The following is a 1153433-nucleotide window of genomic DNA, read 5'->3' as shown; positions in this document are numbered from 1 at the left end:
TGGTTCACCCTACATAGTTCGAGAAATGGAAACAAAGGACTTCATTGATTTTAAACATGTTTCCTTTCTGTTGGGAAACAATTATAAAATTGATCAAAATAAAGAAAATGTGAAGTGGACAGATATAAAAATTCTGCAATGTAGAAAATATAGTCCGCACATAATTTTCTTTAAGTACAACTATGATGACGAACTATGGAATTCTTTTAATCTAAAAAAATCATCGCGGACTACACATAATATACGAGAAGTGCTACTTAAACCTGCCTACAAAGAACAGCCAAAAATTCAAATGGCCAAAAAGAAAGATTTGGTATACTTATGTCATTCGAGTATGATACCAGAAGCTTACCATAGTTTTTATGAAAATATTTTGGCCCAAGATGATCAAGAAGAGGACAACAACTAAAAGAAAGTGTGTCTACACTTTTTACAATTTTTTCCGTGCAAAAGTGTTGTAACTTTAAAATTCCAATTAAATGTGTAGTGATTAACAATTTTCTCCGTGCAAAAGTGTTGTAACTTTGAAATTCCAAATTTTTTTAGCATTAATATTGTTTTATTTAAATTTTTATTTTTTGTTAATGTAATATAGGCTAAAAAGCATGCAAAATAATAATTAAATGTTAATTTTTCTTCAAACTTGTGTCTTATTTCACCGATATTAGCACGAAAATAAACAAAATCGTCTTTATCTCGAAACTTACTGATTCTGACTTACTGCAGTCTTGCACTGAGGGTGCGATATATATAAGAAATATAAAAAACGCAAAAAACATGAATATATTAAATAGAGCCATAATTAAAACAATAGAGGGCGCATATGAAAGAATCTTAAAAAAAATCAGTTCAGATATCAGAAAGAACAACATAAACGAATAGACTATAAGCCTATGGTATATTTTTAATGGGTCATTTGATCCAGCATGAATTTTTATCGGTACAGGTGGCTACACAGGTAAGGTAAACTTATCACTCAAGGGGGTATTTTGGTCGGTATTTATAACTTAGGTAGGTAATATATATAAAAAATAATGACCAAGGATGGTGCTGAGAGGGCTACCTCCCTCACAACATAACAGAGATGTTCGAGGCTATAAAAGACGAATACAACGTAGAAGTCGTGTCGATTAAGAACATGACTTCAAGAAAGAGTGACAGAAGACATCTGCCCATGTTCGTCATGACGAGGGAGGACACCGAAAAACTAAAGTGCATCACCAACCTAACTACAGACCAATCTCTTTAATTAACATGCTAGGAAAAATCCTCAAGTGTATCCACAAGCAGAGAATCATTGGTGTTCTCGAGGCTTAAAGCATATTCCTTATCAATATGGATTGTATATGTAAATCCACCATCAATCCATCATCAAAAAGTTACACAAGCCATAAATAACAACAATGTCGCTATAGGCGTTTTTCTCAATGCCCAGAAGACTTTCAATCAAATATGGCACGACGGACGAATCAGGAAGCTCAACAAAGTCAACACCATCGGAGCAAGTCATACATAGCGTAGAAAACCAATACTTCTGGAAATTAAAGGGATAAAGGCTTTCTATCAGCCCAACAGCAATTTATCTGAGTCCTCTTTACCAGTAATTCAAGATAGAATGCTGATCTAAAGTCAACTTTAGTTTGCTTGAGAAATAGAGTACGACTCCTGAATCCACTTTTAGAAAGGATTGACAAAAGTCATGTGAAAATATTCATCCACACTTAAGGTAAGCGTTCATTGAAACGGAGCTTACGCGATGGACGAATCGCATTTATTTTAAGACATGCGTGCATTTGGTCGGATTTGAGAGGCACAGGCCCGATGAACATTTTGCACTTTCATTATTGTACTGAAGTAAGTAGGTACATTTATTTAATACGTGTCTATTTACCTTAATAATAATATTAATAAGATATGAGTGAAAGTGAACGTGAAACTCTAGCTATTGCTTGCTTATTAATTGAAGAAGAACAGAGAATGAAAAGGAAGAGGAAGAGATTCTGGGTCCATGATATTTATAAAACGAGACTAACGTTTGGAGAATATCATTCATTATTTCCAGATCTGATAAGAGATGACATAAAAAATTTTCAATATTTTCACATGTCCCATGAAAAATTTTCGACTGTTTTAGAAATGCTGAAACCGATACTAGTTAGAGAAAATATCACATTCAGAAATGCCATTGGACCAGAAGAAAGACTAGCAATTTGCTTAAGGTATGTTTTCTTTTATTAAAAACTGTATTAAACACTATGTTTATAATCTAAAAATAAAAAATCAAATGCCACCTATCTCAAGGAGTAGACTGTGTATGCGAGTTAATGGGTCTGTTGAATAAAAATAAGTGTTACCTTAAAAGTAGTAACTTTTAAGCACAAGCTAATACTTATAAGGATAAGATATTACTTATTTTTATTTGAATAAAAGTAAGTGTTTTCTTATAAGGTAATACTGGAAAAATATTCTGAAATTTAAGTATATACTTGTAAGTATTAACTTATGCTTGTAAGTATTTACTTTTAAAATTGTCTTGTGATGTTTTTATAGCTACAAGACAAGTTTTAACAAGTTTGTAAACGTCGCGTGCATCGTTGAGATTTCTGTGTAGTAGGTACATCCACGTCAGTTAAATTTTAGCGCTATAAATAGTCATGTCGTCGTCAAGTGAGGAAGAATTACCTGTCGAGAGTGGCTGTCAAAGGCTTATATTTGTAAAAATATTGAAAAATCATACGGTTCTTCTGAACAAATCAATGGTTCCGGCAATTGTTAAAAGTAAAGAGAAGGCATGGAACGGGATAAGAGATCAATTTATTAAGGCTGCAAATACTTATTTTTATTCAATAGACCCAATATCCACTAGGTGGTGACTGTTCTTGAGGATAACCTTCAACAGAACTAGCACTTAGCTCAATGAAAGTACGTTCATTATTGGAATGTAATTGAGTATATATTAGCGCACAATCTCCTTCTTGGGGTCCGATACCATGACTTCTGGGTTTATCTTGAGTAAGCAATACCTGGCGCTGTGGGCGATACATCTGATAATTTGTAAATCGCATGCTGTTTCATTGTTCGTGACCATAGAAGAAGTATTCGGTAGGGCCTGTAATGTCGCAATTTTTGTCTCTACAGCATTCACCATTTGAAATAGATGGCCCTTAATTTCCACCTAGTCTTTCAAAGGAAAAGTTTTAACAATCTGCGCCATATTTATGAAGAAGCTTGTTAAAGTGTCTTCCTGTACCTGTTGACTACTATGAAAAGTTTCAGATTTATTTTGTAAGTAATCCTTTAAAACAGATGCCGCTGATACTTCGGGTGTAGTACTTTTTTGTTTTCTGCGGTTCACGGGCAGTAAACGCATTTACATATGATTTAATGAAACAGATCATTTTATCCGACTCGTCCGTCGCGTTCGTCGCGTCCGCTCCGTCTAAATGAACGCTTACCTTTACAAAGCTACATTCGACCCATCATAGACTAGAAAACTGTCCCTTAAAAACTTTCAGAAATGTAAATGTTTGAGTACCTACCGTCATATCCTTCGTAGAGTACACTATAAAACGTGGCGATTTCTCTGCCACGAAATCTAGATCATCGCCAATATCCACAATCATGGAGAGGATAAAGTAGATCTTAAACAAATTCGGGGACAGACAGCATCCTTGTTTGAGTCCTTTGTCTACAACAAAGGCTTTGGATATCTCGTTGAGTTCTTGCACTGCCTTGATTAAAGTTACATTAATGTTTTCTATTTAAATAAATATCCCTTCCTGAATCCCTTATAGAATAACGTAGCTATGCACTGGATTACAATCGTACAAGTAAGGAAAGTTGAGAACGTTTAGAAAAGGCTAACAAATGTCCGAAAGTGTACACAAATAGCTAAATGATGGTATGGAAACTTTCAACTTCGGGAGACTTTTTGTGCACCATTTGACTGAACTAAGTACACTTATTTATGTGACATACAAATCAACTTACATATAATAACATTAATAAACTTAAAGGTCGTCCTATGTACGGTAGTCTTAAACAAATATTTAACAGATAAAGTATTATCTTATTGAAATACATGATCTACTAAACTCTTCATAAAAGTTTAATCGGCAATTTTGAAAGATGTTTTAGCATTTTGTTGAATATGGACTATAATCAAAAAGTAAGAAGAAAGCAAAACCCCAGGGAAACGGCAAACATTTTTTCAAAGTTGTCGTTTGCGTAAGTTTTATCTTTATCAATATGATCTTTTCCATGTGCAGATATTCCAAAAAGTTACCCTTACCATTTTTGGTTCATATTTTGTAAACTTATTATTAGTAATAGTTTAGTATTAATTTATAAATTAATATCTTATCAAGGGTTGGATTTAATTAATATGTTTTATAAAAAAAATATTGTATAAAAAATAATAGGAATATTGTTTTTTATTTTTAAAAAATTTATTGTATTATCCCGACATTAATTATTGATTATTCAGTTCCTTTTATTGAAATATTTTATTGTAGGTACTCTAGATTTTATTGGAATTTGTGTTTTCACAAGATCTTTGGCTATTCTTTTTGTCTATTGTTCTTTTATTTCCATTTATCCTTCATCTACTCCTTTTTTTTTGTTTTTTCATTGATAGTCTGTAGCTCCCTTAGGAAGTATTTTTGGTCTAGGTCTTCTTCTTTTCTTCTTCCTCTTTATAAGCAATTCTGGTTGTTCATTGGCGGATTAATACCACTATGGAAGGTTGTCACTCCATCTTTTGCGGGGTCGTCCGATACTTCTGCCGATTTTTGACATATCTCTTACTATTTTGACTACATGAATCTCCCCCATGCTGCTTATGTGGTTATTACATTCTTTTTTTCTATTTTTTCCATTCATTTATACACTGTATGTTACATTTTCTTCTAATGTCTTCACTTCTCTTTCGATTTCTCGGCGTATTTTCTATATTTCTTCTCAGTACTCTCATCTCTGCCGTTTTCAGTAGCATTTGCGTTGTGGCTGTCTCGGGTCTTATTTCTGAGGCATATGTCATTATTGGTCTTACGACACTGGTTTTATAAATTCTTGACTTCACCTCAATGTTAATGTGTCTATTTCGCTATATAGTGTTATTAAGGCACCCTGCCAGTCTATTTGCTTTTTGTACTTGATCTCTCACTTCTTTGTAGGTCTCCATAGCTGGACAGTGTAATTCCCAGGTATTTTATTTCCATTACTTGTTCAATACTGATTCCATCAATTTCTATTTTACATCTGGTTGGTTCTTTGCTGACTACTATTGTTTTAGTTTTCTAACATAAGACTGTCATATTAAAGTCTTTTGCTCTTATGTTAAATCTGTGAACCAGTCTTTGCAGACTATCTTCATCGTGGGCTATCATATCAATATTGCGTCGCCTGCGTAACAGAGTATTTTTAATTCGTTGTTTTCCATTCTGTATCCTCTTCCTTTGTTAATGCTTTTGATGATTTAATTTATGATTTAAGGGCGTAGGCGCAAAATTTCGGGCCAATGCTTTTTAAATGCATTCATTTTTTTCGAATCCTAAAAAATCTAAGTATTTATATTTATTTATTTATATTTATTTAAAAATACTTAGGATAACTAAGTATTATCCTAAGTATTTTTAAAAAATTTAAACGCAGAATAAAAGAATACATTATTACTGAGGGCCGAAAAAAAGAGAAAATTTAGTGTGATTTTTAATTTCAAATATCTCATTCAAAAAAACTTTTTGTTTATTCTAATGGACTTTCGGCCCTCGGTAATAATGTAATCTTTTATTTTGCGTTTAAATTTTTCAAAAATATTTGTTATTTTTCTCAGGATTCGATAAAAATGATTGCATTTAAAAAGCATTGGCCCGAAATTTTGCACCTACGCTCTTAAGTGAAGAACATGGGACTCAATGAATCCCCTTGTCTTTCTTATTTCGCTGCCTATTTCTATAGGTTCTGTAAGTTGTTCTTCTATTTTGTTGTTTTGGTAGATGTTTTCGATAGTTTTTATAATGTTTAGGGGAACTTATCTATTATAGAGAAGATGGATTACATCTTTTAGTCTTACTCTGTCAAACGCTTTCTTTAGGTCAATCAGATACAGAAATACTGGTCTATTATACTCTAGTGATTTCTCAGTAATTTGCTGTATAACGAATATTGCATTTGTACACGATCTTTCACTACGAAATCGCTGTTGTTTATCTGCTAAACTTATCCTCTGATTTATTAACACTTGTAAAATTTTAGTTGTAAGTTTTAGGGTAGTATTTAACAAGTTTATACCTCTGTAGTTTTCTGGCTGTTTTTTATCCTCTTTTTTGAATAGTAGAATTAGTTCGTTCGTTCTTCATTCTTCCGGTATTTTATTGTGTTTTATAATTTTATTAATTAATGTTGTTAATTGTTCTGTCATTGCTGCTTAACAGTATTTCAATAATTCGTTTGGTATCCCGTCTTTACCTGCTGCTTTTCTGTTCTTTAGCTTTTTAAGTATTTTTTGAACTTCCTGTACATTTATATTAAGTTCTTCATTTGTGGTAAGTTTTGATGTTTTCGGTTCTAGCGTCGTTTGTTTTTCCTCTGTATAGAACTTTTTAGGTAGTCAATCCACGTATCCTTTTCTATGTGTTTTGGTTCCATTAGTTTCTCTACCTCCGTTCTTTGACTTCATATGAAGCGCCATATTTCCTTTTACAGATCGTAAAAATCATTTTCCATTTCTTTCAAAAAGCATTCCCAGTGATCATTTTTTATTTTTCTTACAAGTGCATGTGTTTCGTTTCTAATTGTCTTGTAATTATAGTATGTCTCTTGTATTTTGGGTGACATGTATTTCAGGTAAGCTTTTTTCTTTTTTTTACATTTTTCCTGTATTTCTGTACAAAACCATGGAGTGCTTTGCCTTGGAAACAATTTATTTTTATTCACATTTCTTTTACCAAGAACTTCCTTGGCCGAAGCTAAGATATTAGACTTATTTTTGTCCAGCTTTCTTCGACTCCATCACTGTCTGTGATATATGTGTTTCTGTTTTCTTCGGTTATTCTTTTTTGGAATAGGTATCTTGTGGAGTCATCCTATAAGCTTTCGTCCCTCTTTTATCTTTGTGGTGTATTCTGTAAGTCTACCAGTAGGGTGCTAACCTGGCTGTAGACATCCTCCTCCTTTATATGGGCTTAGGATCGGCAACAGTTCTGTCGAGCTACTCGATCCACCCACAAAACTACAGAAGGAGTTACTGGAGACTAGGTGAATTGGGTTAAATTGTCTTAAAAATTATCTCAGGAACCTCAGATCTTCGTTTGTCAGGAGAGTTTCTGGACACCCTGTATATATATATGTATATATACAGGGTGATTGATTAGTGTGAGGAAGCTCAGTAGATCTGTTATAGTAAAAATTACAAAAAAAAGTTATTGACAAAAATTGTAGGCAGCTTTAAACTCCACATTTTAGAATTAGTTACAATCTTACATGGTGTGTTAAAAATATCTAGAAAACTGATAACTTTAGGTATAGGGAGTACCTTATAAAATTTGAAGTACGATATTAGTACTTTTCGATAGTGATATCAAATACAGGGTGTTCTATTTAAAATTACCAATAATGCACATGCATTTTGACTTACCATGTATTAGATTTAACGAATATTATGAAAACGAATATGTTTTATAATTTTTAACAATTATTAAAAAACTATGGTTGCAATAGATCAATATTCGTATACTCCTTTTTAATTAAACAGGGAGTTAAACTTGATACGATTTTCAGGTAATATTGGTTATAACTTTTTAAATACTTAGTATAATATAATAAAGCTTTACATTGTTGTGATGTGGAAGTGAAGCACATTTCAAATTTAAAATAAAATACAGGGTGTTCCATTTAAAAAAACATAAGTTTGGTCTGCCACCATCTTATGGAATACCCTGTCAGATTGTAACTAATTTTAAAATGTGGAGTTTAAAGCTGCCTGCAATTTTTGTCAATAACTTTTTTTTGTAATTTTTACTATAACAGATCTACTGAGCTTCCTCTCACTAATCAATCACCCTGTATATATATCTTTATTTTTTAGCTATACCAAAGAATTATTCCACAAAGGGTTTAAAAATAATTTGGAGGAAACAGATTTGTATGAAATAATTAAAGAATGTAATTCAAAACAATGTGGTGACAAACTTGAAAAGCAGTGGGCTATAGACAATGAAATACAATCATCTAAATCAATTTATAAAGTACTATGGCACAGATTCGGATGGAGGTATCTCTTAATAGGTACCGTAGACTTATGTTATAAAATTTTTACTAGGTAAGTGACTTAAATATTTTTAAAATTTCATAAATAAATTATCATTGTTATACGATTTAAAATTTAAAAAAAATATATTGTTCTTTATCTTTGAATAAGACAATTTGTCTGTTTTTTCTTCATTTAATATGGCCGTTATAGATAGAATAGTACGTTTATTGACCACTTTTACGAAACTTTTATTTGTTTAAAGTGCGCATGAAAGGATTCATAAAAAGCGTAATAAAATAATATAAAATACCTTAACACTTTGACCGCCTTATTGCATCCAATAGTATCACCTGCATAGAAATATGCTTAACAGTAGGAAATGAAAATGTTTACGTTTTATCATCGAGTTAGAATCTATGGAGAGGGCATAACGTGACTAAAAACGACCTCACTTCGGCCATATTGTTTTGACACTTTTGACAGATCGTATATGTTTGTTTACGTTTGTTATTTTTCGAATATTTTTAGTTTTATAATACTTTTATAGAAACTGTAATAATATATTGTGATAGTGCATAATAATGGTTTCTTGTTCTCAACGTAGTTGCAGTGGCAGAAGCAATGTTAATAAAAAATCTTCAGGAACAACGTTCTACAGGTTAGTATACAAATATGTAAACAAAGTAATGGCCCGTACTTCAGAGAATAAATTAATAGTATTTGATTGTATTAATTTATCTTTATGTATAATATATCGTTTTTAGTGTTTACCGCGGGATAAATAAATCATAGTTTATTAAAAATGTATTGCACTTTGTAGATTATGATTAAATCTTCTGAATAACTAGTCATATTTTTATAGTAGTTTTAATATTATTGAGTCCGGCCATGATCCCACCGCCATATTGGTATCACCGTTAGCCACGCCTACCTAGGCCGTTTTTAATAAACACGTTAAATATGCTCATAGCTTCTCCATAGATTCTAACTCGATGCGTTTTATCGTTGATTGAATTCAATCAACGGTTTTATTTAATGTCGTTTTATATTAAATATCACAACTAACTTGTCGCTCACTTAAGCGCGGAGAAACAGAGAGAAGAGCGAAGAGCGTCGATGGCGCGACGAAGTTTAGAAATGAGCTCTAATATGTGCACGGTTTTTCGATTATACATATACGAGGGGGTACAGAACGTTGTTGTTCGGTTTGGAATCGAAGTGTTCATTGTACCATGGGAATCGAAGGCAGTTGTATTTTGGCATTGAACTAGGTGTGTAGACACGTGTTGTAAGATAGTTTTTGAAGTAATGACATCGACTAGCAGTTCAGATGAAGACTTTGTTATTACATGTGCAGTAGCTGAAGAAGAAAAATAGAATATGAATGGTAAAAGAAAACCCTAGATTCATAAGATCAATTTAAAAAGGGACATTTACGGAGAATTTCACCACCTTCATGGCGATTTGCTCAACTATGAAAACAAATTTTTTCACTATTATAGAATGAGCCCAGAAAAATGTACTGAACTCGTCGCTCTATTGCAACCAAATACACAGCGGCGGCATACAAAATTTCGTCGTGCAATCGGTGTTGATGAAAGGCTAAAAATTATTTTACATCTGACGCTGGTTCTGTATCGTGGCCAACTGAGATGGTTACAAGAGGCAAAAGAGATAACATTAATCATTAGGTACTTGGTGATACACTAGCATTTACATTTTATTGAAATATATGTATAACTGAAATATATGTAAAACTTTTTCACTAAAAATCTTAAAAAAAGATGTATTTAATGCGTCAACTAAAATTACCAATTTAAATTTTTATGTAATGTCATAAAAAAATTGTAATGATAAGGCATTAAAAAGTAAATATTTTTAAAACTTGTACCATTACAAACGAAACCATAGCAGCACTTTTCACTGCATAGTCTCTAAAAGACTTTTTACTGACGCTTGGGGAAAACTGTAATATTAAGTACTTTTAAGTTTATCTTAATTTGTAATGTTCGAAGAATAAAGAGTAAGTAGGTATGTTTTATTTGGAGCAATAGTGAATTTTTGTCGTTACTTTGCAAATGTACGCAATCTAACCACAAAAATTATCACTTTTACTCCACTCATAAAACATTGTACTATTTCCCTTTATAGACATAAACGTGGAACTAAACAGGTAAATTTTAAATTTAAAGACATTGTAAAACTATAATTTTCACCAGTCAGAACTATAAAACCACGAAACTCACGGCAACATCTATTGCGTTACAAGAACTTGTGGACTATAAAAAAAATAGATCACATGTGAAGGCGGATACCTCTTTATCTTCTGCACCTACATATCCTTAAATACGTACTAATCACACACCACTGTCATATAGTATATCTATTTCAATACAACCATCTGTTGTTGCGTCTTCCCCAACTGAAAGTTTAATTCAATAACACTCATATAAGGATCATATACAGCACCTCTGTCTCAAATCAGAATTCCAATAATTCCCTCAAATTCCAATTCCAGAATTCCAACAATTTGCCAGCATTGCAACAATATAATACTCAAAGTCGAGAACAGTATTCTTCCCCATTTTCTGAAGAATATTCACAGTATTCTTCTCCTGTGTCACATATTCAATGTTCTGAAGAAGAGCAAGATGAACATCAAGATAATTAAATAATTTATATCGCTATCGAAAATCGCAAATGTAATTAACAGAATGCTTGTCTTAAGAATAATTACCTAGTTTATCTTACTATTTTTTATGTTCCTTTTTTTGTAAAGAAAGTCATTGAACTATTCAGTTCAATAGTTGATTTATTGGGATAATTGAATTTTACTTATTTACATATTACCTATTTATTTACCTACCTTAAACAAACGAAGAGCCTTTCATGCGATAGAGCAACGAGTTCAGTAAGATTTTCTGGGCTCATTCTATAATACTGAAAAAATTTGTTTTCATCTTTGAGCAAATCGCCATGAAGGCGGTGAAATTCTCCGCAAAATTCCCTTTTTAAATTTATCTTATGAATACAAGGTTTTCTTTTACGGTTCATATTCTGTTCTTCTTCTTTAGCTACTGCACATGCAATAACAAAGTCTTCTTCTGAACTGCTACTCGATGTCATTACTTAAAAAACTATCGTACAACACGTGTCTACACACCTACTTCAACGCCAAAATACAACTGCGTTCGATTCCAAACCGAACAACAACGTACTGTACCTCCTCGTATATAAGCGAAAAACCATGCACATATTAGCGCTCATTTTTAAACTTTGTCGCGCCGTGCTTCGCTTCTCTCTGCTTCTCCGCGCTTAAGTGAGCGACAAGCTTAAGTGAGCGACAAGCTTACACGGCACTTTTGATTATTCACGTCGTAGAAAATAAGTAAAAATACAAACGTTTATTACAAAAGTTTTCCAAACACTTGATGGTACAAGTAAAAAAAGTAAACAGAAGATTCTACGTGGTCGAAAAAAGGAGGATATAAAGAAGACATTCCTTTCTATTATTAAAATTAAATATTTTGTATGGAAATTTACTTTTTTAAAAAGTTTATTTTTACAATTAATAGAACATCTATTACAATACGAATGAGAATTAAGACTAAACTTAAAATCTAATTTTTATTATCTGTATGCTTCTCTTCTGTGATGGGATCCAAAGTTTAGTTAGTGATAAAACTAATGGATTTCCAGGCTCGGATTCCTTAATTCTTTCACCCTTAAGATGGAAGCTATGAACTCTTTGAAAGAACGTGGCTTCAGGAACAAAACTTGGATTCTTTTTCGCTTATACATACACAGGCTAAAAATAGCTAAAATGATTAAACATACTAACAAAAATGAAGTCCAGGAGATATAGTGATGAATTAATATTTGATTTTCTTGTAATTCCTCCAGAGTGTGACCTTCAGGAATAGAAATGTTTCTTAATTTTAGATTGTATTTGGCTTCAATTGGTACTTCTTTTGACTCGGGAATTGTAAATTCTTGTATTTGCAAGCAATTGACTCGCACTGTTTTGAAGTAGGCCATCGTTGTGTTTGTGAATTTTTTGTACTTATTGAAGTTTGTTCCAAAGATATATAAGAATAGTCTTGGATTTCTGTTTTTGCAAATGTGCAAGTTTGTAAATGGGCTAAATTGCATCGGTCAGTTTTATGGTTTTGACATACATATTTTCTTTCTTCTAAATGCCAACATTGAGAGAACTATTTTTCATTTGAATAATATCCAGAGGGTGCTAGGAGCAGCGTCGCATTTTTATTCGGGATAGGAAATATCTGATATAATTTATACTCAAATCTACTTAGTATGGGTATTTTTAAAATAAGTTTTAATCCAGATTGTTGAACATAGGTAATTAGTTCCGAAAATTCCAAAAGTTTAAAGGGGTATTTATCAGAAAAAATTATTTCTTTCTTATCATATGTATTTAATAATGTTTATTGAAAAGAGTTTATCTGGTTAACGTCGAATAGCTCGATATTTGGTATATTGGCTTTAGATAAAGTAATTGTCATAAATATATATATATATATATATATATATATATATATATCAATATATATATATATATATATATAATATACATATATATATATATATATATATATATATATATATACCGGGTGGTCCAATAAGCCGATCTCTCGGCTATATATCAGAAACTATTCATGTTATAACTTTAGGAAAAAAAATTCCTTTGTAAAAGTGGCCAAGATAAATCGCTGGAAATAACTTTCAAGTTTCTGGGTTAACCGCTAGGGGGCGTAACCTGTGAAGAAAACTTTGAAAACCAATTTTTTGGGAAATACGCCCAATAATACAAGTGTTAAATAAGTAAACTAGAAAGAAGCCTAAATGCTGCACAAAGTTGTTTAAGTACTTTTTTTTTATTTTTTCAAATAAAGAGTGGGGGAGAATGGGAAAGTATTTATGGATAAATACCTATAACTTTGGTTTGGATCAACCGATTTTAACGAATTTAGTGTCATTAGAAAGAGTGTGAATTAATTAATTTACATCTACTATAAAATAGTTGCATTTAGTTTTAATTGTCATACGTAGAGGGTACTTTCGAATAGAAAAAATTAAAATTTGTTTTTCTTCAAAATGTTTCATGGAAACACCTATTTATTGTAAATTATTATGGAACTGGCTTAAATTTGTAACAAAATGGCGCAAACCGCATGTTAATAGCTTTTGTCGAACTCGAGATATCAATAAAAAGGCATAAACATAAGTAAGTATAGTACTGACTCACCCTGTCATAAATTAAATTAAAAAATAAGTCAGTAGGTACTTTCAATTTTTTTTATAGCAGAAGAATCTTAATGTTGATACCTATTTTGACCATTATTATTTCATATGATTAAAACTAGTTTTATATTATAATTCGAATTGAAGATTGCACTTTTCTCAATAGATATTAATATTGATAATATTAGTAATTAATTATCAGTAGTAATAATTCGTGATGAGAATATCAAATGCAGAATTGTATGATATGATTTGAGTTGATTTCGAATGTCACCAAAATGCCGCTATTGCCTCACGTATATATTCTGTAAGATATCCTGACAGGAGACATTATGGCAAAAAAGTATTTGAAAGAAAGGCAAGAAGATTAAGAGAAACTGGTAGTTTTCATCGTCCTTGTTTTAAACAACGTAGTAGACGTATGACCAAAGATAATTCAATCAAATAATAAATAAAAAAATATATAAGTTTCTTAAAAATACTTATGCACAATTTATCTTGTGAAACAATTGTGGATTTTTTTCTTTTTCACCAATATTTGTTGTTCTGTTTTTTAGACTGCATCCTTATCATGTAGTTCTCCACCAAGGTTTACATGATAAAGATTTTAATGCAATGCTGGATTACTGCAATTGGATGTTAGGTCTGCTAGAAGAACAACCGCATATCATGTCAAAGATTTTGTGGACAGACGAGGCTACGTTTAATAGTGCGGGTGGTGTTAATCTGCATAATATGCATTATTGGGCTGAAGAAAATCCGCACTGGATACATGAGGTGCAGGTTCAAGGTAGATGGAGTCTTAATGTTTGGTGTGGTATAGCTTATGGAAAGATCGTAGGTCCATATTTCTTTGATAGAACTTTAAATGGCGAAACATATTTGGATTTTCTGGGAAATCAGTTGCCTGTTTTATTGGAAGATATTTCCTTACAAACAAGAAGAGATATGATATTACAACATGACAAGTGTCCTGCGCACTTTTCCAGAGGAGTTCGAGATTATTTGTATGCAAGTTATCCAAATAAATGGATTGGAAGGACAAGTATATTTTCATGACCAGCTAGATCTCCAGACTTAACATGTCTCGACTTTTATCTGTGGGGAAGATTGAAGGACTTGTGTACCAAAATCGACCAACCACGCGAGATGACATGAAACAGCGCATTATAAACGCAATAAATAGTATATCAACAGCTGAGATTGAAGCAGCTGTTATGTCTACGCGGGAAAGATTACATCTTTGTGTGGACAACGATGGAAAATAATTTGAACATTTAATTGGGCATTAAGTTTTAATGATCGAGATATTTGTATGCTCTTTCACATATTTAATTTTAAGTTATAATAAAGGGTGAGTCAATACTATACTTACTTATGTTTATGCGTGTTTATTCATATCTCGAGTTCGACAAAAGCTATCAACATGCGGTTTACGCCATTTTGTTGCGAATTTAATCCAGTTTCATTATAATTTACAATAAATAGGTATTTCCATTAAACATTTTGAAGAAAGAAATTTTAATTTTTTCTATTCGAAAGTACCTTCAACCCATGACAATTAAAACTAAATGCAATTCTTTTATAGTAGATGTAAATTAAATTATCCACACTCTTTCTTATGACACTAATTTCGTTAAAATCGGTTAATCCAAACCAAAGCTATAGGTATTTATCCACAAATACTGTCCCACTCTCCCCCACCCTTCATTTGAAAAAATAAAAAAAAGTACTTGAACAACTTTGTGCTAAATTTAGGCCTATTTCTAGTTTACTTATTTAACACTTGTTATAATTGGGCATATTTCCCAAAAACTGGTTTTCAAATTTTTCTTCACGGGTTACGCCCCCTAGCGGTTAACCCAGAAACTTATTTCCGGCGATTTTTCTTGGCCATTTTTACTAAGGAATTTTTTCTCCTAAAGTTATAATATGAATAGTTTCTGATATATAGCCGAGAGATCGGCTTATTGGACCACCCGGTATATATATATATATATATATATATATATATATATATATATATATATATATATATATATATATATGTATATGTATATCTATGTATGTATGTATGTATGTATATTGATAATGAATGATAAAGGTTTCAATATTTATAATATTACAAAGTACATTCTTTATTTCGTTAATGTTTTAATTAAATATTAGAATAGTTTGATGTACAGTTTTTTTTTGTAATTTGAGTGATAGATATTGTTTGTTCATTAAATTTTTTGTTTTTGTTAAGACTGTCGGTAATCAATTTTAAGTCATCGCTGTCTGGATTTCCAGTTATAAATTTAGTAACAGTTCCAAGTCCGTTTATTAATCCGCGTTTATTTCGATTATGATTAAGGATGGCAAATTGATCCGGAATATCCTTTAAATAAATAGAATATTGGGTTTGTAATACGGGATGGTTAATTTTATTGTTTAATTTATTTATTATATTTTCTATACGCGTAAGGTTAATTAAAAGTAAAAACAGAATTATTTCTATTTGTATTCCTGCTTCTTCTTGGAAAAATCCGTTTGGATTGTTGAAACATTGAATTTGAGCTTGGGTAGTGCATAGTAGAGAAGTAAGAAGAAGTAGTCTGAAAAAAAGGAAAATTTACTATTTTCTGATTCTTTTTATGTTCTTAATATCAGTAGTTATTTTTCTATTAGCAGGGTTAGGCCAACAATTTGAGTTTAATTTTGCTGAATGACTTTAATATTTTCATAAGGGGTATTTTTATTTATTTGTTTCTTATTTCTATAAACTGCAGTTTCTGGATGAACTTCAGGAATTTGTTCCTGTCTCTTGATTTGCGTTGGCTAGGTTTTGGGTCACTTTTCTTTAGTATTTTTATATACGTGCTCTAAAAATGGCTGTAGCTCATTTTTTCTATTTTCATTGTAATTCTCGTATATTGTTAGGTCATTATCGAAAAGGACCTCATCTTCGTAAGGGCCGTACAAAAGGGTAAAGGGTGTAAATTTAAAACAAAAAGAGAAATCAAACGATTTCTACCTGGCGAAACCGAATTCAAATTTTTACCACTGTGCTTCCTAAAACTTGCGAAGCAAACAGCTTGATAAATTACTCGGCAAGGGAATCTAAAATTGCATTCCACATGCAGTTCATCATGGTCAAAATTCGTAGTGAATTCAGTTTCTGGTACCAAGTTGGTTGCCACGGTTAAATGACTTGAATGTCAAATAACCATTGTAAAGATGGCGGAAGTAATTATGGAAGGTCTTCTAGTGGTTGCTGATATGTTGAGACATGAGATGAAAATCCAGAAAAAAGGAATAAAAAAGAAAAAATACGGCACTTCTAACATCCTTATTTTTATATTCATTTATCCGTACATTCCATAATGCTTCCTCAGCTTCGTATAATTCCATGAATCTAACACTCTCCCTTTCAGACCATTTTCTTTTTGTGTTTACTTCTCGTTTTAGATTTTTCGACACCGACGCCATTTTAATTTTACAATACCGTGCTACTTATATCCAAGGAAGTTGGCCAGCATCCTACTTAATTTGGATAGACCCTGTTGATACAAGTGTACTTGGATGAACAGGTGACAAAATCAAAGTAGCTTCCAAGTGTTTGGACATTTCCAACGTTTAAGCTGACTTTGACCAAGTACACTTGGATAGTGTCCACCCTCCTTAAGCAAATATATCTCCACCTCTTATATCTTGTACTTCTCTGACCAAACCGATATCCTCAATAAAATCAAAATCTTTCGTATCTCCAACAAATATGCCTCAATCCGATACAATATTTGACGAACTATGATTCTGAAATATAAAAAAATTGGTTAAGAAAGTTTCTCGTTGTGTTATTAGTCGGAAAAGCAATTGCAGAAATATTGAATCGACTAGTTTATGAGGTGGCTGATTTTGAATTAGAGTATTACTCACATGATCAGAGTTCATGTCCCATGCTTTCTTAATATGTAAATAAATATTAACAAAAATATTTCTACCTATAAAGAAATCAATTAGGTTTGAAATTTTGTCGGGATCAGTAGGCTAATACATATGTCGGTTTATCTGTTGAAAGTGTTTCACATTTTAATTGCTTAACTTGCCTCTAGTTCCTTTCCCGTGGTTGTGATTAACTTACAATCCCAATAGGTGTGATTAACCTACAATTACAATAATCTCAAAAGATTTTGTTTTAATATTTACCGAAGTAGCTTGAAACATTTTTGTTTTGTAGCATTTGTTAGGATAGATTATTTTATTTTGATAGCCCTACCACCTCTGGTTGTATTATCAGGATGGAATGCATGGCATACTTTATATCCTTGTAGATTTCATTGGTAAAGTGTGTTTCAGAAATGAGACAAATGTCAATTGTTTTAATGTCTAGGACAGACTGTAATTCTTGTTGATGTTTCAGTAGTCCATTACGCATACACATTTAAAACAAAATATTTAAGAATTAATTATTCAAAATGGTTACTTGTAAATATGATACAGTATGTTTGATCTTGGGCTAGTTGAAATTGTTTTTATCATTTTGAATATTATATTTGACTTTAAGTCAATAAAATATGTGGAATTTAACCTCTATTTTTTAATCCGGTAAATTCCAAAATGTTATTAACTATTTGACAAGTACTAATTAGGTATTTTTACTTTTTAGTTTAGTGAATCCACTTGCTGTAAGTAAGCTGATCTCTTATTTTGACATAACAAGTAATCAAACTAAAGAAGACGCCTATTTTTGGGCGGCTTTATTGTTACTTAACAACCTACTTTATACAATATATTCCCATAATGCTCTATTATGGGCTGAGAAATTGGGAATTGAGATACGAACATCGTTCTCTGCCTTGTTATACAGAAAAGCTTTACGACTGACGCCTTCAGCGGTTGCAAGAATTAGTTTAGGAAACTTGGTGACGTTAATAACAAAAGATGTTTATACATTTCAACTCTCGATTTGGATGATAAACGATCTATGGAGTGGATCCGTACAGATCTGTGTACTCTGCTATGTTTTATATACTAAGATTGGAGTGTCTTCCTTTATTGGAATTGGAATGGTTCTACTTGCTCTACCCATACAAGGTAAATAAATTTATTATTTTATGCCTTTTCATCAAGTGGATCTTTTGTAACTTTCTTTGTATCTACATATATAATATTTTCATGACATAATATGTATAATTTAAAGTTCCGTTTGAAGATGTTTACTCTCAGGACGCTGGAACTCACTTAAGGCATGGGTGTATGTTACCTAAAGTAAAATTTAATTAAACATTAAACATCAAATATTAATAACAACATTATGTACAATCTTTGTTAACCTTATGTATTTTAAAGGGTTTTTACCCTAATATTTTGGTGGCTCAGGCATGTCAACCTACATTTTTAACCTGATGATGGAATTATTATTCCGAAAACGTTCGTGTTATTTGATGTAGCCCTTTTAAGGGTTTTTTAAATATACCCACTTACAAAGATTTAACCTCCTTTTCATTTTTTATTTATATTTCACCTTATAGGGACCCTTCCTCTTGACGCATGCTTGTACGGATAACCGATGTGGAATAGTTTTTATAATTATTACTCTTGTTATTGTTAGAATTATTGGTACTAAAGCCAAAGAATATAGACGCATATAGGACATTTCAAATGAGCGATTTGGTCACGGTTATTATACTTCAAAACACTCCTGAAGAGGGCGATTGCTTAAACTTAATCCCTGGTCGTCGGCTTAAAACCATCATGAAAGATATAGTTAGGGGGAAGTGGGAAAGGAGTACGAATGGAGCTATTTAACTTATGCATCCACGCTTACTGAAATTTCGTCGCCATTGATTTGCAAACTATCTTTTTTTTGTTTTTATCACAATAAAATCTTAATTTCTAATATATTAAATTAATAAATTTTTAATTTTAATACTTAAAAAGATATGAAATTTTCGTAACGTAACTTTTTATTATACTGTTTTTCTGTCCAAAAATTTACGAAACATTTTACTAAAATTTCAAAATATATTCAACCAAAAATTTCATTTTCTCAAGACTTTTCATTAAACTTTTTAGGCTATTTTCGAAATTATTTCATTGAACAATTATTGTCCTGTTCAAAAAAGTATTCAATCAAACTTTTTAATAAATTTTGAAATTTTCCATTTCGCCGAAATTTTCATCCATAATCTTTTAATAACAACTAAAAGCATTCCTGAACTATTTTTGAAATATTTAACAGTAACTTTTCATGAATAGTCTATATGAAAGCATTTACGCTGAATGGATACTATTTAGTCTTGTTTTAAAATAACAACTACTAGTAAAACATAATTTTCACAATGGATAAATATTGGTAAAATTATTACGATTTAATCTTTAATGGATCTATACTTAATTGAACATAAACTGATGACATTAATTAAAATTAAAATAAATTTTATGTATAAATTTAAGACATTTACTAAAATTTAAACTTCATAACTGATTTTTTTTATTCACATATGAATGACTAACTAAATTATTGGTTTCAAAAATGAAGCCAAATATTAACTTAGTGTTTAATTACTACATAGTATATTTAACTTAATAATATTCTTTTCATTGTATATTAAATCTGAAGCATGTTTAAAATTTCTTTAAATTATTCTCATTAGAAAATTAATTTCACGCCGCCTATTTGTAAATATTTTGTTAAAAGCCGTAAAAATAACCCAACAGCAACGAGCGATTCGCGACGCTTTTTTTAACAATGAAGTATTTCGCCAAATGTTCCCTGATCTTTTTATCTATCCTTTGCTTAATAGAAATCTTTCCTAGTAACAAAGGAGTCAGTGCCTATTGTAAAATCCCGGGTCTATCTTCTCAGAAAAACAGAAGAGTTGGTTTTCGGAGAACGTATAATTCTTGTTAGGAGATAAGGTTTAAGTTACAAAAATGACTCCACTAGCCTTGTCTTTTAAATATCAATTTTGCTTGGCACTCTTCAGCCAATACTCCCACTTCTTTTTTTATCTTTAGCTTGCCTAAGATCAAAATTCGAATTCATTTTCAAGTTGATTCCTGTGGCAAGCGGGTGGTTCTCTATCACACGGCGACGTATTCCAATTCGAAGGAACGAAGTCACCTCTGTTTGCCGTTCATGTCCACCATCGTTCATTTCATCTCTACCTTCATTCGTCTCTGTTGTTCGACGCCTTCATTCAACTTTACGTTCATTAGTATCTTAATTTATCTATACTACTGACTACTGCCTGTGCTGTTCCTGTCTGGTTGTTTCTCTTTTCGACTACCTCGAAGTCAATTCGAGGGATTACGGATCGAAGACCGTAATTCATTGCTGACCTGCCGTCCAATACCTGTTGCCAGGACCCAGTGACAAGTGCCTGTATTGAGGACGTAATGCAGTCACCTGTATGTCCACCTGTTGTCTACGGTATTGTGAGTAACCATAAATTTTATTGACTGAAGCTCAACTTCAATACCTAAATAGTAACAAATTGAGTTATAACATCCAGTTCAGTGACTTTGCTTTATGGTTAAGTATAACCGAATGAACTACGGGTATAAACTTACGATATCATACGTATAAATTACGAGCCATTTGTTTGATATTAAAGTAGGTTAGGTATATTTATGATAAATTTTAGGAATAGATTTGAGGTAATCACATTCAAAAAAATTTTTAGTAAATGTTTACGTATTCTCAAGGCATAATAATATTTTATTTTGACGAATATTGACAATCATAATATTCCTTGTTTTTTATTCTTGAGAATACTGCATTATTCAGTATTATTTTTCAAAAAGATATTTTGTTGTTGTATTTTTGATAATAGATCGTGTAATCACTTATCTCGTGACATTTAACTGTGCCGTAATTGTTATAGTGCATTTTTTTCTAATAACCTCAATATAACTTTGTTAACGATATATTTGCTTTTTATTTTTTGTTATAATATGAATTTATATTGTTGTGCAAGGTGTATCTCTTTCAGGCATTTTTATTGACTTATATTATTATTTGTTTTATCATATAACTAGTGTATATGTGTCGAAATATTAAGTGTGTACCGCATGATCAAAATACCTTTTCTCTCACTGTTTATTTTATTCTCGCGTATCTTAACTGTATCTTGCCTTTCTCGTTATCGTATTCTCTATGTCTTAAGGTTTCCCTGTTCCTCTAAAAATAGGGTGGTGCCCAAATAATTCCCTTCTCTTATCTTCCAACTTCTCTTCTCTTATCTTCTAACTTCTCGTCTTTGTATCTTCAGTACTTCTCTAACTGATTCTTTATATTTGAGCTGTAATAAGAGCCCCGACCAAGATACCTCTACCAGACTGAAGCCTGAGCCTAGTACCGTTCTTCGTGTAACCTCTAATCTATCATTAAAGAGGGTACAAACCTAGATACTACCGTCATTTCTTAAAATAAATGTTACAGAGATATTGAAAAACAAAAAAAGCAAAATAAAAATATATGAGAAATTATAAACGTTTTAAAGGTAATAATAGTAGATAATTTAGCCATACAACAGTAAATAATTTAAAACCTTTTATGTGTAAATATTGCTGCTCTTAGCTAATGTTAATTTGCTAATAACAATGTTAATAATGATAAATTAATTTGTATTAATAGATAAGTTAATAGTACTCAGTGGAAACTGAGCGATAAGGTGGCAGAATGGTAAGGAATGTACTCATTCAAAAATAGGCCTCCTTTGTATACAAAAGTACTAAGTCAAGTGGATTCAAAAAGTATAAGGCCATGGTTTAATACTTTTTCAATATGTTAAAGAGCCAGCAAAGATGGTTTTTAAAATAAATTTACGAAATGTATTAATTAAACAAATAATACTTTCTTGCGTAACGATGTGTACTTTTAAACTCTGAGTGTAAGGATAATAAAGGAGTGAAGGACTTTGTATTGCCATAAAAATAAATTCTTGGACTTTAAAATATATATATATATATATATATATATATATATATATATATATATATATATATATATATATATATATATATATAGATCTAGAGAGGCGTTATTTGAGACTTACCTATTTATTTTTTTAAGTTAAAATAATGTTTTATTTTCTTTATTTTTAAAAAATTTTATAAGGCGCAAAAATTTGATGCTATTCCACGACCACGCGGCATCTACATATGAAAATATCTAAGTTGCATTTGTTGCCCCACCCTTTCATATTTTAGAAGCAGGAATAACTCTAACATGACCGGTCCCTAGTGGTATAAATAAGGAACTAAAATCTTGATCAACTTCTGCTTCTTCTCTGTAACATTTGTTTAACCTTTGCCGAGACTAAAAAATGACAGTGAAAGATCCCTCTATATGCATCTTTGCTATCTACATATTCTTTGCTAAAACCTATATAAAAATAGAGTTAAATCTAAAATTAACGTAAGCATACAGTTCAAAATTTTAAAATTCAGCAAAAAATGGAAGCATGTCCCTGCTCTTTTTATTTCTTTCAAAAATACAAAGTCTAAAAATATTACACCTTTTTAAAACGAGAGGCTTTTCATCATTACACTTGTAATTTGTCGAAATATTAATTGCACAAGGAATAACTTTTACAATACTTATACAACTAATGTTATCCTTCTTCCCTATTATCTACGTCACTAATATCATTCAATTCAATAAAACATTATTTTCACTGTTAATGTCGAACTGCCCAATCTTCTGATAGTATTTTTTAACTTTAATCTCTTTGGCGATTCGTTTCTGCCAGTTCTCTTTGGTAATATAAGATACTTCTTTTTTAATTACCTCAATTACCTTGTAGTTATCAAATTTAGAAAATGTTTTCGCACGTTTTATATTTGGTTTTAATTGGCCCCAAATTAACTTAATTGAACACACAAAAACAGAGAGGAAGTCTCAATATAGTGTGTCCATGCTTTTCGCCAAAACTCTCTAGCGCGTATAATTTGTTCAATTGCTTCGTTCGTAAACTTCAATAAATTGGTTTGTTGTTTAAAAACCTTCGAAATACAAATCATTTTCCATTAAAAAGCTTTGAACTTCAGCTTTCTTTGAAGATGTATTTGGTATCTTAGTGAGCTGTCGGGAATGATAGGGAATGTCGGGAAGCATTATCAAGCACTATTAACTATTTATAAGTTTGAGATCAGTCACTTTTGAAACCCATCTTCAAAAATATCAGCTTCCATACAATGTTGTAGTCAATGTTACAATCCTCTATTTTTTTCCCACATATTTTTCGGAAGTATTCGGAACCAATCCCTTACTTTCTGCGCAATGTACAATAATTAGCTGAGATCCTTTATTTGCAACATGTTTGAACCATCTACCCATCCTTTCTTAACTGTATCATGGGTATCATAATAATATTGAGTTTCGTCTAAATAGTAAATTCGCCTATTTTCTTGCCTATATTTAGTAATTGACGTCTGTTGACTATTCTTTGGCTTTTCAGAACTGCTTGACGTTTATGTATTGTTTTAAATTTAAAGGCCGATTTCTTTGTGTTTTCTAACGAACTGCTTCACAACTAAAATGCTTCTAGTGTGCTTCGGCACAGACAACCCGTTGGTTGTAAAAAGGAATGGCTCAAACGTCGCAGCCTTTAAAGCATCTACCGCTCTTATACACAAAAAAAAAATCGAGAAAATATATTATTTTAAATATAGTGCCTTTTTTTAGCTTATATCGGTAAAGTAGTAGGGGACTATCGATATAATACAGGACATAGGACTGACGAACGATTACAACAAACTCAAGAAACATTATCTACAATAAGAATTATAAAGATGTACACATGGGAAAAGTTTTTCGAAAATAAAATTAATAAAGCAAGAAAGTAAGTTGTTTTTGTGGTTTAATTAAGTTCATTAATGTTTTTTTTTTTTGGGCGTATCGCCAATAATATATCTAGTGATATTAAACCAGAATGTGATAAAATACAATACCACTTTATTTTCCTTTTGTAATAAATATTTAGACTATCAAGACTAGATAGACTAGCGTTTTATTTTCGCAACGTTTGAAATTCACAATAAAATTACACAACTATATTATTTAGGTAGGCAACAAACAAGTAAACATTAATTTACCGTATCATCATTTTTATCATCATCATTTTCTTTGCCTTTACTCCAATGCGGAGTAGGCTGCAACGGTGTTACTTATTGTCTTTTGTTAACCAATTATTTATTTAAATATATAAATTAATTTTATTTCGCCTGTTGGGTAGGCAATCCAACACACGTCCATCTATATGCACGTTTCTCTATAAATCAGGATTTCCAATATTGTATCGGAAACCAACTTTGTCGGAAACCAACATTTGTTACTTTAATTTGCTTAAGTTGGTATTGTCTTCTTCAATATTCTACTGTCGTTTACAGGCATGCAATTTGTCCGATTCCATCCTTGAGTTTTCTAGTGGTCACTCTTATTCATGATACTATAACAAACATTTTATGATACTATAACAAACATGTTAGTTATAGTATCACGACTCTTATGCATCAAGCTTCTTTGTTTCCTTTAGCCGTGGTCTGTGCTCAATAAGAAAGAACTTCCCAGTGAATATCTGAAGATTTTGAAAGACATATATGAGGAAGTAGTAACTAGTGTTAGGACAGATTTGGGAGAGATTGATAAAGTTTACGTAAAAGTAAAATTGCACCAATGCTCGATGCTTAGTCTTTATTGATTATCATTTGTGTTGGATCAGATAACTACAAAATTACAGGATAATATTGCGTGGTGCTTAATGTATATAGATGATGTACCTAGTGTTATTAGAAAATACTGAAAATGATTTAGAACAAAAATTAGAATAACAAGAGAAATCATACGATTTCCTACCTGGCGAAACCGAATTCAAATTTTTACCACTGTGCTTTCTACAACTTGCAAAGCAAACAGCTTGATGAATTACTCGGCAAGGGAATCTAAAATATGCATTCCACCTGCCGTTCATCATGGTCAAAATTCGTAGTGAATTCAGTTTCCGGTACTCCAAAAAGAGTAAAGAAATAAAACATAATGACGGTATTAGATTTTCGTTTCGATACAGTTTAATTATGTTTTAAAAATTAGAATAGTTTAGACAGGCTTTGAGGAGACAGAAGACGAATAAGTATGGGAGTTTTCACTGATGATGGTGTGATGGGATCAAAAATGTTTTGAATTACAAATATACCAATTATATTAGAAGTTTTTACAAAGTCTTTTAACCATTATGGTATACAGCCAACCACTGGAAACTTTCCCACTTTAACAAAAAAAAATCAATAGTTTTTAATATTTGATTGTTAAATAGTACATTAATTTATTCTGTTAATTGAGATCATTACGAAGTCCTCTAAATAAATCTCCTAATTATAGCATAATATCTATTACATCTGCAGCTCAATAGTTTATAGCTGTTTAAACTTGCCATCTTCCGAAAGTTTAGTGTTTAGCAACAATTTGTTTAAAAATATAAATAGTAACAATGACGACCTATTTCAACGAACCTTGCTAAATCTCACAAAATGTACGTGTTTATATATCTTTATATCTTTTATCGATACAATAAACTTCGTTCTTAAATAGAATTGTCAATCACAGTCAAGGAGTTTCTGATGATTTTTTTAAACAAGAAATAGAAAATTTTAAACGTGAAAATATGTCAATTAAGTCATTTTTCTAAATAAACTAATATTGTGTTTTAGGCAGGAATCAAACAAAATATTAATCGTATATGAACTAAGAATGATCCAAATCGTTGTGGGCATCTTATTTTCCAAATTTGGATTCTACACTCTTGTTATGGCTTACATATGGTTTGGGTATGCAACCGATACCGAGCTCATCTTTTACTTAAGCACGATGTTTAAGGATATAGAGTACTACCTAGGTGGCCTTATTCCCTACGGTTTAGGTAGAGCAGCTGAGCTTTACTCAGCGCTGAGGAGAATTAACCAAGTAATAACCGCAGAAGAACTTCCACCAAAAGTAGGTGCTGACGAACCAACCAACGAACCGATTTTGGAACTCAGAGAAGCTGATGTTACGATAAATAACAACCTTATTTTAAATAATATTAACTTTAAACCCAAGCCTGGTTTGACTTTGGTGACCGGTAAAGTAGGATCAGGTAAAAGCTCTTTATTGAAAGCTTTGCTACAAGATTATCCTTTAGACAAAGGTTGCATATTGTCTAAAGGAAGAATTTCATATGCTTCGCAAGATCCTTGGTTGTTTCCATCCTCCATTAAGCAAAACATTATATTTGGCGAAAAATTTGATGAAAAAAGGTATTTATTTTTATTATATCTTCATATCATCATACATTTTTTTATGTAAAAGAAATAATAAGTTAGACTTACTCACAATCAATTTAATTTAACTAATCGGACGACCGGTTTCGCTTTCTATAATATGCAAAGCATCTTCAGGTCACGATACAAAGTTAAAATGCTGAAAATAATAATCTCATATTAGGGTATTGTCTAATAAAGATAAAACATAGGTAGGTGATATAAACTATATAAATTACAGTAATTATGCCAATATTACATGTCTGTGGTTTTATAAATGAATAAAATGTTTAAGCAGACAAGGTAAGACCCACAAATTGGTAACATAGTCTATTAAACTGTAATGAATTAATAAATAAACAAATAAATAAACATTACTTACATGCCGGTACTCTATTATTTGTTTATTTATTAATTCATTACAGTTTAATAGACTATGTTACCAATTTGTGGGTCTTACCTTGTCTGCTTAAACATTTTATTCATTTATAAAACCACAGACATGTAATATTGGCATAATTACTGTAATTTATATAGTTTATATCACCTACCTATGTTTTATCTTTATTAGACAACACCCTAATATGGGATTATTATTTTCAGCATTTTAACTTTGTATCGTGACCTGAAGATGCTTTGCATATTATAGAAAGCGAAACCGGTCGTCCGATTAGTTAAATTAAATTGATTGTGAGTAAGTCTAACTTATTATTTCTTTTACCTTTTGAAATGGACTCACACAAGCAACAAATTCATGATTTTTTTATGTATTTATTTCAATTAATTGTAATGCAAGCAAATATCTTATTTGGGTTTTATATTGTATATAAGTAAAATAATTCATTTCATTTCAATTGGAACTCCACCAATGCTCTACACGTGTTACACGTGTATGAAATTTCAATTAAAATGAAATGCAATCTTTTACATTCATTTAAACGTTTTTTCTCAACGTAAAGAGCAAAACTGATAGTATTTTTCAAGGGTGAATCGTAGATGCATGTCGAAGTAAAAGGATACTTCTAGCATCGTTCAAAAGCCTCTAATAACAGGCTTTGAATTTGCAGTTCACCTAATTTGCTATCAAAGAGAGGTCTCTCGACTTCTTGTTACTTCGTATATGTATATATATATATATATATATATATATATATATATATATATATATATATATATATGCAGAAATCAAGGCAGCATGCCTTAGGCGGCTTCGATTCTATTTCTCATTTTTTTTATTTATCTTATCACCGTATATTTTAATATTTATTTTAATTTATAGGTATTTGGAAGTTATAAGAGTTTGTGCACTAGAGTTCGATTTTAAAATGTTCGAGAAACGTGACGAGACCATAGTGTGCGACCGAGGAATGAATCTCAGCAAGGGTCAGCAAGCTCGCATTAACCTCGCCAGAGCAGTGTATAAAGAAAGTGAAATATATTTACTGGATGACTCTCTGACAGCTCTGGATAGTCAAGTACAAGACTATATATTTAACGAATGTATAAAAAAGTTTTTGAATGGAAAAATATGTATTCTCGTGACACAAACTTTAAATCAAATAAAAACTGCAGAAAACTTGATAATTATGGAAAATGGTCAAATAAAATTGGTTGATAAACCAGATGAAAAATATATAGAAGAACTGGAAATGATCATAACAGGCGATGAAGTTAGTGATGAAAATCAAGATTATGATAATAAAACCAACCACGTAAACAATGAGAAAGATTACCTAAATGATGAAGACGATGAATATCGTGATGATGAAAAACTTTTAGAAACAGAACAGACCAACAGGCCAAAAATATATGGAGAAATTATAAAAAAGGGCAAAGTATCTTTGTCGATTTACAATCAGTATCTGATATATGGAGGAGGAATACTCTTTCTCATTTTTAATATATTTTTCTTTGGTGTGACACAAGGCGTGGAAAGCTTATCAGACTACCTACTAACAAGGTGGTAAGTAAAATGTGCATTATAAGTATACTTAATTAAAATCATAAATAAAATGAAAAGAATAAATTAATGATATATGTCGTTGAGTATAGGAAAAAATAATGACACGTATATTCATTTTATTTGTTACGGAATCTTTGAGAGCTTCTCGACAGTATCGTTTTTTTTTAGGAATAAACTTGTGTAATAGGCTTGATAGAAAGAGATTTATCTATCGAACCTTCTTCCTTCTTCTTCTTCTTTTTATGTAGACATGACTCTGTCTGTTTTTTAATATGCCTCCAGTAAGTTGCCGTTCCATCGTTTTCGTGGTCGTCCTACTGATCGTCTTCCTATTGGGAAACCTTCTCCTGCCGTCTTTACTACACAATTTGTTGTCATTGGACGTATACGATCGTTCCATTCTACTCTTCCATTTCTTACCCATTTCTTGATGTTCCCCACCTTGCATATACGTCGTATATCTGTACTTCTAACTCTGTTTCATAGTGTCTTACCATCAATTTCTCTAGTGTTTTCATCTCTGCTGTTTCTAACATCTTCTCTGTGTCAGGTCGTGTTTCTGCTGCGTATGTTATTATTGGTTTGATGACCGTTTTGTACATTCTACCTTTCATTTCTTTCCCTATATTTTTGTTTCTCCATATTGTTTTATTCAGGCAACTTTCGGCTGTGTTTGCTCTATTCACTTGATTTTTCACTTCAGTTTCGAGCTTTCCGTAGCTAGATAAATGTTAAATTTTCTGGCGGTTATATTAAATTGGTGCCGCATACGTTGTAAATCAGCTTCACTTTGAGAGAGTAGTGTTGCGTCGTCTGTATAGCAAATTATTTTAAATTATTTTTCTTCCATTTGGTATCCTTTTTTAGTTCTTACTTTTTTTAACCTATCCAACCGTTAAATAAATTTAAATAATTAGGAATTTTTACAATTTCAAACACTTTAATTAATAAAATATATAGCATTGTTTATTAAATACAATCAAGGTCACAGCAAAATTTAAAATAATTAAGTTCTGAAAGTTACTCTTCTTCTTCAAGAACTGCCGTCTCCATCAGTTGAGATGGCACTAATTGGAGATGAGATTAATTTTCAGGCTGAGGTCCCTGGTTGGTTTGTTTAGTAGAAGTTGGAGATCTTCTGCGCTGACTGTGAACACCGTCGTGTTGTTAGCCTATCTTATATTGGATTGTCCGCTTCCGTTTATTTTTATATTTTCTTTTGCTTATTCAAGTGCCTTTCTTTTTAGTAAAACTTAGTCTGTATTTCTTTTTGTCTAGTTCTTTTGCATCTAGTTAATGAATGGATGGATGAAGTGAATTATCATCATCAGCATAAGTGTCTCGACAATCCGTTGTGGATCTTGGCCCGTCTACAAAGAAATCACCACTCCTGTCGATTCCTGGCAACTTCCCTCCATCTTCTGACCTTTAGAATCTATAGATCTTCTTCCACATTATCAATCCATCTCCTTTGTGATCGCCCACTACTTCTTGTGCCCTCTGGTTTTGAAAATGCAAATCTCTTCGTGTATTCGTGTACTGACATCCTAGCAATGTGTCCAGCCCATTTGTCTCTGCACTTTAACGAATTTCACAATATGTGGATCGGTGTATAACTAATATAGCTCAAAGTTGTATTTTCGACGCCATAGCCCATTTTCATTTATGGCCCCAAAAACCTTTCTAAGAATTTTTCTCTCAAAAATACCAAGAAGTATTTCATCATTTTGAGATAAGGTCCACGTTTCAGCCCATATATTAAAACCGGTCTTATTAAGGTCTTGTTTATACTGAGCTTTACTGCACGTTTTATATATTTACTTTTTATATGTTTCTGAAGACCGTCAACAGTTCTGTTTGCTATTGCTATGCGTATTTTTATTTCGTCGCTTGCCGTGTTTGTTGCGTTTACTAGCGATCCAAGATATGTGAATTATTTGACTTGCTCAAAGGTATGGTTGTTAATTTGAATTCTCTGTTGGATATTTCGGGGTTTTTTAGAAACCAACATAGATTTTATTTTTTTTCTCGTTTACCACAAGTTCTAATTCACTTTCCGCGTCCGCAAGCCTTGTAAAACACTGTACCATGTCTATCATACTTCTGCCCACTATAACTATATCGTCAGCGAATGCGAGAATTTGCGTCTATCTGTTAAAAATAGTTCCATGTATTCTAATATTTAATTGTCTGATTACCTTTTCCAAGGCAATATTAAAGAGGAGACACACCAGGGTGTCTCCCCTGTCTTTATTAATGTCAAAGACCATTATTAATGTCAAAGAACGTAGAGTTTTCTCCTTCAATTCCAACACTTGAGCTTACGTTTTGCATTGTTAGTTGGGTCAACTTAACTAACTTAGGTGGTATCCCAAAGTCTATTATTGCATTATATAATGCAGTTCCTTTCACACTGTCATAGGCTGCTTTGAACTCGACGAAGAGATGGTGTGTATCTATGTTATATTTTAGTGACTTTTCTAGAATCTGCCTATGTGCTTGAATTTTACGTGTAGTTGACTTTCCAGAAGTAAATGCCAGAGTAATGCCTCTATAGTTCTTACACTCCAGTTGATCACCCTTTTTATGCAACGGACATATTACCACTCTTCTGGTACCAATTCATTCTGGCATATAAGTAGTATTAGTTTATGTATTGCTGCAAAAAGTTGATCATCGCCTTTTTTTATACATTTAAGAACAGATTTCATCGATTCCTGGGGCTTTATTGTCTTTGAGTTTTAGGATGACATTTGACACTTCTTCTCTTGTTGGGTCTTTACTGTGTATTTGACGTTGTAGCTTTTGTTGATTGTCTATGTTGTAACTTCCTTCAATATCGTTTATATTTAGATGTTCGCTAAAATGTTGTGCCCATCTGTTAAGAACTGAGTTTTTATCATATATAATTTCACCGTTAGTGTCTTTATAAATATTTAGTCGTGGTTTGAATTCTCGACGGTTATTATTTAAGGATTTGTAGTATTTCCTGGTTTCATTTTTATAGAATGAACTTTCCTGTCTCGTTGATAGTGTTCTGTTCGTATTCCCTCTTCTTACGTCGATAGATACATTTTTTTTCTCTTCTAAGACGTCTATACTCTTCTTATTTTCTCCGTGTACAACCTGCGTCGATGGTTTTTTGATATGCTGCGTTCTTTCTATTTGTGTTGTGGCCATCTCGCACTCATGATCAAACCAATGACTCTTTTTTTCTGACTTGGTTTTGCTCAATATTTCAACCGATTTCTGTAACGCAATATCTCGAATATTTGCCCATAGTTGGTCAATGTATTCTTCTTCTTTTAAGTTTTCTGTCCTTATTTGATCTTCTATTTGCTGTCTGTATACATCTTGCAATGTCGGGATCTTTTAGTTTATTAATGTCGATTTTTCTCTCCTTTTCCCGATATCCTTTTTTAAATTGGATATTTTCTCCTTAAATCGTACTTTAACTAAATAGTGATCACTATCTATGTGTGCTCCTCTAAAAGCTCTAACATCTTATAAATTAGAGCAGTGTCTTGCATCGATGATTATATGATCTATTTGGTTAATCGTTTCATTATCAGGAGATTTTTAAGTTCCCTTATGTATATCTTTATGGGGAAAACGTGTCCCAGCTATTACCATGTTCTTAGATATCGCAAAGTTTATGATTCTGAGACTTTTTATCATTAGAGTCTACGTGTAGGCTCTCTTTTCCGATGGTGGGCGAAAATATATCCTCTCTTCCGACTTTCGCATTACAATCTCCTGCTATTATTTTGATGTCATTTTTTGAGCACTCATCGTACTCTCGGTTTAGTGCCTCATAGAATATGTCTTTTTCATCAACCCCTTTTTCTTCCGATGAAGCATGGATGCTAATAATGCTAACATTAGCGAACTTCTCTTTAAGTCATATCGACATATTATTCGACATATCCTACGATCAATAACTTTGAAATCAATTACACTACATTTGACCTTGCTGCTTACAATAAATACGGTACCAAATTCGTCGGGTAGGATATCCACTGTAGAACATATTGCAGTTATTTTTTTCCCGGATGCCTGAGCTAGTCCACCTTATTTCCTGTAAGCAATTATATCTGCTTTGGCTTTATTCATTTCTTGTATGAGCAGAACCGTGGCTCCAGGCTCATAAAGGCTTCTTACGTTTCATGTGCAAATTTTTAAATCGGTATCCTTATTTCGTTTGCAAGTTCGTGTAGGTTAGACAGTCCGGTTCCTTTCTTTGTAGATCTTATACCAAAAGGTTTCTTACAGGGTTGGGTAGTAAACCCAATGCCAAACCCCCTTTTCGGAGGGCCATTTTACCCACTCTCGTCAGTTCCTGACCCAACTTTCCACCCGGTTGTGGCAATATTAATGTTTTTTCTTTAAATACCGGTAATTATCTATAGAGAGGCAGAGTCTTCCGTCTTGGTTGTAACTAAATCCATATGGCAATGATTTAGGGTATTGACGACTATTCTTCCCTGCTTAATATTTTGTATTTATAATGAGGCATCAATTGCAATGAAATAGACTTTAGATAAACAATTATATTTTGTTTTAAAGCTTTATAGACTTGCTTATTACAATTTGCTATTGAGCGCAACGGAAAACCTTTTGAAGATTCTAAAATAAAATCTGGCTTGACTTTTTATTTTTGGTTTTGAAGGGATTATCAGCACTATGATATTAACAAATGAAAAGACTGACATGTTTTTGTACACACTTATGGACAAATCAAAAAATGGAAAACGGAAAATATTTGTGAAGTGTGTAAACAATTTTAATTCCTAGCTGAGCGCTTTCGACAAAGCCATCTTCAGAGCTATGATCAAGTATTTAAGTATCACTACTAGGAGAGATTATTTGGTAACAAAATTTTAGAAAAAGCTTGTTCTATTTATTTTTTTGTTTTTTATTGAAAACACACAAAAAGGACTGAACACTGGATGCTAATTCTATCTAAATAATTTGTTTTTGATTTGATTCATACCTACATACCAAATTTGTTTTACAGATAACTTGTCCATTGAACCTACAGTCTATTTTCAAGATTTTCATTATGATGTTGTGAAAAGCAATTGTTATAAAAAAACTAAATTTTGGAGAGTCTTTGATACATGTCTTCTTTCATTATGTTTTTTAATTCAACAATATTTCGATAATTTTTAAAAATCCTATTTTTCGAATGACATATGTCAATTGTCATCTTTGAAAAATCATAAAGGGTCTATTCGATTTTGCTTTGCTTACTTCATCTGCTGCTTCAACTCTAGTAAAAATGGTCGGGTTCTGACACCCGTACCACAGAATAGTAAACAATCAGAATGCCCATCTGCTTGAAAAAATAAGTACGCGCATCTCATTTGCGCAGCCATCGCGGAATCAGCCATGTTTTAAACGGAAGAATAGATTAAATTATTTCAAATGTACTAAATTATTCTTCTTCTACTTCTTCTTTTGGTGCCTATCCTCTGTGTTAGTAAGTGGGGAATTTTTAAAATGTCAACTATTTGTCAAACTATTATACCTATGTATAACATTATCTATACTTATTAGTAAATACACTTAGTTTTAAGACTACTGCAACATACTAAAATACATAAGAAAATTTTTCAATACAAAATTATATATTCTAAATTTTAAACTTACCTCTATTTAGAGAATTAATAGTAAAAACGTCCCGCCATTATTTCTTGTTCAAAATAATCTATCTTATATGAAAGCTTATCAGCTTTCTACAGACTATTTAGTTGTTTTGTCATAGCACAATCACAATACACAACAATAATTAGTTTTTTCAGCTATTATTCTAAATTTAATATGTATTTACAAATACAACTTATTAATATATATTATATTATGATCAAATTATGTAAGAAATCAAAACATAAACAAAATTTTTACTCTAAAAAAACGGCAACACTTTAAACAATTTTGCCACACGCTTAACTGTCAAAAAATTTGAAGTATTCCAGTATCAATTGCGTACAATTGTTTAATATATTTAATTAAAATTATTATTTTGTGGAATATTAGACTTAAAGAGTTATTTCATAAAATTTATATTATTAATAATAACAAATGTTTTTGGTTATTTAATCAATATAATTCTAAAATTCCCAATATATTGATGATTACATTTTTCTGATTATTATACCATGTTGACGCCTATGAAAGATCGAGCAGTTCCGTATGGGTTTCGTACTATTAGCTGTGTTAGGAAAATTTGAACTCTAAGGTTGACGTTCTGGAAATTTTGAATATAAGTGACGTCACTTTATATAAATTGTGACGTGCACGCATTTTTATATAAAAAATACAATAGCCCATATTTGTACGAGTCTATGTTTCCGTTTCAAATATGGCAATCGCGTGCTGACAAAAGTCCTTTGTGCGTTTCTTTCTTCATTATTTAAAAAATAAAAGAAAAATAGGTCCAGCACTTTTTTACTTACTACATGATCTCTCCCAGTAGGATACTTAATATTTGACGTAAGTAATTGATTGTTAAATTAAAATTAATTATTTACATCACTGCTCTCTTATGGCATATCTCCGAAAATATCTTTGTAAGCAGAAAGCGCTCAGTTAAGAATTAAAATGTTTTACACACTTCAAAAATACTTCTCTTTTCCAACTTTTTCTATGTTATTAACTTCATCTTAATTAATATACTTATATTCCCTTATGTCATTCTAGGGTAGATCAGCAACAGATAGTCCTAACTTTCAAAAATTTAACACACAACAATACTTATAACAAAGCTGTAGAGCATAGTGAACATATAATAAAAATATATTCGACAACTATATTCCTTCATGCCATTTTAACTACAGTCAGCACTTACACAATACTGGAACTCGGACGAAGAGCTTCTATCAATATACATAAAACACTTATTTCTAAACTAACCAGTTCCCTCATGTCATTTTTTGATACGCATTTTTTGGGAAATATTTTGAATAGATGTTCTCAAGATTTGAGTAATGTCGATGAACAGGTTGCTTTTGTTATAAGCGAATTTATGAGGGTAAGTTCGATAAGTGTTCCGCTTCTAATTGTGACCAAATCCACAATGTATTAAATTATTCTATTTTAGGTAGCCTTTGTGCTAGCTAGTATTGTAATAATGATTTCGTTAATAAAATTATCCTTTTTGGCCTGCGCTGCAGTAATATTTTCTTCCCTATATTTCATGAGGAAGGTCTACTTACCCACAGGGCGAACATTAAAACGTCTAGAAACTACAAGTAAGTACCTATTTCGTTTTGTACATTCAATTCTAAATGCATAGACAAAATGACATGAGATCATAGAACAAATAATACATAGACTATTTGGTGAATTTACACGGGTTTCGAAAGGCCACGTTCCTCTTAACAATTTTTAAAAAATCGAATTTTATTTTTAAATTGCTAGAAAATACTTAGAAATAGTATAGATTTAGTCCCAAAGATCTGCGCGATCTTAAAGTAGGTAGAGAAGAGAGCGGTGCGAGCGAAGCGGTTAATTTGCCGGGTGACGGCAACTGTTTAATTTTATTTGGATGTTCTCGAAACCACGTTTTTTTAACTATGTGCCACTCATTGCTAGAATATTACGAAACTATTGCATTTATCAACACGAACCAAACGGCATTTTACTCTTTAGATGTCTCTCTCTGGTCGGTACTACAACCCAAAATATTCATTGTTATTTAGAAAGGGTTTCGTTGTAGTACCGACCATAGTTAAAGTTTTGATGAACTTACTCCAGATCCTGACTTTCTTTACATATGATCTCTTCTTTGTGTTAGTTGTCATTGACATCAGGTATCTCAAGCATTGATATTAGGTATTCTAACCCACAAAAATCTGAAAGGACTAAAATTACGAGATTGTCTCGGAAATATCTCAAGTTTTCTTTATACCGTTAATCTAGCAAATAAGAGGTTTTCTCTCAATGTCTTCCGATTGATTATACTTTTGACATTCTTTCCATATATCTTGTATAGTCCAAATAAAGGAATTAAAAATATTTAATATTGCATTTAATTAGATCTCCCCTAAAAAGGTGAGCAATCATCATCGTAATTTACACTTTCGTTGGACTTTCATACCGCTGCTACCGTTTTACACCTACTGTATAAAAGAAACATACCAATCAATATTATACAAACCATCGAAAACATCTACATCCATAATCGAATACAGTTCCCACTTCTCTTTAATTTAATAATGGACGAAATAATACGGGGGGTATAGGGGGATAAAGGGGTAGGATGCGAATACATGGAGTTGATTCCAGTTTACTCCAACTAGCCTCTTCTACTCAAATCCGACTCTCACCTTCACGCTGGTGTCCCCTGTTAACCGAGCAACCCAGCTGGAGATCTGGTATCCAACCCGGGTGGAAAGTTGGGTCGGGAACTGACGAGAGTGGGTGAAATGGCCCTCCGAAAAGGGGGTTTGGCGTTGGGTTAACTACCCAACCCGGTAAAACCCTATAGTTACGAAATCGAAAGTCAAAAATGCCGGACGGAAATCTCGAGGACGACCTATGCAACGAAATAAGGACCTGAATAATGGAAATAATGATCTTAAAGTATTTACCTGGAACGTTCGCACACTTAACGAACCTGGAAACATCCGCAAACTGTATGACATGTTAGCACAATATAATGCTGATATTACTGCAATACAAGAAGTACGATGGACAGGTCATGGCATAATCCAAAAAGCAAACTACAATATATACTATAGTTGCCATAGAACCAGACATGAATTTGGGACAGCCTTTATAGTCAATAATAAAGTCAAGCACTTGGTTATAGATTTTAAGCCGATAAATCCGCGAATGAGCTGCTTAAGGATCAGGGGCAAGTTTTTTAATATTAGCCTTATTAATGTACATGCTCCAACAGAGGACAAGCAAGACGAAGAAAAAGACAATTTCTATGATGAATTAGAAAGAACATATGACAATTGTCCCAGAAATGACATTAAAATAATAATCGGTGATCTGAACGCAAAAATCGGAAGGGAAGAAATATATCTACCGCACATTGGTAAATATAGTCTCCATAATAATACTAATTCGAATGGACACCGAGCAGTCACCTTCGCAGCCTCAAAGAACATGATCGTAGGAAGCACATGTTTTCTACACAAAAAAATACACATGGGGACATGGACCTCGCCTGATGGATTAACGAACAACCAAATTGATCATGTGATCATAGATGCTAGACACTTCTCCAACCTTATGGATGGCCGCACCTATCGAGGCGCCAATATTGATTCAGATCATTTTCTAGTTGGCACAAGAATTCGGGCTAGAATCTCAAATGCGAAGAAGGAGAGAAGTACCAAAACAAGGCGCCTTAATATTGAACTCCTCAAAAACCCGCAAACGGTAGAAAGGTTTCAAAACTATATCGAAACTAAATACATAACTAAAGAGAATCTAACAATTAGTGAACAATGGGAAATGTGTAAAAATTACATTAAAGATGCAGCAAATAACATTCTAGGGCCGCAAAGACCACCACCACGCAATGAGTGGTTCGATGCTGAGTGCGAGGACATTACAAGAAGAAAGAACAATGCATATAAACTGATGCAGCAAAGAAGAACCCGAGAAAAAGAACAAAAATATAAAGATCTCAGAAGAGAAGAGAAGTACATCCATCGGAGAAAAAAGCGAACTTATGAAAATAGGATATTGGAAGAACTTGAGGCATTAAAAAAGGAAAATCAAACAAGAAAATTCTATAAAAATCTAAATAAAGCAAGAAATGAATTTAAACCAAGGATCGGACTATGTAAGGATAAGGAGGGGCATATACTCAATACAAAAGAAGAAGTATTGAAAAGGTGGGTGGAACACTATAAAGAACTGCTTACTATCGAAGTAGAAGATCCAAATCAACCACCCCCAGGAGAAAACAACAATACACCATTGGAGCCTCCATCAATTTAGGAAGTACGGGATGCAATAAAACACCTAAAAAATAATAAATCTCCAGGAAGTGATGGTATACCCGCGGAACTTATTAAATGTGGAGGTGCTACTCTGACTAATCATATATATAAAATCATACTGAGAGCCTGGAATGAGGAACAAATCCCAGAAGAGTGGTGTATTGGGATCGTTTGCCCGCTACACAAAAAGGGCGATGAATTAGAATGTAGAAACTGTAGGGGAATAACCCTAATACAGCATACAAAATATTTTCGAGTATTTTATATGGTCGCCTGAGTGAATATTCAGAGGAGCTTCTTGGCGAATATCAAAGTGGTTTTAGGCCTGGTCGATCAACAACAGACCAGATCTTTGTGCTAAGGTAAATACTGGAAAAAACCAATGAATTTAATATCGACACATACCATCTTTTCGTAGATTTTAAATCGGCCTATGATAGTGTCCTAAGAAATAAATTGTATGAAGTCATGGATGAATTCCACATCCCCGATAAACTGATAAGATTGGTTAAGGCTACAATGCGTAAAGTTGTTTGCAAAGTCCAAATACAGGGCGAACAATCACAGGCATTTGAAACGCATGTTGGGTTGCGACAGGGAGATGCGCTGGCGTGTCTCCTTTTCAACATAGCTTTGGAAAAGGCGGTCAGGGATCCCCAAATAGACAGCAGAGGAATCATTTTTAATAAATTATCCCAAATTTTGGCATATGCAGATGATGTTGATCTAGTTGCCCGCACAACACGCAAGCTAGAAGAAATGTATACCACCTTGTCACACGCCTCAAAAAATATGGGCCTGCAAGTAAATGAAAATAAAACTAAGATAATGGCATCAACACCCAATAATAGAGCCAGAAACATCGGCCACCAACTCACGGTTGATAATTCTACCTTTGAAGTGGTGGACAAATTCACATACTTCGGCTCCCTGATCACCAAGGAGAACGTCATGACGGAAGAAATCAAGCGAAGAATAATCCTAGCAAACAAATGCTATTTTGGACTGAGTAGACATATGAGAAGCAGAAACTTAAGCCAAAAAACAAAAATAACCATATACAAAACCCATATACAACCAGTGTTGACATATGGGTCTGAGGCATGGACCATTTCCAAGGCAGATGAAAATCTCCTGCTTATATTTGAACGAAGGATCCTGAGAAGAATATTTGGTGGCATCTGTGAAAATGGTGTTTGGAGAAGGAGGTACAACTACGAGATATATCACAGATACAAACATATATTTGGTGGTAAAGACGTAGTATCCTTTATAAAAATAGGAAGACTAAGATGGGCAGGACATCTGGCAAGATCACAGCAGAACAACCCTCCTAGAAGAATCCTTATGTCACAACCCGTGGGAAGTAGAAAAAGGGGTAGACCAAAACTCAGATGGAGGGATCGTGTAGATGAGGATGGTAGACAAATAGGCGCAGCAAACTGGCAACAGTTGGCAATGGATAGAACTGACTGGCGTAATAGACTTGGGAAGGTCGAGGCTCTTTTATAGGGCTGTAGCACCAATGATGATGATGATGACGAAATAATACGAGCAGTACGTAAAGGTCATGGTTACAGAATGGGGAACAAAGAAATCCAATTATTATGTTATGCATCAATCGCCGAGACAGAAGACGAGCTCCAAAGATTAACACACATCTTCAATACAACAGCCAAGAAATACAATATGATAATATCAGCAGAAAAAGACAAAATGTATAACAACATCTAAATACCCACTACGATGTAAAATCGAAATTGATGGGAAAATAATAAAGCAGAAAGCAAGGTTTAGATATCTACGAATAAATATAACTAGTTACGGAGATGTTGAAGAAGAAGTACGACAACAAAGCTTAAAAGTAAGTAAAGCGGTGGGATCTCTTAATGACACAATCTGGAAGAACAAAAACCTAAGACAAGATACAAAAACAAAGATCTATAAAGCAGCAATTAGATCTTTATTAACTTACACGGCGGAGACAAGACCTGACACATCTAATACGAGACGACTACTAGAAACAACAGAGATGAAAATACTCCGACGAATATCAGTCTGTTGGATAGGGAGGAAAGCGAAAACATAATAAGAGCGTGCAATATAGAAGACATAAATAGATGGGTGACAAAACGGAAACAGGAGTGGAATGAACACATTAGTAGAATTGCAGAGTATAGGAAACTACGAATAGCACTAGATAAGTCACCAAATGGACGAAGAAGTATTGGCAGATCAAGAAAAAGATGGTGCGATAATTTAAACAATTTAGGAGGCTAATACTGAAGAAGTAACAGGCTTTAAAGCCTACATATAAGAAGAAAGAAGAAGATGCCGCTGATCTATAAAAAACAACATAAATGCAGTTAAACCAAGCTCTCAAATTGTTTAATCAGGAGATGCGTCTTCTTCCACCACTCCTTCTATCCTATATTCTTCCTTGTACTATTAATTTCAGCACATTATAACGCTCGCCCCTCATGATATGTCCCAGATATTGTAATTATTGCAATATTCCTATCATTGAATATCTGTTAATATCGTCTTTAACCTATGTTCCCGTCTAAAATTTAGTATTATATTGTTAATATGTACTTATAGTACTGATACCTAGTATTAGGTTAGTTGTACTAACCTAGTACAACTAACTTATTTCAACTATTTAAATGATTGTGGACTAAACTAAGAACTTATTCTATATTTTAGCCAGAAGTCCCATGGTTGGTCACATAAACGCTTCGTTAGAAGGGCTCACTACAATAAGGGCATATAAGGTTGAAAAAACATTAATAGACGAGTATGACAGGTACCAAGATACGTTCACTTCTGCTCATTATGCATGGCAGTGCGCAACAGCAGCTTTTGGATTCTCGATGGATTTTGTATGCAGTATTTTTATATGTATTGTTGTACTTACTTTAGTTTTCATCGACGCAGGTAGGATTTTTATATAATAATAATTATACTTCGGAATATACGCACAAAAAAGGGTAAAATATGCATGCAATATACTCTTAATATTGTTCTGAGGTTATTTTCTTGTGTTGTCTTAATACAATTAATATTTTTATTGGGAATAAGCCACAATATAAGTTTAAAATATTTTTGACGTTTCGATTTCCACTTTGGAAATCGTTCTCAAAATACAAAACATTAATTATTACACATTACTCCCTAAAAAAGCCAAAATATGGAAAATTGCATGCATAATCAAATTAACTAATTGGAATTTTCATAGGGGACTCATCACTTATATATTGTTGGTTTCTAAATAAAATATAAATTGTGTATATTAAAAAGTCGAAAAACCGTGAAAATGAATTAACTTATTTTTAGTCTTTAAAGAGAAAAAAAAACAAATTAAAAAATAATTTTTTTAAGAAAAATTAGTTTAAAAGAGTAAGTTTAACATGATCACATAGGTATCTATAGGTGCATGTTGATAGGATTTTTATATTCTGCATTATAATTCTTATTGACTTGTAAAACCACGATTGTGCTTAGATTTTCAATTGTGAAGCGTTGCCTTCTATTTTCTAAAATATATTTGTAGGACGAGAAAAATCTTCCCACGTCAACAGATGTCATTGGACAAAACTTATACTAAGCTACTTTGTTTTGCATCTATATTTTCAGGAAAAGTAGCACCATCGACATTCATTGTATGCGTTGATTTCTTTTAGTGTAGTATCTACAGGGTTTTTCTCAATTACACGTTTACTGTAACCGACTTCTTCATATTTTTAAAACTTTCATAGATTCAGGTAATGGTAAACATTTTCTTTCCAATCGTTTCATGTACTCTAGGATTTTTGGGAACTAAGTTGTTGAAAAGCTATTTTACATTCACCATATTCGAAATATTGTTGTGAATTTATTAAAAGGTTCAATATTTATAACACTTACGGATTTAATTTATTTCTTTATTTATATTAACTTATCTGACAATAATTTATTATATCCGTACGTAACAAATTCGCGAGCGCGGGTCTTGAGAATTAACTGGCCCTCCATATAAAAATGTTGTATTTATATACGAAATCCTGATATACTAGAACAGCATCGAAAGATCGCATTGTCTTGCATCGAAAAATCGAGAAGCATCTAGTTGGATGATTCACCATAATTTGAATTTAGATCCTTCGCCAAAATTTCTACAATAGAACAGAATTATTAGTGAATAAAAACATGTTTTAAAGGTTAAAACTATGACTCATATTTTTACGTAACATTGCCCCCCTCTTAAAAGATGGTTCCTCCTGGAACCTTTTTGGGACTAGAACTGGAACGGTATGCTGGTATCGGCAACTGGACCCTCTTTTACAACTTCCAGTTGTATAAAAATGACAAGGGACGGTTTTCTCTCCGCACCAGTAACTATGCGGATTGCAACAGACTAACACCTGGACTTCGGTGTCTTTAAAGATCTCCTCCACCATATTTCGGATAACCCTCCAATCTAATTGGCGGCACTCCAACTTTGGCATGGCTAACTTTTGCACGTCGGACTCTAGTACGTGCCCTCTCAATTGAAGTAAGGCTTCCCATACATCTCGGTAGGTAGGTTGGTCACGGGCAGTGTCTTTTGTTACCAGGTAGAAAAGGTAACGTGATGCATCTTGGAGTTTCAAGGTTTTACCGGGAGCTGGCACTTGGCATTGAAGTTCTGCAACTCGACCAAACTTCCTTCGAAAGACGGATGCCAACCCTGGTGCGTCTTTGATACTAGCCGGGATGGTAAGGGCCAGCGAGTAGTCATCGGGGAGCGCGAGTAGATCTTGCTTTTCTTCAGTGGTAACACCATGTCTCGCTTTACCGGTACCTCCATAGGCACCCATGAATTCCTCAAACGTGAGGTCAGACACATCTTGGACTTGGTTTACTTCCACTTCTTCATCTACGTCGTGGTCACCTTCGAAAGATGCCAACCGGTTATGGTGTACTATCATCGGCTTTCCCTCGGAATCTTGCTTATTCGGTAGATGACATCGTTGATCTTCTCCATGATGAGGTATGGACCTTCCCAAAACTGCTGCAATTTGGGAGAACAACCTTTTCGCTTCTTGGGATTATACAGCCATACTTTGTCGTTCTTCTTAAAGCAACCCTTTTCGGCTTGTGTATCGTACCGTTTCTTCATTCGGTCGCTAGCGATCTGAAGGTGGGAACGGACCAACTCATGTACATCGTCCATTCTTCTTCGTAATTCGATCACATAATCTTCACCTGCTACATCTTCTCCAGGTCGACACCCAAATTCTAGATCACAAGGTAGTCGCATTTCGCGTCCGAATAGGACTCTGGCTGGTGTCTGGCCCGTTGATTCGTTAACAGCAGATCTGTAGGCCATTGTGAAGAACGGAAGGTATTGGTCCCAGTCTCGCTGATGATCGGACACCATCTTTGTCAAATACTTGCCAACTGTCCTATTCATTCGTTCTACCATACCATCCGATTGCGGATGATACGCGGTAGTTCTTGTTTTCTTCATGCCTAGTCTATCACATATTCCTTGGAATAGATCGCTTTCGAAGTTCCTGCCTTGGTCACTATGTATCTCCAAAGGCACTCCAAATCGGCTGATATATTCTTGGATCAACTTATCTGCAACGGTGGCGGCCTTCTGGTCGGGAAGTGCGTAAATCTCGACCCACTTAGTAAAGTAATCCATTACTACCAACATGTACTTGCCTCCATTTTCACTTTCTGGAAATGGCCCAGCGATGTCCAAAGCTATTCTTTCAAACGGGCTTCCAACATTATATTGTCTCATAGGAGCTCTCCTTTTTCGGTGAGGCCCGTTACTCGTAGCACAAATAGTACATTTCTTACACCAGTCTTTTACGTCGTCGGAACTGTTCATCCAATAAAACCGTTCCCGAATTCGCTGAAGGGTTTTCCTTACACCAAAATGCCCTCCCGATGGACTGTCGTGTAACTGACGAAGTACTTCGGCTATTCTGCTCTTTGGGATCACCAACTGTCTTCTCTTCTCTGAACCGTCATCATTTTCCAGGACTCGTTTAAGCAAGCCATCTTCGATGATAAATGAGTCCCACTGGGCCCAATACGTCTTAACTACTGAGCATAGGTTTGATATTTCCTGCCAAGGTGGTCGACGGCTTTCCTCTTTCCATTTTCGGATTTTCTGTATAACTGGATCTCTCTCTTGTTCTTCCCTTATCTTAGTAGGCGTCCAGTCGTCGTTGACAATCGTCGTTCTTAGCACTGCTGCTTCCTTGGATTCCGTTTTGTTGCAGTGGGAACACTCTGCTGGGCATGGCCTTCTGGAAAGAGAATCAGCGTTTCTGTGGCTAACTCCGGCCCGGTGCTCAATCTTAAAATCGTATTCTTGGAGTCGTTCGATCCACCTGGCTATCTGACCCTCTGGATTCTTAAACTGCATCAACCACTTAAGGGCGGCATGGTCGGTTCGGATTAGAAACTTTCTGCCATAGAGATATTGATAGAAGTGCTCTACTGATTTCACTACTGCCAGAAGTTCTCTTCTCGTGACGCAATAATTCCGTTCTGGTTTTGAAAGAACTTTACTAAAATATCCGAGGACTCGTTCCTCTCCTCCTTGAATCTGAGACAGCACTCCTCCAATTCCCACATTACTTGCATCCGTATCTAAGATGAACTCTCCTTCTGGCAGTGGATACCCCAAAATTGGTGCTGTTATTAAATGCTTTTTCAACGTTTCAAAGGCATTTTGGCAGTCTATATCCCAGCGGTATTCTCTTGATTCCTCTGTAAGTCGCGTTAATGGCTTAGCGATATCTGCAAACTTCTTAATAAACCTCCGGTAGTAAGTACATAGTCCAAGAAAACTTCTCACTTGATGTTTGTCAGTTGGTTTTGGCCATTCCTTAATGGAATCGATTTTTCCCTTATCCACGGCCACTCCTTCTTTACTGACTATATGACCCAGATAATTGACTTTACCTTGAAATAGCTGGCACTTCTTGGGGTTTAGCATCAATTGGGCAGCTTTAAGTCGATTAAAAACGTTTTCTAAATTCCTCAAATGATCTTCGAATGTCTCCCCCAAGACGATTATGTCATCTAAATAAACCAGGCATGTTTTCCAAGATAACCCTCTCAACACATTTTCCATAAGCCTCTCAAATGTCGCAGGAGCATTACAGAGTCCAAATGGCATAACGTTGAATTGCCACAATCCAGATCCTGTGGTGAAGGCTGTCTTTTCTTTATCTACTGGGTCCATTTCTACCTGCCAGTATCCAGACTTCAAATCCAAAGTAGAAAACAATTTACTTCCAGCCAATGTGTCCAATGTGTCATCGATCCGAGGCAGAGGATAACTATCTTTCTTGGTAACGTTGTTCAGCAAACGGTAATCCACACAGAACCTCGTCGTTCCGTCTTTCTTCTTAACCAGGACCACCGGAGAGACCCATGGGCTCGTAGAAGGTTCTATCACCCCGTCTTTATTCATTTCCTGAACAATCGTTTCAGCTTCCTCTCTTTTCGCCTGTGGTAATCGTCGAGCTGTTTGACGAATTGGCTTAGCATTACCAGTATCAATTTTATGCTTAACAACCGTAGTTCTTCCCGTCTTTCCTCCTTTCGGTACGAAAATATCACGATACTGCCGAAGAAATTCCCTTAATTTCCTTTTCTCCATCTGATTTAGAGACTGTCCTGCAACTGCAACCATTTGGTCGAATTTATCGTTGGAATTATCAGATGTTGTCGCCTGACGGATTATGGATGTCACAGGTACACACGTTCCTACTTTTGTCTCTTTCTTTATGGTCACTGGGTAGTCGTTGACATTGATAAGTCTCACAGGAATTTCCTTAGCCGAAGTCACCAATTCCTTTCCAATTATGATTCCACGGCCAACCTCATCGTCGTGGTTCCAAGGCTCCATCATAACAGGTCTCCCTTCGTCCACAAATCCCTGTAGCCGCGCTACTATGATCGTTTCGCTTCTCGCAGGCACGACTGTATCTTCTGTAATGGCTGCTTGCACAGTGTTGTCATTATGTGGATGGAGAAATACCTCCTCGTTGCCAACTTTGATTACCTTATTCTTAAAATCCAATTGGAATCCATGCATATTCATTACGTCCATTCCTAATATAACATCCTCTTCGATGTCAGCAACTATAACAGTATGGACGAACTTTTCTGCTCCAATTCCCAATTGTACCTGGATTTCTCCATGAATGTTGGCATTTTCACGTGTAGCGGTCCGAAGTCGCAACCTCGTTGGTAACAGTTTCTTTCGGCTGTTTATAACTGTCGGGCGTATAATGGTTCTGGTCGCTCCGGTATCCACCAACAACGTATGCTTTTTACCATTTATGTCTCCATCTACATATACACTATCTTCACGACATTTCAAAGAAGCTATTAGTATAAGAGGGTCTTTGGAAAAGTTCCGGGTCGAAGCTGCTCCCCTAAAGCCGACTCGTTCTGGTTTTCCTGATGGTGAGTTTCTTGATTTTATGGTCTTCGTTTTCTTGCATGTAATACTTTTCATCATATTAACGAGCTGGTCAAGTTTATCTTCATCTCCTTCCTCTTTTACAGTCCTAACTTTACTGTACCCGCCAGAGGCCTGCGTAGCTGACTCGTATTCGAGGGCGGCGGATAGGACATCAACCAGCGTCTTGTGACGAGCTAATCGCAGTGTTCTCTGCATTTCATGATCACGAAGACCATCAATAAACGTTTGAACGGCCAATTTTTCCATCATGTCTTCGGGAGCTGTTGGATAAGCATATCGTACTAATCTGGCAATATCTACCTCATATTCTTGAAGAGCCTCATCTTTCTTCTGTCTACGATTTTTAAGCTGCGACTGATATACATGCTCCAAATGTTCGTGGCCATATCGCATATTTAACCTCTTCTTCAGTTGTTCGAAATCATCGGTCTCCTCTACGGCTATGGTCTGAAGCACATCTAAGGCATCTCCTCGAAGAGCGATAGTCAGGTTTACCGCCTTTTCTTTTTCAGACCATCCATTTGCTCTTGCGGCTGATTCGAACTGTTTCATGTAGTTGTTCCATGACGATTTTCCATCGAAAGTTGGGACTTTAACATGAATAGAACCTCCACTTCCTTCAAATTTCGGCCGTGTCTCCAACTTACATTTCGTCTCGTCTTCTTTTATCTCCACTGTAATCGGATTGTTACCTCTCTCTGCTGTCCCTGTTTCCTCCATCTTCCTTTCCATCTCTTTCCATATCTTTTCTTCGAAGGCCAACATATCGGCAGCAACTTGGTTTTTTAACGAAGACACTCTATCGTCAAGAGCAGATATCTCTGAAGTGACTTTGGAGATGTTAGCAGAAACTTTGCTTTCCAGAGAAGAAATCTCGTTAGAAACTTTGCTTTCTAAAGAAGCGATGTCGCCGGATACTTTGTTCTCCAATGATGCGATGTCGCCGGAAACTTTGGCTACATCACCAGAAACTTTCGAAATCGACGAGAGGACAGCAACATGCTTGTCTTCAAATATATAAGTTTCTGGATCTAGTCCTTCTTCTAGCAAAGCGTTCTTTAGTCGTTGGACTAACTCAGCCTTTTTTCCGGTAGAAGCTAATTCTCTGTCTTCGAGATGTCTTCTTAAAATAGTCACTGTCAGCTCATAAATCGTAGCCATTTTCACAATTTATTTTATATTCACTTGTATTATTATTATAAGTCTAATTTATGTTCGATCTCACTTCTGACACCATTTGTTGTGAATTTATTAAAAGGTTCAATATTTATAACACTTACGGATTTAATTTATTTCTTTATTTATATTAACTTATCTGACAATAATTTATTATATCCGTACGTAACAAATTCGCGAGCGCGGGTCTTGAGAATTAACTGGCCCTCCATATAAAAATGTTGTATTTATATACGAAATCCTGATATACTAGAACAGCATCGAAAGATCGCATTGTCTTGCATCGAAAAATCGAGAAGCATCTAGTTGGATGATTCACCATAATTTGAATTTAGATCCTTCGCCAAAATTTCTACAATAGAACAGAATTATTAGTGAATAAAAACATGTTTTAAAGGTTAAAACTATGACTCATATTTTTACGTAACAATATTTAAATTTCTCAACGACCTATTATAACGAAAGCAAAAAACAGCTAAATAAGCGAAAAAAAAGTAAGAATCGATTTTATGTAATTGCATCGTACCCAAATATAACGCTGGTTACTCCAAATCTCCATAAAAAGAGCTTTAACTGTAACCATACGTTAAGCACTAAGTAAAATGGATCTAGTTAGAATTGGTTGATTACATATTGGCGAACAAGAGATTCCGTAATGAATGCCTATCAGTTAAAAATTACCCCGGTGCTGACATATCGTCAGATCATGTTCCTGTTGTTGGTAAATTTAGGTTTAGATTTAAAAATGTTACAAAAAAGAAATCGGTTGCCTGTAAAGTCGGTTTTACGGGCGAAGATTTTATGTGACAACGTCTTTTTCTCGGTAGAATATTGATTGATATGAATATTATTAAATTGCACAATAGGAACAAGGAATTGAATGAAAATAAGAATTGCATTACCGATTTATTAGGTATTTTATATATTATTTATATTTTATATATTATATTTTTATATATTATTTTATATATTATTTATTTTATATTATATTATTGATCTTATTATTTTCTACAAAATTTATTTGAAAATTTTTTCGATATATCTATTAGTTGCGGAGATATCGATCATTGAAGTTATTGTTTGCTACCAGTTTTTATATATTTATTTTTTTCAGTTATAAAAAATTACTATTTCCAATTGTGTCTACCAAGTATGGTCACATGTATTTGCCTACATATTAAATAATAATAAGTACAGATAATGTTATGTGACGTTCACTTCTGATTATATATATTTTAATATTTTTAATTTTAAAGAATCAATTTGAAAATCAAAACACTTATTCAGATCGAAGGTTCAAATTTTTGCTAAATAAATTTGAAATTAATTAAAATTTGTAAATGTAAATGGTAAAGTTGAAAATTAAAACATTTACTAAAATTGGAATTTGAAATTCTTGCTAAACACAGTTAAATTCTAACTCCGCGCGTGGTGATTGGTCGGTTTAGTTCGTTTGTTTGGTCGCCCTGTTTTGACAGGTTAGAAGTTATAATTTGTTATTTTAAATGTTTGACTAGCAATACGCGCTGTTTCTTCTCAATCGACTGAATTACGATTGATTGCAGAGTGATTTAAACTAATAATTTACTTAACACTATCAACATTTGTCAATAGTATGACATAACCTATAAACTCAGTTTCTCAACTTTTGTGTCAATCTAACAATTAATCAATCAATCATAGTTTACGATAATGAAATATTAGTGTACAATTATTTACCTTTATTGTTGTAGTTGTTGTAAATGACGAATCTAAGCACTCCACATTTTCACTACAGACACAGCTGACGATACTTTTAACGATTTTCAACTTTAGCGATTCAACGCGCCTAATTCTCTAGTGCCGCGCGCAGCGGACCGATCATGTTTGAGTGGGAGAGAGACGCAAGGCATTCGCCGGTCCGGCGGGCCTCTCTCTCGTTCGGCGACTCACTGTAACAGACGTGAGCGGGCGTTACACTTTTTCTTAAATGACTCCGAGCCACAACCTAATTTAAGACGTTGTCACGTCAAAATAAGAATCCCTTCAGAATCTATGTGAAATATTTAACAAAGTCAGAGAACATCTAATCTCTAATTTCTAAGAACAACTATCTTCTTATTCATTGTTAGCTTTAGTTTTAGATAAAATAGATCTCGATATGATTGTTGTTTTGAATGTTGTTGAAATGTTAAATTTATTTTCTATCGTTTTAAGTTTTTTTGATAATCCTTTTATATATGGTATTGTTATTTTCCTCGTATTATTCCATATGGATGCTCTAGGATCCCGTTCTAAGGTTTTCTGTTCCATTCGGTCGATTGTTTAAAATTCCTTATTTATAAACGATAAAGAATAATCATTTTTTAATAAAACAGGTGTTAACAAATGTTTCTCCTTTAAGAACAAATTTTCGTCAGAATTAGTAAATTTGGCTCTATCGTATAAGTATTGATTGATTCTCTTTTTAATATTGATGTTGTGATATTATTTGTAATTTAGATATCTGTTGGTGTGTGTTGGTTTTCTAAACACCTGAGTCTCATATCCACTATCGTTTTTTGAGATTAAATCATCCAGGAAAGATAGTGTATTATTATATTCCTTCTCCATGGTAATGATTATTATCTCTTCTTTATCGTTTATAATATTCAGGAATGTGCCCAACAACTCTGATCCATGAGGTCATATTGAGAATACATCATCTACATATTTCCACCACACTGTGGGTTTTAAATTTTGTTTAAAAATAATATTTTGTTTCAAAATCTTCCATAAATATATTAGCTAATAATGGAGATAAACTAGAACCCATTGCTAGACCAAATTTTTTTATAGAATTAATTAATTAGTTGAAAATAGGTATTATCAGTACATAATGTCAATAACTCCATTATAGCTGATATCATCATCATCATCCAACCTTTATTTATCACGTCCACTGTTGGACATAGGCCTCCCTTAAACTCGTCCATTCTTTGCGATTTTGTGCTCTTTGTTGCCAATTTTTCGTGATACGCCTGATGTCTTCAGCCCAACGTGTAGGTGGTCTTCCTCTACTACGTTGGTCTGCTCTTGGCCTCCAATGTGTAATTTTACTCGTCCATCGTGAGTCATGCATTCTCGCTACATGGTCTGCCCAATTCCATTTAAGTTCCGCTATGCGTTCCACAACATCAGCAATACTCGTCCTTCTCCTATAGCTGATATATTTAGTCTTATTCTAGTTGTCAATGTGTCATCATTCTCTAATTTTGTTTTGATTATACAGTAGTCTCTCTCTATAACAATTCTCTATATAACGATAATTCCTCTATAGTGATGAAAATAGTAAACGTTCGTCATAAAAACAATGTATTAATTCTTTCTCTATACCGATATCGTTCTCTCTTTATGGCGATAACTTTTTAGTGTTCAATAGTTGATGACAAATGTGTTAATGTGTTTAAAGTTCAGATTACCTGAGTCACGAGTGGCAAGGTCATTGTCCAGGGGTTGTTTTGTTTTGCGCTTAAGGAAGGCGGCCACCCATTCTACTCTTTCTTATCAGATAATTAAGTGACTCACGTTTATTGTTCGGGCGGCGTATCTAACTGTTATCACACAGATGTTGTCATCTATTGACGACTTTTCATTTTCAGTTTGAGTTGTGTCTTAGTGTGTCAACAGTCAACATGTTTTCGAAAAAGCGTAAAGTGCTCTCAGTGGAGAAAAAGTTATCGATAACTCGAGCAATAGAGAAAGGTGAAAAGCAATCGGATGTCGTTCGCTAGATGGGGCTGTCTCAGTCACGATATGGCACGACAGAAAAAAGTGGCTTAAAGCGAAGATGGAGGGCGGTAGCAGGAAGAAGTTGCGGAAACCTCAGCACGAAGATTTAGATCGCGCTATGCTTCAGTGGTTCCAGCAGCAGCGTATGAACCATATTCCACTTTCTGCGCCAGGACAAAAGCTGAGTTTTTCACAACTGAACTTGGAATTGAGAATTTCAAGGCATCTGAGGGTTTACTGAGCTGGAAGTTACGGCACAAGATCAACTACGGGCAAATCAGCGATGTTAACAAAAACTTAACGGATGATTGGCTAGAAAACGTGTCTGGACTGAAGGCACGATATGCGTCAAACGACGTTTTCAATGCGGATGAGACTGAATTGTTTTTTAAAATGACACCAAACAGAACTTTAAAATTTAAATTGGAAAAGTGCGTTGTTGGAAAGCTCTCTAAGGAACGCAGAGTTTACGTGGCCGCTAACATGACAGGTTCGGTGAAGCGAAAATTGTTAGTGGTAGGGAAGTCGAAAAACCCGCGTTGCTTTAAAAACATAAAAAATCTACCGGTGACCAATAAAGTAAACAAGAGTGCGTGGATGACCTCGGAAATTTTTGAAGAAGCAATAAGAAAGTGGGATATCGAGCTTAAAGGAAAAAAATTCTTTTGCTTGTAGACAATTGTCCTGCTCATCCTGTATTGCACGACCTTCAAAACATCGAACTCTTTTCTGCCAGCAAACACAACGAGTGTCCTTCAGCCCATGGACCAAAGTGCCATCAAGAGTTAGAAAAGCCATTATAGTATAAAGACTTTTGATGGAATTGGTTGAGAATAATGGCGATCTTAAACTAAACATTCTTGATGCCATCCTAATGATTAGTAAATCCTGGGACGAGGTGACAAGCAATACAATAAAACATTCCTCCAAACACTCAGGATGGCTGGAAGATCAAGGATTGACTGATGATAAAGATGACCTGCCATTAGATGTTTCGGCCAGAAAGTTTGACCATCACCTACGGACCGGAAGAGCTAACAGATTTTGAAGAAGTTGATGAAAATGTAGCTACAACATCTGGACTTTCTGACGAGGACATCCTGCAAGCAGTTCTTATAGAAGAAGAAGAAAACAGTGAATGGAAGTGAAAGCAGAGCCCGAACCAGCTCCGATCCCTCGGAGTTAGATAAAATTAAACTATTAGAATAATTTTTCACCAAGTAACAAAAAAACAAAATTTATTTAATTTAATAATGTTTGTATTTTGAGAAAGATTTCCGAAGCGGAAATCGAAACGTAAAACTAAACTTATTTTAACCTTAAATTGTGGCTTATTACCAGTAAAAATAGTAAATCTATAAATATCTCCAGGGTGAATTTCCAATGCAATTTTTTAATTAGATTTGACAAAAAAGTATAAACCATCTGCAGTTTATTAAAATTTTAAAATAAAACTAATCTCTACCAATTAAAAATATTTTAATACCTTTATATATTTTTAGACAATACTGCTGGCGATGTTGGATTGGCGATAACACAGGTCATAGCGTTATCCGGAGAAGTTGAATGGGGTGTACGACAATGGGCTGATCTTGAAAGTTACATGACCTCAGTGGAACGACTTCTGGAATATACTCATATTAAATCGGAACCAACGGACGGCAGAATAATTCAAAATTGGCCGTCAGAAGGAACCATCGTATACGAAAGAGTGTCTCTTACATACAACGATAATGAAAAAGTATTAAAGGATTTGAACTTCAAAATAAAGCCAAGGGAGAAAATAGGAATAGTTGGAAGAACAGGAGCTGGAAAATCTTCAATCATCGCTTCCATTTTTAGGTATAATGTTAATATTATATTGTTACACTTGTTTAAATTATTTTATTCAAACACCAACAATATTACAATATTTGTTTACAACTTTTACACAATAACAACTACTATTCAAAATACAACTCTTATTTAAACTGTCAACTTCGTGTGTTTATATACATTTTCTGATGTTCCAGACATCACTAGACATTTCGGAATTTTTCGATGAACTTGAAGATTCTAGATATTTTTAATATTTGCTCTTTTTCGACAAGGGACGTTATCTATATAAAATAAATCTCGCGGAACTTTCGTAATAATGTTTATAATTAATAATATAGCTATTAATTATTGTTTTATTTTAGACTTTACGAAGCAGAAGGTAATATCTTTATAGATGGCGTGGAAATCAAGACGTTATCTTTGAACTTTCTTAGAAAAAAGATTGCAATTATTCCTCAGGATCCAATTCTGTTTTCCGGGACAATTCGTACAAATTTAGATCCATTTAATGAATACAACGACCAGGAACTATGGAGTGCATTGGAAAAAGTAGGCATTAGAGATATTATTCCTGATTTAGATCACAACGTAAAAGGTTATGTCTCAAGCTTCAGTTCGGGGCAAAGACAATTAATTTCAGTAGCCAGAGCGATATTGAGAAAGAATAAAATTGTTATTTTAGACGAAGCAACTGCAAACATGGATCATGAAACAGATGCAATGCTGTACAAAATTATAGAAGAAAATTTTAAGGATTGTACCGTTTTGACTATAGCTCACAGACTGGATACCATTATAAAGTCTGACAGGGTTATGGTTTTAGATAGAGGAGAGATAAAGGAGTTCGATGCCCCTTCAACGTTACTTACAAATACAAATGGAATATTCTACAGCTTAGTGCAACAGTCTGAAGGATCTAAATAAGTATTTTTTGTGTGCTTATTTTTTATTAAATTACATAAATATAGCTTTAATATATTTGTTATACTTTATTTTATACAATCACACAAAGTCAACATTTCCTTATTCTTCTCTATTATTGTTTTCTGTATCGTAAAATGTGTTTTGAATAGCACAATATTCAGCTCTGGTTAAATTTTTCATAGTGGCTGCCATATGTTTTTGTTGCTTCAGACATTTGCGTCTTTTTGCTAAAAATTAACAAATAAATGAAAAAGCGATACATTATCCATCAGTGAAGCGAGTATTAAAGAAGTATTAAGTAGAACCATTGTTTAATTTTGAAAACTACCAACTAAACTTAAAATACAGATTATAAGCAACCATAAAGGAGTCCAAAGAAACATTAATAATGTACCGTTTTTAAATAAAACAAGCAGTTCTAATTTATATAAATATATTTATTTATAAGTTTACAGTACGGTAGTATCTTAACAACTAAACTAGCTAATATCATCGTTACTTATATATATACAAGTTAATATGTACTAGAATATTCTGGAGTAGTCCACCTCTATCCTTCACGTCGAAAGCGCATCGAGAATGCCAACGATCGAATATTCTAGATCCATACTTCTAAGAACTGTGACTCGTATCACGCGTCGGAGATGGGCTATTATGTTACACTGCTCCCCTCTTAGATCTGAACGTCCCGATCAGCAACTTTACATGAAGGCCCAGTATGGCGGAATCCACAGGACTCTCCAGCTCTGCATGAACCCCTCAGAAAGAAATAACAGTCTACTGTCTTTGAAGGACACGATCTCTTCGGATTAATGCAATACACAGTAATTCGTATGCCTGTTTCTCGGAAGACCACTTCAAGCATGCTTCTGACAATCTTCCAATCTAGATTTTCTAGTGCATGGCCTATCTTGGGCAAGGCCAAATTCTTGATGTCATAATTGCACACGATTTTCTTTAAATCAGTTAGAGCACGCCATATATCCTCGTAGCTTGCCCTGTCTGTATACGACTTCCTGGTCACCATGTACAGCAAAGATCGAGGACCATCTTCTAATCTCAGTACTCTTCCAACTTTAGGCTGCTGATTTTTTAACTCGTCCAAACGACCGAACTTCTTATAAAATACGGATGAGATTCCTTTAGTCATCTCAAGATCTTGTGATACAGTGGGCTAGAGAGACATGCGAAACACTAAAAAGATCTTGCTGAACTTCTGTAGTCACGCCGAATCTAGCACTCTTTCTCCCTGCGTAATTTGACATAAATTCATTAAAGCTTGGTCACCGGTCATCTTTGATCTCATGTTGAAAGCTTCGTGCTTCTTCTGTTTCATTTGAGCCAGCATAAAGTGCAAGACGATTTATGTGAACTAGTTTTGGTTTACCTTTCGGCAACTTCTTAATTCGGTATATTACGTCATTTATTCTCTGTTTAATTTCATACGGACCTTCCCATTGTCTTTGCAGTTTAGGAGACAAGCCTCGACGACATTGTGGATTACAAAGCCAAACAAGATCACCTACTTTATAGCTTTCATTCTTGCATCGAAAATCATATTGATCTTTCATTCTGTCACTGGCTAACTGGATGTGTTGTCGGGCAAGTTTATGAATGTTGTTCGTTCTTAACTTCGGGCGGTCGACATAATCTTCGCTTGCAACATGTTCTTCAGAAGGTCTGCGCCAAATTGTAGGTCGTAGGGCAAACGAACTTCACGACCTAACATCAGGCAGGTTGGAGTCTGGCCTGTAGTTTCATTCGCGGCCGAGCGGTAGGCCGTTAAGAATAGATGAATGTGCTGGTCCTAATCTCTTTGATGTTCTGATGACTTTGCGGATGACTTTGTTGGTGTAATTGAACTTTCACTAAAAGCCTTGTTTTTTAGTTTACTATGTAGGGTAGCTTTAGGAATACTGTATTTCTTGGCTGCTCCATTTTGGCTAAGACTACCACTTCGAACTTCTTTAATAGCGGAGGTTAACTGGTCCTCAGAATATTTTCTTATATTTGAAATTATACTTAATTTGAAAATTTCACCTTGTATTATTAATAATAGACCCTACATGATATAGTTCGTTGAGATCAGGTTGTTAAGGAACTTTCAAAAACATAAAAATATACAGGGTGTTTCTTTTAAAATACAGATTATGGACTATGCCAGACTTGCGTGGATCACCCTGTACATTCAAATTTATGTTAAAAAGCGCACATTTAAATTTAAAAGTTAAGGTATCTCAACGTTTGAGGTGCGTGTCTATTTACTGGTACCTTTACCCTATAGTAAAACTCGAACATAAAAAGTTAAATAGCTTGTCGGATAGGAACTGCAAGTTTCGTTTCTAAATGAAGAAAAAGCAAATAACTAACATCTTTATAGTCATACCAATATATGCCTGTATTATGTGGAGACATAAAAATAAGACCTGTAAGGAAAATAGATAAAATAAATAAAATAAGTGTAAAAGAAACGCCGCAAATTGTCCCAACGTTATAGACAGATTTGTATACAGAAACACAAAAGTTATTTGACTAATGAATCAAAAAACGTACAATTTTTTTAAATAATTAATCATTTTAATCATGTCCTGATAACATTAGTAGAGTACCTACGTATCACGTAAATGGTAAAATAATTTTACAAACAACATTGTCGTATGTGTATACTAACCTTTTTGAGTTATTTTATTACAAATATCTAGATCTTTTTGCTGTCGTTTTTCGGGAAGAAACTCACATACTACTGCAAATTTTCTTCTACAATCCACAACTCTCCAAAATTTATTATCATCTAATACAACACAATCGTGATTAACTGTATCAAAAATCGGATGCCCAGGAGCCCAAGCTCTTTAAAAGAAAATAGGAATCATTGCAAAATATAAAAAGACATTAATTTACCACCAATTACGTGAACAGTCAAAGAATTTTAATAGCATTATATTGTTAGTGTTATTTTATAGATATAATAATATACTTAATAAGTTATCTTATAATAATTAATGGAAAAAATCGAGAGCGTATAGTGTAACAAAAATTATATTTCTCCACTTTGGGCGCTACTGTAACAAATATAGTAGGCAGATCCCTTGGGACTATGTCCCTGATGTTATAAGATCTGTAGAGTAGTGTGAAGATAAGTTTGAAACTAAATTAAAATAAGAGTTGAAACTGAATGCAGTTAGGCTAGCTGGGTATGCTTGAGACTGGCCAGTTGATACTCAAGGTAGGGTTAGGCCTATTTGCATGCCCTGAGAAAACAGTAAAGAATAGAAAAGATGTATATTAACTAAGGAAATATAAGAATAACCAAAACGAACTAAGGGTAAGTACTGACAACAGGAATATATGAGAGAAGAATGATTTGGGCGCCAGGGAAGATGTTTACTGGACTCTTAGTCTAACAAACACTTCACCTAGTGACTTTATTGCTGCTGCTAACTATGTTTTCTGTAACTAGATATAACTTTATTAAAAAAAAAGGTTGTTTAATAAAACAGATTATTACTTATAACCCAATTTAATAAAAAACATAAATAAAAAACATAAATAACAAAAAACCTATTGATCCCTATTTACAATATATTTACACACTCTAATATGCTAGAAAAGTAGGAACTTTTATTATGAAGTTTTATTCATGAATTAAAACAAAATTTACTACAACCAACCTATTTATATATATTAAAACAATTATTACCCTTCCTATATTTAACACAATGTATCAGTTCAACAATTTCTAAGTTGATTCCAATCAGATAACCTGTAAATATATTTCAATTGGTCTGTTCAGAAAGGAACAGATCCAAGATGAATCAGTGACGTTACCAGTAGGGCTGTAAAAATACAAAATGGACCTTTGTGCACAAATGACCTTACAAAGTGTATTAAAATCCACCCCTACCCTGTTATTACTAATACATATATATATTTAAAATATTTAATGACACAAAAAAAATAAGCAAATGATGTTAAGAAAAAAATTGAATGTAAGATATATAATGATACGCAAATATGATTTATGAAAATTGACTAGGATTATTTTTAAGTTTTGGTTCGTTCACTCACTAAAGTTTAAACAATATTTAAGTAACTTATTTTTACGATATTACCAAACAGTATAAAAAAAACCTGTCTACTCTCAAGCCGAGAAGGTTCTTCTTCCGGACGCCTTACGCCGCCGGGACTCGTTCGGGTGAAAGCTGTAAGCCCACTGTTCTAGCACCAAACTGAACCGCTATTCCAATATTCGGGAAAAACCAAAAAAACTCCAAACTAAACTCAACTAAAAGCTATTACCCCAAATCCAAAATAATGTTTATTGTATTGACTTTATATTCTTTCTTCCTCCAACGACTAAAATAAAATCAAAGAAGCTCTCATTAGCTTTATTCAGAGTTGATAAACAACAAGGCGGTTAGGACAAGAAAAACTAGTCAGAAGATGATAATTAGTGAAGGTTTCGTACACTTTTTGTGACCTTGGAAAATTAATCGAAAACTATGTATTTAAAAAAATGTTGGGAATTTACTATGAATATTTCACTGAAGAACTAAAATTTAACTTATCACGAATATATTATAGGCAAATAGTAATGAAGGATCTCCTTACATTACCGAATTGCTTGGATATTGATGAGAACGTGTACTTAGGAGAATTTCTAACAGAAAGAATTCTGAACGTGATTTGACTAATATAATTAAGGTAAAATTATTGAATAAATGATTTTAATATGAAACTAATAATGGTTAAAAAAATGATGTACTTTAATTAAAATGAAACTCACCCAACGCAACAATATTTCAACAATTGAACCAAAATCTTCTTTTTCCAAAACTTCTAATATAAAAAAAACGCCTTCTTTAACTTAATATCACCTCTGAATAACTTAAAATTTCTTTTCTGATAACTTGAGCCACGTGCGTTGGTCGCTGGAGTATCAACCAATCGTTCTCTGCCTCGGTCAATGGTTCGATATCAAGTGAGTCTTACACTTTTAAAATCGTCGGCTTCCGTCAGTTCCAAGTTAAGCGGAAGCGGCGGTAAGCAGTTTGACCAATTGATAAACAATTGATAATACGATTACATGTATATTTGGTTGCATACTTTACAGGCAGAATTAAGTTATTTTAAATTTCTCAGTAACGATAACGTAATCTTATCGTTACATTCCCCCTTTACTTGGAGAAAAAAAAATTGACCTAAGAACAATTTTTTTTTCTCTGTGTAACTATAGATATTCAAGACCAATCATATACTGTGGGATCCATCACAGACGTGAACAAAATAGCCAATAATATAGCGTGTCCAGGACACCACACTAGCACATATTAAATGCACAGAATCTTCCATCCGTGACTGACATTCTAAAACCCAAAATTGTTCAAGTTGATTAAGTAGATTTAAATAAACCCCAAATTATTGTCAACAAGAACACTAAACCAATCATATACATGAATACAAAACTTGCTAATATATAACCGAATATACCAAATAACTTCCACACATTTGCATTTAACTCGACCGATTATACTTAACCACAGATTATGAGTCATGCAAGAGGGGTAGTTCTAATATACAATATACTAAATATGACACAAGCACTCATGCCCACAAGTTATAGTATGTTTATTAAAACCTTATACTAAATAACTAATAAAAATACAAATCTTCAAAATAATTGACGAATGGGATGAACGATACAAAATTGATCCATCCATGGACATCAGATTTATTTTAGAGCATATCCAAGGTGAAGCAATCAGTAGATTTCGTAACCAATTCGCAATAAACCAAAATATGGACCGTAATATAAAACCACACTAGATATAAGAGTTACTGAGGAAAAATGATCGTAGCATGCATTTTATCCTAAATTGATCCGACAATGGACAACAGATTTATATTGGCATATCCAATGTGAAACAATCAGGCAAATTCATGGGTCATCACCACAACCTAATAATCATTATACTCTATAGATGCTAAATATTTGGTACCATGAAACTGAACCATTGGAACGAAATAACAGACTAAGTGTCTGCAGCATATGTGAATTGATCTGATTCCAGTCATGAGTAGATAGGTATAATAAGGGATACTTAGTCAGTATACAACATAATCAAGAATCTACTAACGACTCAACCTGACTAGGCCGAACATCCGGAAGAATCCCAAATCATCTTCCTAGGACTCCCTTTCGTGTCATTGAAGGTTACCAAATTCCAGACCACATTGTATCCCTATCAAGTTCCACAACCTACGATGGATTACACCCCAAATTAAGCTCATCATCTGTTATGCATCAGATTCAAGATAAGATCTACACAAGAATGACAAACTTATTTTAGTAAGGTATTCCAACACAAATATTAGTAATATATGAACTAATAGATGAACAGTTGAGTTTCACATATAAGAGTAATACAACAGGAAGAAAGTGTACCAAATTAAAGAACTGACATAACGAAATGGAGTTAACTAATTCTGGAATTCTCTAACTATAGCTGTAGCTACAACAGATTTATAAGAATAGCCAGAAAAAGCCAACCAAATATCACTAAATCATCGCTAATACAATACCTTAAGACATCATAAATGGATAACTCTTATAAACATTCAATCAAAGAAGTACTAGAGAACAAGAAAGTCAATTTCTTAAGAAACTGCAGATTAGGGTATGTTCACTAGTTACTTGTATCTATATAACAGAACATTGATCCTGACTCCTAATTACATATAAAAACAAAATGAGTTCCCAGGAAAGCTGATGCTACACACAATATTCAATTGTTGAATACAAAAGATATATTCTAATAAGGCTGAGATCTAAGAGGTTACCATTTGTATCAGCACAACTAGATAATAAAGCTAAAAAGGGTAGACAATATATGTATAATAGAAGTGAGATTCAAATTAAGACTATGTTTCAACAGAATAATATTTCTGAATACTAGAATGTTTAGTACATCCTTCAATAATGATGACGATGATTAAACATTCTATCATAGAGATTCAGCATTTAAATTGATTAAGGTCTGATAGATATAACCAGGCAATTGTGAGCCCTGAAATCTGCTTCCTATCGGGTGCGCACTATTGATAGTAACACAAGTTTCGAACCCACGTATTTGCATAGCCATGCGAGGCAAACCAATTTCATAAGAAATGTTAGATACAAAAAAAAATAACAAAAGGTTACATAATAATTCGGCGTAACTTTTATCTCAACTAACTTCATTGAATTTTTAACGAATGAAGTCTAACTTAGGAATCACACTGTATACTAAAATTGTATTATCTAAAACAAATGACGCGATAACTTCTTTAGACCAAATGGTAACTAATGTATCAAAGAATATTACTAAGTATTTTAATAATTTTCCTGTAGGAACTACCAAAAACAACCTCAGGATCAAATAAACAAAATCTAAACATATACATGTATTTATGTATACCAATATATAGCAATGACACATATAAACATAATAAGGTACGAAGAGTTGACAGTTCTACACCAGTTTGATTTACCAAAAAAAATTTGCTGTACCTACTTCAATATTATAACTAATAACAACAAAGCTAAATTTAGTATGGGAAGCTAAAACTATTATATAATAGATAAACCATATTGTTTATCTGGTGACTAAAATCAAAATCCAATCATTTACCTATTCATTAAAAAATCAAGTATTACCAAAATTTAGAAAGAGGAATTAACCTAATCAATCCTGTCAGGTTAATCTTCTTCTGACGATGAAGAGTCTACGTCATTGACAGTGTTATCTGGTAATAAGTCCTTTATATGAAATCGACCAAGACGTTTGTTGGACAAACTATCTTTCAATTCATATATTAAAGGAGATATTACTTTACTGACAATACATGGGACGTATTTTTGACAAAATTTGGCAGAAACAGCATCACCTTTACTAGACTTAACAAAATTACGTTTTAATACCCGATCACCAACAAAGAATCGCAAATCTCTTTTCCTCAAGTTATACTGACCCTGTGACTTAAGGTAAGAAGTTTTTAATTTCTTCCTGATGTCTGCAAATATTGGAGGTAGAGTCTGTATATCATCTAAACGATGAAGTTTATCTGATATTTGAGGTAGATTTGTGGAATTTCCTGAAACTAAACCAAAATAATCACCAGATAAGGCAACATTTCGACCAAAATTTAAATAAGCTGGGGAACACTGCGTAACTTCATGGACAGAAGTTCTTATGGCTTGAGCTATGGAGTGAATATATTGATCCCAAGCTCTGTGGTCTTGGTATGTATATGATCTTAGGGCTGTAACAATACTGCGGTTTACACGCTCACTATGATTAGCTTGCGGATGGTACGCAGCGTTATAAAAGATCTTCTGAACTTTGTATTTAGTTAGAAGGTCTTTAAAAGCCTTAGCTACAAATTGAGGACCATTGTCACAAGAGACAATTTGGGGAACACCAAATAACAAAAAGACTTGCTCCTCCAAATATTTCACAATGGCAGGAACTGTGGCATTACGAAGAGGAAAAACTAATGGAAATTTAGTGAAGTAATCCACGACCACCAAACAATAGGTATTGCCCTTATAACTACGAGGGTATGGTCCAATTAAATCCATAGATACCATCTGCCATGGGAAGTCAATGTTCCTAAAAGAACCCATTAATCCAGCTTGTGGCTTATTACTTGGCTTGCATGTAGCGCAAACTTTGCATCTAGAAATATATTTCTTAATACAGTTGCGCATACCAGGCCAATAATATAGCTCCGCTATCCTACTAAATGTTTTAAAGGAACCAAAGTGACCAGATGTCACATTATCATGAAAAGTACGAAGAATTTCATCCCTATTTGCGGTTGGGACGACAATTTTCCAATCCGACATATTAGTCAAGGCTTCAATTGGACTAACAACATGTTTATAAAGGATATTATGTTCCACTTTAAAATCAGGGTACTGACCAGGATTCTGAGTAACATTCTCCAACATTTTATGGTACCACGCATCCGGAACTAAAGTGGATACGTCAAGAAGATTGACATCAAATGTTCGAGACAAAGCATCAGCTACTACAACACCATTTGCCTTACGGTGGACAATGTTATAGTCAAACGCTGATAACTTACAAATCCAGCGGGACAACCGTTGGGATGGGTTACGCATAGAATGCATCCACAACAACGAACTATGGTCAGTGATCAAAGTACACTTACGACCTTCTAAATAATACCTGAAGGCCTCCAAGCCATGAATTATAGCAAGGAGTTCCCGCTCAGTAGTGGAGTAATTTTTCTGGGCCTTATTGAGCTTCTTACTAGTGTACGCTATGGGGTGCTCAGAACCATCTTTCATCTGAAAGAGGACACCACCTGAAGCAGTATTAGAACAATCTGTCATGAGGTAAAAGTGTTCACTGAAATCAGGAGAAGTCATGACAGGAGCACTGGTAAGAGCTTCTTTAATACGATGAAAAGCATCATCAGCCTCAGGATTCCAGGTAATAGTCTGACCCTTTTTCCTATTCTTAAGGAGGTCAGTAAGAGGTGATAATAAAGTGGAATAAGAACGTACAAACCTTCGATAGTACCCACACATACCCAAGATCCTACGTAACTGAGTAGTTGTTTTAGGTATGGGGAAGTCCTTGATAGCGGTTACCTTGTCAGGATCTGTCCTCAAACCTTGACTATCAACAACATATCCCAGGAATTTGAGATTAGGACGACAAAAATTACATTTATCCAAGTTGACAGTGAGATTAGCCTCTTTAAGGCGTGAAAATAACTTCTCTAATATTTCAATATGCGAAGTAAAATCAGGAGTAACAACTAAAATATCATCTAAATAATAAAATACAAATGGTTCAAGTTGTGGACCAATAACTAAGTCCATTAAACGACACATCGTCTGAGGAGCTGAAACTAGACCAAAAGGCATCGTGACAAATTGAAATAATCCTTTACCACTAACAGCGAAAGCAGTATATTTCTTACTCTCTTCACTCAAAGGAATTTGTAAGAAGGCCTTGGATAAGTCAATGGAAGAGATGTATTTCGCATTCTGGAGTTTGCTTAATATAACATCTATTCGAGGGATAGGATAAGCGTCCCTATTCGATGTGATACTGTTTAATTTACGACCATCAAAACAAATTCTGAATGATCCATCCTTCTTCTTTGTAAGCCACAGAGGACTACAATATGAAGAGGTAGAAGGTTCGATAATGTTTAAGGAGAGCATTGAATCGATTTCTTTACCTAAATCTGCTTGCCATGCTTGAGGTATGGGATATTGATACTGTCTGAAAGGAGTTGAAGTTTTCACTTCAATAGTATGAGACATTAAATGTGTACGGCCTAATTTATCTTTAGACGAAATAGATGAAAATTTAGAGATAATATCCTCTAACTGTTTTTGTTCCATTCCAGACAAACTAGAAAATTCACGAATAACACTTACAGTTGATAAATTAAAGGAAGAAATAGAGAACGAAAAGTCCGAACAATTTAATGTGCTATTAAATGCATTTAAAAAAATCCATGCCAAGAATTATAGAATTTTGCACGGAAGGTATAATATAAAAGGTAATAGTTTTGCGAATATTTGCAACTAAAATTTCAGTTTCAAATTTACCCGTGATCGACTGAATGGTACCATCTGCAGTAGAGACTTGCAGGGAAGAAATAGGTATAATATTAATATTAGTGTTTTCTAATAATTGTAATGAATAGGAACCTATTAAAGAAATGTTAGAGCCACTATCTAATAGAGCCAAACAAGAATGTCCTAATATCTTAATTTCAAGATAAGGTCGGTTATCATTATGTTTTCTGACTAATAAAGAATTAATATCAAAATCTAAAATATTATATTGGCCATCCAAATTATAAAATGGTACTAACTTAGACTTATTATCATTGCCAACAAATTTACAAACTGGTGTAGAAAATGGAACTGTTTCCCTGTGCTGATTATGTTCATTACTAAAATTATGACTTACGACTGGTGAAGATAATCTAAGGTCAAGCAAACAGCTCGAGTTAACCGCAGAGTGGTTGACAGTTACTTTTTTGCTTGCTTTGGATTTTGTTTGTTGTGCTTTGGTTGGTGAGTGTTTTTCTTTTCTGGAGCGGGTGATTTCGAAGTGCTGGGGAGTATTGGGGAGTTGCTGGGGTTGTAGACTGAGGAACGCTCAGGGGACGAGCCTCTGTCCGCTCGTTTCCCGAACACTTAAAACAGTTACGTTTGAGTGTATTGTCTCTACCACAACCGTGACAGAAAACACGTGTACGAGGTGTCACGCACTCATAAAATGCATGGCCAGGCTCACGACAATTCCAACAAGTCAAAGACGAATTCACCACAGACACATTCTGTGTATGAGTTTTGGGTTGCCAAGAACGATTTCTAGAGAAACTTAAGTTAAATGAAGGACCAGAAGTAGGTCGAGACGTCCTTGCAGAAGAAGAAGACCAAGATAGAGTTTCCTCTAAACGTTTACACTTCTCCGTGATATCCTCGATACTCTGAATGTCCATTAAAGCTAATTGCTGATGGTAAAAAGGCAACAGACACTTAAGAATGATCTTTATTTTGGCAAAGTCGGATAGAGGAGTCTCAAGTCGACTACACATGCCCAAAATGGTGTTAATAAACATAGTGACAGGTTCGTTTGGCTTTTGTTTACGGTTTTTGATTTCATCTAGGAGATCATCTTGGAAAGAATAAGGCAGAAAATCAGATTTTAATTTCTGAGCCAACTCAGACCAAGTGGAAAAGCTATGACGGTTGTTCATAAACCAAGTAAACGCAGGACCTGTAAATAATTCAGCAGAAGCTGCAAAAAGATCATCCTCACTCACACCTCTTGAAATACGAAGACATTCCACTCTCTCCAAAAAGGTAATGACTTCATCATGATGACCTTGACCAGAAAACAAAATTCCCCACTTATGTACCTGAATTGGTTTAGGGGGTGAAAACGAATTAGCTGCATGAACAGAAGAGATAGGAGTGGAAGTGGCTGCCGGATTTACTCGAGAATCAAGTTCACCTTCTAAACTAAGAATTCTAATGGAAATAGAGCGCTTGAAAATTTGTTGCTCCTCATCTGAGCAAGATAGTAAATGTGCACGACCAGAGATATGAGTAAGACGAGAAATTAACCTGGAATACATGCTATCATGGACAGTCCCTCTAAAATCGGATATCCTCTGAGCCAGGTCCTCCAACGTCTGGTTTATCTCCTGTTGTTGTTCCAGAAAAGGAATATCTACAGAAGAAATTTGTCGAAAGCTCCTATTTCCTTGCTCTTGTTTCAAGGCACCGCGCAATAATTGGTGTTTTTTCTCAACCTTGGTAGACTCTTCAAAGGGAATTCCCCTTATCCTCAGCTCATAATCCACTTCCTTAACTAATAAATGCTCAGCCTTAAAGGTACACATGATGAAAGAGAGGAAGAAAAAAAAAATATCACCAACAAACCAAAATCAACAATGTGTTTAACCAAATGTAATTAATAAAGGTGTACCTATACCTTTAACTATAAATATATTTAAAATAATTTAAAGTTGGTTTGAGAGATCAAATGACAATAAGTAAATTGAACTTATTTTTATATATAGTATGCAATAATTGACCAAAAAAAAATTATATATTATATAGTGTGATCGCACCTAAACAAAACCACTATTGGCAAATAACAATGTAAATAGTAATACAATAAATTATTCAATATTTCTCAACAAATGTACAGGTATCACTAACCCGATCAAACCAGAAATGTCAAACCAATATAATTATGAAAAATATTATACTAAATGAAGGTTTACAATTAGTTATTAATTTAAAGTTAACAAAACCACCAACACAGCAATATAAGACACTATTCAATATTTCTGAGATACTGTAGCAAAGAACACTGGATCTAAATAACTATAAAATATGCAAAAATAGACAAACAAACTAGAAACAGTTTAAAAAAGAGACAAATGAATTAAGGAATACTATCTTACTGAAAATCTGGGCTCCACGTTGGACTACGCCACTGTAACAAAAATTATATTTCTCCACTTTGGGCGCTACTGTAACAAATATAGTAGGCAGATCCCTTGGGACTATGTCCCTGATGTTATAAGATCTGTAGAGTAGTGTGAAGATAAGTTTGAAACTAAATTAAAATAAGAGTTGAAACTGAATGCAGTTAGGCTAGCTGGGTATGCTTGAGACTGGCCAGTTGATACTCAAGGTAGGGTTAGGCCTATTTGCATGCCCTGAGAAAACAGTAAAGAATAGAAAAGATGTATATTAACTAAGGAAATATAAGAATAACCAAAACGAACTAAGGGTAAGTACTGACAACAGGAATATATGAGAGAAGAATGATTTGGGCGCCAGGGAAGATGTTTACTGGACTCTTAGTCTAACAAACACTTCACCTAGTGACTTTATTGCTGCTGCTAACTATGTTTTCTGTAACTAGATATAACTTTATTAAAAAAAAAGGTTGTTTAATAAAACAGATTATTACTTATAACCCAATTTAATAAAAAACATAAATAAAAAACATAAATAACAAAAAACCTATTGATCCCTATTTACAATATATTTACACACTCTAATATGCTAGAAAAGTAGGAACTTTTATTATGAAGTTTTATTCATGAATTAAAACAAAATTTACTACAACCAACCTATTTATATATATTAAAACAATTATTACCCTTCCTATATTTAACACAATGTATCAGTTCAACAATTTCTAAGTTGATTCCAATCAGATAACCTGTAAATATATTTCAATTGGTCTGTTCAGAAAGGAACAGATCCAAGATGAATCAGTGACGTTACCAGTAGGGCTGTAAAAATACAAAATGGACCTTTGTGCACAAATGACCTTACAAAGTGTATTAAAATCCACCCCTACCCTGTTATTACTAATACATATATATATTTAAAATATTTAATGACACAAAAAAAATAAGCAAATGATGTTAAGAAAAAAATTGAATGTAAGATATATAATGATACGCAAATATGATTTATGAAAATTGACTAGGATTATTTTTAAGTTTTGGTTCGTTCACTCACTAAAGTTTAAACAATATTTAAGTAACTTATTTTTACGATATTACCAAACAGTATAAAAAAAACCTGTCTACTCTCAAGCCGAGAAGGTTCTTCTTCCGGACGCCTTACGCCGCCGGGACTCGTTCGGGTGAAAGCTGTAAGCCCACTGTTCTAGCACCAAACTGAACCGCTATTCCAATATTCGGGAAAAACCAAAAAAACTCCAAACTAAACTCAACTAAAAGCTATTACCCCAAATCCAAAATAATGTTTATTGTATTGACTTTATATTCTTTCTTCCTCCAACGACTAAAATAAAATCAAAGAAGCTCTCATTAGCTTTATTCAGAGTTGATAAACAACAAGGCGGTTAGGACAAGAAAAACTAGTCAGAAGATGATAATTAGTGAAGGTTTCGTACACTTTTTGTGACCTTGGAAAATTAATCGAAAACTATGTATTTAAAAAAATGTTGGGAATTTACTATGAATATTTCACTGAAGAACTAAAATTTAACTTATCACGAATATATTATAGGCAAATAGTAATGAAGGATCTCCTTACATTACCGAATTGCTTGGATATTGATGAGAACGTGTACTTAGGAGAATTTCTAACAGAAAGAATTCTGAACGTGATTTGACTAATATAATTAAGGTAAAATTATTGAATAAATGATTTTAATATGAAACTAATAATGGTTAAAAAAATGATGTACTTTAATTAAAATGAAACTCACCCAACGCAACAATATTTCAACAATTGAACCAAAATCTTCTTTTTCCAAAACTTCTAATATAAAAAAAACGCCTTCTTTAACTTAATATCACCTCTGAATAACTTAAAATTTCTTTTCTGATAACTTGAGCCACGTGCGTTGGTCGCTGGAGTATCAACCAATCGTTCTCTGCCTCGGTCAATGGTTCGATATCAAGTGAGTCTTACACTTTTAAAATCGTCGGCTTCCGTCAGTTCCAAGTTAAGCGGAAGCGGCGGTAAGCAGTTTGACCAATTGATAAACAATTGATAATACGATTACATGTATATTTGGTTGCATACTTTACAGGCAGAATTAAGTTATTTTAAATTTCTCAGTAACGATAACGTAATCTTATCGTTACAATAGGTTGAATCAAAATGTTAGTGATTCACTTTTTTAATACAGGCCATCGTTTCTGAGTTTCTATACTCGAAATTTAGAATTTTATATTTATTTTTTTTTTACTTTTTAAGTTAAGTATTGATGAAAACATTTAAAAAAATTGATGGCAAGACACTATGGGACAGAGCTAGAAGTACAGATATACGACGTAGATGCAAGAACTGGGTAAGAAATAGAAGAGTAGAATGGAACGATCATATAAACCGAATCACAACAAATAGAGTAGTAAAGACAGCAAAAGACGGTTCCCCAATGGAAAGACGATCAGTAGGAAGACCACGAAAACGATGGAACGACAACTTACTGGAGGCACATTGAAAAACAGATAGAGTCATGTCTACATAAAAAAAGAAGAAAAAGTTTAGTACTGTTTATTTTTCATTTTATTTGTATAAAATATTTATTAGAGCCAAAACATATGTACATCTCCAAAACATAGCTAGAAAAATGGCCTCTCCATACTATCAAGCTGTCGGAAAGCATTTTTTGTGTAATCCGCCCAAAAAACTGTTTGGCTACAGGACAGGTTCATTTTGATAATCCTAATTATTATTGACTAACAAATAGGGCAAGAGGAGCTCAATTCTAAATTGTTAGAAAAATTTATTCTGTTTTAAGGAATTCGGATTTAATACACCATTTTTAGGTTAAATGGCTGGACTAAGAAGAAACCTTTTGTACTAAAATTAAAAATAAGAAAACAAATGTGAAATTCTAACTTTGGAGGCCTAGAACTCAGAAACGAGGATATGTATTAAAAAAGTTAAAGCTCAAACTATAAGCTTCCGACTTTCTTCCCAATAGTCCTGGGACATTCTGTATGAAGCAATGTTAGTTTCTCCTTCCAATAAATTTATATTACTATTAACGGTCTCAAACAACACAACCTCAGCTGCAAATTCCACACAATGCCGCCTTCGAGAAGATCGTTTATAATGTGCAAGCTTAAATTCCGAGTTTTTTATTTCAAATGTTCCTCACCAAATATTTGTTGCCAAAACTCAAAATCCAAATTCCAGTCGAGTTGATACAAGATTTATATAAAAAATTAATTTCTCGCGCTTAACTGACATTCAAAATCGCCGATCGTTTCAAGCGTTGTGTCTGAGAGAACAGTTAACTCTACACAAAAAGTGCCAATAATTATTTTTGTTCAAAATGATCTCAGCTACATTTCTTGTTTGAAAATTTTTTTTCTACGGCGTAAATATTCTTGGTAAATCAATTGTTTTCCATTTTTTTCCCCTACAAGGTGAGTTTTAGAGGAAAACCCAGGGTAGGAGTGGCAAACTTTTTTACATCTTATGTGGAGTCCCAAAATTGACATTTTCAGGAAAATACAACGTTTGTCTCGTTTTTAGAGATAAAATCTCTGAGGTTTGGACTAGTAATAGATTTGTAAAAAACGATAAATTCTTACCTGAATGTTGAGCAACTTAACATCATACCAAACGAAGTTACAAAATGGCCTTCTTGTTCAATATCGTCTAAGCCAACGTAGGCTGTTTTATACCAGCTATTAAGCGTATCATTAATTATACGAGAAAACTCCTTGGTTCTTATTTCTGATGTAACATCAGCAATTTCAGCACCTAACTTTTGACAGGAGTCGATTGATTTTGTGTAATTGTTGACGTTCGTTAAAAGAGTAAAGAGACCAATACTGTTAATGCAAGTTGCGTTTTCAGTAGCTTAAAAGTAATATTTGGTAAATAAAATAAAATTTGTCATAGATTCGTGAAATTTCGACAACTTTCGGAAAAAAAAAATTGAATTATAAATAAAACTTAAATACTACTCTTAAAAATAGGATACGTGAATGTGTCAACCTTTTTGGCAGTTAAATGGAAAGAAAAAGAAATGACTTCACTTTTAGATAATACTGCACTTTGGTTACGTTAATTGATTAAAAATATTTGAAAATATATTTAACGTTTCGATTTAACGTTAAATACAATAAAGAATTGTGTGCGCAGAAGTAGACAAAGAGGAAGTTATGAAAAACACGCTATAAAGAGGATGTAGGAAAAATTATCATCCCGATGAAGATCTTGACTTTACAGAAGAAGTGGAAAGAAGATACCGGGCAATAAAAAGAAGAAGGGGCACCATAGATATTACTCATACCTTCCCTGAAGAAGTCAGACAGTTGATCAAACGTACTAACGCCAAAAAAGCTCCAGGACCCCACCATATTACGAATAGAGCTCTGAAGAATCTGCCAGCAAAAGCAATAGTATAGATAAACAAATTTAATTAACCACATCCTAAGATTAAGATATTTTCCTGGCAGATGGAAGGAAGCTCACGTAATATTGCTCAAAAAAACAGGGGGAAATGTCACATTTTCACAGAATTATCGACCGATAAGCGTATTACCAGCACTAAACAAAATTGCAGAGCAGGTCATACTAGCTAGACTAAAACAAGAATCAGAAGAAATCTAAACAATGCCTGAAGCAGAGTTCAGATTCAGATCCGAACACTCATGTGAACTTCAGGTACTGCGTGTAGCAGAATACATCACAAAATGTAAGTAAGGTTCAATGTAAAGAAATATATAGCAGATTTTTCGATGTTCTAGCGAAAAATTCTAGATGTCAGTTTTTCTAGATGTCAGTAAATCATTCGACAGAGTCTGGCACGAAGGCCTGCTGTATAAAATGAACCAATATGGTTATAGTGAGGCGATGACATGTCTTCTCTCGTCATACCTAGCCGACAGAAGATTCAGAGTTCGGATGGGACCAACCCTGTCCGAAGATGGAGCTAAGGAGGCTGGTGTGACGACGATACAGCGATAGCTATTAGCAGTACCGACCCAGATCTAGCAACAAGACACCTACAAAGGGCACTTAACGAACTATAAGATTGGTGTATATAGTGGAAGATACCTGTCAATCCTGACAAAACACAGGCCGTCACGTACAAAAGAAGAGGCGTACCAAATGGGGTTCTATCCATATTTGATACGCTAATCGAATGGTCAAATCAAGCCAAATGTCTAGGCGTAAAGTTGGACAAAAAGCTGACCTTCACAGAACACGTGAAACAAACGGTCCAGAAAGCTAAAATAATTCGAAGTCAACTCTCATCATTAATAGGTCGGAAGAGTAGACTAAGATTTAAAACAAAGATTAGGATGGCAAACTGTATAATTTTACCAACACTAATATACGCCTCGGCCGCATGGGGACACACTTGCAAAAAGCAACAAAATACAAATAGTTCAATACCATATGATCAGAGAGGCTCTCAATATACCCATGTACGTTCCATCAAGGTACGTATTTAGAGACTCAGCACAAAAGAGAATCCTGAGAACAATGGACGAAAAAGCACAGGTGATTTTCAACGATCTCAGGAACCATCCTAGTAGTCTATTAAAAGAGTTGACAGACTATGACGAAATCTAAAGGACAGTACATAGGCGGCTCAGACAGCAGCTAGCTGGATATAGAGAAGACCCAGAAGAACAGTGAAGAAATAATACTCATGCAATAGTCGAATAAACGCAGTAACAGAAGGCCCAAAAAATACCCTATTCTTATATTTTATTTCTTTTATTTAGTTATTTTTATTTTTAATACTTATACCCTTCTGTTACAGCAGCCATGCAGCACCAACACAATACAAAAAAGTAGAGTGAATGCTGATCAGCAGCACAGGTAGAAAAACTGTTTAGCTAAAAGGAACTTCAAGTAGGTCAAAACGACCAATTTCGCGGAACTTGAGCATCTAGGTCACGTACCGACAAACGTGGACTTAATGGTCAGACCCTTCGGCTGCTCAGCCGATGAGGAGAACAAAAATTATTTTGCCAATTCGCCGGCTGAGTGACCGAGCACACCCAATCCGGGCGGGGAGTCACCAACTTAGGTTGGTGACTCGCTGTCTGGAACACACATTTTTTGATACAAGTCCAAAGTCATGTAAAAATTAACTTCAGTCATTCATAGGGAGAAAAGCTCTTCTAACTACCCCTAAAATCATGTGGCTTAACCACATAAAGTAAAACAGAGGATGCCCCATTACCCAGGGTATCCAAAGTAACTTTCAGTACAAAGCCTCCTCATTCGTTATGTCCTGCGATGGGGAGGGGTGGTTGGTTATAGCTTGGGGGTCAGATAGGTACCAGTCCATTACGGAGTGTGACCGGTTTGATCTTCAGACATGTGGGTTCCACTGTTACATTGAAACACACATGTCACTCGGAGCTGGGTGCTACAAAAATTGTTGTGTGTGTGTGTGTGTGTGTGTGTGTGTGTGTGTGTGTGTGTGTGTGTGTGTGTGTGTGTGTGTGTGTGTGTGTGTGTGTGTGTAAATACAGTAAATAGGCAAAATATAATGGCATAAAAATTTTGTCGTGAAGAGCTTTTTCCTCATATAGCTACCACCAAACTATTCGTATTGGTTGGTTAAAATTATTTGAGCCGATAAATATAAAAATCTTTATATATAAATCCTTTACAATATACCTGTTAGGTCTAGTGGAAAGCGCCCACTCATAGTAAACCGAACTTAACCTAACCTAAACCTTTCCAAATCATCTTAATTTGTTGTGTTTTCCCATTTCTCTCAAAACTACCAATAATTTCGATCTTTCAATGAATCGAATGCTTGTTGGAAGTCTATAAAATTAGTTCAATTTATATTTTATATCCATGACCATTCTCTATAATTTGCTTAACTGTATGTATGGCATCTGTTGTTGACTTGCCTTTAGTGAATCCGCATTGGTACTGTCCTAAGATATTCGTCGTCGCTTCGGCCAGCCTTTTCTAATTTACTCGTTTAATTAACTCTTGACAACGTACTCCGTTTCCTATGACAACCTGCGTCGACACGAGGTATGTTGTGACGCTTTATAAGTCCTCACAATTTTTTTGCAAAAGTTGTATTTCTTGTTTCAGCAACAACTCTTTTTATTATGACACAACATATTTATAGGTACCTATCATTACAAAAATAACCAGATCCAAAAACTAAAAATTGCCTCCTGGAAAAAATGTTTTGTATTATGTGTGATAATTAGCTCCGGTCACTTCTACCGACAAATTTTGAAAATTTTCTGGTCACGAAAAATAATATGAAAAATTTCTAAATATATTAAATCCAGAGAGATACAACTTGGGAGTCATTTGCTACAACACGAAAATTATCTCGTTCCGCCATCTAACCAATAAGGATTGAATAGAGTGAAAACGTGGTGTTAAAAGAAAAAAATTGTCCTGGTTAATGAAACAGGAACTGAATAGGATTAGGCTCTGAAGAATTTATAGGAACAGCAGAAAATAGAAAATTATTTGCCACAATAACCGCTAACCTTTAATGATTGAGACGGTACATAAATAAAAATAATTATATAATATACCTATTTATAAAGAATTTTTCAAATTACAGCAATAACAGGTAGTGATTCTTAAATTATATTTTGTCTAAAAAAAAGCACAAAAGGATATATTGGGAGATAAAGTGACAACACGTTTGACAGAGTTAAAACTAATGTAAGAAACAGAAAGAAGAAAACCAGAATAAAAACTTACTTGCCCAGTTTCCATAAGCGCTGTAATAATCAAAACCAACATCTTCAATCAAAGTGGAACTTTTAACAATTTCTGGACATCCTAATATCTGGCAAGTGAAAGTATATCCTGTATTCAAACTCCTAACTTCTGGAGGACTAAAATTAAAAGCTAATCCCATTTTTTGTCTGGCGTAGTTCTCGCAATCTTTAAGATCATTTGCGTTACTCCAGAAAATAACGGGTAGGGTGGATCTGTGACAACTGATTATTTTATTATAACTTAACCTTCTTGTTTCCTTGCGGCAGTTATTTCTAGTGTTTGTAAAGGTGAACACACACATTAACATTATAAACATAAAAATTGTCATTAGATATAAATGGGACACGTGCTAAAAATAATAAACAGTAATAAAGAATTGAAAAATGGTACAGAAACATTAAGAAGACTATAAATATTAAGAATATAAATCGAAAATCGAATTCAGGATTCGGCCTAAATCTGTGCTTGAGGTTACTCTGAAGAAGCTAAGAGGCTGAAATATGCATATCAGCGAATGGTAGTACGCTGTAACCAAATCAAACCTAAACCGTCTATTTTATTTTGACTATAATATTGTTCAGTCTTTAATAAATACCCTAATATTTAAAATAAAGAATAAAAAATGGGAGTTCGTAGAAATTAGGGATAAAGTATGCGAATTTTACATATTATTTAACTAAATTTTTTTGACAATCTCCCATATTATCCTGATATATGGCTTATTTTCTTTATTTTATTACATTTTTATAATACATAAGTATTTCACAATATATACTTTTTTTATTCTACTCAACTAGATCAGAGTTAATACAACTATTTGCTGACTCCTCTCTGTAGAAACATACAATGGGACGCTGAGACATGTGTCTGTATTCGAAAGAGCACAAAACCAGTAAAACAGAATTGTCAGGTGGTGCAAAAAATGGAAAGTCACACTCAATCCTTTCAAAATGCAAATAATGTTATTTAAACCCCTCGCTGCTGGGAGGTATTAGATAATCCTCCTAGGAGAAAATCTCGATTTCAGGACCACGGTTTCCTACTTGGGAGTTTATTTTAGCAGGACTATTAACTGGGACATTCACATTAAAAACACCCTAGACAGTAAAGGTAACACCCAATATAGCTTGGTTGGCTAGGCTAAATCCTCCCTCATTACGCTCCTTCTCTACACTACCACTATCAAAACTCCCGCTCTACAGCAGCATACCACCCAAAAACTACTCACTCGCAACTAACGTTGCTCATACCTCTCAGAAGCTCTCGAAAAAAATGGTAGCAACCCCTCCTTGAAGAAGTGTAAGCCTAGGCAAGGTAATAACGTTCATATCTATCTAAATTATTGTAAACAAGTTGGTGTTTGAATAAAGTTATTGTAAAATTGTTAAAAGTATAACATTGGTGACAGCGGTGGGATTGAAGAGATATCCAAACCAATGTTAATAGTTAATACAAGATCTGAATTTTAGAAAGAAATGGATACGTTCGGAAATCTCGAATGGTTTTTAAAAATGGAAGAGGAAAAGAGAAGCGTAGGTAGGTGAAGAAACAGTTTAAACTAGAAGAGGAAGAGCTAAAGGAGAAGCGTAGACAAGAAGAGGAAAAGGTGAAAGAAAATCATACACAAGAAAATGAAGAGGTGAAAGAAAATCGTAGACAAGAAGAGCAAGAGAAAAGGGAGGAGAGACATAGAAAAGTAGAAGTAGAAATCATAAATAGTTCCTCCCAAATTTATAAAAAGTGAGAGGTAAGTCAAATTACTAGTAGAATAAATAAAATGGAAGAACAACAGAAAGATATAAATACCGATTTAGAAAATAAATTAATAAAACGTCAAAATGGTTAAAAAAACAACAAAACGATTTAAAATTTAATTTAGAACGACAAATAGTTGAGTTAGAAAGAAAAATTAATACCCAAACTTTTTTATCTAATATTGTTTCATTAAAAATCCGAACAAACAGCTTCATCATCTTCCATAATTGATCAAGGTACAATATTAGAACTATCAAAATTTTAAAACCTCCCACATTCGATGGCCAAACAGCGGCCATACAACAATATTGTATGAAGTCATTGACGGGACGAGGATGGGTTGCAATCACGGGTATTCTCACTAGACATTGCTCACTCAGATATTATCTCTGTAAAATGGGCAAAGTGGATAGAGCAACATGTAGATTCTGCGAAAATTCAAAGGAAACGGCCTAACGTAATTGCCCAAAAAGATTCTAAATTAGACAAAAATGATTATAAAATTTTCTAAACGAGACAAAAATAATTATAAAAGAACTTAATAGACTCAAAAGATATGGATAGAACAAGGTTTTTCGCCAATCTTAAATTGCGTTTTTAATCAAATTGAAATAATTTCTGAGTACCTACTCTAAAAAGAGACAAAATAATAAATAATTATTCAATATTAGGTTACATTCATTTAATAGTATCGCCAAATTTGTGATAGATACTACTGTTGAGCCACGTTTCTATAGCTTTTTGTCACATGATATACTTTTAGTGAAGGCAACAGTTCCTCAGAATTAATCATTATTAATCCATATCGCTGTTTCCCGATTTTAAACAGTTTGCATTCAATTTGTTTATACGTTTTACATCGCCGACGTCTCTCGTTGGTGAAACTCCCCTGCTCTGAACAACTTATCTTGGCCACTACTGATAAGATACCCAGAGTATTTGTAAGTAAAAGGATAAGTTTTTTTTTAATTTTAAAATAATAAGATTGCGACCTACCAAAAAAGAATAATTTTCGTATTTTGTTTCATATTAATATTATAGTATTTACTACTTTTTTAATACAGTGGTTCTTTTTACACTGTATTACGTTTACCAAACTTGAGAAACTCATACAACATTTTTCAATTGTGCTCTAAGATTGCAAATCTTACCTTATAATCGATTAAAACCACATTTTCAACTATCAAATTATTGTTTTTCTTACCAAATTAAAGTCAATGTATGTTAAGATTATGTTGATAGTCTACAATCATTTTGAAATGTGTATTGTGTATTATATAACAACGAATCAATTAGGCATTCTCAAAAACCGGATGTACTACGTAAAAACTCAATCAGGATATATCAATCAAATGTCGGTTCCTGTTCAGTTAATTAGCACGTAATCGCTAACATTTATTTTCTTGGAGCAGATATTTATTATATATTTTATGAGATACATTACTAAAGTAAAACCAGACACTTGGATCATTTGTGATTAACTGCAATTGTTATAGATAACGGTTGAACTTTTGTTGAAAATACTCCAAAAAACAAAATGTTAATGTAGGTACACTACTGTACAGAAAACATTTTTAGATTTAGATTTTTATTCTAAAGCGTTTTTAAACAAACAAAAAGTAAATTTGTGCAGACCTTCACGGCTGGTATTTTGTAATCATACATTTTATTTGAATTTACTGGCCTTGGTACGGAATTGTTTCTACCTGACGTTTCACCTGCAACTGTGGCAGGCTGTTTCAGGTTTCATGCCAACAGCAGTTAGGTCTCTATAAAAAGCCTTATTATGTGCAGATATCCCTTCACGGTGCATGTCCAGTGAGAATAGAGTTGTTATAAGCCTAATAAACACCGCCTGGTCCTAAGCCCAGATAAAATGTGAAGGGTGATTGGCAAGGTTAGCAACCAGCCAAGCATAAAACGAATACTGCTCAAAGAAACAATGTGAAGCCTTGGAATCGGTGATATATAACGATATATCGACGAATGATAATATAACGACGACCACGGTAAGAAATAAGGACAAGAAAAAAATTATTGAAACCCAAATGAGAATTAATACATGGAGCATCATGGAACAAAAAAGAGACCAAGAAAGAACCTAAGTGCTGAAAGAGAAACAAATAGACATATGCGCTCTACGGAAAATAAGAAAGAAGGCATGGGACAATCAAAGTTAAATAAATACATACTAATCTACAGTGGAGTAGCAAAAGAAAACAGGGCCAAAGAGGGTATATTTCAAATACCGAAACATATTTGAAATATCAAAAAATCTCCGTCACAAAATGTCTGTTGATCATTTTGTTATAACAGTACACTAAACGCCGACGATACTGTGATTCTAGCTAAAAACATCGACGACCTACAGGGACTAATCAATAGAATAACGAAATTGGGGATTATAATAAACATACACAAAACTTAATATATATGGTGAATTTGGAACTTCGTGAAAAGTATGCAAGATGCGCTGCTATGTATGAGGTGTACTTTTGTATACATGTTCTTGGATTTTGACCGTAGACACCATGAATAAAATAGACATTTGGAATGTGATTGTATCCGAAAATACTCAAGATACCGTGGACTAGCAGAACCAGAAACCAAGAGACGTAAACTAGAATATCTTGGGACATATAATCAGAGATTATATGCGATGTCAGATGACTTGACGAAACACGCAGGCCCTAAGTGGATACAAACTGCCTACAATAGAGAGACGTGGAAGAAGGAAGAGGAGGCCTATGTCCAAAATTGGACAGCAAGGGCTGTATAGATAGATAGATAATCAGAGAACCAAGATATGAGTTTCTTCGGCTAGTTCTCAACGGTAAAATTGTAGGAAAAAAATGGATAGGGCGGAAGAAACTCTCCTTGTTGAGAAATTTGCGACAATGGACATGTTTAAAGTAGACCAATTGCATAATGAGCCCAATACCGATATCATAAGCATGATAATCGCCGAAGTTCACTAGAAACATGTCAGGCTAAGAAGAGACAAAGAGATGACCCAAAAGAGTACTCTGAATTGAGTGACTCATCAAGTCTACAAATAAAAATATAACGGGAACAAGCAGAGATCAAACTTTGGTCGTGGACTGTGTTCCAAATACGTCGGAATGACTCCAATCAGGGTTTTACAGGTGAACATTCAGCACACTAAAACAGCTTCCGCAGAATTTATTGTTACGATGACAAAATTCCTAAGGACTTCTAGAGTAGGTAATGGCAAAGGTACAATAAGCCGATTGGCTACTGTACGACCGTAGATCAGGGGCTTATAGAGAAGAAAAAAACTATCCCAATAGGCGTTTTTTTGTGTCTAAAAATGTTAGGAGTTGAATCAGTTTCTGTAGTTTTGTTACGAAAGGAACCTCAAGAAATTATAAGTATATATATTATCAATAAATTGTTATGAGAAGATGTACAGTACATGGTCAAATTATGAGGCCAAGCATTAAAAATTTGCATTTTTTTAAATTAATAATTTTTATTGACAGGAATGTTATTATTTTTTCGCATAGCAACATTTAATATAGTATGGTAAAATGATTGTACTATTTTAACGTTGGCAACACCGCCCTATCTGCCATTTCTAGACAGCATTGAGTCCTGTCAACTAGTATGCATTTTATAACCTCAAATACTGTCTGTGAACATTTGAATTCTAAACGGTTTTGACCTGAAATTTTATTGCAGAGGTGAGTGATTTATCCTTTACTTTCTAGATTATAAACATACGCAGTGAAGTTATTGGTATAAGGTATAATTAAGGGTATTATACATTTTTAGATGGGGAAAACGGTGATGTCACCAAAACGAGTAGGCCAGGTATTTGGACCCCTAAAAGCTGGAAAAATGTCTCAAAATGAAATAGCAGCAATGGTAGGACTATTAAAAAATTATTTAAGGAATATAAAACAGAAAATTGCGTCTGAAGTCAGTTTGGATCCAAAGCGTAAGAGATATTTGCCTAGTAAACAGAAAGAAACCACTGCGAATGCTTATCCAGAAGATAAAGGAATTTGTGTTTCAGTAAGAAAAGTTCGTCGGAGACTTATCGAAAACAAACTGTTAGCTAGGACACCAGCTCGAAAGCCAAGGCTTACTCCTGCTATGATAAAGAAACGTTTCGAAATGGCACAAAAATACAAAAACTGGACAGTGGAAGACTAGAAAAAGGTATATTTGTGTTTTGCTTGAATATCTATATTAAAAACTAAAAAAACATGAGCATAAGTTTGTTCGGAGTCGTCGCAACGAGAAATACAAGCCCGACTGCAAGTATCCGGTAAAGGTCAGGGCGTCTCAAGTGGTGGAAAACACGATAGGACAAGACCAGCACCGGAAAGTACTCGAGACGAGACTTGCCACGGCTGTAGGAATGGTTTCCTGGAGAAGAGGAACCCATATTTATGCATGATGGTGCTCCTTGCCACAAGGCTAAGAGAATTTCAACTTATTTAAAACAAAAAAAAATAAAGTTCTTGACTGGCCAGGCAACTTGCCTAACACGAACGCTATTGAGAATGGGTGGGAACTACTGAAAAGGGAGTTACTTAAAACGCTCATATATGAATGGAATCATAATCCTCACCTCCAGGAAACTATTTAAGATTGTATCGAGAGTATGCGTCGACGTGTTCAAGCTCTTTTAGCAGCCAAAGGTGGACATACAAAATATTAAATTTATCCCTACTTTGTAAAAATTATACTTTTTTAATAAATAAAAGTTTTTTGTAAACTTTTGTAGTAAATTTTAATTACCTATGTAATTAAAATTCACAAAAAAGAACAAAACAGTAATTTTTATATAGGAAATAACTTCATATAGGTAGTAAATTTTTCCTTGCTTGGCCCAATAATTTGGCCAGGTACTGTAATGCTGCACGATTACCTGACAGAAAGATTAAAATAGGTCCACCATCGCAACATTGACATCGAATTTCAAGATGACTTCATCTATTAGTATGCAATGACTTGGTATGGATTAAGGAGGAATTAAGAAAGGTATAATGTATTCAGGTAGGTCGCGTTTGGTCCCAATGGATCGTATATTTTAAAGACAAAACTACTTAGAAAATGAATATATTTTTTAAGCTTTAATAATATAAATATAAAGAGGCTATAAAAATTATAAATATATCCTATGTTATATAACATTTTTGCTTTGAGCAATGTTATGTATTTTTGGCAGTTATTTATATAGGTTAATCTTCAGAGTAGGTAGATAATTGCAATAGTAAGTACAACAGCTTCTATGTGAAATCCGAAGATATCTTTTTCGATATACATTCTAAAAGACAGTCGAAGAAATTTGGGAATCCCTCATATCCTAAAATAAAGTATATTCATGAACAAAAATACATAAACAATGTTACTAAAAATAAAGTATATTAGTTTTTTTATGTGCCTATATGTTTACAAAAAAAGGTTTCAATAAAAGTTTTTCGAATAAATCAACTTTTCCATATACTCCAATCAGAAAATAAAGTTGTAAGGGATTAGAAGTGTTATTATAAAAAGCTAGTACTTGGCTTTAACAAAGAGATCCCAACATAACACTTGACATGCTGAGGATGGTGGAAGAAGATTAAAATTTACCTCTCATAAGACGAAAAACCTTGTGGAAAATATTACAAAAACTAAATTTTACATGGGAGAAGCAAAATCGTAAGTCACTGCTAATCGACAACGAACAAATAATACGTTGGAGACGGCAGCATTTAAGGGATACTCGAAAATATAGAAGGAAGGAAGAAAAATCTATTATCTAGATGAAACGTGACTCAATGAAGCACACACAGTTTAAAAATTATGGCTGGACAAAAGTATTCAAATCAGTCGACAAGCTTTCATAGAAAATCTATGTACGTGACTAAAAATTTCTGTTAGCAAGGACTGCCGACACATATTGGATGCTGTGAAGGGTTCGTCGAAGGTGGTTTACTGGAGTTTCAGTCGACATCATCCAAAGACTACCATGAAGAGATGAATGCAGATGTATTTGAAGAATATTTCACACAAATGATCGACTTGATTCCAGAAAATGCTGTAATCGTAATGGATAATGCCACTTCGCGATTAACAGAAAAATTTCCATAAACATCTTGGACAAAAACTGAAATTAGAAACTGATTAGTCGATAAAAATATACCATTTGGAGGTGACATGTGGAAAATGGAACACTTAAAAGCAGTTTCAGATCGTAAGTTACATTTAAAAAAAAATTATGTACTTCGTTTACCACTGTGATTTAAATACTATCGAGTTGATGAGGACACAAATGAACGGTTGTGTGTCTAGACAAAATAAAACTTTTAAAATGAACGATGTTTGTGAACTTATTATTACGCCAAGCCCTTGATACGCTTCTGATCAAATATACTACGCGATTCAATCCACAGTTGTTCTAAGGCCGCCGAGAAAATTCTGGGAGCGTTCCAAACAGCAAAACAATTTGTACGGTCAAATAAATAAACATTATACATTAATCGTGTTTTAGTTTTAGTGTTAGAAGACTTTAAATGAATTAAAATAAACATAACATTGGTATCAGAGGTAGAACAATTAAATAAATTCTGTCGGGAAAATAGCTGAATTAGTAAAACGGCTCAAAACGCCATGGAAGAAAAGGGTCTCGATACAGAAACATATGTGTTTGAACACAAGAATGCTGCTGTGATTTAGTCGATTTCATCTTTGAAAAACAAAGTTTCTTCTAATATTTCTAAAGTTTCTACGGATATTATTTCTTTAGAAAATAATGTCACTTCTGAGATTGCTTCTAATGACGATAAAATATCTTCATTGGAAAACAAAGTTTCTGCCGATATTTCCTCTTTTGAAGAGAAACTCAAAGACATTGAAAAGAAAATGGAAGAAACAGGGACAGCAGACAGAGGAATTCGATCAATTACAGTAGAGACAAAAGATGACCAGACGAAATCCCAGATTGACATCAGCCGATTTGGAGTGCCTTTGGAGATCCATAGTGACCAAAGAAAGAACCTCGAGAGCGATATACTCCAGAAAATCTGTGATAGACTAAGCATGAAGAAAACAAGAACTACAGCCTATCAGCCGCAATCGGATGAAATGTCAGAGTGAATGAATAAGACAGTTTGCAAGTAACTGACAACAATGATGTCCAATCACCACCGAGACTGGGACTAGTACCTTCCGTTCTGCGGCACCACCAGCAAAAGTCCTATTTGGTCGCGAGATGCGACAACCTTGTGATCTAGAGTTAAGATGTCGACCTGGAGAATTTGTAGCTAGTGAAGATTATGTGAACGAATTGCGAAGAAGAATGGGTGATATACACGAGTTGGTCCGTTCCCATCTTCAGATCGCTAGCGGCCGAATAAAAAAACGGTAAGATATCCAAGCCAACAAGGGATGTTTTAAGAAGAATGACAAAGTCTGGCTCTATAATCCAAAGAAGCGAAAGGGTTGTTCTCAAAAATTGCAGCAGTTCTGGGAAGGTCCATACTTCATTAGGGAGAAGATTAACGATTTCATCGACCAAATAAGCAAGATTACTACTCACTGGCCCATACCATCCCTGATCAGTATTAAAGACACACAAGGACTGGCACCTATCTTTTGAAGGAAGTTTGGTTGAGTTGAAAAAAAAACTCCCGGAAAAACTTTGAAGATGCATCACGTTACCTTTTCCATTGTACTCACGTAATAAAAGACACTGCCCATGACCAACCTACCTACCAAGATGTGTAGGAAGCATTACTTCAAAGCACATGTTGGAGTCCAATGTGCAAAAGTTAGCTATGCCAAAGTTAGAGTGCTACCAATTGCATTGGAGGGTTGTCCGAAATATGGTGGAAGAAATCTTTAAAGACATCGAAGTTCAGGTACTAGTCTGCTGCAATCCGCATGGTTACTGGTGCGGAGCGAAAACCATCCCTTGCCACTTTTATACAAGTGGGAGTGGGTCCAGTTGCCTATACCAGCATCCATTTCCAGTCCCGACGTAAGGAGGGGGCAATGTTACACCGGCTCTGCATGGCGCCGCAGAGTCTAGGCTCGATAACCGTTCAAGATTGCTAATCAAGTCGCACATATGGAATAAGTCAAGAAGTTTTTACAGGGATCTAGGACCGGCTTCAATGAAAGTTTCAGAACGATTTTAGTCTCCAATATAACTTTATACAGTCAAGTAATAAATATATATATATATATATATATATATATATATATATATATATATAATTAATTATATTTTAGTGTTAGTGTAATTGAGTTAAATAGTGTTAAAAAATTGTAAAATAGACTAAATAAAATAAGTGTTTAAAGAAGATTAAACGCTGTAAATAAATTATTAAAGATAAAAATATACCAATATTCAGGATATTTCAAAAGTCCATATGTTCCATAAGATTGAATAAAGTGGAAGCTTAGACCTCAAAACGTTGAACCAGCGAGTTATGTTCTATAAGGAGACTCCAATGTTTTGTGAATACAAAAAACAGCAATATTTATTAGAGAAAAATATTAAAATGTCTAGTGTGGTGCAGATCACACAAAGATTTTCGAGCCATAAGCAAGACATTTAAAGAATGAATAGTTTTAATAAAAGGGAATCCATATGAAGAACTATGCTTTCTTGATTGTGTGTAAGTTGTACTGGTATATAGACTAATAGAATTATAGTGTTTTTATCATTGTCATTACCTACAAAAATTAAAAAAAAAATTAATATTTTACCTGGATAGGCATTCACATCTATAATTCCATATTTTCTAGTAGACTTTTCAATAACTACATCCGCTCCTAAAAGATCCATTCCAAAAGCTTTCGTTAGAGTAGCGGCTATTATGTCTATAATTTCTTCATCTGGTTTGGGTTTTTCCGTTAATATATCCTCAGGATCTAACACACAAAGCCTACTTTTCGAATCAGACTTAGAGACATCACTTGTATCGAAATATATGGTCTCCCTCTCTGAAGCTTTGAAATTTTTTAACGAAGGCCTCTCGACATAATAGTGCTTGTCACCTGCTATATATATTTTAAATAAAACTGCGTCGTGGTTTATAAAACTTTGTGCTACACAGGGTGTCTTAATTCCTGTTAAATATTTCTCGTTAAAGATTATCGACATTTCATGTGCCTTTTTTGATCCATGTCCTAACATAGGTTTACAAATGAAAGGATATGTTACTTTGGCCATTTTTAATTGTTGCTTTAGTGACTCTTTATCACCTAAAACAGTGTAATAAGAATAATTAGTTAAATTATGGTTTTGTTAGTACATCACTGATATCAAAGTAGTTTCCTAATAATAATTACATAACTTTGAATACTTTGTAATAATAACTAATGCAATAAATGCAACAAATACTTCTATATAAGGTATATGTCTATTCAGAGTCTTCTTTTACAATCCCTGATGTGTTTTGATTACTTTGATTTACCTTTGAATTTTATTCTCATTTTTCTTATCTGCATCTTCCTTATATCTTATTCCAACTGTTCTCATCTTATCTAAGGTCTCCCTATTGCTTGTTTACCTGGTAAAATAGTGTCCACAGTGACTCTTGAAAAGTCTATTGTCACCCTCCTCAATATATGCCCATAACTAATATATTAAATCAAAACACTCCTTTGAATATTCTTATTTTTTATATTTAGTTCATTCTTTTATTCCATGTTTATCCCTCTCGTGGACTCATCTTCATTTGGTATCTTAGGTCCTATTATTTTTCTTATAATTTTTCTTTATTCTTTCGAAGATTTTTAGTTTTGATATCCTATTTTCAAAGATATTTTTTAATTTGATTTATTACCTAGTATCTGCACACTTGATTATGTATGTCACTTGATCAAAAAGGATTTTAAAGCCTTACAAAATATGCTCCGTATTCTCAATTAAATTATATATTTCACTTACCTGTCCTTAATGTACAAAAATTTGGTGTAAAAACATTATAGGTAGATAAATTAGTGGAATGAATAATACTATAGCAGTTACATCTATCAATTAATTTTCTGACATTTGCTATTGGATCTATCACAACCAGAGATGGATTTTGAGAAATATAATTTTCAACTTCTTGAATAAGATTACCACACTAAAAAAGTATAAAATATAAAAATAGTAGTATTAATTATTTCAATAGATTTTTGTTTTTATTTTATTTTATGTAGGAATATTTTTACAACGCTTTTAAGGTAAAATTTTATACTAAAGTGTAGAAAAAGTGATAGACCAAGATGTGAAAAAATGTATTACCTAAATACGAGCACAATATGCTGCAAAATGTTGGTATATAGATACTTCTTTAAGATGGTTCTAGGATTACTTCACTGGTAAAATGCAATTCAAGCTTTCATGCTAATTCAATCAGCTTATTACATTGTAAGATCAATAATAAGTAACCAATGACACCTGACATACATTTTTTAATAACAGGAACCAAGCTCCATTGGTAATAGAAACTGGTCTTAATAAAATGATGGTATATCTAGATCACTACAAGCTAACATTAAATGTTAATAACTCCAAGTACACATACAAAAGTAAAGACTTTCAGAAAACCTTTCAATTATATAATACTAGATGATAAGGACCTTCAAAGAAATGATTGAATGAAATATTTATGTCTATATATAATTTTAATTCAAAATAGTCTGCTGGTACTTCTGATTCTAGAGAGTAAGAAGATCAAATTATTTTAAAGTCCCTGCTAACAATATTTTCATAGCACTTTTGCATCACCTTTATGGTAAAATTTTATACTAAATTGAAGAAAAAGTGATAGAACAAAATGTGAAAAAACATATTACCTAAGCAAGATCACAATTTAACTCCAAGTATAAATTCAAATCATTTTAAAGAATATATCTTAAATATTGATATAGAACTAATATTGACTCTGTGAAGGCAATGTATATGCCAACAATTATAATTCAGAATCGACAGAATTTTTTATTTTGGAAAGTAAAAACATCAAATTATTAAATTCCTTGGTATAAATACCTTCATTCAAGAAATAGTGGTGAAAGGATGTGGAAAATATGTTAACTACACAAGACCATACTGAGTGCAGGTGCAAATTCAAATCATTTAAAAGAAAGGATATTTAGAGAAGTCTGTATAATCACAGTTTTCAAGTCATCTGTAAGTATGTATTGCCATATATGATTTTCTTAATTGACTGAAGGGTAGGTGTATCCCCAATTGGATATTTATATTATATTATATTATATTGGTTTATTTTCTATGAATTTTTTAAATATAACAATTTGAGCCATGCTTAGCTTATCCACTCTGAAATATGTTTCTTCTATATATTCAACTTTCTTTTCTTTTCTACTTTCCAGTTTATCTCATATAAGTCTACTGTTGTAATATTTTCATTATTGATATAACACTTATCTTGGCAGTTATCCTTACAAGTGGTAATCATTCTGATTGTGTACTTGTTTTACTTGTTTACACAATAAACATTATAAAGATAGTAATAATTACTGAAAAAATTATGTTTAATCTAATTGATTTAAGTTTAAACCGATAACAACAAATATCCTAATGAGAAACTAAGTATGCTCTATTAATTGTTGTAAACATACCCTAATATCACCCATATTTGCAGATGCAATAATATCCGTCATTTTATGTACTAACACACAGAAGGGTCCTTGTGATTCCAAACTTTTTTTCAGACTCAACTGCAAAAGAATAATGTAAATATATGCAAATTACATAAAACTTACAGCGAAAATAAACACACAGTTTACGCACTTTGAACACCTCAAAACCAAATTTTTTACTTATTGTCTCTAGTTCCTGCCAATTTAGCTTCTGTAATTTCTTCTCGGATACCCAGAAGGCTATCCTTTTATTGGAAGGCATTTTATATTATTTATTATCAAATACTACCTACAAAACAAAGATTAATACCACGCTTTTTTATTATAATACCACCACCATGTCAACAATCGAAGGTCGTTGATTTTATGGTTTGGCTTTTATCACAACACAGGTGACACAAGACAATTGCCAAATTTATCAGTGTCTTGTGCTGTAATTGGTTATTTGATAAGTGACATTTCCACGTGACATTTGAAAATCTGATTTTTGTACTACACTGCCTAGTGCCTACATATAAATATACACTGTCCAAAATAATAATAAGAACAAAAGCTAAACGATATTGCATTTCCAAGGGAGTGCAGTTGATATATTAAACAAATATATCTTTTAAAAGATGAGGTCGTCATGGAACATCCGATAGATGTGAAACATCAAAATGTATGATTCTTATTAATATTATAAAGAAAATTACTCTGTATATAAGCAGCGAACGTGTTAAACATACTTTACCGTACTCGAATATAAAGGCATAATGGAGCAGCAACCTGAGAGGACAGATAACATTTATACTTAATTATCTAAATATTACTCTGTCCCTTATAAATATGAACTATTACTAACACAGCAGAAAACCAACATCATCCATAAATACAAAGTTATAATCATTAAAATGATAAAATTACTTAGCCACAGTATGAGAATATATATAGGAGAGAGTAATCGATCGACTGGTAAGTGAGCAAACAAGAGACGTAATTTTGGGAAGGTCGAGGCTCTACTATAGGGCTGTAGCACAAATGATGATTATGATGTTTCTATGTCTTTGCAATGTTCATTTTCCCATTTTTCTTTGACTTCGTTGATTAATATTTTGATGATTTTGTTGATTCTATTATATTCTTCTTTGTTTTTTTTTTCAGTTGTCTCTTCCATCGGCTGTAGGATTTCAGTGGTCACCCAATCTTTTCCTTTTTGTTTAGTAGGAAAACAACATATGTCGAATTAATCTGGAAAACTATTTATTACTACAAATAAGATTATATGGCCAAATTATTTTAATAAGTGTAAGCGTCAGATATCTAAGATTTGTTTGAAAATGCAATAAAGAACTAGATGGAGATAAAAATATACTAAAGTTACAGCAGAATGAACGTAATGGAAGGAGCCAAATCGTATGTTGCAGGCACAAAATCAAACTGAAATTATTCCAATGTAACTAAAATATAGATTCTATGAGACCGCCGTAAGCTCTGATGTTACGACGATGACTACTATTATGTATATAAAAAAATAATGAGAAAGAATTTATGTGGCAAAAAAGAGAAATCTTGCATGGTGAGTGAAATAATAAAATAGTTATATTTTTGTTTCATTCAATTTCATTGTGTGTATTTGGTTGCCTATACCCAAACATAAATAAATTTTTCTAACCTAACAAAAAAACTTCAAATCAATGATCAATGCAATATACAATAATACAATATACCCAATTACCGTGAACCAGAAATGATATTTTGTAATATATGATATACTCCAATAGTTTTAAATATTATTATTTGCTACAAGGAAAATGTCAGATTACGGAATTAATCGTAAAAAGTTAGACCCCAAGAAAAAAAATTTCGCTATAGTAAAAGTTAGTAATATACTTGAGGGATTAAGTATGGGTAATTTAATTCTATTTATTAAATTTATTTCAGGAAACAATGACTGGAACTGATGGAAGAAGTTTTTCGGGATCGAAGACTGAGGGTTCATTGAAATTAGGTTTAAGTAATGATACTCCAAAGAAACAACCCACCATTCTGTTGAAAGCAAGAGAACCAAATGCAGAAGATATCAGTGCTTCTCCAAAGCGCAATCAGAAAGATGATCATTTACATACTACTGTTGCTAGCTCAAAGGATGAAGGTAATCCATTTTAAATATAGTGTTTTGAACTTGTTGAAAAATACTTTACTGACAAATGAGGAAACACTTAATAAAGAAGTTGCAGAAATATGTTACTGCAATTAATATACTTAAAGGGAAAATGAACACGGAATATACAATAGGTCTTACTAAAAGATAAAAACTATAGAACTTAATTTTTGGATCATATAGATGGGAAGAAGAAGAAAATATCTCTTTTAATCTCTAGATAGCCTGACTAGATGAGATTTTTATCAATAATCATTCAAGATCTCATAATTATTCTGTCTTTACAACCCTGTGTGAATCCTAGCCTCATCAAGAATTTCTTTCCAGTTGTCCAATATTCCCATATTTCTTATATATTTGTCGATGTTATCAAGGAACCTTGTTCTGGGTCTTCCTCTTCTCCTCTGACCAATGGGTCTATCAAGGAGTGTTTTTCTAGTTGGGCCATTTTGTTCCTTCCACATTACATGCCCTATCCACCTCTTAATATGTTGTACAATATCTGGTTCCTAGTAGGTATATTCTATAAAATTCGAAGTTGTCTTCTCCACACTTTATTGTCATTCACCGCTCCATAGATACACCTTAGTAGTTTTCTTTCGTCATGCAAGATATGGATTCTTTAATTTTGTTGTGAACATACATGACCAGGTCATCCTCATAGCCCAAGACATAATGTCCATTATTGGTGAGTCTAACTATCAGCTCATCCTTGACCAAATTTCACAAGAGAAAAGAGAAGACTCCCCCCTGTAGACAGTCTCTGGCTACTTGTGATACTGTATCCCCCAGTAAATTTGCATATGTCACATGGCTGTCACATAGTTTTCCCTAGAAACATAAGTCATGGTATCCACTTCAATCTACTGCCCTATATATCTAGTGGTATCAGTTTTGTTTTAGACTCAGGAGAATGCATCCTGAATAGTTCTTTCAGGGTCTCTTCACCATTCTGAGTGTATTCACCTGACTCCTTTTAGAATGAGGGAATACTTATCTGACTGCCTTTTGAGAGAACTTTACAGAGCCTTGACATTTCTACAGTCTGTTCTATCTTCTCGCAATGGCTTCTTCATGATTTTCTTTTGGCCTTCTCAGTTCCTTACTTAGTCAGAGCTTTGCGATAATCTTCCCACTCAAGTGATCTTTTGGCAAAATTAAATTTTTTGTCAGACTTCTACCCTGTGATTTGCAGGGTTGTCATTCCACCTGGGGACTTTCCTGTCTTAGGTCCTCACTAGATCCAGACTATCTCCAAAGGTAAACATGAGAAAATGAATCTGTAACTAGACACAATTAATTGTTACAGCTTTGTATTTTATGTAATTCAAGCTATGGTTGTGACTGGGAACTGGAAAGGCTATTTAGGAAGTCATATTTAACTCTTAGAATATATTTGTGCCCATCAGAAACAGAGCTTTCATTCAAGCTTCGTTGTAGTTAGTATCCTGATATGGTAGCTTTTGCTATGACAATCATTAAGGCTCAGTGCCAGACATTGTATGTTATTTGTATGGCAGGAGTTTGCATAAAATTTATGGATGGAGACAGGGTATCTCATTTTCTTGTGAATTAGTCATAGAGCAGGTGTTCATCTAAAATTTATGGATGGAGACATGGTATGACCTTTTCTTGCGAATTAGTCATAGAGCAGGTGTTTGAATAAAATTGCGATCTTGTCAAGGAAAGTTGATTGAAAGAAGAACATAATTTTCTCTATCATTTTAGTTTTAAATATCAATACTGTAAGATGTAGTGTTAGTTAAAATATAATAAAGTGTTCATTGAAAGGGGCAATTTGCCGAATTGTTTGAACAACTACAAGGTGTTCTTAATATAATATTCTTTAATATTATAGGACTGCTCCCAATTACTTTTTTCACTGATTATTTTTTTTAGCAAATACAGCACCAACTTTAAAAATAATGTCCAAGGCAATGAAATTAATAGATGAAGGCGTGATTTGCACAGAGTCATTACAGGACTATTTTAATGAAAACAATGAATTTCTTATAGTTGGAGTTGTAGGTGCTCAAGGTGTAGGAAAATCAACTATCATGAATCTTCTCTCGTACAGTAAAATAACAGAAGACTTAAAGAAAGAAATATTTAAAACTGAAAATAATTCTATTTCTAAAGAATGTGATATTAAAATTTTAACTGAGCATTTTGAAAAAGTTGATTTAAAACAAGATGAAAAGTTAAGAAAGGAGGTATTTAAAATTGAAACTTCGGAAGATATAGAAAGAGGGTTTAATAGAACACAAGGAATTGATATATATGTGACACCAAATAGGGTATGTAATATTGTTCAATATTGTTATATTAATTTATCAATTTCTAGGTGTTTTTGAAATCTTAATTTTTGTTTGATAGTTGGTACTGTTAGATAGTTTTTGGTTATTTTACAGTAGAAAATTTTGGTGTAATCATATTGGCGTATAATATCAGGTAGGTTATCGGCCTATAAGCCTGTTAACTACCTCTACAAGTTATTCACAAGAATAATGGAATAATAACAAACAGACTGGAAACAAAATTACATTTTTACCAACCTATAGAACAGGCAACAGACTCCACCAACAATAGCCGAGATTAGAGCAGCAGTGGACAAATTAAAGAACAATAAAGCACCGGGATCGGATCAAATAGCATCGAAGTTACTGAAGGAAGGAGGAGACACACTACAAAAAACAATACATGAATTGATAACAAAGATATGGTCGAATAAACAGCTACCAGCGGAGTGGAATAGCGGTATTATTGTACCATTACATAAAAAAGGAAATTAGTTAGAATGTGGAAACTAACGTGAAATCACGTTGCTGAATGCAGCATACAAAATAATGTCCAACGTCATTTATGAAAGACTTAGACCACACGCTGAAAAAATAGTTGGCAAATACCAGAGTGGCTTCTGTAGACAGAAGTCAACAATAAACCAGATATTTGTTCTGTGACAGATCCTCGAAAAAACAAGTGAATATAACATCAACACACATCATCTCTTCATAGACTGAAAGCGCATATGACAATATAAACGGAGAATTCTTAATGAAAGCAATGAAAGAATTTAATATACCAACACAACTAATAGAACTGATAAAAGAATCTCTAAAAGTAGAAAGTAGAATCCGGATACAAAATGAATTAACGGAAACAATAGATGTGAAAAAGGGACTTCGTCAGGGAGACGCTCTATCATGCATCTTGTTCAACATCTTACTCGAGAAAATACTGAGGGACACAACAGTCAATACACGAGGAACAATCATTAATAAAAGCGTGCAAATACTAGCATTTGCAGATGATGTTGACATAATCCCAAGATCAAGAAGAGAAATAATAGAGGCATACAAGCAAATAGAACGAGCTGCACAAAATAGTGGTCTTAAAATCAATCAGACCAAAACAAAATATATGCAGGTAAGTAAAAACGCAGAAATAAGGCAGCCACAAAATATAACAATAGGAGAATACAACATTGGGGGGGTAAAAAACTTTATATACTTGGGATCCCTATTCACGTCTGATAATAACGTCGCGGGGGAAGTGAAGAGGCGAATATTTATTGCAAATAAATGTTACTATGGCTTAATTAGGCAACTAAGATCAGATAACGTCGCAAGAAAAACAAAATGCCAAATATATAAAACCCTAATAAGACCGGTACTCACATACGGCTCAGAAACCTGGACACTCACTAAAAGAGAGGAAACGTTGTTAGCCACCTTCGAAAGAAAAATCTTGCGACACATATATAAGGGCACAAAAGAAAACGGAATATGGTGAAGAAGATACAACTCTGAACTATACAAAATATACCAGGATCCGAATATTATAACATTCATTAAAATAGGACGGCTGCGTTGGATAGGACATGTAGAACGAATGGAAGAAGGCGAAATACCAAACAAAATATTCAAACAGATGCCAGTAGGAAAAACAACAAGAGGAAGACCGAAGCTGAGATACTTAGAACAAATAGAAAATGATATAACAACCTTAAAAATAAAAAAACTGGAGAAAGAAAGCACGAAATAGATCACAATGGAGAAGAATCCTGGAACAGGCCAAGACCCAAAAGGGGTTGTCGAGCCAGTGATGATGATGATAGAATAGGCAAGTTTTAGGGGAAAGTTCTTTGAATACAACTGACCATTGATCCTGGCTTTAATAGACTTTCGCAAAGCATTAAATATGATAGAAATTAGCAGCGTAATGATAGCGTTGAAGATACAAAATTAAGAAAAATCAAAAGGGGAATCATACACAGAGATACATTATCTCCCAGACTCTTTACATCAGTTCTGGAACATGCTTTTAAACATTGGAGTGGGGCGCCAAAGGAATCAATGTCGATAACAGACGGGTTAAAAGAAATTAGAACAATGCTTACTGAGGTAGATGCTGCCTGTAAGAAAGTTGGTTTTAACATCAAAAGTCACAATACATGATAAATCTGGTACCAAGCGAAAATCCAAAAGTCGGCTGTAATAAAGTTCTGCATTAGTTCATAAATATAAATACTTAGGTCGTGAAATCCAAATTTCCAGGGACAACTAAACTATTGAACTGCAAAGAAGAATCTCTTCAGTATGGCCGCATATGGAGCTCTATCAGACACCTTCAAGAGCAACATGCCAAATTATTTGAAAAAGAAGATGTTCAACACATCAACTACACTCAGAGTCGCCCAAAGGGTTAGAAACGATGAAATAAGGGCAGGCATCACAGATGTCATAGAATGCATAGCATACAGCATATCTGAAGTGGAACATGGCGGGCCATGTGTCCAGAATGATTAACGGGTGGTGGACAAAAAAAATTGCAGTGTGGAAACCACGACTAGACAGAAGAAGCAGAGGTAGAAAACCTATACAATAGACAGACGACATCAAAAGAATCGCTGGGACTTGGCTGTGGGATCGACTCAAGACCGACAGAACTGGAAGAAATTAGGTTAGGCCTATGTTCAACTTTATGTTGGGAATGTTGGGAGTACGAAACTAGAAAGCCGAGGCGAAGAATAGGAGAGAATGGAGACTTATCCTTGAGCAGGCCAAGATCCACCATGGGTTGTGGAGCCAAGGATGATGATAATGTTCAACTTTGGTCCATTGGATGATGCATACCATTATCATCTTCATCCGAAAGGTCTTTGTATTATAAACAGTAACAATTACAGGCAAAGAAGTACACTGTAAATGTATGAACAATTGTATAAAGTGTTTACATAAGACCAACCCATCATCATTTTTGATTTTATTTTTTTTTCAAGTCACAATTTTTCACTTCGTTTTAAAAGTCTGAGCTTTATTCTAAAATATCTTTAAATGAATGTTTAGTTTTTATTTTAATAGTCACAGTAATTGCTATAATACAAGTTTATTTTTACAGCTTATCCTTTTAGATTGCCAGCCCATTTCATCGGTATCTGTCTTAGAGGAATTGATAAAAAGCGAAACCAAGAGAACCAATTTAGTTAGTGAATTTATACCATTAGAAAACAGTGGAGAGATTCAGGGATTACAGCTAACTACATTTCTAATGTCTGTGTGTCATGTTTTAATATTAGTACAAGACTGGTTTTTAGATAGTAATGTGGTAAGGTATGTAATTTGCATATAATTATCAAAGATAGTTTATGTAATTAAATTGACTATATCTTTTTTTTTTCAGGTTTTTACATACCGCCGAAATGTTAAAACCAACAATACCAAATCCAGAAGACGAAATAACAGATCATTTTCCTCATTTAATGATTATGCATAATAGAGCACAGATGGAAGATTTTTCTCCTTCCAAGTTCAAAACAATGCAACAGGTACGTTGCTATACCTATAGGTTAAAGACTAATTGTACTACAGCTAGTAGTTAATACAATATCAATAACCGGTAACTATCAATATATTCAGTACTCAGACGTATAGGAATCAGCTTTGTATGGTGGCTAAAGTAGATACTCCCCCTACAAATAAAATAAAGTCAATACGAAACTGAGCCTCTCCTCCTCTTTCCATAATTATTAAAACAATGTGAGCATCTCACGTGTAGTAGATATTCCCAAAACCTGCTCTAGACTGATGGAATTCCAAATGATGAAGTGCCATCGGATACAGTTTTGGATCATTTTCATGTTTTCTAGATGATAAATGCACATTTCTTAATTGTTGTTCCACACAGTCTTAGGTGTTATGTGACGGTCGCACTAAAAGTTCATTTTCTCGTCCTTGTTTAGAACCTTGTCTTATAGTGCATGACACATTTTCCTTAAATCGTGTTACTACACCTTCTACTGCGTTTTTACTAACTTTAAGAAAGTATCTACTGTATTTAATGGAAATCAACCACAATTTTAAGTGAAAATACGTTTAATTTGACGTTTCGATTTCCACAGATTTTCTCTATTCGTAATATATGTTCTTTCTTTCCTCCCGTTTTTTTAGTGTGACCTGTCATTATGTACACCTTCCTAATCCGAAGCAGAGTATCGGTTCTCTGGGCATATTATGTTTTCGCCCATAAGTAGGTTACTGGTAAGTAGATTGTAGATTCAAAGGGGTCGATTGACCTCGAAGATTTTCCCATATTGCAACCTCTAAGATATTTTGTGACCTACATCCATATTCAGTCCAACAGATCTAGATTTCCAAACAAACCTATTATTCGTTTAGTAGAGGTATTTATTTCCTGTTTAGGCTCTAAAAAAACCTGTTCCAGATAGTTGACGTTGGCGAACAATCGCCAACAGTTGCAGACATGTTAGTCTATTTCTGTTGAGTTTTTGCAAAACCTACTGTTGCTCTGTCCACTTTGCTTATTTTACAGAGATGATATCTGAGTGAGCAATGTTCAGTGAGAACACCCTTGATTACTCCGTGAGTTCGGTCTCCTGAAGCTTCATCAGTATTTTTGCGTAGCGTAGAATTATGTGCTGTTATTAAACTGTTACCTACACCCTCGCGAGCCATACTTTATTCTCAACTCCATACCGAAAGAAAATATGTCCCATCCCTTTATCTTTCCAAAATCTACTTACCTTTTTCAATCAATGAAGAAATCAGAAGGAAACTTAGGGATGCGAAAGAAAAATAGTAGTCCAAGCGAAATAATCAAACTACTGGACGATAAAGACAAACATTCGTTTCTAAACCTGTTTAATAAATTATACCAAACAGGACATATACCAATAAACTGGCTACTATCAACATTTGTAAAGATACCGAAAAAAATAAACGCTAATCAATGTAGCGATCATTGCTCTATCAGTCGGATGAGCCGCATACTGATCATTTTCTTAAGAATACTGCACTCGAGAATTTACAACAAAATAGAAGTACAACTAAGCGAAATATAGTTTAGGTTCAGAAACAACCTTGGAACCATAGAAGCATTATTCAGTTTGCAAGATCGTGGTTCAACGATGTACAGACATAGAACAACTGTATATATGTGTTTTATCGACTTCGAAAAAACCTTTGTCCGGGTCATCCACAACTAACTGATAGGTGTCTTGAAACAGGTGGGAATTTATGGCCAGGGCCTCCGTATTATCAAAAACTTGTATTGGTATCAATGGGCAAACATACGAATTGATTAGAACACGACGGAAGCAGTGGAAATTCGACGTGGAGTGAAGCGAGGGTGTATTTTATCGCCTCTGCTTTTTAATATATACTCGGAATTTATTTTCACAGAAGCTTTAGATGAAGATGCAGGCATTTAAAATCAACGGAATTAATGTCAGCAATCTCAGATACACAGACGACACGGTACTTATTGCTTTCAATGAATAAGAGTTGCAGCGACTTATTAATAAGGTGACCGAAACATGTGTTGAATATGGGCTAAAACTCAGACAAACCTTATGGTTGTCAGCAAAACAAAGTTACAACCAATAAACATCAGAGTATATGGAAGAGTCTACAATAGCACCTATTTGGGCGCCAATGTTAACGATAACTGGAATATGAGCAAAGAAATTTTGGGCGACGGGTAAGAATATAACAATCTCCGAGAGTAAGTGAACCATAATAAGAGTTTAACAATGTCCAGAAAACGACATTCTCCTGCAAACCACCTACAATTTGATAATTATAATATTCATTATAAAACTTCAATAAAATTTCTAATTATAAACTGTTATTAAATAAAATTGTACAACTTACCACTACATATTTAACTCGTTCTTACTGGGAACAAATAAGCTAATTTTAGTTGTGGAGAGTTTTCTCAACATTTCTAATTACATTGAAGACATACATAAAATAGAACAAACCTTGTCTCGAAAATTAAATTATGAAGATTATTTATCTCCATTTAACTGCTATTTAAGTAATATTCTTACGACAGATTTACTTACTAAAATAGACCACCTAGAGTATGTACATCATTGGAAGAATTATCAGAAATTATATACAGATGGTTCAAAAATGGACGGAAAAGTTGGATATGCTATATTCTACACCCAAAAAAGTATAAAGATAAACAACAGATTACCAGGCAAAATGACAACTTTCACAGCTAAACTCATAGCAGTCAAAGAAGCCTACAAAATATGTATGAATCCAAAAGAACTAAACTATATTATATTTAGAGACTATTATTTTACTAAAGCATTTCCTGAAATTTTATTGCTATACATGATTTTTAATATGCATTTGTTAGTACACGCACAAGTATTTAAAAAAATCTTTTTTAGGTGTATAAAACCTTATTTGATAAATCGAAATTGAACATAAAATCGGAAATAGGATTGGGCTCTGGTCGATTAATTAGTTATTTAAATAGCGACAATTGTGGAAGACCTATTAATTTATTTTTAGTTCCTGAAATTAACCTAAATTCCAGTAAGTATTTTTTTTCAATATTGTAACAATATAATTACCAATGTATAAGAGTGAAGTTATTTTCTATATCATTGGTTGCTAATTGTTCAATAATAAAATGGCACCTCAGTCGTCTAACTATAAAACGATAGTTAAGATGACAATTTTATGGTTGATGCTTCGACTAGCTCTGTCTCAGGTGCGTCGCATCTTAAATGCACGTCTGACCAAAAAGAAATAACATAGGCAAATAAAAGATTATATTAACTAATCATATTTATTATAGATACATAAAGAAATGAATTTTTTACTAATAAAAAGCAAATCTTGCCTAAAGCTTTACAAATAAAGATGTAAAAATGGCAGTTTTTATTGTATTTTTGTCACTTCTGGATGTTAGCTTAAGTTGTAGTGTTCAGGTACTTGTTGGTTTTAGGTACTTCTTGATAGCAGCCATGATATTTGATTGTAGCTTGCTGCATGTGGTGCACTACGTGGTTTGGGTGTCACAACAAAATGGGGGACAATACCGTTGTAAAGAACAAAAGCTACAACAAGAGACCTTGTTTTAGCCACAGTATACATTTAAAATATTGCCTTGCCATGAGGTTTCACAACAATTAACAGATACAGGGTGGAACAGCCAAATGGAATAAATTAAATAATTAATAAATAGGAGCGTGTACAAAAAAACGCTCGGACACGTCGATTAGTATTTTTAGTTGCGTACACTTTGTAATAAAAACTTTTTATACTTTTGTTCAAAATGCTCGCCTCGAATATCTTAGCAACATCCTAATCTTAATTAGAAATTTCTTCTAACATTACTCAACATCTCAGGCGTGACCGAAATCGCAAGCGTTATTCGTCTGTTAAGTTAGCTAAGTCGAGGGGTTTAGTTTTGTATACAATATTTTCACATATCCCCATAAATATTCGTTTGAGGTACTGCCGAACATTGATTTGGTATGGGTTTAGTATACTTTTTTGTATACTAAACTTGTAAGTTTTTATATAACTTATGGGTTTACTGGATCAAGGTATAAGTTTGCCAAAGTTGGTATGCCATTATTTTTGAGAAGTGCTAAATAATAATCGCCATTCAAATTGCCATTAATGAAAAAGGATCTATGATATGATCTCCTACAATTCCTGCCCATACATTAGCCTTTTTAGGGTATTATGTATGTTCTTTTCTTATCCAATGAGGATTTTCCTTAGACCTTGAGCGGCAATTTTGACGATTAGCATACCCGTGAACTGTAAAAGTACACTCATCAGAAAATAAAACATGTTCTAGTAGTAACATTGTTATCTTACATTGCCATCATTTGTTCACAAAAATACATTCTCTTATCAAAGTCGTCTTCCATGAGTTCCTGAGTTGGTATCATTCTATAGGAACGCTTTTTATTTTGTTGGAATAATCGATGAATGGCTAACATCAAACATTGGGGCTGCTTTTCAACTATAAGTATGTGAGTTTTTCTCAAACTCAAACGCTATATCCAATTTGACATAATCTTCTATTTCATTTGCAGCTGCTTTTTTATCTGCCTTACATGTCCAAGCTCGCGAAACTGCTTTTCTATTTTACTAATTGTTCCGTGGGATACAGATGGTAAATTTGGAAATGTTTCATGAAATAGACGAGCAACGTTTCTGTTAAATCAACGATTGTTTTGATATTCAATTAACGAAATTCAAACGACTGTCATGTTCAAAGAGTGACAACTACTGCCATGTTGACAGAAAACAATTTGCTAAGGTCAAGCACTTTAGACTAAAATAAACAAAACTATTGTAAAAAATATTTTTATTTTATATCAGTAAAAAGGAACGCTGAAATAGTTTTAGCTTACTATGCCATTATCAAGACCTGCATGAAAAGCAAGCATTGAATGTGTTGTAGCAAATTTTGCAATAAATCGAAAAACACTTAAAATTTCCAAAATTGTTAAAGATAGGTATAGGACATTGTAGATGAAATATATCTAGACTATTCTTGAGGAAAAAATTTAATAATATACAGGGTGTTGTATTTAAAATAAGAAAGTTGGTACTGATCACTGTTATATGACACACAATGTATAAAAAAGTTTTTAATACAAAATATGCGCAACTAAAAATACCAATCGATGGTTCAAGAGTTTTTTTGAACACGCCCCCATGTATTAATAAGCGAATTTATTCCAGTTGGCTGTTCCACCCTATATATAAAAAAAGGTTAACATTGGTAAAGACAATCACATGAATATAATTATCATTAAAACAAATTACTTAAAATGACTTAAATAAAAGATTCTACTTATATACACCATTAATGAAGTTAAAAGAAACGTGGCTATAGAGGTTAGGTATAAAAACAATCTGAATATTGGTGAAATATTAAAATTAACTATCAACGTAATGTTTGTAATACTCATTCAAAAAAAATTAAAGAAGAAAAATAAGTTTATGAACTGAAACTTCGCTTTAAAATAGAAAAGTGCAGAAAACACCTTTCCATTTCTATTCCACTGACAGATTTACTTCAAAATAAAGTTCAGATTTGCCAACACACAATTTTATACGACCAGATGTAAGTAGCAGAAATTTAATATACGGGGTATAAATACGGGGCATATCTTTTTCTAAATGTGCCTATCTTCTAGAGATGTTGGCGACCACATTGACCCATCTTATTCTATTCACAACAGCTCGAAATAGATCAGTTGACGTTGACGGAAGTCCACTTCCTAAGATTAGCCAGCCAGGATATACACCTACGTCTAGGGCCTCTCTTACCCTCAATCTTGCCTTGTAGAATCAACTGTAAAAGTCGGTATTTATTATTACGCATGATGTGTTCAAATTTGTCTTTTCTTAGCGTCTGAAGAATAGTTATATTACTTGTGTGGTGTATATATGAGACCCTCAACATACGTTGGTAGCACCACATTTCAAATGCCTCTAATCGTTTTATGGCATCTTCTGTAAGTCTCCAGCTTTCTACACCATAGAGGAGGACACGCATAATTATTATGCGTATATTGATACTTAAAGATAGGTTGTAGAGAATCTTCCTTCTTCTTAGGGCGCCTGTCCGTTCCAAACGTTGGCGATCATTCTGGCGATGATGACTTTGTTGGTTGCTATACGGAATAGCTGTGTTGAGGTATTTCTTTACCGTGCTCTCAGGTTCGCAAGCCAGGATATTCTTCTTCGTCCTGGGGCCCTTTTCCCTTTAATTTTACCTTGCAAAATGCATTGGAGTAGCTCGTATCTGCCTTAATATCTCATTATATGTCCCAAGTACTGCAGCTTACGGCCCTTCACAATGTTGACCGAATCCGCGGTTATGTTCATCCTCCGCCGTACTTCTTCATTGGTGACTTTGTCTGTCCATCTTCCTAAGACTGTTAAAAGAGCTTCTGGCTTTTTCAATACGAGTTTTTATTTCTTAGCTGTGATCCCAAGTATCCTTAATATTGCAGCCCAAATAGCATATTTTTTCCACCCTTTCTAACGGTGTATCGCCTATTGTAATTTGGGCGTTTATGTTGGTTTTCTTACTAATGATCATTATTTTTGTCTTCGTGCAATTAAGTTTTAGGCCGTATTTGTTACATGTTTCTACAACGTTATCCATCATCCTTTGGACCCCCTGCACACTATCTGCCAGCAACACTGTATCGTCTGGGGCACACCCAAAGAGTAAATGGGAATAGGACTGAAATAAGTGGAAATTGAAATTGAAGAATAATGACTAAACAGAATATTTAGTTGATAGAAAAGTTGAGCGCCATCTTTTGGGGTAATTTGTCATGAGTATATATTTTTACCAATAAACATTTGTACCTAATGTTTACCACTAAGTTGAAACTTCTATTATTTTAATAAAATACTTCTTATTTTAGACGATATCTACACGGGCCATCCGCCTCTAGAAGAAATAATCGCCAAGATGAGAGCCAATATTTTGGGATGTACACGTAATTCACTGACTCATGTACAACTTACGGAAAGGACGTGGTTGCTATATTGTGCGAAAGTATGGGACACAGTCAAAAAGAGTTCATTCTTTGTGGAATATACGAAACTGATGCCGTAGAATAAGAATCTAAACTTACTTAGTGAAGCGAAATGAATGCCATTATTATGCACTAAATGATGTGAAGAATATTGGAATACATTTCTTTAAGCAGAATGTATGGATAATAATATGTTGTAATTTATTGTTTTTTATTAATTTTTCAATAATTATAGCATTTTGAATGTTAAATCTACTTACTTCTCTTAAACACCAGCCGGTTGGATTTCGCCCCTGGACACGTTGGGTAGCTTACAATTACCCGAAACCTACCCTACTCTCAAGGAAACTAAATACCACTTTAGCGAGAAACTTTGAGGGGAGCTTCATATACTCGTAGATTAACCACAAAAGGCACGCTTCAAACTCGGTAGACGATTAGTTTTTAATTCTGACTCTGGTCGTGAAAGGGTCACAATTAACCTCCTTTAAAGGCCAGTTACTAAGATCCAGTGCAGATCCCCATATTTATTCATACCGAATCTACCCGAGCGCCTTGTTTACATATTTATCAAATCTGTCAGTAGAACAGCGGTAACCGTTAGGTATTTAGTATCGTCACTTAGATTCGTATTGTTATTCGTATTTCTTATAACTTTTATTGAGTGCTTTAGACGTTTTAGAGTTATTTTGTGTATAAAAATTGAGAGAACAAAACGTGCTGGGATAACAAAAAAAAAATCGTGAAATAATTGTTAACTTTTACAATTATTTTAAGAATATAAATGGACTGGACACTTTATTAATAATGAGAAATACAACATCAGAAGCTACCAGTAAAATGTATATCACCGTTTATATTTTATTATGCTCTTTACAATACATTTATGTAGGTGTTTCTATTAGGACTGTAAAAAGAATCATTCGGCAAATTCAACAGTCTTTATATTCTCAGGGTGAACTAAGTTTTCTACAAGAAAAAAACGTACCAAACGCCTTTATCACAATATTTGATTATAGAAATTCTTTATCAAACAAGAGCAGTTATCCACAAATTAATAAATTAGTTTGCAATCTGTCACATAAGATTAATTGTTATTACTGGTTGTATCTTGCTTAAAAATGAGTTCTAATATTGATACTTAAATACTAAAGCAGAATCGCGGTTAATACCGCAAAAATCGGAAGACGCTTGTAAAAAAGAATACGACAAGTTCATTAAATGGATGGAAGAGCAAAAGGTAACAGATACATATGAACGAGTTGTGCTTGCTTAACTTCAGAAAATGTCGGAACAGTACAAGCTGTCGACTATGTGGACTATCCATTCGAAATTGCAAAGTATGTTGAGGATAAACAACGGAGTTGATTTAAAATCATTTGTGAAAGTGAGATGTTGAGGATAAACAAAGGGGTTGATTTAAAATCATTTGTGAAAGTGCATATATTCATGAAGGCAATTTTTACAGATGCTCCGGATATTACGTATTTATTTTTGAAGGTGGTAGCCATTTGCGGTATCTTTGGCTCTTGCAGAAGATGTGAATTGTGCGATTTATGCTTACATGATATCAAGGAAGAAGGAAGCGTATTGCTTATTATTATTCGACCATATAAGACTGTGATGGCCCGACGTTTTACAGTTGCTGTTGCTAGTTTATCTAAAATTAGACGATCGTGAGAAATACACAGGACATGCGTTTCAACGTATGTTCGCTAAAATTATGGCGAACAGTCGCATAACAATAGATCACATCCAACGACAAGTAGGATGTAAATCGGCAGCTGTGTCGACTGGTTACGTTGAAGAAAGTCATTACCAATAAGAAGAATGTTTCAAACATTATTGAAAGTGCCATTAATGGAAGTACAACCCCATTGGCTTCCGATAATGTCAATAGTATTAATTTGGAATAGAATTTCCTCTGATTTAAAAAACAAGTATAAAAAATATTTCAAACAATACTAACTCTACTTTTTACATTCATTTAAAAGATTAAGGTTTTCAAATATTTGAATAAAGCTTTTGAAACATTTGTTAGTAATATTTTACTCATATTTTATTTATTTGATGTTATAAGGAATGTACTCCTGTCAGGTCAGACCAATATTTAAGGCTGTTTTAGCAGTTCAAGCCAACTGCGATTTGAAATGGGCGTATCACTTACTTTTCTACACTGCTTACGCGAGACCATCTTTACTCAGTGCCGCCGGCCGACGGGTAGTTTAATGACAACAAATACATTATTCTCCATTCAAATTAGTTTTAACACGAACTAACTGACCGTACGTTCATGAGATTTGACGTCACGAAGGCGATAACGATGAAACTAAGCCCAATGATGAGTAACACGTTTCACTATTAGATTTCAGTATTTTTTAGCAATTTTCTTTAAAGTTGGAACACGCTTTTCTCGATTATTACTGGACACAGAAAGGTGAAACAAAAATCAACGATTACAGAAAAAAAAACTCTTTCGAGTGATGGGCGTAAAAAGTTTGGTTATAATAGAACGTTAAACAGTATATTCCAATTTTTCAACAGAAGTTTCAAAAAAATAAAAAAAGGAAAACCATCAGTTTAAAGGCAACATAATTTCGAATAACATGTCAAAATTTCGAGACATTTTGTCAGTAAATAACAGAGAAAATACTGTCCCTAGGTTTTGATGCACCGATAAAACAGCCTTAAAACTGTTGATGTTGCCATGGTAAAACACGCCCGTTTTTGAAAGTTGAATTTAAACACGCTGAGACGTACTTTAAATAAGCAAAATGGGGCACCAATAAAAAAAAGATTGTTTATTTGGTTAAGGTTTGTTAAGTTTTGAAGTGTATAAGGACAATATTAACTATAAATACTTATTTGGGTACTTACAAAGACAATAAAGCCTTCTGAAGCGTGTTTTCGTAGCCGTGATATAAAGGTTAGTCTAACAATAATAATGTGCAGTTTTGTATGTTATAATAATGAAATATTTTTTAGATGAGTATAGGTAGCATTTGTAGCAGAGCTACATGTAAAAGCAATTCCCAAAATTCTTGATCCAGAACAAAATAATGTTTTTTACGTTTTCCAAATACGCTAACATTATTAAATAATGGGTAAAAAATGTTGCCGTAGGGATAAATGAATAAGAAAATATGTAGCAAACACTTCCTCGTGTCCGATTATGAAGATGAAAACTCAAATTTTTAAAATGCATTGGTACTTGAAGGACAATTTATTTTTTTGTTTTTAATCTAATAATAATCGTATAATATACTTAATATTAGTTTATTGTTGTTGCATATCATTAGAAATAACAAAAATGCTGCACAATCCAGGAAAAACATAATAAGTAAGTACCTACATATTTGTATTTTGGCTTTTCACCTTTTCTACTATTTTTTTGGATTTTTGTGCGAACTGAAATGTTTCCTTCATTTAAAACACACAATAAGTATTAAATTTTCCTCAAAACAATTCTTTTTTACTATTTTTTTGATTTTTTTGTGCGAATTGAAATTTTTTCTCCATTTAAAACGCACAATAAGTGTTGATCTTCCTCAAATCAATTCTATTTTTTGTCAGCATACTATTGATTTTTGCCGGAAAAATTCATTATTAAAAATTACCAATATAAGAACCACTTAATATACATATACCCAAGAAAATCCCAAAATATACCACAAAACCTACGTTTTTAAACCTTAAACGACACGGTGATCCTTGATCCTTGCCAGTACCATAGACGAATTACAACAGGTAATGGAAAGAGTTTATTCAGTTAGTGAGGAATACGGCCTGAGCCTCAACTTCAAGAAGACAAAGTGGATGCTGATAAGCAAAATGCAACAACCTGCTCGATAATTACGGTTAAGTAACATACTAATCGACCATGTAGAATCTTATGTGTACATTGGCACCAACGTAAATGCAAAATGGGAACAGGCCACTGAAATTAAGGCGAGAATATAACGAGCTAGAGCAGCATTTAACAATATGAAAAAGCTCCTCATAAGCAAGGGTTTGTCTCTTCCAATAAAAATACGTCTAGTTAAATGCTACATTTTTCCGATCTTACTATGTGGTATGGAGGCCTGGACGCTGACAGAGACGCTCACGAGAAAACTAGAAGCATTCTTCGTATATCCTGGACCGAACATGTCACCAACATAGTGGTACTCCAAAGAATCGGAAAGGAGAAAGAAATCGTGAGCACAATCAAACAAAGAAAGCTTGAATATCTAGGCCACATATTGAGACACGATAAGTACCGTCTACTGCAATTGATTGTCCAGGGGAAAGTAGACAGTAAACGAGAGCCAGGCAGGAGAAGGGCTCCAAAATCTGCGGAAGTGGTTCGGGCTCACATCGGTCAAACTATTCAGAAGCGCCGCAAACAAGATCAGAATTGCCATGTTGATAGCCAACGTTCGCAACGGACAGGGCACTTGAAGAAGAAGAAGAAGTCTACTAGTGTTTAAAATTATTAACATAAAAAATATTTAATTTTTGTATACAGGGTTGGTCGAAACTTGGAATGAGTATTTTCTGAGTTATTTTAAAGGGAACAACCTGTATTTTAGTATTATAATAAAATGTCATTTTATGATACTTTATTATTTATTAAGCATTCCTTATACCTACCTAACTGCTTTAGTTGGTGAGTTATTCATGATTTTTGGAGCCAAACATTAATTGTAACGAAAATTAGGAGACATTTTATTAGGTTGGCTATGAAAAAATACATAATAATCTAGACTGATCCTTAATATGGTCGTCCAGTGGTCAGAGAGTTGAACCCTAAAAATCATACAAACAAGCTGAATTTTGCAGAGAAAATTAATTTTGTGGCCCCAAAAAAGTTGTAAAAAAGTTTACCACTTTTACCTCTGGGCTTCCCCCTAAAACCCTCCTCGTAGGGGGGTAAAAACACAAAAAATTGATTTACCAAGAATCTATGCACCCTAAAAAAATGTTTCAAATAAAAAATGTAGCTGAGATAATTTTAAACAAAAATGTTTATAAGCATTTTTTGTGTGGAATGAACCATTCTTCACGAAATCAATGTTCAATAAAATTTTTAACAGCTCAACGGTAAAAATTCGATATCTTCAAAATTCGACAAAAATCAAGATGCGTTTTAAAGGCAAAGAGTGCAGCTTTCGTATGCAGTTTTTGTGTTTTGCCGAGAATAAACTCAGTTTTTATAAAGGTGTTAAATAAATTAACGTAGCGCGATTTTTACCATTTTTTACGATTCTCGTGAGATCAATAAAATTGATCACTTTCTTTGACCAGTTGTAGTAAAATTTCCATTTTTATTGACCAGCCTTTAAAACCCATGATATGAAATTTCAATTTTGAGTTGGGGTAACAAATATGAGGCATTTGAAATATGAAAAAAAAAAGGCAGAATTTAATGTTTTACAATACAAACGACCACAGTCACGGGAAATCCATTTAAGAAGTGTAGCATGTATGCATTTGAGTATAGTTTATTGCAGAAGTTTTGTTCTTTTGAAAAATGTACTAGTGTAATTGAAAAAAAAAGTTTTAAATGTTTTAGATCGTTTGTTGTGTGAAAGTTTCAATCCAGCGCTTTTTAAGCATACTTCAAATTACTCATATATGTTACCACAACTCAAAATTGAAATTTCGTGTCATAGGTTTTAAAGATTGATCTATAAAAATGGAAATTTTACTAAAACTAGTCAAAGAAAGTGATCAATTTTATTGATCTCACGAGAATCGTAAAAAATCGCGCCACGTTAGTACAGTATACTCCTTCTATAACGAACACGGTTATTACGAGTTTTCGCTTATAACGAGGTACATTAGATGTAACGTGAAATTTCTATTGAACTATAACCCCCTACAGCGAGGTAAATTTGCTTATAACGAGAGAAAATAAGATTAAAAAACGTGTTTTTTTACGTTTTGGCCCGACCGTAGCTATAAATAAATACCCTTTTTAACTGCCGTCCGCAATAAACTTCTTACAATTTATAATTCTTAGTCGGAAATTTACAATTTATGATTCACAAATGTCATTGTAGGGGGTTGACCATTCACACCTAATAATATAGGTCCTAATAGACAAGATGTGGAAAGTGTTTTAAAGGTTGTCGGAAACTGTATCCAAAGAAAAAACGCAAATGAAGAAGCATAAAACTGTTTCACATCTTTAGAAAATATGATAGATAGAATACTGGACAATTTAAAGCAGTTAAAAATAACAGACTTCTTCCAATTGCAGACGCAGTAGTTTATGATATTCTTGAAAATACGCTTTATACAGATTTACAGAATACAGATTTTTTGTTTTAACGTATATCATTGACAATAAAAGTAAACAACTTTTTTTTCAAAAATGCCATTCAAACAATAGTTAGCATCTTATATTGCTCCGAATGGCTTCACTATAGAAAGTTAATGTTTTAGAAAACTACATATTCATATGTATGCACAGTATTATTGTTGTTGGATATAACGAGATCCGCTTATAACGAGGTAATTAGTCTGCCATTTCAGTTCTCGTTATAGAGGGAGTCTACTGTATATTTAACACTTTTATAAAATCTCTAAATGCAAAAAAAGGACTATTTATATAAACTAATACAGAGTTATATATTTTTTAGTTAAATAAACGACGATAGGATTAATTTCCGAATATAATTCAGTTTGTATTTCTCTTTCAAAATATTTATCTTCTATCTTTATAACATGATTGCACCATTTTCTCCATTCTTCAGTACCGATTTTATTAAATTTTTCTTCTGCTAATTTTCTTACGTCCTCAAGTTTAAACGTGACATTCCTTTGGCTGGAATTATTCTTAACCGTTGCACAAATTAATTCGATTGGGTTCAAGTCTGAGTGATATGGGGGTAATCGTAAAGCGGTGTTGGCCGAATTCTCGTATCTCTTATCCCAAATGGGTTATTGGACTTCCTCGCACTCATGCCGCACGCTATATGTAAATCGTCTTTGCTACAAGGAAGTAATATGGCTTTTAAGAGATAACGTCTTAAAGAGTTTTTCAATTAACAGCAGAATTTTTGATGTATTTGAAAGATGACACCTAAATATTCTGCATAGTGGCTTGCAAGGTCGTGATATTAATATAATTTCTGCCACGGATAAAGTTAACGGATTTATAAAAACAATTTGAATTATGGCAGATTTAGATTGGAAAAAAATTTTGTTTTTGAAAAAAAAAATATAATAATAGGATAGATTTTGAGAAAGTTTGTACAGATATGCAAACTACTTTGGACAATATAGGATACTAACCCTGTGGATATTTCCCAAAGAAATTCAAACCAACCATGGCTGGAACCGATTGGCACTGAATCATTTTTTGGACAAATATTTTCAACAAGCTGACATTCCAACAAGAATGAAAGAAAAACTTATTGAAATATTAAGTGATGGGATGTTAAAACTATACGTATTTTCCCAAAGCGCGGATTACTTTTGGATGAGAAGGACTCAAGAATACCCCGAATTGGCGAACGAAGCTCTCAAATGTTTGGTTTCGTTTGCAACATCTTATTTATGCGAGATGAGTTTATCCAGTGCCGCACCCAGGAGGGTGTTTTGGGGGTTAACCCCCCCCCCTCCACAGGTCATATAAAGTAAAAAATATATAAAGAATGGTAGGAAAATGTATACACACACTTTCTCTCACACACAATACAACACATCCAAAACACTAATTTAATAATTAAATTACTTGTAACGACCTGTACATGTGAAAGGTTATTTTCATCGCTGAAAGTACTAAAGACTTATTTAAGAAATTGTATTAGCGAAGAGAGACTAAATTGTTTAGCTTTGATGTTTATCCGTCACGACTTTCAAATAGATGAAGAAGAGGTAATAAACCACATGGCTCTAAAGCAACGCTGTTTAGACATTTTATTTTAAATTTAATTTGTTTACAAATTATTATTTAAAATACAGTTTAGGATTTAAATTAATATTTTTCAATATATTTAGATTTAGCTACCTAATATTAGGTTCATGATAAGACTAGACAGAATGAGTCTGTTGCGAGTAGCATGCTCCTACAGGACTGTATCTGCGGCGGTCTTGTGGACTATCACGGGTTGTGTTCCTTTGCAAGTGTTAGCGTGTTACCAGTAGAAAGAAGAGAAAAGAAGGGAGTATTTGACAACAGCCATAAAAAAGAAGAAAGGAAAAGATCAATGGAAAGATGGCAAGAAGAGTGGAACAACACGGAAGATGTTGCTCAGTTGACCAAGATACTGATCCTGAGTCTAAGGAACTGGTAGATTGTCCGTTTTAGGGCGTATCTTCATAGGTTCAGAAAGACAGATACAGATAAATGCCTATACTGCGAATATTACTGTTACTGTGACACTGTTACTCAAACAATGCTGGAGTGTAATAGATGTACAGTGGGGAGAATCAGAATGTAATGCTGGAGTGTAATAGATGTACAGTGGAGAGAAACAGAATGTATAGAGAAATTGGTATGAACCCTGTGATTGTGAGAGAGATGATCATGAAGATAGCGGGAAGTAAGGAGAGATGGAATAGTGTTCACAATTATACCCGAACAGTAATTAAAAAGAAAGAAGAAAAAAAAACACCAACCGGACCAACGACAGAGATAAGATCTAGATAAGAGAAGGGAATGTTCCAAAAATGTCGTTAGCCCTACAGCGGCCATCCCACTTTCGGTGAAGGTACGTGCGATAGTCAACTACACACAAGTAGGAGGGGGTGGTTTTAGTTGGTAGGCAGGATAACAGATACCTGAATCTTTGGCACTGCTATCTTCATTACTTTAAATTAAACTAAAACCCAAATTTTAAGGACTCAAAATGGAGGTAGTATAAAAAATATTTCGGTACCCAACCAACCCCACACTAGGAAAATTCTAGGTGCGCCACTGAGTTTTTCATCAACGACTGCTATTGAAACGAAATTAACAAATCTTTTAGAACTCGAAAATGACATCATTGTTTGCATTGTTATGGAATCTAGAGCCCAGGTTTGAAAAGCTAATTTCCAAAAAACAGGAACATACGTCGTATTAATATGTGTTTCCAGTGGCGGACTAAGACTAAAGCGGGCTCTAGGCAACATTGTAATTCCGGGCCTATTTTTCATTTATGACACATACTTGGCGTTTGGTAATTTAGTTTTAAAGCATGACAGAAGCAGGTAGTTCCATTTAATTATCGGATTCCAAGAAAATAATATATACATGTACGAAAATTAAATAAACATATTTTACTAAACAAAAAATAATACTTAAAACAAATTTACCCAGACTGGGTAGTTATATTACCATTTTTCTCACTTATAATTCTGCGACCCGTCAATTATATACAGCTCAACAGGCCCTAGAGGCCCATGGTCAATTAGTTTGTCATACTTAATAGAGTTACTATTTAATAACTCTTTCTATATCTTCTTCTTAAAGTGCCCTCTCCTCAATGGAGGTTGGCTACTACAATTTTAAACTCTTCTCTATCTTCAGCTGTTCTTATTAGCTGTTCAAAATTTAGCCCTGTCCATTGTCGGATGTTTCTGAGCCACGATAGTCTTTTCCTTCCTAGGCCTCTCTTTCCTTCGATTTTTCCTTTCACTATAAGTTGGGCATATTGGTACTTATTATTTCTCAGTATGTGGCCTAGGTATGATGTTTTTCTAACTTTTACTGTGTTAAGAAGTTCTCTTTCCTTGCCTATTCTATGCAGCACTTCTTCGTTTGAGGTATGCGATGTCCATGAAATTTTGAGTATTCTCCGGTAGATCCACATTTCAAAGACCTCCAATTTATTTACGGTTGATGTTTTAAGGGTCCACGTTTCAACTGCATATAGAAGAGTCGACCAGACGTAGCATTTTGATAAACGTAGTCGAATTTCGAGTTTTATTCGAGAATCACAAAGCAGTTTTTTTATTTTTTCGAAAGATTTTCTGGCCTGTTCTATTCTCGATCTTATTTCTAGATCAGGATTTAGGCTGCTATCGATCCAACATCCCAGGTACTTAAATCTATTGACCTGTTCTAAAATGTGCCCATTTATTGTGCAAAGTTGAGGTACGTTTTGGTTTTTTCGGATTGACATCACTTTGGTTTTTTTAATGTTTATTTTCATACCAAATTACTCACAGGTCGAGTTGGTCTTGTCGATGAGTCGTTGTAGACCTAAGTCGGAATCCGCAATTAACACTGTATCATCGGCGTATCTGATACTGTTGATATTTACGCCATTCACATTGACTCCATCCTTGGAATCCTCCAATGCTTCTTTAAATAGAAACTCGGAGTAAAGATTAAACAACAGAGGCGACAGAACACATCCCTGTCTAACTCCCCTCCTAATTTCTACTTCTGCGGATGTGGAACCTTCGATCCTAACTCTGGCGTTTTGGTTCCAGTACAAGTTTTTTAAGAATTTGATGTCTTTTCCATTTAAACCGACTTCTTGCAAACGTTCTAATAGTAGGTCGTGTCTTACTCTATCAAATGCTTTTTCGAAGTCTATAAAGCATATAAATATATCTTTCTGTTGGTCGTAGCATTTTTGGGCGAGAACTAGTAAACTGAACAGGGCTTCTCTCGTTCCCATGCCGGCTCTGAATCCGAACTGATCGTCTCCGATGATTGTTTCGCACTTTCTATAGATACGATTATGTACAATTTTTAGTAGGACTTTTACTGCATGACTCATAAGGCTTATCAGACGGAACTCATTGCAGTGTTGTGTGTTTGGTTTTTTTGGTAGTGGGATGAATATTGACTCCAGCCAATCTTGGGGTATTTTGCCTGTATCATAAATGCGATTGAATAAAAGGACAAATATTTCGATATTTTCTTCGCTGATTAATTTTAACGTTTCTGGGTATATTCCGTCTGGACCTGGGCTTTTATTTGTTTTAAGATGATTAATTGCATTTATGATTTCAGATTTCAGATTTCAGAATTGTTGGCCCTTCGTTGTTATTTTCCAATCTTGGTTCTTCTCGTATATATAAAGTAATATAATTTCTATATAAAGTAATGATAAAACTATTTAATTTGTGTTGGCCTAAAGCGATCTTAATTTTTTTTTATTCTGACTATTACTAAGACTGATCTTTCACTGCTTGCATTGTTTATTGGAAGGGTTAAATAAATGATCAGAATTGTGTTTAAAATTGAAAATGTTGCAATAATATTATTTTCCTAAAAAAATGACTACAAGGATACAGGCTAAATAATATTTTCATTATTTATAAAAATCTTAAATTGTAATACATAATTTTTCAGTTCTGTTAGGTTTAAATCTTGTTCATATAATTTTAATTCCTCTATTGAAGAGTCTTTAACATCACTATCGTGCAAAATTGTTTTGAATTTATTGTTAATAGTTTTATATCCCTCAGATACTTATGCGATCAATAAAGAATCGCACAAAATAAAATTATTAGTTTTGAAATGTTTGTCACTGAATCTTATTTCATGTTCTGGAATTTCATCATGAAACAGTTTTTGTATTTCGTATTTTCTGCCTTTTTTATCATTAGTATCATCAGTGTTTAACTTTTTCTGCTTCTTTTGAATACATCTTATTCAATGAGTATATTAATACTGCTGTATTTAGGTATTCGTATTTTTGTTGAAGTCTTGTTTAAAGTATTTATTTTCTCTAAAATCTGTTCCCATTTAGGGAATATATTTCCCATATAGTAATAATACATACTCAAATGTATCAAGTTTTTTTATGTGATTTGGCAGCTTGGGATATTTTTAATGGTTTTTCATCTTTGTTTGAGGAAAAAGTGACGTAAACAATGTTTAATTTCTTCATAATTTTTCTTTAAAGATTTCACAGCACCAGAACGAGCAGACCACTTGGTTTCACAAATAGCTTTAATACTTAGGTGTTTGCCATTACAAAATTTTTGTAATGATTTCCACCGATGTGTAGAACTGGAAAAAAATACGTGAAATTCTTGAACGATAGTAAAAAAAGTGCAAATTTTTATTTTCCACGAAAATTTCGATAGCAGCGTTTTCAATTAAATTTAAGAATAATTGGCCCATGGTATGAAATGGAAAGAAAAAATATAATGTTTTATTCTAGATAGGAGCCCCGACATATTTACCGCATTACCATGTGGTCACTGGGGTTTTCATTCTCTGAAAATTTTTTATGTATATTTTTCCATTCATGGTAAGCACAAGAACACTCGTCCTACCTTGTCAACTTTATAAATCAACGATTCGGTATAATTTAGACACGTTTCAGCAATAATTATGAATATTACGTTTTTCTGTTAAATAAAATCAAAAATTAATTATAAAAATTTAAAAATTAAAAACCTTATTTTCGGACTCCAAAAATTACGGGCCCTAGGCACGTGCCTAGGTTGCCTAGGCCTTAGTCCGCCCCTGTGTATTTCTTTACTTTGTAATGTATTTGTATGTAAAGTGTTCGACAAAAATATTGTCATAATTAGGGCGGTATATTTTTATTTGATGATATATGATTTTATTTAAATTATGAAATATGCATCCTTGTAAAAAGTTTCTTTTCTTTTTTTTTAATCATTTTGCGACCCCCTCAGCTCTTTACCCAGACTCCAGATGGTAGCGAACCACACTTTAAAAACCACTGGTTTAAGCTGAGGAATTCTAAAAAACATGGGTACTCTAGTTTAACTACGCTAATTATCATAGAATTTTAAAAGAATTTACTTATGACAAACGGTGATATCACCATAAATAAAACACAAGAAAGATCAAAGATATTACACAATCATCAAATTAAAATCGTAGTAAGACAAAATAACGCGACATAGATTATAATAAAAAATAACAAAAAGTGTTATATGAATTTGAGGTAGGTCAGAAAAAAGTTAATTTGATTGCAATCAGGTCATCGTTCTCAATTCGTCGAACTGAATTATATAATATTATATAATTAGTCAATACAAAATTTGGCAGTCGAATATATTTACCGCTTCTAGGAACAGATAATCCGAATGCATAACGAAAGTAACCTCAAAACGAGTATTAGGCTAAAATTCTATGTATCTGTAAAGAAGTAGGTAAATTAAGAAATTTTATACATCGCAATAACTTGAATAAACATATTTTTTTTTTATTTATAATGTAACTATTTCTTATGTAATAAATACCACTAAAAACATTTGAAGCAGAGTTTTCTAAAAATGAATAATATCCTTTAAAAAATATTTCTTTATGTATTGCCGATTGTTTATATCATAATGTCATAATTTTGTTCTTTCGTTCTCTCTCTCTCTCTTAGCCGTGGGGAATCAGGATTGGGCATAGGCCTCCTTTATGATTCTCCACTTGTTTCTACCTTGTACTTCTCGTATCTAATTAGTCATTTTTTGACTGATTTACTAATTTATTACGTGACTTAACGTTTTAGATTATTTCTTTCACATGTACAAAAATACTTTTGTAAATACTTCATCTCAGTATTTCCTTAAAAAAATTCGGATATATTGTATCTTCTTGTTAAATTCAACCATCCTTCGTTACTTCATATGAAGTAATTTCTGGTAAAATAGCCTAACTCGACTCATCGATTTGCCACAAAGACCTTAAAATATGTTGTTGTAATGCTGAATCCGAGGGAAGCAATTTATCTATAGACCTATTTTTTCAATAAATAAATTGTATTTAAATGAGCACCACTGTATCTATTTGTTTTTAATTTTTTCGAAGGGTCGTATGCTGAAGCCAGGAAAAGATTAACAGTTTCTATAGCTTCTTCTTCTTCTTAGCCTTCTCTCGTCCATGTTTGGACATAGGCCTCTCCCAACTCCTTCCATCGGTCTGTATCCTGAGCAACATATTTCCAATTTGTTCCGGCTATTCTTTTAATGCCATCAACCCATCTCATCTGTGGTCTTCCTCTTGGTCGCTTACTTTCGTAAGGTCTCCAATGTTGTATTGTAGTATTCCAATTTTGGTCTTTTTGTCTAGCAGTGTGGCCCACGAAGCTCCATTTAACTTTGGCAATTTTTGGTGCTATGCATCTATAGCTTATCCTATCGAAAAATTTTGTAAATCATCATCAATAATTTTTTTCAAAGTTAAATAAACTTTTCTCTTTCCAATTAAAAAAACTGGATGTAGTATCACATCCACTTATAGATCTTAAAGATAAAATTAAATCGATGATACTTAAATTAAGTTTTTTTAACAAGGAATGTATTGGTATATATATATATATATATATATATATATATATATATATATATATATATATATATATATATATATATATATATATTATATATATATATATACAGAGTGGCCCAAAAGTCTGAAAACGGCCAATTATCTCGTAAATTGCTAGTCATAATTGTACAAAATTTGAGGTACACCTATTTTGGAATACGGAGATTCTATATTTGATATGTGCAATGTTGCCAGATTTGCTGTTTCCCTTATTAATATCTTTGGTTTTTCAAATTCATCACCCTATATATTCAGTCATTCTTGGAATCTCCTATTCAATACGAGTTCAACCATATGTAACACTTATGATTTTATGTAGTCTGGAAGGTCTTAAATACTTAAAACAGAAGTCTGGCAACGCCTAATTGTCTCAATAAATTTTTTAATACTAACTATTTTCAACTACATTAAAATGTAACAATTGATAGATTACAACATTTTTTAACATAATGGTTACTTTATCAAGTGTTCAAAATGTGCTCCATTTGTGAGTTGACAATACTCTAATCGATGGTAGAATGCGTCAACCACATTTCTGCATGATCGTCTAGAAATTATTCGAGATTCATTGATAATTCGTTGCCTTAGATCTGCAAGACTTGCTGGTTTAGTTTTGTAAACTAAATTTTTCAAGTATCCTCAATAAAAATAGTCTTTAGGATTGAAATCAGGTGAACGTGGAGGCCATTCAATTCTACCTTGTCTACCAATCCATCGTCCGAGAAATATCTCATCTAAATAACGCCTTTTGCACCAAAATGAACTGGAGCTCCATCTTGCTGAAACCATATCTGATTAAAATTGACCCCAAACAAGTTTTTCAGTGTAGGTACAAGTAACATTTCGTAATTATCTGACGTTAAATTTCCTTCGATAAAAAATGGCCCAATTAACTGAGTACCTACTATACCTGACAATACATTTAATTTTTGTGGTCTTTGAGTATGGTTTTCACGCATCCAGTGTGGATTTACGTCACTACAGTACCTTAGATTGTATCGATTTACACTTCCACGTAGTGTAAAGGTTGCTTCATCGGAAAAACATATTCTGTTAACGAAATTTTCATCATTTTCAATTTTATCCATCATTACCTCAGTAAACTCTAATCTACGATCGAAGTCATCTTCACTTAATTCTTGCACTAAGTTAATTTTGTATGGTTTAAATTTATTCTTACGTAATACACGTAAGACTGAAGAACGACCTACATCATGTACTTGTGCAACCCTGCGTTAGGATGTATGTGGATCTTCAACAAAACTTTGCATTATATCTAAAATTTTGTTGTCATTCATAACTCTTTTCGGTCTACCTGATCGGTATCTATCTTTTACTTCTCCAGATTCCTCAAATCGCTTTACAGTTTTTTGTACCGTCGCCTTATAAATAGGAGAACTGTTTGAAAAAGTATCATTGAATAAGTTGGCTACTTCACAATAAGATCTTTTTCTGTCACCGTACCCTCTCATCATTAGAATAGGAATTCGGTCTTCTTCGTTAAGAGCCATTTGAGAGAAGCAATTTGTCTTGCAGAACTTTTCGAAACATAACTACTGTCAGTTTTAGTTAATAATATAAATGGTGAACAAATGTTAAAATCACAGAATTCTTCATTTAATTATTTAAATTTATTAAAATCTACATATTGTCCACTGTTTTGTGTATTTAAGTGTTATATATGGTTGAACCCGTATTGAATAGGAGATTCCAATAAAGACTGAATATACAGGGTGACGAATTTGAAAAACCAAAGTTACTAATAATATAAGAGAAACGGCAAATCTGGCAACATTGCAAATAGCAAATATGGAATCTCCATATCACAAAATAAGTGTACCTCAAATGTTGTACAAATATGACTAGCAATTTACGAGATAATTTGCCGTTTCCAAGCTTTTGGACCACTCTGTATATTCCTTGATCTAGCAATGGAGTAATTGTACCTGTATAATTAAAATTAAATTATACAAAACCATATTCTTCGACAAGTTTTGATGCTTTCTATGTGTGCCAACAATAGTAAAAATACGTATGTGTCGGGAGAATATATTACAAATGCTTCTTTTAACCTAGGTAACAAGCTGTTTTGATTAAAATATCAGCCAGGTATTTGCCTCTATATGATTACATAAATATATATTAGCGATTTTGCATCGGTCCAATAATAATTTAAATGTTTCTTCACGAGGAGGTAATCTTTTAGCAACAAATACTCTTCTATTTTGAAATTTTTTCTTGTAAGTAAATATTTTTCCATAAATTTTCTTATAAATATTCACAGAGAAATTAAGTTAAACGACATTTATTCTTATAATTCTATAATACCTTTTTTAAATCTTTGAATGATTGCCTCTAATATCAACATTATTTCCACCTGTGCCATATATTTGCCACCAGAAAATATATGAACTTTACTCGAAATTTTTAATTTGTTAACAATTACTTGAATCATTTTTGCTCCCAAATCATTGAAAGTTAAAAACGAAATTGGATTTAGATGCAATTGTGCCATTCCGTCTATAATTATTACAGGCATATATTCTGAAAATTCTGTCCGATAAATAGTCAGATTTTTTCGTAATTTATCTACATCCATCAGGTTAGGACAAAGCTGTAGGTATATCAGTTATTTACTTACTTACTTACTCCATGGCGTTACAACCCTTCGTGGGTTTTAGCCGACCCGACAACATGCCTCCACTGTTTTCTGTCTTGAGCAACCTCCATCCAATTCTCCACGCCCATAGTGCTTAGGTCTCCTGCTATATTATCTCGCCACCGGAGACGAGGGCGTCCGCGTGGTCTCCTTCCAGTTGGGACTTCCTCCCACACCAAGTCTTACTGTTCGTTCGTCAGAATGTCTTCTGAGGTGTCCTGCCCATTGGAGTCTTCTGGACTTTATTTCTTTTATGATGTTGGCGTCTGGGTAAAGTTCTTCGAGCTCTTTGTTAGTTTTTATCCTATATTGTCCTGATTCTTCATCCAGCACAGGCTCAAAGATCTTCCTTAGGATTTTTCTTTCCCAAACACATAGTCTCTTCGTTTGCCTTTGTTATCGTCCACGTTTCGCTTCCATACATCACAACGGGTCGTATGATTATTTTATAGACTTTCGTACGTCTTGTTAGTTGATTCGATTTTATAAGGTTTTGGAGGGCAAAAAGACATCTGTTGCCGGCCTGGATCCTGTTGTTTATTTCTTGTGATTCGTTATTGTCTGCAGTTATTGTTGTTCCAAGATACTTGAATTCTCTAACGCGCTCAAAGTTAAAGTCATCGATGGTGATGTTCTGACCGATTCTGTCTCTGCTTTGGATATTGCCGCTCATATACATATATTTCGTCTTGTTTTCGTTGATTTGGAGCCCCATCTTCTCTGCTTCCTTCTCGAACCTCACGAAAGTCTCCTTCATCCTTAATAGTGTGTTAGTCTCCTTCATCCTATTAGATCGATATCGTCTGCAAATGCCAGTAGTAAGTTTGGTACTTCTCGATGAAATACTGTATTCGGTTTTTCGATTCTTGCACTTCTGATTATGTGTTCCAGAGCTAAGTTGAAGAGTTGTGGTGAAAGTGCATCTCCCTATTTTGGTCCATTGTTTATTTCAAATGTCTCCTGGTATTGTTGTACAACTCTCACCTTACATCGTAACCGTTCCATACACATCCGTATCAACCTGACTAGTTTTTTTGGAAAGCCAAGTTCCTGCATCGCTGTCCATAGTCTGGCCCTGCATACTCTATCAAATGCTTGTTTAAAATCTATGAACATCTGATGAAGTTTACGATCAAACTCCCAGCATTTTTCCATTATATGTTTTATTGTGAATATCTGGTCAATGGTAGAGCGGCCCGGTCTAAATCCGCATTGATAATCTCCAACGATTCCTTCTGTGTATGTTTTGGTTCTTTCTAGCAGGATGTTTGCAAGGATTTTGTAGGTGGTGTTTAGGAGTGTTATTCCCCGGTAGTTAGTACATTGCTTTTTGTTTCCTTTTTTGTGTATTAATACAATAACCCCTTCTTTCCATTCATCTGGCATTGTTTCTTCTCGCCAAATGTCTTGAATTAGCTTGTATATAGAACTGTAAAACGCTTCTCCTCCATGTTTTAAGCACTCTGCGGGTATACCATCGCTACCTGGTGTCTTATTATTTTTAAGTTTTTTAATTGCCTGTATTACTTCTTCGTATGTCGGGTATTGATCTTATATTTCAGCTGTATGTACCTCTATGTTTGATGTATTTCTTCTAGATTGGTCGTTCAATAGTTGATAGAAGTATTCCTTCCATGTTTTTAGGATTTCCTTGTCATCAGTGATAAGCTGCCCGCTGTCGTTTTGAAGGAAGTTTCCTGTTCTTGCTTGGTACCCGGTCTTGATATCTGAAACTCCTTTGAAGAACTGTCTCGCTTGTTTGTTCTTTCTTTTTTCTTCTATATCTCTGATTCTTTGTTCCTCATACTCCCTCTTCTTCCTTTTCATTAGTTTTCTTGTCTCTGTTCTTCTTTGTCTATACATTTCATTGTTCTTGTGCGAGGGGTTTTGTAGCATGTTCTTTCTATCCATATTTCTTGCTGTTATGGAGTTCAGGCATTCATCATCGAACCATTTTTTTGTTGTTTTCTTTTTGTATCCTAGTATTTCATCTGATAGGCTTGTCAGAGCTAATTTGATATTTTTCCAAGCTAAGTCTATGTTGTTATAGTCTTCTGTCTGTGTTAGTGCGATTTTTATAGCCTTTTGAAATTTCTGTTCTCTCCTTATTACGTAAAACTTCGGTATTTCATAATTGTGTTGGTGTATTCTTGTGTGTTTTTTTGGATGCTATTCTTGTCCTTATCTTCGCTTTTACCAGAAAATGATCCATGTCTCCATCAGCTCCTCTTAGGTTTCTTACGCCTAGACAGTTACTACTCCTCCTGGCATCTACTAGAACATGATCGATCTGATCTCTTGTGACACCGACGTTGGAGACCCATGTTTGTTTGTGTATTTTCTTGTGTTCGAACATTGTCGATTATTAGTAGGCTGTGGGACGCTGCAAAGTCTATTATATCAGTTATTAGTAGACTTAAAATTATCTATGAATTGTATAACAATATGCATTCGTTGTTTCTCTTTATTTTTACCTAGTCCCATTCAGTTTCTTACATCCTAGCTGGTCTTATGGCACTATTATAGAATTTTCCCATCAGCTTCATTGGAATTTTTCTGTCACACAACTCATCAGTTGCTTCCTTCTACTTTATCGACCCAACCCTAATTCTACTACGTGCATCTCCATATAGGATATAGGATATATATATATATATATATATATATATATATATATATATATATATATGTAAATAAATTGATTTGATATCAATGGGTTACAAGTTTCTCATGGAGATGAAACCATTTTCAACGCGCACTTTACACGTATACGTTGAACAAATGAGGTTTCGCGTTACTCATGCGTGGATAAAAATTACTATAAATTTTTATCATTAAATTTGGAAATTTTTAAATAATATATTTTATCGTATAATTGTTTAAAAAGACAGACTCAAAAATTTGTAACACAAATTTTTAATTAGAAACAAATATTCGAGGAGTAGGTCATTTTGTTTATAATCAAAATTAAGAGTTTGGATACATCTCATTTTTGCGAATATGTCAATAGTATTTTATGTTAAAAATAGAAATCGAAATGTCTAAACCGAGCTGAGACATCGTAAGTTAATTATAAAATTTCGTTAAAATTATAAAATTAAAATTTTTTGCTTTTTTCTTGTTTGTCCACATGTTCTCCCACCCCAATCAAAAAATTGTAAAGAAAAGTTGTGCAGATTTTTATTACAAAGATGTTGGTACCATAGGTACCCGACTTATAGGTCGTTATGTGAACGAGAAGATCTAAACTCCAAAGGATGATATAGCAGGTGATGATTATTTCATGTAATTTAAAAGAACATTTAATTTCAGTCAGAAAAGACCACACAGTGGAAGTAGCAAGAATAAGAAATGTAGATTCATTTATTATCAGTGATTACTCTGCTAAAACAAGTCATAGAAAGTATTTTTCTATCAGCTATCTACAATATAGATCAAACTGGTTTTTGTTTAGATCCGAGCAGAATAAAAGTTGTTGGTCCAAAATCCGATGGTGCAATCGCGGCGGACGAAAAACTACCACCGCATATTGTATTTAGAGGAAAGAATGTATGAGATTCATAGCTCGAAAAAAAGAATGAGAAATTTGCTGGAATTATTTCAAAAACCATTTTTTAAGAAACATAATAAAGGACCGACTTGATATCCTTATCTACGATGGTCACAGCTCTCATGTTGGCATCTTACTTGTTCAAATGGCAATACAAGAAAACATACACACTTTTAAACTCCCCTCCACTCAACCAGTCACATCCTTCACCCAATGGACCTCAGTATGTTCCGGCCTTATGGGAGCTCATTAAGTGGCAATACAAGAATTATTGATATTAACTGTCCAAATCCGTATTTGATACTATAATGTCAAAAATTTGGGAAATATAGATCCAGTTAAACATGGATTTCAAAAGGCTAGAATTTTTACATTTTTCGACGTCGGAATACCAATTGAAAGTTATGAACACCAAGTACATAAACGTTGGTGCACTTTTCAAGAACGTCAGACAGATGTGTCATCATCATTCTAGCTTTACAACCCTGCGTGAATTCTAGCTTCCTCAAGAATTTCTCTCCAGTTGTCCCTATCCATCGCCTTCCTCCGCCAAGCACGTATTTCCATATTTCTCATGTCTTCATCGATGTTATCAAGGCACCTTGTTCTGGGTCTTCCTCTTCTTCTCTGACCAATGGGTCTATCAAGGAGCATTTTTGCTGGGTCATTTTGTTCCATCCGCATTACATGTCTTATTCACCTCAGACGTCCTATCTTAATATCTTTTACAATATCAGGTTCCTTGTATATTCTATAAAGTTCGAAGTTGTATCGTTTTCTCCACACTCCATTGTCATTCACTGCTCCATAGATTCGCCTTAGTACTTTTCTTTCGAAACATCTTAACATGTTCTCATTATTTTTTGTTAGAGTCCAGGTCTTTGAACCATATGTTAGGACTGGGTGTAGTATTATTTTGTAGATTTTTATTTTTGTATTCCTTCCTCGTATCTTAATAGTAAAGAGGAGATTGAGCCCAAAATAACATCTGTTGGTCGTGCAAATTCTGCGATAGTATTATTTTCAGTGTTAAGGAGCGTTCCCAGGTATACAAATTCGTTCATTGCTTCGATGACGTCGTTTTCTATAACATCAGGCAAATGTAGCTGCATCCATTTATAATGCAGCATGTCCACCATAAACAGTCGTAGTACCCACAACAACCACAATCGCAAACGAAGTCAGTGTGTCTGAAGGCGGAGCCTCAACATTTTCATGTTTGCCAAATTCATGTTTGCCAAATTCATGTTTGCCAAATTCATGTTTGCCAAATTCATGTTTGCCAAATTCATGTTTACCTTCAAATATCAAAACATTTGAACATTTGCTTCTGGAGCAAATAAAACAAACATCAAAAACTACCACCGGAACTGGTGAAGTGATCACTTCAGAAGACGCTGTTGCTAAACTGGAACGTATCCAAAACTAGCGGCTTGAAATACCCATCAAAATAAAAAAAGATTTAAAAAAATAGCTGAGGATAATAGTAGTGAATGGAATTCGAAGAAAAAGAGATCCTTATTTGAAGAAGACAGTACTGATGGCAACAGTAACAGATAAAAATAAACAAAGCATTTCAAGCAATTCTAGCATATACCTACGAAGTGGAAGAAATGAACGAATAAATTAAGTTTTGCAGTCAAATGCAGCTAGACTTGACATAAATAAAGGTGGGTGATTGGATTGTGGTTAAATTCAATCAGAAGAAACAGGTTAAAATGTATGTACCTAGGTCAGCTAACAGCTGACGCTGAAACAGCTAACATGTCTAGAGGCAAAATTGTACATCCACATTTCATTGACCTATTATAGATGATAAAAGCGTAATCAATAAAAATGATATTTTTACGCACTTACCCTTATCTACAATAAATATATAATAATATATATATATATATATATATATATATATATATATATATATATATATATATATATAAATAGATAAAAGCAGGAAATAGTATTTAACGTTACATTTAATAAATATAATGTGGCTTAAGTAATGTATATGCTATTGCAAATATTTTTTTTTGTAGCATATATCAAAGCTAAGTATTTACTCTTACCCTAGCAAATTTGCTTCCACTCTAATAGTAAAGATGTGGCTCAGGTTATTCTAGCCTACACCAGTGGGGTAAGTGTAACCTATGGACTGCAGAAATAAAAAATTAACAAAATAAAATTGGAAGGTCTGATTGGCTCATATGTAGGTTAGTTAATGTCTCCTCAGTAATCTTAACAAAAAAAGTCAGATTTAGAGACATATTATTTGGTCAATGCACTTCAAAGAGGCACTACTGAAATTCACGGTTCCGCTTACCCCGGTGACCTTAAATAAATTTAACTTCGCAGCACTAAATAAAGTGTACATAATTATATACAATATAAAACAAAATTCTGCAAAGTCTAAAATTCTTTAAAATAGAATTTATTCAGTTCTGAAAACACTCACTTCTAGGAAAATTGATTAATAAGGAAGCAATAAGTTTTAAGAATTTTATCGTTTTATAGATTTCGATAATTTGTTTATTCAATTCATAGACTTTTAGTACACTACCTACACTATGTAACCTGTTTTATTTGATTAACAAATAAAACATTAAAAAAACATAAACTTTTCCCAAGGAAACCGTAGATTACGTAAAACCTACACTGATGCATCAGTTCGGTGATGCCTTGGTGTAGTTTTTATATAATCAATTTACTGGTATGTCGATGTGGTTCACATATAAACTAATGGCAGTAATAGTCAGAATATTACTAATAATTTTCAGAGAAAAATTTGTAACACAAATATATTTTCAGAAATGAAATATTATACGATAATATTATAGTATGGGTATCCCGTCAATTGGGATCATTTAGAATTAATGAAAACTGGACAGAAAATAATGTTTTATTAAAGTGCAACATAGAAAGTGCAAAAGTAAAAAATAATATAAAACAAATATTTTAAATTATTCCCTTGTAATTGTTTTTTTTTTACAAAAAAAGTAAGAAAATATTTACAGCAAGCCGTCAGTTAATATTTTTTCGATATAATAACTTTCGGTATGATCTATTAAATCGAAAGTTCCCCTTTACACAAATAGTAATGAAAGCAAATGAAGGGTACAGGGAAAAAGGCAACTTAGTCAAAAAAATATATTTTTCAGGAGAAAGAAAACAAAATTTGAAACGATAAAAATCCTATGCTTTTTTACATTTTTAGCTAAATATTTTTATATATTTAGTTCGATATGTACTTTTTATAAATAGCTGGAATAATGTTATGATTGAATTTTTATTTCGTAGTTAGAAATTTTTTAATTAAACAAAATGTGGACTGAGTTGGTTCTTCCCCTGAACAGATAAAAAAAAATTAATTTTTATTATTTTTTTATTTTGTAAGGCATTTCTACATCACATTAAAAGAACAAACCAAGCTACAAACTATTGACTAAAGTTAATCTGATTTTTAAAAATCGCTTTGATCGTCGGGAACATTATCGGGCTCAGATGGTAACTCAGGCTGATTGGCAGAAAGAAGTTGGCTGTAGTACTCTTTAAATCCCTCTTCTTCACAGAATTTCATTAGAACTTTTAGATCAGCACACTTTTCTTTGGGCAAAGGTATAAGCGTTTGGTAGAGCTGATTGGGTTCTTGAAGATCAGATACCTTTGATTTCCCCTTCTGGTTCTTTCGTTGATATTTACTAAGGATGACGTAAAAGATCCGTTATATGTTTCCCTGTGATCCACGGTTTTGCATTTTGTTAAAAACAATAACTGTTTTAGTTGCCGAATAGGAAAAGAAAATTTCTTTTCGTAGAACTTGGAGGACAAAAATGTACCCCACTCTTTAAACATAATTTGTTCACATGATACAACAACAAACGGATGTGGCTTGATTCGCGCGGCTTCTATAACCTCTCTTCAGCCATCTGGGGTTTCAGCCTTTGCACTTTTGGGGATCAATCCTATGTTTTTGTCTGGTTCCACAGTGTCAAATCTTTTTAGTGTAGCAGTTACGTAGTGGAAGAACTGGATGATAGTGTGATTTTTGTTTTGTCCTCCGCAAGAGACGGCAAACACAACTTTTTTAAAACCAGGATCTAGGTATGTGTTAAAAAAATGATAGAGCATTGAGACAACATCATCTGACCCCTTTTTTGCGATGGCTTGGTCGTACGTGTACATGATTGAAACACTATTTGACAAAATATGAATATTAAAAATATAGAACGATAGAGTACACTTCAGCAGAAGTTATATTCGGAGTAGGGAGATTTTTTCCGAAGTCTATAGCGATAGCCTCTACAGTTGACGACTTTCTAGCTTCAGTTTTTGCACGCCTTTTTCATTCATAAAACCAATCAGGCTTCTTCAAATGGAGTCTCTTTTCAAATTCTAGCTTCCTCATATCGTTCTCTAACTTTACTTTTTCGTTATCACTTTTGAAATGGCAATTTTCCTATCAAGCTCAATCATTTTGGCTTTCTGCTGGTCACACCAACAGCACGTTTCAGTTCGTGGGTAACCGAAGGAGATGTTAAACTCTGACACAAATATTTTGCCTGAATGTTTCATAACACATCTCATAACACAACACATGTTTAGTGAAAAATAATTCAAGAAGTTTTTTAACATTCATATCTTCTGGGAGGTAAACTCTGTTAGAGTCCTTTTAGAACGAATTTGAATATTTTTATTATGGCAGCGGATGTCATATTAGGTTCAAATATATTTTCGATTTTCAGTTCAAAAAATGGAAATCAGTAGTGAAAAAGACGCCGAATTAATTCCACAAGAGATTAGTGAAGCTGCTAAAACGGCTACTTACATGATTATAAATTATTGTCGCTAAAGTCAAGAGAGAGGTATAAATTGATCTACAATTCATGGCATAATATAAATTGAAGAAATCATTCTTCAGAAATCAGTCTGGAGCAATAATTACTCAATGCTTAAGTCCAGAATTAATATTACAATTAGTTACATTAATATTAATAAAACAAGTTTCTGAAGAATTTTGAAAGAAAATGGATTTTTTACATTTATTTAAGATCTGTTCTATAAATTACAATAATTAAATGGTTCATTTATCTACAGTTACCTTGCAGGAAAGAATCATAGTTTTATTTAAAATTGCATGTCCATATATATATATATATATATATATATATATATATATACTACTACTAAGGATTTCCACAGTTTTCACTGTCTTCCTTCACTCAACCGTTTTCTGCAATTTTCCCTGTCATTCCAGTCTCCATCTCGCAGGGTTCTTTTCTCCATAGCCTCGTCGATTTCATCTCTGAATGACCTTCGGGGTCTTCCTCTCTTTCTTCTTCCAATCGGGCTCCATTCTGTGATTTTGTTTATCCAGCGTCCTCTGTCCGCTCTTCTGACGTGGCCGTACCAGGATATATATATATATATATATATATATATATATATATATATATATATATATATATATATATATATATATATATATATATAATTTTGAAATATGATCATTTAAAAATTAAATAAAATTCCAACTTTAATGAATTTCAATAGAATTAAAACAAACAACAAAATAAAAATATTGAATAATTAAGATAACTGGATAATTTTAATTGCTCACGCCAAATTACTAATAAAATTTTATTTTAATATATAATAGTATTAAAATAAGAAACTTAATGGCGACTTCCGGTACAACCGGAAGTGCTAGAAGAATGCAAATATTTAAAAAATGAAGAATGCTTTGCATAACCCATTATTCCAAGTATGCAGAAACCAGTGACGACCAGAACTTTGAAAACTTTTAACCAACATGTTGCGTGAATGACCCTGTATATTTCGTACTCAATGTTTATCAATTTCCATTATGATATTCAGTTATTATAAAACATAATACAAAGTTATTTTATTAAAAAAATCCCAAATGTCGTATTATCAAATTAAGAAACCCGTACATTTTACAAATTCCCAATCGTCAATAAGAAGCACGTGAAAGCCAAACAGAATCGTACTGATGTGTATAATGTGATTTTTATTGATTTTTAAAAATATTTACTTTAATAAATAAAATAACACGACCAGTAAATAACTTAACAATAACTATAACATAAATTTAACACAATATATTAACTTAAAAATCAACACGATACAATTTGAATTTAAACATGCTGGCAAGTGTGGATCTGTAACATGAGAATCTGTCTGGCTTAAGGCAATAAATTATATTTAATAGCCTCTTGACGAATGAGACGGCGAATATCAACACGTGCTTATGTTGACACAAGGGAATTTGCTAAACGAATCAACTTTAGATAAACTTTGATATTCAAGTGGGATTTAGTCGCGCAGCTTCGTCAAAAACAGCAGATTACTGAGAGGCGAGGCGAAAGTGACGAATGCCAGCGAAACGCGTAGCCGATGGCAGCCATTATCGTTTGTGGCTATTGTCTGCTCATGACGCTATTCCGAGTAGTACAAGATTGTGTTGTGCTTAAGTCCGTATTTTTCTGTTTACTTTTGCGTTCAGTGTTCGTAATTAAATAGTTCTACACGACAGTCATTGATACAGTGGATGTGCCAAGGAAAGTTGGTATAGGTACAATAACTAGAAAAGATTTTGAGTGCCCTATTTTTGGTCACCCACGAGACTTGTTACACAACAAGCTTCCTACTCATGAAGATGTCCTTCGCTGCTGCTTTCAAGAGAGATTCAACCTAGCTGTGACAATAAACAACAAGAGTGGATATTTTTCAAGAGTAACCTCTACAGTGGCAAAGAAAATTATCGGTTTATATAACAAAGCCTCGATCCCAACTGTTACGGAGTACAGAGTCATCCAGCTAATTAGTTCTTACTACGAATCATACAGTAAATTAAGAAAGTCATTTTATCGTGACAAAGATAAACCAGCATTCAAACTTAAACTCGAATATTTCAAGGAGAAAGGATGCTCTCTTTTTGATATCGCGGCGTGTAAATGTGTAATTGTTGCTAATGACTGTTCATGTAAGAAATCGTCAGATACATGTTGATGTCTGGTAAGTGTGAACTGCATTTGTGAAAAAGAAAAAAAAATTCCACCTTTGGAATTAAGGTTAATGTACTTGCAAAGAAAATACGGCATTGGAAAAATAGGGTCTTTGGATGTTAAGGAAACCAAACGAATAACTGATAGAATAATACGGAATAAGTATAAAAGGAAACGACCTATATGTTCCGAAACATGCAAAAATGTTGAAGTACAGATGAATAATTCAGATTCAGACGTTTCCAGAAGACTTTGTACCAGAGCCTTCAACTTCTTCAGCCAAGCCTCAGTGGCAGATGAGGATTTCATTGAACACTACTGCTGTAACCAGTGACCGATATGGTGTATTAGATCGCGCTGCGGCTGCTATTGCTTCAAGTGTGCTGCAAGATATTGGGTTGATTAATGGATCAGATACTTCTTGTGTTACAGACAAGAGTAAAGTCTGAAGAGAGAAACCTGTATGAGAGCTTGTTTGCAAAATGATATAAGTTTAGAATTTTATGGTCTTTATTTTGATGGTCGAAAAGACAATACCTACATTGTCAATTGAAAAAACTGGCAGAAAACATTTTCGCAGAACCTATAAGGAGGAGCATTACTCTTTAATTCAGGAGCCAGGCTCCACTTACATAGGACACACTTATCCTTCTTCAAGCTCAGCAACCGACATAGCCAAAAGCATCACGTCTTATTTATCAGAAAATGGCTTTTTACTTGACAAATTGGAAGTTATTGGATGTGACGGTACTGTTATTAATACGTGCTTAAGAAATGGTGTAATACGACAAATAGAGTCACATGTGGGAAGACCCCTACAATGGAGTATTTGTCTTCTCCATTACAACGAACTGCCATTCCGCCACCTTTTCCAACACTAACATGGAAATATAACCGGCCCAATAGGATATTCCGGACCGATTGGAAAGGCCCTACCTGATTGTGAAAGACTATCAGTTGTTGATTTTAATCCTACTGACTGTGAGATTCCAACAGTTGACAAGCGTATTTTTAGCAAGGACTAATTATACTTGCTTGAGATATCAGAAGTCATCAAGTCAGGACATTGTTCAGAAGACTTTGTAGTACGTGATCCTGGCCCAATGTCACATTCAAGATGGCTTACTACGGCAAACCGAGTTTTGCGTTTATACATCAGTGTGTCAAGCCCTTCTGAAAATCTGAGAGAGATTGTCACATTCATTCTCAAATGTTATATGCCTATGTGGTTTGTCATAAAAATAAACCACAAATTCACGGGCCTAGACATGTTTACAAAACCATTGAATCTACAAGGTACTTACCAGAAGAGCTTCTTCAAGTTGTTGATCCTGTTTTACAACGGAATGCTTACTTTGCCCATCCTGAAAATTTACTTTTGGCTATGGTAACTGATAAAAGAAACCATATCCGAGAGCTAGGCTTCAGGCGTATCATGAAGGCAAAGCAAGTAATGTAAAGTGACTCTATCAGAATCTTTAAACCACCAACCCTAAACTTTGAACCTAAAGAGTATTACGAAATTATCGATAGGAACACCAGTACACTAGCTCCTCCTCCACTGTTAAGAACATTGACTAATGAAGAGATAAAACAGTATGTGAGCATTGATTTTAAGCCTGTTATGAGTATAGATGCTTTCCCATGCCATACACAGGCAGTTGAAAGATGCGTTAAGCTAGTGACCGAAGCTTCAAGTAAAGTGTGTGGACACAGTTCCAGAGATGGCTATATTAGAACCACATTACTGTCACGCTCAGCGATGCCAACTTTTTCACACAAATCCGTATTTCAATGTCTATCGATAGATAAAGACAAGAAAGTAAACATAAAGAAAGATAGAGAAAGCGAAATAAATTTGAACATATTGTAAATAACACGCCCTACATTGGATGGTTGGTTGGGTAGGGTGTGGGTGGAACTCGAAGTGCAGTCACCTCTCCGTGGTGAGTTCTGGGTCGTTTTGTAAACAAAATGAGCGAAGAGCTGCACCAACAGTTGAATATTGAAACAAAAAAAATACCAAATATTATAAGATAATGGCTGCGATCGCTGACATTCGGCACTTCCGCCGCTCCTTTCGATAGCTTGCTGTTTTTGACGAATCTGCGCGACCGAATTCCACTTGAATTTCAAAGTTTATCTTATATGCTTGGATTTTAAATATATTATTACAATAGAATTAAACTATAGCATCTCTGAAATGAAATAGTTTTACATCGAGTGAAAAAGAGTACAGAAAGAACAAAAACGATAAAAATTTGAAAGTTACAATATTTCGGTCATGTAATGAGACATCCAGAGAGGTATAACCTTCTACACCTCATAATACAGGGTAAGATCGCTGGAAGGAGAGGCCCAGGCCGACGAAAAACATCCTGGCTCCGAAATCTCCGGGAATGGTATCAAGAGATCACCCCAAATTTATTTAGAGCCGCCGTAAACAAAGTTATTATTGCCAATATGATCGTCAATGTTCGATAATCGGACAGGGTACTGAAAGAAGAAGAAGATAGCATCTCTAAAAGTCGTATGATTAAAATGTACTAAACAGTCAAATTTTGAAATGTTGGAAAAACTACTAATTTTACTCATTTTTTATTATCTTGCACGACCGGAATATATGAAATAAATGTATTATAAATGCATACAGTCTGTCCCATACCCTTCTTTCAGTGCGTCACTAATTTTGACGTCATATAGGATTTTAAGAATGTCGAGAATTATTGCATGACATTTTAGTTAAATCTGACAGTTGCAGGATCGTAATCTCTCTTTTTCTAATTGAAAATAATTTAATAATTTTAATATTAGTCTTTGTTATTTCTCGATATATCTCGGCATATTTAAAATATTTTTATGACAATAAATACAAAATTAAATTTTCGATGTAAAATGTCTGATAATACTAACCTGGAATGACAACTATCATTTTATCAGTTGGCATTGTCAAAGTACTGTCACGATCGAGACAATCTGCGTCAAATTATATTTATGCGCATCATTGATTGGATATCTATTTAGCGTATTCTAAACCCCCACCAATTATACATCCAGAAGTAGAATTAGCTTTACGATAAATAATTTTCTAAGTTCTATGTATAATAATCACAGACTCACGTATTTTTCTGTCACTTCTAGCTTATGTGTTAGAGAGAATTTGATCAACTATGACGCACTGAAAGAAGGGTTTGGGACGAACTATATATATATATATATATATATATATATATATATATATATATATATATATATATATATATATATATATATATATATATATATATATATATATATATTAATTTTACATACTTTTAGTAGTTAATTTATGGTATAGGGACATAATTAAAACGTTCTGGCCTGCTTAAAAAAAAACATGAAAAATTAAGGTTTTTCACAATTTTTTGCTAACTTAGATGGCATTGCGCGATCGGAAGACAAATGAATAAAAAAAATAATGCTTTTTTAATGTCTATACCAATCGCAACTTTTGCGAACTATAGCGATATGATATAAAAAAAATATCCGAACGACCCTAGTGTGTATCACTCTTACATACTCCATAACGACATCGCTTCGTTGTTCCTTTTTGTTCAGGTATCATAATAATAATCAATTGATGTGCAAATTGAAGTACTTTTTTCTTTTCGTAATTCTTTTTTTTTTTAATAACTAGACTTCCTTTGGTATTTTTTATCTTAATTATGTGTTCACATGCATTTTATTGTTATTTATATTTCTTATCTAACTTTAAATGTTTGTTTACAAAAAACTGTACGAATAAAAATGGCTGACACTATTTTATGATGGAAAGACCTGTTGTCAGTACACGAGGGCCTAGACTTCAATCAGGTTGAGCGACGTTATCTATGCGATTCTCTTCTATGCGATCTGATCGGAGCGATCGGCACTCATCCTGTTAAAACGATATTTCATTTACCCTGAAAACAAAATACAATTACTTTTTTTAATATCGTACTTGTGTAAGTAAGACTAGTCATCAGTATTTTATGTAAGCATATTCTATAAAGCGTGTAATTTATAATAATACGTTAATATATTTTAATTTAATATCCAATTAGATCAGCCTTGCAATGACAATATAAATATGTGAAAAGAGGATTTATGTGTTATACTATTAGATAGGTATTATATAATAAGCTAAAGTAGGTCACTATAAACATTTTGATATTTGATATATATTTTTTGATATTATTTTTTAACCAATTTTCGGTTCTCGGTTTTCACATGAAGACGATAGGTGTAAATTTTGTTTTAATCTATAAAAAATAAATTCGAATGATTTGGATAAGATATGTAGCTTGAGATGAATGTACAAATGAAAGCATATTATATTAATATTGTTCTGAAACTATTTTCTTGTGGCGTTTTAAAGTAATTATTATTTAAACGGGAATAAGCCACAATTAAAGGTTGGAGTAAGTTTATTCACGTTTCAATTTCCACTTCGGAAATCGTTCTCAAAATACAAACCTATGTTTTCGAGCTCACTAAACAGATCACATGATTTTTACCTCATTCTAGCTAGGTGCAACTAAGTATAAGATATTTATTTCGACAATTGTATGAATAAAATTATTGATGTAGTAAACATTTCACGAGTGATTGCCGGTATTACCAATCACCCAGTTATTGACCAACGGCTTTGGGGCCTAGTATTCTGCGGTAGAGAAAAACTTAATTAAAGACATAATGATGAAGAAGGTAAGAGGAAACCGTAAAGGTCGCTGCATATTATCATGCACGTATAGTTTTCGGCACGTAGCGTTTCCAGTCCAGTAATCGGACTGCACGTTCACATTTTCATACATAAAACGTTTCAGTTTGGTTCTGTGAAGATATGATCTCGCTTTTCTCGACAAAAATTACGCTTGTGCAATTGCTCTTCTACTTAACGATGAAGAAAGAAACACTGTATAAAAAGAAGGTTTGAAGTACATCCAATGCCAAAAGAAAGGAAAAAGGAAGGTGAGTATTGGACTTTATACAAAGAATTAATTGATGACGATGAAAAATATTATGGATATTTTAGAATGAAAAGGATTCAGTTTGAATATATTATAAATTTAATTACACCTTTAGTTAAAAAACAAAATAGTACATTTAACGAAGCCATATATATCAAACCAAAGAGTATTTTTACAAAAGAAGAGTTATCACTTCCGTGCAAAGGTCCTAATTGTTTATCACTTCCGTGATTAATTGTCACAAAAGCAATAAAAACACATGCATAAATGACAAAATAACCTCGAAAATTATTTTTTTAAATATTTTGTATCAAAATCAAACAAATACCTAAATAAACAACGAGGAGAAAACGACGGAACCCTAATTTACATTATCCGTACCAACAGGTTTCGGCTCGTTCCGCAATATTGTTTTCGAATATACTGAACGGAAACGTTAGGATCATGGATTTGGTAGCAAGATCCAACAGGATAGAAAATTCGCAGCAAATCCACAGAGCGTACCAGGTCGTTAGCAAGTGAAATTTCCGTGATAAAAATAAAAATAAAAAACGGGATGTGACACTCCGGGAGTGACCGAGGAAAGAAAAAATAGCTTTCTTATCGTCTAAGCAAGACGTCTAAGCAGAACGTTTCGATCCTATAAGGTCATCCTCAGTGAAAAACGTCTATATAGTATTTGGAACTAGCCACATGATGAGGTCGGATGCCTTAAATTACATTATTTGAGTAACTAACATTTTAATTAATAAGACACTAGGTCGATGATAAAGAATTACATTTTTTAAGGGAATGTATAATTTCCCAGCTCGAAAAAAGGGAACCTTATACCCTGAGAGGTAACAACCAACTCTGGTGGTCATTTTTTTTTCATAAGTTTTTTAAGATTATGGTATACAGCCAACCACTGGGAATTTTCCCTTTAAAATTTAGGTTTCAATTTACTTTAATTTATTTTATTCTATTTTTTTTATTTCTATTTGATTCGATAATCGATTAGAGTCGATAATCGATTCGATTCGATAATCGATTCGATAATTGTGTAATATATTTGTAAAGTGAGAAGTAATAATATTCCCTTATCTGGACCGATAATAAAAGAAAGAGCTTTAGACGCGGCGAAAGAACTTAATTTGAATCTTAAAGCATCCAATGGTTGACTTGACAAGTTTTGCTTGAGGCATAACATTGAGAAGTTGCAAATGTTAACCTGAAGATATTTATAACGCTAACAAGACTGGTCTGTATTGTCGAGCCTTACTAAGTAAAACTTTTACATTTCGTAATTAAAAGTGCCCTGGAGGTAAATGGGATAAGAAAAGGCTGGCCGTATTATTGTGTGCAAATTTAAAAAACCTTTGGTGATTGGTAAAACTAAAAATCCTCGATGTTTAAATAATTTCATGTTGATAAACTCCAAGTCGACTGGTACTACAACAAGAAGACCTGGATTAACAGAGATATTCAGACAGATTGGCTGCACAAATTTACAGAAAAATGCAACGTCAAAAAAGAAAAATTCTCTTATTCCTAAATAACGCAACATCCCATCCGGATATTCAGTTATCTAACATATCGATAATATTTTTGCCACCAACTCTACAGCACATTGTCAATCGTTAGACCAAGGAATAATTAAAAACTTTAAATCCCTGTATAGGAGGTTCTTGATGAGAAGAATGTTATCATCTATAGAATGTTCTTTACCAACGGCTGAACTGAAGAAGTCTATAACGATTGCTAACACCTTAATTTGGATTGTGACAGCATGGGGAGACGTTTCAACCAAATTAATTGAAAAGTGTTTCATTAGGTGCGGTTTAAAAAAAAAGCTATAGCAATGGAGAACAAATTGTGGAAAATCTAAAGCTACAGGGCCTGAAAGATGATTTGCCATTGTCAACTTTTTGCGAAAGTCATATAGTTGAAAATTTTTTGAACTACCTAGAGATTTATGCAGCCCTATTGACGAAAAATCCTGAAGTAAACTTAGCTAGTTGTGTTAGTGATTCAAAAAAAAATGAACAGGTATTCAATGTTTCCGATAATGAGAGTGACGATGAACTAGAACTTACTACAACTGTAAGTAATTTAAATGATGCTTACCTAAAATTAAGAGACAGAATTATTTTTTATATATAAAAAAACAAAAAACAAAATAAAATTGATGATTTTACTCTATATTTTCTTTATACCCTATATATAAGCTAATTGAAATTCAACCTTGTAGATCACTTTCAGAGCGAACGAAATACTCACTTTGGTATTTATCATAATGGCAGTTACGTATACTATACACATCTCGTAATCAAAAGAAATTGTAAAATTAGGGGGTCCCTACGAACAACAATAATTAACCGACGATGTGCAAGCGTTGCTCTCAGTATTTAACCCCTCCTCTCTTTGTTTAAATTTAAGTTTTCGCGACCAAGATACCTCTGGTATCAGTATTTCGTTGTTGCACTCTCGGTTTCATTTGAAATAACAACGGCTGTATCTAGCGGAAAAAGTCAATATCTAGCCAATCGTTGGCTGCTTTAGAAATATCGATAATATACAAGTAATTAAAAATGTCGCGCACATATGCAATTTTCGTGTGCCTTTTCGCTGGTTTTCTTCTCGTAGATACACAATTTAATGTTGATATTCAAGAACCTAAATTAACTACATTTCTAAATAGGATAACCAATACAACTTTTGGTAAGTAAACAACCTTTATTTACTCGATAAAATTTACAAATTACTTAAGCATTTTAAATATGAATAATAGATAAAATGTAATATTATTATATATATATATATATATATATATATATATATATATATATATATATATATATATATATATATATATATATATATATAAATGTATAAATAAATTGATACTGTAAATATTCTTAAGAAGTGATTTCGTAGGTAACTATTTCCAATTATCCTAAATTCAGAAATTACGAGGATGTATTAAAAAATTCTTAGCCTCCCGTAGGATCAAACAAAATTTGAAAGTCACAGTAATTTATTATTCAAAGTATTCTATCGCCCCTTCGTTGGAAGAAAATTTACGACCTTTTAGAGTTTTACCTTTGGACAACTTTTAGCGACATGTTTGCATATTTTTGTTTCTTAGAGTGTTCAGTTACGTCGAATAGTAATTCTCAGTTGTTGTTCTATCTATTGTTCTGAAGCTATTTTCTTGTGGCATTTTAAACTAATTACTATTTTAATGGGAATAAACCACAATTGAAGGTTAAAGTAAGTTTTTAGACGTTTCAATTTCCACTTCGGAAATCGTTCTCATAACATTAATAAATACATTAATGTTCGTATTTTGAGAACGATTTCCGAAGTGGACATTGAAACGTCTACTTTAACCTTCAATTGTGGTTTATTCCCATTAAAATAGTAGTCGTTCTATCTTTATTCAAACATCAGTTATAATTTTATTACTCGTTGACTATCCCAAAAAAATTAAAGCAAGAACTTTAGCACCGAATTTTTGTATTCGAAATTTCTTAGGCCTTGAAGAGAAAAGAGTGTCTTCATTCCATCGACTGCAGCTTTGTTTCTGTGTCCATAATAACAACACGGCTTAAGATATTTGCATCTTTTTTTAAACTGAGCACAGATCGAATATGATGATCATATCTTTGCACTATGGTCAACATTTAGAGATTTGAGAATCTATTTTGCAGAAATTTTTCCCATCTCCAAATCGATGCCAACTATGTGATGGGCACTATTATATGAAATTTTCAGTGCCGCAAATATTTCTTTTAGCCCAATTCGACGATCTAATAAAATTTTGTCATAAATTGCATCGATATTACCGGGGTGGATAAAGAAATTGGCTTTTCCGATCAGTCTTCATTTCAATGAATAATTTACTTCTCTTGGAGCTTGCAATCCAATTTTTTTATGGCAGCATTAGAAGAATTTTGATGGCCAAAAGTATTAAGCATATGTTTGTAAATCTTCTTAACTTTTAATCACTTTAAATAAAGATACTTAATGTATTATCATTTTCTTTGCCTTTATCCCTATACAGGTTGGCTTCTCTAATTACATTTCTCCATAAATTTCTATTTTCCTGCCTAGCGCCTTCCCCCAGGTCTTCTTTGACCATCCTTTACTACTCGTCCCAGGAACCTGCAGACTCTTATTGTGTAATTAACGTCTCGACTTTAAACATGACCAAACCATCTTAACATATGCTCTTTCATTTGGCATCAATTGGTGCCTCCCCTAGACTTCCTTTAATATAATCATTCTTAATTTTATTCTTTTTTATTACTCCACTGCTCCTTCTAACCATTCTAATTTTCGCCACATGCATCTGTTGCACCTCTTTCTTTTTAATTGCCCAAAATTCAGTTACACCTGTCCTAACACTAGTTATTACTCGTTCACACATATTCCTCACAATCTTACAGACTCCTTTCTCATTGTCACAGAATCTCTCCAGGAAGTCTATTATATGCTTTCTCAAGATCAATAAATACCACTTGAGCGTTTGTTTCTTTATTCCTGTATTTTGATCTTACTTTTTAAAGCCAAACTGATAATTGGTTATTTTGGTTTTTTCACGTATCCGTCTGTCAATTACTCTCTTTCATATTTTTAGAGTGTAACTAACCTTTGTTGTATATCTCACTTGTTTTTGTAAACAGGTACTAATATATTGCTTTTTAGTTCGTCTGACATTTTTCCCACTTCCATAATGTTAGACAACTTGTTCCTGTCTCTCCTAATCCTGTCCACACTTCCCCAGGGATATTATCTGGTCCAATTAATTTACCTTTCTTTATTTTTTTTAAGTGCTTGAACCACTTCCTAGTTTATTATTTTGGTTACCAATGCTGTTACTGTCTCCGTTAACTCACCTCCGAAACTTCCTTTTATGTTCCAACACATTGTTTTACTATTTTTGCCCAAAATATTCCTTTTTTTCTTATCTTTTAACATTCACCACTTGATTTTTTGTGGCCCTCTTCGATATTTTGTTCAAGTTTCGCTTTTTACTTCGATGTTCAGCAAAAGCAACTTATGTTGTTGACTTACTGCCTCACTAACTATTACCTTGCAGTTCCTTCATTCATGTATATCTTCTTTTCTTGCTATGAAATGATCTGAAAGTATGTATTAACAATATCAAATATAATGCTGTTGCTTATTCAAGCATATCATATTCAGCTTTATTTCTAGTTCCAAAGCCTAGTCCTCCATGTATTACTTCATATTCTGTCTTGGATTGGCCCACATCTGCATTAAAATCACATTCTATTATGACTTTGCTCTCTAATGAAATATCACTTAAAATGTCTTATAATTGATCATAGAAAGCTTTTCTTTCATTCTCACCCAACCATGTTTAAGAAGCATACACTCAACATTGAATACTTCTTTACCAAGTACAATTTTTACTTATATTAGTTGTTCGTTACTTATATTATATCACTCGTTTTTACAACTTCTACTACGTTACCTTTCATTTCACTATCAGCAATTGTACCAACTCCATTCGTAGTGTTATTTTTTTCCACATACCCCAATTTGTATCATTCACCTAGTTTTTTGCCCTTTGTCCTTTCCACCTAGTCTCTTGAATTCAAGAAATTTGTATCCTCCTTCTTTTAAGCGCATCTAATTACTCCACATTCTTACCTGTAAGACTTCTAAGATTTCAATACTCTATCCTGATTTTTCTAACCTGTAAATGTGTTCTCAATTAAGTAGTCCTCACGCGGAAATCCGAAAGTAGGCTCAGTTTTCTTCCGGATTTACCTCAGAAGATGCCATCATTTCAGTATAATTTTTAATACATTGGAGAAAGTCTTTATTATTATGGCCTAAAAAGATTTTCGGACTTGATGCCTGAATGCCTTTTCTATCAGCATCATGTCCTGCACGATTTAGCCAACACACCACCAATGCAACCAAGGTGCAGTATTACCCCACATCTGGTTGCATTTTTCTATATAGGTCATCTCTACTGTAAGGACTACCCTATAAGCCAACATATTATTGTTTGTATCTAGCCACTAGAAGGCTGGTACTTTATTCGAGATACAAATAAAGGTACTAAATGATGGTTCAATATTCCAATTTTTCAAATTTCACAATTTTGGTCGACATCCTTTTTTTAATTCTATTATGCAAGTTTAGATTGACTTTTTGACATGAATGACAACATCTCCTGTATCCACGAAACTGGTCTAGGAGATATAAGTACAATTTACCAGTGGAGGATGAGTTTAGGTCAAAAAAGTAATCCTCAGAGCGCCGGCTGACTCTCTGCCGACTCAATTGTTACATTTCCTCCTTGAAATTGTCGTCCCATTTCAATGATGTAATAGATGTTGTTATTATCTTTCTGTTGTTATTATATCCTAGAGCTTTAATTAATTTCCAGCTTTTTATTCTCCTGCGTCAATTAAGTTATGCATTTACTTGGTCACAATTTTTTCTCCATGTTACAGTTTTTTCTAGCATATCTCTCTGTGCTCTGGCTTCTATTCTATCTGTATGTGATATTTCATCTTTGTGGTTGTGAGAGCTTAGAAATAATTGGTATTTTTTATCTTTCTTTCAATATCCATTTCTATTTCTTCTTCTCACTAGTACGAATTTGTTTATATTCGTCTTTTTTTATACTGTCTCAAAGTTTTGTTTGCTGATTCATGGATGCATTTATGAGTCCGCCAATATTGCCAAGAAGTAGCATTACCTAAATTCTAGAAATCCAGATATATAGATATACTCCAAGTATGTGAACAGATTATACACATGCCGTAACACCTTTTAGTGATTTCCTCTCCTCTAAAACATTTTAAATTGCCAGTACCCATTTTATTTAGTCAATGAGCAGATCTATTACTCGCTTTCAGAGTATTAATCTGTTTAGACTTATAAATTACTTTATTAGATTTTGAAATTCGCTCAATTTTTAGAAATGAAACTTATTTCTTGTTGCCTAAACCCATAATTTATTGAATTTAATTTTAATGTTATTGTTCATACCATTAGTAAATTTACACTGTTATCTTCTTTACCCTTAATACCTTTAATCTTGAAATTCACTCCATTTCAAAAATGAAATTCATTTCTTGTTACCTAAACCCATAATATTCTTCTTTATGTACCTTTTTAGGGATCTTAAGGGATATTCTTGTAATGTTGGCAACCACATTGGCTCATCTTATTCTATTCACAGAGGTTGAAATTAATTGACATTCGACTTCTCCATTTCCTAAGATTGGTCAGTCAGAATATAAGTCTGCGTCCAGGGCCTCTCTTTCTCCCAATCTTGTCTTGTCTAATCAACTGAAGAAGTCGGTATTTACTATTACCACAGAATACTATTAGTATTCTGTGCTATTACGCATAATGTGTCCAAAATAAGCCAATTTTCAGTTATTTACGGTGTTAATAATTTCTTCGTCTTTTCTTAGCCTCTGGAGAAATATGTTAGTTGTGTGGTGTATATATTCTATAAACCCCTTAACATACGTCGGCAGCACCACATTCCAAATGTCTCTAACCGTTTTATGGCATCTTCTGTAAGACTCCAGCTTTCTACTCCGTAGAGGAGGACACTAAAGACATAACATCTAAAAATTATTATGCGTATATTGATAAGTTGCAGAGAATCTTCCTAATACTGTTAAAAGAGGTTCTGGCTTTTTCAATACGAGCTATTATTTTGAGGTATCCTAAATATTGCAACCCAGGTAGCACATTCTCTCCACTCCATTTAAAGGTGTATAAATCTGTTTTAGTCTATACCTCTTTAATATTTTTGTGCATATAGCCCAGTGAAATATATAGCTTTATTTCATGACATTCGTCCGGCCAGGCAAACGACAGTTGTTATGAGTAGTATCTAACTCTTTAACAAGAACCTATATGTTTCCTGCAGTCGGTTTTTTGGACTTAATTAGATATTAACAAATTAAGGTAAAATAAAAACGGTAAATGTTCGCTTTTTTCGTCCATGGGCAAAAAGTGAAGCATTTGAAAAAAAATTTGAGAGTAAGAAACACATAACTCATATAAAAACCTTCAAAATGGCGTTTTTTTAATATTCCTATCCTTATTTGTTGTTTCGAAAGTTGCAAAATGAGTAAAAAATTTTGGTATTTTTTAACTATTTTAAAAATAACCTTATAGCCTTTATATTACATTTAAATGTTGAGACTTATAATGCTTAAAATATGATCGAAATTTCAAGCCAATTGTTCAAATAGTTTAGAAGTTATTTAATTTGTTTTTTCCAAGATAAATTTTTTTGCAATAATATAAGTCAAAAAAAATCGGTTGCCTGTAAAGTCGGTTTTACGGGCGAATATTTTACGTGACAACGTCTTTTTCTCGGTAGAATATTTATTGATATGAATATTACTAAATTGCACAATAGGAACAAGGAATTGAATGAAAATAAGAATTGCACAAATTTTAACTATAGAAATATATTTTGTTTACTAAAACATTGTACATGTAAACTTAAACTTAACTAATTTCTATTTGAGTGATTTTGTTGAGGATAGGACGATGATAGGAGAAATATGAAATGAAAGGAAGTGTTTCTGCCGTAATGTGTCTTGAACGCCAAGAACGCTCGAGAAGGACAGAGACACAAGCACGGAAGCACGCAACCGATTCAACGCGCCTAATTCTCTAGTGCTGCGCGCGCAGCGGACCGATCATGTTTGAGTGGGAGAGAGACGCAAGGCATTCGCCGGTCCGGCGGGCCTCTCTCTCGTTCGGTGACTCACTGTAACAGACGTGAGCGGGCGTTACACTTTTTCATGAATGACTCCGAGCCACAACCTAATTTAAGACGTTGTCACGTCAAAATTATGTAGTTATAGTAATTATACGGGTAGCTGCTAAAGAAGAAGATTTATTCTATTAATATATTTAAAAAAATGAGGAAAATCATTTTAAATATTGCAAAATAATTTTGCAAAAACATGTCGATTTTTTGCTTATAAACAATAATTAGAATAACTCTTTAACCATTACCTGCAAGAAAATTATATTTTCATATCTAGAAAGGTTGCATTTTTTTTTTCAAAAATAAAAAGGAAAAATATTGACCTAGGGCACTTTGGAACGAAGTTAATGCCTTTTTATTTTAATTTATAGATTTGTTTGTAACAATCAACAGATCTTGTTAGGGTCATCTGAAACAACATGCTTTAAAGTTTTAATGTGCAAAATTCGAAAAAGATTGCATTTTAATGGAATCGTTCACAAAGTTTCAAAATTGTTGCTCTCAAAATCGACCGGCTTTAAAAACAGGGAGAGCGGGTAGGTGGAAGGAGCTGTTAACTGTATCTCTGTTTTAATTTTTTTTATAATATTTGACGTAATTTTTATTGTAACACATTATTTATGACTAATATATTTACTTTTTTAATAAACTTCGTAAATAATTTATAACAGATTTGATGAAAAAATCCTATTCAATTATTTCTACGTATTGCTTTCTCACTTGCCACCTCCTTTGAAGAATCATTGTAAAGGCTGGCATTCTATCTGCTGCTTCAACTTCAAGAAATGATCGGGTTCTGACACCCGTACTATAACCAAATTTTTAATGTGTTTTTTGTGGAGTCCAGTGTACAGTCGTTTATGTGTTTTTTCCAAAGAAATATTTTAACAAAAAAGAAATAACTTTGAAAATTGAGGATTTTTCTATCAGAATGAAATATCTCCTAAGTGGTTTTTTTTAACTTGACGTATGTAAAATATTGTAAACTTTAAATTAGTTATTTATATTAGTGTTCTATTGCGGCATAGCTCTGAAGATGGCATTGTAAGACGAAGGCGCTCAGCTAGGCGCTAATCTTGAAAATTAAATTTATTCAACACCAACAATATTACAATACTTTTTAACTAACTGACAACTATATCATTATATATTTTCTGACGTTCCAGAACTTCACTAGACATTTTTCGAATTTTCAATATTACAATACTTTTTAACTAACTGACAACTATATCATTATATATTTTCTGACGTTCCAAACTTCACTAGATATTTTTCGAATTTTCGATGTCATCTTGAATGTTCTCGAACTACTTCTTCTTTTTCGTCAATGGACTTTTCCTATGTGGGATAAATCTTTCGTAACATTGCTTCCTCCTTTATAGTTATTCGCCTCGAATAACTGAACTATCGGGGATCTATTGAAGCCAACGGGGTGGATCAGTTCCATGGTATGCAGCTAGTCTCTCGATATGAACTACCTTGGGTTTACTTCTAGCTGAAAACTGGATGCGATAGATTAGATCATTTATTTCCTGCAGGACGGTATACGGGCCTTCCCAGTTTCGTTGAAGTTTCGGACAAAGTCCTTCCTTACGTGTGAGATTGTATAACCATACCGGGTCACCTCTTGCGAAATTTGTACCAGTAGCATGCATGTCGAGCCTGGCCTTGGCTTTATCACTTTGAAGCTTCAAAACTTTACGAGCAAATTCGTAGACTTTTTCTAATTTTTCTTTTAAATTTTCAATGTAGGTCGGGGATGAACGTTCTTCTTCGAAGGGAGGCAATGTTCCGAAAATAAGATCTTGAGGAAGCTTCATTTCTCTTCGGGTGATCATCATTGATGGAGACTAACCAGTTGCTTCATGTTCGGAACTTCTATAGGCTAACAGGAATAGAGGAATTAAACTATCCCAATCTTTTTGATTATCAGAGACAAACATTGAAAGGTATTGACAAACAGTTCTATTATGTCTTTCGATCATTCCGGCTGATTGAGGATGGAGAGGCGTAGTGCGAGTTTTCTTAATACCCAAGATTTTCATTAATTCTTGCCATAATTCTGATTCAAAATTTCGTCCTTGATCAGAATGTAACTCCATGTCTCGATACGACGTGTGTTATAAATGCTTCTGCTACTGTAGTCGCTTCTTGATTAGGAAGGGGTACAATTTCAGGCCATTTTGAAAAATAATCCATTGCTACCATTAAGTACTTGTTCCCTCTCTCTCTGTCATCGGAAGTGGACCAAGAATATCCACTGCAAGTCGTTCAAAAGGCTCTCCGGAAAGATATTGTGCCATTTTACCACGACTTCTTGTTCTAGGGCCTTTTTTACCATTACATAAATCGCATTTCCTACACCAATCTTCTACATCTCGACGACAATTGATCCAGTAAAATTTGTCTCGAATCTGGCCAGTGTTCTTTTGACTCCAAAATGTCCTCCAGAAATGCTATGAAGTTCTTGCAACACATTTTTAATGTGTGATTTCGGCAGTACCATTTGTTGAACTATACGTACTTTATGGGGACTTTTTCACTTTCGATATAATAGACCATTGGAAAGATACAGAGATTCCTATTGAGCCCAGTACGCTTTTATAGTTCCACTGTATTTGGTTATTTCCTGCCAAATACGTCTTACTCCATTTTTAAGCCATTTTCGTATGACTTTTAAGTCATTATCTTTCTTTTGACTCTTTTTAAGGTTTTCCAGGGAAGTCTGATCATTATCTTCTTCCTGTATAACTGTGGTTACCTGGAGACTTACTTCTTCGGTTATGTTCTCTTTATCTTCAAGTCTTTTACAGTACTGGCATTGTCGTTCCAAACAGGGTCGCCTAGAAAGAATATCGGCATTGTTATGGAGACGCCCTTTTCTATGTACTACGTTGAAGTTATACTGTTGGAGTCTCTCTATCCACCGAGCCACTTGTCCCTCTAGCTTCTTAAAATTCATTAGCCACTGTAAAGCGCTATGGTCAGTTCTAACTATAAAATTTCTATTATAGAAAAATATGAAAATGTTCTAGGGCTTTTATAATAGCTAGGAGCTCTGGTAACACAATAATTCTTTTCAGCCTTTCCCATTGTTTTACTAAAATAAGCAATAACTGTTTCTTCGCCCTCCTGTTCTTGTGATAATACTGCGCCAATACCATGCTGAGATGCGTCAAAATCCAAAAGAAATTTGCCATCTTCTCGTGGATATGCTAGAATTGGTGCTGTTGTAAGTCGTTTTTTTAAATCTATGAAAGCATTTTGACAATCCGGTGTCCAGTCAAATTCAGTGGTTCTTGTATTTACCATTAACAACTGCTAAATATTTCTTTATCCCACCGCTGTCACCAATGTTACACTTCTTGAAAATTAAGTTTATTCAACACTAACAATATTACAATACTTTTTAACTAACTGACAACTATATCATTATATATTTTCTGACGTTCCAAACTTCACTAGACATTTTTAGAATTTTCGATGTCATCTTGAATGTTCTCGAACTACTTCTTCTTTTTCGTCAATGGACTTTTCATATGTGGGATAAATCTTTCGTAACAATATATTTACATATATATATATATATATATATATATATATATATATATATATATATATATATATATATATATATATATATAAATAAAATAAATAAATTAGTGATAACTTAGCCTGATGCTAATATTGATTTTTACAATCCGATTCAATGTTTAATTTAACCAGCTGTTGTTTTTACTAAAAAAGAAAAAACGTTTATCAATATATTTCAATTCAATAATTGCTTATCTTAATTCTGTTTGAGTTATAGTGCAAGTTTTAAATTTTAGTTCCACGTTCATATTTTTTATTACTTGCGTATGGGTCTTTATTTTTATGCATAAGTCTTCATAATATTTTTATTAGTTTATTAATAGTTTTCTTAAGTTCAAATATTTTGTAAACTTCTTAGTATTAACGTTATTGTTTATATACACATTGTTAAATAGTGGGGAAACTTCTTGGACAGTTCAAATTGCATGTTATCGTATGAGTTTAATAGTGAAACGAAATGATAACATCCATTACCATATTTTCGTATGAAATCTTTAACCAAAAGAAAGAAAAGAAGCAAGAATGGATGACAAATAAAATATTGCAGATGATGGAAGAGCGAATATGAATAAGAATTACATAAGAATAAAAAGGACTACGGGATATAAAAAGAGCAAAAGAAGCATGAGTGACGGTGAAATGTACGGAAATTGAAACACTCCAGCGGAAATGACGATTTCTAGATTAGGCCAGGGAAATAAGCAAAAATAATACCCTGTTTGTGACACTGAACTGGCCAGGCAAATGACGGTTGTTTTAAGTAGTATAGACCTCTGTAACTGTAACTTTGTGAGACAGAGAGAGTAAGTAGTATTGCGTCGTCTGCATAGCAGATTATTTTAAGTTGTTTTTATTTCATTTGGTATCCTTTTTTAGTTCCTACTTTTTTATTACTGTTCTAAAGCTTATTTTCTTGTGGCATCTTAATGCAATTACTATTTTCGTTGGGAATAAGCCACAATATAAGTTTAAAATAAGTTTATTTTGATGTTTAGATTTCCACTTCGGAAATATAATAACTAATAATAAAATTACCAGTATTTTGAGAACGAGAAACGTAAAAATAACCTTATTTTAAACTTGTACTGTGGCTTATTTCCAACAAAAGTAGTAATTACTTTTTTATTATTTCATCCATAATCAGATTGAACAATAGATGACTCATGGAATCTCCCTGTCGTATCCCAGTGCTAACTTCAATAGGGTCAGTTAGTTCTTCTTCTACGTTTACTTTTATTGTGTTGTTTTGGTAGATATTTTCGATCGTTTTGATTATTACTAGAGGTATCCCTCTAGCGTACAATAAGTGGATAACATCCTTTAATTTGATCCGGTCAAATGCCTTCTTAAGGTCCACGAAACATAGATATGCCGGTTTGTTGTATTCTAATGGTTTCTGTTGTACTTGCCTTATTAAAAATATAGCGTCTATTAATCTAAGGGGAATATTTATATACTTATTGGATATACATGAATGTTTTTTATTACAATGAAACCAATAATTCCAAAATATCTTTTTATCTCATCGTTTTGGTCGCTTTCTGGATCTTTTATTTAGTATAGTTCCCAAATATTAATAGTTAGTTAAATGGTGTTAACGAACAGCTATCAGAAGAAATTGAAATTCGAGGTGGAGTAAGACAGGGACGCGTATTGTCGCCAATTCTTTTTAATGCCTACTCCGAAAAGATCCTGAAAAAAGCTCTTGAGCGTGAAACAGCTGGAATAAAGGTAAATGGAGTTCCCATTAACAACATTAGATATTCGGACGACACTGTGATCTAAGGCCGAAAATATTGAAGATCTTCAGAGATTGGTGACCAGAATAGCGGAGTATGGAAAAGAGTACGGTCTAACAATGAACGTCAAAAAGACGAAATTAATGAGTATATCGAAAACTCAAAGAAATAACGAGAATCTTCTAATAAACGGAACCAACGTCGAACGAGTGGACAAATATGCATATCTGGAAACAATGATTAACTCCATAAATGATTACATTTAGGAGATCAAAATCAGAATAGAAAAGGCTAGAGCAAATTTCAACAAAATGAGAAGAGTGCTATGTACAAGGGATTTAAAATTGGAACTAAGAGTTAGGTTGGCGAGGTGCTATGTTTTTTGGAATTTGTTTTATGCAATGAAATATTGGACCATGAATGCGACATCAATGAAAAAATTTGAATCATTCGAGCTGTGGGTGTATAGAAGAATTCTGAAAATATCGTGGACAGAACACGTCACAAACAAAGAGGTTCTGAGAACGATGAATAAAGAAATAGAAATTTTAAATACAATTAAAACAAGAATATTGGAATATCTCGGACATATTACACGTGGAGAGAAATACACCTTGCTCCAACTGATTATGTAGGGAAAGATCCAAGGAAAGAGAAGCATAGGGAGGCGTAGCCAAAATGTCATGGCTACGCAATCTAAGAGAGTGATACTGATGTACATCAAATAAACTTTTCAGAGCAGTCATCTCAAAAGTCCGTAGCATTTATATTCGCAAGCAATTGAGGTAAAATCTCTGTTGTGAAATAATCATATGTCATTTACGTATGCATTATAATCTTCCTGATGACTACTATTTGTTCATATGCTTGTAAGAGAACTTTCTTATATGTATTTACACTATAAATATTAAATAGCAACGTTAATAACAAAGGCTTTCACGGCCAGTTTGTGCAAAGGGATATCAGAGTTTATATGCCATATTCCGAAATTGTTTAATTTTGAAGTTTCGTATGTAACTGGGGCAAATATTATCACAGACATTACTTTAGAGCACGTAGATATCGCCTTGTATCTTTACCCTCAACTAGATATACATGGTGATGATCTTCCTCAAGTAAGTGCGCTTTATGTAACCGTCGTGTACGTCCCGGTGTCTGTGGGTTGGTCCGAATCGGTATTGAAATGTTCGGTGTGCCTGGGGAAAATTTTTGTTTTTCATAGTGTTGACTACTTCACGCTGTTTATATGCAGATCCTCTTCTTTATGATTAAAATTAATCGGGTGTTTTTGCATTTCGATAGCTTTTCTGAGCATCCGAGAAGTGTAGTGGTATACTATTCTACTAAGCATCTCCGTTTCTTGGAATACAATTCCGTAATTGTCTTGTTGGAAAAGCTAGAACCACATTCAACCGGATGGAGGCCTTCTTCAAGAGCCACAACTTCTGTCTTGGTATTCCAGTAAGAATGCTACGGTGTTACGTCTTCTCTGTCCTTTTTATGGTATAAAATGGTGGACTTTGAACGAAGATATGTGCAGAAGATTGGAAGCATTTAAAATGCGGCTATATTGAAAAGTACTTAGTTTGCGTGAACTGACCGAGTCACAAATAAGAAGGTCCTCAGAACAGTGAAGAAGAACCGAGCGGTATTTGACCACCATAAAATCTCGAAAATACAATACTTCGGACACATTATGCGAAATTAATCCAGATAAGTTCTCCTTAAAGGCATCCTTGAATACTTTGGCCACCTGATGAGAGGACAAAAGTACACATTCCTACAAAATATAATCCAAGGAAAAATCCAAGGACGCAGAAATCCAGGCCGTAGAAGAATGTCCTGGATGAGAAATTTAAGAGAGTGGTTTGGCTGTACCACTAACGAATTATTCAAAACAGCAGTAAATAAAATTAGAATCGCCCTAATGATATCCAATCTCCGATAGGAGAGGCACTCAAAGGAGAAGAAGAAAAGCATCCTGCAAGGAAAAATATTTGGAAAGCGAGGTCCAGAAAGAACATCCTGGTTAAAGAACTTCAGAACCTGGTTTAACACAATATCTGGGTAGCTTTTTCGCGCTGCTGGAGACAAGATAAAGATTCCTATGATGATAGCCAACATTCTTCGCGGATGCACATCAAGAAGAAGTTGTCTTGTGGGATATTGTGTTACCACGGCTAATTTTTTGCAGCGACCAATGTGTTCAGTCAAACGTGCATTTACACAGAGAATGCAGTAAATTCCTGACAATGGTGCTCTAGGATCTTTCATCTTTCACCAAAACTAACGAAGATGATAAAGAAAATCTTAAGGTCGTCCAAAGATCCAAGAAAACCGTTACCCTCGCAGTGTAGAACTTTCCAAAAAAGACCACAAAATGAAGTTCACATAATCGAAAAATGTGTGAGGTTATTTAAGATATAATTGGCAGTCAGATAATATTCTAAATAAAGGTAACAGAAAAAGTGCAGAAAACTTACAAATATGTTGGACTAATAATATAAAAGATATTAGTTGTATAGGATATGGTTTAGCACTATCGTTTTAATAATTATCAGGGTTTGAACTCTACATTGAATTGATTTATCTAGAAAAAAAAACAAAACACCTTCAAGGATTCTTACAGATTATAGTCGCAAATCCTCATCAATATATCATTATTCCATTTTTATTACATATATTTATTGTAAGCCCTGAAATTATGTTAAGTAATACTTTGCAAACCAAGTTAAGCTCGTCTAAAATTGTAGCAATTAATTATCAAAATTATTGAAAACCTAATTATATTATCAATTCATCTATGACCTCCGTACCCGTATAATAATAAAATTTTCCATGTTGCACTCAAGGTTTCAAATGTATTTTTACAATAATTGTAAAATGTTTTCAATATAAAGGACGTTAAAACATGGGTTTTTATTTTGTTTATTACTCAGCATGAGTCGTGAGTCACCGACAAATATCATCAAATATCGCTTAATTTGTGAGTGTTAATTTGTTTAGTTTCATAAATGGCATAATCTAAATGTTTTTGCAAAGTATGTGGATGTATCGACAGCTATACCTATTTTATGTTCATTTTTAGATAACTTGACACTTTGTTTTCCTTTACTGAATTAGGTTTTCATTTTTTATCCAATACTGAAGTTTTTCAGTAGTTTCTCCATTGTGTCAGTCAGTCTGGTTGGTCATTACCCTCTACGGGTTTTCACTGGATCCATTAGTTCCACCATACTGTCGGCGCGGATGGTATGATCATTCTTCTTCTTCTTCTTCTTCTTCAAGTGCCATCTCCGCGGCGGAGGTCGGCAATCATCATAGCTATTCGAACTTTTGAGACGGCTGCTGTGAAAAGTTCATTTGATGTACATCCGTATCACTCTCTCAGGTTGCGCAGCCATGACATTCTACGCCTCCCTATGCTTCTCTTCTATGATCATTCTAGATTTAGGTAAATATAGAGAGTACCGAGTTAATCTCCTCAAGAGCTGATATAGTTGGTTTTTAAGTCTGTTTAAGTTAGTTGAAGGACTTTCCTTTAACATACAAACACGCTCCCACATTTCGAATGGGTTAATTCTTTTCTTATATGCTGTTCTAATTGTCCAAGTTTTGAACGCATACTAATATTAAAAAAAAAACAAGTGTTCGTACGAAATATTTTCGTATTTTTCGTTTAGATTGTTATATTGTACCGGTATCTTTGGTTTTGTTTTCTGCCTAAGAGGTTTTTTAAAATTTCAAGTATTTCCAGTTTAGTGTGGAGAACTAAAATTTCCAGGTGGTAACTAAATTCGTATATCAGTGATATATTTGGGGGCATATTTGAAAGAGTAGAGCAAAGGTTAAGGAGATACATCGATAAGAAAAAAGGAGTTTGGGTTTATGCTAAGAAGGACAACGGATGCCTTGTTTGCTTTCAGACAATTGATAGAGAAATAGGGCGAGAAGAAAAGAGAGCTACATTTGGTATTTATAGATCTTGAGAAGCGTACAATACTTAGATGAGAGCTATGAAGATATATTAGAGAAAACTGGGTTCCTGAGAAGTACGTAAGACTAGTGAAGAATATAATTATATGAGGGAACTTACACCAAAGTAAAGACTTGTGCTGGATTGACCCAAAGTCAAAGTGTTTTAGTGGTGGTTTGTTTGCAGCATGGCTCTTCACTTAGTCTCTATCTGTTTAATCTAGTTACGGATCTACTGGCAGAGAAAGTAAGAGAGGGTCAATGCTCGTTGCGAACAATACCGTGTTAGTGGAAGAGAGCAAAAAAATGTTGGAGCAAAAGTTGGAGAGTTGGAGAAAGTCTATTGCAGAGGTGGAACTTATAGTTAATAGGTCAAAAACGAAGAGTGTAGTTAAGAGAAACAGAAATAATTGGGTACAATAAAATAATAAAATAAAAATAGGACACTAGATCGGTAAATTGCCCACAGGAGACAGTCTGATTGGTGTAACTGGAAGCTAGTGAGCGGGATACTCAGTGATCGAAAAATAGGGAAGGTCTGAAAGGAAATATATACAAGAGTGTGGTGATGCTAATGTTGGTGAAAGGCGGTGACGTTTAACCTGTAAAATATTAGAGTCAACGATGTGTGTGTTTGGGGATTATTGGCCTGAGTTAATGTCCATTAGCCTTATTACCTTCAAGGGTCTATTTTTGAATTTTTTATTACGGAAGCTCTAAAGGAGAGCACTTCGCTTACATTATCATTTGTTAGGTAGTTATACAATCATATTCCTGCTCTAATTTTACAAAGGTACATAATTAGCTGTCTTTTTTTATTTTTATTGTACATTTAACATATTTTGGACTGACGTGTTTTGTTGTGTTGTTTTTTATTTTTCTTTTTATTTATATTTGAATAGCAGACTGGAATGCAAGTTTGGCGCTCGGGAGTCGATCAGAATATGTAGACGAGGCAAGTTGGCCTCGGATAGATTTAAGTCTATAAACATAGTAGAAAAACAAAGGTTATAATCTTAAACTAACACTAAAATATGCATATACAACATTTGATATATATGTTATAATATTCCGATCTTAATACAATTATGGTTTGGTGATTTTGGGTATATTTAATTAATTTCTTTATTACATAATTTTACTACTATTTTAACTATTTTAAAACAGAGTAATACCATGTGTTCCATGGTATTTCTTCTCCGCATATGATATAGAGAATCACTTTTATTTATTTTTTTCATCTTAAATCACTTTTATTTTAAATTTTTACCGATGAGTTAAAACATGGTTAAACCTTAATCTGAGACACAATACAGAGAAAAACCGTTTACATCCCGATATTCTTGAGAACCAAACTTAACGAGGAAGTTCGTGAACTATGTTTTTATAAAATTGTCATTTTTATAATATTAAGTTGGTAACTCTGAATTTTTACAAGAACTTTAAGAAATAAAATTAGAATGAATTTTTACTGTTCATTATTTACTCTAAATCTGAATCAACAACAATCAACCACAATATGAATTGTCAATGTTTGTTTCATAGGCTCAAAGTTTATCTATTTACATAAATTATTATAATATACGTAAATTATAAGTAAATAAATTTCCCAGTATTTCGAACAGTCTAATCTATTATAAACATTTAACTAGATAAATAAAAAAAGCACTTATCTTTAATATTATACAATAATATTGGCATAAGAAATACATATTATAATTAAAGTCAATTGTATTGTGATATATAATTTTTTTTCAATAAATAAATTTAGGTGATTAATTACAATTGGATAAAAGTTTATGTTGTAATTCTTATTTTATTTTTTTTATCGCGGAGGAGCAAATTCTTTACTAAACACCATTTGATTTCTGCGATTTCTACCGATTAAAAACTTACAACTGTTAAGAAGGATCTCCACTGCATTTACTCTACTAAAACAACTTTACTACTCTGTCTACTGTCTGCATTGCATTGCTTTTATTCTACTACTCTTTCTCTTGTCTATTTTCCTCTTTTCTCTCACAATCGTAGTATTCACGTAGTTTTGGTTTTTCCCTTCGGAGTTTCAATTTAAGACCTCCTTTGTGATCCAATATTACCTTGTAAACAGGGTATGCTCCGCAGTATCCTGTTACTTTTCTTGACAGTGCACACATATATTGGTACAAAAATGTAACAAATATACAATTCATAGCAGTGGCCACCTACTGCAGTATATTAATTCTTATAGTCGACCATGTAGTTTAGGGAAGGTTCCTACTGAATAACGGGAACAAGAAAATATAATTTAGGCAAAAAAAAAACTAAAATAATAAACATTGTGTTAGCAACATCATATAATGTTTCCTTGCCATATTTTATCACGATTACAAGTAATTACAATTCTAAGAAAATAGTAAATATAACATAGCAAATGGCAAAGATTAAATAAATATAATAATTATTAACCAAATTAGTTATTTTACTTACTTTACTTTTAATTACATTAAAGATTCTAGCTGCATATAGGATTAATACATTGAAAAATAAAACGTAGTGTGTATGTAATGTATAAAAAAGAAATATATATACCGATATATAAAAAATTATCAAAAAAGACACTGCATATCGGTTAAATACAGGGTGGCGCACCGAAAACGAAACAGATGCATTTACTGGCAGATGATTCCTTTTTAAAAAAAACGCTTGGACCCGTCGATTTTTTTATCGAGGGGGAAACAAAATTGGCATAAAATCACATTAACATTTGCAGCCCCCTAAGCGGGGGTGGCACCATCCCTAAAATCTTAAATGAAAAGGGGGGTCGAAGGGAGTTGAAAGACCTTTTAAATGATGGATCATTTGACCCCCCTTTCCATTTAAGATTTTAGGGATGGTGCCACCCCCGCTTAGGGGGCTGCAAATGTTAATGTGATTTTATGCCAATTTTGTGTCCCCCTCGAAAACAAAATCGACGGGTCCGAGCGTTTTTTCAAAAAAGGAATCATCTGCCAGTAAATGCCTGTTTCGTTTTCGGTGCGCCACACTGTATAAAGAATTATCATTTTACCCAACGCAGATTTAACGATGTAAATAAATTTACTACCAGAAATTCGCTTTAAGTAGATGAAAAATATTAAAAAAAAGGATTTCCCTTCTATATTGAAGTAAAATTGAGATGACAAAAGTCAAGAGTAGCCAACTGACAAATAAAGTTTGTAACGACTTAAGATCATAGACCTTTTTTATAGGTCTATGGCATAGAATAGAAGAGAGTATAGAATAAAGTAAGTGGAATTACAATTGGAATTTAGGCAGAATATTTAGTAGACCAAAAGTTGAGCGTTAACTATTTTTAGAATAAAAATAGTTAAATAAACAGAAATTGGAATAAAATAAATGTTTAAAGAAAAATAAAAAACATGTGACGTTTATAACGTTACACCACTTTTCATGCTGTTCTAATTTTGTCAATTCTTTTTCGATTCATTAATGTATTTCCGCTGATTCTTCTTAGTACTGATATTCCTGTTGTCTTTAGCATCCTTTTTCTTTTGAGATGAATCAGATCTCCTTTTAGCCGTGTATATCATTATTGGTCTAATAGCCTCAGTATTCATCCTAATGTGTTTTTAACTCCATATTTTATTGTTTAGACATACTGCTGCTCCCTAGTTGATTTCCATAATCTGTTTAATGCTGGTTCCGTCAATTGCTATTTTACATCAGGTCGGTTCATTGATCTCCTTCTTCTTCTCGTGCCATATCAGAATTATCCGATATTGGCGATCACCATTGCGAAGGCTTCTCGATCTTCTGCAATATGCAGTAATTGTCCTGCATTTGATATCTGTGTCCATTCACGAATGTTTTTTAACCAAGAAACTTGTTTTCTTCCTACACCTATACGGCCCTCTATTTTGCCTTTAAGGATCAGTTGTAATATTTTATATCGACTTCCCCTTACTATATGTCCCAGATAAGACATTTTTCGATGTTTAACAGTCTTTAGCAGTTCTCTATCTTTGTTGACGATCCTTAGTACTTCTTCATTAGTTTTCCTTACTGTCCAAGGTATCTTTAGCATTCGTCTATGAACCCACATTTCCAATGCTCCAATTTTGTTCATGATCGATACTTTTAGCGTCCACACTTCTGCACTATACAAAAGTACGGACCAAACATAGCACTTAACCATTCTTTGTCTTAGTTCAAAACTGAGATAATTATTGCAAAGAAATGACTTCATTTTCATAAAAGTAGTTTTAGTCATTGCTATTCTTCGTTTTATTTCTATGTCTGGATCTAGTTGGTCCATTATCACAGTTCCCAAATATGTCATTTTGTGAACTTTCTCAACTTGAACTCCGTTTAATTGAAGCTTTGCATCGAGATGTGGGTCACGACTAAACACTAAAAATTTGGTTTTGTTTGAGTTTATTTTAATGCCCATTTCCTCTCCTATCTCGTGAATACGATCAAGCAGAATTTGGAAACCTTCAATATTATCTGACCGAATTACTGTATCGTCTGCATATCTAATCACATTAAGTAGTTCCCCGGTGATTTTTATTCTATATGGTTGTCTCTCAAGTGCCTTTTTCATTGCTGATCACCATTGGTTTTTAGACTAACGTGACCGTGTTTAGCTTCTTTCCTGTGTTGAACTTATGGATCGTTTCCTGCTGTTAGTATGCCATCGTCTGCATCGCAGAGAATCGTAATTTCTTTATTTCCTGTCTTAATAGAACACTTAAGGAGTTTCTGTGCCTGTGTCTATTTCCCCTGTCAGTTGTCCATCTATGCAGGCCTGCATTTTGTTGTCCTTGTATATATCTTCGATTGATATCTAATAGAATTTTTTTATTGTATAAAAGGGGAATAACGTCTTTCAGTCTTACTTTGAAAAATATTTTTTAAGTAAATCAATTTAGTGCCTTTTCCGTGATTTGTCTTATAACAAATATTGCGTCTATACATGATCTTCCTCTTTGGAAGCCTTGTTGTTCGGTTATAAATTTTTAGGTTAAATGTTTTATTGCTTTCGACGTCATATTTAATTAAGAAATCAAAACGAAACTCGAAAGTTCTACAGAAATGTAAACAAAATGATTAAAGAGTTTAAGGATGGAGAAGGAAATATCCTAAGTGATACGGCCTCAATCTTGAACCGATGGGTTGAATTTTTCGACACAAAATAATATCGAAGAAGCAGATAACACCGTAGCAGATCGAAATGATTGGAATCTATTCAACCCAAACGAAAGACCACCTACCACTGAAGAGGTTGCCCAAGGCATTTAATGCTTAAAAATAATAAAGCACCAGGAACTGATCAAATTTGTAGTGAACTCTACAAGAATGGTGGCGACACTCTGCTACAAGCAGTGCATAAACTTTTACTTCTTGTCTGGCAAAATTAGACCATGCCCTGTGAATGGTCTTAAGGCGTGATATGCCCATAACATAAAAAAGGCGATCAGCCCCAGTGTGACAACTACAGAGGTATAACCCTGTTAACAACTGCTTACAAAATACTAGCAAATATTCTCTACGAAAGGCTACAAGTTTACATAGTTGCCATTGTTGGAAAATACCAGGCCGGACTTACTCCAGAAAAATCAAAAATTGACCAGATTTATTCAATCAGACAGATCCTCAAGAAAACATTGGAATTTAACATTGAACCAAATCACCTATTCGTCAAGTGTCACAGTGTCAAGAGAACAGTACTATACCAATCAATGCTTGAGTTTAGTATACCAGAAAAACTTATCCGATTAACGAGAATGACAATGTCTAACTTAAAAGCCAGCGTTAGAATACAGGGAGAAAATTCTCGATCCTTTGAGATAAAGGATGAACTCAGACAAGGGGATGCCCTGGCTTGCCACCTATGTAACACTGCCTTGGAAAAGGCAGTCCGAGACACAAGAATTATAGACGGTGGTACTATTTACAATAGATCGATACATTGACATAATAGGGCGTAGCAAGCGAGATGTTGAGCAACATTTCTTAGAATGGGAAACGGTGGCAAAAAAAACTAAAATTATTATGTACAAAACACTGATGGGGCCGGTCCTCCCATACAGGGCGGAAACATGGACTCTTAACGCAGGATGAAAGACTTCTGGGAATATTCGAGCGTAAGATACTCCTCAAAATATTTGGAGCTATAAATGATCAAGGGCAGTGGCGAAAAGATTTAATTTCGAATTTTACTATCTCTTTAATGAACCAGATGTGGTAACGTTCATTAAAACACAGTGACTTAGATGGGCCGGACACATAATACGAATGCCTGAAAACATGATTGTTAAAAAGCTAACGACAGAAACACCTATAGGAAGAAGAAGCAGAGGCTGACAACGAACTAAGTGGTTAGGTGAAGGTGAGACCAACTTAGGGATACTAGAGATCAGAAGATGGCAACACGTTGCCAAAAACCGAACAGAATGGCTACTAATCTTAGAGCAGGACAAGATCCACAGAGGATTGTCGAGCCAAAGATGATGATGATAATGATTTAATTTAATTTTACACCTTTTTTAAACATCAGGATCAGCACCATTTTATTATTTTTATATGGATTATTTTCCATTCTTTGTGTACTTTATTGTATTGTAATATTTTGTTGATGAGCGATGGTAATTGATCTGTCATTATTGTTTCGCAATTTTTCAGTAGTTCATTTTATAAATTAACCTTCTTAAATAAACCACCCTTTTATAGATCTCCACATTTCCTTTTGTAATCGGTAGTCATGTTCCAGATCGTTTAAGAAGCGTCCCCAGTAATGGTTTCTGGTTATTCTAACAAGCATATGTGTCTCATTCATGGACGTGGTCTTATTGTAAATTTTCTTATGAAAGTGGTATCGTACGTTTTCCAGATATGTTGCATTCTTTACTTTTCATTTTTCTTTTACTTTCTTACATAACCATGATATTTTGATGTGGATTTTTTTATGCCTATTAACTGTCTTTTCGCCAATAGATTCCTTTACAGCGTTAAGAATATTGGTTTTTATTTTAACCAGCTCTCCTCTACTCTATTTACTGCTTCTGTTAGTCTCCTTTCGTATATGTACATATTTTGTTGAATCGTTTTGTAGGTTTTCAACAGGTATTTTTGTCATATATTCTGTTTGTCGGTTCTTCTTGAGTATAAACTTGACATATTTTTCCTACTACTAATTTGTGATCACTTACTGATTCCGCAAAGATTAATGCCCGCAATTCTAAGATTTTGGAGGTGTGTATTTCTCTATTAGTTAGTATATAGTCAATCATGAATCGATGTCCTCCTGTATTCTGAAAAGTGTACTTATACTGCTCCTTAACATGCCATAATGAAAGAATGCTTAAGTTGGATACTGTATCTAAAATATGTTTGCTGATACCCACAACAACGAATGAGAGTGGACAGGTCTCTTTTTCCTTGCTATAAGCAATTCTACTTGTTTATTAGTCAATTGATACCTTTACGGAAGGTTGTCATTTCATCTTTTGCGTAGTCGGCCGATACTTCTATCCTTTGGCAATTTATTTCTTACTATTTTGACCACTTTGGTCCCTGAGGACTATACCCCGTATATAACATTTTCTTCTGATGTCTTCACTCCACTTTCGGTCTCTCAGTGTATTTTGGTAATTCGTCTGAGTATTGTCATCTTCAGCGTAAGCAAGATCCTTTGTTCTGTGAGTGTGTCGTGTTTTGTTTATGACGTGTACATCATTATTGATATCATTCAGTCCACATCGCAAAAAAATATTCAAACATGAACAACTACGATCATGGCATAGACTGTTTCATTTTTTAAAATAAAGTCCTGGAGATAATTTCGAAAAAAATGACAATTACACATTACTGGATATATGAAACATTTTTCATTATACAAATGGTTGTAACTACTACTGTTGAGTAAAAGTGGCAACACCAACAATGTTGTCCTACTTAGAGTTTAACCTGGGCGAGTACTGAAACACACCGACCTGAATAAAACAATGAAACGAGTTGTACAATTGTGTTATATAATTTAGAAAGGAATTTTGCATTTCGGTTAAAGAACTCATCTTTTTACACCTCGTCATTGATTGAAATGAACATGCCTTGTGCAACCAAGTAATGATAATACTCTCCTGAAGTATATATAATATTACTGGTAAAAGGTATGAAGAAATAAACAAAATCTATTAGAACGGAAAGGCAATTTCTTGTTTCTAAATGTTAAAGAAGTTTGACTTGTTTCGTTATAGGTACTTACTTTTCACAAAATTACACAATATTTTTTAATAATTTATATTTTAACCACATTTACGTTAGATTATTCTTAAATGTGATACGAGAAATGTTAAACGTTAGAAAGTAGTGATGAATGCAAACCAAAAATACAGTCAAGTTTAGACTGCAAAATGCTGCGTCATATAATAGATAAGATCTGTGAAAAAACGATTAAATTTTGATGTGAGGATTTTTGCAGAAAAAGTTGTGTGATAACTTCTAACTAACTATTAATTTATTTATCCTCCCTCCCAAATAGGTCGATAATATTAATAAAAATATTAAAATATTTAAACAATACTAAAAACATCGATTTTTCTACTCTCCTTGGTTATAATTTTAAAACGATTCATTTTGGAGCAAAGTCGTAATGAAGTACAATAGTACATCTTAAAATTTTCACATAATCTGACCAATCACAAACCAAAGACAGCTTGTGTTATCGCGAAAACACCAACTGTCTTTCAATTCTGATTGGTCTATCAGCTTCGTGTTTTCAACGACGTAACCATGGATACCGATCGCAAAGCAAAGTTTGACGTTTGCCAAAAAAATTATTGTAGCTGTATACGTCAAAATGAGTCGTTTCGGTGGTACTTCAAACGAAGTTATAAACCAAAACATTGAAGAAAATATACCGAATAACACAAGAAAATCTAAATCTTATATATGGAGACAATTTATGATGTTCTGTGTGGATCGCAACTACAAATTATATGCAGAAAATAACAACGAAAGACTAGCAGTCATTATTTATTTAATAATTTAATTTATTTAACTCGTCCTACGGACTCGTGGTGTTTTCAAGCAACTCAGTTTCGTTTAGAAGTAAATCGACAGACTTATCGCGAAAATTGAATCACTAGTGGTATTACTATTGATAATTGAATTTTCTATAAAAAACGACAATTTAAAACTGTTTTAATTTATTACCCTAGCTTCCAAATTAACAATAAATATACAAAAGGGGGAAATAAGCCTTTTCTTATTTAATTTTTTTCAATCACATAAATTGTACTTGCGACCTTCATAATTCGTGTAGAAAAAGAAAAACAATAAAACAGCCCACCAAATTTCATTAAAATCGATTTTGCCAATCGAAGTTTGCCAATTTTTTTACTTGAAAAAAGCACTTTACCTATTTAACGTACTTTATGGAATTAAAATCGGATTATTTGGGAGGCCTCAACAATGTTTTAAAATTATAAATATTTTTTTAGCTTATAAACAAATAGAATATCTCGGTAACTATTAGCTTAATAGGTTAAGTGTCATGAGAGGCCAACACGGACTCGCACATAAAAGTTTTATACGGGCCGCGTGATGCCAACGTGGACTCACGTGCTAGGTCGTCAAGAAAATGCTGTGTAGCTCAACAGCGGCTACTCGAACTTATTTAAAATACACGGGAACATTTCGAGCCCGGCCAGATGGTCTACAAAGCATTCTTGGCCTGTGCTTCTGAGATATCAATGAGGACTCACATGGCCCATAATATGTATAAGCAACAATTGCGTAATTATATATTTTTTTGTTATATATTAATAGCAAGAACCTCCTCTTCCTCTTCTACCAGTTTGCGTAACACGTTGTACATCGTCTTCTGCCTGCACGACCAACATCGCTGAGTTTGTGACTATATTCCACAATGATTGATGTGACAATAAAATCTCCTAATAGGCCCTGAATTACGTCTTCCTTGAATTTGGTAATCGTCATGCTTTCATTGGCTTTTCTGTACCATTTTATTCCTCTAAAAATGGCGAATTATAGCTTTTCATTTGATCTGATATATCAATGAAGCTTTTATATTTATTATATTCTATGATATTCTTTGGTTTTGCAACATCACTGCGTGCCTGCTATCACCATTTCGTCAACGAATTTGTTTGAATGTTCACCTACTTTAAATTTTGTGGAAATGACGTTTTTGGGATTATATTTGCGGTTTGCACATAGCGTACCAATCATATAAGTTTTTCAGTGTAGGAGTTCATATGCAAGTGTGACAGAACTGTAGTAGTTATCAATTGCAAGTGTTCGTCCTTTGTCAAGCAATCCATCCATAATTTTCATCACTACATTTGTTGGTACGGTGCTACCTTCAGCATGTTCTTTTCCATCGTATGGTATAACTACCCTCCAGACAAAATTTGAATAATTTTTTCCCAAATTTTTGCCTCTTGTTGGCAATATACTGCTTGAATTTTAGTCGCCCTAAAAAAGGCACTAAAGTTTTGTCAATGTACTCGTTTTTCTTTGGAACGATGGCAGCCTTGAATTTATCCTTCAGTCTGCTAACCAAGGGAAAGATCTTCTACAAACGATCATCTGTTGTTACTGAATTATCATTAAAGTGCAGCGTTTTCCACTATAACTGAAAGGGATTCCTTGACATTACTTTTTTATTATTATTCACATAAAGATCATTCTTTGACTAGCACGAATGAAAAAAAGTAAAATGACATAATCTCATCCCTATAACTATCCACAGGAATCGTTTAATTTCGGTGACATCAGTGGTGTGCTACGCAGTAATACCTGGGCTTTTTTTCTGGTTTCTTTCCTGACACTGCAGGGCATAACAATTTGTTTCTTCGACCTAAAAATTAAAAAAAAAATCAAAATCAGTTGAACAAAATAAATTAGATATTTCCCATCATGGATAAATGAATGTTCGGTATTGGTCTTGAGGAAATCCTCGTCAGATTTATGTCGCTCGTACCCAGCGTCCTTCAAAAGTAAATGTTTGGGGAGGCATAATAGGGAATCATGTCATTGGACCATTTTTTATAGACGGTATGTTGAGTGGAACTTCTGCAAAATCAAATTGTCCCAGCCCTTCGTAATTTACTAATACCTTTCGATTCCATATGGTTTCAACACGATGGTTGTCCTGCACATAATTCTCGCATCGTCAGTGAATATCTCAGTGCGACTTTTCCTAATCGATTGATTAGTGGCCAGGGAGATATTTTTGGCCTGGAAGATCACCTGATCTTGCACCTTGTGATTTTTTTATGTGGGGTTATGTGTGTTTTTTAAGTCCAAACTATATGGAATTGAAGACGATAGGCCTAATTCACTTCAAGAATTAAGAGAAAAGATCTCTGATTCAATGAGAGGTATTAGTCCAGAAACATTAACTAATGTTAGACGAAACTTTTATAATAGATTGGGTTATTGTTCTGCTGCTAATTTAGGCTTATTCGAACATTTTTTGTAAACACATTTCATTAGAATAAAATACGCTTATTTAGAATAGTTTTATAGAATTTCTACCTATTTAAACATTTTTTGTAAGTACATTTATTTAGAACGTTCTTTTATATTTGAAGAATTTTTACTTTATTTTCGAAAGTACGACATTGTTTTTTCAATGAGATTTTCATGTTTTACTATAAACACTTCTAACAAAGACTGAAATAAATGTTTGGTGATTTAAAGCAAAACGAAATAATATCTGCATAATTTCAAATTTTAAGTTTTAAAAAAGTAAAACCTTCATGTGGGATTCGAATCCTGAGCGCCTGCATGAGAACATCGTGCCTTGAACTCTGATCCATCAGAGTTTTATAATTCTTTAGTAACAGTTTGGGTTATTGTTCTGCTGCTAATGAAGGCTTATTTGAACATACTGTAATGTAAATACGTTTATTTACAATATTTTTTTTTATTTTTGTAGAATTTTTACTTATTTAAATATTCTTTAAACGTTCTTTTAATTTTGAAGAATTTTTACTTTATTTTCGAAAGTACGACGATACTGTTTTTTCAATAATATATTTATGTTTAACTTTAAACACTTCTAATACTAGTAACGACTAACATAAATGTTTAGTGATTCAAAGCAAAACGATCTCTGCATAATTTCAAATTATTAAAAAAAAAAAGAAAACCACATGTGGGTTTTGAACTCTAATCGTCTGCGACGTCTGTGTCGCAGTGTCGAATTCTTACTACTAATCCACGAAGGATTAATAATTATTTCGTGACAAGAGTGTATGAAACTCCTCAAATCATAGTAGAAATTATTCTTGGTTAATAATTTAAAACTTTAGATTAAATAATCACTATTAATTAAATTATTTTATTCACATTTTTGCTTTATTGTGGTCAATCAGTTTTTACTTTATGCGAAATTAAAAAATGGAAATACGTCACACATACGACGTTACACATAATAATTATGACCAAGGTGATTTAGCTCGAAGCTAACGTCTAAAGGTGTGAGACTATCGATAGTGGTAATGTAATTTAATGTTAATTATAGGTTTCTATAGATTATTTCCCACCTCTACGAGTTTCATCTCTTTTTATTTCACAAGGTAACTGTGTTTTTTTCTATCTCTTACGTTAAAATGCCGGGTGGTAAGACACTCATCACTGTATATATATATATATATATATATATATATATATATATATATATATATATATATATATATATATATATATATATATATGAAGTAAATTGTAAATAAACAACGAATAGTTTAAACCAGGGTGGTTTTGGCGGAGGGGAGTTTGTTACTTTCTCAGTCACAAATCATAAAATGGGGCTATTTTAGTTATAACTTACCTTAATTTTCATGCAAATCACTTTTATCAGTAGTCATTTTAAAGATTTTTTTAAGTTCTTTAAAGAAAGTTTCTATAAGTTTTCAATGAAAAACTTCCAGCTTTCTGCTTATTCAACATCATATGTTTGGATTTTTGTATTCGATGAATAAAAGTCTACTTTCGAACAACCATAACTTTGTTAATATTAAGTTTACGGTAATAATAAAAAACAAATATCTTTGTTTTATAGCTTCATTTTATATCCGAACAGTTTTCACGATAATATCTAAATTTTTGGAGATATTAGTGATAAACAGTTTAAAACATGATTTTTTGTTGTGTAATTTGTGAACTTTCACTGAACTTTTCGAAAAATACTCTAAGTAACATTGTTGTCTTAAAATTTACTATTCTAGTGACTACCGTGGTTTTTTTATAAACTTTTTCCACTCCCGAGTTGGGGTGGTATACTCACATAACAATTTGGCTGGGCTATAATAAGAAAAATGTAATTTTGTTGGCTAGAATATACAGAAACAAATACTGTAATTGACATATTAATTAAACTACAGAATATAATCAATAAAATTTCTAATAATAATAGAATATCGTCAGAAAATTAATAAACTAAAACAAGTGTTTTGATCATTACTATTTGTTTAATAGTTTGGTCAAAGTTTGAAACTCAAAGTCACAAAATACTAGATAATTAAGTTATAGTGTTAACTTCGTATAATGACATTTTTAATTTATTATTAAAACAGTTTGACATATATGAATGATCACTATTTCATCATTTATTTGTAAGTTCATGTGTTCTAATAGATTGTGATCACTAATATATAGAAATACGATATATCAAATTCTTATAACCATATAATTATACATTATTTTGAGTTTATATTCCGTAGTTTGGAATTAAATATTTCTTCCTAAGGTGTGAAGGAGACCGGGGAAATTCTGCGCACCTAAGGGAAAATACTTACAAAAGTTTCCTACGTGCACACAAACTTTCACAATCTAACTACTGTAACTTGTGTGAAACTTGTTTAAACCTAAAAAAAGGTTTAAATTTTTAAACGAAGAAATAAAATTACTTAAAAAAACGATATAATCGTTTAATAACTCGTGAATAATCGTGAAATAATTAAAAATAAATCTGTATTCGAAAAAAATAACAAATTATTGCAATGAAGTAAATATTGTAAACAAAACAAACAAACTGAATGAGCCCAATTCGAACACATTACACAACAGTACTAAATTTCTTTGTCTCGTCCGAATTCACCGTACACCAAGCACGCCTCATTTTCTAATGTTAAATCTACATCATCTAGTTCATCATCATCACAAAGCTTACTATCAGCATAACTTTCACACTCAGAATAATAAAAATGTAAGCTTCCAGCTTACATCTTACTTCCTGTAAAATCCAGCTTTCTTGCTTATAGGTCGTTTCTCTGCTTTGGTAGCCAGTTTTCCTATGGTTTTTGTCGTTATTTTTCCAGTTTCAGTTTTTTGACCTCTCCAGATTTTTTCTTAAAATTTCTCTTTTCTTGTTTTATTTTTATTTGAATTTTTAGTGGTGTGGAAGTGATAGAAGTTAAAATTTCTGAGTGTTGTTTTGCACGTGGTTTGGAACTTTTTTTTACAATATTGGCAGGAAGAGGCGCTAGCTTTTCAATAGGTACATTAGACTAAGTTTTAACATTTCCTGACATTTCAGGCTGGGGTTGAGCTCGCTGATTTGATTTCAGTGAGTCTTGTGCATAGTTTCCTTATATTTCGATGATCCGGTTGGGGTTCGGTATTTCTAGGTAGAGTTCTTGGCATAGTTTCATCACATCTCGAAGGTCCCGGTTGGGGTTCGATATTTCTAGTTAGAGTTCTCTGCAATACTGTATTGTTTATGTTGCAGTTCTGTGCTTAACTTCAAAATTTACATTGGACTGCTCAATAGCACTGTCATTGTTGATATTGTCGGTTTCATTTAAGTTCATTACTTAGAACTTATTAGAGAATTTATTAGGATCTATGGGCCATATTCCAGCGGCACGGAACCCAAATATTCCTTTGTCTATCGTAGTAACTCTCAGATATTCTCTGTTCAAAATGTGTGATCTTTTCATAAGTATGAGTCCTCAGATATAAGTCGCACTTATATCTGATTTAAAGCACTCTTTATGGGTCCAAAAAAAGTTAAGTCAATAGTTGAAGCCTGTGTGAAGTATGAGGGGAAAGTGAAACCACAATAATTCCGTGTGATCTGCAGTAAGTATAATTTTCCAAAGAAAATGTGACTCCCATGGTTATCCAATATGAGAAGCATTGCATCTTCTTTTGAGACCTTTATATGGTGACAAAAATGTTCTCAAAAAACTCTTCATTTATCCAACCGTTTTTTGAACATCTTTATATTGCTCCAATTGGGCCTCCTCTCATTAATTGTGGATCCATACGTATTCGAGGAAATATGAACATAGGGGGGACAAACTATCCTGAAGCATTTCCAGCGCATACCATGGTAACATTTTCCCTTTTTTCCCAAGATAATATGGATCTTACTTGTTTTTGACATTTTGGTGTCAAAATATTCCTATGTTTCTTGATGACTGTATTTGAAAAATGTCTTATTTAGGATAAATTATTTTACACTTTCTTGAACTTTATCATGTTTTTTATTCATATCTCTATAAAAATTTGATTTTATATAATCATTTTATCTATATATTTTGTTTCAGATTTAATTAAAAGTGGCATAAGCGTTTTTGGACAAACAATAGAAAATATAATTAGCACATTCTCAAAAATAGAAGACCGATTAAATGCTCTAATAGAACTGATTAGAGATCAGCTAATAAAGGGTGTTCCTGAGCTCAGTATACCAGTCTTGGATCCGCTACATGTTAACAAAATTGAGTTTGACGTAAGGCATGAAGCAGCCATGTAAGTATATTATAATTTTATTTCTAAAATAACAGCATATGCAACCAATATCCCAAATATGTCAGAAATCTACTTTAATCCAATACTGTATACTCTATTAACACACACGAAAGTTCAAAAGTAAATATTAGTATCTGTTTTGTGTAAAACTAGAGGCCGCTGGTTAAATGAAATTAGAATAATAAGGAAGAAAAATGCAATATTTTGATTGTGAATAAATTAGCAATTTATTTAAATATTACAAAAATTAGCAGGCTTTACTCATTGCTGTTATCTGTAGAAAAAAAAAGAAATTACCTTTCAATTATTGGTGTATTACAATACAAACAATACAAAAAGTTATGGAATCCCCTGTAAATAATATCGTTGATTGAGGGTTATTCAATCAACGATAATATTAATAATTTTTTTGAAATCGATGCATCACATATTTTTTTAAGTAGTTCCAATTTTCAAAATTTCCAATTTTCCCATTTTTACCGATGATTACAAAATTTATATTCACTGTCTGTATAGGGAACCTTCCATTTCGTAAACGCAAATATTTAGACTACAGGATAAGTTTTCATTCATCCAATACATCCAATTAATAACAATATTGAATCATCTGTTTAAATTTTTATGACAGTTCTCGTTTTAAAATAATTTCATATAAATACAATTATTAATTTTAAACATTTTATTTAGTTTATATAATAATTAAATTTACTATCGAATGATATTTATTTATATTTTCTTATTAATTTAATATTTCGTCTGAATTTGACAAGTCTGTAAGAAGTAACAGTAAGTAAGGTCTAACAGTTTCTCACACCTCAGACTAGACCTCAGTCTGTGTGCTTGTTTTCCTAGTTTTTAAAGCAATTTTAGTAAGTTGGATTAGCGTTTTTTGCTTTTTGTATATTTACAAAACATTATTACATTTATTTTGATAAGCATGGGTCCGAAGATGATGTCTATTGAATTCAAACGTGAAATCATAGGAAAACATAAGCAATGTGCGCAAGTAATTGACTTGGCGAGGATGTAGGGGCGTACCACGTCAATGATATGTACTGTGCTTAAACAGAAGGAGTTGATAAAGGGTATAACGCCAGCCAACGGTGTTACAATAATTTCTAAGCTCCGCACCTCTCCCCATGAAACGATGGAAAAACTACTCATGGTGTGGGTGACCGAGAAGCAGAAGGAGGAACCTGAACACAAAGCATTATGTGAGAAGGCACAAGCGATTTGCGGTGATTTTCTGGAGCAGATCCCCTACACTTCCACAAACGAAGAATCAAAGAACTCGTCGGAGCCAGTTTGAGCTGGTTTGACAACTTTAAGAAAATGACTCGCATTGACTTCGTCGTGAGGCAGCAAGTTTGGATGTAAATGCAGCCAAGGTTTACATCAAAATGTTTTCCAAACAAATAGAAGCTAAATAATATATCCCCCAGCAAGTCTTAAACTGTGAGGAAGGGCTTTTCTGGACAAGGATGCCGAATAGGATTACCATTCGGAAAATCCCAAAGCCTTTAAGTCACATAGGATTTTAAAAGAAAAGCTGCAAGTTATTTTGAACTCCACAAGGAAACAAAGTTCCTGTATTTGGCTGTATACCATATATTAAAAAAAATTTTGAATAAAATCCTTTATAAAAAGGTATATAAAAAACCCAGTTGGGCTATGTTGAATTGACAAAACGTTTTCGGAATAAGTATTCCATCATCAGTGTCCTAAAATAGTATTTAACCACTTAATTAAAAAGAACATGAAATAATTTAAGTTTTGACTAAGGTTAATGTAAAATGTGGTTAATACTTACTAGTTAATACATGGATGTAGCCACTAAATATGTGGGTAAAAACCCTTTAAAAATTATTAAATGAAATTTAGTTTACATTATGTCTAATTTACAGTTAAGATGTTAAAGTTACCGTTGGATTGGTAACATGGCGACATATGACTCTACATTAAGTTGCAAGTCCTGAGACGGTATGTCTACGAGGACTTTATCAAAGCAACTGATTGAAATGAAAATCTTGGCAGGTTATGACGGAAGTTATGACAGAGCAGTCAGTGTAACTGTATATGTCTATTTAAGACAGACGCCAACGTTGTTTAAAATTGTGAAAGTTTAAATAAAATAAAATTAAGTATCAACCATCAATGTTATTGTTGTAAATTATGTATGTGAAATGAAATTGTGGTGAGGAAGTTATGTGATTATAGTTAGGCAACCAACTATACAGTGTCAAGTGGTGTGATGAAAAGATTCTAATATAAGGCCCTTTATGCTTTAATAACATTTGGTACCTGGAAAATGGAAACTAGACACAGGTGGAAAGTTGGGTTCTTGAAAAAGTATAGGAATTGATATATTTAATATGTGAGGATGTTATTCAATGAATGAAATAAAACTATTATGATATAAAGTTCATGTAAAAATTGACTTATAACTCAATTATATTAGGCCCTGTATGTCAAAAAACAACATTTGGTACCTGGAAAATTTTTTCCATTTTTTTGGAAAATTTTGGAAAATTGGAAAATCTATTTTTTCCATTTTTCATTTATTTCATGTTCTTTTTAATTAAGTGGTTAAATACTATTTTAGGACACTGATGATGGAATACTTATTCCGAAAACGTTTTGTCAATTCAACATAGCCCAACTGGGTTTTTTATATACCTTTTTATAAAGGATTTTATTCAAAAATTTTTTTATTTTGAACTCGTCGAGGAACTGTTTCAGGAGCTGACAACCGAGGAGTTACCCAATCTACATTCGCAACAGCATACGGTGGTTCAACAAAAATTGGTTTTGAAGAGGAGCCAGAGATGGAAGAGGTTATCTCTAAAATAGCTGTAAAGAAGATCTTGGGAATGTGGGAGAAAGTTGTAGAGTTTGTGAATAAAAATCACCCAGAAAAAATTGCAACTTGACGTGCATCGGAGTTGTTCAACGAATCTTAACTTATTTCTGCAATATCCTGGAAAGAAGAAATAAAGAAACCTCCTTGGACAGTTTTTTTTACCGATTTGCAGATAAAAGGAACAAAGCGTAACGAAAAAAGTAAAGACCAGTGATAAATATTAAGCGCTTCCGTAAGCACTTCACTTTTTCTTTTATTATGTTTATAGAATATGTTTTTATAGAAATGTTTCTTCTTGTAAATATATTTTTCTTATTCAAAAATACTTTGAATGCCGGAAATTTCGTGTCGTGTTATGTTGATGTATCAGTTAATGTTTATGACATTCACCATATATTGTTGGATAGCCTAATTTTGACGAAGTAACTCTAAAACGTTATATTACATAAAAAATTTTGTCAACCATCAACTTCGAGTTTTTTCGAAGTTAATTAATTTTTCTTCAGTTGAAAAAACATTTCTTGGCGTATTTCAGATGGCCCTGAAGATGCTCTAGGAGCGAAAGTACTTGGGCAAGATTTAAGAAAAACTGTGCTCGATATCTACGTTTTATTTGATTAAAATTCATTCATTCGAGCATTCAACCTTATATAACTAAATAAAATATAGACAAGGAAAAATCCAAGAAAAGTACCTATAGGAAGAAAAAGACTATCATAACTTCGTTAGTTAAAAGTGACATACTTACGAATTTACATCAAAGAAACTTGTCATAGCAGCTGTATCTAGGGTCTGATTAAATATGATAGTTACCAACTTCCACCTCGGAGATGGTAAACAAGAAAATTGTTTTCTGAACATAAAAACAAGAATACTCGGAAAGTTTAAGTCAAAATGATGATACAAATTTTAATAAAATCGAAAAACTATTTTGGGTAATAACAGATTTTTAATCTATACTTTTTAAAGAAATAATTTCAAATAAAATGTGTAAAATATCAGAATGACAATTATATGCAGAAGTTTGCGCTGTAAAGTAATTAACGTTAGACCAGATATTTGGTGAATTTTTTGGATTATTTTGCTACCATTTATTTATGACATGTGGCAAATATCGTGTAGAAATAACGGTTTTCCTATTATCTTTGCCAGCAAGAGTAAGTTATATAACCGATTGGCTCCAGCTCACTGCATCAAGAATCCGGTGAAGCTAAATCAAGTTTAAATTCCTTTCTAAATACCTGAGTTTATCCGTATTTTTATAGACTGCGATTAGAAGTTACTCATTATATAAATCGCTGTTTTCTATTTCACTAGTTCTACCGTAATCCTTTTATAAATGTAGTTCAAGGTCATCGTCTACAATTTTACTTAGCATTTATGTGGTGTAATGTTTACTTATTTACTATAAAAACGTAACGATTTCCTTGTTATATTACATATAGGCTAGCTATTACACGACACCATACACAGATTAATTACTTCAGTTTCGAAACTTTATGTGTAAGAATGTGTCACTCGTAAATAACACAACGGTAATGGTAGCTATTTCTAAATTGTCTTCTTCATAACCTCGAACTAGGTGATCTGGAGTTATGTTATCCCTGGCCTCTATATAATAAATTGTATTAAATTATGAACCAACCAAAGGTCAGTCTCTTCATTCCTTGAACTGTATTTCGGTTTACGTTTCAAATTTTTCTTAAGATCCGCTATGACATTAATTTAAGAGATATAACTCATCTTTCCAGATGTTTAATACCCAAATTCTATATTTCGCTGAGATTGTGTGAGATTTTAGGGATTATCTTCTTCCGGCCTTTTTTATTATTATGTTCATATCATCTTTGGGACTTCATAACATAATAACGTAAAGCGAGATTAGGTCAAAATTATACCTTTTGATAGAAGTTATTAAAACTAACCAATCTTTATCTATAATTTTCCAAGGTAAAGGCTTCATCTATAAATTGCTCCTCCAAATCGATCAACATAGATGCTGAATCCTAATCGATAGAAAACTAGAAATTAGTTATCAAATTTTTAATGTCATGTTTCTTACCGATTTAGGGCTAATAGATCAACAGTGAAAAAAACAAAAGGAGAATGATTCAATGAAGACTGTAACGAGGCCATACAGGAAAGTAATCAAGCGCAGAATAAGTATACGGAAAAGAGAACTAAATAAAGAAGAGCAATCTACGAAAATTCAAGACGAACGATGAATAAAACATGCCAAACAGAGAAAACAAAGACGAAAAACGGTAATATACAAAAAATTGAAAAGATTTTTTAAAACAACTATACAAGAGAAGCCTATAAATATCTACGCAATCTAAGAAATTGAGGAAGACAGTGAAAAGGTAGAACCGCCGATGATATAGGTAGTCAAAGAAGCAATACCAGTAGAAAGGAATCGCAGGTATTAACAACTTCCCCTCTGAATACATAAATTAGGTGGCGAACACCTGCAGGACAAATACATGTATTAACAAACAACTCCAAAGAATTAACTACAAATATTGTCGGGAAATATCAAACCGGTTTTTGACAAGGTAGATCTACATTTGCATAGCTCTTCACGGTGAAACGAATTCTAAACAAATCGTGCAAATCCGACATTGATGCAATGTGCTCACTGACAACTTTTCAATAATTAAAGAATTGAAGCAAAGGCTGACATCGACACTATTCAACCTGTCACTCAATTACGTGATATGAGAAGACCGTTGAATATAGGATGAGCTAATCGCCTGACAAACAAGACTGTATTGATACCAATTGTATAAAGAGACACCGATCTCATAATTCGTTAAACTTCACAGACTTTGATGGATTGGCCATGTTGTGAGAATTGAGGTCGACAGATTGTTGAAATGTCAGATTGACATTTTACTAAATAGTAAAATGCAGGGCGCAAGCTCACGAAAAAGGAGGAAGGATGAAGTTGGGCGGAGAATTTGCTAGAAGTAAGAACTTGGAGAAGAGCGATGCAGAACTGGTAATGTTTTAGTTATATAATAATTGGAGAGAGAGACCAACAGTGGACTCATTACTGATCGTGTACCAACTGATATAAAATATATAAGAGACCAATTAACCTCTGTTTACATATTTTCTTGACTTTACCAATGAACTTAAAAGAGTACGGATTAAGCTTCTTCAACAAGATAATATGGACTATAAATACCCAAGCATTATTAAAGAACTTAAGACCAAAAATAAAAGTGCAAATTAGTATGTGGAGTACAAGAAGATAGTCTTAGATGGATAACGCATAGAAATATGTGATACCAAGTGAGAAATTATTTTAATAATCACAGCTGCTGATTTGAACGGCACGCGGCGGCTGCTGAAGAATAGCTGCTGCCCTATAGTCAGCTTTCTCTAAATTTTGGGCGTCTCCTTTCTATGTTTCACTCAATATATCACCTATTATCTATTTTACTGTTTTTTTTATAATATTTACTCAGTGATGTAACCTGGTGGTCCGGACACCCCTCGAAATATTATCCAATATTGATGATTTTAAAATTAAATAAATACGTGAAAAATATTCAATTGGATCATTTTATTTTAAAATTATCAAGTATTTTGATTTTTTTGAAGATTATTGTGAAGATGCACATCGAACAATATTTGTTCTACTTACAAAACATTTTATGAGGAAGTAATTCCTCTTAAATTATTTTAAATAGTGTCCAGATACAGGTTTAAGACAGTATTTGAACTTGTCAGATTGTGTTTTATATGAGCATTGAGCACTTTTTTTAAGTCTTTTAAATATACATAGTAAAAATATGGTAATAATCTTTAAAAATGTACGAACCTAGCAGGAAATCGAATTTTTTAAATTAGGTTATTAAAATATTACCAATCAAGTAATTAATTTTGCAATTGAAGTTCACACTCCAGATTACGAAACGGCTCAGTAGCTTGTGCAAAACTAGGTTTATTGAACATCACAGGGGACAGCTAGTGCGTAATGTTCAGCAATAGAAAAGTCAGTTTCTTAATTTCCCTTTTGGTTTGTAAAAAGATCTGAAGAGTTACGCTTCCATTACTCATATTTCTTCAAATTGTTTCTTACGATTTCTATAGTGCTATTAAATGTATTAAAGATTTTACGAGTATGTATCTTGACTCTGATAGATTTAAGAAAAAATTCCGAAATTGAATTTGAAACACTCTTTATTTCTGCTTCTAAATTATCTAACGTCGATTTTTATTTGTCTCAGAGAAGATTGACTACAACGACCTCAGGATCATATCAAATTTATACTATAAACAGCGAGCAAAAGTACGTGTTAACGAACAGCTGTCAGAAGAAATTGAAATAAGATGTGGAGTGAGACAGGGATGCGTATTGTCGCCAATTCTTTTTAATGCCTACTCCGAAGAGATCCTGAAAAACGCTCTTGAGGGTGAAACAGCTGGAAATGGAGTTCCCATTAACAACATTAGATATGCGGACGACAGTGTGATCTTAGCCGAAAATATTGAAGATCTTCAGAAAATGGTGACCAGAATAGCGGAGTATGGAGAAGAGTATGGTCTAACAATGAATATCAAGAACACGAAGTTTATGAGAATATCGAAAACTCGAAAGAAATAACGAGAATCTAATAAACGGAACCAACGTCGAACAAGTGGAGAAATATGCATATCTTAGAACAATGATTAACTCCACAAATGATTACATTCAGGAGATCAAAATCAGAATAGAAAAGGCTAGAGCAAATTTCAACAAAATAAGAAGAGTGCTATGTACAAGGTAGTTAAAATTGGAACTAAGAGTTAGGTTGGCGAGGTGCTATGTTTTTTCGACTTTATTTTATGGAATGGAATCTTGGACCTTAAATGCGACATCAATGAAAAACTGGAATCATTCAAGCTGTGGGTATATAGAAGAATTCTGAAAATATCGTGGACAGAACGCGTCATAAACAAAGAGGTTCTGAGAAAGATGAATAAAGAAATAGAAATTTTAAATATAATTAAAACAAGAAAATTGGAATATCTCGGACATATTACACGTGGAGAGAAATACACCTTGCTCCAACTGATTATGCAGCGAAAGATCCAAGGAACGAGAAGCATAGGGAGGCGTAGAATGTCATGGCTGCGCAACCTGAGAGAGTGGTACGGATGTATATCAAATGAACTTTTTAGAGCAGCCGTCTCAAAAGTCCGAATAGCTATGATGATTGCTGACCTCCGCCGCGGAGATGGCACTTGAAGAAGAAGAAATTATTTAAAGGTATTTTTGGTACTGAGCTTTAAATTCCAAGAATTAATAAGAGACAATAACAGACTTGTAGAGATCATCCAACAATTTCAGTTGAAGAATATTTTAGAGTATCAACGTTCATTTCATATTTAGAGCATCTAATTTCTAGATTAAAAAAATATTTATCAACAATAAAGACATTTTGACTGTATTTCAAATACTCATTCCCGGTTTTGCATCTCCTGATAAAGCTAACCAGTTAACAAAGCTATCTCCATATTTTAAAGATAATGTGTAAACGAATAAGAACTTTGAAGACTGATACAAAAGTTCTGGAGTCTTGTGATAAAAGGTTTTTTCCAAACATCAATAGATTTCTTAGAATTTGAATTACTATTCCTGTCGCTACGACCAGTGTTGAGCGCTTATTTTTAACTATGGAACGAGTAAAAACCTATACGAGGAATGGAACCGGTAATTAAATGTTTACTGTACTTGCCTTACTGTCGTAGCATTGGAATATTGACGTCAATTAGACAATATTTTAGAAATAATCGCAAAAAAGTAGAAATATAAAATTATAACTATTTTCACTTTTACTATTATATATACTTTTTTGTTTTCTTTACTTAAACTTTGCATTTTAATAAATATGTTTGTAAGTTATAACATGCTATTATTTTTGGTACTCCAAGATTTCAAATAATTCAATTTAATAAAAATATATTAATGTCGTGAAATACATCATTTATAAATTCCTATTTATATATTTTTTTAAATTAAAAGTAAAGTTTTTCTTACAAATACTGTTTTTCAAATACTGTTTCTCATATACCTACATATTCATTAATAATACTTACAAAAAAATAATTTATCAGGACCATTGTATTGTCATCATTATGTGCCAAGTTTTTCGTTATTGACAAACCACTCCATACTCAAAAATTTTTATTAAAAACACTTTGTGTCATTGTGTTTGTTATCAATTTTTTTTATACGCGTTTAAATTTGTCCCCAATCAAGCTAAGACATCATGTAAGACCCAAGCTGCTCTGGCATAAGGGCTACCTTTTGGCATTTGAATTATTCAATATCCGAACTGCATTTTTTTATTTATTTTATACTTCATTCCGGTTTTTTAAGCTTACACGCTCGTCCGGTAGGGATCAAGCTCCATCTCTTGCTGTACTGTTCATTCATAGGTCAATCCGATAGCCAGCGTATTTTAGCCTAAGTATCAAAACCAATTAAATTGTAAACTGCTACGTTAGAAGTAGCACAATTGCAGTTTTTTGTTGATGTTTGTTTTCTGATGTTCTGTTTAAATTTCTCCATTGTCCATGCAAATCTTTATCTTTCCTTAATCTGTATGAATGTCATTGTTAATCCCAAATGTCTGTAGCATATTCATCTTTGGATTCATCATAATCTTCGGTAATAGTGTCCTAAGCTCAACCTTTTGAAATCTTCTTTTCCATTCAATCCTATTAATTTGCAACCGTTGCCAATTTATTCTATTAATTTTATACATCTACCACTCGGGCAGTGGCAAGGATCCTTTTGAAAGGGTTGTTCTTGATAGATATGGATTGCGAATAAGCAAAAAAAATCCTTTCTGGGGCACCAAAAATCTGTGTATCACCCATAAAGAGCCATTACACCCGCCTAAAGTTACTGCGTGGTGTGCTGTTTACGCTGGAAGAGTTATTGGGTCATTTTTTCTTACCGAATTTTTGCTTCCACAATTGGATGAATTGGGACTGGAAAAAAATATGGTTCCAACAGGACGGTGCAACAGCGCACTCTACTCGAGCCACAACCTATAATCTGAAGCAAACATTTCCGGGTCGCTCAATCTTTCGTTATGGTGATTTGCACTGGCCAGATAGATTACCCCATTTTACCAGGTTTACGTCAACAAGCCTTAGACTCTTAGATCACCTTGTATTTGGTAGCATTAATGAAAATCATATCTCAACGAGAAGATACAAATATGAAATATCTAAAAAATAACATCACAAAATCTCTTCTGAAATATTCCATTGTCCGTTAATGGCAGGCAGTAGTGTCTACTTTATATTCTATTAATATTTTACATATTGCACGTAAACCTCTCCAGGTGTATATTTTTGAATTATTGTCTTTATTTCGTTGCATAGGTCGTCATCGAGAGTTATGTCCAGTTTTTTTAACTTTTGCATTTTCTAACATTGGCTTTAACGGGGTAGATGTATTAGTCCTATTGTCAACCTTCAACCTGAAGTACCAGGGTAGCCATCCTTGCTCAAGGAAATCCAGATTTAAGTTATTGGAAACCTCATCGCATGTAGAATCTGTTAGTGTCAATAATGTATCTCAACGAATGTCACTATCACTAAATTGTCTGACATTTAGTGATACCCATTTGAACACCCGTTTCAGTTGATTTCTATCTCGGCTTGGGACGGCAATATCGAAGTTATTAATGTTTTATAGGTATATATTTATGTTATATCTTTCTTATACATACTAGATCACTTTTAATAGTAACATTTTGATAACACAGTTACATACCATTACTTAAATTTATCGTATAGTTAACACTGTATATTTATGACCTTGAAAATAAGTAAACTTACTGTTCTTCACCGTATCTACTACTCAGGACTATAAATGAACTTGATCTTATTTGTCGTTTGTCATAATACTAAGAAATATATACAAGTAAAAATTAGTAATGGTAAAATTAAAAAAATAATTGGCACAAACTTATAGCACGAAATTATAGCAAGAGATCTATTAAATTTAAATTATTTTTTTTTTCTTACTACTGAAGAATATCAATAAAAACAAAACATTATCATTCCTAAATCAGTAGCTATAACCCAGTTGTAGTAGTCTGACTATTTGGAAATTTCGGTCACTGTATCGATACTTAAATTATTGAATAAACCGGTCCGCAAAGTTTAAGATTAATAACACCTATTATTTAACAACAATTCTGAATTATATAATTCGGTTGCCTCAATAGTTCACATAACAGTGCATGACACACTGAAGAGCCGGTCAAGGACGGTGTTTCATAAGACGGTATACACGGATTTTCTGGTTCAATATAAAATACGGGTGTAAGTTAACAAATAAATGAATAGAATTTGGAAAATCATTGTTAATATAAACATTCAAGGTAGAATTATGGAGATAAACAAAGCTATAAAAAAATACGTGTTATCCATATCCACAAGGAATCTACGTTCCTGTATTTGGCTGTATACCATATATTAAAAAAATTTATTAAAAATCCTTTGTAAAAGGTATATATTTTTAAAAACCCAAACGGGCTGTTTTAGACAAAACGTTTTTGGAATCCATTATTCCATCATCAGTGTCCTATAAAATATATAACCACTTAATTAAAAAGAACGTGAAGTTAAAATTTTGACTAAGGTTAATGTAAAGTGTGGTTAATACTTACTAGGTGTACATGAATGTAGCCACTAAATACATGGGTAAAAACCCGTTAACAAAAATTTAGTTACATTTGTTTTACATTATATTATATAAATTGCTAGGATGCTAAAGTTACCGTTGGATTAGGTAACATGGTGACATATGACTCCACGTTGAAGTTGCAAGTCCTGAGACGGTGTGTCTACGAGGACTTAATGGAAGCAACTGATTGAAATGACAATGTTGACAAGTTAGGACGGAACAAGTAACAGAGTAGTCAATATAACTGTATGTGTCTACTTAAGACAAAAGCCAACGTTAATTAAATTTGTTAAAGTAATAGATTTTTTGATATTAAATAATATAACAGTATCAACCATCAATGTTGTTGTTTTTTAAAAATTGATTTTTATGTGTATGAGATGAAATGTGGAGAGAAGATAATGTGGTTATAGTTAGGCAACCAACTATGCATGTGTGTGGTAGTGTAATGAAAAAGAGATTTTTATATTTAGGCCCTTTATGTTTATTCAACATTTGGTACTTGGAAAATAGAAAATAGACACATGTAGAAGGTTGAGTTATAGAAATTTTGTTTGATATTGGTGGAAAATGAATGAATATATTTAAAATATGAAAGTGTTCTTACATGAATGAGATAAAACTTTTGTAGTATAATGGTCATGTGAAATTTAACTTATAACTCGATTATAGAAGGCCCTGTATGTCAAAAAACAACATTTGGTACCTGGTAAATGTAAAACTAATTAAGTTATAAGTACATGAAATTAAATATCTGATAGGGTGTTAACAGACTAAGTGGTATGGAAGTTTTATTTTCTTATCTATTATGTGAAATGAATAGAAATTGATGGTTGGGACATGGTTTTTTTTAATAAGTTAATAGAATAGTACTCAACTTATAACTTAAGAAAGGTCCTATCTGTCATAAGCAACACTAGGTACATGGGAACTATAAAAGGATAAGTTACAAGTTGTATGATTTGCAGGTGTATAATTGTCCAAAATGTGAAAATGGAATGGTTGTGGGTTGGCTCTGTTAGAATTAAGTAAAACAAAAATTATGGGGTCAGCTTTAATGGTAATTAAGTTGTGTGATTTGTTTTTAATTCTTAATGGATATGAAGGTCTTAAGGTGTTCATTAAACTATTATCTAAAATAAACAGAATTTGATGGCTGGAGCATGGTTTTGTAGTATGTTGTAAGTATACTACTCAACTTATAACTTGAGAAAGGCCCTATCTGTCATAAAGCAACACTAGGTACATGAGAAATATAGAGAGATAAGTTATAAGTTGGTGATTTTATAGGTGTATATTATGAAAATGAAATGGTTCTAGGGTGGCTCTGATGAAATTGAGTGAAAAATAAGAAATTTATAGTGTTTTTGAAAAAATGTAGGATACGGAAAGAATACAGAAGGCTGAGATCCCCAGAGAGCTGCAACCAAACCCTAGGAGGGTTGTGTGGAAGAGTGAAATGAGGACTGAGAGGTTTGTTTGAAAGAGATGAAGAATAGTCTAAGGTTTGGAGGTGCCGACAAGAAGTATGGACAACAAAGGTATAGTGGGTCGGACTAGAAGTTTGGATTTACTAGAGAGAGATAAGGACTGATTGGGAGTGTGATGTGTAAACAGAAAAGTTTTTTGGAGTGGATTAAAGAAGATGAGTATTTGGCGGACAAATAGTGATAAATGTAGATTTTTGTTGTAAAAGTGAGTAGGGGATGAAGATTATGAAAATAGTTGGCGATGGAGAGGGAGGAAGTCTCGATTGAAGGATACATGACGATTGACGCAATTTGGGCTTTTTTGTTTTTCTTTAAGAATTTCAAGGTCTTCGTATAAGTCTAATTTAAGGAAATTTTTTTGGGGGATGTTGTGAATAAGTGAAACGTCTTCTGGGATATTAAGGGTGTGTTTGTGTTCTTTAAGATGTTGAGAGAAAGTGGAAGTATTTTCTCTTTTAGTGTGTTCTAGAGAACGTGAAGATAGTGATCTGCATGTTCTACCTATGTAAGAGGCATTGCAATCTGAACATTTTAATCTATACACTCCACTCCGATCCATATAATTGATGGGATCTTTGGAATTAGATATGTGTTGACCCAAATTGTTGGGTACTTTAAATGACACATGGATGTTTTCAACCGACCGTTGGATGAGATTTCGAATATCTCCAGAAAGACTTTCATGATAGTATGGAAGTGAAACGTAATTGGGCTTGGTGGTGAGGTCTCTGGGAAACGCATTCTCCTGCAGGGTCTTAAGGCGTTTTTTACGGATGAGTTTGTTGATGATGTTGGGATCATATCCATTGTTGACTGCTATTTGTCTAAGTATGTTGAATTCTTTTTTGTAGTTTATGTCTGAAAGTGGAATGGTTTCTAAGCGGTGGATATAACTGTGAAAAGCTGCATGTTTATGTGACATGGGGTGGTTGGATGAAAATGGAATTGTGTGATCAGTCTGTGTGGGTTTCCTATAGATACTGAAATCGAAGTGGTCAGTTAATCTGGTAATGGTGAGATCTAGAAAATTGATTGACATGGATGATTCTAGTTCCATAGTGAACTTGATATTGGGGTGAATTTGGTTAATTTTGGAAAGTAAATGTTCAGCTGAATTGGAATTACCTGAAATGAAGACTAAACAGTCATCAACATAGCGGAACCAATGGAGTATTTCAGGGTTTTTCATGATCCGTGTGGATAAATCTACTTTGTAGATTATACTGTTTCAAAAACTGAATTCATAAATTCTAATTTATAAAAGTGGCAATATCTCCGATTCATCAATTATAAAAATTCAATTGGTTAATTTGAGAATTGTTTATTAATTTTTTATTTTAATTTGTGTAAACAATTTAAAATAAATATTTATTTATACTGTTCTGAAGCTATTTTTTTGGCATCTTAATGCAATTACTATTTTCGTTGGGTATAAGCCACAATATAAGTTTCAAATAAGTTTATTTTTGACGTCTCGAATTCCATTTCGGAAATTGTTTTCAAAATACAAACATTAATCAAATTAAACAAATTTTGTTAAAAAAAATCAAAATTCAAAATACATAGGTGTAGAATGTGAAGTAGCATAGTAGATGTGTGTAGTGAAACCAAAAATTCCTGTTACAAAGAGAATAAAACAGCAATTTCAATTAAAAATAAATCAATAGAAAACAACATAGTATTTACAAAAGCAGACAAAGGTAACACTACTATTGCTGTAGATAAAATAGAATATAATAACAAAACAATAGAATTTTTAAATAATTAAAATATTGAAACGGTACATAAAGATCCGACAGAAAAGTATCAAAAACAAATTAACCTAGCGTTAGAAAATTCAAAATCAATAGTACATCCAACAGAACAGAAATACCTCAATATCATGAACCCACAGCCTCCTAAATTATACTCTTTTATTAAACTACATAAACCGGATCACCCAATAAGACCTGTAGTTTCTTTTTATACAGCTCCGTCATATAAACTTTCAAAAAAACTGTTAGAGATTATTTTAGAACAGACTAAATTTTCACCTAAATTTACTACAAAAAATACAATAGAACTAGTTATTAAATTACAACATTTTCAATTACCTAACAACTCCAGATTAATTTGATTTGACGTAAAAAATCTTTTTTCTAGTATTCCTCCTACACAAACTTTTATTCTAGTAAAAACTTTTTAGACCAAAATATTACAAATCCAATCATTACATCTGAAATTTTACATCTTCTTGAAATTTGCATAAAGCAGGACTACTTTGAATTTAGTAATCAAATATATACAAATAACAGTGCAGGACTTATAATGGGCAATCCTCTAAGCCCATCGCTAACAGGTTTTATATTGGTGGAGACACCTTAGACGACGTACTGGTATGTTCCACAGGAACTAACAGGCAACTCGACCAATTTTTATCGTATATTAATTCACTTCATAGTCATATTGAATTTACAATAGAAACAGAACAAAACCAATCCATAAATTTTTTAGATTTAAAAATTATCAGACTTAAACTGGCAGCCTATCATAGTATGTTACATAGATTAACAGAAATTCCGATGTCAAAATACAACTTTGAGACAGAATTAAATATCATTAAGCAAATAGCAATAAACAATGCATACAACGAACAAACAATTAATAAAATTTTAAATAAAAAACTACACAAGAAAAACCACACAAAATATCAACAAAAATAACCAAACACATAAAAAAGAAAGGAATAACACCAGCTTTCAGAACAAACAACAACTTAGGCCAATATATTGAAAACAACAAGAGCCAAAATAAAAAGCACTTACACAGTGGTGTATACAAACTTAAATGTGGCGACTGCCCAAAAACTTACATCGGTCAAACTGGTAGAAATTTTAATAAACGAATAGCAGAATATAAAAGGGCTTTCAATAATAGAAAAACAGATTCAACAGAAACAAAATAAAGGCCTTAAGCTCTCTTTGTTAGAATCTATGGAAATTGACAGATTAAAAAACACTGATATAATTCTGAATGACCAACTTCAGACAAACAGTTCTCCCCTCCTCAACTTATTTCATTAAAGACTATAAAGTGTAAATGCATGCAAAAAATAAATCACTTGAGAAAGGTACTCTGCCGAAACAGCTGTAGTGATAAGATTTTATAATAAATTTTGTGGAAGTTTTGAAAACAAAGTTTTCAGTGTTTTATTTTTACATAAAATGAATTTCCATCAAGTAACGGCCGAATCCATCAATTGTTTATATAAAAGCTTTTTAATAATAGGATAAACAATAGGGTAAATAATTTCAATTTCGCAGAACTATTAAGTGAAGCGTCTTGAAATTTTTAAAGCTGAATATTTGTCATATTATTCTTATTCTCACGTGAAATCAAAGTTTTTTTGTCCAGTTTTAGAAAAGTTGTTAATAACTTGCAAAAATTCGACTTTTGAAGATATTTTTGCAATAATTAAACAACAAATTAACAAAAATATCTTGACAAAATAATTTACCTGTCTTCACAGTTAGCATTTAAAATCAAAAATAGAGATATTACATTGTTTATAAGTTAAAAAATACGTTTAATCATTTGTATATTTTGGTTTATTTTATTACATATTGTTATCACCAAATTATTTTAAATTCACCAATTTATTATAAATAATGGTACAGCTCTATTTTTAACACACAATTTTAATACAAATATTGATTTTTTTGTTTTTTTTTTAGATTAAAGGGAAAAGCTGAAGACATTACAATTAGACAAATATCCAAATTCATAGTCGACAAAGAAAAATTGTCTGATTTAGGAAAATTAAGATTTAGATTGGATTTGAATTTAACCTTCCCATCTATTAAAGTTAACGGAACTTACCAAGTGAACGGTCTTATAGGACAAACCTTTAGGATTTTCGGAAATGGACCTTTTAAGTAAGCTTTCTTTACATGTATTAAAAATATTAAAAGTAGGTATCTATATTAATTGGCATTAAAAAATATTTATTTATTTAAAACATTTCATTTTCTTAAAACGTTGAAAATTGGCGTTAACTATAAATCTGTTTAAAAATTGGGTAGAATAATTAAATGACTCATTCAGTAACATTCAAGCAAGAATGTTCAACTCTGCTTTATTTTTAATATTCCATGATTTAAATTACTTCTTCTTCCTCCTCAGCTTTTCCCGTTTCAAGGGTCACTGTTCCTTACTCTTGCTCGTCACTCATTTCTGTTTATCGGGTCTTCTTTACCTAAACCTTTCTCTCTCAAGTCCTCTGCCACACAGTCCTTTTATCTTCTTCTCAGTTTTTCTCTACCTCTTATAACATCAACTTCTAACAGCTCTATTTTTCAACACACATAGTTTTCATCTCTTTATTTGAAATGACTAAACCATTGCAGTCTTTGTTCTTGAATATTTTTTGAGACTGTAGTCACTCCGGCTTCTTTTCTAATCAAGTCGTTTCTGATCCTGTTCCTTCTAGTCTTATCCAAAATCCACCGTAAAATTTTCATTTTAGCTACCTCCATCTCCTTTTCCTGGATCTTTACAGGCCACACTTCACCGCTGTACACCAACGCAGGTCTCATCACACTCTTTTATATCTTTCCTTTCAGCCCTTCCCCGATTTGATTGTTCTTCCCCTTGTGATTTGTCGATCAAAAAGTAGCCCGCTTATTCACTTCCAGTTAAACCAACCAAACTGCATCCTGTGGGCAATTTCTCTATCAAGTATCCAATTTTCTGTTATGTAGGAGCCAAGGTATTTAAATTCTCCTACTCTTCCTAGCTTTTCTTCAGGCAATTCTACGTCACCAACCATTACTCTTCCTCCCAATCACATATACTCCATTTTCCTAAGGTTAGCTTTCCTGCTAACCTTAAGTCCTCCCTCTTCAATAGCCCTTCTCCAACATTACAACTTTTCCTCCAACATTTTTTGTTCTCCTCTACTAACACGATATCATCAGCAAAGAGCATTGACCAAGGAGCCCTCTCCCTTGCTTTCTCTGTCAGTATATCCATGACACGATTAAACAGATAAGGACTCAGTAAAGAGCCTTGATGCAAACCAACCGTCACTGGAAAACTTTCGGTCAATCCGACAGTAGTCACTACTTTGGTATACGTTCCCTCATACATATCCTTTAGGAGCCTTACGTACTTCTCAGGAACCCATTTCTCTCTCATACATCTTCATAGCTCTTGTCTAGCATCTGTGTCGTACGCCTTCTCAAGATATATAAATATCAAATGTTTTCTTCTTGCTGTATTTCTTTATCAATTGTATCAATGCAAACAAGGCTTCCGTTGTCCTCCATCTTGGCATAAACTCAAACTGTTCTCCTATCGATGTCTTTCTCCTTAAACTATGTTCTACAGTTCTCTCCCAAATTTTAATTGTGTGCTACATTAACTTTATCCCTCTAAAGTTGTAACAGTCCTGAATATCCCCTTTATCTTTATACAATGATACCATCACACTCTCTCTCCATGCATTGGGAACACTTTCTTCCTTATATATCCTTCTTATCATTTGCCACAAAATATCAACCCCTTCCTCTCCTAGACCCTTCCAAACCCCCGCGAGTATTCCATGAGGTAACTGCCTGACGGTTATTCGTCATATTTAACACCTCGACAACTTCATCTCTCGCCATTCCCGGTATTACATTCTCATTTGGGATCCCGCATCCTCTGTCTCTTGTCTGGTGTTCTTCATTTCGCAACTTACTAAAGTACTTATACCATATTTGCTTTACTTCAACATCGATTCTTAACACTCTTTCATCCACAGTCTTAATCTACCTTACGTGTGTCAAGTCCTTTGATGACTTGTCCCCTTGCTTTAGCAACGCTGTATAACCCTTTCATCCCCTCGGGTGTTTATAACTCTTTATACAGCTGTGCAGACGATATTTCCTTAGCAGTAGCTGTAGCGCACTTTGCTTCCCTCTTTGCCACCTTGTACATATCCTTATCTTCCTCTCTTTTAGACCTGTCATGGCTCTTTCTAGCCTCTTACTTCTCTCCAACCTTCTGTTGCACCTCATTGTTCCACCAGCAAGTTTCTTTGACTCTAGGTGGCCTTTTACCAGATGTTTTTCCTAGCACTTGAACATTTGTCTTGAATTAAAGACCGAATTGAAATATTTGATACCGAATGGTAAAATATGGCAAACATACTAAGTGACAGAAAAAAGAACACTCAGTAATACTGAATTCATTAAACAATTGTTTGTATACATGTCCCTGTCATCGTGTGCCTTAGTCTGTGGACTAGTGCCGTACTCCGATGCGGATCGCCCCACCTCGTAACCCTTGTCATTGGCCAATTGACCTGGAAATCCCTAAAATGTTACACACCCGTTTATAAAAATGGACGATTTTCAAGTCAGGGAGGTCAGTCCTTCACGGGCTCTCCTAGAGTCACTTACACTCTGGGAGCCCTCCTTCTAGGGCTCTGGTCCTTTCTTCAACCTCAAGACTCGTAGGCTTCTTCTACTTCAACAGCATATTGGTGTTTTATTATATGTAAGGAAATAGATTAAGAAATTATTCTTTATCAAGACTAACTACATCAATGTTCCATAGCTAAAATAGACTTAGCAGAGGATACTTTGCCAAAGCCATCTTTAGAGTGTACGAGGCAGTAAAGGCGGTTCGACATTTTTAAGATGAGTCGACATCCCTTAGGATTAGATAAGTAATTGAGCAAAATTTCAGAAAAATTGAATTGTAAAAAAAATGTAAAAAATTAATATGTTAGACCTTAAGATATCTACCGTACTCAGAAACACATCTGAGCGTAATTTTGATAAGACGTTTGATTTTCTATTGACGTTTCTCGTCCCAGGGTACTTGTACCGAAGTGTCGCTAAAGTCTGAGGAGGATGAGGTCCACGAAATAATCTCCTTTCCATAATATCCGAGACGTATTCAATGGGTGAAAGATCGAGAGATCTAGAGAGCCACGGTAACAAATTTACTTAATTATCGTCTTCAAAATGGGCCAACGTATTTCCGGCTTTTTCCTCCGTATCTCAACGTATTTCGTCATTTTTTCTATTCAGACTATTTCATGTATTTAAAAAATATAATTGACGCTTTAATGGATAAAAGTTCCCAATCTCTGCTAGATTCTAAACAAATTTTCAAAAACAACATTCTTCAACATCAACTTTCATTCATTATATCAAATTTTAGTTTACTTCAAAAAACTATTACTCAATTAGAATCATCAAAGTTGTCCTTGGTACAAAGCACGGCCTTAATGAAAGAAATTAGATCAGCTTGTCAAAATGTTAAATATGACACTGGAAAAGATATTTTTTCAAAAATTTGAAACAATAATTCAAAAAAACAATGGTTTTAGAAACTTACTGAGGTATCTGACGTTCTTGTTTATGATTTTTGCGAACAAATAGATTTGTAACCAAATATTCTTGTGAAGTTAAAATATGCTCTCATTACATCCGTTGATCTGGAAAGTAATTTCTCAATTTACAAATATTAGTACACATATAGCAACCATAAGTTTTTATTGGAAAATGTTTTTAAATTTATTTATATTGTTTTATTATTTTCTAATTATTAGAATACACATTAATTAATATACCTTTATTAAATATATGTTTTCATTGACAGTACGCATATTTTCTAAAAGAAATGCATATTTAATGCATATTTTTGTGTAATTTAGTGCATATTTATACGCATATTTTTCACTTTGTTTGCATATTGGTCTTATAAGTCTTTTCATTACTTAAAAAAATGGTATTCTATTCGAGGTATCAGTTCAATCGTTCTCTACACCAAGGCAGTCGATCACTTCGGTGCCTAATAGTGAGAGCTAGTAAGAACTGAGTACGGTATTAAGAAAGCCCTATGAAGATATATTACATTTAGCATTGTAATATGCCTTCCTTGCTCAACAAACCATTAGTCTGCAATTGGTTTTATAGACGTGAACTGGTCCCCCACGGACAAAAGGTTAAGGCGGCAATCTTGGTTTGGAGCCGTTCTTCTACACGTCCTGCACCTATACCTGTTTGTATACGACCTTTTCGATTCGATGCGCTACAATAAACCATCCTTGTATTGATACTTTTGCGTAAAAATGTAGCTATTTTTCTAAGGAAATAGACATAATGAAAAAATTAAAGTAGCTTTTTGGATGAGGATCAAATACTACTACTTTCTACTACTTACTTTCTTTGTAAGAACAGATGATAATATCACAAAAGTCCCTTTATCGATATGATTTGAAAATTAATTTTTTTTGTCCTAACTTAAACATATTCGTGGAAATTAGTTGTAATAAATTCAGTATTACTGGGTGATCTTTTTTCTATGCCACTGAGTATACAATACACTACTAAATAGGTGGAGGCCAAAACATTACAATTAAACACGTACATACCGGATGGGTTTTGAAATAAGAATCGTTTATTAACTTTCACTTTCATTGACTAGTAAAAATCACAAAGGAAAATTCGGAAAATTTAGAACGGAAAGACGTAAAAAATACAAAAGTGCATGCTTGGATTACAGGCTATATCTAAAATGATATAACTTCCACAGCGGATTCTAGAGAGTTTTACTATTATTTTGTAAGAAATATTTAAATTTTAATAATTAATGTATATATAAATATATATATTAATTATAAATTAATGCTCTAGATGTATTTGTTTAAATTAAAATATGAGACGACTTATTTTTTAAGAAGTTTTGCACTCTCTGAGGAAATGGTTTTAAAACACATTTTGAAACGAATTTTTTTGTACTTTACAAAAAGGATTAATAATTATTATTATATATTTATGTAAATAATATACATTAATAAATAAAATTTAAATATGTTTTACAAAATAATAGTAAAATTCAAATTTTTTATGGAAACATTTAACTAATTGATTTTTCCGGGATTTTTCAACTTTTCCGGCAGGTGAAAATAGCACAGTTCTTATTATTTTATCGAGCTACCGTAATTAAAAAAAAATAAGCTTCTGGATACCATAAAAACCAAAATATAGCAAATTTTTTCAGTGCTTTCCAATTTGAAGTTCTATTCTAAAAAAAAATACGGAACTCGAGCAGGCGGTATTTTACGAGTACCATCACTTTAACGGCTTATACCTTTTTACTCTTTCTTAGTATATGCGATCTATAAAACGGATCATAAAATTTAGATCTTCGTTTATAATACGATCAATATTTATTTCTTAATATTGCCATCTTGGTTCCAATTGGTCATAGAAAGTTATTTTTTTAAAGTTTGTATTGTTTTACTATCTTTTTATTGAGCCTAGCTATAAGCGCATGACATAAAAAATATCAAAGTTATTATAAACATTTAAAAACTAAAAAGTCAGCTCTTTTTCAAGCAGTTTTTTTAATAACAATTTTTAAAATGTTTTTAATATAAATTAAAATTTAAGTCTCAAAGAATCGATTGGGATCTGCAAGATACCTCTAGATTCACTTTTGAGCAAGTATATTTGTTTAAATAATCGCTCTCTAGGATAAACAAATTGAATAATTTACAAACTATTTTATCGATCTAGCAGAGATTTATCAAACTTTAATAACCCATTAATTTCCAGAGTATCAAGTAGTTATATTACAGGTCATTATACAAAAAACAAAGTTATTAACATTTGTAAATTACTGCAAAATAAAAGTTTTTTGTACCATTTATTTGAATCATTTTTTTCTAAAAGGTAAAAGAAACGTTTTATAGTCAAAAAAGTGCAATTTTTTTTCACTTTTTAGGAATGTTTAATACCTTAAGCCTCATGTGCACCACACTGGTGCACAGACACGTCACGTGGCGATGCTCTTAAGAGACTGAAGCTACGTGAGGGGCGCAGTTTTTGTGTTGTTATAAGATATCTCGTCCATAGAAAACAGAAATCTGTCTTGGTCTGGTAAAATCTGCCTCCAGTTTTTGTAGGTTAGGATTTTTGTTGACATTTGTATTCCACTGTAGTATCATGGTGTGCGACAATTTTATTCATTTCCTGCAAAGAAAAGTATTCATATCTTCGTGTAATGAACAAAAAAGCATTATCAGAAGATGAACTTCGTCGAATATTAAAAGAATCTGATTTCAGTGATTATAATATATCATATTATGACTTTGATGCTGATCTTGCTTATCGAGAGAATGACAGCGATCACCTTTATTCGAGTAGTGATGAAAAAACTGGATCCAGTTATTCTATTGATAAAGTGGTAATTGATTTCGCTCATTGTACAGATTGGTGTCTTGACTGTTTTCTTATTTTATAGAAAGGGTTAGTACACCAAGAAAGAAACAAAAGTTGTTTAACGAAGCAGGTCCTTCTAATTTAGTCCGTGATTTAGTATTGATATATTGTATTAATTTGTTGATTATTTGGAACCCAGAGAAACTGAAGAAACATAGACAATGTTAATTTAAGAGCAGATAAAATAATGTGTAAAGAAATAGATGACCCGGAAGACCTACATAAATTTGAATCTACTGATAGTCCAGGCTCAAAATTGACGAAGAGCAACTACGTGGTCATAAACCGATTGATTTTTACTGAGTATTTGTTGATAATGAAATTCAAGATTTGTTGTCAACAGAAACAAATAGATATGCTTAACACAAAGCAGTTGATTGGATTGTAAATAAAACCATCAAAAATTATTCGCTTTTGTGCAAATGGCAAGACACAGAGATATAGATGAATTACTTAGTTTTTTAACAGTTATAATGTGGATGGGATTAGACAAGAAACCAGAGTTGAGAGACTATTAGAGCAACAATCCACTTTATAAAAATGCGATTTCTCAAAGTTGCGGTTTTATCAGGAAACGATTTGAGGTCCTTTTACATTGTTTTCACATTTCCGATAATGAAAATATTCCACTAAATAACAGACTACACAACATCTCACCTCTTATAACAATCTTGAATAGTAAATTTTAGAAAATTTGTACTCCTAACAATTCTCTGTGTGTTAACGAGACAATGGGGTCTTTTCGGTGGAAGGTTAAGTTTTCTTCAATATCTACCTGGAAAAAGGCATAAATATGGGATCAAGCTATTTAAACTTTGTATATCTGAAGGTTATACATATGCGGTAAAATTTTAAGGGGAAAATGAAATGCCATCAGAGAAATCCTTAACTTTTAGGGTAGGTATGGAACTCATGGAACCTCTTTTAGGTATCGGAAGAACATTATTCACGGATAATTGCTATACAAGTGTTGAACTAGCACACGAGTTAAACAGACAAAACACACAACAAGATCTTGCTACAACTTAAAGATTATATTTTAAAATCACAATATAAAAATAATGATCAAAGCGAAACGACGATAATGATGATACAGTAACCAGTACTGATACAGAAATAATAAAGTCTATCACACCAAAAGACGTAACTAAAGTAATAAAAAAACAATATCTATCCCAATTAACTTAATTTGACTGAGATTATCTGGAATATGACTCTCATAAATGCTGCATTCAGGCTACAATACGTACTAATAACGTGTAAAACAACTAAACTAATTATGATCCCGGGACAAACCGAGAAAATCGATAACGTAGAATTATATAGACCAATATAATTGCTACCAATTATGTCCAAACTGCAAAGATATTACTAATAAAAATACTATCATACTCCCCCACCATTTTTTCACCCCACCAGTTTGAGCTCCGTAATAAACATAAAAATAGATCAAGTACACCGCAATTTCGTATACATACGAAAAGCATTTGATAAAAAGTGGAACGTAGAGCCATATGAAGCCACTCTGGTCTAACCATTTATTGCAAAAAAGTACTTATAAGGCCTATGGAACCTTTTTATTTGTGTGTATGATGGCACTCAACGTATTAAACATATTTAAATTATAGAACATTCCAGAGGCAACACAAATTGTGCCATGTCCGAGTACATAAATAAAAACATTCATGTTTCAATAATACTCATATACACACTTAATTTTTATAATGTGATGAGGTAATTTCTTTTATTTTAGGCTAAATATAATATATCTAAAAGTAGCAACTACAACAATCCTAAAGTTCACCTTGCCCGGTCAATTACAAGTAGAAAATATTAAAATTAATCCCAGAATAAGGAAACTTGAGGTAAGTAATTCAAATTTTGTGTTTTTTAATTGTCCGATAATTATTAAAATATGTTAAAACTCGTTGCTCTTTGTTTTTTTTTTCTGCTCGAGGACAGATGATATTTTTAAACTGGAAAACTATGTCTGAATTTTTTAGGGAATATGATAAAATATTTTAGCACTCGAAAAATTCAAAAAAATATCAGCGACAACAAGAAAAAGGGAAAACTCATCGAAAGTTCAAAATATTTGGTGAATTAAATGATTTCTAATACAGAAATAGCATCATTCTGACTTTACAACCTTGCGTGGGTCCTAGCCTACTCAAGAATTTCTCTCCGGTCGTCCTTATCCATCGCCTTTCTCCACCAAGCACGTATTCCCATATTTCTCATGTCTTCATCGATTTTATCAAGGAACCTTGTTCTGGATCTTCCTCTTCTCTGACCAATGGGTCTATCGAGGAGGGTTTTTCTAGCTGTGTCATTTTGTTCCATCTGTATTAAGTACATGCCCTATTAACCTCTTTTTGTTAGAGTCAAGGTGTCTGAACCATATGTTAGGACTGGGCGTATTATTGTTTTGTTTTTATTTTTGTATTTCTCGATATAATTGTGGATTTAAGGAGGAAATTGAACGCAAAATAGCATCTGTTAGCAGTGCAAATTCTGAGGTTTATCCTTGCGGTAGTATTATTTTCAGTGTTAAGGAGCGCTCCCAGGTATACAAATTGATTCACTGCTTCGATGACGTTGGTTTCTATAACAAATGGTCATAGGATTTGTTGTTGCGTGCTTATTGATAGTTTACGATTTATATACAGTTGCGAAACTGCTACATATGGCACAGTTAATATCTCTGCAGCGCTGTAACAGAACTTGCTTATCTTGTATCTACAGCATCTCTAAAACAAACTGTATATGTGTAAGTTGTTCTTTAGCATTTTCTATCGATTCTCTTGTGAATTATCTTTAGATAGATTTTGTGTAAATGACTAATTCAGCTAATGATTCTATACTCCTCACACTTTGTTGTATTAGGTTTCTTCGGCAGACAACGACCGCACTCCACTCTTGTGATATTTAACCTGTATTATAAATCTTATTGAATATCGATTTAATGCATAGTATCCTCTTGTTTTGTATATTCTTTTAGGAATTCCTAGTAAAACTCATCTGGCCCTACTGCTTTCCCGTCTTTAGTTATTTTATTGCTATTTCTACACTAGTTATAATAATTGGAGGTATTGCTACAGGTTATATTAAACAATAATACGTGTCATTTATCTTCAAATGTTTCTTCTATATAACTCTTCTAGATCTCAAAGCATTATTTTTTATTTTTCATTACGGATCTACCATCCCTATCTACTATACAAGTTGCTCTTTTAGGTTTATAGTTTCCTGTAACTTCTTATCTTCGCTAAAATATTTCAATTTCTTCATACTATTCACTCATCCATTTATTTTTCGCCTGCCTAATAACATTCATTATACCTTTGTTATTTTTTTTTTGTAATCAGTTATCAGAAACCAGGGAAATCCAAGATCGTCTTAACGATTGCTAATCAAAAAAGATGTATGTTTAAATTCTAAATTAGGTGCAAATTTCCATTTTCTTTGTCTATATAACAATTTTTTTATATTACTTGGATTAATAAATGAAAATAGTTCAATATTAAATACAACTTTTTCAGAACAACTTCGAGAACATGATGAATGATCCAGATACTGGAGCACTTATTAACAAAGCTATTTCAAGGCTAGCCCCAGAAGCATTAAAGATTTTGTGGCCTGAGTTGAAGAAGCCAATCGAATTACAACTTTTGAAGGTAAGTTTTATGACTCTCATGTACACGCATAATGGGTTTTATCGGAAATAGTAATAGGTCAATAAGGGTTGGACAGAAAATTATTTATTTCTTCTAAAACAGTTTTAAAAGAAGAGAACGCTAGAATAACATGTTCAAAATTATTTCATTAAAATTTTTTATTGCGTAAGATATATCGCTAATAAAAACTGTAAAGCGAGGACATCTTCATTGGCATATTTGAATGCCATTTATTCATTTACAACGCGTTAATATAAGTTAAGAAAAGAGCAACAAATGTACACTTGAAGAAATTAGAGGACCGCAAAAAAGGAACAAATTACAATAAATAAAATGTATTCGTATATTGTCCCCATGGAACACAAGACGCGTCTTTTTAAGTATTTGTTATGTTTTAAGAAAGTCATTCGTTCTTTTATTGCATAAAGTTGTGGAGTAAAATATAGTTTTATTGACAACTACTGAATAATTACACTATAGTTGCTGTTAAGGTAAAAATTTATAATAGACTGCGGCCCAAACTAGTCCCTAAGCTATATTTATAATCTCACTAAAATGCTACGATTCATCAAATAAGTGTATTGCCCTCTGCATAGAACAAAAACCTTTGACTTTTGAAAGCTTGCAAATATAATTTGAACCGAGGAAATAATTGCAGGTATTTCCTCAATACATATTAGGCAATCTATAGTTTGCGGAAAGTTGAACAAACTGCAATTAAGCTACTAATCGATATGTTTCACAATTATACACGGTGAAACTATACAAATTTAGGAAATTAATGTTAATGTGAGATTACAAATTAATGGACTAATTTGTAATTGAACAATACTATACCTAAATGATTCAAGTTATAATGGTTTATGTCGGTAGCGTTTAAGTTTCTAGAGCTCTAATTTTATTTGAAAATAAAAATATTTCCAACTAAGTTGTCAAAATATTTAAATTTTCCTGTTTTTCTTGCTGTTCTGTCAATATATTACCCTCCTTATCTCTTTACATCTTTTGTTTGAATTATTTTATGTTTTGTTGGTAAAATTTTCTTGTCTCTGTTGGCTTACATATTTCTTGTAGTTTTTGAAGTTCTTTGTTCATATTTTCTCTCTTCTTTCTGCGGTAGATTTTTTTCTTCTATACGTAGTTATTTATATTCTTCCTCAGCTTTTCAGGTGCTATGCCCCTGTTGCATCATTATTAATATGCTCTGTATTTCTTCCTTTGATGGGATTTTCAGTTTTTTATTGACACTTGTAAAATGAAAGTATTCACTTTGTTGCCTAGTTCCAGAAATTGTTCATTTAGCTGCTAATTCATCTGGAGTGCCTTCATTTTGCTGTGTAAACACATTTCTACATAATGTCAGGACATTGATTAATTCTGCTATTAAATAGACTAGCTTTGTTATTTTGACACCCAAGGGAATTAAATTTTTCTCAGAAATAAACTTCGAATCTTGATAAATGACTCGTTCTGTTTACTGCCGAATGCGTGGGATCAATCGCAGGGACAATTGTATTTGTAACAATATGCTTCATGAAAACTTATTTTATAAACTAGAACTAATGTGTTATTTTTATTATTATAAGCGGAAAGGTAATATTCAATGTAAAATGACCAGCAAGGAGACATATTTTCTTAAGCGCCGCCAATGATCGAATTCAAAATTTCCGAGAATTCATGATTGACACGTGATTTCGGGTATTTTCGACCAATTAAGACGCGTCATTTTAGATTACTAATTTCACTTTTTGTTTGCTAGATTATAGTAGAGCGTGCTGCTCAAGATGGGCCATGTGCCGCCAATAGCAGTTTTTGCTGTTGGCTTTCTAGACTTTAATCTTTGCAAATATATCGTATTTTTATGCCTAGGACAGACTGGATTATTGCTTATGTTGGGTTTTTGCCACAGTGTCATGGAAGCGAAATACTTTCTAAAACCTATAGTGCATTGCGAATTATCATAAGGCCAGACGTCAATCCTACGCGGATGACAGAGCTCGCCAGTGTTATTAATGCTTGTCCAGTTCTTTATATTCCGTAGCCATATTTGTTTGCTACCTACTCCTCTCTTGTCCTCAAGCTTTCTTACAATTCTTAATTCTCTTTAAACATTTGCTCTACTTAAGACTTCCTTACTCTACTTGCCTCCACCTTGTTACTGAAAGAAATTTTTAACGACCATGTCTCTATACCGTAAAACAATATGGACCACACATAACATTTAACCATCCTGTAACATATTCCTTATTAGAGTCAAACAGCTTAAAATAGCTTTGAATTAATAACAATACGTAATTACACTGTTCTTGACATAAAAAAGATTATTATCTATAAGCCGATACACAATTATCATTAATCACCAATATATCGAAATAGGACAAAGCTGATATACACAGCAATTGAAATAGCTTGAATAACGAATACAAAAGCAAAACGAGCATTTATTAATGTATCTGCTATCCTTTAACACTAGAACCACCGCACTAATGTAATTTAACAACTATTATAAATTGTTCGATTTACCATTTAATTGCAAGTACAATAGATGCATTTTTTTAATGAACTGCTTTCTTGACTCGTTTTATGTTTACACATAGTTTTTATTTCATCAACGAGTATAGGCTTTCGCAGCCGGTATTTTGTAAAGGCCCGTTATTATCTTGGTTGATATGCTGTGATCACTTTCCTGAACTTTCGTCTACAATTGCACGAGACATTACCAAAACCGATGCAGTAGCGCACGAAGCATAACCTCGTATCCTTCCTCTCAACCACTAAATCCAAGATAAGACGAAACCCAATATGAGAGCTGAATATCGATAGATCGCAATCGTGGAAATTGCTCTATTAAGTACAGTAATCTGCGAGGTACATAAGTTGTTTACAGAAACAGTTAATTCCGAATTCCAACATTGAAAAGATGACAATAACTCATGTTTTTCATAATATGAGACGGAGCTGAAATTGTGGGACAATTGTAGCCAACCACGATTGCCTAGTAAAGTCACATCGTTTTGAACCTTTTGACTCTCGGAACTCCAATATCACCGCCATCTTTGAATAGGAAAGATACAATCTTAGAGGCATTGAGGCCTAATTCTACAGATGGTAGCTTCACCCACTCGCCTTAGTAACTGTGTAAACTAAATCTTCGAACATGTGGTTTTCTTCGTCATGATGAAGATTATTATAGTAGGCCCAGTCATCAATAGGATAAAACTAACTGTCTGACAACTGAATCAGTAGTTGATGGTAAGGATACGAAGTCAGGTCTACTTTCGCTATCTCAGTGCCTTTGTTAACGTCTGCCGCAGACGCAAACGAAACCTTAGTTATAAACAATTCAGGAATATGGCCTATAAATTCCGATAATAAAGTTCCTTCACATAGTTGTCGTTTCGTTCATAATGACTTGCCGGGAGTGGCTGTTCTGTTTGAATAATTATAGAGGTGATTAAACACTTTAAATCCTAATAAAAGTCGTTTTCGACTTATTCTGATTTTGTTTACTTCTTGATATAAAATCCATGCATTGGTTGCAGTAAAGTATTTGACATGTGGATCTTCGGGAAGCAATCCTTAACGTATATTTTTGAGACATTTGATTGACATCATCAACGTCATACTTTGTAAAATTGAGATCATCAACGTACTTTTTAATTTCTGGTTAAGAACTGCAGTTGTGAAGATATTGCCCATGATATCAAATTTGTTGGCCATATACTGAGTAATTTTCACCGGGTGTTAGTGTAGTAAACAAATTTGCCGCATAGGAAACAGCTTTACCGTGCAGAAAACAGCTTTAACTTGTAGAAAACAGCTGCAGTTATGTTTAATATTTGTAGCACCACATGATATTATCTTTACAGCCATTCGAAATACAAGAGTTCAATGCCAGTTTATCGGTTTGAAAACTTTGTAATCTTTTAATTTTTTAAGTAAAGCAAAGATCACATAATTTCCTCCACATAAAGCAAAGATCGCCTTTTTGATAACCATACATTTATTAAGCAGAGTGCATGTTCACCATACGTTCCGCGAGCATATAGATCCAATGAAGCATTCTAATTCTTCCGTTCAGCTTCAGTACAACATTTTATAAAACGCAGAATTGTATTGTTAATAATTAGTCGTCAGCTACTTAAAATTATTCTGCTTTTCCATCAGGAGAAGTTGGATCTGATGGTTGCATTATCACTAATATCGTTGTCCTCTTCTGTGTTTTTAGTTCTATTTTTCCCTAAAAAGTTAAAAGGTAAAACTTTAGAATTTTTTGTTTTAGACATTTTTGAAAAAAGCTAGGATCTGTTGAGGATATCTCCTCAACAGATCTATTCTATCTATTCTACCTATCTGATATGTCGTCAGAAATATGTCTTAGTTTAACTCTCTCACGTATAATTTTAAAGAATTTTTTTTCTTAGAAAAATTATTTTATTGCGAAATATTAAAAATTAATATTAGAAAATAGTATAGTAAGTGTAAAAACATGAAATATTTTTCTTAAAACCTAAAAAATAGTCCATCCACTCTAGTGGTCATTATGCACTTGCGGAATCGCGGAAGCGTCAGTTACTGATATGAAAATGTTCAAAGCACGATGAACACTTGTCATTGCACCTTTTACAGATGTATTTTGTTTTTCTTTTGCAAGCTTTAGAGTAACATCTTCGAGCATTTGATATATCAGTTAGTTGTGGCCAGTGCCCCCAATTACTTTGTCTAATTTCAGGAGGTGCATGATGATACGGTTTCTTCTTCTTCAAAATGGGAGTTGGTGTATCAGACAAAGGTCTACTTCGTTTATTTTCTTTCTGCGTTACCAAATTTATTAATGCTCTGGCAATACTTGCTTTAAATTCAAGCAGATCTTTTTTTGGATTTTCATTTTTCTTGTACAAAATCCATGCATTCACAACAAGAATATCCACAAAATGCATAAAAATTCTTATGTACCAGCGTTTGTTTCTTCTCCTTAGAGGATACAGGGCCAACAACTGGACCATCAAGTCTACTCCTCCCAAGTTTTTCTTATAAAACTGAACAGAAAATTGTCTGTTCACTTCTATAGTAGTCTTAGTAGATTTACACCAGCGTTTTGTTTTATTCTGAGGTTCTACTCCAGCACAATTAGAAACAATGTAAATAGTCTTGTTGTCTAGCCATTAAAAAAAATTATATTGCCACCTTCAGTACTTGCAACGGATGAAGTTCCCCGACCCTCTTGTTTCATTTGTTTATCTGTTTTCATAACAGAATTACAATTTTGTAGTCTTTGTAGAACTTTTATGCGTTCTTCGATAAGGGGAAGTGCGCAAAATAAATTATCAAAAAATACTTTATGATTGATTCTTTTTAAGTCGTCAGTTAGGCACAAAACTACATCAACGCACGCCCCAAGTTTACTAATTTGACTTCTGTCTCCCGAAGCTCCTTGGTAAACCTCAAAACGATACATATATCTACTAATTCCAGCTCTTACCCAAACTTTCCCCACTTTTTAGATTTTTTTGGTAAGTATTGCTTTATACCTGATTTTCCTTTTAGTGGAATAATTTGCTCATCAACTAATTGGTATTCCTCTGGATCTGTGGTACCTAAGAAGTTTTTCTGAATTTTATTTAAAAATGGTCGGATTTTTCGCAATTTGTCCGTGGCATTTTGATTTACATTATCATTATTATTGTTCTGAAGTTATTTTCTTGTGGCTTATTCCCATTTAAATAGTAATTATTATCATTATTTACGAAATGTAAAAACCTCAAAATAGATTCAAATCTATTCACAGGCATAGCCTCTGCAATAAGGTCCATTCTCAGGCCATTATCACTTGACCAGTAAAGCCGTATTCTGGGATATCTGATGTACCCCATCACTAAATTTATGCCCAAGAAAACATATAACTCATATTTTGTAAAACCAAAATTTAATTTATTGTTTTGGCCAGCATATAAATTGGTCTGAAAGAAGATATCATCCATTATGTCTGCGGTGAACAGTGATAAAAAATATTCAATGGGATTTTTTCCTTGAACATGAATACTTTCTGTTCCTCTAAACTGTGGCAAAGTTGCTGGCCCATACATGCTGTCATTATTGCATCGTTTCCAATCTTTTTTCTCACCTTTTTTAGTTTTTTTTCTCTTGATTTTTATGTTTTGATGAAAATGCCAAAATACGCTGATCTAATGGAATGTCATCACTCATATCATCGTCACTGTTTTCTGACTGTATTTCTTCTAAGTCACTTTTAACAATTTGGTCTTCAGCCGTTACATGTTTGAGCGAATACGTCTCTTCATCATTGTAATCAAATTCCAAATCTGAACCTTCTGGTAAATCATAAATAATGTCAATTATCGATACCTATAAATTCTTCATTTTCTGGTAAACATAAAGGTGTTTCATCCCTATTGTCGTGTACATAATCAAAAAGTACTTTCTGAAATAGAATAAAATTTCCCATTGAAGAAGTAATATTATGTCAATAAATAAAATGTATTTATTTCCACTAAAATAATATAGATAAGTACATAAAAAAAATGCCCTCGAAAATTCATAAATAAATAATACAGCTTTGACAAGAAAATAACAAAAAATATGTGAACAAGAAACCTTCTACCTCTCTGAAAATTATACTCATGAAAAATACCACAAGAGTGGAATTCTTAGTTACATATTGCATGATGTCCACCCTAGTGGAAGAAGTGAGTTTTTCAATTATTTTGAAATTATAACAAAGGCTAATTGTGTAAAATACATAATTCTATAAGAGAAATATTTTCTTATTTTTTTTTTGCTTTTTCATAGAAACTACGGGCACTTATGTCAGGCAATTCACAGGTGGCCATCGCGGTCAGGTGATTTATAGATACTAAAATAAACAAACTTTGACTTTCAAAATCAATATTGTAGATGGCGGTAGTAGTTACTTGATTAGAGTCCATTGAACGGGATTTTATGCATTTTGCACAAGTTTCATAGACTTAAAATATATTATTTGGAGGTAAAAAAAACTGTCCGCTGGACACTGTACTCAATGCAAGTGAGGGTTAATATAAAGTCCCAAAAGCATACCTATTTTTGTAAATAAAAAAATGTAGAAACCAGTTTCTATTGTATTTAGACCTTTTTCAATGTGTGAAAGGCATATGTGGAAAGCAGGGGCCGAATTGGAATGTAATCGTTTATTGAAACTTATTAAAATATTTTGCCACCTCTGTAGCATGTTGCATACATAATTGGGGTTTATAACTCTTTCTAAGCACTGTGAAGTGTAAAGTTTATACGTCATAAAATAAGCCTTATTTGTTAATAAACTACAACGAAAATTTTACAAATATATGTTACAAATACATCTAAAACGATGTATAAAATCGTAAGAAATAATCAACGAATAAAACTACAGATTGGTAACGGTTTTGTGGTTAAATGACCACTTCCGGTCGTGCTAGTGTTAAAAGTGAAGATTCGCATTTTAGAAGACGTGATTCTGATTCGGGCGTGCATGATTTGGACGCTAAATTTAAAATTCGACACTGAAAAATAAAACTACCTGTTTCTGCATACATGATTTGGACGCTGGGTGTAATTGAAATGTAAATGGAAAGTCAGGTAATAAAATTCTAGAGATTAAGCTTGATAAGGTTTATTTGTCACTTTGAAATAAATACGACATACATTTTACGAAATGGAATCGATCGATACAGTTAGTTTGATACTTATGTATCCTATTTCTAACGAACATAATTTTTTTTCTACTCTTTGGATCTTTAAGTCTATTACTTTCACTATTACAGACACTATTAATTTTAATGTAAGTTTCAGTTTGAAAATTTTTTAAAACATCAATAAAATGGAAAATATTTGGATGAGCATGGTAAACATTATCATTAAAACGCGAGTGGAACGATTCACAAGCATTAGGTGTTAATTGTAAACTCTCACTCATCGCAGCCCACATCTCCGACGGAAATGTTGCATGGTCGCCAATGTAGTTGTCCAATAAGTAGTCGGAAAACTTTTCAATTTTTGAATCCTTTGGTTGAATAGCCATAAAATCATATATGAAAGATTCTTCGACTTCTGAGGGAGGTAAAAATGGCAGCCCAAAATATATTTCAGCCATTTAGATATTTCACTGTCTGCCAATTTATATTCCCGAATTAAGCCACAACCACCGATATTACGATACCAAGCTTGCATAAGATGAAAACGGCACCCTTTAATGTGCACATTTGGAAATTCAAAACGCGCAGCATTGTGGATAGCAATTTCAAAATAGGAGAAAATTATTTTTGGATTGAATTTTAGACCAATTACTTCACATTTGCGTTTCAAAACATTAAATAGTTTTATATAGGTTTGTTCCGATTTGTCAGGAAGTAAACAATAACACAATGGTATATAATGTCCATTGATAAATACATGTATGGTAAAAAATTGCTTGGAATATTGAGCACAGTAACTAAATGTACCGTCCATATAAATCGTTTCACTGCCGCACAGAAAACGCATGTTAGTGTTACACGAGAAGATGATAATGTTAGAACTTAGTTCAACCGCAAATATAAAATTCTCGTCTTTAAGTGTTTTGATATTCATAATATTTACCGCAGCAATAGTTTCTTCTTTACTTTTGGGCAGTTTCGGTTGAGCCATTCGCCGTTCACTGTATATTTGATTTCGTATTAAATTAACGTCTTTAACAGACATGTGGCTCAAGCAATCTACATTTTCTTTCAACGCAGCACTATGTATGATTTTGGACGGCCTTTCGGTCAAATTATCCTTAGCCTTCCTTTTGGCACTGCTACGCACAATCTGTCTATTAAGCGTCTTGATATCACACTCGTGATTATGTTCTAGATTACTTCGGATCACTAACTTTTCTGGCCCTTTCGTGAATATCTTCGCTTTACACGACCGTTTTACGCACCTCCAATACGTTTCTCCCGATTTTAGTACTTTATCTTGAGAAAAAGTAAAACTGTTCACTTTGAGCAAAATTTTACCACGATTACTTACTAACGTTGAAATTTCCATGTTCACTTTCCACTATTCTCTGACAAACTAATAACTAGTAACTAAGTAAATTTCAATGACCATCATTAAACCCTAATTATATCTAATATCTGGTACCTGCGATAATCCTTCCGGCAGCGTCCAAAACAAGGGTACTTTTAAGACCCTCAGGTACTTCAGCGTCGAAAACATGCCCGCCCTCTGATTCTACAGATCTTTCTTCAGAGTAGAGTGAGAAAAAGGAAAATAATAGTATCGTATCTCATATCATAAATACCGAATGGCAATTGCTCAATACAAAATAGAAAATGAAGAAAAAGTGTGTGACTAATGCTTCCCGTAATATACCTATTTATGTTTTATATTCTGCAATTATAATTTTATAGTCTAAAGCACTTAGTTCTACTATTAATTTTATATGGTGACATTAATATTTACTAAAGTGTTACACGAAATTAGCTGATTGAAGTAAGCAATTTTAAACAAAGCGCAATGATAATTGAATGTAACCTTGAAGCAACTGACAAACATGTATTCACAAAAGAAAATGGAAATTACAGCACCAACAAAAATTACTTATTGTTTATAGTGTAATTATTCGGCTATTTCCTAAAATAAATACACGGTAATTAAAAAATGTGTTTTGAAATACTAATGTTTGTTCCTACAGCCTGTCACGCTGATTATCAGGGCCGGCTACAGGCAGTAAGCAAATGAGGCATCCGGCTTATGGCGCAAAATTATCAATTAATATAATTTTTTGATTAACATATTATGTTGGTCAAAGTGATCAATATATTTTGGTTAAAACGTTTTGATAAGATGCGTACATATTTATGGCCGTTCGAAACTATTTTTCATTGAAATATCGCAGAGTAGCATCTTTCTTTACAATAAGAAGGTGGCCTAATACTTAAGATCAAAAAGACCTTTGAGAGCATTGGAATACTTTTTTAAGATAAAACGGCAGGCCTACATGTGCAGAGCAACAAAAAATCAGTGTCTTTTTTGTGCTTGAAAATCTTCCTTTCCTATTTCATTTAAGTAACCTCTATTGGAGGACAGTGTTCAGCAGAATGCTTAAGTTTAAATTTCCTTTTAAAAGTTTCATCTTTTCTTCGACTTCTTATCTTCATATCCAGGTTTAGTCGTGATAATAATTCGATAAAAAATTCTCAATTTTTAATATCAAAAACTCTTAAAAATAAAAAGAAAAAATTTAACTTCTAAACAATGAGACATGCAAGAAGAAATTCCAGCTCCTGTTTCAGAGAAAATACCAGATTATCACGTTAATTTAACTGATCCGTGTATCGTTCATACCGTCATCAATATATCATGTCGCCAATTAATATATTAGTAAGAAAATAACTTTGAATGTCTTACTTTTGCAAGTGCTCCTCAAATAATTTCAACTGAAGAAATTGTTTCCATTGTCAATCCACTCTCCCAATAATTCTCAAATTAGAGCAGATCGTATTCGCCTTTTCGTATCCTTTCTGAGATATTAATTGTTCCAACGGACAAAAGCACCGCTACTGTTATTCTTGAGGTCCCTTGCCGTATAAAAAAGCAACAACTTACTCAAAGATATATCCTGTTACAAAACAATTAATCATAACCCCACCTTTAAATTCTTACACGAAATTTCTTTCATCGTCAATTATCAGCAAAATATAAACGCCTTTTTTTTACTTGTGTTTCTTTTAGAAATAATTTTTGAACTATATTTTTGCAGCCCTAATGAGTTGTTATCTTTCCCTTGTTAGTATTGATATGCTTATGGAAGCCTTTGAGTCTTTAACTCTGTAATCGTTTTCTCTTGCTTTCTTCTCGTTCATTTGAATATACAGTAAAAAAATGGAAGAAAATAATTAGTCCTCAAAAGATCATTTTCTAAATCCGCCTACACATTCACTTTTATCTAATTCAGATCCTTCTTCTTCTACATTTGTCGCTTTCTTCACATATAATGGCTGCTAGATAATCTAGATGAATCGTAAAGAAAGTATCAAGACTACCTATTGCCTACTTTTTGTCTACTCTCAAAGATTCACCTCAGTCTTCCTCGCCCCTATTTCTATCTCTCTCTTGTAGTGTATGAGTATATTCTATCTCTTGTTCCTGTGACCATGTATATATCGGCAAAATTAATCGGTCCATCAAAATTTGAACTCAAGAAAATGAAAGATTTATCAGATATGGTCTTCTTACCACTGCCAAGAAATTGGACATTCTATTGACATTTTCCACATTCTTTCCAAAATCCCTACTTATATTCTAGAAAAGTTCGTGAAGACCCAGAAATCGGAGTACGTCCCGAGAATATAATCAGAGAGAAAGGCTATTTCTTATCCCTCATATAGAACCCAACTCTCCACTGTTTGCAAGATGTTGTGCGGGGGAACCCGCACTATTCAAAAGAACACAATGATCGACGACCCTAACAACCATCTACATCACGGTCTTTGAGAAGCGGTTTTAGCAAGTGTTCCAGCAATACGTTATGTCTTCTGTGCTCTTCCTACCCCCTCCGGACACACGATCCACCATCAGTGCTAGAAATCGAATGCACATAAGTGCCTACAAACTACTAAAAACATTCTCTGGTTTAGATATCTTCTACCTCAAGAGGCAGAAGATATCTAAACAGGGCACTAGCAAAGATGAAACGATCCATAATCAAAAAAATTCAGCAGAGAAAGAAGATTAGAATCAGCAGCGGGTTCACGTTTCAGCTCTGGAACGTTGAACATCTGTCACCGCACGTGAGTCGCTCACCCGTCTGTTTATTTTCGCCTCTGGGTACATTGAGTACTTAAGTTACCGTGACCAACAGCCTACCTGTCCGTAAATCTAGAAGAGAAGTGAAACCGTAATAGATAGTTTTAAGAAATTTATATTTCATGGTTTACCTGGACAATCATGTACTCAGAAAATATCCAAACTTTATCGGGCAGATAAATAGGGCAATGGTAAATATAGGAAAGGAAAATGTATGTAACACTGTACTTTGAGAATTTTATTCATAAAAAATGTTTTAAATTTTCACATAAATATGTTTAATTCACATTAAATGTCAAATTGAACATGTCAAATATATGCATTGTTCTTACCATTTATATATTTTATGCACTTCATTTCTGACGAATTTTTGCTCAGGTACTGAAATCAAGGTACCTAAGGGTCGTAAAACCACAAACGTTAATTTAAATTACGTTTGTACATAAAAATAATAATTATTACATATAATATAAATATAATAAGACTTGTACTAATATGTACCTACTTGACAGCATAGTTTTATCACTAAATAATAAAATAATTATTATTAACTCTCACAATCAGATCTATCTAATTTGGTGTTGTACTAATTAAGAATTAAAAATGGAGGTAGATTTTAATAGGGCTTTTCGCATCGACTTTTAATCAGTCGCCATGTTTTTCGTACAGTTTTGATCAGTGACATAACTATATTATACGTCATACGTCACTGGTTTATAAATTTATAAAAAAATATTTATTAAATATATTTTAATTTTTGAAGTTATACTTCTATACGCGCGCTCCACGTTGGAAATTTGTATGGGAGTGAATCTGTGAAATCATTACATATGTAAGATAATGAATAAGAGAGAGACAGAAGATATATTTTCTCTCTCTTCCCCTCTCGAATATAAAAATGTTCATTTTGTATATATATTTAATATTATATATATATATATATATATATATATATATATATATATATATATATATATATATATATATATATATATATGTATGTATATATATATATATATATATATATATATCTTTAAGGAATATGACCGTTTAATTTAATATAAAAAAAATGTGCACTCGTAAGTGAATGGGATATTTTCGGTCAATTTGGAGATAAAAAAGACAAGAGTTGTGCTACTTTATCTATTTATTGAAGACGTTTCGCCCAATGTTCATTGGGCATCATCAGTTCATCTAAAAGAGTATTATAAGCGATACATCTATATGAAAAAAAAATTAAGTAAATGATCTTGCCTTTAAAAGATCTGTAGCATTAAGATGTTATTATTGTGAAGAAACATCAAAAATTAATCTATTAAATAAATCAGCAAAAACACAGAAACACAGAACGCCGGAAGATTCCCAATTAAAGTAATTTTATATTAATTTTTTAATTTAACTTTTGAAAACATTGATTGATTCTAAAATCTATCAAAAAATGTAATTGTCAATTTTGAAATGTTATATTAACAAAGGCAAGGCTAGGGATCTAGACTGTTATGATCATATCATGCAAAATAAAGTATTTGAAAGCTTGAATGTCAGAACTGACAATCAGCTGGTGAGATTTAAGGAAAAGTTTTGTAGATGCCAACATAAATGTTATGATATAATAAAAGAAGTTGAAGAAGAAACCAATAATTTAAAAGTAGAATACGGAAGAATCAATTTTGTAGTATTAGTGCATGGTAAATTTGGCTTAAGTTGCTGATATCAGTTCTCTTATTTAATGCATTAGGTTGTTTCAAAATATGACACATCTCCATAAACTGTCTCTTATTAAGGTTACGTTCTCTACAGAGAATTCTAACATCATCAAAATTCACAGTAACATACTTGTGCCCTTGCAGAACATGCAATCAACACCAAACATACTAAATAGATAAAGTAGCACAACTCTTGTCTTTTTTATCTCCAAATTGACCGAAAATATCCCATTCACTTACGAGTGCACATTTTATATATATATATATATATATATATATATATATATATATATATATATATATATATATATATATATATATATATATATATATATATATATATTATTATATATATATATATATATATATATATTATATTATATATATTATATATATATTATATTATATATATATAAGTATATATAATATTATATATATAATAAATATTTATTAATATTATTATTGATGTGATATGTTTTGTATTATTTATTAAATGTTCATAATTATATTAGTCTTTTGTATTTCAAAATAATAATCTCAATAAATCACTGTATGACCCAGAACTGTCAATTTTAAAATACGTTTGTGTCATGTCCTCGGTAGTATAGTAGTCAGTATCCCTGCCTGTCACGCGGGAGACCGGGGTTCGATTCCCAGTCGGGGAGGACTTTTATACATTAGTATAAAATAGGAGATATTATTACATGATAAATTAAACATATGCCTAAGTAGAAAAGTTATGTATATTATTGTCATTTTTAAATACTTATGAATATTGCATTTTAATTTGTATTGTATTATTATATTGAATTATGTTGCAATGTATTGTATTGTATTTTTATATTAATAACAAAATAAACAATGAATTTTACTGCAGAGTATGTGTAAAAAAATTTTTGCATTCAACTCCTTTCATACATATATGAAAATAAAAATATACATTTTCATCAAAATATTGATTCAATCCTTCATTTACTATACTCCTATTACAGGTCAAATGTTGTTTATTAATTGTTAGTAAGTTGTTATTAATTCGGTTTCTCTTTCTGCTATGTCTTACCTATAGCATTACATATGTAATGATTGTGCAGATTGACTCCCAAATGAATTTGTAACGGCGAATGCGTGTATAGAAGTGTAAATTCTACCGGCAGTCCCACTGGACTGCCACACCCGTTTTTTATTAATGTTCCCGACCTATTTAAGAATGAGGATAAGTGAATTATTATTACTGATATTATCACCTAACTATTTCTGCAAAAATCCGAATGCCACCTCTCACATCCAAATTTAGTTGATTTTTTACAGATCTGCCCTGGTCTATAAACTTAGGATGATATTATTATGGTAATGGTGACATAATGTGATTTTATGTTAAAAAAAATATTCGTTTCATTACATAACCGAAATATTTGCACTAAAGCTTCATTTTACGAACGATATATAATTTGCATAAAATCCCAACTTTTATCATAACACCTATAAATAAGATACATTATAGTAAGATATTAAGTTCAGTTTTACGAAAAGAAATATTTCACTACAGAATTTTCTTCAGACAAGCTTTTAGTTCTTTTGTATTCTAATTATTCGGATAAAACCGAGACAAAATGCATTGTTTACACTAGTAATTATTTAGTTAATTTCAAAAATGCTACATTTACATTTGTTTAAAACCATTTTATTATGTTATTTTTTCACCTCAGTTCTTAGAATAATTTGTGTATTTATTTTTCAGTATATCAACAACATCCTGGATAACGCATCAGTCGTCAACATTGCTAAGAGGATATTTAACATTGTATAAAATTTAATTTAAAGAGAGTCATAGATACATTTTAGCACAAATTAGAAATAATGAAGTATTAGGATGACTTCCTAAAAACTAAAATCGGTTTAGGTAATCCTTTTCTGTTAGTGCAAATAATTATAGAGACACAACTTTTATTTTATGGTAAATAAGAGACATGTTAAAACCTCCTTATGAATTTTAAATCTGGTTGAAACAATTACTTTTTATGAGTCACTTCCATGTTATGGTCAGTTCAATTTATAGAATAACTTTTAAAAGCGATTCCTTTAATGTCCACTTTTGTATTGTTATTATGGTTCTGAAACTACCTGCCTGTGGCTATTTTATATTAAATACTATATTTAATAAAAATCAACCAAAATTTTAATTACAAATACATTATACCTCACGTTTCGATTTTTACATCGGAAATGTTCTCAAAATATAAATTAAATAAAATGCTTTTTTGTTACCTGGAAATAGAAAAAACTCTTCAATAGTTTAATAGCAACTGCCTGTTTCATAATAACAATTTACAACCTATATTATACATTTTACCGTAGAGAATTTTAAATTAATATTGTCAATTGTTTGAGGTGCGATCCTGGGACGACTTTATTGAAGGATAATTCATTTGAATAATGAAACCAACATTAACTTTCGGATACCTTCCAGAAAAAATAATGACAGCATATGATTGGTATTTAAAAACAATGTGATATTTACAGTAAAATTCTCTTGTCAATAATCCAATTTTAAATCATAAGGATAAACTAGGAAAAACTCATGATCATACTAGCCCGACATGGCAAGTATTCGGCCTTGCATTTAATTGAATCCCAATATTAACATCAAATCCTAATTTTATATGTATATTATTTTAATTCGTAATGTATGTACCAGTACCAATATTATAGATGTATATGTGATCACGGCGAGAAGTTTTTAGTGGAAAAAAGTTTATTAACATCTATTTTAGGTAAAAAAAAATATTATTCTTTGTCGCTCATAAATAAGGAACTTTGTAGAATAGACAAAATTGAACAAACAACATTGAGCAAGATCCTATATTATTTACAAGATACGATTACAGGAAAATATCAATACTATACGTAGAAGTATTTGCAGAAAAATTTAAAAGGATAGGAAATAAATTAAACACTTAAAACAACAAACGCAGTGAAATATATTTTATTTAAAATCAATCCTATTAACGAAAAGGAAAAAAAGGATTGTGTTTGAAAAAAACCTTGTGAAAACTATTATTAAATGTCACTTTAAGATAATTCATCAATATAATATACCCATTATCTAGTCATGAAGAAAAAACTGTAAAAAGAGAAAAGAAAATAAACCGTTCTGATTTTGCTACATTAAACTAACTACGCTGCAAAACCAATATTAAAAGAAGAAGTAGCTAAAAATAAAATAGGAGCATTTAAAATAATATACTGTTTAAAATATGAAATAATTTGATATTATTATTAAGATTACTAAATATAAGATTAGAAATAAGAGTTTTATGTTAAAAAAAAATTGTTGATAAGGTGAAAATCGAAATGTCAAATAGACTACATTGTTCCTCTGCCACTAACATTGGCGGCAAAATACATCCCTGACGAATTTCTCGTAGAGTATACTAAACTACTCCAAGTACTTGTTTTCCACTTTACCTGTTTGTTTATAAGTTGTCTATGGTTCTACGATCATACTTTTATATAACCGTTGTTTTTAAGAGATTTATGAGTTTTTTCATGGCTTTCTTTGTCAAATATATTTTCAAATTCCAAGAAGCAACCGAAAACATTACGGGTCATATCCCTAGCTCTTTAAATCAGCACCTATAGGCTATTTCTAAAATCAAACTGAAATTCGTCAAGATGCCGTTCTAAAATAGGGTAAATTATTTCGTGGATAATATACAGAAATATCTTATTTCTGTTATAAGTTATTTCATTATGGATACCGCATATATGTTATTTAACCAAATCTGTAATAGCACAAACAAGAACCAAGAGAAGGTTGTATCCAGTCTGTATATCGATGTATTCACTTGAATAGAGATTTTCTATACAGAGGTGGATTGTTATCGGAATTTATTGAAACAAACAACTCCAGAACATAGCAAACAAACTTGTATCAAGGCAATTTATGTCCAAACGCTTTTCATACGCGAAATATATAGAATGTCTGAATTCTCCTGAAAGATTTCAACAATTCTCTCGTTTTTATCCAAAAACGTTTCCGTATTTGTCTCTCTCTTTGTGGTGGTATTTAGATAATCGTTAGAGTTTGTATGCAAGAGTGGAAAATCTTTTAGTGCCAATACCACTGAAAAAACTTCATTCACAATAAGCCAAAGAAATAGATATTAGATAAGATTGGAACTGGATAGATGATTATATAGTACTAGGTACAGACCAATAGAAGAGACAAGGAGAGGTTTACGTCCAAAAATTGATAGTATAAGGCAGGATAAATAGAGAGTAACAATACTAGATATCATTAAATAAAGCTAATATCCGTAGCTTTAAGTAAAGAAAATACTCTTTGCTATATTAATAAGCAATAGTACAGTAGAATAGTAACTCATAAAAGAGTGGGCATATGTTATAATCATCAAGTCATCAATATATCATTCTTTATATTATCATGAACAGTAATATATCCCTGTAGTACATGTCTATAAGCAAATCAAGTATCTTCTTCTTCTTAAGAGGCCGTCTTCTTTAGATGGCTGGCTATCTTCATGATTATTTAAATTCTGTTCACTGCTGCTGTAAAAATCTCGTTAGACGAGCAATTAAACCGCTCTCTGAGATTGCGCAGCCATGACCAGTGTTAGCAACCATACTATAATTATAGTATATATACAATAATTACACCCTTTAGAATAATCCTTAAACTTAACTATAATTTTCAGAAAACATATTTTTAGACCGAAAAAACAAATCCGTTATTAATTTCAAAATGGGTTTCATTTGGCGTGGAAATACTGACTGTTGGTATAGTAGAGTACCAAGAGTACATTTCGATATTGCGCTCCTAGCGTACAACACACTAATTACTTTATTTGATGCATGTAAACATCTGCAAACTACTGAACATATATATATATATATATATATATATATATATATATATATATATATATATATATATATATATATATATATATATATATATATATATATATATGTATATATATATATATATTTATATATATATATATATATATATATATATATATATATATATATATATATTTTTCAAATTATTTTTTCGACCGTACTGTTTTAAATATTGATTTATAGTATCAGCAATCAGTCAGGAAATAAAACTCTATTTGTTCAGTCTCAATATTTCGTCACGATTTTGTGACTTCTTCAGGAGAAAACTGTAAATTTATTAGAATAATTAATGATTATATGTAAACAAAATGAATATTTTAATACTTACAACTATAAGAATGAAAATTTAAATTTTTTTGACATATCTAAATAAATGACATATTTGTTTGATTTTATTAAGGAGTTATGGTAACCGCAATATGTTATAGAGTGAATTCCCGTTGTACAATTTTCAGCGAGTAGGTTAAAATAAACAATTATTACTATGACAGTATTATTCATTTTATAAAGTGGAAAGATGGAATTAATAGAATTGAGAAAGAATCAGGAACACGATAAATTGATCTATAAAATGTAATTGATGGTATGTTAAATTAATTAAATACAATCCACTTCTAAATTCAAGGTTATTCTCAAAAATAAAAGTTAAAACTCCAAATTCATTAATGAGTAATATAATTTATAGAATAAATTGCAGTCAATGTCAAAGTTGTTATATTGGTCAAAGTCAACAGTGGCTTAAAAAACGTGTCACTCAACACAAAAGTGACTGTAACATACAAAAAAACTCTTGTGCCTTAGTGGACCACCACTTGAAGACAGGACATAACTTTGACTTTAATAATGTAAAAATCTTGGAACAAGTTGATAATTATAAAAATCGGCTTTTCCTTGAAATGGTACACATTAATAAAACTCCTGAATCTATCAATTATAAAACAGACACCAATCATTTAAGTAATATCTACTGCAACATACTAAACAATATATAATATGATAGATCTTAACCTTTAAACACAAATTTAGTAATTCTCTAGTAACTGTACCTATAATTTTATTACATTCCTAAATATCAGTATTGCAGTAACTGACTACATACCATCAATTACATTTTATAGATCAATTTATCGTGTTCCTGATTCTTTCTCAATTCTATTAATTCCATCTTTCCACTTTATAAAATGAATAATACTGTCATAGTAATAATTGTTTATTTTAACCTACTCGCTGAAAATTGTACAACGGGAATTCACTCTATAACATATTGCGGTTACCATAACTCCTTAATAAAATCAAACAAATATGTCATTTATTTAGATATGTCAAAAAAATTTAAATTTTCATTCTTATAGTTGTAAGTATTAAAATATTCATTTTGTTTACATATAATCATTAATTATTCTAATAAATTTACAGTTTTCTCCTGAAGAAGTCACAAAATCGTGACGAAATATTGAGACTGAACAAATAGAGTTTTATTTCCTGACTGATTGCTGATACTATAAATCAATATATATATATATATATATATATATATATATATATATATATATATATATATATATATATATATATATATATATATATAACCTCGATTGTGAACTATATACTTGATACTCTGTAATTATATTACTTGTGTACCAGTCAAATCTCAAATGTTTCTATTTTACGGCCCTGACATAATAATCCCACTTCCCATGGTTGCTAACATTCGCCATAACATTTGTCTCCTTCTAACGCTACGATTTCCTAAAACATTTTCCTGTATGAAAAGACGCTGTGGCTATACAATGCTGTGGTTGTTTGTACCAACTGAGGGGGTGTTTCAAATGTGTGCCCCAAACGACATCGACACAAGTAACCATGAATTTGCTACTCCTACAGTTGTAGGATGTAATCTAACTTGAGATTGTATGGATAAAAAGTATAAAAAGGTGTTCGGATGAAGTTTGGCGTAAAAAATATATTATGAATATACCAATTAGAAATACAAATACTTTTAATAAATACACATGAGCACGTGTCCCTGTTTCCCTTATTAATATCCGTAAGCTGGGTAAAATAAAGTTTCTGTAGATTCTTTAAAGCAATGTCAGTTTTCACTGATAATACCACTAAGAAATCCACTACGACATTTTGCATTTCACATTTTGATGTCATGATTGTTTTATTTAAGTATCTATTCACAGATGGCAAATTTGAATGAACAAATAGGTCAATTGATTTGCATCTTAAACCAATAATATTGCAGAAAACATAAAACGCATTCTGTTTTAAATGTCCACAGAATATAGTCAGCTTGTCATGTTTGGCTGAAACATCAGCTTCCCCAGAAGAATGATAATTTTTATGTTTTTACCTAAATCTTATTAGAGACAGGAATGTTGACCTATTAATACTATTTTTTTTTTTCGTTAAAATACAAAACATAATCTCAAAAAACCAACAGCAGTGTTGTGTTTTATGTTACCTAAATTATACATGAATAACATACATGGCAGGTTGAACATAAGTTAACAAAACAATACAAATTGTATTTTTAGTTAAATAAAATTTCCAGGAATATTAGTTTATTGTGTTTCTTCATAAAATATTGTTGTGTTTAATCAAACGAGCTTTAAAATAAATTTAAGAAAAAAGTTATTATTTAGATTTTGTATGTCTTGCCCAAAATAGGTAATGGAAAGTTTAAAATGTATATAATATAATAATCATTTGTATCATCCTTAAATAGATACCATTAACCCCTTCAAACAATTTGCACGTTAGTTTTTTTCACTGTGATACGAGTAGTTTTACTTTTAAGAAGGTATGTTTTAATGATAATTTTTATACAACTAATGTAAAACCTAAAACAATATATATTTTTAGAAAAGAATGTGTAGTTTTATTTTTAATATTTATTGCTCATGTCATAAGATTATAATAGAACGTAATAAACTAAATGCAGATAATGTAATATTATGTTAAATAGTCGTGGTAGCAAAGAATATAGACGCATATATGCGTCTATATTCTTTGGTGGTAGGTGGTAGGCCAAGACTGAAGACTGAGGTAAAAGGATGGTGTGAACGAGGAGACGAATACGCGTAGCAATATGACAAAGTTATTCGCGTTCTCAAACGACCGTGCTGCCAACTGCTGTCAAAATAGGTAACTCATAAAATAGGGATGAATGTAAAATCTTCAATAAAGAGTTTAAAACTGGTATAAATTTCATCAAATTTTAAAAAATAATGGGCGAGAAGAAAAGTAATAGATATTGTTCAGTGCCACAATGTTCTGCTCGATGTATGAAAGATATACATCTCCACTACTTTTCAAGGGACGAGAAATTACGAAAAAACTGGCAAGTAGCTCTTCGTATTGCGAAACCTGTGACAAAATTCATGAATGTATGTATACCTTTTTTCCAGGTAATTCATATTTGATAGGAAATTTATTTAGGTAATATTGTCTCAGCCTGGTTCTTTCTTAATCATTGAAATAATGTTTTACTTATGTTTTAGATGTGAGGACTGTCAAACAATTTTTAAAAAAGGTTCCATTCTATCTGAGAATCTACCTATTCTATCTTTGGACAAAGTGTTGTCCTCTTCACAAAGACCATGTCGAGAAAAAAGATCAAAACTAGCAAAACAAAGGCATCTCTCTAGTACAGTATCTATTTCAAAAAATGTACTGATTGACTCAGATCGAACAACGTCAACAATTACGGAAGATGAAATCGAAATTAACACAGGTACATCGATTAGTGCAGTTTTAGAAACCCATTTAGAGACCCCATCTTAGAGACCCATTTAGGGGATTAAGTGAAGGCAAAAAGTTACTTTGTATGATTTGATACAAACAAATCGCAATTTAAATGCATTCACTGAAATACCCACTCGAGAAGCTGTTAGTTTATTGGAAAACAAAAATTCGAAATCATTATTGCTTCAGCTAAAACAATATATTGTTCTAGTGTTTGCTAAGTAACTGACCTCACTTTTCTTTGCCTTTCTGTTATATTGGATGTCTCGGCAAACACATGTAGAAATTATTTTCAGATAACGGTGAAAGTTCTTTCTGAAGTATTAAAACCTGCAATCCCCTGACCAGGAAAAGAAGGGATTCAAAATAGGATACCTGTTAGTTTTAAGAAATTTCCTAAAGCAAGAATTATTTTGGGCTGCACAGAATCACTTTTACAAAGTGATAGTGAAAGTGAAGTCGTAAGTGCCGTGTAATGACTTATTCTCTCTACAAGGGGGACCACACATTAAAAGTTATGATTGGAATAGTACCATATGGTTTAATTACATTTGTAATTCCTGTTTGTGGTGGTCGTATCTCAGACAAAGAAATTTTTATTCAATCAAGACTATTGGACAAATTGACACCAAATGAGGATACAATAATGGTAGATACGGGCTTTTTAATAGCAAATGAATGCATTGAAAAGAAAATCGAATTAATAAGACCGCCATTTTTGGTAAAAAGAAAACAATTATCAATTCAAGATGCTCTTTGTACTGCTGAAATTGCTTCAGCAAGAGTAAACGTTGAAAGAACTATACAACGGCTAAAAATTTTTAAAATTCTTAAAGCAAGAGTTAATTTATTCCTAGTTCCTTATATGGACTCTGTTATAAATATTATTTCAGGTATTAATAACCTTTCTGCACTAATAATTAGTAATGATAAATATTAATTTATATTTGTATATAAATATTTTTTCCAAGTAAAAGTACCTATAAGAAATAAAACAATCTTTTAAAACAAGTTTTTTATTTATATAATTGGAATAAAACTTATAATACATTGTAAAAATCTACGCCTACGATAAAACACTACAAAATGACATTTTTTATTCCTGTAAGTAACATTTGCAGTTGTACTTGTGCATAATACATATGGTTTTTCTTTAAAGTAATATTATTTTCCTCAATTAGGCATAAATATTTAAGGTCGCGTAAAATTGATTGCACATATTTTGTTTTGCCCGCCAGAGGGCACTTTATTTCTACACAACATTTTCCCGAAATTTATTTTTACTATATATAAATAAATGGTAACAAGTGGTTCTAGTTACTCTCAGTCGCCTCAGGTTTTTCCACGCTTCTCCAGTTTGGTTTAGCGTAGCTAAATACATTTCAACAGAATTACTGTAGCTTACTTCAACATTATTTGTATAATATATAGCTAAATCATATTCTAGTACAATGTCAGTAACCCATGTATTAGCAAAGACTGGTAGAACTTTATTGATGCCAATAATACTATGACATAGAAATATCTGAAGCATTTCTTCCTCATAGAACTTTGTGTGCTGATGTATACGAATCACACTTTTTAAAGTCAGACTTAATTCTAAATATTCTGCTCCGAGGAGTAATATCTTCAATATCTCAGTATCTGCTGGTTTTGCTAGACGCGTATCTAATTATCTTCTGGCAGTGTTTTTTTTTTCATGTGGTAAAACTGGTTAATTGGTACCATACTTTTAGACACATTGTTTTTTTTTGAATTTTCCTCACCGTTGTTTGATGTCTGTGGTGCTTAATTTTTCCATCGTATGCCTGTAAGTAATAAAAAGAAATTATAAACATGGAGTTATAGCAAAATGGTTCTTTTACTTTTATCAAATCACTATGTAATCACTTATCGAAAAATATATAGTAATGTGCCAATTATATGTTTGTATTTGCTTGAATTTCCCACCTTACATGTACAATTACAAACAACATTTTTAATATTATCAACCACGTCAATTTTCACTTGTATTTGGTAGGATACTCCTCTCAAATTGCCCGTTTTAAGGCACAATGCTTGTATCACTGCGGTTTTCCCACTACATGATAACATTCCACAAGTAATAATATGGTTGAAATCTAAAATAGCTTGCCCTTCAAGTAGGGGCCTTTTAAAACCCCCTATCAAATTTACAATGTCAACAAACGATATCCCTATTTCATCCGCCATCTTTCCAACGCGCTGCCACCTATAGTCGATTGAGAATGCGAATAGCATATAGAGAGTTATATCCTGTGGACAAAGGTTGAGGAACACGGATACATATACAATACGACAAGATATAGAAAAAATAAAGCTTATGGCGTCATATTATGTTTTATTTATAAATAACTTGATGGTTGAACCTCTATCATTTTCGTGTTTTTTTGCGCTTCTTAAAGCAGTGGCGGTCTATAATTTGTCCCAGGGGGGATGAACTTGCAATGAAGCACCAACCTCTATTCAGTGAACCCCCAACATTGAATTTGTCTGTACAAAGTACAAATTCGTTAAAGGTTTTTTTTATTACTTAACAATTTTAATACTTTTCTCCGATCTCCTGTTTTCATGCTATGTGAAATGTTAATATTTTTCTTTTATTTTTCTAATTCTTAAATTGCTTAGATTTGGAGTAAATTCCGCTGAAAACCACGGTGTTCGTGTGATCTGGGAATTGATGTTCATTCTTCTTCTTCCTATGATTTCCTCAGCTGCTTCTCTTGCATGACTGGTAATTTGCTTTCACATTATGTTACCGTACAGCATTGTAAGTGAAGTTTCAATCTACCAACTTGTTCGGTAATCTGTGATTTCAAATTTGTACATTTCTAATCTACATTTGTAGATCGTCTTGCTGTTTAATCTTTACAGATTTTCTAGAACTATTTTTGCAAGGAAAAGATTAGGATGTGCACCAATTTTTTTTGTGGTACAGTGTTCTGGATATAAACAGATCCATCGTTCGGATTTCCTCTTTAAGAAGTAAAGAAGTATAATATAATTAGTCTTCAATGATCAGAGGGTTATGAGAAGTAGTCACTTATCGCTAGATATCTGTTTCTTTTCGATAGAGTTGGACTGCAATAACCAGAGGGTAGCTAAAGAAGTAGTGATCAATGACTAGAGGGTTGTAAGAACTGTCCGATTAATCTTTTCTTCTTTCCGTCGAATGATAAGAAGGTGCTGGCCCTCACCCTGTATATTGAGTACAGAACTTATCGCTTATTGATAGATCTCTTCTTCTTTTCGGGTAATTATATAGGGTGAATGTTTTTTAAATATGGGTTACCAAATTTTTTGGTTGGGGGAAAACTTTGTTTGCTCAAATTTTTTTCTCAAAAAAGTTTTGAGCTTTCATAAGTAAACTAAATTCCTGTAGTTGGCTGTATGCCATGTATCAAAAAAAATTATTTAAAAATTCCATTATAAAAGGTACAATAATAAAAACCCTATCGGGTTACATCACACGTTTTCGGAATAATCAACAAGTCCCTAAAGACATTTCGTCTAAGGACTAGCAACCCCAGTGGAGTCTTACGTTGCCATGTGATCAATTCCTTTTGTAACTTAAACATCATGGTTTTTAATTATCAAAGATGTAACTCAAAGTTAATCAAATTACATTTAAAGGTTCTTAACCCACATATTTAATTGCTTCAAACATGTACATCCAGATAGCACTGATGATGGCATAGTTATTCCGAAAACGTTCTGTGATGTAGCCCGATAGGATTTTTATTATACGTTTTATAAAGAAATTTTTAAATAATTTTTTTTGAGCTGTTTTATAAGATTTGACAACCCTGACCTAGCCTGACCAACTGTCCAAAAAGGAGAAGAGATTTAGCGATTAGCGATGAGTTCTACACTTAACATACAGGGTGGTCTCCTTTTACCACTCGAGGGAAAGAAGAGATTAAGCGATAAGCAGGCAGTTCTTACAATCCTGTGGTCATTCTTTAGCTACCTTCTGGTCATTGAAGTCTAATTTTTCATTTGGGTCATTTGTCATTTTTCCCGGGTCAAGGTCATCAAAGGACATCAAGGCCATTCACAACGCGGAGAGCTCGATGGCATGGTTACCAAAGTGGCCTAGTACCCGCCAGGTATACTACTTATACCGTAGCTTTGAGATTCTGTAATATAGTACATTGTACTGTGAAGTTTTATTTTAGGGATAATTAAAATTATTTTGAATAATTTACGCACTATACAACAGTAAAGTTTTATTTAGAAAATATATTAATTTGGTATAAAGCTTTAGATAAAATGTAAAAAATAAAGTATATAGAACACACAGTAAATCAATTTTTAAGTCTTACACTATAAATAGACCACGTAGATACTATTAAAACTAAAATTTAAAATCAGATCTAATGAGATTCTGCTAGGAAAGGGATAACTAAGTTAGTTATATTTATGAGTATTTTTACAAAATTAATCAAACAAAATTTTAAAACATAGCCAGTATTACATTGCCAATAGTCTAGATAGAGGTTACACAATATGTAATCACATTCAGTTTTCCAGACATGTAACTAAATTAATTAGATAACGTTCTATTTATTTTGTTGTTGCTTTAGTACTGTTACGACAATTCCATGAGATTTATTCCATATAGAAAAATCCCTTGACAAAAAAGAAAAATTAAAAATTTCTAAAATGTTTAAGATTTCATCGAAAATTCCTGAAATGTCTAGTCTTGCCTGGAATGTCAGAAAATGTATATAAAGACAGGAAGTTGCAGTTTAAATAACAATAGTATTTGAGTTTTTGAAGTTAATGGTTGTCTTTGTGTAAAATTTGTAAATATTGTTGGCATTTCAATAAAGCAATTCAAAGAAGTGTAACATTGGTGTCAGAAGTGGGATTGAAGAAAAGCGAAATGCAACAAGCTCTCCTCAACATCACAAAACGCTAAATGGAGCACTAATCTCGGCCCAGGAGTATGAAGCTGCGAAAAGCATTTCCAGATCTCTCCCAAAATTAAAAGAAACAGGATTTCGAGAAAATAAAGAAGTCACAACGGCAGATACCAATAACCTATTTTATCGCAAAATTTAAGAATACTGCAAAATCTTCAACAAAAATCTAAAAATGAAAACAGAAGATGTTTTAATTGCGGAAGAATAGGACATTTGCAAAATAATTGCAGAAGTCGATCCCAGGCAAGGAAAGAAGAACAAAAGAATGAGATCAGAACTTCGTCTAGATCGACATTCAGAAACCAGTCACATAGTCTTACCAGAAATAATTGTAGATATAGGTCCCTAAGAAATCAATTTCCCACAATTGACCACAGAAAGAAAAAAGATACTCTGGAGTCCTGAAGTTGCTCATTACTGACAATGAACAGACCTTTCTGGAAAACCTTAAAAAGATTCAAAAGAAAGATAATGGCTGAAAAGTTATACAAGAATGGCTTAAACATTGGCGTACTTAACTCAATGGGAATCTCCTCTCCAAAGTCTTAAAAATTGAGTAAGACCTATTTGACAGGAATAACCAAATACAGTGGAACTATACAGGCGTAATGGGAATCTCTGTATCTTTGCAATGGTCTATTACATCGCAAGTGAAAAAATTGCAATGGAGTACGTACAGTTGCCAAAACCACACATTAAAAGTATGTTGCAAGAACTTCTTTTGACATTTTGAAGTCAAAAAAACACTAGCCAGAGTTTGAGACAGATTTTACTGTATCAACTGACACCGAGATGTAGAAGATTGGTGTAAGAAACGCGATTTATGTAACGGTAGACAAGGCCTTAGAAAAAGAAGTGTCATGGTAAAATGGCACAATATCTTTCCGGAGAGCCGTTTGAACGATTTGCGGTGGATATTATCGGTCCACTTCCGATGACAGAGAGAGGAAACAAGAACTTAATGGATTATCTATCAAAATGGCCTGAAATTATCATCTGGCGAAACATTTACTTGAGAAAGTTCTGTCGACGTCAAAATAGTTGTGGACGATTAAAAAAATTTGGAAAATGTAAATACACAGTAAAAATTGAATTACGAATCCATGAATAATGATTACATATTGGACATAGATTAGATGTAATGATTATACATATATTAGAATTATAAGTCAAAAGTCACTAAAATAAACGCTCTTAGTTCATCCCTTCACAAATATTTTACCTTAATATTCGAATAAGCTTTAATTATACATATAAAAGTGTTTAGGAAAAATGTTATATTTTAGCATATTCACTCATTTTGGGAAACATTAATTAGTTACACAAAGTTATGTTAAAACAGCAATTAACTAAAAAATAAATTATTCCATCCAATGTAAGTTGAACAAGTAATACCTTATCTCCTCGATTTCGTTGAATGCTTAAATTTTGTTTACTTTCAATATAAATAGCAAGTATACACATTAAATATACAACTGGAAATATAGAAATATTTATCCGAACGCAAACAATTAAAGGTTACTGTTGAAATATCAACATACTTTGTTGCTAATTGAGTTTCCGATGGTAGTTAGTCAAATTAAGTTTACTTAAAAACCGTCTACTATCAAACAGTAGACTTATTTTTTTGAACAATGAACAATAGACAATAAATGTCGTTTCGCTGAACATGCATATAGACAATTATGATATCTAGACGTCGTGATATAATCAAAAGACAGACCCCCTTTGTAAAAAGTTACCTATTAGTTAGAAAGAATCATACATCGATTCATTAATTCACTCTCCAACCGCCGTTCAAACAACACACTTAAAATCACTTTTAAATACACTTTTGCATTTTAAACATAAAGACAATTTTTGTCTATTTTCCTGTGTTTTGACTAATATAAATTGTTGCTGTGTAAGTCATAGATCTAATTGTTGTTTTATCGATTCTTGCTTTTGTGTTTTGTTTTAGGAACTTGTTTTCCCAGACTGTGCCATTAAGAGATCTGTCGCTGTATTTGCTCTTAAGACTTGTCTACTTCTTCTTCAATATCTCCATAACTAATTATAATATATATTCCCACAGATTTCATACCTTTTAATTTTGCCGTCGATTTTGCTTTTACATCATAGAGGGTATTTCGATGTTGTGATACACTTGGTTTTTTCTGCCGAGATTATCATGTATTTGTGCTTGTTGTATTGAAAATGTGCGTTGGATCTTTGGAGATCATCTTCGGTCTCAGCGATTAGTGCAGAGTCGTCTTCATAGCATATTCGATACTATCTTATTGGGAATATTATATTTTCATAGAATATTAGAATTTCATAGCATATTATTTGGATCTGTCTGTTTCCCATTCTGTCACCATGACCTTGACGAACTGATTGTATTATTTCGTCAATTATTATATTAAATAGCAGTGGGCTTAACTAATCACCTTGCCTGGATCCGCTTTGTACTGGTGTAGATTAGTTTTTCATTTATCTTTGCCGCATTCGATTTTGGGAGTAGTTGTTTTTGATGATTTTATATATAATAGATGTAAGACATCTCCGAATTGGATGCTATTGAAAGTCTTTGTTAGGTCTACGAAGCATAAATATGCCGGTTTATAATATTTAACAGCATTTTCTGTGACTTGTCTTAGTGCAGCCACGGCGTTTATGCACGATCTTTCGGATCTGAATTTCCCTATATCTTCCATGTTATTTATTTGTTTAGTTGTATCTTCTGAGACAGCCTCAATTTGTAAATGTCTCTGATAGAGTCATTCCACAGTGAATCCACATTGAATTTTTTCTCGGTGATTTTCTTAAGATTATATTTTGGTACTATGTGCATTCGTATCTTTACGGGGAGTAGTTCGTGTTACAAAATTATCACGAAATCGGTATTAAACTGTCAGGCTAGCCCTCCACTTGCGATTTGTAGTCGCGCGATTGTTTAGTCGCAAAAATTGAACACATTGTTTCAAATACAAGTAAATCCTTTTGCAACTAAATAATCACAGCGATTAAGAAAACGCAACCTGTCTTATTTTTACTCCGACGTGATAGTCGCCTACCACAATGAATCATAAGGACAAGCATAGACACACATCCACTTACGATTGTTTAGTCGCGATTCTAAAGCCAGCTAAGCCTGGTGTGTCTTCAAGAACATTTAATTTTCAATTTTTTTAAAAACTCAGGCACGAGGAATATGCTGGAAATGTTTGTTGGGCATTTTGAGTACTATAGTTCAAATAACATGTAAAACTGTCCTTTAAAAACTCTTTGATTTGTTAACGGATGAATCCAATAATGATGCTTTCGTCGTTTAGTTCTCGCCCGATGCAAAAGAGCGATGACACAAGTAGTTTCGATGTCATCCATTGGAAGACTGATATAATTTAGCGATTTATAAATCGCAGTGGAGGCACCCTCTAGATTTTCTACGACAGCGATTTTTTTGTCGCCGCGACTAAAAATCTCAAGTGGAGAACTAGCCTAAGAGTCTAAGACTCTTGAATATACTAAACCGGTAATTCTTTTTTAATTTATTAACCAGCCTAGTTCAATCTCGCCAACATATGGAAAAACAAAAATATAACAAGATTAAGATCAACCTAGTACAAATGCTTGCTCCAAATATTCAGTTATGCATTTGATCCTTAGGAAGAGAATTGACACATTTGGGAAGTTGTGATGGAAGGACACATCCAACACTACAGCTTCAAATTACTTACACAACCGGGAGGACCAACAATTGTTGTAGCACGTACTCACTAGAATTCGCATTTTTGATGTTCATTTTATTTCAATAATAAAAGCAAGCGCAAACCCAATAATTTTTGCTGCCTTATCCAATTTACATCAGATGCTAATTATATCAATATATAAAAAATAAAAACCATCACAATAAATTCAATATATATATATATATATATATATATATATATATATATATACTAGATGCGGTGTTTAAGGAGGTTAATACTAAAATATGGCACTGGTAACGGAGCTGGAAGGAACATAACCGTTAATGCTATACTTGGTCAATGTTTACATTAAATGATAAACTTATCTTAACACTAAGAAAATGTACTAATGGATTTGCATTACCAGCCTTAACCAAATTTGTTACTTGAAAATTTGAAACCTCGTTTGTACACATCGATACTCAATTTTATAAAAGAAAATGTAATATCGTGTGACTATTCGATACGGTAAAGTGAATATATGATAATTCTCAGCATATCTAATTATCTGAAAAACCTCTTATCAAATCACATTTTTATCATAATGTATTGGGAAACATAATCGCAGCTTCACACGATTTTAATGTTTGTAAAATGAACTCGAAAAGTTAATAACAAAATACAAAAAAAAAAAAATGAAAAAAAAAAAACATTTTTTTACAGTGACAGCAAGAAATTTTGACAGACAAAACGAAAACTTGACTATAAAAGATGGATCAAGGTTTTAAATTTACAATGAAAAAACTCATACGTTGATATTAATTGAAACATGCATAGAGCGCATATGTACGAGGGAGCGTATTTCAAAATAAGGACTTGTTTTGGATTGACCGAAAGTTTTCCAGTGAAGGCTAGTTTGCATTAAGGCACTTCATTGAGTCCCTACCTATTTAATTTTGTTATGGATGTACTGATAGAGAAGGTAAGTGAAGGGACGACTCCCTGGTCAATGCTCTTTGCAGATGATATAATGTTAGTGGAGCAGAGCAAAAAAATGTTGAAAGAGAAGTTGAAGGGTTGGAAAAGGGCTATTGAAGAGGGAAGACTTAAGTTTAGCAGGTCGAAAACGGAGTATATGTAGTTGGGAGGAGCAGGAATGGTTGGGAACATTGAATTGCTTGGGGAAAAACTAGGAGTAGGAGAATTTAAATACCTTGGCTACTACGTAATGGAAAATGGGACACTAGAACGAGAAATTGTCCACAGGATATATGCTGGTTGGTGTAACTGAAAGCGAATGAGCGGGGTACTTTGTAAATGGAAAATCAGGAAAGAGCTGAGAGGAAAGATATACAAGAGTGTGGTGTGACCTGCGTTAGTAAGTAAGTGTAAAGGAGAGTCAGGAAAAGAAGATGGAGGCAGATGAAATGAAAATTTTACGGTGGATGTTGGGTAAGACTAGAAGGGCAAGATCCGGGATGACTACAGTCTCAAAAAAGTTAAATAACAAATACTGGAATGGTTTGGTCACGCCAAACGTAGAAATGAGAACTATTTAGGACGAAGGATTGATCTGTTAGAAACTGAGGGAAGAAGAAGTAGAGGAAAACCGAACACGGTGTACAGAAATGAGTGGCGAAGATGGGTAAGGAACAGCAATCCCTGAAATGAAAAAAGCTGAGGAAGAATAAGACTGTTATATACCGATAAATAGGGGAATTGTGGGAGGTAGTTTATCAACAAGAGCCATAGGCAGTATAATAACATCCTCGAGCAATCCCGGCTTCAATAAGGATATACATCAGCATGAAGATTCAGACATAGTAACAATCCTCTGAACTTTCCACCATATCTCGAATATATTATTTACCATGGAGGAATCTAAACAGGTATTGAGTAAAGAGAACTTAAATTTAACTCTCTTTAAGTTGCTGACTGTTATTAAGAACACAAATACACACACACACACATACAAATAGTAAACACGGCTTCAATAAGCATATACATCAGCATCAACATTCAAACAGACATAACATCTACATCGTTGAAGAGTCAATAAAAATAATTGCATTGCACCTTTTTACTTTCCAAATAACAAATTGGTTCATTTTAAAACATAAAATTATATAAAAATATCCAATTTTTTTAGAAAAGTTGTAATTTGTTTTTAAACGTTGCAGTCATAAGTTGAAAATATTTTTTTAAACCAAGAAGTTCATTGAACAAAAAATGTAAAAAATGTATAAGATATACCAAAGAACCTTTTATAGTTCGTCATGGTCGTGTTCGTGCGCTTTCTGTTTTTCTAAGATTTCCGTCACCTGTTTTAAAATATCGGAAACACCTAAACTTTCAATTGGATAGTATTTTGATGGCGATATATAGAGTCTTACTGTTGGATAGGCTGTAATTCCCAAGGTCTTTCCACAAAAAATGCGTTCTTTTTCACAATCTAGCTTTCCGGTCCTAACTATACCTTCCAATCGCTAAAAATAAGATTAAAATAAATAAATCGCTAAAAATAAAATAAATAAATTAAGTTTTACAAACAAACATCAAGTTTAGTTACCACATAGTAACTATGTGGTTTTTACATTAAATCAGTCGCATGATGAAGATCGCAATTTGTCATATTTGTGTAATAAGCATACGCCCAAGTCCATATTATTAATTTACAAATTGTGAAGGCAATAGAAAATAAAACGTTCATTTTAAAAAAATATAACAAAATCGATGAAAGACTGTTTTATTGTAAAACAAAACAACTAAATTGTTTACACAATAACTTTGGTGCAATTTAATTGCAGAAATTTGATAAAAAAAAATATAAATTTTATAGCGGCATTAAAAAATTTCCCAGATCCACTTAATTAGCTAATTTTAATTTTTCAAAGCGCGTTTGAAATCTTCTTTACTCTTTTGTATGTAAAAAATCAGTGATTTTTAACAGAATTTTCCAGATATAACAAAGTTTTTAAAATTTTCGAATCATTCGAAAAAATAGGGTCTGTAAAGTCGATTTTTTATTCTAAATCTTTCACAATTTTTTCAGCTGGAGCATATTGAAATTCTTTTTATGAATAACCTTCCGACGAATTTCTACAAAAATCTAAGATTTGAACTATCCAGGGAATGTAAAATATTATTCTAAGCATCACCATTCGAAATATTCTTCAAGTATTTGTTTTTGTAGATCTAATGTACATATTTATAAGGATTATCTTTTTAGTTTTGCATATAGCCATAAAGACAAAAAATATATAGACTTAAAGTACTTTATCGCTTTTCAAAATATGTCCCACCAACATCGATACATGTTTGAATACGTTCAAATCAATTGGTAAAACAGTTATTCCAGTCTTCAGTTGACACCTGCAAAATTGCTGTTTTAGAGGCATCGATGGCTTGTTCTGGCAACTAGAATCGCTGCCCATGCATTGAATTATTGATATTTGGGAATATGAAGAAATCGTTGGGACTTAGGTCGGGGCTATACGATGGATGGTTTAACAATTCGATGTTTTGAAGCTCCAAAAACTCTATTGTCTTTTGGGCAGTGTGAGCACTTGCATTGTCCTGATGTAGGATGATTCGCCGTTGTATATTGCTTTGTTGGAGTTTCGCGATAACTTCTGGTAAACAAACGGTTATATACCAATCAGAAGTAACCGTTCTTCTATCTTCTAAAGCAATTGTTACCACAGGACCAGATTTTGACAAAAAGTTGCGACCATTTTCTTTGAAAAACTTCGAGAACGGATCACTTTTGTTGGTTTTTCCTCATCGTGAAACACCCACAAAGTGGATTTGCGTTTCTTTTCCGGTTCATCGGAGTAAATCCAAGATTCATGTCACTAAAAATACCATAAACGTTTTTTGAGCTTCTTTTGTGGAACTGTTCCAATGTTTTTCGGGACCAATTGACGCGAACCACTTTTTGCTCTTCTGTGAGCAAATAAGGGATTCAACTTCGTAAAACCTAGTTCTTCATGTAGGATCTCTTGGATCGAGGCCTTTGAAATGTCTAAAAATGCCTCTATCTCCCAGTATGTTACACGGCGGTCATCCTAAATTAGGTGACGAATCGCATCAATGTTTTGCTGTGAGACTGCTGTTTCGGGTGGACCTGGCCTGGATTCGTCGCTGAGACTGAAGCGACCATTTTGAAATTCGCAATACCATCGGGAAAAAGTTGACTGGTGTGATGCTTCATTCCAGACACAGAAACCATTTCAGTGAGGCATTGCTGTTGGAATATTCTTCTCCGAAAATTGTAAAAAATTATTGCCAGAAAATGTTCTCGGCTAAGATCCGATAAGGTTTGTGTCGGAAGGTTTTATTGGTGGCGCCATCTAAGCGGCTATTAGCAAAACTAAAAAGGCAAACTTCGTAAAAACATATTTTTGAAATTCATTTGGCGATTGTGATATATGGACTTATTAAATCACGTTACAACACGCAAATGTTCTTGCATTAATAAAAAAGATCTAGTTCACAAAAAAAATGTAAACAACATTGCATATCAAAAAGACGATACGAAAAATCACTCCATAACTTGTCTTGGCAATTTTTTAATCGATTTTAAATTAGTTGTCAAACTTCCCTTGTTTACCCTCTTAAAACAAAACATCATCTTGAAATATTAAAGGAGGTCAAAAGCGTACTTTTAGACAGTAAAATCAAAAGTTATCAATAACTTTCTATATTTTTATAACACTTCTATATTGTCATCTGGTATACTATTTCTAATGTTTGCTGGCTCATAATAGGACAAACTTTAAGTGGTATCTATATCTTAAGTTGTATTAAAGTATTTTATCAGCCAGTTATCGATAAACTACTTTATATTCATGACTTAATATTTACTTACTTCTGCAACAGTTCGAAAATTCGGTTCAAATTCAACACAATGACCACACCAAGGTGCATAGAAATCTATAATCCAAGGTAATATATATTTCTTAGTTAATACTTGAGCTTCTAATGTTACAGCAGTAAATGATTCCACTGAAGAAGGCAATAGGCTAAAAGCCCATGATTTTAACGACAGCACATCCCTTCTTCCTCTGTAGTCCCTAAAATTAAAATTATATATATACAGTAGACTCCCTCTATAACGAGAACTGAAATGACAGACTAATTACCTCGTTATAAGCCGATCTCGTTATATCAGACAATAATAATACTGTGCATACATATAAATCTGTAGTTTTCTAAACCATTAACTTCCTATAGTGAAGCCATTCGGAGCAATATAAGATGCTAATAAATATTGTTTGAATGGCGTTTTTGAAAAAAAGTTATTTACTTTTATTGTCAATGAAATATATTAAAACATAAAAGAGTTGTTTACTTTTATTATCAATGATATACGTTAAAACAAAAAATCTGTACTTATATTTTTTTCCAACTACATAATGTATAAAGCGTATTTTCAAGGATAACATAAACTATTGATTCTGCAATTTTAAGAACTCTGTCATTTTTAACTGCTTTAAATGGTCCAGTATCATTCTATCATATTTTCTAAAGATGTGAAACAGTTGTATTTATTCATTGGTAAGAAGTTTATTGCGGGCTGCAGTTAAGTTTATTGAAGGCTGCAGTTAAGTTTATTGAGGGGCTGTTTGAAAAGGTATTTATTTATAGCCACGTTATAACCAAATTTGCCTCGCTATAGATGGTTATAGTTCAATAGAAATTTCACGGGACATCTAATGTATCTCGTTATAAGCGAAACCTCGTAATAACCGTGTTCGTTATAGACTGAGTATACTGTATATATATATATATATATATATATATATATATATATATATATATATATATATATATATATATATAGCAAAAAATACGACCATTGATTAAATTTAAAATATATTCAATGTTGAATACCAGAGGTTTTATCGGTCAATAATTGGCAAATGAAAGTCGTCAACTACTTTATTGATTTATTCGAATACGTTTCGCTTTTATTTTTAAAAGCATCATCAGTTCACTACAAATAAAAAAAGATTTTAGAATATAAGTAAACAACCAACAGGGTTCATACTAACAACTAAACGAGAGAAACGAAACAAAAAAATACAAGAAAAACTGTAAGAACACTAGTTCATTTAATTTTAACCGATGGCTTCATTTGAATGTTGGTTTAAGCTCTTTCGAGGGTCAAACCACACTAACCTTTTCGATTGTTTTCTATCAGCTCTAGGATGTCATAATTTTCACATGTGGCTTTTTGTCGTACATGTGTTTCTTTGGAATGCAGGAAAGAGGTACGATAAAAATGAAAAGAAGAATGGGAATAAAGTTACTGTCTTGTAAGGGGTTTTTTTTATTTTATTTGTTTTGTAAACAATCATCGTCGGAAAACCATCATCATTGTATATTTACGATCATCAAAAAAATAGCAAAAATATTGTTTACCAAAAAGCTTTAAATTAATTAAACTTTTTTTCGTAAAGTATGATTTTGAGTATTTTTTTTGGTTTTCTGTTAATTTTTAGTTATTATTAAACACTACTTAATTCTAATGCAGTACGAAGTTCGCCGGATCAGTTAGTATTTTTTATATTAGTGATGAGAAGGTCACGAACGATCCGTTCACAAAGATCTGATCTTTTCGAAGACCCGTGATTAATACAATCACATTCTGTGACCCTATGAATCATGCCTATGAATGACGCTGTCTAGTGTTTACGAAACGAACTGTGTGATCGCGACACGTTGCTCGGTCAAATTAATGCATGAACCGCGAACCACAAAGGATCGTTTAAACGCTGATTTCAGTTTCCCAGAACGGCGAAACCCTTACGCCGCAAAACAAACCTTACAAACTTTAATGTCAGCCTTAAACTATATTTCATTCTTAAATTTATAGTAACAATATCGAATTTTACACGTAAACAACAATATAATTAAAGTCGTTCTAATGAACGAATCTCTATGAACGGGTCCTGCATTATCATTAATTCATATATTCTCAGAAAGATTCGTAAACATATGAATATTAAACTCTACACACTTGACCTTTACGCAACAAATTTAATTAGTCGTTCATATGAACGGATCTTTATGAACGGATCATTTTAATGAATGACCTGGAAGACCCGGGTCGCCGAAACGAACCAGGTCTTCCCATCACTAATTTATATACATATAGGAATATAAACATATATAGAAAACTAGAGTAAAGAATAAAAAAAGAGACCTATATACTTACAAATAATTATCCAATCCTGAAGAATCCAATGGATAGGCTCTAATTGTGGGATATCCTCTAATATCCATTTGATTGCAAATATCATGATTAATCGAACAATCCAACTGGGCTATTTTTATTGCTGGTACAGTCATCTATAAATAAAATATTAGAAAATATAAGGTTGAATGCTCGAATAAATGAACTTTGATCAGATAAAAGGCATATATCGAGCACAGTTTAATTAAATCTTGCCCAAGTACTTTCGATCCCTAGATCATCTTCAGGGGCATCTGAAATAAGCCAAGAAACGTTTTTTAAAACCAAAGAAATTGATTAACTTCGATAAAAACTCGAAGTTTTATGGTTGAAAAAAGGTTTTTATATGATTAACGTTTATAGACTTACTTCGTCAATTGTGGCCTATCCGGCAAGAACAGGATGTCATAAACATATAAATGTACATTACACTACACTACAAATGGACAAACAAACACTTTAAAATAATTTAAGGAAGGCTACATTAATTGAAGAAGCCGGAGACAGAATGGCTCCTGATCTAACGGAAATGTTGGGGTGACATGTGACAAATGACAACTTGGATGAGCAGTCACAATCATAGATATGTGATCTGCACCTTTTACAATTCTATGAAACTAAGTATTGACCAAAAGTCCAACTGACACTACTATAGGAGGTCACTGATGAAATATAAAATTATATAGAATGTTTTTTAAGTAGATTGAATAATCCAGATCTCACACTCAAACATGTCTGTAATAATTAAGGTGTTAGTTTGAGAGCAACTGAAATAGACGAAAAGTAAGAATGCAAGAAGCGGACTAAACAACATGTTAAACAGTGGGTGGTTGACTACAATAAAATGGTCTACCATGCACTATCTGTAATGTAGAAAGGAAGAGATCTGACTATGTAATTAAAATACTAATAATTGAAAATCAAAATGGAAAGCAAAGTTTATAAATGGGGTGTAATCCAAGTAGTTCAGTTGAACCCACAGTCAATGGTATAACTATAAAATTACTATGGATGTGCTCTGATTTTCAATTATTAGTATTTTAATTACATAGTCAGATCCCTTCCTTTCTACATTACAGATAGTGCATGGTAGACCATTTTATTGTAGTCAACCACCCACTGTTTAACATATTGTTTAGTCCGCTTCTTGCATTCTTACTTTTCGTCTATTTCAGTTGCTCTCAAACTAACACCTTAATTATTACAGACATGTTTGAGTGTGAGATCTGGATTATTCAATCTACTTAAAAAACATTCTATATAATTTTATATTTCATCAGTGACCTCCTATAGTAGTGTCAGTTGGACTTTTGGTCAATACTTAGTTTCATAGAATTGTAAAAGGTGCAGATCACATATCTATGATTGTGACTGCTCATCCAAGTTGTCATTTGTCACATGTCACCCCAACATTTCCGTTAGATCAGGAGCCATTCTGTCTCCGGCTTCTTCAATTAATGTAGCCTTCCTTAAATTATTTTAAAGTGTTTGTTTGTCCATTTGTAGTGTAGTGTAATGTACATTTATATGTTTATGACATCCTGTTCTTGCCGGATAGGCCACAATTGACGAAGTAAGTCTATAAACGTTAATCATATAAAAACCTTTTTTCAACCATAAAACTTCGAGTTTTTATCGAAGTTAATCAATTTCTTTGGTTTTAAAAAACGTTTCTTGGCTTATTTCAGATGCCCCTGAAGATGATCTAGGGATCGAAAGTACTTGGGCAAGATTTAATTAAACTGTGCTCGATATATGCCTTTTATCTGATCAAAGTTAAAATATTAGAGGCATACAACACGTCCAATAACTATATCAGTGCATTAAAAGTAGGTTGGTACATAGTAAATAAATGCAAGTATGTACACATTATATATTTTTTAGATTATTAACCTAAATGTAGGTCATGTAAGTCAATAAAAAAAAACAAAACACCGCTTTCAAATCAAACGTAGAATAAGGCAGTTTTCAGAACTTATTTGTTAATATATACAGTCTATGATCTTATTTGTTAATATTTTAATATTTACCTGCTTAGCAAGCTGCCTCCAGGAAGATTCTAAACTCTGGCAAGCCCCACAGTTGGGATGTTGAAAATTCACAAGCCACAACTGTTTCTTCGGCTTTCGCATTAACAAACCAATGTTATCTTGGTCCAAAGTTACAACTGAAAATTAAGGATAAATTAAAATAAAATATTTAAGATGAATCTTCCACGTAGGCATTCTGGACCTCATTTCTGCCACTTGCTTCTTTTACTTCTCGTTTTACATATGTATGGAAGTAATATTTCATAATTTTTGTTTTTGGCTGTATTGGATATTGTTTTAATCTTAATTTTGTTACAAACATATTTGGAAAATATAAGTGTAAAAACAATATTTATTTTAAATAAATACTATTACTATTATCAATATATATGTTTCAGTTTTGACTCGTGGTCCACCATACATTTTTCTATAAGGCCACCTACTGAAAAACATTGCCTACCCTCATTCTGAGGTCGTGACAGTAAGCTATCCCAATCCTTTAACAGCAGAAGATAGTAACGTGGATATAACCGAGACTTTCTCTTTGTGAGTAATAATATAGCCCATCAAAGTAACAAATCAATATATGTACCCACCTCAAAAACACAACATCGACCTATAATATGACAAATACACCCAGCCGCCCGACCTCAGAAAATAAAATATCAAGATATAATTTTAAAAACAGCGGACTGACTTTCCAAAGCAGCTGGATCTGCAAGTCCACCATATTAGGCTTGTCCCAGACGAATAGAAATACTTTATGAAAGCTGTTAAACCGTAGCAGGGTTACCGCAATAAAATGCTGCTTAATTTGAGGAATATCACGGTCTTTTTGAAAACAATCTCTTCGGCCTTGAGACAATCGCCAAAGGACAACAAATAATCTCTCAGACCGAGGACACCAAAAGAGAGCAATAGAATATTAATGAACGACCTGGACATGGGGAGAAATAGTTGAAAGACCTGGTCACTATTGACGTGTTTGGTCTGTGATCCTATAAAATGGTCAGTAGATATGCCAACGTAAAGCTGACCAGATCAATAAAAGTGGGATAATCGTGAACTCAGCAAAGTTTTAGAAGGAAAAAATCCAACAACATCCAGAAAGATAGACTGAGGAGCTGTCAAGACCATTTACCTTGGTAGCGATCAACAAAGCTATCAACTTATGTATAAATGGCAAAGCATTGGTATTGATGATAAAGAAATTCGGCACAATAACAAGGAAATTGCTAGCAGAACTAATGAATAATTGCTCTAAATGTAATAAACTGTCAAAAATCTTAAGGAAGACCAAAGTGGGGCCTTTTTGAAATCTGGGAAAGGCAGAGATGATCTCAATATCTAACAGCCTGACAGCTGCTATTGGAGCTCTTGTCATCACACAACAAGCTAGACATGGTAAAAACAACACCCCGCAAATACTTAAAGTACCTTAAATACTGAATAGCAGATGGTTTCGAAAATCGCAAAAGGGCAGTTTTTGCAGATCTTACAGCTGCCTACCACACAGTTAACCATAATATGCTCCTTGGGAAACTTTATAATATGACCAAAGACTTTAATCACCCGTTTCATAAACTATTGACTCCAAAATCGTAGATTTTTAGTAGAATTCCAAAGAAAAATTCCATGCAGCAGACGTCGTTAGAGAACAAAAAAATGGGCTGTTATAAGAAATACTTTTGGTGCCAACTCTATTTAACATCTATAGGAACGATCAACCCTTAGGCACGCAGAGATTTATACAAGCGGATGATTGTGTCATTGCAGTCCAGGCCAACGACTTCCGAACTATTAAACAAAAATTATCTGAAGCTCAAATTCAATCAAAATACCAACCTGCGCCTTTCATCGAAAAAATAAGCAGGCAAGAAAACTCCAGATTATGTGGGAAGGCACACTCTTGGAACATTGCCCTACACCAAAATATTTGGGTTTAACCCTGGATCTTACATACAAGAAACACTACCATAACATAAAACAGAAAGTTGCTGCCAGAAACAACATAATACGGAAACTAACAGGTACTTCTTGGGAGGTACAACCACAGACACTGAAAACTAGTGCTATGACCCTACGTTACTCCGCTGCGGACTACGATTACCCGGTACGCCACAAATCATGCCATACCGGTCAGGTAGATACAACACTCAATAATAATAAACAATTCGGCGGTTGTGTCAACAGAAACACGCACAGTGTCTTACTCTAGGTAAGGTTGTCTTACTATAGGTACATCTATCTAATTCAACAAGCAGTAGGGTGTATATAATTAACCGCAGGGTGTAAGATGTAAGGTGTAATATGCAACTCACAATATGCAGGATAAAAGATACAAGATATGATATGCAAGATCCAAGGTATAATGGCAAACATAAGTGACATTCAAGTCTATAATTATATAGTCTATAATAGAGTTACAAGAAATGATCTGAACAAACGACTTACCATTAAGTTGATCTGTTTAATTCGAAGGCTGGTACACAAGTAAAGTAATACTTTGCGATATTCGTATGAGAGCTTAAATTTTCTCTAAAGAGGGTATTTTTTGGCTCATACGAGATTAGCCCTAATTATACTTTAGGAGTTAGGACCGATTCGGGTAAAAGGGACTTCCTCGTAGTTTTTTATTAAACTTGATTTTCGAAGGTTTTAGAAAGCGAGAAAATTATATCTGTTCTTAGAAGTGAAGGATTAGTGAATAAACAAAACACACAAGCTATTGACTTGTTTATGAGAAGGGAAAGGATAGTAGGAGAACCATGTCATTGTCTTTGACATGCAAATTAGAAAGCGTAGTATAACTCTTCTAAGGATTTGATAGCCATGGGCGTAGATAAAATAAATTTCTGCGAACAAAAATTGGACACAATTGCGAAATGATTGGACAGGCTTCAACATGCACACCCTCTCTATGATAACCAGCCCGCCCGCAAACGTCTTAAATCCAGGAAAAGTTTTCTGCATACCCCGAAGATCTGACAGCCATCCTTAGGTATTAGACTGAGCTTAAGAACAGCTCAAAATGACAACTCACGAATAAATAAAAAAAATAAATTCAGAGGTACAAAAAGCGTCCTCACTTAACACAAATTTACTAATTTCATATGGATAAAATTGCTAACATTACTTACTTGTCGGATTTAACATGTCGTCTAAATAGTCTATAATACTTCTTGCATCTGGCGAACCATGGAAATGATGAGTTTTGGAATTGTTATATAAGATTGATGTTGGATACGAATTGATCCCTTGACTTCTGCAAAGATTCATATGAGAAGTACAATCGATAGTTCCAAATTGTACTTTTTGGGAATCGAAATTTTGGCTCGCTTTTCTTAATACGGGAAGTAATCTTCTACAGGGTGGGCACCAGGGTGCATACCAGTCAATAAACCAAGGAGTGCCTATAAAGAATACAATAAAATAATAGAATTAAATTACATACGTAAGGTTGACGTTTTTGACATACAGAAAACTGAAGTTATGTAATAAAAGAAGATGAAAATATTATCTACTAAAATTGTGCATATAATTGTGCGGTAATTTAAAGTAATTACCTTTTTTTATTATATCGTAAAAGTCTTCTTCACATAAAGCATGAAAATTCTTTGATTTGGTACTTTCTTTGGCAAAATTAGCTACTTCATACAATACATCACGTCCATGATGTAACTCAAAAGCTCCACCAGCTTTTAAAACCCCCCACGATGGATATCTTACGATATGTACACTTGAACACAATGCAGAATTTCGTCCACAATGAATTAAACCTGAAAACACAAAACATAATCATTTATTGAAAGCTGTTATTGGGAATAATACATTTGTTGTTCGAAATATTCATTTTCACAAAGATGAAAGGCTAGCACCAAATTTCCCATTCGAAATGGACACGATAAGCAATACCATCTATCCTAGATAGACACTATAGGTCTCTAAACTGCCAAAGTACTTAAAATATCTGTATCTTCCATATACAAATATCTGCAATTCGCTAAGTAGAAGACAACCCTGTGTATCATCTGCCATCCAAGGCAGTTGGCGCTTACGTATTGTGTTCACCCTGTAGAGAAAATTTTGGTTAAAATCAAGGTCTTTCTCTCTCATGAGTTTGTTTTCGATCCTACACTGTCTGATGTCTCACGCCTGACGGGGACATGTCATCAAAACATGGTGAACACTGTGGACATATTATATTATGAGAAATAATGGTTCACTTAGTTATTGAAGGTAAAATGTTTGACAAAAGAGGTCTCGGAAGACGACGTATTTCCTGGTTTCATAATCTAAGAACTTGGTATGACATGACGACCACAGAAGACAGAAAATTGTTAGATTTGCAGATCTTTGTACAGTGTCGTTCTGACATCGTCGTTATGTTAATTAAAACATAACCTGATAGCAATTTGCGTCCGTACTTAGTTTACAATTTAGATGTAATAAGAACTGATTAATATATAAATATAGAAAGTTGAAATCAAAACAAAAAATATAAAACAAAGAAATAAGCAAAATTGACAGTATAGCCTCAATTGCAAATGATATATACGTTTTTATTATCCCAATTTAACTGCATTTCACTTGTTTCAAATCAATCACAACCAATCAGGCAACATAATTCCACTCTTGTTTTTTAACAATCCATAGTACGGTTGACAACAATAAATTTAAAATGTTTCTAGGCGATGTTTATTGGCGAATATACTATTGTAACAAAAATGCAAACACTTACCAACTTTTATGTTAGGTATTAGTTGAGGAAGCCGTTTGAGTTGTAAATTTAGTTGAGTGGCAGCTCCTAAATAGAAGCAAAACAACCACGGCGATTCAGATTCATTTTCCAGTCCAGTTTTTATTTTCTGTAAGAAAAAAAAATACAGAAATATGCATATCAGCGAATTGTGGTACGCTGTAATAAAATCAAACCTAAACCATCTATTTTATTTTTAAATATATTGAACTTAATTACCTTAAACTGATCTTCATCAACTGTTTCCGGATCGGGCAATTTTGATAAAATAGTCTCCAGTGTGTTTGATCCGTATTCTTCAATAACGTGCATTTTTAAAGGACTAGGACCATCGGAGTCTGATTTGGCTGGTTGTAATAGTACCATTGGATTATTTTTATAGTCGCTCGATAATTTTTCACATAATGATTCTTCTCGAATTACCCCAACAGATACCAGTCCTTCCTATAAATATAAATCAGATAAACAACTAAATAATTTAAAATAATTATGTAATGAATTCGACCGTTACTTGATGAAAGTTCATTTTATCTAACAATATAATACTGAAAACTTTTGTTTTCAATACTTCTACAAACTTACTTATAATTTATTATCACTAAGCTGCTTCGGCAGAGTAAAATCTCAAGTGATGAATTTCAAGCAAGCAAGCAAGCAATTTAATTAAACCCAGCCTGTGAGACATGTTCACCCCTTATAATTACGTTCGGGTGTAAATCATTCAGTTTAATTAATTGGCGCGAGGTGTATTAACTCGAGTAAAACAGGAGTCACTCTACCTTGCTCCAATGCTCCAGACCATCCCTTTCGGATAGCACTCTGATGCGTGATAGGGGCACAACTATAAGTTAAATGCTCTTTATGTGGGAGTCCAGGGTACTAGAACTCCAACATGGTTTCCTACAGCTATATTCCTGTGATCCTCATGTGACTTATCCTCGGAACTGAAATTGCTTGCTTGGACCTCAAGCCTCCGCTATGGGCTGACGCCTAGTTCGGATGGTGCTTAAGAATTTGGGCCCTACGTGCCCGGTTTTTTGGGTTTGATTAATTTTTTTGGGTGGCTTGCGCCGGTTTTTGTTAGTAATTTTTTGATTTTTTTTTTTTGTTGACCGAGGCTTTTTTTATATTTTTTATTGAATTTTTTAGTAAGATGTCGCGGTGGTAAGGCCTACACAGTGCTTTGTGTTAGTCTGAATTGGTAGAGCTACGAACTGTCCTCTTTCTTTCCTTTATTTTCTCTCTAGGGGTTGTTCTCTCTAGGTTTGTATTCTCTCCGGGTAATAGTGATGAATTTTTACTATGCATCTACACTTTATAATCTTTAGCTGAATACATTGAGGAGGGAAGAGATGTTTGTTTTGAGTTGGCCATTCAGAATTATATCTGTATTTTTTAATTCATTAATTTCTATCTAATAAAGATAGCTTAAAGCCTTTATTTTGGATATGCAGAATTTGAAATTGGCCATTAAAAGAATGATTATGATCTAGAAGGTGAAGTGCGTACGTATAATCTGTTTTTTTTTTTTTTCTATTAGTGATAGCCCTTTTGTGTTCTGCTATACGTTTGTTAAAGGTTCTACCAGCTTGATCGATGTAAGTTTTTGGGCAGTCACTACATGTGTATACAAACTTGGTACTAAATATTTTAGAATAATTATTGGACATATCCAAAAACCTGATATCCTGAATTTTCAGATATTAATTCTGTAAAGTTTCTCTAAAACGTTTAATTAAAACTCCCAAAGAATTACCCTGAATAAAATATACTGAAAAAAAAAATGTTAAAATAGAGATGCGGACGAATTATTTGAACAGTTCCAAAATCCCAACAACTGAAATAGCCACATCAACGTGAATAAAAATAGCAAGTAATAAAAAATGTAATCTGTAACTAGTAATTTATTCCAAAATCAATATATAATGTAGTTTTGCTTACCAAGGACGTTCCTAATTTTAGCATAGGTTTCTTCTCGGGACAGTCCGGGTTATCACCACACAAAAATAGCAGCCATGGAACATTTCCGGTGTCAAGTTCGGTCCAATTATCAGAACTTATATCTGGTAAGTTCACATCCAATTTCGACAGCACATGTTCCTCAAGAGCTTCCAATGTTCTATCTCCTCTATATTCTAATCCTTCGTAGAGGTGAAACTGAAACAAAAATGTTATAGAATATAATTAATATTGGTTAAGTGAATGAACATATAAGTACACAAATATATGTATATTTCGAATAACATATAAAATTTGATCTGAATCTTTGACAACTCATTAGATTTTAAGAAATCTTAAGAACCCTTTATCATGCGGGGCTCAGTCTAAATAGAGCATCAAATTCTTAGCTTCCCGTGGGATAAGATTGGATTAGGAACAAATAAACAAGGAAGGGGACAAAACAGCCTCAGTCATCCGAAAAGTATAGAACTGAATCCCACTATAGTTCATACTTCAGAATGCGAAGAGAAACTACTGAAAATCTAGAAAACTGTGATGAAGTTCAGCAAGGACCAGCCAGCGAGCGTGAGCGGTGCTGCGAGGAAAAGGTTTCTGTATTTCTTGAAGCAAAGTCTCGAAAAAAAAGAGCTAAGTCTTATCACCAAACAAAAAACATACATTGTCCTATAGAAGGTTATGTAAGATTTGTGTTTATAGTTGTTAGTTGGTTAAAATATAAACTGTCTACGACACCAACTTCTTTAGTTTCACGATTTGATTTTGATTAAAATTGTTGGATATTTTGATTGAATTGTATTAAAACAAAAATGCCGTCGTAATTGAATTGAATATTTTGAGGGTGAAAAGGAGAACGGCGGTCGATTATTACCACTAGAAGCCATTAGAGAGCCACGTAGGTCTATTATTATTTAAATATATTTATGAAGTATTTTAGAACAGATAATACAATTATGTATACTAAAAACACTGTTTTAGAGAGTTGCATTAGCTTTGAAGCTTAGTATTTCTACTGTCAGCAGAGTTTCTCAACTGACAAAAAAGAATGCACCTTTATGTTCTCCACCTAATAAAAGACCGTGGATCTGTAAAACCCATTACTAATTGCAATTGTGCACCACTAATTCATAATTGTACCACTGTAATATATATTTGTATTGTCTTCATATTGTTATTAATATTTTGCAAATATAACTTTGAGTTTCATTTTTAAGCATTGCTATAAAAAGTAAAACATATGTTTTACGGAATTTTATTCCAAAATAAGGTAAAGAGGTCATAATTCAATATTTCATTTTGCTCCCAGAATTTCAATATTATTGTTTTTATGTTCACACATTTGCATTGTCAGCCAAAGAACACAGACCACAAACTAGGAGAAAAACTGCTTAAGAAATAAATGTCTAAAATATATCTGTATTTCGTTTTTCCAGATTATAATTTTAAAATAATATTTTCACATTATATTTACTCTACATGATACAAAGATTAGATCCATAGAAATATCTTATTATATTAGAAATATCAGTGTATCATGTTTAACCTAGAGATTGATTCCAATAATATGACACGTTAGTTACAATTTCCAACCTCACCAAATCTAATTATGAATAATAATCTGAATATTTCCTATATATTTTTTAAAATTTAAATTAGGGCAACAAGGGTAAAATTGCGTACAACCTTTATTGTTTGACTTTTCCTATACTAGTATATCTAACCAAAACTGTTGAGGCCTTTGATGATCATGTCAGGTAGATGCTATTCGTTTGTAAAAATCGATTGACAGATTTGACAGCAGCCTATGATGCAGTAAGGCACAAAACATTGCTCCGCAAATTATACGACACTCTCAATGACCACCATCTGGTTAAGGTCGTATATTCCTTACTGCAAAACAGACGTTTTTTCGTTATGCTGGAGGGTAAAGTAAGTAGGTGGAGAGTCCAAAAAAACAGCCTCCCACAGGGAAGTGTTTTAGCACCAATGCTCTTCAATATATACACAAACGACCAACCTACGCCGACCAAAACCAAGCACTTCCTCTATGCTGACGATCTTGTAATATGTGCTCAAGGAAATAGTTTTGAAGAAGTGGAGGAGAAACTCGAAACTGCCTTAAAAACAATGACAGCGTACTACCTGCAGAATTCCCTGAGACCCAATCCCTCTAAAACTAAAGTCTCCGCTTTCTACCTTCGCTCAAAGGAAGCCAAGCGAAAACTCCAAATTGCGTGTAATGATAATACATTAGAACACACAAACCAACCTATATATCTTGGAGTAACTCTGGACCGGTCTCTCACCTACAGACAACATTGAATAACAACGAGAGGGAAAGTAACAACTAGGAACAGCATACTCAGAAAACTAACGGGAAGTAAATGGGGTGCACGTCCTGGCGTTTTAAGAACAACGGCACAGGCACTGTGTTTCTCAACTTCTGAATATGCATGCCCCATTTGGAGCAAATCTGCCAACACCAAACAAGTTGATACTGCGCTAAATGAGACATGCAGGATAGTAATGGGGTGCATGAAACCAACGTCACTCTCAAATCTATATAAAGAAGCCGGTTTTGCAGAACCCTCAACACGCAGAGGCGTTGCAGAGCACATAGAGAAAATTAAACAGATTGCGGACGAGCGGCATGTCCTATACAAAGCTCGAACACCACGAAAGCGACTAAAATCCAGGAAAAGCTTCCTTGGAACAGTGCAGGATGAACCGCCTGAGTATTTTCCCATTCCCCAGGTTCAATGACCAGCCAGTCCCTAGTCTTTAAAACATGGAAAACTATGAATATGATAAGAACGGGAGTCGCTCCGGTAAAATCAAACATGGCAAAATGGGGACAAATAGACCAAGATGATGTGAACTGTGACTGTGAAGAAACACAGAATATGGAACATCTTCTTACATGCAGAAACTGAGCTCATCGATGTACCTTCGAAGATTTGTGGCTCGCCAACAAAGATGGAACCGATGTAGCCCGATACTGGGCCGAAATTTTATGAATGACATGTCCGGACACGATAAAGTAAGTAAGTTTGTAAAAAGTAACTAGTGCTTACTTAAATATTTCATTTTTAATATTCTTCTGCCCTCTCAAGATGACCAGAATTCCAACAACTTTATAGTTTTTTATCCTTGATAGTCATATGGCTCATGGACTTTTTGAGCGGACGTATTCAAAAACTAAAAATTGGAAACTATTGCTCTGATGCTATTGAGGTTACTTCTGGTGTGCCACAGGGGGTGACTGTTCCCCTTGTTGTTTTGTTTGTTTATTAATGACTTAACAAATAAATTAAAATATACAGATACGTTAATGTTTGTAGATTATCTCAAACTCCTTGGAAAAGTTAATATAATATTCGATATTGATTTGATCCAGGATGATTTAAATGTTCTATGGTGGCTCTATGTGGTGTTCGGAAAATCATTAATAGCTAAATACTAAAGTGTCATCTCCGATTCATTGATCACATTAATACAATATCGGTGAAACCAGCTAAGATGTTGGAGTTTATCATTCGTAATTTAAAAGTGATCATGCCCAGCAGTTAAAGTGTTGTATTAGACATTAGTAAGATCTCCCTTAGAGTATTCTTCAGTTGCGTGGTCCCCCAATTATGAGGTACATAAAAATTTGATTGAAAACATTCAGCATAGATTTATTCGTTTCTGATCATATCGATTTAATATACCTAGACAGACACATGTATACCTTTACTTTAGAATCTCGAAGATCAATGTATTATACATGTTTTATATTCAAATTAATTTGAGGCCAAGTCAGCTGTCCTAATCTTTTACATGCCGTTAATCTGTGTGTACTTTCCAAGCAACTTAGAAATACAAATACATTTTACACTACCTATCACAATACAAATTATTATGGTAAAAATGTGCCAATGGACAGAGTATTACACTACCTTAATACAAATTCATGCATTGAGTCTTTAAAATATTATATAGGAAACGGAAACGGTATGTGATATTATAAAGTAAATTTATTATTTATTATTATCTTTTGTTTTGTTAATTATAATTGGGGTTTGCTTATTGAAAATTTTTTGTAACACCATCCGTTTTCAAGATAAAGGGCGTTCAAGAAAAAAAATATTTTTTTCATGATTTTGCTACTGGCAACATTGTAATTAAATTTTATACGAATATGTTTTGGAAGCTGATACATCCAATGAATTTGTTTTTATATCTGACTCTCATAGAGTACCAAGTCTTAATCAACATAACTTTTTTAAGGATAGAATTATTAATCAAAATTCCAAGTGAACTTAAACATAGTTTCGACAATATCGTAAAAACTGTGTAAATTTTGTTTTCTTCAACGCCCTTTATCTTGGAAACGGATGGCGTTACAAAATTTTTTTACTAAGCAAACCCCATTTTCCAGTTTTTTACCTATCCTTTTTTGAAACATCCTGTATACTGCAATGGGGTTTTCCCGTTAAATAAACAAATTTCAGGTCTGAACATTTCTTAGTCAATAATATGTTCAATTTTACATTATGTATTGTGTGGTGCTCAACAAATATAATCAGTTTTGATTTGTCATAAATTCGCAATTGCTTTTTTTTATCTACTAACACTAATTGCGAGTTTTACCTATAAGATGCACCTCATGCGAATGAGAATAGCGCACGTCGTACGTCTGAAGACTATTGGGAGGTATATTAGCAGCATATTGTCTGATATAATATTATATAATAGATATAAAAGTTAATTAAAAATACCAGAAATAATACAATTGATATTGTTTCAGTAAAATTTATCAGTTTTTCAAAGTAGGTATTAATATATCACCTCCCATAGTGAAGAGAAGCTGCCCTTAAGCCATAACAGCAAATTCTACTTAATTTGATAAGATCGCCAATAACATTTAATAATAACTTTTTAAAATACTAAAAATATTTATTAAAAAGAATAATGCATACCTCTTTCTCGTAGTACAACAAAGTAGGATATGCTCGTATATTAAGCTGATGGCAGAGTTTATAGTCATCCTCACAGTTCACGGCAGCAATTCGAATTACTCCTTCCAATTCCTGTGCAAGTTTTCGCCATGTTGGCGCCAAGTCGTGACAATGATGGCAGTTAGGAGAATAAAAGTTTACGAACCAGGCTTGGTTGGTGTCCAAAATATTTACCTCTAAAATACACAATTGTAATATGGAATTAAGTTGATCTGACGTAATTTACACATTTTAAAGTAAATAACTTAAAAATACATAAATATACATATTATACTACACATATATATTACGAAATAAATAAATTGATTGATGGTGGAGATGGATATATGCCATTCAGCTTCTATTTCAATTATTTTAAAAAATTAATATAAACGTACCATAATCGTATCTACTGAGAGTAACAATGATTGGATCGTCATCATAGATACCAAACTGATCATGATAGTAACTGTAACTATGATACTTTTTCTTAAATTGTGTTGAGGGTGTCTGTTCTCCATAAAGATCATAATGTTTCCTGGAATCAGGATCTTTCAATACTTCATAAGCTCTAGCTAACAGAATAAAGTTTTTATCTGCATTTTCATCATCCTAAAAGTATTAATTTTTTTAATGTAATCTAAAAGAATTATGCAAGGAGTGTTATGAGTGATATTTTTTAGTAATAGTCAACAGAATGTTTTAGTGTTAAGTGAACTATGAGTCATTATTATTGACCAGCACTAATGACAGTAAATAATAATAATATTGATTAGTTAATAATAATAAATACCACTTAGTACATAACTGTGATAATTCCTCACCATGCTACTATTCATTCAATGTGACATCTGCAAATAATTATTTTGCCATAGTTTGAGATTGTACATTCTCTAAGGAATTATAAAATAGAAAATTTACTTAGTTTTTCACAATAAGTTAACTCACAGCTTACTTGGAATTAAGAAAATAATAAAAAACCAAAAGCAAACTAGATCGTTTCAAAACAAGAAAACGAATTAAAAACGGGAACACTGAAGGAAAATAATACACGAAAAGATTGAAAAAATAATCTTATTATTCTACCAATTTATAAGAAGGGGGGCAGAACCAACTAGGAAAACCTCTCTTCTCTTCGTCAACCATTTTCCATTCACTGATGAATGTAGGTCTCTACCAATTGCTTCCCACCCTATCTTGCGCCAATTTAATCCACTGTTTGCCTACCACTGCTCTTATGTCATCTACCCGTCTCTTCTAAGTCTTCCTATGATTCGTTTCGCCCCCCTTGGTTTCCATTCTAGGATTCTCCATGTCCACCAGTTATCATCATATCCGGCTATGTTCCGGCCCAGCGTAATTTAATTTTTGTAATTTCTTCCATGATATCCTCGATCTTAATTCTACGCCTTATCTCAATATTTCTAATCTAATCTTAGTGATATTCCAAGTATGTTTCGTTTCATTGTTTTAGCAGATTTCCTGGTAAAGCCTACGGTGTCATCTTGATTTATGATTTCCCAAGTGCACATCATCATCATCATAAGAGGCTCGACAATCCGTTGTGGATCTTCTCCTGCTCAAAAAGAAGTCGCCACTCCTGTCGATTCCTGGCAACTTCCCTTTATCTTCTGGCCCTTAGAATCTGTCCCAGGTACACATAGTGTTGAAAAATTTCTATGGTATAGTTTAGTATTGTTATATTTGTTTGGCCCTGGTGGTATTATTTCTGTTTTACTGTAGTTCATTTTTAAACTTACCGGTCCAGAAACTCCATTTAATTGTTGTAACATTTCATTTAGTTCTTGGATATTATCTGCTATTAAAACTGTGTCATCTGCAAATATAAAATGGTTTAAGTATGGTCCGTTGATGTTTATACCCTTGTTCCATTCTAATTTTTTTAAAATGTCTACTAGAGCAGAGGTTCGAGATATGATGTAATGCTCTTTTGGCAATGCCGCGAAGTTTGCGTTTTTTCTGACTCAAAATATTCTCTACCCCCTCTTCTTTCCAATGATGTATCATAATCACGATCTGACGAACTATCCTATCCCCACCACAAAACACTCAAAAAATATTTGAATCATCAATTTGTAGAACGAATTAGCAACAAATCAACTGTATCCTTTCAATAACAAAATGGTGTCCCCTTTCGTCTAGCTTTATTTGCATAGTTGCATTTTCATATGTACTTGAAAACTATAAAGCCGATATGTCGAGCGCAAGTGGCATTCAGGTTCAGGTGGCATCATCGTTCAGGTTTGGGATTAAAATTTCTGGGAAGAGTGAAATGAAATGTTTTATTTCTCGATCATTCCATGAATGGTTAGATCGACCATATCACGAATAATTAGTTACAATTCGATTAGACGGCACGAAACTCTTCATTCTTTAACATACCATTTAAATCATCATAGCAAAGGTGATAACCGTCCAACATTTGGATTATTTGGTGAGCAAATCCAGCCTTCTTTAAACTCACATTTGAAAAATGTTAACATAAATTTATTTTAATGAACGCTATCTAATATACGACGGCGATCCGATAACTACTTAGCTCCACCGCCCGATGGCGCCACTATCTCAAGAGAAATTTACTATCTAGAAATTTTTCGTAGACAGCTATGTCAAAATTTCAGCCGAATCGGACTAAACCCTATTCATTCTACAAATTCCCAGTCGTCAACAGAACCACGTGTAAGCCAAACAGGGTCGTACTAATGTACGACCTATGTATCATATGATTTTTAAAAATATTTACTTTTGAAACTGTTAGTGTAAGAATTTCTTGAAATTTAATCATTATATCACAATTAAACTAAACTCTAAAAAGGTGAAAGAAATAATAAGTTAGACTTACTCACAATCAATTTAATTTAACTAATCGGACGACCGGTTTCGCTTTCTATAATATGCAAAGCATCATCAGGTCACGATACAAAGTTAAAATGCTGAAAACAATAATCCCATATTAGGGTGTTGTCTAATAAAGATAAAAAACATAGGTAGGTGATATAAATTATATAAATTACAGTAATTATATTACTGTATTACTTATATTCTATTCTACTGTATTCTATTATACTCTATTACTTATATTAATTACTGTAATTTATATAATTTATATCACCTACCTATGTTTTTTATCTTTATTAGACAACACCCTAATATGGGATTATTGTTTTCAGCATTTTAACTTTGTATCGTGACCTGATGATGCTTTGCATATTATAGAAAGCGAAACCGGTCGTCCGATTAGTTAAATTAAATTGATTGTGAGTAAGTCTAACTTATTATTTCTTTCACCTTTTGAAATGGACTCACACAAGCAACACATTCATGATTTAAACTCTAAAAAATAACACGACCAGTAAATAACTTAACAATAACTATAACATAAATATAACACAATATAATAACTTAAAAATCAACACGATACAATTAGAATTTAAAATAATCACAAGTTGGGATCTGTAACATGAGAATCTGTCTCGCTTACGGTAATAAATTATATTTTATTGGCTCTTGACGAATGAGACGGCGAATATCAAAAATAGGTTTAACAATAAGTTTCAACGAGGTCGCACGTCGGTTTTTGATGAGTCACACTCAGGTGCCAAGAAAACGGCTACCACGGAGGATAACGTGACAAAAATCCACGATCTCGTATTGGTGTATCGCCGATTGACGATGCCCGAGATAGTAGGCATCTCAAAAGAACGAGTATATCCCGCATGAAATTTTGGGCATGAGAAAGCTGTCGGTGCGATGGGTGGCGTGTTTGCTCCCTCTGGACAAGAGAACAAATAACAGTTGAAACAATGAACAACTACCTGGAGAAGAGTAAAACGGTTACAGTCTACTTTGCATACTTCGAGAAAACATTATTTCCATAATATGATAACTATTGCAAAATTATTTTTTTTCATCCATGCTACCTTTGCGACATATTTTAAACAAATTGATGATGAAAATGTATTGAATTTCTTGGTAAAATGTAGACAGTATCTGTAGCCCAAAAAAATCTATAGTATACCAATCTAGACTCAACATATAGCATGAAACACAAAATATTAGATTCTCTTACTTTATTTTTGTCAGGATGCAATTTCACAGCCAATGTCTTAAATGCCTTTCTAATTTCTTTAACAGTAGCATCTCTGTTAATTCCTAGCAATTTGTAATAATCATTTTCTTCAGCTGCTGCGATACTAATTAAAATAAATGTACAGGATAATAAAAACAACCTACAAATAAAAAAAAATTAAATCAATTAGGTATTTGTGATGTGATTTTTCGGTCCTTAAGTCAAAAGCATTTTTAAATTTTACCAATTGTAAAAACACACACATATATATATATATATATATATATATATATATATATATATATATATATATATATATATATATATATATATATATATATATATATCTGGAAAATGAAACGTAATATGTGGTTTATTCCGAAATTATTGTATAACACAAGGAAACTTTGTCACAACAATAAAATTAAAACTATACATCAAAATTAAGACAAATAAATCCCTACAAAATTTATATTGTCATGACAGCAGGTTTTATGTTAAAGCAGTACATTCTACAATACTTTCAATTATTACATTACAAACGAAAGGAAGTATTTTAAAGAAGTATGACTTTGTGGGTGACAGCACAAAAAAAGTATAAAAAAGAACATAGAGAGAAACAATGTAACAGTGGATATGAAATCATAATTCTGAACGATATTGTATTAGATCGCCACAAGAATTGTGGTGAATATTATAAAATTCTCTAAAATTGGAATCTAAATCTGTTAGTACCAAATTGATTATCATCCATGATGTTCCCCACACCTCATAAAAAGTAAAGAAGAATACTGTTTATAATATATAAATATACTGTTTATTATACTGTTTGTTTAAAAACCCACAACTAGAACTGAAGAAAGGCATAAAACAACACACAAACGTTTATAAAAACTTCACTGTACCAATCTATAATACAACTTTTTTTATTATAATTCTGTTTGAAACCCAGAATAATCCCTTAGTCCAAAGACTATAATTTGAATGCTGTGTTTACAGAAAGGAATATCCATTTTACTTGTGCACTAAAACTTCTGGATTTATAGTAGATTTTTTAGAAACAGAATAATTTTTTTCATTTAACTAATTTGTGATCAATTTTATGAAATCATGACTCAAATAAATCAGCTGTCATTCATTATTTTTTATTATTGCCTTGAATGATCAGTAAACTTTTTATACGACCACAACATCTTAGTTACCACATGTTTTCATATTTTGCTCCATGATTTGAAGGCAACCAAACGGTATTACATGTGAAAAGTATGGTATTACACGTCTTACAGTTGAAAGTAACGTTTTTTCATAGCAGGCATTTAAAATAAAATCCAATTTCATCTACATTGTACCAGTCTCTTAAACTTTACAGCACATTATATTTGTAGTTTTCACAATTTTTAGTTGAAAACTGATTAACTTTCATCTTTTTACAACATTATTATGATTTGATATTTATCAAGCCAGCCTATACTGCCCTTATAAGGCGATTGAGATTGTCTCCCAATTCTTTGCTTTCTAGGAAGTTCTGTCGATGCTAGTTAAACCACAGGAGTAAAAAATTAATGTACATTCCTTCCTATTTTGAGAAATGGTTATACAATATTCAATATTCTGACTGAAAGATTAATAAATGTATTAATGGTATGGTATTATACATACATATGTACATATGTCTCTGGAGAACAATCTATAAAGTTTAAAAAGATGTTAGTATAACACTGAAAACAAACTTATTTTGTAGGTATCTTTGTATCTGTGTATTCATTAGAAGAAAGTAGTTGTGTTAAAAGCAACCACTAATCCATATTTACTTAATCTGTATGTATAACTGATAAGAAATTATTTGAGTTATCAGTACAGAGTTTGAGAGGTATCAGTACAGAGAATGAAAATTGTTGGATGAAATGTAATTATGATGTAATTTCTAAATTTGCCAGTATTCTTATGGGCTATAATTGAAGTTTACACTATGAAATACATACACTATATAACAATACATACTGACACCATTAGAGTACAAATTATAGTTTATGAAATGAAATGTATAGGTATTATGGCAAACTGGCATCATAATGAAGAAATAGGCTTAATTTGAGGCTCAACTAGGCTTAACTTGTAGCACCAATGATGATGATGATTGTAGAAGTATGTTTGGGGAAAATAGGGATACTTGGATTTGTTGAAATAAAATGTTTTGCATTCTCAAAATATACTATATATACTTGACACCTTAAAAAAAAGCAAAGCAATGGCTGATATATGCTTTATTTTTTAGTTAATTAATGATATATATGTCCAGTGTCCAGATTCCTTAGAAAAAGTTAAATCAATAATTTCTTTTAACTAAAACAAATTATGGCCTACCAACAGAACATTGAAGTTCATTTAAGATTGTCAGTCATCAATAAAGACTTGCCTGACCCATTTGGATCTAATACAGTAGGTTCAAAGAGGTCTTTGTGTAAATATATTGTTTTTATATCATTAAGTAATAATTACAGTATCACTTATTTTTATTTTGTATGTTTTAAAACCTACTACATTTATATTTATTGAATTTAATATTGGATATTGAAATTGTAACATGCAATTTGCATGTAATATGATATTGCTGGTAAATATTGTAAAATAAGATTTCAGTTTAATTTGCATTTAACTATAGTTTTGTTTATTTTATCAAACTAGTTTTGTTACTAATTCATCCATTCAATTTTATTCCTATTTACTTAATTTAATAGAAATCAATCTACCACCATATATCAAAAACTATCCAGAACAAATCTATCTACCTAAATTATAAAAATCATAATATTTATTTTGTTTGGAAACTTTTATGCTAATAATTAAGAATAGGGAAGAGGTCAAATGAACTTTATATATTTCACCCAATGTCTTTTAATATATAAATAACATTGTCACATGCTTAAACTATGTATTTAAATTATTTAATGGCTTTTATAATGAGTTTTCATGGTGCCGAAATCATATTTGTAGACTATGTCTGTAATATAGCGGAGAACATTACTGGTACTGAGTATTGTAAAAGTTAAAATTTGCCTTGCCAAGTTTTACAAATAATAAAAATTATACTACTTTCTACCGCCTACACTCGTTTAAAACGATGTAATCACTAGATTGTTCGTAAGTTAAGCAATAGTAAAGATTAATATACATAAAATTGTTTATCCCCATCTTTATTTAAAAATATCAAAACCTGTAAATTGAAAAAATGTTATATAAAATAATGCAAATATATCTATAAAACCAATAACTTACCCTAAATATTTCTTCATTGTTTATATACCTGAAATTAATAACAAACAAATATTTAAATAACCGGTTTTGTCTTATCAATGTTTAGTAACCGTTATTATTTAAAAAAATTAAGATTTGATGTTACAATGTTCAAATCATAACATAAAACTTTTGTATTTCACGTGCAGGATTTACATTTACACCGGTACACGTATTGCAGGTTTTACATCAAAACCACGTCATTCTCAGCTGTTTTGTAGAAAATTGTAACTGTATAAAATAATGTCGAGGTCCATATAAATTACGAATCAAAAAACAGAATTATTTCATAACACTTAATATAATTATGATATAACACAACCTCCACAAAATCTAGAAAGAGTGTTTGAAATATTTTCCAATGTGGTGTTACTTTATCTAAGTAGTTAACGTTATTAAAAAAATTGTGTTTTGAAAAAAGAAAAAAGACCTGGAAATGAAGAAGTGTAATGACAATCTCAACAGTTTTGTCATTATTCATGTCATTATTTGACATTTGTTTGACATTGACGACATTTGTGACAATTTTAATTATAGATTCCATTTGAATCTTGAAACTTAAATTAATATAAAATGAAACGGTTTTTACAATATTATAGAATACAATAATACTTGCTGCAGTTAACGGTATAATTTGTTAATATGCTAAAATAGTTGTCACCAATTTCCACAACTGATAAGTGCTCTTTCTATTTTTAAGTTTTGCAAAAAATCATAAATTATGAGCTATCTAAAATTACTGGCTCGCTTTGGTTCTACTGGATATCGGTCGTATATGCAAACATATCGTAATGCTCCTAATACAATTGCCATTTTACATATACAAGATTTTAAGTATGACCAAAAACGATATTATAAAGATTTTGGCCATAAACGCGAAAAAGAACCTACAATAACCAAAATTTATTACACATTCTTATTTACAATGTTTCTACTTCCTATGATAGATTGGGTTTGGTAAGTACTTTACATATTTAAGTTTATTGGAAATAATTAATGACCTAGATATATTTTATACAAAATAGGTCAAATAATCATAATACCAAAAGGTATCAGATGAAATAATCATAATACCAAAAGGTACCTTGTAACATAATGTCAACCTAGTTACTAATAAGAAATAAGCCAAATATATCTTAGCCTAAGATCTCACTGCAGGATCGTTATGTTCATAATGTAAATCAAACTCACATTTGTACATACATTTAAAATTAGGAGGATAAATTGATAATAGGATGCCAATCAAAAAGTAGCAAAAATTGTATTTTGTTAATTATTTTTTTAATACAATACTCTGCTCATGACATATATGCATGTTTTTATATATCACATTAAAGCTTATTTTTTTCTTAACATGATCATATAAGTTTGCCTGAGAAAAAATGGTCGTACATTAGAGTTTCCAGCTGTTAAAAATGCGAGGTATTAAAGATATAATAAAAGACAGCTAGTGCTCAATGCTACTGGTTTGAAGTGTCAGTTGTGTAAATTTTTAAATCATGCGTCGGTAGATATATAATAATATATATATTATTATTTGTCAAACTAGTGTCAATGCGCCTAAACTCTATTTTAAATTATCTTTGATACCTTGCATTTTTAACAGCTGACAACCCTAATTTGCAACCCATTTTTTCTCAGGCAACCATATTTCATCATATTAAGAAAAAAATAGCTTTAATTTGATATAAAAAACATGCATATATGTTATGAGCAGCTTATTTTATTTAAAAAATAAATGAATGAAATAAAGTTTTTGTCAAAAATTAATTACTATTAATTTAATTAAAAATATTTGCAGCCACTTTTTAACTGGCAACCTATTATCAATTTATTCTTCTAATTTTAAATGTATGTATAAATGTGAGTTTGGTGAACTATGTTATGAACGTCTTGATCCTGTAGTGGGATCTTGTACTATCTGCAATGACTGCAATGTGACTGCGATATAACAAATGGCTTCTATAACAAAATAAAACAAATATATTACATATATCAACTTTTGTGATCAATTGCTCAGCTCCTAAGATGTCTGTATTCTTTATTTTGACCTATAACAGTGGTGACCAACTTAATCGGACTCGAGATCTACTTATCTGCCTTTCTAATTATTTGCGATCTATGGACTAGGAATTTTTTAGCGATACTGGAGTGCAATAAAACTTTTTAACAGGAAAAAACTGGAAAAAATTCAGAATTTTAACGTTAAAAGTGAGCTGAATATTTTAGAGTCACTCACTATATCTCATAAAATCAATCACTGATTCTCTTCTTCATCTTCTTCTTTTTATGTAGACATGACTTTGTCTGTTTTTCAATGTGCCTCCAGTAAGTTCATTCTACTCTACTATTTTTTACCCAGTTCCTGATGTTCTCCACCTTGCATCTACATCCTATATCTGTACTTTTAGCTCTGTTCCATAGTAACTTCCCAATTTTTTTTAAGTGTTTTCATCTAAGCTGTTTCTAACATTCTTTTTGTCCTGTGTGCTAGGTCGTGTTTCTGCCGCATATGTCATTATTGGTCGGATGACTGTTTTGTAAATTCTGCCTTTCGTTTCTTTTCTGATATTTTTATTTCTCGATATTGTTTCATTCAGGCAGCCTGCGGCTCTATTTGCTCTATTCACTTGATCTTTCACTTCAGTTTTGAGCTTTCCGTAGCTAGATAATGTGATGCCTAGATATTTAAACTCCATCACTTGTTCTATTATCTGACCTTCCGACACTAATTTACATCTTAGTAAATTTGCTGTTGTAACCATGCATTTTGTCTTTTTTGGGGAAATAAACATGTTAAATTTTCTGGCGGATATATTAAATTGGTGCAGCATACATTGTAAATCGTCTTCACTTTGAGAGAGTAGTATTGCGTCGTCTGCATAGCAGATTATTTTAAGTTATTTTCTCCCATTTGGTATCCTTTTTTAGTTCTTACTTTTATTATTAGTTTATCCATAATTAGGTTGAACAATAGAGGACTCTCCCCTGTATTATCCCATTGCCAGCTTCAATAGGGTCGGTTAGTTCTTCTTTCACTTTTACTTTTGTGTTGTTTTGGTAGATATTTTCGATCGTATTGATTATTCCTAGAAGTATCTCTCTTGTGTACAATAAGTGGATAACGTCGTTTAATTTGACCCCGTCAAATGCCTTCTTAAGGTCCACGAAACAGATATGCCGGTTTGTTGTATTCTATTGATTTCTCTTGCATGTGCCTCATTATAAATATGTATTGCGTCAGTGCATGATTTTCCTGCCATAAAACGTTGTTGTTCTTCTGCTAGTGTTATAATTTCATTCAGTTTATTTGTTATCACTTTGGTTGTTAATTTTAGTGTTGTGTTTATTAAATTATTTCCTCTGTAATTTTCCGGGTCCGATTTGTCTCCCTTTTTGAAGAGAGGTATTAGGATGCTTGATCTCCATTCTTGAGGAATTCTGTTTTGTTCTATTATTTTTTGGATTAGTTTTAATACTTGTTTGGTTAGATCTGGTCCTCTGTAGTTTAGGAGTTCGTTCGTTATTCCCAATTTCCTTAATGCTTCCTTTACATCTTCCTCCTCAATACTTATTTCTTCGTTTGTCGCCACCTCTGGTGTTGGTGGTTAATTATCGTTACCTTTAGCAAATAGGGATCGAAAGTAGGCTACCCATGTTTCCTTCAGAATGTGTTTCGTTTTAATTAGTTCATTCATCTCTTATATTTCTTTCATATTTCTTTTTGTGTTCCGTAGAAGTCATGTTCCATCTGTTTTGAGAAGCTCTGCCAGTGTTTCCTTTTTATTTGTCTAAGTATTCGTTTCATTTCAGATTCGTTTATAGTAGTTATATGCCTGTTGTGTTTGTTGTGTTCTGTGTCATAAAAAGGCTTTCTTCTTTTCTTCACATTTTGTCTTCACTTCCTCTCTAACCCATGGTGTTTTCTTTTTTAATATGTTATTGTTTGTTACTTTCCTATCTTTAAGTGATTCTGTTGCGACGTTAATTATGTTATTTTTGAGTTTTCCCCAGCTTTCCTCGATGTTATCGTTTGCTAATATGCTAATATTTGATTCGCAGCGATCTTCTCTGATATTCTTTTTCTGTATAAGTATTCCGTGGATTTCGTATTTAGTCCTTCGACTTTGATTTTTGTTTGTGTTGGCGCCGCTCTCTTGGGTGTAAAGTATTTCAGGATGATTCTTATTTTACATAATACTAGGCTATGGTCGCTACCTACATCTGCTGAGTTGAAGCATCTTACATTGATTATTTTTGATGGATGTATATCTCTGTTGGTTATAACATAATCTATCATAGATCCTTGTCCACGGGTGTTATTAAATGTATATTTGTGTTGGTCTGTGTGGTCAAAAAAGGTGTTGTTTATTCTATTCTATGTAATTTTGAAAGACTACTTTATTAGCTTTCGAGATCTGAAAGAATTTTTAATCTGAAACTGATTCGGCTCTGAGCGATACAATTCTGGATTAATTAGCTTTATTGCTCGCTACTGTATATTAGCAATACCTAAATAAAACAAAAGTATTAATTCTTATTTATTTATTTTTCCAACTATATTAGATTGGAAAAAAAATGAATGTGAGTTGCTCGCGATAGTGCCGCACCGAGGGGGGGTTTTGGGGGTTAAACCCTTTTCCCCAGGACCCTATTCCGACACTGTTACTTACACATTTTAAGGATTCAAAATGGAGGTAACATCATAAAAAAAATTTTGGTGACCAACCAAAACCCCCCCCCCAGAGGTAAATTCTAGGTGCGCTACTGGGCGATGATCGATGTGCAAGATTGCTAGCACTAAAATAATTTTCGTAATATTTAGGACGTGAATAGGTAGCTATATTATACTGATAATTTTTTCCTTGACCGCGATCGACTGACCTTGGGCCGCGATCGACTGGTCGATCGTGATTGACGAGTTGGCCTTCAATGACCTATAACATATTAAAATGCTACTGTCCAGCTCAGAAATGTGCTAAAGCTTGATAAAAGACTACCCCAAACCATATAAAATAAAAAACACATTTAAAGTATTATGTTTAGTTATTTAATAATCAATTGTTTTATACTTATTAAAGAAAATTAAGGCATTTTGTCTGTTTTAAGGTTGAAAAAGTTATTATCAGTTAAAGCAGAAAGTGAGAACATTAGAGAAGGAATTCAAATTCCAAGGGATGAACTGGAAGATTCTGCAGAGGATGATAGTAAGAGAAAAAAGCACAGAAGGGAAAAAATAGGATTTAGGGATAGAAAGGTAACAACTATGTATAGCTTACTAATAAATTTAGGTGCTGGTGGTTAGTTATATGACTATGGTTACTTTTTGGCAATTTTTGCAGGTACAAATGATATATCAGATGTTATATATTTCTTTTAAAATTTAAGACCATTAGATTCAGTAATCAAAGCAACAACAAAAATTACAAAAAAAATGAAAAATAATAATCAATGTTACTTCAATATAAACCATACATTTCAGCTAAATCTAGCTGAACAATTATAAGTCCCCAAATATGTTCTATGTGAAATTAATCTATTGCCAAAATGTTTAGAGTAATTCTATGAAATCATCCACACTATGGTTTATTATGTTCTGAAACTACTTTCTTGTGGCATGTTTAATTAACTAACTAGTATTTGACGTTTCAACTTCCACTCCGGAAATCCTTCTAAAAAAAAGATAACTAAAGTATATTCGTTTACCAAATTCCCATCAGTAAACATGAGCACGTGTTGATATTCGCCGTCTCATTCGTCAAGAGGCAATAAAATATAATTTATTACCGTAAGCGAGACAGATTCTCATGTTACAGATCCCAACTTGTGATTATTTTAAATTCTAATTGTATCGTGTTGATTTTTAAGTTATTATATTGTGTTATATTTATGTTATAGTTATTGTTAAGTTATTTACTGGTCGTGTTATTTTTTAGAGTTTAGTTTAATTGTGATATAATGATTAAATTTCAAGAAATTCTTACACTAACAGTTTCAAAAGTAAATATTTTAAAAAATCATGATACATAGGTCGTACATCAGTGCGACCCTATTTGGCTTACACGTGGTTCTATTGACGACTGGGAATTTGTAGAATGAATAGGGTTTATAATACATTTTTCCAAAAAATTTTATAATCTTTCTTCTTTTTTAATGATTTCGGGAGTGGAAGATGAAATGTCAAACACTAGTTAGTTAAAATGTGGTTTTCATTACAACACATAATTGTGGCTTAATCACATGTAAAAATAATATTTAAATGGCTCAATATGCTTTTATTCTTTGATGATCCAGAACATATAATGTTGATGTACCAGTGTCAGTGCCATGATGCAGCTTTTGTTCAGTAATCTTTCATTTAGATACTTCTGGTATTTTTGTGTAGCTGTTAAACTTATGATTATTTCAGCCAACTATGTATAACTGAAACAAAGAACTCAATGCTAAATTGGTAAAATAGATAAACATTGAAAATAAATTTAAAATATTAATTTAAATATTATTAATTGTAAGTAAAACCATTAAAACAGTTAATTAATACCAATACCTTGCATAACTTATATAGTAAAAAAAAATCAAAAACCAAACTCCAACCTTCTTAAAAAATACTCATTTTGTTAAAAGTTTTGTTTATTGGCTACAAAGATAGTAATCAATTAATTTTTTTAGGACTTGAAAATATATTTTTTACAATTTTTATTACGAATTTAATTATTGATCAAACATGTATTTATCTTAAATTGTCTTAAAAGGTAACCTAAGTTTTTGTAATGTTACTAACCTAGGAAGTATTTAATTTTATATCTTCTTTGATAAAAAAATGAAGCTACAAAATTTTGGAATTAGTCCTTTGTATTTTTTGCATAATATAAAAAACCAATGCTTGTATGTACTTAACTGAAAAAAAAAACTACATGGCTTTTGCACTATGTCATAGGTTAGGCTTTGATCCCGTAAGTTTTATTTTTTTAATAACTCATTAACTTGTTTTTTAACTATTTTATACTGTTTCTTTACTTTATATATAAATTTTGTAGCTTTTTAAAAAATATTCCTCGTTTTTAAGAAACTAGTTTATTAGCAAAATTTTGCCTTATATTTGAGAAAAGAACACAAAGTGTATATTGCAAGTTTTTCTCATTATTCAGATTATCATGATAAAATATAGAATTTAAAAATTTAATTTAATTTCAAGGAAAAACATTGTACTTAATTATATGTGTTAAAGAGCAGCCATAATGACGACAATGACATAAAACTTTGACCTTTTTGTGCCCAAAAGTTTTTTCTCTTGCCTATTTAAGGACTATTGTGTTACTTATGTTGTTATCCAATTTTGTATACATACGGGTATGTATAACTTTTACGAATAATTTTAATGTGTGACTGATTAAACTTATCGTCCTATGATCTTTACACTTTTTAGCATTTCCTCTCTTCAAAATTGGCATGAAAGTCGAAGTCATGCAGGATCTGGTATTTCTCTAGTTTCATAAACAGCATTATAGAGTTCAGCAGCCATATAAACATTATTTTCATTAAGCAACTTTAGTATGTGTATGCTATCGGTTTCCTTTGACTGTAGACTTATGATCACTTAAGAAAGGCACTCTGCTGTAACAGCTGTAGTGATCAGAATTTATAATAAATATTGTGGAAGTTTTGAAAACAAAAGTTTTCAGTGTTTTATTGTTATATATATTTATATGTTTCATAGACTTTGAAGAACCATTTCAAAAGTCATACACAACCTACTATTACAACGTTTTAGAGAAGTTGGTTTAGATTGGAAGGACATTAAGCCGCTGAAAAACTTGAAATGGAACCAAAATGCCAGAATTAAGATCGAAGGTTCTACATCCGCTTAGGTAAAAAAGAGAAGAGAAATTAGACGGGGACGTGTTTTATTGTCCCTGCTATTTAATCTATATTCCTAGTTCCTATTTAAAGAGGCACTGAAGCATTTCAAAAACGGAGTCAAGGTGAACCTCAACCTTGCACACTAGACAGCCATATTTTAGTGCAGGTCAACAATTTCAAGCACCTGGGATGTTGGATTGGTAGTAGTCTAAATTCTGATCCATAAATTAGATCAAGAATAGAACTAGCAGAAACTCTTTCGGAAAAATTAAAAGTTATTCTCAATGGTATATTCAAATAGAAATCAAAACTCGATTACATTTATCCAAATGTCTGGTCGACTCCCCTCAGTTTTTTGTAGTTGAAACATGGACCATTAAAACATCAACTGTAAATAAATGGGAGGCCTTTGAAGTATGGATCTACCGAAGGATAGGCGTTATTTCATGGATATCACATTCCTCAAACGAAGTGCTGCATAGAATAGGCAATTTACAAAAAAATTTTCAATGCAGTGAAAGTTAGGAAAACAATATCTAGGTCACATACTGAGAAGTACCAATATGCTCGACTTATAGTGAAGGGAAATATCGAGGGATAGGTAACTAGGAAGGAAATGACTATTGTGGCTAAGAAACATCTGAAAATGAACAGGACTAAATTTTGAATAGCTAATACTAACAACTGAAGATAGAGATTAGTTTGCAATTGAGTATCCAACTTCCATAGAGGAAAGGGCACTTTAAGAAGAGAGAGTATCTATATCTACTTGCTTGCTGTTGACAAATCTGTTACAAATGGGGCAGTAGAAAAACATGAGCCTTTGCCTTTGTTTTTATTTCATCAGGACATGCACCCCATGACAACCTTTTGTAAGCGGTTGTCATAATAGTTATGGAAACGAAGTTCCATTTAGAATTGTAGGTAATAATAGGAGGAGAGGAGGAGTTAAATTACATTTCCAGTCAAGTTTTGGGACATTGAATTTTTACCATTTACCAAGTGTTGTGAATTGTCTCTTCTACAACACAAGAAGCGGGCCAGACCTTGCAACTGGCAAAGTATGTAGACTAAACTGGTAATAATAATGCCTGATGTTTTTAGGGCACTTTATTTTACGTTCCATTTTAGTTACAAAAGATAGTTATTTACAAAAGTATTTAACTAAAACTAAACTATTTACTTTTCTGCTATGTGAACTAAGGTTTACGTAGAGCGCGTGTATTTTTACACAAATCTTGAGATGTATCTACTGTCAGGTACGAGAACGAAGTCTGGTGCGAGTGAGAACTATCCTACTTGAGGACCGAGGACAAAGTCTGGTACGAGTGAGAACTATCCTACTTGAGGATCGAGGACGAAGTCTCTGAATGAAGCCTGAATTCAATATTTTATAGGGAAAAAGAACCGCCAACTTTTACGGGTTTTAACGAACTTTACATGTCCCAAACGTGGGTTCTAAAACGCCACTTTTTATACATTTACGAAGAAAAATAAAACAATAAAACTAAAAGATTTATTGCCACTTTACGAGTTTCGAGAATAAGTAAACGTTATTGATCCAGTTGCAGATAGACAAAAAACTTGTTTTTTGTAACGAATTAGCGAAGCGTTGGTACGAGCAAAAAATATTCATGACCAGTTGTGGTCGTAAAAATGATAATTTTTTATATTAAGAAGAAGAGAATTGGCGGTAAAATAATATCGAAGTGTGTTTGTTTTAGCGGGAGTCTCAACGAAAAGCGGACAAGATTAAAAACTCTTTTTTATTTGAGTTGTAATTGTAACAAAATAATGAGGGATTATTGGTGGTGTGTTAAGACTTTAACACCAAGTAAATTTACCAAACATTATAGCGAAAGACAGCGCCGCTCTCTAATACACGTATTTCGATAAATTCGTCCAATATTTTAGACGGTAATTCTCTCCGTATGCATTTCTTTCAGTATCTCCTCGTTAATTATTTTTATGCAAAGTTGACTTAATGCTCTCATTCTGTATTTGTAAAAAAATTGGAATAATCATTAAATTGACGTTTTTTTTTGCTCTTTACTAATTTCTAAAATGTTAAGATGTATTGCAATATTATCTTTGTGTTTTACATGCAATCTTTTTATAATAATACCAAAAAATTTAGAAACTTTATGCAAATTATCATTATTTGAGAAAATTAATAATTAAATGCACAAACACAAATAATATGAAAAAAATATCATATGACTCGCAGATTTTTAAGTATTTTTGCCCAATAAACAGATATAATAAATTCAAACATTAGTTATAGTACTTGTAATATCCCCTTTTTTATTTACCTTATAGTCCAGTCGTCAGAGGTCAAATACCTCTAAAAATCATACGAACAATATGAATTTTGTTGGGAATGTCAATTTTGGGACTCCAAAAAATATGCAAAAAAGTTTGCCACTTCGGGCTTCCCCCGAAACCCCCTAAAATGGAAAATATCGATTTACCAAGAATCTGTACGCCTTAAAAAAAATATTTCAAACAAAATATGCAACAAACAATATAATTTTGAATAAAAAATTTTATTTAGCATTTTTTGTGTAGAATAAACAACGTTTGAAGCGACCAACGAGTTTAAAAGTCAGTTAAATGCGCGAAATCAATTTTTAAATTAAATTTGTTTCAACTAGACTCAGGGATCCTCACTAGGATTTCTTTGAGAGCCTAATAGTTTTAATGAAATTTTCCTCAGGGCCGCAAGTACATTTTGGTGGTATGAAATAACTTTAAAACTATATGACTATAACATAAGTTTATTACAAGTTACGTAAAAACAATATAATTATAAATTATATGGACTGTTTTTCTTGTAAAAAGTAGGAAAATGTCTTTTACTTGACTCCAGGAATGTCAAGTCCTGAATTTGTTAATTCTTTGAAGCCGACGGGCGAAATCTTTTACAGCTCTCTAGAATGGCATCTATGTTAGCAGGTTGGGAAGAAACTGAAATTCTCAAAATGTTTTCAACGTTCTCACTAGTTAACCTAGATCTGTACTTGTGTTTTATGAACTTCAGCTTATTGAATGTAGATTCACAGACATATGTAGATACAAAAATACACAAAATTTTCTGAGCACAGTCAATTAAGTTAGGAAATTTGTTATTTTCAACTGCTTCCCAAATCTTATAGTGAGCTTTTTCCTTCTTTTTTTCTTCAAAAATACTGTCGAGCTTTGTATCATTCTGAAGATCAATTAACTCATTTTTCAAATCCCTAGCTTCGTATCTAAAAATAGAAAGATGAGCTACATTTGCTGTTGTTATTGCCATGGATTTTCCAACAAGCGAAATGGTTCTTGGAACTTTCTGAAGTCACTAAACCTCACAGACATTTCATCCTTTAGGTCTGCTAACAGCTTCAGTAGGTCAGAAATCTCTGGACTTTCATCTGGATTTTCATCAAACAGTGCTTTAACTGAAGGAAAGCTGGAATAATCTTCATTGACAATTCTTCAATATACATATTCAGCTTCTGCTCCAGTGGAAACACAATACACATCATTTTCGTTACAATGTTATTGTAGTCTCCTTGCAATTTGGTCAATGTTTCATTCATAATGCTCATTGTATCAGTGAGAAACGCTACTTTAACTTTTATTTTTCTTCAAAATTATCTCAGCTACATTTTTTATTTGAAACAATTTTTCTACGACGCACAGATTCTTAACAAATCGATGTTTTCCGTTTCTCTTCATACGAGGAGGGTTTTAGGGCGACGCCTGGATATAGGAGTGGCAAATGCATATTTTTGGGGGTCCCCAAATTGACATTATCAGCAAAATTTCTGGAGTACTAATTTTCTATTCTTCTTCTTTCGTTTTGCTGTATCCCTTTTTCTTTTAGTGTTTCGTCCCTCGTTCTTTTCCATCCTACATAAATAATAATAGTTAAATTGAAATCATCAACGAGATTTAATTCTTTCGGTATTCGAGACTTTTTAGTTAGCTTTAAATTGAGGTGCATATATTTTTGTTTGTGCATCTGATTTTATTTAAAACTTCATAAAAAATTGTATAAGAATTCATGGTATTTAAAAACGACAGAAACTGTAGTGCAAATAATATAGATATGTTAGAAGATGTGTCATTGTGATATCGTTATTTGTCATCATTGAGGCAGTACCTCATGAATTCTTGTACAATTTTGGTACTGGTATAAAAACAACGCTTGAATACAATTTATAAGTTTACTCATATTTACACTAAGATTTTTTATAACATAGTTAAGTGAAAGTCAGTTTTCTGGGAGAGAAATATACCAATATCGTTTATAGTTAGGGATTTTATAAAATATTTGATACAGAGACTGTGCCAAATAATCTAATAATCCCTATTTTTTAATACATCACGTCTTTCCATGCACCTTCTAAAAAATATAATATACAGGATTAGCCACTCAAGAGTCCACCTGATATTTGGCAATATAATAAAGGGTTCATCTTTTAATGGCATGGATATCTGTCATCGGTCAACCCTCTTCTTTCGAGTACCACAAATCCTTAATTGTAAATGGGGAATAGACCATATGTGGCACACCATTAGACAGATATTTCGCTGGAGAATTCGGTTCTTGTGAAAAAATATCAATTTGTTAAAAGTGTTACACCTCTTAAAAATTAAACGTATTTATTTCACCCCCTGCTGTCCCTCATCAACCCCAGTTTTTTTTAAATAGCAAGTGTATTCAAGTGGCACATAATTTGAAAGGTAATTTTTTTCTCTACACGACACTATTTTTTTCATTTAATTTATGGAATAACTTTGAAGGTAATTTTGGATTTGACTAATTTATTGATTAAATATCAGTAATATCAAGAAAAACATAAAATTTTACAAAATTAACCAATTAAATGTTCTTAAAACCTCTACATACAATACTTATACAGTACTGAATACAGTAATTCAATCAACCTTTTTGTATTTTTCGTCTATTATGAGAGCGGGTGCTCAAAATGTACGAAACATACCTCGATCCTAGAAGGTGGGCAGAACCGCCTTCCAGCCTCGGTTATGCAGGATTCCTCCAGCGGGACCACGATGATATCCGAGACCGCGCGCAGGGTTGTTAGGACACCATCGCAGTCAATGCTAGAGACCTACCTACTAAAAAAACACCCTTCTCAGCGATGAATTACCGGCAGGATCTCCCTGATTTGGGATGCAACATCGGCACGGCATTCACCCTCTCATTTACGCACAATTCTCACGCATTCTAGTACTTTTACTACGACTGAATTCTTCTCTCCCTCTTTTCCTCCCTGTTCATGTTCAATCTCGACCCTTTTCATTATGCCTTATCTTCTTGCTTGCTCCTGGGCACCCTGCCTCCGTTTGGGTCGCCTTTCTTCTTGTTCCTTTCTCTCCAACATTCTCCTCACATATCTCTGAACTGCTCTCCACCGATCTGACGACCTAAGCATCTCCTCCACCAGTTCCGTGACTGATTGCACCCTACTTCCTAGCTCTCTCTCTCAAGCAGGCTCCACTCTTCTATCTATTTATCGCATACCAATAAAGTGTGTGAGACAGTGTCCGATATTTTACAGTACAGGCATTTGCCATTTTCTGCCTTTCCAAATCTGTAGAGGTATGCCCTGAAGCAACCTGTGAGCATCTGCGTCAGGAAATAATCCAAACGCCGGTGCCCGCACTCCATCCATCTTCTCAGATTAGGAATCATCCACTGCGCCACCTTTCTCGTCTCGTCCCATTCCTCTTGCCACACCATTATGGACCTCTCCCTTTCTTCTTTTTTTATACATTCTGTTGCTATGTCTTTATTTCTTCTCTCGTATATTCTTCCTATTTCCTTCATTAACACGTGCATCGGAATACACCCGGTGATAACTCCCAACGCCTCGGTAGAGACTCTTCTGTATGCACATGCCACCCTCAATAGACCCTTCCTATATGCTCGAGTAAGCTGCTTTCTGCACGCCTTAAGAACAACCTATTTAAATTTGGTAGAAGACGTTATTAATCTGCCGATCACTGACACACTGTAATCTGATAAGATTTGAGAGGATAAACTAATTTTCCAACAGGACAGGGCACCCCCACATTATGATAATCGCGTAAGACAATTTTTAAATCAACGTTTTCCAGGGCGTTGGATTGGCAGAAGGCTGAATGGCCGGTCAGATCACCGGATCTTTCACCTTTGGATTTTTTATAGGGATACCTAAAATCAAAAGTTGAGTTGCGACAAAGAATTGTGACAGAATGCCGATTATTGACACCAGAGGTATTTGCAAATGTACGAAGAGGCTTTGAAAATAGACTGTATGACGGCCCCAAGAGGTCATTTCGATCATTTAATTGGTTAATTTGATAAAATTTTATGTTTTTTGTTATTACTGATGTTCAACCAATAAATTAGTTAAATCCAAAATTATCTTCAGTTATTCCGTAAATTAAAAAAAATAGAGTGTGTAAAGAAAAAAAATAACTAAAATATGTGTCATTTAACCACACTTGCTACTTTAAAAAAACTGTGGGTTGATGCGGGGCAGTAGAGGGTTACATTTGAGGGCATGAATTTTGCATGAAAATTCGTCCCCCTCCAAATACAAATTTTGAAGAAACTCTTGGTTTCTGACTTTCTAGGGGGGTCAAATTTTCGTTAGAACACACTGTATATGTTTGTCCCGTTATTCTGGAATTCCATCGAAGTCTCTCAGCGGACCGTCGACTCGTTCGACAAGTTTCTAGGGCCTCTCGTAACGTCAGAGCGTCTCTACTTGGTAATCTCGAATACCTGCATAGTATGAATGGAACAATGTGGAATCGCTTAGACCGGACGGTAACTTCTTCGAACGTTCGGTGACATTACGGTATCAACACATCGTCATTAAAATGGGGATTAGTAGCGTAGCGAGCGGGCTGACGTTACAGTGTCATTTTCGAGAACTAATATTTTAATATTTTTGTTTATTTTATATATCGTCGGTTCTCACCTTGCTATTAAGTTAATATTACATATTTTTCTATGCTTCTGATTTAGCTTTTGCTACTGGTGTGTAAGCTTCCTTTTTAGCGACCTTGTCATTTTGAAGATCTGTGTTCGACCTATTTTCTTGTCAGTCCATATATTTTTCTCTTCTCCTTTATTTTCCTTGTACTTCGTTTGACCATCACTAGATGCCTTTACTCTCAAATTCTTTCCTGAGTTCTGAAACTCTTTCTTGTGGCACATTTGACTTAAATCTTATTATATATGGGATTATACTACAATTGATTGCAATGCCAATTATATTTTAGGTTTGCTTTGACGTTTAAATTTCCAATTCGGAAATGTTTTAAAAAATTCTGAAATAAAAATTATGAATGATCTTAACCTATAAATGTTTATAATTGGCCACTTGTCTCTTTGATAAATTGGACAGTCTCATTGACTTGCAGCCTAAAGCTCAAATATTGTAAAAAATAAATGTTTTAAAATAATACGATATTTTTCTTTCTTCCTGCTTTAAAATGTAGAGTGTAAGTGATTTCATATCTTTTTTGTATTTATATTTTTTAATAACTTTTTTTTTAATAACAGCTACAATTTTAATAGTGACAAGCAAACTTATACCTTATATTCAAGCGTTTAAATAATTACTTGAAATCGTTTCAACTGTTGAAGTGGCATATCAAACTTGTATTTTTTTAATTTGTAATGTGTAATTTAATTTAAAGAAAATGGCGTAACTAGAATTTTGACAAAATAATTTTTTGGATCAATTAATCCCAAAAAATGCCAGTTTTTCCCACCTTATCAGAAGGGTGAAATGCTAATATGTTAATTAATAATAAAGTTATAAGAAATTGTTATGTTTGTGTTTTTCACATCAAAATTTGAAACGATTTGGTTTGACTTAAGTATATACATTTTTTTTTTAATTTATCACACACCAGATTATCGAATACGAAAACAGAATGCGAGCTTATTCCACACCAGACAAGATTTTTAGATACTTCGCAACCGTTAAGCTCTTGTACAGCGATGTAACAGAAGTATACATGACACCCGACGATTTTCTGAGAGCTATAACTCCCGGAATGAAACAACCAGATGGTAAATGTCAAATGTCATGTAACTCACGATGACACTCTTGCTTGGTGTTGGATTGTACTAATTCGTGTCAGTTTAGGATGATGCTGATACAATGACAAACGGAATGTTTAAGATAATGTTTCCAAGGGTCACTATTTCAAAAACACTTTGAACTTTTTATGTTATCCAGTGTCCCGTATGTTTTCTTTTACACATTTTCATCATGTTCGTACTGGTTCGAACTGCTTCGGTTTGTCCTTGTGATTTTCATTTATCATCCCTTGAGCTTTATCTTCTGAAGCTATTTTATTTTGTCGAGTTTCATTTTAATTAATATATTTTTGTGACAGAAATGCCTCGAGAGACATATATACGATCTATATATACATTTCTTAGGTACTAAAATTAGCGATTTTGATGTCTAACAATTATTTTTCTGAGATTGATTGATATACTTATTGTCCGTCTGCTTTTTTAAAAACGAGCATTAATTTTTAGAGATTGATTTAATTCCAGAAATTAGGACAGTGTGTTTTTTCCTTCTGCATATTTATATTTCTGCAAAACTATGCCTACTGTCTTCTGTAGTGTTTAGTTTAGATTAGTTATACTAAAATCACAATCAAGATGCACTATAAATACAAGATGCACTCACTTATAGAAATAAACAAACCAAGACACGTTAAATGTTACAAGGAGCACTCTCAAATAATGATTTACAATGTATATCTCTATATATATATATATATATATATATATATATATATATATATATATATATATATATATATATATATATATAGCAAGCAACAAGAATTGGAGGAAGTTTGTATATGAAACCTAAAAAGAGACTTTACACCCAACACCTTAGGGTAGAAGGGTTATTGATTATATATATATATATATATATATATATATATATATATATATATATATATATATATATATATATATAATATATATATAATATATATACAGTCAAAATCGTTTATAACGAACTTCAGGGGACTGGTGGTTTTTGTACGTTGTAGCCAGTGTTCTCTATAAGCGGTTCTATCGGTTATAATGAACAGGTTGCTATAAACGATTACACTGGTAGGAACAGTTAGTTCGTTGTGCATTTAACATTTAGCACATTTAGTAGGAACATTTAACATATGTTTTTATTGTACTTACGTAAATCTAAATATTTACATACATATATGTATAATATGTATTGAAATAAGTATGTCAATAAAGTATACGCATAAAATACCGGTTTCTCAAAATCTTTGTATTATAAAAGTGTAGGCATACATATAATATTTATTTTTAAAAAGACAAAGAAAAATAGATACATTTATGTATTACAAAATATGTAAATACAACATTTTACCTGAATATTTAATGAAAAAAGTCGCCTTCCTTGAACTTCTGAAAAAAACATTTTTTCAATTGATGTGAATCAATCGATAATGATTCTTTCACACTCTGGGAAGTTTCAGCAGTCTGAATAAATGCTCTTAGCCCCCTTTCAGACGAGGATACTGTATCCGAGATACTGTATGCGAGATATAGAATTTTCGATGGCGGCTGTATCGGATTCACGGGCATGCTCGTCAGTATGAAAATAGTAGCAGTGCAGTGCGGTTATATTTTTGGATTATGGATGTAGAAGAGTGTGTTATGCTGTGGTACATATTAAATAAAAAGAAAAAGAAACTGAAAAGACGACGTAATTTGTGGGTTCATCCTATTGTAGAATTAAGAGAAACCAAGGGAACGTATAACTATATTCAGAAAACACCGTCTTTCTTTCGTTGCTCATTCACAATTATTCGACAGAAAATCGCGCGTCTATGGAATGTGGTGCAAAAGTATTCGTGTCTGAAAGCGTTCACTTAACGTAATGTTTCTTCTGTATCTGGGATACGCATTCAGTCGTCGGCGACAGGAGGGTCCGAGATACTGAATTCGGTATCTCGCATACTGTATCTCTCGCGCGTCTCGTGTGAAAAGCTCCATTTGAGTCTATGTAATATCTGCGTCTCGGATACGCGTATCTCGGATACAGTATCCTCGTCTGAAAGGGGGCTTATGGTGGAACAAGCAGCATACGCTTCAGCAACAGTAGGGATTTTGCCGAAATCTTTCAAAATTTGGAGACAGAAAAACGAGTTTAATTTGTTTTAACCTGTCAACTAGTGGGTGGGACGGACAGTTGTTGACAATTAAAATTATGCGTTTCTTTTGTTGTAAAAGTTCAATGTCCCATTTTATTAAAATCTTTTCAAAAATAGCCGACGTCATCCAGGCTTTTTTATTGAAATCGTAATCAATCGGGAGATCTTTCACGTTTTTAAAACAGCGCGGCATTTTACTTTTTCCTATCACCAAAAGCTTTCTTTTTATGGAACCGGACATGTTGGCTGCAACAAGAAATGTAACTCGCTCTTTTGAGAGTTTACCATCGGAACATTTCTCCCCTTTAAATTTTAACGTGTGATCAGGTGTCAGTCTAAAAAATAACCCCATATCGGCAGCATTAAAAATTTCATCATCGCTATAGCCGGACCTGAGTGTAGGCCACACATTTTCCACTCAGTCACTTGTAATTGATCTGTCAACAACTGCTGACTCACCTGAAATTTTTCCATTGACAATATTGTGGCGAGCTCGGAAAGGTTAACCTAGGAAGCATTACACTTAAAATCCTTCTTCAAAATCACAGCGAAAGCGTCAGCCTTTACCTGAAGCATCGGCCTACTCACGGGTACATTGTTTGCGCATTGTTGTTTGAACCAATCAAGCAAAGCACTTTCAATGTCACTGTGATTTGATGACCGAACGCGTTTTCCTTTTTCACACTTATTAAATTGCATAATAATTTTTCCTCGCCGTTTCATCATTCCAGCAATTGTTGAGCGTGACGTTTTAAATTCCCGGGCAATCGAACTCGCGGAATCACCGGAATCGACTCGGCAAATTATTCCAAACTGTTCCTCAATAGTAAATTGTTTCCGTGACATGTTTTCTATGAAGGCTAGACACAACTGAATTCAAATTCAGAAACTCTTGGCTTGGGCCAAATGGTGTAATATAAACAAAATTTTGTAATACAATGGACCCGTCTTGGGAGGTCTAAATGTCTAAAGGACAAGTAATCAAGTGTAGATGCCTGCCCGGATGTACTTTAACCATAAATTAATAAATTCTTACTTGTCATTTCGTGGTAATACTAAATATCGGTAATACCTGTGAGAAATACAACACTACAATGTTTATTTTCATAACTTTACAGGATAGCACTTTTAAACTTATTTATTAAGATGTGGAAACAATATTATATTGAACATTGTATCTACTGTAATTTACATCATGCGTTGGTTATAATTATTTATTATTTATTTATTATACAGTGTGTAAAAATGTCATAATTGAAAAAAATGGATGTTATATCATCTGAGGTACAGATATGTACTTGAAATTGTACGCTGTAACCAATATTTTAACTGCTAGTGTTCCAAGAAATACGTTTGCTCTAACCGATTTGTTCATTATAAGCAATATAAATGCGTTTTTTGTATGTCATTTTATGGGAACTACTATTTTGTTTGTTACATCCGATTGTACGTTATAGCCGGTGTCGTTGTAAACGATTTTGACTGTATATATATATATATATATATATATATATATATATATATAATCAATAACCCTTCTACCCTAAGGTGTTGGGTGTAAAGTCTCTTTTTAGGTTTCATATACAAACTTCCTCCAATTCTTGTTGCTTGCCAATTTCTTCGCTTGCTCCTTGGTGACTCCTCTCCTGTCTAGGATGGCGGCAATTTCATCGTCCCAGGTCTTCATGGGTCTGCCCCTCGGTCTTTTCAAGGTTCTTCTCGCTTCCCACACTTGTTTCACTTAGCTTTTTTTATCCATCCTTACCATGTGGCCGTACCATCTCAGTTGGGCTTCTTCGATTTTCTTCTCTATTGATTGGACTTTAAGGCGTTCTCTTATTTCATCGTTCCGTATCCTGTCCATTCTGGTCACACCTAGTACTCTTCTTAGATACTTCATTGAAATACTTTACAGTTTATTTTTTAGTCTGTTGGTGAGCGTCCAGCTTTCACATCCAAATGTTAAGATAGGTACAAAAACTGTGTTGTAGATAGCTATCTTTGCTTTTTGGGATAATTCTTTTTTCGATAGGAATGTGCTCTTAATTGCGTGGTATATCCGGGAAGCGTTTGCTATTCGATTGTTTATCTCTGCTTCTTGTGTACCCCTACTCTCTAGTTGCACTCCCAGGTATTTAAAGGTTTCGACTTGTTCTAAAGTATAGTTATTGATTTTAATGTTTGTATGTTGGTCTGTTTTCCCACATACCATGACCTCGGTTTTACTTTCATTAATTCTCAGGTTACGTTTTTCGAGTTTATCTCTCCATATCTGGATGTTTCTCTTGAGTGCGTCCTCGTTTCTTCCAAATACGACGAGGTCATCTGCAAATGCGCACTCCGCTATCTGTATCATTTCCAGGTTTCTATGTCCAACAAATATTCTCGATGTTTCTTCTCTAGTTTCCTTCATTACATCATCTAGTACAATATTGAACAGGATGGGGCCTAGTACACCTCCTTGTCGTAAACCATCATTGACTCTAAACTCTTCTGATTCCATATTATCTGTTCTTACTCTGTTTCTTGTGTTCTTGTATAGGCTCATAATAGCTTTTCTGAGTTTGCTGTCTACTTCTCTGTTTCTTAGGCTTTTGTCTATTTCGGTGCGCGAGGTTCTATCAAATGCTTTTTCGAGGTCTATGAAGGCTTGGTATAGTTCCGTGCTTGTATTTCGTGCATTTTGTATTAGAAGCTTGAGTGTAAAAACATGGTCATGGATGCTTCTTCCCTTCCTGAAACCGCTCTGTGACTGCTCCAGCTTATGGTCTACTTCTTGTAGTAGTCTTTTCTTCAGTACTCGTTCGTAAACTTTGGAAGGGATACTCAGGAGAGTTATACCTCTGTAGTTGCTGCATTCTCGTCTGTCACCTTTTTTGAAAATGGGTAGAATAACGCCCACTTCCCAGTCTTTTGGGATCTTGTTCTCATTCCATGCTTTATTGCAAACTTTTCTAAGCATTTCATTTCCATTTTCTCCCATATTTTTTAGCATTTCCGCAGTTATCTTATCATAGCCAGCTGCCTTTCCTCTTTTGGGCCTGAGTATTATTTCTCTTATTTCTTCTATTGTTATTTCGTTTTGGTTTGGGTTCTCATATGGGTTTTCTTCAGTGTTGTCTATTTCATTATTATTTTTTTTTTTAGTCAGAAGGTCTTCGAAATATTCTCTCTACCTGTTCATAATATTTTCGTTCTCGCAGAGGATGTGGCCATCTTTGTTTTTAATTTGTTTTGGTGTTTGTTGTCTGTTCTCTGTTCTTAGGCTTCTCAGAGTTTTGTAAAATAGTTTTTGGTTAGTGTGGTAGTCCTTCTCCAGCTTATTCCCAAAATCCTTGTTTTGTCCATTGTTCCCCAAATTCCCATGTCTTTTACTTTTGCCCTCTGTTGCTTATATTTTTGATAGATTTCTGTATTCTGGTTCCCTAGATATTTCTTCCACGCTAACTTCTTGGATTTGACCCCTTCTTTTATTTCATTACTCCACCAATTCGTACATTGTCTGTTTTTATTGATTTTAGCTATTCCGCAGATTTGCTTGCCCCCATCTAGGAGGGATTCTTGTAAGTTTTTGCCAAGTTTCTTCTAAGCCATAGTTCTGGTTTAAGTGCTTTTGTAGACTATTATTCACATAGCTTTTGTATTTCTGTGCTATTTTCTTATCTGCTAACTTGTATGACCTAATAACTGCGTTGGTGAGGTTTCTTGGGGTTCTGTCTCCTTTTTCTTGGTACCTTCTGCGTGCGTTTTTGTTCCACACCGATATTAGTTCGGGATACTACCAGATAATGGTCGCTATATATTTCTGCTCCCCTTCTGACTCTGACATCTTCTTAAAGGTCTGTTTACCAATACATAGTCAATAATGGACTTTTCTCTACTACTCTTGACTTCTCTGGTATATTTGTGCACATCTTTGTGTTGAAAAAACGAATTCATAATTATCAGGTCATTGGAGATCGCCAATTATTATTATGTTACTTTCTGCGCTATGTATATACATTGTATAAATCTCAAATCATGATTGTATAATCATGATAAGTTTATACATTGTAAATCATAACATTGTAATATTCAAGTGTCTTGGTTTGTTTATTTCGAATGCATCTTGATTGTGATTTTAGTATAGCTACTTTGACGATTTATTTATTTTTGTACATGTTTGTTGTTAGTCAATACACGAACTTTGGTAAAATTTTTGAAATATTGATCTTGGAAATATTAGCTGCAACATCTTGTATATGACATTTAATTTCGTACTAACATACTGCCTCTCTAAATCTCAGAATCACAATTCAAAAAACATATATTAGTAGAAAAAGATGCTTAGTAAATAATTCAAAATTATTATAGGTACTTCTATAATGCTTTAAATATTTTACCTAATCACTTATAGCATTTGCACCTAGTAACTGTATGTATTCAATTTAAAAAAATGCGATGAACTATTTTTCACACAAAACACTTCTGACCGAATACGATCATATTATTTTCAAGTAACTTTTACAAATATTTTCTCTTCACAAAAAGTATCGTGCAAACATTTTGAAAACAGGGGAAAGATTTATAAAAGACAAAATTTAAGAGCAATTTTTAAAATAATATTTTATGATGTATGTATGCGTATATTTAGTCTACCCATTGAACCTATTGTGAAAGCCTGTTATGGTTCAAAATTTGAATAAATTTGTTTTTGAAAATTAAATTGTACAAAAAAGAATAAGAGGTATATTTTATTATTATCATAATAGTTATGACTGTAAAAGTACATAGTGGACCAACAGTTTGAAAACGCTTAATTATATCTTAAACGGATAGCCCGAATTATACAAAAACAGGAAGACACCTATTATGCAATATGAAGATTTGGAATTTGATATTTGTAACGTTGCCAGATTGACCATTTGTCTGATAATGTTAGTCCGTTTGGTTTTTTAAATACAACACCCTATATATTGTACCTTTATTGAAATCTCCACTGCAATACCAGTTCAACCATATACACTACTCTCCATTTTATGTAGTCTGGAACATGCTAAAGTGATAAAAGCCTAGAAACGCCTAATCGTCTCAGTCAATTTTTTGATCCAAATTACGTACAACTAAATTTAAACATAATAATTGTGAAAAGTGTATTACATTGCTAAATTAATGCCTACCTAATCAAGGTTGTTAATTTGACAGTATCCTAGACGATCGTAGAATCGTGTCTATTACATTTTTTCATTGTTTCTCTATAATAAAGTCGTCAGAGAGTTGACCCCTAAAAATCATACGAACAAGCTGAATTTTGCTGAGAATATTAATTTTGTGACCCCAAAAAACCAAAAACTCCCCTCGTAGGGTGTTTTTTATAAAACTTAAGAGGTCGCTGGTTAAATGATATTAGATAAATAATTATAAAGTAAAAATGCGATATTTTGTTTGTGAATAAATTAGCGACAAAAAGGAAACACAACTGTCAGTAAATTAAGAAATTAACTGGTCTTACTCATTATTGATGTTTGTACAAAGATACAAAGAATATAGACTTACCCCTTGAAATATTGATGTGTTCTTAGCCAGGGAAATCTCGTTGATACCGCGTCGGGGCGTCCGCTGACGCTCGATGGCGAGAACCTATAACACACTAGGTCCGTTTGGTTCGCTGTCTGGGGATGAAGTGTCGTCTTGAAATCTTCAGAAACCACCCTCTGACCACGCTTCGAGATGGTCGGTAGCAAGAGGGCAAACCCATAAATCACTCTATTTTATTGCGATTTTGAGTGGCGATAATTTAAGTTAATTGTGACCGTACACTTGTGTGCATTGGCGACACAAGACAAAAATAACAAAGGATGTCAAATTCTCCGTACTTAAAACATAATAAATGAGACAACCAGTTTAGCAATTTTACAGGAAGCAATATATTTTAACAAAGTCGTTAGAATACAGGATTGAATTATATCACATTATAGTACACGTTAAAAGAAAAATATTAAATGTAAAAATATGAAAACAAATAGTATATACTTTCCCAAACATTCTCCCGCGTCAAAAACGAATGTTTTTAAGAACAGCTGAAAGGATAAGTATAAAGAATAGATATGAAAAGATCGATATACTAATAAAGAACTAAGTAAGAATAACATATGAATTGACAAATAAGCGGCGGTCATATTTTGACCACAGAACATTGTTGGATGTCATCTGACCCTGTGCTCAGATTAACAACGCGTACAATGTCATCAATTAGAAAGGAATAGCGTCGAATCAGTAGAATTTTTCGACCGACTAAACTAGAAAGACTGTGTCATACACAATACCGTTGGCCCCTTTTCCTATAAGAATTCCGTGGGGCGCGAAAAGACAAGAAGAAGAATAGCGTCGAAATCTCGGCGTGGTGTCCTATTTAAGTCTTCAATGACAGCCGGGAAGTAATGATATTTCGACGAGCTCCACGGTAGGAAAATGCCAGTTTGGTGAAAATTGTAATAATTGTGCCAGTGATAAAACACGACTAACACAATCAGAGAGGTGTTGATTAGAAGGCATTTGATGCCGAGTAGAGTGTGGTATCAGTTCTTGTATGTGTTTAATACGATTGCCAATTTGGGGTAGAAAAATTAGCTCAAGGGAGCGCAATCGTCGATATCGGAATCGAAATATCGAAAGATCGGACGAACAACCCTTTGACAAAAGTGACTAGATCAGCCAGCAATATGGCTGCCAGGAGTTCCATTCTTGTCGAGACAGAGCGAGCATGAAAATTGGACTAGACTCGTTGACAAAAGTGACTAGATCAGTCAGCAGTATAGCTGCCAAGAGCTCCGATCTTGCGATAGATGTTCTTGTGTAGAAATAACACCAGAAATGTAACACATACAAGTACAGAGGTCAGATGTATATGTTCAGATGTTTCATTATCCCAGGATATATTGAAGTACCACAACGGTTTTAAAAGACGTTTGACTAGCAAAAAGACATGGAAAATGAATAAAAACAAGAGGATAGCAACAAAAATACGACTGATTTACAAACGAATAGCCCGCTTTGTGAACGGTTTGTCAAAGGGACAAGAAGAATGAGAAAAGAAATCAGTCGTAGGATTCCATTTTAGGCCCAGTACCGTAAAAATGAAAGGTTCCTCTTTGTCAACGAACAACATGTCAAAATGCGTAAACCAAAGCCTGAAAATAATTAAAGATGGTTGCTGACGTTGTCGATTTGTCTAGCGAAAAACCATCGAGCTTTAAAAGCTATGCGAGTGCTCACTGCAGAAGGTGAGTAGTATTAAAGAGAATCACTTGTAGCGTGATTCTGACGTAAGTTCGTCGAGATGGTTGCTGGCCCACTGCCTAGCGGAAAACCATCGAGCATTAAAAACTAAGCGTTACTCTTGTAGAGTTTATAAGCGAAAGAAAACGAAGAAGTACCGTTAGTAACGATACGTAGTAAAAACTCTTGGAGAGGTTTAAAAAGTCCGACCTCCAGAGAACCCCTTTTATAGTTCCAAAATTCCTCATTTACTTTAATTTGCCGATACGTTTGCTTTATATCGCAAATAAAACAACAACGAAGATATCGAAAATTAAGTAAAGAACGAGATGCCCTTTTAGGACCGGTATGAGAGGCGTCGATTAGCGACACACCTCGAACGTCATATAGATTGGCGTCGAAGCTAGTATGAATTTTGGATAGAAGAAGCGAAATAAAAAATTGTTTTTTGAAAACTGTGTCAGAGTTATAAGAAATAATCGATTTAAAATCGGATTCAGAAACCGGCATCAAATGTTGAGAAGTAACAAAATCTTCCATGAATGCAACATATGTCTCTTTGAGAATCGGAAGTTTCCTGAAGCAATTCTCTAGCATACAAAATGAAGATATGCATAAGAATAAAGAATAAGTAGCGAATATAAACAAGAGAAAAAGATAAATAAAGAGGATTAGGTTGTAGAAACGGTGGAATAACAGAAAATCGGCTTGTTAATTTTCAAAAAATCAACAACTGAGAAATATCCTTCACGAGCTTCGTCGTGTTGGGACAAAACTAACAGGTGCCTACTCTTTTCGACTTCCCAAAACTTTTGTAGAAAATATCTATGTTTGTATACATAGAAGTAACGAAAGATGTGAAATAAAATATAGAATGAGTCGTAGAGACTGGCCCTTATAGAACATAATTGAAAATGATTTCTAAGGGCACAGGATGATTTGGTTCGCCAAGAATTTTCACCAGAATTTACGAAACGAAAAACCAATTCAACCCCTATGAGTATGTCTATAAGATCTGATTACTAAAATGCGTGATTTGGTTGATCACGGAAATAAAATTGGCTGTGGAGCCTGTATCTAGCAGGATACGAATTATAAGAAAGATGCGAAAACATATTTGATCTGTATCAACTATGTGAAAAGAAATAGACGAGGGCATTAAATGTGGTTGTGTAGCAAAATAGAAATGTTAGTATTTGAAGAAGTGGTTGTCTAAAGGAACAAGATGAATTTGAGCGTTGGTTAACAAACGAAGCAAAACGCGAGACCGTGATTCGCCAACCGTGCAATTCGTCGCTTCGAATGAGGTGGAATCAGGCCACGTACACAAGAATTATGTGGATTAACCAACGAAAAAAGTTCTTGAAGCCGTTTAGTCCCAAAAAATACAAACATTTATATGACTGATAAGAACCGGAACACAAGACACATTTAACACCTTGATTAGTTACCTTAGGGTGCTTTGTGGCACTAACGAAACCACAAGTAACGGAGATTTTATCAAACCACAAGTAACGGAGAGAGAAACAAGGTTGTGAGATTTATGAAAATCTACCCTGACTACGAATAATATTGAAGGCGTGTGGTTTTGATACTTGAATGCGTTTCATAGGCCTCCTTGAATCTAGAGAATGCCGAGTATGGCGCGAAAAGTTTCATTTGTTCATTTTGTTGAGCATTGTAAGATACAAGCACGAAAGAGGGGACAATGCAAGCATAAATTAACAAATCAACACGAAGAGAATATCTAGATTTAAAGAAGTGAACGGTTTTAAACAAAATCAATTGCAAACAAGTAAGAATATCGATAAAAAGGTAAGTAACAAAGAAGATCGAAAGAAATGTGTTTAAGTTGACAAACAAGACGTACAGAATGAGTTGGTAAGTATTGTACAAGTAGAACAAAAATAATTCACAAAAATCAACACAAAAACAATGTAAATATGTAAAACAATCAATCGTAAATATAATATATATGTATAATTAATGTATGATATTAATCAAAATATATATAAAACTATTTTATCTACTGAAATTATAAATTATAAAAATAAAAATAAATTTAAAAAATTGTTATATAAATATGATCCAATTTAATTATGTAAATTAAGTTTAAAAATAATGCCGAAGGACCGTATCAAGTATAAATTGAAAAGAAACAAAAAACAATTAATTAAAATGAATTAATTGAAACACAATGAAATTAATTGAATCAAAGTTATAATTATTTATCATCCGGTCGAAGTGGCCAAATGTTTTTTATAAAACTTAAGAGGTCGCTGGTTAAATGATATTAGATAAATAATTATAAAGTAAAAATGCGATATTTTGTTTGTGAATAAATTAGCGACAAAAAGCAAACACAACTGTCAGTAAATTAAGAAATTAACTGGTCTTACTCATTATTGATGTTTGTACAAAGAATATAGACTTACCCCTTGAAATATTGATGTGTTCTTAGCCAGGGAAATCTCGTTGATACCGCGTCGGGGCGCCCGCCGACGCTCGATGGCGAGAACCTATAACACACTAGGTCCGTTTGGTTCGCTGTCTGGGGATGAAGTGTCGTCTTGAAATCTTCAGAAACCACCCTCTAACCAAGCTTCGAGATGGTCGGTAGCAAGAGGGCAAACCCATAAATCACTCTATTGTATTGCGATTTTGAGTGGCGATAATTTAAGTTAATTGTGACCGTACACTTGTGTGCATTGGCGACACAAGACAAAAATAACAAATGAAGTCAAATTCTCCGTACTTAAAACATAATAAATGAGACAACCAGTTTAGCAATTTTACAGGAAGCAATATATTTTAACAAAGTCGTTAAAATACAGGATTGAATTATATCACATTATAGTACACGTTAAAAGAAAAATATTAAATGTAAAAATATGAAAACAAATAGTATATACTTTCCCAAACATAGGGGGAATAAAAACGCAAAAAATCGATTTAAAAAATGTTGTAAATAGAAAATGTAGCTGAGATAATTTTAAACAAAAATGTTGCCAGTGATACCAGGTACTTTTTATTAAAATTATTCAAAGTAAAAATAAACAATTTTTCATTAATTCAAAAAAAATTTGATTTCATGACAAACTAAAAAATTATAAATAAATAAAATTATAAGTTTTATGGATTAGATAATTGTCATATTAGTCTTCTTTTAAATAAAGTTAACTGTTATAATTAAAATTAATATTTCAAGAAGGTTTAATATTTCGAAAAGTTTTAATATTTCATTTCGACATTATGACAGTCAGTATTATCCTTTTCTGACATTTGTTATAATATAACCACCATAATTTTGAATTGTTTTGTTTAAAGGTTAACCTCAATGTAAGCTCTGTTGAAAAATTGAGATATTTTTCATTTTTAATAATAATTTAAATTCCTACAAGTATCGTCCAACGTCTGGAGCTTGTTGTAAATCGTTACAACTGTCGCCCAACCTGTAAGGTTTGCTGATAAATTTTGTTAATATTATTTGTAATAACTATTGATGTGAAGTAATAATAAATATGTAATGTTTCTCTCTAAACCAGGAGTTGTAGAATTATTTCCTTTAAAAAGATTTTCACCCTTTAATATTTTTTAGGAAAGAAAAGCCTTTCTTACCATCCAGCAAGAGGATGCTTTTAAACGGCGTCCATTTCAAATAGTTTAGGAATCTTGTTGTGTGTGTTGCCCAGGAAATCTATGTATTTTTTTTTATATTTCTCTCTTTGTAGTTACCCCTTCCAGTCCATCCTTAACTCATTTACGACCCAGCTCTCCAACCAAAACAAGAGTGGCCGTTCGCAAACGTTTCGGTTTGTTTGTGTACCCTATCTCCAGCCCAGTAATTGCACAGTCCCCACTTTCAACCCCCTATAAGTGGTACCCAATGTGGTAGGCAAATTATATCGTTACAATATACAGTGTGATATATAATATAATACAGAATTAATTAAAAATTCTTGTCGTTACGAAACAACAGTAATTATTTATTTTTCATTAAAAACCGTCTTTATTTTAGAGCTTTTAAAAACACATAAAACAACTGTCAACTTCAGTTATTAAACAACTTATTTTAACTTTTTAAACTTTTCAATTAACGTTAATGTCAAAATCACAGTATTCTATATTTACTGAATTACTTCAAAACTGTTTGGCACTGAGAGTTTTTATTTATTTAAGGCCTTCGTGACCAGATCAAGTACCAAGTGATATATATGGTTGAACTCATATTGAAGTGAGGATTCCAAAAATAATACAATATACAGTTTTGTATTTCAAAAATCAAGATGACCAATGACATCAGAAAAATGGTAAATCTGGCAACATTGCAGATTACATTAAATCAGATAAAAATATTTATCTGATTTAATTCAAAGATAAAAAGAGTAATATGTAAAAATAATAAAGTTGCAATTATTCTATAAAACTAAAAATAAAAAAGACAAGAAAACCGTGGATAATTTTAATAATTTAATAAGGAGTATTGCCATCTATGGTTTGGCTCTAATGATATATCTTATTCCCGTGAAGAGACTTATTATCATAGCATTTTTTTCTTCCTTATGTGCCCCAACAAATTATTAATAATGAGACTTATTACCTGAATTTCCAGAAAGTTTTAGGAGATAATAAAACTAATGGTTACAAGCAACTTGTGCGATACTTTTTTTGACGAGTGTATGCATTGGTGATAATATATAAAGGCAGTACAATAGTAAATTACCTTGACAGATTAGCGTATCAGTGAATGCTGATCGGGACTAACCAAGGTAACAGCATAAACGCTCAGTGAAACGTGCAATAACCAATTTTCCAAAATGTATGTGCTTTAAATCAACTTTTGGTGAATGTTTACTGTAAACATTTTTTAGTGTTTTGTCAGCTTTAGCGTAATGTTTACTATGTCATTTACTACAGTTAGTATTTTTATGGCTAGGTTTATGGTTAGGTGTTTTTTATGGAACTATTTATAAGGAATATTTATAATTAAAAACTATGAGGATAGAATAATAGATATTTATAGAAGTTGGTTATAGTATATTTGTACTACTATGTGTTATGCATGTAGCTTTAAACTTATAACGACACATTGACAACTTCCTGGTCTTTTGTGGTTTATACCATAAGGAATTTGCTATAATCCATCTATTGGCATATTTATAATGTTTTTATAACGTTAAATAAAAATTTTGTTGTTTAGCGTTCTAGTATGAACCTACTTTTTTCCATATTTTTGTATTCGCATCGCCCAGTACAATTTTTAGATCATAAAGATCATCATCATCATTTAGATGATATTTTAGAACGATAGCATCTATGGTGGATATCTAACATACTACAAAATTCATATTTTGTCGACATAAGCCTTCTTCTCAATAGTCTTCTTCTCTTATGGTATACACATTTGGAAAGTTTTTAACGGAACATAGGATTTTTAATACAATTACTGAGATTCCCTGATTTGCAATTACCCAGTGTAAATTTCAATACAACGTCGCGATGTTTTATAATTAATATGTTTGTTCCACTGGTTTGCTGCTCTTTCGCGATTTGTAGTAGCGTATTTGGCACGTTTACGCCGACAGTGTACCGTCTACCGATATTTTCCTGAAATTCCGTTTGGAATATTCGTAATTCTGCATTTTTGTGCAGATAATAATGTTTTAATAACAACAATTTTGTTTGTCTTTATTAGGTATTATTTGACATGGTTAATTTATACTTTAATACATTTATTATTCCAAATATTGTTTATAATTTAAAATTTAAAAGGGTGTATATTATGATATATCGAAATCTACCATTTTTGCCGAAGGTATCTACTGATTTAGCAACAATCTCAAGGAACATCGCTGGCCAAGCAAATCAAATACCTTTGCTTCTCATTATAACGTCATAAGCTGAAATTAAAGTAGTGTTTCTAACCATGTATACAAAAGAAGAAAAAGTACAAATTTTAAAATGGTATTTTGGGGGCATCTCGTATAAATTTATTTACTTGTGCCTATGAAGATAGGCCAATACCGACACAATCAACTATTAGTAGTATTATTAAAAATTTGAATCGTTTGGTTGTGTACAAAACTGTCGAAAATGTACGGATCTACCACGACAGAAAATAATTAACGAAGTTCGGCAAAATAGGGAAATTGATGTTTATAGTGTTGCTGAAACTAGTGATCCTTGTTCAACCAAAACTATTGCTGAAGAAGTTGACATGAATGATAGGACTGTCAGGAATATTTTGAAACGAAATGGTTACCGTTGTTTTAAAGTTTCAACCACTCAAGAGTTATTAGCCGAGGACAAATTCAAACGCATGAAATTTTGTGAACTCATGATGAATAAACAAAATAAAAATGAACATTTTTTAAAAAACATTTTGTTTACCGATGAATCGACATTTTCTTTACATCGGAAACAAAATCCTTCTATCGTACGATAATGGTCTTGGCATAATAAATACTTAAGTATTCCAGTACGAACACAATATCCCCAAAAACTTAATGTTTGGACAGGTATTTTGGGGGACTATATCGTCGGTCCATTTTTTATTGATGGAAATTTAAAGGGAAATAAATATTTAGAATTGTTGCAAAATCAAATTATTACAGCAGTTCAATTACTTCCTGTCGACTTTGACGATATTTGGTTTCAGCAAGACGGCTGTCCTGCTCACAATACACGAGCAGTTCAAAATTATTTAGAAACCATTTTTGGAAATAAATTAATTTCTAATCGTGGTACGATCAAATGGCCTCCCAAATCACCAGACTTGTCCCCAAATGATTTTTTTCTTTGGGGATATTTGAAAGCAAGTGTTTATCGACTTGATTTTAAAAGAGCCCGAAATATAGCGGAATTGAGGGTCAAAATAATTCATCTTTGTGGAAGCATTAGACTGGAACTGCTCAGGGATATGAGAGTATCTTTGTACAACAGATTTGGATTTTGCTCTGCAGAAAGAGGTGGAATATTTGAACCTCTATTACGTTGAATTTTTGTTTTTAATATTATTATGTTATTTTTGGCATTTGGCAATAAAATATAACAATTTTTTTAGTAAAATAATATTTTAATTCCATAAAAAGTACGCAAGACTGCATACCTTGGACACATACTAAGAAATGATAAATATAGTCTTCTGCAGGTCATCATACAGGGTAGAGTCGATGGCAAAAAGGGAATAGGTAGAAAGAGGAAGTCATGGCTGCGAAATATTCGAGACTGGACAAACATGACTGTAGACGAATTATTCCACGTTGCAAAAGACAGAGAAGCTTTTAAAAATGTGGTCGCCAACCTCCGTTAATGGGGACGGCATAGGAAGAAGAAGAAGATATCTACGTAAAATTGTACGTTTTTGGCGAATTGACATGCACGTTAGTTCCGTTTTTACACTGGCGGCTCGCTTGTAGATTTAATTATACGATGATCGTTTGCGTTTGGTAATGTGCGCACCAGTAGTAGAATATCGACTGGAGAGGGAGCCCAGTCGAACAAATGGATTAATTATAAAACTTCCCGACATTATATTGAAATTTACACTGGTTAATTGCAAATCAGCTAATCATTGTATTGTTATAAAAATCCTATGTTCCGTAAAATAAATTCCAAATCTGTATATGAATACAAATGAGATTGTTTTATATTTTCCTCTTATTCTTTTTCTTCAGGTCTGAAATAAGCTTTTTCTTCATAGACATATAATACTTAGACTGATCGCTGCAATATAGACCCGTTCCCCCAGTGCCACAGAGAAAAAAAAAGATACAAAGCAGTCCCTGCATCTCCTTCCAATGAGCGGGGTTTATTAACCACGTGACCTTCCCACTACACACATTTCCAGCCAGTAAGATACACAATCTGTCTGAAATAAGCTTTTTCTTCATAGACATATAATACTTAGACTGACCGCTGCAATATAGATCCGTTCCCCCAGTGCCACAGAGAAAAAAAAGATACAAAGCAGTCCCTGCAATGAGCGGGGTTTATTAACCACGTGACCTTCCCACTACACACAACACACACACTAAACACAAGTGGGGTAGCAACTTAAATGTAACTTACACGTTTGATGTAACAAGTCGAGTGGTAGCTACGCGGTATTGTTTCTGCTTTTGGACTTGGATAATCGGGGTTAGAATGTTGTATTGATTTTTCTTTTTTTATATAAATTTCATACTTATTAATATTACGTGTATTTAGATATTATTAAATCCGTAAGTGAATCTTACAAATAATAAATGTGTGTATATATCTTTAAAAATGGTTAATTGCAAGTACACATTAATAAATAAAAACTTTTTATGTGAAAACAAATATGTTTACATTAGAATTTTACTTTTATTTCTTTAAATATACACAATGAAAAAATTCGGCAAGTTACAAAATAGAAAAAAATTACAATAATCAAACAAAAAATATATCAATTATTGATTTTTAAATGCTTAATAGCTTATTATATTAACTTATTTTTCATTGTTATTCTTTCTTCATTTATTTTTAATTTACAGCTCTATATCGCTCAACTTGTTACATCAAACATGTAAGTTATACTTAGGTTACTACCTCCATTGTGTTTAGTAGTGGAAAGGTCACGTTGTCAGTAAACCGCGCCTATTAGAAAAAGATACAGGGACTACTTTGCATCTTTTTTCTCGGTCGCGCTGGGGAACGGGTCTATATTGCAGTGCTTAGTCTAGGACTTCTTCTTCTTTCTCTTTATAAGCATTTCTGCTTATTCATTGGCGGATTAATACCTACCTCTATGGAAGGTTGTCACTCCATCTTTTGCGTGGTAGTCCGATACTTTTTCTGCCGATTGGTGATTTATCTCTTGCTTTTTTGACGACACGGGTCTCCCCCATTTTGCTCCCATGTACTCTCATCTCTGCCATTTGCAGTAGCCTTTGTGTTGTGGCTGTGCCGGGTCTTGGCATCCTGGCATTCTATTTGCTTTTTGTACTTGATCTCTCACTTCTTTGAACAGGTCTCCATAGCTGGACAGTGTAATTCCAAGGTTTTTTATTTCCATTACTTGTTCGATACTGATTCCATCAATTTCTGTTTTACATCTGGTTGGTTCTTTGCTGACTACTATTGTTTTAGTTTTCTGACATAAGACTGTCATATTAAATTCTTTTGCTCTTATGTTAAATCTGTGGACCAGTCTTATGCTGCAGACATATGTTCCAACGACTATCCACTCGGATGAAGAAATTGAAGAATTTTCTGAGAACCTAGAAACAGCGTAACATGCCACATCAGCATATTACACAATAATTATGGGCGACTTTGATTCGAAAATGAGATTTAAACAAGATGATGCAGAAGTAGCAATGGGTAAGTATAGATATGGAGAAAGAAATAAACGAGGTCAAAGATTGCTGAACTTACACCAGGAAAATTTATCCATGACAAACTCTTTTTTCGATAAAAAAAAAAACCTCAGCGTAAATGGACATGGATCAACCTAGATGGCAGGGTCAAAAATGAAATAGATTGTATTAGAACAAACAGAAAAGAAATATTCAAAGACGTCGAAGTACTCAACAAATTTTCAAAAGGAAATGACTACAGATTAATCCGAGCTAAGATACTATTAAATGTCAAATTTGAAAGAACAAAGATGATCCTAAAAACACGAAAAAAGAAATGGATTCCCCCAGAAAACAACGACCTTTATGAAGATACACTAACCAGATATATGCAAGACGAAATAGAATATGCAGATCAAGCAAATGATGGCATAACGATGTCACTAAAAGAAACGGAAAGGGAGTGCTGCCTGAACGTTCTGACTCATAAAGAACAACTAAGCCAAAATACTAAAAAGCTAATAGGTAAAAGAAGACAGCTGACGGAAAAATACGTCTCCAACTACACAACAATGAAGAAATTAAATAAAGATATCCACCCGTCAATCCGAAAAGACATAAGAGAAAACAATACAAGAGAAATAACTAAAATAATTCAAGAAAACAAAAGTTTAAAAGTTTTGAGGCTAAATACGAAAATATGTACAAAATAAGAAACAAAGAGGGAAACATTACTACGGATAGAACCAAAATGCTTGAGATTTTCGAATCCTTTTATCGCGAAATATATGAGAACACCGACGAAAGACAAGATCATTGTCATCAGATGCCATTGAAAAGTCACGTTACTAAAATGGAATTGGGGAGGACACGACGCCCGATTATCAGACAACCGATGGATAAAACGAATTGACCTAAGTGGACATTGACCTAATTGAGAGGAGACCAAATTAAGAAGCACTACGGAGTAGAGGACGCCCACCAACCAGATGGACTGACGACCTGAAGCGTGTTAGCTGTAACTGGATGAAAGTCGCACAAGACAGAGACATATGGAAAGAGTTGAGGGAGACCTGACAGATACGCTGACGCAGCTTCTCGTCGTAGTCCGATATGTGTTTGAAATATTTATGAACATTCGCCCATTATTTGTACTTTACAAATAATTTTATGCCTTGTAGCCCTCACCAACCTTATTAGTTTTACCATCGTGTCAAATTCTTTATTGGTTCATACAGTTTACTTCTTAGTACGCCATCATAAACTGATTTAAAATCAATAAAATTAAATATCATATTCAGTATTATAATACATTATACTTTCCTTCTGGTATATATTGCAACTGACTGTACATCCAACTGACTTACAGGTATAGTGTACATAAGTCATCTCATGACCTGTAAAAATATTAACTTAGCATATTTTTAATACGCATGTGCGGCTCAGATAATCGAATACGAGAATCGAATAAGACACTACTCAACTCCAGATAAAGTTTTTCGCTACTTCGCGACCCTTCAAGTTCAAGGACCAACTGTAGATCAACACGAAATTTACATGACTCCTGATGACTTCCTGAGATCCATGACTCCAGGTTTAAAACAACCTGATGGTTAGTTTAATCTGCTCTCCTATCCGTTACGATAATTAAGTTGCAGTAAAAGCTTCTTTAAATTTAGAATTAGTTTTGCTTGCTTTTGTTATATACGGCATAGCTTATGTCCATATTCACCAACAATAAATAAATGGACTACATTTATTCATAGATTAAATTTCGTTTCACCAACGTCAAGTAATCATCCCGAACATTAACTAATAACTAGAATAATGTGGCCATTTAACTTATTATACTTATAACCGAAATTCTTATGTTAAAATGTGTTTGTTGTATAACCTTTATATTTTATTTAGGTGATAAGCAGTGGCGGCTGGTGATAATTTTGTTCAGGGGGCGCTGATTTCAGAATACAAAAAAAATAAATAGGTACTTACCAAAAGCCTACTTCGTAAAATGAAACTCAATACTTCTGTTTTTATCGAAAATGAACCTTTTCGATAAAGTCAGAAATTTCTTCTGACATTGTATTCCTTAGAAACGTCTTGATCAATTTCAAAGTAGAGAAATATCTTTCAGTTTCTGCAGTTGCGATTGGCATCGTTATTAAAATGGTCAAAACTTTACTTATTTTACAAAATGTTGAATCCAAACCTATGCCACTATTAAATTTAAAATACGTATGCAACCGATTACATTTTCGTTTTTTTTTGTGTTATTTCTGACAACCATTGAAAATTTATTGCAGAAGATAGCAATGTCTTCTAAAGGTAGTTTCCTTCTATAATGTTCATGGCTTTCTCTTTGAAACAACTTAGCAACAAGTAGATGATTTTTAAAAGCAAAAATTCAAATTCCCCTCGTTTTGTGCATATTTCTTTGGTCCCCGCGATTCTTCCATAATTTCCGTACAGAGCCTAGGCTGTTTCTGAAATGGACTGGTCTAACATCAACAGATCTATTTTGAGCTGCTGTGAATAATATAAGAGGGGTTAATATGGTCGCCAACATTACAAGAAGATAGTCACTTTTAAAAGAAGAACGATATATAAAGTGCATTTTTGTAAATTTCTCGTATTCTAATATTAACCCCCCACCTCGCAACTGTCCACGCATTACAGCAGCACCGTCGTAAATATGTGCAATTAATTTCTCGGGCGAGTCTTTTAAAATATGATTAAGTTGTTCTGAAATACAGGTCGATATCCCAACAGCATCTTGACTTTCCGGATTTGAAAAATCCCAAAATCGATCATGTATTTTCCCGCCAAAAAAACTCAAAGAACTAAAGTTTAGTTTCATTAATTCACACGCCCTCATTGATGTTTCTTAGCACTTAAACTTAACTTCATCAACACAAAACAATTATATATTTACCCGCAATACTTAACCAATTAAATGTTAAGTTATATCTCTGTTATGAAATCAATCCCAAATGTAGTGCAGACGTTTAAAAGTGTGAATATGAAATACAATTAATTGTTTGTACATCATTTTTCTAAGGCGGGCGGCGTCTCCCTCGCCAACCACCACTGGTAATAAGCAATTCATTAATCATTGTATGGTTCCAGCCGTATCTTTGTCTTTAAACTTATGGGTAAATTAATCAAAAACCTTTATTATATTTTCCCTCCCCATATCAATTCACAATGCGCGTCAATTGAAGTGGAACGCTATAAGTATTTATATGAAATTTGTTAATAATTTTGTCAAATTCATATTTTTAAAGTTTTATTAAAAGTTTTAAATGTCGTTAGGACGTGTGAGTTGAAATAAATTACGAATTTTATTAAGAATACATAAACAGAGATAGAGGGAGAAGGAGAGAGAAATAGATAGCAACTGAGATTCGGTGCCCAAAGAATAAGAAATAGTGTCAACCTTTTTTTTTACTTTTTATGATTAGGCTACGCCTCATCCATTTAATTTTAGAAGTGGAAAGCCGATCAGATATCCGAGAGTAATGGTGCAGCATAAAATGGAAAGATGAAACTGGGCAAGAGAACACTTATAATGGTTGCTAGAGAATTAGTGAAATTGTTTTTTACTGATGAGTCAAAATTTTGTCTCTTCCTGAATAATTTTGCTAAATCGATAATAAATATACGAAGATATAATGAACTGGTTGTTTCATTTCCTCAACAATAATAGCGGGCCTCGACGATTTTGGATAGTTTTATAAGAACACGATATTCAGAGAATTAATTGGCCTGCATGTTCTCTGGATATGATTTCTCAAGAGTATATTTGAGACTATTTTGGGAGCCGGATGAGACAACGTCAAGAAACAATATCGCAGAGCAATTAATAAATTCTTTAATGGAGGAGTAGGTTGCAATGTCATCAAGATTTTGTGTAAACTTGATAATGAGCATGTCTTGCTGAGATGAAGTGAGGTGAATATCAGACTAGAGTAAGCACTATCGATCAATAGGTGGTTAAATCTAGAAAATTAAAGATTATTACTAATATTATATAAAAAAAGAAGAAATTTCATCATTGTAGGTGTGTGGTGGTTGTGTACTTCGTGATGCATTTTCTGTGAGTACTCTGTTAGGTGTCTTTGTCATTTCTTCAGGACGTGGTATGTGTTTGTAGGTGGTAGCAACGGTTCTGTCGTTGATCACTGGTGGTATTCGGTGGTGGGTGTCGGAGTCCTTGCGGAGGAGGTCGTCTTCAAAGGGTTTTCGGATAGTTAGTCAAGTTTTATAAGAACGCTATATTCATAGAATGACTTGGCCTGCACGTTCTACGGATATGATACCTGTAGGGTATACTTAAGACTATCTAGGGGACCGGATTAAAAAACTTCAACAAACAATAGGCACATTAGAACAATCAATGAATGCTTTAGTGGAAGAGTAGGTTTCGATATCTCAAGATTTTGTGCAAAGTTGATAATGAGCATGTCTCTCTGGGATGAATATCAGACTAGAGTAGGCACCACCGATCAATAGGTGGTTAAATCTGGAAAATTATAGATTATTACTAACATTATATAAAAAAGAAGAAATTCCATCATTGTAGTTGTGGTTTGTGGTGGTTGTGTACTTCGTGATACATTTTCTGTGAGTCCTCTTTTAGGTGTCTATGTTATCTCTTCAGGGCGTGGTGGACGTAGACGTATATTTGTGGGTGGTGGCACAGATTCTGTCGTTGATCACTGGTGGTATTCGGTGGTGTGTGTATGAGTCCTGCGAAGGAGGTTACCTTCAAAGAATGTTCAGAGGAGAAAGAGCTTTAATGGTAAAACGGTTCTTTTCAGAATTATTTTTTTTTATTTAATTTTGAATGAATTGAATGTGAATTAGAAAAGAATAGATTGTTAGCAATTTTCTTTTTTTATAAATGTATTTGTACGTTTATTTTTTATTACAATAAATAATTTTATAAAGTATCATTTATGTTCATGTTCTTATAAAGAGCAATATCTTAATTCATATGTAATAAAATATAGATCTTGCTTGATTGATACAAACATTTTAATTTTAAAATGTTACAAAAAATATATAATGTTCCACTTCGGTTGACGCAGAGTGTAGTTTCATTGATTGTCTCTTATTTTATTTTACATTACTTGCTAAAATATTGATGAAACGTAAAAGTCTACGAATAAATTTTATTTGTCCAAGAACTACTTAGCAATTTGTTGGTTGTTAAAGAATATGGGCAATAAACAATGAATAATATTTACTATGTTTTGATGATCCAATTATCCGATGATAAAAATGTACAATAAACCAACTGCCTGAAATACGACCGGTGTAGAACAGACAGCTTCCAGAGAAAAAAAATTCGAACAATAATAATTTTTTTAAAATTAAGTATACAAATATCTACTTCATTTAAAAATAATTTTTATCGTTCGAATTTTTTTTCTTCTCTGGATGCTGTCTGTTCTACACCGGTCGTATTTTAGGCAGTTGGTTTATTGTAGGTCTTTCTTTGACTATACTAAAGCTATAATTCCCCAGAGTTACACTTCGAAATTGGAGATTGGAGTAGTAGCAGCATAATTCTCATCGTACGATAAGCCAGTTGTTATGCGGCTGACTGAAGATTGGCTGATTGAGCATGGTGTAGATTTGCATTCTGTGTTTGTGACTCCATGTATTTGTGAATGTGTGTAAGGTCTTAATAAAGTTGACATGCATGATCTTCATGGTCTGCAGTAAGGACTATGTAGTCTGCAAACCTCAAGTTGTTCAGAAACTTTCCATTTATGTTGACTCCAATATTTTTCCAATTATTGTTTGTTATGCAAAAAAGCGGTGAATAGTTTAGGAGAGATGGTGTCTCCTTGCCTAATAACCATCTCGAAGGGAAATGTATTTGTGTTGCCATAATATATTCTAACTGCAGCTGTTGCGCTATTAACGTATGGTCCTAAAGTTTGGGAAAATTTTCGAAATGCACTCGCCTTAACGCGCGGCAACATCTCGTAATCCTCTCTAATTGATCCTCTGTGTATTTTGGAGCTTTCCTTCTTTTCCGGTAGATAATATTGTTACTCGATAGGGTCCTGTATACTGTAGTCTTTCCAACACGAAATCTTCTGGCTAGTTTTCGCTGTGAGACCTCAATTTTGTTCTTAGCTGCTTCAATCAGTCTTGTCTCTCTTATATGGTTCAAAATCCGCGGTCGGCCACTTTTACTCAAGTTAACACATGGTATCCCTTCTTCACATTCTCTGATTGTGCGATAAATTGTCGATTTGCTTATGTTTTGATCTCGATAAATATTAACAATATCTCGTTTCGACAACTGATGACATTTCAATTCCATGGCCTTCTTTGTTAAATGCATTTTGATGACAGATTTTTACTATCTGTACTTAAATTTTAAAGAATTTTAAAATGTATTTTGTCCACTATTTTATATTTTATATGTGTGTTAATAATGTTGAGTGTCTATGCTTTTATAAATAATCTCAACGACTATGTCTTGAAAAAGGAATAAAACCATTCCGAAAGCTAGACAAAAAGTCATAAGAGTGTTTCATTATCATCCCGGCCAATTTTCTGACTGCAGCCCTAATAAACTGTGTTGTTTGTATATATATATATATATATATATATATATATATATATATATATATATATATATATATATATATATCTGTATATATATATATATATATTTATATATATATATATATATATATATATATATATATATATATATTTATATATATATATATATATATATATATATATATATATAGCATTTTTCATATAAAAATGCTTGCACGTCATTCAAGATTTACGACGTCAGAACCTCACAGCGTCGCCAAAACATCAGAATAGTTAGTAAGTGAGGAATTTTTAAAATGTCAACCATTTGTCAAACTATTATATTAACAGTAAATGCGCTTAGTTTTAAGACTACTGCAACACACCAAAATACATAAGAAAACATTTTAATACAAAATTATATATTCTAAATTTTAAACTTACCTCTAGTTTTAGGGCTTTAATTGTAAAAACGACCCGCCATATTTCTTGTTCAAAATAATATATCTTATATGAAACAGCTTTCTACAGACTATTTATTTGTTTTGGCATAGCACGATCACAATACACAACAATAATTAGTTTTTAAAGCTGTTAATCTAAATTTAATATGTATTTATAAATAAAATTTATTAATATATATTATATTATGATCAAATTGTGTAAGAAATCAAAACAAACAAAATTCTTATCTCTAAAAAAGCGGCAACACTTCAAACAATTTTCCCACACGCTGAAATGTCAATAAAATTTGAAGTATTCCCGTATCAGTTGCGTACAATTGTCTAATCTATTTAATTAAAATTATTATTTTGTGGAATATTAGACTTAAAGAGTTATTTCATAAAATTTATATTATTAATAATAACAAATGTTTTTGGTTATTTAATCAATATAATTCTAAAATTCCGAATATAATGATGATTACATTTTTCTGATTATTATACCATGCTGACGCCTATGAAAGATCGAGCAGTTCCGAATTATTAGCTGTTTTAGGAAAATTTGAACTCTGTTGACGTTCTGGAAATTTTCAATATAAGTGACGTCACTTTATATAAATTGTGACGTGCAAGCATTTTTCATATAAAAATGCTTTACTGATTTTTTATTTCCCGTTTGATTTAGCATTTATTAGAAAGTGAAACAAGGTAAGGTAAATCATAAAATAAATTGATTTCTATGGTGTTTTATTTAGTACAAAAGTACAGTACGTAATAAATTACAATTTTAAAATGATTTCAATGTCAATAATGTATCATTTGTAATAATTATGAATTTGCAATTGTAACAAAGTATTATTCATTGTTTAGCTTGTAGCCTTCGCGACGTAATTTATATTTATATTTAGAGAAGCTTCCTTATCATTTTTGATATGCACTGTATACTTTTATTTTCTTATTGTTTTTAGGAACCTATTTTTTAGATATATTTATACCTGTTTTATCAGTAGGTACTTATTAAATTTGTAGTTATATAACAGAAAACCCGAAGAAGTAATATTTTGTTTCTTTCAGAACGCATCGTGCTATTGTACAATGTAAACGTCTATAATGATAGAATGTTTTAAAAAAAAGTACCTTTATGTCTTTTGCTTTTGGTTGGAGACCGTAGATATATTTAGATATGCTTGCTTACTGATAAAATTAAAATATCTTAATCTCTCAAGGCCTATAAACCTTAATTTCAAGTTACTAGTGTCATTCAATCTAAAATAAAAAGTTCTAGAAGTACTATTGATCTAAATTGAGCCATAAAAGCGAGAATAGGGAAAGCAATATTATAATGAACTACATATGCCCATAAATCTTCTGAGATGGTGGGCCTTAAAAATCTCTTCAACTTAATTAATACATCTAAAAGTCCAGACCTTTAATAGTCAGTTATAATGAAAGAAGAAAATGCTATAAAGCAAGGAGAAAAGATGAAATGTAAACGATCATGTCATTTTTTATTGAAGAAGGTCCGCTGGCTTGTTCTTTTGACACAATTTATAACTATCAAGCGGTCAGAAAAATAAACATGGATCTCTGTACAGGGGTATGAAAATAACAACAGTACACTCGATTAAGCAACACTGGACAGAAATAAACAACGAGAATAAAAAGCGAATTTACAATACTATAGTAAAGAGCATAATTATTTATACAGTCCATTTAATTTACTTACCGTTGCACGTCATTATCATTGACAGAGATTGAAGTTGACATAGTTGCCAAAGTATAAAAAAATTCTGAATCCATTTTAAATCAAATAGGTCAAATAATTATTGCAAAAGTGGATTATACAACAAAACAAATTAATATTTAATGTAAATAAATAGAAACAAAACAAGAGTTAAAAAACAATCTTGTTAAAAACAATTTGAGCCGCTTGTTTGCGTCGTATAAAGATGTAAAATGGAATACATAGATATTTATTTTATTTTATGTAAAATGTAAAATAAAAAGTGTCAACACCGCAACTGTCAAATAAGTGTTACCAATTTATGCCAAAATATCACCTTCGTTCGATTACAGTTACAGTGTGTTCCGAACAAATGTTTTTCATAAAAACGCTTTATAATGTATTTATACAAATTAAATGAAACATATTATTGTGTATTTCTTTAAGTTATCATTAATAGAAATCTTTAAATATTATTTCTACGCGTATATAATAAAATATGTCTAGTGGGTGTAATGCCAGTGTACTCGGCAAAGTGATTCTAAAAAAGAACACACCTACCGCCTAAATATTTCGTGTTTGTATCATGTGACCTCACGGGCTATGACGCGAATGACGTGCAACGGTAAGTAAATTAAATGAAGTGTAGCTTAGTCACAGAGTCAAAAAGTTGTCACTTCCAACATACATAGAGTGTGGACTAAGAAAATTAAAGAAAATATTGATAAAAAATTCAAATCCAAATGGATTATTAAACAACCACATCCGCAACCGCAAGTCAAAATCAACAAATAGCACAAGCCATATTGACAAACCATTCACTAAACAATGCAACAACAAATAGTCCAACAAAATTAACTTCTTTTGGACGCTCCGTCACTACCGTACATTCCTGATTTAACATCAAAACTTAAAAAATTGTTCAGAGGCCAACACATAAAAAGGGAGATTGCACATTATTAAACAACTACACGCCATTTACATCCCAAATCTGTAAATTACTTACAAAAATTATCACAAACAGATTCAAAAATAAACTCGAATTCTACCAACTAGTAGAACAGCCGCATTCAGAAAGGGATACAACACCTGTGACCATCTTCTACCAGCCAAAATCCTTATCGAAAAATTGACAAAATAAATCTACCACTACATGTGGCTTTTGCCGACTACAAAAAAGCGTTCGACTTCGTCGACTGCAAATATGAAACTTGTCGTCAACATTACCTATGACAAACTTCACAAGTACACATTAACGAAAATACCAAACCATTCTCAATAAGAAGAGGTGGGTATTCGACAAAGAGACATTATTTCGACTAGTTGCTCGACTTAGCGATGGAAAAAAAATTTCAAATACCTGAACTAGGTCAGAACAGAAGGAATCACAAAATTACTACGCAGGACACATTGGAAGAATAAAAGACAAGACATGGAATTTGAAAAATCATAAAATGGAGATCTATTTCGACTAGTTGTTCGACTTAGCGATGGAAAAAAATTTCAAATACCTGAACAAGGTCAGAATAGAAGGAATCACAAAATTACTATGCAGGACACATTGGAAGAATAAAAGACAAGACATGGAATTTGAAAAATCATAAAATGGAGATCTATTTCGACTAGTTGTTCGACTTAGCGATGGAAAAAAATTTCAAATACCTGAACTAGGTCAGAACAGAAGGAATCACAAAATTACTACGCAGGACACATTGGAAGAATAAAAGACAAGACATGGAATTTGAAAAATCATAAAATGGAGATCTATTTCGACTAGTTGTTCGACTTAGCGATGGAAAAAAATTTCAAATACCTGAACAAGGTCAGAATAGAAGGAATCACAAAATTACTATGCAGGACACATTGGAAGAATAAAAGACAAGACATGGAATTTGAAAAATCATAAAATGGAGATCTAGGTGAAAAAAAGAGTGAGATCTATAACCAGATGGCACGATGACCTAAAAATAACAGCAGGTAAAACGTGGCTGAGAACAACAGAAATGGAAGACTTATGTTCAATGTTGGACTCAACAAGACTAAAGAAGAAGAAGAGTGTGACATTTATTAAAACAAGGTTGTTGAATCATACTTTGTTTTTGAGACTGTATGCCATATAGCAACAAGTAGTATTATATCTACAATTTTTAAATAATCACTTGACTGCTTTTATTTATGTCCTAATAATGTAAAGACAAAATATAATACCAACATCATAGAGTATCATGTCAAAGTCAAAGAAATGTTGAAGTATTTGTCCTACACGCTTTAAAGGCTTTTAGAAGATATAATCCTACAGAAATAACTGAATCCGCAATCTGTATGCTCCAACTTGAGGAATTACAAAGGGAGATCGATTACGGACGTTTGCCAAATCACTTAGCATTTTAATAATTTGACTTTCGTCAGCTAACAAATAAAGTTGATATACAATAATGTATTAGTTAAAACACAAAGCCGAAATACATTAGCATTTTATTCATATTAAAAACAATGTACGGTATTGCGATTAATCAGAAAAGAGGTACTAGCAGTGACAAGTCCCAAAAAAAAAAGATTTTAACGTTAGATAACAAATGAGAACACAAAAAAGGAGAAAGATACTCTAATACATCCTAATGAATATTTGTAAATGATTTAAGTCCCGAACAACTCTCTAATTATATTTGTATCGTTACATTTCCCTTTTATATATTTGAGCGTGTGTGTACTTTTAGAAAATAGTAACTTGAAATTAAGATTTAAGCAATTTTTTTTCGTTATGCATGGACTTATGCTGTTTTATAGTAGAAACTCAGGTTTATTGACTGGAATAGTTTGTGGTTAGTATTATAGTACCTAAGTTGTTTTTTGTCGTATTTCAACATTGCTGTCTTAAACACTCGAAGGACCAATTAATTGATCAAAGCATGCAATATAACGAAAAACGTCTTTTTATCTCCATAAGCAATATACGTTATCTTTCAAGGCTTTTCAATTTTGAATTTAACATGTTGTATTGTTATCTCTGATGAAGAAATTTCAAGATGTCTTGACTTATATTCTGAAGAAATTTTTAAAAATATGCTGAATAATATGAAAGCGAAAATTACCATTAACTAAATAATAATGCTGTGATGGGAGTAATTATTAACGCTAAAAAAACTATATATAGCTAATTACAAAAAAAAACAAAATATACACCAAATATTGACAATAAATGGTAACGTGATAGAACAAGTAGAAAAATATCAGTACTTGGGAACTTTGATCAATGAAACCAATGATCATACCGCAGAAATAAACAGGCGAATATAGATTGCCAGATCAGCATTTATACGAATGAAGCCACTCTTAACGTGCAGATATATTTTCAACATTATTATATGGAGCTGAGACTTGAACATTAAAAAAATTCAATTTAAAAATAATCGAGCCTTTCGAACTTCGAATTAAAAATATCATGGACTGAAATCATCATATCATAAATTATACAAATAAAGAAGTACTTGAGAGGGTTGGCAAAGAAACAGAACTAATCACCACTATACAAACAAGAAAACTGGAATACCTAAGCCACGTGATGAGAGCACCAAAATATGAAATTTTGAGACTCATAATTCAAGGAAGATTTGTTGTCCGAAGGCAGAATTCTTGGTTAAATAATCTACCTGATTGGTATTAATTCAGATCGATTGATTTGTTTAGAGCAGCAAGTTCAAAAATAAAAATAGCCATTATGATTGACAACCTCCGTAGGGAGACGGCCCTCTAAGAAGAAGAATTTTTATCTCTCTTCCAAAATGAACATCTTATCAGATGTGTAGTGATTATGAACGTTGAGGTTCTTCTTGGGCGTTTTCTTCTTTCTACCCGGTTTTTCCATCTGTTCCTACTTGTGCTGAACTCACTACATTGACGTTTAGTAATTTTCAACTTCATCATCATCGGCTTGGTGATCGCCCTCGACTTTACCTTCCGGTTTTCTTTAGTATTTCTCCGGTAGTAGTATCATAATATCTGTGAGCAAGTCATTTGATATTTTGATAATTTGAATCACTGAAAACTTCTGTTTTCAACACTTTCATAAAAATGTATTATAATTTATTATCACTACAGCTATTTCGGCAGAGTGCATTTCTCAAGTGATCTATTTTTGGTATGCGTTTAAACTTTATAGTCTTCAACTGAATAAGTTGAGGAGGGGAGAAATGTTTGTCTTAAGTTTGTCATTCAGAATTATATCTGTATTTTTTAATTTGTTAATTTCCATAGTTTCTAATAGATATAGGTTAATAATAATAATAGATATAGGTAAATAATAAATATAGGTTAAGTTCTTTATATTAAATGGGCAGAATTTGAAATTGATCATTAAAAGAATGGTCTAGAAGGTGAAGTGCCTACGTAAAATCTGTTTTTTCTATTATTGAAAGCCCTTTTGTGTTCTGCTATAAGTTTGTTAAAAGTTCTACCAGTTTGGCCGATGTCCGATGTATACCAAACGTATAGCAGAACACAAAAGGGTTTTCAATAAAGGAAAACAAATTCTACGCACGCACTTCACCTTCTAGACTATAATCATTCTTTTAATGACCAATTTCAAATTTTTCATATTCAAAATAATAAAGGCCTTAAGACATTTATTAGAATCTATGGAAATTAACAAATTAAAAAATACATATATAATTATGAATGACCAACTTGAGACAAATATCTTTCCAGCCTCATACCCTTCATCGACTTAAATAAGGCACAATTCCCAGTAAACAAGTATGGAAGATATTTGAATCCCATATGGTTTAATAGAAAGTGTAAAAAATCTCTACTCCAACAACATGGTAATTGTACAATTAAGGAATGCAACACTACAAAAGGCTGACTACAAGAATGTTCTTCGTCTCAGGTGCTATTAAAATTTTTTCTAAAACAATTTCTAAAACCATGGACAAGAAAATGTAAAGGTATGGGAATATCAATCAGAGATACCTTCTTATACACATTAAGTTTCGCAAATGACCAAGTTTTAACTGCTAAGGACGAAGAGGATCTAGCTTATATTATGATATTTCTGCAAATAATTAAATTAAAGGTGGGATTGAAACATTGATCGGTTTGAATGGATTTTTCCTTTATATGTGTACCTATATTGTTGCCCACCTATCTAACCCTGGTTTATGTCTGGTGTGTTATAATAAAGTCGCTCTGATGAATCCCTGGCGTGAAAAGTGTCCTCCATGTACAATCCTGTAGAAGTTACGTGGCTAAAGGTTCTAAACCAAAGCCACAAAACAAAAAAGAATCTAGGGTATATGTTCCGAAAACTGTAACAACAATACGCAAAAACTGACTAGAAATAAACCTATTCGGCAAGATCGAGTATCTTATAACAGAACAAGGATCAGCAAAATCCGAGAAGTGGAAGCAAATACGGGAAATTAAGAACATTGTAAAAAGTATCTAAGTATAATTCATACTTTTGAAAAAACCAAACCACTGAAGAGGAAATGAACGCCAGATTGACGGAAACAAGAATGTGTATCAAACAAATGGGCGAGGTACTCTGAAATTATAGACAGATTATCAAAAATGCAAAAAAATATTTATAACATTATGGTACACAGTATATGGAGCGGAGAAGTTGGTAATAAACAAGAGAAACAAGAAAAAATTGCAGCAACCCAAAAAGATTTCATGGGAAGCTATAGGGTAACAAAATTGGACGGTCATAAAAAGAAAGATGGACATTGGAATAAGGCGTACTAAGTATACATTGAAAAAAAAACGTTGAATTTACTATGGACACATAAGAAGAGCAGATCAAACGAGATGGATAGCAAACATTTCGAAATTGAGCCCAATGGCAAAAATAAAAGAGGCAGACCACGAATCATTGAGGGACGAAGTGAAAGAGGTCACAGAATCGAGGCCTTCAGAGAAGGAGAATAGTAGAAAAGAAATGAGTGGAGGCATTCATTGAAAGAAGGAAGGTAGCGGCAGTTATAAACAACTGGAAATACCGTATTAGAGAAATAACCAAAGTAGGAGACATTAAGTACACATCAAGTAGTAAAACGTAAATGGAAATGTATAGGTCATACCACTCGACAAAATAATGAGAGTTGGAATGGGCGGATAATGCATTAGCGACCGTGAAAAGAATACAAAAGAGAAGGAACAAAGCCTCAGATGAAATGAAGTGACGATCTTAAAAAACATGCTAAAACATGATGAATGACGAGAGCCTTTAAAAATAGCTATGTCAACAAATTTATTAAATAAGTCACGAGGTATAAATATATTGGAACTTGATTGGCATTTTAATATTATCTTGACCTCGTAACTTGTCAAATGTCGTCTATTCTTAATATTAATCATATCTTTCTTATTTGTCTCTTTCCAAGATATGTTAACAATATTAGTTTTCAATCGGCATCTGAAACATCACAAACGTATTCATCACGATCGAAGAAAAAGGAAGGCAAAATATCCAAGGTAAAACGGTCCCATTTTCTAGCGCCTTAAACAATATTAATGCTTTAAAAATTCTTATGAAAGGGAAGATCTTCTCGTGATACGATAAATAAGTATATCTTGATTGTACCGTTCATTTAAAAAATACTGTTGCTACGGGGTCGTATAAATGGTAAAGAAAAAGAGCTTCAGAATCTTTCAAGTTAAAATGTCATCATTGTCAAAGCCTAGTTCAGGAAAAAAGAAAGTAACAACGCCAAAAACAGCATCAAAACAGTTCAAAAGTACTTAGTACCTAATCATCTTCCATCGCAATTCCGACTTCAGTAGATACCAAGAAAATATCACCAGTTAAAGCGAAGTAATCAGATCAAAGCAGCCCTAGAAAAAACCAAAGCCATATATGGCAAAATTGCCAAAGCTAGCATATTTTTGTATATTCTTTATGTTTATTATCCAAAACCACATTCACATTAAGTAATCCAACCTAACATAATATGGTACTATCACGACAAGACTGTTGTTCATTTTATTCCTTAAATTATTCCAGTCAATAAACATGCTGAAGATAATTTCGATGGTATTTTAATATAATTTTTGTGTATTTTAGGACTGGGTCTAGATCAGTACCGAAGATACGATCCCAAGGTAAGTGATCTTAAAGTAGAAGTTATTTTAATTCTTTTTTCCAGCAATTTTAAGATAGAAATTTCTCTTTTTACAACTATTTTTTCTGTATTAAACTCTCTTTAACACTTGTGTAACTATCCAATGTGTAAATAAATTTTTGTTTTTATTCATTTCAGCACGGTGTACAGGTAATTATTATCTGTCGGATGTTTTGTGCATGTTTCCCTTTTTGACACTTTTTTTTTATTTTTCTATTTTTTTTATCTTATACCTGATTCTTGGCACCGACTTTTTTAAGCGTTTTTAAAAACCGGAGTAAATTACAATATAAATGATAATAAATAAGATATGTTACCATCGTAAAATCATAGCTACTGGTTAAAACTGTAGTTTTCTGAAATCAAACAATTAAATTAAATCCAATTGTAACTACAATTAAACCCAAAATATGAATTTTTTTCAGTGGTGTCACTTTTTTAGGGCATTTTTAAAATTTCTTGAAATAATTAAGGTAGTTTGCTGTCTATAGGAGATCATGTAATCAACACGAACCGTTGCTTGCCAACTTATATGCAAAGATCTAAAGATAACATTAGGTAGGCGCGTTTGAAGATTTAAGAAACACCGCTAGCTGGCAATAGGATTTGAAAATTATTATGAATCAATATGTACACAGTCTAAGAGTTTGGTGTACTTATTTTAAGATAATTGAATGTTCAGAAATCATTTGATCACAAGCAAGTTCAAAGAACTAATGAAATAAATAAGTTACAATTGACTGCGGCGCAGCCCTACTCCAACAGCTGAGTTAAGATAGATAGGAAAAGAGGATCGAAACACTGGGAAATGGACATGGCACATAGTAACAAAATAGCATGGAAAGAACTTAGCGGTGATCCTAAGCAACATAAAACCACCTTACAAGGATATATCAAACCACGTCTCTGCTCAACTCCTTGTAAATGGTTAACTTAGGACCGATATAAAGACCCAAAAAATAAAACGAGACTGAATTAGGATACAAATCATCTAGGAACTTCATTTATACAGGCCAAAAAAAGGAAAGCTGTAGGTGTGGATGATATATTGAGTGAACAAATCAAGCACCTAGGCCAAGGAACAATAAATGGACCTTGCAGCTTTATACCACGTGCTTTAAAGATTGAGAAATTCCAAAATCATGGATAAAATCTAAAATAATAGCCTTGTTAAAACCAGGGAAGGGCCAAGAAAATCCCAGTAACTACAGATCTATTTCTCTGTTTTATCACTTTTTCAAACAATATAAGAGACTTATCGTGGCCAGAATAGAAAAAAAATATTGACAAGCACCCCTTTCCACAACAAGGAGGATTCAGACCGGGCAAATCGTGTACCAGACCAGTCCTCACACAGAACAGAACAAATTGAAGAGGGATTCGAAGGAAAACTTATATATAACAGGGGCTGCTTACGTCAATCTGACAGCAGCTTATAACAGAGTAAAGCACAAGACATTCCTCCACAAATTGTACGATAACCTCAATGACCACCATCTAGTTAAGGTCGTGCATTCTTTGCTGCAAAACAGACGTTTTTTCGTCATGCTGGAGGGCAAAATAAGTAGGTGGAGAATTCAAAAGACCGGACTCTCACAGGGAAGTGTTTTGATGCAATGGTTTCAATATTTATATAGAAACGACCAACACACGCCGACTGAAACCAAGGACTTACTATATGCTGACGATCTTGCAATATGTGCTCAAGGGAAAAGTTTTGAAAAAATAGAAGAGAAACTCGAAACTGCCTTAAACACAATGACTGCGTACTACCTACAGGATTCCTTGAGACTCAATCCTTTTTAAACCCAAATCTGTGCCTATTTAATAATTTATATATAATAGAAATTTACGTAAAGGAAGTTAGCAAAAACTCCAAATACACAGAACAACCTAAATATCTTGGAGTGATTCTGAGCCGGTCCCTTACCTACCTAGTCCAATCGTTATAGATTTTACCTCTAAAAATCATACGAACAAGCTGAATTTTGCTTAGAATGTCAAATTTTGAGACCCCAAAAAATATGCAAAAAAGTTTACCAATTTTAAACTTTGAAATCTTTGAATAAAAAAGGCATTAGTGGCCGCAATTTAGTCATTTTGTCGTGGGTGTCCAGATTATCGTTCTCTACTAAGTGAATATACCTTTTGATTTCCTGGAATCGGTTCCTTGTAAAGCAGCACCTAAATGACGATACTTCCTTCCATAAAAACTTTTCGGAGATATTGGTGCTAAATGTTCTAGTTCCATAACAAACTGAAATAAAAATAGGTATTTCAAAAATATCCACTTGTATTTTATATAGACGGCTCTCGCCCAGTGTCCCCAGACGAGGACACCTAATTTACCTAACTTATGTAATCTACAATTTCAGCAAACTCGACAAAATTTGTCGAAAACCCAATAACTTACACTCACAACTACACGTTTGGGTATAATAAGCACTGCTAACAAATGAAATTTTAATTTACATGTCTTGTAGTAAAAGCACTTCCAGGCAAGGACGTGACCTTGCTTACAAAATAGTACCTGTTGTTTCATTGATCATTGGTCGAACTGATAAACATCAACGCCATTCGCGATAGCCAATTCCGACAGGGGGCGCTCAAGATTTCAATAATGGACGATCACTTCGGGAAAACAAATCATTTTGTCATTTGATCTCGAAGCTATAAAACGTTTAATGTAAATCGTTTACACGTGTGTTTTGCCAAAGTAAAAGTTGGAGTACGTTCTTCAAAGTTTATTTGTTTGTGATTCGAGTTTATACATACGGTAATTGACTTCCAAACCTGAATAAAAATAAAATTAAATGTTTGTTGTTTTACAGTATGTCTGAAACACGGAAAGTAAAATTTACAGTATCTCAATTATTTTTGTTTTTGCAAGGTCGGCAGAGATCTTTAGTTGAGGGTGAGGCAGTTTTTCGAACTGGCCTTGTTATATTTTGTAAATTACGCCTTACGTTTGCTACTAATAACTTCATGAGACCTTTGGGGCAATTTAGTTGATGGAACAGCATTTTTCTTCAGGCTTCTCAATGTAGTTTCAGGTGTTACTATAAAGTAAATTAAATATAAATATATTACAATATAAATAATATTTTAATCAACACTCGTTCTCAGAAAAATGTAAACTGCACAGTCATGTACTTGGTTATAGGTTTGCCAATTCGCAAAACGCATTACCAAACTTTTCTCATATTCTCGTCCAGCGGAAACTTATGTATGGATTTTTTTTTTGTGAATTGTAATAGGATGAACATTGAGGAATATTGCAATAGTTTTTTAAAGTCGAAGTCATTGTTAATTACAATATAAACCGGTCGCTATTATGTATACAAATTAATGACAATTTCAAGGTTTTCCCGAAGTGGATGCTTTTGAAATCTACCACCAGGTGTCGCCCACTTTGCGGTTCCTCGCGAATAAGTTAAGAAGAAAACAATGTAAACTAACACTCTGTCGTAGTGAACTCTTGATATTTCTCAGTATACGGCGCTATATGACGCTATAGACATTGTAAACGTAAGACGACATAAGAATAAGAGGGAAAATTATGAAACATTTACTTCTAGACAATGAAACCGCTATGCTAATATAAGTTTTTACTTACAGTTCCGAGAAAACTGGGAAAACTCATTTACTCGTCAACTATGATATAGTGTTGTATAAACCATCTAAAATTAAATGTTGTTAAAGCCGTAAAAAATAAACTGGACAGTTTTGATAACGCATTCATCATCATCCAGGTGAAAAGGAATGTGTAACTTTTTTTATCATCATCCAGATGAAAAGAAATGTGTAACTTTTAATTCAGTTCATACAAACTATTAAGAATCATTATTAATATGTATGTATCTCTAAGTTGAGCTAGCTACTTATTTAGATCAATAAACTTGTATTAACTCTTACTCAATAATCACGGTGAATTTTTAAGAATCAGGTATAAGAACAAAGGGAATTAATATTTTATAGCATGCATTTTTCTTCAATAATTGGCTTTAAGAATTGGCTGGCTACCTTTTGTCTGAAATTTAAAAAATTATAGAATTTTCACGCCATTAGCGTTTGCCGTTTTTTGGATTTTTGAAAACAAATAAGTAGATTTTTCACCTTGTGTTAAGAAACTTTCACCTACAGATGTAGTTAGAGAACACATAATACATATATTTTACATCGATTTATTAGATTATAAACATTTTACAAAAAATTGGTTATTCCACATAGATATTTCAAAATATTCAATGATTTGCTTGTTCCAGAAATATAGCGAAAGATTTTGCAGATTAATAATACTTAAAAAACTAGAATAGAAAAATTTAAACGTCAGTATAAACGGATAACTGAATCATGTACTTTACGCGGACGACATGGTATAAATAGAAGAAAGAATCAAAAACACAACTATTAATGTATACCGAAAAAGTTTTGAAACATTTGTGTTATTTCAGTTACTACTCCAGCAGTTTGTCTTATCTCCAGCATTTAAATATACAATTTAGCATTAGAATTCAAGTCATACAACCAAACAATGTAAGCTTTCGCAACAGTTGTTTTGTAAAGATACATTGTTATTGAGGTTTAAGGTCGTGTACCTAAATTGTTTGTTCCTGATGTTTCACCTAAAATTACGGGAGACATTATCAAAGGCGATGAGGTAGACATGGCCTCTTTCTCATAAATCGTTTAATATCGTTCCTCAGTGGTTGAATGGTATTTGACAATGTCTGAGATATTGATACTTCCTAGCTCCAATATTTTCACAACTGACCTCTACGTGCCCTAAAACATTTCTTTCTAACCTTAGTTCTCTTATCGCAATACAGCACTCGTATCCTAACGATTCAATCGAGCAGTTAATAAAATTTCAGCTACAGATCGACCAAAACAACAAGATCACTCGTAAATTTATTTGTATGGATCCCATCTCATTTCGGCATTCAAGGTAATTAAGAGGCAGACGATTTCCATATTGTGAAAATCTAGTGTTAGTACCTATTCCTTTTGCGCAAACAGTTTTAACCCGCATAAGCTTAGAACACGTTACGATTACACACTCGTATTTACACTCGAAAAGTGAACGTCTCTTGTACAACTTACGGAATGCACATCTTACTGTCAATCACATACTAATTGGCCGCCCAAAATACCAACGAGAGTGTCTATCGAACAATTTATCAAGTACTCCACCAACTCTACTAGAAGAAGATTGTCCAGTGAAAGACCTAATAAATTTTTTCACAATTTGTAATAGGCCTATCATTATATAATGTCACTAATAACCTATTAGTGAGAGATAAGACTTTCTTTCGTATTTGTCTTATTTTTGTTTTTTTTATGTTTTTCTTGTCTTTTCTTTTAGTTGCTTTTGCCTGAGTTCATTTCTTCCTGTTAGACTTAAATTATCTTGTGAAAAACGAATCCTTGCTAGATCTCTTTGTCTGTTAGGCACAGAAATTATATGAAATTGTGTAACGAGGTAGTGACTATTTATTTTAGAAGATTATTATTATTATCGGAGAAGATTGGCCACTGCGGGTGAGGCAGGCAACATTTAAGTAGTTTAAAACAGTATAATAAAATATTACATATATTGAATCAATATAGAGAATTTACACAAATAGTAAATGTTTATCATCTAATAGACTTAAATAATTTTGTAATTAAACATGATGTGTTAGAAAAATTTTACCTCTATATTAGAATTTTTAGTAGCTGTTTATTAGATGTTTTTGGTAGGTTTTTATTAGGTAAGATCATCTCATTTTAAACATTATTAACATCAAAAAATCAAAATTAAGGTAAGGGTTTCATAAAGCCAACTTGATCTCATTGAAAATTGTCACACGGTTGGTGTAAATCGCACCAACATACCAAAACTCTGATATATTCTTCTGTCTTATATAACAGACTACTCTAACTATCCTTCTTCGGATATGTTCTTTATTTCTGATATAAGCTTTTATATCATCTTTTTCTTAGTTGTCCTACACTGTCTCTTCCAACAAGAGATTTTTCTTGAATAATTCTATATTTTTTGTATTTTCGAGAGCTTCGTTAAACACTACATGAAAATATGTATTAAACACAAGGGGAGATAGTATTGGGACTTCTAGCATACCATTTTAACACGAACAAATCAAATAATTGTGAGTGTAGCTTATCTATTGTGAAATGACCGTTTTTTTTTTTCAATTGCTGTATTTTTTAATTGTTGATTCTATTGTAATCCTTTCCCTAATTTTTGTTTTTTTTTTTTCTTGTCTAGGGCCTCCTAATTGTTTCAGATATTAATATAAAGCATATTTTTAGTAAAAATCTCTTACACTTTCTTTTTATAGCCAATTCATTTTAAAACTTCTTATCTGAGTAATGTTATAGTGTAACTGCTAGAAAATGAAGTAATAAACCTTCGAAAATCGGCGCAATAAGACGGATTGAGATGCAGTTTGATGTATTCGATTCGTGAGCGCGTCAGGAAACATTTGTGGACTAATGCGATCATAAAGAAATAAAAAATTGCATTTGTGCATAAGAAAAATGTATTTAGAAAATTTTAAGCAAATTAAAAAAAATTTATCTCTGCAAATATTGAATAATATATCACTGAATACGAATATCATGTTAACGAAAGTGACTAGACCCTGGGTACCAAAGATCCAGGTTCAAAAAATTTTGTTTATTGGAATTTAAATTTTTTTAAATTGACCTCCCTTCTATAGTAAAGTTGGATGCTACCTTTAAGCTACTTCAGGTGTGGAGTTCTTTACCTACTATCTACTTTCAACGTATACAGTATACTATAGTATAAACGTTCACGTGCATATTTTGTCGCATTTGTTTTTATATTGTTAAAGATATTTATTAAATAAAAAAACTAGTATAAAATGTTGTATAAATTTAAGTAATCAATTGATTTAATTACATATATTTATTTATTGCATTCCTCACTTTCGCTTAGGATCGAATGATTTTACATGGAATCTGCATAAACCTCCCGGAGACGAGGGGTATACTATCCACCTTGGGCACCAGGTACATCTGAGATTTTCGCCGATATGATATTCGTGTTCAGCGACCCCCAAAATATTTGCCGAGTGAAATTTTTTTAAATTTGCAACTTTTTAAATTTAAACTCTGGAAAATGCATTTTCTAAATCCAATTTTTCATATCTTCATGATTGCATTAGTTAAAAAATTCCCTGAAGCTATCACGAATCGAATGCCCAAACTGCATTTTTGTGCTTCATTGCCTCGATTATTGACTTTTTATCTTCTTTCATCGATTCATTGGGTGACTTATACTTGGATGTGTAATTCTTCGTTTACTTTATGTAGTCTATTATCGGTCATCCGTCCTCAAAGACTCAATGTGTATTTATAAATATATTAATCGTAATACACTTTCGAAGGATTAAAATGACTCGAAAATTTCATAGCCGCTTGCTAACGAACATTTTATGTGTACTGTTCCAAGAGTGTGTAAAAATTTTAAAGATTTCTTGTGGCCGTACAAATAATAAAATGCTATAACTTTTATTAACTGTTATCAATCCTGAAAGAATTGGTATGTTGTACATATATTGATCATATCTATCAAATTATCTTTATCTATTACTAACAAATCGTTTGTATATTTCATTTGTCGATGCGCTCATTCCGAACTTTGGACCACTTATTACCAAATATACCAAACATACTACTGTTGTTCAACGAGAAGACCTTTACAAGTTTCAAGCTATTTTTAATTCGATAACGTCCGTTAACATTAAGGCGTAATTTCATCAGTAAAATCTAGCTCTATGTCCGAATTGAACCGACGACCCTTTAGTGACAGAAAGTCGGCTTTGTAAAATGTAGGTTGTAAGATCCTTAATACGCATCATAAGATCCTTCATGGTGTCGAAGATTGTCAGGCAAAAGAATAATATTACTTGTCATTCACTTAAGCATTTTAAGAGATCTGAGTATCGTTTAGTGTTATCTCGCAATAAAAAAATTTAAGCCATTACTTTTTCTGCCCCATGTTAAAATTTTTTTGGATTTCCGAATATGAATTATAGAAAATTTTCTTCTTATTGCTCCGTCTCCTTTCGAAGGTTGGCGATCCAAATGGCAATTGCAGCTTTCTAAACTGCTGCACGAAACATTTCTGTGGATGAGCGGTCAAACTATCTCCTCAGGTCTTTCAGCCACGAGTTCTGGCGTCTTCTAATTGATCTTTTGCCCTGCACTTAGCTTCCAATATGATTTGGAGTAATTCATATCTTTCAACTCTCAACACATGACCCAAGTATTGTATTTTTCTCTCTTTGATTATGCTGAGTAATTCTTTTTGATTACTTATGCGCCGAAGTACCTCATCATTAGTAACTTTTTGTATCCATGGAATTCTCAGCATCCGTCTGTATAATATATACATTTCAAAGGCATCTATTCTTTTTTCTGTTTCAGAGTCCATTGTCCAACTTTCACAGCCATACAGCAAAACAGAGAAAACGTTACATCTGATCATTCGAATTCTGAGCTCTAGACTAAGGTCTGATCTTGTAAAAAATGTTTTCATGTTCATGAGTGTTTTCCTCGCTTGTTCGATTCTTGATAGGTTTTTTTGGTTACACTAGCTATTGATATTTACTTCCAAATATTTTATGGAAGTTACCTGTTCTATTATTTGTCCCTTGGCATACAAATGTACGTTTGTTGGTATCTTCGAAAATACGAGAATTTTAGTTTTGGAAACATTTAAATGTAAACCGAACATTTCGCTATGACGAACTACCGGATTTATTCTATTTTGTAGTTCTTTTGCATTGCTTGCTATTAGGACGGTATCATCAGCGTACCTGATGTTGTCTATGCTGGTTTTCTGTATATAGATTCCGAATACAGATTAAATAATAGCGGTGATAAGACGCAACCTTGTCGCACCGAATTTCGGTCATCTTCTGATGGTTAACGCAGTGCAATGATTTTCGATAATCAATAAAACATGCATATACATCTACATTCATGTCTCTGTATCGTTGTGTTTACACATTTAAGGCAAAAAGAGCTTCTCGTGTTCCCAATCCATTTCGAAATCCGAATTGAGTGTCACTCATCTGAACCTCACACTTCTTGTAAATTCGTGTATAAATGATTCTGAGAAAAGTTTTAAGGATATGAGACATTATGCTTAATATTCGATAGTCATCGCAGTGTAAGGCATTGGATTTTTTTTTTTTTGGTAGAAAATACATTTCCCATATTTAAATTTAACATCTATGAAAATTATCAGACTTTCATATGCCTATTCGTGAGTTTATAACCAGCCTTGCTGGTCAAATCATTATTGGATATTCTTTATGGTTGACAACCTTCAGTACTAAAAACTGAATAACAACACGCCTATTTTTTGGCAGATTATTGTTGCTGGTGGTGTCATTTTCCAAAACAACGGCTTGATAAAAATCAAAGGCAAATTTTTTTACATAGGCGTCACTAGCACGTAAACAAACAAAAAACTCAATTGATGAAGTCACCAATATCCTGATCAAGCGTCTTGAACCCTGTACCCCTTGAGCAATCCTAGTAGTTTTATTTGTAGTACTTATATCTACCTTTATTTGTATATACATCATGTGTTCCCTTTTAACGTATTCGTATTTTCTGTATAAAGTTGTAAAACGTTCTCGTTTTAGTTCTGTTGTATCCTTTTAAAAATTAAATTTTATACCACATGAAACAAGAATAATATACACTCACACGAATAACACGTATACACATTATATTTTATATATTGTCTTTTTTAAATGTATGATCAGTTGTTTACTTTATTAGACGGTGCATCAAAAATTGGAACTAACGCTAGATGAAGATAGCATTTTCTACAAGCTTGGAAGTTCCGGATTAATAACGTTCTCGGATTACATTTTTCTTCTGACTGTGTTATCTAGTAAGTAAATATTGTATAGCTATCCAATGTTTTGATTTATATTAATAATCATAGGCACAAAAAGATTCCAACTTATAAACAAATGGCTAACATCATCAAAACAGTCAGTATCGAACGCAAAATTGATTGACCGTTTAAGATCTTTCAGATAACAGATCTTAAACGCTGATTTCCGTATAAAAAATGTATACAGTATAATCAGCTATATTTATTATGCACCAAACCTTTGTTTATAGCTAGGAATTTTTGTGTAGATGTGGAGCTAAATGTTTAAAAATATTTTTAGAAATTGACACAAAATTTATGTGAAATGCCACAAGAAAATGATTTCAGGGCAATACTTTTGATGATCTATTAGTTTGACGATACAGTATTCCTTAGGTTCGTCTGCTGTTTATTTATCTTTACATGGTTTTACCGGTTTTTTATTTGTTTTTTTCCGATTTCTTTTTACATAGATCATAGATTCTTTAAATTGTTCAAATCGCATTCTTGTTATTTTTCCTATCGTAAATCTTAAAACACAGTGATAAATTAGCTGAAAAGAAGAATAAACCTCGCTTGGGCTGCATTTGGAAAGATGAAGGATATTTTTAGGTCTAAGATTCCAATGTGTCTGAAAAGAAAAGTATTTAATCAGTGTATTTTGCCAGTGATGACCTACGGCGCAGAATCCCTAACACTCACAAGAACAACAGTGAGTAAACTACAAGTTGCGGAAAGGGCAATGGAGAGAATAATGTTAGGGATTTCTCTACGTGATAGAATACCCAATGCTACTATACGCAAAAGATCAGAAATAGCAGACGTTATTGAAAGGATAACAACACCAAAGTGGAACTGGGCAGGTCATGTAGCAAGATCAGTTGATGACCGGTGGACAAAAAGAATTTTAGAATGGATACCCCGAATACAAGCTAACAGAAATAGAGGTCGACCCCCAACGAAATGGACATATGACATAAAAGTGACTACAAATTGGATTCAGATGCAAGAGGCCTATGTTCAGCAGTGGACGTTAGAGGCTAGTTGATGATGATAATGATGAAATCTTAAAAAACTTATTATTCAATTGCTTACCGAGTGTGTTTATTTCGATTAAGGGTGTTTTAGAGGTATAGAAATATAACACTTTTTTAACTGTCGGCCATTTTGACAGCTGTCAAGTAATGGATGTTAAGTTTGGTTTGCCATTTCAGCATGAATATACTTGACACCTAAACAACGCTTCCAAATTGTGCAAATTTATTTTGAAAATTATGGTTCTTTTCTAAATACATATCGCGTACTACGTCTATTTTATGGTCAACATAATAGTCCATCAGAGCAATTAATTCGATTAACCATGGAAGGTTGTGGCACTACATTTACTCTAAATAATACGCATGCACAGACACGTCGTACAATGCGTACAGAACAAGTTGTTGCTGTTATCCACCATCGTGCAAAACAGTTGGATACGTGTCCATCCACTTGTGTCCATTGATTAGATTAGATTCGGTGAATGGGTCCAAAACGAGATTGCTGTTGATTCCGATTTTCATAACCGAATTTTGTTTAGCAATAAAACTCACTTTTGCTCGAATGGCTTCGTCAACAATCAAAACTGCCGTATTTGGAGTGAAGATAATCCTTAGGTGTATGTTGATAAACCATTAAATCCAGAAAAACTGACTGTTTGGTGCTTTATGTGCTAGTGTAATCATTGGACCGTACTTCTTCAAAAACGATGCTAGCCAGAGCGTTACAGTCAATGGTGACCGTTATAGAGCCATGATTTTTGTCAAGAGTATATTTTAAAAGAGATAGCTAAGTCGATCAGATAGCTAAGCGGGTCAGGCGGTCGACTATCATTCGCTTCACTGTCGAATGGTTAAGTGGATGTGCGTTCAAGCCCTGGCTCGGTGTACAGAAAAATAAAAAAGGCTAACGCAGCAGTTTAAAATTCTAAAACGAATCTGCGGCTTAGACTAGAATATGCTGGTGTCTGATCGGCCTATGGTGGAGCAGTACGTCAAAAGATAAGGGCTTGCGGCTCGGTGATACTCCTCCATAGATCCCTACCGGAAGGGCGTGGCTTCTAATATACCGGCGTATATATATTTCTACGTTTCTCAGCTACCAAATTATATATATGTTTTTATTTTTATCCAGATTTAAGCCACACTGCTCTCACTTCCTGCAAGGAAAAAAATCACCCATTCCAGATACCTACAGTATGAAAGGATTGACCTCTGCTCGAACATTGATATGCTGCAATAACTCAAAGTAAAATTTTCGTACACATCTGGACGTCGATAGTGCATGATCTTATTCGCTGTGTGCAAGTACTTGAAGGAGATACGAGAAACAATCGCGCGCATGAAGCGACGAAACCTTGCATGTTTATTAAGTACTATCATTGCAGAAAATGGGATTTCACAAATGTATTATAAATTGTGAAAATACAACACGATATAAATTCAAGTTCTATTTTTCTCCAAATTCTAAGCAAAAATTAATGCAGAGAAAAGTGGATTTCTAATATAAATTACAATAATTACTGTATTAAATAAACAAGTTTAAGTCATTTTATTTGCAGTTTACTAAAATTTTCGCTCGTCTACGATACTAGGTGTCGCTCTTCCGATATGTCGCTGAATATAATTTTTACAATTAAAAATTTATTAAAAATTTTATATATTGATATAAATTAAATAAAAATAAAATTTAAATATTGATATAAATATTACAATAATTATTGTATTAAATAAACAAGTTTAGGTCATTTTATTTAAAGTAAGTTAAAGTAAGTAAGTTTACATACGAGTAATATATGTATTAAAAGTGCTAATAATTTCGCTGATCTGTGACACCAGGTGTCGCTCTTCCTGAACTTGCACATAGCGAATCGAGATGTTCGTTTAAATCCAGCTTTGTTACGTTTTCGAGGTTGTTATATTGATAATAAGCTGATGTCTTCGTTGGTTATTCTGTCTCGCAGAGTTATTCCTAACATAGACCGCTCCATTCTTCTCTGCGTGACTCTCAGTTTGGTAGCTGCTGCTTTTGTTAAGGTAAGTGTTTCTGCTCCGTACGTCAAGACTGGGAGGACGCACTGATCAAATACCTTTCTCTTTAGGCATGTGGGCAGCTCACTTTTAAAAGTTTCTCTCAGTTTTCCAAATGCTGCCCACCCAAGGCCGATTCTTCTCTTCAGTTCATGAGTCTGGTTATCCCTGCCAATAATAATTTCATGTCCCAGGTATTTATATCTATCTACGAGTTCTATTTCTTTCCCACCAATATTGATGTTCTGGTTGGGTAATAAATTGGTGATAATATATTTCAAGTAATTTTTGGTTGGTATAACCTGATCCTGAATGACGAGTAGGGAACGTTCTGTCTCAGGAAACATCTTTCCTGATGTCAACCAATAGTTCGACGCTGACTAAAAGATTAAATAAGTTTTTGTCTTATTTTATCTCCATACCTTACACTTGTAGAAATTCAAAGGTTTATTTTTTTCCGAAGCCGTCTGTTGTTATAATTGGTCGTACTGCACACAACTGGCTTATTGTACATCTTCCATTCGTATAACCTTTCGCCTCAAAATTTTCTGTTAACTACTAATTACGTAGCCAGGACCGACGGCTTTACGCGCCCTCCGAAGTACGTTGGTGTCTGTACCGCAATCGAACCCAGGCTGTCTGGTATTCTTGATTTCAGAATTGTTTAAATGTCCCTATACTTCAACCTTCTTCGTTTATTCCATTTTTAATTTCTATACTTTATTGTTTATATTATTTAGATTTATTAGGTAAATAAAGTTTTGTATGACGTGGGAGTTATATATTTTCCCATCTATATAATTAATTACTGTTAAATCACTTGTTAAAAACTTCCTACTTACTTAATATAATTTATTAATATATAATAATGTCAACAGGATTAATGTTTTAAAATTTTCATATTTAAGCATCTCGCCGTCATTTCGAAATCGCCTTCCGCATGTTTGACCTCAACGGAGATGGTGATGTGGATTGTGAAGAGTTTGAAAAAGTTGCGACTCTCATCAGACAACAGACCAGCATTGGATCCAGACATCGCGACCACGCAAATACAGGCAATACTTTCAAGGTACAAGAAATGCTTCTAAATCTTAATATGCAAATAGTATTGTACAAGAGTCCTGGACTTATTGTCAGGTTCTCATTTACATGCGACACTTAATTTACACTATTTTTCTTATACCGGTGTCTCTACTAAGTCACTATATACACAAGAAAAGACGTGATGCTTCATTCATTTACATATAGTATGTGTTCTCGTTTCCCGTCTGGCAGTGCTACCACTGGCAGCATCTGCACCTTACTTTTCGACACTTAGAAACCGAGACCTTCGCGCCGGTAACAAGCAATGTTCGTTGACATCATATAAACATGGCGGCGCAGTGACCAATCATATTTAATTAATATGTAAGCTGAAAGAGATACTTTATGGAAATAATGTATTCGGGGTTAATTAACTATATTAAAAATATGAACAAGTTTTAGGATTTTTGCAATGGCGAATTTGTAATAAAATAGATATTAAAATCGAAGAATGATGACGTGGGACTCTGTGATTTGTGCATTCGAGCAAAAGATACAGTGTGTTAAAATAAAGATTTTTTTTGTTTTTTGATAATAATTTTACTGTTTATGCATAAATTGTTATCAAAATCGGTAAAGGACCATAACTTTGGACAATTTTATTTATTTACATTTTATTATGAGAGGCGCCACTGGTATAATTCCTGATGATAAAATTGAGTCTAAACTTTTTAGCCGTTTTAATTAGAGAATATGAGGTAAACATTATTTTTACGTAATTGAAAGAGAGATTGATGGAGTATCTTTCCTCTGAGTCATATAGTTCCTTATATTTAGTTGCAGCAAATGCGCGGCGGCCACCTGTAAGGTGTTGGAGGATTTTTTGAGCCTGATACCCATATGGATATAATATGTGTCGGTTTGTAGCTGAGAATCTTCAACGATCATCATCACGTAGCGCTACAACCCTGGGTGGATCTTGTCTGACTGTACAACTTTTTTCCAATTTGTTCGGAATTCCATCAACCTAGGGTCAAATGGAATGTTCATTTTCCGGAGATCTGCTTGGATGTTATCTCTCCATCGCATTCTGGGACGTCCGAGTGGTCTTTTGCCTGTGGGAATCTCCTCCCATACCAGTTTTACAAGTCTCTCGTTATGCAGTCTGTGCACGTGTCCTGCCCATCTTAGTCGCAGTGATTTAATTTCTTGGACGATTTAATCTTCAACGATGTTTCAGGAAATTTTTAGTTGAAATAACCCGATCCTGAATGGAAACTCTCTCTTTCGGGAAACATATTTGCTGATTAACTATTTCGGGAAACATATTTGCTGATCAACTATTTTCAGTGAACCAATAGTTCGACGGTATCTTGTCGACAAAGTCTTGGCTGACTTCATTTGGATGCGGTCCTTAATTTATTGTGGCCTCAGTTTAAGCGGTGTTATGTCATTAATTACCGTAATTACGTGGTATAAAATATCTCTCTCTCTCTCTCTCTCTCTCTCTCTCTCTCTCTCTCTCTCTCTCTCTCTCTCTCTCTCTCTCTCTCTCTCTCTCTCTCTCTCTCCGCTCCAGGTATTAACAACGTCCACTGAGCTATATAAATTAGGCGGCGAACACCTAGTAGGACAAATGCATGTGCTTATAAATAAGATTTGGAATGATGAAAATATGCCTAGCAACTGGAAAACTGAGATTATATGCCAAATTTATAAAAAAAAGGGGATAAACTGAAATGCAAAAACTATCGTGTCGCAACCCTCTTGTGCACACATATATAATACATCCGACTAGGTAAAAGGAACAATGGAATCATTATCAGCAACTTTCAGAATACAAAATGCGCTCACTTGGAACTTTTCAATAGTTAAAGGATTAAAGCAAGGAGACGATTAAAGCTGGCACCGACATTATTCAACCTGACTCTCGAATATATGATAAGACAGTTGAATATAGGAAGAGCTAACCTACTAACAAACAAATCAATACAGATTGCCGCCTATGTCGATGACATCAGCAGTATGTCTCGCAGAACAGAAGAGGGGCAAAAGAGACCAGACTAGAAATAAATATTCGAAACACAAAAAAGCTAACACAAGCAAGAGCTAGAGGAAACAGACTCTAGTTGAATTAGAGCACGATATTGAAACAGTATAAAGTTTCTGATATTTGGGAGTTGCATTAAGCACAGATGGAACAGAAGAACCAGAAATTCAAAGAAGAATAGTAAAGGGAAACAAAGCTTATTTCTCGCTCGCCCATGTGTGTTAATCCCTTAGACGGTCTGAATAAACGGAAGATTGTTGCGTTAACTTGTTCAGGCACTGTTGTTGTTATTAGAATCGCGTTGTGTGTGTGTGTGTGTGTGTGTGTGTGTGTGTGTATCGCGGTTCTGAGCTTTATTTATTTAGCTCGTTTGCTTACCTTTCTGATTTTAAATATCTTGTTCGACTTCGTCCTAATGGTGCTTTTTGTCTAGTCTCTGGGACAAGATTGTTATAATTATCCGAGTAATCTGCTCCACTCTGTTCAGATGTTTGAATATGATATATACTTCCTGCAAGATTCGACATGTAGATTTTGTCGATAGCCGATCGTCTCTTAACCGAGGTTTGTCACCTTATAATAGAAGCTCACAATATTTGCATTCATGGACACTGTCCATTTTATTTGTGCTGCCTTGGCCGTCCCGGCTGGGTAAGTTTCAGTTCCGCGGCATATAACACTGCTACCCTCTGAGCATCAGCGTTACGAATAGCCAGAGAGCATCAGCCATGCGCTGGTACCTCGCCTGATAGAAGAACTGACAAAACTTCCAAAGGGAGTTAGTTAATCTTATTATGATTATTTTATTGTAGGGTGTCAACTCGGCCTTAACGACATATTTCTTTGGACCAAATTTAAAACACAAATTAACCATCGAAAAATTTTTGGAATTTCAAGAAAAACTTCAGAAAGAAATTCTAAGCTTGGAGTTTCAAAGAAAGACACCAGACGAAAATGGGAATATATCTGAAGCCGAGTTTACAGAACTGCTTCTGGCCTATGCTGGTTATCCCCAAAAGAAGAAAGCTAGGATGCTAAAAAGGGTCAAAAAGACGTGAGTATACATTTTCTACATTTATATTTTTCTTATTCCTACCATCATAGCGACTTCTCAATATTATAAAATATCATGTCATATATTTGTAATATGTAATTATATTTTTAAATTCTATTCAGCAGTCTAGTTATAAGCATTTTAATGACACAAAAACCCTGATCCTGACAAAAAAAATCGTTATTAAAGGCGCGTACAGACTAACACACGCATGCGGTGAGAAGCCACGCATATGCGTGCGTACTCAAACCAGTGGCGCTCAGAGCATTCGTTGAAATAAGAAATCATCGCATGTTTGCGTGCTCAAGGCGCTCCATCCATTCGTGAAAAAATGTCTGAGGAGCTGCTTATGGTTAGTGCCGCGTTTGTGGTTGCATGCATCTTCTTTTTTTGTTTTTGAATAATAAAACTTATTTTTTGGATCCGATAATATATGGTTTTCTTCATACAAATCTATTAATTGCAAACATTGTTCATTTGACCACTCCATTTTACACATAAATCAATAAAATGAATAAAACGCAATAAATTCGAACTTGTCTTGCAAATGCAACAAATCCCCACGCTATCCATGTAAACTGAGCGCGATCGCACACGTATGTTTCTTTGATGTGTGCGAAAAAACCGACACCCCTCTGGCTCGTAGCATTGTGCTCAAGTCATTCGCGAGAAGCAACGCATGCGGCGAGAGGTTACGAAAGCGCCGTCCACATTTGCACACGTATGTGTATTCGTGGCTGCTCACCGCATGCGTTTGTATGTCTGTACGCGCCTTAAGATACAAATCTTGCAGTACTGCAGGAACAATCAATGTTGAGTCTAAGAGTTTATCTCTAAGAGGTCGGATTCCAAATTGTACGAAGAGCGCCACTTCGAGGTGCCTAATTATAACCATTACAACAGCTAGTTGTAACTAGGGAAATAATTATCAAACATAAAGAAACATATCTTTTTCAAACGGAAACTCAAAAAGGTGAGTTAAAAAAAGAAACAAATGTTAAGAAACAAAATTTAACATTTATTGTGTCTTACCACAAACAGTTATCAAAAATACAAATGGCACCAAAAATATACTATATAAATAGTTGCAAAATACAGAATAAAAAAAACTTACATGTGTCCGTTTACAAACTCCAGGGATTGGAGATACTACAAAAACTTACAAATGTTACCGCACAGAGATTAACCTTTTTTTTTTAAACATACAAAACAAATAAATATCGAAAAAAAATTACATTAAATTTAAAAAAAAAAAACTATTAAAATGACAGCTAAGTTAAACCATAAAATTTACAATTGATTAATTATTACAAATCCTTTTAAATTTTAATGAAAGCAATTATTACTTTTAGCAAAAAAATGTCTGTCTAATTTGGAAAAAATTAATATATTGAATGTTACCTTATTTTCACTTATTTCACTAAAAAAAGAAACTTGCTACATCTCTGGGATTGAAACTAACCGGACAAATTATCCACAGGAACAAAGGAAACCATTTCCATACTTCAGGAACGACGATCTAAGACGTAAATGGGGTTGGATCAAGGCAAACGACAACAAAGCTAGTGGGACATCCTATATACTCATTTTCCAAATTTCATCAGTTCCGGTGTACTGCACAAATCTTATGATGATTACTCTGTTCTAAACTGCCATTATGCAAAGAGTATTATCATCTTAACCGGTCTTAAGACATCCACACAAAGAAAATTGAATCAACTCCTGATTCAAAATCGCCCAAACATCTCTCTAGTCTGAAATCTCTTGCTTGACTCTCTATCTGCCTTACATTTTACAAATTCAACCTAAATAATTTCCCTTCACGTCTCCAGCCAGTTTGTGGTCCACGAACCTAAACAAACAATCTACCCTTCTTGACCTCGTTCTTAGCAACGAACCGACAAAAAAACGTTGAAATATTCCCAGCTTTATTACGTTTTAGAAAAATTGAATACCCGACTTGCTATATTTTTTCTAAGAACCTCTTCCTCAACCGGAATATTTGGGGGCTTGAATGTAAACAAAGCGTTGTTAAACGACAAAAAATCTTGAAATATTATAGTTAAAAATAACATGTACGAAATGGGGAATTTTGAATGTAAATAAAGACAAAAAACACTCCCAGCGCTAATACGTCTTTACTACGAGATAAACAACCGAATTTTATTGATTATTTTAACGTCCTCGATTCCTAGTTTTAACCGGAATAATTTTTTACCTGACAATGTAACAGAGACAAACACATCTATATTTTGAAACAACTGAATACAAAACTTAAAACAGAATTTATACTATTATATAGATATTAAATATAAAACGCTACAATCTTACATATTTTAATGGTGTGACTACGTAGTTTTATGGCCCCGTAGTTTGTGCATTGTTGAACATCTTTATTCTTGTATACAGATTCTAAGATACCGCTTCTTCATGCGTCTGATATTTGTCCCAATTACATAATTCTATTAAAAAAATTACTATCACAACTTTATAAAACATTCACAAAAATAATTACAAATAGATTGACAACAAAGTTCGATGTATATCAACCAGTAGAGCAAGCCGGATTTAGAAAAGGGTTCAGTACATGTGACCATCTTCACACACTAAAGGTCCTAATAGAAAAAGTTAACGAATACAATTTACCAATCTGTTTAGCATTTATAGACTACGAGAAAGCTTTTGACAGCATAGAATTATGGGCTATTGAGGAAGCACTGGTCAACAGCAGAATAGATTCTAGATATAGGATATTAATACATAATATATATCAACTTGCTGAAATGGTAGTCACGATGGATAACGGAATGAAAACGAGGCCAATAAAAATCAACCGAGGAGTAAGACAGGGAGACACCATATCTCCAAAACTATTTACTGCCGCACTTGAAGACATCTTTAAATCACTAAATTGGGAAACGAAGGGACTATCGATAAACGGAAAGTATTTAAACCATCTAAGATATGCAGATGACGTAGTACTAATAGCCGACAGCTGGAAAGAACTGAAGACGATGATCGATAAGCTTCATACGGAATCCATAAAAAAAGGACTGAAAATGAATCTGAGTAAAACTAAGCTAATGTCGAATAAAGATGATCAACCGACGATAACCATCCAAGGAACAAAAGTGGAACATGCAAAGAATATATATATATATATATATATATATATATATATATATATATATATATATATATCTGGGTCAGAATATCAAGGTAAACAAAGAAAACCAAACTACCGAAATAAGCAGACGAGTAAGAATGGGATGGGCCGCATTTGGAAAACTCTCATACATACTGAAAGACAAAAAGATACCCCAAAACCTTCGAACAAAAGTGTTCGATTCTTGTATCCTTCCCGTTCTCACTTACGGAGCTCAAACCTGGACATTCACAAAAAAGAACATGGACAAGATTCGAAAAACTCAACGAGCCATGGAACGACAGATGCTTGGTATCTCACTAATAGATCGGCAAACGAACGAAGCAATCCGGAACAGAACAAAAATAAAGGACGCCGCGAAACAAGCAGCTAAATTAAAATGGAAATGGGCTGGACACAACGAACGTCTCGAAGATGGTAGATGGAACAAAGAAGTCGGAAACTGGCGACCGTACGATGCGAAGAGACCAAGAGGAAGACCTCAAATGCGCTGGAGCGACGATATCAAAAGAGTCGCAGGACCAATGTGGAAACGCCTAGCACACAACAGGGATGAATGGCGAGAAATGGGAGAGGCCTTTATTCGACAATTCGGATAGAAAAAGGGCTATAAAAAAAAAAAAAAAAAAAAAAAAAAAAAAAAAAATCTGTTAGTCAACTTTGTGTATCTCCTAACACTGTCTCCACTTTAACAGGGATATTATCTGATCTAACTGATGTACCTTTCTTTATTTTTCGAAGGGTTGACCAATACCTCAAATCCAATATGAATTTAAATGAATTTAAATCTTCAGCTTTAGCTTTTACTGGGCAAATAAAATATGTTTGTATTAAAAATATATTTTTTAGTTTCAGGGACCATGGACAAGGAATATCTAGACAAGACTATTTAAATTTCTTCCACTTTTTAAATAATATAAACGACGTCGATACAGCTTTGACGTTCTACCATATAGCGGGTGCCTCTATTGATCAACAAACCTTAAAACATGTTGCCAAAACAGTTGCTCATGTTGATCTCAGTGATCATGTTATTCATGTTGTTTTTACCATTTTCGATGAAAACCGTAAGTATTATACTCGTAATAATAACCAGTATTATGGAATTTTTTGTGAGAGTAACATTATTAATTGGTGATTGATAAAAATCCCAAAAACAGTTGTTATCATCATTCTCTTTTATTCATCCCTCTGTGGAGTTGGTTTCCCAATTACATTTCTCCGTAAATTTATATCTAGGGTGGTACCAGGTTTTCTTTGGTCTTCTTGCAATGTGTTCGGTGATTATTATTTGACGTTGACGTGCCACTATCCATATTAAGCTGGAGTCTCTCATTTCGGCATTAATACTGTTTTCAATAAAGATGAAGCAAATCATACCAATATACTTCAATCCTTCCTCTTGATAATGTCACTACATTATAAAGATTATTACTTTTTATATCATGGCGCATCCAAAACCTCGGGCAGCTTAGGAGCTGCCGTTATAGATTCTGATCGACATTACAAATTCAAATTATCACCATTCAATACTAGTCACACGGCCAAGATGTATGCCATCCTACAAGCACTGATAATTATAAAGAAGAATAATTATAGTAAGGCAGTAGTTATCACTGACTCTTTAAGCTCCATTGTGACAATTCAGCAGCCGTATCCAAAACATCCAATTGGTTCCCTTTTGAAACCTGAATTAGATATTGTACACCAAGAAAAAGTTCAATTCATTGAACATATCTGTGGCTTCTCCTAAATTATCTGTGATAAGGACAATGTCATCTGTGAAACGGAGATGGTTAAGCTTTTCTTCGTCTATTGTTACTCCTCCGTGGACAAAATTGACCATCTTAAAGACATACTCTAATGCCGTTATGAATAATTTCGGTGACAATGTATATCTTTACCTTATATCCGTTTTATTTTTTTTTGTCGGGTTTTATCGTGTATCTTAACAGTCATAGTGGCATTTTTGTAAATAAATAAGTTCACTATACCTATGGTCAATTCTGCTGTCATTCATTGCTTCTATAAAGCTGTCTCTTTCGATCATGTCGAACGCTTTATGAAAATCTATGAAAGTGAGGGCAAGAGGTTGCCACACTTACCTCAATGTATATTACCTACGTCCAGCTGAAAGATTTACGTACTGTATGTTATTGATGAAATGGCAAAAGCTCAAAATAAAACCGTTTTGCATTTGGCACCCTGTGAGCTCAATCCTATTGAGTTGATTTGGGCTGATGCTAAAAATTTTGTTGCTGCCAACAAGACTTTCAAATTTGCATATGTCAAAATCCTTTTAAATGATGCCATTAACAACATTACCTCGGAGAAATGGAAAAACTGTGTGAAGCATGTGCAGGATACAGTAGAAAAAAAGTTCTGGGAACTTACATTATTGAACATGGTTCTTACATGGTTGAACCGTTGATTATAGAAATTCGTGGTAACAGTTTTAGTAACAGTTCCAGTTTTATTAATAGTTTTTAAATACACCAAATTAAAAGGAACAAAACTTGGTTACCTATAAAGCAAAAGTCGAACGATTTTTTTGGCATGTAAGTCTCGTTTGTTTGTATTTATTTTCATCATTATCCCACGAATGTCAATTATTATTTGTAAACCTTTTTGATAATAATAATGCGTAACATACATTGCAGAGTTCACTGCAGAGAGAGAACCAAACATTCTAAAGTCAGAGGTAGAAAAAACAATCAAAAAGTTAAAAAATAGAAAATCTCCTGGCGCAGACCAGATCACCGCAGAAGTTTTAAAAGAGACTGGAGATGTTGGAGTAAATGTTATGCATATGATCTGCAAAAAGATTTGGGAAACCGGAGAGTGGCCCAACGACTGGACAACATCCACTTTCATTCCTATGTTCAAAAAAGGAACTCCGCTAGATTGCAGCAACTACAGAACGGTAATCCTAATATCCCATGCAAGCAAGGTTCTACTTCATGTAATACATGAAAGACTAAAAGCTTTTCTATTGCCTCGGATATCAGCAGCAACAACAAGCAGGATTTGTCCCAGGAAAAGGCACAAGAGATGTCAGACAGCTAATCGAAAAAACTCGTGAATTCAATACTCCTATTCTTATGTGCTTTGTGGATTACACAGAGGCCTTCGATAAAGTCAAATGGCAGCAGCTATGGTCCATACTAGCGGAAATGGGAACACTCCACCACGTAATTCAACTAATTAAAAGTCTATATGAAAATAATAAGTGCACAGTAAAAATAAACAACGCCCATTCCGATCATTTCAGAACAGAGGGAGGTGTCAGGCAGTGATGCATAATCTAGCCAAATCTGTTTAATATGTACAGCGAACACATTATGCGAGGTACCAGACGGATGGAAGGGTGAAATATCAGTAGGAGGTCAAAAAATCAGTAACTTAAGATATGCTGATGATACTTTAATAATCGCGGCAAATCAAGAAGAAATGGAAGACATGAGATGTCTGGATGAGAAAAGCAAAACATATGGACTAAAGCTAAATAGGAGTAAGACAAAGATCATGATAGTAGACAGAGCTCGGAATAATCTTTAACACATTAAAGAAATTGGGGCTTTGAAGTAGTAAATAGTTTCATATTTATACCTGGGGTACCTAATAACAAATGATGGAGGGTGTGACAGAGAGATACGTAGAAGGTTGACTATTGCTAGAACAGCTATGATGAAACTGGTAACAATTTGGAAAAATTCTAGCATAACAATACATACAAAACTAAGGCAGGTAAGGCACTCATTTTTCCCATAGCCACATATGCATCCGAAACATGGACCTTAAAGAAAGCGGATAAAAATAAACTAGACGCTTTTGAAATGTGGGTATACCGCCGCATGTTAAGAATATCCTGGATTGATCATCGCACTAACGTATCGATAATAAAACAACTTAAAGTAAAGGATAGATTGCTTAAACAAATGCAACATAGATATTTGCAATATTTTTGACACATTGCTAGAAGAACAGGTACGATGGAAAAACTGATAGTCGTGGGTAGAGTTGAAGGAAAGAGACCTAGGGGAAGATCTCCAAGCAGTTGGGTAGATCAAACAAAAATATTGATTAACCAAGGGTTACATGAAGCCGAACAACTAGCCCAGGACAGGGAAGGATGGAGGGAAATCGTGAAAAAACTGTAAAGGCCTGATGGTCACCACATCATAAAAGGGATTAGGACTGAGGAGGAACATACATTGGCCTCAAGTTTGATTTGTATTTTAATCTAACTTCACTAGACTGATTAACATTAGAAATATTTTTTGCCAGAATCTCAAAACGGTTTTTTGGTAAATATCTCAAAATTTTGTTTCGCCGTTACTTGTACTATATACCTCTCTTCTGTGGGAAAAATAAAATTAACATTAATAAAAGTGTTATTGCCTCTATCGTGTATAGATAAATATTGTTTGTTTTTAGAAATGCGTTTTGAAGTATGTGCCTATTGTAAGTACATAGTTTTAGACTTTTATAAGTCTCTTTTTAAACTATTTTTAAGTTTTAATTTTGAGCCTTACAAAAAAATATGGTAGTTTTTACAGTTTTATTTTAGATTGGTTCTCTTAATAAATAAAGCTATAAGTCTGTCGCCAAATATAAAATTGTTTGAAAAAAAGGTGTTTTATTTCTCATTGCATCGGTATTGCAACATGTATGTGCACACAAGTGCACATTTTTCATGGTTTGTCAACACATTGATATAAAACCTATGTAACAGACATAAAATATAACAACTTGGCAACAGAGCAATAGAAGGGTTTGTCCGGGTAGCATATTCGCCGATCCCACTACGTACAGAATGGGCAAGTAAATACGGCCCTGGAATTGGTGATAAATGTAGCAAGGGGATATTATGATTTGGAGCCAAATACAATTTGTTACGTCACAGTAAGTCACGTTTCTAGATTTATAATGGGCATTTGCTTAAAATCTTCTTGTTATACAGTTTTTTACGTAAAATACCATGTTAATTGTAACAAACTGTCTATTACTACCTCGAGACTAATCATGTGTAATGTTTTTTTTTTTAGTTTAGTCATTCTGTTATACCGAAATATATCAAATTTGGAAAAATACAGCTATCTTAACCACTGGATTTTACTGGAAAACTATATAAACTTTTCAAGTGTTTTTTGAAAGTTATAAAATAAGTGAAACAATAAAAATCTAGGAAAAAATAGGCGTCTTTAGTTTATTAAAAAAATGAACATAGAATTGCGCAAATCCCAAGTATCTCATACCCACAGTACTAACAGTGCATCACTGCAAATAAAGGGAATATATTAAGCACCCCGTTTAAGATATATAAAGGATAAAGAATTTTTGTTGATACTAACTAGGGAAAAAAAATTAAATATTCTTTTTATTTAGGGTTAGTCAAAATTGATATTTGTGTTATATTTTTGCTTGTTTTATCACACCCAATCATTTATTGCCATATACACAACTTTCCAAATTATGAGGAGCCTTTCTTTACCTGGAAGATAAATGTCCGAAAGTGGTATAGTTGTGTGGCCGTAAAGCCTTTATGGTAAGTCGAGATCCTGCTGGACGACCAGCACTTACTTGTAAAGTTCACTTATTTTTTTGCTGTAGCTTCTAAAAGTGTAGACAGCGGAAAAAAAATCTGTCTCTCGGTGTTTTCAAAATTAGCCGCATTTTTTTTTTTTTTTTCAGTTAAAGAGAGTTTCCAATTGGGTTAATTCTTGGTCAGAAAGAGTGTGAGGTTCTTCAGAATCAGCATCGTTTCTATGGTCTTCCGCAAGTGATACATTTTATTTTTGTGTCCCAGTTATTTCTGGAAGTGTTTGCATATTGCTGTCTAAACTCTTTTCCAATGAGAAAAACCATTCTGGTGGTGGTAGAATACCATTAGCTATATATAGTGTATCGCTCTTGGTAATAATACACACCAAATTGTATGCAGTTTTTATATCATTGTCAAGTGAGAATATTGCGGCATATGAATGTTTACATATTTTTCTTGAAGTGTCTGGGCTACAGGTACATACTCCTCTAATGTCTACTGTTTGTGCTTCCAGTAAACTTTAAACAGTATATACAGTTGGTGTATCAAATCACTTATCTACAGAAAAGTCGTTCCTACTTTTAAATAGAAATATTTTGTTAAGGAGAGATCTAGAATATCTTCCATTGCTAAAATATGTTTCTATCTGTTTCAAGTACAATTCATAACGAGTTATGATAAAATCCACTAATTGTGTAAGATCAAAAGCCAATGTTCTATTTAGTACACAGTCTTTTAAAATTCTGAATACTATTTCAATATAAATAGAAAATAAACAAAACATAAAACGTAAAAATTTCAAGTTAGGGTGACTCGTAAATGACGTTTAAATTAGGACCAATCGGAGGTTTGTATTTATTTTCCTATGTCGTACGTTGTGGGATCGGCAGATATGCGACCAGGGATGCATCTTTATCGTTCGACATCTCTTCCAATACTAATTTCACCGAAGTTGAAACAGAACAGCTGTGTACAGTGTTATCAGTTGATTTAATAATAGCATTTGCTTCAAAAATACTAACAAAAGATTATATAATCCACGATTATGACATATATCGGATAAGAAAAACATTTACTGCCGACTTTGTAAGTGCATTGAATCAAAAAGACTTATTATTTAAAAATATATATTCAAAAATAAATCACTTGATGATCGTAATACAGATATGAAGAAGGCGAAGAAAGCATAAACGGCAGCCAATTAAAATATTTATAACTCTATATGCCTATAGTTAGTTGTTTACTGGCTCTATTATCGCTTCTCGTCGGATAGAGTATAGGTCACATTCTTCGAGATAACCAGTATCGTCTTTTACAACTAATAATAAAAGGCAAGGACGAAGAGGAGTTGATAGAAACAAGCATTATGATTGAAGAACATTTGGATAAATATTCGCATTCTCGACCAACCCTTTAAAATTGCGTAGGATCGAGAAAAAATAATTCGGGAACGGAAAAGGTACATACAGAAGAAGTTTCTTTTTATGTCTTGCTCCTTACTGTGACATTATCGTTATCATCTGAACTGGCGTTAATACTCTATTCGTATCATCATTGTCATATTTTACTGCAGTAATTTTAAAAATATTTTCGACACTTTTACCATTTAGGTTGGGTTAGGGTAGGTCATCGAACTTCTTCGGTTATTTTTCACTTGCTGTTTTTAATGTGTGGTCATACAATAGTACAAATTTTTAATATTTTTATTTTATTTTTAATATATTTAAATTTAAGGGAAAATTAAATTTTTTTCTTTGTTTATTTTCAGAGGACGGACAACTGAGTAACAAGGAATTTATAGCTGTTATGAAAAATAGATTATTAAGAGGACTAGAAAAACCCAAAGATACTGGATTTGTTAAATTTATGCAATCTATTTTAAAATGTGCTAAAGAAACTAAACCTGCTCTTTTAGATATTTAATTTAAATTTTTAAAATAATGTTGGCTTCTTAATATATTAATAAAATTTTAAAAATCAAATGTTTATTTAATTTTATTCGTATCATTTGATAAATCCCAAAAACTATAATATCACGATATTTTCACGTCTAGCAGAGTGATTACCATCTTGTTTTGAATTTTGATGGCTAAATACACAATATACAAAAAATAAATCTTTTACGTAATAAAAATGAAAAATTATTAAATCCTTATATAACAACAAAACACTGAAAAATTTGTTTTCAAAAATTTCCACAAAATTTATTATAAAAACTTATCACTACAGCTGTTTCGGCAGAGTGCCTTTCTTCATTTTTTCATACGTTCACACTGTATAGTCTTTAATGAAATAGGTTGAGGAGGGGAGAACTGTTTGTCTCAAGTTGGTCGTTCAGAATTATATGTGTTTTTTAATTTGTTAATTTTCATAGATTCTAACAAATATAGCTTAAGGTCTCTATTTTGAATGTGAAGAATTTGAAATTCATCATTAAAAGAATGATTATGATCTAGAAGGTGAAGTGTATATGTAGAATCTGTTTTTCTATCATTGAAAGCACTTTTATGTTCTGCTATTCGTTTATTAAAATTTCTACCAGTTTGACCGATGTAAGTCTTTGGGCAGTCGCCACATTTAAGTTTGTATACACCACTATGTAAGTGCTTTTTTTGGCTCTTGTTGTTTTTAATATATTTGTCCAAGTTGTTGTTTGTTCTGCAAGCTGGTGTTATTCCTTTCTTTTTTATGTGTTTGGCTATTTTTGTTGATATTTTGCCTGTGTATGTAATCGAGCAGAAGGTACTTTTCTGCTCGATTTGTCTCTCTGGTGGTGGAAATACTAATTTCAGGGCTTTCTTGTGTAGTTTTTGATTTAAAATTTTATTAATTGTTTGTTTGTTGTATCCATTGTTTACTGCTATTTGCTTAATGATATTTAATTCTGTCTCAAAGTTGTATTTTGTCATCGGAATTTCTGTTAATCTATGTAACATACTAGATAGGCTGCCAGTTTATGTTGTATGGGATGGGATGATGAATTGTGTATAGTCGTGTCAGTGTGGGTAGGTTTATGAAATATGGAGAAGTCATGTTTGTTTTTAAGTCTGATAATTTTTAAATCTAAAAAATGTATGGATTGATTTTGTTCTGTTTCTATTGTAAATTCAATATGACTATGAAGTGAATTAATATACGATAAAAATTGGTCGAGTTGCCTGTTAGTTCCTGTGAAACATACCATTACGTCGTCTCCGTATCTCCACCAATATAAAAACTGTTTGAATATGGGATGTTTTGAAATCTTTGTCTCTAGATGATCCATAAAAATATCTGATAGTAATGGGCTTAGACGATTGTCCATTATAAGTGCTGCACTGTTATTTGTATATATTTGATTATTAAATTCAAAGTAGTCCTGGTTTATGCAAATTTCAAGAAGATGTAAAATTTCAGATGTAATGATTGGATTTGTAATATTTTGGTCTAAAAGGTTTTTTACTAGAATAAAAGTTTCTGTAGGAGGAATACTAGGAAAAAGATTTTTTGCGTCAAATGAATTTAATCTGGAGTTGTTGTAATTGAAAATGTTGTAAAATTAAAGACAGTCGGAATTGTGTTTCGAAACTATTTTACGGATGAAAATGTTGTATTTAATTAACTAGTTCTATTGTATTTGTTATGATAAATTTAGGTGAAAATTTAGTGTTCTAAAATAATCTCTAACAGTTTTTTTTTTAAGTTTATATGACGGAGCTGTAGAAAAACAAAGTTTTCAGTGTTTTATTGTTACATAAAATGAATTTCCATCAAGTAACGGTCGAATCCATTAAATCCTTATATACTTCATCTAATTTACATACCGTTGCACGTCATCGGCGTCATAGCCCGTGACGTCACATGATGCTAACACGAAGTATTTAGACAGTAGGTGTGTTCTTTTTTAGAATCACTTTGCCGAGTACACTGGCATTACAGTCACTAGACATATTTTATTATATACGCGTAGAACTAATATTTAAAGATTTCTAATAATGTTAACTTAAAGAAATAGAAAACAATATGTTTCATTTAATTTGTATAAATGCATTATAAACCGTTTTTATGAAGAACATTTGTTCGGAACACACTGTAACTGTAATCGAACGAAGGTGAAATTTTGACATAAATTGGTAACACTTATTTGACAGTTGCGGTGTTGACACTTTTTGTACTTTATTATTTTAAATTTTAAAGTGAATACCTCTTGTTTTACATTTTTACTTATTTAATAAAATCTGTTCTATTTAGAACAAAATAAAACACACTTTATTTCAAAAATGTCACGTAAGAATTTAAATAGTCGTTGTAAAGAGTATAATAATAATTATGTGACCTATTTGATTTAAAATGGATTCAGGATTTTTTTATACTTTGGCAACTATGTCAACTTCGATCTCTGACGTAGACAATGACGTGCAACGGTTTGTAAATTAGATGGACTGTATGTATATCTTCTTATGTGGCTTATGCTTTAAAATAAATTGACATTTTGTGAATTAAAAGCAGATTTTACTGAGGCTAACTTAAATAGAAAACGTCCCATTCTCATGGCTTATATTGTCTACTATCTTATTATTATTATCTTACTGTTGTCATCTCGCACACCTACGATTTGCGGACGATATTGTTCTAATAACAGAGGACTTAAAAGATATTGGAACTATGCTTACTGAGTTATATGCCGCTTGTAACGAAGTTGGTTTGAACATAAATTTTGGAAAGACACAATACATCACAAATCTGGTACCAAGCGAAAAGCCAAAAGTTTACTTTAACGAAATGGGATTAGTTCATAAATATAAATACTAGGTCATGAAATCTAAATTGCCAGGGACAACCAAGCTGCTGAACTGCAATCTAAGAAACGTTTAGCATGGCCGCATATGCAGCTCTATCAGACATCTTCAAGAGCAACATGCCAAATTATTTGAAAAAGAAGACGTTCGGCCAATGTATGCTTCCAGTCATGACTTGCGGCGCCGAGACACTTTCTTTAACCCAGGCTACAGCAACCAAACTCAGAGTAGCCCAAAGACGAATGAAACGCTCGCTACTTGGACTGACTCTCAGAGACAGAGTTAGAAACGAAGAAATAAATAAGGACAGGCGTCACAGTTGTCATAGAGCATATAGCATGGCTGAAGTGGAACTGGGCTGGCCATTTGGCCAAAATTAATGACGGGCAGTGGACCCAAAAGTAAGCGTTCACGATGGCTGAACCTAACAAAATTTCCGTTGCAACTTTTTTACTACTTTGTACCCCTACGTTAACAATGAGAATAGGCTTTGATTTGGTGCGAAAGATCGATAAACGATTTTACTTCATTATAATCCACGATCCTGAAGATACCATGGACGGACAAAGTCACCAATGAAAAAGTACTGCGGAGGATGAACACAACCACGGATTTGGTCAACATCATGAAGGACCGGCTGCAGTACTTGGGACATATAATGAGAAATCAAGGTAGATACGAGCTACTCCAATGCATTTTGCAAGGTAAAATTGAAGGAAAAATGGCCCCAGGACGAAGAAGAATATCCTGGCGCTGAGAGCGTGGTATAGAAAGACCTCAACACAGCTATTCTGTATAGCAACCAACAAAGTCATCATAGCCAGAATGCCAACGTTCGGAACGGACAGGCACCCTAAGAAGATATAATCCACGACATCTTCTGATTTTTGAGTTTGGCCACCTCGATTCTGTATAGTTTTTAGCTTATCTGTGTGAACCGTATTTAGCATAAGAACATCTCTCTTGTCGTCACGCCATTTAAAAACAACAATTTTCTTATCACTTTTTTGTCCAATTGGGTCTTTGGTTTTTATTTTTTTTAGGATAGTATTTTTCATTACTTCGATTTGTTCCAAAAGGATGAGTTCTTTAGTCAACAATTCAGTAGCCAAAGAAACACTTGTGTAATAATTATCCGTGTTTAATCTGCGACCACAATTTAAGCGTTCTTCCATAAGATAAAGTACTACATTCGCGGACCCATTTTCACCGTGGGCATTATCGGTACCACAATAAATTTCAAAATTATATGTATAACCACCCTTACAGCATAACTTTTACACTTTTATACTGAGCTTATGTTTTTTGTTTTTGATATACTATTTGAACTGAAAGCGTCCACGAAAGGGAACCATGCTTTCATCTACGCACACTTTAAAATCAGAAATATATTATATTTGGAATCTTACTACAAGTTTACTAAGCAATGGAGTTAATTTTCGGAGTCTATCGTTATCAAGCGAAATATCTGTATTATTGCTAAAATGCCACATAGCCAAAACTAGTCCAAACTTATTACAGTTTAAAGACCACGAGCTGACATAAGCAGCATAGGTAGACCACCTACACGATGGACAGACGACATCAAAAGAATCGCCGGAAATTGGCTGCAAGATGCTCAAGATCGACAGAACTCGAATATATAGACGCGTGTATAGAGACGCGATATATAGTCCCGACTGTGTCTGGGGGCTCGGGAGACTGAGACCTCGGAAGCCCTGAAGAAGACATGAGAGAGGATGTCGAAAGCTCGGCCCAATGGATATCGACGCGGTTCAACCCGGAAGACTGGTGAGTTTAATATTAACGACACGATACGACTTATAACGAGTTTAATATTATTTCGGATACGGCAATCAAATATATTCGTACAAAAAACTTTCGTATTTCGTGTTATCGGATCTGTGAAAATCCAGCCATTGGGCAGTAAGGCCGTACGATGATTAGCATCAAGACCCGTGTCTAGCCATGGACGAAAACTCGTAGACCTATATAGAGGAGGAAATAATCGTAGACCTATGTATAGCACTGGAGGAAATAAATAGTGAATAGACCAGTCTTGAAGCTGTGGAATCAACCGCCTTTGCAAGACATCTTTGTACTGGTCTTGTAGCATCATTCCTTTTACCACGTACAGACGTCCAGTACCCTTGCCGCTAATGACTGACTGACATCATCACTTTTGTAGGGTGCTTCACACTCTGAACAACACAGTCAGGATGAAACTTTTCCACATGACGACGATGCACAAACTGAGCTTTGTTTTGCAAAATTTCAAATGTGCTTTCATCACTGAAGCAGACCTGTCAACAATAGAAAAAAAATTATGTGCTGGTCTTTATGTTGGTTAAATGGTTAAATGCATAATTTGTGAAAGAAATATGAAATATTATGCAAGAAATTATTAACTTACCGACCTCCAGAAGTCCACATCTTTATCAGGCAACTGTTTGGTCCAATTCAGATTGGAGTTGCGATTTTGTCAATTTTGTGGTAGCAAATCTGTTTTCCAGGCAAATTTTCTTTAAAGATCTTTCTGACCTTGGAGTGAAAATAGGCTTTCTGTCGCATTTTTTCTTTCGTTTTGGGCTCAATTATTCCCCTAATTCAATCTTCTTCTTTATGCGTCGTACACTAGCTTCAGAAACCTTTAACCTTCGTGATATTTCGTGGTTTGAAAATATTTGAGTATTCACTAGGGCCTTTATCTCAGCTTTTTTACGTGGTGAAAGATAGCGTTTTTTACCCATGATGAAAGCGTACAAACAGATTATTTAAACTCTGTACACGAAATAAACAAATAATTGCGTAATATAAAACTGTTTAATAAAAAAACACAGCACATAAAGCCACAGGTACACGTTCGCAACTGAAGCACATGCGAACGCGAAGGGAACAGGTTTAGTTTAGACTTGTTTACGTTCCGGCAAGAATTGATTAAGACAGTGTTGCCATTTATGACAAATACAAAATATATAATAAATTTCCTGAATAAAAATCTGTTTCAAGTATGTTTGTATGTTGTGTTTGTAAGAACTGCATATAAACTCGAATAAAACGAATAAAACATCAAATTATTAAAAAACAGGACTGCGTCTAATAATTTGGCCAGGGACTGTACTATGAAGGAGCAAAATGACGACACATTGTTTTTCGTTGTTCATTGTGTCTCTGTTTTCTATCTTACATCAAGTAAGTATTCTAGCCAGAGTCTCTTATTGGTGGGGAGAAACCACGGTTCGTAGACTTACTACGGTTGCCAGATTAAGTATAAAATTCAATGCGTAAGAGAGAGACAGATAAACAAAACGGCAAAAGTTATCACAGCTCTTTGCTTATATTCTCAGCACCGAACAACGTTGTTGGGTGTTCTCAGCTTCTATGACTTTTGCATGTCCTTTGGAAGCAACTAAATCACAGAATAAAAATACAGTCAGTACATTTTTTATTTTGTAACCAAACTGACAGCATTCCCCCACCATCGTTTGTATTTCGCGTTCTGTGGGGTAAAGTACTAAACTGTCGTGTGTCATCTATCTAATTATAACTTCATAAACCTCATAAACTTCAATAACGTTCACTGTTCACAACAACTGTTAAATTTATTGAAATAATTACTATCATTGTGCAACAATGGGAAAGAAAAAAGGTAAGATTTTTGATTTTTGTTGGAATTTGTTAGTTATCAGTTAAATATTTAAGTTTGTACAAATACACACATTTTACACTCCATTAGTCCACCTCAAAAAATCATGGATGTTCATTGTGGATCTAGGTTCCAATGGAGGGGAAATGGATGATTTTGGAAAATAATAGTGCATTTTTAATTAATAGATGCAATGAGATTACAGAAACTACTTTTTATGTTTTGATTGTGTTTTTTTATGGGAAGAATCTTTAATCTTTTAATGATGTTCTTATTTAATATGTAGTGTTAGGGGTTTCACAGGCATCCATTACAGATAAAGGTGTAATTCCCAACTGTACTTTATGACGTTATTATTCCAAATTCCAAAGGTTCCCAAGTGGTCACAGAAAAGATTGAGGAATAATTTTCATTCCCTTTTGAAAAGTATTTGAAAATTGTTCCCAAAAATTTTGAATATTGCATAAAATAGCACTCACTATCTGGCATATTGCACCTTTTTGTTCTTTGTTTGCTTTAAAAGATAAGCACACCTCATTAATATTCAATTTAATCTTATAAAGTTTATGACAAACATTTTCTCCTTTTTCTTCTTTTGGCTTGTTTTGCTAAATATGTTGCTTACTCACAATGGAGAGGAAATCTTTTTTGTTTTTATTCTGTGACACATGCTTGCAAAAAGTTCACTTTTGCCTGCTTCTTTAGAATCTAGGACTTAGTATATCTACAAGGTCATCCAAGCACAGGAGTATTTTAACATTGATATTAAATATAGTACTTGTGAAGTACATTTCACGTTAATACACAATAATTGGACGGCATTATGCATGCACTAGGCATGCACTCTAAATCAGTAGTTTCTCATTATCCACACAATGTTTTATTTCACTTTCTAAACGATCACACATGTTACAAGTGTCTTTCTTAAGTTTTCTCCTGTGAAGATTGAATTTTGACAATAAAATTTGTTTGTATAAAGAAAAACTCACTGGATTTCTTACTTCTTCCGAGTACAACTTATATACATTTTTGCAACAGTTGTTTCTCTGTAAGAAATTCTGCTTCTGTGATTGATTGTCTGTAATGCAACTTGTATTTCGGAAATTTGTGAATATGGTCAATAACTTCCTGAAGTCAAATGAGATCAGTCTTATTTTTACCACCACTTTTGCCCCGGCAGTCATGAACTCCTTCTGGTGGCTTCATGTTTTTCAAAGCTGAATCAACTTAACAACTTGATATTCTTAACGTTTGTAAAAAGAAACTTTTACAATCAGTTTTGCCACATAATTTATACACTCTACTAAATTTTCTAGTAGTTAATGCTTTTACTCATTTTCTTCTGATTTCGACTTCTTGGACATATGAACATAGTAATGGGCATCATGTGATTGGACACTATAAAATTTATTAAATTCATTTAGAGCATTTTCTTCTCTGATATTTTCCATACATTTGCAAGGACAGATATAATAACAAAATTCTTTACATTTTTTAAATTCATTCTTTTGTGTAAAATAATCTTTGTTTTATACACAAAGTTTTTTTTCTTTTCCTGCCCTTTTTTTTGTCTACTCTTGGGAAAGTGTTTTTCATTTAAACCAGAATTAATATTTTCAACAACATTGTTTGAACATGACAATGTTTCCCTATTTACATTTGCTGTCACACTGTCTATAGCCTGGTTAATTACAGCCTTGCTCTCATTGTCATCAGAAGCCATGTTCTTGAGGTTTTTAACAAAATTACTAACTTGATCAGCATCACTTAGCTTAAAAGTATGTTTCTTCATTTATATTTTCTGACATGGCGTCTAAAAACTGATGATTGGAACCCCTGCCCTCATCTGACATTTTTAAGAGTTTCATTATGCTGTTCATGTTCCGAGATATCATATGTATCACTGTACAGACACATTGATTTGTTCAGTATCAAAAGTCACTAAATTTTTATTTAGAAAATGTTCTTGAAGTTTATTTGGTAACAAAGTATCTGTGTTACAATAATTCGAGGTGGTAGAAATGTCCAATGTACTTTGAGATAGCGATTCAAAAACTTACAGGTTGCAATTCACATAAATCCTCACTATTCAAGACAGCGAATGCAGTCTTGAGAAATTGTGGTTAATTACTCATTATGTGTATCTTGTTCCGTTTCCTAAAAAAACAGCACATGTAGCTGACATAAAAAAAGAATATGGAATAGATCCATTATTGAATTTACACTTGCAAAATCTCTAACTCTAATTGGGTCTGTTATAATAGTCTAAAATGAATTTTGAGGTTAACCTAGAAACTGATCTATAATTTTTTATCTGTAAACAGAGTGCAACCATGTTTTCTGTTCTCAGTTGAAACCTGCTCATATTTGAAGATAATTCCTCAATTTAGAAGTTTAGTAACAGATAATACACAATAACAAATAGCAATACACATTAGACCAAGATAATTGTAGGCAACTAAATGTGGAATAAAGATAAACAAAATTATAATCCAGCAAAGAAATCATGAAATAAGTTATACATGCCATCTCTTAAGTTGTCTTATAATTTAGCTGCCCCTATGAGTTTTGCCAAGAAGCGTGTCAGTATGGGAGAATATATTTTTTTTAACATATGACCCATAATTAGAATTAATATTTTTTATACATTTTCCTTCACATTCAGGAATTCCATCTTCGTAGTTTTTTTTACTGTTTTGCCAATATATTACCCTCCCTTATCTCTTCACTTTTTTTGTTGAAATTCTTTTTTGCTTTTGTTCAGTTTCTAGTAAAACTTTCTCGTCTCTGTCAGCTTACTTAGATCTTTAGTTCGTGAAGTTCTTTATTAATATTTTCTCTCTTATTTTTGCAATGGATTTTCGTTTTCTTCCTTACATAGTTATTTATATTCCTCCTCTGCTTATTGGGTTCTGTGCCCCTGTTGCATCAGTAAATATGCTCTGTTTTTTCTTTCTGTTATAATCTGATATTCTTCGTCAAAACAGTCATTAGTTCTTGTTCTCCTTTGTTTACCTTTTATGCCTAGTAGTTCTTCAGCTGTTTCTTCATGAGATTTCTGCACCCTTCCCATTCTTTATTTATGTTTTAACATTTCAGTCTGTTTTCTAATTTGATGTATGTATTTTGTTTGAATTCCCTATTTTTGTTTGTATTTTTGGGTCCTACATTGTATCGTTCATATCTAGAACCTATTTTTTTTTTAAATGTTTAAAATTCTGGCATTTACCCTACTGTCAACGCAGTAGTGATCAGAATCTGCATTTGTTCCTCTTCTAGTGTGGATGTTTATTATGATTGGTATCTTGAGTCTACAATAGCATGATCTATTATATTTACTGTAAGTCTGTCTAGTGATTTCCAGGTGCCTTTGTGTATATCTTTCTGAGCAAAGTTGAAATTATAAAGTCGATTTAAAAAAAAATGAAAAAAGGAAGTCATTTTTGAAATCAGGGCATCAAAAATATTTAAAATTCTTAATTTCTCAAGCACCAAATTTTAAAATTTTTTTGGGCTGTGTTATCATTCCTATTCCATACCATGCAAGTTAAACATTTATTTTGTATTTCAGTTCTTCCTTTGATGGAATTTTTAGTTTTTTATTGACGCTTATAAAATGAAATTATTTGCTTTGTTGCCTGTTGATTCATTTGTTGGGTCTTTATTTTGCTGTGTAAACACATTTCGATATAATGTCAGGACATTGATTAATTTGGTTATTAAATAGACTTCTCCGTTATTTGACACTCAAGAGAATTAAATTTTTCTCAGAAATAAACTTCATATCTTGATAATTGTGTTTTTTTGTGTGTACTGCTGTAAACATAATATGTAGAATCAATTGCGGAGAGTACTGTATTTGTAACAATATGATTCATGTAATACATGACTCAGGGTCTCACTCACTGAAAAACAGGGTTTCTCAAAATTCATCATATCTTTTTAACCACAAACGGAAAAGAAAGGAAAAAATCTAGTACTGGCAAATCAAGTTTTTCACGTGAAAGAGCATATAATTAAAAACAGTAATAGTAAAAGTTATGATATAAAAACTATAGTCATCAGGCACTCTGCAGTTAGCTTGAAGCCTTATAAAATATCATTTAAGGTAAATTATTTAAATTTTTCCTATTTCAATTGCATAAAAATGAAGTTATGTGATATTAACTTTTTCATATTAATAGCACGGATCCATCTTTTTCTTTTCTCTAATTTATATGTAATCTTTGGGAACCTATAAAAACTACACTTACTATTTTTGCTATTATTAGCACAATTAAATATGCAATATGTATTTGCACACATTTTTGATAAAATTTATTCGTAAAAAGGTAGGTCCAATTGTGTCATATTTCGCCGCTACGCACGCTGGCATCGTTTCAAAGTACCCCTACCATGGTAACGCACGGAGCGAATACAAGAGGTTTTCTTTTATCCCACTTTAAAGTTTAAAGAGATCAGAAGGATTTGAAGTATACTTATAAAATATTCACTGCTACTGTTTATTGTCCTGAGTCACTGTATAATATTGACTCTACACATATACGGGATCATAATTTGTTTTACAAATTTTCTATGGACATCAAATTCAATAATATTGTTTCAAGATCAGTAAAACTGGTTAACAAACTATAACAAAAGTCTTGGTTTTACTATTAATGAGAGGATTCTATATTATTGTTCTTGTATATTGTATATGTCTTTTAATGGGTAATAGTCATGTAGTCAAAGATTTCTTGAAAATAATGTGTTTGTATAAATAAAGAACTGGAAGAAAGAATAGATGATAGTCAGTTTGGATTCAGAAACAAGACTAGGAACCAGAGAGATGTTATTTGCTGTTAAAGTGGTAGCTCAAAGATGCATAAAAATTAATGTGTATGTGCATGTTTGTTACTTTGATGTTGAAAATACATTTCACAAAGTAAGACATGAAAAATTAGTTCAAATTCTAATGACAAAAAACATGGACACAAGGGACTTAGAATAATAACAAACCTTTACTGGAATCAAAGAATACAAATTGTAATAGATAACAAACCCAGTTCATAAATTGAAAACAGGAGAGTAGAGTAGTCTAAATTTTTATTTGCATAAATTTTTTAACGTAATTGAACAAATAACGTCACATTATTAATCACAGATTAATATATATATTGGCACCACAGATTAAAATATATTGTTACAAATTAAATATGTTGATCAGGGAAAAGGATACGTAGGCCAGGCACTCCGTTACAGTATATGGCTCAATGTTAACTAGGTGTTGAAAAACTTTTCTTTTAAAAGCTCCATAGTGTGTTTTCTGTTGAATGCCATATGGTAGCCTATTGTAAAATTAACACACACATACAAAGGACTTCTCTCTGTTATAGACAATCTGTGAAGTGGCAAATTCAAATTAAGGCTTCTTGTATTATATTCATGATTGGGAAGCACGTGATAAAACAAAGGAAAATTTTTAAAAAGGAACATAATACATTCAAATATATAGATGGCTGAGAAAGTGAGTATATTGAGTGCTTTGAATCAGCCTCTACAGGATTCTCCTGCCCTTAGTCCTAAGATCACCCGGACTGCCTTTTTTTGACTATAACTACAGTTGAGCTATCTACTGCAGCACCCCAGAAGATTACTCCATATTGCATAACAGAATAAAAGTGTGCATAATATACTGATAGTAAAATCCACTGGTCTAGATAGCGCTTCAACACTCTTAATGAGTAGCAGGCTCTATTCAGTTTTCTTGTCGTATTTTGTATTTGTTTTCCCCAATTCAGGTTGTGTTTAATATGAAGACGAAGAAATTTAACTGATCTAGCAGGTTCCGTGTTTTGTGATAGAAAATTGATTGTATCTGGGAACTGTTCTCATGACTAGCTGGTTCTAAAGTAAACAAAAACTGTCTTATCAGTATTAAGCAACAACCTACCTTTGATCCATTACACCATTGTATGGAATACAGGGTTGTCCCTGTATGTCATACGATGTAATTTTTGTAATAAGAGAACATGATCTAGGCTATAGAAAGCACCTACTAGTGTTTTTATCTTTGGCTCAAGTTTTTCTAAAATTTTTGATATAAAATCTTAGATAGCTATCTCAACAGATCTCCCTATGAGAAAACCATGATGCGAATAAAAAAGTTAATTTCCATAATTTCTACTTTCCATGGTTTTAGCAAGGTTTTTACTACCGGATGCCTTTCCTGACGCAAACCCTCCTCCTTTATCCAGGCTTGGGATCGGCACTGATAGTTACAGAGCTACTCAATTCACCCAGCAACTACCAGAGGCGGAGTTGGCACAACTACCACAGCTGTATGAAGAGTTGAAAACACCCGAGAGGATAAAAATGTTATACAGCATTGCTAAAGCAAGGGACAAGTCATCAAAGGACTTGACCCACGTACAGCAGATTAAGAGTGCGCATGGAAGAGTGTTAAGAACCAATGTTGAAATAAAACAAAGATGGTATGAGTAGTTTAGTAAGTTACTAAATGAAGAACACCAGACGAGAGACAGAGGATGCGGGATCTCAAAGTAGAATGTAATACCGGGGATAGCGAGAGATAAAGTTTTCGAGGCGTTTAAATAGGGCAACGAACGGTAAGGCAGTAGGACCTGATGGAATACCTGTAGAGGTTTGGAAGGCTATAGGAAAGGAAGGGGTTGATATTTTGTGGCAAATGATGAGTAGACTATACGAGGAAGAAAGGATGCCCAATGCATGGAGAGAGAGAGAGTGTGATGGTATCATCATATAAAGATAGAGGGGATATTCACAACTGTAAGAACTATAAAGGGATAAAGTTAAATGTCGCATACAATGATAATTTGGGAGAAAACTGTAGAGCAAAGGTTACGGAAAGAGACATCGATAGAAGAACAGTTTGGGTTTATGCCAGGAAGGAGGACAATGGGTGCCTTGTTTGCGTTTAGACAGTTGATAGAGAAATACAGCGATAAGAAAAGAGAGCTTATAGATTTTATTTATAGATCTTGAGAAGGCATATTACACAGTTCCTAGACAAGAGCTATGGAGATGTATGAAAGAGAAATAGGTTCCTGAGAAGTACCTAACGCTCGTGAAGGATATGTATGGGTGAGCGTACACCAAAGTAAGGACTGCTGTCAGATTGTCAGCGGTCGTTACTGTTCTCCAATCCTTGGTCAATGCTCTTTAGCATGGAGGACTTAAGCTTAGCAGGTCGAAAACGGAGTATATGTGGTTGGGAGGAAGAGGAATGGTTGGGGACATAGAATTGTTTGGAGAAAAGCTAAGACGAGTAGGAGAATTTAAATACCTTGGCTCCTACATAACGGAAAATGAGACACTAGATCGAGAAATTGCCCACAGGATACAGGATGGTTGGTTTACCTGGATTCAGATTTCACTACGAAGTTACTTAATTCTCCTAAAATAATTCAGTCTTAACTTGGAATTATAAATCTCTTTGCTAAGAGTCCTGTGCTTCTCGCGCAACTAATTTCTTTGACAACTTTTCTATATAATCCTCCTAATCATGTAACATTTTCTCTTAAATATGAAAATTTATAATCCATTCATCCATTTTCAGTTTGAATATCATTTGCTTGACTGGGGAAAAACGGATAAAATTTGTTCATACTTTTGTTACCAATAATAGTTTTATGTAAGTTTTGTGTCAACCTATGGACTTTTGTTTATGAACCATTCCTTTATTCACCCAAAAATATAATATGGTTCTTACTTTTATAATAAAGCATTCATTGTATATATTGATAAATACACAATTTAAATACAAAAAAATGTTAATGATAGTAATATTTCATTATTTTTATACTTTTATGAAAACTGTAATTTTCAGGAAAAGGAAAGAAGCAAGAGGAAGGAGCGTCACAGCCTTCCAGTTCACAATTAGAGTCACAAGCTGGATCAAGTCAGCAGCCCAAACCATCTGAAGTTCAGCCTCAACCAACAAAACCAGATCCTCAATCCCAACAAGGAGGTAAAAAGAAGCAGCCAAAGCAGCCTCAAGTAAGTTTTCACTAAAAACATTAAAAACTGTGATACCTGAAATAAATAATTATAATATATTTTATTATGACTTCTTCGCACATCCCTATACACATTACAGGTGTTGGATTTCGCTACTTTAGCTCCTAATCTATTTTCGCTCAAAGTTTTATGATCCTTCACAAAACATTTCATTTCTTCTAAAATGTTATTCGTTTTGCTCCTAGTTCTTCTATTCTATGTTCCCTTTGTATTTCTATTTTTCCCTGACTTTCTTTAATTTATACTTTTATCTTCTACCGTTTTCTCCAATAGGAGAGGGTAGTACACAATAAGACAAAAAATACATATTTATTTCTGACATTAGCATTTGTCTACAAAATGAGTTAACCAGTGATCAATATGATTCTTTGCTCAATGTAATCTGAAATAAATATTGACTCATGAGTGAAGAAAAAAAATCTGTGATTATTTTTCCATCCTAAGTAACCATCTACATATCTGTGCCATTGAGTACCTTTCTTGGTGGCATACAATGAGTCAAGTAATATTATTTCAATATTTTGTTAATACATAGAGTGTAGTTTTTATTAATAAAAAAAAACTTATGATCTTAATAATGTCAAACTTTACATCAACTTTGAAATAAGATGCAAGCGCTTGTATTGCTGATCTACATTTTTGGTTTTGGTAAAATGATACGTCTGGCCTTGCTACTGCAGCAATGTCTTCAACTGAAGGAAAAATAAAGCAGCCTTGAAGCTTACCACTTTTTCTTAAAAATGACACTTGTAATTCATTATCGTCTAATGTCTTGAGAACTTTAGCAACATAAAATAAATTTTTTTCAAATTTCACTAATACAAAAACTATCAATGGAAATTTCTGTACTATAGAGCGTTTCACGTTAAGAAAATAACATTGCGGAGATAGGGCTATGTATTTCTTATGGACGATAGAAGCGCAGCGATGCCACAATGAACACAAGCACGATTCAGGGTTGTATATTTGTATTTTCGTTTTCACAGACATGAATTAAATTAATGTTTTTTAACGTAATTGACCAAAAGTGCCCATTCGAAACAAGAGATGAAAAGTAGGGAAAATGATTTTAATTAAATAAATAGTACCTATTTACAAAAGATAATTTTATCTTATCTTATTTTAATTATAGTAACGACAGTTTATTTGTTTTTCGGTAAGAATATCATATACCATGAATCATAGAAATCAGTAGAAAATATTGCTTAGTTAAATCATGCACTTTGCCGGCTATTAAAGATTTAAAAGAAAATAAACGTACCGCTTGGAATGCATATATCTAATTACTAATTGCAACTTAAAATAATACGGTGTGCGTATGTCAGCGATTTTATGTTGTTCTCTGAAATTACATAATGATAATAAGGCTTTGTGCTTTGTGGTTCTTCAGTTGTTATTCTGACTTTACAGTTAAATGTTAATTGAAAATGGAAATTCGAAAAATATATCGACAATCTAGTAAACCGCATGCTTGAGAGTTTTGGCAACACTGAACTCCATAAGCCTAATGTTATTTTCTTAACGTGGAACGCTGTATAGCATCAATGCCATAATCGTCTTCCAACTGTAAATTTTCACATTCATCCCCAGAAGAATCATCATAATTGATTAGTTCTTCACTCTCCTCATATGAAGTGCTATCACTTCATTTATTTTTTTTGCTGTTTTCGTGCCGAGCTGCTTACCTTATTTAAATTTACCTTAATTCTTTTATTATTATGAGGAGTTATTTTTTTGGTTGTTGCTTATAGTTTTAACTGATCCAAGTCAGGTGTGTAAGTTAAAATTGCACTCTTTTTAGTTTTCCTTGCCTTCACACCTTTTTTGTTTTTTTCTTTTGGAAGTCCTTTAAACTCATGAGGGGAGATGAACGAACTTGAATTCGCAAATGATACTATTGACTTAGAGTTTTGAGACATTATTGGTTTTTCAGGTGTAATTGGTGGGGATACTACTTGATTTTCAGGTGTCTTCGATGAGGATGATGTAACTTAGAATTGGATATAATTTAACCACAATGGATATTTCTGTCGACTCTGGTTGTGGATTTGACTTTCAGTTTCATTTGGTCTATCAATCACAGAACTTTCAATGAAGTCAGTTTCAGAAAAAATATCTCTATTGGGGGCAAAAATTCCGTTTTAATAAAACCTGACAGAATCTCAGTAGGTGTTAATGCTTTCATATTATGTGCCTCTCCTACACATTATGCTATCTGGTGTATTGAAATAGGTTTACCAGGATGGCCTAGAAACCATGAGTCATTTGTTACTACAAAGAGGAGGCAGAGTCGACATCATTTGCCGGTGACTGGCCCTCTCTCTGTGTACCCGCACTCTGCCTCTATATGCGCACTGGAGATGGAACACCGGTAAAACTATAAAACGCCGTGAACCACAACAGAGAACCGAGTTCGATCCGGAGTATTGATCTAGTACCTCCGGGCCTCTAAAAGTTTTTCATAATATCATCTGCAGTTTCTGCTATTGTAGCATGTTTTTATCCCCTATCTATATCATAAAAATTTGATAAGATTTTTATTAAACACTTTGGAATTGCGTTATAGATTTTTAACCACGTATAAACACTCCTGTTGGTATAAACATTAGCCATTTGCATCTAGCGAGATCAAATGCTCTCCTTTTTTTATCTCACGCTACTCTCTTCACCTTACTGCATTTTAAAAGAATTATCTTAATTTTCCGACCAGAAAAGATGAGAAAGGATCGAAGGTCGAATACTTTTACGCCTCAGATAAATAGAGGTGAGCTTCTCTGCTTAATATCGAAGGTAAAGGCAGCTCGCTTATCGTGGCAAGAGGACTTATAGATTCACTCTAGTTTTGGCAGCGAAGATGTCCACTTGGGGAATGAGTTACTAATAAATTCTATATCTATTCTACACTTATACTTTCTAATTGTTTGTTATGTTTGATTTTATTTATCAGCAACCACAAGCTGCACAACAGCAAGGAGGTCCTTCAACACAAACTCCTCAACAACCAGCTCCTTCGTCTCAACAACAACCTGCATGGGGTAGACAACAAAGTACACCACAACAACCTCAAGCTTGGGGTCAACCACAGGTTCCACAGCAACAACCGGCAACTAGGCCACAGCAACAACCTGTAGCGGGACAACAGCAACAACCGGCAACTAGGCCACAGCAACAACCTGGAGCGGGACAACAGCAACAACCGGCAACTAGGCCACAGCAACAACCTGGAGCGGGACAACAGCAACAACCGGCAACTAGGCCACAGCAACAACCTAGAGCGGGACAACAGCAACAACCGGGAACTAGGCCGCAGCAACAACCTGGAGCGGGACAACAGCAACAACCGGGAACTAGGCCGCAGCAACAACCTGGAGCGAGACAACAGCTGCCTTCTCCTCCACAACAACAACCTCAAGCTTGGGGCCAACCACAGGTTCCACAGCAACAACCCACAACTAGGCCACAGCAGCCCGTTCCATCACAGCAACAATCTGGAGCGAGACAACAACAGCCTTCTACACAACAACAACCAGCTTGGGGTAGACAAACAGGTCCACAACAAACTGGTCCTCCACAACAAACTGGTCCTCCACAACAAACTGGTCCTCCACAACAAACTGGTCCTCCACAACAAACTGGTCCTCCACAACAAACTGCTCCCCCACAGCAAACTGGTTTCGCACAACAAATGCCTCAGCAAGGGCAACAAAAAGGTGCCCAACAACAGCAAATGGGTCGAAAGGGACGTCAGCAGCAGGGTTCCCAACCCCAACAAATGGGTCAACAGGGACAACAACCAAGTTTGGCGCCACAACAAATGGCTGAACACGGACAACAACCAAGTTCCGCTCCTCAACAAATGGGTCGCCAAGGACATCAGCAACAAAGTTCTCCGCCAAAGCAAATGGGTCCACAGGGAGATCAACAGCCTAAATCAGGAAGCGGACAACAAAGAGGTGGACCACAACAGCGTAAGCCTCAGGATAAGCAGCCAACAACTTCTGTTAAAGGTATGACATTTCCAACATTATATTTCATAAACCTGTCTATTTTGTAACACTATCACAAGATATCTTCAGGTACAACTTATTCACCCTTTAAATTGTGGCAATTCTTTCCAGCGTGCAAAATAACTATTATTATATTATTTTGATTTTGAAAAAAAGTTTCTATGGGTAATATTCTGAGTACATATTTGGAGAGTTTTCCTTATTAAGCTTGTTATGAAGGGGTTTTCATTTGCACTGAGATATTTAGTAGCAAAACATATTGAAAACTATTGCCTTCTAAGAATTAATGGCGGTTTTCCTGATAGAACTTAAAGGATGTCAATTTTTGTGGTTCTGAAAGCTCCGAAAACTGTGCATAATGGTGTAGATTGGATGATGTCCAGTTTTGTTCAATTGACTTTTTTTTTTGACAAAAAGAATAGTTGTGTCTGCACCCCATTTTTGATTATAAAGTTTTTTAGAAAGGTTTATTCTGTGTTGGCATGATTTAATTAGTTCATTTATGTGCGATGTGGATTTGAGTTGAGACTCGCGTGTCATTCTCAAGAATTTGATTTCGTTAATTGTTGTAAGAGTGTGACCGTTTAGTTTTAAATTTAAGTGGTGTTGTGTTTTCCTTTTGTCAAATATTGTTACTTTAGTTTTTCGGTTGAAAATCCTAAGCCTATATCTAATGGCCACTTTCTAATTTATTTAATGTATTTTGTAATATTGATGTAGCTGATTTTAGGTTTTACTTCTCATATATATTACAAGATCATCCGCGTAAAGATTTGCTTTTACTGGAAGCAAAAAATGGTTAGAGATGTTGTTTATTGCTGTTAAAATCAACAGGGGACAAATCCTTGGGGCTTGGGGGATGCCATTTGCCATTGATTTCGTAGTTGGTTCTTCAGGAAGTTTTTGCTGAAGGCTAGGAATTTGCCATCTATTTTCCAGCTTTTTATTGTTTTTAAGATGTGATATATGTCCACGTGGTGCCAAATGCTTTTGTGGTATCAAATAAAATTGTTATTAATTTTTGTTTATGTATAAAGTCATCTTTCAGATTCTAATGCTATGATATTATCTACTGTAGACTAATAACTATTTAAATGGGAATAAGCCACAATTAAAGGTTAAAATACGTTTATTGACGTTTCAATTTCCACTTCGGAAATCGTTCTCAAAATACAAACATTGTATGTATTTTGAGAATTTTAATTGTGGCTTATTCCCATTTAAATAGTTATTAATTTAAAATGCCACAAGAAAATAGCTTCAGAACAATACTGTAGACTGTTCTGATCGTTATCCACTTCGGATGGCTGTAAAGAGATTTTTCTTTTCTAAGTATCATTTCAATCTTTTACTTAAATCTTTTCCATTATTTTACAGATGCTACAGGTAAGACTTATTGGTCCTTACGAGAAAGACAAGTTTTTTTTGGTTTATTGTCGAGGTCGTTTTTCGATAAAAATTTGTGGTATTTGATCTGGTCAAGGTGAGGTATTTTTGAGTTATTAAGACTCTCATTTAGTTAATCAAGTGTTATGGAATGTTTAGTGGGCAAGCAGTATCTTCTACATTAATTTTTTATGCTTCTGTTCTTTGTTTATGTTCTAAGAAAGTTGGGTGGATGGGTGGAAAATTATGGGCGTAAACGAGTTAATTGACGACACGTAATTGGTCTAGCTCTCTTTTTTTGCTTGCTTTATTAAAAATATAGATCTGGCCCTTAAAGATCTAAAATTGTTCAAGTTATTAGGAGTGTTGTACTTCTTGTATATATTGAAAGCATGTTTTGTTTGCTTTAAAGCAGATGTGATTTCAGTATTCCGCCAAAGAATATGAGCTTTTGTGATATTTTTCATTTTTTCTATAGAATCTCTCCATATTATCTGATATAACGAGATTTGGTATACGTAAGCTTACTAGGTTCGAGTATTTTTCTCAACCAGCTGACTTTAATTTCCACATTTCAAATGGTGTTGTACAGGTTTTTGCCTTTGTCATGAGTAATTATTCGAAAATGATTACTGTCGTATAGGTGGTTAAATTATTCCATTGTAGAAATGGAACTAAAGTTGAATCACTGATGGATAAGTCTATGCAGGAAAATATGTTATTATATGCGTTAAATCTAGTCCGTGTTCCTGTATTTAATAAAACTAGTTTTATTTTATTAATTGCTTCTAATATGATTCGTCGATTTTTGTCAGTTTTTGGGGACCCCACGCGATGTTGTGACAGTTTGTATCACCCAAAATTAATTTTGGGGATGGAATTTGTTTGATTACATTTTGAACTTGTAAAAGAGTAATCTCTTTGGTAATGTTTTCAATGTGGCTGTAAAAGCAATTCCAAGTTCCATTGAAGAATGAATCTAATTGTACTGTCGAGATAAATCGTAGTCCTTTCATATTTTCTTTATAATTCTTGTGATATTATTTTTCATGCGTCGATGATTTAATTTTGAGTGAACCATTTTTAATAAAGTGTATGAGCCGTCAAAATCTTCTGTATAATTTTTGGCTGTGACTTCAGGAAATTTTGATCCCATTTCGTTATTCATATCACACGTTGTTTTAGCGTGTGTTTTGGGATTGGTCATTTTTTGTTGGGTTATCTGCAGAAGTAGGATTGGAACAGTTGGTTGATATCATCTGAAATGCTTGTTGCTGAATTATTTTGATTTACTTCCATGGATTCGAGTCCTGAGATAAATGTTTGTATCACTTGTGGTGAATCTTTAATTGTTTTTGTACCAGTTGAAGTTGATGTGCAGTTTTTATCTTTGTGGCCAGTAGTATTACATCGGGAGCAATTTAAACCATCTGATGATAGGAAGATTGTGTACGGAGTGTTGTCATATTGTGCGGATCCTTGTTCTAATCTCACACACATAAGATGGTTTGAAATAGTTTTTCTTCGATTGAGAAAACTGCTGCCAAATTAATAAGCACCAGAAGTAAAATGCACAATAATAACCTTTTACAAAGAGTCTGTCTTTATTATCGCGAAGTTTAAATATGGCTACAGCTTACTATGCGCTTTTAGCACAACGGCGTTTATTGTTAATTGTTCACTGTTTCAAATAAGTCTATATCACACGATAGCGGCGCTATCGACGCTACGTCATCGAAATTTTGACTCATTACGAGCGGCAATTAAATTAGAAACAAAGTACAGTAAAACCTCCCGTAACCGAAACATCGTTTAACCGAAACGGCGGACATTTTCAATAATTTCGTCAACAAAAAGTGAATTTTTATCGCAAAACGTAAACAATTCCATTAATTTGTCAACATCGTAAAAATTGCTTTCACACAACTAAAGAATGCAATTAAATACTTAACACAATGTTTTTTATTACTGCAGTTATTTAATATGTATTCTAAAATAAAATAATAAAAACGCTTGATATAATAGCGCAAATCACCTCAGCCATGTTGTTTTTCTCGTTATCGATGACTCCTTGTTATGACACATTTCGTGCAGGTGATCTTACCTTAAGTCTGTTCTTTGGTGCCGTATTTGTTAGTGTGTGTTATTTTTTTTATATTTTAATTTCATTAAATCATCTGTTGTGTGAAAATGTCAAACAAATGGAAACGTGTTGTGATTGCGATTGAACAGAAACTAGACGCTATCCGAAGGATTCAAAATGGACAAAGTTTACGGACGGTTGCAGCAGATTTTGGCGTTGGCGTTTCTACAGTTCGTGGCTGTCTATTTGTGGTTCACACAACAAAGATCCAAAGGAATAGCATTATCTGAACCAATAATTCAAGAGAATGAAAAAATGTTATCCGAGATGATGGGCGATGAAGGTGAAGGATTTGAAGCAAGTTCAGGTTGGCTAGACAAATGGAAAAATAGGTACGCTATTCGTCAAGTTAATTTATGTGGAGAAAAGTCATCTGCTGACCACGGTACAGTAAACATTTATAAAATCGAAATGGATGAGTTATTGGCGAACTACACTAAAGATCAAATTTACAACGCAGATGAGACTGGATTAAATTTCAAAGTGCTGCCCAAAAAATCACTTGCATCAAAACATGAACATAGTGCACCGGGTCTAAAAGTAGCAATGCAGCAGGAACTCACCGATTGAGGCCTATGTGTGTTGGGGAATCAAAAAAACTAAGAACTCTAAAAGATATTTCCGAAAAAGCACTTCCAGTTTTTTATAGAAGCCAAAAAAGCTAATGGATGTCAGCCACTTTATTTTTAGAATGGTTCGAAAATGAATTCGTCCCAAGTATAAAATCCTTTTTAAAATCAAAAAATCTTCCCATCAAAATATTGTTGCGTGTTGACAATGCGTTAACTCGCCCTCAAAATCTACAAAATGGTGACATAATTCTCAGATTTTTGCCACCGAATGTCACGAGCTTAATTCAGCCGTTAGACCAGGGAGTAATAGAGACATTCGAGACATTATAGAGGAGCATTCTTAAGGCATCTGTTATTACAGGAGACGAATGACTCCAAAAATTCTCAAATCTTTAACAATGAAACATGTTGTTTATTGGTGTGCTGAGTCGTGGGCCAAGATCAAATCTTCAACTTTGGAAAAATGCTGGACCAAACTTTTTGATGGGATTTTGATTGACGATTCTGAAGAAAAAAAAATGTTGAAGAAACGACAGAAGAAATTGAACCTTTAATAAAAAATTTGCCAGGATGTGACGGGATTAACCAAGAAGAGTTACGCGAGTGGTTAGCAGCCGATGACTCAGAACGTGAATTCATCGACATCATTGATAAGGTTCTTCATCCAGACAACCTGAGCGTATCAGAGGACAAAGTTGACGACCCAACAGACAACAGGCACCACGAGCCTGCCGACGAGATTTTCAATGAAAATGAGGTAAGAATTTTATACAGTAGGCCTAATAATAAAAAAACGCAAAAGAAAATAGAAGATTTCTTAAAAAACATGTTAAACTTGTTCATTTTCCTTAATTGTATTACTTTATTCCGTATTTACTTATTAGAAAACATTACGAAATCACCTGATAGTATTTTTTAATACCAACTTTGACCGAGAATACTATGGAATTTGATACAAGAAGAATATAAAAAACAATGTTATTTTTAACCGAAATTCTTGTTATCCGCCCCCAATTATTTCGGTTAACGGAGGTTTTACTGTATCTTGATATTTCAACACATATGTTATTAAAATTGAGTTGGAATGGCTTTTATAATTATCGGAGAGACAAATATTTGCCGTCTAAAGCTAAGACATGGCATGCCAACCTTCAAAAACGGTAATTTGGATACTTCATTTAGTTCTAAATCGTGGCTTAAGAACTTGAGGGAATGGATTGAATGAAGTACTGCAGAACTATTTAGAGCGGCAGTCAACAGGGTCCGCGCATACCCATGATGATTTCCAACCTTCGATAGGAGATGAAACTTAAAGAAGAAGTTAGTTCTAGTTGTTTAAATTCATCTTTTATAATTCTCTTCGGAAAGCTGGGGCAGATGTTTGATATCACTAGTTTCCTTGCTGCAGTAATAAGTCTTCGAATTTGTATGTCGTTACCTTTGATGACTACGGTTTTATGGTTGTTTAGTAAGGTGTCTACTAAGATAACACTTTTTGGTGTGATTAGAGATCGTATGGCTACTATGTATTAATGCATTTTAATACCTTGGTTAACTGACAGGATAATGGCTTGTTCTTTTGAAGGAAAATTGAAGTTGCGTACTGTATTGGAATATTTCGATGTTGATGGTGTTAGTAGGTATTGTAATATTTTTGAAATCATCCATATTTAATTTTTGTTTTCTTTATTTGATAGAATTTTGTCGAGCCCTCCTGTATCTGCCAATTAGTATGACTTATCTATCTTGTCAAAAAACCAGAAACAGTATTAGTGAATGTGTTATATTGAAATATTATTGGTTATATTGTACTCACAGTTTATTTTTTGTGTGATGAAACTTTGTTGTTTAAATACACTATTGAGCTAAGAATATTTTGCGTTTCTTGATTACCTATAAACCGCTGAAAAGTTAGTTTTACTAAGAGCAGATTTTAATCGGCACTATATTAACTAAGTTTATTTTAACTTTGTTTTGGTTAAATATCTTTATTATCATCCCTATAACGAACGACACCAGTAATCACTTTTGAGGTTCTGAATTCGAGGTACAGAACAAGTGGAACCAACACCAGATATATTTCTGGATTATTTCAACATTGTGTAGCAGTTTACTTTAATAATATCTATATCTAACTATCTAACATATATCGCCCATTTACCAGAACAACGTGATATCACAAAAAGTACAATTTTACAGGAGAGAACTTTTTAAGTTTAAAAAAATTATAGCCTGGTAATGACTGAATTAATTTGCTTGAAATTTTAATTGGTGTGTAGTTTAACCAACTATTAACTTTGAATAAAATCAGTCATTTTACCTAGATTTTATCATGATCTTAGACTTATATTATTAAGACATGCAAAATATCACATTCTTTCTGAAAGAACTTTCTAAACCAAATTGTAACAGATAAATTTTAAAAGGTTTTTACCCTTATATTTAGTGGCTCAAAACATGTACACCTAGTAAGTATTAACCACATTTTGTATTAACCTTGGTTAAAATTTTAACTTCATGTTCTTTTTAATTAAAGTCGTTATATACTTTTTAGGACACTGATGATGGAACATGGTTTCCGAAAACGTTTTGTCTTCATGACATAGCCCGTTTGGGTTTTTAATTTATATACCTTTTATAATTTATATACCTTTTATAAAGGATTTTTACTTAAATTTTTTGTGATACATGGTATACAGCCAGCTACAGGAACTTAGTTTCCTTGTGAATTATCATAATCTTTTTCTTCTTAACGTTTATATTGAGTTGTTCATAAGAACTTGTAGGTCTTCTAAGTTGTCCGCAAATACTATGGTGTCATCTGCATAGCTGATGTTGTTTAGCCGGTAACCAAATAGAAGAATACCTATTCAATTTCGTGCAAAGCTTCGATAAATATTCTGTCAGAGTACAGATTGAAGATTAGAGGAGACAAAATACAGCCTTGCCTCACTCCACGCATGATTTTCACATATTCAGTGTGTTCACCTTCAACTCTGAGATTTCAGTAAAGATTTCTAGTTGCTAATTCCTGCTTCTTTCAGTATTTGCATCATCTTGTCGTGCTGTACTCGATCATCAGATTACTTCACATGTTACTTTATTTTTTCTGGATGCACTAGTCTTTTGTTACATTTTAGAAATAAAATTAAACATTTGATTGTAGTTTACCTTTGCACAGGGTGATATAGTTGTGATGTCACGTTGTTTGTGAAAACAGAGAGCACTTTACCCTACGCCAGACAGATCACAACTAATATGTCATGCTATTGAAAATAATAATGTGTCCAAAAGAGACAACGCTACAAGATGATTTGTTACATCATTTCTGTCTTTGCTCCAAAGCACACTTTACTTTTCTTCTTCTTCTTCTTCTTCAGCCTTAAGTAATCCAACTTTGGACATAGGCCTCCCACAAATCAATCCAGTGTCTTCTATTTTGCGCCACTTGCTTCCAGTTGTGTCCTCCGATCTTCTTAATGTCATCAACCCATCTCATTTGTGGTCTTCATCTGCTTCTCTTTCCTAACCATGGCCTCCACTGTTGTATTTCGTGGTTCCATCTCTTATCCTTCAGTCGGGCATTGTGTCCTGCGAAGCTCCATTTTAATTTGGCAGCATGTTCTCGTGCGTCTTTTACTTTGGTTTTGCTTCTAATCCATTTGTTTGTTTTTTTGTCTATAAGTATCACCCCGAGCATTGATCTTTCCATCGCTCTTTGTGCTTTTACTATTTTATCCATATTGGACTTAGCGAGTGTCCATGTCTGTGAACCATACGTGAGTATAGGGAGGATACACTGATCTTAAATTCTGGTTTTCAAATACTGTTCTATTTTAGTGCTTTTCAAGATCCAACTCAGTTTTCCAAATCCTGCCCACGCTAACCTTATTCTTCTGGTAATTTCGGCAGTTTGATTTTCTTCCTTAATTTTCATTATCTGTCCCAGGTATATGTATTCGCTTACTGTTTCTAAATTTATGTCGTTTAGAGTTATTTCTGGAATGTTCGGTGTATTTGTCATTATTTTTGTTTTTTCCAAGTTCATCTTAAGACCTATTTTTTCCGAAGCTTGAAATAGTTGCGTCAGACTTTTGTCCGTCGAACACTTTACTTTTATGTTTAATTAAAAGACCACGTTTTTGCAGTATATAGAATGAAATAGGACGGATTTATTTAATGGATAATTAAAAAAATCTTATTTGTTCGTAGCCAGATATCACGTTGTTCTGGTAAATGAGAGATATCTAGTAAATTTTAGTACATATCGCACCTTGAAAACCATATGGCAATATCTATAATTTTTTCGTAAAATGACCTTTTAATACAGTCTAATAGAAAAAAAATCTATTTTTTAATGCTATTTAGCAGCATCTGCAACGAATTTTAAATTCGGCACCAGAAAGATACGTCCTTATGGCTATTGTAAAAAATCTATTCTTCTTTTTATACCGTCAGGCATTATCTGCAGTTGTTGCTCTATGGTTCTAAAATAGGATTCAAAAACTCAGATCTATCTGGTAGCTCAGATCTATCTATCTATCAGCAGTTAATGCCAAATGGTTTTTCAAGCCTGGCAAAAATGTAACATTGCCTGTAACTAATTTTATCTGTTGTGTTGTGAGTTGATTTCCATTGATCTTCCTATAAAACTCCACAAAACAGTGGAAATTTATAGGAAGATCAATGGAAAAAACTAATGTGAAATATAGAAGAGTAAATCCAGACAGTAATCGTGGAGCAAACTATGTCTATTTCTTCGAAGTGGAAGGCAAGAAATATAGAGTGTGTAAGGACAATTTTATTGCAACACTGGGAATAAGCGACAAGACTATAACAAATATACAACGTCGTACTGTACATGGGTTCATCCCAAAAGACAAGCGAGGAACTCACAAGAATGGAAAAAGAATCGACGAAGTCGTGAAACAAAACATAATGAGTTACATCGAATCCATTCCTAGAGTGGAATCCCACTACTTAAGAAAACAAACTGCCAGAGAATTCGTCAGTGGTGACAAAACTCTGGTTTAGGAAATTACGCTACGTTTAGGACTATATTTAACACGGAATTTAATATAAGTTTCTTTAAGCCCAAAAAAGACCTCTGCTCGTTATGTGAAAGTTACAAAAATTCATTAGATAAATCTACATTAGAAGCAGCCTCACCGCCGGTGCGTCAATACTCACCGTCAAGAAGTGGAACTTAGTAGAAAACTTTGACTTACAAGCCGTATTACCGACACCTTCAGGCGATGTCTCCTTATTTTATTACAAAAGGAGATTATCAACATTTAATTTCACAATTTGAACAACAATTTGACCTGACCACAAATGCAGGACACTGCTACCTTTGCTTCGACGGAATTGCCAATCGTGGTCCAAACGAAATAGCCTCATGCCGGTTACAATTTCTGAGGAACCATGCCAGAGAACAGGAAATAATGTTATATTCAGATAACTGCAGTGGGCAAAATAAGAATAAGTATATTGTCTGTCTTTATCTCTATGCAGTACAGAAATTGAACATACCTAAAATTACCCACAAATTTTTGATAACAGGTCACTCCCAAAATGAGGGAGATAACATGCATTCTTTTATTGAGAAACAAAAAAAAGGGCATTAAAAGGAGAACCAATTTATGTGCCTGCGCAATGGGCCACAGTAGTTCAAACAGCGAAAAAAACAGGTCAACCTTACAAAATTAATGAAATGTCAACATCGGATATATTGGACTTTAAAAAATTATGTAAGGAAATGGGGAACAATTATAATATTAACGAAGAAGGAAATCGGGTCGTCTGGAATGAGATTAAGATGATCAAGGTGGAGAAGACACTTTAAAATAAGTTTCAGGTTAAGACAAGCTACAATGATACAGAGTTCAGAACCATGAATATAAGGCGAAGACAACGAGGGTTGGTGGCTAATATGGAACTAAGTAAAGCATATTCGCATCCACCAGGAATATCTAATCTAAAAAAACAAGATCTGCTCTCGCTATGTAAGGCTAATGTTATTCAAGAGCACTACCATAGGTTTTATGAAGATTTACATGTGAACAATGGAACAGTAGAAACCGAACAAACAGAATACAATATGCATGATTTTGATTAAGTGTTAAAACCAAAAAATTGTATTAAATAAGTACAATCTTAAATAAAAAAAACTTTTATTTGATATGAATTTTTACAGCATCATTTTCCAAAATTGATATATATTTTAAAACCATATGGCAGTATGTGCTAAAATACCTATTTCCTGAAATAAATTTCACATACTCCTTACTGCATATAAAAATATGCAAAATTAAAGACAATTATGCTAAATACCAGGTTTGTAGCTTAATTTTTGGAATAACAGTAAATATTAACTTAAAAAAAAAATTAAAACGCTCATAACAACATTATGATTTTTGCAGTTACTGCCCTATGGTTTTCAAGGTGCGATATAAAGTACAACATAGACCATGCTTTTTTTTTTTAGATGTAACATCTCGTATGAGTGAATTGCAGGCTGGTCCACTCGTACCTATGAGGCTTAGAAACGTTGAACCTGGAAAAGCTGGTCGCAAAATACCAATTGAAACTAATCATCTCAGCCTCGCGCTAGGTAATTTAAACACGGCTTATCACTACGATGTTGATTTGGTACCAGATACCCCGAAAAAGTTTTTAAGACACGTTATGGAACTCTTTAGGCAGCAACATTACCCAAAAAGATATCCAGCCTTTGATGGAAGAAAAAATTTATACAGCCCTAGTCAATTACCTTTTGGAGAACAAATAGAAGGCGAGGTTACTATACACGACGGTCAAAATCGAGAAAAAATATATAAAGTGAAAGTCAAATTTGCGAATACGGTAAGTTAATATTAATACAAATATTCTTCTGTCTCAGCTTTTCACTTTTCAGGGGTTGCTGTTCATTACTCTACTTCCCCACTCATTTCTGTCTATCGTTTCTTCTTCAACTAAACTTCTCAAGTCCTCACAGTCCATCCATCTTCTCGGTTTTCCTATTCCTCTCTTTTCATCAACTAACAACTCTATCCTTCGTCCCATATAGTTTTCTGACGTGCCCAAACCATTGCCAATCTTTGTACTTGAATCTATTTTGAGACTGTAGTCTTTCTCTAATCAAGTCATTCCTGATCCTGCTTAGATATTAATACCAATAAACCAATTAAAGAAGTGATTAAAGAAGATTTTGAAAACAATATGAATCAAATTCCAATATTTTAAAAAATATTTGTAAAGGTCGTAATCTGGAATTGGTTCTTCCTGAAGTTTCGTCTGCAACTGCGCCAGACATCAAAATCAATACGAGAATGAACGTAGAAGGTATGTCTTATTAAGAGTAGCCGTCGGGTGCCCTAAATTTTTTTATTCTGTATCCTTATAAACCGATCATAGTGCAGACAATTGGCTTGTTCATTTTGGACTCATTCATGATGCCCATTCCAGAGTTCCGACACCCTACACTAGGATTGTACAAATCTATAATCGAAAATCAAAATTGTAGGCAGTAAATTCTTGGAAGTAATAGTGATTGTTGTTATTGACATTTGGGTTAATTACAATAAATCATTTTAGGTTAGTAGGTAATAGTTAATTACTATCATTTCAGTTGTTTTCCTATCGAAGTAAACAGAACATGACTCACACAAACACATTGTAAATATTTTACATTTTTTACGCAGTAGTTTTTTTCGTCAACAAAGACAGGAAGTCGTAAAATTTTATTACATCTTTTGGTGTGAGATAAAATTCTGAAATCGGTCTAATCTAATTATTTCATTAGATTATCGAAGCAGTGGACACTTATTTTAGTGTTATGCGTAATATGAAGGCCGAGAGCAAAGTTAAGAATGCCCAAATTTTTCGATTTTAGAAAAAACGTATTATATACAACGTGTATTGGGGACTCCGTGAAAGGAATAAAAGTATGTTGGCCAACGATGTAGCTGCTCTGTGTAGTGATTTGACGAGAAGTGTCGACGAAAACTTTATACAGACTTCTAAAAAGTTTTAAACAAATTGTACTATTTAGCACAACAAATTACTATAAGTGTACTATTTAGATAAAACTTAGTTGAATCAAGGTCATACTATCTGAAAGGTATGGCAAGATTTTGAAATTAAAAGTCGTCGACAAGTCTTACACCAGTGGGTAAAGGACGGGGGCTCATAATAACACATATTCGGCTGTCTATAAAATGACTTGTTACTATTCGAATCCAAGAAAACCAACGATGACCAGGAGGAAATAAACGCTCAAAGGTTCGAAGGTTGCTTTTCAAAGATTCTACAAAGAAGCAAATTCTGTCGTTATGGACAATGCGTTACGGACAATCATTGTGAGCTGAACCCTATTGACTTTATATGGGCTCAAATAAAAAACAAATGGCAAGAGAAAACTTGAGTTTTAAAATGGAGGAGGTGAAAAGCTTGTAAGCTACTGCCATAAAAAATGTCACACCTAAGTCTTGGAAAAATTGTATAAAACATACTACTTTATATTTCGACGAGCTACCCCAGATTAAAAAAAGAGGCTTCTAGCCGCAATGGAAGCCGAGATAATGTAAATTTTTCCTACGTGTTTAAATTTGAAGTTCCGATCTCGAAAAAAAAAATTAACCTGAAACAGTTATCCCCTCCACTTTCCTATGTCGATCTTTCGAAAATACCTTCGTTTTGAAGGGCTGTAAGTTTCGAAAAATTTGATGAATTTTATGGCTATAAGTTTCAATATAAAGTTTAGATTTTCATTCAAAATTTGTGCAAAGTTTACTTCTTAATGTTTATAAACATTTTTTAAAACGCAATATGCATTTAACTTCTGAGATGTTTGCGTCTTAAAGAATCCTATGAAATTTGCTAAATGTGTCTAGCATCATTAATAGAACAAGTTCAATAGTTTAAATATTTAGCCTCAGGGATAAATAAATTAAATAACTTCTAAACTATTTGACCGATCGGGGGAAGTTTCGCACAAATTCAAAAGGCGGTAATTCCTCGATGTTCAAATGTATTAATAGCATTTTATTTTGTTAATAAAAAATTAATAAAATTTATAAATTATTGCAAAAAACTGTTTTTTTGCAAATATCTCCGTAAATTAGTTATCAATTTTAATTTAAAAAACGGGAAAATAAAGATATTCTTGATATAAAAAAATGATATAAATATTGTTTATGTAAAATATAAGGGAAAAAACTTATAGAGAAAAACTCAAATTGTGACCATAAATTATTCTTTAAAAAAAAACGCAAGGTAAAAATACGAGTTCTTTTTCATCTATTCGTCATCTAATAACTCCCACATATGTCTTAAAGGCTTCAGATATCTGCGAAAAATTTTGCCGTGAAATCGATGATTTTTGCATAACTAAACTGGGCTACGTGTGATTGCTGGGTAGGATGTGTTGATATCTCGATATAGATTTCTATATCGAGAAATACACCCAGAAGCATCTCTTGGTTTTCCACAACGTACTCCACCCTGTATGAGCTAGTACAGTGCCTTTTCCTTAGCGAATCCTTATCTATACGCATACTGTCAATGAGGTATCGGGTCTTTCAAACCAACGCACCATCCCTAGTGTGCCTATTGAGCAGTTGTTCTAGGGTCTTCAGTACAAATAACATCAGCCTTGTCGGCCTCAGAGCTTTTTTATCTGGTTTTGACATATACCCTAGTCCTAAGCTAGCGTGTAGTGTCATACATAACTTTTTGTACACAAGGTCATTCCCATTCTGTAGTAAGTATTGGATAAATACCGTCCGAACCCGGTGATTTATATATCTCTAATCAGTTTATTCTGATTCTAATCATTTGATTTTGTCCTGATCTTTTGCCACGCGCCAGTTTTTTCCTAGAACCATAAGTTATGGTCTCCAGTCAATTGTAAGGCCATAGTCTGCTATATTTCTGCTCTATATCCGCTCTATACCCGGGACAATTGTCTCCGAATGCCGACGTGACATCTTTTGAAATTGTGTCGATATTAAAATTCTTGACTAGCTGTACCATCTCCCTGTGGTTTTTTGAGGTCATCACATGTATGGTATGCTGATCCGAGAATTATCTCCTTCATACTCCTTTCCTCTGTGATCTTCATCTTTACCGCCATTAAATCCCTGGAACAGAAAATCATCAACGGTAGTATTCTAATGTGTCGTTTAACTATTATACATGTCATCAAGATTCGCTATTTATAAGCTCTTCTCCAATGTCCGATAGTCCTCTTATCTTGCCCCTGTAAACCCAGGGTTGCTATATCGCAGAGTTCTATAGATTTTGTTTCCGTATGCAGGTGCTGGTATTTTCTTCATCAGTTTCTTTTTTCTCGAGGACCCGAGTGAGGGTTATGATATTCTCTCGAGGTCCCTTTTTAAATTATCGTTTTATCCGTTCCGCCACTCCGGATTTGTTTGATTTTTCTTTAGGGTTAAAAATTTCTGAGCCACCTTTTATCTTTCTAATTATCTCGTTTTTCAGCTCTCTGGGGCGTCGCTTAAGGCAACAATTTTTCTCTTCGGCAATTTCTCGTATTTAAACCTTAAAAAATTGTCGCATTTTTCGAAGCAAGTTACAATATGCCACCGTCATTTGGTGACCTATTTATGTTGTCCTGTTTGTTGACCTGTTTATTGTCAACGTAGGTGTCTGAAATACATTGGTCGTCCAGAAAGTAAAGAACGTTCTGGCATAAGAAATTAAAAATAAAAGATATCAACACAAAATTTTATTTACAAAGTTACAATACCTTAGGCTATTTTTCAATGTTGCCAGTTGCCTTGGTTGTCAATTCATTCATTGTATCGTGGAATGTTTTTCGATGCCGGAAGATTTTCAATGGGCGCCGCTATTTCAAATGTTAAAGAACAAAGATTCCTGAGCACACTCAGTAATTTAAGTTGGCTCACGCTCACACTGATGTGACAGACAGGTAACTAGCGCCCACGAAATTGCGGCGGTGGAGGATCGGAGCCGCGCGTGGTGCGCAATCGTTCTTTACTTTCTGGTCGACCCTCGTTTATATACTTAAGATCCTTTGTTATTTATCTTAAAAGAGGATTTGATCACAAAATCGTTTTAGATATATTTCATTGAATTCTTTGTAATTCAGACACAACTGTGACAGTATATTTTTTTTGTATTATATTCTGCACAATACAATGCATTGTTCGGATCTAGTGTGTAAGGTACAAAAAGTGGAGTAATAAAATTGATTTGAATATTTCTAAATGTAAAAATCATTATTAATCATTATTTATTTGATAGAAAATGCTCATTTCCCAATCTTATTAACGAAATTGTTGCTTCATCTTTCAAAACCTTAGGATAATGAGAAATTTTCGAAGCACACAAGAATATGCCACCACAATTTGGTAATCTATTTATCAAAATGATATTGACGGCGTAAAATCAGTTAAACATAGATGTCTTATACTGAACGGCAAAAAAAGTGGCCACCCTATAAATTTCCGAAAATAAAAATTCATTGGAAATTTTATGCACTGTTTCATATTGCGTTTCATGTATATTTTTGACAGTTTTGACGTTTACGTTGTTGTTTTCTGTAGTCGCTGATTTCGACTAAGTGAATAATTAAGATATGGTGTTATCTACACTAGATGTTGCTTGAATTATTGCATTGCTACAAGACGGAAGAAGCCAAGTTTATGTATCCGAAACTTTAGGTATTCCGAGAACTACAGTACGGAGAGCTTTCCATTGCTTTATAGAGACTGGTACATACTAACTTCGACTTATTTCCGGTCGTAGAAGAGTTAACTCACAAAGAAATGATCGTTATATTGTGTTAAGAAATCGCCATTCCACTGCAATTGCTGCTAGAAACCGTCGCAAGAGGTTAGAAATGTAAATTTAAGTGAGAGAACTGTTAGAAGATGCCTCAATGAAAGAGGACTAATAGCACAAAGGCGAGCTATTGTTCCCGAATTACAACCCAGACAGTGTAGGAATCGATTAATTTTTGCTCGAAAACATCAACACTAGGATATACAGGATTGGAGCCGAATTCTCTTTACTGATGAATCGTGGTTCTGTTTGAAGTCTGACGATGACCGAGAGAGGGTTTGGATATGGAGAAATAATAGATATGTCCAAGCTTGTATGTTTCAGAGAAGAAACTTTGGCGGTGGTTGTGTCATGGTTTGGACTGGAATCTCATTTGAAGCTCGAACTGAACTTATTTTTATCAATGGCCCCCTGAATGCTCACCGGTACATAGAGGATGTTTTTGCAGAATCACTAGTTCCATTTGGTCCGTGTATTGGGGACAATTTCGTCTTTATGCATGATAATGCACAGCCGCATACTGCAAGAATCGTGACAAATTACTTGGGGGAAGTAGAATTTAGTACTCTAAAATGGCAGCCTGCAGTCCTGATCTGAATATCATCGAATATCTTTGGGATGAACTTCATCGTATGGTTATAAGTCAACCAGGCCAGCTAGAAAGTCTTACAGAACTTGAAAACATGCTTCGTGTCTTCGTGAAGAATATGAACGTATTCCTCAAATTTTTATTCAAAATTTGTTCCTTTCCCTTCCAAATCGTATGCAATGAGTTATAGGAGGGCATAATACCCGATATTAGACAATTTTGTTCAAGTTCGCTCGTAATTTTTATTGTTTGTAATTCGTTTCGATATTACACTATTTTCTTTTGTAGCCTTCTAATTAAATTATGCTAGGGAATCAAGCAGTAATGGCCATTTTTTGATTAAAAATGAAAGGTGTTGAATATACAATATGAAACAGTGCATAAAACTTCCAATGAATTTTTATTTTCGGAAATTTATGGGATGGCCACTTTTTTTGCCGGTCAGTGTATGTGTACTTCAAATTCTTCGGTGTTTATCCTAGAAGAGAACTTGATCACAAAACCCTACTAGATATATTTTCATTTGGTTCTTTAAAATTTTGACAATACTGCAATGGTATCTCTTTTTTTCTATAAGATTAATCATGCAAAAATTATTTTTTATACCTAGGTTTGAATCATAATATCCATCATTATTTGATACACCTATACCCAGAACTTTAACCCTTTCAGTACCTCTTTTTTTTTCAGCGAACGAAAAAATATTTTTTGGTTAAAATGTACTTAAAACAGTTCATATAACACTTTTTGGACATTAATAAAAATATAGCATGTATACATAAAAAAATTTATTATGGGTTCATTTGTACCCAATAGTACTTAACAAATCTAAAAAACTAGCGCATATGAAACATAAAAAAGCAATTTCTTTCCTTTTGAAGGCACAAATGGACATTGCACTTCTGACATTTCCATCTTGATTTTCCTATACAACCAGGGTTTTTACATCTTAAAGGTAAAGGTAGCTGAGGGTGCTCTGGAAAATGTCCAATGATATCTAATCGCACCTCAGTAAGAGGTCTAATTTCAATGTTTTGGCGTTTTTCAGCTACTACTGGACTAGATGTACCGCTTGAAGGTCTTCCCCGTTTTCGGTTATTGAAAGAGTTGACTTTTATGAGGGCTTCACCAACTTTCATCCTAAAGTGTAGAAGGTCCATGATATCTTTTTTTGGAATTCCTAAAGTATGCATATCTTTTTTATATTCTAACCATGAATTTGTTAGGGCCATGTCAACTGCATGGAAGATTAGTCGAACACTTTCTGCAACGGTTTTTTACTCTGTAAAACGCAATAAGAGCATCTGTTTTATCTATGCCACCCATGGACTTATTATACTTTTGTATAACTTCGGGTCGACTTACGTCAATGAAACATTTTGTTTCTTTATTCCAACGTTTTACAACATCTTCTGTACCAACCCCAACGAAGTTGGACACCATTATCACTGACTCGTTATCTAACCATCTGGTTACTACAATTCCATCAGAAGAGATAATTTGTTCCGTTGATCCTCTCTGGTTTTTTGAAAAATCTTTTACATCAGTTAAAGGTGGTTTAGAAAATCTTTTGATCCTCGCAGTACCAGCAACAAGTATTGATTTTTGGTTGAGAATTTGTAAAAGATTATAGCTCGTAAAATAATTGTCACAGTACAATGCATGCTTATTAGGTTCAAGTCCTTTTGTTAATTGCAATACGATAGCTGCACCTTGTTCATATTTCAAATTGGAAGGTTCTATTTCTGTGGTACTACCTTGATAGATTAGAAAATTGTAAATTAGTCCACTTTCACCACCTAATAAATACAGTTTCACTCCCCATGGATTAGGCTTATTTTTGATGTATTGTTTTATAGACAATCTTCCTTTGAAAGGCATGATTTGTTCGTCTATGCAAATATTTGTTTCTATATGCAGTTCTCTACATCTCTTTAGGACTGATTCAAAAACTGGTCGAACTTTCCACAGTTTCTCGTCGCTCTGTCTGGTTTCCAGATTGTCAACATAATGTATGTGCGTGCGAAGTTTGAAATAACGATTCAATGTCATTGTGTCCGAAAAAATATCAATTTTTAAAGATCGGTCCCAATACATTCGCAGTCTTGGAAATTTTAGACAGCCTGTTAGAATACTAAGGCCAAAAAATGATTTTATTTCTTGTAGATTACACGGTACAAATTTCTCATTTCCAGTTTGCAAAGCATACATATTCGTATATTGAACGAAATTTTCGAATATACTTTCGGGAAAATATCTCATAAAATATGTAACTGGATATTCCTCAGAACAGTTTTCATTAGAAATCTGTGTTATTTTATTAGGTAATTGTCGTGTTAGATATTGAACATTCTGTAACCATATTACATTTTTTTTTTCAGAGTAATGAAGTTATCATAGTTACCATCGTTTTCGCCCTGTTCATCATCATCCTCCTTTTCTACCTCATTATCCTCTTCCTTGTCCTCCAATTCGTTTTGATTTTCTGAGACATCATCTATCATATGTCCAACTCTCTGTCTTACTTGTATTTTTTCTTCGCAGTCACTTCGTCATCATTAACAAATCCTTCTATGTCGCACAGTTTTTCCAGCTCTTCCAGGAGTTCTTTCTCAGTTAAATACTTTTTTGGAGGCATTTTACTCTGAAACAAAAAATAACACTGAGTCATTTTGACTACAATTGTGCCCATCGAATTTGAAGCACACTTCTATATTTGAAAAAAATCTAATTTCAATAAAATATATTCACAATTAGTAAGAAGTAACACTACTTTCAACATTGCACTGAAATATAAACGGCGATTGACTTTATTCAAACTAATATTTGAAGAAACAAGTACACTTACCTCTTATGAACAATGCAATTGCCGACAAATTGCTTTTGACATTAATTTTCTTATAGCACAAAACCATCCATGCGCCATCTAGGTACAAAATGCAGAAGTATAGTACTTATAGAATATAGATTTCGATAAACTTGCCTAAGTTGCAGATTCCTGTAGAATTATATATGCATTCAAATTAATGATGCATGACTGAAAGGGTTAAATATCCTTGTTAATTTCATAACTATAAGGATGTATAACTTCCATGAATTTCCCTTAAATGAAATTCACATCATTATTTATAGATTTCCTGTGATTAAGTGTAAGCCTGTTGGAAATAAAGGCATTATTGTTTATTTATTTATATCTGTTCAGTATGTCACAATACACCTGCTGGCGCTATATAAACCGACGTTTGCCTATCAAAATATAAGGAAGAAAAATAAAATCCGCTAATTAAGCATTTTTTTGAATTGTAATTAACCATCTCTAATTTAATAATTTTTATCTATTATAACAAATACAGCAGTTTTGATCTAATAATCATTTATTTAATATATAATTTTTTTTTAGGTTGATTTATCTCCTCTGAAAAATTTCAATTTATCTAGAGCAACTCCGACAGAAGCTATACAAGTGGTCGATATTGTTCTACGTTGTGCTCCTTCTCAAAATCTACTTCAAGTGGGAAGAAGTTTCTTTCATAAACCAGTAGGAGAGATTATCGACTTGGGAGAAGGAATGGAGATGTATCATGGCTTTTATCAATCAGCTATTAGAGGCTGGAAACCACTTTTAAACGTTGATGTTGCGCATAAACCGTTTCCTAAAGGTAAGCCTTTTTTAATACATAATATGATAGATTAATTAATAAGAATATGATAAGTTAATTAATAATGGCATGGGATTTGGCTGTGATTAATACATTCTTTATGATGACTAAAGATCAGTATGTTACCTATAGTAGCGGAGGAAGGGAAAATCAGATAGATTTTGTGCTGTGTAGAAGAAGCCAGCAAAAGAGGTTACCAACTGTAAAGTGATAAATGGTGAGTGCGTAACTAATCAACACTGACCGTTGACAGTGAATACGGAGATTACGATGAGGCCGAAAGAAAAGTAAGCAGGACATCAGAAAGTTAAGTGATGGAAGTAAAAGGATAAGGATTTGGCCAAAGTAAGAAGTAGAGTAGAAAGATGGATGAGTTTGACGAACAAGACGCGGTAAATGATTGGTGGGAAGCTAACAGCAAAGATGTGGTATGAGTGACAGGGAAGTGCTAGGAAAAACATCTAGTAAGGGGCCTCTGAGAGATAAAAAAACCAGGTGGTGAAACGATGAAGTATAACAGAAGGTTAAGGAGAAGAAATAGGAATAAGAGATCTAAAAAAGAGAAAAATAAGGATATATGCAAGGTGGCAAAGAGGAAATCAAATCGCTCTGTAGCTACTGCTAAGTAAAGATCATCTGCAAAGCTGTAAGAGTTAGAAAGACCTGAGGGGATGAGAAGATTATACAGCATTCACCTGCTCACGTGCGGCAGATTAAGAGTGCGGATGGAAGAGTGTTAAGATCCGACGTAATATAAAGCAAAGGTGGTATGAGTATTTTAGAAAGTTGCTAAATGAAGAACGCCAGAGAAGAAACAGAGGATGGGCGACCCAAATGAGAATGTAATACCGGAGATAACGAGAGATAAGGTTGTCGAGATTTTAAATCATGGGAAGGCAGTGGAACCTGATGGAATACCTGTAAAGGTTTGGAAGGCTCTATAAGAGGAGGGGATTGGTGTGTTGTGGCAAATGATGTATAGGATATACGAGTAAGAAAGTATGCCCAATGCATGGGAGAGCGTGGTGGTCACTGTATATCATCTGATTTCACTTATTATCCATCCATGTTTATACCAAAAGAAAGTTTTCTCTCTTTTGAAAGTTATTTCGCGTGAGTGCACTAACGTCTAGCGTGAACTTCTTCTTCTTCTTCTAATGGCGCTACAACCCTTTGTGAGTCTTGGCCTGCTTAACAATGTTCTTCCATTCTGCCCTGTCGGATACTTTCCTTCGCCACTGCCTGATGTTCATGGTTTTAAGATCCCTCTCTACGTCGTCTATCCATCTTTTACGGGGCCTTCCTCTTGTTCTGTTTCCTTGGGGCTTCCATCTCTGGACTACTTTTACAGCTCGATTATCTGGCATTCTTTCTAGGTGACCAAGCCAGTTTAGTCTTTGTGACTTTACAAATCTGACAATATCTGCGCTCTGCATTAGTTCATCCAGCTCGTGATTCATTTTAATTCTCCACGAACCATCGCTGCATTGGGTTGGTCCAAATATCTTCCTTAGTATTTTGCGCTCAAATATTCTCAGTTGATTTTCATCAGTGGTTGAGAGGGTCCACGTTTCACATCCATATGTAACCACTGGTCTAATTACTGTTTTGTAGATTCTCAGCTTAGACTCACGATTCAGTAACTTACTTTTCATTAAGTCTTTGTATGCATAAAAGCACTTATTACCGCTAAGAATCCGCGCTTGTATTTCTTGACCGATGTTGTTGTTGTCATTTATTATTGAGCCTAGGTAGGGAAAAGTGGAGGCATATTTGTAGGTATGGTTGTCTACCTTCAGATTCTCATGTTCATTCGATTTTGTGCACTCCATATATTTTGTTTTGCTTTCATTTATATATAGACCAAACGTAGCAGCTTCTCGTTTCAGTTCTATAACTTTTTCGCTTAATAAACTTTTGTTGCGGCTTATTATGGCAACATCATCCGCATATGCGCATATTTGCATAGATCTTGTATTAATACAGCCGTTTATATCCAGTTTTCTAACAACAGCTTCTAAAGTTAGATTAAAGTGTTGTTGATAAGGCATCCCCTTGTCTAACTCCATTTTCAATATCAAAGGCCTGCGTCATATCTCCATCTATTTTCACCATAGCTTTGGAACCCTCCAGAGTCATTCGTATAAGTTTAACCAACTTATTGGGTATCCCTAACATAGATAGTTGCTTTCACATCTTTTGTCGATCTACTCCATCAAACGCCTGTTTGAAATTGATATACAAGTTGTAAATAGGTATGTTATATTCAACACATTTTTCATGTATACCTCTTAACATATGTATTTGATCAATAGTTGACCTCTTTGGTCTGAAGCCACATTGGTATTCACCAATAATCTCCTCCGAAAACGATTCCAGGCGGCTATATATAATTCCTGATAATATCTTGTAGATGACATTTAAAACTGTTATGCCCCTATAATTTTTGCAGAGTCGTTTGTCTCCCCCTTTGTACATAGGAAGTATGATTCCCACTTTCCAATCTTCTGGGATGACTTCTAGTGTCCATATGCGGTCGATTAGTTTATGGATACGCCTCCATAGCGCATGTCCACCATTCTTTATCAGTTCTGCAGTTATTCCATCTGTGCCAGGTGCTTTGTTATTTTTTAGATGTTTTATGACGTTTATCGTTTCTTCCAATGTTGGTTGCTCAACTAGTTGTTCTGCTGTGTGGTGAATTATCTCTTCATCTTCGTTTTGTTCTTTTTCTGGGTTTAACAGCTCTTGAAAATGCTCCTTCCACCTTTTCATTATTTCCTCTTTCTCGCTGATAATTTTTGTCCTTGCAAACTGTTGATCTTGTTATGTATCCTTGGGTGCATTGCTTGATTTCCTTGTAAAATTTTCTAGCGTCTCTTCTGTTATTATAATCTGTAATTTGTTGTATTTTTCTATTCAACATTTCTCTCTTTTTCCTTCTGCATATTTTCTTTGCATCTTTTCTGAGTTCTTCATATGCCTTTCTATTCGATCGGGAATCCCTTTGTAGACATTTCTGTCTAGCTATATTTTTGCTATTTATTACTTGTTGGCAATCTTGGTCAAACCATTCCTCGTTTCTTTGGCTTGAGGTTTCACCTAATGTTTCCTTTGCCATATTTGTAATTGTCGTTTTGATGATATTCCATTCTTCTTCAATGTTGTTTTGTTCTCCTCTTTCACTTAATATTACTTTTATTTTCTGCTGGTACTCATTCTTCTTTTTAGGATTTTTAAACATATATGTATTCCATTTTCTTTGTTTGGCGCCTTTCTCTTTTCTTACCATTGATATTCTTTGTTTTATCTTCGATATAACCAAGAAATGGTCCGAATCGCAATTTGCGCCTCTATATGTTCTAACATCTGTTACGGAGGTTGCCCACCGCTTAGATATTAATATGTGATCAATTTGATTAAATTTATTAGTACCAGGTATCATCCAGGTTCCTTTATGAATATTTTTATGAGGAAAACACGTACTAACAACTCTTAGTTTGTTTGCCATTGCCAACTGTGCCACTCTCATACCGTTGTTGCTGGTAATATCATGTAAACTATGCTTACCAAAGGATTCTGCATATATTTTCTCTTTTCCCAGCTTCGCGTTCATATCACCCAGAACTATAACTGCATCTCTCTTCGGTGCGTTTTCACATTCTACTTGTAGTTGGTCATAGAATTGGTCGGTTACTAGTTCATCTGCTGCTTCTGTTGGGGCATGGATATTAATAATTGTAACATTATGAAATTTTCCCCTTAGACGTATTTTGCATATTCTTTCATTAACTGGAGTAAAACCCAATACTGACCTGCGGCATTTATGGTTTACGATAAAACCCACTCCAAAGTCTCCTTGTCTTTCTGCTCCACAGTAGTACATACTGTATTCTTTTTTATTTATGCAACCATGCCCTTTAAATCTGATTTCTTGGAGAGCTGCTATGTCTACTTCGTACTTCAATAGTTCCTGTGCAATACTTTGCATTTTGCCTGCCTGCAGCATGGTTTGAACATTCCAGGTTCCCAGTCGCAAATCCATCATTAAGTCCTTATTCCGTAGTTTTGGTCGTTGTCCGTTGGTCCGTCCGGTTAGTTCATTGTTCGTAGCATTCGTGATAGCTGAGTTTAAGGTGAACAGGTTATCGGCCTATTGCACCCGAGTCCAGTGCCAGAGCTACTGGCTATAGCTTCTGAACAAGCTATGCTTTCTCCCTTCCTCGTCCGCCCTGACCCTACCTTCCATTGGGGTTGGTTACCCAATCTCCAATAGGGTTGCTCAGGTTTACCGGGGTTCACCCGTGTGATTAAGATCACACTTCTTGGAGGTGAGGATAGGAATTGAGTAGGAGAGGCTAGAGATGTTATCTGGAAGCAAGCGTCTGTCTAGCGTGAGCATTCTTTATAATTTCCCATTTTCGGTTTACGCCTTCAACGAGTGTTATGTCTATTTTATTGATCTCTTCTTTAATTTTTCGTGAAACTTTTTTCTTTATCTGTCTTTTTATTGAGATATCTGTATTGTATTGGACTCTTGTTTTCCCGCTGAGTTTCTTCAGTTTAATGCTAAATCTTCAGTGGGTTGTGGTCATATCTTATAAAAATTATTTTATTTAATCACCTTTGAATTTGGTTACAACTGATACAACATATATGTACGAGTGGTCCATGGACATTCACTTTCAGGCTGTGGTCCGCAGACATCTGTGGTTTGGGAACCACTGCTCTAAAGTGATCCTTAGATATCTTAGAATATTGTATCCTGATAAAATGATGAGTTCCGATAAAAGATTTATCTAGTATTTATTTCTCAAGTGTGGACAGTGTATAAAGGAAAATAAAAGAAAAGAAACAAGTTACATGTGTGAAAGCCATTCAGACGGTCTTTATTTCCTGCACCATGTTTTAAATTGTGGCTTAAAAATTTGTATTATTTGTGAAACAATAAAGTTCTTTAATTGTGTCACAAACTGTATAGAAAAATGTTTGTGATGTGCCACCGAGGTATCGTGTGTACATTAAAAAAAATTGTGTGCTGCATAACCTTCAATTTAAGAGCATCCATCAATGTGTTTAAACACTATATATGTATGGTTTTAACAATCAGTATTGACCTCCTAACAACATATACATATGTTACGAAAGGTACAAAGTGTTTACACGTGCATATTGTATGCAAGTGCATAATATATTTTTTGTTTTGACAAAATTTTACCAGTCTATCGCTCGATAGGTACCTACCGGCCTACCTGTTAAATATATATTACGGAGCACTGGAGATAGTTCCTATAATTTTTAGGTTATGGGTAGACTTTAATCCGTACGACTCTAATCCGTTCTTTTTTTCAGCTATACCAGTGATAGAAGCTTTGCTTGAAGTAATAAATGCAGAAAAATATCAGAAACTTACAAGAAATGACCTTAGCAGACCTCTCGATAGGCGAGATTTGGAAATATTTAGCAAATTCATGCGGCAGTTAAGAGTTGTTTATGAAATTCCAAATTTGCCCAGTTCTAGAAGAAGTTATAGGGTTAACGGTATAAATGATCCACCGGCCCATAAAACCTTTAAAGATGCTAATAGTAAGTAAAACGATTGAGCTTTTTATTGTTCTAATTTTTTTTGTGGTATATTGAGCTTTAATTATTATTCAATTTTCTTTCGGTTAACCGCAAATCTAATTAGAAATATCTATAAGAAAAATTAATTTCCTGTAGTCGCTCTATACCATAAATCACAAAAATTTTAATTAAAAATCTTTTCTCCAAACGTTAAATAAAGCCACTTTAATACTTACTGTAGTCGGACAATTTTCAATTAAAGGTGACTAATCTACAAATTGAACTAAATGGTAGCGGCAACCATGTAAAATTTCAACAGTAAATTCTTACCGGGGTCATTTTTATTGTGTATGCTTCGCCTATGTAAATAAGTGAAAAAGTAAGATAAGTCCCATAAAATTTGCTCCCGTAACAATAAATTGGTGCGATTCACTAGTGTATAGTGAGACAAGTTCATTGAATAGTTAGAAATATCGGTAAACTTATCAATATTTTGCTGGTCTATATATATTTACGTTAGAAAGAATGTTATGAGAGAAATATGATATTTAATTAGGCGTAGTGTGTTCTATTTCTTGGGAATATATTTATTAAATAGACTTATTTATTAACTTTAAAATAGTTTTGAGGTAAGTAAAGTACATTTGAGGCAAGTTTGTTCTTTATCTAGTGTATTAACCTATTAACGGCCGCTCAATATATATGTAATGAAATAATAATTTCATCATTCAAATATTGCCGCGCTCTATCGAGCACATTATCTGGAATATTAGACACAACCACTTCTGTCATCTTTATATTTAAAAACTTGTCACCTTGTCAGATTTTATTTTGTGGTTAAGAATGTTAAACATCCAGAGTTAGTGACATTAAATGTCGTTTCTTTAATTTCAGGTAAAATCTTGTGTAAATAATGTAAATAGAACATGTTTTAATAAATCTTTAATTTCAGAAACTCAGTTGTGTTACTAATTATCAAAAGGAACCCTATATATATATATATATATATATATATATATATATATATATTATATATGAGTCCGCTAGATGCAAAACTCTGTATTTGTAAAAATTGAGTTTTAGCTGACAGTTATTTGTCACATGTTATAGCTATCTGCTGATGTAGAAATTCAGCAGCACAGTAAGGTATTTACTAAGAAAAAGGCATTAGAAATCTTGAATCAGACGCAAAACTCTGTATTTGTTAGCCTATGCCAGTTGCATAACTGTGTAATTGCAATTCGCCAATCGCTTACATTGTTTGAGTCACATGACACGTCTCATGTGCACATGTCAATTATTCCATCATTCGCCATTACCGGTTTCACTGTTTGTTATTTGAGTACTAAAAACACCAAGTTTATTGCAAATAATTAACATTATGGATCTTCATGTGCATATTAGACCTTGTGAAAAAGGAAAAGAGAGAAAACGACTTGTACAAACAGAAAAATGGAAACGAAATGTAATGAAACTTAAGAGGTAAGAGGTGTCTACAATTAACTAGATAGGTTTGGGACTTATTGTCAATATTTTTAGGCATAAACCTAAGGATTTACCCGGTTTTCCCACCTGTAACCATACAAAGAAAGTGTATTGTTGTATAGATTTAAAGATGCGAGACATTCAGCGTTTCCATAATAATCTGTATTCAACAACTGACAAAATAAAACAAGATATTTTTTTGCTGAAATTTTGTGAAGGTCAAAAGCCCAAGAGATCAGGTACAAACCTACATGGAATTTCAATTAAATATTTTGTTCCTACAGTAGAGGGTGGACTTTTAAGAGTATGCAAGACAGCATTTCTTGGAATAACTCATTTAAGTTCTGAAAGAATAGAGCGTGTTGTAAGAACGTTTGTTATCCGGGGTGAAATACCAAGAGGGGGAGATACAACAAAAGGTAGATTTGATCCAATAAAATTATCTATCCAAACATTTATGGGGCGTTTGAACGATGCAGAGAGTCATTATAATAGAGGACGATCGGCTAGATTGTATTTACCATGTGATCTGAATTTTACAAAGCTTTACAGAATGTATTGTCCACGTCATCCACATCATTCCGTAAAGTTATCATATTTCCGAACACACGTTAATGAACACTACAACATATCATTCGGCACTCCCTTAGTAGATGCTTGTTCTGCGTGTCTCAGAGCGAAGGAAATTTTGAGAAAAGAAAATTCAGAAGAAGAAAAGTTAAAGGTTATAACAGAGCAGAGAGTTCATATTGTTAAGAGCTAAAGCCTTTTATTCTTTGTTAAAAAATGAATCAAATCATAACATACGAATATTTTCTTTTGATTGTCAAAAAAATCTTTCTTTGCCAAAGCTTCCCGACCAGGCGGCTTATTTCTCACAGCAAATAAATTTTTATAATTTCACCATCGTGGCTGGAAATTCGAAATCCCATCTTTCTTCTGCAAATGTGACGTCATATGTGTAGCTGGAGTTTGAACATCCAAAAGATTCAAATGCTGTTGCCTCTGCTGTACATGATACTCTCATAAAATTCAACAAAATCAAATCGAAAAAGTTCACCTATTTGCAGATGGATGTGGTGGACAGAACAAAAATAGCACGATGATGTCTATGATAATCTACTGGTTTGTTTATGAAGCACCTGGTCACATCAAGGAAGTGGAGTTTACGTTTCCTGTTGTTGGTCATTCCTTTTTGCCACCAGATAGGCTTTTCGGTATGATAGAAAGGGAGATAAAAAAGAAGAACGTTGTAATAAACAGAAAAGAATATGAAGACATAATTGGAAAACACTCAAAGGTGCTGAGACTTGGTAAAGACTGGCAGATATCAGACTGGAGAAAGACGAGTGACGTTGTTGTTAAAAAACCTTCCCAGTGGCATTTTAAATGTAATGCAACAAAACGATTTAAATTTTCTAAGGACAAAGATTATATGGCTACGGTAAGGGGGAAAAATTTTTTTCTTCTGACATAGGATTCAGCAAGTCTATAATACGAAAAGGGAAAAAGATTTCTTTATTGAAACCAAAGTTACAACAGATTGGAGGTTCATTGAAATGAGATAAATCGTCCATAGGCACTCTCCTTAGAAACCAGTTTGGTGAAAATTGGAGAGACCAGCCGGATCTCAAATTTTATAAAATTATAGATACTGGCGTACAAGCAAATAATAACGAGAGTGCTACAGAAAATGATCATATTGATGATGAGGACCCAGAGAAACTTAGAGTTTAGAAATTAATATAAATATATACATATTATAATTTGTAATACCTTTTGTACTTTGGATAAAAGTAAACTTCACTAAAAGTTTACTTCCACATGCTTTCTTCCTTATTCCTAACACACTAGGTTTAGAAAACAGACTAATATAACAACCACTAATATCGTTAATGGTTGACTATTATCATGTATTTGCAAATGTTAGTTGCATAAATCTGTATTTACATAGTTCACTTGCAAAACTCGGTATTTTCAAATTTTTCTTCCTTTTCTAGCAAACCCAATAACTTTTCTAAGAAAAAAATCATTATATTTTACCTAATAAAGCATTTATCTATCACAAAAAAGTGCCATTTATTATGTCTAAGGTTTTTTGCAAAATTTATCAGTTTGTTGCAAATAACTCAGTTTGACTTATACAGTAAATACAAAGTTTTGCATCTAGCGGACTCATATATATTATTATATATATTATTATATATATATATATATATATATATATATATATATATATATATATATATATTGAGCGGCTGTTAATAGGTTAATACACTAGATAAAGAACAAACTTGCAAACATATATATATATATATATATATATATATATATATATATATATATATATATATATATATGTATATATATATATATATATATATGTATATATATATATATATATATATATATATATATATATATATATATATGTGTCTTTAGTTAGTTGCATATACAATTTTTCTCCATTGCTTCTTATTCTTTGCTTGGTTTCTTGCTTGTTCTTTGCTGATTCCTCGTGTCTCTAAGATTGTGGTTACATTATCATCCCATGACTTCATTGGCCTGCCCCTTGGTCTCTTGGTTTGTCTTCTGGCTCCCCATACTTTTTTAACTGGTCTTTCTTGATTCATTCTAACCATGTGTCCATACCATCTCAGTTGGGCCTCTTCAATTTTCTTAATAATTGATTGGACCTTAAGATGTTCTCTGACTGCCTCATTTCTAATCCTGTCTAACCTGGTTATACCCATTATTCTTCTAAGAAACTTCATTTCTATGCTCTGTATTTTCGATTTTAATTTATCGGTAAGCGTCCAACTTTCACTACTTAAAGTTAAAATCGGCACAAACACCATCTTGTATATAGTCACTTTGGTTTTTTGGCATACTTCTTTTTTCGACAAAAACGTACTTTTAATTGCGTGGTACATCCGAGCAGCACTTTCTATTCTGGAACTTATTTCAGTTTCTTCAGTTCCTCTGTTCTCTATTTGTACTTCCAAGTATTTGTAAGTATCGACTTGTTCAAGTGTATTTCCGTTAAGTGTTATCTTCGTTTGTTTTCTATTTTTTCCACATACCATTACTTTCGTCTTCTCATTATTGATCCTTAAATTTTCTTTAATTAGTGCAGCGATCCATACTTGTAAATTTCGATGGAGTGCTTCTTCGTTTATCCCAAATATCACTAGATCGTCTGCGTATGCACACTCTGAGATCCACACTGCATCTAGATTTCTATGTCCGGCATATAATTTCAATGTTTCTACTCTAGTTTCTTTAATTATGTCATCCAAGACAATATTAAACAGTATGGGGCCTAGGACTCCTCCTTGACGTAAACCCTCATTTACTATGAACTCTTCGGATTCCACATTATCGGTTCTGATTCTGTTTCTTGTATGTCTATATACACTCATAATGGCTTGCCTGAGTTTGATTTTCACACCTTTCTTTTTTAAACATATGTCAATCACCTTCCTTGGATTACTATGAAATGCATTTTCTAAGTGTATAAAGGCTTGGTATAACTCAGTGCTTGAGTTGCGTGCGTTTTGTATTAGTTTCTTGATAGTAAAAATGTGATCTTGAATACTTCTGCCATTTCTAAATCCACTCTGTGATTGTTCCATTTTAGAATCAACTTGTAAAAGACGTTTTTCTAGTATTCTCTCATATAGTTTGGATGGGATGCTCAGTAGTGTTATTCCTCTGTAGTTACTACATTTGCGTCTGTCTCCCTTTTTGAAAATGGGTAGAATAACTCCCACTTCCCAATCTTTTGGTATTTGGCTCTCATCCCATGCCCTATTACATACTTTTGTTAGCAGTTCAATGCCCTTGTCGCCCATGTTTTTAAACATTTCCGCTGTGATTTTATTAAATTTAGCCGCCTTACCTTTCTTAAGCTTTTGTCTTACATCGTATTGGATATTCAGTAGATCCTCGACCGCTCAATATACAAAGAGAAATTTGACAATTAATTTATTAGATTGGATTAAAAAGACAAATTAAGACTAATTTACAACCAAAAAGATTTTTTTCTCATTTTCAAGGAAAACAACAGTACAATTTTTAATAAAGGAACATATTGTATCTTAAATTAAATTAAATTTTGGGGTGAAAATTTTCGAAACATTCGGGGTGTAGATGTATTCTACACCTTTTACATAAATAAATAGTATTACTTTTGCACATCCTACATTCTTGCACTATCGTTTCTTTTTGTAATGTGGGCAATATTGTCGAATCTGGTGTCATCTGGTAAAGCACATTTAGATTGACGTCCATGTACTAAGTTTTAAACTGATGTAGCGGTTTCTTCACTATTATAAATATAAATCTATGTCAGCTCGTGCTTTCTCTTATAATGTGCACTTCTTTATCCTCATCCTTTGACCAATACATATCAACTTGAAGTAGAGTGTGAACCAGATAATTACATATGCTAAAATTTTTTTTTAATCTATGTTATTCATTTCAAAATCGTGACGGTTATTCTGCGATGCATAAATATTTGTAAAATATAGAATGCTCTCAATTACTTTTTTATCAAAAAAAAAAATGAAAAAACTTCAATATATGACGTGCTTTCATGGTTGGCTTTTATATTGTCTAAATATCAATCAGGCTGACGTTGAATTATTACTGAGCACGAAGGAGTATCTTTTGTTACAACTTGAAACAAATTTTGATGTACTATTTTTGCCTGGTTTTTTCTTTGGACGCTTTATCTGTGGTTCAGAGGAATAGCATAATCAGAATCGTCAGAATTCCTTGTATTTCATATGTACCTGAAATATCCGATTTTATTGATTCTTCACAAATAATAATAAATCAATGTCTTCTACCTCAGAAGCTGAGTATGTTGATGAGACCGGAAGAAATCTTTCAAATCGCGTTATTTCTCACAAAAGTGATTGCAGAATTAAAAAACCATCTTTTGCTTTGGCAGAGCATCTAATCGATAAAGACCATATTATGGATTTTGATAACATTAAAATTTTGTGTAATGAAAGTAATAAATTCAAAAGGACTTTTTTGGAAATGGTTTGTATTAGCAAAAGTGATAATAATTTAAACAAAAAATCAGAAATTCAAAATCTAAGTAAAATTTATAATTATATTATTTCTTTGGAGTTTATATATGAAACCTGTAAAATATCACATTTTTATTTAATTTTCCATATATTTGTTACATTTTTTCAAACATCTATCAATGGTGAATAAATCTTCTTCTTTTTTGTTATTAAACAAAAAAGAATTTTTAAACAAAATTTTATTTTTGGCAATATAATTGTCAAAAATAAAAATTTTAAGTTGACATTTATGACATTGAGGCTTATTTTTAATTGGTCGCTATTCTAACTTATTTATAAATTTACTTGTTTTTGTGTTAAGAAACTTTTTCAAAATTATATTAAAATTTCAGAGAAACATTTATTAGATAAGAACATTTTTATATTAATTCTTTTTGAAATATGTTAGCAGCAATTTTATTAACCAAACTAATTTTATTTGGTTAGTTAACAAAAATTTTTTTTTCTTTCTAGTTCAACTTTGTAAGATATTTTGTATTTTTTAGCAGCTCTTGATAATAATTGTAAACACAATTGAAAGCTCGACATAAAAAATAGTTAACCAATAGCCCTTTTATTGACTCCAGCCCATCCAAAACATTATATATATATATATATATATATATATATATATATATATATATATATATATATATATATACATATAAGGCCGTATCCTTTCTAGTCAAAGGTGGCAACGATATCTCTTGGAGTTCCAAGAGTCGAAAGGCTCAAAACAATGTGACTTTACTAGGCAATCGTAGTTCGCTACGATTGTCGCACGAGCCCTTATTTCCGTTGAGATTATCGGTTTACGGTGGGATCGATCCTTGCCAGTAGACCAGATCTTTAGACGGACGAACATGGGTATTATAATCTTTTCGATGTTGGAACTCGGAATTGTCTGTTCACTATATATTACAATACATCATTGTTTCACTATATATATATATATATATATATATATATATATATATATATATATACGCACCAGTGGATAGCTCCTCCTTATATAGGAAATTTACATATAATAGGTCCTCCACTGTGGTAGGTCCTCCGTATACGGAGGACTTATCGCAATCATTATAAAAGAAGTCTAAATGTCATTCTAAACCATTGAGCAAAATTTCAGATGGATGAGTTATTGCATGTTTTTGTACGTTTGAATACTTTAGTTCAATATGATCGCCACATTACTTGTTGTGTCGCCAGCGTCGGCGTATATTTCGTTACGTATATTCAAATTATAGTTTACCGACCTTAGTTCTTCCTATTTTTATATTACGGTGGTTTAGTCCTCCTCTGGAATAATGATTCGAAAACTACTTAATAGTCTTCCAATCTTTCTTTAATATTTTAAGTAATATAATATATATATTTTAACAAAAAATCTGAATCAAAGTAGACAGGTTTTTGTTCACAATAAAAGTGATGGTGAAAACGAAAAATGAATTCAAATGTAATGTATTTGTTATATTGTAAACGAATCTGATTATTTAAGGGCTATATATATATTATTGATAATCATTTGTAAATTTTTAACAAGGGCTAACGAAAAAAAACATGTATATATGTTCGTTATAAATATTTAATTTTAATCATTATTTATATTTAAAAACAAATAATAAAAATATGAACAAAACTGAATATATAAACACAAATAAAAATACTTAACGAAAACTCAGAATATATTGCAAAAACTGAATTTCGAAAAAAACTTGGACATTTAACACTTTTTATATTCATTTTGAACGAAGACCTTTATTTTGAGCCAATTTTTATTTTTTAATATATCAGGATTTTTTAAAATCAGATCTTCACATTCCGATTTTTTGGGGGGCCTCTTTTGTTTAATGTGGGTTTTAAAATACATTTTGACTACTTTCTTCTGATTTTCTGTCCACGGAACTAAAACCTTTTTTTTATTTTTTGCCTTCATATCCAATATTCCCTTTTTTTTATTATTACAACTTTCTGAACCTTTTGATTCAATAACATCATTGGTTTCATTATTTTGTTCTCCAAATACCTCGTTATTATGTCCATCATCATCTTCCATAATGTCTTCTTCCAAATTTATCTCTATTTCTTCTAAACTTTTTCCCTTGAATTGACCTGCTTTACCTTTCTCCATTAACAGGAGCAACTTAGAGATCTTTACAGTTTGGTAAATGTCATCGGGGAGTCTATATGAAGATCGATGAATTCCTAATGTGTGCCCCATAAATGAAGCCAGTTGCTTCATGTCATTTTCCGACATGGTAAACAACTGGGTTAGCGTTGCTAGATGTTTTCTCAGCCTTGTACATGTAAGAGCACTAGGATTTTTAGCTCCGCATAATTTAGCATATTTTGACATTACTTCATACCCTCGAATTGGTTTATCAAATTTTGGATTAACAAAAAGGTAAATACTAGGTGTTTTTAAAAGTAAATCTCTACATTTTGTAATCATTTCTAAGTGTTCTTGTACATCCTAACTTACTAGGACGGGTACACCACGTCCCCTTTTACCTTTTATTACTATTCTTCTAAAACTTTTCATTAAAATTCTTTCGGTTTCTGAAATTGCTTCAGAAAATTCTTCATAACATTGATTATCTTTAGCGCTAATGTAACTCTGTATGGTCATTCTTTCTAATTCACCAGGGCGCCTTCTATTTAATAAGATAAGACGGCAATATATAGTTTCTAACAGAAACACGTAAGAATTAATATCATTATTATTTTTCTGTAATTTATCACAAGATTCATTTGCCCTTCGCACGAGATAGTTTTTCAATAGCTTAAGGTCACTTGCTAGTGGTATTAACGTCATTTTGTTCCATTTTATCATGTCTAAATCATTTGCAGCTTGACTGGAAATATCATATTTCCAATTTCCTTCTATTATTTGTATTAAAGATTTTAAGTCAGCTTTAGCGCTGGCACTTCTAACTGTAAACTCAGACTTTTTCGCATTAAGCATAAGTGCTATATCACAACACTGTTTTAATGTAGTGCCAATATTTTTAGCAAATGATGGAGCTTTAAAAGTTTTGCTCTCGTTATCATATTTTGAAACTATTTTAGTAGCAAAATCTAAAGAATCGTAATATTCTGGTTTCAACGAGTCAAAAAGCGTTTTGATTGAGGAACTATTTTTTCTTAGTTCGATAACAATTTTAGCTAATTCCCTCATTTTTCTTGACGCTACTGGTATAAAGTGTTGTTCTCTATGGATCTTCAAATATCTTGAGCCAAACGCACAAATGAGCGGATCTTTTTTAGCCACGAGTGATACATTGTCTGCTCGCATTCGAGGAAAAACAGTTTCTTTTAAATAAGTGTCCAATTTAAGGTGCCTTAATAAGAAATTTTGTGCTTGTGATTGGGAATTTCTGGTTATTGAATCAGGATTACATATTTTTCTGTGGCGCCATAAGTTTTTTGCCGAATACATGCCGAAGCAGTGGTCACACGGTAGGTAGTTTGTATCTGCAGATCCTTTCCTAACTGGTTTTAAATTTGCAGAACCTAACAAATAGTTTCCCTTTTTTCTCAAAGCAAATAACAATTGCTTTCTCGTTTTACTTCTTGGAGGGTAAACCAAAATTTTTTGAACTTCTAATTCGCTTTGATGATTTCGTAGTATATGTCTAGGAAAATTTAATACAACTGATTCACAAAAGTAACAAAAAACAGATTTTTTTAAAGACTTCGTATTTATATTGCAAGTTTCTTCCACATGTTGATGGATATTTAGGCTGACAGAAGACGAAGGTGAATTAGATTGTTCCTAAAAAGTATGTGCTTTGAATTATATTGCTAAAATATTTGAAATAAACTTACCTCAATATTTAACTCATCTTTGTTAACTTTTTTTGGACAAAAGTGGGAAGAAAAATTATTTATTTCTGGAGAACCTGAAGACTTTTCCTAAAAACCCAATTAAATAATTATTATATTTTTTCTGTTATCCATTTCAATATTACAGAGTACACAACACATTTTATTCTTTTAAAAGTTTTATTGCACTTACTGAAGAATCATCGAAGGGAACATAATTGGAATCTAACATTTCATCAGAAGCTGGTGATGGAGTTTCTAAGTCTGGAGAATCTGTGTTATCTTTATCACTTTCTTCAGGTGTGAAGATACTGTCAGGTGAACCATAAAATTGAGGGGAACTTAAGGATATTTCCTAAAATTATTTTTCATAGTAAAAAGTGACTGAAGTAGGGAAATACAGTAGGCGGTAAAATAAACAGTACTGAAATGAATATTGAAATGTATATGAATATCTATATATTTAGTATACATGATATAGCCTTACCAACATTATTCACGACGACGTTTCCGATAAAATAGATGTTAAAGATGCCCTCTGGCACTAAAAAAATCTAATTGGAGTTTGTTATTCCGGAATGTCAGACATTGTATCGGTCTGCCTCCTTCAGCATTCCCCATATGTACTATCATGTGGTGTTAGTTATGTTAGGCCTGATAATTGCGATGGGTATGGAAAATCACTGAACAGTATTCGAAGAGACTCACTGACCGTGTGACAGATTGCCCGTCCTGCTAAAACTATTGTCGATTTTAAGCTTTTTGGACCGATTTCGCGACCTTTTCCGTATGATCGAAAATAGTACTCCACGATAAAAAAATTTTCTGCAAAACTAAGAACCATCCTGAAGCACCTAAAATTATCATGACATTCACATAAGTTATAACGTCGTTCAGAAATCACTTAATACGTTTCGGCGCATGACACATACAAATCTGAGGCATACGCATTTTAGTACTGTTTATTTTGCCGCATACCGTTCATATTTGAGAATAAAATGCTCTTAAATGTTAAACTTACGGAAAAAATGTCAGATGCATTAGAATTTTCAATCGGTAATATTTCATTAGCGGTTTTTTTACCAACTTTATACTGATCTTCATCTTTGTTATGTTATTCTTGTAGTATAAAATTACAAGGGAGTATATTTTCTTTAGATCCACTATAAAATCGAGAGCTTTTGATCTACAAAATATTTTTTTTATTTAAGTATAAGCAATGTTTTTTTAAAAATCTAACTGGAACTTACCGAAAAAATTTCAGTTGAATCTACTTTCTCGCTTACTGATTGGTTAATTTTTACGGGACTTAACGCTCTGTTACAAAAACGAATTGGTTTCATCCTAAAAATATACTGGTGATAAAATATCTAAGTATTGTTTAACTGAGTGGGCAAAAATTTGAACCCTACTTTTTTTTATACTATTATACTTTTATACAAAATTTTTATGCTGGTATTGATGTTTTGGGGTCCCGGCCTGCTTGATCTGAAAATAATTTCAAGCACATGTTTACTTTTTAAAATTCAAGTTGTCCGTGACAGTTGAGAAAAAAAAATTTCATTTCGGTCAATAATACGGCAAAATTATATTAATAAAAGTTTTTCAAAATATGAAATTATTTCAAAATACAAAATTTCACAAAAATCGGATCAATTTCACTAAATCAGATACACTTGGTATTATAAAAAAACTATCCAACGGATTTTTTGCCGTAATCTATGCAACATTTAAATAAACAAAAAAATGATATCGTTGACAGAATAGAAGGCATAAAATTATCACCGATAAAATGAAACTTGCTAAGTAAATGAATCATTTTCTTGAATTTACGACTCTATTCTGACCTGAATCGAATTTTGTTATCTAAATTGGCATCTTAATATTATTTTTATCTTGAAAAAAAAAGTATATCTACTAAAATAAATAAATTATTTTCAAACTCTTTCAAACTAGTTAAACAAACAGTTTGAATTTTCAAAGCCTTAACCATTGACCAGTTTGACTTGACTTGAATTATTTGCCAAAGTTTGACAGAGTACGCCATGATAAGCTAAGCGATATTCTTGAAAGAGAGGACATAGATAATAAAGATCTGCGAATAATTCTCAATATAAATATATTGGAATCATGAAAATATCATAAAAATAGAAAATAAGACATCACAGGCAATAGAAATACGTAGAGTATGACAGGGAGGCATCTTGTCACCTCTGCTATGTAATGTTTATAGTGAAAGCATCTGCCAGAAACCCCTTTTGCAAGCAAACGAATGAATCGTAATCAGTGGAGAGGTTATAAATAATATTGAATACGCGTATGACACTGTATTAGTTGCAAGAACAGTAGAAGAATTACAACGATTACTTACAAACATAAATATTGCTTGCAACAATTATGGCATAAATATCAATATAAAAAAACAAGTATATGGTCTTCAGTGAAAACATGACACAACCAGCATATATTAGTATAAACAGCATTCAAATTGAAAAAGTATCAAGTTACAAATACTTGGGAACTTATTAAGAAGGAAAGGAAAAGACCCAGAAATTTTTACCAACGATAAAATGAAGAAAAGAATATTTGGGTCACCTAATGAAAGGACATAAATACGCATTACTTCAAAATATAATTCAAGGAAAAATAAAAGGAAAACGGAATCTGGACCGTAAAAGAATGGTTGCGGAATTTGAGAGAGTTTTTTGGCTGCACCACTAATGAACTCTTTAGGTCAGCTGTAAACAAGGTCAGGATAGCCTTGATGATTTCCAATCTCCGATAGGAATGACACAGGAAGAAGAATTATTTGTCAGAAGGATTGACTTGAGTTTGACTGGAAATTAAGTCAAACTCAAGTCAATTTCAAACATTCAAGTCAAACTTGTGCAACTCTAACCAGCCGAGACGCCAAAATATCAAAACGAGATTCAAAAATGTTTGATCCATTACATATATAGTTAAATCAATCCCTTGATACACTGTATAATATGTGTTTATAAATGTAGTTCAGATATATTTGTAAAGTGTACAAAAATATCTGATGTGTAATGTGGAGAAGACAGAAAATATATTATTTTGCATAATTATCTAGTAGTTTTGTTCAATCCAACTACCTATTAAATTGAAACAATATTAAATTGTATTTATTACCCGTTCTGTAACAAAATAAAAATTATATAAGTACATACCTAGAGTTTCCAGTGCACTACACGTGTAATATGAATAAAGAATATTTTATCACTGCAAAACAAAACGTTAGAAATCGTTAGGCTTACAGATTTTTTCGCGCCAAATATACTCTAATATATTATTTGGTTTACGTATCCACCGTCGTTTAGTCTCTGATTTATATTTGGAGGAGTAAACCACTGTAATGTAGTTTTGACGTATATTTTGAATAGCAGAAAGATTTATTTTGTTAATTTAATATACATTGGAGGAGGTATGTATAGTAATTTTAGATGGAAGACCAATTGATTTTAATTTGGTAATTGTATAAAAAATTATAATGTTTTTATTTTCGATACATTATAAGAATTGTAAAAAAATTAATATACACGAATAATATTTTAAAGATATTCACTCCTTCTAGAAGACGACTTATAACCGCATTTTGAAAAGAGGAGCTATAGTCGGGTCGTGTAAATATATATATATATATATATATATATATATGTATATATATATATATATATATATATATATATATATATATATATATATATATATATGTTAGTTTTGATATTTCCGCGGGAGCTGTATGTTATATCAATGGTATTCCGGGTTTGACTCCGCGTTAAATGTTGTTGGTTTTGATAAAAATATATATATATATTTTATATATATATATATATATATATATATATATATATATATATATATATATATATATAGTGAAATTACAAAATAATAACGTACGCGACAGAAACACGACCTGACTAGAAATAGCAGAGATGAAAACACTTAGAAAAATTGATGGTAAGACACTATGGGACAGAGATAGAAGTACAAATATACGACGTAGATGCAAGGTGGAGAACATTAAAAACTGGATAAGAAATCGAAGAGTAGATTGGGACGATCATATAAGTCGAATGACATCAAATAGAATAGTAAAGACGGCAAGAGACGGTTGAAAGAAGAAGAAGACATATACAAAATATGTTACATAATAATATCATATTATTATATACAAAATAACTTAAATTACTAATTGTTATAAAACGTTAAAGTAATGTTTCTCATCCCGAATACTTCCATTTACTTCTTTCCCTTTTTTCCACTTATACACGTTCCACAGTTTATCCCAATTGCCCTTTCCCTCTCTGAACACTATACAGTTTAACATTATTCTTATGGATGACTACATTTTTACCATTTTTGTCGATAATAATGTTAGATATTCTTCAATAAAGGTATATGGACCGAAAACATATTTATATGAAACAAAATATGAAGGTTTGAGTTTTGAATTTGCCTCTTTCTTAATTAGTAGAATAGTATTTCGACTGTATTAGTATTTATCTAGCTTCTTCTGTGCCTTTCTGTAATCTGTACCTCAGTTCCGTGAGATAGTCGTCGATGTTGTACAAGTGTTCTATCTCATTTTGTCTATTTGCTATCCCACAAACTGAGGTACCTACAGATTACAGGTAGCCACAAAAGAAAAAATTAGATTCCAAGAATTTTATAATTTTTTCTGTTTATCTCCTTATTTCTAGGTTAATTTGTAATAATGTATATAAAAATTTATTTTAGATAGAGAAATTACCATTCAATACTATTTTGAAACAGAAAAAAGGTGTAAATTAAGGTATCCTCAGATGCCGACACTATGGGTTGGATCTTCAGCTAGACAGGATAACCCGGTACTTGTACCTATTGAATTTTGTACGATAGAAGATAATCAGACAACCAATAGAAAAATGACTGAGGGACAAACTCGAAATATGATAAGGTATGTACTTACATATTTCAACATGGTTTTTACTTAGTTTTAAAATTGTTTGCGATATTATCAAAAATAAAACTAATTTTTGTCATCTCAATCGCTGCTTTAGATTTCTTTACATTACTGTTGTACGCAATATTTTTTCTTCTGGATTCATTGTTGTTGAACCCATTTTTTATGTTTTGTCCGAAAAAAATTTTGGCAAGAGGTACAGGCCGAAAAAAGATGTCACCTTAGTTGTCATTATTTGCCGACTGCGATTTTCGATCTTAAAATTATAATAACAAACATATAGCATGTACATATACATTATAACAAGTTACAATAGCAAACTTAGAAATGGAAACATTAGAGAAAACAGTCATCTCTAAATTGAATTACAACATACATTTCTACAAACGATATTTTTATGACTGCTTACTCAGCATTCCGGATTATGAAGTCGATTATACTCTTCAAATGTTTAATAAATTCAATAATTATATAATAGTGCAGACATCAAACACAGACTGCTATGGCGCGATCAGCGATGCGATGCTTTGCTATGCTATGATAACAAACACTTGTATCTTAAGTGCCTTGTTCAAATAGCGCGCGATTTAGTGCGATGCGATGCTAGTAGCGGCTAGTATGCGCTTCGTTTTGGTTTTTAAGAATGTTTGATTCCATCGCCAGTAGTCGTATGTCTAGCGAGCGATATGGATGTGGAAAAATTAATAAACAATGGGACATATTATGGACAAATAATCACAATAGGGACAAGGTGAGTACATTATGGGTTGATGTTGCAGATGAATTATAAGTGACAAGTAAATATTAACTACTGTTTATTAATAATTATGTTACTACATATGCTCTTGCTTATTTGTTGTTTGTAATTAGAAAACCATTCTGTAAGACTTCGCCAAAAAGATTTGTTTAGTTTGGGTTATCAAAACTGTATTTAAACAGAACTCTGAATAATATATGAAAATGTTAACGAATGTTGTTAATAAATAATAATTATTTTTCCAGTATCAAAATACCCAAATAATCAAAACAATAAAAGTTAAAATGCTTCTGAAGCTATTAATAAATAATTCCCCAGAAACATCTACGTATACAATATAATGTATACACACTTGGACATATTTTAAAAGTTTAATTTTCTTAAAAGATTTAATGGCATGTCGCAACATGACTGGCAATCTACCATCAACTGAAGAAAGTGAGATGTCTGAGAATATTCATAGCAAATTCACTTTATGATGAGCATGACCTGTTATCGCAAAATAATGGAATTCTAACTGAAGAATATACTGCAGATGATAATATATCATAGGCTGAAATTAATACCTAGTACGTAAGATCTAAGAATTGCAAGGCAAAACAGACGTCGATAAAGATGTTAATAGAGACATGGGGAATCTAAAAATTGCATTCCACGACATGTCTCCTCAACTAAGCAAAAATCCTTAGCCAATTTGGTTTCTAGTACTCGTACAGAGTATATCGAAATAAAAGGGAAAAGACAGTTAAGATTTGATTTCACGTACAGTGCGTCTGTGTATCCGCTTATACGTATTTCGGCCTAATATGCCTCTTCAGAACGGCTTTCAGAGTCTCTCTGAACGTGAAAATAAATCTATTCTATCTTGGGATTTTTGCTTAGTTGAGGAAACAATTCTTAGAAGGCACAGATTAAAGCAAAAATCTGAATTTGGTTTCGAAAATTAGTTTACGGATTTTAATATCAGATGTCGCTATTTGCGTCCATTCGAAGCCATTTAGAGTTGCTTCCTAAGACAGAATATATTTATTTTCACGTTCAGAGCGACTGTGAAGCCGTTCTGAAGAGGCCTATTAGGCCGAAATACGTATAAGCGGAGACACAGACGTACTGTACGTGAAATCAAATCTTAACTGTCTTTTCCTTTTATTCGTAATTAGCTTGTCGCTATAAGTTGTTTAACGTTTTACGAGGTTTATTTAGTAGTCGTATATATAAAGTATCAAAAAAAATTGGTTTACTGAGATTGGTATAGTAGATTTTGATAAAAACAGATCCCAGTTTTGAAAAATATGATGGTGCAGTCAAGTTAGAATAGGAGAATGTTAACTTGGAAAAGGATCACTACACGAGCAATGCGACCAATTTGTGGCAATATGTTAGAAGACTTAGGTTTCCAAAGCAACAACTAACATATTCACGGAGGAAGCTAAGCTATCTGAGTAAAGGAATGCCAAAGTTCCAAACAACAAGAAAAGTTTAATGCGAATTAATAGTAAACCTTCTACTTTTATTTTACTCTTAACTCACATTAACGTTTTCTTGATGTTTGAAACGTTCTAAACGTTTGGCATTCCTTTCCTTAGGTAGCTTAGTTCCTCCGTGGATGTGTAAGTTGTTGCTCAGGACACCTCAGAGTCCTTACATTACATATCCCACGACACTAAGAATACATATCATACGATATTCGAATTGTACGAGGTATAAATCAAATACGTCGTTTACTAACAAGAAAATCAAAATAATATCGGTTCACAACATTTTTATAGCTCTCCACTCCAAACATTTTAATGGGGGTAATATGCCGTCTTTTTCATTGAGCCAGCTGTAACAACAAACGAATTCACTATACGTTTTAGCAAATTCATATTTGGTCAGCACAATTTCTGCGAATTCGTAATTATTGGGCCAAGTAGCAGACCATTTAGTCTTAATACTGTTATACTCTTTTTGTTTTCTGGTCAGGATTTGAACAATCAATTCATTAGATCATTCACAGTAAAGTCTGGGCAGCTTAGGTATCGGACCTACGATTTTAGTCTAGTCGTAAATAATCCTATGTATTTTTAAAAGATTAATAAACAGTTGAATAGATAATCTTACAATAAAAATTAATTTATATTCTGTGATTTAAAATTATCGTTATCATACCTAGCATATTTAGCACAAATAAAGTAAATCCCCCCTTAATTAACCGTCTTGGATAAAAAATATATTACAACAATAAAAATATTTATATTAAACATTAAACTTTTTACTTACAGCTTGGTTTATAAATCATCAGAATCCTGAGACTTTATTGAGTCTTCTGACTCGTTGGCACCGATCCTTACTATTACAGGTTTAATAACATTTTCCATTATACCATCCAGCTTCCACATTTTCTCTTCTATTTTAATACATGGCCAATAGCATTCTTTCAATTTACAGGATGTATGCAATCTATACTGGTTTGTAATAGGCGCTGATAATCGCTAATTTTAAATGTTACGTTCTCGCGGGCAACATATACCTTCATTTGAGTCCAAATTAATTCAATTGGATTTGTAGTGGTAAGGTGGGAGTCTCAAAACAGTAATACCATGAAGTCTAGTCATTAAATCAACAGCATATTGACGATATCTACCACGATGCTCCTTGATTATTTTCATTAGTTCTGCTTTGACTATATCCTCTATAAATGAAATACATTTTTCTCGTAGCCAGCTCTGCATAATGGATTTTCTATCAGTCATCGTTGGAATTCATTTAACAAGGCGGCTGTGGTAAGACGCATTATTCAATACTATGACAGAGTTACTATCTGCACGCTGGAGAATGTTCTCGAATCATATGGAGTTCATGTCTTCATGATAGTCCCCAGTTTTCTTCGATATAAAAACAAGAACACCATTTTGCAGAAAACCAGTATCGCTGCCAATATGAGCGACAGTTAGACGCTGGCCCTTTCCTGACGGCGCTCGCAATTTTGTCAATAAACCTTCAACAAAGACTTGTTGAAGGCTTTGACGGCTATATGTCCGGCGTTAACTAAAGTCTCGTCGAGGTAATAAATTTTTCGTTTTGTCGCTCTATATTTATCATATATTTATCATATAATTTCCTCCTTATCTGTTAACATGGAATTTCGGCATCGCTTTGTATAATATACATCGATATTATCGAAAGTTTAAGATCTTGTTATCCTTTCCTTAATAATTCACGTAGATTTGAGAGTTGGAGCCCTATTTTCAAAGAAAAATGAATGTACAGTTCCGCAGAGGATAAACTTAACAGGTTTTCGTCAACGCTGATTTGCAGCTGGAGGTTTAAAACCATTTCTTAGTTTTTTTCCCACGCACAATACGTTCAACTGTTGCCACTGTTAATCCTGTTAAAAAAGAAAAGCGACTAACAGCTTTCATTGAAGATAGTGTATCTGTAGAGTAGGGAGGGCGAGTTAAGTTCTATTGTGCATCCTCCCAGGGAGCTGTCACCCTTAGCTGATTGTCCATCCTGTCATTTCTAGGAAGGTGGACAAGTCACCAGGAGACATCTCTCTTGTGTGGGCCAGGACGCGCCGAACGCGTCTTCTCGTTCACACGTCCTACATAGAGGTGTGTCTGCTAGCCCCAGTGTGTGTAGGTGTTTTGAAGGTAGTGTTTTTTAGTCGATCATATACCTTCCAGATAATTTGTTTTTGTCTTATGGGACGGTCTATGACTTGGATGTCGTGGACTTATACCACTGGTTATATCTATTTTTATTCTACAAAAAACTGCTTTAAACTAGTATTTTGTCTTGCTTCAAAATAAAAATGAAAATAAAAAATAAAATAAGTTCGAAAACTAATCGAGCACGAATTTAACAGCTGATAGTATAACAACAACGATAAACACTGATTGCAAAAACTGTTCGCATGTTTTAAAAAACATTTTCCCACTAAGATATCATCCAGGCTATTTAATTTTCAATAATCATAATCGGTCTCGCAGAGTCAGTAATCTAAAGCGCCAATCTTGACGCTCTGTGGTACGCCTCTGTTGACCAGTGGGTCTTCTTCGTGTTCCTCTACCTTCGTTTGTCCACACACGACAGACACGCATAACCGTCATTGCCGTACAATTAACGCGACGGCCTATTTCGCGATACGACAAACCCATATCTTTATACTCAATAATTCTACCCCTATCAAAATCGCTAACATGGTGGTAATTTTGGTGTCTTCTAACTCGAGGCATTTTCATGCACTGAATACAATTAGACTGAGGAATAATAACTAAAAATTTCTATACAAACAGGTTTTTACAAATCGGTATCTTTTACAAAAAAAAATTTAAAGATAAGACTTTATTTCTACAAAAAGTAAAAAAGATAAAAACATTGGTATTGTTACCAATGCATGTTTTAAATATAGTCATTCTGTTGCCAAAAAATTAAGTTCAAGAATTATTCCTTCTGGATGTAACACTTCTAATGTCACTGAGTATAATTATTGTTTAAACATTTTGGTCATCTTTGCCATTTGAATAAGCACATTAATTATATAAACATTCTTTAATATAATGTATATTTATATCTGCACTGTTTGCTAGTTTGCGATCGTCCACTATGTGATGGCTTACTATTTGCAACTGTGTTTTGAAACTTAGTCTTATACTTGAAAAACCGCAGTATTCAGTCAGTCATTAATTTCAATGGTTTTAGACATGCTGCAACCTCTACTACAGTACGCAAGAATAAGATTATGGAAGGAATAACACGGGCAAATTTTAACAGCCACCCTACGGTTCGAGAATTCGGTTTCTCAGTTTCTAGCGCATTTGAAAAATTAGATGCTAGAATCTTGCCCCCTCCCAGATTAGGCTATGCCGGAAGAGAAGTGGGTGTAGATAAAGGCGTATGGAGAGGTGATAGATTCTTCCAAGCGGTCACTATTAATAAATGGACAATAGTGTGCGCCGATAGGAGGCCACCAAGACCAGATGACTTAAGGAACTTATCTTCATCAGTAAGTATTTTAGTTTAAGAACTTATTTCGTTAAGGAATTTCGAGTCTTTAAGGTTTAAAAGATATTAGAGAGTTATTGAAGAGGTGTTTTATGTCGTCCTGTAATAAAAGCACCTTTATTTTGACATATACGCATGCGCAGTTTTGCGTCCTTTATTTTTGGCCTTTAATAAAATACAGGCCGCCTGTATTTAAATTAAATACCAAGACAGAGAACTTTGATTTAAGTTACCCTTATTTTGACGTAACCTGTCAAATTACGTGTAGAAAGACGTTTAGGTCTAACTTAACTTATATTTATAATTATTTTATATTTATATATACAATATATTTATAATAATATAATAGTCTCCCGTTTTATACCGCTGTCGCGGCTTTGGGAGTATAGCAGGGTAGTCTGCTATATCTAGGGCCTACGGTATACAAGGAAGGTAACATGGCCAGTGCTACGCTTCAACCGTCTATTATTACCCTTGGTTTTACCCAAGGTACTCATTTTTATTCAGGCTGAGTCGACCTGGGGCCTATAGACATTTTTAAAATGTCTAGATGTTCTTGCCGGCGGTGGGATTAGAACCCCGGACCACCAGCTTGCGAGGTAAGCATCCTACCGCTTGCGCCACGCAGGCCCTCAATATATTTATATATGTAATATATTTATATATATATATATATATATATATATATATATATATATATACATATATATATATATATATATACATATATATATATATATATATATATATATATATATATATATATATATTAATTTTTAACGAGCTTTATCGTAAATAATAATAACACAAATACAAACTAATGCATGTTTCTGAGAATTGTTGTCAGCTTAGCGGTTTCCTTTGTAACAAAGAATTCCAATAGTGCCGATTTCGCGGAAAACTGCACACTTCTTAAAATGAACGGTACCTGTAACTGCCGCTTGTTTTAAATGTCTCATTTGTACTTCGACTTTCTGGCCAAACGCAACAAACAAACGTTTATTATTGCCGCCATTAGTGTTTATTAGTGCCATTATTAGTGTTTATTATTGTTTATTTTTTGCCAAAAATGCCTTGACTGTTGTTGAAACGGCACGCATTGTTGCGCTTATGGAAGACGGTCACACTCAACGGCAAGTCGCAAGAACTGTTGGCGTAAGCCTTTCTACGGTTCAACGAGTGCTTCAACGCTTTCAGCAGACGAGTTTCCAACGTGGAGCGCGCGTATAGAAGTATAACTTCAAAAACTCATCACGATTTACTGCAGTAGCCGTTGATCACAAATAATATGCCTAACATTTCCGACATTAATATGTATTATTTTCATCTGTGGTGACTTTTAATTTGTGGTGACAATATAAATTTTGATCCAAAGGTGCACAATATAGATGCATTAAGATTAAAAAATGTTTTTACCTCTTATGGTTTAAATCAATGTATTTTTGAATATATTAGAATACATAATGACTCTAAAACTGTGATTGATAATATTTTCTGCAATGTAATTATTAAGTTTTTATCTTGTTCTGTTGTATATACCGATATGAGTAATCATTTTTTACAGAAAGTTGAATACAACTTGAATGCTTCTTTTTCGGGGGATAATATTGTTTATAAACGTGATTTTAATAGCACTCTTAATATTAATTATTTTAATCAATTGCTCTCTAGGGAATCTTGGTAGACTCACATCTATCGTCGGATAACAAGTTTTGCATATTTTATGAAAAAATGATGGAACTATTCGATAAAGCATTTCCTTTGCAATCGATGGATACTAGACGATTTTCTAAACAATCTAAAAATAAGGGCTGGTTGACTTCTAATTTAATAAATGAGGGAGATTTTATTAGAGACATTTTCAGATCTATAAAATATTCAGAAAGTCATGAGCTCAGAATACGGTTAAAAAAAATCAGGAATACAAAGTTAAGTTATCCAAGCAAACTTATTTTAATAATAAAATGATAAATGCGCAGAATAATACGGCTAAGGCTTGGCGCATCATAAATCGAAACACTGTCGGAGGTAAAAATCGAAACTCTTCTAAATACCCAAGTAAATTTAAAAATAATTTGGGAATTTCTGTGGATGACCCTCATGACATAGCAGAATCTTTAAGTCAACTCCGTAAAAAATTTAATTAGTCAAATTTAACCTGACTGTAATCCTAAGAATCTTTCTTCGCCTATACACTCCCTCTTTCTTTATCCTGTTAGTGATGAAGAAATAAAAAGTATAATGAAAGTTATCTCAAAAAAATCCTCGGCTGGACTGGATGAGATCCCGTATTCTATGTTAACACATGTATCTCATAACATACATAAACAATTAACATTTCTAGTAAACCTTTCATTTCAGGAAGGGATTTTTCCTCAAATTCTAAATACTGCTTTAGTTGTGCATATACATAAAAAAGGTGACGAATCAAAATTTGATAACTATCGAGGACTATCACTTTTATCTGTTTTCAAAAATATATGAGAAGGCATTTCATACACGTCTCCTCTCGTATATTAACAAGCACAACATTATAGAAAAGTCTCAATTTGGTTTCTGTGAAGGTATAAGTGTGCAAGATACACTACTAACGCTGTGCAATCATATTTTATCGAACTTTGATAAAAGTTAAATGTTTGTTTTTTGACTTAGCGCGAGCTTTTGAAACTGTAAATCATCCAATACTGCTGGAAAAACTTTATCATAGTGGTGTTAGAGGAACTGCGTTAAAGTGGATCCACACTTTTTTATCGAAAAGGTTTCAAAAAATAAAGGTCAATGTGAATGGGAATATATATTCTTCCAAAAGAAAGTGTCCTCTGTGGAGTTCCACAGGGAAGTATCATTGGCCCTCTTTTATTTTTGATTTTCGTCAATAATTTAAATCAACTGATAAACGATAGCTCAACATGTTTGGTTCGGAATCCATTAGATAATTTTTCTGATGCAATAAGTGTTCGAGTAGAAAACGTGGAACAGCAATCAGGCTGTCATGTCACTCAATTTGCTGACGATACCACAGTTGCACTAAATTTCAATAATTTTTGAAGTTATACTTCTATACGCACGGTCGGCGTTGGAAATTTGCATGAGAGTGAATCTGTGAAACCATTACATATGTAAGATAATGGGTAAGAGAGAGACAGAAGATATATTTTCTCTCTCTTCCTCTCTCGAGAATAAAAATGTTCCTTTTGACCTTTTGTATATATATTTAATATTATATATATTATATATATAATATTGTATATATATATATATATATATATATATATATATATATATATATATATATATATATAATATATATACATATATATACATATATATATATATATATATATATATATATATATATATATATATATATATATATAATATTATATATAATATAATATGTATTAATATTATAATTTATGTGATATGTTTTGTATTATTTAAAATTAAACGTTTATAATTATTTTAGGCTTTTGTATTTCAAAATAATCACTGTTTTACCGAGAACTGTCAATTTTGAAATCCGTTAGTGTCATGTCTAATTGGCAAATCCTTTACGTGTTTGGTTCATACGCTGGTGGTTGTGAGTTCGAATCCCAATTTTTAATTTTCTTTTTTATTTTTGAAATATTTAAAAACCTTACGTTAATCTTATTAAATATATGTAATATACGCAAAAAACATAAATTTTAAAATAAAATGAAAATTTACAACATAATCCGAGTTGTTGGTTTTTTATTTTTATCTTAATAACAAAATAAACAATGAATTTTACTGCAGAGTATGTGTAAAATTTTTTTTTGCATTCAACTCCTTTTATACATATATAAAAATAAAAATATATATTTTCATTAAAATATTGATACAATCCTTCATTTACTATACTCCTATTACAGGTCAAATGTTTATATACAGCAAACGATGCACCATATACCTATATAACTAATTCTTTTTCTCTTTCTGCTCTCTCTTACCTATAACATTACATATGTAATGATTGTGCAGATTGACTCCTATATAAATTTTTACCGGCGAACGCGTGTATAGAAGTATAACTCCTACCGGCAGTCCCACTGGACTGCCACACCCGTTTTTTTTTCGTGTAGTACAAAAAGCAAACTGTCTTGTAAAAAGTATGACTCATTACTGTTTAAATAATGCCCTAATCTTAAATGGATTAAAGACCAATATGGTAACCTTTTCACCTTCTACTATGCAGATGAGTCCATTAGTAAAACTTGACAATGGGTCAGTGGTAAATAGCCGCTCCACTGTTAAAGAGTCAAATATTTATGTATTTAAGAGAACAGTTAAAGACTGACTTCTGGTAAACACTTTCTATTCGTTAGAGGAATACTTGCAGGCATCTTTTTAACAATTTGTCTGTTTTTGTGTATAATTTATGTTTTTATGTTAACTGTTTATGTACAGTTTTTACGGGTCATAAATTGTATTTGACGCATTTCAATACTTGTAAAAGTCAGATGAAATAAAGAATATTGATTGATTGATTGACATTCGTCGAAACTATAACAAAATTTATAAATGTTCGGACTTTCACCAAAAAATTTGGTGTGTATCGAAATTCACCGGTGAATGTCGACACACCCCAATTTAGGACTGTCACAGTAATATGTATACAATATAGCTCTAATATATTATTATTTGCATTTTTAGTTACTTAGAGAAGCACGGGCAAGTGGTATGCAGATTAATGAAGCAGAACCACCATTCAAAACGATTGGTTCGACTTCCTTGGACATCAAGAAATACTTCACATCTGTTAAAGGAATATACGATGTAATATTTGTTGTCGTACCAAATAGCGGACCACAATATAGTTACGTTAAAACAGCAGCTGAGATTAATGTAGGCTGTTTGACACAATGTGTTAAATTAAAAACTGTCTTTAAAATGAATCCTCAAACGGCGTTAAACCTTTTACTTAAGGTTAATGCCAAGTTAAATGGTACGAATCATTTTCTATCTACCCGTCCGCCTATTTTGAATAAACCAACTATGATCATGGGAGCTGACGTGACTCATCCCAGCCCTGATTCGCAACATATACCCAGTGTGGCAGCAGTTACTGCATCGTATGATCCTAAAGCCTTCAAATACAATATATGCTGGAGATTGCAACCACCCAGACAGGAGATCATCGAAGATTTGGAAAACATTGTGGTAGACCAATTGAAATTCTTTTATGAGCGTAATAATGGTCAAAAACCCCAACGAATTATATTTTTTAGGTAAGTAATACTATTAAGTCGGACCGATTTGTTAAATCTAATAAACACAGATTATCGTAAGAGTAGAATAAAATAAAAACTTGAGCCTAGCTTTCGACATCCTCGTCGATGTCTTCTTCAGGGCTTCCGAGGTCTCAGTCTCCCGAGCCCCCAGATACTACTATACTGATCACTAACCAATGACTTACTGGTGCTGGGAATAGAGGACGGTTTGTTTATACCGTCGATGGTGACGTGGTTTTGGTGGAGGCTGGCGCGGGGGTTGGCGTGAACATTTCTGACAGTAGGATTCAGACGGACGGGAGGAGCGGACGATATTTTCTTAATGAGAGGTCTTCAAGTCTAAGGTAACAGTATGCCGTCATCTCTTTTATTGAGACAATTTGGCCTTTTTTTTCAATTTCTTGGCTTCTCGGATAATTCTTGGTTTATAGAAGCAGATGGGGCTATGGTTCTGGAGTTTTCAAAATCAATTGTGTGGCGTGTATGACGATGGTGGTGACCTAGAGCTGAAGTTGAGTCGGAATTGCGAACAGAAATGGAATGTTCATAAATCCTATTTTGGAATTTACCATTTGTTTGGCCTATCGGACGCAGTCTGTACAAGGAATTTCATAAACTCCATGTTGTTTATTTGGAATGTTGTCTTTGATTGATCGGACAAGAGATAAAAGTTTTTGTTGGGGGGTAAATACCATCTTTATTCCTCTTGATTTAAGAATTTTGTCGATTTTGTCAGTGACACCTTTGATGTAAGGAAGAAAAGCTTTCGTATGATGAGGGTCTGAGTCTTTGGGTTGACATTGAGCGGGAGATTGATGTCTGTGGATGTTCCTATTGATGTGATTTTTGCGGTAATCGTTTTGGATGAGGGCTTTGGATAACTAGAGAGCTCGGCAGCTCTATTTGCATCATCGCAAAGGCGTATTGATCTGGAGACAAGCGTGTTAACCTATTAGTTCCCAAGAGTAGAAGAAAAACAAATTTTGTTTTTTTATTGCATTTTATTGCTAAAATTATATCTACTCATTTATCAAGTTAAAAAAAAAATAAAAGTTCTTAGTTTTTTAATAACAAAATGTTGCGTATACCCGATTTTATTTGCCAGAACAAAATAATTTTTATTTACTGTGAAATGATTCAAAGCAATTTGGATGTAGATGTATTTTACACATCGCAGATATATATATATATATATATATATATATATATATATATATATATATATATATATATATATATATATATATATATATATATATATATATATCTAAATTCTTGAAATCTGTAAACTCAACATTATTGAAATCGATTAGGTATGCGAAAACCAAAAAAGATTTTTGAAATCTTTTCTACTGATAGATATATCAATATATATTGATAATTCCAGAAACATAATTTTATGTTTAGTACGGAAATTACATCGATTTTTTCAATATTCACTAAATTAAAAAATATATACCTTTTTAATTATTTCAAAATATTTTATTAGATTCGTATTTAATGTCCTGTTTTAAATAAAATGTAGCAATAAAAATTATATTTGACTAGTGATACATTTAACAAAAAAATACAATTAAAAATGTTTCCTAATTCCAAAAAAATTCACAATGTTGCGTTTACGCATCGTTGGGAACTAATGGGTTAATGACTGAATTAATTTGTAAAGGAAAGGATAAGAGTTGGCATGCAAGTGACGATTGGTATGAGTGGGTTTTCGATAAGCAGAGTGATGAAAACCTTTGGATTGGTTTTTCTTTATGCTAACGTCGAGAAACGGTAGGGATGAATCAGTGCCCACCTCCATCGTGAACTGGATACTAGGATGTGTACCGTCCAGATGGGTTTCGGATGGGATGGGTTGTAGATGGAATGTATCATCAACATTATGGGTTTGAGCATTGATGTGGATAGTGCTCAGGTCTCGAAATCTTCCATAACGATATTGGCCATTAATGGAGATAATGCGCCATAACGATAGCGATATCTGGCCAAGGCGCCCATTGGGGCATCATTTATTTGACTTTAGAATTGATTTTGGAAGATGAAATAAGTGTTGTTTACTTTCGACTTGGAGATCTCTCATTAAGAAAATATTGTCCGCTCCTCCCGTCAGTCAGAATCCTACTGATCGCGCCAATCTCCACGCCAACCTCCATCCAAACCACGTCACCATCGACGGTATAAATGAACCGTCCTCTATTCCCGGCACCAGTAAACCATTGATTAGTGATCCTTGTAGTAGTGTCTGGGAGCTCGGGAGACTGAGACCTCGGAAGCCCTGAAGAAGACATCGAAGACGATGTCGAATGCTCTGCGCAATTATAATCAACGAGGTTTAAACTGGAAGACTGTTGAGTTTACATCCCCATCACATTACATCATTACATGCATCTGTTTTTACATCCTCATATAGCCTCAAAAGGCGTCGCATTTCTTTCGAATACATCATCTAAAAAAACTTATTATTTTTTAGTGCATGTAAAATCACTTTAACTTGCTCCTCAGAAAAAATTCAAATTTCAAAATATAATATAAACAAGCGCATCTTTATTATTTACTTTATTTCACGGGAATAAAGTGCAATTTTAATTAAAAATAAGTTAACGCAATAAATCAGTTTCAGAACCTGTGCATCTTTTTCAGAGATGGAGTATCAGACGGTCAATTTGAACAAGTTACAAGTGCTGAAGTACGAGCTATTCGATCAGCATGCAAGAGAGTCCAAAGAGAAGGCTATGAACCAGCCATAACTTTTCTTGTCGTCCAGAAACGTCATCATACCAGGCTTTTCCCATTGAATTCAAGAGATTCTCATGACAGAAACTTAAACGTTCCAGCAGGTAAACATTAGAGTTAGTTAGAATATATAGAATATTTTGTCGAAAACGGTATTTTTGATTTGTATTTTGATTGGGACAAAAAAATTGTGACACTTTATACTTTTTGTAGGTACTTGCGTAGACACGCATATTACGCATCCATTTATGCAAGACTTCTACCTCGTTTCCCACGCCAGTATTCAGGGAGTAGCAAAACCAACAAAGTATTGTACCTTATGGGATGACAACGATATGTCAAACGACGACATTGAACAACTTACGTATTTTCTATGTCACATGTTCACCCGATGTAACAGATCTGTAAGCTATCCAGCTCCAACGTATTATGCCCATTTAGCAGCGGCCAGAGGCAAAGTCTACATAGAGCCCGAAAATGTGGATTTAAGAAATTTAAATAGGGAATATGAAAGATTTAAAATCCAGGAGAGTATCCAAAAAGGACTACCAATGTTTTTTGTCTAAATTTTTTTTTTACAAACGTTTATAATATACAATGGAATAACGGGCTTGATTTAAGGGTTTGAATTAATTATATATATATGTATATATATATATATATATATATATATATATATATATATATATATATATATATCGAGTAAAATTGTAATTAACGTAGGTTGTAGATGAGGGTAGTTGGCAAAAAAATGTTAACAAAATCTAGATTCTATTTGAAAAATGTTCTAGCTAAATATATATATATATATATATATATATATATATATATATATATATATATATATATATATATATATATATATATAAATTAAAACACTTGCAAGTATTGTTCTTGGTAAAATCTGTATTGGTAATGTTTCACAGTATTTATCCTTTATTTTAAAAGGAGAAGCTAGACAAGACTCTAGAATGCACTTGTTGTTTTTGGATTCGTTAAGAGAGCTAGTAGACGGTTTGCCAAAATTAGAAGATGGAATACCCCGCATTATACCATTGGCGACTCAAATTTTCCAATAGTTATGCCAACGCTGTTGTTGTGATGCGGAAGAAATGCGAAACTTCGTAGCAGATATTCTAGGAAAATTAATCTTATTGAATAGTAGAACTATATTGCCATTATGGGAATATTTACTAAAATCAGAATCTTCTTTAAATAGAGCTAGAGTCATGACGGCTTTTAAACTGATGATTACAGATAAACCTCACCCAATTGATTATAAGCATTAATTGAATGCATAGGAAAGTTTCTGCTTAGTTTGCAGGATCAAAACTTGTACGTAAGACGAATTGCTTTGGAAGCGTTCAGTAGAGTTGTCCAAAATAAACAATCACTAATTAAAGATCAGCTCGATATTTACTTAGGTATAATTTATCGACAGGCTGCCATAAATCAAAATGTGATATCAGAAGTAGAGGGATATTCTATCCCTAGAGAACACGTAGATTATGATTTAGAAACTTGAAAGGCAGCACATACGAATGCATGTTTAATGTGCTACATGCTTTTTATGACAAACTTGACAAATATATTTTCATTAAACATGTGGAAGCCACACTAAAAGATGATATGAAAGATTATGATCTACAGATCATAATATACAGTTTAGTAGCTAAATTAGCAGAAAAATGTCCAAAAAGAAGTTGTAGAGAGGTTGGAGAATTCCAACTGGTTGAGACTTATTACAGATACATTCCAAATATCAGCAGATGGCCTTTCGACTGAACAATTAAAAAAACATATTGCTGCAAAAAAAATCAGCTATGCGAGCCATAGTATCTTTTATCGGCCTACCAGACGCAACGAGAATTAGTTACCTCTATGATTTTATAAACCAAGTGATGAAAACACCTGACGATACATGATATATGAAGATATATGATATATAAGATATATGAAGAAATTATAAACGATCTTTCAACTTTACCCAGAATCCGCATTCAAATGGAGTTTTATGATGGTAATATAGCGCTTTATACTGACAAAATAGTTAATTAAATGTATGATACATTTTATATCGTTTTAGACTATTTTACCAAGTTATTTTTCGTACTGTAAAATCTACAACTTACGTTAATTACAATTTTTATATATTTATATATATATATATATATATATATATATATATATATATATATATATATATATATATATATATATATATATATATATATATATATATATATATATGTATATATATAATGTATGTATGTATATACTTATACCTTAACCTAATTATAATTTGAACAGTGCAATAAACATTGCAGTAAAACAGCTAGTATAGAGCGCTATAATCACCATCATAAAACTCCATTTGGATGCGGATTCTGGCTAAAGTTGAAAGATCGTTTATAATTTCTTCATATATAGGTATCACGTCAGGTGTTTTCATGACTTGGTTGACAAAATCATAGAGGTAACTAATTCTCGTTGCGTCTGGTAGGCCGATAAAAGATACTAAGGCTCCCATAGCTGATTTTTTTGCAGCAATATGTTTTTTTAATTGTTCAGTCGAAAGGCCATCTGCTGATATTTGGAATGTATCTGTAATAGGTCTCAATCAGTTGGAATTCTCCAACCTCTCTACAACTTCCTCTTAACATTTTTCTGCTAATTTAGCTACTAAACTGTATATTATGATCTGTAGATCATAATCTGTCATATCATCTTTTAGTGTGGTTTCCACATTTTTAATGAAAATATATTTTTCAAGTTTGTCATAAGAAGCATGTAGCACATTAAACATGCATTCGTAATGCTGCCTTTCTAGTTTCTAAATCATAATCTACGTGTTCTGTAGGGATAGAATAACCCTCTACTTCTGATATCCCATTTTGTGTAATGGCAGCCTGTCGATAAATTATACCTAAATAAGTATCGAGCTGATCTTTAATTAGTGATGGTTTATTTTGGACAACTCTACTGAACGCTTCCAAAGCAATTCGTCTTACGTACAAGTTTTGATCCTACAAAGTAAGCAGAAACTCTCCTATGCATTCAATTAATGCTTCATCAATTGGGTGAGGTTTATCTGTAACCATCAGTTTAAAAGCCGTCATGACTCTAGCTCTATTTAAAGAAGATTCTGATTTTAGTAAATATTTCCATAATGGCAATATAGTTCTACTATTCAATAAGATTAATTTTCCTACAATATCTGCTACGAAGTTTCGCATTTCTTCCGCATCGCAACAACAGCGTTGGCATAACTGTTGGAAAATTTGAGTTGCCAATGGTATAATGCGGGGTATTCCATCTTCTAATTTTGGCAAACCGTCTACTAGCTCTCTTAACGAACCCAAAAACAACAAGTGCGTTCTAGAGTCTTGTCTAGCTTCTCCTTTTAAAATAAGTACTGTGAAACATTACCAATACAGATTTTACCAAGAACAATACTTGCAAGTCTTTTAATATATATATATATATATATATATATATATATATATATATATATATATATATATATATATATATATATATATAGTCTTCTTCTTCTTCTAATCCCTGTCGCCCTGTCGTATACTTTTCTTCGCCACTGCCTGATGTTCATGGTTTTAAGATCCCTCTCTACGTCGTCTATCCATCTTTTACGGGGCCTTCCTCTTGGTCTGTTTCCTTGGGGCTTCCATCTCTGGACTACTTTTACAGCTCGATTATCTGGCATTCTTTCTAGGTGACCAAGCCAGTTAAGTCTTTGTGACTTTACAAATCTAACAATATCTGGGCTCTGTATCTATGCATATATATGCATTCTATGGTTTGACTCCGCGTGATAAAAACCATTATTTTGACGAAAAGTCGTTTCGGCAAAGTCGCACTTGCCATTGTCAAGTCAGGTAGTAGTGCTTCTTGCTGGTGCTTGAAGTTAACTGATTCTGCTGGTCGATGCGTTTACTTTTAATAGCCGCGAGGCTTCCGGTGATTGGTCCTGTCCGTGTGTATTGTACCATCTTGTGGTCTGATGTATTTTTGACTTTCTTTAATACCGTTTTCCATGTTAGCATCATCTCTGTGGTTTAGACTGTTGGGATTTTTTTTCTATTTCTATTGATTCTATGATTTTTAACTACGTTTTCTTTTAATTTCAATGTTAGATAGCATCGTAGTTTGGTTCAGGTTTATTGTATGTCCTGTATATATACATATATATATACATATATATATATATATATATATATATATATATATATATATATATATATATATATATATATATAGAATATTAGCTAGAACATTTTTTAAGTTTTTGTAATATATAAATTTAAAGAAATGTATTTTTATATCTAATGAAAAAAGGTAGTTGATATCTAACACTGTAAGTGTATCTTCTCACTCGAGTTTGTCCCGATTAAGCGAGTTTGGAGACTACTCTTTTGCTTATCGCATAGGTTCGTCAAACCATAGCCTGATTTATTATGTGATGTTTCTCATCTACGAACGTTTTTTTTTTAGCTTTTCTTTTCCAATGTCGTTCTTTATGTTTTATTATCATTTACGATTACGTCTTCTTTCTATTTAAACATTAACATTTAATTTAGATATACGTAAGTATATCTTTGATTTTGGTTTGGCTTAATTAGTATCTATAGTCATTTTCTCTCTTTGTATCCATTTTTTTTCTAAGCAATTTTTATTTGTAATTTTTTGTTATTCCGTTAAACTAATTCGTTGTCCAAATAAGTAGGCTAACGTAACTGATCATCATCATATCATCATACTCGTCAATGTCATACACACATCCCCCCCCCCTTTATTTAAAATATCGGGCCAGCAAAATGTGTGATGTAAAATTGCCTTTCCAACTGTATCTAATAAAGGATATGTATAGTCTTCATATCATTTAAAAAATTTAAAAGTGTCTCCAAATTTATAAATATTGAATTTTTTATGATTTATAGATAGGTACTAGGTTTATATGTACTGTAGATTGGACATCGATAAACAACTACTAAAAATGTTCTACCTAAGTACATTTTAGTTAGTATGCATCTTATTTAATATTATTAATCTACTCTTGGTGTGTGCTTTGTATTAGTAGTAAAAGTGCAAACTTTTTGTGAAATATAATTTAAAGTGGTATAAAAAGAATAATATTTTTTTATTAACGAATAAACTTTTGGAAAGCTCCATCTTAAGTTATTGAAAAAAGTTGCACGAGTCACCACAAAAACCAGAACATGATTATTTACATAAATGTTTAATCATTCCTTCAAACCACTGAAGAAAACTGAAACGTGCTCTTAAAATTAAAATATCTTTGATCGGGGAAACCATAACATGACCCCAATGTAAGAAATTTTTGACCATCTGTCAGTTGGTCCTTTTTTTTCAAGTATGTTTAAAACCATTAACTTTTTTAACAGTCTATATTTAAACCTTTTGCATTTTTTACTTACCTTTTAAGAACCGAAGGTAGAGTTATATACACTTTCGTTAATACATAAAAGTTTTCGCTTATTTTATTAGCCTTTAAATCATACCTTTTATTTAAACTGTACACGTTTATTGTAAATTGATGATACTAATTACGGCTGCCAATCATCTTTCTAGAGATTCTTTTAGTTTTACTTTTGTTTGTATTAATATATTATTCCTATAATTATAATCTGATTACATATTGCAGCTTTTATTATTTTAAACATTATCTTACCTATCCTAAACCAAAAAATCCTGGCTCCTAAACAAAAAAATTGTTACAACAAAATTACAAAACCCCCAATGGTTATTTTATACATATATGATCCATCAAGCTTCTTTTACAAAAATATGAACAATTATTCATATGCCTAGAAGGACCCTCATCAAGCACCAAAATGTGACATTAAAAAAAGTATGTTCCTTTTCTAAGAAATCGAGATGCTGATCACTCAAGCGGCGGTAAAACAATTTTCCTAAGGGATGTGGTAAGCTCCTAAATAATCTCACTGATAATTTAAACTTAGTTTTAATTAATACTGGCAAATCCATTAGGTTCAATGGATACTACGATACATTTTATGCTGTAGATCTCTATGCAGTCCTTCGCTATAGAGCGTTTCACGTGAAGAACGGGACATTGCGTAGATAGGGCTACGTATTTCTTACTAACGATAGAAGCGCGTCGACGCCACGACGAGCACAAACACGATTCAGTGTTGTATTTGTATTATCTTTTCCATGGAAAAGTATTAAAATGAATGTTTTCTAACGTAAACGTAACTGACCAGAAGTGCCCATCGGACACAGATGAAAAGTAGGGAAAATGATTTTAATTAAATAAATATTTACGAAAGATAATTTTATATTATTTTAATTATATTCACAGCAGATTAATTGTTTTTCGATGACAATACAACATGCCATTAGAATCATGGTTCTAATGACATGTTGAATGAACTAAATATCTTCGTACCTATAATGATAATAAAGCTTTGTGGTTGTTTAGTACTGACTTCACAATTTAATTTTAAGCCAAGGGAATATCTTTGACATCTGTGCAAAACAAATTATTTGAAATGTATTTAATTATCATATATTTTTAAAGTGGTGAAAGTGTTAGAAGCTTAATCGATAAAGTAAGTGCTATGACTGATGTAGGGTCTAGTACTATTTCTAAAATACACAAAGGAGCTGTTGAACGAGCACTAAGGCCGGTAAAAAAACAAGAAAGTGTACCAAAAGTAGAGTGAACAGCAGAATGTTAACTTACGACGCAGTAGTTCATGTGCAACTCCGCGCCCTCGTGTATAGTTTTTTCTTTTAAAATTTACCGCTGACATTGAACAAAATTTTTGCACTGGTTAAAAAAGACAAAGATTTAGCAAAAATGTCACGCACATTAAATTTTTTTTTTTTACAAACCAGGAGTAAAGTCAACCACAATGGAACGGCTCGATACTCTGAAATGGAGGCATCAGTATTTGCGTGAGATAAAAAATTTCCTTCTCAAGGATACACCGTCTTTTATTTAGATGAATGTCGGACATAGTGTTTCCAAGGAATGGAAAGACCTCTCAGTGACTTCAGCCAGGGATGCGTTTGTTAAGGGGTTGTCAACAGGCTTAAAACAGCCGCAACAACGAGGCCCCTATTTGTGCATGCTGGTAGTGAATTGGGCTTTAAAAAATGTGGTTTTTGGTTTTTAGCTAACTCTGAGGAAGACCATGATGAGATGGATGGTCCTATATTTGAACAATGGTTTAAGGAAAAGCTACTTCCTAATCTAGAAAAATCTGTTATGATGGACAACGCCTCGTACTATTCAAGGAGAGAAGTGATTCCGACATAAGCGTTTAATAAAGATCATATTAAGACATAGTTCCTGGACAAATATATCTTTTAAGAAGAAGAATATATAAAATCGACGAGATGTACAAAGAGAAAAATGTTGCTATTCTGAGATTATCTCCATACTATTGTGAGTTGAATCCAATTGAAATGGTATGGATTCAATTCAAAAGACATTTCCTCACGCAATACATAGTTTAAGACCGCCGCAATAAAACAATTAATAAAAAATGCATTTTGTATAGTAACAGTGGACAACTAGAAAAACTATTGTAAACATGGAGCCGCAATTTTGGGTTATTGATGGTTGATGATTGATGGGTCGGTGCGTTGACGACAACATCCCGATGCGAAATTTTCACGAGACGAATGGGCACGGCGATTAACGAGAACCAACACATTGGTGCGATGATAGATATTGCAGATCAATTTTGCACTTGCTGTATTACAGCACGCATTATTTTGGCAGTAGAGCATGCGCAAATGTGATATTTGGCTTACGTTGCGTTATTGAAAATACGGTCTGTCGTTATGAGGGGAGCCGTTACGCTGCGCGGAATTCGTTGCGCTATTTTTTTTTCTCAGGTTATGTATGTTGTTTGTCGTTCATTTAAACCAAGTTCATTTGTAATAATTTTCTAAAATGACTACATCAGACACTAGCCTAACGCAACAATATAATTAATAATTTGAGATAATAATTGAGGTGGCAAATTGTATAAAAGTTGAAGATCTATAAACCTGCTTTGATATGCGAGCCTTCTCATCACTCCTAAAAACAAAAATATAAGGGCCTAATTTCAAAAGTAATGTAGAATGCAAATGCATTTACCACTAACAGAGTTTCTAGTATTGGTATGAATAAAATCTGGTAGGCGTAAAGCTCTTGCGTAGGTGTAGGAATATCTTGTCTGCTAAACCTAAAATTTATTTCTACATCGACTTCCAACATGTTTTCTAAATCAAATTCTTGATTTTGTGGATGTAATACATGTTCACCCACAATGTTATTTAAAATGATGAACTCTAGCAAATGCTCATCATCAGCATGAGCATTTGCTAAAATAAGTACTTCTAAATCATGATCCATTTTCAGTAATTTGCGAACAAATGAAAAGAAAACATGAACAACGTAAATAACAATTGATGAAAGAATCCCGTAGGTATTTTAATTTAAGAGTTTTTATTCACTTTAATTATTTTATTAATTAATTATTTTTATTTATTTTCTTTAATTATTAATATTTAGAGTTTTTATTTACATATCAAGTATTAAAATAGTTAACAAACTTTTCTGTAGTTTAAAATGCTAAGTTAGCTGCACGCATTGGGTCTCTTTCTATATTATTAAAAGCTTTGTTTAAGTTTTCTTCAGTTTCTGAAAACTCTAGTCCTTGTTGGTTTATTTTAGTGCGTAAAAAATTATGCAAAAGCAACAAGTTTTAACAATTGAAATTGTAGTTTCAACTTTTGACTCAATTGGCCTAAAAAATACTCGTCATTTTTGAGTTAAAATGCCAAACACATTTTCGACCACACGTCTAGCTCGGCATAAACGAGGATTATAATTTTCTTTTCTTCTGTCGTTTCTAGATTGTTTGTAGGAAAAAGGTCTCATTAACAAGATTTCAAAGCTAAGGCCCAAAACGTGTGGACAAGGTTCTACTTACCCAGGAAGATTTTTGTATCTTCAGGAACATTCATTAAACCTCTTGCCCACGTTTGAATTTTCAAATATGCCTCCGTCGCTATTTTTCCCGTACCCTCCTACATCAATGCATATAAATTTGTAATTGGCATCAACAATAGCCATCAGTACTATTGAGAATTTTTTCAAATAACAAAAATGGTTTGACCCGGTTTTTCCAGGGCATTTTATAGTTACATGTTTTCTGTCCAAGCGACAGATGCAGTTTGGAAATTGCCACATGTTTAGAAAATCTTCAGCTGATTTTTGCCATATTTCTGTTTTTGGTTCAGGAAGATAAATAGGCTGTAATATTTTACGTGTAGCTTCACATACTTCATTTTTAATTGTAGCAATTGTTGAAAATCCAACACGATAACTGTGCCCTATTGTACTGCTGTCACCTGTTGCTAAAAACTTAAAATAGTACCTATATTTTTAGGTGAGGAACTGAAGAGAAGGTGGACAAGTTAACGTGATTCTTATGTGCGATACTTAAGAGTAATCAAAACAAGAACTGGGCAAGCTGCATAAAATACATGGCAATGGGCTGAAAGTATGAAAATGTTCTAAGCTTTCTTGCTTTTTGCTAAAACCTCTTCAAATGTGCCGGAAATTGCTACTCAAGTGGAGTCTGTAACTGAGAAAGATGATGGTGTATATGTTTCTGGTAACGAAGAGAGTGAACTTGGTGATCTATCTGGAGTACCGTTACCTACAAAAAATAAAGAGCCTGCTACTTGTGCTGATGTCACCACCTCGATTGTAGAACCAGCACCAAAAAAAAAACGAAAAGTGATAAATGTACAAAATATAAAACCTACAACTGCAGTTGACTTTATTATTACTTATTTTGAAAGCAGAAAAAAAACAGCAAAAGACTCAACAGATTTATTGTTTCTATCATATGCAGGCTTGATAAAATAATTTTCTAGAAAAAGTCAGGCTGAAACCAAACTACAAATTACCCAAATAATTGCACAGCAAGAGGTAATGCACTATGAAGAGCAGCAGCAGATAATTTAACTACACCAGAGTTCTCAACCATCAAATTCCAATAGTTGCATCTCTGATCCTAACTTCTATGAAAGTCCACTTATTTCGCCAGACGAAGGAACCATTCCACTTGAACATAATCCAAGTATCACTAGTGCAGATTGCGAACAATCATTTCCGGCTTCAAAAGCTACTTTTTACGAGTGTATACTCCTTTATAATGTTGATATATAAAAGAATATAAAAATAAAAATACAATGAGTGATGATTCATTTACCTCAAAGTAATGGCTAGTCTTTCTTCCGTTGTTTAAAATTTCATCAAAACAACCAATTTTCATTCTGAAGTATTTATAAAACCGATTTTCGTCAGATCGAAGTTGTGGCATTAACGTATGAAATTCTTTTTTGTTGTTCTTTCCAAATTTATCTTACGAGTCCCAATTTTTCTTTTTCTATAAACAATATTAATAGATATTAAATCTTGTCCATTATATCAAAACAGATATTTGGTATAATATTTCCAGATACCTAGACGCTAAATATGACTCATATTTAACATGTAAACATTTTATTATCCAAGTATGTTCTCGTAGGTTCTGCGAGCCGCTATAAAACCGGTCTTCTTTCCATGCCGTTCAAGAGAGTTCAGGGGTCAGCACAGGTCAACATCCGCCCGCTTCGAAGGGATTCCAGAAGAACGGATATTTAATATATATATATATATATATATATATATATATATATATATATATATTTGGTTTCATATTGTTCTTTTTAGATGAACTGATGATGCTTTCTGAGCAGAAAGCGAAACGTCTTCAATAAATAGATGAAGTAGCCACCTTCTTTGTCTTTTATTTCTCCACTTTATATAATATATATATATATATATATATATATATATATATATATATATAGAGAGAGAGAGAGAATTTTCATTGTAAACCGTTAGTCTGAATAATAATATCGAGTCGAGTTTTGAAATGTAACGCGCGTATTGTCAGGAGTATAAATTGTAATAAATGTAAATAAATTATATAATTATAGTGTGAAATAATTATGTTATCCTTGAAAATACGCTTTATACATTATGTAGTTGGAAAAAAATGTAAGTACATATTTTTTGTTTTAACGTATAACATTGACAATAAAAGTAAATAACTTTTTTTCATAAACAATATTTATTAGCATCTTATATTGCTCCGAATGGCTTCACTATAGGAAGTTAATGGTTTAGAAAACTACATATTCATATGTATGCACAGTATTATTGTCTGACATAACGAGATCGGCTTATAAAGAGGTAATTAGTCTACCATTTCAGTTCTCGTTATAGAGGGAGTCTACTGTATTTATATATTTTACCTTTGGTCCTCCTCCTCTGCTAGAGCAACCAGCAAGATCAAATCTGCCTCCGATTCTGAAGAATCCATTCCAGACTATGCTGTAGTCGTCGGTTCAATTCAAGCGTCTAATCGCAGCACTGTGTTCATGACATGAAAAAACGCTGTCGCTTATATTGCGAGATAAATCGTGTCGTCGACGCACCGATTAAATCGCAGCAATCTGTCCATTCCTTAAATACACTTTCTGAATATACAGTGTGTAAAAGCCAAATGGAATAAATTCATTATTTAGGTTACTGTACATATTTATAAAAAATCCCGAAACACGTCAAATTTAAATTATAACTTGACATTCTTTAACGTGAAAATGCAACCCCTACCTTCAACCCCCTTAGAATGACAGGTACAACCCCCAATTTTTAAAATAGGAAGTATAGGCTTGTGATATATCGTTTGAAAGGTCTTTTCATTCTCCATTCAAAAATGTCGCTTTCAAGTTTATTAAGATAAAATAAATTAAAATTATGTGGTTACCGAAATTCGCTAAAATATGCTCAAAACTTATTTCCCGTTTAGGTCTTGATAATGAGAAAGTGAACAAAAACCATAGCAATGTGGTTTTTAGATGGTAACCATTAAAAAACTTTAAAGAATTTTCGTGGCAACGTTATTTTAACACGCATTAGTAAATTGTTTTATTTAAGTTGTCAGTATTTTAATTTAAGTAAAAAGTTCGTTCAATTCAATTCTGAAAAATGGTAAGATTAACGGAAATGCATATAACAGTTTTACAAATGATTGGTTACGGAGATAACACCCGAACACAATAGGAAGTAACTCGCCTATTTCATGAGAAATTTCCTAATTTACCGCCTATATCCCAAGGAACAATAAGTAAAATAGAGAAGCAGTTTCGCGATTTTGGTCATGTAAGGCAGATAAAAAAAGCAGCTGTCAATGCACTGAGTGATGAACTCAAATTAGATGTGTTGCTTGAGTTTCAGGAAAATCCACATACATCGAGTAGACAGGCATCCACTACATTCAATGCTAGCCATACATCGATAGTAAACATATTAAAAGAAAATAAATTGCATCCCTATAAGATGATACCTACTCAGGAGCTCATGGAACATACCTCGATACAATATTTCCCAATCGGTGGATAGGGAGGCGAGGATCGATTGAATGGCCAGCGCGATCACCTGATCTTACATTATTAGATTTCTTTTTATGGGGATATGTGAAGAGCCATGTGTACAAAACTAAACCTTCTGATTTAAATGACTTAAAAGAACGAATAACGCTTGCGATTAGGTCGATCACGCCTGTTATGTTAAATAATGTTAGAAGACAGTTTTATTTGAGATTAGTGAACATTTTGAACATCTACTTCATTAACATTCATAGTTCTTTTTCGTGTTCTACATTTTATTACGTTTTGCATTACATTTTAGTTTTTGATTGTATTGTAGCGAATTTCGGTAACCACATGATTTTCATTTATTTTATCTTAATTAACCTTAATAAACTTGAAAGCGACAACATTTTTGAATGGAGAATGAAAAGACCTTTCAAACGATATATCACAAGCCTGTACTACCTATTTTAAAAATTGGGGGTTGTACCTGTCATTCTAAGGGGGTTGAAGGTAGGGGTTGCATTTTCACGTTAAAGAATGTCAAGTTATAATTTAAATTTGACGTGTTTCGGGATTTTTTATAAATATGTACAGTAACCTAAATAATGAATTTATTCCATTAGGCTTTTACACACTGTATGAATATATTTGAATGACACAATATGTTGGTTTTCCAGAAATAATCGGATAATTTTTATCGATTTCTACTACGTGTATGTAAAGGCTATGGGACGAATGATAAATAAAAATGATTTTGTGTTTAAAATATTTTATTAAATATGTACAAATCTATACACATATATACAAGAAATAAGTACGTATAAATATCAATCCACTAATTCAATTCACCACGGTATATAAGCTACAAATTTTACAATTTTATAAATTATTTTTTTACAACTAAGCTATAGATATATTAAAAATTACACGTGAACATATCCTGTTCCTCGTCCACAGAGGCAAAGTACATTTCACCTGCTACGAATTTACGATCCTTCGCGTGCATTTGCGAAGTCTTTAACTTCGTATGACTATTTAAAAATAAATTTAGAAATTTTTGTGATACGTTTTCTTGGAAATACGTCATTTTAGGTCAATTTCTTCTAAAGGTTTAATAAGGTAAAAGTAGAAATGTGTTTTGCATGCTTTTCCTGTACGTTTGATACTTGGGATAATCGAAAGCTGGTTGGTTTTGTGATATATGCAATGGGTAAAACGATTCTCTACAATCGATACGGAACCTTACGCAAACTACCTATTACCAAACAAAGCTATACACAAAAATAATAATCGTAAACATCCCTGAAAATAACAATTAATACGTTGGCGGGCACTTGGTCTATAGCCGTCAAAGCGAAGTACACCGGGTGATACTACGGCAATAGCCGTCCAAAACGAAACTTCGTTTTTAGACACTACGGTACAAGTAGAATCCTAGTGTCATATTTTGGAAACATTTTTTTAGGTTGAACTTCGTTTTCCACTTGTTACACGACTTGCAGGTTCAGTATGCAAGTGGTTGTGAAAGGAGTTGTGCGATCGTGTTTTCTCTTGAATTTATAGTTGGTATTGATACATTTATACGTTAGTGTATAGTGGTAACTCTGGTTAATATTTGTTTATTACTGTTCACTGATTTTGTTCACTTTAAATAGAAATAAAAAAAAATTTAGCATTTTTTGATAGATTAGCGATATTTATTGTTATACTGTTTACTTTTTGTTTTTTATGATTTTACATTTAATACATCTAATATAAATAAATAATAATTATGTAAATAGTAAATATATGTATATAATATACAATAAATAATAATATAATATAAAATGTTTTATTATTGACAGAAAATGGCCAGTTTTAAAAAAGATCAGGCTAGGCTGCTGAAGCTTTTTGAGGAAATAAGTAGTGGCTCAAGCAACAGTGAATCTGAATTCGATGCTGACAGTGCTAAAAATAATAGTTCCGCTAATGAAGATAATGAATTAACTACAGATGAAAAATATAAAGCACGAGAAAATGATGAGACATGGCACATCAATACAACACCTATAAGAAACTTCTTTTGGATATACACGAAAATGTTTCTCCAATTCAGGTTATTGAGAAGATATGGGATGACCAAGTAATGGAAATGATTATAAAATCTACGAATGATTACGGAATAAAACTTTGCAATTAAATACGGAGAAATACAAGGCATAGTGGTAAGGCAACGACTGAAATGAGAAAGTTTTTATGTTTGTCTTTGCTTCAGTCCCAGCTAAAATTCTCCAGCATTAGAAAACTCTTTTCCATTGATGCATTACATTACCGCCCAGCATTTCCTTCACAAATGTCTGGAAGGAAGTTTGAGAAAATATTGAGATGCTTTTCAAGAAGAAAATTTAAACGACCCTTTGAAAAAAATAAAAATATTTCTTGATTTGTTCATACAAAAGTTTGCTAATGCATATGCACCAAATGAAGCATTATCGTGGCTCAGAAACATCCGACAATGGACAGGGCTAAATTTTGAACAGCTAATAAGAACAGCTGAAGATAGGGTTTAAGAGAGAAGTTTAAAATTGTAGTAGCCAACCTCCATTGAGGAGAGGGCACTTTAAGAAGAAGAAGCATTATCATTAGTCAAATCTTTGTTATCATTTAGAGGAAAGCTTATTTTCGCACGTACGTAAAAGGGCAAAATACGAAATTAAATTCTAGGAACTAAGTTCAGCTCAAGCTTATGTTTTGAACATAGAAATATACAAAGACCATCGAGAAAAAGATGAAAACATGACAACTATTGAAAGTCTAGCAATGGGATTGATGCAGTCATATTTAAACAAAGGCCATCATTTGTTCTTGTATAACTATTACAAAAAGTCTATCATTATCTAACAAATTACTTGTGACAGGAACTCTTCGAGTAAATAGTGCCGCAAGAAATAACACTTCGCAAGCTTAGAAGAGGAAAAAATGTATGGCGATGCCAAAATCAGACATACGTGCCCAAATGGGAACATAAACGGGATATGCTATGTCTAACAATAGCTTACGACCCAAGTATAATAAACACAGCTAACCGACCACAAGAGGAAAAGATAAAACCAATTGAAATAATGCATTGTAATCAGAATATATCAGGTATTGACAGAGCAGATCAAATTATTATTCCTGTCCACGAAAAACAATGAGATGGTATAAAAAGATAATCTTTCATCTACTGGATGTAGTAGTGTAGAACTCTTGCTAGATCTTAAAAAAAAAAGACAGGTTCTCAAATAAAGTTTATAGAATACAGGGAAGCAATTATACTATCTCTAACTGGTATCGATTATAAACAGAATAGAAGGTCTTTAGTTCAATTTAAACGTGCACGAATCCAAACCAATGAAATCAACTACAATGGAACACAGCATTTTACTGAGAAAATTTCCTATGAAGATGTCCTTTAGCATTAAACCATGTTATAAGCAGGGAATATGAAAATAAACATCATATTGCTGCAAAAAATTGCATATCAAAACCTGCACCATGCTTTAAACATGGCATACTGAAAATAATGGGTAATAATTATAAAATTATAATAAATTTTTTATCATTTTATTTATTTTTATTTGATTATGAACTAAAATTTCGTGTAAAACTCCCAAAAATACTTTGTTGCACACAAAAAATTGCTCATTTGAGTCAATAAACCTGTCCTTTATGTTTTTAAATGATTGCTGATAATAGCCGCCATCGTCCTATTACTTAGTGTCTAGAGTCCGGAGGCGCCATGACGGTTATAGCCGCAACCTAATTAATGGTGCCGAATTAATCAAAAGTAAGTTTGTTTGAACAGAAAGAGTAAAACTATACTTCTAATATTCTAAAAATACAAAAGCATATAGTGTTAATTTTTGAACATCACTTGTTCTCAGGCTGGAAGTGAAAAGAGGAAACACTTTTAAATATAAAATAAAACGATAAGAATAATCAAAAAAGGAAAAGATCAATAAAATCAATAAATTTAAGATGTTCGTCATTATTATACACTATGCAACTACCATCATCATTACCCAATTTTAACTTAAATAATGTGTTTAATGCATAATTTATATGACCTATCCAGCTACTGAACTACCTCCTAGATGTCTATAACATAAGTCACGTCCCGGAAGAGTTGTCAGTTTGCATGGAGTACCTGCCCTGGTTGTCGCCGTGCAGTTAGCCCTCAAACTAGTATTAAACAATGGAGTTCGACTTCTACTTCTAGATGCCGATCGAGGCAAGTAGTCGCCATTTCTAGAAGCTGGAGGTGTCATATTATAATCTTGGAAAGTATCTGTGTTTTCATCTTCATAATCGTCATCATCATTCTTCGATATATTACGTCGATGCGTTTCTTTAAGAAGATCAGCATTATACGAAGTTTTTACTGGCGCTGGGGTTGGTGATCTACTTTTTTTGGAATCCTTTTTCCAAGCAATAGCTCCAACTATGGTTGGTTTCAGTGTACACGCCCATATTATTAAAATTTGAGCTGAAACAGAATATACTTTTAGATATATATATATATATATATATATATATATATATATATATATATATATATATATATATATATATAGATTGATGCGTTGTTTTAGCCATTGTGATGTTTGACCAATATAGCTATTTTGACATCCTAAACACGGTATTTCATAAACGACATTACTTTTATATAAGTCGTTTATGAAATACCGTGTTTACGATGTCAAAATAGCTATATTGGTCAAACATCACAATGGCTAAAACAACGCAGCACACAACATAAAAGTGATTGCCGCTTAAGAAAAAATACTTGCGCAGTGGTTGAACACTATGAAAACACTGGTCATATGCTAGACTATAACAAAGCTCACATTTTGGCACAGTCTGATAACTATAAAAGTAGATTATTTCTTGAAATGTATTACATTAATAAAAATAAAAACACTTTAAATTATAAAACGGACACTGGACAGTTAAGTAACATATATTGTAACATATTGAACAAAATTTATAAATATTAAAAATAGCCAACATTAATTTTAATAACAACTAACCTTAATAATTCATCAAATAAATATTATTTTTCTAACTTTTCTTTTATTGTTATTTTTATTTTTACATTTGAAATAATTTTAATTTTTTATCGTATAGCTGTAACGAACGTGCTTAAGATAATTTAATCTTGACATTCAATATTTCAAATACTTCAATGTCAGTTTTTATTTGCAAAATCTTTTAAATTCTGTAAGTGTTTTAAAATGTATTTGTACGCCATTTTTTGTAATGTTCAAATTGTTTTTAGTTTACTCCTGAGGAAGCTTTTAAATAAATAGCGAAATATTGAGTAATTTAGAAAAAAGAAAGATTTTTACTATAGACCACTATACCCGATAATTTTAACTTATTTATAAATTATTTTTTGGTCGAAATAATCACTTATAATATATATATATATATATATATATATATATATATATATATATATATATATATATATATTATATATATATTATATATATATATATATATATATATATATATATATATATATATATTATATATATATATATATATATATATATATATATATATATATATATATATATATATATATATATTGTTATGATTCATTTTATCAATCAAATATAGAATAAAAATTTGATTTTGTTATAGAACGCGGGCACATAAATTTCCAACGCCCTGTACATCGATTTGTAAATATTTGTTATAAGTAGTTTTAAGCAATGGGCTTAATACTAATATGGTACGGCCATGGGAAGATCCTGCGCAGAGGGAATATCAACGAATTTTGGAAACTGTCCAGAGGAGGCTGCAGTGCAGTAATGAGAAATATCTCCAAAGACAAAGTCACAATAGAAGACGAAGACCAGTGACTTTTCAGAAGGGAGAAAAGGTGCTTGTAAAGGCGTTACGAGTATCAAATCCCACTGGGGACGTTTACGCAAAACTAATGCCTGTTTTCGAGGGTCCATGTATCATCCACAATGAAAATGGAATAAACAGTTATGTTATGAGGCATGTGGAATCAGAAAAGATACGAGGAATTTACAATATCCACGATGTGTACAAATACCACGAATAAAGACAAATTTATAAAATTTTAAGGTAAGATAAAAGAATTAAGTTGGGATAAAATGATAACAAGAGAAATTTTTTTTGTTGTTTGAGAGAAAACATTTTTTTTATTGCACTTATAAAAAAAATTTTATCTAAAAACAAGGCGGGGATTTTGTTATGATTTATTTTATCAATCAAAGATAAAATAAAAATTTGATTTTGTTATAGAACGCGGGCACATAAATTTCCAACGCCCCGTACATCGATTTGTAAATATTTGTTAAAAGTAGTTTTAAGCAGTGGGTTTATCCATAATGAGTTTTACCCTGAAGGATTGAAAAACATTAGTAAATACTTTAAAGTGAATAGACAATAATTGTTTCCCGGTAATTGTAGATATAATATTTTAAAAGCCTTTGTTTTTGTTTCGCTGGAAAGGCCAGTTAAAAAGATCTCCTGCTTTGTGATGTGTATATTGGTATTTTTGAATTTTGTTCTTGTTATATTTTGTTTATTTTTTAGTATGTAAGATTTTTAGTTTGATTTTTTAAACTTTTTGATATTGATTTTATATTAGAAGTAATTTCAAGCTTTGAATCCTAACTGTGATACTGTATATTGTAATTTAAACTGTTAATGTGTATTAAATGAATAAAAAATAAATCGTTAGCAAATACTCAGCAGTGATAAATCTCTATCTGATTACTATGTTATGTAGAAAATGTTCAGTTCTTACCTACTACAAATGATCCAATCGCAACAACCAAACTTAAAACATCTAAATATTGGTACTGACCATGTAAAGCTACTGCAAGGTTTAATGGCGGTAGCAACGCTACTACAAACCTTGTGCTAGACCTAGCTGCCAAAAAGGCGCATGTTAACATGGCGATTAACATAAATGCACAGTGCCATATGATAATATATATTCTATCTATAGCTGTATCTGTTCCACCTAATGCCGCTACTATCCATGTAAGTCTTTCTTCTAAAGATAACCAAGTTCCTTTGACTAGTACAACCAAATCACTAACTGTTTTGTTCATTTCTTGAAGGCTTTTAAATGTTGATCTGTATTGCCGGTTGAAGTCTTCATTTTGTTTAATTAATAATGATGAAGATTTTTCTGAAAATAAAACCATTTCAATTAAAACTATTGAGAAAAATTAATTCATTATATTATAAACTTAATAATTACATTAATAGAATTAAACTGAATTATAAAAAAAACTGATAAATTGGATTTATACCATCATTTGAGAATGAAACCTACAAAAAACAACCATATGTATTATTGCATCAATAAATAAACTGATCATCAGGAACAGAGCTTTCATAAGAGCAAACAATAAGCTGTCCAACAAGATACCAGCCTTAACAGGAATTAGACAAGAAGATTACCTTAGCCTGATTCCATTTAATGTCCTTATGGATCATTATCATCAAAGAAGTAAAAACTGCAAGAAGTTAGTGAAATAGGCAATACCGAATTTAGAATATTTTGCTATACTGATGATGCAGTGATAATATCTAAAGATGCGGACAATCTACAGTGACTACTATATTTTATAGATTAGAAACAGTACCAAAAAAATTAAAAACAACAAATTAAAAGAACGACATAAATGAAGACCCTAAGATAAATTATTGGCAAAACACTTGAGATATAGTGAGGAGCAGCGATATCAGGACCCTTTATAACATCGACGATGTAAAATTGTCTAGGGCCACAAAAAGAGGATGGAGAGACCACATTTATAGAATGGGTGATAATAGACCCTCCAAGTGCTGGTATGAAAGATGAACATTAAAATCCCAACTTAGGCTACAAATTGGAAAAAAACAAGACATGTTCTTAAAATAAAAAGAAGAATCATCATCATCATCATTGGTGCTAAAGCCCTATAAAAGAGCCTCGATTTTCCCAAGTCTATTACACCAGTCTCTGCTATCCATTGCCAACTGTTGCCAGTTTGCTACGCCTATTGTTCTTATCTTCTTATTGTCTACCATCCTCATCTACACCATCCCTTCATCTGAGTTTTGGCCTACTCCTACTTCTACTTCCCACATGTTGTGACTTAAGGATTCTTCTAGGAGGGTTGTTCTGCTGTGATCTTGCCAGATGTCCTGCCCATCTTAGTCTTCCTATTTTTATAAAGGATACTACGTCTTTACCACCAAATATATGTTAATATCTGTAATATATCTCGTAGTTGTACCTCCTTCTCCAAACACCATTTTCACAGATGCCACCGAATATTCTTCTCAAGATTCTTTATTCAAATTCCTAAGTATGTGAATTTGTCCACCACTTCAAAGGTAGAGTTATCAACCATGAATTGGTGGAATTAGTTTTCTCCTCATTTACTTGCAGGCCCATATTTTTTGAGGCGTTTGACAAGGTGGTATACATTTCTTCTAGCTTGCGTGTTGTGCAGGCAACTAGGTAAGAATAGTGTCAATAAATAATTCATATATACAGTAGACTCCCTCTATAACGAGAACTGAAATGACAGACTAATTACCTCGTTATAAGCCGATCTCGTTATATCAGACAATAATAATACTGTGCATACATATGAATCTGTAGTTTTCTAAACCATTAACTTCCTATAGTGAAGCCATTCGGAGCAATATAAGATGCTAATAAATATTGTTTGAATGGCGTTTTTGAAAAAAAGTTATTTACTTTTATTGTCAATGAAATATATTAAAACATAAAAGAGTTGTTTACTTTTATTATCAATGATATACGTTAAAACAAAAAATCTGTACTTATATTTTTTTCCAACTACATAATGTATAAATAAAGCGTATTCTCAAGGATATCATAAACTATTGCTTCTGCAATTTTAAAAACTCTGTCATTTTTAACTGCTTTAAATGGTCCAGTATCATTCCATCATATTTTCTAAAGATGTGAAACAGTTGTATTTATTCATTGTAAAGAAGTTTATTGCGGGCTGCAGTTAAGTTTATTGAGGGGCTGTTTGAAAAGGTATTTATTTATAGCCACGACCCGACCAAAAACATAAAAAACACGTTTTTGGATCTTATTTTGGACATCTAATGTATCTCGTTATAAGCGAAACCTCGTAATAACCGTGTTCGTTATAGAGGGAGTATACTGTATATATATATATATATATATATACATATAAAAACAAAAACTGGAAAAAGGTGAAACCGCCAAGGTCATTTGTAACAAATCAATCTAGAATTGTTAATCTAATGAAATGTTTTAGTAATTTGTAATTGCACATCTAATATTAATTACCTCCTACGAATGACTTTATATGGCAGCCATTACATTTTCAATGGTATTTTTTCCATTCTTCAATACTACATTCATATTTTCCCACATTCTCTACATTCTTTAGTTAATACATCCGTCAGTGTAAAACAAAACAGACATATATCGACATATACTTAATATTTGGGAAAACAAGCATTTTAACAATCATAACTTTTCAATTATTACACATTCATAATATGAGAATCAAACCATCTATACTGGAATCCAAGGACATAACTTAAACATGATAGATTAATTTGATAAAACAAATTTATGAAAAATTAAAAAACTAGTAGTTTTCAGTGTTCAAAATAAGTAAAAAAAAATTTATGGACAATGTTGGTATTACAATATAAAACATTAAAATAAATTAAGACAATAAATACTAAATAAGAGAAAAAACTTGTAATTTGAAATGATGGACCTAGATCTGATATGTGTACATCATTCTTGTAAAAAAATTGGAATTATGCAGTGTTTTCCAGATTTTAGACCTTGGTCTGGAATTATTTTGATAACAACTTTATTAAAACCATTCATGGACTGGTTTGAAACTTATGTTGAGAATTCTACACAATTTGTTGAGAAAATAAAATATAATAACAATACCAAATGATATATCAGTGCGTGTTGACATAATTTCACTGTTTATCAGCATGCCATGCATTTTTCAGAAGAATCACATTTTTTTTTCATCCCGCATCACAAAATGTCAGTAATTGGAAACTGACGAAGCCAAATTCAACTTAAAAAATACCATAAATAAATCAGTTTTGAATAAAAATCAGCAATCAGCAAGTACTAACTTACCTATTTTTTCGAAGATATCTTTAGTTTTTTCTTGAATAATAAGCAAATCATTAAGTAACTCTCTATGATTAATTTTACTTTCATCAGTCTGATCCTGTAATTGGTTTAAAGAAGTTTCTAATTTCTCTTGTACTGCTCTTGTCATTATAACTAAGTTGTCGTGGGTCTCTCTGATCAGTCTTTTTTCATCAGATAATCTTTTAATATTATCCTCAATAGCCAGTTGTCCCACAAACTGTGCTTTTTTCAAATCATCCTGCTGTTCAAACAAGTTTCTGTGGCCTTCTTTAAGAGTATAGTAGGTTTTTTCTGTAATGTCTTTTAAACCTTGCTGTGTATTTGTAATCTCTCCTAGATTTTTTAATTGATTTTTAGCTGCCTCCATTAGTCGATTCACAGTATGTTCTGCCAAACCTCGGAACTGACTCTGTCTTATAGAATAACAAACTGCTCTTGCTCTATTGCTCATTAGGTGATAGCTTGTCCAAGTGTCAGAGTCCATAGATATTGTACAATCTTTGATAGACATTTCATCTGTACAAGCATATATAGGTCTTCCTTCAACCCAAGACTGACAATTTAATAGATGTACTGCCATTTTTGCTAACTGCTCATCATTTAGTTTATCGCAATCAGATTTTAATTTCAAAATTACCTAGAAAGAAAAAACAAGTTAATTGATAATATTGGTTACTAATATTGATTATTGTGCAAATTATATAAAAGACACACAGATCTTGCTTTATGTTAGAGTTATATGTTCGGTTGAGACTCTACTAGTAGAATACATGCCCCATGCCCTAATAAAATGTCCTGAAAATAACTATAACTGAATATTTTGTAATAAATTATTTAACACAAACAATGGAATTTCCCCGCTTGCTTTATCATAAACTAATATTTAAACCAGAATAGTTTTTACATTATATTATTATATTATACTCCTGCTAGATATTCATTTTCCAGGTGAAATCTCTTGGTAGGAACATAGTGAAGCATTCAATTCAAGCAAAACCAATAGGGAACCACAAATGGAAGAGCAGATAGTTGACATGACAAATTTTAACAAAAAATATGACCAAGGCAGTAATTGCAAATAACAAGAAGGCCATACTGGCACATCAGTCCATCAGTGTGTAAAAAACATTCAAAATGCAAAAAGTAAAGCACCAAATAACTTCTGAACTTAAAATTCACATTCTTGAAATATAAACATTGGCATAATAAGATACACATTCTCAAAATGCCATCCTGTAAGAAAGAAAAATATACAAAACAACAACCTAAGCTTCCCAAAAACAATATGAACTACAATTACTAATATCACTGATGAATGAAATAGGAAAGTATTCAGCAAATGAAACATAAAGTTACTGGAATTCTACATGTAGTAGTGTTATTTTACAAATATAAATAAAAATACATGCATGCACAATTTCAAGATTGTGTATAATTAAATATGGGTAAAGTATGTACAGGACATAACTGCAAGAATGTGAAAAATGAAAAGAAAACTGGTTTTGATTATAACTAGTTATAATATTGATAATAATACAATATTTACCCTATGTTGACAGGAGTCAAGCTCAGACAAAACAAGATCAGTTAGTTTTGCAGCTTCCTTCAAGAAGTTTTCGTCAGTCGATGATATTTCGTAAGGTATTTTCTGTTGATAAATTTCAAGATTTTCATTGTTTTCTGGGTGTTCCTGCTTAAAACTCAGAAATGTTCCAATGTCTTTAATCCAATTCCCAAAAATTACGTGTCCTTGTAAAAATAGAACTAGATATAAGCAGTAAACGTGATTAACGATCTTCATTCCTTAAAATAATAAATATTTTATTAAAATTCAGTAATTACAATATTTCTTATTCAAATTTCAACCGTTTTAACCGCTCTAACGGTTTAACGGAAATTACTTGCAACCTGCACTTCTTTTATTTTGGTTTACAGCTGTTTCGCTAACTTGAAGTTTGCTACATTTATAGAATTCTTCTTTTTTGTTTATAAGGTTATCCCCAAAAAGAGTGCAGTCCAATTCCATAATTTTAAAGTACTTACATATCTAAAGTATATATTATGAGGTATCTGCAACCATGGCCATCTTTAATTCACAATAAAGACGGCCATGTCATGTCCCATAGTACATAAATGTCCCAGGTCCCAACCCAATTGACGCTTATACAAAATCAAGACATTTTAGAGGAGCTTGTTTTATTTCTCACGACTTCTATAGCCGACCATCTTAACGTTAATTTTTAACCATAATAATTTCTTTAATGACCTCATGCCCGTGATTAAAATAAAACTGATCAGCTTCTCTTCATTATTAGCCACCATTTTTTAAATGTTTATTAAGGATTAAGTGGTAAGCCACAATATTGATTGTAATGAAAATTACATTTTATAATTATTGTTTATAACTTATCGATTTCTACTCTGAAAATTGTTTTCAAAAAGGGGAGCAAATGGGCCATACCCTCTTTTGTAATCCAACCACTATCACAGAACAGAAATCAATTGTTATTTGCTCTGTCACTATTTATTGTGACAGATTGATATCGATATTGTGATTGTTTGTGATTGTGACCTTAATTGTGACAGTATATGTTAATATAACCTAAACAAAGTTGTTACTGATATTTATTTAAATAATTTACCGATAAACGCTATCATATTTATTCAATAAAAATTTATTTATTGTAAATAATACATATTTGGTATCTTTGACATCAAATATTGGTTAAATATCATCTATCTATAAGTCAGATATTGTTGAAAAGTTCATAGTTCAAGGTGTTCAAATTATGTTCTAATATTCTGAAGATCTCACAAATGTTTCACACAGTTGGTCTAACCGTAAAAAACAGAATGAGCGAAGCCAAAAAGTTATATGAATCTTTAAGTTTGGTGGGTTCTGTCTCTCTAGCAGTATCATTGCCATGGATCATATTTAGAATATGCAGAGCTTTGTACTTACAGAAGGGGCTAAATGAGTTATTTGGAAAGGTAAGGTTACAAATAACTATGTTTTACTAACAAAAGTTTCCACGCATTTCCACTGTTTTAATTTGAATACAAAAAATTTACCCTTTAGAAAATAAAAAGTATTTTTAAGGTGGTGGTTATTACTGGCGCAAGTTCAGGATTAGGAGAAGCTCTAGCCCATGAATTTTACAAAAAAGGGTGCCAAGTAGTATTATGTGCAAGGAGAAGACAAGAATTAGAAAGGGTTAGAACAGATTTGTTACATTCACATAGTACTGTACAAACACATCCTCCTATTATCATCCCTCTTGACTTAGCAGATATTGATAACTTACTAGAACAAGTAAAGAAGATATTATCAATCACAGGAAAAATAGACATACTAATTAATAATGGTGGAGTATCTCATAGAGGTAATGTGCTCTCAACCAATGTTGAAGTTGATATGAAGATCATGATGGTTAATTATTTTGGCACTATTGCTTTAACAAAAGGTAATTTGAACTTTACTTATATACTATATCCTATCAAATATTTTTTAAGTATTCTACATGATACTCATTTTTTATTTATACTAATACATTATACTATAAAGAAAACATATCTTATTCTAGTGTCTTTTTTATTTGCCTAACAATCAACACTTTATATAGTGATTGGTTCCATTGCGGTTTTGATTTATTGGCACTTTTTGATAGGCATCTGCTTATAATTAATTTAATGGTGCTCTAAAGCTACTGCAATCCATCCCTTTATATGCCCCAGAATTGTGCAATTGTAATGAGTTGCACATAAAACAATTAGTTGCTATGTCTTCAAACCTAAAGGTTAGGTTTGAACTAAACATTTTTTTGCAGAAGCAAGAAGTTCAAAATTTACTTAATAGTTTTCATAAAGCCCTACAGGCCATATAACTCTGTGTCTTATTTCAACTGGTTAAGAATGTAACAAACAGCTTTGTGTGTAATTCCTTCAAAGATGGATGTAGAGGAAGAACCTTTGGTAATATTTACTCTTTAGAATCATTTTAATGATAATCTTTGAATTCATCTTCACACAATATGTTAAAGGTAAATAGGCTATCATCATGCCTTCAAATGTGTTCATGTGTTACCTTTCAGTATTTTTACTAGTGCTATATTATTCCTGCATATCTCATCTGATACAACGAGTGATGATAACAAATAAGTATAGTCACAGCTCTAACTTCTTAGGCAATCTCACTCTTACTAGTTCTAAGATTTCTTTCTTACTCCATGGTCTCGAATTCTTGTAGAATTTGTCCAATTAAGAAGCATTTCTTATGCAAAGTACTTTCCAGCTAATCTAGAAATACTCACATGATTTTTATGGTTTGCTCTTTGCACCTTACACTTAATTTTACATTAACACTTTTGTAAGTCATGGGTATTGCAAAAGAAATTAAATAATAAAGTTTTTTTAATTTTATTTAATTTCATTTTAAAACTTTTTATTAACATTTAAATAATTTTAATTAGAAATTAGGTAATAAAGTTTTTTTTTCTAAATTAATGGTTAATGTATGTTATAACTATATAATTTGCCTACCACATTGGGTATCACTTATAGGAGGTTGAGAGTGGGGAATGAGCAATTACTGGGCTGGATATAGGGTGCACAAACAAACCAAAACATTTGCCAACCACTCTTGTTTTGGTTGGAGAGCTGGGTCATAATAAGTAAGTAAATATAGAGGGACTGGATGGGATAACTACAAAGAAAGAAATCTAAAAAATACTTACAGAGATTTCATGGGCAACAAAACGCAAGAAGGTTCCTAACAGGTTAAGCGCCAAGGCAGACACAGGTGTCTGATTTGAAGTTTGTCGCCTAGGCCACGACAGACACCAGTGTCCTCGACTTTAAATTTTTCATCATCCTTACACGGCCGCGAGGACACGATTTTATGCGGTTTTAACATAGGAATGTGTCCGCTATGGCCCTGCAATATAGAATGTTGAACCAGGTTCTGTGTAGCAATTCCGATTAGAAAAATCTGGTTTAAAAACCAACTTGAGGTCTTTCACTAAGTATAGAAATAAGAATACCTACAATTGATAAAAAATGTATTAAATAAATAAGCTATAGAAATACATATCTATTATAGATTATAGATTATATTATACATTTATTTTAAAAAAATAAATGATTTTTGTGAAATTGAAACATTACAGACAAAACCTAGGACTATTTTTGCACTGGGCACAGAACATTATTACTTTCTTCACTTTATTTATATCTATCAGTCCATCCTGTTTTCTCTTGTAACATCTCTTGCAGTACCATCTATTTTCCCGTGCCTTGCAGTCTAATTTTGTAAATACGTGAGCATTGAGGTTTAATTTTGCATGACATGTACATTCATAAAACTGGCCGCCCTCAAATTTTAACAATTCTTCAATAACTGCGCATCGAAAATCATTTATGGATATGTTAGTCTGTTCAGCCTCCTTGCAGATGAAATGGGCATTAACAATTGAAGTACTAATAAAATTTCTATAGGTAGTTTTTTTTTGTACCAACGGACAGTTCTTCACAGTACTGTAACTCGACATCTGATAGGATAAATCAATGAAGTTTTTACCTGAATTGTAATCAATTACCGCTGTTGGTTTTTGAATATTATTTCCCTGACATTGAAGTTGGACCATTTCAGCGTTGTGGCAGGTGGATAAAACCAAAACATCTTTTTTGTCATGCCACTTGAGGACACATATTCCTCTTTCATTTTCTCTGGTAATTCCTTCATCTTTTTGAAGTTTTTTATTTATTACTTCGGCTGGATTACCCTTGCAATTATTTCTCAAAGTTCCGAGACAATGGGTGTTGTTATCCAAAAGTATGTGCCCTAATTGAAGGCTTGTATACCAGTTATCAGTTACACAAATTCTACCAGACCCTCCTGGTTGACAACAAACTGCAATCTTCAAAACCCGGCCACTCAATTCCTTCTTAAAACCATGTGGACCTCTCAAATGGTTAGAAACGCCGTCTTACAAGTCTCCCACATATGACACAGCACAACTAATCAGTGATTAACTCAACAAAAACAGCCAAATAGCATCTTGAGCCGAAATTCACCTCTCAACTTAAAAAAAACTGGCGGCTTTTGAAGACTACACGCAGAAAGCTCTCTTCCCAAATCTAAATCTCTCTCCTCACTAACTACTAACTGCTACTACCACTTTACATTTGAATTTCCGATAACAAAAAACAAATAACGAAAAACCATTACGAATTTAAAAAAGAAAAATCCCGACTAAACAATGAACTGACTCCTATCGTGGTCCATTGTAGAGTGACATCATTCAATTCATTCGCCCAACTATGTATAAACAAAGTCTAAACGGAAATATTCCTGTTTATTTGATGCGCTAATAGGCGGAATCAACATCAAAAGAAATACCCATCTGTGTTATATAAACAAACTAAAAATGTTTATATTATCAATCTCAGCAATGCAAAAAGATTGAGAATATTTTTTGGTGTTTTAACATATACGAGAGGAAATGGAAATGCTACAATGTTTAACATATTTATAGGTTTTTAATAACCTATGCTCATAGGAAATAAAGTATTGCATTTTTTAGATTATTTTAGTTAGAATTAGGTTTTTGTTACTTTTTAAATCTGGACATACCCATTGAAAAGGACTTATTCAATGATATTTCACCTATCATCAACTAGTCTTGAATAAAAAAAAAAGATGTTTTCCCCAATTGTTCTATGGCCTTTCTTCAATTTAAAAATTGATGATATTTCACCTCATTATATGATCATAGGATCATTTGCCAAGATAAGGCATTAAAACAATCATCAACTAGTCTTAAATAAAAAAAAAGATGTTTTCCCCAAGGGTGCCTTTGTCTAAATGTTCACATTATGAATCACAGTGTCTTCATGTTAACCTCACATATGATTCAAAGGCGTGTAACACATCACCTTGTATTTGCACTCTACAAATCACTTTACTAGGAATTGTTTTTACAGGTCTCTTATAATCTCTACTCTAATATAGACAGTCCCATAACGCTTGCATCTAAATTCTGACTTTAAGCAGCACATTTGCTGCCACTTTGCTCTTTTACCTGTCCTCCCTTTTGATGTTCTGACCTACATTTTACTGATGAGGGCTGTTCTCAACAATCTGCCATCATCCATTGTCAGTACATGGACCAGCCCATCGAAATCTCTTGAAGTGGAGTGAATTCTGAGATAGCTGTTTCCTTGAAAACAAATAATTATCCTGAATATACCATAAAGGGCTTAACACTTTAGTTTATCCCATTGACTTTAAATTATTTCTTTAAAAAACAGAAAATTGTAAGCAAGTTAGGTTATGTATATAATTTTTGTTTGTAGTATTTTGTGGAAGCATAGACATATAATACAAATAGACTGAGTGTTGCAATACATGCTTGTTCCCCAATGTGACAGAGAAAAATGACACAAGGCAGTCCCTGTATATCTTTCTAATTTGCTAGGTTTATCAACCATGTGACCTAAATGACCAATGAGAAGGTCTCGTAGTTGATAAACTCGGCTCATCAGAAAGAGATTCAGGGACTGCTTTGCATCAGTTTTCTCTGTGCACTAGGGGAACACGACTGTATTGCAGCAGTCAGTATGTTTGTATTATATGTCAATTTTTTTGAACTGACTAACATTCCAACTGTCAAAGCTTTTACTGCACAGCCTCCTCTAATTACATTTTTTAGTCTCAATATACACCATCATCATCAACAGTTATTTCATCCATCGTCAGATGTAAACCTCCATTAGGTGTTACCATTCATTTTTGTTTGTTGTTTTGTGCATCCATTGTGGCCAGTCATTCGTATGATGTCATCAGTCCATCTGGTTTAAGGTCTGTCTCTACTTCTCTTGTTTGCTCTTGGTCGTCATTCAATAATTTGCTTCGTCCAACAGTTGTCTTCCGTTCTTCCTATGTGCCCTGCCCAATTCCATTTTAACATGGTAATCTTTTGGATTACATCTGTAACTTTTGTTTGTCTTCTTAAGCTTCTGAGCTTAATGTTGAGCATTCTCTGTTCCATAGCTCTCTGCGTCACTTGGAGTTGGTGGACTATATTGTTGTTAAATGCCTGTTTCTGTGATTTGGTCTACTTTTAAATGTTTGTTTTAAAAGCTAATATAAGGAGATGTTATTATATTTTTCTGTTAAAAATTAGCATAAGCCTCGCTAATAGCAATTTTTCAATAAGTATTTTTCAATTATATTGGTTTATATGTATGTTGGATATACTTTGTGAAAAATTTTATAAATTATATGTTTTAAAATTTTCAGCGGTTCTCTTGGACATGGAGAAAAGAAAAGATGGACAAATTGTTTTCGTTAGTTCTGTGCAAGGTTTAATAGCTCTTCCTGAAAGATCTGCCTATAGTGCTTCAAAGCATGCATTACAAGCTTTCAGTGACAGTTTAAGAGCAGAAATGACAGCAAGTAATATTTCCGTAACCGTTGTTAGCCCTGGGTACATCAAAACTAACCTGTCATTAAATGCTTTAACAGGATCTGGGGCGAGTCACGGAGAAATGGACAGCAATACTGAGAACGGATATTCTCCTGAATATGTTGCAAAAACGATTTTAAAAGCAGTAGCTGAAAAGAAGAAGGAAATTGTAGTTTCATCAATGCTTCCCCGGGTAGCGATATTCCTGAGGAAATTTTTACCTTCAGTGTTTTTCTTAGTCATGGCCAAAAGGGCGAAAAAGTCTAGTTTAAAACAATAATTTGATATTTTAAGTAACATCTGTAAGCAGCATTTAAATTTTGAGTAGGTATTTATTAAATTTGAGTAGGTATTTTTAAGAGTAATACAAATTGATTTTCATTTATCATCACATTTGGATTATGTTATTGTTGTAAGTCAAGCTTCATGACAATATTTTTTATTTAAAAAAAATTGTATGATATTGGACAAGAAAATATTATATGTTCCTTAATATTGCAAATAATGTGAACTATTTTGTGATAAACTGTTAAAGACTATTTTAGGTACTTTGTGCCTATGGCATAATGCTGACAGTTTGTAACTATTTTGATAAGTATTTAGTGTGGTAGATGACTTTAATTATATTTTTGTTAAAAATATAATTAATAAATTTTGTTAATTATAATTTTGTTAAAATTTGTTACACACTGGATAAATAAATAATAGGAAAGGATAGATAAACACTCTCACAAACTAACTATTATAGTTAAAATTGATCCACTGAGTACTTTGTTTATTATATTTAAAAATGGTATACATGTATAAATACCTATTACCTTTTAGAAGTAGTAGATGTAAGAAATAGTTTCACAGATTTTATATTTTTCACTACTAGACCATATGTGACTTTTTGTAATTTTACATGTCTAATCTAGTCGTTTTGTCTATTAAAGGTTTGATACAAACTTGAATTGTAATTATTAAGCTAAATCTAAACATAGTCATGGGCGTCACCAGGAATATTTTCAGGAAAATGCATCTGCATCTACACATACTATTAATTAACCAATATAAAATATGGAACTATATATGTATACAGTAGTCGCCAAATATGAAGAACCAAAGGAGCGCATTTATGATACTTCGAGCACGCCCACTTCTTCTTCTTCAAGTGCCATCTCCGCGGCGCAGGTCGGCAAGTTCATTTGATGTACATCCGTACCACTCTCTCAGGTTTTGCAGCCATGACATTCTACGCCTCCCTATACTTCTCTTTCCTTGGATCTTTCCCTGCATACTCAGTTGGAGCAAGGTGTATTTCTCTCCACGTGTAATATGTCCGAGATATTCCAATTTTCTTGTTTTAATTGTATTTAAAATTTCTATTTCTTTATTCATCCTTCTCAGAACCTCTTTGTTTGTGACGTGTTCTGTCCAAGATATTTTCAGAATTCTTCTATACACCCACGGCTCGAATGATTCCAGTTTTTGATTGATGTCGCATTCAAGGTCCAAGATTCCATTCCATAAAATAAAGTCGAAAAAACATAGCACCTCGCCAACTCTTAGTTCCAATTTTAAATCCCTTGTACATAACACTCTTCTCGTTTTGTTGAAATTTGCTCTAGCCTTTTCTATTCTGATTTTGATCTGAATGTAATCATTTGTAGAGTTAATCATTGTTCCCAGATAGACATATTTGTCCACTTGTTCGACGTTGGTTTCGTTTATTAGAAGATTCTCGTTATTTCTTTGAGTTTTCGATATTCTCATAAATTTCATCTCCTTCACATTCATTGTTAGACCATACTCTTTTCCATACTCCGCTATTCTGGTCATCAGTCTTTGAAGATCTTCAATATTTTCGGCTAAGATCACAGTGTCGTCCGCGTATCTAATGTTGTTAATGGGAACTCAATTTACCTTTATTCCAGCTGTTTCACCCTCAAGAGCGTTTTTCAGGATCTGTTCTTTTCAGGAGCATGCCCACAGCTAGATACAATTGGTAAATAGGTTACTTAGAACATTGTGAAACAGCTGCGTGCATATTTTGAGACATGAAATAAATGGGTAATGCTATAGAATAAAATAAAAAATCATTATTTTCAGGTAATATATTTTCAACCAAAATTACTATAAAAATTTATTTTTTAGCTTAACTTAGTGAGTAAGTAAGTAACTCTGAGTGTTATCTCCGCTCTTGTTCAAAATATTTACAGCGTCCTGGCTCGAGTGTTCTGTACTTATAAGGAAATCTTCGCCTATTCGTATATATTGCAAATAGAATATTCGTAGTCCAAGTAAAACCTGTTTTATTGCTGAGTTTTTTATTAGGAGCTTCTTGTATAGAAAATAAAAGTGCGATAGATAAAGAAAAAAAGTATAAAAAAATTCAAGCACTATTTCGAAGAAAGGAAGAATTGCATGGAGCAGAGCAAGTATAGGAGATAGGAGAGGGGTGAATAATTAAAATAATAATAAGTAAATATTATATATTAAGTCCAAATAAAATGTTTTACAGCGTTAACGTCGTAAGGTAGCCATTGAATGCTAGTCAACAAAGTGCGAACATTTCGAAACCAACTCCTTAAACTTAAGAGTATGACCTTGGGGAGTTCCATTATTGCCTGTTTAATATTAAGAGATGTTAGGTTATACGGATGCGACCATTGAATAGTTTACACTCTCTTTATTTTTTTAATTTTTACCTCGTTTAAACACACATTTTACGTTAAAGTGACGTTAATTACCAGTGGCGGATCAAGAATAGGCGGTTAAATAAAATAAAAAAATCAAAATAAAATAAATCTATCTTACAAAATGTAACAAAATAGAAATTATAGAAACAAGTTTTTTTTTTAATAATATGGACTATGCTCTTAATAGCGGAAATAAGGAAATCTGGGATTAAAATATCCATTTTATTTTAAATCTATTTTATATTAAATAATGACAAACAGTAACACAATTAATATTTGGTGGAAGCCCCATTATTGTCGACACAACTTTGTAATGTTTATAGATAGCACTAATCTCCCCATGTTATATTTAACAAGCTGCTCACGTGCCGGCTCAATTGCATTCAATAGTTCAATTCTATTCCGTGGCCTAAGGTTTCTTTCATTTAATTTCTTTGTCAACTCCACACATTTTCGATGGGGTTCTGGTTTTGACTTCGGGAAGGCCACGAAAGAACAGTAACATGACTTTCTTCCAACCATTCTCGAACAATTCTACTTGTATGCACCGGGCAATGTCATGTTGAAGATAAAGATGTAATTGACGAATATCTGGATCACTTATGGTAACATTATGTTCTCAAGAATATGTTTGTAATATAATCCTGTTCATTTTTGTTCTATATGAGAGCAAACGACTTCAGCACTTATCCATACCCATACGTTGACCGAGAATCCTCCACTCTTAAATTATAACGTTCATCAAACCTATGATTGCTTGGCCTATAACGATAATGCAATGGTCGAACGATCGATCATTGCGATATGATTAAAATACTTTTTCATCGGAAAATGCCACGTTATACCAAAAGTTGTCTTCACGGTTTGTGAATTCATTACAAAATGCAACTCATCTTCTCTTGTGATCCTCGGTTAAAAAATGTTTCCTTGCAGCTGCACGATGTATTAATTCACTTGCTTTATTCATTCTAGGTGCAAGGCGAATGCTGTCTCTTCGCTAGCTTTTCGAGCCTGTGTCAAAAGGAGATTCTCTCAGATATTCTACTAACACCTAGAGAGAGATTTCTACCCGCTTGAACAACCCAACCGTGCTATAGAGTGAAAACGATCCTTTGTTTGATTTTCCATATGGCTCACGCAGCAACTTGCCTTAGTGACCAACCGTCTTCGAGTTAGGTAATTGCTCTTGCTTTTTGTGAGTCATTCAAATGCATTCGCATGCAGGCATTTTCGACGCGTTTAATTTTATTTTTCAATACGCGCGAAATTTTTGACCAGCTCTTTTGACATTTTGCAAATCCGTATGACACCGCGATTTTACAGTATTACAATGTTAAAATGAAGGTAAAAACTATTAAGTGACTACAGCTGAACATTTGAATATGTAAAATCAATGGTGGATATGAATTTTATATTGAATAGTCCACATCGGTTGTTCCATTACAAAGGAGAAACAAAGATTTTGCAATTCGAAGCAATGCGTATTTTTATGTATGTTTCCGACAATGATTCTGTCACCATTTCCCCAATCCCAATGAATCGACTATACCAATAATTATTAGGGGTAGTCAATACTTCTTTCCACTCTTTTCTTATAGTTCAGAAAATAGTTGGTGGTGGACTAGATAGTTGTGTGTTGATTTCAAAATGTGGTCCACAGTAACGTGTTATACATCCACTATTTTTTATTTACTAAGGAAACATTTTATTCACTGTGTAGTACTAATGAAACGCTCTGTATATCAAAAGTTATATTAAAAATATGTCTTTGTTATCTGTTTATTAAATTATTTTTAAAACTCAATTAAAAGTAATCAACAAAAAATTGTTTTCTTTTGATACATCAATAAATATCTTTTAAACGCCTCTACCAATAAGCACTGCCAGATCAATATATAATTAGATTTTAACACTATTCATTAATTCTCAATTTCTATAACGTACAGTATATATAACAAACAGTAATGTAACTCTGCATCTTTAACCATATCACTATTTTAACCCAGGGCAAACTATACTGCAGGAAGTAGCCTCAGATAAATGCTTCATAGCCCAGAAGATATCTAGTTAGGGTTGTTCGTTGTTCAGGAAGGTTGCTTATAACTAGAATTTAAATGTTTCAACTTCAGCTGAAAATTCAGGTAAAATATACAGACGTAGCGTCGATTAATTTATTTTTCACACTTTTAATCTGAATATCTCGAATAGTACAACAAAAATGGATCAAGGTAAAATTTTTCGCAGTTAAATGAATTTGGTATGTAAAATTTGAAATTATCTCCAACATAATAACGTAAAAAAAATGCGATACATTTCATTTTGCAATCCAACTTTTCGGAAAATGTCAAAGATTCTCAGAAGTTTGCTACGTGGGAACTCTTTGTTATATAGGTCGCTGATAGGGGTCATAAAGTCGTTTTTTTTTATTGGAATTTGTAAGATCCAAATATGGATCATTTAATAAAATTTTTCTGTACACACACCGATATAAATTTTGCAAATTGCTAAAACTTGTTAATAAAATTAAAAATTTTGTTTTTAAACACTTATATTACCAAGCTTAGATTGAAAGAAATAAAGTTAAATCATTTTGTTTTACTTTAAAACATTTCATATAAGGCCTGTGCTAGCATTATATAAAGATTCGGAAAAAATTAAAGTGGGTGTTAAAAAGTTATATCGAGATATCTAACAAAGATCCTACATTGTTTGCACCTTATAGACAACGATCACAATCGTATTTCCCTATAGTCCTTCACATTGTGCAAGAACGCCCATCACAGCGTTACACCGAAAAAACGAAACAAAAAAACCGATTGTTTTCGATACAATTACACGCTTTCAAGTAAAATCTCTCATTTATTTGAGAAGTAACTAGGAGTGACAATGAAAATTCAATATGCGGACTGTTTACACAACTTCAGAAAGAGTGCAAGTAATAAATGGTACTTTGGGCGCCATTTTGTACAAGAAACTATTAATTTATTTATTATAATATAATAATAATAACGGATTTATTACGGCTGTCGCCGCTTCTCCGCCCCCAATTTCCATCTTTTTCTGTCATATGCAGTTGCCTCTTCCAAGTCTCTTGCCGCCATTGCTTCATCAATATCGTTGCGCCAACTTCTCCGTATTCGTCCTCTCTTTCTTCTTTCAGGAGGGATCCATTCCAGTACTCTTCTAGGCCATCTGTACTCTGGCATTCTTTTAACATGTCCGAACCAGATTAATTGTTTTCTTTCTATGCCATCATTGATATTTCGCTCCATTTTCATTTCGTTTCTTATTTGTTCGTTTCTAAATCTCTCCAGCTTCGATCTACCGCAGCTTCGTCTCAGATAATCCATTTCTGTCATCATAAGTTTGTTTCTATTAGCTTTGGTGACGTCCCATACTTCCGAACCGTAAAGTGTAATACTTTGGACTATACTACCGTAAATGTTTTTTGGTTTCTCGTCGAATTGTTTTTTGCCAGAGAAGAGAGTTTAAGGCACGGGTCGCTGCTCTGCCCTTGTTTATTCTTTCCCTGATTTCATCTGCGCTATTTCCCTTCTTGTTGAAAATGACCCCCAAATATTTGCAGGATTGCACGCCTTTGATTTTGTCGTCTTCCAAGACTAGATCACATATTTCGTCTGTTCCCACTGAAAGATATTCACATTTTGTCATATTCATGTTTAGACCTGTCGCATCATATTCTTCTTGCAGTTTTCTTACCATATAGCTAAGATCGTAGCCGTCTTCGGTAATGACTACCTGGTGATCCGCAAAGAAAAGTGTATATAGCTTGTTTTCTTCCACCGTTATTCCCATGTTTCTACATTTTTTTACCCATTTCACTAAGGATCTGTCCAAATAGATTTTAAATAAGGTGGGTGACAGACAGCAGCCTTGTCTTAGTCCCTTTGTTGTTTGAAAAGGAGAGGTGATTTATTGTACCATTTTAATTCTTGCAAAGTTTTGTTCGTATAAAATTTATTTATTACAGCATTTAAACATAGGCCAATACCTGCCTAAAAAACTGTATTGGCCATTATTCATCAATTTGAAAAGTTTGGCTGTGTTAATGGCAGATGTTAAAACTGTTGCCCATCAGAATCAACCCCGGGAAAAGAGAATTAGTCTAGAACGGGAAATTAGAGAAACCCAGGTGTATGCATTGGCAGAAGTAACGCCGTGTTCAAATAAACAAATTGCCGATGAAGTTGAATAAATGAAAAAATTTTGAGGAATATTTTGAAAAGAAACAATTACCATTGTTACAAAATGCAGACCACTCAAGAAATATTTTTCTGATGATCATTTTAAATAGATAGAATTCTGTGAAATTATGATGGAGAAATGCAATGAAAATTTTTTGAAGAATATTTTGTTTACATATGAGTCCTCCTTCACAATTCACAAGAAACGTAATCCACCGTTTTACGTTATTGGTCTCAGGAAAATAAAAATTTTGGGAGATCATATTATTGGTTCTTTTTTTATCGAAGGAAATCTAACAGCAGTCAAATATATTTAATTACTGCGAAATAGAATTATTCCTGCAAAAAAAATCTTAAAATCAACCTAAACGAAATCTGATTTCAACAAGGCAGCTGTCCTTCCCATAATGCACAGCCCTTAGAGACTATTTCGCTTTATTTTTTTGTGAATGTGTAGTTAGTGCACAAGGTATAATAAAATGGCCTCTCGTTCACCTGACTTAGCTCCCCTATATTTTTATTTTTGGGGGATGCTAAAGAACAAGTTGTACAGGCATGAATTCGAGTCACCAACTTGGAGCAACTGAGATAAAAGATAATCGAACTCAGCCAAAACATATCGGCAAATAAATTAAACGCCATGAAAAAGACGTACATGCCCAATTCTGTTGCATAGAAGATAAAGTTTTAATTAAATAATAACGATAATAGTCTAAAATGTGACACAATTGTTAAAAAACTTCAATATAAATAAGCTTTCATGTGAGAGTTGGGACAAACAATAACATAACCCAACTAAATTTGATTTCTTAAACAAGGAAAGAAACTCCCTTGCTTAATGTGGCCTTTCAAAATGGCACTTCTAACAATATTTTTGTCCCCACTACCTTTACATTCCCTCTTCTGTCTTTTTGCTCGATGGTTACAGCCCTCTCAAATCTTGTATGTAAAAGCACTAACATCAGCAGAAATAGGAAGCGATCATAAATTGGGATTGTGTAAAATCCGAATGAAAACACATATATGTGATAACAAAACACCAGAATACACCACAAAGATAAAAGTCGAAAGCTTACAGGATGACTCCACAAGATACCTATTCCAAAAAAGAATAACCGAAAAAAGCAGAAATACATATATCACAGAAAGTGATGGAGTCAAAGAAACCTGGGCAAAAATTAAGTCTAATATTTTAACCTCGGCCAAGGAAGTTCTTGGTGAAAGAAATATAAATAAAAATAAGTCGTTCCCAAGGCGAAGAACTCCATGGTTCTGTACAGAAGTGAAGGAAAAATGTAAAGAAAAGAAAAAAGCTTACCTGAAATACATGTCAAACAAAACACAAGAGGCATACCATAATTACAAGACAATTTGAAACGAAACACACGCACTTACTACGCTAAAACTTACAACTAAAATTTTACTAACGCTATTAAATCAGAGGATAAGTTTAGCAGATGAACAACAGGGTTTTCGTAGTGGAAGATCGTGTACAGATGCAATATTCGTTATAAAACAAATTACTGAGAAATCACTAGAGTATAATAGACCAGCATTTCTGTGTCTGATTGACCTTAAGAAAGCGTTTAATTCAATAATGAAAGACTCAAAGTCATCTGTATAATAGAAAAGTTCCCCTAAATATTAAAAAAACTATCGATAACATCTACGATAACAACAAAATGGAAGTCAGAATAGACGGACAACTTACAGAACCTATAGAAATAGGCAGCGGAATAAGACAAGGTAATTCATTGAGCCCCATGTTCTTCAATTTGATCATGGATGAAATCATCAAAAACGTTAACAAAGGAAGAGGATACAAAATGGGAAACAAAGATATCAAAATACTCTGTTACGCAGACGACGCAATATTGATAGCCCAAGATGAAGATAGTTTGCAAAGAGTGGTCCACAGATTTAACATAAGAACAAAAGAATTTAATATGACAATATCATCTCAGTAAAATGAATTACACTGTCTAGTTATGGAGACCTGGACAAAAAAGTGAGAGATCAAGTCCAAAAAGCAAATAGACTGGCAGGATGCCTTAATAACACTATATGGCGAAACAGACACACAAGAATTTATAAAGCCAGTGTAAGACCAATAATGACATACGCCTTAGAAACAAGACCCAACACAGCCACAACGCAAAGGCTACTGGAAACGGCAAAGATGAGAGTACCGAGAAGAATTACAGGAAATACGCTGAGAGATCGAAAGAGAAGTGAAGACATTAGAAGAAAATGTAACGTACAGTGTACAAATGAATGGACACAAAATGGAAAAAAAATAGAATAAGCCGAATGGAGGAGACCCGTGTCGTCAAAATAGCAAGAGATAAGTCACCAATCGGCAGAAGAAGTATCGGACGACCGCGCAAAAGATGACGTGACAACCTTCCATAGAGGTATTAATCCGCCAATGAACAAACAGAATTGCTTATAAAGAGAAAGAAGAAGAAGAATTTTATTTGTTCAATTTTATAAAAAAATTTTATTAATGTTTTGTATTTTGAAAATGACTTCAGAAGGGGAAATCAGAACGTTAAAATAAACTTATTCTAAACTAAAATTGTGGTTTATTCTCGATAAAAATAGTAAGCTGCCATTTAAATCAATTCGCATAATTTGATTGTCTTAACACATTGTTCAAATGCTAAAAAAGACAACCATAAGTTTGGCAACAATGTTAACATCTCGCTTAAATTAGTTCCATTATTAAATTTTTGAAAAGGTATTTCGGAGATTTCTCACTTCCTACCGTTTAAACTGCATACCTATAGAATTTTTCATATAAAAATGAGTGCACGTCACAATTTATATAAAGTGACGTCACTTATATTTAAAATTTCCAGAACGTCAACCTTAGAGTTCAAATTTTCCTAAGACAGCTAATAATACGAAACCCATACGGAACTGCTCGATCTTTCATAGGCGTCAACATAGTATAATAATCAGAAAAATGTAATCATCATTATATTGGGAATTTTAGAATTATATTGATTAAATAACCAAAAATATTTGTTATTATTACTAATATAAATTTTATGAAATAACCCTTTAAGTCTAATATTCCACAAAATGATAATTTTAAATAAATATATTAGACAATTGTACGCAACTGATATGGGAATACTTCAAATTTTTTGACAGTTCAGCGTGTGGTAAAATTGTTTAAAGTGTTGCCGCTTTTTTAGAGTTAGAATTTTGTTTATATTTTGATTTCTTACAAAATTTGATCATAATATATTATATATTAATAAATTGTATTTATAAATACTTATTAAATTTAGATTAATAGCTTTCAAAACTAATTATTGTTGTGTATTGTGATTGTGCTATGCCAAAACAACTAAATAGTCTGTAGAAAGTTAATAAGCTTTCATATAACATAGATAATTTTGAACAAGAAATAATGGCGGGACGTTTTTATTTTTCATGCTCTAAAAGTGGTAAGTTTGAAATTTATAATATATAATTTTGTATTAAAATGTTTTCTTATGTATTTTAGTCTGTAGCTGTAATCTTAAAACTAAGTGTATTTACTACTTATATAATATTTTGACAAATAGTTGACATTTTAAAAATTTCTCACTTACTAACTATTCTGATGTTTTGGCAACGCTGTGGGGTTCTGACGTCGTAAATGTTGAATGAGGTGCACGCATTTTTATATGAAAAATACTATATGTTAAATTCTTCCCGAATCTGTATATAATATTGTCATTTATAGACTAAATTGTAAATTAAAGAAGACGAACTATTTTTTTTTGTTAATAAATCCAAAATAACTCTCAGAGAAGATTTGTTTTTAATAAATGAAAAAATATACTTAGATGATTTATATTTTTACAGATCTTTGATGTATATATCATGAGCCGAGGAAAGATTGCAAAACCAGAACAAAAAAGGCAATTTTCGAAACATTTTTAAAAGTTTGCTGAAAAAAAAAAACTTCTTTGGGTGTTAAGATCATAAACAGGTATGCAAATCACACATCATTTTTGCAACAAATCGATCTGATTTTTATTCGAACTTTAAAATCTTATAATCTCCACATCACATTTCGAAAAATAGTAAAATCCTTAGGCTCTACATCGATTCGCATCATCAAAAGGAATGATTTAGTCTTTTAAACCTAAAAAAAAAGCTACCAGAGAAACACTACTGCTTGTTGGCTATACTATGACAAATAGGTTTTCTATTTCATTGTACGATATAACCTATATATGCAAAGTGACGCAGATGCCAACGTAACTGCCCAATGTACAATAATTCGTTTAGTATTGTCTTTGCGCACTAAAACCACTGGAGATGCCGATGTTAATGCTCCCAAAATTGGCAATCTGGATAGTTTTCGCACGTCTCGTTCAACCTAAAACAAATAACAAATACGAAAATTACATTTATTCTAGAAGATATATGAAAAAAGAGTTTAATTAGGAATTCTACACGGTCAACAGCATCCTCACATAGTAGATTGATATTAAAAAATGAATCGTTCTAGAATAACTGTGTTTTTTGTTTGAATTCGTCTAAAATTGTAAGATTTTAAATATGAAAAAATATTTCATCTACGAGTAATAGTTTAAAAGTTATTCTAATTGTTTAGGCGTGGAATATATCGTTTTTAATTGAAATTGTGGAGTATAACCATTAAATAGAGTGGCCATTACGTAACGAAATTGTACTACCAATTGTGTAGCTGTAATAATCAACAGAAATAAAAGACAGATAACCTCCTTAACGTTCAAACTGAAAATCGAATTTATTCGAATATAATCAAATTCGATCGAATCGTTTGCCTTTAACAAGTTCTTAATGTACCATACGGAACACCCTTCGTGAATTAAATTTCCCGGCAAAAGCTTTTAGCTTCCGCGCTAAGAACAAAGCACGCTATTGGCAGAACACGCTTTGACTGGCAATATTTGTTAATTACCCATAGTTATAGCAATATGATTGGTAGAGCGCACCCTCAAATCCCCGAAAAACGAGTCATCAAACTTCCTAGCGGCAAATCACCACTCGTTTTATGGAGGTGAAAGTAGCCAGTCGGTTTGTCGTGCATTGTAAAAACACTATGTAAGTATCGCCATTTTGCATAAATCTTTCTCATTTTTATTTTAAATAATTTTATCATCTTTCTTTCTACCTTTTCTAGAGAAAATTTTGATCTTTCCAGTACTACTACGAGAGCACTGCGCGTGGTTTGAGTCTTCTTCTTCTTCTCGTGCCACTCCTAGCGGAGATTGGAAATCATCATGGCCACTGCGACTTTGTTAGCAGCGCGCCTAAAAAGTTCAATCCAACTACACCCGAACCATTCACGTAGATTACGAAGCCACGATATTTTTCTTCTTCCCACACTTCTTTTGCCCTTAATTTTGCCCTGCATGATATTTCTTAAAAGTTCGTACTTTTCACCTCTCACAATGTGCCCCAAGTATTCCATCTTTCTAGTTTTTATCTCATTTAGAATTTCGCATCTTTTGTCTAAAGTTTGGAGCACTTGCGTGTTAGTGACGCGGTCCATCCATGATATTCTGAGAATGCGCCTATAGCACCACATCTCGAAAGCTTCGATGTTTTTTGTGGTCAACTGTTTTAGTGTCCAAGCCTCTACTCCATACAACAGGGTAGAAAAGACATAACACCGCAGCATTCGTATTCGTAACTTTATATTGATATCACGATTGCAAAAGAGTTTGCGCATTCTATTAAAGACTGATCTAGCGATTTCTATTCTACATCTAATCTCTTCTGTTTGATCAGTATCGTCTGTGATCCAAGCACCTAGATATTTATAACAGGACACACGCTCAATCGTTGTATTGTCTATTACAAGATTAGCTCTGATGTTCTTTGATTTCGTGATTACCATAAATTTAGTTTTTTTCAAATTAATTTTCAAGCCGTAACTGTTACAGTATATATTGAGACTTTGAACGAGATGTTGTAGTTCTACTAGCGTTCCCGTTAGGAGAACCGTATCGTCAGCATACCTTATATTGTTGATCGTCTCACCATTTATTATCAGACCAAGATCTTCTTCCTCGAGTGCTTGTTCACAGATAGCTTCACTATACAGATTAAATAAAAGTGGCGACAAGATGCATCCCTGCCGGACTCCTCGACGGATTTGAATTTCTTCTGTTAGCCTACCCTCAACCTTCACATTTGCTGTTTGATTCCAATATAGGTTGCATATAATTCGAATATCTCGGCTGTCTATATTTTTCTTTATTAGAATTTGTCTTAGTGGTTCATGTTGTACTTTGTCAAAGGCCTTTTCGAAATCAATAAAGCAGGTGTAAATTTCTTGGTTCATGTCTAAGCATCTCTGTGAGAGAACGTTCATTGCAAACAGAGCCTCTCTTGTACCTAGCCCTTTTCTGAATCCCATCTGAGTGTTACTGATGTCTACGTCTAATTTCCTATAGATCCTATTATGGATTATTTTCAAGAACAGTTTTAGAGCATGACTCATCAAAGCTATCGTACGGTTTGAGTCTAGGGAGGACCTAATGGCTCATTTTGAGGTTCCACGTGGAATGTGAAGGAATGCTAGATGGTTCATACAATCAAAGAGCGCAAATTAGAATATTTAGGCCATATTATGAGAACTGAGCTGATATATGGCTTGTTCTTCAGGGCAAAGTGTCTAGAAAAGAAGGACCGGACAGAATTTCTTTGCTCCAAAACCTGAAAAAATGGTTTAGCACGTCTACAAGCGGACTATTCTGAATACCTGGCAGCGAAGTAAGGATAGCCATTTTAATCGCCAACATTCATAACGGATAAACACTGCAGGGAAAAAGGGTTTGTTTTATTCCAAGAGTATAAAGGTCCTCAGAGGAACCAAAGTCGTACAGACCTATTAACCTAACCTTCTTTCTTCTAAAATGTATGGAAAGAATACGAAACACGTACATAACAAGGGAATACTTGTGAAGGCTACTGTTTTACGAAGAACAATTTGCCTCAATTAAGAGGCCACCCCGTTAAAAGAACTGGCATTATGTGCATTCATAGACATAGAAGGGGCATTTTATAATACCTCAAGAAAATTTGCCGTGGGAGGAAAACGTATACCTCCTTCTGTTATTAAATGGATTGAACCCATGCTAACTACTAGGAATATATTTACCAACTTGGAGATCAGTTACTACAAAAGCAGTAAGAGCTTTATCATCTATATTGTAGTCAATAGTGATTGATGATCTGATAAAGCTCAGAAACAGGCGATTTCGTGCTCTAAACTATTCAGACGATCTATTTATAGTTCTTAGAGCTAAGCATGCCAATATTATTCGCATGCAAGGTGCCTTAAATTTACTCATCTATCTGGCGTTTAAAAGGACTTTCAGTAAATCAGAATAACCACTCGTGATTCAATCACTAATAGGAGAAAATTAACAATTTAACGTTCGACCATGACCGGAACAGCATTATCATTCTCGGAGTTACTTTTGATACAAAACTTACGTGAAATGCGCAGCTCACAAATATCACCACTTAAGCAACAAGGGCTCTATGGACATTCCATAGGCTTTGTAGTAAATGATGTGGTCTAAAACCTAAAATGATCTAATGGGATGGGCATAAGTCAGTTAACCAATTTGCATACCAAATAAAAAAAACTAAACAGAAAACTAATTTATTGATTTGATTAATTATTAAAGTAATTATGGTTTTAAAGTTACTGTTTGTGTTCAAACTGAAGACCACCACCACCAATGCACCTATGACACCGCTTATATACGCTGTTGCAGGTTTTATCAAAGATTTCTGGGTTGTTGCGGAGTGCATCGAATTCCTCTTGAATTCTTGTTTTCAAATGTTCAATATCACGTAATGGGGTGGCGAACACTTTGTTTTTGAGTACTCCCCACAGAGCAAAATCGCATGGCGTTATTTCGGGTGTCCATGTTGGCCACTCAATTCTTCCTCTTCTTCCTATCCACATGTCAAACTCGGCATTCAGGTAATCGCGAACTGCAAGTCCGAAGTGCGGAGGAGCGCCGTCTTGTTGAAAATAGCAAATATCTGCAAACTCTGGGTTATTTTCCAAAGTACCCTTTAAATCAATAAGCAGTTCAAGATAATTTTCTTCATTTACGCTGCCCTCAAAAAAATACGGACAAACTAGACCACCGGCATGAAGTCCAGCCCACACTGTTACTCCAGGAAGATTTAACTTATGAGCAATGGTTTCGTGAGGGTTTTCATCTGCCCAGTAAACACAATTGTGTCGGTTAATCCGTCCGTTTAGTTTGAACTGCGCCTCATCACTCCAAAGAATTTGCTTATAAAATTGTGCGTCGTCATCTGCGCAACTAGTACACCACTCGCAAAATTCCAATCTACGATCAGAGTCGTCTTCCGTTATCGCATGTATCAAACGTGGACGATAACAATGATAATTTAATTTCTTTAACATGCGATTTACACTTCGGCGAGATATACCTAATTGAAGCGATGCCCGAACTGTGGATTGCTTGGGCGTCTTAACAAATGTTTCCGCAACGAGTTCCATATTTTCATCTGTCACTACCACAGAAGGGCGACCACTACGCGGTGCGTCTAATACCGATCCACTTTGTTGGAACTTCTTATGCAACTTGTAAACCATCTGCCTTATAGGAACAGGCCTATTTGGATACTTAGTAGTGAATTCGTTTAATACCGTCTGATAATCTGCAAGATAACGTAGGTATGAAGTCAACAGACGGACTCGTTCTTCTGTAGTGTGCTTTACACGGGCTTGGGCTGCGATGGCGACGTGAACTCGGTGACCGACAATCTTGAACTAACGACAAGCGCCACACTCCTATCATCGCACCAATTCGGTACGGCAAGCACCATTGCCGCGTCCTCACTATTTTTGAACCGCGTCAGACAGCGTTAACTGACTTATGCCCACCCCGGTATAACGGTTGTCAGGTCATCATTACTTATGCTACATTAGGTGGAACAAAACGTAGCAAAAGGAAATAACGGAGTTGAAAAAAGTTCAAGCTTAGGAATGGAGTGTGCAATAAGATCTTACAACTATACATGTAAGAAAAATCGGTCTAGAAAGTGCCTTAAGACGTTTAGAACGGTCAATTTGCACACCCCCTACCACTCCCACTTTTGATCGACTCTCAGACGCCATCTCAGGCATCAGCCATTTTTTATTCCAGTGGATGGTACCCAGACTGTTTAATACTCTGTATAAATTTCAAATCTGCATAAATTCAAATTTCTCTATACCCATATAAATTTTAAATATAATAAGTAAATCATCATCATCAGTGGCTTGACAACCCTTTTTGGGTCTTGGCCTGTTCCAGGATTCTTCTCCATTCTGATCTGTTTCGTGTTTTTTTTCTCCAGTTTTTTATTTTTAATGTTGTTATATAATTTTCTACTTGTTCTAAGTATCTCAGTTGCGGTCTTCCTCTTGTTCTTTTTCCTACTGGCATCTGTTTGAATATTTTGTTTGGTATTTCGCCTACTTCCATTCTTTCTATATGTGCTATCCAACGCAGTCGTCCTATTTTAGTGAATGTTATAATATCCGGATCCTGGTATTTTGTATAGTTCAGAGTTGTATCTTCTTCGCCATATTCCGTTTTCTTTTGTGCTCTTATATATGTGTCGCAAGATTTTTCTTTCGAAGGTGGCTAACAACGTTTCCTCTCTTTTAGTGAGTGTCCAGGTTTCTGAGCCATATGTGAGTACCGGTCTTATTAGGGTTTTATATATTTGGCAATTTGTTTTTCTTGGTAACATTAATTTGCAATAAATATTCGCCTCTTCACTTCCTCCGTAATGTTATTATCAGACGTGACTAGGGATCCCAAGTATATAAAGTTTTTTACCCCCTCTATGTTGTATTCTCCTATTGTTATTTTTTGTGACTGCCTTATTTCTGCGTTTTTACTTACCTGCATATATTTTGTTTTGGTCTGATTGATTTTAAGATCACTATTTTGTGCAGCTCGTTCTATTTGGTTGTATGCCTCTATCATTTCTCTTCTTGATCTTGCGATTATGTCAACATCATCTGCAAATACTAGTATTTGCAAGCTTTTATTAATGATTGTTCCTCGTGTATTGACTGTTGTGTCCCTCAGTATTTTCTCGAGTACAATGTTGAACAAGATGCATGATAGAGCGTCTCCCTAGCGTAGTCCCTTTTTCATATCTATTGTTTCCGTTAATTCATTTTGTATCCGGATTCTACTTTCTACTTTTAGAGATTCTTTTATCAGTTCTATTAGTTGTGTTGGTATATTAAATTCTTTCATTGCTTTTATTAAGAATTCTCGGTTTATATTGTCATATGCGCTTTCAAAGTCTATGAAGAGATGATGTTTGTCGATGTTATATTCACTTGTTTTTTCGAGGATCTGTCGCAGAACAAATATCTGGTCTATTGTTGACTTCTGTCTACAGAAGCCACTTTGGTATTTGCCAACTATTTTTTCAGCGTGTGGTCTAAGTCTTTCATAATTGACGTTGGACATTATTTTGTATGCTGCATTCAGCAGCGTGATTCAACGGTAGTTTCCACATTTTAACTGATTTCCTTTTTTATGTAATGGTACAATAATATCGCTATTCCATTCCGTTGGTAGCTGTTTATTCGACCATATCTTTGTTATCAATTCATGTATTGTTTTTTGTAGTGCGTCTCCTCCTTCCTTCAGTAACTCCGATGCTATTTGATCCGATCCCGGTGCTTTATTGTTCTTTAATTTGTCTACTGCTGCTCTAATCTCGGCTATTGTTGGTGGAGTCTTTTCTCTGTTGTCTGCTTGGTCTAATGGTATGTCAGGGTTCTTCTCTCTCCGATCTCCTTCAAACTTTTCCGTAAAATGTTCTGTCCATCTACTTAGTATCTCTTGCTGTTCTGTCAATATATTACCTTCCTTATAATAAGTAAATAAAAATACAAAAACGACAATTATCTACATAAACTTTTGGTATCACAAATCAGAAAAATCAAAATTATTTAGTAACTTTTGAGTGAAGTTAGGATGTAGTAAAAACCGCGAAACGTCAAGGATTATTTTAATTTTTATTATAATAACGTGATAATGTCTGATATCAATGAATATTTGCAACAAAGTGAATACAATTATCATAAAACCACAAGTCTCGCACAATAAAAGATATTTATAAAAATTTGTAAAAAAAAGCACTTATCTAAATTATGTTAAATAAAAAGTATTCAAATATATTGATGAAATACCTGGCAAAAATATGGATATCGCTATGCCCTACTCTGACAAATTTGAAAAAAAAAAGAAACTGCGCAGTCCAAATCAAAACTTTTGTTTGGGATTCGTTCGCTAACCGCCTGCCTCCCACACCTAACTTAAATCTCTCGTACCGAAAGAAACTCCTTTACCCTCTGGATGCTCAGTTTTCCCAATGCAAGTGTGAGTTGGTTGTAATTACAGATGCTGTTGCTATCAAACCTGCTACCCTCCTCTTCGTCAGCGTATGCATGAAACTAAAACTGCTTCCAATTTTCTTTTAAATTAAACACTTTCGAAAAAAAAGAGTCTTTCTCATCACAAACTTAACACTTTTTTTTAAACAAAAATCCCGTAAAACCTTTGGATATATAAACACTCTCGACTTTGATCTTATTAGTTTTACGGCACAGGAACAAATGATCTTTTTTCTACTTTCAAATAAGCTTCTAACCCCAAATCCCCGTTCAGACTTTCTTTCTGAACCAACCATAGTCTAGCTTTTACAAAAAACCCAAAATTCCATTTATTTAATTTCTCTGAAACGTCTAAATTATACATTTTTGTTTTTTCCCATAAGCCTTCAACAAACAACTTTGAATATATTAAGTTTTTACCGGCTTTTGTTTTTAATTGCTTCTGGAGATATGAAGAACTGCCACCCGAATGGAAAGCAGTCTACCTACCAAACATTCATAAAAAAGGTGACGGAAGAAAGTACTTCAACTATAGATAATTCCTCCTTCTATGTACTATCTCTATTGAGGTTGGCAACCAGTATGGCAAAGTCTTGTCTACTGTGGGCTTGGTGTATATGAAAGCGCTTCCTTCAGTTCTGGTCCTGTCTCTTATATTCCTGAGACACGATTTCCTCTTTCTTCCTATACCAGGTTTTAATTTTTCAATTTTCACATTACATCTACATTTATGGTTATGTTAGGTTATGTTCAATATGAGTGGGTGCTTAACCACCCTTCCACTCGACCTAATAGGTCTATTGTGGCTCATCTATGGTCTAAACCAACACTTACTTTTCAGTTTTAAATTTGTTGCATCTTGTGTGGAAAAATGTATCGTTCTTAGTAAATAAAGTGATTTTTTTTCAAAAATGTAGTTTGAATTTACTTGTTTATATTTTACGTATTTTTTGTTTAGTTGGTAAATACGTAATTACAATCAAAAAGATACAAAAGGTAAGTGAATTGCTATTTTATTATTAATCAAACTTATGAGATTGTATTGATTTCACCATTACATTAATATTTATTTTAGTAATATTTGTGGCTATCTGTAAAATGGATTCCAAATAATCATAATCCAAGTGATTTTTATTTTACCACTGACTCAAAATTAACAAAATAACCCCTGAGATCGTACAAAATGTTGTGCGAGAATTCCAAAATCGCCTCGGCTATTGTCAAGAAGTGAATGGTGGTCATTTTGAACATTTAATTTAATTGAAAATTACATTGAAAAATACATTCTAAATATTATGTGACATTATTATCTTCATTCAACCTAAAGTTTTGTGATAGAGAGACATTATCAAAATTTTACATCTTAAAAATCAATTTTCTCAGTTATAATTGCACCAAACTTAAAAAACTTTATATTTCTGAACAGAGGGCTAAAATCCCTTTCTAACAAGGTGCCACACGACTCCCTTTGTTATTTAAAATTTTCGAAGGGGTGCTTATAATTCAAAGGGGGTGCTGGAAGGGGATAATATTTTCATACTGTAAATTGTCAATTCAAGAATAAAAATTGACCCATTTTAGGTTTTTTTCAGATAGTACACAATAACGCTAAAAATGAATTTATTCCATACATATGGACCGCATGGTATATATAAAAGCACTGTTAGAACTGAAGTTTGTTCTACTTCAGTGTTTGCTATTACTATAAATCGAGTTTGAAGATTTAGAGATCTTGTTGTTCTCGGAAAATTTCCAAAAGATCTGCGTGGTCTTAATCCAAGTGTCAATAAATTAATAGAAGATGTCCAATCGGCCGTTCGCCAGCATATCGAATCATTTCCGGTTAAAATCAGTCATTATTCCAATCAAGAAATACCTTGACAGTCAGTTAAATCTTAAAATAATGTTTGACTTATTTAAGAAGAAACATCCTGGGTTAAAAATAAGTTATCCTTATTACACATTTTTTAGAGAAAACTTTTCTCTTAGATTTGGTCGACCACAAATTGATGTCTGTTCAACTTGTAAGACATTGAATAATAAGATAAAGACCCCAATTTAAATAAAACCGCCAAATGAGCAGCAGTGGCGGAACTTATGGTCTATAAGCCTCGGAGTAAAAAAAATTGCATCTACAGTATCTCGGACATGTGATGCGGGGCGAGAAGTATGGCATCCTGCGACTCATAATGCAAGGAAAGATAGATGGCAGAAGAAGCATCGGAAGAAGATGAATTTCATGGCTTAAGAACCTGAAAGAATGGTTTGGATGCAGCTCAAAACAACTATTTAGAGCTACTGCCTCAAAAATTAAAATAGCTATGATGAATGCCAACCTCCGTAACTCGACTTTATGCAGATAATCAGTTGCCAAAAACGCCTGCAGGGGGATCTTTTATTATCAACAATTAACAGTATCTGTATTCTGTATATACAATATCAAAGACAATACTGCTAGAATGTTTATTTACCAAGGAGAAGGCAAAAAAACGGTCATGAAATTTGTTCGTTTTTTTGGATTACCTAAACGAAATTTTAGACAATATAAACGAACTTCATTTGTATAGTGACAACTGCTGGGAACAAAGTAAAAATCACACACTCATTCGCATGCTCCTTTCTCTAACAGAAAGTGTTAGATTTTCGAAATTTATACACTATTTTCCAGTTAGAGGACATTTCTTTCTCCCCTGTGATAGGAATTTTGCAACTCTAAAGAGAAACATGAGAAAATTCGATAGAATTTTTACAATCCATCAAAAAAACAAAATAATTATAACTAGCAGAAACATAAGAAAAATTTCTGCAAAGAAGTAAAAACAGAAGATCTGATTAATTTTAAAGATTGGTGGCCTACTTTATATAATAAAAGCTGCATATCAGAAGAAACTGCTTCCAGAAGCACAGCACCCAATTCAAAAGTACACTTCAATATCATCAAATTTTCACAGTTTATTTACGAGAGTGGAAAACGGGGGATTGTTACTGCTTTTGAGTTTATAGATGGCGCCTTCAAACATACAATTCAGCTACAATAGCCTGGAAAAATTGGTATCGTTTTACCGTCGAAACCTGCCTATCCATTAGGAAAAGTGCCCATCAAATGTTCCGCATTTGTTGAAGAACAATACAAAGAATTTTATAACTTAATACTTCTTTGACCTACTACTGCTAATAATTAACTGTTGAGAGTTTTTTTGTAAGGTTTATAAATAAAATTTAGCGTATAAGTTAAATTTATCTATTAATATTATCAATGCTATGCAGAAAGCTCATATGTCAACTTAAAAAATGTATCACAGAAACTACAACTTTTATTTGCAAACTAAAACCATTATTGTGCGGTGTTAAAAATACCTTTACTTACCATTTTTAACCATCAAATTTACCGAAAATCTATTTTCGTTTACAATATAATGTTTCTTACTGAAACTTACCTGAAAAATTTGTTTTTTGGACATGTATTGTTTCAATTATTGAAACGAAGCTTTTATACTGGCGTTATATTAATTTTTCTCTATAGTAAAATGCAGAGCAGATCGTCACGACACGAAATAGTTGGAAGAGTCAATTTTTTAGACAAGTGGAGTCCGTTATACAATATATAAACATTTCGTTTAATTATAAAACAAAACTATATATTTATACTAACCTTTTATTTATAATATATTAGTACAGAATATTTCGAAATTTTTATTCGAATGCTATATTCACCATAATAATCAATTTTGCTGTCTTTTTTATGACATTTTCATTGAATTATGACAGCATCTGTGCGAGGTTGCCAATTTTTGTCGTAAGTTTCAAACATTTTAAATGATGTAATGTACAACTTTTTCAAAATGTGAAACAAAAATTAAAACAAGTTTAGTCTATGTTTTGCTTTTATTCTGACAAAATGACAGAATTAATCTAATTTTTGCAAAATGTTGGATTAATTAAAGAACAATTTAAATGTAAAATTCGAAATTGTTGACGTTTATGTGCAGTCAGACCAAAAGATGGGTACAAATTAAACCATAGTTTTTGGTACAGTAAATGTAAGATGTAGTATCCCATGTGCACAATATAGTTTTTGAAGGACTGCGAGTACCCGTCAGAACTGTATTTTATATAATGTGGTTTTGCTCAGATCAAATGCCAGTTAAAAGTGCCGCAGAATTAATTAAAGAAAATAATAAAATTACTTGATGCAATTTTCAAAATATTGTACCACAATACTGTACCACTTTTTTATAAAAACTCGTTCAGAGATTTCTATTGACCAGAAGTATTTTTTGCGTTATAATATTGAGCAGACCTTCTCCAAGATAACAAAAATTATGGTATCTCCTGGAGGTAAAATGCTACGGAAGCACAGTCTCCGTTGGCAAACTTGGAAATTTAACTGGTAAGAGCATGGAGGTAGTAGATGTGCTTAAAAAATGAAAGTATACATTGCTTGCATTCAAGAAACGAAGTAGAAAGGTTAAAGGGCGAAAGAACTATGTAAAGGATACAAATTGTGGTATGTAGGAAAAAAACTAGAGTCCAAATTCAGTATCTGTTTCCAACTGATATAAATACCTGCTAACGAGATGGAAGACTGCTAAAGAAATCAAGTAAAGGTTGCATGTTGCCCGAGAGCTGTTGTCTGTACATATCTGCTTTAAATCAAATGTAATAAACAATTTTACATAAATTTAAAATTACTTTAGCTAGATACAATGATTCTTACCTGGTATTTGACACAATGATCAAACTGCCAAGAAACTGTATACAATCCAGTACATAATGAAGAAATAATACTTAACGGTGCTTGAGGAACAAAATTATCTGGCCAGGCAAATCCTAAAACAAATACGATTATACACGTTTAAAATTGTTTATACTGTTCTTGATGCACACAGACCACATTCGTGTGCGTGTTAGTGTGCGGAGAAAATATCTCAAGTGTGTTGGATTTGGACAAAGGTCCCTAAACAGGTCACCTTGTTGCTTGGAAACGAAGTTCGTCTAAGCACTCTCATACATCTGAGCATTCTAATTTCCCATGCGTTCCTCTTTTCGTTTTGAACTGCTCAACATTTACTTCCATACATCATAGCTGATCTTACGGCAGTATTATAGAATTTTCCTTGCAATTTCATTGGAATCTTTCTGTCACACAACACATCACTCGCATTCTCCCATTGCATCCATCCCACCCTAATTCATCACTCTGTAAAACCGATCCTAGGTATTTAAAACTAGTACATTTTATTTGAGATTGGCAGATGACATCGTCCTTATAGCCGATCGTATGGATGATGCAATAATGTTTGAAAAATTATATCACGCTTCCTTGGAGGTCGTACTAAAGATTAATATGAACAAGACATAAATATTGACTAATCTGGTGCTAAATCGAAATATTGCTGTTGATGGAAGGGATATTGGGCAGACTACATCGTATAAGTACTTAGGACATAAAATTCGGTTGGGCAGAGATAATCAACATGTGAGCTCTAACGTCGCTTAGGATTATCCACGCTCCCACTCCCTGGGCAGCGTTTGGTAAATTAAATAGGTATTTAAATCGGATTAACCTATATGCTACAAAAGGAAAATTTTTCACCAATGTGTGTTACCTTTACTCACTTATGGAGCGGAAACATTAACACTCACAAAAAAGGAAGTGAATAAGATTCGCGTGACTCAGAGGGCTATAGAGCGCCAAATGTTGGGTGTCTCTCTGAGAGACCGAATCCCAAACGAAGAAATACGTCGTAGAACAAAAACAACAGACCACATCGATAAAATCGCGTCGCTAAAATGGAATTGAACAAGACACGTCGCCAGATTAACAGACAACCGATGGACGAAATGTATTGTCGAGTGGAGACCAAGACAAGAAGCAATACGGAGCAGAGGACGACCACCAACTAGATGGACTGACGACCTGAAGCGTGTTAGCAATAACTGGATGCAAGCTGCACAAGACGGAGACAGATGGAAAGAGCTGAGGAAGACCTCAGACCCACAGGTTGATGATGATGACATTTCACAATCATTTGACCAGCCAAAGTTATCATCTTATTTGTAGTAGTAACTCAATCTCTAAATGAATTTCCAGATACTATATTTTTGTCCTACTAAGTTCCAAACTTTTTTCTTCAACAGCTTGTCTCTACTATTAATTCTAGTCTTTGCTCTAAATCCCTTTCAATCTTTTCTACTAAGATTAACACAGATCCTGTAATCAGCAGCAGCTGCCTTATACGAGTACGAGCCCAAACAACTATATATTGCGACAAACTAAAATACATCCATAATTTAGATAGTTGACAGTTTATTTTTTTCTAATAAAGTGTTTTTAATGTAATTAGTTACATTACTAATAATCAAAGTTTACTCGGCAACACAAAAACAAGATACATTTTAACAGAACTAATTAACAATAAACAATGTTTATTTTGTTGGCAACTAAATATTCGGATATAGAAAGAATATTTATTTTTAAAACGGGGTAATATCGCCTGGAGTTAATGAAAAAATATATTCAGATGCGTTTAAAACAAAGAAAGGAGTTAGACAGGACCGCATACTATCACCACTATTATACAACATATTCTGAATATATAATGAGAAAAGTATTAGACGCAACCACAAATCCTACGACCACTCGTTATAGAAAACGACGTCATCGAAGCAGTGAACGAATTTGTATACCTGGGAGCGCTCCTTAATACTGAAAATAATACTACTGCAGAATTTGCACGGCTAACAGATGCTGTTTTGGGCTCAATCTCTAACTAAAAATAATGAAAACATGTTAGGATGTTTCGAAAGAAAAGTACTAAGGCGAATCTATGGAATAGTGAATGACAAAGGAGTGTGGAGAAGACGATACAACTTTGAACTTTATAGAATATACCAGGAATCTGATATCGTAAAACATAAGATAGGACGTCTGAGGTGGATAGGACATGTAATGCGGATGGAACAAAATGACCCAGCTAGAAAAACGCTCCTTGATAGACCCGTTGGTCAGAGAAGAAGAGGAAGACCCAGAACAAGGTTCCTTGATAACAGCGATGAAGACGTGAAAAATATGGGAATAAGTACTTGGCGGAAAAAGGCGATGGATAGGGACGACTGGAGAAATTCTTGATACATATACATATACTATGACGACATACACCAAGTGGCGAATCACGATAACCGATAATGGAGATTGCCCCTCAGAAATAAAGCGTAGACTAGCAATGTCCCGATTTGCAACAGATAAATTAATTAAAATATGGAAAGATCGAACAACAACAAATAATACTAAGCTCAGGTTGGTCTATGCCCTTATTTTTCCCATTGCTACATATGCAGCTGAAACATGGACTCTCAAAAAAATCGATATGACTAAGATCATAGACTTCGAAATGTGTCTATAGAAGAATTCTACGCGTGTCCTGGACAGAACATAGAACCAACCTGTCAATTCTGGAAGAGCTTCATATAAAAGACAAGCTATTAAAAAAAGTAAACAAAGCATACCTAAATTACTTCGGCCACATAACTAGAAGAATAGAGTCCATGAAACTATTGGTAGTAGAAGCAAAGGTAGAAGGCCATAGACCAAAAGGAAGATCTGCAACGCGATAGGCAGACCAAATGAAGACTCTGGTGAGAAAATCCCTACATGAAGCCGTCCATATGGCACACGATCGCAGCCAATGGAGGCAGCAAGCCAATAATATTTAGAGTGTCACCACGCCCTGGCAGGGGCCCAAGGAATGAGGAGGACGAGTATCTCCCTTAGTCTTCATGACCGCTCGAATTCGGTTGGGTATTGACTCGACTAAGGATCTGCACTGTTCAGGGGTAAATTCATTCCAAATCTGCTCTATGTTGGCTTTAAGTTCGTGTAATTGGGAGAAGAAGAATATCATGGTTAAAAAACCTGAGGAAATGGTTCTCCACAACAACGACTAATCTATTTAAAGCATCAGTTAATAAAATAATTATAGCCAGAATGATCGCCAATATTCGAAACGAATAGGCACCAAAAGAAGAAGAATGTCCGTTGTGGGTTGTTCCTCGGTTTCTGTTTCATTTTATGCCATACTGTTTCAATGACATTTAGGTCAGGACTGTTAGAAGGTCATTAATGGACGTTTATTGTTGTGTTTTCCAAATCAGTGTTTTGTGGTTCTGACTACGACAAGCCGCTCCATCTTGCTGAAAAATATAACTCTCGTCAACATTTAATTAACCCTGAAACTGCCATACAACCGCAAATAGTCACTCCTTTAAGAAATGATACGGCCCGTTTACAACACCAACACGTACGTGGAATTTTGATTCGTCAATAAAAAAATACTCGGGATCAATATTCTGGCCAGGAAAGTTTCGATCTTGCCCACATGAGCTTGACTTGCTTTTGTTTTGCTGTTTACAGTGGAAGAATTTGAAATTGGTCGTAAAAAGACTGAAGGTGAAGTGCGTACGTAGAATATATTTTCCTATTATTGAAAGCCCTTTTGTGTTCTGGCATACGTTCGTTAAAGGTTCTACCAGTTTGACCGACGTAAGATTTTGGTGTGTGGACTGCCGTGTTGTGGTGGTTTTATATGTGGTGACTGCCCAAAAACTTATATCAGTGAAACTAGTAAAACCTTTAACAAACATATATCAGAACAAAAAAGGGGCTTTCAATAATAGAAAAACAGATTCTACGTACGAATTTCACCTTCTAGATCATAATCATTAGTTAACGACCAATTTCAAATTCTCCATATTCAAAACAAAGGCCTTAAGCATTATAATCTATGGAAATTAATAGATTTAAAAAATACAGATATAATTCTGAATGACCAACTTGAGATAAACAGATCTCTCGTCCTCAAACTTATTCAGTTAAAGACTATAAAGTGTAGACGTAATAAAACTACATCACTTCTAGATATCTAGAAAATCTCTGATCTCTAGTAGATAGAATTTTTTTGTTTTGTTCTGAATTAAAATTTGCGTCATTTATAAATTTTATATTTTTTATAGTTTGCTAGTATCGAGATGTTATACAAATAATTAATGTTTTGAACAGTAGAATTTGTAGATAAAATAAAATAAAAGTACCTGAAATAATGGAAGTCAACCCAGATAGAACTGCCGTTTTGTGCAGGTAATTTCCGAAACTAATCCACCTAGCAGTTTCATCCCCAAGTTGTGTGGGTTCTATAACAATAATGGAACAACGACTCTCTAAGGCCTTTTCTAATTCCATGGAAAAACAAGCTTGGGAAAATTCATTGTCATAAACTTCCCTAATAACTGCAACATTTGTGGAATGGAGAGATCTGTAAAAATGATGTTAATTTATGTTGGTAAAAAAAACAATAGAGCTAAAAAAAAAAGAATAAAGCTTTGTGGATCAAATGGTTGAATCCATAGTATTTCATTGTCAGAATGTTCAAAATAAACACCAAAAACATAAATAAATTTTAAGATCATATCTATGTCAGGTTAATATGATATATAAGAGAAATTGTTTGGCGATATTTACAATTTAAAATTTAGGAAGACATCAAAGGCGTAGGGTGCATACACGATAGTGATGCGTCGCATTAATTCACAATTAGGCAAATTTAATTTTTTTTACATTAAGTTACATTTTTGTTCAGATTATAAACAGTTATTTAATACACTGTCGAGATTATATATGATTCTTTTCGTACGACGATTAACTACCAAGATCTATCAAGATTTAGTTAATGTGTTGGTAATCATTACATCTAATTAACGCATTAGTTTGGTCGCATGGTACTTACACAGTTTATGTCACAATAATGACGATTGCAAAGCATCTCAAGAAACACGTATAAAAATAGGATAAGAAGGCACAGATAAAAAAGTGGGAAATAGACATGTCTCAGATTAAAGGTATGACATTTTTTTCAAGGTGGCTAAAATATTGACATAACCTAATAGACCAAAATAATATTAATACAATTATGTAAGTAACCGCTCTATATATCTCACCTTGATAACATATTACTTAGAATTTAAAGAGAAGACATATATTTACCTTAATAACTTTTTCAAATCACAGAAGGATGTACATGTGGCGATAACACAAAGTACGGGAATATCTCATGTTGAAACAAAAATAAACCTCATGGATGACCGACAGTATACTACAGATAATAGACAGAAGAAGAGAATCTAAGAGTAAAGACTAACCGCATATCAAAAAGACCCAAGGAGCAGCAGGCCTTTATAAATTAATCAAAAAGGCCAGAACACCTTGATATTGAAGAAATAAAAACAGCATGGATGAACTATATGACATTTGAATACAATAGGAGTGCCACTATCACACAGAATAAAAATGACTATATCGGGCCACATATTATCGAAGCCTTAGTAGAAGCTGCTATAAACAGCATTAAGATGGGAAAAGCCAGTCAGCTAGACGAATTCTTGAAAATTATGGACAAAGATGCAGTAAATAAATTTACTTCGATATTTAACAATATATACCAAAGTGGGAAAATACCCCAAAAGTGGCTTAGATAAACTTTCATAACAATTTCTAAAAAAAATGCCAAAAAATGTGAAGACTGTCAAATAGTAAGCCTTTCTGTATATCTTAATAATGAGCTATCTTCTGAAAACGTTTTTACAAATAATACATAAAAGAATATATAAAAGTGCAAAGAACATAATAACACACAATTCAAGTTCAGGGATGCATCTGTTACTTGAGAGACACTTTTTGAAATACAAGTTCTCCTTCAACTATGTAGATACAAGAATTGTGGTATATACAAGTAAAAAGTGTTCGATAGAATAAAATATGATGAAATATTAAATTAATAGAAATATTAAATTTACTTGGTATAGATAGCAGAGATCGCCCTATACTACACTATATCTATTATGAACAAACTACACCTGTTAAGAGTTGGGAATCAGATTTAAAAGAGGACATAATGATTAAAAGAGGACATAATGATAAAAAGGGGTGTGTGACATGGATGTATACTGCTCCCATTACTATTCAATATATATTCAGGGCACATTTTGAACCTAGTGCTAACTGATATAGAGAAGAGAATATGTACTTATAAAAGGAGAACATAAAGCGCTGTAACGCCACTGATGATGAAATGGAGAACAATTGAAGGAAAGAATATGTTAGATAAATGATTTTAGAGGATTTGTTTTTCACATTACTTTTATAAGTAAAAATTGGATTTGACACATTAAATAAATAGTTGCTTTATAACCTAATGGCATATGAACGCAATTAATTTCCTTTTCAATAGTAAAATTACTAGATTAGTAGTAGAAATAATATAATTTATTATCTTATGAAACATACCATATAATATTTTAAATAAATACTTTTAATATTTTTAAATAATCAATCAAATAAAACTATTGCTCTGGTTCCAATAATTGGCAATTAAGCTCATATCTTGTCCATCAAAGTAGAATAAAAAATAAGGCACTTATGAAAACATTTTTAATACATGACACAAGTCATCTTGCAATAGGAGAACTGAGGAGATAACTGAGGAACCAAAGTAAGAGTAAAAATATCATCTACCTTATCAACAAAGAAATATAATATTATGATACCAAATTAGTGACACCACAAAAAACTTATAATTACAACAGCAGAATTAATTAACATCCATTGCAATAAAATAAGCTATCTAGAAGAAGATATAGTATTAAATTTCATTATCAACTATACAAGATATTACTAAAAAAACCCAATAGGTATATATGCAGAATAGATTATGATGTTTAGCACTGCTTCAATGCAGTGAATGTGGACATTACTTATAATGGTGGCTAAACAGGAGAAACACATTTAAGTAGAGATTTGAAATACCCACCATAACATCACCATTATTTTTGTGAGGAAGACTGAACACTCAATGCTAGATTAAAAAGTATTTGGATTTGTTTAGTTACTGTAAAAATGCATACTTAGGAAGTACAATGGAATACTATCAGAACCATAACCACATTTAGTATTGTAATTATAGCTCAAAACTTCCTGTAATATAAAATTAATAAAAGGAATATCAGCAAAATTTGTTACATTACCTACAAAGCTCAACAGATCAAGTATTTTTTTAAATTATGAAGATAAGTGTTTAGCAAACAATCTGGAAATGTCATTGTTAGTAACCTTTCATTACTATTCAACATCATCATACTAGAAAACTCAGAATCTTTTCTCTATGATCTAAAATAGTCCGAAAATATTACACCAACAATCTCTATCATGACTAAACAAAACAAACACCTCTCTTAAAATTCTTTTGAAAATGAGGTTTATATATGCTCTTAAGTGCTCAAAATATTAAATATAATATATAGAAGTATACAGACGATAATATATTATATCTGTATATTTCTTTTATCACCTGTCAGGTTTTCACTGAGCTGACAATATTATTTAAGTTTAGAAAATTATTCTAATCACTGGCAGATAAAAAGTTATTCTGCAGTTTGAAAATCAAAATACCAAACTTTAGTTGCTTAACTGAGTCCTTCATCTTTTTAGAGCACTAGATCACATTTCAAAGAGTTTTATTGGCCTCATATATATTTCTGTACTGCCACCTGTAAGCTCTTTTGTGTGTGCTGCCTTATTCTGGATACTTGTCATCCAACTAACACTCAGTCTCCCACGCTTCCTATATTCAGGAGGTTTCTGTCCCAGATCAACTGTTTTCTTTCTATTTTTTTCATGATTGTTCCTGCTATTTCCATACAACTTTTAATATCTTCATTTTCTTATTCAATATATTCTGAATATCTGCAGAAATCTTCTAATTTCGTTCATCTCCACTACTTCGACCTTTTTATTTTCTCTCATTAGTCTATAAGTTTCTGAACTATATATTAGACTGCTCTTGATCATAACCTCATAGATGTTAAATTTTCTTTTTTATATTATATCTTTTATAGAGTAATTAGATTACTCTATCAAGTCTGTTCCAGTTTGATCAAATTTTACTCTCAGATACTTGTCATAGCTATCTTTCTTGGTTAGGTATTTTCAATGAAAAAATTTAGTTTCATTGGTTTAGAAGAAAACAACAAAGAAATTGCCTGTTTTCCTGAAGCAATATGCCCAATTATTGGAAAGCCTTTTAGTCCATAATTTATTCTGTAATTTTTAAATATAAATGTGTAGAATAGCCATGTTACCTATGTTTTTTTACACTAGCTTATCAAATGGCGATTTGAATGTTAATGCATGTAAATATTTAAAAAATAATATATAAATACCTATAATAAAGACATACTAGGGGCTGTGAAAGCATAACACATTAATTTACAAAAAATAGGATTTGTTCTCAGGAAAATAATTTTGTATTAGTGGGTGAAGAAAATAGTCGAAGATTTAGTCATTCTAAAAGCATGATAATTTGTAAATTTTAAACTAAATAAATGATAGCTTGTAAATTTACCTTGCAAGGTGGAAGGCAGACATTTTTACTGTACAGTATAGAAAAACAGTATGTGTTTACCAACACTATAATCACAGGTCAAAAATACAAACACAGATAAGAACTTATAATTAAAAGAAAATACAGTGGACTACATGGGCTAAAAAATGCAGCAATTCCTGTATAGAGCAAAATATAAAACTTTAGGTTCAAATCACAATTATAGTAATAAACCATTGAACCGTGTTTGTAGCATATTTAACACTATAAAATTAAAATTAAACTGAAAGTTCAAGGTTTATAATATATTAGCGACTAATGGGTAAAACATAAATTCTTTGTATGAAACAAAAATTCAAAAATACCATCCTGACAAAGAATTCAATTATATATATGCACTACAGCAACGTTCTTATTTACGTTTTCAATGTTAATTTTAGCTCATGTTAAAATCTTTTGTTCTATTCTTTATATAGTACCTCTCTCCTGTATCCATTCTCAAAGTCCAAAATATAGAGATTAACCAGAATTATCACATTAGAGATGTTATTTTGAATGAACAGAAATAACACAAATCACTTAAAATTCGTATAACACGAACTATGTAGTACGTAAATTCGTTTCTAACTAATTAATTAGTTATATAATACTTTTGAAAATACACATTTGAATTCAAGATATTATTTGCTTGTCTTGTGTCTTCAAACTTCAAAATGACACCAAAATGTGACATCAAAATGAAGTTCAAGGTCAAGAAATAGTTTTTTCTTTCATAGTTTTGGTAGTTGGTGGTTATATACCAGCTATGTTTTTATTTAATTTTGGCATTATATTTTATGTTGCATAAATTAAAATTGCATTATTAATAAGTAGGATATCAGAAATAATTGGAAAAATATATATTACGTTAGGTAAAAAGTAAAATGTTGTATGCAAGTAAGGCAGCCATAAACATATTTTAAATACTATTACCTTATAAGATAATTGGCTGTTATAATTATTTAGACATTTCCATTTAATAAATTAAACAATATTAGAAAATTTATACGTTAAGATACGCCGAAAATTATGTTTTCTGATTCCATGGTATAGTTAATCTTAAAAATCAACAAACAAATTTAATTAAATCTCAATTTTTTAAAATCTTTTTTAGCATTATTACTTATAATATAAAACCCTTATTCTAAGCATTTTTATATTCGAAAAAACAATAGCTCCATAAAAACCAGAAACCGTTTCAAATAATCGAAAATGCTTTAGTTGTTGACACTTAATGCTAAATTGTCAGCTGTCAGTTGTCAGCAAAGGAGAAAGGTTTGTGACGTTTTCTCACTACCTTATCATTTTTTTAATGTGTAAATTTCATTTTCAATTCGTCTGTCAGTTTAGAGTGAAGAGTAGAATGTGAACGTATACATAGTTCGTGTTTAAATAATTTTTGTTTAGTGCGTTATCAATTAAGGTTAAAAAATTAAACGGGATTAAAGTGGAGACAGTGGAAATGGCAAAAAAGGATCCAAATAATTTAGTTTATTTTTGTCTTGTGCTGTGCAGCAAATATTTTTGAGGAGTTATTAATAATAAACAAACCAAAATGTCACAGTGCAAGAAGTTCGCCCCTAATATATTCCATAAGACAAAGTGTTCTAATTGTTTTAAACAGAAAGAGGAACATTCCGCAGAGGCATTGGAATGCAACCGGGTGAGTTTATATTTTGATAATTATTATTGTATTTATCATGGAAACACTGATTGTTTTCGAGCCCCAGATAGTTGTCTTGTCAGTTAAAAAAATAGGTAACCTGAATTATGAAGTTTGTCTGTTTACATTGAATTCTAATTTTCTTTATTTTGTTTTTCAAATTTACTAAAGTTAGAAAACTAGAAAGTTAACCTTAATTTTAAGTATTAACAGTACATATGACTTTTACTTCCAAAGACATATTTTTCTTCTGAAGCTATTTTCTTGTGGCATCTTAAAGCAATTACTATTTTAATGAGAATAAGCCACAATTGAAGTTTAAAATATGTTTATTGACGTTTCAATTTCCACTTCAATAATTTATTCTCAATATAAAATAGTACATATTTTTATCTAAAATTTGCAGTTGTAGATTTAACAGTGTAAAAACTTTTGTCAAAATTTAATTGCTGACAAAAAAATAAAGTATCATAAACTTTGTAAACAGATAAGACAAGAAAAGTATTTTACTTATTTAAGAATAACATTACTTACTATTTGTAGAAGACAGAAGTTTTAAAATATTTTAAGAAATAAACCAAATAATTAAAAAAATAGCTTTAAAATGCAAATAACTATTCAATGAGTCTTACTAAACTGGAAATTTTAAACTGATCATGATAAATTATTTTTGGTGTCAGTAAGTGATATCTTAAAGACAGAAGACTTCTGTAGTATAACATAAATAGGAGATCATTTTGTATAAATATCTTTTAATTTGTTCATAACAAATTTCTCAATTTACTTACAGATGTAAATAATTGTATTTGATACAGAAATTCCTAGACACACCATTATTTTCTTTCCTTTTTGAGTAACAACATTATTTTACTCCTTACTATGCATCATGTGGCAATGTTATGTTTTTTGTGCTCTTTATTTATAGTTCTTATATAGAGTAATTATTATCTATATTTAAAATTGAGATGGACTGGCCAATTGCCATAAGAATCCTTTATAATCAATAAACATACATAAGCCCACTTTAAAAAGTTTTAAATATAACATTCAAATAGTTTGACTCATAAGTCAAAGATAATTACTGACAAGGAAAAGTGATATGCAAGAGACCAGTCAAATGGTGAATTTAAGGTCTTATTACCAAGGACTCCTAGGACTTTAATCTCATTACTAATTTTATATTGGATTATTGTCAATTTAGCCCAAGATTATAAACAATTCTTATCCTAAGATCAGCCTTTGATTTCATGTAATAATAAGTACTTAAATACAATAAATATTTAGTATTTTGTGTTAAGATATTTGTTCTTGTGCTAATTAGTAGCCATATGTCCTCTAATAATTACCACAACCATGGGAAAACTGTTCTGTAAGAAACAGTATAATTTTGCTAAAATATATTATGGTTCCAAATAGTTTTTATTTATTTAAATGTTAGTTAATAGTTTTCATTTAAATTATATTAAAATGTTACAAGAAAATAGCTTTTTTATTTCTATGGGGAACTTAACTCACCAAGTAATAATTTAATAATAATAGTTACTTAAATACATTAGTAAATAAAAATAAATCACTTAGTAGGAACTATAAATGGTTAATTCCAAGCTTTTATACTCCCATCATAATATAAAAATACAATGGTTTAGTTAGTGGTAATATACCTAAAGTAAAGACAAATATATATGGTACATTCAAATCAGTTATGAGTTTATGGATAAATATTACACATCATACTAGAATCTTTCCTATTATTAAACAAACACTAGAAGATAGCCACATTTTTATTTTTTTTGCATTCTTTATAAATGTACCACTCTTGTTTGTGTATCATGATATACAAATAAGCAAACTAATCATGTTCTGTAATGATATGAAAGAAGCAAAGCATTAGGATAAAATTTTAAATATATGACGAATTCCACAGAAAATATCCACTTTTTTGATGCCAAAAACATTTATTTTGAACTTTGAGAGCACACTCTTGGAACCAATTTTTTTTATTCTTTAGTAGTCAAAACTGAAGAAAAACATAGTGTCGACACCAGGAACGAGGGTAATCCTGTTTTTTGCGAGATTTCAAAAATTAAATGAGCGTAACACTTAAGAGCGTAGGCGCAAAATTTCGGGCCAATGCTTTTTAAATGCATTAATTTTTTTCGAATTCTGAGAAAACTAATAAATATTTTTGAAAAATTTAAACGCAAAAGGAAAGATTACATTATTATCGAGGGCCGAAAGTCCCTTAGAATAAACAAAAAGTTTCTTTTGAATGAGATATTTGAAATTAAAAATCACACATAATTTTCTCTTCTTTTTCACCCCTGTAAGTTACTAAAATAAACATTATAGAAGTTTTCAGGGGCTTTCGGCTCTCGGTAATAATGTAATCTTTCATTCTGCGTTTACTTAAATTTTTCAAAAATACTTATTAGTTTTCTCAGGATTAAAAAAATGAATGCATTTAAAAAGCATTGGCCCTAGTGATTTCGAAGAGTAAAAATGTTGCGACTTAAAATCACTATAGAATCTGTTCAAAAGTACCTATAAACCTTTTAAAATAATGCTTTTGTTTTTCTCTTCTTTTGCAATATACAGGGTAAGTTTTAAGTATGGAACGGATCAATTATCTCGGAAATGGCTTGCACAATTTTTACAGATTTTGGCGTGTAAGAAAGAGTTTTGTGATTAAAACTGAAGAAAAAAATAGTGCTATCACCTGAAACGAGAGTAATGTCTTTTTTGTGAAATTTCAAATATTGAATGAGCGAAATAATAGTGATTTTGGAGTGTAAAAATGTCGCGACTTAAAATCACTGTAGATTCTGTTCAAATGCACCTAGAAACCTTTTTAAAAAACAAAAATTAAGCCCATTTTATACTTTTAAAATAATGCTTTTGTTCTCTTTATATACAAGGTGAGTTTAAATTATAGAACTCCTTAATTATCTCGGAAACAGCTTGCACGATTTTTATAGATTTTGGTGCGTAATGGTCTTGTGATGCGGTCGATATTATGGCGGTATTTACATTGTTGTCAGATCTTCAGTTTTTCTCTGAAATGAAATAATGAAATTTCTTATTTAAAATGGACCATCCTGTATATTTTTTGTCTTTTAAAGTCCTTAAGAAATACCGATTATTTTTAATGTAATGTTTCCTATACCGAAATGTCATAATTTCGGAGTTATTTCTATATTTACATTCTATATTTACAATTTACATTCGCCGAAGTTAAATAATACATTTAGATGGCTATCTATTACAATAACAACTTTGACGTTTCAATAAATTGGTATTGTTAGTGTGTATTTAAAGTTACAATGGATTGTGTACCCGAAAAAGAATAATGATATTAGGATATGGTGATATGCGCAGAAGTCAACAAGAAACGTGTAAATATCTTTAACTGAGTTCCCATAACAAGATCTACTGTCAATAAATTAGTAAAAAAGTTTAACGAAACTGGTTCACTAAAATATTTATGAAAATCAGGGCACAGAAAAACTGCATCAATTGAAAACAAATCTTTAGATGTGTGTCTCCTGTTAGAAGGCGATTTTCACTTGAGTAATAGACAAATATCCAGAGACTTGAGATTTCGCAAACATCCGGAATGAAAATTTTACGTGAAAATAAATTCCATCTATAGAATATAGGATTAGTTCAGCAGTTGTCAGATGACGATTTCGATAGACGTGAAGGGTTTGTGGACATAATGATGGAAAAATGTTACAATCAAAACGATCCAGTTTTTTCAACTAATGTGCGATGAGGCCAATTTTTTAATTAACGGAAACGAAATCGGAATAATTGTAGATACTGGTCACGTAAAAATTTTCGTTGGATGAGTGAATACCACACACAGTATCAAGAACAACTTAATGTATGAGCTGGTATAATAAGTGACAAAATAATTGGTCCCTTTTTTACTGAGAAAAACTTAAATGGTCCGGCGTATTTAGATTTATTTGAAAATAGTATTATACCTGAGTTGGCTCGGTTATTTCCAAATCCAAGTAAATATTTTCACTCATATTTCACAGTAGGAATTTCATTATTCGAAACTTTTAGACAATAACAATATCCCAAACGACAATATTTGGCTGCAAGAAGATGGTGCTCCACTTTGCTGTGCTCGTATGAGGAGGCGGCAATACCTAAATAATGTGTTTCTCAGAAGATGGATAGGAAGGCGTGGTTTTATCGAATGGCCCTTGCGGTCACTTGAAATGAATCTTTAGACTATTCCCTGTGGGATCACTTAAAAACATCGTTTATAAAATAAAACTGCTGCTTAATATTCAGGAATCAAAAGATGAAATTACCACAAAGATAAGAAGAATTATTGAACAGTCAGGGATAATGTAAAATGTATTGCAAAGTGTTCTTCTTTTCATGGCGCCGTCTCCTTTCGAAGGTTGGCGATGCAAATGGCAATTGTAGTTTTAGAAACTGCTGCGCGAAAGATTTCTGCGGATGAGCGGTCGAAATCTCCTCAGGTCTTTCATCTATGAGTTCCGGCGTCTTTCTACTGATCTGTTGCCCTATACTTTTGCTTCCAGTATAACTTGAAGTAATTCGTATCTTTCGCCTCTCCAACACATGACCCAAGTATTGCATTTTGCTCTCTTTGATTATTCTTAGTAATTCTTTTTGTTTACACATGCGACGAAGTACCTCAACATTAGTAATTCTTTGCAAAGTTTTAAAAATGGCTTATTGTATTGAAGCAAACAGACAATATTTTGAGAATCTGCTGTAATCGCCTTTACTGGTTTTCTAAAATTCTTAATTTTTCTACTACTCAAATATTGACTTACTTCTATCATGAATTTGTTTTCAGCTGCTGTAGGTATACAAAATTATTATACAATATATTTACAACACAGGAGACAAGGAGACCCAATGTCACCTAAACTTTTTAATACTGTGCTAGAAATTGCTTTTAAGAATTTCGAATTGTAGATGACAAAGGGAATACATTTTATAGATGGAGAATATCTAAACAACTTACGTTTCGCCGATGATATAGTAATAGTAGCTGAGGATCTAGGAATGGAAAGAGAGATGGTACAGGAACTTGTTGTGGCTACAGAAAATGTAGGTCTTTCTTACAAACCAAAATCTTTAAAAATCGTGCAAGCCGTTTCCAAGATAATTGAGGCCTTCCATACTTAAAACTCATCCTGTATATTGCGAATGAAGAGAAAAACAAAATCATTATTTTAATTAAAAGTACAAAAAAGGCCTTCATTTTTGTTTTATAAAAAGATTTGTAGGTGCTTTTGAACAGCCTATACAGTGATTGTAAGTCATTACATTTTTACACTCCAAAACCACAATTATTTCGCTCATTCAATGTTTGAAATCTAGCAAAAAAGGCACGATTACCCTCGTTCCAGGTGGCGGCACTATTTTTGTCTTCAGTTTTGAGTACACAATAATAAAAAAAAATTGGTCTTAAGATATTATTTTCTGTGGAATTCGTCATATAATTTATCACCTGTAATAATTTTGAACATCATTTTGAAGATCATCTAATATTTTTACTCTTCAATTAACAAATATCTATCAACTCACAATATACATTGTTGTCTTGTATGTATAACCCACATAATTGTTATCTATGATATTGCTATCTGGATAAATCTATCAGCTTCTATGCTCTTTTATTTTATGTTTAAGTAGTTCTTTCAGTCATACAGTACCGTGCGAATTAAAGGAATCCTAGGCTGTTTTAATAAAAAAGCAGTTTATTTAGAAACAAATTGTATTTTGACAAAATTATAAAGGTAAACCTACATCATGTAGTAGGAAATATGTCCCCCTTTGGCTGCAATTACTGCTTTTACCCGTTTTGACATAAATTCTACGAGCTTCTGACAGTTCCCAGATACCCTTTCATCTGGAAACCAAACTTACCCGAATGACCGCTTTTATCATTTTTATTTTTGTAGTACAGTCGATTTTGCGTAGTGTAGTTTTGCAAACGACCCATAAATTTTCAATGGGATTAAGGGTAGGCGAATTATTAGGCCAATCTAAAACATCAATCTTCTTATTTTTGGAAAATTCCATCATTTGCTTTGAATTGTGACAGGAAGCAGAGTCCTGTTGAAGAATGCTGACATTTTTGGACTTCTATGTTCAAACGCTGTTCCAACATGGATTTGTATTTTTATCTGTTCATCATGCATTCAGTTGGTACCAAAGATCCAAACTCCATGTTTGAAAAACATCCCCAAAACATTTTTTTGACTGGATGTTTTAAGGGACTGGATGGTGTAAAGTTTTCATTGCCAAACTTCCTGACGAATTTCGAACGCTGTCCCTGAACTATAAAGTGAGTTTCATCTGTAAATAGGACTTTTCTCCAGTCGTCTACAGTCCAATTAGAGTATTTTTTGTCCCACAATAGCCTTTGTTTCTTCATTCATTCAGTTAGAAGCTGTTTTTTCTGTGGACGCATTGCCCTTCTACCATTCTCCAAAAGCCATTTCCAAACAGTTGAGTCATGCATCACTACACCTGATGTTGCTAGATCTTGTTGGAGCTCTTGGCTGGTTTTTCTTGGATACAATTTGCTCTTTCGAAGTAAAAGTCTTTCATCTGCTGGTGTTGTTTTTCTCTTTCGCATTTTATTAACCTTTTCACACCCATTGATCCCGTTTCTCGTTTACGCTATAAAATCTTGCTTACCACCCCCCTGACTCACTTCACACGTTCTTGCGATTTTTCCTTGTGACATAGAAGTGTGTTCACTTAACGTGATCATCTTTTCACCCTTTCTAGGTGTAATATCCATGATGGAATTAAACTAAACAAAAACTAAACTTAAACGCCCTCAAATAAAAGGCAGAGAAAAGTAAGGTTATGTTTTCAATGCTTGGTCAGTTGTAAATGTGTGGATAGTGTTGCCAACTATGAATATTGAAAAATGTCACAATGATTCCAATAATTTGCACAATACTGGTATCTCCTCATTGCCTTTTGTAATCCGTAGAATTCACGTTCCAGATCTTTTGAGAATCTGCTGCAGGTTTTCAAAAAATTCCTATCTGATACATTTCTCTCAATTATTTATCGGTACGCAATTCCTATGATTAATTTGTTTTCCTCCAAGTGCAGGACGGATCTACCGAAGACAACAATGTAAATAACCGGATAACGTATCAATAAAAGAAAGGAATATATTCAGTATAGCCACTTGGAACACCAAATCACTGAACACAAGAGAACAGGACTCACTGATGCACAATAGACATATGTGCTATCCAAGATATAAGAAAAAAAAGGGGAAATGTTAAACCATGTTAGACAACTACCTGATCCTGATGGTATACAGCGGCGTACCAAAAGAAACAAGAGCTAAGGAAGGAGGCGCTATATTAATCAATAAAAAAATATTAATCAGATAGAGGAGTGCAAATACATATCAAAAAGGATTACTGGGATCAAAATAAAACTTGGAATTAAACCTAGTAGGCATGCATAATAGTATTTATGCATGCTTCATTGATTACCATAAAGAGTTCGATACAGTAAAACACGACTAGCTGATGGATATATTAACAAATATTGGAATAAACACATGTGATCTAAGAATTATTAGCAATCTTTACTGGAATCAAACATCGTCTATCCGTATAGAGGCAGGAGAATCCGATGATATCAAAATCAAACGTGGTGTCCGACAAGGGATGTATACTATCACCAAGAAGCAGTAGAGGATGTTGAAGCCGGAATTCGAATTAACGAAGAATGTATTAATAACATCAGATACGCGGATGACAGGGTGTTATTCGCTGATAGTTACAAAGCCCTCCAGGAGTTATTGAATAGAATCACAGAAATGAGTCAGAGATATGGACTTTCACTGAACATTAAAAAAACTAAATGTATGATGATCTCTAAGAAGGAACAGCAAATTGAAAGAATCGGTGTAAAAATCAATAGAAAGAGTAAAAACATACACCTACCTTGGTACGAACGTCAATGAAAATTGGGACCATTCCCTAGAAATTAAATGCAGGATAGAGAAAGCAAGATCTGCATTTCAAAAAATGGCTAAGCTATTCAAATGCCATGATTTATCAGTACCCATAAAAATCAGCGTACTACGGTGTTATATCTTTCCTATACTGTTGTACGGAGTTGAGTCGTGGACTCTCACAGACGCTACCTGCAAGAAAATTGAGGTTTTCGAAATGTGGCTTTATCGTCAAATCCTGAAGCTATCCTATACCGACCACGTTAGTAACCAGGACATTTTATTAAGAATGCAAAAATAAAAAAATTTCATTGAACCCTATGTTCATTATCCCATGCGTGTTTACATATTTGAGATCTATCAAATTCTTTATTTTTAATATAAGATTGATGTTCACTTATTCTAACATTTAATGGCCTTGATGTTTCACCTAAATAAAACTGATCGCATTCACAAGGTATTTTATAAATGCAATTCTTTATCCTTTCTTGTTCATTGTTAGGTTTGGTTTTAGACAAAATAGATCTCAATGTGTTTGTTGTTTTGAATGTTGAATTTATTTTTAAGTTTTTCTGATAATCCTTTTATGTATGGTATTGTTGTTTTCCTCGTATTATTCCTTGTGTATGCTGTAGGATCTCGTTCTTAGTTGTTCTGTTCTATTCGGTCGATTGTTGAAAATTCCTTATTTATAAACGATAAAGGATAATCACTTTTTAATAAAACAGATGTTAACAAATGTTTTTCCTCCAAGAACGAATTTTCAAGTAACAAGTAACTTTGGCTCTATCATATAAGGATTTAATGATTCCCTTTTTAATCTTAATATTGTGATTTGATTTGAAATTTAAATATCTGTTGGCGTGTGTTGGTTTTCTATACACCTGAGACTCATATCCAGTATCATTCTTAGAGATTAAATCATCCAGGAAAGATAGTGTGTTATTATATTCCTTTTCCGTGGTAAATGTTATTGTCTCTTCTTTATCGTTTATATCATTCAGGAATGTGTCCAACAACTGTGATCCATGAGGCCATATTGAGAATACATTATGTACATATCTCCACCATACTGTGGGTTTTAAATTTTGTTTTGAAATAATATTTGTTTCAAAATCTTCCATAAATATATCGGCTAATAATGGAGATAAACTGAGCCCATTCCTAGACCAAAATTTTGTTTATAGAGTTCATTATTTAGTTGAAAATATGTATTATCAGTACATAATGTTAATAACTCCATTATAGCTGATATGTTTAGTCTTATTCTAGTTGCCAAAGTATCATCACTCTCAAATTTTGTCTTGACTATATTTAAAGTCTTATCTAATGGCGCATTCGTAAATAAACTATTTATGTCAAAACTTACCAAAATATTATTTGAATTAAATTCAATATTGGATAATTTATTTAAAAAATGTCGTGTATTTTTTATAAATGTATCATTTTTATTTGCAAATGGTTGTATAATATTTAATAAAAATTTTGATAGTTCACTACAAGGAGATTTCATGGTACTACAAATGGGTCTAAGTGGTATATTCGTTTTATGAACTTTCGGTACTCTATAAAAATGAGGGTGCAACGAGGTGTAATTAATCTTCTCTGATAACTTGTTAAACAATCTTTAAACTTGAATAAAGTTCTATATATTCTAGGCTTTGTTGGATCCTTTGTTAATTTTGTATAAGGTCCGTTTATTATTATATCTTCAATTTTGTTTTCATATTGAATTTTATCCATTATCACAGTTGCATTCCCCTTGTCTGCTGGTAGGATGATTATGGAGTTGTCATTTTTTAAAGTTCTTATAGCGTTTAGTTCCTCTTTGCTTATGTTTTGTTCAATTTTAATAGACTTTTGCAATTCAAGTTTACATAATACTCTGTATTCTTCCTTTTCGTGGGATGGTAAACATTGAGATATTTTCCCCACTGAGCTTATTACCTATGTCTAATTTTGACTGAATTTATTGATTTGATTCAAATATAGTCCTAAAAGAAACGGATGGTAAAAAGATAAAAATCAAAGAAGCGGCTCTAATTATGCTAAATGAGACCAATTGTGTCGCAAATTCCTCGGCAGAATGTAGTAGAATCTAGTTACCCATATTAAAAGAGGAAGTTATTAAAAGGAAAATACCAGTATTAGTAAGTCGGTAACATATAGAGGATACATCATTTAAGTATGTTTTTTAAATAACAAACATATAAAATCAGAATTTGGTGTTTTTTAAAAGTAAACTAAATGCACGACCAAATACTTACCATGTCGGGATAGTATTATTAGGTTTTTTGCCTGGTTTTTCCCTCATAATTTACTATGGAATCACTAACAGGAGATTTTTACTGTCATCATGGCATGTGTTTGTCTTTTTAAAGACGAATTACATGCTATGATTTTTTCTGACGGATATTCTCAAGTTAAAGTTGATTTCATGTAATCTTACAAGTAAAGTCGTCCCAGGAACGCAACTCAACAATATTGGCAATATCATTTTAAAGACGTCTACTTTAAAATGTATAATGTATGTCTGAATTGTCAATATAAATGAGTCAGATAGAATTAAATTATTAGAAGAATTTTTCACCAAGTAACAAAAAAACAAAATTTGTTTAATTTACTAAGTAATGTTTGTATTTTGAGAACGATTTCCGAAGTGGAAATTGAAACGTTAATAAACTTACTTTAACCTTTAATTGTGGCTTATTCCCATTTAAATAGTAATTACTTTAACATGCCACAAGAAAATAGCTTCAGAACAATACAAAGGAATATAATATTAATATCTATAGTTCTGAAAACAGTTGATCCTATACTTCCAACAACCGAAATAAGAAACAGAGAAAGCGATTTGTGATGGAAGGATAATATCCTAATTGATGATCTGATAAAAGAGAGATTAATTCTAATGCTTTTATGTTAAAACATTATTTTTATTGTCGGTGATTATCAGTAAATGATATTAGATACTTTGAATCATTTTTAATAAAATAAAAATATCCTTTTTTCAATTTTTTATTCCAAAATAGTCTCAAAAATCTTGTTTTAGGAATTTTTCCTTTTTATTAACGTCATCGTTTATTAATTATATTGTTCTTGATTTAATTTATGTGATATCTTAATTAATAACATCTTGCTGTCTTGTTTCAATAGTTGTTATATATTTAATTATTTTATCCAACGGTCCAAATAGGAGATATATTTAAACGACTGCGTCAATTAGAAATCTATAAATGTCTTTTAATCGATAATAAACTGTTGTTTTTTAGTAAGTCTTCGCGAAAAGCAATATTCAGCTTCCGTTGAAATAATTAAAATCAATATATAACTGTAACATCAATATTTTAATAAAAATATTTATATAGAGGGGTTTACAATCGGTTCTTAATAGAGATCTTACGATTCTAAACGGTTCATTAAATATGATTCGGTTTTAAAGATTTCTCTCAAAGGCTAGTACAATCATTATCAGTCCCATTATATGCTTTTATTACTTAGAGAATGGATGTCTTACGACATTTTATAAACGTTTTCTAGCTAGGAAACTAGGTTTTCTAACTAAGAAAAAATTGAATTAACACTTTTAATAAAAGTCAAAGTGTCCTAAATAATTTATACAGTGTCTCATTGAAAATGGGACTTAGTATAGTATGTAACTTCATATTAACACGTTTCGGTAAAAAATACTTAGGTTAAATGTTGCTTAGGTTAAATATAGTAAGAATTTTAAAACTAAATAAATACAAGCCATTTAGACCAAAAATCATTCACACATTGAAAGAAAGGGATTTTGATAGGGGTTTTCATTTTTGCTATCTCGTCCAACGGGAGTTAGAAGAGAACCCTTTTTTTACAAGGCATATTGTTTTTTCCGATGAAGCAACATTTTCATTAAATGGGACGGTCTCGTCCCACAATTGTCGCTGGTGGTTTGACGAAAATCCAAATTTTGGTATTAAATCTGGTGACCAACGTTTAGTTAAGACGAACGTGTGGTGTGGCATTTATTATAACAGGTTAATAGTAATTTTTCAGTTAGGCTATGAACGGCGAACGTTATTTGCAGTTTTTACTACCTCATGTGAATGATTTCAGGGACAAACTACTCTTACAAAGAACGTCAATGTATTTATTTCCAACAAGACGGTGCCACATGCCACAGTACGTTGAATGTTAGGAAATATCTTGAACATATGTTCCATGGAAAAGTTATTCACAGATATTCTGATCTTTTGGTGGCAACCACCCCCAGAGGAAAATCCCATATTGGCATAGGGTGGTGATCTTTGAGCTATTTTCTACCTACTGTCAAAATTTCAAGCAAATTCATGCATAAGTATAGAAAGTTAAAATGACTAACTTCACAAAAAGATTTGCATTAAAAAAATAATTCTTTTCACTTTGTTTCGTACCTATTACAACTCCTCTTTCATAAGTACCCGTAGAATTACCATTTTCTGACTAATTTCATTACAACAAAAGATCTCTCAGGGATAAACAATTGAATAACTTTTCAACTAATTGATGTATCGATGTGAAATGAGGGTTTGTTAAGCACAAGACTCAACTTTGAACACAATATCATATGGGTAAGTTGATGTTTACAAGTCGTATAAACAATTAAAGATTTTAACTCTGAAACCGGCTGATTCTTTATGTAATCATTTTATATAAATGATCTTCATATTATCCCATAAAACCTACAAAGAGTGCTATTAACGAATAGTCCCCTTGTAGTTTGTCTTTTTTATAAATTAGTGTTATCCAAATGGTTTTCCATTCTTGAGGTATTTTTAATTGGCTGATGGCCGAAATACTTTATTTTCTGAACATTTTCAAAATATATATGCCGCTCATTGCTGTTGATATATACAAAATATATATGCATTCTAAATTAGTTTTAATATTATATGAACTTTTGATATTTCTTAAAAATTGTCAGGCTTCGGTGGTTCTTCTTTCTACAATGTATCCATCTCGCTTTCTGCGTTTGTTTTTTCTCTGTTCATTTTTGTCGATGGAACACTCTGATCAAAAGATATCGAATAGTTACCGTCGAGTTATTACAATTTTTTTTTAAATTTATTCCACGCGTGTAACACATTCAAAATCGCCGGTCGCTATAAACGTTGTTTCTGGGAGAACGGTTCATTCCACACAAAAAGTGCTAATAGGCATTTTTGTTCAAAATTAACTCAGCTACATTTCTTGTTTGAAAACTTTTTGTCTACGGCATACAGATTCTTGGTTAATAGACGTTTTCCGTTTTAGGGGGAAGCCCAGGAAAAGGAATGGCAAACGTTTTTGCATCTTTTTTGGTGTCTCAAAATGGACAATATTAGCAAAATTCTGCTTGTTCGTATGACTTTTAGAGGTTCAGTGGCATTTTCGTCTCTGTCGACTGGAGTATATAGTAGACATCCTTGTATTTGTAGTCTCCATTCATAAGGAGAAGTTTATATTGTTGCCATAATGTCATAATAGGTCATAAAAGGGCATTTGTCATAATGTCATAATAGGGCATTTTCCTTTATCATTTATTGTGTCTTGTCTATGTATACCTAAGATATGGTGTTTAGGTTTTATGATGATTTATGGTTAATATAATAATTCTAATTATAATTTTAATTCAGTTGCTATAGAGAACCCATAGAGATACCTTCTCTTGGGTTGGCAACCACTGGTAGTTTTGCGTTGCCATTATGTAAATCTGTTTAAAACTACATTATTTACATTTAACAACAAATATGTATGAATTAACAAAGTTAACATCATTTAAAGGGTTTTTACTCACGTATTTAGTACCTTCCCTCATGCATACCTGGTAACTGTACTGATGATGGACTTATTAATTCGAAAACTTTCTGTGATGTAACCAGAAAGGGCAATTTTAGAATATATATACCTTTTATAGAGAATTTTTTAAATGATTCATGGTATACAACCAACTACAGGAATTTCATTTTCCTTGTGGATAATAGTTCTCTCGTTCACGACTTCCTAATCTTTATATTATTTTTAAACTTAACCGCATTTTAGGTATTTTTAAATAATTCTCAGAATTAATGACTTGTAAAAAGACTTGTCGTATGGCCTATTTAAAAATAAAAATACATAGTCTGCTAAATGGTAAGTACTCAGTCTCGGATTGCGTTAAATAGCTCGGAAACCGTCCAATTGAGGTTATCGTCTTATTGAATTCGCGTATAAATGAGCAAAATTGAAATTTTATTCAACAAGTTTGGCGCCATTTTGATCATAATTTAACGTCTATTAATTCCGGCAAGTAGATATCGACATACTTTGCGAAATTTGATCGATCGTCAATGGACTTTAGGTCAGAGAGTAAGATGGATGTTGATACTGATTGATACATTGTGAAGATTCATTAGCAGTGAGCCATATACGATCGAAATTTATGGCTATTTGCAAAATATAATACAGAGACTCGCAAAAGACATTTTAAAATTAAATATATTCGTACAATTATATGCAATTCCCAATATACATTCCAATGACTAACCAGAAAATGATTTGTAAATAAAAATTGTTTAATAACTATTTTAATGGGCATAAGCCACAATTAAAGTTTAAAATAAGTTTATTGACGTTTCAATTTCCACTTCGGAAATCGTTCTCAAAATACAAACATTAATAAATTAAACAAATTTTGTTTTTTGTTACTTGTGAAAAATTCTTCTAATAATTTAATTTATCTGACTCATTTATATGACAATTCAGACATATATTATATATTTTAAAGTAGACGACTTTAAAATGGTATTGCCGATGTTGCTGAGTTGCGTTCCTGGGACGACTCTATTGTAAGATAGTTCATTCGATTACATGAAATCAACTTTAACTTGAGAATATCCGTCAGAAAAAATCATAGCATGTGATTCGTCTTGAAAAAGACAACCACATACCATGATAACAGTAAAATTCTCCTGTTAGTGATTCCATTATTAGAACAATATTAAAAATTGTTTAAGTGGTAACTGTAAATAAAGTAAAGTTCGTGTAACCTTCTGGCTAAGGTCTAGTGCTAGGGTTTTCAGGTCGCGCAAGCGCCCCTAACATGACTTAACGACTACTTTCGTAGCCGGGACCGACGGCTTTACGTGCCCTCCGAAGCACGGTGACAGCTCATTTAAATTAGAAATTGAAAATTTTGTCGGTGCCGGGATCCGGGCCCCGGGTCCTCCAGCTTGTTAAGCCAGTAACATAGCCACTGAGCTACGGCTGCCACAACTTGCCAGTGGTAACTGTAACTACAACATCACAATTTCTCCGAAATAATAGATCTCTTCCCAGGAAAACTCATATGTAGAACAAGAAATATATTAAAGAAATTAAAATGTGAACCAATTGAAAATGTTTTGTTATGTCATGGTACTTTGTATTCAGGGTTTTTAGACAGTGGTCACAAATGTATACAAACGTACAAAAAGTCTGATTATATTATACAGCCAAAGATACACAGAGCTGTTACATAAGGGCATGGAACTTTTCCTTCCGCGTTTAGACTGTGACTGTACCGTATATGATCAAAGTCGATGCGGCAATCGACATTACAAAACAACGTCCATTGATGGGGCTTGATCTATTAAAGGTGCCTATCTTTTAGTGATTTTGGCGACCACATTGACCCACCTTATTCTATTCACAACAGCTCGAAATAGATCAGTTGACGTTAGATCACTCCATTTCTTAAGGTTGGCCAGCCACGATATAGGTCTGCGTCCAAGGTCTCAATCTTGCCTTGCAGAATCAACTGTAGAAGTAGGTTATAATCTTTTTCTTTTCGTTGACGTTTCTTTAGATATTTGTTGGTGTGTGTTGGTTTTCTCTATACCTGAGTCTCATATCCAGTATCGTTCTTAGAGATTAAACATCCAGGAAAGGTAGTGTGTTAATATATTCCTTTCCCATGGCAAATGTTGTTTATGCCTTATATTATTCAGGAATGTGTATAACAACTCTAATCCATGGGGCCATATTGAGAATACATCAGCTACATATCTCCACCAATACTGTGGGTTTTAAATTTTGTTTAGAAATAATATTTGTTTCAAAATCTTCTATAAATAATGGAGATAAACTAGATCCCATTGCTAGACCAAAATTTTGTTTATAGAGTTCATTATTTAGTTGAAATAGATATTATTAGTACATAATGTCAATAACTCCATTCTAGTTGCCAATGTACCAATATTCTCTAATTTTGTTTTGACTATATTTAAAGTTTTATCTAATACTTAGCATATTTGTAAATAAACTATTTATTTTAAAACTTGCTAAAATATTATTTGAATCAAATTTAATATTCGATAATTTCTTTAAAAAATGTGTCATTTTTATTTGCAAATGGTTGTATAATCGTTGTATTCGTTTTATGAATGTTCTCTGAATTCTTGTGCCAAGACCATATGGCGCCACAACATTCTCGAGTGTACTTTGTCCTATTTTGGTGTTAAAATCGCTCGTGATAATCTTCTTCTTCTTACGATGCCTATCCGTTCCGGATGTAGGCGATCAACATGGCTATCCTAACTTTGCTTGCTGCTATTCTGAATAGTCCGGTTGTCGATGTATTAAACCACTTTCTCAGGTTTTGAAGCCAAGATATTCTTCTTCTCCCTGGTCCTCTCTTTCCAAATACCTTGCCCTGAAGAATGAGTTGCAACAAGCCGTATCTCTGTTCATTCCTCATAACATGGCCAAGATATTCTAGTTTGCGCTCTTTGATGGTGTTAATAATCTCGCATTCCTTGCCTATTCTACGTAGGACCTAAACATTAGTCACACGATCCACCCATGAAATTCTTAAAATACGTCTGTAACACCACATCTCAAATGCCTCGAGTTTTCTTAAAGAAGCTTCGGAAAGTGTCCAGGCCTCTACTCCGTATAATAGCGTATAAAATACATAGCATCTAATGAGAGAGATTTTGGTAGCAAGTGGTAACTCGTGACTTCTAAAAAGAGACTTCATCATTATGAACGCCGATCTCGCTTTTCCTATGCGTTGTTTTATTTCACTGGAGTGATCCCATTGGCTGTTAATGTTGGTACCAAGGTATGTGTAGCTGTCCACTCTGTCAATTGGATGTTGGTTAACCAAAAGCTGTGTATTTAATATTTCGCGCTTACTGAATATATCGCTCATGATAATAGTTAGTTCATATTTTTTGTCAGTTTTAAAGTCTGGAGTCTCTTAGGAGCGTAGACTTGAATGATATTTATATTAGAGGGACTGGAGTTAATATTCAATAACGTGATTCTGTCTGGTTTGGGCGTAAATCCTATCACGGTTTGAAATATTTCTCTTTTTACTTCCTAGTTTCTTGTTGTGTCATCTACCGAATAATAGATATGGTGTTCATCAATAATTCTCCAGAATTTGGCCATCGAACTTCACTGCATACAAAAATATCTATGTTCAGGCGTGTTGTTACTTTGGTGTCTTGCTTACTTGGTACATGCTTCGAATGTTTCACGTACCCTAAACCTTGACAGAAATCTAAAATTAGATACACTGAGGATAAAAGTCGACAGCATTCCACAATTACGAACATTTAAATAAACGTCAGCTACTACAACTTAAATAATTGCGAAATAAAATACAAAGGTAGTGTACAAAAAAAACGATTTATTTAAGGCAGGAAGGAAATATGATGATAACATGCAATTATATCATGTATATATATATATATATATATATATATATATATATATATATATATATATATATATATATATATATATATATATATATATATATATATAACTAAGGTACACTCGAAGAGTGGTGGGTTTTTCGGTCAAAGTGGAGAAATAAAAGACACAGAAGGTGGCTACTTCATCTATTTATTGAAGACGTTTCGCTTTCTGCTCAGAAAGCATCATCAGTTCATCTAAAAAGAACAATATGAAACCAAACCTCCATAGAGAAGTTACAACAAAAGTGTGTTACCTTACAAAAACATGTAGCAGTCAATGATGTTAAAAATATGAAAAAGCTTACGAAACTGGACATTCAGAGTTAACGTTGTATAAAACAATTAATTGAAACTAGGTATAGTTTGCAATTTAACAAAATTAGCACAGCAAAAGAACATGTGATAAAAATACATGTATATAAAAAAGTTAGTATAAAAACTTAAGTAAAAAACATTAAGGTTTATTTTAAAGTGTAAAGAACTAGAAAGATCATAAGAATGCACTTCCAACAAATGTATTTAATAAATTAGATTTTAATTTTAACTTTAGGTAACATTATAAGTTATTTAAGATTAATACATTTGTTGGAAGTGCATTCTTATGATCTTTCTAGTTCTTTACACTTTAAAATAAACCTTAATGTTTTTTACTTAAGTTTTTATACTAACTTTTTTATATACATGTATTTTTATCACATGTTCTTTTGCTGTGCTAATTTTGTTAAATTGCAAACTATACCTAGTTTCAATTAATTGTTTTATACAACGTTAACTCTGAATGTCCAGTTTCGTAAGCTTTTTCATATTTTTAACATCATTGACTGCTACATGTCTTTGTAAGGTAACACACTTTTGTTGTAACTTCTCTATGGATGTTTGGTTTCATATTGTTCTTTTTAGATGAACTGATGATGCTTTCTGAGCAGAAAGCGAAACGTCTTCAATAAATAGATGAAGTAGCCACCTTCTTTGTCTTTTATTTCTCCACTTTGACCGAAAAACCCACCACTCTTCGAGTGTACCTTAGTTTATTTTGGATTGACGGTCGTACTCCTTTTCTCGATATATATATATATATATATATATATATATATATATATATATATATATCTGAAACACTAAGAGATAATGTACAATGGATTGTATTAGTTCAAATACGTTGAAAGTTAAATATTTGTGCGTTACCTTTGTTCATGAGTAACTGTAAATATTCAAAAAGAACTAAGTAATTTCCTGTTAAACATATTCCACGACGATATCTATGAAAATTATATTGTCTGTCATATATGCGTTTACGTATCAAATACTGACATACAAAGAGTGTTCAGAGTCGTATTCACAACCATCAAAGCATTCTTAACCATCAAATTCTTAGGTCGAGTGGAAATGCGATTAAGCGCCCACTCATTTTGAATCTAACCATCAAATTATTTGCAGGTAACAGACGGGAATCTCAATTCTAAGGCCAAAGCTAAGTATAAGAAGAATTTAGTTTTTACAGTTGTTTTTCTTTTTGAGCTGTAATGAAATATTGCGTAAAAACACAGCGGTTTGAAATTAATACAATTAAAAATTTTAGTTTCAAAATTGAATTTTCATAAAATATATAGGGCAAACTATTAATTCATTATCCTGGCTTGTTTATTTTTGCAAAAATGTCTTTATCAACTAACATATTGTCGTAACTGTGTACATACATAGGGAATTTTTGCAACATTAATATTCAGTAGTAAGATAGTAGCAACAGAGAGGGAATGCCTGCGAAGATGCTGCAGAGTAACAAGAATGGATAGGAGAAGTAATGACGAAATAAAGCAAAGAACATCAATAGAAACAGACATACTAACATATATAGAACAAAAAAGACTAAAGTGGTATGGACATGTAAGAAGAACTAGCGACAGCAGATGGATAAAGAAAATAACCGAATGGAGCCCCATAGGAAGGAGGAAAAGAGGACGACCCCGAAAATCCTGGAGGAACGAAGTAGACGACGCCATGAGTAAGAGAGGACTGAACGATGGAGAATGGAACAACAGAGAGAGATGGAAACGGTTGAGCGAGGGAAGGCAGTGAATACTGTAGAATCCCTAAATATATATATATAATATTCAGTGATGGCGCATCCCATGCCCCAAAATCGGAAGACCATAAGAAAGATGGTATGACGAATTAAAAAGAACAGCAGGACTAAATTAGTATCCTCTAGCTCAGAATAGAGAAAACTGGAGATAATTGCGAGGAGATAGGTCTATTGTAACGAAAAACAGCTTAAGGTGGTCAAAAAGAAGAAGATCAGGTGGTAAGAAACCGATCGTACATTACGAAGCACTCGTTGCTCATTCTCGGGAGCGTCATTGGGATGGGTAAGGATACGGATAAGAGATACCTGCAGAATATGGGCGCCAATAAATCTTAACCCGAGATCTATAAAGGAACTAAATTCATCATCAAATATACAAAATCATTACATAAACAAAAACTATTAAAATTGACATGCTTACCGTTATAATGCAAAAAAGTTACGTGCCAATAAAATAAATTATCAAAAAAATAAACTTAAAACTGTATTTATTCAGTACTCAAAAAAATTTAAAAATTATACATACGGACATCAATAATCTAATAGGTAAATATATTGAGGTCCTCGATCAAAATAAAATCAATTATTATTAAAAAGGTAAATTAATTACCGCTTAAAACTAAAAATTAAAAGCTAAGGACCACAATCTGTCAAACCGAAAAAACTTTTTAGTTCTATTATATTACTAAATTACACATAATATTCTTTTAATATTCTCTAACAAGAATCTAATAATCATCATTATGGCTTTACAACTCTGCGTGGGTCCTAGCCTCCCCAAGAATTTCTCTCCAGGTCGTCCCTATTCATCGCCCTCAAGCACGTATTCCCATATTTCTCATGCCTTCATCGATTTTATCAAGGAACTTTGTTCTGAGTAGTTCTTCCTCTTCTTCTCAAACCAATGTATCTATCAGGGAGCGTTTTTCTAGTTCCATCTAGTTCCATCCGCATGACATGCCCTACCCACCTCAGACGTCCTATCTTAATATGTTTTACGATATCTGGTTCCTGGTATATTCTATAAAATACGAAGTTGTATCCTCTTCTCCACACTCCATTGTCATTCACCGCTCCATAGATTCGCATTAGTACTTGTTATTCGAAACATCGTAACATATTTTCATTATTTTTTGTTAGAGTCCTGGTCTCTGAACCATATGTTAGGACGGGGCGTATTATTGTTTTGTAGAGTTTTACTTTTGTATTTCTCCATACAATTGAGGATTTAAGAAGGAGATTGAGCCCAAAATAGCATCTGTTGGCCGTGCAAATTCTGAGGCGTGCTTATTTCGGTATATCCGTGGTATATTTTGGTATATTTTGTGGTTTGGCAATCCTGTATTAGAAAAAGCGTCATCCTCTTCTTCAGAGTAAAAAGGGTTAAGGTTCTTAATGTGCCAATTTTGTGAACAGAGATCGAAATTCAATTTTCATAAGTTGGCACACCTGCAGTGCCTATTCTGTCAACTGTTTTGTCAAAAAAACAACATAACCTCAAAACCTTATTAGTATATTGTTCAAAATACGTGCTTTGTGTTTTATATCATTATTATATTTTGTTGTTACTCAGGTTATGTGCAAGTTGGTGTTATTTTCATTGATTTAACTGTGCAATCAGTTTTAACTTTTTAATATGTATATCACTCCTAGGAAAAGAGAAAGGATCAACACTTCGTGAGCATACACCAATGACTCAAAGGGACATTGCAAAGGAGTGTTGTATAAGTTTGGGTGAAGTAAACAAAATAATTAAACAAAAAAAAAGAAACAGGGTCAGTTGAAGTGCAGCGGAAAGGAAAATGTGGAAGAAAACGGAACACTACTCCTCGAGATGAAGCCTTTCTTTTGCGCAATAGCAAACTTCATCCCAGAAAAACAAGTTATGACCTCCAGCAAGATTTAGAAAAGGCTGGAATAAAAATTCTAGAAAGGCGCAGAAGAAACAACTTCTGACAGCGCCTATGAAGAAAAAAAGACTAAATCGGGCAAAAAAATACGCTCATTGGAGTGCAGAAGATTGGAGAAAAGTGTTATTTTCTCATGAGACTCACTTCCTAGTGCAGGGCCAGCGATCAAAATTGATCGGATGTTGAACCAAACAGTTCAACATCCCACCAAAAAATGTTCTGGGGCTGTTTTTCATACTCAGGAACTGGCACTCTTATTTCTATTGAAGGTATGATGAACAGTGAAAAGTACAGAGCCATGCTAGGGCAACGCTTAGCTATAGAGCTTGACAAAGTACAGGCCGAAGGGGCTGCAATTTTTCAACAAGATTCAGCTCCGTGCCATGTATCGAAGGTTATGATGAAAAACTTCAAGGATAATAATATTATCCTTCTTGATTAGCCTGGGAATTTACTTAACCTTAATCCTATTGAAAATTTGTGGGCAATATGTAAGGCTAAACTGCAAAAATTTGACTGTACGACAAAAGCAAAAATGGTGGAAGCAGTGATTAAGGTGTGGTTTAGAGATGAAGCAATCACAAACAATTGCAAAAAACTTGTGGATCCATGCCCAGAAGACTAAAGGAAGTCATAAAAGTAAAAGGGGGACATATTAAATACTAATTAATGAAAAAATCTCATATAAGTGTACCTAAATTTACCTTGGGCCTAAATAAATCATATTTACAAATTAATTCTGTTTGTTCACATTAATTCGCACAAAATGTCCAGAAACCTGCGGTTCGTGATATGAACGAAATAGAAACTTTAAAATGTTACTCTTATTGCAACATTTAATCCAAATCAAAGTCAGACAACTCTTGATCTGAATCATCTCACAAGTAAATAGTCATTACACAAAAGAGGATTTAAATCTTTGATGTGTCAATTAGCAGTACTAGAACAATTAAGTCGCTAAAAAGAAAGTAGTTTCAAAGGTTGTTTGGTCACAGGGTCTTTTACCTGTGACTAACATCGGATCTCAAAAAAGCTAACACAGAGAAATACCTCACAATAGACTGCACTCGGGTCTTTCACAGAAAGACGAAACATTACACTAAAATTACTTATTAATATTGTTCTGAAGCTATTTTCTTGTGGCATTTTAAAGTAATTACTATTTAAATGGGAATAAGCCACAATTAAAGGTTAAAGTACGTTTATTGACGTTTCAATTTACACTTTCAATTTTTTGTTTAAAAAAAAAACAAAAAATTGTTTAATTTACTAATGTTTGTATTTTGAGAACGATTTCCGAAGTGGAAATTGAAACGTCAATAAACGTACTTTAACCTTCAATTGTGGCTTATTCCCATTTAAATAGTAATTACTTATATATCGAAAAGATAGAGCACGACTGAAGAAGAAGACGATATAAAAAGCTCATTTTCCGGCTAAATTTGTAATAACAGATTTATTTATCAATCAATTTTATCTCACAAAATCTTGTTTTAAAAGTTATGGTGTCTAGATTATTTTATCTGTAGAACAATGACGCGCCCAATTTTTCATGACTTACAAGATGAGATGCCTCTTATATTAATTTCCCATTAGGCCTCTTATCTTAAGATGTTCCAATAAATATATCACGCTCAGTAATTCTTCAATATCCAAAATGATTTCTTGCTTAGAGTATCAGGACTAATAAGAGAATAAAATGTATAATACCTATTTATTTATTCTACTGCTCTCCCTTTGCTGGCGCGCCTATGATTATACATTGCACAAGACATCTCGATCGGCTTCCCTCACTCACGATTGTAATGAATACCTAATCAGCATTGAAATATTGAAATAAAAGAGAGATATCTACCTAAATAGTCCTCAATTCCGTAATTAGCATTTTAATAATGATAGTTACAATATAGGAACCGGGATAATTAATGGTTGTTCAACAACAAATTGCAAAATTCCTCTCTGACACACCTTTTTGATGCAACCTTCCATGAGAATTGTCATTATAATTGAAATTTATACTATGAATTGAACACCTGTGCGATCGAATCTATCTTTATCTATCATTTTGTCTCTGGTTTTTTTTCTCAATACAATTACCGGTTTATGTGCATCATAAAGGGGTAGGGCAGGATCAAATTAATATACAGGGCGGGGATTAATTTATATATTTGATAGTTTTTATTATTAATATCAATACAACCTATGGGATAGAAGTTTTGCGAAAAAAGTAATAAACTCGATTAACGAAACAAAGAAATTTTATTTAAAATTCACTTCCCACAGGCACTTCAGTATTATATCGTCGGTTTAAAAAAATCCTCAGTCTTTGTTAGCATTTTTGTTTGTAAAACTCGTTATTTATACACCGCCTTTCCACCTGAGTCTTGGTCTACCTCTACTTATATTGCCCACATGCTTTGACGGTAGGATTCGTCTGGTAAGGTAGGTTTCATTCGCTTATTAGATACTACATCTCTGCCATGTACTGTATGGATCTCAAAGTTATATCGTCTTCTCACAAGTTGCACCAATAGTAGAAATAATCCATGTTTCCGACCCATATGACAGTACTAGTAGGAGTACTTTCTTATATATTATTAGTTTGGTTTTTGGCTTAAAGTTTGGTTTAGTTTGCTAAACCAAATAGATCCAGAGCAACACCTGCTCGCTATTAGTATCCTTCTTTTTGATACCTCCGTTGTGGGGAAATTATTGGTCATTAAGAAGCTTAGGTAAACCTTTTTTCCCAAAACTTATATCTTTATCTCTGTTGTTGAATCGAACACTGATATCATGTAAACTATATTATAACAGCTGTTAAATTTAGTATCCATTATAACAAACAACAACAGGAGCAGACCAATACGTCTTCTATCTGTCTTGTCTTCTAGTTCTACCAGACAGAACAATAAAAGTCTGATTATTTTGTAATATCATGGATGTTTGTACAAATAACGGAGTCAACAAAGACTCAGACCACTTCTTTGTAGGTGCAAGAAGGTAAGGGCAAGAATTTCAAATGCGATAAAAGAAAAAAATACCAGAACTACTCGTTACTATATATAACTTTTAGAATGCATGCTATACATATGTCAAGGTTAATTCGAAAATGAAAACACAATAGATCAAAGCTTAATATCCAATCAACGATGGAATGTTTACAAAAGAACAAGTAAAGAAAAGAAGAAGAAGAAGGGATAAGAAGCACTATGTCATGATGGTCTTTTAATTTCTATCGAAGTAGTTGTGGCTTACTGTTTGGGCTATTTTGGTTCTACAGTTGGTTGTATGACTTGGGTTTCTTTATAATATATTTCCTTTTTCCCCTTTTCTGTCGATTTTCCTCTACAGCTTCTGATTCCAAGTTTCCAATATCGTCATTTCTCTTATGTTTATATCTTACTTTGGGTCTATCCCTTGATTTGCATATTACATTAACTGTTAATGTTACTAATTGGTTTCCATGTTACTGATTATTGGACGCAATTCAAAACTATCTTTGGATAACAAAATTTTACTCTACAAGTCCATCCTCAAGCCCATATGGACTTATGGGATTCAGCTATGGGGCACTGCTAGCGTCTACAATACAAACATCTTACAGAGATTCCACTTACAAGGTGCTGCGTGCCATATTCAATGCGCCATACTATGTATCCAACGAGGTGATTAATACGACATCCCCCTAGAATCCGTGAAAGAAGCTATACAACGTTTTAGTGCTAAATACTGTGAACGAGTGCTAGTGCATCCTAATGCATTTGCTTGACAACTAAATGTGCGGAACGTATTTGAAGTACGTAGACTAAAACGGCAATTGCCGTCCGACTTGTCCAACTGAACATAATAAGTGTATTTAAACTAATAAAATTGTAATTTTAGAATTGTAAAGAGCTTACTCACTGGAGTAACTCTCTACATGTCTGCATTTTTACCATACCAAATGCTTAATGCCCGATGGGCCCATTGTTGTACTCAATGGAGTTATATAAAAAAAATGTTACTGATTGGTTTCACTGGTTTTTTCTCTCCTTTTTGGATACCCCATTCATCTTAGTCATAAACAAAATCCTTATACTACCAGTGCTGACTTATAAATCGGAAACATGGACCATCTTTAAGACAGATGAAAAACTCTTGCTCATATTTGAAAGAAGAATTCTGAGAGGAATATTCGGTGGCGTCTATGAAGGCAGTATTTGGAAGAGGAGGTATGCCACAAATACAAACATATGTGGTAAAGACTAAGATGAGCAGGACATCTAGCAAGATCACAGCAGAATAACCCTCCTAGACGAATCCTTATGTCACAGCTGCTAGGAGATAGACCAAAGTTTAGATGCAATGGTGGTGTAGACGAAGATGGTAAAAAAATAGGTGCAGCAAACTGGTAACGGTTGGAAATGGGTAGCGCTGACTGGCAAAATAAGCTTGGGAAGGTCGACGTTTTATTATAGCGCTGTAGCAGCATTGCTACAGCGTAGCAATACTAATAATGTCCAATAACGTGTACGTTATTGGACATTATCTGTGTTTTTCTGGAGCAAAATAGGTATTTCGTTTTTTTTATTTATATGCTCCTTTTTTCTTTGCCGTTGTATATGTTTGTTAATTCTTCTTTCAGACTACTGCTACTATATCATTACCGTTTGGCTATATCGTTTCGGTAACTCAAATTGTACTTTCTATCGCGATCTTAAAATTGTACGTTTTGTTGGACTGGACAAATTCTATCCAATAAAATGTGACGTGTAAACTTCAAAACCTAGGTCTTGTCGAATTAAAGGTCAGATTGAAGAACTGATAAGAGAAGCATTATTTTGCGAGAACTGATACGACAAAACGAAACGTGCAGACTCATATTCAGACAAGACGTCCGATCTTAGCTCAGTTCACGACTAGGACCACTCCGGATCGCTTCCTTTTTCCCGAAAAAACTGAAGTCAAATTTGCGGCAATTCAATCACTATTTTCTCGGAGAGTTCATTGAAATGTGTAAAAAAGTCACATATGAAGAAATTTTTACTTTTAAAAACATACAAAGAAATAGATAGTTGCAAAAAAATAAACTCGTCGGGATCGGTTTATAAAAAAGAGTTGAAAAAAGTGAGTACATGAGTTATCTCTGGAACTGGAGAAGACATATACAAACCGTCTTTGTTGTACTTCGACCTATTAGAATTTTTATATGATGAAGAAGTAGCAAGGATGCTACGAGAAACTATAAACTATGACGAGGAGTCTCAGAAGATATCATAAAGTTGCTGTGAATATTTCATGGGATGTAATGGCTTTTCTCAAGCAGTTGTCTTGGTTCAGTATATATGGTGTTACCAACTCTAGCAATTGACAATAGGCTGAGGTGTCCACTCGCAAATAAAATAATGCCATCAGGTTCGCCTTAGTTTTTTCAGAAACGAGACGTGGGAATACTGGCTTGTTTTCAGAAGTTACTCCCTTTAACTATCTTGGTCTTTTCCCTCTTCATCCCTTTTCCCGTTAGTCGTTGTATCGTAATGTCTCTCAAAAAGATTCATTCAATTTCATCAAACTTTAATTCAAGACTCTGGATTTTAACTGAGGTAGAAAGCCGAAGAGACAACACGTAGTGTGTCTACAATTGGCAAAACGTATATTTTGTCCAACATTTTGTATGCCCGACAAAACGTTCAATAAAACGTAGAGGGAAAACTGGCGTTTAGATAGTGAGTTTGAGAAATAATCGCTTTTTATCACTCTTGGGTTATGGTGGACGCGTTTTATTCGTCCAGTATCACTATCTCCTATGAGTACTTCCTCTATTTCTTAAGAGATAACAATAGTTGTATTTACATATTAATGTTCGTTTGGTGCAAAAATAAGTAACTCCTCGAACTACCTTGTTTTTACCTGTACTGCTAGTGCCATTTGATTGGGTTTAAAAGCAGTGGGTTTACTAACTTTAAAAAACAAGAAAGTGTTTTGAGTACAAAACAAAAACTAGTCAATAGTAGTATTATTAATTGAGTGTTACTGCAAGATCTTCAATGATTCATTCTCGCAATACATGGCATGACACAAGCCATACAATTTTCTAGACTTATCCGACAGCATATTGTCACTAACATAAGTATAAAGATGTAATGGAATTGGTAAAACATGTAGGTAAGTGAATTTGTCATTCTACAGTAGTTAATAAGCGGTTTGGCCCCTTGAAGTGAAGAGTATAGTGAATAGTCATCATCATCAACCTGTACGCATCCACTACTGGACACAGGTCTCCCTTAGCTCTTTCCATTTGCCTCTGTCTTGTGCGGCTTGCATCCAGTTACTGCCGACACGATTCAGGTTGCCAGTCCATCTGGTTGCTGGGCGTCCTTTGCTCCGTACTTCTTGTCCAGGTCTCCACTCGACAATACGTTTTATCCATCGGTTGTCTGATAGTCTGATCACACGAGTGAGTAGTACAAGGTGACTAATTTAGTAGTACTCAAGGTTTTTATGTTTGCAACATCTTAGTACTTTTTCTAATTTTCAGGACAAAAAAGTCAATATGATTTTATATTAGCCTTAACTTATTAAAGCCAAGCGACATCTCATGTGTTAAAAAAAAATAGAGAAAATGTAGATTAAAAAATTTTTAGGATTAAAATTTGATATAATAAAAGCAGAAAATGCTTAAGTTTACCAAAGAAATCAGGAACTACGGCGAAAAGACAATTTAAAAAATGATAGTTTGACCAAACCAAGTGAAAGATTCCTTTAGTGTTACCAATCTAACGCACATCTAAAAGAATATTGACAACTGTCACTTCAAAAAAGCAAATTTTTCATAAGTTTAAATTTGGATATTAGTGAATATTCCATTTAAGTTTTCACTACTATTTTGCAAGTTTTATAGCCCAGTAAATGAACGTAAAATACTACCTTGTAATGTTCCGTGTCACCACCCAATGGTATAAAAATTTGGATTAAGGTTCTACTCACCCTCCACTTTACTTTTGGACTTGTGCCGTTGGTTGCTTTTTATTTTTTAGTGGTGAATACTATCCCTATTAGAAAAAAATTGAATAATAGTAAATTAAAGCGGGTAATTGATTCAAATCAGATTTTAATGAAGTAAATGAATGTGAGTTAACATTAAACAACATACATAATTTAAGATTTTATCACAGTTTAACCCCTAAATCTCACCCCCTATATTAGTTATAATAATTAAAATAATGTTATTGAATACCTTCTCTCTACTGATTTACGTTCCAGTTCAAAATTTTGGTTGGTTCTATTAAAAAAAATCATATAATTGTAAATTTAAGCAATTTGAAATTTTTTACTTATACAGTGACATTAAATTTAGATTTCTTTACTGTTTTAAGTATTTTTTTTTTCATTGAAATAATAAATATAATTTTTTAATAAAAATGTTATGCATTTATTTTATTTTAACTTAAAAACAATCCTTATTAGTTTGTAAAGATGAGTGAAAGTATGTCTGTGCACATTCTGTTTATCTTACAATACAGTATACGCGTATCTTGGTTCTTGGTTCGTATTGGTTTTTTACTCATAACATTCCATAGATTAACATAATCCAGGAGACGAGGTCCACCCTGTGCACCAGGATGCTCGAGAACCATCGTCGGTTTCATATTCGTGTTCAGCGACCTCGAAAATCCCCGACTAATAAAATTAAACTTATTCCTGTCGATAGTTTCTTAATTGCAATTTTTTCTTTTTCTATGCGCTTTGAAAATGCATTTTTCTTATGCACAAAATGTAATTTAATATTTTACCACCATTAATTTTGTTGACAAACTTTCCTGACACTTTCACGAATCGAATGCAAAATGTTTCATAGCGATTCATTTTGTTGCGGAAAATTGGTAAGGTTAGTGCTTAGTTTCCTCGCCTAATTTAAATTCTCGGTATATGTATTATATCTTATTATAATAATATCTACCTTTTTGCTCCTGAAGACTATTATATCATTATCTTTTTCTTAGCTAGATATATTGTTATTGATAAGGTGTATTCTCTGCCAGTTAAGAGACTGACACCATGCGAACTTAAAATAACTCATAACGAACTGAAAGGTATCTCCGTAGTCTACATACGCGTATACTTCTACTATACTTACTTACAGGTATGTGGTTCAATTAAACTCTCATTATTTGATTGTTACACAGATATAAACTTCCACACAACTGAATGATTAAGCAGATGCCTATCGCTAGGTGGGTTTGGTAAAATAAAAATATTCATTCGGATGCTTAGCTTTTGTGCATTTTTTAATTAATTATGATTATTGCCCGTGATTGTTTTAGTTCGTTTATGCTATGTAGTCCAGTTACTGAACCTAAAAATGGGATATCTTAGAGTTTTTTAAAACAGCATCGATTTACTTGAAATTTTGACAGGAGTTGTAAAATAACTTATATATCAAAAGTTATACAGTAAAGTTATACAGGGTCTTTCAAAAAAAAGGTAACACCGTCTCTAGGATAGGTAAAAAACTGAAAAATAATTAGGGTTTGCTGAGTAAAAATTTTTTGTAACGCCATCCGTTTTTAACATAAAGGACGTTGAAGGAAAGAGATTTACACATTTTCACGATTTTGCCGAAACTACTGGCAACATTATACTGAAATTTTATACGACTATGTTTTGGAAGCTGATACATCCCATGAATTTGTTTTTATATACTAAAGGGCGCACTTAGACTAACATAGAGGGCGCTGGTTACAAGGTTCTTACCAAGTATTATTCAAAACATTTTTTTAAGGGTAGAATTATTAATTAAAATTCCAAGTGAACTTAAGCATCATACAATTCATTTTACATCAGAAAGGTACTCTTGGTAAAACTCCATTCAATGTACCGTTTTTGGAAAATTTTGATTTGAAAATTATGAACTAATAACCAATGCTGGTATAAAGTAATGTTAAAGTTAATAATTAAAAAAAAATCACAAGAAAAAAAATTAAAATAAAGACTAAGAACATAAAATAAAATTCAATTAGAGTAAGTGTTCAAAATGTCTTCACGAATACACAAGTCTATCCTTTTTTCTAAAGAATCCATTAATCTTCTAAACGGTTGGGAATCAGCTATGATGTCATTAAAGTGACGTTGAATGCTGTGTTCCAATTCTTGACGCGGATTTACCTCTGTGGCATAGACTTTTTCCTTAACATACGACCAAACTGTGTAGTCCAAAGGATTAAAATCGCATGACTGAGGAGGCCAATGAATCGGAGCTTCTATATCTCTACCAATCCATCGATTCGGAAAATGATTTTTCAACCAATTACGACACCTTCTATCAAAGTGCGATGGAGTTCCATCGTGCATAAAAAATAAAGATCTTTGCTCGTTTAGCGTTAAATCTTCTAATATATCGAATGGGTGATTGTTTAACAGGTTGATGCCGACCATATTTTTGAGGTATTCTTGGATGCCGCTATGTTTTATTTGTTTTTTCGTTTTCATTTACGCCATAAATCATGTAATTAATAGTTTTATTAACTTAAATCATTTTTTTATCTAAAATTAGCGAATAAAAATATAGTCCTATCGGAGTGGTCGGTGTCAAGCATTAATGCACGTTTTCGTGCTTGGTGGACGATGTGGAGGAGGTTTAACGGCAGATCGTTACATCTGAGACATCTTGGAGGAACGTGTGGTTCCATACGCGGGATTTATTGGTAACGCCTTTATTTTAATGCACGATAATGCACGATGCCATACCGCACGAGTCACCACCACCTATCTGACCGAGATCGGTATACCTACAATAAATTGGTCTGCGTTGAGCCCGGACCTAAATCCAGTAGATGCATGTTTGGGATGAGCTTAAACAAAGGGTCCGGGACAGAAATCATGCACCAGAGAGCATAATGAAATCGAGAACTGCGCTTATGATGAATGAGAAGCAATGGCTCAAGAATTTATTAGAAAAGTCATCTGATTCATGCCAAATCGATTGGAAAGTGTAATTAGGAGTAGGGGTGAAAATAAATGAATTCCTTTTTGTAATTGAAGATTTTTCTGTTCAAACCGCCTTTTCTTGCGTTCGTTCCAATGATAAATATTTAGGAAACTCTGTTCGTATTGCATAATGTTTTTATAATGCTTCCTCCAAATAACGCAATGGCAGTTTTTCTAAGTTCAATAATAAAGTTATTGTTTGCACATTACATATTTTTATTTTCATACTTCTTACATTGAAACATGAGCTGTAATCTCAACTCTCGCTTTTGAGTCGATTGTTTTGCACTCAAGCCTATTTTCACGGGATGCCGAACACTCCGATCGGAGGTATTATACATTTTAGCAATAATACGAATAACATACACCATATTTATGTAAAAAACGTTTATTTTCATTTTAGAAATATAGGAGAACTAAACTGGTAATATCCTACAGGTATACAAAAAAATATAATTACACTTTATCAAGGGACAAATATGATATAAACAAATTTACTCAAGTCAAAAAAATATGAGAAACACCCACGATATTTTGAAGAACACCAGACTAACAAAAACTTATTTTTTTTTATGAAAGTCTTCGAAGCACTTTACTCAAAACCAGGACTTCCAGGACATTGTTTGCATTCAAACGTCGTCTGTTTTTTCACTTTGTTTTGTATGCAGGTTTTACATTCCTTCCTAGACACACGTTTGGTTTCAGCATGTCCTGTCTTGATTTCATTTATTGTTTTTTCAATTTTTTAAATGCAGTGCATAGCATACAATTTCTTTTTATGAGTAAAAGGAAGTAAAAACGAAGACGAAGGCCACCAGGGTACTTTTTATGTAGATAGTATGTATTTATCATACTCATTTGAAGGACATAAACAAACAGTTTTTTATACTACCTTATCGTTTTCCTATTGCACTTGATCCTGGCAGTCAATTCCTGACATAATTATTATAGTTTAGAATACCTTTAGGTTTTATAGTTTCTTTTCCTCTTTTATTTTTGAAAATGTCAGTTTCATTCCCAAATTCAGTACTTATATAACTGACATCCCGTTTATCCTTCCATTTTCCCGTATGCATTCCATTAGAGAATCTAAATTCATTTCTCCTCGTTTTAATTTCGCCTTCACGGCTTCCTGTGGGTTGCACTTATGGTCCTTTCTTAGGGTTCCAGTACAATAGGTGTTATTTTCCAGCAACCTTGTAGCTAATTCAACACTGTTGTAAAAGTTGTCGAGGTATACTGCATGTCCTTGACCTAGCTTTTCTTCAAGTAAGTGCAAAACTACTTTGATGGTATGTCTAGTCTGCCATATTCTCCTGATGAACACTCAATATGTCAATCTTCAGCACCAATCTGTCTGTTTCTGTGAGCATGTAAAGTTTGATTCCATACTTGTGGCGTTTATATTGTATATATTGTTTAAATTGTAAACATCCTACAGGAGATTTGTCTAATTACAATTCTTTTCCTGGATAATAGAAGCTGTTCATCTTCGCGTTGAAAATGTCGACCACATATCTTATTTTGCCTAAACGATCGTTATCTTTGTGTTGGCAAAAGTAAAGTGACGCCTTAACATGAGAATAAATCGATTTCTTGACATGTATTCTCCAAAAATGGGTATATTGAAGAGCGGGTCAGTTTTCTAGTAAATCAGTGATACGTGAAAGTTGAATGGTGTCGTTATGAAAAAGGAGACATATAAATTTTTTTTAATTCTGGAACAGTTAGGTTCTTCCAATTTGTGATACGTGACTTTGCAGATATTCCATCTTTCGGAAAAACTTGAATAGCAAAATCATTTGTCTGGTCTGCAATCTGGGATAAAAATGTGTCGTCAATTATAAAGTTGAAATAGTCTATAGATCTGCCCCTGTCCGGAACTGGTACTAACAGCTCATGTTTTTTTTTAATGTAAACTGTTTCAATATACCTGTTTTTGTTCGTTCAAATTTGACTTGCTGATTAGTCGAAATAGGATTGGAATTTACAAACGAACCCGGAAGATTCCCTAATGACTGGTCATCATCATGTGCATCTGAATCACTTTGTGTTTCTGAATCAGAAGGATATTCATCTTCGGACTCAGGTAAATCTGCTATCTTCTAAAAGCTGCAATACTTCTACTTCTACATCTGTTAATGCTTTTTTTTATACTCAGGTAAATCACTTGTTTTTTTCTGCAATTCAGAAGGTACATTTTAAGCGACACAAAAAATTAAAAACGCGAAACCAACTATAACACGTGCTCAACAAATCTTTCAAGAAGGACGCCAGAAAAGCTACAACTTTTTCTCGCTTACGCTGACAGAATACTGACTACTGACTCTGGTCTGGCTGCTGGCTCTTAAAAATAAAATATACACAATTCTTCGATCGAAGTCGGTGGCATAAGCCGAAGCCGATAATCTCCGATCCGAGTAGTTGGCAATCACCCTGTTAAAAAATCAAGGTACCATTCAATATCACCATTTAAATTTCAACGTAGAATATGACAAACTATTAATTTGTTACCTACAGTTGCTGCCCAAACATTGACTTTAATTGAGTGTTGGTAATATGATATAGTCTTTTGACTCGTGGATTCACATCACACAGTAGTGTGCATTATGGGAGTTGTAAGGGTGGCCTCGTTCGTAAAAATAATGCACAAAAATTTGGATTAAGGGCTGTCCTTTCTTGAAATGTATTACAAAAATACGCTCTAACCGGTAGATCGTCTGGCAAGAGATCTTGAACTAATCTGTAATGATAAGAATGTAGTTAATGCTCTTTAAGTATCCTCCAAGTACTTGAACAAGACATATTTGTTTTCTTCTTCAAGTACTTACGCCAACTGTTGGATCTTGGTCAATTGAATTTAAAATAATAGTTTCTTTATTAATTGTTCTTGTTGTTCTTGGTCTACCAGGATTTATTTTATTTGGTCTCCCATTCCTAGTTTCTTGGCAACGTCGTTCAACAGCCCTTAATTTGTTTTACTTGGTAAGTTTCTTCTAGGAAACTTTTCTGCATAACTCGTAAAAGCTGCACTAGAGTTTCCTAAACACTCGCATATGGTTAATAATATGTCGGTATATTCAACATTTGAGTACATTTTGATTAACAATATGTAATTTTCGTATTGAACACATTCGTATAAAATTGAATTACAATGTTGCCAGTAGTTTCGGCAAAATCGCAAAAAATGTGTAAATTTTTTTTCTTCAACTCCCTTTATCTTAAAAACGGATGAAGTTACAAAAAATGTTTACTAAGAGCAAACCTTAATTATTTTTCATACATATATATTCGTTCGTATACCTGACATAAATCAACAAATTAATCGATTGATAAGACATCAACTAATAATAATATTTAATTGAAGTGTTTGTATTTGTATCTTAACCTCCACTTCAACCTTGTAATCATTTTTTTAAGAAATATAACTACGTGAAATGCATTTATCCTTATATCAATTTTAGTAAAAATGTTTCGGCAATGGTTTTAACGTTACTAAAATAATTTTTTATATAAAATTGAATCAATGCCACAAAATTGAAAAGAAACTCATGTAGACCAATTTAAGGTGGCAACACTCATTAATACAGGAAGTAGAAATTATACTTACTGACATAGATAACAAAGCTTTTAATGAAAAAACCCCCAATCTGCTGTAGCTTGCTAAATCAAAACCTGTTATTGCAACTTTCGCTTTTAACAATCCAGTGCTATGTCTCTCCTCTCTCCTAAACCTAAACATTACGTAATGGTTGAAGAATGTACTGAAGCTTTTAAATCTGTCAGAAACAGTTGTTAATAAGAGTTACAGTATTAGATTTCTAATAATAGTAGTTTCATTCATACAATCTATGTAATTGTAAGGTGTTACAGTCTACTAAAATCTCTTTGTACCTCGACTCAACGAGATCTTTTATGCATGTACTTCTGCAGTACTTCTAACAAAGTTGATCAGTTTTCTAGAGAGCATGTTCATTATTTACGGGGGTACAAGGGTAAGCATTTCTACAATCATAAGGACCATTTGCGAAACGTATTATGGTGTTGCCTCATATATGATCTACCGAATTTTTTATTTATTTTTGCAGAAACGGCAGTTCTTAATGCCCATTTTGCTGAAGTTATATCCCAGAGGAGAGTTGTAAATTTAAAATATTTTGTTCGTATTTATAGCAATGACTGAGGTTTCAGACCATAATTTATTATCTAAATTTATTATGGTTTGATAATCCATTATCGCTTTTAGGTGTTTTGTCTTCAGTCATACACATATTTGATGTCTTTGATATTACCATTTTGCTTATTATACTTCTTTCGAATATTTTTCTTTTTGTCATCTGATGCTTTGAGATTGGAGGAATCCGTCGCATATATTACTATTGCTGTAATAAATATGCGTCGTGATGTTTTAGCTGTTTCCCTCTTAATATTCTTTTATTCCTTTAAAAAATTTCGTCTTTAAGTCTAGTCGGCAGAGATTTGATCTCTAAAAACGAGTCGAACAGGTTGAATTTTGCTGAGAAAGTCAATTTTTGGGACAATAAAATTTGTATCAATTAGACGGTCAAAATTTTATATCTGTTGATCAGACTGTCCTATCGACATAGATCAATACGCGTTTTAAACGAGAATACTGCACATCTTTCTCACTGCCATGGTCATGCTAGATTGTTTGTATTTGACTAACGCGTATACCCAATGATACACGATGTTCATGAGAGGTAATATGTCGATCTGCTTCTATCATGCCATGCACAGCATCAATGTTTTTCGGGATAACAGCTGTGACCTGACTGCCTTCCCGAAATTCGACACTGAAAATGGTGTGTTCACGCTTGAATTCTTCATACACACATACACGTTTACAACCCAAGTGCGAGATGCATGTGTATGTGTGTTCCAATGGAACAGTGGGATCTACATGTCCGAAGATCAAATCGGTCTCATTCCGTAATGGAGTATCTGACCTTCAAGCTCTGCCACCACCCCTCCCTATCGCAGGACATACCGAATGATCTTAAGTGTAGCTAGAACAGCTTTTCTCCCTATGAATCACTGAAGTTAATTGAATGCTGGACTTGATTTGGGTCCCCAAAAAGTGTGTATTCCGGACAGCGAGCCACCGATTTAAGTCGGTGTCTCTAATTGGCAAAATAAATGTTGTTTTCCTTGCCGGCCTAGCAACCGAAGAGTCTGGTCATCCACGCTTGTCGTACGGACCTCGATGCTTAAAGTTTGCGATTTGGTCTTTTGATCTACCTGAAGGGTTTTAAGCCTAAATGGCAATTTGCCTGAAGGGCATTTTGCGTGAAGGGCATTTTGTCTGAAGGCTCATTTCAGCTGAAGGGCAGCTGGTGTGAGACTGTGACCGAAGACCGGCATTTACTTGACATGTTCGTGTTTGTTGAATGGTTAGTAAGAGGTTGGTGGTAAGGTGGTTAGTAAGAGGTTAAGATGAAATCATAATAGAAAGAAGTTAGTAATGGCTTGAATTCTTCAAACCATCTGTGAACAGTTAATGGGTGTGGTGCTTTATCATGAAAATTGCAATTTTTACACGAAATTTTTTAAAATTTATTGTTGCTAACCCACGCTATGAAATTTCAAACTATCAATGTTGTTTACCATACAAATTTCAAAATTTATGTGAATCATATTTACGAATTCGAGTAACTTCCGCTAGATGGCTCTCTAAAAAACTTTTATGATTGCCTGTGCCTATGCGCAATTTTTGATAATTAGATCGGCAAATTAAAATAATCACGTTGATTTTGCAGTGAAATTAAGTGTTGTTAAAAGAAAGATGATTATTTCTATGGTACTCTATCAAAAATTGAAAGTGAATGTCTAGACACTATACATATTTTTATAATTATGTATCTCAATATTATTAAAATTACGTTGCCAGCACCCTGTTCTATTAAATCCGAGTAGTTTCAATAACAGTAGCTTCTACATAAAACAGGACCGCATCTTTATGGCCGATTAAACAACAACAAAATAACTATGAAAAATAGCTTCTACCTTCGTAAATCATCTGTTTGCAGGTAATAAAATTTTGTTTTTTATATTGCAGGCTAGTCGTTCCATAGCCCGAAGCGGTTACCTGTTTGTCGCACCAGATTGGGATTTCTCGGTACCACTCAACAGAACCAAGGTGAGATTTTTGAATTTTAATATAGGAATATACACTGGATCTTTCATTTTTATATAATACTGAGTGTATCAACAAAGTCTGTTAATTCACAAAAGTTTTAATAACTGTGATAAGTATTTTTTAGTTTTTTTTATTAAGTCCATAAAAATAACTTAAACAAAACCCCTAAAAAGTCCGCAAAAAGTGAGTATTTAAAGCAAAATGTGTTATTGTAAATATCATGACGAGAAGACACTTAACCCAAGAAGAAATGTTAAGAGCGGTTAGAGTGCTTGCAGAAAGTAATAATCGGTTAAGGGTCTCAGTTATAAGCATTACATATAACCAAGCTCAGTTATTTTTAATATCCTAAAGATAAAAACATATTTTAAGTTGGGAAATTGTGGTAAATATAAAGCGTTTGATGTTGCCATCTCTAAAGTCAGTAAGGAAACCATTCCTGGTCTTTTAACAGGTATTTTCTGCACTTGACGCCTAAATTCCTCGTCTTCATTTTCAGGGTCTGTAGATATTACCATATTGCAACGAGTGTTCCCGAACGAACCTAAACCGTGTTATTTCATGACTGTTGAATATTGAGTATGAATATCACTGTGACAGCGGTAACTGGAACGTTAAAACAAACAAGACCTAGGAATAGTTAGAAGCCTACTGAAGCTACAAGAATATTTCAGACCAAATGATTGCTATATAAAGAACCCGACATGGCAGTAAGGTTATTTCAAGGCGAGATGTCACGTTGACGTTTTTTTTTTTGTAAAAGTTAAGTTTTATTTGAGTTTTAGCGGAATAAACGTTTTCCCCACCCAACTTGTTTTCATGCGTTGAGAATGCTTTCCATATTGAATCCAGCTATTTACTGTAGCTAATCCATAAAATATCAACACTATTGTTGAATCCTTTATTGCGTTCTCTATTCATTCTCACACATAAATACAATTATTTGTTATTTCTTATTCATTATTGCGTTTGTTTTAAACCAAATAATTTCGTGCCAGGAAACAACTACATGGGGTTGGGGGGAGGGGGGGGGGAGTGTCGTGAACATAGATCAAAAACTTAACAAAAATGTTTGCACACTTTTTGTTTAGAATGTACCGTTCTCTCAGCAATAACGTTTGAAGTGACCAACCTGCGCGAAATAAATTTTTTAAATTGATCAATCGAACAATCAAAAATCAAAATGCGTTTTTTCAAAGGTGAAGTGTGCAGCTTTTTTTGTGCCATTTTTGAATTTTGCTGCAAATAAAGTCAGTTTCTACAAAGCTGTTAAATAAATAAAAGTTGCTCGATTTTGCCATTCTTTTTTTTACGATTCTCATAATATAAATAAAATTTATTACTTCCATTGTTAGAGCCCAATCTTCAAAACCTATAACATGAAATTTCGATATTGAGTTTTGGCAATAAATAAACATGAGTCATTTGAAACATTCCTAAAAAACGCTAAATTTAAACTTTCAAATTACAAACGATGTCAACGGGAAATGCTTCCACGAAGACGGCATTGGGTGGAATTTGTAGCTAAAATTGTTTAGTTTCGAAAAACGTACTTGTGCAATCAAAAAGAAGGAGCTTTAAACGTTTTAGATCGTTTATAGTATGAATGTTTAAATTCACCGTTTTTTAGGCATATTTGCCTATGTCGGTTTTAAAGACTAGGCTCGATCAATTGAAACTTTATAGGGAGCGGTCAATTAAAATGATAATTTTTCGACTGTTCTAACAACCATTCAAATTTCGTCATTTTGTGTCATGTGGAACAATTTCACCCAATCATGTCAACATTAGACTGATAATTGCATTCAGTGCAATTTTCAATCCCTATGAGAACACGATCGAGTTTGACAACTTCATCCAAATAAATTTCAAAATGTCACGTTTCAAAATCTAATGTTAACTTAAATTTTAATAATTGTACTTTCACTAACTGTACTTTTAATAAATAAATGTTTCGTTATGTTGAGTTATGATTTTTTTTTTTTCGAAAAATTATCCGCCGAATATCCCTCGGACATTGATGAATGCCTCATAATTTCATGACAAATTTCTCAAGCTCGTTGCTTGGTAACAGCACTCAGCATTCGGCTTCGTGCTGTTACCAAGGAACGAGCTTTCGATTGTCATGAAATTATCTCGTCTGTTATCAATGTCCTAGGGATATTACTACTGATAAATTTTATTGAATTCATGAGAATCGTAAAAAATGGCAAAAATCGCGCAACATTTATTTATTTGACAGCTTTATAGAAACTGATTTCACTTGCGGCAAAATGCAAAAATTGCATAGGAAGCTGCACTCACTTTACCTTTAAAATGCATTTTGATTTTTGTCGATAGGACTCTCTGATCAAAAGATATGGAATTTTTACCGTCAAGTTGATACAACTTTTTTTTAAAACTAATTTCGCTCGCGTAACTGATATTTTAAAATCGCCGGTCGCTTCAAGCGTTGTTTCTGGATAACGGTTCATTCCGCAGAAAAGTGTTAATAAACATGTTAAAAATTATCTTAGCTACGTTTCTTGTTTGAAACATTTTTGCCTACGATATGTACAGATTCTAAATTGAAGCTTTCCGTTTTTCCCCTCGTAGGGGGGGGGGGGGTTGTTTTAGGGGTAGAAATCCTAGGGTATGCGGAAATTCATCTCTGACGACTGGAGTATAATATGTGATACATCCTAATTTATGAAGCAATACAGGAAAGAGAATGCCGTGTCTTGCCTGCTCTCACTTATCTAATATTTAAACAATTTGTATCTTTCCTTCAGATTATTTCATGGCAATTAAATTTAATGTAGACCATTAGATATAATTTTGTCGAACTGTGTTATCAATGAACGTTGAATATATTGTGACATATAAGGTAAACGTACTCGAAACTAAATCGAATACCTTCTCGAACTCATATATTTTCAATAGAAAGCAAATAGTCTATGATTAGGTCATAAACCCCCCATTAAATCTTAATCAACGTCTTTCGTAATAGAAATTTCTTTCATTGCCTTATCGACGGGAAAGTGTAGCGTATTTGAAGAGAATATCAAGTAGTTAATGTTTTTTCAATGTAATCTATTTGTTTGAAGAATGATACTTTTACTATATACTTGTGTAGGTGACTGCACTTGGTTTTTATCAGTTTGCTTTCGATTTTGACACCTCTTGATTTATATAGATGGCTTTTTTAACATCTTATGAATTAATTCAAAATAAACTTTTCATCTTGGTATAATAATCACATATTTGATTTGTTGAGCTTCATAAGTCATGTTGATATTCCTTGCATGACATATTCTGTTGATATTCCTTGCATTAATTTTACGTTAGGGGAAGTTTTATTTTATTACTTTACTTTAATCATAAGTTTTGTCTAATAGGGCAATAACCTATTGATGTGTTAAAATAATAGTCAAGTATAGAGTGGATCCAATGAATCTAATGCAACCTAAGTTGGTAAGTCAAATAAACACTCTAATAATAATAAAACTAACAGTTAAATAGGTCCAACGGTATGCGTCTCTTGAGTATTCCTATTTTACCACTCCTAACAAACACTTGTTTAGCTAGCACATTTGGATGCGTTTTTACACTTTTCCGATATATCTACTAAAAACTTTCGAAATCACTTCCTTAATGAAGGCAATTGGAATATCATGCTGAATACCTTCCTCTATCTAATTCCATCCCTCCTTTTGGAGTATTGGGCGCTTATGCGTTTCTTGACCAAAACTGTAAGATTGTTGACTGGCCGGGCCAGCGCAGCTGGATAACTTTATTTGATACATAACTAGGGGCGTTGACTACGCTGCACATTAACTTATTCTGGTAACGTTGCAGAATCTCGATCTTGCTGTTTCTCTCAGTGCCCCAGAGTTGGATACCATTTCTCCATATTGGTCGCAAACAGCGTTTTAGAGTAGTAAATCAGAGAAATTAGTAAAGAAAAAGCCTTTTTCATGACACTCTTTGATACATGTATCTAAAAACTGCTTTTGATAAATTTGGTGATAACAATAACGTAATAAGCAAAATATGCAAAAGATTAAACGTCATTTTTACTTATAAACAATATATAGACAATGTAAGATAGCTATTTGAGTTTAAATATTAAAGGTGAAGACTGGTAAATTGTGTGAAAAGTGACACAATTTTACTGAGAAAGCATAGAAAATCCTTTAATGAGTGTTTGTAAAGTTATTTTTATTAAAACGGATAAAGGAAAAGACAGTTAAGATTTGATTTCACGTACAGGGCGCTTACGCATCCGCTTATACGTATTTCGGCCCAATAGGCCTCATCAGAACGGCTTCTGATAATAAAATCGTAGACTAATTTTCGAAAGCAAATTCAAGAATTCCGCTTTAATCTGTGCCTTCTAAGAATTGCAAGGCAAAACAGACGTTGATAAAGATGTTAAGAGAGACATGGGGAATCTAAAAATTGCATTCCACAACATATCTCCTCAAAAGTTTTCGAAAATTAGTCTACGATTTTATTTTTATTAATTTGCTGCTTAATTATTGCAAAATTAGCTTCAAAAGTCGATTTTTTGAAAATCAATAATAACTTTTCTAAAAATGCACAAAAAACTTTTAATTTCGCGGGATAATAGACAAAAGCACATGTACACAGCTATACAAATTTCAAGAAGTTTCACTTAACAGTTATTGCAAAATTGAAATTGTTTTAAATTGTTTAAACAAATAAACAATTCACAATTGCAAATTGTGAATAAATAAAAATAAATGCATTTTTATGATCTATGCCACGAGGTACACCAAATTAAAAAAAAATCAATTTTCATTGATTAGAACCGGAGATATTGCGACTTTAATAAATTTGAATTTTTGAATTCAGTTTTTGAAATAGTAAATTCGTTTCGCTTTTAAACCCTTTATCTTTGGCGCATCATGAACGGCTTATTTTTAAAGAAATCGTTTTTAATTTTTTTAGGCCATCGATCAATGTTTATATCCAGGTATTTGGCGTTATTCCCCCAAAGTAAATGTCACTTGTTTGGATTCAGTGTAATTTACCGTGATGCTCCATAGTTGAATTTTATCAAGTACCAATAATTTCTCCTACAAGTACCATACGCTTCCATCTCTCACCACCAACTCTTATATTTCGCAACCACGAATGTTGCTATCTCTTTGTAATATCTCCTCTACACAGACATTGAGTAATAAAAATATGGCACCTGCGTACACCTCTTATTATTTGCCCGGTAGTTTTGCTCATTGATTCCAATTCCAATCTAGATTTTGAATAATCTGGAGATCTTTTGTAGCGGCTCTAATTCTCTTATGTGTTCATCATTTTTTGATGTTTTATGATATCAAAAGACTTTTCATAGTCTATAAATGCTATAAAGATGTCTTTTCAGAGGTCATAACATGTTTAAGTGATCATTTGCTTATAGTATATGGCTTGCTCGTCGTACCCATTCCATTTTGAAACTAAATTGGGTTTAACTGCTTACTTCTTCACACTTTTTGTGTATTCTTGAATGCAGAATTTGTGGAAATCTTTTCAAGACATTACTCATTAGGATTATAAGTCTGTAGTTTCCACATTTATTTGCGCTGGCATTTTTTTGGTAAAAATATAAACGTAGATATAAACTATTCAGATGGTATTTCTCCTCTATTATATATTTTGTTAAATAGCCGATATAAATGTTCGGGTTTGATTAATGTCAACATGAAGATAATATGAACGTTATTTTGCACAGATGACTTTAAAATTTTTTTCCGTTTTTAAATTTTTTGATGGCATTCTCCACTTCCGATACTTCCATCTCTATAAATTTTCCTGAAGAGTTGCTAAAGTCAGTTGATGTAGTGGTCGGCCATCGAGATATATTGTTTTAATATATTTTCCCCAAGCCATGCCAAATTCATTATTTTTTTTTAATATTTTGTTGATCTTGTAATCGAATTCATGTTTTTATTCCTGAAACATCCTGTACGTATGTATAAAATTTCGTATGGAAATCAAAAAAGTTTATTGCTCATGTAACCTCTCTGTCTCTTGGCATTGCATTTAGACTTTTTAATCTACTTGCATTATTTTATTTTGTATATCCCTATTTGTGAACTGTGTTATTTTTTAATTTAGCTACATCCCGTTCTTGCATTTCATTAAAGATCTGTGTCATTCAAGATTTCATTACTTTTCGCTAATACATACTAACTTTTTCTGTCGCGCGTTCCTCGTCCATCTTTATATTTTCCCATTATTCTTCTACAGTTTGTTCCTCAGTTAGTTTATGTGTTTGGAAGTTTCTCTCTATTTTAGTTTTAAGTCCTTTCTTCCTGTTATTTTTTCATTGTTAAATATTTTTTGTAAAATGCAGTCTGTTTCTGTCTGTTCTTGGCTCATTGTTCCAACCAAAAAATTATTTGGTATTATGTGTCACATCTATTTTGCATAAACAAACTGCATTGAGAAAGTGTCAGTAATTTTTCTGATGTAGAAAGTACTCTCAAGCATCTACTGGAAGAAACTTATGACATCAAAGTACTTATTTCTCGCATATTTATGATAGTGAATCCATAAAGGTGAATAATTTGTGATAGTGAACTGGAGCACTAAGTAAAAAATAGCAAATAATGCTTCTTATGGCTTAATACGGTTTAAATATCATTTACGTTTTTTCAAATTTATTCAGTTTATATATACAAATAGAAAATGTATTTTGACAGTAACAACTACTTCTAGTCGATTACTTTCGTAGTTTCAATTTGTAGTGTCGTGTTCCTTCTTTGGGGAAGTGGAACAACAGTATTTTTTTGTGATTTCACGTACTCAATTTGAAAAAAATATAACAATACGAGCAACATTTTACAACGAGGCGGCCTTTCCATTTCCTGTCTCGTATGTTGTAGTTGTTAATCGTTTACCATAAAAAATATGGCCACAGTACGCGGTTGGAAGTAATGCCCTAGTAATACTGTACCAATATACAATATACAGGGTATTTTATTACTGATAAAAAGTCAACTCACTGGTACATAATTATGTAAAATTTTTTTATTGCTTCTTTTTTTTAATATTCCAATGGTATATACAATATTAGTGTACCAACAATTAATATTTAAATAAATGTATTCCTAAATTTACTTGAAGTATGTACCAAAATCCAAATGAGAAGTACATACAGTGCCCATATATCAAGTTTTTCCAACATATTGTCCATAACATTTGAATTAATAAATGTTTGGCTAACTAAAATAAAGTAAATTAGACCTACACGATAAAAAATGTTTACTACGTTGTTAGTTTTAATTGCAAACGACAAATTTTTAAATTGTTTAATTGATATGGTACCTACCTAAATAAAGTTCGATTACCCAAGAGCATCATTATTTTGTGATTTTTGCCCGAAACTTATAATTGTGTAGGTGTTATTGAAAGAAACTTATTGAAGACGGTTATTAAAGAAAGAAAGGGAGAGAGATATTACTTGCCATATAATCTTCATAAAATATGGTAAGATCTTGGTTCCTTTATCCCAAAATGTATTAATACAATTTAGTTATGGTTATTGGTAGTTATGGTACATTCCTTGACCCCTTATTAGGGCGTAGGGACATTCTAAATATTATTAGTTTGCTATCTCCTGTTGCAGTTTCGCAACGGTATATAAACATTTATTAAATATTAACTGACTTTGTGGTAGTTTTGATTCTCCCCGTATTTCAAGATTCCATGTACAGAAATACAGCTGTATTAAAAACTAATTTACAAGACGAGCCACCTGCGAAATAACACCAGACGTGTGTGTGAGATAAGGGACGAATTCCATCTACAAAATCATAGTCGAGTTTTATCTCTCAAACCACACAGATGTGTGTGTGTGTGTGTGTGTGTGTGGGTTAAGGTTACCTGAGACACTTCGCTTCGGTCTTGTGACCGACGAGGCATTTCGATGGAAGACTAAAAACTGACTAAAGAGAGTGGTGTTGTTCCCATGAGAAACTTATAATTCTGTAGCTGTTATTGAAAGAAACTTAGAGAGAGAGAGCGAGAGAAAGATACACACAGAGAGAGAGAGGGTGAGATATTACCCCTTTTTTGGATATGTGGCCAAAGTAATTTAGGTATGTCCGGTTCATTTTTTTAATAGCCTGCCTTCCAGAATCTGGAAAATTATTAAATTAATATCTTCCGATTAAGCTTTTCCAGATTTGACAGGTTGAGTCTGTATTCTCTCCAGAGCACACGTGAAATTCTTCTGCAGACATAGATGTCGAAAGCTTCTATCAATTTTTTTGAGAGTTTATGTTTCAGCCCCGTATGTAGCAATGGGAAAAATAAGAGAGTTAACCAACCTGAGCTTAGTCTACATTGTTATTGTTAGGTCCTTCCATATCCGAATGCAGATATATATGTATTAATAAAAATTAAAAAAACAATTTTTCCGCCATATTATACAAGGATTTTGTTTTTAGTTCATTTTCATTTATTTGGTGTATTAGCTGAAATTAAACATTATTGTCGTATTTTTCTTCAGCCTGATATTTTCAGCGTCACACAGTTTGACAATTTTGACATAAGTTATGTTGCATTTTTTCGTGGAAAACCGTGTTAGCAGTCGGACAACATTATATTTATTTTTCCCTTGTGACGCAACTGCATTGTCTGCGTAAATATCCTTTAATAATACATTTTTTTATCTCTGATATTATAAATAGTCTCTATTAAAATTATGTAAATACTTAATTTATTTTTTATAATTTATTTTTGTTTGTAATAATCTGTAAATACGCATAGGAAATAAAAGTATAATTTGGTTGTTGATGTATATTCTAAGTATCTAGAAAGAAGAGTACCTATTTAAAACGCTTAATTTCATATTGAAGTAAAAACCAAAACGGAACTGGTATTATTTCCAAAAAATACTGATCCTTATATAGCATTCTACATTCTCTTATTATTTCCCCTTGATTTCCAGTAAAAGTGTTTTGTGTCAGATAAAATGTGCATTGTTAATCTAAAACAGAGGTCGGCAATAAGCTCGCGCAAGTAAGAGCCGATCCACATGAAGCCGCACCGCATGTATCAACCAAAAACACTTACAGAAATAAGTTTTAATTTCATTGATTTTTCACTACCACCCCTGCGTTTTCTCCCTCCTGCTCGCTCACTTTGTTGTCAATAGACGTGCAAGTAACTCATACTTCAATTGGCAGCATTCCTTTTGACTCTTCCGAAGACGACGACGCGATGTGAGGTACGTTATAAAATTTAGGTGTACCCTGTGAATGTGTTGAATGTGTATCTATTACTATTTATTTATCGCTTTTATTTATCCTGCTCGGAATTAGGTTATAGGTAAATATTCGCTGAAATCAATTTGTTGCTCTACTCACCAAGGTCACTGTATTTATTATCATTTAAACATATCGGACATGATGGGTCGAAGACTTATTAGTTTGCAGCATTCTCCTCTACTTTAGAAGCCTTTCGAGGTGAATTGGATATCACATGACGACATCAGTCACATAATCACATACCTATAGGTATTTACAGACGCATCTTACTGTAGAATGTATAAACAAAATCTCATCTTTTGAAATAAAAGTCTTAAAAATAAATATTTGACTGCATGATCAGATCAGACGCCTACAAAATCAAATCTGAATAATGGATATTAATATTCCTCTAAGAAAATATGTTAATACTAAACCGATAGTATTGAAGGACCAGATAGTAACGTAACGACATCCTTTGCCGAAAGTCTAACGTCGTAACGATTTTGTTAGAAACGTCCACATTTATCCATAAATTATATTATAATAAAATAACCTATACAAATAGTAATAATTTCATTTATTAGTATCTACAATATACGGTCTTCATCCTAACATACTGTCAGTGTCGGCTAAAGTGACAGCATCTAATCTCATTTTTGACAAAACTGGCTCTAAAAACTCTATCTTTTGATTCCAAATTTGACACACTCTGTACTTAAATCCTAAAAGAACTTTATATCAAGTGTCAACACTTAAAAGTTATTTATTACTTTGATAATCTTTGACCTTGAACCAAATTGTTCCATGGACTAAGAGGGACCTATGTACCAAATTTTGAAACTGAATACTTTTTCTTTAAGACAGAACAGACGACACGATTTCAAGAACTTGTCGGATCCTTAATGAGTCGGTTAGCAACGAATAAATATTGAAATATTTTTTTCTAGAGAAACACCTGTATGTAGCGAATATATCTCGAAGTGAACGAACAAATTAACGTTATAAAACATATGAAAACCAATCCCAACCCTCTTTAAGAATGTCTCGAGTATTCAAATCACCCTGTACACATTACAATTAATGTCTGGCCAGTGGCCCCACGATCGACATTAAGGAGACGAGGAGGTTCGTTCATTCGTTCCACAAACCCCGCTCGTTCGTTTGGTTTTGGTCTAAACACCAAACCGAAACTGGAAAAGCCACATTAGGAACTCAACAAGTGGGTTATAAGGAAATATACCGTAACCGATGTACGATTTATTATAGTTACGGCGCTTATTTTCTAAACACTACAGAGTCGAAAGTACTATTTTATAAAATATAAAACTGTGTATCTACTTCGAGGATGTTTTGTTTAAAATTGAAAGCATTAGGAGAAAAGAGTAATTTATAGAGCTGTAGTTAATCTAGAACGCATATATCGTGTTTCTCAGCATATATAGTTCATGTCCTTATTATATTTAAAATGTTAAGAGAAGCAGTTGGCAATCTTAGTCGCAGGAAAGTATAACTAAACCAAGTGGATAGATTATTGGTACATATTTTAACAACAAAAGAACATATAAATAGCTATGTAAATGTTGAAAAAGAGGTGTAGCAGAAAATCTAGAGAGTAAACGTAGTAAGATCTCTCCTCGATGTAGTCGGAAAGATCAAACGCCTTTGATCAGACAAAAACTCTAGAACTTACAAATCAATAATTCCAAAGATCTTGACATATACAACTGTCTGATAAACATCCGCGCGATTACCGGATGTGCTATGAGAACCGCTGTACAAGGAAGAGGAAAAATATAAATTGCGTAATTTGGTATTAGGAATCAATATTATTCCACGTCTTATGAAGATCCGAAATAATTGATCTTACAAAAGGAAATAACTAACAAACTTTACTAAATTATAATAATTTGAAGAATTTTGAACATTAGGAACTTAAAAAATAAAAAAAAAACGAAATAGAGGAACTATGGTAGATTTATAGATAGATAAATAAATTTATAGATCTGACAAAAACATTAGACAATGTAACCGTTCCTATATAGTGCAAAAAACTAAAAGTATTAGAATTTGATAAATAAGCTTCTAAATAAAGCTACTCAAAAATTGTTACTGTTTGTTTTGTTTTTGTGTCTCCGGCACAAGCTTCTCCTGCCAGTAACGGGCGAGGTCAATTGTTGCTGGCATGCCACAATTCTTCGGGAGTGGATCCACCATAGTCTGCACTTCGATAAGTGTTCCGTGTTCTCAACTTCACTGCATTCGCATAGTGAGTCCTATGCGTCGGTACTACCCCAGCTGATTTTATTTGTCTTGACAGGGGCGTGTACTTATCTTGGCGTAGCCGCTAGTAGTCAGGTGGCTCTAGTCGGATTGTCTTTAGGAAGCCTTTCCTTGATCTTAGTCTAGCTAGACTGTTCGTGTAGTGGTGCTCCATATATTAGGTATCTATAGTCGAACTCGTATTTAAACAGGGATTCCGGAAGCTGGGGAACCACAGGGTGCAGTCTTATCACCCCTGCTGTATAGCATATACTAAGCAGACGTTCCAAGAACGCCCGGAACACCAATCAGCCTTTATCCAGACGACACTGCAATCGCGACAAAACATAGGAATCTGGATATGGCTGTAACAAACCTACAGACGGCACTGGATACGATAGAAGAATGGAGTATCCAATGGAACATAGCAATAAATCCAGAAAAGATCCAAGTGGTTATCTTTAAAAAGAGAAGCAGAAGAACAGCTAACAGTGCAAGACAGATCCATCGGGTGGCAAAACGAAGCTAAATACCTAGGAGTCACAATGAACCAAGGTCTAACAATCATACCACATGTTAACGCGACAGTCTAGAAAACAGCAACGACCAAAGCCGCAATAAGAGGACTCACAGGACAAAGAAGCAAATTAGCTATGAAAATAAAGTTAAGACTGATAAACTGCATCATACTACCAATAATTACATATGCATCTCTTACATGGCGACACACAAGTTACAGCAACAAAAGGAAGATTCAAACAACTCACAATAACTGCCTTAGAGGAGCTGCAAACGTGCTCAGATACTTCGCGGAACGGTTTCTATTCAGAGACCTAAAACAAATAAGGGTACTGGATATGATGGAGGAAAAAGCCAGAACAAAATTCACTGAGTTAGTAGACCACCCAAACCGGATCCTGTGAGAGATATTAAGGTATGATGTGTACCATAGATGGAAGCACAGAAGACCTAAACAGCAAACATACAATAAAGTCTAGATAATCATAGCTCTATTAAAAGAAGAAAACGCCCTCAACTTGGCATGGTAGTGTATTTAATAATGTTGATTTTATATATTTCAGACATCCCTCAAAAAAATCTGCAAAAACACAAAAAAAGCAAGTAATACAGATCGATGATGAGTCACTAAAGATAGCGGGAATATAGCGCCTTACGCCTGCAGGACTCCTACACGACAAGCACTTTGCTTATAAGAGAACCACTATAGCGCATTAGAGGGCGCGCGGAGAGGAAGTGGATGGTCTGGAGCTTTGGTGCGGGGTGAAGTGAATCCTATTTACACGAGTTAATCCTCCTCGCTCCAATGAATTGTATTACGCTAATGTCATACTTAAGGTGTGTGTAAGTCTCTCAGGCTGGGTAACTATTGCTTTCTTGCAACTCGTGTTTAAATCTTTCGATGTGATCTGCGGTCCTTCGTCGTAGACGATCTATAGATCTCTAAATAGGTACTGGTACTGGTAGCAAAACTGTATTAGTATCTGCTAGACTCTAAGTTATATGTATATAATTTGTGAACAATTAAAGTGCTCAATACATTAATCATATCGGGATATAATACTTATTTAGCTGCAATGTCCTCTTTCGGCCTAATGTCGTCATCGGGTAAATAGTCGACTTAAACTTAAAGTAGGTACATGAAATTGGTCCCATAAATTTAAGTTAACAGAAAAGTTTAAAAAAGCGAGACCAACACATGTCTTTTTATTTATGGTATGGTGGTGTAAAAGCTGTTCAGTTTATGACTGGCACTTAAATAGTATATTAAACAAAAATTTAAAAAACAAGTTTTTAGTATCATTCGTAATTATTGTTTAGATGTTTTTCGTTATATTTATGTTGTTTATTTTAATTACAACTAAATAACAAATGTGAGAACATTACAAAAAATTACCTGTATAGAATTTCCTGTACATAGTAACCTGAATCGACTTTGTTTATTTACATAACAAAAATTTGACAAGATTCATTTCTGTGGATTGAATTGAGATTGAGTTATTTATAAATTAATCATAAAAATCTGCCTTTCTATTGAAAATATCATATTTACAATTTTTTTTATGCCTTTCTAATTAAGTATATTAAATTACCTATTAACAATTTTTGTATACGTTGATCTAAAAAACAAAAATTTATGGAACTAGGTTTGATCCTTCCACAATTGCAAATTACTACGCACAACAAAAACGTAAATGTCTTAAACGTACTTGTTCACGGCTAATATGTTTTGAATAATCCAACTACAGTGCTAAAAACTGCGTCAGTAAAAAAAATAAAAAAGTAAGCAAAACTATTATTTCATCGTTCCTTTTTAGTGATACAAAATAAAAAAAAATGTTTTTTTATAATACATTGGTATACTTTAGTCTAAAACTCCCAACTTTACAGATTATTAGTTTGGCTGTTCCACTCTGTATGACATGGAATGCAAAAGTTACAACAAAAATTGGGCAGCTAATGGATAACATGCAAGGGATCTTGTAGGAAAAGATCAATAACAAAATAATATTTTTACGCGTTAAAATGTCTAAAATGATTTTGTATTTAGTAAAATATTGAAAAAGTCTGTAACTTATATTATATACTCATTAAAATAACATTTTTAAAATACACTGCTGATATGATAAAATATTAATTATCATTTTTAATTTTCTTTTCTATTATAAATTCTAATGGTTTTCGTGAAGCTTAGTAATAAGCGTAAGTTTCATATGATGTCACCGAACTTGAATATTTTTTGATTACAACGTTAGCAGTGGAATAATTTAGCTTAATAATTGGTATTAATGTGGTTTTACCGACTTGTTAATTTGAAATTTTCAATAATGGGTACTTTCCAATATATTTCTTAATCATCTGTATCATCCCACTATAAAATGATAGAAAGTGAAATCGAGTAATAAGATATTGTTTTATTATGATTTGGAATTGTTATGGCTATAATGAAAAACAATTTTCAGCTTTATTGTAGTTGTATGAGCTTTAATGGGAATATTAGAACATAATAAGTAATGGTTTTAATCGATATTTCATGGTTTTATGACACTGAAACACTCAAAACTAATTTTTGCTGTATTTATTGAAGTGCTTTTGGTTTAACAGTATAAACCTGCATTGTGGCAACCAATCTGTAAGTGGGAAGTGAAGTCTAAAGCCCAGCCTTACTCTCTTTGATATTGTGGTGCCACATATCTCAATCAGATGCGACCAAACTAACTGGCAATTATAATAAAATGCAGTATCTATCTATATAAAAGGCTAGGACGACAAGTCACACTGTTTGTCCGGTAGGGTAACTACGCCACCTAGGAAAGAAATCTGAACTACCAAAATCTGATATTTCTATCATATTTTGTTCTTGAAACGATACGGTTGAGTTATTGCTGATTCATTCTACAAATTGATGATTCTGGATCAAACATCCTTACTCGGAAGTTTTATTACTTCATCATATACATACATATACACTTATTATAAAAATAAAATTGATTACATATTAATATAATTTTATTAACAATATTGGTTTGGTTACTGTTTTTTTTAAGATAAGATTTAGTTACCAAAATAATTTAAATCTTTATGTTAGTTTAGATTTCAACTCCTAACACCACGTAGGAAAGAAAGTTGAACTACCAACTGACATTTTAACCTTTGAGTCAATCATATTTTGATCTTGAAACGATCCGTTTAATTTTATATTAATTGGATATATTAATACTAATTAATTACATATACACTCAGGTGCAAGAAAATCGATCCATGGGTATTATTTGCTAAAAAAAGAAAACGTTTGAAGATATTAGTTTTAAATCAGGTATATATGTGAAAGTATATGTTAGATTAAAATAATTTTTACAGATTATCCAAAACAATCATTTATTTATAGAGACATACGCCAAAACTCAAAAATACAAAAATATTCAAAACTTTCTGAAATTAAGAAAAACATTGATGATAAATGAATATCTAGTATTTCCCCCTCGGGCCCTTGTAACAGCCTGTACACGTCTAGGCATTGAGGTAATTAACCTCTGGATATCAAATTGATCCAATTGGTCTCATATTTCTTTAAGAGCCGCTTTAAGTTCAGCCAAGTTGTTTGGACGGGGTACTCGTGCTCGAAGACGTCTTCACATCATATCCCATAGATGTTCTATGGGATTGAGATCGGGACTGCAAGCTGGCCAGTTCATACGGACAATTCCCACCTCCTCTATATATTGGTTGACGATTCTAGCACGGTGAGGACGCACGTTGTCGTCCATAAAAATAAAATTAGGTCCAATGAAAGGAGCAAAAGGTACCACACGCTGTTCTACAATACTTGTTATGTATCTTGCAGCAGTCATAGAACCTCTATCTACAATAAATAAATCAGTATGGGCTTCTGGGAGCCATAACGGAGCCCCACGATAACTTATTATTTCCGCAATATTACATTGAAAATATCGCTTTCCGTGTCTTCTCCAAACCCTTTCTCGGCCGTCTGGGTGACCTTAGACAAAATCTGGACTCATCTGAGAACAATACATTGCTCCAATCTACATCACTCCAGTTTTCATGTTCTCTTGCAAAAGCAAGGCGAGCTCTGCGATGTTCTATGGATAGTATTGGAGATAGGGATGGCCTTCTGGATAATAAATTACCTTCTACAAGTCGTCGACGAACTGTCCATCTGCTTACATCCCCATTTTTCACTTCGCTCAGACGAATTGCCAGTTCAACTGAAGTTAGATGCCGATTTCTCAAACATGATGAGACCAGAAATCGATCATCTCTTTCGGATGTTACCCTTCTACGACCTGATCCTGGTCTTCTTGTGAAGTTACCGGTGTCGCTAAAACGCCGAACTGCTCTTTAAACCGAAGATCGACTAACACCCAACATTTCAGCTGCATAATATTGGCTACGACCATCTTGAACTAAAGTCACCGCCCTTGCAGCATCTGTCGGAGTTAGAGACATTTAGGAAGGATAATTAAATAAAAATATAACACGTTTTGAAAATAAAATCACTACACTTGTTGAATTAAAAACAACATTCAATAAATATCTACTTGCTTCAATCCCTTTTTGACAAAAACCTGAAATACCAATTTGTTTTAAGAAATATAAAAAGCAATATTAAAAATATTATTTTATTTCTCGTATACGAGGGTACACCTAAATTTACATACGTAATTTAATTTCGCTAAAATTATACAACTTCAAATAAAGAAGAAATAAGGAATGGAACGATTTTTTTACACCTGAGTGTATAATTAATAATACGATTATTTATTTTTTTTTTTTCGCAAAATTGCCAAAAATCTTGGTTGCCGTATTTTTAAGGTAAGATTTATTTCGTAAAATAGTTTAAACCTTGCTGGAGCAAACAACAGTGACTTACCATTCTTGTTGCTCATGATGATTTATTTTAACTTGCGCCCTTGTAGCGCTATTTTAATGTATACTGTAAAACTATCTAAATGTTAAGGTATTCTGCTATGTACATATGTAGTTAATTCGACTTTCATTCATAAATAAATAAACTGTCTTCATTACTTCTTACTTATGAACACAACGTAATGTCCAGAAAACAAATTACTCCTATTTATATAATATGCTATCAGACACTTACATCTTAATATGATACTGACCTGCAAGCTGCAGGACTATATAGTTTTGGCTTGTGCAGTGTATATACGTGTGTAATCACATACACACCAAGACCATCTATAAACATTATTCTGAAAGCCTTTAAGGCGTTTTCTTTCGCGGTTTCTGTGCAGATTGGTGCTGAGACGATGCCTCGCCTTGTTTTTTAAAGGATGTTCGAGGTTGATGCGTTACCTGAAGAGAAACTCAATTTTTAAGATGATGATGTTAATATGTTCAGGGACAAATCTTTTTCATGTTCGATATGTTAGTTAGTTTCCTTATTACTTTCCTGCTTTTGTTGCGCGGTAAATCAGAATTTCTTACCTGAATATAATAATCATATTAGAATTTTAATGTATATAATGAAGAGACAGGCGTATATAATATGTTGCTGGATAATTATGCCGGAAATATCCCGAATCTGAATTATTTATAAAAATCTTTTAATCTTATATCTTATTACATTAGAATATTTTCCAATAATATGTATTAATAGCTCTGACAGGATCTATTTAGGGTTTAGTGAATAGAATCTTAGATTTTTGTAGAAATGTCCCCGGTAGATTGTTTATAACTAAAATTTGAGGTCCAAGCTCCAGTTGAAAAATGAGGAAAATATTTTAGATCGAAAAAACGACGTTTCTGACTCTTTATTTTTAACCTTTCTATTTTGAAAAAGTTTACCAAATCAATCAATTTTTTATAGAATAATTTTTCAAGAGGAAATTTTTTGCAATTATTTTATTACGAAAAAATTATATTAAATCATGAATATTTTAGATCGTACAAATAAATTTGCGTAAAGGAAAAATATAACTTATTTATTGTTTTAAATTACGCAGTTTTATTTTGTTAATAAACTGCAGATGAATAAATGTTTGTTTACAATATTAGCTATGAGCACGTGTGTTTGGTTGTCTAGTAATTTCCACCCACTTCTAGTCTGCCAAAATGTAACTAACTCCGCAAAAACTAATATTACTAAATTTACTAGTCAGTTGAGACTGGGATTAGCGAGCCGACTTTACGTAATATCTTCAATTTATAATTTGAGGTAGCTCCTCAAAATGTAGCGTCTAGCTTATTACCACCCTTGTGCAACACCCGCCATATTTCACATACTTTTTTATGTAAAATTTGTTAAAATTAAGCAATGATATTCAATAAAAAATAATTATAACAGCCGGTAATTATTTTTACTTTCACCACATTATTTCCACCAACCCCAATCCTCACATTAATAGATTTTTTTTAATTTTCTTGTTTAAAAAATTACCTACGTAAATTACAAATTATTTTAAAGCCTAATTGAAGAACATAGACGTTATCGGGCCTCCAGAATAGCCTTTTGAAATTCCTTTTTTCTGTTAAATTCGCATAAATATTTGGAATATTACAAAAATTACTTGATCTACCCAATTTATCAGTCGCAAACCATTGAACGACATAAACACTTACAATTTCGAAAATTGTTTTTATTAATCATTAAAAAAGTTATTAAGGTACTAGTACAGATTAGGAGGCTAAACAATGCATATTTTCAAAAAAAAATTCCTAATCCTTTATTAGATAGGAATATGACTTTTTTTAAATATTATTTTATCTTTGAGTTAAACAAAATAATTTTTTTGTTTTTAGTTTGTATGAATAGCCCGATTTCTAGAGGGCGCCTCAGTTAACTGAAAATCTCAGAAAAGTGTGTCCGATGGGGACACTAATTCTCAGGATTGGTACATCTTAAAAAAATTCCAACGGGATTACTTAAAGAAAGTGGCCCTTGCAAGACAATCGTCCACTTTTAATCGAAAGTTAATATCAAAAAACAAAATCTCGGACATTTGAAGAAAAAGTTAAAAAAAGTGGTAGAGTAGACTAGCGCGAAGCTTTATACTATGTTTCTGTATTTTTAAAATTTTAAAAAATTATGAAACATTTCAAAAATCAAAATAACAAATTATTGTCAGTTTTAACATTTTGTATATCTAACGGCCACCCCCTCGTTAGGTACACAAATGAACTCTTCTGCTGTGACTCTATAAATATGAAAAATTTTAAAAAGAATTAGTAATTGAATTTATATGAAATTATTTTAAAACGAGAATTATTATAAAAATTTAAACAGACGATTCAATGTTCTTATTAATCGGATGACATCTATGACTTTTATTAAACTTTGACAATCGTTACGAATCGAATCTTTTAGTGACAGATGTTCTTTTAATTTTTTACTTCTCATTTAATGTCTATATTTTGATAGTTATTTATTATGCAGTTATTAATTTAAACCTGCTTAGAGTCAATATATGATGACTAAAATTGATCGAGAGTAGTGAATGGATGTCAAGAATCGCTATTCTATGACGCTACCCATGACGACGTGACGCTAGTTCCGTGACTCTTCCCTCAGCATTTTACTTCAGAGAAAAAAAGTGCTACAACGCCACTATAGAAGCTTCGCTTCAAAAAATCCACTTTTTACCAATTTTTGCATGTTAAAATTAGTTTTTCGACTTTTTTTTCTAAAAAGTAGTTAATTGTCTTGTAACGACCCTTTCTTTAAGTAATCCCGTTGGAATTTTTTGTTTCAGATTGTGCCAATTATGAGAATTAATGTGTGTCATCGGACACCTTTTTATGAGACTTTAACTGAAATGCCCTCTAGAAAACACTCTAAGGCCTACCTCTAAACCTACATTGGAACTAAAAAAAATTTTTTTGTTTAACTAGATATATATTACTCTTCTCTCCATGACCGTCTTGACCTCGTTTTCTTCTAGTGGGCGGAGTCCATTTTTCTATCTATTTTCAGGCATTCTCTGCAGGTGTCAATACCATGTAGCTTAGTCTTTTGACTTCGATAGTATCTATTATGTCTAGGTCAATTTGCATTTCTCTCCTAAGATCTACGTTCCTCACCCTATCAAGTCTAGTGTGCCGGCAACATCGTCTCCAATAGTCCATTTCCATTGTCTTAATTTTTAATTTGTTTTTTTGATAGATTTCCGAAAGTTCAGACCCATATAACCCAATACTTTCTATTAGTGTTTTATAAGTTCTTTTATTTTCTTTTGTTATTTTATTATTCCACAATAGTCCGTGTAGCTGTCTAATGGCTGATCTTGCTCAGCCAAGAATTCAAAGATTAAATAATATTTAAAAATCATGTTCGATTCTATTTCATATTTGTATCTAATAAAGGAGCTGCGAAATTGTTTTTGTAAATATGCATTTTTTTAGATTTCTAATCTGTATTAGTACCTTAAGAATTTTTACAATACATTTTTCGTTTATGGGGCCATTTTAACTAACAAAATCTCATTTTAAAAGTTATAAGGTATAGATTTTTTTATCTGTAGAACATTTTTCCATGCGATACATAGTTTTCAATTTTATGAGATATTGGCAGAGCACTGCCAATGTAAGGGTACTAACAATATATTTTTGAAATAGTAGGTTTTTGGAATAATTGTATTGTATAATAAAATTTTTAAAGATAAGCTAAGTATATGTAAATTTGTAATTTAAATTTAACTTATTCTTTAAAAAATAACTATACAAAATATTCAGATACTGAAAGCGATACCGAGAATCAATATTTCAGTGAACACTATTTTATATTTAATTTGAAATATACAGTTTTATAATTAGTCACAGGGTAGAACACCAGGATTGATAGAAATATTTCCCAAAAACCTCCAAACTACTTGGGCTAAACTAAATTCAGAATGTGATTAAAAATATTTAGAATCTACAGTTTTAACAATTTAAATTGTTGCTTGCTTTGCTATTATTTCTCCCATATTTTTATTTTTAATTGCTTTCGCTTTTTTTGCAAATAGTTGTGCCTGAATAGTTGTTGTTTTATCATTTTGCCCAGTATGTGAACTTGATTTTCATAAACTTAGCATTAGTATAGGATGTTTTTTTAGAGGTATAGAAATGTACGACCATCGTCTAACTTGCTAAACTGTTTGTTCGGGCTCTTAGGCCGTTGTCTTCTGAGATTAGTTCTCGACGTTTCGCCAACACTAGCCGTTGGCATCTTCTGGAGATATTACTGCTTCGCTTGTAAGCTGAAACTGACGCCGCATTGTACCATTGTTGTGATTGTCTTGTGTGCTTTTGGGTGTTTTCTTGGGATTGGTTGGCTGTGCTGTCCTGTTTTAGGCTTTTGCCTCTTCAGGACGTGTTTTTCTTTGTGTTGGGTGTGGCTGGCACTGGGTTTTGGTGTTGTGTCTACTGGTGTGCGGTGTGTTTGTTTGATGGAGGTTGCTGCTCTCATCTAGTACTGGACAATCGGGGGCGAAAGGTATGTAAGTGAACGGTTCTTTTCAGATTTTTTTTTTGATCTAAAACAGAGATTAGTAAATATATGAAATTGAATTATAATTTATTAATTTATTAAAATAGTGTATGTCTATCGCCACGCGTGAGGGCAGCTGTGGACTGGTACCTTAAAAAACGGACAGGTATCGTTGTGCAATGGGATCGGAAAACCACAGAAAACCGATCCCCCCTGTCGTTGTCAGTTCGAAGTGAACATTTAGTATTATAAGCGACGGTAAAAGAGGGGAGATGCCTCCTGTATGTCAATGTATTCATCCGGGAGCTCGTTGCTGGCGAGTTCCGGCAGAATGGCGGGTAGGAATGGGAGTTTGGGTTGAGGTTTTCGTCTGAATACATTGCCGATGGATGAGCAGGTAGTTTTGAGGATGCTTTGGGCTCTGAGGTTTTGGCCCCGGATGGTGCGAATTGTGTAACTCCTGCTCAGAGAGGAAAGCCTCTCATTTATGGGCTGGATACGCCGCGTTCTACTACGGAGGCCATATTTATATTTTCTACTCGCCTCCCTTCCACTGGTTTCGGCGTGGGGGGGGGCGTGTCATCGTTCGTAGCCTTTGTCATCGTTCGTAGCCTTTGTATTTTCGTGTTTTGCGGGAAGGGTGTTTGTGGATTTTAATATTGGTATCCATGTTTTGTTAATTTTTAGTCCTTCTATCCGATTAAAATTATTTTGATACTTATATAATTCCAGCGCTTCCCGATATAACTGTGGGTAGTATTGTGATGTTTTATCCAGCATCTGCGTTTCTTCAAAAAGTACAGTACAGGGTACAGAGCGGAGAACATCGGATACTCCGATATAAATATGGCCTAAGTAGTACAACGCAGCGTCAGGTTCAGCTTAAAAGCATAGCAGTGACATCTCCAGAAGATGTCAACCCCTAGTGTTGGCGAAACGTCGAGAACTAATCTCAGAAGACAACGGCCTAACAGCCCGAACAAACAGCTTTATAATGTACAAATTTATTTTGAAAATAATGGTTCTGATGACCAGGTTTCATGATCAGGAAGACCCGAATCAGCCTATCCGCCATCGTGCATAGCAGTTGGATATGTGTCCATCCACTTTATGGAAGATTTTGAAGAAAGATCTTGGTTTGCGTGCTTACAAAATCCAACTCATGCAAGAAGTAAAGCTACACTATCGCCTTGCAAGTCGTAGATTCTGTGAATGGGCCCAAAACGAGTTTGCCGTCGATCCTGATTTTCATAAGCGAATTTTGTTTAGCGCTGAAACTCACGTTTTTTTGAATGGCTATGTCAACAAACAAAACTGCCGTATTTGGAGTGAAGATAATCCTTATGTGTATGTTAAGACACTATAATATCTAGAAAAACTGACTGTTCTGTGATTTGTGGGCTGCTGGCCCACAAACCGTTTTGGACATGGACTTTTTCATTCTTCAATTAAAAAAACCATGATGTGCAGGAGCTGTGATTTCAACAAAACGGCGCAAGATGTCACATAGCTCCTGCTACAATTGATTTATCGAAAGCAACGTTTGGTAACTGCATAGTTTCACGTTTCAGACCAGTGAATTGGCCTCCAAGATCGTGGGATTTAACACCGCCAGACTATTTTCTGTAGGGATATCGCTAGTCTACACCGATAAGCCTGAAACGACTGACCACTTGGAAAACAACATTCGCTGCGTTATTGCCGATATACGGCCACAAATGTTGGTCAAAGTCATCGAAAATTGGACCTCTAGACTAGACTACGTCAGAGCCAGCCGTAGCGGTCATATGCCAGAAATCATATTTAAATTATAATGCCAAAAGATTAACTTTTAAATAACGTTAATTTCATGTCAATTTAAAAAAAATCAACTTTGTTGTATTCCATTTTAAAATTCTATACCTCTAAAAAAAACCCAATATTAAGATTAGATACCATCAATAGTTTTTTAATTAGGTATAAATGAAAAAGCCTGTGTGTAACTTCTGCATTAATTACTCTACGAACTTACTCATTTTACTTACTCCAATTATTCTTGTAAATGCTATTTTGCATAATCTCAATAACATCATTTATGAAGAAGTAACTAAGAATTTCTTTTATAATTTAATTCTCAAAGGTAATCACAATAAATTTCACGACACACTAATTTAGAATTTTCGAGTCTAAAAGATTCTAAAAGTTCTACACATGCTTCAAAAATTTTGAAATACTTAAAATTAACCAGACGAATCTAAGCGAGGTTTAATCTTGAATGCATTTTCTTCCTGAGTCGTATTACATTCTTGACAATAACTCTATTTTAGATTTTCTAGTTATAGCTTATGTTTGTATTTATGTAACGTTTCATGGAACCTACTAAAATCCCAGCCAAAAGCATATTTTCTTGAATAGCTTTATAAATAAATATATGTTTATATACAGGGTGTTTCAAAAATGTATGTCATAAATTAAATCACGCATTCTGGGGACAAAAATATATTGATTGAATCCAACGTACCTTAGTACAAAAGTGTACACAAAAAAAGTTACAGCCCTTTGAAGTTACAGAATAAAAATTGTTTTTTTGCAATATCTCCTAAACTACTTGACATTTTGTAATAAAAATAGACACGTTACTTTCTTATTCCGAAATCATTTTTCATAAAAAAGAAACAACAAAATCTAAGAGTACAGAAAACATTTAAGGGAGGTGTGCAGCTCTAAATCCCCCAAACTTTTGAGTATGTTCAAATCAAATGAATTTTGTGGCATCATTAGTTTAACACATTATTTTAAAAAAAAATTTGCCTATCACTTTTTTCAAAACAGTTTTTATTGAGTTACAGCCCTTTTCATTAACCTTTAAAAATTATATATAAGCAATATTAAAATAACGCGTTTCGGCAAAGTTTGGTTTGATTTATAATAGGTACCCAATAATAAAATTTATGTTCTGATTGGCAAATTTTAGTCTATTTTTAACACTAATTATTTTTATTCTTCAAATCTGGCTTATTTCTTTTCATTGTGACGAATAGTAACGTAGCATAGATAGTAACAGAATTAAACTATACATGTACTCTTGCGTGAAGCTACTTAGAACGTCACTGGTTTGTTGGGTCCTTTGCGAATAATAATCAGTTCCGTGTTGTTTTTCGCTCATTGTTTTTCACATTACAACTAATAATAATTATTGCTGTATGGAAAGCAGCTAAAAAGCAACTAAGTATTCTGCATTAGAAGATCCGGGACCTACTTTGTATATTCTTTAATCGGTCGCAATAAATCAGTACACTGTAAAATATTTAAGGTACTTGTTGTACAACGCTACAATGGTGTAATAGCAACAAAAAAAGGAAACTTCAAGGAAAAACATGAAAAAATTTCCGAAGTTACTGAGAAAATTTTTTGTTACCAAGTCATAGAGAAGCGACACTTCAAATATACGGGCAACACCTGCGTGTGAGAAAATTTGTTGAGACTCTTCATCATCTATATTGGAAGCTATTGCTGACATTATAGTTCGGTAGTCAGATATTTGACCTCTAAAAATCATACGAACAACCTGAATTTTGCTGAGAATGTCAATTTTGGGACACCAAAAAATATGCAAAAAAGTTTACTACTCCTACCCTCCGGCTTCATCCTAAACCTCCATCGAAGCAGGGAAGGAACGAAAAAAATCGATTTACCAGAAATCTGTACGCTATAGAAAAAAATGTTTACAAAAAGAAATGTAACTGAGAGAATTTTGAACAAAAATGTTTATTAGCACTTTTTGTGTAGAATGGACCGTTCTCTCAGAAACAACGTTTGAAGCGACCGGCGATTTTGTCAATTCAAATCAATTTTAAATAAAATCCACATCCAATCCAAATAGCGGGAAGCCGGGAGGTAAGAGTGGTGAACTTTTTTGCATATTTCAAAAAAATATTCATTGCATATAATTGACATTCTCTGTAAAATGAAGCAAAGCTTCTTCTTATGATTTTTAGAGGTTCATTGGCATTTTCGTAGTGAAGTATTAATCAAACTTATATTAAAATAAAAGTTGGATTACTACAGATTGGTAGAAGACCGAGCCAGTTGGCAATAAGTTGTGTAGTCAGCCAAGACCCACAAAAGGGTGTACACCCTGCGCTGATGATGATCCTATTAGTACCTTCTTACATGTCTGTCATGAAACCTTTTTGGCGAAAATCGACTCGAACCGATCAAGAGTATGACCATTGAGTTAGAATCTAAGGAGAAGCTAAGAGCATATTAACGTGTATATTAAAAACAGCGTCAGAAGGTGTGGTTAACGATCATACCAATATGGGGGTGGGATCAGGGCCGGCCTCAATAATATTAAAAGTACAGTTATGATTAGTTATTTAGAAGATTTAAACATAATCTAAATAAACGGGTGTGGTAGTTCAGTGGGACTGCCGGTGGAAGTTACACTTCTATACACGCATTCGCCGTTACAAATTTATTTGGGAGTCAATCTGCACAATCATTACATATGTAATTTTATAGGTAGGACATAGCAGAAAGAGAAACAGAATTAATAACAACTTACTAACAATGAAGGATTGAATCAATATTTTGATGAAAATGTATATTTTTATTTTCATATATGTATGAAAGGAGTTTAATGCAAAACTTTTTTACACATACTCTGCAGTAAAATTCATTGTTTATTTTGTTATTAATATAATAATACAATACAAATTAAACTGCAATATTCATAAGTATTTAAAAATGACAATAATATACATAAAAAAATACACTACAATACAGTGCAACATAATTCCATATATAATAATACAATACAAATTAAAATGCAATATCCATAAGTATTTAAAAATGACAATAATGTAATAACATTAATAAAAAAGTCCTCCCCGACTGGGAATCGAACCCCGATCTCCCGCGTGACGGGCGGGGATACTGACTACTACACTACCGAGGACATAACAAAAATATATTTCAAATATATTTGTGACACATACAGTGATTTATTGAGATTATTATTTTGAAATACAAAAGAATAATATAATTATGAACATTTAATAAATAATACAAAACATATCACATAAATAATAATATTAATAAATATTTTATTATATGTATAATATTATATGTATAATATTATATGTATATATATCTTTATATAATATGTATAATATTAAATTATATATACAAAAGGAACATAGAAAATATATCTTCTGTCTCTCTCTTACTCATTATCTTACATATGTAATGGTTTCACAGATTCACTCCCATACAAATTTCCAACGTGGAGCGCGCGTATAGAAGTATAACTTCAAAAAGTGCAATACATTTTTAATAAACTATGATTTATTCAATAAAAATTAAAAGGGTTGCCATTGTAAAAAATCATGTACAAATCATGATGTACACTAAATTCACTAACTGCGCGAGAATAAAAAATGTAGGAAACAAATTGATAAAAACTTAGGAATACAAGATGCACATTGAATAAAAGTGTAGCGTAATAAATGCCACTGTTAGGCTGTGCAGAAGTGTGCTTAATGGAAGATGGAAAATGCTCTGATCTCTGGCAACACGGTTATGTGTCTTGGTCGGGGTTCGACAGAGCTAGATAAGATAGATAAGATCGATAACGTAAAAGATATAAAGTGACGAGAACGGAAAGAAAATAAGACAAAAACAATACGTGAAAGATACAGATGGTTCCTAGACGGGATTAAAAAAAGTAGGGAAGAGTAATTATATCCCGCTGTGAACACTAAAAATACGACATATATACATAAAGAATAATTTATACAATCAAATAACAATTTGTACCTGAAAGAGATAATAATATAAATAATATTTTAAAGGGTAAACTAAATATACGATATGAATTAAAAGAAATACGTTTGTTTTACAACTTAAGTATTTAGAACTTATGTATAAAGTTAAGTACAAAGAAAAGTATTAAACAAACAACAATGAATATCTGCCGAATATCATAAACGAAATAAAACTGTGTAGAAATAAAAAAATTATGTTACCGTATTTAATATTGAAATTTTAAGATATTTAGATTTAAGATATTTGAATACTCTCAAGAATAGCACGCAAAAAATATCTATGAATTTGATTCTGTTAAGGTTTAATTGTATACAATTACTACTAAATAAGACAAAAATACATATATAGTATAGTAAATAATATTAACAACTATTCTTCGGCTTTTTATCACCGTACTTATATTATCAATTGTTCATCGTCAAGGAGAAAAATGTACTAATATAAGACGAAAAACCACTAAACTGGAGTCGGTAGTATCTATGATCATAAAACTTTCGGATTTTGGTTGATTTGAGATGAAACCTAAAAATAAAATTATATGCATCATTTATATTTTAAATAAAAAATATGAGTAATGAACTCAAAAATATTATAAAAAGCTTAGAAATTATTTATTAGTATCTTTATATTCTGTGTATTCATTATTTCTATATTTTTCGAAGTAGATATTTTAATTGCTATTTTGTAAACTTTTCAAAATATTCAATAATGACTGAAAAAATAATCGAGAAACTCGTCTACGTTACTTATAAGATTTTTTATGAATACTATTAATTTATTCTCTAATGTACGGGCCATTACTTTGTTTACATATTTGTATACTAACCTTAGAAACGTTATTCCTGAAAATTTTTTATCAACATTGCTACTGCTACTGCAGCTACGTTGAGAACAAAAAACTATTATTATACACATCACAATATAATATTACAGTTACTATAAAAGTATTAAAACTAAAAAATATTCTAAAACAGCAAACGTAAACAATCATACACGATCTGACACAACGATCATAACAATATGGCCGAAGTGAGGTTGTTTTTAGTCATGTGATGCCTTCTCCATAGATTTTAACTCGATGAGTATGACTTATTTTATTATTTGTTTGTTAGACACAAACTGTCAGTTTATACGAGCTATGCTTTGACATTTTTAGAGTTGGAAAATAGTCGTGACAACTTACATTTTATTATTTGTTAGATGTGGTAATCTAAGAAAACTGTTCTACCTGCCTCTCAATAAATTTGTGTTTGTTATGGGCATTTAATGAGGATGAGAAACCAAGTTTCGTGGCCAGTGACAATCAATGGAATGACTTGAAGGTTGTCCAGTTGTATTTTTGCAGTGTACTTTGAAGTATAACCGTTTTATGTATGCACACGCCGACAACGTTCAGATAAATTCTCATTAATTATCACCAAGATACGAATGGCTCGTTAAAATCCAATGTACTATCATGATCATAATTATATCGTGATTCATCACAAAATGTATGCACGTTTAGTCAATATATTGTTTTTCTACAACTTGCATTTAATGGAGTCTGATTCGCTAAAGAGGATGTATTATCTTTTGAGGTTACCTTGTATCATTTTCAAAGACACATTTTTATTAAATATTGTAAACTTATTGAAGATTATGCGATTATCGTATAATAACAAAAGTAGATGCAATCAGTTATACGATAGTTGTCAAACCAAAAGTTTCTCTTTGATTTAGTCTAGGGGTAAAGTAAACCAATAAACTAATAAAGATATTCACTGTGTGCAAGTAGTAGCAAGTAGTAAAGTCTTGTAACTTTGTTAGCATATTTCATAAGTAGTTATTGAAGAAAATGGGATTTCCGAAATGCTGTGTATATTTTTACAATAAATTGTAAAAATATAACAAAAAATAGTAAATTCAAGTTCTATTGGTTTCCAACTTCTAAGCACAAATTAATGTAACGAGAAAAGTGGATTTATATCATAATAAAGCAGAAGTAAGTAGCATAACCCAAATTTTGCATTCTTACGCCTGATTTCGCAATTAGTTTGACGTGAAGATTAAATTAAAGTTCACTTTAAGTAATAATATAAAGTTCACTTCAAAGTGTAAATTTCAATAATAATCATGTTGGTTCAAGTTTGTTCAATTTAGTCTAAAATGAACATTAGTTAAAGTGTATTTTAGGTTGTCATTATTAAATCGGGCTTTAATGTCGCTCCAAAATATTGATATGATATCCAATTATTAATTGTATTTTACACTGGATATGATAGTTGGTTGAAAAAATTATTTTATGATTTATTTTCTGGAATCCAGTTTTTATTATTGCATTCATATTAATAGTTATACTGCAATTTACTAATTGATTTTATTTACTACAAACAATGTTTACCCTTTAATAACCTCGTAACCTCAATCTTAAATGTCAAATAATGAAATCTAAACGTAAAAAATATACTAAAAGTTTTTAAAGTTAAAAATCAATTCAAAATTGTTCCAAAAGTTAATTATTGATATATATTACAATAATTATTGTTTTAAATAAATAAGTTTAAGTCACTTTATTTGCAGCTAATATAAGACTAAAATATTAATAGTGCTAACACCTTCGCTGATTTATGTCACCAGATGTCACTCTTCGAAACTTGCACATAGCGAATACAGGTATTCAAATCATGTTTTGTTTCTTTTAAAAAAACAAACCAAATAAACTTTGAAAAATTAAAATCGTCCATTAAAAGCCGTAGTAATATTGCATCATTTTAAAGCTATGATTATAAAGTTTAAAATGAATTCCGAAAAATTAAATTTTATAAAGTTTTGACGAAGTTATATAACTTAACGCTTAAGCCGCACGCGGCACGTTGCTCGAGCGCAACGGTACTTGCACTTTGTAATATTCATAATAATTTCTACAACAAAATAACTTCCGCATGTCTCGCAGATCTCAAATTGTTCATTATTTTTTTTAATTAGTATTTAATTTATTTTCACACATTTTAACACTTTTTTGGATACGAGCTGGTTAAGGTGCGAGTACAAGAGATATTTCCTAACAATTTAGTTTAGCTTTATATTGTACATGTTTTATATTTATATTGTACATACTCATACAAATTGCTTAGATAAACTGCTTAGTACTTAGAATCGCGAAGATTTTGGGTGGGCGTTGGACAAAGAAAATTTAATCCACAAGAAAGTTGAAATATTTTTACTGCCAGTTTATGAATTGGTACCAAATTGTACAGATATTGCATGTACAATAAAATGCTTGTGTATGCATTTCTTTAGGAGTTATAGTGCATGAGTTGCAAAAACATTTATAATACAAATGATGATGATCATTAAGAAAACCATGATGTTTTATTATAAAATGATAAATAAATGAAATAATGATTCTTAGACACGAAGAAATTTTTTTTTGTAGAGATAGTATTACAGTTGCGCTCGAGCGACCCGCCGGATTCAAGTCAAGTGCATCAGCTGGACCGATTTCAAATCACTGTATCTTAGCGAAAACTGCATCAAAATGAGTTTAGTAAAGATCAAAATGTTCGTTTTCCATTGTACTATAGTCCTCATTAACATGATACTAAATTTTTTGATCGTATACCACCGAAAGGATCTAACCTTGATTATGAGTGATTTAAATGCCAAGATTGTTAGGGTACAATCGGGAGAATTCATAGGACAGTTTGGGCTTGGAGACAGAAATGAGCGAGGAGATCAATTGGGTGAATTTATATCAGAAGAGTTTGTAATTATTAACACTTACTTCAAACTCCCATACAGAAGATTATACACATGGAAATCACCTCAGGATACTTCAGGTCACATAGTCAGAAATCAGATAGATTATGATTAATAACAGATTCCGTAACAGCATTACATCAGTCAAGACATACCCAGGAGCCGATATCAAGTCAGACCATAACCCACTGATTTGCAAAATGACAAAATACGACATCAGGCTACTCAAAGATCAACGCACAGAACAGAGTGTAAAACACTATATACATAGCAATTTGAATATCGTTATTCAAACGGATTTAATAGACCAGGAGCTTGAAAAATTGTCTAGAGTTTCACAAGACAAACAAGAAAAATTGTTCAAACCACCAAAAATTAGGAAAAAATCGTTAATGACAAATGAGATTCTAGATATGATAGAAATAAGGCGAAAGGTCAAAGATCAGGACAAGATATTATACAAAAGAATAGACAAAGAGATTAAAAAGCAATCAGAATGGCTAAGGACACACAGCTGAGAGAACAATGTGCGAAAATACAGCTGTTACAACAGAAACACGATTATTCAATATGCACAAAAAAGTTAAAGAATCTGCAGGCTTATACAAGCCTAACAGAATTGGATGTTTGGCAGACAACCAAGGTAATCCACTACTAAGTGTGGAAGAGATACTAGACACTTGGAAGAAATATGTGGAAGTAGCATTTGCAGATGAAAGGCAGATTGTCATTGAAGACATATAATGCCAAACAGGACCCCGATTACCATTGAAGAAGTCACGGCAGCTATTAGGCAAACTAAAGATTGGAAAGCTGTAGGGCCTGACAAATTTTATACAGAATTCCTGAAACTTATGGACGAACTAGGAATAAAATGGATAACGACTATATTTAACAAAATATTGGAAGTATTCCCCAAAGCTGGTTAAAGTCGACCTTCGTAACTATACCAAAAAGATTAAATTCGAAAACATGCAAAGACTACAGAATAATTAGCCTAATGAGCCACTTACTTAAAACGTTTTTAAAAGTGATACTTAACAGAATAATAAAAAAATGTGAAGAACAAGTGTCACGGACACAATTCTTGGATTCCGCGATACCTTGGGCACCCGAGAAGCTCTATTCGCTATACAAGTGCTTATGCAGAGGTGCAGGGAGGTCAACTGTGGTGTATTTTATCGACTACAAAAAGGCATTTGATAGAGTAAAACATGACAAGCTCGTATCCATATTGAAAGAAGCGGGCTTGGATGATAGAGACTTGCGAATTATATATAATTTATATTACAACCAAACTGCCAACATTAAAGTGGATGACCAGTTGACAGACAATCTCCATAGATAGAGTTAGACAAGGTTGCATTTTGTCTCCAGTGCTATTTAACATGTACTCGGGTCGTATATTCGAGCAAGCACTGGTTCAACTACAGGAAGGTATTTAGTTAATGGAGTGCGCAACAACATTAGATATGATGACGACGCAGTAGTTTTTGCAGATAGCCTAGATGGTTTATAAGCAATAATGTCGCGCATATCAGATATAAGTCGAGAATATCGGATGGATCTCAATACGAACAAAACAAAGTACATGGTAGTTAGTAAGCGCGAAATATTAAATACTCATCTTTTGGTAAACCAACAACCAATTGACAGGGTAAACAGCTACACATATCTTGGTACTAATGAACATAATGAGTCAACGGGACCACTCTACTGAAATAAACAACGCATAGGGAAAGCAAGATCAGCGTTTGTAAAGATGAAGTCTCTTTTCAGAAGTCACCTTAGTACCAAAATTTCTATCATCAGATGCTATGTATTTTCTACATTATTATACGGAGTAGACGCATGGACGCTCTCTGAAGCTTCTTTAGGAAAGCTCAAGGCCTTTGAGGTGTGGTGTTACAGGCGCATCGTACGAATTTCATGGGTGGATCGTGTGACTAATATTGAGGTCCTACGTAGAATGGACAAAGAATGCGAGATCACTAACACAATCAAAGAGAGCAAATTAGAATATCTTGGCCATGTTAAGAGAAATGAACACATAGTTATAGCTTATTGCAACTTATTCTTCAGGTCAGGGTATTTGAAAAAAGAGGACCAGGGAGAAGAAGAATATCTTGGCTTCAAAACCTAATAAAGTGGTTTAATATGTCTACAACCGGACTATTCCGAATAGCTGCAAGTAAAGTTAGGATAGCTATGCTGATTGCCAACATCCGGAACGGATAGTCACCGTAAGAAGAAGATACTGTTACGATAAATGTGGCTCATACTCACGGGTCCCTCTTATACCTGCGATTGGAACTTTCCAGATGAGCATCGAATAATATCGTTGGCGTCCCGACCGAAGGTTAAAGAAGCGGGCAGAAATTTCTAGATAAACAAATCAGGTACAAAACGGACGATTTGAGATTTAAAGGGACAGTCGAAAACGAGGGTCGATTAATAAATTGTTAGCGCGGCTAAATTGTAACCTATGTGAATGTTTTAAATAAATTATGTAAGTGTAAATAAATTGATATTTAAGTGTTTCTATGTTGATTAAATAAATAAATGTATGTAAATAAACTCATAAAATGTTGTAAAGTGTAGAACATTTTATAATAAATAAAATTAGTAAATTGAATTTATAAAAACAGTTCAATACCACCGAAAAATCGTTATAAACGAATTCGATTGTTTTTTTACACCTAAATTGTATATTTTAAACTTATATAGCTTCCTCAAAAATTGATAAAATTTAACTTTTCAAAAAAATTATAATCATAACTTTAAAATGGGGCACTTTAAATCTTTTTATGTTGAGCAAAAGCAAAGTTATAAGCAAAAATGTCTGATATAGTAGATAATTTGTTATTTTTTAATAATAAATTTGCAATATCTCATAATCTGAGAAAAGTTTATACCCTTATTAGTTATAAGAATTTAAACAAGTAATTTGTTAATAACAAATTCCTGCCCAAAATTCGGATTGTCATGTTGAAGATTCGTATTTAGCGGTTCAAAATATGTAAAAATTAGTTGTAAAATCTCATGGAGCTCAATCAGTCACGAAACCCCCCTTTGCCGCTAGACCATATCCTGCTAGGATTGAACCAATCTTATTATTTGTTGATTCAATCTAACCTATCTTTAAAATACTGAAAACTTTGATGTTTTTTGTCCCTTTTAAAATACACCATATTAAAAGAGTATCAACACTCACTTTACTGATGTGTGTTCGTGAGACCATAGCAAAATTCCCATACTTATAATAATTCCTTTGTAAATGATGACATTATCCTGCATTACATCAAATTGTGTTATATTTTTTATTACTTCTCTCTTATTATATAAATATTTTAGTGGCATCTTAATGGTGATTATACTCCTAAGTTGGTATTCTTTTTATTACGTAATTTCTTGTTGTATTATTTTCTAACTTACAAATACATTTACAGATGCATTTGTGTAATGTTTGATGGCAGATTTTTAATTTTTTTTTGAAAAAACTGGTTTTAAAGTAATAACTTGTAATAGGCCACATATTACACATATAGAAGCCATGAATTGGAAAAATATTTAGTGCTTACTTAAATATTTTAGTTGTATTATTCTTAATTTTTTTATACAGTGTGTCCGTAAAGTATGGAATAAATTCGATATTTCCTAAATGAAAAGCCTTTTTAAAAAAATCTAAAACACGTCGATTTTTAAATTTAATGTTCTACATTTTACAATAAAATTTCGTTATACAAGGTGTTGCACATTACAGTGATGACTCAGTCATCGGCTCTTTTTTTTAAATGTAACACCCTGTATTTTAGGACATTTTTAGATGGATAAAAATGACCATTTAAAAAAAGTATAATACTCGGGTCTAATGGATATAATCTGAAAGATATGCGCTTAGAAAATAAATTATTTATTATCAATTGCAAAAAAGTAGTCTACTTCTAGTTTTTGGTAAACTGTAATTATTTTTAGTAACGTTTAATAACAATTAAGTAGTACAATAATTGTACTAATTCGTGAATGTTCTGTATTATTGTTTAGAATTAATTTTAAGTAGAAATGAATTTGAGTGTAGCGCAAAGAGATGAAATACTCATGATGATTGGGTATGGAGACAAATCGCGAACTCAGATGGAAGTGTGTAATTTATTTAATGATAAATATCCAGAAATACCCATCACGCAGTCAACAGTAAGTAAGATTGAAAAGAAATTTCGAGAAACTGGTACGGTTGAAAATGCACGCAAATCAGGTCGTCCCTCTGTAAATTATATTACAACATTAGATGTTCTACTTGCTTTTGAAGAAGATGCGCACACTTCTGTTCGTAAGGTTAGTAAGGTTAGTAGTGATCTCGATGTTGGCAAAAAAACGGTACACAAAGCACGTAAAAGTAAGTAAAGTAAGTAAAATGCACAGTTGTACATGAATTAAAAGAGGGTGGTATAGATAAAAGAATACAATTTTGCCAAATAATGATGGATAACAGCCACCGAAAGCCTGTCTTGGTTTAAAATATTATTTTTTCTGATGAGGCTACATTCAAATTAAATGACGAGGTCAACCGTCAGAATTGTAGATACTGGGCAAAAGAAAACTTCAACTGAATGCGGTAACATCATACACAATACCCGCAAAAGCTAAACGTATGGGCTGGCATTGTAAGAAATAAAATCATTGGACCCTACTATTTCGAAGGTAATTTAAACAGGTAATTTAATCAGTTTTTAAGTGGGTATCTCGTAGCTACTTTAGTTAATTTATTCCCCAGTACAATTAATCTTGGAGGTTTTGATAAAAGTTTATGGTTTCAACAGGATGGTGTGCCTCCGCATTATGTTTTAGATGTTCGAAGGTACCTAAACGAAATTTTTCCGAACATGTGGATTGGAAGACGTGGACATATTGAATGGCCAGCGAGGTCGCCAGACCTCAATCCTTTGGATTATTTTATGTGGGTATTGTTCTGAAGCTATTTTCTTGTGGCATTTTAAATTAATTAATATTTAAATGGGAATAAGCCACAATTAAAGGTTAAAATACATTTATTGATGTTTCAATTTCCACTTCGGAAATCGTTCTCAAAATACAAACATTAGTAAATTGTTTACTAATTTATATTAAAATAAATTCAATTTACTACTGTTTGTATTTTGAGAACGATTTCCGAAGTGGAAATTGAAACGTCAATAAATGTATTTTAACCTTTAATTGTGGCTTATTCCCATTTAAATATTAATTAATTTTATGTGGGGTCATTTAAAGAACGTTGTGTGTGTGTGTGTGTGTGTGTGTGTGTGTGTGTGTGTGTGTGTGTTTGGTGAGTTGGCTTGGAAACTAGTCCTTTAGCCACAGAATTGTAATGTAAGATATTAGTTTTTAAATAATGTAACCAACTTTAAATAAAAAGTTACATATTAGTTCGTATACTTCTCTACTATCTAAGGAGAGTAAATGGGTGATGTTTATGGGAGTCTGAATTTTAAGTTCTGATAGTTTTGAATACAGCTGATCTGTTTCATAATCATTTTAAAGAACGTTGTTTATAAAACGAAACCTGCAAATATTGGAGACTTAAAAACAAGAGCTCGTAAAGAAATAAACAATATTTCTCAAGAAAGCATAAACAAGGTTCTACAAGAATTTGTACAACGTTTGGGTTAGTGCCAAATACAACAAGGGCTACAATTCGAACATTTAAGATTAAGTCATGTATTAATGACTGGATTACTTTCAAGTTATTTATTATAATTTATTAATATTATAAATCAATTAATTTTCTAAGCGCATATCTTTCAAATTATATCCGTTAGACCCCCAGTATTATACTTTTTTGGAATCAGCTCATTTTTATCGATCTAAAAATGTCCTAAAATACAGGGTGTTACATTAAAAAAAAGCCGATGACGTCATCACTGTAATGTGTATCACCTTGTATAATGAAATTTTATTGTAAAATGTAGAAAACTAAATTTAAAAATCGACGTGTTTTAGATTTTTTTAAAAAGGCTTTTCATTTAGGCAATATCGAATTTATTCCATACTTTACGGACACACTGTATACATAGCATATATATATTAGTTATTCAGTCAGTTGTAATAGATTCTCCAATCAGACAAATACATAATGCTATCCATAATACAAACTTAACAGATAATTAATAGAAAGAAATACGATAAGGAACAAACGGGATCACTTGCTTCTCGTCTAGAGGCACATGAAGATATTTTTAGTAGAAAAATAATAATAGATACAGTGTTATAAGATTTAGGATAAACGAAGGATGCAAATCTAATAATTGCAAATAATGCAATTATTCTCTTTAATCAAATTTATTTTAAATAAATGACTTGGGTAGCCCGCATGTCCATAGCTTAGTCGATTTATGGTAGATATATATTTACGTGGACCTTTAAAACTCTTAAACCAAGTAGTTTGTGCAGTAACTTCTGTATGTTATATGGTTTTTGAAGCAGTAAAGATTACATTGATCTTTCCTTGTCAATAGCTGTTTTTTTAAATCGTAATGGCATCTGATACACATACAAATATGACAATGAAGTGCCTGATGTCTTAGCTAAGTGACTACTTTGCTAAGACACTGGTCTTAGCTAAGTAAAGTCCAATATATGCCTTCACCCAAATAAATTTTATATTGAAAACAGGATCTGCTAAATGTTTTAACTGATCCTTTATTAAAAATATATTCTATTCCTATATGTTTTCGGAAAAAACAGTATTTTTATGTTCTATAGAACTGAAAGAATTAACGTTTTTTTTTTAATATTAAAGTTTTTAACAAATTTCAACGCTTCGAGTATAGCCAATGTTTCCGCCGAGAAAATTGAAGACTGATTGGAAAGTTTGTACTTAAATACGGAACCTCCTGAGGGTAAAAAAATAAACACAGCCAGTCCCTTCTATCGATTTAGTTGTATCTGTGTATATAACTGTATAGCACCACTGTAGCTGTTCAAAATAGATCTAAGAATATCGTTGCTAATTTTTTTGTTTTCATCATTACTTCAGTTTTATGGAAGAGAGTAAGTTTTTGTCTACTGTGGTCAATTCCTTTTTAAGGAAAAAGCCATCTCCAATACAGGCAGAAATGGCCTTTTAACCCAATATTTGCGAGTGAGATCTGATTCGTTAAGTAGAAGTATACTGGAAAATACTTTGGAATTTGTTGAGAGGACTTTGAGTATCCTTTTCGATTAATAAAATTATTCTAATCCCAAGAGGAGGCTCAGAAGTTTTAACAAGTAGTGGTTGTATAGGGTTGTATGAATTTAATTTTTTAGATTTGCCTTTCCAGAGATTAACTGTCCGCCATGAAGCAGTAATTTTTGCACGAAAAATGAGTTATTTTTTAGCATTCTAGACGGTAATAGTACCTTAAACCGGTCCTAACGATATTTACACATACGTTTCAGCCGTATACCTATATAGTTTTCTAAGCGAAATTTGAAGGCTGTACGTTATGTTTAAGGGCTATTTTTTAAACAATAAACAATACTTTTTCAATTTTCTAGCTAGTCTATTATGTAAAATTGAAAAACGAAACTTTTAGTTTCTATAATTTGTTTGTAGGAGTAATGTCTCTCGAGGTATAGGCGAAAATATGAACGCAAAAAGCAAAACTTTTCGATATTTTTCAGATTTTGTTAAATAAAAAATTAAGCACAGACACTGTGATGATTACAAGTACCTGGGTATGAAGATAACCCAAGATGAAACACTCGATGCTGCTATAAAAGACAGAAACATACAGGGTAGAAAAGCCATATCCATGATGAACGGCATTCTGTGGGACCTAACAATATCTAAAGCGAACAAACAACTCATATACAACACCATACTTAAATGTGTAATCACATATGGCAGTGAAGTTTGGCCAATGAAACAAAGAACAGAGAAACTGTTACTAGCAACAGAAATGGACTTCTGGAGAAGAGCAGCAGGCAAATCAAGAAGAGATCGGATACCAAATGAGAGAATACGAGAAATGATGGGAGTCAAGCATACAATAGTTGATGACATAAAAACAAAACAGTTAATATGGTACGGCCATGTACAGAGAATGCCAGATGACAGGATTCCGAAACAGATTTTGACGTGGACACCACAAGGGAGAAGGAAAAGAGGAAGGCCGAGAAGAAGCTGGAGAGAGGGAATTGAAAAAGAACTAGAGAAAAGAGAAATCCCTCCAGGCCTATGGTTAAATAGAGAAGAATGGCGGTTAGGAGTCGGAAGGCGTCGGAGAAGCCGCAGTAAATTGACTCCTATGGAAAATGTTTAATTCAAAACAGATCCCGCCTAAACTACACTATGATCGAGGTAAAATAAGTCGAACAAACAATTGATAGAAAAACGTAATATTTATAAGATATTGATATTTTTTATTTATACAAGTTTGAAGTTTTATTGAAGTCATTGAAACTGATTTAAGAACTGGAAGTGTGACTGATAGAAAATAGAAATATAAATTTTAATTACAAATTATTAAGTATATTTTTATCCCCACAAATTTTATTTTAGAGCTGTCACTGTAAATGCTATTAGCACATATATCTGTGTTATCTTTAAACTTGTATTTTTTATATTATTGTATATAATTGTGTTTACCTCATCTAAACGACGTAATATGTTATATATCTCATTAAAATCCACCCATATGTTCTTCTGAAAGTGTTATACATTCCTCAAAATAACTGTAACAACGCTATGAAGTAAAATATCCCGCCAATCTTGTTTAAATTTACAAATTACCACATTAAATGAAATTTCTCTTCAAAATAAGCATTTTACTATTAATAAAAACATAATATACTGCTTATCTTTTTGAGTTGACAAGTAGATCACTTTTCTAGGTCAACAATGTATTAAACTGCACTCGGCAATAAAAAACTCCTAAAACGTGGAATAGTTTATGTAAATCGAGATATTTTGACAAAGTTGTTCTCAAAACAAACTATAAAAAGTATAAATGATATTTGTCGACTGCTCCATGTGAGCACATCATGTAAGTAACGGTTAACACGGAACAAGTAAAAATTTTTCTGGGAATCAGGATAAAATTATTCTAGTTTTTCCAATATTTTATATCCTTCTTCATTAATTACAAGTGTTCTTTTGTAAAACGGAAATTTTTGTCATATAATTTGCTGTTTAATCTGGATTTGAGTCCGATTAATAATTTTTTGTTTAATCTTTCTTTCCATAAGATATCCCCATTGTTACTTTTGTTCGGTTTTATTTTTATCTTACTGACTTAACCACATGAATGACAATTTCTGAACGCCCGCCCTTAGCGTTTCAATATTATATTTTAATTTTATTGGTTGTTACATGGTGTTTCTTTCAGCTCAACTTGTATACATACAAGCTGTACGCTCCCGAAGAAGCTGAAGCTGTTTTCACTTGAAGATCCTTTTTGTGTGGGGGATCATCCCATTCTGGATTTTCTTTTACAGTTTCTGCTGTGACTTCGCTGTTTCCACTACTTTTCTCCATTCTTCGCTCTCTTTGATTGTCCTTGCTATATTTCTAATTTCCATACTCTTTAAGTCTTCTTCCACTTGTTTCCATTTCAGTTTAGGTATGCCTCTGGTTCTTTTACCTGGTGATATCCATTTCGTTATAACTCTTAACGGATTGCTCTACTCTCTTCTCAATATGTGTCCATACCATCTAAAACTTTTTGCTTTTATCGCTCTATGTTCTCTTGACCCATCTTCTTCTTCAGTGCCTTATCCGGTCCGGATGTTGGCGATCATCAAGGCTATCATGGTTTTGTTGACTGCTCTGCGAAACAGCTCCGCTGAGGTCATCCCAAACCATTGTCGGAGATTTTTCAACCACGAGATCTTGACCCATCCATTCTTGTATTTCCTGATTCATGCATTGTCTTGCATCCTCTTCGTTTTTCCTCTTTGGTCCCAGTATTTTTCTGATAATCTTCCTATTAAAAACTTTCAATTGCTCTTCTTCTCTTGCTGTTAATGTAAATGTTTCTGCAGCATATACTACTATTGGTCTTTGGTCTTATGGTCGTTTTGTAGTTTTTCATTTTTGTGTTTCGGGTTATCTTCTTATCTCTAAACATTTTTTTATTTCTATAAAACGCTGTATTTCCCGCTGGAATTCTTCTTTTCATATCTACACTTTCATTTCTTCTGTTGACTAGTACTCCCAAATATTTGAATGTTTCAACATCTTCGAAACGGTGTGCATCTATTGTCAACTCTGTCAGTTGTGTCTTCTATTTCTTGCTTGCGTTCATATATTTTGTTTTATTTTCACTTATTTCCAGTCCTCTCAGTTTGACTTCGTTTTCTATTTCTTGGAAGATTTTCTTTACTGCCCTTTTATCTGTTGCTACTATGATTATATCGTCCACATATTCTATTCTTTTTACTGCATTCTTGTTTATATCTCCTGCGTTTGACAGCTTTTTTATTATCTTGATAAGTCTAGTGACAGAATAAATAGTACTGTGGAGAGCGCATCTCCTTGTCTTAATCCATTTTTTATTATTTCTGTTCTTTCTCTTCCGGTGTCTAATGTTGCTTGGGTATCTCGCATTGCCATTTCTACCATTCTTATCATTTTATTTGGTGTATTACTCTCTTGTTAGTCTTAGATAGTTTTTCTTCTGTTTGGTTTGTCAAACGCCTGTTACAAGTCTAGGAAAAGTATATGTGTTTCTCCGTCATACTCGTATATTTTCTCTATCACTTGTTTTAGCGTATGTATAGCTTCTATCGTGGATCTTCCTTTTCTAAAACCGTACTTGTAATCTCCTATACTTTGTTCTGTATATATTGTTAGTCTGTCTCTAATTATACCAGTCATTACTTTATATGTTACATTCAGTAAATTAATTGCTAGGTAGTTTTTGCATATTCCATGTTTCGGGATAGTCACTATAATTCCCTTCTTCCATTCTTCGGGCAATATTTCTTTGCTCCTTGTATTCTCTATTAGTTCATAAATCTTTCTGTATAGTGTCTCCCCACCATATTTTATAAGTTCTGCACATATTCTGTCTTCTCCCGCTGTTTTCCCATTTTTAAGTTTGCATATTTTCTCTTTCACTTTTTTTTGGCATAGACTTTTAGTCATTCCGCCAGACTCAACATGGTAGAAATGGTTGTCTGAGTTTATTAAAATAAATATACAAAACAATAAACAGGTAAACAGGGTCCCTCTCTTCTCGCCTACGGGCCCATCAAGGCATTTTTTTAAGGACATACAACACTAGGCCACGGTAAGAAAGGAATTAACAATTGGGTTAAAAACAAAGCTTACGTTATCAACTAATGTATAATTATTTACATGGTTATTTTACTTTCTTTTAAAAACATAAGTAAGGAATCATACACTGCTCTCGAGTCTAGTGATAATAAGTACTGAAGGTTTCAAGGGTTTGATCTAGGTTTCCTTCTTCTGTACAATATTTACATTGGTCATTATCTAAAACCTTAAGTTTAAATAAATGTTTGGGGTAACAAGCATGTCCAAATCTCAGTCTAATGATCGTGGTAACATATTTTCTAGGTACTTTAAAAAACTTATAGCAATGAGTTTTAGGAATATCTTTTGAAGAGAAGTGTATCTATTTGGGCTAACAATGGAATATTCCTTCCATATATTATCCCATCTTTGGTTTAATCTTAATTTTAAGGAAGCCAGAAAGTCACAAGCTGTGATTTCATACGAAGTTTCTCTACCAGACAAAATACTTTCTCTTGCTAATTCTCATTATGTTCATTATTTTACAAACCTATATGTGCTTTACTCTCTTTCACTTCTGTATAGGTCAATTCTTCTTCTTCATCATCTTGTTCCGTGTTAGTCCAAGATATTCTCATTTTCAAGCTTCTGGAAGATGTAGGAAATGAAGACCAAAGAAGACCTGGAAAGAGACGTTTAGGAAAGACATGTCGGTAAAGGAGATTGATATTGAAAGCCGACCATCTATAGAAATAAAGGCAAAGATAATAATGATGATAATGTGAGAAAAGTTGTTGAATTTTTCAGCTGGTTGTTTGTTAGAATTAACACTGAACGACAGTAAAATGATAAGCATTTTATATTACGAATTTATTTTAAATATTATTCTTGGTATTTTGGTTTTCGTTTTGAAAAAGCATAAATCGTTTACATTTCCAAAAATTTTTCTAATTCATGGAGGATTAACGTAAATCAAGTATGAGAGCCAAAAATGAAAAGAGTATAAATTCAAAACGACACATTTCTCTCCCATTTATAAAGATTAATATTCATTTATATAAATGTAGACCCCGTACATTGCCTCACAGCGTCTGCGGTGATGGTTAAGAAAGATCTTGGTTAATCAGGAACACACGTGTTTTACGAGATAATTTTAGAATATATGTATGTATCTTGCATTTAGACTGAAAACGTTATTCTTGGTTTTATTTATTTCCGGTACGAATGACAAGTGCTCGGTACTTCAAAAATTTCGTTTCGTTTCCTCATAGACAAGCCCGAGTTTATTTAAAGTTGGTACAGTTTCTCTTGCGTGTCCAGTTGTTTACTTATTTTTAGAATATACATGGGTATGAATAGCACAAGGAGCTAAGTGATAAAACATAACTACTCGCGTTATTTGTCCGATTCTGTACATATTAGTATTACTATTGCAAACGATTTAGTTACATAAAAAAGTTCAATAAAGTGGCGTCATAGTAAAAATACGAAATTTATGAACAAGTTAGTCTCAAAAAAAAAAGAAAAAAACTAATAAACATACCCACACTAATTACCACTAATTAATACTACAGTCAACCGGGACAAATTAAAAAAAAACATAAAAGCTGCAAAACTATTAGTAGGGGGGCCAGTTAGGTCACCGTGGCCTTTTCAATTCTGCTAGGTTTTTCTTCATACCATTTTTTAAAGAAAATTACCATTTCAAACGGTATAACTTTAATAAAAATAAAGAAAAAGTAATTTAACAAATTTTGTTTATAACTTTATTAATTAAGCTTAAAAATGGCACTTTGTAAAGCTCATTTGCATGTGTAAAAGCCGAGTTACGATCGAAAAAGCTTCGAAAAATACTTAATTTTCAAAAATTGTTCACTAATTTTACAATATCTCAAGTTCTATTTGTTGTACGAACATATATATAGAAACCACAAATACGAACATATTTCTGATGGTATCTCCAATAAAAATAGGAAAGCCAAGATAAGCGGGATATCTATCAAGTTCGCAGTAAAAACCCTCCTTTCATAAGTGACAGCCGATGGAAAGTAGACGGAGATCTAGACCAAAACAGACGGAAGGATGGTATAGGTGTAGACAAAGGTACTGGAAAAATAGGTGCAGCAAACTGGCAACGGTTGGCAATGAATAGGGCTAACTGGCGAAATATATTTTGGAAGGTCAAGGCTCTACTATAGGGCTGTAGCACCTTTACATAAGCAAACTTTACACTGACAATGTCAAACTGTGATTGGCGTGTCAATCAGCATGATGACTAGGCTACTATCCACTAATAAATATTTGATTCCATGAACTATCTCACATATGATTTCTTTATGGGAAAATTTTGGTTCGGTAACATTTTGGAGAAATATTAAAAAATTGGCTTTATACGAGCCTATTCTCAGATCAGTTGGCGCATCGTTAGATTGGTAAGAAAATTAAATTTTACAGAACAAAAATAAAAGCGCAGCGTAAATTTTAGAAGTTTTAATGCATCGAATAACATTTTTGAATTTCCTTTTTTGAGGTATGACAACCTGCGCCGTCCTGTTGGAAGACAAAATCTTCCGCCCATGTTAAACGGTGTTCCATAATCGGTAAAAGAGATTCTTCTAAAATATTCAAATATGTGTCCGTGTTTACAATCCCATCGATAAAATATAACTTTTCCACACCTTTAGACGATATGCTGCCCCAGATCATGACATATGCAGGAAATTTGACTTTTCTCTTCAGACAGTCGGGATGGAAAGCTTCATTTTTCCTGCGAATAACGCGACTCCTACTGTCTCCAACACACACTTCAAACCTGCACTCATCACTCCATTGTATTGAATCTCATTGCGACTGAGTCCAATCTTTATGCTCTTTTGACAATCTTAGTGTATTTTTCTTTTATTGTAATGTTAAAAGTGGCTTTTCTTTAGTCTAAAATAAAATGAAATTTTTTTAAAACAATTCGTACTAATTTTTTCTACTATTAAACTTACTTTGTAAGTACCAAATTCTAATTTGTTTGCCTCTTGGTGACATGTTGACCTAGTAACATGTCTTCCAATAACGTCACTCCATAAAACGCTTAACTCCATATAATTTGCTCGTCGATTTTTCACTATAATGCATCTTAATGCCCTTCGATCTGCTTCGCTTATTTTACTTTTTCGTACATTTTTAGGTTTTGTGACGACCGAAGCTTTGTGTCTTCTGACATATTTCTTATACTATAGCGTGACAATTGCAACATATTCGCGATTTCCGACTTGAATTTTCCAGAATTAAAAAATCTAATAATGATTGAATAAATTTTCTCATCGATAACTTTACCTCAACTCATTGTACAATCCACAAACGGCAAAAAGCTGTACTTACTTACTTACTTAGTCCTAAGCCTTTCTACCGGTAGGTGTAAGGCTGAATACTACAAAATATATTTGACATTGACAAATATAACTGACAATATTATTGTTTCGATGTCATTTTCCATAGCTATCTCTGGGTTTCACGTAATTATGAAAATATTAACGTATGTTGACATATGTGAATGCCTAGCCAGGGTTTAGTGAATTTTTTTTATTGTTGAAAATAAATAAAACATCGTAAGGGTAATATTTTTAATAAATATTAATAAAAATGCCATATTAATTAATATGGGAACTTTTAAAAACATGCATAATATGGTATAATTTGTTTATGGTAATTGTCTTACTGCAAATTCCATAGGTGGGCTAACTGATATGCTCGTATATATATAGTAAAAGAAGAAGATTGATTTTGTCATTATCATCATCAGTTGGCACGACAGCCTTCATGAGCCCTGGCCTGTCTCAAAACATTATTCCATCCTTCTCTGTCGAGTGTCTGCTTCTCCTTCCCCTTACTCCACCGGATTTTATTCATTTTATACGGCTAATCAGATATATAAAAATATTAATTTTTGTAGTTTATGAAATAATTTTTTATTCCTTTCATTTTTCTTTTTCATGTGCATATTTCACTGTCATTTTTTAACTGAAATTAAACAAGATTTTAGTTCCTTACTGTACCACTAGGGGGCGGTATTACTGCTCATATCGGAGGTCATAATGAACTTCTACAGTTCCATAAAACATCGTTTAGCGAAGGACCCTGTGGGTGAACTGTGTTAACGAGTATACAAAAAAATGGAGTACTGAAATGATGAGGACTATGTGGGTGGGAGCAAACTTAATATAGTTGATCTCAATAATATGCCCAAGCGCCCCATGATCCTCACCCGCGTCCACGAGAAAGAGGCTGATAAAGAAATCGTCAGGTTCTGTCTCAAGAGGCAAAATCAAGACCTTAAGACAGCCCTTAAGACTTAGACCTTATTTCAAGGTATATTATAAACTTGGAAAAGTATCCTTTAAGACAATCAGAGGCCTCGATGGCTTCAATCAGAATCCTATAAGCGAATTTCCAGGATAGTAAGGCAGCTTCGGCAGAACTTATTTTGTCATAAGAAGGTTCAATGTAGTTGTGATACAAGAGCTCTGGGTTTACAAGGGCAAAATAATAGGTCTATCGTGGAGAGCTTATAAATAACCGATCTGCCGAAGCCCCAAGGACCTGCACAATAGTTAAACGATAAATTAAAATACCTCTATTGATGAATATCTATTTCAGAGATTTAACGACGCTAAAGATAAAGATAATAGAGGGAGAAAGTATGAAGGAGAAAATTCTCGGATCAGCATACTTCCCACATGATGACCCCGACCAACTACCATCAGTTTTTTTAGTTTGCTTTTTCATTAATACATACTTGTTTTTTTTGTATCGTAAAATTTAATTAGTTTGTTAATTTGTAGCAGAATTTTTTAAAGTTAAGTTTTAAGTTTTAAAAACTAATTTTGTAAAAGACAAAAAATATATAATATATCTGTTTTATTTCAAATTTCCCGCCTCTTCAACTACCATTCCCCATTAATTTATTTATTGGGTACAATCTAGTACATTTTATGAATAATTCTAGTACATTTCTAAATATTTTGACGGCAGCACTCCAATCTTCCTTAGTCGTCCTGCACATCGTCCAGATACCTGTGTTTAGGTCGCCTCCCCCTTCTTCTTCTTCCGACCATTGTATTTTTAGCATGATTATTTTAGAAGGATCATTTCATCCATCCGCATAACGTGGTCCACCTATCTTGTCGGTTTATTTTGATGGTTTTCACGATATGTGCATCACCCAAAAGTCTATAGAGTTCGAAAGATTGTTTTTGTAATTTATATATTCATATTCATATAGTCGAGCCATAAGAATAAAAGTAAATCATACAATGTTGTACTACAGCCGATAAATTTTGAAAACAAATTTGTACGTCTAAAATACCGTATTTTTGACGTCAATATATTCATTACAAATCAACAATTCCTTCTCTCTTTAAAATAGCTAACCTGGAACTATATGGATATTTTTATTATTTAAGAAATATTACCGTTGATCGGTCATTTCCATAATTTAGCATCCATAAAACAACCATTAATCATAAATATGTTTCAGTTTCTTAATTTGTATAAAATTTAAAAATTAAATACGTCGCGACCTACGCCAACCTGAAAACCCAATTAATATTGTTATTGTTCACCTATCACCACACCACCGTGAATCACCCAACCAAGATGAATATTTTATTGCAACCTCTGACCTTTCACCAAATTTTTATCTCGTAAAAGCTTAATTTGAATATATAGTCGTTTGTCGGTAAATAATCTTACATATAATAGTTTAACTTGATATCCTTAAGGGTGGTCAAGCCCACATTATATTTTTCATTTTTGATATTGTGCATATGTTTCTTTATGAACGTTAAGATAAAAACATGGGATTTTCGAAAAAGGATCGAAAATTATAAAAATATTACTAAAAAACAAACAAATTAAACAAGTTGAGAAGTTTAAATACACTAATAGCCAAAATTCTGGAAACTTTATGATTTATCTGAAACTAAGATTATCTATAATTTTGTTGGATCATTTTATGCTTCTACCTAATATTTAACGTTTAGTGCAGACTAACTTCTAGGATGCATGAAGTTCACGAGACGAGCTAAATCTTCTTGCTTATCACAAGTTTTGCATAATGGATTCTATCAGTTCTGTCTTTTTACTTGGGTTTCGGCCTGATACTTTCAGCTTTGACCATAGAATTATGATTTGAGAGTGCATGTCATCAATGGGTCTAGGAAGATATAAGGTGGTTTAAGACAAAATTAAGCAGGAACGTATCAGGAAATTTTGAAAAATAGTCTTGTACCAAATGCTCACATCTCTACCCGTACTTGAATTTTATATTTCAGTAGGACGGTAGTGCATGCCATACGTCTAAAACAACTAAAAAATGGTTTGGAAACAATAACATTAAATTCCTCTCATAGCGTTCGAACAGTCCAGACCTTAATGTTATTGAGACATTGTGGCATAAGATGAAACAGAAATTACGTAATGATCCCCAAAGAGCCACCGACGATGACGACGAAAAAATTAGGTGAATTATGATATATTTTCGACCGTGACTTGTGTCCATTCTTTATTGCCACGGTTGTAAAGGCACGTGGCGATGTAACTCCACATTAAAATAGTAATTTCTTGAATTTTCCGAACATTTAGTTGCCAAAATATTATAACAATATTTTCGTTTATTTTTTTAGTAATAGACTTTAACATATTATTGATCTCGTTCTTTAACTTAATAAGCAAGGTTGTGAAGATGAACATTTTCAATAAATTTTCGTTTGTCCGAACTTTTAGTTGTTAGGGCTCGTTCTCGTATATACAACATATGTTAATATTATATTATTAATTATGCTGTCTTTATCAAGAAACAAATATTTTTAGCTTTTTCTTACTGCTTTGTTTATACGATATGAAACGAACATTAATAAACGTGATTCATCACCGCAAACGACACGCAACATTCCAGATAGAATCACAGAAGATTTCCTGCTTATTCGTTGAAATTTAATTATTTGCGAAATTTAACCGTTCATCTTGAGATAAAGCAAGTACGTGCCAACTGCCGACATGACTTCTTGTTTCTATAGAGCTGCCATAAAGAAATCGATCTTGCAGTGAAGTGACCAAAAGACTATTATAATTAATTTATTCTGCAAGAAATCCTAAATTATTTTTAGAAAATTACTTTAATACCTGGTCGTTAACACATTAATATATTTGTCATTCAATTATATCACGTATCGTTTTTGGACGGTATCTATTTCACCAAAAAACTGTATTCCTTGTATATAGATTGTTTGTTATTGGGGAACATAAGAAAATTAGTGCACATTTCTTCACAAAATTCGATACTGTAGATGTAGTAAATAGTATTGACTATCGACTGTAACATAACCAAATTTATTTCGTATTCGCTCCGTGCAGATGAACAGGCGTCGCCCTCTATAGGTTATTATATCATCACCAAAAGATTTACACCATTGAAAACATTTATAAATTTACAGTAATAAAATAGAAAATTTATTAGTTTATCGTAATTATTGTCTGTGTGGAATGCAATTTTAGATTCTCTTGCCGAGTAATTTATCCAGCTGTTTGTTTCGCAAATTTTAGGAAACACAGTGGTTAAGATTTGAATTCGGTTTCGCTAGGCAGAAATCGTTTGATTTCTCTTTTTGTTTTTAGATGGCGTAGTTACGTCCGTATATAGTTATTTTAATAACTATTGTCTAGGACGGGAGAGATTTCTGTTTTGGTTCAGAGCAGTGACTATACCGTTCTGACGAGACCTAAGGAGGTCGAAATACGTATCAGCGGTTGTCGCTGCACTGTATCGAAACAAAAATCTAATACCGTCATTCTGTTTTATTATTTACTTCGTTTGAAGTACCAGAAACTGAATTCACTACGAATTTTGACCAGAATGAACGGCTTGTGGAATGCAATTTTAGATTCCCTTGCCGAGTAATTTATCCAGCTGTTTGTTTCGCAAGTTTTAGGAAACACAGAGGTTAAGATTTGAATTCGGTTTCGCTATGCAGAAATCGTTTGATTTCTGTTTTTATTGTCTGTGTGTTAATTATTTATATATAAATAACGTTATCGTAGTATTTATGTATTACAAATACATTTGTTAAAGTTCAAATTTTGATATTTTTAAAAACACAGTAAGTTAAATTTATAGATTTTAAACATTTTATTAGCTTAATTTATATATTTACAGAGTTTATCTGTGCTAAAAAAGAGTTTAAGTAATTATTTGAATCATGATTTTTTGAGATCTTAATCCTAACCTCACTGTTTATTCAATTGTAAATACAGATTTACTGTTTTAAATATATAAATTGAGTTAATTTATCTTTTTTTAATTCTACTTTAATGCCATCAAGCAATCATATTAATAATTGAATTTTTTTTTTAATATTAAGACTAAAATTATACTATTATTGATACAAAAATTTAAATATTTTTCAGCTTTTATGGTGCAATCCACAGTTACTTTTTATGATTTTCACGCGGAAATCGATAAAAAACGCAACCATTTACTGTAGCAGTTTGCGATGCAACAAATATTGCCTACCATCATTTAAATAGTTATGTGTTATGCTTATAAGTTATAAAAATCTTATCGTGATGACCAATTTAGCTGATATGAGTGCTTTAAACGTGACGCATATTCCCTCCTGTCAGCTGCACAGAACGAATATGTCCTTGATCGAAGCCACTTAATCATTTAATTATTTAGTGTATGTTAAAAACAATAATTTCCCTTACAAATTAAAAGATTCATGTTTCCACGAGTGCCTCATAATATCTTCTTCTGTTTTTTTTTCTTGTCGTTGTGACATCCACAATTCTTTGAGGCTTAGTTTTTACGAAGTTCTGACAAACTTCTAATGTAAATGAATCCCATATTCATCGCAATTTTTTCTTCAATTCGTTGACGGACCTGGCAGGACGTTTTCTCAAAGCTTTTTTCCTTTCGCGCCACAAAGTCTCTATCGGGACAAGTCGGGGCTGTGATAAACCCATTCCAGAAGTGGTATGCCATGGTCTTCAATCCATTTTAAACTCTTTTTTGAGGTATGACAACCTGCGCCGTCCTGTTGGAATGCTGATGTTATAAACGGATAAAATGTAACTTTCCCACACCTTTAGACGACATGCTGCCTCAGATCATGACGTATGCAGGAAATTTGACTTTTCTCTTCAGACAGTCGGGATGGAAAGCTTCATTTTTCCTGCCAATGACGCAAATCCTACTGTCTCCAACACACACTTCAAATCTGGACTCATCACTCCATTGTATTGAATACCATTGCGACTGAGTCCAATCTTTATAATCTTTTGACCATCTTAGTGTATTTTTCTTTTGTTGTAATGTTAAAAGTAGCTTTTCCTTAGCCTAAAATAAAATGAAATTTATTAAAAACAATTCGTACTAATTTTTTCTACTATGGTACTTACTTTGTAAGTACTAAATGCTAAAGTTACTGTGTTGGCCAGGCGCAACACAGTAACTTTGTTTTGGGTACAAGGGCATAAAGGAATTGTTGATAATGAGATTGCTGATAGTCTTTCTAAAGAATTAGCAAATACTTATTTTATCGGACCAGAGTCATTCTTCAGTATACTAAAAACCCGTATAGTGGATGATGTCCGAAAATGGGAAAAGGAACTTTTTATACTCTACTGTGAAAATATTTTAAGCTGAAGACAAGCCAAAAGGTTCTTACAATCTTCGGCTCGCTAGGCAAGAATACTCTTGGAGTTTTAGTATACCTAACTCAGTTATCACAGGTGTTGTCACTGAATAATTCTCACTCAGAGACATATCTCTCCTAAACGGATAATAGGCTTTCTTAGAGGACTAGATCTGTTGCACTGAATATAGAGGTATATATATTATTCATACTTTATTCTTCATTTTAAGACCTCATATTTCTCCGAACCACAACTCTGAAATTTCTTAAAAATTTCTTTAAAATATATCTCAAAGAGGAAACTTTAGTTGTCAGTTGTGGATCTGTTTTTCTTCACAAACAATTATATTCTGGATTGTTTTAATTGTAGAGAGATTTTACTACTACGAGTACATGTTGGATTTCAAATTTTCGCCAATGTACAGAGTGGAAGTCTAAATCCTATCGCTGAAGCTATCTTGGGTTATTTTTGGAGATTGCACACATAAATATTTACATTAAACACCGATGATCGAGTAGAAGCTATATTTTGAACTGTAAAGGGTATATCAATTTTAAAAGTTCACCAGACGGTTATATTCTTGGCAAGATAAACCAATGCGAACACTGTTCAATTTAATGACACTACCAAATTTGTTTAAGATTCATTAATTATTAAGAAAACCGTGAACTTGTTAACTTATCAACAGTGTAAAATTATACATTTTGTACTATAATTATTTTGCAAATAATCGACCCCTTTAGAGCCCATATGTCTTGCTAATCAATTAGCAGTAGACTATAGATCATTGAGCACCTGTTATAAAAATGATCAATATATTTTGGTTTTTCGGTCAAGAATGCAAATGATTCACCTAGCAAGCTTTACAGCTAATGTTGAGATACAATTTTGTCTCTCTAAATCTCTATAAATAGACAACTGAATAAATAGAATTGACAAAAAAATAACATAGTTGTTTAATGCTTAGTGCACTACTAAAATTAAAACTCTCATCAATAATGAACCAGTCTACATAATACTCGTAATAAAAAAGAAATCTAATCCTTTTTCTGTTTAACTAGTACATGAAACAAAGTACAATTATAGAAAATATAGAAATGAGATCATTTTGTGGTTACGGAAGAAGTGATGTTCGTAAGCTAATTTTTTCTTGCCATCAACTGACCCGCAGTTGATACTTAATTTCTGTTTCTGAACACAGACACTTTCGCCAAACGAGGCGAGGTTTTTTCGTGAGAGTGGTTAATGGTACTCGTATGAGAACCCAGTCTTCGATTTTTGTTGATGATTATGCGTCAGGTACCCTTTAATTAAACCACGAACCATCCCATAAAAGTATTCATGCTGTCTAGAACGAAAAAGAAGAGACAGAGAGAGATTTGTTTTCACGTCTGACCGTTGAGATGTTAGACGTGATTACATTTTTGGTGGTACAGGTGGAGCTGTGGTTATTGTTTTTTAAGCGAAAGTGAATATAACGATAAATAAGAAATCTTTCCGAGGGGAATAATTGATATTTTGACTGACCCATCGATAAAGCCTGAAGAATGGTTACTTACTATCTCCTATATTTAAACTGAATCTACCAAAATACTTTGACTATGATATAAATCATATAACAACCATAGATACCTACTCGGATAAAGCTAGACAGGAGACCCTTTTTTATGACATACTCTCAGGTTTCCCGTTTAGAAAAAATTATTTAATAAAACAATAAAAACTCCTTAAGTATTATGGTATAAAATGTATTAAACATTTTAAAAATGATACAAAATAGATTTATAAATTTTCAGAACGTTTTCAGTCCTACCAGACCATCCTCAGTGAAAAATGTCTATATAGTATTTAGAACTAGTCACATATCGAGGTCAGATAACCCTTAAAATACATTATTAAAGTAGTAAACATTATAATTATTATGACACTAGGTCGATGATAAAGAATTACATTTTTAAGGGAATGCTAAAATTCCCAGCTCGTCCAACGAGTGGTAACAACCAACTGATTTTTAGCCTAATTTGTATTTTTCTTGTTCTCCTTGCTCGGGAGAGGCCTTCCCTAAAACCGCATGGTAGACCATAGGGACTAATATACTGCAGTAGGTGGCCGCTGCTATGAAAACTCAACATAGCCCTGAAGTATAATTACAACCAGTATATGGAGCTAGCAACCGCACTAGCTTCATTCTACAGTACATCAACAAAATTTGCCATAATAGTCCAGTAACTTGGGCAGAAAATAGGACCTTACCTCCCAATTCTGTCGGACTGCATGGATTTAGCTTAAAATTTAGATTTAATCTTGTCTTACCCTCCTTTGAGAAAGCTATATATAGGCAAAGTGTGATTTTTGTTTTAAAGGGTTAAAACTACCATCTTCTTCTTTTGATGCCTATCCTCTGTGGATGTTGGCAATCACGTTGGTCCATACAACTATGTTGACATCTGCTCTAAATAGATGTATGGTGGTCATTCCTGCCAACTGTCTAATGTTCTTCAACCACGATGTCCTTCTGCGCCCTTGAGATCTTTTGCCTTCTATCTTGCCTTGTAAAATTAGTTGAATTAGTTGATACATCTCATTGCGCATTACATGCCCTAAGTATGTCATCTTTCTGATTTTCACGGTACGCATAATTTCCAGATCTTTATTCATACGTTGGATCACGGCGGTCATCAAGTTTTCTATATATGCGAGAGTGAATAACAGAAAGAAGGATTTTGAGTGCATGGCTCAGAATCAGAGCATCTGGTGGCATTTGCCTTTTTGGGGAGAGGGATGAAGGTGGAAACTAGCCAATCTGTAGGATATTCTGCAGTTTCATAAATTTTGTTCAGTAGACTCGTTAGGAGTTGGTTGATTTCAAATAGTTTCAATATTTCAGCTTGTATGTTATCAGGTCCAGGTGCTTTGATGGTTTTTAGTCTTTGTATTGCATATGTTACTTCACTGAGCGTTATTTCTGGCCCTGAACATCCAGAAACACTGACTTCTGTCTCTTGCTCTTCCTTGAATAATTCTTCCATGTATTGCCCCCATCTCTCAAGTATTCTCTCATTTTCGTAGAGCAGATTGTTGTGCTCGTCTAGTATTAAGTTATGACTTCGTGATCCGTTTCCTCCGTTCAGTTTTTGATCTTTTTATGTAGGTTAAAAGTGTCATGCTTCTGTTTTAGGGATTCTATTTCTATGCATTGATCTTGTAGCCATGATTCTTTTGCTTCTTTAATCTTTTTCTTAACGATTTTGTTTATTTGTTTGTACCTTTCCTCATTCTTATTTCTGTGTTTTCTTTTTTCTTCCATTAGCTCTAATATTTTTTGTCTCATCGATGGCTGTGTCTTTATAATGTTTTCTGGTTTAAGTTTATTATCTACCACTGAATTACAGATATTTTTGATTTAATTCCACATATCATCCACACTTATGTTTTCTTGATTAATATCTGAGATTACCATGTTGTTTATTTTGTTGTTGATCTCCTCTTTTGACTTAAACTCCGCCCCTAAGTGGAAAAAAATAGGGAAACATGTATTTAAGTGTTTTATGCCTTAAAATTTGATTAAATTGACTAAAATAAACATATTCAATAATAGTTTGTACTAATAAAAATTTTCAAAACCCTCACTTATGCCGTAAATAACGTTAAAAAATCATTTTTGCGATGCAAAATGCTTAATTTATGAATTAAAATCAATAACAATTAATTCATCGCTTGTGAAATAATGTTTCGTTGGTTTCAAGTTTTTAACCCCTAAAAACATCCCTTTATGCAAAAAAAATAATTAAAAAGCCTAAAATGTTTTAATTTTCCATTTAGATAACTAAAAATTTATTCCTCGCTTATGATAAACTCTTCAACCCGCAAAAATCACGCCTAAAGACGACTACAACGTTAAAAATAGTTTTGTATATTATATTAAAATTCTAAACTTATGTATTTAAAACAATAAAAATTTAATCCTTGCTTATGAATCATTATTTCTTTGGTTGCAACTTTTTTAAACCTCAGAAAATACCCACTATGCTAATAACAGTACGAAGCATACCAATATAATTTGTTGGTCTCGAGATATTCATCTACAAAACTATTATGCGCACTTTAGATAATGTGAGAGTTTCAAAATACGTATATTTTTCACGCTCCAAAATTATCTCACAAAAATATCATTGGTCTTTCTTTAATAAATCAGTTAATTTTCAAGCTTTGATATTATGTATACATAGCCATTTAAAATGTAATTTTAAGGGCTGCAAAGCTAGGTTTATTTGAAAGCCAAACTACCCTTCAATTTTGGAAAATTAAAGTTTGAAGCACGTAAAACGAGGGTGTTCACACCAAGACATACATTATAATCGGTGATATCTCCATTGTTTTTTACTGCTCAGAAGTTTATAAAAAACTAGAATATTTATTGAAAAAATAACTACATTTTTGTACTCCAATATTTTTGCGTATATATTATAATTTTGAAGTTATTTTGAAAAAAAAAAAAAAAAAAATCGGTTGCCTGTAAAGTCGGTTTTACGGGCGAAGATTTTACGTGACAACGTCTTTTTCTCGGTAGAATATTTATTGATATGAATATTATTAAATTGCACAATAGTTGTTTGCAGTTGAAACGCGCTGTTTCTTCTCAATCGACTGAATTACGATTGATTGCAGAGTGATTTAAACTAATAATTTACTTAACACTATCAACATTTGTCAATAGTATGACATAACCTATAAACTCAGTTTCTCAACTTTTGTGTCAATCTAACAATTAATCAATCAATCATAGTTTACGATAATGAAATATTAGTGTACAATTATTTACCTTTATTGTTGTAGTTGTTGTAAATGACGAATCTAAGCACTCCACATTTTCACTACAGACACAGCTGACGATACTTTAACCACACGTGTGAACTTGTATTATGACGCTTTCTCGGTTTTCCAACGCCAAGAACGCTCGAGAAAGACAGAGACACAAGCACGCACCGATTCAACGCGCCTAATTCTCTAGTGCTGCGCGCGCAGCGGACCGATCATGTTTGAGTGGGAGAGAGACGCAAGGCATTCGCCGGTCCGGCGGGCCTCTCTCTCGTTCGGTGACTCATCGTAACAGACGTGAGCGGGCGTTACACTTTTTCATGAGTGACTCCGAGCCTCAACATAATTTAAGACGTTGTCACGTCAAAAATTTTTAGAAACTTTCAATATCATCGATACAATTTAATATAACCTTTTTTTTATAATGTATTTTAAACCAGTTAATATCCTGGATCTAATGAAGAACACTAAGATAAAATGTATTATAGGAGAAAAATTCCCTTTTTTTCTTTAAAATATTCGAAGAGTCCATCTTTAACGAGCTAGACCTTACTCAGTTTACTTGAAAATGACTTTTTCCTTTTTGTCTTTGGTATTTTCATGGACTATAAAAAACTTTAATATTATTATTCGCAAAATCAACCCTTTTCTTACAATTTAACGTTTAATACATTGATCCAAATATTCCCAAAAAATACCCCCTTTCCCCGACCATACTCACTTTGTATTGTATCTAGAATATCTTATAAAAAATGTCTAAAAAATCTAATTTTTCTTTTATAAACTTCATTTTTATTTTATATACTTTTTCGATCAAAGGCATATTTTTGGAGTTATTCATGAAATACTTTTAAAAAACGTGACTTTTTTTAATGAAAATTCGCTGTTTTCAACCATAAATAGCTTCATAAATTTTCAAACAGTATTGACTGTTTGAAAAAACTTTATAGAACAAAAGTTGTTTAGATTTTAGAGAACAAAAATAAAAGCGCAGCGTAAATTTTAGAAGTCTCAATGCATCGAACAACATTTTTGAATTTTCCAATTATAGAAAATATTTTAGTCTGACTAGCCAGACTAAAATGGAGATGGGCAGGACACATAGCCAGAATGACAGATGGGCGATGGACAAAGAGGATTGGAATGGAGGCCAAGGGAAGACAAGAGAAGCGTCGGTCGACCACCTACAAGATGGACTGACGATTTAAGAAGACTCAATAAAAACTGGATAAGAGCGGCGCAAGATAGACGGGGTTGGAAACATGAGGAAGAGGCCTATGTTCAGCAGTGGACTCTTGAGGCTGGATGATGATGATGAGAAAATATTTTATGACGTAATGAAAACTATTGATTAAACAGAATAATAATAAAAAACGCATACCACTCGAAAGACAAAATCTTTCGCTGATGTTAAACGGTGTTTCATAATTGGTAAAAGAGATTCTTCTAAACTATTCAAATACTTGTTTACAATTCCATCGATAAAATGTAACTTTCCCACGCCTTTAGACGACGTGCTGACCCAGATCATGACAGATGCAGAAAATTTGACTTTTCTCTTCAGACAGTCGGGTTGAAAAGCTTCATTTTTCCTGCGAATGACTCCAACTATCTCCAACAGACCCTTCAAATCTGGACTCATCACTCCATTGTATTGAATCCCATTGCGACTGAGTCCAATCTTTATGCTCTTTTTACCATCTTACTCTATTTTTCTTTTGTTGTAATGTTAAAAGTAGCTTTTCCTTAACCTAAAGTAAAATGAAATTTATTAAAAACAATTCGTACTAATTTTTCAACTATAAAACTTACTTTGTAAGTACCAAGTCCTAATTTGTGGACCTCTGGGTGACACGTTGATCTAGAAACGTGTCTTCTAATAACGTCACTCCATAAAACGCTCAACTCCATATAATTTGCTCGTCGATTTTTCACTATAATGCGTCTTAATGCCCTTCGATCTGCTTCGGTTATTTTACTTTTTCGTAGATTTCTAGGTTTTGTGACGACCGAACCTGTAGTTTTATATCTTCTGACTATATTTCTTATTCTATAGCGTGACAATTGCAACATATTCGCGATTTCCGAATTAGATTTTCCAGAAATAAAAAATTTAATAATGATTGAACAAATTTTCTCATCGATAAGTTTACCCCGTCCCGTTGTACAATCCACAAACGGGAAAAAGCTTTACAGTACTACAAAATACTGACAATAGTTTTGATGTCATTTTTACATAGCTACCTCTGAATTTAACGTAATTATGACAAAATCAACGTATGTTGACACAAGTGAATGCATAGCCAGGGTTTAGTGAAATTTTTTTTATTATTGAAAATAAATAAAAAACGTTTTTAATAAATATGAATAAAAATGTCATAATTAATATGGGAACTTATAAAAACATGCAGACTATAATTTGTTTATGGTAATCGACTCTAAACTGCAAATTCCATAGGTGGACCAACTGATATGGGAAGGGGCTCGTATGTCTCAATGATCAATCCTTTCCATGTAGTATATTCTTATATGCCTTTTTATACCTATATAGTCTCTAGTGGCATGTTTTTGGTCTTCTGTAGTAAATTATTTAGACATTGTTCTAGTCTATTTGCTTCATTTATTTGAGGTTTTATTTCTTCTACTTTTTGATGACTGGATATTCCTATGCTTTGCATTATCTGCTTTATACTCATATTTTCTGCCATTATCTCAAATTTGTCATCATATTTATAATTACTTGTAACTAATTAATATGTATATCCTTTTTTTAGTTTCCTGTATTAACAAAATGTTCCACTTTTTTTCTCTCTCAAACACCTAAAACGTCGGAAGCGCTATAAAGAAGAAATATTGTTTATATGTGGACTAATTTTAAATTCACTTCATGGGAACTTCACACTTCATAAAGACCTTCATAAAGACCGAAAGTATTGTCGTATGTTCAGTTAAATGCAACCTTTGGACGATAATTTTGACATTTCATGACTGGATGTTCCCTTTGACAGATTGTTCCTAATTCGCATGATTCTATTCGTTAATCGAATCTGAACGTGAGAACCTTATTTAAGCTTACGCTTATTCAAGGAAGAGCTGCTCCTTTTTTTTTGCGGGAGCTTTTGAGGGGGCGAGCAACCTTAGTTTCGAGTAGTGCTTTTTGGAGTGGCATGCGGCTATGGAGCGGCGGATTAGATGGTGGTGATATAGAAAAGGAGCGCTATGAGGGAGAATATAGACTAGCCAACCAAGCCATAAGCAGAAGGTACCTCCGGTGGTACCAGCCATGCTTGGAACGGCTCTGAATTCGCGTTTTTGGCGTGCAGTTAATTTATCTGCAATATTTGGGGGAAGTTGCTTCGAGGATAACATAGTACTCATCAGGAAGTTCGTTAGAGAATTCTAAAGAACTTAATAATAATAACGTAATACCCAGAACGGTAAAAAATTTCATTTTTTGGTTAGAGACGGAATAAAATATCGGTATATGCATTCGTAATGTGAATGATGCGTTCTGTCGATTTTCTCTGAAAAATAATCATCGACGTACAGTCTTTGTTACTAGTAAACGCATTAGAAAGAAATGGAACGCTGAAAATAAAACCTCGCAAAGAACTGTAGGTACCTATGTCTAAATATATTAGTGGGTGTGGAAATTTGATTTATCGCCGATATCCTCTTCAATCATTTTGTCCTATAGTATCCACATACTTTATTGAATCAAGTGTGTAATTATTTTATTTTAAACTAATTATTTTATTTTAAACTTAATAAAATAATAATTATATCCACATTTTAAAACATTATTTAACTTCTACTAATTAACTAATCTTCACTCACCGGCAAAGCCCATAAAAATTTTTTTAATCATGTAAAATATTTGAGATCATTCTGCAACAGACAAATAAATTCTTTTGCTTCAGAGGTAACACGGCGCTCAAAAAGAAATAACCGACATTCACAAATTGACCTTAATGTGTCCAATCGTCGATTATTCGATGGAGAGGCGATAAGACCGATGTTCTTTCTTTATAGCCTTATACCGCCGGCAATTATATCGAAAACAATACCAAACAAGACAAGACGTTGAGTCGAAATCACTCTCATCTAATACTTTACTTTCACTGCCAATCAACCGAAATCTTTACGCATTTTAATGTACGGAAAGAAGTGAAAACGCGTAACATTATTATTGTTTTCGATCAGGACCGGAGCACATATGGAACAGAGGTTACTACTTTTTATAGTAGGTATCAGTTAAGTAGGTTCTTGAGAGACACATGCGGAGATCTATAAACCACTAATGAGCGATAAAAGAAAAATATAGCAAACAACTTAAGTGTGTGTTTGCGGTGTGAGGTGGGCATTGGAATAATCCATTTGCCACAGATTGTTTTTTAATATTTGTGACTTGTTAGGTGTTTGCCGCACAATTGACTGCGGCATATGTGCTTTCTCCAATACTCTTTAAGATATATTTGGAACATATCTCAAAATATCTTTGTAAATATGGAGAAAGGAGTTAAATTCAACGGAGGGTATATAAGTAACTTATGCTACGCAAAAGTTTGTAGCAAAAACTTATAACGGACATTGCTGGTGTATACCCGCCTCATGCCGTTATGCTTTTCACATTCACAAAGGACATGTAGGATAGTTTCCTTCTCTAATTGGCATCTCGTGCATTATGGTCCATTCCTACTTGTGTTATAGAGGTATTTTTCAGTTGACAGCACAATCTCTTTGATTAACCGGCTAGTTCATTCCCTTTTACTACGTTAAGTCCCTTAGTCTATTAAGGAGATTCTTACAGTTTTTTAGCAATTTTAATTTCTTAAAGGGGTTCTTTGCCGCTAAAAATAACTTTGTTTGACTATTCAACATATCATTGGATCTCCATGTGTCGTTTACTTTGAGCCTCAGTATGGTCAAAAACTACTAAGAACTGAGAATCCAGAGGAATGTTTACTTTTTAAGGCTTATGTGCTGTTTAGGAGCGCCTGTAAACAAATGCCTTTCTGTCTTTAAAGTGGTGAGATTGGTGATACACATCTGACTTAGACCGAGACCACTTAGAACTCATAAGGCGGTCCATTGTATAATCCCTATTCTACGGACTAGGACTGAGCTCTTCCTGCCGTTCCAAACGTCTAATCATTTAGTAACCTTATGGCCTAACGAAAGCTAAAAGTCCCTTTAAGGGTAACTCCCTCATTTGGCTCGGTTGCATAAAGGCCGAATCCAGGATCTGCCATCTCTGATACGCCAGTGCCGGGCACTTCCTTTGAGAAGGTAATGTCAGCAGGTTTACTCCTACTCATCATAAATACGCCATCGTGGGCCATCCGTCAATCCAAGCAGATGAAGGTGCCCACTGTTTACGGTGGCCGGTAAGCCTACTGACCACCAGAGAGCATCTTCTACGGTCTGGAAGGCAAAGTTGGGCTGTAAGACTTTCGGATGGCCCCATGATATGGAGCCTAGTTTGTCTCATACCTCACAACTTGCCCATGAGTCCTGGAACCTCGGCTGAAAAAGCTCCTTGAGACTATCACGACCAGTACTGAAGGGCACTCCAATCATAGTTTCGGGTCACAGGCAGAGTGGATGAGCCCTGTCTTGCCAGGGCGTCAGTCCGTTCATTTTCTTCCACGCATTTGTGTCCCGGTACCCATACCAAGTTAACCCTATTGGTCAGCACAACATTAGCAAGTTCTCTCTTGCACTCAAGAGCCAGCTTAGAGCTGACTTTGGGCTCTTCAAAGTCCTCAGTCAGAGCAGATAGAGATGGTCCTGCCTGAGCAAGCCTTATCTATTATCTCCTGAGTACATACCAGGATTACAAAGATCTCGGCCTGAAAGTCTGATGCATGGAAGCCGAGAGCCTGGCTAGATTCAAATCTGATTTCGCTACCATTATATAATCCAGCATCTGCCTGCTGGTCCATTCTGGACCCATCCGTGAACCAGGTGATCCCGCTTCGACGGATCAGTGCAGCACACTAATGAACAATGAGTTCTTGTTAGCTACATTAGCCTAGAGGAACTTAGTCTTCTTGGTTTTCGTTATCACTGATTATCAAGCTTTTGGTTGACACTGTCCATTCTATTATTTATGCTTCCCCGCCTTTTTCATTTAGCATATTTTCCAGTTTATTTCTAACGCCTAACCGTAGAATGGATCATCGATTTTAATTCACAAAATATGTAGATAACATTACTTTCAACCATCGCTACAATTTTATCGATAACAGTCGGTGCTAAATTATCCAGTGTTGACTTTTTTAGGATCAACATGGTAGTAATAAATAACATCAACCGAAACTTAAATGTTAACGGAAGAATAAATTACGCTACTGAATAGAAATAATTCGTTTTAAAAGTAATACCTTTTAAATGTGGAAATAAAGCCTACAATCCATTTAAGACGACAAAAGGACTTCTACAAGGCTGTGCTACGTCCCCTACTTTGTTTAAAATATTCTCGGAAAAGACACTCAAACCATGGAGGAGAAAGTGCGAAGGAATGGGCATACCAGTAAGAGACGAATACCTATACACCTTAAGTTTTGCCGACGATCAAGTAGTCATCGCACAAGATGAAGAAGATCTCAGCTTTATGCTCAGAAAACTAGAAGAAGAATATAAAAACAACGGAATGGAAATAAACTTAGAGAAAACCGAATACCTAACAACAGAAAACAAGGATATGAGAAACCTAGAGATAGACGAGGGAAGACAAATAAATGGAACAGATAAATTCAAGTATTTAGGAACCATAATATCGAACCAGGGAACAACAGAAGAAGATATAAACAATAGACTGAGACAAACAAGAAACTGTATAAGGCAACTAAACTTAGTGTTGTGGGATAAGAACATTACGATAAAGACAAAAAAGAGAATTATAATACCCTGACAAGAAGTATCCTGACATATGGGTCCGAAAACTGGACAATAAACAAGAGAAATAGAGGTAGAATAAGAGCAGTAGAAATGGAGTTCCTGAGGAGAAGCTGTAGACTTACAAAAAGAGACAGAATTGAAAACGCAGAGATTAAGCGGAGAATGGGAGTGCAATCAGACATAATCGACTATATAGAGGAGAAGAGACTATCCTGGTACGGCCACGTCAGAAGAGCGGACAGAGGACGCTGGATAAATAAAATCACAGAATGGAGCCCGATTGGAAGAAGAAAGAGAGGAAGACCCCGAAGGTCATTCAGAGATGAAATCGACGAGGCTATGGAGAAAAGAACCCTGCGAGATGGAGACTGGAATGACAGGGAAAATTGGAGAAAACGGTTAAGTGAAGGAAGACAGTGAAAACTGTGGAAATCCTTAGTAGTAGTAAGTAATACCTTACTTTACATTGTCTTCAACTTTGAATTAACTAACTTGTTACAAGAAATGAAACAAAAATAGTAGTAACAACTTCGTGGCAGTCTTGACCCAACACAATCAGTAATAGAAGATATTCCTTTCATTTCATAATATCTTACTCCATTCCTTTAAATTTGCCGGTATGTATATTTATATTCTTCTGTTTTTATGTCAGTGTTCTTATTAGGTATTAACTAGAAACACATAATTAAATAAATTATTTGGCTATTGTTTATTTTTCGCATTGTATGTTTGTAACTTTGTTAAGAGTCCGACAGGTCCTTTTGTGTCCTTCAGTGCTATAACTATAAAATTAAACGCAACTCTTGAGCCGTAAAACTTGGTGTATACGTTCCTCTTAATTCAGGGAATATTCCTAAGAAATTTGGGATCAATAGGTATAAACAAAGTTACAAACTTCGGTAGATAGGGAAAATAAAGTCTTAAAACTTGGTGTTATTTTCCAATATATTTTTAATATTAAGGTATATCTTTAGTACATTTTTCTTTGATATGGTTTTATGCAGATTTAACAAAACTGTGCTAATGACGGCACTGGCCAAACACTTATCAAACTCTTTGCTATTCCGTACGTCTACGGTTAATCTAATCAACTGAGTCTTGATTTCTTTTTTACTATAAACGGCGTGGTAAAACAAACACTTTCTGTTATAAACATCGTTACTACATTAAATCCATTGAAGTAGTCCTTTAAGGTATTTTTACTAACCCACACATGCATACCTTTATAAGTAATGTATAGTTTTCTCTTCGGCATTTTCATTCTTTGTATATTTACTTAGAAAACTAGAGTGAAAATGAATATGGCATATTCAGTAGTATATATTGTTTGTCGAAGTAAAAGTAAAATCAGTTTTATATAATATTTGTTCGGACACTTTCTAAGCTGTCTTCTTCATTAAGTTTTATTTTGGATTGTATTTATGACGGTCTTGACTTTTAAAACAGCCCAATTGATTTGAGGTATATCAAAACTTAATAGTGCATACATTTGCACACTTGCTGTTATTTTTTTATAAATGTTAAAAATTAAGCGGTTGTATCTGTAATCCAAACAACAATGGGTTAGAGCCCTGATTATTCTGTTCGATTATACCGTATTGAAAGCCTTTTGGAAATCAATGAAAACTATTACTAGTGAACTAGTATTGCATGGTTTTCTTTATTAAAGTTTTTAGCGCTATAAGATGATCATTGGTATCGAAACTTGATCGAAAACAGGCTTGTTCTTGGTTGATTTAGGTTCAGTTTATTTTATAGTCTACAGGTGACTATTTTGGTAAAAAGTTTATGCAAATGGCAAAGGAGGTTTTTAGATCTATAGTTTTCGATTTCCGTAGGATCTCCTTTTTTTTATAGATTAATATCATTATAAAGTTATTTCAATCGCTTGGAATTATGCCGTCATGTAGACATAAGTTGAATAGAGTTTTAATTTTTTCGAGTAGATCTTCTACAACTTTACTATCTTCTAGCAAACAAAAAATGATAGATCCTACGTATTCGGTAGTAAACAGAACGAAAAGCAATTATGAAGATTCGAAGTTTTATTTCTGAGAAAAATTTAATTCTCTTGAGTGTCAAAATAACCGAGTTAATCTATTTAATAGCGGAATTAATCCGACATAATGTCCTGACATTATGTCAAAATATGTTTACACATCAAAATAAAGACACAACAGATGAATCATCAGCTGGATTAGCAGCTAAATCATCGATTGTTGCAACTACGCAACGAAGCAAATACTTTCATTTTACAAGCCTCAATTAAAAATTGAATATTTCTCCAAAGGAAGAACTAGAATACAAAAAACGTTTAATTCGCATGGTATGGAACATGAATGATAACACAGCCCAACAAAATGAAAAAAAATTGGTGCTTTGAGAAATAACGAATTTTAAATATTTTTATTTTTTCGTAACAATAGTTACATTTATACCCCTATACAAATTGTTTTATAAGACTCTAGCTCTACTACAGTGGTAGTTTATTTAAACATAAAGTGACGTTTAACAAACTAACTTCACGTCTTTTTACTTTTTTCGTTTCGCATAAACTCGAGAAAATATGATGAAATTGTAAGGAAAATAGTAAAATCAGCTTTTTTCCCATACAAACAGGTATAATATACTGATCTATACCATATACCATCAGATGTCAACTTCTATTAGTTGTATATGAAGTGTTTTAGAAAAATGTAATCTTTACTCGAGAGTAAAATATTTTTATTTTTGACAGAATTATGTATGATTAAAAATATTTTCCAAACGATTGCTAAATATTGGAAACGGTAAAATAAAACTGTATCCAAATACACAATGCATCAAACATCTAGATAATTTTTGCACTTTTGTTAAGAGTAAACATGAATTAATTGTAAGTGTCGTGCCGGCTATAATGAATAATTACTTGAATCATAATTCGTTCATTGAGCGCGCAATTTTGACAGCGAAAAATGTTGATGTTAACGAAATTAATTTCCAGATTAAACAGTTGTTACCAGATGATCTGGTATCTTATCTGATATAAATCTTCTGATATAAATCAGTCGACAGTATTGTTAATAAAGACGAAACCGTAAATTATCCAAAAGAATTCTCTGGATATACCGGGGATGCCATCACGGATTTCATGATATTTACTTAACTCTGGTAAATAAGTTGAACATAATATTAGTATAAGTAAATAATAACCAAGCCACAGGAGAGCGTGGCAGGGTCAGCTATAAAAAATAAATTCTCCGCTACTGACACGCATCTTGGTCGAACTCATAGGGATAGCTAAAAATGATATTGCTTCTCAAATTTAACGTGATACTGGTGGTAATACTTGGCCGATTTGAAATTAGGCTCCACCCACGATGCGCATTCGATCACAATCGTCCTTATTATTTCCTGGTCCTTCGAAGTGCAAGGTACTTGTATAGTCTGCGACAAAGTTTTTTTTTATTTTACTTATGTTTAAAGTTACTGTGTGTCGAAGAAATATCGTATTACAATAGATTTGACTTTTTAAATAATTATTGTTAAGTATTTTAAATTATAAACATGGATTTTCATTCAAAATTAGAAGGCAAAGTCTTGTCTGGACAAACGAGGGAGGTAATAGCAAATGTAATTATTTTTACACAGAGAGAAGCGATGCAAAATCCGCATATTAAAGATTTTAAAAAAGTTCAAGGGCGTACTTTCTTAGCAACGGGAGTAAGTATAGCCACTATAAAACGGATCTCTCGTGAAATGAAAAATATAGAAGAAGGTGCTCCTACATTATTTTCGACCCCTAACAAAAGAATGAGATCTGCCCCAAAATCCAACTTGAGCGATTTTGACAAAGGTTTACTTCGGCGTATAATAATAAATTATTATGTCACGGAAAAACGAGTTCCTACATTGCGACATATAACAAAAAAAATTAATGAAGACAATATTTATACAGGGTCTCATGAAACTTTGAGGAAAGTGATGAGAGATATGGGATTTCGATGGAAGAAAGCGAAGAATAACAGGAAAATCCTAATGGAAAAACCCGATATACAAGTGCTCCGGAGGAAGTTTCTCAGAAATATTAAACAATATAGGGAAGAAAATCGGCCCATAATTTACATGGATGAAACTTATATTCATTCCTCTCATACCCATGACAGATACTGGGGAGACAATACCACCGAAGGTTTGCACAAGCCAGTGTCCAAAAGGCAAAGGCTGATTATTGTTCACGCCGGCGGCCAAATGGGGTTCATTAAAAACGCATGTTTGACATTTAAATCTGGTACGACGTCTTGAGATTATCATAGCGGAATGAACTATAATAATAATAAAAATGAATTCATGAAAAACTTATTCCTAATATACCAGCCGGTAGTGTATTGGTTATAGACAATGCATCATACCATAATGTCCAAGTGCTAAATTGTCCCACTATGGGATGTAGAAAAGACGAAATGAAGGAATGGTTAAGACGAAAAAGAACATTTCCTTTTCAGACGAAATGATAAAAGCAGAATTATATAATCTAATAAAAATTCACAAACCCAGAAATAAAACTTACGAAAATACGAAATACCAATAATTAAACAAATTTTGTTTTTGTTACTTGGTAAAAAAATTCTTCTAATAATTTTATTTTATCTGACTTATTCATATTGACAACTCAGTCACTATTTGAGATATATTTTATACGATATATTTCTACAAAATCTTCTTACAAAAATAAAATATTCGGGAAAGTTAATAAAGTTATACAGTTTAGTACCTAAATACCGGATGTTGACAGCCATCCCAACGGGGCTGGTATTATTCTATTGTAAAGAAATAAACAACAAAATATTTATGACTTACTAAAATGCCGAAGATCCGAAGAATAAAAGTATATGACTATAATATAAAATATTACGACAACTCTAGTATAAAAATTAAGTAATAAATGTTTCGTCGGTATGTTCCAGGTATAAGATTAACTACTGTACTTTTATTCTTATACAGTTTACTGTAACGCAAATGTAAAGCTTTCATCTCTGCCAATATTCCTCTTATAAAATTACAGAACGAGACATTTATAGAAGTGTTCGAAAAAACTGCCGCTTCAACATGACTGAATGGTCAATATTAATGAGTCAAATAAAATATAATTATTAGAAGAATTTTTTTACCAAGTAACAAAAACAAAATATTTTGTATTTTGAGAAAAAATTCCGAAGGAAAAACTGAAACGTCAAAATAACATACAATATAGACATATCATAGAAGTTCCATTAATAAATAAGGTCACTCTCTGTAAACTTGTAGTATGGAGTGTACCAGCGAGGCGAAAAGACCGAGCGGATTATGTATCTCTTTTCCTCCGAATGCGTTCTCACTTAATTTTCTACGCAAGTGGACAAATTTGTCAAGTATCACCTTAAATTTGACAAGCTGTACCATAAAGTAGCACCATCTTCTCTGGGTGCTTTCTCATTTTTCACCTTTTTTGTTTTCGTTCTATAAGCTACAGCTTATTTTAATATTACTCACCTAGACATAGTAAAATTAATTGCCTTCTGAATTTTTTGGCGACAAAATTCATTAAGATTGTATAGGGCAATTATATGTCTGAGATAGTCTTTCGCAACTTTATTAAACAACAGTTAGCAGTAATTATTTACGTGCAATACTTATGTATACTTATATTATATTATTATATTATATATTAAATAAATTTTTCTTACTAAAGTAAAAATGATAGTTTGCAGTTATTAACTCAATTCCTTACAAAATTAACACCACTGTATTAAATTAACATAATTTCATTAATATGAATACCATTAAAAATACATGAAGAAATGGTTTTTTCCAAAACAGAAGCCTGTAGTGACTCATTCAGAAAATTGGATGCCACTATTGACTTTTTTCTTCTTTGAAATACCAGTAGTTGCGGTGATGGGTTAGTTTTTTGAAAGGGGTTATAATATCATAATTATATTAAATGAACGATGTAACAGCCAATACACTAAAAAAGTATTATAGTCTATTAAGTTACGATGTGAATTAGGTTTTTTGTGTCTTACCATCTTTCTATCAGACCACCATCATACACAACCACGTTAATTGATGATATTATTAACGATTCTGTGCATATTTTCCATTTAAATATTATAATTATCTTAAAATTTCCATACTAAAATAGCTGCAATTTATTTTTAATTCCTTTGGTGTCAGGATGTGGGAGTTTTATTTTCTTTGAAAACATTACTAATTATTACTTTGAATTTCAAGCGGATGTCTCAAAAATGCCTTACAACGAACAGAAGTCTATTCAATTTAATGTTTTCCACGAAGAGAGATTTTTTTCTTGGATTTAGTCCGCGGATGTATCATGCGATTTTTTTAAATATTAGGTTTGTCTTATCCTGTATTTTTATCGGGAATTTCATTATAATTTGTTAGTTGAGATGGTAATTTATGTTTTTTTTTTATTTACATTATCCTGTCTTGACAAAAAATATCGTTAACACGATAACAAAAAAATCTCTGTCCTGTTGAACTATTTGTTCTTCTTCACATCTATCGCTTATTATTTTATTTTATTGTTAATTATCAGCTCCCAAGGAAGATGTACAGAGTGATAGTAAATAAGTTCGACAAACTTCAGAGAATAGTTCTGCATAAAAAAATAATGAGAGTTTACTACATAAACGTTTGTCCGTAAATGCGTCCTTTCCGAGTTACAGGATGTTAAAATTTTTCTACAAACTGATGATTTATTTATTGCCCCGAAACCGGTTGATATATGTGCAAACAAAATTTGATAGGTTTTAAGAGGTAGGTAGATATTGCGCATTTTTTGACATATAGTATTTTTCACAGTAAAAACGATGCACGTCACAATTTATACAAAGTGACGTCACTTGTATTTCAAATTTCCATTACATCAAACTTAGAGTTCAAATTTCACTAACACAGCTAATAATACGACACCCATACGGAACTGCTCGATCTTTCATATGCGTCTACATGGTATTATAATAAGAAAAATGTAATCGTGATTGTATTGGGAATTTTGATATTGATTGAATATTGATTAAATAACAAAAAACATTTTTTATTATTAATAATATAAATTTTATAAAATAACTGTTTTAATAAGTTTAATAGTCCACAAAATAATAATTTTAATTAAATAGATTAGACAATCTTACGCTGCTGATACGGAAAACTTCAAACTTCAATGGCAGTTCAGCGTTTGGCAAAATTATTTACAGTGTTTCCGCCTTTTTAGAGTAAAAATTTTGTTTATGTTTTAATTTCTTACACACTACTTTGATTCACAATATATTATATATTAATAAATTGTGTTTATAGATACATATTAAATTTGGCTTAATAGCTTTAAAAACGAATTATTGTTGTGTATTGTGATTGTGCTATGTCAAAACTTTTTTTTTTTTTGTGCTTTTTTTACCGTGGATATATCTGGATAATGCGAATATTGAGACCGACTATTATCTTTTCACACTAGTGACACTTCAGTTTCTTCTGGAGGGCCTCTTCATAACGCAATTCGATTAGGTTCTCCCGAATGTTATCCAACCCATTCTTGAAATCTTATAAATGTTGAGCTGTCTGTCCATTTTACATTCTCGCAATTCTGTCAGTTAGTTCATTTCACATTACTCCTTCTTTCTTTTGTATGCCACTTTCTATTTAATTTTTATCACACAAAAAATGTGTTTATTTTCTTCATTTTAAAAATCCAATTGACTTCCTTGAAAAATTCCTCACTTATTAACTATTCTGATGTTTTGGTAACGCTATGGAGTTCTGATGTCGTAATTCTTGAATGGCGTGCATTGATTTTTATATGAAAAATTCTATGATTAAGAATTTTATATTCATCATTGGCGCGCAAACGGGTAATGGTCTGAATTTTTTTATAGAAAAAAATTTATCTATGAGGCGATGTGTCACGTCTAAGATAGGTCATTTTGAACATTTGTTGTAACTTTGTGTCTATATTAAAAATTAGTATTAGTGTTACTTTCTAGGTTTACGTCATTGTATTACATAGTGTTGATAACGTATTAAAGAAATGACAAATACGCATTAAGATGTTTTATTTGTTTTTTTTTTTGCATAAAAACGGCATCTTATATGAAAAATGGGCAGGAGAGATTTTTTGTCACTTTTTTTTGCCTATTGTCTTTGGCTTGGAACCTTTAGCCACGTAATTACATATGGAAGAATATTTCCAAAGGAAATGTTTATGCATACGATCAATTTTACACTCATACCTTTAATTTAATTTTGTCAAGAAATACAATAATGATTTTAAAAATTTTTATATTGTCTTCACTTAATAGAAGATTTACGTTTAATGGTGTACTTAAACACTCTATTATCAATTCTTTTAGCAGCCACGTGCTTTTATTACGATGTAGTGGGCAGTTGAAAAATATGTGATTTAAATCAGCTATACTAGTTCCACACTCACATCGGTCTGTTGGGAGAACTCCTTGTCACAAATTAAACGAGAAATTCAAAAATGATTTTTTATTTGAAATATCCGCATACCATTTTTTTCTTAACTTCAGACCATTATCCGTATGCGCGCCAGTGATGAATATAAAATTTTTAATTGTATGTCAAAAAATGCGCAATACCTACTTCTTTAAAACCCACCAAATTTTATTTGCATATATCAACCAGTTTCAGAGCAATAAATATATCGTTAGTTTGTAAAAACCCCATATCTCGGAAACGAAACATTTGCAGACATATGTTTATATAGCAATCTGTCATTAACTACGACGGCCGGTTTCGGACTCTAAAAATAGAATCAATCCTTAAATACAAACGTTAAAAATTAATTTAACCACTACAAAAATAAGAAAAAGGTAATATTACAATTGTTGGTTGATAAAAATATAAAGTATGCCAATACTAAGCCTGTAATGTAAGCAAACTATTTATGTAAGTACAGACACAGTTAAGTAACAATCCCCTACGTTGGGCGCCAATGTGTAACCATAAGACTACCAAAGAGAATTGAAATACTATTATAAAATAATACCTTAATAATCAACTATGGGAGCTTATCGTCTATGATTCGCTTAGCTCTGTCTCTCAAGTGTGAATCCGTCTTGTCTTAAACTATGAGTTAAACAATGAAAATTCAGTTGGTAACAAATAAAACAATGAATTAACTAATCATATTTATTTAGCCTAAAACAAAATAATGATATTTAGTTTGCACAAGCAAACCCTGCCTATAGCTTTACAATAAAATGAAATGAAACTTATGGCATCGATGGGTTGCTTGCTTCTGTATAGGATGTTGTTACCTCCAGATTATATGGGTAGGTCTTAGGTGTTTGCCATTTTAGTGGTCTTGAAGACAGCTGCAGTCTTAGTTGGTTGGATGTGGTTAATCCATCGTCTTATTTAATAAATTATCCCATAAACTAGAATATAACACAGGGTGTATTACAGACATCAAAGGGGGTTAACTTTCTTGCCAATTATTTTACAAAATAATTATATATATATATATATATATATATATATATATATATATATATATATATATATATAATTATTTTACAAAATAATTATATATATATATATATATATATATATAATACAAAATAATAATAATAATAATAATTACAAAACAATTAAACAAATGCAACAAATTAAGCAGATGGCAAGGATAAAGTGAAATACAATTATTATAAAAATTAGTTAAGTTTTTTAAGATTCCTACATGCATAAAATCGAAAACGTGGCTTTGGAAGAGGTTATGAACATTGAAAATACTGTCAGAATTATAAAATATAGGTTACAATGAAAGTACTCACCCCAATAGATTTCTGCAGATTTCCTTCTTTTATAAATTTCAACTACACAAAAAAAATATCCCACCACGTTAGAAGAGCTGATTGACTGAAATAGTGGGGAGTGACTACAATGAAGTATAGCACAGATGCCATTGAACATATATCTATGATGGAATTAGCTCTTATGTCAAAAGATAACAGAATATTTAGTCTATTAGTTCAACCATTTTTTGAAGAAAAAAATAGTAAAAAAAGAAACTGAAGGTTAAAGAATTAATAAATTAATAAAGAAATTAAAATAAAATAATTATTTAAATATAAATTAATAAAGATGTGACGTTTATAACGTTACAATTTATATTAAAAAAAGGTGTTATTTTTATATTACAAGGAGTGACTTTTTCTTCAGTGGAAAAAAAGTAAATACAGAAAATAAACAAAACTAGCGGAACAAAGACGTACACTACAACATTAATATGATGTGGGGAAAAAGATAAACGGTTTCACATGTGTGAATTATTTTTATTTTTTATATTATGAGTTGAAAACTGGAATTCAGTATAACATTATTGTCATTTACGTCAAACTAGATTTTTGTTGACAGCTCTGTTCAAGGAAATTCTGAATCAAAGCTTACGAATCAGTTTATTTATGTTTTCGCTCAGTTTATTTATTTATTTTTTAACATTTACAATCTTGTCTATAGTCATATTGAAGGATAAGCACTTGTCCGATGCCTGTTGGATATAATAACTTTCATTGGTTCAGATTTTCTTTCACTTTTTTATTCCATGTTCTATTATTTTTATTGGTTTCAACGCTATTTCCAATCCACGTATTACGTAAATAAACCATTTGTACCTAATCCTTACTGATGAAGTCGTTCTTTAAATCCTCCTTTATGTATTATTTCAGACACATCAATTTGTCTTATTTTGAAAACTGCAGTAGTTGTCAACTGTGCTTGTTTTTTGATGCCGAACCTTTGCTTAACATCTCGTAAGCTAATTATCTGACTTATCTTGTTGTTAATTTTGTTCAATCAATTAATTAATTTGTTGTTAGTGTTGGTGGCTTTTTATCGTGCTTAAAGAAAATTAGCATCATGGCTCACCTGCATTCGTCTTGTGTTACGTTAGTATTATATTAGTGTTATGTTAGTGGTTAATCTAGTAATGTAGTTAGTAATTAGTAATTGTTATTTATAAGTATTTTTATATAATTGCCCAAGAAATTAAGTCCATAATTGTGTGGGATGTGCTTTTTATATTCCCTCCAAATATTAATTATTCCTACAAACTGGATAACATATTTTCTATATTTAGTGCTGAAGCTTAGTGCTTCAAGCTGTTGAAGTGCAAGTTAAGTACTACTCCAATTATATCATATATGCAATTAAAAACGGATTTTAGAACCGCAAAAAGTTAACAAAAACATTAATTTTGTATGGGTTAAATCACATACGGTCTCGAACATAACGAGTATGTGAATACGCTGGCAAAAAAAGTGTAAAAAATGGTTTGACCAATAAACTAATAATAATAGTCTCCCGTTTTATACCGCCTCGCGGCTTTGGGAGTATAGCAGGGTAGTCTGCTATATCTAGGGCCTACGGTATACAAGGAAGGTACCATGGCCAGTGCTACGCTTCAACCGCCTATTATTACCCCTGGTTTTACCCAAGGTACTCATTTTATTCAGGCTGAGTCGACCTGGGGCCTATAGACATTTTTAAAAATGTGTAGTTTTTCTTGCCGGTGGTAGGATCAATAAACTACCTGTAAGTATTTGTGATGCAGTAGTTTATATCAGAATTAAATATCTCAATATTTGCAACGAATGTTGGTCACAACATACCAACCCTTCTAGATACTGCAGTATACAAAATTAAATACCGAATAAAACGTGGTTCCAGCCGGATAATTATTCAAGAAAATATATCACAACTGTAACACTTCTTAGATTTGGCACGTCTGTTATCCCACACATCTACATAAAATTCATGTTCTCGAAAATGATCTTTGTCAAAATTGTGGCAAAAAAGGTGATTTAGATCAAATTTTTTTCGAATGCCAAAAATATAAGGATGAAACAGATCAATTTATTCAACAATTACATGGTCTTAATGTACATGCCCCGTTTAATATGCTTAGTCTCTTAGCTAATGGAAATGCTCATTAGTAAATTTCTGTCAAGTACCAAAATAGTCTTGTAGTGTCAACTAAAAAAAATAAATGTATATGCAAAATTGTGGTGAGCAATTTAGACAGTCCATAGCAAAGCAGTTGTCGGATTGAGTAGATAGCTGCTCAAGAGTTTGCTGTGGAACTCTGAGAACCTCATCATCTTGTTTGTATGTAAATATAGATAAAAAGGAGATAATACAAAAAAGTGTTTTGGATTGTATTATGTGTACCGTTTTTTGAACACACTGATAATGTTGAAAAGGGGCTATTGTTACGATAAATATACTGGCCTAACTTTTATGACTAATTATTCTGTTTTATTGTAGAAATTTCGGTGGAAGTCTAGATTCAAATTATGGTGAATTCTCCAACTTGATGTTCTCGACTATTCCAGTATATCAGGATTTCGTATATAAATACAACATTTTTATATGGAGGGCCAGTTAATACTCAAGACCCGCGCTCGCGAATTTGTACGTACGGATATAATAAATTATTGTCAGATAAGTTAATATAAATAAAGAAATAAATTAAATCCGTAAGTGTTATAAATATTGAACCTTTTAATAAATTCACAACAAATGGTGTCAGAGTGAGATCGAACATAAATTAGACTTATAATAATAATACAAGTGAATACGTAAAATAAATTGTGAAAATGGCTACGATTTATGAGCTCACAGTGACGAATTTAAGAAGACATCTCGAAGACAGAGAATTAGCTTCTACCGGAAAAAAGGCTGAGTTAGTCCAACGACTAAAGAACGCTTTGCTAGAAGAAGGACTAGATCCAGAGACTTATATATTTGAAGATGCTGTTATCTCGTCGATTTCGAAATTAGAAAACAAAGTTTCTGACGATATTTCGAAAGTTTCTTCTGATGTAGCCAAAGTTTCTGGTGATGTAGCCAAAGTTTCTGGTGATGTAGCCAAAGTTTCTGGTGACATCGCATCATTAGAGAACAAAGTTTCTGGCGATATTTCAAAAGTTTCCGGCGACATCGCCTCATTAGAAAACAAAGTTTCTAACGAGATTTCTTCGCTGGAAAGCAAAGTCTCTGCTAACATCTCTTCGGAAATCTCTAAAGTCACTTCTGAGATGTCTGCCCTGGACGATAGAATGTCTTCATTAAAAAACCAAGTTGCTGCCGATATGTTAGCCTTCGAAGAAAAGATATGGAAAGAGATGGAAAAGAAGATGGAGGAAACAGGGACAGCAGAGAGAGGTAACAATCCGATTACAGTGGAGATAAAAGAAGACGAGACGAAATTTAAGTTGGAGACACGGCCGAAATTTGAAGGAAGTGGAGGTTCTATTCATGTTAAAGTCCCAACTTTCGACGGAAAATCATCATGGAACAACTACATGAAACAGTTCGAATCAGCCGCAAGAGCAAATGGATGGTCTGAAAAAGAAAAGGCTGTAAACCTGACTATCGCCCTTCGAGGAGATGCCTTAGATGTGCTTCAGACCATAGCCGTAGAGGAGACCGATGATTTCGAACAACTGAAGAAGAGGTTAAATATGCGATATGGCCACGAACATTTGGAGCATGTATATCAGTCACAGCTTAAAAATCGTAGACAGAAGAAAGATGAGGCTCTTCAAGAATATGAGGTAGATATTGCCAGATTAGTACGATATGCTTATCCAACAGCTCCCGAAGACATGATGGAAAAATTGGCCGTTCAAACGTTTATTGATGGTCTTCGTGATCATGAAATGCAGAGAACACTGCGATTAGCTCGTCACAAGACGCTGGTTGATGTCCTATCCGCCGCCCTCGAATACGAGTCAGCTACGCAGGCCTCTGGCGGGTACAGTAAAGTTAGGACTGTAAAAGAGGAAGGAGATGAAGATAAACTTGACCAGCTCGTTAATATGATGAAAAGCATGACATACAAGAAAACGAAGACCATCAGATGCTGGAATTGTGGCGAAATAGGACACGTACGAAGCTCCTGTAAGCACCCTAGGTACGACGCAAATCAAGAAACTCACCATCAGGAAAACTAGAACGGGTCAGCCTTAGGGGGGCAGCTTCGACCCAGAACTTTTCCAAAGACCCTCTCATACTAATAGCTTCTTTGAAATGTCGTGAAGATAGTGTATATGTAGATGGAGACATAAATGGTAAAAAGCATACGTTGTTGGTGGATACCGGAGCGACCAGAACCATTATACGCCCGACAGTTATAAACAGCCGAAAGAAACTGTTACCAACGAGGTTACGACTTCGGACCGCTACAGGTGAAAATGCCAACATTCATGGAGAAATCCAGGTACAATTGGGAATTGGGGCAGAAAAGTTTGTCCATACTGTTATAGTTGCTGACATCGAAGAGGATGTTATATTAGGAATGGACGTAATGAATATGCATGGATTCCAATTGGATTTTAAGAATAAGGTAATCAAAGTTGGCAACGAGGAGGTATTTCTCCATCCACATAATGACAACACTGTGCAAGCAGCCATTACAGAAGATACAGTCGTGCCTGCGAGAAGCGAAACGATCATAGTAGCGCGACTACAGGGAATTGTAGACGAAGGGAGACCTGTTATGATGGAGCCTTGGAACCACGACGATGAGGTTGGCCGTGGAATCATAATTGGAAAGGAATTGGTGACTTCGGCTAAAGAAATTCCTGTGAGACTTATCAATGTCAACGACTACCCAGTGACCATAAAGAAAGAGACAAAAGTAGGAACTTGTGTACCTGTGACATCCATAATTCGTCAGGCGACAACATCTGATAATTCCAACGACAAATTCGACCAAATGGTTGCAGTTGCAGGACAGTCTCTAAATCAGATGGAGAAAAGGAAATTAAGGGAATTTCTTCGGCAGTATCGTGATATTTTCGTACCGAAAGGAGGAAAGACGGGAAGAACTACCGTTGTTAAGCATAAAATTGATACTGGTAATGCTAAGCCAATTCGTCAAACAGCTCGACGATTACCACAGGCGAAGAGAGAGGAAGCTGAAACGATTGTTCAGGAAATGAAGAAAGACGGGGTGATAGAACCTTCTACGAGTCCATGGGTCTCTCCGGTGGTCCTGGTTAAGAAGAAAGACGGAACGACGAGGTTCTGTGTGGATTACCGTTTGCTGAACAACGTTACCAAGAAAGATAGTTATCCTCTGCCTCGGATCGATGACACATTGGACACATTGGCTGGAAGTAAATTGTTTTCTACTTTAGATTTGAAGTCTGGATACTGGCAGGTAGAAATGGACCCAGTCGATAAAGAAAAGACAGCCTTCACCACAGGATCTGGATTGTGGCAATTCAACGTTATGCCATTTGGACTTTGTAATGCTCCTGCGACATTTGAGAGGCTTATGGAAAATGTGTTGAGAGGGTTATCTTGGAAAACATGCCTGGTTTATTTAGATGACATAATCGTCTTGGGGGAGACATTCGAAGATCATTTGAGGAATTTAGAAAACGTTTTTAATCGACTTAAAGCTGCCCAATTGATGCTAAACCCCAAGAAGTGCCAGCTATTTCAAGGTAAAGTCAATTATCTGGGTCATATAGTCAGTAAAGAAGGAGTGGCCGTGGATAAGGGAAAAATCGATTCCATTAAGGAATGGCCAAAACCAACTGACAAACATCAAGTGAGAAGTTTTCTTGGACTATGTACTTACTACCGGAGGTTTATTAAGAAGTTTGCAGATATCGCTAAGCCATTAACGCGACTTACAGAGGAAGCAAGAGAATACCGCTGGGATATAGACTGCCAAAATGCCTTTGAAACGTTGAAAAAGCATTTAATAACAGCACCAATTTTGGGGTATCCACTGCCAGAAGGAGAGTTCATCTTAGATACGGATGCAAGTAATGTGGGAATTGGAGGAGTGCTGTCTCAGATTCAAGGAGGACAGGAACGAGTCCTCGGATATTTTAGTAAAGTTCTTTCAAAACCTGAGCGGAATTATTGCGTCACGAGAAGAGAACTTCTAGCAGTAGTTAAATCAGTAGAGCACTTCTATCAATACCTCTATGGAAGGAAGTTTTTAATCCGAACCGACCATGCCGCCCTTAAGTGGTTGATGCAGTTTAAGAATCCAGAGGGTCAGATAGCCAGGTGGATCGAACGACTCCAAGAATACGATTTTAAGATTGAGCACCGAGCCGGAGTTAGCCACAGAAATGCTGATTCTCTTTCCAGAAGGCCATGCCCCGCAGAGTGTTCCCACTGCAACAAAACGGAATCCAAGGAAGCAGCAGTGCTAAGAACGACGATTGTCAACGACGACTGGACGCCTACTAAGATAAGGGAAGAACAAGAGAGAGATCCAGTTATACAGAAAATCCGAAAATGGAAAGAGGAAAACCGTCGACCACCTTGGCAGGAAATATCAAACCTATGCTCAGTAGTTAAGACGTATTGGGCCCAGTGGGACTCATTTATCATCGAAGATGGCTTGCTCAAACGAGTCCTGGAAAATGATGACGGTGCAGAGAAAAGAAGACAGTTGGTGATCCCAAAGAGCAGAATAGCCGAAGTACTTCGTCAGTTACACGACAGTCCATCGGGAGGGCATTTTGGTGTAAGGAAAACCCTTCAGCGAATTCGGGAACGGTTTTATTGGATGAACAGTTCCGACGACGTAAAAGACTGGTGTAAGAAATGTACTATTTGTGCTACGAGTAACGGGCCTCACCGGAAAAGGAGAGCTCCTATGAGACAATATAATGTTGGAAGCCCGTTTGAAAGAATAGCTTTGGACATCGCTGGGCCATTTCCAGAAAGTGAAAATGGAGGCAAGTACATGCTGGTAGTAATGGATTACTTCAGTAAGTGGGTCGAGATTTACGCACTTCCAGACCAGAAGGCCGCCACCGTTGCAGATAAGTTGATCCAAGAATATATCAGCCGATTTGGAGTGCCTTTGGAGATCCATAGTGACCAAGGCAGGAACTTCGAAAGCGATCTATTCCAAGGAATATGTGATAGACTAGGCATGAAGAAAACAAGAACTACAGCATATCATCCGCAATCTGATGGTATGGTAGAACGGATGAATAGGACAGTTGGCAAATATTTGACAAAGATGGTGTCCGATCATCAGCGAGACTGGGACCAATACCTTCCGTTCTTCACAATGGCCTACAGATCTGCTGTTAACGAATCAACAGGCCAGACACCAGCGAAAGTCCTATTCGGACGCGAAATGCGACTACCTTGTGATCTAGAGTTTGGGTGTCGACCTGGAGAAGATGTAGCAGGTGAAGATTATGTGATCGAATTACGAAGAAGAATGGACGATGTACATGAGTTGGTCCGTTCCCACCTTCAGATCGCTAGCGACCGAATGAAGAAACGGTACGATACACAAGCCGAAAAGGGTTGCTTTAAGAAGAACGACAAAGTATGGCTGTATAATCCCAAGAAGCGAAAAGGTTGTTCTCCCAAATTGCAGCAGTTTTGGGAAGGTCCATACCTCATTATGGAGAAGATCAACGATGTCATCTACCGAATAAGCAAGATTCCGAAGGGAAAGCCGATGATAGTACATCATAACCGGCTGGCGTCTTTCGAAGGTGACCACGACGTAGATGAAGAAGTGGAAGTAAACCAAGTCCACGATGTGTCTGACCTCACGTTTGAGGAATTCATGGGTGCCTATGGAGGTACCGGTAAAGCGAGACATGGTGTTACCACTGAAGAAAAGCAAGATCTACTCGCGCTCCCCGATGACTACTCGCTGGCCCTCACCATCCCGGCCAGTATCAAAGACGCACCAGGGTTGGCATCCGTCTTTCGAAGGAAGTTTGGTCGAGTTGCAGAACTTCAATGCCAGGCGCCAGCTCCCGGTAAAACCTTGAAACTCCAAGATGCATCACGTTACCTTTTCTACCTGGTAACAAAAGACACTGCCCGTGACCAACCTACCTACCGAGATGTATGGGAAGCCTTACTTCAATTGAGAGAGCACGTACTAGAGTCCGACGTGCAAAAGTTAGCCATGCCAAAGTTGGAGTGCCGCCAATTAGATTGGAGGGTTATCCGAAATATGGTGGAGGAGATCTTTAAAGACACCGAAGTCCAGGTGTTAGTCTGTTGCAATCCGCATAGTTACTGGTGCGGAGAGAAAACCGTCCCTTGTCATTTTTATACAACTGGAAGTTGTAAAAGAGGGTCCAGTTGCCGATACCAGCATACAGTTCCGGTTCCAGTCCCGACAAGGTTCCAGGAGGAACCATCTTTTAAGAGGGGGGCAATGTTACGATAAATATACTGGCCTAACTTTTATGACTAATTATTCTGTTTTATTGTAGAAATTTCGGTGGAAGTCTAGATTCAAATTATGGTGAATTCTCCAACTTGATGTTCTCGACTATTCCAGTATATCAGGATTTCGTATATAAATACAACATTTTTATATGGAGGGCCAGTTAATACTCAAGACCCGCGCTCGCGAATTTGTACGTACGGATATAATAAATTATTGTCAGATAAGTTAATATAAATAAAGAAATAAATTAAATCCGTAAGTGTTATAAATATTGAACCTTTTAATAAATTCACAACACTATATTTAACTTTATATTATTTTAATTTTAGTTCTTAAAGCCTACTATTCAGCTCTTCGTTATTGATATTTTATGGACTTTGCGGTCATAAAATTTTTATGTTAATAAAAAGTCTAGTCTATGTCAATAAAAAAAACCATAATAGGTATTTTTATCCTGAAAGTAATCGATTTTTTAAATTTATTTTAAAAAATAATTATGAGAAGTAGCAAAACCTTTTATAAAACTAAAATAGAAATACAATTTCGTGACAGTAAAATCCTTGTGTTAGTAATCAACTCAAATAAACTTATTTTAAAGTAAAATTGTGGCGTATTCCCAACAAAAATATGTAAGGAGGATCATTTTTTAAGAACCATCTCCCGTCTCTAGCGCTCGATGAGGTCGTTCCGAATAAGAGGTGCTACCTCTATAAAACAACCCTACACACCCCGTATTATACTATGCATCGCATTACTAATTATTTATTCGTTTGTTTTTTTATTTAAGTTAACCTCGTCAACTACTAACGTTATTAGCGGGATAATCATGCTTGTGTAGTATGTAAGAAATTGCCTTGTTACTAATAAAAGTCAGCTTCATTTTTTTTACAAAGAGTCTCTTATTAAAACCGACCTGTTTAACAGTAATGTTGACTTGACAGTATTCACACATTGGAATGTGTTTCTTAGTCATTAGGGACTTATGGGTAATATTGTTATGACCTAATCAAAGTCGACAAATGTTGAGTGAGCTCTTTTTAAGTTTACTAGGCGTCGCGGTTTCACTGTCGATTTAAGTTCTTTTAGTTTGGATTATGGTAAGTCCCACTTACTTTGCCACGCATTGATCACTTTTTCTTTGACGAACTATTTATCTGTATATCACTGGAGATAACTTTTGACACTATTATAGCATTATCATTTTTTGCTAGCTTCTTTTGCTTAGAGGTCTGGATTTTCATTACCTTGTATTCACATGTGAAATGGTTGGTACTTTTGATACGAATAAGGGCTTGTAATATTGCATATAATTCTGCTGTTTTGACGCCGTTTGCAGATTTGAAGACATCTGTATAATTGCAAAAACTTTCCCCGTAAAGGAACGAAAGAAAAAAAAGAAACTTGGGACGAGTTCCTTTAAAAATGATTGTCGGATTACAGTGGGTGAGTTCTCTGATTTGTGATATTGCAGTAGTATCGTATTGATTTTGGGAATCATGATTAACCAGGGAGGGGAGTTTTTACATTTTAAGGAAAGAGGTCAGGAATTTGGAGTTGTAGATTTTTTAAATTTCTTCGGACTCATTCGTAGAATGGTGAATCGAACCCACTTTTGTTATAAGTTTCTAGGTAACGTTCCGTCAGTATCTTTCGAAACACTTGCAGGGATTTGTTATTGGCGATTGAAGATGCATACGAGAGGCATAAATACTTCCTTGTAGGTTTAGAGGTGGTTCTCCTGTAAGGTATTGGATATTTTTAACTGGTGTGGTTCTAAATGCACCTGGAGCAATGCGAAGTGCTGTGTTCTGAATGATTTCAAGTTGCTTGGTAATATATTGTTTAGCGCATTACATTTAGTCCCTTTTGACAAGACTTTTTTATTACTGAAATATGTTTCCATGTTAGTTTTTGGTCGCATACCATTCCGAGACAATTAATTTTGTCGTAGGATTTGAGTACATCGTAGGTGTTCTTTTTGCGGTGCCTTTTTGAGAAAAACATGCATCTTGTTTCTAGTGTGGAAAATTGCACGCCTACTGACTTGGACCATATCTCTAGTTTATAAATAAGAGATCCATTTACAAGTGTTTTTGAACCATTCTTATATTCTTGCCCTTTGCAAATAGAACCAGATCGTCGGCATATAGTCTTCCCTTAACTAGCGGGGAGCAGTGACGCAGTATATCCTTGATAGCCACGTGAAAGAGAATTGGGCTCATACACCCTTAAGGTGTTCCGTTTTCCGTTTTTTTTTTTCCGAATTTTTTTTGTTGAAGTGGAATTATCAGCGCGAACAAATAAAACCACTTTGCTGGGGAATTAAACGTTCTCCTTGTTCTTACCATAAGTACTATAACAGTCTTTTATTTATATATTTTTTCCAGAACTTTGCATGATACATTAGTAGTGATATAGGACGGTGCGAGGCTATGTTTGTTATGTCTTGGTTGAGTTTGAGCAGATGAATTATAATGCTGTTTGACCATGCAGATGGAAAAACCTGATTTGTCCAAATAAAATTGTATAATTTTATTAGCCAAGAAATTCCAATTTCTGGTAGGTTTTAACAAAAAAAATTAATGTTACACCGTCTGGACTTCTAGCGGAATTTTTAGTTGACTAGGGCATGATAAGTTCTTGCATTATAATCGGAACGTTATGTCATACTCGTGTGAATTGTGAGTGGTACTCCAACTTTGTTTTTTGCTTTTTTCTTAAGCTTAAAGTCCGATGAATAGTTGTTATGGTTACTTGGATTTGACTTAAATTTACTGGCGAATTTCAGCTCAGCAATTTCATTTCCGCCGTTTAGAATTTTGTTATCTTTTGTGAGGAAAGGTATTTTACTTATTTTACTCTTATATTTTGCCATTTAAAAATATTAAGCATCCATCTCCCAACATTAGTTCCATGCATGATAAAAATTTAAGTAATTTCTTGAAAAACATAAAAATTGTGTAAAATATTTCGTATGTAACAGTCCAAATAGTCCCGTATAAACCAGATTACTTCACGCACTAGTTATATACCTACTATTCTATTTTAATAAATGAGAACATAATATTTTGTTTGCTTCTTAAACATGATAATATTAATTACATTTTTTCTGTTACAGGTGAGTTACTATGCAATTGATTGAAGAAGTAAGTTATTGATTTTTTTCCATTGCGCTTTAAGCAAGATGTTTAAACAAACTTATTATTTGTAAATTCTAAAGCTGTTTTTGTCGGCGCGGAAGTTTAGCGAGTTGGCAACTATAAAAAGCAGTATAATGGTAGTCGATACGAGCCCCATGCCAGCCATAAAGTTTTCAAATGTAAATATAAAATTAAAATTAAATCTACAACTTTGACTGATAATCGTGTCGGTTGATGGTACCTACGGCGAGATATTCATCGGATCTCATGGTCGGAAAACTTCATTCATTGTATATATATATATATATATATATATATATATATATATATATATATATATATATATATATATATATATATATATATATATACTTACACTGCCTAATCCTGCTCTATTATAAACCTTTTGGGAATAGTTTTTAAATACCTTTTAACAAATTGAGAATTTTTGAGCTTTCGTTAAAATTAAATTCGCTTAGTTTTTCCCTGAATTTTCAAATGAAACACTTTCTATTCATACATATTTTTACATATAATTCTACGTAATATTTTAAATTTCACAATTCACCTTACGTCGAAAATAAATTCATTTCACTTCCAATAGAAATAAAAAAATTTATGAATATACTTCCATTCTCTAATTCTTTTACATGTAGAAATAACAATTTTTGTCATTTTTCCTTTTCTGTCATTTAAACTTTGTGCATATGTGCCCCTAATTACGGTCTTTTACTTCACAAGGCGAAGCTCTTTTTTTTTTCGTGAAAATTCCAGTCAGCAGTTCTCGGTTTTCAATATAATAGACTAGCAAAATCTAGAAATTACGATCTGATTATTTAAGGCGGTGACCCAGCATTTGAAGTTAGTTTTTATGCGATTTGCAAAATGTTTATTTTGTAAAGCGATATATGATAATTATTATGAAATATTTATTATTTAGTTATTATTATTAGTGAGTTTTTTAGTATGTAGTGAGTTAAATAAAATTAGTTTAACTATGAATACGTTTACTTCAGTTAATCCTTGAACCCACAGAAGAACGTAACAATATTTTTAAAAGAAACTTTGTATAAAAAGATTTTATAATATATATATATATATATATATATATATATATATATATATATATATATATATATATATATATATATATATATATATGGATAACCGGAAAACATCTCTGGAAAAAATTGTTTTTATTCGACTCACCACAGTTAGGGGAACTAGTTTTGTATAAGTCCTTGTACGCTGGAGGTTCTTATTGTTAATAAGCTAATAAAAACCTTTAAAAAACCTGCGGAATTCTATCCATTTCCTCAACTTCTTACATTTATGAGTAGGTTGATATCGATACATAAATAATTCATACTTTGGATATGTATATGGCAAGTTGGCATACACTCGACGTGGCAAATAACTATATGCATCGTTTAAAAATGTTGTTAATTAACGCTCGTTTATATAAGGGAATGTCGAACTTAATGCTTCTAGCCGCGTATTGCTCGCGTACCTGACCTATTTCCTGTCGATTTTGAGTTGCTTTCGAAGGTGATTCACTTGTTTGTCTCGGCGGCTTCTTATACCGTGTTTGTTCACTTGACCCCGAAATATTTCACTGCAGGTATTTTATAAGGAAATGTTCGGCGTTTGTAAATTTAGTGCGTGTGCGTCTCTATACCAACCATAAATATCTTAATGTTCATCGTTTTGTTGTCGTATTACACCATTATATTATTCGTTTTGGTTTTTGTTTAATGTATTTATCTTTTTATTACATAATTTATAAATAGATGAAAATGCATGCACTAAAGTTAGAGCGGTAGTGATAAAGTACAAAGAAACGAGTTCGTGGTTACAAATTTTCTTTTTTTTTTCTTTTGATTGAGTAGGAATCTGGGGCCAGTCACATTTAAAGAATTTCTATTTCACGTTTATGTGATTAATGTTTGGAATAGTGCTTGGCGGTTTAATAGTCTTGGAGCCAGGGGGGGTTGAGTATGCGTTTTTTCTGTAGGTACCTTGACGTTTTTTATGTTTTTTTGGTGCGTAGATTCGATTTTTCGAGAGTACCAGGCTGAAAACCTGTTAGATAATTTGTTACTAACAATTTAATTGTTTAAATGATTGTATCTCCTAAATTATTAGAGATATTTAGTTTTACCAAAATAAAAGTAGTTGACGAAATGAACAAAATGTCGTTTGGTAAACTCCGATTCGTTAGAACCGGAGTTTGGAAACCAAATTTCATGAAAAACAATTGCAAAATAGGCATTCGATGGGGCTTTTCTAAGTATAAATCCCTATCCTTACCAGTTAGGCTCTGAAAGATCCTTGCCCAATAAGGAACTGTGTGAAGAAGTAGTCATTCTCCCTGTGGCAGTGTCCTACGTCCCTCACGTCCGGTATGAGTGTTTTTATCCATTCAGCTCTATGTTCATTTTCTCATTATTCTTGCTATTTCGCGTTGGTCACACCTCTCTCGTCTGCTTTGTCATTTTTTTTTATGCCGTACATGTTTGTTTTTTTTCTCATTAGTAGGTCAAGGTGGCACTTCTGCTATCACTTATAAGGCAACTGACGAAGTCGTTATATGTGCAGACGTTTCTCAGCCGACCTTCCACTAAGCTTTCTCTAGCATTCTTCTGTATTTTTGTTTATGCATTACCTGCTGCCATACTGGTGCTGCGTATAGTATGGTGGAGTGATCCACTTCCATGAGAATTCTCCTTCTACCTGTCCCCGAACCTCCTATGTTTGGCATGATCTTTGTTACCGCCACTGTTCTTTGATCGGTTTTTTTCGCAGCATATATTATGTGTTCACCGACGCTCTGTTTGGTGTCCAGTATTACACCCAGATATTTGACTTTCTTGGCAGGGAGGATATTTTCTCCTGCCAAATTGTTCTATAACTGCCAAAGTTTACGGCTCAATTTTGTTTAAAACTGATGTAAACATATTAATTTACCACTTTTTAACGAAAATTTTAAATATAACCTGCTATAACCTTTTTATTTCTACTGATAAACTAATATGCATCTCTGAATCAACATGAGCGCGTTATTAAAAGTTCCACTTCTTGGTCAAAAATTAACATAGAAACATTTACCAAAGCTTAAAATGGCCGCTTTGAGTTGGTCTATAACTTCCATTGGCCAGATTTTTAAAATTTATAGCTAAATTTCGTTTAAATCTCGCTTAAGTTTCTTAAAAACAAATTAGTTCGCACTTTTTAGTGAAATTTTTATTGTTTAATTCTTATTACTTGTTTTAAATTGTTATAAATTAATATAACAAAGTTTTTTTTAAAGCCGAAACAATTACCTTTCAAATGAGAGGGTTTTGAGTTAATCGCTCGTATGAAAGCTGAGTTATACTTGGAAAACCCCATCGAATGCCTATTTTGCAATTAAAAAGTGAAAGTCTCAAATAAGTCAAGTGCCAAAATCAACATTTTGAGATATTTAGTAAAAACGTTAAGAAAACGCAAGGATTAATTTTGTTTGTTTATTTATACAAAATAATCTGTATATAACAAAACGGAAAACTTAATCTAAAAGTATAATAATTTTTTAATAATTTTTTTTAAATAGGAAAAGGATAAGTGCCCACCTACTTTTCTTCAGTAACAGGACGGGATATATCATTATTTTGCATGTTAGTGTTTTCAGCAGTATCCTCGTGTGCAGTTTCAACTACTCCTAGTAAATTTTTATAGAACTTTGTTTTCCATTATCACTAAATTAATTTTTTTTTAAATTATTTAGCGTCTTATTCTTTCTTAAAATGTTAGTTTCACGCTATGATTCAAATTTTGAAAATGAATGGCCGGTTTTGAACTGATTTGCTAACTTATAGCTTAGTGGTATTTAGGATTTTCTCAGCAGCTTCTTTGATGTACTAGAAACCAAAGCTATTTATGTCGATGACATCGAAATGTGGAGTGTATATTGCGGAAGTATTAACGTTCATCAAATCCTCCGACACGAATGCTATAGAACATATATAGAATTTATAAGATACTTTAGTATCTGGATATAGCTCTGAACAGTCTATTAATATTCAAGTCTGGGCTTAGGTATTCTTTACTGGACTTTACCCTCATATAATGACCAACATCGCGCGGTATTCAATTAACCCATTAATGCCCAAAATTAAATTTTTATCAAAATTGAATCAAAACTTCAGAATGAAATAAAGAGAGGTTGTTTTTAATATAAATGTGCAAAATTTACGTTTTTTTTCTTTGTAACTGTCTTTTTTTTGACGTATGATATATCTTACGCTGGGCAATGAAGGACACAATATTTCATAAGATATGTTTTATTTTAAAATATTTACAACGTGTGATATTTGACAAAACATTTCTCGGGATGAAATCCTACATTACATTTAATGCATCGATATTTGGTACACTTGCCACATTTGCCGCACCTTCGTTGTTTTTCAATTTTGTACACCAAATGACCCACATTATCCAAACGAATTTCATCAGCAACATGTTTTGAAGATTTTGGACGTACTCCACGTGGTGTTGGAATATCTGGAGCTGTCAGCAGGGCCTCCACAATTCGTCTGTAAAATTCTAGTAAAGAAATTGCCTCAATGTTGCCGTAAAGAAGCCACATGTTGACTATTGCCCCATTCAAGCAAAATCTAAATATCGCCCAATACCATTTTTTGGATCGAATTCGAATCCTATATAAACCTCTTAGCTTATCGAATAAGTCTACACCACCCATTCCCTTGTTATACATTTGCACAACGTTTGGTTGAGGGACCGCTATAATTTTTCTGTCTTTTCTGGACCATCTGTTACAGTTTCCTATAGTAAATATTTCTGGAGTTGAAATATTAGTTGCCATAGTAACTTCATTATTGTCATTCCAGCGAACAAGAGTGAGCTGATGTTCTTCGCTATATAGAGCGTGGGAAGTTCCACGAATTTCTTTTTTTACTTCTTTGAGTGGGGCTTTTTCAATTCTGTCTTTTCTAATTGTGCCGATACAGTGTATCTTTTCATCTCTCAACCTTGTCAGTAAAGGTAAAGATGTAAAAAAATTATCAATATGGATAACAGATTCTTGTGGTAAAAACCCTATACACAGCTTTTCGGTTACGGAACTTTTTAATGAGTTGCCCTGTAATTTATCTCCACTTCCAGTATAGGGAACAAATTTTGCAAGGGTCGCAACTGGTCGCAACACACCAGAATTTATATCCGTAACGGATGGGTTTTCCTCGGATAAACTGCTTCATTGAATGATGCCCATAATACGGCTCCATCGCTTCGTCCACTGAGAAACTTCCGTTCACTGGCTGGAGGTAATGATGAAAACGTTCATTTAGATGGTCAATTAGGGGTTGAACTTTGAATGCTTTATTGGTTTGTTGGTACAACGTATTATCGTTAAAGTGTAAAAATCTATGAATCTGTTCAAATCTGTTTCGACTCATAGTATTACTTACTAGATGTGAGTGAGAGTCCCCTCGACATTCCCAATACATTCTTCTAGAAGGCAGTGGATGGTATCCAGAGAGAATAAGGATGCCGAAGTATTTATATAAATCATCAACGGACAAAGAGAAAGGGCAGGATTTTTGTGAAGCATACTTTACCGTTTCTTTGCAAAGATAGTCCATAAATTTTTTATCAAAGAATAATTTAAACACATCGATTGGCTTCAAATTTTGTTGTCTCCATTCATTTAGTATATGGGGTTCTATATTGTTTTTGAAAACATCATTTATGGCTCCTTTCTCTAGTTCTTTTTCTTCCCACTTACGATCGATTCTTTTCATAGATTTTCTTCTGTTTTCAGAAGTTTGTGAAATTTCTGCAACCTCCCTTTTTCTTTTCTTACCTGATTCGTGAGTTTTAGTCACAGTTGTATTTGACATCACTGTTTTCTCAATTGCTGTATTTTTTCGAGAAACAGCTGTAATATCCATGCTTTGAGACAGTGTACCTCGGCCAATACTTTGAACAGTGTAATTTAACTGGTCTTCCTCATCACTTCCGGCATCGTCTCTGTCAGAATCATTTCCATCATTTGGATAATACAACGTGAGTTGAATTTCATCACACTGGTCAATTTCCTTAGCCAAAGTATCGTCACCTTCTAAACTCTCATATATTTTCAACAATTCCTCTGCATCTTTGGGATTATTAGGATCATATTTTTTCGTCATTTTTTTCTAAAACAAAAACAATATTGATTAGTTACCATAAGTGCCCAGCGTATTATATATCATACGCAAGAATCAAAGATCTTCAAAATACTCACCAGTATAAATTTCAATACTATTTATATCACTAATCGATATTTAGAAGCCTTTCTAGTTGAACAGTATAAAAGATTTTTCAAAATAAGCCAAGAAAGTCATACAAACTCTACTAAAATGAAAACGGTGTACTATAATATAACCTAAGAAAACTTGGCGCAAAACTAATCACTCTTCACCGCCAAGCGGTTATAAATTTCTCATTTTATGATAAACAGTTACCTTCTATCATCTACTCTGTAACCTATATTGGGAAAACAGCTAATTTATACTTTTTTTCTGACTAGTAGATGGCGAAATATCCAGCAGTGTCTCGCGTATTACATAAAATACGGTGGGCATTAATGGGTTAATGTGCTCTTTTTTAGCACAGCGATCATCTTCAGAATGTAGCGATTTTTTATGAGACGTCCTATTATCTGAGAAAGAAGTTTCTTTTTATTTACAACAAATTTCAGCTTTTTCCTTGTTACGGCAAAGGTATTCATGAATGTATTCTTACACACTTGAGCAAAGGCTCCATCTTCATTGGGTAGGGTGTAGCTTACTGTTGTTTGACGTGTAATTTCTTCCGGAACCTCATAGGTACCATGTCGGCGCCTCCTAACCCACAGGAGCTGTCTAAGACCCATCAGATAAGTACCTTGAGTCTTGGTGCTCTCTCGGTGAAACTTTTCAAACAAGAATTTCCTTCACCGATAAATGATGCACTTACAAATCACCTAAAAATAAAACATATATAAAATAAGACAGCGTGCAACATGATAGGTTAGGTTACAAACCTCCTGTGTTGGCAACGGTTTTGCTGCTATATCTTCTCGTTTTCTAGTTTTATATGCCAGATATTATTCTTTGCCATTTGCAGACAATCCCTAAGTTGTGTTTGTTCTTTGCCAAAGCAGCCAGTACCATTACTTCTTCGGGTTGTCACTTCACTCATTGGAAAAAACTGTACCCTATAATCACAACAAAATTAATAACAATAAATTTTATATGGCTTTTATACCCCACAAAAAAATAAAGAAAAATGCCACTGAGTAAATCCTTAGTTAAAATAATTACTTTTAGCAAATACAATTTTAAGTCAACTAAAATGAAACATTTGCAGTTGTAATTAAGAAATAATTTTTTGTTAAAGCACAAATAAAAACATGTATTTTCTGTTTTAATTTTAGTTTCATGTTTACAGAACGATTACCGAGCCGTGACGACCTTCAAAATTGTTCCATATCCCATTAAACCCATTAATTTTAATCTGTGTAGGTCGTCGACAAAATCGCAAATACCGGTTATGGGTAAATTTTTATCACCTGCAATAAACAACATTCGAAACCGACTCGTTTTTAACAGGTGGATTGAACATTAGTCTGGTGTCAGAAGTTTCTTTTTTTACAGTAATGTAAAAATAGGTCGCGTTTTGCATTAGCTTAAACGCAGGTAGGTTTGCAGCAAAAATTGAATTCTCCTTAATAGAATTGACATATTTAAGGTAAACAATTATAGACGACTGGAGGATTTTATCTATTATTTTTTCTAAGTAGGTCCTTCCTTTGTAATCATCAGCGTGTGCGATACGGCCGTACAGGTTATTATGACCTTAAGACTTCATTTAAACAATCCTTGATTTTCTCCGTCCCTATTCTTTATCGTATAAATCCAAGAGAGTTTAATTATTCATCCTTCAAGTTTTTAAGGAATCTGTTTCGGCTATCGCCTGTTTCGTCGTCCCACCGGTCCCCTTCAACAGGTCCTGTTCTGTTGTCAAAGCCGATATCTGAGTTATGCTATCGTAATAAATTTTGCATCAGGCTCCACAAAACTTCTGTACAACTCAAAATTGTAACGCCAGTTCTTCGTCATTCTTAGAAGCGTTCACATTTATACGCTAATACTGTCCTGTTAGTTGAAAAAGCTGCAGCGGTATTTTAAATTCAACCAAGCGGAACAGTTTTTGTCCATGCACTGTGCCATTTGAAGCTTTAAGCCGAAAAACTCACTGGTATCTCACACGCATAATGTCATGGTAGCAACATACAAAACCTATGTCCGGCCGATATTAGAATATGGGAGTGAAGCTACAATAACTGCGAGTACAAACACGACCTCCAAGCTTGAAGTCGCCCAGAACACTGCCCTTCGCGTCATCACCGGTATTCCAAAATCAACACCGATTACATCAATGGAAGCCCAGACCGGTATTGAACCAATTCAATGCCGCAGAGAGCAACACGCGTTAACCTTCTGGGAAAGGCAAAGACGAATACTTCCACAAAAATGGGACGAATATAGACAAGCAGCCTCACGTCTTAACACAAACCACTCCGCTTACAGTAGCAAACCAAATCATGGAAAAATACCACATTGTCCTGTCGGAAGCCGCCCCCTTCCCAGCGCAAACCACACTGGCCCGCTGTCTACCAAACACAGAATTACTGCTTGAAAACCATAACGACCCGAAGCACTTATCGTCAGACATTGCCCTAAGGAAAGCCGCCCTAGAGACGATACACACCAACTACCCAGCACATGAGTGGCTCCACATCTACTGCGATGGATCCTCGATGCCGGACTCGAGAAGAACAGGAGCAGGATATGTCTCAACGTTCTTCAAAGGCTCTATAGCTGTGGGGTCTCACCAACTACGACGGCGAAATTGCTGCTATACACGAAGCTGCAAAAAATCTTGAGAATTTCCAACACCCCCTTCTTCAAAAAGTTGCCTTCTTCATCGACTGCCAAGCCGCAATCCTCGCCCTGTCGACAAATCGATACACCGACTGTGCCAAAACAATATCTTGCCGCATCCAACTATCGAACTTGATGGAAAAAGGGTGGCTGATTACTGAAGCGGCGGATGAACTTGCAAAAGAAGGCACTACTCTTCCACAGCCCCCTAGCTTCCAATCGTACACATCAGCAAAGTCCACCATTAGAAGAGGAATCAAAGCGAAGATAAAAGAGCAGCAAATACAAGCCGGTGCTGGAAAATCTTGGTCCCACCTAATAGAGTCACCAATCCCTCGCAACTTGCCGAGACCCATTAGTGTAGCCGTGTTCAGAACAACTACGGGACATGACTACCTGGCCTCCCATCTACATCGCATCGGCGTCCGCGAAAATGACAACTGTCCACTATGTGATCAGCCCCAGATGGATGCTGCTCACCTTCCAGAGTGCCCAGCCCTGAAAACAGACCCACCCGAGGAGGATGATGATCGCCTACGAGAAACGGCTCGTCTATACTGGTCAGCGCGCCACCAAATGGCTAACATGCCAAGGGTGGGCGTTGGCTAGTAAGTAAGTAAGTAACTCACTGGTATCTCCTCATATTCGTTCGGTGTAAAGAAGCAATTTTTTGTACAAATACAGTTGAGATTATTTTATGTTCCACGTTGAGCAGTTTAATGCTTCTATCTATAATTATCAGTATTATCACACACCATCATTTAAAGAGTTGGACAGGGAGATTATTAGTACTGGAGGTTTTGTTATTCTTAACTTTTTACGTTTCCAATATACGAAGGAGCCTCTATCGAATTTTGTTCATGATTAAAACATGATTTGCTCATATGTTTAATATCTGTTCAATTACTAATTATATATCCACCTTCTTTTATAGTCCATTATTCTAGGTTTGAATTCTTTTCTACAGCTTGTTATTTGTTGATAGAATTTGTGTCAGTCTTTTCTATTATAAGAGTTGAATATATTGTTTAAGTTGTTTTCGTACTGCTCTTTCTTTTTCTTCTTTTTTCTACTCATCTAAGGTTTTTGTAATCTGACAGGATTGATCGTGTTTTGAGCTGTTTTTGTGTTTATTTATGACTTTAAACTGGTCATTGAACCATTCCAAATTTGAAGAAAGGAGATTTTATAGAACTAGAGACAGACCTGGACTAGACGGACTAGAGAAAAATAGTTATAGAAAATTTTACAAAAATACTTAATTCTGTTACAGATGATTCATTGTTACAAATTGTGATAATTTGTGAAAAATATTGCTATCTTATCAATCGATCATTGAACAAACTTAAACAAAATAATTATTTGATATAGTAACATTTAAGTTAACGGCGACATAAAATTTGATTGATCTATAGTTGAACGAATTAAACATATAGCGAAACGAATAACGTCTTTTGTAATTATTAATTCAATTAAAACTAATAATTGTAGTAATTAGTTTTTGAGTTGTTAACTGTAATCGATTACTGCCTTCACGGAAAGTTGTCTTGCGATATGTGATTAATTGCTCACAAAGAAATTAACCTAGATCCGCTCTAGATTGAAAACTATATCTCGAAGACATTTATTTTCATTGTTTGCTTTATCTAGCATAACAGAATGATCGATATATTATGGACATTTTATTTATTCAAGATAGCGTTCATAAAAAAAAAACAATGTGAAAGTGTAGAGAAGTTTAATACACATACAATGTATGTAGACATATGGGCAAACAATTATTTTATTTGAGTAAAATTTAACTTGTGTGTCCCACTTACTACTGTGTGAGCTATTTAACATCAAACGGTTATAATTTGATTGGGAAGTGGGAAGACTACATTTAAGTCTATATAAAGTTGCTATGTATCTAAAACAGTTTTGACTGTTTTTAAAACAGTCACTAAAATAGGTTTCGTTATGCAGCATTTTATAATTCCCTATTGTCCGACTGTCCAGTCTTAGATTGAAAAAAAAAACTAACAGATAAAGAAAAACTGACGACGGATTCCGACTCAGCACTAAAAGTTATTATGACAATAATTGTCAAAATGGAAATACTCACTTCTGGTTCTGAGAAACTTAATAAATACGGTATAACTGTCAAACGACGATAAATACAATTATTTTGACACAAATTCCTGATAATCGTGCAAAAATACGTCTAAAAATATGTCTTGGTTATCTTCCGATTATAAAAATTGTTCACTTTCAGTGAACATTTTTGTTGACTTTGATTTTAAAGTAAAATTCGCAGCTTGCAACACACGATCAATTTCATTTCGACCCTAAACTTTGCTTGTAAAATTAAAATTCACCCAAAAAAATGATCTCGCCTTTAACGATTTTCGCTCCTATATTTTCAATTGATCTTAAATCAAGAGAAGCTGCTGTTGGTTGCGATTCTACAGGGTTGCAAAATTGAATTGTTACCTATTCAAACGACCATAATTTTTTTGTGTGAAATTATTTTTTATTGATTAAATGACAAAAATTTGTGAAAATATTCAAAATTTCAGAATCCACTCACTTTAGCTCGATGTAGCCTCCTTTTGCATTGACTATGGCCTTCAAACGATCAAAAAACGAGTTGCATGCTACACGAATGTGATCTTCCGGTATTTTGGCCCATTCACGTATAATTGCTTTCTTTAGCACATCCATACTGGCATATTTTTTAGTCCTCACCTTGCTCTCCAAAATGGACCAGATGAAATAGTCCATCGGATTTTCGAAAGCCATTGTGTGGATGAAATGAAGTGTGGAACATGGTTTTTTAACCATTCTTGGTTCACACTAGCTTTATGAGACGGTGCCGAGTCTCGTTGGAACGTCCATGGTCTGCTTTCATAGGTGCGTTCGGTCAAGTAGACACGATCATTTTGAGAGTTTATGAACTGCTCAATAGGGAAATTTTTTTCATCAGAGAACATTATGTTCGAAAATTCACGTTCGCGCAGGCGTAACAACTCCTTTGCTCTCAACTCAGTTGCCAGCTGAAGTCCGTTTGAAGAGGTGTACATTTTTTGGTAACTTTAACTTATGTAAAGGGTTTTACCCTAATATTTTGGTGGCTCAGGCATGTTAACCTGCTTTTAACCTGATGATGGAATTATTAGTCCGAAAACGTTTGTTATTTTAGTGTAGCCCTTCTAAGGGTTTTTTAAATATACCTATTTACAAAGAATTAAACCTCTTTTTTAATCACTTTCAAGAAGTTTTTATGAGTTTTCTCCGAAAAGTGCTTTATTTTTTGGTTATTTTACGTTGAAATATTCGATGTGGAATTTGATAAATAGGAACCTACTTTTCATGAGCTACAACTCTTCTTCTACTGGTTCTACAGTCTTTATATGTCACCATTTTTTTGTTTTTTTTATAAGCTAAATTTTTGCAAAGAACACTTTTTTCGCTAAAATACTTGGTGGTTTTTATTTTGAAACATTTCACTCGCTAATAACTCAAAAAGTACTAACTTAGTAAAAAAGCTCTATCGAACAAAGGTTGCTTAGAATTAGTCAGTTTATCTATTTTCGGACTTATTTTGAACGTATGTTTTATCACCCGCGTTAAGGGGTGGCTTTCACCCCCCAAGTAAAAGCAATCCTGAGGTCAAGTGAAAAAGTGACGAGCGTATGGTTGTGCGGTAATAAAAGATCTAGATCTAGGAACTATGTAACATTAAAAGTAAAGATATCGGCTTTACATTAGAATTAAGGGGTTATTAGGTTTACCTAAATGAGTGAGTGTATTCTTTCTATCTCATAAACTATTTATATTTAGCTACCTACACTTTCATAATTATGCCGATGATACAGCCATAGTGGCAGATAACATCGAAGATCTTCAATGCCTTTTAAATGATCTAACTCTTGCAAGTGAAGCTCGGGGTTTGAAAATAAATATCAAGAAGACAAAAACAATGATTATAAGTAGAAATGATTACCCCAACGCAAAGATATACCTATGTCTCTGGAGAAGAAATCGAACAGGTCAGGCAATTTAAATACTTGGGTTGTTTGCTGAACGAGGGTTGGGACCCCGAGAATGAAATAAAGAGCAGAGTTGAACAAGCCAGAAATGCTTTTTTGAGGCTTCGTAAGTTTCTGACTGATCGCAAATTGGACTTCAACCTCCGATACAAGATGCTTAAGTGTTACGTGTGGTCTGTTCTCGTGTACGGAATGGAAGCTTGGACGGTAAAGGCCAGTTCCATTAACAAACTTGAAGTGTTTGAAATGTGGTGCCTGCGTCGATTGCTTAGAATATCATGGACGGACAGGGTCAGAAATGAGGAAGTACTCAGAAGAGCGGGCTTACAGGATAGGGAACTTTTTAGTTATGTAAAAAGTAAGAAGACTGCATATTTGGGACACATATTACGATGAGAAAGGTATACTTTTTAGCAACTGATACTCGAAGGGAAGATAGAGGGTAGGAGAGGTCTGGGACGTAAAAAAATGTCATGGCTGCGCAATATTCGACAATGGACAGAAATCCACAGCTATGAAATGCTTCACAATGCTGCTAAAAACAGCATATTATTATTATTATTATTATTTAATCCTGACTATTTAACATCTCACCAGACAAGACGATGTACGGTGGACGCCTACGCAGAAATGCACGGCACCTTAAGAAGAAGAAGAAGAAGTACTCATAAAAACCAATAACAGAAATTTATTTTTAATTCTTGCATTGTCCAATCATTTTTTAATTTCGGATAAAATTGTATCTCAATTTAGTACATAAAAGGTATTGTTTGTAGATTAAAATGTTCACTTTCTTTTTTATTTCACATGTAGACTTACCTAACCAAATCGTAGGTAGGTACCTCTCGGGTAGTAAAGAGGAGAAAACTGTACATGTGATTATTGTGTTTGTTAGATCAATGAACAATACAACAAATAGAGGAAACGTCGCATATTGTTAACCGTTACATTGCACATTTCATTCACGCCTTAAAAAAGGTTGCTTTCAGCGTTCAACGATTAATTCAATTATCAATATTTGTATAATATAGAACTAATGGGATCTTTACTTGATGGAAATCCATCATTATATAAAATACATAAATTCAAACTATACTTTTTTTAAAAATTCACTGAATTACTACAACTGTGGCTTCTTCAGATGAAACAACTAACATAAAACTGAGAAATAATTCTATAGGATTTCGCCGCCAGTATTTTGTAGAAGTATATTGATATAAACGCCAGGCAAAAAACAATAAATATAGACGAACTAAAACAGAGAAAAATCGAATACGAACAAAAACTGACAGAACATACTGCACTAATAAACAAAGAAATAACTAACGAATAACAAGAAAAGAAAAGCATACGAGACTGGAAGAAGAAAACAAGAGAAGATAGAAATCTAATTACAAAACAAATTAACGATGAAATCAAGGAAATTACCGAGTGTTCAAAAAATAACCACCATGATAGAAAACTACTACCAAAATGCAATTATTTTTACAGATTCGCTTTCAGTTTTAAAAAAGTAAAAAAAATTTTAAAACGGCAAAAACTTTCGATCAATATGTGCTGCCGGTACTGACATATGGAACTGAAATATGGGCTTTTAACAACAACATAGTCCACAACCTCCAAGTGACTCAGAGAGCTATAGAACGGAGAATGCTCAACATTAAGCTCAGCGATCGCAAGTCCAATGAAGAAATGAGAAGACGAACAAAATACATATGTAATCCAAAAGATTGCCATTTTAAAATGGAACCGGGCAGGACACATAGGAAGCGACCAAGAGCAAACAAGAGAAGTAGAGGCAGAAATGAATGGACACACCTAAGAGAGGCTTACATACGACGATGGATGAAATAGCTGTTAATGATGATGCTATTGTTGTCGAGGTTTATATGCCCCGTTTCGGAATTATTTCTTCTTGATGTTTTGTCTGCAACTACCGCAGACGTTATTAAATACTATACAGAAGCGGACGTAGACGTTCCCCTCACCCACTGATGATCTTCCTCAAAATTTAGCCACATTTATGCAAAATAGAAAATTTCAACAAAAGAGTGAGTATGTGCCAGCAAAGTGTTATTTCATACATAACCTAAACAATTAAAATGTAAAGAAAAAACAGTGTTTTCTATTCAATTCAAATCTTTCATAAATTTTGGGACACCGTTCACTGTAACAATAGTCTCGGAAATTAATTGCCAGATCTCGTATACCAGACATATACTCTATGTTTTTTTTTTGAACCTATTCTCTATCCTTCCATTGTTCCAATCTCGTATACCAGACCCCGTCTATCTTACTTCCCATAATGTTACACTTTATTTAGAATTTTTCGTAAATTTCGGAATCGACATCGAAAATTGGAGTTTTCTCATGGATCTCATGGAAAATTTCGAAAAAAGAGTGAGTATGTGTCAGCAAAGCCGTGGAGGCCATTTGTTAATGTGCTACTCGATACATAACCTTATCCTATGTACTTTATGATTCAATAAAAAAATTACAATGTAAATAAAAAAAACAGTGTTTTCTATTCAATTTAAATCTTTCGTAAATTTTGGGACACCTTTACTATAACAATAGTCTCGGAAATTAATTGCCAGATCTCGTATACCAGACATATACTCTATGTTTTTTTTTGAACCTATTCTCTATCCTTCCATTGTTGGATGTAGGTCGCCCCCAGTTCCCTCCATCTTTCCCTATCTTGAGCTGTTCTCTGCCATGTCATCTTTCCACCTCATCTGTGGTCTGCCTCCTCTTGATCTCTTTGCATTGTATGGACGCCACTTTCCGATGGCATTGTTCCATCGTCCGTCTTGGAGACGTTCATTGTGTCCAGCCCATTTCCATTTCAGTTTTGCTGCTTGTTCTATCGCGTCTACTGTCTTTGTTCTGGTTCTGATCCACTGGTTACGTTTTCTATCTTTAAGTGATATACCCAACATTTGTCTCTCCATCGCTCTTTGTGCCTTCCTTATCCTATCCAAATTGGCCTGTGTAAATGTCCATGTCCGTGCTCCGTAGGTGAGCACCGGTATTATACAGGAGTTATATACCTTGCTTCGTAAGTATAGAGGGATTGTTTGATTTTTTAGAACGTAAGAAAGTTTGCCGAACGCTGCCCATCCCATTCTTACTCGTCTCGATATTTCGGCTGTTTGATTTTCTCTATTAGCTCTGATTGCTTGTCCTAGATAGATATACTCATTTACCTGTTCTATTTTTTCTGTTTGTATTTTTATTGCCTCTTGGTCTTCCGTCATTACTTTTGTTTTGTTGAAGTTAATTTTTAGGCCTTTTTGCAGTGATTTTTCATGAAGTTCATTCAGCATTAATTCTAGTTCTTGTCGTTCCGAGGAGATCAGGAGTATATCATCCGCATATCTAAGGTGATTTAGGTACTTTCCGTTAATACATATTCCTCTGTTTTCCCAATCTGTTGATTTTATTATATCGTCGAGGGTCAAGGTAAACAGTTTAGGTGAAATTATATCGCCTTGTCGGACTCCTCGTTTAACTTTTATATTATCCGTTATTAATTTGTCGTCCAGAATTACGGTCATGGTTGCGTTTTGGTAAATATCATGTATCAATTGTCGGTATCTTGAATCTATGCTACTATTGACCAGAGCTTCTTCCACCGCCCAGTGTTCAATGCTGTCGAAAGCCTTTTCATAATCTACGAATGCTAAGTACACCGGAAGGTTGTATTCATTGGTTTTCTCAATTAAGATTTTAAGCGCATGTAGATGGTCGATTGTGCTGTATCCTTTCCTGAATCCGGCCTGTTCCACTGGTTGGTAGTTATCAAGTTTATAGGTTAGTCGGTTGTTTATTATTCTTGTGAAGGTTTTATATAGTTGTGACAAAAGGGAAATAGGACGGTAGTTGTTTAGGTCTGTTCGGTCTCCTTTCTTATGTATTAAGATTGTGTTGGCATTTCTCCATTGTTTAGGTATTTTACCATCAAACAGACATTTGTTGAACAGTATTTTTAGCATTTTTTTTTATCGTGTCTCCTCCTTCTTTTAGCAGTTCCGCCAGTATTTTGTCCTCACCGGCCGCTTTATTTCTTTTCATGTCGTTAATATCTCTGAGCCAATATTTTGTATTTTCCTCGAGAGATTCTGTTTAGATGATAGTGGTGGGTCATTTTTAGAACTGTATAGGTCTGTGTAATATCTTTCTGTGATTTTTACTATTTCTCCTAGATCTCTTTCTTCATTGTTCTCAGCTTTAAGCATGATTAGTTTTCTTTTTCCTATATTTGTCTTCATTGTTTTTAAACTTTTGTTCTTCTCTATGATTTTCTTAATGCGATCTTCTTGGTATTTCTTTAAATCTGTGTTCAGTTCGGTAAACTCCACTGTATTTCTTTTGTTATCATTCAGGAGTTGTCTTCGTTTTTTTAGCATATCTTGTGATTTAGTGCTAATTTTTTGTTGTTTTCGCTTTTGTTTATTAGCAATCTTCAGGCCTGCTTCTAGTAGTTCTGTTGTTATTTTATCGTTTAATTCGTCTAGTTGCAAACCCTTTAACTGTGATATGTCACTTTTTAGCTGGTTTATGTATTGCTCTTTGCGTTCTTTAAGAAGTTCTGTATCTATCGCTTTTTTAGATGGTTTAAATTTTTGTCTGTCTGTTGTGGCGTTAATTTTGATTTTGGCTCTAACAATTCTGTGATCACTTCCTACGGAAATCATGTTTATGACTGTAACATCTTGTACTATGTTCTTTTCTTTGGATAGGATGTAATCAATCACGTCCATTTTCTCTGTGGTTTTTTTATTGAAAAAGGTATTCGTCGCATATAGACCGTTCGTTTCCATATAGTTCATCAATGTATACTCTATGTTACTTCCCATAATGTTACATTTTACTTAGAATTTTTCGTGTAAAAATTTTTACTTCTTATTTATTACTTTATTTTTTTATTATAGTTATCATAGTATCATCAGTTTTTTTCCCTGTTCCTGAATTCTATATCCTTTTGTACGGTTTTTCCGCTTTGGCACTTTGTTAAAATATTTCAAGATACTTGTGGATCTCCATTGTAGATTTGTATTTTTTCCGATATCAGCCTGGTATACTGACTTTCCTTCCCTATTTTAGTTCCATGGAAATGAATTTTACGACACTGTACCGAAATCTGTCAGAGTCTCCGATTCATGTCCGGATTTTCCAAAAGATCTTAGAGACACATATCTTTTATTACTGTTTTCATTTTTAGATTATTAAACAACCTGGAAATGTTTGAACACGTAGATAACTGGCCGATTGTAATTTTTTGCAATTGTTTTTTTTTAGCTTACTGGACACGTGATAAGTGACATAAGTGGACAACCTGTACCTTGAATATATAAATAAGAAAACGTTAAAAAAAGAAAGTTGTCGAAGTGTAAAACCGCACCGACAGTCGAATCAGTAAACAGCACGTTTATAGTTTATATAACAAATGGGCGTACACCTACGACTGTATGTTTACTACACCTTTTCGATGTAAAGAATAATCGTTGAATAATTATCACTCACACACAAACACACACATAGCCATGTGCTTTTTAATAAGTAAGTTCATATTTTATATTCAACTTTTTTTTTTAAACGAATAACGGAAAATGGAGACCTACCACTAGAATCGGAGAAGTGAAACGTATAAATAGTACAACGATATTTACATGTGGAATTAAAATGGAAAGGAAAAATAATATAAAGAAGCAGAAAAGGAATATTTAACCGGCGATATGAAAAGCAATACCCACGTGAAGGTATATCCAAGAATTGTATGCCCAAGTAAAGCTGTAAAATGAACTACCATCAAAATTATAAAATATAAACTGCAACAATCGAATATAGATATTTTTAAACTAAGTACTAAAAAACCCAATCAATCAATTGAATCGTTGAGTCCAGGAACAGTATACTCGGAATATGGTTCTGAAATTATTTTATTATGCCATTTATAAAGGAATATACTAAAAGAAGCTTGGAGAATAGACACGATCCCGAAAAGTTGGGAAAACAATTTAATAATGCACATTCATAAATAGGGAGATCAAACACTACGTGGAGACTATAGAGCAATATGCGTCGCACAAGTATCATCGTCATCAATAGCTATTCCATCCATCGTCGGATGTAAGCATCCCTTAGGTATGTCCATTCATTTCTGTTTGTTGTTTTTTGCATCCATTCGTGACCAGCCATTCGCTTAATGTGATCGTGATCAATCCATTTGGTTTGAGGTCTGCCTCTACTTTGCTGGTTTTCTCTGGGTCGCCATTCAATACTATTCGTCCAACGGTTGTCTTCCATTCTTACTGTGTGTCCTGCCCAGTTCCATTTTAACATGGCAATCTTTTGGATTACATATGTAACTTTTGTTCGTCTTCTTATTTCTTCATTGGATTTGCGATCGCTGAGCTTAATGTTGAGCATTTTCCATTACATAGCTCAGAGTAATTTGGGGTTTGTGGACTATGTTGTTGTTAAAGGCCAATGTTTCAGTTCTATATGTCAGTACCTATGTCAGTACCGGCAACACGTACTGATCGAAATAAAGTTTTTGCCTTTAAAGTATTCGTAGTAAGTATTTCGCCTAGGTAGGTTTCATTTAAATACTGTCTGTAATCTTTACAAGTATGCTTCAAGCTATATACAAAATCTTAGAGAACAGTTAAAAGATTGCGTTCAGGAGATAATTGAAGATACACAAGCAGTATTTAGACCAGGACGACAAATAAATGACAACATTTTCTTCTTCGTGTGCCTCATCATTAAGGGACGTTGGTGATCATCACGGCTCATTTTACTCTGTTTGAAGCAGTTCTGAAGAATTCTATTGTTGTTTTTCTGTTCCACTGCTTTAAATTTTTCAACCAGGACGAGCGTCGCCTCCCTGGTCCTTTTTTTCTTTCCACTTTTGCTCGTATAACCAGTCGCATCAATTGAGAAAGGTAATAGAAAGAATATTGGAGAAGGACGAAGAAATCTTCCTAGACTTTGTAAATCTAAGATCAGCTTTTGACACGGTAATAGGGAGAAAATTTGGAGTTACTTAGAGGAGACACAAGTACAAGGAAAACTAAAAGCAGCAGTTAAATTCACCCATAAGACGGCAAAAGATGACAAGTAGGACAGAGTGAGAAGTGAAGAAATAAGAAATAGCATTGTTTAAGAACCAATATTAATATCACCAATTAGTCGAGTCGTCAGAGAGTTGACCCCTAAAAATTATACAAACAAACTGAATTTTGCCTAGAATATTAATTTTGGGACTTCAAAAAAGATGCAAAAAAGTTTATCACTTTTTTCCCTGGGTTTTCTTCTAAAACCCCCCACTTAGGTGGGCAAAAAATAAAAAAATCGATTTACCAAGAATCTGTACGTCGTAGAATGAGCTGATACAAATTTTATTGAACATTGATTTCGCGCGCGTAAATGACATTCCAAATCGACCGTCACTTCAAGCGTTGTTTGTGAGAGTATGGTTCATTCTAAATAAAAAGTGCTTATAAACATTTTTGTGTAAAATTATCTCAGCTACATTTTTTATTTAAAATATTTTTTCTACAGATTCTTGATAAATCAATTTTTGACGTGACAACGTCTTAAATTAGGTTGTGGCTCGGAGTCACTCATGAAAAAGTGTAACGCCCGCTCACGTCTGTTACGATGAGTCACCGGACGAGAGAGAGGCCCGCCGGACCGGCGAATGCCTTGCGTCTCTCTCCCACTCAAACATGATCGGTCCGCTGCGCGCGCAGCACTAGAGAATTAGGCGCGTTGAATCGGTGCGTGCTTGTGTCTCTGTCTTTCTCGAGCGTTCTTGGCGTTGGAAAACCGAGAAAGCGTCATAATACAAGTTCACACGTGTGGTTAAAGTATCGTCAGCTGTGTCTGTAGTGAAAATGTGGAGTGCTTAGATTCGTCATTTACAACAACTACAACAATAAAGGTAAATAATTGTACACTAATATTTCATTATCGTAAACTATGATTGATTGATTAATTGTTAGATTGACACAAAATAGTTAATAGTTATATAGCTATAGTTAAAATTTGTGCAATTCTTATTTTCATTCAATTCCTTGTTCCTATTGTGCAATTTAATAATATTCATATCAATAAATATTCTACCGAGAAAAAGACGTTGTCACGTAAAATCTTCGCCCGTAAAACCGACTTTACAGGCAACCGATTTTTTGCGTTTTTACCCCCCTACGAGGGGGATTTTAGGGGAAGGCCCGGAGGTAAAAGTGGTAAACTTTTTTGCATCTTTTTCGGGGTCCCAAAAATAATATTCTCGGCAACATCTAGCTTGTTCGTATGCTTTTAATTAAGAGGTTCAGTGGCATTTTCGACTGGAGTAAATACCAATATTAAAATCAAAAAGAATCAAATGAATTTGTTTGGTCACGTGGTTAGAATGGATCAAACCTGACTGGTAAAGAGAATAATAGAAATGAGAAACTGAAAAAAAAACGAAAAGAAGAATGGGCAAACCGAGAAGGAACTGGCTGGACCAAAGAGAAGAATATATGGAAGGTAAAGAGAAAAAAACCGTAGAGGAGATCGGTTAGCAAAGAATAGAAGAGAGTGCAAAAAATGGATAAATGATAACTGGAATCATACTCCGACATCTGAATGGGTATGGGGAGCGAGAAGAAAAAATCAATTTTGATTACAACTAAATTATTTCAGAGGTTTTAAAATGATTTGAAAGGATTTTAACAACTTTTATTTATTTAGGTCGAGACACTTCTACTCCTTCCCACCTTTTTTATATTATTTTGTTTTATATAGTAACATGGTTTTTGCATGCCTTTTAGATATGACTGTATTGACCCAATGAAACGTACATTCGGTCACTCAAAATTCTCCAAATATTTTCAACATGAAAAAGGCATCACTTAATAAACTCTGCACGTAAAACTAAAGTTAAAAACCGGTAATCATAAAATCTTGTCGCGTACATTCACAGCTGGTGTGTGGAATACTTTTGGTCTGACTTTATTTGAATTCGGATGAATTTATGATCGTTTTGAAATCATAAACAGACAGTCAGGTATATGATTTAGTATCTTTTTAAATACTCGAATGAAAAGAGGTGAGGACGATATACAGGATGCTGTAGTGGACTTTACCTTACGCTTTCTCTTAAATTATTTATCGGACCTTTTTTTATCAGAATCTGATTAAGAGCAAATAGCAAATTACAATGGGCAAGCCTAAGCTTATACCATATAATATGACAAAATAAATGCATAACGCATCATATGACAACATCGCAAGACCAAACCTATATGCCAAGTATGAATGAACTAGTGATTGCAAAAAACTCATGCATGCTAAAAACTTGCTAAAATATTTAGATAAAAAATTATTATCTCAAAAACAAGCTTAAGACAATACAAGACGCTAGTAGTTCCGGTTCTCACATAGATCAGAGGCATAAACCCTAACCAAATCCGATGAATCATCTGTATCTATTGTTACGATAAATATTATGACTCATAAAACTGTGAACATATTATTTCTAATTCTGTTCTATTATAGTAAGTTCGCCGCTCAGCTGAAAATCCTATCTGCCTTCTATCCTTTTCGAGAGGGTCGCCGTCCGAATTCGAAGGGATTCTCGATTAACGGTATTTTATATTTAAAGAGTGAATTTTGTTGAAAACAGTTAGTTCTAGTTCTAGTTTTGAATATCGAGTTTAAATTGTAAGCCGGAAATAAATATAAATAAATATTGTGAAATAAATTAGTGAATATTGTAATAAAGACTTTAATAAACTTGTAACTGTTATAAATGTTGAACCTTTTATAATAAATAAAGACAATAAATTAGATTTAATAAAAATACAACACTATTTTAAAAGGAAGTTACTATGCAAAATATTTAGAACTTTGAGCTACAAAAGAAGTATAAACACAAGTTCGGTTAAAAAGATATTGTTACACAAATAAAAAATCCATCTATAATGACATATAGTCCGGACACTAAAATAAAATCTGATAATTTCATCACCACTGCGCAACCGGTGAATAGTCAACCTTAGTGTACAACACAGTGGAAACAGATTTTCGGTAATCAGCGCCGAGCTGCGCTTATTAATTTTGAAACTGAGTGTATTTAAATTTAAAAGTACACAGTAAAGCAGGTCTACGCCAATAACCAGCTTTAACCAGCATTCTCGCTTTTACCGGAATCACAATTTAGTTTATTTCGGCTTTTTGCTACGCGCTGGTTTAGTGGTTGTACCATGGATAAGAAGGCACTTTTTACTGCCGTTTTTTGAAAGAACTGTTTGGGACAAAAGGGAGAAATTGCATTGTATAATAATAGTCTCCCGTTTTATACCGCTGTCGCGGCTTTGGGAGTATAGCAGGGTAGTCTGCTATATCTAGGGCCTACGGTATACAAGGAAGGTAACATGGCCAGTGCTACGCTTCAACCGTCTATTATTACCCCTGGTTTTACCCAAGGTACTCATTTTTATTCAGGCTGAGTCGACCTGGGGCCTATAGACATTTTTAAAATGTCTAGATGTTCTTGCCGGCGGTGGGATTCGAACCCCGGACCACCGGCTTGCGAGTCAAGCATCCTACCGCTTGCGCTACGCAGGCCCTGAAATTGCATTGTAACTGTTGTTAAAATGAAATTAAAAGTCTCTTGAGTCATTCGCATATATTGGAAGAATTATTCATTATTATCTTTTTTCAACTTATCTGCTATTTCATCATATGATCAGCCAAAACGATTTTATCGACGTTTTTTATATTTTTCGGAATATTATGTCGAATTTGGGAGACAAGATTATTTGTGTTAACCCTCATTTAAGATCAGTATACCACTGCTTACCCGTTGTTTCCGACGGAACAGTGTTCGAATAACACTTACCCAGGCCATGGCTTGGCTTGAACAGTCTCCTTTTTAAGTCTTCAGACTAAGAAGGACACAGAGTACTACAAAGATAAAGAACTTATATTTATCAACAAATAGTTAAAAATATTGGAAAAACTACATTCCTGAATGATTTGAAGATGAAAGAGTAGAACACTAGACGATTCCCGTAACAGGTCCATCAATAATAGAAGCGAAATTACATGGGCAATACAACTTTGTCCCGATTACTACACGGGGATATTACCAACTGATTAAGCTTAAGCACTTATTCAATATAACCGCCAAAAAATTTAACATGTTAATTTTCCCAAAAAAGACAAATTGCATGGCTGCAAACAGCAAATTTACTAAGATTTAAATTGGAGCTGGAAGATAATAGAACAAGTGATGGAGTTTAAATATCTAAGCATCACATTATCTAGCTACGGAAAACTCGAAACAGAAGTGGAAGATCAAGTGAATAGAGCAAATAGAGCCGAAGGTTGCCTGAATGGAGAAATAATAAAATATGGAGAAATAAAAATATCAGGAAAGAAAGGAAAGGCGGAATTTATAAAGCAGTCATCAGACCAATAATGACAAACAGCAGAAACACGATCTGACACAGAGAGGGCAAAAAGAATGTTAGAAACAGCAGAGATAAAAACACTTAGAAAATTGATGGGAAAACACTATGGGACAGAGCTAGAAGTACAGATATACGATGTAGATGCAAGGTGCAGAACATCAAGGACTGGGTAAGAAATAGAAGAGTAGAATGGAATGATCATATAAGCCGATTGACAACAAATAGGGTAGTAAAGACGGCAAGAGACGGTTCCCCAGTAGAAAGACGATCAGTAGGAAGACCACGGAAACATTGGAACGACAACTTACTGGAGGCACATTGAAAAACAGACAGAGTCATGTCTACATAAAAAAAGAAGAAGAATGGAGATTGGCTTAAGTAAATTTTTGTCACCATATCAAATGAACACCTTGTAACAACATTCAGTGATTACCGAATAAGTCTGATGAGTGAGGTTTTAAAGATATACCTGCGAGTAATACTTATATATTAATACTAATACTGTATAATATACAGAATGTTAAATGACATAATTATTAAATACTCAGTTCGGATTGAACTAGCTTGGGTTTAAGAGAAGCTCTGTTCAGTAGTATTAATGCAGCGGAATTGATTTTGAAAAGGATTTTGACAAGATCCGACATACACAAAATACAAAAAATATTGAAAAGAGCTGGATTGGATGATCAAAACTTACGAATAATTACAAATCTATATTGGCTTCAAGTGGCAAGAATAGAAGTTGAATAAGAACTGTCGAATGAAATAAATATAAAAAGATGATTGATGGATTCGACCGTTACTTGATGGAAATTCATTTTATGTAACAATAAAACACTGAAAACTTTGTTTTCAAAACTTCCACAAAATTTATTTTAAATTCTTATCACTACAGCTGTTTCGGCTGATTGCCTTTCTCAAGTGATCTGTGAACTGTTTGAATATGGAACTGTTTTATGGATCATCTAGAGACAACGATTTCAAAACATCCCATATTCAAACAGTTTTTATATTGGTGGAGATACGTAGACGACGTACTGGTATGTTTCACAGGAACTAACAGGCAACTCGACCAATTTTTATCGTATATTAATTCTCTTCATAGTGATATTGAATTTACAATAGAAACAGAACAAAATCAATCCATAAATTTTTTAGATTTAAAAATTACCAGACTTAAGAACAAACATGACTTCTCCATATTTCATAAACCTACCCATACTGACACGACTATTCACAATTCATCATCCCATCCCACACAACATAAACTGGCAGCCTATCATAGTATGTTACATAGATTAACAGCAATTCCTATGTCAAAATACAATTTTGAGACAGAATTAAATATCATTAAGCAAATAGCAGTAAACAATGGATACAACGAACAAACAATTAATAAAATGTTAAATCAAAAACTACACAAGAAAGCCCTGAATTTAGTATTTCCACCACCAGAGAAAAAACCCAGTACCTTCTGCTCGATTACATATACAGGCAAAATATCAACAAAAATAGCCAAACACATAAAAAAGAAAGGAATAACACCAGCTTTCAGAACAAATAACAACCTAGGCAAATATATTAAAAACAATAAGAGCCAACATAAAAAACACTTACACAGTGGTGTGTACAAACTTAAATGTGGCGACTGCCCAAAAACTTACATTGGTCAAACAGGTAGAAATTTTAATAAACGAATAGCAGAACATAAAAGGGCTTTCAATAATAGAAAAACAGATTCTACATACGCACTTCACCTTCTAGATCATAATCATTCTTTTAATGACGAATTTAAAATTCTACACATTCAAAATAAAGGCCTTAAGCTGTCTTTGTTAGAATCTATGGAAATCAACAAGTTAAAAAACACAGATATAATTCTGAATGACCAGCTTGAGACAAACAGTTCTCCCCTCCTCAACCTATTTCATTAGAGACTATAAAGTGTAAACCCATGCCAAAAACAGATCACTTGAGAAAGGCAATCAGCCGAAACAGCTGTAGTGATAAGAATTTAAAATAAATTTTGTGGAAGTTTTGAAAACAAAGTTTTCAGTGTTTTATTGTTACATAAAAAGATGAGTTAGACAGAGTTAAACTGTATACTCTTACATCTACTCTTCAAGTTGTATTCAGAGGAAATAGTTAAAGACGCCGTAATGGAAGCCGCAGAATGCATTGTAGTAAATGGTGTAAACGCGAATAACATTAGATATGGCGACGATACATTGGTGCTTGGTTAATTATAGTGAAGACCTTATGTTATGCTTACACATTTTGAAGCCTTTGAGATATTGGTATACAGACTACTACCAAAGATAAACTATTTAGAGCTGTTGTCAATAAAGCCATGATAGCGAATATGATAGCCAACACGATATCCACCGATCGATAACGGCCATGGAATTAGAAGAAGTTTTATTCGGGGAGCAATGCTTTACCAAGACTCTAAGATAAGATTTCTGCATTTATATGTAACAGCAAGTAGATATTATACTAGTTTTCATATAAAAAAAATATTTGTAAACAATTTTACAAAATTTTATATTTTGTTTTTTGCTTCTCCAAATTCGTCCCGATAAATTTTCTTCTTAGAGTTTTAGTTTTCTTCTTTTATTTTTCCATCCAGTCGTCTAATTCAATATTTTCTTCGGTAACTAAAAATATTCGTCTCTGTATTTGTCCCAACCATCACAGGCCTCTCCATATATCATTAATTTAACCAATTAATCTTCTCGTCTATATTGTCGGGAACATGCATAATATTGTTTATTTTAAAATTTTTAGAATATCTGACTTAAAATAATAACTTTCCCAATATAGTTTATCTCTTAAACTACCGTGGCATCTAAATCTAATTTTAAATGTTCGAGAAAGTTTTGTCTCCATTCAAATTTTGTCGTCATTATGACATTATTGAGTTACACGCGTGGTGCCACAGGGGTGACATATTAGAAACTAAGTTCAGCAAACTAAGAAATATAATTTGAAACTTACAAACCGAACTTCTAATTTTCTTAGAGAAGAATAATTCCAATATAAAATGTAATTTTGAACAACTTAACGTTTATTTATCCATTTTTCTTATATTCAACCATGAATCATCATGAACCTCCAGAACAAACCAGTACCCGTGCTGTAATAACAAAACGTTTGCATGTAAGTTATGATTTTTAAACGGGGCCGTTAAATTGTAATATTGTCAATAATCTATAAATCCTTATTAAAGTACAATACATTCGACGTGACATTTATTGCAGATAAATCAATGTTGGTAGCAGTGAATGGCTGACTTGCACTTTTTTGCCAGCCACCATTCAGCGCATAAAAAACTGCAATAGACTAAACAAATAGCTCCAACTTGAACTTAAGCAGCTGTGTTGCCGGTGTTTAGTAATTCTATATAAAATCTTAGAAATATACTTTCATTTGAAGTTATCAATCCATAACGGCTAAATATTGTAGACATTATCCATTTGAATTACCCGCTATCATACTATAGTGTAATAGTGACAAAGATAGAGATGACGCTATTTGTTCGAAATATGTTTGTATATTTCGGCTTTCTAGCGTCTTAACACCTTACGCTAGGTATAAATGAGTAAGCGTCACCGAGCCGCGATATTCTTATGGTAGTACTCATCTATTGACTTTCCTACTTTTTTGCTTTTCTAATTCTTCAAATTTTCACCATTTTTAAATCACAAGTAGACATAATACACTAATTGGTATACTGTATTAATCTGTTGGTTGATTGATTACTACTGGCTTTTATCCTATTCTATTCATTGCCTTCGTCTTCTATCGTATCTTTCAGCCATTTCTGTTATATTGGCTGGATTTTTCAGTACTAGTACTATATATACGTACATACATACTAGACGTACATCGACGAAACGCAAGATCTGCCGAAAAGATCTCCTCTGTCTATAAGAGTGTACAGATAAAACTAAGACAGTCAATTTCACGTCGCTCACAAAAACTTAGCGAATTTTGCGTTGCGACTTGCCTGCACCCGTACAAAATTCGACTGGATCAGGAGCTGAAGGTAAATGACTATAGAAAACTACGTGTGCTTGCTGAATAGGCTCTGGGGCAGTTGGAAACTGGCTCTAATTTTCTCATTGAGGCTCATTTTTGGGACGATACCAATCCAGATGAGATCCAAGAGATTCCAATGGATCCCGGAAAAGTCATTGTTTGGTGGGACACCTTGTGAAATAGAGTTAGATGAGACAAAAGACAATAAGACTATACCTTTTTATACTAACATAACTATCTCTACCCTACATTCTAAAAATATGCCTATTCTAAGAATTTTTACCTCCTCTTATTGACGTTTTTTTTAGGTAATAGGGCATAATAATCTAACTTTTAGACTAATTGGTTTTGACAGGGATAGCTCAAAGTCAGTCGACTTTTGATAGATAGGATGTAGATCAATATATCTAAACATCGTCTTACTTGCCTTAAGGCTCCGTGTGCTGCGGTTTGTTCACGTGTGTTTACGAACGTATTGGTAGAACGTTCTAGAAATTCTAGTTTAGTCATTTTTAAAATAGATTGTGATGTGAGTGATTTAATTACAGTAAAACATTTAGAGATGCAGTAAACTAAAACAGTACGTCGCAGTTATGTTGTCAATTTTAAACCTATAGTGGCGTGATCCGCGGAATCAAAAAACAGCTTAGTAGCAGTAACATTCGGAGTTAGGGAGATGGATGTTCAGCGTTAGAGTAAGTCAAAGGAAGAAGCGAGCTTGTTCTGCGTGAAATAAATTTCGATGAAAGAACAATAGTCTTCATATCTCGCGGAAAATTGTACGAATGAGAGCCTTGCAAGAACCGTCACTGCGCTGAATACAACAATTTAAGGGAATTATAGGATGAAGAGTAAGGCTTTTGCGGAGGCATGACTTAACACTTAGTAGGAGCAAGACACAGAGCACAGAGGTTGCCAAACGACTTCCGAGAAAAAAACACGTACGATACCAGAGGCACATAATTGGTCTTCGTTAACAATATAATTATTGGCTACCTCAAATTTTCAATGCGGACGAGTTACCTATGTTTTCGATATGTCTTCTAACACTAATTAAAAATTAAGGTCAACTGTGATGTTAGCCATGTAATCTGTCAAAGATATAGTTAAATGCTGGATATTTCTGAGCTTTTGCAAGTGTGTCTGGTTGGGGTGTGTTCTTGAAACAAAAAGGATTACTAACTTTGTACGGATCTTAAAAAATACTTGACGCTAAATGTACAGGCAGTTATTCCTGAACCCCATTCAAGTTTATCCGTTTTACTTGGATTTTATCATTATTTTTATACAAAATTAATCTGAAGCCGAAGAATCCCTCTCCCTCGTTCCTATCTCTAATTTACTGTACTGTTGGGTAAAAAAATTAAATTCTAATTAAATAATAGTGATCAATAATAATATTCTTGGCAACACTGTTAGAGCTTTTTATGCAGATAATCCAATGCGACGTGCCTTATTTGTTGCAGGAATTACCTCAGCAGGTGTTTAACACAACATTTTTATAGATAAAGATTATACTGATTCATAACAGTACCGGAGGTAATTTGTCTATAAAAAGTTGTATATTTTCGTGATACGAATTGTGTTTTACATTTTAATTATTTTATTTTTTAACAAATTTGCATTTTATCAGTAAATAATTTGTAAGAGAATCACTAAAGTAGACACTTATTGCTTTATTCTCGTTTAATTAGGACTTATCGTATTATTTTTCTTCATCTGAATAAGTTGATTCAGATGAGCATGGTTTAGATGATCAATGTTCTTGACGTTTTATTTTCTTGTTCTAATCTCTTTAATTATGTTCCTGCTGTCAAATATTGTTTCATTCCTTCGAAGCTTTTTGAACTTCTTGATGTTTCATTTGCTTGTTCTAATCTCTTTAATTTTGTTCCTGCTGTCAAACATTGTGACATTTTTCTTTAATCTTTGCAAACTATGTCATCTGAACGATGAGCAACAAAGAATATAAACACTGTTTAAAAATTTTAAAAACGTGTTCTTGGAAAAATAGAGAATTCTCAGAAATCAATAAATAATATTTGATCTCTAGTTTGTATTACCCCTTAAAGTGTATAAGAAATATGACAATTTTAAAAAATAACGAAGAAGGAAAGTATTGCTCTAGATTTTCTTAGCAATCATACGAGTTTTTGATAAAGACTGTCACTGTGGTTACTGTGGTCTACTTCCCTATCTTAAAGCCCTACCTTCAGGATAAACATTACTTTATAAAATATCAAGATGAATACTAATTTCTTACCCAATTGAAGTCGGTGTCCGACAGGGAAGTGTTCTCGATCCAGTTTTATACCTGATATTCACAGTAACTGTTCAGCAGCACTAGTATAAAACACAAAAGTCGAGCGAAGAAGTTTGATAATAAAGTTAAAGACGTGCAAACCCTGTGTACTGAAAGACCAGAAGTGATGGGATAAGCTTTTGATTATATGCAGAACATGCCACTGCAGCACATTCCAGTCCAGGAAATATTTTATTTTAGGTAGCTCTGGGTATTCGCATTCCACATTCTTCTTCTTGTGCCACTCCTATCGGAGATTGGAAATCATCAAGGCTATCCTGACCTTGTTTACAGCTGACCTAAAGAGTTCATTAGTGGTACAACCAAACCACTCTCTCAAATTACGCAGCCATGACATTCTTCTACGGCCTGGATTCCGTTTTCCTTCTATTTTTCCTTGCATTATATTTTGAAGTAATGCGTATTTATGCCCTCGCATCACGTGACCCAAATATTCGAGTTTTCTTCGTTTGATCGTTGACAAAATTTCTGGGTGCTTTCCTATCCTTCGCATTACTTCAAAATTTGTAACTCTTTCAACCCAACTTATCTTCAGCATTCGACGGTAGCACCACATCTCGAAACTTTCAATATTTTTTATATTGTTGCAGAAGAATTTCCTTATCTTTATGAAAGTGGCCCTGGCAATTTCGATACGTCTTTTTATTTCATTGTTTTGGTCTCCAGTTTCGTTTATTGAAGTACCCAAGTATTTGCAACTTGATGCTTTTTCAATTTGAATGCCGTTTATACTAATATGTGTTGGTTGTGTCATGTTCTTACTGAAGACCATATACTTAGTTTTTTTGATATTGATACTTATGCCATAATTGTTGCAGGCAATATTTATATTTGTAAGTAATCGTTGTAATTCTTCTACTGTTCTTGCAACTAGTACAGTGTCGTCTGCGCATCGAATATTATTTACAACCTCTCTATTGATTACGATTCCTTCGTTTGCTTGCAAAAGAGTTTCCTGACAGATGATTTCACTATAAACATTAAAAAGCGGCGGCGACAAAATGCATCCTTGTCGTACTCCTCTGTCGCATTCCAAATACACAACCTCAAAAAGAATATTACTCATTTTTTACCTACCATGAAGGTCAAGTTCAGAAGGGACCTAATGAAATGTGCACATTCCTTAATGACTACATTATGAAACATATACCCCTTAAAATCACTGAACTGCATTTGTTTTCCGATGGATATGCAGGGCAGAACCGAAACCAAACAATGGTTCGTTTCCTCTTAGCATTACCAAGAAATTCAACAAAATATATCATTATTTTCCAATAAGAGGCCATTTGTTCTTGCATTGTGACAGGGATTTTGGTTGTGTAAAACCGAATTTCAGAAAACATGATCGAATTTATACTCCAGAAGAATACGATGACTTAATAAGAACTTCCAGAACAAGACAACCAAGATTACTATAAAAAAACGTGTAGCTCTCGAGGTACTAGTTCCAACAAAGAAACACTTACAGTGTCAAACTATAGACAGTTCCTGTATGACAGTTCAAAACTGGGATATGTTAAAACGTGGGAGTATATAGAATCTATATACTCCAACCATCTATATTATAGATGGTTTAGATTCCCATACTTTTAAATTGCTCAAAGAACATAAGAACAGTCCTCCTTTGCCCGCTAATAAGGCGTATAAAGAACCTATTCCAATTAATGAAAAAAAAATCCTGGACATCAAGAAGGTAATGACTTATACCTAAGGTGAAGCATTGGAATTCTATTACCACATGTCATCATGGAAAACCACAAATTCTGAAAATAATGATTAAGTGATTGAGATAACAGTTTTGATATTATGTATTGAATAAATGTTAAATCAATCAAGAAATGTTTACCTATTTCTTTTCGTATGTAGGGTTGAATTCAAAAACCATACAAGTCCATCCTCCATTTTGATCTGTCTCTGGTAGTCCATTTTATTTTCTGAAAAAACTACCATTGAAAACTCATTGCAGAGTAAGAGACCTAAAACTTTTCCATGCATGCCGATAGTTTATGTTGAGTAGTTTCAGTGTTAAAAGGTTTTTATTGATTTTCTCTCGGAACGCAGATTTTGGACATGTAAGTGGTTTACTCGTACAATTATTTGCCACTCGTATCCACTCGTTGGTTTTCCATCTGTTGTCGGTAAAAATGACCTGAGTCAAAGGGATCACGATTATTCGTACACTTGCGAAGTACATACTTGTCTATACTTGCAGAGGCGCTCAAACCAAATGTATAAATAATTGGCAGCTGCTATTCATTTAGTTCTCAAAGATTTCAGGAGCGTACAGAAGTTTTATTTGTGTTTTTTAAATTGTAATGAAGTGGACAAATGTCATTGTGTTGCAGTCTCTTGATTTTTATCAAAATGAGCCGGTCATTTGCATGACCAAAAATAAAGAACATAAAAATTTTAATGCAGTTAATGATGCATGGAAAAGAATACAAGATAACATATCTGTCCGGTGCACTATAAATAATGAACTGAAGAAATAAAAGATTCGCTGCATGGCCCAAAGGTTCTCGTTTGAGATACTGCATCATATGGGTGGCGCTGTATCTACAAAAAAGATTTATATATATTTTTTTCAGTTTCTGTATCTACAATGCTGTTTTAGTTAATTTTAAACACAGGTACTTACCTGCTTCGACTTTTATTTAATGGTACCATTCCCATCTTCTTATTTTTTTAATTTAATTAAATAAGAGGAGCTCATCACAACAAAAGCTGCGAAAGCAACAACGAGATTTTCCAGAAGACCTTTATCAATATTGACTGTCACTCCACTGATTTAGTTGTCAAGGTTTTTAAGAATACTTGCGTATACTTGCCATGTCTGTTCACGCTCGTGTATTTGTGAATTGTACACGTCGTGTGCGTTGCCATCGCAATCGCAAAGCTCATATACTTGCAAAGTAATCAAATAATTGTGTACTTGCCAAGTACACGAGTCGTTTGAGACCGCCTTTAGGTATCGCCACTAATGTTGATTTAAGCCAAATTGAAGACATTTTCCAGTCTTTTATATACAGTTGAGCAAGCTTAATACTCGTAGGAGTGATATAGGTCTGTCTTCTTCAAGCGTTTTTAAAACCACTGTACTTCATCCAATTCTGGCGCCTTCCCATCTTTAATGCTTGATATGGTGTGTACAAGTTCATCCTTAGACACATCCGTACCGTCGCAAGTAATATTATTTGAAGTACCCCTATTATCTAAAAAAATATTTTTATCATATTATTCCCATTCTTGTAATTATTGTTCTTCTGTGCTACTTGGAACTTGCTGTTTTAAGTTCAATAAAAATATTATTGTTGCTCTTTTTATATTTTCCTGTCGTCTGTGTGATTTGCTTATAGATAGTAAATCAGTCGTGTTTAGCCACTGACTGTTCTATATCCCTGCATTGTACTTATCCATTTCGTGAATAAAATATCATCGAGCGAAATTGCTCAATAGTTTAACCTATCAGATTGCTATTTATACAAAGCACTTTGCTTCTGCCGATCATTGACCACATCATATAATTAAAGAGACACGGGGGATGGAAGAGTTTTACAGTTGCTTAATGCCATATAGATGACAGTATCAAACAAAGACTTAAAGCAGCAAAGAAAATGTAAAATGTAATGTAAAATAAGATTAAACACACTTTTCTTGCTAAAATCATATTTTCCCAAACAAATAAATTCCGAATTTTGACTGGATGTCAGAAGCATTCCAATATAAACATTTCTACAAGGAAACTAAGTTCCTGTAGCTGGCTGTATACCATGTATAACAAAAAATTTTGTTAAAATCCTTTATAAAAGGTACCTATTTAAATTAAAAAACCCGATCGGGCTATGTCATGAAGACAGAACGTTTTCGGAAACCATGTTCCATCATCAGTGTCTAGGTGTACATGTTTTGAGCCACTATAGGGTTTTTACCCAGATATTTAGTGGCTCAAAACATGTACACCTAGACACTGATGATGGAACATGGTTTCCGAAAACGTTTTGTCTTCATGACATAGCCCGATTGGGTTTTTTAATTTATATACCTTTTATAAAAGATTTTACCAAAATTTTTTATAATCATTTCACTCTTTAACATTTTTAAAATTAAAAAAATTATTTGTAAGATACGACAAATTTATTTTCATAATATTAATTAATAATTTCAACAAAAATTGGTTGAAATTTGAAAAAGGTCCAAAATTTGACCTCCAAAAATCATAAGAACCGGCTGAATTTTGGTGAGAATGCCAATTTTGCCACCTCAAAAAACATGAAATAAAGTTTACCATTCCTACTCCCGGGCTTTCCTCTAAGTGGGTTTTAAATGGGAAGAGTGCAGCTTTCGTATGCAATTTTTGGATTTTGCCGCAAATGACGTCAGTTGCTATAAAGCTGTTAAATAAATAAACGATACGCGATTTTTGTCATTTTTGAGGATTCTTCCCTACGAGGGGGTTTTTGGGTGAAGCCTGGAGGTAGAAGAGGTAAACTTTTTTGCAATTTGTTTGGGGTCTTGAAATTCACCTTCTCAGCAAAATTCAGCTTGTTCGTATGATTTTTAGAGATTCAGTGGCATTTTAGTCTCTGCCGACTGGAATACTAGGGAGGCTTCAATGATGGTAATCGTAACAATATTAAATTATCATTGGATCAAGTATTAGTCCTCAGTATTTCTTAATTACTACATATTAAGTTTATTTACTATAGAGTAGTCAACTGACAACATCTATATGGATTCCATGTGCTTTACTTAACCCTTTCCAGCCCAAATTATTTTGTTTCGATAAATTTTGTTGACAAAAATGTATGTTATAGGAAACGATAAAAGAAAAAATAATTGTTGATAACTTTTGTAAAAATTTTGCATCCTAGAGTCTTCAAAATAAAAAAAAAGTTGATCCCATTTGCAATCATCTGGCGTTGGTGGTACCCGAATTATCCAGTTATAACACTTGATATAGTGGTCTGTTAAAAAATTTACTATAATATGAAATACGTTTATTATTGCACTTATACTATTAACAATTTAATTTTGTACAGGAAAACTATAAAAACAATTTTTATTATTGTTTAAACATAAAAAACATTGCACTTAGAACATTTTATTCTAGAGTAAGACTTTATACATAATTTGTACCTTGTGCGATTTTGATCATGTAGTGGCCAGTGTCCTACGCCATCAAATCGATCATCTTGCACTGGTGCAGGATGCATTACTTGTCTCTTATTTGAGAAGTCTCATATTATTTGAGCGTATTTTCTTGAGAAGGACGTCCTCGTTTTCTCGTGTCGGACTCTCCAGCTTTCCGTAACGCATGTCCAACTTGAGATTTGAATTGGAGAAGGGTGATGTGTTTCATTTGTTTTTGTTTGCAGTGTCTTCGGTACAGCAACCAGGAGTTGACAATACACTTATCAATACGATTAAATATTATTCTCAAATAGAATCTTTTTGTTTTGATTTTGATTCTATATACTAGTTCCACAAGCATATCATGCAAATACACAACCCCCCATCGAAATATTATATTTTTGGACAATTGCTGGCCGTTCGATTTCTACATAGGTTTTGCTCTTGTTGCACCATCTCTTCACTTTATCAAGAGGATATTTTCCTATATAGTTCGATGCCAATATGACGAACTTATTGTCATACCATTTGAGAGCAGTAATATTGTTTTGCTGTCTATTTTTACATCAGAGGATCCACGAACTTTTGCCATTAGAACTTTGTATTCTGAAAAAAGACAACCTGCCAGCCGCCTACTTCTTACAGTCCCTACAGCAAGGAAGCCCCGTTCTTTCAGACTAATAAGTAGATTATAAGATGTGAACCAATTATCCGTGAAAATCTTGAAATTCATGTGGTTTGGCCGATTTCTGACCAACTTCAGTACTATTTCTCCACTAATTCCAAGACCTGATTCATCTTGGACTGTTCCTTTCCCCACATATATCTCAAAATCGTATAGTAAGTATGCCGCTGCGTCCTGCTCTTGCAAAAACTTTTATGCCCCATTTATGAGGTTTATTTTTTATATATTGCTTTAGATGTCTATGTCCTTTGAATGGTATAATAAAATGTTGAATTCCTCAGGTTCTATCTTATTCATATTTTGTCGAACTTTTTCAATGAAAGATTTTACTTTATATAATTTGTCATTGTTGCTAGACGAGACTTTCAAATTATCGTTGACGTGAAAATATGCTCGCAGTTTATCAAAACGATTACGTGACATGATATCAGCTATCATATTATATCGCGTTTCTTCTGCCCAATACGTTCTGTACGAAGGAAGACGAACAATTCCACTCAATACATGTATGCCTAAGAACTGCTCTATCTCTGCTGCATTTGTATCAATATTTTTACTGTCTTTTTGCACAGAATACGAGTTTGTCTGTTCAGCAAAATTTTGAATATCATTGTCACAAGACATTTTAAAATATTGGAAAGGCGTATAAATATTTTCATCAACCGAAAAATCACCACTGTATTGGCTGTTTACATCAATTAAATTGTTGTCTGTCCAAGTTGGTTTTTCTATACTTTTTTTTTCTTGGCATGACTTGGCATGTCTGTGGCTCCTCTGTAATTTCTTCAACAGATTTTTCTTCCATATTCTCTGTAACTTGGGTGTTCAAGCTTCAATCTTCAACAATATTTTCCTCTTCTAGAAATAAGATAGAAATCGATTTCTTTCGAATTCTTCTATTTGAGTTTCTTCAATCATTTCTTCTTCCAATTTCCTTACTCATTATCAACATCAAATTCGATATCAGAGTCGTCAGGAAGACCAACTACCTCTTCCTGGGACAGATTTTGCAATTCCTGAACAGAAAGTTTGATTTTGGTAGTTTTGAACACACGATCCATCTGAAATAAAAAAGTATATTGTACTTTTGTATTTTATTGACAGAAACAAAATTCACACGGCCCATTTGGAGACCTCCACAATGGCCCAATGATTCCATTTGGATTCATTAACATTTATAATGTTTACATAAACAATCTTGTAAATATGAGAAAACTATAATGCAAATTATCAACTAAAAACAATGTAAGAAGCAAAATAAATTTTTTCGTGCAATTACTGGTTCAATTACTCACCTTAGAATGATTTGAAATTTACAGTGAATTGATGATCGTTGTTTCACTACGAAGTTTTACATTGAAATGTGACTAACGCTTACTGATAGAAATGTCAAATAAATTAATGCAGCGTTATGTAGTAGGAAGGTGAGGCAACGCAATACCTAAATTGACATAAGTAGTTTCCTTTGCCGCTGAAGCAGAAAACATTGCTATGATCCCAAATGACTGGAAAGGGTTAAATACATAATATTAGTGAGACAGTATTTTTTTCTGTTTGTTTTCCTATATTTCCCTCCCATGTTTACTTATAAATAACAGTTTTTTTTGTATTGTGATTTTAATTTACCCCTTTTTCTTTTGCAGGTAAGTTTCCTCAAGCTTCTACATACGAAGTAATCTGGTGAACGTAAGGTAATAATTTATTTGTTCATACTATTTCATTATTGTGCTTCTATTAAGTAGTTAACAATTTCATAATAGTGAAATTTAGTGAACTAGTGAACTCCCTCTTCCGTGGAAACATGCACGTTTGTCTGTTTATATTTTTCCTCTTATTTTATCTTTATCTTTTACAATCGGTCCAATATCAGTCTTAATGCTACTATTTTCTTCTTTAAGCTATTCTGTGACAAGAATAATATTCTTTGAACAAAGAAATCAAATTTGTTCCAGAGGCAAATTACTTAGTTTCTTTTACTAAAAATATCCTTTTTTTTTTTAATTTTTACACTGTTGTTCTGAGCTATTTTCTTGTGGCATGGGTTTTAAGAGAAAATATTAATTTTCGATTTTCGAAGTGGAAATTGAAACTTCAATAAACCTATTTTAAACTTTAAATGTGGTTTATTCCCATTAAAATAGTAATTTTTACAATGTCCAGATCTGCGAGAAGAGTTGCCCATGGTTGATCTGAATGGTTATCAGAGTCGCATAAAGCAAGTATTTCGCAGTAATCACTACGGAAATATGTTTTTACAACTATTATAGAGTAAAAGATCTTTTTTCTACATGTCGAGAAGCGTCATTTTTCAGAACAACCGAAAGCCTTAACGACATGCCTGCAAAGACGAGTCAAATGTCAGCTTCGAACTGGTCGTTTCGCTGTCGAGATAAACTACATCAACCATAATAGGTTATTAGTGGTTATACAGTAGTTATACAGGTTATACAGTTATACAATAAGAATAAATATATAATACAATACAATATACAATAATATTTACAATGCGACTTAACTTCCACTACTTATATGAATCTGTATAAATCACTCGACTACAGAAAATGAATGAGTCTTTCACCATCGCTTTCCTAAGTTCTCAACAAGTTAATCTCATGTGTCTATAGCTGAAACGAGGGACATTCTACATTACAACTTGTAGCTTTGTTTCTTTTATTAAGAGTTAAGCGTTTCAATGTGGATAAATAAGCCTTGTATATTCCTCTGTATAATACACATTATTAATTTTTAACATGTTCTATCCTGTGAAGTATATTTATCTTAGTTTATATCAGATTGGTTAATTGACCCCTTAGTTAATTGTTTGAGTATTTTCATTATTATTCTTGTAATTCTGTTTTTTACACTTCGTTCAGTTTATAATCAATTTTCGCCAACATTCCAATAAGTCCGGGTATATTTGCAGTATATTCTCGAATGGAAGAATAATAAGAACACGAGGAAGCTGATAAATTTTCGATGCTTAGTACAGACTTTATTCCTTCAATAGTTGCTTTGCTGGTTCAATAAGTGATGCAATGAATACTGTTTCCTAATTATTGTTAAAAAGTTCGTTTACTTTTGGTTTCTCTGTTACCGTTATCTTTGGTTGCACAAATATAATTTCTGGATTTTCTGCAGGTGGTATATTGATTTTGCACGCTGAGAACGGTTTCGTCCAGTATTTTTTGTTAACATATCTTCAGGCTCCATTGTTTCGTGAGTTTTTGCAGTTTCATTTGGATAAATTTCTATTGTATTTTCAGAGGTGTTGCTATATGTAGGGAGTTTCTTTTGGCTAGTTTGGAAAAAGGTTAAGGATGTACCTGGTTGTGTGCTTGCGTAAGTACAGGCTGCGGCGCTATATATATATATATATATATATATATATATATATATATATATATATATATATATATATTGTGACAATTGGGGTTTATAGAAAATAATTTATAAGTTATATACTACATAATATTAGATATTTGGTTGTTTTAAATAAGTTATATACTAGAGAATTTAATAAAAATTATTTATGTGAGGGCATTTTAAGAAATTAGCATATAATAATTGTAAAAAGTTGTATTTTAATGTTGTAAATAGATTTAAGTGAGCCATGTGCATAGGCAACCAAAAATACTCTCGAAGTGACAGATAGAAATTAAGAATTATAAGAAATATAAAGTGGGGTTATATTGTTTGAAATGTGGATTTTATTAAATTAGAGTGTTAGTTACTAATTTGAATGTTTATTCTGATCTGAAAAGCCTAAATGTCAACAAAATTATTAATGGAACATTAACGAATTCTCCAGAGTGCAGAGTGTGACCATTGTTTACGGTCGAACATTCTGGAATAATGATTATGTCGGTGGATGAAACAGATATTTTTTCGAGAACCACATCGATATCGAAGAAATAGAACAAATTGGAACATGATTTCTTACCAGATGGTTCTGGAATATCCAAAAAGATATAAATACCGTGATTTGGATTCAAGAGGCAGTTTTTAGTCAGAAGTCAAGCAGTTTATTATGAAAGTTAGTAGATTAGTTAGTGAAGTCAATTGTTCACAGTTTTAGTAAGTCAGTCAAGCAGTTTAATAAGAAATATGAAAGTTAGTTGGAGATAGTCCAATTGTTTAATATAGTGAGTTAAATGAAGATTAAAAATTATGCATATAATTTAATGCACATTTATAATTATACACAAATAATTATTGAAGATTAAAAAAAGTATATTGGAAGAAATTAAATTATATTATGGTTGGAGATTAGTATAAATCAACTTATAATAATTGGATATTGGTATATTGAAAAGAAGAATAAATATAAATGCTGTTTGCTGGTTTGGTTGGTGGTGTATAAATGCTGGTGAAGAAAACTATATCTTAAATTGGTAGAAGCTGATAATTGGAAAAAGTAATTTCACAAAAAACAAGGATAACTGAAGTACGAAGACATTCAGTGGTGATTAGAATCTATATAGTGGAAAACAGTTCATTTAGGCATTCAGTGAAAGAAAGGTACAAAATTTTGTTAATATAATTTAGTTAGTGTCATAACAATTTCAATTTTGAAGATAGTTTGTTTAAATTTTACATTGTCTATAGAATTTAATTAGTTTTATAAGAATATCAATTTAAAGATAGTTTATTTTAAATTTACATTGGCTAAGTTAGATATATATGTGTGTTTCATAATAGTTATAATAAAGATAATTTAAAAAAGTACTTACAAGCTAATTCTTTGAGAACCGCGATAAAAACCCTATATTATTAAAAATACTCATTGCTCATCATTCTAACAAAAAACACATCATAACAATTTGGCGCCCAACGTGGGGCTCTCTATTTAAAAGAATTAGTTTGGGAAGATAAGTGCTCTCATATAATTAAATTAATTATCAGTAGAAAGAAAAAAGTATAGATTTTATTTTTAATTATATTTGAACAAGTAAAGTCTCAAAATGTCTCAAGGAAAGAAAGGTACAAGAAGCAAAAAGAATGAAGAAGATGTGGAAGTAGAAACACAACCTATACAAGAGGAGAGTTTAGTTCAAGTTCCACAAGATACTGCAGAAATGAATCCAGAAAGAGAGGAAGATGTCAATATGGCAGCTTTGATGTCATTAATGATGCAGATGAACAAGACAATGGAAGAGAATACGAAAAAAATAGAACAAAAAATGGAAGAGAATTCAAAAGAAATCAAAGAAGACATAAAAAAATTGGAAGAGAATTCAAAAGAAGTCAAAGAAGACATGAAAAACATGGAACAGAAATTGGAAGAGAATTATAGAAAATTAGAAAAGAAAATAGAAGATAGTAATAATAAAATTGTAAAACAAATGGATAAAAAACTTGAAGCTGCAGAGAAAAAAGTAGCAAATGAAATAAAAAGTATACGGAATGACTACAAGAAAAGGATAGACAATGAGAGGACAGAAGTAAAGAGGATTATTCAAGATAATAAGATAGATATAGAACAGAAAATAGAGTTACAGAAATGTAACTTAGAAGTAAAAATTAACGAAGACAGGAGAAACACAGAAGAAAAATTAGACGATATACAACAAAATATCCAAATAAATTGTAATCAAATAAGAAATGTGGAACAGAGAATAGATGATATTTCACAAATGAGAGACATAGGGAGACCTTACTTAAATTTAACAAATGAGACTGGGATTAAATTCTCTGGTAATATAAAAAATTTGCATCCTAGAGTATACATAAATAGTTTAAAACATAAATTAAGATTTGTGAATAATATTAATGATATTAAAGATTATATTAGAATGACATTAAATGACAATGCAGCAACTTGGTTTGCTAGTATTGAGAATGATTTAGATAATTTTCAAACATTTGAAAATAAATTTTTAAATTATTATTGGGGTGAATTAGAGCAAGCAAAGTTTAGAGAAATTCTATATTTTGGAAAGTATAATCAAAATTTAAAATCAAATATGGTAGATTATGCATTGAAATTGATAACAGTTGCAAAATATTTAGAACCACCACTTAGAGAGGATGAAACAGTCTTAAATGTATCTAGACATTTTGATGCTGATGTTGTGCAAACCGTAACTGTACAAAATATTCAAACAATAGATAGTTTTATTAATTTTATTCAAAGAATACAAAGAGGCAATATGACAAGTAATAATAACAACAGAAAAAACAATAATAACTTTCAATATAATAAAAATGATAATCAACAATATAGACAATCATATAATAGATATGGTAATAGTTTACAAAATTTTAATAATAATAATAGTAATCAAAATAGACAGAATTTTAATAATAATACTAGTTATAATAGACAACATTTTAATAACAGTACTAATAATAATAGACAAGATTTTAACAATAGAAGAAATACAGAGCGACCTAACTATAACAGACAGGTAAATTGTGTTCGAAGGAATAGAAGCTGCGAAGACAGGGAACGAAATAGTACAAGGCAAGAAAATGTGAGTAGAAGTCATAGTAGGGAAAGACATAGGACATCAGATCCAAGTGGTCAGATACAATCTGACAATTCTAATAATCAAAATTTTGTGCAGTAAACTTTCTGAATTACAAGTTAGGCCATTGCTATTATGAAAAACCTTCTGAATTTATTTCTTTAGATGAAGAGAAAATTATTGAATCTATTAATTTAATTTATATAAATGCTTTGGCCAAAAATAAAATGATTAAGATTATGATAGATACTGGTTCAGAAAGTACTTTAGTCTCGGAGAATTTTATTTTTAATACATTAAAATTATCAGATATAATAAAGATTCCAAAAATTAAAATTGTTGGTGCAAATAATAAGAAGTTGGGTGAAATTGATAAACTAGCCAATTTTAAAATTAATATTCTTAATAAAGAAATTAATATGCAAGGATTTATTGTCAAGGATTTATGTGTTGATATATTAATGGGAAATGATGAATTGGAAAAGAAGAAAGTAAAGATAGATTTTGAAAAAAAAAATGGTAACTTTGGAGGGGCAAATAATTAAATTTATGCAGAAAGATGAGGTGGAAGAAGGAATAAGAGTTGATAGGATATTATTAAAAGAAAATAATGATGTTTATGAAGAAGAAATGTATTTTGATGATAGGGAAATGTCCCAAAAGAATGTAAAGAATAATGGTAGTGAATATTTAAGGAATGGAAATTTTAAGCAGATGGATGCCTACGAGGCGGAGTGCGTAAAATTGGAAGCAAGGAATAATGAGTACATAATGAAGAATAATGTTATTTGTAAAGAAGAAGATATGATGAAAGTTTTAAATTGCCCTGAAGAATATAAATCAATAGTCATTTCCATATTGCAGCAACACAAGGGACTTGTCAATAAAGAAAATAGAATTGCACAGAATTATATCCATAGTATAAGAGTTAAGGAGGAAAAAGATTTTAAAACAAAATCATACCCAATACCATATAAATACAGAGAAGAAGTAAACAAAACAATTAATAATATGTTAGAAGATGGGATCATTGAGAAGGCAGACACACGTTTTATTAACCCCATAGTAGTAGTACGAAAAAGATCAGGTGAAATCAGGTTATGTTTGGATGCAAGGAATATTAACAAGATTACTGAAAAGCAATTTGAAGCACCAATGAGTATAGATGGAATATTAGGAAGAATTACAGGAATGTCATTTTTCACTAAAATCGATTTACAGCATAGTTTCTGGTTAATACCTCTAGAAAGAAAAAGTAGACAGTATACAGGATTTCAGATAGATGGAGTAGTATATCAATTAAAAGTAGTACCATTTGGACTTCAATCATCTTGCAGTGCTCTATGTAGATGTCTTCATGATATTTTGGATCAATATGAACATTTTGTAATTCACTACATTGGTGATATATTAATTGTTTCTAAAACGGCTGAAGTTCATGAGAAACACCTAAAAATTATAATAAACAGATTAGATAAAGTTGGACTTAAAATAAATCAAGAAAAATGTACATTTTTTCAAAAAGTAGTGATATATCTAGGTTATAAACTTAATACTAAGGGAATAGAAATGGATCCAGAACGGACACAGGTCATTCAGGAATATAAAACACCACACAATTTAAGAACTTTAAGAGGTTTCATTGGAATAATTAATTATTATAAAAGGATGATACCAGATCTAAGTATAACACAAATAATAACAACAATACCAGCTTACTGATATATCCATTTTATTCAATAGACTTGATTTGTTAAATAGATGGTAGATTTCATTATTTTGAATCAATTTGACATCATACTTGTTGAATTTTGTATATATGGAAATTAATTTGTACCCTAAAAATCATAATTTGGGGTTAGACACAAAATTGATACTATAATTGCTATAAAAATGTCTTTCTAATATTATAAAGTGGAAAAACTTACCAATTTATATTGATGAAAGTTATTTTGAATGGAAATAATTCCTAGATTTTGTCTATAAATAAACAGAACACAATATCTATTATATTTTTAATTAAGGTTATATTTTATTCTCTGATATCGCATCCATTGTTTCATTTGACATGACAGTTTGACCATAGAATAGCCGAACTGTGATCCGTTGTTCTCTGCTTTGATATAGACAGCGAACAGGGATGTATTTAACACATTTAAAAAAAAAAAAAAAAAAAAATTGATTTATTAAATTTAATAAGGTATGAGAAAATTAATATTTAAAAAAATAATAAGTAAATTATTTATTTTAAATATTATTTTTGGGGTATTGTGACAATTGGTGTTTATAGAAAATAATTTATAAGTTATATACTACATAATATTAGATATTTGGTTGTTTTAAATAAGTTATATACTAGAGAATTTAATAAAAATTATTTATGTGAGGGCATTTTAAGAAATTAGCATATAATAATTGTAAAAAGTTGTATTTTAATGTTGTAAATAGATTTAAGTGAGCCATGTGCATAGGCAACCAAAAATACTCTCGAAGTGACAGATAGAAATTAAGAATTATAAGAAATATAAAGTGGGGTTATATTGTTTGAAATGTGGATTTTATTAAATTAGAGTGTTAGTTACTAATTTGAATGTTTATTCTGATCTGAAAAGCCTAAATGTCAACAAAATTATTAATGGAACATTAAGGAATTCTCCAGAGTGCAGAGTGTGACCATTGTTTACGGTCGAACATTCTGGAATAATGATTATGTCGGTGGATGGAACAGATATTTTTTCGAGAACCACATCGATATCGAAGAAATAGAACAAATTGGAACATGATTTCTTACCAGATGGTTCTGGAATATCCAAAAAGATATAAATACCGTGATTTGGATTCAAGAGGCAGTTTTTAGTCAGAAGTCAAGCAGTTTATTATGAAAGTTAGTAGATTAGTTAGTGAAGTCAATTGTTCACAGTTTTAGTAAGTCAGTCAAGCAGTTTAATAAGAAATATGAAAGTTAGTTGGAGATAGTCCAATTGTTTAATATAGTGAGTTAAATGAAGATTAAAAATTATGCATATAATTTAATGCACATTTATAATTATACACAAATAATTATTGAAGATTAAAAAAAGTATATTGGAAGAAATTAAATTATATTATGGTTGGAGATTAGTATAAATCAACTTATAATAATTGGATATTGGTATATTGAAAAGAAGAATAAATATAAATGCTGTTTGCTGGTTTGGTTGGTGGTGTATAAATGCTGGTGAAGAAAACTATATCTTAAATTGGTAGAAGCTGATAATTGGAAAAAGTAATTTCACAAAAAACAAGGATAACTGAAGTACGAAGACATTCAGTGGTGATTAGAATCTATATAGTGGAAAACAGTTCATTTAGGCATTCAGTGAAAGAAAGGTACAAAATTTTGTTAATATAATTTAGTTAGTGTCATAACAATTTCAATTTTGAAGATAGTTTGTTTAAATTTTACATTGTCTATAAAATTTAATTAGTTTTATAAGAATATCAATTTAAAGATAGTTTATTTTAAATTTACATTGGCTAAGTTAGATATATATGTGTGTTTCATAATAGTTATAATAAAGATAATTTAAAAAAGTACTTACAAGCTAATTCTTTGAGAACCGCGATAAAAACCCTATATTATTAAAAATACTCATTGCTCATCATTCTAACAAAAAACACATCATAACAATATATATTATTCTCAAAATCCATACCAATGAACACGGGATCGATCAACCAGATTTTCATCAGGGTGTCTAATGCATCTATCTTCGAAAGCTAAATACATGAATATATTGGAGGTCTGGAATGCCAGCTATTATTAAGATATGGATTATAATAATTGAGACCAAGATCAATAATACATTACTGCCATTAGAGTATTTAGTAGTTTTTCTTCATTTGATCGAATTTTATAGTATCGACTGATTCTTCATTCGATCTCAGTACATGTCCTGCACATCTTATCTGATTTGCCTTAATGTATCGTATATTTTTATCTCCATGGATGCTTAGTTATGTCTTCGTCTCCACTCTCCTGTTGTCTCGTCACTACGTTTCAGTTTTCACGTTTCACTTTCATACGTTATTATGGTGCGAATTACAATTTTATGTACCCTTGTTTTAGCTGTTTTTAAGATCAATTTTGACTTAAGTAGCGTCGCTAAGGAATAATACGCTCTATTTCGTGCCATGATTCTAGCTGCTACATCCTATTCATAACTATTTTCGGCTGTTATTACTGCTAACAAGTAGTTGAATTGTTTGACAACTTTGAAATTGTATTCATTTATTAAAATGTTTTGTCTAATTCTTAGTCTTGGATTTTTTGTTACTACCATGTACTTGGTCTTATCTTCGTTTACCTTAAACCCTATTTCGCTGGCCCCGCTTTCAAAAAGGGTAAACTTTCACTTCTCTGGTGGATGGTGCAATTCTTGGTCTTAAATTTTTGGTAACTTCCATGTACTTGGTCTTATCTTCGTTTACCTTAAACCCCATTTCGCTGGCCCCGCTTTCAAAAAGGGTAAAAATTTCTTTCGCATCTCTGGTGGATGGTGCAATTGTGTCGAAATCGTCAGCAAAAGCTAACGGTACCTTCGTATAAATGGGCAGCGAAGCCGTGTGTTAATTAAAAGATTATTGCTTGATCTTTGCTGGAAAAAGTTGTAATTGTTTGTAGTTTAGCGAGTAAGAGTAAGAGAGGATTTGTTGATCCGGTACACAGCCACCTAAAGTTACAAGCAACGTCGCAACATGTTATTAAAGTAGTCCGTCCTATGAAGGAGAAATGGTGGTCCGTTTTATAATCCGAAATATTTTAAATAATAATTCATGGATCTCTTTTTAACGTTGCACAAATAAGAGAAATTTTAATTAAATTTAATAAAAGGAAAATATTTATATTCCATACAAAGGTTAGAAATGTATATCAATAGTACACATTTATAATTTTTAAAATCTAGAGTTTTAATTAACTGTAGGTATTATCTAAGAGATTAAAAGAAAATACGGATATATACTCAGTATACAAGCCATAAAAAAACGCATAGAGGAAAGTCATAAATCAATCATTATGAATTACAATATTCTTGTAAAGTATAAAAAAAAAACACTTTTAATTGGATACTTTTCTATTTCAGTGTACATCTTTTTATGTCTCATTAATTTTATTGATATTACAGTAACAAACTGAGAGGTTACATTAACACTGTAATCACTGTCCCTGAAAATTGTACAATTTTATGAACAAAGCTAACATAAAAGTAAAATAATATAAAATAACAAAACAATATTAAATTAGTAAAATTATTGCACACCTTACATAATTTGTACAGGCAAGCATAAAATACAAAACAAATTGTAGCTACTGCGTGAGACACTCAAATGTAAATGTACATAATACTAATAATTGTGTTTCTTTGTTATTCGTTAAGAAACTAATGGACTGAATAATATGGTCTTTCAGAGAGTTAGGTTTTGTCATTTTACAGAACTTGGTGAAAGATGTTGCGGATTTAATTTGTCCCGGTAGGTGATTATATAGTTTTTTTGCACTATATAGAATATAATTCTTTACTTACTCAGAGGACAAGATCGGTAAATAAACATCATAACCAGAACTTCTAATGGAGTAGCCATGATCAGGTCTTTCAGGAAAAATTTTTAGATGTTTGTGAATCAAACAAACAGTTTCTAAAATATATAGAGGGAAGCATCACAACTGCGTGATTTTTTAAAGTAGCAATGACGTATGTTTTTGAGACCAAATAGATAACGAATTGCTCTTTTTTGTAATTTAAAAATAGTATCAAATTGGGCTGCTTTACTAAAACCCCAAAAATGAAGCTTATATCAAAGATGAGACTCGAACAATGGGAAATATTCCATTTTTGCAGATGATCACACAGATCTTATTGCAAAGCAAGCTGAGGCTATTTTCTTACTTCAGGAATTAGTATGAAAGAGCCATTTACAATTAGTATCGCTAAGAATACCTAGTAAATATTACAGAATTAACAATATTGAATTTGGCTGTCATTTAAAAACGGGCTGAGTGGCTCCTTAGCTACTATATTATCCACGTTAAAGTAAGGTAAGAGTTTAAATCAGACCAAACCTATATAAACAAATTTTCACCTATAGGTATATACAGTAACTTTTGAAGTTTTAGAAATTTCAACACTAATTAATATCTTTAGACCAATGTCATATGAGTAACTACATTCTTAAATGTTTAAAAAATAAAAATATATACTGTCATTCGTCACTTTTTCATTCCACTCATTTAAAGTAATCTTCATGCTGCATTTGTTAATAAAGTTATCAAACGAGTCTATTAAATCTTGTTTGAGAAAGTCTTTTTCCAGTTGTTCCAATTTGTGGTTATCTCTATCAAAGTGATGTTTTCGTCTTTCACATGGGTTTACTTTTGTCTATAGGTTTAGGAATAGACGTATATGCCGGAAGATTGGGGAAAATCCTAGGAATAGCATTTAATTCCAATTTTGGATATTTTAGTTTTTCAGACACAACACTCTTTGTCTTTACATCTATGATCAAGTACCATATCTTCAGAATGAAAATGCTTAGCACACAGAACAGAAGATTTTGTTGGGGTATAATTGTCTTCTTTGATAGCTTTTAATCACTTATTACATAATTGTTTATCTTTTGGGAAAGAAAATGTGCTTACAGGCCTTACCAACTTCAGAATGCTTATGTAATTACTTTTGCATCGATTTACACAACAATGTCTTGGCATCTGTAAATGAAAAGAATAATATATTTAAGTTTTTTTGACATTTCAACTATTACGATATTAACCGGAGGATAAACCCACAGTTGTCTCAAAAACTGTGATTTCATTGCCCAAAGGGTTACTATAACAAAAGCATTAAAAATTACCTAATAAATACTGAGAATAATGAAATTACACACCTAACCTAACAACGTTTATACTTACATTTGAGTTTATTTCAACCAGTAGTACAATATCAATAATTAGTCGAATAAACAACTAACTTAAATAACTGACTAGACACATAAAAGCACTTAATATTAATTAAAAAAATAGAATATACAAATAGTTATCGATTCATTGTAATCAGCTGTTTACATTCAAATAGGACCACCCCTTTGATGTTGCCAAATTTCTACTTCATGGCTTGTAACTTTAGGTGGATGTGTCCGGTACCATTGATGCACCCTTGTAGTCAGAAGTGCCACCACACATATTGCAGTTTTAAATAGCTTCAGAGTTAAGTGTCTTCCGAAATTTCATTTTACAAATGAGTGAATACTTCCCTGCCAACTTTAATAACTTCACTCTGTACAGATAAGCTAATGACAGCTTTTTAAAATCAGCCTGAATACACAAATTGCTATTTTGGATGTTAAACTTGATATTGTTTTAAAGTTGAGAGATTTCACAATAAGCTATGTACTTACATTAATTGATGCACTATTATTAACTGCACCACTATACAGTTTATCGTTTTTTTATTACCTGTTTAACTATTCAAAAGGTAGTAAACTATGGGAGTATTTAAAATGTAAAAATAACCATTCGACTGGTGAACTTGTTCTTGTCTCAGATTTGTTTCCGCACAAACTGATTTTTAAATTTCTATGAGCATAGACAGTCGTGTTGCCGTGAACACACACCAAATAATAATGTATGATTTCAGCTGGAGCGTATTCAAATTCTTGTTATGAACAACCTTTCGGAGAAATTTCTACAAACAGATAAGGTCTCATTCACTACAACCAAGCTAGTTTGAGTAAATCCCTACTGGATTAAATTGGGCATAACAGATATATATGTTATATTAATAAAGACCAATTACATTACTTGTCTGACAGGTGTTGCATACATCTTTAATGTAATCAAATAAACTATTCCCAAATAAAATCTTTCCAGTAATGCATACTATTTCAAAGTTTTCTTTTGACACAAATAAAAACATTCACGTAGAAACATTTTTAACAGTTCTTCGTTAGGTAAGTCTTTATGATTCTACTTATATCATTAAATATTTTATTTTCATTATTAAATTCTTAATTAGCATACAATATAGCTCAAATTGTGTAAATTACGCAAGTTTTTTTTTGTCAAGTACTTAATCATAAAATGTATGCCATTAAAAAATAAGTATTATACACCTGTCGTCGAAAAGATTGCGTATATTAAGTTTTTCCTATTTTGTTGTAATAGCGTGTTAAACATTCTTGTATAAACTACATAAAAAAAGTTTGGTTTATGAGGTCTACTTAACTGTGTTTTTTATATAAAATATTAAGAGGAATTATGACAAACCTTTATATTAAAGTAAAGATTTGTCACATTCTTTATCGATGCCCTTTAAATGCGTATGCTATTCGTTTATTCAGCTTAAGGTATCTTGAAGGGCTAGGATTTAAAGTCACGTATTATTATAATACAACAATTACAAAATTCGAAGTACAAAATATAATCCGATTTCAGTTCTTTTCCGAATTTCTATTTTACTTTTCACGATTTTCTTTTTTTATACGCGTACTTTTACAAATCGTCTATCTTTATAATTTATAAATCTTCGCCTACATTATGATTCCATCTTTGTCACGCCTCCTGACCACTGGATTCTACGCAAAATTTCAAATACGATCGTGAACAATTCCGTTAATAAAATGCTTAATATCCCGTTTAAACCCAATAGACAAGTTTTAAGTCAACTGCAAAGCAACCACTCTCCACACGTGTATTGGAAGCAAAACAACCATTCTCCACTTTAGCCAATGACATAGCTTTAAACCGTCACGCGGTGTTTGTTTTTGCATATGACTGTGTATTGCAAAATCTAACCAAATTGCGCACTGCTTTTTCAGTTTGTTATAAAATGGAAAGCACTCCCGAGCAGATTACTTCCACAAAATACAAAAAAGGATAATCAACCTGAAAAATGGGCAAGGAATGCTAGGAAATTTGTAAGACTAGTATGATTTTACTCATACGGTAGAGCGGCGCCAATACTAGTGAACTGCAATGCTATTCTCTTCTGCTAGACCAAGACAATGTGGAAAATTGACATTTTATGTCATTTTTCCGACATTCTTTCCATTTCATGTCATTTTTATGTAAAAATCATCCCTTGGGTGCTAAAAAAGGCTAATTGTCGGCGTACTAGAAAGGATTTTGTATGTCTATCCATCATTCAATAACCTAAAATATTTCTACAAAGTATTTTATAACAATCAGGAGAGGGTAAGCCAATATTATTTTATACTAAAAAATTCTTAAGATGGTCTCTATCAGAAGGCGTAGACCTTCCATTGGCATATACGCTAAAGGTAAAACTGCTACTGCCAATTTTTTCATTAACAAAGAAGGAAAGAAAATATCTGTGTACCAGAAGTCGTTTATTAATGTGTTGAGAATTACTCCAGGATGCATTCACACAATACTGAGTAATTTCAAAATTGACCAAAACGTGTCCCGGAAAAAAGGAAGAAATAACAAAAAAAGCAAGATATTACGTTTAAGTTTCTTAATAAGAAACAAAGTGTTATTGGCTTTATCAAAAACATTAAATGCATAGTCTCATTACTGTCGCGAGAAAATGGAACAAAAATATGTGTCAGGGAATCTTAATATCAGCAAGCTGTGGTTCTTCTTCTTCTTGTAGTGCCTATCCGTTTCGGATGTTGGCGACCATCGTGAAAATCTGTATTTTGCAAATTGCTGCTCTGAAAGCTGTGGTTAATGTATGACAATCAAGCAGCCCCGATGCCCCGAATGTAAAGCTAAAAAGATGATGCTACTTTCGAATAGTTTTTAATGCTCAATTTAAGATATAAGATAGATAGATAGAAGTCTTTAACAAATGTAAGCGCAACCTGCCTTTCATTAACCGCTTAAATTTCTATAGCGAAAACTGTATCTGAAAGATTTAATTTTATGACGGCCAAAAGGTTCCATACCATTCCAAAGGCCAAAAGTACCCGAACAAGCCGCTTATTATAACAGGCAGCTTTACGTTCACAATCTAACAATACTAGACTTATTTACTACGGAAAAGGATCTAACCAAGTGGCATTTGGAGTATATCATCGATTGGTTAGTCAAAATTTATCTCGAAAGAGTTCGATGGCTTTGTGACGGCTCTGGAGGCCAAAAGAAAAATCGTATCTTAATGGCAATGTATAGTCTCTGGATGCTGCAAGTCTCTAAGAATATCAAATTGATCGAATTAGTTTTTCCTGTGCGCAGTCATTCGTTTAAACATTATTGGTGAGAGTTAAACTCTGCTTTGGTCTGATAAGGGCTGGAGCAGAGAAGCTCGTAGCGTCTTCAAAAACTTACGAACTTGGCATTTCAATTTATCCAAAATCAGAAGAGCATTTCTTAAAAAAATCCACGAAACTGTCTGATTTGGTCGTAGTAAATGCTGATGAGTTTTATAATGTGTTCAAAGGACTGTTTTTTCAAAAAGTTGTTAACCACTTTACACATCAATCCGGACCAAATTGCACATGGTAATATCTTCAATATTAAAAAATAAAAGTCGCGCGATGTGTGAAACGTTCTTTTAAGTTCATTTTAGTCAAGAATGAGCTCGAAGAAAAACAAGCTATTAGTTAATTAGATAATAATAAATGTTTATCTCCAGCCACACATCCCATGAAGTCTTAACTAACTAATTCTCTCACATCGGGCGAGATAGTCTATGTTGGCAAATATGATTCATGTGTTTTTTTTAATGTATTTTGGTTATAGTTTTAATAAAGTGCTTACTCTCTTCATGGTTCGTTTGTCTTGGAAATATATTTTGGTAGCAAAATATCTCTTTTATTTATTTCCTACAAGACTTTTAAAAAAGGTGGGAAATCTCTCCCAGTGATACCCTACTTTCGATCACTTGTTTAATTATATCTGATAATTTATATCTATTTTGGCGTTTTCTGATCCATTGGTGTAATTAATTTTATCAACTGCTATTCTAAACAGTTTGGAGGATGACACTCAGGTCTTTTGCCGAATCTTTTTTAACAATGATGTTCTTCGTCTACCTACACCGCTTTTGCCGTTGAATTTACGGTGCAATAATAATTGTAGCAGATGATATTATTTATCATTTCACATCAGGTGTCCAAAATACAATAATTTTCTATATTTTACAGATACCAAGATTTCTTTGTATTTCTTCTCGTTTATTAGTTACTTTGACGTTTTTACGCCGATGTTGCTAATATTTCAAAACACACATGCATCCTTTCTTCTCTAACGAACGTTTATTCAAACAAGTATAAACTTTAAACCATTATTTATGTCCGTGAGTGTAGTTACACAGATATGTATGTGTTGATGATTTTCAAAGATGAATCGTGGAAGATACTTTAACTATTATATAATGGTATGAAGACGCCTTGAGAAAGTGGCTTTTAAAGACAATACTGAAGAAGAACGGGAAAATGTCATGAGATGTTACCTAATCATTACTTGTTCGAACCTTATCGTTTGCTCATCCGCGCCAGGGACGGACTTTGTCCGATTATTGTTACGTAACACAATTTTAACTGGTTCAGATTAACAATAAAGTTGACCATGCATCTATAATCATGAGTAGATGTCAGTCTATAATAAAGTAGTGAATGTTTTCGGACGACATCAATCAGTATGGGTAAGATTTATAAATTAAACTTAAATGCTCAAAAAACTTCGAACCAGTTCAAGAAAAAATGTGTGTACCTCTTCATTACAACTGTACTTTAACGAAAGATACAAACACTCAATACCTGACAATATATCACAAATTTTAGGACCTAATTGAAATTTTAAAGTCTTATGTAATTATCTAAATTTCTTAGGGACATTAATATCCTTAAGAAATTGTAAATAATTTTTATGTTTTATAGATCTAAATATTATAGAACTTTAATTTTTAATTAACCCTGGTACATCACACTTATTTTTTAAGACATGAACTTCACACTCGGGTCTCAGAAACCCAAAGCTGTTTTTTAGCAAAAAACAGAAAATGTGAATATTTGATGGATTTGGGAGAATATCTAATCTTAGTAGAATGTGTAGAAAAAAATTTAACCATGGTGTGATAATTCATAAGTGAGATATATTTGTTGAAATTCAAAAATAACAGAAAATAATATTCAAATATAAAACATTGTTATTAAAACAAATAAACATTAAATTAAAATTATCATCTACAAAATACACCTGTATAACTATCCTTGTAACAAAAAAATAAACTCTTTTTGTAATATAAGTCTTAGTTATTCTTAGCCAGGTCTTCAGTTTCTTGGATCTTGATGTTCGCATTCACAGCATAGCTGGGCTCTATGTTCCATGCAATATGGTCTGCGAAACTCAGAACACGCAAAACTGGTTTTTCTATATTTTCCTTTTGCACAAAAGCAGCATCTAACTTTTTTTGTTAAATGAACATCATGTTGTGGTGGGGGACTTCAATTCCCAGAATTTCAGAAATTCTTTGCCGCAGTGTTTTTTGTAAAGTAGCCACGGTCAATCGTTCTTGTAACTATGGTTCAATTAGACTCATTCCTAACTGCTTTAGAAAAGATTTTCGATTATTGTTTCTACTTTCCTTCCAGTGGGGATTTGAGAGAGAAAACAAAACCATTGCATTTATTCCACTAGCATCAAGTATATTGAAAAAAACTCGTAGCCGCCAACGTCTGGTCTTCCGTGAGGTAGTGTAAGAATCGCAGAGCTGATCAAATGTATCTGTTCCTTCCTTCGTTTCATTATACGAATGTATAATATTGGGCTTACCCATAATGGCATTAAGAGAGTCATCAGAATGCAATGTTGACAGCAAAAGAACAATTTTGTTGTGTTTAGGAGTATATGAAACAAGAGTTTTATTTCTATCAAAAGCAAATAGCGATGTACCTACTTCTTTTTTTTTGAGGAATGTAGCAGGTATTTCTCTTTTATTTTTTCTCAAAGTACCTAGGAGAGTTAATTAATACTGTTCTAACATTTGTTTAGCTAAGGGAATTGACGTAAACCAATTATCAACAGTGAGGTTTCGGTTAGTTCCATGTATTAGTTGTGAAAGTTTTCGAACATAATAAGCCGGTACTGATTCATTGTTTTCTGTGGTTACTCTTCCAACGTATGGAATTGCATTGAGCATATAATATGTTTTTGAATCATTTAGCATCATTATTTTCATTCCATACTTATCAGGCTTACTAGCCATGTAGATTCGAAATGGACATTTTCCTCTATATCCTACAAGCTGTTCATCTACAGTACAGTATTCGTATGGTGTATAGTACGATTTACAGTTATTCACAAAAATGTCGAATAATTCTCGTATACGTGCAAATTTATCCACTAATTTTCTTTCTGCTCTACTGTCCTTACTATCAAACCTCAGACATAATGCTATAAATTGGAATCGCTGCTGTGACATCGTCGCCCGAAATATTCCATTTCCAAATTTTACTCGCCAAAGTTCATCTAAGTTACAGTTAGATACTCGTAATGCACCTGCTAAAATAACAGCCCAATGAAAGCCTTCACTTCTGTTCTAGTTACTGGTATTGTGTAACTCTGCTGTCTAATATCATTGCATTTACGAATGACTTCTTCATTTGAGTGCAAAACAATAACATTTATCATTTGTTCGTTGAACAACAAATTCCAAGATTGTTCAGGAGATTGAACTGTGCTCGCTTCTCCTTTGGGGCCAGGTAAATGTATTACAATGTTTTCTCGTCTTGTACGACCCTGTCTTGCTGGTGCTTGTGTGCTCCACCGATGACGATTTTTCCCCAGTAAACTAGGAATATTTCTAACTGGTTCATCCACTATTTCGTCTTAATTGTCGCTTTGTTCACTGCTGCTGTCTAACAGTTGGTCTTCAACGTAATCTTCATCAGACTCGTCCCCTCCAAACATATCATCTACGATGTCGTTTTCACTCTCATTCTCCCATAAATTGTCTGCCTCTCTCTGTAATTCTACCTCAGTTAAAGGACGACGATTTTCTCTGCTAGTTGATGCCTTTACTCGACTATTTTCTCTACTAGTTGACGCCATTATACTAAAATAAATACCTTTACTAGTTTCATCTCTTTTTATTTCACAACGTATTATGTTTTCTATCTTTTGCGTTATTTTGCAGGTTCTTAAGGGACTCATCACTGTATCGGTTTTATAGTCTGTTGTTTACTTATTACGAGTATTTTGGTTTTCCGTATGTTCAGATCCAGACCTGTTTCCTTACAGCTCTCAACGACATTGTCAATTAATGTCTGCAGATCTTCTTGACTAGAAGCTAGGAGTACTGTGTTGTCCGCATATCGCAAATTAGTGATGACTTCACCTTTCACAAGTATTCCTTATTTTTTTTTTGAGAAAAATTATTTCGGAGTAAACGTTGAAAAGCAGGGGCGACAAGAGGCATTCCTACCATACTGTTCTTTTAATATTAAGAAAACGTGATTCTAAACCGTCTAATAAAACTGATGTTGTTTGATTCCAATACAAATTTGCAATTATTGAGTGCTTAACACGATCAAAGCCTTTTGGAAGTCAGTACAACAACAGCACATATCTACGATATCTTTGAGCAAGTACATTCATCCCAAACAATGCCTCCCTCGTTCCAAAGCCGTTACGGAATCCAAACTGTGTGTCACTTTGGTATTCCTTGCATTTATTATAGATACTGCTATATTTATTACCTTTAGAAAAATTTTCAACAAATGGCTTAACAAACTGATGGTTCTATAATCAGCACAGGTTTTTGTTGTTGTTGTCTTAGGTGGATCTATGTCCAATGAATTGAACCAACCGTTAGGTAGGTGTATAAATGGTATTGAAAAACGAAGTTATAGCCTCTAAAATATTGTTTCATTTATAAGCTTGTATATTTCAAAACATATAGTGGCTATACCGCTCTGAGGAGACCCAAAGAGGTCGAAATACGTATAAGCGGCTGTCGCTGCCCTGTATCAAAACAAAAATCTAATACCGTCATTATATTTTATTACTTTACTTCGGTTGGAGTACCAGAAACTGAATTCACTACGAATTTTGACCATGATGAACGGCATGTGGAATGCAATTTTAGATTCCCTTGCCGAGTAATTTATCAAGCTGTTTGCTTCGCAAGTTTTAGGAAGCGCAGTGGTAAAAATTTGAATTTGGTTTCGCCAGGTAGAAATCGTTTGATTTCTCTTTTTGTATATTTCACTTATTCCGATTTTCTATAAGCAAATTTCCGAAATATTACATTTCCAAAACGTTATTTTGTAATACATTTTTTACTAATTGCACAATCAATTATATTTTGGTAGTGAATAGAATTATGAACAGTTTTATCTCTGGCAATGTTTGTCATATATGATATTTTTCGAGATAACCAAAACACAAGATTAAAAATACAGGTCTATAACGTCGATTTTTTATTTTAAAATTTTTCTCGATCATTTTCTGCTGGAGCGTTTTCAAATTCTGGTAATAGACAACCTTTCCGAGATAATTCTACAAAAAAATTAGTTCCGACTCACTACACCCCAGCCTAAACAAAGCCCGACTGGGATAATATTGTACGGCCATTGTGAGTTGGTTGACCAAGAAATAGTGCAACACTATTATATTAATGAAGATAAATTCTCTATCGGCAGGTGCGATCCTGATTCTCACTGTTATTTATTTTATTAAGCAAGATAACACTGTAATCCTTTGGGTTTACCTAACGATATATCGATAACAATAGAGTACACACAAATTACCTCTAAATAGTAAATATTAGCAGTTGTAAATGAAATTAGATCACCTAACATATTTAAAATTTCTGTTTCGACATTTTTACCAATATTTTTCGAGGAGTGGCTAACTTTTGCAACATATACAGAATGGTTCTTCTGTTGTAGAAGAATCTCAGAAAGGATCTAGGTACAGGGTCGATTAAAAGAGAAAATATTTGTTGTTTTATGAGCTAATTTTTTTATTATTTGATCTAGCGACGATAATACACTTTACTTATCAATTTTTATTAAACACTTTAAAGTTACTCTTGTGAATTAGAAAAATCTACTTATGAATATTAATAACACAATTATTATAACAATTATTTACATTGATATTGTTAGGAATATTAATAGAAGTAGCAGTATTGAAATTAGTGTTAAACGTGTCAGTTCTTTTACTATTTTTTTGAGATATTAACTTGGATGCGGCCATTTTCAATCTGTGAAGCTATGTGAATTTAATTTCTTAAAGAATTTTCTACCTATCCCTCTGCTAAAGTGGCTGAGCTCCTTCGTAAACAGTGCCCGGTGTATTCTTTGGGATGCGGTAATTTAAGAAATTGAGCAATAGTGCAGGCGATTTTTCCAAAAGTGTGAATACCAATAAGTTTTATAGTAAACCTTCCATTTTTGTAATATACAAATAATCTAGGATGCGGTGTGTTTGCTTAACGTAATGACAAATATTTTCTGTATAAAGAAATGTTATTTTCTCCAATAACCACAAAGGTTCTTTCCATGTTCATTTTAGAATTAGGAATTTTAATCACTAACATGGTTATCTTATATTCTATATCATTTAAACTCATGTTGCAAAGTTCCTCACGACGACAAGCGCCTGCCAAACCAATTATTAAGTAATGCAACCTAAAATTTACAAAAAGAAATAATAAAACAAAAGAGAAATTAGATTTAATTATATAACCTATGTCATTAAGTAGATCCTATCTTCAGCTTCTGATAAAAATTTATCTATTTCTTCTTTATTCAATACTTTTGATTTTTTTGGTTTATAGCTGATGGATTTTCTTTTAAGGAAAGCAATAACTTTTGGATAACGGCTTATATCTATAATATTTTTAATGTTAAGTGTGAACTTACGCATCGAGTAATTGCTCCAAAGGCTTGATTGCTTCGAGATACTAGATTTTTCCATTAGATATGCAATGGAATTCATTTATAGTATGTAAATTTTTATCATTGCTCCAATTTTGAAATAAATCGTAGACCAAATCATCTCTTTCTTGACTTTACCGGCAATAATTCATAAATAGCGGCAGTTTCCCTATTCTCATCTGGAATCATTAACTGAGCGGAAACACACGAATCTTAAATGACAAGCGTTGTCATAATAAAATACAAAGCTGATGTTATTGTCAAAGCCCTACCTAGCTACCCAGAATCGTCCGGAAAGTTTAAAAAATTAGTCCCAAAAGTAGCTACTTTCGGTACGAATTATGTAAAATGGTACTTTCGATTTAATAAAGCATACTGAAAGTTTTATTTTCGGGACGGCTGCGGCGCGGCTGCGGAAAAATAATATTTTTGATAGTTTAACAATCTGTTTATATGGAATTAAATTAAAATTTTGATTGTAATGATAACTACATTTTTTAACTAAAAATTGGTCTTTCACTCGTTTCGATTTCCACTCAGGAAATCATTTTTAAAAAAGATTATAAGAATTTTGTTAAAAAGAGTGTACTTATAACCGCCAAAGGTGTTGACAAGGTCATAAACCTACGTATTTCTATTTCTTGGGATATTTCGTTTTCTGTTTTGATATTAGTCTTCTGATTCCAATATAAATTCCGAATTATTCGCAGATCTTTATTCTTCTTCTTCTTGTTCCCCATCCTTTAAGGGTATTTACGATCATCACGGCCCATTTTACTCGGTCTGCAGTAGTTCTGAAGAATTATATTGTTGTTTCTTCACTAACTGCTTTAAATTTTTTAACAAGGACGTGCGTCGTCCCCCCGGTCCTTTTTCCCTTCCACTTTACCTTGTGTAACCAATCGCATCAACTCATATTTTTCATTTTTTAGTATGTGACCAAAGTAGCTCATTTTTCTTTCCTTCTTAATGTTAGATCTTTATTATCTATGTTTTTTTTTCATTCAAGACTGTCTCTCAGCTTATGGCATATCCTGGCAAATGCTTTTTCAAGATATATAAAACAGGCATGTGTTTTATAAACACACGCTTTTAATAAACGTAATGTAAATGTTATGCAACTTTTAAAAGACTCGGTTGTGGATGATTCTTGCTAATTTTTTAGAAGATAGCTCGTTAGTGATATTATTCGATGTTATGAACATTCATTTGCATTGGCTTTCTTTGGTAATGTAACGAATGTAGCTAATAATAGTAATATTGTACGGCATTTTTGCCACAGAGATACTGTCGGACAGGTTCCGGCGCCAATAACATCTTTAACTCTGTTCCAAGTAGTTAGTTTCGATGCACACTAGCCCAGGGTGACCGACGGCTTTACGTGCCCTTCGAATCGCATTGAACGGTGCGGTTCATTTTTAGAAATGCCAATGTCGTTGTTGATGAATGAATGAATGGAGATAGCAACAATTGTTGAGGTATAATTCCGGTATTATATATATATATATATATATATATATATATATATATATATATATATATATATATATTGTGTTAAATAGGTGTAGTACTATACTTGTTGATTTATTATTCATTCAATTTAATAATTCGGATTTTGGGTCTCGTGTCACCATTAAATTGGGTTTAATGTTACAATGTTGTCTCTGTTTTCTTCAAATAATGAGCTTATGTATTCACTCTATCTCTCAATTTGCTCTGATAAGTCTATAATAATATTTTCTTCCTTAAAAGTTTTATTTAAAAATCATTTATAATAGGTATATAAATAAAAAAGACCCTTTCAGGCTACATCACAGAATGTTTTCGGACTAAAAAGTCCATCATCAGTGTATTATTACCAGGTATACATGAATCAAGACACTAAATATATGGGTAAAAACCCTTAAAAAGTTACAAAATTTGTCGTGTTACATTATTGTCGAAAATATGTTATGATGTTAAAGCATTCAACAGATACCCTGCATGGCAACGTAAGACTTCCAATTGGGGTTGTTCCTGACCCTTAGACCTTGTCTGAATGGGTTCTAGATGGCAACTATTTAAAATGGCAGTTTTTGAACGGATGCATGAACAAAGCAGTCAGTGTAACTTATAGTATTACAGTACATCACTTTAAAATAAGGAATTTCACAAAATCGATTTTTTATTTTGAAAATTTTTGACAGAATTGATGCAACACATTTTTGTGATGTTTAAGTCCCGTTAAAATATTACTGGACCTTTCGCCGATGTATAATTTATTTCAACCGCCTAATACCATATTTGAACTTTCTTCTTCTAAATAACAAAATTTTAATTTTAGTAGTTAATTAAACAAATAACTTAATAAGTTGCTTACTATTAATTAATTAATTAAAAGAAGTGACTTAAATATTGAATATTATATATTCTTAAATATTTATATCGTATGGAAATTATAGAGACGATGTGCTTTATACATACGTATCATACGTTAGTATTACCATCTGCCTTACTGTTTATTCATCTAATTTTCTCTTTTGTGAGTTGTAGCAAGAGTCACATTCCACCTTTTTTTGTATACCCATTTTCTTCATAGAATTTAGTGTAATAAATTTAAATAAGCTTCAATGGTATAATCCACGTGCTGTTATAATTTATAGGAAATCTATTACACCATAAAATATTACACAACTTCACTAATTAGATGGTTCTTCTCGGATTATTCCCTACACATGAATCGTGGCTTTTATTATGGTTTATGATAATCCTCAAAATAATTGTAACCATTTAAGATAATCTTTAAAATTATTGTAATTAATTGTGTAGATAGTTGAAGTTATACCTGCAATTAAAAAAGATTGTACCGTTAAAATTTTGATATAAACAACCATTTTGGGTTTGATTAGCGATTAGCATAAGGTACTACACGGAGTCAATGATGGTTATCAGAAAGCGAAAGTCGGGCCCTTAGTTAATCCATAAGATATTGAAGATACGTAGTTGTATATTAGTTTTGACATATTTTATCGGAAGATAAAAGCAGTACAGTTTTTCATTTTAAATTATCACAGGGGTCTGGAATTATTTTTTAGTTGATCTAAATGTCCGACAATTACGATTTTTTTAATACACCCTAATTCGTCTCTAATTGTTCTGCTATACAGTGTGACCCATTTAGATTGGAAACACCTCTATAAAATTTGAAGTTGTTAACCGATTTTAACCAAATTTTTTTTTAATGTCAAGTAATAAAAGGTCTACTGCGGGACAAAATATGAAATATTTAGTTAAATTTTTAGGGCATTCTACGATACTTTTTCTTCGTCGAAAATGGAGAATTTGTATTACTGATTTTTTTATTAAAAAAATTTCTATGCCACTGGATTTAGAGTGGCTTTAAATAGCTATGACAAAAATTTCATTAAAATATATTTATTAATAACGAAGTTATGACAACTTAAAATTTTAAAACTCACTAAGCTACGAGTCAAAAAAGAACACCCTGTATCAACAGATAACCATTAAACTAATTATTTTTCAAATAATTTTAATAATAAACCACTACTAGACAAAAAAATGTTTAAAATAGCATAAAAATTTAATGCAAGTAACGCACTTACATTATTATTAACTTTACATGCTACAACTTAAATCTCAGTTGCCATGACAACGATATTACTGTTTGACATTATTTGTGTCATACAAATTTCAGTGCTAGCATAATATTTGCAACAATATTTACTTCAAATTCTTTTAATAATATTTTGTGTCATGGTTGCAAGATTAAGTTTGAGAGAAAAAATTAAAATTATACGTCTTTTGGGAGATAACGATAGAAGTGCCAGGGAAGTTTGTACAATATTTAATGACAGACATGTAGATCGTCCTAATATTAGCTGCGGTACGGTAAACAAAATAAATAGAATATTTAATGAATATGGTGCAGTATTAAAACTAATTTTAAAAAATAACCCGTTACAAAGAAGAAGAGGAAATGATCAAATAATTTTAGATCATTTCAGAAATAACCCTAATGCCAGTTTAAGGAATGCCAGTTTATATTTGAATGTGCCTCGAGAGAGTATTCGGCGATGTCTTAAGGTAAATAATATTAAACCTTTCAAACCAAAATTCTTACACACATTACAAGAAGGCGACGAAGCAAAACGTTTAGAATATTGTTTATGGGCCCAAGGGGAATATTTAAATAATAAAAATTTTCTAAAAAACGTGTTGTTTACCGACGAAGCCACTTTCACTACAAATGGAGTAGTATCATCACATACTTGTCGCTATTGGGATACATCCTAGTATTCAATTCACGATGGAAGTTGAGTCTAAAGCGTCTTTGCCATTCCTTGATGTTCTTATTCAGAAAAACTTACCTCACAGCTTTTCCTATTCCGTGTACCGGAAACCCACTCATACAAACCGATATCTTAATGCCCAGTCACATCATCACCCCGCCCAACTCAATTCAGTTGTCAACACTCTCATTTCTCGTTCCATAAGACTTAGCGACAACAATCATAGGTCATCCGAAATTAATTCAATAAGGCAAACACTCTTACAAAACGGCTACCACAAAACCCAAATCAATAAGAGCATTCAAAAACATCTAAACCCCATTCCATCCAAAAAAGAAACCTTGCCGCCGGATCAACCCAAAATCTTTCTACCTTTTATTAAAGGTGTCACTGATAAAATCAGCAGATCTCTTCTTCCTCTTAATATCAAAACCATCTTCACTACTCACTCCAAGTTATCCAATCTCGTCAGATCCGTAAAAGACCAAATCCCCAATGAAGACCATGGTGTCTACGAGATACCCTGTTCCAGTTGCCCACGTACATACATCGGACAGACAAACCGACGAATCCATAACCGTATTTACGAACATTCTATATCTGTCAAACATTCCGATACTACTTCAGCCCTAGCCCAACATCATATTCAAACAGGCCACAAAATAGATTTCGAAAAAGCAAAAACCATCGCCCCCATCCGCGCCTTAAAATCGAGAATCATTCGTGAAGCTATCGAAATCGAAAAACGGCCTAACAGCTTGAATACGCGCGATGACGCGAAACGATTGCCGGCAACATGGCGACCCCTGCTTTAGCGACCTCCCGCCCACACCGCCCAGGCCACGTCAGTTCAGACCACGTCAGCGCATACCGTTCCCGCGCATACAGCGAGTATAAAAGCAGCGACACAGGGTAAGACCGGTTGTCACTCGACACTGAGGAGTAGTCAGATTGAGACCTCAGTGCCGAGAGACAGTTCTTGCAATATAGAACACGATACTGGTACGTCTCGAGTGAGGGGAGTAGGCAGATTGAGACCCCGAACTCGAACCGAACCGTATCACTCTTGATAATGGCTCCAAAATGGGTGCCGAAACGTCGAGTAATAAATTCTCAACGCGGTTCTTCCCGAGAACTAAGTAATTTTCATTCATCTGACCGCGGAAATTTATCCGAACATTTTATTCGCCTCTACGGGGAGGAATTTTTCATTCTTACTAAATCCTTTTCTAATCTTCTAACACGCAAATACCGTCTTCTCTGTGACCTTGCTTTTCTTAAATCGTGTCGTGACCATCAAGTAATTCCAAAATCTCTTCAAGTTAAACATCATACTAAATCTTCATCAATTTCCAAAATTCTTAGAGCAACTGGTTTTTCGCTTCTTCGAAATTCAATTCATTCCACCCGACGCAACTTAGATACAACAAATTTCCAACTTCTTAAAATTTACAATGACATTCACTCTTTTAATATCCATCCATTATTATGGGACACTTTCGATCGTCTTTCTCACCAAAAAGCCCAACACATTTCTGACAACAAAACCCAAACCCAGAAACGTAAACTGGACCAACTTATCTCTCAACAAAATCCAAAGCCCATTTCGAATCAACAACCTTCTACTGTTGTCCGCAATTTCTCAGATATCCACATATCCGATTCAGCTACCAAAGCTCTATCAAAAGGCTTCAATTTTTCTGTCACACCTCTTTCAATCCCAACTGAGAAAATCATTTGCCAAACTGAAGAAGCTATTTCTCATCTTCCTTCCGACCAAGCCGAAGTCGCCAGACAAGATGTCGCCAGAATTCTCCGTACTTCCAAACCCCCACCGTCAAATATCAGTCTTTCAGAAAGACACGCCCTCAAAGAACTTTATAACAACCCTGACATTGTCATTCTTCCGGCCGACAAAGGTAATGCCACCGTCATTCTTAACTCTTCTAATTATTTCGACAAAATGTTCGAACTTCTCAATTCCACAGAATACAAACGCGTCCCAAACGATCCAACCACCTATCTAGAAAAAACGACCAAGTCCATCATAAATAAGTCTACTCTACCTTCAGACATCAAAAAATCTCTTATACCCAGAGAAAAATCATCCCGAATTCCAAAGATATGCGGCCTTCCAAAAATCCATAAACCCAATGTTCCCCTAAGACCCATCGTCAGTGCATACAACTGCCCCACTCAGAAATTGGCAAAACATCTCGCTTTATCCTTACAACCATTAGCCGAAAAAGCCTCGTCTTTTGTCAAAAACTCTTTTCATTTTATTGATCTTCTGAAAAGTGTTTCTATTATTTCTATTTCACCCTAAGATATTCTAGTCAGTTTTGACATTGTTTCCTTATTCACCAACATTCAAATGGCTCCAAAATGGGTGCCGAAACGTCGAGTAATAAATTCTCAACGCGGTTCTTCCCGAGAACTAAGTAATTTTCATTCATCTGACCGCGGAAATTTATCCGAACATTATATATATATATATATATATATATATATATATATATATATATATATATATATATATATATATATATATATATATATACCTGTGGGACATTAAAAATTAACTCCATTAATTCCCGTCCGAAACTTATATTATCTCGTCGTTATCATTGCAATCAAGAAGTTACTGCCGAATTCCTTTAACAATAAATAATATTTAAGTAGTCGTACACGCCATTATCTTTCATCCTTTTGTTGTTCGTCTTACTGTATCCAACGGCAAGTCATTTACATAAAAGTTTCATTTTTCACCTACCTTATTCGACCATACGCCGTGCATAATATATTGATGAATTGAATACGAAATAAATTAGCTGCTTATCTGTTGTAGACCAGTCTCTCCGCTGTCGTTTTAAAATTACAACAAATTTTTCTAACACGACAGATAGTAACAGTAAAAACATTGCTACTTAATAATTGTTAAAACAATTTGTCTCCAAATGTACCATTTAATGTCTTTTATGGTGACAAAAAGTACATTTTTTTTTGACTAATGTTTAAAACGTTTTTAAGTTTTAAAACAAACAGTTGATGCAGATTGTAATATAGCACAGTCTCTTTTAAGGGGCATTAGTCATATTAAAATTATCGAACATTATAATAACCATCATTTAACCTTTTATACAAAATGATAGGTTTTTCAGTACCCAAAGAACATAAAGCATATACTGAACGTATAGATAAGTTTAAAAAACATTCGATAAATATTTTTTTCTGCAGCCGTCCCGAAAATAAAATTTTCGGTATGATTTATTAAATCGAAAGTACCATTTTACGCAACTCGTACAGAAAGTAGCTACTTTCGGGATTAATTTTTTAAACTTTCCGGACGATTCTGAGTAGCTAGGTAACGGCTTTGACAATAACATCAACTTTGTATTTTATTATGACAACTTTGTCATTTAAGATTCGTGTGTTTTTACTCAGTTTTTTGTTTTTGAATTCCAAGCAATGGAAATCAGCAGTGAAAGTGAATCCGAAATGATTCCAAATGAGATTAGGGAAACTGCTAAAGCCGCTATTTATGAATTATTGCCGGTAAAGTCAAGAAAGAGGTATGAATTGGTCTACGAATTATTTAAAAAATGGAGCAATGATAAAAATGTACATACTATAAATGAAGAAGTCATTCTTGCATATCTAATGGAAAAATCTAATATCTTGAAGCCATCAAGCCTTTGGAGCAATTACTCGTTGATTAAGGGAGTCATAAGTGGAAACCAAAAAATCACCATTTAAGTACCCACTTATGGCCAACCTGCTGGTCATAAGGTAAACAAAATCCACTTTTGGCAAGTTTACTTTTCTACTAATGTAGAATATTTAAATAAATATACCTGTTTTATTTCTTTTAGTGAAAATGCCAAACGTACTGACGAATAATAAAAGCAAAGTAGAAAAGGTAAAAATCCGAAAATGCAGTACTGACCTTAAAAAGTAAATTTGGCTTTAAAAGACATATCCGAAGGAATGCATATTCGACTCACACTTAGGAAAGGAGAATGAAGACCTCCTAGTTGAATAGATTTTAACTTGTGCGAAGATGGGGTTTAAAATTGATAAAGAATTTATTTCAGGCCATTGAGTTCAGTACAAAAACTTTTTCAAAAGGCAAATATTAAAACTCCTTTTGTCAATGATCGCCCTGGCAAAAATTGGTATTACAGTTTCTTTAACAGACACAAGCAACTTTCTCAGAAAAGAAGCAGAATAGGTACATTAACGGTGGTAGAGGCGCACAGTAACTGAAGAGAAAATATGTAAATAGTTCGACCAGGTTCGTATGAATTTAAGCGATATGAAAACTTACGAGACTCGCAGGATTCCAGGACTCACCTACGGCTCGCCCTGAAAACTTCCTACTCGTCTCGTAAAATGTCACTTTCGGAACTTGTTATGTAAGTTACTATAAAACGCAACTACTAAATGCTAAAATCAGAAATAGTTTATTTTGTATTATGTGCAGTTGATAAGAAGAGGGGCCTTCAGGTAGTTGTCTCGGGTGAAGACTTGGAGGACTTTAAATCGTATAAGAAACGGTAACGTTAAATTTTTACTCCCATAAATTTTTACTCTAGAGTAACATTATAACGTTAAATTTTTACTCTTCGATTCGGAGTAAGTACCACATTGAAAAAGCTGATCTATGCTGTGTTGAAAAAAGATATTTAGGTGCTTGTTTAGTTTCTTCCCTGATTTGTGGAAATGGCCAATAGTGGAATAATTAGAGAACAATTTTTGTGGAGCCTTACGGCACCTTCACCTATCTTCCTTATCATTCTTCTCAAATCAAATCTTCTCTCATTTATGATGTCTCTGTAGAATAGGTTCATAGGCTACTGTGGGAAACAGATTAGTATTTAGCCTACATGCATGTTGTTTATTGTTTTTGTGTGACAATTGCGTTTGTGTACATTTATTGTTTACATTTACAAAAAAAAATCAGAGGAGAAACTAAACAAGCACTGATATTTAAAGTGTTCGTTCTTAGTTTCAGTTTCAAAAAGTTTTGTAGTTATTTTAAAGTAATGTATCAGAAGACTTACTTTACTTAATCAGTAGACCCATTTGTACCTTTCGGTGTTGGGCCGTTTATAATACAATTCATTAAATTATAATATTTGACAGTCTTCTGAGGTGTCCTAGCTCTTAACGAACTTTCTCCATTCCTTCCTATTGGATGCCATCTGTGTTGCTTCCTGACAAGTCTTACCCTTACTCTGCAGTATCTGCGAGATGTCACTGTTCCATTCTTTAATGGGTCTTCCTCTTCTGTTCTTCCCTATTGGTTTGGCGTCCCACACTCTTTTTACTTGTCTATTATTGTCCACCCGGGTTAGATGTCCGAACCATGCCAATTTTTTCTCCTTGATTGAGTCGAGTATCGGTTTGATTTTGAGTCTTTCTCTTATTTCTGATTCTATCAGTTCTTTTTACTCCGATCGTTCTTCTGAGGTATTTCATCTCTGCTGCCTGAACTCTGCTCTGACTAGTGCTTGGAATAGTTTTCCTGTGTTTTCCTTTCTGTTGTTAAGATCGTCCTCGATGTCTCCTCGATGTTCCTCGGTATCAGAAGAATTAATATGAAAGTCTTAATTTTTTTGAAGTCAATTAAAGAAAAAGTACCACGAGACAGTAGGCAAAGTTCCAGGAAAAAAACAAATTTTAGACGTTAGTGCAAGAAATATTTTGTGACAGATTATATGACAGTTATATTAGAACAAATAAACATTTAATAAGGATGTTAGCTATTTTAATTCAAAATAGAATTATATGAAAAAGCTCTTCTTTGAACCATTCTAAACTACAATGCGGTATTTAAAAATATTACTGCATTTCATGAAGATCTCTGTAGTATAAGTTGATTTTGTTTAATAGTAACCGGAATTAGTATACATTTTAGTGAACTTTTAGTGAGACATTTAATGAATTTAAAACAATCACATTTAACAATACAAAAATGCTCATTAGATTTCAATGGTTTAAAGATAAAGGATAAAGAGGGTAAAATTTTAACACAAAGAGTAAAAATTTAACGTTAATAAAAAAATATAACGTTAAAATTTTACTCTAGTCTAGAGCAAACGTTTTATTAAACGTTATAATTTTACTCTCGAGTAAAACTTTAACGAAGTTCACACCGGCAGGGCTCCAGTAAAGATAAATAAAATTGTTTAGGACCCACAAATCACTAGTGACCTGTGTGAGTGTGGAAAACAACAAATTATGGAATACTTCCTCGACATGTACCCCCGACGATCTACGGTTGGTCAGTGATCTTGCAATAGACGTGACTCGTTACGGGGATCTTCTTCTTCTATGGCACTACAGCTCAAATTAAGCCTTGGCCTCCTTTATTTTTTGCCTCCACCCTTGCTTGTCTGTGGCCGATCTTCTCCATACACGGACTCCTAAAAGGGCTTGGGCTTCGCTGTTTACTGTGTCTTCCCAGTGCTTTCTTGGCTTTCCAACCGGTCTCTTTCCCTACATTCTAGCATTCAGTGCTTTTTTGGTAGCCTATCCTCTCTCATTCTTATCACATGTCCGGCTCATTGCAATCTTTGTATTCTAATGACGTCTGATTGGGATAGAGAATCTTAAAATTTTAGTAGTCCGGACTCAAAAAAGTAAATAAAACTATAGAAATCCGGTAACAGTTGCCAATGTCCAAATCTGTATAACATATTCAGATGAAAATTAATATGGGGTTCTTATGTCCATCACTACGCACGATCTACTAGTAAACATCTGCGGAAAAACGTTTTGTCAACTATGGACTTTACCTTCAGTACTGGCCTAAGCAATAGTAATTACCATGCTATCAATATTCCGTTGTATAAAAAATTCAATAAATGCAACAATGTATATTGTTCTATTGCTAATAATTTATCCCAAAGAACGTACAGAGGCGAAGAATATGTGTCAACTAAATTCTGTTCTTTGACTATATACACTTTCTTGAAAGCTAAGATGTTGGGAAAGTATGTGTGCCAATTTAGACTAGGAAATATGTTTTGATCAAAATAAACCTAGTAAGAATTGATGTGTTAATCCAGACAAGATTTAATAAAAGTTTGAATAATCTATAGGGAATTAAAAGACATCGAATATTAACAAAGAAAATTATACAAACTCTTGTTAATAGATTAATTTATTTTGTTTACATCAACCCAAAAACATTTTGTTTTACTGTATACAAAATTATTTTAACAGAGATAATAAACAAAGCAACAAATACGACAGAAAAGAATGATTAACTCTAAAACTCCCTCAAGGCTCTTCTACAGTAGCAAAACTTTGCAAAGTGTAGTTTACAAACTGTAGTACAACGCTATTTATAGTATTTCTAAAAGTAATTGAAATCATAGACTCATCTGTGACGATAACTTTTTTTTATAATTAACTTACATAAATGAGGACACGTATAAGCGCACTTCAGAAACTCACAAAGATAACTATACGTGACAGCTAACAGATTTTCGACTATTGCGAATTTGTCATATAGTATTTTTCATATAAAAATGCGTGCACGTCATTCAAGATTTACGACGTCAGAACCCCACATCGTTGCCAAAACATCAGAATAGTTAGTAAGTGAGGAATTTTTAAAATGTCAACTATTTGTCAAACTATTATATTAACAGTAAATACACTTAGTTTTAAGATTACTGCAACACACTAAAATACATAAGAAAACATTTTAATACAAAATTATATATTCTAAATTTTAAACTTACCACTTTTAGAGCATTAATAACACTGGTAAACACACAGTTTGCTGCCGGAAATTTTTTTACTGTTTTTTAGTAATTTGGGTTTGCTGAATCCAAAAATGCCATCAGATTTGCTCCATCAGATCGTTTTCAGGAAATACAACAGATCACATTTCTAACATATAGGGAAATTTAACGCAGCACTAGCTACATATATGTAGTGCTGCTACCAATTAAATAAACAAAACACTAAAATATCTTACATAAATATATATTATCTTACATAAAAAGTAAGATATTTATTGTACAATAATGTACTTACAAAAATCATCACAAATATCTGTCAAAAAAACTTAACTTTTCATCTAACCTAACCAGCATCGCAGCACAAATATGCTATTCAGCTTCACCTAAAAACTTCCTTTTATATGATTTTCTTGCAGAGGCTTTAAAAGGACGGTCCCTTTAAAGACTCCAGCAGTAATCTGCCATCATGTGAGTGTCCCATCTCCCCTGATACCTCTCTTCGATCGTTTTGATACCTTGGTGGAAGCGTTCCTCTTGTTCTTCACTAAGGTCACCAAGATTTTCTGGGAAACGGTCTACGTGGCTGTGGAGGTAATGAATGTTAATACTCATATGACAACCGTTTTTGTTAAAATTGACCTTTAGGTTCTAGGACCTTTACAAATTGTTTCATCAGCCCTAGTTTAATAATTAACTGAGGTATTATTATTATCTCTCGGTCGACCAATGCTTCGTCCTTAGCCCTGCTATCCCAAAGATAAAGGAAACAAGGATATTTTGTATTTTAGCACCAGCGAAATTGTTTTATATTCTTCTTTCATTTTTGTAGAATGCACAATTGGTATACTTCCATATTTGTTGCCATTATGTAAACACTTTAAACTTCTTTTGGAACTGTCGATAAAAAGACGCCAGTGATCTAGTGTATATTCTGATATACTCATTTTGTCTAACAGTCCTTTAATATTATTACAAAAAAACATATCATTTTGCTTAGAAAAAAAAGGCAAAAGATCTTTTTCTTTATTACGGTAGTATGTAATTTTGGTGTCTGGGTGAAGAAGATTCTTTTGCTTTAGTCTGGAGGCAAGCAACTTGGAAGAATCCTTTGAAAGGTTCAAATCTCTGATAAGATCACTCAGCTCTTTCTGAGTAAAGAGTTCAGGACGTGTTGACTTCTCTTTAAAATCACTGTTGTCTTTCTCAAATCTATTAGTCTGTAGTTTGTCAGATAACGTTTCGACATTATCTTCTAATAACGTAGGTAGACAGCTAAATATTGGAATGGGTATCTGTTCAAGCTGATGTGGAATTGGTCTTATTGCTGAATCCAGGTTAGGATATGTCCACGTATGTCGATTGTTACGATTAATGCCTTTTATATTCACAAGACAGAAATAGCAATCGTCAAAATGATTTTTTGGTTCCCTCCATACCATTAGTACACCAAACTTTAAACATTTTCGTTGTCCTTTCGTCCACTGTCGCAAGTTTTCCAGACAAGTTTTGCACACTACATGTGGAGCCCAGGATTTATCTTGATCTCCTAAATGAACCCCAAAATAGGCTTGATATGCCCTTTTTATAAAATCACAAACTGGTTTTCTACTTTTCTTTACAATGTACTCGCCACATTTGTAGCAAAAAACGTTCGGGTTATTCACACAACAACGCCTGCTTGTAGAAGCCATGGTTTTCAGTGGTCAAAAACAAACTCTTGCAACGAAACTAAAGTTTAAACTAAATTTTACAATAGAACACAGTTGACTTTATAGGAATTTATTAAGGCCGTTTCAGAGAAAATACTATTTACTTATCGGACAACAGTTAAAAAGCAATTAGCCCTTATTTCAAGTTATGGGCATTTCCAAAAAGTACACTCTAATTAGAAGTCATTAGTATGTATTTGTATTAAAATTTGTTAAGTTGGTTTATAAACATATTGCAGTTATAGTGGTGGAATATACAGAAATGTAACAATATTTAAGTATTTGATGAGTATGTTATATCTCGAAAACTAGAGCTGATACAAAGAAAAGGTTTGTATTTTTGGAACCAGCACAGATGAATTAACCAAAATCAGTTAATTTTTTTCGGCAGCAAGACAAAAATTTTTTTTGTTGGGCTGTGTAATAAGAACATCCCGCCATTCTTTCTTGTTCAAAATAATCTATGTTACATGAAAGCTTTTTATCTTTCTATATACTATTTAGTTGTTTTGGCATAGCACAATCACAATACACAACAATAATATTAGTTTTTAAAGCTATTAATCTAAATTTAATATGTATTTATAAATACAATTTATTAATATATAATATATTATGATCAAATTGTGTAAGAAATCAAAAATAAACAAAATTCTTACTTCTAACAAACCAAGTAGGTCAACGGTCAATTTTGAAAAGATATAATCCCTACAACAACTTTGGGTGTTTTACACTTTTCATTTTCACACAATTCTTAAATAAATATTTTTCGAAAACGATTTTCGGAGTGAAAATCGAAACGTCAAATATTCTAGTTAATAATGTAATTTTCATGACAGTCAATTGTGGCTTAATCCCATATAAACATAATGTTTAACTCCTTTATTTAATGGAGACAATGCTTATAAAAAAGTACCGGGTTTCTCATTATATTTTGACCCCCACTTATTTTCCTTAATTTCGGGAATACAAAAAAAAGTTTCAAATAAAAGTTGTATTATTTTATCTGTACCGACCAAAAATGTAGCAACAGACCAAATTTTGTATACAGGGAGTGCCCAATAAAATGCATCTTCAATGTTTCAAATGGGACACCCTGTATTTTTTTATAGTTTTGAGTAGCCCTGCATTTCCTGATTACCAATATATAACTTGCATAGGTGGCTATGCAACTGACATTTCAAAATGAAACAATTATTAATTTTTTATAAACTGTCAGTCCTCATACCGAAATGTGTTATACTGCAGATGAAAAAGTAGATATATTCTCAATTTATGTAAAAAATAATAAAAACAAGCAAGCGGCAAGAAGAGAATATAGGCTGATTTATCCAGATCGACAGACTCCTTCTGCAAATACATTTTTATATAATTATCGTCATGTCATAAATAAAAAAACGTTTGAACGGAAGAAACGTACTATCGTAGGAAATGATGATAAAGATCTTAATATTTTGCTTTACTTTAAAGGTAAAAATTAAATACTTAAATAATAGATTAAGTCCATAATAGCATTTTTATTTTAGAAAATTCTGAAACTAGTCTAAACAATGCTACTAATGCATTAATGCACGAAATTAAGATAAGTAAGGACAATCAAACAATCGAAGTATCCAGAAGAATAATACAAGGATGGACAGCATACGGAGCTCTTAGGAACGTTTTTAAGAGTGACATCACAACTAATATGAAGAAAAAAGTTTTCGACCAATGCGTACTACCGGTGATGACCTATGGTGCAGAAACATTATCGCTCACAAAGAAAAACGCACAAAAATTAAGAGTAGCTCAGAGAAGAATGGAGTGATCAATGATAGGGGCCACTCTGCGAGACAGGATTAGAAACGAAGATCTACGAGCTAAGACCAAAATCATAGACGTAATTGAAAGAAGCTGTAACTTAAAAAAAATGGAAATGGGATGGACACGTTGCCAGAATAAAGGACGGAAGATGGATTCGCAAACTAGTTGAATGGAGACCCAGAGCCGATAAACGTAGCAGAGGAAGACCACCAACCCGATGGCAAGACGACTTACGAAAGACAACAAAAAACTGGATACAGCAAGCACAAGATAGAACACTTTGGAGACAAACAGGGGAGGCCTATGTCCAGCAGTGGATTGAGAGAGGCTGATGATGATGAATGCATTAGAGAAAAGCCGTGCGACGATACATAGAGTTTTAAAAAAACACAACTATAAGCCGTACAAAATATTACCGGTACAAGAACTTACCGATGTTCATAATAGAAAGCGTTTACAGTTCTGTCAAGACATGCTTACAAATTTGAACAATGATCCTAATTATTTTTATAACATTTTATGGACAGATGAATCAAATTTTTTAATTTCATACATTTTTAATAGAAGAAATAGGTATTCGTGGGAACAGAAAAATAATAGAAAAAGAAAAATTAAGAAAATAAAAAAGTCAGGAAGAAAATCAATAAATGTGTGGTACGGAATATTTCAAAACAAAATAGTTGGACCATTGTCTTATGATTGTAAATTAACTGAGGAATCATATTTGAACACAGTCATTACAGAAGTGGATGAGTTATTAATCAAAATTATAGACAAAATCAATTAAATAGTATGATATGGCAACAAGATGGAGCACCGCCACATAATGTCGTAGCCGTTCAAGAACGTTTAAATAATCAATTTAATGTGTGGATCGGCAATAAGGGTACCATTACATGGCCACCAGATAGTCCCGACTTAACACCATGTGATAGCTTTTTATGGGGGTTTTTAAAAGAAAAAATGTATTTTGATTCAAATACAAATATTAACACTATATCACGGCAAAAGTTCGCTCGGAAATTGAAAATTTAAATGGTCATAATAACACAATATCTGACGCATTAGAAAATTTGAGACGAAGATATTACTTGTGCATTGATAACAATGGAGGCCACTTTGAGCATCTATTGTAATCTTAAATGTAGCATTGTAAGTCATTAATTTTGTTGATTTTCTAAATATATTATTTTCTTATCTTATAGTATAGTAGTACCATACGCCATTATAGAAAAAAACTAATGCTACACTATGTTATATATTTGTAATCAGGAAATGCAGGGCTACTCAAAACTATAAAAAAATACAGGGTGTCTGTTGGTCGGTACAGATAAAATAATACAACTTGTATTTGAAACTTCTTTTTGTATTCCCGAAATTAAGGTGTTGGATTGGTTTTTGCATAATGACTTTTTCCGAGTGTCGGGTAGCAGGCCCGGCGCCTCAACCCGCTATTCTTCGGAGGACCATCTTCCTATTCGGTAATCAAAAAATCATTTCCATATTCAATCTAGGGTCGCTATCGGTAAATCCATCCAGGGTACTGGGAGAGAAAAGGTAGGTTTGGATATGGACTGAGGGTAGGACAATGGTTTCCCCTGTATGGTATTAGGAGATAAACCAAGGCTCGCGTGGGCAGGGGCGCATCCCTGAAGTATATCACCTATCGGGATCATAGATGAGTATCTACCCGCTACCCTTCGGGTCGCGGGTATATCTCATACGACCCTGTGACAATAATAACTGAGGAAGCAGAAATCACACAGGAAGATATAAATAAAGCACTAAAGAAATCCAAAAACAATAAAGCACCAGGACCAGGGAACATAAAAATGGAACTGCTGAAATATGGAGGCGCAAGGATAGTATCCTTTATACGAAAGTTGTTCAATAAAATCGAAGCAGGAGAGAAGATTCCCGATGAGTGGAATTTATCATACATGTCCTCCATTTTCAAAAAAAGGTGACAAAAGGTCACCAAATAACTACAGAGGGATCAGTGTAATGCCTTCAATAGCAAGAATCTTTTCATCAGTTATAAAAGAAAAACTAGAACAACACATGGACCATTATAGCGAAGAACAAGCCAGGTTCCGAAAAGCCAGATCATGTTTAGATAATATATTCATTGTGAGACAGGTGATTGAAAAGAACAAAGAAAAAAACATTGAAACACATATGACCTTTATCGACTTAGAGAAAGCATACGATAGCGTGCCCAGGAAACAACTATGGGAAGCAATGAGAAGAATGCGCGTTAGAGAGAAATGGGTGAATATAACACAAAGACTGTATAAAGAAACACAAGTGCAAATAAAGTTAGGTAATGAAATAACAAAAACAATCACCGCAACAAAAGGTCTCAAACAGGGACGTGGTCTCTCACCTACACTTTTTAACATATATATATAGATCAGGCTTTGAAAAGATGGTATAGAAAATGCGGAACAATGGGCATACCAGTACAAGAGAATATATTACATTCACTACTTTTCGCAGATGATCAAGTCATTTTTGCACAAGACAGGGAGGATATGGAATATATGATAAGGAAATTAAAGGAAGAATATGAACTTTGGGGACTCAAGATAAATATGTGCAAGACCGAATACTTATGTATTGGACCCGAGGTTGCAGATTTGAACTTAAGTTTAGAAGAAGAGACTATTAAGAGTTGTAAGGCTTTTAAGTATTTAGGGTCAATGATTAGCCGAGATGGTACTTGTATGAAAGATATAGAAATGAAAATAGCATGGGGAAAACAAGCCACAAGAGCACTTCATGGAGTGATATGGAACAACACTCTAACCAAAGAAAACAAAAAGAGGATCTTTCAAAGCATAGTGATGAATATTACCCTATATGGAGCGGAAGTATGGCCAATGACAAAACAATACGAAACAAAATAAGAACAGTTGAACGGGACTTTATGAGAAGATGTGTACAAATCACAAGAGCGGATAGAATAAGAACGGAGGAAATATGGAACAGAATGGAAGTAAAATGCTCAATTACAAAAAAGTTGGAAAACAGAGCCCTGCAGTGGTACGGGCATGTACAAAGAATGCCAGAGCATAATTGGCCGAAAAGAAAATTAAACTGGGACCCGCCGGGAAGAAGACGGAGAGGAAGACCTGCTACAAGATGGAAAACATACGTCGGAAATGCTATGATAGATAGAGACCTCAGAGAAGGTGACTGGGAGAATAGAGTGCTGTGGAGGACGAAAACGGCGAACTCATAATGGGAAAAGCCAAAGAAGAAGAAGAAGAAATTAAGGAAAATAAGTGGGGGGTCAAAATGTAATGAGAAACCCTGTACATGGTTTGGAATTTGTGAATGAAAATAAATGATACAGGATAATAACGAAACCTCTTCTCTCTGCGAAACTAAGAAGACAAACGAGAGATTTGATTAAGGCGTTAATTGAAATTAGACAATTATTTTTTTACATGTATATATACGTATATTATTTAATATATTTTGCATTTTTGTAAGAAAACGTGTACCGTTTGAGTTATACCTAAATTTATTATATAGTTGTACATTGTTTAATTTGGTGTTACTAGATGTAACATTGTCTAATCTCCTCTTTCCTAACAGTTCGCCTCGAACAAAAAAATGCCCATAGTTTGATCGATGAAGTGTAACGAGGTACGCTCCACGCCCATTTTTTCCTCTTGTTTTTTTCCGTAAAAGTTCAATAAACAGTTACCGCATGAGACGCACACAAACATAATCTACGTATCAAAAAAGAAAATCTATTGTGAATGCCTCTTTGGCCTCGAGTACCTGCTCTGATTATAATTTTTACGACCTATGTGAACGTCTCACGGCGAGCGATGGTATAGAAAGAGGCGAAGAACGGACAATTATTTATTCAAATTACACCTCGTACACCTAATATTAGTCTAACTGTAAACGAACTGAAAAATAAAACATATTACATAGTTCGTTGCTCAAGGGCGTATCTAGGGGAAGGGTCTATGGCGCTTACTAATGATTCGAAGTCTTTTTTCTTTTGAAATATTACTAAAACACCCACCGCAGAGAAATCAATGGATTGGAAATTAAATGTAAGAGCGTCCTCATTTATTTTTTATATCTATTGTCGATTCTTTTCTTTTTAGATCCCTAGATCTAGCGAATAGAATAAGATGGGTCAATTTGTCACTAATGTCTAGAGCCTGACTCACTACTCTGAGCCGCGTAATGTAGGTTGTCTATTATGAATTTGAATCGGGAAAATTACTGATAGACTCACGCATGACGTCCGACATCGGATAATCATTTTTTACTAAAATAGATTTTATAATAAATATTTTTCTTCCAAAAACGAATTGTCATTAGAACAGGCAATTTTAGTTCTATCATATAATAATTTAATAACTCATTTTTTAACATTTATGTTGTGATTTGATTTATAATTTGGATATATGTTCATATGCGCAACAAAAAATATTAAAAGCCAGAGCTTTTCGAGGAACTAACCATCATTTAATAAATAATTTTTATATAACTGTTCTGAATAATGTATTTCGAAACGGGGAAATTATTTATTTATAGATATTACAAAGAAAAGGTCTCTAAAACGTTTTTAAGCAAGCCAAAAAAAGCACATTATAAGGAATGAATGAATCAAATCTGTAGCACCTTTTTTGTAGATGTATTATTCAAAAACAAACTGAAGTTATTACTATAAACAGGCATCTGTTTAGCTGTGGCTATGCTTGGCTTAAATAAAACAACGATTAGATAGAAAAAAAATCACAAATATTAAAATTATCTATATTTTTTAAATGTTAATATAATTTGGTACATTGATTTTTATATTTAATATTTTCTAAGAAGTTTTTATATAAATAAATAGTCTATATATAAATGTACCATTAGATGAAACTTTGAAAACAATTAGGACCAAATTGCAAAATGATAGATTAACAACTATGGTCTGTTTTTTAACCAGGAGGAGTAATTCAAATTTTCCGCGCTGTAATGCTTGTTTGTAATTGGTCCAACCGCAGGCAAGTTTACTCCACTAACTTATGACATTTTGACACTAATGACATTTGTGAAATTTTAAAATTCAATATTTATATCGACGATTTTTTTGTATTTTCTGCGTTATTCCTTACATTTTTAGATATTTCGTTTGTATTTATATAAAAAACAGTTCTTTTCAGAACTATTTAGCGACATATTAGTGTTATTAAGATAACAATGTGGATTCAATGCCAAGTACTAGTGGTAATTATTTCTCTTCACCTAAAAAACGTCGGGTAGATTTGGGTCATATATCTTTAAATGAGAAACAATACATTATAAACATGTATAAACAAATCAAAATTGATAATTCTAGAATGAAAATAACAGCCACGCTAGCAAAAATAAAACAGGCAACAGGTTAGTTTTGCAGAATAGTTATTGTTAAAATCAAGACTTACTAAAGTAATGTGCTAATTTTATTAGCACATTACTTTAGCTTGTATTAGAATATAAGCAGACTTCAACAGTAGTATTGTAAAATTCCATTGGATTTTAGATATCATTTTATCACGAATATATCGCTTTCGTATACGTTCTTTTTACGATTTTCTTCTTAAATGTGATAAATAAACTCTAAAAATTCTTCAACTTCTTCATAACAGTCCAACATTTTTTTATTGTTATTAGAAATACTAAATAATATATATTGGAAGTAAATTCGAAAAATTATTATTCAAACTCAAAAAAGAAGATGTATTTGGTGACTTTTCTAGTAACTTTCTTGGGTGTGAATCTGTCTTTTTAGTTTACTCCTCCTGGTTAAAAAACAGAGTATAGAACCAAATTAAATGTGTCAGCTATAACGGAACTGTTGACATTATCTACTGACAACACTTATTTTCATCTAAACAATGATTTCTATAAACAAAATTTTTGGGCTGTGCTTTAAATTCATAATTAGCTAATATATTGATGGAAGACTTCAAAACAAATATTCCTAATCAAAATTTAAAGCTCACAATACGTTGGAAATATGTAGATGATCTGTTGGAAACACTTCTGATTAATATAAATAAGAGGTAAAAAGGAGGAGTCAATAAAACTTACAATGGAAAAGAAATAAAATAAATCGTTGCCTTTTCTGGATGTTTTAATCTCAAAGGAAAATAGTGGATATGGGACGCATGTATTCGGACCGTGCAAGTTCGGAAGAGCGACACCTGGTGTCGTAAATCAACAAAATTTACTGCGCTTTCATGTTAGATCGAGGTTACCGGATAAATGTGAAGGACGTCGACCCAAAAAAGAATAAGAAGAAAAAGTAAGATTGAGGTTATGTCGGTATGGTAGGTAGTGTAAATACAAATAAATATATTATTAATTTACAGCATTACTGTTAATATGGATGCAATAAATATTTTCAGGGGAGACAAAACTTTCTGTAAATTTTTGTTTTAGCAAATAGAAAAAACCAAGATATACATTTGTGTAGATATAACAAATTTGACATTTGAAGATATTTTAAAAAAGTTATTTGATCTTTTTTTAATGGCATATATTAATCATTCAGCCAGTCACAATCAGATTATAGTGTAATTATTGAGTAATTGTCTTGTTACTTAGCTGGGTAAACTTAACTTATTTATTCCTTACATAAACGAACAAAGCTTAAAAATAATGCATAAATTAGCAGGTTAAGCCCATGAACTTGATGCATTTTTGTAAACTTCAAAAAAATAAAATTTAAACATTAAACTTGATTTTTGGGTTTAAGTGAACTCTAAGTGAGTGTTATGAAACTAAAATTTACACTTAAAAGTAAACTTTTATTTATTATTTATTTCAAACTGACTTTAAAATCGGGCGCAAGAATAATGCATAGTTTAGGTTATGTTACTTATGTTTTTTTATGATATAAATCCACTTTTCTTTTTGTAGTAATTTGTGCTTCGAAGTTGGAAACGAATAAAACTTATTGACATTTTTTTGTTGTATTTTTACAATTTATAATACAGCATTTACTAAATCCCATTTTCTTTAGTGACAGAAGGTGTAAATAAACAAACGAGTATGAAATATGACAATTTGACAATTGACAATATGAATTTATGAAATCTATGAAATGTGCAGTAAGAAATGCAAGATTTCTCCGCTACTCACGCACGATCGTTTCTCGTACCATATCCAAGTACTTGCACGTCGCCAATACAAAAAACCAACACATACGAACATAATTATATCTAAATTATAAATCAAATCACAACATAAATGTTAAAAAGGGAGTCATTAAATCATTATATGATAAAACTAAAATTGCCTGTTCTAATGACAAATCGTTTTGGAAGAAAAATAATTATTAACATCTATTTTAGTCAAAAATGATTATCCGATGTCGGACGTCATGCGTAAAACGCCCTACACACGTAATGATTTATTGTACTGCGTGTTTATACTGCAGGTCGTACAGAAAATCGCAAGGTTTGCAGTACTGTCATTTTCTGTACATACGATGCAACATATATTGTACTACAGTAGTTCACATTTATCGCATTTGTGGTGTTGTTATTAAAAGAGTGACGCCTAAAAGATGTTCTTATATTATTTATTTTCTTTTTCATTACATCTTTTGTCCCTTCTGGAAACAGTTCCTGAAATTTCTCTCTTTATTTTATTTGCATAGTCTTTTGATTTTACATTCCATAGACAGCTGTTTTGTCTATATATTTCAATAAACTCTTTCCAGAATTTTTTTTGTTTAATGTCCATGATTAATGTCCCAATAACTGGCTATCAACAACAATACTGCCGTAGTCAAGACTTTACACATGTTACTTGCGTTCAAACACGATCGTTGTTACGATATTTTATGGAAGCTCCGTACTGCGAACGACACGACTACTACGTACTGCGCAGCATCCAATTTGCCTACGCACGTGACGATTTATCATTACTGCGGCAGTTTTAACCGATGCAGTACTGCATGCAGTTTGATAAATCGTTAGGTGTGTAGGCCGTTTAAGTCTGTCAGTAATTTCCCCGATTCAAATTCATAATAGGCAACCTACATTACGCGGCTCAGAATAGTGGGTCGTTCTCTAGACATTAGTCAATTTGTCGTCAACCTCACTAGAATATATGCACCTTTAGAAGAAGAGATGTTAGATACGCCCCCTTTCATAGTAGTGTTACTGTTCTGCGTCGAAAAAATAGATCTGTAAATCTATATTTCGATTAGTTTACTGAGCTGCATATATAAACATTTCGTTTGAATTAAAACGATTAGAAAATACCCTACTATCATTATTGAAATTATAATGCGAAAGAGGTTTGTTGGTCAAAATCTTAAACCTTGTATACCTATAAAGCATTCAGAGGTTCAAAAATAATTAAATAATAACATTCATTATATTATAAGAAAAAGTCATGTAAATTTTTCTTGATGGCAATTTTCGCAATCGGATAATATTGATCAAGAGAACAATTCGGGAGACATCTCGTTCTGGCGATTAAGCTTCAGCAATGGTTTTATTTCTGTTGGAATATGTCGGCAACACAATTTATGGCGAAAATCTAGAAACTCTTCGACGAAAAATTACTGAAATTTTTGACATCGATTCTTTTTCTTCTAAAGATGCCTATCTTCTTACGATGTTGGAGGTCATGTTGACCCATTTAATTCTATTCACCGCAGCTCGAAATAAATCTAGACCAGTCGATTTTCTAAAATTGGCTAACCAGGATATATGCCTACGTCCAGTACCCCTCGTTCCCTCAATCTTTCTTTATACAATGAACTGTAATACAATAATTTTAACTTTAAACAGTCACTCATAACATTATTTCACAGTTGAAATACGCAATATTAAATTAATTATTTGGAAAAGCTTTTGGCAAATTAGCATATATCTTGAAAAACACCTCCATTCCTGTAAACTTAAAGAAAAAGGTGTATAACACATGCATACTACCAGTTTGTACTTACGGCTTGGAGACAGTAGCCCTTACCAAAAAATCTGCTAAAAAATTAGAAACAACGCAAAGAGCAATAGAACGAATCATGCTTGGAATATCACTAAGAGACAAGATTAGATTCACCGTGATAAGACGTACAACGAAGATTAGGGATATTGTGGAAGAAATTGCAAAAATGAAATGGCGCTGGGCAGGTCACGTAGCCCGATATAATAACAACAGGTGGACACGGAGAATTCTAGAATGGAGACCAAGGACGACAACAAGAAGCATGGGAAGACCTCAAAAAAGATGGGTAGATGACATAAGGACAGTGGCAGGCAAACAGTGGATTAGATTGGCGCAAGATAGAGAAAGATGGAAGCAATTGTGAGAGACCTACATTCAGGAGTGGATGGAAAATGGTTGACAAAGAAGAGATGTTAGAAACGTTTATATTTGCTGTTATTATCACCTTCTCCAACTCTTTGAACATACTAATTATTTTGTATAGAAATATAGGCAGGCATTAAAATATTTACAAGTAGCTATTCAATAAATTGTTTTACAGTGAAGGTACGTAATATATTCAAATGCTTTGTATTCTTATAATAAACGTTGGAGCAAGTCATTCAACAATTTTCTATTAAAACGCTATTACTACGTCCTTGTGTGTTCACTTGATATAAAGAAAAGTCGCATTCACGGTGTTTCGAACTAACGATGATGTACTTACTGCTCTACTCGTCGCTCTATAGAACAATAATGTCGATGTTGTTATAATACATTCACGTACAAAAATATTGCATATTTTAGGTTAGGCGTACTTTCTCATTAATAACGATAAACTAAACACATGACCACAAAAACCATCTTAATAAAATAGTTAAACCACATAATAGAGAAAATGCATCAGTGTACTTTTAATCAGAAGAGTAGAAACAAGTAGAAAAAATCGGAAAAATAGATAGAATAAAAAACGTTAGTTTAAAAGTTATTCAAATTGTTTATTCCAGTGGGTGGAGTGGATGCGAAGAGGTGAAAAGGTGGAGTGAAAATGACCTGTCACAGGAAATACCAACTCATTTTTTTACTGATTTGGACTGATTATGTTGATATTTTCGTTTTGTCCAGGGCAACCATCGAAAATCAACGTTACTTCGTTGATACTTGAATCTAATTCTTCAATGCGGCTAGTTAGTTTATTGCACAAAATAGAGCCAACTTCATTTGATGACTTTGGTCCTTTATCTTCTGTCCATTTGTAAACAGAAACATTTTCAGGATTTACTTTTAACGCGAAGTGGCATAAATAACAGACATATAGCAAACAAAGGATAGAAGCAACCAATTATCAGGTTTTTCCTTCAGTTAAAAAAAACACTTGACCTTTCTAACAGCATGCAGCACGCAGCATGCTAACGCCCTAACGGAGACTTGTGCTCAAGAGTTTGGGCCCTACGTGCTCAGTTTTTTGGGTTTTATTCATTTTTTTGGGTGGCTTGCTCCCGTTTTTTTGTTAGTAATTTTTTGATTTTTTTGTTGGCCGAGGCCTTTTTTTGTTTTTTATTGATTTTTTAGTAGGATGTCGTGGTGGTAAGATCTTCTTTGTTGCGACCTACACAGTGTCTTGTGTTAGTCTGAATTGGTAGAGCTACGAACTGTCTTCTTTCTTTCCTTTATTTTCTCTCTAGGGGGTTGTTCTCTCTAGGGGGTTGTTCTCTCTAGGGTTGGTATTCTTTCCCGGTATTTATATTTGTTCTCTCTCTTGGGTTTGTTTTCTCTATAGAGTTTGTGTTTATTTCTGTCTCTCTGAATACCGTTTATTTATTCCACTATTTGTTGTTTTGGATGTTTGTGTTTCCATCGATGGAATGCGTCGTATCTCATGATCTCTAGCAGTATGGGACTTAAGTGATTCTCGAGTTCTGCGAATTTTATCCTGGCTTTTTCCTTCATTATGTCCGTCACCCTGATTTGTTGCAGTTCTCTGAAAAGAAATCGTTCTGCAATTTATCTTGGAACATTAACTGCTTTTCTTAAGCTGCTGTTATAAGCCGCTTGTATCTTTTTCTTTGTTGTATTACATACGTGTCCCCATGCCAGGGATGCGTACGTTAGTATCGGAAGTAGACGTTAGAACTGGCAATGCTTACAGTTAAAAAAAAATAATGGAATCGATGGAATCAAAATAAACACCGTGGAAACAATCGATTACAGTTTACAGCAATCAGTTGGGCCAGTGACCAAGTCAAATTAAATGCATAATATATTGGTTTCCGGAAACGGGACAGATTCTATTCATTTTTGACTCACATTAGACTGTTTTATTAGTTGTTATCATAGTCACTAGATGCAATATCAAAAACGACGGTGATTGCCAAGTTTCATTTCACTAATTATACCCTACACTTTCACTTTTTACTTGTATGAAAATAAAATATGTATACCTATTATATTTTGTGATTTTGCATAGCTGTACTCACAGTTAACTTATTATGTGTTACAATGTTAATTTTGAGCCGTTCGATGTGTTATATCAAGATCATCGGAAATTACAATATTCTTTGTAATAAGCCAAAATCGTTTAAATGGAGACGAGTATTTACCAGAGAGCACCCAGTTAAGAGATCACGATTTGTCAGAAATCACCAACATTGATGTAATAATGACTGCCAGAAAATCTTGGCGTACACATGCAACGAGACTGGCTAAAAACTTGCTGATGGACGTGAGCGTGTCTCTGCCGGCTAATTAAATTCATTATTTATATTGATTTTGATGGTTCAAGAATGTACAAATTGTAGGGCCATAAAACACCTTTCAGTCAGCCACACCTTTAAAATATGAGAGAAAGTAACTGAGAGTAATTGATGAATCGCAGATCACCAGCAGATGCAATTTTCATTATAAGGCAAATAATGGATAAACGTAGGAATAGAAAAACAAACATTCATATGATCACATTGAGACAATCATCATTGGCGGGCAATGAATAAGCAAGAAATTTTCGGTAGGTATGTGAAAATTGTGAGATTTGTACAATAGAGTAATAAATTTTGTTGGATATACTAAAAAAAATCATGTTCTTAGTTGTCTTACTAAAAAATTCGATTAAAGCTATACTATGATGTTGGGTTAAAAGAAACAAAAATACCGAATGTATGTTGCAGAAATTGAAATGTTTAGATGGATGAGTGGCATGACAAAAAGGGATAACATTATAAAGTAATATATTAAGAGTATTACTGCCCATATTTTTTTCATTTATCCTTCATAGCCTTTTTTGGGCACTCTAGAGTACCCAGTATATAGTTGTGAGAATTCTGCATCATGTTTAAGACGACTTTTAAAATAATTTTATATAAATACAATTATTATTTTCAACATCTTATTTAGTTTACATAATAATTAAATTTACTATCAAATGATATTTACTTTTTATTTTATTATTAATTTAATATTTCGTCCGAATTTGGCATGTCTGTCAGAAGTAAACAACGTATGCTTTGTTAAACTGTTTGTTCGGGCTGTTAGGCCGTTGTCTTCTGAGATTAGTTCTTCTTCTGGAGATGTTACTGCTTCGCTTGTAAGCTGAAACTGACGCCGCGTTGTACTACATACATTAATGTACATTCTCGATAGAATAGGTAGGGATACTTTATTACGAAGGGATTACATTTCTTGTACCCGTTCAGGGTCGGTTGACCCTCTTCAGGCTAGAGTTGAATGTTGTAAATGATGGAGTACAAAAGCAAGCCGTCCCAAAAACCGCCGGTGTGTTAGCATTTCTTCTTCTGGAGGTTGTGTTAGAGTCACTATCAAGCCAGCGATCCAGGGGTGAAAGATTTGACTGGATTTGATGTTCTTTCCAGTTTGATTGTGTTTGTTTTAGAGCTAGATGCGACAAGGCCGGGTCTCTAGTGACCATTGGTCCTGTGCAGTCTCGAGCTTAACTCGGCCCCAAAACCAGTGTATTGCACTGTAATTTTGTGGACGAGTGGCGTTGTACTGCGTAGGCCATATTTATATTTTCTACTCGCCTCCCCTCCATTGGTGTCGATGTGAGGGGGCATGTCGTCGTTTGTAGTAGCTTTTCTTTCTTCGTGTTTTGCAGGAAGGGTTTTTGTGGATTTTAATATTGGTATCCATGTTTTGTTGATTTTTCGTCCTTACTTAGTGGATACCAATATTAAAATCCACAAAAACCCCTCCCGCAAAACACGAAGCAAGAGAAGCTACTACAAACGACGACACGCCCCCTCAAGCCAAAACCAGTGGAGGGGAGGCGAGTAGAAAATATAAATATGTCCTCCGCAGTCCAAAGCGGCGTCAGTTTCAGCTTACAAGCGAAGCAGTAACATCTCCAGAAAATCGCGTCGAAAACTAATCTCAGAAGACAACGGCCTAACAGACCGAACAAACAGTTTAACAAGTTAGACGATGGCCGTGAAAGTCTAACGCATTTTATCAACGTATGCTTTGTTAATACGTTGTTAAGAGCAAACATAATAATTGATTGAATTATTTTAATATAATATAATGTGTTTAAAATATAAATAAAGAATAAAATTATTTTATTCATTTTTAAAAATATTATTTTAATTTTAAAAATACAGAAAACGTAGTATGAAGCTCCGCTCTAGTCTACTGTACCATCTTTTTCTATATGTTCTTGCCCCAAAATCTGGGGTAAGAAGTCGAAAGTCATATTTCTACATCGTTGTATCCAAGTAATGACTTGTGACTTATTTTGAATGAAATTAACGTAAAACTTTAGAACACGAGGCTCATCTTGGACAAAAGCTAGCTCGAGGATCATCGCCGTCATAATATTCGTGTTCAGCGACCTCGAAAACCTCCGAGTAATAAAATTAAACTCATTCCTGTAGATATTTTCTTAGTTTTCTTTTTATTTTCTTTCTTTCTCTAATTTTCTTTTTTTGCAAATTTTTCATTTTCTATGCATTTTCTTATGCACAAAATGCAATTTTCATTTTACCACCATGAATTTTATTCGCAAACTTTCCTGACACTTACCCGAATCGAATGTAAAAACTTTAACCGCGATTCTTCTTGCTGCGGGATATTGGTAGGTTTAGTGATTCGTTTCCTCGCCTAATAGGCCAAACCTTCTAAACGCTGATATCCAATAAATTGTTAGTGAATTCTAAAATCAATTGTGACCAATACTAAAATAAAAAGGAGGTACTTAAAAGTCAATTAGGAGGAAAAAAGTTACACCTTCTTTACACTAACGAATTAAAATCCTAATATAATAAAGTAGGTGGGATGACACGTTCGGTACATCTCCTCTTATCAATTTCTTCTATTCAAAAATAAATTTTGTATGTAATTTTTCCATATCAATACGCTTTTTGTCTACGATTACCTCACCATTGTCAATAACAAGTTTATTTGCTCTTTTCTTTGTACATTTGGCTGTTATTTTTCTTACCTTTTTATGTACGTTGAAATCGTCGTATTTACGTTGTAGAATTTCGATTTCTTGGCATTTTTTCTCCAGTTCTTTCTGTTAAGTAACACAGTGGGCGATAATGTTGACCATTTTCTTTTATTTGAGGTAAATACAGGCGCTGGTAATATTTAAACTCAAAATTATGTATATAATTTAGTTGTATTTCGCAAAGAAAGTTTCTTAACACGCTGTATATACAATAAAATCCAATAACAATAGTTATTAAAGCCAGCGATATTCTACAATTAAATTCACTACAACTTATTGTTCCCATGTTAACGGTTTGGCTCGGATCGAAAAAAAAATGAGATAGGTACCTACTGAGCAGATGGAAATTGACTTTTTTTATCCTCTTGTGCGCAAATCAACTACCAAGTTTATAACGGTTAGCAAAATTTGTTTTTGTTGGCTAAGAACAAGATATCAGACGGACGGACCATACTAAACTGAAGGATAAAAAATGGTGAATAAATATTTTAATTGGTTTTTGCTGGTTGTTGTGGAAATGTATTAATTACTCCAGTCAATAAATGTAAAATACAGCTTAACTGTATAATTTTCTGAGCTTGCACCGATTTGCACTAAAATTTGGCTATAAATTCTACTTACTCTCTACCCTAGTTAGAGTGCTTTTACCCCGCTTTAGAGGAAGGTAGGATGCCACCCCTTCTGAGGAGTAAAATTGTTTTTATTAAAATTAACACCGTTAATGAATATATTAACCAATTTTACGCAACTTTTGTCCTATATATTTTTTCTGAAATTCAATACTTTTCGACATATTCGCAAGTGAAAATGTCAATTTTTTAACAAAAAAAAAACATGTTACTCAAAAAGTATGTATTTTATATCATGTTAATAAAAAATGTAACTTATAGAAAAAACAAAACGAATGATGGGTTTATGGTATCGGTACCACCATTTACCACTTTATTGATGTACTTATGGTATGCTCTAGAAGTTTGACTAGTTTAAAATGCTTCGTTTCGAAAAAATTGAGTTTAAAGTAAGAGGAGGATTGTCGTATTTTTACAAAAAAATATATTTTTTAAATAAATCGAAAACTATATTTATAACTGCATATAGAAAAGCAAAACCTACAATTTTATACTCTACAAAATTTTGCGTATCTGTAATAGTTTTTGATTTAATTAAAAAAAAAAGGAAATTTATTAAAATACAAAAATTGTTTCACTTCAAACTTAATTTTTTGATAATAAATTTTTTGATAAACCAGCTAAGCTTCTAGGTCGGACATTAAGTAAGTACATTGATAAAGCGAATTGTAAAGCGGTAAGATTATTTTTAATTAGGGTAAATAGGGAGTGATTTTCATGGATTTTGTCACTGAAAAAAGTCGCTTAGGATTGGTGCCAGAGATTTTTATAAATAATAAAAATAGATAGGTATATAAAGATTTTTTCAAGTAGGTACTACAAAAAGAGTTTTATGTCATACTAGTTTATTACTGTGTTTTTATTACTTAGTTACCAATTACGTAATAGTGTACTTTATGGCCCGCACGGGCGTAAAGATACAAACAAAAAGAAAACTTATTAGAAACATCTTTATTTAACAACATTTCAAAACATTATTTAGAATTCACATAAAACTTGCAATTCTAAAAGGATCCGCTTTTTTAAAATTTGGTTAGGGGTCTCAAAAATATCATTTTCACGGTTTTAGTTTGACACGTTTGACAGCATTTCCGTAGCGTAGCAACATAACACGGACGGTAGAATGTCTACTAGTAAATATATTGTCAAAATGTAGTCAATATAATGTCAAAACATATTTATTTGTAGATGCAGTAACGAACTAGTATGACATAAAAGTTTGTATGTACCGCGGGTATTAATAGATGTATATGCCCTCGGGCGACTGACAAACGTCGTTTGTAACATCGTCGCCCTCTGGGCACAAACATCTATTTATTACCCTTGGTACATAAATAACTATTATGAGTTTTCCACGAAAAATGCATTGGTTACTTCATATTTAACGTTGAAACTTTCTGACGAAGAAGAACCAACTTTCAATAAGCTATTTCTCCTCTTGTATTGCAACTATAGACACCATAAACCCACCATTATCTTTGTTATTTTATAAGCTGCCTTTTTATAAGAATATTTTTTTTAATAAAAGGCATATTTTTTGAATAATTCACAAAAAACCGTTTGAAGAAATGTTTTTTTTGTGTTAAAAATTGACTTTTTTGCGAATGAATGGAAAAGTATTGACTTTCAGAAAAAATGTGTAGGACAAAAAAGTTGCTTAGAATTGGTTCATATATGCATTACCGATGATATTTTTAATACAAAAAATTACCCCCGGGTAAAGGTGTAACTTCAAAGTTAAGGAGCAGTAGAACCTATAGCCAAATTTTGGTGGAAATCGGTGCAGGTTTAGAAATGTATACGGGAAAATGGTCATCGACTGGACTAAAGGGCCAAAAGAAGCAAATAATCAGTCTTATATTTCAAAGACTTTTGAAAAAAAAAACAAAAATATACTACTTATCGAGAGTAATATGAGCCATCGAAAATGAAAAAAATCGTAATTACGGTTGGCGGTGGAATACAAATTTTGTTGGTTGATAGGTTAAACATAAAACTGCTTTCTTTAAAACGAAAAATTGAAGAAAACGTGATGATAATACTTATGACCCTTTCTAATGAAAGCCATAAACAATAAGTTTTCATTTGCCTGTATGTGGTCTATTGTACCTAGTATTTTCAAAAGTCCTGGAGCGTGTAGTCGAGAATTCCGGTGATATCATTGATGTTTTTAGTGAAGCACAGACTTTTTCTGAGAATGATCGGATAGTGAAACGTAGTTTTTTTGCATAAATGGCTTCCAGGTATCACTGGAAATCATAATTTAAGGCTACGTGCGAGTTTTCAATAGTTTGCTTAATTTTTTATTAAATAATATCTTAAAAAATTCAAAAATTCAATATTTTTCCTCGTTTTTTTTCTATAGGTACCTAAACAACTACTGGTTTTAGAATAATTTTTAAGAGGAATAAAAGTAATGAAAAAATACTAGAAATCACAAAAAATAATTAAAACGAGCTTTTTTGTGTTCAAACTTTCAAATCGGTTTTGAAAAATTTAAATTCGTAAATTAACAGAGCCTAGGGACATTCGTGAATATTTATCGAATTTTGAGCTAATAAACTGTTGAACATTTTTTTTAAAGTTCCTATTGAAAGAACTTAAAAAGACGCTTCTGAAAAAAAAGTTGATTGGTTTGTTAGTTCCGGAGTTATTATCGATGAAAGGCCGCGGTAGCCGAGAGCGCGGATGCTCCGATCAACTCGAAATTGAAATCACGAAATAATTGAAATATTGAAAATTTCTAAAACTGTTTGAACAATAAATTACTGCAAAGGTACAACTCCGTTTTTTCTTGTAAATTTCAAATTTTCCTTTATACATTTTTTTACTATTACTTTTCCTTTATATATTTTTTTTTTTTCAAAAAGGTAGATTGCAAAATTATTGTGGAAAAACTATTTGATAGATTTTATTGAAATTTTGTGTGATGATTGAACATATCAAATAGATTTCTGTCACGAGGTATGAAGGACCTATGTATAATACAAGAAGTATAGTAAGTAAAATCACAAAAAAAAGTTTATAATTTTTTGTAATTTTTACTATTTTTTCATTAACGATAATAATTTTTAAGATCTACAACCACATTTATCTTATATAAAATTTAATTTTAAAACTTTTATTCCTTTTGAAAATTGATCTAAAACCAATAAAGATATATGAGAAAAACCGTGGGAAAATACCAAATTTTTTAATTATTTTTAGAAAATAATTAAAAAAAATTTAATTATTTGCAGAAAACTCGTTCTCACCTAACTAAAAACATACACCACGTGATCTATAAAATTAACACACCTAAATAACTTCTAATATATACAGCCTGGAGCAAATTTTAAATCCAATTGTAAAATTGTAAAATGTACGTATAGAAGAATTGACAAAAAAAACTGAACAAATTTATTGGAAAATGTTTAGGTGGCCAAAAATTTGCTATTGCCTATAATAATAAAAATAACAAACCTGTGAAAGTTTTGTATCATTGGCGCCTTTCCATCTTTAATAATGCTTGATATGCTATATATAAGTCATTCAGTAATATTATCTGAGGTACCCCTAATGTGTAAAAAAATATTTTTATTACTTTTTTTTATTAAAAAAAACTAGTAACATCTTCTATGTGGATTCTATGTACTTTCCATCCATCATATTGCTCTACAGCCTAATTGGAGCCTTGGCCTCTGTCAGCAAAATTATCCATTTGTTACGGTCTGCCTTTATTCTCCTCTACGATCGACTGCCAAGGAGATTTATTGCGTCCTCATTCACATTATTCTCCCATCGCTTTCTGGGTCTTCCAATAGATCCCTTCTTTAATTTAACAGCGTCTTTTAAAGCCTGTTTTCTTCCATCCTAAATACATGATCTGCCCATTGAAGATGGAAAACACTTAAGTTTCACATCCGTAGGTCACTTTCGGTCGGATTATGGTCTTGTAAATCTTGGTATCTTGGTTATTTTATGTACAATATCTGCAATAAGCTCTCCATCGTCCTTGGTGTCCTTTGTGATGTTGACTCCTAAATAGATAAAGCTATCTGCTTTTTCTAAGTTGTCTTCTGTCAGGTAGAGTCGTGTTCCTCTCTCCGATCGACTTTGTACTAGGATTTTAGTCTATGGGTTTAACTTAATTAATATTAAGAGAAAAGTATTTGTTGCCTAATATTTTTAAATTCCCACATTTGTTTATAAATACAGTTGTTTTGTATTGTGATTATAATATATATCTTTTTCTTTTACAGGTAAGTTTCGTCAAGCTTCTACATACAAAATAGTTTGCTGAACGTAAGTTAATTTGATTTATTCATACTATTTCATTATTTTGTTTTTATTACGTATTTCATAATAGTGAACTTTATGTGGACTAGTGTACTTTTATTTGTAAAGCTCTGCAGACTATGTACGAGCCTAACTGTTCAGGGTGTTTCAAAAAGGAATGTCATAAATTAAATCACGCATTCCGGGGACAAAAATAAATTTATTGAATCCAACTTACCTTAGTACAAAAGTGTACACAAAAAAAGTTACAGCCCTTTGAAGTTACAAATTGTTTTTTTGTATTATCTCCTAAACTACTTGACATTTTGTAATAAAAATTGACACGACTGATAGTTTCTGCCCTTCAGGGACGATTTTTAAAAAATAATTATTTAATTTACAAATGCGAGAGAACTTTATTGCGTTCTTAAAAGTTACAATATTAAAATTAGACTTCGCTGTACAAGGTTTCAAATCAGACTAAATAATAATTAATTAAAATGAAATACATTACACATTGGAAAATAAAACAATAATTCGCAAGTTGCACTTTTATATTCAGGTCGATCATAGTTCAGGTGCTGACGCATCGGATTTGGGGTACTGGCTTATGGGGTCAACGACTATAACTCCTCCACCCTTAGTTTCTGGAATTTTTCATGGAATTGAAAAATGACCTAGGTTGGGCTTGGGGTAGGTTTTCTTCAGGATCATCTTGGATGTGAACACTCTCCATGGGACTATCATCTTTTCTTTGCGAATTCGTTCTTCTTATACATTTAATACCAAAATATGCAAAAATTATTATAATCAAAATTATTATTGATAAGTTCCAAAAATTAAAAACTCTAGTAGCTTTTGAGTTTTTAAGTATCAATGTTTTAATTTCTTCTTGTTTCTTCTTAACTAAATGAATCTGGTCCAGTTGGACATCTTCGATATGAACTTCGGGAATCTCTTCTTGATGAGGATGAGGAATAACTATATTCGGAAGTAATAGTGGCTGACTTTCAGAAATGAGGCGATTATTGCTAAATGTTTGGTCTTCTGTGCTAAACTGGCATTGAAAGGGAACTGTGATGAGATAATTTCCAGAAATTAATTGAAGGTCTGTGTTGGTACAGTTCATTTGGATTTTGGTTTTGGTTACCAAAATAGCGATGTAGTGGGACTCATCTACTTGTTGGATTATATTTTTTGAAATGTGAACTTCTATTCTTTGGCATCCGGTAGGATTAGATTTCAGTTTAAGGAGTTGGAATAGACAGTCTTCTTCATTTTTATTTTTCAGATGATTCTCGGGACAAAAGAATTTTGGCTTCAGATTGGAGCATGGTACAGATGTGTATTGGTAAAAATTTTCATTCATTATCAGATAGGTGTTAGGGAGTACTATGGTAGTTCGATTTACAGTAGGAATCGAGTATAAATGATAGTAGGAGTATTCGTCGGGATAAGCTATTGGAACATGGACAATGAAAACAATTGTCAAGTTAGAGTAGTACGCTTCTGTTTCTAAGATATTATAATATTTATTTGTCTGATGTGATATTCGGATAAATTAGTTCATTTCTTGAATATTTCATAATTTGAGTTAATATTGACTTTAGTTCATTAATCTTTACTATACTACTATTTAAAATACCTAGTCTCGCAAATGTTATAGAGTTTTCTATTTCTGTTAGCAACTGTAATATAATATTTATACTTATACTTAATTGATCTAAAATATTTCTAGTTATAAGGAAATCTTCAAAATTAAAAATAAATTTATTAAGGTTTAAACGAATAGATTCTAAACCAGAGAAAATTACTTCTTGGTTACTCTTTATGAGAGAAATAGTATTATTAAAATTCTCTACAATCTCAGTCGATAATGAAATTTGTTTATTAAGTTTATTTACAATTTTATTTTGGTTACTTTTTAGTTCTTCTAGTGCGTTATCATAATGTTTTGCGTCTTCTGTATCTAAGTTTCCTGTAATACATTTAATAATTGAGCCTAGTCCGTCTATAAGACCTCTTTTTGCTCTGTGGTCAGGTAAGAGTGATTGGAGTTTTTGTTCAGCTAGTTGTAGCTGGAAGAAAAGGACACGGTCAAAATTTTCTAATTCGGAATAATAAGGACTACTAAGGCCGTCTTTAATTGCAGCTGTTACATTTTGATAGGAAAGCCTTAGGGTATTAATTTCTTTTTGAATTGGTTCTAAATTGACATAATGAATAAATGAATGAGTACTGGATTTAATTTTTGCAGTACCTAATTTATAAGGGAGTATACCGGGATTGTCTTTAAGATTTGTAAAGGTGATTTCTTTAGTCTCGGCTTGTTGAAGGCCCAGGACCATCATCGTTGTCATTAGGAACCTGCAAGAGTTTTTTCCGGTTAGTTTTTGGTCGTCTTAAGTTTTGTTTATGTAAAAGTCTTTTTTGAGTAGCAACTTTAATTTTTGCATCTTTAACAACTTTATCTTTCATAAATTTAGGGTTAAGTTTATTTCGTACAAGTGTAGTGTTTTTCCTGTAAACATCACTGTCTTCTTCGTATGTGAGTGGTTCGTGTCGATCCTTATTGTGATATTCAATACTTTTTTCTTTTTGTTCGATCAATTTTTTATTAAGTTCTTTATAGATCTCTTTGGTCATATCTCTATGTTTTTGCATATAATTATTAATCAGTTTTTGGTCTATGTTCATATCAAATATTTCTTTAGTGTTAATGTGTCCATTTATAATATCTATAGGCTTTTGTTGAGTTACGGAATGTATTGAGTTATTATATCCTAAAATAGCATAAGGCATTTGATTTAAGATATCAATTTTTCCATCTGATTTACTTCTAATTATTCGTAGGTGTTCTATTAGAGTAGAATGAAATCTCTCTATAGATCCTTTAGATTGGGTACTATTTGTAGTAACATAATGAGTTTTTACTTTATGTATGTCGAAGAATTCTTGTACAACAGAGTTTTTTAATTCTGTGCCTCGGTCCATAGTTACGAGATCAGGAATTCCATGATGTGTCATGAAGGTTAGAAAAGCTCTTACAATTTCAGTACTTGTCAAAGCTGAAAGTGGGTATGCTTGACCGTATTTAGAAAATGTGTCTATTATAGTAAGAAATTTTTGGCCTTGACTTTGAAAAGTGTCTGCAAATATTATTTCAAACGGTTTTGTAGCTGTGGGTGTTATCATTAATTTTTGATTTGGCGGATTACGATCATATTTATTTACTTGGCAAATATTACAATTATTTATAAAATCTGTTACATCTTGTTTTATTCCTGGCCAATAGTAGGTACGTTTGATTCTAGTTTCTGTTTCTAGAATACCTCGGTGATTGGTTTTTCCTTCATGAAATAACCTTATTTTTTCATGCTGTTCATCTTTGTCTACTAAATCTTTTAAGATGCTGTTACATTTTATTAACTTGTAGGCAGAATTTTTAAATGTGTTTTTTAACGTTTCTAATATTTTTGGTATAAAGGTGTCTTCTTTGAAGTACACAGCATATTTGTATTTTGGGTCAATGTAATTTTTAAATATATTAATAGTTTCTTGTACAATATTATTTTTTGAAATTTGGATATAAAGTCTTTTTCTGTTGGGAAATATTTTTTCAATTTTTGGTTTGGCAGCTGAGTGTAAAACAAAATCAATTACAATTTGGTGATCAAAAACATTGAGATGTTTATCAGAAATGAGCATTCCTAGTATTGGATCTTCTATACTAGTATGTACAGTTTCTCCATCATCTTCGTTATCTTGGTTATTTCCTTGTTCTAAATTTTCTTCGTTAATGTCGTCGTCGATATTTACAGCCATCGAAACGCTATCATCATCGTTCCTTGTCGGAGTCTTATTTTGTTCTTCCATGTATTTTAAAAATTCATTACAATGAATCTCTATTCTAGATAGGGAGTCTGCATTTGCATTGCAACTTCCTTTCTTGTATTCGATTATGTAATCAAATTCCTCTAATTTTAAACGCCATCTCACTAATCGTGAATTTGGTTCTTTTAGAGACATAAGCCACTGTAAAGGTTTATGGTCTGTCATAATTTTAAATTGTCTTCCAAATAGATAAGGTCTAAAATACTTAGTTGCCCATACTATTGCAAGAAGTTCTTTTTCTATAACACTGTAGTTTTGTTCGGACTCGTTTAATGTTCTCGATGCATAAGCTACTGGTTTGTCTTGACCATTTATCAGTTGAGATAATACGGCTCCCACTGCTACATTACTTGCATCAGTAGTTAATATAAAATCTTTATTAAAATCTGGATACTGAAGTATAGGTTCATTAATTAATAAATTTTTGCAATCTTCGAAACATTTTACAAATTCTGGAGTGTGTTCTATCTTAGCATCCTTTTTTAAACATTTCGTTAACGGTTTAGTTAGTCTAGCAAAATCTTTTATAAATCTCCTGTAATATCCTAACAATCCTAAAAATCCTTTTATTTCGCGTGCTGTTTTAGGAATTGGATATTTCACAATTGCATTAATTTTATCTGGGTTTGGTTTTACACCTTCTGTAGTTACAATATGACCAAGATAGGCTACTTCTTTTCTTAGAAATTCACACTTATCTAATTGTATTTTAAAATTATTGGCTTGTAAACGTTTAAAAACTTTTTCTAAATTTACAATATGCTCTTGTAGTGAGGTAGAAAAAATAATTATATCGTCTAAGTAAACAAGACAGATGTCATCTTGAAGACCTCGCAGAATATCGTCCATAACTCTCTGAAAAGTTGCAGGAGCATTCTTGAGTCTAAATGGCATACGAACATATTCATAATGTCCATTCTCAACATTAAAAGCTGTCTTGGGAATATCGTCTGGGTGCATCTCAATCTGATGAAAACCACTAGCTAGATCAAGTGTACTAAAATAGTTGCATCTGCCTAATTTATCAAGTGTATCGATAATATTTGGTAATGGGTATTTGTCTGGAATTGTTTTCTCGTTCAGTTTCCTATAATCTACGACAATTCTCCATTTCTTTTTTCCTGATGCATCTGCTTTTTTGGGTACTACCCAGATCGGCGAAGACCAAGGTGAGTTGCTTGGTCTAATAATTCCTTGTTCTAACATTTTGTTTATTTGACTATTTACTTCTGGTTTATGAACAAAGGGGTATCTATACGATTTACTATAAATAGGTAGTTCATCCTTAGTTTTTATAAAATGCTTAACTCTATTTGTAAATGTAAGAGGTTTATCCTCGCTATGAAAAAGATTAGAATATTTATTACAAATTTTTAGAATATTTTGTTTTTCTTCAGAGTTCATATGAGATGTACGGATTAAATTTTCAATATTAAATTTTTCGATTTCGTCAGCAGGCACTATGTCTGCATGGAATAATTCATGACAATTTTCGTCAAAGGGAACAGTATCAATTGGAGCATCTAAGGTGACAAAAATTTCATCTTGGGTTCGGTTATAGATTTCGACTAGAGCAAAACCGTCTATTGCGTTCGAGAGACATGCAGGGATTTCACATTTTTGAATAGTTTGGTCAGGGATAAATATACATCCTGATTTTTGAGAAACTGGAATTTTAGCTACACTACAAGATAAGGGGTCCAATTTTTGTTTAAAGATTATTTTTAGGTCAGATTTATAATACGTTATAGGTATACTAGAATATGGAGTAGTTAAATGAGAATTTACGAAATCTAACTTAGCATTAAGATATTTTATATTATCTAGTCCTAAAAGACCATCGAAACTTCTATGAAAATCAAAAAGATGGAACTTAATCTTACCTTCCTGATTAAATTCTGAAAAAATGGGGATTTCTGCACAAAAGTCCTTCTTTGTACTTTGAAATACTGCGGAAACAACAAAGGGTTCATAAAAGATATAATTTTTGTAAAAAAGGTTAGCTTTTTCGGGATTTAAAAACGATTTAGAGGAACCTGTATCTACCAGTAACTTTAATGGAGGATTATGAATCTGAATATATGGCAGTTCTCTTTTATTTGTGGAAAAATTTAATTCTATTAAGTCGGCTGGTTTGGAAAGATGCTGTCTTGAAAATTTTGATGATACTCTTCGTTAACAATATCATAAGTTTGTTGATGAGAAGTCTGAGGAGTATTTTGGTAATCACTATTATTAATCGATTCGTATTCGGTATTATATAGTTCTTCGAATGTAAAATTTTGATTTGGATTTCTAGGGTTGTGGAAATTATTCCTGAATTGGGGAGTACTATTTCTAGTAGTTGTACTCATAGGAGTAGATGTGTTTGGAGCAAAATTGGGATTTGATCGCCAAGCGTTCTGAGCTGGCTTGTTAGAGTTTTGAAAGCTATTTCTGAACTGGGGAATACTATTTCTAGTAGATGTACTCATGTTAGTGGGTCTGTTGGGAACAAAATTTGGATTTGGTCGCCAAACATTTTGAGTTGGCCTATTAGAATTTTGGACATTATACTGATAGTTTTGGGGAGTGTTTCTTTGATACTGATGTGATTGTGAAGGTTGAAAATGTCTATTATTGCGAGAATTTATTTGGGAATTTAAATGAAAATTATAGTTTGGGTTTCTAGAATATTTGTTACTATTATTATTATTATTATTAGTATTAAAATTTTGACTTTTTTGATAGTATTTAATATTATCTTCTTCTTTAATGAATTGTATAGCTTGCTCGATAGATTGTGGTCTCATTGCCCGAATTATGGGTCCTAAAGGTTCTCTTAAACCTGCTAAAAATGTTTTTAATGCTTGTTTGTTAAAGAAATCTCGTTTGTATGTACGTTCCTGACCAAGATGGTGTAAATCTATATAGTTACAAATAGAATTTAATAAATCTAACACCTTTTCATGAAATTGATAAGGTGATTCATTTGGCTTTTGTTTAAGATTAACTAAATCCTGATTTAGACAATTTTCGTCTCTTTGATCAGCAAAATTTAAAATTAATGTATTTTTTATACCATCCCAATCAGTATTGCCGCTAATCGCAATTATTTCTTCAGCTCTTCCTTCTAATTTATTTAATATACCGTTCAATAATAAACAATTTTGAAAGCTATTAGGATTAGTTGTATCAAAATAATATTGTAAGATTGATTCGGTAGCATTTATAAATCTATAAAGTTTATTGATATTACCATCAAAACGAGGAATAATGGCTAAATTTGCGATATCTAACTTAGGTACAATAATAGTAGCATTTGAAGTACTTGGTGAAGTCATTTTATTTATATTTAATACTTTTCTTTCTTAATTATATTCTTATCAATCAAAAATAATAAGTAAATAATACGTACTCTTGACTATTATTTTCACAAAAGGATTTAATAGGCAAAGAGGAGTCTGAATATGAATAAAAATTATTAGCTTACCACATTTATGTACTTCTGCTTGTTTATTCTGATGTCCCTGGAAATTCTGGATGTCCTGATGGAGCCCAAAATCACTGACAGTTCGAAAAGTTTATGAAAAACGGAAACCGGTTCTTTTTTCGTCAAAGAGTTAAAACTCACGAATATCCGCAATGGAATTCTACGAAAAATCCACTAAGACTGCGCCACTGATAGTTTCTGCCCTTCAGGGACGATTTTTAAAAAATAATTATTTAATTTACAAATGCGAGAGAACTTTATTGCGTTCTTAAAAGTTACAATATTAAAATTAGACTTCGCTGTACAAGGTTTCAAATCAGACTAAATAATAATTAATTAAAATGAAATACATTACACATTGGAAAATAAAACAATAATTCGCAAGTTGCACTTTTATATTCAGGTCGATCATAGTTCAGGTGCTGACGCATCGGATTTGGGGTACTGGCTTATGGGGTCAACGACTATAACTCACGTTACTTTCTTGTTCTGAAAGCATTTTTTATACAAAAGAAACAACAAAATCTAAGCGCACAGAAAAATTCTAAGGGGGGTGTGCAGCCCTAAATCCCCCCAAACTTTTGAGTACGTTCAAATCAAATGAATTTTGTGGCATCATTAGTTTAACACATTATTTTTAAAACTGTTTTTGCCTCTTATCACTCTTTTCAAAAAACAGTTTTTATTGAGTTACGGCCCTTGTCATTAACCTTAAAAAATTACGTGCAACTAAATAAATGGTTTAAATGAATTAAAAAGTACAAAAAATGTCATAACCTCTATAAATATGATATTACAATAAATGTAGAAAATGACCCCATTTTCTTTAATATACATTCGGTATCGTTTTAATTAGGAAAACCGAATGCGCTGAAAAATCGTATTTTTCTGACGAAACTGATTTGCAGCTTCAATTATTCTAACCCTCAATTGTTGTTCGTGCTCTATTGTTACAGAATACACTTTCTCGTTTACCCAAAAGCAAAAGTCCATGGTGTTAAGACCTAGACTTTTTTCTGGGTGGCCAAGAAATAGGTGCGTCACGACCCCTTCCAATCCACCGACCAGGATACTGCCTGCAAAGGTATTCCCGAACTTCATTACTGTAATGCGGTGGAGCGCCATCTTATAGAAACCACATATTTTGCCTTATTGCAATATTCACTTCTTCCAAATACTCTTGTAAATCGTTTGACAAGAACTGCAAATAATGATCACAATTTAAATTGTTGGGAAGAAATACTGGGCCTATTAGATGGTTATCCACAATTCCTGCCCAAATATTAATTTTGAAAGTCCTTTGGTGATGAGTTGTTTTTTTGGCGTGAGGATTTTCGTCGGCCCAAATGATGAAATTAATTGTATAATATAGTTTGACCTTTTTTGAGTGTCCAGTTGCATTGTTTTCGCAGCCTAATTTTCTGATCTTGTGTGGTTTTTAGCAATTACTTCATACTGTCCCATCATTTACGTGTCACTAATTTTTACATATTGTGATGATACTTGTGACATTAATAGGTTATGTGGGTTGTATAAGACAATATCAGTTACGTTTTGTGATTATATATTATTTAAATATCACTTATTTAGCATTATTCTCATAACTATTAAACATAATAATAATAAACAGTTAAACGCCTGAATTTGTTATATATTTTAATTTGTTCTATTATAGCGGTTCTTAGGACTCATAGCTTAGCTTTTGTATTACAATTTTAGATTTACAAAATATTAAGTTTACGTTATACAAAGATTATGCTTATAGTTTCTCCACTGATCCTTTAACTTGTAAGCGTTTCAAAAGTTTCAGAAAATTCATTATAATTTCTATTAAATTTTTTTAATAAAATTGCTTCCGCCATCTATCTGCCAAGTACTTTTAATTACCTCAAAGACCTTACCGTGATTCCTAATATATCCGTTAGATGAGATCGTTCGTCAACTTGTTACTGGTATCGCTTCCCAGCGAAAATTTCTAGTATCATAGCATCGTCCCTCCCTTTATCTCGCAGAACGCCAAGCTGCTAACACGTGAATCTGTTAAGTTGGTCTTTAGGTAAGCCGAACAAATCTTTTTCTTGTCTATATTTTCAGATAAATATTTATTTTTAGACCCTTATCGGAGAGGCTAGAATATTGACAAAATATGTTTGGCTCGAGGTAATATAAATATGGAGTTGTGACATGGTTTTCTAATCCCAGTCCAGTATCTCTTTATGGTGTGATATATTAATATTAAATGGAGTCGTACACAATGGTTTCATTTGGTCAACTAATTAGAGAGTGAAAATAAACAATTTCTTCACAATTACCAGCTATTGGATAATTCACGTTGTACCAATTTTTATTATATTTTTCTTCTATTGAGCAAGCGAGGAATATTTAGGAACTTAAAAAGAAACAGTGAAGTGCTTACTATTATTTTAATTATAATAGATATTCTAGATAATAAATAACAGTATTTTTTTTAATCTGAACGAATTTCGAAATTTGGGATAAAATATAAATTCATTTTCTTAATTACTAAACACCATGATTTAAATGTTTGTTTTCATACGACATGATTTTAATTTTAGTTTTGTATAAACACTCCTCATGGTAATTAAATACTGTAAACACAAATTGGTATTTTACTATCTTTCTGGAATGACGTAATTTTTTAACCTAGAATCTTTTAATAATGTTTTTGTTCATTACAAAGAAATAATAAAAGTATAGTTTTGTCGTAAAATTTTCTCTTATCTACTCGTTCTTCCTTTATCTACTCGAGAATAAATGGCGCCCAAAAATAATAATAAATTCTAATATATTATCTAATTGCACTTGGATTTGAAAAATAATACACTGCTTCTATATGGTTGAAAGAACCACGCCCACTCTCTTCGACATGAGCGACCTGGCCTTGAATGTAAATTTGTATGCATCTACGCTACAGGTTTCTCGTTCCAGCGCTTTGTATTTCCAATCTGTTAGTTTCACTGTTTGAAAACCTTCCTTCACATTCTCCATTCATCTTTTTTTCTTCCTTTGGGTTTTTTCCAATCGGCAGGTCCGATCCTAGGGAGTCGGCCGCCTGCGTGCAAAGACCTAATGTGCCCCCCCTTACCTCTAGAGAATGTATCATATTTTTATTAATACTTAGCGATGACAGATGACATAGTTACCTACCCGTTCTAAGAATAAAAAGTAAAACACTAACAGAAATGCAAATAAAATTTGAAACGCAAAAGCTTGTTTTTTGGCCAGCCAGGTTATAATAGTGAAAAAATACTAGAACCAAAATACTAAACAAAAATTAAATCTATTAAATAGACATTTTAAAATTCAAAAAATTCAAATACAAAACAATAGTATTCACTCGGAAAATACAATATAATAACAAAAATATTTTGCATAAATATTGTGAAATGAAAAGTAGGTATGTATATAAATCAGTTCTCCTACAAAGACTATCTAATAGCCCTAATAATTATTTGTAAACTAAATTTTATGTTTTTTACACACACTAAAAGTATTTTTTAAAATAATTCACAAAAGAATATTTAATAAATTAGAAGAGGACATAAGCGCCACACAGTTTGGATTCAGAGGTGGACTGGGAACACGGGAAGCTTTGTTTGGTCTGAGTGTGTTAATGCAAAGATGTTTGGATGTAAACCAAGACCTCTACGTAGGTTTCATAGATTTTGAGAAGGCCTTCGATAAAGTCAGACACCAAAAGCTGTATGAAATCCTAAGAAGCAAAAACATCGACAGTCGCGACATTAACATCATATCTAGGTTATACTGGGGACAAATAGCAAAAATCAAAGTTGATAATAAGTTAACCGAAGAAATTGAGATTCGTCGAGGTGTACGTCAGGGTTGTGTGCTTTCTCCACTATTATTCAATATATATAGCGAAACAATATGTCAGGAAGCGCTCCTAGAGCAAAACATTGGTATTAACATTAACGGAGAGTTAATTAACAATATACGATACGCTGATGACACGCTAATAGTAACAGATAACCTAGCAAATTTACAGTTTTTGATGGAAAACATAAACACCCATATCAATAAGTATGGTCTAAAACTCAACATCAAAAAGACTAAATTCATGATTGTAACAAAGAAGCTATACACCAATGTGAATTTAACCATAAATAATCAGCCAGTTGAAAGAGTTACGTCCTACAAATATTTAGGGGTTTGCTTCACTGATACTAATGACCAGACAAGAGAAATCAAGAGGCGAATAGAGATAGCGAGACAATCGTTTGTCAAAATAAAAAAGTTCCTATGCAGCCGGGACATAAATATAAACTTAAGAACGAGAATGTTAAGGTGCTATGTTTTCTCCGTTCTGCTGTACGGCATGGAAGCCTGGACACTGAAAAAGATAAACATCAAAAACATTGAGGCATTCGAGATGTGGTGTTACAGGAGAATGTGGAAAATACCATGGACAGAAAGAGTAACAAATCAAGATGTTCTGCTGAAGATGGGGAAGGAATGCGAAGTCATAAAAATCATACAAACGAAAAAACTGGAATATCTGGGACACATAATGAGAGGAGAAAAGTACTCTCTGCTTAGACTCATAATCCAAGGAAAAATCTCGGGAAAGAGAAATGTGCTGTGATTGCTGTGATGGTAGCCAACCTCCGATAGGAGACGGCACTGCAAGAAGAAGAACCCGAATAATTGGCCCAAATTATAGCTTTAATATTTGTATACGGTCACTCTGTTAATATTATTCATTTAGATTTTCTAATATTTTAAATAAAGTTTCTGTTTTTATTCTTAGATATATGTTATAGTATTTATTCCTGTATAGTCTTCAAATGGTTCTACGTTGTTATTCTCTTACACATATGGCTCATTTTCTAGTTGACAGCGAAGAAGCGTTAAGCAGTTCGTCAGGCGAAGATGGTGATATGTCACATGATATGGAAAAATATTTAAAATAGAGGCCCAACGCCAATGATGAGCTAATGGTACAAAAATAATTAATGGCGAGCAATAAAATATGAAAATTGCACTATATAATATGTCTTATAATGTGAACTCCAAAACGCAGACTAATCTCTAACAACTGAAACCATTTCTTGTCTTAAAGAATAACTCGAGCAGAAATCACTGACTGTTAATAAAATAATGAAAAACAATACATTCCTAGGTGAACGGATAAAGTGAATTATTATTTTCTTCGAAGTACAGCAGTGACACAATCATAGCGATTTGTACAGATACAGTTTCCATTCAAATCGATACCATCCTGATATTATTCTCATGGTCATAATACCGTTGCTTCGGAATAGTCAATCGTGTTATTTTGTGTGTTGGAATTCAAATGCCGCTTATTTTCCATTTCCTCAATGTTCCCTCGGTAATAGTTTCGTTTTGTTTTCTTATCGATAATGCTGATTCAAAGCACGTTTTGACTATAAAAGAATACGAACATCGAACAAAAGTTTATTATTGTCCATAAGAAGATTGGATTAGTTTATAAAATAATCTGATCGAAAAAAAAAACAGTATAAAAAGTTAATGAATAACTGAGAAAAAATCTTATCTCTACACAAATCAATAAATATTGCATGTCACTATTTGAATCACTCACATAAACAAACTATATAGATGGTATATACTTATAAATTTTAAACCAAAGCGACGTTACGATAACCGAATTGTATCTCAGAAATTTCGCTCTGAAATTGACGAAAAAACATTCCATCCTCCGAAAAAAGCATCTGTCGATTCAGATTCATATGGTAGGTAAAGGTAAAATCAGTAGCTTTTTTTTTCACAAAATGAACGTCTTGTACTTTAAGACTATGCCATACTTTTAATTTCCTCATGTCTAGCTAATCATCTGTTCAGTATCTAGACTCTGGAACCTGGACTAAAACTGCAACATTGTCTCCATTCCCGTTAAATATTGGTTGAATGGCTGACTATGTAACGATAGTATTTTGCCTACCTCAGGGTAAGAACATAGGGGTAGAAAATTGGGGACAGAGACTATGGGGGCGAAGATAAGGCAAACAAAATAAACGCTACTATGCGAACGGCACTCAGGGGGTTGCTGGAGAGCTGGGGTCGTGGATAAGTTGAAATAAATGGGTCGGATTGGGGTATCTACACAATGAATGAAATAAAGGGGTACTTACTCAAATCTCCTGGGCAACTGGGCAAATAAAACAACAAGGAAAGGCTTCTAGCTATTTTAAGGAAAGGACGCCGCTTCGAAGAATCTGTAACAGTCGTTACTTTTATTACAATTTGTATTTAAATAATAAACAATTTATATGAAAATAATTTCAGAGATGTAGTATGGGTTGCCTAACTTTAAGTGTTCATTTGCCCATTAAGTGTGTATTGTTAATAATTTAAGTTGTCACTCTGTTCTAATTTGGTACCATTGCGGACCAGAGAGATGACAGGAGATTAGGAGTATTGGAAATTGGCTCTTCTTGGTTAATTAACTGTGAATTAAAATTCACTTTTGATCGGGAGTTTGAAGTGGTACATACAACGGTGGCAGTTAGCGAAAGAAAATCCAATTAATGCATAGAATTTCCTTCACTTCAAGAAGTTAAATATTCCAAGTATAACTATAACAATTTAATTGACGGTGTTTTCGGAAACTCGGGGAGGTGAAGTGAGATTTCTAGCACGGAATCAAGTAGCTATCTGGTAAATAATAATTTTTTATATTATAAACATTAGAGTATTTTATCTATATCCTATTATTCAGATTCATTATTTCATATTTTAATATAGTATTTTGTCCAAGGCCATTATATTTTTACTCTATGTGAAGCAAGGTCACGCTACATCCGATTGGATGGGTTTTTTTTATCTACCATAATTATCTTTTTGCTCCGGTTTCTTATGCTGAAAGAAACTTTCCTCACTTCTTCTTTGATTTCTTTTTATCAATATTGAGATTAGAAGTAACGGGGAATTGTTTTCAGCCACCTACCATGGAATTATAAATTTCCCTCAGAACATCCGAGGGAGAGTACCACTTCAACTCTAATAAGAATCAGGGTCATTTGGGACAAGCCAGGGAGTATTGTCTACTCCACCCTCATTTTTTCTCCAGCCTGCACCTAGAGGTAGGGCAGGACAGTCATCATCGAACTGAGCCAATTAGCACCAGCTCCGTGCTAATTTCGGACCTCAAGGAGGACTTCGCTGGGACACCGAAACCATTCGGGAGTATCCTTCCAGACAGCTGTAGGAGGACAGTTGGTTTTTGATTCAGAACTATATATATATATATATATATATATCTTGTTTCACCAGTTCTAGTTTTTTTTATAACATATATATATATTAATTAATATAACTCCCCTTGGTGTAAGGTATCGGTAAGTTTGAGCTCAAATTCTACCCAGAGATTATCTTCCATTGTTTTTTTTGTATTAACCATTTATTTCATTATTAACTTTAATCATTTTATTATTTGTTTATTTAACTAATTTTTTATATTTCATCTTGCGTTATTAACTCCGGTTATTATCCCTTCAGGATAATATACCGTTTCAATTGTTTAACTTGGCTTGTTCCCATTTATATATATATTATTTTGTTTGTATGTGAATTTAGAAGTGTTTAACAATATTGTTGGTCATATTGTAGGTTAGTATGATATATTTACGTGGCTATACGTTCTTCCAACGTTAGTATTATTTTTTTTAAGGTTGTTTTTAACCTAGATGTAGGTTGTACACTCTATATCAGAGTTATTCTGTCTAGTTTTCAACTTTTTATTATAGTTGTTTTCAACATTCTTTTTTTTAAATATTATATTGTGAAATTTTCATATACTTTTTGGTAACTTAGAGATTGTCAAAATCTAAGAAGTTATATTTAATAAACTTGAATTTGTTTTGCATATAATTTTTTTTTATTAATATTTCCTTACCTTTTTACATTTACAGCATTTTCGTTTATTACATCAACTTTAATTAATATTAGCAGTATACGATACCTGGAAGAGTGACCGTTACTCTTTTTAGAGTATTATCCCTCTTCTGGCGCCCTCAATTTGTTTTCTTTGTTAATTTTCATTATATATATTCATTTTTCATATCTTCTTTTCTATCCATCATACATATTTCCCTGATTTACTGTCTTTAAAAGGCATGCAAATTGGCCGTATCCATCCTTGAGTTTCTAGTGGTCATTCTCTTGCCTACATTGCTAGCCTAGCCACATTCCGTTCAATATTTTTTACTTCTTTACTTAATTGTTATCTATTTTACTTCTATCAATTTTATCCCATAGATATAGACCACTCTTCTTATACCTCTCTCCTCCTACACACCCCAGTATTTTGTTACAAATCCCAAACTTGCTGGATTTAGGAAAAATATCTTAAAATAAAAAACACATAAAGGGTTAGGAGATTTTCTAAATCAAAATAAACAAAATGGTTGGAGCAATAAATTAAACATTTATTTGTGTCTCTAACAAACAGTTACAAAAATACAGATTGCACCAAAAATATACTATACAAATAGTTGCCAAATACAGAATAAAAAAACTTACATGTGTCCGTTTACAAACTCCGTTTACAAAGCGGTTGGAGATACTACAAAAACTTACAAATGTTACCGCACAGAGATTAACCTTTTTTTTTAAAACAAACAAAACAAATAAATATCGAAACAAATGAAGCTAGCTGTCATATGTTAGCATTAAATTAAAAAAAAACAATTAAAATGACAGCTAAGTTAAACCATAAAATTTACAATTTATTAAATATTATAAATCCTTTTAAATTTTAATGAAAGCAATTATTAATAATTATCAAAAAAAAATTGTCTGTCTTTACTTTAAAATGTTAATTGTTACCTTAATTTCACTTGTTTCACTTAACTTCAAAGAAAAAACTTGCTACTCTCTCTGGGATTGGAGCTGCAAAGGACAAAACTCTCAACTTGAACAAAAGGAAACCATTTCCATACGCAGGCAGGAACGATTGGAACAGGAACTTGGTGGAGGAAATCAAGCTGTCGACGGGGACATTCTATATAAACATTTTACAAAATTTCTTCAGTTCCGGTGCACAAATCTTATGGTGATTACTCTGTTCTAAGCTGCCATTATGCAAAGAGTATTATCACCTTAACCGGTCTTACGACATAACACAAAAAAAATTTAATCGACTCGCGATTCCTAATTACTCAAACATCTTTTCTGTCTCAGATCTATCGCTTTACTCTCCATCTAGCACGTCTGCCCTGCTTGGAACTTCAATGTCGACTCTCTGCGTTAAATTTTACAAATTCCACGCCATAAAATAAATTTCCCTTTACGTCTCACAGCTAGTTTTTGCCTACAAACTTAAAACAAACAATCTACCCTCCACTTGACCTAGTTCTTAGCAACGAACCGACAAAAAATAATCTCGAAACATCTACTTTTAAATTGGGTAACTGGAAATTTTTTACCTCACAATACATACAGAGAATAGGGGAATATTAATGTAAACAAAGACAAAAAAAAATATTTTCAGTTAATACGTCTTAGAAAAACCGTATACCTGACTTGCAATATTATATTAGGGGACTCGAATGTAAACAAATCGTTTTCAACGAAAAAAACCACTCTTTTAAATTCGTCGAAATAACACATAACACGTATTATATTGATTTTAGTTTTAACCGGAATAATCTTCTACCTGAGAATGTAACAAACACAAACACATCTATATTTTAAAACAACTGAATACAAAACTTAAAACAGAATTTTTACTATTGTATAGATATTAAATATTAACAAATTTAAAACGCTACAATGCCCCTTCTTAAAAGAAAAAACTCGGATAATCTTATCCAGTTTTTGATAAAGGCAAAACAACAAAAACAAAATCAGAAGATGACCTCTTAACTGAGTCGAAACTTCTTAATAATATCTTTTAGATGATGGCTAGCATGGGATTAAACAACAAAAACAAAGTTAGTTACAAAGAATGGGCAAGTCGAGTAGACTGAAATTTAGACTCTAAAATGAACTGTAGGTTCTATGCCTTAGGGGAAGCTAACCTTATGCCCTGCAGTGAACCTCGCTGACATTCACAGCAGTAACACAAGTGATTTGTCGGGCAGGCATAGCCATGACACCTCGTTGCCTAAACCAAGTGCTATGCACAAATCCAAAAAAAAATTGCTCTACAGTTAACAGGTAGGCGTCTACTATCTCCACTATACGCCTAGCGAGACAGGGAATTCGGCAACGGTTTCACAAAAAAATTAGGATATAGACCCTAAATCTATATACCTACATATGACAAAATGTGTTTCTCACATGTGTCTCCCAAATAAAATAGGTTACCTGAATTAAAATTATCAAAAGTGGAACAATGTTCCAAAGGGATGAAATCAAATCAACGTACAAACTCGAAAATACAGACATGGGATAGGATGAACTAATTACTTAAAGATGACATATTGTCCTTATCTGACACAAAAGGCTTTAAATCTTTAATGTGCCACTTACCAAGATCTGAACCATTTAAATCTGACAAACGATAAACCACGGGTGACAATTTTTCTGACTTTAATTTTCATGCATTATAATGCGCCTCCACATACCACCAGGGTGACTATAGACTTCCTTGAAGCAAAAGATATCATTGTTCTGGAGTGGCCTGCTTGCTCATCCTACCTTAACCCTATGAAGCAATTATGAGATATGCTTAAAAGATGAATTAGAGCTAACCAGAAGAATCCACAAAACGATGCACAGCTAGTACACGCTACTCTTGAAGAATGGAACAACCTGCCACAACAAAATATTGACAATTTGTTTAGGAGCATGTCTACGCGAATTGAAGCTTGCATAAGGGCTAGGGGTGGTTACTTTAGTCATTAGAAAAAAAATAAATAAATAAACACAATGTGCCCATTAGTCGTTTTACATTGAAAATTTTTATATAATATTGTTCTGAAGCTATTTTTTTGTGGCATTTTAAAGTACTTTTTAAATGGGAATAAGTCACAATTAAAGGTTAAAGTAAGTTTATTGACGTTTCAATTTCCATTTCGGAAATCGTTCTCAAAATACAAACATTAGTCATGTTGATTTTAAAACAAGTGGTTTCAATTTATTATTTTAAAAGAAAATAAATATTCTTTAACTTCGTATGTTGTTTTTTTTTTAAATTCTATTGAAATTACAAGAAATATCAGATGATTACGTATTAGTTTGGTTGTGTGTATATTAAGAGAAGTGCTAAGTTAGGCAAATTTACAATCAAACAACAATGTTCATACTAGTGTATGTCTCTGTTGTTTCACTGAGCTGTGTGTTACTACCCAAAAAGTCTGAACTAAACGCCCGTAACTAAAATGCCTCATTATGTATGACATTTACACAACGTGTATAGGTTAGTGATAGGCCGTTCACGTGATATCCGGATCACATCTGGATCCCCACATTGTAAGAGCGTCGCGAATTTATTAGGACCCAGATCTTTTTAGATCCGGGGTTGAATGTAATCCAGAGACCGTGCCTGTCATCTTTCTTTCTTCCTCATTAGTATTTTGAGGTATATTAAGTAGTTTATTATTTTATCACATTTTATTGCACTTTTTACCTATCTCTTAGAAACAAGGTACGGCCATTCTCTCTAGCCATCTTCTTCTGGGCCTATCCACGGCTCTTCTTCCTCGTGATCTGTAGTTGACTGCATTTGTTAACTACATTCGCTCATTGAGAAGATGTTTAATTCGGCTCTTATGTCGTCATTTCTTATGTGATCTCTCAGGGTGCAACATTTTGTACAACCTGTGCAGTATCCTTTTTTTGTTTATTAAGTTGTCGCATAATTTTGTGAGCTAGATACCTACTGTCTTTCGTGTATGTCGTTTTCAATATTGATTATAAATCTATCCTAAGACTCCTGCCTTTCTGACAATATCGTTTGCTTTTTATGTTTTCTACATAATTTATTCTAGCTTCTTGTTTATTGTTGTGGAGAGTATTTAAGAACGGCTTATGGTTTTTTACTGCATTCTCTATCTCTCCTGTCCAAATTCTTAGACCGGTTTTTCTTTTAAACTTCCTTTTTTTCCCGACTGCTTCATTTGCAGATTTTGTAATGTATTTCTTTATGTTGTTCCACTCTTGATTTATCTTCTCTTCGTTGTGAATGAACCCTCTCTCGTTTGCTACATGAGGTACATCTTTTGTACATCATGTACCCAGTGGTTACGCGACAAAGTCTTCTGTTACGCGAGAGTAGGGCTGGCAGAGCAGAGTTATATTCCTAGAATCCTTTCCCATTTGTCGAGAATCAGTGGGAATTTTTCAGAGTTTTGTTACGATCTACGCTTCGGCAACTCAGCTCGTCTCTAAGATCCGTTACCAGCCTTACCCAACATAGACTCAGAATAAAATCTTAAAAGATCTAAATACCATGGTAATACAAGATTGAAGGGAGGAAGTAGATGGAGGTAAATTAATTGTACAGATATCAAAGGGTTGTGCAGCTACAGCGAGAGGGTATATGGGTTTAAGTGATCCAGACCTGTTGATGCTGTTCGTAAAAAACCCGTATTTCCCGTACCTAATGAGAGTATTCTAAAATTGAGGAGCCTCCTTATTATTTATGTTTACCTGGCGCTGGAACCCAGATCTGGACTATACGGTGGGCGCGGAAGCAATTCAAAACCCAATTCGTCCATTTTTGCCATCGTTTTCATCGACTTCGATAACACAGTGCATTGTCTCGGTGATTACAGTCTTCAAACGCTTCAATAAACCAATGTAGTAGTACCTGTTGATTATTTCTCTGTTGATGTTTCAAATAGTCAATGAAAATAATTTCTTGCGGGTCTAAAAACTGTTCACTGTGTTATCCACTCAGATGGTTTCCGATTTGATTCCGAAGTGAAGTGAGGGATTCATGTTCATGTTTTATCCATTGTGGCATGCCCACGCAAAAACTCAAACATGTTCAAACATTGCAGAGACTCATCAATTCGTTGTTTTTGTTCTTATGTGATAAAACGCGGCACCTATTTGGAAAACAGCTTTGTTATACCAGAAAGTTCGTGTATAATAGTGACAACGCTACCATCTGATAAATTTAGAGTTTCAGCTATCTCTTAAGACTTCACTTTGCGGTTTCCATAATAATTTTCAGTGTTTTTTTGACGTTTTCGGGAATAACTGCCTCATTTGGCTTTCCTGGGCACTCAGCATCATTGGTTCAGCAGACGACCGCGATTGAATTCAACAAGTCATCATTTAATGGTTGTAATGGATGGAGCAGAGTCCGGTTGCACTTCTTGAACCATTGCTCAATTTGGACGGTTATTTTTTATAGTAAAGGACAGTAATAAATCAACACGCATTCAAATGATTTTGAACACTTTGGTAGTATCGATACTACCGAAATGGCATGTGGATAATTCATTAAAGTCGCCATGTTATGATTTAGGCCCGGAATTTATTAACCGACGTATTTGTTGCGGCGACAAATTCATCTCTATTACCAGAAAAGCGACAAACCGATATGAAGCAGCGTAAAATTCATTCAAAGATTGGCGATAAAGAAATAGTACTACTACAGGTTCAAAGACTTGTCTGTTGATATATTTTCAAGAGCAATCTATAGTGTTAAAGTCTTCTTCCATGGTGTAGTTAGTCAATGCCGAGAAGTCTACCTCTATTTTACTATATTTACAAAACTTAAAGTACTTTTGAAACGAAAAAATGACGATTACAAACTGGCAAAATGAAACTTCTTTAGCCAATAAATTCAGTAATACGTACTCGTAGGTACAGAGTTAGTAAAATTTCTGATGTAAGTTCTAGAAATGCTTTGATCTTTATTTACGTCTCTAGTATTGAAAGTTCCACTTAGATGTCGTTTTCAATGATATACTCTCTGGTCTAATTCACATAGCTCATTTAAAATAACATTATAATTTAAGACATACTAAGAAAGGAGTCCAAAAAATATTTTCACACATTCAACATAGATTTTTTATTATAAGTATGAATTAAAATGCTCTTGTAAGCCTTAAAAATAAATACTTTACACAATACATATCTATTTGGACAACTTCACCTCGTATAGAAATAAAGCAATAAATGCCCAAATCAATGTAAATGCGTTTAAGGTAATCTAATCCTTTCTCGGATACATATCTACGCCGATTACAAATTAGGCATATATATTATGGCGTATGGATTAAAAATTGCTCGACTGAGAATTCTCGAGTAAGGTGATGTACACGGTTAAAACGAGTTTGGCTTTATAATTTTATAAATATTGGCGTTAAAATGGAACGTCGTAAAAGATAAGGTACGTCAAAAATGTGACAGAATGACAGGCTATAAACTTATTTGGCCGGAATACGGGATAAAACTATATATATATATATATATATATATATATATATATATATATATATATATATATATATATATATATATATATATACAGTATTGTGCGAATTAATGTGAACAGAGATCGAAATTCAGTTTCATAAGTTGGCACACCTGCTGTGCCTGTTCTGTCAACTGTTTTGTCAAAAAAATAACATAACCTCAAAACCTTATTAGTATATAGTTCAAAACACGTGCTTTGTGTTTTATATCATTATTATATTTTGTTGTATCTCAGGTTATGTGCAAGTTGGTGTTACTTTCATTGATTTAACTGTGCAATCAGGTTTAACTTTTTAATATGGATATCACTCATAGGAAAAGAGAAAGGATCATAACACTTAGTGAGCATACACCAATGACTCAAAGCGACATTGCAAATGAGTGTTGTGTAAGTTTGGGTGCAGGAAACAAAATAATTAAACAAAAAAAGGAAACAGGGCCAGTTGAAGTGCAGCGGAAAGGAAAATGTGGAAGAAAACGGAAGACTACTACTCCTCGAGATGAAGCCTTTCTTTTGCGCGATAGCAAACTTCATCTCAGAAAAACAAGTTATGGCCTCCAGCAAGATTTAGAAAAGGCTGGAATAAAAATTCACGACTCAACGGTACGCAGATGTCTCTTAGAAGGAGGGAGAAGAGCTGTGAGACCGCAGAAGAAACAACTTCTCACAGCGCCTATGATGAAAAAAAGACTAAATTGGGCAAAAAATACGCTCATTGGAGTGCAGAAGATTGGAGAAAAGTGTTATTTTCTGATGAGACCCACTTCCTAGTGGAGGGCCAGCGATCAAAATTCGTACGAAAGGCAGCCAATGAGTCACTTTCAGCTAGCCATATTAAGCAAACAGTTAAACATCCCACCAAAAAAATGTTCTGGGGCTGTTTTTCATACTCAGAAACTGGCACTCTTATTCCTATTGAAGGTATGACGAACAGTGAAAAGTACAAAGCCATGCTAGGGCAACGCTTAGCTATAGAGCTTGACAAAGTACAGGCCGAAGGGACTGCAATTTTTCAACAAGATTCAGCTCCGTGCCATGTATCGAAGATTATGATAAAATACTTCAAGGATAATAATATTACCCTTCTTGATTGGCCTTAGAATTCACCTGACCTTAATCCTATTGAAAATTTGTGGGCAATATGTAAGGCTAAACTGCAAAAATTTGACTGTACGACAAAAACAAAAATGGTGGAAGCAGTGATTAAGGTGTGGTTTAGAGGTGAAGCAATCACAAACAATTGCAAAAAACTTGTGGATTCCATGCCTAGAAGACTCCAGGAAGTCATAAAAGTAAAAGGGGGACATATTAAAATCTCATGTAAGTGTACCTAAATTTACCTTTGGCCTAAATAAATCATATTTACAAATTAATTCTGTTTGTTCACATTAATTCGCACAATACTATATATATATATATATATATATATATATATATATATATATATATATATATATATATATATATATATATATATATATATATATATATACTTCTCCAAGAAATTAACGCACCACTTCAATAAATCAATTTTATTTGTAAACAGGCAAAGAATAAAAAATAAATCTTCACCAGATTTATTCTCCATTTTATCAGTAATTATAACAATTTGTATAATCATCAGAAAATGTTGAAGTACAGGAGAAAAAAAAGCGGAAAATTCTAAAAAAAATAATGATAAGAAAAGTAAACTAAAATATGAAAAAAGTCTTAATAACGAGTGTTTCTACCTCTACTACGTATAACACCCTCACATCGTTGGCCCATACTTAAAATTAATTGTCGTATTTAATTTTGGTCTAGTTCTCTCCACATCTGGATCAGCCTCTCTCCCACTTCCTGTAAGTTGTTTGGTTGGGTCGGTGTTGCTCTTAATCGCCTACCAAGGATATCCCAGAGATTTTCAATCGGATTTAAAACCGGACTATGTGCTGTCCATTCCATAGTGTTAATTTCTACCTCTTCTAGATAATTTCTGACGATCTGTGCAGCGTGAGGTCTGGCATTATTTTGCATTAGTAAGAAATTTTCACCGATATAAGGAGCAAATGATACTACATGTTGCTCCAGAATCTCCAATATGTACCTTTCAGCTGTAACAGTTCCATTTTGTATGACCACTAGGTCCGTACATGCTGTCAAAGAAATGCCACCCCACACCATAACGGATCCTCCACCAAAAAATGTGGTGTGTGAGAAGTTACACTGAGCATATCGTTCGTTGGGTCATCGCAACACACGAACACGTCTGTGGTTATTGTACAAACAAAATCGGGATTCATCAGTAAATAGCACTCGTTTCCAGTTAGCCTCTAACCAAGTAACGTGTTCTCTGGCAAAATGTATTCTCCCCCTTCGATGCTCTGCAGTTAATAGAGGACCTCGGGCGGCAATCCTAGGTGTTAAGTTGTATTCCCCAAGTCGCTGTCGAACAGTTTCAGTACTAATTTGTATAGCATGCACGTCTCGAAGCTGAATTTGTAGACTTTGATGTGTTACGAAACGTTGTCGAAGAACAGAAATTCTTAAAAATCGATCTTGAATAGGGGTAGTTACCCGGTTTTGTCCTTGCCTTGTCTGCGAGTATGATCCCCTGTTTCGAGGAATCTTTCTAACAACCGTGAGACGGATGTGTGGGACACATTAAACCGACGACCAATTGACGACTTCTTCCGACAGTATCACTGCTTAGGCACATTCATCGCGGATTAAATTACGTGATTGACGCTCCATAATAAACACAATTATCAATAATCAACAATTAAACAGTAGCCGAATAAAATTTGTGAACTCTTGGAAATTAGTATATTTATAGAATTAGTACATTTTTTGCTTCTTTTTGGTTTGTTGCAAAAAAACTATAGCGATAAAACACAGTCAATAGAGTGTACGAATAGCATATACAAGGGGCTTGCAAAATGTAACATTACAATGGAAATTTTTATTAACGCTAATAAAATATTTTAATATTTCAAAGTGGTGCGTTAATTTCTTGGAGAAGTGTATATATATATATATATATATATATATATATATATATATATAAAATAAAGTTTTATATATATATATATATATATATATATATATACACATACATATAAACCAAAGTTTTATTTTGAGGTTGCAGTCATTAATAGGGGGCAGGATAAGTAAAACTCTTTGGTCTTTTATCTAGCTTTTGCAAAATTTATTCGCTTCTTCAGGATATACTAAAATATGGTTATAACTATTTTATCAGTAAATACAAGGAAATTAAAATTTAAAAACATTGAATAAAACAAGCACAAAAACTTTACAACATGAGGTTAATCCATTAAATTTTGAAATTCACAAAACATTAAACTTAACTTATTTAAAGTATATATGTAATTACAATATTTTAATTTTATTTAATTTTGTAGGAATCATGATTGATAATAATTATTATTTTGATGTTTGATTTATGTCAGAAAGACACTCGTTTCTGTTTATTATATTTTTTGTTGTTGATAACTAGTTTTCGATTGTTATATGGTTGCGTACAGAGTGGCGCCAAATATGAATATTTAAATTTTTTTTGAATTTAGTCAGGAAATTTAATATTAGGGAATTATAGTATTAGTTTTCGTAGGACAGAATATAATTATAGATATTGCTTAGTTTATCAATATCAGTTTTTTTATTAACGCATTGATATTTATTTATGCATATCATTTCTAAGAATTCTCTCTTATTTAATTGGTTTATAATGATCTATTAATTAATGCACACGTATTTTTATTATTTCTAAGGTCACTTTTATGTGATGTTAGTCTGCCTATTAGATTTCTAGAAGTGTGTCCGATGTATGACTTATCACAATTTTCGCATGGTATTCTATACTCCATTTGAGCTTTCCATAATGAGCTAATACCTAACTACTAACATTCCGTGTTTAAATCGGTATCAATATAGCGATATAACAGTTATTTCGGTCTAGTCTCCACCTCTTCAATTGACTCGGGACTGATACCAATTCAAATGGGAAGATCCAACTAATGTCTCGAAAAAACTTCCCCCGTTAGTGGTTAGCGCACAGAGGTGCCATCTGTGTTGATGGCAACGAACTAAACAATTTAATAAATCATTTTCTGTCCACTGAGCTGTCGATATCTACAAATATTAGTAGCTTTAAGTTTTCAGCGATTTCAAAAAGTTAATTCTTCAGTTATTTTAAAAAATTTGTTCATCAGTTTATACTCACCTATTTCATTCATCCTCATTTCACCCTCTATGCGAGACAACAGCAAAAACGGTGTTATTTCGATGTAAAAATTCACGGGCTAAGTAAAAAGTTAATACATAAAATAAATTAGGTTAAAACATATGTCTTAACAAACATTTTGCGAGGCCGTACGTTACAAATTTTTATCTACAGATGGATGAATCTACAGATATTTCCAACTGTGAAAAAATGGCATCACAGATATTTTATTTTGTTCTCCACTAGAAACTAATATCGGAAAGTGTTTATTTGAAACTTGTATGCAAACTACTTGTATTATAAATACCATATTAACTGGGCGAAATGCATTACTATATATACTGATATGGCCAAGGCTGTAACAGAACATCGATCTGGTCTTGTTGTTAAATTACAAGCAATAATGCCAAACTCGCGTGCCAAAAAGCGTTACAAATACAAACTCGCATGTTTAGAAAAATGTTTGAAGGCATGCGTTATTTATATGTAAATCGTCTTTACATGGAAGTAAGATGGATTTCAAAGGATAATGCCTTGAAAAGAGTTTTTGTTAAGTGCATAACTTTTTATGTATTTGAAAGATGATAACTTGGAGTATGAATATTTATTTTCAAATTCTCCTTCGGGTCTCAGGCTAACTTTATATACCGATTTAATTCGAATACCTAAATGACGTTAGTATTGTGATGTGATGTTAATATAATCATCGCTACGGATTAAATAAACGGACTTAAAAAAAATTGAATTATGGCAGATGGCAGATTTCAATTGGAAAAAAGAATTTTGATTCATTTCAGTGCGTTCAAGAATTAATAGACGAATTAGCCAAGTGTAATTATAGGATAAATTCTGTTATATATCTGTTTTTATTCAAGCTCTAAAATAAACATCGTTGTAAAAAAAAATTTGGAAATCATTTCGCGACGTTCTCAGCTCTATAACGCGATCCTCACTTTGAGAATCACTTCCCTAAAGTATTTTAAAAGTTTATTTTATGTACCATATCTCCATAATTGGTATTCCTTTGTGGAAAAACTGAACAAAACAAATTCGCGAACATATTGTGTACATAAAAAGTAGGTGAATATTTAAATTATTTAAAAAAAAGTGTGCTAAAAAGTTGGATTCAACATCACCGCCAATATAACAATAAAGTTATTTATATTCCGACATCATTGTGCCTTTTGTTACCATAATTTGCTTTTTTTAAACTCAATCAGATTTTTTACGGTGTATCTGATTGAAATAATATGATACGATATGCGTCGAGTTCAAGGCCTCCTCCCAAAGATTTTAATTCTAGCCTCACGATTTCTTTACATGTATGGTCGGCCGTCCGCATATGTCCGTCCGTTCTTGGGTTCTCGCAGAGAGAAATACCTAACTAGAAATCAAAAGTGTTCAACTCGGGGGGAATGTAAAATGATCACTCAGTGGCGCGGTAAAAATTTTAAACCCCTTATAATCTTTGTTTTGTCGCTCTGTGGTAGATATACTCACTATCCTGACGTTCTGAAAGATAAAAACGATTGTGATCAATCTAGTACTTCTGTTGCAGGTGTGCACAAGGGTTTCATTTTTACTATAATATACCAGAGAAATTAGCAAATAAATAGCCTTTTTCGTAACACTCTTTGATACAGGTATCCAACAACTGCTTTTGATAAATTTGGAGTAATTATTTAGTAAGACGAAACGCCTCAAAAATGCTTAATTTTTATGGACTTATCCGAAAAAGTAAAAAAACCTGAAATTTGAATGTTTTTTTTTTGCTGGAAACTAGTAAAAGTGCCAAAAAAAATATTATGAACCAAAAAAAACTTACGTCAAAAATAAAGAAATGTATATATCTGTCTTAATAAAAAAAATGTAACTAAAACAATAAATATCCACAAGGAATCTAAGTTCCTGTAGTTGGCTGTATACTATATATCACAAAAAATTTTTATTAAAAATTCTTTAGAAAAGGTATATAATTTAAAAACCCAATCGGGCTATATCACAAAACGTTTTCGGAATCCATATTCCATCATCAGTGTCTAGGTATACATGTATTGAGCCACTATATATGTGGGTAAAAACCCGTTAAAAATTGTTTATTTAAATTTAGTTTACATTGTATGGTATTAAATATTATGATGTTAAAGTTACCAGTGGATTTGGTAACATGGCGACGTAACATGGTAATACATATTACAATTTTTTACAAGGCATTTTTACAAAAACATCATCGTTGGCCTAATAACCGATATTGTTATAAATATAGTAAACACACATGCAATTTAGTTCAACATAATATTAGTTCGTTAGTAAATCATAATAGTCCATTTGTTCGAGATGTAATTATAGTTACTCGTAAGCTGTAACGTAATCATATAAATAAGTATTGTCATCAATAGGTTATTCCATTAATAATAATACATTATTTAACCTCTGCGACAAATAAGATGTAGTTCCATAATATACCATAAGATTTGGATATGTATCCAAAAGAATATATTCATCCATTATACATTATAGCCACTAAGTAGCCCAGAATTTAATCCGCTTGATTTTGGTATATGGGGCACATTAAAACAACGTGTCTATAAGAATCCCATAAATATTCGCAACCAACTATGGGAAGAAATAAATACTGCAGCAGTTTCTTTAGAACCAATGATGCTATTTAATATGAGACGATCTTTTATGGAATATATCGACAAATGAATTAAATGAAAAATGGTGGACATATCGAACACTTACTTTGACAAAAAGTTATGTTATTTAGTTTAACTATTTATTAATTTGGTTTGTAAACAAAGTGTTTTGATTATGACTTTAATTTAACATAAAACGTAAAATGTTTGATGTAAAATCCTATTATTCTGTTATTTTGTCAAATCCTATTATTAATTATCCTGCTGATATATTTATTTTATTTAATATTTCGTTAACTATTAACTTTAGTTAAAGGTATTTTTTGTCTTTTTTGCAGCTGATTTGTAAAATGCGATTATCTCGAAAACTGTTGAGTTTTGAAGTTATTAACAGGTATACATTTTGTTGTTAAAATAATGTATCCTTAATATTTTTTGTCGTCCCAAATATAGGTAACTTAAATTGCAAAAAAGTTTGGTGCAAGTTTCTTTTTGTACAATTACTTAAGGACCACCCTGGAAGAGATTCCCACAGGCAAAAGACCACTCGGATGTCCCAGAATGCGATGGAGAGATATGGTAAAACAAACACTCCTGACCATGGAGCTGCGCGAAGGCGGAGTCAAATTCACGTAAAGGCAGAAAGGTTCTATTGTAAGTGGAATTATACAGTGCACAGTACAATGCGTTTCGCATGGAAGTGGGGACTAAACCAAATTTCGTCTACTGCGCCGTGGTCAGGAGTGCTTGCACTATCTCTAACATCCAAGCAGATCTCCGGAAAATGAACATTCCATTTGACCCTAGGTTGATGGAAGACCGAACAAATTGGAAAAAAGTTGTACAGTCAGCCAAGACCCACCCAGGGTTGTAGCGCTACGTGATGATGATGATTATTCAGAGCATAATTTTTATTACAAATTTGTTTATTTTAAAAATTTCTCGGGCTTTTTCTATTTAACTATTAATCTAAGTTATTAGTTTATATTATAATTGTGAACATATTATACTATTCTATATTCACAATTATAATATAAACTAATAACTTAGATTAATAGTTAAATAGATAAATCCAGAGAAATTTTTAAAATAAACAAATTTGTAATGAAAATTATGCTTTGAATAACCCCGTATAAAATTGCCTTGATGTCATTTGATTGCAAAATCCAACATATCAAAAATGCAACCCTAATGTAAATTTTTGGGGCTAAAATACTTACTAGAATTGATAATATCAAGGAATATTTTGTTACGAGTAGATATGTAGATAGCGTAATTTATTTACAGCGTTTCCAATTATAATGAATAATATTTAATTTAAATTTATCTATTTCACAAAAATATTTCAATGACCTTAAATAAAGTCTTTAGCAAAAAAACAGTAGAAGCAGCAAAGAAAGTAACAGCAATGGTTCTCAAACTAAAGGCCCGTTTTCACACTACGTCTTATTGTACGTTTTGTGGGTCATATAAAACGTACGACAAAATGTACGTTTTGTCCAGTGTATACACACTACGTTTTTCCTTCCGTATTCTACCGCATATCTTTATTCAGAGTCTTGAGTTGTGTGAAGTTTGTTTAGTGATTTTTTTTATTATGGATGAAACACGGCTGCTTTCTTTTATTTTTTCAACCATAACGATACTATGACTGAGGAAAAAGGGGATGAGGAGGGAAAAGACAAGATGGTTAGGAGAGTGGGCTTCTAAAAAGAAGCCAGTATTCCCACGTCTCGTTACTAAAAGAACTGAGAGTCGAACTAGATGACTGGCGCAATTATTTGCGAATGGACACCTCAGCCTATTGTCAATTGCTAGAGTTGGTAACACCATACATATTGAAATAAGACACCTCATAAGAAAAGCCATTACACCCCATGAAAGACTCACAGCAACTCTCAGATATCTTACAACAGGACGCAGCGTCAAGGACTTGGAGTTCACAACTATAATATCCAAACCAGCGTTAAGCCAAATAATTCCTGAAACCTGTAAAGCAATCTACTTGGTTTTAAAACAGAACTACTTAAAAACTTTTATACAATTCAATAAATTCCCCGAGAAAATCGTGGATGCATTGCCGCAAATCGTGACATTATCAGGCTTTTTGGGAAAAATGAAACGAACTGCAGTGGAACTAGTCGTCAAATAAGTCAAGATCGGACGACTTGTCTGAACATGTATTTCACGTAACGTTTTACCCTATCAGTTCTCGCAAAACTATGCTTCTCCCATCATTTCTACGATCTGACCTTGGATTTCATTTTTATTTCGTTCATCACGTTTTATTGTATAGGATTTGTCCTATCCAACAAAACGTACAATAAGACGTAGCGTGAAAACTGGCCTTAACAAATAAGTAAGTTACTAAAGCACTAAAAAAATACAAATGGCAAACAGATTTATAACAAGTTAATGATGGAGACAAGGATAGAGAAAAAAACCTGTCAAGCAAAAGAAAAGATATTTTTGACCATATTGGAAATGAATATTGATATGGTCCTAATAGTACCTGGTACACATATGCACATATAGCCAAGCAGGCATGGGGGCTCTTGTAAGCCCTAAGGTGGATTCTAGGCTAGCGTGGGAAAGCCAAGAGGAACTCGGCAGACTGACGGAACATAATAGCCTCACACTGGTTTGGGTTGCTGATCACTGGTGAATACACGGCAATCAAAGAGCTGATAAACTTACCATAAGAGCATCAGCTGTAAAATAAATCGGTCCAAACGTGGCTGTGGAAGTGAACTGAAAAAAACAGAAATTAGCTCAGTCATAATAGGCTTCCTTACAAGAATTGAGTAGCCGAATTGCTTGTAGGCAAACCTTGGTATTGTAGGTCTTTTACAAATTTATATACAGAGACTGACAAAGGGACTAACTTTAGAGGCATTTACAAAAATCTAAAGCGCAGAAAGGTTTTCCGAAATATTCATTTTGGTATATTTTGTTATATTGATTATTGCTTTTTAAATTTTTTTTCTGCGTAATTTGTATACTGTTTCGGCTCTCGCTATAATTCCACTTCCGCAGTTTTTATCAGTGTCCCCTGTATCAGTTGAAAATAAATGCCAAGAAATATCGTTTAGAAACCTACTAAGACACAACAGCTTAACCTGTGAATCCTCTACATAATTATATTTCGATCATACACAAACAAATTGTAATTTAAAATCGTTTTCTCTTTGCCTCGTAATGTAGTACATTATTTTCTCTTTTAAATTCAAATTTATTTATAGTCAAATTCGATAAATTTCGACTTATTACCAGCTTCACTTTACGGTTTCTCTCTAGATCAGTAAATTATGTTTGAAATTAACCTACTGGAAATTTATGAAGTTTTCCGTGTACAAAAGTCCGCTTATCTATACCGGCAAACATCCACAGCTACATATTTCTCTCGAGATATGACATCAACACCCAAATTTCGTGACTGCAATTAGAACCACGTAAATAATTGAGCCACGACAACATATTAACATTTAACGTTTTTCCTTGTCTATACAATATCGAACATGAGATCGAGGATATACGGAGTGACTCTATTTCATTGATACAAATGTTTTCTTTAAAGAACATACTCTCAAATTTCACGGAAAAAAATGTTTAATGTTAAACTTTATACACCCTTACGTTGGTATAACAACTTTTAATAATTTTGAAAGATCCTGTATATATTATATTGTATATATTATATACTAAATTACATATCAACATCTAGGTAAAAACTCTAAAAAAAATAGACGACATTCTTGGATTTCACGCTATATTCTATAAATAAATTAAATCTGTTAGTCGCTCCAAATAATCCTTATCCTCGATACTATCCAAAGCAAACATACTGGTGGATATTTACAAAAAACCGTAAACTATAAATTTAGTTTCGTTTAAACTATAAAGTTAAGTAAAGGCAATAATCCAGAATTCTGCAAAAACCGTATTCAGAAGTGATGTATTTTTCCCTGTATATATTACTAATATTCACATCAAATTGCCAAATATAATATTCACTAAGACCTTGGATGAACCATTAAATACAAGAATCTAGATATACTAGTTAAATAGGCAAAAGATTCGATGCAAGGAATACATGAACATTAAGAAACGTTGGATAAAAAGAGAATGGTAAGACAGTTAAAATATCCTCTGAATCATCGTCAGTGCTTTGTACTACTGAAGAAAGTAGATACACTAGATGAAGAATTAAAGTAGACATAGTTTACCACGCATAAATCTACGATGTTTACAGGAGATGACACCATCATAAACAGTGTCGAGAGGCATACTTAAGCGAAATGGTCTGTGTTGTAAGAAAAATTTTTCAGCAGGATTTTAGTCATGATGATAAATAGAATGTAAGTGCCACTCTGTATAATCAAGCGTACAGGGTCCACAAGGCAATGCTAATTGAAATACTATATAATTTAATAATAGTTCAAGGTTCAAATTCCAAAGGTATTAATTCTAGTGTCACGATTCGTATGTAGGTATATGAGATTGTTCTGTTGATTTTTTCAAATATCTAATTTCGTATAGATGATTATGCTGCGTCAAAAGAATAGGACTTATCAAGCTTTTCTATACGCAATATTTTAGATATTTTATTAGATAGTGTTCTTTAAGTTGGGAGGAATCAAACGTAGAGCGGTTTAGGACGATGAGGTTGGGTCTGATACTAGGTCATCCATCTAATATTATAATAATCCATTTCCATAATTTAATACCATTTCTAGTTATCTTCTATTTAGTTCTATTTCCATTTATTTATTCCAAGTTATTATTATCTTCTTTCTAAGTTGTATTCGAGGTGAAATGTAAGTATACATTTTAACAATGAGAATGTTGGCAACAAGCCATCGTCTACTACTTCTTCTTAGGTGAAGGAAGGGTATATGGTAATAAAAAAAAACACCATATTTGTCGCAGACACTAATACGTCCAGCAAAAGGAGTCTATTCTCGGGCTATAAGCCATAACGAGAAAGAAATAAAAGCAAAGTTAAGTAAAGTAGCACTTGCTACAACAGTAGCGCTCCGGAGGAGCTCTCCAGGGCCTAAAGCCCTATGGTGGAGAGGAGTGATTGGCCAGGCAATGGGTTGGCTGAGTACTGGAGCTGAAGACAGCGATTGTCTGCAGGTGTTGCATGTTTATCACATGCATTATTTAACAGACATCGCTGACAACTTCCAGGCACACTTGACAGCAAAACTACTTTAAAGCGAAGGTGTCATCGAAATGGAATGGGGAATAATAGAAGAAGCCATGAAGGAAGCAGTTCGAAAGCGGTTAGGTCAAGTAACGAAGGGAAGAGATAAGGAATGGTTTGATGCCGATTGCAAAAAAAGCCTGAAAAAATGAAACGAGCAAGACTAAAATATATGGACAAACCAAGTGATGAAAATAGAAATAAATATGAAGCAGATAGAAGAAAGAGGAAACAAGTGCGTAGAAGAAAGAAAAAAAGGGAGCATATGGATAAAAAGCTCTAAGAGATTGAAGAACATTACATTAATAAAAATGTGATCAACTTTTACCAGAAGGCGAAAAGGAGCAGTGATCAAGGCGCAAGAAAACAGAATTACTACAAGAGTAAACAAGAGCATCTAATAGAAGATAAGCAGGGGAAGCTAGATAGATGGCAAGAGCATTTTAGAGAGTTGCTTAATGAAGAACTGGGTAGAAATGATGAGGAGCAAATGGAAATGGTAGGGTTAGAGAACTGAGGCCTCGGACACAAGAAAATGAAGGAACATAGTGGAAAAATTCCAAGACATGGGCTTGTAGTGCCTGTTGAGATGTATATATATATATATATATATATATATATATATATATATATATATATATATATATATATGTGTGTGTGTATATATGTTCGGAAAGATTTCCGCGGTTAATACAATTAAATCTGGAGCTAAGATTAATACTATTATAAAAATTAATATTAAACTCACCAGTCTTCCGGGTTGAACCGCGTCGATATCCATTGGGCCGAGCTTTCGACATCCTCTCTGATGTCTTCTTCAGGGCTTCCGAGGTCTCAGTCTCTCGAGCCCCCAGACACTACTGCACTCACTAGTCACTTCTAGTTCACTTACTAGTTCACTACTATACTACTACAGTAGTGAACTAGTGGGTGAACTAGAAAGGAAATTATATCCAGCGTTTTTTAAGCATATTTAGTTAGTAGATAGATTGTATCTATAGATAGTAGTTAGTTAGTAGATTGTATTGATATCACGAGAATCATAAAAAATGGCAAAAATCGCACCACGTTTATTTATTTAACTTCATTATTTAACCTTTATAAAATCTGAGTTTATTTGCATAATACAAAAATTGCATACGAAAGCTGAACTCTTTAGCTTTAAAACGCATCTTGATTTTTGTCGATAGGACACTTGAATCAAAAAATATCGAATTTGCTGAAACAAATTTTATTGAACATTGATTTCGCGCGCGTAACTGACATTTAAAATCGACGCTTCAAGCGTTGTTTGTAAGAGAACGGTTCATTCAAGTGCTAATAAACATTGTTTAAAATTATCTCAGCTACATTTTTTATTCAAAACATTTTTTTCTACGGCGTACAGATTCTTGATAAATCGATGTTTTTGCGTTTTTACTACACTACGAGGGTGGTTTTAGGGGAAGCCCGGGGGTGAAAGTGGTAAACTTTTTTACATCTTTTTTGGGGTTCCAAAATTAATATTCTCGGCAAAATTCAGCTTGTCCGTATGATTTTTAGAGGTTCAGTGCCATTTTTGTCTCTGTGGACTGGAGTAATAGTTTTCCCATTATTTTTTAGTTTATCTTCAGTCGATTTCATGTTTCTTATTTATTTGCTAATTAGTTTGGCTTTATTTATTTGTAATAGTATTTATTTTTCATATAAAAAATGTTTCAGAAAATAAGACTCAAATATTTATTGTGAGCATTGTATAACAGTACTCTTTTTTAGCTAATTAAAATATAAACGTTTACTTACACTTTTTCTTTAACGGTATTATTAGGGATTGTTCTTAACGGTGCTTTCTTTATTGCGTGTCAGTATATGGTGGTATTAGAAGTATGTGTTTATCAAAGGTGTTTATTGGGAATATAAATATAAAAACCATTAACTGATATTTGTACATCGAGAAATAATTATTATTAATAAATGCCCGATTTAGATTTTTCCTGTCCAGAAATAATTATATGGGAGTTAAAAAAGTTGAATTTTCAAAAAGTATCAAAATAATGAATCAATTCCGAAAAGATAAAATTATAAGATTGATTGAAACCGTAACAAATATCGTTAATATCGTTTCTTTGAAACGTTAAGAAACCATCTAAATTGAATTGATTGTCTTACAGGTGTATCCAGAATCAAATCTGATAAAAATAACGAGAAACACACAACTGGTGGGTACTAGAAAACGGGGTAGACCAAAGCTCAGGTGGATATGCCGATTGATGCATGATGATGGGAATATTGGTGCTCCCAACTGGAAAAACAGTTCGCAGCACTGTTCGCAGAATGCATTCTTATTAATTTTACTAAAATACTGTGTCAATTATTAGTGATATTTCTATGTACAAAAAACTTATTAGTTGCTGTAAGAAACTTTTATTTTTATTAATTCAATATTTTGAAAAACAGTGTGATCGTGGAGGGCAACTGATGTCGATAATTAGGTGGGAGATGTTAATAATAACAACAGTATGATCTCTGAACAATTAAAATTGTTTTATTCTGTATATATTTATGTGCGTGTCATCAGCTCTTGTCTGTTAAGGGGTCGTTCAAAGATTAAGTAAAGCCATTTGGGTTGAGGGGACCATGTAAAACGTTACGGTGGTGGGGCGGTGAGGGGTTCCAACAATGCGTTATGTAACATTGTTTTTTTATTTAAATAAAAAACCATTGAATTAAAACCTGCCAAGTTGGCAACCCTTTTCGCTTATGTTTTACGGGGAAATAATATTGTTATTTTGTTCTTTTTGTTTGTTTTAAGGGGAATCCTTCGACTGTACGTCCTTTTTATTTTGTTTTTGTTGTCAGTAATGCACATAAACACATTGCTGTAGTCAGTGTTGTTACAGTTAATCATACTTTAATGTCAACAAAAGTTGAAAAAATGGAAAATTGACAACTGCAATGTTTTAGCAGAATAGGGAAAACCTGAAGTTAGCTTGCAGGATTCAGCAGAACTTCGGCATTGCTCATGTCCGCGCATATTTCTTGCAAGTGACTAAATACGCGGACGAATCCTGCTGTTGCCGCTCGGTGAGTGCAGTGATATCTATCTTCCCGGATTTCCTGCCGCCACCCTGATCAATCCTTCAAATCCCAAGCAATCTCGTGTTAAGTACCTAGTTAGTTAGATAAAGGACCATGCAAGTTTTCATCATTTCTTGTGAAGTTGAATATATGCAACCTGTAGGATCTAATTCACATCTCACAATAGTGTGCATATACACCTATTACGTGCATATGCACAGCCATTACGTGCATGACAAGACTGCACAAGACTGTCGTGAAAGAAAAGTACAGCCACAGCGACTTGCCAGTTTATGCAACTGGTTTAACATTTCTGGAATCCTCTCCGTCTGCTATCCCGATGCCAGTAATGAAAGAATCTGACTGGTGACAAACCCATGGACAGAGGAGCAGTAAATCTAATTTAATATTTTTACATACCTCTCTGTCTTACGTTCTTATCAACAAAAGATTTAGGAAACCAGTTAGTATAGTTACTACATACCCTGGAGCAGATATTGGGTCTGATCATAACTCTTTAGTCACCGATGCAAAAACTATGCTGAAACGATAGAGAAAAAACATCAGCAAAAGAATTTTACCATTTCAAATGTCAACAAAAGTAAAATCGAAAATAATGTATACATGGAGGAAATGAGAACAACCGAAAATGTTGAGAAAACATGGAAATTATTTCGTGAATATATTATGATCAAGATAATAAAAGAACATAATGTAAATAGCCTAAAAAACACTAATACTCTAATAGATAATACAGGAAAAGTTGTCATTGATGAACGAGAAATAGTTGAAACAATCAGTAACTATATAACTTAATTGTTTCAAGATGACAGGCCAAAAATACACAGCGATATAAATCAAGAAGGACCTAAAGTTCTTCATGCAATAATATCAGTCAAAACCAAGAAAGCAACTGGACCAGACAATATCCCAGCTGAACTCTTAAAAATTGTATAAGAGGACCACCTCAGTTCTCTAGTTAAGTTAATTACTATTTAAATGGGAATAAGCCACAAATAAAGGTTAAAGTACGTTTATTGACGTTTCAATTTCCTCTTGAAATTGAAACGTCAATAAACGTACTTTAACCTTTAATTGTGGCTTATTCCCATTTAAATAGTAATTACTTTAAAATGCCACAAGAAAATAGCTTCAGAGTAATATCTAGTTAAGTTTTATAATCATGTATATACTACTGGTGCAATACCTGAAGAATGACTGAAGTCTGTTTTAAAGAAATTTCGAAGAAACAACAGGCAAAAAGATGCGACGAATACATATTAATTAATCTGATGAGTCGCACATTGAAAATTCTTCGTCAGTTTATTCATCGAAGAATAAGATTTCATTACGAAAAAGACGTAGATGAAAGCCAATTTGGATTTATGAATGCGCTGGGCATCAGTGAGGCACTTTTTGACTTTTCCAATGTACTTTTCCAAAAAATTCGCGACCGACGTAAAGTTATTTATATGGCTTCCATCGATTACGAATAATAACCAAAAGCAATAATTGTAGAGATCATAGATCTACGTATCATAAAAAACTTATATTGGAAGCAGTCGTACGAGTCGACCGGAGATTAACTAACGAATGTTACATTCAAAGAGGCATCAGACAGCCATTATGTTCCTGCTGTTATTTAATATCTACAATAGTAAACTCATTAATGATCTTAGATACGCTGATCACTCTGTTATTTTATGCGATAGTGTCTAGAGCCAGCGTCAAGAGTTGTTGCATTGCGTAAACAAGATAGGACGAGGAATGGTTCTAAAAATGAATGTTTCTGAGACAACGTTTATGACATTCAGTCGCTAATCTCACGACAATGTTTTCCTACAGATAAGTTAACAAAACATTGAGAGAGTTACTCACTTTAAATATCTGGGATGCTACATTATAGATCAAATAGACCCAAGAGGAAGATGTCCAACACGATGGGCAGACTAAATTAAAACTCTGGTAGGAAAATCCCTACATGAAGTTGTCCAAATGGCACAGGATCGCAACCAATGCAGGCAGCAAACCAATAATATTTAGAGTGTCACCACGCCCTGAAAAGGGCTCAAGGAATGAGGAAGAGGAGAACCAAGTAAAGAGATCAGTTAAGAAGTGTAGAATTGAAGCAGCTCACACAGCTTAAACCTAAAATTACGTTAAAAAATAATCAATGCTGTATTTGGTCAGAGTTGTTACATGACACCGAGACTCAACTCTGAAGGCTGATGCGATTGTGTAAGGACGTTTGAGATGCGATTGTATAGAAGAATGCACCGAATACTCTGGACTGCGATGTAGACCAACGAAGCTGTATAAAGTAGAGCAAATGCTGCTCGTGAATTAAGAAAAACTATTAAAATAAGAAAGAATTCATACCTAGGGCATGAGGAGATCGGTATAGAATTTTTCAGCTTATCATGAACGGTAAAATCGAAGACTCTTAAGAACATTTGCGATTGGATAGGAATACGCAGTGTCGAATACCTATTTTTTTAGCTGAATATCGTGAACAATTCGCTAATGTAATTGCTAATGTTAGGGGGGCCTAATACGGCACCGAAAAAGAAGATATCTACCTCGTGATTTTATTTTTTATTTTTGTTAAGAATGCGATTTTATTTTGAATTTGAACGTTATTTTATTTACCGTATTAAAAAATTTTAAAATGGAAGAATGTACGAATAAATGATGAAGCCAAAACTGTAAGTAAGGATGGAGCCAAATAAGGAAAACGTAAAAGTTTAGCAATAAAACAATAACAAAATTATTTTACCGACTTTTCGCAACATAATTGCTACTTTTAGGTAAAAATGGTGACTTTGGTGATACGTAAAATTTAGCTAGGGGGAGGGGCTACAGAACAACGTTACGGTGCGTTACATGAGGGGGGAGGGAATCAAAAATCTTCAAAAATTGTGTTATGTAATACTTGAACGCCTCCTAAGGCTCGTTAAGCTTGATGAAAGCCTTCTGTCAATGTTAATTATTTTTTGCGTTTGGATATTACCAGTCGCGTATTCTATTAATACACATCTGTGCTAAATAAGCAATCATAATACACTAGTTGCCTTATAGTAACTATATGAACATTTTTTTTGGTTTCACAGTCGGTTATTATCTTTATAATTTATAAAGGATTTTACTAGCAAAAACAAAAAACAAATCTTTGAATTACAATTCATTTTAATTAAAATAATAAAGATTTCTAAAAATTTTTAAAAGATTTACTATTTGTCAAAATATATTAAATATAACTTAAATAAAAAGTCAAAACTTGTCGAAAACGCTTTTTTTACGAATATTTTAATTCCGTGATAATTGTTGAATACATATTTGTTTTATGTGATACGTCCTCGTATATTATTATTTAAAATCCTTAGTGGAGGTCCATAACCTTTTTGAACTCAAAAAAGTTTTATTTCGTCCAGCTCATGCAAACTATATCTGTAAACCTATGTGGGAGGTAATTAAACGTTACAACTGCCGTATACTTTTATCTGTTAGGTAATAATAGCGGAACGTTACTCAGATGAAATCAAAATTCACGATTTGGTTTCGCTGATCATGTCTGTAATCATAGCTCTATTGGCCCACTGCTATTTTTTTCAATTATATTTGTAATCACAAATTTGACATTTAACCCGACTCCAAAACTTTAGGAATAGGACCTAGAATTAGAATACAAGACATAATTTTATATTATTTGATTTATGAAACGTGAAATATTTAAAATAAGATCTGTTTCATATATACATCATATTTACAGAATGTAAAAACGATCAATTAAACATATATCCTGGGACTAAAATATCTTTATTAAATCCTAAAACTTTAGTTCAAATGTGCGCCCAAAGAGTCACAGTTATTTAAATATGCAATATTAAAAAATATTGGACAATTAGATTTGTATTTTGTACTTTGGAGTTACAAAAGTCTCAGCTCAGTAACTTCTTGGTGAAAGAAATAAAAATAAAAATAAATCGTTCTCAAGGCGAAGCACTCCATGGTATTGTACAGAAGTGAAGGAAAAATGTAAAAAAAGAAAAAAGCTTACCTGAAATACATGTCAACCAAGACACAAGACACATACGATAATTACAAGACAATAAGAATCGAAACACATGCACTTTTATGGTCTGAAAAATGTCTGTACAAAGAATGCCAGTGCACAGGTGGCTCTGAGAGATAGAGACCGCAGAGAAGATGACTGAGAAAATAGAGTGTTGTGGAGTACGAAATCGGCGAAGTCATAATGGGAAAAGCCGAATAAGAAGAAGCAAAAGGAAATATGGCGCTTTATAGAGGGTAAAGAAAGAAGGTAAAGGAACTAAGAACCAAAACACATAGAAAATGATACATTGCATTAGATTGATTATCTAAAAAAGATCTATGCAGAGTAAGAACAAATGACGCTAGATCGCTAGAAGAAGAATAAATGCACTAGTTTTGTTCTATAGTTTAGTTTAGTAGCATTAATTTTGTTCTATAATAGCGTATGTACTACTATACTATACTAAGATAGGAAAAAATATATTTAGAAAAAATATATTTAGAAAGTCAACAAAATTAATGACTTACAATACTACATTTAAGATACATACTACATTTAAGATTACAATAGATGCTCAAAGTGCCCTCCATTGTTATCAATGCACAAGTAATATCTTTGTCTCAAATTTTCTAATGCGTCAGATATTATGACATGTTATTATGACCATTTAAATTTTCTATTTCCTGCGCAGACTTTTGTGTTAATATTTGTATTTGAATCAAAATACACTTTTTCTTTTAAAAACCCCCATAAAAAGCTATCACATGGTGTTAAGTCGGGACTATTTGGTGGCCATGTAATGGTACCCTTATTGCCGATCCACACATTAAATTGATTATTTAAATGGTCTTGAACGGCTACGACATTATGTGGCGGTACTCCATCTTGTTGCCATATCATACTATTCAATTGATTTTGTGTATAATTTTGATTTAATAACTCATCCACTTCTGTAATGACTGTCTAAATATGATTCCCCAGTTAATTTATAATCATAAAACAATGGTCCAACTATTTTGTTTTGAAATATTCCGCACCACACATTTTTATTGATTTTATTCCTGACTTTTTTATTTGCTTAATTTTTCTTTTTCTATTATTTTTCTGTTCCCACGAATACCTATTTCTTCTATTAAAAATGTCTGAAGTTGAAAAATTTGATTCATCTGTCCATAAAATGTTATAAAAATAATTAGGATCATTGTTCAAATTTGTAAGCATGCCTAGACATAACTGTAAACGCTTTCTCTTATGAACATCGGTAAGTTTTTGTACTGGTAATATTTTGTACGGCTTATAGTTGTGCTTTTTCAAAACTCTATGTATCGTCGCACGGCTTTTCGCTAATGCATTAGTAGCATTGTTTAGACTAGTTTCGGAATTTTCTAAAATAAAAATGGTATTATGGATTTAATTCATTATTTATCTATTTAATTTTTACCTTCAAAGTAAAGCAAAGTATTAAGATCTTCATCATCATTTCCTACGATAGTACGTTTCTTCCGTTCAAACATTTTTTCATTTATGACATGACGATAATTATATAAAAATGTATTTGCAGAAGGAGTCTGTCAATCTGGATAAATCAGCCTATATTCTCTTCTTGCCGCTTGCTTGTTTTTATTATTTTTTACATAAATTGAGAATATATCTACTTTTTCATCTGCAGTATAACACATTTCGGTATGAGGACTGACAGGTTATAATAAATTAATAATTGTTTCATTTTGAAATGTCAGTTGCATAGCCACCTATGGTTACCCTTTTGTAGTATCATATGCCATTATAGAACACATCTAATGCTACACAATGTTATATATTGGTAATCAGGTAATGCAAGGCTACTCAAAACTATAAAAAAATACAGGGTGTCCCATTTGAAATATTGAAGATGCATTTCATTGGGCACTCCCTGTATACAAAATTTGGTCTGTTGCTACATTGTTGGTCGGTACAGATAAAATAATACAACTTCCCGAAATGAAGGAAAATAAGTGGGGGTCAAAATATAATGAAAAACCCGGTACACTGCAGAAACAAAACCTAACAAACAAGAACATTCGAAGACAGTGCGAAATAGGTCCAGTTAACACATATGACATAGGTACAAAAAAGAAGAATATACCTGATGTAAATGTTATAATGATATTGATAGAATGACGCAAAACAGAATAGTAAGAATATCTGAAGACAAATCGCCAATAGGTTGAAGAAGTATTGGACGACCTAAAAAACGTATCTGTCACGAGAGGCGACTTACTAGAAAGAAATGGAGGTGGTGAGCCAGTCTGGTCAACGGTCTGCGTTCTTTGTATCCGAGACGAGCTCACGTGGTACCTCTCTACTCCCATTCTCCATATTCTCTGTGCAGTTTAGCGGACTGCAAATTCAAAACGCCAAATTACAAGCTGGATATAAGTTTGTAGTACGTGCCCCCTTTGGAGATGAGTGAGGTGTGATACTACGGAGAGCTATAACAGACGTACCATTCTCATCTGTCGACGGCCAATGTACAGTGGACAGTGACACGCTAACGGTCATATGCCAAAAGGCTAGAAGGACCAGGGTCACGCTTGATGCATTTTTGCGACGAGAGGTGATACGAACACGCTTCATGTTTAGAAGATACCGATTATTGAACAGGCACTTTGCATATTAAGAAGAAAAATAATTATATTGTTTTTTTTTTGTTCTTCGCTGATTCGATAACTCTAGAATTTCACTTTTCATCCAGTGTTGCCACTTAATATATATAGTTTCTTTCTTAGGCATTGAGTTATCATTCGTCCATCCTAATTCCAGGGTTCTCATTACTACAATATTATCTAGAAAATGAGATACCAACGTTCCTTTTATATTCTTCTGTATATCAATATAAAATTCAGAAATAATTACTCGCCGATATAAATATGATACTATAACAAATATTGTACTGTACTATTTGAAATACCAAAACTATTTAATTTTAATTTTAAAAGTCTTTGGCCCGGGAAAAATAGTCTACATCAGAGCTACCAACTAAAGTAAATAGAGAAGCTTTTCTTTTAACGACGCATTGTAGCATTCTATTATTTTCCGTAACATTGTGAAAACGAAAATAAATCCTACGTAATTGCTTCTGTCAGGCGCTAAAATTTATTTGGTCGTCTAGACTATCCTTAAAGTAACATTCAATGACATTTTATTAGAGCATTGATCTCGCTATATGTGTATAATTGTTTCTTCAAGTAAATGACACTAATTACAGCTAATCATAAAATGAAATTTAATTTTCGTTTAGTTGGATGTGTGTAATCTACTTCGAGGACATAAATAACTTGCTAATGATAAGTACTAAACAAACTTATCTTCGTAGACCAGTCAACCGACTTTCTGTTCATGTTTAAGTTATTTAAAATCGAATTGGGCGATTTATAGTGGACGTGTTAGTTTTTTTTTTAAGATTTATTGCTTTACTTTGGATGCAACACAGTGAACTTTGAAGTGCATACCAGTAGTTCTGGAGTAAGTGTTAATCCCTACCATTAATTGCTGATTTTTGAAATAATTATGTATGATATTATATACATTTCCAACCTTGCATGACCAACTTTTACGTGAAAGTTATAAATTTTAAAGACATCAATTTTTTAAATGAGAAAATATATCACGCGTCCTCTCATTTAGATGCTAAAAAATATGTACACCGCTTTGGTTCCATAATATACTAACAGTGAGTTATGCCCGAGTTTTAATCATCATCATCATTCAGCCCATCGCGTATACTGTTGTACATAGGCCTCCCTCAGTCTCTTCCAATGTTCTCTACACTGGGCCTTTTGTAGCCAGATTATCGCCTCTTTTCACGTCGTTACACAGTGCAAATAATAAGACTTCTTTCTTCTTCATGTTCCATGTCCTTTCATGACGTTGGTTACCGTCATAGGTATTAAACTCAATTTTATTCACTGCCACCCTAAGTAGCATTTTTTTTTCCTTTTTTATGAGGGAGGATGGTCGTAACGTTCGAAACATACCTCGGTCGTAGAAGGTGGGAAGAACCGCCTTCCAGACCACACGCAGGGGTTGTTCGGACATCATCGCCGTCAATGCCAGAGACCTACCTGCTAAAAACACCCTCCTCAGTGGTAAATTACCGGCCGGATCCCCCTGATTGGGACGCAAAATCGCAACGGCATTCATCCGATCTCTCATTCACGCACAATTCTCACGCATTGTAGCACTTTCTCACTACGACTGAATTCTTATTTCCTTCTGTTCCTCCCTGTCCATGTTAGTGGAGACAGTGTCAGACATTTCACAAGACAGGCATTTGTCATTTTCTGCCTTTCCAAATATGTAAAGGTATGCCCCGAAGCAACCATGTCCTGTGAGCATCTGCGTCAGGAAGTAATCCAAACGCCGGTGCCCGCAGTCCATCAACCTTCTCAGATTTTCCAATTACCACACCATTATGGACCTCTACCTTTCTTCTTTTTTTTTAACGTTCTATTGCTATGTCTTTGTTTCTCCTCTCGAATATTGTTTCTCTTTCCTTCACTAGCACGTGCATCGGAACATCCCCGGTGATAACTCCTAGCGCCTCGGCAGAGACGGTTCTGTATGCACATGCCACCCTTAATAGACTCTTCCTATCTACTCTGGTGAGCTGCTGTCTGCACGCCTTTGTTAAAACTGCAGTACTACAGACAGGCGCAGCGTACGTAGAGGACGATCAATTGCATAACAGAATGAAGGGTCCTCCTCTCAGTTTTGAATACTCCGATGTTAGGCATGATCCCCTCCAATGCGGCGGATCTCACCGCAGCTCTTTGAGTCACATTTACGTGCTCCCCGATCCTCCGTTTTGACTCAGAGTCACCCCTAAATACGTTACTCAGCATTTCTTCGGAACCACTCTCTTTCCTGCACATGTTATCCTATCCCTTTTCCTTGGTCCCTTGAAAACTAAACCTAAATAGCATGCTAGTATCAATATCGTACCAATCTCGTAAGTTCTTTAACCATGAAGTCTTTCTTCGTCCTATACTGCGTTTGCCTGCTATTTTCCCTTGCATAATATTTTGTAGCAATCTATATTTGGAACCTCTCATTACATGTCCGAAATACTCCAGCTTTCTCTTCTTGATGCTTTTTATAATCTCAGTAGTGTTGCTGAGACGTATTGTGGAGTTTCGAATCTTCTCCACCCAAGAAACTTTTAAAATTCTTCCATAGCACCACATTTCCCAGGCTTTTCTATAAATATTTATTGACTATTTTTGTGAGAATTTCAAACAATAATAACAAAACAGACAATTCAGTAAAAAGTGAGAGTTATGTAGTTAAGCAATAAGGGATGTGAGATATGAACATATATGAATTCCATTTTATTTTACCAAAATATCGTATTTTAGAAACCATTTCTGAGATGGAAATCGCAACGTCAATTAAGCATTTCAGCATTCGCGGTTAAATCCCAAAGTATAATCTGATCAAAACGAAAAAGGGGCCACTTATAATTTTTTTATGATTATATTATTTTCATTTAATTATATCTAAGGCTTCTTGCTATAAATATAGCAAAGTTTTTGTTACTGTACTGTAAATTTTCTTGTGGAAAAAAATAAAAAGTGATAAATGTGAAAAATTCGGTTTATTTTTTTAATAACACCGTTGCTAAAAATTATTTTAAAACAAAACTAATAGCGTGTATGAGCTCCTCTAACAAGTCGAACTTCTGCACACAGTCGAGGCATACTTCCAATCACAGTTCGAATAGTTTCTTGATTTGGCTGTTGTTCCCATTCTTCCACGAGAACTTCAACGATATATTGTAGGTTTCTTTGTGACTGACGATCCTTCAAGCGCTTTTTGAGTGTATCCCAAATGTGTCAATGGGATTTATATCTGGACTCCTCGCTGACTGTGTGCGGTCTCGCATTATCTTGCTCAAGGATAAATTGTGGACCCATATTTTCAGCAAATGGGACATGTGGTTCAAGAAATTCGTTAATGTACCGCTCTGCCGTCATCGCCTCTCGCCGAATAACTACTAGGTCAGAGAGGCCATTTAAAGTTATCCCACCCTAAACCATAATTGAACCTCTGCCAAAAGCCTGGGTTTCTTGAATTATGGAATCCAAAAAGCGTTCGCCTGGTCTTCTCCAGACTCGTCAGTAAACATCACGTTACCCCATTGTGCCATGGACCAATTCATGTGTTTTTCTGCAAACAAGCGTCGGGCTCTACGATGTGCAGGGGTCAAGGGAGATGCTCTAGCTGGCCTTCTTGCATTCAATTCATGTTCGTGAAGCCAATTACGTATAGTTTGAGTATTTACTCTTGTATCCGTAGCTTCTACCAACTCATTTTGTAGCGTTCAAGCAGTACTTTGACGATCTCTAAGGACCCATAGTTGTGAAAGTCGATCCTCTCCAGCTGTAGTCGCCCTTGCACAATGCGTATAAGGTTGTCTTCTAATAACTCCATACATTTAATGTCGTCCAGGCTCTATTTATCTCAGCACGACTCACATTTAACATTTCTGCTGTATGGCGTCTTGAGTAACCTTCTCGAATTAATGTTATTATCCTAGCAATTTGAATCTCTGTGAGATACACTCTGCACTTTAGAGGCCTTCCAAACACAACAAAATATATAATTATTTCTTAACAATTTTAACGTAAATATCGACAGATATTCAATAACGGAATAAAATGTGATTCCAAAATGTTCAAGTTTTGCTTTTTTATTGAATACAAGAAAAATGAAAAATAAGAAACTTGTTTTTTTCTTTCATTTATAAAAACTATATGTGTCTGCTGGGTGGACGTGCATATGTAAGTACGTACCTAACGCAATCAACAATTTACATTAAATTAAGTTAGTGGCTCCTTTTTCGTCTTGACCAGTATATTAATTAAAAAAAAAGCCAAAAGAAATTAGCATATTGTCCTGAATTTTAATATCCTTTTTATCAAAAGACCGCCTAAGATATTACTTTTCTTAAATTTGTCTCGGTCATTTGGAGATCTGCACTAAAATAACAGATGCTTGTACTTATCACATAAATCGTTCTGAAATATTAAAGTATTTACAGATATTATGTACATATATTAAAATGTTCTATTCTTTATAAATTATTTAGCAGCGTTACAATCCTTTTATGTAAGTTGGTATACTTTATGGTCTATTGTTTCTTCCTACTTCTATAAATGGTTTATAAATTATCTACATACCTAAAATTACACAAAATGTTGGAATTTTCTTACACCAGGCAATAAAACATCAAGTCTTGGTACTAGTTTTGAACTATCCAGAGACTAGAAATTATTGAAATTCCGTTTGGTAATACATATCTTTTCATAAATATTTTTTTTGTTGCAGAGATGGCAGCGTCGATGGTTTGTTCTATACGACGATGGAGAATTGAATTATTCTGTGGACGAACACGTAAGTCACTTTAGTTTTATTTTGCGCCGATTTAAGGTTTTGAAATGTAAATCTTTCGCTAACTACTAAAAATACAATGAATGACCATTTCAGATATACTTATATCAATAAAATACTGAATCCGCGTACTTATTGAATTTATCATATTATAGATAGCGTATTTGGTTCAAATATAACAGTAGAACAATACTGACTTTTTAAAACTGATTATGAAAAAATAGCCTTGTTTATTATAAAACTTAAGAGGTTGCTGGTTAAATGATAATAGATAAATAATAATGAAGAAAAAATGCAATATTTTGTTTGTAAATAAATTAGCGAAAAAATAGCAAATACAACTGTGAATAAATTACGAAATTAACTAGCCATACTCATTATTGTTGTCTGTACAAAGAACATAGACTTACCCTTTGAAATATTGAAGTCGTATTCTTAGCCAGTGGAATCTCGTTGGTACCACGTCGGGACGCCCGCCGCCGAGGTGGTCGATAGGACGAGAACCGATCACACTAGGTCCGTTTGGTTCGCTGTCTTGGGCTGAAGTGATTTGAGACTTAAGACGGTCAGAAAAGAACCCTCTAACCGTTACGTGTGGTCTGTATACAAAGAGGGTACACCAATAAATCACTCTATCGTATTGCGATTTTGAGTGGCGATAATTTAAGTTAATTGTCACGGTGATACGAAATCGTACACTTGTTTCTATATTTGTGACCCAAAATACAAAAGAGAAGCCAAATTCTCCGCACTTAAAACGTAATAAATGAGATAGCAAGTTTAACAATATTACGAAATAACAGGAAGCAATATATTTTAACAAAGTCGTTAGAATACAGCATTGAATTAGATCACATTATAGTACACTAAAAGAAAAATATTAATAGTAAAAATATGAAAAAAATAGTACATACTTTCCCAAACAAGCCTCTCATTTTGTATGTTCTTTTAAACCACATTGCCTCTGTGTGCTACTTCTGTTGGTTTATGTGTAATTTTCATCACTTCTATTTTAAGGTCGTGTATTGTAGTTATTTTGACTTTTTTGTATTCTTTGACACACAAATTTTGTGTAGGACAAACTTCATGCCTGTCCTAGGAAACTACACAATAGGAAAAACATGAAGAATGTCCTAAATGAGAGTGTCTGAATAACCTTGGGGTGCTGGATACACATGTGGAAGATCTTGCCTGTAATTTAAAAATATCTCAAACACAAACGATTCGAAAAGCTATCCAAAGTTACAAAAACTTTATTAAAGAGAGAGAAGTACAAATAACCTGAACAAAATCAGTACAAATAACATAAAACAGTCCTAGAGTCCTAGAACTAAAATACTACTTACTTACTATAATGCAAATGCAGATCCTGATGGTTTAAATTAACCGAATGATTGCCTGTGTAAGTAATCCCCACTTGTTGGTCAACAGCTACGGGTGGAAGAACCGACACGTGGTAGGGCACTTCATTGCCCTGGAGCTGAGAAAGTAACTCCACTTGAGATGTGGAAAGCCATGAGATGACTACCACATTAAAGATACACATGGATATCCTTAGTAAAAATCATCATGGACCCACTAGTCGATAATTTACTTAATGATCATGGAGCTCGGAATCCAAGATCTGGCAGGGGAGGACAATCAGATTTAGACGACAGGGCCTCTCAGGTCGTCATCAAGGGAAATCCTTGTCAAATAAATCAGAATAACTCTATAGCCTTGAAAATTGGAACATGGGACGTAAGAAGTTTATAACAATCTGGCAAACTGGATAACACTGTGTCGGAAATGTGCAGAATGAAGATTAACATACTGGGGCTTAGCGATATACAATGGCCTGAGTTAGGAAAATGTAACACCAGTAATGGAACAATGTATTATTCCGGTAACAACAACTCCAATCAGAGGCAGGGAGTTGGCATTATAGTTGATAAGAATTTTTAAAAAGCTGTTTGTAAATTTGTTCCTATTCTGATCGAGTATTGATGCTGTCACCATCCACCAAGGATGAAGACACCATAGAGAACTCTATGAACAAATTGGCAATATTCTAACGCTGATTAAAATACATGATATAAATATTATATTGGGAGATTTAAACGCTAAAGTGGGCCAAGGGGAAGTGGAGAATTGTGTGGGGCGATATGGACTCGGGGAAAGAAATGAACGTGGAGATCGGCTGGTTGATTTATGTATTAATGAGGAGCTCATAATGGCAAATACCTTGTTCAAACTTACGTAGAATATACACATGGAGGTCACCAGCTGACAATAACAACAACATAGGCAGAAATCAAATAGATTATATTATCGTTAACAGAAGATATAGGAATTCTACAATATCATCGAAAACTTATCCAGGAGCGGACATATTTTCCGATCACAATCCGGTTGTTTTGTCGATAAGAGTGAAACTAAAGAATGTAAAGCACCCTAACTTCAATTAAATCATGGATACAAGGCGGCTCAAACAAGACAACACATATGCGGAAACGAAATTTAAAATAACCGAAAACATAAGGGAAAGTCAAAGAAGATAATGCAGAAACTCTAACTGTTGACCAAAAATGGGGAAAAATTCAACATGCCCTTATGTCAGTTGGAAAAGAAACAGTCAAACCACTTGGGGAAAAAACAGAACCTTGGATGGCAGTAGAAATTCTTAAACTTATGGAAGAACGAAGAAAACATAAAGCAAAAGACCTGAATAAATACAAATAAATTCAGAAAAATATCAGAGAGAAAATTCGAGAAGCAAAAGAGAGGTGACTGATCGACAGATATAAGGAAATAGAAGATCTGGATATAAAGTATGATAGCTTTAATTTACACAAAAAAATAAAAGAAATGACAGGTTCTAGAAAACGCTCAAGAACGAATATCCTTAAAAATGATAAAGGAGATATTATTACTGATATGAACGAAAGATTGTGTCACTGGACCAATTACATCCAAAAGCTATTTAATGATGAAAGAGAAGAACTATCATTAGAAACCACTAAAGATACTGGAGCACCAGTATTACGGGAAGAAGTCATCTGTGCCATCAAAAATACAAAAGAGGGCAAAGCTACCTGACCAGATGATGTGCCCATCGAATTCTTAAAACTCATTGATGAACATGTTATTCATGTAATGGTTGAAGCTCAAAATGTCTAACCACAAGTTGGACGTGATCTTGTAGTACGTGTCCACTTTGGAGATGAGTGGTAGAAGAGTAGGCTTCTCGGCGGTAACCTGTCCAACGTGTGAGGTCGGGACAGCGTTCGCGGCAAAACACAAATCTAGACTTAGCGGTAAACCATCTAAGGAAGGCACTGGTTGCCCTAGAAGAATGGGGTATCGAATGGAAAATAGCCATAAACCTAGAGAAAACAAAAGCGGTAAAGATCTTAAAAAAGAAACAATAATCCAGAAGAACAGCTAACAGGTCAACACAGCTACATCGAATGGAACAGAGAATCTATATTCTAGGAGTCACAAGGGACCAAGAAGAGGACTGACTTACAGGTAGAAGTAAATTGAGAATGAGAACCAAACTCAAGATTGATTAACAGCATCATACTAACAATAATCACATATGCACCTCTCGCATGGGGACACATAAGAAATAGCAACAAAAAGAGGATACAAGCAGTTCACAACAACACCCTCAGAGAAGCGGTAAACGTTCCAGATACGTTGCAGAACGATTTCTGTTCAGAGAACTAAAATAGATAAGGCTAATAGACACAATGGAAGAAGAAGCCAGAATAAAATTTGCTGAGTGAGAAAACCACCCAAACCAGATTCTTACGAGATATTAAGGTATGATGTGTTTCATCGATTTAAGCACAAAAGAACAAAACAGCAAATATTGGCCAATATATAACAAAGTCTAGATAATCTTAGCTCTAAGATAACCTAGGTTTTATGGCACTGGCAATTTTTTACTATTTGATATTTTTATGTTTCAGACAGCCCTGAAAAACCACAAAAAACATTTTAGAAGATGTTGCATCAAAAGAAATCTAGAACGATTGTTAAAAGTATATAAGGACGTTTCCTCTTCAACTAGAATAGTAGGACGATTTGATGCTCAAATTAAACGCGGTCGCAGAAATCTTGCACACGATCCTTGCTGAGGACATCCAAAATACATCTATGCCAGAAATCGTAGGAAAATTACAGAATATGTTTTAAGAATATCAACGATTAACCGAGAGAGATTTAGTAGAAGCGATAGGGATCTCGTAGTGTGGACAACATTGTTACGTTTTTCTATTGGTTAAGTGAAGCAAACGTGGTTTAACTAACTTTATTTTCACTCCAAAAAGTCACAATTACAAAATCATAAATTGTAATTATATTAATAAATATCGTCTATAATTCACACGGATATCGCTTACAAGAACAATTCGCTAATACTGATAATCTAATGCCGACTCGGCAGGATTATATAAACAGATCGTCTGTTCTAGAAATAGCCAACAGAGGGACGGAGACTGTATTTCGCGCGTCGATAACGTCAATGGAAACAGTGCGTGAAACATTCGGATGAAAAGAGTATTCTCGGCTTCGCCAATGCACAGGACTGCAATTAGGGGTTTGTAACACAACGATATTTTGGCTAAAGGTTTTGATTTCAGAAAGCTGTGTATATAATAGGTGCCTAATTCGCTAACAATGGAATATAAATTTATTAGAGTAAAAAGCATTTTATTCATTGTTTCATTACTATTGATGTGACTTAGGTCTACTATCATGATCTTAGTCAAGACAACAGAGTAAGGAGTGGAACCTGATATTTCGGAAACGACGGAAGCTCCAGAAATATGACGAAGTTACAGAATTAGTTTTCTGAGATGAATTTTGTTCGTTGATAAACTGCTAAACTATTAAATTCATATTATTATTTTAATCATTTGGAGCAGTTGGATGTAAAAATTCATTCAAGACCTGGCTTCTATAACCAATAAATCATTTTCACAACACGACTTCTTGCTCAGTTAAAAAACTTTCTAGAAAATCTTTCCACATCTATTATATTTGGTAGATTTAGTTGGGTTTGGTAGATTAAAAATTGGAGGAAATACCACAGATCTGAGGCTTGAAAACGCAGTCATAAAAGGCTGCAACCAGTATAAATATCTAGGAAGCATCATATCAGCAGATGGCAGAGTTAAGATAGATGTACAAAACCGAATAACCCAAGGGAAAAAATGCATCCGAATACTGAATTCATTACTGTGGTCTAATAAAATAAAGATGCATACCAAACTTCGCGTATACAGAGCAATTGTAGAACCAATTACCACATATGGTGCCGAATGTTGGACGATGACAAAGAATGAACGAGATAAAGTAGACGTTGTGGAAATGGATTATCTTAGAAGGTCATGTCGAGTATCGAGAATGGAAAGAATCAGGAATGAGGAAATACGAAACCGTACAGGAATTAGAGATACTCTTTCAGATAGAATACAAGGAAGGCAATTACAATGGTATGGTCACGTGATGAGAATGGAGGAGGACCGGTGGCCAAAGAAAGCCTTAATGTATGTTCCGCCAGAAAGAAGGAAAAGGGGAAGACCACCAAATTCCTGGAGAAGAGAAATTACAAAAACAATGCAATCTAGAGGCTTAGAAGAGGGAGATTGGAGAGATAGGAAAAGATGGAGGCTGAAATGCGGGAAGCGGCAATCGCCGTAGGACCCCCGTTTTATGATGATGATGATGAGATTTAGTTGCTTATTTATTTAGCTGTTCTCAAAACTAAAAAATTTAAACGTGCGAATCGATTTTCATAGAAATATGGGGTAATGGTGTTCAATCCCGTATTTTGATTGTCATTTTAAGAAATGTAGAAATAAATTGGAAGATTACTGACACATGGAAATCCAAGAAGATAGTAAAAAATGTATTTAAAATCATAAAATCGTGTTTTTTCTGTCGAACGACAAGATTAATAAACAACCTACTACTTCCTGTACTCAAATACATTCTGAAACAATGTCATGTTTGTCTCTAATACTTCTTACACTTAAAAACGATTGATAAGTGAGGTTACCAGCACGTATAATCCATATTTAATATGAATACTATTCAGACGTTAAGACGACAATACAATTGAGAATATTTAGTTGACCTTGTATGGTATATATTTACTAACATACACCTAATATGCTAATTGTATTAATGCGCCCATGCAACAAGTACGAACGTAGGTAGAAATACTTCGAGTTGGGATGGTTTTTTGATGGACAACGATGGTCTTTTCGTTGATAAAAAGCAAATATAGCGTTTTTACAATATTGAAGAATCAGTGTTAAAATTAAGATTAACATTGATATAAAATTTATTGTATTAATGATAAATATTAATTATATGTACATCAGAACAAGTAGAATTAGTAGGATGTATGGAAGAATAATCACAAGTTTACAACCAATTTGCGACTCGAATGCAAAATGCTGTTTTTTGTCAATTTTTCCTCTCTGGGGAAATAATTTTTAAAACAGTCATTTGTATTATATATCGGAGCGTGATGTTATCAAATCAACGTGTTTTCTAAAAATTGTTCATAATTTTGGCAAACCTGTAGTTCTAAATTTCTGTGGCATAAAACATATTTCTTTGTTTCTCCCAGTCCAGAAAGTCCAGAAACATATATGGTCAGTTTACGCCTAAATCGCAGAAAAGAACAATTAATAAGATAACAATAGTAGCTTACCTGTGCAGTATATCTAAGTAATTGGTTAAATGGCAATCGCTTTTTCTATGCCGTTTGCAGTTTTGATGATTTGGCGCCAACCAACAAATCATTTTAACGATTCTTACCTCTGCATAACAAAAGTGTGTGTGTGTGTGTGTGTGTGTGTGTGTGTGTGTGTGTGTGTGTGTGTGTGTGTGTGTGTGTGTGTGTGTGTGTGTGTGTGTGTTTTCAAGAAAGAACAAGCATAAAATGGAATATCCAGATATTCCCTCAGTAATAAAACTGGATTCTTATTTTCCCGAAAGCGGCGAAAAAACACCTTATTTCACCCAACAATTAAATTATTTATTTCAAGATCTTCACTTGTTCAAAGAACGTACTGAACTCGTAGGTTCTAGATTACAAAAATGGAATTTATTTGCCAGTGGAACCAAAGTTACAATATTTAGGAACCGTAACCAGGAGCTATCCTCGTTTTTTACTATGCAGGGTAAAATGTGTGTTTGTGTTAATCCAAATAGTGTTATAGAAAAGTTAGGATTTGCACATATCCCAGAAGAGTGGCGTTTGTTTACAGATTCCTCTAAATCAAATTTAAAAGTAGTTCTGCTCCATAATGGCAACAAAAGACCATCTATTCCTCTTGCACATGCAGTTGACATGAAAGAAACACAGCAAATTATGTCGCTTATCCTAAATGCAATAAGCTATTATTCATATGTGTGGCAAATATGTGGTAACCTAAAATAAAAATCATCGGATTATTACTAGGTCTTCATGGAAGATTTACATTTTGCTGTTTTCTTTGTCTTTGAGACAGTAGAGCAACGCAGAGCCATTACCAAGTTAAAGAATGGTTTCAAAGAGATTAATATATTTCAGGTCAAGCTAACATAAAGAATATACCTCTTGTTGATCACAAAAACGTTCTGTTACCTCCGTTACATATTAAACTGGGATTGATTAAAAATGCATGAGGAGAAGGAGAAAGGTTCCGCCGGGATATTCTCACAATGGAGCAACGCTACAAGGGAAGATGGGATTCAGCAATGATGGGAGATTACTGTTGGTTCCTCAGTGTACAAAAAAATTGGTGTACAAAAGATTTACCATAGTATATAAGAATTTTTATAATAAAAAACAATATTTGATGCATTCTATAACTTAAAATATATATGGTGGAAAATTTTAGAGTTTGAATTCGCAATGAGGACGCTGTAAAGTCCCCGGTACAGCCATCTTAACATCGGTTGCAACTCTTTTTATTTGTTGACTAGTGAATTAAAGATAAAATAATGCAAAACTTATTAAGAAAAGATCAATGTGATTTTAGATCTGGCAAGTCGAGTACATATTGTTACGATAAATTCTGACCCTAAACTGTAAATATTATGACTAATTCGTTTTTATTGTAGTTATTTGAGAGTGCGACCCCAGACTGGTTTTTTTGGTCCCGCTTGGAAGTTTCGAGTCGTGGGAATGACTCATCGTAGGCCTTTCGCCAAAACAGCAGTCTATTCAATGGGTTTCGAGAAACAGCTGTTTTCATTCTCGAATAACAGGATTTTATATTTATAGAGGAATTTTGTTATGAAGAGGGTCAGTTAATTTTGAAGACGCGCTCGCGATTTTAATTGTTACGTTCGTCCAGATAAATTATGTATTATTAGTTAAATAAATTAATATAAATTATGGTGCTTTTTAATAAATTAAAGTAGGAACAATATAATAAATTAGTAAAGACATTATAAATTAAATAAAGACATAACAGTTAAATAAATTCACTACAGTATATCACGTTAGGGCTTAAGCGACATATTGGCAAAAATTAGCAAAGAATAACACATTTAGTTTTTATAGATTAAAAAATATTTAACTTAACAACAATACACTGTACGAACTCTTGCACTATACGTATAACGGGCCATAAAAAAACGTAAATAGAGTAAGTCTTGTATCCTTCTTTTAAATGGTGATTTACTCCCACACAAGAAATTGATAATGTAAATAAATACTTCATAACCTAACTTGGATATACTATTAACTGATTTCATTATAACACAATTTTAAAGAAATTACATTTGTCTAAAATAAGTTTAAGACCTTTTGGGTATTTTTGTAACATATATTATAGGAGAGGTATTTGTCAGTCATGTAATAAAATTAATTAACAATTTTTAACTATTTTAAGTATTTAACTATTTTTAAAAACTCTGGAGCATAGGGAAATACAAGTACAAGAACAAATACAACTAAAACAAGAAACTAACTACTCTAGAATTAAGAAGTACTTACTATCGTATAGAATGAATTCACTATAATTTATAATATATTGAATTTTAAACGCAACAAAATGCTTAGCTGTGGTTCAACCATATTTTGGGTAGGTATATACCCTATATATACTACGTTTGGTTTGGTTTATGGAATGAATTTTGAAAGTATCACTTACATTCAGTAAGCCTTATATTACACTTACATTTTAATAATGTACTATTGGATTTCTCAAATTACACAAAATTTTTTAGGTGTTCTTTTCTGCTCAAAAATGGTCAGATCACGTAAACATGTTTAGGAAGTCACCCAATAGGTCATACTATGCATTGTCTCGTATAATAAATATCATGCCCATCTCTGCGCTATTAAATGTGTACTGGATCGTAGTTTATAATAAACTTTGTTACAACATTGTTTTGTGGGGGAATTCAATCAATAACGATATAATATTTGTAACACAAAAACGAATAATACGCAACATGTTTTCAATTAGACCTTTTGAAAGCTGTAGGCCCATATTTGTTGAGAATAACATTTTAAGTTTGACAATATTCATATAGAAAGAAATTATAGTTTTCAAATATAGTAATTATTCGACGAGAGGGCGACTTGTTGAGTGTACCTGGACATAAATCGAAGAAATAGATCGAATACATAAATCGAAGAAGTATATGAGCATTACATTGTTTAACATTTTACCAAAAAAATAAAGAATAATTAATAAATATTCCTTTAAGAATTCCATGAAGAGTGTCTTGTTGGCCAATTGTTATTATACTGTGGAAGAGTTTGTTTCGGACAGAACTATAACCTAGATGTAATATTTATATATTTTTAAATGATTTTATTTTTTTTTTGTGTGAAAAATGAATTAGTTGTCCTATACATTGTATGTCCCTCTAAGAGGAAAATTCACCCATCCCAGATACCTACGACATCAAAGGGATTGAGCTCTGGTGACTTGGTACATCGCAAAAATTTTCTTACGCATCTGGATGTTGAGAGTAGTATTGTTTTCTACATTTACCCAGCTGTTTTATGTTCTCTGAGAGGTTTTTCGGAATGACTTCAATAGTAAAGAGAATAATAGGTATCGTCTGGGTACTTTCCATTTTCCATTATCTCCTTTTTTGTATTTCCAGATCTCTGTACTTGGCTATTATATTATTATACTTATTCACGTCGAAAAACTTTGTATCACGGATATCTTAGCGTAATCCCATGTTGTGCAAGATTTTTCTTATGCTATCGTAATAGACAATGTAGATATTCTGGCATAAAAAATTTGGGTTCATATACCAAACAACTGGTACTTCCCTAACAACAGTATTATAATAATAAATCGGCAAATAAATCCTTTATCAAAATCCTCCACCAAAAACAGTAGATTCTGCATCTTCAATAGATTTCATTTCCTTTGCAAATTTTTGGTATCTATTTAAACTTACGCCTTTTATAAGTTTTTTTACTTCTGATGTGATTAAATAATACTTTCCAGTTCCATTTTGATTTGAACGCAATCTTCAATTGTATTTAATATTAAACAACATTGATATTGAATTCATTCACAGTATTATATCGATAAAGTATTATAAAGTAAGATAAATATCTCGCTAGTATGGCAGTTATTGCGAAAGTTCCAGTTGCGAAAACATACTTTGCAATTGGTAACTGTCCATCTCGCCTTAATTCGATGAGAGCTAGAAAATGATGACCGCAAATTGTTTTCTGTAAAACTATTTGCCTCTATGTGGTAATACGATGGTTTGGTAAATCAGGCACGTATCGACGTATATATTTAGTTGCAGTAAAATGGAAAGTGAATATGTAAGTATGCAATACATATATCCATTCGCGTGAGTAATACCACAAAACATGTTGAATTATTAAAAATATCCACTATCTACTCTTATATTATGAGGGAAATTTTTTTGACCAAACACTACATATTTACTATAAATATGTTTTTACATTTTTACAGATAAGTAACACTAATAATTTTTTTTATACATTAGGTGTAACCTATTTTTCAGTACGGGTATTTCATTATATCTACTATAAAAATAGTATGAGATAAGTTACAAACTTATATGGGTTTTCTAACACTAGACTCTGGCCCAGGATATGATTGAAAAACTCCACCACATTGTAACTGTGACCTTAAGAGCGTAGGCGCAAAATTTTGGGCCAATGCTTTTTAAATGCATTAATTTTTTTCGAATCCTAAAAAAACTAATAAGTATTTTTGAAAAATTTAAACGCAGAATGAAAGAATACATTATTACTGAGGGCCGAAAGTCCCTGAAAACTTAAATAATGTTTATTTTAATAACTTACAGGGGTGAAAAAAAAAAGAGAAAATTTAGTGTGATTTTAATTTCAAATATCTCATTCAAAAAAACTTTTTGTTTATTCTAAGGGACTTTCGGCCCTCGGTAATAATGTAATCTTTCATTCTGCATTTAAATTTTTCAAAAATATTTGTTAGTTTTCTGAGGATTCGAAAAAAATGATTGCATTTAAAAAGCATTGGCCCGAAATTTTGCGCCTACGCTCTTAAGTGTGATATTAAGAGCGTAGGCGCAAAATTTCGGGTCAATGCTTTTTAAATGCATTTATTTTTTTCGAATCCTGAGAAAACTAATAAAAATATTTGAAAATTTTAAACGCAGAATGGAAGATTGCATTATTACCGACTGCCGAAAGTCCCTTAGGATAAAAAAAAAGTTTTTTTGAATGAGATATTTAAAATTAAAAATCACACTAAATTGTCTCTTATTTTTCACCCCTGTAACTTATTAAAATAAATAATATAGAAGTTTTCAGGGACTTTCGGCCCTCAGTAATAATGTAATATTTCATTCTGCGTTTAAATTTTTCAAAAATACTTATTAGTTTTCTCAGGATTCGAAAAAAAAACGAATGCATTTAAAAAGCATTGGCCCGAAATTTTGCGCCTACGCTCTTAAGATACCGGAAACACTTGTAAGGGCTGAGTCATTGTTGATCACATCAGACCACCAGTTATAGGAAGCAGTTTCAGGAAAGATAACATTAAATACTTGACATTCAATAGTAATAAGCAATGTGAGAAGCAATTAAATTTTGTTTGTCAACAATATTGTAAAAAGGAGTAGAAACAATAAGTGAGGGAAGATGACATGAAAGAGACATAAAGAACAATAAACCAACTTAACACCTACAATCTACTAGTGATATAGTGACAATAATGACGATAGTAAAATCCGAAAATTAAATTGGACACACATGTAACGATGTACACTCATATGATAATATATAATCATATGATGGCATATACTTGTGGGAGAAGAAGAGGTATTGCAGTTTTGCAACTTTTTGCCCACCCAATCAACACATTGCTTAAGAATTAAGCAGCTTTGTCTATAATAATCATCCCCACCCATATTCCCAAGATGCAATCGCTTCGAAGAGAAGCTACCCGTCTTCCCTTTGTTCCTTTCTGCCCAAAAAAGCAACTTGCGAGCGTTGGTAACTCCCGCTAACAGTTCCACCTGATAATGTATAGTTATATTCACTATCTACCTACAATATTATACATATTTGTTGACATACACGTACATTTATCAGTGTAAAATCGTTAAATTATCATTCAATTAATTGTAAGTTGCAATTGTTCGTGCTGATCTGTATTTTATATTGTGTCGCGTGTTGAACATTTTAACCGTTTGAGAACATTTTACGTTTGTTTAAACATTGTTGACTTTATCGTGTATTTGTATATTCATCACTGACTTCTATTTTGATATATGCTTTTGTTAATAACTGTATGTATTTCACAAAAACTTATAATAAAGTAAAAACTTCCTTTGTAAATGGTATAAAATTTTTAATAAACTTTTAAAATTATCAAAAATGGATTTATAAAATTTCAGAACGTTTTAGATCCAGGAATTTGTTTTCCTTGTGGATTTTGTTTTAGATCCTATTAGATCATCATCAATGAAAAACGTCTATAAAGTAATAGGAACTAGCCACATAATGAGATCAGATGACCCTTAAATTACATAATTAAAGTAACAAACATTATTATTATTAAGAAACTAGGTCGGTGATAACGGATTACATTTTTTAAGGGAACAATTTTTACTTCCTTTTGCCAACAGTTGGTTGTTGCCACTCAAGGCGTAAGTCCCTTTTTCCAGAGATGGAACTAATCTTATCTCGCCCCATACAGATGAAGTGATAAATTGCTAAATCTACTCATGGCGATCTCTGACTTATTACTATACTATAGTTAAAATCATGCTTTTATGTATAATGATATACACATAATTAACCTATGCTTAAATAAAAATAATCCAGTTTTTCTGCTCAGAAGTCTTTTATATACATGGATTTGCTTGAAATTCTTACAGTAGGTAGAAAATAGCTCAAAGATCAAAATCTACTTTATGCCAATATGTGCTTTTCCTCTGGGGGTGGTTACCACCCCAACTCGGGGGCGGAAAGAGGTAAAAACACCAATGGTAGTCGCTAGAATAGTGAATTTTAAGACAATTGTTCTTCAGAGTTGTTTCAAAAACTCAATATTTTTGGAGTTAATTGTGACTGAAAGTTCACAAATTGCATATCAAAAAAGCATGTTTTTAAACTGTTTTTCGCGAATAACTTTAAAAATTTAGATTTTATCTCGGAAACTGTTTGGATAAAATGCAGCTTATAAAACAAAGAGATTTATTTTTTATTATTACTATCAACTAAGGTATCGCTGTTCGAAAATATACTTTTATTCATCGAATACAAAAATCCAAACATATGATGTTGAATAACCGGAAAACGGTAAGTTTTTTATGGAAAACTTATTGAAACTTTTTAAAGATCTTGAAAAGTCTTTAATATATCCACTTCTTCTTTATGTGCCGTCTTCTACCGAAGGTTGGCGACCATCAAACGATAGGTTTCTCTGTTTTGTGCCGCATGTATTATGTTCGCAGTTTCTGGTATTTGAAACCATTCTCTCAAGTCTCTCAGCCAGGATTTAGAGTATAAGAATAATAATAACTTTTCGAATAAACTTTTTCCTCCCCCGAGTTGGGCTGGTAACCACCCACAGAGAAAAAACACTTACTACTCTAGGGTAGATTTTGATAATTGAGCTATTTTTTTACTTCTGTCAAAATTTCAAGCAAATCTATGCATTTAAAAAAATCAAGGGATTTCTACTATTTTTACCGTCATATCCTGGACTAAAGGGTAATAAGACCCATAATGGTGGAACAAAACAGCAGTCTGAGACAGTTCGACTGCTACGTATCATGGGAGTTATGGGAACTGTCTCAACAGATGCGCTGTAAGTTCTACTGAACTTTTACCCTTGGCACGTATGTGTGCATTAAGAAGAAAAGTCTACAATACACAGAATGTTACAGGATCAGTCTTCTATAAGCGTAATGCAAAGGACACACCAAGCAAGGCTGTATCAGGAAATCTAAACTGGAAAACCTGCCCACCAGTATTGGCAAGGTTGGTAACAAAACTGAAATAGGTGCAATAAATGGAATTTATGGAGAAGGGCAGAAAGTGTTGAGTTTTGTAAATCAATCTAGTAGAACTGCAGATAGAGACTACAATTGTGAATGAGTGTAAGTTTCATGGTAGGTGTTTTTTAAAAGTACATCGGTATCGAGGTACCGAAAGATATAAACTCCGATATCAATGTTATTTTACAACACAATTGTAATCTACTCGGACAGTTAAGCATCCCTAAAGTCACGCAGTTCGGTACAGGTTGACATAAAGCTTGTGCGTGAATGTTTGAAAGTTCTTACTTGGGTTGGAAGTCTAAACAGATTGACACTAGTCTAGGTACCGGGACATATAGACTTAAGGGGGTCGAGAAGGCGCATGACCTACACAAATTCGCCCGAAACCCTTCTTCGGAATTATGAACACTGAAAAAGATAGCCAAAGTAACATGGCATGTCTACAGAATAAGTATCTTGAAGGGCGGAGAAATTCACCAGGGACATATTGGCAAACGTTAGTAAACAAGAAGAAAACTGCTTATCAGAAATGGATGTCAACGAGAAAGGAGGAAGATTACAAGGTATATAAAAAATTAAATAGAGATGTAAAAAGAGAAGTAGTGAAAAGTAAAACTAAGATGTGGGATCGAAGATGTGCAAAGGTGGATAGGTATATGGGTCGAACAAGAGTTGGGTAAGTGTAGAAGATGATAAAGTCTCTCCGCAGGGAAGGAAAGGAAAAATCTAACTTACAGTTAATAGATCTAAAACAGTGGAAACACCATTATGAGGTCTTACTGACAGAGGATAGATGTAACTTCCAAGAGATCGAAATGGAAGAAACATCAGAACATACACAAATAATTGAGATAACAACCGGAGCGTTAAGTGATGCCCTCAAAAGATCTAAAAACGGTAAAGCAGCAGGACCTGAAGACATCCCAATTGACTTGATAAAGTATGGGCCAAAAATATTACATGAGATGTTGGTTCAACTATTTAATAATGCTTAAAAGGACAAAATATCCCTGATGATTGGAATGTTGGATACATCAGCTCAATATTCAAGAAAGGGGATAAACGTAAAGGCTCTAATTATAGGGGAATAACTGTTATCAGCTCAGTGGGGAGGTTGTACGGTCGAATAATAAAAGAAATAATAGAATCAGAATACGTAGACATAGAAGAACAAAATGGATTTCGTGCAGGAAGATCGTGTGCACTGATGGTATATTAGTTCTGCAGCAGGTAATCCAAAGACGGAAGGCAAGGAATCTATCTACCCACCTATTGTTTGTAGATTTAGAGTTGTCATACGATACGGTAACTTTAAAAAAACTGTTTCAAACATTGACGAAAGTAGGTCTCAGTAGAGAGTATGTGGATGCTATCGCAAATATATGCAAAAATGCAAGAAGTGTCGTTAAAGAAGGAAATTTTATATCTGAATAATTTCCAATAACAAAGGGGCTTAAACAAGGATGTTGTCTATCTCCGACCTTATTTAAAATATCTATTCAATCATCGCTAGAGCAGTGGAGGAAACAAGTATCAGGAATGGAAATAGACCTAGGCAGTGATAAATGTCTAACAACTTTATTTTTCGCATATGATCAGGTAGCCGTATCGAATGATGAGGAAGACATGGACTACATGTTTAGAAAACTAAAGAAAGAGTATGAAAAATGGGGCCTCAATATGAATATGTCAAAGACAGAGTATCTTAAAATACGAGATGATGAAGAAGATCCAGAGTTAGAAATTAGAAACATAAAAACATCGCATAAAAACAACAAGACACTACCAAAAGAGACATCGAAAACAGAATGCAGCAGGGAAAAAAAGCGGTAAACATTCTAAACTCTACTCTATGGTCTAAAAATATTAGTCAAGAAACGAAATTGACAATCTATCGAACCTTGGTAGAGCCTATTATGACTTATGGGGCAGAAGTTTGGCAGATCACGAAAAAAGATAGAAAAAGAATATGATTAGTCATATGGATTTGACAAAAGTTTGTTTTTTATAGGTTCTATTTCTACGATGAGGATATCGAGTTGTTCGTTTTATCCCACTGTGAAGGCCTTGCAAGACCATTATCTATAACTCAGAGAAAAAAGCAGGAGCACCGTGGAGAGACGACTCTCAAGACTGTGGAATCTAAGGCTTGATGAGGAGATAAGGCTAGATAAGAAGCTTTAAAGATAAAGGGAAGCACAATAGATCTACAAAGGTCGGAGTGTATATTCATATCAACTATCTACCACGGAATCGCGTGCAATACAACTTTTCTATTTCCGTTCAAATATTATCTTATACTAATTTTTACTATATAGAAGTTTACTCGGCGACGCCAATATCTGCTCTATCCTTTTTCGCTATAATGTCTATATATCCTTCTCTTGTAAAACTTTAACCAACTTTAAAACTTTTAACTAACTTTAACAAATACCTGAAATTAGTATGGATAACAACAAGAGAAATCATAAGATTTCCTACTTGGCCTAATACCGTCATTATGTAGTATGGATAATTTTATAGCATGATCGAAAAATCGCTAATAGAAAAAGAAACATGTCGTAAATCTTCTGACAATTTACCCTCTCATTATATTGGCCATATATAATTGTTTTAATAATAAATATTACCTTTTCTGTATTAGTACCCATAAGTTACATAGTTAGGAATGAATGTTTTGATGTTCAAGCTGGGATTAGGCTGTCTTTTGTTACAGTGTCTTATAAGGATATCCTAGAATAAAAGTGCAGCGGATATAGTGGATTACTCAAATGGCAGTGTGCAAATAATTTAAATCGACGGATTTGAAAACTTTACCTGATTAAAAAAACTGCTTGGTAACTTTTTGTACACATCCATTATGACCCACACTTATTAGGAGTACATTAAATCCAATGTCGATAAGAAATATTGCCATACAAGTAGAAAATATCGACGAAGCCTACTCTCTATATAGCGGTAAAAATTATCATCATTGTGTGCTGAGTAACTGAAATAAAATAATATCTACCTGCAATGTAATTCATGCAATTTTCTGGTTCAAGGGTTTAATTGCAGGTAAGAATGTCATCGACCTAATAGAATCGAATAGATGCAACTGTTTGGGTATAAATATATCAATGGAGTACTCAAACGATACAGGTATTTAAAAAATTAGAGCGTGATATTTAGATGTATTTAAAAAATATGTTTTATACGAGTAAAACTTAAAAAACGCCTGGTACTTAACCTGTTAAATAAAATAAAATTGTGACTTTCTGCATTTTTCCTACTTTTTAAGAGTATGTTTTGTCCCGTTATTGGATTTAAAATATCTTCCTATTGCGATCATAAAATTATGTACCGAGTACACCGCCTCAGGAAATTGACGTATGATATTTCGTGGTACGCAACTTTCATACCATCCAACGAACCAACCTAAAAATTAATTTAAATTTTGTTATTGTCCGCACCATAACGCATATGAAATTTGTGTTGCTCTACACGGTGGATCATAACATAAAAAAATGTAAAACAATCCGTTCCTAAGTTGAACGTTTGTGAGATCTCTCCCTCTACCGTAACTATTTGGTGTCCTTTTTTATCTTAGTTTTACCAATCCGATTAATTTAGCAGTAATTTCTAGCGTTTTAAGAGCTGTAGATAAGTTTTCACTTTCTGTGGAATCATACGCCTGTCTAAAAGCTACAGAAGCACACATAGTCTCAGCCTTTGTTCGTTATTAACTATTCTTTATTAATTGTTTAACTACGAAAATTTGATCAATTGTGAATCTGTCTTTCTTAACACGTTGATTTCTAATGATAATATTTTTTTGCCTTCTCCCAGGCCAATTGGTTTTTTCGTTAAAAACGCATAAACATGATATTATAATAATAATTATTGTCAAGTTGAGTCCATGCGATCTACACGTGCCTCGCAAATTTGCAAAAATAAACCTGCATATTCGGATCGACTTGTTATCAGTAGTAATATCCCTAGGACATTGATAACAGACGAGATAATTTCATGACAATCGAAAGCTCGTTCCTTGGTAACAGCACGAAGCCGAAGGCTGAGTGCTGTTACCAAGCAACGAGCTTGAGAAATTTGTCATGAAATTATGAGGCATTCATCAATGACCGAGGGATATTCGGCGGATAATTTTTCGAAAAAAAAAAATCATAACTCAACATAACGAAACATTTATTTATTAAAAGTACGGTTAGTGAAACTACAATTATTAAAATTTAAGTTAACATTAGATTTTTAATAATAAGAAACATAAGAAACGTGACATTTTGAAATTTATTTGGATGAAGTTGTCAAACTCGATCGTGTTGTCATAGGGATTGAAAATTGCACTGAATGCAATTATCAGTCTAATGTTGACATGATTGGGTGAAATTGTTCCACATGACACAAAATGACGAAATTTGAATGGTTGTTAGAACAGTCGAAAAATTATCGTAGTAACAGTGTAGTACCTAATAAAGTATGGAAAAATAGGTGATTATGAAAACCATCAAAGAAATAATGGATGATAGATATGTTGTCAGATGAAGAGGTGTTATAAGTATTCATTGGAGTGGTATATATCGAAATCTGGATATATCGAAATCGGTATATATCGATATCGGTATATCGAAAGTAGTAATTTTCCGAATCATCTAACTCTCGTGTTCAAAAAAAAAGAAGAAACAAAAATACTCAATGATTCTAATATCTCTAATAACATAGGTCAACCAACATAGGTCATCATTTGAAGTACAAAGCAAAAGTATTAAACAAGAAAATCGTGCTGACCATATGGAAACTAATCCTGTTAGTAGTCATACAAATCTAATCGATGAAACAATTGAAAGTCTTGTACTTCAGTCGTCAGAGATGAAAATGCCACTGAACCTCTAAAAATCATAAGAACAAGAGCCGAGAATATTAATTTTGGGACCCTAAAACACATGTAAAAAGGTTTACCACTTTTACCCCAGGGCTTTACCCTAAAACTTCACTCGTAGGGGGATAAAAACACAAAAAAATGTTTCAAATAAAAAATGTAGCTGAGATAATTTTAAACAAACATGTTTATTAGCACTTTTTGTGCAGAATGAAGCGTTCTCTCACAAACAACGCTTGAATCGACCGTCAAATCAATGTTCAATAAAATTTGTATCAGCTCGACGGTAAACATTTTATATCTTTTGATTCAAGTATCCTATCGACAAAAATCAAAATACGTTTTAAAGATAAAGAGTTCAGCTTTCGTATGCAAGTTTTATATTTTGCCGCAAATAAACTCAGATTTTATAAAGGTGTTAAATACATAAACATGTCGCGATTTTTGCCATTTTTTATGATTCTCATGAGATCAATACAATTCATACCTTTCATTGACTGACCACTAAAAAGTTTTGATTACTTAAGCTTAACCTTTAAAACCTATAGCATGAAATTTTAGTTTTGAGTTTTGTCAACAAATATGAGGCATTTAAAATATGCTTAAAAAACGCTGAATTTAAACTTTCACATAACAAACGATCTAAAACGTTTAAAACTTTTTTTTAATTACACTAGTATGTTTTTCAAAAGAACCAAACTGCTATAAAATACACCCAAAAACCGTCTTCTTGGAGACATTTCCCTTGACGTGTGATCGTTTGTAATGTAAAAAAATTAAATTCTGCGTTTTTTATTCGTTTTTCACATGCCTCATATTTCTTGCCACAACTCAAAATTGAAATTTCATGTCATAGGTTTTAAAGACTGATGTCTAAAAAGGGAAGTTTTACTACGACTAGTCAATGAAAGTGATCAATTTTATTGATCTCACAGGAATCGTAAAAAATGGCAAAAATCGCATCACGTTTATTTATTTAACCTTTTTTTTTTCTTAAAATTGAGTTTATTTGAGACAAAACAAAAAACTGCAAACCTGAAAAACTGCATACGAAACCTGCACTCTTTGCCTTTAAAACGCATCTTGATTTTTGTCGATAGGATACTTGGATCAAAAGATATCGAATTTTTACCGTCAAGCTGATACAAATTCTTTTGAACATTAATTTAGCGCTCATAACTGTTATTCAAAATCGACGGCTGCTTCAAGCGTTGTTTCTGAGAGAACGGTTCATTCTACACAAAAAGTGCTAATAACCATTTTTGGTTAAAAGTATCTCAGCTATATTTTTTATTTGATAGGACACTTGAATAAAAAAATATCGAATTTGCTGAAACAAATTTTATTGAACATTGATTTCGCGCGCGTAACTGACATTTAAAATCGACGGTCGCTTCAAGCGTTGTTTGTAAGAGAACGGTTCACAAGTGCTAATAAACATTGTTTAAAATTATCTCAGCTACATTTTTTAATCAAAACATTTTTTTCTACGGCGTACAAATTCTTGGTAAATCGATTTTTTTGCGTTTTTACTCCTCTACGAGGGGGGTTTTAGGTGAAAGCCCGGGGTTAAAGTGGTAAAGTTTTTTGCATCTTTTTTGAGGTCTCAAAATTAATATTCTCGGCAAAATTCAGCTTGTTCCTATGATTTTCAGTGGTCACCTCTCTGACGACTGGACTATTGTTAGAAAATTTAAATGGGGTAGGGTAACCAGGGATAATTTGAAATATTTCACTGTTTTCGAGCAAGGGTTGAATATAAATTATAATATCTCAGGCTTGCATGATAACCAGCCTATTAGTTTTTTTACTGTTTGTGGATGACGATATGAATCTTATGGTTCAAGAAACCAACATATTCGCTTCGCAAAAAGCAGAAAGAACCAATTTACTGTAAGCCTGGATTCGGTATTGGAAGGATATTATTACTGACGAATTGAAAATATTTTTGTATACCTAAAAATATTGGATGAGATTAGTTCAGATGCTGAGTGTGACTTCCTATTGGTCTAAGAATATCTTATATTCATGTTAAAACCTAAATGACCTGACAACTCCTCTATCGTCTTTTGCAAAATTTGATCCCGGCGACAACTTGTCGCGAAAGGAAGATAGCAAGTCCCGGCATGACTTATCGGGAAGATATTTGGCTGAAATCAACCCTCCTGTTGGCAAAGACATTCTGTTTCAAAACGTCGAACTAACAGCATGTGTTAACAATAATATATATTTTTAACATTTATTTTTATTTCATTATTACAAACAATTAAGTTTTTTTATATTTTTACATATACATTTCCATAGAAGTATTAAACAGTTTCATTTACGGTCTTATGTTCTTTACTAAAACCTCGGGAAGTCCTAATAACATTTACCAACAAGTAACTGGAAGAATTCAAGATACGGTTTTCCACTAGACAGTTACCACCAATTCAAACGAAATAAAATCATTCATATCCAGAAATCGAATTGGGCTTTCAGCACAAAAATATTACAATTACCCAATTTAGAGAAGATATTGCCAAAAAGTTGCTAAATATGTGACCAGTCTAACTATGACAATAATCTATGTAGCTTTAACATGATCAGTGTTACTTTAAGAACTTCATCCTGTAGCTTAATTTTCGCTCGGAGGCTTGTTTAACGATTTCTGAGAAATGATTTATCCATCAATTTCAACATCGACAGTAAATATATTTATTATTTCGCTTCTAATTAGCACGCCATCGAGAAAAATGTATTGCTTGTCACATTGGCGTACTTCGGCATTGCGCTATCGGGGCCCGTGATCAGACCGTACCACCGGTGGCTGATTTATTGGTCCACAAACTATCTTTTAATTTGGTTAGGTAGGTAGAGGTCGAACGCAGACGACTAGTGACTGGGCCTAGTCCAATATTTCTTTCTCTTGCCGAGAATATGTATACGCCCTCAAAGACTTCGATGAACGCGTTGTTTTTCTCTTGGGTAAATGCCCTTTATACGTTTCTCTTTATTTTATTTGATAATCTGTTTTACTTTTTTACATTGATTGAATACAAAATCACCAATTATAATATATATATATATATATATATATATATATATATATATATATATATATATATATATATATATTTAGTCACAGATATATGTATGTATATCTGTGACTTTAGTTTTTTATTATTTTGTACGAAATTTGTTTCAACCGTATTTGAGGTTTTTCAATTTTTTTTTTTCAGAAGTATGTCCATAGGAATTATTAAATGGAATTTAATCTCAGCATTATCTGAACTTGATGTGTATTGTTTACGTTGACTTATCTTCCATTAGGATAGTGCTACGGGATTATTTAGTTAGTGGTTATACATTACCAATTAGTTGTTGTTTATGAGTTTGTCTTCTGTGCTTCCATCTATGGAATACATCATACTCTATTATCTCTAGCAGCATATTGTTGGAGTGTTCTTTAAGCTCAATGAATTTTATTCGGGATTTTTCTTCCATAATCTTACGGTACCCTGACCTCCTGCATGTCTCTGAACAGGTAAAGTTCAGCTTCATATCCGGGTTCATTTGCAGCTTCCCTTGCTTCCCAATGCATGTATTAATATGGGTAGTATGATGCTGTTGATTAATCTAGACTTAGTTTTAAGCGTTAATTTAATTTTTCATCCTGTGAGTTCTCTTACGGCAGCTTGTGGCATTGTTGCGCTCTGAGTTGTTGATTGTAATACGATGTAAGTGTTAATTTTAGTCCATAGTAAATTTTCCATAGTCCATAGTCCATTTTAGTGTAGTCCATAGTTACTCCTACGTATTTAGCTTTTGTTTCTCCATTCGATGGATCTTTTCTGCACTATAAGTTGTTCGTCTGAGTTATCCCTTCTGGTTTTTTTATATACAACTATACAACTTGGAAATAGAAGAGTAGAATGGAATGATCATAAAGCCAAATTACAACAAATATAGTAGTAAAGATGGCAAGGGACGATTCCCCAATAGGAAGACGATCAGTAGGAAGACCACGTAAACGATGGAACGACAACTTACTGGAGGCACATTGAAGAAGAGACAGAGTCATGTCTACATAAAAAGAAGAAGAAGACATGCGCGGATCTTTTCGGGATTTACAACTATTTTCCGTTGGATACATCAATCTTCTAGTGTATCTTGAGTAGTCTGTAGGTTCCTTACTGATACGTCTAGGTTGGTACTCTTCGCTGTGACGGACGCACGACGCTGAGTTTCAGGTATTCTTGGAACTTCTACTGTGTATATGTTATACAGAAACGGTGACAAGTCCGCTTCCTGTGGTACTCGAGCCTCCGGACGTCTGAGCTCAGATAGAATATTTCCTATTCGTACTTACAACCCCTGGCCTGTTAGGTACGAGAATATCAGTTTCTTCATTGCTCTACATATAGCCATAATCCCTTATTTTGTAGGTCAGTCCTTTATGCCATACTCTGTCAAAGGATTTACTTACATCTAGGAAAGCTGTTCGGGTGAATTGTTTATCGTTGAATCCAGCTGTGATGTACTCCGTCTGAGTTCTTGTAGTTCGCTGGAGTGGTGTCCTCTGAAGCTCAATTGGGCTTCCGCCGTGAGCTTCGCTTAAATACTTTGCTATTCTTGTGATTTATCCCGTGGACATGTGAGTGGGCGGGATCTTATTCGCCAGTTTTGCTGCTTGTTTAATTTTAACGTTTTTTTGTAGAGTTGGTTTCCATGAAGTTGAAAGTTTTGGACACCAAATCTTTTCAAATTTTTTGGATGTTTTTAAATTTCTGTTGCTTTTTTTATTACACGTTTTGTCTTATTTCCAATATAATATTTACTTTGGATTATGAGTACTTGATCCTTATATACTAACATATTTGTAAATTTGAAATAAACCTTTAGTAGTTATAGAGTAATAAAGAAGAGAAAAGAATACAATTTAAACAGTTTTAATAGGAAATGTGTCCTATGATTTTTAATACTTTTTGAATGCCTGGTGGTATATTGGCTGGTCTCGAAATATATCTTTATTACAGCACAAGAAGTTTTATTTTTGTTGTCCAATCCATTTTTCGAAATCTAGCTGTTTCAATAGCATACAGATCTTCATTGTTCAGCTGAGATCTGAAGAGTTTCCTTGTCATCTAGTGTATCATATGCTTTTGTTCTTGAACTATTTCATCGTGACTTGGGAGACGTGACGTGGGGCTGATTCTTATTAAGAACTGCTTACCATTTGCATCAACTTTTCTTAGTTCAATTTCCTATCTGCGTTCTAGCAATGCTCTGTATTATTCAGTTCATCACCAAAATGAAATCCTTCTATCGGCAGGACCTTTATAAGAAAAGCAGCCCCCGAAAATTTTCTGTAGCGAATTTCAATCGTTTTATCAATATGAGTTCTTTTAAATTTTTCGATGTCGTTTACTTTAAAGGTGATTTCTCTGCTTATACTAAAAAACGTTTCCTCTGCAAACAACACTTCTTTCCAATCTTCAAAAGATATTTTTTATTAGATTTTTTTTCAATTTTATCGTTTCTTGATTACAGCAGCAGTGAATAATTGACTTTTTAGGTCGTTTCCGTACAGTGGAGTTATGACCGATATCTTAGATGATTTTAACTTATTTTTTCTTAGTAAAAAACTTCATCCCTTGCAATCGTGCCTTTTCCCTCCTTTCTGATTTCCATTTCGTTATCATCAAAATATATTTTAAATATTATTTTTGTATGGGATTAAGCCATAATAAATATTGGTTGTAATGAAAATCATATTTTTAACTAACTAGTTTTTGATGTTTCGACCTCCACTTCGAAAATCGTTTTTAAAAAAATTATTATAAAAGATTCTGCAAAAATGTATAACCAAAAATTATTTGTTATTAGGTTATGTCATTTCAAAATTGACATACTGGGCCTCGATCTTAAAGGCAGCATCATGTAAATGGCTGAAAAATTTGAGGGTGGTATTTTTACCCTAATAATATCAAATTATGATTGTTTTGTGTGTTATTTGTGTTATATGTTTGTGTAAACTGTATCGTACTTATAATTGTGTAACTTAAAAATTGTGCCACATAGATGTGTGCTTTGTGTGTTGCATATGTATTGTGTATAAGATTGTAGGTGATTTTAGTATTGGCAGCCAAAACCTGCTGCCACATTCTGCTGATGGGTTTGCTACATATTTTTCTTCGTTAAGTAGGATGAGGGCTGCTTCGTTCACTTTTCTCTTTTTCCATGTCGTGTTTTGTTGTTTTTCATTCTTTCATGCTGATTGATGCAACTTTCGATTGTGGTGTGTGTTCATTATCCCAAGCATGTCTACATATCTGGGATTTCTGTTATTGATGTATGTTTCATGATCGTTTATCCTGACACTTAGTGGTCTTGCGGTTTCTCCCATGTAGAAATTGTTGCATTCACAGGGTATTTTATAGATGAAGTTTTTTGATTTTTGTTGTTGACTTTCTTTTAGTATTGGAAACCAAACAACAAATATCGTTGACTACAGCTAATAGTCCAAGGAAAAATATATAGCAAACTTGGACCTGGAGCGAGAAGATATTCGTAACTCCACAACGTACGACAGTGATATGGGATTGACATTAGTCCAAATACTCAAAACTGTGGCAAATAAACTTAAAATCGCCGCGATGATAGGCACTGTTCGTTGTTTTTGCAACGAACTTCTTGAAACAGTTACTAGACTTTTCAAAGGGCAGATTAAATCACGTGACACTCCTTGGATAGTTAATCATATAGAGTAAAGTCATAGAGAAACCAAAAGACATGTGAGAAAACCCCAAAACAGATGGCGAAAGGATATAAATATACAGTATCGAAGGTAAAGTTTCATTAAGAACGCCCTAAATAGAAAGACCGGGACAGAAGTCAAAGCTGAAAAGAGAGATAGACAGAGAGAGAGAGAGAGGGGGGAATGTCCCATATGCTTAGAACATACAGTACCATTATTTTTGAATAAGCGAAATACCTATAGCAAAGAACTACGCCTATGACTCTGAATTAAAAAACGCATTGCGTGTCGAATAGATAATGTTAAAATGATTCAAACTAGTAGTAAATTTTGATCAGCAATACTGGAAATTAAAAAAGTCTTAAATGTGTTGATCAAGTTCTATTTACATACTGTGAGAAAGGAAACGGTTTATTTAGCTAATATGCAAAATATCGTGTGGTGGCGACTATCTTACTATAATTATTTCGTGTGTCGTTAATAATTACCTTTATTAGAATAACACTTTTTATAATGGATGTTTCGTGTTCAGTAGTCGGTCAGGCTTTTGTAAGAGCCGATGGGAAACGCCTAAAAACGATTCAATTATTAAAACGGATATCGAAATGGATCAATAAACGAATCAATGATTTGTACCCGATTGGATCTTTGCTCGTGGACGGCTCACGGAATGAATGAATTATCATGTCTACAATCGATGTATTGTTGGTTTCTAAACAACTAACAAACGTGAATGAATAATTTTCGAATTGCTACATTAATACGAGTGTAAACTTACATTGTATTATAAGACACAGTATGGTATCAGGAAGGAAAGCTCCGGGTGTGATTAACATTTTTAAACATTAAGTTATTGGAAATTTCAATAAAGTCTTTTGTGTCTTCTTTGTTTAAAGCAAGTACAGAAACATTATTTTTAATAAAAAGTTTATGTGAAGTTAGTTCATGGATTTTACTAAACATCACTTTAATAGGTTGCAAATAATGGCGAAACAACTCAAAATAACGAGTTTCGGGAAAATCGAGTTGCAAGTTTTTGGCATTTTGCACTGCTATTGTATGGTTTGAGGTATATTCGTTTTTGACTAAAACTATGTTCTTTATTTCAATAGATATCATAGATTGCTTTTCAGTTCATTTTGGCAATCGTTTGGTATCACTCGAGTTAATAATTAGCAGTTAATTGGAAAAATTTTGAATTGTCCCAGTGTTGTTGCTAGAATTATTTCATTTCATATTTCAATATTATGAAATATCCACTCACTCTGATCTCCCATTTGGTTGAAACTTCTCCCTTAGGAGTAGGCAATGCTGTGCTTGTTTTTTTTAGAGGTATAGAAATATAAGTTGGTAACACTTTTTTAACTGTTGGCCATTTTGACAGCTGTCAAATGATTTATGTTAAGTTTGGTTTGGCATTTCAAATTTATTTTGAAATTGTGGGTCTGTTCGAAATACGTATCGCGCACTACGTCCATTTTATGGTCAATATAATAGTCCATCAAAGGAAGTAATTCGATTAACCATGGAACGTTTTTGCACCACGTTTACTTTAAATGATAATATTGTTACGAACATGCATCCGACGTAGCCCATATAACGGTTGCATCGCGAGACGACGGGAAGCTTCCAGATTAATCGAGCGCGGGAGAGATCGACCCGCCAAACAAACGAATTAGATGTGGACTACTCCAGAATATTCTAGTACATAATAACTTTTATATATAAGCAGACCTTCTATGAGTTATGTTAGTTGATGAGATATTTTCGTGCTGTAAACTTATAAATAAATATATTTATATAAATTAAGAACCGCTCGTTTGATTTAATCTCGCTAGAATATGCATCCACAGAAACGTCGTACAGTGCCTACAGAAAAAGTTATTGCTGCAGTAGAGGTTAGCATACTGGAAGACTCGAATCAGTCTATCTGCCATCGTGCACAGCAGTTGGATACGTATCCATCCACTTTATGGAAGATTTTGCGGAAAGATCTTGCTTTGCTTTGATCTGGGCTTAGAAGATCCAACTTTTTAAAACCTAACCAGGCTAAAATAAACGAAGATTGGTTTGACGAAGAACGTAGATCCATTAACCAACAGAAAAATGAAGCATATAAGAGACTTCAGCAGCGCAGAATGAGATCAAACCGGGAAGACTATGAAAATCTTAGACGAGAAGAAAAAAGGACGTTTAGAAGGAAAAAGAAAGAGCCATACGAAAACGCTCTAAACGCACAGAAAACCAAGTATATGTATTGTACTAGATCAGGCAACCAGATACCTAGACTATTAATTGATGATCTGGAACTGGAAGATGTGGACACCTTCGTCTACCTGGGCTCGCTGCTGACCAAAGACAACAATGTCAGCGAAGAAATTAAAAAGAAGAATAGTGCTTGCCAATAAGTGGGTCAGAAACGTGGTCACTTACACAGAACGACCAAGAATTGCTTAAACGTTTCGAGAGAAAAATTCTAAGGGAAAATATATAGAGGAGTCCAAGAACAGGGTTTGTGGCGTAGGCGGTACAACTTTGAGTTATACAGAAGTTTTGGGGGACCTGACGTTGTAAAATGTGTTAAATTAGCACGCCTTCGATGGATAGGTGGACAAGAGTTGCCAGAGACAGGGGCGATTGGAAGATTGTTCTGAAGAAGGCTTTGGTTCATAACCAGCTGTAATGCCACTGATGATGAAGAATTGAAGCTACATCATCAACTAGCAATTCGTAGATTCGTAGATTCGGTGAGTGGGTCCAAAACGAGATTGCAGTTGATTCCGATTTTCATAAGCGAATTTTGTTTAGCGATAAAGCTCATTTTTTGTTGAATGGCTACACTTAACACTACACATTAACAAAAAACTGCCCTATTTGTAGTTAAGATAATCCCCAAATGTATGTTGATAAACCATTACATCTAAAAAAACTGACCATTTGGTGTGTTTTATGGTTTGGTGGAACCATTGGACCGTACTTCTTCAAAAATGATGCAAACAGAACGTTACAGTCAATGGTGACCGTCATAGAGCCGTAATTACTAACTTTTTTATTCCCCAATTGAACAGCCATGATGTGCAGGAGCTGTTGTTTCAATAAGATGGCGTAAAATGTTACACAGCTCGTGCCACAATTGATTTATTGATTTATTGAAAGAAACGTGTGATAACCGCATTGTTTCACGTTTCGGACCGTAAATTGGCCTCTAAAATCATGCGATTTAATACTGCTATTTTATGTGGGGTTGCTAGTCTACGCCAATAAGCATGAAGCGATTGACCACTTGGAGGACAACATTCTCTGCGTTATTGCCATACGGCCACAAATGTTGGAAAAAGCCATCGAAAATTGAACCTCAAGATTAGACTACGTCAGAGTCAGCCGTTACAGCCCTATGCCAGAAATTATTTTACACAGAAAACATTATTTTTCGAATAAAGTCAATTTATAAAAATCATCTTTGTTTTATTCCATTTCAAAGTTCTATACCTCTAAAAGAACCCCTTTAAATCGTATGTTGCTACGATGACATCTCCTGTCGATTTAGTTTTACCAAGTCTTTTTCCTCATGATGTCGCTTGAGGTCTTCTGCATTCCTTTTTGAAGTTTTTCATTGGAGTTTTGGGAGAAAAAAAATGATAATTTGTATTCTTGTATTATTATGAAAATTTGGCATCTTAATGCAATTACTATTTTTATTGGGAATAAGCCACATTAATAATTTGGCTTATTTTCAATACAAATAGTAGTTAGTTGTATTCTTGATTGAAAATATGCAAAAACATCGTGTAATTTCCATAATGTTTGCCTTGTTGTCTGCATTTCTCAACGTAATCACGATAAATTTGCGTTTTTGACTTATCTCCTTCGATAAACTGCCTTGTGGTGTTAGCTCTTGTATAGTGGCTCTTCACTTTTGGTATTGAATCAATGTGTGCTCTCATGTCGTTCTTAATAGAAACATCAACTACTTTTCTATTAGTGTATTTACCATGCTGGTCTGGCCGAATGAAACCAGTCTCGTTTTTAAGAAAACTCGTCGAAATTGCGTGTTTACTGATTCCCAAAATAGCCATAATAGCTTACATACTAAATAGCTTTACATACTCTAAGTCGCAAAATATTCATTTCAAAATACAACGCATTATTCAGTTTTCTAGCATATTCTTTGGCATAACAGTACTGAGGTTTTGATACAGTATTGTTTGAATAAGAGATCCGTATTTCTTCTGTAAATTTAAAAGGGCAGTTGTGTTGACAATTTCTGCAAGAAGGTCCCATAACTCTTGCTTTAACAATTTTATTAGGTTTCCGATAAAGGTATTCTTTGTCTGAATTACGAAGCTGTTTAGCCTTGTTACTTTTCCACTCCGAAGGACAGACAACTCGTTTTCCCCCCTTTTTCTAGTGTACCTTCGTTTTCTGGTGGAAGTTTATTCACATTGCTTTTTAGTCGACCTGTTCATGTTAGGCTCATCCATTTCAACATTTTCGGGGGACGTAATATAGTCCGATACATCGAAATCTGGATCTTTAATCGTCGTCTCCAAAAGGTGATCAATATCACTACGTGTGAATTCGTTGTTCCAGATTTTTAATCATGTCTTTAGCAGTGTGTGCGGATTCACGGCGTGCGAAAGTACTTTTGTTTGAACGAGGTGAGTTTTGGATGAACTTTTGGCATAATATGGATAAGTCTTCATCCGTCATTATAGTTGAAAAGCGATCATATTCAAAAATAAAGGACACCAACATCGTGTTAGTATTTTCCGTGACGTGTAATCGCTTTTAATGTAAAAGTTAAATACGGAGTTTTTTAGGCATATTTCAATTGCCTCACATTTGTTGCCAAAAATCAAATACGAAATTGCATGCCATAGGTTTTGAAGATTGGGTTTAATAATAGAAATTCCATAGTGACCGGTTAATGGAAATGTGATACATTTTATTGATCTCATGAAAATCGTAAAAAAATGACAAACATCGCGCAACGTTTATTTATTTAACACTTTTATAGTATTGTTGTTATAGTATTGTTGTTTATCGGCGTTGCATCTTAGTTTTATTTCTTTATTGACGTTTATTAAACTAACTTTTTCCCTTTCACTATACACACCTCTTTGACAAAGATTTCTTCTCAATTATTTTAAGGGTTTTATCTGTTATCCAGTGTTTCTGTTTCATAGGAATATTTAGCTTTGGACGATTAATTGGTGTTGTGACAGAATGTTTATTTCTTGGGTAGTTACATAGAAATAGATATTTTACACTTAACGTATCCACTTTCTGCTCTAAAATCAGTTTCAAAATATATATCGTCGAAAATAAAATATTTCAAACTGTGAATATATTATTTGTGATAATTTCTAATAAAATATACTAGTTAAAATTTATTTCATTGTATAAAAGTATATTAATATCACATCAAAATTTATTCGAAGTGTGTATCATAATTTCAGCATTCGTTGATTATTTAATATTCTAAATTAAAGCAGTGTCACTTGTCCACGTTGTCGACAAATTAGAATGTTTAACATGTAGGATACCTAGAACACCTGTCTCGATATGGAATACCAAAAGTAATCGCATTATGTTGTAATAAAACTCTCTATCCGTTCGTTGAACGACGAATTACAATAATACACAACTTTCGACTCGCGACTTGCATGACAAATACGGTTTGATCCGTCGGAAAGAATGGCTTTTAGTTATCGAAAGCGAATAAAACTATCATAGACCAGGCAACATTTTTTCTTTCTTCTGTGTACAACTTCCGTTGCGCGTCTTCACCGGTAAAACTATTTCTTGAATATATTTATTGTAGAAGTTGTAAAAAGTTAAAAGTCTGTCTAAGCTAATAAACTGAAAACTGTTTATATATTTGCATATACTTTGACTAAAATGAGTTTCTATACAAAGACGTGCCGACAGTAGCAAAAATCTTTTTTATAGAGCCGATAAACACAAGCGTACTTCAGGAAGTTTCAAAAGTAATTGCAATTTTTAGAATATTTCTTGCAATAAATCAATAATAACACCCAATATATCAGTGTTAGTTGCCGTTATTCTTCGGTGCAAAAATTATTGAAATATTTATAGAGGAAAAATATGAAATGTGCTCTTAATACGGACTATGAGAATAAATTTTAAATGGGCACCGCTATATTAATACACCATTCTTATTCCAAAACTTAAATACTTTTTTGTTAATAAATCCCATTCGATGTATAAACTTGTTTTCTACAAATCAAGGTATGCCATGAAAATTAATCTGTGAATTGCACTGTTTTATTAACGCAAAAGTGACAGCGCCTCAAATACGCCCGATTATAATTGTTTGAATTGCAAAGAAAAAGTGCTTTCAATTAAAAAAAAAATGTGCATTTTCTTTAAAATTTTATTAAAGCAAGATTATTAAAAGCAACGATAGTCATCGAGCGTCGGCATTTAACAGATGTTCAAATGGTAGGTGCTGTCAGTACGATTGAGGCTGGTCTTTCACAAGCTGATGTTGCACGTCATTTTGATGTATTTGCCACAAATACTCACCAGACTCCCTAAAACTGATAAGTTCTGGAATAAATAGTAGAGTAAAACTAAAATATCGCAGGCAATAGCATGGACTTGCCAAAAATGCTGATATAAGAACCATTATTAACAACATAAACTATAGGGCTTGTATAAGTAGTAACTGCATGGAATTATAATGTATATGGTAAATAGTAACTAACCTTACAAATAATAACACATCAAAATCATAACTTAATGGAAACTCAACAACATCCACCTGAACGAGTACTGTGAACTAACAAACATCCAAACCCTAGCTTTTATCACAAGTTTTAGCCACAAACACGTATTCTTAATACCCCTATCCAGACCCCCGCAACAAAAAAGTGGGGGACACGTTCTTGAAGCGGCGAAAGCCTATATGGAGGTTATCATAATGCTTGTCATTAATTTAATCATACTTGTAATTTAGATGTGGTAGATCTGAAATAGTTATTTAACCAACAAGTGTATTAATAAGGGCGATTAACAATTAAGATATTTTAACGGTGAGAGGAGCGAGCGCGTTAATGTTCGAGATTGTTAATCGCTATTTTAATTCACGAGTTCGTTACAAAATTTTTCCGCCGACCGTACTTTTCAGAAATAAAGATATCTTAGTTTAAGTTTTTATTTACTTAACGATAAACAACAATTTTTTCAGCTTTCGTTAACTTTATTCAAAGTTTAATTTTCCTTAGTGGTAGTTTTATTATTGTAAACATTAATATTCGAAATAGTACAATTACTGAAATTAAATTAAGGTATTGATAAATGATTATCTGCTGTATAGCATTTTGACAAATTTATATTTAAGTCTTCTTGGACCTCTGTAAATTCTGTGATAGGAGAGGAAGCGGTGGTGCTGAAGGAAGTACTTTGACAAGGTTTAGTGGTGTTTTGTCCCAAGAGTTTTTCAGCCGTCTCAAGTTTATTCTGGATAGAATTATCTATATAACTTTCTGCTACAGCAGTCGATTTCCAGCCACCTAGTCTTTTTTAATAGCTGAAAAGTCTGCACCACTGTCACACAGTATTGAGGAAGGGGAGCGTCTAAAACAATGCCCAGTGTAGAGATGCGGGTGCTCTAATCTTAAGAATTTAGCAATAGCGGAAGGAATTTTGGAAAACGTATTTATGCCTGTGTGACATAAATACGTTTTATAGGCATAAAACTGGCTGTGTGGAACATTTGTTATTTTTATAAAAAATGAAAAATCGTTTATGTGGTGTGTGTGCCGGTCTTAAAGAAATATAGTTTTTGATCGCATTGAGAATGGTATTTGCTTCGTTATCTACTATGGTAAATATTCTATTTGTGTGTGTTTTTGATACTTTTATTGTGACAAGAAACTTTGACCCCAAGTCTTGAACGTTATTTGTTTCTAATTTTAATAGTTCGTCCTTTCTTAACGCACCAGCCACTCCGAAAATCAATGCAACCTACAAAATGAAATGTTATGAAATACGAGTATTAAATATATAAACTTAATTTACTGGTTTACCTTTATCATTAGAAACACGTCGTTAGGAGCATCAGAGATAAATTTCTGGACTTGTTCTTTTTCAAGTGTTTTTGATTTCTTTGCTACATAACCTGTTCTTTTTTTCTTGATAAACATAATTAACTTATTATATTTAGATATATCAATATTTGATTTTAAACTTAAGGTTGATTTTAGCATGGAATATTTGGGCCACAAACTTGCTATTAGTCCTTTTTCGGCAATGTTTGAAAAATATGTCAACAATACAGATTCTGAATATTGTATTATTTTTCTCTCGTCGTACCATGCGATAAATTCAGTTTCTGCCACTTCTGGTGAAGTTAAATTAAACTCTTCGTCAATATCCATCTTTTGATTTTTCAAATACACAGAATTTTAAACAATAAAGTAAATAATGACATACAATAACAGATAGTACTAACAGCGGCTACTTTATTTTAAATTTTTTAGTGGGAATATAAATAGGTATATGTTTGTTTGCCTACACCACAGGTCACTGCCAATCACACAGCGTTTAATTAATTTATGCAAGCAATATATGTTGTAGTGCTTATAATGAAATCGTTTATTAATAGAAAATCATTCATTAATAGGTTAATAGAGGGTGTTAAAATTGATCATAAATGTACGGTCGACGAAAAAGGAAGATTAACGTTTTGATAAATTTTATTACCCTTACATTCAACATACAAGTTTCAACCACTTGAGAAAATTTTGTTGGAATTCTTGTCTTATTATATGTAAGAAATATGGCAATGATTGTCACAATAACCGCCCTCTTTCTTAATACGCTATTGGAGAACTTTTTGGAGAAGGCGAAATTGCTGTAAATGTATTGTGTGAAACTGGAATTTTCCTTTTAATGAATCTGGTTCTCAAATGCAGACTTTATTGCAGCAGAACTTGCGACACGGTACTGCACAAAAATAACTAACTTACTTATCCTGCTGTTCGACCAAAATCATCAGAACCAAGCAAAATCAATCAAGAGGTCTTTTTATAAATTTGTAAGTCCATTATAATTCATGGTAAAAGTCGTCAAAATCAGGCAGTAATATCTTGTTCACCTTAAAAGAAAGAATTAATACAGAAAATTAATAAACAGGAACACCATTATGTACATCAAAAAGGTAGGTAAAGTCTACAGATGAGGTGGAGATTAAAAAAATCTAAAATTAAATCAGATCGCCGGAATAGGAAGACGATAAAAAGTTCTTGTAATAACGGTAGTGATGAATGGGGCATCATGAAGATGAAGACAACCAGCTCATGAAGATTTGAATTTTGAAGAGTGCTTGGCGGAACAGAATGACAAATACGGATGCGCATTGTATGTTTGCGGCAGAAGATTTTGTGGCGGCCAATGTGGTGAAATTCAGTACTTTAGGGGATTCAGTACTTTATATGCAAATTATGGGCATCTAATATAGAATGTTCTGTTACCAAAAGAGACGACTGTTGTATTAATATGTACCTACTTTGCTGTTTGTGTTCAATATTTATTTGTAGCCCATATTTGAATCACCTTTCAATTTCTTACAATTAACCCTTTAGAATTAAAAATAAAGCTGCAAGAAATTACTCGCGTTAATATTTCTCTCTGTGGCTTGCATTCAAATCGATATTATTATTTTCTTTTTACCATCCTTACCAGTAAAAATACGACTTAAATTAAACGTATATTTAAGTCCTAACAACATTTTTGCTATAAGTCAGTAAAATTAGCGTGTACATATAATGGTAATATACTGGAAGAGGGTAAATCTGGTAAAAAATTTTTACAGTGTACGTATTATTGAAATAGTATTTTTACTGGTAACGATGGTATAATTTCCAGTTTTCTTATAGCAATTTTACCTCGTTTAGTGAGGGTTACAATTTCTTGCCATATTTAAATCGGCAGATTTGCTAAAAATTTTTTACTGTGTACATTAAAATATATTTGCATCGGGTAGCTAATAATTGAACAGCAAAATCACAGGAAAAATTTTTCACGGATATATCTAAGTGGAATATAATCCAAAAAAATAATATAAAAATGTTGTTAATAAAGCCATGAACTATCAAGTTATTATACTGCACTACCATTAAAACTGTTAAGATGCTACTTATGTATGTGTTGCGTATTTATTATGCGGGGTAAAATCCTGGACTCAAACAGAACGACATAATAATGTCGAACTTTTTGAGATGTGGTGCCATACTGTAAAAACAAAAATAATGATCGTAGACACAGCAAATAATAATCTACTGCACATACATCACGTGGCGAATTTCGAAGTGGTAGATAGATTTGTATACTTGGGCTGCCTGATAACCAACAATGGCGAATGCTCCTCAGAAATCAAGCATAGACTAGCATTGCTAAGCTTTGTGCCCTCCAATTTTTAAAAACTGGCAGGACCCTGGTCTACCTGGCCTTTCGGCTATACAACCGTTATCGAATCCACTGCCCCTACGAGTCCGACACCAACATGAAAGTGGCGTGGCATAGACTAGCAATGGCCCTAACCTCAACAGCTGAATTGATTAATATATGGAAAGACCGAACAATAACAAGGAATTCTAAGCTCAGGTCGGTTCATGTCATTATTTTTCCCATTGCTGCATACTCAGCTGAAGCATGGACTCTTAAAAAAATTGATAGGAGTAAAATCGAAGCCTTCTTTAAAAGAATTTTACGCGTGTCCTGGACAGAACATAGAATCAACATGTCAATTATGGAAGAGCTTCATATAAAATACTGGCTATTAAAATAGTAAACCGAGCATACCTAATTTACTTCGGCCATTTAGCTAGAACAACGGAGATCATGGAACTATTGGTAATAAAAGGAAAGGTAGAAGCCCGAAGACCAAGAGGAAGATCTCCAACACGATAGGCAGACCAAATGAAGACTCTGGTGGGAAAATCCCTACATGCAGCGGTCAATATGGCACAGGATCGCCGACAATGGAAGATAATAATTTTAGAGTGTCACCACGCCCTGACAAGGAGCTACCATCGGATACTAAAGGTTCTGTACCGAGACAAATATGGAAGTGAAGTGCCGACTAGGGAAGGAACGGAAGTTATATTGACAATAAACAGAAGAATGCTCAAGCCTTTGTTTTTATCAATGCTCAAACCTTATGAGAAGACAAAATAGAACTTGAAAATATCATGCAAGACAAAATCCACTCCAAGGAAAAGGAAGTCTGAATGGTTTGGCTGTACCAAAAAAATGAGCCATTTAAACCAGCTATTTAGCCTTGATGATTTCTAATCTCCCACAGAAGCGCCACAAAAAAAGGGTGTAATGGTTTAATTGATCATAAAACGTACTCTCCATTTTTGTTCTTCCATCCTTTCTGACTCCACTGTACATATTAATAATCTCGAATCTCGTCTTCACTTTTGTCTTTTTTCTTCGTTTCACTGAAGCTACAAAACATTGATGTTCACGTTATTTAGTTTTTTATATCTTCCATTTTTTCCTCCAATTCCTTGGGCGTTCCAGTTACCAATAATAATTATTAGCCTTTTGCATTGCTGAGCCATTTTTGTAAGTTCTTGACAGATTTGGGAGACCGAATTCTAGGATTTCGAGCCTTTGATTTTTCTATAGATGCCAAATTGTCCGTCCTGCGATCATACCTCCAAACCTGACAAGCCAGTTAATTTTTTTTAATGTGTTTTTCCTTTAGAACAGCAGTCATTATATATCACATGATTATATCATTTTCCAGGCATCACCAATATCTGAAAGAGATTTCCTTATCCGCAATTTGAGGTCATGGTAGATGGAGGACTAACAAACCTCAATTAAACATTCCTTCAAATTTCTTTTGTGAATCTCTATTAGTTAAAGGGTACTTGTGAGTAATTTGATTGTTTAAAATTGATCTTGATTATTTCAAAAATATTATTGTGTCCTTTATTATTGTTTAAACCATTATTTTGTTGTAAAAACTCTTAGATAGCAGAATTTTATGGCGTAGTCTTTTCGATAAGCTGTTTTTAAATTTATGCACTTCTTGCTCGGTCTAAAATAATGACTCTAAGTAACAGAAAGCAAATAAAACCATTATGTATGGGTAGGTCGTTGATACAGTATATTAAACTGGCAAAACGACTACCAGTGAAAGTATTAAATCTACCCAGACGGGTCGGGCAACAACTCTTATAAGACATACACCTTTTTTTTGTAAATTCGGATAATTAACCGACAAGTGGATTTCTTTTTCGTCTACGAGAAAACATCGTGTCTGCTATCTGTCACGAAATGTATTCTTGTATGTAGTTAAGGATCATCTCAGTTTGTGGTCGTTAAAACGAAGAAAAAGAAATATTGGCATTGGCGGACGTAGCGTAGCGAAATACGACAATTTTTTACTAATTCTGTTGTAAATCATGACAAAAATTAGGAAAAAATTCACCATAAAATTGTATTTTAAATCAAATTTCATGTATTTTTTGTAATTCATAAATAATATATCACCGATAGCAATAGCAATATAATAGAATCTGTCAGAGTTAGTATTTCCTTTTTACTTCTTTGTTTAAGAAAGCTAACCAAAGCTTAATACATTCTACTAACGAATTTACAACGATATTTGTTTCAAAATAGTCTTAGATTCGACAAGATTACTCTTAGTGCATGTGGCAAGAAAAATAGATGGTTTATGTGGAAGTCACAAATAAACATGCCGCTCTCCAGACTTGGATTCAAGAATACCTGGAATTTCCTTCCAGGTCAATTTAGTACATTTTCATGTCGACATATAAAAGCCCGTACTGAATGAGTACTTTGCTTTTGAATTAAATTAACTCCAAGGAAACATTTTGTCTTCTCTGAAGTTTGGAAAAAGGGGGACAAGAATTCCTAATCATTTTCATCACTAGAAGTAAAATATTTCTTATCGTAAATCATAAAATATTCCATAATAGTATATTTTTTAAGTATACATACTTATGTATTTTTTAAGTAAATTTATAATTTTATATAATATATATAATTATACAAAAAAACAAAACGTATTTTAATATATAATTTTATATAAAAACGATATAGACAGGTTTTGAACCTATGTGGGAAGAGCCCAATTGATATAAAGTACATCTGATTAACAACTTGGGACAGTTTTTTTGTATCTGTTGTACTATTAGGTGTACTAAAAAAATTGTAAAATTGCAGTAAATTACTATCTATTTATATTACATCTGTATAATTTTTATTATTTTTTTTTTAACATAGAAGGTAGGGAGATATGTTTTTGTCGCTCGTAACAGTTAATTATCTGCAGTCGTCGTCCAATATGGAATTTTTAATCGTTGAATTAGAATAATATTTACATTATATTGTTTCTTAATATTGTTCTGAAGCTATTTTCTTGTGGCATTTTAAAGTAATTACATTACGTTCTCAAAATACAAACAATGTTTGTATTTTGAGAACGATTTCCGAAGTGGAAATTGAAACGTCAATAAACGTACTTTAACCTTTAATTGTGGCTTATTCCCATTTAAATAGTAATTATTATATTGTTTAAGGACAACAATAAATACTTATAATTTTTTTTTATTGTTTCAGCCTGATACCGTCCCCCAAGGCTCTGTTGACATGTGTAAAGTACTAGAAGTGACTGGCGCTGAACAGGTTACGGGTCATCCTCACTCTCTTGCCCTTACTAGTCCCGACCGTGTGACTTTCGTTAAAGCGGCAAGTCGCGAAGATGCCCGATGGTGGGCAGAATTGCTGGCGGTGTTTCCCCGTCGGCATAAACGCAATGCGACGTTTCCAGGCGGTCGCGCATCTCCTAGTCTTCCCCAACTGGGTAGAAGCGCTTCTCCGCAGCCGCCTCGACCTCGCCATCTATCAGTAACGGGACCGAGTCCGCGTACTAACTTCGAAACACCACCTTTGAAGGAAGAGAGAGAGTCTCCTCCGAAAGAACAGGATGCGAAAGTACAAATAGTCCAACCTTCAAGTTGGAGTCCTCCTGCAAGAACTACTAGTCTTCCCATCGAGACTCCCATCACTACAGCCGGATATTTACGACCTGGTAAGTGCATAAAAGTTTTACATGTTATGGTTATGGTAGATCGGGGCAAGACCCATTTGTGAGCATTCCTGAGGCCCGGGCTCCCATATCTGCTATAATCAGCAGGTGGGCTCCAAATATGAGCACTTCCTGCCGTTTCGAGCGTCTAATCCTTTAGCAAACTTGGGGCCTCACAGAAAGCCACAAGTCTCTTTAAGGACAACTTCCTCATTCGGCTCGGTTGCATAAAGGCCCAACCCAGGATTTGCCACCTCTGATAGGTCAATGTCGGGCGCTTCGAGAGGACATGTGGGGGTTCCATCCTCCTCATCACAAAGTTTGTCAGATTAATATTTGATTCAAAATTTGATTAATACATAAAAATGTATTAAGTAAACACGTTGTAGGTGGGTATATTATTATTATAAGGAACATGAAGATTGTTGATCGTGTGATCTTACTGTATTTCTGTTATTACTTTATTGCTGTTGTTTGTATAAGGCTTTAATATTATCTATTATATCATTTTCAGCTTCTTCTCGTCTTGTTGAGATTCTTCCAAGTTTATTTCCAATTTTTTGACGGAAATGCTGGCCAGTGTGATTCTCTATAGTTTAAGTAATTTTTTAAATCTCCCTTGTTAACCAGTGGTAAAATTATATCGGTGGTCCAGTCTTTTATTACAATTGAACTGCAATCTTATATAATATAATTTTTGTTGAACTTTTTGAATAAATCAGAGAATTCTTCAGATCATTCTTCTATCTGCTGGTTAGAATTATTACTTCTTTCACCTTTAAAAAAGGAAAATTTTTTATTCTATGGCAATATTATAATAAATAAATTCTATTGTTCTCCACCACGATCTTACATTTTGTTGTTTGTTCTACTATTACGAGTATCCTTCCAGTGTTCTCCTGTCATTAAAGACATTATTTAATATCCTTAATTACTAAAACTAAACCTTTAAACTTAATATTAGCGATTGGGTAAATATTTCCACCCATATGTCATTTGACTTGGTCACTGGTGCAACACAATCCAGGGGATTTACCTTTAAACTTAAATTTGGCGCCTTGCAATGTGGACACACAACGTTCATTTGTCCAATAGCAACGATGTAAACTTTAATCAATTACCACGTTATTATTAATTGCTGCTTTTGCTACGTTGAACAAATTTTTTTGTATTTATTTTATAATATCTAGCAGTATCTTTCTATCCTTAAGGAAAGGCATATCAGGCACATATGTAAGTCTCTTGCATTCAAATATTTTCTCTTTAATGATTTTCAAAAACTACATGTCATTAATATCTTTCGAAACCTACATCTCACCAGGTTCATCATGTTCGAAATTCCAGTTGATAATTATTGTTTTATCATGTCAAGGAACACAGGATTTGTTTGTTTCTTAGGTTTCTTCTGTAGCTGGGCAGACTTTACCTAAGTCATAAACCGATAATAATGTCCCTCTGGGGATAATTATGTCTATTTATGGAGTAGGCGGTTACTTTGTGAAAATTCATGCCTAATAAACAAAACATAAAAACATAACGCTGTTTTTTAATTTGCGCAGAATATTACTTCCTAAAAATTCGGTCTTCGTTTCTAAGCTTAATAGGAGGTTAGTAGGTAGAAAAAGCAATAATGCATTTTCCGTTAGGTATTACAATTACCAATTGTTTCGTACACTGAAATAATTTACAAATCTCTCTAGTGATTTTTGTGTTAAGGAATTTAATAAGCATATAGATTTACTGAGAAAAGTATATAGGCCATGTTATATTCCTTGTATGCCATTAATAAATATCAGAATGCACTGTTATATTTACTACGTTAAAAGGAGACCATTATTATATTTATACATCTGCCAGTCATAGTGAATATGTAAAACTTGGTCTAGCTTTGCCATTTTTTATTTCAAATTTTTGTTGCATAACCGACCTTGAGTACTAACTATTCTATGAAGTTATCTAATTGGAGATATCTCTTTAATAACATGTAATTAGTTTACGTAATTTGTTTTAAAACATCATAGTTGCTTCAATTGAATATCTATAACTAAAAAATGCTAGCAATACTAATATTAGTAATCTATCAAGTTACAATTATGTCATAAACAAAATTATTATACACAACAAGAAAACAACATCTGTTACATTTTGTAATTCAAATTTTAAGCGGACCAAAGTTACAGTTAAGTCCATGGTTCTTTACCCGTGCGTGATCATTTAAAGCATACGAAATAAATCGGAAATGGACAGCCGGAGTGTGACGTCACGGCGGCCATATTGTTATTATTACTTTCCAAATAAAAGTTAAAATTTTGCTTCCTCTGCTGCTTTTTCTTAAGTATAGTGTTTTTTACGATAATACCATCATAATTCGGTGTTATATTTCTATGAAATATAATTAAAAAGTTTAAATTAAAGAAATTCTAACCTTACTTTACTGATACATGCATTTTATTGCTATTTTTATAAAACAACATGCTTTATTATTTGCACAACCTTGTTAAATTGTTGTAGTAACTATTAGAATACTTAGATATTGCAAAAAGCGAAAAGATTCTGTAAAAAAAATGAAAAAATAATGAAAAATACAAATTATCCACACTAAACAAGGTTTGTTTGGAAAGTGAAACTGACAGATGTCAATAAAAATACGTCATCACTCTGGCAGTCTATTTACTACGTCAGCAAGTGACAGAAAATGGCTACTGCTCCGATCACCAATTGTATTATAAAATTTGACGTTATCAAATAAATAAAATGTAAAATGTTAGTTTTGCTCTAAAATTCTAGTGCAAAGTTACAGCTACATTTGAAGTAGCTTAATAAATTATTTTAATATCATTAGTGATAAATAAATAAATAAACAATTTAAAAAAAAATATAATAAAATATACAATTATATTTATAGTGTATTGATGTAATAGGTAACAGTAAAATTATTTAAAAAATGAAACATTATTTAGCTCAAATAATATTGTTGCAAGATTTTGAACGTATGTTTTTCGTTTCTCATATTTCGTTTTCATTATCTTCAGAATCTGAATTGATATTTCCAATGTTAATTATTGCAGGTTCGATATTATTATTAAGCATACTTACTTATCTAATAAACCACTGTTCTATTATTGTGTTCTACACACTTTGCCCAAGCGACATCGTTACATTTCTGTATCATCATCATCATCATCATCATCATCATCATCATCATCTCTGTATCCATCTCTGCCTATATATGTATTATTGTAAGTCTTGCAGCCTGCCCATAATAATTCGATAGCATTAAAATCTGGGTGATACGGTGGCAATCTAAGCACTTCATGTCCATATTTGTTGCGTTTTGCACATACGAGGACCTCAATATAACAATTGGGGTCATCAGAAAGCGGAGAGAATATATTATGTTCAATCTAGAACTCGCTGGTTTCCCTCTTTCGTATTGGGTGTGTATATTCCTATAGAAGAATAAAAAGAAGTAAAATCAAACATACGTATACATAAACAAACATACAATTACAACTAAACAAAAATATCTGGATGCAGATGTCGATGAATAGGTTTTAAAAACACATTAACAACAAAGAAATTTGAGATTTCGGTTGCTATGATTAATATAATTAATCCGTGGTAAAATGAATCAGCTTTGTTCATAAAAGGTACACAAAATGCAATCAGACATAACATATATGAATTATATTGAACGTAGTACAAATATTAATAAACTCAATTCAAAAGTATAATCGATAATAGAATACACATTAAATTAAAAATGAAATTAATACAATTAGTAAACTCATCACGTAAACGCTGTGATATACATACAAAAAAAAAACGAATAGTGAAATTATTACAACCTAATAAATGTACAAATCTACGATAAAGGTAATAACGTTCTCAAACGTAAAATGTTCTCAAACGGTTAAAATATTTAACACGCGATATAATGTGAAATATAGTTTATCACAAACAATTTCAACTTGCCAAATAATTGAATAATAATGTAACGATTCTACACAGTAAACGTACGTGTGTATCAGCATCAATGTGATGGTTTATATAAGTTGTACTTTACCCCGTGAAACGGCTTCAGCCACGAATGGATTGCGAAACCTCTTGTTCGGCGAAATTCAGGAATCAAAACTAGCCCTTTTCACAAGACTCAAGCGAAGTCCCATAGGAAGCGCTGCCCTTAACCCATGCACATCTGTGTTGGCGTCTCTTATCTCAAACACATGTCTGTGTCATTTTGCAGATGGCTCGACTTGTAATGTGTAGCTTTTAACACAGCTGTATTTTTGTACACGGAATCTTGAAATACTGGGAGAATCAAAACTATCACAAAGTCTGTTAATGTTTTGTAAATGTTTATATATATATATATATATATATATATATATATATATATATATATATATATATATATATATATATATATATATATAGTAAACTCTTAAATATTGGGGAAATCTGCAAGAAATACTCTAATGTGTATCAATTGTTTCGCCGAACGTTTTCGCCAAAGAGAATTAATTTGGCTTCTTCAGGGCTGAAAGAGAATAAATTATAATTAGCTACCATATATTATCTATTAAAACATTATTGATCTTACCGTAACTTAGAATTGTAGAGTTAGAATATTAAAAAACTTTGTTAGTAACATAGTGGTGTTTTTTGTTACTATGTGCAAAAAAAAGTTTTTTTATAAGGATTGAAATGTATGGTAGCTTCGAACTTGACACGTAAAGGCTTACCCAAGGTTAATCGAAAAACCCAATGCAACTACATTTAAAAGGAGGTAATTCTTTGAATTGTCGGCAATAACTAAATTTTTGATTTCTAGATAGTTAAAAGTGAGGTTCTGTTTCAGCCAGAACGCAAGCGCTGACAACTTCATTATTAGTTCGAATGAATCTTTATGTCGTTAAGGTTCATTGGTAAAAAACGAATGAATTTAAATCCCAGTAAAGGGAAATATTATTTTGATTTTCTTTATTTAATTATATTATATTGTTCATGTATTATTGAATCTTATTGAGACGTATCTAAGAAAAGCAAGGGAATGTTATATATTTTTTGTTAATGAAAATTAATTATAAAGGTATGTTAGTTGTTAATGGATATATCAGTCAAGTTAGTAATCTGTGATATAGTATTGTTCTTGGTATCTGATTTAAGTAACAGGTGGTATATATCGCTTAGATTCTTGATGTCACTCTTAACATTAATGGAGAAATCGTTAAGGAAAATATAAGACATTTCAATGAACTCTCTTTTAGATTTATTGTTCTCACGGTGGAGAATTGTGGTGTTAGTATAGTCCATGAGATGACCAGTGGAATGGACATGTTTGGCTAATGCACAACAGTCAGGGTGAAGTCGAGAATCACTTTTGTGTAGTGTAATACGTGATTTCAATAATTGAGATGTTTGACCGATGTAGGAATTGTTGCAAGAGAGACATGTATACTGTTTTCCCGACAATTTAAGTGCAGCTGCTACCATCTAAAACAAAGTTAAAATATTATCAATATTTTTAATTGAAATTGGAAAACTCAAAAATAAAAAGAAAACCCCAAAATATAAAAAATTTTTCATGTAATAAAGTTGGCAAATAAATATTATTAATAATATATATGCTAGTCATCACTAAAGCTTTATTATAGTACACATTTGAAAATTGTACTATTTCTTACACTTTTGCGTAAGCTTATACAAAACCATTCCTTAACTGTGTGAGTGAGGTTAACTTTGTAACCTTTGTAACCCATTTTAAGCCCTAGATTAAATTAATTTCATTTTTAGTATCCTGTCATTTCCGGCAATATTCCATTTTTTGAATATATTTTACCAAACAATTGCATACAATACTTTTAGTCTATCGTTTCTGGGAATGTATTTTACCTGAAAACTTTAAACAATACTTGGTAATTGGTTATCTGGTGTTGCAACTATAATCATATACTCGATCTAACGATGCATCTCGTATACTTTTGATCTTTAGACCAGCAGCGTTGTATTGCTCAGGTTAAAATTACTATTTACTTGGGTAAATATTAAATCGTAGCACAATTTTATGAAGGTTATGTAACCGGTTGTAAAACCACTACGTCGTTTAATTTAGTCTGAACCTGGAACAAAAATGATGAGAAAATAATTAGCATTAAAACACTGACTTGTGTAAAGCAAAATTATAATATATTTATACTTAGTACAATAAACGAAACGGTCATTAAAGTTAAGCTACGAGGATTGATCCCTCGAATGGTTCCAATTTAGGTAGAACTGTGTTCTTATTTACGTAGAGATCTATACTTAATAAAAGGCTACATGCTTATTTAGTCCACCCCTGCATTTGCAAGTCCCAGCTTGTATCATTGACATCACAGCGTGCAGGCTCATCAGCCGAGGTATACCTGACTGTTAAAATAGAGTGAAAAACAAAGCAAATGTGCTTTATTAAATATTTGAAAAAGCAGATATTCCAAAAAGAAGTCTATGTCAATTATACACTGGAATTTGGGACTGTGCAGTGTCATCATCATCATCATCAGCCTGTTTTAAGTCCACTGCAGAACATATTCCTCCTCTGTGTATATCCAGAGTGCACGGTCTTGTCTCCTCTGCAATTCGGTTAACTTGCGTGCCTACCTACAATTCTTAATCATTGCCACATGGCCAGCGCATGTCCATTTCAATTTGCAAGCTCCCTCCACAATATCTGTAACTCTGGTTCTGTTTCGTAGGTCTGTGATCTTGTCTTTTATTGGTACTCCTATCATTGAACGCTCCATCCTTCTTTGTACTACTTTTAGTTTTGAAGCATTATTTTTTGTTAGGACACTATTTCTGCTCCGTAGTCCATTACTGGCAGAGCACACTGATCGAAGACATTCCGCTTCAGATTAATCGATATGTTGTCATCTTTAAATATGTTTTTAAGAGCTCCTAAAATATCCTGTCTTTCATGTTCTATTTTTTTAATACCTCACCTATTTGGTTGTCCTTCTCTATTCCAATTTCGTGTCCAAGTATCAACAAGTTCTACTTAGTCTTTCTGAATTTTGCAAGTTCGTCAAAAAACCAAATACATGACGAACCAGTGTCTTATTACCTACTTAATAGGTTGCGTGTTGCGATAGTGTCCTAAAAGATCGAAGGGTATGTTTACGTGTCAAACTGTTACGAAACAGACTTTTGATTTCATGTAGGTAGTTCAAAACATGACATCCAATGTTTTAGCTATGAATAAACTAACGGAAGGCGGTTCCCCGAATGCTTCAGCCGATCAGAAGCATGCCAGGGAGGACATTACTCAACGGCTTTTGGACACTTTGTAGGCATAAGAACTTTATTGATCGGTGCGTGACACTGGATGAAACATGGGTGGTACATAATTATGATTTAGAGACAAAAGTTCAGAGCAAGCAGTGAACACATGGGGTTCACCTCCAGCTCGCAAATTTAGAGCTGTGCTGTCAGCCAACAAAGTTATGGCTTAAATATTCTGGGATGAACAAGATGAATTGGTAATTGTTTATTAAGAAAAAGTAGCTACTATAACATGCTCTTACTATGCGCAACTAAAACCAAAATTGCGTAAAGCCATAAAAGAAGAGACGAGAGGAACGTTAAGCAAAGGTGTTCTCTTCCATCATGACCATGCATCAGCACAAATTCATTGGTTACAATGACTGTCATTCTTGATGCAGGTTTTGAAATTATGGAGCGCCTCCCATATCCTCAAGATTTGATCCCCAGTGACCGCATGCTGTTCCCAAAAGTCAAAAGAAGACCCCGAGAAAAAATTTTTTTGATAAAGATGTCAAATTGTTTTCCTGAGTATTATCAAAATCCTGAGTACTAACTCTCTGTATGTTTTTGTTGATTTTTCCCTTTGTAACAGTTAAAAGTAAAGTATTTTACCGCCAACTATTTTTTTATGTCTTTTAACTAGGTTAAATAGGTTTTCAGATTCTGGTTAGTTATCGGTAGAAATATTTTTGGAGTGCCCTTTTATTATCAAACTATGTCAATAGGCTTTTGTTTATATTCGATTAGCTCTATTAATTTCATTTTACCTGGATATTTGTATTTGGTCTAGTACATGGATTATATTCGTAGATTGTAAATATCAAATAGGTCGTTTGGCCTCATATACTGAGATTTGAAAGGTCTTTTTATGTATATACCCTATATTTTAGTCTAAAAGATCTAGGCTCCTAAGCAAACATATTATTCGCTTCGGAGATACATTTTGTTACCTAATCAGACCCGAAAGAAACTTGTTTCAGGTATATATGGCATTGGTCAGTAATTTCCTTGCAGTTGAAGGCAACATGTTTCGTAGAAGGTACCGTTTCCTTAGTATTGTCGCAAATCTACGTGTTTATACAATTTGAGTAAACAGTCGCCATTGAAAATACCTGTGATAACTCTGAAGCTCTAAGAATATTTTTGCTTAGCGAGCAGAAGGTTGTAATAACCCTTATACCACATAATGGTTCTAGTCATATAAAAGGAGTACTAGCGTTTTCTTTGTAAAATTATCAGCAACCTTGTTACCAGCAGATAATTTATGCTCTGTCACCCATAACCCTTAATTATTCTGCTTTATAGTTGCTAAGGGGACTTTTTGCAGTTCCAAACTCAAGACAGATTCGAGTTCTTTGGTTTTAGGATCAACGACCCTCTATTTCTACGCTTTTTTGAGCTTTTACCCATCATTTCAAGGTGGAAGTCGAAACGTTAACTAAAAGATGTCCAGTCAACTAGCCAGGTTTTGAATTAATTAATTCAAAATAATTCTTCCTTTTGATTCCAGTACAGCTGTTGGATCATCATCATATCTTTTCCATCAAGACCGATCTTTCTTAACGCCTGTATTAACACGCTCTGGTCATATTTCACCAATAACTGCATGCAAAAAAAGTATCTCTCGTCTTCCTAATTTTCTAATCTAAGTCCTAAATTTTATTAAATAAATAACTATTTTTATCCATTCTTAGGTTAATATTTATTAATTAATGTTAGTGTAATTTTACCTACAAAAAGAGGATATTCTCCTTTTACGAAAAGCAATAATTGTTAATAGAATCTTAAAAATAGAAAATCTTTCATCGAGGTTCTGAAATATGCTTTTAGAAGTAATTGCGTTTAATTTCACAACTGCTCCGAAAATAAATCTCTTCAAATAAACTTCTTTCCACAAAGAAATTTAAAATATACAAGTCAGCTTGTCCCACTTTTAAAAAGCAAGCAAGAAATTATGTTCAACGTTCTCCTAAAATATTCAGCTTACTTACCAGGAATATAATTGACCGCGTTATAAAATCATACAAAATTTCTACCGAAAGGAAAAATATGTATATATATATATAAATATGTATATATATATATATATATATATATATATATATATATATATATATATATATATATATATATATATATATAGTGTAAAGGAGATAATACTGGGAGATACCCTTTTATCACTGAGGAAGCAAAATAAAATTCGGGTGCTTCGTTAGATGTGCTTTTTAATTAATAGACTAAGCTTTCGTCAATGATTATTGACATCATCAGAGTAAACTACAAACAAACAAGAGAATAAACAATGAACAGGTGGAAAGTAAGTATAAAAATAATAAAACACTTACCCAAATTATAGCAAAAAACTCAGTGAGTTGGGTGGAAACCAAAGAAAGTGTTATCTGTGTATATACTTAATATATTTTTAGATACATGATGAGAAGTATCCATAGTTCACAAACACATACTTCTCAAAGCTCTTTACAAATTTTTGTACAGTCGCCTATACTGGATAAGAGAATGGTTTGGGAAAGTATCGTTGAACAAGTTGGCTACTCCACTATAAGATATTTTTCTATCGCCGTAGCACCTCATCATTAAAAAACACGTTCGTTTTTATTAAAAACCAGATTTATTGTAGAGCTTTTAAAAGCACATAAAACAAAGTTATTAATACAATTCATTTTAATCGATAGATTCAACCGTTACTTGATGGAAATTCATTTTATGTATCAATAAAACACTGAAAAAAACTTCCACAAAATTTATTTTAATATTTTATCACTACAACTGTTTCGGCAGAGTGCCTTTCTCAAGTAATCTATTTTTGGATGTGTTTACAATTTATAGTATTTAACGAAATATGTTGAGGAGGGGAGAACTGTTTGTCTCAAGTTGGTCATTCAGAAAACACAGACATAATTCTTTAACATTTTTCAATAAACGTCAAGTTTTAACAGACACGGAGGAAGCTACGTGGTCGTTGTTAGTTGTTGCTTTGGAAACCATCAGGGTCTTCTTATACTATTTCCACAAATGGTTCGCATTGTTCCTGTAGTGATCTATTTCCCCAGTTAATCTTCTTCTATTTTAACTTGGCTGCATTGTACTGATGACGACCACATACGCAGAAATACGTATTTACGATTGCCTTTCATCTTATATACCATTGTGTTTTCTCTTTTACCAATTTCCTCGATAATCGTACCTCACTGCATTTCAAATAAACACATGTACGAAGGCAAGCCACATGTGGAACTATGACATTCAACAACGGATAGCAAACAACTGAAACACTATACTAGTGTGGTTTGACTGGTTAAAATACAAAACATGAAAATGAAGCCATCGGTCAAAATAAAAATTATCACCAAAAATTAAATAAATGACCAATAGTGTTCGCATACACTTTTTCTTGTGTTTTTGGTTTTTTTTTCTCGTTCACTTTGTTAAGTTTTAATGTTAAGTTATCGTAGAGTTTTCATAACATCATAAAAACCTACAAATTATTCTGTAAGTATGAGCCTTGTTTGTTTTTTTACTTATTTTCTAATATCATAACTTTTTGTAGAGAACCGAGGATGCTTTTAATAAAATAAAAGCGAAACGTATTCTAGTAAATCAATCAATTAGTTGGCGTCTTTCATTTGCCAATAATTGACCGATCAAACCTCTGCAAACCTTTATCGGAAATTACTTACACGATATTTATGAAAATTGATTTATCGGAATTGAAAGTTATGATGAACTTAAAGAAAATATTTTGACAGTTATGCCACTTTCGACTATACCGGAAGTGAACAAGTTTGGTATTTTAAATGAAACACCCTCTATATTATTTCATTTTTAGATTCTGCTTAAAATTCTAGACAAGATTTATATAACGTACCATAGCCAAAACTTCAGAATCCACATTTTTTGAGTTACTTACTTTTTTAAAACAATTTGACAGATAGAGACAATTTTTTCAAAGTTGCGAGATGGCTATAGCGTTGCCATTTCTACTATTATAAATTATATTATGAAAACATACGAAACATATTATTAATGACATCTTTGAATATTATTATGCTCTTACTTTTCGTTCCAAAAAAGGAAAACGCAAAAACTCTCTTTCTTTTAGACTGCGCCTTACCTCTTAAATCTTAAGTCAGATCATGATTTTTTCTTATCCGTCGGTTCAGAATATTCGAGCCACTACTTGAATCTGATAAAAGATATCTCCTAACTCGGCCTCGGGTATATAACATTCTCGCCAGCTAAAGAATGAAGTAATAAATTGGTGGTATTAAAAAAGTCACGTGTGCTCGTCAACACTTTGTATGACTCGGTGTTGTTACCTTGTTTAAACATACACATTTACTGCGTGTTAAAAGTACCGTATAATTTTAGCTCGAGATCAGGGTCGTAAATTGTAAATTACATTCAATGAAGAAGAACTACATAGTATTATATAAAATAATGTATTCAAATATTTGTTTATTTGATCCAGATAACAAGGTAAAAATAGGTAAAATAGGTTGGACAACAAAGGAGAATTGAAAAATCTGAGAATGATTTACATATTAATTAAGGATACATATACTTATACCAATAACAATAAAATCAACATTACCAAGACTATACAACTCTTCCATATAAAAAGTTTAACCGAACAACTAGCGAATCTTTTAGCCAAATATAACAGTGGCTCACAAAGGTAACAATCTTTAAAAATTCTAATTTAATATTAAATTTCTTGGGTTTAGGTTCAATAAGTAATGTTAAATTTGCCAGCTGCCGCCGTCTCTCCGTCCCGTTTCCATTCTTTTCTATTTCAGGCACCAACCTCTACCGATTTTATTAACGTCTCGTCATCTCTCCAAGGATACACGTAAACTCATCACCAATTAGCATATTATGCCTCGTAGATAGTACAAACTCATCACCTAGATAACACCAGGGATTTTAAGATAGACCCGGAGAGATTTTTTGTTTTTTTTTTTATTTTTTTTTTTTTTGGCATAGACTTTTAGTCATTCAGCCAGACTCAACATGGTAAAAAAAAGATTGTCTGAGTTTATATGAGTTGCAACTCTGAGTTGCTTTGACAAAGTCCTCGTAGACATACCGTCTCAGGACTCGCAACTAATGTAGAGTCATATGTCGCCATGTTACCAATCCAACGGTAACTTTAACATCTTAACTGTAAATTAGACATAATGTAAACCAAATTTTATTTAATAATTTTTAAAGGGTTTTTACCCACATATTTAGTGGCTACATCCATGTATTAACTAGACACTGATGATGGAATATTTATTCCGAAAACGTTTTGTCAATTCAACATAGCCCAACTGGGGTTTTTATATACCTTTTTATAAAGGATTTTATTCAAAATTTTTTAGTAAATAAAGAATTAAACAAAAATTTAGGAAATATCGACCACAATAGAATTAGCGAGTACGATGACATAAACGTTCTGTGGAAAACTATTAAAGAACAAATGAACAATGTAACGGAAAAACATCTAAAAGTAACACCTAGAAATAACAAACAGGAATGGATGACAGAAGAGATTTTACAATTAAGGAACAAACGAAGAGAATCTAAAGGAAAAAATGACAAGGACGGAGAATACAAAAGACTAAATAGAATAATTCGAAAAAAAATAACCGAAGCAAAAGAGAAATGGCTGGAAACAAAATACGTGGAAATAGAAGAACTACAGCAAAGGCACGATTTCTTAAATTTACATAAAAAGGTAAAAGAGTTCACATCGACTACCAAGAGAACGACTTTTCACACCATGCTGAACACGGATGGCAAACTGCTAGAATCAACGGAAGACAAACTGAAAGAATGGGAAAACTATATTAAAATTCTTTGAAATCTGAAATCATAAATGCAATTAATCATCTTAAAACAAATAAAAGCCCAGGTCCAGACGGAATATACCCAGAAACGTTAAAATTAATCAGCGAAGAAAATATCGAAATATTTGTCCTTTTATTCAATCGCATTTATGATACAGGTAAAATACCCCAAGATTGGCAAGAGTCAATATTCATCCCACTACCAAAAAAGCCAAACCCACAACACTGCAATGAGTTCCGTCTGATAAGCCTTATGAATCATGCAGTAAAAGTCCTACTAAAAATCGTATATAATCGTATCTATAGAAAGTGCGAAACAATCATCGGAGACGATCAGTTTGGATTCAGAGCCGGCATGGGAACGAGAGAAGCCCTGTTCAGTTTACTAGTTCTCACCCAAAAATGCTACGACCAACAGAAAGATATATTTATATGCTTTATAGAAATTGAAAAAGCATTTGATAGAGTAAGACACGACCTACTATTAGAACGTTTGCAAGAAGTCGGTTTAGATGGAAAAGACATCAAATTCTTAAAAAACTTGTACTGGAACCAAAACGCTAGAGTTAGGATCGAAGGTTCCACATCCGCAGAAGTAGAAATTAGGAGAGGAGTTAAACAAGGATGTGTTCTGTCGCCTCTGCTGTTTACTCTTTACTCCGAGTTTCTATTTAAAGAAGCATTGGAGGATTCCAAGGATGGAGTCAAGGTGAATGGCGTAAATATCAACAGTATCAGATACGCCGATGATACATTGTTAATTGCGGATTCCGACTTAGGTCTGCAACGACTCATCGACAAGGCCAACTCGACCTGTGAGCAAATTGGTATGAAAATAAACATTAAAAAAACCAAAGTGATGTCAATCCGAAAAAACCAAAACGTACCTCAACCTTGCACAATAAATGGGCACATTTTAGAACAGGTCAATAGATTTAAGTACCTGGGATGTTGGATCGATAGCAGCCTAAATCCTGATCTAGAAATAAGATCGAGAATAGAACAGGCCAGAAAATCTTTCGAAAAAATAAAAAAACTGCTTTGTGATTCTCGAATAAAACTCGAAATTCGACTACGTTTATCAAAATGCTACGTCTGGTCGACTCTTTTATATGCAGTTGAAACGTGGACCCTTAAAACATCAACCGTAAATAAATTGGAGGCCTTTGAAATGTGGATCTACCGGAGAATACTCAAAATTTCATGGACATCGCATACCTCAAACGAAGAAGTGCTGCATAGAATAGGCAAGGAAAGAGAACTTTTTAACACAGTAAAAGTTAGAAAAACATCATACCTAGGCCACATACTGAGAAATAATAAGTACCAATATGCCCAACTTATAGTGAAAGGAAAAATCGAGGGAAAGAGAGGCCTAGGAAGGAAAAGACTATCGTGGCTCAGAAACATCCGACAATGGACAGGGCTAAATTTTGAACAGCTAATAAGAACAGCTGAAGATAGAGAAGAGTTTAAAATTGTAGTAGCCAACCTCCATTGCGGAGAGGGCACTTTAAGAAGAAGAAGTGTATTTTTTTTACTTTCTGCTATTGAATTTTTTTTTTCGCAATTACTGCTTATACTAATGGTAGCGAAGAAAACTATTTCTAGAAATGCTTTCTATATGTTTTTTTAACTGGTATATATTTTATGCATGTATGCAATGTATTTTATGTGTCTAATAGGAACAAATAAACTGTGTGTAGTGCATTACTATGATAGTTGTTACTTTTCTTCTTAAGCATATATGGATAGATGGAAATTATTGGGTCGAGTTTTTATAACAATAGAACAATATGCAAGACAAATGGATTAGCTTCTACAGAACAATATTAATCAAAATTCTCTGACAGTATATATAATTGATCGGGTCGTAAATGGATCGAGTTAGTAGTGACAAGAATTTTAAATATTATTTGTTAAATATCAGTTTATTTTTTCTCGTCGACATGAAACGTCGTTGTATATTCTATATAATTATTATATTTTTTTCTCCAGTTGATTTTCTTAGGGATAATGCCCAGGAGTGCATTAATAGTGTACTACTTGCTTCTGATATTTCAGATGAAGTTATTTATGTAGTCAACGTAAATTTGACATTTCAAGTACCAGTCATATACTATAATACCAAGCATAATTTTACAAGGATTCTTTGTAATAAACCAACAACATTTATTATGGCAGGTAATGTTTATGAGACTTTAGAAAATCTTTACAATAAAACACTGCTTAACAGTCGAGCGGTATTTATAATTTTAGTCGCCAAAATAAGTCCAAAGATTTACAAAATACTAGACGATTACAATATATATAAAGTACTTGTTATTATTAAGAGTACGATGCAAATGTTTGTGTACCAAACTAGTAAAAAAGGTAACTATCAAATGATGCCTTTAACTCTTACCTGCTCAGCACTAAAAATAAACGATTTGACAACTGGAACTACAGAGATCAGCACACTGAAAACAATGTATAGTTTCTTACCGCCTGGAATAGTGAACCAGAAAAAAGGTGTATACATAGAAATAGTAAACACAATTATGTTAAACATGAACGTTACTATGGATTTCATCAAAGTAGAAAGTTATGATGCTTTTTTCGTGCCTAGCCAATTCAAAACGTATAAATGTGATTTTTTTATTTCTCCAATCTCTGAACATATGATTCAAACTAACGTTCTTTTGGATAAAACTAGTACAGTTAATATAGACCTGCCAGTTTTCGTTGTACCTCGGATTTTGAAGCCCAAAAATAGATGGAATATATTCTATGAAGAATTTTCGTTGGTGGTATGGTTGTGCTTTTTTGCTGTAGCATTCGCGTTGTATTTGTTGTTTATGTACTTTTATAAACGAGTAGAAATTAACCAAAATGTTGCTATGTATATTGCTATGATCAGCATCCTATTTGAGGGTTGTACTAATTTACACATAAAAAGCGTGGGCTTAAGAGCATTGCTGGTCAATTATTTGATATTTTGCTTAATATTAACAACAGTATACAAGACGAGAATGTTCGACATTATGATTAGAGATATTCATTCTGAAATTTTTGAGCACAGTCAAGATATTTGGAAATATCCCAATTTTAGAATGTGTTTACCGTCTGCTTCAGTTTTTTACATTTTCAATGCATCAGTTTATCCTCCTTATAGAGAACTGACCAAAAATAATAGATCGTTTGTAGATAAACGGAAGAACTGCTTGGAAAAAGTAGCTAAAGACAAAAACAAAGTCACGTATCTTTTGTTGAGTCATATAGAATATTATGTTCCTGATTTTTACCTGGATGAGGATGGCAAATCGCTAGTCAATATTTTTGAACTCGATCAAATGTCTGCTTTCTTATGTCTTTGTTTTAGGGAAGGGCATCCTCTTTTTCCGGCATTTAACAGTAAATTAACACGACTAAAGGCATCAGGAATTATTAACCACATTATTCTTAAATCTTCTAGTAAATATAGGAAAGCTGAGGCGTTGGCAAATGCCAAAGATCTTCTCCAATACAACGCCTTAAATGTGGATCATTTGGGGAGTACTTTTCTTATATATTTGTTTGGAATTATGTTCAGTGTGATTGTGTTTTGCTTAGAATATTTTCGTGTTATTTAAGAAAAATAAAAATTTTTGCTAGAGAAAAAAGAAAAAAGGTTTTTTCCTAGTAATTTCGCACTAAAAATGTATTATTGATTAGTCAAAGCTATTTGAAGTTCAATGTCGATAAAATTATATAATTGTAGTGTGCCCATAAAGTTTTATTAAATTACTCATGTGATGTCAGAAAATATTCTCGAGTGAATAAAAAATGAATAAAAAATAATGAGTTTTTCTTTTAATTAGAAATTTCTTACATTTTACAAATTTTTAAACTCGGAACTAAGAAGGAGTAGAATGCGAGGACAGTGAAGGTGAGTTAACACCAGTCCAACCTCTTATGTTTTTCAATCACGAATGTTTTCATATCTTCCCAGTCTTCTATTTTCCCTTCGCTAATTATCTTTAAAAAGTTTTGGTATACTGTTTCTTATAACGTGGCCAAGGTATGAAGTTTTTCCATTTTGTATGTTAAAAAAGCGTAGAAGAGAGAGTTGATGCATGGAAGAAATATGTCGAAGTAACTTTTGCAGATGAATGGCAGAATACCATTGAATACACGGAATACCGAACAAAATCTCTGATTACCGTCGAAAAAGTCACGTCAATTGTTAGAAAAACTAAAGACGACAAAGCTGTTGGACCTGACAAATTTTGTGCAGAATTCCTAAAACTTACGGATCAACAGAGAATAAAATGGATAACAGCTATATTTAGCAAAATATATGTTACACTTCAGAATAATTAGCCTAACGAGCCACTTACTTTAAACGTTTTTAATAAAAGTGATATACAGCAAAAAATATATAAAATGGGAAGGACAAGACAGTGTCATGAACACAATTTGGATTCCACGATGCCTTAGGAACACGAGAGGCTCTATTCGCTGTACGGTGTGCTTATGCAGAGGCGCAGCGATGTTTTTGCAGACAGCTGAGCTGGTTTACAAACAATAATTTTGCGCTTATCAGATACATATCAGTAGAAAATGTGGATTGGACCTCAATACCAAAAAGAAAACAAAGTATATGGTAAGCGCGAAATATTAAATACACGGCTTTTGGTTAACCAACAGCTAAGTGACAGGGTAAACAGCTATACATAACCAACATGCCAACCAACACCCACTGTACTAAAATAAAATAACGCATAGGGAAAGCACCATCAGCGTTCATTAAGATGAAGTCTCTTTTCAAAAGTCATGATTTACCACTTGGTACAAAAATCTCCATTATCTGATATATGTCTTTTCTATGTTATTATATGAAACTTTCTGAAGTTTCTTTACGAAAGCTCGGGGCCTTCGAGATGTATTACAGACGCATCTTAAGAATTTCATGGGTGAATTGTGTGACTAATGTTGAGGTCTTACGCAAATTATAATGTCTTGGCCATTTTATGAGAAATAAACAGAAATCTGGCTTATTGCGGCTCATTCTTCATGACAAGATATTTGGTACTAGAATATCAGCAAGAGAAATAATATCTTGGCTTCAAAACCTAAGAAAGTGGTGCAATAGCTCTCCAACCGGACTATTTCGAATACGTATCCGTCGCTTATCTCTCTCTCTGAAGCATATCCCATACGTGGGATGGGATTAAGATCTGGCAATTGTTCTGGCCACGGTAAAAGTGTAATATCCTCATTATGAAGCCAATCTCTTACTATTGCTGCAGTATGTGGTCTTACATTATTCTGCATGTAACGCAAATCAGGACCTGCAGCAGTTGCAAGGACAACAGGTTCTAAGAGAAGTTCAGTATATTGATATTCATTCAAAGTGCCTTTCACAAACCGGAACAGTTCGATGATGAAATATTTCAGCCCACATGTAGGCCCCTATATAGACGAACACCCTGTACATGCCTGAGTCTCTTGTTGAGCAGATCCTTTCAAATTTCTCACTCTTCTTTTATAAGGAGGTAGAAGAAACAAAACCTAGCTTCATCTGTAAAAAACACAGTACTCCATTCTTGTCCCAATATACATGTTATTTTGCACAACTTAATATGAGTCTATGATTTCTATGACGTAACATGGGAACCCTTAATGGACGTCTGGCGTGCAGGCCAGCCTCATGTAATCTATTCCTCAAAGTTTCGTCACATACAGTAATGTTGTAAGTACTTTCTAAGACCCCACATAGTTGTCGTTTATAGTAGTTGCACTTCGACGACCTCCATGTCTTTCATCGACGCTACAATCGCGAAATCATGCTCCGCGACACGTCAAAATGACGTTTAACATCAGCTTGTGAAAGACCAGCTTGAATCATTTTTTTTTTACTACCATTTGAACAATCTTTTAGTAAAATTTTAAACTAAATACAGATCATTTTTAAAGGGTACAAATTTGAGGAGCTGTCACTTTTGCCTTAATAAAACAGTGACAGATCGACAGATTAATTTTCATGGCGTACTTTTATTTGTAGAGAACAAAAAAGTATTAAGGTTTTTATTAAATAAAGTGGTATAATAGTGGTGTTCCTTAGACATTTTTGATGGATATAGCAAATATTCTTTACGAAAGGCTACAAGTTTACACCTCTTTGTCCATCGCCCATGTCCATGGGCGATGGGCGATGGACAAATCCCAAGGGAAGACAAAAGAAGCGTCGGTCGACCACCTACAAGATGGACTGACGATTTAAATAGACTCAATAAAAACTGGATAAGAGCGGCGCAAGATAGACGGGGTTGGAAACATGAGGAAGAGGTCTATGTTCAGCAGTGGACTCTTGAGGCTGGATGATGACGATGACAAGTTTACACATGGGTATACTTATAAAATACCAGGTCGGACTCTTCATCTTTATAATCCGTCTTACCGAAGGCATAATAGAGCATAAGTCATCTCTCAAAGCTCGGTCATCAATGAAGAACGGTCGGTCATCTTTGAACGTGTTGACAGCTTTACATACCTTGGCTCGCTGATGCTACAAATACTGCAAACAATGCAAGTGAAGAAATTAAAAGATGAATAATCCTTACAAATATAGCATACCAGGGACTCCAAAACCAATTCCTCTCAAGAAAAATCCAAATAATAAGTAAATATAAAATATACATATATCCAACCCATCTAAGTCACTGTGTTTTAATGAATGTTACATCTGATTTATTACAGAGTTGGTATAATTTAACGTTATATCTTTTGTGCCACTGCCCTTGGTCGTTTATAGTTTCAAATATTTTGCGGAGTATTTTATGCTCAAATATTTCCAAAAGTGTTTCATCTTTCTGAGTTAGGGTCCATGTTTCAGTCCCATATGTGAGGAGTGCCTTAGCAGCGTGTTATATACAAGATGAAACACTTTTGGAAATATTCGAGCATAAAATACTCCGCAAAATATTTGAATCTATAAACGACCAAGGGCAGTGGCGCAAAAGATATAACGTTAAATTATACCAACTCTGTAATAAATCAGATGTAACATTCATTAAAAGACAGCGACTTAGATGGGTTGGACAAATAATACGAATACCATGCAACTCGATCGGTAAAAATCTAACCACAGAAGCATCAGAATGTATTTGAGCCTGATTTAGAAGTAGTAAAAATGAGAAGTTGCCAACTGGTCGTCAGAAACTGAATATAATGGCTACTGATCTTGGAAGAGGCCAGCATGTACAGAGGATCCATTCAATCTTGCTATTTTGTGAATTATTCTGTGTTTAGCTGAGAGTTTCTTAGCACTCTCTGTTAATTTTAAACATGCCTGGACCTGAGAAGCGATTGATTATGTTTTACTGCCGTAATGAAAAGTTCTTTGAATAAAATAAGTATTTATTGGGTATATATTTAAAAAAAAAATGTAATTTTTATTACAAACATTTGTCGCTTATAGTCATAATATTTATCTTAGACACATGTCATACGAAAACAGTTTAAAAATCTATTTCTTGACTTTATTGTAAGTTACTTTCAACTACAGTAAAACTTCCCTTAACCGAAACCTTTTTAACCGAAACATCGTTTAACCGAAACGGCTGACAGTTTCAATAATTTCGTCAATAAAAAGTAAATGTTTGTCACAAAACGTAAACAATTCCGTTAATTTTACTCACCAATTGATGTCTATATGTGTTGGGAAATCACAAATACCAAGAGCTCTAAAAGATATTTCCGAAAAGGCATTTTAAGGTATAGAAGCCAAAAAAGTTCATGGATGTCGACCACTTTATTTTTAGAATGGTTTGAAAATGAATTCGTCTTAAGTGTAAAATCCTTTTTAAAATAAAAAAAACCTTCTCATCAAAGCATTGTTGCTTGTTGACAATGCGACCTCACCCTCAAAATCTACAAAATGGTGACAATTGTTAGATTTTTGCCACCGAATGTCACAAGCTTAATCCAGCCGTTAGACCAGGGAGTCATAGAGACATTCAAGAGACATTATAGAGAAGCATTCTTTAGACATCTGTTATTACAGGAGACGAATTAATCCAAAAGTGTTCCCGAAATTCTCAAATATTTAACAATAAAACATTTTTATTGGTGAGCTGAGTCGTGGGCCAAGATCAAATCTTCAACTTTGGAAAAATGCTGGAACAAACTTTTTGATAAGATTTTGATTGACAATCCTGAAGAAGAAAATGGTAAGAAAACGACAGAAGAAATTAAACCTTTCATTAAAAATTTGCCGGGGCATGACGAAATTAACTAAGAAGAGATACGTGACTGTTAGCAGCTGATGACTCAGAACGTGAATTCATCGACCAGGACATCATTGATATGGTTCTTTATCAAGACAACCTGAGCATATCAGATGACGAAGATGACGACCCAAGAGACAACAGGCAGCACAAGACCGTCGACGAGATTTTCAATGCTTTAGAGGAAAGAATTTTATACAGTAGGCCTAATTCGTTAGGGACACGACTAGATTCTTAATTTTTGTTGTCATTACATACAGTTTTGTCCTTTTCAGATTGCTTTACGTTTCGTCGAATTATCGAATGTGGCAAACTCATGACGTTCTGCAAATTAACGATGGAGTGAGAGAGAAACATCGTTGTCAAACGAAAACGCAAAAAATAGCAGATTTCTTTAAAAAAGCATGTTAAACTTGTTCATTTTCCTTAATTTTATTACTTTAGTTTGAATTTACTTATTAGAAAACATTACGAAATAAACTCATAGTATTTTTTAATACTAATACTTTGATCAAGAATATTATAAAAAACAATGTTATTTTTAACCGAAATTCTTGTTATCCGAATTCATTTTTTTATATTACATGCCACTTATTTTTTTGAAGACATTTTATTAGCAAAAAATGGGAATTTCATACAATAGGGATATTATTCAGACATACGTGGCAACTTATAATTTGTCAAGGAAATTGATTATTATTCTCGCTACATCGGACATATACATCACTTATCCATTGTATTTCGTAGTGGAAAATTCTTTGAAATATATACACATATATGTATATATATACTACTCTTTTTAATATACAATTTAAGTTTAAAAGTTAGTTTTTCAGCAGAACCTGAAAATGCGGTCATAGGAAACTGCTTAAATACGTTATTATTTTCCTCTAGTAATAAAACTGAGGTGATTTATTCGGTGAATGTAGATATCCAACTTCAAGTTCCAATTGTAATATTAAATACTAATAAGTATTTTAAAAAATCTATACTGAACAGTCCAACTGTATTTGCAATTTCGGGAAATATTACCACTGTATTAAAAACACTTTACGAGTAATGGAGTGTTAAACAGCAGAGCTAAATTTATTATTTTAGTAGACAAGATAACTAGAGAACTGCTCAATGTTTTAGATGACTATTACATTTACAATATGCTTATAATTGTTAATACTGCTTTAAAAATGTTCAAATATAAGGCCAGTGATAAAGGTAAATATCAGCTTACACATTTGACAGTTAGCTGTCCCCTGTATCAATTAAAAGACTTAAAATCAGAAACTGCAAAAATTTATAGCTTAAAAATAATGTACTCTGTACTTCCACCTGCAATATTGAACAACATTGGGGGATATTTTATCGACATTGTAAGACTTATTACTTCTAGTATGAACTTAAAGCTGAAATTCGTAAAATCGGATTTAAGCGTTGCCTTTGACGGATTCAACGTTCCTTTGGAGTTTAGAATCAATAGATACGACATCTACATTTTACCAACTTCGTATCATAAAACGCAGCCTAATATACTGCTAGAGAAGACCTGTTTGGAGTCAGACACCGCTGGTTTTGTAGTACCACGCATTTTTAAAACTAAAAACAGTTGGAAAATATTTTACAAAGAATTTTCGATTCATGTCTGGTTGTGCTTTTTTACAGTAATACTGTTTATATATTTTTTGTTCAAACTTTCTCGGTATAAAGTAAATTTAACCATTGCAATGTTGAGTATTGTGTTTGAAGGTTCTGCTGTAATTCCTTTAGTAAGTAATGGGAGGAAAATGTTATTATTAACATTTTTACAATCATTACCGCTGCCTACAGGACAAGAATGTTTGAAATTATGATTAAAGATTTTTCTCCTGAACCCTTCCAAGATCTTAATGACGTTTGGAGAGAAGCACATTTTAAAGTAGGTGTGCCATCTGTAAACCTTATTAAAATATTTAACAACTCTGTTAATGCATTTTACAAAGATCTGGTTACAAAAAAAGAAGTTTTGCGTGCAATTTATACACGGTGTTTGAAACAAATAGTTGACGACAAAAATATAATAAGCTATCTGCTGAAGGAAACTTTTATGTATGCCACTCCTGAGTTGTGTTTGGACAAGGAAGGGCGATCATTAGTACGTTTCTTTGATCCGAAGGAAATTCCTCTCTATTTGGGCTTTAGCTTTCCACAAGGACATCCCACTTTTACTAGATTTAATAAAAAAATTATATCCGTAATAGAAACCGGAGTTATACAGTATATGAAAACAAATGTTTATGCAAAATATAAAAAAGCTATGGCTCTGGCAGATGTCAAAGATATGTTTATGTATGAACCTCTAAAAGTCGAACATCTACAAAGTACGCTTTTTGTTTATTTATGTTGTAATTTATTTAGTTGTTTGATGTTTGTTCTGGAGTTAATACATAGACTATAACATTCAGCGACGAAATAGATTCAAGGTGCACAATGCACAGTACTTACAACCTTACGTACAAACCTTAGTAAATGTTCCTAATTAATTAGTCTAATTATTATTCTAGTATAGATATACTAAACCTTAAATATATTCTAGATAAGAAACCGAAATACTTTGGAAAAATATTGCTATCAGACTTACAAAATGGATTCTGCAAAATTAGAAGCATGCCAGATAATATATCTACACTAAAACCAAGAATTTACGATAAATATATTTACAAAAAAAATGGTAGGTTTCGGAGAAAGAATCTACCGAGCATTCATATATTTGGAGAAGGCTTTTGACACTACCAAGATCAAGAATATGGAACAGCCCGCAGAAAATAGAAGTCGATAAAAACTAATCTTGGCCATAAAAAGCCTTTACAAGAACACCATTAATTATGTGCTTAGAAAAAACTATAAATCCGAACCAAGCTGGTCAAATTTCATCTAATAAACACATTTTTTTTAGATAAAACGATTTGTTTATTTTTAACCTTTTTTCTTTGGTTACTCTTATTTTAATAGGTACAAAATTACGGAAGATCTAAAAGTTAATGATGGAAGGTTCAACTCAGACAAGAATCAGAGAAGAGAGGACTGCAACAAAACCATATGAGACAATTGGCCCAAAATAGACAATCAAAAGAAGTATTAGAATTAGAGAAGCACTGGAAGAATGAATTTATTAAATAAAATGTGTTAAAACTAAATAAGTATTGTATAAATATTACAAATGTTATGAATTGTGATCTAAATATGATAATCATGGAAAAATATTAATGAGTTTATTGATTATATCAAATAAATAAGATTAATAAAGCTTAAACAATTTAAAACATGGTTTTCTAGAAACTTTGTTATGCCTACCTGTTCGTAGTCAACGCCCCATTCTGGATAAAGAATAACTCGGGGCAAGCGTCCAAAGATATGCTTTCCTATGTCATAAATGATGCTACGCAAAATGAATGTAATACCTACATGCTTGAGCATTCTTCTTGCTCTTTCGTCGTCCCACTCTTTCTTACATGTCTATTAGAGCAGATAAGACAGAATCGTGGTTCATACCGTCATTCCAATCCGCTATTGTCCAAGTGTTCTCGTACAAAATTCAATCTGATAAAGTCATGTTCACGGGAATGTGGTGGCCACTAGTCTAGTGTCTAGTTCTTCTTCTTTTTCTTCCTCTTTATAAGCAATTCTGCTTTTTCATTTGCGGATTAATACCTCCATTGGAGGGTGTCACTTCATCTTTTGCGCGGTCGTCCGATACTTCTTCTGACGATTGGCGACTTATCTCTTGCTATTTTGACGACACGGGTCTCCTCCATTCTGCTTATGTGGTTATTTCATTCTTGTTCTCTATTTTGTGTCCATTCATTATTTATTATTTCCTGTAATTCTTCTTAGTACTATAATCTCTGCTGTTTCCAGTAGCCTTTGAGTTGTGTATTTTACATCTGGTTGGTTCGTCGCTGACTACTATTGTTGTAGTTTTCTGAGATGAGATTGTCATTAAATTATTTTGCTCTTATGTTAAATCTGTGGACCAGTCTTTCCAGGCTATCTTCATCTTGTGCCATCAATATTGCGTCGTCTACGTAACAGAGTAATTTTATTTCTTCCTGTTTTCTCTTCCTTTGTTAACACTTTTAATGATTTCATCCATGATCAAATTGAAGATCATGTGGCTTAATGAATCCCCTTGTCGTATTTCGCTGCCTATTTCTATAGGTTCTGATCTAAGCCTATGATCTCTAGGTACTTTGTTTCTTGTAATGGAATCTCTGTTTCTCTGGTGGTTTTATGCCTTGTAATGCCGTCTTTTTTGTGATAATTTGTATTTTTTGAGCATTGCCTGTCAGTCTACCTTGTTTACACCAGTTATCAACTATATTTAGGGCTATTTGCATTCTCCGAGATACAACCTTGACGAATTTGTCCCTGATGAAGATTGCAATATAGTCAGTGCTCAAAGTAGAGGTGACAGAACTCCTTGTGGACAGCCGCCACCTGCTCTTGCTTTGATGGTTTCTTTACCCAGGGTGGATATTACTATCTTATTCTCCAGGGATGCCCTTATCCATCTACATATCTTATTGCTTTAACTAAAGAGTTGGTGGTAACATTGTTAAATATTGCTTTAATATCTAAAAAAAAAGCGGTCATTGCTGTCTCTTTGTCCTCTATTAACTTTGAGATAAGCCTATTTAGATTAACCAACGCCTGAGTCAGTAGATTTAGAAGACAAAACCAAATACATACTGGTTACTAAGGATCCTATAGCAAACGAGGAATGGGAAACAGTCTTTGGAAGTCATATCTGTTTAAACATGTTGACATACCTTTGCTCGCTATTGACTAGTACCAACAAAACAAAAGTAGAAATTAAAACACGTATAAATCTAACAAATCGAGCATAATATGGGCTCTAAAAACAATTCCGCTCAAGAAAGATCCAAAGAAGAACTAAAATTATTATACACCAAACGTTGCTGAGGCCGTTCCTTACACATGGAGCAGTAACATGAAGCCTAACGCAGAAGGATGGAAGACTTTTGGGAATATACAATCGTAAAATGCTCCGCAAAATATTTTCAGTGATAAACGACCAAGGGCCGTGGCGCAAAAGATATAACTTCATATTATACCAACTCTTTAATGAACCAGATGTTGTAACGTTCATTAAAACACAGTGACTCAGATGGGCTGGACACATAATACGAATGCCAGACAACACGATCGCTAAAAGGCGAACCACAGGAATACCTGTAGGAAGAAGCAGCAGACAGCGAATGAGGTGGTTGAATGGGGTTGAGACGACTTGGGGTTTTAAAAATCAGAAGAGGGCAGAAACCGAACAGAATGGAGACACAATTATGGGAGCAAGCCAGGATCCACAGCTGATGGTCGAGCCAAAGATGATGATGGTGAAATCCCATGTTGCTATTTGGTGTATTATCCGGTGTCAAGTTAAGGTGGATAGCATAAAATAAGTATTTATTGACTTTGTTGTCGGTTGCCGTTACTTTCAGGGATTATTGGAACTAACATTAAAATTTTAACGATAAGTAGATTACCATTTGTTTTATATTATATGTCACTTAATTTTTTTTGAATACATTTTATTACCAACAAAACGAAAAATTTCATACGATAGGGATATTATTCAAAACTATATGACAACTTATAATTTGACAAGGAAACCGATTATTATTACCGCTATATTGGACATATACATCACTTATCCATTGTATTTCGTAGTGGAAAATTCTTTAAAATGATACTACTCTTTTTAATATACACTTTAAGTTTAAAAGTTAGTTTTTCTGCAGAACCTGAAAATTCGGTCATAGGAAATTGCTTAAATACGTTATTGTTTTCCTCTGGTAATACAACTGAGGTAATTTATTCGGTGAATGTAAATATCCAACTTCAAGTTCCAATTGTAATATTGAATACTGATAAGTATTTTAAACAATCTTTACTGACGGGTCCGACTGTATTTATAATTTCAGGAAATATTACCACGGCATTAGAAACACTTTATAACAATGGAGTTTTAAACAACAGAGCTAAATTTATTATTTTAGTCGACAAAATAACTAGAGAACTGCTCACTGTTTTAGATGACTATTACATTTACAATATGCTTATAATTGTTAATACTACATTAAAAATGTTCAAATATAAGACCAGTGAGATAGGTAAATATCAGCTTACATATTTGAAAGATAGCTGTCATCTATATAAACTAAAAGATTTAAAATCACAACCTGCAAAAGTTTATAGCTTAAAAATAATGTATTCTATACTTCGACCTGCAATAATAAGCAACACTACAGGATATTATGTCGACATTGTAAGACTTATTACATCTAGTCTGAACTTAAAGCTGAATTTTGTAAAGTCGGATTTAAGCGCTGCCTTTGACGGTTTCCACGTTCCTTTGGACTTCAGAATCAGTAAATATGACCTCTACATTTTACCAACTCCATATCATTCTAAAATGCAGCCTAATATGCTGCTAGACAAGACCTGTTTTGGGTCAAACAGTGCTGTTTTTGTAGTACCACTCATTTTTAAAACTAAAAACAGTTGGAAAATATTTTACGGAGAGTTTTCGTTGTATGTCTGGTTATGGTTTTTTATAGTAATACTGTCTATATACTTTTTGTTTAAACTATCTCAATATAAAGCAAACGTAACCATTGCAATGATGAGTATTCTGTTTGAAGGTTCTGCTTTAATGCCCTTAGTAAATAATGGAAGGAAAATATTATTATTAACATTTTTACATTTCTGTACAATCATTACCGCTGCCTACAGAACAAGAATGTTTGATATTATGATTAAAAATTTTTCTCCTGAACTCTTCCAAGATCTTAATGACATTTGGAGAGAATCATATTTTAAAGTAGGTGTGCCATCTGAAAATCTTATTAAAATATTCAACAACTCTGTTAATGAATTTTACAAAGATCTGGTTACAAAAAATAGAACTTTTTCGTGCAATTATACACGGTGTTTGAAACAAACAGCTAATGACAAAAATATAGTAAGCTATCTTCTGAAGGAAACTTTTATGTATGCCACTCCCGAGTTGTGTTTGGACAAAGAAGGGCGGTCATTAGTGCGTTTCTTTGATTCGAAAGAAATACCTCTCTATCTAGGCTTTAGCTTTCCACAAGGTCATCCCACTTTTAATAGATTTAATAAAAAAATTATATCGTTAACAGAAACTGGAATTATACAGTATATGATTACAAATGTTTATGCGAAATATAAAAAATCTATGGCTCTGGCAGATGTTAAAGATATGCTTAGGTATGCACCTTTAAAGGTCCAACATCTAGAAAGCACGTTTGTTGTGTATTTATGTTGTATTTTATTTAGTTGTTTGATGTTTGCCCTGGAGTTGATGCATAGACTATAACAACAAGCGACAAATTGTATTTAATACATTGCAATTTAGGCAAGTTTTTATCCTTTTCCGTTCACAGGTGCACTGCAGATCGCTTCTTAAGTAACTGTAAAAGGGATTTACTTAAATTATGAACACCTTAGTAAACGTTCTTAATTAATTGTAGTCTAATTATTCTTAGTACTCTATTGTGAGACAATGTCCCAATTGAGGCAGAAAAACAAGATTCGGGACATACAAAAAGTAATAATAGACAACTAAAGACAATCCGAAAAATTATGTGCATAAGGCAAAAACAATTTCACGAAATAAGACCAAATGGAAGAAATTTTTACACGGTAAAAATTAGATAAAGTAGTAGGAGATTTGGAGAGTAGTTATTGAGAGTATTTATATACAAAGTTTTAATTCACTTTAGTTTTGAAAACAAAATACTCTCATATACAACTCATTAAATTTGGAAAAATGCTACAGGGATATTGTTACCAAGCATGGAAGACAAACAACACAAAAGGAGACTCCACGTGTGTGGACAAAGTGTTTTGCTTGCGCGAAATATTTGTGTTCTGACTGCTTTTTTAAGATGCATGCTGCCAAACTACAGTATTTTTTCTTAGCATTTATGTGAAGTTGTCGACTATTTTTTTGTACCGTGCTTTAGAGTTACGCTACTTGTTAAATAAATATTTAAGCTAAAAAAGCGTTTTTGTTACACTTTGATAAACGACCTTTATAAAAAAATATAATACCATCTAGCTACGGACTATCATGGAACGGTTTTCTGAGGCCAAAACTTTAATTTCTTCATATAAAATTTTCAAGTTAGTGACTGCTTAGGTACACGGCATGCAGTTTTGTTATATTGAGTACAATATATAGCGCTCAATATTTGAACTTATCTTCTGGACTGAGTACCATATGTGGTACTCAAAGGACTCTTTGGCAATGCAAGGAAAAAGAGGCTGGCAGTCAACATGTTATCAAAGTTAATCACAATAAAGGCTGCAAGGAAAACAATTGTACCTAGGGTTTATTTTTGATGGCACAGACTTCTACAAACCATACATTTTTTTGTTTTTCAACAACGAATAAAATTCTGTTTGCAAAAGTTTTATTGAATAAATGCTGAACAAGTTATAGAGGGAAAACTTAAAAATTTTGAAATTGATTCATTTGGATTCAATTGGAAATTTGATAATATATATTATCATTCACTACCTTTTATACCATCATTAACACCTAAATTAATACAAACACTAAAGGTTATTGACAATATAAAAATAGAGACAAAGAACATCAAAACTATTTCATCCTTATATTCCAAAACTAAGTATCCTATAGACAATTTAGAAAAAAACAAATGTAGTATACAACATTAGTTGTACTCAGCTTGTGTTCAAAAGTGATTGCAGGATTAAAAAACCATCTTGTGCTTTGGCAGAGCATGCAATCGATAAAGACCATATTATGGATTTTGATAACATTAAAATTTTATGTAGTGAAAGTAATAAATTCAAAAGGACTTTTTTGGAAATGGGTTGTATTAGCAAAAGTAATAATAATTTAAACAAAAGATCATAAATTCAAAATCCAAGCAAAAATTATAATTATATTATTTCTTTGTAGTTTTTGTAGTTTTTTATTTTGTATTTGTTACATTTTTTCAGACATCTATCAATGGTGAATAAATCTTCTTCTTTTTTATTACTAAACAAAAAAGAATTTTTAAACAAAATTTTATTTGTGGCAATATTATTGTCAAAAATAAAAATTTTAAGTTCGCATTTATGACATTGAGGCTTAATTGTAATTGGTCGCTATTCTAACTTATTTATAAATTCAATTGTTTTTGAAATTATATTAAAATTTCAGAGAAACATTTATTAGATAAGGACATTTTTATAGTAATTCTTTTTGAAATATGTTAGCAGCAATTTTATTAACCAAATTAATTTTATTTGGTGAGTTAACAAAAAATTTGTTTTTTCTTTCTAGTTCAACTTTGTAAGATATTTTGTCTTTTTTAGCAGCTCTTGATAATAATTGTAAGCACATTTGAAAGCTCGAGATAATAAATAGTTAACCAATAGCCCTTTTATTGACTCTAACCCATCCAAAACATTTATACATATATATATATATATATATATATATATATATATATATATATATATATATGTATATATATTATAAAAATTATATATAGTAATAATAATTATAATTACTTATACTTATATATGGTATGTAATATTCAATGTCCAGTTAATACCGAGTTTATTTCATTAAGCTAAATGGTGTACGCAGTTTCATTTATTTGAAATATCCAATCAAGAAATACGTAATCATATATATTTTTGCTTCGAATAGTAAAGTAAATGTTGGTACGTGCCCTCTATGGTAAGGTCCAGTCATTCGAAGAGATGATTAATATTCCAGATTATTTCTACAACTTTAGTTACTTTTCCCATATTATATGCCAAATCATTTTTGGAAGCCATTTTGTTACAAAAAAAACGGACATTTTCTTACGATAGGTTCATTATTTAAATTGTGACAGGTTATTATTTGATATAGAAACTGATTATTATTCGGATATTGTAACTAGCAGATATGTTACTTATGTCTTGTATTTCGTAGTTAATTCTTTAAGATGATACTAGTTTTATTAATATACAGTCTTGGAATAAAAGTTATTTTTTCAATAGAAACTGAAAAAAGTGTCATAGGGAATTGCTTAAATATGATATTATCACCCTCTTGTAATACAACTGAGGTAATTTATTCGGTGAATGTAAATATTCAACTTCAAGTTCCAATTATTATATTAAATACTGATGAGTATTTTAAAAAATCTATTCTTAACAGTCCAACTGTATTTCTAATGTCAGGTAATATTACTAGAATATTAGGAACCCTTTACAATAACACGGTGTTGAATAGCAGAGCTAAATTTATAATTTTAGTGGACAAGATAACTAAAGAACTGCTCAATGTTTTAGATGATTATTACATTTATAAAATACTCATAATTGTTAAAACCACATTGAAGATGTTCAAATATGAAACCAGTGAAAAAGGTAGCTATCAGCTTTCACATTTGAATGTTAGCTGTCAACTGTATAAACTGGAAGATTTCAAATCGGAATCTGCAAAAATTTATAGCTTAAAAACAATTTATGCTCGACTTCCACCAGGAATAATAAATAGCACTACAGGATTTTATTTCGATATTGTAAGACTTATTACCTCCAATATGAACTTAACACTGGATTTGTTGGAGTCAAATGATACCTCTGATGGATTCACGGTTCCGTTGGAATTTAGACTCAATAGATACGACTTCTACATTTTACCAACTTTATATCATAAAACGCAAGATAATATTCTACTGGAAAAGACTTGTTTTGGTTCAACTAATGCTGTTTTCGTAGTACCACGGATTTTTAAAACTACTAATAGTTGGAAAATATTTTACAGAGAACTTTCGGTTTCTGTTTGGTTATGCTTTTTCGTAGTAATGCTATGCATATATTTCTTGTTCAAAATATCTTCGTATGAATCGAATCTAACCATCGCAATGATTAGTATTCTTTTTGAAGGTTCTGCTTCAATTCCGCTACCAACTAAAGGGAGAAAAATATTGTTTATAACTTTTTTACATTTCTGTACAATCATTACCGCTGTTTACAGGACAAGAATGTTTGATATCATGATTAAAGATTTTTCTCCTGAACTCTTCCAAGATCTTAATGATATTTGGAGAGAATCACATTTTAAAGTAGGTATGCCAGCTATAAAACTTATCGAAATATTTAACAGCTCCGTTAATGAATTTTACAAAGATTTAGTTACAACGAATAGAACTTTTCTTTGCCGTTACATCCAGTGTTTAAATCAAACAGCGAATGATAAAGACATAGTAAGCTATCTACTGAAGGAAACTGTGATGTATGCTACTCCTGATTTGTGTTTGGACAACGAAGGCAGGTCTTTAATCCGTGTCTTTGATCCGAAAGAAATACCTGTATATTTAGCTTTTAGTTTTCCACAAGGACATCCTACTTTTAATAGTTTTAATACAAAAATTAGATCTTTAATAGAAACGGGAATTGTAGATTATATACTTAAAAATGTTTATGCCCAATATACAAAAGCTATAGCTCTGGCAGATGTCAAAGATGTGCTTAGGTATGCACCTTTAAAGGTTCAACATCTAGAAAGCACGTTTGTTGTGTATTTATGTTGTATTTTATTTAGTGGATTAGTTTTTGTTTTGGAGTTGATGCAAATTATATAATAATAATCAGTCAAAAATTGTATTGTACATTTTAAACTTTAACTACACGCGCCCTGAAATGTAACAGAACTGCACGCTTAGTGTATTTTATACACTACTATTAAAATAACATGTTTTGACGTTATTTGGATTAAAACATCAAATAAAATATTAATAAAAACGTTTCTTTGAACTGTTTTTATAAAAGTTAAAAACGGGTTTTACAATATAAGTCCAGTTTCTTTCCAGATCTGGCTTTTATTGACTCTATTCCGTATTTTCACTATTTTCTTGATTGTCTTTACACGTGGAGCAAGTAACATTAATATAGACATGTTCTCTACAACCCTACTTGTTGCATTGTAGATGATTATCGTGGTTCGGTTGTTTTGCAGAGTTCATAACCCTCTAGTAAGGCAATTCCCATAGAAAGTTTTGGGAGAGAGCTTCTAGCGTAAAATGCGGACGGGCCGAAACTAATTACATTTGGCGGCAAATTTAAAACGTTAGTTCTGAATTTTGGGCGGTAAATTCAAAAAATATGCTCTGAATTTTAGGTGCCAAAATTCAAAAAGTATGATTTTAGTGGCAAATAAATATAGTCATAAAATAATAAATAAAAAATTTATTCTATGTCAAAAAATATATTCTCTCTGTCCAAAAATATAGTATACACTTGTGCATTTTTATATAGAAATGTATAACATAATATCAGACAGAGAGAGTATATATTATGGCACAGGATAGTTTTTATTTATTATTTTATGACTATATCTGTTTTTCAATTCATTAATAAACCAAAGTCTCGAAAACAACAAAATAAAAGACAGATATCCTGACACTTGTGTATTTGTTTAATTTTTTTTGGTAAAGTATTGGCAACAAATATCCTCCTCCTTCTCATTCCTTTAGCCCTTGTCAGGATGTGGGTCTTCTTCTTTGAGTGCCTCTCCTATCGGAGATTGTATATCATTAGGGTGATTCTAATTTTATTTACTGCTGTTTTGAATAATTCGTTAGTAGTACAGCCAAACCACTCTCTTAAATTTCTCATCCAGGACATTCTTCTACGGCCTAGATTTCTGCGTCCTTGAATTTGTCCTTGCATTATATTTTGTAGGAATGTGTACTTTTGTCCTCTCATCAGGTGGCCTATGTATTTAAGTTTTCTCATTTTTATATTCAGTGTAACTTCTGGATCGTTATTTATTCTGCCTATTACCTCTTCATTTGTAATTTTAGTCACCTAACTTATTTTTAGTATACGGCGGTAGCACCACATCTCAAAGCTTTCGATATTTTTAACATTCCTCTGTTTAAGAGTCCATGCCTCTACACCGTAAAGCAAAGTACTGAATACATAGCATTTTAACATTCTAGTTCGCAGCTGAATACTAATATCACGATGACAAAATTATTTTTATTTTTATAAAGGTAGACCTGGCAATTTCAATACGTCTTTTTATCTCGTGATTTTGGTCACCTGTTGAGGGTTCATTGATGAGGGTTCCCAAGTATTTGTATTCGCTTACTTTTTGTAATTGTTTTACTAATTGGTTACCGTTTATTGCGATACTAGTGTCATGTATTGGATTCTTACTGAAGGTCATATATTTGGTTTTTTTGACGTTCATCCATCATCAGGATGTGAGTGGGGACACTCTAAATATTGTTAGCTGGTCTCCATTGGCTGCAATCCTGTACCAGATGGACAAGTTCATGTAGTGATTTTCCCACTAATCTTCATTTAATCTTCCTATTGTGTTGGAGATCTTCCTTTTGATAAACAAATATAGATGCCTCTATATTCATTAGTACTTCTTTGTTATAAATTCCATACCTTTTTAATTACTCTTCCTCATAGATAATAAAGTGTAAACTCTAGCATTTCTGCGATCTTGCTCTTCAGGATCATCACAAATTAGCATGTAACTATTGCTAAGAAGTAGAAGGTCCATGCAAATCTATAGTAATGAAATATTATTAAAATTAAGAATGTATGACTTTTTTTATGAAATAAGGCAACTTTTAGGAATGCAATTATAACAGTTATATATATATATATATATATATATATATATATATATATATATATATATATATATATATATATATATATATATATATATATATATATATAACTGTTATAATTGCATTTCTAAAAGCAACTGTTACAATTGTATTTATATTTATATAAATAAAAGATTCATATTGGTGAAGATTTAAAGATAATTTAACTACAGAAACAAAATGTACTAAATAGTATCGAGTTTGTATTTACTAACAAAAGTTTGGTATAATTAGGTGCTGTTATTACCTGGTGCTTGTAAAAATAAACTCCTAATCCTCAGAATGTTTAATAGCTCTTTGTCCAACTTTACGTAACTTTCACCCATTAGCAACAAATATTCTTTTGATTTTTTCGGTTTGGAATACTATACCATTTTGGTATTGTACATTCTTCTCTTTTACCAATGTTTATTAGATATATAAAAATTGATTTATACTGTTTTTATCGCCGATTTCTAAAATTTTGGATACGATGTTTTTATAACACCATTTGTAACTTGCAAAGGCGTGGACTTTAATGTTGTCACTAACACATCTTTTTTGGTGGATACTCATAATTCTTTAGAAATAAGTTATTGTAGTGGCAATTTTAGTAGAATTTCTACAATCTTTGTTTTTTTTTGAAAAACATTTAATGTAATACGTGTTCGATGCCTCTAGAGGTTTTTCTTGGTCATTGAAATACAATTTTGACATCAGCAGCATAAAACGATCTCGGGAATTCTATTCTGATATTGCTGCGTTCCGGATGAATTTGTTGCGCGACCAATACATATGCATTGCTGGTAAACGATTATATTACCCTGTGAATGAACAACCCAGAATAATTTTTATCTCATCTCTGCAGTTATCTTTGCGATTATTGGGCTTTTGTAGGCGCAGTTTTGCCTAATAACTTATCTGCAGTAAGAGATTCTTTGGAAATAGTTTGTAAAAACAATCAAGCTTGGTCGAATCTCTATTTAGGTTAGGCATAATAATTACCTTGTCCTACTGAGAAAGTGATATTTTTGGAGAAAAATGATCATTATCGCCGTGCCAAATAAAACATATTTAAATATTTACATATTTGTTTGTCTTCATTCAATTTGTCACCTGTCAATTTGTCGAATTTTATCTGTAATATTATTATTTCTCTGTTTTGTGATGTATTATCCACTCTGTATAGAGATATTGTGATTAAACATTTTTTTATCGTTATATATACACAAAAAAGTTATTTATAAAATTTTACCACGAGCCTGGCAACAAAATAAACTTACTTTCAAATTAGGTTAATGGTCGAAATTTTTAGTAAATTGGATCCTAATGTCCTTACTTGTTGTCAAAAATATACATTTATTAGATTAGAAATTGTTTTTTAGGTAATTGATTAGTTTCGTTTTAAGTATAAAATAATACTGGTAAATATAATCAAGAATATTATAAAATCTATCTTTTTGCACTGTTCGGAAAATTAATGTTTTTAATTATAACTTCAAATGATACGAGAACCATTTTAAAGTCAAAACGAGGCGAGCGGTAAACGTCCAAAAAGTGCTTTAGTTTGGGCTAAACCCATAAACTCTCAGGGCTCTTGTTAACAAACGTTTTTTCAACGGGTAACGGGCCGATGCTAAACGGGTACCCGTGTCGACGGTTTATAAATCGCAAGGGATATGCGTCCGTTGACAGTATCATCATCATTTAACCCGGATCTATCCACTGCTGGATATAGGTCTCCCTCAGTCTTTTCCATGTATTTCTGTTTTGTGCTGTTTGCATCCAATTTTTGTCGATCCGTTTTATGTCATCAGACCATCTTGTTTTTGGACGACCTCTACTTCGATGTGCTTCTTGTCTCGGTCTCCACTGTATTATTCGCTGTGTCCATCTGTTATCCGACATTCTAGCTATGTGCCCCGCCCAGTTCCACTTAAGGGTCATAATTCTTTCTATGGCATCTGTCACTCCTGTTCTTCGTCTTATTTCCTTGTTCGTGATCCGATCCCTACGAGAAATGCCTAACATCGATCGTTCCATGGCTCTTTGGGTAACACAAATTTTATTTCTTACTTTCTTGGTTAGTGTTAATGTCTCTGCACCATATGTAAGTACTGGCAACACGCACTGATTAAAGACTTTTCTTTTAAGACACATAGGCAGTTCTGATTTAAGAACATAGCTTAGCTTGCCGAATGCCACCCAAGTGAGTCCTATGCGGCGGCTTGGTTCGCACGTTTGATTATCTCTTCCTATGAGTATCTCATGTCCTAAGTACTTATATGAGGTGGTTTCTTCAATATGCATGCCATTTACTGAAATCTTTTCGCTTAACACAAGATCTGTCATGATTTGTGTTTTTGTGTGGTTGATTTTTAATCCTACTTGTAGGGAGGCTAGGTATAGTTTCTCCAGTTGCGATACTGCATCATCGATTCTGTATGGAATTCCGAAATATCGTCAGTTTTAAAGTAACATGTGCACGCAATACATGTCATATCATGTTGTCGTCAAAGCAAAAAATTATACTAGCGTATTATTTGTATAAATAATTCAGAAGAAATGGGAGAAGCTTAAAAGAAAAATAAGCATACATCCTATTTTGTTAGAAAGAGAAAAGTTTGGTGCTTTCCATACACTTTACGAAGAATTGAAAAAAGACGAAACAAAATTCTTCGATTACTTCCGAATGGGCCAAGAAACTTTCCGCAAATTGTTAGGAATACTACATGATAAATTAAAACGTGCTGACACTAATATGAGGCTATCCATTGCACCTGCTGAGCGACTAGCTGTTACCTTAATGTATGTACGAATTATTCTATTAGTATAACAGAATAAAAACTTTCGGTTATAAAAAAAACTAAAAAAAAAAATTACAAACTCAATAGATTTTTTATCATTTAAGAATATACAATCTATATACAAAATAAAAATTATTGGTTTTTATTTTGTATATAGATTGTATATTCTTAAATGATAAAAAATCTATTGAGTTTGTAATTTTTTTTTTTAGTTTTTTTTATAACCGAAAGTTTTTATTCTGTTATACTAATAGAATAATTCGTACATACATTAAGGTAACAGCTAGTCGCTCAGCAGGTGCAATGGATAGCCTCATATTAGTGTCAACGTGCTGACACTAATATGAGGCTATCCATTGCACCTGCTGAGCGACTAGCTGTTACCTTAATGTATGTACGAATTATTCTATTAGTATAACAGAATAAAAACTTTCGGTTATAAAAAAAACTAAAAAAAAAAATTACAAACTCAATAGATTTTTTATCATTTAAGAATATACAATCTATATACAAAATAAAAATTATTGGTGAAATGAACACTTATTAAAATCTCCATATCAAAATCCATATTTTAGCGGCAACAAAGAAAGAAATTTATTGAAACAACGCATGCTCGTCCAACGCCGTCAACACACTTGCATAAACTAAAATGGTTCACTGATGGTTCACTGCACCGGTCCGACGAACTTCTTGCCGAGGGGCACTGGATACGTAGACGGTGAAAAGTTAACCAACGGATTGATTGCCGTTGCGTGAACAAACATTCATACGAACCTGAAAGACACTGAGCAATGGCCAACGGAACGGTTTCAAAATCGACCCGTTGACCGTTGTCGTTAACAAGAGCTCTCAGGCTACCGCAAATTTGCTACCAAAATGATCGTATTGAAAATCTGCACAAGTAAAATTTTTGAGTGAAATGGGGGAACATTTACACAAATAAGAAAAAACAAAATGTTTGATTTGATATCCAACTCGCGATATCTCGGCTCGGTGTAAATATGTCGATTTCTAATTTTGACAAAATATATCTACTATGGACATTTTCGCAAAAACTAAGATGTATCGAACTCTTAATTTAGACTATGTACAAAATGGCGATTTTTTTAAAAAATCGTGTGCAACTCGTCGTATATTTTTTTCTAATTACAAATCTGTGTTACAAATTTTCGAATCTCTCATTTTATTAATTGTACATTAAAAATTAATATCTTAAGAAGTTTTCTGGAAATTTTTAGATTTTCCAACTGTTTCCAAACTCATTTATTCATAGAACGGTAATACGACAATACTTAACTATAACCCTTCGATAGTCGATTAAATTTGTTTATAATTACAATAGTGTGACAATTTTTCGTCAATAATATGTAGTATGCTTCATAGGAACTAACGGACAACTTGACCAATTCCTATCTTATATTAATTCACTCTAAAGTCATATTGAATTTACAATAGAAACAGAACAGAATCAATCCATAAATTTTCTATATTTAAACATTATTAGACTGGAAAACAAACATGAGTTTTCCGTATTCCATAAACCTACCCTGGCTGACACGACTATACACAATTCATTATCACATCCTATACAATATAAATTGGCATCCTATCATAACATGTTACATAGATTAATAGAAATTCCCATGTCAAAAAACAACTTCGAGATAAAATTGAATATTGTTATACAAATAGCAGAAAACAATGGCTACAACAAACAGACAGTAAACAAAATTTTAAACCAAAAACTGCATAAGAAAGCCCTGAAATTAGTATTTCGACCAACAGAGAAAAAACAGAGTATTTTCTGCTCAATTACAAGGCAAGTTATCATCAAACATAGCCAAACACATAAAAAAGAGAGGAATAACGCCGGGTTTCAGAATAAACAACAACTTAAGCAATTATATTAAGAAAAAAAAGAGCCAAAAGTAAAAGCACTTACACAGTGGGTATACAAACTTACTTATGGCGACTGCCCAAAAACTTACATCGGTCAAACGGATAGAACATTTAACAAAAGGATGGCAGAACACAAAAGGGCTTTAAATAATAGAAAAACAGATTCTACTTACGCACTTCACGTTCTAGATTCATTTTTTTAATAACCAATTTCAAATTCTTCACATTAAAAAATAAAGGCCTTCTTAAGTTATCATTATTAGAATCTATAGAAATTAACAAAATTTAACAGGTTTAATTCTGAATGACCAACTTGAGACAAACAGTTCTCCCCTCCTTAACTTATTTAATTAAAGACTATAAAGCGTTGGACGCATAACAAAAATAGCTCACTCGAGAAAGGCACTCTGTCGAAACAGCTATAGTGATAATTGATTATAATAAAAATTTGTGAAAGTGTTGAAAACAAAAGTTTTCAGTGTTTTATTGCTTGCTTAAATGAACTTCAATCAAGTAACGGTCGAATCCATTACATATTTAATATTTTAAGTTTAGCAATCATTAAATTAACCTAAAACTTCATTTTATAAGTTCCCGAAGAGTTTTTAATAATAACTATAGCAATCCATTGTTTTTTATGTGTTAATTTCGCGCCGCGCAGATTTCCGTGGCCGCTATACAGGGTGTTTCATTAAGAATTGTCCATATAATATTTGTGGAAACCTTAACACAAAATACGAAGACTGAACCCAATACACTTAAATAAAATATTCCTCCTTACCGAGACCCAGTATTTTATTACAAATATTCTAAAATAATTTTAGCTCATTCTTGTAACACCTTCCAATATTTTTTGTTTAAACTTGACAAACAGTTTACACAATATTCGGATACTTTAACTAGTGTTTAAAGATAGTTTTCCGCTATTATCAGAGGCGTGTTGTAGGGAGAGATACTTCCTTTATTCCGTTCACCATCTACGCCTTAATAAAATGATTGTTGCATAAGAAAAAACTATTGAAAAAATATTTATTCAGAAATATGTTCGGTTGGTTTCTAATAAAATTTCCGGTATTCTCTATTTGTTGCCTTAATACTTGTTAAGTATTAATTTTTTTAGCATACACCAGTGTCTTCATATATCTCCAAATATAAAAATATAAGGGATTAAAATCAGGACTCCGAGCAGGCCATGGAAACTCACTTTCTCGCACTATCTTAACTGAGGTTCATTAGCAATTCGTACTAACACATCATCCTCCTAATTCACTTCAATTATTTTTTATGTCCTGAATCTCACTTTGGATGGAAGTGACCAGTTTCCGCGAACTGGATGTAAATATTTTTAAAAGTCCTGTAATGGGGTTGTCGTCTTTTAGGATAATATATAATTGTAGATTTTTTTAGCGGCAACACGCTCTGTATAATTTGCTTTACTCTTTACTTTAAAAAGCTACTATAACAGTAAGTAAGCTTACGGTTATCAGTTACAATTATCCGTCTGACAGTTGTAAGTTTGTAACACAAATAAATGACATCAGCCTACATTTTAAATGAGCCCTACAACTTGTAAGGTTGATAATTTCTGAAAGAGTGATTTCATAATTCCAAGAGATGAAAAAATACAATAACTATAAAAGATTCAGAAAAAATTACGATTAGAATTAACAAAATTTATCAGCAACTGGGTTAAATTATCAAAGACACTCATGTGAAAGAAGCAAAAAATAAAATTAATGTATTTTAAACATTACCTTTAAACGCAAATAATTGGAAAACTACTTACTCTGTCGCATTGGCACAAAAGGATGATATTTACGTAAAAAGTATCGAAGAATCAAAAAAACATGCTGAAATGATTATTACAACAGTGACGTAGATTGTGAGGGGGAAAATGAAGTATCTATCCTTTCAGCGCGCCTCTGGTAACAACGGAAAACTATCTTTTATAGTTTATTTTTATGAACGAGAGAGTAATTAGCATAATTTTAACTGGTAGCTCCGACCACTCCATGGGTGTGCTCAAGATTAATTGAAAAATTACTTTGAATAATTGTAAAAAATAAATGAATTATTTCAGTGTTATAAAGTGTTATGTGTATGTAAACAAAAGTGTACAAAACTTTTATCACACACTATATTAGAACTGACTGGCCTACATTAAAAAGGGTTTTAAAAAATTCACATTTTTTTTAATTTTTAAAAATTACAAAAGAGAAAAAGAGTTTTTAAAACCGTCTAAGGTATGTTAAATAGATGAATAAAAATATTAATATAAAACTTACAGCTACTTGTTACAAATCCAAATCAGATTCAGAAGATGAACTTTCAGAACCAAGATTTATAATAACTGGCTCGATCATTTTATCAGTAATATTGTCCAGCTTCCACATTTTTTCCTCTTCTTTAATAGTGTGATTTACTGCCTTTTCCCAGTTTTCAGGTTTTACATTATTTACGGCCTCCAAAAACAACTGTTTAACATCATGAATTTTAAAAGTGGTATTTTTTCTTGAAACTTCACCCTTTATCTGTGCCCACACCAGTCCAATCGGGTTTAATTCACAATGATATGGTGGGGATCTAAGTACTGTCATTCCACGATTTTTGGCAATTTCATCAATTTCGTATTTTTTAAATTTTTCTTTATGAAGGGCACACAACGAATAAAGTTCCTTTCTTATAGATCCGGGATGGTACGTAATATTTTTTGAACTCAGCCAATTCTGCAAGTCTTTTTTTAACCACTTGGTTGTGGGCAGTCCTTCTATAAGTCTGGAGTGATAACTTGCATTATCCATTACTATTACACAGTTCTTAGGAAGAAGATCTATCATTTGTTCGAACCATTCTTGAAAGACATCAGCGTTCATGTCTTCATGGTAGTCACCGGTACGAGTTGATTCAAAAGTTAATAAACCACCTTCAACAAAACCGTCTGAACTGCCAATGTGTACTATTATCAGCCTGCGTCCCTTTCCTGATGGTGGTTTTAAACCAGTAGATAAGTTATTTACAAAAGCGTGCCTTTGACTTGTAACAGTTTCATCCTGCCAAAATTTATTTGGTGTATGACCCTCGTTGATCCATGTTTCATCAAGATAAAATATTTTTCTTTTTTGGTTTCTCATTTCCTTTATGGTTCTTAGAAAATGTCTTCTCCATATGACAATATCGCTTCTTTCTAATAAAATAGACTTTCTGGGATTCTTTTTCCAGCGGAAGCCTATTTCTTTTAAAAGTTTCCATAACGTACTTCGACTCATTTCTGGATAATCCTTATCATCTCGAACTGAGACAAGAACTTTATTCAATGTTGGAAATTCTTGTCTAAAGAAGAATTCATGCACTTTCCGTCGAGTCCTTCTTTAAAATGATATTCTATTTGAAATTTTGGTTTCCCTGGAGCATTACGTGGCATTTGAAAACTACCACATTTCTCTTCTTTAATAACTCTGTAAATCGTAGATTTCCCAACACCAAGTGTACTGCTAACTAACTCAACGGTCTCATCAACACTTTCACATAAACGTTTGTCTGTAAATGATTTAAAACAATTAAATATTAATGTTTTTTCATTAACTGTTAGAGGACCCATTTTTCGGCGTTTACACGGCACTTCCAAATTTTCCATAACACTAGTATACACAATAAACTGCACCTTGCAACTGAAGTACCTACTTTTAGTGAACTGTTAAGAATTTTGAATACGCCACTTGGACCTTCCTACAAAATGGAAAAACCCACTATCACATTTTCTGTGGAATAAGTTTAGAAGGTAATTATCTAGTCAATTACTGTCGTAGATTCCTGGAATTAAAGAATTAAATGTTTGATTGTTGAAACCCTTACTTCGTGGAATGCACTCATTTCAGATAAAATAAAACGTTTTATTTTATCTAAAGAATTAAACTTTATTTTGCAAATAGGTAGGTACTTATTAAACTTTTATTGGTTATATATAACCAATAAAATAAACATCTTACATTTCTTGCAAATTCATTAGTACCTGTTAACCTCCATCACTCCGACACTGGCAACCTTATTTAGGGATTAGTAACCCTCACAACTATTGTATTCTATTTTGCTCCAACCTTTATACCTGGTGGTCATACTCAATTTAAAATTGTTTTCCTTTATACTTCTGTAAACTTGTTGACAAATATCTGTTTTTCATTGAGTCACCCGTATCAACAGTTTAGGGATTTGCATACATAATTTATTGTTTTATTACTCTCTCATACATATAAATACACTATAACACTAGTTAAAATATCCCAACATGTTTAAACCGTTTGTCAAGTTTGAACAAAAAATATTGGAAAAAAATTTCCGAAGTGGAAATTGAAACGTCAATAAACGTACTTTAACCTTTAATTGTGGCTTATTCCCATTTAAATAGTAATTACTTTAAAATGCCACAAGAAAATAGCTTCAGAACAATATTAAGAAACCGTTATGGGCCCAGCGTTATTCAAAATTTTCGGAGATTGGAAATTCTATACAAGAAACTGGCACATTGTCAAAATTCAATCAAATTTTTACGAAGATGTAGAGACAACAACCTAATACCAAAGGGCTTGAAGTTACGTCCACCATATTCAAGCAGAAGGTTGGAAAACATTCTACATAGAGCCAGCTTGTCAATGATCCGCGAAAGATTACAATATCATAAATCTAATTTATTTTTTGTTGAACAAGATATTGTAAGTATTGAAGTGTTAAAACAATACGCTAAAATTATTTTAGAATATTTGTAATAGTATTTCTGTATCTAGGTAAGGAGAAATATTTTATTTAAGTGTGTTAGGTTAAATCTTCCTATTTTGTGCTAAGGTATCTGCAGTTTCTATATAGACAATTCTTAATGAAACACCCTGTATATACATATAAGTCGAAACCACATATAAGATATTTAAGAAGTTAGAATTTCTTAAAATATAATTTTATATATAGGATTTTTTGTTCTAAAAATAATTTTATTAATACTAAAAAACTGATTTGTTTAAATTTAATAAGAGTATACCTACGGAAAATTGTGTATAAATAAAAATTTAATAACATTTATAAATAAAATTTATTTGCTATAATTATATTTAAAATAAATAATTAAAAAATAATAATAAAAAGGTGAATTAAGAATAGATTTGTACAGCCCGTAGTCATTAGTTGATTTGTTTGGATAATTTTGCAATGAAAATACGATTATATGTTATTTTTTCAACGTTGTACTCCAGTTTCAGAAAAAACAAAGAGTAAATTAAGTTCAGTAGATCCCAAGATGTCATTTTTTACCGAGCGCTCTATTTTAAAACTGTGTTTTTGAAGAACGCGGCTAACTCTTCACATAACCCATCAAATAAATTTAGAAGTTGATAGTGATGACGTTGAAAAACTGTTGAATTCCCACAGGAGCTGACAATACGTGACCTCATAAAAATGCATGAGGAAGAACAAGACATTGAAGAGCTTGAGTGTTTGGATCCAGTTCAATCACAGGATCAAATGACGATTGGAAACTTGACTGAAGGCCTCAGTTTAATTGAAAAGGGATTAAAATTTTTAGAAAATATAGACAATATAGATAAAAAAATTATTAGCCTACTATGAAGACATTTTGTGGGAGAAAAAAAATCTTCGAGTAGACCAAAACTACTTTGGTAGATTTTATAAAGCCTTCTACATCAAAATAAAATTAAATTGCCAATTTTATATTTGTATATCCTAAGATTTTAATAAAAATTTTTTGTGTAAATTGTAAATAGTCAAACTCCGTGTGAAAAAAAGACTTTATTTGAATTAACACAATACATGAATATATGACCGCTAATAAGTCTTATGTTCCGCTCGCTATGCTGGATCACCGATCTTGTTTCTTGTATTTTGTGTGCTGTCGTCTTGAGATGCTTTTAGTGACTCTTCTCGTATCTTCACATATTTTATGACATATTATATCTGCATAGACTGTTGCGTTGCTGCATGGGAAAAAATGCATGAAATAAACTAAAAATAGATAGTGGCGTGAACAGTCTTAACAAAGAAAATAAGCCCCGGTTTAATGAGATCAGTTTAGTCAAATTATCTGGACCGACCGTAGAAATTAGCTCATTTTCAAAAAATCTATCAAAGAATCTTTCAGTCATAAGACCCTCTAGTTTAGGTAAATTTTAATTAATAATGAAAAAGTAATTAACAATATTCAAAAACATTGATTTTGTTGTACATTTTGTCTATTAAGCTATTTTAATTTAGAATATCTCATTTTGTATATTTTTTCCGAAAAAGTTGCCGCCCTTTAACGGCAAATCTCAACTAGAAAAATTTTTTAGTTATGAGCAAAATAATGAGGTTGGCGTTTTGATTGTTTATTTAAAAATATTTCCACTAAAAAATTGATGAATCCCTAGATGAGATTTTTTTCAACTGCCAAACCCGTCTATATTGTTTACGAAAAAAATTCTTATTTTTAATAACTTGATTGGTGTATTACGAGAAGTTATGGTACCCCTCCTTTTAATTGAAAGTATTTTATCACTGCTTACAACTTAATTTTATCATCGTTTACAAAAGCTGTATCAATCAATCGCTTTGTATATTCAGATTTCACCTATTACATTTACTCTACAGAATAGTAAGATTCCTCATTTTTTCACCATTTATGTTTATCCATTAAGTAATCTAACATTCCTTGTATATAAAGTTTTGGAATAAAATATGTCTAATTAATTAAGTGATACTTTTTTCGAATTATTATAGAAACATGATATCAGATTGTGCACGAAGAAGGCAATAGAAATAAAGAGATATTATTACCTGATTAATCGGTTTTTGTCGTTTATTTTAACCAATATTAGTTAAATACATTATTATAATCATGCCAATTACATACATGAACAGTTTAATAGTATATTTTTACGTCTTTTTCGATATGCTTTACAAACGCAATTATTCTCATTTAACAAAGCACCAACGGAGAGGTGCTAGTAAGCATGAAGATTCCTATTTTATTCCTGGTATTCGGTAACGCCATGATGAAATCTTTTAATATATTACCAATATATAGTGATGATACACGAAAGTGTGTAAATCATTTACTTAACCTAACAGTAAATCATAAGGATATCATTTATGTGATTAACTCGGATATACAGATTTCTTACCCCGTGGTTTATTGTAATACCAACCAGAAGTTAGACATTTTCACTAGACAAGTACCCACTGTATACATCATTGCAGGAAATCTTACAGAAGTTTTTAGACGACTTTATGAACTTTCTATACTTAACTCTATGGGCAAGTATCTTTTAATAATAAATGTAACTAGCCCCGACTACATAGACATTTTTAATAGATATTATTTAAACAAAGTTATGTTACTGAATATCAATGGGAATGTATTATATCTGTTATCTGCGTGTTCATCGCGCCTGTGTTATAAAGAACAAAACGTGTGTGAAAATATTGAGAGTACTGAAGAATTTTTCAAAAGACGGAGTTTAGTCAAACATACTAAACTAGATGTAACGTGGTCAGCTTACGCTCCTTTTGTTCTGAATCAAACTGAAGGTATCCATATCGAAATAATTAACATAATTGCATCTAATATGAATTTGGAAACAAACTATATTAAGACGCCTATGTTTCTAAATCCATATCAAGTTGAACCCAAATTCAAAGAAAATATGTACGATTTAAGTTCTTTGCCATATACCAACGACACATTACAATTCGACAAGACGGTTATTTTTACAGATGATAAGACAGCTTATATAATACCAAGAATAATTGTTAGCAGAGCGTGGCAAATATTCTTTATAGAGTACAAGATCACCGTCTGGTGCCTGTTTGTTCTAATGATTGTGTCGTTGTGTGTTGTACTTAACTTGTATATTGCATTGATACCAAACGGAGACAATGTATCTATATTTAATATTATTTTTGGTATACTACTAGAAGGTTGTTGTCCATACAGTACAAATAAAATATCACTAAAGTTATTAATAATCAATTATACTCTTTTCAGTTTGTTGTTTACGACTGTATACAGAAGTAAAATGTTCGATATTATGAAAACTGAGCTATCATCCCAAATGATAACTACAAAGGAAGATATTTTGAAATACGAACTGAAAATAGGTTTACCAGGTGATACGTTTCTTGATGTATATAAAATGTCCAACGATCCAGTGGATATTGAAATAATGAAGAATGGCCGGTATTTAAACTGTTTTAACTTTACGGCATGTTTGGATAGGGTAGCCTTTAAAAGGGACATAATATCGCAACGTCTGGTCAAACCAGTTAAATCGTTAATTCCACAGTATTATCAGGACAGCAGCGGAAAATCTCTCCTTTACATTATTCAGAGACCTTACGGTATTCCTTACTATTTTGGGATGGTCTTTCGGAAAGGATATCCCTTGTTTAAAGAGTTTAATAAAAAGATATTAATTTTGAAAGAAGCTGGGGTCGTGGAATATTTATTCAAGAAGCACGAAGAACTTTACATTAAAGCTATTACTCTAGCACAGTTAGAAGATGGTATAAAATATTCGGACTTGCACTTACAGACCTTACAATCTACTTTTGTGGTGTATCTGATAGGGATGGTCTTTAGTTTACTTGTGTTTTTTATTGAAATTGCTTTTAAGGAGGTAACTAACACCGAGAAAACGATAGTAATTACCAATTAAAGCTGTATCAACAATTATTTTTTATTATTCTTACACTTTTCTCATATAACATCAAATATTTTGCTGGCCTTTCGTGATAGCTGCCTTTTTTTCTGATCCTTTGATCCCTACACTACAATTTTCTTAGATCAAACAATTTGTAGAGATTTTTTGGAATCTTTTGACTCAACTACATAACTGTAAGTATTATTTTTATAATTTTCCAAATGAAGTCCGTTTTTTTTATTTTATTGCGGCTAATTAGATTATTGTGTGTATATTGTGTATGTTGGAGAGTCTTCTTTTTCTTCTTCTTCCTCTTTATAAGCAATTCTGCTTGTTCATTGGCGTATTAATACCTCTATGGAAGCTTGTCACTCCATCTTTTGCGCAGTTGTCCGATACTTCTTCTGTCGATTGGTGACTTATCTCTTGCTATTCTGACGACACGGGTCTCCTCCATTCTGCTTATGTGGTTATTCCATTAATTCTCTCTATTTTGTGTCCATTCATTTACACACTTTACGTTACTCTTATCTCTGCCGTTTCCAGTAGCCTTTGCGTTGTGGCTGTGTCGGGTCTTGTTTCTGAATCATATGTCATTATTGGTCTTACACTGGCTTTAAAAATTCTTAACTTCATCTCAGTGTTAATGTGTCTGTTTCGCCATATAGTGTTATTAAGGCATCCTGCCAATCTATTTACTTTTTGTACTTTATCTCTCACTTCTTTGTCCAGGTCTCTATAGCTAGACAGTGTAATCCCAAATCAATTTTTATTTTACATCTGGTTGGTTCTTAGCTAAATACTGTTGTTTAAATGTTCTGAGATGACATCGTCATATTAAATTCTTTTGCTCTTATGTTAAATCTGTGGACCAGTCTTTGTAGACTATCTTCATCTTGAGCTATCAATACGTCGAAGAGTATATTGAGTAATTTCCTTGGTACTAAGTAAAGTCGGCTTCATTGTCTTTAGAAAAATCGATTATTATATACGAACGATTGCGTTACTTTAGGTGAGTACCGATCCGACAAACAAGATATTTTTTTATCCAAATTCTGATCCCGGTCGGATTTGAACTCATGGCACCTGAGTATTAGGCTCAATTAGTTGATCTTACAACTGTGCCAACAACGCAGTAACAGTTTAGTTAGACGAGAAATGAATCCGCTTTCTCAGATTCTAGTGGCACGGCATTCGTCTTACTCCAACGTTCGTTTTCCTTTTACTAAACTATAACTTACAGAAGATGACAAGATTACTTCCATCTGATTACTTGATGATTATGTGATTTCATAACATTTGTTTCTGTCAAAAATTGTATCTATATTTTGTAATCCATTTAAAATATAAGAACGGTATTCTTGCACATACTGAGAGTATAAAAGCAGACATACAGGGTAAGACCGGTTGTCACTCGATATTGAGGAGTAGGCAGATTGAGACCTCAGTGCCGTTTGACAGTTCTCGTATATCTGGAGAACAAGATACTGATACGTCACGAGTTAGAAGAGTAGGCAGATTGGGACTCCGAACTGGAACGGAACCGTAACCCTCTTGACATTGGCTCCAAAATGGGTGCCGAAACATCGAATATTGAATTCTCAACTCGCTTCTTCTCGAGAACTTATATATATATATATATATATATATATATATATATATATATATATGGAAACTTTTTTAATTCCTGGGTTTGTTGGTATGTTATAAATAAAAACACATAATTGTTGAAAAAAAAAACTTACAATGAAGTAAAAGCTCCTTTTTGTAAAAAAATAAAATTTTATTATTTTATTTATTGTTAAATTTTTTAAAAATTATCCAAAGTGATTTATCAATTTTCAGAACGTTTTAGATCCTATCAGATCATCATTCGTGAAAAACGTCTATATAGTATTTGGAACTAGCCACATGATGAGGTCAGATGATCCTTAAATTGCATAATTGGAGTAACTAAAATTATAATTATCAAGAGACTAGGACGACTAGGTCGATGATAAAGGATTACATTTTTTAAGAATATGTACAATTTCCCAGCTCGAAAAAGGGAACCTTATGCCCTGAAAGGTAACAACCAACATATCTTGGTAGGGTCGTATCTTAAATATCTGCAAAATACGAGTGGTTGAAGGTCGTATCTTAAACCAATATGTATTTAAAAATCAACTCAATTTATTTATGATAATTATGTTGGAATATATTGGAAAATGCTTTGATATCAGTTTTATTATTGATCGAATTTTGATCTTTTTTTTTATGAAAATCGTCTCCAATATGCATCTTTTGTTGTAGTTTTGTTCTTATTCCAAAATCTGTACATTTTCAAAATTCAAAGAAGAGCTATTTTCTAGAGAATGCTTGGCTAAAGCTGTAGTATTTAATTTGTTAGTTTATACACTATGTTTGTGTGTAACAACACTCCCTGTGCAACGTTTGATTTACAATCTGTGTTACAGATACCAAGTTCAGATGTTCGCCCAATGTATTACTCTCGAAAATTATATGTATACAATTTGACTATATACAAATTATCCCAAGAAGCAAGTTCTTATTGCTGGACTGAAATAAATGGCAAACGAGGAAGTTCAGAGATAGGAACGTGCCTCTTTAAATATATTACCCATTTGCCTCCACATGTAATTGAAATAGCATTTCGGTCTGATACATGTAGAGGACAAAACAGAAATCAACATGTGGCAGCCCGTTCGATAGACGCACTGAATAATTCACGTGTTGACGTTATAGAACGTAAATATCTGGAAAACGGGCACAGTTACATGGAAGCTGATTCCATGCATAGTGTGATAGAAAAATTAAAAACGTATGTATCTGCGTATTCAATGAACGATTGGTTAAATATCTTTCGGACAGCCTGATCGACGAGAAAATCAAAAAATTCCAAACTTTACAAAATTACAGAACTTAAGTACACAGATTTTTATGATCTGAAGCAACTTTCAAATTGTCTTATTAAAAATAGATCTATAGACGAAACTGGAAAGGTTGTTTTCTGTATTTTAATTAAAATAATTCAAGCAAGAACCAGGCTAATTCAATACAGGTATAAACATAGCAACTTCTACCGCTCAATTTATGTTTACGTCAATGGGAGGCCAACAAACCAACCAAAAGATTTACCCATGCTTTACAAAAAACAGTTACTTATCAGTAGTTAGAACAAGAATGATTTAATGAAATTGTTTAACATTACGCCAGATGAGTTTCGAGGTTTGTACAGGTCTCTTCCCACGTAAAAACTGATAACAGGTCATTCTTGAACCAGCTGTTGAGGACAGTAATACCAAAGACGACTTAAGTTATCACAACTATTTCTGAGTTAGTGTCTGCACTTAATTCTCTATATATCTATTTTTTAATAATATAAAGATTAAAAACTTTTTTTGTTTTTTAATATGAAAGGTTTTATCCCATAAATATTAATTCACAGGTTTAAATGTTTCACCTGTTTTATAAAATATATACATTCAATGGCAAGGAAAATCGACACAACTCCATCTTTTTCACAGTTTTCATGAATAAAATAATGTTTTTCAAAATATTGTTACATGTATGTGCACGCTACCTGTGGTTAACATCCTTCAAAATCATATCCAGGTAACACAATTTGCGCATCCAGTTTATCTGATTGATTTTTAAGAGGTATACCTAATAATGTTTAAATAATATATATTTATGATAGTCACAATGAAATATATCTACAAAACACACGCCGTATACTGCTGCAATCAACATTTGCGACTGCACTATCTAACAAAAATGAAGTCATTGCAATCTCCCTTGACATCGAAAGCGCTTTTGACTCTATACCGATTTCTGTGATACTAAACAAACTAAACCAGAATAAGCTGTCCGGTAATATATATTCGTTTATAAAAAAATGTCTCACAGAGCGATCCTTTAAAGTAATTACTAATGGCAAAACTTCCTCACAGCACACAACCACAAACGGTGTCCCACAAGGGTCTGTCCTAAGCAGCACACTATTTCTCCTTAGTATTAACGATTTTAGTTCATTCATAAACGACCCTGTACAATACGGAATATATGCTGACGACATAATATTATTCTGTCATGGAAAGGTCACATCCAGCACAAATACTTTACTACAAAACACGCTAAGTAAAATAAACAACTGGGCCAGTTAATCCGGCCTTAACTTCTCCCCATCCAAATCCAAAGTTATTCATTTTACCAGAAAACAAAACACGCAATCTCCAACCATTACTCTGAATGGAAATTTTCTCCAAGTAGTAGATCAAATAAAGCTTCTTGGCATTATTTTCGATAAAAAACTTTCCTGGAGGCCACACATTCGAGAACTTAAGGGTAGCTGCCTTCAAAGAATGAATCTTCTTAAATCACTAGCTCATTATAGTTGGGGAGCCGATGAGGAAACACTACTAAAAATATATCGAGCTCTTATTCGCTCCAAACTTGACTATGGTAGTGTTCTCTACATGTCATCAAGTAAATCACTACTACGTTCACTAAATGTAGTCCAAAATACTTCCCTTCGACTCTGTTTAGGAGCATTCCGATCCAGTCCGGTGGAAAGCATTCATAGAGAATGTTTCGAACCTTCGCTTCATCTGAGACGACAACAACTTCTACTGTTCTATTTTGCTAGAGTTTCAGCAAATCCCACAAGAAACCTCATCTGTAATAGATAATTACCAGTTACTAATATTCCTAGAATGGTACCGTCCACTATACAGATGTTAATTCCTTATTTAGATATCAATCTGTTGTCGACCAGCCCTTTAACGGTCCCTCAAACTCCTCCATGGATATGTAAACTTCCAAATTTCAATATCGAATTATCCAAATATAATAAGAATGAAATATCACCTTCCGTTATCAAACAAAGATTCTATGAAATACTACATCAATGCAACTTCGATAAGATCCTTTACTCAGACGCATCTAAGACTGAAGAAGGTGTTGGCTGTGCTGTTACAACGACTACAACCACCGTCAACTTGTTTCGACTCTCCAGAAATTGCAGTATTTATACTGCTGAACTATATGGAATACTACAAGCGGTGAAAACTCCACTCAACGATGATAAAACTATAGCAATCTGTACGGACTCTCTGTCCTCCATGCAGTCCATAAGAAACGTACATTCTATCCACCCAATAGTTCAAGAAATCCAGAGTATATGTAATCGCCTTCAAACTAATGGAATTACAGTAACAATATTGTGGGTTCCATCACACGTTGGTATTCCAGGTAACGATAAAGCCGATCAAGCAGCAAAACAAGCATGTTCTCTTAACGTAATAACATACATTCAAACATCATCAGATTTAAAAAGAACAATCAAACATAAAATAATGGACCTTTGGAATGATCATTGGAAAAGAAGCAATACCAAGTTAAGCGTTCTACAACCAAACATTTTCTACCTCCAGCTTCCATCATTGAAAAGAAAGGACAAATATATAATTCGAAGATTGTGAATAGGGCACACACGCTTTACACATGGACACCTAATGAATTCCAGTAATCAGATTTTGTGCCAGTACTGCAACACCACGACTTCCGTAACACACGTACTTCTTGACTGTCAACACTACCTAGCGGCCAGAAGAAAATACAATCTTGGTAACAACCTAAAAGACATACTTATCTCAAACAGCAGCAACTATGAAAATGTATTAAACTTTTTAAAAAACACAAAGTTATACAATTTAATTTAAAACAAAATGTATTATAAAAAATGTATTGTAACTAATTTGTTCTCAATGTAAAGTATTAACCATGTAAACATGAATGTAAATTGTACCTGTGTCAATGACCATTAACTGTGGAGACACATATTTTCGAAATAAAAAAAAAACACACGCCAATTTTTCCATATGACAGAAGATTTTAAAAACTCCTTCGTGGTGATTACAGAAGCAGACCCATATTCATATTTTCTATATCTACAAACAAAGTAACGAAAAATTATACAAATAAAAACAAAAAAAAATGTCTGAGTGAAACAAAAATAAATATCTTTAATTTAAAATCATCCCATTAAACATTCCAGACAATTTTTTGTTCAAATTCAAATTTAATGACAATAACATTTAAGTTGAATAAAAACACGCTTTTTTGCAATATAAAGAGTATCATGTCTATTAGCTAATGCTGTTTTTATGATGATTTGTCGGTATAGTTTTACTAATTCTGTTTTTGTTTGTAACATGTTTAGTTAAGATATGGAATTTTCTTTGCTGTACTACGAAGCAATGAAGAACGTTTTACAAAAACATTTGTATATGAGCATGATTTATATAATCTTACATAGTTCCTGCAATAATTCGTCACTAATTCTTGAAACACATGAAAGTAATGATATTGAAAGTTGTGTTAATAATATTGTGAGATACACTGTACATCTTACAGATATCGTTTATTTGATTAATATAGATAGAGATATTAAACTAAATTGTCCTGTTATTCATTTAAGCACTAATAAACCCATTAGAAAGTTTCTACATTTGGAACCCACTTTATACATTATATCTGGAAACGTATCTGCAGTTGTTCAAAAACTTTCGAACAACATGATTCTTAATAATAGAGCAAAATTTATATTCATCCTAACCAAAATCGACACACAAAGTATGAGTATATTTAACCAATATTTTTTTCGTAAACTCTTATTAATTATTATTGGTAAAATAGATGTCTATACGTGTTCATCTGATTGGTGTTTTTCTACTGGGGAGTTATGTTCAGAGATAAAAAATACCGATCATTTTTTTAAACAAAGAAGTTTGAATAAAATTACCAAATTGGATGCAACGTGGAGACCTTTTGAGCCCTACCTTATCAGTCCTACTGAAGGGCTTCATATAGAACTTATCAACATGATTACATCCTATTTACATCTTAACATTAATTATATAGAAACCCGAGACAAGATTAACCCTTTGGTTGCCGACTCAGAATTTAAAGAAAATAGGTATGATTTTTCGTTCATGCCTTACCTCGATGATACAACTCAATTTGATAAAACGATTACATTTACAGAAGATAAATCGGTATATATTATACCAAGAATTATTGTGAACAATGAATGGCAGATTTTCTATCGAGAATTCCATAAGAATGTTTGGATCTGTTTTGGCGTACTCATTTTGTCTTTGTATACGATCATCAAACTAATATTTTTAGTGTTACATTCTCCTAACAATGCATCCGTGTTCGAAATTATTATAGGGATTCTGTTAGGAGGCGGTGGTCAAGTAAATACAAGAAGTGGTTCACTGAAACTTTTGTTAACTTTGTACATCTTCTTTAGCCTTTTATTTTCCACTACTTATAGAAGCAAGATGTTCGATATAATGAAGACAGATTTATCGCATCAGTTAATTACTTCTAAAGATGATGTTTTGAAATATAACTTGAAAATGGGTTTGGCAGGTGAAAATTATGTTCAGGTGTTTAAACTATCCCAAAACCGCATAGATTCATCTCTAACAAAAAGTGGTCGTATTATAAATTGTTTTAGTTATACTAGATGTTTAGATAGAGTAGCTTTTGAAAAAGATATTGTATCCCTACGTTTGCTAAAACCTATAAAATTCTTAATACCAAAATTTTACTTGGACTCAAATGGAAGAACGCTTATATACATTCTTGAAGAACGATATGCAGTACCGTACCATTTCGGAATACTATTTCTTAAAGGACATCCTCTATTTGATGAGTTTAATAAGAAAATACTTATACTTAAGGAAGCTGGCTTTGTTAGATATTTGTACAGAAAACATGAAAGAAATTACGTCAAAGCTAAGTCTCTGGCACAATATAAAGATGTTTTAAAATATTCAGATTTAAAGCTAAAAACGCTGCAGTCTACGTTCTTGATTTATTTGATATGTTTAGCAGTTAGTTTAGTCATTTTTTGCATTGAACTGTTTTTACACGAGGTCAATAATCACATGTTATTACACAATAACGCCGTTTTTGACTTGTAATGGATATACTGTATGAAGTTTGTTTTAAATTATAACTTTGATTTTAATCCGTTGTCACTAGTAATAAAAAGGTTGAATATTCCAAAGCTTCTACTGCTGACACTGTTTTCATTTGTTGGATATTCTAAAATATTCAGCCGTAAGATTAAAAACGTGATAATCACCATCGCCATCAACTACTTTTAATCGTGTCGATATATGACTCATATAACGGTGTTACTTTTGCAGTAGATTATAAGTATTTCCTACATTTCTTATTATTTATTCTGCAATATATTAAAGGACTTATATGTTTCAGAAACTGCAGTATTGTTTAATACCGGGGTGGAACATAGCCTCCTTCTTATTCAATACACTTATAAGATACATTTCTAATTTTGTTAATCCTCTAGAAAACTTATTTTGCTTGATCTCCACAAAATAGTTTAGAATTTAGGCTGAAGTTATCTAGATCCCAAAGTACTACTCAAGAACTTGAAACCTGTAATCGAAGCAATAGATACAATTCTTCTATCACTTCAATTATTTGGTTTTCGTAATAAAAATTCGATTATAGACCAGATTCGTAGGTTAGGTTAGGCGTAATATGAGTGTCATTCACTCAACCTAAGAGGTCTATTGTAGCTCATGCCTAAGTTAAAGTTGTCCTTTCAGCCCAGCCTTTTTAACAAAGTCTATTAATCAGGGTCTATTCATCAAAGTCTCGTAATCACAATTTGCAATTCGCATTTTCTGTCAGTCCGATTTTGTTTATGTGTCCCTTGAAGTGAGAGTGTCCTGTTAGGAGACCTACGACAATTCGTTAATCATTCCTATTCATATCTAATAGATATATGAATCTCTTCTTCGAAAGTTCATGTATAAAAGCCTTCGTATGTTTGAGACTTATTTGATCGTACCAGTGGTTACGTTTCATCTGCTCTATCCAGTCCTATTGTTACGTCCCTCCACATATTCTCAGTTTTTAAGTAATAATTTTATTATTTTATTTTTATATTTTTAATTATTTACTTAACGTGTGTGTATGCTCTGTCATCGTAAATTAATACGGACCTGTACAGCCCCCCTACTCTTAAGGGAGCAAGCGACGGGACGACACGCATATACTTCAATCTTAGTTTAGATATAGTCCTGTATAAATCGTCGCGCTAAACACTCCAGTATTTTAACCTGACAACGTGACCTTGTGAGATTTTGTTCCCGAATCGCCCAGTGCACTGAGGAAGAAGAAGAAGTATCCATCACAGCATCACAGGTACCGTAATTTGATTACATACACACATAGTATTTATATTAATTGATAAATTTACATATAACTTATTTTCATATTAAAACTAAACCAGCACCTATATAAATAAACAATTATGAGTGAATGTCTCTTATAGAACTTAGATTCATTCATTGGTCCTTCTAGCCGCATTAAAATTAGTTTAAATAATTTATTCAATTAAAAACGTGATCAAATTATATAAATTTTTAAATATTTGGGCAAAGTTTCTTACCAAAGGTCGTTTAAAATCATTGAAAAATTTCCACTATCGGTACATAAATTCCACAGCGGTAGACATCTGGCAACAGATGCGATAATCCCAACCAGGGTCTATACCTGACCCTTTGTTAAAATCGAAGTACATCCGTTGAAACTTTCCAAAAGCACGTTAAATTTCTGTTACAATCTGCAATTTAGAATTCTTTAAATACAAGGGGTTTATATGAGTATATATTTATTTTATATAACTTAGGAAATTAAAAAAAACGCAATATTAATTGAACTACTGGTTTTTAAAAATATTTTATGCGTATATTTCTAGTTACAATTAAATAAATATATATTGATTTTGTTTAAATAATACTTGGAGTGTTGTTTTTTTTTTGTTTGCTCGATTATACATACTCATATATAATAAATATTTATTCTTACTGATACTTATTGAGTTTCATAACTTTAAAAGTATTACATATATTACATATACGAGTACATATTGAACTTATTGAGATCATTCTTTAAAGGTTCTTTGTGTTACATAAATTTCTTTTTCTATATCTACAATAATGTCTTCTAGAAGTTCAAATAGAATTGTTCGTTTGCGTGCATTGAGAAACGTTGACATTTGTAAGATTAAACAAATGGAAAAGCTAGCAGAGGAAGTGTTGGTTGATGGTTCATTAATTCCAGGGTTTCTCTTTGCTGCAAAAGATTATGAAGCTATCAATACTAGCTTCAATAATCAGCATACTGAATTAATTAATTTAATTGCTGTCGAGGAAGACGCAAATTTGGATACGGAAGAAATAATTAGGTTTGAATTTGCCAATAGTATTAATAAAATAGCTTCTCTTTATTTTAAACATAATTCTTTATTAAACAATACTTCTAGTGGAACTCAAAATGTGTCCGCTGATCCACAAATCAAATCAAAACGTAACGTAAATCTTCCTAAACTAAATTTAAGTATATTTGCGGGCGAGATTACAGATTTCCCCACTTTTATAGACTTATATAATGCTCTTGTACATAATAATTCTGATCTTTCTAATATAGAGAAGTTTAGTTATCTTCTGCAATCACTTAAGGGAGTACCTTACAATTTAATTAAAAGCATTAAGCTGCAAGATTCTAATTATATAATTGCTTACAACACCTTAATTGATCGCTATGAAGGTAAACGAGACTTATCTAGAGCATTATGGAAAAATATTCAAAATGCCAGTGTGGTTAAAACTGATGATCCTGTTTCACTTAGAAAATTATTAGATATTTTCAATGAAAACTTAGCCTCTTTAGAAAAATTACTTTTTTCTCCCGCTCAATGGGACTTTATTCTAATGAATTTACTGATGGACAAATTGGATGTAGAAACAGTTAGGGCTTTCGAATTACACTTTGCTTCAAAAAATGTACCTTCCTATGAGGAAGTTTATAAGTTCGCATTGCAGCGTTGCACTTCATTGGAGTCATATAAAAGACAAGTCAGCAAAAATGTTAAATCTACTAATTCCGATACTTCTAATAACGTAAGGTATTCATCTCGTCAAACTTCTACATTTTTGACCAGTTCTGTCAAAAATAAGTGTCTATTTTGTGATTCGGATCATGCTTTATTTAAATGCAATCAATTTCTTGCTGAATCACCTCAAAAACGTTTTGACTTTGCTAAACAGAATAAATGTTGTATAAACTGCTTGTCTAAAACTCATGTTACGATCAAATGCCTTTCATCCAAAAGATGTACACATTGTAATAAAAAACATCATACTGCTCTTCATTTTGATAATCTCAATGCGAATGATCATTCTTCTTCTTCTTCTTCTCACAACGAGGTTGCTAGTTCATCTAACGATCCTATGCCTTCTGTTTCCGCCTTATCAAATACTTTGACAAATAATGTCTTGCTAGCTACAGCTACAATCTATGTTCTCGATCGTTTTGGTAAAGCCTTGGAAGTTAGAGCCTTATTAGACAGTGCGTCTCAAGCTAACTTCATTAGTAAAGAATGTGCAGACAAATTAAGTCTCCCTAAATTCAATGCGGCTTTATCGATACAAGGTCTTGATAGAATGTGCACCCCAGCCAAATCAGGCGTAAAATTGAATATTTCTTCGTCTTATGACATAAACTTTCATTGCGAGATAGATGCAATAATTCTTCCTAAAATCTGTCAAAATATGCCAACTGTTCCAATTTCTTTAGACAACTTGCCATATCTTCAACATTTAAGGTTGGCTGATAAAATGGCAAATATTCCAGGTAAAATTGATGTTCTATTAGGAGCAAATATCTTTCCTTACATCTTAACAGGAGGAATTATTAAAACCCGTAATGATCAGCTTTCAGCTCTTGAAACAAGTTTCGGTTATGTTTTGATGGGAAATATTCCACCTACAAATATAACAAATATTCATTCCTTTTTCACGTCATTTTCTGCTAATGATTCTGAGCAATTAGATGCGACATTAAAACAATTCTGGGCCATTGAGGAAGTACCAGAAGTTAAATCTTATTCTCCGGAAGACTCATTCTGTGAGAAGCTGTATACTCAAACCACTTGTAGAAATTCCGAGGGCAGATTTGTAGTAAAGCTGCCTTTCAAAAACGAAATACCTTCTTTTGGCGACACAAAACGTTTAGCCTTACAAAGATTTAGTTCTTTAGAGCGCAGATTTGCCAAAAATGAATCACTTAAGATTCAATATTCAAGCTTTATCAAAAGTTTCATAGATAATCATTATTTAAATCCTATTCAGCCAAGTACGGCAATAAATAATGCTTATTATCTACCACACCATTGTATTTACAAGGAGTCCAGTACTACTCCATTGCGCGTTGTGTTTGATGCTTCCGCACACCCCCCTAACTTTCCGTCTTTAAACGATACGTTATATTCAGGTCCAAAATTACAAAATGATCTTGTAAATTTATTGCTTAAATTCAGGTTTCATAAATATGTCTTTACTGCAGATATTAAATCCATGTTTACTCAGATTCTTATCGCTCCTGAGCAACAAAGATTTCAAAGAATACTTTGGCGTTTTTCGGAACAGGAATCTATTGCTGAATACGAACTTACTCGGGTTACTTTCGGTGTGTCTAGCTCACCATATCTTGCAATTCGTACTCTACAGCAGCTAGCACTCGACGAACCGGACTTACCTGTAGCCTCATCTATACTCCTAAAAGATACTTACGTAGACGATGTGGTGACAGGAAAGGATTCTTTAGAAAATAGTGTTCTTGCTATAAAAGAATTAATATCTTTATTGAAACGTGGTGGATTTGAGTTACGAAAATGGGCAAGTAATGCCCCTCAGTTATTCTCTCTCGCTAATATTCCTTTGGATCATATTCTGCAACAGTCTTTTTCATTTGACTTAGATCAATCTTCGTTAAAGGTATTAGGACTTGGATGGAATCCATCATCTGATGATTTCTTTTACAAAATTTTACCTCTTCAAGCTTCCTGCACAAAGCGAAATCTCTTATCCCAAATAGCTCGCATATTCGATCCTTACGGTATTCTTAATCCTGTCACTTTAGTAGTGAAGACTATTATTCAACGTCTTTGGCTACTTAATTTAGATTGGGATGCAACTCCACCTTTGGAAATTACTTCAAGGTGGGAACAATTTAAAATTGAACTGCCTATACTGTCTAAGTTTACTATACCTCGTCATATTTCTTTAAATGCAATTATTTCCTGTGAGCTTCATGGCTTTTGCGACGCTTCTTTACGTGGATCTTCTGCTGTTACATACCTTCGTGTGTGTTATGATACAGGAGTCATCAAAACTTATTTTCTTTTAGCCCGAACAAAGGTATCTCCTACCAGGGTACAAACTATTCCTCGTCTCGAGCTCAATGCAGCAGTAATTCTTAGTAAATTATTATCTTATATACTGCAGACTCTCACTATACAGTTTAGTAGAATTTACGCATGGTCAGATTCGACTGTTGTTCTTCATTGGATTAATTCACAGCCATATAAATGGAAAACCTTCGTCAGTAACAGAATTTCCTTTATTCAAGACAGGATAGCTTCAAAACACTGGCGATATATTCCTTCTTCATTAAATAGTGCAGATCACGGGTCCCGTGGACTTTTCCCCGAGGATTTCTTAAATACTCCTGCTTGGTGGGTGGGTCCGGAATTTCTTCGCACTACTGAAGATAACTGGTCATTCTCCTTGACCGATTCTATCGAACATAACTTAGAATTGAAACAGAAAAGTTGTCTTTTGTCTTTTCCATCTGATGAATTTGTCGATAATCTCTGTAATCGATTTTCTTCCTTTTCAAAATTAAAACGTATCTTTTCCTATGTTCTTAGATTTGTTGGTAACCTAAAATCAGCCAATCAACGAACAGTTGGAAAGCTTTCTATTCAGGAACAAAGTAACGCCACTAATCAACTAATTAGATTAGTGCAACAAAGATATTTGAAGGAGGAAATAGAACAGATTAAAAGTAATTCTATAAAATTCAAATATTTGAAAAAATTAAATCCCTTTTTTGATTCACATGATCTCCTAAGAGTGGGCGGAAGACGTAGCCAGTCAGAATTAGCGTATGACAAGCGATTTCCTCTTCTTTTACCTTCCAAAGGTAATTTTATTAAATTACTCATTTCGGAAATCCATATTGTACATCTACATGCAGGCATTCAAGGTACGCACTTCGCCTTGTCACAAAACTTTTGGATAATTTCATCCAAACGTGTTATTCGTAGTGTTCTTTCAAAATGTCTTTCCTGTTGGAGACTAAAACCTCAAAATTATCAGCCACCTATGGGGGCTCTTCCCGACCTACGGATATCCAAGGCCAAACCATTTTCTTGCGTTGGCGTCGACTTTGGCGGTCCTTTTCTGATACGAGCCAATAAGCTTAAAAATGCTAAGCGAACGAAAGCCTATATTTGCCTATTTGTATGCTTTGCCACTAAGGCTTTGCACTTAGAATTGGTATCCGAACTTAGTACCGAGGCATTTTTAGCCTCATTCAGACGTTTTATAGCACGCCGAGGACGTTGCTCTGTTGTCTATTCTGATTGCGGAACAAATTTTGTAGGAGCAAAATCCTATTTAGAAGACATTAAGTCACATTTTGACAAAAACGACGTCATTACATGGCATTTAAATCCTCCGGCAGCTTCCCATTTTGGTGGATTGTTTGAAGCGGGTATAAAAAGCGTAAAAACACATGTGTCTAGAGTCATAGGCGAACAGGTTTTAACCTATGAAGAATTCAACACATTACTAATACAAATAGAGGCTGTCTTAAATAGTCGTCCCTTATGTCCTGTCAGTAATGATCCAAATGATTTTTCAGTGTTAACACCTGGTCATTTTCTTACACTAGAGCCTTTAAAGATAATCCCCGATCGGGATTACAGTGATGTTAATTTAAATAGACTAAGTCGTTGGCAATTGCTGCAACGATTACATGCAGACTTTTGGCAAAGATGGAGCAGAGAATATTTACATACTCTTCATCAACGCTCGAAGTGGCATAAAAATGAGGGTAATCCTAATATAGGTACACTCGTACTAATACGTAATGAGACCAAGCCTCCCTTACAATGGCAAATGGGTCGAATTAAAACTTTAATTTTTGGTCAAGATGATATTGCTCGCGTAGCTATCGTAAAAACCGCGAAAGGTGAACTTAGGCGACCTTTGGTTAAGCTATGCCCTTTGCCTTATATTGACTAAAAATGCAAATATGCATTTTGGTGGGTGGGAATGTTACGTCCCTCCACATATTCTCAGTTTTTAAGTAATAATTTTATTATTTTATTTTTATATTTTTAATTATTTACTTAACGTGTGTGTATGCTCTGTCATCGTAAATTAATACGGACCTGTACAGCCCCCCTACTCTTAAGGGAGCAAGCGACGGGACGACACGCATATACTTCAATCTTAGTTTAGATATAGTCCTGTATAAATCGTCGCGCTAAACACTCCAGTATTTTAACCTGACAACGTGACCTTGTGAGATTTTGTTCCCGAATCGCCCAGTGCACTGAGGAAGAAGAAGAAGTATCCATCACAGCATCACAGGTACCGTAATTTGATTACATACACACATAGTATTTATATTAATTGATAAATTTACATATAACTTATTTTCATATTAAAACTAAACCAGCACCTATATAAATAAACAATTATGAGTGAATGTCTCTTATAGAACTTAGATTCATTCACCTATATCGTTCTTTCGACCGTGCTGTTTGCTATACCAACGAAAGATTCTGGGCCTATGAATGTTTCTTTTGCTCATCTCCTGGCAAGTATGTCTGCTTCTTTGTTTCCTTCAATACCAGTTCATTTATGCACCCAGAGTAAACTTATTTTTGTTACTTTTTCCGATCCGAATCAGATTCTGAAGATACTTTCAAACTAGCTTGGAATCAATTCGATTCGATTCCAGTATCTTTAATGCCACCTGACTATCCAGTATAATTCTTATAGATTTGTCATAATATAAGTGTATAAGAGTTCACATACACACAACAGACAATTGTAAATAAAATTATTAAAAATATGTTTCTACCTTTCGGATTTGGATGTGGATAGTGTGAAGACATAATTTTAGTGTTGAATTCAAATTAGTGTCACATATTATCACAGTTATTTATAATTGTGGTCTTAAGGCATAATGGAGTTAATAATTATTTACTAGTTATTAATTAGTGTTAGAGTTATTAATTTAGTATTGACATTTTATGATTGTAATTTTTTATTGATTTTTTTTATTTTTAATAATTCTGTATAGTTTTTGTTTAACAGAGATAACTAATTATCACTGGAATAATATAACCAAATAATGATATTGTTCTGAAGCTAATTGTAATTACCATTTAAATAGTAATTACCAAATAATGAAATTAAACGACCTCACAATAAATGTAAACAATGTATTTTTTAAATATTGTAATCGGCCAAGTAGTAAATTTGACATTGATCAAAATTCACAAAAAGTTCAGTACTGTAATATTATAGTACAATATGTTATACTACAGTATATTAACTGATTTTGCTTTGCTTTTAGCTTCTCAGGTATGTTAAACATAGTTAAAAATTTATAATTTGGGTGTACCTTTTATCAAACATTTACTACCTAAACATTAAGTATATTAGTCAAATATAAAGCAGGTTAGTTAAATACAGCAAGACAGATCATAATTTTTAGAGTATATAAATATATAATTATAGAATGTGGCAAATGCAAAAACGAAGAAATTTGCTATAGTCAAATATTTTTTATTGTCAGTCTTAAAAATATTTGTTATCTTGTGGTAGATATTAAAATAAGTATGTTTAGCTGTACTTCTCATTTTTACATGTAATTTTTTTTATATTGGACATACACAATAAAGATTATTCAATTTATTAGTTAATATATTTATTACACATATTATAACCCATAGATTTGTAAGCAAAAAAATAAACAAATAGATAATTCTTTTAGCAATGAATTATACTGAGGTCGGCCGAAATAAAAACAGAATTGCTATCGGTTCAAGGTCCCAAGCTATTACACGCATATGCAGATGACATAGATCTCGTTGGAAACTCCATCCTATCCACGAAAGACATCTTCAACAAGGTGGAAGGAGCAACAAGTGAAATAGGGCTGAAGATTAATGAAGAGAAGACGAAATATATGTGTATAAATAAAACGACACGAAGAGACAGAATAGGACAAAATGTGACGGTCAACACCTTCAATTTCGAAAGAGTACAACGTTTTAAGTATCTGGGGACCGTAATCACAGCTGACAACGATGTTACTGAAGAAATAAAAGACAGAATCCAATCTGCAAACCGCTGTCTATTCGCACTGGATTAGCTCATAAAATCAAAAAATCTTACAAGTTCAAAGATAAAAATCTATAAATCCATCGTCAGACCTGTAATAACATACGGATGCGAAACGTGGACCATGACCAAAGCAAACGAAGAAAAGCTCAGACGCTTTTAACGAAAAATACTTTTCGGACCTCACCATGACATCACCACAAATCAGTATAAGATCAGAACCAATATCGAATTAAAAGCGACTAAGATGGGCAGGCCACGTGCACAGACTGCATAACAAGAGACTTGTAAAACTGGTATGGGAGGAGATTCCCACAGGCAAAAGACCACTCGGACGTCCCAGAATGCGATGGAGAGATAACATCCAAGCAGATCTCCGGAAAATGAACATTCCATTTGAGACCGAACAAATTTAAAAAAAGTTGTACAGTGAGCCAAGACCCACCCAGGTTTGTAGCGCTTCGTGATGATGATGAATGAATTATACTCAAACTTTACGTATACAAAAAACTGTTGAAGAAAGTTTTGCCCATTGAACTCGACAAACATACTAACTCTTCTCTACAACAAACAAAACAACACTTTTTGAATGAAACATCCTACCGACTGACGGACTAGGTTGGTCACATGATTATTACGCGCCATGGCCTGGTCTTTTTCGTTGGTTTCGTGTAAAACACAACCACAAGGAATCGGAGTCGTGTTGTGATCGTGCCGTTGTCGTTTCGGATAATATTCTTGAGACTAATTGAACATTTGTCAGTCTAGACTAGACGGAATAGTAAGATCGGTTATACCTTTTTAGACCTAAACGGAATTCGGAAAATCTATTGAAACTTTTTTGCTATGGTTCGAGATTCTCTCATGAATGAAAAGGAGCTTATCATTAAAAGTGGACATAAAAATACCTCTGAACAGTATTAGCGATATTGATGAAGACGTACAAGAATTGCACTAAAACAATACGAGAATCGTAGTCAATATAAACAAAGTTAGTAAACATGAATTATCTAATGGCTGTAAAAAATTGTAGAAAAGCGAATGCTGGAAAAAACATGCAGGAAACACGTGAACTACATGATAAAACTAGATTAAACAAAGCTACAGCAGGGTTAAAAACTTTGGTAAACAGGTACACATAAGATAATAGTATTCAGTATTACTTGAAAAATTTATCGTTAACGGAAAATTAGCTTGAAAAGCAAGACAAAACTTAAATGGACCTTAGCTACTTAATACTCTTATTCAATTAGATAATAAACGCTGGGCCAAGAGTTTGCCTATAGCAAATCTGTTCATGGAAAGGCGGCCTCGCCTTCCAAACAAAAACATTGGAATTGTCGACTAGATCCGATTATTTTTAGTATCTCCCTATCAACTTGAAGTGCCCTTAGAAAAATTCACTGCTAAAGTTCATCAGACTAAAGACTCTTACGACACTGCTAAAGACCCTAAAGTTTCACTGATGTTTTACAGAACCTACGTGCGATCTATTGTACACTATGGTTGAATTCTGTATGGTGCCGCCAGTAAAATACATTTATTACTGCAGACTGCATTCACTTCAAATGTCTAAGAATATGCTTGGGCACCACGAAGTCTAAAATCGTCGAGAAATTATGGCAATTAAACTTATCCTGAAGCTAAGAATAAATAATAATAATCTACTTAAACAACTGTATGAGTTATCTATTGAAAACCTCTCAAATAAATATTGGTGCATAAATAATTCTCCACCACTTGCTTATGCTTTCTTAGGGTACGTTCATACCGGAGACCATCGCATCGTATCCTAGCCTAGAGCATAGTACTGATAGTGAACGCTCGCATTTAAAATAATGCATTTATTTTACGTGGCGATCGATAATAGGTACGATCCTATGGTCGGAGCGAGGATCGGCGCCTCGTTGTGAGCTCCCACTTAGAAAATAACGAGTATTCTGTGGTAGAGAAAAAAGATTACCAATATATAAAGCTGATTTTTAGGTAATATTAAATACACCAAAAGTAATTATTCCAAAGTTCACAGAATCTCCACAAATAAAATCTATTTAACTTAAATTCATATTAAGTGACCGATGGTTCCAAAAAAAGGTTATGGTGCCACAGGTTGTGCAGTTTACATTTCACATAAAAGCGAATTTTTGAAAATTAAACTTCCATCACATTGTTCAATATATTATAGTTATTATACTGTTGAAGTTCATCAGAAAATACAAATAAACGTGAATCCGAAAAAGTCCACTGGATGTAAACTGATTATTTTTAAATAAGTTATTGCAAAATGAACAACAAAATCACTGTTTTTGAATATTGTTAATAGCTTTTTTATTATTTATTAAAATTTGTTTAAATGTACCTGAGCTTAAGGGTCGTATCGTATTTAAATTGTATACAAAAGATGGACCAGATCGATTGAATAGTTTTTGCGAAATTTAATTTGTATATAAGATTTTTTGAAAAATAACCCAATTTCTTAGGCCGGTTCAGATAATTCGACTGAATGTATCTCAATAATCCGGGGCTTATTTTATTGTAAAGACGTATAGTAATATCCTACAAAAAAAAATTATATTTATGTACACAAAATGATTTAATAATAAATAGCACTTTGTAAGCTTATAAACATTTACAATAACTCGTAGAATTTAGTTCAGATTAAATCAAGAAGTATTCGGTAACTAGCTAAAAAACACAACTTTTGAACTACTTGTGTATTTTATATTCCACTACTTTACATTATTCACCGTCCTAAAATATATATGATTATATTAATGTTCTCGTCCAAATATCTTTTTGTTTGCGTTTCAAGGATAATACAAAATATTTCATTAGATTAGATCTTTTTAAAATTATAACGATTATTTTGTCAATTATTTAATGTTTTTTTGTCTATTTATTTTTGAGTATAACCTAGGACAGTTCTGAATCATAACTATTGGGAATTCAGTTACATTTACTTGTTTACCGCGAAGCGATGAAGAACAGTTTGCAATTCATTATGATAATGGTTTATATATTATTCTATAAAATGTATGCAGATTCTGTATTTATTCTTTCAAAGCGTTATAATAATGATATTGAAATTTGTATTAATAATATTGTTACATCTACAATACTACCAACTGATATTATTTATTTGATAAATACAAATATTTCAGTTAGTTATCCCGCTGTTTATATAAACACCCAACAGCCGATTAGACAATTTCTTTATTTAGAACCTACCCTGTATATTATATCAGGAAATATATCAGAAGTTGTAAAAAGTCTTTTTGATAAAATGATTTTAAACAGTAGAGCTAAATTTATATTCATCATGAACGAAATTAATAAAACTCACGTAGGCATTTTTAATAAATACTTCTTTCTTAAGATTATAATAATTCTTAAAAAGACAGGCGTTCAGTTATATAAATGTTCATCCCAGACATGTTTCCCCACCGGGGAATTATGTTTACAGATGCGAAATACGAAAGATTTTTTCGAAAAAAGAAGTTTGAATCTTTCCAAATTAGACGTGACATGGGGACCTTTTGCTCCTTTTGTTGTAAGTCCTACAGAAGGCATTCACGTAGAAGTTATAAATATGGTTGCATCATATTTACATTTGAATATTAATTATGTAGCAACGCAACATCCAGTTAACCCTTATGCTGCGGAACCCGAGTTTAAACGAAATATGTATGATTTTTCTTCTATGCCTTTCATGAACCAAACATCCCAGTTTGATAAGACCATTACATTTACAAAAGATGTATCAGTTTATGTAATACCCAGAATTATTGTTAACAATGAATGGCAAATTTTTTATCGAGAATTTGATAACAAAATTTGGATATGCTTTTCTGTGACGGTTTTATTTTTGTACGTGGTTCTACAACTCATCAATCTAACGTTTCCTTATAAAAGCAATTTCTCTGTATTTGAAATTATTTTAGGAGTCCTTTTGGGAAGCATTGGTGGAGTTAACGCTAGAACTGCTTCACATAAACTTTTGTTAACTCTGTTTATATTTTTTAGTCTCTTATTTACCACTATTTATAGAAGTAAAATGTTTGATATCATGAAGACAGATTTATCGATCCAATTAATTAAATCGAAAGAAGATATTTTAAAGTCTAATTTGAAACTTGGTATGCCTGGTGAATCGTTTGTTCAACTATTTAAGATGTCACAAAATGTATTTGATTCATCTCTAACAGCAAATGACCGCGTTATAAATTGTTTTAGTTTTCGAGCATGCGTAGATAGAGTAGCTTTCAATAAAGACATTGTAACAAAACGTTTGATCAAAGCAGTGCGATCCTTGATACCAACATTTTATTTGGATTCAAAAGGAAGACCGCTTATAGATATGATCAAAGACCCGCATGTGGTTCCTTTCCATTTCGGTATCCTTTTTCGTAAAGGACATCCTATATTCGAAAAATTTAACAAGAATATACTTTTACTTACAGAAGCTGGCTTTATCAGACATGTATGCAGAGCCCACGATAAAAAATACGAAAAGGCTATAATATTGGCACAAAACAAAAAAGTTTTGAAGTACTCGAATCTGCAATTAGGAACACTACGATCTACTTTCTTTATCTATTTAGTTGGTATAACTGCTAGTATAATTGTGTTCTCGATAGAAAGTTTCGTATAATTTTCAAATCATATCAGACATAGAGTGAGTACTATACTCATAGGAAATACGAAACTACCACCTCTATGTTCTTTACAATTGAATCTTAACAATATCTTATTCTAGTATTATTAAAGTTGATTGACTGTGGTAGCATTGCAGTATTATACAGAGAGAGTTGTCTCTGCTTTTATCCATATGCGGTATTGACCCGCGTTATTTCAATTTTTCGTAAGTTCCTGTTTTTGGTTATCATAGACACAAGTCCTGTTTAACCGTCTCCCACCACGTCTTCACCACGAAGAAAAATATCGTGGCTTCGTAATCTACGTGAATGGTTCGGGTGTAGTTCGATTGAACTTTTTAGGCGCGCTGCTAACAAAGTCGCAGTGGCCATGATGATTTCCAATCTCCGCTAGGAGTGGCACGAGAAGAAGAAGAACCACGTCTTATTTCGGATTCTCGTACTGCTTTCAGGAACTTTACAATAAGTGGTTTAAGCAAGCAAGCAATTTAATTAAACCCAGCCTGTGAGACATGTTCACCTCTAAGAATTACGTTCGGGTGTAACAATTCATTAGAGCGAGGTATATTAACTCGAGTTAAAGACATGAGTCTCTACACCGCGCTCCAATGCTCCAGACCATCCCTTTCACCCTATAGCACTCTGATGCGCGATAGGGGCACAACTATCAGCCAAATGCTCTTCATGTGGGAGTCCTACGTAATAGAACTCCAACATGGTTCCCAAACCGATTCAAGTTCAAGACAGCGTGACGCACTTTGTTCCTGTAATCTTCTAGTGACTTGTCCGCGAATCTAAAATTGCTTGCTTTTGGCTCAAGTCTCCGCTCCAGACTACGTCTAGTTCGGAGACTTGGTTCTCAAGTGTTTGGGCCCTACTTGCCCGAGTTTTTTGTTTTTTATTTAATTTGTTTTTGGTTGGCTTTCGCCAGGTTTTTGTTAGTTTTTTAAAATTTCGTTTTTATATTTTTTGTTAATTTTTTTTGTTGGATGTCTATGTGAAGGTTATATTGGTGTTCTTTTGGTCCTATCCCCTTGGGACCTACATAGTTCGGCAATTTGCAGTGTTTATCGAATTTTTAGGGCTACGAACTATGCTCTGTTGGTTCTCTGTGGGGTTTTCGTTTTTCTCTCTGGTGATTTTGTTTGTTTGTTTTCTTGTTTGACTTTCTCTCCCGTATTTATTATGTTTCCTCTCACTACTTTTTATTTTGTTTGACTTCGCTTTTATTTGGTTCCTTTATTTATTCTGCTATTTGTTGCTTAGGCCTTTTGTGTTTCCAACGGTGGAAAGCCTCATATTTAATGATCTCTTGCAGTATGGGACTAGGGTGGTTTTCCAGTTCTGCGAATTTAATCCTAGTTCTATCCTTCATTATTTCAGTCACCCTGACCTGTTGTAGTTCCCTGAATATGAAGCATTCTGCTACATATATTGGGATGTTAACAGCTTCTCTTAAGCAGCTATTGTGAACTGCTTGAATCCTCCTCTTTGTAGTGTTGCAGGTGTGTCCCCATGCGAGAGATGCGTATGTAAGTATCGGAAGGATGATACTGTTTATTATTCTTATTTTGGTTTTTGTCCTTAATTTGCTTTTTCTACCTGTGAGTCCTCTGATGGATGGCCAACATGGCTTTAGCCATATTGGCTTTTTGCACTGTGGCGTCGTAAGTGCTTTTTGAATGTGAGTTCTCGATGGAATTGTTCTGTACAGTGTTTTTCTGTTTGCTGATGATATTCTTGATATAAAAAAATGATATAAATATTGTTTATGTAAAATATAAGGGAAAAAACTTATAGACAAAAAATCAAATTGTGACCATAAATGATTGTTTTAAAAAAACGCAAGGTAAAAATACGAGTACTCTTTCATTTATTCGTCATCTAGTAACCCCCACCTATGTCTTAAAAGCTTCAGATACATGCGAAAAATTTTGCCGTGAAATCGATGATTTTTGCATAACCAGATTGGGCTAATGATAATTTTTCAGATAATGAGGTAATTATTTAGCTAAGATTTGCTTATAACGTTTTATTTATTTTTGGTTATTACTTAACTTTTCTTTTAAACGGCCATTATAAATATTCATTTTCTAAATGTAAAGATCAAAATATATGATAACAATTTTACTTTGATTTATATTTAGTAGATGATTTATGATGTTATTTAGTAGAAGCAATCAAGTTTTACTTGATATATAAATATAAAACATGAATTGTTTGCTGCAACATATATGCCTAGTATGGCTTATGTCTCTTAAAACTGTTTGTGCTAATTTGTCTATATTTAAGTCAAACATTGTTAATACAGAAGTAGAAATCTCGATTAAGCGTATATTAACTTCAACTGCATTGGACAACAATCTTATTTATATAATTAATACAGATATTACAGTGAGTTTTCCATCAATTTATTACAATTCGCAAAAGGAAATGACAATGTTGTGTAAAACTAGTCCGAGTGTGTACATAATTTCGGGAAATATAGCCAAAATTTTACTTCTACTAAGTGAATTGTCGGTACTTAATAGTAGAGGATTATTTATAATCATATGCACCGCATTTAATCAAGATCATATACAAACTTTAGATAATTATTTCATACAAAAGGTTTATATTATCGTTAAAGATGAAGATGCACATATGTATGAAGTATTTCAGTGTTCATTTAGAAGTTGCATCAAGAAAAATGTCATTCTAACATCCATCAAATTTTTTAAAGATATTAAGTTTCAGAGCTTACCCGCAGTACAAGCATTATGGGCCTTTTATCCACCTTTCGTTATTAATCCAGAAGAAGGTATCCACGTCGAGTTAATAAATATGATTGTTTCAAACATAAAATTAAAAATAAAGTACACAATGTCCCAAAATGGCGCCGACACCGTAAGTGTTGACCCAGAATTTTTTAATGCGTCTTATGATATATTTGTTAACCCCTATTTGTATCCTTCTCCGTTATTTGATAATATCTGTGGTATTACGGATGATAGAGCGGTTCTCATCTCTCCTATTATAAACATTAATAATAATTGGAAAATATTTTATAGGGAGTTCCATTTTGATGTTTGGGGATGCTTTTTTGGATTGATTCTTATACTTTGTGTAATTTTTAAAATATTTTCTACTGGTACCAATACAGTGCCAATCCTCGATATCATCGTAAGAGGTCTATTAGAGGGAGTTGGTCATATAAGAACTAGCAGTATGGCGATTAAATTGTTAATACTAAATTACACAATTTTTGGTTTATTATTTACTACTGCATACAAAAGTAAAATGGTAGATATAATGACAAATGATAAATCTACACAGCTTATAACTTCTAAGAACGATGTTTTAAAATATTCATTTAAATTTGGTATGCCTGGTCAACCCTCTATAGATGCAACAAAACATTCACAAGATCCTCTGGATACCGCTTTATTTCAAAAGGGCCTGATAGTCAATTGTTTTACTACAACTGAATGTATTAATCGTATTGCCTTTCAAAAGGATATTGTGATGCTGAAATTATTGAAGCCTTTGCAGTCAATATTACCTACAATGTATCTGGATCCCTATGGACGATCTTTGTTATACGTCACCGACAATTTTGACTACACTTTCCATTTAAATATCTTCTTTAAGAAAGGACATCATTTGTATGATATATTTAATACTAAACTTATCACTCTTAAAAACACAGGAGTTGTGGATTATCTCTACAAAAAATACAATCGAAACTACACCAAAGCTATGGTACTCGCCAAGTTACAAAACGTTAAAGGATGTTCAAGTCTGAGCTTAAAGACATTTCAAACGACGTTTTACGTGTATTTTATATTTATCATTTTTAGCATGATAGTGTTTAGTATAGAACTATATGTTGGTTATTAAACTCGCCAAAGTATTCATTTGTGCATCTAAAATTTTATTGGACCGTTCCCACCTACATTCAGACTTAAATGTAGAGTATAACTTCTTTCATTATCAGAGCTCTTAGTGGCTTGCCTTTCTCTCTCTCTCTCTCTCTCTCTCTCTCTCTCTCTCTCTCTCTCTCTCTCTATCTCTCTCTCTCTCTCTCTCTCTCTCTCTCTCTCTCTCTCTCTCTCTCTCTCTCTGTATCAAACCTTTTTATTTAGGAGCTTGTTTTCACTGTTTCAGATTTTGTTCTAAATCCTTTTCTGTGTTCTCTACTAACACTATATCACTGGCATAAATTAAGCACCAGGGAATGTTAGAATGTTAGCCTGTAGTCTCAATGTTATCTGATCCAACACTATGAGAATAAATAAGGACTAAGCACTGAGCCTTTGTGCAATCCTACTTTCACATAAAATTTATCCTACACCTGTCCAAAGACTATTTATTACTCCCTCAAACATATCTCTCACAAACTTGACATACTCACCGGGACTACTTCCTCATTGAGCGCCCATCACAGAATCTCTCGAGGAATATCATATGCTTTCTCAAGATCAGTGACTACCATATGAGCCTTTGTTCCTGAATTCCTGTATTTTCCATTAACTGCCTTATAATGAAAGTTGCATCTCTTGTTGATCTGCCTACTGATTAACGGTTATTTAAGTTTCTTCACATTTGTTTTAAATCATTTTTTTTTCTGTTCGAATTGTCGAATAAAAGCCTCTTCCCTTTTCCACCATTCACATTGGTCCTGCGACTCTTTTGATATCATCGCTCCAGCGCATTTGAGATCTTCCTCTTGGTCTCTTTGCTCCGTACGGTCGCCAGCTTCCGACTTCTTTGTTCCATCTTCCATCTTCGAGACGCTCGTTGTGTCCAGCCCATTTCCACTTTAATTTAGCTGCTTGCTTCACTGCGTGTCTTCATAAATCCGTCTGTTACTAATTACTCTCTCCCATATTTCCATGGTTGATTAAGTCGTTTTATAGCTCTCAAGTTTGTGCATTGTTTTAAACCTCCCTTGTTTTGTAAACATGTACTAATATTCTGCTTTTTCAGTCGTCTGGCATTTGTTCCACTTCCATAATTGTATTAAATAAACCTGTTAGCCAACTTGTTCCTGTCTCTCCTAAAGATGTCTCCAGGAATATCATATAGTCTAACTCCTTTACCTTTATTTATTTTTTAAAGTACCTAAACAACTTCCTCGTTTGTTATTTTTGTGACCACTGCTGTTACTGTTTCTTTTATCTGAACTGGTTTTCGCCCAAATTCGCCCAAATGTCAATAATATAATAAATTGTCAAAATACTTTTTCCATCGCGTTTTAAAATCTTTTTTTTATCTCGGATATATTAATCTGATTAAAATCTTTTGCTTTCTTCGCTCTATATTTGGCTATTTTATATATCTTTGCTTCGCCCACCCTGGTAACAACTTATGTACATTATGTTTATACCTTTGTGCTGTAGCTTTTGCTACTGCTATTTTCGCTTCTTTTTTTGGCGAGTTTATAGTTTTGAAGATCTGTGCCCGACACTTGCTATTTTCTTGCCATTGTTTATATAATCTTATTCTCTCTCTCTTATTTTTTCTTAAACTTTGTTTGATCACCACCAGGCCTCTTTATTCGCAAACTTGAAGTTTTTCCAAGTCGTCTCCAATATTTTGGATTAGTTTCGCTTTTTAGTTGCAGTCCAGCACAAGCAGTGTCTGCTGTCACAGTTTCACTGATTATTACCTTACATTTACGTATATCCTATTTTCTTGGCATAAAATAATCTATTTGCGAATAATTTTGTCTATTGTTGTATTTAATAAGTTGAGTTATGTTATAAGTTACTTATTATGATTATATGGGATTAAGCCATAACTGACTGTAATGAAAATTATATTTTATAATTGCTATTTGACATTTCGATTTCCACTCCGGAAATCGTTTTCAAAAAATATTATTTTAGACAGTTGTTTGGTGACAGACGTAGTTGTTTGGTGGTTTTGTTTTCCAAAAAATTGATGGTTGACTTACTTGGCATCGATCTTGGAGGCATATAGCCATGCTTTTAGTTGACAGTTTTAGTAGCAGAACTGTGATGCTTTTAACCTTATGATGATATCAAATTCTGATTGTTTTGTGTGTTTATGCGTTATGTGTTAATGTATTATCTGCTTATGTATTACATGTTTATGTATCGTGTGTTCTTATTATGTGTAATTTTAAGTGATGTGTTTATTATGTATACTTGTAGATGATGTGTCTCTGGCTTTCTGTTAATCCGTTAATCGTGGTATGTTCTTCTTGCTGACTTCTTCTTTTAGTATTGTCAACCAGAGCTTGCTGTATTTTGCTGATGGGGTTTTAGTGGTCTTGCGGTTTCTCCTACATAAAAATTGTTGTATTCACGGGGTATTTAATAGATGCAGTTATTTGATCTTTTTTTCGTGTTGTTAGTTTTAGTTTTGGATACAATAAATCTCAGTGTATTGGTTATTTTGAATGTTGTTGTAATGCATTTCTAATTGTGGGCGTTTCTGGATTGCTTATGGTGTTTTGTCGTTTCCTTGCTTCAATCTTGTGAAATTATTTGTTATATGTGACCACGGGTAATATTTTTTTGTTAAAACCTTTTCTCTCTAAAATTCTTTTCATTAGAGTAGATGTTTTGGGCTCTATCATATAATGATTTCAAAATTCCCTTTTTGATGTTTATTTTATGGTTTGAGTGGTACGTTAAATATTTCTTGGTGTAGGCTGGTTTTCTATAAATCATTGCTATATCTAATGCTCTTGCTAATTCCAGCTATCAACTTCTTCTGCTTGATGTGCCTTTCCGTTACGAATGTTGGAGATCACCATGGCAATCTTTATCTTATCTGCAGTATCGCGGAAAAGCTGCACAGATGTTGTATTGAACCAGATTCTGAGGTTCTTTAACCAAGATGTTCTTCTTCCTGGACCTTGTTTTCCAAATATTTTTCCTTGCAGGATGGCTTGAAGGAGCCATGATAGCCAGCTATCAACGCCAGCTTAAATTCTAGTTCCAAAGCCTAGTCCTCTATGTATTGCTTCATATCCTCTCTTGGATAGGCCCACATGTGTATTTACATCACGTCCTATTATGACTTTTTTCTGTCATGGAATATAACTCAATATGTCTCCTAATTGATCATATCTTTTCTTTCGTTATCACCTTGACCGATTCGATAAGCATACATAAACAGAACATCAACTTCTACTACGTTATCTTCCATTTCTCTATCAGCAATTATACCAACTCCATTATTAATGATACTTTTTTCTATTTTAAATGTAGAAGGCATATACTGCAAACCTATTTTTTCAAATATACAGTCCAAGATAAGCAAAAAAGCCAGCAATACCAGTGTAACATAAAATAGTGTATCGGATAATAGTGTATCGCGATATGACAGTCGCAGTCACTTACCTGTACAAAATCAAAACAAAAAAAGAAGATGTGCATATTGAAGAATACGAATAGAATGTTCAGAATGTGATATTTGATATATTATGTAACTCAATATTCCACATGAATTAATTGTGTATACTGAATTTGGCTTGTGTAATCGTATAGTAACCGCATTGTTTTTGTAAATAAAATGTGTTGCTTACATTTTTTAAATTTTTTTTTAAATATATTATCAAGCAAGCAATTTGATTAACCCAGTCTGAGAGACCTGCACATTCCTTAGAATGACATTCGGGTGTTCCAATTCATTGGAGCGAGGTGTATTGATTCGTGTTATCAGTATCGTATTTTGGTATTAAACAGCTTCAATATTTTCAAATATACATATTTATATACAGATTATTGTCCACTTTAAGTTTTTGGATTAATTCTGCCAGTATATACCAAAATCGTTGTAAAATTTACCCACTGTATGAATAAACATGAGGTTTTAGTGTTCTGGCTGTTGCGTTCCACATATACGATGGTCTCTATATTTAATAAAAAAACATAAAAAAGGATCTGTGTCGACACATTCAGCAACTCCGCTACTGGTTCATACCCTTCGACATCAAAGTATGCGTTTGCTCCTTACAAACATAAAAATATAATTTTTGAAAGAACGTAAAATGTTTCTCAATTTATTAACTATTCAATACGATACAAAATACACTTCTCCAAGAAATTAACGCACCACTTTAATAAATCAATTTTATTTGTAAACAGGCAAAGAATAAAAAATAAAACTTCACCAGATTTATTCTACATTTTATTAGTAATTATAACAATTTGTCTAATCATCAGAAAATGTTGAAGTACAGGAGAAAAAAAAAATAAAACGAAAAATTCTAAAAAAATAACGATAAGAAAAGTAAACTAAAATATGAAAAAAGTCTTAATAATTAGTGTTTCCACCTCTACTACGTATAACAGCCTCACATCGTTGGCCCATACTTAAAATTAATTGCCTTATTTCATTTTGGTCTAGTTCTCTCCAAATCTCGATCAGCCTCTCTCCCACTTCCTGTAAGTTGTTTGGTTGGATCAGTGTCGCTCTTAATCGCCTACCAAGGATATCCCAGAGATTTTCAATCAGATTTAAATCCGGACTATGTGCTGGCCATTCCATAGTGTTAATTTCTACCTCTTCTAGATAATTTTTGACGATCTGTGCAGCGTGAGGTCTGGCATTATCTTGCATTAGTAAGAAATTTTCACCATTATAAGGAGCGAATGGTACTACATGTTGCTCCAGGATCTCCAATATGTACCTTTCAGCTTTAACAGTTCTATTTTGTATGACCACTAGGTCCGTACGTGCGGTCAAAGAAATACCACCCCACCCCATAACGGATCCTCCACCAAAAAATGTGGTGTGTGAGAAGTTACACTTAGCATATCGTTCGTTGGGTCGTCGCAACACACGAACACGTCTGTCGTTATTGTACAAACAAAATCGAGATTCATCAGTAAATAGCACTCGTTCCCAGTCAGCCTCTAACCAATTAACGTGTTCTCTGGCAAAATGTAGTCTCCCCCTTCGATGCTCTGCAGTTAATAGAGGACCTCGGGCGGCAATCCTAGGTGTTAAGTTGTATTCCCTAAGTCGCTGGCGAACAGTTTCAGTACTAATCTGTATAGCATGCACATCTCGTAGCTGAATTTGTAGACTTTGATGTGTTACAAAACGTTGTCGAAGAGCAGACATTCTTAAAAATCGATCTTGAAGAGTGGTAGTTACCCGGTTTCGTCCTCGCCCTGGTCTGGGAGTATGATCCCCTGTTTCGAGGAATCTTTCTAACACCTGTGAGACGAATGTGTTGGACACATTAAACCGACGACCAATTCTTCGGTAACTCCAACTTTCTTCCGACAGTATCACTGCTTGGGCACATTCATCTCGAGTTAAATTACGTGATTGACGCTCCATAATAAACACAATTAACAATAATCAACAATTAAACAGTAGTCGAATAAAATTCGTGAACACTTGGAAATTAGTATATTTATTGAATTAGTACATTTTTTGCTTCTTTTTGTTTTGTTGCAAAAAAAAACTATAGCGATAAAACACAGTCAATAAATATAGAGTGTACGAATAGCATATACAAGGAGCTTGCAAAATATAACATTACAATAGAAATTTTTATTAACGCTAATAAAATATTTCAAAGTGGTGCGTTAATTTCTTGTAGAGAAGTGTATTTAAACAAACACACAAAAACAAACGGTTGTAATTTTTCTCAGCCTTCTCTCGTCCATTTTTGGACATCTGCCTCTCACAACTCTTTCAATCGATCTTTATTCTGAGCAATATACTTCCAATTTGTTACGGCTATTCTATGGCGGTTGCCATTATAGCTTCCAAAGTAATCGTAATTTTACACAAGTAGACAGTACTTCTTTCCTCGATGAAACCAGGCTTTATCAGAAAATTTTGACGAAGAAATTTCGTTTAGATTTTGACAACTATTAATTGTACTAATATTTAATGTAATTTTTCTTTATTTATTGTAGTATAACTACGAAACATTGCAAAGTTTCCAGTCGTCAGAGACGAAAATGCCACCGATCCTCTAAAAACCATACGAATAAGTTTAATTTTGAGGAAAATGTCAATTTTAGAACGCTAAAAAAGATGCAAAAAAGTTTACCACTTTTACCCGTGGGCTTTCCCCTAAAATCCCCCGCATAGAGGGGGAAAACGAAAAAAAATCAATTTACCAAGAATCTGTAAACCATAGAAAAAAATGTTTCAAATAAAATATCTAGCCAAGATAATGTTAAATAAAAACGTTAATTATCATTTTTTATGTAGAATGAACCGTTCTCTCAGAAACAACGATTAAAGCGAACGGCGATTTTGAAGGTCAGTTACGCGCGCAAAATCAATGCTCAATAAAATTTGTATCAGATCGACGGTAAAAATTCAATATCTTTTGAGCCGAGTGTTCTTTCGACAAAAATCAAGATGCGTTTTAAAGATAAAAAGTGCAGCTTTCGTATGCAATTTTTGTATTTTCCGTTTGTATAACCTAATCTTCAAAACCTATTGCATGAAATTTTAGTTTTGAGTTTTAGCAACAAATATGAGAGAATTTAAACTTTCAAATTACAAACGATCTAAAACTTTTAAAACTGCTCTTTTTATAACTACACTAAAAAGTTTTTTTTTCAATTTAAGGACAATTTTATTAATCTTACAAGAATCGTAAAAAATGGCAAAAATCGTACATAGTTTATTTATTGAACAGCTGTATAGAAACTGACCTAATTTGTGGCAAAATACAAAAAATGCATACAGAAAAGCTGCACTGTTCACCTTTAACACTCATTTTGATTTTTGTCGATAGGACACCTTGATTAAAAGATATTATTTTTGCGTTTTTACCCTCCTTCGAGGGGGTTTTCTTTTTTGCATCTTTTTTGGGGCCCCAAAGTTGATATTCTCGGTAAAATTCAGCTTGTTCGTATGATTTTTAGGGGTCAAATCTCTTATGACTGGACTATAATGTAATAGAATTGTTCCCATCTCAGGGACCTACGCTGTCGTGCCATGTAATTATCAATAAAAAAATATTTTCTTAAAAAATTTTCACAACGTATACTTATATAAGTAATCTTTATAATGAATATTAAATTATAACTGTCATATCATTAGGTAACATTTTGGGCTGACTGAATTGCTGATCTACGTTATTTAAATGTCCATTTCTGAGCTTCCCCTAATAACGATGTTTTTTCAATGTGTTCAATTTATATGTAAGAATTATGTGGGTCCTCTATAATTCATCATTAACTGACAAAATTGAAATATAAATGATTATTATATTATATTCGTGTCCAAAGATATTTTTGTTTCAGTTCAGAGGATAACAAATAATTTATTATATTGCAGCTTTTTAAACTGATTAAAATTATTATATCAATTATTTAGTATTTTTTCTGTAATTTCTTTTTAAGTATAACTTTGGAGAGTTTTGAATAATATTCAATACTAAGCTACATTTACTGTTTTACAGTAAAACGATGAAGAGCAGGTTGCAATCCTGTAATGTGATTATGGTATATGTATTTTTAGATAAAATATATGCATATTCTTCTTCAATTATGTATTATAATAATGATATTGAAATTTGTATTAATAATATTGTAAAATCTTCAGTATCACCAACTGATATTATCTATTTGGTAAATACAAATATTACAGTGAGTTATCCCGCTGTTTATATAACCACCCACTACCCGATTAAACAGTTTCTTTATTTACAACCTGCCCTGTATATAATATCGGGCAATATAGCTGAAATTGTACCAAAACTTTTTGATAAAATGGTTCTAAACAGTAGAGCTAAATTTATATTTATCATGAACGAAATTAATACAACTCATATAGGCATTTTTAACAAATATTTCTTGCTTAAGATTTTAATAATACTTAATAAAACAGATTTATATACATGTTCGTCCGATAGGTGTTTCCTCACAGGAGATTTATGTTTACAAATGAGGAATACGAAAGATTTTTTTCAAAACAGAAGTTTGAATTTTTCCAAATTAGATGCGACATGGGCACCTTTTATTCCTTTTATTTTAAGTACTACAGAAGGCATTTACGTAAAAATTATCAATATGATTGCGTCATATTTACATGTGAAAATTAATTATGTAAAATCCCAACATCCACTTAACCCTTTTGCAATCGAACCCGATTTTGAAAAAAATATGTATGATTTTTCACTTATGCCTTATGCCAATGAAACATCCCAGTTTGATAAAACCATTCCTCTGACAGAAGATGTAGTAGCTTATGTAATACCTAGAATTATTATTAACAATGAATGGCAAATTTTTTATCGAGAATTTGATAACAGAATTTGGATATGTTTTTCCGTAATGATTTTATTATTTTACTTGCTTTTTAAAATTATCTATGTAATGCTTCATTATAAGAATAACATCTCTGTATTTGAAATAATTTTAGGACATCTTTTAGGAAGCATTGGTGGGTTAAAGGCAAGAACTGCTACACTAAAATATTTATTAACACTATATGTTTTATTCAGCCTCTTATTTACCACTATTTATAGAAGCAAAATGTTCGATATAATGAAAACAGACTTATCGACCCAATTAATTACATCCAGAGAGGATATTTTAAACTCAAATTTGAAAATTGGTTTAGCAGGAAAACCGTTTATTCAATTATTTAAATTGTCACAAAATCCATTCGATTTATCTCTAGCGGCAACTGGACGCATTGCAGATTGTTTTAACTTCACTACATGTGTAGATAGAACAGCTTTTAATAAAAATATGGTCACACAACGTTTGGTTAGGGCAATACAATTCTTGATACCAGCTAAATATTTAGATTCAAAGGGAAGGCCACTTGTATATATTATCAGAGACCCGTATGCAGTTCCAATTCATTTCGGCTTCCTTTTTCTTAAAGGGCATCCTCTATTCGAGAAATTTAACAAATATATACTTTTGCTTAAAGAAGCTGGGTTCATTAGACTTTTATTACGAATCAACGAAAAAAATTACGAAAAAGCCATGATTTTAGCACAACACAAACAAGCTTTGAAGTACTCAAAACTACAATTAGGAACCCTACGATCTACTTTTGTGATCTATTTCATTGGCGTAATTGCTGGTATAATTGTGTTTGCGATAGAAACTTTCGTATAATTGTCAAATCGTATCAGACATTGAGTCTTATACTTAAATAAAATACAAAGTAAAACTATCTGAACAACCAAATGGAATAAATTCGATGATAAATATATGGGGGCATGTGTAAAAAAATGTTCATAAACTCGATTGGAATTTTTGTGGCGCAGTTTTTGCAAAAAAAAATTCATACAGAGTGTGTCATGTCTTCTTCTTCTATAAGTTCCATCTTCTATCGAAGGTTGGAAATTATCATGGCTATGCAGACCCTGTTGATTGCTGCACTATTCTTATTTCAAATACAACACCATGAATATGATTCAAATTTTTCATTCCTTAGAATATTCTATACATATCGCATGATCAATGCCATATACCTATTTTAAATTTTTTCGGAAATTTTGTTTATATGTTTTCAGTTTTATTGAAAAATTTGTTACAACACACTCAATGTTTATTTTCCATGTAAGTCTTGATAATAAAAAAGTAAGTAAAAACTATTTTAGTGTTCTCGTTTATAGTAGTCACTGAAGGTTTTCTCTCCGATTTCGTTGAACCTAAATCGATTTTCATGAAAATTGGTGAGTAGTTAGAGGATACCTTAAGAAACAAAAGTGACATGTGTCAACTTGCGCTTTTACCCTGGGGGTGGAAATTATTTTATTTTTAAATAAAATTTAAAAATAACCCCAGGAATCGATAGAGGGACCAAATCTAAACAAAATTATCTTATAAAGTTATAAAAATAAATCAATACTTTTTGAGCTATTGAAGATCAAGGATTTTTTGATTTTTCGTGAAAAAAATGCATGTTTTAAAGTTTTTATAGAAAAAGTTGTCATTACCAAAATTGAAGCTAATAAAAAATTGAATAAATTCCTTGCTTGAAAAACCTTTCAATATTAATTCAAAGTGAGTTATAGGTAATTAAATGTATTTTTTTTTTTCGGTGAGTACTTATTGAACAATTTTCAAATTACTCAAAAATACCTATAAAATGAGCTCTAGAAGAAGTTGTTAGCATCAAAATTAAACAAATTATGATGAAAATAAGAGGACTCTTTCGAAATTTTCGGAAAAAGTGTAAAATAAAACATACGCCATTTCCACAAAAATTAAAATTTGTAGTAATCCCTATAAGCCTTTCTTTATTTTAGCATAAGTAATGACCTCAAAAATTTTGACCGGTTTAGAATGCATATTTTTGAAAAAAAATTTGATTTAAAAAATCAGAATTTTTCAAATTTTCATAAATTTTATGTTCTTTTGAGAATAACTCCATATATACTCAATATACTTAAAAAATTATAGAGAACAAAATTTGAACAGTTTTTTTTAACAAAGATTTTCCTTTTTTTATATTTTTGTAGGATAAAAAATAACTGAGATAAAAACGTTTAAAAATTAAATTTTATTACGAGAACCATGTAACCGGGGCCCTTTAACTTTTTATCTTTTAAAAAATAAGGGATTTAAAAGATTAAATTTAATACGACTTTATAGCCTTTGAATTTTCCTTTCAAATGGTTTTTAAATGAACCTGATATCATAAGTAGACGTGTCGATAGGTATATGCTCACGAAATATACCTACCGAGATGTGTGTATGTATATTTTGAAGATAGAAGAAGCTAGTGAAAGGAATTCTGTATATCTGCTCAAAAACATATTGGGACTTTCTAGTATGCGGTGTGTTTATTGAATATTTCAGTATAACTCAACAGATATAGCTGCAACGTTTAAGGTCATTTCATCGATAAAGGGAGGAGCCAAAACTCAGTTATATGCAAGCGGCCGAAGCGTAAACATCCATATATTTAGCATTGAACATAAATTCTACTGCGTTTGCTACCTTGTCGGATAACTTCGATAACATCGGATTCTGAGTGCACAAGATAGTGAAATTATATGCTCGGTTTTAAAATGACTAATAACTTCGATCTAAAATTATCGATCTTCTAGACCTGATTTGAGAGAGAAGATCGATATATTTTATAATAAAGCCGCTGATATCGATGCCATTTTAGAAGCTGGCAGGTACTGCACAATATTATTATACAGAATTGCAAAAGATGTGAATATGAGTAAACTACAACGCATCGAAGACCTAGCAGCTTATCTGGAACAGATGCGTAACGAGTCCTTTGTTAAGGCTACCACTAAAAATAGTACAGTAAAGTTTTCATGTCTGGTCCCAACCGTTGCTGCATTGGACAAACACATCAAAAGAGTTTATTTACAAACCCAGATATGGCTTGGAAACAAAGACATTCGTCCAGTTGACTGGGGATGGTGCAAAATTGAAGAGTCTTTGATTCCAACTAAAAATCCCAATCCATCTGCTCCAGAAGAATTGTTTAAAATGATTTTTAAAGGGCGCGGCGCTTCTTGCGGGTGTTGAAGAGTAGGGTTATTTTGCAATGCAGTCTGCGGATCATGCAGTGGGGACAATTGCCAAAATAGTCCTCTAATTAATGAAAAAGGAGAAATTGGTGAGAGCTCTGATGAAGAGTAAAAAATTAACAATTAAAGTACTATTAATATTTGATTAATTTATGAAACATTACTTAAATAAAAAATGAATGAACTTTTTTTATATTTTAATATTTATTTTAATACGTTTTTCTCTTAACTAACAAATTAAATTTTTATACGTCACATAAGCACAGAAAAAATTGTTCAGGAAATGTGGAAAGAATAATATTATAATAATATATGAATAAAGTTTATCATAACCAATAAAAAAGTTTCTAAATAATTAAAGCTATTAAGCTAATAAAAAAACATTTTCCATTATTTTTATGACAAGGGGGAGTTTTTAAGGGTGCAAAATTACGCAATAAATAAATAAATACTTTAATACTCAGTAAATGAGATTTTAATTCAGTAATGTATTATTCAAATAATTAAAGTTTCTTGAAATTAATTTTTTCAATGATTATGATCTGCTTTAAGGGGGTGGTTTTTAAGGGTTGAAATTTCACAGTCAATCAAAAATTATATCATAAACATTAAAGAAACTATTTGGGTAATATTAATATGCGATTTGATATTTCAGAGATATAAAAAATGATTTTTTCATGATCTTCGATTTAAGGGATAGTTGCTAAAAGGGTTGAAAAATTAATTAAAATCATAAATCATGCTTATAAATGTTGCAAAATATTTATTTTATTTAATTAATCGAGATTATTTATGCCAGAATGCCTAAATCTGTATTTTTTACCATTTTTAACAAAAGGGGTGGATTTCACCCCTAAAATGCAAAAAGCGCAAGTTGACCATATGTCACTTTTGAAGTTGAGGATAAAATATACTCAATCCCAAATTTTCATGCAAATCGATGGAGGTTCACCGAAATCGGAGGTAATAGTTGATTTTTACCTTCATTCACTGTACTATTAGTGATATTAAATTAAACAAAAAATGATGATAGTTTTGTTTACTTTAGTGTAAAACGCCTGACCTTAGCAAATTATTGTCTGTCTAATATGACAGTAGTTATTATATTTAGAGTCGTTTGAATGTCGTTAACTGCATATCATAACAATGATTCATTTAACAGAAGTGGACGGCCGTAGCTCAGCGGCCAGATATTGACTTTGTAAGCCAGAGCGCACGAGTTCGAATCTCGGCACCAACAACGACATTTTCATTTCTAAAAATGATACGAGCCGTTCACCCTGCTTCGAAGGGCACGTAAAGCCGTCGGTTCCGCTGGGCTAGTGTGCATCGACACTAGCTACTTGAAACAGTGTTAAAGATGCAATTGGCGCCGGAACAATCCGAAAGGATCTCTCCGGCAAAAAAGCCATACGATATTATTATTATTATTTAACAGAAATGCACAAAATAAGAGTTCTACAGATTATAGGGTATGTAGACAACACACGAGCACAAATGGATGTTACTTGCTTATTTCATGAAACATTTCCAAATTTGCCGCCTATATCCCCAGGGACAATTATTCAAATAAAAAAGCAGTTTCGCGAGCTTGGATATGTAGGACAGATAAAAAAACAGCTTTCAACGCAATAAGTGATGATACTAAATTGGGTATTATGCTTGAGCTTGAGAAAAACCCACATACCTCTAGTCGAAAAACAGCCTAAATGCTTGATGTTAGCCATTCATTGTTTATTCGAACATTAAAACAAAATAAAATGCTACACCATAAAATGATACCAACTCAGGAACTCATGGAAGACGACTTTGACAGGAGAACGGATTTGATATTGACGGTATTGACCTAGGGAAAATCCTCACTGAAATACTGGATGGGCGAAGAGCATACACAATATCCTGAAAAAGCTAATGTGTGGGCAGGAATTGTTGGAGATCATGTCATAGGTCCCTTTTTTTATTGATGGTAATTTGAATGGCGATAATTATTTAGCACTTTTCCAAAATGATGTCTTACCAGCTTTGATAAACTTATTTCCTGATCCAGCAAACCCACAAAGATGGAGCACCACCCTATTACCAAATCAATATTTGACAGTGCACCAACCAAATATTTCCAAATCGGTGGATAAGGAGGCGAGAATCGATGAAATGGCCTGCACGTTCTCCAGATGTGACTCCATTAGATTTACGGGGATATGTCAAAAATGTCGTATACAAAACTAAACTCCTCGACTTGCTGATTAGATCGGCCACGCCTAAGATGTTAAGTAACTCTAGAAAATGTCTATTTAAGATTAGGATAATGCCCAAATATTCGCGGCGAGCATTATGAACATTCCCTACATTCACTCTCTCCCTTGTCGTTTTTCCACTTCTGACGATCGTGATTTTCTCCTCCTGACATACTAACAAATTTCATATTCTCTATTTATGTCTATCTTCAGCTGCTCTAAGATGCTAACCACGTGACCAAAGAACTGTAGAATTCACAGTAGACATGTTGTGGACAGTATTTTTTTGATGTCAAGTTTAAGAATGAAAACGTTTGTCCGATGAGCTCGGTAGGTAGGTAGGCGCAGTATTCTTCTCCAACACTACATCCCAAAGGTATCAATTTTTTGGCGTTTTTGTGCGAGAAAAGTCAAACTTTCTGCTCCGTATAGAAATGTTGAGAATACAAGCATATTCACTAATCTCATCTTAATGCTTTGAAAGATAGATCTGTCTTTTCAAACTTTAGTTAGGCTCTAAGATGCTAACCACGTGACCAAAGAACTGTAGAATTCACAGTAGACATGTTGTGGACAGTATTTTTTTGATGTCAAGTTTAAGAATGAAAACGTTTGTCCGATGAGCTCGGTAGGTAGGTAGGCGCAGTATTCTTCTCCAACACTACATCCCAAAGGTATCAATTTTTTGGCGTTTTTGTGCGAGAAAAGTCCAACTTTCTGCTCCGTATAGAAATGTTGAGAATACAAGCACATTCACTAATCTCATCTTAATGCTTTGAAAGATAGATCTGTCTTTTCAAACTTTAGTTAGGCGACTTATCGCATTTTTTTCCATACCAATGCGCCTCCGAACTTCTGCTACACAAGTGCCATCGTTAATTAGACTAGATCTGAGATAGTTGAAGCTGTCTACTATCTGGTATTCCTGCAAATGGTTACTCGGCTGAATAGTGTTGAGTCTTCCACCATTATTTTCGTCTTGTCTTTATTAAGTCTTTATTAATTTTAAGGCCAACTTTAATGCTTTCTAACTCAACTCTTCGCAGGAGTTCTAGCATTATTGTTCATTTGCTGCTATGAGGGTAGTGCCATCAGCAAATCTTAAATTGGACATTTTTAAGTGTCACCAGGTGTACCCACCTCTATTAAAATGGGCTAAATATATATCCAGCTTACACAATGGAATGCCATCGGGAAGTCAACAAAGCGTATTATCGTAGGTACTTAAAATTCTCTGGACTTTTCAATGGGTTGTCTCGGGTTTAGTATTTGCTCACGTGTACCTTTTCCCTTTACAAACCCTGCTTTTTCCTGCGGTATCTGATTATGTAGGTAAGTTTTTAATCTGTTTTTGATAATATGCATCAAGTTTTTACACCTAGTAGTGGCTCTTTTTTGTGTAGTATAAATTGAGGTACACCAATCAAATGGCCATTTTCCCGAATTCCAAAATGGCGACACAGCTGTTAGTACTTTTCGTCAGTATTGGTCTTTAGATCACCTTCCTTATCCATCACTGACCACGTTTGAGTTTTAAAATCTCTGGTAAGGATTTTGACCTTTTCAAATAAATCTCACGGTTCATTCCGACCCCCCATTTATCTGCATATTTAGGAGATATAATCCGCTTTGTCTTTGCAGAATTGGCTTCTAATTTCTTTCGATAACCTTCTGTATTCATCGTTTGTTCCAAATGTTCGTTTCTGCGTTGAATCAAAGTTTAGTGTCATCAGTTATCCATGGCTTACGATTTATGGAAACGGACGTCGTATAGTCTCTTGCAGTATCAATTATGTTGTCTTTGAGATAAATCTAAGTGTGTTCAGGATTACTATCTACTTGATCTAAAGAAAGGTTTTCTTTTAAGTCTGGTTGGAATTCATTGATTTTTGGGGAGTTTAGGAACATGATTTTTCTTAGTGGTCTCCTTTTAAGGACTTTAAAACGAAATTTTACGTATAATGTTAGAAGTTGATGGCCGGATATATTGTACACTTAATGGTAGAGAATTCCCATCTTGATCTTCTTAGGATGTAATTTAATTCATTTCTTGTTCATCCATCTGGGCTGCGCCATGTATACAATCTACGTGGGTGGTGCTAATAATATGAGTTTGTAATTGCAAACTGATGCTCTACACGAAACTCTACCGACGGTCATCCCTCACATATCTCTGCCCTAGTCCATTGCTGTTAAAAACTCCTTCAATATTTTAATTGGATTACCCTACTTTGGCGGTAAAATTGCCTAGGATTGTGACTAGTTCACGATTTGGGAATAGTGCTAATAGTCTCTTCTAGACGACCTTGGAGTCTATCAATGTCTTCATCTTTTGCAGCTATTGTCGGACCGTATATCTGCATCTGTAGACGCCGTTACCAGCAGTTGTTTTAAGATGACCTTCCCAGTGAGTTTCTGAAAGTCCCAATGCCAAAAGATTGTGGTTTGACATTTCTTTTTCAATTATTTGTAGCTTTCCAGGTTTTTGGATCAATCCCTGAACGTTACATGTTACAATTCTTTGACATTTTCTTAAGTTTAGTTTAGGTTTGGATTCAATCGCACAGTTTGTGCAATGCTTGATCTCTCACACCTTGGCAGCCAGCAACATGGCGCCGCTCCTTTACGTATCATTGTTAAATAATACAATAAAATTGTTGCCGTTTCAGTGACCTACGTTGGCGAGCCACGTAATTATCAGTAAAAAAAACGTCAAATAAATAGGTAAAATTTAGTGGCTTACTGAATTGCTTACCTACGTTATTTAAATGTCCATTTCTGAGCCTCCCCTCATAAAATTTTTTTTTCATTGTGTTCTACCTATTTTTATGTAAGAATTATGTGGGTCCTCTGTAGTTCATCATTAACTAACAACCTTGAAACATAAATGATTATATAATATTAGTACGTTCGTGTCCAAAGATATTTTTGTTTTCGTTTAGAGGATAATAAATGATTTATTATTATTATTCTCTAATTTCAGCTTTTTTTAACTCATTAGAATTATTATATCAATTATTTTCATTTAATATTTTTTCTGTAATTTCTTTTTGGCTATAACTTTGGAGAGTTTTGAATAATATTCAGTTTACTGTTTTACTGTCAAGCGATGAAGAACAGGTTGCAATCCTGTAATATGATTATGTTATATGTATTTTTAGATAAGATATATGCATATTCTTCGTTAATTACTTATTTTAATAATAATGATATTGAAATTTGTATTAATAATATCGTAAAATCTACAGTACCACCAACTGATATTATCTATTTGGTAAATACAAACATTACAGTGAGTTATCCCGCTGTTTATATAACCACCCACTACCCGAGTAAACAATTTCTTTATTTAGAACCTGCCCTGTATATAATATCGGGAAATATAGCTGAAGTGATACTAAAACTTTTCGATAAAATGGTTCTAAACAGTAGAGCTAAATTTATATTCATCATGAACGAAATTGATAAAACTCACATACGCATTTTTAATAAATATTTCTTGCTTAAGACTTTAATAGTACTTAATAGGAAAGATTTTGATTTATATACATGTTCGTCCGATAGGTGTTTCCCCACAGGAGATTTATGTTTACAGATGAGGTATACAAAAGATTTTTTCCAAACAAGAAGTTTGAAGTTTTCCAAATTAGATGCGACGTGGACACCTTTTGTTCCTTTTATTATAAATACTACTGAAGGCATTTACATAAAAATTATCAATATGATTGCATCGTATTTACATGTGAAAATTAATTATGTAGAATCGCAGCGTCCAATTAACCCTTATGCAGTCGAACCCGAGTTTAAAGAAAATATGTATGACTTTTCTGTTATGCCTTTTGTCAATCAAACAACACAGTTTGATAAAACCTTTACTCTCACAGAAGATGTAATAGCTTATGTAGTACCTAGAATTATTATTAACAATGAATGGCAAATTTTTTATCGGGAATTTGATCACAGAATTTGGATATGTTTTTCAGTTATAATTTTATTATTTTACTTGCTTTTTAAATTCATCTATCTAATGCTACCTTATAAGAACAATATCTCTGTGTTTGAAATAATTTTAGGACATCTTTTAGGAAGTATTGGTGGGTTAAAGGCAAGAACTGCTACACTAAAATATTTGTTAACATTATATGTTTTATTCAGCCTCTTATTTACCACTATTTATAGAAGCAAAATGTTCGATATAATGAAAACAGACTTATCGACCCAATTAATTACATCCAGAGAGGATATTTTAAACTCCAATTTGAAAATTGGTATGGCTGGAGCACCGTTTGTTCAGCTACTTAAATTGTCACAAAATCCATTCGATTCATCTCTAGTGGCAACTGGACGAGTTATAAATTGTTTGGATTTCACTACATGTGTAGATAGAGCAGCTTTTAATAAAGATATTGTCGCACAACGTTTGGTCAAAGCAATACAATCGTTGATACCAACTAGATATTTAGATTCAGAGGGAAGGCCGCTTGTATATATTATAAAAGACCCATATGCAGTTCCGGTCCATTTCAGACTCCTTTTTCTTAAAGGACATCCTCTATTCGAGAAATTTAACAAGAATATACTTTCACTTAAAGAAGCTGGGATTATCACACATTTATGCAAAATCAACGAAAAAAATTACGAAAAAGCTATGCTTTTGGCACAACACAAACAAGCTTTGAAGTACTCAAAATTACAATTAGGAACCCTACGATCTACTTTTGTGATCTATTTAATTGGTGCGACCGCTAGTATAATTGTGTTTTCGATAGAATCTTTCGTTTAATTCTCACATAGAGTACTATACTCAAAAGTAATGCAAAAGAAAAATATCTTAAATTACATAGTTGACACAGTATATATTTCCAGTATTAAACAGTGAGATTCGACTCGGTGAGTCTCTATCTTTGAAGCTTAAAACTCATCATTTATTAACATTCTCTCTGTCTATATCCATATGCGGGATCTACTTCCCTTATTTCTCCATAGGATGCTGTTTGCAGACGCAAGTTATATATATTCGTCGTCTACCAGGTCTTATTTGGCCTTTTCCTCATACTGCTTTCAGAATCTTAACAGGCAGCATTTTGTACGGGCATTTTGATCTTGAACCTGGTCCAACTTTCTTAGTATTACATCAATTTATGTCAGGTCTAGACTATGCCCGTCCCTTTCTTATTCTAATATTGCATGTTTTCATTCTCGAATCAGTGATGTAGGGCGACAATACATTATAGTACAAATACAATTCAATATTAATATCAAACTTAATCTTAATTGTAAGTTTAATTATATTCTACTGTATATTTACATTATATACAAATTTGACTTATTCCTTCTTATTTCTGGCCAGTATCCCTGCTTTTCTCCATGTTGTTCCCCTTTTTTCCATAATGTTTCCTAGGGTTCTATCCCATTCTTTCTTCTTTGAGTTGTTTCCTGCCAAATTTGGTCCTTTAAAAAGTCCGTTTAAACAAAATGAACTAACAAAAAATATAAAAGTCAGTTCTCTTCTAAAACACTCAATAATAAAACAACAGTTAAAGTTGATCATTAACGAAGAACTAAATAAAGAAAAATATTGATTTAGCTACGTCACGAATTTATATAGTACAATTCGCAGCTAGATGGTTGGTTTAGAGCGAGTCGTGAGTTCGAAACTAGCTTTTGAAATTGATATTTGGTTTAACAGAATAAGTTACCACTGATAGGAAGAAAAAGATAGAAAAAGAAGTTAGGAAGTTAAGAAACTTTAGATCTTTAGCAATAAACTACGTTCTGAAAATCAAAAATGTAAAATATATTGAAGTTACAATTGTTACACTCGTAAATAAACAACAAGTAGGTTCGATGAGAATAGTCCACACACTTACATAAGGCTGATACAGCCCCATCTTTCTTTCTGGTCGAAATAGAACTATCAAATTATTTAAATTTAATATTTAGTCAGTGGACTTCTTTGTTAGTAGAAGGAATAAATACGTCAGTTTAAAACAAAAATTATTTATTTCAACCAATGGGTAAAATACAGAAAAAAATAAAACAAATCAATCATTAATTTCAATAAATGATTGAATTACACACAAATAAAATAAATAAACGATTAGTTTCAACAAATGGTTGAAATACACATAAACATAAAATAGATAAACATACTTTTACAATTCTCCAACATACAAGTACATACATGCAAAATTGAATAGTACCTAATTTGTAAAGTGAAGAGATGAGATTATTACCGTTATTATTAAAAATAAAATAAAACCAAAAATCTAATCTTTACTGGATCAGGACTCGAGTTAAGGCTAACTCAAAATAAGGTTATTGACAAATGATAATTTCTAGACAATAACTCGGAAGTAGAAAAATAAAAAAATCTTTTTTGTAAATAAAAAACAAACCGTACTGTCATTATAGAATTACTGGTACTTAATAGTAATTCAACAGGTGACAAAGATATGATTTTGAATTTGTTAAATATTCACCATCTCTCAAGCTTTTCTAGATAATATACAGGTGCAAAACTACAACACTACTGCAATAAAAGTGAGCAAGCAAATCTAGGGAGATTTATTGTATTAGTAAGAATAAATCAGTATTTATCGTAGCGATTGATATAATATTATATCAATCGCTACGATAAATACTGATTTATTCTTATTAATACAGGGTGAGTCATGAGGAACTTTACATACTTCTACCATATGTAGAGTCCCTCAGGGAGCATATCATGTGGCCACTAAAAAATGTCAACTCCTCTTCTTTATTAATTAACAGGGTGATTTGTGTAATTGACCATTTATTTCATTTTACTGTAGTGTTTATACGGCTCATTTGATTTTTTTAATTTTTGCATGATACAGTACACTACTATCAAGCATTCAACTGGTATTAGCTAAACTAAAAAATTCCAGGACTGGCTTTGGAAAAATTAATTTAGGGATTCGTATTAAATATTACACCCTGTATAAATTTTTTTTAAAATGCAATAAGTGATTTTTAAACTACATAAATAGCCAATGAAAACGACATATGCGACAATGTTGTCGCACTTTTATTAAATTTTTAGTGAACGATCAAATCTTACCAAAAATAGAACAACCATAATGAAGTATCAAATTATAAGGTATTAATCTAAACAAATGTTATAAATTTCAAACATTTTAATTAAAATGAGTTCCTACAACATAATCTAATACGTAGAAAATTAACATCTTTACTGTCACTTTGTATTATCTCTACGATAGAATCAATTGTTTTTCAATTTTAAATTTTTACTCATAGATCGTATTGGGGCATTATTTTCGATAAATAATAAATTAAATTGATTAAAAAGTCAAACCTCTTGTATGTGTTAGTTTTTGTTGATTGTAAATGATTAAAATTTTATGTCAAATAATAATACATTGCATCAACTGTACGAAATAAAAATAAATCTAAAAAAGTTTAAAATGAAGGTTGGCGTTGACCGTTTGTCGTTTCTTGATATTTTATACCCATTGTCATTATTGTCATTATCAATTGTTATTTATGTGTACAAGATACATATTTCTGTATTCTTGTACTGTATTCCATGCCGATGGAGCAGAGGATGGAGAAATACGAAAAAGGATAACGCAGGCAAACAAAGCTTATTTTGCCCTCTCCCATATATTTCGGTCTAAAAGTGTCCACCGAAATACAAAGATGAGAATCTATAAAACTTTAATTCGGCCAATAGCATGTTATGGCAGCGAAGCATGGGTCCTGAAAGAAACATCCAAAAACAAACTCGACACATTCGAAAGAAAAGTACTGAGGAGAATACTAGGACCTGTGAGGGAAAACGGAATCTTCAGAATTCGATATAACAACGAGCTCTATCAACTGTATAAGGAAACACCCCTGTCAGACTTCATTAGAATACAAAGATTGCAATGGGCCGGACATGTGATACGAATGGGAGAGGATAGGCTACCAAAACGAGCACTGAACGCCAGAATGCAGGGAAAGAGACCAGTTGGAAAGCCAAGAAAGCGCTGGGAAGACACAGTAAGCAGCGACGCACAAGCACTTTTAGGAGTCCGTGTATGGAGAAGAGCAGCCACAGACAGACAAGGGTGGAGGCAAAAAATAAAGGAGGACAAGGCTCATTTTGGGCTGTAGTGCCGTAGAAGAAGAAGAATACATATTTCTTCTGTCATATCTACGTTAAGTACATTGTGTTAGTTTTGGTAGAGCTTTTGTTACTTTCGTTCAAAATGCTACATCAGTTTTCGACCACAGAATATGCAGACATAATATTTGTTTATGGATTCTGTAATGGGAATGGTAGGGCTGCTAGTAGAGAATATCGCAGGAGATTTCCTAATCGTCGAACTCCCAGTCATCCAACATTTGGGTCAGTTTTTAAATATTTGCGAGAAAATGGCACTTTTCCTAGTGGAACAACAGAGCGACATGTAGATGAAGCGCAGGAAGATGACATTATGGACGCCGTTACTATGAACCCTACAATAAGCACTAGACAAGTAAGTCGAGAACTCAATGTTACTCAATCAAAAGTAAGTAGAGTCTTACAAAAAAATAATCTATACCCATATCACATTCAAATGGTTCAGCGACTACATTCTGGAGATGAGATCGATAGGTTGGAATTTTGTAGATGGATTAACAATAATCGACCAACGCTATACAGGACACTATTTACAGATGAAGCCCAATTTACCAGAGACGGGATAAATAATTCACGAAATTCACATGTGTGGGCAGAAGAAAATCCCCATGCTATTCGAGAACGTCGTTCTCAGTTAAGGTTTTCGGTTAACGTGTGGATTGGTGTCATAAATAACCAATTAGTAGGTCCTCACTTTTTTGATGATCCTTTAACAGGGCAGGTCTATTTGAACTTTCTACAAAATATTTTGCCGAATTTGCTTGCCAACGCGAACGTTGCTATCCGAGGGATGTATTTTCAGCATGATGGGGCACCCCCACACTTTTTACTGGCAGTGAGACAACATCTCAATAATGTTTATGGCAACAGGTGGATAGGACGTGCAGGTCCTATTTCGTGACCTTCAAGATCCCCTGATTTCAATCCCGTTGATTACCATATTTAGGGACGATTGAAGCAACTAGTTTACGCAGTGAATATTAATAACCGACAACAATTAATTGTTAGAATTATACATTGTTGTAATACTATTAGAAACGATCCCCAGAGTATCCGTAATTCAATACGTCAATTAACAATTCGGCAACAAAAATGTGTACAGGCTGCAGGGTTCCATTTCGAAAATCTATTTTGAATTATTTTTATTTTGTTACCATTATTGTATCTTTTCCAGTTCTAATTTATGGGTTTATCATAACTATGTACATATTTTTAGTTTTTTTTTTAATTGTTCTTCGTTATTGTTAGTAGTTACTGTTTTTTGTTGTGCAGTGACTCAGTTTATCATTTCAATTAAAATGTTTGAAATTTATAACATTTGTTTAAATTAATTACCTTATAATTTGATACTTCATTATGGTTGTTCTATTTTTGGTAAGATTTGATCGTTCACTAAAAATTTAATAAAAGTGCGACAACATTGTCGCATATGTCGTTTACATTGGCTATTTATGTAGTTTAAAAATAACTTATTGCATTTTAAAAAAAATTTATACAGGGTGTAATATTTAATACGAATCCCTAAATTAATTTTTCCAAAGCCAGTCCTGGAATTTTTTAGTTTAGCTAATACCAGTCGAATACTTGATAGTCGTGTACTGTATCATGCAAAAATTTAAAAAATCAAATGAGCCGTATAAACACTACAGTAAAAGGAAATAAATGGTCAATTACACAAATCACCCTGTTAATTAATAAAGAAGAGGAGTTGACATTTTTTAGTGGCCACATGATATGCTCCCTGAAGGACTGTACATATGGTAGAAGTATGTAAAGTTCCTCATGACTCACCCTGTATAATAAATCTCCCTAGATTTGCTTGTTCAAATTATAATTATATATAAATCAGTATTTATCGTAGCGATTGATATAATATTATATCAATCGCTACGATAAATACTGATTTATTCTTAGTAATACAATAAATCTCCCTACATTTTCTTGTTCAATTACTATATATTTCTAAATAGAAATAATTGCTGTAGTGAGCTTATTGCACTTAACGAAATCGAAAAGATCGCGAGAGAAAAATACGTCTGCTTCCCAAAAGTACGCCACCAGAAGTGGTGCTTTTTCCTTCAGCAAGTTACCAGTTAGAAAAAACACATGGTCAAAACTTTCTAATCTGATCCTTACCCAGTAATTTAAAAAATCAGTCTAAAATTTAGTAGAGTTTACACAGACAGTATGTGTGTCTAATTGGACCGTTTCGAATTTATCACCTGCGGTTTTAAAGAGTGAACTTTTCTGTAGTCCTACTCTAGTCTATTATAGACGGACATATGTTACGCTGTTATAAGTTAGCAAAAACCGGTAAAAATGATTCCAAAGCGATGTGACACCCAGTAGCGCCAAATACTGGTGGATTAAATTCTTAAAAAAAAAATAAAAAAGAAAAAATTTTAAAAATGTTGCAATATTACTGCCAAAAAATTAAGTTGGCGGAGACACGCAGGTTTTGGTTTTGAATAATGTGAATAATGTAATACTTTAATGTAAGAATTATATATATATATATATATATATATATATGTATATATATATATATATATATATATATATATATATATATATATTCCATTACTAATTGACAATAATAGTCAAATATACAGTGATGAGTGTCTTACCACCCGGCTTTTTAACGTAAGAGATAGAAAACACAGTTACCTTGTGAAATAAAAAGAGATGAAACTCGTAGAGGTGAGAAATAATCGGAAAAACCTATAATTTATATTACATTACATTACCACTAACGATAGTCTCACACCTTTAGACGTTAGATTCGAGCTAAATCACCTCGGTCATAATTATTATGAGTAACGTCGAGTGTGTGACGTATTTCCATTTTTTAATTTCGGATAAAGTAAAAACTGATTGACCAAAATAAAGCAAAAATGTGTAGTGATTATTTAATCTAAAGTTTTAAATTATTAACCAAGAATAATTTCTACTATGATTTGAGGAGTTTCATACACTCTTGTCACGGAATAATTATAAATCCTTCGTGGATTAGTGGTAAGAATTCGACATTGCGATACAGACATCGCAGACGATTAGAGTTCAAAACCCACATGTGGTTTTCTTTTTTTTTTTTAATAATTTGAAATTATGCAAAGATCGTTTTGCTTTGAATCACTAAACAAAACTAAACAAAAACTAAAGTTAAAACAAAAAATCTTATTGACAAAATAGTATCGTCGTACTTTCGAAAATAAAGTAAAAACTTTTAAAGAGTGTTTAAATAAGTAAAAATTCTACAAAAATAAAAAAATATCCGTGGCCACTAATCAATTGATTAGGAAAAGTCGCACTGAGATATTCACTGACGATGCGAGAATTATGTGCAGGACAACCATCGTGTTGAAATCATATGGAATCGAAAGGTATTGGTAAATTACAAAGGGCTGGGACAATTTCATTTTGCAGAAGTTCCAAGTATTTCCGCCCAGTCGACATACCGTCTATAAAAAATGGACCAATGACATGATTCCCTATTATGCCTCCCCAAACATTTACTTTTCGAAGACGCTGGGTACGAGCGACATAAATCTGACGACGATTTCCTCGAGATCAATACCTAGCATTGATTGAATTGTGACGGCCATGCAATGAAAACGTACATTTATCGGTGAACAAAACGTTCTCTAAAAAATGTTCATCTTGATGTGACATTTCCATTGCAGTTTGACAAAATTCTAAACGTCTATATTGATCCCCAGGGAATTGTTCGTTGGATTTATGAAGTTTATAGGGACGGTATCAATGTCTTTACAAAATTTCACCTACTCTAAATCTTGGAATTCCACATTGTTCTCCGAGACGAGGTGTTGATTGGGTAGGATTTTGCTCAATACTTGCACAAATCAAAGTGTCCCTTAGTTCCAAATCTGGATTTACCTCCCTTCGTCTACGAACTCCTCTTGGATCGAACACGATCCATAAGTAAAAAAATTACGTATAATAGACTGAATTGTTGATGGTGCTGGAGCCGGCCTATTTGGAAACATATTTACAAATTGTTGTCTAATCATGTCGTCTGATAATCCATTCACATGCCAGACAACAATTTGCACTTTTTCCTCTACCGTTAAAATCCTTTTCACGAATTGTTTTTTCAATAAAAAGTTTCTGTTTACCGTAAAAAACACTTCTCGATGTGTTATTATTTGATAACTTGGCTTATTTGAAGGCTTGATGATTTGATTAGCTATAAAGCAGCTGTTCGCGCGCATCCATTCCAATGTCGACAATTGTTTTGAAAGTCATTACCTGTACAGAGGAATTGATATTAACACTGAGAATTTAGTGATGGATTTGACATTAAACAGTCTTCAATGGATTATTTTCCATTCACAACTGAAGACCTTAAAACTGGAATTGAATTTGAAATATTTTGTATTTCTATTTTATAACATTAAAATAAGAATAAATTGTAAATAATGAGTTTTTCGAAAACTTGTTACCTAATATGTATCATATTTTCTATTATTTTTGATTGAGTAAAACAAAAATTTTACCCTTGGTGTGAATTGAACCCCAGTCTTCTTATCGATAGACAACGTCTAACTATTACACCAATTCTAGATACAATAATTGTTTTCGGACTGATCATACCTATTTAGTTTAGTCAAATATTTCAGTTGAGTTATTTTTATTATTAAATAAACTTAAAGATTTATAATTTAAAATCGCTACTAATTAATGTTTTTTACTATAATATATCTTAATATATTTAATCATTTATTCTAACATCAGAAATTATTAAAATAAAATATTTTCGAGGTCATCCGTATAATTATGACTGAAGTCAAATAGACACGTCTAATAACTAGCCTTTTTCTCGTACTATCTCACAACTTAATCTATCTTCTATCCTTTCCGCTATTTTGCCGGGTGGTAAGACACTCATCACTGTATATGATTGATTACTATATGTTGTTACCGTCCAAACATATTTCTGTTTTTGATCCAAGGGTAAGAACTATTTTATTAGATTGCAGTAGGATTATTGTGTCAATTATTTAATGTTTTTGGTAATGGTAATTTATTTTTAAGTATAGCCTACAGCAGTTTATAAGGTATATTTTTGGAATAATATTCAGTTACAATTACATTTTCTTTTTTGCTACAAAGCGATGAAGAATACGTTGCAATTATATCATAAGATGATGATGGTGTGTATATTCTTACATAAAATGTATCCAGTTTCTTCATTAATTCTTACAAATCTATATGATAATAATATTGAACTTTGCTGTAATAATATTGTAAAATCTACAGTTTCATCAACTGACATTGTTTATGTGATAAATACAAATATTAAAGTTAGTTATCCCGCTATTTATATAAACACTAACTACCCGATTAAACAGTCTCTCTATTTAGAACCTACCCTGTATGTTATATCTGGAAATATATTAGAAGTTGTAAAGATGCTTTTCGATAAAACGATTTTAAACAGTAGAGCTAAATTTATATTTATAATGAACGAAATTGGTAAGACTCATCTAAGCATTTTTAACAAATATTTCTTTCTCAAGATTTTAATAATACTTAATAGATCAGAAATGAATTTATACACCTGTACATATGATAAGTGTCTCCCCACAGGAGATGTGTGTTTACAATTGCGAAATACGGAAGATTTTTTTCGAGAAAGAAGATTGAAGTTTTCCAAATTAGATGCGACATGGATAAATTTTCCTCCATTTATTGTAAGTCCCACGGAAGGCATTCATGTAGAAGTCATCAATATGATTGCATCTTATTTACACGTGAACATTAATTATGTAGAATCGCAAAGTCTAATTAATCCGTTGGCAGTCGAACCTAAGTTTAAAGAAAATTTGTATGACTTTTCTGTTATGCCTTATGTCAATGAAACAACCCAGTTCGATAAAACCATGACCTTTACAGAAGATGTACCAGTTTACGTAACACCTAGAATTATTATTAATAAAAAATGGCAAATTTTCTATCGAGAATTTAATAACAAAATTTGGATATGTTTTTTTATAATGATTGTATTCTTATACGTACTTTTTAAATTCAGCCATCTATTATTTCCTTATAAGAGCGATTTCTCTGTGTTTGAAATTATTTTAGGAGTCCTTTTGGGAAGCATTGGGGAAATTAACACTAGAACTATTTCACTAAAACTTTTGTTAACTCTGTATGTTTTCTTTAGCCTCTTATTTACCACTATTTATAGAAGCAAAATGTTTGATATCATGAAGACAGATTTATCGACCCAATTAATTACATCCAGAGAAGACATTTTGAAGACAAATTTAAAGATTGGTATGCCTGGTGAACCGTTTATTCAACTACTTAAATTGTCACAAAATCCATTCGAATCAGCTTTGATAGCAAATGACCGTGTAGTCAATTGTTTTAACTTTACTGCATGCGTGGATAGAGTAGTTTTTAATAAAGATATCGTGGCAAAACGCTTGATCAAAGCAATGCAATTCTTAATACCAGCTATATATTTAGATTCAAAGGGAAGGTCGCTTATATATATTATTAAAGACCCGGACGTAGTTCCTTTCCATTTTGGGATCCTCTTCCTTAAAGGACATCCTCTATTTGAAAAATTCAATAAGAATATTCTCTTACTTAAAGAAGCTGGCTTTATCAGACATTTATGCAAAATCTACGAAAATAATTACGAAAAAGCTATGATTTTGGCACAACACAAGCAAGCTCTGGAGTATTCAAAACTACAATTAGGAACTCTAGGATCTACGTTTTTCATCTATTTATTTGGTATTACTGCTAGTATAATTGTGTTTTCTCTAGAAACTTACCTATAATATATAATAGGAAATATAAATCATTTCAACCATTTTAATCCTAAAAATATCCTTTATTAGTGTTATCTAAGTATCTTAATTAACCTTGGCAGTATTCCAGAATTACACAGTAAATTCTCACCTTAAAAATTAGAAACTATTAAAAATTAAGGTAAAAATTTATTCAATTTATTAACTTATATTCGAATATCGATTTGCTACCGATTAGATTGCTTATTGATTGGAATAAATCAGGAAAAATATTAACGAATCAATATTTTTATTAGTTAAATCTAGGGGAAATGAGATTCTTAGAGTAAGTGGCCTCCTGTCCAAAGATCACGCCTCATAAGATGGTACCTCCTTCATCCCCAAGTTACTTTCACCCCTTCCCAACTGCAGAGATAACGTTAAAGATTCTTTACTTGTTTTTGATCTCGGGTGCTTTAGGAAATGGGGCATCCGATAGGCCTCTCTGCGACGATGCCGCTTTACTAGTGATTGCGTTATGCGCCTATCTTCCTGGTTTAGTACATTGGATAGGTACGCCGAGAGAATGCATATCATTGCTTAGCTGTATCCAAGTTGTCTCATTTTGTAAATGAGCTCTTCGTGTCACACTTTTTCAAGATCGGTAATTTCCACAGAATGGAAAATCTAGTTTAAACAAATTAAACAAAAAGCTTTATACATGAGTATCAAGTATACATAAAATTTACATCTTCAGATTTACAATAAAACTTATAGCAAAGATAAATAACTAGTAGAAGTTATAACAGACGAAACACGAACGATTTACAATGAGTTTCAAAGAATATAAAGTTGTGATTTAAAGGCACGTGGAATGGCAATCCAGCAACGAGCAGTGACGATATCATCTTTTGCGGTTATCCGGTCTCTTTCTAACGCATTGAAACTCCCCACTCACTCTCCCAAACAAAAAAGAGACGCTGCTATACTTACTTAATGTAAGATAGAAACACAATTAATAATGACAACAAAGATGGTGTCGTCACTTAGCTCTACAGACTGCTCGGTATATGTTAATATATTTAATATATACGTCTATGGTATATGCTAATTACGCGCCAACTCCTGATCCCATTTTTTGGATGGATTTTACCAAAATTTGTGGAATTAAATAAATTTTTCTAAAGCGATAAAGTACTTATTACAAATTTGCATAGCAAAATGATCACAGTGTGTAAGATATATTGCTTACCTATGTGGAGTCACGATATGTGAGACAAACTAATGTTAAAACAATTCATCCTCAAGATATTACAAAATTTGTCAAGATTAAAAACATGTATCTAGGAATTGGGGTGACACAAAATATTAATGATTTAACTGATGAATTGATACAGGAAAAAGAAATTATTTTGTAGATCCAGCCATGGGCAAGATACACCTTCTAAATAAAAGTAGCTTTAAGAAGACATTAAGAAGACATTTAAGAAGACATTTTAGTGTTGACATTACTCGTGCTAAATAGTAGCTATTTTAAAATTTCAATAACCGCTCGATTAAGGCGGAAACTCTATCAAAACTTCACGGTTTTGAGCTATTGTTACACAGAAGGATCCGGAATAGACAAAGTCATCAACGAAGAAGTACTACAGGAGATGACGCAACCGCGGATTTGTTCAACATCGTGAAGGGCCGTAAGCTGCAGTACTTGGGACATATAATGCGAAATCAAGGCATATATGAGCTACGCCAATGCATTTTGCAAGGTAAAATTGAAGGAAAAAGGGCACCAGGACGAAGAAGAGTATCCTGGCTTGCTAACCTGAGAGCATGGTGTAGAAAGACCATACATGCATGGTATAGCAACCAACAAAGTCATCATAGCCAGAATGATCGCCAACGTTCGGAACGGAGAGGCCCCTGAGAACAATCAAAGTATCGTACCCTAAGAAGAAGAATAACGGTTCGAAGCAGGCGTTATGTCGACAAGGTATTTGCTCGCTGTGTGCTTTTGATTCTTCAAGGGCGAAAAGCTATGTGTTTATTGCGTGTTAACACAATGAAAAAGAAAGTTTCTTGCATTTTTTTCAACAGCAAATTGTCAAAATAGGTTCAAAGTAGGATAAATCTTCGATTTCTCGGTTTAAAATTTTTAATAACTTTTAAACTATACACCTTTCATGCATAACCTACAATATTTTAATGTATTTTTTTTTAGCCGTACTTTACGATGGGACTAGTTGTAAATTAAAATTTTCAATTGAAAAAAATTATGTATGAAAAAATTGTTTAAAAAATTTATACCATTTTTTGGGATGAGAAACAGAAGGGTACCCTGGGTAGAACGGTAGAAGGGTATGGAATAAAAATGAATATATTTATTTTGTATCCATCCCAATAAATATACCAGACAATTTTTTGTTGAAATTCAAATTTAATGGTAGTAATAGTTGATTTGAATAAAAATAACCTAATTTTTTTATTTATACTGATCATACTACTCGTATTAGGTCTATTAGCTAATGTCGTTTTTAGATAATTTGTAGAAATACTATACTAATGCTATTTTTGTTAAAGTATCTTTACTTTAAATATCGAATTTTCTTTACTTCAATACGCAGCAATGAGCATATTACGAATATATTTATATATGAGCATGGTACACTCGTATATTAGCACTTATACTAATTCTTTACTCACACCTCTTGAACCACGGAGAAGTAATGATATTGAGAATTGTGTTAATAATATCCTAAGATCAACCGTACATCCTACAGACATCATTTATTTGATTAATATAGATATTAGATTAAACTACCCTGCTATTTATGTAAAAATCCACAAATCGATTAAAAAGTTCCTTCATTTAGAACCCACTTTATACATTATATCTGGAAATATATCTGAAGTTGTTCAACAACTGTCGAATAACTTGATACTTAATAACAAAGCAAAATTTATATTAATTCTAACAAAAATTGACACGCAGAGTATGAGTATATTTAACCAATATTTTTTTCGTAAACTTTTAATAATTTTTACTGGGAAACTGGACGTATATACATGTTCATCTGATTCGTGTTTTTCGACTGGAGCGGTATGTCCAGAAATAAAAAATACCGAACTTTTGTTTAAAAAAAGGAATTTGAATAAAACCACCAAATTGAATGCAACATGGAGACGTTTTGTGCCCTACGTTATCAGTCCTACAGAAGGTCTCCACACAGAACTTATTAATATGGTTGCATCTTATTTACATTTAAATATTAATTATATAGAAACACGTGATACCATTAATCCTTTGACAGTCGAATCAGTATTCGAAAAAAATAGATATGATTTTTCATTCTTGCCTTACGTCAATGAAACAACTCAGTTTGATAAAACTTTCGCACTTACGGAAGATAAAGAAGTATATATTATACCAAGAATTATTATAAACAACGAATGGCAGATTTTCCATCGAGAATTCGATAATCATGTTTGGATCTGTTTTGGCGTACTCATTTTATCTTTGTATATGATTATTAAACTAATATTTTTGTTGGCACCTTTCCCTAATAATGTATCCGTGTTCGAAATTATTTTAGGAATTCTATTAGGAAGTGGTGGTAAAGTAAATCCAAGAAGTGCCTTACTAAAGTTTCTATTATCCTTATACATTTTCTTTAGCCTTTTATTTTCCACTACGTATAAAAGCAAAATGTTCGATATAATGAAAACCGATTTATCGCATCAATTAATTACTTCTAAAGAAGATGTTTTAAAATATAACTTCAAAATTGGTTTGGCAGGTGAACATAATATTCAGTTGTTTAAAGTATCACAAAATCGAATAGATTCGTCTTTATCAGCGAATGGTCGTATTATAAATTGTTTTAGTTTCACCAGATGTTTAGATAGAGTAGCTTTTAAAAAAGATATTGTATCTCTGCGTTTGCTCAAACCTGTGCAATTCTTAATACCAACGTTTTATTTGGATTCAGATGGAAGAACGCATATTTACATCATTCAAGAACAGTATGCAGTTCCCTACTATTTCGGAATACTATTTCTTAAAGGACATCCTCTATTCGAAGAATTTAACAAGAAGATACTTACTCTTAAGGAAGCTGGCTTTGTTAGATATTTGTACAGAAAACACGAAAGACATTACAGAAAAGCTAGGATTCTGGCACAATCTAAAGACGTTTTAACATATGTAGATTTAAATCTAAAGACGTTGCAATCCACGTTTTTGATATATTTAATAGGTTTAGCGGCTAGTTTAATAATTTTTTGTCTGGAAATATATTTATCACAAAAGTGATAAGATAGCCTATACATCAGAATGCAAGTTATGAATCAGTTGAAGTGAAAATTGATCAAACTAGTACTGTTTGAAAATAAAATAGACGATTTAGATATTCCGTTGATTGAATAACCCAAAAATATATTAAAAAAGAACAAAAAACCCAAAAGAAAGCAATTTTGTTTTTTGTCTCATAACTTTTTTGACGGGAATATAGGTAGGTACATACATATAGGCATTCCTTCACAAAAAACAACATCTATCCTTCCTCTTTAAAATGACGTCTGGTAGAAGACTTTAGGATTTATAGTTTTCGAAATATAATTTGCGAAATAATAAGGAAAATGGCTCAAAAATTCTGTGAGTGGCGATCTTTCAAAAACCATATTTCTAAAACTATAAATCATAAAGATTTCTACCAAACGTCATTTTAAGGAGGTAGGATGGAAGTTTTTTTGTATGAAGCAATGCCTTTACTTATATTCCCGTGAAAAAAAGTTATAAGGCAAAAAACAAAATTCCTTTCTTTCGTGTTTTTTTTGGTTTTTTGAATATATTTTTATAAAAAAAAATATTTTTGACTTCGAAAAGTTATATTTCGATAGTAAATTTAATTTGGAACATTTTTTCTGTATATGTGTATGTACGAAACGTGCAAAGAACTCACCCTATGCACCTTAGTGCATAGGGGTTAATTCAGCCCTTTATCAAAAACACACCCCTTTAAATAGTAGCACTCTACGGTTTTTTCATATTTTGTGGTCCATTGACCATATGAAACAATAAATCCTCTGGAACGTTGTAGTTCTTTTCTAAAGTATATAATCAATAGCCTAAGATATTAAAATAGATTTTATTAATTGCATTACAAATCATTATTTTACAGGAAAGCGATTTTGCCAAAAACAAAAAGTATACATAAAATAAATACTTACCACTCGATAGGTATTTCGAAGGAACTGTACTTTTTATGAGTTTTTTAGATGTCACTGTTGCATCATAAAAAGATGTAGATTGAAAATGATTTTCACAAATATGATATAGTTTTAAGTCTTCAGTTAAATAGGTTCGCACATTTTCATTTCCACAATTCTCCACCCACTTTTTACACCTATCTTGATTTTTAACGGGAAATTTAAACAACACTACACCGTCTTTTCTCGATAGATTACAATTTTTATATACACAACGTGTCGTTGTAATTTTAGAGGAATTCATTTTCACCAAACAAATAAATCGACTAGAACACAAATAAATTACAAAACAAATTCAAAATGCACAGTTTGCAAGTATGATTATATTAAGGAATTAAAGTGGGAGACCAATATTTACGTTGAGAATTAAGGGGAAATATTATGAAGAGAAGAAATCTTTTATGTTTAACCGTAGTGTAACCACATACTTTTCTAGAAATAATTTAAAACGATATAAAAGAAAAAAGCTCCAGCTCCAAAGTACACACCAGCCCAGTTAGAAAAAATTCCTTGATGTTGCCGTGCATTGAGACGTATTCATTTTCTTGGTAAAATTCTCATAATTGATGATGAAAAGTATTTTACTTTATCCAATTCCGAAGTAAAGGTGCCTAACAGTGCCTCAGTTACATTTGGAGCATTTGAGTCAAACGGTGTATAATAATGGTTGGAAAACCCAAAATGAAGATCAGCTAAGGCTCAGAATTTTGCAAAAATTTCGTGAGATTGACTTAGAAACAGTCCAAAGGCTTATTGCACATGCAAGACCAAATTTACGTGCCATCGAAGATCGCGGACCTCTTTCTGTTCTATAGAAATACAATATAAACCTTAAATATGTAGACTTAATTTCCTGTATTTAGTTAATGAAATAAACTTAATTTACAATTAGAAAATCATATTTCTTTTATGTTTTATTTATATAGGAACAACAGTAATAAATAATATCAAATTTAGACAAAAAAGGCGAGACACCCAAAATTTTTCGCCTGCGCCGTAATTGCCTGCAGCGCTTATTCGCCGTTTCAATAATAACTTTCCTTAATTGAACACCCTTTTTAAATTACCACGAGCCACAACTGTTGCTGATGAAGGGGAAAATAGAATAAGGCAGATAGTTGTAGATGTTCATGTTTGAAAAACGGCATAGAGTCTCGATAGTCAATCCTTATTGAAAGCCGCGCAGGATAGAGAATGATTTATCAGAATTATTGCCGATCTTTGGAAATGAAGAGGACACTCTAAGAGGAAGAAACTTAACACGAACTAAAAGCTATTCAACTATGGGATGTAGAAACTTCATGCTCCTAGCATTATTACCCTTACAAATGGTATCGAAGAACTAATATCGTACCACCTCGTGATACCAGCTCAAATATTTTTTATGATTTAAGGTAATTCATACCTTCATTCCTAGAATTAATTCCTGTATAACGAGAATCAATACGAAAACCTTCTCGTTGAAGATATCATTGTAGATTACCTGTTTTGTGTATATTTTCGTATGTTTTTTGGTACATTAAAGTAAATGGGAAACTAACTGGAAGTTTCAGAGTCACCAATAAGATGAGATGAGATGATCTGTATACTGAGTCCTATTTTATTAAATATATATGGCGAACGGATAATACGAAAGGACATTGAAGGATGAAATGGCGACAAGATATTCAACGGCGGGTCTTAAAATAGTGGTACTTGCACTTTGTAATATTAATATGTCTAAAAAAAAATAACTTTTGTATGTCTCGTAAAGCTCAAAGTGTTCATTAATTGTTTTTAGAATAATTCACATATTATTTACAGCAAAAAGCTTTCAAAATATTACAGCAAATTTAATGCAAGACTATTTTTTTATTTCGGCTAATTTGAACTATATTGCCACTATCTACGATGACTGGCAGTTTAACCAAACTAGAGAGGTCAGTTTCCCCTTTTTGTTTCTTTTACTCTATCCGCCAGATGAGATACGTCTGTGTCTTCTGCCTTTAAAACCCTTTACTGTTCTTCGATTGTAACCCAGACAGGGAACCTTACAGGATGCTATTAGCCGGAGCTAGCTGACCTCTGTTTTTTTAAGAGGTGGTTACTACTTTCCCATCTTTTGCATGATGTGAATCCTGGCTGGAAAATGCTACAGCAAAGTTGACAGTATTATATAATGTTAACTTAATTATTTACCTTTTTTTCTGAATACCTTTTTATGATTTTTTGATTACACCCTAACTATAAGACCATTATAATATTGAATAACGATATATTAAGATTATGAGCTTTGATAACTTTTTGTGCTTTAATGGATTATAGTAGAATAATTTTTTTATTATAAAACATGTATATATTACTGCAACATATATGCCTGATATGGCTAATATATCCTAGAATTTCAAGTTTTAATTTCTCCATATTCAAACCAAACATCGTTAATGAAGGAGTAGAAACTTGGGTTAAAGATTTATTAACTTCATATCCAATTAACCAGAATGTTGTTTATCTAATTAATACAGACATTGCAGTGAATTTTCCATCAGTTTATTATAATTCCCAAAAGGAAATAACGATATTATGTAAAACTCTTCCATATATGTACATTATTTCAGGAAATGTAACTGAAACTTTACCTCTACTAATTGAATTGTCGGTACTCAATAGTAGGGGAATATTTATTATTATATGTACCGCATTTAATCACGAGGATGTACATATTTTAAATACATACTACATACATAACATTTATATTATTGTTAAAGATGAAGATGCACAGAGATATCAAACATTTCAATGTTCATTTAGAACTTGCACCAAGAAAAGCGTCAAGCCAAACCCCTTAAATTTCTTTAAGGGTATAGACTTTCAGAGTTTACCAGCAGTACAAGCATTGTGGACCTTTTATCCACCTTTCGTTATTAACCCAGAAGAAGGTATCCACATCGAGATAATAAATATGATTGTTACAAATATAAAATTAAAAATAAAGTACTTTATATCTAACAATGATGCCTATCCGTTGGTGGTTGACCCAGATTTTTATAATGCATCTTACGATATATTTGTTAACCCCATTATGTTTCCTTCTACGTTATTTGACAGTACCTATAGCATTACCGAGGATAGAGCCGTTTTCCTGTTTCCTGTCATTAACATTAATAATGAGTGGAAGACACTTCATGGAGAATTCCATTTTTATGTTTGGAGATGCTTTTTGGGTTTGATTGTTATACTTTATGTAATTTTAAAAATATTTTCTACATTTACCACTAAAATGCCAATTATTAATATCATCGTCGGGATTCTATTAGGAGTTACTCAAATTAATACTAGAAGTTTGTCGATGAAAATTTTAATATTAAATTACATACTTTTTAGTTTGTTATTTTCTACTGCATACAAAAGTAAAATGGTAGATATAATGACAAATGACAAGTCTACTCAGCTGATAACTTCTAGGAAAGATGCTTTAAAGCATTCGTTTAAATTTGGTGTACCTGGTCAATTTCCTCTACAACTAATGAAACATTCATACGATCCTCTAGATGTTGCCCTTGTCCAGAAGGATTTGGTAATCGACTGTGGGAGTAGTAAGAAATGTCTCGATCGTATTGCCTTTCAAAAAGATATGATGACAATGAAATTATTGATGCCTTTGCAATCGCTATTACCTAGGATGTATCTAGATTCTAATGGACGATCTTTGTTTTACGTCACCGACACGGATAAACACCGTTATCAATTTAGTATCTACTTTCAGAAAGGACATCATTTATATGATATATTTAATACTAAACTTATGGGTCTAAAAGATGGTGGAATTGTGGATTTTCTGTACAAAAAATACAAGCGAAACTATACCAAAGCTATGACTCTTGCTAAGTTAGAAAAGGTTAAAGGATATTCAACTCTAAGATTAAAGACTTTTCAAACTACTTTTTATGTGTATTTTATTTTTGTGTTTTTTAGTGTACTAGTGTTTACTATAGAAGTGCTTATTGTTTATAAAAAGCGCTAAAAAGTTTATATGTGCATCTCAAATTTTATAGACGGTTTTTCACTTACATTCACACTTAAATATTTTGATTAAATATTTTTTTTTCTTTATTTGCCTTCGTTTTTAACATTCTGGATATGGATTCTAGTCCTAGTAAATATCATCTAATTATTATGATCTAGAGAAAATCACTAAAGAAAAATTCAATGTGGAATCTCTGTGGAATTACTCCACCAGAAAAATATATCAACGGAGACTGTCTCAGAAAGTGCAACTCAAACAAAGAAATAACATAAATATATAAATGAGAGCTGGGAAAAATAAAAAATATATATTGGGGAGGCAGCAGTCGAAGCTTTAGGAAAACGTATAGTTGTAGTCAACAAAAAAGATGACAAAAAACATGATTTAGAAAAGAAATAAAAGGAAAATGTAAAAAAAACGAGAGGGATATCTGAAGTATTAATCATCAAATACTTAACAATTCAAACAAGCCTATAGAACAATAAGAAATGAAACAAAGGAGTTGATAAAAATAACAAAAAATGAACATCGGGAGAGTTTACACAAAAGAATGGAAAGTGACTTTTATGGTGCACAAAAACAAATATGGAGATTTATAAGGAATCAACGGAAGGAAATGACAGAATTAAAGGAAAATAATAACAAACCCGTAAACGAATGGGAAATATACTTAACGGTACTACTTAATGGAAAGGAAAACAATAACCAACACAACGTGTCTGAATCAAGACCCGAAATAGAAATCAATCGACAAGAAGACGAAATAGCCATAAATTCGCTAAAAAAACAAAAAGTCGACGGTACAAACGCATGGAGAAATAGCATAATGATACTTAAGTTCAAAAAAGGAGACAAAGAAGACCTCAACAACTGTAGGGAATAAAATGTAAAATAAAACAAATTCAATATATAAAACCCTAACAATCTACTTAACACCGCACTCAAACTCAAAGTCAAACAAACAGAATTGATAAATTTGACGCCGTGTTTGTAGTAAAATAAATCATAGAAAAGGCCATTAAATTTAATAAACCGGCATAGTTATGCTGTGGCGAAAAAGCTGACAAAAATAGATAATAAAATGTTTCTCGTTCACTAATAACGAAGACCACGTTGCTCAGTTTGGGAGCTTTAGTAGGGGTGGGTAAGGATATAGATGAAAAAATTCAGATTAACAGCAGATAGATAAACGGTAGTTAATAATTAGATAACAAAATATAACAGTTTGACAAAGAAAAACAAGAAACACGGAATACAATATTTCTCTCAAAGATATTAGAAAAATATGTCAGAAAACTTATCAGCAAATTATCAACAAAAATCATTAAAATCGACATATTTACCCATAAGCTGTGAAAAAGGCTACATTTGCAATAATGTTCTGAAGCTATTTTCTTGTGGCATTTTAAAGTAATTACTATTTAAATGGGAATAAGCCACAATTAAATGTTAAAGTACGTTTATTGACGTTTCAATTTCCACTTCGGAAATCATTCTCAAAATACAAACAAAATACAATGTTTGTATTTTGAGAACGATTTCCGAAGTGGAAATTGAAACGTCAATAAACGTACTTTAACCTTTAATTGTGGCTTATTCCCATTTAAATAGTAATTTGCAATAACATACTTTAAAATAATTATATCGTCTCTACAAAAATTAAATAATACGTCACAATAAAAAATTTTGTTTATTAAACTTTCAAATTTAAACAAACATGAATTTATTACGTACTCAAAAAAAATAAACATTGTCAAAAATCCACTAGGAAACTAAGTTCCTGTAGCTGGTTGTATACCATGTATCACAAAAAAAAATTTATTTCAAAATTTTTAGTAAAAGGTATAATATTGTTCTGAAGCTATTTTCTTGTGGCATTTTAAATTAATTACTATTTAACTGGGAATAAGCCACAATTAAAGGTTAAAGTACGTTTATTGACGTTTCAATTTCCACTTCGGAAATCGTTCTCAAAATACAAACATTAGTAAATTAAACAAATTTTGTTTTTGTTACAATTCTTCTAATAATTTAATTTTATCTGACTCATCTATATTGACAATTCAGACATACATTATACATTTTAAAGTAGACGACTTTAAAATGATATTGCCAATATTGTTGAGTTGCGTTCCTGGGACGACTTTACTTATAAGATAGTTCATTCGATTACATGAAATCAACTTTAACTTGAGAATATCCGTCAGAAAAGATCATAACATGTAATTCGTCTTTAAAAAGACAAATACATGCCATGATGACAGTAAAATTCTCCTGTTAGTGATTCCATAGTAAATTATGAGGGAAAAACCAGGAAAAAAAACCTCATAATACTATCCCGACATGTTAAGTATTTGATCTTGCATTTAGTTTACCTTCAGTAAATACCAAATTCCGATTTTATATGTTTGTTATTTAAAAAATATAATTGATGTATTCTCTATATGTTACTGACTTACCAATACTGGTATTTTCTTTTTAATAACTTCCTCTTTCAATATGGGTAACCAGATCCTACTACATTCTGCCGAGGAATTCGCGACACAATTGGTCTCATTTAGCATAATTAGAGCCGCTTCTTTGATTTTTCTCTTTTTACCATCCGTTTCTTTTAGGACTATATTTGAATCATTCCATTGAACCCTATGTTCATTATCCCATGCATGTTTACATATTTGAGATCTATCAAATTCTCTATTTTTAATATAGGATTGATGTTCACTTATTCTAACATTTAATGGCCTTGATGTTTCACCTAAATAAAACTGATCGCATTCACAAGGTATTTTATAAATGCAATTCTTTGTCCTTTCTTGTTCATTGTTAGGTTTGGTTTTGGACAAAATAGATCTCAACGTGTTTGTCGTTTTGAATGTTGTTGAAATGTTGAATTTATTTCCTATCCTTTTAAGCTTTTCCGATAATCCTTTTATATATGGTATTGTTATTTTCCTCGTATTATCCCTTGTATATGCTGTAGGATCTCGTTCTAAGTTGTTTTGCTCTATTCGATCGATTGTTGAAAATTCCTTATTTATAAACGATAAAGGATAATCATTTTTTAATAAAACAGATGTTAACAAATGTTTCTCCTCCAAGAACGAATTTTCGTTAGAACAAGTAATTTTGGCTCTATCGTATAAGGATTTAATGATTCCCTTTTTAATATTAATATTGTGATTTGATTTGAAATTTAAATATCTGTTGGTGTGTGTTGGTTTTCTATACATATAATATAATTTTCTATACATAGAATATAATAACACATTACCTTTTCTGGATGTTTTAATCTCTAAGAACGATACTGGATACGAAACTCAGGTGTATAGAAAACCAACACACACCAACAGATATTTAAATTTCAAATCAAATCACAATATTAATATTAAAAAGGGAATCATTAAATCCTTATACGATAGAGCCAAAATTACTTGTTCTAACGAAAATTCGTTCTTGGAGGAGAAACATTTGTTAACATCTGTTTTATTAAAAAATGATTATCCTTTATCGTTTATAAATAAGGAATTTTCAACAATCGATCGAATAGAGCAAAACAAATTAGAACGAGATCCTACAGCATATACAAGGGATAATACGAGGAAAATAACAATACCATATATAAAAGGATTATCGGAAAAGCTTAAAAGGATAGGAAATAAATTCAACATTTCAACAACATTCAAAACGACAAACACGTTGAGATCTATTTTGTCCAAAACCAAACCTAACAATGAACAAGAAAGGACAAAGAATTGCATTTATAAAATACCTTGTGAATGCGATCAGTTTTATTTAGGTGAATAAATAATACCTCATATAAATAAAAACCTCATAATACTATCCCGACATGGTAAGTATTTGATCTTGCATTTAGTTTACCTTCAATAAATACCAAATTCCGATTTTATATGTTTGTTATTTAAAAAATATAATTGATGTATTCTCTATATGTTACTGACTTACCAATACTGGTATTTTCTTTTTAATAACTTCCTCTTTCAATATGGGTAACCAGATCCTACTACATTCTGCCGAGGAATTCGCGACACAATTGGTCTCATTTAGCATAATTAGAGCCGCTTCTTTGATTTTTCTCTTTTTACCATCCGTTTCTTTTAGGACTATATTTGAATCATTCCATTGAACCCTATGTTCATTATCCCATGCATGTTTACATATTTGAGATCTATCAAATTCTCTATTTTTAATATAGGATTGATGTTCACTTATTCTAACATTTAATGGCCTTGATGTTTCACCATCAAGGCCATTAAATGTTAGAATAAGTGAACATCAATCCTATATTAAAAATAGAGAATTTGATAGATCTCAAATATGTAAACATGCATGGGATAATGAACATAGGGTTCAATGGAATGATTCAAATATAGTCCTAAAAGAAACGGATGGTAAAAAGAGAAAAATCAAAGAAGCGGCTCTAATTATGCTAAATGAGACCAATTGTGTCGCGAATTCCTCGGCAGAATGTAGTAGGATCTGGTTACCCATATTGAAAGAGGAAGTTATTAAAAAGAAAATACCAGTATTGGTAAGTCAGTAACATATAGAGAATACATCAATTATATTTTTTAAATAACAAACATATAAAATCGGAATTTGGTATTTATTGAAGGTAAACTAAATGCAAGATCAAATACTTACCATGTCGGGATAGTATTATGAGGTTTTTTTCCTGGTTTTTCCCTCATAATTTACTATGGAATCACTAACAGGAGAATTTTACTGTCATCATGGCATGTATTTGTCTTTTTAAAGACGAATTACATGTTATGATCTTTTCTGACGGATATTCTCAAGTTAAAGTTGATTTCATGTAATCGAATGAACTATCTTATAAGTAAAGTCGTCCCAGGAACGCAACTCAACAATATTGGCAATATCATTTTAAAGTCGTCTACTTTAAAATGTATAATGTATGTCTGAATTGTCAATATAGATGAGTCAGATAAAATTAAATTATTAGAAGAATTTTTCACTAAGTAACAAAAACAAAATTTGTTTAATTTACTAATGTTTGTATTTTGAGAACGATTTCCGAAGTGGAAATTGAAACGTCAATAAACGTACTTTAACCTTTAATTGTGGCTTATTCCCAGTTAAATAGTAATTAAAAGGTATAAATAAAATACCTAAACGGGCTATATCACAAATACAAAACGTTTTCGGAATGTAAATTCCATCATCAGTGTAACAAAGTGCACATGCTATGAGCCACTAAAATATATGGGTGAAAACCCTTTAAATGATATAAATTTACAAATATGTTACATTATATACTATTAAAAATTAAGATGTCTAAGTTACCGTTGGAATTGGTAACATGGCAACGTATGGCTCTACATCGGTTACTTGGTCCTGAGACAAAGTGTCTTCGAGGACCTGTTGATAACAACTGGGTTGTCAAAAATCTTATAATTACAGTAGATTCCAGCTCTTGAATTAAAAATGAACTCAAATGAACATAAGTTAATTTAATCATCTCTTAAAATGTCTCAAAAAAATTAATCAATCAAAGCTTTTCGTTTCTGTCTAGAATATGGTACATAAAAGAATGACATAACATTATTTTCATCGCAGAAAAATACATTACTTTTAATAATGAAAATAAGTATGAATTATCGAAAAAACTTAACTAAATTAGGCCAAAATAAAATATTTACTCATAACAACTCACGTTTCAATGCCTCTTCGGTAGTATTTAAAAGAGCCGAAAGTTTGGTGCACTCAAAAAATTATTTTTTTCTAGTAAACCAGAATGAAGTGTTAACCCTGTCGGCAGAAATCAGATAGTAAAATAGGTCTGGGACTGCGTAACGGCATTGCAAGTGAATTGTCAGTGGGACTCAATAAATATACAAAAAAAAAGATCTCTTATCATTACAATTAATTAAAAACAGAGAATCATCAACTTACCACATATATGAGTAAACAAAACTTTACAGTACGTGAATATCAACGTTTAAATGCATATTGATTGGAGACAAAAAACGAACTGAGCCAAAAAACAAATCGTACGACTGTTTTTATAACTTTTTCATGAGAAACATATTTCTTAAGACCTGAGATTTTATTTAAAGTGGATCTCTCTATGAGTAAACAAAACTTTACAGTACGTGAATATCAACGTTTAAATGCATATTGATTGGAGACAAAAAACGAACTGAGCCAAAAAACAAATCGTACGACTGTTTTTATAACTTTTTCATGAGAAACATATTTCTTAAGACCTGAGATTTTATTTAAAGTGGATCTCTCTATGAGTAAACAAAACTTTACAGTACGTGAATATCAACGTCTAAATGCATATTGATTGGAGACAAAAAACGAACTGAGCCAAAAAACAAATCGTACGACTGTTTTTATAACTTTTTCATGAGAAACATATTTCTTAAGACCTGAGATTTTATTTAAAGTGGATCTCTCAGACCCAGAATTAATTTATTAAGAAAAAGGGCGTTTAAGTACTCATACTAATAGATACTCGAAGCGATAAAATTAATAATCTCTAAACAGCGTTGACTGAAAATACAGTATTGTCAAAAGTTTTAAATTCAATAAATTCAAAAGAATTTAACATGCCACAATGTTTCTTAGACCTAACAAAGACTTTCGATCCATCCAAGTCGGAGATGTCTTGCATCTATTCAATCAATATTATACAAACCATCTAAAAAAAATCTACTTCCATAACCGCATGCTGACGAAGGTAAATGGAACACTAATACAGCCTATGGTAGTACAAAGCGGTGTCAGACAAAGTGAGTCGTTAAGTCCACTGCTATTTCATACAATAATGGACAAAATAATACAGAAGTACGTCAAAATCATGGCTACAGAATAGATAATATTGAGATCAAAATAATGTGCTATGTAGACGACACTGAATAAACTATTTTCAATACAACAAGCGAAAAATACAATTTGATAATCTCATCAGAAAAAAAAACAAATATGTGACATTGAAAAAGCCACCAAGATGTAAAATCGAAATCGACGGGACAATAATAGGCAGGAAATGCAGTTTAAATATTTGGTAATAGATATAACTAGTTATGGAGACATTAAAGAAAAAGCTCGACATCAAGTGATGAAATGAAATAAAAAACAATTAAAGTAGCAAGATCCCTTATGATAGAGTCAGGAAAAAAAGCACTTAAGACAAGACACAAAAACAAGGATTCAAGTAGAGCATAAACCAACTATTTTTTTTTACCTTTCTACCACACCAAACCTTTTTTATTTATTTTTAAGAAGAAGAAGGGTATATGTCGTCATCTTCTGTGATGTCCTTAAGTAAAATTAGTGGGTTCTTATCTGCCACAAATTTTTCCCTGTACATTCTCAGAAAAGCCTTTTAAAATACTGTCCATTTATCTACTATTGGTGGGTTCTTGTCTGCCAAAAATGTTTCTCTGTACATTGTCAGAAAAGTCTTGTAAAGGTCCGTCCATTCATCTACTCCAATTAACGAAATACTTCCATATTCCTTATCGTCCTAAGATCTTTTAATAGTTTTCATTCTTTACTGATATGGCTTGAGTGTTTCGCTTGTATTTATTTATCTCAGCGCATCTCGTTTTCCACATTATTTTTTACTTTTGATTTGTTACCTGTCTTATGACCCTAAGATATTCTTTCCTGTCATGTTAAGCATTTTCCCAGCGATTTCTCGTACAGTGGTTTCTTTTCGTTAAGTATTTTGATGTTATCACTCTATCACCGGTTTTTCTTTTTGCAGTCTACCAGAGGTTTCGTTCTCCCAATACTTCGTTAGCAGCATCTTGTTTTTGTCCCTTTTCATAGAGTTGATCAACTGTCCAAGAGGTACTACAGTTTATTGGGTAGTCTTAGCTGGTACAGAAACCTAGTGGAATCATCATCCAAGCTTTAAAAATTGTACTATGTGAGATTTAAATATATGTAGGATTTAATTTTTTTGCTTACTAATAATATAGTCAATAATGAGTTGTCTTTGTGTTGAAACCATCAGTTAGCGATTTATAATGTTTACTGATAGTATAAGTATATTATTCTCTCACCGTGATCATATTAAGTCTCTCCATGGGAACCTACTACTGATATACTCTTGTTTTTGTACGTTTTTTTTAGTCCATAACGCTTGACAATTCGTTAAAGAAATTATTTTTTTCTGCGTTGGAGTCGTCGTTACTATGTACGTAAACTCCTATTACTACTAAGTCATATTCTTTTAATTTTATTTCTAGTTGCATTATTCGCTCATTAATCTGGTGCTAACTAGTAATGGATCTTTTTTCTTCACCAGATTAGAAACTTTTATCTTTGGGAACTCCGCTTTTTATATGAATGTAATCGTTTCGTTCTTAAAATCATCTGTCATTTTTTTAATTGCTCTAAGTGTGACAATGTTTACGTTGTGTTTCTTCAGTTCTTGTGATACTCTTTTATATTTGCTGGTAAAACTTCTCACATTCCAAGTACCAAAAATCATAGTCCTTTTTGTTTTGTCTGTTTTTTGCGTTCGGGAAAATTTTTTTTCAGATGATTTGAGTTGAAAGCACGTCGATCTAACCCTCATTCCAGGAGGATTAAGTAATTTTTCTGCCAGGGTTTTGTTTTCCTCATACTGACTGTTTTAATCCTGTGTCTTCTGCCTGTTACTTTTTCCTCTCCTTCTTTCCCATCTGTTGTATGATGGAACCTTAGGCTTGGGACTGGTACAGTGAAATTGACAGATTAAATTATATATTTAGCCTTATTTCTACATAACATTTGATGTTTTTTTCATTATTTCTGCTGTAAGGCCATTATAATATTGAATAACCATATATTAAGATTATGAGCTTTGATAACTTTTTGTGCTTTAATGGATTATAGTAGAATGATTTTTTTTATTATAAAACATGTGTTGTTTACTGCAACATATATGCCTGATATGGCTTATATGTCCTAGAATTTCAAGTTTTAATTTCTCCTTATTCAAGCCAAACATTGTTAATGAAGGAATAGAAACTTGGATTAAAGATGTATTAACTTCATATCCAATTAACAAGAATCTTGTTTATTTAGTTAATACAGATATTATAGTGAGTTTTCCATCAGTTTATTACAATTCTCAAAAGGAGATAACGATATTATGTAAAACTCTCCCAAACGTGTACATTATTTCGGGAAATGTAACTGAAATTTTACCTCTACTAATTGAATTGTCGGTACTCAATAGTACGGGATTATTTATTATTATATGTACCGCATTTAATCACGAGGATGTACATATTTTAGATACATATTACATACAAAAGATTTATATTATCGTTAAAGGTGAAGACGCGCATATATATCAAATATTTCAATGTTCATTTAGAACTTGCACCGAGAAAAGCGTTAATCTAAATCAAAACCCTTTAAATTTTTTTAAGGGTATTGACTTTCAGAGGTTACCTGCAGTACAAGCGTTGTGGGCCTTTTATCCACCTTTCGTTATTAACCCAGAAGAAGGTATTCACATCGAGATGATCAACATGATTGTTTCAAACATAAAATTAAAAATAAAGTACACATTGTCTAACAATGATGCCAATACCTTAGTAGTTGACCCAGACTTTTATAATGCATCTTATGATATATTTGTTAACCCCGTTTTATTTGCTTCTACGTTGTTTGACAATACCTATAGTATTACAGAGGATGGAGCCGTATTCCTGTTTCCTGTCGTTAACATTAATAATGATTGGAAAACACTTTATGGAGAGTTCCATGTTTATGTTTGGAGATGCTTTTTGGGATTAATTTTTATAATTTATTTAATTTTAAAAATATTTTCTACATGTATTAGTAAAGTACCAATTATTCATATCATCGTAGGAGTTCTGTTAGGAGGATTTACCAAAATTAGCACCAGAAGTTTGTCGATGAAAATTTTAATATTAAATTACATAATTTTTAGTTTGCTATTTTCTACTGCATACAAGAGTAAAATGGTAGATATAATGACAAATGACAAGTCTACTCAGCTGATAACTTCTAAGGAAGATGCTATAAAGCATTCATTTAAGTTTGGTGTGCCGGGAAAATTTGCTGTACAAATAATGAAACGGTCACACGATCCTTTGGATATTGCTCTATTCCAAAAGGGTTTGTTAATCGACTGTGGAAGTTTAGTCGAATGTCTCGATCGGGGTGCCTTTCAAAAAGATATGATGACAATGAGATTATTGATGCCTATGCAATCGATATTACCTAGGATGTATCTAGATTCTAATGGACGATCTTTGTTTTACGTCACCGACACGGTTAATATCCGTTTTCATTTTAGTATCTACTTTCAGAAAGGACATCATTTATATGATATATTTAATACTAAGCTTATGGGTCTAAAAGATAGTGGAATTGTAGATTTTCTGTACAAAAAATACAAGCGAAACTATACCAAAGCTATGACTCTTGCTAAGTTAGAAAAGGTTAAAGGACATTCAACGCTAAGATTAAAGACTTTTCAAACTACGTTTTATATGTATTTTATTTTTGTGTTTTTTAGCATACTAGTGTTTACTGTAGAACTGTTTCTTGGTTATAAAACTATCTAAAAAGTTTATATGTTCATCTGAAATTTTATAGGCAGTTTTTCACTTACATTCACACACTACTTTAATTAAATAAATTAATTTCATTTTCTTCATTTGCCTTGATTTTTAAAATTATGGAAGTGGATATACATGCTTCTTTCTCACTGTGAAAGAAGGTAAAAACTATCACACACCTATTTAGTTCAGTAATTTTCAGTAGTAATATCCCTAGGACATTGATAACAGACGAGATAATTTCATGACAATCGAAAGCTCGTTCCTTGGTAACAGCACGAAGCCGAAGGCTGAGTGCTGTTACCAAGCAACGAGCTTGAGAAATTTGTCATGAAATTATGAGGCATTCATCAATGTCCGAGGGATATTCGGCGGATAATTTTTGATCGTGTTGTCATAGGGATTGAAAATTGAACTGAATGCAATTATCAGTCTAATTGACATGATTGGGTGAAATTGTTCCACATGACACAAAATGACGAAATTTGAATGGTTGTTAGAACAGTCGAAAAATTATCAGTAGAATGACTTCAGAAAAATCATACAATGAAGTGTTGTCTTTAGTTGCACCTATAATGCAAAACACTGTAATGCGAGTAGCTATTTCTTCTCATGGACAGCTACAGGCAGAAGATAAAACCCAAAGACGTTTACAGTATTCTACTGTAATGTTTACGCAAACTTTGGGAAGGATTATTCCAGAGACATGCAGAGCCGCCAACCAGGCTTTTCGGTATTTCAAACCGTGGTATTGCAATGATAAACTGGCGAGCTTTACCGACGAGCCATAAATTCGTGCTTTTATTCGCCTTTCTATTAATAGCCTTGAAGGCTCTAATTTGAAGACAATTGTCTTTTCTTTCCAGTCACGTATACTGGTTTTTTGTTGATATTTTTAAACACTATCCATCTTTTTTCTAATCTGCCTTTTCGTCTCTTCTGGGTTGGTTTTTGGGAAAGATCCAGTTAATTTCCTTTCTTCGGCTTTCTACGTTCCTATTGTTGTGTATGTCCCAGCAGACGTATTAATTGAGCTTTAATTACCATCTTTATTGTTGGTTTTTTTTATATGTCTTGTAGGTCTTTGTTGATTTTTCCTCTCCATAATAAAGGCCATAGTTTCACTAGCTAATCGTCGGATTAGGAAAAAAATTACAAGTAAAATACAAAAATTTGATCACATGTAGATATTGTAATTTTTGATAGTGTACAATATTTTTAGCTTTTACATTATGGAGAGAAAAGAATAGCGCCGATGGTTTGTAAATCTGGAGCACGCTGCGTATGACTACCCGTGCGAAAAACACCGCACCACGATTGGACCCAAGTAAAACAGTGATTATTTTGAAATACAAAAGCCTAAAATAATTATAAACGTTTAATTTTAAATAATACAAAACATATCACATAGATAATAATATTAATACATATTATATTATATATAATATTATACATATTTATATATATATATATATATATATATATATATATATACACAATATTATATATAATATATATAATATTAAATATATATACAAAAGGAACATTTTTATTGTCGAGAGAGGAAGAGAGAGAAAATATATCTTCTGTCTCTCTCTTACTCATTATCTTACATAATATGTATAGTTCATCCCAAACCCTTCTTTCAGTGCGTCACAGTTTATCGAATTCTCTCTAACGCATTAAGCTAGAAGTGACAGAAAAAATGTGAGTCTGTGATTATTATACATAGAACTTAGAAAATTATATCTCGTTCACGGGTATTTGCATATTAAAGCGAATTCTACTTGCGGATATATAATTGGTCGGAGTTTAGAATTACTCTAAATAGATATCCAATCAATGATGCGCATAAATATAATTTGACGCAGATGGTGACAGTACTTTGACAATGTCAACTGATAAAATGATAATTGTTATTCCAGGATAGTATTTTTAGACATTTTACAGTGAAAATTTAATTTTGTATTTATTGTCAGAAAAAAATTTAAAATATTCCGAGATATACAGAGAATGAACAAAGACTAATATTAAAATTATTAAATTATTTTCAATTAGAAAAAGAGGCTGGGACATATTTATTACCAGTTTCTGCCGTTCGTAAAGTAAGTTTTAAATTATTCTAAAAAATATTCATATTAGTAGTTTAAATACTATACATTTTAGCCATAGTGTTTGTAATAAATAATAATAAATACATAAATAAATGTTAGCTAATTAAGCACTTTCCTTGGAGTGTATAGAATAGGAATTATGACAAACTGTCGTTCCAATATAATGCACAATAAAAATTTTTATACAGGACGGGACCTCTAATATGTAAATTAAAAAAGAATTTGAATTCTTAAAGTTGTTACTCCACATTTTCAAAAAATAACCTTTTCACATTTAGCCGATTACGATCCTTCAACTGTCAGATTTAACTAAAATGTCATGCAATAATTCTCGACATTCTTAAAATCCTATATGACGTCAAAATTAGTGACGCACTGAAAGAAGGGTTTGGGACAGACTGTAATGGTTTCACAGATTCACTCTCATGCCAATTTCCAACGCCGACCGTGCGTATAGAAGTATAACTTCAAAATACAAACTTTCTCCTGATAATAACGAACACATAAAAAAATATTTATCCAATTTGATACAGTCATTTTGAAGTTGTGCTCGTATAAACATTTCGGTGACTCACTTTTATTTATATGATTATATTGTTTTTATATATTAAGATATTTTTAACCTTTTTTATTTTTTGCAGGTAAGTGTTCCGTTGAACTTAGCAAAATGTTTGGTGAGTACTGCTTTTTAATGTCAATAATTTTTAAAACATTGTTACGTCTTTAGTGTCCTCCTCTATAGAGTAGAAGGCTGGAGTCTTACAGAAGATGCCATAAAATGGTTTAGTCCAGTCGTCAGAGTTGTTGACCCCTAAAAGTCATACGAACAAGCTGAATTTTGCCGAGAATATTAATTTTGGGACCCCAAAACAATGCAAAAAACTTACCACTTTTACCCCCGGGCTTCCCCATAAAACCCCCCTCGTAGAGGGGTTAAAAAACAAAAAAATCGATTTAACCAGAATCTGTACGCCGTAGAAAAAAATATTTCAAATAAAAAATGTATCTGAGACAATCTTAAACAAAAATGTTTATTAGCACTTTTTGTGTAGAATGAACCGTTCTCTCACAAACAACGCTTGATGTGACCATCGATTTTGAATGTCAGTTAAGTCCGCGAAATAAATATTCAATAAAATTTGTATCAGCTCGACGGTAAAAATTTGATATCTTTTGATCCAAGTGTCCTATCGACAAAAATCAAGATTCGTTTTAAAGGTAGATAGTGTAGCTTTGGTATTCAGTTTTTGTATTTTGCCGGGAATAAACTCAGTTTTTATGTTGGTGTTAAATAAATAAACGTGGCGCGATTTTTGCCATTTTTTAAGATTCTCGCGAAATCAATAAAATTAATCACTTTGATTGACCAGTTGTATTAAAATTTTCATTGTTAGAGGTTAATCTTTAAAACCTATGACATGGAATTTCAATTTTGACTTGTGGTAACAAATATGAGGCATTTGAAATATAAACGCATATAAAAAACGCAGAATTTAGTGTTTTACATTTCAAACGATCTCACGTCACGGGAAATGCCTCCAAGAAGACGGTTTTGGGTATAGTTTATAGCAGAAGTTTGGTTTTTTTGAAAAACGTACTAGTTTTATTGAAAAAAAAGTTGGTTTTGAAGGTTACGCTCTAGTAATCTAAACTTGTGATGCTTATAGTAGTCAGTCAATACAAGGGATATATTGTATTGATCTCATGAGAATAATAAAAAATGGCAAAAATCGCATCACCATTATTTTTTAACACCTTTATAAAATCTAAGTTTACTTGCGGCAAAATAGAAAAATTACATATGAAAGCTGAACTCTTTAACTTTTAAACGCATCTTGATTTTTGTCGATAGGACACTTTAGTGATGTAACGAATATTCGCTTTCGTATTCGCGAATATTCGCATATTTTTGTATATTCGCATTCATATTTGTATTCGCGAAATTTGTGCGAGTGTTTTGCGAATATAAATTAAAAAAAAAAGCAATTTGACAATAATATTAGGTTAACACAATAAAAATCCATTCCCTTTTATCCATTCAGATTATCAGCCTTTACTTTATTCTATTATTTGGTATTATGTAATAAAGTTTTAGAGTCAGATTAATTTACACTTAATATCAATTAATTTCTCATTAGAAAACAACAAAAAAATGAAAATTCTGAAAATTTGCAAATGAGCTCGTGTTTCAAGACGGTAATCGTATCACCAATGTATTCAACGGATGAATCAAGATCATTAACAACTTTTACTAGAGTGGCGATTAAGGGAATCACAGAAGAAATAGAAACATTGACCCCATTTAACTCTTTGGTTACTTCTTCAAATTGTCCTAGTAAACCGATAAGTTTTTCAAGAATCATCCACTCTTCAGCAGCTAGTTGGGGAATTTTATTATTTGCCGATACATAAATACATGAATAAAGACTCTTTGATTTGCAAAATACACCCGAACATATAAAAAAAGGCTATTTTATCAAGAAGGATATTCTAAGTGTAAAATAAGTCCATATTTCACTATAATTTGATTTACTCATAATAATAAGTCACTGATCACACTTTAAATTCAAAATTCACCTGTTTTTGTGTACGAGAAGACCAGGGCCAGCGAGATAACATTTAAGTTGGATAGATTCGGATTCGCATTCGCATCCGCAAATGTCGGTAGCAGATATTCGCATTCGCGTTCGCGAATGTTCAAAAAATGACATTCGTTACATCACTAAGACACTTGGATCAGATATCGAATTTTTACCGTCGAGCTCATATAAATTTTATTGAACATTGATTTCGGACACGTAAATGACATTTAAAACCGACGGTCACATCAAGCGTTGTTTCTGATAGAACGGTTCATTCTACACAAAAAGTGCTAATAAACATTTTTGTTTAAAATTATCTCAGCTACATTTTTTATTCGAAACATTTTTTTCTACGGCGTACAGATTCTTGGTAAATCGAGTTTTTTGCGTTTTTACCCCCTTACGAGCGGGGTTTTAGGGGGAATCGCTGGGCTAAAAGTGGTAAACGTATTTCCATCTTTTTTGGGGTCCCAAGATTAATATTCTTGGCAAAATTCGGCTTGTTCGTATGATTTTCAGAAGTTGAGTAGCATTTTCGTCTCTGACGACTGGAGTAGTTGGGGGCATTTAAAATGTCGGACTATCCATGTATGTTAAAGGTCTCAAATATGCATAAGATATGCTATTTTTTAAATTCATATTTAACGCGATTATAGTAATTAGTTAGAAAGCACACCGTCATTGTGAGTTATGAATGTTGGATTGAATGTCCAATCCAGTTTTCATCTCAAACGTATCAAATAATTCGTTCGTGCTCGTACCGTGATATCTCGGAAAACACTCATATTTGTTCAGAGAGTAGGTAAAAAGTACATTTATCAAACTATCACTAATTTTTCAACAAGTAATATTAATGTCCCTGTGTTGTTGAGCATCGCCAATCCAAACACTTTCTCTAATATTTCCTGATATTATGTATGTGTTGGGTTCTTCGTGATTAATTACTTTAAGGCTAGACTTGCTGTTATAATATACACAAGGAAATGTAATCATAATTTCTTAATTTATTATGTAAATGTTGTTATGGCTAGCAGCAAAGGAAATGTCGTTTATACACTTATCAATGCTATTGTTGGACGGTTTTGCCGACAATAAACTAAGGGCTGCGCAAAAAATGCATATCAATAGAAAGTATTTATATAAGTAATTTATTAAACGTGGTAAAAACATCGATTAAATATAAAATTGTATGTAACATAAAATTTTTGAATAAATAACCAACTGCTGTAGATGTATTGAGATTACGTATCAATTTATCACTCTAATTTTGTAAAAAGGTACTTTACAAAATTAATGTAAAAATATAATAAATATAATATATACAAGGTGGTCCTTAAAAAATTATAAAAAAGAAGTATTTGTGGCAGTCCTAGATAGGTATGATTTTGGATAGTAGAAGTGATATTGTTGTATGCTTAGATAGTGCCAAGTTAGGACTACATGCAGAATGGCCCACCAATGTTTTTCGTCGTCAAATACTTGGATGCTATACGAGTGCTGTTCCATCTTCGACTGGGGTTCGATTATCAATCGAGAGAGGCAGAATTCCGAAAAAGTTCAGAACAGATACAAAATTAAGCACTATACAATAAATACCTACAGGCAAGACCCCTGTCAAATTACATACTAATAGTAATCGCATAAAAATAGAGCGGGGGTTAGACAAGGAGACCCGATGTCACCTAAACTTTTTAATATTGTGCTGGGACGTGCTTTTAAGAATTTGGATTGGCTGACAAATGGAATAAAAATAGATGGAGAATATCTAAACAACTTACTTTACAAAAATAATGTAGTCATAATAGCTAAGGACTTGGGAATGGCAAGAGAAATAGTGTAGGAACTCGTGGCTATAGAAAATGTAGGTTTAAATATAAACATCTGGAAAACAAAAATAATGACAAATTTGGTACCCGACCAGAACAACAGTATTGGTGGGCAAGAAATATAACTCATAGATAAATACAAATACCTAGGACATGGAATTATGATTGGCAGGGATAATCAGGCCAATGCACTGAAGAGAAGAATCGGTCTTGTGTGGGCAGTATATGGAAAATTGAGATTTTGATAAATCGTCTGGTTGGTTGACTCGCTCTAGGTAACGCCATGGATGAAGGAGATAGGACTTCGTTGAGAGAAGCTCAGAGGTGATCAACAGGAAGCTGAGGAATTTAAAAGTTGAAAAGTTCCGTTCAAATGTTATGAGCTACGAACAAATTTATAACGCAGATGAATCGGGCCTCTTGTGTAAAAGCCTTCCAACTCGGACGCTAGCTTTTGCAAGTGAAGGTAAAGCAGGGGGCCATAAATTCAATAAAGAACGGATGACTATCATGTCTTGCAGCAACACTACAGGAAGTCACAATCTGAAGTTGACGGTGATTGGCAAGGCAAAAAACCCTAGATCTGTTAAGGGCACTAGAACAGATAAACTAGAGGATGGATAAAAAAATATTTCAACAGTAGTTCGAAGTCAAATTTGTACCAGAAGTCAAAAAACATTTAAAAGCTAACAATTTGCCACAAAAAGCTGTGTTATTGATTGTCAATGCCCTCTCACATCCTGAAACGCATATGCTTAAGTCTGCTGACGGAAAAATATTTGCCAAATTTTTTCCCCTAAACACGACTACGTTAGTTCAACTTATGAACCATGGAGTCATTGCGTCTATAAAGAGAAATTATAGAACAAAGTTCCTTCGCTTCAAAATTGAAGAAGGATATGACTTAAAAGAGTTTTCGAAGTGGAACTGTAAAGTATTCAACAATTGTGAAGTCATGGAGAAAACTGTTCCCAAACTTCGAAAATTGTATCGAACTAGCAGTTAGAGAAGATGAAAATAACCTGTATGTCAAGTTTAATGATCTCAGTTCCTGTGGGAGAGAATGTGGACTCAGCAAATCTGTAAGAGTGTTTAGACTCTTTGGCGACCCAGAATTTGAGCATTTAACGGATGAACACATTCCAAGAAAATGCCGAGGAGAAAACGAGGAAAGTGGTGAAGAAGAAGAGGAGCTTGTACCTGGTGGACGAATGACTCATGAAGCGGCCTTGTGTCACGTGAATGAACTTTTTTTTCCACTCAAAAAAGCAGAAACAAGTGACAGATTACTTTCAAAAAGTGTAAAAATATATACAGTGTGTCCGTAAAGTATGGAATAAATTCGATATTTCTGAAATGAAAAGCCTATTTAACAAAATCTAAAACACGTTGATTTTTAAATTTAATGTTCTACATTTTACAATAAAATTTATTTTTATTGATTTATAATATTAATAAATTATAAATAAATTATAATAAATAACTTGAAAGTAATCCAGTAATTAATACATGACTTAATCTTAAATGTTCGAATTGTAGCCCTTGTTGTATTTGACAGTAACCCAAACATTGTACAAATTCTTGTAGAACCTTGTATATGCTTTCTTGAGAAATATAGTTTATTTCTTGACGAATTCTTGTTTTTAAGTCTCCAATATTTGCAGGTTTCGTTTTATAAACAACATTCTTTAAATGACCCCACATAAAATAATCCAAAGGATTGAGGTCTGGCGACCTCGCTGGCCATTCAATATGTCCACGTCTTCCAATCCGCCTGTTCGGAAAAATTTCGTTTAGGTATCTTGTAACATCTGCAGCATAATGCGGCGGCGCACCATCCTGTTGCAACCATGAACTTTCATCAAAACCTCCAGGATTAATTCTACTGGGGAATAAATTAACTAAAGTAGGTACGAGATATCCTCTTAAAAACTGAAGGTATGCTGGCCCGTTTATATTATCTTCGAAATAGTAGGGTCCAATGATTTTATTTCTTACAATGGCAGCCCATACCTTTTGCGGGTATTGTGTATGATGTTCCCGCATCCAGCTGTGGTTTTCTTTTGCCCAGTATCTACAAGTGTGACGGTTGACCTCGCCATTTAATTTGAATGTAGCCTCATCAGAAAAAATAGTATTTTGAACCAAGAAAGGGTTTCGGTGGCTGTTATCCATCATTATTTTGCAAAATTGTATTCTTTTATCTGGATCATCCTCGTTTAATTCCTGTACAACTGTGCATTTTACTTACTTTTACGTACTTTGTGTAGCGTTGTTTTGCAAATATCGAGATCACTACTAACCTTACGAACAGAAGGGTGCGCATCTTCTTCAAAAGTAAGTAGAACATCTAATGCTGTAACATAATTTACAGAGAGACGACAGATTTGCGGGCATTTTCAACCGTACCAGTTTCTCGAAATTTCTTCTGAATCTTACTTACTGTGGACTGCGTGATGGGTATTTCTGGATATTTATCATTAAATAAATTACACACTTCCATCTGAGTTCGCGATTTGTTACGATCTTACTGATTTGTTTATGATGATTACCCAATCATCATGAGTATTTCAATTCTTTGCTTTATACTCAAATTCATTTCTTCTTCTTCTTCTAATGGCGCTACAACCCTTTGTGAGTCTTGGCCTGCTTAACAATGTTCTTCCATTCTGCCCTGTCGGATACTTTCCTTCGCCACTGCCTGATGTTCATGGTTTTAAGATCCCTCTCTACGTCGTCTATCCATCTTTTACGGGGCCTTCCTCTTGTTCTGTTTCCTTGGGGCTTCCATCTCTGGACTACTTTTACAGCTCGATTATCTGGCATTCTTTCTAGGTGACCAAGCCAGTTTAGTCTTTGTGACTTTACAAATCTGACAATATCTGCGCTCTGCATTAGTTCATCCAGCTCGTGATTCATTTTAATTCTCCACGAACCATCGCTGCATTGGGTTGGTCCAAATATCTTCCTTAGTATTTTGCGCTCAAATATTCTCAGTTGATTTTCATCAGTGGTTGAGAGGGTCCACGTTTCACATCCATATGTGACCACTGGTCTAATTACTGTTTTGTAGATTCTCAGCTTAGACTCACGATTCAGTAACTTACTTTTCATTTCTACTTCAAATTAATTCTAAGCAATAATACAGAACATTCACGAATTAATACAATTATTGTACTACTTAATTGTTGTTGAACGTTACTAAAAATAATTACAGTTTACCAAAAACTAGAAGTTTTTGCTACTTTTTTGCAATTGACAATAAATAATTTATTTTCTAAGCGCATATCTTTCCAATTATATCCATTAGACCCGAGTATTATACTTTTTTGGAATCAGCTCATTTTTATCGATCCAAAAATGTCCTAAAATACAGGGTGTTACATTTAAAAAACGAGCCGATGACGTCATCACTGTAATGTGTATCACATTGTATAATGAAATTTTATTGTAAAATGTAGAACATTAAATTTAAAAATCGACGTGTTTTACACTTTTTTAAAAAGGGTTTTCATTTAGGAAATATCGAATTTATTCCATACTTTACGGGCACACTGTATAAGTACACATTGAAAATTGTAAATTAAAGCTTTAGGTGAAACTATATTTTTATTTTTTGCATTTATTTATTTGTCTTCCAGTTACGGCTTGTCCGCGATTTTCGTTATCCGCTACAACCGTGCCACTCAACCCCACGGATAAACGGGAGTTGGCTGTATTTTTCTTAAATATCTCCGAAAACTTGTCTATAACAACAATTTGAATATGATCCAGCTGAAAAAGTGGAAAAAAAATCGAATATTTTTCAACATTATAAATGTCTCTGAAATTACCATATCTATAACAAAAGTAGATAATAGTTAAATGGTTCGTAATTAAATCTTCTGCCATTGTTGCTTTCAATATCTTCTTCTTCCTATGCCGTCCCCATTAACGGAGGTTGTCGACCACATTTCTAAAAGTTTCTCTGTCTTTTGCAACGTGGAATAATTCGTCTACAGTCATGTTAGTCCAGTCTCGAATATTTCGCAGCCATGACTTCCTCTTTCTACCTATTCCCTTTTTGCCATCGACTCTACCCTGCATGATTACCTGCAGAAGACTATATTTATTATTACTCAGTATGTGTCAAGGTATGCAGTCTTGCGTACTTTTATTGTTCTCAACAATTTTTTATCTTGATCCATCCTTCTCAGCACTTCCTCATTGGTGACCCTGGCAGTCCATGGAGTTCTCAACATTCTCCGGTATATCCAGAGTTCAAAGGCTTCAAGCTTCTTAACTATTGGCGCTTTTAATGTCCATGTTTCTACCCCGTACAATAGTTGCGACCAGACGTAACATTCAACAAACCTCAGTCTCAGCACAGTATTCAGATTTTTGTCACAGAACAATTGCTTGAATTTTAAGAACGCTGCCCTTGCTATTTCTGTTCGTACCCTGATATCTTGGTCTGGATCTAATTCTGTGCTGATGTAAGCTCCGAGATATTTATATTTTGTCACTCTCTCTATTTGCTGTCCACCAAGCGTTAGTTGTTCATTATTTATTGGACTCCTTGACACTATCATAAATTTGGTCTTATCTGTGTTGATGTCAAGTCCCATTTGAATGCATTCACTATTGATTGCATCTAGTAAAGTTTGTAGTTCTTCTATACTCTCATCCATAATTACCGTGTCATCTGCAAATTTCATGGTGTTTATGATTTCTCCACCAATTCTTATTCCCTCTTTTCTTTCCCATAAGGCTTTTCTGAATATGACCTGTAAGTACACGTTGAAAAGCGTCGGAAACAAGACGCATCCTTGCCTAACCCCTCTCGCTTTCAATATAGATTTATATAATTTAGAACTGTCAACGCAGCAAAATTTTTAAAATTACAAATTTTTCGGACAGGAATTTCACATAATCAAATTTCCACAACGACGTTATTTTTACGACTTTTTTGTCGCGATTTTTTTTCCACACCCTTTACTCTATTTGTATACCCATCCCTACTAGACTATAATGATCATAAAAAAATAAAGAAAATAATCATCATTATATTTAAACGTTCATTTTGTAAATAACTTTTTTAGAAAATTTGTAATAAATTGTTTCTTAATCTCGACATATATCTACAACCAGTTCGTTATTTATTCAACAATTTTGTATTAAATACAATTTTTTATTTAATCGACATTTAGACTGTCTCCACTACTTATATAAAATGTTTAAACACTTTTTATTGATATGTATTTTTTGTGCATCCCTTAGTTTGTTGTCGACAAAACCGTCGAACAATAGCATCAATAAGTGCGTAAACAGCATTATTTCCTTTGCTGCCAGCCATACTAAGATTTACATAATAAATTCAGAAATTAAGATTGCATTTCCGTGTGTATATTATAACACCAAGTCTAGCCTTAAAATAATTAATCAAGAAGAACCTAACGTATATATAATATCAGGCAATATTGGAGAAAGTGTAGACATTCTCTTTGAATCGGCAATACTCAACAACAGAGGAACATTTATATTAATCGTAGATAAAATTAGTGATAGTTTGATAAATGTATTAAATAAATATTTTTTGCATAAGTCTTTAATATTTGTTATAAATAAGACAAATGACGATTATCGGGTATTTACTTACTCTCTAAATGGATATGAGTATATTGCAAGAGAAAAACAATGCACGAATGCCTATTTTGAGAACATTGAGATAAAAAGAGTAGTCAAATTGAAGGTACTGTGGTCATCCAATCCACCATTCATAGTAAGTCCCAATGAAGGTTTACTTTCTGAAATTATTAACATGGTCTCGTTGGATATGAATTTAAAGGTGAAATATTTAAGGGCTTCTTATACTCCGAATCCCTTCGAAGTTGTCCCCATGTTTAAGTCCAATAACTACGACTTGTTATGTATGCTATTTACCAATTATACCTCTCAGTTCGACAAAACTTACACATTTTTGGAAGACAAAAATGTTTATATAATGCCTAGAATTGTAGTTAGCAATAATTTAGCAATATTCTATAAAGAATTTGAATCTGCTGTATGGATTTTCTTTTTCGCTATATTACTTATTCTTTGTACAGTATTCAAAATCCTAACGTTAAGAAAGAATACAGAGAGTACTTCAATTATTATAATTATTACTGCAATTGTATTTGAAGGATCGATACAAATGTCATCGAAAACCAGATCGCTTAAATTATTACTACTTACTTATACTATATTTAGTCTACTTTTTACAACAGTCTACAGAACCAAAATGTTCGATTTACTAAAAACAGACCTATCTTTGCAGATGATTACGACCCCAGAAACAGCTGTTCAGTATAATATTAGAATGGGTTTTGCAGGAAACCACTTTATTAACATGTTCAAGATGTCTCAAGATCCAGTTGATCGCAAGTTTATCGATAATGATCTTGTTGTTAATTGTTTTAACTACAGCTACTGTCAGGATAGAGTGGCTTTTGAAAAAGACATGTTTGCAATGCGTCTTCTGAAATCGTTGCAATATGTAACACCGAAATATTATCTAGACACTGAAGGAAAGTCTCTTTTTTATGTCCAATCTATTCCGTTCACCATGCCATACTATTTTGGTATTCTGTTTCGAAAAGGTCATCCCTCGTTTTATGAATTCAATCGGAAGTTAATAAATCTGAAGGAAACCGGAGTCGTAGATTATTTGTACAAAAAATTAGAGAGAAGTTTTGTAAAAGCCATTGCTCGGGCTGGTTTGAAATATTCCTCGAAATATTCGGATCTTAGTTTAAAAACTTTACAATCGACGTTTTTAATATATTTATTTGGAATATGTATTAGTTTGGCAGTGTTCTTAGGCGAGGTTTTGTTTCAAAAGCGCCATTAAAGTTATTTGTCAATGACGTAACATACCGTCATTTACATTACGTCATTTACCGTAACATTTGTCAATAACGTTATTTTTCGCAGTTTTACTGATAATATGGTATTTTACTAAATTCAAAGTATTTTATTGATTTTACAAATAAAAATGTATCTCTGTACCGTATAGTAATTTCACTATTGTTGACAGAAATAATATAATCCATTTAATTTTATAATACTTTTATATTGTAACAACGACCGGCTTATTAAGGTTTTTACGTTGCCCTAAAGTAGGTGTGGTGTGGAGGACAAATTTTCACACGACTTTTGATTAATCTGAGACAATTATGCTATGCCCCAACGGTTACGATTACCTCCAACACTAACTTTCCCTACTCTTTTTATTGATCTAATTAAACAAGTCTCGATGATTACGTATAGATAACTGCCAATACCAAATACAAAAAAAGACATAATAGGAATATCTGAGGTTGGAAGAAAGAGACAAAGAATAAGAAAAAGAGATATACAAGCGAGGACAGATACAATTGAGATATAATTTATTTATGAGAAAAAGTTCAAGAAGATGGATAGAAATTTTGTGGGATAGGTCCAAAAAGTCCTAAGAATGATGTAGCGTTTCATTTTCTTAGTCATCAAAATTTTGATTGTGCTGTAGCATCATGTAGCATGATGCTGTAGCATACAGTACTTCAGTTCCCTCTATAATTAATTTTGTCTATGTGTGATTATGTTTATGTTAAAAGTACGTAATATTTCCCAAGAAATCAACTGCGTATTACAAACGCAGCTCCACATTCCTTCTTATAGTAGCCATTAAGAATGTCTGTATTAACCTTCTCTTCTTCACGTGCCATATCAGAATTGTCCAACGTTGGTGATCAACATTGCGAAGGCTTCTCGATCTTCTGTCACATGGAATAATTGTCCTGCATTTGATATCGTGATGAGTCTATGCACGAATGTTTTTTAACCAAGAAACCTCTACGGCCTTCCATGAATGAATCTTCCACTTCATATTCAGGTGTCTCGCTAGAAAGAATGATCTCCTCTTCATCTTGAGCGTTTTCGTTCAAAAAAAATAGTAATATAGAAATGTCTCAATTAAAAACACGCGAGAAGAGTCTAAAAAATATACTTACAGATACATCTCTATTGTCAGACTGTATATAAGAGGGATCATCAATTGCATCATTTTCATCTAACTTACTTTTGTCAGATTCATCTGGCACTGATCTTTTTCATTTCTACTATCTCCATTTCCATAAAATATATTTACATAAAATATATTTACACTAAGTTCCATGGCGTGATGATATAGAGTTGCCTGAAAGCAACATCCTTTTGAAATTTTATTTCATATTCTAATTTTAATTTTATACTTACCAATTGTATATGAAGTAATTATCTGATAATTCTGTTTAAAAAATTAAGAGGACTTTCTGTTTAGAAATAGTATAAAATGACTAAAACTTGCCAGAACTTGTACCGCACACGTGTAGCCTTTTGGTAGTGAGTGGTAAATAGAGCCTATAGTGTAGAGGCAATATAACATGATAAAAAATATTTAAAACGGAAATTGAGAGGCGATAACAGCCCTAACGAATCCGTTATATAAAACTAAAATTAATATTACTGGAGAAGTTAATGGCTAACAAGCATATGGATGAAAACTATACTTAACTCCCGGTTTCTTAAAAAAATCAAGGAGAAAACCCTTTTCCATTTCCTTAGTAAATACATGTTAACGTCAAAGAAGTTATTGAACAAAAGTTTAATTTTTTAGAAGCTCTTTAGAAAATTGATTCCTTTAAATATTAACGTTCTAATGTTAAAAAAATATTCTAGATAAGTTTATATTTTATCTTACTCAAATTTGATGAATTGATTTTATATATAATGTGATTATTTCATTTTACCATTGCACCATTATTGTTAGCCCTGCTAAATGTATAATATTGTTTCTTCTTCCGCCAAGAAGAGTTTAGAACTCTAATGGTGAAGCGTCTGTTTAAAGATAAATTGCCAGTAAAATCTCCATCCGTTTCAGAGTTTCTTGGAGACCGTTTTGTTAATATAGGGGGCCAAGTACTACGAGATTTCATAACACAACTTTCTCTCCCAGTAAAAAATACTTCTCATACTTCAGTTTGGCGCTGTATCTATAGTTAAAAAGAACACTAAGCATAGCTCGGATCAAAACATTTTAAGAGTAACACCGTGAACATTACGAGGTTATTGAATTATATCAGACAGTTTTTTTCTCTATTTCACTGTGATTTATAAAAAAGGTTTGCTTGTGTTAACAAATTGCCTTCAAATAATTGAAAACATTAACGTATTAGATCATTAACATATTTGTTCTTTAAGTGATTTATGAGTTTTTCATGTTTCTTTCAGTTCATTGTCTCAGTCTCGGCGTGAAAGAGTAATTGTTTATCCAAATAATTACATTAAAGGATGAAGAATCTGGTATTAGTCTACTATACGATTGTTATGTGTTTTGTTGTATGTTTAGTCTGTGATTGTGCTAATTTATATTCAAATTTGACAAATATTTCCAGTTTAGAAAAATGTGTCAGTAATATTCTAAAATGTACTGTCGATCACAAGGACGTGGTTTATTTGGTAAATACTGATTTAAAAATTTCACATCCTGCTATATACATTAATACAGCATACGAAGTAAATCTGCTACTTCAACAAGAACCTACTGTATACATTTTGACAGGAAACATTAATGAGGTAATTATTCAGTTGTTTAATAACGGCTTACTCAATCCCAGAGCTAAGTTTATACTAGTTCAAGGTACTATCAATAATAAAACAGAGATATTTAACCATTATTTTCTTCGTCAAGTTCTCATTATAGAATATAAGATTGGAGAACGTGATTATCAATTGTTTAAATGTACCGCCGAGTCGTGCTATGTAACAGAAGATTCCTGTTACAAAACGTACATCAATGGTACTATATTCGACATCAGTAAACAAGGCGTATGGGATAAACTGGATGTGGTATGGACACTTCATGCTCCTTATATTATAACCCCAACAACCGGTGTACACATGCAAATTATAAACTTAATTGCTGCACATATGAACGTAAAACTTAATTATATTCATACGCCTTATCCCGTCGTTCCTTTGGCAATAGATCCATTATTTAGAAGAAACGAGTACGACATGTGTGCGATACAATTTACTAATTTAACAAAAAAGTTTGATAAAAGTATTGACGTTACAGAAGATAGGCCAGTGTATATTATACCGAGGATTATTGTTACCAAAGAATTGCAGATGTTTTATTTGGAATTCGACGACTTGATATGGTACCACTTCTTGATATTAATTTTATTGTTATTTGTATTATTTAAGGTAATTAATGCGTTCATTCCTAAAACTGATGTAGTATCTGCATTTGACGTTATTCTAGGAGTTCTGCTTGAAGGAGTAACTAGTATGAATGCGAGAATTTTTTCACTGAAGATATTGCTGATAAACTATATTTTATTTTGTCTATTATTTTCTACTGCATACAAAAGCAAGATGTTTGATGTAATGAAAACGGATCTGTCATCTCAACTGATCTCTACAACCGAAGACTTACTGAAATATGAATTTAGGGTAGCTTTACCTACTGACTATGTAAAATTGTTTAAAATGTCCCAAGACCCTTTTGATACTATAATTGTAGCCAATAATTGGATTGTAAACTGTTTAAATTTCACTATATGCCTCAACAGAGTAGCATTTCAAAAGGACGTTGTCACTAACCGTTTGCTGCGTCCGACACAAGCCCTTATTCCTCAGTATTATTTAGATTCAGAAGGTAGGTCCCTTCTTTACATTATTAAGATGCCTTTCAGCGTTCCCTATTATTTTAGCCTACTTTTTCGAAAAGGACATCCCTTGTTTGAAGAGTTTAATAAAAATATCTTTTTACTTAAACAAGCTGGGTTTGTTGACTATTTGATCCAAAATCAGCAACGGTCTTATGAAAAAGCTACAGCACTTGCCAATATAAAAAGCTCATTTAGATATTCTGCTTTGAATTTAAAAATTTTGCAATCAACTTTTTTCATGTATTTTTTAGGCATGGGTTGTAGTATGTTAGTATTCTGTTTAGAACTGTCATTACAGATACTAAATAAAATATTCCACCGAGAATTGATTTAATGAAACAAAAATAATAACTAGAATAGTAACTTTTGTGTACTTTTAAATATAGTATATTATCTTTACGTATAATTTGTTTACTTTTACCTTTCTCTCCTGCTTCCTTCTTTAAAAGAGTTAGTTAGATAAATAACTGTATTAATAGTTACCAGGTTTCGTGTAACTACGCTGTCTTGTATATATGTATTTAGTCTCCAGCCTTTTACTGATAGTGTTATCACTTTTAAGGGATAATTAATACTGCTACCTGAGATATATTCCCCAGTTTCTTGCAATCTCTGACGGTTTAGCAGTCCTATTCCTCCTAGTAGGTTTAATATATCTAGACTTAGTCTAAAGTCTTCTTCTTTCTTCTCCTGGAGCTACCACCCTTTGTGACTTTTAGATTGCTTAACGATGTTCTTCCATTCTGCACTGTCAGTTACTTTCTTCCTCCAATGTCTGATATTTTTGGTTTTAAGGTCCACCTCTACATCGTCCATTCATCTTTTACGGGGTCTTCCTCTTGTTATATTTCCTTGGAGCTTTTATTTCTGGATTACTTTTATCGCTCGATTAGGTAGCATTCTTTCTAAATGACCAAGCCAGTTTAGTCTTTGTGACTTTAAAAATCTCTCAATTTCTGCGCTCTGCATTAATTCGTCCGGCTCGTGGTTCATTTTAATTCTCTACGAACCATCGCTACAAAGAGTTAGCCCAAATATCTTTGTTAATATTTTACGCTCAAATATTCTTAATTGATTTTGAGCAGTGCTTGAGAGGGTCCACGTTTCTCATCCATACGTGACCACTGGTCTAATATCTTGTTTTGTATATTCCTAGCTTAAACTTACGATTTAGTAATTTACTTTTCATTGTCTTTGTATGTATAAAAGCACTTATTATTGCTAAGAATCATTGCTTGTATTTCTTAACTGACGTTGTTTTTGTTAACCAGGAAGGTAAAGGTGGAAGCATATTCGTAGGTATTGTTCTCCAACTCTAGATGTCGATCCGATTTTGTGCAGTCCATATATTTTATGGATTTTCTGGATTTTTACAAAATCCTGGAAAGGATGGAACACTTTAGATATCTGGGTAGCTGGATTGACTGCAGGGTTGAAAGTGACGAGGAAATTTCGACCAGAATAGAACTCGCACGGAAAAACTTTACTAACTGGCATTCTGTATTATGCAGTAGAAGTCTGTCATTGACCACACGTCTAAGAGTATTGAAGTGCTACGTCTGGTCCACTTTGTTCTATGGATGTGAAACCTGAACAACAAAAATAAAAAATCTTAACAAATTAGAAGCGTTTGAGTTATGGTGCTACCGTAGCATGCTCAGAATCCCGTGGACAGCACACATATCTAACAAACGCGTGCTAGAGACCGTGCACAAAGAACGAGCATTGATCAACATCATCAAAATGAGAAAGGTCCAATACTTCGGTCATATAATGAGAGGACCTAAATATCGACCTAGAATCATTTCATCAGCTTGTCAATATGACGATAGCCAACGCTTGAATACAAGCACGGCACACAAAGAAGAAGATATATTTTATTTTATTTTCTCTAATATTTAGACTAAATTTAGCGGCTTCTTGTTTAAATTCTATAGTTTTTTCAGTCAATACCCTTTTGTTGCGGCTTATATCATCCGCAAATACGCACATTTGAGAAATTCACCCTGACAAACTCCATTTTTAATATCCAATTCCTCTGTCAGATCTCCGTTTATTCGCACCACTGCCTGGAACCCGTCCAAGCTCGTTTGTAGAAGTTAGACTAACTTTTTGGGCATACCTAGCATGGATATTTGTTTTAACATCATTTGCGTATCTACTTCATCGAACGCATGTATTTAATTTATGTACAGGTATTGTTATGTTATATTCAAAATATTTTTCATGTATACATCTTGACATATATTTTTGGTGTAGGGGAGAAGAGGGAAACTTGATCATATGGGAGACTTGATCACTCACTCTTTTATCTCTAAATAAGAGCACGTGCTCATTACAAAATTGTTTTGTCCCTACCGAGACGTGTTTTCAGAATCATTTCAAGTTGATTTTCTTTACTATTCGTTTAGGTGAGTTTTTCGTATAATTTTTATTTAACATCGTAATCATTCAGTTTCCGTTTTGCACAGTTTGCAACGAGTTCTAGTTTGTTATCATATTTTTATAGACTAAAATTTTAAAATGGCCTCTTGGGGGAGACTTGATTCCCTCCTATCGGCGAGATATGATCCCGAGATCAAGTCTCCCGCAAACTCCTTGTAGATGAGTGTTTTATATTTTATAGATATGCCACGTCAATACAAAAGGAGAAAGAGCCAAGAAAAGAACACCAGTCGACAGCCAGAGGTTAAAAGAAGCTGTTTTAGATGTTATTAATAACGGGTCTCTTAAGGGAATGGCAAGTCGTTATTAAATAAATGTTATGACATTAAAAAGATACGTTCGTCGACAACGATCCGAAAATGTTGAAATAACCTTCTCTCCTGATTACAAGAAGACTCAAATATTTACAAGTGTAGAGGAAAGTATGGTTAAAGATTATTTAGATGTTGCCAGCATATTATATCACGGCTTCACAATAAAACAAGCAAAAGAACTGGCGTAAGGTTTGCCGTAAGAAATAATCAAAAAACACCTGGTTTGTGGAATAAACATAAGCCAGTTACGACTGGTTATACGGATTTCTGAAGAGGATAAAGACCTATCACTATGCTCTGAGGAAGCAACCAGTCTTTCTAGAGCAACTAGCTTCAACAGAAAAAAATGTATCAACATTTTTCGGAAATTTAAAGACCGTTCTTAAAAACAATAGAACTGTCCAGAAGCAATTTGGAGTGTGGACGAAACTGGACTTTCAACTGACCATAAACCAAAGAAGATCATTGCATGCCAAGGTGAAAAACAAGTTGGTCAAATTACGTCAGGGGAACGTGTAGTAACAGTAACTGTTTGTTGTGCAAACAACGGAATTGGAAACCATATGCCGCCTTTTATGGTTTTTTCCTCGAAAGCTTTGACAAGATCGCGTGATTGATTATAGCTCACCAGGGACCACCTGCGTATTTTATGAAAGTGGATGGATGACCGCTTCTAATTTTATCAAATCAAAATCAAAAGAACACGGAATAATTCTTCTTACCATACCAACACACGTGTCGCATAAGCTCCAGGCGTTAGACAAGAGTGTATTTGGCCCTCTCAAGAGTTTTTATAATACTGTCTGTGATGATTGGATGGTGACGTAGCTTTTACTCCACGTAAATTGAGAGTGGATTCACGGGTGTATGGCGTTTCAATTTCAATATTTTTACCGATGAAGATTTTATGTCGGTGTATGTTAATGATCGCGAAGATCTGGAACAATTCCGCTTTATCTCAGTTTGATGTTGCACAACCAACCATAGATAACAATAAACAACCTTCTACTTCTACTGGCGCTTTCACCACCCCTAAAATAATTAGACCACATTCCTCAACTGGATCGATTTCGCATAATCAACAACTACGACGAACACTAATAGAGGGCAAAAAGCAGTCTTCTACTTCTACTGGCACTTTCACCACACCTTAAATAATTAGACCTCCTGTAAGTGGAGGTACCTCACAAATTGAATATCTACAACAAACATCAATAGAGTACAATAGCCTTTCACTTCTGCCACTTTTACTAGTCCAGAAATGATCAGACCTCATCTTCGCCGGACAAAGGACTTCAACAAAGGGTAGAAAGCGGACAACTACGAAAATTCTCACAAATACATCAGAAAAATTTGCGCTTAAAATTTAGGGCTAAATAGGGCAAAAAAACGAACAATTATTTGAGTAATACAGAGGAGTTAATCCAATTCAATCAATATTGACAACACAGATAAAAAATTGAAAATTGAAGTATGTACCTAAGTGTGTTTTGAATTTAAATTAGATATTAAGATATTGTGGACCAACTTCGCTCTGATGTTAACTGTATGAGTCATTTTGCTCATACAGTTAACAGTTGTCTGTTTTGTAATATACACATTTATTTATATACACTATGTAGTTAAGCCTTAGGTACTTGAGTGCCTGACGATGCTGTAAAAGTTTGTAAACAATGAAACCGGTAGCCCATTCTTTTTGCAACTTTAATTAGACCTATTACGGAATGTGAGTAGAAGTCTTAGATCCCTCTGATTCATAATTAGATTTGTTCAAACAGAGCCCCTATAAACAATCTTATTGTAGGGCAAAATAATTGTCAATATTCAAAGAGGATATGGTACTACAAGAAGATTGATTGATGATTAAATTTTCACTTAAACAATTTTATGCATTTTTATTACGTAACTATTTCCATTATTAGGCCATTAGAATAATTGATTATCAAATGTTAAAGATTAAAACTTAGGATAAAACTTTTGCCTTGATTAGATAGATTGAATCAATTTTCATTTAATGTAAAACATGCATTGTTTACTGCAACATACTTGCTTAATATGGTTGATGTCTACTAGGATTTCCTCTTCTTTTTCTAGTTTCTCTATACTTAAGCCAAGCCATGTTAAAGAAAGAACAGAAACTTTGATTAATAATATATTAACTTCAACTGCAATTGACCACGATCTCATTTATATAATTAACACAGATATTAAATTAACTTATCCGACAATTTATTACAATTCGCAAAAGCAAATAACAATGTTATATAAAAATCCTCCTAGTGTGTATATTATTTCAGGAAATGTAACTAAAATTTTGTCTTTACTAAACACATTGTCCATCCTCAATAGTAGGGGATTATTTATTATTATATGTACCGCAATTAATCACGACGAAAAGTATATTTTAGACAAATATTTTATACAAAAGGTTTATATTATCATTAAAAATGAAGATGCAAATATGTATCAAGTGTTTCAGTGTTCATTTAGACGTTGTCTTAATAAAACCATCACTCGAACCTGCTTAGGGTTTTTAAAGAATATTAAGTTTCAGAATTTACCGGCAGTGCAAGCTTTGTGGTCCTTTTATCCACCTTTCGTTATTAACTCAGAGGAGGGCATTCACATTGAGCTCATCAATATGATTGCTTCAACCGTAAAATTAAAAATAAACTACACAATCTCCCTTCATGTAGCCAATCCTTTTGAAATGGATCCCGAATTTTGTAAAGGATCTTACGATATATTTATCAACCCTATCGTTTTTCCTTCTCCGTTATTTGATAATACCTATACTTTTACAGAGGATGTAGCAGTTTTTGTATTCCCAGTTATGAATGTTAATAATAATTGGAAAATATTTTATGGAGAGTTCCATTTTTGTGTTTGGGGATGCTTTTTGGGATTGATTCTTTCACTCTGTGTAATTTTTAAAATGTTGTCTACATTTACCAATAAAATATCAATACTGAGTATTATCGTAGGAGTTCTTCTAGGAGGAGTTACTCAAATTAGTACCAGAAGAGTGTCGATGAAAATTCTAATATTAAATTACTCAATTTTTAGTCTGTTATTTACTACTGTATACAAAAGTAAAATGGTAGATATAATGAGAAGTGACCAGTCTACCCAGCTCCTAACTTCAAAGAAGGATGCTTTAAAGTATTTATTTAAATTTGGTGTACCCGGCCAATCTTCTATAGATCTAATGAAATATTCACAAAATCCTGTCGATGTCGCTCTACTACAAAAAGATTTAATAATCAACTGTGTTACTTCAATTGAATGTGTCAATCGTACTGCCTTTCAAAAGGATATTATGTCAATGAAATTATTGAAGCCGTTACAGTCTCTATTACCCACGATATATCTGGATTCTAATGGAAGATCGTTGTTATACGTGTCCAATATGTTTGAATATCATTTTTATTTCAGTATTTATATTAAGAAAAGTCATCATTTATATGATATATTTAATACTAGACTCATGAATCTTAAAGATAATGGAATTGTGGATTATTTGTACAAAAAATACAAGCGCAACTATACCAAAGCTATGACTCTCGCTAAGTTACAAAGCGTTAAAGGATATTCAAATTTAACCTTAGAGACATTTCAAACTACGTTTTATGCTTATATTATTTTTGTAATTTTTAGCCTTCTCGTTTTTACTGTAGAAATATTTCTTGGTTATAAAACTCGCTAAAAAGCTCATTTGTACACATTCAATTTTATAGACGATTTCTCACTTATAATAAAACTTTATCGTATAATTTTAAAACTTAATCAAATTAGACTCTCTATGTGTTTCCTTATTTCCCATTAGCGCCTACAGTCTCTATATGGAGCCAGCTATAATAAAATAAGCAACCAAAATTGGGTTTACCGCATAAATACTTTATTTAGACTTGTCTGAACCCGCGTTGATGAATACCCATCAGTGTTTTATTAGAGCTCTTAAGTGAAGGAAGTTAGAAAATCGTGTTATAGTAAAAGGTGTTTGATAATGGACATCCGATTTATGGGAGAATATTTTCAGTACCCATTTTTGGGAATACTAAGATCAAATCAATTTTACATAAAAGATTTTAAAATATAACGTAGTGTACATATGTTTGTATCAAGATTACAAGCGACAGTTAAAAATTCATGTAAATAGTGCTGTACCCATATGTATCCACTAGGCGGTTATGTAGTCAAAACTTATATTTTTATAATTGCAGTGGACTGACCCTAAAGGAAACTTTAGATTTGACATATGAAGATGATGTAACAGACATTTTTTTTGAGCCGCCTGAATCACATTTCCTTACGGATGAGGATTTAGGTGACGAAGACGAAGGTGGTTACCTGGATAACTTGAATGCTCGTCAAATTTTTTCAGGTGCGGAAGTTGTATTTGCAGATTCTGAACGTCTACGAGATGTACAATCAGACCTAGAAGCAAGTTATGATAACGATTTGCAGGTATGTTAAAAAATCGTTGCGATTTTCGTAATCGAAAGCTTACGATGAATCGATGATACGCTACTTTGGCCATCATGGAAAAACCCTAGATCTAATGAAGAGTATCAAAAATATTTTGGAAAAGGTACAGCTCGCATGGTATAGATGATCGAAGAATTAAGTGACAAAGGATCTCTGACATACAAGTTTTTCGTTGATAATTTATTTACCAGTACAAACTTGTTAAGCACTCTAAAAGCTAATTGGTATGAGATTACGGGTACTGTGAGTGATAATATAATTCCTAGAAATTGTCCATTTGTTTCCAAAAAGACGTTGGAAAAGAGGGCACGACGTTAATATTGTTCGATATTGAATAAGGAAACTGGTATTCGATACGTTCGTTGTAGGAACAAAAAAATTGTAAGTCATAAAAATTGTAAAAGATATTCTAAAAATATAGGTACCAAGATTATACAAGTACTACAACTATTAGACTATACAGTATAATAACAGCATGGGAGTAACTGATCTCATGGACTATAGGATATCTTGGTAGGAAATAAAGAGCAATATTTCTATAAACAAAAATATATGGGTAATTTTTCTTCAATACTGAGTCGGCATACATTCCAAAAAATGGTAATGGCCAATATTTACGTAGGTACCTTATCGACACAGCTCCTCAAAATGCTTGGATTTGAACAAAATGAAACGTTCGGCTTTTTATTTTATGTTTTAAACTATTTCATACAAATAGGACAAATTAATAAGTTTTTTTTATATTTGATCTTGCTAAACGCCTATGGGACCACCTTTTTTTCCAAAAAAGAATCTTTTTTTATTTCGGCTTAAATTTAAGAAAAATAGGTTGTTTTCTTATGGGTTTAAATAAAATTATTGCATATAAAAAGAATTTTCTTTTCTCGTCGCTAATTAAATTTTGAAAATATAATTCCATGATTCTTTGCGCACGATTCTTATAGGTCGCTTACATTCTATTACCGTATCATTGTCAGTTTATCCCTTTAGCCAATTCTTGTGTATTCCAATCGTTGTCAGTTTATCCCATTGTCAGGCGATGCAACAAATGAAGAATAACACTAAATCCAATAAGAACCCAAATAGTTCTACTTGGACATTCCAGATAATCTCAACCAAGCGTGGAGCGGAACAACCACATCATGCTCAATGGAGAACGACTCGAATTCAGACCATCAGTGTACTACTTGAGCGTTGAATTCACAAAGACACTCAACTAGAACACTGATATCAAAAACACCCTAAATAAAATAAGAAATAGAGCTAACCTCCTGAAAGCATTGAGTGGTAAATTCGGGAATACCAACATGTGACTTTCCTACATACATACAAAGTATTTATCAGGCCAATAGTCGAATACAGACGAGACTGTACTTAGCGATTAACAAGAGACAAATGAACCAACTAATGGCAACAGAGAGGAGAATCATTGTCAAAAAACGTTATTATCCGTCAACAATAATCCATCAAGTAGACAACATCCCTACAATCCAAAATCGGATCGAATCCCTCGGTAAAAGGTACGTTTTGCGAACCATCGGTTTTGCAGTTTCGCAACCTTCGCAACTATATATAAACATTGTTGAAATATTAACAGACTTCTTGTTAGTTTAGTTAGCCAAGATTTCGCTTACAAAAACTCAGACACTAACAATTAAACGCTTTGTTCCGTTTCATAGTTGGAATTTTAAAGTTTTGGGTAAATTTTAGTTTCCAGAAATCTATTAAAAGATTAAAATATTTATTAGTTTTACATATTTCTGGGGAAAATTTGTCTATTATAATCCTTCCCTTTAGAAAGTATGTACCCGCCAAATCCGTCGGCTATTGTTGTCGCATCCGCTGCGTCTGGTAAAATTATATAGTTCTTAGTAACGCCCTCCAGTCTACTAGGGGTTCTGTTAGACATTTTGTAATGTATTTTTAGTAGTATCGAACGAAACTCAGTTCTGTAAACATGTATAGTAAGCAATAAATAGTTCTATGAAAATTGTCGTATATTATTTTAATTTAATAAAATAATATTTAATGGCAAATATATCTCACGGTAAACTGATCGTGGGTCACCGTTGTTAATACAATGTTGCAAAGAATAGACTGTTCATTCATTGTTGTGAACAAAGAACCGTAGAGAAATGAGTGTCTTTCGTAAAAATTGCAGATCGCTTGGGTAATTATCGCCCACGCGTTTCGTCAACTTCGTCAAAAACAATTCGTTAACCAACGGCCATTCTGAGTGCGACGAGTTCCATCTGCCAAACAAGACAGTCGTGTCTTACTTAGGGGTAGCGGCCCGCTACTGCTTGGCCGATATTTTTGTGGTTGCTCTATGTCGAAGAAGACGTCGTTTTCGATAGCGGGTGCTATCATTTCATTGGTTTAACCTACAACTTACACTGTTTGTTGCCAAAATTACATTAATATTATTTATCTAGTACCATTTTAATGGTATATATATTATTTACTGCAAATTTATCTTTATCTGTGCTGAACTCTATTGAATCTTGTGCCGCGAATTGAGAGACATTTTAGCCTTTATTTGGAACTTATTTAACTTAACTTTTAGCAGAATAGTTTACGTTTATTCAAACCCATATATACTGTGTTGTAGAATAATAGTAGTTTTGATTTACCATTTGAAATGTGTATCTATATATATTTTTATACACTTATAAATGAAAATAATTTTATAATTTCTAAAAATTTGAACCTGATATTTATTGAAAAAAATATAATAATTTGGTTAATTTAAGTCAATGTAATACTTTTTTTAAGAATATTATTAAAAAAAACTTACATAGAAGAAAAGCTTCTAGTGTATAATGGTATATTATTTTATTAAAAAATAATTAAAATTTATCCAAAAGGATTACAATTTTTCCAAGACGTTTTCGGTCCAGTTTGACCATCATCAGTGAAACATTTTAAAAAGTAGTTAAAACTAGCTACTGAAATAGGTTAGGTTAGGTTAAATTAATCCTTAAATTAGGTGAGAATCATGGTTATATTTAGTAAAGTAATGATACGTGGTCGATGTTTTATGATTTCAACTAAAGGGAACATACTTTTTCTCTGCTCGAAAAAGGGGGACTACTTTGCTCACCGGATAGTACAAGCCAACTAGAGTTTTATAAAACTAGTATATATAATCTACAAAAATGTATTATGTGAATATTTTGGAAGGTATTTTATACTCGTAACTTGGCACTTTCAATATTACTTAACAGCTTTGAGCTTTGCAATACTATTTACTTCTTCTTTGCCATCAAAATATTTTCATATGACATTATACAATGATTCTCACGCTTTAATATATATCTTATTCGGACATTAAAAAAAAGAATTACAAGTCAAACTGAAACAGTCCATGATTTATGACTGAACTGAAATCCCGAGTTAATAAGACAAGAATTTAGTAGTGTTTAATTTTTCCACCAACTGGTCTTGTAGTAACTCGATCACTTTAAATTCCTCTGCCACTCTGCTTTAGTATCCGGTTAGTTAATATAAAAATTTTTAACTCACATTATACACGTACGACGCAAAACGAACTGGATGTAGATATTGCCCGCCATCATCTCCGTAATATCAGTTTTCATCTATAAGTAAATTAGCAAAATAATCATTCTATATCAGATTAACGGCTTGATAAGGTGTTTGGTTTTGCGGAGCTGATGGTGACCTCAATGAAATTGCTTTTTCATGATAACTAAGTGGGCAAACTAAGAGACAAAAATTATAAACGACTGAGTGTTATTATACAAGTAAAGTAAGTAGAACGTATCACAATTCTGAAGCTTTGTTATATACAGGGTGGTCCTTAAGTAATTGTACAAACAGAAACCGTAGATTATGCACTTTAAAATATTACGATTAAAGCCAACTTGCTTTAATAAAATGTTGATATTAAGAAAGATACAGGGTGTTAAACTGAAAATTTAAAATTTTATTTTTAGCTATAGCTTTTACGTTTGTAAATATTTTTAGACAAAAATTTACAATTGGATGCTTTTGAGTAGGATAAATTATAATTTTATACACACTTTAATGTAAATGATAGAGGGCGCCACATATGTCACATGTGTGGCATAAATTTGCGCTTAACTTTTTTGCTCTTTAAGTTAGCTCTATTTGTGTTAAAAAATATTAAAGATACATTGATTTTAAAAGGAAAAGGTATACTTGTTAGTAACCCCAAAATTCAACCGTTTTCGAGATAATCGCATTTTATAAGTCAGCTGCATAATACTATTTGTGGGGTAAAGCACTGAATATCTCTAGATAAGCATAATTAATTGTTTATTCTTATTAAAACAACTCAAAAATGATAATGTTACATCACAAACTGCTTTGATATGGCTGCTAAATGTCTTATTGGAGAAAAGATTTTTCATCTTCTTCTTTAGGTGCCGTGTCCGTATTCAGACGTTCGCCGTCATTATGTTTCCAATTTCCCTTTTCTATGTCTTCTTAAGTTTCTATACTTTAGTTGTATTACTTTTTCTCTATTGTAAAATGCTGAATTTCCAAAATAAGTGGTTTATTTCAAGATGGTATACCTCCACATTCTAGAGAGAAGGCAGTGAGAACATACCTAAATACAACTTTTCTGAACGTTGAATTGGTTGTGGTAGTCATATTCCTTGGCTTGGCATTGTTGTGAGATATTGATATAATTATTTAATTCATAAAAAATTCCAAAAGAATACTTATTATTCATTACACAGTAAACACAGAGGCAATTTAGTTCAGCAGAATATTAGTCCGTTATTAAATCATAATAATCCATTTGTTCGAGATGTAATTATAGTTACCCATAAGCTGTAACGTAATAATATAAATAAGTAATGTCATCGATAGGTTATTCCGTGTGTATAAAAGTAACCAATAAACGAGATACATCACAGTTTAATACATTATTTTACCTTTGCGACAAATAAGATGTAGTTCCACAATATACCATAAGATTTGGATATGTAGACAAAAGTATATATTTATCCATTATACATTATAGCCACCACGTAGCCCAGAATTTAATCCGCTTGATTTTTTGTGTGGGGCGCATTAAATCAACGTATTTATAAGAATCCCCCAAACATTCGCAACCAACTATGGGAAGAAATAAATACTGCAGCAGTTTCTTTAGAACCAATGATGCTATTTAATATGAGACGATCTTTTATGGAATATATTGACAAATGAATTAAAGAAAATGGTGGACATATCGATCACTTACTTTGCCAAAAAGTTATGTTATTTAGTTTAACTATTTCTTAATTTGGTTTGTAAACAAAATGTTTTGATTATGACTTTAATTTAACATAAAACGTAAAATGTTTGCCACCATAACCGCTAACCTCCATTGATGGAGACGGCACTTGAAGAAGAGAAGTAAAATGTTTGATGTACCTACAATCCTATTATTCTGTTATTTTGTCAAATCCTATTATTAATTATCCTGCTGATATATTTATTTTATTTAATATTTCGTTAACTATTAACCTTTTATTTTCACATTTATTATTTTGTTTTGATTATACTGTCTGTACGTTCATTAAATGAAGTATTTCAACATGTGCACAAAAAGAATGCTTATACAACATTTAGGGAATACTTATGTCCACTGCTGAACGTATCTAAATCAGACGCGCTGTTAGACAGAGATGTCTTTTATTACCATCCTGGTTTAATGCATATTCCGAAAATATGCGGATGCAATGGCGAACCCATATGTGACATCCGATATTCTGATGATACAATACTAATGCAGAGAACATCACTGATCTTCAAAGAATTTTTAATAAGGTTTGTAAATTGAGCAAACTATTTACTTAGGTATACATCAATCTATTCCATGGGTAAAAAGAGTTACTAATGTTGAGGTACTTCGTCGCATGTGTAAACAAAAAAAATTACCAAGAATAATCAAAGAGAGGAAAATGCAATACTTGGGTCATGTGTTGAGAGGCGAAAGATATGAATTACTTCAAGTTATACTGGAAGGAAAAGTACAGGGCAAAAGATCAGTAGGAAGACGCCAGAACTCGTGGCTGAAAGACCTAAGAACTACAATTGCCATTTGGATCGCCAACCTTCGAAAGGAGACAGCGCCATGAGAAGAAGATACAAGCAATCAAGGCTCTTCTGCTCGTGTCTGAGAGTCTGGGTGCGGTTCTTTCAAAAATATAGAAATTGTTTGTATTATCTTTAAAATTGAAATGAAATGGGCGCCATCCTTAAGTTTAACCTCGTAAGGAAACGAGCTCAAAGAAATAAATTGAATAATTTAAAACAAAGTTAAACTTTATTAATTTGTAAGGAATAAAAAGTTAATAAAAGATTGTACGTTAAAAAGTTACTTCATTCCAGAAAAGAAATAAACAATTTGTGCTTATAGTATTCAATTATACATACAAACTAAATAAAACTAAATAAAAATAAAACTTAAAATAAAATCGTATCGTAAGAAAACAAACATTTTATATCTTGGCATTAGATTATGAATGAGAAATATATGAAAATAAAATTTTATCCCAAATTTCGAAATTCGTTCACATCAAAAAATACATTTGTTTATTAGGTAGAATACCTATTGTAATTAAAAGGTCAATAATAAATCACTTCATTGTTATTGAGTTCATAGGTAATCTTCACTGTTCAATAAAACAGCCTGAATTATCCAAATGCTGGTGTGGCGTGTAGAAAGGATATTATTTTTTTACCCTGTACTCGGCTGACAGAAACCTATCTATCCATCATAAAAATATATAGGATTGTGCGGTTAAGCAAACGGGATATTCTCAAAACGTCAAAACGAAATAATGGTTTCAGAACACATACCATAAATCAATAGCTATTTAGATAACCTCGGGCCAATAAACATAGTTCTATCAACTATCAGGGCTTTCGGTAAGGGTCTAAAATAAATATTTATTTAAAAATATATAAGAGAAAAGGAATTTTTCGGCTTACCTCGTCAAGAGACCACTCAAACAAAATTCTCGTCGCGTCAAAAACAGCGTTTCAACCCTCTTAGAACCCGACCCCTCTGAAAGTTACTTAGCTGCGACACCCGGATACGCACTCTGGTCATTTTGAGCAATAAAAAAGGGATTCTCAATCAGCTACACGATTTTGTAAAATTTAAATTTTTTCTTGTAAATCTACGTAAATTCACGAAAACTGAATACGTCTTTATGACCAAACAATTCACGCAGCCACCACAAAAACTTAACAGATAAACCTGAAAATTTTATCACTTGTTCATGGCAAGGTAAGTCGACATGTAAAAAATTAATCATTTCTAATAAACATACAGAGGTGTCACTCAGTAAAGTTTTTAAATTTTGAATCAGCTGTCTCAATTTTCCACGTTTGTAGAAAGAAATCTTGTTTTGCTTCCGTGGGGTGATCTATCGACTACTACAAAAAATTTTCAGAGTACACTTGTATTTTATCAAGTATTGTGAGTTGTTTTAGTTATATTAGTAAAATACTAATTTAGGAAAACATAAATACATGTTCGTGTATGTTGTTTTTTTTTTAAATTCAATTTCTTCGTTTTGTAAATTTTTGCAAAATTATAAGTCGTACTTAAAAATCATGCTAACAGCAAGTTCTTTAACGTATTTCAGTTACCACTGCGTCCATCAACAAGTTCGTAGACAGCAAAATTATGCACTCGTTTGACCGCCATCGTCAATTTCTTCTAAAAAAGTTGTTACATTTGCGAACTTGTTATATCGACTACCTTCAAACCGTATACAAAAACCTACTTAATGGCAAAAAGTAAGTAACTAGCAAGCAAATATAGAAAGGAGAAACGAATGGTTATTTAATTAATTGGTGTTTCGAAATAATTATTGTACCGAACGTATCTTGAAAATATGAGTTTATTTTAGATACAAATAAAAAGAGCAATCAAGAAACATCATCTAATACCATATAAAATTAAAAAGATGGTTATATGAGTACCTGGAGTACATTTAAGAAAATAAATACATGGATAAAATAAAAAGATCGAACAACCTTCACCATATAAATTTGAAACAAATTTCGTACAAAATAATAAATAACTATAGTCACAGATATACATACATATATCTGTGACTAAATATGTATATATATATATATATATATATATATATATATATATATATATATATAATATATATATATAATATATATATATATATAATATATATATATATAATATATATATATATAATATATATATATATATATAATATATATATATATATATATATATATATATAATATATATATATATATATATATATATATATATATACAGTGGTGTTAAAAAGTCCTACATCACCTTACCAAATACATGAAAATATAAGTTTAAAGCATTAACCTTAAATATTTTTTAACCATTTACTATCTACATCAAACAAGCACTTAAACACAATATTATAAAATGAAAACACAGCCAAAATTTTGATTAATAAAAAAAAATTTCGTATTTTCGGAAAAGTAGTTCGAAATAGTTCGGAAATTTTTTTATTCAATATTACAAAAATTAGGCTATTTACATCAAGACCATATTGTACATCACAAGTAAATTAAACTAATTTTAATATTTAATTGGCCAGCCCTTGTTTTTAATAACTAGATCACATCTTTTGGGCATGGAATTTATTAATTTTTGCAGTTCCTCCATGAAAATACAGTTATGCCAAGCGTGGATTAGAGATTCGATTAATTTCGTTTTATTTGTGGGTTTGCTTTTGGAAATGATGTTTGATATCCTTTGCCAAATTCTCGATGGGATTGAGGTCCGGGGATTGCGCTGGACAGTTCATCCTATCAATTTCATTACTCTCCATCCAAGCTTTAACCAATTTTGTTTTATGGCAAGGAGCATTATCATCCTGAAAAATAAATTTTTCTTCGCCAAACAGGTCTTTTCCACTACGCAGCATCTTCTTCTGTAGTACCTCAATGTATTTGGTAGCATTCATTATCCCAGAGACAACGTGTAGGCTACCAACTCCTCGAGCGGACATGCAACCCCATATCATAACGGAGGTTGAATGTTTAATTGTGGGAAGAACACATTTTGGAGAAAATTCTTCACCAGAAAATCTTCTGACGTAGGCATTTCCAGCATGATTATTAATATTGAAAGTGGAGTCATCACTAAACAGTACACTTTGCCACCTAAACCTAAATCTTTGATTTTCGGAAAGCAGTGGTTTCTTCCGTGCCTTACTTCCTCTAAGTCCAAAACTAAGCAGTCTTTTTCTCACAGTGGAAGTGCACACGCTTACACCTGTAGATTCAGACCACAGCTTCGTCAATTGGGTGGAATTATGGCTTCTGTCTGCCAGACTTGTTCTTCTTAACGAAGCGTCATCCCGAACAGAAATTTTCTTTGGTCGGCCACTAGGTGGTCTGTCGTCGATTTTTCCTTGTTCAGCATACTTCTTAATGACTCTAATTACTGTAGATTGATTACAGTTTACTGCGGATGCTATTTCGCGACTAGATGTGTCGTTTTTATGGTGAAAAATAATTTCAAAACGCTTTTCGTCCGATAATTTAGTTTGTTTGGTCTGGGATGACATTTTGACCTTTTTATCAAAAAATTAAATAGCGAATAAATGTGTCAGGGTAACTACAGTGTTTATATAGTCAAAATATGTGGCAAATTTGTCATTAAGATTCAATTTAATAGTACTTTAACGAGTTAATAATCACCTCGGATTAATCATTTTCTCGGATTATGGGAAATCCCTTCAATCAGATTATTTTAATCTTTTCTGTAGAATTTTGAGCTAGTAATTAAAAAAACATTAGTAAGTATACCGATAATGCTAATTACAAGCACAAACTTAAAATGAATTAGCGAAAATATACAAAAAACGTGTTAAAAACCTCAAAAACTATAAGGCGCTTAGGTGATGCAGGACTTTTTAACACCACTGTAATATATATATATATATATATATATATATATATATATATATATATATATATATATATATATATATATATATATATATGAAATGTTCAGATAAATTTCCGCGGTCAGGTAAATGAAATATTTATATGCACAATGAAAATATTATAGAACAAAAAATTGGAACGGACATCTTTGCTGTGGGCAACTCAAAAAACATCCACAAAATTATGTCCGTCAAGCATAGTATAAGATTTTAATGCTTTTACTACTACAGATTGACAATTTCCACTGAGTCTCTAAGAACAACGTCCCAGTTGCACATGAAGAAGCAACGTGATCAAGAAAAGATTCAAGCTTACCTCGTATAGCACAAATGCTAATAATAACAAAGGAGAACAATGGAATTATTATGGTGCTTGTTAATTAGATTATAAATATTAATATCTACAACTAGTTTTTAAGAATATAAAAGCAAGGAAAAATTAAAACTATAGACAATGAATAATAACCGCCGACATTCAACCATTAATACTAGTAAACTTGTCATTGCATCAAGAACAACATTATTTCCTGTATTTTTTTTTTATTTAACGTATGGCGGTTTGGACACATTTAAAAGTATAATACATATGAAAAATTAGTTTTCACTCTATATAAAACAGTATAACAGTTAAATTTACAAACATATTTTCTTCTTCTTTTTCTTATATTAGACCTTGGGCCTGTTCTTGTTCGATCTTAGAGAGCTGTTAATGCCGCGGAAAACAGGGCGCATGATTTCCAATTTATCAAATCCAATTTGTCCGCGTTATCAGCGCTACGGATAACTTGATGCTAGCTATGTGCAACGTGTCAACTAGGCGTTACCAACGTGATCGACCGCGCTAGAAACGCTTGACGTTGGGATAAGCGATGTGCAATACGAGTACAGAGCGTATTTCCAAGTTATACGTGACTGTAGTTGCGCCACGTTGAGATCACTTTGTCCGCATGTTCAGCGCTACGTAGAACGTGATGCGCCTGTGCAACGCGTGAACTTCGCGGTACCAACGCAACTGGCCGCACTAGCAACGCTTGACGTTGGGATAACGCGGACTCACTGACGGCAATATCGTTCTTATAATTTATTTCATGGTAGTGCCATTGTCCGGTTGGGCCGATACTAACGTGGCACTGTTAAGGCGACAACATTAGTGCTCGTATAACAGGGCTCTTAGGACTCGTAACAGGTCCCTAAGGGAGCTGTTATACGAGCGCTAATGCCGTCGCGTTGATGCCGCAGAATTTCCAAGTTATACCTGACTGCAGTTGCGCCACATTGAGATCACTTTGTCCGCATGTTCAGCGCTACGTATAACTTGATGCGCTCTCTGTGCAACACGTGAACTGCGCAGTACCAACGCTACCGTGCGCGCTAGCAACGCTTGACGTCGGGATAACGCGGATTCACTGACGGCAATGTCGTTCGTATAATTTACTTCAGGTAGTTCCATTGTCCGGTTGGGCCGACGCTAACGTAGTTCTATTAACGCGACGACGTTAGCTCTCGTATAATAGATCCCTTAAAGTATTTGTGACGTTGACTGCCAGCTATCTCGTCTTCTCTTAGAGCTGTCCTGGTAGTCTGGCGCCTGGTATTAAATCTCTTGCTATATATGACAGTCTTCTCTGTCTTTCCCATCGTACAATATCCTATATTTTACAGAGATTTCTTATTTGGTTATATGATATTCTATCTTTGAATGTTTTCACAGAAATTTATTTAAATAATCTCATAAAACTACAATCCGGAAACACATTCTACTTTAAGGACCAGAAAACGTAAGCCAGTGTAGAATGTAGAATAGGTTTTCTTATACAACTAAGCATAGTACAGTCTATCCTCAAAGCAAATGAGACAGAATGGTCCGTATCACACTAAAAATCTGCAGAAATCAAAAGCTTAAAATTGAACTAATGCAAAGAGTGATTAACTGCTATGTTTGGTCTGTACTCCTGTATGGAGCAGAAGTGTGGACCCTAAAAGTGTCAAGCATAAATCTAATTGAAACATTAGAAATGTGGATTCATAGACGGATGTTGAAGGCAGCTTGGACGGCAAGAAAAACTAACGGGGAAGTACTAAGGAGGGCGATTAAAGATAGAGAATTACCAAAAACTGTTAAACATCGGAAAACGTCATATCTGGGACGTATATTGAGGGGAAATCGACATATAGCTGATTCTTAGAAGAAATACGGAGAGGTATAGGCAGAAAGCAGGTTTCTTGGGTATAAAACATTTGTGAATGGATTGAGATACCAAATGCAGGACAATTATTCCATGTAGCAGATCGGTGATCGCTAACGTCGGATAATTCTTTTATGACACTTGAAGAAGAAGACGAAAATAAATGGTAGATTAACTAGATGCTAGTGAATGAAAATATTACTATAATAAGTTCCAAGTGCCTTGTAAATTTAGTAATTACTATACAACCAATCATACAGACTCATAGCCAATATTTGAACAAAAAAAAATATTCACATACAGTTTATTAACAAAATAAAGCTCCTTCTTATTCTTTAGCCTGTTTGCATTCACTCCTGGACAAAGAAATCCCCATGAGTTCTCTACTTTTGTCTGTTTTGTGCTATTTGGTGCCGGTTCTCCCCACTTTTGCTTTGATATCATCTAGCCACCGTTTTTGTGGTTTTCCTTTATGACTGTGCTCGCGTGGTCTCCAATGTACAATGTTTCTGGTGCATATTTCTTTGTTTTGTCGTGCCCGCGTGTCCTAGCCAGTTCCATTTCATTTGCGCAATTCTTTTAATTACTTGTTCCACCTTCGTCCTGCTTCACACGTGCTTGTTTTGTCTATACTGTCTCAGTAAAACTCCTAACATAGCTCTTCGATGGCCCTTTGTGTAGTTCTTAATCTATTGGCTGATAACTCTGTAAGTGTCACGGTCTCCAGTCCATGGGTCATAACCAAGACTGAGTTTTCCTACTGCTGCCAAGTCATTCGGATTCTTCTAGTTATCTCTGCCGTTTGATTTTGTTTGCTTAGTTTGATCATGTGACTTAAATATACTCTTCGACGTATTGTGATATTTTGATTTGCCATTACTTTTGTTTTATTTAAGTTTGTATTCAAACCGAATGGCGCAGATTCTTGTTTAAGATTCTTTAGCATGTAGAGTAGTTCCTCTGTATTGTTACATATGAGTACTATGTCATCGGCAAATCTTAGATGGCTTAAAAATCTGGCATCGATTTTAATTCCGCGTTGTTTCCAATTTAAATTCTTAAATACCTCTTCTAATGCAAGAGTAAATAATTTTGGAGAGATAGTGTCTCCTGTCTAACTTCTATTTCGGTTCTTATTTTGCTTGTTGTTAGACCTTCTGCTACGTTTATTTGCATAGTTGCATTATCGTATATGTTCCGTAGGAGTATTCTGTATGGGAACCATTCCTTGCGTTATTCATTCCTTCTAATATGGTCCAGAGTTCTATGGAATTGAATGCTTTATTGTAATCCACAAATGCCATATGAAGAGGGCCATTGTTTTCGTTAGATTTTTCGATAAGTGTCCGTATTGTCTGTAGATGTTCTAGGATACTATAACCTTTGCGAAATCCCGCTTATTCAACAGGCAGGTAACTATCGAACTTATTTGATAGTCTGTTGGTTAGACAGGCTTATTGGTTTGTAATGTTCGAGTTTTTATTTGTCTTCTTTCTTGTGTAGTAAATGTCCCTGCGCATTTTACCAAGAGGTTGGATTATAATTATATAAAAGCTTGTAGCAGGCCGTTTCCTGCCCATAGCTTAGTAATTCTCTTCCATCTCCTTCTGTTTCTAGCTTCTTTCTTCCAATTTTCTGTCTTCTTTTCTTGTAGATCTTCCGCAGCTGCTTCCCTCCATCTTCTCCTCAGTCTGCCTCTTTTCCTCTTATCTTCCGGTGTTCTTCATTACATGTTCTTTACCTCTCTACTGTCCTCCATTCTAACAAGATGATCTAGCCACTGCGATCTTCTAGCTGTGACAAAATCGTTCATTCTCCGGGAGAATCGCTTGGAAGTTTTTGTGACAAATAAATGCGAAGAAGAAAAGGAAATAGAGTTACGAATAGCAAAGGGAAACAGGTGTGCAGGCAGTTTGCAAAGAATAATAAAATCGAAAGAGGTATCGAGAAATATAAAAAATAAGGCTGTATAAAACTATCCTGCGATCTAAACGTATGGGTGCGAGACATGGGTGTTAACAAGGAAACTACACCAGAAAATTGAAATATGGGAACGAAGAATATTAAGAAGAATTTTTGGAGGAAAGTTGACAGAAATAAGATGGGAGCAAAGAACAAATGCTGAAATTTATGAAATGTCCGGCGAAGAGGTTGGAATAGCACTTGCTGGTATAATTCTGTCTAATAATCTTCAACCATATTTATTATCTGCTTTTTTTTTCGTTTATAGTGATTCCATTTTTATCTTTTATCTGGTGTATCAAAGTAAAGCTGTCAATTAAAACAAAAATTTATTTTTTAAATTTTATAGTCGTTTATAGATAAGTATTTACAAATGGAAAGATTCTAATCAAAATTAATGAATGTGCACTCTCATTATTCATGATAATTTGCAGGAAGGAATTTTTTGTTATATATTTCCAACAATGAATCTGTCAAAATATTCCTGAGCCGAGCGAATGGACTATATTGTATAATGTATAGTTTATTTTATTTTATTCGTTCGAATGATATAAAATTATATGTTTAAAAGATATTTATAACCAAATAGTTGGACGTTATGTTCTAGAATTCTGTCGAGTAATGTGAAATTCCGTTATATAGATTTATTAATGATTAATTTTCGTTGCAGTAATAGTAATAGTCCTATTATTGAACTAAAACTGTTCATTTAGTTTATTTATATAGGATAAAGGTTGTCGTGTGTCAGGTAGGTCAATATATCAGTCACGAGTTCAGACACCTTATAATAAAATGAACATCCAATTAATCTATTAAATAAAGTTTTAATCATCCACTAACCTCATTCTTTTTATAGTAGAATGTATTTTATGATCCATTTTAAATGCAATTGATGTAATTTATTACATTTTGATTGTTTTCTTTCTGAATGGTTAGCTCAGTATTTATAATGAATGTAGGATAAATGAGAGGAATAATATTTGGACCGTAAAGATACGGGACCGGATTATTTGATCGAAATCGAAATGAAAATAATGAACATAAGCGTCACGCTAATTTATCATTTAATCCGTATTTACTTATTTATGTGGTATTTAAACAAATCATGATAAATTTCCAGCTGACCTATAGGCTATTGATTATGTTTAAACAAATAGGGCTAAAAGGAGCTACAACTTTAAAGGGGTTTTATTGTTTCGTATGATCAATAGACTCCCAAATATGAAAAAATCGCGGAGTGCTACCATGTAAAGGAGTGTGTTTTTGAGAAAGGTGTGCATTTGGGTGAATTCTGTGCAATTTTAGTACATTAACATCTACAGAAAAGTTGTTTAAAATTAAATTTCCTTTCAAAGTCATCTTATAAATTCAAAATTTTCAAAAGTTTTTTTTACAAACTATATTCGAAAAACAAACCAAAAAAAAACACCCGCGATTTTTCCGTTTTGCCCCATAACCTTTTTCTACGGCGGTATAAGTATAGGCATTGCTTTATAGAAAAAAACTTTTATCCTTCCTCTTTAAAACGTTATTTAGTAGAAGTCATTACGATTCACAGTATCTAAGATACGATTTTTCAAAGTTTACCACTCACATCATTTTTGGGCCATTTTCCCTGTTTTCGCAAACATTTTTCTATAACTTGTTTCTATGCAGTTTTAGGTAGGTATATGCCATGGTAGAAAGAACTAAAAATTAATTACCTTCAAAATGGTCGCTAGTAAGAGGTTCTAGGTGTAATTTTAAACAAGATACGGTTCTTCAAAATTTTCTACTTTTAACGATTTTTTAACGAAGTTTTACGGCTATTTTTTAAATATCTCGTTATAACTTTTTTTCTTGTACATTTAGGTATATGCATTACTAAATAAAAAGAAAGCTTATTTTCTTTACTTTAAAATAGTCTATTGCAAAATATTCTAGGACTAACTAACCAAGATATGGTTCGTCAAATTTGTATATACCTAAATGTGCATGGAAAGAATACTCCAGTCGTACTCGTCAGAGACGAAAATGCCATTGAACCTCTAAAAATCATACGAGCAAGCTGAATTTTGCTGAAAATGTCAATTTTAAGATCCCAAAAAAGTTGCAAACAAGTTTGCCCTTCCTATTCCCGGGCTTACCCCTAAAACCGTCCCTCGTAGGAAGGCTAAACGGAAATCATCGATTTACCAAGAATCTGTACGCCCAAGAAACAAATATTTTAAACAAAAAATGTAATTGAGATAATGTTGAACAAAATTGGTTAGTGGTACTATTATTCTAAAATGAACCGTTCTCTCAAAAACAAAGCTTGAAGAGACCGGCGATTTTAAATGTGTAACGATAGCGAAAGCAATTTTTTTTTAATTATATCAACTCGACGGTAACAATTCGTAACCTTTGGTTCCGAGTTTCCTATCGACAAAGATTAAAATTGATTTTAAAGATGAACAGTGCGGCTTTTGTATGTAATTTTTAAATTTTACCGTAAATGTCAAAAATCATTAAAAGTAGAAAACTTTGAAGAACCGTATCCTGCTTAAATTTTTTTTTTTATTTAATGGTAATTATTTTTTCTTTAATATACCATTGCATTTACCTTAAACTGCGTAGAAAAGAGTTTGTAGAACAATTTTTGAGAAAAAATAGGAAAAATGGCCCAAAAATGGTGTGAGTTGTAAACTTCGAAAAATCGTATCTTGGATACTATGAATCCTAACAGTATCCAAGTGTGGTATTACATGTAACCAATGAAATTTTGAAGAGGAAGGGTAAAGCAATGCCTATACCTATACCGGCGTGGCCAAAAGTTATGGAGCAAAAAAGAAAAATCGTGTGTGTTCGTGTTTTGAATGTATAGTAAACTGCATATAATTCACCTAAATGCACCCTAGTGCATAGGAATAAATTCACGCCTTTCTCAAAAACGCATCTCTTTAAATGGGAGCACTCCGCGGTTTTTTCATATTTAGGGATCCATTGACCATATGAAATAATAAAACCCCTTTAGTTGTGACTCCTTTCTAAAGTACATAATCAATAGCCTACTATCTGTATTAAGAACAACACTTTCGGTTTTCGGTGAATTAAACCATATATATACTTTTTGCCAACGAGAATTATGTATAAGGAAAATTGTAATATTTAAATGAAAATACTCAGTCATAGGAAATATTTTTCTTAACCGTACCCATAATTTTCTGCTCACAGATCTGTAGTACTTATTTCTTTATTTATCCACCCTTTGCCCTGCATGATCCCTTTGGGGCAATCTGTTTTCGTTCACTCTTTCCACATGTCCATACTATGTATATAAGCTGTTTGTCCCCAATAACTGTTATTGATGAGCATCTCTCTCCCATTCTTAAAAATTGTCTAACTATATCCATCTTCTTCATCTCGAGCTTGGTCCTATCGTGTTTTGTGATTCGTCTGTGACTTACAGCAGAAACGGACAGAAAGAAAACATGTACGAAGATTAATAGATTTCTGTGTTAGTGAGTTTGTCGTTAATACGTCTGCTTAAAGTAGATCATAAGTCAGTTGTAAAAGTTCTGAACGAATTATTCGGTCCTTACAAAACAAAAGACTTCAAAAATTAACGATGACCTAGTTAGAAGGATGAAATATAGTGCTTGTATGTGCGGTAACACTAGGAGGAATAATCTAGAATATTAAAACTATTATATACATTCCTGTTCAAGGAAAAACACTAAAAATATTGATGAATATATAAAAGGTAGTTAAAATTACAATTAATCCTGGATAGAGGGGAAGGCATAATCTTTAAAAACTCGGTTAGACGTTCGACATTCGGCAAAGGGTTTCGTTACGTTCAAGAATTATATCAGATCTTTTGATACTTTTCTATGGAATTATTTTATTTATTATCCTTATAATATTCCTTAAATATGACATATTAAATAATAAATATTATTAGAAAGTATTGACCAAACCTCGTATTCTAGAGCGGTCGTCGCCTGTAGGTTATCTCCAGAGGTTATTACTCTGTAATAACATACAGGTCATAATGTAGGTAGTATCTACTTAGTAAGTATCTATTTATGCAAGGGATGCCTGTTTATAGCTTCATATTATCTTTGAGTATATTTATATAATTCGTGAGCCGTTAACTGTGACATGACTAATATAAAAGTGATCAAGTAAAATACTAGCACTACCAGTATAATTTAATTAGAAATGAAAAACAAGTAAACCAGTGGTGATAATGATACAATTAAAAAAGCTCTAGCTCAAAGTAAATGATTTATCAATAAAAAAAAATTTTGGCCAATGGGATATTATCGTTTTTAGGGTTTTATTCCGTCGCGATTTCATAATGTTCATTATATAAAATTAATTCAAACTAGAAATAAAAAGATGGTACAGTAGGGCGGTATAAACTAGCGCCAAGCTTCATACTATGAAGCACGTGGTGTTCGTGTGTATTAAGGTATAAAAAATGCTTATTAAAAGCTTAAATTTTTTATTTTAAAGAAGATCTTTTCGGAATTGAATCATTCCATCATCAGTTTAATAAAAAGTTGTTAAAAACATTGTATGGCCACATAAAAACATTGGAAGGACATCAGTATTAAAAAAAAAACATTTTTAATGGTTTTTTAACAAGGCTTTTAACTTGTCTCCCTCAAATTCTAAAGTAGTACCTTTTTGAAGAGCATAACGAACTGTCTCCTTTAGAATATTTGTTAAATGCTTTTCATTGAAAAAAAAAATCAAAGATCTGTGAAGGACTGAGTGGTCGTGAATAAAATGAAGGAATGTATGTGTTCCCTTGAGTTTTTTTATTTTCAATATCCAAATAAAGGAAATTTTCATCTGGTAAATCTCCCTGAATCCATTTCCGTGGTAGGAGAGTTACACTTTTTGTACAAATCTCAGTAGATGCCATTGTTTCCATCTTAATCTCTTCCGTATCTTCTTCTTCCTGAATTTGTGTCACACTGAATTTGTGTCACTAGATCGGCCTCTTTTTCATATAGATTTATATTTTCTTCGTCGATCCTGCTTTCTTCTTCTTGATGAATTACAGCTTCTGATTCCGCATACAACATATTTTTGTTTAGGTTATTGAGTGTTCCTTCACAGTCTTCATCTCCACTATCTTCATCAGTCAATTCAGTGGGGTCAGGAGGTGCTAGGAAAACATCTGCACTGGAAGCCGACTCCATAAGATTCGATTCTTCCAGCATGGACATAATTTTATGTGCTCTTGATTCGTAAAAAATTTTTTTAGGACGACTATTATTACTATTACGACCGAAACTGGTCGAGCCAAGTTGATTTGACATCTTATTTCCACCTTCTAGAACAAAAATGATTTTTTGTACTAATAATATGCCTTATGCCCAGTGTTGCGAAAACGCAACACTGATAATTGGGCAGTTGTACCAACTAGCACAGATAAAATAATAGCACTTACTTGATAGATATATCCTCTTCAATGATTTAATAATACGTTGCTATCAAAAACCAAATATTTATCCAGTTAATTTGTACACAAACGACTTACTACTAACTAAAAACACGTGTTTACAAAAGTCAAAATTAACCTACCACTTTCAATACGCCATCTGTTAATAGAAACCTAAATTTTGCGACCAATTCCCACTAAAACGTACATAGGAAACTGTTGTGAAATAAATCTGAACCTTGACTGCCCGAATAAGTCACAAATCACAACCACTGGTTCAATATATAATAAATCATTGCAAATTCTGGCCTATGCTGATGATATCAATATTATTGGGAGAACGGAAAACGCTGTTCGAGAGGCGTATGTAGCATTAAAAGAATCAATTACAAAAATCGGTTTAATAATAAACACCAACAAAACGAAGTATATGAAAATAAGCACGCAACCACAAATTCTACGACCACGCGTTATAAAAAACGCCGTCATCGAAGCAGTGAACGAATTTGTATACCTGGGAGCGCTGCTTAACACTGAAAATAATACTACCGCAGAGATAAACCGCAGAATTTGCACGGCCAACAGATGCTATTTTGGGCTCAATCTCCTCCTTAAATCCCCAATGATATCGAGAAATACAAAAATAAAACTCTACAAAAACAATAATCAGCCCAGTCCTAACATATGGTTCAGATACCTGGACTCTAACAAAAAATAATTAAAACATGTTAGGATGTTTCGAAAGAAAAGTACTAAGGCGAATCTATGGAACAGTGAACGGCAAAGGAGTGTGGAGAAGACGATACAACTTTGAACTTTATAGAATATACCAGGAACCTGATATCGTAAAATATAAGATAGGACGTCTGATGTGAATAGGGCATGTAATTCGGATGGGACAAAATGACCCAGCTAGAAAAACGCTTCTTGATAGACCCATTAGTCAGAGAAGAAGAGGAAGACCCAGAACAAGGTTCCTTGATAACATCGATGAAGACATGAGAAATATGGGAATACGTGCTTGGCGGAGAAAGGCGATGGATAAGGATGACTAGAGAGAAATTTTTGAGGAGGCTAGGACCCACGCAGGGTTGTAAAGCCAGAATAATGATGATGAAAAGCATTGGAGATACAGCACATAACAGATATTAAATATAAATACGAAAGTTGCATTCAATATAGTTATCTTTATAATTTGATTGTAATTCTGTATTTTACATGTATAATCAGTTTGGAATGTTTGTTCTATTTATGTCAATTAAATTGATAATAAATTATAAAATAACTTTAAAAAAAATGGAAAAATTATAAAAGAGCTTTAGTTTTATTCTTTTTATTAAAGAAAAGGTAGAATAGTTGGCCAGTTGAGATACATTCAGTTCTTATTTACATCTGATTATATTTTTAGCTTTTTCGCTTTACCACGAGTTTTTTTTCTTGGTATTAGTGTTGGTGCATCTATACTATTTTCGTTTGTAGTCTGATATTATTAGGATATATATTGTTTCCTATTATGTGGTTGATAACTAGTTAGTAATAATATCATATTTTTTGAATAAAGACGACTCACCAGGTATAAAAACGTATTCGTCCAATGATGAAAACGAAAACGGTTCATGCCACTAATAATAATTATAAAAGCGTTAAGCTCCTTAAGTTTTTTTTCAAATTCCAACATTGTTGTAACGCCATTCATCATAGACCTGTTATTACAAAAATTACAGAGAATTAAAATATCTATCAAAGCAGAAAGCAGTTCTAATCGACGAGAGCACGAGATGATTATATAACGTGGGGGATTTCGTGCGGGAACATAAACTTACGGCAACTACGGCTTTTCTGATTCAACTCAATATAAACAGTAATGGCGTAATAGGATCAGAAGATTATTCCGTTATATTACAACCCTATAGACCGTCGGATTTTATCCCTTATACTTTTTTGTGTACGGAAAATTTCATATGAGATAAGCAAAAATAAGGGGAATTTAGAATTAAACCATGTTTATTTTTCTTTTATTTCGTTTATTTTCTGCATCTTTTCCAAGCTAAAAGTGTTCGTTTTCATACCTGCAGGTATGACTTTTCTTGCAGGTTCCTTATCGTGAAAACTAACAACTTTTCAAGTGGTATGAAGGAGTAAATAGGACATTGATCTATTAATATTACATGTTTAGGTCATAATTAACGCCCTTAGGGTACCAGTAGCCCTTATGCCAAAATTTTTAAAATCAGAATCAATACTGGTCTATCGATTCGTAAATTGGCATAAGGAAGAACATTTTTTTACAAACGAAGATTTTCTTTACAAAAGAAAATTCAATTTTCACGCAAATTTCCCTCGAAAACCCCAAGTTTTCACATATTTTACTCTCATTGATTTCATCTTTCTGTAATCTTAATTTTTATAAGGGATAAAATCGTCACTGAACTTCTATTAAAATCCGACGGTCTATTAGTCAGAAAGACATATGAGATCAAACAGCATATAATATGTGCACAGTATTGCTTCTAACTAATTACTTTCCACGTCGTTCTACGTGCTACATCGTTGTTTTCATTTTTCATTTATTTTAATACCTAGTTCTTTAGATTGCAGTTTTTTAAGGCATGGTCCAACCACTAATTGAACAGTTTTGGAGATATCGTATCCCACTCTAACTTCAGTCCTAATTATTCTAAATATTTGTGTTATTCCTTTGTATACATATTTTCTTATGAAATATGTGTATCTATAGTCAATTCTTTTATTTTGTATGGCATTCTTAATCACAGCCCAGTATTTTAAACAATGGAGTACGTTTTATAAATTAATGAATGCTATAAATAGTGATCTTCTACGTGCATTCTCCACGACGTAGAGTTTATGCTTCTCTTACTCTGGATCTTCTAATATATAGTCAAATGAAGCATTAAGTATGTCTCCCCACGTAGCGTAACATGAGTTCTTAATAATTCTTCTCTTAACGTCGTTGTTTATTACATATCCTAAAGATCTATCGTAATCCTAAAGATATCTCCGTGATATCTTCAGAATCTCCTATATATCCATATTTCGAATGCCTCCAGTTTTGAATTAATCACAACGTTAACGGTCTTCGTGTTCGAGCGTTTTCTATTCGAAGTTTAATTTTTTTGAGTAATTGTTTGTATTAATTATTATTGGCACAATTGTGCCAATAATAACTAATTAAATAATAACAATTAAAATGTGGTTTTTGTATGGCATTACTGAATAACTTGTTGTAGGCTTTAAAGGATTTCAGAAAGTAGTGGTTAGTTGCTGATGTTGGCTTCACAGGATAACTTGCTGGAGATGCCGAGATTGAGCCCGTTTTAGTTCTGAGCAACTATCATTCTACACAGCTATTAGGTTCTGTATATCTGCTGCAGTTGTCATCCCATGTGTGTGGTGCACCACAAGGCTTTTATAAATTTTCACCTAACAAGGGGGAACAGGAAAAATTAATAGACCAAAAAAAACCGAGAGAAGATTTAATATTATAAATGAATTTTCAATCCAAACATGCCTTTTTATAGATAAACGATATTTATCGAAAATGTGCCACTACAGAATTATAGCAATGACAGAGAAGTGACATAAGAGAGCAGAGTTGCCAACTAACAGATATAGTTCGTCCCAAACCCTTCTTTCAGTGCGTCATAATTGATCGAATTCTCTCTAACATATTAAGCTGGAAGTGATAGAAAAAAACGTGAGTCTATGATTATTATACATAGAACTTAGAAAATTATTTATCGTTCACGGGTATTAGCATATTAAAACTAATTCTACTTACGGATGTATAATTGATTGGAGTTTAGAATACGCTAAATAGATATCCATTCAATGATGCGCATAAATATAATTTGACGCAGATTGTCTCGATCGTGACAGTACTTTCACAATGTCAACTGATAAAATGATAATTGTCATTCCAGGTTAGTATTATCAGACATTTTACAGTAAAAATTTAATTTTGTATTTATTGTCATAAAAATATTTTAAATATGCCGAGATATATCGAGAAAGAACAAAGACTAATATTAAAATTATTAAATTATTTTCAATTAGAAAAAGATAGATTACGATCCTGCAACTGTCAAATTTACCTAAAATGTCATGCAATAATTCTCGACATTCTTAAAATCCTATATGACGTCAAAATTAGTGACGCACTGAAAGAAGGGTTTGTCTAAGAAAGGTACTGTCTACTGAAGTGATGCGTAGAAATTTATATGTCATCACCTCATAGAACATAATAGGGTCTGAATAAAGGAATTAAGTATAATATTTAGTGAAAATGAAAAATAAAAATTAAATAAGATATTTAGTTGGTTGAAGACTTGGACGCCAACTATTTTTAGAATAAAAATAGTAAAATGAAAGATAAAGTTAATAAATGAATAAAATCAAAAGAAATTGAAATAAAATAATTATTAAAAGAAAAAAAAAACAAATATGTGACGTTTATAACGTTATAGTTACTTTTTCCATATAAACGAGCATTAGGTGAAATTTTATGATACAGAATCTCCCGCCAACATTACCGCTGTTTGATATTCTCTAAGACGCTCTTCGGAATGACACCAGTAGTAGAATAGTTAGATATATTTTGGGTATCATTCTCAATTACCCAATATTTGCATCTCAAGATCCCTATACTCGGCGATTTTCGCGTGGTATTTAACACGCAAATTGTTGTTTTAGGTATGGTCACATCAGTAACCGTTGTTTGGCTAACTTGTTAATTCATTGGTGTAAGATCTGGTCTACTATATGCCAGGTTGTAGTTGTCATTATCAGCAGAGTATCAGGGACATGACCTAGATATATGACCTAGATATACCTAGGTATATCTCTAGGTCATGTTATCAAACTAGGAAAACCAAATCAAGATGCTGAAATTAAAAGAAGAACACAACTGGTAATGGGGCGCTTTCGGCAAATTAGCATATATCTTGAAAAACACCTCCATTCCTGTAAACTTAAAGAAAAAGGTGTATAACACATGCATACTACCAGTTTGTACTTACGGCTTGGAGACAGTAGCCCTTACCAAAAAATCTGCTAAAAAATTAGAAACAACGCAAAGAGCAATGGAACGAATCATGCATGGAATATCACTAAGAGACAAGATTAGAAACACCGAGATAAGACGTAGAACGAAGATTAGAGATATTGTGGAAGAAATTGCAAAAATGAAATGGCGCTGGGCAGGTCACGTAGCCCGATATAATGACAACAGGTGGACACGGAGAATTCTAGAATGGAGACCAAGGACGACAACAAGAAGCACGGGAAGACCTCAAAAAAGATGGGTAGATGACATAAGAACAGTGGCAGGCAAACAGTGGATTAGATTGGCGCTAGATAGAGAAAGATGGAAGCAATTGGGAGAGACCTACATTCAGGAGTGGATGGAAAATGGTTGACAAAGAAGAAGATCAGGGACATGTTTATAATACGTCTGTTTCGAAAAATTCCAGTTTTTTAGCTAGCTTAGGACAGAGTATCTTTCCCACTAAGCCATGTTGTTCCTTATTATCAGTTGCCTGGAAGTCCGCTATAAGATATTGCATCGTTCCTTTTTTTAATTACATGTTCCTGAATGGCAAGTAGAAAAGCCTCTGTTTCGGCAAACATTTTCCATAATAATAATATGAGGGGATAATTCACTAATCCAAGAAACCTACGATTCAAAAAGGGTTGAGCTCTGTGTTCCCATCTAGGGAACCTTTTCTATGTTATCAAGCCCTAGGTGGCCTGGTATGATGTAATATCTCCCAACACATCATGACGTCAAGAGAGTATAATTATTAAGATGCAATACTTCTTAAAAATATTCACAATACCATTTTACAACGTAACTAACATGTCAATGTGAGTGAGGTAAATAAAATTAAATAATAAAGAGACTTTTTTGTCTCCAATGTAACAAAATAAAATCGTTTTTTAAATTTTTTTTAAGTTTTATTTTGAAAGCGGTGACCCATCTGGAGACCGAATCGTTCAAACACAATATTTTCAATTTTACAATTATGATTAATTCTCGTGACATGATAATTACAAAATATTCCACATGAAAATAGTATCAGAATAATGTCGAAACAAAAAATATGAGTAAGACAATACTGATAATAAACAATTTACATTTTTATAAAAAAAAGTTGTTAATAATTTAAAGAACACTTGTCATATTTTTCTTATTAGACTCTGACAAATATTTTGTATTGCAAAAACGGTCTGCAAAGATTTGCTATTAGTCTTTTGGGATTACTTAACTTTTGATGTTTTACGTAAGTGCAGCTCTCAGTAAATACCAGGTTCACTACATAGTGTACTATCAAGAAAGTGGCAAATAGACATATTCACTTTCCTATCGCCGGAAGATCTTTGTATCCTCGGTTAAAGCGGTCAGCTAGAAGGCTATCATCATCTCGGCATCTTCTTTATTTCACCGGTTTGTATTTTTATGTTCATTTTTATTTATCTCGTTGTGTTGCACTCCAATCTTTAGATTACAACATGATGGTGAGCGCAAAGTGCGGTGAGTGATTTGCCACTAGCTCTAGACAAATTGTGATGCCGATTTAACAACTCAAAATTATTACTTATTAGTAGAGATGAGGTTCAAATCACGACCTGTGATTTTATAACGGGTATCTAATTATCACGTTCGTGAGCTGCTGTTGCTACTAAAAGTAAAACTGTAGTTTCGATTAAATCATGATTTCACGCAACTTAAACACTTCTATTCGTAATGATCATTTGATGTTTCTAGTTTATTATACGACACAAGTGTTGATCAAACCATTTTATATAATACCTAAAGAACGTTTTAGTTTTTATATCGCTCGTGTCGATAGTATCCATAAAAATTTCCTACAGCTTTAATGTTCTTCTTTTCTTTAAACCTCGGAACTAGGCGATGACTTTATATCTCATCTGGTTTTATTGAAGTCTTATATATTCTCGTCTGCCTTTGGCTGTTAAAAAATATTTAATGACAACTTACGGAAGTAATTCAAAGGATATACGTATTTCTAAAAGGTGTAAAATTGTTCAATTTCCTAGCTGAGCTAGCATAAAACTAACGTTAACTTAAAATACCATTACAGTAGGAAAAATTTTCAAATTGTGTTTACGACGTAGGTCGTACACCTGTTTATATAAGACAGATACGCTGATATGAACAAGTGAAGTAACCTGCTTTGTCATCTGCGTTTAAATATAGATAAAAAATAAAACTAAAATAAAACATCTTGTTATTATTTTAGCAAATAGAAAATATTGAAAGATAGGAATGCATACAGGAATATGCATAAATATAATGCATATTTAATAAAATTTAAGATGTATACAAAAACCTCATTTTAATTACAAAAATGATGCTGTTACTCTAAGGCAAATCTAGTCGAATACTAGCTACAAAATTATGCCGTATGGAATATTTGATTACATCGTAACGTCCAAAAAATAAAAGGAAGGTTTCAGGCCTCACTAGTGGGAGAAACTTAATTGTATATCACCACGGTGGAGGTGGGTACCTAATGGAAAATAGTAAATGCTCTGATACTCTGATCATTGGTAACACGGTTACACAAATACGATACTAAGGTCTGTGCTTCAGTCTAATATAGGCGTCTTGGTCGGGGTTCGACAGAACTAGATTACAAGTTGTACGCGAGTGAGATAGATAAGAGTGAAAGAGAAGAACATTTTGGGCACCAGCTTATTTTTGAAAGGACTTCTTCTTCAAGTGCCATCTTCGTTCCGAAGGTTGGCGATCATCAGGGCTATACGTATTTTCGAAACTGCTGACCGAAACAATTCGTTATTGCTACAGCTATAACATTCCCGTAGATTCTTTAGCCAGGAGTTTCGTCTTCTTCCTATGGACCTTTTTCCTGCTATTTTCCCTTGCATAATTATTCGAAGCAGTTCATATCTTTCGCCTCTTGTAATGTGTCCCAAGTATTGTAGTTTTCGTTTTTTGATCGTAAATATGACTTCCTTTTCTTTATTCATTCTTCTCAAGTCCATGATATTCTCAGGATTCTGCGATACATCCACAGTTCAAATGCCTCTAATTTTTTGGTATCAATCTTTTTCAACGTCCATGACTCCATTCCGTAGAACAGCACAGAAAGTACGTAACATCTCATCAGGCGAAGTTTCATTTCAAGGCTCAAATCTCTTCCGCAGAACACTCTCTTCATTTTAGTGAATATGGATCTGGCTTTTTCTATTCTTATTTTGATTTCTGCTGAGCTATCGTTGTCTTCATTTATAAAAGTGCCTAAATATTTGTATTTGCTAACTCGATCGATAATTTCATTGTGTAAATATAAATTTTGGACATTTTGTGTTGATTTCGATATTACCATAAATTTAGTTTTCTTTATGTTCAAAGATAGTCCATATTCTTCGCTGCAGTCTGCTATCTTATTCACCAATGTCTGTAGCTCTTTAAGTGTTTCTGCGATCAGAACGGTGTCGTCGGCAAATCTCAGATTGTTTAATCTAACACCATTTATTTTAATACCTACGGATTGCTCAGAGAGTGTTCTATTCATTACGTCTTCGGAATAGAGATTAAACAGGGTTGGTGACAGTATACACCCTTGTCTCACACCTCGCTTTATTTCAATTTCTTCAGTGGTATTATTCTCTACTCTCACTACTGCTTTCTGATTGTAGTACATATTAGTCGGATGTCTCGTTTATCTAAATTCTTTTCTGTCAGGAGTCTGATTAGGTGATCATGCCGCACTTTATCAAAGGCCTTGTTGTAATCTATGAAACACATGAATACATCTTGATTTATGTCAAGACATCTTTGAGACATAACGTTCAGTGCAAACAACGCCTCTTTTGTTTCAAGTCCATTTCGGAATCCAAACTGGGTATTATTGATGTCCATTTCCAGTTTTCTGTGTACTCTAGAGTGTATAATTTTCAGGAATATTTTCAGTACATGGCTCATCAGACTGATTGTACGGTAATCACTACATTGTTTTTCATTTATCTTTTTTGGTATAATAACAAAGGTGGATAAAAGCCATTCTTGTGGTATTTTTCCTAATGTATAAATGCTATTGAAAAGTTCAACTAAAATATGAATCGAGTCTTTTTCTATTAGTTTAAGGATTTCCGTTGGTATTTTATCTGGACCTGGGGCTTTACCATTTTTCATTATTTTTAGTGCGTACATTACTTCTTCTTCCGTTATTTCTGGACCGTCGTCTCCTTGTATGTTACTTAGATCAGATTGTTGTCTATCATCTGCAAAGAGTTCTTCAATATAGTTTTTCCATGCCTTCAACTGTTCTTCTAGTTCTGTTATTATGTTTCCGTTGACATTATACAGGGTATTTGGCTGCTTACGTTTTTGTGTACCTGCAAGTTCTTTCACTTTTTTATGTACATTAAAAATATCATGTTTTGCCTGCAATTGCTCTATTTCTTCACATTTTCTTTTATAAAAATCTTCTTTTGCTTCTTCTTTTGAAAGGACTAGGGAAACCTAATAAATAAAAGAACGGAAAGGAAAGAAAACGAGAACGAGAAAGATATAAGATGATACACAGTAACAAAAGAGTAGTGAGAGGGGTAATTTACAATAGCGAGACAGTTATAAGATAGGGGTTGATAATATAAGTAAAGTTATAAGATAGATGAAAAATATGAGAAAATTAACTTACACGCCAAGTATGAAATAATTTGAGATATTCTATTATGTCTTAAATTGTCATCTAAGAAGGAGGAATTTCGATGATCATGTTAGATTAGTGCTAATTATGGGTTAGGACAGAGAACCGTTTAGAATCAAAGGGATTTTCTTTTCTTAAAAGATCTACTGGTAAAGAAAACACAGCGCTGACCATATGTATAGCTTTAGAAAATGGACCGAGGCTTAAGTACCGGAAGTTCTTCTTCTTCAGGTGCCATCTCCGCTACGGAGGTTGGCAATCATCATAGCTATTTTAATTTTTGAGGCAGTAGCAATAGTTGTTTTGAGCTGTATCCAAACCATCCTCTCAGGTTCTTAAGCCATGAACTTCGTCTTCTTCCGATGCTTCTTCTGCCATCTATCTTTCCTTGCATTATGAGTCGCAGGATGCCATACTTCTCGCCCCGCATCACATGTCCGATATACTGTAGCTTTCTTTCTTTAATTGTAAGTTCAACTTCCTTCTCTTTACCTATTCTTCTCAGTACTTCATTGTTCGTAACTCTATCTATCCAGGAAACCCTCATAATTCTTCTATAGGTCCACATTTCAAAGGCGTTAAGTCGGCTCATTGTCTCTAGATTTACCGTCCATGATTCCACTCCATAGTATAGTACACTGTATACGTAACACTTTGTCAGGCGTACTTTAAGAGCTAATGTTAAATCTTTGCCACATAGGACCTTTTTCATTTTCATAAAATTAGAACGTGCTTTTTCGATTCTGACTTTGATTTCTGCTGTGTAGTCATTATTTTCTGTTATAAGTGTTCCTAGGTAAGTGTACTTTTTTACTCCTTCGATCTGCTGGCCCTCTACTATTAAGATTTCGTTAGTATTATGGTTGTTTTTACAAATTTTCATAAACTTCGTGTTTTTGATATTGAGCGAGAGTCCGTACTCCCTACTACACATTACTATTCGGCTATTATTACTGTATCATCTGCATATCTGACATATATCTTATGCATATCTTAGTTAACTGTTGTTAACTAAGACTCTATTTACTCTTATGCCGACTGTTTCATCTTCCAGAGTTTCTCGAATTACCTCTTCAGAATAAGCGTTAAATAATAGAGGTGATAGTATGCAGCCTTGCCTAACTCCTCTCTTTATTTCCATTAACGGAAGTTAAGAGTTAAAAAATAAATACTCAAACAAGTGAGTCATTTCTGCCAAAGCAAGAATCTTGTGAACACAATAAAGTGACCACGCTACTGTAATTATAAATCGGGCACATGACGCGTCCCGTGGATTTGTTAGCTATGGGCGTACCAAAAAATATTTATATATTACCGCTACTCTGAAGAGTTCTATTGAACTTCATTATTTAAACTATGACATTCTTCTTTCCACATTCCTTCCTCCTCTTATATTTCCCTGTATTATCAATCTTAGCATTTCATATTGCTGTCTCCTCATTACGTTTTCCAGATATTGTAACTTTCTCATTTTTATTGTGTTATACACAAAAAGTTAAGTTATGAATAAAATCAAAAAAAATTAGAATAAAATATTTATTTGAAGAAAAATAACAAACGACGTTGATAACGTTACATACAAAGTATTTACATCACCTAAAAGAGAAAATATAATTTTAATTTACTTTAATGTCATATTCGGTCGGAATATTTGGCAACACCGCACGAAGTATTAGCAAAATGCCGGTGTTATCAGTGTCATTCTCGTCATTTTGATTTCGCTTAGAGGTTATGGACGAATTTGTTAGTTTTTTAATAAAGTTTCTTCGAAAACTTATCGTTGATTTTATTGGTTGATGAAATTAATATTATTCTTCGGTATTGTATTTGTAAAAAAAAACAATCATTGTAACCACAATATTCGCATCAGATTTTCGTGATTGATTGTAACTTTAATATATTATAACTTATTACCCTGAGACCTTGTTTTCACCAATTCAGTCGCTTCATCCGTTTAGTGTCAAAAGATGACCTGTAATACAATTGTTTAATGCTTACGTTTAACCGTCTCGTTAATAACAATTATTAATTAAAATTGTTAGTATAAAGAACTAAGACAAAGAATGGTTAAGTGCTATGTTTGGTCCGTACTTTTGTATTGCAGAAGTGTGGACGCTAAAAGTATCGATCATGAGCAAAATTGAAGCATTGGAAATGTGGGTTCATAGACGAATGCTGAAGATACCTTGAACAGCAAGGAAAATTAATGAAGAAGTACTAAGGAGCATCAACAAAGATAGAGAACTGCTAAAGACTGTTAAACATCGAAAAATGTCTTATCTGGGACATATAGTAAGGGGAAGTCGATATAAAATATTACAACTGATCCTTAAAGGCAAAATAGAGGGCCGAGGGGTGTAGGAAGAAAACAAGTTTCTTGGTTAAAACACATTCGTGATGGACTCAGATATCAAATGTAGGACAATTATTCCATATTGCAGAAGATCGAGAAGCCTTCGCAATGGTGATCGCCAACGTCGGATAATTCTGATATGGCACGCGAAGAAGAAGAAGATAAATTAGAAATAAATTACTCTATAAGTAAAGGTTCTCAAGATTTTCTACTGAAATTTTTAGCATATAACAAGGTGCCAGCTTAACGCTATAACCCGCTTCTGAGAGTTCCTGGGATGTTTAATTGGGTTTACGGCCTTCATTGAAGGGTTTTCTGTTTATTGTTTATTCGGGCTCCCATTCTGATTCAGATGTTACAGTATTGCTAGGTCTGGTCCTCGCCTAGTATTTCATTTCTCACGTACCATCTATGTCTTGGAGGCATTCCACCCGGTAATTTATCCGATGGTGACTAACACTAGGGCCCTACAAGTATGTACGAGAAGCGTTAACAACCTTTAGCGGAAGAGTATTCGAAATGGAACTCACTATGAAGATGATCAATAAAAAAATTCCTATGCGAGTAGAATAATCAAAGAACATAATTATGCAAATGCATACTGCAATAAAATGTTAAAATCATTGCTTAGGACAAATAAGACAACAATGTAAACAAATCTTCATATATACTGAGCAATAATAGAACCAATCGCAGTCCATGATGTAGAATGTTGAAAAAATGGACTACATCAGTCGATCAGGTCAAGTTTCAAAACTTCAGATAATTAGAAATGAAGAAATAAGGACTTATACAAATTTTACAGAAACGATAAATTAAAGACGCGAAGCAAGATAGTTGTAGTGGTGTGAACATACAATGAGGATGGATGATAAGCATTTTGCAATTGAATTCACAGAAAATACAATATTTTTTAATTTGTTTATTTGCGTTTGGGAACGATTTTCATTTAAACATCTGAACCGGAGGTTGTAACGTCAATAGAATATGTAATTTTAATGATAATTAGCGGTGGTTTGTCATCTGCTAAAAAATATGGTGGTCATTTGCTTATTTGTGTGTATTATTGGTGTGATGTATGATTCATTTTTGATGTATCGCTGTAAGTTCTGACTGTTATTTGTCGCTAATTTTCTCTATATCAATTATATATTTATTTAGCGTACAAAGGTGCCATCTATAGCGCAAATCATCATGGCGATGATGATTTGCGCTATACGAAATATATAAAAGTTTACATCTTCTAGCAAAAGCTTGTTATCGCTTTATTGGATTATTGCTAGTATATGGCGTAGGAGCATAATTCGTCCATCTCTCGTGTTTGAATTGGTAATCAACACGGTGTTATAATGTTATTTCGGCCTCCCTTGGCCTCATCAGACACTGGGACCGAATACAAAATCAAACACGGAAGGCAAACGAATGCCAACTAATTGTTTTCCACTCAAGTAGTTAGTTCAGAAAGGTTATCTACGTTGATAACCATGAACGAAAACAATTAAAGTCTTTTTGTCTTGCTACTTTAACACAATCTATAATAACACTAGAACTGTTGATATAACTGGATTCGTCTGCGTCAAAAACATAATTTTTTCTTGTTTCATGTGAAGTTCGTCTGACCTTCTGGCTAAGGTCTGGTGTTAGGGTTTTCACTTAACTTCGCTTACGTAACAGGGACCGACGGATTTACGTGCCCTTCGAAGCACGGTGACCACTCGTCGGTGTCGAGGATCGAACTTGTGCATTTCGGCTTGATATGCCAGTATCTTCATGCCGTCACTGTGTTTCGCCTAAAAAGACATCCCACCCACTTTCAGTCATATAAATATTCTGCTGCAACTCTTCTATGATTTTTAGAAGAATAAAGTCTAAAAACTCCCGAAGCATTAACTACTCTGCAAAATATATCTCCTGGTATCCATTTCCAAACTAAACACTAAACAACAAAACAAGTATAATAACTTGATTGCGATTCTATCCCCGTATTTTACTTCTCGAATAATTCAAATTGATTATGTTTTTAAATCTCTGTCTAGCCGAATTTTTATATAGGTATTTTGGTTTATATTTAGGATTAAATTTGTATGTCATGAATGTATGCGGTAATGGGTGAGTAAAGTTAACCTGCGGTAATTTACTAGAGCCTGATCTATTGCTCATACTTCCATACTATTAAAGCCATATGGTTATATTCGTTATATCTTCTATTTTAAGAGTATGAATGTGGTCGGTTGTCCTGTAAATCGCGCCTGCTCTACGGCCACTTTTGTGCACGCGTTTTTCGTCGCCTGTCGCGTGACGACTAAAAACGCGGTTTTCATAGATGAAACAAAATGGAACTTTTGTTTAACATGTCGGTTTCAGATAAAATTTGTTAAATAGATCAGTGACCACCGTACCGTGCACTAAGGAAGTGTGTATTGATAAAAAATGGATCCTTGTGTTTTATACCTATACAAATATATAATTGTTCACCCAATAAATAATGCAAGAATCCTCAGGCGCATATACACTACATGAAGAATTAAGACAATTGATTTTGTAATCATCTGATGATAAATTTCACAAAGATGGTCGGTTTTTTCAATTTCGTCAATAAATAGTTCACCATCGAGGTGTTCCCTGACAACAACAGAGGTCTTCACACATCCATACACATCTGCAGGCTAGCAAAATATAGTTCCTATCCAAGCATCGGCGACAACAAACGCGTTGCATAAAAGCACCAATTAAATTCAACGGATTTATAAAACGCCTGTCGCCAGGCATTCTTTAATTTCGGACAACAGAATTTGAGAACGCCGCGGCAGGTATCAAGCGGCTCACCGACGTTGACGCATATTAAGACAATGTCTTTGGAGAACGCCGCGTTTTTTGTCGCCACGCGACACACGACGAAAAACACGTGCATAAAAGCAGCCAATAGTTGGAATGCAATGCATGCTTCAAACGCAACAGCTGATCGATTACGTAGTATAGATTTATTGAAAAAAACGTTAAATCTTCTTAAAAACATTATTACATTACTAAATTTTCTAATTATTATAAATAATGTAAGCTAAAATAAAGTAATGGATATTCATCATCTGAATTTTTACCTTGTATCTTTATACTCATAATCTAATCTTGTTTTTTATGTTGTTTCAGATTATATAGTGAGTAGTGGCTCGCCACCGACTCGAGATAAATTACGGTGTGAGGATAAAGCGAGGGCGAGAAAGGATTGGAGGAATGAGAGGCTGCGGGATATTGCGACCGCACTCACCGATCAACACAGGCCATTGCAATCAGAATCATCCAGTCTGGCGTTGCCGGCCGAGGGTCTTCTTCACCTAAAAAAGGTAAATAGGCATTAACGCCTCCTACAAGCAAAAGGAGCGATTAGAGGCCGTGTTAATAGGTTTCCGATAAATAACTTATGATATGCTCACATAGCTGTGATTGTCGATAGTAACACTGATTGACAATGAGTTGCAGATAATTATTTATTTCATAAACAAAATTTGTAAGCTATCACTGCCTCAAAATGTATTTTGTCAATATATCTTGTATTTTAGTATGATTAACAAAGCATAAATAACAAATTCTAAAGGAGAAATTAATACAAAAAAAATTAGCGTAGGCGCAAAATTTCGGTCCAATGCTTTTTAAATGCAATTATTTTTTCGAATCCTGGCAAAAAATCATAAGTATTTTTGAAAAACTTAAACGCAGAATGAAAGATTACATTATTACCGAGGGCCAAAGTCCCTTAGAATAAACAAAAAGTTTCTTTTGAATGAAATATTTGAAATTAAAAATCACACTTAATTTTCTCTTCTTTTTCACCCTTGTAACTTATAGGTGTTTTCAGGGACTTTCAGCCCTCGTTATTAATGAAATCTTTCATTTTGCGTTTAAATTTTTCAAAAATACTTATTAGTTTTCTCAGGATTCGAAAAAAATGAATGCATTTTAAAAAGCATTGGGCCGAAATTCTGCGCTATCGCTCTATAAATAGACCAGGCGGTATCTGTTTTGGGTTCTATTTTTTACTTTAATCGCTTCGAAATATTATTAGAAATGATAATTGCACTATGCGGATACTTCAAAAGGTGGGCTTAATTTTTTATTAACCAAATTTTATTCTCCTTTTCGTTGCTAAGTATATCGGCTGCTATGCATTTTATAAAAATTTCGTGAAGACAAAAAAGTTTTCAATTAAATTTACTGTAGATAGAATTGATTGCAAATTGAATAAATTAGTACTATTATTGCAAAATTAGCAAAAACCAGTAAAACAGTCAGAAATCAATATTTTTTTAATAATATTTTTCAGGTATTTAAAAGCAACATAGAATCTTTAAAAAGTATCCAAAAATCTCTAATAAAAAAAGACTATGAAAAAAAATTTTGAATTCAAAATTTGTTTTAGTTAAATTTTAATTTTATTTAAATACAGTTATTAATTTTCAAAATTATGCAGAGCCGACAAACAAAGATTTAAATACTTAAAACATTTTTTACATATAAAAGGGCATTCGAGCTTTCAAATAAAATTTGAATCATTGAAAATTTTTGTTCTTTTTTTCAAAAATTTAGATTACAAAATAATTTTGCAAAAGCTACGTGATTAATTGTGCTGAAATTTTGTGTAGTGTTTTTTTATATTAAAAATATTTAAAATGGATAAAAAAAGGTCGATATCATGCAATAATAATAATTAGTGAACTTTTGAAACCGACTTTGTGTTATAACGAGCGATGTTAGGAACAACTCTCTAGTGATTGCAACATCAAATTTTTTGTTATTATTTATTTATGTGACTTAAGGAGTAAAATATGTACTTTGTGATTTAGATTGTTGCGAAGCCTAAGGTACGTGATTTTATAAATTATAGCAATAAAATCATAAAAGTACATTGGATAAGCTTTAATCAAAGATTTTATAAGTTTAATTTCGATCAACTGTTATTGCAGAACTACCACTCAAATTTGAAAAAAGGTACTTTATGAAAACGGCGATTTTTTTTTGTAAAATCCTTGCATAATAATTTTTAATAACCTATTCGCTGACAAACTTCATTTTTTAAATTTTATAGCGCCTACAGGTCAATTTTATGTTCTGAACTTATAGACAAATATTCAAAAAATTCTAAAACTTTTCACAATAGCCCTGTGTCTAAAAATTTCAATTTTGGAACATGGCCATAAGTATGTAATAAAAAATCAACAACGTCAATTTAAACTTAAAAATTTATCGATTAAAAAATGTTACCATTTTGAGAGGATCTATCTATTTTTATCATGAAAAAATTTGAAACAATTAATAGGATGTACATTAATTTTACAAATTCCGCATCCAAAAGTTGTGTTTGTTTTACAAATTTTGCATCTGTTTTGTTTTAAGGAAATTAGGTAATGCAGAACCGATATATTTTGTGAAACAGATCCTGGAATTTTTCGCAATAATGTTCCTAACTTTGTCTTATCAGGTTTTGGTTCTCGAGGGTTGAGTAGTAGATATGTTGTCACAATGTCTCTAATAAATCCAATGGACGGGTACTTTCAACAAACTCATCAGCGTTAGATTGAATTTTATTGTGGTGTTGAATTCTATATAAAATCTATGCGTTAGGGATTAAAGCAGACAAAAGGTGAACAAAAATTTGCCACGCCCACTTATTACGCAGTTTTGGTCTACAGTTAGCGATATTTCTATTCATTAATTCAGTACCTCCCATATGAGTATTATACTGCTGAATTGCGTAGAGAACGTCTACCATTATATATTTTTTTCTGCTGCAGAATAACGACGTACCGATTTTGTAGGTTCAACGCCATAACAATTTGAAGCCACATGAACGATGGCATTATCCTTCCACTGGATACTTATTATATCTTCATCAGAACTTGTATATGAATCAACGGATCCTCTAACTCATTTTTTCATTGCGTTTTTATTCAATGCGCATTTGCCAATTATATTATGTCTAATGGTGAACGTGCAGCCATATCCCAATTAACTCATGGCCCTTATGTGGAATTCCAGTAAAAAAGTTGTCAATAAAAAAGTAAAATTTTTTATTTGCAAAATTATGCTTCACCCTCTCGGCAAAAGTTGTAACTACAGATCCACCTAGCCCCAAGTTACTCTCTCCTAGTAAGGTTCCTTTCTCTTGGTAAGGTTCGGTACCCACAAGATAACCATTTGATTCATTTTCAGACCAAAATTAAAAACCCATATCTAATAGGTTCCCTTGAATACGCTGTTTACAGCTATGGTGGCTGTAGTACGGTACCACGGATTCATCAACAGATGCTGATATGGTTTCACCATCCGACACATATTTTATAAATGAATTTTTTAAATGTTCTAAGAGTGGTCTTATTTTAGCAAACTTATAATTTTTTTGTAGCTGAGTGTTATCTGGAAATTCTAAATTTTGCAAAATTTCTCTAAACCTATTTCTCGACATTGCGTTGGCGATTGCTTCGTTTCTGAGATCCAAATCCAAACTCGAGTACATATATTTTCTGGGCCTTTGAGAATAACCAGAAATCAGTAGGATTGCAAAGAATACTTTGAGTTCTTCAATCGTAACCTCAAATGATGTGTTTGCATGTTTGTGTCGGGCATACTTTATAGTCCCGTCTGTTGTGTATTCAAAGAAATTCTCACACCAAAAAAGTGTAAAGAAATCGATTGCACTTTCGCAGTGAACATTATTTCGATTTGAAAGTGAGATATTTTCTTGATGTTTATCTTGGGACAAGTCACCTCTTCTCCAACCGTTTTGTCTATTTGATTTATTCGCTCTTTTATTAGATTGAGCCACATTTATTAGTTCATCATCGCTCGTCGAGAACATATCTTCAGCCTCTTGTGTCTCACATTGTAAAATAAAAGTTGCCTCAGGTGGGGCGTTCAGTATTTTTGATGAAAAAAATCAGAAAAATCATTGAAATTCACATCATCTGATGATTCAGAATCTCCATCAGAATCTTCCGCTGGAGGATAAATATATATGTCTGCAGAATCAAACTGCTTCTAATTTAGGTTATCGATTAGATTGTTCAGAGTATTAGCGAAACAACTAGTTTTCTTTCCATAAAATGTTTTCGCATCCATAATTAAAAACTAAAAAGAAAAACCTCAATTAGCAACATATACAGCCAAGTTCTATTTTTGGAGCATACAAAAACTAGAGGTTACTCGGTATATTCAATTTGGGGTTTTAAACGATACATATATATTGTATAGGCATATAATATTACTTAAACTTACCCCGATCATAATATTTCACAACAGAAGATAGCTGTAATCAAGCTAGAAGTTATACAACTGAACCTTCCTTGAAATTTTGATATGAATACACAACAAAAGCCACTTATACGAAACCAGTGGGTAAATTTAGTATCAGTATGCACGTATTATTTTGACACTATCGCACACAAATAATTTATCAGATTTAAGACCAACAACAGTGACATCATATAACCAGCAGTGAAACTAACAATTGTTCCAGATTTGGAATATGGCAGCGAATGGGTTAATGTATTAGATTGAAGCCGTTTCAATATCCAACAAAATTATATTTTGTGAAACCGGGTCGATACATTTGGCTAAGATATGATAATTTCTATATCTCAAGACAAAAAAAGTAAAAGGCTATACAAAAAAAATTATCTTTAAAACTTATATTTTGTCACTATAATGTAAAACAAAACCAAAAAAAATTTTTTTTTATAAATATTAAAAAGTTGGAGCGCCCCCTAAACATGGTGGCAGTTTGTAACAGAAGCCGAGATTGCATCTATTTATAACAATTAAAAATCGAAATCGGCGGCAATCTATACTCAATGATCTATATTTTAGAAACGTTTATAATGTTATTTACTATTTTTATTAGGAATAAGCCACAATTTTACTTTAAAATAAGATTATTTGATGTTTCGATTTCCACTTCGGAAATCGTTCTCAAAATCGAAATTGAAATCGAAACGTCAAAATAAACTAAATAAAAAGAAGTCCAAAATCATGAAATTTATCAGGAGAAATTTAGAGGGATTATAGAGTGATTTAGATTGTGAGTGAGAGTTGGAAAAAACTTAGTAAGGCGCTGCTTTTAAAAGAAAAAGTTAAGCTAACTGGAACTTCTACCAACATTTTAGAAATCAATGAAGGGCAGTCAATCATACAATTAATGATTTTAAAAAATAATTCTAGGTCCGCTTGGTCTCATCGCACTTTTAACGTTGGTAATGAGAATGTCTCTGCAATGATGCGAAATCATAAGAATATGAATCATAAGAATTTTTGGAATATTTACTTTATATGCTAGGTACCGCAGAAACCTCTGCATTCGCTCAATTCTGTGAATATGACAGGTATAATAGGGGGTCCAGACTGAAGAACAATATTGTAATAGGGATCTAACAAGACTACAGTGTATGTAGTAATCGAATAGCATAATACTTTTAAAGTCTGATGCATTCCTCTTAATAAATCCAATTATACCTAGAGCTCTAGAAACTATCATGTCAATATGATTGACAAAATGAGAATGTGGACGTGTGGAGTCCATAATAACACAAAGATCTCGAATAGATGTGACTAGGAACAACTATGAATCCTTTATTCTGTATTTAAAATCAATTTTGTTTAGTTTCTTTGTAAATATTATGAAGTGACACTTAGAAATAGTGGGGTTCATATCATTGATCTTACACCGTTCGTCCAGTCTGGCAAGTTCTGCCTGAAATTTAAGACAGTCCTCAGATAATGATATTGAGAGGTAACACTTTAGATCATCTGAGAATCTTTTGTTAGATTTTACATTTTTATGGCATTATTTTTATATCTTAAATCTTCGTCAGATATACTTCGACTAACATTATAAACTTAAACAATGTTTTATTGTATTTATTTTTACAAGACCTATATATTATAATGTAGAAAGTATACGAAAAAATTCTTAGATTTACCGTTTTATTCTCTATTTCTTAAGAGAACATAAATACTGCGTTTATTTATGTATATATCAAACCAACAGGATCTCACAGGTAAACAAATTATTTTAATACTTACCGAGATCAAAACTAAGATACGTACGGTAAAAGATCTTGCATACAATGGCGAGTGACTGTTCATAAATATCATTTAAAATAAGTACCTTAAAAAATGCCGAAGGAAAACGGTAGTCACACTTACACATAAGATAAAAATAAAAAAAATGTTAAATTGATATACTGTGTGTCCCAAGTTGAAAAAATATATCGATATATCACCCCAAAAACAAACTTTTTATATAATAAAAAAATATTTTATATTAAATATTTCAAAATCAAATTTCTACCAACTATTTCCCACACGAGAAACTATCAAAAATACGAAGTCGAACAAATAAAACGTTCAATCTCAACAAGAAGCGAATTGAAAGAAATAAAAACTATATTATATACTACAATATGCAAGTACAGTCACGAATAGAGTGTTTATAATGAAACAAGATTGAACTCATCATCGTTCTCTTTGCCTTTATCCCTATGCGGTGTGGCGACTTCCCTTATTAAAATTCTAGATCAGTTTATGTATTTTGTCATACCAATAATCTTCTTTTCTTAACAAATGTGTCTTGTCTAATCCGCAACTTCTCCCGCAAGTTCTTTTTTGGTCTTCCTCTTCAATTCCTTTTAGCAGGTTCGCGATGTTTCGTATTGGGTGACTATCATTTTGGCGTCAATTCGTGTTTCTCCTAGACTTTCCCTAATAAGTTCGCTCCTAATTTTAACAGTTTTTTGTCATTCCAAATTCATCTTATTGTCATTTCTGCAACATGTATTCGTCTCTAATTTTTAATGTCGTATATCATCATAGCTGATCTTAGGACTGTTTTCTGTCACACAAGACTCGCCGCTACTGTAAATATTTCCATCCATTGATCATATTTTAATGATGTCGCGTAGTTTTATAACGTCTCCTGTTTTTTTTTAACTCTGGTACTACGATACTGCTTTTTTGGCATTATAGAGGATTATCACACTGCCCGAATCATTAATTATATTATTTTAGAAAAAATGATTTAACAGGGATTATACTCTTCTCGCCCAGGGGTCGATCCATCCATCCTATGGCTCTACAACCCAATTCGAGCCCTGGTCTCCCTCAGCAAACGTTTGCATTCGTTATGGTTTGTAACCATTGTCCTTCTATAATCGACTGCCAAGTAGATTTCTTGCGTCCCCATCTACATCATTTTCCCATCGCTTTCTCGGTCTTTGAATCGGTCTCTTCCCCTGCATTCTTGCATTCAATAGTTTTTTTTTTGGAAGCCTATTTTCTTCCATCCTTAATACATGGCCTGTCCATTGAAGAAGCTGTAGGCGAACGTACTGTGATATTCTTTATAATGTTATATGTCTCATTATATATCTCTATATATAATGCGATATGTCGCATAATATACGTGTACCTTTCTTTAAAGATGTCCATAAGGTTTACAGATTTTTGAGTCAATACCCAAATTTCACTCCATAGCTCACTATCGGTCGGATTATGGTCTTGCAGATTCGTATCTTAGTTCTTTGATGTACTTCTCTTGATTTAAATATCTGGTTCATAGGAAAGTAACTATACCATATTGGCTAGGATAATTTTTCTACGAAGCTCTGCATCGTCAATTTTGTCCTTTGTGATGTTAATCCCTAAATAGATATATCTACTTTTTCTAAGTTGTCAACTGTCAGGTGTTGCTATCTCCGATCGGTACTAAGATTGTACTGCAGGGGTATTTTATATCAGGGCATTTGAACTATCAGAATTTGGATGAACATTTAGGAAAACCATAAGGAGTAAAATAAATGTAGTATTACAATTAAATTTTCGCTGTTTAATCGAATTATAACAAACAATCGTAAATGTTTTTTTCTACCTAAAGCCATCAGATACATGATACATTATATTATATAGGCTTTCGATTTTTAATTACAGAAGTTTCCTAAATAGTTAGATAGATTGCGCCCTATATTTTAAACACTCAAAGAAAATATGGTCTAGATCCAGACCTGGTCTGGGTTACAAAACTCGCAAAGTGGAGTATTCTAATCTTATGCAAATGTTCTGGATAACATACGTGACCAAACTTCATTCTACTGATAGTAAAATTCGCTGTGTAACTATTATTATACAGTGGGTGATCAAATTATTATGATCACTTCAAAATTTGTATTTTCCTGTTTAATAAAGAATAAAACTGCATATAAGCGGCTAATGATGTGAATATAATATAAAAATAGATCATAAACACATTCTTTTACAAAATTCTAAAATATTTTTTTCTTTGACCTTATATAACAATTTTTTTAAATATTTTGTGTGACCTCCTTTAGCTTCGATGACAGCTTTGATCCTCCTTGGCATGCTTTGAATGTTTCTCAGGCAGTCTTCTTTTATTTTATCGTTTCTGTGCCAGGTGGCAATGAGTCTCTCAATTAACTGCTGCTTATTTGTGACAGTTTCCTGGACAATCCCTCTCTTCATAACCTCCCATAGATTTTCGATCGGATTGAGGTCTGGGGAATTACCTGGCCACTTTAGTACTTTAATTTTCTTTTTTTTTTTTCAGGTACGATGTTACTGTTTTTGCCTTATGACACGGTGCTGAATCGTGCATAAAGGTAAAATCCTCCGATTCGCCAAACCAGTCTTTGATTTGGGGCATGAGCTTTCTTTCCAGAACTTCAATATACTGATGTTGATTCATCATTCCATTCACAATGTACAGCCTCCCTCTGATCACAGACCATACCATGATCTTGAGAGGATGCTCTACTCACTCCACTATACAATCCTTGTGATATTTTTCACCCACTCGCCTTCGGACGAAGGCCGACTTATCAATGAGTATCTCCACTGTAGACTCATCGGAGAAACAAACGTGTGAATTATAAGATATTTTTTTTAGGGTAAAAACAGTGGTTATAGAGATTTAAACTTTAGTAGTGACGTAATTTACCTTATTCCAATCCTCAATTGTCCAATTTAGGTGTTCTTTGGCCCATTCCAGTCTCTTTTTCATCATTGCGATGGTCAACTTTGGTTTTTTGGCACAGCGACATGATTTGAAACCTTGCTCAGCAAGCCTTCTGCTGACTGTCATGTCACAAACTGGCATCCCAGCTTCACGAATAAGTCCCAAGTCTTCTTGGCTTCTTTCTATTGTTTACGAAGATATCCCTCATTTTTCTTTCGTCTCTGGGTGTAGTGGCACGCTTTCGACCACATTTTTGGGCACGTTGCTTGCGCTACTTGACATTGTTGAGCTATCTGACGTTGGGAAAGCTTTGTATTTAATAAAGGTGTCTTTATCTCCATCATTTTACACACAGGGGCGTCTTTAGCGTTACCCATTTAGATTTTCTTCTCAAAAATTGAAATGTTTTGAAAATGTCCTTAAAATTAAAACTGATAGTTTTTTTTCACTCACAATCACCACTAATACATTAATAAAAGATACTACAAAGATAAAACGATACTGATCTTTCAAAAACAATACAAAAACATACAAATTCAGTTGTAAACTCCAATCGCAAATTCACCACAATGTGTATGTTGTCACGTAATTTGACACAAATGACAGTTCTAGAGCTGTAAACGTCAAAAAAGTAAGGTTATTAGTGACAAAATATATTGGCATATGTTAATCGTATAGCAGCATATGATTTTATTATAAAATTTTTGAACAAATTTGAAAAACTTAAACTTTTGTGACTGATCATAATAATTTGATCACCCACTGTATGATGCTAATTTGCACATTTCTTAGTACTTTAATATCGATATAATATATGTATATGGTATCACTGCAATTATGAGTTGCATAGATGTGGGATTTGTTAGACTTATGTACGGGTATTATAACAGCCATTTTTAAATTCTTCTACACTTTCGCCGTTGATCCATATATTCAAAATGCTGATTAGGAGTAGCTTTGCATGTATTGCTAATTGGAAGAGAAATATCATAGGATATCTTACGTCATCATATCCGCGTGATGTATTCTTTCTGTTTTTTATAACATAATTTAATTCTGTTAGGCTAATTGGTCCACTAAAAATCCTATTGTTGGTACTATTCTGTCTTTGTTTTCCAAAAATGTGTGGTGTGTCATTCATAGCATTAGTTCAGTCGTCAGAGATTTGATCTCTAAGAATCTTACGAACAAGCTGAATTTTGCTGAGAATATCAATTTTGGCACCCCAAAAAAGATGCAATAAATGCGGAAACAACGATTGAAGCGACCGGCAATTTTGAATGTCAGTTTCGCGCGCAAATCAATGTTAAATAAAACTTGTATCAACTCGACGGTAAAAATTCGATATCTTTTGATAAGAGTGTGCTATCGGCAAAAATCAAATTACGTTTTAAATGTGAAGTGTTCAGCTTTCGTACGCAATTTGCATTTTGCCGCAAATGAACTCAGTTTCTGTAAAGCTGTTTAATAAATAGTCGTTGCGCGATTTTTGTAATTTTTTACGAAGATTTACGACGAGAACAATAAAATTTATCACTTCTGTTGACCGGTCGCTGTGGACTTTCCATTGTTATAGCCTAATCTTCAAAACTTATAATATGAAATTTCGGTTTTGAGTTTTGGTAACAAATATGAAGCATTTGACATATGCCTTAAAGCGCTGAGCTTAAACGTTCACATTACAAACGATCGCACGTCACGTGATATGCTTCCACGAAGATGGCAATGGTGGAATTTGTAGCTTTAGTTGTGTAGTTTCGATAAACGTACTTATATAATATATATAAAGGACGCAGTTAAACATTTTAGATCGTGTGTAATGTGAAATATTAAATCCAGCGTGTTGTAGGCATATTTAAATGCTTCATATTTATTGCCAAAAGTCAAAATCGAAATTTCATGCTTCAAATTTTTTGAAGACTAGGCTCTAACAATGAAAATTCCGTAGTGATAGGTCAATGGACGTGATCTTCTTCTTCTTCTTTAGATGCAAATCCACTAATGGATGTTAGCGATCACATTTTCCATTAATTCTCTATTTCTTGCAATATGCATCAGAGATTGTATGTCGTTAATATCTGTCCATTGCCTTATGTTTCGGAGCCAGGACATTTTCTTGCGTCCCATTCCTCTCTTGCCTTCAATTTTACCCTCGATTATAAGTTGGAGGAACTGGTATTTTTCATTTCGCATGATGTGACCTAGATACGCCGTTTTCCTTTTCTTGATGGTTTCGAAAAGTTGGCGTTCTTGGTTTATTCTTTTAAGGACATCTATATTTGTGCAGTTTCGTTTGAACCTTCGAAGAGAGAAGTCAAACAACAATAACCGGCTTACCGATTTGTTATTAATTAGTGTTCAAGTTTTTGTTTTTTCGTGTTGCTAAATTTATCAAAACAATTTAAATAAGTTAGATTTTAAAAACTCCGCCCCCGCCATGGGGAGCGTAAAAAATAAGACGCCAGATGGTGATAGTGGAGTTATTTGTGAAAGTGATAATTTTTCCAATATGGAAAGTACTGCTGCCGACATGGAAATGGGAACAATAGGTGCTAAGGAGGACGAACCAAAACTATTTGACTCGATAAATCCAGATAAGTACTTGTTAAATAATTATTGCGTATATGTTGAAAAAACTAATCAGCAAAGTTTGGGTCGTTTGCATCCTATGTTTGTAGGACATATTTTACACAAAAATCTAAAAGTACAAAACATTCAGGAAATTAAGGGAATAGGTAGAAATCGCGTTAAAGTAATATTAAATTCAATAGCAGAAGCTAATAAGTTGGTCACAAATAAAAATTTAAAAGAATTAAACTTAAAAGCTTTCATACCTAATCACCTTTTAGAGGTCAAGGGTCTGATCCGAGACGTTGACACAAGTTACGACGTTGATTATTTAAAACAAAACATAAATTCAAACTCAAGGGTTGTAGACATCAGACGAATGCACAGGAAAATTGAAAAAGATGGTAAAGCTGAGTATGTACCTAAGAAGACCATTGTAGTCAGCTTTGAAGGAAACATATTACCCAGCCATATATCCGTTAATTTTGTTTATTTTAATGTGGAAAAGTTTATAGGCAGGGTCACACAATGCTATAGATGTTTGAGATTCGGACACATATCAAAACAGTGCAAAAGCAGCCAAGAACATTGTATTTTATGTGGATCTGTTAAAACCGAAGAACATAACTGTTCTGAATTTAATAAATCATGTATACATTGCAAGAGTACACAGCATACATCGATTTCCAAACTATGCCCAATTTACGAGGAACAGAAACGTATTAAAAATTTGATGATAGAACAGAAAGTATCCTTCTTAGAAGCCAAAAAGCTTTTTCAATCTTCATATTCAGAAATAACAACGAACAATCGCTTTTCTGCCTTAACAAACTACGAGGCAGATTTCCCGAAACTACCTCAAAGTTCTGGTAATAAACATGCTTTCCAGCATCCACAACCTACAAATTCTCAACGTTCGGATAGTAGCAGACCTATGGCACTAACCCATAACAACAAAAAACGTAAAGCCACTACTTCTCCCTCATCCCCAAACTTACAGAACCCTCCCATGTTTAACTTCCGTTTTGGACCATCACATCCTCTTCCCCAGTATCCAAAGCAATCTACCTTTCAACCCACAGAAGGTGATAATAAAGATATTGCTCAGGCAGTGACGGAGTGTGTCATTAATTTTTTAAAAAATATTCACACACTTGAGGATTTAAAATCTGTAGATAATGAGAGCATAAATCAAAAAATATTTTCAGTATTGGAGGGTACTAAAACATTGAAATAAAATTCTTAGCATATACCAAAATCAAAATTATTTATCTAAATTATGTAATTCAAATGGAACTTTTTTCTGGCAGTATTTCTTATTTAAACATTAATCCAAGATCAAAATGCACTATTAAAAAAACAAATATGAATGTTTTCACTTATTTTATTATACCACTTTTTACTTATTCGTTAGAATCAGATGTTGGAGGACATCTTCAGTAAATAAGGTTTTCCAAGGACAAACAACTCTGAGAATTTTACAATGGAACGGAAGGTCCGTTGCATCCAATAAAAATAGTTTAGTTCATTTTTTAACAGCTGAAAACATTGATATAGCGTTGTTAAGTGAAACATGGTTCAAACCAAATCAAAACTATATATTTAAAGGTTATAATATAATCCGCCAGGATAGATACGATGGATATGCCGGTGTAGCAATTTTGATTAAAACTTCTATCTCATTCTGTCAAGTGAATATTACTAAAAATTTCAATGATAAAATTTTAGTTTGTGGCATCTCCGTTAAATTTAACAATTTAGAATTAAGTTTCTTGTCTGTGTATAGGCCTCCTAAAGTCCATACTTCTAAAGATGATTGGAAAAATATCTTCTCTCAAGTTACATCACCTTGTATAATTGGAGGGGATATGAATGCTCATAACTCTTTATGGGGCTCACTGCACAATGATGCCGCAGGTCATCAAATCGTCAGCAGTGTCGAGGACCTAGATCTTATTATTTTGAATAATGGGGAACCCACATATCTTTCCAAATATGGTACTCAGAAATCTATGATTGACATTTCTCTCTGTACAGCTAATCTAGCCAGTAAAGTTTCCTGGTCCGTATCTTCAGATACCTTAGGGTCAAATCATTTTGCTATAACCATGAACCTTTCCACAACTAACACATCACATGAAACAATTTATCCAAAAAGCAAATGGAATATCAATAAAGCCAATTGGTCACTTTATACATCCTTAATAGAAAACATGTTTGTCAACTATAGTATCTCTTTAAACACTTACGAAAATTATAATTTTCTTATTAATTGTATTAATGAATCTGCTTCAAAATCTATCCCTCAATATAAAATTCTTAAACTCAAAAATCGTCCCCCACCACCATGGTGGGACCCTGAATGTGATATTATAATTAATGAAAGAAAAAAGGCTTTAAAAGCTTACAAACTTTCATCGAGTTTTGATAATTACTTAAAATGTCAGGAAGTTACTGCTCGAACAAAAAAGCAGTTGAAGCAAAAAGCTAAATCCAGTTGGATCAAATGGTGCTCCAATTTAAACAAAAATACCTCTGCTAAGCAAATATGGTCACAGGCCAACAAAATGAATCGAAAACCGCAGAATAGTATAAAACCTTTCAGCAATGAAGTTTTAGATGACTTCTTTAATAAAGTTTCTCCTCCTTGGGTTCAATATTTCTCTAACCAATCCGAACAAAGTCACCAATCCAATCACTTTTTGTTGAAACCTTTCACTAAATCTGAATTAGATTTCGCTCTCAAAAATTGCAATAATACCTCCCCAGGGATTGATCAAATCAAATACCCTATGTTTATCAACCTACCAAGAGCCGCTAAAGATCTGCTGTTACAGGTATTTAATGACATCATTCAAAATAACATCGTTATTGATTCATTTAAAAACGCCATTGTGGTTCCTATCCTAAAGTCTGGTAAAGATCCAAATATTGCAAATTCATACAGACCAATATCGTTACTTTCCTGTGTTTTTAAAACTCTAGAGAGACTCATAAAATTTAAACTGGATTGGTGGTTACAAAAAAATAATTTGCTACCAGAAAATCAGTTTGGTTATAAAAGAAGCTTTGGAACACTAGATGCTCTAACAACCATTGTGGTAGATGTACAAAATACCTTAACCAGAAACAACTATTTAACAGGACTATTCTTGGATATTGAGGGAGCATACGAATCAGTTTGCTTGTCAACTTTAAGAAATAAAATGGTTAATTTATTTCATATGCCAATCGCATTCGTGGATACAATAATTGGATTTTACACAAAGAGGATCATCTATGTAAGAGATCATAATAACAAGCTAATTGGACCGCGATATAATTATCAAGGTATACCACAAGGCTCAGTTTTATCTCCAATCTTATTCAATATATACAGCTCTGACATACATAACATCCAAATAAATAACATTTCATTCAAAATCGTACAGTATGCCGACGATTTCTGCATCTATACAGAAAACAAAAAATATGAAACCTGTATACAAAGCCTTAGCAAAGTATGTGAATCCCTTTTTTCATGGTTCTTAGAGAATGGTCTCAATCTATCTATAGAAAAATCAGTAGTATCTATCTTCACAAGACACAACATTCCTACAAATGAAAATATCATTCTGAACGATCAATGTTTTAAGCTTCAAAATCATGTCAAATATCTAGGCCTTATTTTGGATAAGAAGTTAACTTGGAGACAACACATAGAGTACATGCTTGATAGATGTAACAAAGGCAGCAATTTCCTCAGAATGACAACTAAAACGTGGTGGGGTTGCGATGTAGAAACATCCTTGTTGTTTTATCGCGCATATATACGATCTATTCTAGATTACGGTGCTACTCTTTATGGTTCCGCCTCTAAGAACCTTTTAAGAAAAATCGACACGTTTCAAAATTCTATTATGAGGGTATGTTTGGGTGCTATGAGATCAACCCCTATACAACCCTTATATGTTGAAGCCGCTGAGCTACCCCTGGAAAATAGAAGAAATTTTTTAAGTGAAAAAAGCCTTCTTAAAATTCTATTAACTAACTCCCAGTTATTTTCAAGTGTCCGTCAACTTAACGAGTCAGATCTTACAAACAAATATTGGGAGAAAAAACCTTCCCCGCCTTTATGCAAGGCATTACAGAATAATCCTATTTTTTTCAAGAAATTGGACACGGTTGACAGAAGCTTAGACTACTATTCTTTATTCCACAGAACTCAGGTTATAATACCCACTTATAGTGAGAACACCATTATGAGTAGCAATCTTCTAATATCTCTATTGCAGGATTATAGGGAAGCCACAGTAATATACACGGACGCATCAAAAACAACAGAAGGGACTGGATGCGCATACTTTTTACCTGCTACAAACGTAGAATTCAAGTATAAACTACCATATGAATTTTCAATCTTTTCAGCGGAATCAATAGCTATACTTGAAGCTCTAATATATGTTAAAAACACCTATAATAGACATATCTTAATTCTGTCAGATTGCCTTTCAGTTTTGCAGAGCATAAAAAACATTGAATTACCCTCAACATTTAGCAACCCCTACATATTTGAAATAAAAGACCGATTGTATCATTTATCATCGACTGGAGTCAACATAAAATTTATTTGGGTCAAAGCACATATTGGTCTCAAACACAATGAATATGTAGATCACTTGGCTAAAATGAGTGTAACAACTGGCTCTACGTTGAAATATATGCTTAACACATCAGATGTTACTACGATTTTCAAAAAAAATCAGCAACTTAGATGGAAAGAGCAATGGAAACATTACTGTTCTACAAACCATAAAAGGTATACCTCTATACAACCAACTCTACCTCAAACAACCTGGTTTCAGAATTTCAAAGCTCCTCGTAAATATATTACTACTATAAATCGAATACGCTTTGGACATGCATGCTACCCATGCCATTTATTTAAAATTAAAGTCATCGATGATGATAGTTGCAAACATTGCGGCAAGCTAGGTGACCTCGATCACATCTTCTTTGAATGTCCTAAATTTATTCAGCATTCAAACTCCCTGTATACAAAATTAACTAAATGCAATACATACGCTCCATATAATATACAGTCTTTGTTAGCCATAGGTTCTGTAACAATATATAATTTAATTATAGAATTTTTGTCAGACACATGCATAGCTTTATAAATCTGGTACTCGTTCATGAAAATTTTCATGAGCGTGTATAGGATTAGACTTGTACCCTTTGTTTATCCTATATGTAACAATACCTTATCCGTGGTCCAGTATTGTTTGTCTGTTAAAATAAATGTCTTGACGGACCCCTAGACGAGAAGCGAGTGTCCTTGTATTTTCCTTCGACGTGTTCTTCTATTAATTATTCGTCTATTTCGTTTTAGGGATATCGCTGTGCATTTGTCTGAGAGAAATAATCTGTACTTATCTGTGTATACTTTTTTAAGGAATATATTATAACCTTTCGAGACTGGCTGAATGACGAAAGTCAATGCCACAAAAAAAAAAAAAAAAAAAAAAAAAAATCTATATTTGTGATTTTCGCTGTCCATGGTATTTTTAAGATACGGCGATAGAGCCACATTTCGAAAGCTTCTAATCTGTTTATATCCCTCGTTTTGAGTGTCCAGCCCTCTACGCCATATAGCAGCACTGACCACACGTAGCACTTAGTAAACCTTAGTCTCAGTTGAAGATCGAACTCTGAACAAGTCAGTACCTTCTTGAATTTTACGAAAGCTTGTCGAGCTTGCTCAATGCGACATTTTACTTCCCTGTCCGATGCCCAGTCTTCAAAAAGCCACGATCCCAGGTATTTAAATTTACTCACTCTTTCAATGGACTTAGTATTCAGTGTTATGGTGGAGTTTTCAAGTGCATCCAAGTTTCTGGAGATGATGAAATTTGGTTTTTTTGGTATTAATCTCTAATCCCATTCGCTTACTGTGTTCTCCGATTATAGTGACAAGTTGTTGAAGATCGACTATGTTGTCACAAATTAAGACACCATCATCAGCATATCGTATGTTGTTGATCAGTACTCCATTCACTTGAACATCAGCACTCCATGGACGTGATACATTATATTAATCTTGTGAGAATGGAAAAAAATGGAAAAAATCGCGCAACATTTATTTATTTAACAGCTTTATAGAAACTTACTTGTTTTGCGACAAAATTGCTGCACTCTTCGCCTTTATAACGCAATTTTATTTTTGTCGATAGGACACACTGATCAAAAGATATCGAATTTTGATACAACTTTTATTTAAAAAATTGATTTCGCGCGCGTAACTGACATTCAAAATCGCCGGTCGATGCAGACGTTGTTTCTGAGAGAACGGTTCATTCTACAGAAAAGTGCTAACAAACATTTTTATTCAAAATTATCTCAGCTATATTTCTTGTTTAAAATATTTTTTCTATGGCGTACAGATTCTTGATAAGTCGATGTTCTCCAGTTTCCCCCTATGCGAGGGGAAATTTTTGTTGGTACGATTTTTAGAGGTTCAGTGACATTTACAGTGATATTCTAGACATTACCTTTGTCTAGAAATTAGTCTTTCCATTCATAATTTTCGGATTTAGTTACTTCCGCGGATATCCTATGCATTATAGTGTCCATATGGCCGTTAATGGTATATTTTTATTTAGATTTTCGTACCAAACTTGCCCAATGTGGTTTAACTTTAAATTTTAAAAACTTTTTTGTTTGTTCAATTTTACTTTTACGTTTTATATAATTTTTCAATGTGCTTTGATTCTTACAGATGTAGCATGAATCCCACCAAGGTGGAAGAAGCTTTTTACTAATCATAATAAAACATTTTTTACGATACGATACTGCTTCCGAGATAATTTTCACATTTGTGCAATTTTCTGCTTTTATATACACGTGTACCAGTTTCTAAAATACTCTTCATACTCTTCTTAACTGATATTATTTGTTTTTTATTTTGGTCATCATTGAACTCGGAACTGTGTCCACTGATTCTACTCGTTAAAGTCTTCGTTTAATAAACTGTCAAATTATTTCTTTCAGCCCCTTTTGACATCCTTCTAGTTTTAGCAAATAAAAAAAAACTATTAAATTTCGATCTAAGAAATTCAGCTATTGCTCAGAGGCCCCAACAATGTCATTGTTAAGAGAAAAAGATGGGATAAGCTAGAGTCGTGGAACATAGTACGAACTCAATAATTGGCCTTGTATATATATTAAAGACAATAATACAATTTTGATGATATTTTATTAAATGTTTTTGACAAAATATAAACTTTTTGCTTTGTTACATACTGATTGCACATGCTCAGACCAAGATGCAGTCTCTGTTATAATAATACCCAGGTCTTTTTTCCCAAAAACAAATTCTACAGATTCTACATAATTCTACAGAATTTAAACAGATTCTACAGTTACGTTAGAAAAAAATACAATAAGGATAAAAATAAAATACTCCTACTTTTAATAAAAATAATTATTTACTGCCTTAGTTTCGGACAAACGGTATAAACTATAAGAAATGTAGTCCCAGAAGTACCAAGTATACAAGCAATCACTCGGACGGGGCTCCCGAGAAAAAACCTTTTGAAGACACGTAATTGGCTTGTTATTAATAATAATTCCAGCTTAGCCTTTTGATAATAACTGTTAAAAAACTACTATGAACGCAACAGAAAGTGGTACATGTAATTAAAAAATAACGAACAAAAATTACGATAACATTGAACTAATCAAGGAAAACGTTTTAATAGACTATATTTTAAAATGAGATGTGAAAAGTATAGAGGCATTGCTAGATGTAGTTTATAAAATCTTGACACGAATTATAAGGACAATGTTAAATCAATACACAGTTAATATATTGCGCGAATATCAGGCAGAATTTAGAAACAATAGGTCGACGATGGACCAAATATTTGTGCTAAAGGAAATCCAGACTTCAAGTCTAGATTTAAGTCCAGCTACGGACATTAAACAGTAGTATATGTTCTGTTCTTCTACTTAAAGCAGGCCCACGATAGGGTAAATAAACAACAGATGTACGAACTAATGCAAGAGATGGACCTACCAAGCAAAACCGTCAGGAAGAAAAAAATGACTATGGAAAACACAACAAACGAAATAGCATGGAAGTCATAAATCAAATAAGGATACCCACTATCAACGACTTTAAGCTGATACTGGAAGAAATGATCAGAAAAGGCAAAATAAATATGCAGGAAACAATATTTAAAAATGGCTATCAATGTGTAGCATCCGTAGACGATTTAACACTATTAACGACAAGTAAGAAAGAACTAAAAATATTTGAACAATATAGTAAAAGATGCAAAAAAATTGGGCTTATAATAAATAAGGAAAAAATCACATTGGAAGTAGGACAAAATACATGCATGTTCAAAAGAGTTTCAGAATTTACTTACCTGGTTGTAAAATTAGATGAAAGGGGACATGAAGAATGGTATGTAAATATAAATATGTTTCAAGAAAAACAAAAATTAGAATTTACAACAGTTAACAGGCCTACTGCTACATATGCATGCAAAACATGGGTGCATAAGAAAGCAGCAATAGACCTTTTAGAAAGATGAGAAAGATGGGAGAGGAGAATACAAAGAGCAATATATGAAGATGATCAATGGAGAAGAAGGAATAATAAAGAACTTAAAAAATTATATAAAGAACCAAAAATAACGACGAAATCAAAGCACCGAGAATACGATATTTAGGACACAATGAAAGGCAAGGAAAGGAAAGAATGCCGAAAATGGTACTCTTACGAAAGCCAATACAAAAAGAAGGAAAGGTAGACCAAGATTAAATGTATTTTATATAATTAAAACGAAATATAAATAGTAATTGTAATGGAAAATGTAAACTTTTCAGCCTTAGATCTTTTGCTAAAAAATATGATTACGTAGTGTATTTTATTTAATAACTATTGCGAAACGCGAATCGTCTAGAGGCTAGTACCACCAATTCTTAACCATTTCTCAACTATAATTTTTTCAATTTCCGACATTTAAACGCAGTAGAAAGGGAAGTAATTTTCTCGTCTAAATCTGCAAAATTCTGCTACTTAAGAAGCTTCGGTAACATTAGTTAGAGAATACGAATTGAGTATCTTCCAAACCAACGTGAAATTAGTTTTGTTGTATGGCGTGGAAACATTGAAATATCATAAAAAACTGTTTCTTAGACTAGAATCTTTCACAAACCAATGCTTACGCTTTACATACAGAATATTCTGGCCAAATAGAGCCACAAATGAAGAACTGTGAATATAATTATGTATTAAGAATGCTAATAACTATTGCTAGATATGCTCGACCTTACAAGGCTTCAGGAAAAAAAATAAAAGGAGAAGAATACACACATGCAAAACAACAATGTAAAAATAAACTAAAGAAAAATAAATTAGCATCGAACCAAGCAAAAAGGATAGCAAGCAATAGAAAAAAACGGGTGTGGCAGTCCAGTGGGACTGCCGGTAGAAGTTATACTTCTATACACGCGTTCGCCGTTACAAATTTTTGTGGTAGTCAATCTGCACAATCATTACATATGTAATGCTATAGCTAAGAGAGAGCAGACAGAGAAACAGAATTAGGTATACAGGTATATGGTGCATCGTTTGCTGTATATAAACAACATTTGACTTGTAATAGGAGGATTTCATCAAAATATAATATTATTTTGATGAAAATGTATATTTTTATTTTCATATATCTATGAAAGGAGTTGAATGAAAAAAATTTTTTTACACATACTCTGCAGTAAAATTCATTATTTATTTTGTTATTAATATAAAAATACACTGCCAACATAATTCAATATAATAATACAATACAAATTAAAATGCAATAGTCATAAGTATTTAAAAATGACAATATACATAACTTACTTACGCATATGTTTAATATACGTATATAACTTCAAAAACTGAGCAATGAATCGCTGTTGTAAAATTTTTATTTTAAACTTCATTAAAAATTTGTAAAATCGTTATTTTTATATAGATAAACAAAAGTATTATTTTTAATCCTACCCTATTATCGAATTTTTCGTTTCCAACAATAATTTTTTCAAAACAAATTTTTTTGGAGCGGGTTAGAGTATTTTTTATATACACCTGTTAGTAAAAATTTGTTTAAAATACATTTTATTGTTTTAAACACAGTATGACATGTTAGCACATTGCCGTGACCAGCATTCGAACCTGCGTTACCACGGCCACAACGTGGGATCCGAACAACTAGTCCACTAGACGATCACGGCTAATTAGGCGATGTGTATTACGATTATAGTTCGAATATTTTAAAACTCTAACCTAAGATTCCATTAAAACAAATTTAGGTCAGTTGTTTACAAAAAAAACAATGTACTTAATATTAATTTAATATACCATTTTATATAAATAAGTACGCTAATAATTAAAAATAAAGTAATCAATCAGTGGAAATAATAACAAATAAATATTTCCGATTCTAAAAATGCTAAGATAGTGAATAAATAATATTCATCAGTATTTAAAAATGACAATAGGTGTACATAACTTACTTACCCATATGTTTAATTTACCATGATAATAATATTAATACAAATTTAATTAAAATGAAATATTCATTAGTATTTAAAAATGACAATATACGTAACTTACTTACGCATATGTTTAATTTACCATGATAACAATATTAATAAAAAAAATATTGTTTGGTGATACAACTGTCAATTTATCTGACATTGATAAATACAATATTTAATTGTTGTTTGTTGTGTATATAAGTACACATTTGAACTTTCTTGAGATATTTACAAGTTTTAATTTATAATTTAACATGCTTGTTACTATAAGAAACGAGGCTTGTTACTCCCGTGCAAATTTCCAAAGTCGAACGCGCGTCTAGAAGTATAACTTCAAAAACCAACAACTCGAATTACGTTGTAAATTTTCATTTTATTTTAAAATTTAGCATTTTTGCGTATATTACATATATTTAATAAAATTAACGTGGGGTTTTTAAATATTTCAAAAATAAAAAAGGAAATTCATATTGGGATTCGAACTCACATACACTAGTATATGAACCAAACACGTAAAATAATTGCCAATTAGACATGACACAAACGTATTTCAAAATTGACAGTTCTCGGTCATACAGTGATTTATTGAGATTATTATTTTGAAATACAAAAGTCTAAAATAATAATAAATATATATATATATATATATATATATATATATATATATATATATATTTATAATATTATATATATATATATATATATATATATATATATATATATATATATATATATATATATATATAATATTAAATATATGTATATACAAAAGGAACATTTTTATTCTCGAGAGAGGAAGAGAGAGAAAATATATCTTCTGTCTCTCTCTTACTTATTATCTTACATATGTAATGATTTCACCGATTCACTCCCGTACAAATTTCCAACGTGGAGCGCGCGTATAGAAGTATAACTTCAAAAATCAAAAAGCTACAAGATCACACTTGATTCAGCAAGGGGTGCGTCAGACTGATAACCTCGTCATCGATACCATCTTACAATTGAGAGACCGTAAGGTGCCCTTTGCTCCAATGGGAGCTATATTTGATAAATGATCATAATGAATGTTTTCATCCAGACCCGGGTACAAAAAATAAAACAATTTTAAAGCAGTAAATAAATAAGGAAATAATTGAGGATAAAAGAAGATTGGTAAAAAATAAAAATTAATTATACCGAACTCTGATACAAACAACCCTACAATGGCAGTGAATATTGGGTTTTGAACAAGAAAGAACATACTGACAAAGTGTGCCAAAAAAATATAAGTATTTAGTCCTTAAAGTAAGAGATTATCAGTGGAGAAGACGTACGACCTCCGAAATAAAAGTTTTGTATGGCATGTCGAAAATCAGGCCGAGAGTTAAGACAAAATCACCATTACGTTGCTTTGGAATAACAAAGTTCTATGTTGTGCGGATGCCACTTTGAGTTATAGGCGATCAAAGTTTTAAAGTTACACATTTATTTTCTTGTTAATACTGCACGAAGATTATATTAGTGTAAATTACTAGAAACAAAATAAGCAATAACATAATATGTAATATTTTGCTTATATATATTATAATAAACAGAATAAACAAAAAAATAGCATCAAAACGCAGTTAGAACTTTGTCTATTGATCTCAATGCTTTCCAGTGATTTAACATAGTTCTATCTTCCATATACACCCTTATTTTATAAATGAGATTGGAATTCTATATCACTTACTAAGAAAGGAGGATATAATACTAATAATTATATTAAAAAAATGTTTATTTCATATGAGATCATATGAGGTCATCATAGGAGATGGAAACGAAATAAATGTTATCTACTTAATGTATAATATAATTAAAGAATTCAGAAACGCTTGAAAATATTGTTTATTATATTATCATATTCATCATTTTTTCAGTTGCTTTCACCTTATCTTTACAGAGCTCATTTTTTGGAGGTGAGCATTGGTATATTATTGAAAATAGGGCATTGTTCTCTCCGATTAGTAATAATGCCATGTCGAGAAGATTTTCTGTCACGGGTTCTTGGACCACCGCGTTTGGAATGAGGAACATATTGTGATATACTATTCCGTAGAGATACTTTTGTAAATATGTTTTCTGAATGAGAGACCTTATATTCTGCTTCTGCTAAATTTGGTGTAAATTTAATTGACACCACTTTGGAAAATGGAATTTGTTTTGAAAGCCAAATTTTTGGAACAGGTTTCATAGTCTTTAAAATCGTGATCTTTTAAGTGCAAAATAATATAAGGATGTGTTTTATTCACAGACTTCAAATTGCGTATAAATGAAAGTGGTGAATAAAATTACACTTTTTCCATAAATCTTTCAATGTTACTATGCATTATCCACTTCTTGAATTGCTCCATGACCTGGTGTAGAAAACTTCATTGTAAGACTTTCTAATTCCGGATGCTGTCTCACTGCTTTCATAACAGAAAGTGAAATAAATGAGTTACGATTCTGAGATATACAAGAATCACTGCATGTGACTAGATTAGTGATATTATTATCTTCCAAAACTCTATCCAAAATTTTATGAAACGCACTAGCCAACACGTTGCCGGTCCTTCCTTGTTTTTCTTCTGTCCATATGGCACAATAAACAGTATTTGTTACAGAGTAATATGCAGTCAAGTTGTAGATGTCTAATTTTTGTAATTAAAAGAAATTGCCAACTTCCGATCTTGGACACGTTATCACATACTGTAAATCAAAACTAAGAACTGGTGTTCCGTTTTCCCTACCAGTATTTATTTTTAGCCTCATACTATTTTTTATTTCAATGCGTTCTTCAAACTTACGGTGTTCCTCTTCTGTCAAAAGTTTGTCACGACTTCTAAATTTGTAGTCTTCACATTTTACACAACGGTCCTTTTTAGGGATATGAAAACAATAATTGAACTTATTGTTGAATACAAATCGGTAATGGGATAATTTAACTGTTTAACTGTCAAATTTGTTATTCCAAGACGACGATTAGTTGGGACACGGCAAAAATGTAAGATGACAACTTTACAAAGATTATTCTGCTAAGAGACAAAAAAGAAAACGAACGATAAATTCTAAAAAATGACTAGAAGCATTCAAAAGACCTGGAAGAATTCCATATCATGAGTCCTTTAGGATTGCTGTTTTGCATTGAAATTTATTCAAATTATTTATACCTTTTTTGGTTGTTATCCTAACAATCTGAAGTCTCACCACAAGATATCTATAGATAACCTCAAGATTTTTTATAATTTCGTAGTACATCGTATTAAAAAATATTTTTATTCGTTTCAGGGTTGGTTATGGCATAGACTTTCCGATTCCGAATGGGTGCGTAGATGGATTGTTCTCTGCTGTCCTACACTTCAAATTTACCAAGATCAGGACGAACAGAGTACTCCAGAACTCACTATCGAACTATCTGCAGTAACGAATTGTGTCGAAGTGATGACTAGTTCAAAATACGGCTTTGAAATACAGTGGTCCGGTCCGGCTTTGGTGCTGAGCGCCGTTACGCACGGAATAAGGTCCAACTGGCTGCAAGCACTTAGAAAAGCTGCGAATTTAAGTACGGAGAGTGTGGTTATTGTGGAGAGCCCGATATCACCGACGACGCCCAGATCACTACTTGCTTCTAGTGATGAGGAGTATAGAACTGCTTCAGAAGGAGGTTAGTACAAAATTCTATTATAAACATGTACTTAAGTGCTCACGCAATGAAACACTAAAGTTATTGTTTCCTAGGGATACGAATAGTAATATATTATTAATAGTAAAATATTAATAGTACTAGTAATAGATTAATTAATATATTAATTAAAATAAAGTGATTTTTTTATATAGTAACCATTATTTGAATTATCTTATATACTAAAACGCTAAGCCCTTTTCTTGTCCACCACTTTACTCAAAAACCATATTAGATAATTAAAATATTTTTTCGGAATATTATTAGTATTACGTATGAGTTTGTCAAGATATACTTTTGGTACAAAAATTCACTTCCGGTTTTGAGATGACCGGAAGTTAAAATTTACTTTAAGTTTTAGACCCCACAATGTATATATGGATCGAAAGGTCTCGTCGAGACGAATCTAAATATGTACTTCCGGTTGCGATCCGACACCGGAAGTGACCCGAAACGCGCATAAAACGTCAAGATAGAGCAAATCTGACACCGGATTCGTGATCAGCATGCAAAATTAACTGCTAAATGATAACATTATAACAAAAAACATTGTTTTCGACGAAATATTTCGTGATATTTAATACACTTTTTACTTGCATTATTATTGATGAATGTTATGTATATTCTTGCTTATATTGTTTGTATTGATCTCTTAATTTTTCTCGCAAAATAAAAATTTCATTTAAAAAACTCGATGTCGAGTTGGTCCGCTAGTAATTGAATAATTTAAAAGATATACCAACTCTAAAAGTCTCTTCTTTTTTTATTAATTATATTCCAGTCGAGATGCCATTTGATTTTGCATGGCGGGCTACCTCAAAATTTATTGTTCTAATTTTTAAAGGGGGTCAATAATAGTGTAAAAATCGCGACTGAATTCCGCCGCTGCGTTAGCCTCCATCTTGAATTTATAGGAGAACCGATTTTGCTCAATATCTCCGCAACTTTCAACTTTTTGACAAAAATGGTAAGAATTGAAATCTTTACAAATGCGAAATTTTAAAAAATTTCCGTTTTCGCAAATTTTTGTTCAGGGGAAGTTATTGGTAAAATAGTCACTAAATATAATTATTGAATTATCTCGTTTATTATTAATTATATTTTATATAATTTTGATCTCCTTTATCAACATTTTTGAGCATACACGTGTGTTCTTCATCACCATGAATTTATTGGTAAAATAGTCACTAAATATAATTATTGAATTATCTCGTTTATTATTAATTATATTTTATATAATTTTGATCTCCTTTATCAACATTTTTGAGCATACACGTGTGTTCTTCATCACCATGAATAATGCTTGATGATGAGAGTTTGAACACCGCGTTTTTTCACTGTAAAAACATTATTTTCGGTTGTAGCTTCTCCAGACACAAAACACTGCTTCGTTTTGATTGCAGTACGTCTGTTCCGAAGAGTGTCGATCGAAAAACTGAGCCTTTGTTCACGAGACAGGTTCGTTCCTATTTATCGCCTGCTGCTGATGGCGTCAGAGCCTAGGGTTCGTTATTCTTAGACTTATCATATGCGTAGGACCTTAAATGTTGATTGTAGCAGAAAAACCCAAAGAAATCAAAATTGTATAAAATATAATTTCCTCCATTTGTTATGTACATTTATGTGGTAAAGTTAATAATAACCGAGATAATTCAATAATTATTCTTAGTCACTATTTTCCCCCTTAATTCTCAAAATATCGACCGCACGAGAAAAAATTGCAAAGAAGAAATTGTATGAAATACCAATTGCAACAATTTAAGTCCTTGTCATTTTGTCGAAAAGTTGAAAATGGCGCATATATTGAGCAAAACGGTTCTCCTTTAAATTCAAAATGATGGCTAACACGGCGGCGGAATTTAGTCGCGATTCACCATGCAAGGTTAGGCCTTTTTTCGTCTAATCCGACGGGACTATTACACTACCTGAAGTCTTTCGCCATCTTCTCTTGTATATAATTATATATTTTCAATTTCTATTGCTTCCTTGATTACATGTTTGATCCTGTTTTCAATATTAGCTAGCATCGTTGTTTGATGATAGAATCAATCGAAAAACTAAATGTAGATGGCCGTCGAAACGTGCAGCTGATTCTGATAATATTGAATCCGTTTATCATCTTATTCATAAAAATCAAAAAATATCAATTCATGTAATGTCCAATATGAAAAATTGTGCGAGATCAACAAGTCAAAAATAATATAAAGTGCTGAATTGCGGAGAAAGATAGTTTGTGTTAAAACTTTTTCAATAAAATGTACCTATAGTCTTTTTGATGAATTACATTAATTGCACAGATAAAGATCCTGATGTCCGTTCCTGCCTCTACAGGTAGTTCCAAGTGGAATATTTGAACACGGAGAACGTGTTCTTATAAATTCTTCTCGATTAGATGTAAGTTCACCGTTTTAGTTCCTCGGCTTTAAATTTAAGTTCGTTCTCCAAGAACACCTTCAAAAATGGTGTGTTTACTTTATCCTTCAAACCTTTATATTTGTGTTCAAGTGGCTGAACTGAATTTCTCGGGTATTAAGATTAGTTTTAAATACAACTCGGTTTAACTAATCGTTGTTGTTATATAAAATATATAAAATAAACATTTGCAATTTGTTATTAGTAACATGTTGTTAATTTGTTTATTATTACTCAGACCGGGTGGGTTTATCCGTACTAGAGGTGGCCTTAACTGGAACTGACGAACGAATATTTTATTTAATTAAATCTTTTCATAAACCAAAATTATGGTTTATTGTCTGTTTTATCGAGAAAGACCTGCAGACACTACTAAAAATAATTTGTGATACTGGGGAACAGTTCGGTTTAACAATAAACATATAGAAAACTAAACCATAGTTATCAGTAAGAGGGGTAAAATATAACAAGGATCCAGATAAAAAATGAAGATATTAAGCAAATACACAAAATGAAATACTTAGGAGTCTCGATTACTGAAGATCTAAATCCGAAATCAGAAATTCGATCAAAAATAGAGCGATCAAGAGCAGCATAGTTGTAGATGAAGAAATTTCTAAGTAACCAAAGACTCAATCTGCAAATCCGATATCGGATGGTAAAATCTTATATCCACTCTATTCTTCTTTATGCTGCTGAATTTTGGAATATTAATGTTGACTTAATGAAAAAGTTGGAAGCTTTTGAGATGTCGCTTTTTAGGATAATTTTGAAAATACCATGGACCGATCATATTACAAACGAGATGGGGCTGCACAGAATGGGAAGAGACGGAGAACTTTTGACCACCATTAAAAACAGAAAGACAGCATATTTGGGACATATACCTAGAGATGATAAGTAGCTGATTATGAAGGGTAAAATCCAAATAAAATGGGATCCTGGTAGGTGACAAATATCCTGTCTGAAAAACATTTGCAACTGGACCGGGTTAAACACACAGACGCTTTTAAGAATAGGAGGAAATAAAGATGAATTTGCAATAGATAGCCAACCTTCATTAGTGGAGTTGGCATTAGAAGAAGAAGAAGTCTGTTCTTCTCATTGCGCCGTCTCCTTTCGAAGGTCGGCGATCCAAATGGCATTTGTAGTTTTGGAAACTGCTGCGCGAAAGATCTCTGCGGATGAGCGGTCGAACCATCTTCTCAGGTCTTTCAGCCACGAGTTCTGGCGTCTTGCTACTGATCTTTTGCCCTGTACTTTTCGTTCCAGTATAACTTGAAGTAATTCATATCTTTCGCCTCTCAACACATGACCCAAGTATTGCATTTTCCTCTCTTTGATTATTCTTAGTAATTCTTTTTGTTTACACATGCGACGAAGTACCTCAACATTAGTAACTCTTTGTACCCATGGAATCCTCAACATTCGTCTGTATATATACATCTCAAAGGCATTTATTCTTTTTTCTATTTCAGAGTCCATTGTCCAACTTTCACAGCCATACAGTAGGACAGAAAAAACGTAACATCTGATCATTCGGATTCTAAGCTGTAGACTAAGGTCTGATCTTGTAAAAAATGTTTTCATGCTCATGAATGTTTTTCTTGCTTGTTCGATTCTTGATAGGATTTCTTTTTTTGGATTACACTGACTATTGATATTTGTTCCCAAATATTTTATGGAATTTACCTGTTGTATTATTTAACCCTTGGCGTACGTGTATTGGTGTCTTTGAAAATACTAAAGTTTTAGTTTTGGAAACGTTTAGATGTAAACCGAACATTTCGCTGTGGTGAACTACCGCATTTATTATATTTTGTAGTTCTTGTGCGTTGCTTGCTATTAAGACGGTATCGTCAGCATATCTGATGTTGTCTATGCTGATTCCGTTAATCTTAATTCCGCCTTGGACCTCGTCTAATGCTTCTCTTAATATAGACTCCGAATACAAATTAAAGAGTAGCGGTGATAAGACGCAACCCTGTCTCACTCCTCGTCGGATTTGTATGTCTTCGGATGTTGTGTGCTCTATTTCTTGTTTCCGTTTGGTGCCAGTATAGTTATGAGATAATTCGCAAGTCTTGTTCGTCAACTCCAGTTGTTCTCAGAATTTCGATCATCTTTTGATGGTTAACGCAGTCAAATGCTTTTCGATAGTCAATAAAACATGCATATACATCTACATTCATGTCTCTGCATCGTTGCGTTAACACATTTAAAGCAAGAAGTCTGTTATATTGCGCTTAATTTTTATTTATAACTGCGGTATGTAATATCGATCAACATTTTGTAATCTTCGCTTTATTATGTCTCAGAATTATTCATATTTTGAATTTTATATCCGTTTTATAATTTTATTTTGTCTGAGATATCAACGATTAAGTTAATCACATGATCAATAATTAATAAGGCATGTGAAGATTCCACATTTTTGAGAATATGTATTATTGATACCGTAATGCACAGGTATGTGTGATGTTCTTCTCTATATTTTATTCCAGTGTAGTTTGTATCTCCGTCCAAGTCTGACAAATGCGTGCTGCTTTTACCCCTGTCTAAAAAGTTCTTTAAATTCTTTGTATTTCGCTTCCTCTTGTACATTGGATGTGAGGTGAGACGAATATACCCAATTTGTAACAATTTTAATTTGCTTATAGGGAGTTAAAAGGGGGGACTGAATAATTACCGGGCTTAGAGACAGGGTAAGCAAATAAATTGAAACGTTTACGAACGGCTACTCGTGTTTTGGTTGGAGAGCTGAGTCGTGGATAAGGATTCCTTTATTTGGGGAGGATTGGGAACTACAAAAAAAACAACATGTTCTGGGCAACACTACACAAGAAGATTCCTAAAGTATTTAAAATAAGACGCTGTTTAAAAAAATTATCTTGTTGTTTAGAAAGAAAGGCTTTTCTTTCAAAAACTTCAAACGATCTAGATCCGACCCATGGGAGACACAAAATGGAAGCTGGACAAATCTTGGGAGAGGTCAAACATCAAACTGGGCTTATCCTTAATGATAACAATATGATTCTTCAAAACGCTTATTTTTCACTCAAAACCATGTAGGCCCACTTAGGAATACAGCAACAAACCGGTGATTATCTCACTTTACAAAGACTGTCACATAGCATTTCGGGATTTAATCACGTCCTTCTAACCAAAACTCATCGAATTAAGCGAAAATTTGCCAGTTTTTAAAACTCTCTGCGATGTCTTACTGTTGAGATCCAAATTTCTTCTCTTTGACTGCTACACTAACGAATTTCCGATGACAAAATCCGGACTTAAACAATTAAATCGACTACTCTGGCGATTCACCGAGTAGTGACATCATCCTCAAAAATCATTACAAACATAAGCGGAAAGATTCCTGTTTATTTCGTGCGCAAATATCTAGGCCGAACAAAGATCAATCGAAAGAGTAATTATAATTATTATAAACAGACTCGAAAATGCATTACCAATCTCAGAGACGCAAAAATATTAAGAATCTTTTTCGATGTTTCATTTATACGGGGTAAAACGAATATGTTACAAATTGAATGATGCATTTATTTTAAAGGTGTCTGTAGGTTAACCTATATCTAGAACTTGGGGTGAAGATATCTCGTAAATAGATGTATTATAAAGTGTATTAGGGTAGTTGCACGGTATAAATGAAAATTTATGACATAAGTCGCAATATAATAGAATGGAGGAATTAATTAATTGAATCACAAAGATAATAATAATAAGAAAGTATTTACTTATAAATAATTTTAATCTTTAACATCTCACATCAATGTTTGCGCCCTATTTTCTGATTTCTCGTCAAGAACTTCCAATACACCCTTTATCTAATTCAATGCTGAAAACGTATACTGGATAGGTTATCATAATAACCTTTTTACCGATATCTATTAAGTTGAGGTTGAGATAAACATTAAGATCGGGTATAAATTGTAGATCTCGGAAGTCGATCGTCTAAATACAGTAAACCGATTGTGTGTAAAGACTTTCTTACGTATGCAAAGCGTTTAGCATTTTATTGAATGATCATTAAAAAAAATCAGAGAATCAATATCTAGAAATATTGTTAAAATATCATAAATTTCTCTCGTTAAAGTTTTCAGTTTCAAAATCAGTTTTTTTGTTTTGTCCTAAATGATATCCATATTCATCATTAATTATTATCAACCCCTAATAATTTCTGTATTTGAAAAAACTGCATAATTGGCAAAAGCAAAAACGAATACTAACGTATTTACTGTTTTATAATTCTCTATTATTGCCGGCTTTATTTCGCCCATCTCTATATCCTATAGTTGCTTAAGTAACATCTGTCTAGTTTACATATTGTTATACATTCTACTGACACGACAATGGATATGAAAAATACACATATTTATCATACGACCCAGACAGATTTACAATATAAGAACACACTTTTATCGCTGACAAAAGAATTATATCATTTTATAAATAGTGAGACATTGTAATAAAATATACACTCCCGAAGAAAAATACTATACACTTTAAAATCTTGTAATAATTAATAGTTGTGATAAAGTAATTACAACTTGGTAGACCCGATCACAATGCAAGAATTAATAAAAAAGTTAGTAGGTACTTAAATGTGCATATGAACTACGGATGGGTCGTAGGTACACTAAAAGTCATTATGGCATGGTGCACTCTTCCTTTATTGGTGTAGTAGTTAATACAGGTGTCATGTATTTTGAAAGTTTTAAACGAAAACGAGCTCGCTTTAATTAAAAGCTATAACAGAGTTGGAGATAAACTAACCTAGTTATAGAAGAATGAATATGATGTGAGCAGTGGAATAGTTAACGGAAAATTTAAAGAGTAAGCTATTTTCTATCTCTCTCTAATGGTGCTACGGCCTAAATCAAACCTTGGCCCACTCCAAATTATGCCACCAACTTTACCGGTCCCGCGCCGATCTTCTCCAAGTTCTCACGTCTAGCAAATTTTACGCGTCCGCTGCCACTTGATCCTCCTACCTTTCCCTTGGCCTTCCTTTTGGTCCTGCAGCCTGCATTTTACTATCTAGGGCTCTTTTCGGCAATCTTTCGGTCTCCATGTCACTACTTGACCAGCTCGTCGAAGTCTCTGAAGTTGAACTAATTCTGAGACTTCTGAAGTCGTTTGAATACTTGAATAAGCTACAACTTGTTCTTGATTCGCACACCAGACATTTCACGTTCCCTAGTCGTTGTTACACAACATTTACTGCTTTTTCTACCTACTCTATTAAATTCTCGTTAGGACTTATAATAACACAGATCTCCCAATACATGTTTGATTACTGTATTCCAGGCAGAGATTTGTGCAATCTTGTATCGTTCAATAAAAATTACCATAAGGGCTTTCGAACTGAAGCGAATTTATATATGCACCGATAGCCAAGCAGCCATGGGGGCCCTTAGAAGGCCTCTGGACTCTAGGCTAGAGTGTGGATGCCGAGAGGAACATAATACTGTCACACTGGTATGAGTTCCAGGTCACCGGGGAATGCTTGGCAATGAAGAGCTGGTCTAGAGCCGGTCGTGGGAGTGCTAAACAGCACCGTCGATCAAACACAACGTTAACGCACAGCGGGCATGCGCCAGTCAAGAGACATCTGCATACAATGTGACTAATGCTGCAGATTCTGTAACAGAGAACCTTAAACAGTCAACCATATCTTGCATGACTGCGAAGTATTAGATCGCAGGCGGTAAACACTTTTAGGAGTCTATCAAATGACTCCAAAACATATGGTACCCAGTCACTAGACATGCACAAACTCGTACAGGGTTCTAGAATCCTGGCATGAATATCATGAATAAATGGAAGATGTACAATAAGACAATTGGATGCAGTACGATGGTTTATAACAAACGGTTTAAACAATTTGTTAGATTAAACTTGTATTGTTAAATGATTTACTGGAAATATTAGAAATAAATCATATAAACTAAAATGTTCTGTTAAATCTCTACTTAAACTGCCTTTGAAAGGATTCATTTACCTTTGCTTTGTTTTATTTTATACATACTTATAAATTCAAATTATTCTTAATGTTATTGGTTATTTTGTTGCTTTTTCCAAAAATATATTCAATTTGATGCACGTACTTGTTCGACAAGACGACACTTCTCTATTAGCTCAATTAAATTGATATACTACGTTCAATGGTGTAGAAGGAAAGAACAAACAATAATATAGATATTTCAACCTTGATCAGCCGAGTTTTTAATCTGAAACCATGTACTTACCTTCTCTTTAAGATTGATTTGCTTTGAATTGCAATGGTCGTTTGTGCTTTCAATTATAAAATAAAAATACTAGGTCAGTGTCACTCTGTTTTTATGTGCACAACCGAAGACTAATGACATGTTTCGATCACCTACATGCGCTCTTGTCATGTGGGAAGAGTACAATGAAATTACTAGCTTTAAGTTCCTATTCTTTTATACAGTATGAACGCTTTAGTTGAAAATGGCAATTAAACGATTAGTAAAAATAAAGTTTTTACTAATAATTTTTTACTAAATGTTTTTTAAACGTTTCTTCGAATTCATGTTTGTCATTTTTGACACGTTCAGTTTAAGTTTTGACATAAAGCTTCTTAAGTTTCCTACGGCATAACATTATGTTCTGTGCTTGGGTGCTTTTCCAGTTGGGAATATCAATCTTTTCGGCTTGAGGGTTACTCTTTCTGACTACCTAAGCGGATCAGTACTTGGAGTTAGAAGAATTAACCAAATTTTAGCGATAACATACAACTATGTCGCCAAAAAAATCAGACTTGTGGTCAAGACTACACTGAAAACTAAATAAATGCCGGCGATATCAAGAATACAACAAAAGATTTTAGTGAGTTCATCCGCAGAACAGTTTGTATCGATCACCAAACAGTTTCCTTGGGGAGATCGGTAGATACTCGCAAAACATTTCCCTACTTCTTCGCCATACTATATCATGATCGTCTGAAAATTTTATATTTACTCTGGTTTTATCTCTTACCAAAACTGTCTTCCATTCATTGTTAGACTAATGTGCATGATCACTGGCAATCCTTAATCTAGATCTATTGGTATTACATTAAAATAAATGTCCAAAATGTTCCCCATCCAATTCTTGACAATATTCCTGCTATTAAAACGGACATACTATTCGGAGCAATTTTTCGGTCGTTAATTGTTTGAAGTTTTATCGAGTTTATTCTCACATAGAATTATCTTCTGACTAAAATCTACAGTTTTACCGGTTTACAACCCCCTATTTATGAAAGTTGATGTCCCATATATGTCTGCTATAACTGAAAATTGAAGAATGCAAGTAATAGCATTAAACGTGTATTACTTGGGTAAAAGTTATCGTGATAAGCGTCAATGGGTATAGAAGTAAATTAACTTATCGGTTTTCCAGTTATTGGCACCTAATTCCTATGATTTTTTATTATCATCAAATTTGAAAACACCATATTGCAGAAAAGGCGTACTCCACTTTTCGTAAAATTCGCACCATCCATTTAAGAGATAATGTTTCGACTGTTCTAACAACCATTCAAATTTCGTCATTTTGTGTCATGTGGAACAATTTCACCCAATCATGTCAACATTAGACTGATAATTGCATTCCGTGCAATTTTCAATCCCTATGACAACACGTTCGAGTTTGACAACTTCATCCAAATAAATTTCAAAATGTCACGTTCCGGCAATATGTTCAAAGTATAAATGCGCTAATCAAAGAAAAAATTCCCAGAAATACAACCTACAGTCACAAATATATTTGGGGAATATTCATGGAATTTTGCTGCGGACGAGAATATGAGTTGAATGAACATAGAATATATATTTGAGTTATGATTTTTTTTTTTCGAAAAATTATCCGCCGAATATCCCTCGGACATTGATGAATGCCTCATAATTTCATGACAATTTCTCAAGCTCGTTGCTCAGCCTTCGGCTTCGTGCTGTTACCAAGGGAGCTGATACCAACGAGCTTTCGATTGTCATGAAATTATCTCGTCTGTTATCAATGTCCTAGGGATATTACTACTGATAATTAAGTGTTTCTAGACTTTTAATACACTCTGTATAATATACATAAAGCGAGTTTAAGATGAAACGGTTACCGTAAGTTTAATAAATTTTGAGATTTAAAACAAAACTGTTTTTTTTTGGTTTTATAGCTATGTAGTTAACGTTCTGTTTAATAAACCTGACTCCAAGCCAAAAAGCAGGATGTGGTTTTGTTCCGTACGATCCATTTAAAAAATATAGCTTGACTTCATTAAAGAAAATGTAACTAATTATTGTCTCTAATTTTATGTTTCACGCGACAATTCGCCTTTAATTAGAAGCAAGCGATGTGTGGTAAAAAAATCAGTCACGACTTCGAGAAAGTGTACTCGCCATTATTTTTAATAAACTTGAAATTACTATTCACTACAATAAAAATTATATGTTTTATCTATGTAATAAATATCGGACAATCTATTTGACGTATATATAGAAATGAAACCGAATATCACTATCACCATAGAAAGTTGTTACGTATTTTGATCATTGGTTGTTGTTGTTTGGTTATATAAATAATACGCAAAGATTAAAGTAAAGCTATCAGAAGACATGAACTGTTATCAGTAGTTCATCGGAATTTCTTTTTTTCATCAGTCAACACTCTCTATGATTTACTCCTCTTTTATTGTTTATTTTGAATCCTATAGTTTAGTATATATGTTTTTAATGATCACATTTTTTTATTTTAATTTTATTTTAATGATCAATTTTTTTTCAAATTACGCGATGAATTTGCATGCTATGGCTGTTTTTGTAATAAATGTTAAATCATTTATAGAATTATAGTGACGACTTTGGAAGCATAGCTTTCTTATGTTCGACTACGGACTGAGCGGTGAATCGCGCAGAGGGATGATAAATAAAAACAAGGAAGGACTGAAACGACTGTAGCGGCAGATCCAGCGAACCACATATTGTATACCTATAGGTATATATTATATATATATATATATATATATATATATATATATATATATATATATATATATATATCAGTCCCCTCATCTCCCACTCACTCTTGTGTGACAAATTTATCTTGACAAAGATGAAAGTCAGTTTAAAACTTATACATTGCCAATTACATCAGAAACAAAACAATTGGTGTAATAGAAAATATTTTTTTAGAAATTATAAATCTAGTTCTGCAAAATGTTGTCTAATACCTAATTCACAATAATGTTTCCTCAATTTCAAGGTGAAATTCAGAGAAATTGTCTTCTTTTTCCCTTTTTATGGCTTTAGTTAAATAATTTTCTTGTTTATCTAGATTATGATCTAGAGGATACAAGACTTCATTTTCTATGGAGATGTTATGAAATACTGCTGTTGCTACTATTACATTCATCCTCCTCCTAAGTGCCTTCTCTGTTGAGGTTGGCGATCAATATGGCAAATTTCTCTCTGTTCTGGTCTTGATGAATTAATTCATTTCCTCTTGTGTGGGTCCAATCTCTGATGTTTCGTAGCCAAGATTTTTTCTTTCGTCCTATGCCCCTTTTACCTTTAATCTTGCCATCTAATATTACCTGCAGCTGCTCAAATTCCCTATGGCGCATTATGTGTCCTAGATATGACGTCTTTCTAATTTTGATAGTATTGACCAGATGAGGGCGTGTGTTCATTGCTCTCAGTACTTCTTCATTCGTAGTTCTGCTGGTCCAGCTTATTCTTAGCATTCAGCGGCACATCCACATTTCAAATGAATTTAATTTGTTGACGTCATACTGTTTTAATGTCCAGGTCTCACAGCCATATAGGAATAGAGACCACACATAACACTTTGGTGTTACAATCTTATTGAGATTGATAGCTTGGGGTTAGAGAGCATTTTACGAATATTCATGAAACCAGATCTTGCTATTTCAATGCGTCTTCTAATTTCTTTTGAGTGGTCTAGTTGACTATTTAGTTCTCTGCCCAGGTATATGAAGATTTGGGAACTCTGAAGGGTGATACCATTTATTTGTATGTTAGGTGTAACTTGTTCATGGGGGTTTTTGTTGAATACCAGAATTTTGATTTTGGAAAAGTTAATGTCCAAGTCCAGCCTGTGACTTTCTTCTGATAATATGTTCATCAATATTTTTAGTTGCTCTTCTGTTTCTGCTAATACTACGGTGTCATCGGCATATCTTATATTGTTAATGATGATTACATTGGCTCTGGCACCATCAGGGCGATCTTCAAGAGAAGCTCTAATTATATGTTCGGCATATACATTAAATAATAGGGGGGATAAAATGCACCCTTGACGCACTCCTCGTTCTATGTTGATGTACTTGGTGTTTCCGTTCTCTGTTCGAACGCATCCTGTGTGTGGTTCCAGTAAGTATTACTTATGATAGCTATGTCGTGTCCGTCCAACCCTACTTCTTTTAGCACCTCAATTAATTTTCCGTGTTTGATGCGGTCGAAGGCCTTTCTATAATCATACACATACAGCCGTTGTTGAACCTCAAGATACCTTTCTGCCATCAGTCTCAATCCCATAATTGCTTCTCTAGTGCCTTACCCTTTCTAAAACCATATTGAGAACGACTCAGGTATTCTTCACACTTATTGTGAATTGGGTTATAAATTATTCGCATAAAAATTTTAGCGACATGACTCATTAGGGATACAGTTCGATGGTCTTCACATTTCCTTGCTTTTTGTTTTTTAGGAAGAGCTATATATGTGGATGTTAACCAGTCATGCGGAATTATGCCATGTTCATATATAATGTTGCAGAGGTATGTTAATTTCCTGACAGCATTATCACTTAGATGTTTAAAATGTTCGGCTGTATGTGTGCTATTACATTCATAGTCACTTTCAAATTTAGTCTCATTTGATTTTTAAAAATTGGGAACCATGGTTTCCATACCTTGTATTGCCTTTCCACATTCTTAGTTCGTATGGGTCATTCATTGTAAAGATTATCTGCTTCTGTTCTAGCATATTGTCTAGCCGTGTCATTAAATATGATTTCAGACTGTAATCACACTGACCAACTATAAAAAATGGTGCAAACCTAACAAAGTCTCCAGCTTTAAATCTTTGTATGCCCGCCCCTATTACTAAATGAGGTTTGATCATGTACAGAACCCAGCCATTTTGCAACAATATTTCTAATTTTTAAACTAGTCACTGATTCTTTGGACATTTGATGCAAAAATTCTTTTTCTGAACGTTATATTTCTGCATAAGAATCAATTCATATTAAAGTACAAATAACTGCAGCTATGTATCTTGAAAATCATAGAATGGCATAAAACTCTTCTTCAACTTGGACCATTTCATCATTTGTTTGACTATTGATATGCAGCGTACACATCTATTCATATACCGGTCTTAATTAATTTGTTCGGCTGTTTTTATTTTTATTGTTTTGTTATTTCCGGAAAAACACGGTCAGCACTATATTTTTTAGTTCAATTATACCAAATTACTGGGTACTTTACGTTTTAACCTATGCACTGCACATAACGGTTGCATAAAATTTCTTGCTAGTTGGTTTGGATGTGCCGTCCGTCGATCCTTTAATTTTTTTGTTCAGTTCAAATTATTAAGATCTTAAGTAATTAAGTTCTTCCGTGATACAAATTACTTTATAATACTGATGTTATAGATGCTGCCGATGCTGATGGTTTATTGAGAATCATCCTTAAACTATTTGTTTTGAATATTTGAATAATCTCTATATTGGATGTTTTACTACTCTTGATCATAGTTCCAGCCCATATATCCATATAGTTTATTAGTGTAATAATAGCATTTTTTTGAGTTTTCAGTTCTAATTGTTTTCCTATTAGCCAATGTGGATTTCTTAATTTGTTTGTCTTTCACATCAGTTTTTTATCAAGTAGAGAACAGGTCCCAGTACACTTCTTTCATGTGAAACTCCTGCTTGAATAGGTTGACTTTTTGTAATGTTGTTATCATATTTAACTATAAACAATATATCTGAAAGGTAGGATTTTAATAATTTATAAATAGGGGTAAAGAACTCTTCAGTGTATAAAGCAACACCGAATATATATATAATGAATATGGCAGAGCAATTCCAGAATATTTCGAGGTCTTTGGTTCGATATTGTTGTCTAAATCCGAATTGCATTGTTGGAATAATTCAGTTTCTTCTTTTGGCCTTTGAGAGGTTTGTCCCTCCTTCAGGTTTTTGTTAGATTTTTCAGCCATGATGTTCTTCTTCTACCAGGACCACGTTTACCTTGGGTCTTTCTCGGAATGATTCTGATGATTCTGAATGATCTAAAAATTCATATTTTTACATCGGCCAGCCTCCTGGCATATATCGGTCTTCGGCGCAAGTGAGGAACGACCGAGGACAGAAAGTAATGAGAGTATTGGCTGTGGAATTTTGTTTTGGTTCGATCAGCGCCGTCGGCGGTCGAACTAGCGGTATTCGGTCGTGCAATACTTTGAACTGATTGAATCAAAACGAACGAATCAATTACGATTGATACAACACTATTTACAGCCCTGCGTGGGTCCTAGCCTCCTCAGGAATTTCTTTTGACTCTTCCCTATCCATCGCCTTCCTCTGCCAAGCACGTATTGTTTCACGAACCTTGTTTCGGGTCTTTCGTTTCTTCTCTAATCAGTGGGTCTATTATAGCGCCCTGTTAGTGATCGTAAATTATTAAAAGATACATTGAGTATCAAACAATTTAACATACAAACATAATAGCGCGCTTGCGTGCGCCCTTTCGTATCAGCACGCGCGCTCTAAGACATTAATTAGGTGACACTAACTTGGTCACTAAGGTGACCTACTCTTGACACTACTAAGGACCTTGCTATACGAGCGTGAATATCGTCGTGTTAGCAACACCGCGTTAGCGTCGGCCCAATCTGGCAATGGCACTACCATGGAGTAAATTATACGAGCGACATTGCCGTCGGCGAGTCCGCGTTATCCCGACGGATAGCATTACTAGCGTGGTCAGTCGCGTTAATAGCGCGTAGTTCACGCGTTGCACATAGCGCTCATTAAGTTATACGTAGTAGCGCTGAGAACACGGAGAAAGGGATATCAACGCAACGCAACTACAGTCACGTATAACTTGGAAATTATGCGCCCTGTTTCCGCGTCATCAACGCGACGGCATTAGCGCTCGTATAACAGCTCTCTAATAATACTGAACGACTTCAATATATTAAAACTTTTTTATTTTACGGTGCTCGATATTAACATAGAAAGATAAAACATTCAAGAAGTTTTTAGTTGCAATGGACAATTTAAATTTTACTATATAATGAAATAGGGACAATAATTGTATATCTCAAAATTTTATTTTATTTTTAGGTCGAAGAGGCTCCGAGGATTGGAGTGAACTACCCCCTTCTCCTCCTTTGAATCGCCTTTCGATTAATCGGGTAAAAGATAGAGCGAGGCTGAGGCCGCGACTGCCAAGATGCCAATCGAGGTACTCCACCGTCGATAGTACTTCAACCGATGAACTAGATTGTGCCAAAGAACCAGATAATGTACAGCTACATAATGCGTTTAACAGCAAACAAAACGACGAAATGGTAGAACTTGAAAAGAAGTTGCAAAAGGCCGAGGAAGAGGTGCAGTTGTTAGAAGAAGAAATTGCCAGGTAAATAATAGTTATCAAAAATTCAAACTAGTCCATCAATTTGTTTTCGCTTCTCTGCTTTAGTTATTCAGAAATAATTAAACTGCTTTAACTTTCTTCCATCTCTTGTTGTGTATCTGACTGATCTCTGATAACAAATTACTGTTTCCTGTTACTATCTACCTCTATTGCTGTTTGTGTAAAACGTATTGATATCGCTAGTTTAATAATTAGAATAATAACGAATATTTGCAATATGTGATTGTGGATAAAATTAGCCATTTATTTACTTGGCACAACTCACTAACGTTATAAGTAAATGAGTAATTAGAATATATAATTAAATATGATTATATTATAATACAGTAATAAAAATATTAAAAGCAAAATATGTAAATAAATACCAAATACTTTTCCAAAAAATTACTATTAGGGAAATTTAAACTCACTATGCAGACAATTTTGTACAGATAAGTTTGTAGCTCCTGTATTAGGAAATATTTTAACTGATACGGCCTCAATCTTGAACCGATGGGTTAGAACCGAAGCAGATAACGCTGTAGCAGATCGAAATGATTGGAATCTATTTAACCCAAACGAAAGACCACCTACCACTGAAGATGTTGCCCAAGCCATTAAAAAGCTTAACAATAATAAAGCTCCAGGAACCGATCAAATTTGCAGTGAGCTCTACAAGAGTGGTGTTGACGCCCTGCTACAAGCCCCGCATAAACTTTTACTTCTTGTCTGGCAAAATGAAACCATGCCCTGTGAATGGCCTCAAGGCGTGATATGCCCGTTACATAAAAAACGCGATCAGCTCCAGTGTGACAACTACAGAGGTGTAACCCTGTTAACAACTGCTGACAAAATACTAGCAAATATTCTCTACGAAACGAAAGGCTACAAGTTTACACAGTTGGCATAGTTGGAAAATACCAGGCCGGATTTACTCCAGAAAAATCAACAATCCACCAGATTCATTTAATAAGACAGATCCTCGAGAAAACATTAGAATTTAACATTGAAACCCATCACCTATTCGTTGACTTCAAGGCCGCATACGACAGTGTCAAGAGAACAGTACTATACCAATCAATGCGTGAGTTTAGTGTACCCGAAATACTTATCCGATTAACTAAAATGACATGTCTAACTTAAAAGCCAGCGTTAGGATACAGGGAGAAAATTCTCGATCCTTTAAGATAAAGGATGGACTCAGACAAGGGGATGCCCTTGTCTGAGTCGACAGATTAGAGACGGCGGTACTATTTAGAATAGATCGATACAAATCTTAGCATACGCTGATGACATTGACATAATAGGGCGTAGTAAGCGAGATGTTAAGCAGTATTTTCTAGAATTGGAAACAGGTCGGTCTAGTCATTAACGTAGACAAAACCAAGTACATAATGATTACTAAGGATCCTATAGTCATATCTTTGAACGTGTTGACAGCTTCACATACCTTGGCCCGTTCGTGACTACTACCAATAAAACAAGCGAAGAAATTAAAGGACGAATAAACCGTACAAATAGGGCATACTATGGACTCCAAAAACAATTCCACTCAAGAAATATCCAAAGAAAAACTAAAATTATTATATACAATCATTTGACCGTCCAAGTGTATAGACGTATTCAGAGCTCCGCTATCTAATCAGTGGTAATTAAGTAGTAATTAAGATATCATTAGTCGTGAGTGATATCAATGGCCATAACTGTAAGCTATCACGATAAATTCAAGTAAACTTAGGTACTTACCGAAACGGACGCACTACTAGTCCAACTAGTCACAACGTTCACAAAATGAGCAGTCGCTTTATAATGCATGGTGTCACTCAGAAGAAAATATTAAGAGACTTAATATGGATAATCAACGGTTGAGTCAAATAATCGCCGACATGGAAAAGAGATTAGCACAGCTGGAAAAAGCCGAACAACATATAGGGTTAACCGCAAGTGCTGATGAATCGCGAAAGAAATTAAAAGCAGATAAACTTGAATACTGCACCGATGAAGAAGATTTAGCGTATGAAACGGGCTGGATAAGAATCGAAAACAGGAAAACTAACAAAAAACGTAAAATGGATACCTCATTATCTCCTCCCTCTCCGCAAAAATCAAGTGCAGAAACACAAATTGAAAAACCATTCAAAAAACCAAAACCACCACCTCCGGTTGTAGTAGAAGGTTTTCAAAGGGCTATTGACCTGAGCAAGCTCCTGACTGAGGCTGGTATTACCAGTAGAAGTAACGAACAGAAAGCAGAACGATTTGCAGATCATTTAGAAAGCACGTTCAAACCCAACAACAATGATGGTGAAGAACTGAAATGGGAAGAACCATTCCAAACTAAAGAAAGAATAACGTTGACATCATTTAGAGAAGTATCAACAGAGATAACAGAGAATATAAATCATAAGAAAGCTCCAGGATATGATCTTATAACAGGAGAACTAATAAAAAATCTACCAAGAAAAGCCATAGTTAAGCTGACACACCTAATAAATGCTGTTTTCAGATTGAGATATGTTCCCAGACTCTGGAAAGTAGCCGAAGTGATTATGATCGCCAAACCAGGTAAATCTCCTAATGAAGTGACATCCTATCGATCAATATCACTCCTTCCGGTGATGTCAAAACTATTTGAAAAACTTCTATTGAAAAGGTTAAAAAAAAATAATAGAAAGAAAAAATCTTATACCAAATCATAAATTTGGTTTCAGAAATCAACATTTCACTATAGATCAAGTTCACAGAATAACGAATATAATGGAAAAAACAAAAGAAAGTCTGATCTACAATCTTCTTGGACGTAGCACAGGCGTTTGATACAGTCTGGCATGACGGTTTTAACTATAAACTAAGAACGTTCATGCCTAAACAGTATTCAGAAATCTTGAAATCATACATTGCGAATAGATATTTCAGAGTAAAACAAGAAGAAGTGTACACCGACTTAAGGGAGATCAAACCTGGCGTGCCACAAGGGAGTGTCTTAGATCCGATCTTGTACCTATTGTATACGTGTGACATTCCAGAGCTATTAGAACAAAACACTATTGCCACCTTCGCGGATGATACAGCGATACTAGCGATAGGAGACATTAGTGAAGAAGCGACTGATAAGTTGCAACTATTAGTAAATAAAATACATAACTGGATCAGAAAATGGCGAATATAATTAAAAGAGACTAAATCTGCAAACATTAACTGGGAGGAGGTTAAGGAATTCCTTAAAAACAGCTTTAATAATTGTTTTATTGGACCTGACTGTAATATTAAGTGGTCCCTGAGATATTGATATTGCAGCATTAAAAATGCGAATTATTGAAGAGTGTGCAAAAATAACGCCACGCGTTCTGGCTAGTGTTAGACGAGAATTTTACAATCGATTGGGATACTGCTTACTACAAAATGGCTTATTGTTTGAACATATGTTATAGTTTTATGTTTAGAAATTATCATAAATTATTTTTAGGAAGGATCTCAGTAAAACTATATTGAAATTTTTTGAATTGTTCTATAACCTGGAACTGAATTGAAGTGTATTATAATATCTTACGTTAAATAAAGATCTGGCAGTGCTCGCACTGTTGCCTGAATACAACATTATTGCGATTTTTAATAAACTGTGTAGATTTCATCAACTTTATTGCTTTTTAAACAATATAATTTATTTATATGTTCTCTATTTATTGTTCACTATTTTTTTTATAGTACTAGTAGTATTTGTGAAAATACTACATCAATATGACTAAACGAAACATGTCATAGACATTCTTGCACCGCGTGTGGCCTGACTTTAAATTTGAAATACGCTTAATTCGTAGAGCAATTTTAACATTTGCTTTTAATACAGATTTCAGTCCTCTACAAATAGTTTCCTATGACTTTTGATGTAAAATAATTAGGAAAGCAGGAATTCAACAATTAAAGGTCTAGTTTTTAGATCAGCTAGATTGATAGTATGGAAACTTGTACTTAGTCTCTTTTAATAATAATGCAATGTTTATATTATTTATTTATTATATTTCAGGTTGAAGAAATTGCAATCGGATGCAGCAATTCGAGAAAAGAAAGCCAAGGAGATGCTGTCAAATATGGAGAAAACCGAAATAGAATTAAACCAAAGAAACTCACAAATCGAAATCAATTTCTTGAAAGAGCAAAGAGTGTTACAAAGACGACTATCTGAAACAGAAGAGACGGCAAAGATGCACGAAGAAAAGTGCAGCCTTCTTTCAAGAGATCTACAAAATAAACAACGCATGATAGTCAATCTAAGGGACGAGTTGATCACCTCAAATGAAAGGTTAAGTGAAGAAAAAGAAGAAAATACGAAATTATTTATGAGAATCCAAGAACTAGAAGGCAGATTTAAATCAAAGAACTTTAAAACTGACTCTATAGCAGAACTCACTAATATCAACTTAGACCTAGACATAGACGAACTGAACCAAAACGAACTTAAAGAATATTGTCTCGATTTGAAAAGTCGCTTCGAAAGGGCGATATTGGAAATTCGAGCGATGAAGAGAGCTTTGAGAGAAAGCGACGAAAACTGTGATAGATTAGAGGTATCAAATAATCGATTAATGGATTCGATGGAAATACAACAACAAGAGCACGAAGCTGAAGTCAAACTTTTGGTACAAAGGCTAGACCATCTTACGACAAAGTTAGTGACTACGGAAAAACAGCTCAAAACTAAATCGAAAACAGAAGCTAAAGAAAAAAGAAGATCATTGTCACTTAAAGGTATGTTTATCAAGTTTTGAATCAATTATTTTCTTAAAGTGGTTCTGAAATTGTGGTTTTGTGGAATGTTTAATTTAAATATCCTATTAAACAGGATTGAACCACAATTGATAGTAATAAAAATTACATTTTATATTTATTTTTGACCTTTCGATTCTCTCTCTGGAAATCATTTTCAAAAAAAAATATTTTAGAATAAGGATTTGATATAACCTATAGGTTGTTTATTCAATGACGGATTGTTTTTCCATTTGACAGGTGACGTACTTGGCCTCGATTTTGTAGGCAAATAGCCGTATTTTTAGTTAAAAGATTCTCAGGGTGGTATTGAATCTTGGGATGATATCAAATTCTGATTTTTTGTTTGTACATATCTTATGTGTTTATGTATTATGTATAATTGTAAATATTGTGTCTATGACATTCTATTAATTCATTAATGTTGGCATATCCTTGTTGCTGACTTCCTCTTTTAATATTGGTAACCAGAGCCTGCTACATTCCGTTGAGGTTGCACACATTTTTCTTCGTTAAATAAGATAAGAGCTGCTTCTTTTTCCATGTCTGTTTCTTTCATGACTATTGATGCATCTTTCCATTGTACTTTCTGTTCATTTTTATTTGGGAGAGAAAAACCGTAAGATCACTATGTGTCAGGATAAAGGAGCATAATCATACATCAAAAATAGAGATTTCCTGGAACAATGAGCACAGAGTACAGTGGAAAGATGCATCAAGAGCTATGAAAGAAACAGAGAGCAAAAAAGAAAAATCAACGAAGTAGCTCTTATCTTACGTAATAAAGAAAAATGTGTAGAAAATCCATCAACGAAATGTTGCGGGCTCTAGTTACCAATATTAAAAGAGGAAGTCAGCAACAAGAATATGCCAGAATTAACGGATTAATAGAATGTCAGAGACACATCGTCTACAATTATACATAATAAAAAATACGGAATACATAAACACATAATAGATAAACACACACAAAAAAATCAGAATTTGATTCATCCTAAGTGTATAACAGCAGAGTTTTTCAACTAAAAACTATGGTCATTTGTCTACAATATCGAGGCCAAGTAACTCACCTGTCAATTGGCAAAACAAAATGTTAATTAAGAGTGTAGGCGCAAAATTTCGGGCCAATGCTTTTTAAATGCATTTATTTTTTTTTTTTCGAATCCTGAGAAAACTAATAAATATTAAAAAATTTAAACGCAGAATGAAAAATTATATTATTACCGAGGGCCGAAAGTCCCTTAGAATAAACAAAAAGTTTCTTTTGAATGAGATATTTTAAATTTAAAATCACACTTAATTTTCTCTTCTTTTTCACCACTGTAACTTACTAAAATAAACATTATAGAAATTTTCAGGGACTTTCGGCCCTCGATAATTATGTAATTTTTCATCCTGCGTTTAAATTTTTCAAAAATACTTATTAGTTTTCTCAGGATTCGAAAAAAATGAATGCATTTAAAAAGCGTTTAATTTAATTAATAGTAATTTTAAAATTTACTATTCTTAATGGACATCCGTTTATTCGCTAGGTGTTGAGTAACCACACTTCACGTAGTATTATGGAAAAATAGGATTATTTAAGGTGTTAGTGTAACTTAAGCATCAATCGATATACGCCAAAATTTGTGATTTTTCTAATTTTTATAAATAACTAATCACAAATTATTATATCTTTTTAGGTCGTGAGAGTTTTTCCATTAACAAAGAAGTCGAAGATAAAGTGACAGAATTAGAAGCGAAAATTTTAGCGTTGGAACGAGGAAAGCCTCGTCGGAGGTACAAACGAGATCGAAGCAACGATCGAAGTTCACCGATAGACGACAAATCTCTAAGACGATTAAGAAGAAAGAGCTTAGATAGTGCTACCTCTTCAGAACCAATGAAACTCCTCATGCGTTTAAGCTCATTGGAATCCAAAGTCACTAATGTAAACGCTTCAAACGAGTCTTTAAATACGCCACAGGGAAGTATAACGGATCTGACCAAACCAAAAGATACAGTAACTGAAAGCAAAAATTTGGATATAGATTTTTTGCTCTCAACTGCAAAACTCAAAGTAAACGAATGTTTAAACAGCATTTATATGTTAAAAAGCAACAAAAAGAGGGCCTCGTCGCCCAGCTTAGATAAACTGATCTCAATAGAGAACTGTTTAAATGAACTTCTTGATATTTTGAACAGGAGGGATTGCTCTATCAGTACCGGAGAAATTGAGGTGATCAATACCTCTGCGGGAGCTGTAGTGAAGCAATTGCAGAATTTATTACTAAGTAAATTAACGAATTTGGCAGAGAAGAAAAGACTGTTACAAGTAAGTTTCATTTTATGTATTGCTGTATAACTTTTATTACCAATTACTTGTTTTTCATACAGTGCTGCTCATCTGAGGTTTTCTAATAAATTTATGGGTAACTGAACTAAGGCTCCTATTTACAGTTTTTATGAATCTAATGGACGAGGGGAGCTATTTTGTATAATAATTTCACATTTGATCATATATGTCCAGTCATACATCATTTACTGCCTTGGTGGCGTAGTGATAAAAGCGTCAACTTACTAAGCGCAAAAATTAAGGGATCGTGAGATTAAATCCGGTGGAGATGAGTATTGTTATTAACCGATTAACGCCCAAATTAGTTTTTTTTTTAATTTTTGGGTAGTTCTTATATATTTTAAAGATGTTGGTTAAAACAGACTAAATTTTTTTTGCAAAATTTATGTACAGGTGTTAAAACATGCTAATACCATATGGTATCAGTGGGCGTTTAGGTTCATTTTATTTCAAACATTAAAACTAAAAGTTACATGTTATTAAACAAAAATTACAACATATTATTTATTTTGTATGAAATGCTGCAAAACAACTAACACATAATTCCACATTACATTTTTGGCACATTGTTTGGCCAAAAGATACAATATGTACCTGCACATCGTCTTCTTCGGCAAGAAACTACGAAATTATTTATATCATCAAACCGTACATCTGGAAATATTCTCTTGCTAAGAGCAATTCTTTCATCTCTTTTTGGAGCGGTACCATACTTTTTCAAATAAACCTGTACTATTACCCGTCTAAAATCTAGATTTGATGCATTATGATTTTTTCTTTATAAATACCATACGTTTTGTATAGCTACGTCTATAAGCCAAGTAAAAATAGGCCAATGCCATTTTTTTCCTTGAATACCAATTCGGTAAGCAGCTACTCTTTGGTCCATACGATCAGTTCTCTCCATATTATTATTATAGGCTTTAATACATTGAGGAGAATATCTCCGAACCTTTCGTAATAGTTGGAGTTTAAAGAAATGACCAGAGACCTAGATCTTTGGAGAAGGACAATACAATAGACAGAATAGTCAGGATTGAAGCAGAACACCCACCAAAAGACATAAAAAGATAAACCCAAACTACACAAAAGACAGAAATAATATTTGTTCTTTAATTCTGTACTTTCTTGGGGGGAGGGGAAATTTCCCTATTACCCCGTGTATCCACCGCCCCTGGTATTACATACCATATATTATAACTGTTGTGCGTTAATACTTTGTTTTATAACAATGAAAATACTCTTTCAATATACCGCGTGCAAATTATTGTGTAGTAAAGAAACAAAACAATGTAATGAAGGTTTTACTTTAAGCTCTGCTCTATGTGATTTTTTTAGGGAATTTGCAGTTTTGACAGTAGCGTATGGTACGCTTGTGTCAGATAGTAAGACAGGCTAGGCACTAATATCAGTAACCACTAGATCTGCATTACCGACCGATGCGTAACTTAGTACTGTTCAAAACCTTTAGTTACCATGACAGAAACGTGATGACGGCACATGCTATGTGTCAAATGCCAACTGTTTTCCACTACAGGATGAGGTCAAAAAATTGTAACACATAGATAAGGCACAGCACCGAGTTCTATTAAATAACCTACAGTTCGAACTCCGTAAGATCTTATTAAGACAAAATTGAAGCCTACTACATGGCGTTAATTTACGTCGGAAAAAAAAATAAGCGGGAAAGAATTTGAAAATTAAACTTGACTGAATATAAGCAAATTTTGAAAGATCTCACTTATGTTAACTTTATTTATGATTTTTATCATGCACTACTGAAGTTTGAGACTTTCTTTATCAACTTGAACTTGTAAGCAAGCAAAACGATTGTTTTATGCCAAAACAATTACAAAAAAGATAACCTATCAGAAGATAGCGTCAAGAAACCGTTAGAATGTCAAATGCCTTATAAAAGCCCCCGCTTTAAAGTATTTATAATAATAATAATGATATGATATGTCATCTGACTAAGCAAGAAAAAATGCGCACCTGGATGAGTAAACCTCTGCATGGGTGACATCTCAATGAGATCAGCCAATAATATGTCGACAATACAGCGTCGAACTATTGGTTGACATCAGGAAAGATGTTTCCTGAGACTGAGGGCTTTTTACTTGCCATTACCTGAAATATATTGTTAAAGATCCTCAAGTCCAAAATGACAAATGCCGATATGGATGCCAAGCCCAAGAAACCATCCAATATCTTACCGGGGGCTACCAGGCGTTTGTCGGAACTGATTATAAAGAACGCCATGACTCAATAGGAAAGATTATCCATCAAGAACTAGCTGAAAAACTGGGACTTCTCCAAAACTACCATCTTCCTTATTATCAATATGTCCCTGACAGAATGCTTGAAAATGACAACTACAAGATATACTGGGACCGCACTGTGCTCACAGACCAACCAGTGGCACATAATAGACCGGATCTCATACTAGTTAATAAACTTACAAGGCAAACAACACTTATTGATGTGGCGATACCTAACACCAATAATTTACGTGTTAAATATAACGAAAAGATCGCCAAGTATAGAGATCTAGAAATACAAATCAGGAGACAATGGAGAATGGAAAGTACCCAGACAGTACTTATTATTCTATCTACTACTGGTGTTATTCCCAAAAACCTCCTAGCGAACATAAAACAGCTGGGTCTAAATGAACATCTTTATAAGGCCACGCAGAAAGCTGTACTCCTCGCGACGTTCAGATGTGTACGAAAATTTTTGGGAGATGCTCCAGCAAGTCACCTAGGGCTCGATAACACGGAAAGAGTCCCACCAGAGCTCAATCCTTTTGATACCATAGGTATCTGGGATGAGTGAATTTTCCTCTTAGAGGGAGTGTGAGCCGTATGGCTAAATCTGGATGATATGAGCTGTACTCCTCGCGACGTTCAGATGTGTACGAAAATTTTTGGGAGATACTCCAGCAAGTCACCTAGGGCTCGATAACACGGAAAGCGTCCCACCAGAGCTCAATCCTTTTGATACCGTAGGTATCTGGGATGAGTGAATTTTCCTCTTAGAGGGAGTGTGAGCCGTATGGCTAAATCTGTATGATATGAGCTGTACTCCTCGCGACGTTTAGATGTGTACGAAAATTTTTGGGAGATACTCCAGCAAGTCACCTAGGGCTCGATAACACGGAAAGAGTCCGACCAGAGCTCAATACTTTTGATACCGTAGGTATCTGGGATGAGTGAATTTTCCCCTTAGACGGAGTGTGAGCCGTATGGATAAATCTGGATAATGATTTATTATTTTTAGTACTTTTCTTTTACGTTTCTTCTATTTTTCAAAATGTTCTAAATATTTACCACTAGTCGTATAACGGGGTTTCTAGTTGACTTTTTTAAAATGCCTACTTTCAAAAGTTTACAGTTAATTTTTATAAAACTGTACAATATATATATTTTATTGTGTTTCAGGAGAACAATAACTGGAACAGTATTGCTCGACTACAAATTTTAGCAGAAAAAGTAGCTTACGAGAATATATTAATTAGTAGAATACAAGAAGCTCTCCTTTCACCAGTAACTGGAGAAGCAATATGTGAACGTCTTATCAATAAAGAAATAAAAGAAACCGCTTACCTGATTATAGCTCTAGAGAATAGAATTAACGGCTCAAGTGATAAGCAACCTACCTGTAAAACAAGTGCCGAATACCTATCAAAAATATTGGCGAAGTGTCTGGTTTCAGCTGCTCATGGATTTAAATCTTTTAAGAATTTTATAAAGACCAAAGGCTCATCCATTAACCTACTCTGTGATGAAAAACGAAATTTAGATGCTCTTCTTAGTGCCTACAAAACCGATAAGTTACCACAACTAGCAGAAACTTTAGCTGTAGAAACTATCTGTTTGTCCTCGGACCAGTCCTGTAGGATAGAATCCGTTACGGACGAGTTCAGCAAAACAGCCAGAGATGTCGTTACCGCCGAACTTATTCGTTCCGAAATACACCACGTACTCTTGAGAGCAGCGCAGGTCTACCAATCGAATCTGGATGCTGATCATGCCTTTTTCTTCAGCTTTTTTGCTGCTGAAAGAGCTGCATTAGAATTGTGGTCCGATTCTGTTGGAGATTGTTTATTTGAAGAGGTTAACAAAAGCATCACAGAGCTGACGGAGATGTACCAAAATAGTTTAAATAAATTGCTCAAGCAGAATTGGAGGTAAGTTTTTTATTACCTTACTGATAACCTTATCTTCATATTTGCTGTAAATAAAATATATTTCTGAATTTTTAACGTATCTGATTCCGTTTTATTGATGGTCATAATCAAAAAATTTTATTGGTTATTTAACCAAGTTTTATGGTTATTAAGAATATTTGTCATATATTGAATGATAAATAACTGTATTTTAGGTGTAGGGTTGAATCAGTACGAAATACTCGAACTTCTACCACGATGCTTCACGATTATGCCGAAATTATAGCTCACAAATCACTCATAGACGCTAGAATAGCAGTGCTCAGTGGTCAGTATATCCCTGAAGACTACAATGACTCGAGGAATACTCTCGGTTGTTGGTTAGAAAACGAAAAATATTGGTCTCTCATCGAAGACCAATCCCTAGTACAGATAAACCAAAGTTTAGAAGTCGAATTCAATTGTATGGTAGACAAATTTAGTCGAGATTGTTATGCTATGTTAAGTCAACCGGAACTAGAAGAGATTCTTGTTTATTTAAATGAGATGTCTTCAAGAGTGTCGGATCTACAGAAATGTCTAGATGTACCTGCTAACCGTGAAGATGTTGCTTTGAGGACCTGGAGTGACGTCTGTCAGATGTGTGTTAATTTGAGAAATAGTTTAGAAGATATTAGAAAAGCTATGGATGAAAACGGTTCATTTAAAAAGTAAGTATATTAAATGATTTTTATTCATAGCAAATTCTATATTTCACCTTCCATTATATCAAAATGAATCCCTATTTCCCTGTGTCATACTTGAGAACGACTTTACCTATGTATGCAAGATCCTTACGGAAAGAAAATTGAAAAATTTCAGAAAACTTAACGAATATTTAAATTTTATGCGTTTAATAATTTCGTGTTTAACTATTACCAGGACTCAAATCGTGGGCTAGTCGAAAAATAATTATGTAATTACGTTTTTAAACATGCTAAAAGGTATACAATAGTACATATTTATAATCTAATACAAACTGTTCCAAAAAATTCATTCTAATCATGAATTTAAATATCTATCAAAATAATTTTACAATTCATAAATACAAAAAAACGTGGAGTGCATACAATAGATAGTAAACACTGTAGGGTGTACTTCTCACTGAGAATATTCAAACCAAATTCATACCATATATATTGTTGTAAAATAGGGACAGAAAAAGTGGATTGTTCTTTTTACGTTCATGTTACAGCGAAAAAAGTGTCACTCAGTTTAGCTGATTTTTTTTACCAGATTTATCACTCTTGAAATCAAAAGTTTTGGTTGCCAAATACTAAAGTCTTAAAAGAAAGTATAGGAGATTTAGTGACTGTATTAACAATCCTAAACGCCATTTTCTCATTATGTGCCTTTCATTATCATTTGCTATACCTATTTGCTACCGTTATATTTTCAGATATAACCTACTAGAAGAAGAAAGGCCAGTATATCTAAGAACTGAATACTTAACTCAAGTAGAAAACCTGAGGACCGCGTACAGAAGAGCTTTAGCTACTTGTAAGGATAGGCATAAAGAGGAGGACATGGAAAAATTGCAACAAATTTGTGAAAGGGTGCTGTCGGCCATGGAACAGTGGCATTTGAGGACGATTCATGAATTGCGAGAGGCCCATGCCCAGGAAGTTGATATCCTTAAAGAGGTAAGTTCTAAATTTAAGAATATTTCGATTTACAGTTTGACTTTTTCATATATTTCGTATATTTCATTTTAGTATTACATTATCTTCAGTGTGTTTTATACATGGGACAGCTAAATAGAATTAATTCGATAATAAAACTTATCAATCTTTAACTGTTTCGGAAATATTAAGTATTTTCGGATTTATTGCAAAAAGTGACATTAAAAAAAAAAGAAAATTATTTGAGACAGAAATTTTCTACAACACACTGAATAGCTAATAAGTTTATTTCTTGATAATACAGTAATGTGAATTAGGAGATACTTAAAATGCTCAGCGAACATATTGGCAACATTTAATCTTAAATAGAAATTTCTTCTAACGTTACTCAACATTCTAGACATGACCAATCTAATCCCAAGCATTATTCGTCTAGTTAAGTCAGCTAACTCGAGGGTTTTAGTTTTGTATACAGTATTTTGGACATATCCACATAAGAAGAAGTCTAATAGTATCAGATCAGGAGATCGTACTGGCCATTTCATCAATCTTCGCCTTCATATCCACCGATTTGAAATATTCGGTTGAGGCACTGGCGAACATTGATTTGGTAATTATGTGGTGCTCCATTTTGCTGAAAGTATATCATATTCGCTGGAACTTGTGGGTTTGCTGGATAAGGATATAAAGTGAAGTCAAAAGGTACACTCAACAGAAATCAAAACATGTTCCAATTTGATCACATTATTATCGAAAATTACCATTATTTTTTCACAAAAATATGGTCTCTTGGTAAAGTCATCTTTATAATTTTATTGGGATGCATTTTATGTTTTTTTAATGTTCGAATTATCGATGAATGGCATGCATTGCAAAGAAAACTTACAGCAAGCGAACAAATCAGGAGATAATGAGGAGTATGGTTAGTAGACATTATATGAATATAAAAAAAGACATGTCCAGCAAATACTAAATTACAAGAGACCTGGAGAGAAAAAAAGAGGACGACCAAGAAAGAGATGGTTGGAAGCAGTAAAGAAAAACTTGGCCTAAAAGATTGAAAATAAAAGACAAGGAACCGGAATGGGAGAAGAATTTGAAAACCAGGGGCCTACTACTACTGCGGAGAGAATATATGCGTTAGTAACAAGATGCCCTGTCGGTCTTTGTATTTGAATTTGTAAACACCACAGTGGGTGATCAAATTATTATGATTACTGCAAAATTTTTGTATTTTGGTGTTTAATAAAGAATAAAACTGAATATAAGCATCTAATGATGTGAGTGTAATATAAAAATAGATCAAGAACACATTCTTTTTTTCTTTGACCTTAATAAAATTTTTTTTTATATTTCGTGTGACCGTTTTTAGCTTAGATGACAGTTTTGATCCTTCTTGGCATGCTTTGAATGTTTTTTCGGCAGTCTTTTTTGGTAGCAATGAGTCTCTCAATTAACTGCTGCTTATTTCTGACAATTTCTTGGACAATCCCCCACTTTATGAGCTTCCATAGATTTTCGATCGGGTTGAGGTCTGGGGCTCACCTTGCTCACCTTGCCACTTCAGTCCTTTAATTTTCTTTTTTTCCCGATGTTACTGTGTTTTGCCTTATGGCACAGTGCTCAATCGTGCATAAAGGTAAAATCTTCCGATTCACCAAACCACTCTTTAATTTGTGGCATTAAGCTTTTTTTCCAGAACTTCAATATACTGATGTTGTCTCATCATCCCCTTCACAATGTACAGCCTTCCTGTGCCCTTGCTACTGATTACAGACCATACCATGATCTTGAGAGGATGTTTTACTCACTCCACTATACAATCCTTGTGATATTTTTCACCCATCGGTCTTCGGGCGAAGGTCCACTTGTATATGAGTATCTCAACTGTAGACTCATCGGAGAAACAAACCTGTCAATAAAAAGAATATAAGATATTTGTTTAGAATAAAGAGAGTGATTATAGGGATTTAAACTTTAGTAGTGATGTAGTTTACCTTATTCCAATCCTCAATTGTCTCTCAATTTTGGTGTTCTTTGACCCATTCAGTCTCTTTTTTATCATCGCGAGGTCAACTTTGGTTTTTTGATAGGGCAACATGATTTGAAACCTTGCTCAGCAAGCATTTTACTAACTGTCATGTCAGAAACTGGCATCCTAGCTTCAGGAATAAGTCCCGTGAGGATTTTTCGTGGTTTCTTTCTGTTGTTTACGAAGATATCGCTCATTTTTCTCTCGTCTCTGGGTGTAGTCTCACGCTTTCGACCACATTTTTGGATACGTTGGTGAGTCAGGGGTTTGTTGGTATCAATTTTTTTCTTGATATTGCTCACTGTTGCTTGCGCTACCTGTCACTGTTGAGCTATGTGACCTTAGGAAACCTTTATATTCCATAAAAGGGTCTTAATGTCCACTATTTTAGTTTCAGAGAATTCTTTAGCCTTACCCATTATGATGTTATTCTCAAAAATCGATATTTTTTGAAAATATCTTTAAAATTAAAACTCATAGTTTTTTTCACACACAACACCACTAATACAATATTAAAACATAATACATAGATATTAATCTTTCAAAAACAAAATAAAAACAGGCCAATTCAATTCTAACCTCCAAGTGTCAATTCTATCGTCTACTGTAGCTTTTTGTCCAAAATTTCAAGCTTATTTTCGTATCATATGACATGCGCAAGTGTGTACAAACTCAATCCAGGACCCTTAAAACCTGGTAAAAAAGTGGCATCTACTCTGGTGGCCATGAATGAAACTAATTTAATAAATTATTGTGTTCTATCCTGAAATGTGCAAAATAAATCTTTCAGAAAAGTAACCAATTAAACTACAGCTTATAAACACTCTTAATGACATGCACGAATGACAATTCTGCAATTTATTTGCAGTCTCTCAGGAATTTGTTGATTATTAGCATTTCGTTTATAATCACCAGAAACCGAGTTTTCACATAATACAGTTAGCTAAAATAAATTCTCAAATGTTAACATATTTTCACGTATTTTGTTATGAATATTATCATGCAAATTATCACAAGGATATTTACTATATATGATTGTATCAGTTATGACACAACCGCTTAATGTGTTTCTAATGTCACCCGCTGGTACTCTAAGGCTATCTAGATCGTGTATCCCATTCGTAAGTGCTTTGCTTCCTTGTCAGTTAACTGATCGTACGCGAGTTTGTGGTAATCAGATAAAAGTTCGTTTGTTAAATAATAAATTTAAATTTTTATGACAATGCAGTAAGGTTAGTTTATGATATTATTAATGAGATTTATGTGCAATAAATCGTTTTCAAATGTCTCATTAAGGAGTGCTATTTTCTTATTAAGTATTCATCATATCAACAGATGAAACATATCAGTTAACGACTTTCCTCAATTCTGCTTATTGAGTCTCTCTTTATCGTATTGATTTGATCTGGATAAATTGTTAAGATTTATTCTCTTGTGCCATGGTTCACTGAAAATTTTTTATAAGGGAATAAACTTATTATTTTATGTATATGAAATAACAATATTTACTATGTTAGACGGCCACTAGACCTACAATAGCATTGTCTAGTTCATTTATTGTACAATAAGATTAATAGGCGCTTCCTATCCAAACTTTTAATTATATTACACAATAATAACAACTGCGCAATGTTTTCGTGTTCAGTCGGATAATAATTTGACCCCGTGTGCTTGGTGCATTACGCACCAACATGTCCGCCTAAGACTTAGCTGCAGCTATAGTGTTTTTGATTTTGGCTAAGCCTAAACGTAAAGAAACACGTCGCTGGTCTAAAGATTGGTACAAGAAAGAGAAAAAGGCTGCGTATTCAGACTATTTTGAATCCGATGTGGATTCCATATCTTGTAAAAAACATTTCATTAAAATACTATAAAGTGTTGGTATATATCGTCTGTACTAGATGCGGATTTCATCGACTGAAGATGTTTCTTGAGTTCCTTCCGGTAGTTAGTTCTCAAAGAATTGAATTTCTTCTTTACGTTATCTTTGCTGGCTTGTAGAAATATTTCTTTGTATTTAGACAACAATGTTTCATAAGTAGCATTTTTTTTATCACGGTCATCATATTGTTTGTTCTTGACATTCCACAATTCTCGACGGCAATTCTCTGTAAAATTGGATGCATCCGACGATAAACTCTCATTTCTTACCTTTCGGATTTTTTTCCGCTATTTTTTGAAAGTGCGCACGCGCGTGTTCTCCTCATCAAATCAAAACAGACTAAAAATTCTTGCCCAATACTGACTCTACATGATGTAATGTGCGTAAAAAATTACGATTAAATCAATAGTTCATAATTTTCTTCATTTTTTAATGGTTATTTTTATATTCTTTAAAAAGCATTGGAGCTATAACACTTCCCTGTCCTCCAGCATGTCAAGAAACGTCTATTCTATTGCAACGAATACCCGACCTTGACTAAATGGTAATCACTAAATGGTTGTAAATGTTGTAAAGCAGTCTCTTGCGTTTCCCGGTGTCATAAGCCGCTATATAATCTAAAAACTTTCCCATTTCCATTCAATCTATGTTAAAACTTTTCCTTCAAATTCCCTCTCAAATTTAAAAACGAAAAGGAAAATCAAACCCTAGAAATTAAAAGAAGTACACAATTGTCATGGGCTGTTTTTGGTAAGTTGAGCTTCATTTTAAAAGACAGAAAAATCTCAATACACTTAAAACGAAAAACCTATGACACTAGTATACTACCAGTTGCAACTTATGGATTGGAAACTATGGCAATAACAAGAAAAATGGCAGAACAATTAAGAGTAACTCAACGGGCCATGTTAAATATAAGCCCTAGAGACAAAATTCCTAACACCGAAATACGTCGAAGAACTAAAGTAACCGACATCATGGAAAAAATAGCGACATTGAGATGGCAATGGGTAGCATATGTAGCAAGACAAGACATCAACAGATGGTCTCATAAAGTGACATTCTGGAGACCTCGAGAAACAAAAAGAAGCGTGGGAAGACCCAAAAAGAGATGGATAGACGATATAACAGCTGTAGCTGGAAAGCAGTGGATGAGAATTGCAAAAGATAGAAAAGCGTGGAAGCAATTGGAGGAGGCCTATGTCCAACAATGGATAAATGAAGGCTGAAGAAGAAGAGAAGAATAAGTGTTTTGGCAAGCTGAGAACTTAGTCCGTACAGCCACCTCCAAATCCCATATTTATATGGAACGGCGTGTTTGTCAACATTTCTGTCTATTCACAACGTAATCAGTCTCTCATATAGTTTTAAAAAGTGAAAAAGCAGGGAGATGGATTTGTAGCTACTAGGATTCTTTGGGTCCTTCCCTGGTTTAATTAAGGCATACAATTTTAGATTTTTCTACATCTTCTTCTTCTTCACGTGCCATATCAGATCGCCGACGTTGGCGATTACCATTGCGAAGGCTTCTCGATCTTCTGCCACACGGAATAATTGTACTGCATTTGATATCTCAGTCCAATCATGAATTGACAGAGATTCGTACAGATCCTAAAATTGTATAGTTGGAAAATCTAGTTTTTGGCGCTATGTCATAAGTACTTTATTTAAGTACATATATTATCCACACATCTACCTTTTCAGTATTTTAAGGTGTTTATGCCACTGTGAAGTTCTTCTATAGTGAAAGATGTTTCTTGTAGTTTGTCTCTGGATAAAAATTTCTGTTGGGTACTTTCGTTGGTTTTTGATTCTCTCGTTGAACAGTATTTGGATAACTACTTGGTTTACTGTGACTTTGAGGTATGATTAGAGTCGATCAATTTTATAATCTATAAATCACATATTTAAAAGTCGGCTTCAAGGATATTCTATCGAAATATTAGAGATGATTTATCTCCAGATCGGTTACTTGTATGTCTTGTTCAAAATCGATATTGTACAAAGCCAAAAGACTACTTATTAATTTTCACTTTGGCATTTGCAAGTTTATGCTATAATTTGAGATTTGCCTTAAAAAGAATTTTCATTCAATTAAAATTTGTCATTTTTGGATAATTTTTTATAACTGCCCTCTTTTCACTTTCCCCAATTTTAAGGTGTTCTATTAACTTCATTTTTAACTCATATTAATTTTTAACTTCTACTATATTACTGTTTTAAAATCGTATGCGTCATTCATTTACATCTAACGGTATGGTATTTAAGGTATATAAAATACATTAAATAACATCAATATTTTTAAAATTACGATAATATTCTGTATATAAACGTCATACGTAACAACGTTACATACATCGTGGTTCTTGTGATAGGTAGAAAAGAATAGGAGATCAACGTTGTTGTAAGGTAGAAAGAAATATCACCCATTGTATATGTCTGACCTACCTTTTGTAATGGATTATTTGAAATGATAGCATAAGAATAACATTTTCGTCTCTATTTTCTCATGCTACTCATTATTGTGGTTGGATTCAAAAATTAACAAGCCGTTGTTAATCTTAAAGAAAACAGCTTGTCGTCGGCTTTTAATTTCAAGGGTTTGTTTTTTAAGGAATCATTTTTAGGATTCGACACTTTTCGTCGACGCTTTGCTTCATATGAAATTATTCATAAATTGAAAATCGGTATCTTGTGAGGTTAATTGCCTACAATTTTGAAACTATATTTACAAGACTTTATTATTAACATATTTTTGTTGTTTCTAGGAAAAGGAACAAGCTCTAGCCGAAGAAACTCAAGCCACGTTAGCAGCCTTGGATGCCATGAGGAAAGCCCACGTAGCTGAAGTCCAAAGAGAAGTTGCGAAATTCAAACAAGATTTCGTAAGGCAACAAAGAGATAGTATGTTCGATTTATCTGAACAATTATCCGTCAAGTCTCTAGAAGCGGCTGCTCTAGAAGAACAGTTGGGTACTGCGACGAGGCAATTGGCGCATGCTCAGCAACATATTTTAAAGCTCGAACGGAACCCCCAGATTTCTTCTTTGCAGGTACGTGTTACGAAAATAGCGTAATAAGTTTCTAGTGAAAGATATCGTCTTCTTATGGTGCCTAACCTTTCCGGACGTTAGCGATCATTAGAGCTATCTATACCTTATTTAACACGGCACGGAACAGGTCAGTTCTTGTCGTGTTACCATTGAGCTATTATACCATTTCCGTAAATTTTGCATTCAGTCGTCTTCTTTCCAGTGCTTTTTTGTTATTTACCTTTTCTTAGAGAACCAATTTTAAAAGTCCGTAACGTTTTTGGTTTGCCATTGTGTGTCTCAGATATTCTAACTTTTTAGTTTTGATCGTCCTTCCCCATTCTTCGCAGTAACTGTAAGTGTAACACCATATTGCTACAGTTAATATCTAAGCTTCTATTCCGTATAACAGAACTATGAATATGTAGCATTTCAGCAGACGTCATTTTGTTTTTAAGGATATGTGTCGGTCCCCGAAAATGGGTCGCAAATTTAGTCTTTTTATGTTAAGATCTAACCGGTATTTACTGCTGACTTCAGTTATGCAATTAATTCATGTTTGTTAATCGTCCAGATTATGTATCTAGTTTCATTCAGCCATTCCCGTTTATTAATATTCATTTGTCGCACCCTTACAGAACTTTGCTAAACAAACACTTCGAATAAATGTTGAATAGCAGAGGGATAAAATACATCCTTGTCATATTCCTCATACCACATTCTTTTTATTTTCATCGTCTAGGCTCTATTTTTGATACCATACCTGAATATACTTTACACACGTCTTGCGGATATTCTCACGTTAGCTCCAATTTCATTTATTGAGTTCTTCAAGCCATTTCTCTAAGTTAAAATACATCCTTGTCATATTCCTCATACCACATTCTTTTTATTTTCAAGGCTCTATTTTTGATACCATACCTGAATATACTTTACACACGTCTTGCAGATATTCTCACGTTAGCTCCAATTTCATTTATTGACTTCTTCAAGCCATTTCTCTAAGTCATCGTAATCTCGCTGTAGCTTTATCTGATATTTTATTTCATTTACTTTGATCTTCAATCCTGGCCCCCCGGAGGGAGTGTAGTGGCCATCGTGATGTCGTGTATTGTCCGATTCTCCGAAGATCTCTGTCTCTGGTCATTTCTTTTAATTCATGAATAGGTCTTTTGCATATTCCTGTAATTTGACTGATCCATCTTGTTGAGAATCTTCCTAATGATCTTCGGCCTTCTACCTTTCCTTGGATAATATGTCTTTCCATGTTTTCTGTGTCTGCTCTCTAACATGTCCAAAGTATTTTAATTGTTGGAGGTGGACTTTGCTGGATAGCCGTTTGCTGACTTTTAGCTCATTTAGAATTGAATTATTTGTCCTGTGGTCGGTCCACAGAGTTTGTAACATTCTTCTCCAACAGAACATTTCAGTGGCGTCTATCTTTCTTCTTTCCGCTTGTCGTAGGGTCCAAGATTGACATCCATATATCAGTAGTGTGAATATTAAGCATTTGATCAACCTCATTAGGTTGATAACAGCCAGTAAATACGTGTAGGTACTCACAGTATTTGAATATATTTTTCAGCCATTATTGTTAAGTTGTTCTGAAGCTAATAGTTGTTCATATGATCAAACTAATAGAAAAATGCTAAGACTTCTTAACTCTTGTCGTCGATTATGACTATGCTTCTGTAGTTTTCCTATTTGCTCCTATTGATGTGATATTATTGGTGTTCTTAATCCAAAAAGTTTTGCACTGATATTTACCCCAGAATACTAAGCTGACGTCCTTAATTTTCAGTATAAAAGACTTTAGCTTTAGAATATATCACCCTTTAAAAAAAACATATTTTAATTTCATGCTTATTAATAAGTGGATGTAGATCTTCGCGTTGGGTGTGATGGTACATTCTTTTCTGACTTTTTTCATGCCAACGCTAATGTTTATTATGAAACCCAACTTAAACTGACTGCTGTAAATACTAATTTTTTCAGTTTTATATTTACATCTTTTTTACAATAATGTCTACAGTACATTAAAAATTAGCGGTTAGAGACCAAAGATTTAGGTTTACCTCACAGTAGTCGTCCAATAAGTTCATAAAAATACCATCGTTTTATGTGGATTTTATCCAAAATTATTAGATCAGATTGTTGTTAATACAATGAGCCTGATCATCTTTACCGAAGGTTAATGACACTTCGTCCTATCTGTTGCTCAGCACACATCTCTTCGTCATGTTTCGGGTCTTATACAGTATAGCCCAAAATAAACAGTACTGAACTTGTAATTATTTTATTGTTTTAAAAAATACATATTGACACTTTATAATATGTTCTAAATGAGCTCCTCCTCTCTCAATACAAACTTCATACCGATATTCCAGATTTCTCGTAATGTTATGGAATAAAGGTTGTCTCCAGTCCGCGAGGAAGGCTCTAACGGCATCTTTTAACTCATTGATGGTTTGTGGTGCCCGTTTAAAAATGTCAGTTTTAGTCATGCCCCAAATGTATGCTTCTGGAGATGTTAAGTCTGGAGAATGTGCAGAATAGGGGAAGTCAGTAAATCGTGAAATGAATTTGTTTGGAAAATGTCCCTGAAGAAATTGACGAACTGCGACAGCAGTATACAAGTTGTCCCATCCTGTTGGAAAAATTGATCTCAAAATGCCAAATTACTTGCACGACAAAATTGACGTAGATCAGGGATAAAGCGTGTTAAAATTTGTATGTACCTCTGTTGATTAAGTGTGACTTGCCTACCATTTTCTTCGATAAAGTATGGACCAATGATTCCGTGTCCCGAAACTGCACACCAGACATTCACTTTTGCGCTATGTAAAGGAACTTTTTGAACTTCTTTGCCTGGTTTTTCTTTTTGAACTTTGCCTAATCTGACAAAGCCCAGAAATCGATTTGTGTGACGATTTACATGGCCTGACAAATGAAAATGTGCTGCGTCTGAAAACCATACATTTTTCCAAAATTCAGGATTTTCATACTGTAATGCAAGAATTTTGGCACAATATTCCACTCGTTATCGTTGTTGTTAACTGTCCTGAGACGCCCTGAGTTTCCTTTTCGTTGGCACAATACATTACTCGTATTTCTAAACTTTTCAACAACCTTCAAAATTACAGCATTTCTTGGAGAACGTTTATTAAACCGTTGTGTGAATTGATCACACACGTATTGCAGACTTGCACTATTACGTCGACCGATTCCGTATGATCGAAAATAATGCTCCACAAGAAACACTATTTCCTCTGTACTTAAAACCATTTTTAACAATTAGGCCTTAATAATTAATTGTTTAAGGATTACTTGACAGGTCTATACTAGTTAATTTGAATATGACAGCGCGCACAAAGAGACATATATGTTTCAGTTTTGAGTACTGTTTATTTTGGGCAATACTGTATTAACTAATACAACGTCGTGGATTTAGTAGGAACAATAAATTATTGGCGATGGCCACACCGCTATAATACCAAATGATGTAGATTTGATTACAATGAGAAAACCAAAATGTACTTCAAGGAAGGCAATTGGCAAACCATCGAAAGGAATGTGCCTAATACAGCTTCTCTATACTTGTCGTTCGGAATTGATGGTAAACTGTAGGTACCGTACATTTGTGTACACTTAATGATATACTATACGTATATATGCGGAAAAGCGACATACGTTCAACTTGGATATGGCACCACAGGAAAAAGGAGACGAATACATTTAATTTACTGTATGTATTTTATATCCGACTCCGTTTCTTTTCTTCTCCACTTAGTTCGTTGTTGGTATTCAGTCCTCATATATGAAAATACCTCGCTAATTTACTTCTGTGTATAAGTTAGTTTAGTTTTGATTCTTGTGAGTGATCGAAAGAAAACTAGATGTTTGTTTTAGATAAAACTTCATGTAAAAATAATTTCAGACCACGGTCTATAATCTCCAAAAACAATGTACTATTTTCACCCTTGTGTGTGAAAAATTTGTTTAAAATAAATATGCACATATTTGTTAAACATTTTCCAATTATTTGAACGTTCATATGAAAAATAATTTTGACTTTTTGTTTCAGAACTGATGGTGTGTATCCGTAAAAACAAATAAATATACTAGTCCTAACAAGCCTCATATACCAGTGTAGTTAGTACAAGTTTCACAGTTGTGTACAGATAATCGCACTCTTTATTCAATTTTAACCGTTGTTTTACCCCTTGAATATGTTTATTTATTATTTTTACCTCAAATACTGCTCTACTCCCATAGTTGTACAAAATATTTTTTGCATTAGTTAACAGTTTATTGTTTATATGTGTTGGGTTTTACGGAATGTTTATATCGAACAAATATATAAATTATTATTACTATTAAACGTGTTTTATTTTTTTCAAATTCCAACAATAACAGGTTTTATTGACTTGGTAAAAGCATTTGACATAGTACAATTTAAGGGAACAGTCAATTAACAAATTAAGAGAACAATCAATTTACAGGAACAGTTACGAAAACTCTTTCAAGACTGCTTGAATGGGGCCGAAAAAAGGGCGGCAAGGATAAGTGTGAAAATTACAGAGAAATTGAGGTAAACAGCACAATAAGTAGGATGTATGGGAAACTGATTAAGAACAAAATAGAAAATGACTACAGAGATTACGAAGCAGAGGAGCAAGCTGGTTTTAGAGCTGGGCGATCCACAGTAGACCACTTGTACTCTATTACGCAAGTTATTGAGAAAAAACAGCCGTCAATAAAGAAGTTCACCTGGTGTACATAGACTTACAAAAAGCATATGACAGTGTACCCCTCAGTAAACTATGGTCAATCCTACAGCAAACCAACATTAAGTATGGTCTTATCAAAGCAGTCCAAAGTCTGTATAATGGAAGGACTGCAAAAATTAAAACTAGATCAAGGATATCTGAGGGATTTAAGGTCACGAAAGGACTAAAGCAGTGTTGCTGTATTTCGCCTACCCTTTTCAAAATTTATCTGGAACAAGCACTCAAGCTGTGAAAAAGAAAATGTAATGGCATGGGAATCCCTCTCAACGACGAGACTACACTGTACACCTTATGTTTCGCTGATGACCAAATACTGATTGCTCAGGATCATGACGACTTGAGTTACATGACTCAGAAGCTAATAGAAGAATATAACAAATGGGGTCTCGAAGTCAACATTAAGAAAACTGAAACCATGTGTATTGGAGGGACAAAGCAGTCCATTATATTAGACGATGGGGTAGAAATTAGACACTGTGATGAATACAAGTACCTGGGTATGAAGATAACTCAAGATGGAACACTCGATGCTACTATAAAAGACAGAAACATACAGGGTAGAAAAGCCATATCCATGATGAACGGCATTCTGCGGGACCAAACAATATCTAAAGCGAACAAACAACTCATATACAACACCATACTTAAAAGTGTAATCACATATGGCAGTGAAGTTTGGCCAATGAAACAAAGAACAGAGAAACTGTTACTAGCAACAGAAATGGACTTATGGAGAAGAGCAGCAGGCAAATCAAGAAGAGATCGGATACCAAATGAGAGAATACGAGAAATGATGGGAGTCAAGCATACAATAGTTGATGACATAAAAACAAAACAGTTAATATGGTACGGCCATATACAGAGAATGCCAGATGACAGGATTCCGAAACAGATTTTGACGTGGACACCACAAGGAAGAAGAAAAAGAGAAAGACCGAGAAGAAGCTGGAGAGAGGGAATTGAAAAGAACTAGAGGAAAGAGAAATCCCTCCAGATGTATGGTTAAATAGAGAAGAATGGCGGTTAGGAGTCGGAAGGCGTCGGAGAACGCTGTGAACCCATAGTAGTAGTAGTAGTACATAGGACAATTTAGAGACGTCATTAATGTCCATTATAATAGAAAAATATCACATACAAATATCAAAATATAAAGCAAGCCGAGTTCAAGCGAAGAAAAACGAGGAACTTTAATCAACATTAGCTGAAAAGAGGATCCACATCATTAACAATATGCTCTATTCAATATTATCATAAATGATATCGCAAAATTTAGTAAAGGTCACTTAACCCCTACCTCCATTGGTCCCTTTTGTTATTTATATTACAGAATTGAAATGCGCAAACGTTCTTATCTAATAGGGTCCGTACACTTGCCATTAAACTTACGTTGTGCAGCAATACGCTTGCAAAGATGAGTTTTATAAAGTTCCAGACACGTAAAGGTAAGACAACATAATTGCTAGTCTGATTCATATAACACAAATCAAAAGACAGGCCTAGGTCGGTAAACAAAAACAAAAAGAAAAAACCTGGACCTGAGCGAAAGTAATCAATACAATCCTTTATACCAACTGTATCTGGTGCTAAAACTTCTATATATTTAAAGCTTTTTTTTTCGCACTGTTATTTTTATTGGAGAAATTACAATAAAAACATAGCCAAAAAAAATGCATCTTGGGTTTGCTGTTAAAAGGAAAACATGGGCATGAGTACATGGAAATGGACGTTCCTCATTCTGTTAGCCTTTGCTTTGATCTTCAACAAATTTAACCACAACCGAAAAGTCCAATTCAAGAAGCTTATTACGCGAGACAAATTTGGTTTTATAACTTTTGTATTACTGATCTAAAAACTCAAAACCACATGTTCTACACTTGGACAGAGAAGCAGGCAGGAAAAACAGTGTGGAAATATCATCAGATCTCTTTAACTATTTGAAAGAAGCTAATTTTTAGGGCTGTTTAGCGATGGTTGTGTTTCTCAAAATAAAAATAATATTGTCCTGAGAACAATGATTCATTTTTTGGAAACACAAATCAATTCAAAGGATTTTATTGTATTTTGATGTACGCGGACATAGTTTTTTACCCGCCGAAAGTGTTTTTGGAAGAGCAAAAAAGCAGTGCGAAAGAAAACTAATAATTTTAATTTAATAGGGATACCATAACATCTACAGTGGTATAGTCAAGGTAAAAGCACTAGGAGAAGATTGGCAACTTCTTGATACTAAGAAGCTAAGTGAATACTATAAGGACATCCAATCAATAAGTGAACTGAAGAGAATTGAAATATGCTACCGGACATAAGAAGAAATTAAATACCTCCGAAAAAAGGAAAGTCTTACAAAAATATTGTGTTGGTAAGATTCTTGAAAAACTACAAGTATGAAGGAAAAGAATCTTTTATATATTTGAAAAAGAATGGGAAAAAGGGTCTTGGACAAGTGAGACTGAAACAACTCCTACTTCTTCATATGTTATTCAAAGAAAAGACAAAAATATTCACAAACTTTTGAAAAAAATGCTTTTCTGACCCACGCCTTGGTTGGTACATGGTTTGATTTTTGATGAACCCATTTCAGCAGCTGCTGGTGAGAGAGTGACTATCTCGACGATGAGCGCTGACTTCCATATTTAAAAAACTGTTTGATGCATTAACTACCTTTTATGGCAATGTTTGTGACTTAGGTAATATATTATTATTTTACAAAAATAGAAGTTCATCGAAAAAATCATTGTTCCTATACTTTATTGCTTTTGCACTTTATTTACATGCAAATCAGTTTATCTCCACAATATTTTACAAGCAAAACGATTTATTTCCACTGAGTTCGTGCAAAAAGTCTTATTCCCAAAACAAAATGAATTTTTTAAATTATTTTTTCGCTACCATAACTGAAATAAGCGTTTTAATCTCATGTTCAGAACCAATACTATTGCATAACATTGATAGGAACTTATAATCCTTTTTCAGAGAAAAGCTACAAATTTTTCACCTTTCCTAAAAAATTACTTATTTGTGACTTAAGCTTGTTTGCATTTTACCTCCTCATATATAAATCCTGTTTTATTTGCAAATTTGAATGCTATTAATCTGAAACGATCTTCCTTCTAGTTGTATAAAAAAATATCAAAATTGAAGAACCATCATAAAAACGATATTTAATCCTTGCAGTGCGGAACGCGCTCATGCGCGTCCTGTCTGCGTTTCACAATATTCGGACGGCGCTCATGTGCATCCTGTGTAAACATTATTTCAATAGACAACTTAGATCGCCGCAGTTTTCGTAGACGCCGGGCACTTTTTCCACACATAGTAAACATCTCAAACTACTCACAGATGGTACTCGTTTCTCGGGGATTCACAACTTTATGCTGTAGACAGTTGTCCATACTAATTATGTAAAAATCGATTAGTATTCACTTAAATCTAGTTCTCGCATTATAATGGCCAAATGATGATAAATAAACTCGCTGGCCCGTCTGGTATAAAATGAAAACATGTTGTGAAAGTGTGAAATCCAAACAATCTTTTAGTTGAGGAAATATTGGAATTGATACTTAATTCCGATTCTGAAATTGAAGTAAAATCTGATGAGTAATATTTTAGGGCAAAGAAAATATAGTTCTGAAAGTGAGGATGAGAATATTTTACAGAATGACGTAGATTCATCTACTATTGATAATAAAAATAATAAAATACCGGAACAATAAAGTGATCTAAAATTTAAGACTACTGGAAAACTCATAGACTATTTTCAACCTGTTTTCCAAAATATATGAGCAGAAACCGTTGTCTACTTATCCAAAGATGCTTTCATTTTTCTGAAAATGTACAAGAGCATAAACAACTCAGGGAAAATCGCTTATACAAAATCAGATCATTACTAAATCATTTTAGCATCAAAATGCAAACTGTTTATTATCCAGGAAAAACATTGTCCTTAGATAAATCGATGGTCCTTTGGAAGGACTAAACGTCACAAATATGGTTTTATGGTGAAAAAGATTTTAATGCTAACAGGATCAGATGGAACATTTAGATATGATAGTGTATACTGGCCAGAGCGATGTTATTGTTGATAAAGATCATGCCCAAAAATTAGTGAAATATTTAATGCAAAATTACCTAGACAACGGGCATTCACTTTATATGGATAATTTTTATAACAGTTACCCTTTGGCTAAAATGTTGCTGGACAGAAATACTTTTTGTACAGGTACTCTTCGTAAGAACCAGAAAAGTGAACCTTTGGATGTCGTAAATGCAAAGTTAAAAGCAGGTGAGACAAAAAGTAAGTACCTCAATATATTCTGATATGAAAATGGCGAGATAAGGGAGATGTGATATTCATTTTTACTGAATTTAAAAATCAATTAGTACAGGTGAAAAATAGAAGAGGCGTAGAGCAAGAAAAACTATTGCCTATCGTTCAATTCAATAAATTTATGGATGAAATAGAACTCAGAGATCAGCTAATGTCATACTATCCAGTGACATGAAAAACATTACAATGTGATGGTATAAAAAACTTGCCATCCACATTTTTCAGCTATACTGACACAATGCTCATAATTTTTTAACAAATATCTGGTAGGAAACTCACACTTAAGCAATTTAGACTTGCAGTTTTGGAAAAACTGTTGTCAACAACAACACCTTCATTGCCAACAACAACATCCTCATTTATAACTAATGTAAGTAATATTGGACATAAACCTGTCAAGATTGCCCTGGTCAATTAACAAGGCAGGACTCTCAGAAAAAAATGTACAGGCACGAAGAAGATACGCAAAGATACTTTATACCATTTTGCAGCATTTGCAGAGAAACCTGGCCCCTGCCTAGGTGAATATTTCGAGGAGTATCAAATAAAATATTGCACAGTTGTTTTTTTGAATGTTTTATTTTGTCTTTATCGAGTAAATTTTGATTTTCATAAACATTTGCATTATTTTATTAAGACGCTAAAGTGCGTCCTCCGTATATTGTTTGACAATCCTACAAATATGAGGAGGTCACACATGGGCGCTGCCACAGCGAAAGGGTGAAGATTAAAATTTGTTTGATTTTAAATTATGACCTTTTTTATGCACCTGAGTGCATATATATTATATATTATATTTTATACATTATGTTGTTGTTATTTTTGTGTTCGTATTATAATTATAATGTACTTATAATTTCTATAAAAAAAAGACTTTTGGTAAAAATAATTTATTGTATAAATAAAAAATATCAACAAAATAGGACTAGCGCAATCTCTACATAAATAAAACTTAATACTACATGTTCTTGGATGTATAAATCCGGCAAATAAAAATGGAATTTTTGAACTTCATATAATCACATTAGCTTAGTATTAATTGAAAGCCCTTACACTCACATGCTGCCAATTGCCCTAAAACAAAAAGAAATCTTTTTATATGCAGTTGTGGTAATCTGAAAAAAACATATAGCACGCATAATTAGTGCGAAAAGAACAGTATGAGGTTAATTACTTATTTTAACTTATTTTAAACTTCAACTGTGGCTTATTCCCATTAAAATAACAATACATTTAAGATGATACAAGAAAATAGCTTCAGAACAATACAGTATAAGGTTGTTCTGCTAAAAGAGAGAAACCGAATATAGTACGACATTAGTACCGATACGAGCTTGTTTTTAAAACCCATTAGATTGAAGTGACATTCAGTTTTGATAAGGGAAACGTCAAATATACGTTTATTTTTTTCATTACTAATAATTCTGGATTTATTTGCAAAAAAAACAGAATAAAGAAATTGATATTTCAAATTAGAAAAATGGTAACCTTTACAACTCAACATAAAATTTAAATTATTAAATAGCATTATTGTGAAAGTAGTGCCGACGATATAATCGGTAGCTTTACGTTTTCATTGGAAAGCCCTGTGCCAACAAAATCTACAATTCAGAACATTATTTTTAAATTTGAAAAAACTGGCTGTGTCAAGAATTGTAGAAAATGCACGTATAGTGATGAAGATGAAAATCAACCAGCACGTACAATTAATGAAGAACGGGAATAGCGTGAAACTGGTATTAGTGCTAGAACTGTACGAAATATTTAAAAAAAAAAAACATATACCATTGCTACAAATTGCAAAAAAACTAAGGAAATTTTCCCAGCTGATTATGAATGATGGATGGTGTTTTGTGAGGACATGATGGAACGCACTAATTGTGATGAAGATTTCATGAAAAAAATCTTGTTTACAGGTGAGTCTTCTTTTTCTTTAACTGGTCATCACAATCCATCTGTTACTGTAGGGCATTCAACAGAAAATAGGCACATAAGTGTTCCTTAAAAAACACAATACCGTCAAAAACTCAACGTTTGTGGTGATATTTTAGGTGACAACTGGCCCTTTTTTCATTGTGGGCACTTTGTGTCGTCGTAAATACCGAGAACACCTGAGAAATTACATAGTTTGGTTGCAGCAAGACGACTGTTAAATATAGTGACACTTCATCTACTAGTATAAAAAATATTAAATGGAAATAATAAGAAAGTTTGTAGTAGAGGACAAAAATGACTGAATGATGATGTTGAATAAATATATCAGCTGTGATGTACATACAGTTGTTTGCTGTTGTGTATGCTGGTAGATAAAATATCTTAAAATTGCGAAAAACGTAGTAAGAAATATAATAGCGTACATATTGAAAGAAATAGGTTAAATAGAAATCCTCGTCGACTAAAATAGTGAAGAGAATAACCAGTTTAATTCCTAGACATACTAGGACAAACAGTGGAAAAGGGAGATAAGCCAATAATTGGATGAGGATAAATATTTAAAAAAAATACTAAGGCGAATCTGTGGAGCGGTAAATGAAAATGGTGTCTGGAGAAGACGATACAACTTCGAACTCTATGGAATATACCAGGAACAAGATATCGTAAAACACATTAAGATAGGACGTCTGAGGTGGGTAGGCCATGTAATGCGGATGGAGCAAACCGACCCAGCTAGAAAAACGCTCCTGGATAGACCTATTGGTCAAAGAAGAAGAGGAAGACCCAGAACAAGATTCCTAGATAACATAGATCAAGATATGAGAAATATGGAAATACGTGCTTGGCGGAGGAAGGCGATGGATAGGGACGACTGGAAAAAAATTCTTGGGGAAGCTAGGACCCACACAGGGTTGTAAAGCCAAAATGATGATGATGGATAAATTAGAACTTAAAATATTGTACAATTTATTACCGCTATTCCAATATCCCAACCAGACCCTGCGGGATTTGCAGCGCATATACCTTCCCTTCTCACTATTATTCCAGCATTTGTGGTAGCCCAAACTTGATTATGACTAACACTCACGTGTTTGAAGCCTGTTGTGTCTGAAGCAGAACCTGAAAAAATAATTTAGTAGTAATTTAAATTAACTATTAATAAAACTATACTAAAATTACAATAGGAATTTTCAGGTTATCGTTTCAAAAGCATAGACTGCGCCTTGATGAGTGCAGTTCAGTGATGGTGTGAATTTATGATAGTCAGGGAAATCATTGTAAGGATGCATCCGTGAAAAAATATATTTTTAGATACTTTAGAATTTTTAATGGGCACTATTTGCAATATTAAAGTTATTCGGTCACCATTTTTTGTATTTCTTGACATTTGACTATAGTGCCTAATAATTCAGAGAAAGAGTACTATGCCATTTTTCAAAGTAAAAACGTTTCACGTAACGATTTATACTCGGAATTTTGGAATTATATGGAATAAATATACAAAAACATTTCTTATTATTAATAAACTAAATTTTATGCAACAATTGTTTAAGTTTAATTATTCAAAAAATAATTATATTAATTAAATATATTACACAATCGTACGCCATTGATACGGGAATACTTCACATTTCAATAATATGATGGTGGGGTGGCAAACATGGAACCGTCGCAGTACAGTGTTGTCAATACTTTATAACCGTATACTAACTCTATTTACCTATAAGTTTGTTTTGATCAATTTGATTCGCAATAAATATATATAACTTTAATAAACTGTATTTATAAATACAATAGCTTTAAAAACTAATTAATTTGTGTGCTAAAATGCCTAAACAACTAGATAGTAGTTGTCCAGAACTGGTTGCTTTTTTACCATTGAATGCTATGAGAAAGGTAATTTAAAGAATTTAAAATATATAAGTTTGTTTTATTGTGTATTTTAGCGTGTTGCAGCAGCCTTAAAACTAAGTGTATCTACTATAAGTATTATTTATAAAGCTGTTAAAATAATGAACTTTTAAAATCACCTCCTAAAAAACAGTATCACAAAAAGACTAAAACTAATACAGAAGAGTTGAATGTTCGTGGTATCCGTGATATTATTTATATGTATATATGTAAAATCAAGTAATAGTATTACATAATAAAAGTTACTGATTTATTTAGTGCCTCAGTATTTGAGAATTAAATTTTAAATGTATTTAAAATTATACATTTTTATTTGATCTTTTATAATATTGGGGATTAAACTTATCTCGTTTTTCACATTATTGGAAAGTGAAAAAAGAAATTTTAAAAATGCGATTATTTTCTTCATATTAAAAATCCAATTGACTAGTGTATTCCTTAATATTTGACATTTTGAAAATTCCTCACTTATTAACTATTCTGATGTTTTGGCAACGCTGTGGGGTTCTGACGTCGTAAATCTTGAATGACGTGCTTTTTGATCTTTTTTATATGAAAAATTCTATATACACAAAATCATAATCCTTATCTAACCTTTGACATAAGGCTTCGATGAACGTACTGATATATTTGTTTGTCTTGGTTTCCGTATGGATTTTGTCCAGGTATCATTGTTATAACTTACTGTTTTTTTTTTTCGTTAAAACCTTACATACGCTGTTTAGATCCATTTTCTTCAAACACTACAGTTTATTTTTCGCTACTATGCCCAAAATTAAAGACGAATTGTTGGCTATATATGATCAGCCATAATGATCAGTTACGTTTGGTAACCAAGAAATACTCTCAGAAGAAGAATTAGTATAATAAAAAATAAAGAAAAACACATTTCGTATTATATCTTTTATCTCAAATTTTGTCGTTGGATATGTTTTATGGATTTCTTTCTTAATGTAACCCTAAAAAATGAGTACATTTTACTAAATTCTGGTAATCTGGGTGGCCAACGTAATTACTGGTCCCTCATTCGATCTATCCTTCTTGAAATTGATTATGAAGTTCACCTTAAACCAATGTAAACAGGCCCTGTAAGAATTCCTGTTCAGATATACGAAGTGAAATTTTTTCCAATAATACAGGTAACTGATTTACTAAAGAACCTAAATCTAAATATATTTCACCATTTACATGATCTTCAAAAATATGCGCCCTACATAGCTACTAACAAAACCTTCCTACATTATTAGTGATTATTAATATAACAAAATGATACGATGGAGTATCGAAGGACCCGACAGAATTGGCTGTAACGAAAACCTTTGCCGGATGTCTAACAATCTAATATTTTCATTTTATACTGACATCGTTGACTAAAAGTGGTGGTAGCAACTTTTGACTAACCCAATTTCTGACCGAACTGACTAGAAAAACTGTATCTTCTGACTCTAAAGTTGACGCACCATGTTTATATATCCTATAGAAACTATAGTGCATTCAACTAACTTACACCTCTAAACGATTAATGGAATTCGCAGAATATCTTTCGTTGTAGTAAAAGGCACGGTAAACTGCACTGGAGTTCTTCATAATCTTTTTAATTACTTACTTTGTTTAGAATATATTTGCCTGTATTATCAGTTAGAGTTAATTTGTATAAAATGAGGAGCAAAAATTCAAATGGAATTTTAAATATTATTGTTTATTTGGCTAATAATCAATGTACAAATATAATGGTTAACCTGCTGTACCATTATTTTGTAAATAACAAATAATAGTTTGGGCACCCCATGCAGAAGTAAATATAGATTTAATTGAAAAGGTTCAAAAAAGGTTTTTAAGATATCTATATGTTAGAAAATATAATTCTTATCCATACGTGTCTTACCGGAGTATGCTTGAAACTTTCAAATTTGTAACACTGGAACAGAGACGGAAAATGCAAGCAATGCTATTTGTATATTATATTGTGAATAACTTAAAATATAAAGATTTATTCTTGATCAACTATATAAAGTTCTTGGTACCTAAGATTAACTTAGGTTAAGTCATAGAGGGCTGTTTTTTATAAAACAACATGATGAGGCAGTGCAATATAATACTAAAGAAAAATAGCGACATTAATTTCACTAATTTTATTTTCCCGGATCCACCACTCTTCTATTAATTTTTCACATTTATTTACAGTTTTGGCCCATATTTCTGGAGTTGCAGTTTTTAGAGCTTCTTGCCACATTTCCCTAACTGCATCGTCACTGCATCCACTGCATCCAAGGTGATTATCATAATACGTTTTACATATACCCCAGATGTGTTCGATGGGATTAAAGTGGCAGTGATACGGCGGTAACCGTTGTACTTGATGTCCATAACTCGATACAATTTGGTCAACTATATAAATTGTTGGTTTTTCATTACGTTTCGAAATTTCCAGCAACTCTGATTTGAAGGCGTATTCCGGAAAATTGATATTAATTTTAACTAACCAATTGTTTGTGCTCGGTACGTTCCACGACTGTTTTGGTTGTTTCTCCAAAATCTGCGAATGAAAAGGTGCATTATTTAAAACTATAACTGATGGTTCACTCAAATTAGGTAACAGTTTCTCCTCAAGCCATTTAACAAACATAGCTGCATTCACGTTTTCAGCAGGTAATTTTCATGGTAATCAGCAGATTTTGATTTTGAAGAAAAAATCAAATCTGCGTTTTCTATAAAGCCTTCTTTCCCTCCTGCATGAAGAATGATGTGTCTTTTGCCTTCGCTACCTGTGTGTTTTATTGATTTTACGCTGTCGTCTTGCCAAATTCTTTTAATTCCACCCTTTGCAAACATCCATGTCTCATCTAACTATACGAATGTTGCATTTTCAGATTTAAGTCTAGTATAATCTCTCAAAATTTTATTTCTTTTGTGAACCACACTACTCCTTTCGCATAAAAGTATCCTATTATTTTCTTTTTTCAATTTAAATCCTTAATCTCTCAATACTTCTCCAAAGGCTAGTCCTCTTAACTTCAGAAACTTGTCTTTCTCTTATTTTGGCCAGAAAAGTATCCAAACTGACATGTTGATTGTTTTCACGCATTCGATACAACATATGGCGAATTTCAAATTTTTCTCCATCAGATAAGTCAATGCTTACGAGTTGTTTTCTTGTCTTTGTGATACTCAGTGACAGAAAGATATTCTTGAGAATCTCTGACAAGTCTTCATTACAGATTTTAGCTTACTTTCACTCATCCCGAGTGCGTCACAAACGCGTTGATTTATACTTAATAATGACTTTAAAGGTCCACCATTATCTCTTTTCATGGTAAAGTATTTATGCACATTTGCAATTAATTCATCAATATCCAACTTATGTTTAGGCATAATGGTCACTTGAAACTACACGTTTGAATTACAATATACTGAGTTTAGATCAATATGGCAGAAACTTTCTAACTGTTGTGCTTGAGAGGTAAAATATAATATAACTGCTTACAAAGATCCTAAACACTTTAAGCACATTAGCCTAATAATCATTAAGGAATGTCATAGACAGATAGAACATAGAATGTACATAAACAAATTAAAATGTATCTCACAATTATTTTATTTTTAGTACAAGTATTTTCATTTGAAAATAAAAAGTTAAATATATTTATCAAAACCCTAACTTTAACCCGTAATCGTAGACGTCTCAAAAACGGTACACTCTAACAGACATATGGTCAATCTAACGACCACTATTTAAATTGACAAAATGTTCTAGTTTACTCCGAAGTATTTTTTAACAAAAATTAAAAGTGATATTTTAGTACTTTGTATATCTACTTTGAATATAAATTATCCTTACCAGGATAGTATTTGTTTCAGAAAAAAATTATTAAACAAGTAGGTGAAAGAAATTTACGTTAATAATATTATGCAAGAATACTATTTGTAAAAAAAATGTAACAAAATATGTAAAACTATGAACAATGGGTTAATGACACATATATTTATTTTATACCTAAAATTTAGCAAAGTGTTAAACATTATGGAGAACACCAGTGCAGTTTACTACAACGAAAGGTTTTCTGCGAATTCCGTTAATCGTTTAGAGGTGCAAGTTGGTTGAATGTACTGTATATACCAAGTTTTTTAACACTTTACGTTCTCTCTATCCGGAAACATAACCCAAAATTTTAACAAACTGATTATAAAAACGTGTCTAAATTTGACACAACGTGTATCTTTGTCCTATAAGTTTCAAGACTCTACTCCTACGTTTTCTTCAAGACTTATCGTACAGACAGAGAGCAACGCGTTCCAGAAAAACCTGTGGGTCCCTAATAATCAGAAAAACACTAAAACAAATCTACTTAAGTGGTATGTTCATTGTAAGAACGGCTCATTCAGATGATTGTAAATAAATTCTTTACTTCTTCTTTTTTTAAAGGTTAAAGTAAGTTTATTGACGTTTCAATTTCCACTTCGGAAATGAAAGTGGAAGTTCGGAAGTTTAGTACTTCCGTCAATAACTTATTTTAACCTTAAAAAACCAATTCTTTACATAAATACTACTCTTTTAAATTATCAAGTTTACGTAATAATGTAAATTTAACAACTATAATCTAAAATGTACATGTTAACAATATTTTTCATAATTTTTAATTTCAGGATTTTTGAAAACGATTTCCGAAGTGGAAATCGCAACGTCAAATCAAAATAATTAAATTTAATTCTTATTACAGTTAATTGTGATTCAACTCCATCTAATAAATATCTCAATTATAATCTATTTAAACTTACTTAAAATAGGTGGATCAGCGACAATAGTCTGCCAGTGCGTTCCTTCTGGAAAAGTAGGTGTGATCTCCTTCCTTACGTGTATTCGTTCTTGATGATCGACGGCCCAAACACCAATCGAACTGACCGATATCTGCTTGAGTTGACCACCTTTCGGAGCTTCCACACATATCCATTTTTCTCCTTCGAGTTTTTCCTCAGTAATACCAAAGCGATAATAAGCACAGCCTTTCCTTCCTACGGCCCAAACTTGTTTGAACGGACCGCAGCTAATACTGGTTAGAGGTTGATCTGTATTAACATGTTCCCAAACGTGACCCTAAAAAGCAAGTTGTAAAGCTAATAAACATTTTTATTTATTATATTCAAAAGTGTCCCGGTTTTTGGGGGAAGTATGTATTTTTGTCGATGACCATATTAATTAACTTAACTATTGATTAATGATTATTAATTAGTTTTTACAGGGACACCGACAAACAGAAATTTAGAATCCAGTGTTAGTGATTAAACTTTAGGATCATTATTTTATATGGTTACGATTCCAATATTACTATTGTTTCTAAAAGATTGGTTGCATTGGTAGTGTGTTGGGTAAATTTATGGAAGGCAGATCAACAACAGATGCCATTTTCATTAGAAGACAGCTAGTGGGTTGGCGGGTTAAAATTGCGCTGAGTATTATTTTTTAATCACATAAAACGTAAAAAAACGTAAAATTTTGGAGTGAGGGCATTTTGGCTATCTTAACGGAGGTGACCCCTGTCATGTGAAAGTAGGATTGCACAGGTTATCCTAAAGCATTAGCAATGCTTAATGTTGGATAAGATAACAAGAACTACAGAGTAACATGATTAATGATAACAATATGATATAATATAATATATTTTGGATGGTATACTACAAGTATTGTGAGATGAATGTATACAATTTCTGGGATAAAATATAGGATAAATTCGTTAATAATCGATAGCTAAAGAAAAAACTTGGGTTACGTTAACAATACAGAAAAAGGTACAAATTAAAAAGTTGAGGAAGATTTTGCATAAAATATAGTGATATTATTTAAAAATATACAAGACTCAGAAATCCTAGAAAATTGGGGAACATCGGAAGGCTAAATGTATGATATTATAATATCTATATGTTCTGAACTTCCCCTGGCGGTCACCACTATAACAGATGCTAAACTATATATATATATATATATATATATATATATATATATATATATATATATATATATATATATATATATATATATATATATATATATATATATATATATATATATATATATATATCAAGAAAAGGAGTACGACCGTTAATCCAATATAAATTAAGGAATACTCGAAGAGGACATGTCCTCATGGACAGAGATCAATATCTCAGTCTGAGTCAATCTTTGTTAGATGATGATAGATACTGTCAACCTCTCTCTACCAATTCTTGCTCTAAATTCACTAATAAAATAAATAAATCCATTACTCATTTAAAAAATTTAAAGATCATAGATCAACCACTTACAAGATTTTTACATAATTATGATGGATATGCTCTAGGATTTTATTGTCTACCGAAAATACATAAGCCCACGTTGAGCATGAGGCCGATTGTTTCCTCCATTAATTCACCAAATACTAATATTTCAAAATTTTTAACTGATATACTATCAAAATCTTCTAATTATAATAACAACTTTAATATTGTTGATTCTTTTCACTTTAGTGAATTTATTAATAACTTTGAACTTCCACAAGGTTACATTTTAGTGAGTTTTGACGTGGTATCTCTTTTCACTAATTTACCTTTTTCTCAAAATCATTGGAATTCTATCCAACCTAACTGTTCTGTATCCTGGGATGTATTTGCAGAACTGTTGCAATTAGTATTTGACACTAATTTTTTGGTCTTTGATGACAAATATTATCTTCAAATTTTTGGGACACCTATGGGTTCCTCAATCTCTCCCATCCTAGTTAGTTCTGTATTGGATGATTTAGTATCTGAACGTTTGGGTCTTTTAGATTTCCAAATCCCTTTTATTAAGCGGTATGTTGATGACCTATTATTAGCCTTACCCCCAGACAAGATACAGGCCACCTTGTCTTTGTTCAACGAGTTCGATCCTCACTTACAGTTCACTGCTGAACTTGAGGACCCCACCACAAATAGAATTCCCTTCTTAGACATGCGTGTCATTAGAATGGGAGATAACACCGTAACCACAAGTTGGTATAGGAAACCAATGGCCTCTAATAGGTTTCTCAAATATAAATTAAACCTAATTAAAGCTTTAAGCTGCAGGCTAAATAGACTGATACATCCGGTTAATCGAAGGAAATCCCTTCAATTACTTAGAAATATTCTAATTGAGAATTCATATCCATCTTCCCTCATTAATAAATACCTTTATGCACAAAGTTATGGTTCCTCTTTAAATGACATACCCAATGGTGACCAACTCAGAATAATATCGAATAATTCAGTTAATAACACTGTTCTGCCTAATACTGTACTTGGGACTCCAACCACCCATTACTCATCTCTACCTTATTTTCCTCAAGTTACTGAAAAACTTATTAAACTGTATAAACAGAAAAACGTACCGGTTAAAATTGCGGTTACGAATGCTAAGACTATCAGGAATTTGTTTTCTAAAACTAAAACACCCTTGTCCCTTCTGGAACAAGTAAATGTCATCTATCACATACCTTGTGCTGAGTGTGACTCATGCTACATCGGGCAGACAGGGAGATTACTGAGAGGGCGTCTTACGACACACCGCAGTGATATCAACTTATCTAAGCATACTTAGAGAATATCGAAATCTTGGTAAAGCTGTTCAATAGAATTTATGATACTGGTTACATTCCGCGAGAATGGCTGCAGTCATCCTTTGTGATGATCCCAAAAACAGCTAATGCCACAAAATGCAATGAACACCGCTTAATCAGTTTAATGAGTCACTTGCTGAAACTCTTCCTTAGAATATTACACTCAAGAATGTACAAGATACTAGAAGAACTTAGCGGGTCAACACAATTCGGTTTTAAGGGAGGACTAGGAACAAGAGAGGCAATTTTATGTTTGAACACTTTAATACAAAACTGTTTAGATCAACGAAAAGATGTCTACCTCACCTTCATCGACTACGAGAAGGCATTTGACAATGTTAAACATGATATCATGATGGAACTACTACATAGGGCCAACATTGACCAGAAGGAGATCAGAATTATTCAGAATCTATACTGGAACCAAATGGCAAAGGTGAGGATTGATCAAGACCAATATACGGATGAATTTGAAATCCGGAAAGGTGTCCGCCAAGGCTGCATACTCTCTCCGATGCTTTTTAATTTATATGTTGAAAATATATTTGCGGAAGCATTAGAAGACACGGAATTAGGCATTAAGGTGAACGGCATACCAATTAGCAACCTACGCTATGCGGACGATACAGTGATTATAACTGATAAATTGGAAGATCAGCAGTTATTACTTGATAGGGTGAATAGCATAGGTAAAAAATATGGGCTCAAAATCAACATTTTGAAAACGAAATATATGGTCATTAGCAGAAACCCTCCAGAAAACCCGATAATATGCATAGGTGACGATCGCATAAAACGCGTGAAAACTTTTAAATACCTTGGCACCACAATCAATGACCAATCGGATCCACAACAAGAGATAAAAACCCGAATACAAATGGCAAGACAAGCTTTTGTGAAATTCAGACCGCTCCTATGTAATCAAAACCTAAATTTCGAAATACGCTACAGAATGGTCAAGTGCTACATATGGTCCATCTTGCTTTATGGCATGGAAACGTGGACTTTAAAAAAACATCTATCAACAAACTTGAAGCATTTGAAATGTGGTCATTAAGAAGAATGATGATGCGCATACCTTGGGTGGATAGAGTTCGAAACGATGACGTCCTTAACAGAGCCGGCGTGGAAAGAGAACTCTTTAAATTAATTAAAAAACGCAAGATTGGTTACCTTGGGCACATATTGAGAGGAGCAAAATATGAAATACCACAGTTAATCCTACAAGGGAAGATCGAAGGTAGGAGAGGAGCCGGCCGCAAACAATTATCCTGGTTAAGAAATATTAAAGAATGGACAGGAATACACAATACAGGCGAGCTGTGTCACGCCGCCTAGGAGAGGAGCCGGCCGCAAACAATTATCCTGGTTAAGAAATATTAAAGAATGGACAGGAATACACAATACAGGCGAGCTGTGTCACGCCGCCAAGAACAGAATTCTAGTAATGAGATAGTCGCCTACGCACTTTGGTGTATGGCATGTTAAGAAGAAGAAGAACATACCTTGTGCTGAGTGTGACTCATGCTACATCGGGCAGACAGGGAGATTACTGAGAGGGCGTCTTACGACACACCGCAGTGATATCAACTTATCTAAGCATACTTGCCCAGCATGCTATTAACACTAAACACAGAGTGGACTTTAATGAAGTTAAGATTTTTGCCAATGAACGCAATCTCGTTAAAAGACTGTTTTTGAAAATGTGTTCAATACTTAAACACCCTAACGCTCTTAATAAGAGAACGGACATTAGTAACTTGAGCCAAATTTATCATGCATTAATATTGCAGAATTAGGTTTAATATGTTGTTTACTTTAAAAATTGTCCCTTAAGGTGTATGTTCTATCATATTTTCATATTAAATATTTTCAAATTAAAATAAAATAAAATAGTTTCTTACTTTACTTAACTTAGATTTATTCAACTTACATTTTATTGATTATTTTGTCAATGTTACTTTTACATATTTAAAATAATTGTTTCAGCTCAAATAGTTTAATAAAATTTTATAATAAAATAGATTCATAGAATCTATATTATTCTCAGTTCCAAATGTTATGAACCTTAGACTGCTGGAAGTTGAATCAATCTTCACCTGTTGCCGGCTATTCTGCCATAACATAGACTTTTTAAAATACGCCTTGCTGTTCTGTCATATTTTGACCTCAAGGCCACTGTCTTTTCTCGTTCGGCGTGGTACCTAACTGCTTGTCGCATTTCACCGACAGCGACTGAGAAGCTTAACAGTGGTAACTTCATTATAAATATATTTTTTAAATATCTCTATAATTCATGGCAAACTGATGTAAAATGTTGTCACCTACATAACAAATTTACTCAGAAAAAACTATGTCTATTTTAAAAAAACGCCACTTAACCATAATTAATAAGTACACATCATACTTGGCCATACTTGCCGTGGATTCTGGTCACGGCGCCGCCCTTTATCAACAATAAAAATTACTAAGATTGTGAGTATTGACTTCTTTTCAATATACTAGACTTAATGTTTGTAATAACATTTTAGGCTTTTATAAGTGCCGAATTGTCATAAGCAAAATAAGAAATAATTAAGGGGTTGTGTAATAAGTCAGTTTCTGTTTTTTAACATTATTGCTATTAAGATTTAATTTTTGGTCAAAATCTAACAAAAGCTAAATTGTAATATATTATTAAGAATATATTAAAATTGAACAATAACTTACCGCAGGATTAGATTTGGATACTCCAACTCTAATCACCGCCTGTCCACCTGTAGCAAGGGCCCACGCAGCCACGACGGAATCTACAAAATCGCCTACGGGTTCGAGGGATACGTCTAATATTTTAGTGTGTCCCAGTTCCTGCCAAGGCCCCGTCGTGGCAACAGCACACCTCCTATACCACCTGTTAATAAGAACAGAAGTATAATGTTTGACAATAATAATTTCACCTTTATTATATTATAGCTTTTTTTTGTTCACTCTGTATATCATATAAATTTCACAGAAGGTTTTTATTTAAGATCTCGAACTACGTTTCAGATCTTTGAAAGAGGATAAACATAGTCCAATTGTTTATTTACATTGGCAAATGCCGTTAAGAGAAACCAATCGCTATTTTTTTTTATCCCACGAATTCTGTCTTCCTCTTACATGACTTTAAAATAATATCTGAATTAAACAACCAAATAGGCGAGAGAAAATCGAAGGTAAGACAGCTCGGATCGTGGCGAGAGTAATTTCACTTTACTTTTCATTTGGCAGTCGGAATGGGAGGTCAGGTTGGATTCTGAGGGAGCTATATTATGGTTTTCTTAAATTTTTGGTTTATCTCTTGTTATCAATACGATAAAAGACGTCAAGCTGACACAGTATCCCCTAATTCAATGGTTTCCTATGGCAACTTTGGAACCCCTGGAAAGAAGTTCATCCATTTATTCGTCATTAAATGGACTCGTATAGACTACAATCAAAGAGTATGGTGAAAACAACCATAATTTACTGTATCATTTTTATTATTTTTGCTCCCTGCTAAATAAGATTAACTTATGTTAATCAAATTAACATAAGCTGAAATTTTCTTAATGTACCCTTCAAATTATCCAATGATATATAATAGTGTAATAGATAAATAATAACAATAAAAAAGAAGTATACTTTGTTTTTAATTTTTTTGTATGTCTAGTAATTAAATAATCATAATAAAATAATAATTTTTATTTTTTACGTCTAATAATATTTATTATTTAATACAATTTTCAAATCCAATAGCTAGCAGGTACCACTTTAAATAATTCTTTTTTTACTAGAGACCATATAGGCTAAGTGTGATTGTTTCTGTTTTTTTAGCTATATATTTAATTCGACGAGTCCTTTTTATTTAGTTCCATTTTTTTTCTTTACTTCCATTTCAGTTGGTATGATTCCCTTTTTTACTCTCTTTCTAACTTGGTTTTAAATAACCAGTTTCAGTAAACATCTGTGTATATATGTTGACCCACTTCCCAACGCTTGCCGTTGTCTCCTTGAAAACACCTGAGAGCCGGTAGCATTGTGGACGTCTTTAAACCCGAGTTTCTTTGTTTAACTTAAATTCAAAGACAGAACATCCCAATAAGTTAATTTTTACGTCACCTAAGATAGCGCTCAACTTCCTCTAACTAGGCCTCCTTTTTACCCATCAGCCAGGTTTATAGTACAATATAAATCAGTTTGTGCTGCAGAGGGTGCATTAGGTGGAACATTGGGCAGTAAAGAAGTCTTTACAAAATGGGAGAATAGACTATAGATATACGGACTTAATTTCTAATATATATGATAAAGCAACAACATCCATCAAAATAGTTGAACAAACGGAGCCCATTAAGATACGGCGTGGAGTCAGAGAGGGTGACACTATATCACCCAAACTGTTCAATCAAGCTTTGGAAGACGTTATGAGGAAGTTACAATGGGAAAAACGGGGTATTAACATAAATGGCCAATACTTGAATCACTTGAGATATGTAGACGACATTGTATTAATAATAGATAAAAGGGAAGAATTACAAAATATGATGGATGAATTAAATAGCGAATCAACAAAAATAGGTCTACAAATGAATTATAATAAAACGAAAATTATAACCAACCAACCAGAAGAATTAATAATTACGATTGCACAAACAACTATAGAACAAGTAAAAGAATATGTGTATTTGGGACAACTAGTTAAATTAAATAAAGAAAATCAGACCGGAGAAATAAAGAGAATGATACGGTTGGCTTGGGTGTCCTTCGGAAAACTTTCCTATATATTAAAAAATAGAAAATACCCCCAATATTTAAAAACAAGAGTCTTCAACCAATGTATACTTCCTGTTCTCACCTACGGTTCTCAAACTTGGACGTTTACAAAGGAAAACATGGAAGAAATAGCAAAGACCCAAAGAGCCATGGAAAGGCAAATGCTGAACATCAGGCTTCTTCTTCTTAAAGTGCCCTCTCCTTAATGGAGGTTGGCTACTACAATTTTAAACTCTTCTCTATCTTCAGCTGTTCTTATTAGCTGTTCAAAATTTAGCCCTGTCCATTGTCGGATGTTTCTGAGCCACGATAGTCTTTTCCTTCCTAGGCCTCTCTCTAGGAACATCAGGCTATCAGACAAGAAAAGAAATACTTGGATCCGCAACAAAACAAAAGTGACCGATGTATTAACGAAGATAGCAAAACTTAAGTGGAAGTTCGCTGGACATACCATAAGACAGAAACACGACAGATGGAATAAGATGATTATACACTGGAGACCATATAGTTACAAACGAAAAAGAGGAAGCCCACAAATGAGATGGTCAGATGACTTGAAGAAATACGCAGGCCCGAAGTGGATACAAACTGCCTACAATAGAGAGACGTGGAAGAAGGAAGACGAGGCCTATGTCCAAAATTGGACAGCAAGGGCTATATAGATAGAAATAGTGCTGCAAGTGTTTTATTATTTAAAAACAATGAAGTTAATAAAATGTCGAACTCAGTTGCATTGATAGTAGAAATAATAAAGACGTTTTATTTAGGGTGCTTTATTCAACATAAGATATTCTATACGACCAATTTGAAGGCACACAACAATTCTAAAGATTTTAACGATATTTTAAAACAATTGATTCCCAATTGTAAGTGTTCCATTTTTTTTATAATCCCGTATCCCGTAACGTATATAATATATACGTTAATAATTAAATAATTTTCTTTAATGGTTCTTAGGAAAAAATGTTCTATCCACTTACCTTCGACGTCGAACATAATCAGTAAATTGTTTATTGGCGTGATACGTAGCTGGAAAATCTACAGCATACTGCCACCCTTCTTTATCAACGCCTCCTGGTACGTGAAAATCAGTCATCCAATCAGAAACCCACTGCCAGTGAACCGAAAGCAACTTTACTTGATCTCTGGTACGTTTCTTTTTGCCGCTGGCGTCACTCCACATAAATCTGTCAGTCGGTAAGCCTAAAATGCAAGATAGGATCATATAATATCTCAATTTAAAGTACCAAACAAGTTTGAGAATCATTATTTTTGTATCATACAAAAAATGGTGCAATTCTTTAGTTGTTTACGGTTTAACACCTCGTCGGTCGATGGATGACTAGTAGCGTGAGAGATTGTATAAAAATGATTACTTCATTCATAATCGAGATATGGTATGTGGGAAAATATATTATATTAATTGGTTGAGTCTGGTTATGGCTGGTTCAGTCCCTTTTCTCGATACAATATGAGAGATCCGATTAGTAATACGTTAAAGATAGATTGGTGCAGGATACCATGTAGCTCTGGTCATTAATTTCCACTCGTATCACAAATTCAGTATGAAAATCACCCTAATTAAACAAATAAAAATGAGAGTATTAAACATCTCAAATCCCAGTTTTCGCCATAAAAACCTTAACATCCTAAGAGAATTTTTCATATAAAATGGGTATCCTGAACAGTTAGTTTTCAAAATTTTCTCTAAAACTATAGATATTATAACTAACGCAGCAATAAATGGTAATAGTAACTCACAGATTAATGATAACAACAACATAGAAATTGAGAATGATCAAATCGAGATGTCTCGGAGAGAACCTAATCCAGTCATCCCCAACACTCCCCTGGAGAAGTTGGTTAACGTCACAAGATATTTTTCACTATCTTACATAAAGGAGATTGCACCTAGTCTGACAAGGTTACTAAAAATTAATGAGAATACCAAAATTGCACATAACTAACTTTGGGCAATTTGTACAACAAACAAAAAGATAAAACACATCAGCTATGACAATCGGATGTGGTCTACAGCGTCTCTTGTGCAGATTGTAGTTTACATTACATTGGCGAAACCAGTAGAGAACTTAAAGGCCGAATTACATCTCATAATAGCGACTGCAGGTTATATGCAGGGAGATGTGCAGTAGCTACTCATGTAACTAATAAAGAACATAATATGGATTGGGAGTCAACTACAATTTTATCTATAGAACACAACTTTATAAAAAGAAAGTTTCTAGAAACGACATTCATAGCTCAGACTCCTTTAAGCATGAATAAAAGAACAGATATACAGCATCTCAGTGCTATTTATTATAATTTACTGTCCAAAAATTAACCACCTAGGAACTAACACATTGTAACATCCTAATCCCTCTAGAATCTCACTTTTTGGATTTGTAAGATAACATTATGATTTTTCACAGCATATAATGACATAAGATGCATAAATTAATAATAATTTCCATGATAACACTAAAATAAAATTTCTTAATTCACACTTTAGTGTTTCAATACTTAGTAGTAAAAGACCACTGTCAATGACAGTGGAAAGTAGGAAAAAAACTAAATCTCATTAATAACCTTCATTCCTTCCATGTGCTTTGTCTTACCGGAATCCATTAACGACGATGTGTCTTTTGGGTCATTGTGTGTTAACGTCTAGTTCTTTTAAATAATTTTTATCTTAGAACTAAATTGTATAAACAGTAGTAGTGTTTGTTAATAATATTTTACTAAATTTTACATAATTTTAATGACGCGTCAAGGCCTCAACGAATGAGAAGATTGATGAGACAAACTTATGGTTGGTCCAAAACGTGGGCCTTTAACAAACACTTTTGACAGACACTATTGACAGACAATAAGACAGGTTACACAACGAACTAAGGAGAAAGCAATTTAAAATATCAGACTAAAAGATAGGATTGTTTAAGATGGATTAGGACAACGTAATGAAAAGTAAATGGGGATGATCCAGACTAAAATACGAGTCGATGCATATCCGAGTCGTTGATCCCTAAAGCTACTAGTTCGGAACTTTTCAGTACAAATTTAGGATCGGAACCATTCCGACTAAGTGACTGACCGTGACATAATAAGCATAGATAGAAAGGTAAGGCTGAGAATCGGGCACATTACACATTATTGAGAACTATATGGCAATTAGGCGGTGTTTGGAAAAGTGTTTACTGCTTAAAAATTAGTATTTTATTTCTATCATGACCTTGTTTAAACGCCTATTTCATGGTTTGTTAGTATCTTTAAATTTCTCACGTCAAAATTGGTACTCTCCATATTTATAACAGCGTGCAAAGTTTTTTTGATAACCACTTGACCATAAGTTATATGTACATTTAAACATTTTGTGTGGGAAAATGATTAATTTTAACACCGAACCGCTTGACGTTGTCAACCTGCAAGTGGTTTTGATTTTTATTGCTGAGATGTCTAGGTTGTGATTCGAAATTTTGGCTATTCACATGCATTAAACTTAAACAGTGGCCTAATCCCTAAGACGCGACCAGAATTCAATAATTCGCCGCGTAGTGTACGCGAAACATCCATTTTTACTGCTGGTACGACGAAAGCGTATTTTTTCAGTTCCTGCCATAAAACCAGTCATTTTTTGCAATAATAAACGGTAAGTGGTTATTATTTAATAAATTCTTTGACGCTAATACTTGTGTTAAGTTGTGCCAGTTGATTGTTCTTATATTTACAACCATGTACATTTCTTTTTTTACTGCTTTAATTAATTAACCACCTATTTACCAGCTAATGTTTCCTACACATGGAACGATTCAAACTATAGAATAGAAGTTTTTTTTTTTGTTTCAAATTCAGAGTCTAATTCGTTTTGGACTAAAGGCGATATTTGTTTGAAATCTATATCAATCCTTGACGAGCAATATAGGAGTCGACTGTACACATGTTAAAATACTTCACTTAAGTTTGCTATTGCCCATTGCTATAGAAACCCTTTTCATTATTCATTATATCTTGTAAGAGTTTAGTACAGATCTAAAAAAACTAAACCAAGTTACTCACCTGCTGAAGTATAACCCGTAACGGGATTCCAACGCTGGTTTTCGTATACTCTATAGTCTTGCGAATCAGCCATCGGATGTACATTATTACTATCTAAGGTACCCAAAAAACCCCCGCCCCATCCACCTGTATACACCCATACAGTGTGGTCATATCCTATACCCCAAGTAACACCTACAGGACAACTTTCAACTCTCTTCAAATGTCCTCCGATCTGTCTCCAGTACAAATCTAACATATCCATAATTAATATTGGACTTTTTATAATCAATTTAAAGGGTTGCATTTTTCCCCAATAACTTAATACAGACACCGACTGGGGAGGAAGGCGGTGCCTAAATGAAGTAAATTTTTGATCGTTTACAAAAATAATAAAAGCGTCTTCAGTCGTCTCTATCTTAAGATTAAATTCTTGTCCTTTAGCAAAAGGATTGTCACCGAACCTTTCTTCTTCGCCCCATTTACCATCAATCATGGCGTTCCTAATAACCTGATTTTCAGCGAAACGTGGATTAATATGCAAGCAAACATTTTCTATTTCCGTATGCGCCTTATGCTTAAGTTTGTAAGACAGCGGAGCCTCTAGATTTATTGCAATTCTTCCCGCTTCGTCCCCTACACAACCATTCAGAGTTATAATTGTGCCTGGTATGCATCCAACGTGCAAGGCCACTTTAAACGGCGATTCTTTTCTACTTAAATCGAATTTCTGCACATAAACGTCGTCTTCTCGCAGCTGATTTGATTCTAAATGAGTCGGGTCCCAAACGAAGACGTCTCCGAGGTTTGTTACAGCCCAAACACTTTCATCGCTTGGTTTTCCTACAAAAATATAAAAACAAAAAGATGCTATATGAAAAGGAAGCAGATATATATATATATATATATATATATATATATATATATATATATATATATATATATATATATATATATATATATTGATAAAGTAAAAAAAATTACCTAGAGTGTCGTGTATTTTTCCACAACTGGTAGCAAATAAGGCTTGCCATTCTTCTAGAAGAGCATCACTACTAAACTGCAATTTGATGATCCTAGCTGAATGTCTAGGAATATGTATCGCTAAGCGCGGACTGCCAGGATCACTGCATTGTCGAACGCATACTACATCGCCAAGACTAAAAGAATGCTGAAATAAAGAATAAGCTTAAGAAGATAAAAAAGAAATACCAAAAACGTAAACAGACGAATTGTATTTTTTTGGACCTTACAATAATTGTAAGGTCCAAAAAAATTCCTCTGAAATTTTACCCGATTTTTGATCTGTCATAAACAGACAAACAAATAGAAGATTGTGTCGTATTCCGAATTTCTAAAAGAGAATTAAAGCAAAGATTGAAATAATTTGGAAAACTCTTGAAAAAAATTTATTGTTGCCTGTAGAACAAAAATTGAGTATTAGGAATATTCGTTCAAACATGGAGTTACTATTAATAACATGATAAATTTGGATTGAAATGATAGTGAAAAGTAATTTGGACCGACATACTAGTTATACTATAAAAAGTTAAACCAAACTGACTACCATTGAAGATCATGATTATCTATCATATTAGTTTTTATACTGACAAAAGAGATATAAAATTAACAATAGTAAGATTGCAATTAAATTACCTTACTTCGTCGGTTATGCTCATTACATTTTTTCTCCGCATATATACCATCTATCTATACAAATTAAACTTACTACTTACCATAGCAGTAGCTCCATCCGGATTCAAAATAGTTAAAATTCCATTATTCTCAATCCATTCCAGTTGCAAAAGGCAGTCAGAAAAACTTGAAGCATTAATACTAACTCTGGCTTCTCCTGTATGCATCCAGGAAGTGGTATTTACAGCTAGTTCATATTCTGTGAAAGTATCCCTGTTTGGAAGTCGTTCTTTCAAATCGTCCAGTATTTTGATTCTCCAAGGTTGATCAAAATCTGCATTTGAATTGTATGCATCTAAGTCTCCGAACCAGTTTGGTAGTTGAGGTAAATCCACAGTGCAAGCACCCGATTCTACCTTTAAAATAAGAAAGTATTTATTTTTTTTTCTACAAATGTGACAGTTAGGAAGCTGTATTATTTTTGTTATTAGATGCTAAATCAAAAAAAGTACAAGGTAAAATAAGTCAAAACGTAGCATTCAGAAATCTTTCTCAATCGAATTTATTAAATCTACAAAACAGATTTTTCACTGTATCAATATTTTGAACAGGTTTACGAATGTCTCGATGACCCTAATTTGGCCTTTAAAACATTTTTGAAGGTACTTACGTAACATATTGACATATTGTCCAATGATTACAAAAAGAACTTGTAAAAGTCTAAAATAACTAACAAAAAGGTAACAAATGATATAATACACGAGGGAAATGATTTGAAAAGTCTTTTTTGGCTATCAAATAATTTTTAAAATTTAGACATACGTTTCAATATAAAGAAAAAAAGAAGCAATATGTCAAATTAATCGACGAAGCAAAACAGAGTTTCTTTCAAAATAGTTTCGAATGTAAGAATACTATACAGCAAAAGCAGAAATTTATATGGCGTACGGTTAGTAAAAAAAAATAGGTAAGACGATAAATCGTAATAATCGACAAAATGAAAATTGCTGATAAAATTATCACTAATAAATATGAGATAGCAAACGCTTTTGTAGAGCATTTTACTACTTGTCCTAAAAATAAAATCATAAATATTTTTAATAATACCAATTTTGATCATTGTACTACACAACATGTAGATAAATCCTCTTATTTTTTCTTGTAGATGAGTGTGATGTCAGAGAGGTTATTGGCTCCTTGAAAAATGTTACCTCAGTAGGTATTGGTTGCATATCAACTAAATTAATAAAGTGTATTAGTCAATATATAGCGTAACCCCTAGCAGGCTTAATAAATTTATTAGTGGAACAGGGTCTTTCCACATAGCATGATGGTAGGAGTGGTAGGAGAACTCCAATATTCAAGAGTGGAGATAATGCAGTTTTAGATAATTACAGGCCAGTAACGGTCCCTACTATTTTGGGTAAAATTTGTATATAAAATAATGTACAGTTTCCTTAGTAAATACAATATATTATGTTCTAACCAACACGGATTTCCGCCTGGAAGATCAACAGAAGTTGCTACGACTGAATTACTCAGTTTCATTCACAACGCACTGGATCGGGGGAGTTTGTGGAGGCACTTTTCTTTGATCTCTCAAAACATTTGGTACCATAAACGTAGGAGTTGCTAAAGAGAAGTTAAAAAATCTTGGTTTTCGGGTTTAGTTCTCATTATGATTGTCTTCTTATTTACATTCCAGGAAGATCCTCGTTAAACTTAGTGACTCACGATCAGATTATGGTGATATTGATATTGGGATTGGGGTTCAATATTGGGGCCATTAATATTCATATGCTATGTTAATAACATGTCCAGATATGTCAGTTCAAATAACATATTTATGTATGTAGATGACACAACTATTGCTACATCTGCTTCAAGTGCCGAGGAATTAACTGTTTAACTGAATGTTATATCAGAAGATTTTACATCGTGGTGTAAAAAATGCTTTGAATGTTAATGCTAAAAAACCAGAAGCATGTAATTGTACTATAGATCAAAATCAAATACCAGTTTTCTATAAAAGTAAATGATAGCCTGTTTCATTCTACAACTTCCACTAAAGTTTTAGGTTTGTACCTTGATAGTAATGACCTGGGAATCTCAAATTAATCATGTTTGCAAAATAATAAATAGTAGTTATTACGCAATATTACAATTAAAACGTTTCCTTAAAATGGACGTTATTGAATGTTTATTATGTAATTGTTTATTCTAACTTGGCCTACAATATAAATCTTTGGGGTAGTGCTGTGAATACTACAAGAGTGTTTGTCTCTCAGAACCTTCGGTAGAAGACGGCACATAAAGAAGAAGATTGCAAAATTGTTTCTATGGTGTAAGTGAATATCTGGGTGTCGTAAATAATTAATCCTATGTCCCTTTTATCTTTTAATTCTGAAATTGTGATGTTTTATAAATATTTGTATTCTTTACTCGACTTGTTATATGAATAAATTATTATTACTGTTATATTATAATTATGTTAATTGGGGCCCATGTGTAACACTGAAGTTATGGGAATATGCCGGTAAGTCAAATAATGCTAAAAAACTGAGTATAACAACTAAAGCGTCATAGTATATGATAAAGTACACATTGCTAGTTAGATTAAAAATTGAAACGTGTCCTTCTTATTAGTAGTCATCTAGAATTGAAGTACCTAACATTAATATGGACTGAAAACAAGATCTTTAAAGAAATTGTGACCAAACAACAGATCAATTTAACCGATGAGAAGATCTCTCACTAAAGGAACATCGTGAAATAGAAAACCCAAAGAACCCAAGAAAATGTATCGATCCCTTTCTTTAAATGTAGAAATTTCTCTTCACAGATATCAAAAGTCAACATCTACAAACCTATTTTATTAAATGTCATTTATATAGTATATTTATATAAGGAATTGCTGATGAGAAGGTGACACTGAGCTGCTGGCTAAGGAGTCACACTTCTTCAGTTCTTCAGGAGTCGCTGAAGATGTCCACACGGCAAGAACTATTTGGGGCCACACCCAAAAATAAAAACGTAAACCGCTGGAGACTTCCACGCGGTAAGAAAACTTATTAATGGACACACTTACTTTACGCTCATGAAAGAGACAAAAAAATGGTCCAACCACGTGGCAGCACTGCTTAGTGTTTCCAGATATTATAACTAACTTTATATTACCAATGGTATGTCTCACCCAGAGATTCAGGGACTCATAATGTGGATGTCGGTGTTTCGTGCGAACATAAATGGTGTTTTCAGAATGCACGACAAAACGACTGGCCATTTTCACCTCCAGAAAACGAGTGGCAATTTTGGGATTTGCCGCTAAGAAACTTGGTGACTCCCGTCTTTCGGGGGTTGGGAATGCGCTCTACCAATCATATTGCTATAATTAGCGACGATTAACGAAAATTATGCGCCAAAGCGTGTTCTGCCAATAGCGTGCTTTGTTCTTGGCGCGGGAGCTGAAAGGTTTTCTTCTTTCTTCTTCAGTGCCTTATCCGGTCCGGATGTTGGCGATCATCAAGGCTATCATGGTTTTGTTGACTACTCTGCGAAACAGATCCGCAGAGGTCATACCAAACCATTGTCGGAGGTTTTTTAACCACGAGATACGACGGCGTCCCGGTTCTCTCCTGCAAAATACTTTACCCTGCATAACGAGTTGAAGAATTCGATATTTTTCTTCGTTCCGCATCACGTGCCCGAGGTACTCAAGCTTACGCTGTTTCACTAAATTAAGCACTTCTTTTTCTTTTATTATGCACTGTAGGACCCCAACGTTGGTGAAATGGTCCACATATGATATTTTTAGTATCCTCCTGTAGATCCACATCTCGAAGGCTTCAATCCGCTTTTCTGTGGCTTGCGTCAGTGTCCAGGCTTCAACTCCATATAGTAACGCTGGAAGAATGTAGCACCTCACTATCCGGATCTTGGTTCCCAAACTGAGATCACTGCAGGACAGCAACTTGATAAATTTAGACCGTGCCATTTCAATTCTGGATCTAATCTCTTGAGCGTAGTCCCATTGTGAGTTGAGGGTAGTTCCGAGGTAAGTGAATCTGTCGACTCTCTGAATCTATTCGCTACCTGCCATTAGTGCCCCGGGATCTAAATTTGCACGGCTGACAACCATGAATTTAGTTTTCTTAATATTAAGGTCTAGTCCGTATGTTACGCTCACAGTTCTCACTCGGTCTAGTAAGGCTTGTAGATCATTTAGGCTGGTTTCTAGCAAAACAGTGTCATTCGCGTAGAATATATTATTGATGTATTCACCGTTCACTCGGATTCCCATCTCTAGGTTTGTGAGGGTTTCAGTAAAAATTTCCTCAGAGTATATATTGAAAAGAGTCGGCGAGAGCACACAGCCTTGCCTTACTCCTCTCATGATCTTCACTTGGTCGGTCAGCTGGTCTTCGACCATGACTTCAGCAGGCTGGTTCCAGTATAAATTCATGATGATCCGAATGTCCTTCTCATCCAACCCTACTCTTTGTAGGGCGGGTGCAAGGCAAAGAGCGGGGCAAAGGTTTTGCAGAGGAAATTTAATTTACGGGTGTTCCGTATAGTTCGTTTCGAACCTGGTGAAGTTGAACGGTTCGATCTAATTTGCTTCTATTCGATTAAATTCAATTTTAGTTTGAACGTTACAATATGAACGATCGAACGATAAAGAAGAAATTAAAGGAAAGAAGAGTGCCGACAAATCTCGTGGCTGAGAAATCTGGAACTAGCAAACAATTTTTTTAGAACTATTCAGAGTCATTGTAAAAAAAATTATGTAGGCTAAAATGATCACCAATGTCCATTGATGATATGGTACTGGAAGAAGATATAAGAATATCTAAACGCTAAAATATTCTAATATAAAACATAAACCGACAGAACATAAAATAATAATGTAAGTACTTACACAAGACCAAGGAGCTTCATACTCGGCCCATCCAAGTTCTTCATCGTCTGCAAAAATACACGAGTCACGACTAGATTCGCTCCACACGCTCTCATCAGTTTCTGGATGTACTTCCATTCCCACTATTGATCCTACCGAATGAACGGGACTCCAAGCCTTAGGGTTTTTCGGTTGAATTTCATATTTCGTACTTAAATCACCTACAGGTAGAGAAGCTGGCGCCGATGGTGCCGAATGTGGATGGTTGTCCCACTCTGTTATGGCAGACTGTTCTATCATGCTGCTAGGTCTAGATTGCTATAAACATAAGAATATGCTATTATTACAAAAGTAGAAAATATTGTTTTAAAACTAGATAATGGAATATTCTTCTAAATCTATTTTCTTGTTGAATTTTAATATTATTTACTACCTTTAATAAGAATTAACCACAATTTCAGTTTAAAATAAGTTGAATTTGTCAATCTACTTTTCATTCTACAAAATACAGAAAAATGTATAGCAAATACATTAATAGAATGCAGGAAGATCTGGTTACCAAAATTAAAAAATTAAGTAAACAATAAGAATATACCATCACCAACGAGTTAATAGCAGTTCACAGAAACATTGTTTATAATTAACTACATAAACACATTAACTACATACAAATTTCGTTATTTTATTAAAATTTAAAACACTCCGTACATAATTTTAAATTCTGTAAAAGTTCCCAAGAAATTATTTTAGGCCGATAATACTTCCTAATAAAAATATTGCTTACTGAAATAATATCCTTTTATAATCTTTACAAGTTTTACCGAATATGTACGTAAAATATTCTGTGTTTTATGTAAATCCTCTGTACAAAACAGCGATTATAGTACGAGATCCCACTGCAAGATCACTAAGTTCATAATGTAGATAATCAAACATACATTTTTACATAATTTTAACATTAGAAGAAGACATTGATAACAGGTTACCTATAACCGATGCAGCCGGTCCCAAGCCCGGATGAAAGAGGAGGGATAGAGGAGTAACACCTTTAAAAAATACCAGGGTTCCACTGGCCCGGTTGATAGCACCCTGTAAGGGCTCCTTGTCTAGGATTACAGACGAAGGGTAGATGATGATCTTAAGCTGCAGTGAAAGCAAATTGTCTAGGAGAAGGAAAACTCCAAAATTAAACCCTGGCCCACCAAGTCGGAGGTTGAGGCATCGGGCTAACTCCTCGTTATTCAGAAAAAAAAAACGGGTGTGGCAGTAAAGTGGGACTGCCGGTAGAAGTTATACTTCTATACACGCGTTCGCCGTTACAAATTTATATGGGAGTCAATCTGCACAATCATTACATATGTAATGCTATAGGTAAGAGAGAGCAGAAAGAGAAACAGAATTAGGTATATAGGTATGTGGTGTATCGTTTGCTGTATATAAACAACATTTGACCTGTAATAGGAGTATAGTAAATGAAGGATTGAATCAATATTTTGATGAAAATGTATATCTTTATTTTCATATATGTATGAAAGGAGTTGAATGCAAAAAAAAAAAATTTTTACACATACTCTGCAGTAAAATTCATTGTTTATTTTGTTATTAATATAAAAATACAATACAATACACTGTAACATAATTCAATATAATAATACAATACAAATTAAGTGAAATATTCATAAGTATTTAAAAATGACAATATACATAACTTACTTACGCATATGTTTAATTTACCATGATAATAATATTAATAAAAAAATAATAAAAATATTAATAAATATTAAATATATTTACAAAAGGAACATTTTTATTCTCGAGAGAGAAAATATATCTTCTGTCTCTCTCTTACCTATACCTTACATATGTAATGATTTTGCCGATTCACTCCCGTACAAATTTCCAACGTCGAACGCGCGTATAGAAGTAATTTTCAAAAAATGTTTGTGGAAAATAAAAATAAAAAACCAACAACTCCGATTATGTTGTAAATTTTCATTTTATTTTAAAATTTCGCATTTTTCGCAAATATATATTACATATATATTAATAAGATTTACATGGGGTTTTTAAATATTTCAAAAATAAAGAAGGAAATTCGTATTGGGATTCGAACTCACATATAACAGCGTATAAACAAAACACGCAAAAAATTTGCCAATTAGACATAATAGTAATGTATTTCAAAATTGACAGTTCTTGGTCATAGCTACATTCTCGAGAGAGAAAGAGACAGAAAATATATCTTCTGTCTCTCTCTCTCTCTTACCTATATCTTACATATGTAATGGTTTTGTCGATTCACTCCCGTACAAATTTCTAACGTCGAACTCGCGTATAGAAGTATAACTTCAAAAATAAAATGTTTGCCCAGCTGACCCAGCAAAACGCCTCGGAATGAATCGATCAACAAACGACGAAGTACGCTACGAAAAAGAAGTATGAATTTTGGAACTTGGAACGTGCAAGGTTTTAGACCTAAAATAAATGAAATAATGTATGAAATGAGTAAGCTGAAATTGGACATCACAGTAATCACCGAAACAAAACGAAAGGGCCAAGGATCAGAAAATATCGGAGAATATGATCACTTCCGCAGCGGAGTACCAAAGGAGAAAAGAGCTCAACAAGGTGTTGCCATATTAATACGTAAGAAGCTAAGGAAATACATAACTACTTGGGAGGCTACTACGAGACTGATAAAAATGAACCTTACGTTTAGAGGACACAAATGCACAATCTTGGGTGTATATGCAGTAAATGATGACGCACCAGTAAACATACAAAACGATTTTTTTGAGAAATTGAATTTAGAGGTTGCAATAGTCTTCACATCTAGAGAAATCATCTTGGGAGACTTAAACAGCAGAACTGGAAAACAAACACACAACGCAGTTATAGGTCAATTCGGAGAGGACCACGTAAATGATAATGATACCAGACTAATATCATTATGCGAACAAAATGAAATTAAAATTGCAAATGGATTTTTTCAACACAGAGACATACACAAATATACATGGACGCAAAATACGAGAGGGTTAAAATAAATCATAGACTACACAATCATACGACAAAAGACAAATATGATTGTACAAGATGTAAGAGTATTGAGAGGAGCTACCTGTGGAAGCGATCATCCTTTATTAAAAGCTAAGATCACATTTGCAGTAAATAAACCTAAAGAAGAAAAAGAAGGAAATGAAAGGGAGAAAGTAATACAGAAGAGGTATAACTTAATCAGCTTAGAACAAGAAAACGTGAGAGAATTGTACAGAAATAGATTAAATCAAAAGTTGGAAAATAAACAATTTAATAATAATGAAGAACATTACACTCACATAAAGGTGTCTCCAGAAGGCAGCCACAGAAGCCATTGTATTCCAAATCCAGAATCAAGGAAAAATACCATATTGGTTTGACGAATTTTTTAGTTGTTTCACAAATCTTTACTTTTTGTGTAATGTAGATTCTTTGTATGTAGATGGAACTTTTCAATACTGTTCTAAATATTTTTGTCAGATGTTTACTATACATGGCTACAAAAATGGTTTTTATGTTCCTCTAGTATTTTGTTTGTTAACAAATAAATCACAGCAATCGCACAAAAGTACTTTTGATACATTAATAACAATATGTAATCATTTAAAATTTTCGCTCATGCTTTGGGAATTGGGTTCCTCTTTGAATACAATAAAGTAAAATAAAAACTATATTTGTTCACAAAAATATTATCTAAGTACCTAGGTAGCGTGGGGCAGTTCGTAGTCGCTTTTAATCCTACTATAAAACTGAATCCATTAAAATCTAGGTAGCGTGGGGGAGTTCCTAGTCGCCCATGTATGATATGTGTATATTTTTGAATATAGTTTTAATTTAGTGAATTTTACCAAGTTTTATTTAATGATATTTAAATTTTATCTTCGTTTTGTGAATATCCCAGTTCTGTTTTTTTGTTTCAAACATTTAAAAACCGTGGCGTCCCTTTTTTGAAGAGCTGTTCTCTTCACTTTCTCTTTTTTATTGTTTTATATGTATTCTTTCTTGTAATACTAACCTCTAGGAACGACCCCGCCTATATTTTACCAGTACTGAGCACCTAACCTTTAAGATAATTTAAAGAATAAAAAAAACGAACTAATAAATAGATAAATGAAACTTACTAAAGCAGTATAGCTCCTATGGAACTTATCCTTATTTAGACTCGCATTACTACTGGCCCTGCTGACTTGAAGAGGAGCGCGTAATGCATGCCATCTTTTTCCTGTTAAATCTTCCGGGCAGACACCAGTTCTATGATATACAAGACGATCATCAGCACCTACCGCAAACACTTGATCATTAGCTGCCACAGAAACCTGATTGATTCGTCCCACCATCTCGATCCAACCACTCCCCGTAGACAATTCCTCACTCAATCTGGCTCCTTCCCCTTTAACACCTTTCCTGTAAAATCAACAGTTTTATTTTTTAATCATTATGGAATGATTTATTGTATTATACCATCACCATTATATTTATTATCTAAATCTCTTTAAATTTTTCCTTTTATCGATTAACATAAAAATTGATAGAAGTGTAAATTCGGCTTGTACGGCTGACAAAATGAACGCATTTAAAAGTTAAGTTGACACTATTGACTGTTGACATGTACACTATAAATACGCCAAAATATTCCAATCTAGTTTGAGCCGTTACGATAGAGTTGACAAAGAGAACCGGATGTTATTGCTCTTCATATGTGCGGAATAGCAAGAGCTCGTATTTTTTAATTACTAGAACCGTTAAATATTACGCGTGTTTTTGTATATTGTACGGTTAAATTGTTTTTGAATAAAGAAGGAGTGATTGACCGTAAAAGATCCGGCCGGCCTTGCGTGGCCCATTTGCCACAGGTTATTAACGCTGTTAAGTCAAAAATTAACAAAAATCTTGCCCGAAAATAAAACAAAATTTGCTCGGGAAATGGATATTGCTCCGAAAACCATTAGTTACATTATCAAACAAGACTCGGGACTTAAGGTTTTCAATCTATAAACAAGACAACGTCTTACCGTTGCATTAAAACAAAATAGGAAAAAATAAAGACGCTTATTGTCTACGGTAATGCGCGTTACAAAGAAATCCTCTTTACAGATAAAAAGATTTTGGTCTGGAGAAAACTTTCAATAAGTAAAACGATATAGATTACGCAAGGTCATCCAAGAAAGTCAGCAAACTGGTGCCAAGGATCAAACGAGGACATTTTCCTGCCTCAGTGATGCTTTGGTGGGGAGTGTCCTATGACGGCGTCACTTCTTTACATTTTTGTGAAAACGGCACTAAAACATAGTGTAACTTTTAAACCACACATACTCCAAAATAGAGCATGGATATCCCAACAAGACTCTGTACTTACGCATAAGGCGAAAACAACTCAGCAGTGGCTTGAAAATCATATACCCGAATTTATTAGTAGTGAACATTGGCCGTCAGCCATCCCAGATCTTATTTGACTAATAATTATGGTTATTTTTAGAGGAGATGGTCTGTATAAGACGTCACGATAATCTAGAGTAATTGAAACAGGCTCTGGTAGGAGTTGTGGACAACGTGCCTATGGATGTCGTCCTTACAGCGATCGATGAATGGCTTAACACACTTCGGCGCTGTATTCAGTCAAATAGCGGCCATTTTGAATATTTTTTTGTAGTTTGTAGATTATATGAGTAATAAATTGTGCAACAATTTTTCAAATCAACTTCGTAGTTCAATTTTTTTTTGTTAAATACCTTTTATCAATATTTATGGCAAGACTAGGTATACACAAAATTATTGGTTTAGATCCAAGACCTGACTGACTCGACAAATCTAAATACAATCGTCCTTATCAAACGTAAAGGATCAATTTATATCTATTAATGGGTCAGAGTCTTGGATGTATTGTTTTGTTGAGGTTTGATTATGTGAGTTATGTGTTTGTGTAGTAAGCAGGTTAATAAATAATTTGCACAAACATTTATTTTTAAGAGATTATTTAAAATTCCTTGTTAAATGTTTAAAATTCCCGATAAGGAAGAGGCGCGTGCATATATCTCATACAGAGCGGGTAGAACGCTCGTGGCGCGAAATTATGGCACATTTATAATTTCTCGCAAGTATTCTTTGGTTTCGTTTGTTTGATGTCGATGCCATCACTAAATAAAAACAAACAACAAAAAAATACGGAAAGACAGCAAAAACTAATACATATTGTCAGATCCCGCGACAAAACTGGCGTTGTTTAACGTTAATCGACAAATTATAACAGGGAAAGAAAACAATCATATATCTGATTATTAGGATAAATACATAGACACAAATAAAAGAATCTTGTATGTACTTCCTCACTGTTGCGTTTGATCAAAATGTTCGCCAGTAGACGCCATGTTATTATCGCAATACTGAATGTGTCGGATGAACAAATTTCGGAATATAAAGATGTTACTGTAGATTTATGTTGGATTTTCAACAATGTACATAAAAATATTCAAATATTCATTCTCACCTAAACCATATCTGCTTATCTTGAGTCACTGCCCAAACAGCACATGTTCCAACAGATATTTGAGTTATTCTTAAACTCTCTCCAGGACTATTGACTGAAACCCAGGAATCGCCTTGTAAGTTATCGCGACCTACTCCGATTCTTACTAACGCTGTACCATTTATGGTGGATGTCCAAACTAACCCAGTAGGTCCGACACTTATTTGGCATACTTCACTGCCCGTAGGTGTTTGAATGTGAATCCAACGAGCTCCTTCTGGAGATCTTGTGGTTACGCCAGATCTAAACATTACCTGGAAACCATATTTGGAGATTAGTATTATTTCTAAGGTTTTAAAACATTTTTTAACTTACCCTATTATGAGAAGTTACTGCCCACACAAGCATTGTTCCTGCTTCTGCTCCAGATACATTTTGACCTCCAATAGAAATGTCAATAAAAGGTTCCTAAATAAAAATCAATTTTTAATATTATAAAGATTTACTGATATGAATTCTTAAATGATTTAAAACATGAGTCATGGAAAAAATCAGGCAAATAAAATGATATAATGCTATCCAGCAGAATTTTATATAAGGCTAGTTATAGCAAATGAGGGACACTCTTGTTTATACAAAACTCAGCATCCTAATATTGTAGCAGAAGCCATGAGTTACTTAGATGGATGTAGTATGTCTAACAGACTGATGAAGAATAGCTATGAAGATGTTAACTGTTCCACCTGGTGGACAGAGATTGCAATCAATGCCTGGACTGAGATTGCTCAGCACGTTGAAAATGGTTTACATTGATTTTATGACAGGAGGTGCATACAGAGGAGATGTATTTTCATGTAATGTAAGCCACAAGACGAAATTACGATTAATCAAGACACAAAAACCTGTTACTAAACCTGTTTACTTTTTAGAACAATAGCATATGCTATATCTGCTTTAACGTAATTTGAAGTTAATGAACTGCTTAAAAAGGTTCTGAAACTGTTTTCGTGTGACATGTCTATTCCGGTAGGGATCTATGGAGGAGTATTACCTAAGTGGAAAAACCATCCAAATAATAAAAAGGACAGTCAACATTTTATTTACTGTACTTTAAAATGAACATGAAGCTGGGAGAGGTACATAAAATATCATACAGTCCGTTAAGTTTTGGATTAGATATTCCACACTAGATAAAGCGCTAAAATCGACAACATTGCCTCGTACGAGGTAATGGTAATTGGAATGCATCACAGACAGAAGAAAACGTACAAGTAGATGTAGAAAAAAAGATCGACTGCAGAAATCGTTCAAAAATATTGAGTTGGATCAGCAGTTATGGCCAGCAGGTAAACCACTATCCAAAGAAAAAATTAAAGACTTCAAACAACTATTAAAGCTAGTACTACAAGATCTAAAACCATTTTATAATTTCTTAAGAATAGCTGGACTTTATTAATGATGTTGATGGTTTTTGAGTAGAAAATGTGGACTTTGATGAAGAGGGTTAAAATTATTTGAAACACTTTTAAATAATATGTAAATCTTTAATTATCTGTTATCAAAGATTTTTTCCTATATTTTGTATTGATAAAACATGTTTTATAATTAGTATGTGGGTTATTGTGTTTAAAAAAAACTTACTTTCTTGTATAACCTAAAAAGCAAAAAGGGATTTATCCAACATTTTACTTTTTTACACAGAAGTATAGTTTGGTTCAAGATATAAGATATTTGCCCTGAGGCTGGTGGGATGACCCAGTCGACCGCAGTATTATAATAATGAACAATACCTATTGATGTTACTAATCCCTTAATTGTCTTTGCGACGGGTAGCAATAGTTTTGGAACAGCTTACTAGGACCGGACTTTATATTATTTACAGAACTGACTCGTTACATATCAGTGCAAATATATTGTTAAAATTAAAATTTCTACACAATGCTTCGTATTAAAAAAATTTTGCTATACACGAATTAGTCATCTTTGCTTACTCATCTGAGTTACTCATCTGAAATTGTTGCTTGGAATCAATTATTATTAACGATCACAAAAAATTTTCATATTCAACGGTCTCATTACTTTAATTTTATGAATATTATCTGTTTTATGTCGTTTTCACTTCAAATAAAATGGACTTTCGATAATGAAGCTTTCTATCTTTAAATAAAAAAAAATTAAAAAATCATTAGGAAGTATATTAGTTAAAGATTAAGTATACCTCTTATTATTATTCTATAGCTTTACACATTATAATTCTCGTGTAAATAGGTATTTAGGTATAATTAGGTATCATTTATTTATCTAGAAAACATAATTTATGAAACATTATGAAAGGGGGCATACATACTTAAGTTTGACATTTGCACATTCAGGCAGTTATTTTCTTGCATTTAGATCGGTGGTTAGGTCACCACTATTCAAGTAAAATGTCAGAAATCGGTAAAGCTAGTGCTAAGTGTAAAACACGTTTACATTTATCCGATGATGCCAAAGAAATTATTAGGAATATTTATCAAACAGTAAAATAAGATAATCCAAATCCAGAAGACAGTAAATTTCTCATCAAAGCAACATCTCGATTGACAAGGATGTCATATACAACAGCGTGGAAAATTGTTACAGATAGAATTCAACCTCGTAAAAAGCGGAGTGACTTTTCTACATATAAAGCAGTAAATGAAATAGACGCTGAGGTAATTAGAAGAGCAGTTTATAATTTCTATTCAAAGAACCTAGTTCCAACGCTTAGTATGATCTACGATCAACTTGTTAAAGACTATTCTATTACGTATTCGCCTTCAACTTTATCAAGGTTTTTGAATCACATTGGTTTTCGATACAAGAAAATTAATAAGCGATCATCAATAATCGATTCCCCTCGACTTATTAACTGGAGAAACGAATACTTGGATGCTATATCTAAATTTAGATATGAAGGAAGACCTAAATTTTATCTGGATGAAACACGGTTCGATTTCGATACCCACGATACTGCTCAAAAATGTTGGACAGACGACTCTATTAAGTGTGCACCCAATTAATAGAGGTCAGCGAATAATTATTCTGAACATTGGATCCAAAAATGGCTGGCTTGGAGGAGAAAGTTTTTTACTATCAGCAAAAAACATTAAAGATTCAAAGCTGGATTGCCATGAAAATATGACGAGTAACTTGTTTAAGGAATGGTTTGAAAAGAAAGTGTTGCCAAATTTGCCTCCAAAAAGTGTCATTGTAATGGATAACGCGACGTATCACAGCGAACAAATTAGAAAAATCACCAGTGTAGGCTCGATGAAAAAACAAATATCGGATTTTTTTGTATGAAAACGATTTGTACTTTGAAGAAACATATACAAAAAAAGAAATGTTGGAAGTTCTTCACACAAAAGTATTTGAGAAACAGTTTGTTATAGACGTGATGGTCATATTATATTGCGATTACCTCCTTATTATTGTGTTTTCAACCCTATTGAATTAATCTGGAGCCAACTTAAGGGAAGTTTACGGCGAAAAAACTGCTCTCCCAAATTTAGTAGCCAATCGGTATCACATGTTGTAGAAGAAATAAAACAGATTTCCCCAACACTATGGCAAAATTGTGTTTCACATGTTATAAAAACGGAAGATCATTACAGAACATTAACCTCACATATTAAACCAATAATTATAACATTAGATGATGACGATTCTACTAAAGATGACAGCGATAGTGACATAGAGTTGTAATTTGTAATTATTTTTTTCCATCTAAACTTCAAATTTTGTTTTTTTATGTTATTGTTTCTAATTTTATTATGTTATCTTTTTTAATTCTGATTTTTGCTACCACTATTTTAATCTTTTACTGTTATTAACATTATTTTCCTTAATTTCTTTAATTTGTTCATTTCTTTTATTTCATTGTACATAATAACATACCTATAACTACATAGATATAAATACGTATTAAATATATGATACGATATTTAATTTTATATTTATTATTCCAACCCTATTAAAATATTATATGTACTTGAACTGTTTTGTTAATTTTAGCGAATCCGCTCCTGGAGGGTCTGTTGTTTGTTGTTATAATACTAAATCGGTAGGGTGATCCCACCAGTGTCAGGCAAAATTTCTTATATCTTGACGGAAACTATGATATATATTTTTTTTAAATTGTGTTGAAAAAGTAATTCTAAATTTTACTGATATAATGGTATATCACAGGTGTACATATATATATGTGTATAAAACATGTTATTTGCAACCGATTATAAACTTATTATTATTAAGCTATTTATCTCAAAATCAGGCTTGTGTGTGTTGACTATTTCTTGCAAAACACGATCCAATTGATTATATAATCGTTTTCATCGTTCTTGGCGTGTGCGTGTAAATACACTTGCAATAAGTTGTTTCATCTGTCTTTCCTTGTCTAAGCTCGATTCGTTTACCTCCTCCAGTGGCGGAGCAAAATGTAGCATGTCAAACGAAATAATAGTTATAAAAGAAAATTATAAATTATTTTTCATTAAATTTCTAATAACGGAATATACGTATAAATTGCAAAGAAGTATTTTTCTAGCTTGCAGTACAATAGGACAGGATATAACGAAAAGTACATTTTAAAAGGATTTTGAAATATACCCAAAAAAGTGTTAATTATTTAACCCACTTTAATTAAAAAATGATACATATTTTTTAAGTTTTAAGCACTGTAGCGAATTCTGAACTGTTACAACGTACTGACCTTGATTAATTAGCTAATCAGTCAGCGTCTTCACTGGAACTGTCTTCATCATTGGAATCTTCCGCCAAATCGATGATAATCCTACTTTCATTTTCATCATATGTGACCATTTTTGTCCAGTCGTCCTGAATTAATTTTTCAGTATGGTTAACACAACTCGCCCACACTGCAGGTGTTGCCTCAGCTAATGCATCGCCCCAAACTTTTTTCACTGTTTCATCTCCACGTCCATGTTCTCCAATATGACGATCATAGTATTGTTTAGAAATGCCCCAGACCAACTCAATCGGATTATATTGACAGTGATATGGAGGCAATCTCAAAACCTGATGTCCATGTTCTTGGAGTAGCTCGTCTATAACGTACCTGGTATTTTGTGGTTTATTCTGGCGACATAGCTCTGTCTTGCCCGAATCGTCCTCAAAAATTATTTTTTTCGCTCGTAACCATTCTTGTAAGTCCGATTTTTTCCAACTGGCATTCGGTAACTTTTCTATTAAAGAGCTATGGTATGAGGCATTATCCATAATAATTAGAGATGGTTCCTCCAACATTGGTATCAGCTTTTCGGAGACCCACTTTTTAAAAGACTCTTTATCCATAGAATCATGATAGTCTGCACTCTTCGATTTCGTAGAAAACAGTAATCCAGCATCTTCCTTGCCTACTTCCGGCATGTAAAACAACAAAGCGTTTACCTGTATTTTCGTGTCCTTTTCGGATGCTTTTCACACAGTCATCTTGCCAAGTACGTTTATATGCCCCTTTTAGGAATATCCATGTTTCATCTAAAAAAACGAACTGAAGTGGGCTTGGACTTAAAAAATTTCTGATTTAATGCCTCAAAAAATACAGTCGTTTGGAGACAATACATGGTTTCTCATATAGCACTCGTCTACTATTTTCTAGTTTGTATGAAAACCCACAATTTTTCATAAGACGCCACAAACTTGTACCAGAACCGTCATAGAGATGCTTGTTTCTTAATTGTGTATTTAGAACTTTAATTGTAACGTGCTCTCCTTTTGCTTTCATGCCATACAGTACATTTCTAATCTCTCCTTTTATAGTATCGCTGGCATCTTTTTTTTTGTACATTACGTGACTCTCCTGGTGTAGTAAGAGCTGCCCCTGTCTTGTATTCACTCTTTATTCCTGTCACTGTGCGAAGACTGATTTTCAAAGCGTCCGCTACTCGTTCATGTACCGATGATAACGAAAGCAAAGGTCCGTTGTTTTCTTTTTCTTTTTTAAAATACTCCAATAAATGAACTACACATTGTCGCATTTCTCCTGTTATCGTTTTTCCCGGCATTTTTTTTATTAAATAGAACAATTAGTTATTCACAACAAAAAATAATAAGTAAAACTGTTCGGAACAAATTCCAACAATGACCGACTAAAATCGACTAAAACAACATAAAATATCAATGGTAATTGCTACAATTATAAACCTACTAGCCAGCTCATTCAAGAACAATGCCATAAGTCATTATTGCAATGGGTATCGGAAGAGAGAGAGTTAATTTATAATAAACTGGAATTTTTAAGGTGTCGAGAGTATTATTTTATTATGTAATGGAATTCCACACAGTAAGAGCTCAAACTATTAATTAATTAAAAACGGTTTACTTATAAAAACTATTTCATCAGCTACTTCAAACTTGCACAGATCAGGGTAACATGTTAAAAAAAAAACACGTCACTGCCAGCTATCTGTATTCGTAAAGAGGCCGAACTTATCACCGACATCGTATCGGCCAAACGCATCGGTGTTATTGCTACAATACTGGGAGACGTGAGTGGTCTCTTCATTCCCTTCTCATCGCACTTTACCATGACGAACGTGACTCGCACAATTGAATTACGCATCTATGTATCAGAGAGAGACGAATATTAAAAATTCCGTAGTAACTTATTTCAGGCACACGCCAAGAACGATGAAAACGAGTATAATAAAAATTACATTTTATAATTGTTATTTGACGTTTCGACTTCCACTCCGGAAATCGTTTCCAAAAAAGATTATTTTAAAATAGTGAGCTGTTATTATAACAAATTTTTTTTTTGTTATAACGTTTTTGTGATAAAGGCAAAGATAATCATGATGATGATATATATTTAAATAGGAATACTTACGGTGGTGGCATCCTTATGTAAAGGTGCAATCGCACACCAAGAATTCATCGCACTATATCTCCTAGATCTAGTCCAAAGTCTTCTCCGCACGCAGGTCTTCCACTGTTTCTTTGGATAGTAGGTTGCTGGAAAATCCACGGCATAAGTCCAGCCATCGTGATCTAACGGCTGACCGTTCAGAGTCAATTCTTTCTGCCAATCGCCCTCCCACTGCCATGCCATGGAAGGAAGTCTAATTTTATCTATCGAACGGTCATCGGAGCCGTCTATATTCGAGAAGTGGTACCGGTCCGTTGGAAGTAGGCGTGAAGAGAATCCTTCTATTGGCAACCATCGCTAAAAGAAGATATGAAGTTTTAGACTTCCAGAGTAATTAATGCAACTTTATAAATCAAAGTACTAGAAATTGTCCGTGACATAGATTAGATGAATACTAGATGAATCCTTTGATATTGGTGAGGAACACGAAAACCTAGTCAACCGTCGCGGGACCATCCAAATGCAAACCATAGGAGAAGGAGGCGAACAGAACAATTAATAAATGAAAAGACTGATATGTTTTTGTACGCACTTCTGACAAATCAAAAAATGGAAAAAGGAAAGTATTTTTGAAGTATGTAAGCAATTTTAATTCCTATCTGAGCGCTTTCGGCTTACAAAGCCATCTTCAGAGCTATGGTCAGGTATTTAAGTATCACTACTATAATAGGAGAGATCATTTGGTAACAAAATTACAGAAAAAACTGGTTCTATTTATTTTTTCTTTTTGATTGAAAAAAACACAAAAAGGACTGTACACAGAACTCCACAAAAAACTCATTAAAAAATGTGGTTATGGTACGGGTGTCAGAACCCTACCATTTATTGGAGTTGAAGCAATTGGACTTGAACTCTCTGTAGTTGATCGTTTTTAGTAGATAATGACGCAGTAAGAACAACATACGGCGAGGTTAATATGCCTTGGTCAGACGACAGTCGCCACAAAATAATAATTGCTGATATCTCGGACAAGTTTATATAAGATGTGGATTTTTTGAAAAAAACTTAACACTGTACTAGATATTAAAAATGGGGTCCTCAAGGCCGACGGTAAAGATTTCTTCTTTCTCGATGAAAAAGATGTCATGACCAAAAGAATATATTTGTAACTACTTTTGATGTAATAATATCCGGCCTTAGTGAAAGAATTCTAATGACCAAACTTGATATATACTCTAGACAGGGAAGTCTAAGGATGGTCGAAGACGGGAACGATAAAGAGATTTTAACGGCAAAAACTCTTATAAGTGTTGGAGACGTCGTCTCTGTCATAATCATGAACTTGATGGAAACTCTTATCAAGTTGAGTGGAAACATTTTTGACAACTTGTTTCTGTGACGTAGATTTGTTCTGTGAGTACGGCTGACAAACAATGAACAGGCACAAAAACTCAATATTATGCTGGTAGAATTTGAAGACGTTGAAGACATAGTATCCTATAAAATCAATACCGAAGATACTAAACCAATCAGACAACAACCGAGAAGACTTTCCTTTGCAAAACGAGACGAAGATAATCCGTGGACTTCACCCGTGGTCTTGGTAAAGGAAAGTTCCGCTCCTTTTGGTATTAACTATTCAGCTCGATGTGGTAACTAAAAAAATAGTTAGCTTTACCCAGAATAGGCGATTTGTATACTCTTTCCGGATCTCGTTGGCTCTCTACGATCGACGTAATAATTAGATACTGCGAGAGAAAACCATACTCTATTTGACAATTTAGGATTGTGCCTTTTGGTTTATGTACCATTTCGCTACATTTGAAAGGCTAATGGAGGCAGTTTTAAGAAGACAAATATATTTGGTTGATTTGGATTACATAAGTGTGGTTGGAACATCATTCGATGAGCATTGTAAGAATCTGAAGGAAGTATACCAACGATTACGGGTAGGTAATTTTAAACTCTGTCTAAAGAAGTGTAACATGTTTCAACGAGTAAAGCTATGGTTCGTCACACGTTCGTCAAATCAAAGGAATGGTTCGCTATGATAACGGTTTGTTGTTAGGTTCTGTTTAGTTGCGCGCGCTGCAGAGCGATAGCAGTGTACGTGGACTGTGTGCGCTGGAATCAATTGCGATTTGATTTAGACGCAAACGTTCAGCTGAGCTCACAGCGTACATATCTATACTGAAATTATAATTGTATTTTTATGTAAATATTATTATTGTAATAATTAAGTGGTGTCTACTAAATATTCTTCCGAGGAAGATGAAAAACTAGTGGATCTAGTACAAATTGTAAGACAGTTCCAAATAAATCAATGGAAAGGCTAAAATATTCTAGAAATTTTACCTTGTTTTGCAATCTTTTTTCGACTGTTATTTTAAAAGCACCTTCTCTATTAAGACACGAAATAAATTTCGTTTACCTTTTTATTTCTTTTATTTAGATTTGACATTATCAACTCTTCTTGCTTCCTCCTGTTCTTGGAGTAATAAAATTATTGCGTTAAGTTTGCGGGAATTCATTTTTCTAGATGTACAACCTTTTAGAGAACAAACGTGAAACTAATTTCTAAACTTGTTTTGAGCGCGACAGAATATATGTATCCGAACTAATCTAACAAACCGACTCACCCAAAACTGCCGTGAGTCGAGTACAACAGATTCTGCTGTATGTGTATGCCGTGCGCTGTGCACTGTTCTAACAAACCGTAGCTTTAGGTATTTGGGCCATATTGTACCTAAATCGATCTGATCCTGGAAAATGTATATTAATGTTTATCCTAGGCATATATTGTATGTTATAGAATCATTATATTGCTACGGTCTTCCAGGGAAATCTGATCATCTTTTTCCTGCTTAACTGTGGTTCTCCAGAGACTTACTTTTTCGGTTACATTCTCTTTTTCTTTAAGCTGACACTGACTTTGAACCTGTTCTCTTAACTTTTCTATTTCATTTTTACTAACCGCTAGTTGCTTCCTCAGATGTGCAACTTCAGATTGCAGAGTATCTTTTTCACTTCTGTGGTCACTTGTGAGAAATTGATTTCTTGAAGACATATATCTACTAGTATTTCTAGTAGGACTATGTGACAGACTTCTGGCTGTACATCTAGGCAACCTTATGATCCCATTCTTTGGTTTTTTTTTGCCTTGCCTGGGATCGGCTTCAGCAATTATTTTGTATATGTCCTATTCTTCCGGAATTAAAACATTTTCTGTTTTTAGTTTGAGATTTTTGTTAACGATTTTGCAATATGCTTAACACCTGGGATAAAATAAGTTGTTGATTATCTACGGCAGTGACTTCCTCATTTTCTCAAAATATTATTTCTTTTAATTTTGAGCGAGATCTGGAAATACTTTTTGCCTTTTCATACTCCTGGGCTGATATAAGTGCCTTCATTTAGCGTTTGGTGATGCTGTAATTGAAGAGCTGTTGCAGTTCAACATCTTGTAATCCATTTATTAAACCAATTTGTTCTAGAAAATCTTTAGGTGTCTGAGGGTACCCCAAATGCAATAATCTTTTAATATATCAGCTTCAAATTCTTGCAGGCTTTCATTATGCGTTTGATATCAAACTTTCAGCTCAATTTGGAAAACCTGCTGTAGATACAAAATTCCAAAACGTTATTTTGAAGACTGTTTTTCCTGAATTTTCATTTCTATGTGATGGATTTATTTGCTAATTACCCAAGCAAATTTTTATAAAAAGTTTGTGAACAATTTTACTTCGGTTCATTTTTGAGATATTAATCTAGTTATGAACAACTTTCCAGAAATATTTGAATCATCATAATTAGTCTACAGAACCATTCTGTATTGGTGGTGTGGTGTTGCTTTATTGTGATTACAGCGAAATCTGTTTTAATTTTTTCAAATCTAAAGTTATTCACATATTCCACATGAGATTTCACATCAAATGAAACAAAAAGCCCATTTATCGAAAAATTAAGTTATGTGGTGTTGGTTGACAACAATATACTATTTACTAATCTTTAGCGTATATTTTAGAAAAATTGCTTCTTGTTAAATTATCAGTAACTCAATGTATCATTAATCACTAGGTCTTCCTTTTTCTGACGTAGCATTGGTTCTAAAAAAGTGTAGAAGTGCTATAATAAGTCATTCCTTTGCAAGAACACCCACAGCATTAAGATAAATGGTGTGTTGTCTCAATCTGTTGACGTCCTCTCTGGAGTACCACAGGGGTCACATTGTGATCCTCTACTTTTTGTCCTCTTTGTTAACGATGTTGAGAAAGTCATTAAGTATTCAAAATTTCTCAACTGTGCTGATGATAAAAAAATTTATAAAGTCATTACTTGTCAGTATGATCAAAATCAGCTACAAGAGGATCTCAGCAGATTTAGCGATTGGTGCAAACTAAATGAATTAAAATTGAACATTGATAAGTGTTGTATTATTACTTTTCACAGGAAGCAAACAATTTTAAATTACGATTATAGCATTGATAACAATCAGCTGTCTAGGCAGGACTGTGTTAAGGATTTAGGTATTTATTTTGATTGTAAATTAACATTTCGTAAACATCTAGAGGTCACAGTAAACAGTGCATTTAAACAATTAGGGTTTATAACTAGAAACACTTCTCAATTTTCATGTTTTGTTTTACCAATTCTTTTTAATAGTCTCATTCGCTCCAGACTAGAATATGCAATAGTTGTATGGGGACCTTACTATCAAACATCTATAGACAAGCTTGATCGTGTTCAGCATAAATTTGGTAAACACTGTCATAACTGTAGTGCTTTTCATGACCTCTCTGTCCCATACAGTTATAGTATGATAGCTGATCACTTGAAACTATGAATTGGCGAAAAGATTATTTTTGCCTAATATTCCTTTACAAAATTGCTAATAATTTGATAAATTGCCCTGAACTTTTAAATTGATGAGGTCTTAACACTCTTCATGGAACTAGGCATACTTGGTTCTTTCATCTACCATTTCATCAATTTAATTATAAATACTTCAAGTCTCTTACTCATATGGTGAGACTATGTAATAGGTACCAAAGTGATCTGGGCTTATTTTTCCAGTCCTTAGAACAATTTCAAAATGTGATAAAGAGACTGCTATTTGTGTGATATTAGTTTGTATTCAAGTTAATTATCAGTTTTTGTTAAACTTTACTAATTATTTTCCAATGTTATGCTTACTTTGAAAAATTTTATATATTATATTTTGTTCCAATGTAAATGGGATATCGGTTAATAAATAAATAAATAAAAGATGTAGTGCTACACCACTCTGTTCCTTTGAAAAGTGTAGCAAAAAAAAGTGTAACACCAGTGTAGATAAATAGATAAATCTACACCTGCTTCTGATAGGGTAACTATATACACTCATTACACTTGTCTTGCACAGTATCATCCAACTGAGTTTAACGACTGGTTAGCTGTCAGATGTGTTTGTTCTTTTTAGTGTAATTTAAATTTAAAAACTTTAAAAAGCTTTTAGTAATTTGAAAAACTAAAGACTTATATCAAAGGTTAACTACACTAGAATGTTCCTTTGTTTAGTGAGAGAGCCATGATTTTCGTTTGACACTAGCCAATGTAGCCTACCGAACTACACTCAAAAGTGCTACACTAGAAATCAAAGGAACAGACCTATTATTTGATTGGTTTCTTTAGTGTCACATTTTATGGTTGATAATTAACTTTAATTTATGAAATTGAAACTATTTAAACTGATTTTTTTTAGTATACTTATGTATGCCAGTTCAATTATAAGGTTATGGCTATACTCTGTTCACTGAGTACTATACATACCTACTATATCATCCTACTATAAAGTAATTTAGTAATCAATTTTTTTCTGCTACTGTGGTTAAATTTTGAATTGCTGGAAGAGGCTGGATAACTATACAACCAAGAACATGTGCTTGTAACCAAATTAATTGTAACTTTAAAATAAAAGTTTAAATGTTTATCTTTTAAATTTTCGGCTTGTTTGTGGATTAATTTTACAAATGGAAAGTTTTTAATGACAATTAAAGAGTATACAAGAGTATGTTATTGATTATTCTCCTTTTTTTATATATAAAAATAGACTAAAAAACTAGTTTATTTGAAAAACTCAAGCATTAAGTAAAACACTTCTGTTGGTATATTTAATTAAAATTAAATTTAAACCATTCCACTTATTACCATTTACAACAGAAGTATTTTACTTTGATGTTCGATTTTTTTAACTATGTGGTATAAAGTTTTAAGTTTATTTGGGCTGGTTTATGTAGGAGGTAGGAATTTTTGTGTTATATATTTCTCACAATAAATCTGTAAGAATAAATCCAACCCCTTCGAATAGATATATCAATGATGCTTTGGATTCCAATTTATTTTAATTAAACTATTTATAGTACTTTCAGAACTAAATTTTTAACTCTTATAATGGGACAATGACTATGATATTCAATAGAAAGTTTTGTTATTAGTTCACTATTTAGCATTACAGAACAAAATGCTTTGTCATTTCAATTAACTGCATCGATGTGGTTTATCCCCATGTGTCTCTCCATAATTGGGAAAAAAGAATTGTACTTACATTGTACTTACATAATAAAAATTGCAAACTAAGAAGTAGCTGCAATACTTATAATATTTGATGTTTCCCACAGCAGCTCTCAACACTCAATATCACAGGTCATCACAATTACTGATGTTATTAGTGGGATAATCATTTTTTTTCTAATATGCATGTTAAGTAAATGCATTGTTAATAAATATGTAAAATCAGCTTTATTGTCTTTACAAAAAGTTTTATATTATTTCTGAACAACTTTGATACCTTTGAAGAGGCCTGATCCCACAAAAATGAGAATTTCTATTTTTTTTTAATTATGTCCTATAATATGATTAAAACTCAAGATTACGAACTTCTTAAGCTCAGTAAGTTGAACTCTGCACCACCTAAACCGTATGGCAATAATTATTTCACAATAATCTAATAAAAGACATCAGTGTATTAAAGCTGATAGTACCTCTAAAGCTTAGAGTCACATGATGAAAATGTATTTATGTTAACTCAAAAATAAATTCTAAATCTTATACATTGCTATAGAGCGTTCCAAGTTAAGAAAATAACATTGCGGAGATAGGGCCATATATTTCTTATGGACGATAGAAGCGCAGCGATGCCACGATGAACACAAGCACAGTTCAGGGTTGTATAATTATTTGTATTTTCGTTTTCACAGACATGAATTAAATTAATGTTTTTTAACGTAATTGACCAAAAGTGCCCATTCGAAACAAGAGATGAAAAGTAGGGAAAATGATTTTAATTAAATAAATAGTATTTACAAAAGATAATTTTATTTTATCTTATTTTAATTATAGTAACGACAGTTTATTTGTTTTTCGGTAAGAATATCATATACCATGAATCATAGAAATCAGTAGCAAATATTGCTTAGTTAAATCATACACAGATTTAAAAGCAAATAAACGGACCGCTTGGAATGCATATATCTAATTACTAATTGTAACTTAAAATAATATGGTGTACGTATGTAAGCAATTTTATGTCGTTCTCTGAGACTACATAATGATAATAAGGCTTTGTGGTTCTTCAGTTGTTATTCTGACTTTACAGTTAAATGTTAATTAAAAATGGAAATTCGAAAAATATATCGACAATCTAGTAAACCGCACGCCTGAGAGTTTTGGCAACACTGATCTCCATAAGCCTAATGTTATTTTCTTAACGTGGAACGCTGTATAGATTGCAACACTTCTGCTAATGGTACAAAGGTCTGATGAATAAGTGTCAGAAAGAAATTTGTCTCGCCTAAACTAAGAAAAAGAACACATCTGCAAAAATATTTAAAGATTTGCTAATTACACATTAATATTACATGTTTTATGTTTTGTGCAGATCAACACAAAAATTTTTGTTTACCCTGATAAGTAATAAAAAATTAAAGACATTACTTATTATTTAACTAACCTCGTTTTCGTAAGCCTCTTCCACCACCCTGATAGGAACATCAAGACCATAAACATACACATAAATCTGATGATCTCCTCCAAGGGCCCACAAGAAAAATGGTACTGATGACAATTTCTTAAATTCCTGACCAGCATAAGGTAGCTCCCTCCAGACAGAACCAGTGGTTGAAAGGGTGTGAACTCTACCTTCATTGTTGATTCCAAACAGCAAAGAACTAGGCATTTTTCGTATTTATTAATCAATTAAAACATGATAAGATTCACCAATGCTTTGTTTAAGAATATACTAATTTGTTTTGTATGTTTAAAAAATTAAACAAACTTATTATTTCCTTTAGTGCCTATTTTCTACTTTAAAAACAATGTAAATATAACGTCTGGTTAAAAAAATGGTATTTGTTCATTTGTTGTTTAATGTTGACAATCCAAACGTCAACAAAACCGTAAACATAAAATATATAAAAGTTTTGACATTTTACACTTCTTCCTTTTTTAATTCAGATGAGACACTTTTATTTAAAGTTTCTTAAAAACAGTTAAATTTCTTAAAGACAGTTTTACATTATGCTATTTTCATGCTAGGCAAGAGCCATGCAAGATAGATCATGGAACTGCGCATGCCCACGGGCTATTTCCATGCAATTCCTGTGCTAGACGAAAAATTAGAACATGTTCTATTTTTCATGCTATTTTCTTGCAATTTATCGTTAAAATTCATGTTGCCGACATAACAATTTATAATAGATTACAGAATAAAACATAACCTTATCTCTATCTTTAGCGTCTATCATAAATTGCCCTACACACAATGGGAATAAATTGAGATATAGCTGATTCTGATACTCTAAAATTGTACATTAGAGATCGAAACGTTTCACCAGTTGCCAGATACCTTAAAGTTATAATTAATTTTGTCCTTGATGTAATGCACTGGCGAAAATTGGTATCTCTTTTCTGAATTAAGGGATTAATTTTTTCCAGGAGCTTAAGGAAAGTGGACTCGTTCATTCGAAGAAAGTTTTTAAAACTTTGAAGGTCTCTAGCATCCAAGAACTCTTGGGACAGAATAAATAACAATCAGAATGCCCACTCTGCTTGTCTAGATACAGTCCATCTAATTTCTATCTATAATTTACTTATCGATAATCGTTGCACGTCATTATCATTGACAGAGATCGAAGTTGAGTTGCCAATGTATAAAAAATCCTTAATCCATTTTAAATCAAATATTATAATTATTGCAAAAGTGGACTATACAACAAAACAAATTAATATTTAATGTAAATAAATAGAAACAAAACAAGAGTTAAAAAATAATCTTGTTAAAAACAATTTGAGCCGCTTGCATGCGTCGTATAAAGATGTAAAATGGAATACTTAAACAAAAACATTTTTTCATTACTTATTATATAACATTAGTCAACACCGCGACTGTCAGTGTTACCAATTTATGCCAAAATATCACCTTTATTCGATTACAGTTACAGTGTGTTCCAAACAAATGTTATTCATAAAAACGCTTTATAATGCATTTATACAAATTAAATGAAACATATTATTGTGTATTTCTTTAAGTTAACATTAATAGAATTCTTTAAATATTATTTCTTCTCGTAATGCCTCGTACCTATATAATAAAATATGTCTAGTGGCTGTAATGCTAGTGTACTCGGCAAAGTGATTCTAAAAGAGCCCTACCGCCCACGGTTCGTAGACTTACTACGGTTGCCTCTTCCGACTAACCAATGAACATTAAGCCCGCATTACTAATAAAGTAAACTGAGATATTTAAGAAACGATAAATAATAAAGCAAATAATAAACTGAAAGATAATTACCACCAACAAACTGTGATAATAAATGGGTTTTGTATTCTTGTGTACTCTAGTGACGTAACTCAAGCATCCCCACCCCGTCGGAAGAGGCAACCGTAGTAAGTCTACGAACGGTGTTTCGGTGAATGGTGAATATTTTGTGTTGGTAGGTATCATGTGACCTCACGGGCTATGACGCGGATGACGTGCAACGGTAAGTAAATTAGATGAAGTTGTGGCCTGTTTGCGGGAAGCAAAAGTAGTCGGGGCACACTTTAAACTGTTTTATTGATTTATTAACAATAAACTACATACTAAAAACAAGTAAGAAAACTGTAAGAGTTGTTTTCGTTGTCACCTCGTCGTGTGATCGTGTTCTGACAGCCATCAGCTGCTCTGATCTCCTCTTTTCTCCGTCAACGTTCCCTCACTTCGGTAGCACAGTCAACCTATGTGTGGCTGGAGGTTAACTGTCAATATGCCACAAAGTATAAGTACGCGCATCTCGTTCGCGCAGACGGAATCAGCCATGTTTTAAACGAAAGCAGTGCTGTTCAGTGAAATTTTATCTGGTGTGCATAGAAAAATTAACCCGGTTTAATTGATTTACTTTTAGTTGAAGAATAGATTAAATTATTTCAAATTTATTAAATTAAAAATTTAATTTATGGTTCTGTCGTAGCTTGTCACAAATTTCTCAATCCGAGTCTGTGTTTCCGTTTAAAATATGGCGATCGCGTGCTGACACACTTCAAAGGCGGCATCTGAGAGTGGGAATTCTGATTGTTATTTATTCTGTGTCTGTGTAAAAACGAGTTTAAGTAATTATTTGAATAATATTTTTCGAGTTCCAAATCCTAACTTCACTTTTTTCGAATTGTAAATACAAATTTACTGTTTTAAATATATAAGTTGAGTGATTTTTTTCATATTTCAATTCTAATTTAATCTCATCAATATAAATAACTGAATTTTTCTTTAAATGTTAAGACACATTATGGAATTATTGGTACATCTTTTCTTAAAAAATTTAAATATTGTTCTGAAGCTATTTTCTTGTGGCATTTTAAAGCAATTACTATTTTAATGGGAATAAGCCACAATTGAAGGTTACAGTAAGTTTATTGACGTTTCAATTTCCAATCCGGAAATCGTTCTCAAAATACAAACATTAATAAATTTAACAATTTTTTTTAATTTAAATTTAAATATTGTTCAGCTTTAATGCTCTAAACCACAGTTCACGTTCACACTGATGCTTTTTATAATTTTCACGAGAAAATCAATAAAAAGTGCAACAATTTTTACTATTATTGTCGCAGTTTGCGATGTAACAAATATTACCTACCATAGTTTTAAATAATTATAGTTTTTATATTTTATATAAATAAAGTTATAAAAATCTTACGGTGATGACAATTTTGGCCGGTATGAGCGCTTTAAAACGTGACGTTATCGCCTCCCGTCAGCGTCAGCTGCACCTACACAGAATGAATAGAAAAGTTTTATGATTGCCCGTCCCGGTCCCACTGGTCCCACTACTACAATACAATCTGCAAAGTGCAAAATTTCCCGAAAAACCTAACTATTTGGAGAAAAACTGACAATAGAATCATTTTCCAAAATTCATAAATCATATAGGTCCCGTGGCTGGCCACAGAATTATTGGGATTCATTTGTCTACTTATTAATTATTTTAATATTTCCATTTTATGTCATTACAAATTATTATATTCTGAATTACGTTTACACCAGTGATTATCCCACTTTTAATATTTCCTCGAGTCCAAACCTGGTTCTTTATCTCCAACAGTGTAGACGGTTTTACTTTACAGTTTGATTTGATTGTTGTTGATAAGCCTAGCCACTAGGTTCAAAAATTTTGGTTGGAGTAGAAACTGTGTTTTACTACTGTATAATTTGCAGTGTAATTAGTTTGAATAATTTGATGTATTATTCGATTGCATGGTGTTAAATGTAAGTATGAAATAATATATCAGAATATTTTTAAAACCGGAAAATTTGATTTGTGAAAGAAGTAACATACACCAGACAAATCAGTAAATAGGTTAGCTTTAGCTTTCAAATGCCAAAAATCACTATCGATAAGTGTCAAAGATGGAAGGAAGCTTTGTTACTAGCGGTTAATTTTTTGTAAATCCCTGTTTTATTTATTAAGTATTAATGGAGTTAATAAAAGGAACATGCTTTTTTTGTGCGAATTCAAAAGTAGTGTCTGACTTCGAATCTGTACATAGTACAATTATTACATTATTTTCAGGGAAAATAAAAGAAGATAAGGTATGTTTATATTTATTGTGTTGTGGAAAGATACTAGTGTAGTTTAGAGTTCTAGTCATTTCTAGTAGATTAATAGTAAACATTTAATTGTATCTTTAATAGGTTAAATATATTTTATATTGATGTAGGTGATAGCAAAGAGAAATGCGAGATGATAGAATTCATTAATGTTTGGATTCTAATGTCTCTCTATTGTGCATGTAGGGAATGGAGAAATACATATTCAGTTCAGATACAAGAGCTAATAACACTATTTACTCCGAAAGCAATTGCCACCTTAAATCCAAAAATTACACCAGGGCTAGACTTGATTACTGTTATAATCTTAAATGAAATACCAAAAAAGTAATTATTATAAAACTAATAAGAGAATAATGCAGCAATAAATTCACAAAATTATATTCCTTAATCTCATAGCATAGTAAATATTATCAACCCTTCAGTGGAAATTAACAGTCATTTTAGATGTAAGTCATGCTTTTGATCAAATCCTGATTTACTATAAGCGGTAAAAAAAATGATTTGTGAAAGTTAGACATCTGTAGATGTCTTTCATGAACCTGACTCATTTGGTGAAGTTGATCTATGAACAAAACTATGAAATATAACAGTACTGAAAACATTTATTTGTCTGCAGTGTGTTCTCATAGCAAGACAGAGTGACACTGTTTTTTCATTAGTATAATAGTTGGAGTATTTATTGTTTTTCTTTCTTTGAACAGAAGGTTCATGAAGTTTTGAAACATATACTTCAGTTTGAAGTAACAGTTAATAAAAAAAGTTTAAACACAAAATTCTCCCATATAACATTCACTCTCCTAAAAGGGAACTGTCCACCTGTAACCATGAAGCCACCACAACTCAGAAGACACAAAAAATTGTGTCAAATATAATAGCTTCACTTTTATAATAAATTTAACTGGAAATGCCACATAACAAAAAAAAACAACACGATTTAAAAACTAAAGAACTACTAACTTATAGGAAGGACATCTCATTCATCAATAGAAAATCTTACCCCACAAATTTAAATGCTATTCTGCATGATATCTATGAAAAAGATAATTCTAGTCAAAGAAACCACCATCATATTCATGACTCTTGTTGCCTCATATATATTATTGTTTTTTGAACAGTACTTAGTTCACATTTGAAAGCCAATAAGTAAACACCTATTCATATCTATGTTGAGATTGAAGTTTTTCTTTCGCTAGTTTCAGCTATCAGCCATAACAGGTTATTGATACTGATAACAAGTGAAATAACATGAATAATAAAGTGATTAATTGTAAAGATATAAATGTGATTAATTATTAAGCAAAAGCAGTTGTAGTGTAACAAAAAACAATAATCCAGTGGTTTCCTATAACAACAAAATCAAGATCAAAATATTCAGATGTGTGATACACCTCAACTGTATGCGCAGTCACAACAATCCCTTACAATATCATTTTCATTTTATGTTTTCCTAAGTAATGAACAATATGCTTCAAATGTACCAAATAATGCCCACCAATATAACTCATACTTTCCTGCACCACTAGTAGGTCAACCAAATATAAGAAAAAATGTTGCCAATATATTTATTCAGCAGTCAATTACCAAAAAAACTACAAAAATAAAGGAAAGCAAATCCAAAAGCAGAAAATACAACAACCACCAGTGAGTACCAAGAACAGACATAAACCTTTAGAAAAACTAAACGATAATGATAATATACAAATAACACCCACACCAATAACACCCACACAAGTGACATAATAATTAACTATAAATTTTTATTTTTAAATACCAATCTATAAACCACTAAAAAATGTATAAAAAAACATTTAAACCTTGGTTTTAGTTTTTTTTATAACAATTTAATTTACGAACTGCTTCATTTGAAACTATAAATATGTAAATGGTTTGAATGCAGTTCATCATTTGATATTCATAGAGAAAGGACATAAATTGGCCTGCTTTCTACAATTAGCTAATGATAATAGTTAAAGGTTGATTTAAAGTTAATTCATCATCATAAGTGGCTCGACAATCTGTTGTGGATCTTGGCTTGCTCACAAAGAAGTCGCCACTCTTGTTGATTCCTGGCAACTTCCCTCCATCTTCTAACCCTTAGAATCTGTAGGTCTTTAAAAGTTAATTAGTAGTAGAAAAAAGATAGTAAGGAAAAAGCATGAATAGGAAGCTGAAATGTCTCCTGAAAGTAGCAAAAGTTAATTCTGGGAAGAAGAAATAGAAATAGATGGCAATGGACAATAGAAAAAAGTAAGAATAAAAAAAAACGATGCCATAGAGCATTACATTTATCAAATCAACAAAAAAAGACACACAACTATCTCAACAACATCTTCAAAACATAATAATGGATACATATTCTTCTGAAAACCCAATAAATCAATCTCAATCAAATTCATAAAAAAAATGTCAACATTCAAAGCATCAAAAAAAAATGTAATTAACATGACACACAACTATTCACTACAAATGAAATCCATGATTAATTAAAACTATAAACAAATTTTCTTAGGTCATCTAATTATCAAGAGTATAATAATTATCAAGAATAAAGTTTGCTAATGTTTGGAATTCAAGATATCCAAACTTCTCTGACGTAATAATAAAAAGTTATAAGTGGTTTAAAAAAAAATACATAAATGAAGGAGTGTTCTTTGAAAACTACCACCATTATGTTTATCTCAGCCATTCGTCTGAACCTACTTCTATCCCATGTTCCAAATGTTTAATATATACCCACATTGCAGTGAACTGCACTACATTAATAAGCTGTAGGAAATGCCAAGGAAAACATCCAACAAGAATGTGTACATCTCCTCTTCCAAAGAAATGTTTGTTATGCAATGCTGAAGACCACCAAGCATGGTCACCTAAATTTGCTAACAGACCAGCTATACCTATCGAAGGAATTCCTAATGCATGCATTAACTCAATGAACAAAAAATCCTCTGAAATTGCATCAAGCAGAATACATTCATCAATGACATAACCATATTATAGAAAGCTATACTAACAAATTAAATGACCCTAAAAATAGCAATCTACAAGAAATTATGATTAAACTCAAAAAGTGTTTTTGTACATCTATATAATATTGATTCTACCCCAGTATTTAGTGGAAATCGACTATTTATACTTATGTTCGATTTGGAAAATCAACCAGTGACTCACCAACTATTGGAATTTCCATAAAAATTACAATTTTTGTTAAATATATACATCTCCAGATATATACAAATATCACAAATGTATTTGTAACTCCAGATCTTTATTCTTCTCAGTACTCTCATCTCTGCCGTTTCCAGTAGCCTTTACGTTGTGGCTGTGTCAGGTTTTTTTTCTGAGGTGTATGTCATTATCGGTCTTACACTGGCTTTATAAATTCTTGACTTCATCTCAGTGTCAATGTGTCTATTTTGCCATATTGTGTTATTAAGACATCCTGCTAGTCTATTTGCTTTTTGTACTTGATATCCCACTTCTTTGTTTAGGTCTCCATAGCTAGACAGTGTAATTTCCAGGTATTTTATTTCCATTACTTATTCAATACTGATGCCATCAATTTCTTTTTTACATCTGGTTGGTTCTTTGCTGATTACCATTGTTTTAGTTTCCTGAGATGAGATTGTAATATTAAATTCTTTTGCTCTTATGTTAAATCTGTGAACCAGTCTTTGCAGACTATCTTCATCTTGGGCTATCAATATTGCGTCATCTGCGTAACAGAGTATTTTGATTTCTTTGTTTCCCATTCTGTATCCTCTTCCTTTGTTAACAGTTTTGATTATTTCATCCATGATCAAATTGAAGAGCATGGGGCTCAATGAATCCCTTTCTCTTATTCCGCTGCCCATTTCTATGGGTTCTATCTATTCCATCTATTCTGACTTCCATTTTGTTGTTTTGGTAGATGTTATTGATAGTATTTATAATATTTATTGGAACTTCTCTATTATACAGAAGATGGATTACATCTTTGAGTCTTACTCTGTCATACGCTTTCTTTAGGTCAATCAGACACAGAAATGCTGGTCTATTATACTCTAGTGATTTCTCAGTAATTTGCTTTATAAGGAATATTGCATCGATCTTCCACTACGAAAACCCTGTTGTTCATCTGCTAAACTTATCCTCTGATTTATTAGCACTTATAAAATTTTAGTTGTAAGTTTTAGCGTAGTATTTAACAAGTTTATACCTCTGTAATTTTCTGGCTGTTTTTTATCTCCTTTTTTGAATAGTAGAATTAGTTAGAAGAAGAATGGGGAAAATTTAAAAATGCGATGATAAAACAGCTAAATCAATATGTAGAACTACAAGAAATAACAACAGAGGGAAACGAACATCTTGGTGGAACGATGAAGTGAAAAGAGAAATAAAAGAAAAGAAGAAATTATGGAAAGAATACATACAAGACAAAACACAACAAAAATATGAAAATTATAAGAGACAAAGAACAAAAGTTAAAGAGATAGTTAAGAAAGAGAAAAAGAAGAGTTGGGAAAAATTCGGGGAAAAAATGGAAGAAAATAGCACAGAAAACGTAAAATTATTTTACAGAACACTGAAAAACCTAAGAAGCAACAAAGAAACGAAACTGAAACAAATAATGAACAAGGAATGAACAATAATAAACGACGATAAGACAATAATGGAAAAATGGAGGGAACATTTTCAGCTGATACTGAATGGAAATCAAGCGAATACAATGGAGAAGGAAAGCCACAACAAGAGAGTATCCACGAGAAACACAGAAAATCCAGAAACTATAGAAAAAGAAGTGGAAGAAGCAATAATAAAGATAAAGATTGGAAAAGCACCAGGAAGCGATGAAGTAGCACCAGAAATGATGAAATATATAGGAGTAAAAGCAAAAGAAAAATTGTACATATATAAACTAATATGGAAGAGAAAAGTAATACCCAGAGAATGGACAAATGCAGTAATTATACCTATATACAAGAAAGGAAACACAAGAGACTGTAGGAACTATAGAGGTATATCACTACTGTGTGTAGCAGCAAAAGTATACTAAACCATAATAGAAAGAAAATTAGAAAAGAAATAGAACATAAATTAGAGGATGTACAAAGTGGATTCGGGAAAGGACACAACACACAAGACCATATATTTACCATGCAACAAGTAATAGAAAAAGCCTGCATGCAACAAGTAAAAAGTAAAAATAAAAATAAAGAAATATATCTGAGCTTTATAGACATGGAAAAAGCATTCGACTCAGTCAAAAGAAAAGATATATGGGAAAGCCTAAAGAAGAAACAAGTAAGTGAAGAACTGATAGAAGCAACAAAGAGTATATACATGAAAACAACAAATACAGTAAGAATGTTAAATATACAGTCAGAACCATTTGAAACAACTCAAGGAGTTAGACAAGGGGAAAGTCTCAGCCCAGTGCTATTCATAAATATAATAGACGAGATATTGAAAGAATGCAAGAAAACATTCAAGAAATACTGCATCGGTTGGAACAGAATGCAAATGATAAATGCTGAGATGTGTATATTTGCAGACGACATAGTATTAATTGCGGAAACTGCAGAAAAACTGAAATACAACTTAGAGAAATGGAACCTAGAAGCAAGCAAATACAACCTAAACGTAAACAAAGAGAAGACTCAGATAATGAAAATATCAAGGAAACAAGGGACGAAAGATCAAATAGAAGTAATGATAGACCAACAAAAAATAATACAGACAAACTCATACAAATACTTAGGAACAGTAATCAACAATAAAGGAGACATCGAGGGCGATCTTAACAACAGAATGGAAAACACAGGAAAACTATTCCAAGCACTAAATAGAGGATTCCTTAATAACAAAGAAATATCAACAAAGACCAAGATGACAATATACAAAACAATATATAGACCTACAGTGACATATGGAGCAGAAAATTGGATATTAAGCAAAAGACATCAGAGCAGAATTCAGACAGCAGAGATGAAATACCTCAGAAGAACGATAGGAGTAAAGAGAACTGATAGAATCAGAAATGAAGAAATAAGAGAAAGACTCAAAATCAAACCGACACTCGAGTCAATCAAGGAGAAAAAATTGGCATGGTTCAGACATCTAACCCGGATGGACAATAATAGACAAGTAAAAAGAGTGTGGGATGCCAAACTAATAGGGAAGAACAGAAGAGGAAGACCCATTAAAGAATGGAATTCATGACATCTCGCAGATACTGCAGAGTAAGGGTAAGACTTGGCAGGAAGCAACACAGATGGCATCCAATAGGAAGGAATGGAGAAAGTTCGTTAAGAGTTCGGACACCTCAGAAGACTGTCAAATATTGTAATTTAATGAATTGTATTTTAAACGGCCCAACACGGAATGGTACAAATGGGTCTACTGATTAAGTAAAGTAAGTAAAAAGAATTAGTTTGCTTATTCTCCATATCGATATAATATGAAATACACTGTTTTCCAGATTGAATTTCATTTCCACGATTGTGTAGCTGATACAATCGATGCGTTTCACATTGTTTTCAAGTTTCTCATGCAGTTGTCCACTGTAGGAATTTATCACATTCCCTGTAGTTGTGGTCCAGTGTATACTGGGACAACAAAACGTACTAAAATTTTGGTTTAACTGAACACAAAAGAGGAACTGTCACCTTGGTTATTAGAAAAATTTCAATACCAATTCAGACCAACCCACTGAGCTCGAGGCTACATAAAGGCTATAAACAGCGCAGATATTTGAGAATCTTCATAAGGGGTTTAATGTCTGCCTCAGTTGAAGATGAAATGTGAGAAAGAAAAAATTCCAAGCCATTGCCTATACACCCGTAAACCTATGTGGCATTGTAAAACACCGACCTTGAAAACCTACAATTCTTTAAACAATTAGTCAGAATTTATTTTTTAAATTTATTATTTATTAATTTAAAATTATTTTAAAAGAAAAGGAATGTGTCCTCATTTTCTTTCATAATTTTCATTCCATCATTCATCCATTTTCTGTTATTAGTTTTTAGCAGTAGTAAGCACTCTTTCAATATAATAACAACCATTTTGTGTTTTAAAGGAGGTTAAATAAATAAATAAATAAAATAAAATAAAAAATAAGGAGTAGAGAAAAACGTTTTGTGTTTTATTCTCTTAATTGGGAAGAACCAAATAAATAAATAAGCTGTTCATAGCTTAATTGCTAGCATATAATATGACATTTAGTATAGCTAGCATATAATATATAGCATATAATATATGATCAATACATATAATAGCAACATTTAATATACATATGCCATATACTAAAAAGTTCTCTGAGATATCTATTTTCTTTTAGCTTATAAATCTGAAACCTCCAAAAGTGTGTCCACTATGTTATCATAGTTTTGTTTTAATGAAAAGAACCCACGATGATATTCTGCATTCAAGTTCGGCCGAAAAAGTGCATGAGAATTGTCATTTGTGTGGAAATTCAGAAGATGTTATAAATGTTTCAAAATGGACTCATTTTAAGTCAATAATTGGCAGAGATTTTCCTTGTTCAAATGATGAAATTATATCAAATGTATGTTCCGATTGCCTGTATTATCTAGAGACGAAAAGTACAGTCAAGGAAAAGTTAATATCAGAATACGTAAGTACATTTTTTAGGAATAAATAAATTTTGTGTAATGTATATGGTAATACATGCTATAGTTCATTTGAAAATGATTGATAGCACAAATTTTATTGCACGTGAGATAAAACCCAATATAACATTATAAACAGTGAAGTTTTGCCTAAAATTTTAGAACATACCAATTTATTTCAATTCTTGTCTTCAATTTTGTAGTCATTTTAATCAACAAATGATATCTACAGGTACAAAATATTTACAATTTCTGAAAAGGAGAAGGTTAATTTATAAGCCCTCAATTTTCTTAGAAAGATTAAAATTTTCAAGCGGCAGAACGTGTTTTGCAGATTGTGAATCATTTTAGTTAAGATTAACAGGTTATGTTTGTAGAGTCCTGTGATTATAAAACGCAGAATTGTTAGTTATATAATAAAAAGCGATATTAATAAGAGTGAACTTGTGTAGTAAAAATGTCACATACGTTTAATTTTACTCCTGTGAAATTAAAGAGTCATTTAACCGTGCAAATGAAAACTTTAGTATTAAATGTACATGATGCTCTTGTACATAAACATTTTACAAGTACTGTTCGGAGTATAGTTGTGTTCAAATATGACCGTAGTTTGAGGAGCAACTATTTATAGACTTTTAAAGCAACGAAATACTGGAAGTATTACAGAAGCACCTAAAACGTCAACAGGGAGAAAACCCATTCACATAGACGATACTGTAAAACAATCGATTCGAAGAAAAGTTCATTCATTTTATTTACAGAAAAAGATTCCTACTTTTAGTAGACCTTAATGAAGACGAATATTTGCCAAACATCAAAAAAAAAAAAAATTGTGGAAAACTTTACGTGAATTACGATTCGTTTATGAGAATAACAATAAAAAAATCAGCGCTCATAGAGAAAGAAGAAATTATTTGTTGGAGGAGGCAATATTTAAGGGAAATTCGAAAATTGAGGAGAGAAGGCAAAAATATTGTTTGTTTAGGCTAGCATCCAATAACTGGATGCTAGCCGCACAAGACAGAGACAGATGGAAAGAACTGAGGGAGACCTATGTCTAGCAGTGGACGCATACTGGTTGATGATGATAGTGTAGATCAGCGGTTACCAAACTCTTTTAGCTTGTGGCACACTAACTTAAAAACTCGTTCAACCACGGCACCCTTGGGTAAATAATCTACACTGTAGATGAAATATGTAGCAATATAACATGGAGTTGCGATTACCTCCTTATTACTGTGAACTTAACCCCATAGAACTAATCTGGGCTAAAATGAAGGGATATGTCGCGAGAAATAATAGAACATTTAAACTTCAAGATGTTCGTCAACTATTATCTGACTCCAATATAAAAAATTTCATCTGACAATTGGCAAAAAGTTATAAGACTTGTCGTAGCAGAGGAAGAAACATTCTGGAAACTTGATATATTAATAAAGGAAACAATAGAACCAATTATTATTTCCGTGGGAAATGAAGAAACTGATGATGATGCCTCCTTATCGAAAGAAGACAACTTATGTATTTATGTATGTAGTTATATATTTATATTACTAATAATTAATATAATAATTATACTAATAATATTTATAATACTAATAATAATTATAATACTAATAATTAATATAATAAAGTTTATATCACGCTAGTACCCAAAATATATTTATTATTAAATTGTAAGGAAATGTCCTAATCAATATTTAGTATTTTTTAAAAAATTAATGTGGGTACGTAATATTGTACCTTTAGTTTTTTATATTAAAGTAATTTTATGTTCTCCGTCACTGAAGCGTTCAGTTATTGCTTATTTAAGGTTTGTAAGGGTGGTCATATTAAAGTCGAGTGAAAATTTAGATAAAAGGTATCAATTATTACGTTTTTTCGGCATTGACCAACCTTTGCTGTAAAATTTGTGCTATCAATCATTTTCAAATGTACTATAGATAAACTTTTGTAAAATTGAATTGAGGGTGTATATAATTGTTCCTTGTAAATGCAAACAAATTGATATGTTTCTTAAAATAGTTTTACATAAATACTCCATTACAATACAGTATAAATAATAATATAATAATCACTTTAAATACAAAACATAACATAAGTATACTTTCAACAACACAAGAGGAGATTATATACTATATAATTACAAAGAGGCTCGAGAAAATGCTTAGTGTATATAGTCAATATACTCACTATAAAACAGACAAAGTACCTTTGAATATCAAAAAAGTGATAAAATATATAGGTAAGAAACAAAACTGAGCAAAATTACAGATGACTCAGTTGTTATAGCGGAGAAGGAAGATGATCGACAAAGAATCAATTCAATACTAAGGCCAAGGAATTTAGTATGAAAATATGGCCACAAAAAAAAACAAAAATTCTAGTAGTAGTAAAAGATACAATAAGGTGCAAGCTTGCATTTTAAAACGAAATTGTAGAACAAGTAAAGAAATTTAAATACTTGCAACTAAGTTATCAAATGACAATATTAAGAAGAAGTAAAGGAACAAGTGATAAAAGCAAGCGGAACAACGGGATATCTGAACGACACAATATGAAGAAAAAAACACCTGATGTGTGACTAAAGGGCGGTGGTACTTTACGTTATTTTCAATGTTAAGCAGCTAAGGGAGAATAAAACATCTTTGTTGAACTGAATCTCAGTTTATTCTAATTAATAAAATTCAGTTCTTTACTTAAATGTGGAAGTGTTACATGAGTTTGCTTACTCGGCACTCGTGCCAAGAATTAGAACACTTCAAATTTACAAAATAATTACACATCTATTCGATATTAAACAATACACAATCTTGACCCAGTTAAATATTAAATATTTGATATTATTTATTATTTATTAATCTTTGTAATACATACAATATGAAAATCTTAGTAATTACGCTCATCCACACCACAATAGAAACAAAAACGTGCATATAGAAATCTGTAATCCAGTTTGTCATAATCTACTCCGTAAAAACAAGATCTAAAACTAGCACAACAAAGGAAATACAGTGGTACCTCGACATACGAGTGTAATTCGTTCCGTAATCTTGCTCGTATGTCAAAGCAATTTTCCCCATTCAAATTAACTGAAATGTCATTAATCTGTTCCAGCCCAAAAAAAAAACACGTTAGTTGTTTTTGTTAAGAGTTTTTAAATAAGAAAAAATGTATTTAAAAGAAGAAACATTTATTTATAAGTAACACAAAATACATACATATTCTGTAAAAACATAAGAAAAAGTGAAGTGCTTACGGAGAATATTGCGGAAATGTGCTAGGCAAGTTTCGTTGAACAACACCGATGCACGTCCAGTTGTAACTTTTTCAGGGTGATTTTTATCCACGAACTCTGCAACTTTCTCCCACATTCCCAGGATCTCCTTTATATCTCTTGTAGAGACAATGACTTCCAATTCTGGCTCATCTTCAAAACTAATTTTTCGCTGAACCACCGTATGCTGCTGCAAATGTAGTTTGTCTAACTCCTCGGTTGTGAGCTCCTGAGACTGTTCCTCGACAAGTTCGTTCACATCCTCTTCATCTACCTCCAGACCCATGGATTTTCCAAGAGAAACAATCTCATCTACCACTGACACTTCGGGTTCCAGTCCTTCGTAGGCCCTTTATAAAAGCCATACAATCATCAAAAGATGGCAGAGCGACTGGTCCTGATGAAATTCCACCTGAAATATACAAGCTTATAAATGATAGCAATGTTTTAGGGGCTATAACTTCGTTTTTCAATACTCCAATATACCAGCGGACAACTACTTAATGGTGGGTCTAATTCACTGTTTATAGCTCTACTTAAAAAGACAACAGCAAAAACCTGTGCTGATTATAGAACCATCAGTTTGTTAAACCACTTATTGAAAATTTTTCTGAAGGTAATACATGGTCGTATCTATAATAAATGCGAAGAATACCTGAATGACACACAGTTTGGTTTCCGTAACGGGTTTGGAACGAGAGAGGCACTGTTTGGAATGAACGTACTTGCTCAAAGATGTCGAGATTTATCTGTAGACATATACTGTTGTTTTATTGACTTCCGAAAGGCATTTGATCGTGTTAAGCACTCTATATTGATCGAAGCTCTAAAAGATATTGGCAGAGATGTTCGAATAATTGCAAATTTATATTCGAATCAAACAACATCAGTCTTAGTAGATGGTGTAGAATCAGAGGCTCTTAATATTAAAAGAGAAGTACGACAGGGATGCCTCTTATCACCCCTGCTTTTCAATGTTTACTCCGAAAGAATTTTCAGAAAAGCACTTTCTGAAAAACAAGAAGGAATACTTGTGAACGGTGAAGTCATCAATAATTTGCGATATGCGGATGATACAGTACTTCTAGCTTCTAGTCAAAAAGATCTGCAAACACTACTTGATAGTGTCGTTGAGAGTTGTAGAAAGGCAGGTCTGGATCTGAACATACGGAAAACCAAAATACTCGTAATAAGTAAACAACAGCATACAAAACCGTCTATATATGTAAATAATACCAAACTTGAGCAAGTTGATAAAATCGTTTACCTTGGACAGCAATTAAATTGTAACGCAGAAAGTCACGGCGAAATTAGATCTAGGATAGAGCAGGCTAGAGCGGCTTTTAGAAGGATGTCCAAGGTGTTATGTAACAGAGACATAAAATTGGCACTGAGGATCCGCCTACTTCGCTGCTACGTGTTCTCGGTCTTACTTTATGGTGTCGTCCTGGACTGTGAATAAAATCGATCTAAATCGCCTTGAGGCATTCGAAATGTCGTGCTATAGAAGAATTTTAAAAGTTTCCTGGATGGAGAAGATTCGAAACTCCACAATACTAGAACGTCTCAGCAAGACTACTGAGATCATAAAAAGCATCAAGCAGAGAAAGCTGGAGTATTTCGGACATGCAATGAGAGGTCCCAAATATAGGTTGCTACAAAATATCATGCAAGGAAAAATAGCAGGCAAACGCAGTCCAGGACGAAGAAGAACCTTATGGTTGAAGAACTTGCGAGATTGGTATGGTGTTGATACAAGCATGCTATTTAGGGTGGTAGTGAATTAAATTAAGATAGCTATGATCTATGATGGTAACCAACGTTCTGAAAGGACAGGGTACATGAAGAAGAAGAAGAAGTAGGCTCTTTCATCTACAGCCTCAGTCACAGCTTCTTCCATGCAGAGGTTAAGGTCCTTGTTGTAACACCTAGTCTGGCCTGCTCAATAATTCTTAGGCATATTACTATGTTAAAGTGATCCTTCCACAACTCTCGAAGGGTAAGGTTTGTGTTCCCCGTTACCTCAAAGTCCTATTCGGCATTTTTTTCCAAAAAAGCCCTGTCTCGTCACAGTTGAAGACTTGCTGGGGAATGTATCCTTTGGTTTCTATCAGTTTGGAAAAGGTTTTGATGTAAAACTCAGCTGCTTTCACAGCTGACGAGTAAGTGAATGCTGGTCCTTTTTCTAAAGCTGTCAAACCAGCCCCGACAGGCTTTAAAGGAGTCTTCCGATTCATCATTATTTGTGGAAGTGTGTGGAATCTGCTTCAGCAAATCTTAGTAAATCGCTCGTGCCTTCTCACATATCATGCTTTGTGTTAACATTCATCCTTGAAGCTGCTTCTCTGTCACCCACACCATTAGTAGTTTCTCCATCTTTTTATGGAGAGAAGTCCGGAGCTTAGAAATTATTGTAACGCCTTTAGCTGGCATTATACCATTTATCACATCCTTCCGTTTAAGTATAGTACCTATCGTTGATGTGGTACGCCCGTACATCCTCGCCAAGACAGTTACTCGTACACCTTGCTCATGTTTTTCAATGATTTTACGTTTTAGTTTTTAGTTCAATAAACATTATCTTCTTGTTCGAACCCATGGTTGTATAAATAAATGTAATATTGGAATGTACAAAAAGCACAAAACACGAACCAAACTTATCAACAATACTTTGAAAATGAGGGAAACAAGCAAAGCAGACAGACAGATCTATAGTAAAAATTTACAGTGTAAATTACACCGACATCGGGAGTGCAATATGATTAGTATTAGAATCCAATTTTTGTCGGATTTAACTTCCAATGACCATTTAATTTGTCCGCCCAAGTAATAGTCACGTACAGACCCGTAAAATGATCTTTATGGCGAAGCCGTAAAGATCTCTTACCAGTAAAACTACCTTTTATTTACAAAGCAAATTAGAAGTAGTCAAATAAAAGGTATGAATTTGAATAAAAACCGATTCCTCGTATCTCAAATCTTGCTCTCACCTCAAAGCAAAATATCGCTTGCTCCGCGGCTCGTATCTCAGGACACTCGTATATTAGGGCGCTCGTATATCGAGGTACCACTGTACTTTAAAACCAATGAAAGGAGAATCATTAGAAGCATAACAGGAAAAACATTGATGGACTAAACAAGAAGTAATGATATTACAAACACGGAAAAGGTAGATAACAAATGAATATGTGCAAGATAAAAAGAAGAATGAAACATACGCTTTAAGAGAATAACGGAAAATAGACTAGCAGATAGATAACAGCTTGAGACAAGTCATCGGCAAAAGAAGCGCATGTGACCTAGAAAGGGATGGATTACAGATAAATTTATATTTTTATTAAACTAACTTTACATAAATACATCATTTATTTATCGTATGTCATTAGATACACAATGTTTAAATATAAAATATGTGAACATTTACATAATATATAATTTAAATATATACAGGAATGAGATAAAAAGTTAGAGACAAATATCCAAGTTATTTAGATATTTTGTCGATGATGGTGTGGGTAATATGAAATCTTCTCGCTTAGCATATTATCCTTGTTTATTATATTCTTCAGTGATGTGGGTAATCGTTTGTACTTCTTCGCAATCGCAAAGCAGAGATGGCGCTTACCCTATTTGTGTAAAAAATGGTCCAGAGTAGTGGTGGGCTAAACTGTGATTCTGCAATCACAGGTATAACTGTCATCGTGATTTTTTATTCATTGTGATTTTTACCTGTGATTGTGATTTAACAGAGCAACAAAATAGTTGTATGTTAATCTCTGAATAAAAAGTGTTGCCAATGTGGACCATCATAATATCGATACAAATACGAGTTACACAAACTCAATAAACTGAAACTCTAAATATCCTTTTCATTTTCTTCAAATAATATTTGTTTACGTATTAATATTACACTAAACTAGCGATGTTCATATTCTTCCAAAGACGATATATTATCTTTGCCTTTGCATTCCTCACTAGAAAGAGACTTCACAATACTTATTATCCTGTTACACGTTACACGTCTCTCATTTCACAACTTTGCGACTGAGACGAGAACGTGAAATATCAGTTGTAAGCAAATCCAAATTTTCTTGATATTGCTTCTGGCATGTCTGAAATATACGGATCAAGAACTAATCCTCATGGTAGTCCATTCTTTAGTTTCCTTGTAATAAGGTAATACTGGATCTCATGACGACTTGTAACATTCTATCATTTTGCATATTCTCTATCAGTCGGGCTGTAAGTATGCATAGGATTCTACAAAGAGACTTGTATATCATGCCCTCTCTCCAAATGTATCATAGGCTGCCGAAAAATAAATGTAGCTGTGGTTTTGAGTTTCGCTTGAAATCCTGCCCTGATGTGGGTAGTGAGTGTTAGGACTTGGTCTGTACAGCTCCTTTGGGGTTTAACCCCAGCTGATTCAGCAGGAATCATTTCGAAGCATCATGTGCTGATTTTGTTACAGATTAATCGTTCTAGTAGCTTGTATGTTGCACACAGCAGAGCTATTGGTCTGTAGCTCTTGGTACTATCGAGTGGTTTACTTGGTTTTAGGATAGAAATTATTTTTGAACGCTTGAATGTTTGTGGAACATTAGCGGTTTTTATAATATCTATAGAATGGATACAACTAGACTTTTGTATTTTTGCCACAGTTCAGTAAACACTCTCAAATAGATACTATTGAAACCTGGATCATTTCCTGTTTTAAGATCCTTAAGAGCATTTGAAATATCTCGTTACATAAAGGGGCTGGAGTCTTCAGTTTTCGTGGCTCTACTTTAAGGGATTTATGATCTCATTTGATGTTAATCATGTGAGCTTTTTCTTTTGGGGCTCTGGATGTTGTTACTATATGTGAAGGATCGGTGTTTGGAACAGTTAGAGGTTGTCTTCCCGTGGTTGCAGCGCGTCCCAGTTTTCGTAGTAATGTCCAAGCTTTTCTGCTCGATATTTGGAACATTAGGCTCTCAACAGTTTCCATCTACATTTCCTGTCTCGTTGCAGCTAGGCTGTGGAGTAGCTCGTGTGCTACTTCTTGATCACCGGATGAAGGACTAACAGACTACAAGCCCATGGGATATTTTTAATGGGTCTTTGGACCCAGTATGAATCACATATAAATCAATACAGCAATATGTAATAAAAACTTTAGAAACTATGCCGCCAATTCTTATTGGTACACACAGCATGTGGGTTCAAATTAAGATTGTTAAGTTCGTTGCGTCTTAGATTTTCTTACCCCTGTCCCAGCCAAAATGTACGGCGTTAAAAAAAAATAATCTATATACCGATTCGAAACTTTGTGTATGAATGCGGTACTGTGTCAAATTACCGAAATTGGGAAAAACATTTTCCCTGCTCCTGGTACCAATATTCAGTGGTAAGTTTATCTTACCTGTGACTCACCTGTAACAATAAGAATTGACGGCGTTAAATGTCCCATTAAAAATCTTCCATGGGCTTGTCCAAGCTACCAAAACTACATCTCTTGACTGTTCTGTCTCCATCCAGGAATATATTCCTTGCGGTAGCCCCTCGGTATGCATGGTTTAGCAGTGCTTTTTGCAGCACCAGCAAATCTTTTGTAATTTTTAATAGCTATCTATCCTAAGCATTTATTTTCTATGGAGAATTTGGTCCAATTGGCTCTTTTTAGATTCCATCTTAGACTTTGAATGTAAGTACTTAGTGGTGAGTCAGAAAGTACTTTTCGTGAAACTGCTAGGGATTAGCCATTGTTATCATTCAAAACGAAACACGAATCAGGATTATATTCCTGTTTCCAGGCAACTGATTTAAATGTAAAATGATCCCTGGCATTAAAAACAAAGAAGTTTTCATCCTCTGTCCACTTAACTAGTGTGTTCCTGTTTGGGTCGCAGTCTCTGTACCTTCATTGCTTCACCCTGGACCTACATATATTGCAGGGTGGTGGTGTGTGCAGATGACATGGACTGGTCAGAGTGTGGCTGGTGCTTTGTAAATGTTAACAACCATGATTTTTCTAATTTTTACGAAGATGCTATGGATTTCGTCGTCAGTGGAAGCATATATGAAGGAGGCATTTTCTGTGCTTTGTTTAACATATGCTGCTACTCCATAAGATCGGTGATATGTTGCTCCTAACAATTCGTAACCTGGTATTTTACCCCATTTTTGAAGTTGTTCCTTAGTTTCACAATGAGTTTCCTGTGTAACGACTAGGTCGATGCCGTTACTTTTTAAAAGTTTTGATAGGTTTTGGGTTTTTGGAGTAGCTTATGCGTCCTATGTTATGTGATAAATTCGGACTACAGGTCCCAGATTTCTTCTCAGAGTCCTGAAAAGTACCGTTCATACTCTGTGGTAGCATGTTTACATTTAGGTTTCGTAAAATGTGTCTTACTGTTAGGAGACCCGAAGATTGTCTGACTGTCAATATCTGCTTGCTCATTTAGCGTTACTCAAATGCACCACGTGTAGATGAAGTAGCTTTACAGCCCAAATAAATCATAATAATATAGAATCAATAATAATACAGTCATTTATATAGTCATATATAACTTTATTATGTTGTTTTGATTTGTTGTCATTTTCACTTTCAGCCTATTTTGAAGCAAGAATCAATAGTTTCTCAATTTGAAGTATTGGGGAATTCAACACCTACAAGAAGAACTAGAACAAAAGCAGAGAGAAAGTCCCCTATTGATATTGTAGATTTGACAGTTGTAGAACCAGTTCCATCAGACAATATGAAATTTAAACCTTTAAAAACCGATAGACATTTAAGGAGATCTAAGACAGTGAACACTGATCCAAAGCTGCTTAATCAAGTACTTATAATCAAGCTACCAAATCAGTCATTAGAAGATGTCCCTAAGTTAGTAAGAAAATCAATTACACCTAAAAGGGTTAGGTTTCGGGATGAACATGAGCATATTATAGATAAATACAATTCTCCTTCACTATATACGGACAAAGAAAATGCATATAAAGAAACTGAAGAATTGGTTGAATATGAGATAAAAACAACTCCGAGAAGGTCTAGGTACAGAGGTATGGATGACTCAGAAAGTAGCCCTGATTCCTTAGATCCACGAAAAAAATCTTTCTTTAAGATAAAGTTAATGAAAAAGAAACCGAAATCTATTATAGCAAAACCTTTCAAACCTGTGACTAAAGAACCCGTTGAAAAATATAACGATGCCATTGAAAAACAAAAGAACACCATTGGAAAACGAAAAATAGGCGCACAAAAACATAAGGAAAACATGCAGGACCTCGTAAATAGTGTTTGTAAATATAATTTAGTCGTAAATTTAGAGAGAATGAATTATTCAGAAATAAATAGCGTAGCTCCAAGTGAATTACCTATAGACGAATTAGATCCCCTTAGAATAGATAGTTGGGAAGAAACCTTAAGTGCGGATGTAAATTATGAGTCTAACAAACAATCGGTAAAGACTAAAACCAGTATTTCTAAGACACGATCAAAACGAAGTGTAAGATTTGCTGAGGAGAAAGTAAAAGAAGGTAAATATGCATCTTTAGTTAGTCAGAATAAATTTTATCGTTTTTAAATTGTCGGTTTGTGGATCCTTTTTTGTACCATAAAATTTTCATTTTGCTACTTTTAAAAATTTTCTTTCCATGAATATTATTTAAGAGTACGAAATATAACCGTACTATATTTAATATAAATTTAGTATTTCTTGGGTTTAGGTTCAATAAAATATATATTACATGTGGAACTAGATTTTAATTTCCATTGCAATCAACGTTTCGGCAGGAAACCGTTGCCTTTGTCAAGATTCAAAAGGTAAAACGGGACACAGACATTAATGAACTGACTCAGTTAATTAACGATGTCGTCTGCAACTCTTAGATGGCTGAGGTATTCTACATCAATGGATGAGCCTTTGTTCTGCCAGTTCATTTTGCTGAATATATTTTCTAGAGTTGCAGTGAAGAGTTTTGGTAATATTGCGTGTCCTTGTCGGACGTCTTTGGTAGTGGGAAATTCTGGAATGTTTTCATAAATTTTTACCTTACCTTTTGCTTGACTGGATATATTTGCTAAAGTCTCTATGTACGGTTTGTCAATGCCTTGATTGGTCAAAGCTTTGATTACTGCCTATATATAGAATCGAAATCCTTCTCGAAAACTATGAAGGTTAATGCTAGTGGTATTATAGTGCTGGAGGAACGAATTGCTTCTTCCTAACGATTAATGCTTTTCTTCCAGTCTTTCATTGTATTTTCTAATGTCTTCCTTAATACTTTTCCTTATTGTCTTACAAAGTTGTGTGGATTGTATTCTCTGTATGTTGTTACTCACGTTCATTATCCTTCTTTGTTTAAGCATTATTTTGGTTTTATTACGTTAATTTATATGTTTACTATGTTCATTTTGTTGTTGCGGGACTCCGATTTCTTTGACACTATCAAGGATGATTTCCATTAATTGAGAGCTGTCGATTTGGTCATGTAATCTTTCATTAATTGTCCTTTAGTAGTGATCTGAGTTTTCTTTTAGATTGTTAATATTTATAGCAGTTACTGTTAGTTTTGTTATTTATTTTATTCTTTCTAGTTTTAGATCTAGAACATTCTTTGCTCTGATTAGTCTATGGTCACTGTCTGTTTGAAATGTATTTATTACACTGACATCTTTTATTGTAGCAATCTTGTTGGTTAGAATGAAGTCAATTTAGTTCTTAGTGGTTCCATTTGATCTTACCCAAGTCCATTTTCTGTTTGATTTTTTTTTAAGAATTTATTTGCAATATTCATGTTTTGATAGTGTGCAAACTGAAACAGTCTTTTCTTTTTCCCATTTTGGCAATTAAGTCACCGATTAAATACTTTAAGTGACTTTTATTGATATTTAATGCTTAGTTATATTCCAGTAGATTTCCTCTATTTCTTCGTCAGTGTAAGAGGCCGTTCAAGCATTACGTAAGCAGATTTGTTACCACCCATCTCTCTTGTCACCAAAAAATAACAGAGCTCTCTCCCCATTTTACGTAAACATTGTTTTATGCATTTTCTTTTAATGTATTCTGGTTTTTGTATTGATTCATGAGCAGCAGTTATAATTATAGAAATAAGAAAATAGATTTAGGATAGACTTAAACACACATATTCAATTAAACAAACTTTATTGACACGGTATTCAATATAGAGTAATCCCAATATTCTTTTTCCATATTAATTCCAAATAAAAGTCTTCCAAACATTACTTGCTTTGCTTTGCTTACAATACGTCAAATCGTTAATATTACCAAAACGAAACAATGTATCGACGGAAGAATTTTAGACAAGTGAATAGCGCGTGGTATTTCCCTACTTAAGCGAGTACCTAAACGAATACATTATTTGTGTGAATCCACAAAAATGCGTTTCGTTTTCAAACAAAGACAATGTGTGGGTTGCAATATGTGTACAAAAGGAAATAAAATACTCAAATGAACTACATTGGAGTATTTTATTTCCTTTATTACTGCTAATCATGTCAAAATTGTAAAATAATGAAATTAAAAAGTTGTAGAAACAAATGGACGCGTTGGTAGTAAGAACGGCAAAAAAGATCAAGCTCCAAAGGAAAAAGTCAAAGTAATTACTAGTAGTAATAGAAGAACTAGTAAACGGAACTCAATTATCACTGTAAGTTCCGAGGACGATTTTAAAGCCGAGGATATTAAAAAACCTAGAGCGTTGAGAAAACGGCGCAATACTGTGTCTATTGAAGAAAGTAATACAACAGCACCAGTTAAAGCAAAGAAAAGTGTTAATGGAACCGTTGACAAAAAATCCGCGATTCAGGCAAAAGGTAATTTTTGGTTTATTAATTGAATAATTAATTTTTTTTTTAATTTTTATTTTCGTGTTCAAGAAATCAAAAAACCTTTGAGGAAGAGGCGTTCTAGTATCTACATTAAAGATGTTAATACCACAGAAGAAAATAATGTAGAGGAAGCTGTTAATGGATCTGAAGAAACAGAATTAAATAGTGATACTGTCGGAACCACTACTGCGAATACTAATCCCACGGAAGAAAGTAATATTAAAGAAGGTATTAATGGATCTGAAGAAAAAGAATCCGATGTTGAGATTCGAGCAGCAGGTAATTTTGTTTTATTAATTTAATTAATATTTTTTTTTATTTTAATAACGCATCGACCACGCAATGTCATTAGCGTATTTAGATTTATGTGACAGTTGATACAATTAGTGTATATACATAAGTTTACAATAATAATATGTATGTGTATTACAATGTATGTTTTAGATCTTTTGAAGTAGTTGATAGTCTTTAAGATATGAACATATTTACTGTTATATTTGGGACACTGTATTAAAATATGTTTTACCGTTAGAACACTGTTGCACACTTCATATACTTGTTTATTTTTGCGCTGTAATAAATAGTCACGAGTAAGTCGTATATGGCCGATACGGAGACGGGTAAGTATAACTTGCTCTCTCCTGTCTTTTATTTTTGGTTTCCAAAGATGTGGATGTTTGTTGACTTCGTATAGCCCTGATGGAGTGTTGTTCCAAGTTTGTTGCCATTTTGAATTATTTTTTGTTTTAAGTATGGTTTTAAATCGTTTTTACCAATATGTTACTTTCTTCGGACATCGGGTTAGTTGGTGCGTTTTTAGCCAGTTTATCTACAACTTCGTTACCTTCAATTCCGACATGAGAAGGCACCCATAAAAAGTGAACTTGGATGTTCTTATTTGAAATAGAAAGTAGAATAAAAAAAGTAGAAGGGGGTTGTCACAGTATAATTGAGGGATAATGAACTTAGAAAATCTGTGATTATTAGAATTGCGAATAATTCAGCCGAAAATATGGTTGTAATTGACGACAATTTGAAACTAACTGAGGAGTCTTGCGAATAAATTGCTGCTCCAACTCTGTCTTCATTTTTTGACGCATCGATGTATATGTTGTAGGTATTGTCATATCTGTTTAATAGTGTATGAAACTTTTGTTTAATGACGATTGATGATATCTCTGGTTTTCTTAGGTTTGTTAGACTAATGTTGATAGCAGGAATAGATATTGTCCATGGTGCAGGGTTGTGGATAGAAGAGTATCATAGGTTTTTGGAAATTGAAAATTAAATTTGGATAAGTATGATTGTATACGAAAGTAAAAAGGATGATCAGTTTGATGTGTTTGTTGAAATTTATTTATAAATCGATCAGCAAAAACGTTGCAATACTGGATTATTTCGGTTTGATGACACTGCTGCTGCATTAGACTTAGATCTTGTCTTCTGAAAGAAAGAGGAAGTTCTCCACTTTCCCAATATAGACTTTGAACGGGACTTGTGTAGTGAACACCTAAAGAAATACGTAGACATCTATTTTGTATCATATCCAGTCACTTTACATGTGTTTTTTTGGAGGAGTTGTAGACGATGGCTCCGTAGTCAAGTTTTGATCGAATTATGGATTTGTAAATAAGTATTAAACTTGAATAATCGGCACCCAAGTTTTTAAAGGCAAGTGATCGTAGTAAATTTATACCAGGTAGACAGGATTTTTTCAGCTGTTGAATATGTGTTTTCAAAGGTTAATGTTTTATCAAACGTCATACCCAAGAATCGGATTTCTTCTACATAATCTAGTTTTTGTTCATGTAGATATAATTCTTTTGTTTGGATTTGATTTCTCTTTGAGAAACAGATTGCTTTCGTTTTTGAAGTGTTAAACTGAAGACCACTTGTAGCTGACCATTTCTCAATGTGTGTTAACGCTTTTTAAATGTGATTGTAATATTTTTTTTAAATATAAGTTTCAATGCCTTTTCGGATTTAGGTGCTAAAAATATAATTAGATAGTTTCTCTGTATTTCTTGGCAAGTAGTAGTTCTCCGCATGTGTGGAGAAAAGAGTAGGTCTCGATATAAAATGATATTTATAAAGAACAGTTTATGCTTCCATCCATCCAATGGCGCTACAGCCCAAATCGGGCCTTGGCCTCCTTCAACAGGCTTCTCCAACCATCTCTATTTACCGCTGTTCTTTTCCATGAACGCGTTCCCAGGCAGTTCCTGGCATCCTCATCGACTTCATCTTTCCATCTCTTTTTAGGTCTTCCAACAGGTCTTTTTCCCTGCATTCTTGCATTTAATAATTTTCTGGGGATTCTATTCTCATGCATGCGGACCACGTGCCCTGCCCATCGTAATCTCTGCAGTTTAGTATGTTGTGCTAGAGTTGGTTCGCTATATTGCTCGTATATTTCTCTATTGTACCTAATTCGCCAGTTGTTGTTTTCACTTATTGGGCCCAGGATCCTACGTAATACAGTTTATGCTTAGTTCCATATTATCATTTATAGGTTTGTTCACAACTACATAGCATTATTTATCATATGGCTTTATATACACATAATAAAATAAATAATAATAAGTAATATATAAAAAAATTAAAATGTAAAATTCACAAACAAAAATTTTACTTATTTAGATAATATACAATAACTTCTTTCATCTTCTTCTTCTTTGTGTGCCGTGCTTGTATTCAAGCGTTGGCTATCGTCATATTGACAAGCTGATGAAATGATTCTCGGTCGGCAGCTAGTTGAAACAGTTCCTCGACCGTTCGACCTGTCCATTGTCTAATATTACGCAGCCAGGACAGTTGTTTTCTTCCGACCCAACGTTTTCCTTCGATTTTGCCCTGAATGATTAACCGGAGTAAGCGATATTTAGGTCCTCTCATTATATGACCGAAGTATTGGACCTTTTTCATTTTGATGATGTTGATCAATGCTCGCTCTTTGTGCACGGTCTCTAACACGAAGGAAGGCTTCTGGTCCTGACGAAATACCTGCAGAATTGTTAAAACTATTAGATAATGAGAGTGTTGCGATTATCACATCCTTCTTTAATAAGATATACAGCAGCGGCAAATTACCAGACAACTGGTTAGAATCGATATTTATAACTATTCCCAAGAAAAAGAATGCCAGACAGTGTAGCGACTATCGACTTATCAGTTTAATGAGTCACACGCTCAAAATTTTTATGAAAATATTGCATTGTCGCATATATAAACTTTGTGAGGCGATAACTGGTGATGAGCAGTTTGGTTTCCGAAACGGTATGGGTACTCGAGAAGCTCTTTTTTGCATGCGAATACTCTTACAAAAGAGCATTGAGTTTAGGAAAAATATTTACGTATGTTTTATAGATTTCGAAAAAGCCTTTGATAGAGTACCACATACATTATTATTTGAATGCTTAGACTCAGTTGGTCTGGACACGTATGACATTAGATTGCTTAAAAATCTTTACTACAATCAGACCGTCTGTGTTAAGGTGGACCAAGAGGTTTCAGCTAAAGTTTCTATTAAGCGTGGTGTCAGACAGGGATGTGTTATGTCACCGATGTTGCTGTTTAATGCCTACACTGAACCAGTTTTTGAAATGGCGTTAAATAATCGCCGCGAAGGTGTTAAGATCGGTGGTGAAATTATTAACAACATCAGATACGCCGATGACACCGCAATAATGGCAGAGAGTCTAGAAGATCTTAAAACCCTGTTGAATGCTTTAAACAACGAATGCACTGAAAAGGGCTTAACAATCAACGCAAAAAAAAAACAAAATGGATCGGGGTCGGAAAAATTAATATCGAAGACTCAGTACTAAGATTAGATAACAAAATCTTGGAAAGGGTGGAACACTTTAGATATCTGGGTAGCTGGATTGACTGCAGGGTTGAAAGTGACGAGGAAATTTCGACCAGAATAGAACTCGCACGGAAAAACTTTATTGACTGGCGTTCTGTATTATGCAGTAGAAGTCTGTCGTTGACTACACGTCTAAGAGTATTGAAGTGCTACGTCTGGTCCACTTTCTTCTATGGATGTGAAACCTGGACAACAAAAATAAAAAATCTTAACAAATTAGAAGCGTTTGAGTTATGGTGTTACCGTCGCATGCTCAGAATCCCGTGGACAGCACACATATCTAACGAACGCGTGCTAGAGACCGTGGTAGAACTTCTTTCATAGCCAATAGGAAATCCCCTCATCTGATTTGGAACTCCTCCACTTGTTGTCTTGCAACACCACAGTCACACATGGAAGATATTTTAGTATTTTCCCGCACGTGTTTATGAAATCTGCAAATTTTTCATAGTGTGTACGAATTATCTTTAGATGTGTCTATGTTTTTCTTATAACTCAAAGCCAGGCGGTTTCTGTGTGATACATAATGGGTTCTGCGCTTGTGGAGACTTCTGAGACTATTCCGTCTGCCAGGAAGTGAGAAGATCTAACTTTGTTTCGGATAGTTGTTTGGCTGCTACTGAGGGCAGATGTTTGGTCTTTGCGGAGATAGTTTACTGCATTAACTTATTACCGAGTTTTATTGTTTGACTTAAAAATGGAGAGGGTTGGTAAAAAAACAGAACTAATCGCCACTATACAAACCAGAAAACTGGAATACCTAGGCCACGTGCTGAGGGGACCAAAATATGAAATTTTGAGACTCGTAATACACGGAAAGATTCAAGGAAGGAAATCTGTTGGCCGAAGGCAGAATTCTTGGTTGAAGAATATATGTGATTGGTATCAATGCAGATCGGTTGATTTGTTTAGAGCAGCAAGTTCAAAAATAAAGATAATATTATGATTGCCAACCTCTGTAGGGAGACGGCAGTGTAAGAAGAAAGAGAATTGAACGTCTGATACACATTTGAACCAATTGTAATCTGATTTTAATTAATTTATTAGAATTTTAACTTATTGTACTGCCTAACTTCTTAATTTAATTTATGGTTCTTGTTTTGTAATAATAGGGTGATCTCGTACATAAATAAATAAATACTTTTAGCAAATTCAAAGATTAAAATGCAGAAACTATTAAATGTAGGGGTAGAACAAGTATAAGAACTAAAAATCTAAATAAAGTTTCATTACTGTATCATTATTCAGTGATCTGTGAATTGTTCAGAATATATATTAAAACTTGATGTTTCTATAATAATATTTGTATTTTTCTCGAAACTTGTATAAGGCCTAAGGTTTATAAAAACATTTTGTTCATTTTAGATTCAAGTGAAACTGAAAACACCGAAAAAGTGGATACAGAAACCCAAGAAGAGGACAGTCGAGAAGTTGAAATTGTGTCTGATAGTGACGTAGCTGTTATTGATGCTGGGGAAAAAGTGGTAGAGGAAAATTCGGAGAAATGTGATGAGATAAAAGATGCTAGTTCGGATAGAGAAGATAAAAGTGAAAATGGAAGTTTAAGTAAAGAGGATGAAAATGTACAGAATGAAAGCTTAGATACAGCAGATGAAAAAGTAGACGATAATGATTTAGAAAAAGACGAAGTAAATGAGATTGAAAGCGCAGCTAAAGGTAATGAAAAAATGGACACGGAGACCTTAGACAAAGAAGATAGTACAGAGAACGAGAATGTCGATAAATGTGACAGACAAAACAGCGAGAACACCGATGAAGAAGATCCAATAAACCTTGATCTCTCAGATACAGATCAAACAACAGAAAATGAAGTTTCTCGTAAAGAAGATGAGACAGTAGAAATGGAAAGTGAAAAAGAAGTTACAGATCAAGATGAAAATAAGAACGATAATGAAATATCTGATAAGGATGACAGTAAAATATTGGATGAAAGTTCAGCTATAGAAGACAATACAGTTGAAGAAAACATGACGAATTGCGAAAAAGAAAATGACAATGTTGGAAATGAAAGCCCAGAACAAGAGCGGGACCAAACAGAGATGGAAAATTTCGATGAAGTAGAAGATAAAGAAGACCAAACTGAAAATGAAAATCCAGTAAGTGTGGAAGATAAGGAAGAGAGAACAGAGGATGAAGAAGTAACAACAGCTGATGAAGTAAATACCGCCGATGAAGAAACTACAGCTGATGAGGTAGATACAGCAGACAGCTCGCAACTGGAAGAGAATACCGAAACAGAGGAAAAAGATAGTCAGGATGTATCAATAGGTAAGTACAAACACATATATTGTAATAATATTCTATACATGAAGGGGTATGAACAGTAGAGGTGGGCTAAATATCACTATCCTGTGATTTAACAGCTATGATTAGAAAATACCAATCATGACCAGTGAATAACAACAAAATATACTGTGACTATGATTGTAATTTCGGTCTTATTCTATGTCTGTAGTTCTTGATCGCTAAAACGTGATATATCATGTTCTCGTCTGAGGCGCAAAGTTATGAAATGAGAGACATGTAACAGGATAATAAAAAACGAGATAGAGATATTCGGCGCATCAGCGGTATTGTGAAGTCTCTTTCTAATGAGGAATGCAAAGGCAAAGATAATATTATATCGTCTTTGGAGGATATAAACATCGCTTAGTATGTAAACAAATATTATTTGAAGAAAATGAAAAGGGTATTTAGAGTTTCAGTTTATTGAATTTGTCTAACTCGTCGTATTTGTATCGATATTCAATCATTTTTATTCTCGTATATTTTACACATGATTCCAGTGCCTAATAAAAAAAAGAAAAATTAGTAGTTTATGGAATTTTTTTTATGGAAGTGGATCATAATTATGCATCATGCAATATTTGTAAAGCCAAGTTGTCTTATAAAACGAGCATATCTAATTAAAAAAAAAACACATGCAAGTAAAACATCCGACCATATCGGATATACCGAAATAATAACACGTGTAGAATTTTATGATGGTCCATAATGGCAACACCTTTTTATTCGGAGTTTAACATACGACTATTTCGTTGCTCTGTTAAATCACAATCACAGACAAAAATCACAATGAAAAAAAAATCACGATCACAGTTATACCTGTGATTGCAGAATCACAGTTTAGCCCACCACTAATGAACAGCAGCTAAGGATCAGAAACGGAAGACTTTCACCCTCAAGGTACAGACTATTTTATTCAAAATACAATTTTTTGATTTCTCTTAGAATTCCGTTAAATATCTGTATTAAGTGCCGTACTTTTTTTTTCGGAGAGTTTTGTAAGAATTTTGACAGTAATCAGGTCATATCCAGGGGACTTTTTATAGTTCAGGTCTGTTTGAATTTTCTGAATAACTTGTTTGTTTATTATTGAATTTTTATAAGGGTACTTCAAGTTAATATGAAAATTTTACAAACAATTAGATCTATTGTACTACTATTTTTATGCATTGGTATTAATATTAAGTTTCAGCTTCTGATAGACGAGGGTATGAATGGTTTTAAGAATTATCTTTGGCATAACGCAGGCGTTTTACGCCTTTAACTAATAGAGGTATGAACGTCTTCTTAGAAAAAAAAAATTAAATGAAAGGGTGGATGTTGCTGTCTTTATTTTTGAAGAGTTAAAATAGCTTAACCCTCTATTGCATGAATTTATTTTATTTTATTTTTTGACGAAATAAAATAAAATTATATTAAATTACTCTTAATAGATGTATGTAGAATTCACCGATATATATAGTTTTTTGAAAATGATCCAGTTTTTGAAAAAAAATGTGTGCCCATTTGGGAACATTATGTATAAAAACTTTTATTAGAACCAATTGTCATACACATTAGATAGATGTATTGTCAGTAACACACTATTCCAAATTGTGAAACTTCTTAAAACAATTACTTTTAGAATGAAAGCATAAATGCACCTTACATTTCTCGCACTGGACCCTTGATTTTCCTTTACAGTTTATCAATTTACATCTTTCCCTGTTTACAGTCCAGTTTGGCCAGTGTGAAAACTGATCTGTTTGTACATATATATTGGGTCTAGGTTCAATGCATCTTCTTTTGGATGGTTGTTCGGGTGTAGAACTTCTAGGACGACCTACTTTTCTTTTTTGTAAAAGACCACTGTTAGTTAGTTGTTCAGCTAGAATTGTTTTGAAATTCAGCAGTGGTATAATCTCTTCAGTTTTTCCAATTTGTTTTTTAATTCGCCTGTCTAATAGCCAAGCATTGACTACTGCTACATCCAGCATATGATAGAAAATACGGTGGTACCATTTTTTACTTTTGATTTTGATTGGATATAATCCCAATAAGGAATCTTGCAGATCCACACCACCCATGTGCCTGTTGTATTGTTGTACAATGTCTGGGCAATCAATTTCTTTCCTAGTTCTTTCGGTGCGAAAGAATCTTTCCACTTTGGCTGTTGGTTGAGTTCCACAAAAATCTGACAGTAAAGACACAATTTTGTTGTCACACCACTGGACTGTATGTATTGCAGTATTCTCATACGTGCCAGAGTGTTCCTGAATGCTACCCCTTTGTAATTTTTTAATTTCCTTCTTTTGCCAACCTTTATAATTGAGAATTCGATTTGTACGGATTGTTGCGATAGAATGTATGCCTCGTTTTGACAAATATGACACCAGTGGTATGCTTGAAAAATAATTATCATAGAAGAGTTTGTGATGTTTATTGGATGGTACTTCTCTGCTCAACCGAACTACAACATTACTAGCAGCTCCCAAATTTACTTCATTCGGTAATTCTGTGTAACCATCTTTTCCAGCCAAAATTTCAAAATTATATGAAAATCCTGAGATTCCTGAGAGAACCCACATCTTGTATCCCCATTTATGAGGCTTTTTGGGATTGTATGTCTTCATGCTCGAACGTCCTTTGAACGATATAACTTGTTCGTCATAAGATAAGTGTTCTTCTAAAGGTATTTGCAAACACGATCTTTTTATTTGTTCAATCAGAGGCGCTATTTTGTCAAGACTGCGCGTATTTTCTAAATTATTACTAAAATGAAGAAACCTTTTGATTGTTTCAAAACGATTGATAGGAATTACATCTGCAACTTGTGAAATTCTTGTTGTCGGAGCCCAATAGCGTCTTGTAGTAGGTTGTCTTATTAGAGACATCCACAGCAATATCCCCATAAAATTTTCAATTTCTACAGGACATGTGATAATTGGCTTTTGTGGATTTGTTTGAGCGCTGTATATACAAGTTTGTCGAACTACCTCAATTATAAAATCTGGTGTCAAAAAAAAACTAAACAATTTGTAAGGAGAGTTGAGCTGCAATATGTTGATTGGAAGTAATTCACTACCTTCAAAATGCAGTTCATCTATATTTCGCACAGTTTTTGAAGGATGCCATGTCATTTGACTTTTTTTGCTAGATTTTTGTTTAGTAGGTAGTTCAGTATCCGAATCATCGGTTGATAAATTATCATCTTCATTATCAGAGTCTTCTTGACTGTCAATGATTACTCTGGGCCGGGTGGTTTGTGCAGCTAACGGCTCAACATTATCTTCATCAGATAGTTCCGAATCTTCACTTTCAGATGGAATCTGTCGTAACTTATAGGGCTGAATAGTTTTTGCTTTATTGTTGTAAAACGATGTTGGTGGAATACTTTCAAATTCATCCATTTTTTTTCTGAAAAAAAAAAGTTTACTTCAGGTTTATTCAAATTAATTTATTTAAACCAATAATGCATTAAATAAGTACCAACTTGATAAAAACAAGCTATAAAATATTAAATTTTTTCAGTTTCAAAATTTACTTTTAGCACACAATGTTCCCGTACGGGAACAGTAATAATTTGGGGCAAATTCTAACAACAACAAAGTAAATTTATTATTTCAATATATCAGTAGATCCTTACAACACTTATAAACGCGTATATAATTTTTATTTATCAAACTTACCTTATTTTTAGCTGATATTTGAAAATAAAATACACGTGCTAAACAAACAACTTACTCGAAGGTCACTTCAAACAAAACTGCTATTTATTGAAATAACCGGTGGGTATATCGGCAACACACAATACACATCTAAGAATGAACGTTCCCAAAAGGGAATAAGATGTGTACGCGCTTAAAATTGTCGATAGCAAATACTCATGGAAATTTTATATATTGAGTTCCCGTTTGGGTCCATTATGCAATAGAGGGTTAAGATCGCGCTGACAATTATATTAATGCCTTTCTATCTACTTTATCAAAGTCAGATATTTAATGAATGAAGTCAGTCAAATAGCCAAGCGGGTCAGGCGGCCGATTCTCATTCGCTTCACTGTCGAATGGTTAAGTGGATGTCGGTTAAAGCCCTGGTTCGGTGTATGATATGGTGGATCAGTACGGCAAGAGATAAGGGCTTGCGTCTCGGTGATACTCCTCCATAGATCCCTACCGGAAGGATGTGGCGCCTAAATACCGGCGTAGATATATAGATATTCAATGAAAATTACATTTTATAATTGCTATTTGTAAAAGTTTTGAAAAGTTGTTTCAAAAAAGAATACCATCAGCATAATGTAGCCGGCTCTGGTTGCCAATACTGAAAGAAATCAGAAATAAGAATATAACAACATTAGCGTATAAATAGAATGTCAGAGTTACATCATCTTCAATTACACATCTTTCTAGTCCCATCCCTCCTTGTGGAGTATTGGACGCTTATGCGTTTTTTGACTAAAGTGTAAGATTGCTGACTGGCCTAGTCAGTCCAATTACACATAATACATATATAAAACTTTGAAAAAATTAAGAGATATTTGCCTTTAATTTTTTCAAAATTCATTTAGGTATTCGGGCATTCAACATTATATCCACATATATAAAACACTACACATAAATATAATACAATCAGAAAGTGATATTATCCTGATGGTATAAACACTCATCATCATATCCACTGCTGAACATAGGCCTCTCGCATGCTTTTCCACTTAGTCCGATTTTGCGCCATCTGAATCCAATTTGTAGTAACTCTTTTTATGTCATCTGTTCATCTCGTTGGGGGTCGACCTCTATTTCTGTTATCTTATATTCGGGTTCTCCATTCCAAAATTCTTTTTGTCCACCGGTCATCAACTGATCTTGCTACATGACCTGCCCAGTTCCACTTTAGTGTTGTTATCCTTTCAATAACATCTGCTACTCCTGATCTTTTCGTATAGTAGCATTGGGTATTCTATCACGTAGAGAAATCCATAACATTATTCTCTCCATTGCCCTTTCCGCAACTTGTAGTTTACTCACTGTTGTTCTTGTGAGTGTTAGGGTTTCTGCGCCGTAGGTCATCACTGGCCAAATACACTGATTAAATACTTTTCTTTTCAGACACATTGGAATCTTAGACCTAAAAATATCCTTCATCTTTCCAAATGCAGCCCAAGCGAGGTTTATTCTTCTTTTCAGCTCGATTGTTTGGTTGTCTTGACTTATTCTGATCTCATGGCCCAAGCATTTATAAGAGTCAACTGGCTCAATATCTTTGTCTTCTACTGAGATGTTTTTGTTGTGGATTAAATTTGTCATAAATTGTGTTTTTGAAAAATTTATTTTAAGACCAACTCTTTTGCTTATTGTATCAAATGCTTTTTCAAAGTCGACAAAGACAAGTATCAGGGGTCTATTATATTCAATGGTTTTTTCAATCAACGACTTAATGGTTTGCAAATGATCTTTTGTTCCGTATTCGGTTCTAAATCTTGCTTGCTCGCAAGGTTGATAGAAGTCTAGTTTTGATGTCAACCTATTAGTTATTATCTTCATAAACAACTTATAAACGTGAAATAACAAGCTAATAGGTCAATAGTTTTTTAGCTCTGTTATATCTCCCTTTTTGTGCATGACTGCTTTATTCCACTGAGATGGTGTAACCTCTTTTTTGAAAGGCATAAGTTATATAATTGTGTCAATGCTTTCAATACTGTTTTACCTCCTGCTTTAACTGCCTAAATAACGATTTGGTCATCACCAGCTGCTTTATTGTTTTACATTTGATTTAATGACTTTAAGACTTCTTCGATTGTTATTTCTGGGATATCCTCCGAACCCACATCGAGGCCAGTAATTCACCCGTCATTTCAAACATTTCTAATTCCTGTGTATTTCTCCCATGAGTAGTTGGAAATATTGAATTTTTTAAAATTGTTTGAAGAGTAAATAAGGACTTTTGGTTTTGAATATTAATTCTGTGCGATTGGTATTATTTGTTGTTCTTGAATTTGTAAGATAAGAATATCGAAGTATAAAGATATTTACTCTTAATGTTCATGTTTTAAGGATATTTTATTGTTTGCTTAAAACTTTAGGGCATAGTACAGATGCCTTCTTATCACAGAATCGTAAGCTTGTTTGAAATCTATAAAGATGAGGTTTAGCTTCAACTGTTGCTCCTACGTACTGCTCTAAATCATTTTTAACGCGATATTTGATCTATGGTCGATCTGCCCTCTTTAAATCCTCCCTGGTATTCACCAACCTGCTCGTTTAAGTGACTTTGCAGTCTACTTCTTATGACTCTGGCGAGTACCTTATATGTTACATCCAGAAGAGTGATACTCCTGTAGTTTTCGCACACTGCTTAATCTCCATTTTTATTAACGGAACCTACTATTGCCTCTCTCCATACTTCCGGCATTTCCTCTCGCTCTGCACTTTTATTGTTTTTTATGCTATATATGATTTCTCTTATTTCTTCCACGGTAGGAGTCTCTATTGTTTCCGCCCTATCGTTAACTTTCCCTACCTTTCCACTTACTCCTCATTATTTCCATTCGGTTCTTCATTAAGCAGCTCTCTGAAATGCTCTTGCCATCTATTTAGCTCCCCCTGCTTATCTATTATTAAATGCCCTTCTTTACTCTTGTAGCAATTCTGTTTTTTTGCGCCTTGGTCACTGCTCCTTTTCGCCTCCTGATACAAGATTCTCACATTTTTATTAATGTAATGTTCTTCAATCTTTTGGACCTTTTTTCTATATGCTCCCTTTTCTTTATCCTACACACTTTTTTCGCGTCTCTTCCCTCTGCTTCATATTCATTTCTGTTTTCGTCACTTGATTTGTCCATATATTTTAGTCTTGCCCCGTTTCGTTTGTTAAGGCTTTTCAGGCAATCGGTATCAAACCATTGTTTATCTCTCCCCTTCTTCACTTGACCTAACCGCTGTTGAGCTGGTTCCTTCATAACTTCTTCTGTTATTCCCTACTCCATTTCGATGTCACTTTGATTTTCGCTATGTAGTAGTTTTGCTGTCACGTCTGCCTAGAAGTTGTCAGCGGTGCCTTTGTTCCTTAGTTTGGCGACGTCATATTTTTTATACGATATTCTCTGTTCTCTTTAGGATAGTTTTTTTTTAATTTCGTGATCATTAGTACGTGATCGGAATCCGTGTCTGCCCCTCTATAACTTTTAATATCTGTTATTAATTTCACGTGCTTACTTTCCACTAGGACGTGCTCGATTGGTTGCGTGTTCTATTATCTGGAGCGATCCATGTTTCTTTGTGGATTTTCTTGTGATCGAAGTAAGTACTCATATATCTCAAGTTGTTGCGCAAAGCCTACCAACAACTTCTCATTCTCGTTGCTTTCATATTGTTTGCTCTTACCTCCCGTAGATTTTTGGTACATCTCTTCATTCCACACCTTGGCATTTAAATCACTTATTACAATTTTAATATCATATTTTGGAATTTGTTCAATCTTACTATAAAATTCCTGTTTTACATTCTGGTCTTTATTCTTCGAAGGAGCATGCACATTTATTAAACTTAATTATTTACTTCTTAGTCTCAGCCTACAAATCCGTTTAGATATTGGCTCCAACTCCACTGTCGCACTTTGTAACCGGTCACTAACTATAAAACCCGTTCCCAACATTCGGTCTTCCTCACCTCTACTAAAAAAGCTGTATTTGTCTATCATTGTTACACTAATTCCCTTTTGTTTCGTTTCTTGCATTACCAGGATATCCACTTTGTATTGTTTTTGTAGCTCCCATTTTGTTAGGTCCCATCTCCATACTCTGTCATCTATTGTCACCTTCCAAAACCCCCTTTTCACTGTTTTACTTTCTGTTCGGACCTCTTGTGCTTTTTTCTTTATTTCCTCTTGCGTTATTTTCTCAGTTACTGTAAGTCAAGTTTTTTATATATAATTAATGTTACTAAAAATACAGGTGACCACTAATTGCATCCTGCAAATGTCCAGTTAATATCAATTTCAACTAAACTTTAGACCTAATTCGGGTAATAATTTGATTAGTTAGAACTGCATGAGTTTGACTGTCGTTATTTTATTTGAAATAAGAAAAAACTCAATTGAGGCTTAAATTAGGCATTTAAAATACATATTTAAAGTTATAGAAAATAGTGGCATATTTACCCAAAAAATTCACTTATATTGTTTACCCCCACTGTGCATCTAAAGCTCATACTTGGAATTACAAAATACGTTTTATAAATTTTGGACAACTTAGTTATAATATAATTCATTCCAAAAAAAGTTCGTTACGAATTTTTTTTGGAATGAATTATATAATCTATATTTAACAATAAGGTTCTGTATAACAAATTAACATAATATATGTTATGTGAAAGACATTAAAAGTAAATCAAAGAACAACTTGTCTTTTTTGTTTTTGATTTTATCTTATTTAGTTATTTTTTTTTAATTGGACATAAACATAATTTATTTAAATTTTACAGAGCAAAATGGCGAGAACACAGAAGAAGATCTAAGCCAAGACATCGAGGAAAATGACTTAGAAGAAATGGAAGAAGAAAACAGTCGGAATAAAGATGTAACTGAGCAGCAAGAAATTGAGGCCAATGGGGAAATAGACAATGGAGAAACAGACAATGGAGAAACAGACAATGGGGAAACAGACAATGGAGAAGCAGACAATGAAGAAAATCTGGATGAATCGAAAAACGAAGATCTTGAATTTAGTATGTCGGAGGCAGATAGTAAAAGTATTGAAGCGACACTGGCCGCATTTGAGGGAATGTCGTATGCTGGTAATGAAGACTCAGAAATTGTGAATTTAGATACATCGTGCGAGATGCAAAATAACGAAGTGGCAGGTGAAAAACGCAAACGGGGCGATAGTGAAGACAGTCTTTCAGATCAAAGTAGTCCTGACACGAAGAGAAAGAAAGTAACTTTTAATGAGGACTTGGACGAAAATGTTTGATTTAAAATTGAAAATACGTTTTAAATTTAACTGATAGTGGAATATAAACTTATGCAAAATTGCTACTGATAAGCGTCCAAACTGGGTATTCTAATGGTATTTCCTTGAAAATTATAGGTTAAATTAAAAATATGTTATTATATTTGATATGACAATTAGGTTTTTAAATCAGTGATATATTTTTTTCTAGAAAATCCGTTGCATCGGGTGTTTAAAACATACATTTACATGATTTAATCCTAAACTCAGCCGCTATATCAGTCTCAGTATCAGCCTTGTTATGTTAGGTATTACAGCGTATGTAGGACGGGAATTAAAATAATTTTCATGCTTTTTCATGTTTTATATTATGCAAAACATTGTTTTCATAATAGAAAGCATATAGACAACATAATAGAAAACATGCGGCTTTGGGCCGAAATCTAACACGGAATATAAAATACATCGTTTTTAAAAAAGTATGTTTCATTAAAAAAATAGTATTAAATATTTTGGACCACGTTAGGTAATTACGTACGTCCCTAAAAATAGTCGACATCCATATTATGCCTTGAATAGTTTTGAGTTCATGGAATAGCACATCTATTTCCATGAACTTATAACTTAAGTTAACCCTTAAGTACTAGGTTGAAATAAAGCTAAGTCTCCACAGAACTTAGTATGAAATAATATTTATAAATGATTTTGATTAAAATTTTTATAATTATAAACGTGATTATATGTACAAGGTATCCTTCTTGTGTTAGCAAATATCCTCTGTTAATGTTTGCAATCACGTTCGGGTACATTTCATTTTCCATACTTTCATGTTAAGTTCTCTTGACTTCTGACGTATCTGGCAAATTTAGCTGAATTAGTTGGTAGTACTGTTTGCACACCCCATGTTTTAAGTATGACATCTTCCTTATTTTCACAGTATACATAACTTCTAGAGCTTTTTCAAACGTTGATATGTTATTCCTATTTTGTCTTTGTTTTATAAAGCCTCGCACGTTGGGCACCATTTTGTGTAACCATCCCTTTTTCCTATATATGTTAAGCTTTAACCCATTATGACTGGAATTATTTTTTTTTGTAGTAATACCACATTTTTTACATTTTTGCATTAAGTAGAGGTAGAAAGATATAAAAAAAATAGTACTTTTTTCTTTGGGAGTACCGACAGAAGTGAATATTTCATATAGCGCGTTATTACGATATGTGGTTTAATGAAATTGTAGGTCTGCTTATTACTGAATTGTTAATATTTTTTATAATAACAGCAGAAATGTAAGTTCTTTAAAATTTAATAATTTTAGTAGTTTTCAAAATTTTTTAAATATATTACAGAATTTATTCATCATTTACATTTTTATTATTATCTTGTATTTATGTTTAATAACTTTATTTTGATTATCATTACATTTAATTTTATTTTATTTAATTTTGTTTAAATTTATTTAGATTTAATTTATTTTATTTAATTATGTATAAATAGTAAGTTTTATAAGTAAATTAAAGTAAATTAAATAAGTAAAAAAAATAATAAAAAAATCGGTGGGAATTATTTTTTCGCTATTCTTAAAATAATGTTTGTAGGTGAGAAATAACATCTGGATAATGTGGAAAAAAACATTAACAGCCGAATTTCGTCTGGAACAATCAAAGTGTCCCATTTTTTTGTTTTTAAGTATCACAGGTGGAGTTCTTTACTGTAAAGACATCTGTGAGAGCTCTTCCAAGAGGAAGCCTAAAATCCTTGTAGGAATTATGTTTTTGATCGTGACTTTTTGTATACATAATATATGCATTAATAATACTTGCATCTAAAAAAGACGAAGAGCCTCATCCACGATTTTCTAGACTTACTTCTTATAGGATGATGTTATTGTCCTTTGTTATTTGTTTTAATCTCGTGATTTAGGTCCAGTTGATTGTTTATCCAGCATCTCGGGTACTTTATTTTGTTTACTTGTTCATATCTGATGTTGGATAAAAATTGAATCATCTGCGTATCTGACTACAATTGAATACATAAAAACACTTATTTAAACGTATTTGTAAGTAGATCTACTGGTACGTTCTAAATCATAGAAACGATCAGTGTACAATTGACGGAAATATAGTGTATTTATGAAATATAGTCTATCTACGAAAAGTTATTGAATTAACTCTATTGACTTATATTGTCGGACAATCTGTTAATCTCGTGAGCAATAAGTTTGTTATCCTTACTTTGATATTATTTAAATCGTTCTGTTTACTACTCGATAAATTTTTTTCAAAATTTCCCACTTCTTAACATACTCCAGTATGCTGAAGATTAATATGGCCTTCATTACTTAAATTAATCATTTGATCAATGAATTGAAAGGAAAATGATATATTAGATAATTCTACTATAGGATATAGTTTGTCATTTATGACTTGCAATGGAATTTGTAGAAAAAAAAAGAATGAAATAATAAAATATTCCACATGTAATTAAAAATTATAATTTAACAATGTACATTTAATATTTTTAAGCGGTAAACTAGTAAATATTGTTTTATATACAGAAATATATCAAGCGAAATGCCATTTTATCTCAAAAAATCTTGTACATAAAAATTCTTTTTTATACACAATCACTACTAGTTTCATCAATATATTTCTGGAGATGTAATCAGCGTAGTTTCCAGTGTAACTGTGGAAAAATTAGTGTGTTAATATAAAGATTTTTTTAAGTCGATTTTTTTTCTATTTAGAGAATAAGATTCAATGTTTGTGTTAAGTTTGTACAAATATAAACTGTCTGTGCAGATTTGCAACGTTATTATTATTAGACGTATTTCATTTTCTTACCGTCTATAACCTTGAAAATATCTACTTATCGCTTACTTGCAGTAACGTACAAAATTATCGAAGTCAAAGCTAAAATCATTGACTCTATTAATGGATTAATATTTCTTTTCTTTATAAATTGAGACTAACATCAAAAACGAAAGATATACAAATGAAGGGCGATATGAAAACCCAAATACATAGATAGAAAACCAAATAAAGGAAAAGAAGAATGAAACAGTAAAAAACTGGAACAAGAAATGTGGACAAGTGGGAGTAAAAATTGACACAAAACTATATCTATAGCCTTTTGTTCGCCGATGATCAAATAATTTTAGCCGAAGATAAAGAAGACATCGCATGATGAAAAGCAGGAAGAAGAATTTAGAAGCTGGGGTTTGGAAATTAATTATGATAAAACGCAATACATGATAATTAGAAATACTGCAGAAAAACCTGTAGATAAATAACAACTCAATACAACAAATGAATGAATAAATCCACAAGGAATCTACGTTCCTGTATTTGGCTGTATACCATATATTAAAAAAAATTTATTAAAAATCCTTTGTAAAAGGTATATATTTTTAAAAACCCAAACGGGCTGTTTTAGACAAAACGTTTTCGGAATCCATTATTCCGAATGAATAAATAATGAAATACAAACTAATAAATATAAATACTTGGGGGGGGGGGGGGGGGGGGATACTGGACCAGATAAAACGGATATAATAAAGAAAAGAAAGAAAATAACACGACAATGTTTTGGAGAAGCTGGAGATTAACACTAATGGACAAAGTGAGAAATGAACGAATTAGAAAACTTATGAATGTGGAGGGGACACTAAATGACGAAATAGAAAAACGAAAATGACTCTGATATGGACATATGCGAAGGATGGACAAGACAAGAATGCTGCTGAGAACTTGAAAATGAATATCAAATAGAAGACAGAAAAGAGGACGTCCTAGATTACAGTGGAATGGACAAACTAAAACACCAATGGAAACAAGAGACCTCACTGAAGAAGATATATATCACAAGAAGAAATGGCGATTGGAATGTGGTAAGCGGCAAACAGAATATGCTGTATAAAGCCACTGATAAGTAAGTAAAGAAGTATTATTGGATTCTTGAAACTATAATAATTTAAGTCGGAGTTTTACCAATACTAAATAGTATATATTTGTCCTTGTCGTTTCTATAGGTGCCATTCTTTCGAAGGTTGGCCTTCATTACGATTATTTGGATACTGTTTACTACTGTATACAGTATAATTTGTTACGGCCATAATGTGAGCAACTGTTCAAAAGGTATGTAGATGTACATCTTTTGGACAATTAATTGTAAATTATTACTGTCATCAAAATCATATGTACGACCTCTCTAGATCAGTGTTTCTTAATCTGGGGTCCGAGGGCATGTATTAGGGGGGACCATGGTCGTATTTATTCACATGTGAATTAATAAATAAATGCAAGTCTCGTAATCGTTATGCTCGCGTAACGATTGAACATGATCCGACCGAGATGACCAAGTGAGCAAAACAAGTGCGCAGGGCGAACCTTCTCCCCTGCCACACCGCTCGCGCCCCTGCACCAAACTTTCCCGCGACTTACACTTGGGCTGATTTATTATTTGTGTGTTAAGATTTAATTAAGCGTACTCGCATGGTTTTGTTCTGTGTTGCGTTACAGTGTAGATAACTATACAGATATTACATTTTTAATGTGATTGTGACAATGAAACGCTGGTTAAAGCCAAATGATTCCGCTTTAGACGAAGCAAATGAAAGACCATCGAATTCAAAGGTTAATAAACATCGTAAGTTTTATGATGAATACTTAGCTTTTGGTTTTAAATCTATTAATTTAAACGGCGAAGAAAGACCTCGGTGCGTCATATGCTACGAACAAAGCAAAAAAACAATGATTAAGACTGCTACTGGGCCAATAACGAAAATGCTGTATTGGTGTCTTACCAAGTATCCTTATTAATTGCAAAAAGTGGTAAACCTCACACCGTTGCTGAATAATTAATACTACCGTGCGCTAAAAATATGGTTTCCGCTATGTTGGGAGAAAAAGCTTCAAAAGAATTGGACGTTATATCGTTATCCAACAGTACAGTAAAAATATAATTGTTGATATGTCAGCAAATGTTACAAGAGCAATTGATTTTGAATGTTAAATCGAGCAGAATTACGCCAATTTGCTTGCATTCGTTCGTTACGAATACAACTACCTCATAATTGAAGATTTTCTGTTATGTACGCCTCTGCCGTCGCATACTACAGGTGAAGCAATATTTGAAATATTGAACGACTCCCATGTACACTCATGAAATACCGTTGGATAAATGTGTGCCAGTTAGTACGGATGGTGCTCGGACTATGACCGGTACACGAACAAGACTTCAGGCGCACGTGAAGGAGATGAATCCATCTATTATCTGGCATAATTGTTGCAGTTGCATAAAGAAGCATTAGCTACTAAAAATATGCCTGATAAATTAAAAATAGTGTTACGAGGAGATAGTGCAGACCGTGAATTTTAATAAAGCCAGGCCTCTAAATCCCCGTATGATTCGGTATGATTTGTAAAGACATGAGAAGCATTCACAAGCAGTTGTTATTGCATGCTGAGGTGCGTTGGTTGTCTTGTAGCAAAGTCGTGTCGCGTGTTTTCGAGCTGAGAAATGAGATCAGAATTTTAAGATCTCAGGAACCATCCTAGTAAACTATTAAAAGAATTTACAGACTATCACGAAAACCAAAGGACAGTACATAAGCGGCCCAGACAGCAGCTAGCTGGATATAGAGCAGACCCAGAAGAACAGTGAAGAAATGATAGCTATGCAGTAGTCGAATGTACCCAGTAACAGAAAACCCAAAAAATACCCTATCCTTACATTTTATTTAGTTATTTTTAATACTAATAACCTTCTGTTGGAGCAGTCATGCAGAGCCAATACAATACAAAAAAGTAGAGTATATGCTGATCAGCAGCACGGACAGAAAAGCCGTTCAGGTAAAAGGTCCTTCAGGCACCTAATACGCTTCAGGTAGGTCAAAAAGACCAAGTTCGCGGAACTTAAGCATCGAGATCACGTACCGACAAACGTGGGCTCGATGGTCAAACCCTTCGGGCACTCAGCCGACGAAGAGAATAAAAATTATTTTGCCAATTCGGTAGCTGAGTGACCGAGTACACACACTCCGGGTGGGGAGTCATCGACTTAGGTCGGTGACTCGCTGTCCGGATCACACATTTTGGGACACATGTCCAAAGTCATGTAAAAATTAACTTCAGTCATTCATAGGCAGAAAAGCTCTTCTAGTTACCCTTAAAATCAGGTGGCTTAACCACATAAAGTAAAACAGAGGATGTACCATTACCCAGAGCATCCAAGAGCCTCCCCTTTATTATGGGTAACCACATCCTACTCCATTCTACCGATGAATTTGCGACGCAATTAAATTTATTTAACCTGTTAAATTCAATTAATTTAAATGTTCAATGAATCCAATTAGGTCGCAAATTCATCGGCAGAATGCAGTAGGATGTTGTTACCCATATTAAAAGAGGAAATTGTTGTAGTAATAGATTATCTATGATTTTCATATCTCGAGTGTCTATTGGTTTTATTTGTTACAAACTTATCATGAGTTGGTGGCATCTCATGCTATCAAAAGTTGTCTCATATAATCCACGTCCACAACGCAAACTTACACATATCAGTATATTTAGAATTATTTGACCTTTTCTGTAAGGACCGCTGAAACCAAGGATTTTGCTTTCGTGATGCACAATTTAACGAATTTGTGACTGTTTTAGTTTGGTTTTAGATTATCCCTTGACAATTGACAGCCTGAACAGAATAAGAAGTACGAAAGTAAATTGCTCTAGTAATGAAAATCTGAAACAAGTAATTTCTATCATCTTTTTTAGGACATTAATATTTACAATAAATCCTTTTGATATAATTCGTGTGTTGTTCTGAAGCTATTTTATTGAAACGTCAAATAAATCTATTTTAAAGTAAAATTGTGGCTTATTCCCAACAAAAATAATTCGTGTACACTGCATATTTTACGTGGAAATGTTTGATTGCCTAGCAGTTTTGCCTTTTTTGCTCAACATTAAAGACAGTGTCGTGTTAACAAGGTTATGAAAAGATTTAGATTTTTGAAACATATTTTTATTTCATATTTACCTGAATTATCCCTATGCGAGGTCGAATTCATTAATTAGATTTCTCGGTACTAACTGGGTGATAACAATGTCAATTATCTCCACAGACATGTCCTACCTAAACATCTATCCCCAAGTATTGCTCTTGCACTGCTTTCGGGAACTTGGATCACAGTATTTCTTCATATTGGGTAATTATCATTTCCCTAGAACTGAATTACAGAATCTTTATTACAGTTTCATCCGATTATTTCTGTCACAAAACACACCATCGGCTACTTCCATTTCATCCATACCGCTCTAACTCTACTATATGCATCTATCTCCCCACGACTCTTTAATACTGATCTTATATATTTAAAACTATTACGGTTTACAAACATTTCACCATCCAAATTTATCATCTTATTTGTACTAGTCCTTGTTTAATTGTTTTAATGAACATTCTATATACTCTGTTAAACTTTTCCCAGTATTCCCCACCAACACCCCATCATCATACACCAAGCATCAGGGAATTTCACCTCGTGGTTTCCTGTTATCCGATTTAACACCAATGTGAATAAGTAAGGACTTAATACTGAGTCCTGATTCTCACCGGGAACTCCTTTCTTATTGAGCGTCCACCACAGAACCTCCCCAATCCCGAACCACCTTTAAATTAAATGTGTTCTTATACCAAGAAGAACCATCTATTTTTTCAATACTCAATGACTCAATATTGATATCCCAAGATGAAAATAGTCTGCAAAGACTAATCGACAGATTTAACATAAATAGCAAAAGAATTTAATTTGACAATCTCAGCTCAGAACACAAACAATAGTAATCAGCAAACAACCAATCATGTAATATAGAAATCGATGGCATCAGGATTGAATGGAAATTAAATACATTGGAATTACACTGTCTAGCTATGTAGAACTGGACAAAGAAATAATATCTTATGGCATTGTTCTCGGAGATATTCTTTCAGACAGGTTTCGGCGCCATTTAAATCTTTAACACTGTTTTAAGTAACTAGTGATAATGCACACCACACACTAGCCCAGAGGGACCAACGGCTTAACGTGCCCTCTGAAGCACTGTGAATGGCTCGTATCATTTTAGCATTGAAAATATCGTTGGTGCCGATATTCAAACTCGTGCATCGACAAAGAAGTGAGAAGTAAGAGATCAAGCAGGTATAAAAAGCAAATAGAGTGACAGAATATCTTAATAACACTATATGGCAAAACCGACGTATTAACACTGAGATGAAAAAAAAGTTTATAATGGCAGTGTAAGCCCAATAATAACATATGCATAAAAAACAAGACCCGATACAGCCACAACACGAAGGCTACTAGAAATAGCAGAGATGATAGTACTGAAAAGAATTATAGGAAATATGCTGTATCGAAAGAGGAGTGAACACATTAGAAGAAAATGTAACGTACAGTGTATAATTTAGTACGATTTCTTTATTATTTTAAGGAATGTTCCTATAATAGAGGGATGTGATCAGAAACTGAAGCAGTTTAGCATATTAGAAACTATTATTTAATAGTATTTAATAATACATTTTGTAAAAAAAAAATACATCTAGGCAAAACGACGGAATAAAACGATTTTATTAATCCATTCTTTACAATAAAATTACTTGACTACGAAACAATGTTGCTCAGCTATTTACTTAGAGCAAAACAAAACTGAGTACGCATTAACGCAATTTACAACTTATTTTACTGTATGGTGAGATGCCTAGCCTATTGCAATTAGAGTACAGAAAACCTACCATAGTATATATACTATAAAGTATGAAACCTACCGTTTTACGTCTATATTCACGTTGATTCACTTGAACTACTATGATATTATTTTGAAATTGTGTTTTGAGGTTATAGGAATGTAATCCTTAAATTGAAATGTTTTCCAATTTATATAAAACACTTTGCAAAATAAAAACTAATCATTATAGTATAAGAAAACGTTTTAGTAGTAGCAATACTCTTAACAGTTTATTAAAAAATGTAGCAGTGGGAGAAGTGATGAATATAAAAGTAGGCACCAATCTTGGTTTTGTTTTAATTTAAAAATACTACTGTTTATTAAAAACCAACCAGGAGACTGAATAAATTGTTTTTTGGTTTTGACCATATTTATTTACTAATCTATTTATTTTTTGTTGTACTCAATATTTTACTATTAATGCTTTCTGTAGGAATATAATAGAAAAGGTGGTTTAATTAATCCAAGTATTTAAAGTTTCTAGAGATAACAAGCAGAATTATTGATACGTATTATCGTTTAATAATACACTGAAAGCTTTTTACTATTTATGTAGGGCATATGCTATGATCAAAGTATATTTGGAGTAATTTGACTTGTAGTGAGTGTTTATAGGTCTTTGTGTAAACAGTTATGATCTGCTATAATACTAAGCTATTGATAATAATAGTGAAATGTTAAGCATAATCAATATATTGTTCAGTAACACCATGAACACAGTTTATTGAAAGTGTCCTTTTTAGGGATGGATAAAATCCTTACGAAAACAAAAAGAAAATTATTTTCTAGACATTAGTGATGGATCAACCAGTGAAAGATTCCAGGTAGTTGCTCCCCTAAGTCTTGTTTCGAAAAATATAACTGTAGGGTCTTCAATAAGCACTAGTGGTATTGTACAAACCTCTCCCAATGGTCAAAAGGAATTGCTTGCCAATGAGATAAATATTTATGGTGATTGCATAGTAACCAATGGATACCCATTTGCACCTAGAAAGAAATATTCCTCTGAATATGTGAGACAATATCTTCATTTCAGACCCAGAACCAATAAATTTTCTTCATTGTTAAGGATTAGAAGTGCAGCTCAATTATATTTTCATACTTTTCTAACTAGTAGAGGATACATTAATGTCCAAACTCCTATATTAACATCAAATGATTGTGAAGGTGCTGGAGAAATATTTAGAGTGATGCCAGAAAGTGAACAACTTGTTAAATCCATGTTAAAAGAAGGTATGAGTAGAAAATTTTACTATTATTTAGCCTCAATTTTTCTTTTTAATTTAAACAGATATTATACTTCGACAGAAAGAGCCTTTAAATAATGCCATTAGAAAGATAACAGAAATTATGAGAAATACAATTTTAAGAAGCAATGTTACTATTTGATAGACCATATTCACATAATAATAAAAAATAATAATGATAAACGCTTGTAACTAATAAGAAGACAATAAATAAATAAATCATTACAATTGTGAGATTAAAACATTAGCAATGGTAATGGTTTGTTGTTCTACACTTTAATTATTACTCTATTCTGGATGTTTTAATTTCGAACACCTACCAACAGCTATTTAAATTAGCCGTTCACATCTGTATCAAAAAGGGGATTATTAACTTATATGGAAGGGTAAGGTTTGTCAGAAAAAAGGAAAGAAATATAGTATTTAAAATAATGTATAATAAGAAATAACAAGAAAAACTGTTTGTAATAAATAAACTTACATTTTAAACTTAAACTAGGGAGTTTGATACATTTCATATACCCATATGGAAATCTATCAACTACTGTATACGTTATTCAGTATGTTGAACAAAAATAACACTTAATTGTTTGAATACGAGAGAGACATAATCCATGGATGTTGGAGTAGCTAGTCTAACTTTTAAACATTATCATTCTGGCTTTACACCCCTGCGTGATTTCTAGCTTCCTCAAAAATTTCTCTCCAGTTGTCCCTATCCATTGCCGTCCTCCGCAAAGCATGTATTCCCATATTTGTCATGTCTTCATCAATGTTATCAAGGAACCTTGTTCTAGGTCTTCCTCTTCTTCTCTGACCAATGGGTTTATCAATGTGTGTTTTTTCTAGCTGGGTCATTTTGTTCCATCTGCATTACATGTCCTATCCACCTCAGGTGTTTTATCTTAATATGTTTTATGATATCTGGTTCCTGATATTCCAACTTTTAAACAGTGTTGCAAAATTTCTGTTACATCATTCCTTCTAAAATATTAGTCAGATATGTGAGTGTAACATAATATTTAAATCCACTACAGTTTATTGTAGAATGAAAATTAATATTGCCCCAAAACAAAACTAATATAAAGTAATGATGTAACTGTTATTTTTTAAATGATTATATCATTACTTAATTAATTAACAAATAACAATGAATTGAGAAAATGATATGTGACAACAGCGTGAGCTAAATAAATAACGCATTTCAGTAGACAGATAGATAGTATAAACAGTGTGCCCCCTCTACAAGTGCACAATTGTCTCTCAAAAGAATAGGCGGTGCTTATCTGTACATGGTACATGTTATGGTCTATCTAGTTGAGTTTTAGCTGTGGTGGTAAAAGGTTGAAAACAATTTTTTTTTAATTTCGAATTAATGTTTCTCGACATCTTAGGTCATTGACATGGGACAAAGGTTTACAATAGTACCTACAGAGTTATGATACAGGTGTTATAATAGTAAAGAATAACAATAATTTTGATCTTTTTCATAGTAACATGACATCTTGATAGTAACATGAGCTGGGAGTCTCAAATTAATCGTGTTTGCAAAAGAATAAATAGTAGTTATTGTGCAATATTACAATTAAAAAGTTTTATTAAAATGGAACAGTTATTGAATGTTTATTATGCAATTATTTATTCTCACTTTGCCTTCAATATAAATCTTTGGGGTAGTACTGTGAATTCTGCAAGAGTGTTTGTCTCTCAGAAAAGGATAATTCAGTTAATTTTTAATTTACCATACAGGCATTCCTGTCGACAATATTTAAAAAAATGCAAAATTTTAACAGTACCTTCTATACATATTTTTAAATGTATACTACATGTAAAAGCCAATATAACTGCTTTTTATTTAAACTCTGATTATCACCAGTGCTCAACTAGGTAAAATTCATCAGAGTACCAAAACAATATATCATGATTTCAACAATCCCAGTATTATATGGGTATAAGACTTTTCAATCATCTTCCCATCAGTATTAAATCTGAAAAAAATTTAAATAAATTTCGAGATAAATTAACATCTTTTTATTGCAAAATTGTTTCTGAAATGTAAGTGAATATCTGGGTGATGTAAATATTTATTCCTAATGTACTTTTTATGTTTTAATTCTGAAATTGTGATGTTTTATAAATTTTTATATTTTTTACTCTGAAAACACTGAAAACTTAGTTTTCAAAACTTCCACAAAATTTATTATAATATTTTATCACTACAGCTGTTTCGGCAGAGTGCCTTTCTCAAGTGATCTATTTTTGGATGTTTTTACACTGTAGACTTTAACGAAATAGGTTGAGGAGGGGAGAAGTGTTTGTTCAAGTTGGCCATTCAGAATTATGTCTGTGTTTTTTAATTTGTTAATTTCCATAGATTCTAGTGAAGATAGACTAAGGCCTTTATTTTGTATGTGAACAATTTGAAATTCGTCATTAAAAGAATGATTATGATCTAGAAGGTGAAGTGCGTATGTAGAATCTGTTTTCCTATTAATAAAAGCCCTTTTATGTTCTGCTATAAGTTTGTTAAAGGTTCTACCAGTTTGACCGGAAACTCTTTATATACAATTAAAAACGAAAGAACCTCAGCCAAGCAGTACAAAAAGGAATACATCATCACAAGTCCAGCTCTGCATACCATACAGCAATGTGGAGAATATGTAGCGGCGTATTAATCTGATTTTAAGGTTTAACGTAATATCTCTATTAATTAGAATTTTCTTTAATTTATAGAAGGCGGCTCTGGCTTTTTCAATGCGTTTCAGTTATCGTTAACGTTTGCGCCCAAATAGGTAATATTGTGGACTCTTTCTAGCTCTATTCCACACGCTCTGATATTCGTTGGTTGTAACTCCGTTTTGCTGACAACCATAAGTTTTGTCTTAGAAGTATTAAGTTTTAGCCCATATTCATCACATGCTTCGGTTACAATGTTTATAAGTCGTTGCAGGTCTTCTTCATTGGAGGCAATAAGTACCGTGTCGTCTGCATTTCTGATATTGTTGACATTAATTCCGTTGATTTTTTTGCCTGTATCTTCAACTAAGGCTTCTTTGAAAATAAATTCGGAGTAGATATTAAAAAGTAGAGGCGATAGAATACATCCTTGCCTCACTCCACGTCGTATTTCCACTGCTTCCGTCATGTTGTGTCCAATTCGTATGTTTGCACATTGATGCCAATACTATTTTTTGATAATACGATGGTCTCGGTCATCAATTCCCACCTGTTGCAAGACACCTATAAGTTTGTCATGGTTTACTCGGTCAAAGGCCTTTTCGAAGTCGATAAAACACGTATATACCGATTGTTTGATATCCCTACATCTTTGAACCATGACCTGCAAACTGAAGAGTGCTTCTGGTTCCAAGGTTGTTTCTGAAACCAAATTGTGTTTCACTTAGTTGTACTAAGGGAAATTGTATTCTTGGGAAAATTTTCAGTACATGACTCAGTGAAATATATTTGAATATATCAGTGGTTGTTTTCATATGCATCTGTTTTACTTTGGTTGTTAAATTTATTTACTCACTATTTTATTGATATGCAGATTGCTAATTTATTCTACCCTTTTCTATCTTGTTTTAGATGGATCCCAAGAAGAAGCATTTTTTAATACAAAAGCATATCTCACTGTTTCTGGACAATTACATTTAGAAGCCGCAGCACATGGTTTAACAAAAGTGTACAATTTAGGACCAACTTTTAGAGCAGAAAACTCCAAAAGTAGATTGCATTTAGCCGAATTCTACATGCTGGAAGCTGAAATTGCTTTTGTAGAAGAAATAGGAACATTGTTATCAATAATTGAAGAATTGGTTAAAGAAGTAACAAAATTAGTGCTAGATAACTGTGAGGCTGATGTACATAATTGTAAAGGAGATGTTGAAGGAAGTTTTCAATGGTTACATAAAAACTTTGCTGTGTTAACTTATGATGAAGCTAAAAATATTTTAATTAAAAATGAAAATATATTTGAAAAGGGATTTGAAGAAGAAAATGGTATATCCAAGGAACATGAATTATTTTTAGTACAACATTGTGGAAATATACCAACTTTCTTAATAAACTGGCCAAGAGAAATTAAACCTTTTTATATGAAGGATTGTAAAGAAGATCCATCAAAAGTAAGGTTTATAAAGTAAATGTTATATATTTTTTTATATTCTTAACAATTTATGTGCAATTGTTAACTTTCATATAATTTTATACTAACGTGTAGCCCCATTCTTTTTGTTATTGCTTTTAGGTTTTTCTGCACATTAACCTTACACTTGGCTGTTGGAGAAATTGCGTTCTATTTTCAATTGGAGTATGTTCAAGTGAATTGGGATATTGAATTCTATCATGGTTTTGTAAAGTGATTCTCTTTCTATCTTATCATAGGGTAATCTAAAGTCCACAAACAGATCGTAGGAGACCATCGGTAGTTGATTTTTTCTTACGAAATCCAGTTTGGTATAATATTATGTATTATTATTTTTTGACATAATCCCGAGAGACGATAATAAAAAAAGGGATGTGGCACTCCGGAAGTGACCGAGGAGGGGAAGCATAACTTTCTTATCATCTAAGCACAGAGCGGTGATTTTTAATTTAATTTAATTTAATTATTTATTTAACCCGGCTCGATTCGACTCGACTCAGCTCGACACGACTCGACTCAGCTCAACACTACTCAACTAGATTCGGCTGGACTCGACTCACCTCGATTCGACTTGACTCGATTCGATCCATCTTCGATTCGATTTGATTCGATCTTCGTTTCCATTCGATATTCGATTCGATTCGATTTAATTCGATCCGATTTGACACGACTCGACTCAGCTCGATTCGATTCCATTCGATTCGATATTTGATTTGATCCTCGTTTTTCTTCTTCTTTGCTTTGAAGAATTAATTGCAGCAACCCATATCTTTCGCTGTTCCTTATGATGTGACCGAGGTATTCAATTTTGGCTGTTTTTATTGTGGTTAATACTCTTTTCCTTTCTGCATTCTTAACAAAAGTCCTGGTTAGTAACGTGGTCGGTATAGGATATCTTCAGAATTCTATGATAAAGCCACATTTCGAAAGCCTCAATTTTCTTACAAGTAGCGTCTGTGAGAGTCCAGGACTCAACTCCGTACAACAGTATAGGAAAGATATAACATCGTAGTAATCTGATTTTTATGGGTACTGATAAATCGTGGCATTTGAGTAGCTTGGCCATTTCTTGAAATACAGATCTTACTTTCTCTATCCTAGATTTTATTTCTAGGGAATGGCCCCAATTTTCATTGAAGTTCGTACCAAGATATGTGTATTTTTTTACTCTTTCTATTGGTTGACCATTCACAGTGATTCTTTCAATTTGCTGTTCCTTCTTAGAGATCATCATACATTTTATTTTCTTAATGTTTAGTGAAAGTCCATATTTCTGACCCATTTTTGTTATTTTATTAATTAACTCATGGATGGCTTCATAACTGTCAGCGAATACCACCGTGTCATCCGCGTATCTGATGTTATTGATACATTCCGTTAATTCGAGTTCCGGCTTCAACATCTACTGCTTCTTGAAAGATTTCCTCAGTATATTTATGTTAAACAGCAAGGGTTATAGTATACATCCCTGTCGGACCTCACGTTTAATTTTGATATTATCGGATTGTCCTGCCTCTGTACGGATAGACGATGTTTGATTCAAGTAAAGATTGCAAATAATTCTTAGATCCCAGGTGTTTATTTCAATATTTGGTAAGCACCCGCTCAAGAGAAATTAAACAGCGCGCTCGCTGAAAGGTTAAGGATGAAAGATGACGATAAGGTCCGAACATCAATTTTTAAATTTGAATTGAACATTAATTTTAAAAAACCTTTGGAATAGAGACAATTAGTCGAGGTAATGAGGCCCAAAAAATTCGGCGCAATGGGACTGAGATGCAGTTTGGTGCATTCGATTCGTGAGATCGGAAATTTTACGAACTAATGCGATCATTAAGAAATGAAAAATTGTTAACTCGGCAAATATTGAATAAAATACGTCCAATCCAATTATACTACTTAGGGGTTTTGGGGGTCACTGAACATGAATATCATATCGGCGAAGGTTTCCGAGGTACCTGGTGGCCAGGGCGTCATGGTACTCACCTCCTCTCCGGGAGTTTTATGTAGATTCCATACAGAATCATTCGAAATTCGTTTCTCGAGGGTTTTCGAGGTTGTTGAATACGAATATCATTTCAGCGAAGGTGAGAAATGCGATAAAAATTTGATAAATATGTGCAAAAAAATTTATTTAAAAAAAGTATAAAAAAAACAAACAATTATTCATTATTTATCGAATCACAATAGAATGTTCTGTCGGTAATTATTCGCACAACTGGAGAAATCGAATGTTTTAATTATCTAGCATGTAATAAGTTTATATCAGTGCTACCAACTTTTTTAAAAGCAGTGCTTATAAAAAAGAAGGTAATTTTTTTTAATTTGCAACTCTGGTATGCACATATGCAATTATTCATTTTTCCAAAAGCACATTAGTTCTCAAAATTTCCTGACGCTCTCACGAATCGACTGCACCAAACTGCAGCTCAATCCGTCTTACTGCTCAGATTTTCGAAGGTTCTTGTTAGAAGTTAATGTTCTTGCCATTTTTTTAGGATGTATTACCATGGCGGTTTGTTTTTTGTTTTTATAAATTCTAGGCCTTTATTTTGCAAAATGGTCACTTTCGCACTTTTCAATATATATTTTGTTTAGTATACAATAAATTGCTATTGAACAATCTTGAAATTCCTCTCTGCATCTAGGTTTAGTTATGGTTGCTAACTACTAACTACTATAAATAATTATATTTTCAGGTGTATGCTTTAGACTTGTTAGTACCAGGAGTTGGCGAAGTGGTAGGTGGAAGTCTACGTGAAAATAATCTTGCAAAGTTAATAGAAAAACTGCCAAAAGAACACGAACAATTAAAATGGTATACAGATTTAAGGAAATTTGGCGGTGTCCCAACGGCCGGTTATGGATTAGGATTTGAGCGATATTTGATGTTTGTGACTGGAATTCAGAACATTAAAGATGTGATACCGTTCCCGAGGTGGCCACATAATTGTAGTATGTAAATAAAATGTTAAACAAAAGTTGAATATTTTCAATACCATATTATATTTATTTATCCCGATTTGTCGCTATCTAAGAAGTCACGTGATTTGTTGAGCGTCAGTATTTTGCTCACAGCTTGAGAATATTTATTAAAAATGGTTCTTCTGTTATCTAATTCGACCTATATTAACGCCTTCTCCAGAACTGTCTTAAAAAGGAGACATGCTAACGCGTCTCCATGTGTTGATTTGACATTTGTATCAAAGTTTGTGAACGTTCATCCTGTATTTTATTTTGCAGATCACTTTATATATTATAGCCCTCACTAGTTAGCTATCATAAGCTGATTTAGAGTTAATGAAGAGAAAGAAAATAATGCGATACTTTCAAATTTTCATGAAGACGGATAACCATGAGTATACATCAGAAAGCCATATCAGAAAAATAAATAGGAAAGTTACAACAATATTAGGCTGGTATCTATCCATTTTTTTGTTGACTTCCCATTCTTTTATTCATTCCTCTTTCCTTTTTTCCATTCTGTGATATTCTTATTCAAATTATTCTATGATATATTGTTTGATAATATATACAAAAAATTGAATCAAAATACATATATGTCAGCTGTCAAATTTGTCTCAAATAAATTTTACTTAATTTCTTGCATGTACTGCCTATTTTTCTTTGAAGTTTAAGTTAGATACTATAAGAATGTCTAAAAATTTGAAAACAGTTGTTCTCAATTCAGATTCATGTTTTCACAAATAATTTCTAATGACTTTTGATCTACAGCAGTAGAAATTCAACAGTTTGGAATTTTCCATTGGTTTTTTGAGGTGCCAATAACTATTTATTACGGTATAATGTTATAATCAATTAAGCGCATATTAGTGTTATTGTCTTTTTACAGTATATTCACATCAGCGTAGATACCGATATCTTAATGCTATTGATCACCATGTACAAATTTACGGGTTGGAGTTATCAGACATTTTTATAATAAATTTAAAAATATAAAAATAAATTTATTCAAAAATGTAAATTCGTGAAAAATATAGCATTTAGTAAAACATTTAACATCCTATATAGTTAGGTCTTCTCTTTTCCTTAAAAGCTACCAATGCTTCTATCCTATCCTTCGTAGGTAGTAATTGGCAGTAACACGCTTCTTCAATAGACAAACCTGTAGCTAAATCAACCTCCAATCCTTTGTTAATTGCCTTTTTAGCCATTTTAACTCCAACCGGGCCATTAGGCAAGATTTTTTCGGCTATGCTCAATGCTTTTTGGAAAGCAGCATCGTTACTTTCGTTTTGCTCCACCACATGGTTGACAATACCATATTCTTTTGCTTCTGTGCCGTCGAAAATTGCTGCTGTAAATATAAGTTCTTTTGCCAAAGAAGGGTTTATCAGTCTTGGAAGGGTTTGAGTTCCGGCTGCACCGGGCATAATCGCTAAACTTGTTTCTACAAGACCCATCTTCGCTGTACTTGTAGCTACTCTAATGTCGGAGGATAATGCAATTTCGAGACCGCCACCTAAAACAAAATTTTGATAAAATATTATAACTCCACTCTGTCCTTTATAAATTTTTGAATTTGAGAGTTCATTTTCTTTATTTAACGACTATAAAGTTAAAGTTAAAAGCAATAAAATAATAAAACACAATCAAAATTACATATCACATAATTCAGGTATAATTTAGAATACAGTTGGTTTTGCTTAAACATTAAATCTGTTAGATCATTTGGTTTAAATCGTTTTAGCCTATGCACTTCATTATAGTCGCTTCGCGAGTGCATTGAGATGTACTTTTATCCGTTCACCATATTTGACTCTGTAACTTGTTATAACTTCTTTTACCGAATATACTTTCAGATTTTTTTCTATAGAGGAAGAAGTAACATACCATGGGGTATTTACTATAGCGCTAGCAATATATAATTGCTAGCGGTGCCGCATAACTGAATACCATATGTCCAGAATTATATAAAAGAAAATCGGCAGTGCAGACTTTTCAAATTTTATATTGTCTTCTTCTTCTTTCATATAGTATCTATATTTTGTACTTATAGCCAATTCACATCTCACAATCCTATAAAGACAGGCACTCTTGTATATCACAAGAGCCCTGAAAAGTACAGGACTTCGCATCGCTAGAGGTTAGCACTGGTCTCTCTGTTCACCACCTAGAGAAAAAATAATCTGTATCTCTAAGGAGATAAAATATAATTCAAGTAATGGGTCAAATTTAGTTAATACTACAGTTTAGGACAATCCTCTAAGGACCCTATTATAAGAGCGCTAATGTCGTCGCGTTAGCAGCGCCCCAACCGGAAAATGGCATTACCATAGTAAATTATACGAACAACATTGCCGTCAATTAATCCCGACGACAAACGTTGTTAGCGCGACCGGTCGTCGCATTGGTACTGCGCAGTTCACGCGTTACACAGAGCACGAATCAAGTTATACCCTAACAGTTTTCCAGGCTGAAGTACTTGCACTAATTGTCTGCACCGATGAAATTGTTAAGGAGGGATATATGCGACAAAAATATTTTTACCGCCAACAGGGCTTAGCTATTAGGGGTAAAGAATCCACTTCTTCTTTAGGTGTCTTCTTCTTCTTCTTACGATGCTTATCCGTTCCGGATGTTGGCGATCAACATGGCTATCCTAACTTTGCTTGCTGCTATTCTGAATAGTCCGGTTGTCGATGTATTAAACCACTTTCTCAGGTTTTGAAGCCAAGATATTCTTCTCCCTGGTCCTCTCTTTCCAAATACCTTGCCCTGAAGAATGAGTTGCAACAAGCCGTATCTCTGTTCATTCCTCATAACATGGCCAAGATATTCTAGTTTGCGCTCTTTGATGGTGTTAATAATCTCGCATTCCTTGCCTATTCTATGTAGGACCTGAACATTAGTCACACGATCCACCCATGAAATTCTTAAAATACGTCTGTAACACCACATCTCGAATGCTTCGAGTTTTCTTAAAGAAGCTTCGGAAAGTGTCCAGGCCTCTACTCCGTATAATAACGTAGAAAATACATAGCATCTAATGAGAGAGATTTTGGTAGCAAGTGGTAAATCGTGACTTCTGAAAAGAGACTTATGAGACTTATCATTATGAACGCCGATCTCGCTTTTCCTATGCGTTGTTTTATTTCACTGGAGTGATCCCATTGGCTGTTAATGTTGGTACCAAGGTATGTGTAGCTATCCACTCTGTCAATTGGATGTTGGTTAACCAAACGCTGTGTATTTAATATTTCGCGCTTACTGACTACCACATACTTTGTTTTCTTCGTATTAAGATCAAGTCCGTGTTCTCTACTTATATCTGATATACGCGACATTATTCTTTGCAAACCGTCCAGACTATCTGCAAAAACTACTGCGTCGTCGACATATCTAATGTTGTTTAGACGTATTCCGTTGACTAATACGCCTTCTTGTAGTTCGCCTAGCGCTTGTTCGAAGATATATTCAGAGTATATATTAAATAACACCGGGGACAGAATGCATCCTTGCCTCACTCCTCTATCTATGGAGACTGCCTCTGTCAATTGGTCATCCACTTTAATATTGGCTGTTTGGTTGTAATATAAATTATAGATGATTCTTAAGTCCCTATCATCTAACCCCACTTCTTTCAAGATGTTTATAAGTTTATCATGCTTTACTCTATCAAATGCCTTTTTGTAGTCGATAAAACAAGTATACACATCACAGTTAACATCCCTGCATCTTTGCATAAGCACTTGGACAGCGAATAGAGCCTCTCGGGTGCCTAAGGAATCGCGGAATCCAAACTGCGTCCATGATACTTGTTCTTCGCATTTTTTATATATTCTGCCGTGTATCACTTTCAAGAACGTTTTAAGTAAATGGCTCCTTAGGCTAATTGTTCTTTAGTCTTCGCATGTCTTGGCATTTACTTTTTTTGGTATGGTCACGAAGGTCGACTTTAACCAGCTTTGTGGTATTTTTCCAGTTACGTATATGTTGTTGAATACAATTGTTATCCATTTTATTCCCTGTTCATCCATAAGTTTTAGGAATTCTGCACAAAACTCATCAGGCCCTATCGCTTTACCATCTTTAGTTCTTTTAATAGCTGACGTGACTTCTTCAATGGCAATCGGGGGTCCTGTTTGGCACTCAGTGTCTTCAATGGTATTCTGCCTTTCATCTGCAAAAGTTACTTCCACATAATTCTTCTAAGTGTCTAGTTTTTCTTCCACAGTTAACAGTGGTTTGCCTTGGTTATCTGCCAAACACCCAACTCTTCTAGGTTTGTATAAGTCTGCGGCTTCTTTAACTTTTTTGTGCGTATTAAATGAATCGTGTTTATGATGCAATTGCTGTAATTTCGCACACTGTTTTCTTAGATGTGTATCCTTTGCTATTCTAATAGCTTTTTTGATCTTTTTATCGAGTCCTTTGTATAATGACGTCTTGATCTTTGAACTTTCGCCTCTCTTCCATCATATCTAGAATTTCATTTGTCATCCACGATTTCTTCTTTATTTTTGGTGGTTTGAGAAATTTCTCTCGTATGTCTTTTGAAACTGTATGTAACTTTTCTAGCTCCTGGTCCATTACATCCGATTGAATAACGGTATTCAAATTGTTCTGTATATACCGCTTTATACTATGTTCTGTGTGTTGATCTTTTAATAGCTTGATGTCGAATTTTGGGTTGACTAGGTGTGATTGCTTGATTAGGTGTCATCTACTTGATGTATATTGCCAATTACTTCTGCAAACGTTTCTTTATTTTGCACCGTTCTTGTTTTTGAAGGTCTAATTCTGTCCATATTTTTTTTTGTTTGAGAAGATGTTTCTAGTCCGTTCTATTCTACATCTGACTTGTTTACTAATATGTACCTATATTTATAATGCAATCTTCTTCGAAATTACAATGGTTTTCGTTATATTTGCATTTATGTTCAGACCGGATTGTTTAACCTCTTACACACCTCTATTCAACAAAGTTTGTAGTTGTTGGTCACTCCCAGAAATGAGCACGGTGTTATCGGCGTACCGGATGGTATTAACCATTCTTTCATTGTTCACGTATTATGATGACGAATTTGAATCCAGGTTTTTGGTTTGCAAGCATTTTATACGTTTTTGTGTTTGATTTTTTCAAAATCCTTTTAATAATTCACAAACCATAAATAAGCATCTTTTTGTTGATCTTTTTGCATGAGTACAGTGAAACTGAACAGAGCTTCTCGGGTTTCCACATGATTTCTCATACCTGTTGTGGGTCCATACTTTTTTCATATATATTTTTTTGAAGAAGCCACCCAAAAATTCAAAACTGGTAAAAAACTTTGTTTTTCTTGAATAAACTGGCAATGAATATTAAAGTTCTAACATGCGTTCCGGACCATGATGAACACTCGCTGAAAAAAAATTCTAGTGAAATCTTTGAAGACCCAGAATCATTCTTCGGTAACACAAAATATGTCATTAGAGATGAATTTCAAAAGTGGCTAGGAAATAAAGTCATAACGATAAATGGAGGCATAAACACATAAAAAGAAAATTATAAACAACATTGCCAACTGAGGAAACACCTCTACAACATAGACTAAGAGAATATGTCATTTGTGAATGAGAAATGCTTAGTGACATAAGGTCATTAATCATTATGAGGTCATTATCATTACAAAATCATTAATCTCCTTATAACAAAGTTACCGGTTCCTATCAAAAGCACAGGACTTTTGGAGTTCTAATGAATGAACAGAGTTTCATACAAAGGTTTCACGACGAAGTGCCAGAGACAAGTAGTGTCTCTCCTGACTGAAGATAAAGAACATGGGCTACTGTCGACCCTATGGCTCAGCGAACTAGCACATACACTTCGGTGTAATTTTTAGTCACTTTATGAATCAAGCAACATGCTGACAAGAAAAATACAAATTTTAACCTAAAAGTGTAAAATCTAAATCTAAAAGGGATGAAGAATCTGTAAAACCGAAATACAGATAGAGAGAAGAAGAAAATATTACATCACTTCCCTGAACTAAATACACTTTTAATCCTCTTAAACCATTAAATTTTAAACATAAAATATTACACTAGTTTTTAAAAAATATGGAAAAAATTAATTAGTATTTAGTTACATACCAATCGCAGCTCCATCGATGGCCGTTATAACTGGTACTGGAAAATTGATTATTTTATATGCCATGCTTCTTAACTTCAGACCAAATTGATAAACTTCATTTGAACTCATTTCGATCCTTTCTTTTAAGTCAGCACCTAAATGAAGGTAAATATGTACACATTAATAAAAGTAACACAGTCGAATTATTTGAAATCTCATTTAATTATTTTAAATTACATAAGGAATATACCATGAAACAAAATCTGTTTTTTAATTTACACTTAACCATTTGTCATCCTACGTGTTTCCATAAAAATTAGAGTTTTTTCCATGGAAAACTGTTGTAAACTGGTCGTACTTCAGTAGGCTTATTGTACATCTTCCATGTATTCATGATAGGATTCCAGGATTCTAGAACCATCTACCAGCTCGTACAGGTCTAATATGTTTTTGGAGTCACTTGGTAGTCTCGAAAGATTGTTTGCCGCCTTCGATCTAATACTTTGCAGTCATGCAAGATATGGTTGAATGTTTCACTATCTACTACTACCACTATCTGCTTATTTGATACGATGTAATTTTGTCAATAGTCAAAAGTCAAAAATATCTAATACTTTCATCAACTACAATAACTATAAAATAAACAAAAAGAAAGAGTACTAGCGCAAATTAATTGGACCAAAAATTTAGTTAGCATTACCACTATGTGGAGTCGCCCTTATATTTGGTGACTCCAAATCGGATCAGTTCTCTTTGGCATAGTGCTCACTAAAGTTTGGCGGTAATCTGCTTGAAAGTTATTCCAAATTTCCTGAACTTTACCCTTTTACTTCGGGAATTGTGCGAACAATCTTGTAACGAACTTCTTGTAAAATGCTTTTGTACTTTATATATTGTCCATAATGGGAATTTCACTGTCCTGGATATTTTATCAGAAGGTTGGCCGAGATGTTAGAGAAACATTCTTTTGACTTTTTGTCGAGCTTTCGGAATGGTTTTATTCATTTTTCATGACATAGTCATTGATATTATTTAAAACAAACAATGTTTTTTCTTTCTGTTCTTTATTGTTTTTTCTTTCTGTTCTCTATGTATCAGAGTTAAAACATACCTACTGTCAAAATATGTCATGAAATAAACTAAGTTTTACTATCCTGACCAAAATTTTTAGAATGTATTGTCCATTATTATATTTTATATTTGTGTTATTAATGTTGAGTGTCAAAGTTTATTTTAAATAATCTTGTCTTGAAAAAGGAATAAAACCATTCCGAAAGCTCGACAAAAAGTCAAAAGAGTGTTTCTCTAACATCTCGACCAATCTTCTGACTACAGCCCTAATAAATTTGTGGTTATTTTTTATATCGACAGTCACTAATATCCTATATTTCTTATATATATATATATATATATATATATATATATATATATATATATATATATATATATATATATATATATATATATATATATATATATATTGGATTTTTGTGCCTCCATTCGTTGTATTCCAGAGGAAATATTGAAGCCTTTCATGCTTACTGGGGCTCCTCTAGTGCAGTGTCTCCCTCTGGTTGGATGACACGAGACAATTTTTTGAAATATATAGAGCACTTTATCAAACACTGAGAATTCTTAGCAGTTAAGAATTCTCAGTTCTATTAATTCTTGACAACTATGAGAGCCGTTACAATTTTCGTGTGCTGAACCTGTGTAAAGATAATGTGATTATTTTATTGACAAGCTGCTTCTTTCCATTTAAAAACTATTATAACCGAGGAGTTGATGACTAGAAGCTAAATCATTCTGCTATGCCTATAAGCATTTATGATGTTTGTAGTGTTGTTGGTACCGCCTATCTTAAAGCATTCTGAATTCCCAAATTTTTTCAGAGAGTGATTTTATGTCATCTTATGTTACTGATAGGCCCGAAGAAAATGAAAATGGTAACGAAAATAAGGCTAACGAAGGTGTTCAGGATGTGGAAGATGTCCAGGATGTAGAACATAATCAGGATATAGAAGAACCACGACATGTTAGCCCAATTAATGGCCCATCCAATATAATATTCTCTCAGCAACTTAGGCCACATACCAAAACTGCTCCTAGGCAAAACCTTAGGAAAAGCAGAAAGAAGCAATAATAACAGACACCCCATAAAAGATGTCATAGAGAAACAGCATAAAGGAAGATTGGCTAAAAAAACACTTTCAGAAGAGAAAAAGCAGAAGGCTTAGAAATTTAAAGGTGAAGTTTTTAATGCCGACATTAGTTCGAACAGTGATGTTAGTGAAGAGATTTGCAACTAGCGATTTAGAAAGCTTCACATCAGAAAATCAAGATTTGTCTATTCAAAATCAGGACTCTATAACAGATACATGACAAAAAAAACTGTTAACATTATGTCGGTCAGATTATTAAGATAAGTGGAAATGAATATATCTCATTCATGAAGAGAATTGTGGCCGGCATATTTGTTTTCTGCGACAAACCCGATACAGATACCTTAGGAGTAGCAATTATTTTACTAAAGCTGTCCTCTCCTGCCATTAGTGGAAGTACAGCTACAGCTTCTCGACAGTTTATGTTTCCTGTGACTGTTTTCCAATTTAAAATAGAGTAAAAGTATTTTTTTATTAAAAATAACACTATGATTCCCACAATGGACCATATAGCGGTTCATAGTGGGACGAGTGTTCCATAGTGGGACTTGTTGAATAACATTGATTATAAATAAAGGATTGCTTGAAATTGCTATTAGTTTTCTTCCTTAAATCCGTACCAATACATAGGTACTCTAAGTACCCTACTATAATTTACAAACGCTTATTCAAAGTGCTATACACCTAAAAAAAAAACGTTCCAGTATAGAGCAGTTTACCCTAAGCAATTAACAGATGATTTTCAAATCCTTGAGAGTATATACAGTCTCAGACCATCACAGATAAAGGAAACTTAACCATTGTTTTGAGGCAATATTTGTGATATTCTTCCCCTGGCATTCGAATAACTCTACTTCGTGTATCGCCGACACAGACATCAAACTTAGTTTTATCACTCCAAATAACTGAATCCCATTGACATTAAACTCAGTTTCGGTGATCTTTTGATATAAAAATCGGTCCCTTTTTTGTTCCTTTGTAAGAAGTGATTTTTACTTTCCTCAACTGAGATGATAAGTTTGAATATTTAAGATGAGATAAGTGTCTGGTAGAATCCAGATCCCATTTTTTCATTCTCCTCAAACAAGTGTCCTTTGAACCTTGCCATTTTGAAACATTAACTGTGTTTTAAAACTGTGAAGTTACATTTCTCACAGTTTCTTTGAAAAATACTTAAATTTTGAGCAATTTTATTTCCAGAAAGTTCTTTGTTATTGGCCAAAAATGGAATTTCATAAATCGTTAATAAATACTTTCCCCGAACCATTTTAACGCAAACTAAATTAAATCACTCAACTAACTGTATAAATTATTTCTTCAACGTACACTTGATAATATAATTTCCAGAAAAAATATATAAGAGATTTTATTGGATAAATAGATATTTATCACTATTTGTGCGACTATACCGATCGCAAAGCAAAGTTTGACGTTTGCCAAAAAAATTATTGTAGCTGTATACGTTATTTATGTATAAATTATTGTTTAACAAGTCAACATCCGTTCAAACTGAATTTGGTGGACAACCCTTACTGTGAGTGTGGCCTAATAGAGAACCTAAATCATATATTTTTTGAATGCCCGATAAGGATCATTCCGAGTTTTGACCTATACACAAAATTCATTTATATGAATTATAATTCACCAATTACTATATATTCTATATTAAATAAACTTACTGAAGAATCAGTCAGCATTTTGATAAAATTCCTTTCAATTAATAAATTAAATTTGTAATCGACAATGCTCAATACTTTTTGTAGTGTTTACTAACATAACCTATTAATTAACTATTAATGAATTTTTTTTCCTACAAAATTATTTGGCACAGGCACAAGTAAGTGGCCTCGAGTTGGTTTAGAGCCAGATGTGAAAGCCATAGAAACAAAAGAAGAAGAAGAAGAAGTAGCTGTATACGTCAAAATGAGTCGTTTCGGTGGTACTTCAAACGAAGTTATAAACCAAAACATTGAAGAAAATATCCCGAGTAACACAAGAAAATCTAAATCTTATATATGGAGACAATTTATGATGTTCTGTGTGGATCGCAACTACAAATTAGATGCAGAAAATAACAACGAAAGACTAGCATTCATTCTAAAAGACTGGGCCTTCAACATGCGATTGTTCAAGAACTAGTCTAATAAAATACCACACATGATTTAATTTAGCTTATAAGTCTGTCTTTTATTTCTAAACTCAACTGAGTTTCTTAAAGAAAACACCACTCGTCCTACGGACTCGTGGTGTTTTCAAGCAACTCAGTTTCGTTTAGAAGTAAATCGACAGACTTATCGCGAAAATTGAATCGCTAGTGGTATTACTATTGATAATTTGCGTCAGACATTACTTTTTATTTTTGTTTATTTTATAATTATTGTAGTTGATAAAAATATTAGATCTTGTTAATTAATTAGCAAAGCCACTCAGTATCAAATAAGCGTAATTGTATCCCTTTAATTTATAAAGTTCAAAAAAATAAAATTGTTTTGCATATTGGTTTTGGTCCAATTCATAGGCGTCTGGGCTCGTAATATCCTTCATGAAAATCGGTAGGCTAAGATGGAGAGTATACTCTAATATAAATGCTTTTCCAAAACTAATTATATCGCTGCCTGTGTACATGAAGACACAAAGAAGATTGACGCAGCAAACTTTAAATGGTTAGCATCGAGGAAAGAATGCCGCAAAAAGACTAGGAAAAGTTGGGTCTCAAATAGAGTTTAGTTTGGTACTGAAGTAATTGAACTTCATTTTGCACAATATTTGAATGCTTTCTTATTGCGGGCTACGGACAAAATGTATTGATCGATGAAAAAATAAAAACGACTGAAACGCAATGAACTGAAACGACAGACCGCGCGAGCACACATTACGTGGAGTAGTAATTGAAAATCTAAGCGTGTTTCTTAATAAAATAAAACCAAATAAAATAAAATAAACTACAATAAATATATCTACGTAGACAGCATATCGGATAGAAATGGAGTAGGAGATAATGAAAAGAGATTCAGTAAACCAACACAGGCCGTAATGTGACTTGCGACTTGCACAACCGGTGAAATAAATCGGTGACTTTTGATAATTGGTTTACTTCGATTGAAACAAAGAAGCTTGACTTGTATTGGCACTCTGAAGAAGAACAAACAAGAATTACCTGCAGTTTTTTATTATCAAGAAATCGTGAAGTAGGAACAAGCCTGTATCGCCAGATTGCTTACTTTATTAATACAAGAAAAAAAATGACCCGCAGAAGCTCAACTTTGGGTCTTTCAATTTTTTTAATGACCAGTTTATTTTTTTATTTTTCTCGATAAATGTTTGTTTACACATCCTTACTAAGGAAATAAATTATTTTTTAAATTTTCCTCCATATTTTTTTATAACGTTATTGTCAAATAAAAATACCCAAGTTAAACATTGAGATACAGCTACTATCGTAACTTCTTCTATCAGTTAGTTAAATGGTGTTTTCTATGACCTCGTTGATACACAGGTACAGACTACATCTTAAGTCAATGTATCAGAATAGAATACGCATTTCGTGGGTTATAATTTGTACTCTTTCAATATTCGGTATTAAATTTCCGTGCTTAAATTATGTATGTACGGGAAATGTGCCTATGATGGACCCCTTAAGGAAATAGCTCCCTAATAATTTTAATTATTTACTTAGCAGGCTTTCAATATGACCCCATAAGTCTTGTTATTTGTATAATATGCAAATGTTTCAAATTTTGATAAAAATTAAGATGACAAAAGTTATTCATAGTTTACTAAAATCCTGTTAAGGGTCCATCATGAGCATATATGCGCTCATGATGAACCCTTTGATACGCCCATGATGGACCCGTTGCATTTTGTATAAAATAACTAAATACTAAATTATTTTATTAAACCAAAAGATATTCTAAACGATAAATAATATTACAAATAGGTATTTTTAAGAAAAAAGTTACATGCACAATTCACACACAAATTGTTTACGTCCAGGATTTACATCTGCACATTTATTGTGACACCAATTCCAAAACCAAGTAGTGGGTTTTGTTCATAATTTTCCCTATCTGTTGTTATAGACGGCAAAAATTGCCAATGCTCGAAGACATCTGGATTGAACGGTTCTATTCCTGTCTTTTTAAATGCATTTATTGCATTTGATGGAAGAGCACTTTTTAAATATGCTTTATTAAAGATACTGGCTACTTTAAATTGGGCAACTGTTTTACCTGGATTCTGTCGCAGCCATAATTGAATTTCTTGGCCGTAGTAAGTTTGAAGTGGTCTAAAAAATCCTACGTCCAAGGGTTGAACGTGATGAGAGCAGTGAGCAGGAAACAAAACATAATAGGTAATACCGTTTTCTTTTGCAAACTGGAGAGCTTCAAAACTTTTATGACTACCATGACCATCGGGTAACAACAAAACTTGGTTGGTTTTAGAAGCCTTTGAAAAAAAAATGTTGCAGCCAGAGACAGAAAATGTCGGAAGTCATCCATCCTTTTTCTTGAGCGAAGGCTACACTTCCAGTAGGTACATCGATCATAAGTTCGTCTTTCTTCCTCTGTCGAGGAAAAATCAAAGCAGGAGGAACGTATGTTCCAATTGCATTCATTGCACATACAACCGTAATATGTAGACCGCGTTCTGCACTACTTAAAGCACCAACTTGTTTGAGACCTTTACTAGCATAAATCTTCTGCGATCTCTTTTGTACAGTTGTCAAACCGGACTCGTCCATGTTATAAATGTTTTCCGGTGGAAATTGAAACTCGTCTAATATGTGTGCTAATGCTGTAAAATAGGCACATATATTTGGTTTATTAAAAGCTTGAGCTCTTGCCAACGAAGTATTTCCTGGAGTTAATGATAATCGAGGATTTCGCTTTAAAAAGCCTCTGATCCATTTCCAGCCTGTCATCTTGGTTTCCTTATTAAAACTGTGGCTAATATAGTTTATTTCTGCTACTTCGTATACAAGTTTTCGTAAATCTTTACTGGTCAGGCCAAAAAAACGAGCTTCCATGCTGATAATATGGTCAGCAATTTCCTTTTCAATAGCAGTAGAAAATATTGGTCTTCGTCCTCCCAAATTACCTTTGGTACTTCCTTGCTGCTTATTAAAGCGCCTTTTCAAAGTCGTTTTTGGAATGTTAAATGTTTTTGCTGCCAGCTTAAGCCCCATAGTTTTTTCTTGTATGCTTTTGAAATCTTGCTGCATATTACTCTCATTCCACTATTGCCTTTTATGAGGATCCATCCCTGTAAAATGTATTATGTTAATCGTTAAGTAGCAACTTATTTCCTTTTTCCTATGATGGACCCCTAGTCCGTCATAGGTAACGACAAAGGGGTCCATCATAGGCAAATAGACAAGACAGTAAATTTAATTCTGTTACTTTTGTTTTGACCATTCTAACCTAAAACAAAGTATAGTATTTGACAAAGAAAGTGTCGTCATTTTATACAAAACAAAAGAAACACTTAGCTTAACGTATGTTACCAGTAAAATATTACTTACCAAAAAATTTTATTAGATCAGCAACGCCAAATTTTAATTTTATTTCACAAATTTAGTAAGCTGCACTTCTTCAATTGTTTGTGAACCGTTTCCACAACTCCTAACGTATTTTAGTAATTGTTCTTATAATATACACCATGGATTTAGCGCTGCGCTACCTGATTTTAACTATTAGGAGTTTACCATAATATGTTACGTTTCTTATATAATTATAAGAAAGGTTTATTATTAAATATTATGTTTAAATAATATAATTTTTTAGCAGATTTTGAATTTACTTCAAAGACAAGGTACCAATTTTAATAAACCTACAAGTTTAAATTGTATGTTGTGACAAGTACCTGAAGTTATAAAAAATAAAAAGCCAACCAAGCACAAAGTTTTTTATATAGTATATACGTTATAGGTTAGGTAATAGTGCTTTGCTTACAAAAATAACAAAAAAAGTAAATTATTCTTTCCTAATACTTAGTTTCTTGTCGTTTATTCTATGATGTTAGTTTGTACGCATTTTAGTGCACTCTAGCCTAACCAAATATATTTTCCTCAAGGCACCGCGTCACAGTGTTGCCGTATTTATTTTAGTAAAATATGTAAATGAATGTTACAAATATAAAGTCACTTTTACGAAATTATAATTTGTATTATGAGAAGCTACAAGTTTTAAATAAGTATAAAACAAATATTTTCTGTTGCTTTAAATGCAGTTAAATATTGTAAATTAGCACTTTCCAAATCAAATTCATTATTATCTTTAACTAAAATCTATAAATTTTTATATAATTTCAATGCATTTCTATTATATACGGTAATTTAATTAATACTATTAATTTTTTATATCATTTTAATCAATTTTATTGTATATGCATTTGATTATTATCTTTAACTAAAATCTATTAATTTTTATATAATTTCAATGCATTTCTATTATATACGGTAATTTAATTAATACTATTAATTTTTTATATGATTTTAATCAATTTTATTGTATATGCATTTGATTATTATCTTTAATTTAACTAAAAACTATTAATTTTTATATGCATTAATATTATGTGAGAGTATGAAAAAACTGGAGACTTGGCAACTCTGACACCATTTAAGAGTATGTTAAATGTCATATAAGAGCTTGGTTAGGTTAGAGTGCACTAAAATGCGTATTGCCCGTTTATTTACATATAAATTATATAATATCAGCATGTATAATTAGGTGTATTATAAAAATATGTAATAAAAAATTACCTGCACAAAACACTTTGGGAACCAAACTATGTAAAACAACAACCCTTGTAACATTATCCGCTGCTATTTGATCCAAAGCCTTATGGAAATCAGCAACAAATTCGCCTCCCAAAGCATTTTTACGATGAGGTCGGTTAAATCCTATTGTAGTAATTCCATTTTGTTCCGAAGTTAAATGTTTGACTACAATGTCTTTCGATTTTTGGGAATACTGTCTTGTTTGCATTTGCAAAAATAGGCTAATCACTTTTCGATTCATTTTTATTGCACTAATCTAGTTGTTATAATAGATAATTGCTGCTCTAAATTAAAAGTATTTTTCTACTGATTTTAAGTTGATACAGTACAGTTGATAGTAAACAGAAGAGGTGGCATTGTTTATGTTATTTGGAACGTGTTGAACGTGGACACTGGACGTGGCTGTAATAACATGTATGTGATAAGATTGATTTCGGCTGTAATTTATGTTGCGTCGTCACAGGCGTTTTGCCTCACAATGAACAAATTAAATAGGTTTTTTACCTGGTGGATGAAAGTTTTTTATACCAAATTCAATTGTGTCGCACAAGAAGGGTATTAATGAAAATAATTATTCTAAATTCGTAAGTTCAAAATATGAAATCATTTTAAGGAGGTGTTCAAAATGACTCCCTTCTGCTTCAACCCAAGCGTCGAACCGTCTCGGCAGTTCACATGTAAATGCCGCATGTATCATCTCTGGGGTAATCTGAGTACCTGAGTTTGTCTAATTTTAGTTTTAAATAGTCTACATCTACAGGTTTTTCATTATAAACGATTTCGTTTAAATGGCACAGCACAGTACAGGCGATCTTGAAGGTCATCGGAAAGTTCTATTAGTTAAATACATCTGTTTGGAAATGTAGTATCAGTATAATCGGTTACAATACCTCTGTTATGTAAGGGTGCGCATCTTGTTCATATTAAATCTCAAGTTAGAACCTTTCTTCCAGTGACGATTACTTTCTTTCTCATGACAAAATTTCCATATAGATTAAAAAGGTTGATTACATGAATGTGATCAACACATGAGCGTCCCGTTCTAAAACCATTTTGATCTTCCGACTCCGTTACATATCTTCCGTATAGTCGAGCTGTTA

At 33.0% G+C, this 1153433-nt stretch overlaps 17 protein-coding genes across 23 annotated transcripts; 9 read left to right on the top strand and 8 right to left on the bottom strand.

Moving 5' to 3' along the window:
• The first annotated feature begins 4058 nt into the window (after window positions 1-4058).
• On the top strand, window positions 4059-54934 carry LOC140432481 (probable multidrug resistance-associated protein lethal(2)03659). Its single transcript, XM_072520396.1, has 11 exons — window positions 4059-4227; window positions 8087-8320; window positions 18165-18592; window positions 24192-24348; window positions 26213-26797; window positions 28080-28763; window positions 35466-35796; window positions 35866-36016; window positions 41435-41665; window positions 53639-53978; window positions 54317-54934. Exons 1-11 carry the CDS (start codon window positions 4151-4153, stop codon window positions 54876-54878), a joined length of 3780 nt encoding a protein of 1259 aa, XP_072376497.1. The 5' UTR covers window positions 4059-4150; the 3' UTR covers window positions 54879-54934.
• Window positions 54935-54970: 36 nt separating this feature from the next.
• On the bottom strand, window positions 54971-78709 carry LOC140432483 (uncharacterized). Its single transcript, XM_072520397.1, has 5 exons — window positions 78585-78709; window positions 75658-76027; window positions 71532-71802; window positions 57550-57728; window positions 54971-55105 (listed from the first exon to the last, which is right to left on the bottom strand). Exons 2-5 carry the CDS (start codon window positions 76004-76006, stop codon window positions 54978-54980), a joined length of 927 nt encoding a protein of 308 aa, XP_072376498.1. The 5' UTR covers window positions 76007-76027; window positions 78585-78709; the 3' UTR covers window positions 54971-54977.
• A 3799-nt stretch (window positions 78710-82508) lies between these two features.
• Window positions 82509-89431, bottom strand: LOC140432480 (inositol-tetrakisphosphate 1-kinase-like). Its single transcript, XM_072520395.1, has 5 exons — window positions 89204-89431; window positions 89032-89130; window positions 87350-87530; window positions 86164-86661; window positions 82509-82771 (listed from the first exon to the last, which is right to left on the bottom strand). The coding sequence occupies exons 1-5, from the start codon at window positions 89312-89314 to the stop codon at window positions 82695-82697; spliced, it is 966 nt and encodes a 321-aa protein (XP_072376496.1). The 5' UTR covers window positions 89315-89431; the 3' UTR covers window positions 82509-82694.
• Window positions 87698-104322, top strand: LOC140432479 (nonsense-mediated mRNA decay factor SMG9-like). Of its 3 annotated transcripts, XM_072520393.1 has the most exons (8): window positions 87698-88579; window positions 90196-90610; window positions 90976-91186; window positions 93095-93492; window positions 96596-96807; window positions 96878-97022; window positions 99900-100047; window positions 103926-104322. In XM_072520393.1, the coding sequence occupies exons 2-8, from the start codon at window positions 90569-90571 to the stop codon at window positions 104117-104119; spliced, it is 1350 nt and encodes a 449-aa protein (XP_072376494.1). In that variant the 5' UTR covers window positions 87698-88579; window positions 90196-90568; the 3' UTR covers window positions 104120-104322. The 3 variants fall into 3 exon arrangements, with proteins under 3 accessions (XP_072376494.1, XP_072376495.1, XP_072376493.1); XM_072520394.1 differs by lacking the exon at window positions 90196-90610 and having other exon boundaries at window positions 103926-104321; XM_072520392.1 differs by lacking the exons at window positions 87698-88579; window positions 90196-90610 and adding an exon at window positions 90717-90911 and having other exon boundaries at window positions 103926-104320.
• Window positions 104323-138919: 34597 nt separating this feature from the next.
• LOC140432478 (uncharacterized) lies at window positions 138920-215578 on the top strand. The gene is made up of 6 exons (XM_072520391.1): window positions 138920-139191; window positions 170142-170346; window positions 187111-187311; window positions 195410-195521; window positions 197199-197333; window positions 212586-215578. The coding sequence occupies exons 1-6, from the start codon at window positions 139062-139064 to the stop codon at window positions 212652-212654; spliced, it is 852 nt and encodes a 283-aa protein (XP_072376492.1). The 5' UTR covers window positions 138920-139061; the 3' UTR covers window positions 212655-215578.
• Window positions 215579-220574: 4996 nt separating this feature from the next.
• On the bottom strand, window positions 220575-256851 carry LOC140432476 (dnaJ homolog subfamily C member 10-like). 2 transcript variants are annotated; one of them, XM_072520387.1, is made up of 14 exons: window positions 256474-256851; window positions 253198-253357; window positions 249506-249719; window positions 249090-249304; window positions 244111-244326; window positions 242389-242613; window positions 242152-242278; window positions 240977-241189; window positions 240551-240823; window positions 237411-237547; window positions 235363-235496; window positions 233011-233215; window positions 230402-230626; window positions 220575-221331 (listed from the first exon to the last, which is right to left on the bottom strand). In XM_072520387.1, the coding sequence occupies exons 1-13, from the start codon at window positions 256488-256490 to the stop codon at window positions 230405-230407; spliced, it is 2358 nt and encodes a 785-aa protein (XP_072376488.1). In that variant the 5' UTR covers window positions 256491-256851; the 3' UTR covers window positions 220575-221331; window positions 230402-230404. The 2 variants fall into 2 exon arrangements, with proteins under 2 accessions (XP_072376488.1, XP_072376487.1); XM_072520386.1 differs by lacking the exon at window positions 220575-221331 and having other exon boundaries at window positions 223758-230626.
• A 161-nt stretch (window positions 256852-257012) lies between these two features.
• MICU1 (Mitochondrial calcium uptake 1) lies at window positions 257013-334816 on the top strand. Of its 2 annotated transcripts, none has more exons than XM_072520389.1 (9): window positions 257013-257448; window positions 261601-261748; window positions 292599-292764; window positions 306949-306986; window positions 316832-316946; window positions 320905-321065; window positions 323882-324123; window positions 328139-328356; window positions 334603-334816. In XM_072520389.1, the coding sequence occupies exons 1-9, from the start codon at window positions 257213-257215 to the stop codon at window positions 334755-334757; spliced, it is 1479 nt and encodes a 492-aa protein (XP_072376490.1). In that variant the 5' UTR covers window positions 257013-257212; the 3' UTR covers window positions 334758-334816. The 2 variants fall into 2 exon arrangements, with proteins under 2 accessions (XP_072376490.1, XP_072376491.1); XM_072520390.1 differs by lacking the exon at window positions 292599-292764 and adding an exon at window positions 272275-272434 and having other exon boundaries at window positions 257015-257448.
• Window positions 334817-341124: 6308 nt separating this feature from the next.
• On the top strand, window positions 341125-413819 carry AGO2 (Argonaute 2). Its single transcript, XM_072520385.1, has 11 exons — window positions 341125-341261; window positions 349108-349277; window positions 352246-353305; window positions 363894-364270; window positions 373225-373483; window positions 378836-379069; window positions 394204-394402; window positions 399852-400155; window positions 404829-405403; window positions 408050-408246; window positions 408356-413819. Exons 1-11 carry the CDS (start codon window positions 341246-341248, stop codon window positions 408706-408708), a joined length of 3744 nt encoding a protein of 1247 aa, XP_072376486.1. The 5' UTR covers window positions 341125-341245; the 3' UTR covers window positions 408709-413819.
• LOC140442487 (uncharacterized) lies at window positions 388091-389468 on the bottom strand. The gene is made up of 2 exons (XM_072533556.1): window positions 389446-389468; window positions 388091-389392 (listed from the first exon to the last, which is right to left on the bottom strand). The coding sequence occupies exon 2, from the start codon at window positions 389054-389056 to the stop codon at window positions 388091-388093; it is 966 nt and encodes a 321-aa protein (XP_072389657.1). The 5' UTR covers window positions 389057-389392; window positions 389446-389468.
• Window positions 413820-422224: 8405 nt separating the features above from the next.
• On the bottom strand, window positions 422225-432805 carry LOC140432471 (protein brambleberry-like). Its single transcript, XM_072520382.1, has 4 exons — window positions 432388-432805; window positions 430824-431478; window positions 427452-427841; window positions 422225-425147 (listed from the first exon to the last, which is right to left on the bottom strand). The coding sequence occupies exons 1-4, from the start codon at window positions 432640-432642 to the stop codon at window positions 424729-424731; spliced, it is 1719 nt and encodes a 572-aa protein (XP_072376483.1). The 5' UTR covers window positions 432643-432805; the 3' UTR covers window positions 422225-424728.
• A 598-nt stretch (window positions 432806-433403) lies between these two features.
• Window positions 433404-440185, top strand: LOC140432472 (dehydrogenase/reductase SDR family protein 7-like). The gene is made up of 3 exons (XM_072520383.1): window positions 433404-433832; window positions 433942-434305; window positions 439141-440185. Exons 1-3 carry the CDS (start codon window positions 433659-433661, stop codon window positions 439584-439586), a joined length of 984 nt encoding a protein of 327 aa, XP_072376484.1. The 5' UTR covers window positions 433404-433658; the 3' UTR covers window positions 439587-440185.
• Window positions 440186-450199: 10014 nt separating this feature from the next.
• Pmi (Transmembrane protein Pmi) lies at window positions 450200-471797 on the bottom strand. Its single transcript, XM_072520384.1, has 4 exons — window positions 471557-471797; window positions 466738-466958; window positions 462365-462477; window positions 450200-450573 (listed from the first exon to the last, which is right to left on the bottom strand). The coding sequence occupies exons 1-4, from the start codon at window positions 471571-471573 to the stop codon at window positions 450400-450402; spliced, it is 525 nt and encodes a 174-aa protein (XP_072376485.1). The 5' UTR covers window positions 471574-471797; the 3' UTR covers window positions 450200-450399.
• Window positions 471798-472386: 589 nt separating this feature from the next.
• Window positions 472387-1027293, top strand: osp (myosin phosphatase Rho interacting protein outspread). 2 transcript variants are annotated; one of them, XM_072520381.1, is made up of 14 exons: window positions 472387-472779; window positions 510530-510610; window positions 738839-738904; window positions 778642-779113; window positions 961270-961463; window positions 986564-986939; window positions 1002759-1003053; window positions 1007075-1007796; window positions 1009497-1010128; window positions 1013590-1014338; window positions 1014533-1015027; window positions 1015756-1015999; window positions 1022661-1022945; window positions 1027009-1027293. In XM_072520381.1, exons 1-14 carry the CDS (start codon window positions 472672-472674, stop codon window positions 1027012-1027014), a joined length of 4725 nt encoding a protein of 1574 aa, XP_072376482.1. In that variant the 5' UTR covers window positions 472387-472671; the 3' UTR covers window positions 1027015-1027293. The 2 variants fall into 2 exon arrangements, 1 of the variants encoding a protein (XP_072376482.1); XR_011949803.1 differs by lacking the exons at window positions 472387-472779; window positions 510530-510610; window positions 738839-738904; ... (8 more) ...; window positions 1022661-1022945; window positions 1027009-1027293 and adding an exon at window positions 837424-843157 and having other exon boundaries at window positions 961270-961400.
• Window positions 1027294-1032941: 5648 nt separating this feature from the next.
• Window positions 1032942-1080895, bottom strand: Pex23 (tectonin beta-propeller repeat-containing peroxin 23). Its single transcript, XM_072520380.1, has 14 exons — window positions 1080171-1080895; window positions 1072205-1072540; window positions 1065709-1065801; window positions 1065355-1065647; window positions 1062992-1063274; window positions 1058853-1059149; window positions 1054036-1054350; window positions 1053284-1053470; window positions 1052321-1053142; window positions 1049245-1049467; window positions 1046204-1046384; window positions 1040664-1040979; window positions 1034950-1035095; window positions 1032942-1033115 (listed from the first exon to the last, which is right to left on the bottom strand). Exons 1-14 carry the CDS (start codon window positions 1080393-1080395, stop codon window positions 1033077-1033079), a joined length of 3756 nt encoding a protein of 1251 aa, XP_072376481.1. The 5' UTR covers window positions 1080396-1080895; the 3' UTR covers window positions 1032942-1033076.
• Window positions 1080896-1083607: 2712 nt separating this feature from the next.
• LOC140432468 (uncharacterized) lies at window positions 1083608-1122936 on the top strand. 2 transcript variants are annotated; one of them, XM_072520379.1, is made up of 7 exons: window positions 1083608-1083962; window positions 1091626-1091922; window positions 1101788-1102715; window positions 1104727-1105014; window positions 1105078-1105308; window positions 1110263-1111186; window positions 1119667-1122936. In XM_072520379.1, the coding sequence occupies exons 1-7, from the start codon at window positions 1083951-1083953 to the stop codon at window positions 1120152-1120154; spliced, it is 3168 nt and encodes a 1055-aa protein (XP_072376480.1). In that variant the 5' UTR covers window positions 1083608-1083950; the 3' UTR covers window positions 1120155-1122936. The 2 variants fall into 2 exon arrangements, with proteins under 2 accessions (XP_072376480.1, XP_072376479.1); XM_072520378.1 differs by lacking the exon at window positions 1083608-1083962 and adding an exon at window positions 1084080-1084286.
• Window positions 1122937-1128999: 6063 nt separating this feature from the next.
• Window positions 1129000-1138105, top strand: AsnRS-m (asparagine--tRNA ligase, mitochondrial). Its single transcript, XM_072520376.1, has 4 exons — window positions 1129000-1129192; window positions 1129664-1130153; window positions 1133756-1134294; window positions 1137014-1138105. Exons 1-4 carry the CDS (start codon window positions 1129058-1129060, stop codon window positions 1137275-1137277), a joined length of 1428 nt encoding a protein of 475 aa, XP_072376477.1. The 5' UTR covers window positions 1129000-1129057; the 3' UTR covers window positions 1137278-1138105.
• A 156-nt stretch (window positions 1138106-1138261) lies between these two features.
• On the bottom strand, window positions 1138262-1152712 carry LOC140432467 (methylglutaconyl-CoA hydratase, mitochondrial). Its single transcript, XM_072520377.1, has 3 exons — window positions 1152316-1152712; window positions 1143411-1143545; window positions 1138262-1138797 (listed from the first exon to the last, which is right to left on the bottom strand). Exons 1-3 carry the CDS (start codon window positions 1152572-1152574, stop codon window positions 1138331-1138333), a joined length of 861 nt encoding a protein of 286 aa, XP_072376478.1. The 5' UTR covers window positions 1152575-1152712; the 3' UTR covers window positions 1138262-1138330.
• Between the last annotated feature and the right edge of the window lie 721 nt (window positions 1152713-1153433).

The sequence above is a fragment of the Diabrotica undecimpunctata genome, chromosome 1, assembly GCF_040954645.1.
Source record: "Diabrotica undecimpunctata isolate CICGRU chromosome 1, icDiaUnde3, whole genome shotgun sequence".
NCBI classification, from domain to species: Eukaryota; Metazoa; Arthropoda; class Insecta; order Coleoptera; family Chrysomelidae; genus Diabrotica; species Diabrotica undecimpunctata.
Note: the sequence above shows the minus strand (reverse complement) of the source record. Positions and strands in the feature narration are given on the sequence as shown.

Coding starts and splice junctions, on each gene's coding strand:
- LOC140432468 (XM_072520378.1), top strand. CDS start 1,084,170: ATGGAGTTAATAAAAGGAACATGCTTTTTTTGTGCGAATTCAAAAGTA. Junction 1,102,716..1,104,726: donor TGAGGAGAAAGTAAAAGAAG/GTAAATATGCAT, acceptor GAAATTAAAAAG/TTGTAGAAACAAATGGACGC. Junction 1,105,015..1,105,077: donor ATCCGCGATTCAGGCAAAAG/GTAATTTTTGGT, acceptor TTCGTGTTCAAG/AAATCAAAAAACCTTTGAGG.
- LOC140432476 (XM_072520387.1), bottom strand. Junction 241,190..242,151: donor AATACCTAACATAAAAGTTG/GTAAGTGTTTGC, acceptor TTGTGTTTTCAG/GTTTAATTCATTGTGGACGA. Junction 230,627..233,010: donor ATTTTCGAACTGTTGCAGAA/GTAAGTAAATAT, acceptor TCTTATTTTTAG/CGATTGGAAGGTATAGTTAG.
- LOC140432481 (XM_072520396.1), top strand. CDS start 4,151: ATGGACTATAATCAAAAAGTAAGAAGAAAGCAAAACCCCAGGGAAACG. Junction 24,349..26,212: donor AAAATTAATAAAGCAAGAAA/GTAAGTTGTTTT, acceptor ATTGTGTTTTAG/GCAGGAATCAAACAAAATAT. Junction 53,979..54,316: donor ATCATCGCTTCCATTTTTAG/GTATAATGTTAA, acceptor GTTTTATTTTAG/ACTTTACGAAGCAGAAGGTA.
- LOC140442487 (XM_072533556.1), bottom strand. CDS start 389,056: ATGTATTCGGCAAAAAACTTATGGCGCCACAGAAAAATATGTAATCCT.
- Pmi (XM_072520384.1), bottom strand. Junction 462,478..466,737: donor GTTGACTTCCATTATTTCAG/GTACTTTTATTT, acceptor TATTTGTTTTAG/GATTTGCCTGGCCAGATAAT. Junction 450,574..462,364: donor ATCATTGTGTCAAATACCAG/GTAAGAATCATT, acceptor TATTTGTTTTAG/GTTGAACGAGACGTGCGAAA.
- LOC140432467 (XM_072520377.1), bottom strand. CDS start 1,152,574: ATGAATCGAAAAGTGATTAGCCTATTTTTGCAAATGCAAACAAGACAG. Junction 1,143,546..1,152,315: donor TCCCAAAGTGTTTTGTGCAG/GTAATTTTTTAT, acceptor ACCTTCATTTAG/GTGCTGACTTAAAAGAAAGG. Junction 1,138,798..1,143,410: donor CATCGATGGAGCTGCGATTG/GTATGTAACTAA, acceptor ATTTTGTTTTAG/GTGGCGGTCTCGAAATTGCA.
- MICU1 (XM_072520389.1), top strand. CDS start 257,213: ATGAGCTATCTAAAATTACTGGCTCGCTTTGGTTCTACTGGATATCGG. Junction 321,066..323,881: donor ATACAGGCAATACTTTCAAG/GTACAAGAAATG, acceptor ATTTTATTGTAG/GGTGTCAACTCGGCCTTAAC. Junction 328,357..334,602: donor TACCATTTTCGATGAAAACC/GTAAGTATTATA, acceptor GTTTATTTTCAG/AGGACGGACAACTGAGTAAC.
- LOC140432471 (XM_072520382.1), bottom strand. CDS start 432,642: ATGAAGATCGTTAATCACGTTTACTGCTTATATCTAGTTCTATTTTTA. Junction 431,479..432,387: donor TTGACTCCTGTCAACATAGG/GTAAATATTGTA, acceptor TTTTCTTTCTAG/GTAATTTTGAAATTAAAATC. Junction 425,148..427,451: donor GATTGGATCATTTGTAGTAG/GTAAGAACTGAA, acceptor ATTCTGTTTCAG/CTCAAATTTTAATAATATGG.
- AGO2 (XM_072520385.1), top strand. Junction 373,484..378,835: donor GCATAAACCGTTTCCTAAAG/GTAAGCCTTTTT, acceptor TCTTTTTTTCAG/CTATACCAGTGATAGAAGCT. Junction 394,403..399,851: donor CAAACTCGAAATATGATAAG/GTATGTACTTAC, acceptor CAATGGTTTTAG/ACATGCTGCAACCTCTACTA.
- LOC140432479 (XM_072520392.1), top strand. CDS start 90,846: ATGTCAGATTACGGAATTAATCGTAAAAAGTTAGACCCCAAGAAAAAA. Junction 97,023..99,899: donor AGTTCAAAACAATGCAACAG/GTACGTTGCTAT, acceptor AATCTTTTTTAG/GTGTATAAAACCTTATTTGA. Junction 100,048..103,925: donor TGAAATTAACCTAAATTCCA/GTAAGTATTTTT, acceptor TTCTTATTTTAG/ACGATATCTACACGGGCCAT.
- LOC140432483 (XM_072520397.1), bottom strand. CDS start 76,006: ATGACAATTTTTATGTTTATAATGTTAATGTGTGTGTTCACCTTTACA. Junction 71,803..75,657: donor CGCTTATGGAAACTGGGCAA/GTAAGTTTTTAT, acceptor ATTACTTTTAAG/CTACTGAAAACGCAACTTGC. Junction 57,729..71,531: donor TTAAGTTGCTCAACATTCAG/GTAAGAATTTAT, acceptor TTTCTTTTAAAG/AGCTTGGGCTCCTGGGCATC.
- Pex23 (XM_072520380.1), bottom strand. CDS start 1,080,395: ATGCCTAGTTCTTTGCTGTTTGGAATCAACAATGAAGGTAGAGTTCAC. Junction 1,054,351..1,058,852: donor ATGAAGCTCCTTGGTCTTGT/GTAAGTACTTAC, acceptor CTTATTTTAAAG/GTAGAATCGGGTGCTTGCAC. Junction 1,053,471..1,054,035: donor CGGATGGAGCTACTGCTATG/GTAAGTAGTAAG, acceptor TCTTTATTTCAG/CATTCTTTTAGTCTTGGCGA.
- LOC140432472 (XM_072520383.1), top strand. CDS start 433,659: ATGTTTCACACAGTTGGTCTAACCGTAAAAAACAGAATGAGCGAAGCC. Junction 433,833..433,941: donor TAAATGAGTTATTTGGAAAG/GTAAGGTTACAA, acceptor AGTATTTTTAAG/GTGGTGGTTATTACTGGCGC. Junction 434,306..439,140: donor CACTATTGCTTTAACAAAAG/GTAATTTGAACT, acceptor TAAAATTTTCAG/CGGTTCTCTTGGACATGGAG.
- osp (XM_072520381.1), top strand. CDS start 472,672: ATGTCACAGTGCAAGAAGTTCGCCCCTAATATATTCCATAAGACAAAG. Junction 1,003,054..1,007,074: donor TTAGAAGAAGAAATTGCCAG/GTAAATAATAGT, acceptor ATTATATTTCAG/GTTGAAGAAATTGCAATCGG. Junction 1,014,339..1,014,532: donor TTGCTCAAGCAGAATTGGAG/GTAAGTTTTTTA, acceptor ACTGTATTTTAG/GTGTAGGGTTGAATCAGTAC.
- AsnRS-m (XM_072520376.1), top strand. CDS start 1,129,058: ATGTTTTCCAATTTATATAAAACACTTTGCAAAATAAAAACTAATCAT. Junction 1,130,154..1,133,755: donor TAAATCCATGTTAAAAGAAG/GTATGAGTAGAA, acceptor ATCTTGTTTTAG/ATGGATCCCAAGAAGAAGCA. Junction 1,134,295..1,137,013: donor GTAAAGAAGATCCATCAAAA/GTAAGGTTTATA, acceptor TTATATTTTCAG/GTGTATGCTTTAGACTTGTT.
- LOC140432480 (XM_072520395.1), bottom strand. CDS start 89,314: ATGCCTTCCAATAAAAGGATAGCCTTCTGGGTATCCGAGAAGAAATTA. Junction 86,662..87,349: donor TTTTTGTACATTAAGGACAG/GTAAGTGAAATA, acceptor ACACTGTTTTAG/GTGATAAAGAGTCACTAAAG. Junction 82,772..86,163: donor AGATGTGAATGCCTATCCAG/GTAAAATATTAA, acceptor ACTTTATTTTAG/GATATGAGGGATTCCCAAAT.
- LOC140432478 (XM_072520391.1), top strand. CDS start 139,062: ATGTCGCGCACATATGCAATTTTCGTGTGCCTTTTCGCTGGTTTTCTT. Junction 139,192..170,141: donor GATAACCAATACAACTTTTG/GTAAGTAAACAA, acceptor ATTTTGTTTCAG/ATTTAATTAAAAGTGGCATA. Junction 197,334..212,585: donor TCGAATTACAACTTTTGAAG/GTAAGTTTTATG, acceptor TTTATTTTTCAG/TATATCAACAACATCCTGGA.